This window comes from Stenella coeruleoalba (assembly GCF_951394435.1).
Source record: "Stenella coeruleoalba genome assembly, chromosome: X".
NCBI classification, from domain to species: Eukaryota; Metazoa; Chordata; class Mammalia; order Artiodactyla; family Delphinidae; genus Stenella; species Stenella coeruleoalba.
In genome coordinates this window covers 112,403,985-113,557,417 of record NC_137152.1, presented here as the reverse complement: position 1 = coordinate 113,557,417, position 1,153,433 = coordinate 112,403,985, and the positions used below count along the sequence as shown (strand labels likewise).

Sequence of the window (1,153,433 nt, the reverse complement as noted above, 5' to 3'; positions counted from 1 at the left end):
CAGTCCCTGGCTTTCATATAGGAGGATCAGGCTGGCCCTGATATACTAGTTCCCTAAAAATTTCCCAGTCCAAGGACTGATGACTGAACTATACCAGTGCTCCATTCCTTTGGTTTTAGAGGAATATTGTGAATATAAATATGCATGGAGAGAAAATCTGATGGTGTAAATATGATAGGAAAACAATGAATTTGGTCTAAAGAGTGTTTTTTTTATACGTGAGAAGTTGTGACATTTGTGCCTCAGTTGCATATCAACTTGTGACTTTTTTATAAAAAGTTTAATTTCTGGAATAAATAAAATTATCTCTCTCCCTCTCAACAGTAGACTTGAAACAATTTTGTGTCATTCCATACGCAGACTATATGGTTATGAACTGTGGTTGAAACAGTAAAATTAAGAAAAAGGAAAAGCATTCAACATATGTTCATATCTGTAACCTGAGTCATGGCTTTCACCACACTCCAATTCTTACTGTGTTCAATTTTCCTGCTAGAGCCAAAAAAAGACCAGAAGTCTAAAATGACACAATAGCCTGTGTTTTCTGGTGATAGCAATAGTACTCTTTTGATTTAAATTGTCATACTCCAAATTTTCTATATTTTCAGGGTCAAGAAAGAAGGTGTAATGGCTAAGTCATCCAGGTCATCCAAAATATTATTCGGTGACTCCAAGACAGTTAGTCTGTGCAGTCCAGAAAAACAATCCATGCTGTCCGGTATAGACAAGCTATCTGGGCTCTCAAGTCCAGGAAAGGCATCTGCACCATCCAGCACAGAAAAGTTAATCAGACCTTTGAGTCAAGAGAAGTCATCCCACCAGGAAAAGTCACATAGAAACACAGTCTAGAAAAGGCACGTAAGCAGGCTCATGCCCATTAGCTAGTCAATCAAGTCAGTTCATCCTATCCCAATAAGGCCAACAGGCCACCTTGGCTAGCCAGTCTACAATATCTGGTCAGGCCAACCAAAACTCCTTGTTCATCCTATCCACAAAATCAAAGCTTGCCCAAGCCATCCAGTTTACAGAAACTCACCAAACGCCACAGACATCCTATTCTAAAGAGGTCAGTTAGTGCAGGTAGGGCAGACATATTATCTAGGCCTCAACCAGTCAAGTCTTGTCTATGCTACAAGGAAAAATGCCTTGTTTGCAGAGCTGCTTCTGAGTTTTTCGTCAATAATATTTCAGAGGCAAAGAAGAATACTCAAAACCCACCTTTTCCACGTGAACTGAAGCCTTTTTCCAAGTCCTTTCATAAGATAGATTCCAGACACAATGCACTCTGTGGCAATGCGAATGACAGTGATATGATGACAGACTACAGTGATGGTGACAGTGACAAGGAGATAACCATTATCTGCAACATAAAATGCAAGGAAGTCATCTATAAAACCACCCATGAAATAATTAAGGGCTCAATAAAAATTAAAACCACCCATGAAGAAGCAAACTTACACCAACTGTTTTATGCTCACCATCCTTTAAGACCCTGATAGAGGGAAAATCCTCTTGGGATCACTACTGAGGTTAGACCTATCCATCTTAGAGGCAATTTACTTGAAAAATAGTAATTAAATGCATGACATAACAAATGATTTTATTGTAATTATTATTGCATTTTAGAGGCATAAAGCTCTTTTGAGGTATCTTATTTAGATCTGGCCGCTTGGATGGGAACCATAAACACACACACATAAATATAGAAAGGAATTGCAAGATGGGTACCCTGGACTCCTTTTTCCCTTGGATTAGCCCTCAATTGAAGTCTCAACCCAATTAACCTTATTTTTTTCATGTTTACATACAGTCCTCACAGTTTAAGACTGTCTTTCTGTAGTGCCCAGTGCTTGGTGGAAATGGCTCTGTGTGCTTGCTTCTGGCTGCATTGGGGAAACTCCTGACGGTCATTTCTAATACCACTGCCTCCTGTGACTGCTACCAAAGTAAGGGTCCAGCCTCCAGCACCCACACCTGGAGTGCCATGATGTTAGTCTAAGTGTTCTAGTCTTCATAACTCTCAACAAGGCTTTTCATTCTTTTTGTTATCCTTCAAAATGATTTAAAAAAAAAGAGTTTGCCCTGTTGTGCATTCTCAAAATGTCCCAGTTGGAGGTCTGATACCTACCCATTTTCTTCACATGGTACCTTCCCACTCTGAATTGGCACGGGTGGGAGGCCAGGGAACAACCTTGGAGTTATATTCTCTAACTTCCCCACTGATGAGAGGTTATCCTTTCCTTCTCCCAAGGGCATGGTTAAGAAAAGCAGACAAAGTCCTGGAGTCCCGGCCTATATTCTAGTACAGTGAGGTTACTCCCCTGTAACATATAGCAGGATAAGTTAAATGCCATAGCTAGCATATATTGAGTGTGTACTATTTGCCAGCCATTGTACTGGTCTCTTTATGTCTTGTGAGTCTGAAGGCCACCCTCCCCTCAATTTTGCTGATTTACTAAAAGAACTCACAAGACTCAAAAGCAGGTTATACCCATGGCTAAGGATTATTAGAGCAAAAATATACAGCCCAAGAGCAACAGGAAAAAGACCTCTGTCAGGAGGAAGCTAGAGAGGTTGGACACACGCTTTTGAGTACTTACCCATCTGGGGCCACCTAGGACATGCTACCTCTCTAGCAACAAACTAGAGGGACATGTGCAAAATGTCTCTGCCCAGGGAAGCCTCCGCATCTGAGGCTTTTATTGAGAGCTGGTCCCATAGGTATATCATGCTACATGACCAGCCATGGCAAGTGAAACTCAGGATCCCAACAATGAAACCAGATGCACATCGTCAATGTTGATGCTCGTGCAAAGCAATCAGGTGTACAAAACATGATCATCAACCATTAACATAAGAACATTCCCACAGGGTTGGCCAATGGTCAAATCATGGTTCCCGGTCCCCTTGACATACAAGGACCAAACAACCAGACCTGCTGTGTTAACACTTTCCTCATATTTCACATATTTTATTTAATCCCCAACAGCCCCCTATTATATGGGGAATTATATGAGTTAACCGAGACTCTGTAACGTTTAGTAAGATCACATTTATTAATTGGTTGAATCAAGATATGAATCTATGATTGGCTTATGTTCAAATTCTCATTATGCTGTACTGCCTTCTCACTACCAGATTCTAGGGTGCCTGTTTATTCACAGATCACCCAATCCATTGGTGTGACCAAAGTCCCCACTTGACCTTCAATCAATCTGGGCCATTTTCCTAACCTACCAGGAGCATATAAAGATGTCTTATGTTCATTCAGATCTGACTTCCCCATATCCTCTGCCTCTATTGGTGGTCCCCTGGTGGGATCTGTACCCATAAGGTCATCATAAAATTCACAGATGGCACAAAGTAGCTGCTTAGGTATAAAGGTTTTAAGACATGGTATATGCATTTAAAAAGCATTGTGAGAGCTACAGACTTGATTTCCTACTGGTATTACCCTTTTTGAAAGGATAAACTTTAAAGGGTTAGAATTGTTCTGGGTTAGGCTGGTCTTTTTAAATTCACAAATAGAAGCAAAAGTTCTGATCAGATTTTTACAGTTTGGTATGAAAAACAGTTCAAACAAAAAAGTAGAACAAGTATAATGAACGCCCATATAAGCATTGCTCAGATTCAACAGTTATCACTACATGGCTAATTCTGTTTCACTCCTATCCATTTCCCTCCCATCTATATCTCTAAAAGACAATAAATTTTAAAAATACATAAACACAATACTATTATCTCATGTAAAAATTAATAACTCCTTAATATAAATTATCCAGTCAGTATTCAAATTTCCCCATTCGTCTCATTTTTTCTATGGTTGTTTGTTCAGACGATGTTGATCAGTGTTTGACAGCATCTAAGTATTTTTAAATCAAAATTACAATTTCATTGACTAATCTGGCTTCATATTGTAAGATGATTTTGGAGTTAATCGGAGCTATCAGTAGCCTGGAAAATAGCAAAAGTTGAAATTGTACGGTTTTCAGCTTAAATTCAACCCATGTCTTGGGAGGCAAAGCCAAATAATCTAAGCTCTCTTCTCTTTCCCATTTTTAAGCTAGAGACTTGTAATACTTTAAAGGCTGTGAATATTAATAGCTAATAAAAATGACTGCCAGTGACAACCAATGATAATGACATCTTAAGAACAAGTTATCAGCATGAGTATGTATGTTCCTTTTTAAACCACACTTAATTATAGAGTAGGAGTCTACAGAATATTTGAAGCTCATTCAATGTGCAACATTCTAGGTGCATTAGTGGGGCTTTCACACATAAAACCAGTATAAAATACGTAATAAAAATAAGTACCATGAGTCAGAGAAGAATGTTAGCCAAAAAAAAAAAAATTAACCAGTGAAAGTTTGTGCAAGCTAATAATTAAAATAATTAAGTCCTATCACTCCAAAGGACAGTCTTTGGCACTTTTTGGAAATGTCCTGATTTAAGTAAGAGGGCTCCGAATTTCTATTTCCTAGCCTTCTTGCAGCATTGTATTATCTCTCATGGTACCTTTCTCCTTCCTTCTGTCTTGCTCTCTGTTTATTTCCCAGCTCAGCAAGAGTCAGGGCCATATCTCAGTCAGTCTGTGGCTTCCTTACATTTCCCTTCTACAGGGGGCGCTGTGAAGCCAGTTTCAAGCATGGCCCTTCCCTCTCAGACTATCTCCACTCTCTTTCCCTTCAGTCCACATTCCTGACGCTCACCTCCAAAACTCATCCCTTCTTGCTGGCTATGGAACTGAAATTAATTATATTTTGTTCCTTATTCAGTACAGCTCTTTCTAAAAACCCATCACTTAAAAAAAAAGTGCTAATTAGAGAAAGAACAAAAAAACCCCTAAGTTAGCAGAAGGAAAGAAATCATAAAGATCAGATCAGAAATAAATGAAAAAGAAATGAAGGAAACTATAGCAAAGATCAATAAAACTAAAAGCTGGTTCTTTGAGAAGATAAACAAAATTGATAAACCATTAGCCAGACTCATCAAGAAAAAAAGGGAGAAGACTCAAATCAATAGAATTAGAAATGAAAAAGGAGAAGTAACAACTGACACTGCAGAAATACAAAGGATCGTGAGAGATTACTACAAGCAACTCTATGCCAATAAAATGGACAACCTGGAAGAGATGGACAAATGCTTAGAAATGCACAACCTGCCGAGACTGAAGCAGGAAGAAATAGAAAATATGAACAGACCAATCACAAGCACTGAAATTGAAACTGTGATTAAAAATCTTCCAAAAAACAAAGCCCAGGACCAGATGGCTTCACAGGCAAATTCTATCAAACATTTAGAGAAGAGCTAACACCTATCCTTCTCAAACTCTTCCAAAATACAGCAGAGGGAGGAACACTCCCAAACTCATTCTACGAGGCCACCATCACCCTGATACCAAAACCAGACAAAGATGTCACAAAGAAAGAAAACTACAGGCCAATATCACTGATGAACATAGATGCAAAAATCCTCAACAAAATACTAGCAAACAGAATCCAACAGCACATTAAAGGGATCATACACCATGATCAAGTGGGGTTTATTCCAGGAATGCAAGGATTCTTCAATATACGCAAATCAATCAACATGATACACCATATTAACAAATTGAAGGATAAAAACCATATGATCATCTCAACAGATGTAGAAAAAGCTTTTGACAAAATTCAACACCCATTTATGATAAGAACCTTGCAGAAAGCAGGCACAGAGGGAACTCTCCTCAACATAATAAAGGCCATATATGACAAACCCACAGCCAACGTCATCCTCAATGGTGAAAAACTGAAAGCATTTCCACTAAGATCAGGAACAAGACAAGGTTGCCCACTTGTCTTGGGCAACATAGTTTTGGAATTTTTAGCCACATAGTTTTATTCAACATAGTTTTGAATTTTATTCAACATAGTTTTGGAATTTTTAGCCACAGCAATCAGAGAAGAAAAAGAAATAAAAGGAATCCAAATCGGAAAAGAAGAAGTAAAGCTGTCACTGTTTGCAGATGACATGATACTATACATAGAGAATCCTAAAGATGCTACCAGAAAACTACTAGAGCTAATCAATGAATTTGGTAAAGTAGCAGGATACAAAATGAATGCAAAAAAATCTCTGGCATTCCTATACACGAATGATGAAAAATCTGAAAGTGAAATTAAGAAAACACTCGCATTTACCACTGCAACAAAAAGAATAAAATATCCAGGAATAAACCTACCTAAGGAGACAAAAGACCTGTATGCAGAAAATTATAAGACACTGATGAAAGAAATTAAAGATGATACAAATAGATGGAGAGATATACCATGTTCTTGGATTGGAAGAATCAACATTGTGAAAATGACTATACTATCCAAAGCAATCTACAGATTCAGTGCAATCCCTATCAAACTACCACTGGCATTTTTCACAGAATTAGAACAAAAAATTTCACAATTTGTATGGAAACACAAAAGACCCCGAATAGCCAAAGCAATCTTGAGAACAAAAAACGGAGGTGGAGGAATCAGGCTCCCTGACTTCAGACTATATTACAAAGCTACAGCAATCAAGACAGTATGGTACTGGCACAAAAACGGAAAGATAGATCAATGGAACAGGATAGAAAGCCCAGAGATAAACCCACGCACATATGGTCACCTTATTTATTTATTTATTTATTTATTTATGCGGTACGTGGGCCTCTCACTGTTGTGGCCTCTCCCGTTGCGGAGCACAGGCTCCGGACGCGCAGGCTCAGCGGCCATGGCTCACGGGCCCAGCCACTCCACGGCATGTGGGATCTTCCCGGACCGGGGCAAGAACCCGTGTCCCTGCATCGGCAGGCGGACTCTCTACCACTGCGCCACCAGGGAAGCCCGGTCACCTTATTTTTGATAAAGGAGGCAAGAATATACAAAGGAGAAAAGACAGCCTCTTCAATAAGTGGTGCTGGGAAAACTGCACAGCTACATGTAAAAGAATGAAATTAGAACACTCTCTAACACCATACACAAAAATAAACTCAAAATGGATTAAAGACCTAAATGTAAGGCCAGACACTATCAAACTCTTAGAGGAGTTTTTGACCCACCTCCTAGAGAAATGGAAATAAAAACAAAAATAAACAACTGAGACCTAATGAAACTTCAACGCTTTTTCACAGCACAGGAAACCATAAACAAGCCCAAAAGACAACCCTCAGAATGGGAGAAAATATTTGCAAATGAAGCAACTGACAAAGGATTAATTGCCAAAATTTACAAGCAGCTCATGCATCTCAATAACAAAAAAACAAACAACCCAATCCAAAAATGGGCAGAATACCTAAATAGACACTTATCCAAAGAAGATATACAGATTGCCAACAAACACATGAAAGAATGCTCAACATCATTAATCATTAGAGAAATGCAAATCAAAACTACAGTGAGATATCATCTCACACCAGTCAGAATGGCCATCATCAAAAAGTCTAGAAACAATAAATGCTGGAGAGGGTGTGGAGAAAAGGGAACCCTCCTGCACTGTTGGTGGGAATGTAAATTGATACAGCCTCTATGAAGAACAGTATGGAGGTTCCTAAAAAACTAAAAACAGAACTACCATATGACCCAGCAATCCCACTACTGGGCATATACCCTGAGAAAACCATAATTCAAAAAGAGTCATGTACCACAATGTTCATTGCAGCTCTATTTACAATAACCAGGACATGGAAGTAACCTAAGTGTCCATCAACAGATGAATGGATAAAGAAGATGTGGCACATATATACAATGGAATATTACTCAGCCATAAAAAGAAACGAAACTGAGTTATTTGTAGTGAGGTGGATGGACCTAGAGCCTGTCATACAGAGTGAAGTAAGTCAGAAAGAGAAAAACAAATACCGTATGCTAACATATATATATGGAATCTAAGAAAAAGCAAAGAAAAGGTCATGAAGAACCTAGGGGTAAGACGGGAATAAAGACACAGACCTACTAGAGAATGGACTTGAGGATATGGGGAGGGGGAAGGGTAAGCTGTGACAAAGTGAGAGAGTGGCATGGACATATATACACTACCAAACGTAAAATAGATAGCTAGTGGGAAGCAGCCGCATAGCACAGGGAGATCAGCTCGGTGCTTTGTGACCACCTAGAGGGGTGGGATTGGGAAGGTGGGAGTGAGGGAGATGCAAGAGCGAAGAGATATGGGAACATATGTATATGTATAACTGATTCACTTTGTTATAAAGCAGAAACTAACACACCATTGTAAAGCAATTATACTCCAATAAAGATGTTAAAAAAACATAGTGCTAAAAGGTCAGATTTCAAACATTTCTCACATATAATACTTTCTACATGAAATTATATAAGCATGGAAATTAACTCAACATTGTAAATCAACTATACTTCAATAAAACTTAAAAAATTTACAAGTGAAAAAAAATTTATAAAAAGAAATTATATAAGCATGGAGCTGAAAGGATGCTTAGAGATCCTCTCTTCTAGCTCCTGTGGGGAGGGGCAGCTGTGAAGAGCTGAAGGAATGCTCATTCAGCAAGAAGACCACTTTTTTTTTTTTTTTTTTGTGGTACGCGGGCCTCTCACTGTTGTGGCCTCTCCCGTTGTGGAGCACAGGCTCCAGACGCGCAGGCTCAGCGGCCATGGCTCACGGGCCCAGCAGCTCCGTGGCGTGTGGGATCTTCCCGGACCGGGGCATGAACCCGTGTCCCCTGCATTGGCAGGCGGACTCCCAACCACTGTGCCACTAAGGAAGCCTCAAGAAGACCTCTTTTCACCAGGGTTGAGGAGACATGTGTCGGGATCACAGATTTTTAAGTGGCCACAGAGAAGTGATATACCAGATGTGGGATGTTTATGATGGTGTCAAGCAAGGACTTACTTAAAGTCTTCAGCTTTATCAGTTCTCAAAATCCTGCTGACCCTGCCACTGTGCAATCCCTAAGAATTAGAAGCAGCAAAGGAAGGGAATTAGAAGTAGGAAAAAAGCTTTGTGGGAGCTTCAGTCAAATATCTCCTTAACGGTAACCTATATACAAGCCACAATTATTCCTCTGCTGTTGCAACCTTAGAAAACAAGGGCTAATCATGATTAATTAGTTTTGCAATTATTTATATAATGCATAGAAAGGGCCTCTTTGAAATAAGCAAGGGCTAATTATAGCTTACATCTAAGAACTTTCAGGTAGTGATGCTTGAGAATAATTCTACTTAGAATTATTCCCTTATGTGTCTGAATCAAAATAACATTGAAAAGACTGCTAAAGGAGATGAAGAAATAAATTGCCGTAAATCTGTCGTATATAAGTATTTTACTTTAAAAAATAAACTATAGGAACTATACAGTCATTTTTCTCTGAATAGTAGAAATTTGCTGATAATAACAAATTCATATATATCCTCTTTCATCAAACTCTTCCCTTAGTCACCAATTTTCCTAGCAAAGTGGACTATTTTTTAATGTCATATTAAAATTATCAAAAGGCTGGGAATGTAAGTTGGTGCAGCCACTGTGGAAAACAGTATGGATAGTCCTCAGAAAACTAAAAATAGAATTACCATATGATCCAGCAATCCCACTCCTGGTCATATATCCAGACAAAACTATAATTCAAAAAGATACATGCACCCTTATGTTCGTAGCACCACTATTCACAATAGCCAAGACATGGAAACAACCTAAATGTCCATCGACAGATGAATGGATAAAGAAGATGTGGTATATATATACAATGGAATATTACTCAGCCGTAAAAAGGAATGAAATAATGTCATTTGCAGCAACATGGATGGGCCTAGAGACTGTCATACTGAGCGAAGTAAGTCAGACAGAGAAAGACAAATACCGTATGATATCACTTATATGTGGAATCTAAAATATGACACAAATGAACTTATCTACAAAACAGAAACAAACTCACAGTCATTGAGAACAGACTTGTGGTTGCCAAGGGGGAGGGAGGTGGGTGAGGGACGGAGTGGGAGTTTGGGGTTAGCAGATGGAAGCTATTCTATATAGAATGGATAAACAACAAGGTCCTACTGCATAGCACAGGGAATTATATTCAGTACCTGTGATAAACCATAATGGAAAAGAATATACATATATATATATGTATAACTGAATCACTTTGCTGTACAGCTGTAATTAACACAACATAGCAAATCAACTATAATTCAATTTTTAAAATTGATTTAAAAATTTTAACAAACATATGGTTACCAAATGTGAAAGGAAGAGGGGGGATAAATTAGGAATTTGTGATTAACAGATACAAACTACTACATATTCATAAAATAGATAAGCAACAAGGATTTACTGTATAGCGCACGGAATTATACCCAATATCTTGTAATAACCTATAATGGAAAAGAATTTGAAAAAATATATATACGACTGAATTTGCTGTACACCTGAAACTAACACAATATTGTAAATCAACTATACTTCAGTTTTTAAAAATAGAATGTTACTAAGCTACTTACCTTTAATTTCTACATGTTTATATAAATAAATATAAAGGTATTCACAGCAAAGTGAAATAAAATTCTAAGGTACTACAGGACTAATGGCAGATATTCTAAGTTATTAAGAATAAAGGCAGTCAACTCGATATTTGTTCAAAAAAGGAATATATCACTGTTGTGTAAACAAGTCTCTTTTATAAACCTTAGTTTCACTGAAAGAACAGTGATGACAAAGTGAAATTGTCAAAAATAAAGCTTTCTATGCTGATCTCTTGAGGTTACTTACAGGAAAAAATAAGAACATATTACAAAGTCACTTAAAAAATTAAAGCAGTGTGGGGTAAGGTATTTCAGGATCCGTATGCCAATTGCTAGACTCATGGATTGTCAGGAAACCAGTCTGGACTACCATACACTCATTCAAGCCACTTTTTTTCATTAGTATTAAATGCACTAAACCATGTAAGTCTAAAATAGAGATTTATCGTGCTCTAGAGCTTTAAACCACTTTTATGTTGTAGCCAGTCTCCCAAAGAACACCTCCCCTATTCATTAACTAGGTACTGGATGCTGGACTGGAGGGAAAAAATATTTTTTCGTGACCATAACATCCCATGGGTCCTATATATACATATATATGCCAGATTTTGTGGTTTATTTTCTTTCTCTAAAGCTCACATTCTGTGGTACACTTCTGTTCTACCACAGGTAATATGGATCAAGTTTTATTCAGGCATACAAGGCCTCAGAAGGTCTCCCACACAAACATCCACATTGAAATACCTTTGTAAGAAGTACTCAGATAAGAGGAAAAAACAAATCCAGGAGATGCTGCGAGGGATATGAGGTTTACAAGTGACGGAATACCTTGGCATTATGTGTTGAATTGTGCCCCTCCCCCGAATTCCTATGCTGAAGTCCTAACCCCCAGTACTTCAGAAAGTGACTATTTGGAAACAGGGTCACTGCAGATGTAATTAGTAAAGATGAGGACATATCATACTAGGGTGGGCTCCTAATTCAATATTACTGGTGTTGTTATAAAAAGGGGAAAGTTGGACCCAGACAAGCAAACAGAGAGAATGCCACATGAAGATGAGAGTTATGCTGTCACAAGCCAAGGAACTACCAGAACTGAGGAGAGAGGCCTGGAAAAGATCCTTCCCTGGTGCCTTCAGAGGAGGGCATGGCCCTACTGACAACTCCATCTCAGATGTCTAGCCTCTAGAACTGTGAGCTAATAAATCTCTGTTGTTTCAGCCACCCAGTTTTTGGTACTTTGTTATGGCAGCCGTAGGAAACTAATACACTTGGTGAAGTTTGCTATTGCCTTAAAAATGGCTAAGACCAAATAATGGAAAAATAAGAGAGGAGTACTAGGGAGAAGTGTCCTTTCACACCCCATCCTTTGCACCGCCTCCTCCCCACAGGAAAAGGAGTGACTAATCTGATTGTACAGAGTTAAACTGCATTAGGTCACACATCACTAGTAGGTAAGGTCACTATCTTGAAAGGTGATTCGTGTTTGCTATGCTCTCTGTACAACCTGTGACTTGATATGTGATGCAGCTCTGGGGTCCTCATCCATTTTGCTGGTTGGGTAAGTGGACTGGAGTCTGATTTAAAACTCTAGTCATCTCTCTCTCTTTCCCTCTCTTCTGTCTTCTCTCTCTCTCTCTCTTCCTTCTGTCTCTGCACATGAATATGCAGGTTGGTGTCAAGATGACAATTCCACTGGAAAGTCAGAGGCCCCCTTCTTTTTTTTTTTTTTTTTGCAGTACGCGGGCTTCTCACTGTTGTGGCGTCTCCCATTGCGGAGCACAGGCTCTGGACGCGCAGGCTCAGCGGCCATGGCTCACGGGCCCAGCCGCTCCGCGGCATGTGGGATCTTCCCGGACCGGGGCACGAACCTGTGTCCCCTGCATAGGTAGGCAGATTCTCAACCACTGCGCCACCAGGGAATCCCCAGAGGCCCCCTTCTTAAGTCACAAGTTTAAGCTGCATCCACAATCTACCTCTTAACAGCACTCTGTGTTGGGTTATTCGGTCTTGGCCAGCCATTAATGAATAAATCAGTCATTTGTAATCAGTACTTTGTTTCTGATTTGGTTGTTGAAGAGGAATGAGTGGTCCCCAAAGCCCTAAACAAATCCTACCCAAGAAAGTAGAGATGACAGTCAAAAGAAAGAGGAGACACCAATTCAACTTCTTTTGAAGAGACTCTTCCAGGAAAGTCATTTTTTGAAATTGTGGCATTTGTCATATACTCATGGTGCTCCAAACACTCTACTGAGTGATGTGCATAAAATTAACATGAGTCAGACTCTGCCCCTAAACAGCTTCTATCCTGTGGAAGAGAAAATCCACCCACTCCCCAAAAAAATCTGTCCTAAAATCAGTCTGGAAGGAAAAAACAAGTCTTCAAAAATAGAGCCAATAAGAGTAAAACATGCAATATTCTAAACATGGACTACTGCTATGGCCACACTGAATCTCTGCTAGTTAGAGATATTTTAGTTTAGGATTTTTACCCACCCTCTAAGGGTAACAGCTACTGACTTACTAGAAAACATTTCACTGTACCAGCTCAAGGGATAAGTGTAAGAGAGGACTTGCGGATAGGTTGCTAGATTTAGCATATAAAACACAGGATATCCATTTACGTTTGAATTTCTCATAAACAATGAGTAATTTGGGGGGCATGCATATGTCAAAGAATATTCATAGTTTATCTGAAATTCAAATTTAATGGGGCCTCCTGTATTTTATCTGGCAACTGCACTCAGGGAGGACAAAAAGAATATATGTGAACAGATTAGATAGTCAATTTGCCCACCGAGACCGAACTTCTTCAGGTTTCATCTGGCATGTTCATAGCTCTGGGAGGGACAGTCCTTCACACAATCAGGGTCCACTGTCTTAACCCTGACTGAACCAAAAGTAGACAACTGACATCCTAGAAGCACATAAATTAGTTGGCTGTTAGATTTGGTCTCTTGAGAATTTTCAATAAGAGACACAGAGACTCTGGTGAGAGGACTATGTGGATGCTTGAATTAAATAACAGAGTCAGGCTGAGAAGGCAGTTAGGTAGAAAGTAGAGATGATAGTCAAAAGAAAGAGGGGACCTCCCTGGCGGTCCAGTGGTTACAACTCCACACTTCCACTGCAGTGGGCACGGGTTTGATCCCTGGTCGGGAAACTAAGATCCCACATGCCAAAAACAAACAAAACAAACAAAAAAAGAAAGAGGAGATAGAAGCATAGAAGAGAGATACTACGTGGTGAGAGAAAGAGCAAGCAACCTCAGTTTCTGCTAGCCAATTCCAGTTTCAAACATTCTGTGGCCTGGCTGTACTTCATAGACCAGATACCTATAATACTGTCTGTCATATTCTTATAATAAATTTCCCCTTCTTAAGCTAGCTTGAATGAGTTTCTACTCGCTGACATCACTGATCCTTGAGTAAGGAACGGTATGACCTCTCAGGATAGAACAAGAATGACAAATGGCTTTCATCTCAGGTGACTAGTCTGATCTATTTACATAGCTGTGTACAGGGCTGGACTGCAAAAGGTTATGGGATTACTCCAAATTCACTGACAAAGATGCCAAGATAGACTAGCACTGTCTGCTGTGAAGTGGGAGCAGGAAGTGGCAAAAGGCATATCATATATTTGCCATCCCAGCAGTCGAGGAAGAAATTGAAATAAGCGTAGGTCTTCTTCTAAAAGATGCCAAAGATCATTGTGGAACTACATTATGGAAATATGAGGTACACAAAATATACAAAATTTCATTACCTATCATCACAGCAGTTTGCTGAACTTTTGCCTTTTCCTATCTCTTCTTCATACTTATGTGATCCTTAATTTCTTTCTATGGAAGGTCACCAATAGAAATAAATATGAATCAACTATTTTCCTGGAAGGCTGCATTTGGACTATGTTAGTATTTAAACAGTTCATGGAAAAATATGTCAAGGCTATAAATAAATTCTCGGTACAGTTGAGATCATGAATATTGTTTATGATCTGGGCCAAGAACAAAAGCCGATTAGGAAAATTAGCATATATTGCCGAGGCAGCTGTGATTTAAACCACAGAAGATACTGACTTTTCCCACTAAATAATATTAACAACTTATATTAACATGGCACTTTTACAGACTGTCAAAAAGTGAAGTAGTCTCACATCCCTTTATTAAATACAAAATAGCCGATCCCAGGAACTCTGCACGTATTACAAATATGTACACCATCCAGGAAGCACAAAGCCTAAAGTGTAGTGAATCAGGGCAACTATCAAGAGTCCTGTGCTTTAGGGAACACCAGATTTCTGGTAGACCGATAAATAACTGAGGGAGGCAACCCAAAGGAGATAAAGAAGGTAATGACCTTGTAAGTACTTGAAAAAACTGTTCCCTGACAAACTGTAAACAATTGGTCCATAAACTCCACTCTACCCTTTTGTGACTTTTCTATTCCTTTAACCGAATTTCATTTGGACAGCAGTGTCGGGATGGGGAGGGGAGTGGGTCTGCTGGAGACCCACAGTGATTAGACCTGGCTAAAACTTCCTGCGGAAGCCTAAGGGTCACTGGAAACTTGCCTGCCCTGTGGTAACATAAAACAGTCTTTAATGATGGGAGATTGCCCAGCAGTCACGGAATGACACAGAAATAGCCTGATTATTAGAGCTGAGCAGGAGTTGAGACATTACCAGTCATAGTCTTAGTACTGGTCTTCAGGAGAGGAGCTAATTAACTTTTTGTGAAGAATGACAAGACCATTGTTTCTTTGAAGTCCATATTATACCTGGTTGCCTGGGTGATTCTGGACAATCTATATGCACAGATACTCACAGAGAAGGAAGCAGCTTTCCTGCGAGTGCTAATGAAATGTAGCGTAAGTACTTAATTTATGTGATGGGTTTAGTCTTTTTGTCACGGTTGGGTGTTCTCTGTTACCCAGGATTGATTAGGAAGATTCTCATAAGCACAGGTATGGTAGTATGTCGTAGGGAAGGTGGAGTAAGGAGGAGGTGTGCAATACTGAAAGGCAGGCCAATTGGAGCAGAAAGGAAACTTGGCCTTCCCCACAATTGTAAAGCAGAAGGTACGAGGCAGAGAAGTTGGCAGTCGCAAGGTGTGATTTGAAAGGCAGAAGGTGAGTGAACCCTCCCTACACACCCATATCCTTTACACTTAAATGCCACCACCATAGACTCATTACTTCGGCTCAGCGTTCCTCATTCCCTGCGGTTCTTTTTAAACACTTAAACATTTTTTAAAGTCCTCAAATTCTTAAATTGAAGAGGCTGATCAGATCTCATTCCTCTGTCATAAGGGAGGACTGCAGAAGAGCACTGGGCTCTTGACACAGAGGCTAGGAAAAGGCAGTGCTAAAAGGAGGCAGGGGAGTTTGAGAAGGTCTAGTAAACACCTGTTGGGATGTCTGCCTTGCTCACCTCAATTGATTTCCTGTTTTGTTGGGAGCTCCCTTTTGAGAAGAGTCTCCTGGTTTGCTGATGGTTTCTGGTGGAGACTGAATGCCTAGTCAAGTGAGGATAAAGACACAGGCTGCCCATCACAGTGTTATCTCATCTGCCTGGCCATAAAGTCTGGGGTGCCCAGAAGTATTCCATCATCGTGTGGAAGGTGTCTATGTGGGATGCAGTCTGAGCAGGATCTGGAGGCATAAGTTAGTTTCCTAAGCAGGTGGTCCAGACTCCCTTGGCACCTCCTCCCGCCATATTGCTGCCCCTCCTCAATCCATACCTGTGGCCTCATGGTAAGTTACCTATGACCAAATGATTTAAGGTCAAAAAGAAATACATGAGCCTGGTTTACACAAAACTGCATAGATAAGCTGGCACCGTCTTAAAGTGGATGACTGCATCACTACAATCCCACCATGGGGTGCCCTGAAGAGACACTAGGGAAGGCAAATCTTCCCAGTGGACAGAACTTTGAGCAACACATCTGGTTGTCTATTGTGCCCAGGAGAGATGGCCTGAGGTACGGATCTACTCTGACTCACAGGCAGTGACCAATGGGTTGGCCAGGGACTTAGAACAAGTTCCTAACAGCAATCTAAATATTGTCACTTGGAAACCTGAAATTTTATCTACTTAAAAATAGCATATAGGGTTTCCCTGGTGGCGCAGTGGTTGGGAGTCTGCCTGCCGGTGCAGGGGACACGGGTTCGAGCACTGGTCTGGGAGGATCCCACATGCCGCGGAGCAACTGGGCCCGTGAGCCACAACTGCTGAGCCTGCGTGTCTGGAGCCTGTGCTCCGCAACAAGAGAGGCCGCGATAGTGAGAGGCTCGCGCATCGCGATGAGGAGTGGCCCCTACTTGCTGCAACTAGAGAAAGCCCTCACACAGAAATGAAGACCCAACGCAGTCAAAAATAAATAATAAATAAAATTTAAAAAAATAGCATATAAAACTAAGAAGTAATTTAATAAACCATCCAATCCCCTCATTTTCCCATGGGGAAAATAAGGTCCAGAGAATATACGTGATTGGTCCAAAGGGAACCCTAAATAACAGCGAGAATTGACATCTCCTGGATCTCAGTTTAGGTCTCTCTCCATAACAGCACATCCATAATCACTCATTCCTTTGTCAACATTCCTTTAGCTTCAACAATGTGTAACGCTCTTCCCTGGAAAATAGGCATAAAGATCAATAAGGCATGGTCCCTGCCCTCAAGAAGCTCTTGTGTTTGTTCTGTGTTTTGTGCATATTGGTGCATTATACTTATATCCTGTGACAAGAAATAAGTGAAACCAAAATGGCAAATACTTTTTCAAGTAGGGCAGACTGAATACTTGCCGAAGAGTGCCAAATGGAATTACAAATGCTAGAAAGTGAGCCAGTAAGAACTATATGACTTAAAACAGACACCAACAGAGATATTAATTAATGCAAGGTTGGATTTGATTGTTAAGGGGAGTTTGCATCACTATCACTGCTGGGAAGAGAGCCATTTTTAATGGATTTTGATGGCATCCTGCCTGAGTCTTAGTACCTAAAAGTTGGCCTGGGTGAGATAAAAGTTGAATTAGTTGATCAGGAAGACTGAAGGATGGTACAATCTGCCATTATTTTAAACAGTAGAAAGCGACTGAAATAGGGTGGTTGAGTACCCAAAGGGTTTGTTAATTTTCAGATCTGAGTTTCAAATTCTATTCTTTGATTCCTTAGGAAGCTCCATTCCCTTCCCAATTGACCTTTCTCACAAAAACTAAAAAAGATAGAGACGGTTCACTCCTGTGCATCCTCTTCATCTAAGACTGTTCGACTCACTCTCTCCCCTCTCAGCCTTCGTCCCTGTCTTAGAAGAGGAAGGGTCCCTCCTCCCCTCTCGACCTGAGCCTCCTGTTCTCCAGTCCATCCCCTCTTACCTCATTTCACACCCAGCTTCCTCAATCATTATTTCTTTCTGAAATCTTCAGTTTCTCCTTTCTACAGAATCTTTCCCTCTCTGCTTTTTTTTTTTTTTTTTTTTTTTTTTTTTTTGCGGTATGCGGGCCTCTCACTGTTGTGGCCTCTCCCGTTGCGGAGCACAGGCTCCAGACATGCAGGCTCAGCAGCCATGGCTCACGGGCCCAGCCGCTCTGCGGCATGTGGGATCTTCCCGGATCCGGGCACGAACCCGCGTCCCCTGCATCGGCAGGTGGACTCTCAACCACTGCGCCACCAAGGAAGCCCCCTCTCTGCTTTTAAACATGTATAGGTCTCCTTTAGTTTGGGGAGAAAAAAAAAAAGACGCTTAATCCTGACGGCCCTCTAGCAACGGCCCTCCTAGCAATTGTACAATCCTTTTTCCTTCTTCCACCATCAAGCTTTGCAAATGAATGGATTACATCTATAAACTCCTGCAATCTGGCTTCCAGCCCAACCACCATTGAAACTGCATTCTTAAAGCTCATGCAGGATTTCTGAAGCATTAAATGAAATAGTTCTCCTCAATTCTGATTTCCCTTGACCAGGGTAAACTTTTTTTTTTTTCTGCATTGGGTCTTTGTTGCTGTGCGCGGGCTTTCTCTAGTTGTGCTGAGCAGGGGCTATACTCTTCCTTGCAGTGCGCAGGCTTCTCATTGCGGTGGCTTCTCTTGCTGTGGAGCACGGGCTCTAGGCGCGCGGGCTTCAGTAGCTGTGGTGCGTGGGCTTCAGTAGTTGTGGCACGTGGGCTCAGTAGCTATGGCTCATAGACTCTAGAGCGCAGGCTCAGTAGTTGTGGCACACGGGCTTAGTTGCTCCGGGGCATGTGGGATCTTCCCGGACCAAGGCTCGAACCCGTGTTCCCTGCATTGGCAGGCGGATTCTTAACCACTGCGCCACCAGGGCAGCCCCAGGCGTAAACTTTTGAGGTTTAGAGCATCTTATATCAAGGTCTTAAACCACATTTTCCATGCATACTATAGCTTTTTATTAGAGCATTCTATTGTTACTTCAACATAGTTAAAACTGAACTCCCAATTTTCTCCATTCATGTTCCCTCTGAATGATTTTCCTATGTACGACGGATGGTGAGCCCTATGAGAGCTGGGATCACATCTCTCATGCACATTACTATAGCTCCAGCACACTGCCTGGATGTAATCAACATTCAATAAACTTTTGTTGAAATGAATAAATGAACAAACCTTTTCTTCCATGCTCTGAGCCTTAATTCCTTAGAGTCATTTTGGATTCACCTCTCTCCTTTGTTCCATAAATTAAATCAGTGATGAAATCTTGCCAATTATGACTTCAAAATGTGGTGGTTAAGGGTATGGATTTGGAGTCAGGTGGACCTGTTTGACTCTTTGCTCTGCTATTGTCAAGCTGTGACATTGGGCAAGTTCCCTAACCTCTCAGTTTCTTCATCTGTAAAATGAGGATAGTAATGGTATCTTATGCGGTTAATGAGAATAAATGAGGTAATGTGTATAAAGTGCTTAGCACAGTGTCTGGCACATTGCAAGCGTTCAATAAATGATAGCTATAAAATTGTCTTTCACTGCTCCCCACTGTGAACTCAGGCTCCCCTAGGAAGGTCTATTTACTACTTCATATCTTTGCTGTTTCTCTTGGCTGGAATGCTCTCCTTCCTTTCTGCGCATTCAAAATGCTATTTACTCTTTTTGTTAAGTTTTTTTAAGTAATACATATTCATGGTTTAAAAGTTAACTAGATTAATAAGACTTTTTAAAGCAAAAGAGCAGACCTCTACTCCATCTCTCCCAACTTCTGATCTGTACTAGTAAAGCAACCACTTTCAATAATCTTAGCTGTTTCCTCTAATATTTACTTCCGCATTTCTAAATAATGTACTTATACTGATGTTCTTGATCTTTCCATTTTTAGATAGTACTTACTGCCTTCTTATCATGGAAGCTAAAGATTTAGACCTCTTACAACACCATCCTTTCCAACTTGCTTTCCCTTCATTCTACAAAAGAGTTTTTTAATTTGGTAAAACAGTAAGGCAGTGTTCATTATTATGGCTATGCAAATGTCTTTCAGTTTGGAGCCAAACTATTTTATCACGACTCATTTACCTTCTTGAGCAACTTTCAATTTTTCCTGGAGTTAAAAACTGCCTTGGTTTTTGTTAGTTTGTTTGCTTTCTTTTATATGTATCGATTACTAATTCTTCACTAATTTTCTCATACCTGTAAAACATTTCTGAATACCACTCTGCATATCATCAAACACATCAGGTAATCTATTAGCTACTTTAAAAAATTCTTTTCTCTAGATACATCCCTCCTGTATCCCTCCATCTTCCTACTCTCCTCTGGCCTGGCTGATCTTTAGGTGTGCCACATAGCTGTCTACCGCAAACTTTCTTTCATTATCATCTGGGGAATTCCCTTCACTTCTCTTTTATGTTTACCCCTGTTTCTCGATGTCTTCCTCTTTCTTGGTTTACTCTTTCATATGATGGAATGAATATTCCAGGGTTTCCTAGAAGGGAGGTAAAAACTTTAGATCATTTACTACTCCTGCACGTGAACCCATTGCTCCTGTAGGCAGGTCCACTAACCATTTACTGGAATATTTTTGCCTCCACATCTTTGCCATTCTCCTCCTTAGAATGCTCTCCTACTTCCAGTCTGTGTCTCCAAACGCTATTTGTATTTTCAAACTGATTCTTATTTTTACAAAAATAATGCACGTACATAGTTTAAAAGTTAATTATAAGGAAAAAGACAAGGTTGCACACTCTCACCACTCTTATTCAACATAGTTTTGGAAGTTTTAGCCACAGCAATCAGAGAAGAAAAGGAAATAAAAAGAATCCAAATCAGAGAAGAAAAAGTAAAGCTGTCACTGTTTGCAGGTGACATGATACTATACACAGAGAATCCTAAAGATGCTACCAGAAAACTACTAGAGCTAATCAACGAATTTGGTAAAGTAGCAGGATACAAAATTAATGCACAGAAATCACTTGCATTCCTATACACGAATGATGAAAAATCTGAAAGAGAAATTAAGGAAACACTCCCATTTACCACTGCAACAAAAAGACTAAAATACCTAGGAATAAACCTACCTAAGGAGACAAAAGACCTGTGTGCAGAAAATTATAAGACACTGATGAAAGAAATTAAAGATGATACAAATAGATGGAGAGATATACCATGTTCTTGGATTGGAAGAATCAACATTGTGAAAATGACTATACTACCCAAAGCAATCTACAGATTCAATGCAAAATGCAATCCCTATCAAACTACCACTGGCATTTTTCACAGAACTAGAACAAAAAATTTCACAATTTGTATGGAAACACAAAAGACCCCAAATAGCCAAAGCAATCTTGAGAAAGAAAAACAGAGCTGGAGGAATCAGGCTCCCGGTCTTCAGACTGTACTACAAAGCTACAGTAATCAAGACAGTATGGTACTGGCACAAAAACAGAAATATAGATCAATGGAACAGGACAGAAAGCCCAGAGATAAACCCACGCACATATGGTCACCTTATTTTTGATAAAGGAGGCAAGAATATACAATGGAGAAAAGACAGCCTCTTCAATAAGTGGTGCTGGGAAAACTGAACAGCTACGTGTAAAAGAATGAAATTAGAACACTCCCTAACACCATACACAAAAAAAATTCAAAATGGATTAAAGACCTAAATGTAAGGCCAGACACTATCAAACTCTTAGAGGAAAACATAGGCAGAACACTCTATGACATAAATCACAGCAAGATCCTTTTTGACCCACCTCCTAGAGAAATGCAAATAAAAACAAAACTAAACAAATGGGACCTAATGAAACTTCAAAGCTTTTGCTTTTCCTTTGCCCAGCAAAGGAAACCATAAACAAGACGAAAAGACAAGATGAAAAAAAAATGGGAGAAAATATTTGCAAACGAAGCAACTGACAAAGGATTAATCTCCAAAATTTACAAGCAGCTCATGCAGCTCAATAACAAAAAAACAAACAACCCAATCCAAAAATGGGCAGAAGACCTAAATAGACATTTCTCCAAAGAAGACATACAGATTGCCAACAAACATATGAAAGAATGCTCAACATCACTAATCATTAGAGAAATGCAAATCAAAACTACAATGAGGTATCACCTCACACCAGTCAGAATGGCCATCATCAAAAAATCTACAAACAATAAATGCTGGAGAGGGTGTGGAGAAAAGGGAACCCTCTCGCACTGTTGGTGAGAATGTAAATTGATACAGCCACTATGAAGAACAATATGGAGGTTCCTTAAAAAAACAAAAATAGGGCTTCCCTGGTGGCGCAGTGGTTGAGAGTCTGCCTGCCAATGCAGGGGACACGGGTTCGTGCCTCGGTCTGGGAAGATTCCCATGTGCCGCGGAGCGGCTGGGCCTGTGAACCATGGCCACTGAGCCTGTGCGTCTGGAGCCTGTGCTCCACAACGGGAGAGGCCACAACAGTGAGAGGCCCACGTACCGCAAAAAAAAACCAAAAAAAAAAAAAAAATAGAACTGCCATATGACCCACAATCCCACTCCTGGGCATATACCCTCAGAAAACCATAATTCAAAAAGAGTCATGTACCACAATGTTCATTGCAGCTCTATTTACAATAGCCAGGACATGGAAGCAACCTTAGTGTCCATCGACAGATGAATGGATAAGGAAGATGTGGTGTAGTGAGGTGGATGGACCTAGAGTCTGTCATACAGAGTGAAGTAAGTCAGAAAGAAAAAAACAAATACTGTATGCTAACACATATATATGGAAACTTTAAAAAAAAATGGTTCTGAAGAACCTAGAGGCAGGACAGGAATAAAGACGAAGACGTAGACAATGGACCTGAGGACACGGGGTGGGGGAAGGGTAAGCTAGGACAAAGCGAGAGAGTGTCATGGACATATATACACTACCAAATGTAAAATAGATAGCTAGTGGGAAGCAGTCGCATAGCACAGCGAGATCAGCTCGGTGCTTTGTGACCACATAGAGGGGTGGGATAGAGAGGGTGGGAGGGAGACGCAAGAGGGAGGAGATATGGAAATGTATGTATATGTACAGCTGATTCACTTTGTTATACAGCAGAAACTAACACACCATTGTAAAGCAATTATACTCCAATAAAGATGTTAAAAAAAAAAAGCAGTTGGTATGAAAAAGGAAAAAAAAAGTTAATTATAAGACTTGTAAAGAGGGACTTCCCTGGTGGCGCAGTGGTTAAGAATCCGCCTGGCAATGCAGGGGATACGGGTTCGATCCCTGGTCTGGGAAGATCCCACATGCCGCAGAGCAACTAAGCCCATGCACCACAACTACTGAGCCTGTGCTCTAGAGCCTACATGCCACAAGTACTGAGCCCTCATGCTACAGCTACTGAAGCCCATGCGCCTAGAGCCCGTGCTCCGCAACAAGAGAAGCCACCACAATGAGAAGCCTGCACCCCGCAATGAAGAGTAGCCCCTGCTCACCACAACTAGAGAAAGCCTGCACGCAGCAACGAAGACCTAACACAGCCAAAAATAAATAAATAAAAATTTTAAAAAAAGACTTGTAAAGAGATAAAATAGAAGTCCGTTATCCCCTTCTTCTCCATTCTCAATTCGTACTCCTAGAGGCAAGCACTATTCATTATTTTAGCTGTTTCTTCTGGTATTTACCACATTATTTCTAAATAAAATAACTACAGTGAGATATTTTGACTTAATGACTTCCTATTTGGGAAGATAAAGATTTAGTCTTCTTATGCCACATCCTCTCCAACCTGTTCTCTATATTCCCGATATAGTTTAGCAGGATGTAGAATTCTGAATCAGAAATCATCTTCTCTGAATCTTGGAGGCCAAAATATATCCGAGTGAGTTCACCGTAGTTCGTAGTGATTGCCTTTTCCCTTCCCCTGAAATAAAATACCCCATCCTTTGAACAATCAGTTCTAGGACCGTGCATGCCTTTGATATGATTACTAGAATACACCTACTTCCCCTTTTTGAAAAGCAAAATGATATTAGATCATCCACAATCCCCTTGGACTTCTGTTCTCCATGATTACTAACCTCATTTGTCAGTACAGTACCCTCGGTGTAATTAATATGGGCTATTTGGAGCACTATAACAGGGAGCCCTGATCTCATCTGACAAAGTGACATTTAAGTTGAGATCTGAAAGATGAATAGCAAAGGCTGTGAAAGCATTCCCGCAGAGATGGCTGCAAGTGCAAAATCTGTCAGGGGAAAAAGAACGTTGGGAACTCAAGGGATAAAAGGTGGCCAGTGGAGTGTAGCTTGGTGAGTAAGGGGGAGAGAAGGCTCACTGGAGGCTAGAGAGGAAGGCAGCGGTCAGAGAATTCAGAACCTTGTAGTTGAGGTTAAGGCAAGAGTTGGGACTTATCCTAAAAGCAATGAGCAGCTACTGAAAAGTCATAAGCAGGGGAGTGATTTGATCTGATTTGTCTTCCAAAGACCTCTGTGGTTGCAGGGTGGGGAATGAATTGGAGAGGGCCAATAGTTAGGAAGATATGGGTAAAATTGGTTTTACATCAACATTAAGGCCAGCTTTGTAAGGGAGAAAGAAATTTCAAATGGGCAAAAGGTAGTCTTACGAGGTATTTTGGGGGTTTTTGTTTTATTTATTTATTTATTTATGGCTGTGTTGGGTCTTCCGTTGCGGCAAGCAGGGGCTACTCTTCGTTGCGGTGCGCGGGCTTCTCATTGTGGTGGCTTCTACTGCTGCAGAGCACAGACTCTAGGCGTGGGCTTCAGTAGTTGTGGCATGTGGGCTCAGTAGTTGTGGCTCACGGATTCTAGAGCATAGGCTCAGTAGTTGTGGCACACGGGCTTAGTTGCTCCGCGGCACGTGGGATCATCCCGGACCAGACCAGGGCTTGAACCCGTGTCCCCTGTATTGGCAGGCAGATTCTTAACCTCTGCGCCTGGTGGAGACCTTTGAATTTCTTCAACTTGCTGATGGCCGTGATAGAGATGCTGATATAACAGCTTCAAATTTTTTTTTCTTTCTTTTCTTAGTATTAGACGAGGAAGTGACTCTTCCTTCTCATCATTCCCCTCCTGCTAGATCCCTGAATTGCTGATCAACCAATTGATCCCAGAAGCAATTTGCTCCCCTCCTTCCCAAGCATGAACTGATGAATCCGGTGCCCTAGTGGGTGTTCTGCCTATTTCCCATGGTGAGATTTCTGAGGGGTTGAGGTAGAAGGTGGGAAAGAGCAAGGGGGGTGATAGAGAAGAAGGGCTTCCAAGGGGCTTGCACGGAAATAGGGCAGCAGGACTGAAATGGTCAAGGAACATTTTCCCTTCCCTTTCCGAGACAGTACAAATTATATCTAGTCAAGATGGTAATAGGGACAGAAGACTGCTTCCTCTGAACTCCTGCCTGCAGGAGCCTGGGGCTTCTACTGCAGTCAGCTGATGCACCACAAGAGTTGGTGTTATATACCAAGAGGTCTGACAGTTTAGACAGGAGGAAGTTAGTTTTTGCAGTTCTGTTTATGGAACTGGCCAAATGAAAATGCTGGGTGATGGTCCACTTTTCATAGCCAGTGACAACAGCTTTCTACAACACCTGGGTTTCTTTTGGAAGCTGTGAAGAGGCACTGAAAAGAACAAAAATAATTTCTTCTTATCTAAAAAAAACACCTCACAAAGGAAAGAAATTCTAAAGGATGGGTGTGTGAGAGTAACTCTAATTCAGGTTGAATTTGGATATGGAAATAAATTACCTTGCACAAATTTCATGTTTTGCTGAGCATATTTATGTGGAATTGCAGTTTTATAGTCAAGCAAATTAATCTGGACCCAAGAGTATAGGTGTTGTGATGAAATAAATTAGGAGGACAGAGAGATGGTGAAATTACAATAACAAATGAAAATATGACCAACAATACTGCTATATCTTGGGAGATCCTAAAAGCCTTGCTTTTAAGCTGGGCAACGTGGCAACGGCATGTGAGAAAATACACAATGATGTGTGAGAGAATACTGAAAAACAATTTCCAGTTCTCTAAATTTTTTTAAGTTGATCTGTTTGAATCTATAAGCTAAGTACATTTTTTCCATTCATTTAACAAAATTGAATATGGAAAGATATTACTTATTATTTATTAGTAAGCACTTGCATCCCCAAATGTCTAAACTCATTTTCTATTACCAATTTTATTGATAAGGATGTATTTTATTGATAAGGATTCTAGACTTATACCTAGAACAAATGGCAATACGCTCTTCCACCCCCAAATTCCAGTCAGTGTCTAGAATAGTGCCTGCCACATAGTAGGTGTTCAACAATTAGTGAATTAAATTACGTTAGTCGTTCTGCTCAATAAAAGGAAAGCCAGAAAATATACTTTTTCTATTGGAAAATAAATCTTTGAAAGAGTAGAGAGCAAAACCTTAGATCCATTTTGCCAATAAAATAAAATATCCTAATATCTGACTAACAGACATCTAACATAAATCTTAAAAATCACTAGATACAGCCTTAAGTGTGAGTAAACACAAGGAACCATCATAGGGAAAGAACTGGAAACGCACGGTTTTACTTCTTGGCAATTAGGACAGTTTGGGAACATACCTTAAGTCTCCTGCGTTTGCACTTCGGTGAGGATGGGTACTCGTGGCTCACACTATCAAGTGCAAACTTCTAGGGTGTTTCTGAAGATCCTTTTGGGTTTGAGCTCCTCCGGGCCGTGCCCGCCCACACATGCTGGGCGTCTGCCAAGACGGTGTGTTCTTTTTCTTAGATTGTCCGGCACTTCCTCACCGACCTCTCCCTCCAGCCTGGATTTTGCCCACTGCGCTCCTTCTAAAGCCTTCTCATATTGTAGGGTCCAGTTTAACCTCCAGCGCTTTCGAGAACGCTTCCCAGACCCCCTTTTCAGATTTACTAGCGCTCTCAGCACTTGGCACCTCTAGTCTAGCAGCCATACTTCTAACCTGTTGTTTTGGCACGTGGTTAGCCCTGACCAGAGCGCGACACCTCCCCCCACTCTGGGGAGGTCTTTTAAGAAGTCGCCGTGTCCAGCCCTTAACACAGCCTGGTGCAAAGAAAATGCCCAGGAAAGGTCTGTTGAAATGAATCTAAACCCCAGAGGGGAAAAGGAGAAGCGCTTGCGCCCAGCAGTAAAGGCCCTTCACGACCCAAGGGTAGGCCCGCGGTGTAGCTGGCCCCTGTCCCCAGCGGCACACTGGCAGGAGAAGGTGACACGGTAGTGGCTCGTGGAGATGCCCCTGAACTTCCTTTACTTATTTCTTCTTTACTTTTTCAGAGGAATCTGAACGTTCTGCTCCAACAGCCTCGGGGCACGCCGTAAAGGGCGGTGCAAACCGGGCGACGTGGGTTGGGACGGCCAGTCTCGTGGCAATTCTAGCCTCGGCTTTCATATGTAATGTTTAAAGTTTCGCAAATTCCAGTTCTAAACTAGGAGCCGAGGGTGGAGAGCGTTTCCCGGTGCACAATTTTTCGCGTCCTAGGGAAGGCTCCGGGCATTCGGGGCTTTGCCTCACGTATCCTTTTCACATTTCCCACCGCAGGGAATCTACCGAGCGCTCCTGGCCTCCACTTCCAGCCCGAGCTGAGAACCGCGGTTCGGCCCAGCGGTCTCAGCCGCTTCCTCCTTCAACCCTCTGGGCAAATCCCGTGCGGGCGTGTGGGGGAGCTCCCAGCCCGCAGTACTAGGAGGAATAGGGGCGCGGCGGGACTACAACTCCCAGGCTGCTCTGGGAGAAGCGAGGGGGTGGGGACGAGAGGGAGGAGTTTGGGGAAGGGGGGTTGTCAGGGAAATCCCGCCCCGCTGCACAGCAGCAACGACACAAAGCCTGACTTTACAACCTAATAGAGAAAGTGGAAGTGAGACGGTTTAGGTGGGGAGACAGGACGAGAGAAAGAACCAGAGGAGGGAAAGCCGCGTAGGTGGGAGCGGAGCGAAGCAAGGGTAGTGGGGAGACCCGCGCCTTTCCGGATGAGGAGGGGGCGGCTTTCATAACTAATCCCCCCGCCCGCGCCCCGCCCCGCTCCGCCCCGCCCGCGCTGGGGTCTCTACAGCGCCCTGCCGGTCCCGGCTCCTCGCGCAGACCCCGGCTCCGCCCCGCCGGGAAGCGGGGAGCCCGGCTGTCTGGCGGGTTTGGGGCGGGCCGGCAGGCTGCACCGTGGCTCCCCAGCCCGGGTGCGAGACGAAAGCGCCGGGCGGGCGACGCGGCTGCCGCGGACTGAGGAGGGGCTGCGAGCGAAGCGGCGCGGCGGACGAGTTAGGGCCGGGGCAGGGCAGGCTGTGGCTCCCGCCCAAGCCAGGGGAGTAGTTTCGGGCTGAGGCGAGGTGAGGCGCGGGGCGCCTCGGGAGGGTCCCCGGTGGCCACGAGCGGGGCGGAAGCACGCGGGCTGGCCGCAGGGAGGGCGGGCTGTGGCTCCGCGCCGGGGAAGAGTGCAGACGGCGGGGTGCCGAACCTGGCGCTGGTGGAGAGATCGGGGCGGCCCCCCTCCCTGCAGGAGGAGCCTAGCGCTCCTCCGCCATCCCTTCCCTGCGCGCTCGGCTCGCTTTCTCCGCGGGCTGCTGCGGGAGCGGCGGGGCGGCGGAGCTGGGGGAACGGCGGGGCCGCCGTCCCCGGGACGGGCGGGGCGGGGGCGGGCGGTGAGTGAGGCGGGCGGGGGCCGCGGGTGCGAGGGCGCCTGGGGGCGGGGGGAGTGAGGAGAGCCGCTGAGGGCGGGCGGGTGGCGGGGCAGCCAGCCTCGCCGTCCGTTTCGCGCCGCCGGCCCACGCCGCAGTGTGTGTTGTGGACGGCACCTTCTCAGACAGCCCAGTAGAGCCCAGCTCGGCGCCCGGCAGCCTTCGACGCGATGTTCCGCCGGAGCTTTAACCGTTTTGTAAGTACACTCCCTGCGGCTCCACGCGTGCCGGTTTGCTTGCTCGCCGGCCCCTTCGTCCGGTCCCTCAGAACAATTTTCTGAGGGGATGACTCCATCTCTGGGAGACACCACCACCACCCGTTTTTACATTTTAACTGAAACACGCTGCACAGGCGGCCAGGGTGGGAAGGCAGGTAGGGCTCTCGGAGCAGCCCCCCACCCCGCCCCCGACCCCGGACAATTTGTCCGGAGCTTCCCGGGGCTGTTACAGACCCTACCTCGGACGGGGGGCCACCCTCGGGCTGGATGGGGAGGGACCCGTGGAGGGACCGACCCAGGGGCCCCTCGGTTTGCCAATTAGTCGAAGATGGCGTTTTATTATCTGGGAGGTTGCTTTCTTTTGTTTCCTTTGCCACGAGCACATGGAGGTAAACCTAGACCTGTCACCGTGGCCCAAAAAGGACCTGGGGGCTGAAGGGTGAGAGGCTGGGGCCGGCCTCAGCCTTGCCCGGGGCTCGGCCGGCTGCTGACCCGAGGCCGGGCAAACTTTGGAGACCCAGCCTAAGCCTCTCACCTTGAGGGTATAATAAAAGCGAGGGTGATCGTCAGGGTGGGTCGGGTGGAGGTGGAGACGCGAGGAGGCTGCGCCGCCGCTGCCGAGCGCCGGGTCTGAAGCCTCGCCGAGCCCCGAACACCCCAGACATTGACCCAGGGGAGAAGGAAGGGAGCTGCGGCTGGACTCCTCCGTCCACGTTGACCCCCTTCCACAACCCCAGAAAAGGGAATTTCATTGCCGAGGGAGTTTGGCACCGGGACAAGCGATTTCTGGCTACTGACTTTTTTGAGTAATCTGTTTACTCCTGGAGGGTACCTTAAGAATGGAGTAAAACCGGGACCATTTACTTCTATGCTGCTATTTGTAGCAACTTCCTTAATTGCAAGATGAGGTGGCGGGAATAGGATTTTATTTCTGCCAATGATGTGAAAGAAAGGGTTCGTATGTAAATTTTCATTTTTCTGTCCTTAGGAAAAATGGTTGAGCGCTGTGAGCGCCCACCCCCCCCCCTTCCAATGTCTGTTTGAGAACTTGTCGGTTTGGCTCTTTTCCTGCGATTATTCCAAATCGAAGCGTTGCTAGCATTTTTCATGCGTCGGATGAATTTACTCTCATGTTTTTCTGCGCTTGAAACTTTCCCAAATGTACCCTGGCTAAATGAAATAATTGTACATCCCATTTTAGAATGTTATTATCACAATAGTGCTATGTTAATGTTTTTCTAAATGTTTACCTCACCCAGAAGCCGTGTCTTATGAAATTGGAGCAGGTTTACCTGTGGCACAGAGCAGTAGAGGTTGTGCATATCAGGATTTTGAAATCCGTAGGAATTGGATTGTACTGGATGCTTTGCTAAAGCAAGTGACTGAAATTGGTTTCTCACATTTAGCCTGAGAAGGTAAAAGAGCATTGTACTTCATAGTTCTATTTCACATAGATTCTTGTGATCCTGGAGTGTTGTTTGGGGGTGACAAAAAGGGAAAGGTGACAAAGAGGACTAATTGTAATATTTGGGAAAAGAATAATCTTTTCAATGGCTCTCTTATACTGGAAAACAACTGGTCTCTGGTTCATAATAAATTCATTAGCTCAAAATTGAGATCATTTGAAACCAAACAACCCAAGTATCAGTCTAAAAGCCCCCTTTGCTTTTCTTTTGCTTAGCGTGATCTGCGTTTTATGAGTCTAGTAATGAAGCAGTGCTGGCCCAGGAAGCTAGGGCATGCAGCAGAATTTGCAGCAGTTGTTGAGGTGCCAGCCTGCAGGTTTGAGGCTAGTACTTTGCATCCCCGTCCAAGATCTCTGCAGAGAATCACTTACGCTCACACTGAAAAGAGCTTTGACCTCATTGTTTCGGCTGGAATGCCCAGCTGCTCACATTTTCCTGCGCAGCCAGGACTATGGTTAAGTCTCCAGCATTTGTACCAGTGCAGTAAATTGAAAGCTTCTCAGGAGTTGTATCTGATCCCTAGTCCTAGGCCAAGGAATTAATCTGCAAACCCTTGGACTGAATGTGAAACATGCTATCAAATACTCATTGCTAAAGAATGACTTCAAAAAAAATTTTTGGTGGTGGGGGGGCGGCAAATTGTAGCTCCCCTAATCAGTGAGCCAAGCACTGTCCTCATCTTTAGCCTGGTAGAGATTAAGGGGCACTCCCATTTACATCACTAGAAGGATACAGTTAAAGATTTAGGTTGGCCTTGGCCTTGCACAGCAATGTACATGTAGTCTAAGTTGTGTGCTTTTATATTTCAGAGATGGGGCTGTGAATTCCTTTCAGAATTGTGTGTTTGTGTGTGTGTGTACCTGTATGTATGTGAAATTGACTTTGAATGTGATGTAAATTACAGTGGTGTTGCTTATAGTTCTTGGTCACTGAAAACTAGATATTAAGTGTTAGGACAGGGCTTTACATTTTAAGCCTGACATGGGAAGTAGTATCAACTTCTATGGCTCAGTAGTGTTTGCTGAATCGTCTAAAAAATGCCAATTATTTCCCCAGGTTCTGCAGTTTCAAGCTAAACGAAGTAGTGATTCATTGTATTTTTTAAAGACATGGCCTTGACGTCTTTGCCATTAAAAATTGTCTTCTTTCCTTTCTGATGAATTAGGACTTTCCTTTTGACAGTTTTGAGGTAGAAAGAAATTGGTGGATTTGGTGTAGGATTTTCGGATTAAGGTATGTAGGGGGTGTCTTAAAAGATTTAAGAATTGGATGTCTACAAGTACAATAAAAGCACCGCCTGTTCCCAGTCAACATTTCCATTCTCCATAAATACAATAAATAAATAATAGTTGTTTTGTCTATACAATTTATTTCCTTTAAAAGCATGTGTTTTTTTTTTTTTTTTTGCAGTACGTGGGCCTCTCACTGTTGTGGCCTCTCCCGTTGCGGAGCACAGGCTCCGGACGCGCAGGCTCAGCGGCCATGGCTCACGGGACCAGCCGCTCCGCGGCATGTGGGATCTTCCCAGACCGGGGCACGAACCCGTGTCCCCTGCATCGGCAGGCGGACTCTCAACCACTGCGCCACCAGGGAAGCCCGTGTTTTTTTTTTTAGAAGGTTTTTTTTTTTTTGGCTGCGTTGGGTTTTCATTGCTGCGCGAGGGCTTTCTCTAGTTGCGGCGAGCAGGGGCTATCTTCGTTGTGATGCGCGGGCTTCTCATTGCGGTGGCTTCTCTTGTTGCGGAGCACGGGCTCTAGGCGCACCGGCTTCAGTAGTTGTGGCTTGCGGGCTCTAGAGCACAGACTCAGTAGTTGTGGCGAACGGACTGGGCTTAGTTGCTCCGCGGCATGTGGGATCTTCCTGGACCAGGGCTCAAACCCGTGTCCCCTGCATTGGCAGGCGGATTCTTGACCACTGCGCCACCAGGGAAGTCCCTAAAAGCATGTTTAATTGGAAGTCTGGGCTAGTTGAGACTTAAGGGTCAGGGACTTTTATGTTATTTTGTCTTTTACCCTTCATAACATTCCTAGTGATTACAATAGCATTTTCACATGGGTTTAAAGGTTTAATGAGAGTCTAAACGATGAGAATTCCCCCCATTTAACTTAGTAAATTATTTCATGCTAATGATTCAAAATAAAACATTCCTTGATAAAGTAGATCAGGGGGCTTGGCCAAGTGGATGCGGTCTAATTAGCTTGTCAGAGACTGATATTAAACGGATATGAATTTCTGGATCATTGACATACAGAAGCTTAAGTTTTGAGTTGAAATACTGGAAAAAAATTATATCTCAGATTCTAGAAGCTCTTAAACTGCTTTGGTTCCATAAATCATGCAGCATATAGTAATGATATCACATAGAAAATTTTATATCTGTCAAAAGAGGCCCAGGACTGGAAAGAAATTAGACTGCATAAGGTATAATGAAAATTCAAAATAAGACCAAAAATATTCAAAATAGGTAGCTAGTTTACTACTTTGAGTCTGATCTCGGGTGGCCTCGGCCTACAGCGGCTTGAAGCAGGATTTAGGTTCCCCTGCCAGAGATTGAAGTGAGGTCACGGCAGTGAGAGCGCTGAATCCTAGCCACTAGACCACCAGGGCTAGTGGCCAGTGACAAGGACTTGGCCCGTTGGCTTTGTAGAAATGAATTCCCAAAAAGAGACGGAAAGTAGTAAAACAAGTGTTTATTAGGAGGAAAGAGGGCTCAGAGAGAGTCGTGCCCTCGTGGTAGTTTGAATCACTTATATGGGGTGTTTCTTCCAGGTTTCCCTTGGCCAATCATCCTCCTTTGCCTGATTCTTTTTTTTTTTTAATGAATTTAATTTATTTATTTATTTAGCCACACCGCACGGCATGTGGGATCTTAGTTCCCCAACCAGGGATCAAACCTGTGCCTCCTGCAGTGGAAGCGTGAGTCTAAACCACTTGACCGCCAGGGAAGTCCCATGACTTTGCCTGGTTCTGAGTCCGTATTTGGTTTATCTCAGGGTCCGCCGATGTGTGTGCATGCATCTCTTAGCCAAGATGGATCCCAGCACAGAGGCCTATGGGTGGGTTGACATCACCTAGTGTGCGGTGGCGCCCCCTCCCTTTTGACCTCCAAGGAGCCTTTCTGTGTAGTCAGGAAGGTCTTCTTAATCCGGAGAATGAGGAATATGTAGTCTCTTTATCTTTTCTCTGGGCAGGGCTCAGCTCCTCTCTGTTCTCGGTATTCTCTTTGTCTGGGAGTATCTGTCCACAGGGGACAAACTCCAGCTGCTCAGTCTGGGGCCCATCTCTCTCCTGCCTCAAGTCCAAGGCAAGGCCAGTCTAGTGAAGCAATATATGAAGGCAATTAATAAAATTCAGGTAATTTTTTTTTTTTAGGAGCAAGGTTTTTTGTTTTCTCCTTGAATTATCATTATCAGGGTAATTAGACTTTTTTTCTCTGTTTCACCTTACTGAAATCCTTGGCCTGACTTTGCTGAGCATGGAAAATATTGATGAGTTTATTTTATTGTGTTTAGAAATTTATCTAAATGTATGTATTGCAATATTTTTGCATTTACACAAGCATTACAAATAGCCTGTGTGCATCTTGGCTCCTACCAGGTAGTTCATACGTGGCTGGGTTTAACAGGTGAATTTGTCCCTACTAAAAGCAACCTTTTATTATCATATTATATTGTAATTTCCTTTTAACTTATGTGGTACCTTACATTAGTCTTCCTCCGCTGGGAGAGAACCAACCCCTAATGCCCTAGGGAATCCATTGTTTGTAATACTCATCTCCTCTGCGTGCATCTTGAGATGAGGAATTATAGTTGAGAAAGACTGCCCTAGACTGTGAAAGCTGCTGGGGGCAAGGACAGTTGGCACAGTGCCTGGTGCATAGTAGGTGTTTGATAAATATTTGAATGAACAATTTTTATATGTTTCACATAAATAATAGCTTCCAGTTATAGACAGTGATATTTATAGTAAATTCTTCCTTATGAAGAACGATAAAAGAATGAGGAGTTCGGGCTTCCCCGGTGGCGCAGAGGTTGAGGGTCCGCCTGCCGATGCGGGGGACACGGGTTCGTGCCCCGGTCCGGGAAGATCCCACATGCCGCGGAGCGGCTGGGCCCATGAGCCATGGCCACTGAGCCCGCACATCCGGAGCCTGTGCTCCGCAACGGAAGAGGCCACAACAGGGAGAGGCCTGCGTACCGCAAAAAAAAAAAAAAAAAAAAAGAAAAGAATGATGAGTTCTAGTTAATTGGGTGTGATATTTGTGATTTATAATAACAAATATATGTATATTTTGTCTTTGTTTCTGGCCCAGAGCTCCTAAAACCCTCTGAATTTCCAACACTGAGAGCAATAAAGGTGTCTTTTATTATGTTAATTAGGTGAATTGGAAAAGCACCTTAAGTTGGGGGCTGGTTACCAGAGGAACCAACCCTTTGATTAGAGGGTTGGAACTTTCAGTCCCACTCCCCTGATTTCTGGGGAAGGGAGAGGGCCTGGCGATTGAGTTTAATCACCAGTGGCCAATGGGTTAGTCAATCATGCCTATGTAATGAAGCCTCCACAAAACCCCAAAAAGACAGGGTTTGGAGAGCTTCCAGGTTGGTGAACTCGTGGAGATTTTGGGGACAGTGGCGCGCCTGGAGAGGGCATGGAAACTCTGCGCCCTTTCCCATTCCTTGCCCTATGCATCTTCTCTGTTTGGCAGTTCCTTTTATAATGAACCGTTAATCTAGTAAGTAAAATGTTTCTCTGAGTTTTGTGAGCCTCTCTAGCAAAATAATCAAACCAAAGGAGGAAGTTTTGGGAACCTGATCTATAGCCAGTCGGTCAGAAGTACAGGTAACAACCTGGCCTTGAGGCTGGTGTCTGAAACCCCAGGCGGGGGTTGTTGGAACCCCCAGTTTGTAGTCAGTTGGTCAGAAATACAGGTGATCACCTGGCCTTGCTACTGGTATCTGAAGTGGTGGGGAGGGGATGGTTATGGGGGTAGTCTTGTAGGATTGAGTGCTTAACCTGGGGTAGCTGATGCTGCCTCTGGGTAGATAGTGTCAGAATTGAGGTGAATTATGGGACACCCAGCTGGTGTCTGAGAATTGCTTGTTGGTGTAGGGACCACCCCCGACATAGGAACTATGATCAGAACCTAAACATTGGGGTCTACTATATACTGATTACCAATTTTTAAAGTATTAGAATAAGTCTATCTAACGACAAAACTATACTGACCATCTCTTAGATGATTACACCATCTTATGATCTTGGAGAGCATTATTTCATTCAACAAATATTCACTGAGCATCTGTTATGTACTGGGCACTGTGGTGGGCCCTGGGACACATTGGTGAGCCAGACAAACTCCCTGTCTTCCTGAGATTAATGTCATTACATACACGGCTCAGAGGACACGGTGACTGCTCCACGCAACTTGAGTTTTTGTGAATTAGTTACTGTTGTGTACTTACTTGTCATTTGCCTTTCTACCAGAAATAAAGTGAGCAATCTCAGATGTTTTCTGGTTGTCTGGATTTCAGATGAAAAGGAATTTGTTGCATTTGACACCTTCAATATGACCTATACATGGCAAACTGCTTTTTTGCAAATAGATGTTAGTCCTATCCTGTGTAAAGTGGGAAACCTATTTAGAAATGAATCACTATTACTTGAAATAAATATTAAATAACCTGAACACAAGTTTTTTCCTTTTTTTTCCTGATCTGGCTTTTACTGATTAAGCAACATAAAACTCTGAATCTTCTAAATACCTTCTATAAGGGTTTACCGTTTGCTCCTTCTGTTTATGATTATTGTTCGTAATTCAAACCTTTAGTGGGTAATATTGAGTGCGTACAAATCAGGTAGCTTCCAGTGCTCTTAGTGAGCTTTTAGCAGAGGTGAGATTTGAGCAGGTAAAGCTGGCCATTTTCATATTGATGGAACTGTCCAAATGAGCAGCTGGGCAGTGGGTTCTGGGAGGTAAAGGATGGCCAGTGGGCCCTGGGAGAACCATAACTAACATCCCTGTGTCTGGATGATGTGCAGAGAACTAGCCCATGAGTGAATTCAAATACTGGTTTGTTGAGTGATGGAAAAAAATCATTAAAGCTGACTGCTTGTCTAACCTGGTTGATCAGTTCTCCCAAAGAGGTGAAAGCGTGGGACACAAAATAAAAACACTTTTTTTTTCCCCTCAAGGTGGTGGGGTTTCCTCTACATCTAGTGCTTTATATGGAATAATCTTTTGCATCTGGAATTCTTGAGATTGGGAGGAATTTTCAGGTTGGGAGGAGTGAGGTTCGAGGCTTCCACAAGTGAAGTAGGTGCTGTTTTCAAGTTTATTTCCGTTCACTTAACACTTACCTTCCTGGCCTGGGATAAAGGTAGATCAGTGGTGATTGTTAAACAAACATTAGCACGACTGCAGCATATGTTAACACTACCGCAGTTTAATGATGAATGAGTAATCAGCACTGCAGATATGGGCGAAGGGTGCCCTGTGCCAGCACACTGGCAGACAACCCCTCAATTACTGCCGTGTATGGAGGGATTGCTGGTTCGGCTGACTTCTTGATTATCTGAGGTTTATAGATAATGTTGGACCGTGGATATCCAGATTTGGGAGGTTAATATGTATTTGTGAAATACAGATTGTCATCAGTTTTTTGCCCCATATTTATTTAATAGAATATGGGAGGATTGGTGAAGACTACCCTGTTCAAGCAGATGCCGTGTATTTTTTTAGACTCCTCCATTATATGCTGTCTTAAAGCATTACGGTGGCTGTATTTTCCTAGTCTCTTTTTCATGTCGGTATTGAAAAAATCAGCAGGTTTTTTTTGGGGGGTGGCTGCATCGGGTGTTAGTTGCAATACGCGGTTGGGCAGGGGAGCTTTGTTGCGGCATGCGTTATCTTTTGTTGCACCGCGGGCTCTTCCTTGTGGTGCGCAGACTTCTCTCTAGTTGTGGTGTGCGGGTTTTTTCTCTCTAGTTGTGGCGCGTGGGTTCCAGAGGGCATAGGCTCTGTAGTTTGCGGCATGAGGACTCTCTTGTTGAGACGCGCAAGCTCAGTAGTTGTGGCTCGCGGGCTTAGTTGCCCCTCGGCATGTGGGATCTTAGTTCCCTGATGACCAGCGATCGAACCTGTGTCCCCTGCATTGGAAGGCAGATTCTTTACCACTGGACCACCAGGAAGGTCCCCCCAGAGGAGTTTTCTTGATAACGATTATGCCTTTAGCACAAACCCAATTCCCCAGATAACAACTGTGTCTGTGTCAAGGGTACCAACCTTGTAAGCAGACCTTTTTAAGAATAGCAGTCACAGACTTACCTGGTGGCATAGTGATTAAGAATCCACCTGCCAGTGCGGGGGACGTGGGTTTGAGCCCTGGTCTGGGGAGATCCCACATGCTGCGGAGCTACTAATCCCGAGTGCCACAACTACTGAGCCTGTGCTCTCGAGCCCGCAAGCCACAGCTACTGAGCCCGTGTGCCACAACTACTGAACTCCGTACACAGCATTGAAGACCCAACACAGCCATAAATAAATAAATAAATAAATTTATTTATTTTTTAAAAAAGAATAGCAGTCAGTCTCAGACCTGCTCTGTTAACTTTTTCCTACATGTTGTTAGGAAATCCTGGTATTTTTCAGTGAATGGAAGTGACTTGTCCTCGGTCATTAAGCTAATCAAGCAGCAGAACTGAGTCTGAGACTCCCAGCAATCACCACCTTTTTTTCATTGCTGCACATACCATGCTTCTGGATTATGGGTCATTCCTTTTCATATTGTTGAATGCATTCACTATTTGTCACTTGCAGCAGAAGAGCAGCCTGCCGGTGGTAAATTGATGCACCCAGTGGGGGAGCCAGGAAGTATTGATGTTTCTGCCAGTTTAGCGTCAACACTTGCTGGTTTCCTCTCTGGAGCATCACAGAGTTCGTGGATTTTCATTTTTTCTGACTTTGGTACTTTCATCACCGCCCCCACTCCTCCTTGTTCCATCCAATTACCCATAGTCCCAACACTCACTTGCATCATTAATTCATTCCATTCTATACATGGCTAGGTGTTAGCTCATAGGCAGCTGATTTTAAAAGTCCTTTTGGGTAACATAATTCCAAAGAGCGGGCATACTGAAGAGTATTTAGTTAAGGATGATTATATAGGAAAAGTTGCCAAAAGGAAAACAAAATTCTTGGGCTAATGAATGAATTTTATGGAAATATTTATAAATACTGTTTAACTTCAGGATTGTTCTTTGAGTTCTATGGTCATGGAAAACCCCAGAGATATCTCTCTGGTTATTCTTAAGTTTCAGCCTTTTTTTGAAAACTGTTATCAAAAAGGAAAATTAATAATTCTTTTATGTTTTTGGACAAAGAGTAAATCAGGAAACCATACTGGAAGATGCAGTAATCCTGCAGATCAACGGGGAGCAGAAGCCAGGAGGGAACTGTCACAAATAAGTAACAGCTGGGTAGAGCAGATTATGTAAGTTACACCTGTTGTGTAAGCAGTTGGGGCTGTTCTTTAAGCTTCACAATTAATGTCGTTTGCAGTAATATGGATTAAGGGATCTATAATATAGTGCACAATTTACTTTGGCTTCTTTTCTGAAAACATCCATATGAATCAAAAGCTTCTTTTGAACACTCCTGCCCTGCTTGGTTGCTATAGAGGTATGTAAGGCACAGCCTTGCTCTCCAGTAGCTTGCAGTCTATTAGAGATAGAAGACCACACACAGGGCCAACCTCCTCACAAGGCAGTAGGTCATCACTGCTCTCTTCTTGAAGGCACACCCAGTAAGTGCCGCAGGCATTCAGAGGAGGGCACCAAATCTCTGGAAGCAGTGGGTGGAGGAGGAGGGATTTGTAGAGGAGGTAGCATGTGAACGAGGTGGTAGGGAACCCAAGGAATTGAAGTTTATGGGATTCTAGGGATCGGCAACCTCATTACAGGAGGAGGCATTTACCTGAGCAATCAAGCCGAGTTATTGCTTATGGCACTTAGAGCAGGGGAACCAGTCAATTTAGAGGACTTAGGTTCCAACTCTAAATGTAGCAGAGAGACAGAAACCTTAATCTTCAATGGCTTATGTTTGCCGTGGTGAAATTTAGACTTTTAGAAAGGGAGCAATGAAAGCAGACGTAAGGTGGCTTTCGTTTCCACAGTAATTGCTATAGGAATCTCCCAGTAGACACTCTTTTCTGAAATCCATAATTCCAGTGGTGGTGGCCCTCAATCTTCTGATTTCGATACAGGAACTGGGATGGAATAAACATTTGGGGTAATATTTCATGACCCTGTTTCATGTAATATCATATGACTGTTTATTTAGTTGTCCTGCTTACATAATAAGTACACACTTTCAGAAACTTTTACTACATGGGGACAATGCGGTAGTTTATTATCTTGAGTACTGGTGGTCATTGTAAAAAGCCGGGGATCAGGCCTTTGTCCAGGAGCACATTCTTTATAGTAACACTACTGTTTCCCTGTCACTAAACAACATGCCTCTTAATAGACATTCAGACTTGACCTTCATTGTGCCTTACCAGAACATGAATTGCGTCTTATTCCCACATAACCAATTCATCACCACAAGCTGTTGATGCCACTTTGCTTTATCATCATGACTGCCACTCTAGTGCAAGTCATCAGCATCCCTTCTCTTTCATATTTGTTCCTCCTCCAGTCTTCTGTCTTTGAATAAATGACACCATCCTCTACCCAGTAGCTCAAGCTAGAAACCTAGCAGTCATCCTTAATAGCCCCTTTCCCTTTATCTCCTACATCTAATCTCAGCAAATCCAATAGGTTCTGTTTCTGAAAGAGCTCTCAAATCCATCCACTTCTCTGCTTTCCCTACCACCATCCAAGTCCAAGCTACCACTGTCACTTATCCGGACCATTGCAATAGATAATCTCATCTACTCCCGCATGCTCCAGTCCATCCTCCACACAGCATCAGAGGGATCTTTTACAGATTCATATCTGAAAGCCTTCAGTGACTTTCCACTACACTCTGGATAAAGACCTGACCAGTATCAGCTTGCACTCTTCCTCACTTTTTTTCTTTCACTTTTTAAAATTGAGATATAATTCACATGACAAAAAATTTGCCATTTTAAAGTTTACAGGTAAGTGGTTTTTAGTATATTCATTATGTTGTGCAACCATCACCACAGTCTAATTCCAGGATATTTGCATCACCCCCAAAAGAAACCCTGTACCTATTAGCTGTTAGTCCCAATCCCTCTCCTCAGCCCCGGCAACCACCAATCTGCAGATCTGTGGATTTGCCTATTCTGGGCCTTTCATGTAAATCGACTCTATATGCAATATGTGCTCTTTTGTGATTGACTTATTTTCATTTAGCATGTTTTCAGGGTTTATCCGTGTCATAGCATGTGTTAGTACTTCATTCCTTTTTATGACTCAGTAAAAGTCTATAGGTCTTTATGCCATTTATGCCAGTACTGTGCTGTTTTGATTACCATAGTTTTGTAATAAGTTGAAGTCAGAAAGTATGAGGCCTCCAACTTTGTTCTTTTTCAAGATTGTTTTGGCTATCCAGGATCTCCTGAGATTTTTTGTGGATTTTAGGATGGATTTTTCTGTTACTGCAAAAAGTCTTCCTCACTTTTTACCTTACATTTGCCAAAGGACCTTTGTATATACCATTTCCCTTGTCTGGTAAACTTCTCTATTTTAGTCAGTTGCCTGAACTCTTACTCATCTCTCAGGGATCGGCTTAATTATCACTTCCCCAAGGAAGCTGTCCCGTATCCTTCCCTCAGACAATGGCAGGTTCCCAGGTTCTCATAGCACTATGAACCTTTCTTTTATATTCTTTATCACAGTTGACTTTACGTTGGCATATTATATTTTTTTGCTACTTACATAGTATCAAGCTTTCCCCTATGTAGTAAATTCCATGAAGGTAAGAACCATTTTTGCTTATTGCTTATCGCTAATGCTTCAGTGCCTGACATGTAGTATATGCTCAATAAATATTTGCTGACTGAATGAAATTTGATTCCTATCTGTATTTTTAATCTTATTTCCCATTTATAATCATAGAGTTTGGGAGCTTGACTGAGAGGTCAAATTGTTCAGTCTTTAGGCATCACTGTTGTGTTCAGTTAAAAAAAAAGATCTCTACTCATATTTTAGAAATGAAGTCATTTCCTCTAGCATGCTGTGTTTTGAATACATACAATATAATATCTCTTTTTCATTATTTTTAAGTATTTAATGGTCTCTGATGTACTTAATGAATAACTTTATATTTATGAGCATCACTGTTGTACACACATTTACAACATTGACTTTCTTGAAGTCTGCTATTATACTTTAAAAGTACTCACTTCGGGAATTCCCTGGTGGTCCAATGGTTAGGACTTGACGCTTTCACTGCCAGGGCCCAGGTTCAATCCCTGGTCAGGGAACTAAGATCCCACAAGCCCTGCGCTGAGGCCAAAATAATAATAATAATACATACATACAATAAAAGTACTTCACTATAAATAAGAAATGACGTATTTACTGATTAAAGTGCTTGTTTCATTTTGTAAGTCTTGATAACTTTTTAGTCTAGCTATTTTACAAATACTTGTTTTTTAAATTTAAAAAATGGTTATATAGAGGAGTAAGTACTTTCAATGTTACTGTTTTTGTGAGTTTATTGCAGTTTTGCTGGGTACCAGATAGTCAGAAATGATAGTGGTAAGGGTCTCATTTAAGCCCTTAATACATGAAGATGGAAATAATCTTTTTATTTTACATGGATCAAAATTCAAAATGAGTTTTCTTTTTTATCTTTTTTTTTTTTCATTTTACCTTCAGTGTAAGCATTTGTGTTCTGTTAGGCTGTGTACAAAAATAACTATTCCATTCAGTGCCTTGAATTACTGATCTATGACTCCATTGATACTCTGCAGGTTTATGGAATTGTTTTAGTTGTAAATTGTCTTTGCCTTCTTACCATTATAATAACAGCTAAAACCAGAGTAGTAAATTCCTGACACTGTTTTAAGTGCTTTATAAGCATTAATTCATTATACACATTTGCTTATTGTATTAGTCAGGGTTCTCCAAAGAAACAACCAACAGTGTCTTTGTGTGTGTGTAAATACCTATATATTTATTATTTTAATATTATTTACATGTAGGGACTTCCCTGGTGGTGCAGTGGTTAAGAATCCGCCTGCCAATGCAGGGGACACAGGTTCGAGCCCTGGTCTGGGAAGATCCCACATGCCGGGAGCAACTATGCCCGTGTGCCACAACTACTAATGGTTAATATTATTTATTTATTTTTAATTAATTTATTTAATTAATTTATTTTTGGCTGTATTGGGTCTTTGTTGCTGCACGCGGGCTTTCTCTAGTTGTGGCGAGCTTGGGCTACTCTTCGTAGCGGTGCACAGGCTTCTCATTGTGGTGGCTTCTCTTGTTGCGGAGCAGGGCTCTAGGCACGCAGGCTTCAGTAGTTGTGGCACATGGGCTCAGTAGTTGTGTCTCGCGGGCTCTAGAGCTCAGGCTCAGTAGTTGTGGCGCACGGGCTTAGTTGCTCCACGGCATGTGGGATCTTCCCAGACCAGGGCTTGAACCCGTGTTCTCAACCGCTGCACCACCAGGGAAGCCCAGTTAATATTATTTACATGTAAATATTTAAATAAATTTCTTCATATATATATATGTATACACATATTTACACACACACACATACATACACATATAAAGAAACTTGCAAGGAATTGGCTTACAAGGTTTGCAAGGAATTGGCTCACATGATTATGGAGGCTGAGAAGTCCCAAGACCTGGAGTCAGCAAGCTGGAGACCAGGAGACCAATGGTGAAGTTCCAGTCTGAGTGGGACGGCCAGAGAACCTGGAGAGCTGATGGTATAAGTTCCAGTCCAAAGGCTAGTGTTACGCTTGATACCCAGGAGGAGCCAGTGCTTCAGTTCAAGTCCTGAGGCCAGTTAAACCAGTGTCCCAGCTTAAAGGCCATTAGGCAGGAGGAGTTGCCTCTTACTCCAGGGAAGGTCAGCCTTTCTTCCTTCCTTCCTTTCTTTCTTTCTTCCTTCCTTTTTTGGCTGTGTTGGGTCCTTGTTGCTGCATGCAGGCTTTCTCTAGTTGCGTCGAGCAGGGGCTACTCTTTGTTGTGGTGCGCAGGCTTCTCATTGCAGTGGCTTCTCGTTGCAGAGCACGGGTTCTAGGCACATGGGCTCTATAGTGCAGGCTCAGTATTTGTGGCGCACGGGCTTAGTTGCTTCGCGGCATGTGGGATCTTTCCGGACCAGGGATCGAACCTGTGTCCCCTGCACTGGCAGGCGGATTCTTAACCACCGCGCCACCAGGGAAGTCTCGGTCTTTTTGTTTTATTTAGGACTTCAACTGGTTGAATGAGGTCCACTCACATTATTGAGGGCAATTTGCTTTACTCTGTTTACCAATTCAGATGTTAATCTCATCCAGGAATACCCTCACAGACAAACACAGAATGTCTGACCAAATATCTGGTCAGTATGTGGCACAGTCAAGATGACACATAAAATTAACCATCACACTTATGTCCTAGAATCATGTGAAGATGAATGAACGAATATAAACTGTGTATAGACCAGGAATGGAAGATTTTACCATAAGTAACTGTAGTCTGCTAACCTTACCATCTGTAAAATGAAGGGTTTCGACTGCTACATGGTCTGTAAGGCTCATTGAAGTCCTAGAAGTGGTAAAAGATCTTAGAGACCTTTTAATTGTCCAGCCTCTTCATTTTACAGCTGAAGAAATGTACAGAAAGAGGGCAAATGGCTTGTCCAAGATTATTCAGTGAATGGGAGTTCAGAAATAGGAATTCCAGGCTCAGCTCTGTAACGTATGTCCTCAGTTTCCTCTTTGAACTGCAAGGGCTCCTGGGTCATCAATATTTAAGTTCTCTCCCAGCTTTATAATTTCGTATAAATGTTTAGGCTTCATAGTCTAGCAGTGGAATTTTTTGACTATTTTCTTTTCTTTTTTTAATTAATTTTTATTGGAGTGTAGTTGATTTTTGACTTTTTTTTTTTTTTTGGCGGCACACGGGCCTCTCACTGTTGCCTCTCCTGCCACGGAGCACAGGCTCCGGACGCGCAGGCTCAGTCAGCGGCCATGGCTCACAGGCCCAGCCGCTCTGCGGCTTGACTATTTTCTATTGGGTTGTTTATCTCTGTTACTCTTTGGGTCTTCATCTGTCTCTTTTTTTTTTTTTGTAAGGAGGGAGGAAGGGAGGGAGGTCTCCATCTCTTGGTTGCTCATTTGACTATACTCTACCCCGAATTTCATTTCTCCTTTAACAGTAATGAGTGTGAACTAAATTGTCTGTACTTCGGATGGAAATAATGACAGACTTTAATGGGCTTTTAAAAGTGGTTGTAGTTTTCGTTTTACACTGACCTGAGTGATTGGGGGATCAAATGTAGACGCATGCCTCTGTTAGTACTGTGTTCTAGAAATGAACTTAACTCTGATTAACCTCTTAGCTAACAGCTCTAATGGAGGAGAGCGTTTTTGGTGGTACTGAAATACGATGGGCAGGCTTCCTGGGGAGCAGCAGCACTGTCTGTGCCAGTGGCCACCTGACGTTAGTTCCCAAAGACACTCTTACTCATCTCTACTCCTGAACACCGTTAGCTGCACAATGGTAGATAGAGAGGCAGCACTTGGGTTGGCTGAGTCACAGCTGCTAGGACACAGTAGGGGCAATAAGAAGAAAATTCATATGTACATATTTGAGAACCAGTTTGATGAAAAGTGTCGGTAGAATATATATCCGTGTTTTGAAATGTGAAGCAGTGTAATTAAAATATTGTGCAAATTTAGACGTACTAATCAAACATACTAATGAAGGCAGTTTAATCAAAGTGAAATCAAACCAAAAGACATACTAATGGATTTATAGAATCCATGTTTGGAATTAATATTTTACATAGTCATGAAATTCATGTTGTATCAACAAATGTCTCTTTTGTTCCTAATATATACCTAGCGTTGTGGAAGTTTTTTGAGGTATGGGACTGGAAACTTCTCTGTTATGGTGCCTCCACTAACCAGCACTGTAGCCTTAGGAAAATCACTTCGTTTTTAAATACATTGTTTTACAAATGTAATATTCAGTGCATATAGAAGGACACGTGTTAAATATATGCATAATAAAATGACCACTCACGTACCTGCACCCCAACTTCAGAATTAAACCATTACCAATATAATTCTACCTGTGTGCTCCTTTCTTATCTCATCCCCGTCTCCCCACAACCCTGTAACTATTAACCTTATTTCTGTGAATCATTCTGTTGCTTTAAAAAATAGTTTTAACACATATATATGCAAATTTAGATAATATATTAGTTTTCTTGAGCTTATAGAAATAGTATACTGGGTTTTTATTCTTATTCAATATTAAATTGCTAAGATTCTTCATAAGGTGTTTTTTTTTTTTTTTTTTTTTGCGGTTCGCGGGCCTCTCACTGTTGTGGCCTCTCCCGCTGTGGAGCACAGGCTCCGGACGCGCAGGCTCAGCGGCCATGGCTCATGGGCCCAGCCGCTCAGTGGCATGTGGGATCCTCCCGGACCGGGGCACGAACCCGTGTCCCCTGCATCGGCAGGCAGACTCTCAACCACTGCGCCACCAGGGAAGCCCACTTCATAAGGTTTTATGTAGCTATAGTTGATTCATTGTCACTGCTGAATAATATTTTACTTTGGGAATATACTAGAATTTACCCATTCTTCTGTCAATGGACCTATAGGTTATTTGCAGGGTTTTTTTTTTTTCTGTATGACCAGAAAATGTGTCTTTTAGTGTATATTTATATGTATAAAAATTCTTCTGTCAATGGACCTATAGGTTATTTGCAGGGTTTTTTTTTTTTCTGTATGACCAGAAAATGTGTCTTTTAGTGTATATTTATAAAAGGGGTTCCCCCCCAGTGCGTGTAGGATACACATATACATATACAAACACACACTCAGGCATATGTATAGGAAAACAAATACACATAACAACTCTTGAAATGTGCAACTTTACAAGAAGAGATTAAATTGTTTTCCAAAGTGGTTCTACCAATATGCACTCCCACTAGCAATGTATGAGTTCTCGTTGCTTCATATACTTGCCCTTGATATTGACTTACATTTTGTTGCTTCTCTGATTACTAATGAGGTTAAACATCTTTGCATACGTTTATGGGCCATTTATGTTTCCCCTCTGAAATACTTGTTCATGTCTTTTAACTGTTTTCTGTTGGTTTATCTTTCTCATACTGATTTATAATTATGAGTCCTTTTCATATTCAGGAGATTAATCCTTTGTTGGTTATATTTTTGCAAATAACTTAATTTGTGGCTTCGCATATATTTATATATGTCTTTTGATAAAGAAGTTCTTAGCTTTAATGTAGTCAAATTTTTTGGTTTCTTTATGGTTACTGCTTTATGTGTCTCTTTTTAATTTATTAATTTATTATTTGCCTGCGTTGGGTTTTTGTTGCTGTGTGTAGGCTTTCTGTAGTTGTGGCAAGCAGGGGCTACTCTTTGTTGTGGTGTGCAGGCTTCTCATTGCGGTGGCTTCTCTTACTGTGGAGCACGGGCTCTAGGCATGTGGGCTTCAGTAGTTGTAGCACGTGGGCTCAGTAGTTGTGGCTCGCAGGCTCTAGAGCGCAGGTTCAGTAGCTGTGGCGCACGGGCTCAGTTGCTCTTTGGCATGTGGGATCTTCCCAGACCAGGGCTCGAACCTGTGTCCCCTGCATTGGCAGGCAGATTCCCAACCACTAGCGCCACCAGGGAAGTCCGCTTTATGTGTCTTGATTAAGCAATCCTTCCCTATGCCAAAGTTGGAAAAGTAGTCTCATTATTTTTTCTAAAAGTTTTAAAATTTGGCAAATTATTTTTTGAGCCTCATTTTCCAGAACTTTAAAATGCAGTTGAACTGGGTGTTCTGTAACAACCTTTTATTCTTTGATGCTGTGACCTGAAGAAGACAGGATATGTGTGTATATTTTCAGAGATTGCAGTGTTCTTTTAGTAATCTCTCCTACTGTGAGGTTTTATACTCTCTCCTACTTTACTTCTCTTTCTCTCATTTCCCCAACCTCTTCCTTCCTGTTTTCTTCAGAAAATAACCAGTTGAATCCTGCAACATCCTAGTTTCTCTGTTGAAGCAGCACTTTTTAATTGAAATTTATTGAGATAATGCAGTTGTAAGAAATAATAGAGATCCTGTGTACCCTTTACCCAGTTTATGGTAACATCTTGCAAAATTGTAGTGTAACGTCACAACCAGGGTACTGACATTGATAACATCCACTGATCTTATTCAGATTTCTCCAGGTATACTTGTACTCATTTGTGTATGTGTGTGTGTGTATTTATTTCTATGCAGTTTTGTCCCATGTGTATGTTCGTATATCCACCACCACAGGTAAGATACCGAAGGAAACAGCATTTTTTATAAACAGCATTTTTAAAAGTCTGAATTACTGAATACCTCCAGAGTGTTCTGGAGTACCCAGTTTGGCTGGTGCCCACACAGTTCTAGAGGGCCACCTCAGGTTACATAATCCAGAAGCAAATTGATGAACTGAAACCTTGACCTTAGAGATGAAAGAATCTTTGATCTTTGGGTTTGAGGTCCTGGGAGGCCAGTTGGCATGCCCCAAAACATAATCATCATTTATTTTGAATTGTATATGCCCATATGAACCTGCATTTGAGACATCCTTGTAAAAGTTGCCCTTGGTCCATCATACCAATAGGAGTCATTCAAATTCCACCAGGTTGTAAGCAACTAAAAACTCGTAGTGGAAAGGAGGAATGGTAATCCTTCTAGGAAAGCAATTAAAAGCTTGCTGAAATATGCATTGGTTTATATCCCCATAAGTAGAAGCTTACATTATTGTCAGGCTGGTAGTCAAGAACATTTGAAGACTACATTTATGGGAGAGCTACGTATGCTTTAACTCATGTCTACTTCAAAATATTTAAAAATAAACACTCAGCACCTTTTGACCTTTTATGACTGGCCAGGCACTATGCTAAGCAAAGAGGATAGTGTAGTAAATAAAAACAGAAGTGGTTCGTGTCCTTATGGAACTTATAATCTAATTTACAGTTTAAAAATAAGGCAACAGGGACTTCCCTGGTGGCACAGTGGTTAAGAATCCACCTGCCAATTCAGGGGACGTGGGTTCGATCCCTGGTCTGGGATGATCCTACATGCTGCAGAGAAACTAAGCCCGTGCGCCACAACTACTGAGCCTGCGCTCTAGAGCCCACGAGCCACAACTACTGAAGCCCACGCGCCTAGAGCCCATGAAGCCTCCGCTCGCTGCAACTAGAGAAAGCCCACGCACCGCAATGAAGACCCAAAGCAGCCCAAAAAATAAATAAATAAAATTTTAAAAAGAAAATAAGGCAACAAATACTATAATTACTCCCTTTCATAAGTTTTGAATGAAATGAATTAGAAACAGAGATAGCAGAAATAAGGTCTGTTTTTGATAGGGTAGCCAGCCAGCTCTGTCAGAGGAGATGGTATATAAGCAGATAACTGAAGGAAGGAGGGGCGACTTCTGCAGAGGGGTTTGGGAGTAGATACTGGAACCAGCTTGTTCAAAGGCGCTGAGTTGGGCAAGAGCCAGGCACGTTGGGAAACTGAAAAGGAGGCTAGTGGGGCTGAAGGGCACACTCAGTGGAGGAGGGGGAAGATGGCAATGAATGGAGTATAGGAACTTCTGGGGCGCTGTCTTAGGAGCAATTTGGATCCTGTAATCTGAACTTCTTGAAGCCATGAAGGTGGTTTGAAGATGTGGACGTGTTAATAATGAAGTTGTCTATTTAATCAATTCACAAATATTAGGTACCGTGCCCTGTGTCAGGCACTTCTACTTGCTAGGGATGCACTGGTGAGCAAAACAGACTAATGTCTCTGCCCCCATGGACCTTACATTTTAATGGGGGAGGGTATTGTTAGGGTAAAGGATAAGCTGAGAGCTCCAAAATACAATGGCCAGAAAAAGGTAGATCTTTGTCTTTCTGGCCTGTAATAGCCCGGGGCAAGGAGGCAGCTTCTATTCCATAAGATCATCTAGGGTCCCAGGCTAGCGGGGCAGTTCTGCCTTCCTCAGCATTTGGTTTTCAAGTTCCAGCCAGCTAGAGGGAAAGAGGGGTCCAGGGCAAGCTTCTTTAGGAAAATGACCAGGAAGTTTCACACATCACTATTACACATATACCTTTGGCGAAATCTTAGTCACGTGGTCCTCCCTAGTCATAAGGGAGATAGAAAAATGCAGTTTCTAGCTGGAAAGCCAGGTGCTCAGGAAGAAAGGAAGAACAGATTTGGGGGGACAACCAGTAGACAGGGAGACAGACAATAAACAAGATAAATAATTGTAATATCTTGTATGCTAGTGATGAGTGGTAAAGGGAAAAGAAAGCAGGGAAGGAAGATAGGAAGTATCAGGTGGTAGCGGTTGCAGTTTTTCAATAGAGCAATAAAGGAAGGCCTCATTGGCAAGGTGCCATTTCAATAAAGCTCTGAATGAAGTCTGTGAGCAAGAAATACCATTCTGAGTTGTTCTGAGGTTACCATAACCCAGGGTAGGCTTTTACATGCCTGAATCTTAGACCTTATCTGAAAGTGTTCAGGTTAGTGGAAAAGGCACCATTATACTACAGTTTCATTTAGAGCAAGCAATACAAGAAAGCCTTAAACAATGAATTGGTGAATTACCATGCTAGGGCCTGGACTCTGAGGCATCTGTCTGAGAGATTTTTTCTTGGCTCTTTGATAGATGGTAAACTTAGCTCCCTAAGAAAGGAGGGACTAAGATCCCTCTGCAACACTCAGTTCAGAGAGTGTTGCACATACTTGTTTTATAGGGTTTGGGGGGTGGCAGGGTAATTTTTTTTCTAAGTGTAGGAATTATTGATGATTTGAGCCATTGCCAGTGCAGTTTTAAGGATGTGGTGACATAAAAAGAATGGAAGTATTTTCATGTCCACGCTTGGTCATCCAAAATCTTGCTTAGTTGCCCTTCCAGTTAGAGAAAGCAGTAGTTTCCAACACTTCATTATTTTCTTTAATTATATTCGAGTGCTGCTTTAAGTTATATGTCAATGTAAAATACATAATAAGCACCTTTTCCTACTTCTGCATCACTTTTTTTGTTTTTAATGACAACCTGTTTGGTTAATGAGACAAAAGAGAAGGATTTTCTGCCTGTTTTTACTCTAATGCCCTTCCCACCTACAACACCCCTAGATGTGGGTAGATAGATTGTCTCGGGTTTATTTCTATGTTAGTAATCATTATCTTTCATTAGAGAACTTACAGTTTAGGAAAGGAGATAAGATACACAGATACATAACGAAAATACAAGGCAGGAAGTGATAAATGCCATGAGAAAGGTAAAAATAAAATGCTCTTGTAGTTCACAGACTACAGAATGAGTAACCCTGTCAGTCTTTGCTTCCACAATCTTGAAGGGAGACAGTAAGGTTAACTTTGAGGTTAATATATAATGCTGTCAAAAGGAATTTTCTCTTCTTGGAAAAGGGAAGCATTTGATCTGTTATCCTACTATTTTAAGTATTTTTGTGAGTCCAGTCCTTTTCTAGACACAGATAAAATACATTTTTTGCCTGTCATGCTACACCACAGAGAAAAGCTCAAGTCAGACTGGAAAAGCACTGCTAATCACTTCATAGCATTTTATAGTCTTGGAAGTTACCCTTGAATCTTTTCTCCTCTCCCTCCAGCTTACCCAGTCCCTCACCAAATTCCAAAGATTATGCCTCCTGAATATTTTTGGGATCCAGTCTTGCCAAGCTTAATCCATCTCTGCGAAGCAGCTAGACTGATTTTTTTAAAACATAGCATTAGTTTAAGTCAGTTTAATGCTAAGAATCCCTAGTGGTTCCCTTCACAGAGTAAGATTTCGACTCCTTATTGTGCACACCAGGCTCTGCCTGCCTGTGCAATAACATCTCTGACCTTTGCCCCTCGCCTTGTACACTGCAGTCACACTGGCCTTCCCTCAGGGCTCGCCCTCCTCCCGCACACTGCTCCCACTGTGTGGAATCCTCCCCCAAGGGCCCCATTTCTATTCCTTCAGTACTGAACTCAAGCATCCTTAAGGAAACCTTCCGACCCCCGCTGCAGTCAGACCACCCAATCTCAGTGGGGTCTCATAGCACCTTGTACTTCTCTTACTTCTTTCTGCAACTGTAATTAATAATGAATCTTGGAGCTAGTTATTAGCTGCCTTCCCCCTAGAACAAAATTTAAAAGGGTATGTGTGCTTTTACTTAGTGCTCTGTGGCCAGGGCCAGTGTCTGGTATAGTGCCGAGTACTGGAATAAATTCTTAAGAAGTACTTGTTGCTAAAGAAAAAGGGCAGAAAATTCCCAAATTATTTAAATTTGGTTTTAGATTTTATTGAGGTGCTTACATTTGATCATAGGTTTTTTAAAGTTGTTGGAATGTTTATAAAAGACAAGTATCAGCATCACCTGGGAGCTGTTAGAAATGCAATGCCCAGGCTTCTGATTCAGACCTACTGTATCAGAAACTGTGGGTGGGACCTGACAATCTGGTGTAACACACCCTCCAGGTGACGCTGATGCAGAATAATGTTTGAGAACCAGGGTTCTATAAAAATACTGACTGAAGGTTGACTCTGACTAAGTAAGATATGAAGTGCAACTTAATCCTACTTTTGCAATTAGGTACATTGTTTCTAATCAACAGTGGGTGGTAATAAACTACTTTTCAGCTGCCACCCTCCCCCACCCCCTATTTTATCAATTGTCTTCAGATATCAACTGAAATGTAAACAAGGTCTGCTTGATCAATCAACCCAAACCTGGACTTTAGAAATTCCACAGTATTTTTCAACCTTTACCCCTCTGAATCTAACTTTTATGTAGTGCCATCCGATTCCAGGAAATGCTTGTAAAACTGATAATACCCATGATTCTAGTGTTGGAGTGCTTTGCTTTTAATTTTTTTTTTTGGCCGCACTGCGTGGCATGTGGGATTTTAGTTCCCCGACCAGGGATCAAACCCATGCCCCCTGCAGTGGAAGCGAGGAGTCTTAACCACTGGACCGCCAGGGAAGTCCCATTAATTTTTTAATGTTTATTATACAGGGTCGAAATGATTTTTGCTAAAGCTCAGGTTGTCATAGTTTCTAGATTTATATCTAATGCATTTTGAAGCATTAGCAGGGTTTAGATGTGCATATTCTTGGCTGTGTTTAGATTTCAGGGCTGTGCTACATCATCAAACTTTTGCTGATGGATTGACTGCATTGTTAAAGGTCACTCATCCCCGATTTTGCCGTTGACTTTAAATTTGCTCCATGTTTGACTCAAGGACAGTGTTGACAAACCATTCCCACCTGGTGACTATTAAGTGATCCATAGGAAGTTAATTGCAGGTTTCTTTCTCATGTAACAGATGCCCAAGGCTCATTGATTCTCTTTGTAATATGTGGTTAGAAGCACAGGATTTGAATGGAGAAGGGAGGTAACCAACAAAAGATTTTTTTCAATGTTTTTAAAAACTTTAAATTTTAGAATAGTTTTAGATTTACAGAAAAGTTGCATACATGGTACAGAGTTTTCACATCCCACGTGCAGTTTCCTATATTATTAACATCTTATGCAGTAATGTACATTTGTCACAATTGATGAACCAATATTGATACATTATTATTAACTAAAATCCATACTTAATTATTCAGATTTCCTCAGTTTTCCATTAATGTCATTTTCCTGTTATAGGATCCTAGGCAGGATACCACATCATATTTAGTTATATCTCATTAGATTCCTCTTGGCTGTGACAGTTTCTCAGACTTTCTTTGGTTTAGATGACATTGACAGTTTTGAGGAATACTAGTCGCATATTTTGTAGAATGTCCCTCAATTGGGATTTGTCCATTTTTCTTATGATTAGACTGGCGCTTATTGAGTTTTGAGAGGAAGACTGGCGAGGTGAAATGCCATTTTCATTACACCATATCAAGAGTACATTTAAAAAAATTTTTTTTTATTGAATTATAGTCGATTTACAATGTTGTGTTTCAGGTGTAAAGAGTACAAATTATTAACATGACATCGTGGTTGGCATTGACCTTGATCACCTGCCTAAAGTAGTGTTTACCTGATTCCTCCACTTTAAAGCTGCTGTTTTTCCTCTTTTCCATACTGTACTCTTTGGAAACAAGTTACTAAGTGTAGCCCAAGAGTTGTGGGGGTTTTGTTTTTTTGTTTTTTTTGCTACCATGCGGCATGTGGGATCTTAGTTCCCTGACCAAGGATCGAACCCATGCCCCCTGCATTGGGAGTGCAGAGTCTTAACCACTGGACCGCCAGGGAGATCCCAAGAGTTTGTTTTTTAAATATGAGATTCCAGATAACATCTTTCTCGCTGAGTGGGGCCTTCTCCATTATTTTTTGGTGTCTCCTTTTTTAATTTTTACTTTAATCAGGAGACAGGCATATGCAGTTGACATGTTTCAAATGCTTATTTATTTATTTTTAAGAAAAAAACGTTGCCAAGCTTTATTTAGGTTGCAGTGGTTATAGACAACACATCTAACCCTATATCCCACCCCACCGTACTCGGCCCCCTGCACAGGCTCAGCTCCCTTTTCCCTCCAGTCTCACTTCTTGTCCTCCTCCCTCTTGTCCTTCTTGCCCTCCTCCCTCTTGTCCTTCTTGCCATCCTTGGTGGCCTGGGAGGCCAGGGAGCCCATGGCATTTCAAGTGGCCTCATTGTTGGGATCCACACCTGGGAGGTTCTCCAGGACACTCTGAAGGAACTTGGGGTCCTGCATCGCGTCATAATCATCCTCCTCCTTGGCGGGCTCAGGTGTGTCCATGGCTGAACTGGCATCAATGTCAGCTGATTCTGCCTGGCCAAATTCTGCGCCCTGGAGGCACATCTGCATGGCGTAAGCATTCTGTTCTGCCTCAGTCATACTGCTTAGGTCAGGGAGCCCTGTGCGGCCACACTCCTGCTGGCTGATGGTCATCTTCAGCAGGGCATCGTCCGAGTCTTCAGTCCCAGTCGTAGCGCTTCCCACCTCAGCGGCAGAGGCAGCAGCTGCCCACCGCGCCTCCTCCTCCTGCGGCTGCCGCTGCTCTTCCATAGAAACACGCAGGGCCAGGGCCAGCTCACGATCAGCACTGGGATCCACTCCAAATTCAGCCACTGGCACCAAGACCCAGCATGGCACTGCCTTCCCCAGCCAGAATCGGAGAACTGATGAGGGCATCGGCCAAGCTGGGCCCAGGACGCACTGTCACCGGATGAGAACCGCTTCCATCTTTGCCATTCAGTGTGTTTACAAAGGCGGTCAGCTTTTCTGTGCTCACCTCCTCTTCTCCCAAATTGATAATGTCAGCATTTACTTTCTCCTTCTTGAGGCGTTTAGCCAGTTTCACCAGATTCTTCTCATTGTCCTCCATGGGGCTTCCCACAAAGGCAATGATTCGTATCTTGTGATTCTTGACCTGTTGGTGCTTCAGGGCCAGATGGGCCACGCAGATGCCAGTGCAGAAGGTGATCTTGCCCTTCGGTTGGACAGTGTGGAGCTTAGACAGGATGTGACCGGTGTCAGGGGTGAGTGTGGTCCGCACTTCACAGTCATTGGCCAGTGTGATGAGGCCCACATTGTTCTCAGGGTTGCTGAGGATCTTGGAGTGACAGACTATGTTGACAGCGTCTTGTTGGGCGTGTAGCCGGGTGGGTAAGAAGTCCCCATTCCGCATATACTCACTGTTGTCCACGCAAACCATAGTGCTTTCCAACACCATCTTGCCGCCTTCCACCCTCTCCGACCTCAAATGCTTATTTAAATTATGAAGTATAGGGGCTTTCCTGGTGGCACAGTGGTTGGGAGTCCGCCTGCCGATGCAGGGGACACGGGTTCGTGCCCTGGTCCGGGAAGATCCCACGTGCTGTGGAGCGGCTGGGCCTGTGAGCCATGGCTGCTGAGCCTGCGCGTCCGGAGCCTGTGCTCCGCAACGGGAGAGGCCACAACAATGAGAGGCCCGCGTACTGCAAAAAAAAAAAAAAAAATTGTGAAGTATATTTCAGCTGATGAAGGGATTTGAAATTAAAGCGAATATTTGTGCTGGGGAACTGAGGGGAACCTAACGTGGTTTTGCAAATGCTCCTGTGTCTAGCTGTTGCCCACATATACTCTCATTCCTTAGCCTCCAAGCCTCTGTTTGCCTGTAGCTGCTCCTAGAATTTAATTGCCTGCTAGCTAAAACCTCTATGAAAACATTTGGGTAGATAGAGTGGCCCAGGATTTTCTTTTGCTTGGCAAGAACTCACTTGCTAAAATGGTTTTTAATATGTTGGTGCCTCTCTACTGTGCTTCTTTTGCCAGAATAGATGCAGCCCAAAAGATTTGCTTGTCTTCCTAACTCCTTTTTTAATAGCTCATAGCAGTGACTGAGCTATTGATCTGAAGGGATAATAACAACCCTGTATGTGCTTTTTGCAAGTTCTGATATTTTAAGAACTGAGAGCTTTGAAAAAGAACATCGCTTTACTTCACAAACTCAAGGCTTCTTCAAACCAAATAATATACAGCATATGTCATAAAGAAGGTTCATTCCTAGAAATCACCAGATTTAAAGGGAGCAAAGGATGAGGGAGAAGGAATTAAAACAAGTGACAGTACTTGCTCAGAGACTGATGACCAGGGTCAGCTCCACGGGAACACTGTCTCCAGCAGCCCCACTTCCTCTTCCTCACCGCATCCCTAATTCATGTTCTTGGCTCCTAAAATACACTTAAAGCACTTCTCAGAAAGATTGAAAGGCACACAGAAAGTAAACAAACTTTTTGGTGAAGTTAACCTTTAGTATATTATTAGTAGTTTTGGATTCTAGGTTGACTCCTCAGTAGGGAAAATAGCAAGCAACATGCCTCATTATAATTGGATATATAAATAACTTAAGATAATACATCTATCATAAGGTAAATAGAAAAATTGGGGGATTTTTTAGCTGCGCACATTTATTTATTTATTTATTCTTGGCTATGTTAGGTCTTTGTTGCTGCGCACGGGCTTTCTCTAGTTGCAGCGAGCTGGGGCTGCTCTTCGTTGAGGTGCGTGGGCTTCTCATTGCTGTGGCTTCTCTTGTTGTGGAGCACGGGCTCTAGGCGCACGGGCTCAGTAGTTGTGGCACGCGGGCTCAGCAGTTGTGGCTCGCGGGCTCTAGAGCACATGCTTAGTAGTTGTGGCGCACAGGCTTAGTTGCTCCACAGCATGTGGGATCTTCCCGGACCAGAGCTCAGACCCGTGTCCCCTGCATTGACAGGCAGATCCTTAACCACTGTACCACCAGGGAATTCCCTTAGCTGTGTACATTTATTAATCCAAGTTCTGGCTAATAAGGTCTAAGAGGACTCCCTCAATTTGAGAGATGTGCCCCACCCCCCAAAAAACAGTCAAAGAATATTTAGGTTTATACTCTTAATTTGTTAATATTACTGTCTAATATCTCATATATTTGTATCTGTTCAGCACCTGGAAGAATTCAGTACTTATTTTTAGAATTTGTCTTAAACTTTTTTAGTAAACTTTTCATTTTAGGATAATTTCAGATTTATAGGAACTTTGCGGAGATGGTACAAGGAGTTCACATATGCCCCTACACAGTTTCCCTTATTATTAGCTTATATTAGTAATGGTACATTTGTCACAATTAATGAACCAATATTGTTATGTTATTCCTAACTGAAGTCCATACTTCATTCACATTTCTTCAGTTTGTCCCTAATGTCCTTTTTTCTGTTCCAGGATCCCATTGAGAATACCATACCATAATTAGTCATCCTGTCTCCTTAGGCTCCTCTTGGATGTGACAGTTTCTCAAACTTTCCTTGGTTTTGATGACGTTGACAGTTTTGAGGAGTACCAGTTAGGGATTTTGTAGCAGATCCCTCAGTTAGGATTTGTTTGATGTTTTTCTCAAGGTAAGATGTGGATTATGGCTTTTTAGGAGGAAGACTGGAGAAGTGAAGGGCTGTCCTCATCACATCTTATCCACCATGCATAGTATCAACGTGACTTTCTACTGATGATGTTAACTTGATCACTTGGCTGGGGTAGCATTTGTCAGCTTTCTTCACTGTGAAGTTAGTCTTTTTTAAAACAGATTTTTACTGATTTTTCTACCTCTATGATTCTGGAGAGGAATATGGTTCATTTCATTTATTTATTCAACAGATGTTACTTTGAGTTAAAGAAAACATGGTTTTAGGTAAATTTTAGGGTTTTATTCCCCCCAAGGCCCACTCTTACTAATTGGAGAAATAAACCATATTTAAGGAATAGCCAATACTTTGTAGGTAACAAAAGTTGGTCAAGGTCAAGTTGTTGGTGTACAGTGTATATTTGTTTAGCTTTTCTGAATATACTGAGTTTTTCAACAAAATTCTGTTTGACCACTGATGAATATTGTTAAATAATTTAAATCACATTCTTCAAGTGTTATGGCATCTCAATTATTCATGATTTATCAGTTATTAGACTTTCTTACCTTCTCTTTTCACTCTTTTATTCAGAAGTAATAGTGGAAATGAGACCCTTTCTATCTTCCCAGCTTTTGTATAAGTACAAAGGATTATATAGATATTAGGGATCAGGCAACCTCCTGCTTATCTACATTCTTTCAAATGCTAGTCACAGTAACAGATGAAGATCAGAAAGCACTAGGAAAGGCTTCCCTGGTGGTGCAGTGTTAATAATCTGCCTGCCAATGCAGGGGACACGGGTTCGAGCCCTGGTCCGGGAAGATCCCACATGCCACAGAGCAGCTAAGCCTGTGTGCCACAACTACTGAGCCTGCGCTCCAGAGCCCGCGAGCCACTACTACTGAGCCCACGTGCCACAACTACTGAAGCCCACGTTCCTAGAGCCCGTGCTCTGCAACAAGAGAAGCCACCGCAATGAGAAGCCCGCGCACTGCAACGAAGAGCAGCCCCCACTCGCTGCAACTAGAGAAAGCCCACGCACAGCAACAAAGACCCAGCGAGCCAAAAAAAATAAATTAAAATAAATAAATTAAAAAAAAGAAAGTACTAGGAAAAGAAGAGTTTTGCTATCAAAGAATGAGTGTGTCATGCAGCAGATGAGCCTCTAGGATGAATTTGATTAATTCTCCACAGCAGCAAAGTCGCATAATCAGATGGTGTTGCTTGAGGCTTTCTCTTGCTTTGGAGTTGGATAATCTAAATTGTGTAGCCTCTAGTGGATTTTCATTCTGTCATGTATCAAGGAACGTCTGTGCAGATGGAAAGAGGTTTTCTGTTGGGCTGTGTGTGAGCTCAGTGGAAAGGGTTAAAAATTAGGAATGAATGCATTTAACTCAATTTTTCTTCCTAATAACAGACATCTCTACCAGATTTGATGACACTGCAAACATGAAAGGAGTAGAGACATCTGGGTGTTATCATAGGCTCTGCCACTACTTGTGTAGTTTTGGGGGTAGGTTTTTTTTTTCTTAATAAATTTATTTATTTATTTGTTTTTATTTTTGGCTGGGTTGGGTCTCCGTTGCTGCACGCGGGCTTTCTCTAGCTGCGGTGAACATGGGCTACTCTTCGTTGCGGTGCGGGGGCTTCTCATTGTGGTGGCTTCTCTTGTTTTGGAGCATGGGCTCTAGGCACACAGGCTTCAGTAGTTGTGGCACACGGGCTCAGTAGTTGTGGTTCGCGGGCTCTTGAGTGCAGGCTCAGTAGTTGTGGTGCACGGGCTTAGTTGCTCCACGGCATGTGGGATCTAACGGGGCCAGGGCTCGAACCCATGTCCCTTGCATTGGCAGGCAGATTCTTAACCACTGCGCCATCAGGGAAGCCCGGGGGTAGTTTTATTATGTGACTTCCCTCGGTGGTCCTCAGATTTTCATCCATATAGTTAAGAGTGGATAGGTCAGAGCACTGCTTATACCCCTCAAGACTATGTAAGTTTGTGGTTCAGAATGGGAAATAAGAGTAGCAATATGGGCTGTCCACCCAATTTCATGGTATGATATGATACAGTACATTAGGAAAAAGATTTCTGGGTAATAGCTATGAGGCATAGAGCTTTTTAAGATATGTATTCTGGATTAGGGAAGTGATGGTAGGTAGAGAAAGTGGAGGTGGGTGAACAGAGATCTTTATACACTGAATTCCATATTCCTCTTCCTTGGTCCTTCCCATGTGACAGGTTCACTCTTTCTCTTTCATTGCTGATCTTCTCTGCTCAGGGCCTTGCCTCATGCTGTCTGATGTTGGGAGGGCTGTGAGGGCCTGCTGACTTCCATGTCTTCACTGCTCTCCAGTGGACAGAGCTGGGGCGGGTCAGCCCTGAACGAGGCTTTGGGCCCCAGCCTGTCCTGAGCTGGAGATAATTTGGGAACCTCTGGCTGCCAGCTCAGCAGATCGGCATGTCTGCTAGTCTCATTCTGACTTTGTGTGCTTACATTTTTTAAGGCTGCTCTTGCTTAGTTCCTTGTAATTAAGACTGGCCTTGTACTTCCATGCCAGAACCCGGGCCCGTCTGTGAAGTCCTTGTCTGGGTATAGTGGTTGGTGCCACAGTTGCTCCAAGGGTAGAAATATGCTTTCTTTTAGCCAGGCCTCTCCGGAACTTGAACTCTGCCTGGACCCATGCCTGTGTTTGGGACTCTGCTACCCATTGTTGATTTTGTTGATGCTCACTGACCAATTGCTTTTTACCAGATTTACCTGTTATAGTATTCTGTCTGCTTTCTCCTTGCTGAGTATCCTGATGTTTGCTCATTGACCACCTATCTGGACCTCTGCCTGTTGCTGCCCACTCTCCTTTGCCAATTATGCTCTCTTGCCTACCTGGATTTCCTCCTAGAGCTCGCTTCTGAGTCCATCTCCAATTCCTTCCCTCCAATATGGAGGTGTCTCTATAGATGACAGGGCCTGATCTACCGTACTGCCTGCCTTCAGAAGCTTAATTGTGACAGTCAGTGTTTTCCATTCTGTTTATAAAAATCTGTCACCTTTTAGCTGCCTTAGTTTGTTATTCCCTGATATTATAAACTCACTCCTTGACTTTTTTATTTGATCATTTTTTGGTCTTTCCTTAGAACAAATCTCATGTATCCCCTTTTTAGCCACTTATTACTTTCACAGGGAGTGGCCTCAAATCATAAATCTTCACATTGGAAGAGACTTTCAGAGACATCTAGTTCAACTTTCCATGTGATGGGTAACTTACCAACTCCCAAAATAACCCATCAATAACATTTTCGACAGCTCTCAACTGGTTTCCTGGGCCCCAAACTATCAATTCATTCATATATTTATTCACTTATTCATTCAGTCAACAGTTACTCAACGTCTACTTTTAGCCAGGCATTCATATGTGTGTGTGTGTGTGTGTGTGTGTGTGTGTGTGTGTGTGTGTGTGTGTGTGTTTGTCACCATTCCTGTCCTTAGAGAGCTGCTACTCCAGGGGGGATAGAGAAATAAACAATCATGATTGCTAGCTAGAGGCATGCAGTGGGTAGGGGAATGGGTCATTTCTTCTGCATGACTGAAGGTTGGTTCATGGAGGGGCTCTTTCTGCCGCTTCAATTAACACCAACTTTCTGGTCCACCACCAGCTTTTCAGCTACTCAATAAAGAGAGAGGAGAGTCTCCTTTCTGCCTCTGTCTATTGTTGACTTGCCCTTGGAATCATCTTTGTATATCCAAGTCTTCGTTTGTTACTCCCCTGCTAATAGGCTCCCCATTGTCTACCCCGCAAACAGACATCTAGCTCTTTGACACAACTTATGAAGCCCTCAGCCTTCTGGTTCATGCTTGCCTCTCCAGTCCCATACACACCATTTTTCATCAGGCTCTCAGTGCCCCCAAATTTCGTGCAGTTTCCTGGCTACATCGTGCTTACTCACACTTCCCTTGCATATGTTGTTCCTGCTACCTGGAATGACTGCCGGTCTCATCTCCACGGTGAACTCCCGGGGCACTGTGAAAGCCTGATGGAAAATGGTACACAGGGAGGAATAAATCACAACTCTGACCTTCCTTTTCTATTAAGGTGTACTTTGACCTGTTGGCTGCTGTTGCCCCTTATACACCCCCATGCCTGCCACCCGAAGATTGTAAACTACTCTACACCAGGCAGTTATCTCTGTGTCTTCAGCCTTAACACAGAGACTGGCCCAGAATGGGCAGTCAATAGATATGTGTTGGATGAATGGATGAGTAAAGAAATGAAGACAAGTCTTCTATAGCCTATTTTTCACTTTAGGTCTCCCTTGGAGCACCGAGAATGCTACTTAAAAGACTCCTACCGTTGTTTTGACTGTAGCTCCCTGCCAACCTAGGACCACGCTCACTGGCTTATCCATGGCTAGACACCTGCCTGCAACTATCACTGAACAGCCTGCCTGCCATACAGGGAGAAAGGCCCTTTGGGGGTTCGGGGAAGGTTGGACAACTCTTCACCTTCTCCCACCTGTCAGCCTCTGCTGCCAAGATAAGCTTCTCGCATGTCTCTTCAAAACTCTAATCAAGAGAAAGAAATTGCACAGAATGAAAATGCTTCTTTCCTGCTCTGGTAAATCAGAACAGTTGTAAAGTGAGGAGAATTAGTACTTGAACAAGTTCCTATCTTATTAAGCAATACTTTGAATGAGTCATCTACAAACTCAAGCAGTTGGTGAGAACAGTTAGTGGCCATTTATCATTTTAAGTTGATCTGTTTCAAATAAATAGCAAATGGGATATTTTGGTCCTAAATTATACACTTATCCCCTTCTTACAAGAGCCCTTTTTTTTTTTTACATAGTTATATCAGTGAGCAGTGAAAGACACACAACACTGTCATGAACTTTGTCCTCCTTGTCTTCCTGTTCTTTAATCATGGATCTTGAACTTTCAGTCAAAACTCAGCAGTTTTAGTTCTATTAGATGTAGATCTCTACCTAAAATAGTTGGCCATTTCTGAGATAGTATGCTTTTCTTTAGGTTTATTGAGATACACTTTACATAAAATTCACACTTTTTATGTATGTACAAGTCTATGAATTTTGACAAACTTAATATAGCTTGTGGCCACCACTGAAGTCAAGATAATAGAATTTTCTGCCACCCAGAGTGTTCCCTCGTGCTCCTTTGTAGTCAGTGTCCTCCCTATGTTGCCAACCCCTGGCAACCACTGCTCTGATTTCTGTCTCTATAGTTTTCTCATTTCCAGAACCTCGTATAAGTGAAATCAAAATATGTAGCCTTTGGGACTGCCCTGGTAGGGTGCTGTTCTTCATCTTTATTTGATCTTTAGGCTATCAAAAGAGAGTGAGGGGAAAGGCAACAAATATAGTGAGTGTCTACGTATCAGGCATGTGTATGTTTATTTAATTTAATCTTAATTGAAAATTGAGATCCAACAAGTCATTTGTACCACTGAAGTCTTTGGAGCTAGTAAATGGCACGGTCAGAACTTAACTGCAGGTTTGTTTGGTAAAAACCCGTGATCAGCCCATTACATTTTAATGCCCCTCTCTGGAATTGAGTGTGTGAATGTGGCAGGGGAGGGATGGGGCAGGGAACTGGGTTGGGTATGGGGGGCGGGGGGCAGGACTGCAGGGAGGGTGGAGGAAAGATGGACTGAGATTAGGAAAGGGAGAAACGTTCTACCACCTTTCATTGCCATCTAAAAACCTGAGCTTTTTAGATATCTCGGTTTTCATCTTATCTCTGCCATTTACTTAATTTATGGCACATTTGTCTCTCTGAGACTCATTTTTTTATTTTGTTTTTAATTTGAAATGTAGACAGACTGTTAACTTTGGTTGTTGTGAGGAATAAAGATAATACATGTAAAGTGCCGTGCGCATAGAATGTGTTCATATAATGGTGTCCATTACTGTCATCATTATTAATTTCCTACCGTTAAACATACTTTATAACTGGAAATTATTAATTTGGGTTTGGAAAATGATTTCTGTAGTTGTTTGTTTAATTCTTTTGCCAAAATAGCCTAGAGCAAGTTCCTTTTTATAAGAATGGACTTAGGGCTTCCCTGGTGGCGCAGTGGTTGAGAGTCTGCCTGCCAATGCAGGGGACACGGGTTTGAGCCCTGGTCTGGGAAGATCCCACATGCCGCGGAGCGACTAGGCCCGTGAGCCACAACTACTGAGCCTGCGCGTCTGGAGCTTGTGCTCCGCAACAAGAGAGGCTGCGACAGTGAGAGGCCCGCGCACCGCGATGAAGAGTGGCCCCCACTCGCCGCAACTAGAAAAAGCCCACGCACAGAAAAGACCCAGCACAGCCAAAAATAAATAAATAAATGAATTTAAAAAAAAAAAAAGAATGGACTTAGTTTCCTCTATTTTTTACCCACCTCCTAAGTCAAAACAATACCAGTTTACTAAATCAGTTTGAAATTTGATTTAAAACCTCCTGCTGAATGCTTTGGGCTCTGAAAATGATAGTGTGCATGTGTGTCTGTGTGTGTGATCTGGAAGTGGTTGTCTCAGCCCAGAGGACTGGAGATGCCACTTTCATTTTACAGGAGCAACCAACCATTGATAGCCAGCTTCAGTCCCTTTGTTCATGCAGATCTGATAGTTTCTGAGTCACTGAAACTCTCTTCTCTGACACAAACCACTTCAGGCTGTTTGGAGGTAATGATTCCTTTTTTTGGTAAGGTTATTTTGGTTATCACAAGTAGGGCCCAACAACTTCGGTGTTTCATCAGTCAAGTCAGGAGGTAGCAATGAGAAAAAAGGCTGACTCTGAGAAAGGACATCAGGCCACCATCAGGTGACCTTTCTACTGTCCAGGACCTAAGGAGGGTTTCTGGCTCCAGCTGAAGCAATGCATAGCCTTTTGGGAATTGATTTTCATTATTATTTGATTTCCTAGCAGTACACTTCCAACTAAAAATGCCATTTGACAGATGAAAGGAAAGGAAAATCAATTGTATTTTGAGACTTTTTGGATAATATAACACCATCCCTTGGTGTTGCTGCAAATCAGAATTGGTGGTCACTAGTCTTTTTTTTTTAAACAACTTTATTGAGGTGGGATTGTTATACAGAATACTGCCCATATTTAATGCATACAATTTGATGGATTTAAACATATCCATACACCCTTGAAACCATCACCACAATCAGGATAATATACATATCCATCACCTCCAAGAGAGTCTCCTGCCCTTATGTTTATTTGTGTGTGTGTGTGTGTGTGTGTGTGTTAAGAACTCTTGAGATCTACCCTCTTAAGAAATTTTTAAGTGAATAAATACAGTATTTTACATACTACTGTTTTCAAAGCCCCTTGATAACATCTTCTAGTATAATTGACACCTTAAGTAGGGTAGGTCTTATTTCTACTTTATGATGAAAAAATAGACCTATGGGATGTGTTTTCCCAAAGATCACCTTTGGATATTGTGCCAGTATCCAGAACCCAATTTTGGTTTTTGTCCAGTGTTCTTTGCATAAGACCTCTGGGTCTTAAGCCTGATCTGGCTCATTGACCTGGTAAACCTTCAAAAACCAAATGTTTAATGACCACCTTTGTCCCCAGTTAGGATCAACAAATGTGATTGATGTCAGCTTCAAAGAGAGTTCATGAAACAAGTAGTTGGTGGAAGATAGTTTTGAGGGGAACTTCTACCCTTCACACGTGTAACTTTCCCTTTCTAGATTGCCTAGACGGAGACTTCCAGTGTCCAAGCAGGAATGTTCAAAGGTTGGTCATTAAACTTTTGGGGTGGTCTTAATTAAAATGTTGGGCAGTGAGGTGAGGCCTAGCCTGGTAGATTTGGTGTGGCCTCTTGAGTAGTTACTTTGTGTTAAACACTTTCCTAATCATTACAGGGGCATAGAGATGAAAGCAAAACAAACAAAAAATAGGATTCTACTCTTTAGGACCTCACAAGCCAGCAGACAAGATGGAAGCATACACAGAGGTGCTTCCATTTCTGCTTACTCCAGTCCATCCTTCATTCTGCCAGCAGAGCAGTCTTTTGAAAACACATGCCCTTTCCCTGCTTAAAACTTTCTGGTGGTTCCCTGTTTCTCAGAGGACCAAGTCGAAGCTTCTTATCAGGACATAAAAGGCCTTCTCTGATTTTGCCCAGCTTCTCCCTCTGTACCCACCCCTCTGGCCAGCATCCCGAATCTCAATACCCTGGTGACCTGGATTGGGCTGTGTATGAGGCGGGCGCTCCTTTGTGCCCAGGCCCAGTTCTGTCCTATGCATTCTCTCTCATGTCTAGTTTCTCCAGAGGTGCCACTTGAAGGGATGCATGTTTCTTCATTTGTAGTAGGGGGATGATGGGACTTCCCTGGTGGTCCAGTGGTTAAGACTCTGTGCTTCCAATGCAGGGGGCGCAGATTCGATCCCTGGTCAGGGAACTAATATCCCACATGCTGCAGTCAAAAATAAAAAGGACAGTGTAATAGGGGGATGAATATTGGCACCTACATCATGGGCTTACTGTGAGGATTCAACCAAGTAACGCATGGTGAGGGCTTAGGCTGTGCCTGGCATAGAATATTTGTTCAATAAATGGTAGCTAGGTTTTATTATTATGCAGTAGAAGAAGCAAGGGTGTGAGGGTAAAATCAATATTTCTAGGTGCTCAGAGCACGTCATGATTTTTCATGCCTCTGGGTGTTAACTCATGGTGGGCCCTCTGTCTAGAATGCTGTGTTAGTCTGGGTCCTCTGAGAAGGAGAAATTTAGGATTAAACGGCAAGGATTTTATAACCAACCACCTACGTGAGAGAGAAGGGGGTGGGGGAGGGGGAGATGGGAAGGGTGGGAGTGCCCATGATGCAAGTCCATGATGCACGCCTGACCCCTAGTGAAGAGGAGAGAGAGTAGCTTAGGTGGAAGCTCTCTAGACTGCTATGCAGCTGAAGAAAGTTTCAGAAAAGCCTTTGGGGAGTCCAAAAGTCAGTGATCAGTACAGTCCTGTCCCTGATGTACCGTCATTGGTCAGGTGCAACCCATTGGAAACGAGCCTTCAGCACAAACACTAGGATGAATTTCTGAGGCAGCAGCTCAATTGTGCTCCCTGTCCTTGGAGACCTTTCCTCTTCCATTGAACTCCTCCTGCTTGTACTTAAAGGGCCAGCTTTAAATGTTTCCTCTTCTGGGAAACTTTTCCTTTAAGGAAATTCTCAGCATGTCAGATGATGGTCCCACTGCCTACAATGATCATCCCCAAATCTCTGCTTAGTTAATTTCTTTCTTTTTTGTTTTTTTTTGCGGTACGTGGGCCTCTTACTGTTGTGGCCTCTCCCGTTGCGGAGCACAGGCTCTGGACGCGCAGGCTCAGTGGCCATGGCTCACGGGCCCAGCCGCTCTGCGGCATGTGGCATCTTCCCGGACCAGGGCACGAACCCGTGTCCCCTGCATCGGCAGGCGGACTCTCAGCCACTGCACCACCAGGGAAGCCCTACCTAGTCAATTTCTAATGCACTTACTTGAACCCCTAGCATCTGAAAAACTACTGGGTGCTCAGGAAATACCTGTTGAATGAATGAATGAGTTAGTAGGACTTGGACAAGCAGATCTAAGGGAGAAGATAGTTGAGGCAGAGTGAACTGCTTGAGCAAAGTCAAGTAAGTATGTCTTGCCCCAAAACTGTCATTTTAGGGAAAGTATATTATGATGCAAAACAGCGGGTATATTATGATGCAGAACAGTGGGGGCAGAAGTTTTTTCCTGGCAGTTGAAAATGATTCATATTTGAGAACTTTGTTAAAAACAATGTTTTGAGTATTTCCTGAGAGACTTCTTTCCTGAGAGGAAACAGAGTTGATGGAAATGGAATTTTACTGCTGCCAGGAAAAGTATGATAAAGATCAAATCTCTTACAACTACTACCAGAATAGAAATTTCCATAGAGCAAAGAGATTTAAAGGCCCACCTAATGGCTCATATGTATTTAGTGTTCAGTGCAGCTGAACTATAATTCTGTAATGGAATTTGACCAGTTTTGACAATCCAGTCTGTAACGTATGAATTAGTGAAGACTCATCTTGACATTTGCTGACGCTGCCAGATGTTGGCCATATTTTTGATGGAAAGAAACAGGGAGCTGGCCAGGATCCCAAGTCTCAGTATCACTACCAACCGCCTACCACTGCCACATGTTGCCAGAGGAGATAGATGTGATGAGGATAAGGTCCCACAAAATCACTCATGATCAGCAACTGGAGATTTAACTCCTAATCCCTATGTAATGTTTTACCCTGGTGACCTGGGTTGGACTATGTATGAGCCAGGCCCAGGCCCAGTTCTGTCCTATGCATTCTCCCTCATGTCTTGTTTCTCCAGAGGTGCCACTTGAAGGGGCCCAAGTTTATCTGTAATAGGAGGATGAATATTTGTATCTACGTCATGGGCTTGCTGTGAGGATTCAACCAAGTACTGCATGCTGAGGGCTTAGACTGTGCCTGGCATAGAGTATTTTTTCAATAAATAGTAACTAGGTTTTATTATTAATATGAAGTAGAAAAAGCAAGAGTGTGAGGGTAAAATCTTAATATTTCTAGGTGCATATTATAAAAGTTGGTTGTTCGTGCCTTCGGTGAGTGCCTGCTCTGTGATAAAGCTGCATGGGACTCTAGGCACATGGGGTGCTGTGGCCCATTCTGTAATTAATCTCACACACACAGTTGCTGATATCTAATTCTCCTCTCAAGTGAGGACAGTTCATTTTGACTCGTACATAAGTAAAATCACCTACTCCTCCACTGCTTTCTTCTCTTTCTCATTGGCCCATCTCTCTCACCTTCAAATTTCTATTATATTTCTTCCTAGGTTACATGGAAGAACCTAGGAAGAAATGAACATGGCTGCATGATATAGTCCCCTCCTTTGATTTTTGTTGATCAGGTTGGGAAACTCTTTGACCCAACAGCCCTTGCTTTACAGATCCTTTCTTCCATTTTAGTGGAATAGTTCACTTGGGATATTATGCATTTATTTCTGTCTTTCACTACTGAGTCATTGATTTCACCAAAGAGCTTCTCCTTTGTGTATGTTTATACACATCTCTCTTTACCATATTCCTCCTTTCTGTTACATCAAGAATTACTCCCGTCTCACTTCTTTATCCTATTTGAAAGCCGAAAACAAGAATTGAATTATGACTGATAGGGAATAGAATATTATGATTGATGGAGGTGTACCAAAGTAAAGGAAAGCAGTAAGTTTAAAAAGGAAAAGTAGTATTTGAAGTCCCAAAGGATCTCATACTCAGTATGTCCAAATCTGAACTTACTCTCTGTGTCTTCTCTAAGCCTCTGACAGTTAACTCTCAAGATGTTTCTCAAATGGGTTTATTTCCTCCTTACTCCCATTGTCCTTGCCCTGGGCCTCACCCTCTTCATCTTACATCTAGACAACATAACTTCTTTCCTTATCTTCTTGCTGGTTCCCTCTCTTCCCTAGTCTAACTACACAGTGTCACAAAAGGGTGTACTTTTTTTTTCTTTTTTAGCTTTTTGTATTGTAAAATGAGACAAGGATTCAAAACACCAAGCAATCAAATGAGTAGCTTAATACAGTATTACAGGGCAAACATACTTAAAATCTCCATCCAGATCAAGAGCTGGAACATTGTCAGCGATGCCGAAAGTCCCTCTAGGTGCCCTATCCCAATCATAAACCTTCCCTCCTTCCAAAATAACTATGATCCTGACTTTCATTTTTTTACTTTTTAAAAAAATGTTTATTTATTTATTTGGCTGTGTTGGGTCGTAGTTACAGCACGTTGGCTTCCTTCTAGTTGTGGCTTGTGGGCTCCAGAGCACACAGGCTCAGTAGTTGAGGCATGTGGGCTCTGTAGTTGTGGCACACGGGCTCAGTAGTTGCTGTGCGTGCTTAGTTGCCCTGTGGCATGTGGGATCTTAGTTCTCCAACCAGGGATCGAACCTGTGTCTCCTGCATTGGAAGGCGGATTCTTAACCACTGGACCACCAGGGAAGTCCCTATCCTGACTTTTAAAGTAATTATCTTCTTACATTTTTTAATCAAGAGGGTGCTTTTTAAAAATATCAGTCTTGCCATATCAAGTTAGCTCTAAATTCCCTCACAGGTTTTCTCAGGCCTACCTTTATAGCCTCCTTTCTATGACTACTTCTCTTCTCCCCAGTACCCTGGTTTCTGGCCATACTGGATTATTCACAGGCTCAGATGCCTCTAGGTGTTTGCCAGATACCTCCAGGCACTTGCTCCTGCTTTTCCCTCTTTCTGGAGTTCCATCCATTCCCATTCTCTGATGAAGTCCTAGACCCTGCTCAAATGTGGATTCTTCATTGAAGCTGTCCTAGATCTCTCTTCCCTGACAGCCTGGGTCAGAATGAATCTCTCGCATCCCTGTGCTCTGTGCCCATTAGAGCTTTCTTTCTTGGGGTTGGTGGTGGGGGGCGGGTTGCGGGATCTTAGTTCGTTGACCAGGGATCAAACCCGTGCCCTGGGCAGTGAAAGCGCTAAGTCCTAACCACTGGACCGCCAGGGAATTCCCTAGAGCATTTTATACATGCTTCCATTACTAGTATTTGTCATAGTCTCTGTTACCTAACAGATTGCTTAATGCATAGTAGGTGCCCAATAAATGTTTGTTGAAAGTATGAATCTGTGCAATCATTCTTTAAAGCTTTTTCAGGGTGTCACGTTTTCTTCAGAATTGACACAAATCATATATTTGATCATATGATCAAGGTTGATGTGGACTCTTTCAGATGCTGTTGTTCTGAGCGTTACTACGGTTGAAATAAGTTGTTTCGCTGTATAAAGCTAGCACTGCTGTATTTTAATTCCTTGAGTTGTCTTAAAATGCTCAAGTTGTGTCACCCAAACAGGGACCGAAGTATGCTTTATAATAACTTAAGATTCAGATCAGTTTCTACCTATTTATTTATTTATTAAAATAAATCAATACGAGTGATTTATTTTAATTCAGGTTCTCTCTTTCAATTACATTTTATGTAACCAGGATAGATTGACTGAGAAAAATCTGATTGACAGTTATCAGGATTTTTTTTAATTGAAAAGTATTATATGTGGTTAAAACTTATTTTTAAACTATAGAAGATATAAAAAAGTTTACATCCCCGCTTCATTTGCAGCCCTATTCCCCAGAGGTAACCACTGTTAAAGTTCTTGTCTGGGTGTTCAAATTGTTTTTATGTCTGTTGACTCATATACACACTTGTGCATACACACATGCTCATATGTTTATGCTCATGAATATATATCTTTTTTATGTACACAGTTGGAATCATACAATATATAATATTCTTTAATTTGCTTTTTTACTTGATGTGTGTTAGAGATAATTTCATATTGGTACATCTTGAGCTACTCATATATTTTAACATTTGCACAATAGTCCATTGTTTGGATATTTCACGGTTAAACAGTCCCCTCCTGATGGATATTTGGATAATCCCATTTTGTTTTGTTTACTGTTTTAAACAATGCTGTTAACAAACATCCTTCTATAGTTTTATTTACTCTTGTTTGTAGAATCACACAAGCTATTTTTAAAATAAAAATCAGAGTAATGATATTATTATTGAAAGTTTTTCTATTTTGATAGTTCATAGTTTAAAAATAAAGCCAGTGTAAAAAAAACTTTTGAAACAATAAGAATGAAAACCATCATCACACATTTGAACACACATATCTAAAAGTGTGTGTAAATATTATTTTGAACAATAATAGCTACCATTTAATGATCAACGACACTATCTTATTTAATCCTCACAGCACTATGGGGTAGGTACTGTTGTTCCCAATATATAGATGAAGTAACTGATTAGAGAAAGGTTAAATAACTTACCTGAGGTCCCACAGGTAGTAAGCATGAGAATGGGGACTCTAAAACAGTGTGTACTCAACAATAAAAAGACAAATAGCCCAATTGAAAAATGGTCGAAGGATTGTTTTTTTCCTAATTGAAGTATAGTTGATTTAAAATGTTGTGTTAGTTTCTGGTGTACAGCAAAGTGATTCAGTCAGATATATATATATAATACATATATATTCCTTTTTAAGATTCTTTTTCCATTATAGGTTATTACAAGATATTGAACATAGTTCGCTGTGCTGTACAGTAAGACCTTGTTGTTTATCTATTTTACATAAAGTAGTATGTATCTGTTAATCCCAGGCTCCTAATTTATCCCCCCAACCCTTTCCCCTTTGGTAATCATAAATTTTTCTTTGTGAGTTGGTTTCTCTTTTGTGAATAAGTTCATTTGTATCATTTTTTTTAGATTATACATATAAGTAATACATGATATTTGTCTTTCTCTGTCTCATTTAGTTAGTATGATAATCTCTAGGTCCATCCATGTTGCTGCAAATGGCATTTCATTCTTTTTTATGGCTGAGTAGTATTCCATTGTGTGTATATACCACATCTTCTTTATCCATTCACCTGTCGATGGACATTTAGGTTGCTTCCATGTCTTGGCTATTGTAAATAGTGCTGCAGTGAACATTGGAGTTGCATGTATCTTTTTGAATTATGGTTTTCTCCAGATATATGCCCAGGAGTGGGGTTGCTGGATCATATGGTAGCTCTATTTTTAGTTTTTTGAGGAACCTCCATACTGTTCTCCATAGTGGCTGTACCAATTTACATTCCCACCAACAGTGTAGGAGGGTTCCCTTTTCTCCACACCCTCTCCAGCATTTATTATTGGTAGACTTTTTGATGATGGCCGTTCTGACCAGTGTGAGGTGATACCTTGTTGTAGTTTGATTTGCACTTCTCTAATAATTAGCAATGGTGAACATCTTTGCAGCATTTGGGGCAAAAGATCTTAATAGGCATTTCTCCAAAGAAGATATGCAACTGGCCAATAACCACATGAAAAGGTGCTCAATGTCATTAGTTGTTTGGGAAATGCAAATCAAAACTACAATGAGATACTACTTCAGGCCCATTAGTATGACCACTTAAAAAGAAAAAAGGAAAATAACTAGTGTTGGTGCGGATGTGGACAAATTGGGACCCTCATGCATTCTTTGTTGTTTGTCTGTTTTCAGCTGAAAGTTCCATTTTATTTTCCATTTTGATACTAATCCCTTTCAATTTAGCTTCCTCTCATCGATGTACAATAGAAGTGGAACCTTAAAAATAATTACCACCTATTACTAGAATGTTTTATAACTTTTTACTACATCATTCTTATTTAAAACATAAACTTACTTCCTCTTTTTAAAAATATTTTAATTTTATTGGCGTATAGTTGATTTACAATGTTGTGTTAGTTTCAAGTGTACAGCAAAGCCTCATACATTTTTAGTGGGAATGTAAAATGGTGCAACCATTGTGGAAAACAGTTTGCCTTTTTCTCAAAAAGTTAATCATGGAATTACCATATGACCCAGGACCTCTACTCCTAGTTATATGCCCGAGAGAAATGAAAACATATTTCTTCAGAAAAACTTGTACACAAATGTCCATAGCAGCATTATTCATAATAGCCAAAAGGTGAAAATAACCCAGATGTCCACCAACTGATGAATGCATAATTAAACAAAAGGTGGTATAGCCATACAATGGAATATTATACATCCACAAAAAGGAACAAAGTATTGATAAATCCTACAACATGGATGAACCTCAAAAACATTTCACTAAATGAAAGAAGTCAGACACAATATCACACAGTGTATGATTCCATTTGTAGAAAAGGCTCAGAATATGCAGAAAGTAAGTTAGTGATTACCAAGGGCTGGGGAGGAGAGGAAATGGGGAGATGGAGGGTGACTGCTAACAGTTTCAGAGTTTCAATTTAGGGGATGAAAATGTTCTGAAACTGAATCATGGCGATAGTTGCCCAACTCCATGAACATATTATAAACTATTGACATGTACACCTTAAATATGTGGATTGATATATATTGTGCAGCACTATAAAATCAGAGAGCCCTTAAAATATTGTTGTTCCTTAAAGGTCTGTCCTTGACTCTCTTTTTGTGAGGTGGTCTCATCCATTGTCATGTCCTCTATGTTGAATTTAGGCAGATGAAGAGCAAATCTCTTCTCCAGACCAGTCCTCTCCCCTGACCTATATTTGGGCCTGCCTACTGAAGAGGGCCACTTGCCTTTCCTACAGACACCTCAGAAGTACTAGTGTGTCCCAAACAGCTCATTCCAGTCACAAATCTGATTCTTCTGTATGCCCTGTCCGAGTGGATGCTGTTCCCACTTACTGTCATCCATGAACTTAACCTCCCAGTCCTATTAGTGTTCTCCTCTAACAATTCCATCTACTCTTTTCCATTCTCATGGCAGAAGCTATCTATGGCCCAGGCCCTCAAAAGTTCCTGCCTAGGTGAATGTGGTCACATGTACCCCAGGGTGCTTGGTGCCTGTGCAACCTTGCCTCTCCTTCAGGCCATCCTTCTCCTTAAACGTTTTCCTTCAGCAATAGGGGAGCTCCTTGGAGATCACTCAGTCACTCCTTGCCATCTCCTGCCTTTGCACTTGCTGGCTCCTCTGCTAGATCTTCCCTCTTCTTTCTTAGTCTGTCTAATGCCTCATTTTTGTCAGACTTGCTTCAGGCATTAAATCTAAGAAGTCTTGGTTAACCCCTAACTGGGTTGGAGTTAGACACCCTCCTTGCCCCCTCTTGCCTATAGCTCTTCTGATGTTACATTCACCACACTAGGTTATAATGATCTATTTGAGTGCCTGTCTTCTCTACCAGATTGTGAATTTTTAGAGACTACAGCCATGGGGGAAATCTTTATGTACTTTCTCCATGTCTGTGTGTGAGCAGGGTGAGGGGAGTCCCTCCTGTAGTAATGAAGCCTCCTTCTCAGGCAGCCCTTTGTTCACAATTCTATCTAAAATTGCAATCTCTCCAAACACTTCTTATCTTCCTCCCTTGATACTGCTGTCCGTAGCGTTTATGACTATCTATCATATTGTATATTTTACTTACCTTGTTTATTGTCTGTCTGTCTTCTCCCACTAGAATATAAGCTCCACTAAGGAAGGAATTTTTGTCTGTTGGTTAACTTGTATTCTCACTTCCTAAACCAGTACTAGGTACGTGGTAGGCACCCAGAGAATGTTTGTTGAATGATTGAAAGAATGTTTGCCTCAGTCAGCTGCCTCAGAGAGTATGTTATGAGTGTACTGTCTGGAGCCAGAATGCCTGACTTCGGATCCTACCCATGACTTTTTATCTGTGTGACCAAGGGCAGCTTACATAAGTCTCTGTGCCTGAGTCTCCTTTTCTGTAAAATGGGGCTAAAAGTTGTTTACTGCACGGAGTTGTCATGTAGATTAAAAAAGTAGGTCTGTATAATGTATTACAAGAGTGCCTGGTAATTAGTAAATGTTCAGTAAGGATTAGTTATTATTATTTCTCTCTTGGGAAGTTGGCCTTAGAGATACCTAGTATAGCTGCGTGTTTATTTCTGCATTTCCAGAGCCTAGTCTGTTATTGCTTGAAAGTATCAAATAATTCCTTGTGAAGTAAATGTTTGAATGGAATTAAAACAGATTTTTCAACACTATTATTTTGTCTTCATATTAGTGTTTTGGATTTTTAAATAATTATTATAGCAGCTCGTTTAAATTAGATATGTGAATATCTAAAGGAAAACCGTAAACATTTTAGACAGAAATGGGAACTTTTGAACTTTGACCTTTATTAGAGCAGTAAGCCCATTCAGACTTCAGTTTTTGAGGAATATTGTTACTGTTATCAAATTCCAGGCTAGGCTTGGGCTAGTAGATCTGTCTCAGTTGAGACCCTTTTTACCTCCTTGCTTCGTTTTCATCAGCTTCAGAGCCCTCCATCTTTTGCAGCCAGGAAGGAAATTGGTCCAGGCTTGTAAAGACTGATATCTAGTTAGGGTAGGCATCTTAGTCAGTTTCCCGAAATCTGATGCAGAAAGGCAGAAAACTACTCATTTTCGTATCTTGGAAAGTGAAACTGTATGTGTACTAAGCTCCATCTGGCAAAAGTAGTATTTAATATTTGTTCCTTACTCTTTTCAGAAAATGGAGGCGTGGGTGGTGGTGATGGAAATTAACACTTACTGAGTGCCAACTATGGGTCAGGCACTCTCTATATGTTATTTTGTTTAATCCTCATAGGAATATAGTATGGCTCCAATTTACATATAGGGATACTGAGGCATATAGTGGTTAAGTAATTTGCCAAATATGACATACCTTGCTAGTAAGTGGCAGGGCCAGCGTTTTGATCCGAGGTCTTCTTGACGCCCACTGTCTGTATCAGTCACACACTTGGATAAGAGATCATACCATTATTGTTCATCTCAAATGTTGATAATTTGTTCTTTTGGCAAGTTTTGGCTACTTTTCAAAAGTTGGCATACAGTTAAAACAACCTTGAATTTCTTAAAGTTAAGAAACTTGTAGCTTCATTGGTAAGAAGTTAAGTCCTAAAAGTATACTGGAAAGTATATTCAAAGAGCAAATTAAAATTAATAGCTGTAAAACTATAATATTTATCTTACATATACACTGTGACTCATTTTATGTAATATAAACTAGAAAATTATTTTAGATATGTAAAGAATCCTTAACACGATTACATATGCTTCAGTTATTCTAAAATACTTTTTTTTCTAATATTTTTTCTTAGAAAACACTTAGGGGAATTTTTTTTTCTTAAGGCTTCAGAATTTTTGGAAATGTTGCATTTTCCGCTAATAAAATTTTTTGAATTTCTCCTCTAACTCCGAAGCATATGACTCAGGCTGCTGTGTGGCCCTGATGAGTGCTATTTTATATGCTTCTCAGGAATGATGCTAACAAATGTGTTTTCCTAAGTGGTAGACTTCATAGATAAAATCATTTTGAAGTTAAAGTCCACAAGTAACATAGAATTTTTCTCCCTGGACAATTCTCTGTGCAGCACACAGTGTAATTACAGCAGACCCAACTCTACTACCAACAACACTGTAATGTCAGTCCTATGTCCTGTATGTCTTCTCCTCTGGAGGGTTTCTGTTCTTATCAAAACAAATCAGAGTGCTGTGTATATTGCTGGTCCTCAAGAATTATTATTTTCTGTGGTAACTGTTTAATTCAGACACAGATGCTACAGAAGTTACTCCCCAAGGTACCATGTGCCTAAGGCATTTTAAAAACTTGAGTATTTTTCAGTGTGATACTGCTACTCTGGAAGAACTATATACATAGTGGTTTACTTTTACAATGGAGTTAGAGCTAACATTTCTAATATATTAAGAGATTTATGGCCGATGTGCATTTATATTCTGGCTCTGCTACTTAGCTGGAAGACTGAGTGATTTAGTTATCCTCTCTGTCCTTCAAGTTCCTCGTCTCTAAAGTGGGGATGATAAAACCTACCTCATAGCTTTGCTGTGAGGATTATTATCCGGGATTACATAATCTTGATTTATACATTTATTTAAGATAGTGTAGTATTGGGGTTAAGGATGCAGGCTTGAAAGTCAGCCTGTCAACATGCAAATCTTGGCTCTGTTCCTTTCTAGCCACCTGACCTAGAATAAGTCATATAATCTCTTTGTGGTTCAGTTTCCTCATCTATAAAATGGGAAAACTAGTAGCTACTTACTTCATTGGGCTGTTATCAGGAGTAAATGAGTTAATCCATATGAAATGCTTTGAAAGATACCAGGCACATGGTAAATCTTGAATGGATATTAACCATTATAATTATTCTCATCTCCATTTGTCAGCATGCAGTATCAATGTTCATTTACTGTGCTCACTAAACTGAGACCTCTTTGGGAGACTGGGCACAGTCTTTTTCCTCTTTATATCTTCTGAGCCTGACATAGTAGGTACTAAATTTAAAATATTTGTGGAATGAATGAATTAGTGAGTGAAAGAATACCTTCATGCTTCTCAGATCTACCCTTTCCCCCCTCTCCACTTCCTTTGGAACTATTCTCTTTCTCCCTCCCATGAATCACATGGTTTTTGCAGCTGAACTCACCACGTTTTCTAGAATAAAAGTTTGGAAATACTTGGTCTAAAAACAGAACAATCTTGTTAGATCCAGGCTGTACTACTTATCATAGTCTCATATTCTGCCTCATTAGATGATGCCTCCCCCACTACTTAACTGTGAAGCAAGGGATTACATCTTTTTTCCTCTCTGCTCGCCAGCACCCAAAATAGAGTCTGGGGTATAGCAGGTGCTCGATAAATGATGTATGAATTGAACAAAGAGCCTACGTGGTTCCAAGAGATGAGTTCACTCACTTCATACCTTTATCCCAGATGGAAAGAAAGAGCTGTCCTTTCACACCAGTGACGGTTTCAAGGTTATTAGGAGCTGTGGGATCTGCATCTGATATATTTTGAAGTAACACATTTCGAACCTCAAATTAGGCACACTATATATGAAAGAGAAGAGCTTGAAACAAGACATTTGAACGACTTCTGTTTCGTAAAATTGGATACTGATGCTTTTCTTCAGTGGTGGTTCTTTTCTCCTATCACTTTAAACCTATAAATCTGTTATATTTCTTTTTCTTTCCTGGTCTGTCCCAAGTCCTCAAACAGTAAATTAGATTAGAAATAACTCATTAGAGCTTTGCAGTTATTGGACAAGGAAAGCTGGCATCAGTGGTGCAATTTTACTCTCGCTGCGTCACTCCACCTGGAGCAGCGTGGAAATACCTTCTCTAATTATAGTCATTAAAAGTCTAATGGGGCTTCCCTGGTGGCACAGTGGTTGAGAGTCTGCCTACCCATGCAGGGGACACGGGTTCTTGCCCCAGTCTGGGAGGATCCCACATGCCGCGGCTGGCCGCTGAGCCTGTGCGTCCAGAGCCTGTGCTCCGCTAACGGGAGAGGCCACAACAGTGAGAGGCCCGCATACTGCAAAGCAAAAAAAAAAAGTCTAATGAACTCTTCTGTTTTAAAAAAGCCTTTTACGTGTTCTTCTGTTAAGCAGTTTCTTTTCAGTTGTGCCATATATGCTGTTGATAATTGCCATTTATATATACTTCTGGCTTTATACAATTGGTTTCATTTTTCATGTTATTAGACACATAGGTATTATATGTAAAGTTGTGTAGGTAAAAAGAGGTCATTCTTTATTCAGTCTCTTAAAGATATTCTTCTTTTTACTGTTCTTCCTGTGAGGATTTACTGTGTCTTCCTTCTGGTAACACAGTAAGGCTACAATATTTGCCTGGTTATAGGAATATTTAGCTCTTTCATGTTTGAATTTCTTGTAGCATATGGGTAAATCCAATCCTGGTAGGAAACTCCTTTTTTTTTTTTTTTTTTTTTGCAGTACGCGGGCCTCTCACCATTGGGGCCTCTCCCGCCGCAGAGCATAGGCTCCGGACGTGCAGGCCCAGCGGCCATGGCTCATGGGCCCAGCCGCTCCGCGGCATGTGGGATCCTCCCGGTCCGGGGCACGAACCCGCGTCCCCCGCATCGGCAGGCAGACTCTCAACCACTGCGCCACCAGGGAAGCCCGAAAACTCCTTTTTAAAACACATAAAAGCGAATCTTTTGTATTGTAAAAAATAATATACATACACTTAAAAAAATAAACCATTTTGTCTTAACAGGCTTCACACATTATAATTGCTTCTTTTACAAGTGTAATTATCTTAAAGTTTCAGTTCCTAAAATCAAAGTTTAAAAGTGCTCATATCAATGACTGCTAGTGGGTACCACATTTCTTTTTGGGGTGATGAAAATGTTCTAAAACTAGATTGTGGTGGTGTTTGCACAACACCGTGAACATAATAAAAATTATCATATTGTTAAATGAGTGAAATCTATAGTATGTGGATTGTATAGAAATAAAGCTGTTATTTTAAAAAAAGAAAGGTACTCATATCACTATTAAGAAGCTCTGCCACTTACTAGCTGGCTGTGTGGCCTTGAGTAAGTTGTTCTTTCTGTGCCTCGGCTTCCTCATCTGTACATGGTGGGAATAATAGTACCTTCCTAATGGGCTGGTTGTGAGCACAAAATGAGTACATACATGTAAAGGTCTTAAAATTGTGCTTTGGACCACAAGACCTCAATGTTATTTCTTTCCTATTGTATGTAGAGCTCAGAAGAAAAGTCTGGGGCTAGAGATAAAAGGAGATAACTCCTTTTTGAAGTCGTCATATAGATGGTAATTAAAGCCATATGTATGGATTAGGTTATCCAAGGAGAGCATGCGAGTGGTGAAGGACAGAGAGCTGGGGGCTGAATCTAGAGAGATACCAGCATCTAGTAATATAATATGGGGCCAGGACAAGCAAATTTGGCAAAGGAAACTCAAAAAGAGTATCTAGAGAGGTAAGAGGAGGTATGATGTCATGGAAGCAGAGGAGCAAACAGTCTTCAAGGGGGAGAAGACGGTTACTAGTGTTAGTACTAGTGAGAGGTTAAGTAAGAAACTGTCCATTTGATGTGGCAGGTTAGAGCTGTGGGAGTAGGGCAGGAACCAGCTTACAGAGAGAGGGTGGGAAGAGTAAAGAGGGAGGTGAAGAAGTAGACATAGTGAGTGTATTCTTTTGAGAGGAGGCTACTCATTTTTCAGCTGCTGATTATTGAGCTCTTACTATGTGCCAGTCCCTGCTCTAGATTAGTGGTATACCAGGGAACAAAACCAAACAAACACCCAAATCCCTGCCCTAAAAGAGCTTTGCTTTATACAGGGCCTATCTAGAGAAGGAGAGAGATAAGGCTGGAAGAGGATCCATTGTCAAGAAAAGTGTGTTTAAGAAAATAAGGACTTAAACTAAAGATTAAAGCTAAGAAGCCATGGGGAGATGGAGAGTGGTGAGAGTGGAGATGAAGCAGTTCATAATATAAGGGAGATGGAAAATATTGGTGCAGAAAGATGGGAAGATAGAGCTCAGGAACATAGGCGGAGGCTCTTTATCAGTCTGAAACAGGAGAAGAAATCCACTCTTCTGAAACTGGAGGGCGAGACCCGATGCTCACACACAACAGGGCCAGCAGAGGACCCTGATTTTCTAAGGGATGTAGGAGCAAGGTCGCCCACATAGAGAAACGAGTGTGGTAGGGAACTTGAGGAGAGTCATGAGGCTTTGAAATAGAAACTTAGGGTAAGTGGAGAGTGCAACAAACGAGGACAAGTGGGAGGTTTGTGGAGTGGCACTGAGGAATTTGTAATGGCGTGAACTTCACATTAGTGTGATTTTAGCAAAACATTCTTAGCTTTGTTCAAGCAGGAATGAAGACAGCCATTTCTGAGACTGGTCCTGGAATTAGGGCTTTGTAGGTCAATTGTGGCAGGAAGCCTGGTTGGGAAGAAATTGAGGGAGCTGGTGAGAGAATAGTTTCCACGAGTGAACACTTTATAGGAAAAGTGAAGGTAAGGCATTTGAGAAACTGAGAGTAGGATCAAGAGACTAGAGGTTTTAAAGAGCTATTGTAGTAGGAGTGAAAGAGCTGAAAGCCTAAGAGAGAGAGTGCTTTTGTTCTTTGAGCTGTCAGAGATGAAGCAGTAGTTGGTAAATCCTAGTCTGTCACTGTAGAGCAGTTGGCTAAAGTAGAGCAAAGGTGAAGATCCTTAGAGCAAAAGAGTTCTGGGACTTGACAATCTAGGTTTCTGGATCAGTTGTCCATGTGGATGATGGTATTTCCAATTGCAATGGCAAGAGGTAACATAGGGAACAGAACTGAAAGCTGAAGTTCAAAGTCTTCTGTTGATGTCAGTAAGTGACCAGAGAGCTGTTTGGTAGAGATGATGAAGGCTAGTAAAGGTCACTTGAGATAACAATGTCCAAGAACTATGAAACCGGAGTATGGAGTTGGTTGTCCACATAGACATTAAAAGTTCACAGGATGATGGCAGGGGATGGGATGGAAAGGCCTCCAGTGACCCAAATAAATAAGGGGAAATGTCCAGGAGACATGATGTCCATGATGAGGAGGGGTAAAAGCGTCTGTCTCCAGATCATATGAGCCTAAAAGGAGGAAGGGCTTTTCGTGAAGTTGGATTAATGGAGTGCACAAGCGATGTGGGGGCAAGAGGAGACTGACCCCTAACTGTCTGGGGAAGAGTCTTCAGAAGAGAGCTGAGTCTTAAGGAAAGCAGGTGTTTGTAGGGAAGGCTTTCTGATGTTAAGGATGTAGAGAGTTTGGTTAACAAGGATGGCAGATTGTACAGGGCACAGTTTAATCACTGAGTTAGGAGTGAGGGAGGGAAGGGGAACAGTGGCATCATGAATGTGGGGTGGAAGAAAGAAGCACAGGGCAGTATGAGAATAAGGATGAGGGTGGGAAGTTGGATGAGAGTCATGGGTTGAAGTAATTAGATTTTGGGTCCCACCACCCCCCCCCCTTTTCTTTTTGTAAAAATCTGCCAGAAATGCCATGTGAATAGTTCAGTGTGTCACAGGTATACCTGGAAATGGCTCCCACCAATTCTTTCCCTCTGCAGATGCTATCTGGGTCTGAGCCTGACTAGAGTTCTAGGTTATGTGCTTCCTACCCCAAACCCCAAAGTTTATTTTAACTAATGTGAGTCTACTTCCTGCAAAATAGAAACTGTAACAATGAACGTGCTGTATTAGAAGTGTAGCCAAAATCCTTAGTTATAATATACTTACTTGATTTTTTCTATTTTGTGTTTTTTTAGCTATATTAAGATATAATTACCATACAACATTGTGTAAGTTTAAGGTGTACAGCATAATGATTTGACATATGTATACATTGAGAAATAATTGTCACATTAAAGTTAGTTAACACATCCATCACCTCACATAGTTACTGTTTTAAAATTTTTAAATGTTTATTCCCAGGAGTGAATAAAAGAATTTCTTCCTAGTATTTTATGGTCACCATCAGAGCCCAAATCCTGCTTTCACTATAGTAACTGGGTGGCTGGCTGTTTATTCATCTAAATAAATATATCTACTTATTTATTTATAACGAAAAGAAACAAGATGGCAAAAGTAAACCGTAGGAATGACATGGTGGATTGCATTATGCTGCAGACAACTGCTCAACCCAACCTTACTTAAACATTTACAAAGCCAGTTTTGATTAGCTGTTTAATCCTGATTATCAGATAGACTCCAATCCACTAAACCAAGTCCAGAGGTGATTATTACTGAGATTTATAGCCATTGACACCACAAAATCTTACAATTTACCTGTTTGGAATTTGGGTGTGTGTGTGGATTATTTAAGAAGTAAATCAAGTGTTCACTATGTTGGAAACAAATAGACATTAGTAAAATCGAAACCCTTAACAAATCTTACTCCAGTTTTTTATATACCAGTTAACAGCTAGAGGTTATCTGTGTTCTTGCAAGAGTCACTATTTCTTAGGGTCAAGAAATGTAAATATAAATGTATAAGCAAACATTAAATATAAATGTATAATCAAACTTTCTTTTGGAGGATCATATTAAAATCAGAAGATTTACAATGAGGTTTACATGATGGATATTCTCACACAACAGTCTGAGCAATCTCTAGAGTGGTCTACAACTTTGCTTTTGCCGAGGGAGTTTCTTTCTTAAGCTTTAATTATTCCCAAAGCAAATCCATTCAAACATATCAAAAACGAATGGGACAGTATTTGGCAAGCATAAGCATGTTTTAACAGTGATTCCAAAGGTTTTTTAAAGAGTTTAGTTGTAATAATGATGAAAACTTAGAAAAGCGGAGAATTAATCAGTGTTCTCTTGCTAAGAACAGTTAGTTGGAAAAGATTGCCTTGGGCCTTAAATAGAGGGAATTATGGATAGAGGCAGTAGTTCCTGAAAGGTGGCTACAATATTGAAATGTCTTTTAGAGTATTTTATCTGTCAACTTGATTGAGCACTCCCTTGTTTAGAAACTCTAACTGATATGGTTTGCACTTAGTCTTAGACCCATCAAGGGTCTGACTATATTCAGACCCCCTCTACAGCTCCCTTCCCCCTACATTCATACACTCACACTTTTCCCTCAGAAATCCCCGACCTGTCCTGATATTACAAAGAAATTACTTTAAACATTTAACATTAAGAAACACATTCATGAAAAAGCAGAAACATTTATGGCGATTTTTCTAAACCTCTTAAAGGCAGAAGCTCTAGAGGGGTTCCTAATTGCATTCTGTCCCACATTGCCCCCGGTCACTAAAATCAAACAAGGGGCCACTGCTGCTGGGACACCAGCTGGAAGCCACATTTTATGAATGGGAAAACGGAGACGTGGAGAGGGGAAACTGACCCTCAGAGTTGGCTTTCTGGGAGAATAAGCCACTGAGTTTAGCACAGGAATGATGCTTATCGCTGGGCCTGGCTCATTGGAGGCTCTTTAAATATTTGTTTCAATAAAAAGAAGGGATGGTCCTTGGGTTTAGAGGATTTGACAAATACCGAAGCCCCAATGCACATACTATTTAATTTGATTTGGAAACAACGGTAGAAGGTAGAGGCCAGCTGTTTCCAGATCTAAACCTATGACCCTCTCTTTGTCCAGAGCCACTCGCTGCTCTGACCATCTTCTTGTCCCCTTTAGTCAGGGTGCTGCCTGCCTGTGTGCACACTTACCCCTCCCTCTGGACGCCCAGCCTCCCCGACATTGCAGGGCCGAGCCTGTGCCTTCTCATAGTTCTGTACATGTAATTTCACATGCTGGTTATTTCTGCCTCCGACCTAGTGCCTAACCCAGAGCCCTCCACTTGCTGATACTCCCCAGATTCCAACCCTCAAGCTGAGTCAGTCCGGTTTAATCAAATGAGTGTGCCATAACCTTTGAGAAGCCATTTGAAGTTGGCTTTAGATCCTTTTTTGCAAGTATTTCGAATGAACTATATTGAAGTCCTGAGTGAAGTCACAAAGAACTGTTCTGTCATAATGTGCTAAGTAAATAGTATCTGGTCAATGTGGCATAGTTCATTTAAGGAAATACTCATGATCATTTGGATTTTGCAAGTGTGCCTCCTTTCTCTTTTTCAGTTTTACGAAGGTTGTATCTTTCTGTTTTTATTCTAGTTAAGAAAATGTGTTGATTTCATTTGTGCCACTGCGTTTCAAGTGTAATAACCCTACAGATGTATTTCAATTATTTGTATTAGGATTATAGTTTTTTACACAGATATTTTTTTTAATCTGTGTTGGAAGCAACTAGTTAGTGGCAGCAAAGGAATTTGCTATTTCACTGTGCTATATGAAAGCAACTAACAGTTTTTGAGTATTTACTGTACGAAGGCACTGCCTCACAACTGCCTTGTAAGTCATCATCAGCGTCATCCTTATTTATACAGATAGGGAAACTGAGACTTAATGTAGTTAAGGAAATTGGCCAAGGTCACTTAGGTGTAGTAAGTGGCAGAACCAGGATTTGAACCCAGACATCTGGCTCCAGAACCAACGCACTCAGCCAGTATTCTCCTCTTCCTCACCATCTCTTGTATGACCACTTTGAAACAACCTGGTAATTGCCAGGGTCTCTGAAAGAAGGCCATTAGAATGGGAATGTCAGAGTGCCTCTGATTTTTGAGCATCAAAAATATACCCATTAGAAGATATTTATAATACAGTTAAACTTTGAGACACTAGCCTTGATCAAACTTTATTCTCATCTCAGGTCATCACTTAATGATCCCTGGTAATCTCAAATGGCTGTAAATGATACTCTGATTTTGGAGCCATGCTGGTTTAATCAGATGAGTGTGCCATAGCTGTTTGTCCATAATCCTTCCATCACTCCATCCATCCATCCTTCCATCTATCCAGCTATAGAATTCTTCATCTGCTTATAACGTACACTGAGGTGTTGCTTATCTTTATTGAGGAAGCAAGTCCCAAATGTATACTAAGTGAATGAGACACGGAGCTCCAAGAATCACTGGCTAATCGCCTTGAGGGGAAAGTCAATTTGTAAAGGTTTGTCAGTTTTATGTATCTACAGCCCTTCATATGTTACAGGGTCTCAGATTAGGTTGCTGAATGTGGCATAGTTGAACCTTCAGTTTACTTTTTAGGGAGATTGATGCAGATAATTCCAGTCCAGGAGAGCAGCAGTTGGGGATAAACTGGGATACTTAGAGAGAAAATGAGGAGGGATACCAGCTTGCTGAGAGCAGAGCCTTCTTGCGGGGGAGACTAGTAATAGAAAATGCAGTTAGAATGTGTAGACAAGGTCAGGCTGCGTTAGAGAAGCCCTGAAACCAAGCACAGTGTATAACTGAAAATAAAATTCTCTTTTGTCATTGTATCCAAATTCTAGCTGTGGAGCATGGCATATGTGACATACACAGTAGGTTTTTTTAATGATTTGGATCATATTCTGGATTAGAAGAGGCCAAAATTACCCAAGGCTTGGACATGTGTTAATCTGGAGCTCTTCCTAGACTAACTCACTCTACCTGGCCCTAGTCAGCCTCTGCATTTCAGCAACTGCTATTCTTCCTTCCTCCTTCTGTTTACTTAGCAGTGTGCTGCAAATGTGTTTCTGTGCTTCCTTCACTTATGTCCTACTTCTTTCTGTCAATCCATGAGATTGTATCTCAGGAACTGAGGTGCAGCCCTAGCTCAGAGGTCAGTGAGAGGTGGAGTACAGGAAAAAGGAGCTAAGTGATTGAGCTTTACTCCAGTCTACCCCTGCTTGCCAACTGATGGTCTCCCACAATGGCAAAAGGTGAAAGAGTGAAAGAAGGCGGGGAGAGTTGTTGGGTGGCAGGGTGGCAAGGGCAAGATTGGTAACCTTGGAGGGCAGGTAGAGGGTATGGAGCTTAAAACCTGCTCATGCACCCTGGACAAGGCAAGATATGTGGGGGCCTGGTGAGCCATGGGCTCCTCTTCTTTGAGTTATAACCTGAGATTTCCCAGTCCCAGGAACATAGTTAGCTAGGGGAACTAGGAGGAAAGAAGGATATTCCCTAGGGAAATCAGCACTTTAAAAAAAAAAAATCGTCTTACTAGGTTTCATTATTTGTCAGCTCCATTGCAAAATGGTCTGTGTATAAAATATTTTTAAACCTCATTAAAAAATTTTTTGCCTTTTCTACTATCAGGGAAGCTAAAAATTTTGGTAAGCGGCAGTTTTTGTGATTGAAATATGCCACTTGTTATGTATTTGAGTTGTTTTTCTACAGAAGCTTTACTGTAGTCTCAGCGTAGGAATAACAAAAACTGAAGGGAGAAAATTCTCTTGCATGTTTTTTGAATATTGATGAAAGGAGAGATTTTCCTTACAGCTGTGCTGCTCTTGAACGTTGAGTTTAATTCTTCTAATTTGGAGTTGCATTTGAACAAATCACTTTCTTCCCCAGCCCATTGTACCGGCAGCCATTTCAACCTACAGCCCTCCTTCCCTAACACACCCCACCCTTTGGGAGGGTCTCTCGGAGCAGGAGGTGTTGCTGTGACCAACTTGATCTTAGTAGGGATTAGACTTAAGTCATGAACTGGCATTTCAAATTTATAAACATTTAGTGGTGTGGGTGAAAACTACCAGGGAAGAAAAAATGAGTCTCATTTTCCACTTGGAGTGGGGTATCTCAATTTTGTGTTGATTTCCCCATAGTGCTCTTTAAGACTGGAAGCTATGATCCAAGAAATGGTGATGCTGATTACATGCTATTGTTTTACTCATTTGTTAGTAAACACTTTGTGCAAGTGTCGTTACTGTTATATCAAATGTGTGTACAAATAAATAGTATCTGTTAATCATTGAGATGTTATTTTTAAAATGCCATTTATTTTCACTTCCAGAAAGCACAGGGGTAATGTTATATTGTTTAAATGTCCCTTGACAGCTTTAGCAGAGCCTGTTTTTTTTGGCCGCACTGTACGGCTTGCGGGATCTTAGTTCCCCGACCAGGGATTGAACCCGGGCCCACAGCAGTGACAGCACTAAGTTCTAACCACTAGACAGCCAGGGAATTCCCTAGCAGAGTCTTTTTTGTGTGGAACTTTCTACAGGTCGGTGATATTCCTCTGCTCTGCTTGCAGAGGAATCAACGCTGTACAAAATGCGTTGCCTCACTTTATGATTATTAAATGAGATAGACTTGAGAAGAGAACAGCGCGTGCCTGGCTGATTTGAGTTGTGTTTGCCGTGTTCCTAGCCTCTTTCCATAGTGCACACTAGCTGGGTGATGGGCCTTCCTGAAAACCTTTTCAACTTGTCCTTGTATGCTATAGCAGGTTATATTCATGGAAGTCAAAGTAATATAAATCCCACCTGATTTCTTCACAGAAACAATATTACGTTGAGGATTATATTTCTGGACTGATGCCTGAGGTTTTTTTATTTAATAGAAATGACCATAACCACCATTTTTACTCAACTATTTAATCAACGGGAAATGATTAATCTGAATACTGCTCAAGATAAAATGGTCTGAAGTGTATATAAATCAATTAACAAGGCTTCACAATAACCAGTCGCATTAAATTATGTTTAATGAGTTAGTGTCAGTAGACTATACAAGGTTCTTATTGTCATAATAACTGCCTTGTTTTTGCTGCAACTAATCAGAAGTTTAAAAAATTCACTTTATGCAAAGTCAGGGAACTCATAAAGGATTTCTTTGGTTAAATGTTGACAGGAATGTTTGAGGAGAATTTTCGGGAGACTTGGAGTTAATGGCTTTTCAAAAAGTTGAATTGAGATTTCTTGTTTTGCTTTGCTCATTGTAAATTCCCTGTAGCAGACACAGATTTCGGATAACGGGTTATTGGTCTCTCTTGATTTGAGTTGCCATCGGGAAGCCTTTAGTGAGGAAGTGACAGTTGAGAGATCTGAAGGGTGGTTACCAGAAGGTAAAGAGAAGAGGGAAGAGTATTCCAGTGGAGGGAAGCAATGGAGTAGAAGCCCAGGGGCAGGAAGGCACCTGGAGCTCACCTGGGATGGAAAGAGGACCAATGGGCTGTAACAGAGTAAGCAAGGAGGAGAGTCTTCAGGAGAGGTTGGAGAAGTGGGAGGAGAAGACCTGACTGTGCAAGACCTTGCAGGTCAGAGGAAGGATTTTAGTTTTCAGTTTTAATGTCAGGGGGAAACTTATTAAAGCAGGGACTAGGGGAGCAATATCGTCAGGCTTGTGCTGTATGTGGTTGTTGTGTGGTCATGGCTGGGTCAGCTCTCAATACTACACAGCCCTCATTCTTGGCACTTAGCTGATTTGTGTAAGTACTTGATTAATATCTTGTCTCCCTCACTACACTGCACGCTCCATGAAGGCAAGGACTGTTTCTATTTATTCATCACTCTATCTCCAGTGTCTTGCACATAGTAGGGACTTAATAAATATCATACTAAGCCTTGTGACCTGCTACAAAGCAAGCGTGTTAACTTTTGTTTTTGAGGTGGAGTTTGCGTAACAGAATTAACCATGTTAAAGTGAATGATTCAGTGGCATTTAGTGCATCACATGGTGTGAAACCATCAACTCTGTCGTGGTCCATAACATTTTCATCACTCCAAAAGGAAGCTCCATACCTGTTAAGTAGCTACTCCCCATCTCTACCCTCTCCCCAGCTCCTGGCAACCACCAATCTCCTTTTTATTTTAATAGATTTACCTATTCTGAATATTTCATATAAATGAAATCCTACAATATGTGACCTTTTGTGTCTAGCTTCTCATTTAACGTAATGTTTTGAGGTTCACCTATGTTGTAGCATATATCAGTACTTCATTCCTTTTTATGGCTGAGTAATATTCTGCAGTATTCCATTTTGTTTACCCATTTATCAGTTGTTGGACATTTGGGTTGTTCCCTCATTTTGGCTATGTAAATAATGCTGCTATGAACATCAATGCACAAGTTTTTGTTTCAACACAGGTTTCCAGTTCTTTTGGGTGTATAAGTAGGAATAAAATTGCTGGCTCATATAGTAATTATTTGCTTAGTTTTCTAGTAAACCACCAAAATGTTTTCCGCCAAGGCTGAGCTATTTTGCATTCCTACCAGTACGAGAATTTCATTTTCTTTCCATCCTCATCAATACTTTTTATTTTCCATATCTGTTTTAAAGCCTAGCCATCTGAGAAGGAGTTCATCTTTAAAATGCATGAATGAACCACCCCTTATTTGCAGTGAACATCTCGTTCTTTGATACCTCATCACATTGATGCTCAACATTAGGAAAAATTGTAGTGAAGCTCAAAGGCACACTGGACTGAATTGGATTCTAAATCCACAAAATCTGTGTCCAACATCATTCTGGTACATTGCCTTCTAAGAAAGGCTTGCAAGTATTAGGAGAATCCCACCTTTTCCTCTTGCCATCATTCTTTAGGATCGAAGATGAGGTCTAAAGGACTAATCTGACATTTAAAGAAATTTCTTCCTTCTAGAATATATGTGTTGCTTAAAAGTTCTTCTTTGGAGGTATCTTTTGAGAGTTGTATTGAGAATGATGAGGAAGCCACATGCAGTCTTATGGCAGAATGTTCTCATCACAACTAATTTTCTTTCAGTTTGACACATTTGTACTTTTCTCCTTTGCCTTTTCGTTTTCCTTTTTTCTTCTTTAAAGTTTAGCACCTCCTCCCAGGGAGTAGATGTACCTGCTTGCTTTTGGCCTTGGGCAGAGACTATAGCAAATGGCTCAGAACCAAACAGGGATGTAAGCAGAATATCTTGGAATACTCAGATTATTCCCACCCATCCATAGTCATCAGTCCACCATAGTTGGCCCTCATTAATAATGCTTAAAAATGTAAGTGCACTTTAATTTCCAGCCTTTGAGCGCCATCTCCATTCTTTCCGTTTCTGCCATTTTTCTACCCTTAACTAATGCTGTGATTATTTTCTGATTGTCAACATTTAGAAAGTTTTATATCATATCTGAGTTCACAAAGTAGAGTAAAAATGGACTCAGAAACACATTAACACATTTGCATACGTACATGCCTTTAATAATAACATGAAGTAGAGTGAAATGCATTGCAATCAGGAGAATTGAGTCTTTGCAAACATTTAATTATCCAGTACTGGTCATGACTAATCAGCTTGTGTTCCACTGACTCAGTTGCTTAATGCTACAACTGCTATGCTGTTTCATGATTTAGCTGAAAGCATTTTTCCTGTTCAGAGCTTGCCAGGTAATTTTAATGTTGGCTGTAAATTCTTATAATTGTTCTAGATACCCCCTATGTGTGTTTTGGAAATATCCCATTGCTATTTTCAATCATATACTTGAATAGAATCTCAAACTATTGTTTGTCCTATTTGGTAAAAAACAAAACAAAAAAATTGTTTGGTTTTGGGGTGGTATGACCTTAGTGTGAGTAGTGTTTGTTTTTGAGAAGTGATACATTTTGAATGTGTCTGCTTTAATAAAAATTCTTTCAAGTGGTTTTAAATCACTGCATGTGTTTCATTTTATATCAAAACCCTTTTGTACAACTAAAATTTGTAATTCTAAGTGGTTCATTATTTTTTTTAATTACACTTGTGGCAGTTAATCCTAACCTGTTTTAACTTGAAGTTGTTTGTACCTTGGGTGCCGGGACATAAATTTCATTCTATTTTAATAGAGGAATAAACTGTTTCCCTTGGGTGACAGGCACATTTGAGAAGGCATTCATTTTTTCCACATCTAAACGTTACCATTAAATAAATTGACACTGTGGTGCTTTAAATGGGCATCCTTAAAGCCCCAAAGAGCCAATGTACCTTCTGGTGTACCAAAATTAGCACCCTGAAGCCTTTCCCTGGTCTTTGTAATTTTTCATAATGTTTCTTTTATTTCTCCCTTCTTGTCTACTTTGAAGCCTATAAATAAATTTCATCCTGAATATATTATCTTCTCATGTGTATTGATTTATAAATTATTCTTTATCCTCAAACAGGTAATCTCTCCCTGACCCTTGAACAGTTGTTTGGTTTTTTGGGGTTTTTTTGTTGTTTGTTTGGTTTGGTTTGTTTGTTTTGGGTTTTGGGGGGGAGGGTTCTTTTTTTGTTTGTTTTTTGTTTTTTGGTCCAGGCTGAAACAGGTGGCGAATGATACAGCAACGCAAACCACATTTCAAATTTTATTGCTAGAAGAAGATCTGGCCCCCAATTCCCCTGCAGCCTCTCAGATCAGATAATTTAGTCAAGCTCTCCTCAAGTTACCTATGAAGAAACCAATTCTGGGACTTCCCCCAACACACACACACACACACACACACACACACACACACACACACAGAGACACACACACACACACACACACAGAGACACACACACACACACACACACACACACACACACACACACACACACACACACACACACACACACACACACACACACACACACACACACACACACACACACACACACACACACACCCCGATCTGTAGTAGAAGGCAATTAGAACAAAGATCTCCTAGTTTCTTGCTTCTCATAATTAAGCCTTAGAAGCAAAAGCACACACCTGGGATCATGGCCAAACACTTAATTTTCCTTATCTATTTTTGGCATACAGGGAGAGAAATTGTCACAAGTTTAACAATTATCTCACCTTATACCCTTAAATGCTTTGCCACTATAGCTGATTGTGGTGAGGTAAGAAGTATATCAGAGTAGCATTGCCCAACCATGTTTTACAGAATCTGATGTCACTGGATCTTCCTTGGGTTGAAAAAGAGTTCTATGGGAGATGCTGACTTACACAAAGATAAAGAGGTTTCTTTACTACAAGACTTCTTAGAGCATTTGTTATATGAATATTTGTTGTGAACAGCCAGCAGGAGGGGTAAGGAACAGCCTTCCCCACTTCTCTAAGGAACCTCATTGTTAACTTGTTCCATGTAGTGCAGTGTTTGAAACAGTGAATGGAGTATTCTGATATTCTTTTTAGTCCATCTTTTTACATGGGATCTTAGTTCCCCCACCGGGGATGGAGCCCATGCCCCCTGCAGTGGAAGTGCAGAGTCTTAACCACTGGACCACCAATGAAGTCCTTGTTAGTCCATCTTTGTGTGGCATTCCTAGTTGGCAGTACTCAAAGGCCAAATATTAAAATTTTGCGAACCAAATCAATTTTATTTACATACAAGCCATTATTTAATATCTATTTCATGTGCTCTTCTTTCTGTGCTCAGTGTTCTGAAGGTTATACATTATACTTCAAACATATCGCTAATTTTTAATGTTTCTTTTAAGCATGTTTTAGGGATAATTACAAACAGATTACCTGTTAAGTTTATAGCAGCACCCAGTGTTTATAGTGTACACCAGCTTCCAATCCAAAGCCTTGGGGGGAAAGAAGTGTGATTTAGAAACAATGTAAATAATTCCAGTACAGTTCCCAAATGACCATGTGCTCTGCCACAAAGGGAGAAATGAATTCCTAATTTTACTCACATGGTGTCAGATCATCAGTTCCAAAGGACTAATGGCATATGTTATGGACAACAGCCTTCAGGGGACTCTTTGAGTGGCCCTCACTTGCTTCCAGACACACCACCCGTCAGCCTTCCTGGCCAACCCTGGTCCTCTTCGTGAACGGTGTTTTCAACACCAAGTGCTCTCTGTCAATGGACCATACTCAACCTGCCCCCTTGGATAAGAGGAGCATCAGAATGGGTATGCCTCTTCTGTAGAGCCAGAAACTTTCTTGCTTTAAATAAAATATGTACACTTGAATTATGTGAGGCCATTGCCTGGTTCTGTGCTAGCCTAGTTCCTGGAGTTTTAATATTCATGTAGTTGGCTACTGTCAGCAAGCCACCTGAATGAATAGTCTTTCAAGTCCTTTAAAGTGATCTCTGGGTGTTTTGTTAATCCTACTATAAGCAGTCTTTTAAGTTACTTGACTTTTTTTTTTTTTTTTTTTTTAACTGTTAAGGAAATTGCGGTTCCCCGGGTCTCACATTGAAGAAAATATAGGTATCAATAGTATTTCCCAGGGTCATGTCTTTATTGCTTCTCCTGTTCCCTCCAAGCCTTGCCCTAAAAGCCTTCACCTATAGGGAGGATGCCTTTTTCAAGGCCAGACTTTTCTTTAGCACATAGTAATTTGAGCCAAGAAGTTGGCCACGTTGTGGTTGAATGGAAGGGTAGAAATGTTTCACTGAAGAAGTGGCTACCTTTTGTGAGGCCCCTCCCCCTTGTTTTCTTTGCTTATTCAACTCAGCCATGTTTCACAATGGAAACTTGTTTTTTACCTACCTCTTTTGTTGGGGATATTTTTAAAAAAACAGGTATAGCCTGGATGTGCTATTTAAACTAATCATAACTTGGACATTTTTTTCTAGCTAGTTTGCTTTCTGTGTGATGTTTAACAATTCCGGGGGGAAAAAATTGGATTCATTGGCTTCAGTGGACATGCTCCAGCATATATTTGAACTGCTAGACCTTTCTAGGAAACTTACTGTCACTTTTGTAATAACGGTGCTATCACTAAAATGGGAGATAAAACTCTGTTCAGGACATCAGACACCTCTTTTACAATATATTTTTTGTTCTAGCCAGAGTTTATCTCTTCTTATACTGTAATAAAAATTCTCTGATGACCTATAAAGATTTTTGGCTGAGAATTCGTCTCTTATATTGAAAAAGACATTTTTCACCCTAATAGCCAGTGGTTCTTTCCCTTGCCATTGTTAGGTATTACTGTTTGCTGGTGAGATAAAATTTTCACTTACCTATGAGATCTCTAAAAAGTAGGAAAATCTTCCAGCCCTAAGGGATTTTGCCACAAAAACCATCTGCTTAGGTCTTATATATATTTCGGTACACATTTTTGAAGCTTCAATGTATGTTATGACCGATACTCTCTTACGGGGCAGGGGAGAGGGGGTTAGTGTATCACAGTGAACATCTAGATTATACCTCTTCCTGTTAATACTGTTTACCTGCTTAGAAGTAAAAGTTCAATTGAACTTTCCATAAAAGTTTGATTTTTAGCCTCACATCTTACATTGGTCCATTTATTATAGGCATGGGTCAGAAAAGAATTTACAAGATGAGGAGGAAATGCTGTGTGGTGTAAGATACTAATGTTTTAAAATGATGATACTTCAAAATCAAAAGTTACAGAGGCAAATCAGGTCTTTGGAGAAGAATAACAAAAAAGATGTCAAATGGCTTAATAATAGAGGCCAGGCCACCAGAGTGCTACTTCAAAGTCTTAAAGGAGCAGACCAAGTCTTCTAGCACTTCCCTTGGACGTACACAAACTTGCCAGCCCCAACTGGCTGTCTTCCCAAGTTCTGGGAAACTTTACAAGAATCACAGGGGTTGGTACAAGTAGCGTGAGAATCTGCAGCGTTTTCTCTGTGATTTCGCTGCCATTGTGTGAGCAAATTTTCGTGTGTCAGTATGGAGAGGGTCCCATCTTTCCCTCCTGCCTCTGAGGTTTGTGATCTGTATTTTATTCTGTTCTTTTTTTCAGCCAGGTTGGGCTTTGAGGTCCTGGGGCCTTCTTTATACTTGCTTTCTATTTGCATGTGTATTTTTATCCATTTCCTGAGGGCTGTGGTGAATGCGTGGCTGGCATGTCAGTCAGCCTCACTGTTGCTCCTATCCTTAGTAGTTATGTATCTCCCTATTTAGATTTTTAAAGTCTGGTAAGTGTTGGGAATGCAAGGTGGTGTGTAGATATGGGTAGTGAAAGTGAAAAGTAACTTCTGAGGCCTTGTAGACGTGTTCAGTTCATCTCCAGTTAAGTTTGCCTTAGGAGAGAGACTTTTACCAAGTAAAGTGGAGTTCCTGAGCCCCAGTCTGAATTTTGAGAGTCTGAGATTACTTTCTATAAATGGAAGAATCTCTGAATCATTTAAAAAAATGATTCCTGTTAGACTCTTGAATCACTAAATGCTTACAGCATTTTTGATCTGTCTACCCTCTATTAGCCATCCTGTGAGAAAGCTGCATTTCTTCTTTAGAGCCACATTTCTGTAGCCCTGAGGTCCTTGGGGGTGATGGCATGGTGGGGAGGGGGGTCACAGTGGGAACACTTAGAATTGATTGTTCCTGGTGAAATTAAACTGCTCAGCGGATCACATTTAGATAATGATAGCCTCACTCGGAGCTTCCAAACATGGCATCGTTCTTATCCAAGTCCTCATGGTCACTGCTTTTTCCTCAGCATTGTGCTTGCTGATTTAGGTGTTTTTTGTGGTGCTTAATATCCATTTCCTATAGGAGTTTCTATTCAATTAAATGTGCTGCCATCGGGTAATGCCTGCCTAGAGACTATCTTCGTGTCTAGGGATGTACTTTGGATATTCAGTTGTGTTTTGATCAGGTGTTTGAGAGTTTCGGTTAATATAACCGTAATTAAGCTTTAAAGGCAAGAAGACAAAATGCCCTGGCTCGGTCTTGCTTCACTACCTCTAGTAAAGGAGAGACAGCTTAATCACTAAAGAAGATGCAGGAAAAGCAAAGTCAGAAAAGTACAGTTTTTAAGGCTCGTTTTAGAGTTATGACTGTAAATTACACATGAAGATTATTCTTCTTGGCTTGTTATAATGGGATAGGCTTAGAAACCTCAGCAATTTGACCACTGAATACATTATGGCAATTTTAACCAGGAAGCTTAATACACCGGAAATGTTGCCTGGCACTGTAGTGCTCTCCTCTCTGCACCCCGCCTTCCAACCTTAGTACAGAAATGCTGAAATTTTGATGAAATGCTCTTTCTTTCAATTTTGAGTTCTTTTGGCCTTTTAAAGACTGATTATAATGTTCAAAAATACTAGTGCTTCAGAGGAGAAAATAGCTTTGGGGCTGGGATGTGGAGAACAGTTTTAAATCATTGCCAAGTGTTCAGATTATTAATAAGGATTTTTTGTTCATTTTTGAGCAAATATAGTCCCTCAGTATCTGCAGGGGATTGATTTCAGGACGCTCTGCAGATGTTTGAGTCCTATAAAATGGCATAGCATTTGCATATAACCTATGCACATCCTCCATATACTTCTCTAAATTACTTATAATACCTAGTATACATCTATTAGGTATACATCTAGAGATGTATACCTAATATACATCTCTAAATTACTTATAATACCTAGTATAATGTAAATGCTATGTAAGTAGTTTTTAGGTGCACGACAAATTCAAGTTTTGCTTTTTGGAATTTCTGGATCTCCCCCCACCCCCAAAATATTTTTGATCTGAAGTTGCTTGAATCCACAGATGTGGAAGAGCTCTCCACCGATAAGGGAGAGCTGTCCTCTTACTTCCTTAGTAACTCACAAAGAGCAGTCTGATGATTAATAAAAGTAATGTAGTGATCATTGGAGATGACATTGATGATTATTTGCTGATAACCCGAGTAGCTTTGCATGTTTTCAGGGCCTGTAATTTTCATTATCATTGGTCTGAATAATTGATGGGTATTAGCCACATGCAAAATGAATATTGAAGGAGAATCTCATTTTGTGAGCAGCTTAAAATGGTCAGAGGGGTTGCTATTTGATGGTTATTTGTATATTTTTATCCTTTGAAAAGCCAATTATTTAAACTATTTTAATTAAAAAGTGTAGGATTGTGGCTGGTGTACTAAAAACTTGTAGGATGTTAGTTAAGGTCAATCATTAATTCAAAGAGAGAGGTTCTGTAGCAGTCATTCTCAGCCCTGGCTACAAATCAGAATTGTCACCTGGAGAGCTTTGAGAAAAATTAAATTAAATATTAAATAAAAGACCCAGCCATTGGTATTATGTTTAAAGACAACGTGTGACCAGACTTAAGAACCACTGATCTATGACTAAGTGATAAATTTAAGTCTGCCAACACCTGGAATGGATGGAGAGGTGAGCTCTGTTTCAGAACCTGTGCCAGCTTTCATAATGACAGTCTTGTATTAAGGTCTTAATCTTCCCTCAGTTCTTTTTGAGTCACTGGTCTAGAGGCAATCAAGAAATGAATTATAATTCCAGCAGCTTTCTTTGTTTATGACTAGCGAAAGCATAGGATTTTAAGATGGTACTAGTTGACCATTCTGTTTAATTCTTATGATGCATAGAAGCTTTTACTTTCTATTAAAATGTTTTTATGTGTCATACATTTTCCTTATAATACTGTAAAATCCTTATTGTCCTGACTACCGTACCACTTATGAAATGTGATGCTGGGCAAGCTGCAAAAACTCTCTGTGCTTCCACTTTGGCTGCTGTTTATTTTTTTCTTTGCTGTTATCTGGGGCATGGGTATAATAAGAGTATCTACCTCATAGGGTAGCTGTAAGGATGTCTTGAGATACTGTGTATTAACCACTTAGAACACAAAATCAGTTCTCAGTAAATGTTAGCTGACATTATCGATGATTTTATTTCCCATTGGACCTAGCAAACTATCCATAAATGGTTCCTAAATAACTTAATGAGTTATCAAATCTATGCTGTGACTCTTGTGTAAATAAACTACTTCTTAGAAAGTTTCTCGAAAAATATATTGCCTCAGATTAGCAGATGCAAACTATTATATACAGAATGGATAAACAACAAGGTCCTACTGTATAGTACAGGCAACTATATTCAATATCCTCTGATAAGCCATAATGGAAAAGAATATGAGAAAGAATGTATATATGTGCATAACTGAATCACTTTGCTGTACAGCAGAAATTAACACAACATTGTAAATCAACTATACTTCAGTAAAGTAAATTAAGAAAAAAAAGATGGTACTAGTTGAATAACAGTACCATTTTACTCTGGTTTTTATTGAGAGACTATGTTTTGGTATAAATTACTTTTTAAAAAAACAATATTCAGTTTATAGTATGGAGGTATAATTCAAGAGTACAAAAGGGTGATTTTTATCATGAAGAAGACAATTAAATTGATTTCTCTGTTAATTCATATTGCTATAAATACACTTTTATTTTTCCACCCTTTTAATTGTAGTGTATGCTGTATCATTAGAATAGAATTGTTGCTAGCACATTTCAGTTTTAATAAATGCTGTTCCTAAGAACATTTGCATGGGAAGCACTTCAACACAGGATGGACTCCTAATGAATTAAAATTCATTATGAGGTGGCAGGAATCATACACTCCCACTCCAGACTACACTGTGTGCCATCCAAGTGGGAATTTTGTTTTTTTTAATAATTCGAACTTGGAGTTCCTCTCCCTTGGCTAAGGCACCTACATTATTCAAAATCACAGGAACTAAAACCACTGTTCTAACGCTCTGCATTGGCAGCAAGTGTAAAATTACAGTGAATTTACACATGTGTTCAGCTTTGCCATTTTTATGTGAACCAAACAACGTTATATGGTTGCAGCAAATTCTACCAGAAATTGCGGGCTCATCAGATTTTTAGACCAAAACAGGCATTGAAAAGTCATCTATTTCACCCCACCCCACCCCCAGTCCTCAGGCAGCTCCAAACCCAAACCCACCTGAGCTGAGGAGACTTCGCCCTTTTTTGAAAAATCCTCAGGAGTGGACATTTTACAAGTTCTCTTGGGTTCCTATTTCCACATCTAACAATGATCACTGCTGAGATCTCCCATCCCCCTCTCCCCGCTCCCCAAACCTGCACAGCAATTTCAATCCATTTTCTCCAGTTTAATGGAGATAGAGGTCACTTAAGCCTTACTTGAAAGACATCAGAGGTAATATGTGGGGGAAAGTCTTAGTAAAACTGTAAATGCTATGCAAATGCACAGAATTCATAAAAATATCATGTGCCTGAAAAATTGCTTTATGCTTGTTCCTTCCTTTTGTTCTTTGGAATGTTGTTATCTGCCACAGAAGAAAGTTGAAGACAATTCAGAATTGGGGAAGTGCTAGTTCAGTTGGGTTTTAAGTGGCCACTGTTAACTGAGGAGAACTATATTGGCAGTGCAGGAAACATCCTGCTTCGCTGATCTTCTACCTCTTTTCCTCTTCCCTGTTTTCATTTGTTGAATGATCTGAGAACTGGCATGAAAGGTAGCTCTTCCTTATTTACTCCACAGCCACTTCTCGCTTGTGTGGAAAACTAAACAACCATGTGAATATTAAATTAAAGGATTTAAATTGTAGTGTGTATATGGACTTGACAATTTCTGTACTTCAGATTGGTACATAATAGGTTCAGGTCTGTTGTAGAGAGACTACATTGGTACCGTAACTTGCAACAGAAAACTAGGGTAGGGGAAGCAAAATAAAGTATACTTTTAAGCAGGTGTATTCACTTTCAGTTTACTTTTTGCAAAAAGGATATTATGGAAAATTTAGTGCTCTTATTAGTGAGCTGCGTCAGACCATGTATATTACAGTTGCAAACAAAGTCAGTCCCTGAATCAAAATGTATATAGTTACCATTCTGGTAAAGGTATTGTTTACTGGTTTCCAGGAACTGTTTGAAAATTTACCTGTTAATCACTGACCCTTAGCACGCGAAGGACCTGGTACAATCAGCTGTTCTAATGCCCTGTCTTGGGGCAGGCAGGTAAATAGCTAAGTTGTCCAGCATTGATAACTTACTTTTTCCAGGTTGCCATAGATTGAATGCTCCCTTAGTGCATGCCAGGGTGGATTTCCAGAAGTTATCCTTTATATATAGGCTAAATCTCTCCTACTTCAATTTATCTCAGTTAATTTTCTATTGATTCCCTATGGATTTTGGAGGCAATACCCCACTAAATAATTATTTAATAAGCTTAAAATGAAAATGGTGAGGCAAGAGGTCTTATCTGTATTTTAGGGTAATTCTTGTTCTTTTAATCTGAAAAATTATTTTCCCTATATCTATGTGAGGTACAAAAATTCAGACTGGAATACATCCAAGCATAGACATTTGGAGAACTTTGCAACCTCTAAGTAATCTTGCTTAAAATGATTATTTTGGGAGTAGAGAGTTATGTCTTTGACCTTTAAATAGATAATTGAAGGGAAATCTTTGTGGCTACATACTTTAAAACATTTTAGGTTGGAAATTATAGTTATCTTTTTTTAAAAAAATAATGGAAATATGTAAGTGGATATTGGTTTTTATCATACTTTTTACTTAAAAAAATGGTTGTCTCAAACATAAAATAGTACCATCAAAAGAGACTATCCCAGATTTATATAAGAAGGTATATTATCCTGATTTAAAATAAGGAAAGTGAAGCCTCAGTGAAATAAAAGGGTGAGGTAAAAATGGAGCTCAACCTTGCGACTTCTAGATTCAATGAACCTCTTTTTTAAAAATATAAAAGGGGCATTAGAGCTGTATTGTGTGAAATGGGACCTTTTTTTTTTTTTTTTTTTGCGGTACGCGGGCCTCTCACTGCTGTGGCCTCTCCCGTTGCGGAGCACAGGCTCCGGACGCGCAGGCTCAGCGGCCATGGCTCACGGGCCCAGCCGCTGTACGGCATGCGGGATCCTCCCGAACCGGGGCACGAACCCGTGTCCCCTGCATCGGCAGGTGGACTCTCAACCACTGCGCCACCAGGGAAGCCCTGAAATGGGACTTTTTGACAGTAGGCTCTGAGAGATCACAAAAGAATGTCTTTCCTTGTAAAGCCAAACAATTACAACTTTTCTTTGTAGAAATAGTTGATCATTCCATTAAGAGAGGCAGCCATTCTATTCAATATATTCCTGTGTATTTATAAGCAATTATTTTGTGTTTAGAGCATTCTGCTGTCTAGTAAGGAAATTGACAAAGGTTGTCCTCAATAGTTGTTGTATAATAAAATAAATATTCCCAATCTGACCTTTCCTAAGTTAGTATGTTGCTGTGATAGTGATGGTTGAGACTGTGTGGATGAAAGAAAAATGATTGGCAGTAAAAATACTGTTTCTCTAGGATACTTACTTCAATTTAAACATTTAGAATTGCAATGTTGGCCTCAGAGCAGTTGGCTCAAACAAAACTTTTACTAATAATCTTCACTAAGTCAGCAACTAAGAGCTTAGTGGAGTTTGAATTTCCTAACAAGGTTTTCTCCTCTCCCCCTACTACTCTCTCTCTCTAGACAATAGCCAAACATGTTAAGACAAGAATTCTGAGCTTGGTAGAAGCATGGAGAAATGTGATGAAAAACTGACTTTTCCTCTTTCTCTTGGTCAGTGTGCTGGAGAAGAGAAACGAGTTGGTACACGCACAGTATTTGTTGGCAATCATCCAGTTTCAGAAACAGAAGCATACATTGCACAAAAATTTTGTGATAATAGAATAGTCTCATCTAAGGTAAGTTGTTTTTTAACTCAATAGATGTTCATATAGTGAGCCAGATAAAACTTATTTTTATATTTGCTGGAAGCTGGTACATTTATATATGTATACCTGGATGTGCACTTATACCAATCATAGACGAACTGTGGTAATTATTCCACCAAAAGGCAGTTTTTTTAAAAGCATCACTTTGTCTTGTTACAGCTGAAAGATCATTTACTTGCCCTCCACTATGATTCACATTGCCTGTTGATTATATGTATGACTTTAAGTCTTGAAGTGTGCTAAACGTGGAATTATTTACTTGCCCAGAGCTTTCTGAATTGCCCTTAAGTGGACGGACTGGGTTGTAAATAATTTACATTCTTCTGGAGGGTGTTATCTTAGAATGACATTTGTGTCTCTTTCTATTCCATTGCAGAGCTTCTCAAGTACACTCCTGGGTCCTAATGGGTACATTCTGTTCTGTACACTGCTTAAACAGTTAAGGGTTCAGTCACTGTAGCTGTATTACCATTTGAATAATCATCTTACTTTAGCACTGTGTAATACTAAAAGGAGTGGCCTGAAAGTCTGAAGACCTGTTTAAATCCTGGCCTGATCATTTACTAGCTGTGCGACTTTGGCCAAATTAATCTCTCAGTCTGAATGTCCTCATTAGTGAAATAGAGCTTATGTGATAGCGTTCTTTGCAGATCCTAGTATCCAGTAGTCATCATTCTACAAGTGTTAGTTTGCTTATCTTTACCTTTGACTGACTAGGTTAGGTGCTAGGTGCTAGATTGCTGGTCCACTGCTGTCTCTTATAGCATGGCACAGATCTGGATAATTTTCCTCACTTCCTAATGTAAGGTAGATCTCACATGTTGCTGACGGTTGGTTCACTGAATGTTGGCAAACACTGAGGACCTGAAACACAAAATTATGCCCTTCCTTTGCAAACTTAACATTTTGGTTTTCAAATGTACATGTGATTTCTCTTTGGGTAGTGATATAATACAGACACGGGGAGGGGGAAGGGTAAACTGGGACGAAGTGAGAGAGTGGCATGGGCATATATACACTACCAAATGTAAAATAGATAGCTAGTGGGAAGCAGCCACATGGCACAGGGAGATCAGCTCAGTGCTTTGTGACCACCTAGAGGGGTGGGTTAGGGAGGGTGGAAGGGAGACGCAAGAGGGAGGGGATATGGGGATATATGTATAGCTGATTCACTTTGTTATACAGCAGAAACTAACACACCATTGTAAAAAATTATACTCCAATAAAGATGTTAACAAAATACAGACAGGTTATGCTTAGCTGGGAGAGTAACATGTAAAATGCGGACAGAATGAATGAAAACTATATTGCCTAATGAGCAGATCTATTGGGCTATAGAACACTCTGAGTGTATTTGGATAAAATGTCTGTTTCCTGTTAATCTTTAACCTTATGGCAGAAATTTATCCTCAGCTAGAAGTTTCCATACCTGTGCCCAAGATAGTGAATAGTTCTTTCACTGAAAATTGTGACTCACCCTATAGTATTCAAGAAAACAATCAATAGTAGTCCTTTGGCTCAGAATCATAGACTTATAGAACTGAAACATCATAGGAGATCCTCTTGTTCAACTCGCTGATTTTACAGATGGAGAAAGCCAACCCACAGAAATTAAGTTAGTGACATGGTCACGAAGCAGAGTTAGTGATAAAGCCAGGGTCAAAACTGCTTTATAAGGTCTAGTGGCTCTGAATAAAGAGCTGTTTTCACATCGTTTTGCAATTTGGGCTCCTCCCACAGTTTTCTCTCTCCTTTTGTATCAAGTGAAATATAAAATACTTTCTAGGGGATTATTGTTTCCTATAGTGTTTTATGGGGAAGATGGTAAAGTGACACACCGATAGTAAAGTGACTTTTCACTGAACCTAGTGATAATTGATTTGTTTTAATATACCATGAATTTTTACATATTAAAAGAACGTAGAAGACTCAGTTAATTCTCAACTCTTTTTGTTTAATAGAATATTTAATGGAATAGAATATTTTTCATATTTTGTTTAACTTCAGTTTTGCCAATACGCAAAACAATGCAATAGGATATTTTTTTAAATAGTTGGGAATTCATGGGCAAATATAAATTATTTCTAAACAGATCTGCATATACAGTATATATGTATGTGTTTTAGAAACCAGAATAAAGAAGTGAACATTTCTACATTGATTGACTAACACATCTCTTTTTTCTCTGTAAATATTTTATATTTACAGTTTGTCTAGTTAACTGCTCATTAACTGATCTATTTTTCATAACAGATCTAGAGCAGAAAAAGAGGAATTGACAGTATACTAACTTCACAAAAAGAATGAAATTTTAGTACAATGAATAGTTACAAGAAAACAGCGTATAGTGTAGTGGTAAAGAGCTTCACCCTTACAGACAGAAGACCTGGGTTTGAAGTTAAAGTGAGTCATATAACCTTCCTGTGTCCCAATTTTCTTATCTGTAAAATGTGGGTATTAACTACTTAGCTCATAGGATTGTGATTAGACTGAAGTAAAGTAATCCACAGAAAGCATTTAAGCACTGTGCTTGGCGTGATGTAGTAACAACTCAGTAGATGGTAGCTGCTATTGTTATTTATGTTTCTGTGATTATTATTACTGCAGTCCTGAGCAGTACTATTGATTTCCTCAGTCTCCTGTGTTCAAATGAGTGGAGTGATCTCTCTTGAAAAGAGGCCTTCAGTCTGGAGAGAAAAAGAGTTTCATAATTTGACTTTCTCTTCCTCACATTGCCTTTTGGCTGATTGTATTTGCACCAGAATCTTTTAATTGAGGAAATGTGTAATTTATAGAATATGTTAGCTGCCTTCCAACTATGTAGCAAGTGTTGATTTCCTTTCTAAACCATTCAGTAATAAAAATAACTTTCTCTTAATTGGGTGCTTTTTGTTTGTTTGTCTACAAATGACATCAGTAATGTAATATCATTGGGAATAAGTCCTGTTAATACAGGAAACACTGAAGATAAACACTTTGATAAAAATTTGTTTTAATTTACTTATAAAATGAGTGTCCTTTTCTTCTTTTGGAAACACAAACACTTTCTTTAGAAAAACTTGCTCTCTTTGGCCTTCCTACTTTAGAACACTCTGCAGGGACTTTGGGAATCATCAGAATTTTATGGCTGGTACAAAACTTGGAAATCCCCTTCTGTAGCAAAAGGAGCTAGATCTTTAAGATCTTTAGCTTCCATCACATTTCTCTGTTCTACATTTTTTTTTCCTTTAAAAATCCTGAGCCTCATCTTGAAGGCCCCTTCAGTGGGATAAGAATCAGGGAGCTCCACCTGACTCTTTGAAGCTATGCCCAAGGTTAAACTTACTCCTATGTGAAAGAATGTCTTAAAGTTTCAAGCCTAAAATTACACTAGCATTTTCCCTCATTTTAAAAGTCAGAACCTTCAGTAGAATTTATTAGACATGTCTTTGCATCTTATCGAACTCCCTGAAGGTGACTTTTTAGCTAAAATCCTAATGCAGTACTGTCTTGGTAACTCCTTTTGCTGTTCTAAATTTATGGTAGAAAGAGTGATACTTTAAAAATGAGAAAGTTCTGCTTGACATTGGTAATGAAAATGGAAGTAGACTGCTGTGATGCTCAAAATTGAATTTAATGCCTACATCAAGGAGAGTTGATAATAAAGTGGATACAGTCATTTAGCAAAGTGAACAGTTATTCAAGCTACAGCTCTGCTTATTTACAACCGGGTGCTTATTTACAACTAATCTTCAAGTTTAGTGATTTTGTTCCATCACATCCAAATCCCAGTAGTTAGAAAAGTCAGTGCTCCTTCTGCTAGCCCCTTTGCAACTGGTTGTTAACTTTGTTCTTTTCAATAGTTACTACTTCGTTTTTTAGCTGCTCCCCTGTTTTCTCGTGATACACAGAAATATTAGAACAAGTTATTTGGAGCTTTAGCTTCCACATCAGCATTTTTAAGGCTAAATTGGAAAATGTTTGGACTTTGGGTACAAACAAGTAATGTTCTAAGGCCTCCTTTGGTTTAAATTTTTCAATTTAATAGACTTTCAAAACTGAGGTTCATTTCCTACTCCCTCCTTTAAATTAGGAAAGTTATTTATCAAAGTTATATGGTTTTGATTTTAAATTAAATTAGGTGATAGATGTGCGAGGGGGTGACCCACAGTTTTTTCACATCAGAGGCCACATTTGTGTACCAATTATTTAATTCACTATAGAGAAGATGAAAAATGCATTGCATATACTTGGAAAGCTGGCATTTTTCTGGAGAAACTTTTAAAACATGTTCTGAATGTCACGGTTGCTTTTTAAGTTTATGGTTGCACATTAAGATAGTATAGAAATCCACTTACTGACTTCTCTGAGCAAGAACTGACTTATGACCCAAAAAAATCTCCATTTTCATCATTGTGTATGAAACAAATGCTGTAAACATATTATTCCTGTGAGTTAACATTGTTTTTGGTTTGTAGCAACTGACTAAGTCTGAGAGTCCACTTTTTAGGTAAACAAGGCAATTTGAATAACTTGGTATTAATGTGGCTTTAATTCAATTTCAGTTTTAATTAGAAAACTCTTTTCTTAGTCTACATCTAGACTAAAGTTCATTCTTTATCTCACAAACAGTGGGAAATAAATGAAGCTTTTAGGCAGGGAGAGGTCATGTGAACAGAACCACATTTTGAAAAGGTCATTCTCATTGCTTTGTGGAAAATGGAATGGAAGGGAACAAAAGTGGAGGCAAGGAGTCCATTTAGGAGGCCAGTGCAGTAATCCAGGTAAGAGATGATGGCTTGGACAGCGGTGGTAGCAAATACGGAAAGATGTCCCAGAGATATATAGGAAGCAAAAATGGCAGGACTGGTAAGGAATTTCTTGTAACCGGTGGTTAAAGGTGTCTTCCAAGTATCTGAATAACATGGCTAAGTAGATGTTCTTTTCATTCACTGAAATAGGACATCCTGAAAGAGAACTAGATTTGAGGGACAGAGAGAGCATCATGGATTCAATCTCCTTTTACATGGCTCTGTGCCTTCTTGCACTGGGTTCTTTACCACATAAACTCCCTCTAATCTTTCAAGGCTCAGTTCAGAAGTCACCTGCTCTTTGAAGCCTTCTCAAGCTTCTCTTGGGTAGGAAAAAAATCACAACTTCTACTGTATCCCCATAGCATTTTGCTCATGCTAGTTTTATGACATTTACCACATTAAATTGAGTGAATACATGATTGTCTTTTTGGCTATAACATAAATTCCTTCTGGGTAGAAAAGCCATATCTTGATCTTTAATGTACCTGCTAAAATCTTTGTTATCTGGGCCACTGCCTGGCACACAGTAGGTGCTTGCTGAATTGAACTGAAATGCACTGCACACCAAGTGGGGTGACTTTTGTGAGCATAATCTAGTTCTAGTTTTACTAGAAAACTGCATTGAAATAATGTATGCTATATTGCATTTGTATTATAATAAAGAGATGAGAAGTTGAATTTGCTTTTTAGTTAGAGCAGTGGAGGAAATAGCCAAAACACAGGTTTTAATCAAAATTTCTTTTATGCCTTCTACATGCTGAACACTGTTGTAGGCACAGAAGGGAAGTGATCTTATGATGTGTATGATATGCTCCCTGACCTCTTAGCAGTTCATGACCTGATATAGGAAAGAAGAGGGCGTGTTGCAGTAGTTTCCTATAAAGAGAATAACCAGAGTTCCTCAAGGAAGCAGTTCATTTAGTGAAACACAGGTAAACAAACAGTGGGGGCCTGGAAGCAGCAACAAAACATGTTCCCTTTCAATGTGTTAACACCCCACGGAGGATTCTAACAGTCCCTAATGTTTGTTTGTTTAATTAAAAACCCTTTACTTAAGGAACAGAAGGTCAACAAGCTAGAAGCTCAGCTGTTAGCCTGTTGTTGGAGTTTAGTTTGTTGTTTTAGAAAGTTAACCTTCAGTTATCGGGACAGTTAAGTGCTGATCTGAACTACGGCAGCTTCAGAGTGACTGGATCTGTGGTTTTGATCCCTTTTATTTTTGGTCACAAGCTGCCTTGGGAACCTGAAAACTGTGGACTCTCTTCTCCCAAGTGATACACATCCACACACGATTATGCACTTCATTTTGAATGGGCTTCCCTGAGGCACTTCTGTGAACGCTGGGGGAAGAACCTTCTAGGTTAGCGGAACCTTGAGCCCATACACCTTTTAAAGAGAGGTTAGTAGTAAATCCCCATCTGTCGTATCATGCTCTACAACTTTGGCTTTTTCAGTCACCCCACCTAATATAATGGACATTTTCTCACATATGGAGACCATTCAAGTATAAATTTAGATCTTTAGATTAAGAAACATTTCTTGGGCTTCCCTGGTGGCGCAGTGGTTGAGAGTCCGCCTGCCGATGCAGGGGACACGGGTTCGTGCCCCGGTCCGGGAGGATCCCACATGCTGCGGAGCGGCTGGGCCCGTGAGCCGTGGCCGCTGAGCCTGCGTGTCCGGAGCCTGTGCTCCGCAACGGGAGAGGCCGCAGCAGTGAGAGGCCCGCGTACCGCAAAAAAAAAAAAAAAAAAAAAAAAAAAGAAACATTTCTTTCTTTCTGGTTTCTGGTCTTCTTTATTAAGACATCTAGAAAATCCAACTTCTGGTGATTTTAAAATTACCTAGTCCTTGAGCTTAAGGTATCAGTGAGAAAGAAGGTCTTTGTGATTTGACAGTTGGCCCAAGAGTTTTCTCCACCTGCCCGTGTACAATTTAGCGTTGAAACCTTTACCTATTACCAGTTAACAAAGCGCAGGGTGGTGCGTTGTTGATTAAAATGAAAGCCCTCTATGACCCAAGGTTATGTGTACACCTCAGCTGTCACAGAGGTGGGAAGCGGTGATAGGGACAGAATTATACTTGTGATGATGATCAAGATTCCAGAGGTTAGCTCAGCCAAAGGAATTAATTAAATTAGTACATTCACTCATCCAACTAATTTATTGTCTACTTTATGTCAGGCATTGTGCTAGGTGTTGGAGAAAAAGTAATAAAAAGACAGATGAGGTCTGCCCTTACAGATCTCATTGCCTATTGAGGGAGGAACTTTAATTAAATTATGCACACATATAATTATTCACTGAAACGAGTGTTATCAGGGAAGTATAGGATGATATGAGAGCAGATAACGGGGAACATAATTTAGATCGGGTCGGGGAAAGCAAAGCTGTGGGACTAGATGGCCCAGTTGGAATGCTCCAAGTGAAAACTTCACTCCTGAAAAGAATGTTTATATACTCTACCTCTAAGTACACGCTTATTCATATGTTTGAGGTTTGGGTTTTAACATGCTTTCAAAGTGTTGTGATAATTTGGAATCATGAGTCATTATTATTAATATTTTTCAAGTTTCCTTTCTAATAATCTTTTTTTTCTTCTCCCCTTACAGTATACACTTTGGAATTTCCTCCCAAAGAATCTGTTTGAACAGTTTAGAAGAATTGCAAATTTTTATTTTCTCATCATTTTCCTTGTACAGGTAAGAGCTCCATTAGAAACTTAATTTCCTTAACCAAGTTTCAATCCATTTCTAACCTTAAAATGCCCTGTAATTAAAAAGTTGTTTCAGGGCTTATTATAATAAGACTTGTTGAAGTACTAATATTATATTTTAAGATATATGTGATTTTACATATTTCTAAAGTAGCTCTTTTACTAGAAAACTCTAGTAAAGCATCTAGACTAGTCTGCATCTCATACCACATGCTCTCTTGCCGCTGGCTTCCTTTATTTTCTTACAGGTGCCACATGCCCTCCTACCATAGAGACTTTCTATACACCCTTCACTGCACCTGGAAGGCCCTCCCTTCCATCTAGTTGACTTCTATTTACTCTTCAAATCTCAGTGTCTCACTTGTTTTAATATCTGGTTTTCACTGTAAGCTGCCAGTTCTGTGAGGGCAGGGACTTTTCTCCATCTTGTTTAAAATAAAGCAGCATCTCTACATCCTGGCTGGTAATAGCACAGAGGCTGACAGAATGGTGCTCAACAAATAGATGGTAAATGAATGGATGTATTTCAGTCAAGGGGTTAGTTCAAGCTGGGATGAAAACTAAGCCTAAATTTAGAACTATTTTCTTAAACTTACAGCTATGTGGATTGCTTTTGTTTTAATGAAAGTTAACATTCACCCTGCTACCGGAATGTGTTTTGTCTGCATTTCTGTCTGAAATGTTTGTAGCATGTAAGTGCTGCATATGAGTTAATGACTTATTTTCATTTTACTTTCAATTTAATTTCTTTACCTAGGTCACAGTAGACACACCAACTAGCCCAGTTACCAGTGGACTTCCACTTTTCTTTGTTATAACTGTTACAGCCATCAAACAGGTAAATTTCTAGTTTACAATTGTACTTGCATTTCAGTCCTGTCTGATTTGAATTTCATTGTCAAAGGTTCTTTTTCACATTTATATCGGGTGGGTATCCTTGATGAATTTAGTTTATATTTGGTTTTTATTGAAAACACATGAAAATTATTGTAAGGTGCATCTTTAATTTCTTTGCTCCTTTCTTCCTATTTGTGTGTGTGTGTGTGTGTGTGGCGGGGGAATATAACCCTAAAAGGAGAGCAAGTAGAAGGTGCAGCTCAGTGGGGAAGTGAGAGGTGAATTTTTAATGTGCATTACATTTTTCATTGTGCTATATCTGTCTGAAAAATTCCCATTCTTGTGGACTTTTTAAATTGCTGCCTATAGCAAAGAACTCAAGAGCATACTTGAGTTTCTTACTTTAATTTTGTTGTCTTTCCTGATGCTGCTGAAGGGGGTCATGGGTAGAAGAGACTTTTATTCTTGTTTCTTGTCAAAGTTCATACCTGCCACAGTTTATGTTAGTGCCTTTGAAAAATTCCAGATGAAATAGAAAATGGAAACAGGAAGCTGGAGGTGAAGGGGTGGGTTAGCAATGTTTATCATGTAATCGGAGAGTCCATAGGACCTGACAGATGACAAGGATACTTTTAGACAGTACTTACCAAAAGTACTTCAAAAAGTATCCCCCAAAACTTCCAAACTGTTTGCTTAACAATATTGGGAACATGGTTATCTTTCCTCTTGGGTTTATCTGGTCTTCTATCTTGCTTACCAGGAACTGCAAGAATATTTTATTAAGTGTTTGGTTGCTATATAAAGACTTTTGGAATGTTATTTCCTTAGGCTGTTAGGATTATTTTCTTTAACATCATAGAATTGCTGGTTCCAAGAATAGCCTGTATGGTTTTCAAAAGCTCTTACTGATTCAGTTTACTCCCAGTACTAGTTCATGTTGGGGCCTTTCTTTCCTCACTGACATCACAGAAAGTACCATATGAAGTGATAGCCTAGCATTGCCATAAAGAAGGACAGAAGAGGAATGAACATATAGCAGCTGAGAAAAAAAGGGGAAGGCGATCAAGAGATTTTTCACACAGTTAGATTTGAAAAGGTACACTCATTATTATAAAGAAAGAAAGCAAAGTGATGTAAAAAAAGAAGGAGATCATGCTAAAACAAATGAACGCCCTCCATCCGTAGTTCATTTGGCTTAAATTTACTCTAGACCAAAGGAAGCCCAAAGGAAAATGAACTCTGATTACTTCTAACTCTAAAAAATGAACAACAATTTGTATTTTTTTTGGTCACCAAGTCAGTGGAGAAGTTTAACCGTCGTTCTCTAAAACAACAGTTTTAGATAGATACTGTTCCAAAATAATCCTCCTTGCCTTTTCTATTCTCTGTCCCTGAGGAGGAATTATATTTCCTCAGAGATGATCACTCCAGCGGTCTACTATACAAGAACATATTTAAGTGATTCGCTCTATAAGAAAATAAAACTTTTTTCAAATTAAAGAGTAGAAAAAATTAACATTAACTTGAATAAGAGCAGAATTAGAAAAATAAATCATATCCTTCACAATTGAAGAATGCCTGTGTTTTTATTAATACTTACCTATATAATTCAGGAACCTTTTAACGCAATAAAGCTATAAGGGATATTTTGAAAGCATATCTTAGTTTTTGCTGCAAAAATTTACAGTGTTGTCTCTGTAGCATTCTGAGTTGAAATTAATACTGTAAGTATAAATACCTGCTGGTGACTCATAGAGGGGGTTATAGAAATTTATTAACAATTTTACTTCATTATGTGAGCTTGATTATGTCCTTACTTTTATCCTTCTAGGGATATGAGGATTGGCTGAGGCACAGAGCTGACAATGAAGTCAACAAGAGCACTGTTTACATTATTGAAAATGCAAAGCGAGTGAGAAAAGAGAGTGAAAAAATCAAGGTATTAAGTTTTGTAGTTCATTCTTTTTTAAAATTACAGTAAGAACACATCATTTTAAAATGTACAATTCAATGGCATTTCGTACATTCACAGTTCTGTGCAACCATCAATACTGTCTAGTTCCAGAACATTTTCACCACCCGGAAAGGGAAACCCCCATAGCCATTAAGTAGTCATGCTGCATTCCTCCCTCACCCAGGCCCTGGCAACCACTAATCTCCTTTCTGTCTCTGTGGGTTTACGTATTCTAGATATTTCATATAAATGGAATCATACACTATGTGGCCTTTATGTCTGGCTTCTGTCACTTATTGTTATGTTCTTGAGGTTCATTCATGTTGTATCCGTACTTCATTCCTTTTGATGATTGAATAATACTCCATCATATAGCTATACCATATTTTGTCTATCCATTCATCAGTTGATGGACATTTTAGGTTTTTTCTACCTTTTGGCTATTAGGAATATTGGTAGTATGAATATTCATGTACAAGTTTTTGTTTGAACACCTGTTTTCCATTATTTTGGGTATATACGTAGGAGTAGAATTGCTAGGTCATGCGGTGACTCTATGGTTAACGTTTCCATGAACCACCAAACTGTTTTCCACAGCAGCTATATACCATTTTATATTCCACCAGCAACGTATGATAGTTCTAAGGTATTGTTATTTTTTAATATCTCAGGCAATTTAATTTTTTATCCAAATTAATCATTGTTTCATATTACCCAATAAGAGTCCTGTCGATAAAATTTTAGACTTGTCCACATCAAATAATATTTTTTGTTCCCAACAGGTTTTATTTTAATTAATAGTAAGGTTTACTTTTTAGAGCAGTTTTAAGTTCACAGCAAAATTGAACAGAAATTATGGAGTTGACATACACCCCTTTCTCCACACAGGTGCAACCTTCCTCATAATCATTATCCCTCACCAGAGTGGCATATTTGTTATAATCAGTGAACCTCCAGTGGCACATCATTATAACCCAAAGTCCATAGTTTAGATTAGGGTTCACTCTTGGTGTTACATATTCAGTGAGTCTGAACAAACGTATAATGACCTATACACTATAGTATCATACAGAATCATTTCACTGCCCTAACCATCCTTTGTGCTCTGCCTATTCATCCCTCCCTCCAACCCGGGTCACCCTTCTTCTTTCTACTGTGTCCATAGTTTTGCCTTTTTTCATAGTGTCATGTAGTGAAAATCATACAGTATGTAGCTTTTTCAAATTGGCTTCTTTCACTTAGTAATAATGCATTTAAGTTTCCTCCGTCTTTTCATGGCTTGATAGCTCATTTCTTTTTTTTTGTCCAAATTATTATTTTTATTTTTTTAACATCTTTATTGGAGTATAATTGCTTTACAATGGTGTGTTACTTTCTGCTTTATAACAAAGTGAATCAGTTATACATATACATATGTTCCCATATCTCTTCCCTTTTGCGTCTCCCTCTCTCCCACCCTCCCTCCCTATCCTACCCCTCTAGGTGGTCACAAAGCACCGAGTTGATCTCCCTGTGCTATGCGGCTGCTTCCCACTAGCTGATAGCTCATTTCTTTTTGCACTAAATAATATTTCATTGTCTAGTTGTACCAGTTTGTTTATCCATTCACTTACTGAAGGACATCTTGGGTACTTCCATGTTTTGGCAATTACAAATAAAACTGCTGTAAACATCCATGTGCAGGTTTTTGTGTGGACGTAATATTTCAGTACATTTTGGTAAATGCCAAGTAGTGTGATTACTGGATCATATGGTAAGAGTATGTTTAGTTCATAAGAAGCTTCCAGGCTGTCTCCAACATAGCTACCCACTTTGCATTCCCATAAACAGTGAATGAGAGTTCTGTTACTCCATATCCTGGCCAGCATTCATTGTCAGTGTTCTGGATTTTGGCCGTTCTAATGGGTGTATAGTGGTATCTCATTTTTGTCTTAATTTGCAATTCCCTAATGACATATGGTGTTGAACATATTTTCATATGCTTACTTGCCATTTGAATATCTTCTTTAATGAGGTATCTATTAGGTCTTTGGCCCATTTTTTTATCAGATTGTTCATTTTCATATTGTTGAGTTTTAATAGTTTTTTTGGTTTTTTTAGTATATTTTGGATAACAATCCTTTATCAGATGGGTCTTTTCCAAATATTTTATCCTAGTCTTAAGGTATTATTTATCTATTTTTATTTTATTGTGTTATTAGGATAAAAAACACATAATACTAAATTTACCATCTTAACCATTTTTTTAAAATATTTATTTATTTATGGCTGCATTGGGTCTTTGTTGCTGCGCGTGGGCTTCTCATTGTGGTGGCTTCTCTTGCTGTGGAGCACGGGCTCTAGGCGCACGGGCTTCAGTAGTTGTGGCTCACTGGCTTAAGTAGTTGTGGCTCACTGGCTTAAGTAGTTGTGGCTCGTGGGCTCTAGAGCCGCAGGCTCAGTAGTTGTGGCTCATGGGCTTAGGTGCTCCGCGGCATGTGGGATCTTCCTGGACCAGGGCTCGAACCGTGTCCCCTGCACTGGCAGGTGGATTCTTAACCACTGCTCTGGCAGAGAAGCCCTTAACCATTTTTGAGTATACAGTTCAGTAGTGTTAAGTATATTCACATTGTTGTACAGCAAACCTCTAACCCTTGGTACACACTTTTCTATTTTCTGTTTCTATTACCTGAATTACTTTAGAGAGATACTTCCTGTGAGAGGGAACTATAGTATCTGTCCTTTTGTGACTGGTTTATTTCACTTAGCATAATGTCTTCAAGGTTCATTTATGTTGTGGCATATGACAGGATTTCCCCTTGTTTAAGGCTATGTAAATACTCCATTGTATGTATATACCACACTTTCTTTATCAGTTAATCTGTTGATGGACGTTTGGCTTCCTTCTACCTCTTGGCCATGTGAATAATGCTGCAGTGAACACAGATATACAAATAACTTTTCAAGATCTTGCTTTGAATTACGTTAGATACATACCCAGAAGTAGAATTTCTGGATCGTATGGTAATTATATTTTTAATTTGTGCAGGAACCTCCATACTGTTTTCCATAATGGATGCACCATTTTATGTTAGCGTCTAGATTACACAAGGGTTTCAACTTCTCCCTGTCCTCTTGAGCACTTGTATTTTTCTGTTCTTTTGGTAATGGGCATCCTGATGGGTATGAAATGATATCTTGTTTTGGTTTGGATTTTCACTTCCCTAATGATTAGTGATGTTGAGCATCTTTTCATGTGCTTATTGGCTATTTATATATCTTCTTTGGAGAAATGTCTGTTCAAGTCCTTTGCCCATTTTTAATCAGGGTATTTGTTTGTTGTTGAGTTGTAGAAGTTCCTTATATATTCTGGATATTAACCCCTCATCAGATATATGATTGGCAAATATTTTCTCCTATTCTGTAGGTTGCCTTTTCACTGTTGATTGCTTACTTTGGTCATGTATTCTCATTTTCTAATTTTGATCTTTGTCCTGTGCTTTTGGTGTCATGTCCAAGAAGTCATTGCCAAGTCCAATGTCCTGAAGCTTTTTCTCCATGTTCTTCTGGGAGTCTAATGGGTTCAGGTCTCACATTTAGGTCTTTCATTCATTTCAAGTTAATTTTTGTATGTGATGTAAGAATCCAACTCTATTAATACTTTTGCATATAGATACCCATTTTTTCTAAAACCATTTGTTGAAGAGACTGTCCTTTCCCTATTGAATGGTCTTGCCACCCTTGCTGAAAATCATTTGGCCCTATATGCAAGAGTTTATTTCTCGGTTCTCTATTCATTGGCTTATGTATCTGTCTTTATGCCAGTCTTAATTTCTGTTGCTTTGTAGTATGTTTTGAAATCTGAGAATGTGAGACCTCCAAGTTTGTTCTTCCTTTTCAAGATTGTTTTGGCTACTCAGGGTTCCTTGAGATTTCATATGAATTTTAGGATTTTTATTTTCTATTTCTGAAACAAATGCCATTACACTTTGATAGGAAGTCCATTGAGTCGTAGATCACTTTGGATAGTATAGACTTTTTTTTTTTAATTTTTTAAATTTTTGGCTACGTTGGGTCTTTGTTGCTGTGCACCAGCTTTCTCTTTTTACGGCAAGTGGTGGCTACTCTTTGTTATGGTACGCAGGCTTCTCATTACGGAGGCTTCTCTTGTTGCGGAGCACGGGCTCTAGGCACGGGGGCTTCAGGAGTTGTGGTGTGCGGCTCACTAGTTGTGGCACGCGGGCTCTAGAGCGCAGGCTCAATAGCTGTGGCGCACGGGCTCAGTTGCTCCACGGCATGTGGGATCTTCCTGGACCAGGGCTCGAACCCGTGTCCCCTGCATTGGCAGGCAGATTCTTAACCACTGCACCACCAGGAGAGCCCATGAAAGGGTGTTGAATTACACCAAATGCCTTTTCTGCATTGACTGAGATGATCATGCAACACGTTGTTTATGTGTTGCATTACATTGATTGATCTTCATATATCTATCCTTGGATCCCAATGATAAATCCCATTTGGTCATGGTGTATGATCATTTTAATGTGCTGTTGATTTTGATTTGGTAGTGTTTTCAGATTTTTTGTATCAGTATTCGTTGAGGAAATTGGTCTGTAGTTTTCTTGTACTGTCTTTTCCTGGTGATGGTATCAGGGAAATGCTGGCCTCATAGAATAAGTTTGGGGTTGTTCCCCGCGCTTTGATTCCTTAGAAGAATTGGGAAGGATTGTTATTTCTTCTTTAAATGCTTGGTAGAATTCTCCAGTGAAGTCATCTGATCCTGGGCTTTTCTTCTGTTTTTGATTCCTGCTTCAATCTTCTCATTAGTTTTGGATCTACTCAGATTTTTTATTTCTTCGTGATTCAGTTTTAGTAGGTTGTATGTTTCTAGGTATTTATCTATTGGCATATAATTGTAGTAGCCTCTTATAATCCTTTTTATTTCTCTGCCATCAGTTGTGATGTCTTCTCTTTCATTAGCTGTTTGCATCTCTCTTTTTTTCTTAGTCTAGCTAAGGGTTTGTCAATTTTGTTAATCTTCTAATTTTGTTAGTCTTCCAAAGTTGTTTGTCAATTTTGTATTATTTTTAAAAGAATGTTTCTATGTGAATATGGATTAAATTATAGAACCTAATGGAAATCAAATCCTCCAGAAAAAGGGAACAAGATATATGGAACAGAAAGAGAAGAAGGTAGGTGAAAATACCATTCCAGAATGATTCAGTGCTGTGGTATGAATTCATACAAAATGATACTCTCCTCCCTATACGTTTATCAAGTATTATCACTGCTGAATTATTTATTAAATACCCGGAATTCCAGGCATAAGTTGTCCATATCCCCAGCAATAAGTAAATTGTCTTGCATCTTCTTATAGATGGGAGGAAGGCTACAGAGTGGGAGGGTTACCCAAGTTTGACATAAAATGTCTTTCTTCCACTCTTTTTTCTTTTCTCTGTTCTCTGCATCCCAGAGGGAGGACCTTGTGATGAATTAGAGTGGTTAGGATCTGAAGTTTCCAAACCAGTCGTAGAAACACAGCTTTTTGTTCACATAAGAACCAAAGGCAGCATAAATGATTCATAGCATTAAATCTGTTGCTCCCAGGGCACGAAGTAAAATTGCAAAGCAAGTAAAAGCCTCCCACAACTCTCCTTTTCTCTCCTTTCCTCTTTCCGTTTTTGCTGTCACCCCCCACTGCCTTAGAAGGACCCCCATCTTCCACCTTTCCTCACCAGGCTACTTCTCCTTGAGGCTGACCTCAACCAGGTATAATCTGAATTACATCAGTTGTTGCTGTTGTGTGAAATGCTATTTGATTGAGCCCGTTCTGGAGTATTTGTGTGTGGAAAGAGATGCCTATAAACTAAAAGTGTCCAAGTGTTTGATTGCTTGGCTGGGAAGTGTGGGGACTCTTGTTAAGCAGGAGAGTGACTTATTCTGTATCCTCAGTGCATTGGGAATTTTTTGAAGGGTTTTTCAAAGCTAGGGGGTGACTTGATCTTATTTTTTAAGAAAAGACAACTCTGGAGAGTGAGCACAGTAGAGGCATGAGCAAAAGTAGAATGAGGGAAACTTGTTAGGTGGCTACTGCCATGGTATAAGCAAATGATGATAAGAGCTTATATTAGAATGATAGTAGAAGAGATAATAACAGTAAAAATAGTTGTTAACATTTATACGTTACATAAATATGCCAGGCACTCCCTTTTACATTCTATTAACTCATTTAATCCTTACTTTACAGCAGTCCTATGAAATAGGTACTTTTGTTATCCCCTCTTTACAAATGATGAAACTGAGGCATAGGGTGGTTAAGAAACTTGTCCACAACTAGTAAGTGGGAAAGCTGGGATTTGAATTGAAGCAAGTCTGGGTATGGCATCCATGCTCGTAAGCACAACTTTGTCCCTCCTGTCTCGTGATCAAAATAAATGTATGTATTCAGGATGTTTTTCGGAGGTAATGTGTGGACTTACTGATGTATTCCATGTAAGGAGGGAGAAAAAGAGCAAAATAGAATAAAGATAGCCTCCTTGATTTTGGCCTGAGCAACTAGGTGCATTAAACCTATTAAACAAAATGCTGGTGCTAGGGGCTTCCCTGGTGGCGCAGTGGTTAAGAATCCACCTGCCAATGCAGGGGACATGGGTTCGAGCCCTGGTCTGGGAAGATCCCACATGCCACAGAGCTACTAAGCCCGTGCGCCACAACTATTGAGCCTGAGCTCTAGAGCCCGCATGCCACGACTACTGAAGCCTGTGCACCTAGAGCCTGTGCTCCGCAACAAGAGAAGCCACTGCAATGAGAAGCCTGTGCGCCACAAGAAAAAGCAGCCCGCACTCGACGCAACTAAAGTAAGCCCGTGTGCAGCAACGAAGACCCAACACAGCCCAAAATTAATTAATTAATTTTTTTTAAATGCTGGTGCTATTAAATAAGCTGGAGAAGAATAGGTGTGGGGGAAAAGGTGGGGATGAAGGGAAATCAGGAATTCAGCTTGGGCCATGTTAATTTTTTTTTAATATTTATTTGTTTGTTTGTTTGTCCACGCTGGGTCTTAATTGCGGCACGCGGGATCTTCGTTGTGGCATGCGGGATCTAGTTCCCTGACCAGGGATCGATCCTGGCCCCCCTGCATTGCGAGCACAGAGTCTTAACCACTGGACCACCAGGGAAGTCCCAGGCCATGTTAATTTTGAGATTCCTGTTAGACAGCCAGATGGAATTGTCAAGCCTGGAGCTCAGAGATGTTTTAGGTGGATACAGAAATTTGGATGGAATCACATAAAACATAGAGGAGAGAAACAGGCCTTGAGGAATTCCAATGGAAAAATACAGGTATTTGTAAGGGAAAGAGTATGGGTTTTGGCATTAGAAATATTGGAAGAGTTTCTTCAGGTTTACTGATTATTTCCTTTGTATCCAGTATGCTTATAAGCCCATTGAAGGAAATCCTTACCTCTGATAACATGTTTTTCATTTCTAACTTTTCCAATTGCCTTTTTTTGGGAGTTTCCATATTTATGCCCAAATTCCTCATCTGCACATGTATGTTGTCTACCTTTTCCAGTAAATAGTTTAATATCTTAATCATAGCTGTTTTTCTATCCCTGTTTCATAATTCCAAAATCTGAATATTTCTTTTTTTAAAAATTTATTTTAGTTATTGATTTTTGGCTGCGTTGGGTCTTTGTTGCTGCACGCAGGCTTTCTCTAGTTGCGGTGCGCGGGCTTCTCATTGTGGTGGCTTCTCTTGTGTGGAGCACGGGCTCTAGGCATGCGGGCTTCAGTAGTTGTGGCATGTGGGCTCAACAGTTGTGGCTCATGGGCTCTAGAGTGCAGGCTCAGTAGTTGTGGCACACGGGCATAGTTGCTCTGCGGCATGTGGGATCTTCTCGGACCAGGACTCGAACCCGTGTCCCCTGCATTGGCAGGCAGATTCTTAACCACTGCGCCACCAGGGAAGCCCCAAAATCTGAGTATTTCTGAGGCTGGTCCTATTGACACCTTTATCTTTTGATGATAGGTCATTTTTGTCTTGGTTTTGTGCATCTCATTTTTTTTAAATTGAATTTTGGGCAGTGCATGTAAAAGAATGCTGGAGACCGAGGCAGGTAACCTGTATTTGTGGCCTGTAGTGGGCACACCTATTCTGTCAGCCAGCCCATCAGTGTTGGGGGTTGAGTCAGTCTGGTAAGGAGCTGGCTGGCTTTGGATTTTGCTGTAGCTGTTGATGCTTTCAGTACACCACTGGACTTTAAATGCCTGCAATGCTGGGCTGCCACAGGGTTTTTCTCAGTGTCCCTGTTCCATTCTCTGCTTTCAGCAGGTCCTACATTCCTGAGACACAGTGAATGCCTCTCTCTACGCCCATTCTTCTCCCCCAGTGGTAGATTGCTCTTTCTTGGGGTTCCTGGTGGGAACAGACTGGTTTCTTGGTTCTCCTACTCCATCTCAGTTTTAGGCACCTTTGCCTCAGGGTGGAACTTTCTCAGTACTCTCCTTTTTATCAGTGCTAGGTCCTCAATATGAGGGGGTTTCCTGTCCCATCCCCAGCAGCAGATGGCTTTGCTTCTATCTCCCCACTAGCAGTAGTTACGTTACCCTGAATTGAGACTGTGCCCGGGAGGATTTCTTGCCTTTCTCTTAGGCACAGATGGCTTTTACCTCATATGAGAGAAGGGTCCACAGTTGTAGCATATTTTATGTCTGTTCCTCCACAGCAGTCATTCACAACCTGTATGCCTGTACCAGTGAGGAAGGCTCTTTTAGGCCTCCTGTCCTCATGCTATCTCATGAGCACTCAGTGGATGCCTGTAGAGAACTGATATGTGCTTATGGTCTCCTCTTTTCTCTCAGGCTTGCAGAGGTTTGAAACTGTCACGTTGGCCCCTACCAAGCCTTTTACAGTTGGTTAAAAATCTAGTTATTTTCTTCCTAGGCACTTTTATGGCAGTCGTCTCTTCCTCCTGTGCTTCGTCAATTGTGAAACAGTTTATTTCTCCTCTCTCTCCTCAGAGGGACTTTTCACCCTTGAAATTCAGTTCATTTGGTTGCCCTGCAACCTCAGCTCTCTGATGAACTCCAAAAAAATATGATTCTGTTGATTATCTGGCTTTTCCTAATATTTATGACAAGGGATAGTGATGTTCTCTTGTGGCTTTGTACATGCTAAGTGGAAACAACTCTAGAGTTGATTGTCTAACTGGACCATGTTGTTCCCTTTCTTTAAAAGTCCTTTCCCAGTCTCCCCTTGCCTTCAGGGTGAGGCCTAAACCCCTGACCCTGACCTGTCAGGACTTTTGTGATCTGGCCCCTGTCCATCTTACCAGCCTTAACTTGCACTCCAGGTGCAGGGATCTTTTCATATCTGAGCGAATCATTGTCAATGTTGTAGAAGAAATTCTGTTTGTGGTTTTTATTTATCAGTGCCTGAGAATCATGTTCCGTTCTTCTAAGATGCTTTAGGATTTTGTTTGTTATTTTTCTTCTGTGTATTTAAGCATAGATTGTGGCTTTGTGTAAGCAACAGAAGTGTTTGTGTATGTGAGGAAGGAAAGATCCAAGAAAATAAAATATTATTTACAAATTAGTTCCATTATTGATACTGTTGCTCTTGGCTACTGATTAAGATTGGCAAAGAAAATAAAATTGTTCCTGAATAGACCTTGAAATCCTCGTCTTCATCTGCCAGATTGTGTGTAGCAATTGGAAGGCAGGTGTGTCATTTGTTAGTTCAGCATTTCACAACCAGTGTGCCAGAGTTGGTGAGCCAGATATTGTGACTGACTCTCTCCTAAAGTGGGTTGTCTTCTGTCACCAGCAGCCTCCTCCCTTTATCTGGAAGTGCTGTACAAAAGGGTTACTTGTCGTTTTCTGTGTGTGCCACGACATGGAAAATGTTGGAATGCACTGGGCTGGATAATTTCTTACATCCTTCTAAAAAAATTTTATGACTATTCATAAGTTGGAAGTAAAGCAGTTGTAGGATATTAGTAATAATTATAATTAGCAACTACCAGAGGGTGAATATATGCCAGGCACTTTACGAAACACTTTACCCGTATCCTCATTTCATACTCCAGCCAATCCTATGAGGTAGTTGCAATCATCAAAGACACTTAACCTAAGGTCATATAGTTAAGTGGCAGAGCTGGGACATAAAGTCAAGTAGTGAAGATCTGTGTTTTAATCATCATGATTTATTTCCTACATTATTAAGTTATGCGCTAGAAATGGTTCGTGGTTTCTTCTCTCATGTTTTTCCTCTACTTGAGCTTTGGGTACTTGCTCATAGCAGATGAATTGTTGGAAAATGACCTATTTGAAAAAAGTATTTTCAAATGTTATGGGTAACATAAACACCTCTCTAAGCGAGATTTTCTGAGCACTGAAGAGAGAACTATGACCCCAAAATAATAGCTGTTATCACTTGGAAGGCAAAGCATTTTGAAATATTTATCTATGATGCAGAGTGGGAATGTGGCTGACCAGTGTTCATGAAGTGCTCAAGTTAAGATGTGTAGATTTTCTTGATTCATTCATGAAATGATAATGGCCATTCTCTTATCAAACACCAATGCCAGAAACAACAGAGAGCAAAAGGGTCCCTGGATGCTGAAATCATTTGTTAGAGATTAAAGTTCAATACTAAGGTAATCTAAAAGCATCCTAAGTCATTGTAACCTTAAAGAGGATTCTGAATGTTGAGTGATATTCTTTCATGACCTTTCACATGGTATAGGATGCTGAGACAGTCTAAGCCCTAGAGGAGGAGAGGTCTTTTGCTACTGTTTTGACTTTAGTTTGAGGTATAATGAATGCTTTGTTTGGAATTAAGAATATTTATATTTATTTTGCTCTCTATGCTAGGTCGGTGATGTAGTAGAAGTACAGGCAGATGAAACCTTTCCCTGTGATCTTATTCTTCTATCATCCTGCACAATTGATGGAACCTGTTATGTTACTACTGCAAGTCTTGATGGGGAATCCAATTGCAAGGTAATGGAGATTAAACCTTGCCTAAACATTTTGAGCTCAGGATAGTTAATCATACAATACTCCATCCCACTGCCCCCTAATCTTTTATCTTATTTTTTTCCTGTTTGTGTAAGTGTTGTATTTGAGGACAGCTTTTATATAACTGTCTTTGAACTTCTAAGCAAATACTCAACTTTGGGGGAAAGGGTGGTGTTGGGTGAGGAAATCCACACCCCAAATAAAAGCCACCACATTTTTGATAGCACTGTTTGCATTTCATATTGACACTAACCCATTCAATATTTTATTTAGGCTTTTAAAAATGAAAGTAGTCTTAGGCTGAAACTATATAACTATGAAAATAACTTCACCCTAAGGTACTCTAACCTTACAGTTTGATCTGTTTTTATTTTTAAAGTGATGACTATCTTCTTGAAAAAAATGTTTATTCCTGGCATATAGAAAATCTAACCTGGAATGGTTTGATTACTTTTTAAAAATACCTTAGGGTGTAGTTTGACAAATATTTGCTTTATTTCAACTAGGAAGAATTATAAATATGTTAGAGTAAATTTGTTCAAACTGGGGGATAAGTTATGTCCTTGGTACTTTCCGGCACTGTCAGTTCTTGGCTATCATCCAGAGCTCCACAGAGCATGAACATGTATCCTCTATATGCTGCCTTTAAGGAAGAATACTAATGTGCTCACCTCTGTGTGTATCCTTGGGGGCTTTCCTCTGCTTGTTTATTCCATCTGGAGTTGAGGACCAGGACTCAGTATGTGGGAAAGGAACTTAAATGCCTGTTAGATAACTAATTTTTTTCTTCAGGGGCATGGTGATGAACTAGTCCCATTTAAACTACTGAAGAACAAAGTTGTATTTGAGGGAATGTCAAGATAAAAATCGAGAAATCTACCTAAAGATTTCCTAATAGGGAAAAAGTTGTTTAGAGGCAGAAAACTTTCAAGTGGTTTCATTTTCCAATTAAGTTGATCTGATAAATCAGCTAAAAGTACATAGGTTTTCCAAGTCAGGAGATAGTTTCAAATGTAGCTGAGGCACATCCATAATATTCTCCGAAGACTGTGCGCAACAGCTTTCCCTTCAGCATAAGTGGTGCAGTCTTTGAATCTGCGTCAGCCCTTCTTTGATGATTTATAAATGGGTTCATTGGAGCCTGCCTTGAGTTCTGGGTCAATCAAGTAAGTACATAATATACATTAGTAGAATATTCTAACTGTCTGACTAAGGCAAGACACATCATCTCCCTGCTCCTTACGTAAATTGTAGCCACTCAAAGCATTTTCAAGATCATTAATTTTGCTGTTTGTATAATGGAAACTATTGATGAATTTTTTCTTTCTGTTAGCAAAAATGTTAGCATTCTTAAGACCAAAAGGGTTATGTTCAATTCTTATGTGTATGTTAACATCACCATACACTATGGTGAGCAAAATAATAGGTCTCAGTTCTATAAATAGGAGAAAAAAATGCATTAAATTTTTCATGGGGTTTTCAGTTAATTATATGCATGCTGCAAATGGAATTCTCTCTGCTGTCAGTATCAAGAAAAGTTTTTAGTTTTCTCATTGTCTTTGAAATCCCCTTGTAGCAGAGTTATCGTTCTAATTATTTGTAATATATTTTAAGAATAATACCATCAAGTTTATTTAGTTGGAAATGTGCATCAATATTTGTATCATTCTGCCAAAGCCTCTTACTAAAAACATACAGTGTTCATGAAATCAAGTGGGTATACGATTACACTTTTTTTGGGGGGGGCTGTTTTTGCTTTTTCTTCTGCTTACATCTAGACACATTATGCGGTACGTGACACCATTGAACTGTGTACAGCCGAATCCATTGATACCCTCAGAGCAGCAATTGAATGTGAACAGCCTCAACCTGACCTCTACAAGTAAGAATTACCTGGTTTCATTTTACTGCTGTCTGATGGCTTTGCTTCTCTTTGCCGCCAGTATTGCAAAGAAACACCCACCATTTACCAGCCTCCTTGCATTTGTGTTTTTATGAGCTGTTCCTTCCTTCTGGCAGGCAAATGAATCAAATCAGCCTTGTTCACTACCAGCCTAAGATAAATCATTGTGGGCCCAGGCATCTTACTTGTGGTTTTTCTTTTATTATTGTTATTTGTAGACATGGCCGTCCATCACATTTTAAGATTATGTAATCCCGTAAGGCTGATCTATCAAACTCATGCATTAGCCAGAGTTAATTAAAACAAAAATAAACCACTTTATGTGTCATCCAACATTAAAGAGAGAAGGAGATATGGAGCCATGCAATTAGTAGGCACTTCGCCCTTTTTTATGAGGATCATGATGAACTGAGTATTGTATATAGGCTGTTTCTTGTCCAAAGTGAACAGTTAAGTTGAGGGAGCAGTGAAATGGTGCGATTTCCTCTATTTTGCTATAGTTAGGTTTTCTGGAGTCGATTTACTCATTCACAGTCATTGTGGGTTGTCCAAAAATTTGGCATTTGATTTTTAAGACTGGTTACTTTGGTTGATTAGAGCATGGTGTTAATGAGGATAGAATAATATGTTTTATCCCCAAGTGGGCCAATTAATTATATTCTATTCCACCTTTACAGATGGCATCCATCACTCATGCCAGCCATCTGGTTAATGAATGCTGTTGGTCATAATAGGGGACCAAATGGCGGGATGTGGCTTACGACAGTGCCCAGTAGTGGAAAAACAAAGTATTCATCCTACTACATGAATAATACCCTCCCTCCTTCCCATCATTCCTTCTTTCCTTTTTCCCTTCTTCTTCTGTATCTACCTTGATAGTAGGAACTTAGAATCACAAGGCAAAATAGCTGTTCCCTGCCTTTAGGGAACTCACAGTTTGCAAAGGGGATAAAACAGTAAAGCTAGGCTTACAGTACAGTGAGATAATGAAGGTGAGTAAAAGGCCCATAGAATCACAGAAAAGGGAGTGACTGATTTTGCCTGAGTTAGACAGTAATATACATCCTTGCATATTCATAGGGTAACTCCTAAATTTCAGTTACCTTAAATATGAAGGAGATTTTTAGTGAGGGAAGGTTATTCCTAATTTCTCTAGACTAGATTGAGTACCCTTGGTATGTGACTTCAGAATACCTTGTACTTCCACCACCCTAGCGGTCATCACTTACATTGTAATTGCCTGATTGTCTGTTTTAGGGCAAGGAACACATTTTTCTTGCTTATTAGCAAACATAGTAATGGTGCAATTAATACATGATGAATGAATGAGCAGACCTTCATATTTTGTGTGTTTAGTAATAATCAATTTTTCTGAAAAAATTCTAATGTAAGTTATAAAATACTCATAACATTCTTGTTAAGGAGGATTTAGAGCTTTTTACCCTATTTTTCAGAGATGTAGAGTACCATATGCATAGCCATATAGCTGATCACTTGGTCAGATCAAGCTGAGTATTCAGATCAGCTACAAGACAGTTTGGAAATTTCCAAGATGGTAATCAAGTGTTCCCTAATGCGGGTGGTTCTCAAACGGTGATCCCAGGCCAGCAGTATCAGCATCGCCTGGGAACTTGTTGGAAATACAGATTCACATTCTTACCTGAACCATAAGCTTGGGGATGGGGCCCAGAAATCTGTGGTTTAAGAAGCCCACCAGTAATTCTGATGCATGCTCAAGTGAAAGAACTACTGAACTAATGGTTTTAAAAGTTGCTTTAGCACCAGAAACCTTTCTTCACATGAATGTGAAATAGAAACCAATTATTTATATGGAGTATAGATGAGAGGGGTAATGTGTGCATGCACGGTGCCAAGTAGATGTTGAAAATCAATTTAGAATCTTTGTTTACATTCTTATAATCCATAATATTTTTAAAATTAGTTGAAAATGTTACATACCATATTGGTTCAACTTAACTTTTTTTAAAAAGAAAGACAATAGGCGTTCGTAGTTCATTGTCTTATCTCTACTTGCATTTTTTGTATTTTGATTCATTCCCATATTTGGGGCAAATAGATTTTATCTAGATATAGAAACACGTGTGCTTTTATGTTCTTTTTGCAGGTTTGTTGGCCGAATCAGTATCTATAGTAATAGTCTTGAAGCTGTTGCCAGGTTAGTTTATAATTCCTTTAATCTGTCCTTTTGGGGGGAGCAATGTTTCTCTTTTAAGCCCATTAAAATAGTTGAATACTTTCCTCTATAGAAAGGGATGTAAAGGTGAATAACCCTGGAGTAACTAGCCACTAATGGGTCTTAAGTAGCTGACCTTGTGATTGGTAGCAGCTCAGAGTGTGTGTGTCCTGGGAGGGGGGTGGTGTTGGAAGTGATGCTGAGGGTTTCTAAAATTGTAGAGCTCCAGACACTTTGACCAATAATCCCAGATATGTTCTAAGCACTGTATTTACTGTCCTTGGCTGTGCAGTGCCTGACAATATTGGAAGTATATCTGGAGAACAGTGTGTTACGGGAGAGTAATTTAGGCAGGAGATAAAATGCTGGGAGAATTAGCTGGACTTAAGTAAAATGAAAGGTTTAATCATTTATAATGTAACAATTCACGGAACAAGGGGTGTTTTCTTCCCTCTTCTATCATCCAGTTAATTATCTCAACTTTTCCACTTGGCCTTTATAGCCAATACTCAAAAGGAGGTTAAAGAAACACCGAGTGCCCAATGATCCCCCGAAAGGCGTGTTTACTCTCTATAAATATGGCAGTGTGTCTTTCCCACCTTGACATTTGCTTTCCCAGCCTTTTACTGTCACCTTTTCTTTCTGTTTCTTGATGTCTGCTGTTCTGTCCCGTTCTTGTCTTGCTGTCTGTGACTCATAATCCTTTTATCTCTATGCATCTCTTTACCTCTGTGTGTTGCTGGCTATTCCTGTACTGTGTGTGCTTCCATCTGTGCTGTACCCTCAAGTAACTTCAGAGGGAAATATCTTTCAGCTGATCCTGTGTTAGTAAGCATATGATATAAGTAAACAGATACATTCTGAACCTTTTGGAGATAGATGTAAGTTAGGGCAAAATATGTCACCAAAGTTGATGGTGCTATTTGTTGGGCTGTTTGGATAAGTTGTGTTCATTTTTTGTTTAGGTCTTTGGGACCTGAAAATCTCTTGTTGAAAGGAGCTACACTAAAAAATACCAAGAAGATATATGGTGAACGTTTTTTAAGATATACTTACTAGAAATATGTCTTTTTTTTTTTGAAATATGTCTTTTAAAGCCTGTGCCTAAATAGTGCGGTTAAAAATTGAACATGGCATTTAATTCCATTTAATCTAAGCCTATTTTTAGGTGTTGGGAATTTATAAGATGGTAAACTAACTTGAAAACTATGACAAACTATGCAGAATTAAAATTATACTATAAATGATATATCAACTGGTGAATAGAAGAGAGTTTAGAATTCCTACTTTTATAGAGTGAAAGAATTGGTAGATCCAACTGGGTGGGGAGTTGGGTTGGCAATCTCATTGGAAACCTAATATTCATCATATTGTTATTCCTTAGGAGTTGCTGTTTACACTGGAATGGAAACCAAAATGGCATTGAACTACCAAGGGAAATCTCAGAAACGTTCTGCTGTTGAAAAGTTAGTGTACAACACAATTTCTTTAGTTGTTATTGAACTGAAATTGTTACTTCTCAGTAATTCTAAATAACAACCATAAGCAAAAACAACATAACTTGTAATAGTGCTACCAGTTTGAGTACTTTTTGTGTTCCAGAAACTGCTCAGTGATTTGTATGTCTGATTTGGTTTAATCCTCTGAGCAACTCAGAGTAATTCCTGTTAGCCTGTCCACTTTATAGATAGAGAAATAGTCGTAGAGATGATAAGTGATTTACCTAAGCTCACTTAGCTATTCAAGGGCAGGGTTTAGTTGAAATTTATTCTCTTTTGCTGCTGGATAATGGTTTGGGGTCCTCTTGTTGCTATATGTAAGGAGGTTGTGCAACACAGATAATAGTCTCCTGGCAGATATTGAAGTGGTACATGACACACACCTTCAAGCCAGTCGCCACTGGCACAGACCTCACTCTCCTGTTGGCATGGATATCCAGTATATCAGTGATACCCTCTCCATAGCTGTACTTTCAGACTAAAAGAATCCACACTAAGCTTGCAGGTTTCACATTTGCTCCTCTACCCTCTATTCCAAACCTTTAGGATTCAGGGAAATGGAAACAATCTACTCCTTCTATAAGGATGGAGTAGGTAGTGTGTGTGTGTGTGTGTGTGTGTGTGTGTGTGTGTGCGCGCGCGTTCTGTCACTTTATAGGGTCCTTACTAAAGGTGTGTTGAGCCATTGCACTTTGGGTTGGGGCTAGGGCCGGCTTTTCCATTTTCCCACTCAAGAATAACGCGTTAGCAGTGATAACAGGTTCATCCATACAGGTCTGTGCTATGGTTACACGTCGTACACAGGAGAAGCTTTAGAAACCTGAACAGTTTAGTCTATACCTGGTTGATATCTTAAGTAATTAAATGGTTTTTAAATCCATAACATCTTATTTTTCAGATCCATTAATGCCTTCCTGATTGTGTATTTATTTATCTTACTGACCAAAGCTGCAGTATGCACTACTCTAAAGTATGTTTGGCAAAGTACCCCATATAACGATGAACCTTGGTATAACCAAAAGACCCAGAAAGAGCGGGAGACTTTGAAGGTAATTTGTTTTATGCTGAAAAATTTAACCCTAGCACATTGTAACAGAGACACCCTTTATTGAAATGCTGCTCAGATAATGATACCTTTGGTATTTGGGTTTTCTCTTGGTTGTATGGTAGCCCCAAGCATTAACTGTTTAAGAAATGTTAGAACTTTTTGTTTTAACCCTAGGCATCTATCCTTGTTTTTAATTCTTTGGTTAAGAGTTTTAAGCAATTGGGCAAGAAGGTCTGACATGTTATTATATTATGAACTTGTGATATATCATGATAGGAACATAATGGGTGCCTACATTCATATTGAGGGGTGGGAGGAGCAGAGAACTTAAGGAAGTGGAAAGTGTTAAGTCAAGGTACATTCGCTGAAGAATAGTGACAAAATTCAGTGTGTTGTAAATGTTGTTTTCATGTACTGTGAAAATGTTTACCAATGATACAGTGTCGTTGGGAAGAGCAGTGCTTTCAGCGTTGAAATTAAAAGATAGAAAGTTTATATTACACTTGCTTGATGGAACTGTGCATATAATCAGCATGAACTATTTCTTTTGTTTAGGTTTTGAAAATGTTTACCGACTTCCTGTCATTTATGGTTCTGTTCAACTTTATCATTCCTGTCTCCATGTATGTCACAGTAGAAATGCAAAAATTCTTGGGCTCCTTCTTCATTTCATGGGATAAGGACTTTTATGATGAAGAAATCAATGAAGGAGCCCTGGTTAACACATCAGACCTTAATGAAGAACTTGGTCAGGTTAGAACTTATTTTTACTTAAAATAAGTTAACATAGTGAACTTATTTCTTGTAGTCTGGATTACCAATGTATGTGACCATTTCACATTTGGAAATGTGATTCAACGAAAATTCCTTTATGCAGGCATGTAACGAAGGCAAGCGATGTTTTCATAACTATAACGTCAATTATTTTGCTGGCATTTTGAAATCAGTGTTTTGAAAGAACACCAATTTATGTATTAAATTTGAACGTTATGGAAATTCTCTTTAAAACTCACCTGGTGGTGTTGCTAGATTATGGGCTATTGCTTTGGAACAGGAAACATGTAGTCTTCATCACCATCTGTAATCATTTAGGGATAGACTATGGGACAGTGGAAATAAAGCTATTTTTTAAATGCATTTTGTTCTATAAACAAAATTGACCAGAGTTGTCCTATGGACATTTTCTTTGTACATTTCTGATCAGATGGAATATAGACCTAGAAAGCAGAGTTGTTTATTCCAGTGTAAGAATTTAAATGAAGGGAAAACGTGAGGGCGTGCACTCCTCTAAATGCTTTTTGCTTCATATACCAAGGTAGTCCAGGCTTTGACCTCGCTGCTAACCCAGGTTGTTTTCAAATGCAGTGCAGTCTAGCTGTAATTCTTCAAGTGATGACTTCTTTGGTGCTTTTCTTATCAGTATTGAGAAAAGTTTTTCCCTTTGTCTGAATTTACTGTGTGTCACGTAATGATCTTCACAAGCTGAGGGGATTTTTTGGCTTGCATTTAATTCTCTTGATATTTAGAATGTCAAGACTGTGGAAATATCATTTCTGTGACTGGGAGATGCAAATTCAGTTAATGGAACTGTATGGCTGGAATAGGGCCTCACACTCGTTTTGAATGGTGGCGATTTGCGCCTGTGCCTGAAAACTCTCCTGAATTCAGTCCCCCTCCACCCCCACTCTGTATTTCTGTTCTTTACACAGCCTTTGACTAAACCAGAGTACCCTCTTGACAACTACAGTCACAAGGGTGAAAGGACTCTCCAGATATCATTATGTTGAAACCTGACTCTAGGACTACAGGATCCCAGACTGTGGCATCTGCATTCCACAGAGATACTGAGTCACTAAGGATAGAATAAGCAATGAATGAACGAATGCTTTTCCCTTAGATATTGTTCCCAGAAGTTTCTTTTGTAGGTCACTTCAGCTGCCACAGCTGACCTTAGCCTTTTTAAACCAGAAGTTTTCATCCAGGGAAAGCTGAGTAGAACTACTGTAGTCCCAACAAAAGGTATCAATCTGCAGCTTTTTTGCATGGGAAAAAAAAAATGAGTTATAAGCCACCTCTGGTGAACTTATCCCTGACAGCTGATTTAGTTGACTAGATCTGCCTATTCTAAATCCAGTGCCTGGCTATATGGATTAAGCTACCCAAGGGTGAACATGGCTAGTCCCAGGCTACTGCAAATAGAACAGCCATCATTCCACATGTGGCACCTAATTCTCACCAGAGACAAGCAGGATATCCAGGCCAGATCTCCACCTCAGCAGATTCCATCTTACCTATGGGAACGTAGTCTTGTTCCTATCATCTAGACTTATTCACACTGCAGAACGTAAAGTAGAGCTTTGGGTAATGATGTAGTCAGTTTAATCAGTGAAAAGAAACTACAGTTTTCATTTCAGCCACCACTTCTTTCCCCCGCCAAAACCTGCTTTTCTGGATGTGACTGTCATTTAGTCACTTATAAGGTAATAACCAGACCACCACTTCAGTTTGTACAGTGCAAAAACAATTTGCCATCATGATCAGCTTACATGTGTAGAAACTACCTAAATGAAAATGCAAAGAAGTCTTGAAATGGTTTCTTAGGACATTTAGCATTTCATGGACCAGTATACACGAAATTAAGTGTAACCAGTTTCCTCCTTGATGAGTCATAATTTAAAATCTGTAGGGCTTTTATGTTACTTAAAAGCAGTGTCAGTTAGTTTCGATCAATACCATTGCAAACACTTGCTTAACCTCTTCCAAAGTGACCCACAATGGTATTAAAAAAAAATAGGAAGATATATTTAGGACAGTGTCGGTCTTTGACTTGAGAAACAAAAAGAAGTAGACTGCTCAGTTCAATTGTAAAAGAATGGGGTCTTTTATGATCAGACGTCAGTCCTTTAGACAGCCAAATGGTTTCAACTTTGAAAAAATGGTGGGGATAGCCTCCTCCTTCATATCCCCTCCCAGTCTCGCAGCTATGCCCAGTGGTGTGTCAGAGTATATCCTGTGATTCCAGTAATTCAATCCAGTGGTTATATATTAAACTTCTGTGTTATCTAAGATATGTTCTTGGCACTGGGGTTACTATTATGAAGTAAGCGAGAAACCCTTGAGTTGTTCAACATCTAGTTGGGGAAACACACATATCGTAGCCTAACTATAGCAATGTGACGATAATCAGAAAAATCAGGGAATGTGAAATGATGGAAAGAGTCTAGTGCTGTGTGATTTTGGTCAAGTCAACAGCAGTGACAATCTACATCTGTATAACACTTACAAACTTATTTAGTAATCTTTACAGCCTTGTGCAGCAGGTTTGATTATTTAAGGCTAATATTTAATGTACAGAGAGATGAGATTTTTCCAAGGTCACAAATTTAGTAGGTGGTGGAGCCACAACTCCAGTCCAAGTTCTTCACTAGGTTAAACAATGTGAAATTTTTTGACCAATTTTGACCTGTAAACTAGGTGAATTCATATGTGTTCAACCTTTATTTTAGGGCTCTTTCTATTCTGAACAGCTGTCTCACTTTAGGCTTTCTATCCATAAATTGATGGCTTTGAGCTTGCTGATAGAGAAGGGCCTTTCCTGTAACTGGCTCAAACCTACCACTAAAGAGGAAGAGGCTGTTGAGAGTCAGAGGCAAGCAGTAGCCTCTGACTTGTCGGCCCACACTCTCCTTTAAATATGAGAATACTTTTTAATAATAGCCAATCCTCTCCTCCCCTTGTTCTGAGTATAGGGCATATATTAGATCGGTGGTTCTCAAAGCATGATCTCAGGACCAGCATCACCTGGGAACTTATTAGAAGTGCACATTATCTAACCCCACCCCAGAGCTACTGAATGAGAAACTCTGGGGATAAAGCCCAGCGATCTGAGTTTTAACAAGCACCCTCCTAGTGAGTGTGATGCAGACTACAGTTTGATAATTACTCTATCAGGGTATAGTTGGTTGGCCTATACCTGTGAGATTAATTGTACACAGATCCATAGTGCACAAAATGTTATATATAGGCAAACACTTTATTTAAATACACTTTACTTTTATTTATTTATTTATTTATTTTTGGCTGCATTGGGTCTTCGTTGCTGCGCGCAGGCTTTCTCTAGTTGTGGTGAGCAGGGGCTACTCTTCGTTGCGGTGCATGGGCTTCTCGTTGTGGTGGCTTCTCTTGTGGCGGGGCACGGGCTCTAGGCGCACAGGCTTCAGTAGTTGTGGCGCGTGGGCTCAATAGTTGTGGCTCTCAGGCTCTAGGTGCGCAGGTTCAGTGGTTGAGACGCACGGGCTTAGTTGCTCCGCGGCATGTGGGATCTTCCCGGACCAGGGATCGAACCCGTATTCCTTGCGTCGGCAGGCGGATTCTCAACCACTGTGCCACCAGGGAGTCCCTGCACTTTATTTTTTAAAGCTATTACCTTTGTCATCTATAAAAGATTTCGAAATGGGTTAATGCTCATCCAAGTGCAGGAGCCACAACAACACAGGACAACCTTCCGGGGGAAATGAAGGTTAATAATTTTGATCAGAATAAAAAACCGAAAGAATTTCATTTTAACTGGAAAAATCTAAATGATACAGGAATAATACCACTTGGATTAATTTAAAGAGAGAATTCAAACTTGGCTGGCTAACAGGAAAAACAAGAGAAGACTGGAATGCTATATTTGTGCCAGTGCTGCTACCGTGAAATGCTTTGAAAAATAATTAGAAAGCAACTACTGCTGCAGTTCATCTCTTTCTCCCTTACATAATAAAAACCTTAATCTTGTACTTATGCTTATTCCTGTCAGCCCATAATTTTAACTATTTAAGTATAAATTTCCAAAAAGGAGGATAAAATTGTGGGTCTCCAAAAGCCAGATGTTATAAATAGAAGAGATAAAAACTGAGATAAAATGAAAATGCTCAAAATGGCTTATTTTACATGGGAAATTTATTTCATAGCCTATTTTTTCCATTATTTATGAAAGTATGCTTATACTTTAGCCTATCATTATAAACTCTGCTCCTTCTTTTAATTTGGAAATTTTTTGGAGGAGTATCTGAAAATATACATAGTACGTGGAAGAAATTTCATTTATATTTTTAATCATCATTGACTTACTGTGTCTCATTAAGTAACATTATTTCCCCATCTGTCTATATTCTGTAACTCTTATATACATTCTATGCCATAATGCATTTTACTTCAATCCAGTATATTTATAGAAAATTTTACTTTTCAAAGAAAGGTTTTGTTACATCCCAGTTAGTTTAAGTTCCTATTCAATATGTTTTCTGTGTGTGTGTGTGTGTGTGTGTGTGTGTGTGTGCTCGCGCGCACGCATATGTCAGTGTGTCAGAGAGAGAGAGAGAGAGAGAAATAATGGTCAGTAAATTGTTTCCCACTTGGAAAATTGACTTTTCTTATGTTAACTTCTTTATATCAAAACAGGTCGGTGTTAAATTGAAGGGGTCTTAGTTTGATAAAATAACCACATTTTTCCTGCCTATTAATCTCCTACATTTGAGTAAGTCTACCTTAGACATGTGATACTATTTCAGTATCTTTAAAAATACTTCCTCATTTCTCATTCATCTGATAATATTACTTCTGTAATTACCTGACATTTGACAAGTTTTTAGAAAAGGTGATTTCTACGGATATGAGAATATCCTTATAGTTATGCCTTATAGAAAATTAATCACATTGAAGAAAGAATGCATATGTTTCTGTTCTTGTTTTTAGGTGGATTATGTATTTACTGATAAGACTGGAACACTCACTGAAAATAGCATGGAATTCATTGAATGCTGCATAGATGGGCATAAGTATAAAGGTGTAACTCAGGAGGCTGATGGACTCTCTCAAACTGATGGACCCTTACCGTATTTTGACAAAGCAGATAAGGTGGCATTTTCTGCGTTACCATTTTACCTTGAGAAATCAATTTATATAGGCATGTGTTAGCATAGTAGAAATTAAGGATTTGGGCACGTGACATAGACTTTTGAATAACCATCTGTTCTTTCAACTTCACCTTTCTTGTTTTATGGACAACTCCGGAATTTGTAAACAAGTAGAATTTATAAGAGAGCATTATGAAAAATGGCATTTGGGTAAAACTTTCGCTTGACTGTGTGATCATAATTTTTGGTGCTTTATCTTTAAAAATATGAGCTGCTCCAAGAATGATGTCAATTGAAATCATTCAAGTCCCAGCAGTGTCTAGGCATGAAATGAACCAGAGTCTCCCTGCACCTGAGCTATTGCCAGATTGTGAATTAGAATTGAATGAGCTCTTTTAGGCCATGGAGATGTCACTGCTTTGGTATTAGGTGGCACTACGGTAACCTGAATGAGTTAACATAGCCCCTAGGGTGTGTTAGCTGAGAACCAGGCATGTTGGTAGGGACCAGAAGAATATGTAGTTCATTTGAGTATTATGAATTTATAAATTTTTGCTACTCAGTTTGCTGGAGGTTATAACATTCTCTCACATTAATAACTTTTCTCTGTTCATTGACTAGTTACCAAGTGTTCACAGTGAAACTAATATAATCATTTTTCTGTTACTGTTCAATAGAATCGAGAAGAGCTCTTTCTGCGTGCCTTGTGTTTATGTCATACTGTAGAAATTAAAACAAATGATGCTGTTGATGGAGTTACAGAATCAGCTGAATTAACCTATATGTCCTCTTCACCAGATGAAATAGCTTTGGTCAAAGGAGCTAAAAGGTAAGCACGTACGTTATGCTAGATGAATAATTTCGAGAGGTACAGTTCTGCCTATAGTTAACAATATGGTATTTTTCTTCAAAATTTGTTAAGAGAGTAGATCTCATATGTTAAATGTTCTTACCACAAACAACAAAAAAGCAAAGGGGACACAAAGAACCTGAGAAATGTTGGGATATGTCTCTATCTTGATTGTGGTGATGGTATCACAGATGTATTCATGTGTCCAAACTCATCAAATTGCACACATTAGGTATTTGCAGTTCTCTATCAGTTATACCTCAGTAATGCTGTTTTAAAACCCAGAAATAGGGCTCCCCTGGTGGCGCAGTGGTTGAGAGTCCGCCTGCCGATGCAGGGGACGCGGGTTAATGCCCCAGTCCGGGAAGATCCCACGTGCCGCGGAGCAGCTGGGCCCGTGAGCCATGGCCACTGAGCCTGCGTGTCCGGAGCCTGTGCTCCACAGCGGGAGAGGCCACAACAGTGAGAGGTCCACGTACCGCAAAAAAAAAAAAAAAAACAAAAAAAACCCAGAAATAAGTTGTAGAAAATACATTAACACTTTTGAAGAGTAAAAACAATTAAAGTTCTTGTACTTCTCCTGAGAAAGCGAAATCACAGGAGGACAGGAGTTATTTTGTTCCTTCTCTTACTTGCTTCAATAACCTTATAAGTATCCTTATTCTTTAATAAGGAGCCAAGCTACTTTATCTGAAAGTTTGAAAAAAATTCCCAAATCTAACCAGTTAAGACCAAAAAGAAAATAGCAATGTATAGATGTAACTTGCATTACTATTTATGCATTCCAGCCAGAAGTCCAAATATTCATATTATAGTTCGGAAATCCTATAATAATGGCTACTTTTTGTACGACACATGTTCTTGCTGAAGTGCTCCTAGCAATTTTGATATCATTTGGTAACTGAAAGTCCTGTTTTATCCATGAAGCCCAAGCTAATTAAGTGGATTAAAGTCACCCCATGTGTTAGCTACAGAACTGGAATCATAAATTGCCTCTTTCTTGGTTACAATTTGTGACTGGACATTGACTTGCTCTGTGTTAACATCTCAGTGAGTAAAAGGAAGTACAGTTATAGATTGAGATCTTATGAAAGAGAAGAAAACAATAAACAAGTATGAATAATGCCAGTGCAAGAGGAAATTAATTATTCTTTAAAGATACACAAAGGTCTTTTTTATTGTGTTTCGCAGGTATGGGTTCACGTTTGTAGGAATGCGGAATGGTCATATGAGAGTAGAGAACCAAAGAAAAGAAATAGAAGAGTAAGTAGCTCTGTATGTTTGATGATTGTCACTTTCTAACCCCACAGTCCACCTTAGATGGATTTAAGAAGGGCAGCAGAGGGAACTGATTACATCTATAAATGTAGGACTCTGCTCTCCCAGTTCAGAGCTTTATGTAAATGTAGTTGGAGTAGGAGAAGACATTTTTCATAGAATGGCAGAAACTAGCATTTGAGGTGTAAATGATTCCAATTTTGTTCACATATGGGTCCAGTAGCCTGAATGAGCGTCTGCCTGGACTTTTCTGAATTTTAGATGCCATTTCAGGTCTCCAACACATGCTGCAAGAAAAATCAGTGAACAGGCATGAAACCTTCTGCTGTCCAGAGCTCAACCAATCATTCTGGGATTGCAAGCCCTGCCAGACATGGCAGCTTTGGAGTCAGAAGCTTTCTCTTGTTCTAGATGCTTGGGTGTGAGCCTCAGGGCAAGTACTCTGATGCAGCCATAGCTCCACATTTCTTTTTTTTTTTTTTTTTCACTACAGAGACCCCAACAAACAAAACCACCTTGGCTTAATAACGGATTTTAATTAGCCCCTGTGATTAATTTGAATTCTTTATATGAACTTGAAATGTAATTGTCTGACCCCTAGCATCTCGTGAGACCCATCTCAGAAACATGTAACACGTGTAGATGTGCTTAGGGAATATGCCCCTTTGGGAAGGAGTGTTCAAGAGCCAGAGGAACCAGAAGAAGGCTCTTTGGCCTGACTGCCAGGAGCCCCAGGTCATTGTCAAAGTCCAGATTCTAGCCGGTTCACAACAATGCCCCCATGTGGCCAACAACAAATGAGATACTGTGCTACAAGTAGATGTCTTATACATACACATCCCAAAACCAATGACCCGCTCACTCCCATCAAAGAGAAGCTTTGTAGTAAATACTTGTATACAAGTTATTTATTTTCAAGAAATTATTTCCTCACATTTTTTTCTAATAAGTCTTAGAAACTTTCTTCTTCATCCTTTCATCTGGTGAATAGCTTAGCCATTTACACACAAATCTGATCATGTCAATCCACTGTTTATACCCTTCAGTGGATTCCTATTGCCCTTAGGATGAAATCCCAAATCTCTGAAATGGCCCACAATGTTCTCAGGTCCCAGCCCCTGCCTACCTCTCTTGCTACTCCCCTATCAACTAGATCTCAAGCCTTAAATGAACTACTGTAAGTCCCCTCATGGGCCACGTGCTCTCATGTTGCTGTGCCTTTGCACATGCACTTCTCTGTACTCAGAGTGCCATGATATCCTTTCTTCATCGTGTCACTCCTGCAAAACACAGCTCAGGCACCACCTCTTCCAGGAAGCCTTCCTTCAGATGCCTTCTGTCTGTGCTCCCACATCTCCCCTGTGTGTTCCTTTGTTACAGTATTTGCAAGACTAGGGGGTAGTCATCTCATTACCCTCTGTCTCCCTTATCATTTGGTAAGCGCCTTAAGGGAAGATGTGTGTCTCTTCTCCAGCGTCAATCACTGTGCCTGACACGTAGTAGGCACTCCGTAGATGATTAAAATACTTGGCAGGGTGAGACTATTTCTAGACCCTCCCCAGATATAGCTTCGCAGGACAGCTCTTTGTTCCTCATTCCTATGCAGTCAGTCTCTCCTTACTATTTTAAGTTATATAATGAGAAGATATAGATAACCCTTAACCAACACTGGTATCCTCTGACAGCATGTTCTAAGCACAGAGAAATTCCAAAGACACAATGGAAGGCACCCGTTGTGCCCACAACTAGCAACCCTTATCCAAAGAGGAGAGCTCTGTTAACTTAAGATGTTTCTGTCGTGTTTTATCTTGGTCTAGGTATTTCACTTTTCTCTTTTTTTTTTCTATTAAAGGTATGAACTTCTTCACACTTTAAACTTCGATTCTGTCCGCCGTCGTATGAGTGTGGTTGTGAAAACTCAATCAGGTATGCATTTTTAAAACTTGACTTTTTCCATTTGTAGATTTGTATGTTGATCAACTACTTCAAGAGAGAAAAGCATTTAACGTAGTAGTGTATGATTACCGAAAGTCGTGCAAAGCTTTTGTATAAGCCTTAATGTATTTATACAAGCACATGTTCAGTTTGTCAAATTGTCACTGGCAGAACCCCTGGTATGACAATATATGCATTTTCTTGGAAAGTGAACTCTACCCCTCAGTCTTGGATGTCCAGACAGGAACTGAAAGGATGACTTTTTCACAGTTCAGGGTACTAACGAATCACCACCAATGCCTACCTGCAGCAGCCCACTACAACTGGATGGTTTGAGATTACTAGCTGTAGAATCTATGAGTGTAGAGAGTTGCTGGTTATCCCTCTCTGACCTTCCTAATTCCCCACTGCTTTACACTTCCTGGAAACAGGTAAGCTAGAGATGACTAAGGGCCTGACTGCTGGGAAAGGGCATGTGATTTTACTCTAGCAGCCTGGGCTGTTTGTTTAACACAGTAAAGAAGCTTGCCCTTTGCAGGGGAAACAGTACCATCATTTCAGGGTTCCCCCATGTTCTTGGGAGGAGCCATGGTGACTGGGATGCCTTCTGCTCAGATTCAGCAAGACCCATGGGTACCATTCCTGCTTCGTTTGTGGGCTCTCATATTCCTCTGTGTGTGTGTGTGTGTGTGTGTGTGTGTGTGTCTGTCTGTCTGTCTGTCTCCAGGTGGTTTTCCAAAATATCCTTGATTTATTTTCTAGTAATTTACTTTTTAGTATTAAATCTGTTGAAAATGTCTTAGTATGAGAAGGGGAAGATTTAGACAGACCCTTCAGGGAATATATCCTACCTTATTCATACTTTGTGGTGTGACTGCAAAGTCACGATGCTGATTTCATTATATGTGAATGTGGAATTTGTTTTATGACTTTTAAACACATTGTGGCTATGTGAGAGAAAATTTTTTTAAAAACACCTAACATTTGGAATACTTGCTGTTCTTACCTGTATACATGCACGTCCACGTTCTACTGCAGATGGTAAGATGTCTGAGGAAGTGGTCTATCAAGGGCCTTGACCTCAGAGTTACCCTTTTTTAACTTTTTGAACTTAGCACTTTGCCTTATAAGGTCAGAGTGTCCTTTTTTTTTTTTTTTTTTTTTTTGCGGTACGCGGGCCTCTCACTGTTGTGGCCTCTCCCATTGCGGAGCACAGGCTCCGGGCGCGCAGGCTCAGCGGCCATGGCTCACGGGACCAGCCGCTCCGCGGCATGTGGAATCTTCCCGGACCGGGGCACGAACCCGCGTCCCCTGCATCGGCAGGCAGACTCTCAACCACTGTGCCACCAGGGAAGCCCCAGAGTGTCCTTCTTAATGGTACTGTCTACTTTCCTGGGTGCATGGACTGGTATAAAGCTGTACTTGTACTAGCATTCTACAGAGCTATTCTCCAGTTTCCGGTGAAAACCTTCAAGCTACTGTTTTAAAAGCTAATGTGTATAGTCTTTCAAAATGATTTTATCGTGTTTGAGCTTGAGTTTGGTCCTTGACATCTGTAGATGCCACATGTGAACTTTAGACCATGGTTGACAACATCCTCAAAGAGAATTCAGATGCAGCTCCTTGACACAAGCACCGTCTTCTGTGATTCACTTGAAGGAAGTTTCTTTTAACAGAGGTGCATGTTGTAAACTCTGAGATATTAATTATGTCTGTTGGTCCCAAGAGGTGGTGAATGTTGTCCTGACAGAGTGAAGGTCAAGATGGCTGCTTCCATTTGGATGAACATTCCAAGGCAGGCTCAGGATACACAGCTGCTGGGTGGGAGAGGCCACCTTAATAGTTATGTATTATTAAAATCCTAATTCTAAGTAAGTCAAGTACTCTGATTCTTTATTTTAGGAGACATACTTCTCTTTTGTAAAGGAGCCGACTCAGCAGTTTTCCCCAGGGTGCAAAATCATGAAATTGAGTTAACTAAAGTCCATGTGGAACGTAACGCAATGGTGAGCCTACACCCCCTCCCCCCAGTAGATAGAGAAATGCTAGAGATGACTACGTTTATGGATTGCTATTTAAAGGACTATTGAAATGAATTTTAGCTTATTTTTATGGCCTATTTTTATATTTGGGGATTTTGTAATATTATTTTCCTTATTTTAATATAAAACATCCTGGAGCAAGTTTCTGTTCAGAATTTGCACCCTTTGAAGACTTTTCAAGAACCTTTGTTTTATGTTCTGCTTTTTGTTTGTTTTTTTTCTTAACCCCAAGAGCTATTATTTTGTTATTCCGAACCTAATTGAATGTTAACGCAATGCAATCTGTTCTTTCTTTTTTTTCCCCTTTTTTAACTAAAAAGGAAATTAGTCACAATTTCTCTTTTGTGTGGTAAAGCAAGAGTATTTAAAGAGTGTGTTTTGTTTGTTTGTTTTTATTCATTATTTGGATAACTAGAGATCTCCTACCTTGCTTCTAGGATGGGTATCGGACACTTTGTGTAGCCTTCAAAGAAATTGCTCCAGATGATTATGAAAGAATTAACAGACAGCTCGTAGAGGCAAAAATGGCCTTACAAGACAGAGAAGAAAAAATGGAAAAGGTTTTTGATGAGATTGAGACAAACATGAATTTAATTGGAGCCACTGCAGTGGAAGACAAGTAACTAGAAAATGATATTCTTGTTATTTTAATGACCAGTCATTTAGGGTGGTATCTGTCCAGATTGGTAATTCATTCTCAAGTTTTGAAATCCATGATTCAGCTTTGTCTGTACATCAGATTTTGAACTGTTTGTGGGAATAATTTTTAAGTTAAACATTTGTGACTTAGAAGAATGAATCTGTCATCTCTAAGGCGTTTTGAGTACTTACTAAGCCACCCTTCATTTATGCAGGTATTTATGAAGTAGTCTTACTGTGCGTAGGAAGCTTTGTGCTAGAGACACCATTTGAGTTGGTGCTTGGTAGAATGGGTACAATTTTGAAAGACAGATGAGCAGAAGGGAAATTCAAGGTTGAGCAAACAACATGAGAGCTCATTCTAACCTGGTTTAACAGACTAGAGCATATTTTTGCATACTTTAAAATAATTTGCCCTAACCATACAGGCTGAGCTCTGCCAGACATGATTATAGGGCTCCAGAATTGATCTGCTTGAAAAAATAAGTTTTAGATTCTATTTTAGGAGTTTTCTAGAAGCTATGAATGCAAATTGTGAGGCTTAACCCAAACATGAAGTTATAAACATATATTCATTGGAAGGTATTAAAGTTCTAATAGAATTCATTTAGTCTAATTTCATTGTTATTCTCTGACCAAAAGGAATGCAAAGTATCACTCTTCTTCTACCCTTGCCTTTCAGAATAATGCTTAAAATCTCCTTCAGAATGGTTGGCTTTCCTAAACTTCCAGCTCCTCAGGGATGGGGATTCGCTAACTTTCTTCAATATCTCATTAGACTGTGTCTGGCCCTTTCTGTTTTGAACCATGTTAAGTATTTGTATCGTGAGATAGAAAACATAAACTTTCCAAACCTCATTGTTTGAAATGTACTTTAATAAGTAAAACTATGCCAGAAAGAGTATGCTCAGAAATGGTAGAGGATATATAAGAAAAACAACTGTTAAAACATGTCAGGACTCCAGAATTGCTATGAATTATAAGGACATTCTCTTTAACAAGCCTTCTTGTAGAATCTGTGTCAGGAATTTTCAAAGATAACAATGTTTCCTTTGTGTTTCCAGGCTACAAGATCAAGCCGCTGAGACCATTGAAGCCCTGCACGCAGCAGGTCTGAAAGTCTGGGTGCTTACTGGGGACAAGATGGAGACAGCCAAATCTACCTGCTATGCCTGCCGCCTTTTTCAAACCAGCACCGAGCTCTTGGAGCTGACCACCAAAACCATCCAAGAAAGCGAACGGAAAGAAGATCGATTACATGAGTTGTTGATTGAATATCGTAAAAAGTTGCTGCATGAATTTCCTAAAAGTACTAGAAGCCTTAAAAAGTAAGAAAGTACATCAATTCGTTATATTTAGACATTGGTACAGATGTAAATCACAGCTGCTTATGCAGAAGGCTCCGTTTTCTGTAATTTATCAGTCTTTGTTTGCAGGTGCTTTATCCTTGTAAGTTAGAACCTTTCCTGAGGACTTGGCTAATGGCCCATTTGAGATTATTTGGCACTTTCCACCTCTTCTTTCATTTAAAAGAAAACCCTGCCCTCCTCATGCTTTAGAAAAGTGGTTCATTTTCTAAATACTTAGGGTCTGGGTACTTATCATTGGTACTCTGTCCTGGTCCATGTTAAGAAAAAATATTCCTTTTCATGGTCTCTTAAATTGAATGTAATAAAATCAGTCTCTAAAACAGTTTCCATGCAGGTCGAAGTCCTGGAGGCATTTTCTGTGTGAATTTTCATGCCCCAGTGCTCCAAAGGAGACCAAATACTTGATAGCATGGCCACTCGACTGCTTTCAACAAGCTGCTTAGGAAGAACCTGTAGAATCTAAGGTTCTCAAGGAAAGCCACTGATCCACAATAATTCAATACCCAGAGTTACATTTTCCTATACTTGACATTGACCAAGGCCTAGCTTTGTCTAAACCCATTACTGGAATTTACCTTGGCCGTAAGCAAATCAGTTTCCTCTTCTGGAATGCCACAGGATGTGTCTGCAGTAAATCCAAAGACCCGTAGATAATATTATTTCACATTTCTTAAGTGCCCTCTTTGTTCCAGGAACAACATTAAGCACTTTAAATTATTCTCATTTAATCTTCACAGCAACCCAGTAACACAATCTTATTTTCTTCTTGTTAGAAATAGGGAAACTAAGGCTCAGAGAGATGAAGTGATTTATTCGAGATAACACAGCTAATAAGGTGTAGAGCAAGTCTACCCAATTCCAGAGCCCATGCTTTTAACAACTATGCTCTATCTGTGTCCTCATCACTAGTGTTTAAACAGACTTTAAAAATGAATAGCCCACATTCATGAGGCTATGGCCAATTTTAAAACAGCTGTTGTTCTTCTGTTACTTGGACATCAGTGAGAGTAAACAGGTTTTTATTAATTGCCTATGATAAATGTTTCCTTCCTTTAACCAAATGGTACTTATAAAGGCAGTCCAGATTACATGTGTTTTACTTGCATTTATCTTAGTCTGCTCGGGCTACCATAACGAAATACAAGAGACCAGGTGGCTTAAACAATAGAAACTTATTTCTCACATTTCTGGAGACCAGAAGTATGGGATCAGGGTGCCAACATGGCCGAGTTCTGGTGAGGTCCCCCTTCCTGGCTTGCAGAATGCTGCCCTCTTGCTGTGTCCTTACTTGGCAGAGAGAGAGGAAGCTCTGGTGTCTCTTCCTCTTTTTATAAGGATATTAATCCCATCATCCCATCATAAGGGCCCCACTCTCATGACTTCATCTAAACTTATCTCCCAAAGGCCCCATTTCCAAATATCATCACATTGAGGGTTAGGGCTTCAACATGGGACTTCAGGGGGGACACAATTCAGTCCATAGCACCATTTGGGAGCCCTTGGGCACTTTTGTAAAAGCCAGGGCTTATAGAAAACTGAACTCACCATCTCAACATTCCCTCTTCCTGACTCATCTGGAGTTGGGTACACTCTTTCCCCAAGTTACACAAGCATCAGACACAGGATCCCTTTTGCCAGCTTCTGCTCCTTTGTCCCTTCCACTTCAAATCAGCCACCAAGCCTTACCCATGTCCCCACTCTCTCCACTGGCGCTCCCCATCAGATTCCTAGTAACTCGTGCCTCAGAGCACGTAAGCCCCTCTGCCAGATGAGTGGTCCTTAGGTATAAAGTACTGCCCATGTCACAGCCCTGCTCAGAAACCTTTAGTGGATCTCTATTACCCACAGAATCAGGTCGTACCAAAGGCCCCAGGTGACCTTTTCAGTTTATTTTCTTAGTACACCACACATACATTCCCTCTTTTCTTCACCTCTTTCTGTCCTGTCTTTTAAGTTTCATTTCAGATATCATACCTCACAAAGAAACCATTGTTCTTTCCTGGTGTGTATTTATTGTCCCAATCACTGGATATTAACCTTTTTAAAAACATTTTTACTTTATATTGGAGTATAGTTGATTAACAATGTTGTGTTAGTTTCAGGTGTACAACAAAGTGATTCAGTTATACATATACATGTATCCATTCTTTTCACATATTAACCATTTAGTATCATGTTTGGTTGGGTATATTCTCTCATGTGTGCTTCTGTTACCCCAAGGAGATTTTCTATTCTCCAAAGAAAGATTAGTTAATAATCCTTTCCATTCTTCTATATGGCCTAGTTAGAGACCAAATATTACTTGATTGATTATTGAGCTACTGTTTTCTGCTCATTGTCAGCTCTGTGAATAGGGGAGCAAAGGAGAATGCATGATTGATATCTCTAATTAGTGAATAAAACATGCTCATAATATCATGAAGCAGAATATGAAAGGAAGGAAGGAAGAGGCATATTAGGCTCTCACTATTCATAGTCCATAGAACAGCAGCTCCATTATCACCAGAAACTTGTTAGAAATGCAAAATCTCATATCCCACCCCAAAACTACTGAATCAGAATGTGTACTTTAACAAGATTCCCAGGAATTTTAACAAGATTCCTTTAAACATTAAGCTTTGAGGAGCATAAAATCAGACAAATGAATCTATTGTATAACGATGAGATCCTGCTATGTTTAATACATCTACTGCAGCGGTTCTCAAATGGCACCCAAGATTTCCTGAGCAGAAATTGATTAATCGGTGTTTTTTTTGTTAATTGCAAAAAAAAAAATTAAAATGTTAATTGGTAGAATTTTCTCAATTGTAAGTTTTCCCCCATATGTTTTTCTTAAATACTTGGCACCTGTTATATATATATACTTTTTTTAATAAGTTTATTTATATTTTATTTTTGGCTGCGTTGGGTCTTTGTTGCTGCTCGCAGGCTTTCTCTAGTTGTGAACGGGGCTACTCTTGGTTGCGGTGTGCGGGCTTCTCATTGCGGTGGCTCCTCTTGTTGCAGAGCAGGGCTCTAGGCGTGCGGGCTCAGTAGTTGCAGCACACGGGCTTAGTTGCTCCACGGCATGTGGAATCTTCCCGGACCAGGGCTTGAACCCGTGTCCCCTGCATTGGCAGGCGGATTCCTAACCACTGAGCCACCAGGGAAGTCCAGCACCTGTTATATTTGTCTTTCCTGGCAACTAATACTACTTCATCCTGGCTATACAGGAGAATCACCTATGGAGTCTTTTAAAACATGCCTATATGTAACCAAGCCCTGCCCAAGATACCCTGATTTAATTTGTCTGTGGGTAAACCTAAGACATGGGCTTTTTTTCAAGCTGCCCAGATGACTCTCATGGGAAGGCTATGGTTGAAAACCACTAGTCTAGTATAAAATGATACTTATTTAAGGAACATATATCATTATTGTATGCTATTCTTTAATGAACACTATGTCTTTTTAGTAGTCCATCATATTTGAGAAGCCAGGTCTATGGATAGGTTTTGTCATTCGGGCAAAGATATTAAGAATATCTTCTGTGATTTGTATACCCCAAAGCCATTTTGTCTTTTCCCTGCATTGTTAAGCAGTTTTCAGATTGACTGATGATTTGTCTTCATATCAGAGTTTGATGGAACTGTAATTTCCAAAATTCACCTTCAGTTTCTTATATGGAGACTGGCTGCTAGAAGTCCATTATTTTTATATTTAGAACTTAGTGCTATCTATATGGGCAGCTTGAGTCTCAAAGATGTGATAGAAAGTCTCTGTTGTGTCATTAATAGGGTCGGTTGCTTCTTTAGAATTTACACGTCCAGGAACCAGATTGATGATAACCCTCCTCTGAGTGGTTTTTTAAAGTTCCTAAATAGCAATGTATAGTAGCTTCAAATATAGCATTGTTTTTCTTTTTCAGAGCATGGACAGAACATCAGGAATATGGATTAATCATTGATGGCTCCACGTTGTCTCTCATATTAAATTCTAGTCAAGACTCTGGTTCTAACAATTACAAAAGTATTTTCCTACAAATTTGTATGAAGTGCACTGCAGTGCTCTGCTGTCGGATGGCACCGTTACAGAAAGCCCAGGTAACTGAATGTTAGTTAATGTTCCATTCTGGGTACTTCTGTACGCATATGTGCAAATGTTCACTTTTAATTTTCTTCAAAGAGCCCTGTGTACCTTATTATATTTTCCCTGGATTCTTCCTCTACGTGGTCCAACTCAGAAGTCTTCCCACCGATTTGAATTAAACCTGTGCTTCACCTTTTTGTCTCCTCAAGCTGGCTGTCTAATTCCTCACCTTGCAGACTTCTCTAATGAGTGCTTGGTGCCTGCTGCCTTCATCCCACTGCTCCTGGCTCCACTATTCCATTAGCCCCATGCATTCTTTCTTCTCACCTTACTCTGCTGCATCTCCTGGAGGAGAGCAGTGACCTCCTTGCTGAACCCGTTGTGTTGTCTTTCGTTTTCTCCTCATTTCTCCACTGCAGTTGACACTGCCAATTATGTCCTCCTTTAAACTCTCCTCCCTTGGTTTCTGTGATGGTCCACGGTCCTTTTTTTTTTCCCTTCTTGGCAACCTAGTGTCTTTCTATTTTGTTTCATCCTGTGTCTTCTCCCTAATTGTCAGTTTGGGGGGGGGGGCTATGTCTTCCCTCGGCTCTTCACTTACATCCTATCTCTCTGGATAAGCACATCCATTTCTATGACTTCCATTGATGATATATCTCTCGTCCTGACTTTTCCTTTTTGTTAAGTCTCATATTTCTAGCTGCCTGCTAGACGGCTCTATATGGATTCCCCACTGTAACATTAAATTCTAGTATCCAAGACAGATATTATAATTTTCTCCTTCAGGCCAGTTTGTTTTATCCCTTATCTTTATTATTCCTGTTACCAGTGACATTTTTCTTTGGCTCCCTAAGTCTCCAAACTGCCTTTGATCCTTTTCTTCTCACTCACTCCATATATAGTCACCATGTCCTACTGATCCTACCTTTTGTCATAGCTCTCATTGTGGTGCCACCTTGTTAAACCTTTTATCTCCATCTTAGTGCAAGCAAGACCTTAGGACTTTACACACAGGCTATTTGATTTAATCTTCTCATTAGTCTCCTTGCTTTCACCCTTCCCCATTCCATCTCTTTCCCCATACTCCCAAATTAATCTTGTTAAAACAGTACTTCCCCCATCATATATTCTCTCTCAGAACCTTTCAGTAGTTTCCTAGTCCCTTAGGATGAAGGGCAGATGATTCAATATGGTACTCGGGGCCACCCCTGTCGACCCTTTCAATGTGTCCGTACATATTTTGTGTCCACCACCACTCTCACGTCCAGCGAGAATCATCCACTCCTGTTGGTTGTTCCCCCTTTGTGTCCCTTCCACGTGCCATGCTCACACCAACTTCTAAAGCTTCCCTCATATAATTTCCTCATCTGGAATTCCCTCTGAATTCCTCTTGGCCTAACAAAAGTTTTACTCCTAATAAAACCCAATGCAGGGGCAACCTCGGGTGTCTTGTCTTTTCCAGCTCCTCTTGCTCGCATTGATCTACTTCACCTTGCTTCCTTGTACTCACTGAGTCTCGGGAACCTTAGAATCTCAGGTACACACCTCTTCACTTCTGCGTACACTGTATTCTTTTATATGTGTTGGTCTTGCTTCTTCCCGTCCCTCAGCTGCTTGCTCTAGACCTAGCGGATGGCGCTGTGTCTTTGCCTTCTCCTTTACACACCCTGCCCCCTACCTCGCACATGCATGCACGCATGCGCAAGCACACAGCCCATCCTAATTTAGGGCATTGTCTGCCTTCTTCTCACTTTCAATTTCCATCACAATCAGGTGCTCTTCTTTTCGTCAACCATAAGAGCCTTGGTTAGCCCCAGCTGGGGAAGCAGATCCTATCAGAACAGTATACATAGAAATCTGTCCCTTTAGTCAAAGGCAATACCTCTTTCCCTTTTTTTTCCTCCTATATTCATTGTCTGCTGCTCAAATTGCTCACCTGGGTTCTAACTTCTCCACTGCCCAGGACAGTATCTGAATTCCTAACACTGTGCTGCTTCTCTCACCCAGACTATGGAGCCCCCTGTGGTTCAGTCCTTAGTCTGTTTTATTTCCCTCACTATCATCACCTCTTCCAGGATATCACCTACTCATCTGTCATGGCCACATAGGTGATTTTCATTTTTATATATTTATTTGATTGATTGATTGATTTTTGGGGGGCTGCATTGGGTCTTAGTTGCTGCACACGGGATCTTCGTTGAGGCATGCAGGATCTTTCCTTGCGGCGTGCGGGTTTTCTCTCTCTTGTTGAGGCGTGCGAGCTCAGTAATTGTGACGTGCGGGCTTAATTGCCCCGCGGCATATGGGATCTTAGTTCCCTGACCAGGGATCAAACCCACGTCCCCTGCATTGGAAGGCGGATTCTTTACCACTGGACCACCAGGGAAGTCCCCACATAGGTGATTTTCAAGTCACTTCTCCAATCCCAATCTTTGGAGTTCTACTTTACTTCTCCAGTTGCTTACTGAGCACATGTTCTTGGGTGTGTCATTGTCACCTCAGCTCAGCCTTCTCTAGAGCCCAAATTGTCATTTTCCTTGTCTTTTTTTTTTTGGCTGCGTTGGGTCTCCATTGCTGCACGCGGGCTTCTCATTGCGGTGGCTTCTCTTGTTGCGGAGCACAGGCTCTAGGTCCACGGACTCAGTAGTTGTGGCTTGTGGGCTCTGGAGCACAGGCTCAGTAGCTGTGTAGCACGGGCTTAGCTGCTCCACAGCATGTGGGATCTTCCCAGACCAGGGCTCGAACCCTTGTACCCTGCATTGGCAGGCAGATTCTTAACCACTGCGCCACCAGGGAAGTCCCTTTACATCTATTACTGAGCTCACTATACTTCTAGGTCTTTAGATTCAAAACCTTGACGTCCCCCATGCTTTACCCTTCCGTGTGGTCTCAGTCACCAAATTCTGTCCATTTTCTAGTACACTGTCTTTTCCATGTCTTTCTTTCCATTACTTTCCAGGTCCAGGACTTAAACAGCTCATTGAACTCCATGTGGACTAACTTCTCTCTTTGCCTGCAGTCTGGCCTTTTCTTCCCATTTCTCCTGCACCCTGTTGCCACTTTCATAATATTGCTCCCTGTTGATGTGGCCCCATATATACCTATCCATGTCCCCTGTACAAAAACTCATTGGTCTGGTCAAACCAGATCTGTTTTCTAAGCATATACTGTACTTAACTGGCTGTGTGCCTTAGAACATGCTATGCTCTTCCCTTTCCGTGGGATACTGCTCCAACCCCCTTTTCCCCATCCATGCACATCTTACCAGTCTTTTATGATTTAGATCAAACCACCCTTCCTTCTATAAAATCATTTCTGATCATTCTGGCATGTAGTGTCCTCTCCCTTCTCTGACATCACGGGCCTTCTTATGTGGACAACTTAGATGACAGTGTTATATATTCCCTTGCATAGGTATTGTGTGTTGTTATCTTGTATCGTTAATCTGATTATCTGATATTATTGTATCCATTCCCCATTATATGCTTCTTGAGGTATGAAACCAAGCGGTATATCCTTTCTGGATATTTGCACTTTGCTTTTGCACATTGTATTGCATGTAGTTATAGTTGATCAATAAATAGTTTTTGGTAAATTGATTTCTTTTTTGTGAAGCTATCTAGAGATTGAAGAGAAGTTCTTAATCCAGGTGGCCTGGGACTCAGTAAAAAAAAACTCCCATGTTTATCTACCTAGATCTTTCATGGTTTTATGGTCCATGACAATATATCCTTTTATCTTTCCACAAGGACAAGCTTTCATCTTTTTAAATCTATGTTTTCATGCAGAAGCTGTCACCCTTGATAATTTTATTGCCTTCCCTGGCTGCATTTTTCTTCCTTGTAGTTTAAATCATTACTGCATACAGTATAACAAGTGCAATTAGTTTAACCAGTATTGTAGCCCATTAAACACAAGTTTACTTTTGTGGATGACTCACTTACAGATTATTTCTGACACTCTTATAAAGTTTTTAAAAAGAACCAAGTTGAGGTGAAGGATTGGGAGAAAGCCGGCATTTCATAGTAACATCATTTTTGTGTCAAATGGATTGGATGTAGGGGTTTTGGGTTATGTTGTTTTATACAACTAAAACCTGACTGAATTTTGTTTAAAGAAAAGACTGCAGGATGGTTTTGCCTCGTATAAATTTTTTTAATCAGTTATCTGAAAATGGATTTTATTTATGTTACCTGGTGAAAGCCATTGTGGGTACAAAATTTTTGCAAGGCATTATTTAACTACTGAATTACATAAGCTTTTTAAAAGCTGCTAGATTCCAAGGGGTTTTGAGGGTTGACACATAAAGCAGTCATTATCTAAAACATACGGTGGGAGGACAGCGGCTTACCCAATACTCTTCCCACAAGTAACTCTGCCAGAAGAACATTTCTTTTATTCAATACTTACCATGAACACAGCATTGAGCTGCACTGTGCCATCGACACATCTTTAAGAGACACTCAGGGAATAATGACAGCCTTTATACACATATCTCGGGCATCTTTATGCAAAGCTCATCACCTTAAGGCGCCCCCTTTTGAAATGCAGCTACCTGTATGAGAGATCATATCATATCATATTGGGCACTGGGTGATTTAGTAAAGTTTAGTCGGCAGCTAGATGGAAATAAGGGTTGGCATGCACCGAGGGGAGGTGGGAGTGTCAGCAGGGAGGAGAGAGGGAGCGGTAACCAAAAACATTGTCCTCTCACTGCCCACTTTTGTCCTGGTAGCCCCATGCATGTCTCCCCAAATAGGCTCTCTGGTCTCCACTTTCTCTCATTCAATACGTGATCTGAAAGGACACAGGAAGCAATGACAAAAGAGGGAAGCGTGCTGACCTCTAATATAGGTATGAGGCATGGTTTTTGACAGTTCATACATTCGCAAAACCAGAAACAAGTGGGCGCCGGTATTACATTTTGAAAAGCTGTGTTCTTCTGCCCCTGAGAATTCAAGACTGGTTGTACTTATATGCACAAGCTACCTTTCTGTTTGAAGGCCTCCATTTACAAGTGTGAATGAGGCAAATACCCACAATGTAGTACAATCTCACATTCTGCTTTGACCTTTTCTATACCTCTTTTGTATTTAATGTTTAGATTGTGAGAATGGTGAAGAATTTAAAAGGCAGCCCAATAACACTGTCGATAGGTGATGGTGCCAATGATGTTAGTATGATCTTGGAATCCCATGTGGGCATAGGTAAGAAACATCTAATGAGATGGCAGCTGTAAGGTATCAGTATTGCTTTTAGGTAGAGTGGTCTTATTATTCTAGAGATTGTTTTGGTTGCTCATCTTGAATCCGAATTTGGGAATGATCATTGTTTATCAAAAGAAGGTCCTCATCGGATCGTGGAATATGTCCATGCCAAAGTCCTACCCATGGTGGGAATGTAGCAACACAAAGTTGGAGGATATTATTATATTAGCCAAGTAAAGTGAATTTCCCAAACCTACTAGCCATGCAGTTGATCATTTAGCTCTCACTTTTGACAGCATGCATGAAATTTTATTGATTTTTCGCCCCTGGCCAGATCGCCTGCTTATGTTGCTGCACTATATCTTTTGAGATCTGTAACTGTTTGGGACTGAGAGACGATAATTGGCTGGCTGATTCTCCACATGGCAATATCTCTGCATGGCGGTTTGGGCTGTAGTGGTGAATTTACATGTCGGCATGCAACAACAGCTTCTCTAAAACCTGCACCCTTTCTTCCCCTGTCAGGCTGCTGGGAGGCAATCCTAACACCCCAGCAAGTGGTTTTTTGGTGGGCGAGAAATAATGGAAATAGTATCTTGGGGATTATTGTACCACAGTTTGGATTCCCAAATTCTTTCCATTTGCAAGTAACCCTACTTAGTGTGGAACTCTAGTTCAACTCATTGGTTATTGACTGTGGAAATGGCCTAAAGCTGCTTGAGCTCATGGAGTACTAGGACTGCTACTCAGCCTTGCAGGACATTTGGTCTTGTCTAAAACGTCCATAGCACATTTGGTCCATGCAGAAGGTCCTTGAAATTTGGTCCTGTCCAAAACCATTTGGCATGGACCAAACATGCTCGTGGACATTTTGGACCGGACCAGATTTCAAAGACCTTTTGGCATGGACCAGCTGTCTTATAGTCCAAATGTCTTGACGTTTTGGACAGGACCAAATTTCAAGGATCTTTGGTGTGAACCAACTGCCTTATGAACATTTTGGACCGGAGCAAGTGTTTGCCAACCACTACTCAGTATCATTCAATATAAGGACTTAACCATCTCATTATAACTCTTCAGTTTTGAGCTCTTAGACCATAATCCCCAGGTCTCTGAGTTGCTTTAGTATGGCATCTAGTCTGGTGCCATGCATGATTAATCACTTACTAAATAAGTACCTTTAAAATAATTTTCAGATTTAACTATTTCCTCAGGATAATTTTTGCCTTATAACGATTAAAATAATGATTCTATTAATTATTTTATGTTTTGTTATAAATAGGTAATTGTCAATTAAACATAATTTTACTTTTTATTGGTAAGTCTCACTGTCACTGTTGAAAACACTTTTTGCTTAAGAAAGCAAATCTAAACTATTCAACTGAACTATACATGTAAGCAAGTAAAAAATACGAAAGTAACAAGTCAGGTGGTTACTTATTCTATAAAAATACTCACCCTATAGAGATTTTTCTTTTTTTAGGTATCAAAGGCAAAGAAGGTCGCCAAGCAGCCAGAAATAGTGATTATTCTGTCCCAAAGTTTAAACATTTAAAGAAACTGCTGTTGGCTCACGGACACCTATATTATGTGAGAATAGCACACCTTGTACAGTATTTCTTCTATAAGGTATGTGATGAAATACTTGTGATTTAACTTATGACTATTTAACCCAGCATTGGCTCAGCTTGGTTGTAGGTATCTTTTCCTTCTTTTTTCATGTTTCTTTTACTGTCTTAGTACTGAAATTTGTGGTCAGCAAAACAGAGGCAGTCTATTTAACGAATCAGAAACCAGAAATTCCTTTTAATGCAAGAGATTTGAGATGAAAATTTTTAAGTCAACTTTCTTAAAGTATAGTTTAAATACAGTACAATGTACCCATTAAATGTTTACAGTTCAATTTTGACAAATGTATGCATCCATGTGGCTACCACCCGAACCAAATATAGACGATTTCTATCACCCCAGAAAGTTTACTTGTGCTCCTTTCCAGTCTTCTCCACCCCTGCACCAAACAACGACTAATCTGATTTACATTACTCTGTGATATACAGTAACGTATATGGCGTATAGCACATAAATTTAGATATAATTTATGCAACATACGCATTAGGTTTGCCTGTTTTAGACATGTACCAGAACTTGATCTCCTGTCCTATGTTCTATTCTATATAGTTTTTAAAAGTTTTTTTTCACTTTTTGTTTTGAGATAATTTCATACTTTTTAAAAGTTGCAAAATTAGTGAAATCTCATATACTCTTTGCCCAGCTTTGCCAACTGTTAACACCTTAGATAACACACAACATAGTTACCAAGATCAGTAAATTGATGTTAATTGGCACATTATTAACTAGTCTATATACTGTACTGGAATTTTGCTAATGGTCCCACAGATTTTCTTTTTGTGGTCCATTTCAGGCTCATGCTTGCGTTTAAGGATCATGATCTCCTTAGTCTTCTTTAACCTAGAATAGTTCCTGTCTTTTTTGTCCTAATGATCTTAACATGTTTGAAGAGTGCTGGCCAGTTAGTTTGTAGAATGTCCCTCAATTTGGGTTTGTCTAATGTTTGCCTATCATTAGACTCAGGTTTTGCATTTGGGCACAATTACCACAGAAGCGCTATTGCAACCTGCTGAATGCATCATATCCGGAGGCACATGTTGTCAGTATGTCTCATGATAATGTCAACTTTGATAAGCTGGTTCAGATGGTGTTCTGAGGGTCTCAAGACCCCTCATTTTTGCTCTGTGTGGTTTCACTTGAAAAGAGCATTCTCCTGTTAAAGTAGATATTTTATTCTATGTTGAAATTCATTACTATCATTGTTCATTCTGTTACTCAAATTGTCACAGATTTGGTGCCTGTTTCCTTTCACCATGTCCCCATCATTTTTAAATTTTTATTTTATTATGATAACCCTTAACATGAGCTCTATGCACTTAACAGATTATTAAGTATATGGTACAGTATTGTTAAGTACAACAAATCTCTAGTACTTACTCGTCTTGCACAACTAAAACTGTATACCCATTGAGTAGCAACTCTCCGTTCCTCCCTCCTCACCCCGTCCCCCTCCCCCGGCCCTAACCTTTTTTGAAGTCTTGTTTATTTTCTGGTACCACATGATGTTCTAGGCTCCTCTTGTATTTTTCTTGCAATTCAATGGCAAGATGCATTCAGACTTTTCTGCAAGGATCACTTATTCCTTTCCATTATTCGCAAATGGTATTTAGAAATCAAGATCTGGGTGCTAGTCGTGCTCATCGCTACTGAGCTGAAGTTGTTGGGCTGAAATTAAAGGTATCTGTATAAACTCAATACTTGAACTCAGTTTATACAGATACCTTTGATTAAATCCGGCAGCACAAGATTCATTGTAACCTTTCCCTTTTCCATTTAGTAACTCCTTTCTTCAGTGGTGAGAAACCTGGTTCTCATCCTCATAGTGTTTATTTATTTGCTAAGTCCTCAAGTACACTTAAAGTAGTTCCAGAATTGCTACTCATACTCCTGTGAGAAACAAATCTAACTTGAGAAATATATTTGTGAGCACTTGTTTTTGTCTTTAGTCTTAGAGAATGTAGTCAAAATGCTGTTTCCAAAGTTACTTTTTTTTTCCTTTTCCACCATTTCAGTGTGGTTATGTTATTTATATAGTTAAGGTTTGTGGGGCCTTGGACTCAGTAACTTAACAGCCCCACGTGGGGATGGATGGTTATTCTCTCTTACCTCCCCTTAATAGGAGAGCCTGTGAAGATTTGCCATACAGATCTGCCTAGCAATCTGATCCTATTCCAGAAGCTTGGTTTCCCTCTTTAAGATTTTGGCCTGCAATTCAAGCAACTGCCACCAGATGGAAGGAATGCTCTGTTAAGAAGAACAAAACAAGCATTAAAATAGCTAATATTTACCAGTGGTCAGTAATTTACATATCCTGGTTCCCAATTTAGGAGATTATTTATGTAGATGCCCTCTGTCTTCATTAGGATCTCTATGCCCATTATCATCTTAGTTACTGACTTAGCAATATTCCTTTTTAAGTGCTGCCTTTTGTCCCAAGATGATTTCTGATACCTTTGACCGTCTTTGGCTGCCTTCCTCTTATCTTGCCATTGCATCTTCAACTTGTTGCCCGCCCCTGGAGTACTGCAGTGACAGGTCTTCCTGCTTTCTATTTCTCCATTCGCTCCTCCTTGCATAATTCAGCCAGGTTAATGTTTAGAAAATACCACTTTTCAACTTGTCCTCCAGAAACTCCACTCTCCATTGTCTTAAGAGTTAGTCTGGCTTTTAAGGCACTCCACAGTCTGACCCTGCCCTACCTTATATGTTTAAAATACATATGGCCTTACCTTGGTTCCTGCTATCACCGTATCCTATTCATCTGTAACACCTAGTTCAAAGTCTAACTTCTTTATTCATTCAATCAACAAATATGTTTGAATGTGTTACCATGTGCCAAGCATCGTTTCAGGCGCTTGAGAATTCATAATGGAATAAGACAGGCAAAGTCCCTGTTTTCATGGAACTGTTATTCTAATGGGAGGGTCAGACCTCCCCTTCCCACAAAACACCCCCATAATCCACACCAAGCACTGCCTCTTCCAACCTCAGAACACTTCTTTTATGTACATAAATTATGACTCTAGAAAGGCTACAGACAGTATTTTGCATTCTGCCACAACTGTTACATACGAATGAGTGTTGCCCTTCCAGGTGCTAACCTTGGGAGCTCCGATACTCTGGTGCTGTAGGACTTATTCAAAATACATGTAGCAGTTTTCTGTAGAAATGTCCTCCAGAGCCTGCAGTATATATTTACCTAAATATCCTCAGCTGCGGCAGTTGTTCATGCTTTAAGGATCCATTGGATTTTTAAAACGGCCTCAAGTCTCCCAGCCTGGTAAATTAGCCAAGTGAGAATGTGTGAGAGAAGGAAAGAGACTGGTTTTTTGACATGGCTCAAAAATGGGCTATTGGGCGTGAGCCATGGCCGCTGAGCCTGTGCGTCTGGAGCCTGTGCTCCGCATCAGGAGAGGCCACAACAGTGAGAGGCTCGTGTACCGCAAAAAAAAAAAAAAAAAAAAAAAGGGCTATTGGGGACTTCCCTGCTGGTGCAGTGGTTAAGAATATCTGCCTACAAGAGGGAAGAGATATGGGAACATATGTATATGTATAACTGATTCACTTTGTTATAAAGCAGAAACTAACACACCATTGTAAAGCAATTATACCCCAATAAAGATGTTAAAAAAAAAAAAAAGAATATCTGCCTAGCAATGCAGGGGACATGGGTTCAAGCCCTGGTCCGGGAAGATCCCACATGTCGTGGAGCAGCTAAGTCCGTGCGCCGCGACTACTGAGCCTGCGCTCCAGAGCCCACAAGCCACAACTACTGAGCCCACGTGCCACAACTACTGAAGCCTGCGCACCCTAGAGCCCGTGCTCCACAACAAGAGAAGCCACTGCAATGAGAAGGCCGTGGACCGCAACAAAGAGTAGCCCCCGCTCACCGTATCTAGAGAAAGCCCGTGCGCAGCAATGAAGACCCAACGCAGCCAAAAATAAATAAATTTATTTATTTAAAAAAATATAGAGCTATTGAAGGTGCTGCCCTAAGAGAAATCCAGAGACACCATGAACAAGTGACAGCAGCGCTGAAATACAGTCACAGCCTATATTGAAGGACAGCACTCATTTGAAAATATTAGTTCTGGTGGTTTTGCCTGAAGATGTTAATTTTAGTATTTATCTTCTTACCTAGTGGCTTTTTCTGCCTTATGAATTCTTAGCTTGTATTTTTTTAGTATGTTTGTTTTTAGTGTTCTCCCAGTTAAATCCGTTAGAAGTAAGAAGTTTTGTTTTTTGTATCACCCACAGCATCATCTTTACATATAGTAGGTGATCAATAATAACAGTTAATTGTTTGATGAGGCAGTAACAAAGGCAGTAAAGCATTAGTTGATACTTGTTCGTGTCAATATACACTATAATTTCCTGACTACTTATTGGCATTAACTGACTTTTAAATATAGACTTACAGCTTTATGTCAGTCTACTTTGTGATGATTTTGCAAACCCACTTGGCATTTAAGGTACAGTACCATTAAGTGTTCATATTATATGAGCTCATTTCTTCCCTACAAGAATAGCAAGAGGGTCTCATAAAGTAAGTGAGGTCCTCTTCTGCCTTGGTAGGGCAAAAGTTGGTATTAATATGTATGTAATTATTTGTTTTGAATTGTTTCCTTACAACTCTGGAGTAGAAGTTTATTGCATTGTGACATTAGAAGGACTTAGGACTGCCTGTAGACTATCTGGAGTAGAGTTTCCTGTTTTACTTTAGAAAGTTGATCAAGTGAAAAGCATTAACCCTTTTCTTCATTTTTTTTTTCCAGAACCTTTGTTTCATTTTGCCACAATTTTTGTACCAGTTCTTCTGTGGATTCTCACAACAGGTTTGTTTCCCTAGGTATTTCTTGTAATGTAGTTTTTTTGTTTGTTTTTTTTGTTGTTGTTGTTTTTTGTTTAAATTTATTTTATTGAAGTATAGTTGATTTTCAAGGTTGTGTTAGTTTCTGGTGTAGAGCAAGGTGATTCAGCAATACATACATATAATAGTTTTCACAGAAATGTTAGGATTTTTTTTTAATTATTTTTTATTGTATTTTATTTTAATTTATTTTTTATGTCAATCCCACTGTCCCAATTCATACCACCACCACCACCACCACCACCCACCACGACTTTCCCCCCTTGGTGTCCATACGTTAGTTCTCTGCATCTGTGTCTCTATTTCTGCCTTGCAAACTGGTCCATCCGTACCATTTCTCTAGATTCCACATATATGCATTAATATATGATATTTGTTTTTCTCTTTCTGACTTACTTCACTCTGTATGACAGCCTCTAGGTCCATCCACATCTCTACAAATGACTCATTTCGTTCCTTTTTATGGCTGAGTAATACTCCAGTGTATATACGTACCACATCTTCTTTATCCATTTGTCTGTCGATGGGCATTTACATTGCTTCCATGACCTGATTATTGTAAATAGAGCTGCAATGAACATTGGGGTGCATGTGTCTTTTTGAATTATGGTTTTCTCTGGGTATATGCCCAGTACTGGGATTGCTGGGTTGTATGGTAATTCTATTTTTAGTTTTTTAAGGAACCTCCATACTGTTCTCCATAGTGGCTGTATCAATTTACATTCCCACCAACAGTGCAAGAGGGTTCTCTTTTCTCCACACCCTCTCTAGCATTTGTTGTTTGTAGGTTTTCTGATGATGCCCATTCTAACCGGTATGAGGTGGTACCTGATTATAGTTTTGATTTGCATTTCTCTAATAATTAGTGATGTTGAGCAGCTTTTCAGGTGCTTCTTGGCCATCTGTATGTCTTCTTTGGAGAAATGTCTATTTAGGTCTTCTGCCCATTGTTTGGTTGGGTTGTTTGTTTTTTTAATATTGAGCTGCATGAGCTGTTTATGTATTTTGGAGATTAATCCTTTGTCAGTTGATTCGTTTGGAAATATTTTCTCCCATTCTGAGGGTTGTCTTTTCGTCTTGTTTGTAGTTTCCTTTGCTGTGCAAAAGGTTTTAAGTTTCATTAGGTCCCATTTGTTTATTTGTATTATTATTTCCATTACTCTAGGAGGTGGATCAAAAAAGATCTTGCTGTGATTTACGTCAAAGAGTGTTCTTCCTGTGTTTTCCTCTAATAGTTTTACAATGTCCGGTCTTAAATTTAGGTCTTGAATCCATTTTGAGTTTATTTTTGTGTAAGGTGTTAGGGAGTGTTCTAGTTTCATTCTTTTACATGTAACTGTCCAGTTTTCCCAGCACCACTTATTGAAGAGACTGTCTTTTCTCCACTGTATATCCTTGCCTCCTTTTTCATAGATTAGTTGACCATAGGTGCATGGGTTTATCTCTGGGCTTTCTATCCTGTTCCATTGATCTCTATTTCTGTTTTTGTGCCAGTGCCATATTGTCTTGATTACTGTAGCTTTTTTTTTATATATAAATTTAATTTAATTTATTTTATTTTTTATTTTATTTTTGGCTGTGTTGGGCCTTCGTTGCTGCGTGCGGGCTTTCTCTGTTGTGGTGAGCGGGGGCTACTCTTTGTTGTGGTGCACAGGCTTCTCATTGTGATGGCTTCTCTTATTGTGGAGCACAGGCTCTAGGCGCACAGGCTTCAGTAGTTGTGGCTCTCAGGCTCTAGAGTGCAGGCTTAGTAGTTGGGGTGGATGGGCTTAGTTGCTCCGCGGCATGTGGGATCTTCCCAGACCAGGCCTCGAACCCATGTTCCCTGCACTGACAGGCAGATTCGTAACCACTGCACCACCAGGGAAGGCCCTGATTACTATAGCTTTGTAGTAGAGTCTGAAGTCAGGGAGTCTGATTCCTCCAGCTCTGTTTTTTTCCGTCAAGACTGCTTTGGCTGTTTGGGGTCTTTTGTGTCTCCATACAAATTTTAAGATTTTTTCTTCCAGTTCTGTAGAAAATGCCACTGGTAATTTGATAGGGATTGCATTGGATCTGTAGATTGCTTTGAGTAGTATAGTCATTTTCACAATGTTGATCCTTCCAATCCAAGAACATGATGTGTCTCTCCATCTGTTTGTGTCGTCTTTGATTTCTTTCAACAGTGTCTTATAGTTTTCTGAGTACAGGTCTTTTACCTCCTTAGGTAGGTTTCCTCCTCAGTATTTTATTCTTTTTGTTGCAATGGTGAATGGGATTGGTTCCTTAATTTCTCTTTGTGATCTTTCATTTTTAGTGTATAGGAATGCAAGAGATTTCTGTGCATCAACTTTGTATCCTGCAACTTTATGAAATTCATTGATTAGCTCTAGTAGTTTTCTGGTAGCATCTTTAGGATTCTCTATGTATAGTATCATGTCATCTGCAAACAGTGACAGTTTTACTTCTTTTCCAATTTGTATTCCTTTTTTTTCTTTTTCTTCTCTGATTGCCGTGGCTAGGACTTCCAAAACTATGTTGAATAATAGTGGCAAGAGTGGACATCCTTGTCTTGTTCCTGATCTTAGAGGAAATGCTTTCGGTTTTTCACCATTGAGAATGATGTTTGCTGTGTTTGTCATATATGGCCTTTATTATGTTGAGGTAGGTTCCCTCTGTGCCCACTTTGTGGAGAGTTTTTATCATAAATGGGTGTTGAATTTTCTCAAAAGCTTTTTCTGCATCTGTTGAGATGATCATATGGTTTTTATTCTTCAGTTTGTTAATATGGTGTATCACACTGATTGGTTTGCATGTACTGAAGAATCCTTGCATCCCTGGGATAAATCCCACTTGTTCATGATGTATGATCCTTTTAATGTGTTGTTGGATTCTGTTTGCTAGTATTTTGTTGAGGATTTCTGCATCTGTATTCATCAGTGATATTGGTCTGTAATTTTCTTGTTTTGTAGTATTTTTGTCTGGTTTTGGTATCAGGGTGATGGTGGCCTCATAGAATGAGTTTGGGAGTGTTCCCTCCTCTTCAATTTTTTGGAAGAGTTTGAGAAGGATGGGTGTTAGCTCTTCTCTAAATATTTGATAGAATTCACCTGTGAAGCCATCTGGTCCTGGACTTTTGTTTGTTGGAAGATGTTTAATCACAGTTTCAATTTCATTACTTGTGATTGGTCTGCTCATATTTTCTGTTTCTCACTGCTTCAGTCTTGGAAGGTTATGCCGTTCTAAGAATTTGTCCATTTCTTCCAGGTTGTCCATTTTATTGGCATAGAGCTGCTTGTAGTAGTCTCTCATGATGCTTTGTATTTCTGCAGTGTCTGCTGTAACTTCTCCTTTTTCATTTCTAATTTTATTGACTTGAGTCCTTTCCCTCTTTTTCTTGATGAGTCTGGCTAAAGGTTTATCAATTTTGTTTATCTTCTCAAAGAACCCACTTTCAGTTTTATTGCTCTTTGCTATTGTTTTCTTTGTTTCTATTTCGTTTATTTCTGCTGTGATCTTTATGATTTCTTTACTTCTACTAACTTTGGGTTTTGTTTGTTCTTCTTTCTCTAGTCCCTTTAGGTGTAGGGTTAGATTGTTCATTTGAGATTTTTCTTGTTTCTTGAGGTAGGATCTTACTGCTATAAACTTCCCTCTTGGAACTGCTTTTGCTGCATCCCATAAGTTTTGGATCGTCGTGTTTTCATTGTCATTTGTCTCTAGATATTTTTTGATTCCCTCTTTGATTTCTCCAGTGCTCTCTTGGTTATTTAGTAACGTATTGTTTAGCCTCCATGTGTTTGTGTTTTTTACGTTTTTTTCACTGTAATTGATTTCTAATCTCATAGTGTTGTGGTCAGAAAAGATACTTGATATGATTTCAGTTTCCTTAAATTTACCAAGACTTGATTTGTGACCAAGATGTGATCTGTCCTGGAGAATGTTCCGTGTGCACTTGAGAAGAAAGTGTAATCTGCTGTTTTTGGATGGAATGTCCTATAAATATTAATTAAATCTATCAGGTCTCTTGTGTCATTTAAAGGTTGTGTTTCCTTATTAATTTTCTGTCTGGATGATCTGTCCATTGGTGTAAGTGAGGTGTTAAAGTCCCCCACTATTATTGTGTTACTGTCAGTTTCCTCTTTTATAGCTTAGCAGTCGCCTTTTGTATTGAGGTGCTCCTGCATTGGGTGCATATATATTTATAATTGTTATATCTTCTTTTTGGATTGATCCCTTGATCATTATGTAGTGTCCTTCCTTGCCTCTTGTAACAGTCTTTATTTTAAAGTCTACTTTAGGGACTTCCTTGGTGGCACAGAGGTTTAGAATCCGCCTGCCAATGCAGGGGACACGGGTTCAAGCCCTGGTCCAGGAAGATCCCACATGCCGCAGAGCAACTAAGTCCGTGCGCTACAACTACTGAGCCTGTGCTCTAGAGCCCGTGAGCCACAACTGCTGAGCCCACTTGCCTAGAGCCCGTGCTCTGCAACAAGAGAAGCCACTGCAATGAGAAGCCCGCACACAGCAACAAAGAGTAGCCCCTGCTCTCTGTAACTAAAGAAAGCCTGTGCACAGCAACAAAGACCCAACACAGCCAAAAATAGTAAATAAATAAATGAATTTTAATTTTAAAAAAGTTAATAAAAAATAAAGTCTATTTTTTCTGATATGAGTATTGCTACTCCAGCTTTCTTTTGATTTCCATTTGCATGGAATACCTTTTTCCATCCCTTCACTTTCAGTCTGTATGTGTCCCTAGGTCTGAACTGGGTCTCTTGTAGACACCATATATATGGGTCTTGTTTTTGTATCCATTCCGCAAGCCTGTGTCTTTTGGTTGGAGCATTTAATCCATTCACATTTAAGGTAATTATCGATATGTATGTTCCTATTACCATTTCCTTAATTGTTATGGGTTTGTTTTTGTAGGTCCTTTTCTTCTCTTGTGTTTCCCACTTAGAGAAGTTCCTTTAGCATTTGTTGTAGAACTGGTTTGGTGGTGCTGAATTCTCCTAGCTTTTGCTTGTCTGTAAAGCTTTTGATTTCTCCATCAAATCTGAATGAGATCCTTGCCAGGTAGAGTAATCTTGGCTGTAGGTTCTTCCCTTTCATCACTTCAAATATATCGTGCCACTCCCTTCTGGCTTGTAGAGTTTCTGCTGAGAAATCAGCTGTTAACCTTATAGGAGTTCCCTTGTATGTTATTTGTCATTTTTACCTTGTTGCTTTCAATAATTTTTCTTTGTCTTTAATTTTTGTCAGTTTCATTACTGTGTGTCTCGGTGTGTTTCTCCTTGGGTTTATCCTGCTGGGACTCTCTGCACTTCCTGGACTTGGGTGGCGATTTCCTTTCCCATGTTAGGGAAGTTTTCGACTATAATCGCTTCAAATATCTTCTTGGGTCCTTTCTCTCTCTCTTCTCCTTCTGGGACACCTATAATGCAAATGTTGTTGCGTTTAATGTTGTCCCAGAGGTCTCTTAGGCTGTCTTCATGTCTTTTCATTCTTTTCTCTTTATTCTGTTCTGCGGCATTGAATTCTACCATTCTGTCTTCCAGGTCACTTATCCGTTCTTCTGCCTCAGTTATTCTGCTGTTGATTCCTTCTAGTGTATTTTTCTTTTCAATTATTGTATTGTTCATCTCTGTTTCTTTGTTCTTTAATTCTTCTAGGTGTTTGTTCTTTAATTCTTCTAGGTCTTTTTTAAAGATTTCTTGCATCTTCTCAATCTTTGCCTCCATTCTTTTTCCGAGGTCTTGGATTATCTTCACTATCAGTATTCTGAATTCTTTTTCTGTAAGGTTGCCTATCTCCACTTCATTTAGTTGTTTTCCCGGGGTTTTATCTTGTTCCTTTATCTGGTACATAGTCCTCTGCCTTTTCATTTTGTCTGTCTTTCTGTGAATGTGGTTTTAATTCCACAGGCTGCAGAAATGTAGTTCTTCTAGCTTCTGCTATCTGCCATCTGGTGGATGAGGCTATCTAAGAGGCTTGTGCAAGCTTCCTGATGGGAGGGACTGGTGGTGGGTAGAGCTGGGTGTTGTTCTGGTGGGCAGAGCTCAGTAAAACTTTAATCTGCTTGTCTGCTGATGGGTGGGGCTGTGTTCCCTCCCTGTTTGGTTGTTTAGCCTGGGGCGACCCAGCACTGGATCCTACCAGGCTCTTTGCTCTTTGGTGGGGCTAATGGCGGACTCTGGGAAGGCTCACACCAAGGAGTGCTTCCCAGAACTTCTGCTGCCAGTGTCCCACGGTGAGCCACAGCTTTGATTCCAGTGCTCTTGCAAGAGGGAGTGAGCACACGTCCTTCCAGTTCGCCATCTTGAACCAATCTCTGTAATGTAGTTTATATTTGCTATTAATTACCTTTTATGTATTGGATTGTAGAAATTAGAGAGGTATGCCCAACGTAAAAGGATTTTTTTTTTCTTAGTTCAACAGTTGATCTGCTTGGCCTGGTTTTTGACAATAGCAAAATTTTATATCTGTGCTTTAGTAATGGTCTTATTGTTATTTTCTTTTTGAAAGTTATTTGGTACGTCCTGTTGGAATTGAGATCCTTTAAAAAGTATTTTTTATTTTTGTTAGTGTACACAATGTTTTCCAATAATCCTAAAATATTATAGTTTATTATTTCATCAAATAAAATCTCATACCTTTGCATTTTCTCAGGTTGATTCTCTAGAAAAACATTGATGTTTAAGCTAGCAAAGAAGCTGTGATTCCTGGATAATGCCTTGGATTAGTTAAGCAATTCTACACTTTTAGCCCTCTGTAGTTTTCTGAACATTTTTCACATATAGAATATGCTATATGTTAACTTGATACATAAGTGGGGGATGGGCAGGCATATTTGTAGGTTTGTTTTAACAGCTGAACTGTATTTTGCATTGCTTCTAGTGGAAGTATAGCTATGTAAAGGAGCTATAATGCTCAACGACTCAGAAATTTTGTACTTAATCTATGAGCAATTCAGTGATTTTTACCAAGCTGAGCTACTGGTAACATCATCACAGCTATTAGAGACTGATTTTCTCAATTTCAAGGCATGTTCCATTCCTCATGATAGGAAGTGATTTTTTCCTAATTTCTTGGCAGTATTTTTAAGAGAACGTATTCTTCTCAATGGGAAGCGACTCTATTTATTTGTTTGTTTGTTTGGCTGCACCGGGTCTTAGTTGTGGCATGCAGGATCTTTAGTTGCAGCATGTGAACTCTTAGTTGCGGCATGTGGGATCTAGTTCCCTGACCAGGGATCAAACCCGGGCCCCCTGCATTGGGAGCATGGAGTCTTAGCCACTGGACCACCAGGGAAGTCCCTGCTTTCTTTCTCTTGAACTTGCCTCTTTGCCATTTGGTATGCTGTCTCTTACATCAGTGCCATGTCATCAGCCCCATGATGCCAGTTAAGCCGATCACTTTATGAATTAATCATCTACCAGCTGTAGAAAGTACCATCAGCCTTCTTGTATTCAAAGCTAACAGTATTGGTAACAGAGAGTTTTATAAACTCTGATGAATCTACTTTTCTTGAACATTCAGATTACTGTTGATCAAAATGTTTGTAATTCCTCACTTCCTTGGAAGATGAATGCAAGTTTAAAGGGACATTTTCAAATTTTGTAGCAAAGTGATAAAGGGAAGTTGGCTTTTTAAACCATGTTTACTAAGCACAAGTTGTGTGAAGAAAGAAAGGACTTATTCCCTATAAAACCCTGGGCTGTTGGGGGTTTGGGAGTCTGCTTAGGTTCCCATAGGACTTGATGCTTGCCTTTGTCAGTTGCTCAACGGGTACATTCATTCATCTAACAAATACTTCTTGAGTGCCTACTGTGTGCCAGGCTAAGTGCCGGGGATATAACAGTGATCAAAACTCTTTACCGCATGGAGCTTGTGGGTACAGTGAGTGATAGGGGGAGAGACAGACAGCAATCAGACAAACACATTATGTTGGGTACTGATATATGCTCTGAAGGAGAACAAAAAGCATAATAAATGGATAGAATGTGGCTGGGGAAGAGAGCTGCTGTTCTGGACAAAATGACCTGGAAAGTTCTCTCTGATGAGGTGACATTTGGGCAGAGATCTAGAGGAGATGAGGGAAAGAACTAGGCAGACATCTTAGAAAAAGTGTACCACGTAAAAGGAAGGTCTCTCTGAGGTAGTGATGTATTGTACATATCTTTAGTTTTCACTTTGGCCTTGTGCTGAATGTAGAGACCTTTATTGCAAATATTTGTGGAATACATACAGGTAGTCAGCCTTTTTCACTTCAGGTCTACTTCAGGTGTTCTCTGCAACCCTGGTACTTGGAGAGTGAGCTATGGAGAATGTAGAAATGGGACCAGGATGCAGATTATTTAAGCAAAAAGCAACTCTGTTTACCAAAGCCTAGGTTAGTAGTGGACTTTCTTCTGCATGAAAAGATACCCTTATAACAGGTATAACAAGAAACAGTATTATCAACTAAACCTGTTTTGTTTTGTTGTTATAAATTTATTTTATTTTTGGCTGCATTGGGTCTTCATTGCTATGTGCGGGCTTTCTCTAGTTGCCACAAGCGGGGGCTACTCTATTGCGGTGTGCGGGCTTCTCATTGCAGTGGCTTCTCTTGTTGTGGAGCACAGGCTCTAGGCGTGTGGGCTTCAGTAGTTGTGGCTTGCAGGCTCAGTAGTTGTGGCTTGCAGGCTCTAGAGCACAGGCTCAGTAGTTGTGGCGCACAGGCTTAGTTGCTCCACAGCACGTGGGATCTTCCCGGACCAGGGCTCGAACCTGTGTCCCCTGCATTGGCAGACGGATTCTTAACCACTGGGCCACCAGGGAAGTCCAGTTTGTGTCACATTTAAATGCATTTTATTAATCAAAAAACATTTTATATATGTGAAAAATACATGTGAATATGGGATATTATTTATTCAGGTCACAGATGATGGTTGCATGACAACATCTAGCACTGTGCAGAAAATACTGAACTCAATAAGTACTAGCATCAAAACAAGATTCATTATAAAAACCTTAATATTTTTTTCAATAAAGGAATATTTACAATATCAGATCAGTCCTTTACAACTATGTTTTAGCTTCCAGTCTCTAGTCATTCATTCATCCAATATTTATTGAATGCTTTCTGCATGCCAAGTTCTGTTCTAGGAGTTCCAGATTGTCAAAGCCAGTAAAACACTTGTAGTTGATCACATTAGGTTCATTACTCAATGCAACAAGAAAGAGTGTACACCATGAGGAACAGTAGGGCCTCTTAGGAAGCTAGTGTTAGAAAAGTCTTGTAAGATTTGGGCTTGAGTTAGGTGATTTGTGGAAGGGTTTAAGGAGTAGGGCCTTGCTGGGTGCTGTTAGCAGATGGGGGTAATTTTATGACTAAGCATGTTAGTAAATCTTATCCAGGAAGCCAACATGTCGTTGGTCAAGAGGCAATAGTCACCCAAATCAGCCAGAATGTAGATGTTGGTCATTATTGTGATTTGGACAATACTTATATTCTGTCTGTGTTCAAACGTGATTACAGAGTGTTTTTGTCTCGATATATCGAGGTCACACAGTGACCTTGTTTGATGTTGCTGTTCTGCGAAATTGTTCATGTTCTACAGAGTGCCGGTGCGTAGCTGTGAGTGCTGGGCCAGCTCTTGAATGTCAGGGGCTGCTTTGCTTTTTCTCAAGCTATAGCTATCAATAAATAAATAAAAATCCCTGCCCACATAGAGCTTAAATTCTAGTGTGAAGAGAGAGACAGTAAACATAATAAATTTATCATGTAAGTTAAAAGGTGATTAGTACTATGGGGATGTGCACAGGATTGGGGGGAATGTGTTCAAGAGAGAGGAAATGGCAAGGTAAATCAAGGTTGGTCTCACTGAGAAGGTAACAGACAGGTAAGAAGCTGGATCGAGGAGTAGGACTTTATATCCCCACCATTGTAGGAGCTTCTTTACTTTCAGAGATAAAGGAATCGACTGGAGAGTTTGAACAAAACAATGATTTGATTTGACTTATTTTCCAGTAGAGCTACTTGGGCCATTGTGTTGAGACTAGACTGCAGGTCAAGGGGAGAAGAAGCCGGGAGACCAATTAAAGGCTTGCAGAGTGGTCACAGTGGAGGGGCTAAGAAGTGATGTGGTTCTGAATGTATCTGAAAGTGGAGCTAGTAAACGGTGCTTAATAGATTGGATGTGGCTTGTGAAAAAGAGAAGAGTGAAGGATGAATCCAAGATTTCGGTTCTGGTTGATCAAAACGATTTTGTTGCCCTTTCCTGAGATGAGGAAGACTTCAGGAGGAGCAGGTTTGAGGTGAGGGCAGGTCAGGAATTCAGTCTTGGATGTGAGTTTGAAATATGCTAGACACCCAGGAGGAGATATCAAGTGGGCAGTTGGATATATGGGACAGGTTTAGGCTAGATATGGGAATTTTCAGTGAATGGGTTATATTAAAACCACAAGACTAAATGAGATCACCTAGAGAGCGAGCATAAATAAAGTTCCAAACACCGAGTGCTGGAACATTCCAACACAGAGGGCTCAGGGAGAAGATGAGCCTGAGAAGGAATGGCGAGTGAGGTAGGAAGAGAATCACTCATTTCAAAAGATTTCTTGAGTACCAGGCACCAACGTAGATACTGGGGTTGCAAACATTGTGGGGCCACTCACTGAGGTAGGGGACATGGGAGGAAGCAGATTTAAAGGGAAGGTTAATGAGTTTGGTTTTAGACATTTTGAATTGCAGGTTGTCCTGTGGGACAACCAGCAGGAAGTTGGAAATTTTGGTCTGGAGCCTAGGGAATTCAGGACCAGAAAGAGTCATGACCATGTGAATATATTTAGCTTTTATTTTTTTGAATATTTATTTAATCCTTAGTAAATGGCCACATTCAATATCATAAATATACTCTGGAGAAGGTGATAGTGATATTTAAAACCATGTAAAATATTAACCCAAAAAACTGTGGCACAGGCTGGCCACTGCTTATATTTAGTTTCCCTAAGGGGTTCCTGTCTTACACTTAATTGGTCTTCATTTGCTGAAAATCTTTTGAAAAGTTCTTAGTTAATATCCATTAGAAATAGAGCTTATCAGCCACATAGCACAGGGAGATCAGCTCGCTGCTTTGCGACTACCTAGGGGGATGGGATAGCGAGGGTGGAGGGAGACACAAGAGGGAGGAGGTATGGGGATATATGTATATGTATCGCTGATTCACTTTGTTATAAAGCAGAAACTAACACACCATTGTAAAGCAATTATACTCCAATAAAGATGTTAAAAAAAAAGAGTTTCTCCTTTACACATACTTATATATAAATTTACTTGGACTAATTAATAAAAAGAAAAGCATATATATTTAAAAAAAGAAATAGAGCTTATAGCTTGTAAACATTCTGAATAAGATCGTATTTTAAAAGGGAGGGTATTTTAATATGCCTGTGTTTTAATATGTTTCTTTTCTATAGCGGTCAGTTAGAGTGACCTTATTTACAAAACCTCCTTTGCTGTCACAAAAGGTGTGAAAGGAAACTGTCTTGTTTTAGCTTGTGAGTTTTTCTAAACACTTAAATATCCTCTTGCAGATGATTGTTACATTACCTTTCTCTTCTGTGGTTTGTCATTACAGCCACTGTATGATGCCGCTTACCTTACAATGTACAATATCTGCTTCACATCCTTGCCCATCCTGGCCTACAGTCTACTGGAACAGCACATCAACATTGACACTCTGACCTCAGATCCCCGATTATATATGTAAGTTGAACATATGTAAGTTAACCCCCCGCCCCAGACTTTCAAAATTGTGGATTTCATTTTATCTACAGGTAGGAAGGACACAGAACTGCCCTCCTGGTTTGATTACATGGTTCTGTTCTGCATTTTTAGCTACTTAAACCAAACCATCCAGCTGGAAAATGATGTATTTCCTAGGTATTGATATATGTCCTGTAGTTGAATGGGTATGAATTATTTAGTTCAAAATCAGTAATTCCTAAAACTTTGCCCACATTGTCATAGAGTTCTAGAGTCTTGGATGGAGACACAATAGTTTAACTACCTGCCACCCCCCACCTCCCCCAAGAAGGGCCACACAAAGATCTCTTGTAGTTTAGAATATTGATCCCTCCCTGTAATGGATTGAACTGATGATGTTATGTTAGCGCTTTCTCTTGTAAACTGCCCCTGAAATATAGCCTCCGGAGTGCTTTGTTAGCTGCATTCTAAAATGGCATTGTTGAAGAAAACAATTAAGTCATCAAGCCATTGTATTCATTTTGTGTTAGTTGGAAATAGATGCTTTTCTCTATGGGTGGGGGACTTGGCACTAGCCCCAGTTGCTTAACCTTTGATTAAATTAGATTTTTATAAGTGAAGCTTACAGCTAAAGATAAAGATATTAATTTACAGCAGGTTGTAAGCGTTGCTAAATAGTGGGTAGCAAGTGCAATAGAGAGACTTGGGTGTGATTCATTGGTGCGAAGTGAAGGTGCACAAATTTAAAGGATGACTTTAACCAGTATGACTCATGAAACTCACATCTAGGAATTGTTAGACTTAACCAGGTTTATAAAATTAGTTGTCATTTTAAAGGTATTTATTATAAAAAGTTTAAAACATGCAAAGAGTGTAGCAAAAATACTATTTATATAGTGAACTTCCCTGTCCTTACCACTCAGCTTCAACAATTATCAATTCAGGGCCAATCCTGCTTCATTAATAACCTTGTCTTATCTATCAAGGACTTATTTTGAAGCAAATATCAAACTATATAAAATAGTTATTTCAGCATGTATCTTTTACATGTACTGTTATAACAGTACACTATCATACCTAAAAATTTAACAAGTCATATCATCAAATATCCAGTCAGTGCTCAAATTTTTCCAGTTGACTCAATTTCTTTTTATGGCATGCTTGTTTGAAACAGTATATAAGGCCCATATACTTCAGTTGGTTAATATGCTTCTTGAGACTCTCTTAATCTGTAGGTTAACTTGGCAATTTATTTGTTAACGAAACCAGATAATTTATCTTGTAGCATTTCCCCCAATCTAGAGTTTGCTGATTGCCTCCTCATGGCGGTAACATATTCTGCTTTTCCCTGTATTTCTTACAAAGTGTATTGTTAGATCTAAAGGGGAATCGTAGAAATCTTGGTAGAAATCTTCCAGAGCATCAGCTCTCACACCCTCTTTTTTTTTAAAAGAATGAGGACCCAGGGCCCAGAAATGACTTGCCTAAGGACACAGCGTGTAACAAGAGGCCAGAGCAAGATCAGATTTCTATCCTCCTGATGACCGGCCCTGTGTTCTTTTCCACAGGCTGGTGGTTTTCAAAGATTGAGTAGCAGTGTTCTGTTTTCAGACAACAACTAAAGTGAAGACCAGTAGTGCAGTTACTCTGGTTGAAGAGGGCTTTGGGTGGCAGTGAGCAGAATGCCTCCCGTTCAGTCCCACCAAGAGCTCTAGCTAATCGCCTGCACTCTGATCCCAGCTCTGCCACTGACTCTGTGGCCTTGCTCAGGTTACTTGACTGAGATGGGCCTCAGTTTCCTCTTCAGTAACAATAGATCCAATCACAATGTTTTGGGGGAGGATTAAATGAGTGACTACATGTAAAAGCTTACAGTGGTGCCTGGCACATAGTAAGTTTTCAATAGATGGTAGCTATTAATCTTATTATTCTAATACCCTTCTCCACATAACTTCAGGGCTATGCTGAGCAATTTCTTTTTGTTTGTTTGTTTTTGGTTTTTTTTGGTTCGTTTTTTTTTTTGTGTGTGTGTGTGGTACGCAGGCCTCTCACTGTTGTGGCCTCTCCTGTTGTGGAGCACAGGCTCCGGACGCGCAGGCTCAGCGGCCATGGCTCACGGGCCCAGCCGCTCCGCGGCATGTGGAATCTTCCCGTACCGGGGCACAAACCCGTGTCCCCTGCATCGGCAGGTGGACTCTCAACCACTGCGCCACCAGGGAAGCCCTGAGCACTTTCATACATTAAGAATGTTGAAAACTTGAAGCAAGCCGTTGAGTACAAATTATTAAGGGTTTCCATGAAGTTTTAGTTACCGCATGCAGGTGTAGGTCATGAATTTTTAAGCAATGTTGCATAGAGGGCATACTTGCCACATACGATGGAGAAATGAAAGCCATAGCATACCTATCACCCAGCCCAAAATGCAGCTTCCTGCCTGCCCGCTCTGATGAGACTGTGCTCTCAGCCTGTCACTGTATTGGAGATTGCTCTGTTACTCTGAGCATTCCTTTGTAAATGTGAAGTTCTAGTCTTCATATGTGTCTCTCCCTGCATTTGTACCACTTAATGTTACTTGTGGCCTTGTGTAGCATATTAATATCACCTTCGGGGACTTAGTGACACAGGCGTTTACCAAAAGTTTTGATGTGAAATGTGACATAATTGGATCTTTTCATATTTTTTGAGAGAAATTTGAAAAGTAAACTGTAGTTCTTTTCTAGAGGGTAGAGGCATAGTCTGTTTCTTATACAACTTTAAAAGGCAAAAGAAAGGTCCTGGTACACCTACTGTCTCCCATTGTATGGAGGTGCTCAGGCCTGTGCTGCTGGTCAACCGCTGCCCCCCCAATCTTCACTCCCTCGTGTTGCCCCTCACGTTGGCTATCATATTCTGAATTAACAACAGGTTCATCATTCACCTGAGCGCAGCTAGAAAACCTCAACTATAACCCAACACACCATGACTCCCCTTCCTTTCTTCCCATGGCATGTAATGTAAATCCAGTGACTGGCTGGAAAGACAGGAACCACTTCCTGCCTCAGCCCAAGTCAGTGACTCTCAAAAGCCTCATTGGCTGGCAGTTGCTGGGCCCTCCTTGCAAGGATCTTTAAGGGAGGTGCCTTCCCTGTGGCTCCCAGTTGCCTTGGGAACACGACTTACTGGCTGTGGGGAGAGCTTGTTTCTGGGAAGCAGCTACCTCTTTCCCCCTGCAGTTTTCCCAAGGCAAACAGCAGCGTATTGCTTTATGCATCCCCCTACATTGCTGATTTCTGTGTGCACCTGGAAATCCTAGTAGGTAAAAGTTGCATAATTGCTATTTTTTCAGGAAACCCTACAGCACTCCATACCAACTGAACAAGGATCAGTTGTATTTACATCACAAAGGTCTTTCTTATTCATTACAGCCCAGTGACATTCTTGGTAGTATTGGCAACAGGTGTGCTATTTGAGTGATTACATACCTTTTGATAAATGTTAAGAGGAATTTGAAATAGAAGCTAAAAGAATTCCATGCACAGACCCATCTTCTCTTTGCCCCATTAGAGTTGTTAGCCTTCTTCAACATTCTGACTTGTACCCAGAAGACTGCTATTTTGGACAGATGTTAAACTTTTGATCTGGCCACCTGCCATTTATCAAAGCATGGCTGTACAGCTTCAAACATGTTATTTGACTCAATTTTTAAAATATAAAGGCTACCCCAAGACCTAAGAAAGGTAAATTCCCAGGCAGAAATCTTGATTAAACAAAATATTTTAACAATCATAGTTGCAAAGCCATGGTAGCTTGGTTGAGAGCATGTGATTTAAAGTCACATCAGTCTAGGATGGTATACTAGCTCTGTCCCTTACTAACTGAGTGAACTGTGGCATACTGCTGTACTAGTGGTTCCCAAACTTTACTGCACATTACAATTACCTGGGGAGTTTTAAAATTATCCTGGTTGCCCAGGTTACACCTCATGCCAGTTAAATCAGAATGAGGGTGGGAGCCAGACATCAATGTTTCTAAAGATCCCCTGGTGAATCTAATGTGCATCCAAGTTTGGAAACCATTATGATACACCTTTGTGAGGCTCATTATCTGTAAATGGTAGTGATAAGAACCTATCTCATGTGGGTTTTGTGTATACAAAAATGGACAATATAAAACTCTTAACCCACTTTTATAAGCGTATAATAAGTACTCAGTAAATGAGATCTAATTATTATTGATGATATTATTATTGTCAGTGGCCAGAATTTTAACTTAGAAGCACTTTGACAGTTTACTGCAACACCTCAGACAGGAGGTGATTGCACAAAGACAAACCTGCAGCTCGGTCTGGGCTTTTATCAAAAGCTTACCAGTCCCTCAGGGATAGCTCCCTTCATTCTAATAGGGTCAAACCCCATGCGCACCTTTGGCGTTTCACTGTATCTTTAAATTAACAGCCTACAGAGATTCATTAACTTGTGTTTCTTCCCATTTCTCAATAGGAAAATTTCTGGAAATGCCATGCTACAGTTGGGCCCCTTCTTATATTGGACATTTCTGGCTGCATTTGAAGGAACAGTGTTCTTCTTTGGGACTTATTTTCTTTTTCAGACTTCATCCTTAGAAGAAAATGCAAAGGTAAAAAAGAAAAACATCATTACATCTTTTAGTATTACAAGCATGGCTTAATTTTTTTCCATAGGCACTGGATCTATCATACACATACTCTAGCTGTAATCATTTTGCAAATTATTTTTCTAAAGGTATGGTATTTAGTTCTCATAGTGTCCTTAGAACAATAGAAGTGTTGAAGTGAGAAATCACTTCCTGCATGCACGGCTAACTAGACAGCTTATGTGCAAACCTCTGGAAGCTTAACTTGGCTGTAATTTTACTAGATGAACAGAGTTCTTGGGATTTCAGACTTTAGACCCATACACTTTGATGTGAGCAAGGCTTTTCCTGTTTTAAAAGAAGTGTCTGTCCCTACTCAGTTCTTACTCATAGTGGCCTTCCATGCTTAGAGTGGAAGGGGGTAGCTGCCGTATGTTTGCAGTATTTGCCCAATAATTAGGGAATTCCCTTCTCTTCCTCCTTCCTTTCCACACGGGAGCATAGTGTTTTCCAGAAAGGCTACACAGATCCTGCCAGTATCTTCCCAGCCAGCGACTACATAGGTCAGCACCTGCATTGGGGTGATTTTGCCCTGGCTGTGCTCTAGGAGAGAATTGCCAATGGGGTGAGGTCTTCCGGCAGCCACACAGTGGAAAATCAAACCCACCACCTTGCTTGCTGCTTTCACTATGTTCTTTGCTATTTCTGGGCTTCCTCTTTTATGGTCATTCATTGGTTATAATCATATGAAGCAAAGCAAAGGTTCAAAAAGACTTTATGAGTACACTGACTATGTCTAGAGCCGAGACAGTCAACATCTGTTACAGAAGTGATAGGCTCAGTGAATTTGAATGATACTTTGAAATTAGGTACTACAATTAGAACCTCTCTAATTTGGACTAACAGAAATCAGTTTAGTATGAATCCATTAAAATTATTAATCACTGAGTAACTGCTGAGGAAATACAGATCTAGTACTTTAGAGTAGACACATGTAGCATTTGCCAGGGAGACGGCCCTACTAAATCTCTCTGTGCATCCTCGGGCCAGTCCCTTCAGTTTTCCAAGTCACCTTTACCCAACAGTAAGAAGAAGAAATTCGATTTTATGATTTCTCAGGTCCCTTCAGCTTTATGACTGATTCTGTAACTCCAACTTTTTATTTTGTATTTATTTGCCACATAAATTGTATAGAGCTGACTGTACCCTCCTGCAATTCTATTGACATGGTTCATTTGCTCAGCAAAGTCTACTGGTGGTGCATGGGGAGCCTCAACCCACCCTGTGTCCAAGTCATCACTCATTTTGAGTTCATGAAGTCCAAATGAATTAGATTTTATTGTATATTGTTTGCTAAAATTACAATAAGTATAAGGACTACTATCAGCAATTAAATATAACACCATGTACGATTTGATCAAATCCTTTTTTTGCTATTAACCTTAATTTTTGTTTTTATTTTTTTAAAACCTTTTACATTTCATTTTCTGTTTTAATGTTATGCATTCAGATCTTGACAGCGTTTGGTAAGCATATGTGCCATTCATTGCCATCGTTTGGGTTTATATACATGGTATCTGCTTTTCTTTGATGTGCACATTCTGACAACTCTAATATTTACAGCCACAAAATTAGACTCTATTTTATTTGTTTTTTATTGAGATATAATTGACATATAACATTATATTAGTTTCAGGTATATAACATAAGGATTCGATATTTCTATGTACTGAATGGTCACCAAAGTAAGTCTAGTTACCCTCTGTCATCATATACTCTATTTTTAAAATGTGAGTTCATTTGTCTGCAAATTAGTCTTTATTTATACATAGAGATCTTTAGATCTATATTATAGGAAAAGCCTATATCAAACTCTTTAGATACAGGAGCCATCCAAATGAGTTGTTTTTATGAACGTTACTGTTAGTGGAATAGGGTTTTTCCTGCCTATATCACACCAGTGTGTTCCCTGTTTTATGCTTCATGGAATCACGAAATAAACCCTACCAACCACGCATGTGGTATACCTCTCCAAGAAAATTTAGGCTCACAGTAAAAGCCAGCATTTTGGCCTGATCTTTTGAGCAGATATTTCCCTAAACAATTTATACAAAAATCTTTGGCAATTACACTCAAGATTAAACTTGGCTGTTTATTTTTTTAAGCAAGCTTGTATATTCATGGTACACGTAATTGTTGAATGTTTTTCAGGTATATGGAAACTGGACTTTTGGAACCATTGTTTTTACAGTCTTAGTATTCACCGTAACTCTGAAGGTTAGATTTTTATTTATTCAAATATATTTAACACCATTTTTATAATACTTTCTGGTCTTACATCTTTTTTGTCTTCTAATCTTTATTTTTACTGCGAGTTGTTACTCAAGTCTGAATGCTTACTAAAGTTATGTGTGATATTAGAGATTTGGACATTTATATACTATTTGTGATCCATTTTTTCCAGTATATTGCCTATCCTCTTTTTTTTAATACACCATACTTATATTAGAAATCTGTTCCTTCTTTCCTGCTATTTTTGAGATGTTAAGTGGTATATAAATGGGCTGTGTGTATGTGTGTGTTTCCATGTTAAGTACTTGAATATTTTTTAAGTTATATATCTGTTTAAGAATGCCAGTCCTTAAAGGAATTTGGGTACTTAAGACAGTTGAATACAGGTGTCCATGAGCAAGATATGTGTGCGAAAGAGCTTGGTAGTGATGACGTTTTGTATAATGTATTCATCACTGAAATTTACCCGTATTTGTGATGAAATGCATAAGAATATACAGCAGGTAACATACAACAAAGGCAGTTTTGACAAAATCATTGGCATTAACCTGCAGCCATGTAATAATGCTGCGTGCTGAATACTACCCTTGAGGTTCATGAGTTGGGACTCCCTTATAGTTGAAGGTATAATTAAAATTATTTTGATCATTCCAGTAATAAACACCTCATATGGGGTTCAGGAATGAGTACCTTTAAATGAATTCCAGTATGCCCAGTGGCCAGAATTAGAATTCAGAAGTATAAATGACAAAGGACCTCTAATCATTTCCCCTCTGAATTTTTATACCTGCTTCATTTCTCGTACCGAATACAACTAACATGTTTGCATTATTCATCTACTATTTCAGTAATATTTTAGGACTGCAAAAGAAAATGTTACAATTCATCTCAGTTTAGCCACTTACTATCTGGATGTCCTTGGGCAAGTGACCTCGTTTCTCAGTACTTACATTTCCTCTTCTATAAAATGGAGATAAAAGTACCACCCACCTCCCTTAGGATTTTTTTGGTGAGAAGTCAATTAGTGAATACATATAAAGCAGTTAGACTGGGGTCTGGCACATAGAATGTGCTCAGTACAATAGATGCTAGTTGTTATTTACTATTATGTCTCATAGGATCATAATTTGAAAGGGAATCCTCCCCACCCTTTTTTACCCCTGGCCTTGCACATGGCCCCAGGGCTTCCAAGCACCCTTCATAGCTAAAGTTGGCCTTGCTGCAGCAACTTCCACCTGTCCCTCAAAGTCCATCCACTCCCTCTTTTCTGCATGGGTATTACTGTGGCATGTTCCCTAGCAGCCAGAGGCTGGAAATTCAAGACAATGTTATCAGTATCCTGTTTATAAGTGAGCAACTGTTAACAGATTGCTGAGGAGCAGGGTGTCACAGCAAGTAACAAAACAAACACCACCTCCTCTTCAGAAATTAAATGCCCTGGATATTAGGCCATGTGGCCCAGAAATTTTAAGCAAGCAGAGTGGACCATACTTTTTATTTTTAGATTGCATTTGAAAATCCCAGGTGCCACAATCTGAAGAAACAAGCAGCCCTGGAAGAAACATGAGAGGATTAAAATCTAAGGCAACTGAAAATGTTACTAATTTAATGGAGTAGATACGGACTTTGCAATTGAAAAATTGCACACTACATAGACCCACAGTCCATGGCTCCATGATGCCTGACGTGTAGAGCTAGTTGCCTTTGCATTTAGTAACCCTCATCTGTTGTGTTTGAGCTCTCACGACTCCTTTGTGTAGTTTGTCTTCTCTTCCTAGCTACTCTCTCCCTCTCCTCCTGCTTTTCAGTATGCCTGCCTCCACCAGCCAGGCCTTCTCCTTTTGCCGTCAGCTCCCTGACCGCCACCACTTAAAGCCGCGGGGCTCCAGTCTCTGGGATGTTACCATTACCTCATTCCTTGCCCTTCCTTCAGTAGTGAGGCATCTGCAGCTGTACTTGCTTGACCACACCTCCATGCCTGTACTCCTAGAGTCTAAATGCCTGAGGGCAGAGCTCTTTGAAAAGTCTGGGTTCTGTTCTTCTAGTGCCATTCTCTTCTGGTTGCCTGGCCCAAGCTAGATCCTCCCACAGGTATCATATTGTGTATAAGTTGTCAAATACCATCAGATACGGCCTGGTACAGTTTGTACTCATCATGAAATCTCTTGTGTTGTATCCTTTCAGCTCGCCTTGGATACTCGTTTCTGGACATGGATAAACCACTTTGTGATTTGGGGTTCTTTAGCGTTTTATGTATTTTTCTCATTCTTCTGGGGAGGAATTATATGGTAAGCTACTGTACGTGTGTAATACGTAAATAACAAAATACATATATAGGTACATTGTATATGCAAACATTAATTATACTTTTAAAGTTTTGATTATATAAGATGGCAAGTCTTCAATATTAATGGACTGGAAGTTACTTCTAGCCAGTAATGCTGCTATTTCAGGTAAGATTTCAAATGCAAGTATATAGACTGCACCAGTTACTCAAAAGACCTCCCTTCTGGTAGCCCCTGTCCAAATCTTCCGACCTGAAGGTGTGTAAACATCTCTCTGTGAAACGAAACTAATTTCTAGCATGACCTCCCATGTGATTTCCAGTAGAAATACTCATCCTATGAAGTTTCTACACAATATAGTGGCCAATAGATACAGTATTATCCATTTGGACCCTGTTCTCTCTTTATGGTATATTACTCTCCTTCTTGTCACTACAGATGTGCTCAAGAGATAGAATATATATCACTTAATACTCAGAGGGTTATATTTGAAATCACCGTCCCATTGTTTTGGGGGAGGTAAAGGTAGACTCTCTAGCTTGGATTTAAAGTTCATTCTGTTCATCTTGGTTCAGTAGATGTTTATTCAGAATCTGTTTTGTGTGAGGCACTCTATGGGATACAGAAATGAATAGCCTGTACCCCTGCCTCAAGGAGACTAGAGTCCAGTGAGGGGCACATAAGCTGTGATTGGGAGAGTTATAAGGAATGAAAATAAGTTAGATTTTCATCTCCTTTCCTTACTCCCAGAGGCCTATATTTTGTTTTTTAATATCACAGTTTTCATTAATTGGTGACTTCCCCTGACAAGGATGCCAGCAGCAGAGACCAGGACTAGAGTAAGCCATAGGGTAAGATTCTAGGAGTACATATTTTCACTGGTTTGAGCAAAATCATACGTACAAAACAGTCCATATTATCACAGAGATGTGGGGATCATGTTTATGTCCCTTGAGACTTAATTAGAAGAAACTCTTACTGTTTTGGAAAGCTTTTTAAAATAAAAGCCTCAAGAAATAAAAATACGGACAACCTAATCACTTATGAAAGTAGCAGCTTCAGAAAGTATAATTACAGCATTTATTTGACACCTATATAAATAATTATTGAAGCAGTGAAGCTGAAGGAAGTCTGTTTTCTTTAATAATATACAAATGAATCAAAGTTGATTAACCAAATGTAATACACAATTGTAAGGTCATAATTCTGTCTAGGAACCTGTGTAATCAGTATCTGAACTAATTATGCAAAATTTCCACAAGAATGAAATGTTTCTAGCAAACTAAAGTTTCTCACTCTTTCCAGACTATTCCTTATTAATTAACATAAATCCTTTAAATGATTTAAGATATTGTCACACCTGTTTCTATTCATTAGAGATGGTTACTAAAAATGAAATGTTAATAAATCTGTTTTATTTTGTTGCCTATAGTGCTATCCTTAAGTAGACCTGTGTGAGTTGAGCTACTACATGAATATAAAATTTATATTATAAAGCAACCAAGAAAATGTGACTAGAAACTGTAATACTTCAGCTGAATGCTGATTGCAGCTAATCTCCAGACATGCTCAGCCCTGAGGCATTGTGACTCACCCCTCTTTGGGGATGGGCAGTGAGAATGATGATTTCTGATCCCCAAACCCCATCCAGGAATAATAATTTTTGTTTTTTACTGCTCCTCTGCAAAACTCCATAGATGCCATCAAAATCAAAAAGAAAAATGTGGAGCTTTTAATCACAGAGAGGGTACTGTGCAAAAGAATACCCTGTGACGACTAGGTGTCAATTGTCTGCTGGACCTTTATTGTGCCTCAGTTAACTGCCTAGAAGATTAGTCAGGGTGCCCTTCTGAATTAGAGTGGGAATAGAGCTCTGTAGAAGTCTTTTCTTTATGGTAGGAACCCTAGAAAACTTGTTTAGCCTGGACCTCATAAGTTTCTCCACCTCACTATTGTGCTCACAATCTATTCCACATATATTCCACAGTCTAGTCCTCAGCTGTGTAGAGCCACGAGCTTGATTTTATCATGTTACATGAGAGTGCACAAACATGAATGTGTAAATGAGAAACCAGTTTATCTTCAGTGAGCACTATTTGTGATCTACTCAATGGCACCAACCACTTATCTACCTAAGGCTCCTCATCCAAGGACAGTCTGATGTATACCCCAACCTTGAGCAGCTGCTTTGCACTTCCTCCCCCTCAGCTTCAGACAACGTTCATCCTAGCCTAGTGAGGCTCTCTGTGGTTCAGCTCCGGCAGGGAAGGGAAACTGGCTGGACTTCTCAGTGGTCGCCTAACAGTTCAGTGGAAGACTGAACCCTGCAGAATGAGACGTTCTCCTGGATTTCTGGACCCCAAGGCTTAATGTGTGATTAGCAATATTCTTCTGTCAACCTACTTGGCACACACTCGTACTCAATATATATTTGTGGATGAGAATGGTAGATTCCTCCCATTCGAGAGAGAAAATCTCTACAGTCCTTGTTATGTTTACATAGGGGTTTTGTGGGCGGGGGGGTGGGGAGTGGTAATAAAAATGTCTTTTAAATTTCCAAATGTAGACCAGAAATCCTTTCTTATATTAAAAAAACAGCCAAGGAAGTAAAATGTTTGTTAGCATAAAAATTAATCATCATTTCTCGTGAATATCTCTGAAGCTCCAGCATTTTCTTTTTTTTTATTATTTTATTTTATTTTATTTATTTTTGGCTGCATTAGGTCTTCGTTGCTGCTGCGCGGGCTTTCTCTAGTTGTGGCGAGCGGGGGCTACTCTTCGTTGCGGCGCGTGGACTTCCCATTGCGGTGGCTTCTCTTGTCACGGAGCACGGGCTCTAGGCGCGTGGGCTTCAGTAGTTGTGGCGTGCGGGCTCAGGAGTTGTGGCTCACGGGCTCTAGAGTGCAGGCTCAGTAGTTGTGGTGCACAGGCTTAGTTGCTCTGCAGCATGTGGGATCTTCCCGGACCAGGGCTCAAACCTTGTCCCCTGCATTGGTAGGCGGATTCTTAACCACTGCACCACCAGGGAAGCCCTCCAGCATTTTCTAATGCAAATAAATGTTCTCCAGTTGGCAGCTTTAAAATTGATCGCTTAGTTGTTTTCAAGTCAAATGCATTTTAGCATCTTTTTTCCCCTTTGATTATCATTCCTTTCCTTTCTAAACATTTAGTAAATGAAATCGGTTTACTACTTCTGGGTCGTCCTAAAGAAAATTATTTTTATTAATGTACGTAACAAGGATTCCTTTTAAATACAAAAGTTTCAGTTACACTACTGTTTCATATAACAGGAACTGATTTGTTTTTCCATTATGTATTTTCTTTCCACTCTAGGCCTTTTCTCAAACAACAGAGAATGTATTTTGTATTTGCTCAAATGCTGTCTTCTGTATCCACATGGTTGGCCATAGTTCTTCTAATATTTATCAGCCTTTTCCCTGAGATTCTCCTGATAGTATTAAAGAATGTAAGAAGAAGAAGTGCCAGGGTAAGAACTAAGTTTATATTACCACCTGATTTTTGGAAGGGGCTTCAATATCTGCCGTGAACTAAAAACTTTATTTAGAGAATTGCATTAGTTACAGCATGTTAAACCCCTCCTTACAGGTTCATCACTTAATTTCCTCTTCTGCATAAAAAGTATAGTAAAAAACTTCGTTATCCAATGCAGGTGGTAAGTAGATTCCTTAATAGTGTTCTATGTGACCTTTAGCAATCCATATGGAGTATCTCATATGCTCCATATGGAATTTTAAACAGAAAAAAATGATTTTTTTTTAATTTAACGTAGAATTTTCACACTGGGAATTTCCACACCAACATTCCAGCTTTAACCTTAGAAATTTCCCCATGGGTTGTTTGCAGATTTTTTTTTTTAGTTGATAATCCCAATTTGCCTCTTTCAAACCTTTCCCCTTCCTTTAATTATAGTGCTGCTTAATCTCTGTGTTGCTTCTAGCCCTGTCTGTCCAGCAGTATATTTGAACCAAAGAGAATTCCTTGGATGTGGTTTCTACATCCTTCCCCTCTTGAACACACTTGTAAAAATTCGAGATTGTTTTATGAGTATGTTTTTATTTTTGCTGCTTATATGGTAAATTTTTTGCGGGAATGAGAAGTTATTACCCTCTGTCAGCCTAATCGCTTGGCCCTGCATTGTCTGATATCTTTTGAGCCTTTCTGAAAAAGCCTTTAAACTGAAAGGGATAGATTAGCCTTGAAAATAAAACTTCTGGCAAATTTTGACCAACATGTTAATTAAATATGTCATATTCCTACCAACACTAGCTCATTTTGCCAAACAAAACCCTGTTTCGATCGTATTGACACCAATTAGATCTTGTATCCCCTCCAAGGCAATATTTTCAAGAAGTAGACTAAGCTATATCTACCTGATCTATTTCATTAAATTTGCCAACCATTTTAGCCACAAAACTGGCTTGCCTTGATTTTTTTTTTTTTTTCCTACTGATTGATTCCAGTGGCTGGCATCATGCAGAATAGGGAACTAAAATGATTATAGTGGGAAAATCTTCAGTGATTAGATGTATAAGAGAGGAGCTTCAGCCCCACTCAAAAGCAGTAGATTATCAGTGTCATAAGCCACATTGATTCTTGCTATACATGGCCGAATCACTATATAGTTAGGTGGTCAGAACTGGCCTAACTCCCTGCTTCTGCATGCCTTATGGGTGGAACTGCACACAGTAACGTTAACCTAAGACTGCCTTAATCTCTCTCTAATCCTTCCGGTAGACCCCCCACTAACTCCCTCCAGCCTGGTGTTTAGTCTTAGAATGGAAAAGTGGCATTTACTTGTCTGATTATACCTTTAATACCAGTTGAACAGGGATAAAACAGGTTCCTCCCAGAATGGCTCAAGTGGCAATTTGCATGAAGCCAAACAGAAAATGTCACAGTAAGAAATCTTTTGGTGCCTTGTTGTAATAGAGATTTGTCTAGGAAGGATCTCCTTATTTGGGAGTACACTTTGAGGAGTTCCTCGATGTTTTTCTTATTTGGGGTAATGGAGCTCATGCTGAATAATGGCTCACACCCAGCTTCATGCTGTAAAGATGAGACAAAAATCTCAGAAATCAAAACCTTCAAACATATCATCTTATTCTCATCCTTAAGCCCTTTAAAAAAAAATTAGACACTAGCTGGAGGTGACTTTTTTTTTTTTTGGTACGCGGGCCTCTCACTGTTGTGGCCTCTCCCGTTGCGGAGCGCAGGCTCCGGACGCGCAGGCTCAGCGGCCATGGCTCACGGGCCCAGCCGCTCCACGTCATGTGGGATCCTCCCGGACCGGGGCACGAACCCGTGTCCCCTGCATCGGCAGGTGGACTCTCAACCACTGCGCCACCAGGGAAGCCCTGGAGGTGACTTTTATATAAATTAAATGGCTACTAAATATTTTAAATGTTTTTATATAAGTTAAATGGAGAGATGCTACAAGGTAGTCACAGATAAAGACTTAGAACATTTTCTTTCCGCACAAACAGCAGATTCCAAACTTCTCTTGAACGAAAGCATGGAGTTCTGGGACTGCGGCCCTTTTTACTTAGCAGTGTAGAATGTTTCCAGGGTTTAGCATGAGATTTGTTTGCCATGGATTATGTCCATGATAGGAGGAATTCCAGTGTCTGTACTGTAGCTTGGCATGCTGATATGCTAGAACAACCAGGAGAATTTCCATAATCACCTTCATTCGTTCACTCATTCATTCATTTATTCCTATCGTCATTGAACCAGTGAACATGTGTTGAACCACCTACTGATGAACATCTCTCTTTACATCCAGAGTCTGAAAGGCTAGATGGTTTTTCAGACTCTATGGGATTGTGAGACTTGCAGATGAGACAAAACATTGTGGGCACTCAGCAGCACTGCCTTTTTTTTTTTCTTTTTTCTTTTTTTCCCCTTGTGAGAAAATGCAAGAGCAAAGTAGTGCATATGAATGCATAAAGGCCAACTGAAACATGGCAGCTATGACTACTCTGATAAGTCACATCTGTTTACACAAGGCTCTAGTTGGCCACATCAAAGAGGCAGAGGCCACTTCTAAGATAAAGGAGAAAAGAGTATTTTAATGACCAACAGTCTGGCATCCTGGGTGACTTCCTACTTTGTTCAATATCCCTTGCTAAGACATTGGCCTCATTGTAAAGAAACGCAAAGGACTCTTTTACACCGGGTCAGCCTCATACCTGACTGAATCCCTAATGGGGATTAGCTCGCGTGTGTCCCGAGCTAGAGGTAGAAGATCCCCCTAACTTCATCCAGTAAGCTAGGGATCCTTCGCATGTAGAGCCAGAAATGCCTGTGGTAAGTAGACTGCCAGTGCTATCCTCCTGTGAGTCTAGGCGGCTGCTTTAAGAAGGGGACTCAGCAGTGGATAGAGAAAATGTCTACGGCATTTGAGAAAGAAGCTAAACCATTTACATCCAACAATTATAGAAGCAGCCTTCTGTTGAATTCTATTCAGTTCAGCACACATTGCCCGAGGGTCGACTGTAAGCTAGCTGCTGTACTAGGTGTTAATCATTCAGAGGAGAAGCAGACGTAGCTCCCTCTCACAAGGAGCTCTCACTCTAGTTGAGTTATAGAGGGGACTTATTTGGAACACTTCTGTAAGCAGGTATAAACAGAACAGTAGATTCAATACTATGGCTTGTTGTAACACAGCTGGGCTATTTCAAGGTCCAAGTCACTACCTCCAGAAGCCTCCACCACAGCTGCGTTCTGTCATGATATTAGCATTAGAAAGAATTCTCTCTTCGAAAATAGGTTCCCCCACTCATTTAACTCGGGGGTAAATATTTTCACACCCTTATTTTCAGCAATGTAGTTAATTCTTGAGCTAAAGTCCCATCATTAAGGATCATAGGACTTTTCTTTAGCTTATGAACTGACAAAGCCTCATCGCCATGCTGCTGACAAGCGTATGATGAAACTATCATGGAGCACTGAACAGTGGTACAGCAGATAACACTTTAAAGGAAATTTAAAGTTTAGGATTTTGGTATTTCAAAAAGCTGTGTCCCCTCTTAAGCACATTTCTTGGGCTGTCTCTTAATCAGTGAAATACACCTGGACCTTCTGGCCAACTGGTAAATACCAGTTCCCATTTCCAGCAGAGGAATTTTCCACATATCTTTACGTAAAGTTTTCCCGTGTAAACCACCATGATCTAAAGGAGGCTTGACTTTGCCTAGTAGACATGGAAACACTATAATCTAATGAGAATGGACCCAGGAACATGGCCATACCTTGCATGTGAGGTCTGCACAAACAAGAGGAAACATTCCATTACGCAGGGAGCTCTTTCAGAGTGGAAGACAGGAAAAGGAAGAATGTCAGGTGTCTGAGCAAAATTCCCAGAGAAAGCACTTTGGAGAATACAATTTATCCTTATAATAACAATGGTGACAATGACGATTACTGTTGCAATCCTGACAGTGTCACATAGAACCAAGTGTTCTAAGGGTAACAGTCCTGTCATCTAAATTAGACAAATATAAAGTTGAATCCTAACATCGTGGCTGTTGAGGTGGACCTTTATGCATTGGCCTCTGACAAACTGCTACTTGAGCCAGAGTCAAAGCTCTCTAGATGACTGCAAAGGAATGTGGAAATTTCATACTGTTTTAATTATCTCCCATCCTTCTCACCCTCCCCCAACCAGTTGCTAGCTGTACCAGTTTTTTTATTGCTTTAATCTTTCCATGCTCTCTACTGCCTTCTGTACTTTCATATTTCTTTTGTTTTCCTTTATAAAGTAACCTATTAACCCCTAAAATGTCTACTTCTTAGAAATACTTTTATCTCTGACCGTTGGGAACAAGGTTTTGAGCACACCAAAATGTGTTTCAGTTACAGTCTTAAATAGATGGGCTTGTATTTTAAACACAGGGTGGGTGATTTGGTATCATGTTAATCTTGTTGCAAGGTTTTTGCCCACAAAATAGAAGACAGAGCAATTTAAAATTTTTTTCTCAGAAACGAAATATTTATTTCTCTAGCTTTATCAATTGGTAATTTGCATGTTACCAACATGTCACCAACTGTATTTAAGGTAAAATGTGAACAGGAAAAAATGTAGTTATGTTAAAATATATATGAATAAATAAAAATATTTGCCTTTAGAAGTATAAATGTTTATTAGACTCTGTTAGATATATGTGTTACTTTAGCTGGTTTCTTTTTGTAAGCGTATTTCCATTAGCTGCTAAGGAGATAATATGGGTAATCTTGATTAGCAGAATCATTAAGCTCATCCACATAGTTGACCACTCATCTTCTGTTTTGCTTGAGCAATACCAAAACCAAGTCTATAAATTAGCCTATAGCTTCAGGCAGAGAATAAGAAAAAATAAAACTAGCCTCTTAGGTTTTCTGGTTAAACTGTAAGTTATCGATTTTTACTTTTTCTAAGTGTTTTAAAGGAAAAATTCATAGCTCTTCAGCCAACGCTTTTAAAGAGTCTCTATAGGAGAAAAGGGGGAAACTGATCAAATTACGTTAGAATAAAGGAAGTTAAAGATTGGTTCAGAGGTAAACGGCACTGAAGTGTGGTTTCGCCAACAGTTTTTCCATTATGTTAGTTTTGATTAGGTTTTTAACCTGGAACTGCCCAAAGGCAGTCAGTCCCTTCATATTCCATCTATGCAATTGGATAGGGGAGACAGTTACTTCAGTATAGACTGGTGATGGACCCTCAGCCTAGCTCTCTGACCAGTGGATTTTGAACAGTGTAAGCTACTGAGTTAATGATTAGAGATGAGCTTTATTTCAATGAGAAACATATTTTTAAATTACTTTATTCAAAATAGTCAATTTTCCCATTAAGAAAAAAAATTTTAATTGCTATACAGAGAAATAGTAGTTTGCTCATATAATAGACTATTCCTAACTCTAGCTCTACTTTTACTTCAGAAAGTAACGTCTTCAAAACTAACGTCATTTCAACTTCGAATTCTCAAGGTTTCTTTTTAAATGTCTTACATTTCAGAGAATATTTACTTTTTTTTTTCTTTTTGGTTTCTGCATTTCTCTTTTTTCTACTGCAATTTTCCACCTTTTGTGCAATTGTGAACAAGGTAACGAAACGCCTCCCTTCCTCAGGAACATCTACTATCTTCATGCTTTCTCAAACTTCCAGCAATCACAGTTTCTCTTGGAGTGAATAAGGTGATTTCCTTTCTTAATGTACCAACTTGCTTGCATTCTCATTTGCTTGACATCATTTTCTGATTCTTTATGAAAAATTCTCATGACTCATCTTTACATCTTCTATTGATACTTAAGAATATTTTGTCATTTTCCTTTAATCATTTGTTCACCTTCTCAAATTGTCACACTGGAGAGAAAGTGATTTTCAAAAACTTGGACTGTAGGTCTGTAGTCCCATTGGTTCCTGGTGGCAGTAGAAGCCACAGTGTGTTACAGCTAGTCTGTTCACTAAGACAGGAATGTTTTGCACAAATTTCTCTTTGTTCAGTACACTCACAGTACCAGCACAACTCTCAGAGGTGTTCACCAAAAGGATGGTAAGGTTTACTAATCGAACCATACTGACTTCATCAACCGCATAACTTAACCAGTGTCATTTCAAAAACCCAAGTTTGCCACGTACTACTAATGTCTGTATTCTTCTACCATGAAAACAATTCAACTGGAGTTGGAGACTTTCTTAGGTCTTTAAATGTATTCATTTAAATGTTACGCATTTGCTGTAGTGTAATCATTTGTACTTTTGGCCAGAGGAGTAGTCTGTAGGAAATTATTTTTTTCTTCCTACATTTTTATCACCAGGTGGGTTAACCAATCTTCAAATGCTTTCAGTATCTTTACCTCACTATTACAGAGAAATCTGAGCTGTAAAAAGGCATCTGACTCATTATCCACCAGACCTTCAGTCAGACCTCTTCTTTTACGAACATTCTCAGACGAATCTAATATATTGTAACAGGTACCTAGTGTTAAACAAGCGGGCTGGCTTTAAAGAAACAGATTAACAGCATTATAAAGAAAAAATGAAAATATCACTCTCTAAATTTTCTCTGCTGTTGGTGTGGTGAACTTTATACTATTCTTTGCAAAAATATAAAGATGCATTACTTGGAATATGGAGGAATACATATTTTAAATTTGCCCAAATAAAATTTTAGGCATTTTCCAGAACTGAAGGGCAATACAGTATATTTAATTTATAAGGGGCATGTTGTCATGGCATCACGTGAAAACGCTTGTTAATACTGATTAGGAAATATAATTTTGATTTTAAGAGATGATTTGGAAAAACTGAAAATAAATATTCCAAAATTGCATCTGTATAATATCAAGTCAGTTTTAGCACTGCATGTTCTTTTGGGAATTATGTGAAAATAATTCAATGTGTTTGTACTTCCATGTGCTGTGTCTGTGTTTCCAGGTATATATTTAATGTCCTTGTAAATGTCTGATCCCCAAGTATATGTTAATGAACCAATCTACTGTAATCACTTTTTGTAGTGTCAAGTTTTATTCAAGCTAAATGTTTCAACTTTCAGAGGTAAAACCTTTCCTAGCCATTCAGGGGGATGCTAGCCTAATCATATAGAATGCTTCATAATTTTTCCAAAAGTGAGTAAATTAATTTTATAACATTGTTTCATTTACCCCCCAAAAAAAAAGATTTGGAAGGAATTGATATGCCATGGGAGGAATCCTTGAACTCAGAATGACTCCTCTACGTGTACTCTGTTTCCCACTGCAGGGGCCTCTGTCACCCTAGACCTTTAAAGGTCTTTTATCCATCCATGGGAATGTAGAATAATTCATGAATGAGGTTTACAAGCTTGTCAGCTTGGAAACAACTCTATATGGCTTAGGGCAGGGCTGTCTTTCATGCCCACATAAAAATTAATGATCATCATGAATGACAGTTGCAGGTCAGTTTGCTGTGATGCTAACAATTGTGAGTCCACCTCATAGGCCCATTTTTTCATCATCTGTCAACTTCCCTACCCTCCAGCAAAGAATAAAAATTGAGCTAATGGATTGAATCCATTGGTTCTTCTATCTCCTACTGTTCATCACAGTCTGCATCTGCAGTGTTATTTTGGAAGCCAATTCATTTTGTCTCAGTCTACATACATCCTTTTACCCATTTGGAGTGACTCACCTGCTTATGTTGTCCCTCAGTAATGAATCTGCTTCCCAGTAGCCTTCAAAGTCTTTGACTATTTTGTTCCAGATAGCCTTGTCCTAAGCTGTGTGATGCATTTTAGCTATGCTGTTTCCAGTGAATTTTGTATCCCCCTGGATTGCTTGCCTTAGCTTGGTCTGTGGTTTGGGAGACTAGGCTGGGTAGCAGACACTGCTACTGCTTTTGGCCTCTCCAGGGCCTTAACTCCTACAATGCATAACACAACTGAGGAAATTTTTTTCAAAAAACGATTGTTTTATTTTTAATGTAGTTATTTCTTCTAGGAATATATTTTCATGTGACATTATTTCTTCTCCAAGGAAAATATTTGGCAATTAGTTTAGCCACCGAGTTTGTCCCTTGGTTGATAAGGGAACTGCCTGACTCCTTTTATAAGTTCTCGATGTGAATGGCAACCTTATTTTGGTTAGGGTCACCCTGACCCTGCTACCTGGAGAAATAATATGAGAAAATGGAACATCAAAAGGAATGGAAGGTATTCTAAAGAACTTCTAGTCCAAGTATGGCAAGGAAGGTGCACCTAAAGGGGGAGAAAATAGTATACCCCTTAAGGCCCTCCACTACTCAGGTTTTAAAAAGTTGGATTTTTGAGTGGAGAATCAAGGGTCAGGTTGACTCCCTTGACGTAGGACTTCCACTTCTCCACATAGCTGATTTATACTCACTGATCAGTTGCCCTATCATGCCCCATCCTAATCATAGCATGTGATAGTGTTTAGAGGACAAAGAAGAATCTACAGATTTCTTAGGGAGATTTCTGTGGTTTCTTTTCTAAAAAGATGATGAATAAGAAAAACAGGAGTCAGTTGACTCATAGATACATGATCTACCAAAAAGGAAATTAACTTCAATATTATAGAGAGGAAACATGTTTCTTTAAGTAAAGGAAAAGTACTTTCATAACAGTCTTTCAAAACAATGTATCTTCAGACTTTGTCATAATTAACAACCAAAAAACAGTTGATGCATTCATTCAACATGTCCTGAGCATCTGCTGTGCGCCAGACACTGGGCTAGGTGCTAGAGATAGAAAGTTAAATAAAATGTCCCTGTTTTCATGTCCCTTCTGTCCCTCACAGACTAGAAGGGATCTTAGTGAGCTAAGCCTCTGCTGTCCTAGTGGTAAAAGTTCTTAAAAGAACCCTGGAGCAATCCAAAAGCAAAAAGCAAGTCTGAATCTATTCAGCTGACAAATGAATAAAGGATTCAAAATTGGTTATTGTGTCACTTTTTCTTTCCCTGCATGTGAATAAAACTTGGCAGCTTTGTTAAAACAATTGTTTTATTCTCATAACAAAATTTACTACTTGATTTATTTTTGAAAATGCTGAACAGGTGGTTTTACATTATTATTAAGATAAAACTTTTAACTCTGTGTATTTTGAATCTTTCAGAATCCGAATCTTGAACTGCCTATGTTATTGTCCTACAAGCATATTGACAGTGGTTACAGCTAAAAGAAAGCATGAAGAAGCAACTACAAAAAGTTATCATCTCAGGATACTTGATATGCAACAAACTAAACCACTATCTTATGTCTAAGGTTCAGAGTAAATGTCCACTAAGATACCAAATGACTCTCTTAAGCATTTACAGTTATTGTAAGTAGCCGTTATGGCCAAAGCTCTAAGTTATGAATTATATGAAGGTTGAAAGCAAGAATATTTAGAATTTCTGGCTTTAGATAGAATAAAATAACTACCAAATGGGTGCTCTTTTAACCCATGAACTCTGAATGGATTTAAATACAATAGTATAAAGTAGAAGTCATGCAATGGGAATGAATAGATTTTGCTAATATTACTTTTTTTGCCTGGCAGAAGAAATAGGCAATTTAGATCACATTTCTTGTTCCTGCTGAATGATAATGTTAAATTATTTTTTTCAACATGTGAAAGGAATACTTGAAAATATAAGAGGACTAAATCAGTGCATCAGATAGTAGTTAATCCTTTCTGTTCACCCACATGCTAATTTTGTCTTGATAGAATATCCTTGCCAAAAAATAACTTGAAAAGTGGAAAGAATGTTAACCCTGGGTATTTTTGCAAAAATCAAAAGAAATTATTTATTTTTGTTCTTCTGGATTACACTTAATGAGTGTAAGGCTACTAGATTTGAAAAGAAAGCATTTCCAATCAGGAGCTCCTCAAAATAGTTAAGATATAATAGATTTTTCCAATATTAGTTTTACTGGGATCTGAGGCAAGATGGGCAGAACCACAGTTACATAAAAATAAAGGCCATTCTGAACATCAGTCTTTTATCATTTTTTTGTGGAGAGGAAGGAAGAATAGCTTAATTTCAAACTGTTAATGGTTTTTATTTGAAAGAGGTTGCATCTGTGCATATATGCAGCACTTTTTTTTTTTTTAACTTGCCGATTTGGGAGGAGGAAGGGTCCCTGGCACAACTCTGAACATGAATGTTGTCTCTCTCAGCAAACTTGGCTAGAGTAATGGTCTAACTCTAAACCACGAGATTCACCTTGGTAAAGTCCTTGACTTACTGGACTAGAGGGAGGTTTTAACCTCCTAAGGAGTTCACCTAAAACATATAAATGTGGTGTGTCTTTATTAAATGTTAAAATTAAACACACGCTTTTTTTGGGTATAAGTGACTACATTTGACTACTAGATTGAAATGGTCTTTTAAAAGGTATTTTCTTACCAGTTTCCATTCTTGGTTGTCTTCCTGGCATGCCTGTACTATTAGTGTTTCTATTGTACCTTGATTTGGAGAAGTAAGTATTAGATTCAATCTATACCAGTGTATTTATAAAGTCCATATGGCACATTTGATTCTTCCATTTATATTTTGTGTTAATGTTTAGGTGTAATTTTTCTTAAATTTTAGAAAGGACATAATTTCAGTTGTCAGAAACCATTCCATCATTACTGACCCTTTTTCATTATTTCATTTGTTCTCATATATCAGTATTATTTTTGAGTATTTTGTTAGGTGGCGTCACACCTTCCTAAGTGTGCTGTGTTCTAGTAGCCTAGTATTTGGGGCAGTCTGCTGAAAACCAAGTCAATATATTCTTTACCTATTCCAAAGAGCTAAAAAATCAGACCCAGGAAAGTTTTCGATGTTTTGTTGTTGTTCTTGTTTTTATAGTTGTTGCTGTATTGTTATTGTTGTTTTACATAAGAATTATAAGGACTGTGAATACAAAGAGCCGACCTTAATTAGAGAGGCTTGTTTAATGCAGACCATGGAGATTTGACATGATGAGAATATCTAGGGTAGTGGAAATATAACTGGTGGCATGTGAAATTCCTTGCATCCTGGAAGAAAGACAAGGGGGATTTAGAGTTGTGTCTAATAAGCTACACATTACACTGCAGCTCAGATTCATGATGGCAGTGATGTGTAATATCATGGCCTAGATCCTTGAGAGGGACCTGACTTTATTTTTTGAAAGATATTTTATTAGTGAGCAAAACAATTGGTTAGCGTGGGGTTAGCAGATGGAATAACTTGAAGTAAGCCATCCAGTATTCCTATCACTACAATCTAACCACCTTATTTTGTGTCAGAGAAAGGGGTAAAATGTAATAATAGGATCATATACCCATCATTTGAATAATTTCGAACCACGAAACGTCCTTGTAGTTTTCACAGCTGTCCTCCACTGTTTGAGGATGTTACCTACGAAACGGAAAACATAAATTCCATATCTACCACATTTACACCAGCAACAGTATAAAATACAAGCCTAAATTTGCAAAATCCATAATAATTTAGTGATGGAATTTTTTTAATAACATGCAGTATATAAATGTAGATTTTATGCAAGTGTTGACAAAATCATTTTTCAGCTTGCAAAATGGGACTGCAATATTACATTTTTCACTTCAGCAATTTTTTACATCGTTTTTGCTTTCTATAATGAATGTGAATGCCATCTTTTACGAATGCAACTTGCCTTTTTCATTACAGAAATTTTGTTTGATGTAATCAATAAACTTTGATATGATATGATTGATATTTTTAGCCTCTTTTTTGGGAAGGTCTGTCTGACGTAAAAGTAATATGGAAGCAATTTGGTGATGGGCAATACGTTTCTAATTTCCTCTTTGCCTGTACAATTCACAAATGACTGACCATTTCTGCATACGTTCAACTAGCACTTGAGGGCAATACCTAATTTGGGGAGTTTCCGATATTTGTGGGAGTTTTGAATAAGGCTGTATCTGGTTGCTGCATACGTAAAAGTCCAGCCAAATCAGCAAATACGTATTGAAAGTCTGCTGTGTGCTTGGCAGTGCTCACTCATTGGAGGTTGTACGATATATGGTCCCTGTCTGCATCCCATTGAAATCATTTGATTCTTAAGTGCCCAGAGATACAGAGATTTTACAGTAGTGTGTGTTTACGCCAAAGGTGTGTGTGTTTACACCAAAGGTGTGTGCGTACACCTTTCTGTCCCTTGCTCCCCTTCCCCTACACCTCTCTCCCCCTCTCCCCATCCCCCTTCCTTCCCTGTGTCGTTGCTCAGCCTGCATCTAAGGCCTTGTGAAAGTCCTTTTCCTTGAAAAACCCTGCCCTCCTTGACTTCTAAGAAACTAAAGTCTCCACTGTAGCTGGTTTCATTACGTTTTTACACTTCAGTCTCTATATTTTTGTAGTCTTTTAATCCTGTTAGTCTTTGGCCTACATTTAGAGCATTTCCTCTTTTTTTGTTGTTGTAAAGTGGGAAATGTGCTATATTTGGAGGTAAGACCTGAGTTAAGTTTCAGCTTTGCCACTTGGAGCCATTCCCCTCTCAGTCCTCTTCTCGCCTATAAAATGGTGTCTTGGGGGTGAAGGGTGATCAAATGAGGTAAAATATCATAATTGCTTTGTAAAATGTCATTTGCTAGTCAGCTGAATGCATTGCTATTTTTCTGTTAAGGGGTTTTGTTGTTGCTTTGACATTTTCAATGAATAGTTGTCATTTACCAAATTTTCATAGATATGTCTTAGATTCTTTCTACCTTCTTGGAATTAGTCTGTTCAGGTTTCCTTCCCTTCCCCCATCCAGCCTATTAAGATGCTGCCTCACTGTGGAGTCTGCCCAGGATTGGCCAATAAAGTAAGTATTGTGAGGGGCTGAGTGGTTTGGCCCCTTCAACAAGAAGCACATGCAAAGGTTAGGGGCTGAGGTTATCACTATGGTTATTCAGTGAATGTGTCCGCAGCTGAAGTGCTGGATGCATACTAATGAAGCTTGAAAGCCTGAGTTCTGGGAATAGTTGTCAGGAAAATGGGGGGCTTAATTATTTCACAACATTTTTTAATTAATTTGACACGTATTTCCCAGCAACTGACGGGTAAGGAAATGTGGCCTCAGTTCCTAGTACGTGGACCTATTGTGGACCAAGCAAGTCCTCATCTCATGGGCTTAGGAGCAAGTGCTATGAGCAGGCCTCTGGCTGAAAGAACAGTGCACCTCTTGGTGGAGCAGAATGCCTGCTAGCCAAAGGTCTTTGGCCCTGGCTCTTTGGGTGGAGAGGGGCAATGGATGTTCATAGCTAAAATGCCTGCTGCTTCTTTGATCTCTTCATCAATTTGTTAGGATATATTTCCTACCAGTAAAGCCACTAAAATCCCAACTCCTCATATAAGCTAACACTTAGATAGCATTTACTATGTGCCAGGCACTGTTCCAATAACTTTACATATATTCGCTCCTTTAATAATCCCGACAACCCTATGAAATAGGTATTAACGTTTCTCCATCTGACAGATAAGGAAACTGAGTCACCAGCCAAGGTCACACAGTCTGGTAGAACCAGAATTTAAACCCAGTTCTTCTGACTAGGGTCCAGGCACTTAACCAGGACACTGCATTTCCATCATTATATCACCTTTGATGGCCTGAATAAATAATCACAACATTAATGCAAAATGTTAATGTCAGCTATGAGACAGCATCAGACAGATCCAAACTGAGGGATATTCTACACTTTAACTGGCTTGTAATCTTCAAAATTATTAACATGATTAAAGATGAAGACCCAGAAACTCCCAGATCAAGGAAATCAAGATGACATAACAAGTGCAGCGTATGGTCCTCAGTTGGATCCTGGACCAGAAATTGGACATTAGTGGAGTAATTGATGAAGTTTGACTGTGGTATATAGGTTATATCAATGTTAATTTCCTGATTTTTGAAATTGTGCTGTGATGATATTTGGGGGGATCTGAGTGGAGAGTATATGGGAATTCTTTGTACTGTTTTTGCAACTTAAGTCTGAAATTATTTCAAAATTATAATTTGAAAAAGCTAAAACATAATGAAGCATACAAATATTAATGGGAGAGGGCATTAAATTGAGCTGACTATAGAAGACTAAAATATAATTTATTAACAAATATCTGCATAGCACTTTACAGAATGCTTTTGCATACCTCATTTAATCTTCACAACAGCTCTATGTAGAGATCATTAAATTCCAGATTCTTTTTTTTTTTGCGGTACGCGGGCCTCTCACTGCTGTGGCCTCTCCCGTTGCAGAGCACAGGCTCAGGACGCGGAGGCTCAGCGGCCATGGCTCACGGGCCGAGCCACTCCACGGCATGCGGGATCCTCCCGGACCAGGGCGTGAACCCGTGTCCCCTGCATCGGCAGGCGGACTCTCAACCACTGCGCCACCAGGGAAGCCCTCCAGATTCTTAAAGATAAAGAAACTGGGGCTCAGGACTTCCCTGGCAGTCCAGTGGTTAAGACTCTGCGCTTTCACTGCAGGGGGCATGGGTTCCATCCCTGGTCAGAGAACTAAGATCCCACATGCCACGCAGCCAAAAAAACTAAACGAACAAAAAAAGAGAAAAAGAAACTGGGGCTTAGATAAGTTAATTATCTTGTCCCTGGTCCCTCAGGACTGAACCTAGGTCTGATCCACATGTTTCCCCCTACACTGCACTGCGGTTTGTCTAGGATTCCTAAAGCATGTCCTGCTGGAGTCTACAATCATTTAAAAGAAAATCTTTCTGCAGTCATTTTTCCTGTAGGTTCATCTGGATACGTCGGTCTACCCCAGGTCAAACCATGAATGAGACTCATGCCAATGCCCTTAAGGTTGAGGTGGGTTCCCTCAGAATGCCCTAGGCCCAGGTTTTCCCTTCCATCTAATTTGATGTTGAACTAGGTTTCCCTCATGTTTTTCAGGTGGTTCCCGAGGCAAGTTTTATCCTCCTAAACCAGCTTCCCCCCATCTGAGTGAGAACACAAATAAGCTCCTTCAATTGAATAACGAGGCGTCAGGCTAGCCACCTGGTGTCTAAAATATGTACATCGCTTAAAGTAAGAATGTGGGAATGTTGCCGGCAATCTCCATCTCAAATTATTCTACCCCCCTCCTAGCAAAAGTATGCTGAGATGATTGTTGTTTAGTATTTCCCAAACTGCGTTGTATGAAGCATTAAGAGTCCTGGGAAATGTTATTAGAAAGTCCTTGAAAACGGGGGTTCCCTGGTTAACTAACTTTGGGAAGTTCTGTGTATGATTGCCCTAAGTTACAATGCATACTAGAACACTAAACTCTATGAGAGATCTAATATTAAACCCATTTGACTTCTTTTAACCCACTATGTTCCAAACACTGGACCAAGGAAACCTTTTTGCATAGATCACCTAATAACAAATCGTCGGACACCAGTTTTCCATGGAACACTCTTTCTTCCCCACTCAGGTGATGGAGTTCATTTTCGTGATCTGAGAAAGATGTAAATGAAGACAGTTTTCAAGGCAAAAGCCTCAAACTCCAAAGTAGAAAACAGAGACCATTCCATGTATTTTAAGTGGAGGGAACTTAAAACGGGGAATTGATTACACATGTGATGGCAGAGGGGCACAACCAACTGGGGCTCTTTGTAAAGCAGCCCAGAGATTAGAAAGAGTAGGAGGCCAGAACCACTCAGGCTGAGGGGACAAAAAGAAGGTGGCGATCCTGGATGCTGTGGCCTGGTCACTTGGCAGAAATAGGAATCATGGTGGACCTACCTGGAGCGGCTAGAACAACAGCAGACTCAGCCACTGTTAAAGATGCAACCTGAGGTACAGACACCCTGGCTTCTCCCGCCTGCCCCCAAGCCTCCAGCCAGTGCCTGTCACTGGCTGGACCCAGGTGGAAGCCAGCCATCTTGGGAAACAGCTTGAAGGGAGTCACTCCCCATCATCACAGAATAGAGCAGAGCTGGGAAGTGTGAGCAATGCATCTAATCTGAACTCACTTCTGTAATATATTTAGTGTGATACATACAGATGATAACTTTTATGGATGCATAGCTTAATGGAAGTAGAAGGCCCTTGTATAATAGTCTTCTCAATTAGTAATAATAGACACTTAAGATTAAACACTAGAGCAAAATGAAGTAGTAAGCATATCTAGGTAAATTCACCTACATCATATTCAAAATTTAAAATTCACAAGGGTCTGGATAAAATTGCAATATTAATTGCAAAGGGAATAATTTTCCCTCTTCATGTTCCTGCCTCCACCCATAAAATAGGAACTCTCATCCTCCCTGAAGCATGTGGAGCGAGGTTTCTGCCCCTCTCTCCACCCACTCAAGTACTAATGGGTGAGCCTGGAGAAGGGTTTATTCCATGTGTGTGCGTGCACACGCGTGTGTGTGTTTCAGCCTGCTCTGCCCCTTCTCTTTTAGAGCTGCCAGCTTCGAGTCTGCTGGTGTTCTTTTCTCCATCCCTGGATCTTCTGTGCAGTGAGCTCACTGGGGACAGGGAACCATACTGGAAGGGTGAAGGGGTGGTTTCAGTTTTCCAGCCACTGAAGTCTTTGACTACAATGGATAAATTCAATTCAGGTATGTCATTTCCACTGCAAGCTAAGCCAAGTTTTAAAATGCAACTTTGCAAATAATAGACGGCTATCTTGTCTGCTTCAGGCCCTTCTGTGTTCTTAATGCCTAGAGCAATTCTGGGACCATAGATGCTATTTAACAAACACGTCATAAATGAGCAAGTGCGTTTTATCTGATTGATGCCTGAGCCTATTTCTCAACTGGCTTGAACTCCCAAGGGAGAGAGAGATGACAAGATGGGGGAGGAGTGTTGTTTGCATTTTCCCCTTTACGTTCTCCATATTCAAACAGATAGCCAGCTCATTACCTTAAGAAGTATATAGCACCACGAAAACATGAAACAGCCTGCACAGCTTTTGGCTGTGTTGCAAAGGCAAATCATTAAGAAGACTGTAGAAGGTTTGCAGAGAAGAGGGCAAAGGGGAGTCATGGGCAGAGAGTGTCTTGGGGAGGAGAAATGAGGAGGGGGCCTTTGAGTGCAAAGAGCAGGCAGAACCTATGTTCTTCTGCAGAACAGCACCTACAGGGTAACAGCAGGAACAGAGAGGACAACAGCTGGGTGCCTCTAGGGAGACAGGATCCTAGCCAGCCAGCCTTGGCAGAGACTTCCAAGCCTCCACATGGCAAGAGCCAGGAGAGCTGCTGGCTGTGGGAGACACTATGTAGATTGGGATGATGGACCTCTCGGGTATAAGTGTGGATGATGACTGAGGACCAGACAGGTGCCCTTGTCCGTCTCCAACACCTTGACACAGCATTAGCTCCAACAATCGTAGAACAGCCCTGAGGAAGGGGACCCATGGAAGGACAATTTGCATTCATTCATTCATTTGCTCACTCATTCATTTATTTAGGCATCCTGGCAGGAGGGGGACTAGACAGGGTTAGAAATTGAATTTACTTTTCAAATATATTTGTTGAACGCCTCCTCCTGCATTTGCTACATTTCCTTAACAGTTGCCTTTCACATTGTTTTAAAGCATTATGTCTTTCATCCTGCACTGTCAGTTTCTACATAATTAGATTTTCCAGATAACAGCAAGTCCCTCATTTAAGCATCAAAACTTTTTCCTTAGTGGAAATCTTTTTACAATGTGCTGCACTCTTCTCTTCCATATGCAGAGGCACCGGCTACCATGTCACCTTCTCCTGATGACACTGGGTCATTTCTGGAGTTCCAGCACAGTGCTGGGCAGGAAGTGCTGTGGTTCCCACGTTTGTGCGCCTCCGCATTGCATGGCTTTAAGAGGATATCGGATTTCTTTCTATAGTCCTGGCACCTCCCTTGAAGCTCTCACCATCAGCTATTAGTTTTTTATGTTTTGTTTTGTTTTTGCGGTACGTGGGCCTCTCACTGCTGTGGCCTCTCCCGTTGAGGAGCACAGGCTCCGGACACGCAGCCTCAGTGGCCACGGCTCACGGGCCCAGCCGCTCCGCGGCATGTGGGATCTTCCCGGACTGGGGCACGAACCCATGTCCCCTGCGTTGGCAGGCGGACTCTCAACCACTGCGCCACCAGGGAAGCCCAGCTATTAGTTTTGCTGTGTGTATAGGTCCACATCTACTCTCTACCTCTTAACTTCCCCCACCGGTTTCTTTTTAAATTATAACATGTAACCGACTAGAGGGCTTCCCTGGTGGTGCAGTGGTTAAGAATCCGCCTGCTAATGCAGGGGACACGGGTTCGAGCCCTGGTCCTGGAAGGTCCCACATGCCGCGGAGCAACTAAGGCAGTGCACCACAACTACTGAGCCTGCTCTCTAGAGCCCGCGAGCCACAACTACGGATCCCACGTTCCACAACTACTGAAGCCCACGTGCCTAGAGCCCGTGCTCCACAACAAGAGAAGGCACCACAATGAGAAGCCCGCGCACCGCAACGAAGAGTAGCCCCTGCTCACCGCAACTAGAGAATGTCCACGTGCAGCAACGAAGACCCAACGCAACCAAAAATAAAAAATAAGTAAAATAAATAAATTTATTTTTTTTTAAAATGTCAGAGTCAGATCTCATGTTTTTAGTACAGTTCAGCAGGATGTGTATTCGTGGGAGAACTTCCACTCAGACTTCTCCAATAATTAAACTCATGTGAGCCATCACAGGACAGATGGTTGTGCTATTTAAAACAAATTATAACCTTTAAGGATGAACATGTACTATTGAAATCTAAATATAAATTTGCTTTGAATTTTAATTGAGTAGTACTATTGTTTAACAGGTAAAATTGATGTGAAGACTTCAGAAAGTGTTTTTTTTTAATTTTTATTTATTTATTTATTATTTTTGGCTGTGTTGGGTCTTCGTTTCTGTGCGAGGGCTTTCTCTAGTTGCGGTGAGCGGGGGCTACTCTCCATCGCGGTGCGCAGGCCTCTCACTGTTGTGGCCTCTCGTTGCGGAGCACAGGCTCCAGACACGCAGGCTCAGTAGTTGTGGCTCACGGGTCTAGTTGCTCCGCAGCATGTGGAATCTTCCCAGACCAGGGCTCGAACCCGTGTCCCCTGCATTGGCAGGCAGATTCTCAACCATTACGCCACTAGGGAAGCCCCAGAAAGTGTTTTTTTAATAAAGTAAGAATACCTCTTAAATGACAAAAATATTAGGCAAAAATTCTTTATGTAATTTGTCAATATTCCTGGAAGCCTTTGAAAAGCCTTTTTCTGACATTTAAATTATCTGTTCTATTGAATAATTTTGGAACCAGAAAGGGATGACAGATTTTTATCTTGTTTTCTTTTCATGCCTTAAAGTTGGCCTGTATATAAAATTTAAATAGCAATTTTAACTTTGTTGTCAATCACTGAAGTGTCATCAAGGGCTGTGAGTAACAATGACCCTCCTTTTGGTTATAAGAAATCTGACCATTTGATTGAAAACAGTGTCTAATCCAATGTTTAGATTTCAGTGGGTTTTTTTTTTTTCACTTTGATTATCCTTGTGGTATTTAAAATGCAATTTTGTCTATTTGGAATTTTTCATGATAGAGGTATGAAAGAACACGTCGTGCAAATGTAACCTGTTAACCTTATTTCATGACTAGTTTGATATTGAAAGCCAAGACATATTTTTTCACACTTATTAAAAAAATGTTGCCAGTGGGAAACGAGTATACTTTAAGGCTTAGTAAAAAAAATACTCAAAATTATAAACAGTAGGATCATGGTTCTGAAGAACCTAGGGGCAAGACAGGAATAAAGACGCAGACCTACTAGAGAATGGACTTGAGGACATGGGGAGGGGGAAGGGTAAGCTGGGACAAAGTGAGAGAGTGGCATGGACATATATACACTACCAAACGTAAAATAGATAGCTAGTGGCAAGCAGCCGCATAGCACAGGGAGATCAGCTCGGTGCTTTGTGACCACCTAGAGGGGTGGGATAAGGAGGGTGGGAGGGAGGGAGACGCAAGAGGGAAGAAATATGGGAACATATGTATATGTGTAACTGATTCACTTTGTTATACAGCAGAAACTAACACAACAATGTAAAGCAATTATACTCCAATAAAGATGTTAATAAATAAATAAGAACAGTATGATCTCACAATGACTGGGGGAATGTCATAAAATTAACCATGGTGGCCACCGGATGATGTCATTAATGCTGGGTTTTGCTTTTCTGTTTTTTTATGCTTTTCCATAGTTTGCAAATCTTCCACAATGAGCATGTATACTCTCATAATAAAAAAAAAAGCAAACACAAAAAATAACAAATAAATCAAAGTTATTCTCCAAGAATAAAAGTGTCCCATTTCTGAGGTAAGAGCTTTAATCTGAAGTCCCGTTTTAACTGTCAGTGAAGCCTTTCTGTTTGAATACTGAAATACACATTGTGGATCCATAAAAGCTGCTCATTTGTGCAAAAAAACATGGTGCAACTGAAGTGCTATGCAGAACACCAGGGCTGTGATATTTCTGTTCACTTGCACGTTTATTTTCAAACACAGCAAGCTTACATGATACAGTAACTGAGGACAGCTTGCCTGCAAATTACAGTGATGTGAGTGATGCACTTGGAGTGTCTCTCACCGTCCATCTTCTCTCTACCCTTCTCCAGCTTCCATACGGCAGCAGGCAGTGTGGTGCTGTTCTAGTTCCATTCTCTGTGCCCTGGTTTGAGAATACGATGATACTACAATGCCAGTGAATGTTCACTGTGAGTTTGAGAAAAAGAGGTGACAAAAATTTAAAAGCATGATCCTAGATATCCTAAAAGAATATTTATAAGATGACAAATTAATGAGTAACTTTGTACTTTCAGCACAAGAAACAAACCAAGAAGCCAATAAAACCCATAAAACTATTTGTTCAAATGGAGAAAAATATCTACCATGATTGTATTGTAAGAATAATTTTGGAAAGATAATTTTAGAAGATTATCGCATTTCAGGCAAAAATCCATTTGGGTTGACCTGATGTTTTCCTAATTTAATAAGAGTATTATTTTTTCTGATTATATATGATGATGCATTGTCAAAATTAAGCAATACCTAATAGGATGTCATGTAATATCCCACCACACTCCTGTTAACCATGTTCTTCAGACTCTCTCTATGCAGACGTACACACATAGCATGGATACACACACACACACACACACACACACATATGTATGTATAATTTTGTATAAATTGAACCATGATATACACACTGTTTTATGTGTGTGTATGTATATATATATTTTTTTAACCAAAAAAAGCCATGAAGACCTTTTCACATTATTTTATTGATTTCATGTACATGCATTATTTTACCATTGCCTGCTTAATGGCTATTTAGCTTTCTCCTTTTCCTCCTCCTGCCTGCTACTGTGAATGACGTGTCAATGCACCCTCAACCAAAATATTTGCACACTTACCGCATTAACTTCTGGTATAAAATCAAAGATGAGGAATTCCTGGGGCAAAGGATGTGCACATTTAAAATCCTGATGTGGGGAATTCCCTGGTGGTTCAGTGCTTAGGACTCCTTGCTCCCACTTCACGGGGCACAGGTTTGATCCCTGGTCTGGGAACTAAGATCCTGCATGCCCCATAGCACGGCCAAAAAAAAAAAAGACGTTGAAGACTATGTGACAGAAACTGTATGCTGTATGTGGCCCACAACATGGAAACTTCTACTATCTAGATCTTTACAGAAGAAGTTTGTCAACCATTGGTTTAGAGGAAAAATAGTGCTTCATTCTTGGTAGTATTTGCTTTGCTTTTGTGTGAGTTTAAGTATTTTAAACACGTAGGTGTTTGTATTTCTTCTTTTGGCAATTACATTTCCTTTGCCCATTTTCCTATTCAGTTGCTCATCTTTTTTTTCCTTACTTGTAAGAACTCTTTGTATATTAGGAAAACGTACATTTTGTCACATATTTTGCGAGTATTTTTTTCTCTGTGTCCAATTACCATTACGTCAGGCATTTTTTTACATTACAAAGGAAGTTTTAATGAGCAGGTAATCAATGCAAGTGTTCAGAGAATGACAGCGTGCTACTTTAGATATGGTAGTGAAAGAGGTTCTCTCTGACATGGTGACGTTTGAGCGGAGAATTGAAATAAGCAAGAGAGAGATATGTGGATGAACTTATGAGGGTTATCCTGGCACTGGGAACAGCAAATGCACAGACGCTGAGATGGCAGCTTACATGGCATACTGGAGGTACTGCCAGGAGATTGGTGTGACCAAAATGGAGGGAGAGTGGTAAGAGTTGAAATTACAGATGTAGGGAGGGAGAAGATGATATAGAACCTTGTAGCCATGGCAAGGACATTGGATTTTATTGTAATTGCGATGGAAGTTTGGAGCATTATGACCAGAGTGACATGATCTGACTTAAGTTTTAAAAGGATCCCTTGAGTCTAATTTTGTTGTCTATTTTAAAATATTTTTTATATTCCTTATTATAAATTAAATATATGTCCATCTTCAAATATATAGATAATATAGAAAAGAATAAAGAACCAAGTGTAAGGGTAGTAGTATTTTAATAAGCCTTTAGGGATATATATAATCTTAAGATTGGGAAGTACCTTAAAGATCTGCTGCTCCAGCCCCCTGTATATTTTGAACAAAAATATTTTGCTTTGATTTCTTTATACTAACAATGAAATATCAGAAAGGGAAAGTAAAAAAAAAAATCCCTTTTAAAATCACATCAAGAAATAAAATACTTAGGAATAAACCCAAGCAAGGAGGTGAAAGACTTAAACACTGAGAACTATAAAACATTGATAAAGGAAACTGAAGATGATTTAAAGAAATGGAAAGATATCCCATGCTCCTGGATTGGAAGAATTAAATTGTTAAAATGGCCACACTACCCAAAGCAATCTACAGATTTAATGCAATCCCTATCAAATTACCCATGACATTTTTCACAGAACTAGAACAAATAATCCTAAAATTTATATGGAATCACAAAAGACCTAGAATTGCCAAAGCAATCCTGAAGAAAAAGAACAAAGTTGGAGGCATAACCCTCCCAGACTTCAGACAATACTACAAAGCTACAGTAATCAAAACAGTGTGTTACTGGCACAAAAACAGACATATGATCAATGGAACAGAATAGAGGGCCCAGAAGTAAACTCACACACCTATGGTCAATTAATCTTCTACAAAGGAGGCAAGAATATACAATGGAGAAAAGACAGTCTCTTCAGCAAGTGGTGTTGGGAACGCTCGACAGCCGCATGTAAATCAATTAAGGTAGAACACACCTTCACACCCTACACAAAAATAAACTCAAAATGGATTAATTATAAGACATGACACCATAAAAATCCTAGAAGAGAACATAGGCAAAACATTCTCTGACATAAATTGTACCAATGTTTTCTTAGGTCAGTCTCCCAAGGCAATGGAAATAAAAGCAAAAATAAACAAATGGGACCTAATCAAACTTACAAGCTTTTGCACAGCAAAGGAAACCATAAACAAAACGAAAAGACCACCTAAGTACTGGGAGAAAATATTTGCAAATGATGCAACTGACAAGAGCTTAATTTCCAAATTAGACAGACAACTCATACAGCTGAATAACAAACAACCCAATCAAAAAATGGGCAGAGGGCTTCCCTGGTGGCGCAGTGGTTGAGAGTCCGCCTGCTGATGCAGGGGACACGGGTTCGTGCCCTGGTCCAGGAGGATCCCATGTGCCATGGAGCAGCTGGGGCGGGCCCATGGGCCATGGCTGCTGGGCCTGCGCGTTCGGAGCCTGTGCTCCGCAGCGGGAGAGGCCGCAGCAGTGAGAGGCCCGCGTACCGCAAAAAATAAATAAATAAATAAAATGGGCGGAAGACCTAAATAGACATTGTCCAAAGAAGATATACAGATGGCCAATAGGCACATGAAAAGATGCTTGACATTGCTAATTATTAGAGAAATGCAAACGAAAACTACAATGAGGTATCACCTCACACCAGTCAGAATGGCCATCATGAAAAAGTCCACAAATCATAAATGCTGGAGAGGGTGTGAAGAAAGGGAACCCTCCTGCATTGTTGGTAGGAATGTAAATTGGTGCAGCCACTATGGAGAACAGTACGGATATTCCTTAAAAACTGAAAATAGAGTTGTCATATGATCCAGTGATCACACTCCTGGGCATATATCTGGAAAAGATGAAAACTCTAATTCGAAAAGATACATGCACCCCAGTGTTCACAGCAGCACTTTACAATAGCCAAGACATGGAAACAACCTAAATGTCCAATCGACAGATGAATGTATAAAGAATATGTGGTACATACACACAATGGAATATTACTCAGCCATAGAAAAGAAGGAAATAATGCCATCTGCAGCAACATGGATGGACCTAGAGATTATCACACTAAGTGAAGTAAGTCAGAAAGAGAAAGAGATATAATATGATATCACTTATATGCGGAATCTTAAAAAAATGGTACAAATGAACTTACTTACAAAACAGAAACAGATCCACAGACATAGAAAACAAACTTATGGTTAACAAAGGGGAAGGGCAGGGAGGGATAAATTAGGAGTTTGGGATTAGCAGATACACATTACTGTATATAATATAGGTAAGCAGCAAAGACTTACTGTATAACACAGGGAACTATATTCCATATGTTGTAATAAACTATAATGCAAAAAGAATATGAAAAGTATATGTGTATATATATATATACACACACAAATAAAACTGAATCACTTTGCTGTACACCAGAAACTAACACATTGTAAATCCACTATACTTCAATTTTAAAAAAAGAAAAAGAAAAAAATCTAATCAACACGGGCATGAACCCACGTCCCCTGCACCGGCAGGCGGACTCCCAACCACTGTGCCACCAGGGAAGCCCTTATACTTCAATTTTAAAAAAAGAAAAAGAAAAAAACTAATCAACACACACACACACACAAATATTTGGCTTTGAACATGGCAGGCTAATTCTTTCTAGTAGAAGCTCCATTTCCCCAGCATTGTCCTTGTAAATAAAGTAGGTCCCCTTCCTTTACTGATACAGTGTATAGTTTATAAAATAGTTTTCTGCAAGTCAAGGCTATTCTACATTTGTAGTTGCTGACAGCAGGTTGGTTTTGAAACATTTTCCCATATATTCATGTTTAATCTGAAGTTAAGATCCAGGCGGAGAGACAGGCTGTGGTGTCCTGTGGTTCCTTTCGGCTGAGGAAGCAGAGAATGAGTAGCGACCGTCTTAAGGACCAACATTTGTGGTAAGGATTTCTTTGCCTTAGACAAATACAAGAAATGGGTTTAGGCATGATGGGTCCATCCTGGAATATTCCTATTAAGAGAGTATCCACCGTAGCCAGTCATTCCCACTCCTTTCCCCAGAATCCCACAGTTCTAGAGCCAGTGATTGCAGGACACAGCTGTTGAGTGACTGCAGCTCTTGTTAAGGTGTATTCATACATGCAGACTGAGATAACTTGCTTCAGAGTTCTCTGCCAGTTCTTTGTCTACTCTTCAGGGGTCTCCTAAAATAATTTGGGACCTCAAGGAAAGGCAGGCAAGAATTTCCCAGTTCTGGATTGGGACTTCACCAGTAGTAAAGCTGAGATTACTACTGCACCAGATCTTGTCCGCTGGTTCTTTGCTGTTGGCCTTCTCGGGATAGCTGTATGTTGGTGGGGGGGGTCCCTGTGGAATCCAAGGGTCTCAGACTCTGAGCCCTATAGTGATTAGGACATGAGAAAGTGCCTCATGCTACCTGAACTTATGCAAGATTGGCTTGTAAATTTGAACACTAAATTATTCATTTTCAGTGGGGAAAAGACCTTTCCACTATTTGTGTCTAGTTCATTTTAAGCACAGCGTTTTCCCAGGACCAAAATGCCTGGAACCCACTTTGGTCCCCAGAAGGTGGCTGGCAAGCACAGACTTGGGGAGTAAAGAAAAACAGAAGGTCTTAAGAACAATTTTCTAAAAGAATATGGCGACCTTTCTCACATTTTTTTGGAGTGGTATCTATTGAGGCAAAACTTGACCTTTTCATTCTTGCTCTATAGTATTGATTTGTGGAGGGAGGAAGTTTCTGGAGAAGGAGTGGATCTATTTGTGTAAGGAGCCTGGGAGCCTTCTAAGAGTGAAGCATTGGAGACGAGAATTCTTTCTTTGAGGTACAGAGTTCTTAAAGCCTCTTTGGGTGGATCAAAAAGGCCCTGATGAAGGCTTACTGAAGTCAGTTAGACAGAGGTAGAAAGAGATGGAGCAGCGCCCTCTCAGAGCCCTCCGTTCTTATCCCACCGGAGCTGGTTGTTCTCCAGGCTCCCTGCACATCTCCCTTTCTAGAATTTCTTTTGTTTGTGCTCCTGGATTGGATCAATATCTCCTAGATTCCTTGTCTTCCTCTTTATTGATTTACTTCTTCATTTGGGGGGAATACATTCTCTAGTAACTTCCTAAGAAAGGTTTATGGGTAACAAGCTTTTAAAATATTATTCTTTGCATGTCTGAAAAATATCTTTAGTCTATCTTCGTATTTGTCTGAGATTTTGGCTCAGTAAAGAATTCTGAGTTGAAAAATATTTTCCCTCATAATTAAAAAAGTTTTTTGGTTTAAATATTTATTTATTTAGGCTGTGCCAGGTCTTAGTTGCTGCATGCATACGGGATCTAGTTCCCCGACCAGGTATCGAACCTGGGCCCCCTGCATTGCGAGCACAGATTCTTACCCAGTGGACCACAAGGGAAGTCACTTCCCTCATAATTTTGAATGTATTTTTCCAGTAGTTTCTAGAGTCCAGTATTGCTACTGAGAAGTTCTATGCCATTTTGACTTTTATTCCTTTGTAAGGGATTTATGTTTTTCCACTCTGGAAATATTTAGGTTCTTTTTCATATCCCTGGTGTCCTTAAAAATTCATAAGGGTGTGTGTCAGTGTACTTCTTTTTTAAAAAATCATCTTGGTTTGCATTTGATGGGCCCTTTTAATATAAATACTTGTGTTTTTCAGTTCTAGGAAATTTTTCTTCTATTTCTTTTATGATTTCTTTGAAATAGCCCCTCCGCATTTTCTCTCTTCTTCCTTTCTTGGGCTTCTGTGGGATGTTGGGCCTCCTGAATTCATTCTCTATGTCTCTTTTCTTTCACTCAACACTTCCAGGCAATCCCACACTGTACTTTCCTAGAAACCCAGTTTTCCACTCTAAAAATAGTGAGGAAGAGGAGGAATTCCTACCTCCACTTCTCCTCTTTACTGTCATCTGATGACTTCAGAAAGAAAATAGATACAGGAGGCTCGTTAAGATGTGTTACTGAGACTAACTCCTGTGGAAGAGTAGGGAAGAGAAGGAAGATGGATTGGGCAGAAGTCAACTGGTAAAGTATCCTGAACAGAATCCTCACCCAACACTCCGGTAAGTTTTGGAGATGGGATCATTTGTCAGAGTGGTTCCTATTTGGAGCAAGAGAGCTGGATCCTGATACCCCGTGCTGTTCAGTCATTGGATGGGGTTGCCATTGTCAGGGGCCGTGACCTTGGCTTAGGTGGCTCTTTTCAGCTGAGGCAATTGCTGCGGGGTGCTAACAGCAGAAGACATTTAGCTGGCACCAGTTTCAACAGATGGGAGAATAAATCCTTCCCTCCTGAAGGAGGATCTGAGTGGCACATCACAGCTGCTAACGCATCAGCCCCCCTGCACCCGTCTGGTGCCCAGGAACCGGCTCAGACCAGCCTGTGAAAACCGACTCTGCACCTCTCTTCCCAACTTGGCACTCAGTGACATCGAGTTAGTAGTCTGAAATTGGCCCTTTTATGGAATTTTCAAAATGTTGCCAGTCATTTTCCGCTCTGAGAGCTCTCTTTTTTCTACTCTAATTATTCCTTTTTCATAGTATACTGTTTTTGTTTATAGATTATAAAAATGACTCGAATCTTACAGCGTATAAACAATTAGCTTTTTTTTCTTTTTTTTCTTTTTTTTTTTTTTTTTTCGGTACGCGGGCCTCTCACTGTTGTGGCCTCTCCCGTTGTGGAGCACAGGCTCCGGACGCGCAGGCTCAGCGTCCATGGCTCACTGGCCCAGCCGCTCCGCGGCATATGGGATCCTCCCCGACCGGGGCATGAACCCGTATTCCCTGCACTGGCAGGCAGACTCTCAACCACTGCGCCACCAGGGAAGCCCAACAATGAGCATTTTAAAAAATATTTATTCACTTCCATCTTTCGCAGTACCTGCTATCTCCAAATTCCAAGACTTTTCAGGGTTCTGCCAGGCAAACTGGCTCCCTTTGATCCATATCCGGTTTCTGTGAGTCCCACCCTCCCCCCATTCAAGCTACGGCTCTCTCACACCTAATCATCCTTTATCCTTTATCCCCCCTTTTAAAAAAAATTTCTAGGGCTTCCCTGGTGGCACAGTGGTTGAGAGTCCGCCTGCCGATGTAGGGGACACGGGTTCGTGCCCCGGTCCGGGAAGATCCCACATGCCGCGGAGCGGCTGGGCCCGTGAGCCATGGCCGCTGAGTCTGCGCGTCCGGAGCCTGTGCTCCGCAGCGGGAGAGGCCACAACAGTGAGAGGCCCGAGTACCGCAAAAAAAAAAAAAAAATTTATTTATTTAGACTGCATTGGGTTTCACTGCTGCGTGCAGGCTTTCTCTAGTTGCGGTGAGCGGGGGCTACTCTTCGTTGCAGTGTGTGGGCTTCTCATTGCGGTGGCTTCTCTTGTTGTGGAGCACGGGCCCTAGTTGCACGGTCTTCAGTAGTTGTGGCACACAGGCTTCAGTAGTTGTGGCACGTGGGCTCTAGAGTACGGACTCAGTAGTTGTGGCGCACGGGCTTAGTTGCTCCGGGGCATGTGGGATCTTCCCGGGCCAGGGCTCAAACCCATGTCCCCTGCATCGGCAGGCAGACTCTCAACCACTGCGCCACCAGGGAAGCCCTCTATAAAAATTTTGAATCACTATGCTGTACACCTAAAACTAATATAATATTGTAAGTCAACTGTACCTCAATAAAAAAATAATTCAGTGGTTTTTAGTATATTCACAGACTTGAGCATCCATCAGCACAATGAATTTTAAAATATTTCATTACCCCAAAAAGGAACTTTAATCCCCTTAGTTTTTATCCATACTCCCTCCATCCTCCCCATTCTCTGACAATCATTATCCTACTTTCTGTCTCTATATATTTGCCTATTCTTGACATTTCATATAAATGGGATTGTAAAACATGTGGTCTTTGCGACTGGCTTCTTTCACTTAAGAAGGGAACTCAAGATTTCACTTAAGATGAGAACTCTCAGGATTTACTGTCTTAACAACTTTCATATATAACATACAGCAGTGCTAATTTTATTTATCATGTTGTACATTACATCCCTAGTACTTATTTATCTTACAACTGGAAGTACTGGAAGTACCTTTTGACCACCTTCATCCCTTCATCCAATTCTCCCTCCCCCCAACCCCTGCCTCTGGTCACCACAAATCTGTTCTCTTTTTCTATGAGTTTGTTTGTTTGTTTTTAAGTATAATTGATCTACAACACTATGTTATTTCCTGGTACATAGCATAGTGATTCAATATTTCTATATATTACAAAATGATCACCATTATAAGTCTAGTTACCATCTGTCATCATACAAAGACATTACATTATTATTGACTATATTCCCCACACTATACATTTCATCCCTGTGATATTTATTTTGTAACTGCAAGTTTGTTAATCTGAATCTCCCTCACCTATTTCATTCATCCCCCATCCCTTTTCCCTCTGGCAACCACCTGTTTGTTCTCTGTATCTGTGACTCTATTTCTATTTTATTATGTTTATTTATTTTTAGATTACACATGTAAGTGAAATCATATGGTATTTGTCTTTCCTTTGTCTGACTTATTTCACCTAGCATAATACCCTCTAGGTCCATCGAGGTTGTCATGAGTGGCAAGATTTCATTTTTGATTTATGGCTGAGTAATATTCCATTGTGTGTATATATACCTCATCTTCCTTATCCATTCATCTGTCGATGTACACTTAGGTTGCTTCCACATCTTGGCTACTGTAAATAATGCTGCAATGAACATAGAAGCACACATATCTTTTTGAATTGTGTCTTTGTTTTCTTTGGAAAAATACCCAAAAGTGGTTTTGCTGGATCATATAGCACTTCTATTTTTAATATTTTGAGGAATCTCCATACTGTTGGCCATAGTGGCTGTACCAATTTACATTCCCACCAGCAGTGTACAAGGGTTCCCTTTTCTCTACATCCTTGCCAACATTTGTGATTTCTTGTCTTTGTGATGATAGCCATTCTGACAGATGTGAGGTGATATCTCATTGTGGTTTTGATTTGCATTTCCCTGATGATTAGAGAAGTTGAGCACCTTTTCATGTGTCTGTTGGCCAACTGTATGTCTTCTTTGGGAAAATATCTATTCAGTTCCTCTGCTCACTTTTTAATCGGGTTGTTTGTTTGTTTGTTTGGGTTGTTTGTTTTTTTTTGCGGTATGCGGGCCTTTCACTGTTGTGGCCTCTCCAGTTGCAGAGCACAGTCATCCAGACGCGCAGGCTCAGTGGCCATGCCTTACGGGCCCAGCCGCTCCGCGGCATGTGGGATCTTCCCAGACCGGGGCACGAACCCGCGTCCCCTGCGTCGGCAGGCGGACTCCCAACCACTGCGCCACCAGGGAAGCCCAGGGTTGTTTGTTTTTTGATGTTGAGTTGTATGAGTTCTTTGTATACTTTGGATATTAACTCCTTACCAGATATATCATATGCAAATATCTTCTCCCATTCAGTAGGGAACCTTTTTGTTTTGTTGATAGCTTCCTTTGCTTTGCAAGAGCCTATTAGTTTGATTAGGTCCCATTTGTTTATTTTTGCTTTTGTTTCCATTGCCTGAGGAGAAATATCCAAAAAATATATATATTGCTAAGACCAGTATCAAAGAGTATACTGCCTATGTTTTCTTTTAGGATGTCAGGTCTTAACATTTAAGTCTTTAATCCATTTTGAGGTTATTTTTGTATATGGTGTGAGAAAGTAGTCCAGTTTGATTCTTTTGCATGTAGCTGTCCAGTTTTCCTAACACCATTTATTGAAGAGGTTCTCTTTTGCCTGTTATATATTGTTGCCTCCTTTGTCATCGATTAATTGCCCATATAGGTGTGGATTCACTTCTGGGCTCTCTGTTTTGTTCCACTGATCTATGTGTCTGTTTTTGTACTAGTACCATACTGTTTTGATTAATGTAGCTTTGCAGTATACTTTGAAATCAGGGCATCTACTGCTTTTATATTTAGAAAATTCTTTTTCATTGTTAATTTTCTAATACCTTTCTGAACCTAAATTTATTTTTCTATTTGTTTCCTTCTTTATTTAGAAAATGTGTTACTAAAAAACAATTGCCCACTGTGAAAAATTTAACATAATTACTTATAACGCAAAAAGTGAGAGCTCCCCCATAACCAAGTGACTCCCAGTTTCACTCTTCAGAGATCACCACTGTTAGCAATTTGTATCCTTCCCAACCATTTTCTATGCATATACATATGTATAGTGTTTAAAAAGTGGGATCAAACTACAAATATTGTTTTGCATCTTACTTTTTTCACTTGACAGTATAGCAGGACATCTTTCCATATGTGGATCAATCACATTTTTTTTGTTATGCTAAGTAAAGCCTTCTCCACCCCAGATTATAAAAAATATCCTCCTATATAGTCACCTAGTACTTTTATAGACTGCTATTTTTATTAAATAAAATAATAAATGTTATTTAAATAGACTGCTATTTATTTTTAACTTTAAAGTTGTAAAAGAACAACAACTGTAGCATCAGTGGAATTCTTAATGTCATCTTGTCCACAATAGAGGGGACAACTATAAGTCGTTGCTCCTCTTCCCTCTGCACATATTCAAGAGAGGGGCTGGAAAACATTCTGCCTGTGGACTGACGCATTCAGACAGAGCTTAAACTGGTTAGAGGAAGAGGTGTGTGTGTGTGTGTGTGTGTGTGCGCGCGTGTGTTGTTTTCCTCCCCTACTTACTCTTGCCTTTTGTACTTGCCTGCACTCATTCTCTGGAGGTATAAATCAGTGATTCCCCATAGAGTGTTTAAAAGATGGACCTGGAAAGATTGGCCATCAGACCACTCTCTTGCCAGAAAATTTTGAAAAGGATAAGGATTAAAGAGAGAAATGGCACTTGCAATTCCCATAAAGATTTCTAGCATTGGAGCAAAATCGTGGCGAACTCCAGCAGCACTGACTCAGTTTCAGACTTGCGTTTTTTTATGCTGACATCCCCTGGCCTCTCCTCCAGCAGCCGCGGCTTCCTGGGCAGCGCTCCTTTCCTTCCAGGCACTGCGGAGTCCCATCTTTCATCAACCCCATCCCTGGGGGCTTTGGGGCAAGGAAAGAGCTCCGGCTCCTTCCTTTCCCACTTGGCTTCTTTAAGGGGTCACCTCCTCTTGCCTTTCTGTTTTCTTGTGCTCTCTGTGTTCTTGAGACCTCCCGCTCGAGGACAGGTCAAGATTCCAAAGCCCCTGAGGGATGGCAGCTCAGGTGTCTATACAGGGCGCTTCCTGAGACCCCAGCGTTCGAGAATCAGGGATCTGGAGGGCACAGGACTTAGCATCCCCAAGGGGTAGGAATGTGTGTGTGTCTGTTTGAGCTGGGGGTGGGGAGGGCATATTCTGGCTTCAGCACATACCCTTTCAGACTCTCCAGGGCTAGTGTCCTCTCGGCGTCAGCAAGGACAGCAGTCCCGGCAGGGCCACCTGCAAGCGTCCTCACGGAGCCACTCCCGCGCGTGGCGAATCTTTGCCTCGGCCAGTGCTAGCCAGATGCTAAGGAATCGCCAACAGTTGCAAGAGTTGCCATGGGAGTGCGAGGCCCGGCCGTCTCCTCCCACCACGTGTGCTCGCCTCGGTCGGCCTTCCCTCCCCTGACAATGGGCGTCTCTGCAGGGGTTCTCCCTTTAGGCTACCGGAGTCCCTCCCCACATCTCCGCCTCCCATCCTCCCGGGAGCTAAGGGGGGCGTGTGTGCGCTCCCTGGAGGAGTGGCCCTCGCGGCGGCCGCGGCCAGAAGCGGCCCACCGGAGCCCCAAACTTCGAGCAAGTTCCCGGGCTCCGGGCGCGCCGCGCTCTCGGCCTCCGGCGCTCCCGTCCCCACGAGCGGGCTCGGGAGGGCGGGCCGCGGTGGCGGCACGGCGGGGCCGGGCGGGCGGGCGTCAGAACTCCCCGCCCGTGTCCGGTCGCGCGGGGCCGGAGGCGGGGTGGAGTTCGGCAGCGGCCGGCCGGGCCGGCGGTCCCGGCCCGGGCTCCCGCGTGAGTATGGCGGAGGCGGCGGCGGCGGCGGCGGCGGACTCCCGGCCCCACCTGGGCTCGGCCTCCGGGCACGCGCCCCGGACCCCGGCGCCGCAGAGCCCCGCGCCGGGCGGCAGGACGCCGGGCCTGCCCTGCGACCCGGACAGCTGCGCGTTCGTGCCGGCCACCCAGGCCATCTCTCTGCAGGTGGACATGGCCATGGCCCTGCAGCGCGTACGGATTTCCGATAAGTACGGCAAGAGCTACCTCTGCCTGCTGCAAGCGGTCTTCCTCGCAGGTAACTTCCCTCCTCGCGCACGCCGCCCGGCGGCCTCCGCCTCCCGCAGCGCTGGCGCGCCCCTCTCCTCCCGCGCTCCATCCCCGGCCGCCCGGCTGCCGAGCACACTTTGTCTTCCCTTCGCCCACACACGCTCGCCCTCCCCCGCTGCCAGCGCCCTTGGCCGGCCAGCCGTTTTTCCTCCGGCCCCGGGCCGCGCTGCAACGGGACCGTGAGAAAGTCCGGGAGGTGGTGTGAGGACGTCTCCGCCGTGGCTAGTTCAGGTCTCCTCTCCGCTCCTCACCCGCTCCTGTGTGTCGCTGGAGAGATGGGGCCAGACGGTATCTTCCAACTCCGCATCCCGCCGACCAGAAGCCCCCCTCCCGGGGGTGCACTTCGCTTGTAATATCCCCTGAATGCTGCAAAAGCGGCGGCGGGGGTTGAATAATACTTTTGGGGAAACCAAATCCAAAAAGGTGCTGGGATTCGCAGACCCTCGGCGCCGCACTTGGAGGGGGAGGAGTTGTAGAGAAACCGTGCCGCCGCCGCCGCCGCCAACTCGGGCTTTCTTACACTCAGGCTGGTGCATCTTTCCAGCAGGGTCCATGAGTTTCCTGTCCCCTGGGGTCCTCACTATAGGACAGACAAAAAAGAGCCAACAAACCCACGCATCCTTTACTGCCACTGCCGCGATTTGGGTGAGGGATGTGAGCAGTGAGCGGGGGACGGTGGACGTGGTCACTTGCCAGCCGTGATGCACACGCGTCTACTTCGCCGGAGGTGCCAAGCTTTGGGGTTGGTGCAGCGGGGAAGGTGCAGCAGGCTCTGGGCTCTGAGGAGCTAGGTTCCTACGGGACCATGCGGACTGGGACTCGGGAGCAACCCGAGAACAGGGTGCAGCTCTGGTACCTTAAGTTCCGCCAGGGCTTTTCAGACAAGTTCTCAAGGTACTGCAATTCATGGACGTGTCTTCTTCCTCTGCTCCCGTGGTGGTTTTGCTTTAGCAGGTGTTCAGCCTTGCAGTGGGAGTTTTGGCACCCCAAAAATAGACTTGGTGACAATTTTCTGAAAATCAGGTAGCCCTCACACACGTTCCAAATGCTTTCCTTCCTTATTCGGGGCTAGCCTCGAATCCAAAGGAGGCCACGGCAACCCCTGTCGTTAGACCGCAGTAAGTCAAGGCTGCGGCCTGTGCGTTTTCAGGCCCTCCCTGTTTGGTATTTGGGGTGGGCACTATTGGTTTCCATGTGTAATCAACCATTAAGGGGAGTGCGGTGATGGGGCACACGCTCCTTCAGGTATTCAGCGTCTGGAATGGGTTGGGATGCTACAACAGACCCTCGCTGGCAGCTGGGCAGCTCAGGGGAGTGTGGAAAGTGCTTTGTGTCTTGTGTTTGCCTCCTCCATCTTCCTGAGAGTGGAAAACGTCTCCATAGGAGAAATGTATGCTTCCTCACCAAAGTTCAATTAGCTATGCTGTGAACTGCCAGTTGACATTTCTACCTCCAGTGATTTCTCTACTTCTGTAGCGGTGCGGTGTTTTATCTTCCATACCTTTGAAGGCTCCTGCATGGTGGCAGTTGCCTCGGCATTATGATGTGTCACAGCACCTAAATGACACCGGTTGCTGTGCTGTGTTTTTACACGAGCTTGTGGTGCTGTTCTGCCTTTCAGCATTTTTAGCAGTAACATCTACCACTGGATGGACCAACAGAATGTCTTGGAAGTGGTCTGTAGCTATGCTGTTAGGACATGCACCCTAGGATGAGCGTTTTACGTGTGAAAAGATTTCATCTATTTAAAAAAAATATTCCTCTACTTAAGAATATGTTTACAAGGTTTTTTACTGTGGTACAGAACTTTCTGAGAGATCATTTCAGTAATGACCATTTAGAGACTGCTCGCTACCAGGACATGCCACGGTGCAATAAGCTAATTACACCTGTTTGTGCAGGATCTGCTGCGGGGCAGCCAGAAATAGGATGGTTGACTCTACTTAAGGAGTTAAGGGAAGACTTTGGGGAGAGGGTGATGCATGATTTGAATCTTCAAGGATGCATACAAATGTCCAGGTGGACTGGGGATGGGGATGGAGTGTGGTGGGGAAAGGTAGGGAGAGGTTATCTAGGCAAAGGAAATAAGATGTGCCGAAACAAGCAGAAAGGTGACAGCATGGTAGGTTTGGGGAGTCGTTTCTTTGTTTCTTTTTCTTTTTTTTTTTAATGATTGGAGTGGAAAGTGTGGAAAATACAGGAGAGAGATTAATTTGGAGAAGTAGGCAGAGGCTGGATCAGGCATATTAAAGGGCTTTATTTGGAGTGCAACGGGGAGCCATTGGGGTGTTGTAAATAGGGGAATAGAGCAAGGCTGCTGCATATGGTTGTACAGGTTGTGCACTGCAAAACTGTGAATGATGCCCTTACTGGGGTGGTACAGGGCACGGTGTGCACAGTGGCTGGCAGTGCCAGTGCATGGCGGGGCTTGTTGCTTTTGCAGATACCACTCTGGCGGTTGTGGGGAGGACACAGTGTGTGGAGTGTGCAGAAGAGAGCCAGAAGACCGGAAGTAGGGGGGCCAGTTAGAGAGCAGTTGTAGCATGCTGGGCAAGAGTGGACGAAGGCATGGACTGAGTCAGTTCTGGGAATGGGGAGAAGGGGAGAAGCTGGAGGAACTGAGATGGTAGAACTGATTTGACTTGGTGACTCCTTGCGAGGTTTGAGGGACAGGGAAGGAGACTAGGTTAATTCCAGGTTTGTAGTTAGGGTGAAGGAGTGGGGAGAGATATCATTAAGATAGGGAATGGAGGATGGAGAGGAAATTTGGGGTTCAGAGTTGAGAGCTTACTAGAGCTGGGAAGAAGTGAATATTATTTCTTACAGTCATCCGTGGCGCTCATTAAACAACTCCTGGCACAGAAGTTCTTTCCTTAAATTACTTCTGTGGGTTGATAACTCAGTCTAGCCTAGACGGAGCCCACATTTATTATAAAATTACCTTTTGAACTTACCTTTAAATAGAGATTCTTTTTCCCCCCTCAAACTTTCCTCACCTGATGATGGGTGAAAAAAGAAAAAAAAAAAAAGAAAGAAATGTTTTGCGTTCCTTGAAGGACAAAAGGACTGGAACTATACTGATCTAAGGTAACCTCACATAACTCAGAGAAGTAGTTGTGAAAACCTGTTCACTGCAAATTTGTTTTTGTCAGAGTTTAGCTGTGTAAATCACAACAAAAGTTAATTATTCAATATACATTGCAACATAGTATAAAACTGTTTTCCAATGACGATGGGTCACTTACTGGGCAACACTAATTTCTGAGTTGTTCCGCATAACTGATTTTCTGGGTAACTGAGGTTCAGCACTTGCACTGCTTTTCCCTTGCCCCAGTCTCTAACCATTTTGGATGGAAAGCTTTTCAAAAAGATTATTTACCTTCCTGACTCCTGAGCCTGGAAATAATTGTATCTTTTCTTGATGATTCAAGATTATCCTTATAAGAGCATTAGTTATTTTAATTTGCTGTATATAGTGTTGCCTCAAGGGCTCCTAAAGTGTGGCGGGTCTGTTTGTCCCTGCATTAAATTGGGCACAGATGTTCTGCTTCTTAATTGGTAATGCCTGGTTTTCTAATCGTTCCATATATCCCCTCTCTGTTAGTTGCCATTTCTTGCTGCTGTTATTTTAACTCTTTCTACCAGCCAGCAGTTACTGCCTAAGCCTCTAAGCTCCCTCCTTCGTTGCCCCTTCTGATGTGTTGTTATGAACTAGGAAATGAGATAACCAAACTTGTTAGAGTTGTTTGCAGAATACGAGTAAATAGACTATGAGTATTTGGGGAGCCTGCTTCTACCAACGTATAGGACCTTTAACACATGGACTCTGTGATATCTCTTCCGGTTGCATTAAAAGTTTTTTTTTTTTTTTTTTTAATTGAAGTATAGGGCTTCCCTGGTGGCGCAGTGGTTGAGAGTCCGCCTGCCGATGCAGGGGACACGGGTTCGTGCCCCGGTCCGGGAGGATCCCACATGCCGCGGAGCAGCTGGGCCCGTGAGCCATGGCCGCTAAGCCTGTGCATCCGGAGCCTGTGCTCCGCGACGGGGGAGGCCACAGCAGTGAGAGGCCCGCGTACCGCAAAAAAAAAAGAAAAAAAAATTGAAGTATAGTTGACTTACTGTATAATGTTAGTTTCAGGTATACAACATAGTGATTCCATTTTTTATAAATTATCCTCCATACAAAGTTATTACAAAATATTGGCTGTGTTCCCTGTGCTGTACATCACATCCTTGTATCTTATTTTACACCTAGTAGTTTGTACCTCTTAATCCCCTTCCCCTATCTTGCTCCTCCCTCCTTCCCACTCCCCTCTGGTAACTACTAGTTCGTTCTCTGTATCTGTGTGTCTGTTTCTGTTCCTAAAAGCTTAACAAAGCTTTTTCCTAGTACTTAGTTGTGTCCTGGAGGGTTGATGATGTTTTTGTTTTGTTTTGTTTTTTGGCTGCACGGCTTGTGGGATCTTAGTTCCCCAACCAGAGATTGAACCCGGGCCCTCAGCAGTGAAAGCGCAGAGTCCTAACCACTGCACAGCTAGGGAATTCCCTTGATGCTGTTAAAAATGTTATCAGTGAAACATGTTCTCTCATAAATTAAGCTATTACAGTATGTGAAATTGTAATAGTTTACTGTCTCGTAAAACAAACAAATAAGCAAGTGTGTTCAAAATCCATCAGAAAATCGAGATGCATTTTATCCATTGCATTTCTCAGGCATGCCTGCAAGTGCTTGGCACTAGGAGGCACTTCAGTCTTTAGGAGTTGCCCCCAGGGATTGAAAGCAAATGTCCCTCTACAGCATCTTCTCAAGCAAGCACCCTCTGAAGGCTCAATAAAAAACCTGCTCCCCACCTGCCCCAGCGCAGAGGCAGAGGTCAGCCCCCTAAGAGAGATGCCTCTTATCTGATCGCTGCCAAGGTCTTATCCGGAACCCGGCAAGAGGCCAATGTCACAGCCCTTCCTTTCATTTATTTTTCACCCAAGCCCTCCCCTCGTTGTATATGCATGATGAATGTAAGGATCCGACTGGCTTCTTGTTCCTTTCAGGACTGGGAGGGTGACACTGAGCAAAGACCTAAGGGATTGTAGGATGTCACCAAGAGGGGGGTCTGAGGGAGTGTTCTGGGCAGAGGGGATAATCGATGTAAAGGCGTTGAGATGACAAAGTATTGACAAGTTCAAGGAATGGGAGGAAAACCAGTGTGGCTGAAGCAGTGTGTGTGTGTGTGATGAAGCCAGAGAGGTAACGGGTCTGGGTCGTATAGGGCTTGGTAAGGATTTCGGCTTTTACCCTGAGTCACATGAGGAGCCACGGGAAGGTTTTTTTTTGTTTGTTTTGTTTTTTACATCTTTATTGGAGTATAACTGCTTTACAATGGTGTGTTAGTTTCTGCTGTATAACAAAGTGAATCAGCTATCCATATAGATATATCCCCGTATCTCCTCCCTCTTGCGTCTCCCTCCCACCCTCCCTATCCCACCCCTCTAGGTGGTCACAGAGCACAGCACCGAGTTGATCTGGTTTTGAGCAAAGGAGTGATGTACCTTGCTCTGCATGCTATGTGGAGAATGAGGTAAAGGCAGGAGAAAGGTGAAAGCGGGGAGACCAATTAGGAGACTGTGACAATCGATGATGGTGGCTTAAACCAGAGAGTTGATACTGGAGGTGGTGAGCAGTGGTGAGAGTCGGGGTATATTTTTGAAGGTAGAGCCAAAACGATTTGCAAATGGTTTCAATGTGGGCTATGAGAGAAGAGGGGTGTCAAGGATGGCAGGAATTGTCACGGATGGAGATGGAGATGCCGGCAGGGAGAGCTGGGTGTGGGGAAATCATGAGGCTCTGAAGTTTGGTTTGGGGGGAGGAGTTCCCTGGCGGTCCAGTGGTTAGGACTCGGTGCCTTCACTGCTGTGGCTGGGGTTCAGTTGCTGGTCAGGGAACTGAGATCCCACGAGCCGAGCTGGGCGGGTCCCCTGCAAAAAAAAAAAGAAGTTTGGTTTGGGACCTGCTAACTTTGAGGTGCCTATTCGATGTCCACGCAGAGATCTTGGGTTGGCAAATGGATATAGGAATCTGGTCTTCAAGGAAAGGATCTGAGATGGGGATATCAATTTGGGAGTCATCGGAGGTGGTATTTAAAGCCTGGATGAGTGAGTATAGAGAAGAGATCAGGCAGAAGAGACAGTTGTTTGTTTCCCCCAGTGAAGACTTGGGGATGACCTCTTCCCCAGAGCAACATTCAAGAGAGCACAAGGGACTCCCCTGGTGGCGCAGTGGTTAAGAATCTGCCTGCCAATGCAGGGGGGAACACGGGTTCGATCCCTGGTCCGGGAAGATCCCACATGCTACAGAGCAACTAAGCCCGTGCACCGCAACTACTGAGCCTGCGATCTAGAGACCTCGAGCCACAACTACCGAGCCCGCGTGCCACAACTACTGAAGCCCGCATGCCTAGAGCCCGTGCTCCGCAACAAGAGAAGCCACCGCAATGAGAAGCCTGAGCACTGCATCAGAGAGCAGCTCCCACTCGCTACAACTAGAGAAAGCCTGCACGCAGCAACGAACACCCAACACAGCCAAAATTAAAAATAAATAAATAAATTTATTAAAAAAAACGTAAGAGAGCACTAGTGGAATCAGTGCTCCAAAAAGATCATTTCTGTGGTTTGTTGTTGAAATGTTTGCACTGTCCGATTTGCTCACAGGTCACTTTGGCTCATATTCCTTTGCTCAGAGTATGGAACCAACATAATCTGTGCCCGGGGGTAAAGAAGAGGTCTACGAGGAAAGCTCTCCAAAGAGAGAAACTACACTTCAGTGCTAAACGAGCCTTCTTTATGCGGCAAGAAATCTGCAGTAGTCATTTATGGCTTAAGTTTCATGATGCAGATGAATTCCTTCCCATCTTATTCTTTTCTTCAGTAGGAATATTAAGCAGCCACTGTTGCTTCCCAGTTGAGAAGACCTTTATCCGTTACCTCCTTTCATTTTCAATACATGATATAATTTTCTTTAAAACAATTATATTTTAATGGAAAAATCAAAAGCTGATATGAAATTGGAAAGAAGGATCAGTTTATACTCATAATAAAGTTTGGGGCTTTATAAAATAGTTGGATTAGCAAATATAGTGACACTTTAATATATTGAAATTTACTCTGAAAAGTAATTATCTCTTTTCTGACTTTCTTTCAAATATTTATCAATGATACTCTTACCTCTGCCAGGAAGAAATTAAGTTGGCTTGTTAACCCTGCAGATGCTGGGAAACCAGATGTTTTAGCAGCACTTATAATTTACATTTGTGTATTTGTCTCTGGAAAATTGTGAGCCAGCAACTTGATAGAGATATGTCTGCTCCATTTTCAGATAATTTTTTGCACTAATCTGAAAAGGGAAGGAGAGCCATTCCCAGCAAGGAGGAACAGAAAAGAGTTTTCTTAACAAGAAGGCACACGGGGAAAACAGGATCCCATTCAAGTTTTTTTTAACAGCTCTATTGAGATATAATTCACATACCATACAATTAACCCATTTAAAGTGTACATTTCAATAGATTTTAGTATAATCACAGAGTTGTGCATTAATTACCACAAGTTTAGAACATTCCCATCACCCCAAAAAGAAACCCTCATACCCATTAGCCATTGCTCCCCATTTCCTCCCAACAGCCCTTCCCACCAGCCCCTGGCAGCCACTAACACACTTTCTCTCTTTAAAGATGTGTCTATTCCACAAATTTCAGACAGATAGAATCATAATAGATGATCTTTTGTGACTAGCTTCTTTCACTTAGCATGTTTTCAAGTTTCATCCATGTTGTAGCATGTGTCAGTATTTCATTCTTTTTATCTGGCTAAATATTTTAATTATCCATTCTTCAGTTGATGGACACTTGAATTATTTCCACCTTTTGTCTATTATGAATAATGTTGCTATGAATATTCTTATATAAGTTTTTGTGTGGACATGTTTTCACTTCTCTTGAGTATATATCTAGGAGTGGATTTGCTAGGTCATAGAGTCACTGTATGTTTAATCTTTTGAGGAACTCCCAGACTTCCAAAGCAACTGTACCATTTCACATTCCCACCATCATTGTGTGAGGGTTCCATTTTCTCCACATTCTTCTGAGAACTTGTTAATCTCTGTCTGATTCCAGCCAGCCTACTGGGTGTGAAGTGCAAAGTGGTTTCACATTGTGGTTTTGATTTGCATTTCCCGAATGGCTAGTGATGTTGAGCACCTTTTCATGTGCTTATTGGCCATTTGTAGATCTTCTTTGGAGAAATGTCTATGAAGATTCTTTGCCCATTTTAAAATTGGTCTATTTCTGTTTTTACTATTTAGTTGTAAGAGTTATTTATATAGTCTGGATTCAAGAATCCTTATTAGATATTAATTTGCAAATATTTTCTCCCATTCTGTGGATTATCTTTCATTTTCTTGATGGTTTCATCTGAAGCACAAGCGTTTTTAATTTTGAAGTCAAATTTACCGATTTTTCTCTCTTTTTTTTTGAGTTTCTGTTTTCAGTTCTTTTTTTAAATTGAGGTATAATTGACATATAACATTATATTAGTTTCAGGTGTACAACATGATTCAATAGTTGTGTGTATTGGAAATGATTACCACAATAAGTCTAATTAACATCCCTCACCACACATAGTTACAAAAATTTTTTTCTTGTGATGAGAACTTTTAAGATTTGCTCTGTTAGCAACTTTCAAATATGCAGTAAAGTATTTAAAAAAATATTTATGGGGACTTCCCTGGTGGCACAGTGGTTAAGAATCTGCCTGCCAATGCAGGGGACACGGGTTCGAGCCCTGGTCCGGGAAGATCCCACATGCTCGCGGAGCAACTAAGCCGGTGAGCCACAACTACTGAGCCCGAGTGCCACAGCTAATGAAGTCTGCGTGCCTAGAGCCCATGCTCCATAACAACAAAAGCCACCGCAATGAGAAGCCCACGCACCGCAACGAAGAGTAGCCCGCGCGCAGCAATGAACACCCAAAGCAGCCAAAATAAATAAATAAATAAAATTAAAAAAAAAATTTATGTATTTATTCATTCATTTATTTATTATTTATTTTTGGCTGCATTGGGTCCTAGTTGCGGCATGTGGGCTCTTCGTTGTGGCGCGTGGTCTCTTTCACTGAGGCACGCGAGCTCAGTAGTTGTGGCGCGCGGGCTTAGTTGCCCCGCGGCATGTGGGATCTTAGTTCCCCGACCAGGAATCAAACCCATGTTCCCTTCATTGGAAGGCAGATTCTCAACAACTGGACCACCAGGGAAGTCCCAAGTTTGTTTTTTTTTTCCTTTTGCAGTACGCGGGACTCCCACTGTTGTGGCCTCTCCCGTTGCGGAGCACAGGCTCCGGACGCGCAGGCTCAGCGGCCATGGCTCACGGGCCCAGCCGCTCCGCGGCATGTGGGATCTTCCCAGACCAGGGCACGACCCGTGTCCCCTGCATCAGCAGGTGGACTCTCAACCACTGTGCTACCAGGGAAGCCCCCAAGTATTTTTTTTTAATTAATTAATTAATTAATTTATTGGCTGTGTTGTGTCTTTGTTGCTGCACGTGGACTTTCTCTAGTTGCAGCAAGCAGGGGCTACCCTTCGTTGCAGTGCTCGGACTTCTCATTGCAGTGGCTTCTCTTGTTGCGGAGCACGGGCTCTAGGCACGCCAGCTTCAGTAGTTGCAGCACACGGGCTCAGTAGTTGTGGCTTGCGGGCTCTAGAGCACAGACTCAGTAGTTGTGGTGCACGGGCTTAGTTGGTCCGCGGCATGTGGGATCTTCCCAGACCAGGGCTCGAACCTGTGTACCCTGCGTTGGCAGGTGGATTCTTAACCACTGCACCATCAGGGAAGTTCCCCAAGTAATTTAAACTATAGTCACTCTGCTGTACATTATATCCCCATGACTTATTTATTTCATAACTGGAAGTTTGTACCTTTTGACCCCCTTCACCCATGTCTCCCACCCCATCTCATCTCCCACCTCTGGCAACCACCAATCTGTTCTCTTTGTTTGTTTTATAAGATTCCACATATAAGTGAGATCATCATATGATATTTGTCTTTCTCTGTCTGACTGACTTCACTTAGCCTAATGCCTTCAGGGTCCATCCATGTTGTCACAAATGGCAAGATTTCCTTCTTTTCTATGGCTGAATAATATTCCATTTTATATATATATATATATATATATATATATACCACAGCTTCTTTATCTATTTATCCATTGATGGACACTTAGGTTGATTCTATGTCTTGTCTATTGAAAATAATGCTGCAATGAACATGGGGGTGCATATATCTTTTTGAGTTATTGTTTTCGTTTTCTTTAGATAAATACCCAGAAGTGGAATTACTGGATCATGTGGTACTTCTATGTTTAATTTTTTGAGGCACCTCCATACTGTTTTCCATACCAATTTACATTAACACCAGCAGTGCACAAGAGTTCCCTTTTATCCACATCCTCTCCAACACTCATTTCTTGTCTTTTCGATAATAGCTATTCTAACAGGTGTGAGGTGGTACCTCATTGTGCTTTTGACTTGCATTTCCCTGATGAGTAGTGATGCTGAGCATCTTTTCTTGTACCTGTTGACCTGTTTTTTTCTCTTCTTTGCTTTCAGTGTCATATATAGGATAATATTGCCTAACCCAAGGTCACGAAGAATTCCATCTATATTTACATCTGAGTTTTATAGGTTTAGGTCTTACATTTCAGTCTTTGATCCATTTTGAGTTGATTTTTGTACGTGGTGTGAGCTAGGGGTCCAACTACATTCTTTTAACCATGTGCATATATACAGGTGTTCCCAGCACCATCTGTGGAAAAGAATATTCTTTTCCCACTAAAATGTCTTGGTACCCTGGTTTAAAATCAGTTGATCATAGATGTAAGGGTTTATTTCTGGACAATTCTATTCCACTGATCTATCTGTAAGTCTGTCATTATATCTGTATCATACTGTAGATCAATTTAGGGAATGTCTGAATCTCATTTTTTTAGTTGTACAAATTGAGGTTCCCCCAAATACAGGGCATTCCTCTTTAAAGTATTTGGGAATTATTTACTCTAATGCTTTTCTGGCCCATCAGTGCTCACATTGAATGATTACTCGCCTGTAGATTTTCAAGAGTTCAGTTATGATTATGATACATTACTTCATTCTTATTATGGGAATTATTCTAGAGACCCTGCTAGAAGCTTTTAAGAGGCATAAAACAGTAAATATCCACAGGAGTTCTCCCAAGGGAAGACAAATTCACAGTGAAGACAAAAACAGCAAAATATAATCACAAACTCAATTGCCTTAGTGCTTATGATTCAACATTTGGCATGTGAGTCTGTGTGGGACTAGAGTGGGTTAACATCCAGAAAATGAGAAGCATGTGTTTTATACCACATTGACCAGGAATCCGCAAAAGACCTTTCCAGGCTGGATGAGACCATGTGTCAATCAAATGTATAATCCCCCTCCCTGTGGCAGGAGATGTCTTTCAGGAAAATAGATTGCAGTGACTACACAGTTAAGCTTGGGCCAACTCTGCCGTGGATTTGCTGATGCTTTAAGCAGGAAAAACATTTTCTAATCTCGATTTTTACATACAGTAAAGCACCACGTATGTAGTTCTCTTTATGGCACGATTCAGTCCCTCTCAAAATTTACCTATATGTATTGGGTTCCCGAGTAATGAATTCACTAGGCTGTAATTGTTAGTCAGGTTCCCAAGACAATGGCAGCTCCCGCCCCTGTACAAGGAAAACATGCTGTCTCTGTTGGGTGGCTTTTAATCTGAAGGAGGGAGGAAGGAAGAGCTTTCCATAGTCACACTCTTAAACACCTGCAAGAGACACAGGCGAGGCCCAGCAACCTGGGACACCCAGCTCCTGGGTGGAGGTTCCACCTTGTCACTGCCTACCCGCTGAGCCTCATTTTTCGAAATCATGTGCTTTTTGGCTCTCTCCCTTTCATCCCTCTCTCTTCTTGGTTTTCTCCTCTTTTTTATTACTCCTTTTAAACATTTCTCTCTTCCTTGCCTAGTGCCTTAGGTGCTGCTTCTTTCTGTGTGTGTGTGTGTGTGTGTGTGTGTGTGTGTGTGTGTATGTGTGTGTTTTGCTTTTGGTAAGGGATTATCTTTTATTTTTCCATTTTCTTGTGACTTTATTTTTTCTCTGTTCCAATAAAACTTTATTTACAAAAGCAAGGAGTAGGGCGGATTTGGTCCCCAAGCCATAGTTGGCCAACTGCTGCTCTAGTGAACTCTGTCATACACCTGCCTTGTTAAAAGAATCACCTGGCCTTTGGGGTGAGCTACAGATTCCATTGTCTTTTTTCTGATTCAGATTTAGGATGAAGCCCAGGAATATGCATTCTTTTCAGACATATCAGGTGATTTTTTTTCTCAAGGGGCAAGTTGGGGAAACACTGATCTAGGGTATAGTTATTCTTGCTTTGTAATATTAGAAAACCACAAACGTTTATTTCCAGTTTTAACTGATTAATAATGACTTTTCCAATACGTATCTGATCAAGGTTGAGTCGAAAGGACTTTACTATTTGGTTTCAATTTGCTTTGGCAGATTATTCTGATTTATATTATTATTTAAATGAAGTATAGTTGATATACATTATATGTTATAGTTGTATAAAATTTACAGTTTTTAAAGGTTATACTCCATTTATAGTTATTACAGAATGCTGACTATATTCCCTATGTTGTACAATATATCCTTGTAGCTTATTTTATACATAATAGTTCTTCTTAATCCCCTAACCCTATTTTGCCCCTCCCCCTGCCCTCTCCCCACTGGTAACCACTAGTTTGTTCTCTATATCTGTGAGTCTGTTTCTTTTATTATATTTACTAGTTTGTTGTATTTTTTAGATTCCACATATAAGTGATACCATACAGTATGGTACTGGCATAAAAGCAGACACATAGATTAATGGAACAGAATAGAGAGCCCAGAAATGAATCCACACTTACATGGGCAATTAATCTACGACAAAGCAGGCAAGAACATACAATGGCGAAAACAGAGTCTCTTTGATAAGTGGTTCTGGGAAAACTGGACAGCTACCTATAAAAGTATGAAATTAGAACATTCTCTAACACTATCTACAAAAGTGAACTTAAAATGGATTAAAGACCTAAATGTAGGAATAGAAACCATAAAACTCCTAGAGGAAAACATAAGCAGCACACTCTTTGACATAAATCATAGCAATATTTTTTTGGATCTGTCTCCTAAAATAAAGGAAATAAAAGCAAAAATAAACAAATGGGACCTAATTAAACTTGAAAGCTTTTGCACAGCAAAGGAGACCACTGACAAAACAAAAGGACAACCTACAGAATGGGAGAAAATATTTGCAAATGATATGACCGATAAGAGGTTTATATCCAAAATATATAAACAGCTCATACAACTCAACATCAAAAAAATGAACAACCTGATTAAAAAATGGGCAAAAGACCTGAATAGACATTTTTTAAAAAAGGACATGCGGATGGCCAACAGGCACATAAAAAGATGCTCAACATTGCTAATCATCAGGGAAATGCAAAACAAAACCATAATGAGGTATCGCCTCACACCTGTCAGAATGGCTGTCATCAAAAAGACCACAAATAACAAACATTGGCGAGGATATGGAGTAAAGGGAACCATCGAACACTATGTAAATCGGTGCAGCCACTGTGGAAAACAGTATGGAGGTTTCTCAAAAAACTAAAAATTAAAAAAAAAAGAATTACCATGTGACCCAGCAATTCCACTCCTGGGTGTATATCCCAAAGAAACAAAAACACTAATTCGAAAAGATACATGCACCCCTATGTTCAGACCTTTATTTGTTTATTTATTTATGGCTGCATTGGGTCTTCGTTGCTGCTCACGGGCTTTCTCTAGTTGCAGTGAGTGGGGGCTACTCTTCGTTGCGGTACATGGCCTTCTCATTGTGGTGGCTTCTCTTGTTGCAGAGCATGGGCTCTAGGTGCATGGGCTTCAGTAGTTGTGGCATGAGGGCTCAGTAGTTTTGACTTGCAGGCTCTAGAGTGCAGGCTCAGTAGTTGTGACACACGGGCTTAGCCGCTCCGTGGCATGTGAGATCTTCCTGGACCAGGGCTCGAGCCCATGTCCCCTACATTGGCAGGTGGATTCTTAACCACTGCACCACCAGGGAAGCCCTTATAGCATTATTTACAATAGCCAAGACATGGAAACAACATAAATGTGCATTAACAGATGAATGGATAAAGAAGATGTGATACTTGCACGCACGCACACACACACGCACGCACACACACATGCACACACACATACTGAAATACTACTCAGCCATAAAAAAGAATGAAATTTTGCTATTTGCAGCAACATGGATGGACCTGGAGGGTATTATGCTAAGTGAAATAAGAGAAAGACATTTTCTTTTGTTTTTAAATTAAATTATTTATATGCAATCAGTTTGGGATTGTGGAACTTTTCTATGGATATAGATACATTAATTCAATTCAACATGTATTGATCACCTCCACTGTTGGGATATTTCAGTGAACAAAACCCACAAAAATCCCTGCCTACAAGGAGCTTATTTCTAACTGGTGAGAACAACAGTAAAGAATCCATGTCGGGCTTCCCTGGTGGCGCAGTGGTTGAGAGTCCGCCTGCCGATGCAGGGGACACGGGTTCGTGCCCCGGTCCGGGGCACGGCTAGGCCCGTGAGCCATGGCTGCTGGGCCTGCACGTCCGGAGCCTGTTCTCCGCAACAGCAGAGGCCACAACAGTGAGAGGCCCGCGTACCGCAAAAAAAAAAAAAAAAAAAAAAAAAAAAAAAAAAAAGAATCCATGTGTATCTAAGCATTTTACCAAGCTGGGATCTTCCTCCTTACCTTGAACTGTGACTTGAATTTGAATGTGTTTACTTAAAAATGATTTCATATTGAAATGTGTGATACACACAAGAGTATAGGAAACATAAAATATATAATATAAAATCATTTTGTTATGCTATTAAAATTTTTTCCTTTCATGGAAGACAAAGATACACATTCAGGGACACTGGGTTCTCTGTTCATCAGACGCTCACTTGCACTCCTGATAGTTAAGCTGAAGAATTAGCTACTCAGTATCAGTCTGATGACAAGAAAAGCCATAGGGAGTTATTTTAAATAATATTTCCCATATTTAAACTGAAATGGTGTGATTATATATTCTTAGACTCTTTGATGACACTGAAAAGTAATATGTGTATTTGCAGGACATCTTTGTGTTTGCACGTGCCAGCCGGATCACGTGATTAGTCACAGAGCAAAAAGCAGCGGCCCTGTTTTTCTTTGCTGTTTTGCACTTGTCAGTTTCCAACAGAGGGTCAGTTTTGCCTCCTTCGTTAACACATTCCAAGGACCATTGACAGATGTTGTGTGTTCTTTTGCATGCCTTATAAGCTAAAGTAAGTCATTTTAATCGGATTTACCATTGCAGATGCTGTGTATTTCAAAATTAGATTGTCTGAACCCAAGAAGAGATGAAATAGCCACGGAATAGACCTGGCATTTGGTCATATGTCTACATGGATATTGTGAGTTCTAATATTAGTGGGTCATCTCGTCTTCTTTTATAGCTTGTGCTTTAAATAGCTGCTCTCCAAAGGCTTGATGTTATAATAAAAATTTTGAAAAGAGCCTAATGTTAATATTTACCTGTTACTAAGTTAGTGTGTTTAGAATCATCTAGTGGTGGCGGTAGTGATTTTAAGCTCATGTTCATTTGCCTGCTCATTTGCACCGTGGGTACTTGAATGAGTATGATTTGGATGAATAAAGTGATGTCCCTTTGATTTACATGCTTTTTTCTCAAATTTCTATTGTTAAGAAATAATTTGGAACATTCAAAATTGTGTGATGAAGACGTGTTTTGTTTAAACTGTGCTCTCAGAAGTACCCACGGAAGCAAATTCTGAAAGACATTTATTTTCATAACAGGTAATGTATGGTTTTGAAGATGATGCATAATTGTATATAACATATATGAAATATGTATATAATATATATCCTCATATACATATTAAAAAGCCCTTTACCAGAGTTCTGGCATTTAGCAAAGATCCTGTCAATTTTTATGGAGTATAAATTTTAAAAGACACACGATCAAGTCACAAAAGCGCTTTCACAGTGAAGAAGAGTAAATAAAGGCTCCACGCTGCAGTTTTTAACCACTTCTTATCAGTGTGAGCTTCTTCATATTGCCTCTTGACTTTACAAGTGATATGAAAGACGGCAGAATGAATTTTCAGAACCAGCCATTTTAATTACATACTTATTATTTCCAATTATCTGGACTATACGCATGCACAGAAACACATACACATCGGAGTTGGCAAAAGTTACAGAAATGAACAGTTCCGTTTCATTTGTCTCACGCATGACAGGCTGAGGGAGCTCACTACCACTTGCTCCCCTCCTTGGAAGCAGGTCAGAGGCCATCGACCTTGGTATAATGTTGAGTCATTGCTGCACACTGAAAATGCTGCAAATGAATGCCGGGAGGTATTCAGCACAGATTAGGCCACAAAACCATTTTCTTTCCTTTTTTCATACGTTATCTATTTTATCAGTTTAGTGCTCGATGTTCTTTCTCTGTGTGCTCACAGTATCCTAGGCTCAACACTATTGTAACACTTAGCTCCCAGATGAAGAGCCCATGAGGCTGGGCCAGTGTTTTCACTGGTTTCTGTGTCCCCAGCGCTGCTTGGGGCATGGCAACAGATGGGAGTCTAACAAAGGTTTGTTGAAAGAAGAAATACACAAATGATGAGAGTGGCTGATAGGTAAACGAAAAGGACACTTAAAGTTGTTTTGAAATGTGGATTCCTGATTTGTATTCCTATTCTCTCCTTCCAGCCTCTCATTCCTTCCTTCCCTTTCCCATCATCCTTTAGAATTCCACTTCGTGCTACTGTGGGTAAAATCATCCCACGGTTTTTCCCTTCAAAGCACAATTTCAAAGGTTGAGCATCCGAGGACAGCCAGATCTGTGGATGTTCTTCCCTGAATTGGAAACTGTTCATTCTTAAGTGCCGTGTAAGTGGGTTCTAAAACACCGCTGAATGCATAGTAGGTACTCAGGCCACACTTGCGAATGTTTGAGTTGACATTATACATGCCTTTAACGCCACTGCAGAGTTCCTGTGATCTTTGTTGTCACATCTAACTGATTTTTCTGTTTCCATTTTAGCCTGTGTCTAGTCACTGCATTTGCCCTTCAGCTCTATCACGGTAAAACTCTCCCTGATATGTTTTCTTTCAGTGATCACTAAAACAATTTTTAATGTGGTCTTTCAAAATGGATGCTTCATAAGAAAAGAAATCTGTGATAAGAGCCACGGCCAAAACCAAAACATCTATAATGATTACGCACATACAGGTGCATGCTAACGTCGATGTTTTAAAATTATTGTTTAAGTGGTGGGTAGAAAATATTATCTTACTGTCCTTGAATTTTGCATTTCAAACTTTACAAATGCCGTTGAGGATCTTTACAAATGTTTATTGACCATTCCTATTTCCTTTTCCGTGAAATGCCTGTCTGTGTTCTTTTTTTCCCCATTTTTCTGTCATGTGGTCTGTCTTTTTTTTTAATTGACTTACAATCTTTTATACATCCTTGATACTATTTGTTTGTCACTTATATGTATTGCAGTATCTGCTTCTAATTTGTGGCTTGTCATCATTTTCTTTATGATAGACATCATCCTTTTCTTTCATCATCCTGATGAAAGAAAACTTTAAATTTAGTGTAGCCTAAATTATCGATCTTTTCCTTTAAGCTTTCTGCTTCTTGCATTTTGTTTAAAAAATTCTATCCTACCCACAGGATATACACATATTCTCCTGTATTTTCTCTGATCTGATGCCTAGCGCTGTAGGCTTTGAATCTCCACCAAAGCATGACCATTAAAACCAAGTTCTAAGTCACCTGGGATTTAGCAGCTGCCTTGGGGCAACTTCTATTCTCAGTTGGCTTCTCTCAGAATATTTGCCCTGGTAGTGGTTTTGGCCTCTGAGGATTTCCTTGTCTTTCCTGCCAGCTCAGCCATTCATTAGAAAGAATTTAATTTTATTTTCCCCACCATGTTTTTATGTTTTGTAGCAGGAAGATTTTTCAGGATGTTTAGTCCCCTGTGAGACCAATAAGGGAAAGTGCCTTCATGTTTGTCAAACTTGAGAGTTCAATTTTTACATTCAAAGATGATATCATCTCAGAGTTTTCCTTGTATACCAGACTTGAGATATGGATAAGGAACCATGACCTAGTCTCCTATTTGCAGATGAACTGAAAGATGGGAGTGGTATTCTGGCCTAGAAGCAGCCCGTGGCTGTTTGGGGAGGGTAGGAAGCAAAATGCTAACCCAGTCGTTATCTGCCACTGCCTGAATGCTCACTTGTACACTAAACCTTTTAAATTGTAATGTTATATTTTCTTTCTTCTATAAAACAATGGCCAATGTGTATTGAGCACTTACCATATACTAGACACTGTTCCAAGTCTTTGCATGTATTAACGACTTTACTCATTACAATAACCCTATGAAATAGGTACTGTCATTTTCTCCATGTTACCAATAAAGGAAATTGAGACACAGAGAGTTTAAGCAGCTCGTCCAAGGTCATACAACTTGTAAGTGGTAGAGCTGGAATTGGAATATAGGCAATCTGTCTTTGAAGCACGCACTCAAAAGTACTGTGCTGGGCTTCCCTGGTGGCGCAGTGGTTGAGGGTCCGCCTGCTGATGCAGGGGACACGGGTTCGTGCCCCGGTCCGGGAGGATCCCACATGCCGCGGAGCGGCTGGGCCCGTGAGCCATGGCCGCTGGGCCTGCGCGTCCGGAGCCTGTGCTCCGCAACGGGAGAGGCCACAACAGTGAGAGGCCCGCATACCACAAAAAAAAAAAAAAAAAAAAAAAGTACTGTGCTATATTACCTCTACAAGAAATATTTGTGTGAAAAAAGTCAGAATTCTATATTTATACATCACCTAAGATAGCACCGAAATATAACCACGGTGTGAACTTACTGATCGTGTGATGCCCTTGTGGTTTACCTTTATGCACAACCTTCATCTTTTTTCCTGAACATACATTTCCAAAAGTCGAGCCCACTTCTGTTTGTTTTTCATGTTTAAATTCCTTCGGAAGGAGAAGTAGAAAAAGTGCAACTTTTGCTCAAATGAAATTTTTTCTTATAAACACCGATTCTTTCCTTGATTTGTTATTTTGTAACAGCCTTATTGTGATATACTTCACATACCATATCACTTACCCATTTAAAGTGTATAGTTCAGTGTTTTTAGCACATTCAGTGCTGTGTAAGCATTACTGAAACCAATTTGGGGGCATTTCATCATTCCTAAAAGAAACCCTATACCTTTCAGCTATCATCCTCCCAGTTTCCCCATTCCCCAGCCCTAAGCAACCACTAATCTACTTTCTGTATCTCTCTCTATGCCTGTTCAGGATATTTCATATAAATGGAATCACATAATTTGTGGCTTCTTTCAGTTAGCAAAATGTTGTCAAGATCCATCCATGTTGTAGCATGTGTCAGTCCTTCATTACTTTTTATGGATGAATAATATTCCATCATGTGGATATAGCACATTTTGTTTATCCATTCTTCAGTTGATAGACATTTGTGTTGTTTCCACCTTTTGGTTATTATGAATAATGCTATTGACATTCCTGTATGTGTTTTTGTGTAGATGTATGTTTTCATTTCTTTCAGCTATATACCTAGAAGTAGAATTGCTGGGTCGTATGGTAACTCTCTGTTTAACTTTTTGAGAAATTACACAATTGTTTTGCACAGGGGCTGAACCACTTTACATTCCCTTGAACAGTAGATGAGTTTTCTAATTTGTCCACATACTTGTTGACACTTGTTATTGTCCATCTTTTTCCTTATAGCCATCCCCATGGGTATGAAGTGGTAACTAATTGTGGTCTTGATATTTCCAAAATGACTAAATGATGTTGAGAATCTTTGCATGTGCTTATTGGTCAGTTTTATACCTTCTTTGGAGATGTGTGTATTCAAATCCTTTGCCCATTTTTTTTCTTTTTTGCGGTACGCGGGCCTCTCACTGCTGTGGCCTCTCCCGTTGCGGAGCACAGGCTCTAGACGCGCAGGCCCAGCGGCCATGGCTCACGGGCCCAGCCGCTCCGCAGCATGTGGGACCCTCCCGGACCGGGGCACGAACCCGTGTCCCCTGCATCGGCAGGCGGACCCTCAACCACTGCGCCACCAGGGGAGCCCCCCGTGCCCATTTTTAATTGTGCTATTTGCCTTTTCATTATTGATTACTAAGTGTTCTTTATGTATTCTAGATACATATTCCTTAACAGATAATGATTTGCAAATATATTCTCCCTTTCTGTAGATTGTCTTTTCCTTTTCTTGTTAGTGTCCTTTGAAGTGCAAAAATATAATTTTTTTTCTTTTGTTGCTTCTACTTTTGATATCATGTATATGAAGTCTTTGCTTAATGCAAGGTCACAAAGATTTATTACTGTATTTTATTTTAAGAGTTTTATTGCTTTAGCTCTTATATTTCAACGTTTGGTTCATTTTGAGTTAATTTTTGTATATGGTGTTAAGGTAAGGGTCCAACTTCATTCTTTTGAATGTGGATATCCTGTTGTCCCATCACCATTTGTTGAAAAGACTATTCTTTCCTCATTGAATTATCTTGTCCTTGTCAAAAATCAATTGACACTAGATGTATGGCCTAATTTTTGAATGCTCAGTTCTATTCCACTGATCTTTATGTCTGTCATTATGCCAGTACCACATTGTCTAGTTTTTAGTTTTTTTAAAAAATTAATTAATTAATTAATTAATTTTTGGCTGTGTTGCGTCTTCGTTTCTGTGAGAGGGCTTTCTCTAGTTGTGGCAAGCAGGGGCCACTCTTCATCGCAGTGCACGGCCTCTCACTATCGCGGCCTCTCTTGTTGCGGAGCACAGGCTCCAGATGTGCAGGCTCAGTGGCCATGGCTCACGGGCCTAGCTGCTCCGCGGCATGTGGGACCTTCCCAGACCAGGGCTCGAACCCATGTCGCCTGCATTGGCAGGCAGATTCTCAACCACTGCACCACCAGGGAAGCCCCACACTGTCTTGTTTTTATTGCAACTTTGTGTAGTAAGATTTGAAATTGGGAAGTGTAAGTCCTCCAGTTTTGTTCCTTTTTTTTCCAAGATTGTTTTGGTTTACCTGCCTCCCATGCATTTCCATATGAATTTTAGAATCAACTTGTCAATTTCTGCCAAAAAAAAAAAAAAGCCAGCTAGGATTTTTTTTTTTTTCCCGCTGCGTTGGGTCTTCATGGCTGTGCGCGGGCTTTCTCTAGTTGTGGTGAGTGGGGACTACTCTTCGTTGTGGTGCGCGGGCTTCTCATTGCGGTGGCTTCTCTTGTTGCGGAGCATGGGCTCTAGGCATGCGGGCTTCAGTAGTTGTGGCTCACGGGCTCTAGAGCGCAGCCTCAGTAGTTGTGGCGTACAGGCTTAGTTGCTCCGTGGCATGTGGAGTCTTCCCAGACCAGGGCTCGAACCCGTGTCCCCTGCATTGACAGGTGGATTCTTAACCACTGTGCCACCAGGGAAGTCCTGCCAGCTAGGATTTTTATAGGGGTTGTTTTGAATCTGTATATCAATTAGGGGAGTAATGCCACCATAATAATATTGTCTTCCATTTCAGGAATATGGGATGGCTTCCATTTATTTAGATCATCTTTAATTTCTTTCAATAATGTTTTGTCGTTTTCAGAGTATAAGTTTTGCAGTTATACTTTGCACAATAGAAATACAATTGATTTTTGATCTAATACACTACACCCTTGCTAAACTTGTTTATTAGTACTAAAAGGTTTTGTCATTTTTGTGTCTCTGTGTGAATTCCTTATTATTTTCTACAAGCAAGATCAAGTCATTTGCAAGTAGAGATAGTTTTACTTCTTCCTTTGGGGAGGTGACTGTGTGTTGGGGGTTCTCAAGACCACCCCAAGTTTGATGCCTTGCTAGACAGACTCACAGGACTCGGCATATTGTTCTACTCATAGATAGTGTTTGTTACAACAAACAGATACAAAGCGAAATCAGCAAAGAGGAAAGGCACATGAGATGAAGTCTGGAGAAAACCAGGCACAAGCTTTCAAGGTCTCTCTCCCAGTGGAGTCACAAAGAATGTGCTTAATCATTTACCCCAGCAACAAGTTGTAACACATGTGAAATGTTGCCAATCAGGGACCCTCTTTAGAGGCTCAGTGCAGGGTTGATATTGTTGGGTAGTTACATAGGCACCCAATGCCTAGCAGGTACCAAAATTTTTCCTTGCTCCCGGAAGGAAAGCAGGTATTTAGCATAATCTGCATTGTTTACTTCCTGAATCCAAGTTCCCAGATGCCAGCCAAAGGCTTACTTTGCAATTCAGCCTTTCTTAGGAAAAGCAGTCTAGGCCTGCTATGTTAACTCTTTCTGTACTGACTTCTAATGCTACAGGAATTCTTTTTTTTTTTTCCCCAGAAAGTTTTAAAAAATTATTTTAAAAAAATTTAATACAATTTTAAAGGTTACTTTCCATTTACAGTTATTACAAAATATTGGCTATATTCTCTGTGTTTTACAATACATCCTTGAGCCTACCTTACACCGCATAGCCTGTACCTCCCACTTCCCCACCCCTATTCCCTCTCTCCCCCGTAGCCACTAGTTTGTTCTGTGAGTCTGCTTCTTTTTTGTTTTATTTGCTAGTTTGTTGTATTTTTTAGATTCCACATATAAGTGATATCATACAGTATTTGTCTTTCTCTGACTTATTTCACTTAGCATAATGCTAAGTCCATCCATGTTGCTGCAAATGGCAAAAATCTCATTTTTTTTATGGCTGAGTAATATTTCATTGTATATATTTACCACATCTTCTTTATCTGTTTATCTGCTGGTGGACACTTAGATTACTTCCATACCGTGGCAATTGTAAACAATGCTGCTGTGAACATTGGGGTGCATGTGTCTTTTCGAATTAGTGTTTTGGTTTCTTTTGGATATAAACCCAGGAGTGGAGTTGCTTGATCACTTGGTAGTTCTTTTTTCTTTTCTAAGTTTCAGTTTTTTGAGAAACCTCCATACTCTTTTCCACAGTGGCTGCACCAATGTACATTCCCACCAACAGTGCACAAGGGTTCCCCTTTTTCCACATCCTCGCCAACATTTGTTACTTGTGTTCTTTTTGATGATGGCCATTCTGACAGGTGTGAGGTGATATCTCATTGTGGTTTTGATTTACATTTTACAGGATTTCATTTTGAAATGATGAAAATGTTCTGGAGTTAGATAGTGGCGACAGTTGCACAACTTTGAATATACGGAAATCTACTGAATTGTATACTTAAAAGGGCGAATTTTTGGTATGTGAATTATATCTCAATATATATAAATAAATATATAATAAAAAGTGTTTCTTCTCAGGCTCACAGGGGACATTGACCAAGATGGACCACCTTAACAAATTTAAAAGAGTATAAATCATAAAATGTCTAGGGGCTTCCCTGGTGGCGCAGTGGTTAAGAATCCCCCTGCCAGGGTTTGAGCCCTGGTCCGGGAATATCCTACATGCCGTGGAGCAACTAAGCCTGTGTGCCACAACTACTGAGCCCACAAGCCACGACTAATGAAGCCCACGTGCCTAAAGCCTGTGCTCCACAACAAGAGAAGCCACCACAATGAGAAGCCCACACACCGCAACGAAGAGTAGGCCCCGCTCGCTGCAACTAGAGAAAGCCTGCGCGGAGCAACGAAGACCCAATGCAGCCAAAAATAAAATTTTTTAAAAAATTAATTAAAAATAATCATACAGTGTCTGTTCTCAGCCCACAATGGAATTAAACTAGAAATCAATATCAGAAAAATAACTGGAAAATCCTAAAATACATGGGGATTAAGCAGCATACTTCTAAATAACACTTGGGTCAAAAAGAAGTCTGAAAAGAAATTTTTAAAATATTTTGAATTAAATGAAAATGAAAACATAACTTATCAAAAAGAAAGAAAGAATGGATAAATAAACAGTGGTACATCCAGAGAATGGAATATTGTTCAGCACTAAAAAGATATGAGCTGTCAAGCCATAAAAAGACATGGAGGACCTTAAATGCATGTTGCTAAGTGAAAGAAACCAGTCTGAAAAGGCTACATACTGTATGATTCCAACTATGGGGCATTCTGGAAAAGGCATAACTATGTAGACAATGAAAAACAACAATGGTTGCCATGGGTTGTGAGTGTGTGGGGGGGATGAATGGGTGGAGCACAGAGGAATTTTAGGGCAGTGAAAATATGCTGCATGATACCATAATAATGGATACATGTCATTACACTTTCGTCCAGACCCATAGAATGTACAACACCGAGAATGAACCCTCATGTAAACCATGGACTTTGGGTAATAATGATGTGTCATTGTAGGTTCATCAGTTGTAACAATGTACCTCTCTGGTGAGTGATGTTGATAATGGAGGCTATGCATATGTAGGGGTGGGCAGTATATGGGAGATCTCTGTACTTTCCCCTCAATTTTGCTGGAAACCTAAAACTGCTCTTAAAAAAGTATACTTAAAAAAAGTGAACATGATCACTACAAAAAAAAAGTGGAAAATATACCAAAAAAAAGAATTTTATGGTCCAGAGGAAAAGCCCTGCTAACACTGAAGTATATATATATATATATTTTACAGATTTTTGGTTAAAAATAGATATTGGGTCGGCCAAAAAGTTCGTTTGGGTTTTTCCATACTAGCTTACAGAAAATCCTGAATGAACTTTTTGGCCAGCCCAGTATATTATATAGTTGACATCATACTGAATAGATGGGTTTTTTTTTAAATTGAAGTATAGTTGATTTACTACGATATTGCGTTAGTTTCTGGTATACAGCAAAGTGATTCCGTTATACGTGTAGATATATATTCTTTTTCATATTCTTTTCCATTATGGTTTATTACAGGATGTTGAATATAGTTCCCTGTGCTATACAGTAAGACCTTGTTGTTTATCCATTCTATATGTAATAGTTTGCATCTGCTAACTCCGAACTCCCAATCCATCCCTCCGCCAACCCCCGGGAACCACAAGTCTGTTCTCTATGTCTGTGAGTCTGTTTCTGTTTGGTAAATAAGTTCATTTGTATAATTTTTTTTTAGATTCCACATATAAGTGATATCATATGATATTTGTCTTTCTCTGTCTGACTTACTTCACCTAGTATGATAATCTCTAGGTCCATCCATGTTGCTGCAAATGGCATTATTTCATTCTTTTTAATGGCTGAGTAATATTCCATTGTGTATATGTACCCCATCTTCTTTACCCATTCATCTGTCGATGGACATTTAGGTTGTTTCCATGTCTTGTCTCTGAACAGACAGTTTTGTATTCTGCTTTTTCATGCCACATTATCTTGTGCTATATGACATCTAAAATGACAATTGTGAAATCTAAAGATATATATTGATATATATATGCACATGTATATGTGTGTATATATATATATATATATCAACTACAAAGAGGTTGGGAATTAATTTTTTAAATTTCCTGTTTTTCCTTTTTTTGACTGTAATTGATTTGTTCTAAGTTACTTAATATAGGGTTTTGGATGGAAAAACGAAAAACAGAATCAAATGTGATGGTGAGTCTACTATACCTCTAGACTTCAGAACTGTTAACTTTTGGAAAAAAATGGGCATCTAGTACTCAGGCCAAGTTTTATTTGGAGTTTATAACACATGAAAGAAGTACTTTCACTTCCATTTCCCTTTTCCTTCCCACACATTTTGTTGTATAGGTGCTTATAAACAACCTGAGTCCTGGGGCATCTTCAGTGAATTGCCTGAGGTTATACCAAAAGTTGGTAGTTGACTTGAGACTCCACCAGTTTCTCCATCCCTGCCATTGTGTTGCAGGAGTTGCCTGCTTGGAAAATACCTTTGTGCTAAGGCAGTGATCCTGGATCAGAGGCTTTCCAGAAGCCTGCTCTCCTCTGAAGACATGCAAAGTTCTCCACTTTTTGCTTCCAGTCTTGCTGTCAGGCTTTAGCTAGACTATCCCATGCTCTGAACTCAAACCATATCAGGCATGTACAGTCCCTGATGCCTTCACCTACTCCTGTGTTTGTGCCTTGTTTCTTTTACCTGGAATGTCCTTCTTTATTCCCCTGTCTACGTATTTGAATCCCACTCACTTTTCAAGGCTCAGCTCAGATGTCACATCATCTGTGAAAGCTTCTTTTTTCTTAATCTCTCAATTTCGATGCAATAATTTCTTCCTCCCTATACCCTATATTGTATATTTCTATTATAGCACATACTGTACCATATATTATGGCCAGTTGTTTATATGTCATATCTTCTGTTAATTTTTGAGCTTAAGGTGAGAAACTCTATCATATTCCAATGGGCCACAGCACCTAGCAGAGAGGAGCAGATAGAAACCCACTAGATGTTTGGTGAGTTGGATTACAGTAGATTGGAAGGAGGTTGTTAGCAGAAGGGTTTAGCAAGAATCTTTGTTTTCTTTTGTTAGTACAGAATTTTGCGAGTCTTTTATACTGTACCTTTTAAAAATATATATTTATTTATTTATTTGGCCGTGTCGGGTCTTAGTTGCGGCACACGGGATCTTGGTTGCCACAAGCGGGATCTTCGTCATGGCACGTGGGATCTTTAGTTGCGGCATGTGGGCTCTTAGTTGCGGCATGTGGGATCTAGTTCCCTGACAGGATTCGATCCCAGGCCCCCTGCATTGGGAGCGTGGAGTCTTAACCACTGGACCACCAGGGAAGTCCCTATACTGTACCTTTATGGTAGAACAAAGTACTGCATAGTTTGTTCTCCTGTAGTCTAATGGGAATTCATTTTGTGATGGTTTCAGAATTGCCCTTTTATTTGTTCCACCTATTTTTTTTTTTTTTTTTTTTTTTTTGGCCACACCGTGCAGCACGCAGGATCTTAGTTCCCCGACCAGGGATCCAATCTGTGCCCCCTGCAGTGGAAGTGCAGAGTCTTAACCACTGGACCGCCAAGGAAGTCCCTGTTCCACCTTTTAAAGCATAACACTTGTCAAGACAGCACTTGAATCTGTTGCATGTGCTAACTCATTAATGTTTACAGATGGTACAGTGTATCTGATGTTCATATTGAAAGGGAAAAATTACACTCATAGAATCCCATCTGACTCGCAACAGGATTTAGGACTCAAAACGAAACCTAATTTTATTTGCATCCTGCACATCAGCAATAGTGAACCTTCAAAGAGATGATTGCTAAGAGTAAGCACCATTGTTAAGAATTCCAGGGTGTAAAAATAATGGAGTTTCTGGCAAAAGATTGTTTATAAACATTCTTGATGTGGTTTGGGATAAAATTCTTCCTGGAAGGGCTTCTCTGGTGGCGCAGTGACTAAGAATCTGCCAGCCAATGCAGAGGACATGGGTTTGAGCCCTGGCCCGGGAAGATCCCACATGCCGCGGAGCAAATAAGCCTGTGCGCCACAACTACTGAGCCTGCGCCCTAGAGCCCGTGAGCCACAACTACTGAGCCCGCGTGCAGCAACTACTGAAGCCTGTGCTCCTAGAGCCTGTGCTCCACAACAAGAGAAGCCACCACAATGAGAAGCCCGTGCACCACAACGAAGAGTAGCCCCCGCTCGCCACAACTAGAGAAAGAAACCCACAAGCAGCAACAAAGACCCAACACAGCCAAAAAAATAAAATAACTTAATTTTAAAAATTCTTCCTGGAAGAAAATTGGAGGTTAATAAACTATATATAGTTAGTAATTTGCATTAGAGCTGATTGAGTGTATTCTTCTGCCTGTCTGAAGGTTAGGGAACCAAATGGATGACACCGTGAAAGCTTCTTCTGAATCTTCTACTAGGTTCTACACAGCAGTGCCTGTGCCTAGCAGTTGTTCAGTGTGAATTTCTTAAATGAATAAGTACATGAATGGGAGCCTCTCTGAGTCTGTTTCCTCATCTGTAAGGTGAGGGTTTTATTTATTTTTTATTAATTTTTATTGGAGGATGGTTGCTTTACAGTGTTGTTAGTTTCTGCTGTATAGCAGTGAATCCATTATACATATACATATATCCCCTCTTTTTTAGATTTCCTTCCCATTTAGGTCACCACAGAGCACTGAGTAAGGTGAGGGTTTTAATATCCATCTTGGAGTACTAGGTGCTCAGCAAATATCTACTTTTAATCATTCCCTACACTTTTCCCCTCTGTTTTCATATTGGCTGTGCCAGTGGGTCAGTTGCCTTGAAAGAGATTGTATCTTTCTGGTTGACATTTCCTTGATTTCCCTTTCTATTTTAATTTGTGCTCCATTTTTGCCTCTTATTTTTAGGAAAATGTGAGAATAGAAGTATTTGCTCTTTTAAGCAGTTAGTATTTGCCCTGGCTTTCTGGCGCTTGAACAGAATGGCACGTGTGTGCAACATGGTTCAGAGCTCGTATTCTTCTATGGGGTATGAACAGAAACCCCGGAGAAGGGATAAATGTATAGTACACAAGAGCGTGTCACTGTGACATAAAGCTCAAGGGTTGGAATTGTAGCTGTTATACACCAGAATCTGGAGTAAAAACGCTTTCTAGAAAATGGAAATGCTTGTAGATACCAATTTACTTAACTTTATAAACCATCATTTTCCTTGTAGGAATCATTAATAAACTCAGTAGAATTTAAATATCTTGGAATGGTAATACATACTCAGTTTATGGAGAAATAGACTCTTGGAGAAGTAGGACAAGAAGGATCATTTACTCCAATCCACCTACACGCTCCATTGTCCTCTCTAGCCTCCTTGCTACAGAGCTGCTTGGCCTTCGTTCCAACCCTATTAGTGGTAGGGAAAGGCTTCTCTACCCACCACGGCGGTCATTTCATCTCCAGAGAGTTCTGACTTCTAAAACAAGTGCTTCTTTACATGGAGTCTGTGTAGCTGTCTCTGTGGCTTTCTGTTTGTCTTCTCTCTCTCTCTGAAGGGAAAAAACCAACCAACCAACTTCCAACCAACCAAACAACCAGCCAACCAACCACACAAACAAACAAAGAAGTACCTGATCAAATAGGTTTGGGAAACGCTGCATACATAGCCCATACCCAGGGAGTTGCAACGTGTGTGTGTGTATTTGCTGGGGAATGTTGCAGTATGCTTTACCCCCAATATCACAAAACATTTTTGGTTGCGAATCTTTACTTTTACCCAGAACATCTATCCACAGCTTAGTATCTGGCACATAGTAGGTGCTCAATAAATATTTGTTTTTAAAAAGTGAATGGATGGGGCTTCCCTGGCGGCACAGTGGTTAAGAATCCGCCTGCCAAAGCAGGGAACACGGGTTCGAGCCCTGGTCCGGGAAGATCCCACAGGCCGCGGAGCAGCTAAGCCTGTGTGCTACAACTACTGAGGCTGCGCTCTAGAGCCCACGAGCCACAACTACTGAGCTCACGTGCCACAACTACTGAAGCCCACGCGCCTAGAGCCCGTGCTCTGCAACAAGAGAAGCCACCATGATGAGAAGCCTGTGCACCACAACGAAGAGTAGCCCCTGCTCGAGGCAGCTAGAGGAAGCCCGTGAGCAGCAATGAAGACCCAACACAGCCAAAAAAAAAAAGTGAATGGTTGCAAGATAAATCTTTAAAAGCTATAAAGGGCACCCTGTATCAAGGTGACAAGTGTTTTTTTTTTTTTAATATTTATCTGGCTGCGCCAGGTCTTAGTTGTGGCGTGCAGGATCTAGTTCCCTGACCAGGGATCAAACCCGGGCCCCCTGCGTTGGGAGCACGGAGTCTTAGCCACTGGACCACCAGGGAAGGCCCTGACAAGTGTCTTTTATTTCTGTAAGTGACACAACCCAGATGGATCAACTAATTGGATGGGTTTACCTTCCTCCTCTGTGAACCATCCTAAATATATTATTTATTTCCATGGCTTTTAGGACTTTAAAAATTCTTTGTATTTGCATTCTGAGCTTGTATCCTCATTTGCACAACTACCTGTTATGTTATAAAGGAAATATTAGTGATTGAGTTTGCAATTTGTGGCCAAGGCAATAAAAGCTTGCCTCTCTTGCTTCCTGATCAAATGTATGGAATGAATGAGTTGACAAGCACTCTCTTCGTCTTTTGTTTTCAGTTTGTGCCTGATTGTGTTTGACTGTACAGTCACATGGTTGGTTCTTCAGAGCTTTTCAATGAAGAGCTGCTCCATCGGGGTGTTTTTGAGGCTGTTTGTCAGATTACTTATTGAGTTAGTACTTTTTTGCCTTCCCAACCAGCCCTTTTGCACAACTAGTCCAAAGTAAGGAGAATGCATGCCTTTCATCTTTGAGTGATTGACCTTACCACGTGGGACAGCTCCGCAAACCTCCTATCAAATGTGAATCTGGTCAACAGGAATATACTGTAATATGGACCTGATCTGGCTTCGGTGACCCAGGCTTTTTATTTCTCATGCTCTGGAGTAATAGAGTTTAAAGGGTCATCAAGAAGAACATTCTAAACCATATTTGTTCTCACTTTTACATTTCTGGAGGAAATCTGTGTGGAAGTTCAAGAAGGTTAGATACAAAGCTGGGTTTAACTCAGTGTCAGCTTTCTCCAGAGTCTGTACTCTATTTCTCTCTTCTCAGCAAAAAGCCTACCTTGTCTTTTGTGGCTGCTCAGTGATAACCCCGTGGCTTCTGTTTCCCTTTCCTGCTATCTTCTCTCCCTTCAGTCTGTTTCCAACCCAGAACTTGATCATTTTTTAAATTAATTAATTAATTAGGTTGCTCTGGGTCTTAGTTGTGGCTCACCAGCTCCTTAGTTGTGGCAGTTGGGCTCCTTAGTTGTGGCATGCATGTAGGATGTAGTTCCCTGAGCAGGGATCGAACCCGGGCCCCCTGCATTGGGAGCGTGGAGGCTTAACCACTGAGCCACCAGGGAAGTCTCTGATCATTTCTTAAAGTAGTAACATCTTTTTTAACCATTTCTTTTAATTGAGGTGTAGTTGATTTACAATACTATGTAAGTTTCAGGTGTGCAGCATAGTGATTCACAAGTTTTAGAAGTTATACTCCATTTATAGTTATTCTAAAATATTGGCTGTATTCCCTGTGCTGTACAATATATCCTTGCAGCTTATTTATTTTATACATACTAGTTTGTACCTCTTAATCCCCTACCCCTATCTTGCCCCTCCCACCATCCCTCTCCCCACTGGTTACAACTAGTTTGTTCCCTATACCTGTGAGTCTGTTTCTTTTAACCATTATTTTATCCTTTTTTGTTAGTGTGGAAATGTCATTTTGTTGGCATAATTGTGGGAGACATTTTATGGCAGTGTGTTTTCCTTATATCTATGGATTTTACCTGTTGTCGGATCTCAGAGAATGTAAGGGGCCTTGGAAAGCATTTGTTGTATTACCCGCAGAAGGTAGTGAGCTGAGGGGTAGGGAGTGACTTGCCCTAGATCCCAGAACTGCTCAGTGGCCGAGCCAGCACTGAGCCCAGGTCCTCCCATTCCCAGCCTTCAGCCTTTTATTTTATGCCCTGATGCCTCTCTGATGATGTGAATGGATACAAAAATTGTAGAGTAAGTAGACATTGTAACTGTGCAAGAATGTGCTGTGCTGAATGGTATGGGAGGAATCAGGTTGCAGATATTAGTGCTTCCAGATCTGCCACATGACATAAAATGTATCCATTTATGTTGATAGCTATTTCTACTGATCAAAGCAGGGGAGAAAATTGGGTCTTATTATGTAGGAATATTTTAATGCCTAATGCTCTCATCTAAACGGTAGAACACATTTGGGGCATTGCCACTTGTGCAGGCCTCTGAGAGCAGAGAAAGTTCTAGTCCTCTTTGCATTATCCCCATCTCATCCTTCCTTCAGGTCTCCAGGCATAAAAAATGTGAATATATGACGCATGTTTGTGACTGTCATAAACACGTGCTTTTATCAGAGGAAACATGTACCATTGTAAAAATAACTGCTTTTGGCAGTTTGGGTTGTGAAGACTGGGACGTACCAGGAGCCTAATTTTTTAAAATTGCAAGACATTTTTAGGAATTGATTTTTATGTCCTGACAAATGGTGGATTTTTAATGGCATGTTTCTTATGAAAAATAAATTTGTCGGTGAATTTATGTTTCAAATCGTGTGTGTGTGTGTGCTTGTGTGTGTGTGGCTCTGTAACAGAGGCCCTATTCCACTGTCTGGTGTGGGTCATTGTGAGCTTGTCTGTGCAGGGCCCTTGAGCAGGATGGGCCCTGATCCACCACCTCCATATGGTATGATCTGAAGAGCACTAAGAAGGGTAATGTGTCATCAGTCTGACACCACCAGAGACCAGGTCTTTGAAGGCCCTATGTATCAGAGGGCAAGGGGAAAACATGGTTTCTCTGAGAGATGTCACAGGTGTTAAAACCAGCAATCCAGAATAGCTGAGTTTGATGACCCATTTTCTTTTAAAAAGTTATCCTTGCTCATGGACCAGAGGCAGGTAGTGAACTTTGACCTGGGGCCCCTGTAGAGTTCACTAGAATCGAACATTACAAATTAGCACTTAAGATCTGGGACAACTAAAACATATTGAACATCACATGGATGTGTCCTACCTCTAATGGTCAAAGATGAGTTAATAGGCTGCCGTTCATGGAACACTGACTCTTATGCCAGTTATTTTGCATTTGGTCGGCAAGGCACGCTGTGGGGTAGATATTATGCCCATTTTACAGGTAAGGAAACTTGAGGCTCTGAGAGGCTAAGTAGCTTGTACATGTTTATACAGCCAGTAAATGCAACAAGCTGGGATTGGAATCTAGGTTTCTCACATGCTTAACCAATACTTTGTACTTGCTCTCTGACATTTTCCTGACCTGTAAGATGGGATAATAATACCTTTCTCTGGGTTATTTTGAGTATCCAATGCAATAAACGATCCGAAAAGTGCTTTGTAGTCGTTAATAAAGCTTTGCAGAGTGAAAGGCATTGTTAGAAGTAAAAGACACTATGCCAGTGTCTCTATGTGACTATCTACCCTTTAGATAAATAAATCTGGATGTCCTGGAGTTTGGACCTTTGCCCCTGGCTTTCTGGTGTGTGAAAGTAGTTTATGTCCCAGGCGTAGATTGTGAGAACGAGGACACTGGTCCTCCTTACCCAGTGATATTGTCCAGAGTGTGATTTCTTTCTTATGTGGCTGAGAGGAGAAGGTCAGCAGTGCTTCTGGGGATGCAGATCTGCGGGACCCCCAGAGTTCTTTTCGGCACGATAAGAAATCACGTGTGCGTTTCTGGCTGTCCTCTAATGTGCCCGCTGTTTCTCTCCCTTTCTCATTTGTCACATAGAAACCGAGGTGCTCCTCCGTGTGAAGGACATCAGCCATTTCTTAATGCAAGACATTGCCTTCCTGTCTGGTAAGTAGACTTTTTCATATGTTTAGACCAGATAAATGTTTGAATCTATTAGCAAAGTTAGTTTGGTCCCTCTTATATAAGTGGCTGTATAATTTTTATATTTTAATAAACATTCATACATTGTGCATGTAGTTGCTAAAAAATGGACATTTAGAGAATAACTAGAGGTTTGAAATATGTTTAGATATGTGATTAAAACCAGTCTTACCAGTCTTGTATATTGGACGTTTGGGCAAGTCTTCAGCAATCTGTGATGGGTGAAAGTGGAATACATCTCCTAGGTGGGTGCAGGCTGAGTGAGAGGGTAACCACTCAGGTGGCTTCTTTGAGGTTTCCCCCTCCACCATAGCTCTGATGACTTAAATGTTCATTACAAATGCTGCAAGTCACCCTAATTAAGCATCATGTATTAAGTTTTTTTTAAAAGGATCTCATTTACACATGATAAAAAAGTTTACTTTTCTAAAATATGTATAGGTATTTGTATATGTATATGTATTCGTATATAATTTCTAAAAATTGTGATGAAATACACATAACATAAAATTTACCGTCTTAACTCTTCTTTTTTCTTCTTTTTTAATGAAATTTTATTTATTTATTTATTATTTTTATTTTTGGCTGCATTGGGTCTTCATTGCTGCATGCGGGCTTTCTCTAGTTGCGGTGAGCCGGAGCCAGTCTTCGTTGCAGTGCGTGGCCTTCTCATTACAGTGGCTTCTCTTGTTGTGGAACACAGGCTCTAGGCGTGTAGGCTTCAGTAGTTGTGGCATGCGGGCTCAGTAGTTGTGGCACATGGGCTTAGTTGCTCCACGGGCATGTGGGATCTTCCTGGACCAGAGCTCGAACCCGTGTCCCCTGCATCGGCAGGGACTCTCAACCACTGCGCCACCAGGGAAGCCCATGGAAGCCCATTTTTAAGTGTACAGTTCAGTGGCATTAAACACATTCACATTGTTGTGCAACCATCACCACCATCCATCTCCAGAACTCTTTTTGTCTTATAAAACTGAAACTCTGTACCTGTTAAAAAAATTACCCCTCATTCCTTCCTCCATCTAGCCCCTGGCAACTACCATTCTACTTTCTGTCTCTAGGTATTTGACTATTCTAGGTAGTCAAATATGAGTGGAATATGAGTGGATTCCACTCATATGAGTGGAATCATTGCTGTATTTGTCTTTTTGTGACTTGCTTATTTCACTTAGCTTAATGTCCTCAAGGTCTTTCTATGTTGTAGCGTTTTTCAGAATTTCCTTCCTTTTTAAGGCTGAATAACATTCCGTTGTATGGATGGACCACATTTGTTTATCCATTTATCCATTGATGGACACTTGGGTTGCTTGCGCCTTTTGGCTATTGTGAATAATGCTGCTCAAAAGCATTACATATGTTTAGAGATATAGCAATGGGAAACCACCCTTGTCTTTTTAATTTGGTCAGATATCTAGGGAAAGCTTTGCCTAAAGACAAGCAGATTCCTTTCAGGTGTTCGAGTAACTTGAACTATGCCATTAAACTTTATATTTATTGTATTACACAGATAAGAATTTACGAGTGTATGCACTGTTTGCATGAAAATCCTTCTTAGGTGTTGAGAGTACAAGAGACCATCTTATTCCTTTTAAGTAGTTTAATTATTTCTCCTGAAATGATACCTACATGCTTGGTTTACTAAACACACATTTACTTTACAGATGATCCTAATTGGACACTTCAATCTGGCCTCTGCTTTAATGATTATAATTAGCGGTAATTGTGGTGACTTAATTAATGTGGTTTTATGTTTTATTTTATAAGTGGTATAAATGTGTGGTATGCTTTCACTGTTGAGATTCAGGGATTTTACTGAAGCTTCTTAGTGTTTTTCCAACTGTGTTCCAAATAGAACCACCCTCAGGACCTGTTCCCAGACCTAGATCCCGCTCCACAACTTCTTTCCTTATCTGATTTTTCTAGTTGTTTTAAAAAATGTTTATGCCTGTCGTTTCTTTTGAAGAAAGGGTTCCCAATGGGAAAAATACTGAAAACCCCCAATTCAGAATATAAATATCTCCCTTGTTCTTTTCTCGCATGTTTATTACCTAGTATAGCACTTGTAGATACTCAGCAGTAATAACGGTTTATAGATTAGTCAATGACAATCTGTCCTTAACAAGAACAAACATTCTTTCCTTTGACAGGTATAGTTTGCCTAAGTGTTGCTTGGCAAGTCTAAGTTATATTATATATTATATATATATATAGAGAGAGAGAGCATTATATGTTATATATTATTTATATTCCTAGTTCTACGCCATACAGTACCTATAGAGGCCCTTTGTTTCATGATTGGCTAATCTCTTGGTTCAGAGTTGTACAGTTTCTCCTTTGAGTTCCTTTAAAATTCTTGGGTGGGTGCCCTCATTTTCCATGATTATCTTTCTTCATCCTGCTCTTTAAGTCTAGAATGTTATAAAGATTTATCGTCCTTTGATTTATTACTTTGGTCTAGTTTGATTCAACAGATACTATGGGAATGGGGACCTCCCTTCAGTTTCCGTTGGTAAAGATTAAGGCAAGGAATGAATTTGATCTTTCCCAAGTACACTCTTGTAGAATATGTGTTCTGCTTTTGTTGGGTGGAGTGTTCTAGAAACGTAAATTAAGTCACAGTGCTGAGATTGTTATTCGGGTGTACTGTTTCCTAATGAACTTCCTGTCTACTTGTTCTATCACTTATTGAGAGGGGTGGTGAAATTTCTGACTAAAATTCTGGATTTGTTTATTTCTCCTTGCAGCTCTATCCATTTTTGTTTCATGTATTTTGAAGCTCTGTTATCAGATACATAAGCGCTTAGGATTGTTATGTCCTCTTGATGAATTTACTGCTGTTTGATTATCAAATGATCTTCTTAATCTTGATTCTGAAATCTTCTTTGTCTAAAATTAGACACCTTCCTTTTGACTACTTAGCATGATATATCTTTTTCCATCTTTTTGCTTTTAATGCATTGTGCCTTTATATATATATATTTTTTGTGTGCCTTTATATTTAAAGTGTGTTTCTTGTAGGCAATATATAGTTGTGTCTTGATTGTTTTATCCAATTTGATGATGTCTAACTTTTAATTGGGGTGTCAAAATCATTTACATTTAATGTGATTATTCATGGCTCAGTTTAAACCTATCATTTACTGTTTGTTTTCTATTTGTCCTATTCTTTGTTTTTTTCCCTCCATTTTTGCTTTCTTTTGGAATTAGTTGCTTTATCATTCTACTTTCTCTCCTTTGCCTTTGTCATAGTTTTATTGCATATTGAATATTTTTATATCCTGTACCTTTATTCACTTAAATTTAGCCAAACAAGAATTACAACTAAACCTCTCAAAAAAATTCTTTTAGCAAGCTAAATTCAAAGGCCACAGTACAACTTTTCCCCTAAAATAATCTTTCAACTTCCATTTAGCACTAATATGCATTGAGCACCCACTCTGTGCCCAGGTGTTAGGCTGACTACAGAGTGGGACCTTAGGCACATGTAAGGCTCATCCCTGCACTAGGTGGCTTTCATTCTCAATCCTCCAGGCTGCATAGAGGGCTGTGGAGTGGGGTGCACACTGAATTTTAACCCATGGAGAATTTGTGGTCTTTCTTTCTTTGCATTAGTAAGATTCCTATTCCATTGCTTATATTGTTTCTTCCACCAATCCGTTAGAACATCACTTATTTCCTATAGTTTGTATCCTATACTCTTCATGCTCACCATGACTCTAAGTGGTCAATTTTATCAAGGTTTCCACTTGTTATCAAGCTGTCAGTGACTCACTTGAATTTAGGCTCATAGCATTGGTATAGAAACAGTTATTTCCCAATACCCATGGTTGTCCAATATGAGTGATCAGCTCTATTTTCAACTGCATTTATTATACACATTCTGTGAAATTTTTTCTCATTTTGCCTTCTCTACTCCCTCCCTCCCCTCTTTCTTTTTCTTTCTTCCTTCCTTCCTCCCTCCCTCCCCCTTCTCTTTCTTCCTTTCTTTTCTTCTTTCTTTCTTTCTCTCTCTCTGTCTCCCCCCCCTTTCTTTCTTTCTCCCTTTTTATTTCAAAACCACCCTGCTACTTTTTAGACTTCAGCAGGAGCATGGTGCCGTTTTGGTTTCTGTGGAGATCATCATCCTTATAAAAGTTGCATTGGCCCCAGACTGTCTTCTAACCAGCCCTCTCAAATCTAAAATCCTCTTTCTTGCATTGTTGTCACATAAATGCTAATTTGTTTTTTTATACTATTTTAGGTGGCCGGGGAAAGGACAATGCTTGGATCATTACGTTTCCGGAAAATTGTAATTTCAGATGCATACCGGAAGAGGTGATAGCAAAAGTGCTGACTTACTTGACGTCTGTTGCAAGGTATAGCATTTCATTACATTTGTTTTCAGTTTGCTTTCTATTGGCTACCCATTTGAATGTAGTAACAGGAAAATGGTGTTTTAGTGTGGCTTTTGTTATTGTAAATGATCATAAGACTCACCTTCAGAGTAGATAAGAAATAACTTGGGGAAGCTGACAGCTACCTAAATTGCTATAAAAATTATACTGAGGGCTTCCCTGGTGGCGCAGTGGTTGCGAGTCCGTCTGCGGAGGCAGGGGACACGGGTTCGTGCCCCGGTCCGGGAAGATCCCACGTGCCGCGGAGCGGCTGGGCCCGTGAGCCATGGCCGCTGAGCCTGCGCGTCCGGAGCCTGTGCTCCGCAACGGGAGAGGCCACAACAGTGAGAGGCCCGCGTAAACGCAAAAAAAAAAAAAAAAAAAAAATTTTACTGAGGCTCTATGAAAACCAAATTGGGGGCCTAGAAGTATTTGTCCCCATGCAGAAGAAGACAGGTTAAAAATGATGGTCATACATAAAGCCTTTAATTCGCCTAAAAGGAACTCTCACTAGCCAGTAGCTAGACAGCTATTCTTCATTTCTTCCAAGGATAAAATAAGAAGACCGAAAGTTAAATAGACTCAAAAGTGATATTGGAATGGATTAGGAGTTACTTGATATTAGAAATCATTTGAGATGAGAATGCTTTAAGGGGAAAGTTTCAGATGCTTCCTTAAAGATTTTATTTAGGTTGAAAACAAATTTTTTAAAGGAAACATTTTCTGGTTATTAATCCTGAAGACTAAGAAGGCAGGAATCTAAAATCATAATATTGTGAAGAAGCTCATGAACAAAAATCAAATCCCAGAAAACTAAATTTACACGGCACCCCTTAAAGCTTGAAAGTGGTCTTTTTAGGGCAAATAAAAGTTTTATTATCCATTACACTGCCTTCCCTCAAGGAGCAGGCAAGAGGTAAGAATATGTATTTAACAGTGTTTTTCTGAATGAATGAATGGATCATTGACTCCTGATGGATTGCCGTGAAGTTACATCTGACGTCATGAAGGACAGCTGTCTATAAGGTTTTCCCATGCCCCAAATCATAGTATTCCGAATCCATTTTAGTGGCCTACCTGCATGACACTATTACTTGCCTATTTAAAAGATTGACATTAGTGACAAAAAAGAAATTTTAAATAGCGAGTAGTGGAATATGGAATTAAATTGGCTTTCCATTGTAGCACTTTGTGATAACTTTCCAAATCTGTCTTCAGGCAAGACATCACATGTAAATGAAATAATCAGAAGTAAGGACATATCTAGCAAAGTTGGGTTATTACTAAGAAAAACAGAGTATTTCCTCTCATCTTGTAGGCAAAATGAATCTGACTCCCGATTTACCATTATTCTTGATCGAAGACTGGATACCTGGTCTTCTCTCAAAATCTCTCTCCAAAAAATCTCAGTGAGTACCAATTTATTCTACAGTAACTTTTTTTTTAAATAGATCTTTATTGGAGTATAATTGCTTCACAGTGCTGTGTTAGTTTCTGTTGTACAACAAAGTGAATCAGCCATATGCATACATATATCCCCATATCCCCTCCCTCTTGAGCCTCCCTCCCACCCTCCCTATGCCACCCCTCTAGGTGGTCACAAAGCACCGAGCTGATCTCCCTGTGCTATGCGGCTGCTTCCCACTAGCTATCTATTTTACATTTGTATTCTACAGTAACTTCTTGACTTTGTTTTGCATTATGCTTTCTGTTTGTGGGTTACAGCTTATTTTGATACTGATGGAGACAATAAAAATAGATGGAATGGGGAGGTGGAAAACTAGAGAGGCGAATTGGTAGAGGAGATTGAGCTAATCAACTCTACCCAAAATAAAACCTAATAGGAAAGAATGGGTAGTTAATGGTTCAAGTTGAGTGAGAAGTGATTCATGGTCCCCTATGCCTTTCAAAGCAAGGCAGTTTTTTTATGAGAACTGCTTTAAAAATGGAAATAGCTGTGTTGCTGTATACTCATTATGTATGGAAAAGTATAAAGAAGAAGGTTTAAAACAATAGTCAATAATCGAACCGTCCAGAAATAAGCACTTTTTAACATTTTGGTGTGTATCTTTCTAGACTTTTCTTTCCCCTGGGGTAGAGAGGGAAGGGAGTCACCTGCAAAATGACGTATTGTCCCTATTGGAAGCTAGTCCCCAGCTCTCCAAGACCCAGAGAGAAAAAACAGTTTCCCTAAAGGAGACAATATGAGAGATGCAATCCTGCCCACAGCCAAGATGATCTCTTACATTATTATGCTCATCTGCATATTGTCTGACACTTCTCTTTCATAGAAGAAGAGGGAGGTGAGGAACCCATAGACTCCTCCCGAGCTGGTAAGAGTGGGGCTGTCTGCAAAAGTGCCGTGCAGTCAACTTCCTCTATCAGACCAGAATAGCTGGGAATCAATATATGTTTTTCTTTGAGAGTCCAATGTCATCAGCCATCTGAAATTCTTCCTTCATCTCCGGACTCACGCGGGAGGCCACAGCCAGCAGAGGCAGTTGGTTTAGTTGTGAAGACAAGACAAAAATGTAGGTTGTTGGACTTCTGAGCCAGTGTTCATTTTGCTCTACTAACTTGCTGACGAGTGTAAGAAATACACTGGCACTCACATGGTAAAATGAATGAGATCATTATTCTTCTCATACCCAGTATGAATTATTCCTCATCTTGGGCAAGTCAGCAAGGTAGTTTTTTGTTTATTTTTTATAACAGAAGTGTTTAATCCTAAGCAATGAAGAGAAGAGTTAATACCACATTCATACAAGTTACCAAAATAAAATAGTAAAACCTCGATTTTGTATAATACATTTTTGCTTTTTCAAAGGCATTCACATTTATTAAGTAATGTTGATTCTCTTCGTTTCCTGATTAAGTCCTGTGGGCAGGTATCGTTATAATTGTCCCATAGATGAGGGAATTACATTGATATACGCATTTTGGAAAGATTACATGTTGAATCCAAGGTCAGGAGCAAGAATTGAATTTTCATGAACTGCAGTTGGTGACCTTTCCACCTGCTGCTTCCTATCATTTTCCAAATGACATGTGGATAGACAAATACATTAAATTTTTTTTTAGAAAAAGGTAAAAATTCCTTTGGAGAGAGTACATCTGGCGTCCGGGTACTATTGAGCTCTGTCAATGGGCTGAATCATATAAAAGGCATTTATTGTGCCCTGGCCTTTAGGATCGGTCCTTGGGCTTATTGAGCAGACTTTAGTTTATGACAATAATCGATTATTTAATACTAAATATAGCACTTGTTACAATAAAACATTTTTTTATCACCCAGCCCAGCGTTTTCTCTTTTGGCCAAAACTACCTGCTTGATGAGATTAATTTTCATTGAGTGACTGGTTGGCACATGGCATCAGTTTTTTGGTAAAGTTTTATTTTTATTTATCAAATAGATTGCTTAGAACAGAGGTCTTGTTTTTCCCAAAAGAGAAATACAAAATTGGGTCTTGATAGTATTGATTTGGGGTCAACAAAGGAATAATGACTTTGTTGACCCCAACAGAAAGGGGAGGTGATGCTCCCCTTTCTGTTTCCCTAGGGAATGCTCTCTCAGGGGGGAAGTGTGAAGTATGCCCAACAAAGAGCTTTGAGCCCAAGGTCGCTTTACTTGCATAACAGTCGGGCAGGAGTGGGAGGTGGGGGGACGGCAGGTGACGATGACATGTAACTGGCTATAGATTAGTTTAAGCGTTGTTTCTTTTTAGCATTTTAAATGTTTCTGCTTATGGTAGAGCTTCTATACCCATACTCAAAAGCACATTAATTATATCTCAACCATTAATAGCCATTGGACACTGTTTGCAATAGAGGTAAATATTGAATGCAAGCCAATTTCAAGAACAAAAGTTGACATTCAGAAAGAATTTCTGGTGAAAATGGCCATTGTATAGATAGGTCTAACTGTCTTCAGTACATTATTTTAAACTAGTGTCTATGAAGTAATTATATAATTCAATTTGAAGATCTTAATTTCTAGATTCCAAAAGAAACTACGCAGTTAGGCTATACTTCATAATGATAAGAGACAAGATTTTTTATTTTTTAGTTATACATTTTGGGGAAATGTTCATTTGGGAGAGCATCCTATCCATCTTAGAAAGTTTGCACGTTCTGCTCTTTCTAGATTATCATCAGGACAAAATTTCACAAGCTATTAACCTTTCACAAGGCTTAAACCCAGAATAGAATTTAATTAAAAAAAAAACAAACAGAATTGAATTTCAAGTTACAGACCAGGGTAGGACAAGATTAAAGATATCAGTTAATACTACCTTCACAAAGATTCTTAGCATTCCACCTTAAAAATCAAATTGCGCAGAGGAGAAAGCCAGTCCCATCTAGCCCCTAGGAGGAGAGTCATTTTTTTTTCCTTCCTCCACTCCCTGGACGAGGCTGATCTTCTTGAGCAGTCCAGCACCAGCTAATCCATGAGGTTCAATCAGGCTAAGTAATTGGGGGAATGTGTCGACTCTGAATTACAATGAGCAGCAGGGAAGGCTCTGTCAGCTGACGAATCAGGGATAGTGGTTTTTTTGCAGCGCTGCCACGGTGGTAATGGAAGCAGCTACGGTAGCTTTGTTTGATAGAGATTTTTGGCTGCCGCTTTTAAATACTACCTAAGAAGCGGCTCATATTTCATCAATGTGGCATTGACAATTGGAAAAGAAGAGTGTTATTGTGTATAGGCGAGATGGCAGAAGCAACTCCCCCGAGAGGCAAGATGAGGTTCAGAAGGAATGCGGTAAGGGCTCTGCCTGCAGTCCTGGAAAGCCTATTCCCAAGTTCAAGTGCAGGGATGCGGCAGCATGGTGCTATAGCACAAACTGCTGAATGGGGCTTTTAAGGACAGAGGGCGAGAATGGAGTCTTGTGTTTGCATGGACTGCATTGATGTGATTCCTGTGATACGGACATAGGGGAATGTTAAGGCCAAGGAGGTAGAATGTAATTTCAAAATCTAAACGTGATCGAGTTTATGAGGAAGCACCATCCGTCATGGTACTTGTTCAAGACTGTATGAGCAATTTTGAATCGTTGGACAGAGTAGCTTTAAGTGACCAGTTAAAATAATATCTAACAAAAGGATTCGTCCTTCCTTTCACCATGGTCAAGTAGAGTATGATATCATGGACAGACCTGGAGACGACTTCATCAGCATTTAAAAAGGCAGCCCTTCCTGGGTGTTACCGGACAAGTGAAAAAATGCTGAAGTCTGATGATCTGAAATCTTTCTGATTTCATTTCTTCCCCATATTCAAACTTGAAAGACGCAGATTTCTAGCCTGTTGACAACTGTTTCTTAAAGGAAAAAAAGTGACTCACTGTTCTTGATAAGCTAGACTCTCCTTTCAGATACATTTTCAAATTTTCCCATCGTTGGTTCACTTGTATACTAAATTCCCAGCAAATTTCTGAAGGGATATTTAGATGTATTTTGGAGAGATACAAAATAACACTAGCTAATTTGATAACTAACTGGTCATCAGCAAGGTTTTCAGGGCTACTCTTTTTCTTTCAAAACTTAAGGTAATATTCTTGATGTTATGATTTAAAATATAATACTTGCTTATTTAAATAATCAAGACAACACACAAAAAATAAGAAAGTGAAAATCAGTCATAGAAAAAAATGACACTTGGAATCAAAAGTAAGATCAGGGAAATAAACCAGTAAGAATTTTATTGTTGTTGAATGACAGTAACATCAATGGGTGAGTAAACGGTTTATTTTCTAATAAAGCTCTTGGCACAAAATGGTATATTAAAAATTACAGTTTAGGATATGAATCTTTTGTCTCCAGCTCTACACATGATTTTGTATTATGGGAATAATAGCTTCAGACTTTTAACAGACAATTCATGGTGCACAAGAGATGCCTGTGTATATGCTTTGCAATACTGGGTGCAACTGACATTAGTACTTATGTTATCAAAAGTAATTTACTTAAGCTTTCAGAAAATTCCTAATTCCTTTATATGCATAGATGTTTTCTCAGTTCTGAACTTTGTTTCGTGTAGATGCACATCCCTTAATATACACACAAATTAATACAGCACACAAGTACTCAGTGAATAGATATATCTAGTACTGTGCCACACACAACATGGGTTACAAAGGTAAACATGGAATGGCTACAGAGCTGAAGGAGCTTTCAATCTAGTAGAGAAGGTAGGACATGTTCATAAATAACTATTAAATAACTATTATGAAAGAACTTCTAGTTGGTAGGGAAGGGCTCACAAAGGAGATGACGTTTGTTTGGACCTTAAGGAAGAGCATATGTGTCTATTACCTTTCTTGGTTTCTTTCTTCTCTTTTTCTCTCAAATGAATTACTTTAAGTGGTCCCTATAAACAGCTAGCTTGAAATGAAATTGATTGGATTAAGCCTGAAGCCCAGAACTATGGTGGAAGACAAATTTGTTCTGCTTGCATGCATAGGGGCTGACCAGAGTGAAAAATTTGCAACTCAGTTGGTGACACCATAGTTTGACTTGGAAGGATCTCTGGAGTTGGGCTGATTCTAGAGGCTATGATAGGTAGCACCTGGAAGGATGGTAGCAGTGGATTTAAAGTCCAAAGAGAGGCTTAAACTGGCTACTTGGTGGAAATTGCAATGAGTGTGAACAAGTGAGGGGGTTGAGAATGGATATGGGACAAGAAGGGCGAATCACAAGGAAAAGAGTATTGCCTGGGACTGTCCCACTCCTGAGATCCCTTGGCAAGTTATTTGGCTATCTGTGGAATAACTCTTCCTTTCTGTACCCTTTAAGGGTGGGGTATGTGGGAAGAGTGCGGGAGTAGCTCATGGCCTTGGAAACTCTTCTCTGCAGTTTGAGGTCACGAGATGTTTCCCAACTTATTCTAACGTGATGGTGTGGACCTTATCGAGGTCAGTCACATTGCCAACAATTCAGTATTTTATATTCTGTAACAGTTATATTCTGTAACTATAACAATATGAAATTATAATAGTTTTGTTCAGTAGGCTCCACGATGCTAAATTGTTTCAAACATTTGTTTTTCTGTTAGTATTTGTCCTATTTTCTAGATGTCAAGGTCAAGTTATTCCTAAATGCCAGGCAGCAAGTCTGAGTTTGCATTCAGCCTGTGCGTTAAGTACGTGTCCTGGGAAGGGTTAAGGGTCCTGGAAAGAGCTTGTCCTTAGCATTCAGACTGGCCTGGTTTCCCTCTTATTGTGACTGCATTTCTCTGCCCTAAAGATGCAAAGAAAAAGCTCTAGGAATATAAATTGTTTTCATAGTAAAATAATCAAATTTTTATGTGGCATCAGCCACTGTAAGCGTTTTTAAAGAAATAACTAGAATAACTGAAAAGCGAGCAGGGGGTGTATGAATTGCCTGTCTGAGATGCCGCACAAAAGAATATTAAACAAGGTTAATTTCCAGACTTCAGTAGTGAAAAAGCGATGCCTTTTGTCATTGTTATTGCTGTCCAAACTGCCGTGAGGCCATATAACTGGGTGATCTGAAGACAGGCATGAGGAGAAGGGAGTAAATGTCTTCTCCAGGAGGGGAAGGGGAGAGAAAACGAATTCTGTGCACCTTAACTTGAAGAACCGGTCGGAGCTGCTGCCGAGGGCTGGGGTGGGGCCGTGCTCAGAAACGGGAGAAATGGCTCTGCGCCCTATGAAGACAGGCGGCATGTTCATTTTTACTGAGGCGCCTTTAAGCAGTCACATGTTGGAACTCCAAAAAAAAAAAAAGCCTGCAACCAGTGCCTAAAACCAGTGCTGTTTCCTCTCTCATGCTGCATGCTTTTTTTTGGTAAAGAAGAAAGCAATAAAAGAAAACGAGACTGACCCTTGCTCACATCTTTTTGCTTTTTTGACAGGCTCTCAAAAACGATTTATAGTTTGAAAATCTAGGGTTTGATTTTGGAGAAAATAGGAACTGTGCCTTTTCATGTTTATATAACCATCCAGATTAGAGATCTTTAAGGCAGCATACCAGAGAATGTAGAAATGTAGTTTCCCCAAACCGAATGGGAAACCTCAGGGGGCTTGCGCTATATTTGCTATATGTGCATCTGATCCTGTTTATGATATGTGATATGCTGTTTGAATGTTCATTTCAATAGCGGCTTTAAAATAGATTATCTTGAATCTTTTAGTTATGCAGACATCTGTATATAAAGAATAGAATCTGTCTCTATACCTATTTGTATGCTCACATGCAAACACATGCAGACTGACCCTAAAGCCAAAATGGCCTTTCAGGTTAAAATTTCTCAAGAGTGCCCTGTCCCCTCCAGATTCCCATAGCCAGCGATCACAGCCAGAGAAGTGGACAGAGCGTTGATACTGGCCCAGGTTCAGATGTATGAAGCTTTAGTTCCAAGGTTGCAAACTGGTAGTCCATACATGTGTTTTGTTGAGACCATCCAGTGCTTTAACAAACTTTCCATTTGTTTCCCATCTTTGAAAATCGTGTTTCCCACAGAAGTCTGGATTTCTGGCTTTTGAGAAATCACAGATTAGGCAGAGCTGGGCCCACCTTCCCACATGACAGCGTTTAGCTGGAACTGACTAGTTGTGAAATGAGGATAAAAGAACCTATTGCATGTAAAATACTTAGTATGATGTCATAATATCATAATGAGGAGAATTCTCATAATAGTCATTCAATAAAAAGCAACACTCCCACCCATGGCCAGCTAGCCAATCTCCTGTCCCTACCTTAAGGCTTTGAGGGGTCCTGAATACATGTAAATATATGTACATGTGTGTGTATATATATATATATTATGCTGGAGAGAAGCTATTAAAAGTCATTCACATGAGGTTGTGGTTTTACTATAACTAGTTTGGCACCTGTGTAAATTTGGGTAAGTGAGTGGGACTGGGATTCATGGGATCTAATGCATGATTTAGTTTTCTAAAAAAATAACTGACAAATCACATGAGTTGTTTGAGTGCCACCCAAGTGTTTAGTAGTTTTGCCTACTAAATAATAACTGTTGCCTACAAGTTATTTATTCCTTCAAATGGCTTAGATTTGAGAGTAGCTGTTGGGTTAACAGAATCCATGTATTCTAGGAAGATTTGCGTGGCAGCTCAATAAAGATTCTAAAATTATCCTATAAGGAACAACATTGCAAATGTAATTATACAGGCAGTAAATGAAGTGTTCATCCTTGATAGGGTGTTTTCTTTAGAAATGCAAATATCTGTGGGCTTTTAAAAATATGTATTTATTTATTTATTTGGCTGCATTGGGTCTTAGTTGCAGCACGCAGGATCTTCGTTGCAGCATGTGGGATCTAGTTCCCTGACCAGGGATTGAACCGAGACCCCCTGCATTGTGAGCTCGGAGTCTTAACCGCTGGACCACCAGGGAAGTCCTATAGGTTTTCTGTGATAAGCAAATCACTAAACATTTTGAAGGAATTAAGGGAGGAGAAGGTATGATAAAATAATCAGGAAGTTTTACTTAAGAATGATCTCCTTAGGGCTTCCCTGGTGGCGCAGTGGTTGAGAGTCTGCCTGCCAATGCAGGGGACACGGGTTCGAGCCCTGGTCTGGGAAGGTCCCACATGCCGCGGAGCGACTAGGCCCGTGAGCCGCAACTACTGAGCCTGCGCGTCTGGAGCTTGTGCTCCGCAACAAGAGAGGCCGTGACAGTCAGAGGCCCGTGCACCGCGATGAAGAGTGGCCCCCGCTCGCCGCAACTAGAGAAAGCCCACGCACAGAAAAGACCCAGCACAGCCAAAAATAAATAAATAAATAAAATTTAAAAAAAAAAAAAAAAAAAAAGAATGATCTCCTTAGAATGTAGAAATATCTTTAGAAGCATTTTATTCCGCTTTCAATGTTTGGGATAAGCCACTTTATCAAATAGATGGAATAACTGATTTAGTAAAACAGCCAGCATGAAACCCCTGACTTGGGAGCAGCTGAATACCCGCAAACCCTGCCTGAACTCTCTTCTCCATGGATGCTGTGAACAGTGATTCTGCTTCTCTCTCCTCTCTACTTTGTTCCCTGCTGTGTGATCAGCTGTCCCAGGGCCTGGCTGCTTGTTCTCCTAGGAGTGGCAGGTTAGAGACCAGGGCCTGACCTCAGGGCAGAGAGTTGCCACATGATCTTCTCTGCTCCCATAGTATCACCACCCCCACCCCGCCCCCACCAATTTTGGAGGTGGGTCAGTATTCCAGGCTTTAAGTTAGTCATCGCTAGGGTGTTGCATCTAGAGATTTCCAGTGCAATACCAGAGAATATGACATTAAGGAAAGTCAGAGACAAAAAGACAAATGAGAGCAGATCAACCTAGAATCCATGAAACAATAAAAGTAATAGTGCTTTAAGTGTTGGCAAAAGTAGGATGCTTTCGATTTCATTTAAAAGTGAAAAAATAAGCTGGGGCAAGGCAGGTTAAGTATAATAATTATGCTGGTAATATGCCCATGTGAAGGAGAAGGAAAGGCTTAACTCCTAAAGTGAATAGGATAGAAATACACTTAGTGCTGTCAGTCTAGAAGTAGGTCCAGAGTTCTCACAAGTCCCTGTCAGAGTTTCCCCTTAAGCAAGCCTTTATCCATATCCCGAAAAAGTTTTCTACCTAAGTCTGCTTGTTCTTCTTTAGGTCCAAGAACCCAAGGTAAATTAAAACAACTATCTTATTAATTTTTTTAGAGTTGACAGAGTAGCTTGATAGTCATTATTTCTTTTAATTCTTATAATAACTATGGCAAGTATGTACCATTCTTAGCATAAAATATGATAGACATTATGTGCATAATAGATGGTAGGGTACACATTATCATTGGGACTCTCTGTCTCTACTTCCAGTTCTCTATATACATTGTTGGCTTTGTTCTTTGGAATAAGCTTCCTCTAGCAGCAGGGGTCATGGCTATCAGTAGCTCTGGAACTGCACCCTCAAAGTTTCCTTCCCTCAGCAATAGTTTGAAAAACCCTAGTGTGGGACTTTTTACATTAAATTTTCATCCCACTTCAAATCATTGTGTGTTAGAAGGGCAAGGTCATGAAGAAAGAGAACAGTTCTCATTAGAAACCAATATTAAGAATAATAAGAGGTTGGGCTTCCCTGGTGGCACAGTGCTTAAGAATCTGCCTGCCAATGCAGGGGACACGGGTTTGAGCCCTGGTCCGGTAAGATCCCACATGCCGCGGAGTAACTAAGCCCGTGCGCCACAACTACTGAGCCTGCACTCTAGAGCCCACGAGCCACAACTACTGAAGCCTGCATGCCACAACTACTGAAGGCCACACGCCTAGAGCCTGTGCTCCACAAGAGAAGCCACCACAATGAGAAGCCCGCGCACCACAACGAGGAGTAGCCCCCGCTTGCCACAACTAGAGAAAGCCCACGTGCAGCAACGAAGACCCAACGCAGCCAAAAATAATAAATAAATAAAACAAATAAATTTATTTTTTAAAAAAAGAGTAATAGGAGGTTGTCTTAGTCCTTATGGGCTGCTATAACAGAATAGCATAGACTGTGTGGCTTATAAACAACAGAAATTTGTTTCTCACAGTTCTAGAGTCTGGAGTCCAAGATCAAGGTGCCAGCAGATTCGGTGTCTGGTGAGAGCCTACTTGCTGGTTGGTTCATAGATGGCCATCTTTTCTCTGTGTCTTCACATGGCATAACGTGTGAGGGAGCTCTCTGGGGTCTCTTTTGTAAGGGCACTAATCCCATTCATGAGGGCTCCACGTTCATGCCCTAATCATCTCCTGAAGCCCCCACCACCAGATACCTTCACTTTGTGGGTTAAGTTTCAACATATGAATTTTGAGGGGAGGGGAAGTAGTTTCTCAGGAAGGGAGAGGGTAGTACAGATATCGCCACCTAGAGGAGTTTTCAGGTAGATAGCCATCCCGATTTGTGTCTATTTGTAATCATTGTTTAGTTTATTGATTTAATTTTGCGCTCCTTTCTTTTACCTATTTGTATCACACTCAGTTCTCTTTCCCTGACTCTAGTTCTCATCGCCACTTGTTTATGTTTTTATCATCATCTCAAGTTGAATTTTAAAAATCTCCAGTTTTGAATGTCATTTCAGAGTCTAGGTCTTATCCCTCTATGAAAGTTATTCTTTTTTTTTTAATAGACTTTATTTTTTAGAGCAGGATTAGGTTCACAGCAAATTGAGCAGAAAGTACAGAGTTCCCATATACCCCTGCCTCCACAGTATCTTATTAACTTTTGTTTTATAGTTTTCTTCAATTATTAATATTCCAGCATTCCTAAAAGATGACTGTATTTTAAACATTTTGGACATATTTTGCTTTATTACGCTTTAACCCACTGTTCTGAGACTGATGACTCCGAACTCTACATTCCCAGTGTAGGCTTCTTTCCCTCCTTACTTGTATGTCCATTTGTCTGATGGACATCATCAGATTGTCCTAATGACCCTTCCAACAGGTCAAGGAATGGGAATCGTATCATATCCCCCTCCTGAAAACCTGCTTCTCTTGTGTTCCCATGTCAGTGAGGGTCGTACCATTCACCCAGTTACTTAAGCCAAAAATCTGGAAATTGATTGTCCTAGTCTTTCCTTTCTCATCAGACACAGCCAGTCATCATGCCTTGTAGAGAGTACCTCCTAAATTCTACCCTCATCCCTGCTATTGTTGCTCCAGTTCAGAAACTCACCATCCCTGGCTTGGAGGACTGTTCCAGCCTTCAGGCTCATCTGTTTGCTTCCACTCTTGTCCAAATCCTGTCCTTTTCCAGAGCCAAAGTGATCCTTCTAAAATGCAGATCTGATCGTGTTGCTCTGCTGCTTAAAAACTCTTGAGTCTCCCTTTGCCGCCAGGAAAAAACCCAAGGTCTTTCCTGATCTGGCTCCTGCTCATCTTTTTAGCACCATCTCCCATTGCTGCACCCCTCCACTCCCATCAGCATTTTCCTCTAGTTTTCTGGACTGGGACCTCTTGATGTGGGGCAGACTCGGGTGCCGACTCAGACTTTACCAGCTGGGTCAAGTTATACTTAAACTCTATGAGCCTCACTATTTTTTGTTTGTAAAAGAGGATAGCCTAACTAATTCACAGGATTATTATGAAGAGGAACTGTGATAATGTTGGCAAAATACTTCGTATACAGTAAGCATTTGATATGTGGTGTTTTATCATTTATATCAGGCTATACTATTCCACCCCTTGCAAATTCTGCATAGTGCCCTCCTTGTCTTTTGCATTCTTTCATTTAATGATTATTTCTTGACCACCTACTATGCGCCAGTATTCTAAGAAGCTGGGAAACATGGGTGCACCAGAACAAGATTCTAATCCAATTTATTCCTCTTTATGGGAGACCTTTTTGACATTCCTAGGTCTAGGATGCTCTGTGCTACCACTTCCTGTTGTATATTATTCTAATTCCCTTGTTTCATTGATCAACTTATCGTCCTATAGAGTAAATGATACTAATGGACTCTACTATTAGATTGTCATTTTCTTGCAAGCTGGGTAGGGACTATATTTTATTAATTTGTGTACACCAAGTGTTAACAGTGCCTGATAATCATTCACTTAAATACATGGAGTAGGACACGTAGAAGATATTCTGTGAATGTTGCTTGGCTGAACTAAAAATATGAGTCCATAAAATAGTTTTCTTCCATTGTTTACTGCAGGTATTCAGTATTTCAGCTCCCTTTGGCATTTAGGGTTATCCTAGAAACCTGCCTCCTAATTCTGTTTTACAGGGATTAAATGCAATTTGAGTGCAAACAACTAAGTTTAAAATGAAGTTTAAGAGCATAATTTTTCATAACTTGGGATTGACTTTAGTGTGAGAAAATTCCAGGCCACGAGAACTGCAAGGATCTGACCTGATGACCTTACATTAGTTTTATTTCTATTTTTGTGTTTTTAGATTTTATCAATATCCATTTTTTAAAGTTTTATCCTTTTAGTGGCTTTTATGACTTTAGAATTTGTTTTCTTTAACTATATATTTTCTGCCATGTGCTCACTTGAATGCATGTTTTGACAATTTTTTCTTGCTTTCCTGTGGTCTTTCTATAGGCTTCCTTCCCTGGGAACTTGCACTTGGTTTTGGTCCTTCGTCCTACCAGTTTTCTCCAACGAACTTTCACAGACATCGGATTTCGATTTAGTCAGGAAGATTTCATACTCAAATTACCAGTAAGAGTATTTAAATGTTTTGTCCCTTTCTCATGAAGACTTTGCACCATGCTATTGATGTTTTACATGTGGTCACAGAGTGTGTAAAAGAAAAAAATAGAATTTATCTTCCCAAAATGTAAAACCAAAACGCCTAAAAGTCTTCTGCTCCTACTGTTAAAATAGAGGAAAAGATTAATCAACTTGTAACAAAGCAGTTCCTTTTGAAAACGATGTACGTCACGTATGTTGTATATGTGTATATATGTATGTGTGCGTGTGTATAAAATCAGGACATTTTATTTTTAGAGAAAAAAATGAGTGTGTGTTTTATGTATTTGAACTCCCATGAACTTACATCCTGAGCTAGTTCAGAGTAACTTTTTTTTTTCAAAAGATATTTTGATACGTTTTTAGAGTTAGGAATAGAGTGCTCATAAATTTGGGTACTTTTGCAAAGATCAGTCCCTCCTGATAAATTATAATTTACTGCAGAAAGCCCTTTTACTTTGTTATGGGCTTAACATTCTTTCAGAAGGTTGACCACTGACAGTGCAACATTTTAGATCAGGGGGAATCAGGTGTTTGGGTTTCTATGGCGATTACCTTCGCTTTACAGAGAAATGTTTTGTAAATGACAACTGTTATTCCCTGAGGGAAGGTAGTGTATCCATGTGGGAGGGGATGTACAGGAGAGAATTGTTAGAACCGTTTATAAAAGATAACATTCTGCTAAATGAATGCTAAAGTTCATTGTACGGCTGTGTGGAGGGATGCCACGGAGGGCAGTTAACAGTATCTTTCTTGCTTATTTATGTAGGTGGTTATGCTGAGCTCAGTTAGTGATTTGCTGACATACATTGATGACGAGCAGTTAACCCCTGAGTTAGGCGGCACCTTGCAGTACTGCCACAGTGAATGGATCATCTTCAGAAATGTATGTTTCTTTTGCCCTTACTGTAGAGCGTGTAGTTTGTGTTAGCTTTGAAATCTAGTTCTAGAGTTGTTTGTTTTCCTCCTTGGGGAAAACAGGTTTCTGGGGCTCCTATTTTACAAAAACATGTATAATTCAACATCTTGATTTTCTTCCCTAGGAAGTATCTAGAAATGATGCAGAGTCACTGAGGATGGCATTTGAGTGAGAGGCCTATAGGGAGTAAGGAGATCCTACTGTACCCACCCCCTCCTGTGGCCGTGTAGTAACTTGAAGAAACCAAGCGTTTGGGTTCAAATCCTAGCAGTGCTGATTTTTAGGGATATAACTTTGTGCAAGTTGTAAAAGCTCTCTCAGCCTCAGTTTTTCCAAGTATAAAATGGGAAGAATAAGACTTTACCTCATAGGAATATCAGGAAGATTAAATGAGATTACAGATGTAAAATGTTTGGCATTGCGCCTGGCCTATGGTCCACCCTCAAAAAATGCAAGTAATCTTATTAATCTCATCAGCTTAGTGATTCTCCTGGGGCAGTTAGATTTGTAGCAAAGATGCCTTGTGTTCCAGAAATGTACGAATAGGCAAGGGCCCGGTGCCTCACAGGTGTGAATCTGTCCTATAAAAATCTTTACTCCAAATCCCAGAGATATGGGAACCCTTCTGAAGGAAATAATGATATTTAATTCAATCAGGATTCTATTTTCCTCATCCTTATTTTCATTCAGCAGTCCTGTTCACTCGTATGAAAGTGTATTGTCAAAATAAGCAGTGTCTTGCCTTTACTAACCTATAAAGCTATAAATAAAAGAGCAGACACCTTGAGTTGCATGGTAAACAAAGGGTTAATATGGTCTCTACATGTTGTCCTTCTTTCTCTGAGTCATTGATTTGGGAAACAAAATAAACAACCCAACCTTACTTGACATTTTAGGGCAGCAGAGCCTTTGGGGGTCACAATTTCAAATCTTCCCCAGTACCTGAAATGAACTGCTGTGACTAATATTCCTCTGTCACCTTAGTCCATTGCCTTGTTTGAAATGCTAATACTTGCTCATAAATGCTAATAAATATAAAGTGGCTTTGATGTTCTCATTTCTCTTCAGAAGTAAAGTTATTATAAAATAATTTTGCAGTTTCAGAATTTAATAGAATAAGGAAACACTGTGTTTTGCAAGAGAATAAAACAAATTACTCTTTACATGGCATCTTTAAGAAAGAGTTTTCATCGGTGTTCGAGAAATAAGTACAGAAGTTTAGGTAAAAGACATTTGAGAAGACTTTCTACCTCACTTCAGTTTCTTAGGGGCTTAGATGCAAAGTTAGAGTTGATTGTCAAGGGCATTGCCAGCTTTCCTCAGCAGAGTTCATAGTATATGTGTTTGCTCTCATACCTAAATGAAAGTTAATACGATTGCTGGTCTAGGTTTTGATATGCTGGCAGAACTTCCATACAATTAAAAGCATCACGGGCTCCTTTGCAGGCTATAGAAAATTTTGCCCTCACAGTGAAAGACATGGCTCAGATGTTACAGTCCTTTGGAACCGAACTGGCTGAGACAGAACTACCAGATGATATTCCCGCGATAGAAGAAATCCTTGCAACTCGTGCTGAAAGGTACCACCTGTTAAAGGTATGTCTGATAGAGGGGACAAACCAAAATTTCCCATGGTCTTTCTTTTGACAGAGAGATGTTGAGTGTCCATTTCACACAGATTGCTGGGTAGGGAGACAAAGGAGATATTTATATATTATAAAGCACACTATTAAAAAAAAAGAATACAAGAGGAAGATGTCCTGGATATGTTGAATCGAAGTGTCCCTTGTTTAAATGGTGCATTCTCTTAAGCAGCTGTTTATTTGTAAATAGAATAGTTTATCAATGCTTCAGAATAAGAGATCCACAGTCATTTTTGTTGCCATGCATTCTGTATCTTATAGAAAGGCCCTCTCATTTGGAAAGCTAGAGTGAGGGTCAAGAGGCAGACAGGTGTTCTGTTTCAACATCCAGCAGAGGTACACTGTGAAGTGGAGAAGGAGAACTTGATGAGGAGTCAGGAGGCCTGGTTTCTTGTCCCAACTCTGCCATATACTAGCATTGTGACCAAGCCAAACATGGCTAAATTGATTACAAGCTTTCTTTTCCACAGAGTACTAGTTCCTGATGTCTTCTACAATAGACCATAGCTAGCAAGTTGATCTTACTCTCCTCCCCAGTTGTCTGGAGTGTTGTGTTGTGAAGGATTCTGAGTCACGTTTCAGACAGTCACCAAATACTTTTAGATTCACTTTCCCCCAAAAGTCTGAGCATGATCTGAACAAGCACCAGGCATCCCTGTAAAACTCATGTCCTTTGTATGATAACAGGCATGCTGGGGGCACTGACAGATACAAGCTCTATGTGGAGGTGACATTTTTATGTTAAGAAGAGGAGAGAAATGGAAATTTTGAATCATAATCTAAAAGCAAAACTCTATTCAAGGAAAAAAAGCTCTGTCCCTCACAAGTTGAGTGACTTGGTCATTTGCTTACCCTCTCTGAGTCTCAGTTTCCTTATATGTGCGATGGGGTTGATGATGATGATGATGATACATGCATACCTTGTAGGGCTGTCGTGAGGATGAAATGAAGTAAGTATCTGATGTGTATCAAACAGTGTTTGACACGTAGTTGGCACTTCATAAACAGTAGCTCTTAATGTTTATGTTCTTATTTCGTGTTGGTATCTTGGAACCTGTTCCCAGAAAATACATGGGCACCCAAATTTTTCCTTAAAGTTTCAGAGGGCCTTTGCATCTCCTGAAGGGAGTGCTAGATCACTCTTAGATCCCTAAAGGATCAAGATCCTTCTAAGGTTCAGACCTTCTGAATAGAAGTACATGCTTCATGGTGAATTCATTAATCCAAACGTGAAGTAACAGAGTACTTATGGCCGGCAGTGATTGGTAACAATTAAGGATTTGTAGGAAAGGTATCTAACTATATCTGAATATGCATTAAATATTATTTGTAACTGTATGCTTTCTAGTGTGGTAGTCTTTATTACAGTACTACTGCTTTATTGGAGCACATTAAAAATATTAGCAAAATAGAATAGAATAAATTAGAACTTTCTTTTTTTATTGAGGTATAGTTGATTTACAATACTATATTCGTTTCAGGTGTACAGCACAATTTTTAAAGGTTATGCTCCATTTATAGTTATTGTAAAATATTGGCTATATTCCCCATGCTGTATCCTTGTCGCTCATTTTATTTATTTATTTATTTATTTTTTGCTCATTTTATTCATAGTAGTTTGTACCTCTTAATTACCTACCCCTATTTTGCCCCTCCCCCCTGCCCTCTCCCCACTGGTAACCACTAGTTTGTTGTCTGTATGTGTGAGGCTGTTTCTTTTTTGCTATGTTCACTAGTTTGTTATACTTTTTAGATTCCACGTATAAGTGATATCATACAGTATTTGTCTTTCTTTGTCAGACTTACCTCACTTAGCATAATACCCTCCAGGTCCATCCATGTTGTTGCAAATGGCAAATTTCATTCTTTTTAATGGCTGAGTAATATTCCATTGTATATATACACCACATCTTCTTTATCCATTCACCTGTTGATGGATACTTAGGTTGTTTCCACATTAAATTGGAACTTTCTTTTTTTATTAATTAATTAATTTATTTATGGCTGTGTTGGGTCTTCGTTGCTGCGTGTGGGCTTTCTCTAGCTACAGGGAGCGGGGGCTACTCCTCGTTTTGGTGCGCGGGCTTCTCATTGCAGTGGCTTGTCTTTGTTGCAGTGCATGGGCTGTAGGTGCTCAGGCTTCAGTAGTTGTGGCACACGGGTTCAGGAGTTGTGGCTTGAGAGTGCAGGTTCAGTAATTGTGGTGCACGGGCTTAGTTGCTCCGCGGCATGTGGGATCTTCTGGGACCAGGGCTCGAACCCATGTGCCCTGCATTGGCAGGCGGATTCTTAACCACTGTGCCACCAGGGAAGTCCCTAAATTAGAACTTTCTACCTGTGACAGAAGGAGGCTACAAATTGAGCATGGGGTACTTCTGTCTGTAAAGATCTTATAAAATTAGTGATTGCAAATCCATCTCAATAGGCAGGGCTTCTTGGAGATCCTCACGGCTTTTGGATTCTGTGATAATGAGGTATTCCTTGATTTTTCACTTATGAAAGCAAAGGCCGTTCTAGAACTGCTGTTTCTATTCTGCATGCTGTTGCTGTATGCTTCCTTTTCCCCAGGTCATTCAGAATAGGTTCCCAGCAGGCTGATTCATCCTATTTTGCCTTTGTACAGAAGGATATTACAACTGTAACCAAAGAAGGAAAAATCCTGCTAACAAATCTGGAAGTGCCTGATGCCGAAGATGCTGTGAGTTCAAGACTTGAAAATCATCAGCAAATTTGTGGTGACTGGCAAACTATTAATAAGTGAGTAGTACTCTTTTGGGTTTAGAGTTACTTATTTTATACCTTTGAAAGGGAATTATACATTGTTGCTGCTACCTGTTAAGTGTGAAAGTATTCCTGGACCTCTGGGAATCTGAGAACTCCTTCCTGAGATGTCTCACAGAGCTTAGTTTGCTCAGAGAGAAGGTTCTGTGGACACTGATAGTCTCTACCTGGACCAAATGTCATGGGCTGTGACTTTGCCTATAATTCTTAACATCCAGACCAGGTTTATCTGCATACCTGCAACACAAATCGTTGTTTTAATTATGACTTTGCTTTGTTAAGATTGCTCACTCAAGTACATGATATGGAAATAGCTTTTGATGGATTTTGGGAAAAACACCAGCTAAAAATGGAGCAATATCTGCAACTCTGGAAGTTTGAGCAGGATTTTCAAGAGGTCAGTTAAAACTTTCCTTGATACAGTGTTTTTCATTATGCTGGAGGTACTTGCTCCTTGATCATCAGAAACAGTCTTGCAAGGTGCCCATTTATACCCCCAGAGAGGTGAAAAGAGGCAAGTGTGAGTGAACCTTGACTTAGAATGAAGAAAACAGCTTCGAAAATGCCAAGACTTCTACTTCTCTGGCTTAAACTCATTTCTTATGAGAAAGCACTTAAGTCCTAACATAGATGACAGGGATAAAGTTGCTATCTACACTGATGTTTGATATTCAAATTTATTTTAGATACAAAATGCTTTTGGACTATGGGATAACTTTCCAAGGAAATAATACCAACTTCCTTCATGATTTTTTTTTTTTCCCTGGTATGCGGGCCTCTCACTGTTGTGGCCTCTCCCGTTGCGGAGCACAGGCTCCGGACGTGCAGGCTCAGCGGCCATGGATCACAGGCCTAACCGCTCCGTGGCATGTGGGATCTTCCCGGACCGGGGCACGAACCCATGTCCCCTGCATCAGCAGGCGTACTCTCAACCACTGCGCCACTAGGGAAGCCCCTTCATGATTTTTTAAATACCATATATCTATGTTGACCATATTTAATATAATCTAACGAAACATTTTTTTCTGATCCAGCAATTTATTTTCTATGAAAAGCCTGATGGATGAAATTAAATCATGTTTAATTATACATTATTTAAAAGGTTATAAGTATATTCTAGTTCCATCCTTCTGAAAAATCCATCCCATATGGATTTATTTTCTTCTTTTCTTTAATGGTCAGCATCCAAGCTTCTCCCAGTCTCTGTCATAGTATTTTCCCACAGATCCAAGGAAAACTCACTTCTTTCTCTTGCACGTGGTCAGCTTGTTCCCACCCATGAGTGGCTGACTCGTCTGGCAGAATCAGTTGGGGGAGCGGCACTGCGTTCTGAACCCAGGGCTCAGTTACTACCAGCCTTTTCCCTCCAGTGATTCAGATTTTGAAGTGTGTGCTCTCCAAGAAACCTTTCTTAAAGAGAGAATAGGTCAAATTGCTCTTGGGCCTTCCAGATTATTTGTGTCAGTCCCTCCTCCCCAACCAAACACATGCAAAAACAACACTCTTCCTGAATAGACCCATTGCGCCTCTACTTATATGTTAAGTAGAGGTCTATATTCTGTTTTGTTCAATGTGGGCCTGAGTTGCCTCCAGGTTAAATTCTTGCCCTGTGGTTATAGTCTGTTTCATGCAGTCATCGTTGCCTCCGATCAGTATTGCTGTTGTTTGTCTTGGATTGTAATCTCACTGACACGATCTGTCTCTCATAGTGACATGCAGATGGGTTCTGGCTTTTTAGGAATTAACTAAATAAAGGCTTAATTGGCAATTCAAACTTACAAGAAAAAATTGAATATTCTCAAACTTGAGATACTCTTGAAGGTACAGAATAGGAATATTTTCTTGCATAATCACAGTACAGCAATCAAATTTTGTACATTTACGAATAATGCAATAGTTTTCTAATTATCTGCCATCAGTATTCCGATTTTGTCAATTGACTCAATCATGCCATTTATATCATTTTCCCCCCTCAGCACAGGATCCAGTCTAGAGAGTCAGGTATTGCATTAAGTTGTCATGTGTCTTTAGTCTCCTTTAATCTATAACATTTCCATAGCCTTTCTTTGTCTTTTATGACACTGACATTTTGGAAAAATACAGTCATTTTTAAAATAAAATATTCACCATTTTGAGTTTGTCTGACATTGTCTCATGATTAGATTAATCTCCGCATGACCAGCAAGAATACTGCATAAGTGATGTTTCCTTTGGAGGGTATCACATCTGCAGGTAGATGAGGTCCATCTGCCCCTCATTGTTGGTAGGGGTTTTGATCACCCTGTCAGAGTGTTGTTGAATTTCTCCAGAGTATAGTTACTTTTTTCCCTCTTGCAACTAGTAGACAGTATGTGGGGAGAAAATTTAAAGCCATGCAAATATCTTGTTCCTCATCAAAAATTCCCCATCCAGTTTAGCATCAATTGATGATTCTTGCTTCAAAGTATGATGGTTGTGAAATGCTGATCTTCATATCTCAGTGTAGATATGTCATGGAGTTGTAACTGTTTCAGGCCCACCAATAGGAACAAGAGTACAAATCATTTTGAAGAAGCTAGAAAATTGTCTATCAAGAATACTGTCTGGGGGAGTTCCCTAGCATTCCAGTGGTTAGGACTCTGCGCTCTCACAGCTGAGGGCCCGGGTTCAATCCCTGGTTGGGGAACAAAGGTCCCACAAGCTGTGCAGTGTGGCCAAATAAATAAATAAATAAAGGGGGGTTTAAAAAAAAAGAATGCTGTTTGGTGTTTATCTATTTATTGGGCTCATGGCTTCCTAGTTTTTAATTCATTACTGTTCTTAACTGTTTTGGTGTTTCCACCTGGCTGCTGTGTCCTTGTGACATGTCCAAACATTTTGATCACTTCTTTACTTCCTGGCATAAAGAGGTGTTCTAAACTAATCTTATTCCTACTCTGCTTCAGCCCTGGAACCAGCCAATTTCCTGCAAAGCCCCACTTTCTTTTTCTGGGAAATGATATTAAAGACCAAGATCTGGGTGCTAGGTGTGCTCATTGCTACTGAAGGGTCTTTGTTTCTAGAACCATTCACCATAGAGCTAGGGAATATATATGCATGTATATACACGTATATATACTTCCATACCTGTCCATATACACATGCCCTTACATGTACATAGTGATCTTTTATAAATCATCAGTACACACTGATGTCTAGCAGGTTAAATTTTAACAGATTAAATTGATTTCTGTGAATAAAATAACTGAAGACATTTTCCATATGTGCGATTTTTCCATATTGATGTTCTTAATTACTAGCATTTACTACAAAACTTGATTATTAAGGGAAAATGCTTAATAATTTATATGCTTTTAAGACTTTTTCTCCCCCTTATTTTTAGCTCGTGAGTGAAGCTGAACTTCTTTTAAACCAACAAGCAGAGTTGGCAGATGTAACAGGGAATATAGCTCAAGTAAAACAAAAAATTAAAAAGTTGGAAAACTTAGATGAAAATTCTCAGGTAAGATTACATTTTAGATGTTCTCTATATTTATGGGGTATAATAGTCACATTTTGATGTTTTTTAGTAATATAAACCCTTATTATAATTAATCTCTCATAGCAACAATCTGTATAATTGGTTCAGTAATATTGGTCTATATTCTGTTTTGTTCAATGTGGGCCTGAGTTGACTCTGCAGTTATGTTATGTAGTTGTAACTGTTGCAGGCCCACCAATAGGAACAAGAGCATAAATCATTTTGAAGAAGCTAGAAAATTGTCTATCAAGAATGCTAAACGCGGGCTTCCCTGGTGGTGCAGTGGTTGAGAGTCTGCCTGCCGATGCAGGGGACATGGGTTCATGCCCCGGTCCGGGAAGATCCCACATGCCACGGAGCGGTTGGGCCCTTGAGTCATGGCCACTGAGCCTGCGCGTCCGGAGCCTGTGCTCTGCAACGGGAGAGGCCACAGCAGTGATAGGCCCGCGAACCGCAAAAAAAAGAATGCTATTTGGTATTTGAAAATGATGGAAACATAACAATATAATTCCTTAAATAACCATCATTTGATATATGCAACTGAACCAAACATAGATTCATACAGATAGATCTACTTAGCCTTACCAGTTGTCCTCATCTATACATTGGGGATGTAATGACCTACTTTTCAGAGTGATTGTGAGGATTTATTTAGATGCTGTAGATAAAACACTTAGCACAGTGCCTGGGATATATGGATATATAGTAAGTACCCACAAGAGCCAGCTATCATTGTTCTGCTGGTCTTAAAGCTTGGACTCATGGCTCTAATACTCAGCACATTCTAGCCTTGCTCTCCTGTCTCGTATGTGAGAGTAAGGCCATTGTTTTTAAGGTGTGTTCTCAGCAAACAAATAGATTTATGGGTGTACCACAAGCATCTAAAAACCAAAATTGAGAGGCAGCAGTTGTGGTGCCTAGTTCTGAAATTGTGCTTGTAGATCTTTGTGATCATGGGGCAACTTACAAATCTTTATGGTATAGGAGAAAGAGAAGGCAAACTGGCTTGCAAACTAGGGAGCTTTGAATTTTTTGTTCGGTTTTGTTTTGTTTGTTTTCATTTTGTTTTGTTGTGTTTTGAATAAGTTTTAGTTTTAATTGTGGTAAAAGACACACAACATAAAATTTACCATCTCCACCATTTTGAAGTGTACAGTTCCTTGAGTGTATTCACGTTGTTGTATAACAGATCTCCAGAACTTTTTCATCTTGCGCTATACTGGGTGGGGCTGGGGGACGGTCAGTAGTTGATAGAGTAGAGACTAGGCTGCTGAGATCCCTTTTGACAGGGAAACCCTGTGACGGTCACTTCATGTGTGTAAAGTACTCAGGTAGATGCTGACTAGACCTAATGGGATTTCCAAGACTGAAATGATATGAAATCCCTTAGCTTTCACTTGGCTTTTGTGTACCTCATTTGATATATGCGGTTCTGTTCTAAATCTGTACATACCAAGAGGAACAAATCTAATCCACATTCTGGGCAGGCTGGTTAATTTTCTGTTTCTGTGACTAGAAGTGCATGAGCTTCTGATGACATCACTGCCGTAACTAGTGACTGTAACTGGAGGCTTTTTTTGCAGCCAGCAGAAGTATGACAACAAACTGTATATTTGGCAATATATGTCTCTGGTTCGACCATTTATGCTTGTTTAATTGCATTCTTTTCTCCCCCTCTATTCAGAAAGAGATCATGCAGTTTTTGTTTCCCTTCTTTCTTAAAATCAGGACCTGTTAGCAAAGGCCCAGTTCGTGATACTACATGGACACAGGCTCGCAGCAAGTCACCATTACGCCCTGGATTTGATCTGCCAGAGGTGCAATGAGCTACGTTACCTTTCTGATATTTTGGTGAATGAGATCAAAACCAAACGGATACAGCTCAGCAGGACCTTTAAAATGCATAAAATCCTACAGCAGGTAATGTCATAGGACATGGTGCATTTCTGAAAGAGAAGATACTTTTTTTTTCCCCCGGGTCCTTCTCAGAGGCTATGGGGCTAAGGTCTGGTATAGCTTTGGAATTAAATTTGTAAGAAGTCTGAAGGACTGAGTTTGATTATGCTTGTTTACTCCGTCTACTTTGCAGTATTCAGAGCAGGTCCAGTATTGTACGAATTTTGGCCTCTGTTCTGAATATTGACGTGGTGGTGGCAGTGGCTTCCTCTATTTTGGGTCCATCTCTGTAGCCTCTGCCCTGGTGATAGTTTGCAATCAGAACACTTAAAAAAGCCCTGGGGGCATTTTGCTAAAGCCCGACACTCATTCCACATTTCATAGTTACAGCAATAACAAATTAAACAGTGATTGGAAACTATTCCTCCATGGCTTGTGGGTCTGACCCCTTTGATGATTAGGCGGTGAAGAGAAGTTGTGATCATGGCAGTGGAATGTAAAATAGGGGTGTCACTTATAGGCATCGGATCTGAATGTGAGCATTCTAATCTGTACATCTCCTTCTCTGGCAAGGAAACTTTTATCCTTGTCCTTGGCAATCATTATGCACTTATATTACACTTGATATTTTGCGAGGAGTTTCATATTTCAATTATTGATTTTGGGAAAATAACGTGCAGCTGAAGTGCTGGTGTTGCGAGAATGGTCAGACACCTGCTGCAGAATGAATTCCTCATTATGAAATGAGTACAGCACTTCCCACACTTGGCTGGGTGTCAGAAATACCTGTGGAGACACAGAGACTTGTGGTTGCCAAGGCGGAGGGCGGGTGAGGGAGGGATGGAGTGGAAGTTTCAGATTAGCAGATGCAAACTATTACATATAGGATGGATAAACAACAAGCCCCTACTGTATAGCACAGGGAACTATATTCAATATCCTGTAATAAACCATAATGGAAAAGAATATGAAAAAGAATGTATGTATATCTGAATCACATTGCTGTACAGCAGAAATTAACACAACATTATAAATCAACTATACTTCAATTAAAAAGAAAGAAGAGGGGGGCTTCCCGGGTGGCGCAGTGGTTGAGAGTCTGCCTGCCGATGCAGGGGACGCGGGTTCATGCCCTGGTCCGGGAAGATCCCACATGCCGCGGAGCAACTAAGCCTGTGCACCACAACTGCTGAGCCCGCGTGCCACAACTACTGAAGCCCACGCGCCTAGAGGCCGTGCTGTGCAACAAGAGAAGCCACTGCAATGAGAAACCCACGCACCGTAATGAAAAAGAGCAGCCCCCATTCGCTGCAACCAGAGAAAGCCCGTGCACAGCAATGAAGACAACACAGCCAAAAATAAACAAATAAATAAATAAAATTTAAAAAAAGAAGTACCTGTGGAATGCTGTAAAAATATAAATGCCTGGCTTACAGCCCAGAGCTACTGAATCAGAATTTCTGGGGGTAGAAACCGGATATCTTTTTTTTTTTTTTTAACAGCTCTGAAAACAACTCTGATTCACAGAAGCCAGAGCTGATAAACACTCTCCTAAGGGACAAACATATTTCTTCTTTATTCATTCATGGTTTGTGCATGTGTGTGATTTGCTCACCAGGCTCACCAGTGCTGTGATGAAGGAGAGTGCCTTCTGGCTAATCAAGAAATAAATAAGTTTCAGTCTAAGAAAGATGCTCAGAGAGCCCTCCAAGACATGGAAACTTTTCTTGAAATGGCTGCACCCTTTATAAATTATGATCCTGAAGCCCTGCAGTATGAATTTGATATGATTTTATCCCCTGAGCTCAAGGTAAGAGGCTTTTGGGGGCAAGTAAACAAACTTTAAAAAACTATAATTACATTAGTGTTGATAAGAGTTTTACTGCTTCACAGGTAACTTTATATCACGTTGCAATGACACAGTTCTCTTAAGGATTAGGGGTTGTATCAGGGCCACTGTTAGGCGTCAAAGAATCCAAAGGCTTATGTTTGCCTTGTAATGAAGAGTAATTTCCTTTCTGAATTCTGACTGCAGTATTTTTAATTTTTTAATTTATTGTTTATTTTTATTTTTTTGGCCACACCACGCGGCACGCAGGATCTTAGTTCCCCGACCAGGGATCGAACCCGTGCCCCCTGCAGTGCAAGCGCAGAGTCTTAACCACTGGACCGCCAGGGAAGTCCCATGACTGCCTTATTTTTCAACTCTTTTCACATACTAGGAGCTCTCACATACATTTTCTTGTGCATCCTTGGACTAAGGCCCAAAACTGTCCTAGAATATTGGACCCATATCAAGAACACTCTACCCAAAACATCTTTCCTTCGTGCTGCAGTGACTACCGGCAGATGCTCTGGGGACACAGATCTGGCTTTCCTACTCAGTTTGAGGATGAAGAGATGAGGGAAGGATCTGTGTCTTCTTGGGGAAGGGGGAGCAGCAGAGGCTGGTGTTGGCAGGGTAGAGAGCTATAGGTTAGTTCAGCACCACCCTGTTGCAGCTGCCATGAAGCCCTGTCTCCACATTGTGGATAAGAGCATTTGTGATGCTATTTGCTGCTAAAATGTCTCATTGACCCTTAAGTTTGGAGCAGTATCTAAATCCATTCTTAGCTGCAGATCTGAGGGGAATACTCCAGAAGATCACAAACATGGCGATAACCAAGTGATTCTCTAGCTGCCTCAAATCATCAGTGGCTCTGAGGAACCTTTTACGACATGGTGAACTATAGAATGTCCTGCAGGCTAAAATATAACAAACTACCGTGATAATGCTTAACCTGGTGGCTTTCTCGTACCAAACACGCCTTCTTTTCAGGCCTTGATCCCCTTTCACCCAATGAAGGGTAAATCACTTTATGCAGTGACCTATTTCATGACTGCTTGATAAATTTCTTCTTCAAGTTGTTTTGGCTGAGACCTTCTGGTTTTATAACCATGTGAAATAATGCATTAATCTGTTTCCCATTACTTTCCTAAATTTCTTCTAGTTATATATGAAACTCTATATTAATTTTTTATCTGTCTGAGTCTGAGAAATGTAATAGGATTTGTAATGACCCCCATTTCAGAAACTATTTCATAGAATTCTTATGCAACCTGCAGGTTCAAATGCAGACCATACAACTCAAGCTTGAAAACCTCCGAAGTATATTTGAGAACCAACAAGCCGGTTTCAGAAACCTGACTGATAAGCACGTGAGGCCAATTCCATCTGTAGTACCTGCTTCTGACAGTTTGATCAGATCTAGAGAACCATTTTTTTCACCTGAACAAGGTAGAGTATCTTACATTCCCCTTTTCTATCTCTTCTTTCCCTGCTATTGTTTACTTTGTTACTCTTGATGTAAATACTGAACTCATTCTTCAGTCCCGAGAAACTGAAATTTTATTTTTAGCGTCCTTGGTCATGTACAGATTACATTGCACAAGGCAGGAGTTGTGATAGAGATTATCGTACAATAATTAAACATAGTAGTAGTATAGTATAGTACAGGATGGTGCACATCTGGACTGAATTGCCCAGTGTTGCAATGAATATGAACATTATACTAGCATCAAACTCACCCTTTTCTTCAGCAGGTAGAGGAAAGCATATGAAACTGGTATATACACGCATGTATTTGCCACTTCTTGGGATAAACTATCACTTGGTTCTTATTAGCTTCTAGTAAGTGAATGATAAGCTAGATAGATAGATAATCGAATGAATTGCCTTTTCTAAATGGGCACAGGTAAATTGAGTAGTTTCACTGGTAATTAACTGTTACAAAGTTCGTTTACTCGTTTTAATCTTTGTAGAGTAGTGTTAAACATGTAATATCCATTTCTGTTTTCTACGTTCTATGGGATAAAAAAAATTATCCTCACTGTGATGTTGAGCTACTGTGGAAATAAGATGACTATTGCCCCAAGGTTTTTCTTGAGCTGCCTCTGGGGCCTCTTAGGGGAAAGAAATTTGGCCTTTGGGGCCCTAAGTTAGTTGAGTGGGTGAACATGGGACTAAATTCGGTCTCTTTGATCTGAGAGAATCAGAGACTTCATTAATGATGGGAACTGCTTTGAAAATCAGAGAAAGCCTGAGCCAGGCATAATGAATATAAAAATCCAGCTCAGCCCCAGCATGGATCAGATTAAAACGAGGTGATGAAAGCAGATAACTAGGCTAAGATGATGAAAGTTATATAGTTAATAGTTATTAAATATAAAAATATACTCACAAGTCAAACCATGAACAATGGCATAAATAAATTATACTAAGAAGATACTGGGAAAAAGAATAAAAAGAACAAACAACCAATAGGGCATAAAAACCAACAGCTATGAGAATAAAAATAGAATAGGTTGATATTCCTGAACAGAAGACAGAGCTCAGATTTCTGGCTCCATTCATGGGTTATGTGACCTTGGGCAGTTCACTTAACCTCCTTTGTTGGTTTTGCCTTGGTTTCCTTGTCTGTAAAATAGGAGCAATAATACCTACCGATTTCAAAGTGTTGTTGTGAAGACAAAGTGGAAAAAAATTGTAGAATATAAAAAAATACTCAATAAACTAGACTATTCTTTCCCTCATGACTAAGGCCTCTTGCTTTATGGTCTTCCAAAAGCTCAACTCCTCTGAAGGCGTTCCGAAAGCGGCATGCCTCAGGTTGAGAAATAGAGCTCTGAAAAGACTGCCTAAGACCCACTCAAGGCCTTAGTCACTAAAAGTACATTTTGTTTTGTGTTGTTTCATTTTTTTTCTTTCTGATATTCTTATTTAATGGCGTTACACTTTCTTTCTGCAGTGGGAGTTGGATACTCTTTCTTTCAAGCATGTAAACTTTTTTCAAAAGGTACCCATCTTTATTACTTTGCATCAGTACATTTTCTGAGTTTGTGTACGTGTGAAAAACCAGTTTGGCATCTAAAACCAGCAGCAGTTCATTCTTGCATTCTGCCTAGGATTAACTTTCTCCTTTTTTTCATAATAAGCATCCATTATTCTCTCAGTACTAAAATTACCTTGGAAAAAAACTATATAAAAAGTAGATTATTCCCTTTCATCAAATGACCACTCATAAGACGAAAACAATTGGCCATGTTAAAATAAATCAAGCTTGCTTTCATTGTAGAGACTCTCTGTCACCCAGAATAAAACTATTTGTTGGGAGTAGCTTGAATTTGCCTCGGTTTAGAACTGCCTAATGTATTTATAAGGAAGAAGGCAGCTTACTGAATAAATGACATGGATGGATAAATGATTTTATCTGTTATCCATCATGGTTTCTAAATTAAATCAGAGCATTATTTATGCTACAAACACTGTTCATTTTACCTAATTGGTCTGTGAGTAGTGGGGATTCTAACAATCAGTTCCAAATAACTCTTCAAGACTTTTAATTGCTAAGCCAAATATATAAGATTTGGTAAAAAAAAAAAGATTTGGTCAAATCAAGGCATAAGTGCTAATTTTTTATAAAATAAGTCAAACTGTTTTTTTGTTGTTTTTGTTTGTTTATTTTCATTAATTTGCATCAAATAGAATCTTGTATCTAACACAGTGCCTGGCACCTAGCAAGGTGTGGTAACTATTTGCTGAATTAACATTTCATACAGAGGGAAGTTATGGAAGAACATTGTGTCTAGATCTTTCTCCTAAACTTCAGAGTCTCCGCTTCCAATTTGCCTCCTTGAATTTCCTACCGGCAGCTCAGTCTCAGCGAACCCCAAAACGGATGCCATTTCTCCTGCTCCCCTTTCTCACTCATTCCTGACCTCTAATCAGTCCAAAAGACCCACTTGTTTCCATCCGCCCTGCTAGCCCTCACTGCCACTGCCGGAATCCAGCCTAACAACCATCTGTTGCCTTGGCAACTACAACAGTCTCCCTGTTTCCCACTTTCTTTTCTTAAATGCCCCTAGTTGTCTTGCCTTTTGGACTTTACACCTACTGTTCTCTCCTACTCTGCCATCAGATTTCCTATCTCTAGGCCTCTTCCTTCAGGTAAGCTTTTCCTTCCTGCCTCTCCTCCTCCCCTGCACCCCAGTTCGGTCAGGTGTTCATGCCATGGCATAAAAAGCCCCTCTTCATTTCTTCTCAGCTTTAGCGTCATTGCCTGTTTCCTGTCTCTCTTGCTAGACCGTAAGCTCTGTCAGAGCAGGGACTGTGTGCAGTTCACGTTTGTATGCCCAGCACCAGACACAAAGGTTAGCAGAGAGTATAGGTGCTTAAGAATTATATATATATATATATATATATATATGTATATATATATATATACATATATATATATAGTCATATTGTTAAAAGAATGAATACATCTACCTTGCTTTTCAGAAAAAGGTGCATTCTTCATAAGTTGTGTATATATTCCTTTTTCATCTCTTAATGTATTTGCAAAGAATTAATTAGTAAAGCTAATAAGTAAAGCTCCCTAAGTTTCCTTTAAAAGTATCTTTGGATGTCTGTATATCAAGTTTCTTTAAAGTGATGGGTATCAGTATTTATTGAGAAATTGATTTTATATGGTAATTGCCACTAAGTCTAATTTATATTTATCTATTTACATATATATCGTGTAAAGGTAAATATTCCCATATAGAATATATTTTTAAGTAAATGAAAGTGAAGGATAAGATTTAGAGAACTTAACAACAGAGTCTTTCCCTGAGCGGGCCTTGTCATGGCTCCCACCGAGGAGGAAAGGACAAAAAGTCTATTCCTTCCAGCAGCCCTGAGAATTAGGAGCCTAAACGGCCTTGTCTTTTTTTTTTTTTTTTTTGCGGTACGCGGGCCTCTCACTGCTGTGGCCTCTCCCGTTGCGGAGCACAGGCTCCGGACGCGCAGGCTCAGCGGCCATGGCTCACGGGCCCAGCCTCTCCGCGGCATGTGGGATCTTCCCAGACCGGGGCACGAACCCGTGTCCCCTGCATCGGCAGGTGGACTCTCAACCACTGCGCCACCAGGGAAGCCCAGAAATGTTTTATATAGTGGTTAGAAACACGGATTCTGATAGTAGACTTTATGGATTTGGGTACCACTTTTGCTTCTTGGACAAGATATTAAGCTTAGTCACCTATAAAATGGGGATAGAAGTAGTACTTATTGCTCAGGGTCGATTTGAGGGTTAAAAAAGAAAATGCACGTGTAGGGCTTAGAATAGTGCCTGGCATGTAGTAAGTGCCAAATAAATGTCAGAGGCTATAATTGTTAGTTAAATTGAGATTTTTTTTCCGAAATTCTTTTTGATTCAGTTAATCAGTGAGCTACCATCTGATTAAATGCTTATGTTATCGGAATGAACACTAAACCTGCGAATAATCATGGGTACTAACACCTAGCTTCGTGCTTGCTCGGCAATCCAGCAAATGTTTGATGAATGAGAGAATGGGTGAATACATAGCAAAACATGCTCTGTAAGAAGTTGAAATCATATAGATAAGTCTAACTAATCATCTGTTATGTATAGTGTGATTTAAAAGTACTAATATAAACATGATGGAACATTAATGTCTCTGTAACACACATGCACGTATTTTTATGAAAAGTGTTGATTTTAATTCTCGTTTGAAATTCTTCTTTCATATTTCTCTACCAGGGAGGAAGACTTGGAGACAAAATCAGAGCAACATAAAAGTAAATATCATTAATTAATTCAAAGTTGGCCTTATTGCTGTAGTTGCAGAATTGGGATAGGGACTAAAACCATATTTTTTCATTCACTAAACCAATATTGTGCATTTGAAAGCCAACTTCATCGAAAAGAAAAAGCTGCTGTTGCATTGTGTCTAATTGCAGTACTGGCGTAGCCCCAGATATATGAGCAGTTTCTCAGGTCTTGGCTGAAGTTCAGAATAATTGCTGTAGAACATCTCACATAAGTTCCAGCTTCTCATTCCTGCCCCCACCTCAATTCACCTAAACAATTGTTGCATCTTCTTACAAAAGGAGATTTCTTTCCTAAGTGATTCCAGTCCTGCAAGTATGAAACATGGACAAAGGACAGATTCTAATGGACCATCCCCTTGGCTCAAAACAGACATCTATCCATTTCTTGATAGATTTAAGATTCCTTCTCAGTTAGCCATGATATTCTGGTATCTGCAGAGAGTAGCCTCCTCAAAACTGCAGCACCCTACGTTTTCTTTGTGTGTTCTTTTTTAAAAATAATTAATTAATTAATTTTGGGCTGCATTGGGTCTTCGTTGCTGTGCGCGGGCTTTCTCTAGTTGCGGCGAGCGGGGGCTACTCGTTGTTGCGGTGTGAAGGCTTCTCATTGTAGTGGCTGCTCTTGCTGCGGAGCACGGGCTCTAGGCGCGCCGGCTTCAGTAGTTGCAGCACGTGGGCTCAGTAGTTGTGGCTCACGGGCTCTAGAGTGCAGGCTCAGTAGCTGTGGCGTGCGGGCTTAGTTGCTCCGAGGCACGTGGGACCTTCCCGGACCAGAGATTGAACCCGTATCCCCTGCATTGGCAGGCGGATTCTTAACCACTGCACCACCAGGGAAATCCCGGCATGTGGGATCTTAGTTCCTCAACCAGGGATCGAACCTGTGCCCCCTGCAGTGGAAACACGGAGTCTTAGCCACTGGACCGCCAGGGATGTCCCAGTACAATCAACTTTTTATGAATTAACCTCATTTTCCCGAAGTGCCAAAGAAATGAAACATTACTTAACATATAAAGTAAATGGTAATGAATATCTTAAATCTGTCCTCTTAGGCAACTAAAATAATTTTTTTAACTAGTACATATCAAAGTTATTTCTGAAAAAAATCATACTCATAGTGTTACTTTTCAGTTTATCTATACAGTTAGAACGTAGAAAACTTAATTTGAGCTAGAGTTCCATGAAAAAGAACTATACCTACGTAGATGCTAATTTCACTTTTATTTTCATTTCAGATTGAAGTGGTGCATGATTGTCAGGAGAAGAGAAGTTCTGCTCAGTCCTCCAGTTTGGACAATGACAATAGCCTGGATATTTTAAAGAAGAAGTATCTTTTATTTATTAACATACACCCATATATATACATCTACCAGTAGGAGGCTCTGATTCAGTGTTCAAGGCAAATGTGCTTAGAATTTTGAGTTCACAGAATGGGGTTCTACTGGATGTGATAAGTATACTAGAGAAGGTGTCAGAAGTCCTGGATTTAGGCCTGGCCAACCTATATTCTGTTTATGTGACTTGAAAATTAACCAGATCTTTTCAGAATCTTAGTCTCCTCTTTTATGAAAGAGGTGAGAGTGAATGGGTCAGTGTTTCAAAAACTACAAAGGATTATGTAGATATACAATGTGATTTTATAGGTGCTAATAAAAATCATTGTTTTGTTCACTTTTATATTATTATGTTAATATTCCACACATATGAATATTCACATTTTAAACTTTATATCACAGACTTTTGAGTAAGTAACCAGTATTTTGGAGCAAGTTATGTATATAGTCAAAGATTGTTAAATGTTAATTCTTAGAAGTGTAAAAATTTAAAAGAAGCCAAGGATAGAAGTTAAATTAAATGGGTAACTTATATTGGGGAGTGAGGAAATAAATTTTAAATATGATGTCAATTAGAAATCACATTGGAAGGAAAATGTATTTTATTTTAAAAAGACAGTAAAAAAATTACTACAGAAACTTAAGTATGATCTATATTTGAGAAAACCAGTATAATCATGTCTTGGAGAATTTCAGAACATTACTGGGAAAAAAAGGAAAAATTGTGCCTAAAATGCTAATATTATTTTTTTCTGAGCAAGAGAGAGGGAACTATAGCGCAGAAACTGTGCTGTTCAGAAAAGTATTCCCAGCTTTTGCGCAGTGGCTGTATCATAGCCAATGAGGTTCATTCGAGGCGCGATTATTGCTAATTGAAAAAAGTATTCCCCAGATTTTTAGGAATAGATTTTGTGAATTTTTAGTAAATGATTCTTAAGCTTAGTGAGTTAGAAATAAGATGGGGTTTTTTTCTCTTTAAAAATAACTCCTGAGCCCCACTCCTCTTTTTTAAAAAAAATTTTTAAGAGTCTTGTGCGTAGTACTTACTCTAGAAGCCATAGAATTAATTTTATATTTTGATGATAAAACCAAACCATTGGTAGTTCCCCTGCATTATTAATTTTCATCTTTGACAATTTATAATGATAATAAGTGAAATGTTGCAATACAATTCTAAAGCCATAAAATAACTGACAAACGTGGTCCTTTCATTTTAGCCACGTCCTAAATGAGCTGGTACAGACAGAGAAGGTGTATGTTCGGGAACTATTTGCTGTTTTGTTGGTAAGTGACTCAGATCGTATTTTCCTGTCTTTTAGGAAGTGCTTCGGGCAGACTTCTCTTTTTGTCTCCTTCCTTGATTGTTAAATGTGCATATTCAGGTTCTCCCTCAGCAGTGAGAATTGTGGGTTCAGAATTTGTTACAGAACAGATAAGCTGTTCCCTTAGGAATGCAGCAGATTGTTATCATTATTCCCAGGGTGCTCTTTAGAGATTGTGATGTAAAGCGTTAAGTATGGGAGAAAAACATTCTCTTGATACAAATGTCATAATATTAATTTGGTCTGAAAAAAACTAAACAATTATTGCCTGTTTAAGGAGAAGTTAATGACCTGTAATATCATTTTTCATACCTGGTTTCTATTTTGTCTCTATTTTGTTTTCCTATAAGCTACCCTGAAGGCCAAAGAGCTGTCACTTTATTCTACCCATTGAGTAGAAAACCTTGACTTCCTTGTTCTACTATCTAAAATAATAATAATAATAATAGTGGATAACTTTGGGAACTAGAAAATTTGAATGTTAAAATTTAAACAACTTTACCCATTAATCCCATATATGTTCTGCTATACCTATATCTTTGGTGGCCCAATCAAATGTTGATGTAAATATTTTTTAAATGAATAAATGTATTTATTTTGGGTAGGGCTATAGAGAGGAGATGGATAATCCAGAGATGTTTGACCTTATACCACCTCTCCTGAGAAATAAAAAGGATGTTCTCTTTGGAAATATGGCAGAAATATATGAATTCCATAGCAAGTATGTAATTGCTGAATTGAATTTTCTTTTTCGTGATTTTTATTTAAAAGGTTATTGATCAATTTAGCGTATTTCACACAAAATCATATCATTTTTCTCTTTGAAATTTTTACAGCATTTTCATGAGCAGTCTGGAAGATTGCGTTGTTGCTCCAGAAAGAGTGGGACCTTGTTTCCTGGAAAGGGTTAGTTCAATGATTATTTCAAAATAGATAAATATAGGCCACCAAAAGAGCAGGTCATTTTACAGATTTAGAGACAAGGTAGGCATTATTTTTTATGTCTTTATGTTTTTGGAGGAAACACATCACTCCAGCAAGTATTTGAGGCTAAACCAAGTTTTGTTACAGGAATGGGGTATTCGAACGTGCAAATGGCCATTGTATTCTGTGGTATCAAATGCTACAATGGCTCAGCTTGTGTCCACTGACCCCTGGGTGATCCCAGGAGTCCAAGGACCATCCTGGCTGTGAAGATGGGAGATTTGGGATCATCTCAGCACAACCATTCTTGGCTTGGTTAATTTTTAGCCTAAGAGATGCCTTGATATTCCCCTCTAATACATGTGAAGTCTTTGAATCAAATGGAGTCTGGCTTTCAGACACCAAGGCATCTATCACAGGAACTTTGCAAAATGGGGAGCTGTGTGTTCCTTTTATTCTACAAGATCATTCAGGGAGGCTCATTTCTCTACGTCCTAAGAGTGTACTTAGTACAATTGACTTCCCAGGCTTTGTAATCACACTCTCTTCCATTAGAGTTTTCTCTCACAATGTTCTCTGCTTACCTAGTTCCTCCTCTTCTTGAAAGATCAGTTTTGTCTTGATTTGAGAGTCAGTTTGATAGAGGTGATCACTGAAAGCTTCCAAGGAGATATCTTGTCTCAGAAAGCGTTTATGGCGTGAGAAAATAATAAGGATAAGGCAGAACCTTTCTCAACATATCCAAACTTCAAACGCGTTTAAACCATGGCCAAATTCCTCCCCAACTTCCCTAAGCAACAACAACCTCTCTTTCCTTTGAACTGTAGTACTTAATGTCTGTGCTACTCATTGGGAATTTTACATTACTACGCATCTTTACACATATTCATGAAATCTGCTCCAACTAGATGGAAAGCTCATTGAGGCAGGGTCCATATCCCATGTATTTTTGTATCTCTAATAAGGTCAGCATGGTTCTTGGCAATCAGTAGGGGTTTAATAAGTGCCTGTTGGTCTGTTCATTCATTCAACAGCCATCTACTGAATACCTACTCTGTGCCAAGCACTTTACTAGGCAATGCGGAATACCAAGACCATCCGCATAGAAAGACAGGGAATCCATTGTGTACAGTGTGAGATGTGGTATATTAGAGATATACAAAGGGTCCTATAGGAGCCAAGAAGAGGTGCATCTGATATTGACTGGAGGTATAAATGATGGTTGTGTAGAAGAGATGACTCATGAGATGAATGCTAATGAGTGAGTAGGAGGTAGCCCATTACATGTGGGTCAAATAAAGATGATTCCAGGGAGAGAGAATAGCATGGGCAGATGCCTCGCAGTGTTATGGTACAATGATGATGCTCCGAGGGACCAAAGGCCTCGGGAGTTACTATAAGTTCATTCACTAGGGAGTCGAGAGACTGAAAGCATAGAAGGAGCATATTTCTTGGTATCCTGTTACCTCATAGTAATGAAAAAAGTAGTCTGTTTTCATAGTTCATTCAAAGAAGACTTTTCTGCCTCTGACTTTTCTTTTCTCCCTCTAACTCTTAAACTTGGTAAATGGAAGTTATGAAATTCCTTGGATAATTATGTGTCCCTGTACCTGGTCTGATGGGCATGCTGTTCTTGGAATATAAAAAGGGCTTCTGACCAGCTGCCAGTGTGACAGGCCCTTTAGGCCACATTCCCTGTGATGCTTGGCCATACTAACCCTTGCTCAGGCTTCCTTGATAAGAAAAGTACATGCTCACAAATTGCTAATACCCCTGAATTTTCTTTTTATCACAGAAAGATGATTTTCAAATGTATGCAAAATATTGTCAGAATAAGCCCAAGTCAGAGGCAATTTGGAAGAAGTATTCAGAATGCGCCTTTTTCCAGGTATAGTAATTGTTCAGGTATTGGATGTACTCTCTGTGGAAGATACTGGGATATTTCTTATTTATAAATTCATTTTCTGCTTTAAGTAAGTTATATATATATATATATATATATATATATATATATATATATATATATATATAAAAGAGCGGTTTGACCCACCCCCAAATATGCATACATGCGCACAAACATATATGCTGCTCCCCAGAGGCAACTATTTTCTGCTCTTTTAGCTACTTCTTTCGGTATTTACCTCCATACCTCCAAATATCATACTCATGTTGCTGCTTCCCATGATGGAAGATGAGGATTTAGCTTTCTTTCATTGTTCTTGGCTCCCACACCCACACACACACCTTTTCCTCCAAATAGTCCAATCTAGTTACGTTGTGTAACTCTGGTTAGATTGATATACAGTGTTAAATTATTAAGACTATGTAATTTCTGTGCTCAGGTGAATAATGTGGAATAAGACGGTTGCTTTTCCTTCCTTATTATTTTTCTTACAAGTGTCTTTTTTACTCACTTAATTTTCTAGGTACTTATCCCTATTCTACCCCAAACTCTCCCAGTTGTGAGAGTTACATCAATCTCTTCTTAGTACATTTAAACATTATATTTTCTCTGAATTTCATCTTGAAAACATCTCCCCTGGAGTCTTCTGACCTGCTCATCTAGACTCACTAAGCCCGTTGTGCAGCTGCTGTCTTGGAATGTTGGTGAATATCAATTTCGGGGAGTCTGTTCACGTGTCTCTTGCCCAGGCTCTCCCGTTTCCTAGGTGCCATATCTGTCTCTTCCTTGTTTTATTAACTTGTTCAGCGGAATACATCCTCCAGTAGCTTTACTGAGAAAGTGTGCATGATAGGTAAATGTTTCTGAGAGCGCGCATGTCTGCGAATGTCTTTATTCTACCCTAACACTTGATTGCTAGCTTGACTGGGTATAGAGTTCTATGTAAGAAATAATTTTCCTCACAATTTTGAAGGTATTTGCTCCATTGTTTTCTAGTTTCCAGTGTTGCTGTTAAGAAATCTTATGCCAGTTTGATTTTTGTTCCTTTGCATGTGGCCTAGTTTTGTCCTCTCTATGAAAGCTTATGGGAGCTTCCTTTATCCTCAGGGTTCTGAAATATCACAGTGCTGTGCCATCATCCAATCTTATGGTGATCCCTTTGAATTTGGAACCCCTTGTCCAAATTTACTTGGATTTTTTTCCCTTTGATTTTCTCCACACAATTTTCTCCATTTTCTCTTTCTGGAATTTCTATTGTACAGATGTTGGAGATTCTGGACCAGTCCTCTGATTATCTTTTCTTTCTATGTTCTGGGTCTTTGTCTTGTTGCTGTATCTTCTGGGACTTATCTTCCAGTCCTTCTGTTGAGGGTTTTGTTTCTGCCATCATGTTATTAATTTTGAAGAGCCTCTACCCCTTTTTGTTCTCTGAATGTTCCTTTCAGTACAACCCTGTTTATGTTTCATGAATTCAATATCTTATCTCTATGAGGAGAATTATAATAGATTTTCCTTTTAAAAATAGCTTTCTCCTCCTTGCAGAGTTTCTGTTGTCTTCATATTGCTTTTCTTCTTTCTTTTCTTTTCTTTTTTTTTTTTATTTCTGTCACTTTCCTCGAATGTCTGGTGATATTTGGTTGTCCACTCGCGTTAGGAATAAGCACTAAAAAGCTGACTGGAAGTTTCCTGTGCTTATGTGGGTTTATTGACCATGGTCCTCACTGTTGGGTCCTTGGAAGATCCCCAAGACCTGTATGTTTAGGTCCTTTTGCTCAGGCTGGTCAGATTCTCCATTCTGCTACCTGGAGAATAAGGATCTGACTGCCAGTGTTCTGGTAGCCAAGTGGGGGGAAAGTTGAGAGTCTCTTAGTTGGTACATAAATATTCAAGTAATCTCTTTGCTTTCAATATGGTATGATGCCGTCAGCTGGACCTGATATTCCCTAGTCCAAAGGCCCTCTGTTTTACTCTTTTCAGATAAACATCCTTTCTTCTGCTATGGGGACAAGGACAGCAGCCACCCAGTTTTGCACAGTGGCATGCTGTCTAAGATGCTTACTGTTGCTGCTGCTGCCGGTGCTGCTTTGTTTAGATTTAATGCTCATTTAATTCTTTTTTTGGTAACAGCTTTGTTGAGATATAATTAAAATAACACAAAATTCACCCTTTTAAAATGTACAATTCAGTAGTTTCACTATATTCACAATGTTGTGCAACCATCACCACTGTCAACTTAAGAACATTTTCATCACTCCAAAAAAAATTACCTTTTAACAGTCACCTCCCATGTTCCCCCAAGCCCCACAGCTCTCTGCAATTACGAAGCTACTTTCTGTCACTATAGGTTTGCCTGTTCTGAACATTTCATATAAATGGAATCTTAAAATATGTGACCTTCTGTGTCTGGCTCCTTCCACTCAGCATCATGTTTTCATGGTTCATCCGTGTTGTAGCAAGTGTCAGAACTTCACTCCATTTTATGGCCTAATAATATTCCATTGTATGGATGGATATTCCACATTTTATTTACCCATCCATCAGTTGATGGACATTTGGGTTGTCTCCACCTTTTGTGTACAAGTTTTTGTGTGGGCATTATTTTCATTTCTCTTTGCCATAGACCTGGGTGTGAAATTGCTAGGTCATATGGTAATTCTGTTAACTTTTTGAAGAACTGTTGGGTTGTTTTCCAAAGTTGCTGCACCTTTTTACATTCCTGCCAACGGTGTATGAGGGGCCTGATTGCTCCACACCTCTACCAACACTGGTTAGTATCTAATTACTGCTTAAACAAACTTTTAAAATTACTTCTTAAACAGCTATCTTTTTTCAAACCCCACCTTCATCTCCAACTTCCAGAGGTACTTGATTCTGGAGTCTTTGTGGAGGAGGGGGAAGTGTGTTCTTTAACATAAATTGAGTTGTTCCTTGGCTTTTCCCTCTGCCAGTTTCCAAATGTTGTCAATGTCTTTCCCTCTTTCATCTTTGTAACTTTGGGTTTTTCGTTGTAAAAATAACTTTTCCATCACTTTAATTGGGTTTCATGAGTGGAGAGCTAAATACATATATCAGTCCACCATTTTTAACCATAAAAGTTGATAATCGAATTAGATTATGTATTGGATTTTATCACATACAGAGGAGGGTCCTGGATCTTCCATAGATATCTCCTCTCCCATTCCCTTTGTGTTCTGCACTTCCTATACGCAGATTTCATCCTAAACAGCTCCATCTTGCCCTAATTATGGACCCTACAATGTTCCCAGGACCCAAAGTCATGGCTCTTATATTTATAGTGGCAGCAAGCCAATAATCAGATGAAATGTAGCACCAGTTGATAAGGGCTGTATTTTTCTTGTGACATTTAAAAAACTCTTCTGATACCCAGTCTGATTTATATTCAGTACAACCTATTTCTTTTCTGGGTCTTGGCTTGCAGAGCTGAGCCTTTTGTTAATTTTCTTGGATACTTTGAAGAACTTTGTGGTCATGTTAACCTATGGTCATTCATTGCTTTCTTACTTTTTTTTTTTTTTTTTTTTTTGCGGTACGCGGGCCTCTCACTGCTATGGCCTCTCCCGTTGCGGAGCACAGGCTCCGGACGCGCAGGCTCAGCGGCCATGGCTCACGGGGCCCAGCCGCTCTGCGGCATGTGGGATCTTCCCAGACCGGGGCGCGAACCCGCGTCCCCTGCATCGGCAGGCGGACTCTCAACCACTGCGCCACCAGGGAAGCCCTGCTTTCTTACTTTTTAAGCATTCTACATCATTGTGAATTTATATATAAAAACTTTTTAGTCTTTGAAATTTGGGGATTTTCTACCTCTCCGACCCTTGAAATAAAGTTTACTGTAGTGTTTTAGACATACTGCCTCTTACAATTTCCATACCATATATAACAGCAATTTTTCTGGTAACTTTTCCTTGAGATGTAAGAAACATGTGTGCATTGGGTCTAATCAATGAACATTTGACATTTTCATAGGTAAATGCCAATTTAAATTTATTGATCATTGTATTTTAATGACAGGAATGTCAAAGAAAATTAAAGCACAGACTTGGTCTAGATTCCTATTTACTGAAACCAGTGCAACGGATTACTAAATATCAGTTACTGTTGAAGGTAATTGCATGAAACATTTGTTTCTTTCTTTACTTACTTCTTTGGGTCAAATGTGGCAAAGCCATTAAAACGGAAGCAGCTGCCTAGTAAGCACTAGAAATAGGTAGGCTTCCTGACTGGGACAGCTGGATTTAGCAGTTGAATCAATGCTTCTAGCTATTTAATCGTCCATACAAGGTACACTGATATATGGATAACCCTGACTGCAGAACTTTCACTGTTGTTAAGCAGCACTAAACAAATATAGTTTTGAGACTGTATTTCCTATAGTTTTGAGACTGTATTTCCTATGGGCCTTCTCAATGAAAAATGAAGACGGCACACCTCTGAGTCATGTGAAAGGATTCCAAAAATGTCACGTTAAGTATAAATACAACACAGCCTGTTTTAAAATGTCTTTTTACAACGTTCTATGGTATATGCATAATGAATAAAATGAACTGCTGTAAGTGGAGGACCAAAAAATGTGTAATTGCTTTAAAAACAGATCTCTAGCGTGTCCTAATACCTATAGTTCTCCAGCTCCAGAAGCATTGAATGCCCTTTGCTTTCTACTGTTTAGTCACTATTCCATTTCTTCCCCGGTTTTGACATTGTTATTAAATAGAGTATTAATGTGACAAATAGCATATGAAAGAAATTACTCGAAAAACTGCCATTATCTTTGGATTCCTCCTCGAAAGCGTGTTAGCCAAAAATGTATTCATTTTCTCCAGTTATTAATATCAGCCTAATATTAATTCTTGACTTCTAATTACAGGAGCTATTAAAATATAGCAAAGACTGCGAAGGATCTGTGCAATTAAAGGAGGCACTTGACATGATACTGGATTTACTGAAGTCAGTTAATGACTCAATGCATCAGATTGCAATAAATGGCTATATCGTAAGTAGATCATAATGATTGTTGCAGTTTTACAGGGTAAGCATGTTAACATCTCTTTCTTCCTCTTCTGGAATCAACTGAGAAATAAGATGTAAGAGGCAGACAAATGAAGGATCCGAATGTCAGCATTATTATGATGCTAAGTGGAAAATTGGCTTCAGATCAGCAGCCAGATGGATTTACGACATTCCCCTTGTCCCTAACAAGGCCTACCCCCAAGTGCAGACCTTGGGAGATCCCGCTTGCTGGAATGTTTGGGTCTATTCTAAGGAGGCATATGGTCCCAGAATTGCTCTTTGCCTCAGTCCAGGATAGAGATGGAAGAAAGAGATCAAATCTTTAGCGTTAACTGCCCCCCGTGGGAAAACTTGGACTGGGAGAGGTCATTTACCGATTAGGATTGAGGAAGTAATGGAAACATGAAGCCAGGGAAAAGGAGGCTTCTTCTATCTCCTGGTCCCACAGTCATTTTGTAACTGGGTGACACATGGCATGTTTTCCTGTGAAAAGTTATGATGAATGAAACTTTAAAAACTATAAATATACGCTTCAGGGTTTTAGTAACTCAATCTAAACACTGTAATATTGATGTCAGAGATCTGAATGTTGCTCTGCCTTGTACTAATGAGTTTGGGTTTTCCATTCCAGGGAAACTTAAATGAGCTGGGCAAGATGATAACGCAGGGTGCATTCAGCGTTTGGATTGGGCACAAGAAAGGTGCTACAAAGATGAAGGATTTTGCTAGATTCAAGCCAATGCAGCGGCACCTTTTCTTGTACGAAAAAGCCATTGTTTTTTGCAAAAGGCGTGTTGAAAGCAGAGAAGGCTCTGATCGATACCCGTCATACAGTTTTAAGCACTGTTTGAAAGTAAGACTGTTTGAATTGTGTAATGTAATAGTCTTTCATGTATACATATACTGTATTCCAGTTTGTATACTTTTTCAGCTCAGATGACTGGGCTGAAAAAGTATATATACTCTTATACTTTAGTTGCACATCTTTTTTTAAAAGAAAATCTTTTTTTTTTAAATTGAGGTATAACTGACACATAACATTACATTAGTTTCAGGTGTACAGTGTAATGATTCAGTATTTGTATATGTTGTGAAATGATCACCACAAGTAACATCCATCACCACACATAGTTACAAACCTTTTTTTCTTGTGATGGGAACTTTTAAGATCTAATCTGTTAGCAAGTTTCAAATATGAAGTACAGTATTATTAACCGTGGTACCCATAGTCACCATGCTGTGCATTACAGCCCTAGGACTTATTTATTTTATAACGGGAAGTTTGTACCCTTTGACTCCCCCTTCACCACCCATTTCGCACGCTTCCACCCATGGAACCTTAAGTAGAAATCTTAGAGAGAAGTCAGGTGAAGCAGAACTTTCCTACCTGAAATGAGAGCCACGGAGGACAGACCGTGGCCTCCTTCCTTTCCTCTCTCACTTCAGTCCCAGGCAGTCCCCAAGGGGGCGCCCTAGACTCCTGCACGGCACAGTTTGAAATTGTGGGCAGTGACACAGGCTCCCCCATTAGCACTCTCTTACCAATGGCACCAGGTGGAGTTCTTGGTCTTGGTAGCAAGGAGCTTTTCTCATACGGGAGAGTCAAGGAGGAAAGAGTTTCTTCCTTTTTTTCCGTGTGATTTAAAAATGGATCACTTTTATGGTTAGCACATTCCCATTGTATCCCTCCTCCATCCCCTCCCTTCCTGGGTGTGCAAAGCCACCTACCGCTGAATCCTGCCCACACCTGTCCTGTCCGATCCTTAGAAATTACTTTCTTCTCTCCCATAACCCAAACTGCCATTGTGTCCTAATGTTAGTTTGGTATTAAAATGAGAGCAGTATTGTTTGAGGAAGTTACTGGCAATCCAGTGACACTCCCAGCTGGTTTTGACATTTGACAAGAGGAGCCTCCAATCCACATGAGTCTGTAATTGGCAAATTTGATTTTTTTCACACCTAATTAATTTTATCTTTCAAGTTCTACATTGTAAAAGCGGTATGGCATTTGCTGAAGAAAATTTGGAAAATGGAGAAAATTATGACCCTCGACTCTCCACCCACTGTTTCTTGGTTGTTAGCATGTTGAGAATTGATGTGATGTCCAGCAGTGGTAATGGAGAGGACGTGCCATGTGTCCTGAGCCAGGCCCGAGGGCTTTGTGTCAGGAGGCCACCGGAGAAGCAGGCCCTCCTTTTGATTCTTCCCAGAGGCCAACGACTCCATGCTGTTCCTAATGGGGTTCCTGCCCAGGGTTAGGTCTCTGACTTCTTCCTACTGTCTACTTTCCCTGCTTCACTTCTGAACCCACAGCAGTGACTGTTCAAAAACCTCACTGTTTTCATAACAAATGCCCAGTTGCTCCTTTTAAATAATTAATTAATTAATTAATTTTTGGCTGCGTTGGGTCTTCATTGCTGCGCGCGGGCTTTCTCTAGTTGCGGCGAGCGGCGGCCACTTTTCATTGCGGTGCGTGGGCTTCTCATTGCGGTGGCTTCTCCTGTCGCGGAGCACGGGCTTTAGGCATGTGGGCTTCAGTAGTTGTGGCATGCGGGCTCAGTAGTTGTGGCTCGTGGGCTCTAGAGCGCAGGCTCAGTAGTTGTGGCGCACGGGCTTAGTTGCTCCGCGGCATGTGGGATCTTCTGGGACCAGGGTGCGAACCCGTGTCCCCTGCATTGGCAGGCAGATTCTTGACCACTGCGCCACCAAGGAAGTCTCCCAGTTGCTCCTTTGATATTCGCCCACCTCTAAGCCCCCAAAATTTCCAAGGGTCTTTTATGTCTCTAATAAACATCTGTCGAGAAGCAAGAATTTGTAATTGACCTCAGACAGGGTTCAGATGTCTTGCTGTCTGTATATTTATTCCAGAGGAGGGTACTTTATCTTCATAGCCACGTTGAACCCAAATCCATTTGGTTCACTTTTTTTTTTTAATTTTTAAATTTAATTTAATTTATTCTTTTATACAGCAGGTTCTTATAGTTATCCATTTTATACATATTAGTGTATACATGTCAATCCCAATCTCCCAATTCATCATACCACCCCCCTGCCCCCGCCACTTTCCCCCCTTGGTCCCCATACGTTTGTTCTCTACATGTGTCCCAATTTCTGCCCTCCAAACCGGTTCATCTGTACCATTTTTCTAGGTTCCACATATATGCGTTAATATACGATATTTGTTTTTCTCTTTCTGTCTTACTTCACTCTGTATGGCAGTCTCTAGATACACCCACGTCTCAACAAATGACCCAATTTCGTTCCTTTTTATGGCTGAGTAATATTCCATTGTATATATGTGCCACATCTTCTTTATCCATTCGTCTGTCGATGGGCATTTAGGTGTGACCTAGTTACTACCTAATATACTATTTCTGGCTTGTATCTATTTTTCTTTTTTTACCTTTAATTTGTCACAATGATGGGCACACCAACAGAGTGTTTCTAAAGTACATCACAGTAAGGACAGACTGGTATGAGGTAACCAATTTGTGAGATTTCGAACTACAGTGGCTACTGTGGAAACAGAGGGTGGGATAGATGCAAGAAACACTTCCATGGCAGGTAAACAGGCAGGCTTACTGACTTACTAGATACTGAAAATAAATAATACCTGACATTTGAAGGAAAAAAATCAGCCTGATTTTTCTTTGATTCCCCAATAATGCCTAGTGTCCTTAATAAAAGAGATTAGTCAGTGATGCCTGCAAGGATTTAGACCAGGATTACTAGGAAAATGGTGATGTCGCTGACAGAGAAAGATGGAAATTAGGCTATCTCTTATAAGCCTCACCATGCTTTCTTCCTCTTGCTTATATGAGATTCCAGGATTAAATAATTACTAGTAGGACTAGTCAGTGTGTTACCTAACAGTTTGGGTTCCTGGTTTCAGAATCTTCCCCTTGGTAGATACGATCAATGCAGATGCACTTTCAGGGGACTGTTGCCGTGAGTTCATCGTACCAAGCTGGAATCTCGTAGCCCCACAGCTGTACGTTGATTGTGTGCTATATTTTAAGTCGCCTGCTCCTGTGCAAAGGAAAGGCCCTAAAGTCACAGTTAGTCAAATGGAGACATTTGAGTTCTACAGATTCCTCAGTTCATGTGTTTATTATTATCATCTATGTTTTTAAGTTTAACAAACATACATGTAGTACTCAGTGTTTGCTAGGAGCTGTTCTAAGTGTTTATGAATATCAGTGTTAATTCATTTAATCCACATAGCAACTTTATATGAAGTAGGAACTATTATTAACCCCATTTTGAGGATGAGAAAGCCAAGTGCCAGAGAGGTGAATAATTCATCCAAGAGCATGGCTAGTAAGTGGTGCAGCACAGATTCAAACCCGGGCAGATGGCTTCGGTCTCCATGATTGTAACCACTGCGCCGTGCTGGCAGGCCTTGTTCTTGCTTGTTTATTCTTTCATTCCTTCATTCATTCCTTTTTATCATTCCCCACACTTCCTCTCCTCTCTACCCCTGTATTATTTGATGTACATCCTTCAGTTTGTGTGTTCTTTTTAAGTATACACTAATGTTCTGTGCCCATTTAGTTTTTTAAAAATTAATTAATTATTTTATTTTATTTATTTATTTTTGGCTGCATTGGGTCTTCATTGCTGCACACGGGCTCTCTCTAGTTGCGGCGAGCGGGGGCTGCTCTTCGTTGCGGTGCACAGGCTTCTCATTGCAGTGGCTTCTCTTGTTATGGAGCACAGGCTCTAGGCACACGGGCTTCAGTAGTTGTGGCTCGCGGGCTCTAGAGCGCAGGCTCAGTAGTTGTGGCACACGGGCTTAGTTGCTCCGCGGCATGTGGGATCTTCCCGGACCAAGGCTCAAACCCATGTCCCCTGCATCGGCAGGTGGACTCTCAACCACTGCGCCACCAGGGAAGCCCCCCATTTAGTTTTAATTTATATAAATAGTATTCTGTTATAATTCTCATCTTCTTTCTTTTTTTGATCCCAGAAACTATTTTCAAGATACAGTTATGTTACTGTTTTATACCCAATATCTTGTTTCTAACTGCTTCACGGCAGTTCAACCTAGCTACATTTTTTTGTTGGTGTTGTTATTGTGAATCAAGATCAGTTTTTTTTTTTTGGCTGTACCACGTGGCATGTGGGATCCTAGTTCCCTGATCAGGGATCAAACCCATGCCCCCTGCATTGGAAGTGCAGAGTGTTACCCACTGGACTGCCAGGGAAGTCCAAGATCAATTTTTTCATAATACTGACCCAAGAAGTAACTATTATATATCCCAGATACAGAAATAAAAGTCTTTTTTCTTCAGTTTTATAACATGGACTTTTCATTTAATATATCAAGTGCTTTCCCTCCCAATATTCAAGTAGTTTTTTTTTAATAGATATTTATTGGAGTATAATTGCTTCACAATACTGTGTTAGTTTCTGTTGTACAACAAAGTGAATCAGCCATATACATACATATGTCCCCATATCCCCTCCCTCTTGATCCTCCCTCCCACCCTCCCTATCCCACCTCTCTAGGTCATCGCAAAGCACCGAGCTGATCTGCCTAATAAAAGTCTTAAGATAGGTAGTTATTGGTTATAATCCCAGAGTTCTGACCCACTGGGTGACTTTTAACAAGGTAGTTGACATCTTCTCACTACCCTGAAGACAGAAAATTAGGTTAAAAATTGGGGCCCTGAGCACTTGATACAACAAGATGTCTTCAGATAAAATGCTTTAAAATAAAGAAAATATATTCATAGCTACCAGAAATCATCAGTGAAAATGTGAAGGGTGAGGCGGAGACCACAGTTAGGGTATAACTGTAGAATCAGCCTTGTTCTTTTATATATATTATTTATTATATAATATATCATATAACTATATTCATATAGTTAGAGCTTTAACTCTGCCTCTAGGTTCTAAAGGTAAGTTTTCATGGTATAGTAAATATTTAATAAGTAGAATAAAAACCTTTTGATAAAACCTTTATATTGTGTTATTTGAGTAAATATCTACAATCCATGAATTACAAATGGATTGTATTACAGTGGATCATTTGTAGTGAATTGTTTAGAACTAAGAACAGTGTTGTCTGATAGAGATCATGGTTAGGTTTCCAGAGTAACTCAAAAAAGCTCATTTACTCTATAATGCTGTGCTCTATGTATACAATGAAAAATGGCAAAACCATTGCTATTCAAATAAGGGAAAGTTGAGAAAGCAAACTCACACTTTTAAAAACTCATCATGTTATCTAAGCCTTTAGTGCATGCTATTTAATCCTTATATCAACTCTATGAAATAGGTACTCTTCCCACTTTATAGTTGAGGAAACTGAAATTCAGAAAGGTTAAGCAACTTGTACCAGCACACATAGCTAGCGCATGGGCCTTCCATCTTATCATGCTGTTAAAACAAAACCATGTATTGAAACAAAATCAGTTTAAATAGAGATTGAATATGAGATTATTGTTTATCTTAAAACCTGATGTTTGAGCAAAAGTAGGTTAGTTAGAGTGGTTGAGTAGGAATGTAAAGATATTTTTGGATATTCTGAAAGTAACTTCTGAGTACATTCAGGGTAGATGTCACAGGCTCTTTCATTTCTAAGTATAATCCTTTTTCTTTTCCTTGATATGGGGATCTCACTAGCACTACTTTAAATGCTTATCAGCTCTAATTAGGGTCATTTGGGAGGCATGTAAATGGAACAGAGAGTGAGATATTCCTTTAGTTAATTAGGAAATGATTGAAAGGAAAGAGAAGGCAGAAGGAAACTAAAAGAGAATGTGTGTACAAGGGAGTGAAGTTGCTCAAATGAAATTAACCAAGCTACTAGCAGCACAGGATGAAAGAAAATGGAAGAGTTTGTGCTTTGCACAATCATATGAAAGAGAATAAAAACTATGGTAGTAGGGAAGGGATATTGCATACCTAATTTCCACTGGCTACAAGAAGACATCACTGTCCCATGACAGGTTGTTTCCTAGAGAGGCCAAGAGCTTGGTGGAAATAGAGGGGATTTCTGTGTACCTGGTTGGTTCTCCCCTGACCCATAAATTGGATGTCTATAACTTGTAGGGCTTCTATAGACATACGTAGTAATTTGTGAGATTAACTTATCTGGCATAAAGTTATTAAAAAGAACCATTTAAATTAATTTTGGATGACCTTTTCCACAATGTTCAATTAGTTTTACTTCTGTGTTTGACACAATAATTTGTTTTTATACTGTACAGTTAATTTATAATGGAATTCAATCTTACATGGACTACTTGGATGCTCAGATTTGAAACATTTGTTTCACTCACTGGAATGGAGCATGTAGTCTGTACTATATAAGTGCATAGTTTAATGAAAGTGTATAAACACTCAGGTCTCTGATTGTATTTATCATTTCATATTCTTTGATTATAAAACATATATTTTGCAGAAGTGAGAAATTCTGTTTCATTTAGAATATGATGGGGGTAGATTTAATGTAATTTCATTTTCCTAATAAAATGCTCATGAAAATGGTGACTCATTTATTGTAGATGGATGAAGTTGGAATCACTGAATATGTAAAAGGAGACGACCGCAAGTTTGAAATCTGGTATGCTGGGAAGGAAGAAGTTTATATTGTCCAGGTTGGTCACTTAAGAATTGTTCTAGAAACCATAACCTGCCTTAAGATACAAAAGTCTGCATTTACAAACAAAAATAATTTTGGTTACATTACAAAAGTTCTCAGTCCTTTCCTGTAGGTTACCTAAATATTATTTGATTATTATTCTTTGTGATGCAATTAAACATTTTCTCAGTTACCAAGTTTTCTTTTTTTCTTTTATTGAAGTATAGTTGCTGTATAATATTATATTTTACAGGTGTACAATACAGTGATTCACAAGTTTTAAAGGTTATACTCCATTTATAGTTATTGTAAAATATTGGCTATATTCCCTGTGCTGTACAATATATCCTTGTAGCTCATTTTGTACCTAATAGTTTGTACCTATTAATCCCCTACTGCCATATTGCCCCTTCCCCCTTCCCTCTCCCCACTGGTAACCACTAGTTTGTTCTCTGTATCTGTGAGTCTGCTTCTTTTTTGTTATATTCACTAGTTTGTTTATTTTTTAGATTCCATATATAATCTCTAGGTCCATCCGTGTTGCTGCAAATGGCATTATTTCATACTTTTTTATGGCTGAGTAGTATTCCATTGTATATATGTACCATATCTTCCAAATCCGTTCATCTGTTGATGGACACTTAGGTTACTTCCATGTCTTGGCAGAAGTTTTCTTCAACTTGAGATATGTCTGTGATGCTTTCTATGGCTTTAAGTTTTCACCACGACACCAGGAGACTTATCAACAAGAGCTGATAGCTAAGAGCTTGGCCGGTGCTTCTCTGTCCCCATCAAGTCTCTTGAGTTACAGATTTATAACAGTTCTGAGTTCCTCTTGTGCTCAGCATTCAGAGAGGACCTGATTACGAGACAGGGCGATGTGATGATTCAGATCGGATTGTTTTTTCTAAAGAATGTGGTTAAAGTCCTGGCCAGACATGCTGTAAGCTTCAACCTGTCTCACGGAAGAAGAGAGGAATTAGAACATTTCAAGAGATTATTGTCATTTCAAAGAGTCTTTTTTTTTTGGCCGCACCACATGGCTTTCAGGATCTTAGTTCCCTGACCAGGGATCGAACCCCGGCCCTCGGCTGTGAAAGCACTGAGTCCTAACCACTGGACTGCCAGGGAAGTCCCTACAATAGATTGTCTTTTCAGAAACAGTAGAACTTGTTTTGTTTTACCAAAATTAAACATAAAAACATTTATATATTTAAAAGAACCCTCCTACACAGAAAAAATAAGTGAGATTTATATTTCACGCTTCTCTGAGCATTATTATTGAAGGCCAATTTCGAAATGCTTTGGGCTGTTATTTCATCTAATCCGATGGCTACTTATTTGCTTCTTAGAAGTTTTAAGAATCAAAATGTTAGAGTTGGATTATGGTGGTTCAGGATGTAAATCGTGTTTGATATACTTAGTGACATTTGTTTTATTATTAAAGCATCGTTCTAAAAAGGAAACATGTCCTCTCCTCCCCTGCTTTTTAAATCTTTAGGCTTCAAATGTAGATGTGAAGATGATGTGGTTAAAAGAAATCAGAAGTATTTTGTTGAAGCAACAGGAACTTATGACAGGTAAGTTCACGCATTCTCCAGAACAAGAAGTACAAGAACGGCTCAGTGACTCAGATTCTGTGATAATTTTGACAGGGAATGGGGCTGATATTTACTTTCTACTATTTATAATGAAATGGTTTGCTCAACTCATTAGTAGGAGATCAAGATGCAGGAGGCTGTTTAAACTGTTTTGGAGAATGAATTTTACAATGGAAGATGAGCTCTAGTGCCTGAGAAGCAGTGGTGCAGTGATAGAGCAATCTGAATGTGTTAATTCTAATTGCTTCCCATGAGGCAACTCTGCTTAGGACCTCAGTAATCAGTGCTTGGTAATGTTGGCCTGGGGGTGGTGCTAGTTATAAACTTGAATTTCTTGAATAAAATATTACATGGTTCGACCCTTTTCTATATTCCAAATTCAGACTGGCCTTCCCTCTGGCTGTTTCAAGTCTGTGAAGGTGAACTCAAATGGGATCGGGGTGTGTGTGTGTGCATATGTGAAGGTCATTGGTCCTCAAGGAAGTAAGAAGTGTGGCTTCCGAACAATGCTTATATAATCTTTGTTTTATTTCACAGTTAAAAAACAAGAACAACATAATCAGTTAACAGAACAGAATCTTTCTTCTCAGCGGAATGAGTAAGTGATTATACTTTAAGAAATACCACTCTCCAATCTTCTGTTTTCCGTATATAACATGAAACAATGTAATTAAACTATCAGACAAAAATTACCTGGCCTTTTAGCAATAACTCATCAAATTCTATAAACACATTTTCTCAGTTCTGTCCTTGGACTTGCAGCCTGATAGTCCTTAGTAGTTATCCCACTGTTCCCCTGATGTTGAAAAGAATATAAGGAAGTGCCTTTGTTCAGGGAAACGTCTTGACCCGGTCAAGGTGTGGATGGCGGCAAGAAAGAAGAAATTAACACATCCCCTCCCCCAGGAGATGTTTTGCAAGACTGATGGCCCTTTTTACTTTACTTCCTCCCCGCCTCTCACTATTATGCCTTTTTACTTTATTTCCCTCTCGGATTCTATAAAAGAAACTGGCATCCAGACCCTGATAAGATGGTTATTTTGAGACATTAGTCTGCCATCTTCTCGGTCTGCCAGCTTTCCAAATAAAGTCGTATTCCTTGCCTCAAAAAAAAAAAAAAAATAGTCTGGGCTAATTTTTAAACACGATTATAAGTGCTTTGTTCTCAGTATACCCTGGGGGGAGTTGCATGTAGGCTGCTAGCAAAAGCGGCTACACTCATGGCTTTCTCTTCAAAGTATTTCTGGGCACCTTCAATCTGATTGGAGAAGGAGAGGTATAAGAATGATGAAGTACTGGCAGCTAATACTGGCCTGCAGCTTTGTGGTCTCTTGATGGAGACCACTTGCTGGTGACTTGCCCTCTCTGTGTAGCTAGAGAGGAGGTCTGGATCCCGGGGGCGGAGGCTGTGGGGCGGGGGCTGTGCCTGGACACAACCACGTCTTTGAGGAAGGCAGCCGTCCTCAATGATAGCTTTGCTGCTGGTTTAGAGATGTGGCCATTGTATTCCACCTCTAGGAATCTTAAAAGGTGGAGTTTCCATACAACATTTACATATATGCAGAAAGAATCCTCATGGTGATTCCAAAGCCTTGGCACAGAAATTCACCACGCAGCATCTGCATGATGTAGGGATCATTGAAGGACTTATTAAAAGTACTCTTTTTCAGTGGTACAAATGAACTTATTTACAAAACAGAAATAGAGTCACAGATGTAGAAAATAAACTTACTGTTACGGGGTTGGGGGGAGGTGAGGGAGGGATAAATTGGGGGATTGGGACTGACATATACATACGACTATAGATAAAATAGATAACTAATAAGGACCTACTGCACAGGGAGCTCTACTCAATACTCTCTAATGACCTATCTGGGAAAAGAGTCTAAAAAAGAGTGGATATATGTATATGTATGACTGATTCACTGTGCTGTACAGCAGAAACTAATACAACATTGTGAATCAACTGTACTCCAATAAAAATAAAAATACTCTTTTTCTCTGTTGCACATCATCTTTCATAGGTAGCTAAGATCAGGTGCAAAGTATGTTGATTCATCTGAGGCTTTAGGAGAACCATTTTAGTTTATTTTTTATTTATTTATTTTCGGCTGCATTGGGTCTTTGTTGCTGCGGACAGGCTTTCTGTAGTTGTGGCGAGAGGGGGCTACTGTTCGTTGCAGTGCGCGGGCTTCTCATTGCGGTGGCTTCTCTTGTTGCAGAGCACGGGCTCTAGGGGCACAGGCTTCGGTAGTTGTGGCACACGGGCTTAGTTGCTCCACGGCATGTGAGATCTTCCTGGACCAGGCCTCGAACCTGTGTCCCCTGCATTGGCAGGCGGATTCTTAACCACTGCGCCACCAGGGAAGCCGCAGGAGAACCATTTTAAAATCACGGTGGAAGTCTTTATTTTCCACGGTTCACAATACTCAGTGTTTTATCATGTATTCTGGAAGTAAAGTCTTTAGATTTCATGGAGCAATTGACTCTATAGTAGCTGATACAACTCAACAGTATTAATCAGATTGAGGTTTCATTGTCATTCATATACACTTTGCCTAATTCATTGAAGTTAAAAGTTCATAGAACAATAGGGGTTTTTTGTTGTTTATATTTTTCCAACTTATTGAGTTATAGTTGACAATTAAAATTATATACGTTTAAAGAGTACAATTTGATACCGTATGCTAACACATATATATGGAATCTAAAAAAAAAAAAAAGGTTCTGAAGGACCTAGGGGCAGGACAGGAATAAAGATGCAGACGTAGAGAATGGACTTGAGGACATGGGGAGGGGGAAGGGTAAGCTGGGACGAAGTGAGAGAGTGGCATGGACATATATACACTACCAAACGTAAAATAGATAGCTAGTGGGAAACAGCCGCATAGCACAGGGAGATCAGCTCGGTGCTTTGTGACCACCTAGAGGGGTGGGATAGGGAGGGTGGGAGGGAGACTCAAGAGGGAGGGGATATGGGGATATATGTATATGTATAGCTGATTCACTTTGTTATACAGCAGAAACTAACACACCATTGTAAAGCAATTATACTCCAATAAAGATATTTTAAAAAAAGAGTAAAATTTGATGATTTGACATACATGTACACTGTGAAATAATCAACACAATCAAGCTAATTGACATATCCATCACCTCACATAGTTATCCTTTTTTGTGTCTGTGGTGAGAACATTTAGCATTTACCTCTTAGCAAATTTTGGGTATACAATATAGTATGAAACAGGGATTCTAAACAATATACCTGCCTTGGGTCCAGAAAGGAGCCTTTTCTTTCCATGCTGGCTTGGATCCCAGGATTAAAGCTTTTGTATATTATGAGCTGTTATCACACAGACTTAAATAAGGGGGAAAATCAGCTCTGTTTGAATGGATTCTTAGACTATGTTCTTAACACATGGTATTAGTAGAAGAAATACCATTTAAAATTTCTTATTACTCTTAAACTGAAAAAAAGCTTACCAGTTTTTACATATTTACTATTTCAGAAGGCAACAGGGAGCTTTTATAGGTGCTGAGGAAACTGACTTGGCGCACACCAGCACTATGGTGGAAGTCGATGAGGCCATCGCGTCAGTTCGGGCAGAAGCAAATACAGGTATGTGTAATGCTCATCCAAAGGCAGAATTCATGGCTGTGCAAATTGTTTCCTCCCGTTGTTAATTTGAGAAATCTACCCATCTATTCACTTTATATGGAGAAAACAAAGTTAACCCATTTTTAGAAGACTCTTCTGTCTTGTGTATATGCAAGATACTCGGCTGAGCAGAGGTTGTCAAAGTGTGGTCCGTGGACCAGTAGCATCAGCATCACCTGGAAACTTGTTAAGAAGGCAAATGCTCTGGCTCCATCCCAGACCTTCTGAATCAAAAACTCTGGGAGTGAGACCCAGCCAGCTATAATGTAACAAGTTCTTCATGTGATTCTTTCTGGAACCTTCTCAAGTTTGGGAGCCCCTCCTACACAGGATACAGAGGTGAATAAAACACATCCTGCATCAAGGGATGCACACTTGCTTGACTCACTGTAAGTTTAATGAATAGAGAAGAGTCATTTACAGCTCAGGAATATTTCTTTTTATTTTGCAAATTGGGTCATTTCAAGGGATTTAAAACAATTTGTTTAATTTAACAAACATAACAGCCTGTGTGCCAGGAACTGTGCAGTACTCTGGGCATACAGGCTAACTGAGATACACTCAGCTGCCATCCCCACGAAGCTAGGAGAGTAGAAGGATAATGCAAAAAGCAATGAAAATTCAATTTGATAGTGTGATAACAGGGAAGGCGCTTCCGAAGCACCTGCAAGGGTCACCTCAACAACTCTGGGATCAACAGCATAGACTTCCCTGAGGAAATGCCTAACGGGGTGCCTGATACTCAGTGCTTAAATATGATGTTCCTTAATCTGGAAGACTTCTCTACTAGCTGAGGAGAAACAAGGAACAACAACCTTGCTCAGCTTCAGTTCTCCATTTACGTGTCGCTTCCCTCAGGTCATCTATACTGTGGCCCCCTGAGCCATCAGGAGGGAGCCTAGTACCACTGCCTTCATTTGACAGATGAGGAAACCAAGTCAGAGAACGTTAACATGACTCTTCCAAGGTTACATGAATAGTTTAGTGTGGCCAAGATGAAATGCTGTCATTTCTCTGCCTATATCAGATTGCTTCATCCATACCAGTTCAATGCATTTTATTAATTAAGCATCTCTTGCAGGCAGGTTCTTATGAGACACACAATGTGTAACACATGGTTCCTGCCTAATAAAAGAGATACGACAAGTCCGATATAACAATATTACCAGGTAGAATGTTATAAGTGCTATTTAAGTGGGACCAAGAAGAATGCTATAGAAAGAATTTTTGGAAGAGATGATTTTCTATAAGAAGGGATAAATGTTCTCTGGAATGTTATTTACCTTATTATTATCTGTAATAACTCCCACCCCCCCCCCCCCAACAGGAAACTATCCTAAAAAGTAAAAGAAGTGTAGATATTCTAGGCCCTTTCTGAAATATCAGAAATTCTAAACTAGTACAACCTCATTTGAGGTTTTATTACAAAAGATATTATTCTTGGACCATTGAAGGGTATGGCCTTGATTATTACACTTCATTTTACTTCTCTCCTTGTGGTGGACCAGTAACTGCCACCCTCCATGTTTTTCTTACAGTTTGGACTGAGATGTCGTCACCTTCAGAAATCCCTGTTGAGCCTGAGGAATGGCCCAGTAACTATTTCTACTCTTCTTGTGATGACAATGAAGAAGAAAGGCCTCTAATGGTTAGTAATGACATATTAAGATAAATAAAAACCCTTCAAGCAATTTTATTGATGAAATAGGTGAGGCACATAGGGGCAATCCTTTGTCAGTATCCTTGAGGTCATGAGGTCATTTCCACAGCCAAAAGATTTGAATCGAGTCTTACTGTGAACATTCAGTAAGCACTTTTATCTCTGTGAGAACTTGTTTGAGCTATACACGGAGCTCCTACTGAAGTTGATGAGATAGTCAATCATTCCAAGTCCCATATCGTGACCAATTTTATCTTTAATTGAGCTTCACCACTCTGTTTTCAATCTGGGCATGTGAGATAAAATCAGAGCACAAAGGAGGTTCAGATATACTTAGAAATCAGTTTAGATTCCAGATTAGAAAGTATAGGAAATAAACATTACACATTAAAAACTATTTAATACCATCTGGGGAATATATTTTAGTGGGCTGTCAAAAAACATGCTAAGGCTACAGATCTCAGCATATCACAGCAAGAGGGCACCCCATGAAAGTAAAGGTTGCTTTAGGGTAAAAGGAAGTGTTTTATAGAAGAACTAGTTTGCAGTGTTGTTAGGATCCTGGTGGATTATTAGAGGGGAGTTAGGACTGTTTAGGATAAATCTCCAATTTTCTGAAGTCACCAGGGTGGAGGGTGGGAACGGTGCTTTGTAGTGGCCTGTTCCTTGGTGCTTTTCAGAGGAATAAATCCGGTTTGGCAGTTCTGGTGTTGGGGTGAGGGAGTAATGGCATGGAGAATCCCAAAGGTGCATCGACGCTGGAATGCTTTCTTTTAAAAAGCAACAGAACATTCTTTCCACTAATAAGACAGTGACCATAATTCGTATTTGTATGGTCGTTTACAGTTTTCAAAGTGATTTCACACTGAGTATTCATAGTCTTAGCGAGGCTTTATTCCCTCTGAGCCAAAGCTCAGAGCTGGTAAGAGGTTTGTCCAGCGTTCGTTGCCTAGACTGGCAGTGCTCAAACGTTTTAATGAATTTACATTTTTGAAACCAAAAAAATCTAGTGAGAAGAGTGGCATTTGAAATATTTTTGCAGCCTAAAAAATAAAAAGTAAATAAGGGACTTCCCTGGCGGTCCGGTGGTTAGGACTCTGCGCTTCCAGTGCAGGGGGCATGGGTTCGACCCCTGGTCAGGGAAGTGGTATCCCGCAAGCTGCACAGTGCAACCAATAAAAAAAATAATAATAAATGAAATATTTTTGCAAATTTCTTTAACATCTGGCTTCAGAAAAGACAGCTGGATTCTCATATTTGCGTTTGCATTCAGTCTGTTGTGCGATCACACATTCGGTGGCCTCTTGAAAACTCCCCTGTAGACTTGTGAGAGGATGAGAGTGAAAAAGGCAAATAATATATTTAGCTTTGACCCTTGCAGACCCTTGGAACTCCCAACGGTCAGCCTCCCAAACTTTGAGAATTGCTGATTTAGATGAATAAATAAAAAGAACTTCATTTCCTGAAGTAACATTATCTGAGGACAGGAGGGATCGTTGTTCAGATGTGAGCAGTAAGTCAAGGGAAGCCAGTTGGGATTTCAATGTTTGCTGTGAATGATGCTCTATGAAGGGATTGTCAAGAACCGAGAAAGCCTTCAGTAAGCATTTTTCCAGCTATGGTGTCAGAAAATAAAGCAAATATGCCAAATTGATTAATACTTTCATCATAGGGGATGGGAATGTAGAAAAACCTACTAGCTCTCCTCTCTTCTCCCAAGAATTCCCTGAGTTGTGCTACTAAGGAAAACATACAAGGGACAATATAGTGCATTCCATACCCCCTCAATTAAATAACCCCCAACCTAGAAAGCAAAACAGGTTGGAATGAGCTGATCTTTTAGCCTCGCTTTATCAAGTCAAAAACAAGAAATAATGGGTGCTGCTTCCCTTGTAGAGGCCGGTGTCGGAGATGGCTGTCCTATTTTAATGAAGCTACTCTGTTAAATGGCAAGTAGCTCTTTCCTGCCTGCTCCTCGGCCCATTTGATAAAAATACTGCTCAAAAGACGTTCAGCCCGAGTGATGCGGATAATGTTTTCAGGTTAATTCCTTTGGACGTGCAAAGAATCAACACCACTTAATTATTTCTTTCCTTTTATTTTAAAAAAGTTTTAATTATGGTACTCTTACTCTTTAAAATCATATATTCAATGTATAAGATACTGTGCTGGAAAAATTCTCATCTCAGAATACGTTTGGACTTGAAGATTACTATTTCTTCTCTGTCTACCTTGTAACCAAATGCAATCAGTGTGCCTTGGATTATTTAGCTTATTAATGAATCAAGTTAAAATTACAGCTGCAAAAAGATTAAGGCCAAGCAAAGCACAACATTATGGTTTAATATGCTTTTATCGGACTAAGCTTTTGTGCGCATTATTTTTACCTGTGCAAAACGATAACAAAGCAAGGAGTCCTTTTGGGGGCGTTAGTAAATCTTTGTTCAGGGCCATTGCCTTTTTTATGTGCCAAGATAATTATTTTTAATGAGAGTAGTTTACAAATAACAGTATTTAAAAATTATCTTCATGCTTGTTTTTTTTCTGGATTTATGTTTATTATTCATGTAACTTAAATCAGCTGTGCTCTGTTATTTTCTGTGTAGTTCATGCTGTAATGCTCTTTTTGCAAATAAAAATTAATTCTTCAGGTTAAATAAACACATGTCCTGCTTTTTTTTTTTTTGCCATCACAAACTGCTCTGTGTTTGTTTGTTACTTCAAAGCCGCTGCAGCTAACCACATTTACCATTGACGTAAAGAATGAAGTCTGTACGTCACAGAACAGGCACTTACGCAAGTAGTTTTGCATTCAAATTTGTAATGTCACTTTTCAAAACAACCTTACAGTCTCCAGGCAAATATAAAGCCCTAGCAGATTGCAGGAAGAGAGGCTCAGAAGACCTCCTGATTAGAAATGGAGATGTCATTCAGCTTCTCCGTGAGGATGCTGAGGGTCAATGGTAGGTGAATTCTCCATGACTATGTTGACCTCCGCCTGGGGCACACGGATATCTAATCAATTGTTCTGCTTTACTTGTATCTTTGTTATACAGTCTCAAGAAGCAGAAATAACACATTTCTTATCAGTGTTTCATTTTCATTGCTTCAGCCATGTCTATATAGCTCACTGAAAGGAATGTTAACCTTTGGTGAGTGAAAAATGCTTTGAAAGAATGAAATGCTATGAGTCTGCATGCTCTTTTGTGGTTTACCTTTGGCTCAGATGTTTCAGCTGATACGTCAGGCTTTGTAATGGCTACAGATCACATTACATTAGGTCGTTTAAGTCATGCATTAATTCATCACATGTTTAGTGAATGCCCACTATGTGCCAGGGACCATGTTCGCTACTTTACAACATAGCCACACTTTGCTTTATCAGTTCGAATACTGACTTTTTAGTCTTATCATTCTATCCTCATGCGTTTGACTTTATACAGCACTGATTGCAAAGATGCTTCTGCCAGATATGCTGTTTAATTATAGAGAACCCAAAGCAAGAAGGAAATATTATTTGGAAGAGGACTGAATGAAACTTCCATAAAGCTTTTGGAAATTTTATATGAAATAATTCTGCCTTCATTGTGTCAATAACTTTAACTGAAGTGCTACATTGACTGTGTACTCTGACCCTAAAGGGGGAAGAGTGTACACCTGACGGTGAAATTAATGATGGGTCATTAACATAATAACCATTTTTGCTAGTGAGCTAAGTCTTTTGTAGTCAGAGGACTCAAGCACAGTGTCATGAAGGTCTTTGAATACGTGCAATAGTTTGTGAAAATCTGAGCTTTAATGCAACGTATATGTTGATTTTATTACCTTATATTACCATTATTGGCTACTAATTAGTTTATTATTTAGGTTGATGAAAAATCTAAACAGAAGAAAAGAAGATCTGATTCCAGGGCACAGTTTGCAGGGTTTTTTGTTTGTTTGTTTGTTTCTTTTAATTTATTTATTTTTGGCTGCGTTGGGTCTTTGTCGGTGAGTGCAGGCTTTCTCTGGTTGCGGCGAGCGGGGGCTACTCTGTTGCGGTGTGCGGGCTTCTCATTGCGGTGGCTTCTCTTGTTGTGGAGCATGGGCTCTAGGTGCCTGGGCTTCAGGAGTTGTGGCTCACGGGCTCTGGAGCGCAGGCTCAGTAGTTGTGGCACAGGGCTTAGTTGCTCCGCGGCATGTGGGATCTTCCCAGACCAGGGATCGAACCCATGTCCCTTTCATTGGCAGGTGGATTCTTAACCACTGTGCCACCAGGGAAGCCCCAGTTTGCAGGTTTTAGTCGGTGACTATAGGTTTCAGAATGCCAAAGTTACAGGTATAATATGAACTTGACTGTATGCTATTTGTTTAAAGGCTAAAAATTTTAAAGCTCCCCCAAATATGTAATTGGCATAGGGTAAGAACCTCTCTGCACTTAAAAATAGAGCTGCAAGCACATTATGTTAGCTAGGATTTAATTTTTTCCCTTAATAGTTTTAAATTAATGAATAGAGATGTTTTAAACATGTTAAACTTTTCTCTACAAGGTTGATAGGTTTGAAAGAAAGTTTCATGTACAGTGCTGTCTTATAAGAGATCCTTCAGAACTAAATACTGATGATATGATTTTAAGGAACCAGCCTTACTGTCCAAGGATGCTTCACCAGTGTGTTTTTACTCAGTTCTAAGAGCATGCTATTTCCTTATGGTAGGTTTCTGCTACACGTTTGTGCATGCACGTGCGCACGCACACGCGCACAAACATACCCTGTGTCTGTTCCCAAGACTTAATGTGTGAAGATATGACGAAGCAATGAGAATGTTCCTTTCTATTAACCCAAGCATTAGTACATGAAATTTCTGTACACAAACCAGTATTCTTATAAATTTTTCACCTGATACTGAGCTATCTATAAAAAGGCAGCACAAAAACAACAAATTTGTCTGTGAACAAGATTATTATTATTTTATGTACATATTTCCTTTGAATTCCTAGTTTTGGACTTGTATTTGAATTCTAGGTGATGTTACCTTGTGTTTAAATGAATCTAATAGGCCAGGAGTAACTTACTTGGTTCTAAATTTCATTTATGACATGAAACAAAATCTAAGGGTGATAGGGCTCAATATAAATATTGGGTCACATGGGAATCCCCAAAATAGAGTCACTTCTTGTTTGTGTTTTTGTTTGTTTGTTTGTTTGTTTGTTTCTCTAAATCTGGGCCACCTTTCAAAGGTTTTTTTTTTTGATAATTATTGAATTACTGAATTATTTAGACAATTAGTAATCAGAAAAGTCTGATAGGCCAACAACCTGAACCAGTTGGCATTTATTCAAAATTGACACCCAACAACTGCAGAATACACCATTATTTTTAAGTATACATGGAACATTCACCAAGATAGATTATACGTTGGATCACAAAAGAAATAATAAATTTCAGAAGATAGGAATCATATAAAGTCTCAAAAGATATTATATTAGAAATAGATTATCCCTAAATATTTGGATATTAAATAATACACATCTAAACAACACATGGGACAAAGAGGAAATCACAAGAGTAATTATAATGATTTAAAATTGGATGAAAATGAAATGTGACATATCAAAATTTGGGGATGCAGCTCAAGAGGGAAGGAAATGTGGGGAATTGTATAGCTTTAAATTAAGTACTTGTATTACATGCTTCAAAAGTCAGTATAATTTGCCATATTAATATAATGAATTGGAAAATTATATAATCATTTCAGTAGATACAGAAAAGCACTTGACAAAACTCCATACTCATTCATGATAACAACTCTCACCACACTAGGAATAAAGGGAATAATGTGTGCTTGTGAAAAATCACAGTTAACCTCATTCTTAATGATGAAATATTGGAAGCTTTTGCCCCTAAGATTGGGAATAAGCCAAGGATATTCATTCGCACCATTTCTATTTAACATTATATTGGAAGTCCTAGCCAGTGCCATAACTCAAGATAAAGAGATAAAGGAACCAAAATATTAGAAAAGAGACAACACTATCATGCTTAGCAGATCATGTGTATGTATGAAACCATTGGGAATCTCTACACAAAAAGACCCTATTAGAAGTAATAAGTGAATTTTATAAGGCCATGGTATATAAAATAATTATAAAAAATACACTGTAATTCTATATCCTAGCAACAAAGAATTAGAAAAAAAAGAAATAAAAAATACCATTTACATTAGTAATATAAAATATAAAATAAATATGAATAAATCTAACAACAGATGTCTAAGGCTTCTATACTGACAACCACAAATAATTGCTGGGGTATATTTAAGATGACCTACTAAAAGGAGAGATATACCATATTCGAGGATTGGAAATCTCATTGTTAAGAAATCCATTGTCCCCAAATAGACAGTTAATGAAGTCAAAATCTCAGCAAGCCCTTTTGGAAGAAAAAATAAAGACAAGTATATTCTAAAATGTATATGGAAGGCAAAAAACAACCTAGAACAGAGGAATCTCAGAAATCTTGAGGATTTACATACCTGATTTCAAAACCTACTAAAAGGCTACAGTAATGAATACAGTGTGGTATTGGTTTACGTATAGAAAAATAGAGTTCAAAAATAGACCCACAGGGGGCTTCCCTGGTGGCGCAGTGGTTGAGAGTCCACCTGCCGATGCATGGGACACGGGTTCGTGCCCCGGTCCGGGAAGATCCCACAGGCCGCGGAGCGCGTGAGCCATGGCCGCTGAGCCTGCGCGTCCGGAGCCTGTGCTCCGCAACGGGAGAGGCCACAGCAGTGCGAGGCCCGCGTACCGCAAAAAAAAAAAAAAAAAGAAAAAAAAAAAGAAAAAAGAAAAATAGACCCACAGGGACTGCCCTGGTGGCGCAGTGTTAAACAATCCGCCTGCCAATGCAGGGGACACGGGTTCGAGCCCTGGTCCGGGAAGAGCCTATGTGCCGTGGAGCAATGAAGCCCGTGCGCCACAGCTACTGAGCCTGCGCTCTGAAGCCCACGCACCTAGAGCCCATGCTCCACAACAAGAGAAGCCCCCCGCAATGAGAAGCCCACGCACCGTAACGAAGAGTAGCCCCCGCTGGCGGCAACTAGAGAAAGCCAGCGCGCAGCAATGAAGACCCAACACAGCCAAAGATAAATAAATAAAATAAAATTTTAAAAGAATTTAAAAAAATAGACCCACATATATATAACTGATTAATGTTTAATCAAGGTGTCAAGTCAACTGAATGGGGAAAGGAAGGTTGTTTTAGCAAATTGTGCAGGAGCAACTGGGTATCCACATTAAAAAAAAAATGAGCCACCATCCCTACACCTCACTCCATACACAAAAATTAATTTCAGTTGCATCATAGACCTAAACATAAAAGCTAGAATCATAAAGCTTCTAAAAGCACAGGACAACATCTTCATGCCTTTGAGCAGTTAACCATTTCTTTCTTGTAAATTATACAGGGCAGAAAAAGTACTAACCATAAAAGAAGAGTATCAGACAAACACAAAGAAACATTGCACATGCTGAATTGAGCACTTTACACTTTAAAAACGTATATGTGTTCGAATAAGGTAAAACCTAAGATAGTGACATTTTGAACACTTTCAAAAGCCAGGTAGTTGTAATGAATCATATATTCCCCTCAAATTAACTGATTCCATCTTACACATTAAAGAGTTAAGTTTGAAAATAAATATGGCCAGCTTTCTGCCAACTGCTTTATGCTTATTTAAGTGGTTAATGAGAGAGAGACAAAGAAACACATGAGTCACTTAAAATACGTGCTCGAAGAGCTGTGTAAATTAAATATATAAATCATTTTTTAATGAAGCATATTTTATAAGCCAATAAAGCCATGAAATAAGAGTGCAGTGTATATACTAGAAAATAATGGCCTTTCTTGTACTCAGGTCTCCAAAATTCAAAATTGAAAACACCAAGGGCATTCATCTAACTTCCATATAATATTAGCATTTGTATTCAACATTAGGAACACTCAGTAGATTTTCCATAACTTTTATCATCATCATTTTAAATATAGAGCCAGGTGTCCTCATAGTTAATTCAGGACAAAGTTAATTACATTCAATTTTAGCTAACAGTAATGCAGGACATGTAAAATTACATATATGATTAGTTTTAATTTGAAATGATTCCATTACTGTAACTAATCACAGTAGGTTTAGGGCTTGTGCTTATTTTTCAGTCAGTGAAGGGCTTACTATACATTTGTTAACATACATACACTTTATTTGGAAAAAATAACATTATTCTTTTCAGTTTTATTTTCTACCATCAGTACACTTTTTCAATATCCTTTTCTTTTTTGCAGTGTCATCAGGAGAGTTAAGTGTAATGGATTGATATACCATCAGCATTTAAAGCATGTATTACTCTCTTGGTATGACATGCTACTAGATAAGGTGACAAGGTCCCATAGTTCCCTGTTCCCTAGAAAGTTCTGACTTCAGAAGTTTTAAAAATATACATTACTTTCAAATAACATGGATTTATGACAGATCGAATTGACAAATCCGTACTTGGTAGATTTTGGTTGAATGCTATATCAAGTGGTCTTGACTGAGATCTGTTCCTCATTACATTGCATAGAGCAAAATAGTATAATGTGGCCTACAAAACTATATTGTACTGTGTGTCAGTTAATGGATTAGGAAATGAAAGTTGATCGCATATGCAACTGTCAACAGCACTTAGGTTTCAAAATATGTATTAGAGTATCTTATTTGAAATCTGGCAAATGGAATGTAAAGGTCTCTCCGTTAATTATGTGCTTAACATGTTTCATCTATATGCACACAGCATAATTCATACGATATTCGGGAAATCTGGTTTTAGGAGATGTGAATTCTGTTTATTTTGCTTCTAGTGAAGTTATGCCGTTCATGAAATAGATGCCTTTAATAAATCACTATGTAACAGAATAACGACTTTCAAATTAAAATAAACAACCAAAAGACATCACCTTTGAATTTATGATGGACCTTTTGAATCCTCACAGTTAGCGTTAGAAGTCATAGCACAGACAACATTTTTGGCCTTAAAAGTCACGAGTATTAACATCATTCTTCATTATTTTGTAGATGCTGCTCTGAGTAACACAAGGAAACTAAGTTCCCCTTGAATTAAAGGAGAATGAATAGACTTTAAAAAATAAGATTTCCTTTGAAGGTATGAACTAGATTACAGTTCTTAAAAGTGTTACAGATAAACAGCACAAGAGTCAGGATGATCCTATGCTACCCATGACATTCACAGAACTTCCTCAGGACTGAGGTGGACTTCGTCATTCACAGTTTGTCTCATTCTTGCAAGAAGCCATCTTCACACCTTCCAATCCCCCCAGGTGAAAAGTGCAGTGTTATTTTGTTTCCAAGTAGGGTTTTTCATGGCATGCATTCAGATTCTATCTAAACAAAACAAAACAAAAATCCAAAGAGAGAAGCGAGATAATCAGAGATTTTAAACCCCTTTGGTAATTGTTAGGATATGTTATTATTTAATTTTGTTAACTATGTGACTATAATGTACCAAAGGGATACGTTCTGAAGGACCTCTTTTGCACTTGGACTGGTATTTAGGGTTGTCAGAGCTGTCTTAATGGTTCTAAAAAGACCCAAAGCTAAAAATCCTGCAGTTAGGATGTGTTGAAGTTTACACTTTATGCATTGAAATTTAGATACATCACAGCTTTAAGTTAAATATTCATATTTGCACAAGAGGTGTTCCTGTAACAAAGCTCTGCTTTCCAGTGTCTTTACTTGCTTTTGAATTTTCTAGAAAAATCTATTCTAGTGCAGGTTTTCTTAAGTTATATTGTGTTTCTACCTGTGGTTTTTCTTTGATAATATATGTATAGATGCCCTTCTTTTAAATATGTAAACAGTGAGATCACTTGTTTTAAAGCACAGGCCCAGTTGTTGCATGCAGTGTTGAACTTAGGCTTGGCGTATTTTATATTATGGGCCACTGAAGACGATGGTTTGAAACTGCTGCCTTTTGAATCATGGATCGTGAGTTTTACTATCAAGTTGGCATATTAGGTGCATGGTTTTTGATGATTGGTTTTACAGAAAACAACACAATAACTATATAATACATAAATTATCTTTTAAGTAGGTTTGTGTATCATGTCAAATCATAGTTTATTTCAGTGGTATCATTAGATGTAACCATTTATATGACAAACCAATTGTATTTTATTCAAAGTTACCTGTAAATTATAAATCTTCTAATGTCAAATTGCTGGAATTTGTGATGGTTGATTTATAACTGACTCATGAAAATGTCCATATGTTTGATATTTCAATGAATGCTTCTGCAACAATAACAACAACAGCAAAATGATATTAAAATACATTTCTTTTGTGTGCTGACCCTGTGGTTAGAAGACAGAACTAGGAGATAAAATCTTTGAATAATGATGCCCCTCTGCACAAGGCATTTTATTTTCATGGTATTAAACTAGGGATTTTAATCATTTAAGACAGTACTGAGTTCTATATATTCAAACATACAGTGTAGTCTTTTAATGTTTTAATCACTGTACAATGAATGCTATATTTGTACATGTATTTGTAACTACACTGTATTTTTTCAGGTTTATAAATGTGTATTACTATGAAACATAGCAGCAATTTCCCTTTAAGTCTTCAAATTTTAATTACGTTATAAATGTACTTAAAAAGTAAATGTACTTGCATTAATTCCACATTAAAAATATCCAACCTTAAACTCACTCATATATTTTTTTCGGTTTAGTATAGTATCATTGAAAACTCCTTTCCTTTTTTTTTTTATTGAAGTATAGTTGATTTACAATGCTGTGTTAATTACTGCTGTACAACAAAGTGATTCAGTTATACATATATATATTCTTTTTTATATATAACATATATTCTTTTCCATTATGGTTTATCACAGGATACTGAATACAGTTCTCTGTGCTATACAGTAGAGTAGGACCTCGTTGTTTATCCATCCTATGTATAATAGTTTGCATCTGCTAACCCCAACCTCCCAATCCATCCCTCTCCCACCCCCTCACCCTTGGCAACCACAAGTCTGTTCTCTATGTCCTTGATTCTGTTTCATAGGTAGGTTCATTTGTGTCTTATTTTAGATTCCACATATAAGTGATGTATGATATTTGTCTTGCTCTTTCTGACTTACTTCACTTAGTATGATAATCTCTGGGTCCATTCATGTTGCTGCAAATGGCATTATTTCATTCTCTTTTATGGTTGAGTAGTATTCCATTATATAGAGGTACCACATCTTCTTTATCCATTCATCTGTCCATGGACATTTAGGTTGTTTCCGTGTCTTGGCTGTTGTGAATAGTGCCGCTATGAACATAGGGGTGCATGGATCTTTTTGGATATATGCTCAGGAGTGGGATTGCTAGATCATATGGTAATTCTATTTTTAGTTTTCTGAGGAACCTCCACACTGTTTTCCATAGTGGCTGCACCAATTTATATTCCCACCAACAGTGTAGGAGGGTTCCTTTTTCTCCACACCTTCTCCAGCATTTGTTATTTGTAGACTTTTTGATGATGGCCATTCTGATGATGGGTGTGAGGTGATATCTCATTGTAGTTTTGATTTGCATTTCTCTGATAATTAGTGATGTTGAACATCTTTTCATGTGCCTATTGGCCATCTGTACTTCTTCTTTGGGGGAATGTCTATTTAGGTCTTCTGCCCATTTTTGAATGGGTTGTTTCCTTTTTTTTTTGATTGTTGTTGAGTTGTATGAGCTGTTTGTATATATTGGAAATTAGGCCCTTGTCTGTTGCATCATTTGCACGTATGTTCTCCCAGTTTGTAGGTTGTCTTTTCGTTTTGTTTATGGTTTCCTTTGCTGTGCAAAAGTTTGTAAGTTTGATTAGGTCCCATTTGTTTATTTTTGTTTTTATTTCTATTACCTTGGGAGACTGACCTAAGAAAACATTGGTACGATTTATGTCAAAGAATGGAAAACTCCTGTCCTTTCATTTATTAGTGATACAGTAAAGACACAGTAAGTATTTTGAGTTAAATGCTTACCTTCAGATTTGTCATAAAGTTGTAATAAAGAAAGAGAATGAGCTCAATGATAGACAAAATACAATAGAACAAAGAAAACCCAGAAACAGTCTTACATACATTTAATTTGCTGTATTGATGGATGTAGCATTGCATGTGGGGAAATAAGGGACTGTTTAATAAATGATGCTAGGAAATGTAGAAGGAAATGTTTACTTTCAGCCTTGCTTCTCTGAGAGAGATAGAGACACAGAGACACAGAGACACAGAGATCTGACCAGAACTAGGATAAATATTTTGCTTAAAAAATTTCTTTACCCAAATTTGTAGGATAGCAGTTTCAGGGGTTAGATAGCCATGTTTATGAGTAGATATTTCCACACACTGAAAAAATCTGCTTCCATGTGATGGAGCCCAAGGAAAGCTGGAAAGCATTTAGCTACCCACAGTTGTTTTCTGAACCATTGCTTGCTTTTGCAAAGGGTTCTTAGTTGGGTTTGCCAGACTTAATCTCTTCCACAGCCCATTAGGGAGCTAGAAGTATGCCTTAATATAGAGGGGGAATCAAAACCTATCAAACTGGTTTTGTTGAATCTTCCATTTCTCAAAAACTCAGATTGTTTCGGATGTCTTAATGAACATCCCATGACAGGATCAACTATTCCTTTTTGCCTTTAATTTTATTTTGAGCTTTTTTTTTTCGGTACGCAGGCCTCTCACTGTTGTGGCCTCTCCCATTGCGGAGCACAGGCTCCGGACGCGCAGGCTCAGTTGCCATGGCTCACGGGCCCAGCCGCTCCGCGGCCTGTGGGATCTTCCCGGACCGGGGCACGAACCCGTGTCCCCTGCATCTGCAGGCAGACTCTCAACCACTGCGCCACCGGGGAAGCCCTATTTTGAGCTTTTTTGAGGAAGCACCGTTCATGAACTACTTACTCAAGCATTTAATCCATCTTCAAGAACTCCTTGAGGACTTCCCTGGTGGTCCAGTGATTAAGACTCCACGCTTCCACTGCAGGGGACATAGGCTCAATCCCTGGTTGGGGAAGTTCCGCATGCCACGCGGCAGCCAAAAAATAAAAAAAAGAACTCCTTGAAAATTAAAGTGTGTATTCAAGTCTTTATTCCTGTGTTGGCTGAAGAGTAAGTATTATTGTTAACATTTACAAAATTACACATGAATCTCACAATATAGAGTATGTAGTTGTTTTAAAAGCCTCCCCAACTTCCAGGCTACAGTATTCTCTTAAGAAGAGAGAAAGTTTCAGAGTATATATTTGAAGGTGTAAGGGAGTATGAGAAATGCTCCACCTGGAAAGAAATTAGGTCAGTGATTTTGTCTGAGGTTTAGTCAGAAATCAATCCAGTTTCACTTAACAGACTTTCTCTGAAAAAAAATGCTTATTATTAGTAGGTATTAGAACACAGGAACGTGCTTCCCGTAGGAGCAGTAGACTCCAGAGTGCTCAGTGAATCAAGTGTCAAGCAATTAATTGTCAAAACAAGTCATTTTTATTACCTTTCAGTACACTTCCCTGCGTTGATTTGGAATGATCAGTTTGCAGTTGGTCTTATGGGGCCTGCCCAAGGACAGCAAACAAACAAACCAACCAGTGTCACAGACAAAACGTAAACCCTTTATATTGTTCAAAAGGAAATGAATAGAAGTGACAATAGTCTTTTTAAAAAAAAGTAATTCCTTTTTAGTTCAAAATGTATTTTCTATATTAAAGCTCATGACACACTCAAGTCTAAAGTTTTCCCTTGTACTTGGTGAGGGACTACCTAATATTTGTTGATCACCTCATTTTCACATATATGAATTTGCACTTTAAATTCTGAAGAGATAATTTCAGCAAATGTACACCAAATAGGACTAATAATGTGCATTGAGAACAGCCAATGAAGCTGGACTTTGTGAAGATGAATTCCTTAAGGTAAATGAAACTTTCCTTAAGCCCAAACCCAAATAAAATGTAAACTGTTTCAAAGATACGTTTCATCTAAGTATTTCTGAGATAGACTCACTAACTCAATTACTCCAAAAATAACCAAACAAATAAAACCAGGCTGGAGTGAAAGTCAGAAAGATCTGAAGCATGAAGAGAGCTCGACGTGCTGAGAGTTATCTAAGTCAATATTTCCTTTTTATCTCAGTTTGATAGTGAATGTGCTCTTTTACATGGCAAGCTATGAGAACAAATAAAATTTTAGTAACTAAGTGAACTGTAACTTTTCAACCATGACAAAAATGACTTAAAAGGGAAAAATCCTAGTGGATGTTTTGGAATCTAATGTTAGAAGCTAAAGTGGTCTCTTTACTGACCTTAGAGAAGACACAGAGCTATACCTATACATTTAGAACTAGTTTCAAAATACCTGAATTCAATGCAAAACAGCCATTTTACATGAGTATTAGTAGCTTTAAAATCTGCCTGTATTTCTAAAACTACGAAGTGTTAGAAAAAAATATGAAGCAAGAACTCTTACATGGTGCTACTGGTGCATAAATTGGTACAACCCTTTGATGAACAATTTGCTAATACCAAATAAAGTTGAAGTGAATACTGCATGGCTTAGCAATTCCACTTCTAAGTGTCTCCCCCAGAGAAACACTCACACATGTGCTCAAGGAGACATATGTGCCAGAATGTTTATAACAGCATTGTTTGGAAGAGTAAAAAATTTGGAGACAACATTAATGACCATGAACAGAAGAATAGATAACTAGATGATGAAATATCATACAATAAAATACTATTTAGAAGTTAAAATGAATGATCTCAGGCTTCACCTGTCAACGTCAATGAATCTTGCAAGATAGATGCAAGATGATAGCATTTGTAGAGTTTTAAAATGTGCAAAACTCTATACTTTTAATGGATAATTTAGAGTAAAATATGCATATGCTGGCTAATGATGAACACCAAATTAAGGATGGTAGCTACCTACCTCTGAAGATGGGGTGGGGGCCGGGGAGAGACAGAGACAGAGACAGAGGGAGTTTATGATATTGAATATTATCCTCTCTATTTTTATGTCTGAAACATTTCATGCTGTAAAAAATTCTGCTTACTTTAATTCAGTACTGGAAAAGTGGATTATAACGTCTTGTCCCCTGATGATTGAAGTATAGTGAAAATCTACACCAAACTTACCTTCCATACATCCTTGTGGGTTTTTTTTTTTAAATCTTACTTGTTAGCTGAAAATAACAGTCACGAACTCTTTTATGCAGTCTTCATAAATATCTTAAGAAATTACTGTGAACTAACATACCAGCAGAAAACTACCATAGAATAATCCTTCATTGACTTCACAATGTGTGATTGTGAATGTGTTGTATAGGAGAAATATTTGCACTTAAGAAATGTTATGGGACTTCCCTGGCAGTCCAGTGGTTAAGACTCTGTGCTTCCCCTGCAAGGGGCACAGGTTCGATCCTTGGTTGGGGAACTAAGATCTGGTATGCTGCGTGACACAGCCAAAAAAAAAAGAAAAGTTGAAAAAAAAATTGTTTTATTTTGCAACAAAATAACTACTTGTTGCCACCTGAGAACAACTTTAAAGGTCTGATTTTTAAATATTTCTAGGTCATAAATATTCTGCTTCCTTAAACAACTTTTATATTTTAATTCACAGTGTATTTAGTGCTCACTCAGCAATAATTGAGTAGCAGGACTGTAAAAATGATGAATTTTTTAAATCAAATAATTAGATTGTGTCAATTGGTATGTTGAACAACTGGCTCTCTTAAAAAAAAGTATTTGTAGTATTTGTCAATATCTGTTGTGTAAATACCCCTATCATGGTGGATTTTAAGCTACTGACATGAAGTCACTGAACTGGACGTTGGAAAGAGATGTGCAAAATTCACATTTGTGAGTTGGTATAAGCCAGTTCCAGCACATGGCTGATTTTATCTTATGAAACAGACACGGTGCTAGGCCCATAGTAAGTGTTCGGTAAAATTCCTTATTCCTTATGCACTAAGATTTCCGAATTATAACCCACCATTAGGTAATGTGTAGCTATGCTTTTAGCCGTATCAATTACCCAAATTTACATTTCCTAAAGTAAAAAAGTAGATTGTGATCTCAAGCACAATCATCTAAAACGACATATGGAAGAGAGTGTGGACAATGAAAAATATGGGAGGCATATTGAGAGAAATTAAATCCCTGTGGCGAAGAACAGCAGTTTGATTCAGATATAAAACTTTGAAATCCAAATGAAAGCCAAGAGCTGACTATAAAACCAAGGTACAACAATAAAATACCTACTTAAATAAGGATACAAAGCACAGATAAGAGAGGTAAATATGGCTTCTGGAGAACACAAACACAAAAGCAAAAAATGTTAACAGGAGAGGAAAAGGCTAAAACAATGGTCTTATGGGCGATTCTTTTTTACATTTCCTAGAAATTAGTAATAACTCCTCATAATCCTTGCAAGGACATGAATGTATTTGTATTTGTCTCTCTTCCTTTCTATGGCATATTCCCTATGTGTTCAGGTTGAATATCTCATTCCTACCCTAGATAACTGAGGTAGTCAGTAATGGCTTGTTTTTCTTCCATTTCATTCACCCACTGGTTCATTCAACAAGCACGCACTGAGTTTCTCAGAGACCTGGCTACTTACTTTCAGAGCTGAGTTTTAATATCATGAAAATGCATGTTTATTTCTGTAATATATTCCAAGAGGAAAATAGATTTTGATATATAGATCTTCACTAAAGCATGTCACGTGTAAATCGTGAGACCCCTTAACTTTATGAGGTCAGCACCTAAGCCACTACACGGTTATTGATCTGGAGAAGCTATCTACTGCAGCATTTCTTTTTTTTTTAACTTTAAAAAAAATAGATTTATCAATTGATTTAGTTATTTTTGGCTGCATTGGGTCTTCGTTGCAGTGTGCGGGCTTCTCATTGTGGTGGCTTCTCTTGTTGTGGAGCACCGGCTCTAGGCACGCGGGCTTCAGTAGTTGCAGCACACTGGCTCAGTAGTTGTGGCACGCGGGCCCTAGAGTACACAGGCTTCAGTAGTTGTGGCTCGTGGGCTCTAGAGCGCAGGCTCAGTAGTTGTGGCGCACGGGCTTAGTTGCTCCGTGGCATGTGGGATCTTCCCGGACCAGGGCTTGAACCCGTGTCCCCTGCATTGGCAGGCGGATTCTTAACCACTGCGCCACCAGGGAAGCCCTGCATGCTGTCACTCTTATACTTCTAGAAATGCTTGCAGTAGGGCTTCCCTGGTGGCGCAGTGGTTAAGAATCCGCCTGCCAATGCAGGGGACACGGGTTCAAAATATAGGAAATATTCCTATTTCCATCCTTCTCCAATCAAGAGGTAACTCTTGGGGGTAGGGTGGGGGTGGGGTTCGGGGGGCAAAAAAGAGGTCAGTCTCCTTCCAAGGTGAAATGATCTGGCCAGGAGTTCGAAATAGTATTCTCATTCTGTGAGGGGGTCTTGGCTGTCTTCCAGAAGCCGTTGCCTCTTTATCTATAAGAAAGTGTCTGCTTGCTGTCCTTCCCTTCTGATACCTTTCTCCATACAAGAGGTTGAGATTAACTCTGGAAATCTCAAGGCAAGCTATAACCCCACGGACACGGTGGAAGAGGTCTGCCTTGAAAGTACTCTTGGAGAAAATGAGTGATCTGTGTACCTGCATTGGTTGGAAAGGGCAGGGGTCCCATAGTCTTTTGCCTGCTGTGACTCCATAGTTTCCAGAACATGATTTTTGTGGCTTTAACCATGAGATTTTTTCCCCCAAGTTTTAATTTTGTATTAATCCACTGATCCTAGCATTTTTTTTTAAACCCTGAGGTTTCTAAATGGCATCAGACTCAGATTCAAAAAGAGCCCTGATTCCTGAGTGCTTTGCTCAGACAGGCCTGTCAGCTGCTGAAGTCTGTTTTCCCGACACCCAGGGCTGGTAGCATCCCAGATTCAGCGGGCCTTTGAAGCATTCCTTCAACTCTCAAACAGCAGTTTCTGGGGTAGGCTGCTGTCTCGGCGTGCTGCCTGTTTTACCCTGCGCAGCTGCAATGAATCGAGTTGAAATGTTGCCGGGATGACTGTGTGCCAGATGACACTGACGAACTTGCTCTAGAAGTCAAATGTCACATCTGGAAGGCCCAGTGCTCACAGCTGGGCTAAAAGCCAGGCACCAGCACCACAGGTTCATTCCACATGTGCTGCCCTGAGTCCAGGACTGCGGTTCCAGTTTGCTATTCAACCGCCACTCTGCCTTCCCCGCTACCTGTTGGTCTTCTTGATTTGGTCACCTGTTTGTCAATTAGAGCATCACTAGTAAGAATTTCAGGCAGTTTTCACTCCCAGGTTTGCTGAAAGGATCGCCACCAATGCAGAATGCCCCAGCGGCCCTAAAAATATAGACAGGGCTCTAATTGAAAGCACTGTACTTTCACAGTGTGGAGTGGGACACCTGAGTCTTGGCTCTTGACATTGTGTTACTTTGGGCCTGGCATTATCTTGGCCTCAATTTCCTCATCTGTTAAATGGGTAGAGGAGTTTGGATGGTGTCTAAGGGCCTTTGCAGCTCAGACATTCTTAGATTGGACTGTAAGCCTTCAGAAGTGGTTTAGAAATTATAATTAAGCAATTTTGCGAACTGGTCTGTCATGGTACAGGAAAGTTGGGGAGAAAACCTTTCTTTCTCCCTTGGCAGAGAAAATTGGACACTTTGTTCCTGTCAGCATTTAGCAACTAATATTCAAAAGAACCCAAAACAGTCATACTTAAACAGCAAGTTGAAATGACCGCACTACATTAACACACATTTCTTCACTCAGCAAGAGTTCTGTTTTAATCTGTCACTCTCAATATTGTTGCAGCAGCATATTTCAGCCAATTTAGGTTAAGTAGCTACAGCGATTTTTGAAAGCGTTAATGATTCTTATATGGCGACTGCAAATGCTCTAGGTAGAATCTAGCGAGGGCCTGGATCCAAAGCCGCTGGCTCTTAGGTGGGCTTAAAGGCCCCGTATGTTTAGTGGTGGCAACATGCCACACGTGGGTCCTAATGAATCCAGTCATTTTTGAGCTTATGGGGAAAAAGTCTGTGGATTTCAGACTGATGGGCCCAGGAGCTCCTCCCTCTGCCACAGGGAAGACCAATCACAGGAGGCATAAGGCCATGCCCCCATGGCTGCCTTTGTAAGGGGTGGTCTCCATGGCAACAAGGCCAGAGTGGCTCCCTTTTATCAATCGCAGAGCCCTGGGCCTACAGATCTTTCCTCATTCAAATTTGAAGTAATGTGTTCCATGCATGAATCAGTACCCTCCTTACCCTAAGGGGGACCATTGCAGTGTCTCCTCTCTCTCCTTCAGCCAGCAATAGCTGAACTGATTTCTTTTGTTTGTTCATGAAACCTCAATCCCAGGCATTATTTTTATTTAAGTATGTCCTCTTCCCCTGATACTCAATACAAGACTAATTCCTATTGTGGGATAAACATGGGTTCAGATTCAGCTAACATTTACTGAGCAACTACTGTGTAGTAGGCACTGACAAGGCAATTCACATACATTATTTTAGTTAACTCACAAAATATGTAAATGTGAACTTAAATTGTAATGAACACTCTTGGTGTTTGGCATACAACCAATGCCAAACAGTAATCACTCCTTGAATATTTGTTGAATAAAGGAATGGAAGAACACGAACCCACCGACTATCACAGGGTCAACAAGGGCCTTTGGAGAGCATCCTGTCAAACTCCCTCATTGCACAATGGAGAAATCAAAGCATAAAATGTGGAGTGACTTATCCAAGGGCATATTCACAGCTGTTTAGACTCAATCCTCCCGTTTGGATCCAGACCACTGTCCTCACCAGGACACACACATGCTGCCTCCCATGAAAGCTGGGTGACAGCAGACCATCAAATCTCTGCTGTGTCATATGGCACTTGGACACATTCTTCTGAGTGTCCTGCTGAATGTAGGGTTTGGGAGCTCTCTCTGGGAATGATTCAACAAGAAACACTTTGAGAAATTGAAAACTACATTTATTGATACTTATGTTTGAAAGACTAAAGGAAAAAGGGATTAACTAGAGTAACTTGAAAGAAATCAGCAAGTGTAAGACCTGGCGGAGGGTGAGATGAGGGCAGGAGCAGCAGCAGCTTGATGGGGTCAAAGTGGTCCGAAACATGATGTCAGTAGTTCCACATGTAATCACATGCAGGGTAAATGATTCACATCACCCAAATTCGTGAAAAGCAAAGGTCTGAATCAGAACACCAGTTTAACTCACAAAGGGAAACAGTCTAACAGATCAAAGTATTGATGTGATTGATGTGTTGGTTGGTCAGTAACCCTCTAGAAAATACAATATAGAAGGCCTAATTATTATCAAAAAGTGGCTTGGGGAGCATGAACCAGAAAAAGGGAGTTGGTTGGCTCATTGGAATGAGTGCATCCCTCTTCACTGTGGTGATACACCAGTTGAGGAGGCATGATGCCTATCTTCTCTGGTCTGGGCAACTTCTTCCTTAGCCCTGGACAACACTGGAGACACACCAACAAATTCTTTCTTGAAGACTCTATTAGCTCTATTTGCAAACTGACTGTTCTGACAGGGGACAAAGCACTGGGTTGATGTCAGCTTTCTTGGGTACAATGACATGCCGGTTTGCCTTCGTGGAAGCATGTCTAGTCAAACCTCCATAACTACACAATTAAAGCCCTTAGGAAACTATTCTGATGGGTCGTTCCTTCCATTATGTATGTATTTCAATAATGTGACTGTCTGAGAGGAACTTTTCCTCCAAGTTCAGGCACCTTACTTCATCCCTATGTGATGAAAAGCAAGTCCAAGACCAAACTGAAAGCAAGTCTGGGTTTGATGGGTATATATAATTGTGCACAGCAGTAAAACAGTATGATGTTCCCCTTTCCTCCTTTAATGCCTATGTAAGGAAAAGGGGAGAGAGGGAGAGAGAAAGAGCAGAACTGACTTGGGGATTAGGAGTTGGCAAGGACAAAGGATGCAGGAATAAGGGTACCGGAAAAAAAGTAGGGTTTTCCATGAGTTTTAACCTGTCAGCTGCTCCTGTGTTCTTCCTGTATGAGTGTGGTGCTGGCCTTGTGATGGACTAGACCAAATATCCTGGATACGGATCTAATAAATTTTAACGTTTTGATGGGAGAGGTGAGAAAGATCTGGCACATGGAATGCTGCTAAGGACGGAGAAGCAGGGAGTCGCCTCAGTGGAGAAACATAATGCCTGATGCACAGGATGAAGAACTTAACTTCACAGTTCTGTCAAGGGCTGGACCTGGAGGAATGGGCACAATTTCCCACCACAGTATATTTCTCTAGTGATTACATTTTCTAATCTACTTATTCTAGTAAAATATGAATTCTAGTTAGACTTCTTCCGGTAAAGAGAAAAAGCAGTATTCATAGAATGTATATATTCAAATCTAAAGAGATGGGGAAGTGATTAGTGAGTAAAGGACCTTGTCCATGTTCAATCCCAAATATATCAGCCTTGGAAATACATTTTTCTTTAAGTGAGCTTTGTTTTTTCCTTAATCCAGTTGACATACCGGGATACCTTGGTATATATTCCATATTTTCCTTTCACTGCACACTCTTCGCCCCAGCTAATAATTCCAGTTAAGAAACTGGTACCTTCCACTTCGGTAACATGGGGTCCCCCACTGTCTCCTTGGCATGAATCTTTACCTCCCTCATGGAAGCCGGCACAGAACATGTGATTATAGATGGTGAACTTTGTGGATCGAAGGCATGTAGCTCGGTCAACAAGTGGAACTTTCAGGTACTGAAGAATTGAAGCCGATCTCCCTCTGTTGAAGACTCTCCCCCAGCCACTCACATAACCATATCCAAATTTGAGGAAGATGTTCGTGTATTCCCTGTCAGCAATGCAAATAGGGGTTACGTAGCTATTTAGCATCAAGGGTTCATCCAGTTCCAGAAGGGCAATGTCATGGCTGTACTTATTAACAGATGCGTTGTAGCTGTGGTGAGGAATAGCACGGATCACGTTTCGCTTTTGCTCTGTAGGTTCCGTCTCCTCGGTGTTATGCTCACCTATTGAAAAGAAATTTCTTTTTCAATCACAGTCTTTCCCACAAAGAAACACGTTTTCCAAGTGTCCACCTAGCACCATTGAAGTACCTGGCAGTCAAGTGTCAAAGATCTTATATTGTTACGATTTTGGTAAAATGTAATGAGGGCCGATGCATACTTTTCAGACCGAAAAGCCATTCAGGACCATCGGATAGATGGAGCTGTTCACCCATGCTGTTACAAGTCTTACATGGTTCACAGGTGATAATGAATCGACTTGTTATGAATTATCCTAGACGTTCCCAATTTCAAAGATTTTGGCCGCTTTTTTGAGCACAGATAATACGTTCATTTGGTCATTCATTCAATGTTAACTGAGGGCAGGTTGCAGCTTGTGCCAGGTGCAAGGATACAAGAATCAGTGATATGACACGGCTTTTGGGAAGGCGCAGTCTGGTGGGGAAACGGACACATCAATAGATTAATCGTACTGCACTGACATGAAAGGTCCGCCAAAAGAACGATGGGGGGCTTGGAGGATGGAACACATTGGATTTTGAAAAGATGGCCCCCCTACCACTAGTTCAACTTATTTAGCAATGAGCTTATTAGACCTTAGTAAAGTATGATCTAGCAGTCATGCAGAAGATCTAGGGATGTTGCAGACGTCTATCATTCTTTATTTACCTGCGACAACAGTAATTTTAACACCAGGTTTGAGACAGTGGGCTGCAGTTACAACCCATTTTTCATTAATGATGGAACCTCCACAGAACCCATCAATTTCATCACTCAAAAGGACCTGTGGAAACAAAATTATGAATCTTACTACATAATATATTTGATCCAGAACAAAAAAACCCACGTGTGCTGTTTAGAGGAGTGGGCAAATGTTGGCTTCTAGGTGCTGGCAGAAGTGGAGTGTTTCTGGAAAATGTCAGCTTTGAAGATGAATTAGTGTTTCTGGAGCACAATCAAAAAAGCCATTTCTGAAACTCTTGAACAGAATGAACAGTGATAGCCAGGGGGAGCACTAGATGAGGCAACTGTGAGGAAATGGCTTCTTTTGATGATTCAGGGCCCTTGGATTCCTTTTCCAGGTGAGGCAGGTTCTCTGATAGCACGAATTGCTTCACGGGGATATGGCAGGTACGTTCAGAAACGCACTTATTTGACTCCTGGGGATCAATAGTTATTACCGAGTCTTCTGTCCCTGCACGAGGAAATCTCCTTGCTACAGATCATTTGAAAGAGAAAAACTATTGATTTTTCCAGGACGTCTTTTCAAGCTCTTTCTAAACCAGAATGATATGAAATGAGACCTATGGCATCCCTAAGGGCTGTGCTATGGCCATCCAGGCAGTGAGCGACAGAAGAACTCGCCTACTCCTTCCGGTCTCCCCCAACGCTATTCTCCTCCCCCAACTGGATCCGTAAGCTGCCTCTGTCCTAAAGGGTCTATTAAGCTATGTTTGATTTGGGGACAACGCAGACAAAAGTGTTTGGGTGCTGCTTTGAGCCTGGACATTATTAGATAAGAGGCCAGTCCATTCTTTCATCTGTACGTTCATTGTATATCCAGAGTGGTTCATGAATATTTTTACCACCTCACTGTCTAGATCAAGTTGGAGAATTTCACTTCTTGTGTATGCAAGGGCCTCGATCCGTCTGAGAAGTGTGAACACTAGAGGGCACACTAACATTTGGTAAACCCTTTGTGGGCCCTGACTAGCCCTTGTGAACTGCTGACCTTTTACTGAAGCACACGTAGCCCCAGGCATAAACCCATTCATAATAAACTAGGGAAGGGGTGTGGTCACTCCTTTCAAGGGTGAGTCTGAGAAGGTCCTTGGGGGCATATTCTAGTGAAGATTCTTTTTGTCCTGAATTCAGTTTATGGAACACTTGCTAAATCCTAGACACCAAAGCACTAGCCTCCTACCTGGAGACCTATGGGCCTGACTCACTGCAAGGCTCTGACCCTCTTTTCCATACTCAGGTTTCCCTCTCATTCTAGCTGTTGCTTCTTATGTTGAAAAGTAAAAATATAGGAAAACTCACACAATATAATAAACACCAGTGTACCCATCGCCCAGATTTAACAATCTTAATTTTTTTTTGAACCTGTATCGATTGCTTACTATGGATAATCACTGTGCTAAGTGTTTTATGTACTTTGTGGAGTGACAGTAACATATCCATATACAGATGAGCAAACTGAGGTTCAGATATGCAGTTAGTTAGTTAAGGTTAGTTCGTGGTGAGGCTGTGATGCACGCCCTAGTCAGCCTGGCTTCAGAGTCTAGGCTTCTAAGCACCCAGTATTTCTCCAAGTGTGCTTGGTGGGCCGAGTGCTGTAGCAGTCCTTGCTGGGATCCCTTGCTCCCATCCCTTGCTGGGATGCTTGTAAAATGCAGCTTTGGAAGCCCACCAGACTTCATCAGAATATTTGGTGGCTGGGATGGGAGAAAATGAAGATCTCCAGAATATCCTTATGCATAATTAAATTTGAGAAATTCGGTTCCAGAATTCCCAAGGCTTGGTGACCTTTCTGTTTTAAAAGTGCTCACTCCAGGCAGGGCTGGCTACATAATTTGTAGGGCTTGTTGCAAAATGAAAATGCAGGGTCCCTTGTTCAAAAGCGAGGAAAAAGTGTCACGGAAGATACTAAAATACAAAACTTTTTCTTTTCTTCTGTGGTCTCTCACAACCTATCGTGGTGTTTTGAATTTACTATTCAAAGTTGTGCTTCCTCGGGTATGGGGGATATTCGCTGGGCGAGCGCAGATCCTCACAGGTGCCCAGGGACTACAGCCTGAAATCGAGCACGCAAGCACAAACGCAGCCCTCAGCTGCCAGGTCCCCTCTTCCGCCAGCCCTGTGCTGATGCCCTGTGCCCCAGCAGGGGGAAGGGTAAGTCAGTCTTTCCCACTGGTCCACTGTAGCAATCAACAGCAAGCAGTGACTCCCAAGGGATTTCAACTTCCCTGCCAGGATATGTTCAGGTTCTGGAATGAAGGTGGACAAGAGGTTTGCCCCTGCCATTCACCCTCCAAATGTGCTATGATGCATTTCTGGTCCTGAGATGCCATGTGGCCACGCCCTGTCCCCAAATGGCATAGAGTCTGTGCACCCAGCCTCAACCCTCCCTGTGCCTGTGCCGAAGGAGGATGACAATGGTAGCTGTTGAGGGTGAGGAGGTGGCATCTGCCAGTGAGCCAGGGGTTGGGGGTGGTAGTGGTCACCGGGCAGCTGTGGAAAGGGGAGAAAGAGCTAGCCAAGGCACCACAGGACAGGGGAGAGGGAGGTCAAGAATCCATCCCTGGGTGGTGCTGAGAGGTAAGAGTGTGGTGACTTGAGGTTCCAGGTGCCCAGCACACGCATGCTCCATTGTCTCATTGAACTTGAGTTACAAAACACAAATGCAAAGCATTGAACTACAAATGCGGGAACCTTTTGAAGACAGGGCCCTGTGCAAGTGCACTTGGTCACCAGCTCATGGAGCTGGCCCAGACCTCAGGTGAGTTTCGTCACCAAGCAAATTTGCGTAACACTGTTCTTTACTGGGCCTAATGATTACAACTGAATACATTTGCTCAAGTAACTGGAGTTAAGCATTCACATGCAATGATATAATGGTGCTTCTCCTCTGTATGAGAGGTGAATTGGACATCTCTCAGCTTAATGGGCTAGTTAGGCCAGAGTGAATGATAGCCACAGCCCCTGGGCACAGAGACTAATCTGATGTAGCTAGTCTGACTCCTGCCAAAGATTTGCTGCCCGGAGCATCTACGCTGTTCTGGTGCATGACTGAGAAATACAGTTGTGTTCTTCTAAGCCCGAAGTGTGTTTTTTTGCCCATTCCTGATTGGTATTAGAAATTTGAGCAAACATCTTTGCCAAGAAAAAGCCCTAAAATACATTTGCATTTAAAGATATTACAAGCAACTTGGTTTTGGAATGTTTGCTTGGCTACCTCAGGATCACAGCTATCTAAATATTAGCTGTTTGGGTATGAGCTGTCTGCTTGGCGAAGGACAGGTTCTTGTATGGCATCACTTTGGAGAATGTTGGAAGAAATGGGAAAGCATATGTTCTGAGCAAGGATGTCGGAGTTCTGATCTGTCAAACATTTTCATGTTTGTCACATCCTAACAGGAGCCTGTTTTCTCTTTCAGACACCCACACACCCACACACATCTGCAAAACACACATTCACATATCTGTTCTGACGTTCTTCACTGACAATGCCAGCCTAGAGTGATAGCTGCTGCCCCGTTGTTCCCTTCCTAACCTTTTAACTCAAACTTGGCCTTTCCCTGTGATTTCAGTAAACCCTCACTCTCCCTACCTAGCCACCTCCAGCTTTACAGTAACATTTTTTCTTTGCACACTTGTTCTCTTTCATATGAAGAGCAAAACCATTTCTACATGATGCACAGCTTATTATACCCACAGGTGTGATTCGCCCAGCCCTTGGCCCTACTTCATTTCTCTGGGCACAGAGGGGATGCTCACTTTTGGCTTTTAATGGTTAACTAGACTCGTCATTGAAAGAGACTTCATCAAACCATCCTAGAGAATAATTGTCTAAATGTTCTGTCCAAAATAGTTTTGTGAGGCCAGATGAGATTACATATGTTATGTTTTCATTTCTGCTAATTGGAGCTGTATCATCTGAGCTAGGAAAAATAGAGGATTACCTTTCCAAGTGAAGATATATCTATAGCCTTAGGACCTTCCTGTAACATCTTCCTCCCAAACCCCCCGCCCCTCCCCACCCCCCCGCAAAAAAAGAGGAAGTTCTGGTTCGTACAGATGGTAACTGCATGTTGTCTGCTATGGGGGTGTATCCTAATCAAGTGAAAGGTTTGGGTCTGTGTAGGTAGCTGTATAGGTCAAGTGCTCGGGTACCATTAAGGATAGCTTCAGGCCAAAGCTGAGGAAAGCCAAGACTGGGGAAAATGCTAAGACATTTTAAAGATTGTTTAGGCCAAGAATAGAATAAGGAATAGACAGACTGCCTCTCAAGACATATTTTGCTGGGTAAAATGGTTAAATACAGGCAATTGCATAGATACAGCCTAATATAAAGGATTAAGGAAAGCTTAACTACTTGGTTTCCATTGTATTCCGTTTTTATCAATCTCATAGAATGATCTTCAAATTATTAAATGTACAATAATCATGGCTAATACAGAACCTGAGGCCCATGATAAAACAAAAGAGAAAGATCTGGTACTTCACACACAGGGCCAGTCGGATCCTAACTCAAAGCAGAAGAGGAGGACAGAGCTCTTGGGGGCAGGCTTGCGCATGCTCAGAATTGTGGGCTGGCAGGGTCAAGTGCATGGGACCAAAACCCAATAAAAGCTTTAGAAAGCCGAAACACAGTGCTACTTCCTCAAATCTCTCACTATTAAGCTGTTGATGAAGGTGGTCTCATGGTACAGGTGTTGCGATTTCCCAACTCTAATGTTCACATTTTTCATTGTTTCCCTTTGTAGCTGTATGAAATTCGAGTTCTGTTTTTTTTTTTTTTTTTGCGGTACGCGGGGCCTCTCACTGTCGTGGCCTCTCCCGCTGCGGAGCACAGGCTCCGGACGCGCAGGCTCAGCGGCCATGGCTCACGGGCCCAGCCGCTCCGCGGCATGTGGGATCTTCCCGGACCGGGGCACGAACCCGCGTCCCCTGCATCGGCAGGCAGACTCTCAACCACTGCGCCACCAGGGAAGCCCCGAGTTCTGTTTTAGTTTCCCACTCCGCTAAGGATATACCGACTCTTGGAAATAGCCTTTCTGTTCCTATATAAGAGTTAACCCTCTAGCTTCCTCTCTCTGCTCCTAAGTGGCCCTGCAGAGTCCCTGCTTCCCGTCCCCAGAGTTCTCCAGGGGCTCTGAGCCCAGCGCTGGGCATCTGGAGGGAAAATGAAGGAAACTGGCCTCACACCTCCCTCCGCTCCTTTCTTGGGTGTTCTGTCACTGTGATGTGGGGTCAGAGGTCAGAGGTCAGGCAAGTCTGCCTTCACCTTTGGCCTTGGGGTCGGGGGTTAAGGCGGCCGGAAGCGCAGGGGCTTCTGGGAAGCGTCTGTGGCTGACGCGGCGCGGCTGTGGGTGCGGCGGCGGCGGCGGCTTCTCCTCTAGCCGGGAAGCGGAGACGAAAGCCCTAGAATAAGGTAAGAAATGCACGCGGCCGCGGACAAGCTGCGCGGAAGGTGAAGCTCGCTCCTTAGGGTCTCAGAGCTGCACGGGGTGGCTGCGGTCCCTAGCCTGTCCTGTCTCATCTCCCACCAGGGGAGCTCGAGCCCTCGATGCTGGGATGGGGTTGTCCCGCTGCTGTCGTCCCAGTGACAGAGCAGCTCGAGTCAACAATTCCACGAACATATGTTAAACCAAATCTCCTCCCTGAGCTGCCCAGCCCACGCGGCCGACCCAAGTGGTTGGAAAGGGCTTTCTTAACTGGGGCCGGTATCGACCTGCCTGCCTGGAACTTTCACCCATAAGTCTACAAAGAAAAAGTTGTCGTCCCCTTTCTCTTGTGGCCCTTTAGCTCTCGCAAACAGCTCACCTAAACCTTTTCTTTAACAGACTAGACATTTCCAGTTCGTTCAAACTGTTTGTTACTCCAGAGGAAAGTGAACTCTGTGCTGCTTTGTGGAATTGCTTCACCCACGTGGTCGCGTTATTTCCCATCCCCTTTTATTGACGCATCAGCATTTTGAATCACTTTTTTGCTAGGTGATATTGCTAAACAGTATTTCCTATGTCAGAGCCACAGATCTAGTTTGGCCATTGAAACCCCAGCTGTTGCTAGCTTTCTCTTGATGCCTGGGCTGCAGCAGGTGTGTTGCAGTCTTGTCTGCAATCAGATCAAGCATTTCCACCTTGCAGATTGATGGTGACATGGTCGAGCTGACTCATCCACAAATGGGGAGAGATTCTGGTTGGTTTTCTTTCTTATTTTGTCTAAAAGTGACTTTTGCACACTCAGTTTGTCTCCTATTTTTGAAACCCAGTAACCTTTTGTGAGAAACTGGGTGGAGGTGGGTGTGGAGAGACGGTTCTCTTGAGGAAGGCATCAGTGTGAAAGTATGGCAGGGTCTTTCTCAAGTATCCTAGCAAGTAGCACAGCTCTTCACTTTTGGAAAAAACTAAAACCTAGCGCTTGGTACCTCTACAGTCAGTAATCTTACTTCATATGGATGAAATAGCGAGTGAACCTGTATGTGCACAGGTGTGGATGAGTGATCTTGAACATTCCTAATGATCTTAGCTGGGCTCCATAGGAAGGGGACAACAGGTACACTAAGTGTGCAGCACGGAGGACATGAAACGATTTGAAATGATGGGTATCAAATCTAGCCCTTGGCTGTTACCTCAAAAATGTGCACAGGTGATTTTCATGTGGGTTGTCTGCAGATCACACCTGGAGAAATGTGGGACTAGGTACCACGAGTCTACTGTTTGGTGTTTTGGAGCCTAGCTTCTATAACAAGTTTGTTTCCTTTGGACCGGTGCGTTTCAAATTGTAGAGTGCGTCAGAATCACCTGAAGGGCTTGTTAGTGCACAGACTGCTGGCCTCACCCTCAGAGATGCTGATTCAGTAGGTCTGAGGCGTAGCATGAAAATTTACATTCCTCACAAGTTCCCAGGTGAATCTGATGCTACCACACTTTGAGAACTACAGCCTTTGACCAAGCCCCTGTCTCATATGCCCTGGTTCCAGTAACCCAGTTCTTGTCTTAATCCTTCCTGAGTCCTTTTAAAAATGCCTTCGAAATAATTCAGTTTCTCTGGACCTAGAGACTTTCTGACTCTCACCAGTTCTCCCAGGAGCTGAAGCTGAAGTAATACCCAGAACCCCAGCACCAGTGACCTCGCTTCCAGACCTCCCTGTTGCTTGTCTGAAATCCTGCTGTGCTATTTCCTTGACGCCAAACTCTCCTTGACCTTGTATGGTAGCTGTCCCTGGACTTCTCTCTCACCGGCTACTCACCTGTCGGGGCTTCCTCATCCGGCTTAGTGTTGAAACTTGCCTAAATACTTCCCTCATCCCAATAAGTCTGTCTGATGTCCTAGCCTCAGCCTCCCACCTGGCCTGGCCCTTGCCCACTGGGCTCCGGTTTTGACACACCATAAATATAGAGTACCTGCCAAGGGAATTGACCTCGTATGGCGTCTTCTCCACCAACAATGCGAGTGACATCATTGGATGATTGGTTGCTTTGAATGATGTTATCGAAAATTATTTCAGCTTCAGTAGAATTTTCATAGTCCATATTGGAAAAAATAGTCTCAGCACGGGTGAACTTCATACGAGTGTTTGAGACAGAAACTCTTCCACAGGGAAATGGCACTAGACAAATGGAAAAAAAAAATTAGCGTTCTGGTATTTCTCATTGGCAAGCAGAACTTGTATTACAAAAATTGAAAATGAGGCCCATCCTTGTCACTTCTGAGAAGTAGGCCCGTCGATATTTTTTAAAAAATCAAATCAATGAATATAGTCTAAAACTAAAAGGTTAATTGAATTATTTTCATGGAAAGTTTTCAAACCCTTCATGAAAAGGACATTTGGCTCAGGAATCCATCATCTTTATGGAAATAAAAGAGGTGTTCCAGAATTGAATTTTGTAAGACTTTTATAAAGTCTAATGACGTTTTGTTTAGTTTCTTTGCTAAAAAGTCTTACTCTCAAGTACTGTCCCTGAATGGAAATCTGGTGCCATGTAACTTTGATTTTAGAATTAGGTAAATGGGATGTCTGCTGCTTATTGTTAACAGGATTTCTTTCTTTCTTTCTTTCTTTTTTTTTTTTTGGCCGCACCACGTGGCTCATGGGATTTTAGTTCCCTGACCAGGGATCGAACCCGGGCCCTCAGCAGTAAGAGTGCAGAGTCCTAACCACTGGACCACCAGGGAATTCCCAGGGTTTCTTTTGTAGACCAGAATGCCTTCTAGATTCCCAGGTGGACTTTAGGTATCCATTGGGGAGGGATTATCATGATTTAATTACCTGTCTGTTGAGTATTAACCAAATAAGTTATTGATATGATTATTACAGCCACATCTACCTGGGCACTGGCCACCTTTTACCTTGGGTTGGTTTATTTCCTAAGGAAAAGAAATCATCTACTGAAACACTGGGGACAACCAGAATGGAAATTTGTAGTCCAGCAAAGTCACCTCACATTTCATTTCTCACTTTCCTTCTATCCACATTCCTTATAACAGACATTTCTATAGCAACCAGCTGCGGCAGAGTATCATGAAGACAGCATGTGGTTGGGAAAACAAGAAATTAGTTCAAAATACTTATGTATAAATATAAATCATCAACAATAGCTAGAGAAAAGGGACCATTACTATTGAAAGGCAGAAAAGCTTATTTTAGGTTTGGCCTATTTATTCTGCTAAAGCTAAGGCTATATTCAAATATAACACTTAATAGTTGGAGGTGGTTCTCCATTTTTTTTCCTCGCTTATAACAGAGAAGGGCTTAAAAGGGTTTAGCTACTATGTATGCTATCTGTCTACACTGGAAGTTAGGTTTCGAAGGTTAAAACAGATATACGCACACACTCCTCCCTCGGTAGGCTAATTTGAAGCAGTGTATGTCAAGAACCAGGTAGAAGGACAGGAGGCAGGCAGGTCCCTGAAGCATTAGAGACTCTTCATTTTAGTGCAGCATGTACACTCTTGGCTTCTGATGCTGCCTTTAATTTCCTCTGCCGGCTGCATTGCTGAGATAGGTATCGAACCCAGTTACAGAGGAATGGTGCGTGATTTAATGTACCAATTTAATAAGATATCAGGCTTTAGAAATGCAAAAGAAATTATATCTAGTTTGCTTCAAAAAGACCCCTCATTTATCAAATGTAATTGGTCCCGCAGAACCTGCTTTTTTCAAAATCCAAGTTTCTACTGCCTTCTTTTTCAGAGAAGAGCAGTATGAGTTTGGAGTGGAGATGCTCTGAACACACCAGTCAGCTGTCAACATGGTGGCATGGTTGGCATGAGTGGGAAACATTGCTTTGTCCACTGCTGTATAGACTGACTGTGCTGATCAGCCTGACACAACTTAAAACAGATGGTTGTCGGAACTGTTGTGATGCCAAGCGTATAAACTCAGCTGAGACCCAAGGATAGGAAATAACTTTCTTGGAGTAAGCCAGACACAACCGGACAGATCATGCTTAAAATTCACTATCCTTGGGCTTCCCTGGTGGCGCAGTGGTTGGGAGTCCACCTGCCGATGCAGGGGACGCAGGTTTGTGCCCCGGTCCGGGAGGATCCCACATGCCGCGGAGCGGCTGGGCCCGTGAGCCATGGCCGCTGGGCCTGCGCGTCTGGAGCCTGTGCTCCGCAGCGGGAGAGGCCACAGCAGTGAGAGACCCACGTACCGCAAAAAAAAAAAAAAAAAAAAAAAAAAAAAAAAAAAAAATCACTATCCTTGTACTAGAAGCCTATCAGTCAATCACGTACGTATCTTTTATGTTATGGGATTACTACATTAATTTGACTTGGGGAATTACAAATAGGCATACAGAAATCACACAAATCGATTGCTTCATGATATAAAGGTCAGAGAAAAAAATCAGACAGAAAAGAATTCAAACTGAAGACAGTTGCAGAATTTCTATTTAAAATGATGATGCATTTTGAAAAATTAATTTGTCCAAGCTACTAGTCTTTTCTATGATTTCAAAAGGAAGTAGAAACAAGTAGGGCATAAAATTATGTAGGTTAGTTATAATGCAAAAAGTTCAAATATGGATTTGGAGAATGTATCTGCCGAGCTTAAAAAAAAACTTATTTAGATTTTGACCTGCTGGTTCGCAGGACTTTTGGTCTTCTGCAAGTCGGTATCCGGCAGTACAGGAACAAACCACCTTGTTATCAGCGCCCTTTTTACAAAACTGCTTGCATCTGCCATTCTTAATGCTGCATGTCGCATCTGAAAGAAAGCAGAATCAACAGCAATAGCATCATGTATTTTTTTTAAAGATTTCTTTGATGTGGACCATTTTTAAAGTCTTTATTGAATTTGTTACAGTATTGCTTCTGCTTTATGTTTTGGTTTTTTGGCCACGAGACATGTGGCATCTTAGCTCCCTGACCAGGGATCGAACCCACACCCCCTGCATTGGAAGGGGAAGTCTTAACCACTGGACCGCCAGGGAAGTCCCAGCAATAGCATCATTTAACATGCATTTCTAAAAAGTACATGAAACTACTGACTCCTGTACAGGTCAGATATAAGCTGGGGGCATTCATAGAGAGAAGTGTGTGAAGCTAAGCTTGAGCTAAGAGTAGGAAAAAAAAGATAAAATTCTTAATAAGGCATAAAAATGGTGGCAGCAATATATGTGATTTGGCATAAAACTGAAGTTGTAGATATACTACTTTCACAAAGTCATAGAGTGCAATGAAAAAAGCTGTTTATTAGAGTATAACATATTCCAAAAAGTACCCAGAATTTTGGAATAAGTTTTCACAAGGTGACTGCACTTATTTAAACAGTAAACAGATCAGTACATAGGACGTTATCAACACCCCAGAAGCTCTCCTGATTCCCCCTTCTGGTCACTGTTTCCTCCTTCCCAAAGTTACCATTACCCTGACTTCTAACAGGGCATTAGTTTTGCCTGTTCACGAAGTTTATATAAGGAGACGTTCCCAATATGTACTCCTCTGTGTCTTTCAGTTAACATTTTGTCTGTGAGCTTCATCCATGTTGTTCTGTATAGCTATAGTTCATCTGCATGCTGTGTAGTATATTCCATTGTATGAATATTACTACCTTCATTCATCCATTTTACTGTGGGTGAATATTTGAGTTGAGTTTCCAGTTTTTGGCTCTTATGTATAATGCTGTAATGAACATTCTTGTACATATCTTCTGGTAACATATGCTTGCATATTTACTGGATATATACTCATGAGTGCAATGATTGGACCATGTGTTCAGGTTTAGTAGATACTACCAAGTAGTCTTCTAAGATAATTGTACAAATTTGGATTCCCACCATCAGCGTATGAGAGTTCCAGTTACTGGATATATGTATTGCGGATATCTTCTCCCACTCTTGACTTACCTTTTCACCCTAAATAGTATATTTTGCTGAATAGAAGTGCCTGGTTTTAATATAATCCAGTTTTTCAAAGCAAACTTGAAGCTGGCTGATGTATGTGTCAACACAAGAGAATGAAATAGGGTCCTTTAAGGGAGCTAAATGCCTGAAACGCTATGTGTTGACAATGATAAGCATTCTACTGGCTCATATTTTCTTTACTCTCCTATACAATCTCCCTTATTAATATAAAATATCTTTCTTTGTCTCATACAATGCCTTTTGTCGGGATTCTGTTTTATCTGACATTAAGATAGCTTTGCCAGTTTCTTTTTGTTAGCATTTACCTGGCAAATGTTTTCCCATCCTTTTATTTTAGCCTCCTGGTAGAGTTTTATTTTAGTATCTCTTTTATCAACAGCATGCAATTAGATTTTTAACTCCAGGCTGAAAATTGTCATTAACCCCAATTCACATTAACTGTGATTCCTGATACATTTGGCTTGTTCCTGCCATCTCATTTTCCATTTTCTAATTTGCGTGCTTTCCCTTTGTTTCTCTGATGCGATCTCAATAACAGGAAGTAGCAGGTTTAGGGCTTGCTGGCTGAGACCTGCTGAGTTAAGAGAAACAGGCTCTGCCCTTGGGCCTATTTCTGTCTCTAGAGCAGCATAGGAACACAGTGAATGGAAGGCACCTTCTCCCTTACCTACAGGCTCAACAGCAGTACAGCCTTCAAGAGAAATGCTCACTTGTCAGTGCAGTTAGAACTTGGAGTTTGAACATGAGTGACTGTGTTAGCCACCTCTTTGTGCACCACCTTAGTCCCCACCAGCCTCACCCACGTCCGTCCCCAGCACCCTGGTGATCAGCTCTGCATGGACATCCGCTGGCCTCGTCCAGGTGCAGCCTTGAATGGCCTGGGCTCAGATCTGCACTGTGTGCCTCTCGCCTCTTAGCTTGGCGTTCCCGGGTTGATGCTGAGGCCTGGGATGCCACGTGACCTCTAGGGGGCCCCAGCGTGTACAGCCTGGTGATGCAGGGGAGTTAAAGCCCCACAGGCTGAAGTATTGACCATCTGGAGAAGGGTGCTGATGGACAGATTCTTTCACCTCTTCTCCCTCCGAGGCTGACTCTCCTGAGGCCAGCTCACGTGGCTTCTTGGAAAACAGTCCCCGGAGATCAAACAGTCAGTTGCAGATGAGGATGGATGACTCCTTTTACTCTTGGTTCTCCTTTCCTTACTGCCTTACTCCCCCATCCCTTACTTTTGCCCCCCTAGAATTGCACACCCTAATAGATAAGCTTGTGTCAGAGACTCTTTTTTCCTGGGGGATTCCAGGCTAACCGAGTGACTATATGGTTTTGGAGTATATTATGGATTTTTGAGTGACAGATCTAAATTTTCTAATTACATTTTACATAGGTAGCATAGGCTAATGTAATGATTCGCTCATGTTCCTTACTGATACTTCAAGAAATAAGGGGAGGCAAATCAACTGTTACTAGGTGGACAAAGGAACCAGCCTGAGCTTTAACCTTCGCTACCAATAATCCACTAAGTGCATGATCCAAAAAGGTGGCACTTGATCCTTTTTATTTATGTATTTATTTTTTAAAGACCTTTCTCCTCACTACTGGTGATTACACTAGTAGTGATTACATCCCTGAGCTCTTCTCATGTTACTAGCAATCATTTCGTTGCTATAAAGCAACACTAGAGTGTTCAGCCAAATCAAATACCACCTGCAGGGAGTGTTCAGTCAATATGAGATTGTGCTGAGTTCACAGAGGTGGGTGGCAGGTGCTGACTACTTTGGTCCAGGCCATGCACAACGGGAATGGGTAAAGTCAGGGTGCTTTTTCCGATTCTGATGCGGCGTCCTTGGCTAGGTAACTAGACCTCTCTGTCATTTTCCTCATTCGTCATTGCTCTTTGCAGCCCAGTGTGTTGCCGCTGTTGCTGTCCTCTGGCTTGGTTTGCACACGCAGTGGGAAATATTGCTGTCCGACCAGCAGTCTTTTGACCTCAGGTAAAGAACTCGAGTCTGGAAAGAGAATAACAGCACGAGGAGTTCCAGTTGAGAGGTCTGTAGTCCTGGACCTCAGGGACAGTCACTGCAGGCCTCATTCATCAATTGCTTCTTGAGCACTCGGACGTCAGGCACTGTGTTGGGTGTGGGTTCTCCCTGGTCCTGGGGCTGATCTCAGTGCCTAGAATATCTGTGGAAGGACATGTCAGAGCATCTGTTCTTCTCCCTCCGTGTCAGCTAGCACAGATACCTCTTTCTAATTCCCCTCATGCCTACTACAAAGTTATCGTGTTCTGCTTCATTTTACTCTGCCTTCATCTTCCCTGGTATATTCAGGGATGGGAAAACCAAAGCTTGGACAAAAGATGTTCTGTTTAACCAGTGTATCACAGAATATGTTGTTGTTAGGCTAAACTCAAGATATTTTCTTTTTTCTACTCCATAGAAATACGCAGTAAATTAGTAGTGTCTGTGACGTGTTAGCGAAACGAAAAATACAAAAAAGTGTTTATATGCTTGATTTTCTTTCCATCCTCTGTTACTGTGGGGAAATGCCTCTTGTACTCTTTAGAAGGGACAGGAATGACCAAGTTCTTATAGACTTTGATTTATCTGAAAAGGACTCAGATGTGATGTGTAGCTGGGCACATACAGTGGTCTTTATTCCAGCCAAAGGGACACAATAGCCAATTAATTGTTCTAACTAGAAAGCGTGCCCTGAATATTTGCACCTCTCTCCCCTGGAGAGGAGCCTGATGAACAAGAGAAGAGGAAAACAGCAAGGATTTAACAGTGGAAATCTCCTTCCCTTTCCGAGACAGGGTGAAGCAAGGGACTTGGGGCCCAGATACTCCATAAACTGTGTTGTTTTTCTAGCGGCTTTTGAGATTAGTTCTTAGTTCAGTTTGAAGCAACAGCTTAAAGGGGAGTTTGTATATGCTTTTGCTTTCCTCTAGTGTCTGAGATAAAGAGCTTTTTGAGAGAATTCCCACTTTGTTCCTGAACTAAGCAAGCTGGGAGGATTTTTCTAAACCTTGATCAGATGGGCTGGGGGAGCTCAAGACACCCTAGAGGCCAGGTGTAGTGGTGGCTGCAGTGTCACTGCAGAGCCCTGACCAAACCAAAACGTGGGGAACCCGAAAGGCCTGAGATGGTGCCCGTTGTAGACCTAGCACTCTTGCTGTGTGGACTGTAGCCTCACACACGTAGCAAAACCTGTTATAGCAGTTTTGTGCTTATAGCTACATTCCTCAGGGCTCTTTGCCTCTTTTAAAGTGTCTTTATTTTTAAACTAAAGACATTTAGGAATATTTAATACCAAACACTCTTTTCAGTTATACTTTGCTACCACATGCCCTTCATTCTTAACAGAGACCAGTTGAGTCGTTCATTCCCTCAGCTCCAATAGTTATATTATTTAAGCTGATACTCCATCAGTTTCTGTAGGTTTCCATGATAGCAGAATCGGATTTATCTAGGTCAATCTGAACTTGAAATTATAACCTTTCAGATGAAAGTAGCACTTCAGAGGTGTTGAGCCAATGAACACACCCATAGGAAAGGGAACCCAGACATCGGTTTGTCCCCATGCTGGGAAGCCTGCAGGAGTGGGAGTCCAAGCCTGGGGTACAGTTCATCCACCTGCATCTCCTTTTTTCTTTTTTTTTTTTAAATGTTTTTGCCCTGCCACCTTTTCTTTTTCCTATCTTCTATTCCTTTTTATCTTTTGGATCTCAAAGGAAGATGATCAATGGATTTCTCTTTAGCACTGAAAGGATTTCTGAACAGCATTAGAGATGACTTTTTCCCTTCTCAATAGGACAAGTGCAGCTGCTGCGTTTCATTTTGTTTTATGCCCTTTTCATCTGTGTGTCAGGTGGGTTGCCATAACGCCTTAATAGAGTCTTGCTAATTTTCTACTCTTTGCCCTTAGTCATGTAGCCTGTGGTGTTAGTCATGTAGCCTGTGGTGTTAAATTCTTTCCCTAGGACTGCATCTCTATTCTTCTGGAGTTTCAGAGGAGAAAGAGAACCCGTCATTAGCACTGTATGCTTTTCACAATCAGATACCAGTAATCCTGCATCCAGAGGTAATAAACAAGTAGGTAAAGGACTTTGGGGTTTACTGTTCCAGTTGCCAAAATCTCAGAACAAAAAGATTCTAGGATATGCAAAGAAAAGATGCACAATGATCCTAGATTTTCTATGTAATTCTTTCAGCGTAATCAGTATAGTCAAATTCAGGAATGAGTTTTGATTTTTGTCAACAAATTTCATATGTGAAGTGGTTCGTATGCGTGGAGAAGTGCCTAGTATATGGGAGAATTGGCCTTCCCATACCCCAATTCTTTACTTAGTTGACTTCCACTGCTTTTGTTGATAGCAATTTAGTCACGAGTTCTAACAATTTTATGGGTCAGTTTTCTTTGTGTTTTGTGGGTAGCAGTTAGAAGAATGGGTTTTGGCCAAACCAACTGAAGTTCAAGTCCTGGCTCAACTGTTTACTGCTTCTGTGATTTTTGAGCTGTTTGAGCTGCACTTTTCTCATTTGCGTAGAATGGAGAGGATAATGGTGCTGACTACATGTGGTTGTATTGAGGATGAATATGCTAATGGAACATCATTACCACTTCCTACTAGCTACCAAATCTTACTATTGTTCTTCATCTAGTTTCTTGAGCACATCCTGGAAACTATGACTGCAGATAAAATGAATGTTTATAAGCTTTGAAAGTATGTTTTATACAATGGAATATTATTCAGTCTTCAAAAAGAAGGAAATTCTGTCATAATCAACAACATGGATGAGCCTGAAGGACATTATGGTAAATGAAACAAGCCAGTCTTAGAAGGACAAATGCTGCATGATTCCACTTATATGAGATGTCTAAAAATAGTCCAACACATAGAAGCAGAGAATACAATGGTGCTTGCCAGGGGCCAGGGGGAGGGGAAAGTGGGGAGTTGTTGTTTAGCAGGTATCAAGTTTCAGTTATGCAAGAGGAATAAGGTCTAGATGTCTGCTGTACCGCATAGAGCCTAGAGTTAGCAGTACTGTATCATACACTTCAAAATTTGTTGAGTGTAGATCTCATGTAAATGGTTCTTTACCATAATTTAAGAGAAAATTATGATACATACACATTGCATTTTCCAGTTGCATCTGGTTTCAAAGGGAAATTTTGAACCACGAGTAATCCAAAGTTAGTTACTTACCTAATTCACAGTTTTTTCCTTCAAATCCAACTTGACACCAACATTCATAGGAATTAATGTCATCCTTGCACAGGCCACCATTTAAACATGGATTGGACTCACACTGATCTCCATCTTCGAGATAGATTAAGAAGTTGAATTAGCAGATCCATTGCTTAGAATGCTTAGTCTTCCCTGCACAGACTCATGGAGAGGGGAGCCTGATTTTAGGGTCAGAGCAAGACTGCTGACCTGGAAACCAGCTGCTTATGGGATGTCCCTGTCTTCCTAAGTTTCTAAAAACAAGTAAAGGTTCTTAGGCTAACACTGTCCTAGGAAATGGCCCCGAGGAAGGCATGTACATTGTTTATGTAACTGAAGGGAGGAGGAAGAGGGAAAAGAACGTCTGAATATAGAGATGTACTCTATCAGCAGAGTGTGAGAAGAATTTTCAATCCTTCCTTATCGAACGATGATATAGTTAATTCTCAATGAAATCACATTGCTTCAACAATCATCTATGTGTTGTACAAGGCTTGCTCTGTCACAGGTCTTGTAGAGCAAGCTGAGCTAGGTAACAGCAACTCCACTCATGAGCTTGGTAACAGATAGCAACTCCACTCAGGGACCTGGCAGCCTAGGCATGGCGCACATGCATCCACTTCCTCATCTTATCACTTCACTTTTTTTTTTTTTTTGCGGTATGCGGGCCTCTCACTGTTGTGGCCTCTCCCGTTGCGGAGCACAGGCTCTGGACGCGCAGGCCCAGCGGCTATGGCTCACGGGCCCAGCCGCTCCGCGGCATGTGGGATCCTCCCAGACCGGGGCATGAACCCACGTCCCCTGCATCGGCAGGCGGACTCTCAACCACTGCGCCACCAGGGAAGCCCCTATCACTTCACTTTTAAGCAGAGTATGCAGTGATCATTCCAAACAGTACAAAAGATGCTTTACTCCTGAAAGATATTCTACTGTCTGTGATTAGGTCCCAGATGGTTTGGTAAAGTGAGAAACAACTTTCAATACAAAGAATTAAAAAAGAAAAAGTTCTGAAAATGTGCTTTATTTATATATAGATTGGCTATGTTTCCTTCCCACCTTTCCTGAAGTTTCTACATTTGCAGAGTTCTGGAGAGCCTTTGAGAATACTGGTCATCAGAAAACAGCAGGAAGGAATAGGTATAGAGGGGAAGGGTCAGGATGTGGAGGGAGCCTTTAAGTCTGGTTTCTGAGAGCTCTGCCTCCATCCGTACTTCTAAGGAAGCTTCAGGAGAAAGGGATGCATAGAGCCAGAAGGGAGGCTGGTGTGCACTGTGAGCTGAGAGAGAGCCCTGAAGAAAACTGGGAGCAAGATCAGCAAGGCTTAATGTATGAGTAACAAAAGAGTAAGTGATAAAGATGGTGTAAGAATAAAACAGTGAACGAAAGGGGGCAATTTAAGAGAAATTTCTAATGGTCGTTCATATTTTAGAGCCAAGCTCCGTGACATCTAGTGTGTGGCCCCCTGCCTGCTCTAGGGACAGCAGGAGAGTGTCTGTCGTGCTCGCTGTCAGGAGCATGTGTCTAGGTCCCACTGGCTGGGGGTTAGCACCCCTTTCTTAGGAATAGTCCCTCTCTGGAAAACTGCTTGTTGTAAAAATTAGACCTTGCCCCCTCTGTCCCTTGGTCCAGTGTGCTTTTGCACAGATACTTCAGTTTGTTCCAATTCTATAAAAACAAAATACGTTATCTCTGGTTTATTATTATTGATGTTCAGAACTGGTCCAAAAAAACGAGCCACATTTGCACTTTATATTACAGACCAACGGAGCTGAATTATTTAGGATGTTTCACTGAAAGGCTCTGGGCTTGCAGCCAACTACACAGCAACTCATTTGCTGAGACATATCTTTAAAATGAGTGTCATTTCATCCCGCATTTAGTCCTCCTTTGGGTGCTTGTCTGTGTGTACTTCGGGCTGAAGCAAAGCCACAGACTGTAGGGGTCAAAGACAACAAGGGACAAGACCTTGCCAAGTGAGAGCTTCCTGTTTAAGCCTACCAGGTGGTGGTTTAATGAATAACTGCATTTAGATTTGAAGGCCGGGAGGGGTAATAGAGAAAGTGGGGATTGGGCAGTGGAGAATTTGGCTGCTCTTCTGGGCTCCATGACTCCCTAGCTGGGTGACCTTTGACAAGTCATTTAACCTCCCTAAATCTCAGTTTCTTCTTCTGTAAAATGAGGTTCATAGTGCTTTGCTCACAGGGTTGGTGTGAGGATTAAAGGTGACAGGCACTCTGTAAAGGGCTGGGCAGATGCTGGTTAATGTGGTTGGGTGATGTTTCCTCTTCACCAGGCTCCTTACTTGGTGAGATGATGGAAGAGAGTAGGGCAGGAGTGAGGGGCCTGCGACCCTACCATGTGAGAAAGCCCATACAGGGAGAAACAGCATAGACTATTTTGGGGGGGTTGGGAATCTCGACTGCAAAGTGAAAAGAAGCCGTGGAGTTGGGTTTTCTTTTTCTCTTTTCTTGTTTTTTTATTTTTAGCAGACAAAGCAGTAGTGACAGTGTAAAAAATTAATAAACGGAAACCTCAGTTAAGTAGAGTCAAGAGGGACTTCCCTGGTGGCGCAGTGGTTAAGAATCCGCCTGCCAGTGCAAGGGACACGGGTTCGAGCCCTGGTCCGGGAAGATCCCACATGCCGCGGAGCAACTAAGCCCGTGCGCCACAACTACTGAGCCTGTGCTCTAGAGCCCGCGAGCCACAACTACTGAGCCCATGTGCCGCAACTACTGAAGCCCTCGCGCCTAGATCCCGTGCTCCTCAACAAGAGAAGCCACCGCAGTGAGAAGCCCGCGCACCACAAGGAAGAGTAGCCGCCGCTCGCCGCAACTGGAGAAAGCCCGCCTGCAGCAACGAAGACCCAACGCAGCGAAAAATAAATAAATAAATTTATTTAAAAAAAAAGTCAAGAGACTGGAGGGCAGAGCTCTCATGCCCTATGACAATAGCAGAGCCCAACGGGAAGAAGACAGTCTCCTTTCTTGGCAAGGACTAAGCCAATGAAAAGCCAGGGACTCTTTGTTTACTGTAGCCCTCCTTACTTCCTTTTCCCCTCTCTGAAGGAGTTGTCTGTCCCCTACCATGCAGGGACTTGGACGTGGCTCATGGTGGTTGTAGACCCTGAATTGCAATTCTCTGCTGATCCTGAATAAACCCATCTTTGCTGGAGTCTGTTTGTTTCAGGTCAACAACAGAATCATGCCCTTGATGTTTTCCAGGTATCTTTACCTGAGTTACAGTAAACAACACAGCCTGTGACCTAGAAGTTAGGGAGCCAACTTCAAAATATGGTGTTTAAGAGGTACTGATGAACCTCTACTCACAGGTGGGGGGCCAACTGGGTGGGGGGGTGGGCAATGAAGGGACCATGAGAGTTTAAATGCAGCCAGGAATGTTTGGGGAGGAAAGGTAGAAATTGATTTGCTTTAAAATACAAGATTCAAAATTTTAAATAGATTAGAAATAGAGAATAAAAAGACTTGTTTGGACTAACTGTAGGGCAATACCTTAGTAGAGAGTTGGCGTGGTAGCATTCATTACTAAGAACGAGGAAAGGCAGATAAAGCAAATGTAACAGAATGGACCTCTTCTTCCCTCATGATTTAAAAACAAAGTGGAGAAATTATGAGTTACAAGAGTATGAATAAGTCCATTAGTGTCTACAGAATAGAATCTGGGAAAATAGAACTGATGGAATTCAGTGAATTGGCTGTCCAGGTTAGTTTCTGTCCATGCAAATAGTCTTAGGTAAATCAAGCTGGGAAAGTTACACTGCCTCAAAATCCTGCTGCTGGATTTTAAATTAGTTTTAAAACTTAGTTGTCATTAAAGTTTTGACTTTTCCTCCTTTTGGTCAATTCATTCAACAAATATTTACTCAGTGCTTCTGTACCAGATACTGTTCGAGGTACTAGGACTACATCAATAAACAAAACAGTTGAATACCCCTGCCAACATGAAGCTTACATTCTAGTGAGGTGGGAGACATAAATAGTATACATAAGACCATTATATGATACCTCAGTGGTGAAAAGTGCTATGAAAAATAATAGAGCAGGATACGGTGTCTAAAGTGTTGGGGCTATGGGGGGGCAGGTTGAAGTATTAATAGATGATCAAGGCAGGCTTCATTGAGAGGGTGACATTTGGGTAAAGACCTGAAGGAGGTGAGTGAGTGAGCCTAGGGGAACCTGGCAGAGGAACCTTCCACAGTAAAGGAACAATCAGGTCTAAGACTTTGAAATGGAAGCATTCCTAGAGCATGCAAGGAGCCGCAGCAGCCCAGGATGTGTGAGGAGGAGAGGAGGTCAGAGGGGCAGCGGGGAGGGAGGGGCTGGGCAATCAGGAGGGCCTTGCAGGCCGCCAGAAGGAGGAGCACTTTTAAGCAGTAGACATGTAAGTCAGTCAGCATTCTCTGATTCTCTGCTGAGGATGGCAAACTCTCATTCAGTCCCAGATGCAATTCTCTTTGGTCTCTCCCTTCCAGATTCCTGGGGTGGAACGATGTTCCTTTTGAAGCCCTAGGAAGAAGTAAGCGTATCTGCCAGAGGATATCTCCCACGCTGGCATAAACCTGGAGTCTCTCACCATTCAATTTTGGGTAAAAAGAGTTGGACTTATTTTTCTGAGCCCTTTTGACACAGTTTAATATATTATCTGTTTACACAGAAGAAAAAAATACATAATTCTCAAATGTTTCGTATACTAGAGGATAAAATGAATTGCTTACCAACATATTGCTTCCAAAATTCAGTCTATAACGAAAAAGAAGACAAGTTAATGGTACTATTTAAAATGTTTTCGATTTGATTCCTTCTCTATTATAACATTTGTAAAACACGTGTATGTATAGATATTTTAAAATTCCAAAGAGAAGTATGGTCCCCCCACCTTTTCTTTTTAAAGGTTTTCTATTCTTTGCTCTGCATCTGAAGGATGTTATGTGGAAATACTCACAGTTTTCTCAGTGTTCTCAAAAACTTCTCGTGCTTCTTCAAAACTACACTTTTCTTCTATACATTCTCTCTCAAGGTTCCCTCGAACAAACTCTTCCAATTTACCTGAATTATACCTCTTTGGCCGATTCAGAATTTTGGTGGCATTTTCACGATCAAGAAAAACTGAAATTTAAAAGAAAAAGAAAACATCATGAAAATTAAATACATCTCTTAAGAAAGGCTTTCTTTTTAATCCAAGTAATCCCAAAGCCAATTTATCTTTGGGGCATGGAGCCAAAATCTATGATGTTCTCATGGCACTGTATACACATGGAGATTTAGGAATTAAAATTCAATTTTACTCTTAGTCAAGAGAACTCTGGTAATGAGAGGTCAGATTTTCAATCATATTTGAATTTACTCTGGATGAAAAGGAAAGTTCTGAGATAAGCAGTTAACTTCACACTTTGTCATCATTTGAAAATAACTAATTGCAGATCCTTGCAAGGTGATCCATCACGCTGGCCGGGCTGTGCTTACAGGACGCAGTTGCCCAAATGACTTTGGAGCACATTTCCCTTGGAAGAGCAGAAGCCTAAATGCAACCCTGCTGTCTCTCACTAGATATTAAAGAAAAACCACTGCATTCATGTTTTTTTAACCTTCAGACTCACAGCACCTTAAGTTGGCACGTGTTCTAGGAATACCAGTGACATAAGTCTTTCTCTGGGATTCAGGATGTGGTTTATTTTAGCTCTGACTGTCTAGCCTGTTAGGAATGCACTCCTGAACTCTGGGATTGAGGTCCCTAACCTAATTCTCCACCCCAGCCCCTCCCCGCCACTCTCCATACCTCAGTCTCTTCTTTCTGTTTCACTCTCTGTCTCTGTGCGTGTTTCTCTCTAGATAGACAGATATAGATGTAGTATCTGTATCTATAACTAATAACAGGAACTCAAGAAGCTGCCTGGAGTTATTCCTTTCTTCTAGAGAGTGTCTGATACCATCTCAACAGGACGAGGTGTTTATAACGTGAACTCTCCAGGGCATTTTGGGACTGTTTTCTCATTAGCGCCAAAAAAAAAAAAAAAAAAAAAGAAAGGAAAAGAAACAAACCGAAGTTCCTTATTTCCATTGCAGCTGTTCGCTTTATGGAGCCTTCTAGTCCCTTAACAGCCTCTCACTTTTCTCTTGCTCTTCAAGTCCCCTTGGGCTTTACTTTTTCCCTGAATTTAGCTTAGACTTTTTCTCTTCAACTCTTCCCTTGCCAACCTTCTCAGTTCCCTTCACCCCTTCTTCAGTGCTGCAATACCCCGCAATCCCAACCACTAGGTCAGTGCCGCCAGCTGCCTCTTCCTTCCCTTCCCAGGCAGCCAGGCGCCCTGGGAGAAAGCCACAAGCTGCAATTGGGTGCCACGGCATATCGACACCTCCCAGCCTCCACCAGGCCCTCCTCTCTGCTTGCCAGTTCATGTGCTTGGCCCTGGGCGCTCCTACAGTAGCATCTGTGTCTGTATCCATTTACAGTGTGGTCTAGTGGAAAAATAGGGGTTTGGAGTCAGAGCAGACACACCTGGATTTGAATCACATGTCTACCAGCTATTGGCAGTGAGATCTCAGGCAGGTCACATAAACTCTGCAGCTTAACTTTGTCAAGTGTAAATGGGTATAACAGTAGTATCATCAGACTGTCTACCTCCCAGCGTTGCTGACAGGATCAGTGAGATAATGTGTACAGGCTGGTGTATGTTGGTTTTCTCTCTTCCTTTCTACTCCTCTGTCTGGTCTGCCTCCCTAATTTTCTCAATTCCCTTTTTATTTAATGCACTTTTCTGTGGCTCTTTCTCTTCTTTACCGCCATCCATGTAATGAAACGACTACTGTCAGGATCAGCAATGACCTCCTAAAGGGTAATTTTGAGCTTCTGTATTTCCTGCCTGCTCTGAAACATTTCTAATTGTTGATCTTTCCGTCTTCAGGGTGCTCTTTTCATGAAATCACTCTCTCCTGGTTCTCCTCTTCGCTCTGATTCTTGTTATTCATCCACCACTTGCATCCATTCATTCCCCTTCTTCTGCTTGCCCCTTATATGTTCAGAGTTCTCCCAGGCTCCAGCCTCCAGCTTCAGCCTTGTCCCTCTTCACTCCATACATCCTTGCTAGGGCCAGGGCTGGGGTGAGGTAAACAAGGCCCCTAGGGCACAGAATCTACGGAGTCACTCTCTCTCAGTGTGTGCAAGTATGTTTATGCCCTGCTTGCCTCACCCTAGTCCAGCCCCGACTCAACACAATTTTCTGAGCACTCACTACTGCCAGGCACTGTACTAGGTGCCACAAGATCCATGCTCACTCCCTGGATCCTCACACACGTGGTTGTAACTACTGTCTATAGGACAGTGAGTTCCGAATATCCATCTCCAGTCAGATATATCTTCGGAATTCCAGATTGTCTTTCTTTGTAACTGTCCATTGTCATGTGGCTGATAAGAGCTGATGTTTATTTAATGCTTCTGATGTGCTGGACAATGTGCTTGGTGCTTTGCATCCATTATTTCATTCCCTTCTCACGGCAGTCCCATGAGAGAGGTGCTGTCGTCTCATTTTCGTAAATCAAAAACTCGGAGGTTCAGAGAGGTTAAGTGATTTGCCCCAAGTGATATATTAAAGTGTCAGAGCCAGAATTTAGACATTGGCAGTCAGACCACACAGTCCATGCTCTTAGGCACTGTGCTGTATCCCAAATGCTCAAGACATGGTCTTTCCACTTCCTCTAAACCCGTTCCCCTTCCATACCCAGGTGGTTAAGTCATATCATTTTTACTTCCTCAGTGTCACTTGCATTCCATTCCCTCTTCTCTGTCTGTACAGCTAATGTCCAGGTTCAGGCCCTCATGCCTTCCCTGGAGGATTACAGTAGCCTCAAGACTGGTCTCCCCTTGTCTGGCCGCCCCTTCCTCACACAGGTCATGAAAATGTTGCCAGGCTGAGCAGCCTGAGTCAGCCATCAGTGGTATTCATGTTTACACTTCTGATGACTCCACATTGCATTCCGTTGTCCAAACTCCTTCATTTAGGGCCTTCCTTATCTGATGACCTGACCCTGCCTCACCTGTCGTATTCAATATTGAAAACATACTTAGTTCCTGAAAGACCTCACATTCTTTGTGGATCTGGATCTCTGCACGTGAGTGATCCTCTCTTCACAGGATGACCTAGATCAGTCATTTAAGGAGAGAGTACCTACTTATTCTTTAAGACCCAGCTCAAAATATGGTCTCTCTGTCAGTGTCTCCCCAGTTAATGTGTTCCTTTCTCTGTGCCCCTTTAGCAGCTGGTATACATCTCCTCATGTTATATTGAAATCTCTCAGCTGACCTCATGGTACTTTAGGTCAAAGAGGGAATCTGGTTTATCCCCAAGCCCCTAGTACCTTGCCACAGTACCTGGCACCGTAGTAGTCACCTAGTTTTGTAAAGTTTTGTAAAGTGTGTGGACTGAAGCTGTCTTTCGTTTATTTCATTCATTCATTCTAAATGAAAGACAGGTTGGGTCCATATGCTTTACAAAACTGAATTGGTTTTATGGAACACATTTGATTTCAAAATTCTAAATTGATACAATAATATCTAAGGGCAGCAGCCATGAAAATGCAACATCTCAGAAAATCATTCATAGAAACTGCTTTTAGAAGCCAGTGGTGGTTCAGCAGTAGAGGAGAGCACTGCATCAACACTGTCCGTCCTTAGGGAAGGCGCCTTGGTGCTCTGCTCAAGGACCTATTATCTCTGACTAAGGTGACTCTGGAATCACACTGCCTTTCTCCTCACCATTGTCTGAGGGTCATATATTTAACCTCCCTTTGGGCTTATCTCTTCTAGTCATTATTTCCCAAGCTGTGAAATCCTAGTCCTTCTTTTTTTCTCTGAATCTATCCTTTTTCCTACATCTGAGGTTTCAAGGGGGCAGCAGTCCTCTTAAAATTTACTCCATCATCTCAGCACTTATCTTGAAGGAAGGGTTTGGATCCTTTGTCCTCCTAGATTTCACACTGATGAGATGTGTGTAAAGACGTAGCATTCTGTCCTACTTTGTGAGTGTTCACGCTGAATTTCTTTATTGTTTGACTCTAGCCAGTTTGCTGGCTTGATTTAACCTCTGCATTCTCGCACCATTATTTCTGCATTTCAGTGTGACATCATGTCTGGAGTGGGAACCTCGGGCCAGTCTGCTTTCTGGGGATGCTTAGGGTTGGCACCCCTGATCCTCCACTGTCAGCTACTAGATTTGATCATAATAGGTTGACAAGTAAGTGTGATAAATGCTTCCTGTGAGAACATGCTGTTTGTCTAAATGGGGTAATTTCTTCCCTATGTGCCTGCCTTTGGGGAATGCATAAAGTCAGTAAAGTTGTGAAAAAAAACCAAGTGATGTAAATTGCTTTAACTAAGTTCCTACTCGACATCAATTCTTGTACTTGCTTTGCTGTCCTAAGAGCTCAAGTGAGTACTGAGTTTCCCCCTGTATTAACTCCGAGATGTTTAGAATCAGACAAAATAATTTCTTCCTCACCCATGGAAAACTTCAGTGATAAATAACAACTTACTAATGAAAGGTTTGTATTTTAACTAAAACTTTCAATTGAAGGTATATAATTTTATAGACTAAAAATTAGAGGCATGACTCATTAAATAGTTATAAAGTTTTGAATCACATCATGTCTTAAAATCAAACTTTGTGTGTAAATAAAACCATTGTTTTTGCTTTAATGTTTCCCATTTTGATTTCAAAATAATGAGTTAAAACCCCACAAAATGACAGTTAATTTTTTCTCCACATTCGGCTGTTTCCTTGTTAAAACATTTCCCCCTTTTATTTACTTTTTTAACCAAGGAGATGACTTTTCCAAGGAATTACATTGTCAAATTATAAGCCCAACAGTGTCCATTAAAAAAATGTACTATAAACATTGTAAATCTATTTAGTTTTAAAAATGAGGAAGAACCAGCACCAGAGAACTAGTACTCACCAACCCACATGCTAACTAGTAGAATCTTAAACATTGTGGTCAAATCCTGTAATCATTATTTAATGAAGAAGACAGCCCCAGACGTTTCTATATCTAAAAGCCAAGCACATTGAATGTATCTTTATAAAGGAAACAAACCTGTACATTCAGCACTGAGTAGATATCCTAAAAGGCAGATGGTGACGAGGCCCGGTGATTCTGCCATGATCATGTTCAGGCACCGCATAACCTTTGCTAGTAGATTGTGCAAGTAGCAAGGTTGACAATTGTTCCAAAGTACAAGCTGAGCTGTATTTACTTCTGGGAAACAATGTCCATCTCCCTCAGTGGGTCTTTGGGCTGTTTCCGATGTCCTCTTGGGTTAAATGAAGAGAGGAGGCAGTGGCCATTGTTAAACTTCACCTCTGATTCCATGGGCTTCTGTCACTGTGGCTGATCTGAGGCTGAAACAGGAAGTGACCCATCATTAGAATAGGGGGAGGTATAATGTGGCTGCAGTTGCTGTGGCAGCAAAATTCATCATAGGATCCATCTTATCCTTGTCAGGGAGCGTTAATGTCTTATAGTTGAAAGGTAAAGAGATGGAAAGAATGAAGTCATTTTGTCACCCACCTTAAAACGTCACCACTGCTGATAATCTCGAGTCACCTGGTGGATCCTTTATGTTCCTCCTCGTAACAAGGAGCTTAGAAACTTTGTTGTGCTGTGTACCCATATGGTGAAACATATGGGTCCTGTCTCAGAACACATGTATGTATATGCATATATACTTATGTATAGAAAATAAATGTTATAAATATTATTATATAGTAGTTCATATTGATATACCACTTCACATGTAATATAAAAAACTCATAATAGTATACCAACATTTACCTACCATTCTTTGTGCTGTTGTGATACATTTTATTTCTAAATTAAAAAAAATTTTTTTATTGGAGTATGATTGCTTTACAATGTTGTGTTAGTTTCTGCTGTACAATGAAGTGAATCAGCTATATGTATACCTATATCCCCTCCCTCTTGGACCTCCCCCTCCCATCCCACCCATCTAGGTTGTCACAGAGCACCGAGCTGAGCTTCCTGTGCTTTATAGCATGTTCCCACTAGCTATCTTTTTTTTTTTTTTTTTTTTTCGGTACGTGGGCCTCTCACTCCCACGGCTCTCCTGTTGCGGAGCACAGGCTCCGGACGCGCAGGCTCAGTGGCCATGGCTCACGGGCCCAGCCGCTCCGCGGCATGTGGGATCTTTCCGGACCGGGGCACGAACCCGTGTCCCCTGCATTGGCAGGCGGACTCTCAACCACTGCGCCACCAGGGAAGCCCCTAGCCATCTATTTTATGCATGGTAGTGTATATATGTCCATCCTGATCTCCCAGTAAACCCTATATTACCTTATTCTGCCTCAAGCAGTCAACAGTCTTTCAAAGAAATTTAAAAATGGGGAAAGATTTTATATTTAGTCACATTTTCTTCATTTCTTTGTGAGGACCCAAATTTCAGTCTGTTACAGTTTTTCATTATTGTGAAGAATTTTCTTTAATAATTTTGATAGCGTAGGTCATCTTTTGATGAATTTTCTCAACTTCCGTTTATTTGAAAATGTCTCCATTTTACCTTCATTTAAAAAAAGTAATTTGGCTGTATATACAATTCTAGGTTGACATTTTTTTTTCTTTCAGCACATTAAAGAAGTCATCCTGTTGCCTTTTGGCATGCATTGTTTCTGATGAGAAGGCAGTGAATATTATTATCATTTCTTTTCAGCAGTTGGACTACAATGAGCCAAGGTATTCTTGGGGTTCATTGAGATTCTTGGATCTGTGGCATTAAAATTAGGAAAATTCTTGGATCTTATTTTTCAAAATTTTGTTTTAAAATAATTACAGTTATGGGAAATTGCAAAAACAATACAGAGAAGTCCCATATACCTTTCACAATGTTTATATCTTACATAAATATAGTAATATAATATCAAAACCAGGTAGTGGACATTGGTCTATTGTATGTGTATAATTCTGAGTGATTTTATCACATGCATAGATTTATGTGACCACCACTATAATTAATATACAGAACAATTATAATTAACAATTATGTCACCACAAAGGTCTCCCTTGTGCTGCTATTTTATAATCACACCCCTCCCCCTCCTTCCAATTATTCCTAACCCCTGGCACTACTGATCAGTTTTTGGTCTCTATAGTGAGAATGTGGTATAAATGGAATCATAGAGTATGTGACCTTTTGAGATTGGCTCTCTTCATTCAGCACAATGCCTTTGAGGTCCATCTAGATTGCCACATGTTTTAGTAGTTGCTTTTTATCGCTGAGGAATATGGATATGCCAGTTTGTTTAACTATTCACTTACTGAGGGACATTTTGATTGTTTCCAATTTTTTGCTATTGCAATAATGTGCTTTCAACATTCATGTACAGGTTTCTATGTGGATGTAACTTTTTAATTTCTCTGGGATAAATGCACAGGAATGCATTTTCTGGGTCATGTGAGAGTTGAATATTTGGTTTTTAAATAAACTGCCAAACTATATTCCAAGACGGCTGTACCACTTTACATTCTGACTGCGATGGATGAGTGGTCTAGTTTCTCTGCATCCTTGCAAGCGTTTGGTGTTATCACTGTTTTTTATTTTAGACAATTTGATAAATATGTATTTAGACCATTTATATTGAAGATAACTATTAATATGTTAGTGGTTTAATCTGCCATTTTTTTAACATCTTTATTGGAGTATAATTGCTTTACAGTGGTGTGTTAGTTTCTGCTTTATAAGAGTCTGCCATTTTATTATTTGTTTCTTTTTCCCTCCTCTTGTTCTCATTTCTCTGTTCTCTTTACATGCCTGTTGGTGGGTTACTTGAAAAAATTTTTAGAATTCCATCTTGATTTATTTATAGGGTTTTTTAAAAAGTGTATCTTATTGTATAATTATTGTAGCTTTTGCTCTGGGTTTTACAATATACACATGTGACTTGTCACAGTCTACTGGTATCAGTATTTTAACACTTCAAGTGAAATATGAAGCCTTACTTTGATTTTGGTCCATTAACCTTCTCCACTTTTAAATATCATTGTTGTGATAACCAGATAGTGCTATTTTTTGTTTTAATTATCAAATATCATTTATAAAACTCATGAGGAGAAGGATAGTCTAATGAATATATCCATATTCTTCTCTTTGCATTGCTAGATCTTCCTATCCAATTCTTTTATCATTTGCTTCTCATTGAAGAACGTCCCTTAGCCATTCTTTTAAGATAGGTCTGAAAATGCCTCTGTTTCCCATTCATGCTTGAAGGATAGTTTTACTGGATATAGAGTTTGTATTGGACTGTTTTTTTCCCCCCAGTACTTGAAAAATGTACCAGTTCCTTCTGGCCTCCATGTTTTCAGATGAGAAATCTGTCATTCAAATTGGTCCTCCTCTACAGGTATTGTGTCAGATTTCTCTGGCAGCTATCAAGTTTTTTTTCTTTGTCTTTAGTTTTCACAAGTTTAGTTATGATGTGCTTTGGCATGGATTCCTTTGGCATTATACTGTTTGGGGTTCACTCAGCTTCTTGAATCTGTAAATTTGTGTGTTTTGCCAAAATTGGGAAATTTTCAGCTATTATATCTTTGGCCCCACTTTCTTTTTCCTCTCCATCTGGGATTCTAATGACACCAGTGTTGCATGTATTTTACTGTCCCACAGGTCTCTGAGTCTCTTTTCATTTATATTAGTCTATTTTCTCTCTTATTAAGTAAATTCTGTGAATTCACTATTGTTTGGTGATTTCTGTTGAGTTCTCTTTTAAGTTTACTGAGTTGATCTTCTGTCATCTCTACTCTGCTATTGAGCCTCTCCAGAGAGGTATTTTTTTTTTAAAGTTATTCTTTTCAGCTTTATATTTTCCATTTTCTTCTTTTTTAAAAAATAGCTTCTACGTTTTTGCTGAGGTTTTCTACTTTTTAAATTTTTTTCTGAGATAATCTGTAATTGATTATTGAAACATTTTTATGATGCCAGCTTTAATATCCCTCTCAGATAGTTCCAACATCTGATTCATTTCAGTATTAGTGTCACTTGATCGTCTTTTCTCATTCAAATTGTGATTTTTTTGGTTCTTAGCATGATGAGTGGTTTTCAGTTGTATTCTGGACATTTTGTCTATTATGTTAGTAGACTCTGGGTCCTATTTAGCAGGCAGTCACTCTGTTAGACCTATCACACAGGTCCTGGCCTATATTTCTGCGCTGTGATTCCAATTCCAATTTAACTTTTAGATCCTTTGTGGGATTATTTTTGGTAATTAAAGTTCCAAGTCAGTTGATATTATGATATGGAGACTATCTGGGTGGGCCTGTCAGGCATATCCTTTAAAAACAGAGAGTTTTCTCCAACTGATAGCAAAAGGAGAAGTCAGAGATGTTCAAAGTACATGACAGATTTGATGAAGCATTGGTGGCTTTGAAGTTGCGTGGGAGGTGGTGGGGCATGTGGAAAGAGTGGTCTCTAGAGGCTGAGAGCCATTCCTGGCTGAGAGCCAGCAAGAAATCAAAGATTTCAGACCTATAGCCAAATGGGATTTAATCCTATCAACAACCTTAATGAGTCTGAAAATGGGTTATCCCCCAGAGCCCCCAGATAGGAGCCTAGCTGGCTGACATCTTGACCGCAGCCTTGGGAGACACTAAGCTGAGATCTCACTTGAGATCACTTGCTCTTCTGTTTACCAAACTGAGACATAATAAATGGGTATTGTTTTAAGCCACTGTGGTTGTGGAAATTTGTTATGTGACAGTAGAAAACTAACACTCCATCATTAGTGTTTTCATTTGTGCTAAGCATTGCTTTCTTCTTGAAGTTCTGTTTGAACTGTTGGTACCTCTGGGAGGGTAAACAAATACCGTCTTGAGAACACTAATTTGAGATTATAAAAGCTTTATAGTTTTAACTTTTATGTTTTAGTCTGTGATATATCTTGGATAAATCTTGTATATGAAGTGAGGTTAATATTTGAGGTTAATTTTTTGTTCTTTATGAATATGGATTTCTCCAGCACTATTGATTGATAAGACTATTCTTTCCCCATCATATTACCTTGCTACCTTTGTCAGAAATCAGTTGGCTCTGTACATGTGAGTTTATTGCCGAACTCTCTATTCTGTTCAGTTTGCATACGTTTTAATTTATATGAATGAGAGTATATTATATATTTTGTGTTTCTTTAATTTTTAAATTCAAACCCATCATTTTAAGATCCATTTTTATTGCTATGCACACATCTAGTCTAATGCTTTTCTAACTGCTGCCTGGTGTATATGTACCACATTTTTCCCTAGCTTTTCTCCCAGTGATTGACATCTAGATTGCTTAAAACACTCTGATTCCACAGATATTGCCACAGTGGACACCTTCTTTTGAGTACCCTTATGGAATAATGTGGTAATTTACTTAGGATATATATTCAGGAGCAGAATGTCTGGGTCTTAGGGTATTCCTATTCCTGATTTGTCTAAGCACCGACAGATTGTTCTCCAGGTCGGCTGCACCAATCTACACTCCCACCAGCAGTGCGTATAGATTTCTATATCTGCACATTCATGCCAATTCTTGGAATTATCCCTTTATAATTTTTAATAATTTAAAAGAGTTAAAGTGCTATCTTGTTTTAATTGATGCTTGTCTTATTGTTATGAGTTAGAACATGTCTCTGTATACTTTTCAGACTTCTGAATTTCCCCTTTTATAAATTGCCTGCTTATGACCATTGCCCGTTTTTCTTCTGGGGTTGTTAATTTGAAGGCTTTCCCTGAATATTCTAGATATTAATCCATTATCAGTTTTAGACATTGTAAATAATTAATGTTTCCCATTCTGTCATATGTCAACTAACTTTGTGATTTTCTTATACTTTGTTGAATAGACATCCTCAATTTGAATTTATTAAATTCATCAGTTTTTTCTTTTATAATCTGTGTTTTAAAGTTTTGTTTGAGAAATGTTTCCCTGCCCCTAGGTCAAAAAAATATTCTCATATATATATATATATATATATATTTATTTATTTATTTATTTATTTATTTATTTATTTATTTTTGTGGTATGTGGGCCTCTCACTGCTGTCGCCTCTCCCATTGTGGAGCATAGGCTCTGGACGCGCAGGCCCAGCGGCCATGGCTCATGGGCCCAGCCACTCCGCGGCATGTGGGATCCTCCCAGACCGGGGCACGAACCCATGTCCCCTGCATCGGCAGGCGGACCCTCAACCACTGCGCCACCAGGGAAGCCCCTCTCTTATATTTTTTATACTAACTTTATAGCTTTATCTTTCACATCTAAAGTTATAGTCTAATCTGTGTCTAAAATTTGATAACAAGGTTGATGAGAGTGTGGGGAAAGAGTACTCACATTTACTATCGGTGTGTGTGCAGAGTTCTGGAGGTCATTTAGGTCTTATCAAAAGCCTCAAAAATTTATTCTTTTGACATAGAAATTAAGCTGATAATTATAAATGAACACAGAATTTACCTCAAACTATAGTTTTTGCACTTATTATAATAGTGAAATACTGAAAATAACCCAAATATCCAACAGTAAGAATTATGGTAACAATTAAATAATGGTATGTTGAACTATAACATGATACAGCTTGCCAGAATAGCCAAAACAGTGGGGAATTGTTGTTCAATGGGTATAAAGTTTCAGTTATGCCTGAAAAATAAGTTCTAGAGTTCAGCCGTACATCATTATGCCTATAATAATAAATAATAAATAAAATTGCTACAAAGCCATAGTAATCAAGAAAGTGTAGTACTGGCACGTGGATAGACAGATTGAATTAGTTTCCTGTTACTGCTGTAACAAGTTGCTGCAAATTCAGTGGCTTAAAATAAAAAATTTATTATCTTATGCTTCTGAAGGGGTCAGAAGTTCAAAATCGATCTCACTGGGTCAAAGTCAGGGTGTTGTCAGATCTGGTTATTTATGGAAGTTCAGAGAGAACAGTCCATTTCCCTGTCTTTTTCAGCTTCTAGGTGCCACCTGAATTTCTGGCTCATAGCCCCTTCCTTATATTACTCCAAGCTCTTGCTTCCATCATTGTATCTCCTACTGACTGTGATCCTACTGCCTCTCTCTTATAAGGGTTCTTGTAATTACATTGGGCGCACTGACTAATCCTGGAAAATCTCCACATCTTAAGATCCTTAATCACATCTGCAATCTTTTTTGCCAAATGTAAGGTAACATATTCATCATTTCTGGATGTGGGCATATTTGGGGGCCAGTATTAAGCCTACCATATATATCAATGGATTAGAATTGAGTGTCCATAGATAAATCCTCAATTTTATGGTCATTGATTTTGACAAGGGTATTGCGAAAATTTGATGGGGCAAAGAACAGTCTTTTCAAGAACTGGTTTTGGGACAATTGGATACCCATGTGAAAAAGAATGAAGTTGAATCCCTACCTCACATCATACACAAAAATTAACTCAGAAATCGACCACAGAACTAAAACTATAAAACTCTTAGAAGAAAACATAGGTATAAATCTTCATGATCTTGGATTAGGCAATGGTTTCTTAAATATGACACCTAAAGCTCAAACAACCAAAGGAAAAAAAGCAACAAATTGAATCTCATCAAAATTAAAAACTCTTCTGCATCAAAAGGTGCTATTAAAATAGTGAAAGTATAACCCACGGAATAGGAGAAAAAAATTGCCAATCATATCTGATAAGGGATTTTTAATAAGATATATAAAGAACTCTTACAGCTCAACATAAAAAACACAAATAGCCCAATTAAAAATTGGTAGAAGATCTGAGTAGAGGTTTCTCTGAAGAATGTATACAAATGACCAATAAGGACATGAAAAGATGCTCAGCTTCATTAGTCATTAGGGAAATACAAATCAAATTAACAATTAGGGACAACTTCAAACCCAATAGGATGGCTATAATCAACAAAACAGAAGATAAGTTTGGTGAGGATGTGGAGAAATTGGGACCCTCGTACATTGCTCTTGGTACAGCCTCTATGGAAAACAATTTTTTTGTTCCTTAAAAAGTTAAACACAGAGTTACCATGTGACCCAAGAATTCTACTCCTAGGTATATACTCAGGAGAAATGAAAATATATGTCCACACAAAAATTTGTACCTGAATGTTAATAGCATTATTCATGATAGCCAAAAAATGCTATTGGCATATGAATGCCTGAGCAAAATGTGGTATATCCACACACTGGAATATTATCCAGCCATGAAAAGGAATGAATATAGCATCCATACATGCTACAATATAGATAAACCTTGAAAACATTAAGCTAACTGACAGAAGCCAATCATAAAAGGCCACGTATTAGGACTTCCCTGGTGGTCCAGTGGTTAAGACTGCACTTCCACCACAGGGGGCATGGGTTCGATCCCTGGTCAGGGAAGTTCCACATGCCATGTGGTGTGGCCAAAAAGAAAAAAAAAAAGGGCCACGTATTATATGATGCTATTTATGTGAAATGAGAATAGGTAAATCCAGGTTGCTGAGGGCTTTGGTAAAGGGAAAATGGGAAGTTACTACTAATAGGTACAGGGTTTCTTTTTAGGGTGATCAAAATGTTTTAAAACTGATTGTAGTGATAAAAAATGTTCCAAAAAATTGATTGTAGTGATGGTTCCACAACTCTGTGAATATACTAAAAACTTAAATTGTACACTTTAAACTGGTGAATAGTATGGCATGTGAATTATATCTCAGTCAGCTTATGAAAACAAGTGAACTAGATCTAAAAAATAATACGGTTTACAGTGATTTTTAAACTGGAATATTTGTTTTATTTTCACCAAAGCTTAAAATAAACAAAGCTTAGGGTTAGGGTTTAAAAAACAATGATGGGGAAGTGTGTTTGACATGGACAGATGTTGTCAATTCTCACGTGAGGAGAAAACAGCAGCATGGTAGTGTGATTGTATTCTCATGTATGTGTTCCTGTGTGTGTAAACGATGTTAACACATGCATGCACACTTATAGTCACAGTAGATTACTCCAGAATTTTCAGTGTTTTTTTCCTGGGGCTCGATTACAGGTATTTTCCTTTTTTCCTCGTTTATAATTCTTTTCTTTTTTTTTTTTTTTGTAATGAGCATATAATTTTCTTAAATTAAGAAAATTGCTAACACTTCTGTACTCAAATACAGTGGCACTGAGGAAGGAGAAAAAGTCCATCAAACTTCAGCTTTTCCCCTGAATATCTGTGTCCTCTGTTCCAGGACCAGTGTGAGGGTAGACAGAGCTTGCATCATTGATAGGAAAGAATGAGCCTACTCTTTGTCCGGAGTTGGAGGGGGGGAAAGCGGGTGGGGGACGGGTAACAGGCACAGTGTGGTGGCGCTTCTTTTTGTTTTTAGGTGAACTCTCAGAACAGCAGGCATATCCACGATCAAATGTAAAAGCATCCCAAACACCTAAAGCTGAATGAAAATGCACTTAACAATGCCTATTATTTGTCTGATTGAATTCCCTACATCCTTGTTAATTTGCATTAGTACAAGTGACCTGTTGTTTTGCATTTGTTCACAAGTTGTTTCATTTGTATATGTTTGCTCTCCTGGAGCCCATTGTGAGCCGTCGTCCCCACCCCCCCCCCCCCCCCCCCCCGGTATGGGATCTTGGCTTTTCTTCCTGTTCTTGCTCTTCCAGAGCCCAGTAACAGTGCTTTGCACACAGCAAGGACACAGCCAGTGTGGATGAAATGGTTGAATTGGCAGAATCCAGGAGAGACTTGAATCATCAGCTAGCCCTGCTATCTATTGGTAGCCAGAAAGATATTCTGTATTTTATTCTAAAACCAAAGGTTTTATCTTTGGCAGGCGGCCCCCACCATTTAACTGTTTTATAATTAAGAAATGAACTGCTATTTTGCCACATATTTTAAAACAAGTCTACTTTTTATATTGAGTGCCTTTTTCTGCACCACAAATTACCACAAACTTAATGGCTTAAAACAACACACATTTACTATCTCACCGTTTTTGTGGGTCAGAAGTCTAGGCAGACCTAAGCTGAATCCTCTGCTTAGGGTCTTACCAGGTTACAGTCAGGAACAGGTCCCAGCCAGACCGTGTAGGCATGTGGAGACTTAACTGGGGAAGAATCTGCTTCCAAGCAGCTCATGCAGGTGGTTGTCAAAGCTCATTCCCTTTGGGATGTGAGGACAGAAGGTCCCCTGGCTTTATGTCGGCTACTCTCAGCTCCTAGGGGCTGCTCATAGTTTCTTGCTCTGTAAGTAGCCCAAAATGGCTACTTACTTCTTCAAGCTAGTAAGGAGTATCTAAAGCCCAACTGCTGACAGAATGAAGTCTTCTACAATGAAACCTAATCACAGGCGCAACCTCCCATCACTTTGGCCCCTTGTATTATTCAGAAACAAGTCACAGGCTCCACCCACACTCAGGGTGAAGGGATTATATAAGAAGGTGGCTACTCGGAGGAGGGCATCATGGGGAACTTTATGATTTATTTATCAGCCACACTTGTGATTTATTTTAAATTATATACCAGAAATTTATACTGTCCTAGATTAGACAGAATTTCATGATTATTTTATGTTTTTAAAATAACTAACATGAGTATTTGACTTACTGTAGCTGAACTCACTGCTAAAGCACATGCTTAGCTGGTTGTCTAAAAGAGCTCCATTTCAGTGACTTGTCAGGGAACATTTCCTAGGAATTGCTGGTGCCAAAACCCAAAACTCAGTTGTTGGTAACATATTTATGGAGAATGGCCTATAAGTTATGTCATCTATCCATTCCTAAAGAAATGCTAAAACCTCTCTGTAAGCCAGACCTTGGTAGAGCTGGTTACCCGGCTCCCATCTCTCTGGCTCCCTGTAGAAGTGCTTTGACCTGAAGTCATCAGCGTACAGCGAGTGATCCTATAGGAAACAGCGCTATGAAGCGTGTTGCTTGTGGATCATGTAATGTAATGTCTGGTCTCAGTACCAGGAATACCTGTGCTTCTCTTGTTTGGCTTATTTCCTGGAGGCACCATGTCGCTGCTTTTCTTCCTTCACACGGGCTGATTTTATGCAAGTGTTCCGTAATTTCAGTAGATGTTTTGTGTATTAACTTTACTCCTAACCCTGTTTTTACCTTTATACCATTTTTTTAATATAAATTTATTTATTTAATTTATTTATTTTTGGCTGCATTGGGTCTTCGTTGCTGCGGGTGGGCTTTCTCTAGTTGTGGCGAGCGGGGGCTACTCTTCGTTGTGGTGCTCCGGCTTCTCATTGTGGTGGCTTCTCTTGTTGCGGAGCATGGGCTCTAGGCATGCGGGCTTCAGTAGTTGTGGTGTGAGGGCTCAGTAGTTGTGGTGCATGGGCTTAGTTGCTCTGCCACATGTGGGATCTTCCCGGACCAGGGCTCGAACCCGTGTCTCCTGCATTGGTAGGTGATTCTTAACCACTGCGCCACCAGGGAAGCCCTCTACCATTTTTTTCACCTTGCCTTGATTTCCTGACCTTTTACCTTCTTATTTACACTTTTAATTTTATCATGAAATAAAATAAATAAAAATATATCGTATCATATAATAAGCTACCTTAGATCCTTTCGGTAGCAAGGTGGAGTATAAATAACTTGTTTGAATGCTACGGGAGTCTCAAAGTGAGCCTTGTAGCTGTGCCCGTAGAAGTGAAAGCATTTTTCTTGGATGGAAAGGCAGGTGTTGTGCTGAACCATTTGAACCTACTGAAGAGATGGTGTGTTCAGTAGTGACTCAAAGGTAGTTCTTTTGTGGCTGTCACTTGCCTTGGCTCATGGGAATAGCAAACCACATGGCTAGGTGCTGACAATAAGAGTTAGAGAGGAGGCATGAAGTTTGGGTGGTGGTGGGGATTGCTCTTAAAAGGAACTAGAACTGGTACAACACAGGAGGAGGAGGGAAAACAGAGATGGAGGGGCCCTGGGAGGAAGGGTTATTTCATAAGAATCCTGTTTGTCCTCAAGTTCAGCCTTTTTGCGGGGATCATTCTTGGGTTGCTGAGAATCATTCTTGGGTTTCCTCTCTCTTTTTTATTTTAAGTTTTATTTATTTGTTTGTTTGTTTATGCTGTGCCAGGTCTTCGTTGTGGCACACGGGATCTTCGTTGCAGCACATGGGATCTTTAGTTGTGGTGTGCGGACTTCTTTGTTGTGGCACGCGGACTTCTTAGTTGCAGCATGCATGTGGGATCTAGTTCCCTGACAAGGGATCGAACCTGGGCCCCCTGCATTGGGAGCACAGAGTCTTACCCACTGGACCACCAGGGAAGTCCCTTGGGTTCCCTCCCTTAATCATCCCTGTCAAGCCAGGGCTGTGCACAAGCTGTGGCAGAGAGGTTTGCAAAGCTGTGTGCAAGGTCAGTGTGTGGATAGAATTTTTCTGTGGAACCAGATTGGTCCACAAGGGCACTACCCTACGAGTTATCAGCATGTGCCAGAGGGAGAGATGATAGAAACATTTGGCCAGGAGGGAAGCCAAGGCTGAAAGTTTGGATGGACTAGATTATCTGTCCAGCTGAGGGGGTGATTTGAAATTGGAATGGTCAGGGGCCAGTGGATGAAAGAAGTCAGAGTGAGGAACAAGGAATGGAGTGAGGGAGGATGGAGTGCTGAGGAAATGAGTTTGTGCACACTGGACATGTGGCAGATTGGGGCAGGGGCAGCTTGTTAAAGTTCTATACAGGGCTGCACCCTGCATCTTCCTGGGAAAAGGCCAGGTAGAGAATCTCTGGGAATTGGCAGTCGTGGCTTGTTACCATTAAGATGGAGTTAGCCACTGGATTGGTTTCTGACTCTGCCTGACATCTACATTGTCTCCATTTGGCCAAAATGGAGCCGCTAAAAATGCTTTATTCAAATGTCACAATATGCTTTCTTCCAGTAACCATGACCCCAATGAAGAACTATTGAAGCAGTTGTCAAGTGAGTAAAATTGAGAAATAACACATAATTCAAATACAAATAGCACTATTTTCAGGACTAGTACTGGAAAAAGCTAAAATAAAAACCTCCTTTCAGCTTTCTTTCCATCCCCGCCCCCAACACTTCTTCCAAGATGGCTTGGTTTTTTATTATTTTTTTCTCTACTATATTGCTTCCTACAAATCTTGGTTTAATTTTCAGATTTAAGGAGTGATGAGATAATATACAAACTCACTCATTTGTCCTTTTCTTATTAAATTTAAAGGAAGAAGGAAGTGTAACATTAAACACCTGTTATGTGCCAGGAACTTTATATATGCTATCTCCTTAAACCTTGGCAACCCGTGAAGTAGGAATGATATGTTTTACAGATGTGGAAATTGACACTCCATAGTTAGACAGGCTCTATAGCTTGTCCAAGGCCACACAGATATTAAGTGGGGATCCCACAATTCAAATCCAGCACTTTCTGATTTCAGAACCCTTTGGGTTAACCTCTATGTTGATACCTACCTCTTAGAGTTGTTGTCAAGATTAAATAAGATAATACATGTAAGGTACTTAGCAGAGTGGTAAACATAAATAGCTCAATAAAGGGCAACTGCTATAACCAGCATCACCACCACCACTACTGTTCTGCTTTCCAAGTAGTTGAGGTTGACTGGAATACAGGATGTGTGAACAACTCCCTGCAGGACCTATGAATAAGTAAGATAGTTTTAACTGTATTAGTGATGCTCATTTATTGAATGTGAACCATACGTCAGAGTCTTTTCTCAAGTGTTCTGATTTATTCTCTTTTTATCTGAGAACATTGTAAAGTTGGTATTTTAAAAATTTTTTATTGAAATATTTACAATATTTACAATATTGTGTTAGTTTCAGATATACAGCAAAGTGATTTAATTATATGTATATATAAATATGTTCTTTTTTACATTCTCTTCCATTATGTTATTACAGTATATTGAATATAGCTCCCTGTGCTATACAGTAGGATCTATTTCATATATAGTAGTGTGTATCTGTTAATCCCAAACTCTAATTTATCCCTCCCCCTCTTTCCCCTTTGGTAACCACAAGTTTGTTTTCTATGTCTATGAGTCCATTTCTGTTTTGTAAATAAGTTCATTTGTATCGTTTTTTTAGATCCCATGCGTAAGTGATATCACATGATATTTGTCTTTGTCTGCCTTACTTCACTTAGTATGATAATCTCTAGGTCCATCCATGTTGCTGCAAATGGCATTATTTCATTCCTTTTTATGACTGAGTAACATTCCATTGTGTATATGTACCACATCTTCTTTATCCATTCATCTGTTGATGGACACTTAGGTTGCTTCCATGTCTTGGCTATTATAAATAGTGCTGCTACGAACATTGGGGTGCATGTATTTTTTCAAATTATGGTTTTCCCTGGATATATGCCCAGGAGTGGGATTGTAGGATCATATGGTAGCTCTATTTTTAGTTTTTTTAAGGAACCTCCATACTGTTCTCCATGGTGGCTGTATAAAGTTGGTATTTTTGCTCTCCCCAATTTACAGATGAGACTGAGCCTCAGAGAGATGAGGTAACTTGTTTAAAGTCACAGTTAGGACATAGCAGGAGTAGAAGCTTGCATCTAGTTTTGGATGATTTCCAAAACCTAAGCTTTTGGCACTCCACCTTTTTGCCTCCCTGTAAGACCAAATTCCTGCGGTTATTTCTGTACCTCACCCACATGCTGTACTGTAGAAATAATACTCCCCATGCACTAGGCCATAATTTAAATGGATCCATCCAGAGTTCCTGCTAAAGAGTTTTGGCTGCGACCACAAATCTCCAAGGACCGTAGTAACTTTTATTGAAACTGATTTGTTCAGTTTTTCCATAGAGTGGCATAATCAATTGGAGGAAATCTGGGGTTATTAAATGCTCTAAGTCTTTGTCAACCACCAGTTCTGATCTCTGGCTGCAAAATGGGATCAGAAGTTGCTTCCGAATTTAATGTAGACACAGCTCTCAAGAGCATGCTCAGAGTTCAAAGGGGGATACATCAAAGTGTGATCCTGAGAAATTCCCACATTACACTTTCATGATCTAGATAACTCAGAGTCCTGAACAGTGAGGCCTGTAAAAGGGAAGCAGTTATAATCAACTCATAAAGAAGAGGTTTTGAATAGAAACAGTTGATAACTATAGTTACTTTTCTTCACCAAAGTGTATGGAATGGGAATGATGGTTAAATATACAAAGAATACTAAAATCAATGAAAGTACCCTGTATTTGGAGGTTGAAAAAACAATTACTGAAAATGATATTGGAACAACTGAGTTACTAAGAAGAAAAAATGGTGCTGGGTTTATCCTCCCAAATTCGCTTAGCCATCCACAAAATAAGCCGCATGCTGCAATATACCTGGGAAATAATTATTGCTGTTAAATGGCCTCCTGGTTAGCAAGATAAACCAGTGTACTTGGAAGGTGAAAGCCCAAAGAGTGGGCCTGCACAGCTGGGCAAGGGAATCTCATGCCAAGGATGCTCTCCAGAGGCTTCGCTGGCAGAATTTAATCTCATCCTTTTTACTTCTCTCTGGGTCTTGCCTCGCTCAGGGAGACAAAGCCTCCAGCATTCTGTCTCTGTTGGTGTCCCCTAGAATACTCTCCTGCGTTTCTCCAAGAGAAGCAGCCATAAGAAACGATGGAGGAATGTCTTAGAAGTCATTGCACTGGTTTTTAGAGGTGAGTTTATGTTACAGGGGCAAAACAGTAGGTCACAGAATTGTTCCAACCCCATATATCAAACTCTGCAGGGAAACCATATTATTTCCTTCTGTTCAGTAAACCGCTGAGCATTCTTTCTGCCCAAAGACAGCTCTGATTGTCAGCCTCTGCCTTCTCCAGCCTCCAGCCCATGGACTCAGCCTCAGTCCACCATGAGGCAGAAAGGATATGAAGTCGTCCCATCCCTACCATCAGGTGAGGTCCGGACCTACTTTTGTTACCAGGCTTATATCCACTATGCCTGAGGTGAACCCATCCAACCAGGCCATGTGACTGGGCTGTTGCCTCATTTCCCTCCACCTGGCCCACCAGTTCTCCATGCTCCTCTAAACCATCTTCTACCAGTCTGTAGTCCTTTACCCACTCTTTCCCCGGAGCCTGGCCCTGGCCCTTATAATCTCAGGTGCTCACAGTTTCTACTTCTGAGGTGCTGATGTGTGCTGCAGCTGCATTGGCCTATGGAGGCTGGCTGTACTTGAGAATCATAACTCCCCATGAGCCTTTGGGCTATGTGTGGTGGACTGTCCACCACTCTGTTCAGAGACCAGACTTTTGCCTGTTCACAGCTTTCTTCTCCCCTCGACTAGCTCACTGTAGAGGTCCTGTATGGCTCCTGTCTGAACTTGCACTGCTTATAGGTCATGTTGCATAGACAGGTATTCAGCCATCTCTGTGCTGTGATGGAGGTGTTGTGGTATCATGGAGACAACAGGAAGAAATGGATTTGTCTAATCACAGCTAGCAACTGTCTTTTTCTTCACACCCTTTGTGTGAGTTGGAACAGCTTCTCTTTTACATGCCATGTAGTGACAGGTCTCATAACTTTCGGTGTAGTAGTGAACTCAGGGCAGACTGTTGGGACAGAAGACATGGGTTCAAGTTGCAGATCTGTTATTAACTGTGTGGGGCCTTGGGTAAGATGCCTCACCTTGCTGGATCCTAGTTTCCTCATCTATAAAAATGGGGGTGATAATGGCTATATACCTCATGATAGTGGTGAGAAGATTAAATGAAAGAATGGATGTGAAAATGTTTTGTGAACTGCTCTTTATCCTGTAGGGGAGAACCTTGTGAGTTATTAAATTTTATGAATAGAATTTTATGTTCTGTTTCTCATGTGTGAAGAAATGCATCAGGGCATCAGGACATCTGGTGGCCAAAAAGTCTGACCACCAACTGATCGTTGCTTTTAAGACAAATAGTGGAGTTTCATATGCTAGGTTAAGCTGTGGCTCTGTGACTTAGTGTATAGAAAATCAAACATTACACATGTGATTACAGCCAAATCCATGCATGAGGAGGCAGCGTATAGTAGTGAAAAGAGCATGGGCTTTAGTTAGACAACCTGGATTCAGATCTCAGTTTAGCCACTTAATGGCTAGGTGAACTTGGGCAAATTAATTAACCTTTTTGAATCTCAGCTTCATCGCAATAACACCACCCCCAAACTACTGATTTTTTAAAACCCCAATCTGACTGTCTTTGTCTATTATTGGAACATTTGGCCCACTTATATTTAATGTATTTACAGATATATTTGGGATTAAATTTATTTTTATTGTGTTCTTTGTTTTCTTCCTTGCCTTTCTTTCAGTTAATTATTTTTAATCATTCTATTATTTTCTCTTTACCACGTAGAAAGTTATATACTCTTTCTATTTATTTAGCTGTTAGCCTGTAAATTATAACATGGATAAATAACATGAAAGTCTAAAGTGAGTCAAAACCTTTATCCTACTCCCAGATACTGCAGGAATTTTGGAACTCATATTTTGTCCTCTCCCCACCTCAAGCTTATATATTTTATTGCCTGGTATTAAAATCTATCATGTTTCATTTCTCTTTTTAATACCACTAGACATTATTATTATTGCTTTTTAGTCAGTGTTCATTTATATTTGCCCACATTTTTATTACTTTATTCTTCATTCTTTTTTACACCTCAGATATTCCAACTGGTGTATATAGTTTTGGCTTTAAATAAGTCTTTATTAGTAAATACTTTTTAGTAAAAGTATAGGCTAATAATGGCAATTATTATTAATATTATTATTATAATTGCCTGTAGTTGTCTCTGTTTTGCATTGATTCAGAAAAAGTATTTCTGTAGGCTATAGAATTCTAGGTTAATAGTTACTTGGGGGAATTCCCTGGTGGTCCAGTGGTTAGGACCCGGCGCCTCCCAAGCAAACAGGATATATATGGTCACTATATCTCTGTCCCTCCAGCCATCTTATGCTTACTGTTTACACGGTATATTTTTTTCCCAGTCATTTACTTTTGACCTGTCAGTGTTTTTATTTTTAGGTTGTCTCTTGTTGCCAGCATATGGTTCAGTTTTGCTTTTTTATCCATTCTGAGAATCTGTTCCTTTAATTGAAATGCTTATACCATTACGGTTTAATGTAATTATTGACATGGTTGGATTTAGGTTTGCCATTTTATTTCTTGTTTCCTGTTTGTCTCTTGTTTCTTTTTTGTTGTTGTTCCTATCCTGTTTTCTGCTTTCATTTTGATTATTTGAATGTATTTTAGTATTCTATTTTATCTATTGGCTTTTTAGCTATAGTAATGTGTTAGTTTTTAGTGGTTGTACTAGCAATTAAAATATAAATTCCTAAACTTTACCAATCTATTTAGAATTAATATCATACCATTTCATGTAAAATGTAGAAACTTTTTAACCATATAGGTCCCCTTAATCCCTATTCTCATCCTTTATGTTATAATTACCTATGTATTGCATCTACCTACTTTCAAAATCAGACAAGAAAATGTTATACTTTTTCTTTAAACAATCATATGTGTTTTAAAGAATTTAAGAAGTAAACCATTTCTCTTTTTTTAAATAAATTTATTTCTTTACTTAATATTTGGCTGCATTGGGTCTTCGTTGCTGGGCGCGGGCTTTCTCTAGTTGCGGTGAGTGGGGGCTACTCTTCGTTAAGGAGTGCGGGCGTCTCATTGCAGTGGCCTTCAGTAGTTGTGGCTCAGGGGCTCTAGAGTGCAGCCTTAGTAGTTGTGGCGTGTGGGCTTAGTTGCTCCGCGGCATGTGGGATCTTCCCGGACCAGGGCTCGAACCCGTGTCTCCTGCATTGGCAGGCGGATTCTTAACCACTGTGCCACCAGGGAAGCCCCAAGAAGTAAACCATTTCTAATGCTTCTCATTTGTTCTTGAAGATCCAAGCTTCCTACCAGTACTATTTCCCTTCAGTCTAAAGAACACTGCAATGTGTCTTCTTAGTTCTCCTTTTTCTAAAAATTTGTTTATTTTACCTTCATTCCTAAGGGATATTTTCACTGGATATAGAATTGTGGGTGACCTGTCTTTTTTTCTTTTATCACTTTCAGTATGCTATTCCACTGTCTTATAGTCTTCATATTTTCTGATGAGAAATCTATGGTCATCCTGCTTCACTGTCATCAGATAAATGCAAATTAAAATCCCAGAGTGGGACCTGTAACTTCTGAAGTAGTGGTATAACCCCTCTATAGAGGAGTTATAGAGGTAAATATTTACTTGACAAAATACAAAAAACAGCTACCTGAGGATTCTGATTTTAAAATATAGGCAGACAAACTGCGGAGAAGAGCTGAAATTCGCAGAAGACAAAATACAAAATACAGACCTGAGGATTCTGATTTTAAAATATAGGCAGACAAACTGCGGAGAAGAGCTGAAATTCGCAGAAGCAATGTGCATGGGCATCAGTTTTGTGCTATTTGTTTTTGTCTTTGTGGCTTTGCCCCAAGGGCAGGCATCAGTTGTTCAGTGAGACAGGGCAGCAAAAGCGGCTTCAATTCTGATAGAAATGGTGCTTTCTGGGGGCTTCCCTGGTAGCACAGTGGTTGGGAGTCCACCTGCCGATACAGGGGACACGGGTTCAGGCCCTGGTCCAGGAGGGTCCCACGGGCCACGGAGCGGCTGGGCCCGTGCGCCACAACTGCTGAGCCCGCATGCCTGGAGCCCATGCTCCGCAGCGGGAGAGGCCGCCGCGGTGAGAGGCCTGTGCACTGCAGCGAGGAGTGGCCTTCGCTCGCCACAGCTGGAGAGAGCCCGTGCGCAGCAATGAAGATCCAACGCAGCCCAAAATAAAAATAAATAAAAAAAGACATGATGGGCTTCCCTGGTGGCGCAGTGGTTAAGAGTCCGCCTGCCGATGCAGGGGACACGGGTTCGTGCCCCAGTCCGGGAAGATCCCACGTGCCGTGGAGCGGCTGGGCCCGTGAGCCATGGCCGCTGAGCCTGCGCGTCCGGAGCCTGTGCTCCACAGCGGGAGAGGCCACAGCAGTGAGAGGCCCGCGTACCGCAAAAAAAAAAAAAAAAGAAATGGTGCTTTCTGGCTAGGAGAACCAGGGAAAGAAATCCAGGCATCCATGACTAGAGAGTGAGGTATAATTCCCAGAGGGGAGAGTTGGAGAAAGGGATCCCTAATTCTGTGTATGAACACCAGGAAAGTCTCAAGCTGACCCTTGAACCATATAGTTACAGAGCAGACTCAAAGGAGCAGAGCAAAGGCTTAAAGACTTGAACTGATTGATGGTTAAACCACAGTCATGCATGGGCCATGTTTATTTTGTTTGTATTATATAATTTCTGCTCAGTTGGGGTTTTTGCCTATTTTAAATTTCTATTATTATTTTATTTCTGTTATTAATTTCTATTTATATTTTTGTTATTAATTTCTATTTTGGTTAGAAAACATATTCTGAATGGTTTTAATATTTTATAATGTGTTGAGGTTCTTTTCATGGCTCAGCATATAGTGGATTTTAATAACTGCTCCATGTGCCCTTGAAAAAAATGTGAATTCTGGCTTTTTTGGATGCAGAGCTCTGTAAATGAATATTACATCGAGTTTGTTAATTGTGCTCTTCAGAACTTTTATGTATATACTGATAGTTTTGTCTGCCTGTTTTATTAGCTATGAAGATTGATGGAGATGGACAGTAAGTTTCTACTGTATAGCACAGGGAACTATATTCAATATCCTGGGATAAACCATAAGGGAAAATAATATAAAAAAGAATGTTTATATATGTATAACTGAGTCACTTTGCTGTACAGCAGAAATTAACATGTAAATCAACTATACCTCAATTAAAAAATATTGATGGCTAAGTATTCCTTTATGATTGTGCTGTCTATTTCTCTTTAGTTTTCTCAGGATTTTTGATATATATAATATACTTAGAAGCTATATTATTATGTGTATACAGTTTTAGGATAGTGATATCTTTTTACTGATGGTATTGAGCTCTTTATCATTATAAAGATATTGAAGAGGTATTGACCTCTTTTAAAATTTTTTTAAATTTTATTTATTTTTTAATTTTTAAAATTTTTATACAATTTTAAAGGTTACCTTCCATTTACAGTTATTACAAAACATTGGCTATATTCCCCATGTTGCACAATACATTCTTGAGCCTGTCTTACACCCAATAGTTTGTGGTTTCCACTCCCCCACTCCTACATTGCCCCTCCCCCCTCTCCCCACTGGTAACCACTAGTTTGTTCTGTGCATCTGTGAGTCTGCTTCTTTTTTGTTATATTCACTCGTTTGTTGTAGTTTTTAGATTCCACATATAAGTGATATCATACAGTATTTGTCTTTCTCTGAATTATTTCACTTAACATAATGCCCTCCAAGTCTATCCATGTTGCTGCAAATAGCATTATTTTGTTCTTTTTTATGGCTGGGTAATATTCCATTGTGTGTGTATGTGTGTGTGTGTGTGTGTGTGTGTGTATATATATATATATATATATACACACACACACACACACACATACACACACACCACATCTTCTTTATCCATTCATCTGTTGATGGACACTTAGGTTGCTCCCAAATTTTGGCAATGGTAAATAATGCTGCTGTGAACATTGGAGTGTATTTATCTTTTCAAATTTGTGTTTTAGTTTTTTTCAGATATATATCCAGGAGTGGAATTGCTGGGTAAACAAATAGGACCTAATTAAACTTAAAAGCTTTTGCACAGCAAAAGAAACGATTGACAAAACAAAAAGACAACCTATTGAATGGGAGACAATATTTGTAAATTATATGACCAATAAGGGATTAATATCCAACATATATAAACAGTTCATACTACTCAACATCAGGAAAAAAATGACTTGATTGAAAAATGGGCAGAACACCTGAATAGACATTTTTCCAAAGAAGAAATGCAGATGGCCAACAGGCACATGAAAAGATGCTGAACATCTAATCATCAGGAAATGCAAATCAAAACCACAGTGCGATATCACCTCACACCTGTCAGAATTGCTGTCATCAAAAAGACCACAAATAACAAGTGTTGGCGAGGGTGTGGAGAAAAGGGAACCCTTGTGCACTGTTGGTGGGAATGTGAATTGGCGCAGCCACTGTGGAAGACAGTATGGAGGTTTCTCAAAAAAACTAAAAATAGAACTACCGGGCTTCCCTGGTGGCGCAGTGGTTGGGAGTCCGCCTGCCGATGCAGGGGACGCGGGTTCGTGCCCTGGTCCGGGAGGATCCCACATGCCGCAGAGCGGCTAGGCCCATGAGCCATGGCTGCTCATCCTGTGCGTCTGGAGCCTGTGCTCCGCAACGGAAGAGGCCACAGCAGTGAGAGGCCCGTGTACCGCAAAAAAAAAAAAAAAAAAAAAAAAAAAAGAACTACCATGTGACCCAGCAGTTCCACTCCTGGTTATTGACCTCTTTATCACTACAAAATGTTGCTCTTTATCTCTAATAATGCTTACTACCTTAAAATTTACTTTGCCTGATATTACTGTAGTTATGCCAGACTTCTTTTGGTTAATGTTTGAATGATGTATTTTATCTATCCTTTTAATTTAGACCTTTCTGTGTCTTTATATTTTTTAAAAGTGTTTCTATAAGTGTATTATAGTTATCTTTAAAAAATTATAACAGCTTTACTAAGATATAATTTACATACTATAATATTCTTGTGTATAAGTGTACAACTCAGTGGTTTTTAGCATATCCACAGAGTTGTGAAACCATTACCACTAATTTTAAAACATTTTCATCACCCCCAAAAGAAACTTTGCATCCATTAGTCTCTTCCAATTCTTTTTCACCCCAAGACCCTAGAAAATATAATCCTCTTTCTGTATCTATGGGTTTGCCTAATGGGAACATTTTATATAAACATAATCATATAAAATATGGTCTTTCATGTTTGGCCTCTTTCACTTAGCATAATGTTTATAAGATCATCCATGTTGTAGCATTTATCAATCCTTTATTCCTTTTTATGGCTGAAAAATATCCCAATGTATGTATATACAGTATTTTGTTTACCCACTTATTAGGTGATGGACATTTGGGTTGTTTCCACTTTTTGGTTATCGTGAGTGATGCTGCTGTGGACATTCATGTAAGGGCTTTATATGGGCATATGTATTCAGTTCTTTTGGTATACACTTAGGAGTGGGATTGGTGGGTTATATGGTAATTCTATGTTTAATACTTTCAGAAACTGTCAAAACTGTTGAGCTCGCAATTCTGTTCCATTGATCTATATGTCTATCCATATGTCAGTATCACAGTGTCTTAATTCTTGTAACTTTGTAGTAAAATTTGAAATCAAGAAGAATGAGTCGTCCATCTTTGTTCTTTTTTGTGAGTGTTGTGGTTATTCTAGGTCCCTTGCATTTCCATACGAATTTTGGGATGAACTTGTCAATTGTTGCACAAAAACTGGCTGTGATTGACAGGAATTGCATTGAATCTATAGATAAATTTGGGAAATATTGCCATTTCAACAATATTAATTGTCCAATCCAAGAACATGGCATGTCTTCCCATTTATTTAGGTCTTTTAAAATTTCTTTCAAAATGTCTTATAGTTTTCAGTATACAGCTTTTGCACTCTTTTTTTTTTAACATCTTTATTGGAGTATAATTGCTTTACAATGGTGTGTTAGTTTCTGCTTTATAACAAAGTGAAACAGCTACACGTATACATATATCCCCATATCTCCTCCCTCTTGTGTCTCCCTCCCATCCTCCCTATCCCACCCCTCTAGGTGTCACAAAGCACCGAGCTGATCTCCCTGTGCTGTGCGGCTGCTTCCCACTAGCCATCCATTTTACATTTGGTAGTGTATATATGTCCATGCCACTCTCTCACTTCGTCCCATCTTACCCTTCCCCCTCCCCGTGTCCTCAAGTCCATTCTCTACGTCTGCGTCTTTCTTCCAGTCCTGCCCCTAGGTTCTTCAGAACTATTTTTTGTTTTTTTTTTAGATTCCATATATATGTGTTAGCATACGGTATTCGTTTTTCTCCTTCTGACTTACTTCACTCTGTATGACAGTCTCTAGGTCCATCCACCTCACTACAAATAACTCAATTTTGTTTCGTTTTATGGCTGAGTAATATTCCATTGTATATATGTGCCCCATATTCTTTATCCATTCATCTGTCGATGGACACGTAGGTTGCTTCCATGTCCTGGCTATTGTAAATAGAGCTGCAATGAACATTGTGATACATGGCTCTTTTTGAATTATGGTTTTCTCAGGGTGTATGCCCAGTAGTGGGATTGCTGGCTTGTATGGTAGTTCTACTTTTAGTTTTGTAAGGAACCTCCATACTGTTCTCCATAGTGGCTGTATAAAGTTTCATTCCCACCAACAGTGCAAGAGGGTTCCCTCTTCTCCACACCCTCTCCAGCATTTATTGTTTGTAGATTTTTTGATGCTGGCCATTCTGACCAGTGTGAAGTGATACCTCATTGTAGTTTTGATTTGCATTTCTCTAATGATTAGTGATGTTGAGCGTTCTTTCATGTGTTTGTTGGCCATCTGTATATCTTCTTTGGACAAATGTCTATTTAGGTCTTCTGCCCATTTTTGGATTAGGTTGTTTGTTTTTTTGATATTGAGCTGCATGAGCTGTTTATATATTTTGGAGATTAATCCTTTGTCCGTTGATTTGTTTGCAAATATTTTCTCCCATTCTGAGGGTTGTCTTTTCATCTTGTTTATGGTTTCTTTTGCTGTGCAAAAGCTTTGACGCTTCATTAGGTCCCATTTGTTTGTTTTTGTTTTTATTTCCATTTCTCTAGGAGGTGGGTCAAAAAGGATCTTGCTGTGATTTATCTCATAGAGTGTTCTGCCTATGTTTTCCTCTAAGAGTTTTATAGTATCTGGCCTCACATTTAGGTCTTTAATTCATTTTGGGTTTATTTTTGTGTATGGCGTTAGGGAGTGTTCTAGTTTCATTCTTTTACATGTAGCTGTCCAGTTTACCCAGCACCACTTATTGAAGAGGCTGTCTTTTCTCCACTGTATATTCTGGCCTCCTTTATCAAAAATAAGGGGACCATACGTGTGTGGGTTTACCTCTGGGCTTTCTACCCTGTTCCATTGATCTATATTTCTGTTTTTGTGCCAGTACCATACTGTCTTGATTACTGTAGCTTTGTAGTATAGTCTGAGGTCAGGGAGCCTGATTCCTCCACCTCCGTTTTTCTTTCTCAAGATTGCTTTGGCGATTTGGGGTCTTTTATAAAGTTTCCATACAAATTGTGAAAATTTTTGTTCTAGTTCTGTGAAAAATGCCATTGGTAGTTTGATAGGGATTGCACTGAATCTGTAGATTGCTTTGGGTAGTAGATTCATTTTCACAATGTTGATTCTTCCAATCCAAGAACATGGTATATCTCTCCATCTGTTGGTATCATCTTTAATTTCTTTCATCAGTGTCTTATAGTTTTCTGCATACAGGTGTTTTGTCTCCTTAGGTAGGTGTATTCCTAGGTATTTTATTCTTTTTGTTGCAGTGGTAAATGGGAGTGTTTCCTTAAGTTCTCTTTCAGATTTTTCATCGTTAGTGTGTAAGAATGCAAGAGATCTCTGTGCATTAATTTTGTACCCTGCTACTTTACCAGATTCATTGGTTAGCTCTAGATGTTTTTTGGTATCATCTTTAGGATTCTCTGTGTATAGTATCATGTCATCTGCAAACAGTGACAGTTTTACTTCTTCTTTTCTGATATGGATTCCTTTTATTTCTGTTTCTTTGATTGCTGTGGCTAAAACTTCCAAAACTATGTTGAGTCATAGTGGTGAGAGTGGATAACCTTGTCTTGTTTTGATCTTAGAGGAAATGGTTTCAGTTTTTCACCATTGAGAATGATGTTGGCTGTGGGTTTGTCATATATGGCCTTTATTATGTTGAGGTAAGTTCCCTCTTTGCCTACTTTCTGGAGGGTTCTTATCATAAATGGGTGTTGAATTTTGTCGAAAGCTTTTTCTACATCTATTGAGATGATCATATGGTTTTTATTCTTCAGTTTGTGAATATGGTGTATCACATTGGTTGATTTGCATATATTGAAGAATCCTTGCATTCCTGGGGTAAACACCACTTGATCATGGTGTGTGAACCTTTTAATGTGCTGTTGGATTCTGTTTGCTAGTATTTTGTTGAGGATTTTTGCATCTATGTTCATCAGTGATATTGGCCTGTAGTTTTCTTTCTTTGTGACATCTTTGTCTGGTTTTGGTATCAGGGTGATGGTGTCCTCGTAGAATGAATTTGGGAGTGTTCCTCCCTCTGCTATATTTTGGACGAGTTTGAGAAGGATAGATGTTAGCTCTCTTCTCTAAATGTTTGATAGAATTTGCCTGTGAAGCCATCTGGTCCTGGGCTTTTGTTTGTTGGAAGATTTTTAATCACAGTCTCAATTTCAGTGCATGTGATTGGTCTGTTTATATTTTCTATTTCTTCGTAGTTCATTCTCAGAAGGTGTGCTTTTCTAAGAATTTGTCCATATCTTCCAGGTTGTCCATTTTATTGGCATCAAGTTGCTTGTAGTAATCTCTCATGATCTTTTTTATTTCTGCAGTGTCAGTTGTTACTTCTCCTGTTTCATTTCTAATTCTATTGATTTGAGTCTTCTCCCTTTTTTTCTTGATGAGTCTGGCTAATGGTTTATCAATTTTATTTATCTTCTCAAAGAAGCAGCTTATAGTTTTATTGATCTTTGCTGTTATTTCCGTCATTTCTTTTTCATTTATTTCTGATCTGATCTTTATGATTTCTTTCCTTCTGCTAACTTTGGGGTTTTTTTGTTCTTTCTCTAATTGCTTTAGGTGTAAGGTTCAGTTGTTTATTTGTGGTGTTTCTTGTTTCTTGAAGTAGGATTGTATTGCTATAAACTTCCCTCTTAGAACTGCTTTTGCTGCATCCCATAGGTTTTGGGTTGTCATGTTTTTATTGTCATTCGTTTCTAAGTATTTTTTGATTTCCTCTTTGATTTCCTCAGGGGTCTCTTGGTTAATTTGTAGTGTATTGTTTAGCCTTCATGTATTAGTATTTTTTTACAGATCTTTTCCTGTAATTGATATCTAGTCTCATAGTGTTGTGGTCGGAAAAGATACTTGATATGATTTCAGTTTTGTTAAATTTACCAAGGCTTGATTTGTGAACGAAGATATGATCTATCCTAGAGAATGTTCCATGAGCACGTGAGAAGAAAGTGTATTCTGTTGTTTTTGGATGGAATGTCCTATAAATATCAATTAAGTCCATCTTGTTTAATGTATCATTTGTACTCTTCTTGAAAAATTCTTTCATAAGCATTCTTTCTCATACTATTATAAATGGAATTATGCTCATAATTTTAGGATGTGCATTAATATAGAATTACAATTGATTTCTGTAAATTGATCTTTAACCTGCAACTTTGCTGAACCCTCTTATTAGTTCTAATAGTTTTTTGGTGGGGATCCCATAGGATTTCCTATATATGATTGTGTCATCGGTGAATAGATATAGTTTTATTTCTTCCTTTTCAACTTGATGACTTTCATTTCATTTTCTTGCCTAATTGCTATGGCTAGAATTGATAGTAAAATGCTGAATAGAAGCAATGAGAGTATATATACATCCTTGTCTTGTTCCTGATGTTAGGGAGAAAACATACATTTTTTCAGTAGCATGATGAGTAGGTTATTCATAGATGTCCTTTTTCAGGTTGATAAAGCTCTTTTCTATTCCTAGTATATTGAGTGTTTTTAATCAGAAAAGAGTATTGAATTTTGTCGGGTGCTTTTTGTTTTTGCATCTGTTGAGATGATCATGTAATTCTTTTTCCTTTATTATATTAATATGGTACATTACATTGGCTTGCATATGTTAAATCAGCCAGAACTCCTGAGATAAATCTCTTATGGTGTATAGTCCTTTTTATATGTTGCTGAATTTACTTTACTAGTATATCATTGAGAATTTTGGCACCTATTTTCATTCATAAGATATATTGGTCTGTTGGTTTATTTTCTTGTGAAGTCTTTGTCTGGTTTTATAATGTATATAGTCATGTTTTGTTTTTGTCTGGCTTTATAATCCTGGTCTTTTACTTGGAGTAGTTAGTTCCTTTACATTTATTGTAATTACTGATATATCATGTTATTTATTTCTTTCCCAGTCCATCCGTTTTATATTCCTTTTATCACCTTTTCTTATCGATACTTTCTTTTAGATTAATATAAAAATATATTGTGCTGGGTTTTTTCTTCTGATAATTTGTTAGTTACATACACTTTTCACTCTTTTAGTTGTTACTGTAGAGATTATAACATGCATTCATGAATTATTTTATTATAATATAAATTATTGTTTTGCTGTGGCCTCATAACCAATAGACCCTTAGAACCTATAAACTTCATTCACCTCTCTGTTATTAATATTTTGTTATTGTTGTCATTTAATGTGAATTCTACAAGACAGTGCTTTATTATTACTTTGCGCAGTCAATATTTATTTACATTTACCCACATATTAGTTCATTCTTGGATTCTTCATTCCTTCCTGCATTTGCATGCTTCTGTCTGGGATCCTTTTCTTCTGTCGCAGGGACCCCCCCATTCTTCTTGTAGTGCAGGTCTTGGAATGTTTGTATACTCTCTAGAATATTAGATCATCTAGTCCTAATTGTTACCGAAGCTCTCTCAGACATTTAAAATATGATTTTTAATCATGTATCCATATTTAATTAGTTATTACAGCAGGAGAGTTTATTTGCTGCAGTCTGTTACATTTTACCTGGAAGTAGAAGTTGTGTGATTATTATTATTATTGTTTTAAATTTATTTTATTTATTTATTTATTTTTGGCTGTGTTGGGTCTTCGTTGCTGTGCTAGGGCTTTCTCTAGTTGTGTCAAGTGGGGGCTGCTCTTCATTCCAGTGCACGGGCTTCTCACTGTGGTGGCTTCTCTTGTTGCGAAGCACGGGCTCTAGGCTCGCGGGCTTCAGTAGTTGTGGCTCATGGGCTCTAGAGCGCAGGCTCCGTAGTTGTGGCACACAGGCTTAGTTGCTCCGTGGCATGTGGGATCTTCCCGGACCAGGGCTTGAACCCGTGTCCCCTGCATTGGCAGGCAGATTCTTAACCACTGTGCCACCAGGGAAGCCCCTGTGTGATTATTTTTAAACGTCTCTTTCTTGAGCTCATTTGTAAGCTACATGAAAGTAGGAACATTATCTGCTTTGCTGATTTTGGGTTGTCTGACATTTATAGGTTATTTGTGAATAAATGAATGAATGATTAAGGGAGGTAATATCTCTAAATAGCTGGTCACATTGTAGGTCCTTGATAAAATTAATGGTACTTTTATCTCTTGACTCTTTGATTCCTGTCAATTCTGTATCATTCTAAGGTGGAGGCTAAAATCTGTACCTATTATCAGACATTTTTGCCTGCCTTTTAATAGAGGGAGTAGGAGAAAGCATCAGGGAAGGCTACAGAGCTGAGATGTTGAGGCACAACTGGCTGACCTACTTATACAGGTTTACTAGAGCTCAGGCTTGTAGTTGACAGCATGAAGATTTGACTTTTTTCATTCTATGGTTTTGAGATTTGGGTTACACCAGTGAATGATTTGTAAAGTAACCACTGTCATATTTCAGTGGCAGAAGTGTGTTAAGCTGTACTTAATCTATTTATGAATTCAACTGGAGAATGCCATTATAATTCTTAGCATCCTCTCTGTGTAAGAATCTGCAAATGAGCAAAGGAGCCCGGGGAAAATGAGGTGCAATCGTACAACATAATGTGACCACATGGATACAAGGCAGCAGGGAGGACACCATTCTACCCAAGTTAGATTAATAAGGTTTTTGACATATAAGAAAATAGTGTTAGGGATTTTCCTGGCGATCCAGTGGTTAAGACTCCGCACTTCCACTGCAGGGGGCAGCACGGGTTTGGTTCCTGGTCAGGGAATTAAGATCCCACATGGCACGGGTCCTGGCCGGGGTGAGGGCTGGGGGGTGGTGGGAGGGTGGGGAGGGAGAACAAAAAAAGAAAATAGTGTTATATAAGGATCTGGCTTTCAGTATGTATCTCAGGTTCTTGTAAAAGTAGTTGCTGCTCCCCTGCGTTCTGGAATCAAGAGCCATATTGGTAGGATATAGCCAATTATACATCAGACAGCCACTTTGGTTATCGATTGTCATGACACAGATTGAGAGTAGAGGATTTATACTTGGTCATTTTTCAAAAAGGATGTTCTAAGAGAAATTCATTGGCTTGTCTGAAATTCTTAAATTATTATCCTCAAAGCTGTGACATTTTTAGAAGAGGAGCATCACATTGCCTCCAAAGATAATACATCATAGCAGATGAAACATAAAAGGAATTTTTGAGTGGTTCAACACAACAGTGTTCTTTTGCTTTTTAAAGCATTTCATTTTCTTTAGGAGCCAAAAGTTTCTACATGTTAACAATTCCATTTGCTCTCCCATCTTGGGCATAAGGTAGAAGCAGCTTCCTCCTAGTTCTCCCAGTCATTTGACTTCCACAGGGACAGCATTTTAAAATTGACAGAGCCCACTCCCACTCATTTTCGTATTTGGGTCTCACAATAATCCTTTGAACTAGGCAGGGAAAAGAGTTAATATCTGTCTTATAGGTAGGAAACCAAGACTCTGTTCCTGGCCACTGTTCTTGCCTTTATTTCACTCTGCCACCCCAGAAGCTAAGTTTATGTTGGGACTAGCTTAGTTATTATTTGTTCAGCCATCTTAAACCCCTCATATTTCAGTTTTTAGTATACTAGAAGGGAAATGAATAAATTTTTGAATTCTGACTGGATCAAAAGACCTATTTTCTCAAATATTTTATTAGACTTGTATATAGTAACCTACCTTGAACTCTGCTTTCATCTGAGAGATCCTGTCACAGTAAAATATATCTGGGAAGAAAAATATCAAAAGTTAAAAAAAAATGCAGGTTGAGATGAAGTGCCTGACTTGAAAAAAAAATTCTTGCAAAGATAGCTTTCCGTTCAAACGACAGAAATGAGTGGTGAGACAGGGAAGACTTTATAGTAGAGAGGACAAACATGATTATTAATTCATTCGTAAACATGATTATTAATTCATTCGTAAACCGCGTTTTCCTCCTGTAGCATCTGTCCTTTCCCTTCTATTGAGTCTAGTCTGTTTTTCTATTGATGATGAACTATCAGATAAAAAAATAATCAGACTCGGTAATTCTGTTTACATCTATAACCGAGTATGGCCATTTTATGTAGCAAAATGAAAAGTTTTCTGCCAGGGGTTAGATGAATCCGCCATTTTTGTGTGGCTAATTGAATTGTCAGTAGTACTTCATCATAAGCTTTGCAAGTTATTTTTATAAAGCATTAGGACTACAAAATTGGCCTTGGCCTTGGCCGTGCCCTAGGGGCTGGGAGCACCTCTGCTCAGCCACCCCACCCCAATTCCTGTGTCTATTGCTTCATTGGTAACTGGTGTAGGTTCTCTGTCTCTGTCTATACACACACGCGCACAGTCCCCAAATAATTGGCTGGAGTGAACATTTTATTCAGTGTATAGCTACTTCAATACATTTGCCTTATTTTTATTCTGAATTGACGGGTTGCCTTGGGATTTTAATTCTTTATTCAGAGAATATTTATTGAGCACCCACTGTGTGCTAGGTACTGTTCTGTGTCCTATGGATGAAGCAGAGAACAAGATAGGAAAAAAATCTCTGACCTCATAGGGCATGCACTCACGTGTCAGGGGAGACAGAATTAAACAATAAATAAAATGTAGAGTAAGTTGGTGATAAGTGCTGTGGAGTAAAATCAGGGAGCACAGGGGTCCTGTGGTGTACAGGAGAGGATGCCATTTGGAATCGGGTGGCAAGGGAAGGCCTCACTGACAAGGTGCCATTTGAATGAAGACTTGAAGCAGTTGAGGGAATGATGCCTGCAGATACCTGGGGAAAGAACATTCTAGGCAGAGGGAGAACCTCCAAGTGCAAAGACCCTGAGATGGACCTGTGCATAGCCAGGTCTGTGAAAAGCCAGGTGACTGGAACTGAGTACGGGAGGCAGAGCCTGGTAGGAGATCCCATGGAGGGCTGTTGGGAGCCAGCGGAGAAGTGAGGTGATCTGACATGCATTCACTGATCTCTCTGCCTGCTGTGTTGAAAAGCAATGTAAAGCACCAAGGGCGGAAGCGGACCAGTGACAAGGCTGTTGCAGCGACCTAGGGCACAGATGCTGGTGGCTGGACCAGGTGGTAACAGGGGTACGGTGAGAGACGATGGGGTTCTAGACGTAGTTGGAAGGTATTGCCAGTAGGATTTTCTTACAGATGGGGTGTGGGTGTGAGAGAACAAGAGGAGTCAGGATGACTTGAAGGATTTGGCCTGAGCAACAGGAAGGATGGGGTTGTTATTAACTTAGTTGGGGAAAATTGAGGAGGAGCAGGCTTTAGGGGAAAGTCTGGGCTTTGGTTTTTGACATGTTAAGTTTGAGATGCCTGTTAGATATTCAGGGGGAGCTATTGAGGAGGCAGCTGGATACATACATCTGGGCTTCAGAAGGTACATTTATGTGCATTGGGGAGTTGTCTGCGTACAGATGGAATTTAAAGGCTTAGGACATGGGCTTCCCTGGTGGCGCAGTGGTTGAGAGTCCGCCTGCCGATGCAGGGGACACGGGTTTGTGTCCCGGTCCGGGAAGATCCCACATGCCGCGGAGTGGCTAGGCCCGTGAGCCATGGCCGCTGAGCCTGCGCGTCCGGAGCTTGTGCTCCGCAACGGGAGAGGCCGCAACAGTGAGAGGCCCGCGTACCGCAAAAAAAAAAAACAAAAACAAAACACATAGGACATGAGGAGATCACCAAGGGAGTAAGTGTAGAGAAAAATGTACAAAGACTGGGCCCTGGGGCCCTCTAACATCTAAAGCTCAGAGAGATGTGGAAGAGCTAGTAAAGGTGACTAAAATAGAGATGCAGGTAGGTGATCTGAGAGACCTCAAGTGTGTGCCTGACAGTACGAGCAAATGCAGAAAAAAAAACGTATTTCCAAGAGTCCCATCATCCTATTAGGCCTTGCACCCTCCCTCAGCTGGAGGGACTTGACAGAGTCAACTGTATGTAAGGGGACTCCTCACTTATTTTTTTTATTTTTTAAAAGAATGAATTGGGCTTCCCAGGTGGCACAGTGGTTGAGGGTCCACCTGCTGATGCAGGGGACATGGGTTCGTGCCCCGGTCTGGGAGGATCCCACATGCCGCGGAGCGGCTGGGCCCGTGAGCCGTGGCCACTGAGCCTGCGTGTCCGGAGCCTGTGCTCCGCAGCGGGAGAGGCCACAACAGTGAGAGGCCCGCATACTGCAAAAAAAAAAAAAAAAAAAGAATGAATTAATTTATTTTTGGCTGCGTTGGGTCTTCATTGCTGTGCGCGGTGTTGCAGTGAGCGGGGGCTACTCTTCGTTGCAGTGTGTGGGCTTCTCATTGCGGTGGCTCCTCTTATTGAGGAGCATGGGCTCTAGGCGCACAGGCTTCAGTAGTTGCGGCTCGCGGGCTCAGTAGTTGTGGCTCACGGGCTCTAGAGCACAGGCTCAGTAGTTGTGGCGCACGGGCTTAGTTGCTCCGCGGCATGTGGGATCTTCCTGGACCAGGGCTTGAACCCGTGTCCCCTGCATTGGCAGGTGGATTGTTAACCACTGTGCCATGAGGGAAGCCCCTCACTTATTTTTAAAGTTTGGTGGGATATAATCCCCTCATAATTTTGGTACAGGATGGCAAAGATACTGGGCAGTGACAGATGTGTCAAAGCAAATATTGTAATGGAAACACTCTTTGTTCCAGTGAATGCAATGTGTGATAATGAAGACACTGTTGCACTCTGTCATCATGACAGGTTAATTTAGTGCTTTGTCAATTTCTTTATTTTTCATTTGGGGAGTAGGGTGTGCTAAGATAGAGATGGAAAGGTCAGCATGAGGCAAGAGAGACTAACGATTTGAACATTTGACGTTGTTTATTATGACATTCAACAGCAGGTCACACAAAAGAGGACCCAGGAGCTCTTTTCCCCCTCTGCAACCATTAAATATCATGTCACCAGTGACAGCTTGGAGCCTGATTCCATATTCCTCTTTGTTTGAACAGCCATCCTTGAGATACAGATCTCTTCTGAGGCAGAAGGTCAAGGCCATGTGTATTGTGGATTGAATGCTCAGCTCAACTTTTGGTTCTTTGCTCTCTGAATTTTACTTTCCCTGAACTTGCCTGCCAGCATCTGTCATTTGTAAGCATCAATTTAGAAAATTGGTGAGCAGGTGTGAATTCTGAGCATCCCTTCAAGTCCCAGGTGAGCCTTCCTAAAGCACAGTGGCGCTGTAGCATCCTTGCTGGTACCTAGGAATAGTACTAATTAATTTTCAGTACCTTTCCCTATCGGAGAATTTTGGTCAGAAAGACTCATTTCTAAAAGATGGCCTGGAGCAGATTTAAGCACAGAGCCCTTTAATTGGCATGAGTGAGCAACACTTGGACTTTGTGAATTGAGCTCTTCCTCGGTTAACCAGAGCACATAGAGACAGCTCTCATTGCCTCTTAGCTCCCCAGAGGAGGAGATGGAAAGGAAAAAAAGAAAGCAGAGCAGTGAATGGCCTGACTGAATTAGTCCGTGGGCATTGTTCCTGCAGTTTGTTTCTGCATGTGAGCCCTACCTTGAAAATAAAACATTTGAATTATAAGCAGGTACTGTAGCAGCTGGACCACATCATCATTTTTATAATTTGATATAAAATTTCAAAAACCTGTTTCTGTGAATCAAACCTCGAAGGGAGTGGGCTTAATGTTTGGACCTGTCAGGCTTTCTGAAACCTTAATTTTCTTTTTGGGATGGGCTTATCAAATTTAGGCTCCTGTAGCTTTAAATACCAAAAAATTCTCTTGGTTATTACACACACACACACATACACACACACAAAACGTGCTGGTTTATGAGAGCTTTTTATTTCAGAAGAGAACTGTCAAATCAGTGAAATAATGAAGAGTGTACAGTATGTGCTCAATTATAAGATGTCACATTTTTATATGGAAGGAATCATGCTTTTAGGCGGGTAGGCTATATATAAACTCTTTCCATAAATATATACTAGATATATGAGTCCAAGAGAAATTGTGAAAGGAGAGAGATACTGATAATGCTGCCATACTCGCCTTGTACTCTATTCTTAATGTTAGGGCCACTCTATTCTTAATGTTAGGGCCACTTAATGAGGGCCACTGCTGTTCATGGTTAGGAGACCAGCCGGGCACCCAGGGGGCTCTCGGGTCACACCCTGCACCCTTTGCACTGATTTGCTGGAAGATTCTGGGGAGTGCATTTCAGCGTTCTCTAGTGGGATTTCTTCATCTGCTGACAGAAACATGGCGAGATGGTGAGAGCCATGCTTTCCCAAATCCCAGGTCAGGAGCAGCAGGGCCGAGTCCACGAAGCACTGCTGGAACCACTGGAGCTTTGGGGGCTGGTCGGTCACCATTTTCAAAAATGCCCTTCGTGCACCGACTTGTAGGACTAGCCCTTTATCGAGTAGCTTCAGATTCTGATAACTAGGTTGAAATACTGGCGTTCTAGGCAATAAGGCCTCCTTTTTGTTCAAGCTGCCTGTTATATGATAAGGTCTTTGGGGCCACACTTCACTGCTGCTCCTCCTGGCAGGACCTGAAGAGGAGAGTGTCAGGGCTGTGTTCTCTGAGTGCCCATCAGTGCGGCGTGGCCAGCTGCACGTGGAGGTTCCCCCACCCAGTGTCTTGGCACGTGGACCTTGTCCGCACCCTGGCTGGGCGCTTCCTCCCTGCCTGGACCCGCAGGCCTGGGCCTCGCTGCTAAACTCAGGCATGCCGAACGCTGGCGGAGTTCAGGTGTAAGTAGAGTCGAGACCATCTGTCTCCTCCTCATATTTATGCGTCCATTTATTCCCGTAATCATTCAAACACTTTCTAGAAATAACTGTGGGAAAGATCCTGTGATACTTTGTATCAAGTAGGAAGCAGTAGCGGAGAATTACAGAGCTGCGAATAAAGCTGGTCTAAGTTACAAAGCTATATCTGCAAGTTACTGAAGAAATATGAGGCAGGCTTCTGGAGAATCTGGGATGAGATTTGGGCTGAGGTGATAAAGGTGTCTCCAGAAATGCACATCAATATCAGTTGTTTAACATTGTAAATTAATTCAAAAAAAATCAGTTGTTTAAATCTCTCCCTTTCCCCTTTGTTTCGAAGTGGCAGGCTACCTTCTTTCTGACGACTCACACCCCTTCCCATTCCCTGCCTGACTCTGCCCATCAGTTATCCTCTCTCCATGGTCCTGGAAGTTCCCCTTTCTCCTGGGGCTTTTCTCTCACCTGGAGGACACTCTCAGGCCTCCTCCAGCTCCCAGCCAGTTCCCGTGACCTCACCAAGCCCCAGCCCTTATCCCCTTTCTGTCTGCCTTCTTTAGTTACTGCTGAGCTGTAAGTGCGCCTTCGTGGGTGCTGTGGGTTGAAGTGTGTTCCCCCAAAATAGGTATGTTGAAATCCTAACCCCAGCACCTCAGAAGGTGACTTGTTTTTAGAAAGTCTTTTTTTCTTCCAGTTTTACTGAGCTATAATAGACACACAGCACTGTATAACTTTAAGGTATACAGCATAATGATTTGATTCACTCATGTCATGAAATGATATGACAATAAGTTTAGAGAACATCTGTCATCTCATACAGATACAAAATTAAAGAAATAGAAAAACAAATATTTTTCCTTGTGATGAGAACCCTTAGGATTTGCTCTGAACAGCTTTCATATATAACATACAGCAGTGCTAATTCTATTTATCATGTTATACATTACATCCCTAGTACTTATTTATCTGATAACTGCAAGTTTGTACCTTTTCACTGCCTTCATCCAATTCCCCCTCCTCCTACCCCCTGCCTCTGGTCACCACGAATCTGATCTCTTTTTCTATGAGTTTGTTTGTTTTTGAAGTATAATTGATCTACAACACTATGTTAGTTCCTGTTACACAACATAGTAATTTGCTATTTCTCTACATTTCAACATGAGAAATAGAGTATAGAGGTAATCAAGTTAAAATGACATCATTAAGGTGGGTCCTAATCCAATATGACTGGTATCCTTATAAACAGGGGACCCAAAGACAGACCACAGAGACAGATATGTACAGACGAAAGACCATGTGAAGATACAGGGGAATACCATCCACAAGCCAAGAAACACTGGAGGCTACCAGAAACTTGGAAAGGGACATGGAACAAATTTTCCCTCACAGCCCTCAGAAAGAACCAACCCTTCCCACACCTTGATCTCTGACTTCTAGACTGCAGAACTGTGAGACAATACATTTCTGTGGTTTAAGCCACCCGATTTGTGGCACTTTGTTAATGGCAGCCCCAGCACGATGGCCACAAATATGATTTCCTAAGGCTCAAAGCCAAAGGCCCCTTCTTACTGTGGTCAACCCGTCTGCACTTTTTAGCCCCATTAGCCACCTTCCTTTTTAAAATTTGAGTGTCAAGATGGTAAGATGGAATAAACCAGAGCTCTGGAGTTAGGCCAAGCTGGGCTCAAATGCTTGGGTAATTTTATTCACCTTCTCTACACCCATGAAATAGAATTTGTATTTACCTCATATGGTGGTTGTGAAGATTACATGAGATGATGCATGTAAAATATGTGTCATACAACTAAGCACAATATAAATAAAAACTAAATGTTAGCTCTGTAGTCAGGCTGGGAAGAACTTAGAGGTTGAGTGGGCAGCCAAGGTACCAAGCCAAATGATAGGACCCTGGAAGCGAGACCCTGATGATGGTTTAGCAGGGTAGGTGTTGGGCACTTTCATGGGTGTGTTGCTTCTCTCATTAGATTTTGAGATCATTGATAGTGGGCATAGTAAATATTTCAGGAATGAAGAGATGACTGAATGGGACAAATCTAAACAAGCGTTCTTGGCCGATCCAAGGGTAAGTGTTTGTACTATTGTGTTAAGGCTCCGTGTGGAAAGCGGTGAGCTACATGAGCCTGCAGGATGGCAGAAGCTGCTATTAATGAGTTGATTGTTTGCACTGAAATGTGTTTTTCTCAAGTTCTCAACAGCCCCCTCTGCCAGGACTGTATAAAAGAATTACTTTTGGTCACTACTGGAGTCAACCTGAGTGAGTGATGAAAATGCACTTTCAACATACTTTTTGAACTGTGTGCACTAGGGTTGTGTATTGCTGTCATTTCTGTGATTTCATTATCAGAATTGTTCACTTGTGCTACTCAGATGCAGAGATAACATCAAGAGTGACATTTTAAAAAGGCAGTTTGTCACTTTAAGAATGCAGAAGGCCAAATCAGAAAGAACATTCACGTTATGGGCCAAAATTCTATGGCAGTAATCCTAGAAATCACAAATGTAGGTAGATTGGAACTTGCTGGTTCCTATGTCATTTCACAAAGTCAGCTGGCTGTGTCGAAGAATGGGCTTCCTCAGCAAACACTAATTTTCTTTAATGAACAGTCTGCAGGCTCTTTGTATTCCTTATTATATGAGACTCTGTGGTGGCTTTGCATTGATTTTGTTGTAATTCAAACATTGGCTTCCCCTTCACATCAATCTGAGGGCTATCTTTTCTAGCTGCTCAGGAGTCTGAATAGCTTTTTCAAGCAACTCTATATTTACTCAGTTTACCCACGGCCCCTCTCCTACCCTCCATTTATTCTAGTCCAGATACAAATATTTCTCAGTGCAGGTATAGAAAGAAAAAAAAAATCGTGGTTGATTTTTCCAGTGCTATTCATGGAGCTTGAAATAAAAAGCTGTATTTATACTTCATTGAATAAGAAGGTTGGCTTGGCTAAATAAGATGGTAAGCATTAATAAAATATAAGATTTAAAAAGAGGCAGTGGTTGTGTTACCACTCCCGCCCCCTTGAAAATAAAAAGCATGAGGCAGAGAGTGGCAGGAGATGAAGCTGAATAATGAGGTGTTTTCCTGAGAAAGAGAAAGAGTGGTTAAAGTGATTCTCAGCTCTGGGCCAAATCCTTGGCCTAACTCTGGCCTGTTTCAGTGCAGTCCAGTGCACACTCTACTATAAAGCTCAGAGAATGTGGCGTATACACAGTCAATATCATTTTGTATCATACAGCCCAAATCTTCTTATGAACACCCTGGCATGCATGTTCTCCTCTCAGTGTTACTTATAACACTGAAAACTCAGGAACAGCCCAAGCATCTAACAGCACAGAACTGGTTAATTAAACTGTGATGCCGCCATGTGATGGCTGTGTTGTACAAAAGGGATTTAATGGCATGGGATGATGTTCACAATATATCAATAACTAGAGAATAGGGCAGATTATATACTAGTAAGTCCAGTAGGAGCTTAATAAAATGTGTACACATATTCATAGAAGCCTGAAATATAATTTCTCCGGTTGTTAACAGTGGCTGTCTCTGGGTTGTGGAATTAAAGATGGGTTTTATTTTTCTCTGTGCTTTTAAAATGTTCTCTATAATGATAATGAACATATATTAACTTTACAATCAGGAAAAGAGAGGATACCTCTCCCCCTTGTAAACGCTGTTGTAGTGGCTTGAATGGTGCCCTCCCCCGGCCCCCGCAAACAAAATATATGCCTGTGTCCTAATCTTTGGAGCCTGTGAATGTGACCTTATTTGGAAAGAGAGTCTTTGCAGATGTAATTAAGTTAAGGACCTCGAGATGAGATCGTGTGGACTGTCCAGGTGGGTCCTAAATCCAATAACAAGCATCTTTATTGAAAGACGGAAGTGGAGAAGGCACCGCTACAGAGGAGAAAGCCGTGAAGATGGAGGCAGAGTTTGGCCATAAGCTAAGGAATACTGCCAGCCACGAGGAGCCAGAAGAGGCAAGGAAGGATTTAACCCTAGAGCCTCCCAGGGGAGCATACCCCTGCTGACACCTGGATTTTGAACTTATGGCCTCTAAAATTGTGAGAAAATTTCTGTTGTTTTAAGTTTGTGGTGATCTGTTACAGTAGCCATGGGAAATGAATATACACTACAGTGGACCAGTGCAGTCCATTGAGTATTCCTTCTACGCGGACATCTGACCGGGACCTCTCTCTGGCTCTCCTCAGCCCTGGATCACTGTGTTCACCATCTTCAAGGAGCCACGCTGAGCTCTGTCGCCAGCTCGCTGTCCATTCAAATGGCGTGTCTCCTCCCTCATGTCACTCTTCACTCTCATTTGTGAGACCTTCCTTTTGATCACTACGCACTGCCTGTGTCGTCTGGTGCAGGCTGAGAGCTTGTTGTCCGGTTGTCTCTGACAGCTGGACATTTGTTACTGCACGTTCACAAAAGGGCCCTGATGGCTGCCTAGGGCCTCTGTATTTTCAGAGGAGATCCAGTGACCTTCACCACCCTTTAAAATATCTGCAGTGGCTTAAAGAGGCTCCCAGATGACGTGCGCACTCAGGATACTTGGGGTATATCATTATCCAGTTAGAGGAGAAAGGGAAATTCTTTATAACAACGTAAGGAGAAATCATTCCCAAGTCACCGAAGAGATTTCCCAAATACCAGAGGTAGATAGTTTGCAGATCTTTTGTTGTTTCTGTTTGCTGAGGAAGTGAAGATAGCTCACTGGTAACTTGACTCCGTCTGTCATGCCAGCTTCACCTCCCGTCTCTTGCTGATGGTCCAGTCATCTCTAGGTGCCATGCTCCCCACTCCTGCCATTGCTCCCACTCTTGGCTCTGCCTGGGCTGAGGCCCTGGTCCACCATGGTCCTCTTAGCCTGACTCACTCCCCGCTTACTCCCGCAGTCCTTCAGACTTGGCTTTCCCGAGTCCCACTCCCCAGGTACCAGGCCTGGCCTCTTGTGTCTCTCAGCATTGCCTCACCTCTGCCTCTGCTCTGGTCACAATGTGTGGAAATGTCTCTTTGTGGAGGTGGGACATTTTCAGATTCATGTTACCTGTTGATAGAATATCCCACAGGACAAAGGAAAGAGGAAATGAAGCAAACTGTCTTGTGAATGGAATGTTGTCTGTGGCTGAATAATCTGTAAAGAAGAGGCTGTAATAAACCACTGCCATGAAGATCTTTTCTGCCCACTGGTTGCATACGCATAATTCCCTAAGCAAAACTCTCATTTTCTGTTGCAAGGGAAAAAAAAGAAGCTGATGAGAAAAGGTTGAACGGGGCCTCCCAAATGTGAGAAAATGCTTGCTTTGAATGATCATAATAAAAAAAAGGAAACGATCTAGTTGGCTCTCTCTTCCCTACTGAACTGGGAACTACTCCAGGGAAGCAACTTCTGGATTCCCTGCACTTAGCTCAGAGTTGGTGCTCCTTAGATATTCGTGGAATGAATGAGCAAATATTTTCCTCATGGCCCTGTGCTTTTTGTTCAGGAACTGTCAAGAGAGAAGCAGAGCAAACACATTGATACCAGATCTGCCATTTGTCTGGATTAGTGTCCTGAAGCCCTTTAGACAAGACCTTCCTATCACCCATCTCAGAAGCATAAACACGTGACAGGATTTTCAGTAGCTGAGAATGGGGAAAGCAGATAATGCTTGCTCTTTTCAGTCTAGAAAAAGTACCAGCTAGGAGCTTTATGCTGGGAAGTGATAAGGGACGCTGCACACAATGGAGGAATCAATGCACAGTCCCTCTGTGGTCAGTAAACACGGTGGTGACAGAGGAGATTTTGCTGAGAGATTAATCAACTTTGGCCCTGACATCCCTCCACCACAGGACCCAGGATTTCAGGAATAATTGATGCAAGCTGTACTGCTTGTGCTGAAACAAGACAGGAGTTGGTTTTCAGTTACTGCTGTCAGACTCTAGAACAGGATTTGAAAGCAGCTCCAGAGTGGTAGGATCCCTCCTAGAATGGGATAGAATTATGCTCTTCCCAGTCATAAGGTCCTGGGGCTGAGCCAAATGGTGTCTTGTAACTAAGTTTCTGAAAGTTCTGAGTCTGGAAGAAGAAAGCAATTTATAGCTGGGAAGGAAAGTAGGAGGGTCGTGAGCCACCATGTTGGTCGAATAGGTCACCACACTGGAAGGGGCTGTACTAGCTGGAAGCCAGATAAGAATAAGGGAGCAAGCAGAGAGGAGAACAAGATGCAGGGGGTTGAAACTGGTGCCCAAAGTAATTTCATGAACACAGCCTTCCTTTGCATGGCCTGGTATGTTTCACGGGGCAAGGGGCAGGCTCTCGAAGCTCTAGAATGACTGTATTTCCCCATTTCCTGGCCCAGGGCTGACAACCATGAAGAATTGTATGTTTTGGGGTGGCAGTGGGATTAGTAGACCCCTGTTGAAGGCAGTACCATGTTGAAGGGTTAAAGTGAGGATTAATGATATGATATCCTTTGTGAAACAAAGAACACTACACACTGGAATTCAACAAATATTTACTGAGCTGTATTTATTGAGTGTAGGACACTCATTAGTGTAAGGAGGGTATAGAGATGGGTATTACATTCCATGTGCTCAGTAAATATAAAGTGTCTCATCTTAGATAATAAAGGCACGGAGAGAGATGGTACAACATGGGTCGTGTTCTGGGTACAATGCCAGGTAAAGTTGGGGGAGGGGCGGTGGCAGGAAAGATATGTTAGGTAGACTCCAGTGCCAGCCAAGAGCAGCTATTACTTAGAATGCTAGCTGGATAGTACTGTGTAGAATACCTGAGACGTGTGGAAGGCAGTGAAGCTACTGCAGTGGTCTAGGTAGAGATGAGGCAGGTCTGACTTACCCTGGTGGCAGTGGGATGAGAATAGAGACAGGACTGACAGACATACTGGAGAGCCGAATTGGCTCTGACTTGGTTTCTGATGGACTGCTGGGAGTAAGGTGGAGAGGAAACAAAGATGACAGCAAGCTTTCAAGCCTGGGTGACTAGGTGAATAGGATCACTCATAGATATTGAGAAATCAGCTGGGGTCATTGATTTGAAAAGGGACATTTGTTTGGTGGTTTTGAACATGTTGGGTCTGTGGTGCTGGTTGAACATCTGAATAGAGATACCCAAAAGGCTGTTGGAAATGTGGAATGAGACTAGGGTAGACCTCCCGCCGTAGGTTCCCTATGTGCTCCCTACCTGTACATCACCTTCCTCTGCAGCTATGTGTGTAATGAGTTTCTGTTAGCTCTGTATGGAGAAGGACTTTGTTCAATGTTCTTTGTTCAATGAGAAGTCATAGGTTCACAATACTGTTTTGTTTTATTTTTTTTTTAATTAGTGAACTAGTGGTTAGGAGAGAGGTCAAGGCCAAGAGTGATGGGTCACAATGACCAAAGTGATATTCAAAGCACTGAGTAGGTGAAATCACTGAAGGGGTGTTTTGGGTTGAATTGTGTCCTCCCCAGATTCATGTGTTGAAGTTCTAACTTCCAGTACCTTGGAATATGTGACCTTATTTGGAGATAGGGTCTTTACAAAGGTAATCAAGCTAAAATGAGGTAATGAGGGTGGGTCCTAATCCAATGTGACTAGTGCCCTTATAAAAAGGGGAAATTTGGACAGATACAGACATGCATATGTAGGGGAGGAAAAATAATTTTCCCTTTATCCTTTTAGGTTCTTGGCTGAGACCCTGTGTAACAGGAGAAAAAGAAACAGAAGTTTAATAACATGTATACCTCCTGTATGCATGAGAGATACCCAGGAAAACTAAGCAACTCTCCCAAATGGCCCAAGCCATCACCTTAAATACCATCTCCAGCTAAAGAGAAAAGAAGATGTTGGGGGTGGTGGGGGAATCAGTCATGAGAGGTGACCAGGAAGAGCACAGTAAACAAGGGTATGGTTATTATGCAGGTTTAAGTCCATGCCTTCTCCATTGATGTTTCTAGAAATTTAGTCATTCTCTTCTTGCTACAGAGGGGGAGACACCCTTACAAATGGAGGCCTCCCTTATAAATGTAAATCTCTCTTACAAAAGGGTAACCTCTGCTTGGTTTTCAGAGCTTCTCCTCTCTGCTATTTCTTAAAAATAACCAGTTCAAGATATTATGTCAAAGAGGCATATTTTGAGGTGACGTATTTTGCTCCCCTTCACATAGAAGGAAGATGATATCAAAGGGGTTCAGAACATGTTTCCCCAAAATGTGCCACTTTGGCATGTGGATTGTTTTGACCTGAAGGCAGTCGGGGTCCAAAAGACTCAGGAGGAGCTTTTTACCTCCCTCTTGACTACCTAAAAGAATTTAGATAGGGGGCCTGGATCAGAGAGAACTATTACTAGAGTTAACTTTTATCTGAATGATCTATCTGTATGGGTGGACACATATCTAATTACCAAACATCTGTTCTTTTTTTTTTTATTGGAGTATAGTTGATTTACAATGTTGTGTTAGTTTCAGGTGTACAGCACAGTGATTCAGTTATACATACGTACATATATACATTCTTTTTCAGATTCCTTTCCCTTATAGGTTATTATAAAATCTTGAGTAGAGTTCCCTGTGCTATACAGTAGGTCCTTGCTGGTTATCTGTTTTACATATAGTAGTGTGTATATGTTAACCCCAACCTCCTAATTTATCCCTCCCCAACACTTTTCCCCTTTGGTCACCATAAGTTTGTTTTCTATGTCTGTGGGTCTATTTCTCTTTTCAAACATCTCTTCTTATTATTGTCCGGTGAATTACCCTCCTCCCTTCTGAAGGCCCAGGCCCCTATCCCACCCCTTAGCTCAGGATGGCATATAAGCCTCAACTGCCTGACTTGCCCTGGGATCTTGTATCTTTGGGGGTCCCTTATGTACGTCATTAAATTTGTTTTTATCTGGTTAATTTGTCTTACATCAGTTTATTTATTAGACCAACCAAAGAACCCAGAAGGGTAGAGGAAAAACTTTTCTTCCCCTACAATATGAAGAGATGTAGGGAAAAGATGGCCATCTACAAGCTAAGGAGAGAGGCCTGAAACAAATCCTTCCCTCACAGCCTCAGAAGGAACCAGCCCTGCCAACACCTTGACCTCAGACTTCTAGCCTCCAGAACTGTTAGGCAGATTTCTGTTGTGTAAGCCACCTAATTAGTGGTGATTTGTTGTGGCAGCTCCAACGTGCTAATAGAGGGAGAGAGTATGTACTGGAGAAAAGAGCAGAGGACTCAAGTTAAAAGCATAGGATCACTTCTATCCAGGATGAAAGAAGACAGGAAATAAGAAAATGCAAAAATATATTGGTTATAGAAGTGGAAGGAGAGCAACAGTAGTGTCACGTCATGAAAACTGACGGAGGAGAGTGTTTCAAAAAAGGAAGTGGCAGATAACAGTGCCAGGTGTTACAGGGAATGTGAGTAGGACAGAGACTGAGTGGTTTTGCACTGAGGAGGTCCTGGAGGTCTGACATGGCCTGTGAGGAAGCACGTTCATCCGTGGTAAGGGGCGGGGGATGGAGAAGGCAGGTGATGGAACGTTGATGTGTGAACGGGACGGGAGGGGCGGAGGCTGGGGTACTCAGACGTCTGAGGGGTGGCACAGGTCGGCTGCCTCAGTCAGTTGGGGAGACTATATAAAAACTGGATTTCTACGCCTCAGCACCCAAACTGTATTTGGATTCATCAGGTGTGGGGTAGGTGTAGAAATCTGGTTTCTTAAAAGCTCTCTGAGTGTTTCTTATGCACAGGTAGATTTGAGAACCACGTGCTAGACTTTTATTTGAAGGAAATTCATAGTAAGGTAGAAGTGAGAGAGAAAAGACTACTGTTTAGGATTGGTTAGAAAACATCAAACCAACAGCCCCCAAATCTCAGTGTTTTTAACTCTTTCTCAGTGAGAAATGCTGATTTCTCACTCCTGCTGTCTGATCATCATGAGCTAGGGGAGAGACCTCTGTTTAAGTCAGGCTGACAAAGCCTTCAATCATCTTGCTGCTGTACCTTCTAGAACTTGAGGTCTCCTTAGTTGTTACTTCAAGCAAAAAGTGTACGTACATTTTACATCTGCTCTTCTAAGCAAATGATGCGTTACCTCCACTCAAGTCATTGGCCAGAACGAGTCATGTGAGCTTTCCTAACTGCAACGAGTGGGCAGTGCAGACTTTTATGTGCCTCTGAGGAGAGAACTGGATGAGGATGAACTGGATGAGGACGAGTCAGGTTTGCTTGGAAGGGAGCAGAGAATCAGGAAAGTGTGTTCCATTTGGGAGAGAATGGAGCATGTGTGTAGGTCAAGAGAAGGGTGCCGGAGGAAGGGGAATTGTAAAGTGGAAAGGAGGAGGATGAGAAAAAGCAAGAATCAACAGGGTAAAGTCCTACAAGGGGGATGGGCACATGAGCACCAATTAGGGCGGACCTCACCTTGGAAAGGAGGGATGCCTGTCTTCCTTAGAGTCAAATGTGAACAAAAGACGGAGAATGACAGCTCTGTGCGATTTTGTAGGACACAGAAATTCTCATCATCACTGTTAGCGATATTATTATGAGACTTGACCTGTCCTTCCTTTCTCCCTTCCAGGTTTCTATTTACAATTCTTTCATATGAGAGTTCAGACAGTTCCAGCACTTGCAAAGTTAACCCAAGGTGATTAGTCAACAGGACTGAATTGGCAGGGCATTGAAGAGTCAATTGCATCTCTCCCATCTTAAAGGTAAAGTTCAGCGTTGAATCAAAGCAGATATCAGGGTCCCCTATGAATTGGCAGTTTGGGGCTTTGGGGCTGCATTTTCTGGTACAGGTTCCCAAAGTGTCAGCTCTCCTGGCCTTTAGCATAGCATTACAGTGTGAATAGTGTGCTCCCCTACCAGTTAGGGAAATGGTCATGCTACCACTTCCGCTGTACTTAGGATTCAAAGTCATGGGAAACAGGATTCTCCATCTGCAAGGGACCTTGAGAGATAGGACCATACTAAACTGACTAAAGTAAATAAAAAATGCTCTTTTTCTATGTTTGAAAGCCCACATCAGAGGCTGATTACCCAGTGACTTCTGTTCTTGCTTCTGGCTAGCCTAGTTCCCTCACCTTGCATTTCAGATGCCTCTCCTCTTGTTGTGCCCTCTGTGGACATGAAAACAACTGTACAATCCCTTGTATACACAAAGACATTCTTATATTGCCCCATAGCCTTCATGTTAAACTCAAAATATCTTTTCTCTTTCCCATAAATGTATCAAGTGGCTAATACGTGCCGGTCACTGTGGCTATAAAATCAATAAGTTACTAAATCAGCCCTTGCTTTCAAAGAACTTGTAGGGGAGGAAAAATAGCCTTCTAGGTTCTCGGTGGAGCCTCCGCCCCCCCATCCCCCCTCCAGTGATAAAAGAGCCCCGGGAAAACTGAGTAACTCCCCCAAAGGCCCAAGTTATCACCTTAAATACCACCTACCATCTCCAGCTGCAGACAGAAGATGATGTTGGGGATGAGAAGTCAGGGAGGGAGGTGACCAGGAAGAGCCCGGTTAAAGAGGGTAAGGTTGTGACGCAGATTTACGTCTGCCTTCTCTCTCGATAAAAGTGCCTAGAGATTTAGAGTTTTCCTCCTCTTCCTGTTTGGAGAGGGAGACACCCTTTCAAATGGAGATTTCCCTTGTAAATGTAAATGTCTCTTACAAAAAGGTAACTTCTACTAGGTTTTCAGAGCTTTTACTTAAAAATAACCAGCTGGATAATTCTTCTGCCAAAGAGTTATATGTCTTCAAACTCCTAATCTAGTTTTGGGGGGGGAGATACACACACACACACACTCACTCACTCACTCACTCACTCACTCTTTGTATTCTGATAGTTTCTTTCCCAGTGGCTTAACAGAGGTAGGTGCCACGAACAAGGGAACACAAAGAAGGAATGCATTTGGCCTGGAGCCATCAGGAAAAGCTTCATAGAGCAGGTAACCGCTGACCTCAAAGTCTGAGTCGGGGTTCCTCTTCCTATGTAACCACGTTTATATGCCCAATTCTCCCATCTTTAGGTTGTACCCTGACCTTTATAATCAACTCTAATGCCACCCAATGCAAAGTGCGTGGCCTAGAATCCCTCCAACATCTCTGGGGATTCTGGGTGCGGGCCAAGGACTGTTATACTCATCACCTGTGAATCCTCTTCTCTGTGGCCACTGAATCCTTGATCTTCGCTCTGTGGCTTAGCTCCTGAAATAAACCTGGCTCTCTTTTCCTGCATCCCTCCATGCAGATCCTGTCCTGGGCTACACCTTTGGCCTAGGGATGTGTGTGGCAGACTTTGCTAAAGGTTTGAAGACAGGGAAGGGGGGCAGGATTGAGGGCAATATGGGCTGAAATTTGGCCCCTGAGCCGCTCACCAAGCCTGTGCCCTAGCTGGGTTCTGGGAGGGAGGGGTAGGTTTTTCTAATTAACCCAAACCCGTCTTATGGGTTAGGTGGCATCTCTGAGGAGGATCACACCCTAGTACAGCTAAACAACCTCAGATTGAAATTCCTAGAATATTCGTCATTTCTGCCCCTGGTAGGATTGCCAGATTTAGCAAATAAAAATACAGGATACCCAGTGAAATTTGAATTTCAGATAAACAATGAATTTTTTTTTTTTAGTGTAACTATGTCCCAAGCAATACTGGGGACATACTTAGACTAAAAATTTTTCCTTGTTCACCTGAAATTAAAATACAAGGTATCCAGTTAAATTTGATCTGCAACCCTAGCCTCTGGGAGCTATTCTCCAGACCCCGCCCTCCACCCCTGCGCCCTTATATTGGGTTGGCCAAAAAGTTCGTTCGGGTTTTCTGTAACGTGAAAAACTCGAACGAACTTTTTGGCCAACCCAATATTTGTGACTCAGACCTCCATTGTGCTGCGTGGCCCCTGGCTCCTGCCTTCCACCTCTTTTCTTTCCCTCTCCAGCTCATTTATTTCTGACCACCCCCACTCTTTTCCTTTTCTTACAAAGAGCAGTTTAGCAGTTAGGCTGGTCTCAGCTCAACCCATTCAGACTCTGCCCTGGGGGCTCATCTTCATAACCAAACATGGCCTTTGTCCTAAATCAAAACAGTTTTCTCTCAGAGAGGAATTCTGTGGCCAGCCAGCATGGGTTCCTGTTCTTTATATAGTTAGATGTTGCCCCAGTTTTATAGCTAGAGTTCGTGAGGGAGGGTTGATCCCTTACAATAATTGGCCCATCTTTCTTATGAGGAATAAACAAATAAATGTGATAACCTTAGTTTGGGAAGATAATCCCATTCCCACAGTTTCAATCTGGCAGTTGAATCACAGAGCGCAGGATGTTAGGACTGAGATTATTTTAGAGATTTTCTAGTCTGTACTACCTCCTCATTTTGCAGATAGAGAAACTGAAGCCAAGAGAGGGGCTCTGACTTGTTCGCACAGCAAACGTCAGAGCCTGGACTCCTGTTGGATTTGCTATCCTGTCTTTGTCTCTCAGGAAATGCAAACAATTTGGCAGACTGTGCGGTTTTTCAAACACTACCCCCTCTCCCCATGGCTGTGGTGGTCCTTCTGTACTGTGCTAAGGTGAAGGTAACTTCACAGTTGGTTACTTCTTCGGCCTCCCTGGAGAATCTCAAGTGGTATGCTTCTTCCCAGGCCGCCATGTCCATCTTTGCTGGACCCCAGCGGGGAGTTGGCTGCCCTCTGCTCCTCCCCCTGGTCCTGCCAAGGAGTCGGATTTACCCATGGTGATTTCCACTTAAAAACAACAGCAAATGCCTCCGCATCATCGCTTTCATCGCAATGAAGAGTAAGCGCTCAGCTCTCTCTGAGCTGATGTGTAGATGTCTTCTCACTGTAAAAACATGCCAAGTGTGATTTCATGGCAAAAAAGGTTTCTTGTCAGTGTGCAGTGGTGCAGACATTGCGAAGTTTCCCCCCCAGCTCTTCTCGAAGCCATTGTGCAAGGGCCAGTCCTGCTGAGCGTGTTTCCTTTTTGCCACATTCGTTTTTCCTAAGTTTGTTGCCTCAGTAAATGTTAAACACTACTTCCTGACCTTTCTAAATTAGACCATGCTGCTTACAGGAGCCAATCAGTCACACTGAAAAAGGCTCAGCCCCTCTAGTGAAGACTTGGACATTTTTAGAACTTCCTTGTTTTAACCTCCCCCTGCTGGTGAAAGATAATCCACGTCTATTCTGTTCAGGAGCTGAAGAATTTGAGGGGAGGGAATTTCAGTCTCACTCTAACAAAATACCTTCACTCCCACAAAGTTAATGATTTCGCCTTTTAAATACAGAAAGATAAATGAATATTTTTTCCAGGAGCCATGGCAGTCTGATCCTTACCTGGCTGCTGCTAGGAAGGAACCCTAGCTCTCTTTCACAGTGTATTTATATGTAACACATTTCACAAATATTATGAAGTACCATAATCCGTAGACTGACGCTGCATTGTCTTCAGTCTTGGGCATTTATGAGGTACACCTGTGGCTGCCGGAATTACAATGAACTCTGAGAATGGGGGAGAATAACTTGCTTCTGGCCAACCTTTTCCACTTTCTGTTTCCTGCTTTTCATTGGCTGTAAGGTATGAAAATTCGATGGCTGTGCCTGTTAGAAATGTGTGCAAACTAAGCGTTAAGAGTCCCAGAGTGAGTTGCTTGCACAGAGAAAGCATGAGCATTCAAGTACTGTGGAATGAGCAGACATGAAAAAAGCAGTGCTATTTCTTTAGTGCCCATACTTCGTAAGGTATATTTTAGTGCGCAGAGGAATTTTCTGCTTCCTTTTTAATTTCAGGTGTCTTCTTCATGGTTGAAGTTGATAGGTAGGTAGCCTTCTGATAAGTTAGGTATTAATATGCTATTTGTAATTCTGGGGATTGAATTAAGGGGGAAAACAATGAAAAATGATAGATTATCGGCGAAAACAACATTTTCTATTTTTAAAATATGTGATCTTTTCACAAGCTTGACTCTGCAGTGTACATCCATAATTTATGAAAGCTCCTTTGCCGAGAAATGAATGGTGTGAGGGAATACTTTGAACTGTAACATGCTTTATAAATGTTAAAGATCTCGCTATCTTGTCCATTTGGGATCTAAGGGTGTAGATAATATATCTTTCCTGTTCGCCACCATTATCACACATTCTACCCTTTTTTGGAACGCCTGTGCTAATGCTGAAGGATGTACAGAGATGATTAAGACACAGTTCCTGCCCTCAAGTTGCTGACAACCTGTGAAGGAAAAGAAGCCATGGGCACAATGTTGATGAGCAGTGGGGATGGAGGCCTCCAGTCTGATCTCTGTTTATGAAGGCATGATATTGAACTTCATATGTGTGAGTTTACTCATCTGTAAAATAAGGGCTTTAGATGACATGAAATTTAAAACTATCGGACTTCCCTGGTAGCACAGTGGTTAAGAATCCGCCTGCCATTGCAGGAGACACAGGTTCGAGCCCTGGTCCGGGAAGATCCCACATGCCATGGAGCAACTAAGCCCGTGTGCCACAACTCCTGAGCCTGCAAGCCACAACTCCTGAAGCCCACGTGCCTAGAGCCCATGCTCCACAACAAGAGAAGCCACCGCAATGAGAAGCCCACACACTGCAATGAAGAGTAGCCTCCACTCGCCGCAACTAGAGAAAGCCTGTGTGCAGCAATGAAGACCCAACGCAGTCAAAAAAATTTTTTTTTTAAATTGAAAACTATCATTCTATGATTTTATGATATATACTGCAAAAATATATGATCCATGGGATCAGTGTCCTTCCTGTGTCATTCACTGCTGTTTTTGTAGCACCTACTATAGAAGCTAGCACACAGTAGGTGCTCAGTTGTTTCTTGAATGACTGAATAGACAGCATGCTGAAGAAATCCAAGTAGGGAGAGCTCATTTTTGGACTGGGTGATCAAGCACTTTATGGAGGAGATAGTATTTGAAACAGACTTTTAAAACAGGCATTTTCATAGGTTAAAATTTGGAATGGGGTGCAGTTGAAGGCACTTTGTATCCAAGGGAAGTTGTGTGGTGTATTGGGAAGAACATGGGCCTTTGAGCCTGAAGATTTGAATTCCAGTTCAAGCTCTGCTACTCACTAGCACGTGTCCTTGGGCAAATCACGAAACTTCTCAAAGCCTCAGTTTCCTCATATGTAAAATGGGGATGATGGTACCCATCACGTGACAGATTTGTTATGAGGATTAGATGAAATGGTACAAGGTGTGTTTCTTCATCGACACAATGCTCAAAAAATGTGACTCTGAAGAAGTAACAAAAGTCAAAGAAGCATGGAGGTAGAAAATGAAGGGTATGTCTATGAACTGGTGGATATTCTGTGTTGACATGGGGTATAGTTGCAAAACAAATTGGAATCAGACTACACAGAAACATGCATTGCGGCGAGCCGTTTCCGACCAGCAGAATAACGAGCCGCCACACGCAAGATTCTTCTCGTATCACACTTTATTGGAGCACAGCTTGGTTGAAGAAAGATGGAAGGAAGACCCCGCAATCCTAGAGCAGTCTGCTTATATAGGGATTAAGAACATGTGTCGCTCTGTGATTGGCTTTCGCCGATGGTGCGATTTGTGAGCCAGCATCGGATAGGTCGCTACTTTAAAACCTCATTAGTATACTTAGCGCAAGCGCAGTGGCCACAGGAAGGATGACTCAGCTTATTTCAGCTTCCTGCTGCGTAGCAGTTAGCTGACCGCGCCCTACATCTCCCCCTTTTTTATTTATTAGAACACCAAACAGAATGTAGCCCGTACAAGTGTTCACCTCATGATGTGCTCACTGTTCGAGGGCAGTTTTCTGTTGGCATGTTTGAGACTCAGAATAATGGCTGATTCCCTATAGAGGTGCGATGGCGACAAGGCCTCTCTGTGCAAGGGCAATCAGGACAATGAATGACTCCCTATAGAGGTGCAATGGCAACAAGGCCTCTCTGTGCAAGGGCAATCAGGACAATGGATGACTCCCTATAGAGGTGCAATGGCAACAAGGCCTCTCTGTGCAAGGGCAATCATTTCGAATTATTCAGGGCGGAGAGCCAGGCTGCGGGAGAATCTCCTTCCTTAATAGCCAGAAGTGCCTGAGTGAGCAGGACCCTATCTCGATGTGCCCTGATGCGCACACGACAGACCAACCAGAGACACAGCATAATCCCAAATACACAGCAGACTCCGAAGATTCCTACCCCCACCCACTCCCCAAAGAAAGAAAAGGCAGAAGAGAGCCAAGAGGCAAAATCTCCAAAGGCAACGGGCTCCAGCCCGGCAGCACTCAGTTGCACAATTTGAATAATCCTTTGTGGAATTCCAACTAATACAAAGACTTCGATTAAGAATCATCAGGAACATCCAACTCAGCATCTTCTCTGAAGTTTTCTTCAACAATTCTCGTCAGTCTTGATGGCACCCAGATCGGATCTTGATCCTGTGGGGAGACACAAAGAGATCCCCTGGATCGAGTAATAACACGATCCGGGCCCTTCCATTGATTGGACAACACATCTTTCCACATCACTTTGCCATAATTTTTATGGTTTGTTGCCACATGGCGTTCAGCAGAGGTTTCTTTATCATCATTTAAATGTAAAAAATTTATGGTAAATAAGGCAAGTGAAAGTCTCTGTCTAGGGGTACAGTTCTCTGCGATTCCCCCTTTTTGTTTTATTAAGAGTTCTTTAAGTGTGCGATTTGTGCGTTCTATAATTCCTTGTCCTTGTGGATTATAGGACAAGCCTGTAATATGAATCACCTGCATTTTTTGACAAAAAAGAGCAAAGCTTTTGGAAGTATAGGCTGGGCCATTATCAGTCTTAATCTTAGCGGGTTTGCCCCACGCTGCCCAAGCTTCAAGGCAGTGGGTAATAACATTTTGAACCTTTTCTCCAAAAAGAGACGTGGCATGTACCACTCCAGAACAGGTATCCACTGAAACATGTACATATTGGAGCGTTCCAAAGGAGGAAACATGGGTAACATCCATTTGCCATAATTCATTTGGAAGAATGCCTCTGGGGTTAACCCCAGTCTTTTGGGTAGGCAAAAATTGGGCGCAAGCAGAACAACTCTTCACAATATTCCTAGCCAAAGCTCTGGTAATGTTAAATTTTTTTCTTAAGACTGTAGATGACACATGATATAGCTTATGAAACTCTTGAGCCTGTGTCGTAGAGTCTAGCGCTGTTAGAGCGCGTGTGGATCCAAACAGGTTGAGAATCATCACAGCGTTCTAATTGTGCATTTGTAATAGCTTGTTCTACCTTTTGAAGTGCCTGATGGGCTTCTGGGGTCAATTGGCGTGGGGAATTAAGATCAGGATTTCCCTCTAATACACTAAACAAAGGTTTTAGATCCAAGCGGGTTAAACTTAAATATGGCCGAATCCAATTCACATCTCCAAGTAACCTTTGAAAATCATTTAATGTTTTTAAGCAATTAGTCCTAATCTCAATTTTTTGAGGTACTATCTTATTCCCATGTACAGCAGCTCCTTAAAAATTTACAACATCTCCCTTCTGTATTCCCTCGGGAGCAAGAAACAATCCCCCATTCCCTAAATATTTAATCAAAACGCCTAAGGCCTGTTCAAGCAACTCCATACAAGGGGCTTTATCTCGACTATTCAAAGGAATAGAAAAGAAACAATCTTTACACCATTTCCCTAATTTTTTCTTAATTATTCCAGGGTGACTGGGAGGGTTCTAAACGCCCTAATTGTAACTGCTCATCCACTAGTTTGGATGCCGCCTCCAGCTTTTCTTTTGACAATGGCCACTGAGGTACCCACACAGGTGTTGTGGTCCTCCATGTAATAGGAATCATAAATTCAGTGACCCTTGAGAAAAACCCAAGCCTCGGCGGTTTAAATTTCCGCGGGCTTCTATAGGGGCGGTCATGCCTTATAACTTACGTCCTATCCCTCTATTAGATATCAGGTTGAAACAAATATAATTCCTTAAACTCATCTAGGATTGGATATAATCCTGGCACCGTTTCTTGCTTTTCTTTTTGTTTTCTTTTTTCTCTTTTCATAATTTCAGGCCTATCTACCGTAGTCCCTGTTTGTTCATTCTCTGATGCGCTATCTTGAAAACATACCTGACTGGACTACTCACCGACGGTTCACTCCGTGTGTCGAGTTCTGAATCGGTCCTCCATGCAGGGCGCGAAGTTCCCGGGTTTCGGCACCACTTGCGGCGAGCCGTTTCCGACCAGCAGAATAACGAGCCGCCACACGCAAGATTCTTCTCGTATCACACTTTATTGGAGCACAGCTTGGTTGAAGAAAGATGGAAGGAAGACCCCGCAATCCTAGAGCAGTCTGCTTATATAGGGATTAAGAACATGTGTCGCTCTGTGATTGGCTTTCGCCGATGGTGCGATTTGTGAGCCAGCATCGGATAGGTCGCTACTTTAAAACCTCATTAGTATACTTAGCGCAAGCGCAGTGGCCACAGGAAGGATGACTCAGCTTATTTCAGCTTCCTGCTGCGTAGCAGTTAGCTGACCGCGCCCTACAATGCATGATGTGGTTAAAAGTGTGGAAGAATCTTTAAGTCTCTGTTATTAATATTGATTTTTCTTAAAGAGGAACAACCAAATAAAACTCAGGCCTTTGGCTTAGATCCAAGATCTGTGACCTTGCGAACAGCCAAGGTTCACATTATTGTTTTCTTATATGAAGGAAGCACTGACTATGTGATTTACAGCAAAATCAATAAAAATATTTCCTGCTTCTGAAAGGAGCATTGATCAGATAAACAGTGTGTGTGTGTACCAAGAAAAGCGTGGTTATAATGCCAAGTCAGATAGTCTTAAGGTATTGAAAAGAAATTAACATGCAACCTGCAAATAGTTAACTCAACCAAGGATATCAGATGTGGGTTCAGGAGAGAGGGAGTGGCAGAGATGACTCCTAGATTTTGAGCTGGAGAGAAGGATGGTGCTATGAACAGAAACAAGGTTGTCTTGAGGAGTTGTAACTTCTGGAGAAGATACTGCATTTGCGTTAAAAGGTGTGAGATGCCGCAGAAGTTGGTGTATCAGTAGCCAGTGGAGGAGGAGGAGTTTGCTAGACATAATGCTTTGGGGGCTTATTTGTATAAAGGTGACAAAGCTGAGTGAGTGGTTTACCGCCACCTTTCTGATCCAGTTGTTGTGGCCCTTGATATGCTTCCAGATAATAAACATTCTGTGAGCAATGTGCCAGGCATTATTCTAAGCACTTTATATGAATTATCTCATTTAATCCTCACAATAGGCCTGTGCAGTAGGCACTATTATTATTCCTCTTCTACAGTTTAGGAAACTGAGGTAAACACAAAATTAAGTGACTTGCCCAGTGGAGCTGTATTTAAATCCAGTTTTGTCTGACTCCAGTGCTTAAGTTCTTAAACACTCTTGGGTAGGGTTGCCCAGTTAAATTGGAATTTCAGATAAACAACAACTATTTTTTAATATAAGTGTGTCCCACTTGGGATACACTTACACTGAAAATTATTGTTTATCTAAAAGTCAAATTTAATTGGAGGGGGTCCTATATTTTCATTTGCTAAATCTGGCAATCCTGTTTCTGGGGGCATAATGAAAAGAGTTAACCCCTGGGTGCCATCCCTTTCTCTTTCCTCTCTCTCACACACAGTTAAATCTCTTTTGGTCTCTACTCTTTATTCGCTGGCTCTCTTCTCCCGTGATGACATGGTGCTTGGGCCCTTGGGTCACACCAGATGTTTTTGGAGCCAGGCAAGAAAGTTCCGCCTTATTTACTTCTGTCCTCCACTGTAGGGACCGGACTGGACTGCAGACCCTCTTACACATCTCAACATAGCCATCAGCCGGGGAAAACCATGTTAAGGCTTAACTTCTGTTCCCTTATTCCCAACATTTTGTCTTCTTTGCCTTGTTTTCCTTTTAATCAGGAAAGGATGTTACTGAACCCAGGTTTGGCTGCTTGCCGCTCAAAAGCCAATAATTCGAGAGGCAAGTGTCAGTAGAAAGGAAACATGCTTTAATGAGAAAAGCCAGCAATCTGGGGAGATGGTGGACTCATGTCCAGAGACCAACTCCGGAGATTCTGATCAGCCATGACAGTTTTTAAGGGGAAAAAGGGGAAAGAATCTCAGTGAACTGTCAAAGCAGAAGGTTGGATTCTGCATCATTCTCATCTACATTGAGTGTAGACTGGCTGACTCTCTTCAGATGTCATCTTGATCCCTGTGATCTGCCTGCAGGATTGCTAAAGGGACTGTTCAGGGTGGAGAGCTAGTCATTTTTTAACTACTTCATTCCTCATTCTTCTTTTTATCTAGGAAAAGAATCAACAGGTTAGGCAAGGCATGGTGTCCATTCAGGAGAGCATAAGTCAGGAGTTAGGTTAAACTGCCTAGTGATCTCATTCTTATGATTAGGTTCTTTTAAGGTTAGAGGGGAAGAGAAATGGGCAAACAGGAAAGGGGCAAAAGAGCTGCCTTTAAGAACTGGATCGCCACTAGGAGAGTGAGGAATGGAAATAGGGGAGAATTAATGAGCAGTAGAGACACACCCATGGTGGGTGTGAAAATTGAAGGGAGGGCTTTCTGGGGGAGGAATGACATGCGGAGCCCCTGAAGAGGTAGCTGTGAGCTGTGCTTTCACACTGGGCTTAGGGTTTCTTCTCCTTGCTCTCCAGCTCCCATTAACTCTGCAGAGAATTGTCCCAGTAGCCTGTGCTGGGGATGATTTTCCCTTCTCATTCAATCAGTTCAGTCATTTTTGGCTGAAGTTTCTTTACATTTCTGCATGTGTTGACAGGGCTTTAAGAGAAAATTCCCAAAACAACTAACCACCCCCCAATCCATTTTTTTCCACAATTAGTCACAGGTGTTGAACATGTTTAGTCCTTGTGGAAATAGGTAGAGTTTAAATATGCAGTGATTCTAGTTCAAATTACTTGAAAAGATAGAAGAGGGCTTCCCTGGTGGCACAGTGGTTGAGAGTCCGCCTGCCGATGCAGGGGATGCAGGTTCGTGCCCCAGTCCGGGAAGATCCCACATGCCGCGGAGCGGCTGGGTCCGTGAGCCATGGCCGCTGAGCCTGTGCGTCTGGAGCCTGGGCTCCACAATGGGAGAGGCCACAACAGTGAGAGGCCCGCGTACCGCAAAAAAAAAAAAAAAAACTAAAAAAGAAAAGATAGAAGAAAAGTGCCCAATAGGCATTTGGAGATAGGGGTGCTGCTTGGTCCAGATCAGCTCTTATAATCTGAGACTGTCTCTGGGAATCAGGGGCACAGGGATAGTTCTCAAAGCAGGACATCTCTTTCTTCAGAGACCACTGCTAGCTGCGACCAGATGGCTTATGTTCCGATCAGGACAGTTCTCCAGAAATGCTCAGGTCAAAGTCAATGCATGATTAGTGGTGACTCACAACTTAAGCTGCTTTTAGACAGCCAAGGCGCCACCACGAAGGAAGGGTGATAAAGGCCTTTAAGAGCAGCAGGGAAGGCCAGCAAGCAAGGCCAGTGTATTATCAACCATTATTTTTGTCCTTTCATTTGTACTTTATCCAAAAAAGGATTTGAGATGACTTGCTATGAAACAGACAGTACAAGATAAAAAATAAGTGAAGGCTTTGGGGCTAGACATGGAGAAAAGAAAATGGGCACATGCCCGTCCTTCGCTGGGTCCCGTGAGCCGGAGTGTACATTCTCAACCTGGCCACTCCTGGGCTCTGATGGCTGATTTCAGTTGGGTGGGCACAAGCTCTTCCTTTTCTGACTTACCCTGTGACTTGGCATTTCTGGCGAGATCTCTACTCTAGTAACACTGACCTGAAGACCTGGATCTTTCCCAGGTTATTGGGTGCCTCCAGTGCCAAGCTCTCTGGGTCTCTCTCCAGGAAGCTGGAAGCCTTGGCTAATTAATGCAAGTGGGAAGTACAAGGATATGCTTCATACTCACCCAGAGCATGGGCCTGGGGGCTTCCCTGGTGGCACAGGGGTTAAGAATCCACCTGCCATTGCAGGAGACACAGGTTCAAGCCCTAGTCTGGGGGCCTAGTCAAGCCCAACATGCCACGGAGCAACTAAGCCCGTGTGCCACAACTACTGAGCCTGTGAGCCACAACTACTGAGCCTGTGAGCCACAACTACTGAGCCTACGTGCCACAGCGACTGAAGCCCACGCACCTAGAGCCCATGCTCTTCAACAAGAGAAGCCACCACAACAGGAAGCCCACGCACCACAACGAAGAGTAGCCCCAGCTCGCCACAACTAGAGAAAAGCCTGTGCACAGCAACGAAGACTCAATGCAACCCAAAAATAAATAACTAAATAAATAAATTAGAAAAAAAACATGGGCCTGAGTGTCTGTTGAATTGGTTAGAAAAAAACCATGGGCCTGAGAGTGTTGAATTGGAGACTTATCACCTCTTATGTTATCCATCTTACACCATCAGAATTCATAGGAAGTAGTACTGGCTATCTGGAAGTACCTCTGGGCCTCTCCTTGAAAGGATTTTACTTCTCCCCATTAGGACATTTGTTTTAGATAAGACCTTCAATCTAATTTGTTAATGGTATTGTCATTCATGTAGTCAATAATGTTGAATGCAATCCTCATCATAATTTATTACTAATGGTAGCTCAGGGCTGAACTAAAAGTAATTGTGATTATTTCCTGGCGAAGGTACATGTGAGGAGTATAACTGAGCATGACTACCCGGAGGACTGCAGCGTATGCAGTCATGTCAGTAATAATTTGGTTTATGTTGCAGTTGTCAAGAAGAGTTCCAAGTTAATGCTATGGATTTATATAGTTGACTTTTAGGTCGCAATCTCATACTTCTTTCTCTGGTCATCAGGCATCTCATTTTTAAATCATGGTTTATCTCGTATGACTTATAACTGTGAATGAGAGATTCATTTTGCTATTTCATATGCTAGACTTCTAAATGGAATGTGGTAGAAAGAGAAGATTATGTTTTTATACCTATAGTTATTACTATGGCATGCACAGTTTGGAAACTAAAATAATTAAATGTTTTGCTTTGGGGAGTTTTCTTTGTATTATTGTCAGAAGTTCAATGGTTCATATCCTAGTGAGTTCTAGAAGGCTCTGATACTATGTTCCTTCTATTTGCTCTTCATTTTTCTTACTGAGAATTGCCTGACTAACCTGTGTCTTATTTGAATTTTCATTATCAGTAGATCAGTCATTTTTAGCTAAAGTTTATTTGCCTTTCTGCCTATGTACACAAGATTTTTAAGAACAAATTCCAAAAGTGCCTAACTTCTTTTACTCCCATTCATTTATTTTAATTAAGCTTTTTACTTTGACATAATTGCAGATTCACATTTAGTTGCAAGAAATAATACAAGCTACCCACTTTCCCCAAAGGTGACATCTTGCAAAAACTATCATACAGCATCACATCCAGGATATTGACATTGATAGTGTCAACATACAGAAGAGTTATATCCCTACAAGGATCCCGCTTGTTACTGTTTTATAAGCATGCCTCCCTCCCTCCTCCATTCATTTTATCTATAATTATTCACAGGCATATATTACCTCAATTCCTTTTGTAAGTAGGTCGAGTTCTTCCACCTTCCATAAATCCTGGATCAAATGAGTTATTGGTAGAAGCCAACCATATTCTGTGAGTTTCTAATTATGTGTGTAGTTAATTGCATGTAGCAAACCTCAGGTCTGATAAGTAGCAGAAAGCATTTGAAAGGTCCTTGTAACTGGCATTAGGTCATACCTTGGGGTTACAGGAGTGAGAGAACTCTGTGGAGGGACTTACTAGAGCCTCTGCAGTGAGCAGATACTGAGGGAAAAGCAGTAAAAATAGTGGGACAGGTTAAGAGACAAGGCCGAGTTACAGGCTCTGTTCCTAAGGCGTGGCTATCCAGCAGTGGAAAATGCAGCATCCAGTGGAGGGAGTGAACTCTTCCTTGACCAAAGCTTATATGGGAATGTTCAAAATTCCAGTTTGTATGATTGTAGGGGTGGGAGGGGGCATGTGTCAGGAGTGGGTGATGCTCGTAAATCAACTGAAGACTGTCTCGGTTCTCTTGGAGAAGGTCCACAAGCAAGAGATGGATCCACTGAGAACAGGGTTTAAAATCCTGTAGGAGGAGCTGATCAGTGCTGGGTGGGGTGTGGCTGGTTTGCAAGCCTGGTATTCAGCCCCAGTAAGAAATTGAGGCAGAAGCCCACACAGACAGACTTTACCAATTCAGAAAGTATTCCAAGAAAATCGTGACTCTGAGAATTCCAGAAGTTAGTTCTACTCAGTGTACATTTGTCAGGTATTTACTCTGTGCCAGATTCTGAGCCAGGCATTGAGGATATAATACCAATAGACTGAGGAACTGAGAGGCCAGTGGATATAGTACCAACAGGCTGACCTAGGATCATACTAGGGCAGCAAGACACAGCCTAGATCGCATCTTTTGGCGTGGCTGGGCCTCTCATAAGACTCTCTGCCCTAGTCAGGACTGGTTTTAGCGTTTGGTATATTCCTTGCCTAGCTCCTTATTAGGGCTTAAAATTTATAGATACATACATACATACATGCATACTTACTGGGTTGGGCAAAACGTTCGTTCGGGTTTTACAGAAAAACCCGAATGAGCTTTTTGCCCAACCCAATATATACGTACGTTCATACATACATGTACCCATGGAGAGATGAATGGGAGTGAAGCTCAGCAATTCCAGCAGAGCGGGGCTTCAGAAGGTGAGGGCTAACACTTTATAACAACTCAGCGCTCTATCCTTGGAGAATAACACAAGGAGCATTTAACACTCAAGATATCAGTAAACAGATGGGTGCAGCTTCATGTCACTGTGAATGTTTCCAGAGCTCTGAAAAATCTATAGCTGACGGAAAAACCCTGAGTGATCTTGCTGCGGATCAAAAAGCTTTCATTAACATTTTTAATCTGTGTAATGAAATCTTGAACTATTTTTCATGCCTATATTGTCGCTTCAACCAGTAACCAAAATCTCAAGAGAACTCAATGAATTAGAATGTGACCTAAAAAATCAAGAGTGAAGAGTCATCAATCAAAAAGGGAGATTATTTGGGGAAGAGAAATGATTTGAATACCAAAGAAACACTGCTTGTTGACAGAAATATACATTTATAACTAATGTTTCATTGGTCATGTAGGCCATGGAACACATCAGAAGCCCAAATCACATCAAAAAAGAATTTGATTTTAGACTTCCCTCTACCACCTTGATTTTCTGGAGCTTTAATTCAGATTCTCTGTGACTATAAACCTTGGTGCTTTGTCCTCTTCTTGCCCTGTCTTTCCCCATTTGTGTTATCCTCCATCTTTTATCCCCCTTGTTTTATTGAAAAAAATACTGTTCTCCATCTTGAAGAAGTACTCCACACTCATCTTTTTCCCCATGCTCTGTCTCTGCTAAATCAGGTTGTCAGATAGCAGAGAGGCCTTTTTAGTGAGCCCCTGTTGAGATAGGCTAACTTTAACAAACAACCTTCAAATGTCAGTGGCTTAACACAATAGATATTTATTTCTTGGTCACACAAGATCCAGTGTTGATGTTCTGGTTAGTCAGTTGTCCTGGGCACCTCTACTCTAAATGGTGACTCAAGCATGCAGCCCCCTTCCATCTTGTGATGCTGTCGTCTTCAGTATGAGCCTCCACAGTCACTGTAGGCGGGAAAGAAAGTGCAAGGGACCAAGTGTTACTTGGTCCAGAAGTGGTACATTCTCTAATTGTTTCATTCCATTGGCCAGAACTAGTCACATGGCCCCACACAGATGCAGGAGGGACTGGGAAATGTAGCCCCAGGCTGGGCAGTCACTTCCCAGTGACAACAGTACACTTTGGTGTCCAGCTGCCTGTTTTTGTCTCCCCGTGCTTTGAGAACATTGCTCCGTGAGAGTGCCTGAGCTCTCTTCTGACTCCTAAGTAACCTGCTCTGTTCCCCATTCCAGCTGAACTCTGTATAATCACGAAATCCTCAAGTCAGGGTCACCAATTAGAAATTCAGTTTTTTTAAAAAAATTAATATATCTGTAGAAGAGTGGGTACCTTTTTATGTGCAGAGCTATGACATCTTACCATCTGTGCTTTCTAGAGCCAGAAATCCCCCCATTAAAATTGGACTCTCTCTTAGAAGATTAAAAAAATGCAATAATTGATAATAATTTAAGCCCAACTTTTCGTGTTTGTTAAATATCATGAGTTTGGGGAGTAAAAAATCTTGATTTAATTTTCTTAGACAGGAGCTGGGTTTTGATTGGCCCAGTTGAGTTCCCTGAGTTGCATTCTCTGGTACTGTTTTCTGACCCATACAGATATGAGAGCTACTCTTACCATTCTGGTAAGGAGCCCCTGTCTTAAGTGCTTTAATCTGGGGGCCCCTTTCAGTATAACACATCAGCAAAAAGGCTAAATATATACGTATATGGATGGATCCTTCTAAAGGCTAAAAATATTGTATTTGATTGTCTTGCCTCCCTTGATTCTATTAAGTTGCAGAGACCAAGGAATAACCTAGGGTTCTTAATCTTCTGTGCTAATTCCAGTCCTGTTATTTACATAACTATTTATTTCCTGACCAAGCCCTGCTGTTCTCCAAAGATAGGGGAACGGTTAAATAAATTATTCTTCATCTGTATGTTGGAGCATTAAGAAAGCTTTAAATTTTGTTTCTCAGAATTTTTAATGACCATTGGAAATGTTCACAATATTTACTTTTTAAATATATATATAAGTGATCTCAATTTTTGTGTGAATATATGTATAGCAAAAAGATTGGAAGAAAATATGTCACGATTTTAACTGTGATTGTCTCTGGGCAATGGGATTGTGGGTGATTTTCATAATCTTTGTATTTCTCTGTGTTTTCCAAAGTTTAAAAATGAGCATGGGGCAATGGCTTGTGGCTCCTTCCTGCACTGCTTCTCTCTTCTGCTCAGGCCCGTGGCGCCGGCAGCATGGGCAAGTGTTGTGGTCTTCGTACTGCCAGGAAGCTCCGTAGCCACCGACGAGACCAGAAGTGGCATGATAAACAGTACAAGAAAGCCCATTTGGGCACAGCCCTGAAGGCCAACCCTTTTGGAGGTGCTTCTCATGCCAAGGGAATTGTGCTTGAAAAAGTAGGGGTTGAAACCAAAGAGCTAAATTCTGCCATCAGGAAGTGTGTCAGCATTCAACTAATCAAGAATGGCAAAAAAATCACCGCCTTTGTACCCAATGATGGTTGTTTGAATTTTATTGAGGAAAATGATGAAGTTCTGGTTGCTGGATTTGCTCGCAAAGGTCATGCTGTTGGTGACATTCCTGGAGTCTGCTTTAAGGTTGTCAAAGTAGCCAATGTCTCTCTTTTGGCCTTATATAAAGGCAAGAAGGAAAGACCAAGATCATAAGTTTTGATGATGAAAGCGGAATAGTAATAAATTTCCATATGCCAAAAAAAAAAAAAAAAGAGCATGGGGCTTCCCTGGTGGTACAGAATCCGCCTGCTAATTCAGGGGGCACGGGTTTGAGCTCTGCTCTGGGAAGATCCCACATGCCGCGGAGCAACTAAGCCCGTGCGCCACAACTACTGAGCCTGTGCGCTAGAGCCTGCGAGCCACAACTACTGAGCCTGGGTGCCACAACTGAAGCCCGTGCGCCTAGAGCCCGTGCTCTGCAACAAGAGAAGCCACCACAATGAGAAGCCTGTGCACTGCAACGAAGAGTAGCCCCCACTCACTGCAAATAGAGAAAGCCCGGGCGCAGCAGTGAAGACCCAACTCAGCCAAAAATAAATAAATTTATTTTAAAAAAATGAGCATGAATTACTTATGAGAAGAATGTTAGACACTACACCTGTCAGTCAATTCCAGCATTAACCATTCTTGTGAAAATTACTGGAGGCTAGCAGAAAGGGGAACTTTGGCTGCCTTGAAGTAGTTGAATCCTCTCTTTAAAAAAAAATTTTTTTTTTGGCTGCACCATGCGGGTTGTGGAATCTTAGGTCCCCAGCCAGGGATTGACCCTGGGCCCTCGGCACTGAAAGCGTGGAGTCCTAACCACTGGACCATGAGGGAATTCCCAAATCCTCTATCTTTAAATGAAAAAAAAAACGTAGAGTGACCTAGCAACCAAAACAATGGTTGTATTGCTTTTTCCCGTTCCAAAATTTTACTGGGGAAAGTTACTGGTCCTCACAAATAAACCTTTCCACGTGAACTACAGTTTTTCCTTTTCATTGCGGAAGCTTACGATAGAATAAGTTGTCTAAGCACGTGTCAAAATTAAGTCATGAAACGTGAACCTCGGAGTGGAAAGCATCAGCCTTTGATTTCCTTTTTTCATAGGAGGATCCGGTATTGCAAGAGAGACAAAGCATCAGCTTGGGTGTCCTGAGCTTTGGTTCTGTTATGTACTAGCTGTGTGACTTGTAGCCAGTTATTTAAAGTTCCTGAAATGTTGTGTCCATATCTACAGACTATAGATAATACCTGTCTGGCAAGTTTCTTTTGATGACTAGAGATGATATTTGTAAGACTGTACCATCTAGCTGTGTTCAAGTTGTTGGCCAGGTCAGTTTGACTGCTGTTGCCTCACTTCCAGTCCTGCAAAGGCAGGACAAGCCTTCTCAACCTACCTGTGCTGCCCCCCCCCCCCACCCGACCAGTCCAGCAACTAAGGGGTTAAGTTCTAGTGAAGCAGGGGACATCCAGTAACTAGCTGAGTCCTGAGGTCTGCATCTTTTCAGATGGTTCAGTGCATCTTTTCAGATTGTTCAGTGTGGGGTACTGATTGTTAAATATTTTGAATATTACACCTGGCTCTAGTCAAATAAAGACTAAGGGGAGTCATTTATTTCCTGCGTTTCTGAAGAATAGAATACCATAATGGCCAACTGTGCTTGAATACTGAAGTCTTGAAAAGTGGGAGGAAATTGCCAGTAAATGTAAGTTGATGATAAAATCTTTATTTTTCCTCTTTTCACTTTGGCATTCCCTCCCTCAGATGGCTCTGTGCTCAAGACAGTATTGGTGAGTACAGCTGCCGTGGTCCTTGGGAAGCATCTTTACGAAGAAGGAGGACATGATTGACACTAACAGGGGAATCTTTCCTTCCCAATTTCATTTTCCAAGAGATGTAAAATGCACCTCACCAAAAACAAACAAAAACAAAACCCTAAAAAACAAACAGAACTTCCACAGCCTTCTTAACTACCTATTCTGTGTACGTGGTCTGGCCCCATTATTACATTGCAAAGCAAGATCAATGAAGACAATCTAACTCAAGAATTTAGTTCTTGGACTGTCACTCATATTTCTATGCATTTTAATTTGAGAGCTTGGGTTGCTTGGTTATAATTGCATCAAGACGGGACAGATATAAATCTTCCTTGAATTAGATGATCTGTGTGAGATATACTGTGGAATATTGGCCAAAAATAATTTTAGCCTAACTCAAACCCTTAGAGTTAAAATATCTTGATTATATAAATTTGTCTTCTGTTCTCAACCCAGAAAGACAGTAAAGGATGAGATTGCCTTGTCTCTTCAAAGACTAAATGAAGTAGAACTCTCTTATGGACTGAATGTTTGCATCTTCTCAGAATTCATATGTTGAAGCCCTAACCCCCATTGTGATGATATTAGGAGGTGAGGCCTTTGGGAAGTAATTAGGATTAGATGAGGTTGTGAGGGTAGAGCCCCTATGATAGGATTAGTGCCCTTAGAAGAAGAAGAAGAGACAATAGAGCATCCTCTCTCTGCCATGTGAAGACACGGAGAGAAGGTGACTGTCTACAAGTTAGGAAGGGAGCCCTCATCAAGGACCACATCTCCCAGCACCTTGATCTTGGACTTCCTAGCCTCCAGAACTGAGAAATAATGTCTGTTGTTTAAGCCACCCAGTCAGTGGTATTCTGTTATAGCAGCCTGAGCACACTAAGACAAACTCCACAACACCCAACCTTTCTGTAACATAGATTCAGTTATATTGCAGGCCAAAGTATGCACCTGGATATAACAACTCTATATTGACACTGATAGCAGTACTCTCCTTCAAGACTGGCATTATATCGGGATTTTAGGTGTCCGTTTTGGAGGGATATGTTTCTTGTAGGAGAATGGATTTGTATTTTACCTTGCTAGACAGTTAGTGATGCCAAACATGGTTGCTCTGTGCTCTGAGAAGTTCTTCAGTAAGATCAGGGCATTTGGACAATGGTTAGACTGAGGTCAAGGTCAAACCAGGTACTAGAGCTGGGAGAAGAGAGACCATCTTTTTGAGCATCTGTGTATGTGTCACAGAACAGCGTTAGGCACTGTGGACTCTAGAGTGCTAGCAGCCAGGAGAGGCCCATTGCAGTAGCTGTTCATTTTGACAGCTACTTAGGTGCTTCTGCTGTTTTTAAAGGTGAACCATTTCAAGCCTCCTCAGCCTACCCAGCCAGCCAATCTGCAGTTAAGGAGTTCAGAGTGTCTCAACTTTAGTTTCCAACCCTTCTGTGGTCTTTAAAACAAATTCTGCTATAAATTCTTAATCCACAAGAATGTATCTTGTTTTCTGAATATTCCTTTTTTTTTTTTAATAGCATTGTGTTCTTGTACACGTGTCCTATTTTTATTCCTTTACACTCACTTTATGGTGTTTGGGAAGGAAATGGATATAACCATGTGTGATTCAGTTTGTTACAACTGGAAGTCTTCCAGCATACCCCATTTTCAACTGCTCCTAGGGACTGATCTAGCCCCTTCCCCATCTACTCAACTACTCCTCCCTCAGACTTCCTGCCTATGCTGATTCCAGCCTGCTGGCCTGTGTTCCCTGATGCTGCAGCTGCTGCAGTTGAAGGAGAGGACCTGCTCCACACAGAGAAACCACTCAGACACAGGTCTGGGTTTTTTTTTCCCCCCTCCTTGGACAAGTCTTGGCCTAATGGCTTTTTCAGTCAGACAGAATTGAGTGCAGATCACGGTACTGTCATTTACTTACCACATGGCATAGGGAAAATCAATTAAGTTCTCTGAGCCTGAGTTTATCTGTAAAATGGGCATAATATCTGTATCTCAGAGTTTTCTGAAGACTATATGAAATTTTAGCAACATTTGACAGGTTACCTAACCCTTAAGTAGATTCAAAGAAGGAGAGTTCTTAGATTGATCTCCGGCAGGGTGTGAGGCCAAACAACTGATGACTTGCAGTTGGTTGGTAACAGTTGGTTACCTCAACAGGAAAGAAAACCAGTTGAATCAGCTAGTTGATACTAAATAATAAAGAAAAAAGTATCTGTCTTACTAGAAAGGCTGAATTGACCAATATAGTCAGTTTAATCAGGAGAGACATTTGTGTGGAAAATTTCCCTAAATTAAAAGAATAATTTATTGGGTTTACCAACACATCAGCATCTTTAGATTAGTGGCTTACTAAAGTGAAAGCACTCTCTAGTTGAAATGTATTGACTATTTGGGTGTTTGCAAATCTATTTCAAATTCAGTGAGTATAGAGGACTTGTGTGGTCCTTCTCTAGGCCCTGAAATGAGAAGGTGGAGGGGGTATGTGGTGAATAAAAAATACATGATCCGGCTCTGCAGGAACTTGCCAGAAGGGAGATGAGATAGATACTTAAGTCATTACAATAGACATAATACACACTGATTAAATTCTGAGAGTTCATAGGAGTCAGGATTTGTTTTTTTTTTCTTCTGTGTAGTTGAGGAAGAGGGGTGGCATTCTGGAAGGAGTGGGCTTTCATCTATTTTTTTAAATTAATTAATTAAATTAGACTGTGCAGTGTCTTAGTTGCAGCATGCGGGATCTAGTTCTCTGACCAGGGGTGGAACCCTGGCCCCCTGCGTTGGGAGCACAGAGTCTTACCCACTGGACCACCAGGAAAGTCCCCCATCTGGGTTTTTAAAGGATATAAGCTCCTTGTTTGTATTCTTTTATGAGATGGTTAGTCAGGTGCAGCCATAAGAGGAGACAGAGGATAGGCTCAGGGAAGCATAGATTATGATGCTAACGGGTGCTAGAGACAGGAGACCCGGCACGCAGGGCCAATGGGGAAGACACTGAGGAGGTCAGGAGGCAGAAGACAGGAGGGAGGGGAAGTTTTAGGGAAGGCAGGGCAAGGTGAACAGTTTTGGATGGGCTAGTTTGAATAATTTCCTTGGGCTTTGGGCTATAGGGGTAGTCCCTACTTGTCTGACACCTGGTGCTGGGTGATTAAGGCAGAGGAATATGTCTCCTGGGGTATAGGCGCCAGACAGAGGAGACACGGCTCCCGATTAGTTGGTTTGCATATCAAAGGCATGCTTCTGCCTGGACGCTTCGTTATCTCTAAGAATTGACTAGTCCCTGGAGGGGCAGGCTTTTTCCAGCCAGAAGGATTTTTTTTTATGATGTTAAAACATCATAATACGTAGGAAACTTTAAATATTTATAACAGACTTCTTTAGCTGTTCCTTTGTCTTGTCCAGGTTTTGACTTGGAATGGGTTGAAGCCACTAGCACTCTCAGCGCGAAGGCGCAGGAGGCCTACTGGTAACAGGAGTTCTAACAAGAGAAGCAATGCTGTATTTGGATGTAGTCGCAAATATTAAGGCTGATGATATACAGGCCCATGGCCTGCTTCTGTCAGGGTCTAGAGGGCTGGGTCAGCCGATCTCCGACAGGCCCAAGGCAGCTGTTCTCTCTAATACATCTTTACTTGAAAAATTGGATTAAGGTGATGTTTTGATATATTGCTAGTCATCTTTTATAGCCCCAAATCCCTGACACTCTTGGCTTCCTAGATGATTGTGTTCCTGCCGGCTGTGGCAGCCTTGTGAGTACAGCATGTTGAGAGTCAAAAGCACGTAAATACACTTTCCAGCCCATATCCAGGTGTGTTCTGAGACTCTGCTTAGAATAGTCAGCAGTACAATGGGTGTTTGGCTTTCGTTGGCTGTCTTTCTGATAAAGTACCATAGGAAGGAATACTAATAACTCACTTGCTTTTAAGTTTTTCCTACAGATTGGAGTGTAACAGATAGTAAAATATTAGCATTGGAGAAATTTTCGAATCAGATAGACCCTGATATCTCAGTGGCTTATCATATTAGATATTTGTTCCTTGCTTATTAAAGCCCAGTTGGCAATGGTAGGGGTGAGGCTCTATCCCACACTCAGGGACTCAGACTGACAGAGATTCTGTTCTCTTCAACACATGGTTTCTTTGTATTGACATCCAGCTGGCAGACAAGGAAAGAAACCTCATGGGAGATGTGTGTGGCCCAAGCAGGGAGGTTGCTCACATAAATTCTACACAATTCTGTTAGCCAGAACTCAGGCACATGGCTCTACGAGGATGCCAGAGGAACCGGGAAATGTACTAACTGACAGAGCAGCCACTTCTCAGCATCAACCCACTTTAGTGCAGCTACACACATTTTTCAATTTGGCAGCGTTGTAACCGTAATCAGTTTGTATCCTGCTTTTTCACTTAATAATCTGCAGAGTTTGAGTAATTATTTTTAGTTGCAATATAGTATTCTATTGATGAATCATAATTTATTAGGCCATCCCTTATTGGACGTTTAGATTATTTTTCTGTTTTTGAGGATTATACATTTTCTTTCTATGGACATCCTTCTGCTTTAAGATTTATCCCTCTGTTAAATGACTTTCTTAGAGTAAATTCCCATGAGTTGAATTACTGAGTGAAGGGAAGTGGCTGTTACACATTGCTATGCTACTTTCAAAATGATGTTTCTGTTCACAAGGCCACCAGCAGAGTGTAGAGATTCTAGTTCCATTTGAGTCTTATCAGGCAATGAGAATTGAAACATTGCTCTTGTAATCTGCAGAGTAGCCTAGAGGAAGCACACAATCTTCTTTCCTAGTTATTACTTTTAAATTATCCTTAAAAATTTGGGGAATGTTTCTTGGTCAAAAAAGGACAGACAAAAATTCCTCTCCCTGAGTGGTTGAATAAAGCATGGCACATCCACACAATGTTGTACTATGCAGCGGTTTAAAAAAAAATGAGGGAGATTCTAATAAACTGATTTGGAATAATTTCAAGCATATACTCAAGTGAAAAAAACAAAGTGCAAAAGACTATACTATGCTACCCTTCATGTAAGGAAGAAAGGGATTTAAGAAAATATAGACATATCTGCTCGTCTGTACAATATAAACAGGAAGGATAAACCAGAAACTGAAGAGACTGATTACCTGCAGGGTCTGGGATGGAATGAAGGGAAGAATGTCCATGAGGTCGTAGGGATGAGAGGCAGCGACCTTTCTCAGGGTTGATCTTTTCGTATAGCTCGGATTCTCAGAACTGTGCTAATGTTCCTTATACACCCTGCCAAAAATGAATCGATAATTTAAATCAACCAAGGTGGGGGGAGGGGGAACTCAATTGGAATGCAAGTAGTATTTCAACTGTATTTACAGAGAGTATTCCTAACTGTATTTCAAATGAATAACATAACCACACTGAAGGGGATGGTGAGAGAGGAGCTGACCTAAGTAACTGTGGTGGGTAGCCTCTGAGATGGCCCCCAGTGATCCCTGCATCCTGGCTTTCATGCTCTTGTGCAATCCTTGAGTTGGCCTGGATTGAATGATTGCTTCTAGTGAAAAGAATGTGGCGGAGATGATGGGATGTCCCTTGTGAAATTTGAGTACAGAAGGACAGGGTCTTCTGCCTTGGGCACCCTTTTTCCTTTCTGACTCTGACAGAAGCTGGCTGCCATGTTGTGAGCTGCCCTATAGAGCTGCCCTTGCCCTGTGGCAAAGAATTGACGTTTCCAGTTGACAGCCATTGAAGAACTGAGGCCCGCCAGCGGCCACATGAGTGAGTTTGAGATGCGTGCAGCCCTGGGTGACACATTTATTACAGCTTTGTGAGAGACCAGAAGCCAAAGGCATCTACCTAAGCTATGCCCAGATTCCTGATTCCACAGAACTAGTGAGAAAAATGTGGTTTTCAGTTGCTAAATTTTGGGGGAAATTTCTTATCTAGCAATAGTTAACTAATATAGCAACTGTGGAAAACAGCATTCTGACTGGTTAGGGTAAGGTTAAAGATAAAAAAACTGTGCACAAATAGTGCATTCCTTTTGGTAGCCCTGTTATTCACAGGGTATTGTTTAGCAATTCTTTAACAACTTTCTGTGGTCAAGATTGAACAAAATAAAATGAATCTATAATGAGATAGATAATGAGAACCAGTTTTCTCATAGGTAGAGAAAGAAGTTACAAATAAGGAAAGAGGGAAGGCTAGAATGATTGAGATGTTGGATTGGATTCAGAGGTATCAGTATGAATTCATGGCTTTTAGTATAGATACAGAGAGATAGATATAGAAATAGATATTGACGTTTCGTATATTGAGTTAATATACACGCCTATATTTCTACCTTTCTTCTCTGAGAGGACCTAGGACTCAGGACAACCCATTAGCAATAAGCACACTTAGTGCCCAGACCTTGATTTTGAAACATAGTTTTCCAATAAAAGGAACCAAGGCTTCTCAGAGAAGTGACTGATTCCAGTTGGAGCATAGAAAATATATGATGAACCTGGAACATCTTGTGGTACCAGACAGTTAGAAAATATTCACACAAAAAAAGCATGTCAAAAGAATACAGGATCCAATCTGACAGGGCTCCCAATGGCCAAATCTCGGACAAGTTGAACAACAAAATAAATGATGATAGTATTGTATTATAACCTGTAGAATTCAATAAATATCCATTTGTCCATGCTGATATAGATGAATAAATACATGGAAGGTATCTTAGTCCATTTGGACTGCTATAACAAAGTACCATAAATTGGGTGGCTTATAAACCACGGAAATTTATTTCTTAATACTGGAGGCTGGAAATCAAAGGTCAGGGTGCCAGCATGGTCAAGTTCTGGTGAGGACCCCCCTCTTCCGGGTTGCAGGCTGCTGACTTCTTGTTTCCTCACATGGCAGAAAGAGAGTAGCAAGCTATCTCCTGATTCTTGTAAGGACACTAATACCTCATGACCTCATCTAGCCCTAATTACCTCCCGAAGGCCCCGTCTTCTAATATCATTGTATTGGAGGGTAGGGTTACAGCATACGAATTTTAGAGGAACACAAACATTCAGTCTATACTAGAAGAGAATGGGCAGCTCTTCCTTACAGAAGAATTCCAATTAATACGTGTAGAGGAATGAGCAAAATTTAGAATCACCATTGGGCAAACGCTGCAGTGATAATTATTTACAGTAAGGTCTACCAATGGATAAAAGAAAATCAGTAGGTGAGAGTTTGAGGAGAAACAAGGTATTGGCACAGTCTCAAAATATCTCAAAGATGTTTACCAATTGCAAAGAGAAAAAAAATGTTAACTTTACAGTGGAGAAACCAATCAATACCACCTAAACCATATAATCAGGATTAACATCAAGGGTAATAAGACACATGGGCCTGATGGACCTCCTGATATGATGCACTGAGGGGGCACAACATGACTTCTGTGGCATTCATGCCAACACTACATGACCTCAATCTAGCCACGAGGAAATACCAACCAAACCCAAATTGAGGCCCATGCTGTAACTGCTCAGTACTCTTCAAGTGTCCAGGTTATGCCAGACAAATGAATTCTGAGGAGTTGTTGCAGATTGGAGAGGACTAAAGAGAAATAACAATTGAATGCAAGGTGGAACCTGGAACAGATAAAGGACATTAGTAGGAAAGCTGGTGGAACTTGAATAAGGCATGTAGTTAATACTATTTCATTAATGTTAATTTCCTGGTTTTGATGATCTACTGTGGTTGTGTAAGATGTTAATAAGGGGAAGCTGGATAAAGGGTAGATGTGAACTCTATTATTTTTGCAACTTTTCTGTTAGGAAAATTCCTTTCTGAAGATCTCTGGTCCCATCCCTGAGGGCCAGACTTGCCTGGTTTTCAAGGGGAGGGACTTGATTCCCAGTCTAATGAATATTTCTATAGGACACATACCTTTATTAGTTATATGTTCAGTGGGCTAGTAGTTAATCTACAGATTTGTAAGTCTATAAATAAAACTGATCCTGTATCACTTGACCTAGAACCTCAGAATTATGCTGTTTCTGCATGCTTCTAAATTGGTGGTGTCTCTCTCAGGCTCTGCTCTGGATTATGTATGACATGTGATACGGTCTTGTATTGATAGAAGGCCTAGACAGTTGCCATGGTTTACAGCAGCCTGTGGTAGAGTATCGCAGAGCTACTGCTACCAGGATCCTTTTCTCTGCACGGTTCCTAAACCACTGCTGCAGACAGTGAAAGCCTCGGTTGCCCTTTTAACTCACCAGATAATTTATGTCTTCTCTTGGCTAGGGTTTGTTTCATCACAAGCAAGAGGAGAAAGAATTACATGTTGGAACAGTACAGACAGCGCATGTTCAATAAGTTAAATCGATTTGAAATTGCCCTAAGTGATGACCCTGTGAAGTAGTTCTGACATGGGAGACTTACAGTGAAAGCCTCATTTTAGGGTCAAAAATAAATATTTGGCCAACTTTCTCCCTTTCCTCTTTATCATAGTGATCCTTTAATAAGAATGAATATTTTTATAAAAATGACACAGGCTAGCTATAAAAATTCAAGCAATATAAAAAAGTACGAAGAATATCTGTTTTTAAAAATCTCAAATATCAGTGCTCAGAAATGACTGATATCATACTTTGTGGCTATTATTATAGATAGCTCTCTCTATAAAGATGGATGAATGGATGTGTAGCTGTGCAGATAGAAACAAATCTAAAAGAATTGGATAATATAGAAGCATGTTATTGTTTTAATAATAAAAGTATTCGATTTTGTTTTTCTTGAATTTAATAAAAGAAAAATAAAATAGAGCTGAAGAAATCACTGAATGTTAGGTAAAATTTCTTTGCCATAGGTAAAAGAAGTTTCTTTGCCATGAGAGATGTTGGTTCCTAAAAGATCTCTTTAAGATTAGGAAAACAGATTCTAAAAATCATTAAGAGACTAAAGTAGCATTTGTTGTAGGACTCGATAATTTTTTAACAGTATAAATGACCTTAAAAGACCAGCTACTTAGTTCTCTTACCACTTTTCTCACTTCCTTCCCCTCCACCTCTCAGTTTTTGTTACTTGTCTGGGTTTTACGTCATCAGAGCTTATAATATTTACATTGCTATTCTGCAATCACAATTCTCTCAGTTAAATTCTAGTTTAATTGGATTCAGTGCTTACTGTCCCATTACCTTATCTTGTCCTCAGTTCTTCATTAGACTCCCCTCTTGGTTGGCTGAACTTCATTATCAAGTAGTATTTCTTTTATTTTTTTTTAAATAAATTTGTTTATTATTATTTTTTGGCTGTGTTGGGTCTTCGTTGCTGCACGCTGGCTTTCTCTAGTTGCGGCAAGCAGGGGCTACTCTTCCTTGTGGTGTGCGGGCTTCTCACTGCGGTGGCTTCTCTTGTTGAGGAGCACGGGCTCTAGGTGCTCGGGATTCAGTAGTTGTGGCAAGTGGGCTCAGTAGTTGTGGCACGTGGGCTCAGTAGTTGTGGCACACAGGCTTAGTTGCTCTGCGGCATGGGGGATCTTCCCCGGACCAGGGCTCGAACCCGTGTCCCCTGCATTGGCAGGCAGATTCTTAACCACTGTGCCACCAGGGAAGTCCCTAGTATTTCTTTTAAGAGGAGCTCATTAGGGCTACAGCTCCTGAGTGTTTAATTTATTCATGTTTGAGAATATCTGCCTATTATTTTTATACTTGAACAACTTGTCTGGGTAAAGCATTTTGGAGTCACATGTACTTTCCTTTAGGATTTTGGTCTATCTTCCAGCACCGAAAGTTTCCAGGGAAGAGTCTGAGGTTGGAATTTCCCCCCTTGTGGATGACTTGCTTTTTCTGCCTGGATACCTAAATAGGTTTTCCTCATACTTCAGGTTTAATAACTTGACCAGAATATGTTTTGACGGTGGTTTCACTGTGTCACTGTTTCTTGGTATGTAGCGTGCCCTTTTGACTAGAAGATCCAGTTCTTCCTTCTTGGAAATGTTCCTTATTTCAGAGACCCAGTTGTTGGGTCATCTTTATCTGTTCTTCGTATCTGTCATCGTTTCTCTAGTTATTTAATGTCCTTTTCCTGGACATACACTATGTATGATATTGTGATTTATAATTAGAAATATATATTTGATCATCTTCTCTGTTTCTGGCAAAGAGCTCTTAAAACCTTTGGAATTTCTTAAGAGAAAGATTAAGGTGTCTTTTGTATGTTAATTGTGACTTTTGGAATGCCCCTAGATTACCTAAGGATAAGGGCTGGTTACCGGAGGAACTGACCATGTGATTAGAGGGTTGGAACTTTCAGTCCCCCACCCCAACCCCCCACCTCTTGGGAAGAGAGAAGGGCTGGAGGTTGAATCAATTGCCAGTGGCCAAAGATTTAAAGGATCAGGTTCAGAGAGCTTTCGAGTTGGTGAACACGTGGAGATTTGGGGAGAATGGCACTCCAAGAGGGCATGGAAGCGCCGAGCTCTTTCCCATACCTTGCCCTATGTACCTCTTATCTGGCTGTTTCTGAGTTATACCCTTTTATGATAAACCCATAATCTAGTAAGTAAAATGTTTCTCTGAGTTTTGTGAGGCACCCTAGCAAATTAATGTAACCCAATGGAGGGGTCATGCAAACCTCCAATTTATAGCCAGGCAGTCAGTAGCACAGGTGATAACCTGAACTTGCAACTGGCCTCTGAAGTAGAAGGGGCTGGCGATCTTGTAGGACTGAGCCCTCAACCTGTGGAATCTGATGCCGTCTCCAGCTAGATGGTGTCAGAATTAACTTGAACTGTAGGACACCTGGTTGGTGTCTGGAGAATTGCTTGATGGTGGTGGGGAAACCCCTCCCCGCCGAATTGGAATTGGGATCTGGACACTTTTATCGACCTTCGTTCTCTCAAATCTTTTCTCCATTCAGTCCATTCTATTTTCTTGTTATTTCTAATTTATATATTATAATGTGTATTAACATTTTAGTTTTCATTTTATTTTCTTAGCCCCTCCATCTCTGTTCTCTGATTTTATCTTATATTTAACTCCTGTTTTATTTCCTTTTATTTTTTTTTTAGCATGAAGTCCTTACAGAAAAAATTTTAAAGCTGCTTTGTTTTCTTGTTTTGTTTTCCTTCAGACTTGCTGAGTCTTCCCTCCATTCCACTCCCCTTCTTTCCCCTCCTTTCCTCTTTTTCTGCAGTAGTATGTTTACACAGTTGCTTTGTAATTTTACATCTCACTCCTATTTGTTATTGGTGGCTCTGTCCAAACCTTCAGTAGTAAGTGATGGTGGTCTTTATCTAGGTCCATCTTTCAAACCCCAGTCCCATGCTGAGGGACAGTATGAGCTCTGGGTATTGGTTTCTATAGTTCAGCGCTGGAGGATAGTTCTCTTAGGTGACTTGGTGTTGTTGGTGGAGAGCTTGGCTGGTGCAGCATGGGTATTTGTAGAGAAACCCGTGTTGAGGATTTTTTTTCTACTAAGATCTTGTGAAACATGTCAGGGCCCCTCTCTCCAGTCAGGGGTGTATTTCACTTGTGCCGGCTTTGCTTCATTTCCTTATCTCAACACATTGCTTTGGAAAAGGTGATGAATCCTGATGGATCTTCCTGCCATTGCTGAGATCCCACAGGGACCTATGCCTCACTCCATTTCCCTACAAGTTGAAGGGTATTAATAAAACTCCCATGATTTGTTGGACTCCTCTTCCCTTTTCTCAGTTCTGCTTCTGAGAGGTGGGGTTGGAGTTAGGAGGCCAGCCATGGGCTTCTCTACTGTGGTTCACTACCCCTCACCTATCTCATATCTTTTCCTTCCTTTCCCAGCTTAAATTATGCAATCATTCTATTGATCCGTGTTGATACCCTCTGATCACTTGCCTCCATCTCTCATGGCAAAACCACAATCCTGGCTAAATCCAGCTCTGCCTTCTCTGAGCATTCAACTGAGCAACTGAACATGGCTGGAAAAACACACAGCCTTGCTGACTGGTCCTTCATGCCACGTAACAATCCCACTGCTCTTCCCAAGTCCGTTTGTGCGCCCACTCTTCCAGATGACCATTTCACACATTCTCCTCTTTCAAACACCCAACACCTCCTCCCTCAATTTCTCTCTCAGATAGTGTTCTTGTTTCCTACTCTATTGAGAAAATTGAAGTGGGCTGAAGAAAACTGCAGACTCCTACCAAAACATCTAGCCACACACATTCATGTCTACTCATATTCTCTGCCTTCTATCCAATGACTAGAGATGAACTTCCATTGCTTCAAAAGACACCTCTTCCAACTCTGCATTAGATCTTATCTCCCCCCTTACCTTCTCCAGCACTTCTACCCTTTCCCTCATGTATTTTTCCTTTTCTTCTTGATCAGTTTCATCAGCATAAAGACATGCTATTACTCCTCTCAGTTTATAATAGTCTTCTGTTGACCCCACTTACCATCCCATTTCCTATCTCCCATTTATATAAGAATTCATAGAGTTGTCTACACTAGCTGTCTTCACTTCATCTCTTCCCATTCTGTCTTGAACCCACTCCAGGCAGGCTTTCGCCCCCACTGCTCCACTAAACTGCCCTTTTCAAGGTCATTATGACATCCTTGTTTCAAATTCAGTGATCAATTCTCAGTCCTCATTTTGCTTGATCTATTAGTTGCTTTTGCCACAGTTGATCACCTCCTCCTTTTGGAAACACTTTCTTCGCTTAGCTTCTAGAACAATACAGTCTACTTTCTCAGTTTTCCTCCTACTTTACTGGTCACTCTTTCTCAGTCTCTTTTGCTTGTTCCACATCATCTACTGACTTCTTGACTTTGGCATGACACAGGCTTAGGCCGTGGACCTTTTTTTCTTTATTTATACTCACTCCCTTGGTAATTTATCCAGTGTCACGAATTTAACTAACTTACATGTGCTTTCAACACATGTATATCTCTTGCCTGAATCCCTCCATTAAACGGCATCCTTGTATATCCAACTTCCTACTTGGCATACACACTTGGATATCTAATAACCATCTCAAAACTAACATGTTGAAAACAGGACTCCTAATCTTCACCCAACCCTCATACCTCCCCTACTAACAGTCTTCCATATATAGTTTAACACCAATTCCATCTTTCCTTTTTTATTAGATCAGGCCCAAACCCTTGGAATTCACCTTGATTATTCTCTGCCTCATAGTCTCTTATACCCCACATCCAGTCCATCAGAAAATGATGTTCACTCTACCCAGATTGACTCTTCTTTCCTCCCTTCCTTTCTTTTTTCTTTCATTCTAGAATCTGACAACTTTTTCTCACTCCCATCACTATCATCCTAGTTCAAGCCACCATCATTTTTATCTGTATTATTGCATTAAGTTCCTCACTGTTCTCCCTTCTTCCATCCTGCCCCTAATAGTCTATTTTCAGAGCGATTGCTTTACTGGCACACTCCTTTACTCAAAACTCTGCAATGGCCCCTCCTTATAATGGTCTGCAAGGCCCTACATGAACTGGTCCCTTGTTGCCTCTCTTAACTGATCATTTGCTTTTCTTTCCCTCCATCACTCCATGCCAGCCTCCTTAGCCTCCTCGCTGTTTCTCAAACACGCCAGACACACTCTTCCCCATGGCCTTTGCACTTGGAGTTGCCCTCTACTTGGACTATCCTGATATAGGTTAGCAGTACCTAGCACTAGTAGGGACTCAAATGTGTTGAATTGAATTCACTGAGTTCACAACTTAAGCAATAGATTTTCTGAATGTTGAAGTTATAAGAGCACTCAATGGATCTGAATGATCTCTTTATTCATTGTATTTTATTTTGGCTTCATTCTTTCCTGTGACTCTTCTTTCATGTGTTCAGCAAGGAGAGGAGGTAAGACGCTAGCTCTTTGAGATTCAGATCATAACTCCTTTCCTCCTGTGTGAGCTCTGACCCTCTCAGCCTGTTCTGCACAAAAACCAAGGGTTTTCTCTTGCTGACTTAAGCATTCTTGAGCATCTGGGAAATATATGTATCTTCTTGCTTCCCAGTTAGAGCAACAGATGACTGCTCAGAGGGCACATTCAGTCAGTCTTCTGTCTGGACATTCTTTGTGGAACTCATAATCAGCCATTTAGAACATTACTCAACAGAAAACATTGCTTTAGTTTGGAGAAACAATGTTCAGATTGCAGTCTCCCTCATCCTACTGGGTTAAGCTGTTGCCTTTGGTCTGGCACACATGTATTTGCACTATGTTTCATTTAACAAATCCTGATTTAATTCCTGGGGAGACATACTTGGGTGTTTACAGTTAACAGCATTGCTTCCAACTAATTAAACTCATTCTTAACTTTTTTTCTCAATTGACTTTTCCTCATTTAACATGTTTGTTCCTGTGGGGATACTCTCCTAAAAATCATCTGTAAATTTCCGATGCCAGGTCTGACTTCCAAAGACCACTTACCTTTCTGACTGTTGGTTACCTTTTAACATTGCAATGAAATGCAGTGGGTATTTAGCCTAAAATGGCATTAACGTGGTGGAGAAATAGTGTTCATTGGTAAGGAAGATTTGGAATGGCAGTTGGCATGGTTGCAATGTAGCTGCACTGTTCAGAATCTTTTCCAGGTATGTATTGTGGGTATAAGTGGAGAGACAAGTGATAAATGAGGAGAGTAAATTTGCTAGGATTTCTTGTTGCTTGGGCTTATAAAAATGGATTTTTGTTTGTTTTTGTTTTTGTTTTTGTTTTGCAGTACGTGGGCCTCTCACTGTTGTGGCCTCTCCCGTTGCGGAGCACAGGCTCTGGACGCGCAGGCTCAGCGGCCATGGCTCACGGGCCCAGCCGCTCCGCAGCATGTGGGATCTTCCCGGACCGGGGCACGAACCCGTGTCCCCTGTCAACCACTGAGCCACCAGGGAAACCCCTAAAAATGGATTTTTAAGGACACTGCTCATATTCATTAGGTCTAAGAGAAAGTAACTTCATGTCAAATAGCTATTGGTATTACTTGGGAACCAAAGATACAGCTGTGGCCATTAAGACTTATACAAAAAATTCATCCTGCAAACACTTTTATTGGTGCAATCATCACATTTTTTTTTGCCTTTTGATTTTTTTTCTTATTTGACTAACCTGTAAAAAGTGTTCAGCTAGGGGAAATCCATTTATTCTGAAGAAAGAACTCATTAGTGGGTTTATTTGGCAACAAGCACTGGGACTTTTAAAACTGAAGAACTGATGAAATGTTGTTACTTTCTCAGTTAATTTGTTTTCTCTCTTGCTATGTCTTAACCTCTATCTCAGAAATATTTTCTTAGTAAGCTGAAAAGGTCCTGGGACCCTATTTCTCCATGGTTATGTGGCGCTTCATTACAGTTGTAAAGCACTGTTAGAGAGTGCAAGTATTTCACCTACACAAAAATATTCCTCTGGGAGGTTTCAAGGAAATGCCGTGGTCATAACAAATAGGATTCAGGTTAAAGAATTGTGTTGCACTATATATCAGCAAAGATATATGGTGGATATATATATCTTAGTTACTGTTATGGGTTAAATTGTGTCCCCCCAAAAATATGTTTGAGTCCTAACCCCCAGTATCTGTGAGTGTGACCTTATTTGGAAATAGGGTGTTTTCAGATGTAATCAAGTTAGGATGAAGTCATGTGGGAGTATGGTGGGCTCTTAAAGTTCACTGTGTCATCTTATAATAGTATTGGGCGTCTTGCTTTTAGTCCCTAAGTCCCCTAACCAAATTGGTACCACAGCAATGATGGCAGCATCTGACTGAATGAGACAATGCAATGCAATCGATGCTGAAATCACTGCCTTGCAGCAAAAGCAACATAATTAAACTTAGAGGTACCAAAGTTCCAGGATTTCCTATACAGTGAAAAATATAACCTTTACTCACGGGTGCAGGAAAATCAGACAGTTTAGTCAGTCCTCGGTCTCCAGGGTTGCTCACTCAAGGGGAGTGGGCAGAAAGGCTGTGCCAGTCTTATGAGGGCTCTTTACAATGAAGCAGACATCAGGGCCCGTGTCTAACTCCCTGTCTAAACAAGATTAAACAAGAAGAAATAAAGCCATGTGCCTAGGTCCCTCTCAGCCTGTATGTAGCATATTCATCCACACTGTTCATTCATTCATTCTACAGAATATAGCTGATCTCTCTGGTATTGATGTCCCCTTTCTGTTTAACATCAGGTCTTCTTTGCAGGAGGAATTATATGAATGGTTTTCCTAAATTACATTCAAGTAAAAAAGCAACTGCTTTATTTTCAAGGTTGGCAGGTGTAAGGAAGAAAGGATCCTAAACATCATCAACATCATCATGTTCACAGTCATCATCAATAATCATTTATTTAGGATCTACTGTGTAATGGGCAATAACTAACGTCTTGGGATAAGGCATGGTATCCTGACTCTCAAGAGCTGACAGTCTAGTTGGAAAGGTAGAACATATAGGAATGAAGTAACTAATACATTATAGTTTGGCATGTTAATATTCAAATGAATGGGACCCTCAATAAGTATACCAGGAGTTGGTGGGAGACAGAGGTTTGAGATGAGTTGTAGAGTGAGCAAAGACTTCCTGTGGGAGGTGGGACTTGAGCCGAATCACGGTAGATCGATAGAGCTTATTTAAGGCGAGATGATGGGAGAGTACCTCTCCTTCCAGGTGCAAGGAATGTAGTGAACAAAAAGCCTGGACCAGGGAATGCATGCAGCATGTTTAGGAGACCACAACTAGATCCATTTGATTGGATTGGAAAGTTCCTCAAAGGGAGTAAATGGAGGCTGGATTGTGAAAGATCCTGAATGTCTGACTTGGGTCTTTGGACCTTACTGTAGGAAACTACTAAGCATGAGAATGACATTTGCAAAGCAGGATTTTCAGAGATGTGGCTAACAGTAACGAAGTAGAAAAGTTACATGACACTTTGAAGATCTAGACTACAGTATTTGGAACAAAAAGGAATTGGTTGATACAACTGCTATCATTAGGGCAGGTTTTGGAGAGGTGACTTATTGAATTTGGGAATGGGAAGAAGGAACACAGGAAGGAAGTTATCAAAGATTCCTCAGATGGACTTCCCTGGCAGTCCAGTGGTTAGGGCTCTGTGCTTCCACTGCAGGGAGCATGGGTTCGATCCCTGGTTGGGGAACTAAGATCCCACAAGCCACGCCATGTGGCCAAAAAAAAAAAAAAAAAAGATTCCTCAGATTTTAAGTTACTTCTTATACCTGGTTAAGAATGTTCTTATTCATTTATAGCCAACAATTATTAAGCTCTGATAATGTGCCAAGCAGCATGTTAGGTATTGAAGACATAAAGGACGGGTAAGGAATGGTTCTTAGCACCAAGAAGCACACACCAACTTTCCATTAATTACTGTCTGCTGCCACAAAACCTTGGTTCCTATCTTTCTAGGGTGATCGATCCCCTTGAGAATCCAAGGAAAGCTATGGCTCTCATTCCAAACAAATACACACACGCAATCAAGCACACAGATGTGCCCATCCATGCACCCCAGGTTAAGAAGCCTTATCATAGATCCAAGTGAAAAGTGCTACAGGAGTCTCAGGAAGGGGGTCACAACATGTTTAGGAACGTAGTGGGAAACCTTCACAGAAGGATGTTACCTTCTCACAAGGAGGCAGGACTGTAGTATAGGCACACAGGTTAATAATTCTGGGAAAGGCATAAAACTATGAAGTTGCATGATATGTTTAGGGGATAGTTAGTAACTTGGTGTGGCTGGAGTGTAGATATGTATGTGGGGAAGGTGATTGGTAGAAACACAGGGCAAGATTATCAACACCCTTTTAAGCTATGTTAATGACATCAAAATATTATAATGATAAGAAAATTTGCTGTTTATGGGGCTCCTACTATATGCTACATGCCTTGCTAAGTATTTTAAACACATTGTCAATAAGCCATACTCAGCCTTGTAAATCAGGTATTATACTCATTTTACAAGTGATGAAATTGAGGTATTAGAGAGATTAGACTTCTTGTCCAAGGGTTACACAGATATTAAGTGGTGAACTGAGAGTTAAAACAAGATCTGACTCCAAAGCCTCTCTTCACTCCACTGTGTTATATTATTTGTTTTAAAATGCTTATACTGAATCCTTAAGCACTAGGGAGCCACCAAAGATTTCAAAGCAGAGAAGTAGCCTGAAACATAAAATAGGCGAGTGCTTTAGAAACATAATTTTGTTGGTAATATGCAAAATGGAATTGAAGGGAATGAGAGCCTGGGATTAGGAAGACCAGGTGGGAGGCTGTTATGTGATGAATGTTCCATGTACACTTGAAGAGAATGTGTAGTCTGCAGTTGTTGTGTGGAGTTCTATAAATGTTGATTGGGTCAAGTTGATTAATAGTGTTGTTGAAGTCTTCCATAACCTTATGATTTTTCTCTCTACTTGTTCTGTAAGTTCTAGGGAGAAGTATGTTGAAGTCTCTGACTAAAATTGTGGATTCATCTATTTCTCATGGCAGTTCTATCAATTTTTACTTCGTGTATTTTGAAACTCTATTATTAGGTACATAAACAGATAGGATTGTTATGTCTTTGATGAATGTTCCCCTTTTTCATTAGGAAGTGATCTTCTTTATCTTTGGTAATATTATTTGCTCTGAAGTCTACTTTGTCAGATAATAATATAGCCATCCCACACTTCATTTGATAATTATTAAGATGAGATATTAGTTTCCATTATTTTAATTTTAATTGATGTGTGTCTTTATATTTAACATGTCTTATTGTAGGCAGGGTATAATTGAGTCTTGCTTTATTTTCTAATCTCACAAGTTCTGTTTCCTAATTGAGGGGAGGAGTTTAGACCATTTACATTTAATGTGATTAGTGATACGATAGGATTTAAATCTACTATCTTGCTATTTGATTTCTCTTTGTCTCATCCATTCTTTGCTCCTCTTATCCTTTTTGTCTGCATTTTTTTGGATTAACTGAGTATTTTTTTATGATTCCATTTTATCTCCTTTGTCAATTTATTAGCTATGATTTTTGGTTTTGTTATTTAAGTGGTTGAATTAGTTTGTAGTATACATCTGTAACTTGTCACATTCTACCTTTAAGTGATAGTAAATCACTTCATACATAGTGACAACAAAAAATCCTGACAATAGTATACTTCAATTTTTCACTTTCTGCCCTTTGTTGCCAGTATGTTGCCATAATTTTTACTTCTACATATGTTATATACCCTAAAATACATATTATTATTTTTCTTTAGATAGTCAGTTATCTTTTAAAGAGATGTAGATAATAAGAAAAATAAATTTCTATTTATCCATGTAGTTACCATTCCCAATGCTCTTCATTTATTTGTATAAGTTCAGATTTTCATCTGGTATCATTTTCCTTCTGTGTGAAGGACTTTCTTTAATATTTCTTATAGCGTGGGCCTGTTGGTGATGAATTCTTTAATCTTTTGTACATCTGGCAAAGTCTATATATGACCTTCATTTATGAAAGGTAATTTTGCTGGGTATAGAAATCTAGGGTACAAGTTTATACTTTCATTACTTTAAAGATGTTACTTCACTGTACTTTACCTTACATTGTTTCCAATGATAAATTTGCAGTAATCTATATATTTTCTCTTATGTAAACAATGTACTTTTTTTCCCTCCAGCTGCTTTTAAGAGCTTTTTGGCTTTTAAAGAATTTGACTGTGACGTGCACTGGTGTTGCTTTTGTCATGTTTCTGGAATTTGGGATTTGTCGACCTTCTTGGATCTGTTGGTTTATAGTTTCTGTCAAATTTGGAAGATATGCAGTCATTATTTCTCCAAATATATCTTCTGCCCCCATCCCCATCTCTTTTCCCTGCTTCAAAGATTACAATTACACAAATATTCGGTTGCTGGAAGTTGTCACAAAGCTTACTGATCCTCTGTTCAATTTGTTTTTTCGATCTTTTTGCTGTCCATGTTTCATTTTTGATGGTTTTTATTGCTCTTTCTCCAAATACTCTGATCTTTTCTTCTGTGATGGCTAACCTGGTGTTAATCAACTCCAGTTTATTTTTCATCTTAAACATTGTTTTCATTTCTAGAAGTTTCATTTGGGTCTTTTAAAATATCTTCTGTGTCTCTACTATCATGTTCAGTATTTTCTCTAGCTTCTTAAATATATGAAACACAGTTATAACTAACACCTGTTTTGATGTACTTGTCTACTAATTCTATCATCTGTGTCATTTGTTTTCAATTGATTTTTCTTGTAATTTTGGGTGTTAGTTTCCTGCTTTCTTACATGCCTAGTCATTTTTGATAGCATGACAGACATTTTGAATTTTACTTTTTCAGTGCTAGATTTTTTAATATCACTATAAATATTTTTGGGTTTCATACTGGAACACAGTTATGTTAATAAGAAACAGTTTGATCCTTTCGGTCTTGCTTTTAAGCTTTGGTAGGCAGGATCAGAGCACCATTTAGTCTAAGGCTTATTTTGCCTTACTACTGAGGAAAACCTCCTGAGTGCTTTCCTCAGTGCCTCGTGAATTATGAATATTTCACTTTGACTTGTGGAAACAGGAGCTTTTCCCTTCTCTGTGTGAGAACTGAGGATTGTTTCCCTAAACATTTTGGGTGGTTCTTTACCTGGTCTTGGGTAGTTTCCTCACACACATGTGCTGCTCAGTACTCAGCTGCAGATTCAGCAGATCTCCAGAGTTCTCTCTATGCAGCTCTCTTCTCTCTGTTATTCTCTCCTATGAACTCTTGCCCTTTTGGCTTCTCCAGACTTTTATCCCTGTCTCTTCAACTCGGGGGCACCATAGGGCTCTGCTTGGGTTTCCCTTCTCTGCTCAGCAGCCTGGAAACTCCCTCCAGGCAGTAAGTATGGGAAATCATAGGTCTCATTTCATTTGTTTTCCATATTTCAGGGATCACTGTCTTTTACTGCATCAATTTTCAATGTCTTAGAAATAGTTTTTTATATATTTTGGACATTTCTTTAGTTGTTTCAAGTAGGAGGGTAAATCCCATCCCTGTTACTCCATCTTGGATGGATGTGGAAATCCAAGCAGTGTGAAGTAGTTAGACTAATGTTTGCAAATATCCTCCATACCTGTTGCTTTGGCCAATGCAATATGGGTGAAATTGACAATGTGGAAGCTCCAAGCCTAGATCTTAGAGGCAGGGCATATTTCTCCTTGCCTCTTTGATAGTTTTTAGCTTCTGCTGTGAGAAGAACATGATGCAGGTGGTTGCTACCCCTCTAACCTGGGCTCTCTACATGAAACACATGCAGCAAGCTGGTTCTTTGCCTGTAGTTTGAGACAGAATCACCCCATCTGACTGAAAACACTTATAAGGAAGAAATAAAGCCTTTTTGTTACATGCCATTGAGATTTTGTAGAAGCCTACTAAGTTCTTACTTGATCTGCATAAGCAGAAAAGTTTTAGGTCAAGTGAAGAAAAATCTTAACCAGAATCATAAAAACAGAGAGTCATGGCCCATCAATCAATTCCCAGACTTGAGCCAGTTTATAGACTCAAAGCATTTTCAATGAAGGGGAGGCCAGTTCCCCTTGAGGAAAGGCCTGAGTACACTGACAATATTGAATACTGTTACTGAGTAGTTGAAGAAGGTAGTTATAAATACCAGTTATGACCATGTGACCAGTTACAGAAATGAGGACTATAATTATATGAATATTTCCTTCTTATTTTGTTACGAATATATTTGTGTGTGTATACATATATATTGTATGTATATGTATTTAGATATGTATATACACAGACATCTATACACTAAGCAAATAATCTTTGCTTTCTTCCTTTTCTTATTCCTTTATCATGTAACATATACTGACTTTATGTCATAGTATTTATTATTGTTAATTTTACATCATAGTATTTAAGTTTTGCGATATCAAAGATAAGAGTAAACATCACTCAAGGACTTATCTCCTATTCTGGGGAGGGGATTAGTGCATTTTCAGTTGTATGCAAATAGTTGTATCAGTTAGGTGGAGTTATGACCTTGTTATTGTCTTTATTTAGAGATTAAGTATGGTTTAAGGAGAGGCATATGGTGACAAGTTGTGGAAGGTATACCCTTGTGATGGTTAATTTTATGTGTCAACCTGACTAGGCCACACGTTGTCCAGATATTTGATTAAACATTATTCTGGGTATGTCCGTGAGGGTGTTTCTGGATGATATTAATGTTTGAGTTGGTAAACAGAGTAAAGCAGATTGCCCTCCATAATGTGAGTGGACCTCATTCAACCAGTTGAAGGCCTGAATAGAACTAAAAGGCTGAGTAAGGGAGAATTCACTCTCTCTTCCCAACTGTCTTCCAGCTTGGACAATGGTCTTCTCCTGCCTATGGACTTGCACTTGGACTGGAACTTATTCCATCGAGTCTGCTGGTTCTCAGGTCTTCAGACTTGGACTGGAACTACACCATGGGCTCTCCTGGGTCCCCAGCTTGCCAACTACAGCTCTTGGGACTTCTAAGCCTCCATAGTCATGTGAGTTAATCATTCATACAAATCTTTTCATCTACTGTATCAATATATTAGTTCTGTTTCTCTGAAGGACCCTGACTAATACAAGTAGTAACTTGCTAAAAAGTCTAAGAAACCTTGCAGTACTTAGCTTACATTGCTTATTCAGTTAATGATTTTGTGCTTGGACAAAGCTTTCTCCTTTCACAGCATTGCCCTTTTGTGGCTCCAAACTGTGCTCAAATGTGTTCCTAGGATGCTTAGAGCTTTAACTTGGATGAGCTCAGCTAGAAGGCATCTTGGGCATTCAGTGAATGATAGGAAGCTGGGGCTGGGGGAACTTGGGGCAGGGGCAGAGAGGAAGGGAATAGCCAAAGGTGCAGTGTGCACTGGTCTAGGGTCTTCTGTGAGGTCAGGATTCTGTGGAATGGCAGTGATCATGACTTCTGGTGTCTCAAGAAGTAGAATAGTCAATATGAGGCCACAATCGGTGTGACAATTCTGGATGATCCATCTATTTGTAATAGACTCCCAGAGAGCCATGAGCTGGATATAGGGGGCACAATGAAGGAGGGGTGGTCAAGAACTTGGCAAATCTCAATCAAGTGGGCTGACTCTTTGGACAAGGTTCTGGTCCCAGCAGAGGAAGTGAAGGGTTAAGTAGGAGCCATCAAAGATGCGCTGGACTAGAGTCTGTCATACAGAGTGAAGTAAGTCAGAAAGACAAAAACAAATACCGTATGCTAACGCATATATATGGAATCTAAAAAAAGGTACTGATGAACCTAGTGACAGGGCAGGAATAAAGACTCAGACGTAGAGAATGGACTAGAGGACACAGTAGGGGAAGGAGAAGCTGGGACGAAGTGAGAGAGTAGCTTTGACATATATACACTACCAAATGTATAATGGATGACTAGTGGGAAGCTACTGCGTGGCACAAGGAGATCAGCTCGATGCTTCGTGACGACCTAGATGGGTTGGGATAGGGAGGGTGGGAGGGAGGCTCAAGAGGGAGGGGATATGGGGATATATGTATACATATAGCTGATTCACTTTGTTGTACAACAGAAACTAATACAACATTGTAAAGCAATTATACTTCAGTAAAGATGTAAAAAAAAAAAAAAAAGATGCACTGGATATATACCGTGGGAGTGCAGAGAATAGGCATCTTGCTAGAAATGGGGGTACCCAGGGCTCATCCCAGTGATCCCAGGTATAATTCTCTACCCAACCCCGTGGTAGTGTCTGTTCTGTTTCAGCCCCTTTAATGCAAGCCAATGAAGGAGTTCCCAGAATTTAATAATCAGATTAATCATTTGAACCATCCTCTTATAACTGTTACGGCATAGCCTTCTGGAGGGGACTACAACATGATCAGGTCAAAAATTGCATGGGCTTGAACCCGAATGAGAGGAAATGGAGATGATTCATTGTGAAATAAATACCAGAAATTAGAATCAGAGATCATGCCTTTTCATAATAGCAACGAAAGACACATTCTTATTGGGTGGCCAGGCCAGGACTAGGGTGAGGCAAGCAAGGTGTCTAGAATTTGTGCACCTCAAGTAAGTGGCCTGGGGTTGGCAATATCGACCTGGTAGTGGCCCTGCTTGTTAGCAATATTGACCCAAAGCTACGTAGTGAAAAACCTAAGAAATGTGGGGAAAACAGTCTATAAAAGAGATAAGAAAAAAAGGTGAGAATAGAAAAAAGAGGGAGAATAGTGTGTGCGTGTTATTGACAGTAGCCAGCATCCTTTTTAAATAGAGATTTCTGGACTTTGTTGTGAAATTATACTTTATGGCCATGTATTTGCCTTTTGTCCTCATACCTGGGTTTAAATCGGGAGCTTTCCCATTGTAATCTTGGGCAAGTTGCTTAACCTCTCTGTGCTTCAGTTTCCTCATCTGTAAAGTGGGGGTTATTCTACATATGGTTGCTGTGAAAGCTAAATTAATGAATAAATGTAAAGTGCTTAGGATAGCATCTGGCATATCATGTGACATTCAACAAATGTTGTTGTTGCCGCCACTGTTGTTGTTAGTAGTAGTAGTAGTGGTATATGGATCTATTACAGTGATATCAAAATATGCTGTACATGATAATGACCGTAGCTCTTTATTAAATCATTTGTTATTGTTAATTTAAGAGCGCCTGAAAATATACAGTAGATGTTGGAATGATTTCTGTCAAACTGCAGTTAAATAGTTAAGGTGGGACTTGAAAGGGTTTCACACTTGCTTATGTGGAAACTTAACCATCTTGAATATGTCATTTCTAAATAGTGTTGGATAATTGAGATGTTACCATGAACAGTTATGAAATATTCTAAAGTTTTCATTTTTTTATGTTGACGACAAAAGAAGAGTCTGTCATCACATACACACCTATTCCCCTAGGAATCACTTATGTTGGCATATTAAATTTGCTCTGAGATGGTAGGTGCACCCAAACTTGATAATAAAAAACTAAGCTCCTGATCTCTCCCAAGGAAGAAGGGAGTAGCATAGTCTGTCACAAATTACCACCCACAGCACAATCATATTTTAGTGCCAGGTGAGGAGAGGTCATTGTATGTTTGTACACACACACACACACACACACACACACACACACACACACCTCTCTCCTCAAAATAAGTTTAGTATAAAAACAAACAAACAAAAAACAAGTTCAGTGTATTTGGTAATTTGCCGCCTGCCTTCCCAAACACAAGGACTGACTTCAGGGTTAATAAGCACACAAGGAGGAGATTCAGAGTTTATAGAGTGATATTCCTCGGAGGGTTTTGCCATCTCAAGAAGAATGCTGGGGGCTTCCCTGGTGGCACAGTGGTTAAGAATCCGCCCACTAATGCAGGGGACACAGGTTCGAGCCTTGGTCTGGGAAGATCCCACATGCCGTGGAGCAGCTAAGCCCGTGCGCCACAACTACTAAGCCTGCGCTCTAGAACCTGTGAGCCACAACTGCTGAGCCCGTGTGCCACAACTACTGAAGCCCAAGCGCCTAGAGCCCATGCTTCCAACAAGAGAAGCCACCACAATGAGAAGCCTGTGCACCACAATGAAGAGTAGACTGCGCTCACCGCAACCAGAGAAAAGCCCATGTGCAGAAATGAAGACCCAACGCAGCCCAAAATAAAATAAAATAAATAAATTTATTAAAAAAATAAAAGAAGAATGCTGGAGCTTCTAAGTGGTAGTGGGAGGAAATCACTCAGTGACTAAGCAAAGTTGTAGCAGCGTATTGCAACACAGAGCATGTGGCAAAAAAATATTTTGGCAATTGACACTGTAGAATTGCCAATTGGGAGAGCCCGTTTTTGCAACTAGTTGAAGAAGTGAGAAACTTAAATGACAAGATATCACTTTGCCTTTTGCCAAACAAATGGAGTGAGGAGGTGGATTCCCTCTAGTAAAGACGGTTGGGAGTGGTAGGATGCATTGTATATACCAGGCCACATAGGCGCTGCGTCCTGGGTGGATTACTTGGCCTCAGAGGCAAAGTAGTATGGAGCGTTGCACAGGGGATGTGCTTGGGGAATGTTTGAGTAAGGAATGAGGTCTAGAACCTCCTCAAGCAGCTCATTCTTTAACGATTTAGCTCTGGGAAAGCTGGCTTATGCCACCAAAGCTCAGACTGTGAATTAGAAAATCAAGTGAAAATCTCTCTCTTTCTATCTCCCTATCTGTACACAAGACACATGCACATATTTTTTTCATGAATCATTTGGCAGTAAGTTAGAGACATGGTTCCCCGCAAATACTTCAGCGTGTATTTCCTAAAAACAAGGATAAATACAGCACCATTATCAAAATCAGAAAATTTAAGATTGATACAGTCCACTTCTGTTATGTTATGCATAGTCCATTTTCACATTTAGCCAATTATCCTAATAATGTCCTGTATAGCTAATGTTTTGCCTGATCTAAGATATAATTCAGTGTTATGCATTACACTTGTTGTTGTGAATTTAATCTCTTTTATTATTTTCTATTGAGGTATAATGGAGATATGACATTATATTAGTTTTAGGCATACAACATAATGATTCGATATTTGTATATATTGCAAAATGATCAACAAGTCTAGTTAACAGCTGTCACCCCACAGAGTTATGGAATTTTATTTCTTGTGATGGGAACTTTTGAGATCTAATCCCTTAGCAAACTTCAAATATACGATACAGTCTTATTAACTACAGTCACCATGCTGTACATCCTGCACATCCCCATGACTTATTTACTTTATAACAGAAGTTTGTACCTTTTGAGCCCATCACCCATTTCACCCACCCTCCACCCTCTGCCTCTGGCAACCACCAATCTCTTCTCTGTATCTATGAGCTTAGTTTTTTGTTTGTTTTTGCTTTTTTAAGATTCCACATATAAGTGAGATCATGGGGTATTTGTCTTTCACTGACTTATTTCACTTAGCATAATGCCCTCACGGTCCATCCATGTTGCTGCAAATGGCATTATTTCCTTCTTTTTTACAGCTGAGTAATATTCTATTGTAGATATATACCACACCTTCTTTATTTTTATTTTATCACTCGATGGACACTTAGGTTATTTCCATGTCTTGGCTATTATAAATAACATTGCATTGAACAGGTTATTTCCATGTCTTGGCTATTATAAATAACATTGCGTTGAACATGGAGGTGTACCTATCTTTTTGAATTAGTGTTTTAATTTCTCTGGATATATGCCTAGGAGTGGGATTGCTGGATTCTGTGGTGGTTCTAGTCTTAGTTTTTTGAGGAACCTCCATACTGTTTTCCACAGTGGTTGTACCAATGCATGTTCCCACCAACAGTGTACAAGGGTTCCCTTTTTTCCACAGCACTTACTTGTTATCTAGTCTTTTTGATAATAGCCATTCTAACAGGTAGAAGGTGACATCTCATGGTGGTTTGATTTACATTTCCCTGATGGTATTTAATCTCCTTTAATCTGGCCTAGTTCCTCAGCCTTTCTTTGCTTCTTTGATCTTGACATTATTGAAGAGTATATGCCAGTTATTTTGTAGATTGTCCCTCAGTTTGAGTTTGTCTGATGTTTCTTCATGATCTAGATTCAAGGTTATGTATTTTTGGCAGAAATACCACATGAGTGATATTATGGCTTTCTCAGTGCATCATATCATTTTGATGCTAATGTAAATGGAATTATTTCTTTTAAAATTTCATTTTACAAGTTTTTCCTTTTAGTATATAAAAATACAATTGATTTTTGTATATTGATATCATATCCTGACACTTTACTCAATTCACTTATTATTTCTAGTAATTGTTTTGGAAATTCTTTATAATTTTCTATATAAACAATGATGGCAACTGCAAATAAAGATTAATTTCGTCTTTTCCAATCTTTGTTTTTTCTTACTGTATTAGATCATCTAGTACAATGTTGAGTAAAAATGACAAGAATGGACATACTTGCCTTATTACTGAAAACAGGGTGCAATATTAGCTGGAGGTTTTTTTTTAAAAGGATATATAATTGACGCTTGAACAGTTTGGGGCTTAGAGGCACTGACCCTCTGCACAGCTGAAAATCTGAGTATAACAGGTAGTCGGTGCTCTGTGTTCACGGCTCCTCTGTATCCATGGTTTTGCATTTGCAGGTTCAACCAACCGCGGATGGTGTAGTACTGTAGTATTTACTACTGGAAGAAATCCAGGTATAAGTGGACCTGTGCAATTCAAACCCGTGTTGTTCAAAGGTCAACTGTACTTTATAAGATTAAGGAAGCATCCTTTTATTCCTGGTTTTCTGGGAGTTGATATTATGAAAAGGTATTTAATTTTGTCAAGATACTTTTCTGCATCTATTGAGATAAACATATTTCTTATTTTAGTCAATTAATATGTTGCTTAACATTGATTGATTTTGAAATGTTAATCCAACTCTGCATTCATGGGATAAACCCCTCATGGTCCTGATGTATTATCCCTTTTATGTTTTGACTGAATTATCTTTGATAATATTTTGTTACAAAATTTTTGTTTCTGCCTTTATGAGGGATATTGAAACATAGCTTTCTCTTCTTGTAATGTTTTAGCTGGCTTTCATATCAGGGTAAGGCTGACCTCATAGAATTAATTAAGCAGGTCACTGTCTCTCCTATTTTTGAGAAGAGTTTGATTAGAAATGGAATTTTTTTCTTCCTTAATTATTATTTGCCAAACAAATGGAGTGAGGAGGTGGATTCCCTCTAGTAAAGGGAAGTGAAGCCATCAGGGCCTAGAATTTTCTTTGTAGGAAAGTTCAATTTGTTAATAGGTACAGGGATATTCAGATGCTATATTTCTTCTTAGGTGAGCTTCGTATTTCAAGGAGTCTGTTAATTCTGAGATGTTGAATTTTGGCATATAAAACTGTTCATGAAAAGCTCTTTTTATCCTTTTAATGACTGTAGGATCTATATTGATGTCCGCTTTCTTATTCCTGATGTTAGTATTTTGTGTCTTTTTTGACTTTTTCCCTTATTGATATTTTCAAAAAATCAGCTTTTAGTTTTATTGATTTTTCTCTATTATTGATATTTTTCTTTTTTTTCCATGTAATTGACTGATTTCTGCTTATCTTTGTTGTATTTTTACTTTGGGTTAAATTTGCTCTTCTTTTTTTAGTTTCTTAAGGTGGAAGTTTAGAACATTGGTATGAAATCATTCTTTTTCTTTTAATATAAGCATTCAATGCACCAAATTTCCCTCTAAGCACTGCTTTAGCTGTGTCCCACAAAATTTGATCTTTTGTGTATTCATTTTAATTTAGTACAAAATATTTAAAAATTTCCCTTGATCCTTGATCAACAGGAATCATATGGATCCACATTTAGAAGTGTTGTTTAATTTCCAAGTATTTAGAGACTTTTCAGATATCTTTCTGTTACTTATTTCTAATTAAAAGTTATTGTGGTCAGAGAACATTTGTCATATCAATTCAATCATTTAAAATTATTTAGACTTACTTTATGGCCCATAACATAGTATATATTGGCAAATATTCCATATGCTATTGAAAAGAATCTTTATTTTGTTATTTTTGGATGGAGTATTCTATAAGAGTGTTAATTAGGTCAAGTGGATTGATGGTATTGTTCAAATATTTCATATTTTTATTGATTTTCTGTATAATTAGTTCTATAATGATTGAGAGTCTGGTGTTGAAGTGTCTAAAATAATGGTAGTCTTATCTGTTTTTTCTTTCAGTTTTATTAGTTTTTTCTCATGTATTTTAATAGTCCATTATTGGTGGCATACATATTTAGGATTGTTCTTTATTTTCAATGATTTAGCCCCTTTATTTGATGTGATCTCGTGTTTTCACTCTTGACGATAATACTTCTTATTCTGAAGCCTGTTTTGCCTGATATTAATATGGATATTCCATCTTTCTTTGGATTGGTGTTTGCATGGTATATCGTGTTCCATCATTTTACTTTTACCCCCCTGTATCTTTACATTCAAAGTGAGTTTCTTATAGAGAGGATATAGTTGAGTCTTGCTTTTTTATACAATATGTCCACCGCTGATTATTATTTGGTAGTTTAGACCATTTGCATTTAATGTGTTTATTAAGATGGTTGGTTTAGTGTAATTATTTATCTATTTTGACTTAGGTCTATCATTTTGCTTCTTTGTTTTTCTTTGTCTCATTTCTTTTTTACCTCCTTTCCTTTTGTGGGAGGTTAATTGAATATTTTCAGTATTCCATTTTAATTTCTCTATTGACTTTAAAATTTTACCTTTTCATTACTTTTCAATGATTTCTCTACGGATTACAACATGCGTCTTTAACTTATGGTGGGCTACATAGAATTAAGACTGCATTATTTCACGTAAAATATAAGAAACGTTTAACTGCATAGTTCCATTTAACTTCATGTCTTTTGTCTTATAGCTTTAATGTATGTTACATTCATGTAGGTTACAAACACCACAAAATAATTAAAAATTTAAGAGAAAAATATTATATGGTCTTTATATTTACCAACATATTTACTAATTCAAGTGCTCTTAATTACATTCTGGAGATGTGCATTACCATCTGGTGTCCTTTCCCTTCAGCCTGAAGAACTTTCATAGGTCTGATGATGACATAGTCTCAGCTTTTTTTTTTCCTTTCAATATGAACATGTCTTTGTTTTGCCTTCACTTTTATTTTTTAACATCTTTACTGGAGTATAATTGCTTTACAATGGTGTGTTAGTTTCTGCTTTATAACAAAGTGAATCAGTTATACATATACATATGTTCCCATATCTCTTCCCTCTTGCATCTCCCTCCCTCCCACCCTCCCTATCCCACCCCTCTAGGCGGTCACAAAGCACCGAGCTGATCTCCCTGTGCTATGCGGCTACTTCCCACTAGCTATCTATTTTATATTTGGTAGTGTATATATGTCCATGCCTCTCTCTTGCTTTGTTACAGCTTACCCTTCCCCCTCCCCATATCCTCAAGTCCATTCTCTAGGAGGTCTGTGTCTTTATTCCTGTCTTACCCCTAGGTTCATGACATTTTCTTTTCTTGAATTCCATATATATGTGTTAGCATACAGTATTTGTCTTTCTCTTTCTGACTTACTTCACTCTGTATGACAGACTCTAGGTCTATCCACCTCATTAAAAATAGCTCAATTTCATTTCTTTTTATGGCTGAGTAATATTCCATTGTATATATGTGCCACATCTTCTTTATCCATTCATCTGATGATGGACACTTAGGTTGTTTCCATCTCCGTTGCCTTCACTTTTGAAGGATACTTTTCTGGATATAGAATTTTGAGTGAAAAGTTGTTTTTTTTTTTTTTTCAGCACCTTGAACATTTTATTCCTTTGTCTCCTGGCCTTAATTATTTCTTTTGAGAATCCAGGTGTCATTTGCATTATTGTTCTCCTATATATCATGTGTCTCTTCCTCTTTCTGCTTTCAAGATTCTCTTCATCTTCGGTTTTCATCAGTTTGACTATGATGTGCTCAAGTGTGGTTCGACTAGTTAATTTTTCAACGACAGTTACAGGGATTAATTTAAATGTTTACATACAAATTCTAACAGTTTAATTTAAAACAAAAAAATGTACATTATTGATCAATATTTAACATCAGGCTGAGTTTTTTCCCTTGTATTAATCATATCCCTGTAACATTTACAGTTTGTATTTTTTTAAACTGGGTAATGAATTTGATTATGACACTATAATGCAACTGAGTGCGGAATCCTTCTAGGCTTTTATTATTCTCTCCGCTATTTCACAGATGTCTTGCCCATATATAATTTCACAGCATTTATAAAGTATCCCTGAAGTATTCAGCTTAACTTTTTTAAAAATTAAGACTTTATTTTTACAGCCATTTTAGATTCAGAGCAAAATTAAGGGAAAGGTACAGAGATTTCCCATATACTCCTGCCCCCGCACATGCATAGCCATCCTCATTATCACAATCCCCCACTAGAGTGATACATTTGTTAAATTGATTAACCTCCATTGGAACATCGTAATTACCCAGAGGCCATAGTTTACATGATGGTTCACTCTTGGTGTTGTACATTCTATAAATTTAGACAAATGTATAATGAGCTATATCCATCATTATAGTATCTTACAGAGAATTTTCACTGCCCTAAAAATTCTCTTGTGTTTTGCCTGTTCATCTATCCCTCCCTCCTCCAACCCCTGGCAACCACTGATATTTTTATAGTCTCCATAGTTTTGCCTTTTCCAAAATGTCATATAGTTGGAATCATGTAGTATATAGACTTTTCAGGTTGTCTTCTTTCACTTAGCAATATGCATTTAAAGTTCCTCCATGCCTTTTCCTGTCTTGATAGCTCATTTCTTTTTAGTGCTGAATAATATTCCATTGTCTGGATGTAACAGTTTATCTGTTTGCTTACTGAAGGACATCTTGATTGCTTCCAAATTTTGGCAATTATGAATAAAGATGCTATAAACATCCATGTGCAGGTTTTTGTGTGGACATACATTTTCAACTCTTTTGGGTAAATACCAAGGAGCACAATTCCTGGATCATGTGATAAGAGTATGTTTAGTTTTATAAGAAGGTGCCCAACAGTCTTACAAAATGGCTGTAGTATTTTGCATTCCCACCAACAATGAATAAGAGTTCCTGTTGCTCTCTGTCCTGGCCAGCATTCAGTGTTGTCAGTGTTCTGGATTTTGGCCATTCTAATAGGTGTGTAATGGTATCTCATTGCTGTTTTAATTTGCATTTTTCGGATGACATGTGGTGTGGCGCGTCTTTTCATAAGCTTATTTGCCATCTGTATATCTTCTTTGGTGAGGTGTCTGTTAAGGTCTTTGGCCCATTTTTTAATCAGGTTGTTTCTTTTCTAATTATTGAGTTTTAAGATTTCTTTTATATTTTGGATAACAGTCCTTTAACAGATGAGTGTTTAGAAATATTTTCTCCCAATGTATGGCTCATCTCATTTTCTTGACATTGTCTTTTGCAGAGCTATTCAGCTTAACTTTACACAAAGAACAACTCACGCTTCCATTTGATTTAATTAATATTTTAATTAAATCTGTTAATTATAACAAGTAAAATTTGAATAAACAGGTTTGGGAATAAATGGAACTTGTACTTAGTATGCACACAGCCTAATGGTGGAAGCAGAATGAGTGGATGTACTAGAATATAGCTCATTATCCCTGAGGATTCAGTGTACCATGGCCATTGGACATTTTATAGATGGAATGAAGTATTTGATTAATTTTTCAAGTAATTTAAATGGAGATTGTTTTAAGGGAGATTGTATTTAACTTAGGAAATTCTGTAAGAGCAGAAGGATGCGTGATTAAAACAGAGTCATGGCAAATGGCTTTGAATAATCCTAAAGTGCATATTCCACCAGCTGTTGCGACCTGGTACATTACTCTTTTACATGTAGAGATACTTACACCTGCCAAGTCATATGGATACTTAAGTCACCAAGATGCTGGAGACAGTCAGTCCCACTGTTTAGACTGGGAAGGTTTTGGACTGAAGTTGATGACATGGGAGAAAAACGTCATGAACTAGGTTCTCGGGAGGAAAAAAGATAAATGTCAAATTGTGCCATGTGGAGCTTTCTGAGTCTGAGGAAATACCTTTGGGACTAACACAGACGGTGGAGAAGGAGTGGGAGGGGAATGGTATAGGTGAGGCTTCAGATCGCCTACCCTTACTTAACTGGACCAAATGTGATCTTTATCCATTTGTCGTTTGGGCTTATGCACTGTAGAAGAAAAGAAAAATGGAAGAAGTTTCCCAGTAATCCACAAGATAAAAGTATGAAGCAGTTTCTCATTACTTCAGGTGTTAATTTCCAATATCTGGAGTCATAACCAAAGTGACCTTAAAGATTTCATGTATGAAGTTAATATTATCTCATAGGTTCTGCTGAGGTATGTAGAGTTGAATTCATGATTAGAATGCTGTAATAGATGCATACACTTTATCTAAAAAACTCATCTGGTAAGGGTTAAGAGTTGCAAGATGCTGTTCCTTACCATCTGAATCCATAGACCTAAGGAGAAATGTGATGAAATACAACTGGGTGGTGATATTTTTGGGAGAATACTATGGACTTATTGAATTGATAGATGGCTGCTTTGGATGATGCTTTCATAATATCAATAAAAAATAAGAAAAGCAAGATAGAGCAGTGATGGCACATTTCAACTGTACCTAAGATGGCTAGAGTTCTCCTTCCATTGTAGAGCATCCAGAAGGTTCTTCACTCAACTTGCAGGCAGTTTCAGCTCTCAAATAGAGGACTTTATTTGCTTTAGGATGAGAAAGGCATGGCCATAAGACCTAGAACTTGTGCCTCTAAAATAGGCAAGTATTGGACAAAATACTTGAATTTATTTCTAGAATTTACCTCATGACTTCCAGTAACATTTTTTGTAGTGGGTGGAGACCTTTCTTTGTGATGGTGTGCCCACTTTGGGTTCTTTTTTTTCCTCATAATTTTCAATCAGTAAAATGGGCTTAGGCCACATTCCTTCTTAGAGAAGGGCTCCTTTATTGGAATTCCTTCCCTGAGCATGCTTGAACTCAATCCCCCACACCAGCCACTTTAGAATGGTCTAGCAAGACCAGGATGGGATGGGGCTAGGGAGGAGTGCTCTAGTTCGCAGCGTTGGTTTTTCTGTACAGCTCCTGGAAGATTAAGTCAGAGGTCCAGGATTTGGTGGGTAAGAAAGGTGGTTTGGTCAAGACAAAGGCAGCAAGGCAGAGGCTGCCTGGCCTTTCCCATATCTGAGCGAAAGGATTCCTTAAAGCCTAGCCCTGCTAATCAGGTAAGAGAGCCCACACATAGATTTGGGACCAGTGTTCCAGCTATGTATAACATTGGGCATTTGCCTTTAATGTTCTGTCCTTTTATGGTAGCAACAGGCAATAGGACTGATTCAGAGATTCAAGGATCCTCAGCTTGGATACACTGTACTAGAATTAAGAGAAGCAATGATAACTGTGAAAGACTACCATAGTGTTAATAAAAGCAAAGAGAGGGGAAGCTGTGCACAAAAGCCTATCATAGGCTATAATTCCAAAAAGTTCAATAAGAAGTCAAGTATGAATCCATGGCTCAACATTCTAGAAAGGAAGATAAAATCAGGAAGATTAAAGCTCAGATTTAGTAGAGAATGTAAAAAAAAAGACAGGATGCCTGAAGTGCTGAAAGGGAGAATGTAAGGGATGGATTTAATTCCTTTTTTTTTTTTTGGCCACACCGCACAGCTTGTGGGATCTTAGTTCCCTGACCAGGGATTGAACCCAGGCCCACAGCAGTGAGAGCGCAGAGTCCTAACCACTGGACTGCCAGGGAAGGCCCTGGATTTAATTCTTAAGGCAAATGGCAGATAAGAGATGGTGCTGAGAGGGCTGATGTACTTACTTGGTATGTTACTCCTCTCCTTTCTCTCAAGAGAAATGACCTTCAACAAATTGAACACTGCTTGATGGTGGCCCCCTTGTTCCTTCAGGTCTTCATAGACATGAGAACAACCACACCATGGGTTGTGATTGCTCTCTGCTGTACTGCCTGCATTCTTGGCCTGTCACCAACACCACCATGCCACTGCCACTGGTAAGAAGGCAGTAAGAAGCTTGATCGCCACCCCCCCCCAACCAACCCTGGCTCCATTTGCTCTGCTCTCTCTCGAGCTGACAGTGGGGCTAAATTGCTTCTGTTACATCGAAATTTAGTGGTTAAAAGCAGGAGGCTTGAGCCAGAAAGACCTGGACCCCAGGTCTTTACCACCTACTATTTGTATTAACTTGGACAGTTTCTGAACTCCATGCCTTAGTTTCCTAATCTGTCAACATATTCCCTACTTCCCAAGGTTTCTGTGAAAACTAGAATGTTTAAAAACCTCTAGAAAGTGTCGGAGTCATACTAGGAGCTCAATAAATATAGATTCCCCTGCCTGAGGTATCTCTGGATACTTGGTCCTTAAGAGATGATATTGTGTTCACACAGATGCTATTTGCCTTAATTGCAGGCCTAATGCCTGGTTGGAGATTATGTCTCACAAGTCCTAGCCTGAATATCTGAATCTTAAAAGGTGCCTCTGAAGCAGTTTTTCTATCATTTATTTTATTGCCACCGAAACTCAGAAGTGTGCCAGCTTAGTTAAACTACAGAGCAAAGACTGCCAAATGCACAAAACCTCCCTTTTGGAAATACAGTTTCTGAAGACTCAGTTTAATTTAAAAATTATTGATGATCCTCTTTATATCTGTCTACATTCTTTGGCATATCAGAGGGGTTGGCTGGCTGTATCTTCCACAGATGGGCTCTACGTTAAGAAAACCTAATAAAGAAAAAAACCCCTGAATTTATAGAACATAATCATTGTACCTTGCTTCAGGGGTTTTCAGTGAGTGTGTGCATGTGTAAGGGGCAGGTTTAAGATTATCCTGTGCGGCTTTGTGAAACTACACACATTCCTACATTCCTCCTTTCCCCTTTTACAATCTCGTTAAATATCCTGGCAATAAGGCATCTAGATCCTCAGGGAGAGGCATGAGTGGCTTAAAAATTCCAAAAAATCACAGGTGATTCTGAAACCTGTGTAATGTATTTGCTTTATCAACGTTTTGGTTTACAAAATTACTTGTCAACGATGCCACAGGGAAGGTATATATTATGACTCCACTCACTGGGAAAACACAGCTAAATTTATAATGACTCAATTCATACTCTGGAAACAGATCTACTGCCTAATGTAAGGGATGTGTGGAAGTGTGTTGTCATGCCAAGCTCTCTGAAGTATTCTGTCTTTGAGCACCATTTCCTTACTCCTGTCAGAGAAGAGTTGGATGCTGGAGAACAAGGCAGGCATGAGGAAAGGAGGTTTCTGGAAAAGGCTTTTGGGTACATACATTGGTTCTCCGCATCCTCCACCCATTTTCCATCCATAAGGCATAGAAGGAGGGGATGCTTCCCTGAGGAGGTAATATTTTGACTAAGACTCAAAGGAAGAGCAGGCTGGGGACAAAGGACAAGAACCAGCAGAGAGCGGGACTGGTAGCTCCATCAGGACCACATTACCGCATTGTCAGCTGTTCTCTAGAGAAGGGGTCCCCCCACCCCCAGGCCACGGACCAGTACTGGTCCACGGCCTGTTAGGAACCGGGTCGCACAGCAGGAGGTGAGCGGCGGGTGAGCGAGTGAAGCTTCATCTGCTGCTCCCCATCGCTCCCCATCACTTGCATTATTGCCTGAACCATCCCCCCCACCCCATCCATGGAAAAATTGTCTTCCCCGAAACTGGTCCCTGGTGCCAAAAAGGTTGGGGACTGCTGCTCTAGAGAAATAGAACCAATAGGATATATATATCTATATAGCTATAGATATCTACACATCTGTAAACCATATATATATATATAGAGAGAGAGACAGACAGACAGACAGACAGACAGACTATAGAAAGAAGGAAGGGAAGGGAGTAAAAGAAAGCTTAGATTAAGAGTTACTTTTGAGCACTCTCCACTATAAGGTTTGATCATATGACACTGCAACATGGCCTTTGTTTCTAAAACAGCAGTATCATTAATATGGCCTGTTTAAATCCAGTTAGGTGCCCTCTGGAAAACAAGAATATAGACTTAAATCAACATACATAAGAGTTCAATACATGTCCACCTAAATTTAACCAAGCAACAGGGAAGGGTTCATTTTCATAAATGCTGTTAAAGTAACTTGACATTACCATGAGGAAAAATGAACTTAAACCTATACCTCATGCAATATATCACAGTCAACAACATAAAAATTCAACGTCAACTATTTATAAAAATTTAATTATAGGGGATAAAGAGAAAATAGAGCACTTAGTCTATGGAGGGAGATAGATAATGTTTGATTAAAGGAGAAAAATAAATTACAAAGGAAAAGATAAGCAGAATGATTGTACAACAAAAATTAACAAAACTAAAACACAACAAAACCAAGATAAAAATCAAGTCACAATATAGAAAATTATTTTTAATACATATGATGACATTTCCAAAATATATTGAGTTTTTATAAATTTACGTTAAGTTCACTGTGGACAGTGGTCAAAGAAGAATCATTACATAAGATGAGACACTGTTAGTAAATTAACATAGGAAGCAGGGTGCAGTCTTGCCAGCAATAAAAGACCTGCGATTTAAAACAACAATGAAATGTCACTTTATAACTCTAAAATTAGCAGCAATAAAGGAACATTAGTAAAACTAGTGATGGAACTATTGGGGAAATTGAAACATTTATACATTTCTAGTGACACTGTAAATTATCTCAGTCAATTTGATGAATAATCTGGCAGTTTTTATCAAGAGTCATAAAATGTTCATAGCTTTTTACTAAATAATCTCACTCCAGGGTATTTGTTTTAAGGATATAATTCAGAAGAAGAAATGCATTATGTGTTACTTATTATCATGGAAAACTGGATATATCCCAAATAGCCATTAATAGAGAGATGGTTATAAAATCATGATATTTTAACCTAGTGGAATTGTTTGCAACCAATGAAAATGATAAATGTGAAGATTATTGAGATACATGGAAAAGTATATATAAAAAATTAAAAATGAATTGAACAAGTTATAAGAGCCTGTGTTAAGAAGGTCTGAAGGGGCTAGAGCTGTGTATTCCCTATGCCCCATTAAATTTTTTTTTTTTATAAATTTATTTATTTTATTTATTTTATTTTTGGCTGTGTTGTGTCTTTGTTGCTGCGTGTGGGCTTTCTCTAGTTGTGGTGAGCCGGGGCTACTCTTTGTTGTGGCACGCGGGCTTGTCATTGCGGTGTCTTCTCTTGCGGAGAACGGGCTCTAGGCACGCGGGCTTCAGTAGTTGTGGCTCGTGGGCTCTAGAGCACAGGCTCAGTAGTTGTGGCGCACAGGCTTAGCTGCTCCGTGGCATGTGGAATCTTCCCAGACCAGGACTCAAACCCGTGTCCTCTGTATTGGCAGGTGGATTCTTTTTTTTTTTTTTTTTGCGGTGCGCAGGCCTCTCACTGCTGTGCCCCCCCCCCCCACCGCGGAGCACAGGCTCCAGACATGCAGGCCCAGCGGCCATGGCCCACGGGCCCAGCCGCTCTGCGGCACGTGAGATCCTCCCGGACCGGGGCACGAACCTGTGTCCCCTGCATCGGCAGGTGGACTCCCAACCACTGTGCCACCAGGGAAGCCCAGCAGGTGGATCCTTAACCACTGCGCCACCTGGGAAGCCCTGCCCCATTAAAATTGATCCACTAGGAATCTCCTTCCATGATAGAGCATCATATTGAAGAGAAACTCCAGGTAGCTGGATAAAATATGAACATGTAAGAGTAACAGAGATGAGGGAAAGATGAGGTTCAAATAAAAGTTGGGGAGGGAAACAGATACTACAAGGAATCTCAGAAAGTGAGAGGCCATATTGTTTAACACTACACAGAACTACAGAAGAGGCCCTGTGAAGTTAGAAAATCTATCTGAATCCTGCCTCTTTCTAAAAGTTGAGTCAAACTAAGTTCACATTAAAATGACTAACAGAAATTTATCAGGATAAAATTTCATAGACAGTTACTATAAGAAGAGAGAATAGGGAGTAAAATAAACTTATTTCATGAAAACTGAGCAGCAAGGCATGCTTTAAAACAGATAAAAATTGTGACAGGTTACTTAATAAAAATGTATTAGAATGATACAAGATATGACAAAATAATATAAATTAGAAAAACTCATAAATAAGGATACCAAACTCAAAAATAATTACAAATAGCAGGGAATTCATTTTAGAAATGTAGAATAAATTAAAAGAAATAGAAGAGTGAAAAGGCACAACAAATAATGCTTTAGGAGAAAAAGAAGATTAAAGGGAGGAAAATTTTATTTTTATTTTTACCTTCAAAGGTTTTCTCCTACCCTCTTTATTTATTATTATTATTTTGTGATAAGAACATGTAATATAAGATCTATCCTCTTAACAAAATTTTAAGGAAAATTTAAAAAAATAAATGAAGAGATGAAATAACTTGAGTGAAAATGACACATATGGAAGGTAAGCAAAGAAGATCCAACATACAGGTAACAGGAGTCCCTGAAGAAGGAAACCAAGCAAGGGGACAGAAGAAATACAAACAAAATACAAACGTACACACACACACACACACACACACACACACACATAATTGAACTATACATTTAAAAAAAATAACAAAAAAACACTGTTTACCCGAGAATACTGATCCAGAATGACAAATAGCAGGACTGCATTCTAGTAAAATTATGGGTTTTTAGAGAAGGAAAAACATTATTTAGGCACCTTGGATAAAGAGAACAAGGCTGGGACTTCCCTGGTGGCACAGTGGTTAAGAATCTGCCTGCATCACGGGTTCGAGCCCTGGTCCAGGAAGATCCCACATGCCACGGAGCAACTAAGCCCGTGTGCCACAAATACTGAAGCCCGCGCACCTAGAGCCTGTGCTCCGCAACAAGAGAAGCCACCTCAATGAGAAGCCTGCGCACCACAACGAAGAGTAGCCCCTGCTCACCACAACTAGAGAAAGCCCACACGCAGCAATGAAGATCCAGCACAGCCCAAAATAAGTAAGTTTATTTTTAAAAAAAGAGAGAGAACAAGACTTATAAGGAAAAATAAAATCAGGTTATCAGATTTTTAAAAAATTTATTTATTTATTTATTTATTTATTTTGGGCTGTGTTGGGTCTTTGTTTCTGTGTGAGGGCTTTCTCTAGTTGTGGCAAGCGGGGGCCACTCTTCATCGTGGTGCACGCGCCTCTCACTATCGCGGCCTCTCTTGTTGCGGAGCACAGGCTCCAGACGCGCAGGCTCAGTAGTTGTGGCTCACGGGCCTAGTTGCTCCGCGGGATGTGCGATCTTCCCAAACCAGGGCTCGAACCCATGTCCTCTGCATTGGCAGGCAGATTCTCAACCACCGTGCCACCAGGGAAGCCGCAGGTTATCAGATTTTTTAAACAATAAAGCTTTATGCTCTAAGGGAATTGAATAGCATTTTAAAAATATTCAAGAAAAGAAAATATTCGCCAGTAATTTTATATCCAGGAATACTGACCTTCCAGTAGAGAGGGAGCAGACAAATTGTTAACAGCATGGAGAAGGATATTGATATAAGCCCTTCTTGAGGAAAGTAATAGAGAATGAACTTTAGATAACCGAAAGATCTCTATATCTCTCTAGGGAAATATCAACGTAAGGGTTAGTGGTGAGCATTAAATATATAGTTACTCCTAGAATTAAGTCTAAATGAGTTAAAAAGGAAAGAGTCAGCTGTGGCTATATGATGAAGCATTGTAGATATAGTACAACCATAAAACAAGTGGGAGAAGGAAAGGGGTTAGACCATGCAAAATGTTTAAACTATTCATTAATTATATTGGTGGAGGCAGTAGTATTGTTATGCAGATATTACTATGTATGTTATATGGAAAAAGCCAGTGGCATATTCTGTCATGTATTCTCACTGGGGCTAATATAGCCCCCAAGAGGGCATAAAATTATTCTTGGACAGTGAAAAAAAATCTGACGCAGCGTTCCCCTAGGGCAAAAAAGCCTTTTCCCTGGGAGTGTTTGTTGAAAATATTTGTGGTCAATTATTTAATTTCTGTTCTGCCTGAGGCAGTCACGTGAGGCAACAATTGGCTAATCAAACAGCCAGAAAGGAAAAATCTGGGGAATGAGATGTTATTGGGGACTTTGAAAAACTCCATCATATTTCTGGGAATCTAGAAGGGCACACTCATTTGTAGGGCTGTGCACATGCTCAATAAAGACACGAGAGTTCCCTGAACTCTTGCTGCAGACTGGCACAAGGAGGACGTGAAGGCTAAGGCATAGTTGGAAACTGCCCAGCTGAGTTTTGAAAACATTCCCTGACATGCACACAGAACCCGTAGGTAAAGACTGGGAGACTCATTGGTTCCAGGCATTTAAGGAAATCTCATTAACTGATCACTTAGCTAGCCAAGCAAAGACTTCAGTGACCACACACAACAAAGAATGCAGACGTTACAGAATTAGTTCAGAAAATTCACTAAACAAAGAGCAATAACCACAATACACCATGGTGATGATTGCAAAGCTTGGTGAATATACTAACAGTCCCTGAATTGCACACTTTAAAATGGTTGATTTTTTGATATGTGAATTATATCTCAAAAAACATCATTCCAGCCAATAACTTAAAATGATAGAACATGGTCCTTTTGAAATTGAATATCAGTGGCTGCTAACAAAATAGTGAAAACCTGAAACTGACCGAGGCCTGAATCCGCCAGTATATACAGAAGAACGTGTTGACCGTCACAATGAATGTGTAATCAGCACCATGCAGATTGTGAGGAACTCTGCAGGTAAAACAGCATGAGTTCCTTGGCATGTAAATGTAGGAAAAGGAAGTGGATGGAGGGAAAACCTATAGGTTAAAATAGGTTTAAAAGACATATCAAGTTTTTAAGAAATTGGGCAAGACTGTTCTATATTCTCTAGTGGTTCACCCTTGGGTAATGAAACCATACGAATCCAAGGAAATGATTACTATAAAATTAAGGATAGTGGTTCTATTTGGAGGGAGAGAGGGGGCTGTATTTGGGGTTGGGCATTTGGAGGAGCTTCTGGCATGGCTAGTTTTTTAGCCGGGATGGTGGTTACAAGGGTATTATTTGTATAATAATTCTCTAAGCTCTACATTTGTTTTGTGTGGTTTTCTATGTCTTAATTTTAAAATAAGGTTAAAAAAATGATCTACATAAACCTATAGGTTGAAAGAGATTAGAAGAACAAAAATGTGGGTTGTGGGCATACTTCTTCAAGTAAAGTTAATATTATAATAATGATAAAAAAGACTAATGATTAGAAATTGACTCTCTGTCCCATCCTATGGGATATTGCAGGGGAAGAACTGCAAAGGAGAATCATCTCACACTGTATCTAGAATGCTGTTTTTATTTTTTAAAGAGGAAATGTGTGCTAACTGTACTATAAATGGCATCTGTATAAATGGGCCACTCTACTCAAAGAACATCCATCTTACAACCATGGATCGTGCGGGATGAATTTTTAATTTAGTCAGCCTCTACAGTCATTTTTCAAAAACTACAAACAATGGGACTTTCATTTAAGGATGTCATGTTGATTCAGGATCCTTGATGCAGAAGTTTAATCTTGTCAGTACCCAAGGGAGTTCCTGACACCAGTTATTCTAGACCTCCTCTGTTCTCCTCAAGCTCCACGCACCCACTGCCTTAGCAAATGACCTCTCCTACTTTGCTAAGACTGAGTCCCTCGTATGTGCTCTTATCCCCGCCTCAACTCATTGCTGTCTGTATACCTATTTTTTATTCTCTCCAGCCTCAAAGGAAGAGCAGGTCCCTTCCTTCTCTCTAAAAATATCCCTTCCACCTCTGCCTTAGTTTCCAAATGGCTATTGAATGGTTTAGCCTTGATGTACTGCCATGTACATCTTACTTTCATCCAAGACAGTTCTAAAGTATTCAGCCTGGGAGACCGGAAGATTCTTTGATGCCAAAGACAGAGATGAGGAATGGCAGAGGGACTGGTTTGGGGAAATGAAGAATTCCATTCAGGATATGATCCATTTGGTAGAATGGCAAACCAGCACAAACTGAAGGTCCATGGCCTATGGTGTAGTACCTGCTATTAACCTGTCACAGTTGTTATTTTTTATTTTAAAAATATTGATCGTTCACCTAGTATGTGCCAAAAGTAACACGCTGGGTATGTGGGGGAGAGCGAACACTGAGACGAGTGCGATGTAGTGCTTGCCTTCAAGAAAATAACGTTGAACTTAGTTTAATATAAGTAATGTACAAGGCAGTGGATACAGGTAAGGATGGGATGACTGTTGGGGGTAAGTGGGAACAAACAGAATGCTGAGTGTGGGAAAATAAGCACTTGCAAGTTTTCCAACTGGAAAGTTTTGGGCAGCAGTGGTCTGTTCTGTACACAAGAAGTCTTCAGGACAGCTGGAAGAAAAAAGCAGCCCTTCTGTGCATTACTTAACCCCTCTTTCCTCAGTATTTAAGTATTTCTTTTTCTCCACAGATGCTGTGGGTGGTGGATACAAAGACATGTAAACCACGGCACCTGACCTCAAAGAGTTTACATGCCCTTGAGAAGATAAGGCACATCTGTGTCACTAGAGACAAATCATGAATTAAGGGGTGGTACACAAGTACAATTAGAGGTGTGGCTTTTACGAGTTGAACACTATTCCAGGCCCAAGAACAAAGATACCAAGATGATGAAAACATATTCTTGCACTTACTATGGCTAAGCCATTTATTTTCATTCCTGGGATATGCCAAGCAGTGAAAGACTTGTAAGGTTTAGAGAGCAATTTAAAAGCTTTTAGTAAAAACTGTGCTTTAGCAAGAGTAACCTGAAAACCGTCTGTAGTAAAGGCTGAAGAAAAACTTCAGTAAGGCATTGAAGTTGGACACGTGAGAGTTAATAAAGGACTTATCTGCCATAGTGCCTGTATATGTACTTTGATGTCAGACATATACGGACTCTATAAAACACCAACTCTGCTGTTCATGAAGAGTGTGATCTTGGGCCGGTCACTTGTCCTGTCTTGAATCTCAGTCCCTGTATTAATAGATAGATGGATAAATAGATGATGACAGATAGATAGATAGATAGATTATAAGAATTGGCTCATGTGACTTTAGAGGCCAAGAAGTCCCACAGACTGCTGTCTGCAAGCTGGAGAACCAGGAAAGCCAGTGGTGTGATTCAGGTCTGAAGGCCTGAGAACCGGGAGAGCTGATGATTTAAGTTGAAGTCCAAGTCCAAAGGTCCGAGAATGAGGAGCGCAGATGTTCAAAGGCAGGAGAAGATAGATGCCCCAGATCAGAGAGAGCATATTCCCCCTTCCTCTGCCTTTTTGTTCTATTCAGGCCCTCAACAGATTGGATGATGCCCACCCATATTAATGAGAACGGTCTTCTTTAGTCTACTGATTAAAATGCTAATCTCTTCCAGAAACACAGACATGCCCAGAAATAATGTTTTAACAGCTATCTAGGCATCCCTTAACCCAGTCAATTGACATACAAAATTAGCCATCACAGGCCCTTCAGATGTTGGAGATGGAGAAGAGGGAACAGATGGGAGAGATACTCTGAAGGCATAATAGAGAAGACGTGACAGTTCATTAGAGGTTGGGAGCAAGGAGAACGGAGGAATCAAAGACGAGTCTTTGGGCCTGGATGCCTGGGAGGATGGCGATTTGTCACAGAACCAAGGAGCACAACATGAGAAACAGGTGAAGATGGCAAGCAGAAAACTGGACATTTAGAACTAGAAGTCAGGAAGATGGTTGGGGCTAGGAATACGTTTGGGGGGTTATATACAGAGTAGGGGTTTACTCTCAAGGTGGCAGGAAGCTGAGGTCTTCCTTTTCTCCTTAGCTTTCTGAGAATATTCAGTAATGTAGGCAGAAATAAAAAAGTCTGTAATTGAGGGCATATGGGTTACTTTCAGAATCAGCTCAGAGGACAAAACAAAATAGTGATTTATTTCCCCTGGACCCTGATTACTCTAATTGCAGTCACCACACTTAAGACAAATAGTGAACTAGATGATATAAAGCAGGAAGGCAAAGGTATAGAACGTCAGCCTTGTCACGTTCCTAAGATTGGCTGTTGCTGGTTTTAAAATCTGAGAGTCCAGACTGTGTCTATCTGGTGCATCATTCCACATGCATCCCCTTGCACAAGCTTGGCACATAGCAAGGGCTCAATAAATATCTGTGGGATGCATGACTATTGAGTTAATGTAGACCCATTAGTCCTGATGATTCTATCTTGGAAATGTCTGTTCATCTTCTTCCCACAGCCATTGCCCAAGTTCCAGAAATAATGAAAATTACTTCTCATCTGGTCTCTGTGGAGTCAAACAGGCCTGGGTTCCTGGTCCTGGCTCAGTCACTTACAGCTGCCTGACTTGATGGAATATGTTTTTGATTTATCTTTTTCCTCCTGATACAAATATTAAACATTTCTAAACTAGTGAAAATGTGGCCTCAAAGGCACTGTGAATTTGGTAAAATCCATGACTGGCACTGATGCCCTTGACAGAATGCTACTTCTATTTTAGTGTTTCCATAATACAGTTGATAGAGAAGAGAGAGCATTTTTTTGAAATTTATCAGCAAAGAGGAATACAATGGCTCCTAGTCCTTTATACATTGGATGGTGTACAAATAAGCGGAAATCTGGACGTCGCTCAGTGACCGAAATGAGGTCCTTGGACTCTTGACAGTAAGAGAACACTGATGTTTTTGGTGCTAGTACAGATGGACCTCAGATGTGGTTTGGAGCTCTGGCAAGTGGCTTATAGTCAGTCAGGAAGCAGCCATCCTAGGAAGCTTCCAGGAAGACAGATCTGCCTTGTTCACATACGTATCCCCAATACCTAGCACTGTGCCTGGTACACAGTAGATAATCAATATTGCTTGCATGAATGAGACAGGAGCTCAGTATGTACTACTGAACTGAGAGTAGGATACTTGGCTTTTTATCCTGGTTCTGCCACTTCCCACTTCTGTGACCTTGGGAAAATCTTTTTTGTTCTCGGGACATCAGTTACCCCATGAATGTGAACTTGCTTTCCAGTGTTCTTTGTGTTCTCAAATTCTGCAGCTTGGGATTCTTCACAATAAATCTACAGAAAGCCTCCCTGATTCAAATGACCTCAAATGTGACAAACAAGGCAGAGGAGCAGACTCCCTCAGGCTGACAGTAACATAGTGCGATTCTGGCTTCATGTTTGCACCTAAAAAAGCTGCCTTCTCTGTGACCGGCATGTTGGATGCTTGTGGTACCATATTAAATGACTGTCTCCTTATCAGGATAGAGACATGCCCTTCTGCAAATCCTTAGTACCACACAAAATCTCTAACTACAAGCCAGGCAGTCATTTATTCTTGAGGCCATGGCATCAAGACATTCCACCAGTGTAGTATTCTGTCGGTGGCATAAAGCTTTTTCTGAAGTGGTAATTAGAATAGAAGCTCTCAATAATAGACCCATTCAAGGTCAGCCTCAGGGGACTACTAACTCATGTTGGAAAGTCTCTTGCTGCTTTTATTCAAGAACTAAGCTACCCAGACATTTTTGCAGTTGCTACTTCAGAAGGGAAAGAACAGTACAAACGTTGGCACTTTAAGGTGACCTTCAGCTTTACAAAGCATCATGGGAACTTTTTCCCCAATGGCCCAGAGCAGGCATCCCCAAATAATTTATTAGGATGGGCTTGTGTATCTTGAAGCCTTATCTAATTGGTGTCCAAACCTGTTGCTGCGTCTTCTCCTTTTATCTCTAAGGACTCCCAGCAGAGAGGAGAAAGCATCCATTAATCACACCTTCCCTCTCCCTGCACACACTCTCGCATGCATGTGCTCACATGAAGACACAACACCCCTCGTCCCATCCCACCCCAATCCCTGCAAACACTCAGGGCCGCTCAGGAATAGAATTGTGTTAGATCTGGAACGGACCAGAAATATCATCTGGGCCAACTTCCTCAATTTATAAAAATGGGGAAGCTGAGGCTCAAAGACAGGTGGTACAGAGCAGAGCCAGGACTCAAAGCCAGTTCTTCTAATACCCTTGGCACCATGTTTCCGCACCGGGAGCTTGAGGTTTCAAGGACGTGCAAAAGCTCCTTGATTCAACTCAGTATATCCATCATTCGCTGTCTTTGTATATGAAACATTGTGCTAAATCCCAGAGGTGTTTTATAGGGAAATGAAATATTATCCGGGTCCAGTGAGGGTCAATGGAGATGTACGTAAATACGTCGAGTGCGAGCAGATTGCTGAGTGTTCTCATAAAGGCATCAAGTAATCGGAGATGAGAGAAGAGACTTGTTCAAATTGAATCATTGGTTTGCGGTGCCCCTTCTGAGTTTCATGGAGAGGGTTTCTGCTGTGCTTTGAGAAGCTAAAGATTATATTAAACGCTCAGCATTGGCATTGTTCTTTCTGCACTTGTTTGGAGAAACTTCAGAAGTGCTTCTAATTAAAATAAATACTATGTTTTTGCTTCTGAAAACATCAAAAATAAAAAGAATAAAAATCTGTAGGTTTGAGGAGGGTGTGAAGAAATGGGAATGGGCAAACATTACTGCTGACAATTATGATAAATATATTAGTATGTGTTGGGCGCCTTAAAAACGTGCATGTCTTCTAATCCAGTATATTTGACTTGTAGAAATACAGCCTGAAGGAATGTATGTGTGTTTGTGTGCATTTAATTACATATATGTTTTGGGTCTGTGAAAAGAATGAACACAAGAAATGTTTGTTATAGTGCAAGGGAAAAAATGTCAAGGGGCAAGACAATATATCTTCTTTTAAAATCTCATATTGTGTATTTTATATACTCACGTATATAGAACATAACGCAAATGTAGGCCTGTCTTGTTTCTACCAGGTGTCTACTTTGAGGTCAGTGACATATAACACATTAAAATACACATTAAAATACAAACACCTACAAATCCAAGTCTAAAAATAGACAAATGATGTGAGTTTTATTGACAATTTCGTGAGAAGATGGAGTAGGGATAGAGTTATTTCACATATCAAACAGCAAAACCTTCTAAATCACTTTCCCTTCAAACATTTCTCTCTTGCCAAAGTTTGATGTCCTTCTGTAGCTACTTTTCTCCCTTCCCTTTCTCTCAGACCCCTTCAGGGACTCTCCCCCTTTCTGTTGCCAACATCTCCTCCTCCTCTTCTTACTCCTCTACCATCACCATGACCACTGCCACCACCATGCAGCCTTCCATGATTCCCTAGTCAAGCATTATCCAACAGAATTTCCTGCAATGACTGAAATGTTCTATAAACTTCTCTGTTCAATATGGCGGTCACTAGCCACACGTGGCTAGTGAGCACTTGCAGTGTGACTGGTGCAACTGAGAAAATACGTTTTTATTTTTATTTAATTGTAATTGATTTAAATTAACCACATGTGGCTATTAAACATCTGAAATATGGCTAGTGTAACTGAGGAAATATAGTTTACATTTTATTTGACTGTAAGGAATTTAAATTACCCATATGTGGCCAAGGGCCACCATATTGGGCAGCAAAGCTCCAGTTCCTTCTTAGGCAGAACAAGCTAGGTCACGTCTGGATCTTCAACTTTGCTTTGCTGGGTACAGGAGATGTGAGGGGTGATTCAGTGACTTTTCCTCAGCATCTACCTTGCTTAGAAAAACCTGGAAAGGGTGGGGAGATTGAACATAACTAGTAAGTTTCTTTATTTTCATAGGTATGCACAGAAAACCCTGGAAAAACATACATAAAATTAATTATTTGGGTTAATTTGTAATAGTTGGCTAATAGATGACTTCTTTTTAGTTTCTTTTTTTAAACATCTTTATTGGAGTATAATTGCTTTACAATGGTGTGTTAGTTTCTGCTGTATAACAAAGTGAAATCAGTTATACATATACATATATCCCCATAGCCCCTCCCTCTTGTGTCTCCCTCCTATCCTCCCTATCCCACCCCTCTAGGTGGACTTTAGTTTCTTTTTATTTTGTTTCCCAAGTGATGTAGAGTGCGCATTTATTACTTGTGTTATTTAGAAAAATATACAACAAATATTATTAAAATACCTTTCCTGTATGTTTTTGTTTTAAAACAAATTAGGGAAGGCATCTCTTCTAAGGGTCCTGTAAGCAGCTCCCAGAGCAGCCTCTCGCTTGGTGAATGGGGGCCCCCCCGGAGCAGGGCCCAGGAACAGTGTGTGTGTGTGTGTGTGTGTGTGTGTGTGTGTGTGTGTGTGTGTCTGTTCTCCCAGCTGCTTCCTCACATCAAATAGCTAACCAACCAGAGCTCCAAAGCCAAGCCAGTTCCCGCTGTCATCATTGATGAAGCCTGTGCACAGATGGAGAAGTAAATAAAAGGGAGAGGTGGTGAATTTTCTATATTTGACCCAGTTACTATTTTTGTCCAGTAAAGAGAGAAAAGCTTGGGATTTCAAGCATGAAGAAATAGATCCTGATTTTGTGAGCAAAATCTTGCTGCTCTCTTTTAGTGCTTTCCAGATATGCATTTCCTTCGTGGAATCTGGGCAGAATTTAGCAGAATCAATAGGGACTCGTAATTGTGACCTTTCAACCCAGCCCAGAAGAGGGGGCTGTTTGAGGTCGCACAGAGGAACCACCCAGAGGACCTGAAAAAAGCCAACAGATCCTGGCTGCCCACAGGGTCGGCATGCATGGGGCCAAAACTTTCAGTTTAATATTTAGAGTTGTCATGACCTAGCCTACAAATTTGGACTCCAAGGCTGCTTAAGGAAAGGGGTCCCCTCTGGAAACAGCAAACACCAATAGGACCAATGAATTCTTTTATGCAGTCTTATTTCTGACTTGTTTCTGACTCAGCCACACCCAAGCCAGCCCTATGGTCACACTTTTGGCAGTATCCTGCCTCTCTTCTCAGTAGCTCCTCCCCAGAATACTGTGCCAGCACATCTCTTGTGAGCCTCATTTACCCTCCCTGGTACGTGATAAATGTAAGGGTTCATGCTTGGATGCCTTCCAGGGTTCTCATGTTTATTTCAGAGAGGGCTCTAGAAGGCTGAAAAGCTTTATGGGACTCAAAAGGATGAAGCTAGAAACTGGAAGTGGTATGATAACTGGGGAGTACTTAGGGGCAGGGGGCAAATGGGGTCCTTCCGGGGCTTTCCACCCATCACACGAGCAGATATTTCCCACGTCACTTGCTTGCTGATTGACTTTCTAGGGACTAATGTCTACTTCAGTGAGGCAGAGGGGAGGTGAGCTGCTATATTTCGGTCCTAGTTGTGTAGCAATAGAAGGTAAACCACATTTCGACTTTCAATTTTGTGTTTATTTTCACTGGTTATTTTTAGTTGGTTCAAGTCTAGGAATACTTAAAAATCACTCCTTCCTGAAATAGCTTTAGTTCTCCGAAATTAGAAAAGTAAGATGCTTTCAAGTTGCAAATCATTGCATTGATGATTATAAGACATTCTTTCTATTAAACAGCCAGAGATGAAGTGAGCAGGAAATAGACCTTCTGGTGCCCTGAGCTGTTCATTGCCTTTACTCAGCTTGATCGTATTGCTCTTGAACAAGTGCCTATGGAACAGTTTCTAAAATACTTCCTTCTGGCAGATTTCAAGTGGCTTGAGAGAAGCGAATGCACATATTCCTTGTTTATTATGCACAACATGGCTACCAATGAGTTCTTGACACCATCCATTTTATAAAGGGCTGTCTTATCTCTAATACAGAAGTGCCTTGAGGATATTAGTTGTAGCAAACCCACACTGGGCCAGTCAGCTCTCAGTTGGCTAGAGCCCAGCAGTGATGAGGCCAAGGTCATAGATTCAATCCCAAATGGGCCATTTAGCTTTAAACAGAAGATGAATGAGTTATTTTTTTGTGTGTTTCCAGGTTGCAGCTCTCTCATTGCCTTCCGGGTTGCAATGCAGTGTGCTAATAAATAAGACTGTAGCTTGGTGTCCGGCCTGTCTGAGGGTCTGTTAGAGCTTTTTCCAGCAGGAAAACGGGGCATGAGTATTTAGAGCTCTAGGCCACAGAAGAAGGGCCATATTAGGAAGACAGCGGAGTGAGAGCCCAGAGGTGAACCCCAGAGCAGTTTGGAAGGGTAGACCCAGGGCCTGAGGCAGGAGCTGGCCCACCAGGTATGGTACCTAGAAAGCAGCAGGTCAAGGAATGGTGAGCTTATGTGAGGGAACTGCTGAAGTTGTGTAAGGAAAGTCTGGAAAAACTTGCTGTGCCTTTGGAATATTTCTTTATCCTTTATTTTCCAGTTTTATTGAGATAGAATTAACATATAACATCATATAATGGGATGATTTGGTAGACATATGCATATTGAAAAATGATTACCACAGTAGGGTCAGTTAACACATCCATCTCTCACATAAGTTACCATTTTTTTCAGGATGGGGGCGTTGAGAACTTTTAAGATCTACTCTCCTAGCACCTTTCAAGTATTTAATACAGTATTGTTAACTATAGTCACCATACTGTATGTTGGATCCTGGAATATTTATTATGGTACTTCAGGACTCTGTTGATGTCACCTCATTTGTGAGACTTCCAGACCACCACTCTCCTCACATCCAGGCAGACTCTGGGATGTTTCAATTCAACTTCAACTCACGTGGGACCCTGTGATTATCTCTGTTATATCACTTACCACACTGTGTTTTAACCTTTCATTTGTATTTCAGTCTCTTCCATGTAAACAAAGAAAAACAAAGTGTTGCTCATCACCCAGTTCTACAAGGATTAGTTCTAGGCACTGCAGTCACTGACAAACAGTTCACCCTGAGAGAGACGAATTCAGGATGAAAAACAGGATGAGGTACTTTGTGGTTTGGATAAACAGGCCCCAGAGATAGATGTGTTTATCTCAAGAAGAATTGTCATGACCCCAGATTCTTGCATCTTCCCATACATAGAAAAGCACTAAAATCTTAACTTGAGATATCTGTTCTTCGTGAACTGCAGTTATCTTTTACCAAGAACGTATGCTCGACTGCACGTATTCCCTAGCCAAAAATCATATATAAACTGGCTTCTCCCTTACCTCTTCGGAGCAGTTCCCTCAGAGCTACTGAGAGGCAGTCTACCAGGCTATAGTCCTCAGCAGGACCCTGAATAAAACCTAAACTCACAACTCTTATGCTGTATGTTTTGCTTTGAGTTGACACCCACTAGACAGCAAACTTCTTTATGTTTAGATCACTAGCACCCAGCAGCTATAGGCTTAATGCACGCTTCTTGGCTGACTGAATGAGTGATCGAATGAATAGAAGAATGAAGAAACAGGGAAGAAAATGCCAAGGAAGAGATAGGGGTGGGTTCTAGAAGAATAAGTCAATGTTTGATAGGAATAACATGCTGTGTTTTAGAGAGAGGGAGATGTTTAGTGTATCTGGTGCCCTGAGTGCCTGGAGGAAAGTCAAGGGAGCAGAGGCTGAAAGGGAAGTTGGGATCAGAGGATGAAGGGCCTTGTGTCACATCCTAAAGAGTTGGAACCTCTTCTCTAGCAGTGGTTCTCAAACCTCAGGGTGCATTCTAATTATCTAAGGGCTTCATAAAGCACAGATGAGTGGGCCTCATTTCCTAACTTTCTAGTCTGAGTTGGAGCTCTCAAATTTGCATTTCTAACAGGTTCCCAAGTGATGCTGTTACTGTTGGCCTGGGATGAAAATCTCAGAACCCTGATCTAAGCTGTGGGCTTGGGGCTGTAAGGAGAGCGGTCAGGAGTAGCTCAGACCTGAAAAAAAGTGCTGTGAAGTGGGGACTGGTCATGGACGTCCATTCATTCATTCAGTAAGTATTTAATAAGCACCAACTATGTACTTGGCATTGTTTTGATGCTGGAGATACAGCAGTAAACAAAGAATTGTTAAGATCGGGCTCAGGGTGAGTTCCTATGCAAATTTGATTTATCCCTGAGTCGCCAGAAGGGCAGACCTTGGTCCTTTAAAATGCTGCCTCCCTCAGGTCAGGCTTAATCTCAAATTGTGAACCTCCTGGTCAGGGTTACAAGGCATTCATCTCTTGGGAAATACAGCAAGGAGTCTTAATACAACCTTATGTACCACAGACGATTCTGGAACCCTAGCAGAGGAAGGCAACCACTGTACTACTTTTTATATGAATCCTGTTTTCCCAGGATTGTCCAGATGCAAATGTTATTGGTTTATCCTCGGCGTGGCTTCCCCGTTTGAGGGCCTTGGAGGAGCCTTTTTAAAAATCAGTGTCCAAGGCCTCTCCTAGACCAATTAATTCAGAATTTCTGGGGTGAGGCCCAGCCTAGGTATTTTGTAAAAGTTCCCTAGATGATTCTAATGTGTAGCCAGGGTTGAGATCCTCAGCTATTGAATAATCTGAATCCTCAAGAGCTGAACGTAAGCACTTGTGACAAGCATAGATCCCCAGAGGCTTCTGTTGCTGGAAATGAATCCCCAAGGGTCAGGATGGCAGAAATGCCAGATGACTTCCTAGAACTTGATGAGCCACTGGAAGGTGATAAATCTTTTGATTCACAGTGTGTTGTATATGGCCATTGACAGCTTGAAAAGTTTCAGAAACATTGGTCCTTCACTAAGAAATAATTGTCATGGTTATATTTGCTTATCTCTGCCCCCCTCTCTCCATTTCATCTCTGGCAGTATAATGTCATGTTTAAGAGCCCATGGTTAGGGAAGAGCTGGTTTTGACCCCTGGCTCGATCGCTATGATGTATCCTAACCTTGTGACATTCTCTGAGCATCAGTTTCCTCATCTGTAAAACAGGGATGCTAGTACCTACCACACAGGTTTATTGTTGAGGGTAAGGGTTAAATCAGAAAATATATGTAAAGTATAACACACTGCCTGGATCAGGTAAATGTCTGGGGAGGGGGTGTCACACGTCAAATACCCTCAGGGGTCACCTCGGGGCCGTGGGGTTGGGAGGGTGGAGGAAATGGAAGACTTTCACATTTTACTTTATACCCTTTTGTATTGCTTTATTTATTTTTTATTTTTATTTTTAGAAGATGTTGGGATAGGAGTTTTATTAATTTATTTACACTGTGTTGGGTCTTTGTTTCTGTGCGAGGGCTTTCTCTAGTTGTGGCAAGCGGGGGCCACTCTTCATTGCGGTGTGCGGGCCTCTCACTATCGCGGCCTCTCTTGTTACGGAGCACAGGCTCCAGATGCGCAGGCTCAGTAGTTGTGGCTCATGGGCCCAGTTGCTCCGCGGCATGTGGGATCCTCCCAGACCAGGGCTCGAACCCGTGTCCCCTGCATTAGCAGGCAGATTCTTAACCACTGCGCCACCAGGGAAGCCCCTGTATTGCTTTAAATTTATAGATGGCGTAATTTACCTTTGTAATTTTTTAAAAAATTTATTTATTTTTGGCTGTGTTGTGTCTTTGTTTCTGTGCGAGGGCTTTCTCTAGTTGCGGTGAGCGGGGGCCACTCTTCATCGCGGTGCGCAGGCCTCTCACTGTCGCGGCCTCTCTTGTTACGGAGCACAGGCTCCAGACGTGCAGGCTCAGTAGTTGTGGCTCACGGGCCCAGTTGCTCCGCGGCACATGGGATCCTCCCAGACCAGGGCTCGAACCCGTGTCCCCTGCATCGGCAGGCAGACTCTCAACCACTGCGCCACCAGGGAAGCCCCTACCTTTGTAAGTTTTGAAAGTGCCAAGAAAAGACAAAAGAAGCTGACTCCCATGTCATGAGCCCAGAGAGTCTGCAGGTAGGCTCAGAGGTCACCCAGCCTGTGCCCCTAACAAGTGAAAGAAACTCTGCTACTATCGCCCTATGAGGACTCATTCAGTTTCCACTGCACGTTCTCTAGGGCAGGATTTGATGTCCAGGCCATTTCATTTTTCATACAATTCGAAATGCTAGAAAGTTATCTTTCTATATTGAGCCCAAATCTATCTGCCTGTGATGCCCTCCCGTTAGGCCTACCTAGTTTCACCTCATGAAGCCATCCAGAGTAAACTTAATGGATTCTACTGTACATTATGATAAGCCTTGATATATTTAAAAAGAGTTCTCCTGTCATTTTGAAATTTGCTCTTTTCAGAAAATCCCCAAATATTTCAGCTGTTCCTCAGAGGACATAGCTTCCCTGCACTGTCACAGATTGGGTTCTGTGGAAGGAGACATAGAACAGACTGGAGGGTTCAAGGTGTTTATTATGGGTCAATGCTTACCAAAGAATTGGGGAAGAGTCAGACTGGGGAGGGGAAGAACTTGAACTACAATGCAAGCTCAACAAAGTCTCAGCTAACCAGGCAGGGAGCTCTGGATTACCTGTCAGAGTTGCCCAGCAGCAGGCATTATGCCCTAGTCCCCTGAGTCCCCATTGTGGGAAGTGTCACCTCGGGTGACAGCTCTCTGCAGCTGAGTCTGTCTGCTGACTGCACGCCTCACAACTGGGCCACAAGTCCTTCCTTGGAGTGGGATCTGGATTGGCGTGTTCCCACGTCTATCACAGTCTATCTGTTACGCCATCTGGATTCACTTCTCCACACAGCTTCAAGGGACAGGTCTTCCGGGAACCACTGGAGTCAGTAGGCCGCTCTTCCTGAGGAGAAACTGAGAAGAAGCGGGTGAGGGAGGTTAACTGGATGAACTACAGTCCCTGCTACTACAGTTGGTCTCAGGACCACGATTGGTACTGCGTTCTACACCATTGTGTGACAGCATCCCGACCTCTTCCTGATGACCATGGTCAATTGTCCCTGTCAGGACAGTGGCTCATTCTTGCCTGTGTGTCCCTGATGAGATGTCCAGAGTGCCCAGGTGGCAGCCGTAGCTAATATAATTCAATGCAACTCTTGTTGTGTCCCCTGGAGGAGGTGTTCCCCTTTTGGGAATCACAGTCTTGAACTTAACAGAGCCCTGAGTTTCATGGATGGAAAGCACAGATTCTCCCAATGGGTTTTGTGAGTGATGATAAGTAAGTGGTGTATTGGTTGGCTAGGGCTGCTGTAAGAAAGCACCACAGCCTGGGTGGCTTAGCAGTTTTGGAGGCTAGAAGTATGAGATCAAGGTGTCAGCAGCGTTGGTTCCTTCTGAGGGCCATGAGGGAAGGATCTGTTCCAGGCCTCTCTCCTTGGCTTGTAGGAAGTTCTCTTCTCCTTGTGTTTCTACTGTGTCTTCCCTCTGTACATGTCTGAGTCCAAATTTCCTCTTCTTATAAAGATACCAGTCAGATTAGGGTCCAGCCTAATGACTCCGTTTTAACTTAGTTACCTGTATAAAAACGCTATTTCCAAATATCACATTCGGAGGTACAGGGGGTGAGGATATCAACATATACATTTTTCGAGGGGGACAGAATTCAGCCCATAACAAGTGTGGTCACTTTTGCTTCCACTCCTTGGTTCCCAGACCTATGTATTCTTCCTGCTGGGGTCACACCACCAAATGGAAGTGTTTGATTCAGTACACATACGGCATCTTGAAGGGTGGTTCCCTGTTCTCACCAGATGTTGCCTATGAGCTGGTACTTTTAGCTGTGCCTTCAGCAGGCCATCCCAGTGTTCTGTCAGATCCGTAGATTCTCATGGTCGTGGTCCCACTCCCACACGTTGTGTTCTGTAAAGCAGGTCCCCTGGTCAGATGCACTGTAATGTGGGTTCCTGTGCTGATAAGTCGAATATTCTGTGAGCCCTCAGGGAGTAGTGCTGGCTGTGGCCCTGTAGACAGAAAAGGTGAACTCATACTATTGCTGTGAGAATAAACACTGGTCTTTCCAAGTAAGGGAGGCTCAGTATGGTCAGCATGCCACCAAGTGGCCAGGAGGACTCCTTAAGGAATAGCGCCACGGTCGGGGCTCGGTGTTGGTCTCGCTGTTGAAAGGTTGGGTATTGAGAGGCCGCAGTAATTAGATCCATCTTCTGAAGTGGGAGTTCATGCTGTTGGGCCCACGTGCAGCCTTCATCTCTGCCACCATAGCTGCTCCGTTCATGCGCCCATCATGCCAGTTTGGGGATGCTCGATGATAAAGGCTGACTAAGGTCCCCTGGCCAAGTCATTGCGTCAGTTTGCTTATTCAGTGCCTCGTCCGTGGTAGATGCTTTCTAGTGATATTGAAATGGGATACAAAGGTCTTCACGCTTTGTCCTCACTCCCATTTGTCCATCCACATGCCTCTACTGCTGAGTTCCTTGCCCTCGGTACTCCCATCTCCCTCCTTCCAGGCTCCTAACCAGCTGGCCAGACCGTTCACAACTTCTTTTTCCAAAGATATTGGTTGCCCAGGTACATTGTCCCAAACTGCCCACTGCAAGTTTCTTTCCTGCCCACTTGCGTTCAAGGCCGTCACTGAGTGAGGTTGTATGTGTGGCTAGCACCCAAGCACACCCACATATGGATGGCTGTGCAGCCATACACCAGGCGCAGGCTTTTCCCTCCTCTGTCAGCTGGTGGTATGGGATCCCCCGTGTGGCCTCGAATGTCAGCTCACGGAGGACCCTGGGGCAACAGTGGTAGATGCCGTAAGGATCTGGGCTACTTGCTCATGCATCATGCTTGTGCCCTGTGGCTCTGCTCATGCTTAATTCAAGATGTACTCCTTCTAGCTTATGATGGAGTATTGATCAGCTCACCTCATCTCGTGACTTGGTGCACCTGACCCAGACCACAGGGGAGATTCTGGACTCGTGGACTCTTGGTGTCTAAGGGTCAGGCATTCTGTCTCTACCAGTGGTCTACCATGAGGAGTTTTTGTTTTAAGTGTTCCAGGTCTCCACTGCTGTCACCATGGTCTTGCACTAGAATCCCAGCACCGTGTTTTGTGGCTCTTCCCCTGGGGCTTGCCACAACCTCTCCATGGCATTGTTTCTCACCATTGATACCTCCAGCATCATAGTGTCTGCTGGACCACAACGTCCAAGAGGCAGGAGTGCTTGCAGTAAAGCCTGAACTTGATGCAAAGCACTCCTGTAGGCTCACAAGGGTCAGAAGTGTCTGCTGTGTCCTCCATAAAAGCCTGATACCTCCTGCCCACTAGTGACTTCCTTTCCACGGGACCACTCTTCTGATTCTGGTGAATATTGTAACAACTGGACCACCACTTTGGGTAGGAGCTGTGTGCCCCCCTATCACTAGTGAGAGGATTCTCATCACCAGCCTGGCAGCGAGGGGTCCAGCTCCGGAGGCCTGTCTTGTCACCTGCTTTCTTGGACCACTCCTCACACCAACTTCCTCATGCTGGGTTTTCTGGAAGCAGATGCTGAGATGGAATTTAGAGGACAGGATATGTTTTAGGGACCAACACCTGTGAAAGGAAGCCTGACGGAGGAGAGGAAGGAGTCCAAGTGCGGCGCAGAGCTGATAGCGCCTTGGCCCACCCAGCGAGGAGCTCTGGAGCAAGTGTTGCCCTTCACAGTTGCCCTGGGGCGGGTGGAAATGGCCAGGCCTTTTTACCCATCCCCCCTCACCCACTCTGCTCAGCCACCTGACGATGGCAGTACCTCGTGTCCCTCTGCTCTCTGTAGTCCTGACCTCGGGCGAGGCGGCTCTCTGCGTCCGCGGCAGACCCTAAGGGAGCTGGCAGCTGGTGGCTGGGTGTGACCATACGCCCTGCAGGGGGGCGGCAGGGCCTTCCTTGAAGCAGGATCTGGCCAGTGTGTGTCCCTGTTTCCCACCTCCGCCACCATTCTGGTCACCCGTGTCAGTGCAGGTTACAGTGTGGGAACTACCTCGTGAATCAAAGGCTCCAGAGCACAGCGCCTCATTTGAGCAGAAGATCCAGCACACTGGTCCATGGCCCCAAGGTGGCATTTTCTTTCCGTTTTTAAAAAATCATCTCACATTATCCAAGTATACAAAGCTTCAGTAGAGCAGAGGAGTTAAAATCACAGGAAAGCAGTGTAGAGTGGGGAGAGCATGGTGTCGAGTCAGCATGAGATGAGTGGAAATCCCTGCCCTGCTACTTACTTGCTACGTGACCAGCACTTATTCAGTTGTCCATAAATATTGGTGAGAGGAGTTTTGAAGTGATTTAGAGTGATTTACGTTCTCTAAGCCTCCTTCGTGCTCTAGAAGATGGGAGTAATAAGCACCTACCACACGCTCGTTCTGAGAATTAAAGCAAAGAAGGCAATTATGAAAAGTTGTTCACTGCTATATCACCAGCATCAAGAACAGTATCTGGCCCTGAGGTAGCGCTCAAATATGTGAATGTGTGTGTGATGAATGAATCAAAAACTTTGGTGCACAATAAATGCTGACTTTTATGATTATTATGCACTAAACACTTTACATCCATTAACTCCTATGAGTATCTTCACCATTTTACAGATGAGGCAACTGAGGCTCAGAAAGGGGAAGGTCATGTTGCCAGTAAGTTGGTGAACCAGAATGGGAGCCCAGATCTTTGTGCTTCAAATACCTGTGCTCTTTCCCACATGCAACTTACAGTTTTTGGCCATCTGTATCAGCACACTGAAGTACTGACCAGGGAGTGGATTTTCTGACAGAAGAAAAGGGATGGTCCACCTTTTCAGAGCAGGGCAGTCTCGTTTTCAGAGGCTGAAGCTGCTGGAAATTTGATAGTTCTTTAGACTCTCTTGAGAATAGATGCCTTACCCTGAAGGATCTATCCACTCTTCTGTCTTTTAAAAGAGCAGGCTCCCAAAATATAGACTTTTGATAATAGAGCAAGAAATTAGTCGAAGGTGAAGGAAGAAGGTTCATTCATCAGTCAATTGTAGCTGTGAACCAACACTAAAATGAGGGCGTATTATATACCATGCTTTACACACTTTAAAAAGCACATCTTTCTACTGCCCCAAGTTTTTCTTACACTCTTCCTTAGCTCTCTACTGATGCATGCTGGTAGCTTGGGGAATGGAGAGTGCTGGGGGAAGTCTAGGCAAAATGGCCCCTCCAAAGGGCATGGCCCCAATCCCACCAGCATGCTCCATTCACCAAGCTCAAGTCACTAAGTACCTTCTGATGAAACACTGATTTCAAGACACCCAAAGAGCCAGTTTGGAGCTCTTTGTTTCCCTTCCTCTCCTATGGCCTTTGAATCCTGAATCCAGCAAAATGGCTCTCTTTCTGGCCAGGTGAAACCAGGCCATAATTGCCCCTGCCCCGGGCTCTCAAATGCACAGCTAGCTGTGGATCTTCATCTTTAATCTCAGGACCAGGATCTCATGTGCTTTGGAAAGTGTGTAAAGCATGTTATATAATGCTCGCTTTAGGCTTGACTCACAGCTGAGATTAAACCTTGACTGATGAATGAACCTTTCACATCTAAAGGCCATAGCTGAGTATTAGAATCCTTGAACTGTCAGCAATACGATAGTGCACATGCTAGGAAAGTGTAAGGAGCTTTGAAAACAAGCATTTTCTGCTAATTTTAGCTTTCCTACACCGTAAGAAGACTCACCAGCTCTGTGGCTCCATGTACTTCAGAAATAATACCAGCTCTGCTCTTACTCCTGGCGACTGAAGGTCGGGCAGGGGTGCGGGTATACATCATATTCTTCATTTTCTCCCGTGAGTGCTAACTTTTTCCAGGCAGCCACTGTCAGATGGTTACCTGCCTGTCTACAGACTGTATCCATCACCATCATCATCATCGTCATAGTCACCATCATCATAGAACATGGTCGTACCTGTGCCTGAATGGTCTCCCCTAAATCTGTTTTCTTCAGGACCCCTTGCCTAAACCACTTCAGAATTCTTCAGTCTGACAGTTTACTGCCATCATTCACTCAAAATTGAGTGATATTATGTTCTTTTGGTCTAGTGTATGCCTCTTGTCTTCTATTTTGACTCTCACAAAAAAGAAATATACATGTATATATAGTAAATATACATATATATATATTACATTTATCAGCAAATCCAGTTGCCTTCACCTTCAAAAACAAATCCACAATGTGATTATATTTATTCAGTGTGTGTGTGTGTGTGTGTGTGTAACCTCTAGCCTGGACCACAGCCATAGCCTCCTAACTAGTCTCTGGTCACACTAAGTGATCACTCTTGTCCTGTACAATCCGTTCCTTCTCTCATAGCAGCCTGAATAATCCTTTATTAATACAAATCAGATCATGTCGCTCTCCTGCTCAGAAGCTTCTAACCACTTCTGGTTGCATTCATACTTCCTGCCACACACCCCCGAGGCCCTGCGTGGTCTGGGCTCTACTGACCTCTTAAGCCTCATCTCCTCTCTCCTCCTTTCTCACTCTGCTCCATCCACACTGGATGAAATGAGATAAAGTGAATGTTATGGGATGCATGAGGGGACCTTCCCTGGAGTCCTGGAAATTTGGCTGAAGCTCAAAACTGGGGGCAGGGCTTCCCTGGTGGCGCAGTGGTTGAGAGTCCGCCTGCGGATGCAGGGGACACGGGTTCGTGCCCCGGTCCGGGAAGATCCCACATGCCGTGGAGCGGCTGGGCCCGTGAGCCATGGCCGCTGAGCCTGTGCGTCCGGAGCCTGTGGTCCGCAACGGGAGAGGCCACAACAGTGAGAGGCCCGCATACCGCAAAAAAAAAAAAAAAAAAAAAAAAAAAAAAAAAAAAAAAAAAAAAAACTGGGGGCAATGGGTGTTAAGTAAATTGATAATAATGGAGGCTTACAGTTATTCCTCACTATGTGCCAGGCACGCGTCTAAGTGCTTTCACGTGGATGGACTCCTTTAAACACACCCCCATGAAGCGGTTACTATTATCATTCTCGTTGTACAGAAAAGGAAGCCGAAGTACAGAGATGACAGGTAACTTGGCAGAATTCACACACACACGGTGAGTGCTGGGGCCAAGAGTTGGTCCGGGTGGTGTGACCCTGGAGTCCGTGCCCTTCACAGCCACCTTTCAGCTGCTCTTCACAGTCTCAAGGGATCAGCCAAGGAGCTACCAAACACACCTTGCCGACACTTGCTAAGAGGTGGCTAAACGGCTCCTTTAGACCCTCATCCCCACCCCATCCAACCTAGTAAAGCAGAAGAAGGGGGCTTTTTGAAGGGAGGGCTGTCTTGGGAGAGGGAATTTTGTATTAGTAGAGAGTTATCAGACCACGTTGGGGGCATTTTCCTTCCCTCCTCATGGGGGGCAAAGGACTCCTTCAAGCCAAATGAGACGGGACTGTGGATATGTCCTAGAGGACCAGTTATACAGAGCTCTTTACTGGCAGGGGCTGTGTCTTTTGGGGTCTCTGTGTCCGCAGTTTCTAGAACTGTGCCAGGCACAGAGTGGGAGCTCTGTACCCCAGTGAGGGAGTCCCAGTTGCACGGGAACCTTTGTATGCAGAGCACTTCCCTCCACTGGCTGGGGACCACCCAGGAAATGAGATGGATGGGTTGGGCCTTGAGCTGCTTATGATCTAGAAAGGGAGATGGAAAGCGTAGAGCAATTTGGAAAAGGAAAACAAAAAAAAAGACGAGCACAAAAAGACACAGAGAAAAGTCCAGTTGCTAAGTATGAAAACTAAAGGCAACCAGCAAGGAGGGCTTAATAAAGGTTGCAGTTATTATTATCTTCATTTAGTAGATGTCAAAACAAGATGCAGAAAGATGATGAAGGGCATGGATTTACACTCATAGTGCAATCCGACACGCCAGGAAGATTCAGTCACTTCGATTTGCTGGGGCCCGTCTCCCAATTCTTGTGATTGAATGGGGCTCAAAGACATGGGAGCATTATTATAGGAAAAATCATGATAATGAAACTTGCTGGAGAATAATGACTACATCTTACAGCTGCATCTGATTCCACTACATCTGTGCCCATCGACTCAGTCAGCAGTGCCAGAGTCACTTGAGTAATTGTAGCCAGAGTTAGGGAGGCTGCCAGCTATGGCCCTGGCAGCAGGCACTGGAGCTGGAAAAATGGAGTAAGGAGGTGGAGAGGGATGTACTTTCAACAGAAACCTTGGGCAAGGGGATTAGAGAGGCCCCTTTATAAATAAGTGGCAGGGTTGTACAGGCTGTTGGTTATGAGCTAGGGCATTGGAGCCATACTGTCTGGCTCCAGATTCTGGCCTGCTTAGTGACCGCAAGTAACTTATTCATTCTGGCACTGGAGTGTGGCACGTTGATTAACCTCTATATGACTGTTCTCTCATCCATAAAATGGAACTGTTAATAGTGCCTACCTCATTGGATTGTCATGAGTGTTAAATGAAATAGTGTATGTAAAGTGTTTGGCATTTAGCTAGCGCTTAACAAATATTTGCTATTATTATTATTTCCTACCATATTTTTCACACTGTGGTTTCAACCCATTAATAGATGAGAAAAATCATTTAGGTAGTCGTGACTTGGGTATTTCATTAATAAAATAGCATCGGATGAAAACTATGAGTGCCTTGAATGTTGTAAATGTTTCATGAAACTTGCTTCAGGTGTTTATGTGTGTACATGTGTAACACACATGTATGAACATACCATAAACACCAATACACACATATACATGGGTATACATGAAAACATGTACATACTTATATGTGTAAATATATACATTTACTTATACAGACACAAACCCTTAAAAACACACATATTCACATGCATGCACATATGCACATAAACAATGGCATCCCCATTCACAGATATACAAACACACATATACATGTGCAGACAGGCACACACATGCACACCTACATATATATATTCATGCATATACACATACATATACAGACATGTAATGCACTGATACATGTAAACACTCATAACATATATAAAGACATATACACAACACACATTAATGTATATACACACACAAATACAAATGAACATACACACATACGGAGACATGCAGTAACATACACACATACAATAGATACACATATACACATACACACAGAGATACATGTTCACAAACATGATTCACACATATATGTATAAATATACATTCACACACACCTAGACATATACCACCTGCACAAATACAAACACACACCCACATATATCTATATAATACATACAGCACTATTCTGTTGTCATGAGAATCAGGTTCCAGATTTCAGGTGTGCCTTTGCCTCTGATCCATGTTCAGACTAGATCAGTCCTCAGACCCTAGCACACATGGTGTCACTAGAGAGAAACATCTTATCACACCAGAAGCATTTTATAATCATTATTGGCAGATTGCAATACTGCTTTTAAACCATTTATCCATATTACCTACTCAGAAAAGACTGATGACATCAACCATTCATGTTTAAATCCTTAACTTCTGGGAGATATTTGGACTTGGGTTATATTGCCAAAGCCTGACTGCATGGGAGAGACCAGTGCTGCTGGGAATTGTTTCCACTGTCTAATTTGGAAAGAGTTGATCCCTAACTAGAATTCAGAGAGAAAGGGAACTTGTATGAGTGAAAGCCATCACAAAAATAGACAAAGAGAGAAACCCCAAATTAGAGAGGAGATCTTTAATATTTCTGCAACATAAAGGAGTTTTTAAATGAGTGACTAGAGAAGATAAATTGTACTTTCAACCTGTCTCAAAAAATGTACAAATGAGAGGCCCACTGTCTTCATTAGGTGGGAGGAGGGGGAGGTACTAGAGGTATTTGAAAGCCAAGAATCCTGGATCTCTCTTATGTGGTGATGGAAAAGGTTTGGGAAACTTTAGGTTTCAGCCCACATATGAAGGTTGAGAATGGAGAGTACCAGGTAGAGAGACCCAGAAGAGACAGCTCACAAGAAAGAAGAATTGGGCACTCTACTGGCATATTGCCAACTTGACTTTTTTGTTCCCTACAACGATATCATCCCTGTGTTGGGTTCTGAGGACACAGAGAAGAATAAAAGACAGCCTCTGACCTCTAGGAGCTCAGAGTCTTACCCCACCCTTACTCTGCTAATTCCACAATTGTTACCCTAGAGCCTATGGTAGAGATGGCTAACTGTCCAACCAAATTCATGTTCCCCTTCCACTGTGTGGAGTGGTCACAGGAAAGTGGCTGTCCAGTTGGGGACTACATTCCCAGTCTTCATTAGAGTTTGATGGGATCCTGTGGCTAGTTCTCACCAATAGCATGTGAGTGAAGAGATGTATATCACTTCTAGGCCATCATGTGCATTTTCTCCACCACATTTTCTCTTTTCACTAGCCTGATACAGAGGAGTATAGTGATCTAGGAAGCCATGTGTGGAAGATAAAGGAGCCACAGTGTAGGAGGAGCCTGGGTCCCTGAGTCACTGCTTAGAAGAAAGCTGCTTAACAGGAACACCTCTTGGTAGTTTTAAATGCGTGAGAAGTAAAGTTCTATTGTGTTTCAGCCTATCAGACATATTTGAGTCTGTTTTTTTCTAGCGCTTACCTTATTCTGACTAATACAAGTGCCTTATGTGAGATGCATCTTTCTCGATTTATCATTTAGATCAGAACATTCCCTGAGTTTGGTCATTCTTGGTCCATCCAGGCTGCTATAACAAAGATACCATAGGCTGGGTGGCTTATAAAAACAGAAATTTATTTGTCACAGTTCTGGAGGCCGGGAAGTCCAAGATCAAGGTGCTGCCAGATTTGATGTCTGATGAGGGCCACCTCCCTGGTTCATAGATGGCCTTCTTCTCACTGTGTCCTCAAGTATTGGAAGGGGAGAGAGAGAGAGAGCTCTCTGGGAATCTCTCTTATAAGGGCACTAATCCCATTCCGGGGGGCTCCATCCTCATGACCTAATTGCTTCCCAAAGACCCCACCTCCTAATTCCATCACTTTGAGGGGGTTAGGATTTCAACATATGAATTTTGAAGACAAAAACATTCTATCTGGCAGTCTTGGATTTAAAGTAATGTGAGGCTATCTAAAACTCTCTCTACTGATTTTGGCCATTAGTACTTATGCTCTGCAAGTAGAGGAAGATTTTTAATACAGGAGAAAAGCAGTTAAATTGCTACTGACCTTCAGATACTTTAGTTGGTGCCAGGCATATAAAGATTATTTTGTTTAGGAAACAATTAAAAGGCACTAGGCACTGTTATAACTGCTTTATAAATATTAACTCATTCAATTTTCCCAACAATTCTATGAACTAGGCTCAAGTATTTCTTCCACTCTACATATGAAGAACTGAGGCACAGAGAGGTTAAATAATTTGCCCAAGGTCACATGCTAAGAAGCAGACTCGGGAGGAAAACCCAGGCCATCTGGCTCCAGAGCTCATGCTTTTATCTGCCATACCAGATTGCCTCCTATTAATGGATGCACTGTTTTTTTCTGCCCTCCTCTTGGTGGGGAGCAGATCTGATTTCCTTCCCTCCACCTTAAAATAGGTAGTGGTTTTTCAAGGAGTGTTCGGGACCATGCTTTTGCTTTGGGGAGAAGATGGCCTTCCAGAGTCCCTTGGCTTGTGGGAATTAATAGGATCACAGCACACGGGGGTATGATTGCAAATAGAAATACTGCTCTGTTCAAACAAATCTCTTTCTTGCTTCATGCCAAGAACTACAGTGTGTAAACTTACATTCAAATTGGCCTTGGTGCATGGAGCATTGTTTCCTCTATAACAAACCCTTGGCCTTGGTCAGATCTCCCCCCGTCCGAGATCCCAGTCAGGGAGTGTTCAGTAGGGCAGACGTGGCCCATGGCTCTGGGTTGTCAGGGGTCTGCCATGTCTTTGGGTGAGATGAGTGGAGACAGGTCAGTATCCCACCAGCAGCAGGCATCTGCTGTCTTCACTGAAATCGACTGAGTCTGGCTTGTTGATTCTCATATACCCCTTTCCTTGCTCCCTACTTAGACGTTCCTAGGGCAGTTTTGTAACTCTTTTCTCTATCACTTATTCCTAAGGGTTGAACTCATCACTACCTCTACTAACCTCAACCCTGTCTGTGTCTCTATCACTTCTTTAAAAATCTCAAGAACATGATGTTTCTACACATCTATATCTCTAGGTATAAAACCATAAAGACTTAGAGTGTCAGAGCTGGAAGGGCCCTTAGAGATGATCTTCTCCCCTAACCCCTTCATTTTATAAATGAGGAGGCTGAGGCCCAGGGGAGGGTGTGGACCTGGAAGTGGAAGTGACTAAAACTGCTGCTGGGGACTTCCCTGGTGGCACAGTGGTTAAGAATCTGCCTGCCAGTGCAGGGGACACGGGTTCGAGCCCTGGTCCGGGAAGATCCCACATGCTGCAGAGCAGCTAAGCCCACGCGCCACAACTACTGAGTCTGTGCTCTAGAGCCCGTGAGCCACAACTACCGAGCCTGTGCTCTAGAGCCCACGAGCCACAAATACTGAGCCTGTGCACCACAACTACTGAAGCCCGCGTGCTGCAACTACTGAAGCCCGTGTGCCTAGAGCCCACGCACCACAACTACTGAGCCCATGAGCCACAACTACTGAAGCCCATGTGCTCTAGGGCCCGTTCTCCTCAACAAGAGAAGCCATCGCAGTGAGAAGCCCGCGCACCGCAACGAAGAGTAGCCCCCGCTCGCCACAACTAGACAAAGCCTGCACACAGCAACGAAGACCCAACGCAGCCAAAAATAAATAAAATTTAAAAAAAGTCAAAACTGCTGCTGAGGGTTGACCTGTGTCCCTAAGTCAGGGCTGTGACACTGATGAGCCACACTTACATGGATAAAATACTGGTATACTATGGCGTTGGCCTCCTAAGCAGTACACTTGGCAGGGTCCAGACTAGTGTTCAAAGGGCCACGTGATTTAGTGAGTGTTCTGGGCTGGTGAGAAAAGATTGCACCCCATGCTAAAGAGGAGAAATAATGATAGTTGCCAAACATCAAGCCCTCCTCTAGGTCAGCTGTTGTGCTGTGTGCTTACGTGCTCAATTTGTGAGGCAACTAAGGGTTAACTATCACAGCTGTATTATCTGATTCTGAGCCTCACTGTAATCTTCCGAGGTTGGTTCTGTTATCTTTATTTGACAGATGATAAACTGAGGCACAAATATATTAAATAACTTGCCAAGGGTCACAGACCAAGTAGTTGCAGACCCAGGATTCACACCGAGCTGACGTCACAGTCCACATGTTAAACACTGAGCCATGTGGGCACTGCTTGGCCACAGTATGAGACTGTCAGATGTGCCAAGAAGTATGCCTGTATGTCCCCCCTTCACTAGTCTGAGGACAGGCTAGTCACTTTTGAGGACAGGCTGCCTGTGCTCTGACTTTGACTTGGCCTTGGCACTTGCCAGGCCACTGACAGAGACTGGAGTGTGGTGTGCTGACCTTGATGCTCCGTGTATGGTTGTTTGCTTGTCTGCCCTCCCTGTCCTATGAGGCTCACGTCAAGGCTACCAAGAGCAAGAACGGTCAACATCCAGGAAATCAGAACTCTGCAAAACTGAAAATTGTTCCCTTTTTCCTAGTCAGTTGGATCTATGCTTGCTAATTCTTTTGTGGACCAAATCAAACTGTTGTTCACATGAGTGCAGGGAAAACCAACGCTCACCTGGTTATGTCTTCTCTCTGGAGAAGAGTGAGCAGACACGTTCATCAGTCGTGTATGTAGTCAAATCATCTCTGAATTGGACCGGTTCCAAGATAACTTTCAGCTATAAAAGTACACAGTTCTGCGGGTGAAGATTGGGAATACTCAGCGTTTTTGCAATTTCCACCAACTGCCAAAAAAATTTTCAAGCCCAACCTCAAGAATTTCATAGTCCCAGACCCCAGTGTTTCACTACAAAGAAGTGGCAAATATTGATAGAATTTGATATTTGTTGCCCTACATTCAGAAGAACACCAGTGGTTTTAAATATTACAAACATGTTATTTTTAGAGGCCCCTAACCTCTTACTCACTCTAGGTTTAGAAGGCTGATTTAAATAAATAAATAAATAGCAATGGCTTCTGCTTAAATTAGGTCTATCTCAGTTTCCATGGCATCCAATCTGTTAGCGTCAATATTCTCGCCTGGATCTGTGCTTAGCCTTTGGGATGGCAATGTTTGCTTTCAGGTTTATAGGACATATCATAGCTCAATGAATTCCATTATACTCAAGGAAAGAGAGGATTTGTGGAAGCCCATAGGTGATGCTGTCTTTGATTCCTGGCGTCAGTGTTTGGTCCTAGCCTTCACATGACTCTGTGGGTAACTGGGATTTGATAGAATCACAGATGATGAATTTTTGGTAAGCGCTCGTTCTCTAGCTACATTGGTCTATAGCAGCCTCTGCAGGTAACATTCTGTGGTTGACCCTAATAAAAAGGTACCCCAGGGAAATAATTGCAATGCAGAGAGTATGGAAGCAACCAGGGTTTGGACAATGTGTAAATCTTCACTTTACCCTTCAAGAAGCTTAACTGCAAGGTGAAAACCTTTTCATGTATCAGTGGGGCCACACTAAATTTATTTCCTCAAGCAAATAGACAAACAGGTAACCATACAAACAGTACCTTTGTAGGCCTTCCTTAGAATGGGAGGAAAATATAGTTAAACTGATATGTGCAATTTCAAAAGAAACTAGCAGGAAGGAAAGTGTAGACTTATATGTTAAAATATACATGACAGTGTGAAATAAAAGAATGTGTAGCAAGTTTAGCAGGTGGAAGGGCCATTGTTCTTCTTTGGACATGTCACGTAAAAATGATATTCCACTTAGAAAATATATAATGCAAGTCCCACATTTTATAATGACTCCTGACTCTCAAAGTTTATTCATAGTGTTTTTTAAATCAGGTGACATCTCTTAAACCTCATGTCTTCAGTTTCTTTTTAAAATTGTCATTTTTAATCAGATTGCAATTGGAACAGCATCTCTGGGAAGATCAATCTAGATAGGTCTTTACACTTAACGTCCTTGTCTTTCACAGGAAAAGTCTGCATGGGAACACTTCTTAATCTGGGCTCCATGGATGGGCTTCATGGCAGTCTCTAAGCTCCAGGCAACTGTATGCAAATTGTGTGTGTATGTGTGTGTGTGTGTGTAAATACATATGTGCAGTGTTCTGAAGAAAGTGTCTATGGCTTTTCTCAGATTCTACGATGTTCATGGGAAAATTGAGAATTTCTGAGTTAGATGCTTTCCGAGTTCCTGTGTGACTTTAAAGTTCAAAGAGATTTGCTAAGCAGATTCATTACAGCTCTTCCTTAGTTGAGGGGAGAGTGATAGGAAATTCAACAGGTAGCCCAGTGAACGCCTTTTCATATTTGCCATCATCAAGCATAATTGAAGGTCTAACTATGTAATGAGATAATCTAATGTATGATCTTAAATTGGAGACAGCAAGAGTAGTAAAGACTAATAATTTGCAAGCCCTAATAATTTAAAGTCGTTAGCAACACTGAAAGATCTTCGAGCCCAGTTTATTTTCATTTCTGTTTATTATCATGCTAACTGCCTACTTTTCATTCTTTTTGCATATCCATGGATATCCCGTGGACTTTCAGAGTGAGCTATAGCCAAATACAGAATAAACATGGGAGGGAGACGAGATGAGAATGAAGCTGACTATGATTGCAACTAGGTCAAATCTATTAATATGTGAGATTTATGTCTCTCGTGGTGGAAGCTGCAAATCCTTTTGCATAACATTTCCTCTGGCTTTGATAGAAAATTTCTCACTCAGAATACTTCAAAACCAGCATTTTAAGTTTTATCACCCCTGAAAATTTCATTCTTAAACAGGAGTACAAAGTTATCATGATGAAATAGATGTCATTGGATTCCATCACTTTGCCTGGTGTGGAGTGCTCTCCCCCTCCCTCCCTCTCCCTCTCCTTCTCCCTCCCTCCCTCTCTCTCTCTCTCTCTCTGTCTCTCTCTCTCTCTCTCTGATTCTCTCTGTCTCTCTCTGTCTCTCTAATTAATTTTGCTGCTGCCTGTCAGAAATGTGCCTGTGAAGTTGGGGGGGTTAGAGGACGGAGCTAATGAGAACCAAAGTCATGGTTTCAGTCTCTGTAAGAGTATTAACTTCGTTGTTTCCTGGCTGTGGACTCTACCCCAATCCTGGCCAGAGGACTCTTGGGGTCAAGGGAATCCAGGGAAGAGAGGAGATGATTCAGTGTAAACCCATTCCGCATGACTAGAGAGACAGCTCAAAGAACACCCATTGCAGAATCTCCCAGTGTCAGTGTTGGGAAGAATCTCAGGGCTCTTCTCTTTTTCCTCCCCATCTGATATGCAGTAATTTTGTAAAGGGGTTATTCAGTCTTTTCTTGAATGCCTCCAGTGACAGAGAACTCATTGCTTTCCAGTCCCAACCATTCAATCTTTTTTTACAAAAATTTTATTTTATTGAATTATAATTGATTTACAATGTGTTAATTTCTGCTCTACGGCAGAAATTAGTTATACATATATATAATCTCTTTCCTGTTCATTTCTGTTATGGTTTATCACAGGATATTGAATATAGTTCCCTGTGCTGTACAGTAGCCAACCATTTCATCTTGAAGCAGTTCTGATAAATTGTTTCTTATGTGAATTACAACCTTCTGTCATTCTGTAAACTGATTCTAGGCCTTCCCTGTGGGATCCACAGAATAAGACTCCAAACCAATCATTTACAAGTTGAAAAGTAGCAAAGGAGTTGAAGTTGGTGCTTCTGGCTTTACCTCCACATTGCCATTCTTATTGGCTTATGTCAGCAGAGAGAGCCCTTGCTCAGAAGGCAAGCATTTAAGCAGAGGTTTTGATTCCTTTATATAAAGTATTTGGTATAGCATTTAGGGAGTGAGTCTAAATTAACTTTCAGTTTTTGAGACCAGTTTCACAGATAGCACACACAGCTAGGTGATACAATAGGGATTACTAGAGAGCTATCCATCAACTCTCAGCCTGCAAAGAAGATTGCAATGGGGCACTGCCTCCGGGCTGGAGATTTGGGACATTTATGGGTAGTCCAGACCAATCTGTCATTGCTTCGCCAGAGAGCCTATTGGAGAGACCTTTGAATGACAAGATTGACTTTTAATCCCATCAGAAGACATGTACTCATTCATTCATCCATTGAAAAGGCATTTATGGAGGGCTTTCTATGCCCTAGATGTTAGGGATACGATGATGGCCCACTGAGGGGGGGTATATACATCAAATAAAGAATTACCCAAAGTAATAGATGATTCTAAACCGTGATTAGTGATAGAAGGGAAAGTTACAGATTATTTTCAGAGCAGGTCTGACTTAGTTGAGGTTTTCAAGGAAGGCTTGCCTGACATTTGAGTTAAGATATAAAGGATGAATAGGAATGAACAGTAAAGGATGCAGAGATGGGGGAAGCATTCCAGACAGAGGCAACAGCATCGGCAGACGCCCCGTGGGAGAGAGGTGTAAGAGAAAGCACAGAATATTCAAGGAACTGAGAGAGGGCTGCTCTTGGTGAAATTCAGAGACTAGGGTATGGTATAAGGTGAAGATGGAGAGGTCATAGGGCCAGTCCGTGAAGGGCCTGGCAGTCTGAAAAGCCCTGTGCAACTCTTGTCTTCTGTAGTTTCCCTCACAAAGTCTCTGCTCTTTTCAGCAAATGCCATGATCATTCCTCACCTTCAGTTCTTTCCTTGTACCGTTCTTGTCCCGGGAACATTCTCCCTATCATCCATCTCTTACGCAAAGGCTTACTCATCTCGTTCCCTGAACTTTGGCATCAAGAAAGTGGAGGTGGAAGGCAAAGGGCTCTCATGTATATTACACACTTGCTCTTCACCAAGCATCGTGCTGAGTCCTTCATACGTATGATCTTTAACACCCCTGCCCTGACACTGTGAGGTAATGCCCTTCCTACCATCTTACCGAGGAGGAAATTGGCACTCAGAAATCTTGAATACTTGGTCCAATGTCATATAGCTTAACTAATAAACCCAGATGAAAATTCAGGCTTGCCTGACTCCAAAGATACTGCTCTTTCTTACACATCAAGTTGCTTCTATCGCCTTTCTCATTGTTCATTAACCTCCCAGTAGAAGTGCCCTGGCTGTTCTCATTTTGACGTTAAAATTACCATTTGAAACATCAGTTGCTGGTATCAGTGGGAGGACATCCAGTGGGGGTCTATGTTCCTGGGCATAAGAGCCCCATTCGTGGTTCGTGATGCTCTTATAGCCACAAGGAAGCAGATGCCGTCATTCCACACAACATCTACTTTGCTATCACCTCTTGAAAGTAGGCACTTAATGCAAGTGTTTGTCAGAATTTTCTAAAGAAATTTACGTAACCTTTATGAAGTTCATCTACCTATTGACCAGTCTGGGCACAAAGTCACAGTCAAAGAAAGAAGATTCTGAACATCAAGAAAAAGATGTAAAAAACAATGTAATTAGCATTATAGATGTTGTCTCAGAAGTATCCAAAGGTCCCCATTCCAATCTCAGTGTACGCCACACCTTCATGAAGTTCTTTCTAAAACTTCTTCCTCCCTGTCTTTCTCTCTCAATTGCTTACCCCCAGTACAGGTGCCCCAAACTCTCTCATTTTTCTTTCTCAACCTCTCCAAAACCTTCCCCAAACCTAGCCTGTGCTGCCTACTCTGGTCTTGTTCTTTCCTCTCATCTTCAGGATTTATTCATCTCTTTCTTGCCAGTACCTTTCTGCTCTGTCCAATGTAAATCCTTCGAGTGGTCTCAGTGGTCAGGATGGCAGAAAAAGGATCTTTACAAATCAGGATGAGCAGGAGATGACCTGAATGTCTAAATGTTTTCATTTAGGTAGTAGTTCATTTTTTTCCTTCACATTTATTTTTCTGTGTCCGTTTCAAAATTCTTTCAACTTAAAGTAGTAACAGTATCCAAAGTGATCAGTAGTTTGTTTTCCGTTTCATCTTCTTGGCAGAGACTGTCAGTACTCATGGACAACCCTGAGCTACCCTACACTTCTCAGCATCCGTTTGCAGCTGGATTGGCCATGGACTAGTTCTAGTCTATGGAGTTTGAGTGGAAATGACATGTGTCACTTGTGCACCTAGATGGGTGAGTATCCAGTTTGCCTTTTCCAAACTCTTGCCCCTGTTTGCTGTCTGGATAACACTAGTGTGACCTTGAAGCCACCAGATGGAAGCACTCTGAGTCCTTGAGTCACTGCCTGGAAGAGAATTAATCCACATCTGACTGTAATGTGAGTGAGAAATAAACCGTTGTTGCATTGTTTGTTTTAGTAGCTAGTGCTAATTAAGCTAATATATTATTTTTTTATATTTTAGTTAAACTCATTAATAAGTTTGTAATTGTAATGAAGTCCACTTTATCAATCTTTTCATCTGTAGTTAGTACTCTTTATGCTCTAAGAAATTTTTGCCTACCCCAAGGTCATGGAGGTATTTTCTGATACTTTATTTCAGAAGTTTTATTGTTTTGCCTCTTACATTTAGGTCTACCACCTATCTCAAGTTAATTTTTGTATACAATTCGAGGGTCATGGTTAACTTTCCATATGGATATGCAATTAACCCAGCACCATATATTGAAAAGATCATCCCTCTCTCCCTGGGTTTCAGTAGCGCCTTCACTGAGTATCACATGTAGCAGACAGTCTCTAAAATGGCTCCATGGATCCCCACATTCTTTTTTTTCTTTTTTCTTTTTTTGGCTGCACCACGTGGCATGCAGGATCTTAGTTCCCTGACCAAGGATCGAACCTGTGCCCTCAGCAGTGAAAGCCCGGCATCCTACTGGACTGCCAGGGAATTCCCAGTGACTCACTTCTCATGAACAGTATATGGCAAAAGTGACTGGAGTCTCTGTGATTAGGTTACAAAAGACCACGACTTCCATTTACTCTCTCTTTCTCTCCCTCTTCAGTAAAGAATTTTGTATTCTCGCCTTGTAATCTGGTGTGCGCTGTGCTGAGGTTGGAGGGAAGGGATGTCATGGGTCTGCAAATGGTATAGTTTGGTTGATATTGCTCAGAAGAAGATGGTGCCGGAAAGGTATCCCCCTGACAGTTGGATTATTAGGGGGTGCCTCTACTGGTTACCTGCAGGAGAAGACATCACAAACAAGCGCTCAGGTGCAAGAGACAATCAAACCGAATCCCCTGGTGCTGCGCTAGGTTGGCAAGGATGCCTTTTATGTCAAAAAGGGGAGAGCCTACCACATCTGGGTTACATGACAGGAAGCCTAATTTATTCAGCTTTTGTTATCTGGAGTTAATCTTCTGTCAAAAGTATTACCACATATAAAATAGACTTATTTTTTCTGTTTTTATAAGATTCTGCTTAAGAAAAGTCTGAGGTGTCAAATTTCATTTTCCAGCAGTGTCAGTTTACTGCAAGATAAGATGTAAATCAAATAAATATTTCTTTGTCCCTATCCCTGTCATCTCTCCTCCCATCTGGACACAAGACATATATTTAGAATATCAGCGAGAGAGATGGGTGGGCGGGGCTTGCAAAAGAATCAACATGCCTTTAGCTAGAGACTTACTACATTCATCGTTGGAAGAGGAAGAGAAAAAACAGAAAAAGAAATGGCTCGTTCAAAGTCCAAATTCTTATTTTATGGATGGAAAATGTCCAGGTTGCTGCAGGATTGCCAGGGTTTGTAGCCATTCCCACGTGGTGATGCTTTGTGTAGGTTGTTCAACAGAGTTGTGCCAGCTGATGGGAGGAAAGGCCAGGCTCACAGAAGGGTGTTCATGTAGAAAAAGCAACACTAATGATCCCCACAACTTCCTGAATTTGGGTGGTATCGCAGAAAGCCTTATTGGTTGTGTAATTCTAGTTAATCTGTCAAGATAAGGTAATGATGTTTAATTCTGTAAGGTCTACAACAGTGATCTCCTATTTTGGTGTCAGCTTGTCAGTACTTTTTGATTATGGGCAAAAGCCAAGAACATAAATTTTCAGAGTCCAGAGAACTTGCCGCTTTTCTTCCTGATAAGTAAGCTAGTCCGCTGCTGCGTCACCTTTCTCCTGATTTAAGAACAAGGTTCCAAACACCAGGGGCACAAGTCACAGTGGTGGCTGGAGTGTGGCTGACTTTATCATGGGAAAATTTCAATCAAACCAGTTCCTCTCATTTTATTTCACAGTTTCCCGGGGTCCCAGGAATTCCCCAGTCCTCTAATTCTGGCAGGAGGAGCAGAAGGTATTTTTCAGTCTCCATTTTGCCGTTTATTCACCTAATGTGCTTGGGTGCATCCTTAGCCCCATCCTCTTCACTGGGCATGTGCTGCTGCTCACAGACAGAGTGCAGGGCTCCCAGATTCCATCAGAGTCTGTACAAAGGGAGGGTCACATGAAAAAGAAGGGAGAGCTTCAGTTAGTCTCTTTGGGCTGGGTTATGTCTTTCTTGCGAAGGATTGCCAGGGAGGGGAAAGCACTAGGGAGGCCCTTTGCCACTTCAGGTGAAAGCAAAATAGAGCAATTTCACTTCCATTTCCTGGGAGCATGGCACGATCCCGAGCCCCTTACATCCTGTCATTTAATCCTCACTACAACTCTGTGAGGCAGATAGTATTATTTCAGATAAGAAACTGGGTTACACACAGAAAAATTAAGAACTGGTATGAAATTGCATAGTTAGTAAGTAGTAAATCCAGGGTTTGAACCCAAGTCTGTCTGATTCCAAGGTCCATTCGCATAACTCATGTGATGCTGAGTTGTTACAGTAATTTGATGTTCAAGGGAGCAAACGGTAGTACATTTCACAGTGAAAATATGCAGCCGTTACAAAAATGATAAAAACATGGAAAGGTATCCAATATATATTTTTAAAATTTTTATATGAAAAATGCCCAACAATCACCTACTACATGTCAGCAACAGTTCTAGGTGCCAGGGAATACAAATACCCTGCCCTCACGGAGCTTGTAACTGGAAGGTTCGGCTCGGGCAATAAACTAGCACCAACACTGTCATTACTGCTTGCAGTAACTGCAGTGAACAAAATGAAATGGAGCTCTGGGATTGGAGGGGGTGTTTCAGCTTGGGTAGAGCGGGAAGGCCTCTCCAAGGAGGTGAGATCTAAGTGACGAGAAGGAGGCAGGCATTGTGCATTTCAGGGGATGGGGGACGGCAAGTACAAGCGCACCGAGAAGGGGAGAGCACATATATTGCTGGGACAGAAAGAAGGGAACTGGGGCTCAGGAGTTGTGGGCAGACTGGGGGCAGCAGTGGGGGAGTGGTAGGAGATTTTAGGGGCTAGCAGGGGCCAGATCATACAGGACCCAGCAGGCCACATTAAGGAGTTTGGATTTTATTTTTAGTGCTGTGGAAAACCAGTGCTGTGTTGTAAGTAGGGAAGGAATATGATCTGGCTGCTTCGTAAGGATTGAAATGCGACAGCGCAAGAAGGGCAACAAATGAAGAGGACATAAGCAGCCTACCTGAAAAAGAATTCAGAATAATGATAGTAAAGATGATCCAAAATCTTGGAAATAGAATAGAGAAAATGCAAGAAACATTTAACAAGGACCTAGAAGAACTAAAGATGAAACAAGCAATGATTAACAACACAATAAATGAAATTGAAAATACTCTAGATGGGATCAATAGCAGAATAACTGAGGCAGAAGAACGGATAAGTGACCTGGAAGATAAAATAGTGAAAATAACTAATGCAGAGCAGAATAAAGAAAAAAGAATGAAAAGAACTGAGGACAGTCTCAGAGACCTCTGGGACAACATTAAACACACCAACATTCGAAATATAGGGGTTCCAGAAGAAGAAGAGAAAAAGAAAGGGACTGAGAAAATATTTGAAGAGATTATAGTTGAAAACTTCCCTAATATGGGCAAGGAAATAGTCAATCAAGTCCAGGAAGCACAGAGAGTCCCATACAGGATAAATCCAAGGAGAAACATGCCAAGACACATATTAATCAAACTGTCAAAAATTAAATACAAAGAAAACATATTAAAAGCAGCAAAGAAAAACAACAAATAACACACAAGGGAATCCCCATAAGGTTAACAGCTGATCTTTCAGCAGAAACTCTGCAAGCCAGAAGGGACTGGCAGGACATATTTAAAGTGATGAAGGAGAGAAACCTACAACCAAGATTACTCTACCCAGCAAGGACCTCATTCAAATTTGATGGAAAAATTAAAACCTTTACAGACAAGCAAAAGCTGAGAGAGTTCAGCACCACCAAACCAGCTTTACAACAAATGCTAAAGGAACTTCTCTAGGCAAGAAACACAAGAGAAGGAAAAGACCTACAATAATGAACCCAAAACAATTAAGAAAATGGGAATAGGAACATACATATCGATAATTACCTTAAATGTAAATGGATTAAATGCTCCCACCAAAAGACACAGACTGGCTGAATGGATACAAAAACAAGACCCATATATATGCTGTCTACAAGAGACCCACTTCAGACCTAGAGACACATACAGACTGAAAGTAAGGGGATGGAAAAAGATACTCCATGCAAATGGAAACCAAAAGAAAGCTGGAGTAGCAATTCTCATATCAGACAAAATAGACTTTAAAATAAAGAGTATTAGAAGAGACAAAGAAGCACACTACATAATGATCAAGGGATCGATCCAAGAAGAAGATATAACAATTGTAAATATTTATGCACCCAACATAGGAGCACCTCAATACATAAGGCAAATACTAACAGCCATAAAGGAGGAAATTGACAGTAACACTTCATAGTAGGGGACTTTAACACCCCACTTTCACCAATGGACAGATCATCCAAAATGAAAATAAATAAGGAAACAAAAGCTTTAAATGACACATTAAACAAGATGGACTTAATTGATATTTATAGGAAATTCCATCCAAAAACAGCAGAATACACATTTTTCTCAAGTGCTCAAGGAATATTCTCCAGGATAGACCATATCTTGGGTCACAAATCAAGCCTTGGTAAATTTAAGAAAATTGAAATTATATCAAGTATCTTTTCTAGCCACAACGCTATGAGACTAGATATCAATTACAGGAAAAGATCTGTAAAAAATATAAACACATGGAGGCTAAACAATACACTACTTAATAACGAAGTGATCACTGGAGAAATCAAAGAGGAAATCAAAAAATACCTAGAAACAAATGACAATGGAGACACGACGATCCAAAACCTACAGGATGCAGCAAAAGCAGTTCTAAGAGGGACGTTTATAGCAATACAGTCTTACCTTAAGAAACAGGAAACATCTCGAATAAACAAGCTAACCTTGCACCTAAAGCAATTAGAGAAAAAAGAACAAAAAACCCCACAGTTAGCAGAAGGAAAGAAATCGTAAAGATCAGATCAGAAATAAATGAAAAAGAAAAGAAGGAAACAATAGCAAAGATCAATAAAACTGATCTTTGAAAAGATAAACAAAATTGATAAACCATTAGCTAGACTCATCAAGAAAAAAAGGGAGAAGACTCGAATCAATAGAATTAGAAATGAAAAAGGAGAAGTAACAACTGACACTGCAGAAATACAAAAGATCATGAGAGATTACTACAAGCAACTCTATGCCAATAAAATGGACAACCTGGAAGAAATGGGCAAATTCTTAGAAACGCACAACCTGCCAAGACTGAATCAGGAAGAAATAGAAAATATGAACAGACCAATCACAAGCACTGAAATTGAAATTGTGATTAAAATTCTTCCAACAAACAAAAGCCCAGGACCAGATGGCTTCACAGGCAAATTCTATCAAACATTTAGAGAAGAGCTAACACCTATCCTTCTCAAACTCTTCCAAAATTTAGCAGAGGGAGGAACACTCCCAAACTCATTCTATGAGGCCACCATCACCCTAATACCAAAACCAGACAAGGATGTCACAAAGAAAGAAAACTACAGGCCAATATCACTGATGAACATAGACGCAAAAATCCTGAACAAAATACTAGCAAACAGAATCCAATAACACATTAAAAGGATCATACACCATGATCAAGTGGGGTTTACCCCAGGAATGCAAGGATTCTTCAGTATATGCAAGTCAATCAGTGTGATACACCATATTAACAATTTGAAGGAGAAAAACCATGTGGTCATCTCAATAGATGCAGGGAAAGCTTTTGATGAAATTCAACACCCATTTATGATAAAAACCCTCCAGAAAGTAGGCATAGAGGGAACTTTCCTCAACATACTTAAGGCCATATATGACAAACCCACAGCCAACATTGTCCTCAATGATGAAAAACTGAAAGCATTTCCACTAAGATCAGGAACAAGATAAGGTTGCCCACTGTCATCACTCTTATTCAACATAGTTTTGGAAGTTTTAGCCACAGCAATCAGAGAAGAAAGGGAAATAAAAGGAATCCAAATCAGAAAAGAAGAAGTAAAGCTGTCACCCTTTGCAGATGACATGATCCTATACATAGAGAATCCTAAAGATGCTACCAGAAAACTACTAGAGCTAATCAATGAATTTGGTAAAGTAGCAGGATACAAAATTAATGCACAGAAATCTCTGGTATTTCTATACACTAATGATGAAAAATTTGAAAGTGAAATCAAGAAAACACTCCCATTTACCCTTGCAACAAAAAGAATAAAATATCTAGGAATAAACCTACCTAAGGAGACAAAAGACCTGTATGCAGAAAATTATAAGACACTGCTGAAAGAAATTAAAGATGATACAAATAGATGGAGAGATATACCATGTTCTTGGATTGGAAGAATCAACATTGTGAAAATGAATCTACTACCCAAAGCAATCTACAGATTCAATGCAATCCCTATCAAACTACCACTGGCATTTTTCACAGAACTAGAACAAAAAAATTTCACAATTTTTATGGAAACACAAAAGATCCCGAATAGCCAAAGCAATCTTGAGAATGAAAAATGGAGCTGGAGGAATCAGGCTCCCTGACTTCAGACTATACTACAAAGCTACAGTAATCAAGACAGTATGGTACTGGCACAAAAACAGAAATATAGATCAGTGGAACAGGTTAGAAAGCCAGAGATAAACCCACGCACATATAGTCACCTTATCTTTGATAAAGGAGGCAGGAAGGTACAGTGGGGCAAGGACAGCCTCTTCAATAAATGGTGCTGGGAAAAGTGGACAGGTACATGTAAAAGTTTGAGATTAGATCACTCCCTAACACCATACCCAAAAATAAGCTCAAAATGGATTAAAGACCTAAATGTAAGGCCAGAAACTATCAAACTCTTAGAGGAAAACATAGGCAGAACACTGTATGACATAAATCACAGCAAGATCCTTTTTGACCCACCTTCCAGAGAAATGGAAGTAAAAAGAAAAATAAACAAATGGGATGTAACGAAACTTCAAAGCTTTTACACAGCAAAGGAAACCATAAACAAGACCAAAAGACAACCCTCAGAATGGGAGAAAATATTTGCAAATGAAGCAACTGACAAAGGATTAATCTCCAAAATTTATAAGCAGCTCATGCAGCTCAATAACAAAAAACCAAGCAACCCAATCCAAAAATGCGCAGAAGACCTAAATAGACATTTCTCCAAAGAAGATATACAGACTGCCAACAAACACATGAACGAATGCTCATCATCATTAATCATTAGAGAAATGCAAATCAAAACTACAATGAGATATCATCTCACACCAATCAGAATGGCCATGATCAAAAAATCTAGAAACAATAAATGCTGGAGAGGGTGTGGAGAAAAGGGAACACTCTTGCAGTGCTGGTGGGAATGTGAATTGGTACAGCCACTATGGAGAACAGTATGGAGGTTCCTTAAAAAACTACAAATAGAACTACCATTGCTGTCATAACCCAGCAATCCCACTACTGGGCATATACCCTGAGGAAACCATAATTCAAAAAGTGTCATGTACCAAAATGTTCATTGCAGCTCTATTTACAATAGCCAGGAGACAGAAACAACCTAAGTGTCCATCATTGGAGGAATGGATAAAGAAGATGTGGCACATATATACAATGGAATATTACTCAGCCATAAAATGAAACGAAATTGAGCTATTTGTAATGAGGTGGATGGACCTAGAGTCTGTCATACGGAGTGAAGTATGTCAGAAAGAGAAAGACAAATACCGTATGCTGACACATATATATGGAATTTAAGGGGAAAAAATGTCATGAAGAACCTAGGGGTAAGACAGGAATAAAGACACAGACCTACTAGAGAATGGACTTGAGGATATGGGGAGGGGGAAGGGTAAGCTGGGACGAAGTGAGAGAGTGGCATGGACATACATACACTACCAAACGTAAAACAGATAGCTAGTGGGAAGCAGCCGCATAGCCCAGGGAGATCAGCTCGGTGCTTTGTGACCACCTAGAGGGGTGGCATAGGGAGGGTGGGAGGGAGGGAGACACAAGAGGGAAGAAATATGGGAACATATGTATATGTATAACTGATTCACTTTGTTATAAAGCAGAAACTAACACACCATTGTAAAGCAATTATACTCCCATAAAGATGTAAAAAAAAAGTCTATAACTTTACAAAAAAGTCATTTTTAATGCTTACAATAGATGAATTTTGTATTATGTAAATTATCCTGCCATAGAAGTGTTAAAACTTAAATAAACATTTTTATAAAGGCTGACAGAGGCCCAGTCTGGGAAGCACGTTTGTCCTAATGCACCGGAGACACCAGGGCAGGCGAGAGGCACCCAGTCAACGGCAAACGGCCAGATCTTGGAAACCTCTTTATCATCATAGTTAAAAATGTCTTTACCCCCTACCCAGAGACACCAGAGCAGTTTAGGGCGTCAGCAAGGGAATCTCAACATACCCTTCCCTTCCCCCACTGGGAACACCTGGTAGCCTGACCTTATGAAACCCTCAGTCATCAGCAGCAGGAAACATAGGAAGCCCCCGGGGGCACCAGATAAATGAAGCTGACCAACTTAATACCACAGAGTCTCTGAAAACAAACTGCCATTTGAACCACAGCCCACAAAATTAGGTCAGGACCTTATGCTAAACTAAAACAGGGTGAATGCCTGCCGAAATAAAAGAATTATATAGTTCTCAGAGTCCTAAATTAATGAACAAAATGTCCAGGATACACTTGAAAACCACCCATCATAACAAGAACCAGAAAATCACAACGTGAATGAGGAAAAGCAATTAACTGATGCCAACACTGAGATGAATCAGATGTTGGAATTATCTGATGAGGATTTCAAAGCAGCTATCATAAAAATGCTTCTGCAATCAATTACTAATTCTTTTGAAACAAATGAAAAAATAGAAGATCTCAGCAAAAAGTAGAAGTCATAAAAAAGAACCAAATGGAAATTATAGAACTGAAAATTCCAATAACTGAAATAAATAACTTGCTGAATGGGTTTAATGACAGAGGACATAAACTTGAGGACAGAACCATAGCAGCCACCCATTTCGAACAACAGAGAGAAAATAGACTGAAAAGCAGCAGAGCCCGAGGGACCTGTGGGATAATAAAATATCCCAATGTTTGTATAATCGGTGCCTCAAAAGGATAGGCGATAGGGAGGCTGAAAGAGTATTTGAAGAAACAATGGCTGCAAAGTTCTAATTTGGCAAAAGACACAAGGCTACAGGCCCAAGAAGCTGAGTGAACCATAAATAGGAAAATCAAAGAAAGATGCTAAGACACTTCATAGTTAAACTTTTGAAAAATAAAGACAAAGAAAAAAATCTCAAAAGCAGCCTGAGAGCAATGACATATTACCTAGGGGGGCACACCAATTCAAAAATGTATTTCTCATCTGAAAACATAGAGGCCGGAAGTGACACAACATTTTTCAAATGCAGAGAGAAAAGAATTGTCAGCCGCAAATTCTGTTTCAGGTATCGTTCAGGAATGAAGAGAAAACAAAAACATTTTCAGGCAAGGGAAAACTAAAAGAATTTTTCACTAGCAGACATGCCATTAAATATTGGCTAAAGGAAATTCTTCAAACAGGAAGATAATGATAAAAGAATGAAATTTGAAGCATCAGGAAGGAAGAAGGATTAACAATGGAAAGAGCAGAAATATGGGTACATATAGTAAACTGTTTTCCTCAGGAGTTTTATAAAGCATTATTAGTGATTAAATACAGTATAATAACACCATCTAATACTCAAAATAATGATATTTAAAAGTGGGGAGGGTAGAGAGACCTAACCGAGAGTGAGGTTTCCACATTTGAAATGGTAAAAAGTTGATACCAGTAAACTTTTGTAAGGCACATATTTATAATGTAATACACCAAGCAACTACTACACTTGTGTAGTGAAAACTACACAGAGAGAGACTCAAGAACACTTAATGAATCAAGATGGGATTAAAAAAATGTCTAACTGGCCCACAGGAAGGCAAGGAAAGAGGAACAGAGGAATGGGAACCAAAAGGATTAAAAAAAGAAAGCAAATAATAAAACAACAAATTCAAGTGCTAACATATCCATAATTACATGAAATATAAAGGGTGTGAATACAACAATTAAAAGACAAAGATTACACAAGTAAAAAAACATGATACAAATATATACTCCTTACAAAACTTTAATGCTTTTCTAGTTTCTTGATGTAGGAACTTAGGTTTTTTTGATTTGAGACCTATGCTTATTTCTAATGTAAGCATTTAGTGGCTTAAATTCCTTCTCAACACTATTTTTGAATGTCATGAGTCAATTCAATGGCATAAATAAGTTGAAAGTAAAAGGATGGAAAAAGATGTAAATTGCAAATATTAACTTTAAAAAGCAGGTGTGGCTATAGTAATATCTAATAAAATAGTCTTCCAATTTAAAAAATCACTACAGAGAATTCTGTGGCAGTCCAATGGTTAGGACTACACTTTTCCACTGCAGGGAGCACAGGTTCGATCCCTGGTCAGGGAACTAAGATCGTGCAAGCTGCGTGGCATGGCCAAAAATAAATAAGTTAAATAAATAAATAAATAATCGCTACAAAGAGGGACATTATATAATAGGATCAATCACTGAGGAAAATATTACAATCCTAAAGGTGTGCATACCCAAAATCAGAGTCTCAAAATATATGAAGCAAAAACTCATGGAGTTGAAAATAGAAATAGGCAAATCCACAATTATAGTTGGGAACTCTAAAACCTCCACTCTCAGCAACAGATAGAACTTCCTCACAGAAAATCAACAAAGATATAAAAGATTTGAGCAATGCTATAAACCAATCAGGATCAAATTGACATATACAGAAGATTCTGTCCAACAACAACAGAATGCACATTTTTTTCAAGCATATGGAAAGGGAAAGGCCCTATGATAGATAAAACAATATTGACAAAGAATAAAGTGGGAGGAATCGCTCTACCTGGTAATAAGGCTTACTCTAAAGCTACAGTAATCAAGACAGTGTTATATTGCTGGGTGGAGGGCTAAACACATTGGTCAATGGGATAGAATCAAGAATCCAGAAATAGACCCTCACAAATGTGCTCAGTTGCTTTTAACAAACGTACAAGAGTAATTCAGTGGAGGGATAGCCTTCTCAACAGGCAGTGCTGGAGCAATTGGACATCCACAGGCAAAACACAACAACAACAACAAACTTTCAACTAAACGTCATACTTTATACAAAAATTATCACAAAACGGATCACAGACCTAAATGTAAAACATAGAACTATAAAAACTTTAGAAAGAACATAGGAGACAATATTTAGGAACTTGGGCTAGGCAAAGAGTTCTTAGACTTGACACCAAAAGCATGATCCATAAAAGGAAAAATATAAAAATCTAACCTCATCAAAATTAAAAACTTTTGTTCTGTGAAAGTCTGTGTGAAGAGGATAAACTATGGATTGGGAGAGAATATTTGCAAACAACATATCTGACAAAGGACTAGTATCAGGAATATATAAAGAGCTCTCAACACTCAGCAGTAAAACAAAAAAACAAAAAATCCAATTATAAAATGACCGAGAGACATCATGGAGAGACATTTCATCAAAGTGGATATACAGATAGCAAATAAGCACATGAAAAGATGTCCAACATCATTAGCCATCAGGGAAATACAGATTAAAACCAAAATGAAACATCACTACACATCTATCAGAATGACTAAAATCAAAAACAGCGATAACAGCAAATGATGGTGAGGATTCAGAGAAACTGGCTCACTCCTACATTGGTGTGCGAACGCAAAATGGTACAACCACTTTGGAAACTAGTTTCGCAGAGTCTTTCATAAGTAAACATGCAGGACTTCCCTGGTGGCGCAGTGGTTGAGGGTCCGCCTGCCGATGCAGGGGACACGGGTTCCTGCCCCGGTCCGGGAAGATCCCACATGCCGCGGAGTGGCTGGGCCCGTGAGCCATGGCCGCTGAGCCTGTGCGTCCGGAGCCTGTGCTCCGCAACAGGAGAGGCCACAGCAGTGAGAGGCCCATGTACCGCAAAAAAAAAAAAAAAAAAGTAAACATGCAATTATCATATAACCCACCAAGGGCACCCTTGGTCATTTATCCCAGAGAACTGGAAATTTATGTTCACACAAAAACCTGTACACACATGTTCATAGCATCTTTATTCTTAATAGGCAAAAACTGGGAACAGCTCAGATGTCCTTCAACAAGTGATGGTTAAAGAAACTGTGGCATATCCATACCATGGGCTACTACTCAACAGTTAAAAGGAATAAACTATTGAAACACACAACGTGGATAAACCCCTAGGAAATTACACTGAGTGGAAAAAAAGCCAATCCCCCAAAGTTAAAAAAGCATGATTCCATTTCTATAGCATTTTAAAAAATTTGTTTATTTATTTTTGGCTGCATTGGGTCTTTGTTGCTGCGTGCGGGCTTTCTCTAGTTGCGGTGAGCGGGGGCTACTCTTTGTTGTGATGCATGGGCTTCTCATTGTGGTGGCTTCTCTTGTTGTGGAGCACGGGCTCTAGGCGCCTGGGCTTCAGTAGTTGTGGCACACAGGCTCAGTAGTTGTGGCTCACGGGCTCTAGAGTGCAGGTTCCGTAGTTGTGGCGCATGGGCTTAGCTGCTCCACAGCATGTAGGATCTTCCCAGACCAGGGATCGAACCCATGTCCTCTGCATTGGCAGGCGGATTCTTAACCACTGTGCCACCAGGGAAGTCCCTCTATAGCATTTTTGAAAGGACAAAATTTTAGAAATAAAGGATAGATTAATGGTTACCAGGAATTAGGGACAGGAGAGCGGGCAGCAGGAGGTAAGTGGGTGTGGTTATAAAATGGCAACAGGAGGGACCTTTGTGTCCTTGGAACTATTCAGTATTTTGACTTTTGTGATGGATGCACAAACTTACACAGAAAGAAAAAAGAAGTGTAGCACTAAATGCAACACGTGCACACACATACACACAAATGGGAACCATTAAAACCGGGGAAATCGGAATAAGATTGGTGGATTATATTAATGTCAATAGCCTGGTTTATAGTTTTGTAACATGTTGCCATTTGGGTAAACTGAGCAAGGTGAGCAAGCAATCTCTCTGTATTTCTTACAACTGCCTGGAATCTTCAGTTATCTCGATAAGAATTTCAATTAAACGTGCTACAGCAGAAATCTAGAGAAGAGATGAGGAAATTGGACTTAGGTGATGATGGAGCTCTTGCCAGGGTGTTATTCAGTGAAAAGAAACAAGGTCCAGGATAGCTTGTGTGGTGTGTTCCCACTTATGATTTAAAAGGATGCATCTATACATATTTGTATATCAACATTGAAAAGTACTGGAAGGGGACATAGGAAATTGTTGAAATAGTGGCCACTGGAAAGTCTAGCATGGGAGGAGACCCACTTTTCAAAATAGACCCTTTTGTGGTACTTTACTTATTTGTTTTTAATTGAAGTATAGTTGATTTACAATGTTGTGCCGGTCTTTGCTGTACAACCAAGTGGATCAACAACAAGGTCCTTTATTTTTCTTTTAACCCTGTGCCTATATTGCTTGTGTTAATTTATACTAAAAAATACATAGAAATGAGAATATCTTACATGAAATATAAACTTCAGTGTTTTTAAATATGAATTTATATATTCAGTGCTGTCATAATTATTACAGAGAATCTGTGGGGAAAATCTCACAGGGGGAAAACACATTTGCTAGTTTTGTTGGGGGAGGAAGCTTTCATCAAAAAATGATTGCCATTGCTCTGATATTCCTGAACCCCTAGACTCTGGGCCAGAGCCAACTGCAGAGGAAGCTATCACAGGGGAGTGGGATGAGTTCTGGTATCAGCTTGATGGTAGTTAAAAAAAAAAAAAAAGGTTCCTGACGGCACTGTATTTTGATGTCGAACTGTATGGAAGAAATAATTCTTTGTGCTAGCATTTTGCCATTTAATCCTGATCACTCTGATGACTGATCACAATTTAAATCTGTTCATGAAAACTGGCATATATAATTTAGAAGTTTATATCCTCCTAAATGCTCGCTTGTAAATATCAAGAATGTTGGCAATAGTTGGTGTCTAATATTTCCTACAGCCCACCAGCAGGGAAGAGAGGAACTGATGGGCAGATTGTAATAAGTCAGCTGCGCCTAAGCATGGGTGTGTCAGAACTCCTGAAAAACCTGGTGCATTCTGACTAAATGAGGAACAGCTAGGGAGCAAGTCTGTGGTACAATTAATTGATGTATAAATGCTCTGAGACCTTTTGAGCTAAATGTAAGTCTCAGCCACATACAGAGGCAGGACTGCGCAAACAACGGAATCTGTGTAAACAGCAAAGGTAGTGGGTCACACTTAGGTTACCTTGGGCTAATGTAATTTTGAAAATGTTTGGGTTTTTTTGACACTGATGAGAGATCTCTGTTAAATCACTACTCCACAGCAACATTTTCATCATAAAACCGATCTGTTAATGCCCTTATTTTTATTTTTACATCCTGCTCTATATCTTAGGAAGGCGTTGACAAGCAGCTGTTTAAAACAGAAGGAACAGCTTTTAAAACACATACTCTGGGCCTCTGGCTCCCTCTTCACAGGCCTCAAGGGCTGGAAGGCATCACTTTGCACTGACAGTGAAGTATCTCAAATAACTTTTGAGTTTGAGCAGCAAGTTGGACGATGATGCTGGTGAATTTTCACTGGTGAATATTTAAAGAAGAAATGCCACTAGTCATACACAAACCTGTTTATAAAATGGTGGAGGAGGTACGCTTCATACATTTTTCTATGAAGCAACAAAACCTTGGTGCCAAAATGTTGCAAAGTAATTGGTTTGAAGAGAACTGCAAATCAATATACTTTGTGTACATAGATGCAAAAATCCTTAACAAAATATATAGTCGAAACCAGCAATATATTAAAAGAATAAAGGGAAAAGGGGGAAAAGTATGATCACGTCAATAGAGTAAGAAGATTTTGACAAAATCCAACACCTGTTCATGATAAACAACAACAAAACCTCAGCAGACTGGAAACAGAAAAAGCTACAGGTCTCATGATATTTATTGATGAAATACAAATACTTTCCCCTAAATTTAGAATTAGGCACAGATGCCCAGGCTCACCGCTTCCACTGAACATTGTTCTGGAAATCCTAGCAAGTGCAATAAGGTAAAATAAAGGCATAAATATTAGAAAGGAAAGTTTGAAAGCACCTGTATTTGCATACAACATGATTGTTTATGTAGAAAATTCTAAGGAATCTGCAAAATCATTCTTCAAACAAATAAGTGAGTCTACCAAGTTGACATGACTCAATTTACAAAAAGAGTAGTATATATTTATAGTGACGCAAAACATTTGGGAAAAAATTTAAGCAAACAATTCTATTTATAATAGCATCAAAACTATAACATAATTTAGGAAAAATATAACAGATGTATGTGAGCTCTACTTTGAAGAGTGTAAAAATTGCTGGATAAAGACTAAATATTATTAAGATGTTCATTCTCCCCAAATTAATTGCTAGATCATATAATAAAATAAAATCCTGGAAGGTTCTTTTGAAAAAATTGACAAGCTGTTTCTACAGATTTCCCCATTTTTACTGATGTACAGTTGACAAAAATTATATATATTTAAGGTGTATGATGATATTTTGATATACATAATACATTTTGAAATAATAGCCAAAATCAAACTAATTAACATACTACCTCACATAGTTACTTCTTCCTTCCTCCCTCCCTCCTTCCCTCCCTCCCTTTCTTCCTTCCTTTCTTTCTTTCTCTTTCCTCTTTAGTGGTAAGAACACTTAAGATCTTCCTTCTTAGCAAATTTCAAGTATACAATACAACATTGTTGACTATATTCATATTGCTGTACATTAGATCCCTATAATTTATTCTTGCATAACTGAAAGTTTGAACTCGTTGACCAACATCTCCCCACTCCTCCCACGCACACACAGACACACTCCTGGCAACTATCATTTTACTCTCTGCTTCCATCAATTTGACTATTTTAGATTCCACATATAAGTGAGACCATGCAATATTTGTCTTTATGTATCTGGCTTGTTTCACTTAGCATAATATCCTCCAGGTTCATCCATGTTGTTTTAAATGGCAGGTTTTCCTTCTTTTTTTAGGCTACATGATATTCTGTGGTATATGCATACCACATTTTCGTTCTCCATTCATCTGTCAGTGGATAGTTCCATTGTTTCCATATCTTGGCTATTGTGAATAATGCTATAATGAACAAGAAGTGCAGATATCTCTTTGAAATATAGATTTTATTTTATTTTTGCTTACTTTTATTGAACTATAGTTGTTTTAGAGATATAGATTTTAATTCCTTTGGATATATACCCAGAAGTGGGATTACTGGATCATGTGGTACTTTTATTTTTAATTTTTTGAGGAATCTCCATTCTATTTTCATAATAGCTGTACCAATTTACATTCTCACAAACAGTGTACAAGTGTTCCGTTTTCTGCACATCCTCACCAACACTTGTTGTCTTTTGTCTTTTTGATAATAGCCACTCTAGCAAGTGTGAGGTGATATCTCATTGTGGTTTTGATTTGCATTTCCCTGAGGATTAGTGATGTTGAGCAACTTTTCATGTACCTGTTGGCCATTCAGTGTCTTCTTCTGAAAAATGTCTGTTCAGGTCCTTTGCCCATTTTTTAATGAGGTTGTTTGATTTTTCTGCTCTTGAGTTTTATGAGTTACATATTTTGGATATTCGCCCCTTTTTTGCTTGATAGTGGTTTTTGAACATTTTCTCTCATTATGTAGGTTGTCTCTTCACTCTGTTGAATGTTTCCTTTGCTGAGATAAAGCTTTTTAGTTTGATGCAATCCCACTCGTCTATTTACGCTTTTGTTGCCTGGTATTTTGAGGTGATATCCAAAAAAAATAATTGCCTAGTTCAATGTGAGGAAGCTTTTTCCTTATGTTTTCTTCTTGTAGTTTTACAGTTTCAGGTGTTATGTTTAAGTCTTTAATTATTTATGAATTGACTTTTGTATATGGTGTGAGATATGGTTCCAATTTATTCTGCAGGTGAATTTCCAGTTTTCCCAAAATCATGTATTGAAGAGACTCTTCCCACTATGTGTTCTTGACACCCTTGTTGAAATCAGTTGAGTGTAAATGTGTGGATTTATTTCTGGGCTCTCTATTCTGTTCCATTGGTCTATGTGTCTCTTTAGTGTGCCAGTATCATACTATTTTGATTACTGTCACTTTGTAATATATTTTGAAATCAGGAATTGTGATGCCTCCAGCTTCATTCTTCTTGCTCAAGACTGCTTTGGCTATTTGGAGTCTTTTGCAGTTTCATATAAATTTTAGGACTGTTTTTCTCTGAAAAATGCCATTGGAATTTTTTTTTTTTTTTTTTTTTGCGGTACGCGGGCATCTCACTGTTGTGGCCTCTCCCGTTGCAGAGCACAGGCTCCGGGCGCGCAGGCTCGGTGGCCATGGCTTGCGGGCCTAGCCGCTCCATGGCATGTGGGATCTTCCCGGACCGGGGCACGAACCCGTGTCCCCTGTGTTGGCAGGCGGATTCTCAACCACTGCACCACCAGGGAAGCCCGCCATTGGAATTTTGATAGGGTTTGTACTGAATTAATAGATCTCTTTGGGTAGTATGGACACAAGCTGTCTTTCCATTTATCTGTGTCTCCTTTAATTTCCTTCATTGATGTTTTATAATTTTTGGTGTACAAGTCTTTCAACTCTTTAAGTTTATACCTAAGTATTTTATTCTTTTTGTTGCTATTGTGAATGAGATTCTTTTCTTAAATTTCTTTTTAGATAGTTAATTATTTCTGTGTAAAAATGCCACTGTTTTTTGTATGTTGATTTTGTATTGTACAACTTTACTGAATTCATTTTAGTTCTAGTAGAATTTTTGTTGAGTGTTTAGGGTTTTCTTCAAACAGAGATAATTTTACCTCTTTTCCTATTTGGATGCCTTTATTTCTTTTTCTTATCTAATTGCTCTGGCTAGGACTTCCAGTACTATTTTGAATAGAAGTGACAAGTGTGGGCACCCTTGCCTTGTACTGGATCTTAGAGGGAAGGCTTTCACATTTTCCCAATTGATTATGATGTTAGCTGTGGGCTTTTCATATATGACCTTTATTGTGTTGAGGTATAAAATAGCCAAATCTTGAAAACAAAGGACAAAGTTAATAAACTTATATATATGAATTCAAATATTACTGTAAATTTTCAGTAATTAAGACAGCGTGGTACTAGCATACAGATAGAAAAGTAGATCGATGCAACAGAGTAGGGATTCTAGAATTAAACCTAAATTTCTAAATTCAGTTGATTTTTGACAGTCTGCCAAAGTAGTTCACTTGCAAAAATGAAGTCTTTTCAAGGAATGGTACTAGAACAACTGAATAACCATATTAAAAATATACTGTTAACCCCTACCTCACACTATGCACAGAACATAATTCAAGATGGCTCATAAATATAAATATTATGCTTAAATTACAAAGCTTCTAGAAGGAAACATAAGTGAATATCTTTGCAGTCAGGGGGTCACCAGTGTTTTTTGTAGGCAGGACACAGAAAGAAATAAATATATAAGCAAATACCTTGGTCAACTAGAGTTGCTGAGAATAAAGAACTTCTGTTTATCAAAAGATACCATTAAGAAAATGAATAGGCAAGCCAAATGCTTGGAGAAAATATTCACAAACCATATTAAGCATAATAAAAAGGTAGAAAGGGCTGTGTCTTCCCCCCAAATCTATTATTCTCTATGATAGTTCCCCAGTTTTTCTGTTTTGCCATTTATCATAATATCTGATCATCCATTTGCTTGTTTGTTTGGTGTCTCACCCACAAAAATGTAACCCCTCTGAGAGAAGTGTCTTCTACCAGTTTCTATCCCAATGAACACAATAGGTGCTCAAGAAATATTTATTGAATAAATAAATAGTATTTATCCTTTGATATAGGAGGGGCTGGGAATGTATGTTTATTCACTGGGTTTATTCACTCTTTAGCATCATCCAAAGAGCCAACTTGGCTGTGTGTGGGAGACTCTAAATGTTCACAGCTCAGGCTGGATCTGCTTTGGTATTTCCAGTTGTTGGCAACTTGAGATATGTTTATTCCATGCCTCTACCTTGGAAAGTGAAATTTGATGTTTGTTAGTCATCAGGAAACTGAGCCAGTCTTTTAGGCTTGTATTGTTCCTCGAGTTCTTCAGCTATGCTTAGCTAGCAACTCAGTTGGAATGGTCCTAAATTTCATGGTAAATCTTTTGGATTAGAGTATGGCAAAGCCTCATACTCTATCATGGCTTTAAAGTTGCTTTCACATATTGATGAGGATATCAAGGTATTTCAAGCTCCAGATGGAAGCACTTAAGTGAACTGCACAGCATCTTGGTGCAGGAAGCCTTGACTTTGGTGCTCATTATGGGTAGGATTTATCAACCTCATTTTACATCCTAAAATGCTAGCAAAGATGGTGAACACTGAGAACAATTTGGGTATTGATTGTTTATATACCAGCCAGTGTAAAAATTTTGCTTTCAAATTCTCAAAGTCTATTTCTGTTTATTTGCACACAAGTAAAGAGAGCAGGGTTTTGAACTCAAATTGGCCCCTAAATAAATGCCCCTGATAAATGCTTGCATTTGGCCAGCATTTCTAACCACCATCTGGAAGGGGCAAAAGTGGCTAATTTGCAAAGCTGTGTTTACTCTGAATAAATTTGAGAAATTCTATTTCAGTCCATTATATACTTAATATTAAAACATTAGATTAGCCAAACTGTAGATTACCATTAGAGACAGTTGTTACAGATTAGCCAGCCTCAACCATGGGTTCAACAAAGTTAGAAGGGATAATAAATAGCATGCTGGGGGGTGTTGAGAGAAAGCCACTGGCTGCCTTTGAGGAGAGGATTCATCTGGGCTCTTGTATGACTTTTCAACAGCCCAGTTACCCATCTCTGGAGAGCTCCCTAACTCACATTTCATCACAACTCTACATTTTTTGAACACTTTCTGTATGTCAGGTACTAGGCTACCTACTCCATTTTTACATTTCCCAAACCGTTTTAAATACATTTCCTCATGCAGTGCCCATAGCTGCCCATCAAAGCAAACATCATTAGCCCTTATTTAACAGATGAGGAAATGGAGGTCCAGGGGGGATCCAATGATGCCACATTGCCAATGGGTGGAAGAGTCGGATTCTAATTCATCTGTGTGTCACTCCAGAAGTTTGCCTTGTTTTTTTCTTCCCAATATGGATACAACAACATTAACTAAAAGATGTGACAGGATGAGATGAAGATAGTTAGAGACTAAGATAACAAGAGGGGTGCAAGGGACATGCAAGCTGGCTCTTCTGTGGCCCAGGGCTCAGGCAAGTACATTTCAGGAACCATTATTGAAGGTACGGATTTTCTATGAGAATTGCCTCAGATCCTACTGATTTCTCAGGGAGCCATACAGGGTGATCCCTGAGTTCTTCCTACACCCACTCCAACTTGCAGAAATATTTCCAAGCCTCTGACTCCCGGCCTGGGCAGGAGAGCCTTCAGAGCTGAAAGGATGGTCAGCCTGTGCTTCTGAGTGGGCTCTCTCTGTCCTCTGCTGGACTTCAGGGCATCTGGATTATCTATGACTCTGGATTTTCTGGCTGGAGGAAGGAAGCCTAGTGAAGGCAGACCCCATCCTTAGGGGCTCAGTTGAGGCTTGTCCTGAAGAGTCAGTGGAGAGGGTATCAGGGCACTGCCATGATCACCGGTTACCTTGCCTGCACCGTCCCCGTGCATGAGCTCTGTGAGGACAAGAACTGAATCTCAGTCACCATGTGTCTGGTGCCGGGCGTGTAGTTAGCACTTGATGAATGTTTGAATATTAAATTGAAATATCAATCGATAGATAGCTATGAGCCGCTTAGGGCCACCTGACATTCCCATTCCCAGCACCTACTTGCTGACATTTGCTTCTCCCTCTCAGACAGCCCTGCTAGCCCTAGTTAGGGATGTAGGCTTCAGACAAGAGAATGTGATATTGACTCCAGTTCACTCAGCCAATACGTATTCATTAAGCGTCATTGGGAAAAGCAGTCTCATGTGTGCATGCAGTCTTATGGACACTCCTTCCCTCCAGTTTGGCCACATAAGAATGGGCCTTGGGCCTGGAACACTCCCTTACCACAGATACAGTCCTCACACCTTGTGTGGGGATCTTTCCCCATTTCAGACTTAACGCGTGCTCCTTTGCTCTGGTTAGCATGTGTGTCATATGGTGCCTGGTCAACTCCACTGCTCTATCTGTTCCTGGTGGGGCGGAACGGGTCCTTCACTTGCAGCAGGAGAGTGGTGGGTGCAGACCATCTCCCTATGGGCCAGGACCTGCTGACCAGGAGGGGCTGACGCCCACCATGGAAGCTGATGTTGCTCTGTCTCTTCTCCATGGGGGGTGAACTGTTGCTCCATCTGGTACCTGCGTGAGTCATATCTTGGCAACCTCGAACCGTGATTGATCTCCTGGGACTGTGGTTCCTGGGCGCAGGCGTCATTATGCTCTCCGCTGTCCTGCATGCAGTGGGATGCCTGCCCTGGAGGTGGTGACAGGTGTCACTTGCTGGCCAGTTCAACAAGCCCCTCATGGTTTCCGGGCATCCTGTAAATGAGGTTCTGGGGATGTGGAAAAGTAATTAAAACCTAGCCTCTCCACCCCAAGAGGTTCATGATTTACATGTAGACAAAATTATAGTTATCATTTGCTAAATACCTACTATGCACAAGGGCTTCATCTGAACCAAAGCTCCTTTTCATTTCATTAAGCATAGAGCTACTTTTGTCTTGATTTTGTTGGGACAGTCCTGGTTTATTCTTGTTGTTCCAGTGAAATGATTAATGGCACCCTTTTCACTCTCAAAAGTGTCTTGATCTGAACAATAAATTATATGGTCAGCCTCACTAAGCCACACGGGTCCTCACATATGCTGACTCAGAAGTCTAACCAGAGTACCGTGGGACTCCTGAATAAGGAGCAATTAGATCTCCCTCGGGTGGGATCAGGGAAGAGGGTCATGGAGAGGGTGGAATTTGAGGATGACTAAATAGTATTTTTGACAGCAGAGGTGACAATTTTTGATATGTTTCTCCTTTTCCTTTGTTATGAGTATCTCTGTACTTGGATGTTCAAAGCCAGGATCAATGAGTTCTGGTATAAAACATAGGGGTCTCCGTCTAAGCACAGAAAAGCATATGAGTAAAAAATAGGAGACTTCCCTAGTGGTCCAGTGGGTAAGACTCCTCGCTCCCAAAGCAGGGGGCCTGGGTTCCATCCCTCGTGGGGGAACTAGGTCCCGCATGCATGCCGCAACTAAAGATCCCGCGTGCCGCAACGAAGGTCCCGTATGCTGCAACTAAGACCCGGTGCAGCCAAAATAAATTAATTAATTAATTAATAGAAAAAATAGGACATAACATTTATCTATCACTTATTAGGCACCAGACACTGTGCTAAGTCAGTCATGCACAGCATCTCACTGAATCCTTACAAACCTGTGAGATGGTGCCTGTGAACGCTCATCCCCTTTCTAAGGAGAGGGAATGAAGGCTAAGAGCGGTTAAATGACTTGTTCAGGGTCACACAGCTAGGAAGTTGTGGAATCAAAATACAGACAGAGGTCTTTCTCACTCCAGAGCTCGCATTATTATTTTTTAATTGAGATATAATTGACATGTAACATTGTGTGAGTTTATGGCGTACGTGTTGATTTGATACATTTATGTATTGCAATATGATTACCACCATAATATGATTACCACCATAGAATTAGCTAACACCTCTGTCAGGTCACATTATCATCATTTCATTTTTGTGGTGAGAACAATTTTGATCTAGTCTCTTAGCAACTTTGAAGTATATATTGTAGTATTGTCGACTACCATCACAGTGCTGTGCATTAGATCTCCAGAACTTAGTCATCTTCTCACTGCAAGTTTGTACCCTTTGACCAACATCTCCTCAACTCCCCTACCCCCCAGCCCCTGGTAACTACTATTCTACCCTCTGTTTCTATGATTTTGGCTTTTTTAGATTCCACATATAAATGATACCATATGACACTGCCGAGTTTATTGCAGAATTGTTCTCAATAGCCAAGATATGGAAACAGCCTAAGTGTCCCTGAGCAGATGAATGGATAAAGAAGATGTGGGGTGTGTGTGTGTGTGTGTGTGTGTGTGTGTGTGTGTGTGTGTGTGTGTGGCTATATATCTGTATCTATATATAGATATAGGTACAGATATAGATATTCTATCTTCGGATATTACTCAGCCATGAGAAAGAACGAAATCCTGCTATTTGGGACAGCAGGGATGGACCTTGAGGGCATAGTGCTAAATGAGATAAGTCAGACAGAGCTCACATTCTTAAAACCTTTACTGTCCTGCTTCCAGAGATTTCCATAATCTGGAATTAGGATTCCCCTGTTGCCCACGTGGCTGTCAGTGTCAGTGGATCATGAGAACAGTGCTAGGGACCACCATGTGTTGAGCATCTATGATGTACCAGGCACTGCACATAATTTATTTTGGATCATTGTAACCGCCCTGCTAAATAGATACTTCTCATTTTATGGATGAGGAATACTTCACGTCCTTCATGATGGGGAGGGGTGGTAAGCATAAGAATGCCTTTGGGTGGCACGAGGGCTGTACACTGCTGTATTAGATACCTCCTGAGCTGGTAGGAAAGGCAAAATCTCCTGTTCTTTTTAATCAGTGGACCTCTCAGAAATGACACAAATGTTATCTCTTTGCTTCCTCGGAGTCACTAGCCTTGTCACCCTGGGCAATTTCATTCCTCTCTAGGAGCTAGTTTCTTCATCTGTACAGTGGCGATAACTCCTACGTCACAACCTTGCCAGCAAGGTTAAATGAGAAGGTGCGTGCAGACTATCTAGCCCAGCATCTATCTGTTCGTGACCCTTCCCTTTCCAATAATTATTGATCTTGCCCTTCTGTGGACAGTTGACAGGTATCTGTTTCACTTTTACAGTAGTCATGGCTGAAATTTAGCTCAACTGTTTTTCACATTAGGAATGTGTGATTTTTCTACATTAGAATTTGGATACATTGGGGAAATTAAGCTGGAACAATTTTGTGTCTGATTTTTCCCCACCCCGAAAAATCCAAGCATTCTGTGCTTACATAGAAATACTAACTTCCCAAAGAATGTACATGACAGAGGATTCCAAAATTTGACATTTTTTCTTACTTTATAATTTTAATAATACGTGCACATGTGGGAAAAGGCAAAAGCTGTTGAAGCTTTACACTGAAGAATAAATTCTTCTTTCCCACCACCCTCAATTCCCCACTTACCCTTCTTAGAAGTAACCACTGCGCTTACGTTGTGTGTCTTTCAAGAGAGATACTCTGTTCACGTACAGGCATATCTGTATATTTTTATCTCCCTGCCTTTTTTCACAACCATGATAGCATATTCTACACACTGTTTGAACCTTGTTTTTGTTATTTAACAATGTATCTTGGCAATCTTTCCATTTCAGTATGAATAGATCTTCTTCATTATTTTTAATGGCTGTGTGGTATTCAAACATATGGATATCCTATAATTTATGTAAACAGTCCCAAAGTTGTTTACGGTCTTTTGCTATTACAAATAATTTTGAAGGCATTATCTTCATGCACACATCATTGCACACGGGCACGTAGAATCATAAGATAAATGGCTATTACTGGAATCACTGGATCAAAGTGTATGTACATTTGCCATGTTGATGAATACTGCCAAATTGTCCTTCAAAGAGGGTGTCCCAGTTTAATTACCACTAACAATGAATGAGGGTGTTTCTTCACATCCTGGAATACAGTATAGGTTATCCTTTTCAATTCTAGTTGGAAGATGATAATTTGTTTTAGTTTAATTTTGTATCTCTGTTGCTATGAGGGAATTGATCATCTTTTCATATATTTGAGTCGTTTCTTTTTCTATATACATGTTCCTTACCCATTTTCTTATGGATTATTAAATTCATTTTACTGGTATATAAAACCTCTTTAAAGTTTTAGATTCTTTCCCAGATATGTTGAAAGTATTTTGTCTGCCACTTATCTTTTGATTTTATTCATAGTATCCATGGTATTTTGATACATGGAATGTTTTAAATTTTAATGTCTTTGTCTCTTGTTTAATGGTTCTTGGTGTATGTGTCATACTTACAAAACATTTCTGAGAATGTAATAAATTTTCCCTGTTTACATTTGTTACTTTAATGGTATCAGTTTTTAAGAAAAGGTTTAACATTTTTATCCACGTGGTATTTATTTTAGTATAAGAAATGGGGCAGGTATCCAACCTAATTCTTTTTCAAATGCTTAGCCAGTTGGCCCAATACTATTTATTGAATAATTCATTTCCCCTGTTGAATTTAAATGCCTCCTTAATAATAAAACAGATTTTTAAGAGATATATTTTGGGCAATTTCTAGATTCTGTGTTCTGTTCCATTAATTTTGTCCATTCATTTAATGGCATCAAACTGTGTTAATTACACACGTTTTATGATATCTTAATAGGTATTATTGCTAGCATCCTCACACAACTCTTTCTTTTCAGAATTTTCCTCGGGTTTCTTACAAGTTGTGTTTCCACTTGAACTTTAAGAATAAGTTGGGCTGCTTCAAAATAGAATCCTATTTGTATGTTATCTGGATTGTTGAAATTTATAAATATTCTTGAGAGAATTGTTTTAGTAAGAATCATTTCTGTTGCTACTTTAAATGGGTTATTTTCTTTGATTCTGTTTTCTAACTAGTTATTTGTTATATATAGGAAAGTTAATGTTATTTTTATTAAAGAATCTCTGCTGCAGCTATAAAAATTGTGATGGGGAAGCACGTGTATTGAGTCTACATGATGAGCACCCTGGTTCCAGTTTTGAACTATACACAAATATAAAGACTCCTAGGAAATATATTGACAAGACATGACGAAAATATCAACCTTGATTATGTCTGAATGGATGATGCTTCTGAATGTCCCAGGGATTGAACCCGTGCCCTCAGCAGTGAAAGCGTGGAGTCCTAACCACTGCACCACCAGGGAATTCCCCTTTGTTGTCTTCTTTGTGTTGTTCAGTGTTTTCCATATTTCTTACAGTAAGCATGCATTACTACTATATCAAGAAGAAAAAAATATTTTAAAAAGAAAGTTGACAATATAATTAAGAGATATAACTTTGGAGTATGCTTGTGATGCTCATATAGGGAGGAAGGGAGCAACATGATTAACTAACTGCATAGTCAGGGTAGATTGAGTGCTGTAATAAACTACCCCAAAGACGCAGTGGCTGGAAACAGTAAAAGTTTGTTTCTTTCGTACAGTCTAATGCAGGTCAACAGGAACTGGGGCAGGGAGAGGGGAGCTGTTGCATATAGTAGGTTTTAGTCACTTCATCTCACATTCTATTGGCCTGTACTCAGTCACATGACCTTATCCAGCTGCAAGGGTGACTGGGCAATGTCACCTAGCTGTGTGCTCAGGAAGAAGAGAGCATGGAGTCTGGGAGAACCCCCAGACTCTAGTGAATCTGGTGAGCACTTACAGTTTTGCAGTAGTGTTTTTGCATCATTTCCCAGGGCAGTTATTTGGGTTTGGGAGTGTTCTTCCCAGGGAGCTTTCTTGAAGTTGTCGAGAGTACCCAGATTATACCTGAATAACCGAACAAGGAGAGGTGCGCCTCCCTCCCAGGCAAATCTCTTGGTATCTTATTACCTGTGTTCAGCCGTCTTGTGCATTGAGCCATTGCCAATCTGAAATTGAATCCTCAGACTCTGATTACCCACCTTACATCTGCTCTGGTTTGGCATCTTCAGTCAATTGACTCAGTATCTGACCATCATCTATGTTGGACGCTGCTTTCTCTATGTACAGTGCTTTGGTGAACTGTCTACATTTCTTTCTGTGTCTGAACTCAATCCATCTCCTGCTTCCTGACCTGACACTGGGTTGTGAGGATGGCATCTCTAAAGGACTCTGTATCATCTTACTTAGGGCTGATTACTTCCTGGAGAAGGAGGGAATCATTTTCCCTGCCCTGGTTTCTGGAGAGTGATTGATGAACTACTTACAGTTCAGTGCATGTAGCTCCTTGCCCAGTGTCCTTTGGTACCCTGAGTTTGTGTAAGGAAGCTGATGGATGTATGTGGTACAGCCTGACATGTCATTCGGAAAGGATTACTGATGGACACCTGGCACCATCACCTTCCCACAGAATATCAAAATGCAGGATGTGGTGAAAACATTCAGTGTGGTCATAAAGGGCAAACCCTCGATAAATATCCCAGGAAACCTGGGTCTTATTTTGCTAGCTCTGTGCTCACACGCTTTGTGTCTTTCTCATAGGGCCTTTGGAGTATAATTCCTTTCAAAAGGACAAGTTTTCTGTGTTGTGTTTTAAATGGGGCCTTTATTTAAGTAGTTTCTGTGTTCTGCTCATCTTTTGCTATCCAACAAGCTGCTAGGCAAACAAAATACCTGGGGCCTATGACCGACCGTAGGTATTGATTGAAGTCCAGAGCTATTTTTAAAGTAACATTTTCTTTCTGATTTTAAAAGGAATACGTAACAATGACTTATGCTTTTGAGTACATGCTAAGAGCTCAGGACTGGGCTCAGTGTTTTGCATGCATTGACTAATCTTCCCAACAACTTTCTGTGGTAAATATTACGATTTCCATTTAACTTAGAAGGAAAGTGAGGTCCAAAGAAATCCAGTGTCTTGTTCAGGTTCACAGAGCTGGGAAGTGGTAATGCTAGAATTAGAACCTGGGTCTTCTGACACTGGAAACTTCACACTTTACTGCCACTAAATCCTGCCTCTATACTTAACTATTATGGCACATTTAAAGAAGATAAAATATAATGAAGAAAACAACAGTAAGAATAAAAATTATCCATAATACCTTAACCTAGAGATACCTATTATATCTGGTACATTTTCTCCAAGTCTTTACCCTGGATGGGTAGATAGATAAAATATTTTAATGAACAGGCTGTATTCATGGCTTTGTACTCTGCTTTTAATATTAACCTCTATTGTGAGCATATTTTCAAGTCACTAAATTTTGTTGAAAGCATTTTCATGGTTACTTACCACACAACTCTACCATAATTCATTTAACCAATCTTTGATTACTGGACATTTTTCTGCTTTCAGTTTTTGCTATTTCAAAACCAATTATACATAGTTCTACCATGAATCAATTTGACTGATTATTTTCTTGTTATAAATTCCTAGTAGAATGACTGTTTTAAATCTATGCATATGTTTAAGGTCCTTGACACACATTGTCAAATATAATGGATTATTGATAGTATCTCTATCACTCAGCCATAATTGACTTTAATATACTTCATAATTGATTCTAACCATTTCTAGAGGCATCTTTTTTATTTGGTCATTGAATACAAAATAGATTTAGATAATTTCTAAGTGCCAAGTCTTCTTCCTTATCTAAGGATCTATGTTAGATCTTATGAAATCTATGAACTAGGTACTATCTTTCATAGATAAGGACATTAAGACTCAAAAATTTGAAATAATTTATTTAAAGTCACAAATTTAGCAAGTGGCAGAACTGAGATTCAAACCCACTTAGTCTGTCTCCAGAGAAATCTCAGAGAGGTTAAGTGCCTTGTTGCCTTCTTTAAAGTCTCCCAGAGTATCACTTCACACTGGTCAGAATGGCCATCATCAAAAAGTTTACAATTAATAAATGCTAGAGAGGGTGTGGGGAAAAGGGAACCCTCCTATACTGTTGGTGGGAATGTAAATTGGTGCAGCCACTATGGAGAACAGTATGGAGGTTCCTTAAAAAACTAAAAATAGAGCTACCATATGATCCAGCAATCCCACTCCTGGGCATATATCCTGAGAAAACTAATTTGAAAAGATACATGCACACCAATGTTCATAGCAGCGCTATTTACAATAGCCAAGACATGGACGCAACTTAAATGTCCATCAACAGATGAAAGGATAAAGATGTGAAATATATATACACAAAATGGAATACTACACAGCCATAAAAAAGAACAAAATAAAAATGCCATTTGCAGCAACATGGATGCAACTAGAGATTATCATACTAAATGAAGTAAGTCAGGCAGAGAAAGACAAATATCATATGATATTGCTTATATGTAGAATCTAAAAAAAAATACACTGTACAACTGAAACTAATACAACATTGTAAATCAACTATACTCCAATAAAAATTTTTTAAAAATAATGCAAATCAACTTATTTACAAAACAGGAGCAGACTCACAGACATAGAAAAGGAACTTATGGTTATCAAAGGGGAAAGGGGAGGGGGAGGGATAAATTAGGAGTATGGGATTAACAGATACACATCACTATAAATAAAATAGATAAACAACAAGGAGTTACTGTATAGCACAGGGAACTATATTCTTCAGTATTCTTGTAATAACCTATAATGGAGAAGAATCTGAAGATGTACACCTGAAACTAATACAATATTGTAAATCAACTATAGTAAAATTTTTTAGAAAGGGAAAAAAACTTAAAAAATAAAGTCCTGGGAAAAAAACGTCTCCCAGAGACTAAGTAGTTGAACTGGAGCCCACATCCAGGCCTCAGTGTTCAGCGATCTTTCCTCTACACCGAAGCTCCACTGTAGCCATTTGGGTGCCGTTGGCAATGTCAGCCCTCATGTGAAATGCCCAACACTGTTAAGAGTCTCTCAAGCACAGACCAAGTTTGCTCACAAACACATAGTGACAAATCATTGGGTTTTTTTCACCTGACATTGGTGTATGCCCCTTGCGTGTGTTTGCACCTGTGATGACCTGACAGTTCCCATAGGCGCCATTTTACCGAGTCAGTAGAGGAACTGAGAGGTAAAATAATGCAGTCAAGGTCACATGGCTGATAATGTAAGTAGAAATCACAATACCCGTCTCCTAGAATTGTTCAGAGTATTATATGCATGTTGGAAAGTGCCTGTCCCAAGGTAAGCATTCAATAGATAAGAGTAAATATTAATAATGCTGCTGATAATTGTCCTTAGTATGATAATACCTTAGTAGGATAGGGTAACGAGTTCTTCTGCTTTGTTAATCCTTGTGTCCTCAACTAAGGACCATTGTGGTCATTCATTGTCTTGCTAGACCAAACACTACCTGCGAGATTTGCAAATATTGATTCCACTTTGCATGAAGAATGCCTCCTTGGGAAGTTGCTGATTAGCTAGAAGAAGCTGGCTAACCCCGAGACCCTCAGATTGGTACTGAAGCTACAGAGGCTTCTAAGTAGAGGCATTATTTTCAATGTGTCAGCCTCTCACATATCTCTGATAAGCAGGGACACGTCTACTTTTACACACTATACTTGGATACAAGTCTGCTTCCACGTGATAGGAAGCAACTTGGTACCCTCTGCTTGCTATTTTAAGTATTAAACAGCAAAATCCTGTGGCAGTCTAGGAAACTTACCTCTGCCGAATGTGCTGAAACAGTAGAATGGAATTAAATGGGACCTTGTACCTAGTATATTTCACCACCAGCATGTTTTATTCATCCTTGCCTGGCTGTATGAATGGGAAATTTGATGAAGAGACACTCTAGTAACAGAACTATAATTTTCCGAGGAGAAACTGCACCCCTGTTTTGAAGGAAGAGGTCATTTTGGCTGGGAGAAATTATTAGGTTCCTGGTGTGGTATTCCCTTTACCACTGAAAGGCATGGTGTGGCGATTCCAGCTGGATTTTTCCTATGAACAGTGAATGTGAAGAGTGAGACTCTCTAGTCCTCTGTTATCAAAGCCATATATTCTAGCAAGGCTAGACCCAGACACAACTCTCTGTTGGAGTTGTGACTATAATTTTACTGGGGAACACATCACTACCGTGTACATTAGTCTTCTAGCCGGGAAATGGGAAAGCAAAGCAAGCCATATCCCTCCAAGAGACCTAGTGAAGAAAGTAGGCTTGTGTCATTAGCCCCAGACCACTGAGTGCAGTGTATTGCCGTGCCAGGGCCAGCCATCACCATGAGAGCGGGCAGAGTATGGCAGATACGATAAACCCATTCCTGCTATGAAAATAAAATATAAAATAGATTAATTAATGAAGATTTGATTTTTTCTGAGCATCAATTGTGTGAAAGAATCAAGCACTTCAGGTGTGCTGGAATATTCTAGTGGATGCTTTACTAATAGTATCACCAAAGCTGAAAACAATCATGTGGGCTAGGTACTATTATTATCATACCAATTTTTTTAACATCTTTATTGGAGTATAATTGCTTTACAATGGTGTGTTAATTGCTGCTTTATAACAAAGTGAATCAGCTATACATATACATATATCCCCATATCTCCTCCCTCTTGCGTCTCCCTCCCACCCTCCCTATCCCATCCCTCTAGGTGGTCACAAAGCACCGAGCTGATCTCCCTGTGCTATGCGGCTGCTTCCCACTAGCTATCTATTTTACATTTGGTAGTGTATATATGTCAATGCCACTCTCTCACTTTGTCCCAGCTTACCCTTCCCCATCCCCGTGTCCTCAAGTCCATTCTCTATGTCTGCATCTTTATTCCTCTCCTGCCCCTAGGTTCTTCAGAACCTTTTTTATTTTTTTTTTAGATTCCATATATATGTGTTAGCATATGGTATTTGTTTTTCTCTTTCTGACTTACTTCACTCTGTATGACAAACTCTTGGTCCATCCCCCTCACTACAAGTAACTCAATTTCGTTTCTTTTTATGGCTGAGTAATATTCCATTGTATATATGTGCCACATCTTCTTTATCCATTCATCTGTCGATGGACACTTAGGTTGCTTCCATGTCCTGGCTATTGTAAATAGAGCTGCAGTGAACATTTTGGTACATGACTCTTTTGGAATTATGGTTTTCTCAGGGTATATGCCCAGTAGTGGGATTGCTGGGTCGTATGGTAGTTCTATTTTTTGTTTTTTAAGGAACCTCCATACTGTTCTCCATAGTGGCTATATCAATGTACATTCCCACCAACAGTGCAAGAGGGTTCCCTTTTCTCCACACCCTCTCCAGCATTTATTATTTGTAGATTTTTTGGTGATGGCTTTTCTGGCTGGTGTGAGGTGATACCTCATTGTAGTTTTGATTTGCATTTCTCTAATGATTAGTGATGTTTAGCATCCTTTCATGTGTTTGTTGGCAATCTGATTATCTTCTTTGGAGAAATGTCTATTTAGGTCTTCTGCCCATTCTTGGATTGGGTTGTTTGTTTTTTGGATATTGAGCTGCATTAGCTGCTTGTAAATTTTGAAGATTAATCCTTTGTCCATTGCTTCGTTTGCAAATATTTTCTCCCATTTTGAGGGATGTCTTTTCGTCTTATTTATCATTTCCTTTGCTGTGCAAAAGCTTTGAAGTTTCGTTAGGTCCCATTTGTTTATTTTTGTTTTTATTTCCATTTCTCTAGGAGGTGGGTCAAAAAGGATCTTGCTGTGATTTATGTAATAAAGTGTTCTGCCTATGTTTTCCTCTAAGAGTTTTATAGTGTCTGGCCTTACATTTAGGTCTTTAAACCATTCTGAGTTTATTTTTGTGTGTGGAGTTGGAGAGTGTTCTAATTTCATTCTTTTACATGTAGCTGGCCGGTTTTCCCAGCACCACTTATTGAAGAGGCTGTCTTTTCTCCGTTGTATATTCTTCCCTCCTTTATCAAAGATAAGGTGACCATATGTGCATGGGTTTATCTCTGGGCTTTCTAGCCTGTTCCATTGATCTATATTTCTGTTTTTGTGCCAGTACCATAGTGTCTTGATTACTGTAGCTTTGTAGTATAGTCTGAAGTCCAGGAGCCTGATTCATCGAGCTCCATTTTTCTTTCTAAGATTGCTTTGGCTATTCGGGGTCTTTTGTGTTTCCATAAAAATTGTGAAAGTTTTTGTTTTAGTTCTGTGAAAAATGTCGTTGGTAGTTTGATAGTGATTGCACTGAATCTGTAGATTGCTTTGGGTAGTAGAGTCATTTTCACAATGTTGATTCTTCCAATCCAAGAACATGGTATATCTCTCCATCTATTTGTATCATGTTTAATTTCTTTCATCAGTGTCTTATAGTTTTTTGCATAGAGGTCTTTTGTCTCCTTAGGTAGGTTTATTCCTAGGTTTTTTATTCTTTTTGTTGCAATAGTAAATGGGAGTGTTTCCTTAATTTCTCTTTCCGATTTTTCTTCATTAGTGTATAGGAATGCAGGAGACTTCTGTGTATTAATTTTGTATCCTGCTACTTTACCAAATTCACCGATAGCTCTAGTAGTTTTCTGGTAGCATCTTTAGGATTCTCTATGTATAGTATCATGTCATCTGCAAACAGGGACAGCTTTACTTCTTCTTTTCCGATTTGGGTTCCGTTTATTTCTCTCTCTTCTCTAATTGCTGTGGCTAAAAATTCCAAAACAATGTTGAATAATAGTGATGAGAGTGGACAACCTTGTCTTGTTCCTGATCTTAGAGGAAATGTTTTCAGTTTTTCACCATTGAGGCCGATGTCGGCTGTGGGTTTGTCATATACGGCCTTTATTATGTTGAGGTAAGTTCGCTCTATGCCTACTTTCTGGAGGGTTTTTTATCATAAATGGGTGTTGAATTTTGTTGGAAGCTTTTTCTGCATCTATTGAGATTATCATATGGTTTTAATCCTTCAGTTTGTTAATATGGTTTATCACACTGAGTGATTTGCATATATTGAAAAATCCTTGCATTCCTGGGATAAACCCCACTTGCACATGGTGTATGATCCTTTTAATGTGCTGTTGGATTCTGTTTCCTAGTATTTTGTTGAGGATTTTTGCATCTGTGTTCATCAGTGATAATGGCCTGTAGTTTTCTTTCTTTATGACATTTTTGGTTTTGGTATCAGGGTGATGGTGGCCTCGTATAATGAGTTTGGGAGTGTTCCTCCCTCTGCTGTATTTTGGAAGAGTATGAGAGGGATAGGTGTTAGCTCTTCTCTAAGTGTTTGGTAGAATTCGCCTGTGAACCCGTCTGGTCCTGGGCTTTTGTTTGTTGCAAGATTTTTCTTTTAATATAAAAAATTTTTTATTTTATATAATGCAGTATAGTTGATTAATAATGTTGTGTTAGTTTCAGGTGCACAGTAAAGTGATTCAGTTATACGTGTATCTATTCTTTTTCAAATTATTTTCCCATTTAGGTTATTACAGAGTCCTGAGCAGAGTTCCCTGTGCTATACAAGAAATGCACAACCTTCTGAGACTGAACCAGGAAGAAATAGAGAATATAAACAGACCAATCACAAGCACTGAAATTGAAATTGTGATTAAAAATCTTCCAACAAACAAAAGCCAAGGACCAGATGGCTTCACAGAGAACTCTATCAAACCTTTAGAGAAGAGCTAACACCTATCCTTCTCAAACTCTGCCAAAATATAGCAGAGGGCAGAACACTCCCAAACTCGTTCTATGAGGCCACCATCACCCTGATACCAAAACCAGACAAGGATGTCACAAAGTAAGAAAACTACAGGCCAATATCACTGATGAACATAGATGCAAAAATCCTCAACAAAATACTAGCAAACAGAATCCAACAGCACATTAAAAGGATCATACACCATGATCAAGTGGGGTTTATCCCAGGAATGTAAGGATTATTCAATATACGCAAATCAGTCAACGTGATACACCATATTAACAAATTGAAGGAGAAAAAACATATGGTCATCTCAATAGATGCAGAGAAAGCTTTTGACAAAATTCAACACCCATTTATGATAAAAACCCTCCAGAAAGTAGGCATAGAGGGAACTTTCCTCAACATAATAAAGGCCATATATGACAAACCCACAGCCAACATCATCCTCAATGGTGAAAAACTGAAACCATTTCCACTAAGATCAGGAACAAGAAAAGGTTGCCCACTCTCACCACTGTTATTCAACATAGTTTTGGAAGTTTTAGCCACAGCAATCAGAGAAGGAAAAGAAATAAAAGGAATCCAAATCGGAAAAGAAGAAGTAAAGCTGTCACTGTTTGCAGATGACATGATACTATATAGAGAGAATCCTAAAGATGCTACCAGAAAACTACTAGAGCTAATTGGTGAATTTGGTAAAGTAGCAGGATACAAAATTAATGCCCAGAAATCTCTTGCATTCCTGTACACTAATGATGAAAAATCTGAAAGTGTTGGAAGATTTTTAATCACAGTCTCAATTTCAGGGTTTGTGATAGGTCTTTTTATATTTTCTATTCCTTCCTGGTTCAGTCTCGGGAGGTTGTGCCTTTCTAGGAATTTATCCATTTCTTCCAGGTTGTCCAATTTATTGGCATACAGTTGCTTGTAGTAAACTCTCATGATCCTTTGTATTTCTGTAGTGAGAGTTGTTACTTCTCCTTTTTCATTTCTAATTCTGTTGATTTGAGTCTTCTCCCTTTTTTTTCTTGATGAGTCTGGCTAATGGTTTATCAATTTTGTTTATATTCTCAAAGAGCCAGCTTTTAGTTTTACTGATTTTTGCTTTCGTTTCCTTCATTTCTTTTTCATTTATTTCTGATATGATCTTTATGATTTCTTTCCTTCTGCTAACTTTAGCGTTTTTTTCTTCTCCTTTCTCTAATTGCTTTAGGTGTAAGGTTAGGTTGTTTATTTGAAATATTTCTTGTTTCTTGAGGTAGGATTGTATTGCTATAAACTTCCCTCTTAGAACTGGTTTTGCTGCATCCCATAGGTTCTGGGTCGTCATGTTTTCATTGTCACTTGTTTCTAGGTATTTTTTGATTTCCTCTTTGATTTCTTCAGTGATCTCTTGGTTAGTTAGTAGTGTATTGTTTAACCTCCATGTGTTTGTATTTTTTACAGATTTTTTTCCCTGTAATTGATATCTAGTCTCATAGCGTTATGGTCGGAAACGATACCTGATACGATTTATACCAAGGCTTGATTTGTGACCGAAGATATGATCCATCCTGGAGAATGTTCCTTGAGCACTTGAGAAGAAAGTGTATTCTGTTGTTTTTGGATGGAATGACCTATAAATATCAATTAAGTCCATCTTGTTTAATGTGTCATTTAAAGCTTGTGTTTCCTTATTTATTTTCATTTTGGATGATCTGTCCATTGGTGAAACAGGAGTGTTAAAGTCCCCTACTATGATTGTGTTACTGTCAATTTCCCCTTTTATGGCTGTTAGCATTTGCCTTATATATTGAGGTGCTCTTATGTTGGGTGCATAAATATTTACAATTGTTATATCTTCTTCTTGGATTGATCCCTTGATCATTATGTAGTGTCCTTCTTTGTCTCTTGTAATAGACTTTATTTTAAAGTCTATTTTGTCTGATATGAGAATTGCTACTCCAGCTTTCTTTTGGTTTCCATTTGCATGAAATATCTTTTTCCATCCCCTCACTTTCAGTCTGTATGTGTCCCTAGGTCTGAAGTGGGTCTCTTGTAGACAGCATATATAAGGGTCTTGTTTTTGTATCCATTCAGCCAGTCTGTGTCTTTTGGTGGGAGCATTTAGTCCATTTACATTTAAGGTAGTTATCAATATGTATCTTCCGATTACTATTTTCCTAATTGTTTTGGGTTTGTTATTGTAGGTCTTTTCCTGCTCTTGTGTTTCCTGCCTAGAGAAGTTCCTTTAGGATTTGTTGTAAAGCTGGTTTGGTGGTGCTGAATTCCCTTAGCTTTTGCTTGTCTGTAAGGGTTTTAATTTGTCCGTCAAATCTCAATGAGATCCTTGTTGGGTAGAGTAGTCTTGGTTGTAGGTTTTTCCCTTTCATCACTTTAAATATGTCCTGCCAGTCCCTTCTGGCTTGCAGAGTTTCTGCTGAAAGATCAGCTGTTAACCTTATGGGGATTCCTTTGTATGTTATTTGTTGTTTTTCCCTTGGTGCTTTTAATGTGTTTTCTTTGTATTTACTTTTTGATAGTTTGATTAATATGTGTCTTGGCATGTTTCTCCTTGGATTTATCCTGTATGGGACTCTCTGTGCTTCCTGCACTTGATTAACAATTTCCTTTCCCATATTAGGGAAGTTTTCAACTATAATCTCTTCAAATATTTTCTCAGTCCCTTTCTTTTTCTCTTCTTTTTCTGGGACCGCAATAATTCAAATGTTGGTGTGTTTAATGTTGTCCCAGAGGTCCATGTAACTGTCCTCAATTCTTTTCTTTCCTTTTTCTTTATTCTTCTCTGAAGTAGTTATTTCCACTATTTTATCTTCCAGGTCACTTATCCGTTCTTCTGCCTCAGTTATTCTGCTATTGATTCTTTCTAGAGAATTTTTAATTTCATTTATTGTGTTGTTCATCATTGTTTGTTTGCTCTTTAGTTCTTCTAGGTCCTTATTAAACGTTTCTTGTATTTCCTCCATTCTTTTTCCAAGATTTTAGATCATCTTCACTATCATTATTCTGAATTCTTTCTCAGGTAGACTACCTATTTCCTCTTCATTTGTCCGGTCTGGTGAGTTTTTACCTTGCTCCTTCATCTACTGTGTGTTTTTCTGTCTTTTCATTTTGCTTAACTTACTGTGTTGGGGGTCTCCTTTTCGCAGACTGAAGGTTCGTAATTCCCATTGTTTTTGGTGCCTGCCCCCAGTGGCTAAGGTTGGTTCTGTGGGTTGTGGAAGCTTCCTGGTGGAGGGCACTGGTGCCTGTGTTCTGGTGGATGAGGCTGGATCTTGTCTTTCTGGTGGGCAGGACCACATCCAGTGGTGTGTTTTGGGGCGTCTGTGACCTTATTATGATTTTAGGCAGCCTCTCTGCTAATGGGTGGGGTTGTGTTCCTGTCTTGCTAGTTGTTTGGCATAGGGTGTCCAGCACTGTAACTTGCTGGTTGTTGAGTGGAGCTGGGTCTTAGTGTTGAGATGGAGATCTCTGGGAGAGCTTTTACCTTTTAATATTTCGTGGAGCTGGGAGGTCTCTGCTGGACCAATGTCCTGAACTGAGCTCTTCCACCTCAGCGGCACAGGGTTGACACCCAGCTGGAGCATCAATACCCTGTCAGCCACACGGCTCAGAAGAAAAGGGAGAAAAAAAGAAAGAAAAATAAAATAAAATAAAATTATTAAAATTAAAAAAATTATTAAAAATAAAAAATATTAAAAAGTAAAAAAAGAAAAAAAGGAAAGAAGAGAGCAACCAAACCAAAAAACAAATCCACCAATGATAACAATGCTAAAAACTATACAAGAACAAAACAAAACAAAACAAAATGGACAGACAGAACCCTAGGACAAATGGTAAAAGCAAAGCTATACAGACAAAAATCACACAGAGAAGCATACACATACACACTCATAAAAAGAGAAAAAGGAAAAATATATATATCTATATATTTAAAAAAAAGGAAGAGAGCAACCAAATCATTAAACAAATCTACCAATGATAATAAACTCTAAACAGTAAACTAAGATAAACATAAAACCAGAAACAAATTAGATGCAGAAAGCAAACTCCAAGTCTACAGTTGCTCCCAAAGTCCACCACCTCAATTTTGGGATGATTCGTTGTCTATTCAGGTATTCCACAGATGCAGGGTATATCAAGTTGATTGTGGAAATTTAATCCACTGCTCCTGAGGCTGCTGGGAGAGATTTCCCTTTCTCTTCTTTGTTCGCACAGCTCCCGGGGTTCAGCTTTGGATTTGGACCCACCTCTGCGTGTACGTCGCCTGAGGGCGTCTGTGCTTCACTCAGTCAGGATGGGGTTAAAGGAGCAGCTGATTCGGGGGCTCTGGCTCACTCGGGCCGGGGGGAGGGAGAGGTACGGATGTGGGGTGAGACTGGCAACAGAGGCCGGTGGGACGTTGCACCAGCCTTAGGCGCAGCATGCGTTCTCCTGGGGAGGTTGTCCCTGGATCACGGGACCCTGGCAGTGGCAGGCTTCACAGGCTCCCGGGAGGGCAGGTGTGGAGAGTGACCTGTGCTCGCACACAGGCTTCTTGGTGGTGGCAGCAGCAGCCTTAGCATATCATGCCCGTCTCTGGGGTCCACACTGATAGCCGCGGCTTGCGCCCGTCTCTGAAGCTTGTTTAGGTGGTGCTCTGCATCCCCTCTCCTCACGCACCTGGAAACAATGGTCTCTTGCCTCTTAGGCAGGTCCAGACTTTTTCCTGGACTCCCTCCCGGCTAGCTGTGGTGCACTGACCACTTCAGGCTGTGTTCACGCCGCCAACCCCAGTCCTCTCCCTGGAATCTGACCTCCGAAGCCCGAGCCTGAGCTCCCAGCCCCCGCCCACCCCGGCGGGTGAGCAGACAAGCCTCTCGGGCTGGTGAGTGCTGGTCAGCACCAATCCTCTGTGTGGGAATCTCTCTGCTTTGCCCCCTGCACCCCTGTTGCTGTGCTCTCCTCTGTGACTCTGAAGCTTCCCCCTTCCGCCACCTGCAGTCTCCACCAGTGAAGGGGCTTCCTAGTGTGTGGAAACCTTTCCTCCTTCACAGCTCCCTCCCAGAGGGGAGGTCCTATCCCTATTCTTTTGTCTGTTTTTTCTTTTTTCTTTTGCCCTACTCAAGTACATGGGGAGTTTCTTGCCTTTTGGGAAGTCTGAGGTCTTCTGCCAGTGTTCAGTACGTGTTCTGTAGGAGTTGTTCCACATGTAGATGTATTTTTGATGTATTTATGGGGAGGAAGGTGATCTCCACGTGTTACTCCTCTGCCATCTTGAAGGTCTCCCCCATCATACCCATGGAAGAGGAGGCAGGAAGTGCATTTTTGAAGGAGGGATGAGACGTGAATAGACAGTGCCTCCTTTTCTTTAGAGCCTGCTATATGTATGCCAGGCCTTGCACTAGGGACTTTCATCCATTAAAACTCGGTCTTGGGGCTTCCCTGATGGTGCCGTGGTTGAGAATCCGCCACAACTACTGAGCCCACGTGCCACAGCTAGTGAAGCCTGCACACCTAGAGCCCATGCTCCACAGCAAGAGAAGCCACCGCAATGAGAGGCCCGTGCACCACAATGAAGAGTAGCCCCCGCTCGCCATAACTAGAGAAAGCTGGCGTGCAGCAACAAAGACCCAAGGCAGCCAAAAATAAATAAAATAAAATAAATTTATTTAAAAATCTCACTCGCACAAGAACAATATCATGATCCCCAGTTTGTAGACGTTGAAACAAAGGCTAGCAAGAGATGATGTAGCCAGATGTGGGTGAATGGCATCAACAAACGCCTGGCCCATGGACCATAAAGAGAGACATTGTTTTTACAGAGAATACACAGTAATATCAGAGGGGTCCACTGGGCCCAGATTACAGAAATTCTGGGACTCTGTTAAATTGACAATGGAGAGTTAGTCAGATTTCCTGAGAATGCAGAAAGGAGATAACGAGAGTTGTGTTTCAGGAAGATTTTCGGGCATTGGTCTGCAAGGATGAATTGAGTGGCAGGACCTAGAGTGAGTAAAGACAACTATTTCTCTACTCCAAGCACAGGGCAATAGGCATGGGCCCCAGAGGCCTGAGTCTGAAGCTGAGCGCTGTCATTGATTAGCTGTGTGATTTCAGGCAAGGCATTCTCTCTCTCCTGACCCTCAACTGTCTCAGCTGTAGATGAAGCTGATAATAGAATGTATGTGTCTCATAGGAGTGCTGTAAGGAGTCAACAAGACAAAATATATGAAATGCTCTGCCCAGTGCCTGACCCATAGTAATCATGCCGTAAATGGGAGCCCCTATTTTTTTCATGAAAAAGAGCGAGACCAGCTTGGAGGCTGTTGTAATCCATGCACGAGGTGATAAGGACCCAGCCTGAGATGGTGACAAGAGAGATTGGGAAAGGGGGAAATAATGATGTTAAGTGTAAGACAGTGACTAGGTTGTTGAGGGAAAAAACATCTTTCCTTAGCCAGAATATTCTGTTGTCAAATGTAAAACAGATTTGAAGATGAAAATTATCTATCATGTGCAGTGTAGTTTTTGTCAGGCTTTTGTTAGACTGTAAGACATTGACTCCAATTTTGTAATGTCTATATCTATCATTCTTTAAGCATTCAGCATGTTGATTTCATATCTCCCAAAGCCTTTCCATTTTGTAACTACTGAAATGAAAAATTTTGAGATAAAGCAAGGGATTTGAGTATATATGAAAATGAGTTCTAAAATGGAAGATTGAGTTTCATATTTACAACCTTTTAGTCTATGTTTCCAAAAGACTTGCAGTTTCATCATTTCCATTATGTTTTCTGAAGTGGCATGAATGTTATAGATACTAAGTCTGATATTTAATTAAAAGGAGGTTGTCTGTTCATGTAGTTGCTGTCCAGGGTAGTTAGTCATTTGTCTTAGGTAGCTAGAACTGAATGTTTCCACCACAAACCCATGTCAGTTATTTGGTACATAAATCAGACCCTGGAGAGAATGAACTTAGGAATTCAAAACATGGAACCTGCCTTTGATTTTAATATTCAGCCCACAGTAAAAAATCCTAGAATGCCAGCCTCCAGCCCTTTCTTAAAATGAGTTTATTAGTTGATCATTAAACATATGTTATATGCCACATAATTAATTTTAAAGTTGGTTAGAGCCTGAGTAAATGGACAATTACCCTCTCCTCTGTGAGCAGATCCATTATCATAATTGCTAATGAAACAAAATTCACATGCATACGTAGATAAAAATAGCCCCTCTCTCTTATGTATTTGACACAGAAGCAAAAAGCTCAATCTGTAATATCTAGTAGGACTAATTCCTTCATTTTATTCTTTTTCTTTATCTTACAGTGGTAATCAAATTTTCTTACAAAGCTGTCCTATCTTGTTTGCATTTAATTCTCCAGCTTCCCTTATTTGAAATCTAAAGCTTGTGTTTAACACTGGAATATATTATTAGCTAGATTTCAAATAAAATAAAGAGAGAACATATAAATTTCATTAGGAAGTTTGAAAAACATAACTAATGTAATAGGTCATTTATAATGTGTCTATACAGTCATAGGTTAAGTATCTCTGAATGAAGAATAAGAGGTGACACATACTTTGAGATGTCACATACTTTGGTAATTCCTCTGCTGTAGACAATAGTATTGATGGATAATATACAGAAAAGATAAACAAAAAGACACAGCTGGTCTTGGATAGAACACAAGTTATCTCCATGGATCAGATACAGAAAAGCGAAGCACAAGTGTGAGCAGGGCTGAATGTTGCTGGGCTCCTGATCTAGTAATAGGCAATGATGGCCAAGTGGTTAGGTCCTTGGTGAGGCAGCTAATGTGCTCCACATATAAAGGGGGATCAGGACCAGCTCAGTGTTTAAAAGCAAGAACTGGGAGTGGGGGACAGAACATTTTACCTTGTTTCATGAAAGGAAGCTGCAAAATGTTACCTGAGACCACATCCCTTGCAAGATATAGGCCTTAAGAAATAGGAGGACACAGATACAGCCTCATGACCTAGGTATGAGCCAAGTGGCCCATTTGTTCAGTGAAAAGATCTGCCGAGTCCACAATATGACCACTGGGTGGAAACTCCAGACTGAGTCTGTAAGACCTGGCTCTGGAATAGGGACCTGTAGGGCTGGGTGGAGATGACTGTAAAACTGCTAGATGGGAAGGGATGAGAACAGAAGCAGAGACAGGAAAAAAAGGCCCTAGACATGTTGCTTTTCAGAAGACGCTTGCACAATGCTGAGAGTAAGTACCTCCTTAAATTTTGTGCCCCAGCTGCCTTACTCTCCCCCCAGACCCTGCTATGAATCCACGAGTCCATACAAATATCAATATAAATAAATAAATGGAGAACTTGTGAAAGCTCTTCCTCACAGAAAATGTTAATAAATGTAGGCGGAATCATAGAAAATCACCATTCGGCAATAATCGTTAATAGATGCTGTAACTAGTGGGTTACATTTTGTTGAAAGATGGCATATTTACATATTTGCAAAGAATTTCCTTTATAGGACACTTAGTAATAACAAAGAAGGAAACAGTAATTTTACAGAGGAGAAACCTGGAGATACCACTGCAACCACGTGATCAAAATTTATATCACCAGTAATGGGACATAGATATCATGCGTCTCCTGATAAGATGCACTGAGAAGGACACATCATTTGTATGACATCTCTGCCAAAGTTATAGAAATAACCTGAATTTAATCATGAGGAAAAATCAAACAAATCCAAATTGGTAGATATTCTCCAAAATACATGGCCTGTACTATTCAAAATTGTCAAGATCATGAAAGACAAAGAAATGCAGAACTGTTCTAGATGAAAGGATACCAAAGAAACGTGACAACTAAATGCAATACATAATCCTAAATTGGATCTTTTGCTATAAAGGACATTAGTGAGATAACTGGTGACATATAAATAAGATCTATAGATTATAATACTGTATTGTGAATTTCCTGATATCTGATTATTGTATCGTAATTGTGTAAAAGAATGACCTTGTTTTTAGAAAATACACACTAAAATATGAGGGGAAAAGAGACTTTATGTCAGCAACTTTCTTTCAAACAAAGCAGTTTAGAAAAATATATAATATATACCATTAAGTGTGTGTATATATATGGTAACATTTGTGGAATTTGAGTTGTGGTACATAAGAATTCTTTTATTATTTTTGCAGCTTTTCTGTCAGCCTTAAATTATTAAAAAATAAAAGATCTAGTGTTATCTTGCTGAAGTGATAAAGGTAATTTTACAATCTTAACTACATTTAATTTAAAAACTAAGGCAAATTGAAAATAAATGAATTAAATGTTCAACTCAAGAAAGCAGAAAAAAGAAAAACAAAGTAAATTAGAAAGAAGGAAATTGTAAAGAGCAGAAATAAATTAATGAGTTTGGTAGAAAACAAATCAGAGAGAGGATCCACAAAATTTAAATAGTGGTTCTTTGGGGAAAAAAGGAATGAGTACAGTGAGAAAATAACAACAGTAGTCAAAGAAAAGACAAATAATTTTAGGAACAAAAAAGGGAATATGACAGTCCTGCTGGTAAATTAGAGATTTCAGTGATCGTAAGAGAAAACTACAATCAACTTTATGCCCGTAAACTTGAAAGCTTAAAAGAAATGAATATTTTCCTAGAAAGTCTATCAAAAGTGACTCAAGAAGAAAACAGATACCTCCATAAACCAATAAACATTAGTGGAAGTGAGTTAATATTCAAAAATGTTCTACCTTAAAAAACACTAGGCTCAGGCAGTTTTACAGAAGAAATTTACCAAATCTTCCAGGATCAGATAGTCCCTCTTTTACAAACTGTTGCAGAGAACAGAAAAATAGGGGACAAATATCTACGAGATTTTGGAAGAACTGAGCAGAGTATCTTGCTCTACCTGATATCAAAACTTCCTATAAAGGTACATGGGAATTCCCTGGCAGTCTAGTGTTTAGGACTCGATGCTTTCATTGCTGAGGCCTGGGTTCAGTCCCTGGTCAGGGAACTAAGATCCCACAAGCCGCTCAGTGCAGGCAAAACAAACAAACAAAACAAAACAAAACTTCCTATGAAGCTACGGTAATTAAGACACTGTGCTTGGTGCAGGGAGGGGCAAAAACACTGGAACAGAATAGAGAGCCCAGAAATATACTCAGATGAGCGCGGACCCTGGATATATGTCAGGTGTGGGATATCAAATCAGCAGGGAGATGGAAGCATCATTCGGTATATGCTTCTGGTAGAATTGGGGATAATTTGAGGGAAAATAAAATTAAACCTTTATTACATATAATGTAAAACCAAACCCAGGAGAAAATCTTCATGATCACAGGACAGGAAAAGTTTTCTTTAACAAAACGAGACAAAACAAAACAGAAAAGCACAAATCATAAAGGAAACAACTGATAAATTTGATTCTGTAATTTAAAAAATCTGCACAGAGACACCATTTAGTATCTTGAAAACATAATGTTGAGTGAAAAAACCAAGTTGCCTCATGATACGGTATGACCTCATTTGTTAAATATTGAAAAATACATACACTAATATTGTACATTGTTTATGGATGTATATGTATGGTGTAAAATTATTAAAAATATGCATGGGAACTTTAATACTGTATTCCTAACTAACAAGAAGAAGAGAAAAATGGGGAATGGATTGGAGAGAGTACAATGGGGTTCTCAACTCTATCTGAAATGGGTATTTTTTCTTAAAAATAAATGAGGTCTGAAACAAAAATGGGCTAAAATTAAGATTTGATAACACAGAATGTGGGTAAATGGATATTTGTTAATATCATGTATTCACATCTATATGCTTAAAATACCAATACCCCATATCCAAGCAGGGTGCTATAGTAGAGAAGCATCAGCCTAGATCATGGTTGAAGTGCAGGACCTACTGCTTGTTAGCTGTGTGACCCCTGCCAGATTACTTAATTTCTTAGAACATCAGTTTCTTCATTTGTAAATTGGGGATAGTTGTAGTACTTAAAGCATCGCTGTGAGAATTACATGAACCAATGCACATAAAGTGTTTTGCCCCATGCCTGATACATAAATACTCAGCACTCTGGCCTTTGTGATCGTTTTCAACAAATTTGCCAAATTTTAATTTTTGGTGTTTTTTTTTGTTTTAGTGAGGTGTAATTGACATATAACATTATATTAGTTATAGTTGTACAACATAATGATTTGATATGTGTATATATCAGAAGTGATCATCACATTCAATCTAGTTAACATGTCACCATACATAGTTACAAAAATTTCTTGTGATGAGAAATTTTAAGATCTACTCTCTTAGCAGCTTCCAAATATGCAATACAGTATTATTAACTATAGTCACCATGCTGTACATTACATCCCCATGACTTATTTTATAAATAGAAATTTGTATCTTTTGACCCTCATTCAGCCATTTCACCCACGCCCCACCTCTGGCAACCACCATCCTGTTCCCTATATCTATGAGTTCTCTCTCTTTTTTTTTTAAGATTCCATATATAAGTGAGATCATATGGTATTCGTCTTTCTCTGTCTGACTTATTTCACTTAGCAGAATACCCTCAAGGTCTATGTATGTTGTCACAAATGGCAAGGTTTCATTTGTTTTTCTTTTCTTTTGGCTGCGCTGTGTGGCTTGTGAGATTTCAGTTCCCTGACCAAGGATTGAACCCAGGGCCCTCGGCAGTGAGAGCTCGGAGTCCTAATCACTGGACCACCAGGGAATTCCGAAGATTTCATTTCTTTAACGGCTGAATAATATTCCATTATATATTCCAATATTTTATACCTATATCAATACACACAGAGACACACACACATACACGCACACCATGTTTGTCTTTATCCATTCATCCATTGATGAACATTTAGGTTGTTTCCATGTCTTGTAAACAATGCTGCAGTGAACATGGGGGTGCATATATCTTTTCAATTCAGTGTTTTTGGTTTTGACTTTTTTTGGATAAATACCCAGGAGTAGAATTGCTGGGTCATATGGTAGTTCTATTGTTAGTTTTTTGAGGAACCTCCATTCTTTTTTCCATAGTGGCTGCACCAGTTTACATTCCCATGAACAGTGCACTGGGGTTCCCTTTTCTCCACATCCTCATCAACCCTTGTTTATTTCTTGTTCTTTTGATAGTAGCCATTCTGACAGGTGTGAGGTGGTATCTCGTTGTGGTTTTAATTTGCATTTCCCTGATAATTAGTGATGTTGAGCATCTTTGCATTTGTCTGTTGGCCATTTGTATGTAGTTTTTGGGAAAATGTCTGTTAAGGTCCTCCGCCCATTTTTTAATTGGATTGTTTGTTTTGATGTTGAGTTGTATGAGTTCTTTGTATATTTTGGATATTAACCCCTTATCAGCTTTATGATTTGCAAATATTTTCTTCCATTCAGTAGGTTGCCTTTTCATTTTGTTGATGGTTCCCTTTGCTGAGCAGAAGGTTTTAGTTTCATGTGGTCTCATTTATTTATTTTTACTTTGATTGCCTTGGCTTTTGGTGTCAAATAAAAAAAACATCATTGCTATGACCTGTGTTAAGAAGCTTACTGCTTATGTTTTCTTCTAGGAGTTTTATGTTTTCAGGTCTCACATTCAGGTCTTTAATCTATTTTCAGTTAATTTTTGTGTATGGTGTAAGATAGTGGTCCAATATCATTCTTTTACATGTGTTTGTGCAGTTTTCCCAGCACCTTTTATTGAAGAGACTGTCCCTTCCCCATTGTATCTTCTTGCCTCCTTTGTCACAGATTAATCGACCATATAAGCATGGGTTTGTTTTTAGGCTCTCTGTTTTGTTCCATTGATCTTTGTGCTGTTTTTATGCCAATACTATACTGTTTTGATTACTATAGCTTTGTAAAATAGTTTGAAATCAGGTAGCTTGATGCCTCCAGCTTTGTTCTTCTTTCTTAAGATTGCTTTGGCTATTCAGGGTCTTTTATGGTTTCATAGAAACTTTGGGATTGTTTGTTCTATTTCTGTGAAAAATACCATTGGAATTTTGACAGGGATTACATTGCATCTGTAGTATGGGTTGTATGGACATTTTTAAAAATTAATTTTTATTGGAGTATAGTTGCTTTACAATGTTGTGTTAGTTTCTGCTGTACAGCAAAGTGAATCAGGTGTATGTATACATATATCCCCTCTTTTTTGGATTTCCTTCCCATTTAGGTCACCACAGAGCATCGAGTAGAGCTCCCTGTGCTATATACAGGAGGTTCTCATTAGTTATCTACTTTATACATAGTATCAATAGTGTATATATGTCAATCCCAATCTCCCAATTCCTCCCACCGCTCCCCCTTTCCTCTTGGTATCCATACATTTGTTCTCTATGTCTGTTGGGTTGTATGGACATTTTGACAGTATTAATTCTATCAATCCATGAGCATGGAATATCTTTACATTTATATGTGTCTTCTTCAATTTCTTTCATTACTGTCTTATATTTTTCAGTGTACAGGTCTTTTACCTCCTTGGTTAAATTTATTCCTAGGTATTTTATTCTTTTTGATGCAATTATAAATGGGATTGTTTTCTTAATTTCTCTTTCTGCTAACTTGTTATCAGTGTATAGATACACAACAGATTTTGTATATAGATTTTTGTATCCTTCAAGTTTACTGAATTTGCTTATTCTAACAGTTTTTTGTGGAGTCTTTAGGGTTTTCTATATATAAAATCATGTTATCTACAAATAGTGATAGTTTGGGGCAGTCTTTTTTTTGTTAATTTTTCATTTTGAAATAATTTCACACTTACAGAAATAGTTACAAAGACTCCCATTTACCCTTCGTCTAGATTTTACCATAATCATTCTATTATCTGGATCAAAAAAACCTTCTCGATGAATGGGAAACCAAACCGTCATATATCCTCTGCTGTGGTAAAACTGGACTATTTGGGAGGCAGTAAATAACCGTGGTTAAGAATGTAGGCATTGGGTCTCATTGAACGTGGCGGCAGCTTTACAGATTGCTGTTTTCTCCTCCAGCGGACCTGGGCCTGCACTCCAGCAACCATGTCTAAGGGACCTGCCGTTGGCATTGATCTTGGCACCACCTATTCTCGTGTGGGTGTCTTCCAGCACAGAAAGGTGGAAATAATTGTCAATGATCAGGGGAACCGAACTACCCCAAGCTATGTCGCCTTTACTGATACCGAACGATTGATCGGTGATGCTGCAAAGAACCAAGTTGTAATGAATCCCACCAACACGGTTTTTGATGCCAAACACCTCATTGGATGAAGATTTGATGATGCTTTTGTCCAGTCTGATAAGAAGCATTGGCCCTTCATGGTGGTGAATGATGCAGGCAGGCCTGAGGTTCAAGTAGAATACAAGGGAGAGACAAAAAGTTTCTATCCAGAGGAGGTGTCATCCATGGTTTTGACAAAGATGAAGGAAATAGCAGAAGCCTACCTTGGGAAGACTGTTACCAATGCTGTTGTCACAGTACCCGTTTACTTTAATGATTCTCAGCGTCAGGCTACCAAATGTGCTGGAACTATTCTGGGCTCAATGTACTTAGAATCATCAACGAGCAACTGCTGCAGCTATTGCCTACTGCTTAGACAAAAAGGTTGGAGCAGAAAGAAATGTGCTGATCTTTGATTTAGGTGGTGGCACTTTTGATGTGTCAGTCCTCACTATTGAGGATGGAATCTCTGAGGTCAAATCTACAGCTGGAGATACCCACTTAGGTGGAGAAGACTTTGGCAACCGGATGGTCAACCATTTTATTGCAGAATTCAAGCGCAAGCACAAGAAGGACATCAGTGAGAACAAGAAGGCTGTCCGTTGCCTTCGTACTGCTTGTGAGCGTGCTAAGCGCACTCTCTCTTCCAGCACCCAGGCCACTATTGAGATTGATTCCCTCTATGAAGGAATCAACTTCTATACCTCAATTACCTGTGGCCGATTTGAAGAAGTGAATGCTGACCTGTTCCTTGGCACACTGGACCCTGTGGAGAAAGCCCTTCGGGCTGCCAAGCTAGACAAGTCTCAGATCCATGATATTGTCTTGGTGGGTGGTTCAACCTGCATCCCCAAGATTCAGAAACTTCTCCAGGACTTCTTCAATGGGAAAGAACTGAATAAGAGCATCAACCCTGATGAGGCTGTTGCTTATGGTGCAGCTGTCCAGGCAGCCATTCTATCTGGAGACAAATCTGAAAATGTTCAAGACTTGCTGCTGTTGGATGTCACTCCTCTTTCCCTTGGAATTCAAACTACTGGTGGAGTCATGACTGTCCTCATCAAGCGCAGCACCACCATTCCCACCAAGCAGACACAGACTGTCACAACCTGCTTGGACAACCAGCCCGGTGTACTCATTCAGGTTTATGAAGGTGAGCGTGCCATGACCAAGGATAACAACCTGCTTGGCATGTTTGAACTCACAGGCGTACCTCCTGCCTCCCGTGGTGTTCCTCAGATTGAACTCACTTTTGATATTGATGCCAATGGCATCCTCAATGTCTCTGCTGTGCATAAGAGCACAGGAAAAGAGAACAAGATTACCATCACTAATGATAAGGGCCGTTTGAGCAAGGAAGACATTGAACGCATGGTTCAGGAAGCAGAGAAGTACAAAGCTGAAGATGAGAAGCAGCGGGATAAGGTGTCTTTGAAGAATTCTCTTGAATCCTATGCTTTCAACATGAAAGCTACTGTTGAGGATGAGAAACTTCAAGGCAAAATTAATGATGAGGACAAACAGAAGATTCTTGATAAGTGTAATGAAATAATCAACCGGCTTGATAAGAACCAGACTGCAGAGAAGGAAGAATTTGAACATCAGCAGAAGGAGCTGGAAAAAGTCTGCAACCCCATCATTACCAAGCTGTACCAGAGCGCAGGAGGCATGCCAGGAGGAATGCCCAGGGGCTTCCCTGGTGGTGGAGCTCCCCCATCTGCTGGTGCCTCCTCTGGGCCCACCATTGAAGGGGTTGATTAAGCCAGCCTAGCATAGGGTTAGCATTGTTCCACACAACATTGAAGGACCCAAATCTGTAGCAAATTCTATGGCAGTTTTAAAGTTGAGCTGCTGTAGTAAACTGGGCATTCTTGATACTTGAACATGGAATGTGTGCACAGGGAAAGGAAATAACACTGCACTTTACAAGCACTGTATTGTAAATGGAAAATGCAATGTCTTAAATAAAACTGTATTTAAAATTGGCAAAAAAATATAGGCATTATTTGTGACAATATGCATGGACCTTGAGGGTATTATGCTAAGTAAAATAAGTCAGAGAAAGACAAATACCATATGATTTCATTCATATATGGAATATAAAAACCAACAAACAAAAATAAATTAACAAACCAAGCCAAACTAAACCAAACACATTAGCCTAGGTACCCAACTGACACAATCAGCTATATAGAACTGTACCGTAATAGGTTTATAATACTTTTCACACAAATAATACATAAAAAACAAACACAAAAAATAAAACATTTTTAATCTTACAGTACAGTACAACAGCTGGCATACAGGGGGTAGCATAGCGTGAACAGGCAAGAAATAAAGATACCGTATTACTGTACTCTATACAATACTGTACAGTAAAGTACACAAAAGCACAACCACTTGTAGAGGATGCGCACACGTGACAGTGTACGCCAGACACGTGAACTAACTTAAGTGATTGGACATGTGACCGTGTGTTCACATCTTTGAAAGTTCGCAACTTGAAGGTTCGTATGGAGGGGACTTACTGTAGTGGTAACGAGAGGGGAAGGGGTAGTGAGGAGTGGGCCAAATGAGTTAAAGGCATCAATTGTGTGGTGATGGATGGAAACTAAATTTGTGGTGGTGAGCACACTGTAGTGTACACAGGAGTAGAAATACAATGTTGTACACATGAAACTTATATAATGTTATAAACCAATGTTACCTTAATTTTTTAAAAAAGAGAGTGCAGGCATTGTATTTCAGCAGTCCTTAATGGGATCTCTGCTTTCCCACTGACCAGCCTGTGGCTTTGGGTAAGTCGCGCAACTTCTCTGAGCCCGTGAGAGAAAAAGTCAGCACGGGCCTCCCTGGTGGTGCAGTGGTTAAGAATCTGCCTGCCAATGCAGGAGACACAGGTTCGAGCCCTGGTCCGGGAAGATCCCACGTGCCTCGGAGCAACTAAGCCCGTGCGCCACAACTACTGAGCCTGCGCTCTAGAGCCCACGAGCCACAACTACTGAGACCACGTGCCACAACTACTGAAGCCCGTGTGCCTAGAGCGCATACTCTGCAACAAGAGAAGCCTCTGCCATGAGAAGCCCACGCACTGCAACGAAGAGTAGCCCCCGCTTGCCGCAACTAGAGAAAAACCGCGTGCAGCAACGAAGACCCAGTGCAGCCAAAAATAAATAAACAAACAAATACATTTATTTTTTAAAAAAAGTCAGCACGGTGTGGCGACACTGGCCACTGATCCATCCTGAGAAGCAGTATGCAGCCGCAAGATTTCTGAGCTGGGATTATCTCTGTAGCAGTTGCTGAGATGCTTAGAGACGCCTACTCTCCCTAAGGGGCAGAGAGATCTGGAGTATGGCATTTTTCTCTGTTAACCAGAGTCACATGAATGATACCCAGCTTCAGATGCCTGAGGCCAAACTTCAAATTTCCTAGATGTCTTCTTTCAGAATGCATGCGCACGCATGCGTGATGTGCCATGCATGTCCTTTTGATTTGTTTGTTTGATTTTTTCCGACTCATCAAACCCAGCTTCCTTTGCCACTTTATTCTCTGTCTTGTTCTCTGCTGAGGCTTTTAGACATAGATGTCCTTTCCCTCCTGGGGAGGAAGAGGCCCAGTGGCATTCCCCTTGACAAGGTTCTGACTGGAGTAGCAGTAAGCAGGCCTGGCGGAAGAGATCATCCACCCAGGGTGGCCTTAAGGGAGAAATAAGAAAGTTTGGTGAATCCCAAAAGTGGATCTGAGGAACTTTGCCAATCTTTGAAAATGTTTCTTTTTTTCCTTTCTTTCTTTCTTTCTTTTTTTGGCCATGCAGCTTGTGGGATCCTAGTTCCCTGAACAGGGATCAAACCTGTGCCCCTGCAGTGGAAGCACGGAGTCCTAACCACTGGACCGCCGGGGAATTCCCGACAATGTTTCTTATATCTGTATCTAAATGAGAAAAAAATAGACAAGGGAGTGAGTTTTTCATAAAGCCAAAAAGATTCAACATAATGACCAGTTCTCTATTTTTTTTTTTTTTTTTTTTTTGTGGTACGCGGGCCTCTCACTGTTGTGGCCTCTCCCGTCGCGGAGCACAGGCTCCGGACGCGCAGGCTCAGCGGCCATGGCTCACGGGCCCAGCCGCTCTGCAGCATGTGGGATCTTCCCGGACCGGGGCATGAACCCGTGTCCCTTGCATCGGCAGGCGGACTCTCAACCACTGTGCCACCAGGGAAGCCCCTGTCTTTTCTTTTTTGAAATTATTGTGGTAGCTTTTTACAATGCCTTCACTTGGCAGTCAAACTTTGTAAATCCTACGTATGTCTCCAAAATGTTCATGGGAAGTGTTATTGGTCCATGAAATTCAAGAATCTGGGAACCATTGATTTGGACTACCAAAGATGACAAGATTCTTTGATATTAAGCTCACTATCCCAATTTTACAGATAAGCCAACTGAGGGACTTAAACTCATAGCAAGTTGGTAGCAAAACCAGGATTAGAATCCCATCACCTAATATCCAGCGTACGGACCCTTCCTCTCCCCTGCCCTGATGCTCCAAATGGAAAGAGGCATTGAAGAAAACCTCTGTCGACCTTACTACGTAACAAGTTTTTACCATGCACTGTTTATTTCCTGTTTCATTTTAAATTCAGGAACTGAAAGAACAGCCAAAATCCCAATGGGAAACGATGACAGCTAAGTTCCCTGCCTCATAATCGTTAACCCTGTTGCAGTGGAGGCAGGCAATAAAGTGCTTACTTAAAGTTTTTGCTGACTTGTTCACTGTTGAATCAGAAGAAGTGCCTACTCAGAGCATTAATTTCTGATTAGCTGTTAATCCAGCCAGGTTAGAAAGTAAGATGGAGAACAATGAGCCTTCCCGTATCCTTTTCAGATCGTTAACTAGCAGTGGCTTGCAGAAGTGGGTCAGTGCTGTTACAGAGGGGGAAACTGGAGGTTTCTCCTCTCCCTAAAGCAAGAGACAATCAGTTTCTGGCCTGGGGAAGCTGGTGGGGGTGGAACTAGTTCAAAATTAGGGCACTTGGGTAGCTCATACCTAGAATTCTAACAGCAATGCCAGGATTAGAGGGACCCTAGAAAGAGTCACGGAGAGGCACTGCCCTGGGAAAATGTCTCTCTCCGTCTAGGTTAAAGGAGACCTGGCTTTAACTAGAAAGGCCTCCACACATCATGTTTTATCCTAGTGTATTCATTTCTTATAGTTGCTGTAAAAAATCACCACAAACTTAGTGGTTTAAAACAACCCAAACTTACTACCTTACAATTCCGGATGTCGAAAGTAAAATGAGTCTCACTAGACTAAAATCCAGGTGTCAGCAGGGCTTCTGGAGGCTCTAGGGGAGAACCCATTCTTGCCTATTCAGCTTCTAGAGGCTGCCCGCATTCCTTGTCCCATGGCGGCAACACTTAAACTTCTGCTTCCATTGTCACATTGCCTTCTCTCCTTCTAAGTCTGACCCTCCTGCTTCCTTTTTTTGAGGATCCTGTGATTACATTGGTCCTTTCAGGATAATCCAGGATTATTTGGTCATCTCAAGATACTTAATTTAAAACACATCTACCAATCCCTTTGGCCATACGAGATAACATTCACAGCTTCCAGGGATTGAGATGTGGACATCATGGGGGGAGCATGATTTAGCTTACCACAACTAATAAAATCATGTTTTCAAGTGAAGTCGTGTGAGGAACCCCAGTACATAAATTACATCAAAGCACAGCAGCTATAGTTAAAGTCTTACTCATTTAGCCTCTACTAGTTCCTAACGGTGATGGTCCCAGAAGCACCCAGGGGGAACCTTGCGGCTCTAGGACCAGTTTGAACACAACCGATTTATACCTGAAGGGAGGACACCATTTGGCAACACTTCAGCCACCATTCTCGTTGTTCATTATATTCTTCAGTGAAACCAGGTGCCTCTTAATGCTTGTCACCGAGCTCTGTGGGACAAGAGACCTTGCTCATTTAGCTCAGCATCACCAGAATCTGAGGTGCCCAATGTTTGTTGAGTGAATAATCAGTTAATGGTGAATGAAAAATGCTTGGGCAGCATCCGTTTCCTGTTTCCCTGCTCACAGCTATTCATGAGGCAGACTTGTGCATCAGCATTATTGGAAAAAGATCAAAATGGAACGGTGCCACCTTGCTGGCCCTCACTATATCCTGTCCCAAACCACTTGTGCACGTGTATACACACTGAATTTAAGTGCTTGTCATGAGTCTTAATAGAATGTATTGTTTCAAATCTTGATCATGGACATCTTAGTTGTACATCATGGAAGTAAACAGTGGTGGTCTAGTATCTTTCTCTTCCTGTCTCCCAAAACCATTAGAAATGGAAAAAAGAATCTTAGAGATGAAGGTGCTTTGATGCCTTAAAGGCTGTCTAGGACAGGCAGCTTTACAGATGAAGAAACTAAGGCCTAAAGAAGACAAGGGATTTATCCAATATCACCTTATTTATAAGCATATTTTATAAGTTCTAAACTAGAGCCCGGGCCTTCTGCTCCTGGATGCAGCGTTCCTTCCATTGTTCCACAGCTGTGCAAAGTTCAACAGTTCTATCTAGAAGAAGTTAGCTATAGAGATGATAAAACCTGAACTTCCAAGGATGGTACAATTATCTCTTATCTCTGTAAAACTAAGTTTGGCAAGCTGGTGGATCCCAAGACAAATCTAACCCACAGACCTGCTTAATTTGTCCCATCGTTTTTTTTTTTTAATTGAATTGGTATGTCTTTAAATAGAGTAGGCACACTCCAGCTCCCCCACGCCCCCAGCACTCCTGTTGTCTTACATTTAGCCCATTCACTCATTTAGCTTATATATGAGACCCTTGCATCTGAGTTTCTTTTTCAATCTGCAAATTTGGATTTACAAATTTATTGATTGATTGATTGATTGATTGATGTTTGAGTTTTTAACCCTTGATATAAACAATCAAAATGTACAAGAACTGTTAATGTCTGGGGTCAGAACTTCTAAGTGTCTTTAACACCGTAAGTCGTATAAAATTTGACAGACCATGTGTCCTGAGGACCGATGGTTTAGAAAATAATCATCATAGTTAACCCGTATTTCAGTCAGTGCATGAGAAGGGAGAGGTGATAAAGCAGACTGTGTCTCCTTCGCTTCCTCCAAGCCAACCATCCCTAACTTCTCACCTGACTCTCTCTCCACCTATCCCTTTGGAATCTTTAGGTCTGACTCTCACTGAGATTAGCCTTAGCTGACATGTGACTGTGACTTTGGCAGTCGAACCTTATAGCATGTGAAAGATGATTGTAAAGCCAGTTATCACATGAACTCTTGCGCATGAGATAAATGTTCGTAGTGGGGGCAGAGCAGAGCTCCAGCACCCGTGAGGAGCTGGAATGGTAATTAGAAGCTGTCGTTGGGCACATGCAGTGAGATTTGGCTTGGAGGCTGTATTTGGGTGGGCATAGAGAGCCAAAGTCTCCATTCAGATATACCAGAGAGCAGGGTCCAGATAGCAAGACTGAGACTAACCCTACCCGTGTTGGAGACTGGGCTTCTGGTGTCTTACTTTGCATAGATTTTATAGGCTTTTCTTACGTAAAGCTGGGCAGAGCTCGGGCGAATAGATGACAGTTATCGCCCTTCTGGGTGCATCATTGGCACCCAGCCAAAGCATGTTGACTGAAACGACTTATTGGAGGTAATGTCAATCTACCCAGTAGAAATAGAATTGCTTCCAAGTTGTGGACTTGCACACCTAAAAACATTGAAACAACCTCGAAACTTTAAGCACGGTGCACCACATAGAATATTTTTGGAAACTCTCCGGTTTTATTTGGAAAATTATATCTGATGTTTGGTCAGGTTTAAAGTTTCCTGGGCTTTGAAGTAATGCTGAATCCTAAACAGTGAACCTTCAAAAGCTTTGACTCTGCCACAGGGCATTGATGTGATCTATAAACAAGAAGAGAACAGTATTTGAAAACGAAAAAAAATGCCAAGTTTTGACATTATAATAGGTAGGATTCTTTCTCTATTTCAGCAACAGTCCTATCCTTTAGGAACACAACTCTGAGCAAAGATATCTTAGGAAAAGGCATGAGCAGGAAAGCAGGGCAGAGCATCTTCCTGGCTCTGCCACTGATGTCCTCTGGCTGGGGGGCTATCCTGATCACCTGCTCCATGAAGATAGCATGCTACACGAGTGATGGTGAGAAAAAGGCAGTTCACACCAGAAATGTTTCCTGGGAGACTCAGACACGTAAGCTCCATGAAGACAAGAACTCTGTTTATGACACTCACTATTCTATCCCTGCGACTTAGACCGTCCGCCTGGCACGCGGTTGGTGCTTATGGCGGGGCAGGGGGTGGTCCCGATTTCCATTTCATCATCTAGATTCTGAACAAGTTGAGAAATATACAAAACAGTAAATGTGGACTTTAAAATATCACTTCAATGCTGATGGAGGCCAGGCTAGGAAACCTAGCTTAATGAGCAAGTGAAATGTGTCTGTTAAATGAATTGTAAAAATTAGGCAGACTTACCCAACTTCAATATAAGCAGCACAGAACCAGGGCAGGCTGCCCACCCAGAGGAGCAGAGGAGAAACCCACTCCCTGGAGTACAGTTGCTCCCAAGAGAAAGGGGGACTGCATTGAGTTGAGCTTGTCCAGTGATCTACCCAAATTTACCCATCAAATTAGTGTTCATCACTTGTGGTGCTCAAGAAATACTTTATGAAGGCATACATGAATGGTCCCTGGGGAAGGTGGAACGTGAACTTGAACTGCAAAGGTCAGAAACACCACCTGAGATAATTAGTGTAGCCTAAAGACTGATCTTCGTGTTTGCCTGAAGAGACCTGGGGTAGCCAGAATGGGGTCTCGCTGCAAAGAGCGCTTTGGAGCCCTCAGTAAGCTTCTGTAGCACCAGGCTTCAGATCCTCTCACAGCAAATAAGGGGAGATAAAGGCTACCTGCACTTCTGGAGAGGGTGTCATAGGAAAACATCTTCCACCCTGAGATAAGGCGAATTCAACTGGGGGTCAGGGCAAAGGGTTACTGATACAGCTTGAGTGAGAGGAGTCAGCTAATATTTTCTCCCATCCTAAACTGGATGAAGAAGAGATTCATTAAAGCCAAAGCAAGTTTCATGCTTTGTTTTGCTTTGTTTTGCTCTGTAGGACACCTGCTAATGTTACTCTCTATTTAGCCACGTTTCTCATTGAACTAATCCAAGGCAACGAAAAGAAGCGCCAAGGGTCCTCTCGCTCTCAGAAGGAGATCCTCAGAGAGGGGCTACCTTGTTCCTGAAGGCGTCTATGATTGGGGGCCACAGGCTTGAAAGGAAACACATTTGACTCTTCTCCCCTTTCTAAAGTACTGAGTTCAGTCACTGCAAGTGATTGGGAAGGATTGTCATCATGGGTCCACACTTTTGAGGTAATAAGACCAGCAGGTTCTGCACTGGCACTGTTTTTCCTTTCAGGTGAGCTGTGTGCAAAGAAGTCACACTATCACCCTGTGCCCTGGTATATGACCCAAGGTGCTAGGCTTAACCGTGGCAATGCAGAGTTGACAATCTTACCATCCATTAATGGTCATCACTCACATTTAATCGAATTCTGTTTTCACTCACAGACCCTGATGAGACCACCCTCGTTAACTTAACTCGAAATGAAATCTGAGAATCGAATCCTTCCTGGGTCTAGGATTTGCATCAAAAGCCTAATGACCTGTCTAGTTTTCTTTCTGTCACAATCCATCAGTATTCTTTTGACCCTGATTAAGCTTTAGATAGAATTAAAGGGACAGTGTTAGTTTTGATATTTATAAGTGGTCATTAATTCCACATTTATTAAGGGCCTACTTTGTGTCAGCCTCCATACTCTCTCAGCCCTTTACACTTACGGCAACCCTGCAAGGTTGATGGTATCCTCCCAGTTTCCCAGATGAAGAATCATCTCATTAAAGAGATGAACTCACTTGTCCAAGTTCCACAGAGAATAGATGGCGGAGGTGGGATTCACACCCAGGTCTGCTGAGCTCCACAGGCACTTTCTAATAATATGCTCATCTGCTTCCAGCTGCCTTTCTAGCTCAGCTGCAGATCAGGGGGAATCAGTGCTGGTTTATGCGATGTTTACTTTGTTTCTTCCCCCAGCCGAAATAGGAGGAGAAGCTGCCCCATCAGGGTAGGATGGGCCCCTGAATGGTAAAGGTTGCTCACTGATTTCTTCTTCGGGGGAGAACAGAACGGTCGACTTTTTATGTTATCTGCTTGTTTCTCTGGAAACTGCCAAGTGTGAAGAAGTGGAAGATCATTACACTACATTTTAAAGCTTCCTTCCGTAACTGCTGAGACTAACAAACAGCCTTGTTTGGCAGAGGTTCCAGACACAAACAGAGGCTTGTACCATGACAGAACTTTGGAGCTGTTTTAATCTAACCATCAACAAAGTTTTTAAATGGAGACTTCAAGCAGTTTCATCCAGGCCTCAGATCCACAGGGATATCCACAGGTCGGAGTTCAGGTCAAGTCCAGTGGCTCTGGGAGTCCTGACCGCCCACCTCGCCCATCCCCACCTTGGAGGTCAGAAGGCAGGAGAATGCAGGAGTGTTGTGATTCCTCAATATCTGAGTCGAAATGCCCCCAAAGATTGTTTTCTGAGGACACTCTTCCACAACATGTGCACTCAGAAAACGGGAGAGTGGGGCATCTGGGGAAAATGAGATTAGAATTACTCAGTGGATTCCAGGGTCCTGGCAGAGTGAGCCAGCACATTCCCCAGCGTGGCCTTCCATCCCAGCTGACCCGAGATAAATCATCTAATAGAGGGTGGCTCTCATATCACCCATTGGAGAGTTCCTGTAACTCTAGTACAAATTGATGTTTTTATTTTTGTAAGCAGAAACCTTGTACAAATGCGCTCTCATTAAAGAAGTCTTGTGGTGAATCCTTTGGTAAACAGGAAGAGATCTTTTGTAATGCAAATAAGCTAATCTATCCGCATTGTCTCTGAGTTTTGTGGTTAGGATTTTCTTAAAGAGGATATATTAGTAGTGCCCCAAATCACAATTATAGTGTTTATTTATAAGCTACTCATTTTAGAACACAGCCCACCTAGAAATTCATATCCCATTGTTTCTCTTTATTGTTAATGAGTCTTGCCAAATGCTGAGTTTTTTTTAAGCCACTTCACCTTGTCACATCAAGCTTTGGAAACTTGCCGGAGATTTTCAAAACTAACAAGGACAAAAATCAAGCGGATCATGAAATAAAAGAGAAGGCAGACATCAATGGATAATGACACTGAGACCTTTGGTTTTGCTTTCGTTTTTGTTTTCCCTTTGAAAAAGGAAGTAAGTGGTCTGTGCATTCCAAACCGTGGCAGAAAGACCTCTTTTCAGTTCTCAAACTGGAGTTAGGGCACTGAAATCTTTTAAAAAAGAAATCATTCGAAACCTGAAAATTTTGCCTTTTTTTTTTTTAAACTTCTAACCTCTGATGGGTATTGGGGCCTCTTTGTTTCTCAGTTGGCTAACTTGCCAACTAATTTATTCTGTGGTTCCCTCAGGATAGCTGAGGCAGAAAGCAGAGGCTGGGGCAGCCAGCTGAGATAGAGGGTGAAGGCCTCTGCAAAGGAAAGGACCAATTCTGAAGTGAGATTGGAAGGACAATTAGCTTGGGCTATGGCATTGGTCACTCTAGCTGCGTAGAGATCTGTTTCATTGATCCCCAGCAATGGCAGAGTAAGAGGGACTTTATAAAAGAAGGAGATGTGTCTTCTCCTGAGCAGACGTTACAAGTGGGGTGGTGATCCCAGTAGCGTTGGCCTCTTTCTTAAAGGAGAGGGCTTTCCAGAAGTAACAAGGACACAGACCAGCAAACCTCAGGGGAAGCAGGGAGACCAGCCTGTGAGAAGCAAGACTTCTAGAAGTAGATCCTTATCTGAGTTCAAAGACAGTGGGGGGGGGGGGTGGCCCAGAAAAGGGAATGGAGACCAAATAGATTGTTGTGAGGGCATGGTGTCAAATTGTAATTGGTCTTTAAAGTTATTTGTGAATCGAGCTAAAGAGTTGTTGCGAGGAACTGGCTGAGAGGGTATATTCCGCAAGTTCCTGAGTAGGGCCTGGAGCCCAGAACAATGGGCACAATCCCTTGAAGAAGCCTCTAGACTCCTCACGTTTGGTCTTATCTTTGTTACCCGTAACAATATGGTATTTTTGAGATGCCAAACTGGGTAGGTAATACTCGGTTACATTCCTAATAAATTCAAAAACAAGTATAGAGTAAGAGGGAACCATTTTGTCCAGATGTTAAGTAGTCACTAGTGACATCTTTTTTTTAAAAAAATAAATTTATTTATTCCATTTATTTATTTTTGGCTGTGTTGGGTCTTCATTGCTGCACATGGGCTTTCTCTAGTTGCAGTGAGCAGGGGCTATTCTTCATTGCGGTGTGTGGGCTTCTCATTGCAGTGGCTTCTCTTGTTGTGGAGCTAGGTGCATGGGCTTCAGGAGTTGTGGCTCGCGGGCTCTAGAGCGCAGGCTCAGTAGTTGTGGTGCACGGACTTAGTTGCTCCGTGGCATGTGGGATCTTCCCGGACCAAGGCTCGAACCCATGTCCCCTGCATTAGCAGGCGGATTCTTAACCACTTTGCCACCAGGGAAGCCCACTAGTGACATCTTTGAAACTAAACTTGATGAGAATCCTCAAAGGAGATGTTAATAAATGAATTTGTATAATATGAAATAAATCCATCCTCACTTATGCTCTGCTTTCCTGTATAAGAAAATAACAACTAATTTGGAAACAAATTGTGATCCTGCATTTGGTTTACTTAATTATGAGTTTCTGTGGTTTGCAATAACTGCTAATTTCTCAATGACATCCACATCATCAAACTTTCTAAGATGGAACTGAAAATTTGTGTCTGCCACTACAGTAATCCAGTCTTATGCTTTCATTTTTGTGTATCCATGAAGGGGTGAGGGAAGTGATTGGGAGGTACCTAAAAAGGAGGGTATCTGGAGTACCAAAGAATAAGATGGGCTGCCTGGAGTCTAATCACATTTTGCTTTGGGTAATTTGCTTGTTCATTTATTTATATAATTCTATGATTATAATGGCATCAGAAACACATTTGATAGGCGAAGATTGGAAACTGCTATCATTGCTGAGCCCTTCAAAAGTAATTGTAGGAATAAATTGTAGCTAATGCCTAACTATTAGCCTTCAGTAAAAGGCAAACAACATGAAGCCAACATGAGGACCAAATTAGTGGTAAGTGGTAGTTAGAGAAATGATGCCTGGAACAGCTAGCAGTTGGGAGTTACCCAGAGACCTGAAGGACCAGATGGGCAGTACTCTGGGGGAGTCCTGCCAGCCACTGGAGTTCTCAACGTGTGGGTTGGGCCTGGGAAAGGGGCAAAGGGACATGTGAAGAATTTGAGGTTAGATTCTGCAACTTAACTACAGTCACGTTAAAAAATACCTGTCAGCTAAAGGGGGGAGCAGGGCTGATTCTTTATCGTCCCAAATTACCTCTAGGTTGCTAAATCTAATGGACATTTTCCCATGCTCATCTTACTGGACATCTGTCCCAGAGCTACTGTTGGTCACTCTGTGCTTGAAGCCCTCACTCTCCCACCTACCATCCCTCCTGGTTCCTCTCAGCCTCCTTGGTCTGTCCTCTTCCTGACGTTGGCCTGCTGGAGTCGATCACGGTTCTGTCTTCCGTCCTCCTCTGTGCTCACGTTCCATGCCCCCGTGGATGAACTCGTTCACTCCTTGGCTGCAGTTCCCGCCTCTATACTGAGCTGATGGAATTCAGATTTCTCTCTCCTGTCCTCTGAGCTCCTGATCTGTATATGCAACTGCCCACTGCCCTGCCTCCCAGGCATGTCAGTTCAACTCATCTCAAAAGGAGCTCCCCATCCTTCCAAACCACTCCGCAGCGGCTCTTCCTTGCGGGTTTCCCATCCGCGTGACCAGGTCCCAGCATCTACCCAGGGCACAAGCCTGAGAAGGAGTCACTCCTGACCACTCCTGCTCACTCACACTCCACGTCCAACTCATCAGCAAGGCTTTTCAGTTAGAACTCTGACAGGGACTTGCCTGGAGGTCCACGTTAGGGCTCCACGCTTCCACTGCAGGGGAATCAGGTTTGTTCCCTGGTCGGGGAACTAAGATCCGGCATGCCTTGCGGTGAGGACAAAAACAAACAAACAAACAAACAAAAACGCGAAAAAAAAAAGAACTCTGACGTCTCTCTCAGATCAACCCACTGTGCTTATTCCCGCTTCCCATTCTCCACCTCTGAGCTCCCATCACCTCTCACTGGACAGTAGCATCCGAACAGGTCTCTGCCCTCCGCTCTGGTCTGCCTTCCCGCAATCCATTCTCCCCACGGCATCCAGATCTTTCACAAACCTAAGTCAGGTCATGTTGCTCACTGGCTTGAAATCCATCGACAGCTCCCCATTGGCCCTGAAAGCAAGTCTCCTTATTCTGGACCAAAGGCCTTGGGTGATGTGGGCCTACTGGCCTCATCACCTCATCCTGTACCATTCTTCCTTTTGCTGATACCCCCAGACTCACTAGCAGTCTCTCAACTCCTTCAACTTGTCACGGGCTTTCCTTTCTTGGGGCCTTCCTCAAAGTTTCCTCTGCCTCTAATGGTTTCTCCCACCCGCCACCCCCCCTCCTACTGCCTCTGCCTAGAAAACTCTGCATCCTTTAGAGCTCAGACCAAATGTTACTGCCTCTGTGATCCTCCAAGCTGGGTCAAGCCTCCAGTATCTGCTCTCTTAGCAATCTGGTTCTTTTCTTTCCATCACCTACACACCAAGCAAGTAATTCAAACAAGAAGTATTCGTTGCAATGATGTGGTCCCCTTCACTGGATTGTAAGTACCTTATGGTCAGGGATGGTGTCTGCTTTTAAATCACCAGCATCTCTCTAACACTGAGCGTATGACTTGGCACAAATTGAACTCAGTCCATAGTGGTTAAATAAATATGTGAATAGCTCGAATCACCTTTTACTGTTACTTCTTGCCCAACTGAGTATTGTTTGTGATCACTGAGGGCTGAGCCAGCATCCACCTTGCATGCCACTGTAGTCTCCGTGCCCCGCTCAGTGCCTGGCGAGGGAGCGAGCCTGGCTCAGGGGTGGGCACGGCCTCACTTCAGGGACTCCCGGAGCCTGTTGCCAAACGCCAGCCTGTGGCAGACATGGCTCAGTATTCTCAGCAGGAGAAGCCATAGCTGGTGAGGAAGATCCCCCCCAGAGGGGACTCCTGGAGCCCATCCTTCTGGGGCTCAGTTATCCCAAAGGGGCTTCCAGCGTGGGAGTACTGAAACAGGGCCTCCGTGTTCCAGAGCCCCACAGAATAGACCCCTCACCGGGCCCAACTGTCACAGGGGCCAGTGTGAGTCAGCTTCGAGGATGCTTCTGGGCCGGCAGAGAAGGTGACTGTGACGGGGACAAAGTGCCAGAGAGTTCGTACTGAATGCTTCGCAGGTGCCAAGCCCTGTGCTGTGGGTTTTACAGTCATTCTCTCATTCCATCCTTGAAAACCTCTGTGAAATAGGTGCTTTTTTATAGGTAAGGAAATTGAGGCATGAAGAGATGACATAATTTTGTCAGGGTCCTATAGCCAGTCAGGTGGCGGAGTCATCTTGAACTCCAGTGTAGGCACTTGCTCTCTGGACGTAAAATAGAATAGACTTGCACTCATGGGGCCTCGGTAGCCCCGCGTGAACAGTGAAGAGGTTGGACAAGATTGCCGTCAAGGGCCTTTCTTAGTGTTTCCATCTGGCAGCGACGGCTTGTTTTCCAGGGAGAAAGGACTGAGGCCCCTTTCCAAGCCCAGCTATCGCCTCCCGGGCCTCATTCTGTGCCGTCAGCCTGTCCCTGGCATCCCCGCCGCATGCCTTCCACGACCCTCGGAGCGGGGCTGCCCGTCGTCTGCTGCCACGGCCCCGCACTCGGAGCTCTGCCTCATCCCCACACGAGCGGACTGAGCTCCCGTCCCCCGTCTCCCAGTCGGGGTTGCAGGGAGGTCGTCCAGGTGCAGGGGAGCTGGCTCTCTGATGCTTGGATGCCCGACTTCACGTTTTACCGTCGCCGGATACGAATTGCTACCCTGCGTTGGGTGCGTCCTCCGTGCCGGGCTCTGTGCTGCATGCTGTCCTCACGTCACCGCATGGGATCCTTGCCGTTACCCTGTCAGGTAGCCGCAACCCTTTATACGCGAGCAAACCAAAGGTCAGGAAAATGACGTCGCAGAGCTCACATCTAGAAAGTGGCCACAGTGGAGTTCCAAGGCCAGTCGTCTTCTGCCTACGCTGCTTTCCTGTCACTTCCTCTCCATGTGGGCTTTGGCGGGGCACCTGGCCTCCCTGAGCTTCTATTTCCTCATGTGTGAAATGAAGCTGATCAGAGCGCCCACCTCGTAGGGTTGCTAAGAGGCTCAAAACACACAGTGTGTAGACCTAGCGCATAGTAAGTGCTGCATACGTTGTAGCAGTTGTAGTTGTGGTTGTCACTGCTGTTGTTACTATATCCTTACCCCTCTAAGCTGTCCCCACTGAGCTCTTCCAGCCATCCCTGTTACGCCACAGCCAGGGGGCCAGGGTGTAAGAGCAGAGCCTCTTTGGGGCCGGGGAACATGGTGGCATTTCATCTCTCCGTAGTCACCTTCCCCTTCCCATCCCCTCTGCCCTGGGAGAGACGGCTTCTGAGTGACGGCTCTGCCCAGGTGACGAGAATAATGAGGTGATCCACGTAGTAAGGCGACTGAGCCGCTCATGCCTAATAAAAAAGAGAAATTCCTGAGGCTAGCCGGCCAGTGCCTTTAAATAAAACTGAAATCCACTGAAAGGAGAGATGTTCACAGTTGTTTAAATCATTGCCTCCTGCACCTGCAGAAGGGAATACGTGACAGTCCCAGGTTGAAATCTAATATGCGGGCTCCTAATCTCTTAGAACTGATTACTTTAATGAATTTTAAAGGTAGAGCTTTAATTAAAACAGGTCTCTGTGGGCAGAAAGCATGCTATTTTGTGAGCTCAGTAAATATTGCCTTTTAAACTAATAAGTTCAGTTACCAAAAATACTACTGCATGTAAACAGTTGGGTTTTTTTCTTCCTGTGCTGTGGAAACATAACTAGATATTGAAGAGAGACTGGCTGCATTTCAAAGCCTGGCACTTGGCTTTCCAAATAATGGTGACTTAAATGTGCGGGCCGTCTTTCTCCTCTGGAGCACAGAGAACTTTCCAGGCATGATCTCATCCTGTCTTCAGACATTCCCCTCTGAGGCTGGACTGAGGAAGACAGTGCTCGTCATTGCAGCATTGCCAGGCCTTTGCGACTCCCCCGCAAGACCTCCACTGCACGGCCACTCCACCCTCTACATTACTAAGAAGACAGAGGCCCGCCAGAGGGACGCCGCAATTTCTTTTCCCTTTCTCCTCACCCAGCCAGTACCACTCTCCTTTTGTTCAGAAGAATAATAAATAATATGAGGACTCATGCCGACGTTTATGTGCCAGGCATTGGGCTAAGCATGGACGTATTATTTCATTTAACCCTCAGAACAACCCTGTGAGGTAGGTACTAACAGTATCCGCAAAGGTTCTTCCACTGCACTCAGAATAACAGGCAAAAGCCTTCGCAGTGGTCTGCAAGTCTCCTGTGCAAGTTGCTCTTAGCTCTCTGATCTCATTTCCTCCTCTCCTGCCTTTGTCTGCTTGGCTATCTGAGAGTCGAGGACAGGCTAGAACAGTAGGCTGCACGTTTTTTTTTTAAAGACTGTTTTCTTTGCATCTCCTCTTTTTTAAATCAATTAATTATTTTATTTATTTTTGGCTGTGTTGGGTCCTCGTTGCTGCGCGCGGGCTTTCTCTAGTTGCGGCGAGCGGGGGCTACTCTTCGTTGTGGTGCGTGGGCTTCTCATTGCGGTGGCTTCTCTTGTTGTGGAGCATGGGCTCCAGGCGCGTGGGCTTCAGTAGTTGTGGCTCACGGGCTCAGTAGTTGTGGCTCGCGGGCTCTAGAGCACAGGCTCAGTAGTTGTGGCATGCGGGCTTCAGTAGTTGTGGCACATGGGCTCAGTAGTTGTGGCTCACGGGCCCTAGAGCTCAGGCTCAGTAGTTGTGGTGCATGGGCTTAGGTGCTCTGCGGTGTGTGGGATCTTCCCGGACCGGGGCTCGAACCTGTGTCCCCTGCATTGGCAGGCAGATTCTTAACCACTGCACCACCAGGGAAGCCCAGGCCCCACATTTAGAAATTAGCTTGACAGTATTTTGAAAAAGAGACCCTCTCTTGGGCATCTTCTCTATGCCAAATTTCATGCCAATCAATTTTACAGCAATGATTTACCCTTCCCAGTAGCTCTGTGAGAAAGGTATCATTATTATACTCATCTTAGTGATGAGAAAACCAAGACTTAGCAGAGGCTGAGATCTTTTCCCAAGACCACAGACTTGGTAAATGGCAGGGCCTGGGCCTCAAACCAGACTGTCTACCTCCAGAGGCTGCTCTATTTCCATTCAACCCACTGCCTCCCAAAGTCTAGAAATATGTCTGCAGACATATGTGGACTTCTGCATCCTCTCCCACTGCATGTCTCCCATTGGCCACATTTGTTGTAACTTCCCCTAATTAGCAGCGTGATTTATAGGCTGAGAGAGCGTGTGCATGGCTTGTATCACCTGTCATTCACCTCTAATTATGTGACTCAGCCATCGAGTGCTTTATTGTCAGAAAGCAGATCCTGTCAGTAGATGTTCTGTCTTCATTCAAGTAACCTCTAATTTGTGGGCTGACTATTCCCTTTGGGTTATTTGGAAGAGGTATTAGTCATGCTGTGGTCAGTTTCAGGATCCCCACTTGTTTTCTTATCTCCAGATTTATTGCAATGACTTAGGGGTTTGCATTCCTGATTGAATATCAAAGAATGGAGGACTTGACCTTGGAGGATGTTGCAGAGACTTCTAGCACTCACCAACATTCGTGTTCTACTCTTCTTAGGCCTATAGCCCAACTATACTTCCCAGGCTCCCCTGCAGTAAGATGTGGACATGTGACTAGTCCACATAAAACATGAGTGTAAACGATGTGAACTTTGTCCAGACTTAGCCCAGAATAACTCCATGTAATCCTCAATCCCTTTCCTGTATATCAATCAGGTTGATGGAAAGAACTCTGAGGATTAGAGGAGACTGGATCCAGGATGACAATGAGAGAGCTCTCCAGCCAGGAATATTTGCACTGGATTATGACACAAGTGGTAAACAACTCTTCTTCTGTTTCGCTACTAAAGTTTGAATTACAGAGCCCAGCTTTACTTACCTTAACTAATATAGAGGAAAACAATAATTTCTGGATATCCAAAACCTAGATGGAAAGGAAGGAGGTATAACAGGCCAAGAAAAGCAGAATCACTGATGAGGACGAATCTGATATATGGTGAATGAATTACCTCCTTTCTCCATTTTCGTGTATCCTTTTTTTTTCCTTCCATTTTTTTTTTTAACATCTTTATTGGAGTATAATTGCTTTACAATGGTGTGTTAGTTTCTGCTGTATAACAAAGTGAATCAGCTATACGTATACATATATCCCCATATCTCCTCCCTCCCACCCTCCCTATGCCACCCCTCTAGGTGGTCACAAAGCACCGAGCTGATCTCCCTGTGCTATGCGGCTGCTTCCCACTAGCTATCTATTTTACATTTGGTAGTGTATATATGTCCATGCCACTCTCTCACTTTGTCCCAGCTTACCCTTCCCCCTCCCCGTGTCCTCAAGTCCATTCTCTACGTCTGCATCTTTATTCCTATCCTGCCCCTAGGTTCTTCAGAACACTTTTTTTTCTTAGATTCCATATATATGTGTTAGCATACGGTATTTGTCTCTCTCTTTCTGACTTACCTCACTCTGTATGACAGACTCTAGGTCCATCCACCTCACTACAAATAACTCAATTTCGTTTCTTTTTATGGCTGAATAATATTGCATTGTGTATATGTGCCACATCTTCTTTATCCATTCATCTGTCGATGGACACTTAGGTTGCTTCCATGTCCTGGCTATTCTAAATAGTGCTACAATGAACATTGTGGTACATGACTCTTTTGGAATTATGGTTTTCTCAGGGTATATGCCCAGGAGTGGGATTGGTGGGTCGTATGGCAGTTCTATTTTTAGTTTTATTTCTCTCTTCTCCCTCCTGCAAAGGAATCAGCACAACTTTGAGCAAGATCATTTCCTCCCCACATAGAGCTGATTAAAAGCAGTAGACACCAATGGGTGAATGGCTTCTATGTACGTGCAAACGCATTGGTCAACACCACCATCTCTCCAATTGGTGGAATATGCAGGAGATATTTTTGAGGAGGAATCTAACGTGTGGAGGTTACTACTGACCAGAGAGGGGTCTTCTTTTCCCGCCACCAGTCCTCATGGTTCTCTCTGGAGATCAACTTGTCCTCCCAGTCCTTTCAGCAGTGACTCTGACCCATGAGAGTCAACGCAAGCAGAATCATCCCATTGGGGGAAGGGAGTTAGGCACGTTCAATACCAGAAGCCCCAATGGAGACAAGACTTTGGGCAGGAATGCAAATAGTCTTCTATATTTTTAACAGGTGACACGGAGGCTTATTGTAGCTTTTATCCACTGTGGAGACCTTACTCTTAGATTTGGAGGAGGTTTTTAATAGGTTGTATGGATGGAGACATGGAGGCCTCAGAGTGGGCTGGACATGACCTGTTCATCACCTCACAGCTGGTCAGTGCCGGCGTGAGTACTAGACTAAGGCTGATTGCTCCATATCCTTTCAAAGCCAACTTGGGCTTAATCATTTTATAGAAATGAGAAGTCATTTTAATGTAATAAATCTTCTACAATATGGCAGGCTTGCAGGCCTATCTCTCCCCCAACTCAGGGTAAGTTATGGAAATATAACTTAGTGAGTAATCTCTTTGTCTATATATGTATTTGAAAATATCAGAATATTGTAAATGAAGTGTTTTTTCTGAAATGTTAACTTGGAGATTTGCCTGAAATCATGCAGTTCTTGCCTCTGCTGTGTTATGTAAAAAAATTGTTTCTTGATGAGTGAGCAATAACTGTGTATCTGTTTCTCATTATTCAGTCGCTAAACATTGACAGAGCACTTACTGGGGAGCTGGGCTAGGTGTTGCTTGGAGGGGTATGCGGATATGTGGATCAAAGACGTGCCTTGCTCTGGGGCACAGACCCTTAAGTTCTTGGGACCCCTCCCCTATATTTCCCCACAAGAGCCTTCCACAAAGTCAGAGCAGCTCTGACCACAAAGCAAAGTTCTGTCTTCCCTCTGTTAGTACTGCTTTGTCCAAGATCCCTCTTTTCATGAATTCGTTCTCATAGTCTTCCCTGTTCCGTAGTCTCTTCTGCTTTATTTTCTTTAATGATATGCTTTCAGTCTTTTTTCCTATGCATACAAAGCTACATATACTTTAAATTTATATACATGGAATTATATTTCAGACATTATTTTATAACCTACCTTTTGATCAATTGGGAAAAGTTTTCCATGACCACAAATACATACTTCATCTTTATTTTTAGTGGCTGCATAACATTTTACTGTAAAGAGGAACTATCATGTACTTAATCACATGTTGTTGACTCTTCAATTCTTTCCAGTTTTTCACTGTAATGAGCAGTATTTCTGTATTCATCCTTATACGTACACATATTTGTATGCTTATCTTATTATTTCCAAAGAATAAATTCCTAGAAACTGAATTTCTACATCAAGGGGTATGTGCTTTTTCGAGGTTCTTAATCCCTATCTGTTTAGCCTTTGAGTCTACGGGCATACCACCCTGAATATGCCTGATCTCATCTGTTTAGCTTCTGATCCAGCTTCTCATAAAAATATTGCCTTCCAGATTGCTCCATCTTGGCTGCAGAAACCTCAGACCAAGTGTTCCCCCACCAACCAAGACCTCAGGTCATACAGCCAGCTAGCTATTGTCAGAGCTGAAGCTAAAACCTGCATTTCCTGACCCAATTGACTTATAAACATTTGGGTTGCCACTAAGGGTTAACAAAGGCCGCCGCCAGCCCACTCTTCCTCACCAGTAGTGATCTGGCTGCCGCCTGGAAGGAGGAAGACCTGGTCTGCAACAGGGCTATGGCTTGTCTTGGCATTTTTACTCATGTCCAAATGGAAATCACATAACTTAAAGTACAAACATGATATAAGGATTTTTAAAATGTGTAGTTGTCTCCATTCTAATTGCCCATTAAGGTGAGAATGCCTTTGGAATGAAATGAAACAAATGATATGCAGGTAAATGTGAAGCTGAGAGGGAAGGGGTAAAAGAGAAGCAGCCTGGTCTAGCAGAGAAGAAAAAGAGACCATGGTTCTAACTTGCACTCTGCCACTAACTCTCTGTGTGTCCTTGAGAAGTGCTTTTGCAGAGGAGGTTGGACATTGATCTCTAGGCTTCCTGCCAGTTTTAATGACCTAGGATTAAAAATCAGTAGGTTGAAGTTTACCCCTTTTTCCAGGTTTATAGAGAAGGGGGTGTTTGAGAAGTCTAATAATAGACCCTGGGCTCAGGGCTTGAGGAGAAGCAATAGGATCTGATCACCCTTATGATGAAGCTTGAATCAGCTGGCCATGAATTTAATGTGCTTTAAAGCCTCCTGAGTATGACTAACTTAATGTACCTTATGCAATCTAAGATGCCACTCTGGTAAGATGCTCTCTTACATACCATTAAGAAATTTTTTTAATGCTTAAAATTAAACTATGAGACAATGCTGTTTTATGCATCAATTGTAACTTACATTCTAATCTTGGATCTTAAGATTATCTGGCCTTCACACCCACAGACCCCTCTATGTTGTACAGAGGAAGAGGGCCCAGAGAAATAACATGAGTAGCCTAAGGTCACAGAAACAGTATGGGTCGAGAACCAAAAAGGAATAGAAAGAGAGAAGCACTTAACAGAATGGAGGAGTAAGGGTGTCCAAAAATACATTCCTCCATGAAAGCAGGGAAAACACTGGGAAATTTGTCAAAATAAGCTTTTTTATAACTTTTTCTGGAAATTAACCAAAGGCTTCAAAAATCCATGAAGCATTTTATTTAAGAAAAATAGCTGGACCTTGATAAGAATAGAGGACTTTGTAGTGTTTTAACTTTCCCTATGTACATCCTCCTCTCCCCAAATCAGTGGCAGCCTTGAAAACCAGTAGCCTAGCAGCTACTAGAAGGAGAACAACAGAGCATCAAACTATGTGAGGCAAAAACTAATAGAACTGCCAAGAGAAATAGATAAATCTACTATCATAGTTGAAAACTTCAACATCCCTCTTTCAGAAAAAGATAGATCCAACAGGCAGACAGTCAGTAAGAACAGAGTTGAACTGAACAATACCCATCAGTCAACTGGATATAAGTGATATCTATAGTCTACTTCATCTGACAACAGCAGAATACACCTTCTTCTCAAGCTACCATGGAACAGTCGCCAAGATAGACTGCAGTTTGGACCGTAACACACAACTTAACAAATTTAAAAGACTAAATCATACAATGTCTCCTCTCAGACAAAAATGGAAAATGATAATGAAGGAGGACTATGAACAACTCTATGCCCACAGGTTTGATAACCTAGACGAAATAGACCAATTCCTTGAAAGACACATTTTGCCAAAACTCACACAGACAAGAAGAAACAGGCAATCTAAATAGGCCTATATCTATTAAAGATATCAAATCAATAATATCCTTCCAAAACAGAGAGCAGTGGACCTAGATTGGGTTCACTGGTGAATTCTACTAACCATTTAAAAAAGAAATTATAGTAATTCTTTACAATCTCAGAGGATAGAAGCAAAGGGAATACATCCTAACTCATTCTGAGGCCAGCATTACCCTAATATCAAAACCAGACCAAGACATTACAAGAAAACTATAGACCAATATCACTCATGAACATAGATGTAAAAATCCTCAGCAAAATATTAGCAAGTTGAATCCAACAATGTATAAAAAAGATTATATACCATGACTAGTGGGATTTATCCCAGGTATGCAAGGCTGATTCAACATTTGAAAATCAATGTAATCCATCATATCAACAGACAAAAAAGAAAAAAATCACATGATCATGTCAGTAGATGCAGAAAAAGCATTTGACAAAATCCAACACTGATTCATGATAAAAATTCTCTTAGTAAGCTGGGGTGAAACTTCTTTAACTTGATAAAGAACATTTACAAAAATCCTATAGCTCACCTTATACTCTATGATGAGAAACTGGAAGCTTTCCCATTAAGATCAGTCTAAAGGCAAGAATGTCCCCTCTCACCACTCCTTCTCAACATGATCCTGGTAGTTCTAGCTAATGCAGTAAGACAAGAAAAGGAAATACAAGGTGTACAGACTGGGAAGGAAGAAATAAAACTTTTTTGGAGATGACATTGTTTATGTAAAAAATCTGAAAGAATCAACAACAGCAACAAAAAACTGCTGGAACTAATAAGTGATTATGAATGCAAGGTTGCAGGATATAAAGTTAATACTCAAAAGTCTGTCACTTTCATGTATACCAGCAGTGAACAAGTGGAATTTGAAATTAAAAACACAATACCATTTACATTAGCACCTCCAAAACTGAAGTGCTTTGTTATAAATCTAACAAAATAAGTATACGATCTATGTGACGAAAACTACAAAACTCTGATGAACTAGATCAAGGAAGAACCAAATAAATGGAGAGGTATTCCAGTTCATGAATAGGAAGGCTCAGTATGGTCAAGATGTCAGTTCATCCCATCTTAACCTATAAAGTCAACGCAATCCCAATAAAAATCTCAACAAGTTGTTTTATGGATTCTGGCAAACTGATCCTAAAGTTTATATGCTGAGGCAAAACACTCAGAATAGCCAACACATTATTGAAGGGGAATAATAAATTTGGAGGACTGACACTACCTGAGTTCAAGACTTACTATAAAGGTACAGTAATCAAGGCAGTGTGATATTGGTGAAAGAATAGACAAATAGATCAGTGAAACAGAATAGAGAACTCAGAAATAAACACACATAATATAGTCAATTGATCTTTGACAAAGGAGCAAAGATAGTCTCCTTAACAAATGGTGCTGGACCAACTAGACATCCACATGCAAAAAATGAATCTAGACACAGACCTTTACTCTTCACAAAAATTAACTCCAAATAGAGCACAGATCTAAATGTAAAATGCAAGACTATAAAACTCCTCGGGGCTAAAATAGAAGAAAATCTACATGACCTTGAGTATTGTGATGACTTTTCAGGTAAAACACCGATGTCACAATATATGAAAGAAATAATAGATAAGTTGGATTTCATGAAAATTAAAAACTTCTGTTCTGCAAAAGACAATGTCAAGAGAATGAGAAGACAAGCCACAGACTAGAAGAAAATATTTGCAAAAGACACACCTGATAAAGGCATGTTATCCAACATATATAAAGAAATCTTAAAACTCAACAATTAGAAAAGAAACAACCTGATTAAAAAATGGGCCAAAGTCCTTAACAGACACCTCACCAAATAAAATATACATATTTTGAATAAGCATATGAAAAGAGACTTCACATCATATGTGATCTGGGAAATACAAATTAAAACAACAATGAGATACTATGAGACACCTACTAGAATGGTCAAAATCTGGGATACTGAGAACACCGAATGCTGGCCAGGATGTGGAGCAACAGGAACTCTCATTTGTTGCCAGTAAGAAGGCAAACTAGTATAGCCACTTTGGAAGACAGTTTGGTGGTTTCTTACAAGAGTAAACACTTTCTTAACATACAATCCAAGATTTGCACTCCTTGGTATTTACCAAAGGAGATGAAAATTCATGTCCACACAAAAACTTGTCCACTGATGTTTATAGCAGGTTTATTCATAACTGCTGAAACTTGGAAGCAATCAAAATGTTCTTCAGTAGGTGAATGGTTAATAAACTGTGGTATATCTATCCAGTGGAATATTATACAGTAGTAAAAAGAAGTGCGCTATCAAATCATGAAAAGACATAGTGAAAACTTAAATGCATATTACTAAGTGAAAGAAGCCGATCTGAAAAGACTTCATACTATATGATTCCAATCATATGACATTCTGAAAAAGGCAAAACTATGGAGACAGTAAAAAATCAGTGTTTGCCAGGGGCTGTGTGGGGATGGATGAATAGGTGGAGTACAGAGGATTTTTAGGACGGTGAAAATACTCTGTATGATTCCGTAATGATGGGTAAAAATCATTATGCAATTGTCCAAGCCCATAGAATGTACAACACCAAGAGTGAACCCTAATATAAACTATGGACTTTAGGTGATTATGATGTGTGAATGGAGGTTCATTAATTGTAACAACTGTACCACTCTGGTGGGGAATGTTGATAATGAGGGAAGCTATGCATGTGTGGGGCAAGGGATATATAAGAAATCTCTGTACTTCCCCCTCGATTTTTCTGAAATTTTATTAAAAACTTTTAATAAAAATGATCCAGCTATACTCTCTCTACAAGAGAGTCACTTTAATTAAAGAATCATTATAAGAGACAAAGAATGACACTCTTTATTGATAAAAGGGGTAGTCCATCAAGAAGATCCAACAATTATAAGTATATACATAGCTAATAATAGAGCCCCAAAATATATGAACCAAAAACTGAGAGAACTGAATAGACAGTTCTACATAATATTTGGAGATTTAAATAGTTCACTTTCAAAAATGAATAGAATAGCAAGAAGATCAATAAAGAAATAGTGGAGCTGAACAATATTATACACCAACTAGACCTAATGTACTCTGTAAACAACAACAGAATATACTTTTTTCTGAAGTGCACTTGGAACATTATCGAGGAGATATATGCCATAAATTAGGCCACAAAACAAGTCTCAATAAATTTAAAAATATTGAAATCCTATAATTTCTCCAACTCAAAAGAAATGAAACTGGAAATCAATAAAATAGTAAATCTGAAAAATTCACAAATATGTGGAAATTAAACAACACACTCTTAAACAACCAATGGATCAAAATGAAATCACAAGAGAAATTATAAAACATTTTGAGGTGAATGAAAGTGAAAAGACATTATACCAAAACGTAATGGATGCAGTGAAAGCAGCGCTCAGAGGGAAATTTATGGCTATAAACACCTACATTAAAAAAGAAGAAAGATCTCAAATCAATAACCTATCTTTGCACCATAAAGAAAAAAAGAGCAAACTAAACCCTACAGTAGCAGAAGGAAGGAATGAGTTGAGTGGAAAATTTTTAAAGTACACAATAGAAAAACAATATAATCAACCAAACCAAAAGGTGGTTCTTCAGAAAGATCAACAAAATTTGCAAACCTCTAGCTAGACTGGCCAAGAAACACAAAAAGAAGACTCAAATCTAAAATCAGAAATGAAGTTGAGGACATTACTACAGACCTACAGAAATAAAAAGTATTATAAGACAATACTGTGAATAATTGCATGCCAAAAAATTAGATATCCTAGATGACATGGATAAAGTCCTAGAAACAAACTACCAAACCTGACTCAAGAAGAAATAGAAAATCTAAGTAGACCCATAACAAATTGAGATTGAGTCAGTAATCAAACACCTCCCGACAAAAAAAGCCTAGGACCAGATGGCTTCACATTCACCAGATGAATTCTACCAAACATTTAAAGAAGCATTAACACCAGTTCTTCTCAAACTCTTCCAAAATATGTAAGTGGAGGGAATACTCCCTAATTTATTCTTTGAAACCAGCATTCCCCTATCAAAGCCAGACAAAGACATCACAAGCAAAGAAAACTATAGAATATCCATTATGAATATAGATGTAAAAATCATCAACAAATTACTAGCAACCAAATCCAGCAGTATATTAATAGGACTATAAACCATGAGCAATTGAGATTTGTCTAAGGAATGCAAGGGGTTCAACATTAAGAAAAAACAAACAACTATCAATGTATATTAGTCTACTAGGACTACCGTAATAGAATACCACAGACTGGGTGGCTTCAATAACAGAAATTTATTTTCTCAGAGATACGGAGGCTGAAAGTCCAAGATCAAGGTGCTGGTTGGTTTCTGGTGAGACCGCTCCCTTGGCTTACTTCCTTCTTGCTGTGTCTTCACATGGCCTTTCCTCTGTGCTCATGCACTCCTAGTGTCTCTTCCTCTTCTTATAAGTACACCAGTCCTATTGGATTAACACCCTACCCTTATTACTTCCTTTAATCTAATTACCTCCTTAAAGGCCCTATCTTCAAATACAGCCACATTGGGGGTTTGGGCTTCAACGTATGCCTTTTGTGGGGGGACACAATTCAGTCCATAACATAATTTAATATACCATACTAACAGAATGAAGGAAAAAAAAACCCCACATGATTATCTCAACTGAGGCAGAAAAAGCATTTGATAAAACTCAACTCCCCTATTCATGATAAATACATTCAGCAGATTAGAAATAGATGGGAACTTCCTCAACATGATATAGGGCATTTATGAAAAACTCACAGTGGACATCATATTTAATGGTAAAAGACTGAAAACTCTCTTTGTAAGATCAGGAACAAGACAAGCAAACTTGCTTTCCCCACTTCTATTCAACATTGTACAGGAAGTTCTAGCCAGAGCAATTAGACAAGAAAAATAAATAAAAGATATCCAAATTGAAATGAAGTAAAACTATCTCTGTTCTCAGATGACATGATCTTATGTATAGAAATTCCTAAAGCATCCACAAAAACTATTAGTGCTAATAAACAAATTCAGAAAATTTTCAGGTATAAGCTCAATGTAAAAAGATCAGTTGTAATTCTATATATGCCAGCAATGAATGATCCATAAAGGAATTTAAGTAAACAATTTCATTCACAATACTAAGAAATTAAACCAAGGCAGTGCAAGCCTTATACACTGCAAACTACAAACATTGCTGAAAGAAATTAAAGAAGAGTTAAATAACTGGAACGATACCCAGTGTACATGAACTTGATGATTTAATATTATTACTATGGTAATACTCCCTAAATTGATCTAAAGATTCAGTGCAATTCCTATCAATAACACAATAGCCCCTTTTTTGCATAAATGGAAAAGTCGCTCCTAAAATTCATATGAAATTTCAAGGGACCCTGAATAGCCAAAACAATTTTTAAAAAACCAAAACAAATTTGGAGGAGTGTCTTCATCCATCCAGGCCGCTATAACAAAATACCATAGACTGAGTGGCTTATAAACATCAGAAATTTATTTCTCACAGTTTTGAAGGCTAGGAAGTCCAAGAACATGGCACAACAGATTCGACATCTGGTGAGGACCTGCCTTCTGGTTCATAGATGGCTGTCTTCTCACTGTGTCCTCATATAGCAGAAGGGGCAAAGGAGCTCTTTGGGGTTTCTTTTATATGGGTACTAATCCCACTTATGAGGTCTCTGCTCTCATGAGCTGATCACCTTCTAAAGACCTCACGTCCAAATACCATCACGCTAAGGGTTAGGATTTCATCATGTGAATTTTGGAAGAGCACAAACATTCAATCCGTTGCAAGGAGTCACACTTCCCCATTTCAAAACCTACTGAAAAGTTATAGTAATTTTTAAAAGTGTGGTAAAGGCATAAGGGTAGATACATAGATTAATGGAATAGAATTGAGAGTTTGGAAATAAACCCATATATATAAGGTCAATTGATTTTTGACAAGGATGCCAAAGTCATTTAATGGGAAAAGGACAGTCTTTCAACAAGTGGTCCTGGGGAAACTGGATATGTATATGTAAAAGAATGAAGTTGGACCATTACCTTATATCATATACAAAGATTAGCACAAAGAGGATCAAAGACCTAAATATACAGGCTAAAATTGTAAGACTCTTAGAGTGAAACATAGGGGAAGACTTCATAAAAATGGATTTGGCAGTGATCTCTTATATATGACACCAAAAGCACAGTCAACAAAAGAAAAAAATAGATAAATTGGACTTCATCAAAATTAAAAACTTTTGTGCATCAAAGAAATACTATGCACAGAGTAAACAGGCAACCCATGATGTGGGAGAAAATGTTTGCAAATCATATATTTAATAAGGGATTAATATCCAAATATATAAAAAACTCATACAACTCAATAACAACAACAAAAGAACTAAATTAAACTTGAATATACATTTCTCCAAAGAAGATATAAAAATGGGTGACAAACATATAAAAGATGCTCCTTGTCACTACTGTTAGGGAAATGCAAATCAAAACCATAATGAGATACTACTTCATGCCTACTAGGTTAGCTATTATCAAAATAATAGAAAATAAGAAGTGTTGGTGAGGATGTGGAGAAATTGGAGCCCTCGTGCAACTCCTGGTGGGAATGTAAAATGGTGCAGCCCCTGTGGAAAGCAGTATGGTGGTTTCCCAAAGAATTAAAAATACAATTACCATATGATGCAGCAATTCCACTTATGGGTTTATGCCAAAACCCCCCTGAAAGCAGAGACTCTAACAGATTTGTACATCCATGTTCACAGCAGTAGTTTTCACAGTAGCCAAAAGATGGACTTAATCCAAGTATCGATCACCAGATGAAGGGATAAACAAATGTGGTCCATCTATACAGTGGAATGTTATTCAGACTTAAAAAGGACAGAAATTCTGACATATGCTACAACACGGATGAATCTTGAAGACATTATGCTAAGTGAAATAAGTCCGTTCCAAAAAGACAAATACTGCATGATTCGTCTTATATAAGGTACCTAGAGTAGGCCAATTCATAGAGACAGAAATGAAATTTTGGGTATCAGAGGTTGGGGGAGTGGGAAATGGGGAGTTATTGTTTAATGAGTACAGAGTTTCAGTTTGGGATGATGGAAACGTTCTGGAGATGGATGGGGGTGATGATTGCACAACAATGTGAACGTACTTAATTGTACTGCATTGTACACTTAAAAATAGTTAAAATGGTAAACTTTGTGATGTATATTTTACCCAATAAAAAAAGAGAATGACATTGTTTTTAGGAAATACACGTTGAAGTATTTAAGGGCTGAGTGGCACATGTCTCCATCATAGTGGTTCAGAAAAAGAAATTATGTTCATGTTTGTGTGTATACAAATAAATACATATCATACACACACACGTATATGTGTGTGTGTATATATATATATATAGAGAGAGAGAGAGAGAGAGAGGGAATGAAAATGAATGATAAAATGATAAAACAAATGGGACAAATGTAAACAGTTGGTGAGTCCATGTAGGGGTATACAGAAGTTCCTGTACTGTTCTTGCAAATCTTTTTTTTTTTTGCCGTATGCGGGCCTCTCACTGTTGTGGCCTCTCCCATTGCGGAGCACAGGCTCCGGACGCGCAGGCTCAGCGGCCATGGCTCACGGGCCCAGCTGCTCCGCGGCATGTGAGATCTTCCTGGACTGGGGCACGAACCCGTGTCCCCTGCATCGGCAGGCAGACTCTCAACCACTGCGCCACTAGGGAAGCCCTTGCAAATCTTTTTGTGAGTTAGAAATCATATAAAAATAAAAAGAAACAACTTAGGTTGGATAAAATAAATAAGAATCTGTATAAAGTGCTTAGTTAGCATGGTGCTCATCCAAGCTCAACCTTATTCCCCCTTCTCTTACTTGCCTTTTCAGTGCCTGAAAAGAAAAAAAAAAAGAGAAAAATTTCCCCCAAAATTATCTAGTCTTTCTTCTTACTCCATGGCTGGTGCCATGGCTGCCTCCAGGGTTGTTATTCTGAGGGTTTCTGAATCTTCAGGACAGGTGACTTGATGGGCAGGCCAACAGTATGGCTAACAGGCAAGCCATCCCAGGATGCACTTGACCCTGTCAGCATCATCGCTCACTTGGGAAAGCAGCTTTCTGGAATAGAATCGGGAGTGCTAGGGACGGGGTTTGGCTACTCTTTCTGACACTCCCTTTGAACTGCTACCTTGAGCCATGGCAGTTAGAGAATCTCTCCCTCCAAGAAGTTCTGCCGAAATGATCATAATCAAGACACTGAGGTTAACAGCTATACTTCCTTTACACTGAGCAGCTGAGAGAAAGGGTAGGATACGGGAGAAACATAAAGCCTGGTCTTTGCCTTCAAGGAGTTTACAACTGAGTTGGAGAGACCAGGCTAACAAGTGCTGTGCTCAGTGGTGGAAGTGAAGCAGAAGTAGATTTGTCTGTCTTTGTCCTGGAAGGGCTGGCCAGACCAGAGGACACCGAGAACTTGCAAAAGAGATCAGAGTCACAGTGGAGGCTTTCTTGAAAGCATTAGAGAGAGTTCTGCCTGCTACCAGACTGTAAGGCGTTTCACAGTGGGGACAAGAGAATAGGTCGAGGTATAAATGAGCACTTCTCAGTCTCGAGGTATAAATGAGCACTTCTCCGTGTATGTCGTGCATTGGAAACACCTGGGCATCCTGTTAAAATGCAGATTCTGATGCAGTAGGTCTGGGGCGGGGCTTGAGATTCTGCATTTTTAACAAGCTCCCAGGTAACACTGATGTTGCTGATCTCTGCAGAACATACTTTGAGAAGCAAGGTTATAAAGGAATGATTGTTCACCTTGGCTGTCAATTAAAGCATTCATTCAGCAGTTTTTTGAAGAAACAACTGTAATAGAAAGTCATAGAGGCATGGTTGGGAATAGGGCCTTGAGTAAAGTTGGGTGTGTATGTGTGCAAATAACAAACACTGAGTACTTACAGTGTGCCAATCACAATGCTGAAGCATCACATTGATTATCCCTTTTCAGTCCCTCTAACAATCTCATGAGGAAGGCACTGGTCTTTTAGACTGGGTGGCTTATAAACAATAGAAATTTGTCTCTCACAGTTCTAGAGTCTGGGAAATCCGAGATCAAGTTGCTGGCAGATTCGGTGTCTGGTGAGGGCGTACTTTCTGGTTCATAAATGGCCAGCTTCTTGCTGTGTCCTCACTTGGTGGAAGGGGCTAGGGAACTCTCTGGGGTATCTTTTGTAAGGGCACTGGTCCCAATCAAGAAGGCTCCACCTTTATGACCTAATCACCTCCCAAAGGCCCCACCTCCTAAGACCATCACGCTGGGGATTAGGTTTCAACGTATGAATTTTAGGGGCACACATTCAGTCTATAGCAGCACTATTTTAGCTGAGGGACTGAGCACAGACAGATGATTTGTCTATGTTTATATCTCTAGAACACGGCAGAGCCAGGAATTGTACCCAGACAGTTGGACACCAGAGCTCTTTAACCAGGGCATTATCCCAAACTTGAGTATCAGTGTCTACTCAGAACTCATACGCTCCCTAATGTCAAACTATCATTCATGTATTTATCTGTTTATTCTTCTCAACCTCCAATACCTAAAATCGTGTGAAAATGTCTTTTAGAAAATGATAAAATGAAAGGAACATGCTTTGAGTGAATGCTTACTCTGTGCTAGGTTTAACCAGGACCTATTACATAAAATCATCTCATTTAGGGGCTTCCCTGATGGTCCAGTGGTCAAGACTCCATGCTTCCACCGCAGGGGGCGCGGGTTCAATCCCTGATTGGGGAGCTAAGATCCCACATGCCGCGTGGCTTGGCCAAAACAAACAAACAAACAAACAAAACATTTAATTTAATTCTCACAACAATCAGATAGTTATAACCCCCAGTTTACATGCAATGACACTAATCCTTGCATAGATTAAGGAACATGTTCAAGATCACTAAGCTAGCACATGGTAGGAGAGCCAGCATTGGAACCCAGGTCACCAGGTCGATCAGTCTGTACTTCTCACCTAACAGGCTGCTTTTGCAGTGATCTTCACAGAGCCTTGGTGTGGTAGTACTCAATGAACACTTCTTCGTTTTGGCCATCTAAGCTATGTAGTCAAGCTTAGTATTTACCGTTTATGCTACCTCTTTCAGGTTAGGTAGTTTCAGAGTCATTCTTTACCCTATCCCAACCCCATCAGTTCCCTAGGTCAAATATCCTGGTTATCAAGCTTTGGCTATCATCCTGTTCTCAAGGATCCTGCTACACAGTGCATTTTCAGTGTGTGGGATGTGGTTACAGTGAGTGGTGATGGAGTGGTGGTGGAGGCTGGTTAAATATACAAGCCCATCCGCCATATTTGGGACTTTCAAATTTGACAAGCCTCCACATTCGCTACGCACTTTCTCAGTGGATTTGAATGGTTATTTTAAAAAGTACATCTTGGGCTTCCCTGGTGGCACAGTGGTTGAGAGTCTGCCTGCCGATGCAGGGGACACGGGTTCGTGCCCCGGTCCGGGAGGATCCCACATGCCGCGGAGCAGCTGGGCCCGTGAGCCATGGCCACTGAGCCTGCGCGTCCGGAGCCTGTGCTCCGCAACGGGAGAGACCACAACAGTGAGAGGCCCGCGTACCGCAAAAAAAAAAAAAAAAAAAAAAAAAAAAAAAAAAAAAAAAGTACATCTTGAACTTCACAGTGAAGTCTGAGAAGTCAAAGCAACTAAATGCCATAATGGAATCAGTTGTGCTAGACAGTGGGTGGACTTGTCCTCAGACTTGAGCAGAATGTTCTCATTAGGTCCTTTTAACCATTGTCAACTTGAAATGAGTTATGTCAAATGAGATATTTTAAATTCATAGAACAGTATAGTGAGTACTAGAAGAGACACACCGATATATCACATCCAATATTAATAAATGTTAACATATTGTCAGGTTTTTTGTTTTGTTTTGTTTTGTTTTTTTTGCGGTACGCGGGCCTCTCACTGTTGGGGCCTCTCCCGTTGCGGAGCACAGGCTCCGGACGCGCAGGCTCAGCGGCCATGGCTCACAGGCCTAGCCGCTCCGCGGCATGTGGGATCTTCCTGGACTGGGGCACGAACCCGTGTCCCCTGCATCGGCAGGCAGACTCCCAACCACTGCGCCACCAGGGAAGCCCCAAACTTCTTTTAATACTTGTTTATGTGAACAAAGTTTCTTAGCCCTCACACATACAAAAATGTAAAAGAGGGATAGAATTAATGCTGAACCCTTTCTCATTCCATCAAAAAGTAGTATTAATTCAGAGGTGCATAAGTTAATTCCGAACCTATCCTCATCCAATGCACTCAGAAATGAAATGAATTTGCAGTAAAATTTTATTTTTAGGTTAATAATTTTATCAAAATACTAAATATATTTTTAAATATATTATTTTTAAAAATTGTGTAATAGTGATATTGTAATTATAATGTAATCCAGAAAAAAGACATACAGAGCCTTGTGTTCATAGAAAATTTTTTTAAATTAATTTCAATTTATGTGTATATTTTGATGTGGCTTAATTATAGGCATTCAAGTATAAAAATATATTATGTTAAAAATATTGGGAGGGATGGAATGGATGTATGAGGTCAAGGAAAAACAGGAACTATGTATATTTAAATACATAATAATACAATTTTATGTATTTAAATATACAATTGTATAATACAATTTGAGAAGGTATTTTTTTTGCATTCCCTTTCTGATATTTTACTGTTAGTGTAAAGAAATGCAACCAATTTCTGTATGTTAATCTTGTATCCTGCTACCTTGCTGAATTTCTTTATCAGTTCTAGTGGTTTTTGTGTGGAGTCTTTAGTGTTTTCTATATATAGTATCATGTCATCTGCATATAATGATGAATGGCCATCATTAAAAACTCTACATCATTAAAAACTCTACAAGCAGCAAATGCTAGAGAGGGTGGGGAGAAAAGGGAACCCTCCTACAGTGTTGGTGGGAATGTAAGTTGGTACAGCCACTATGGAAAACAGTATGGAGGTTCCTCAGAAAACTAAAAATAGAATTACCATATGATCCAGCAATCCCACTCCTGGGCATATATCCAGATAAAACTCTAATTCAAAAAGATATATGCACCCCTATGTTCATAGCAGCATTATTCACAATAGCCAAGACAGGGAAGCAACCTAAATGCCCACCAACAGAGGAATGGATAAAGAAGATGTGATACATATGTACAATGGAATACTAGTCAGCCAGAAAAAAGAACGAAATAATGCCATTTGCAGCAACATGGATGCAACTAGAGATTATCATACTAAATGAAGTCAGAAAGAGAAAGACAAATACCATATGATATCACTTATATGTGGAATCTAAAATATGACACAAATGAATCTATCTGCAAAACAGAAACAGACCCATGGACATAGAGAACAGACTTGTGGTTGCCAAGGGGGAGAGGGTGGGGGGAGGGATGGGGTGGGAGGTTGGGGTTAGCAAATGTAAGCTTTTATATATAGAATGGATAAACAACAAGGTCCTACTGTATAGCACAGAGAATCTATACTCGATATCCTATGATAAACCATAATGGAAAAGAATATTTAAAAAATGTATATATATGTGTATAGCTGAATCACTTTGCCATACAGCAGAAATTAACACAACATTGTAAATTACCTATACTTCAATTTAGAAAAAAAAGAATAAAAAAAAGAATCATATTAGAGAATTCCCTGGTGGTCCAGTGGTTAGGACTTGGTGCTTTCACTGATGAAGACCCCAGTTCAATTCCTGGTCAGGGAACTAAGATGATCTCACAAGCCCTGAGTCACGGCCAAAATAAAAAAGAATCATACTAGTTCACAGCTAAAAAGTAAAATAGAATAAAGTAGATAATGGTGAGTAGTAAATAATGATTTAGCAGTTTTTATTTTATTCACAATCTGTGGAAAATTGTATTCCTTGTGCCTACTTACACATATGACAAAAAAAGTGTCAACTTTAAAATGTGCAAAGAAACACTTGAAGACTGCTGAAGTAAAGACTTTACTGCCTCCTTCTTTCAGAAATCATCTCAAATTAACCAGTAGAAAAAAATAATCAATATACAATCTGTAACCTAAAACCAAAATGTATGCATAAGGGGTGCCACTAAGACTAAGATAAGGATGCCCACTCTCACCACTTATATTGTACATAGTACTGGGGTCCTAGCCAGAGCAATTAGGGAAGAAAAACATATAAAAGGCATCCCAATCAGAAAAGAAGTTAAATAGTCTGTTTGCAGCTGGCATGATTTTATATGTAGACAATTGTAAAGATTCACAAAGAAGCTGTTAGAACTAATAAGTGTATTCAGTAAATCTGCAAAATACAGATTCAGCATAAAAAGTCAGTTGCATTTCTATACACTAACAATGAATTATTTGGAAAGGAAATAACTTACAATAGCATCAGAAAGAATAAAATATTTAGGAATAACCTTCACCAAGGAGGTGAAAGAATAGTACACTGAAAACTATAAAACGTTGATGAAAGAAATTAATGAAAACTCAAATAAATGGAAAGGCATCCCATGTTCATGAGTTGGAAGACTTAATATTGTTAAAATGTCCATAGTACTCAAAGTGATCTACAAATTAAATGTCATTCCCATCAAAATCCCAATGGCATTTTTTACAGAAAGAGGAAAACAATCGCAGAATTCATATGGAACCACAGAAGATGCCAAATAACAAAGCAATCTTGAGAAAGAACAAAGCTGGAGGCATTATACCTTCTTGGCTTCAAAATTTATTACAAAGTTACAGTAATTAAAACAGTATGGTACTGGCACAAAGACAGACATATAGACCAGTGGAACAGAATAGGGAGCCCTCAATTGACCCCATAAGGACGTGGTCAACTGATCTTCAAGAATACACAATAGATAAAAGATAGTCTCTTCAACAAATGGAGAAGTTGGGAAAATGATATCTGCACTTCATGCAAAAGAATGAAATTGTACCCTTTTCTTATTCCATACACAAAAATCAACTAAAAATGGATTAAAGACTTAAACAGGAGACCAGAAACCATGAAACTTCTAGAAGAAAATATTGGGGAAAAGCCTCTTGACATCGTCTTGGAATGATTTCTTGGATATAACACTAATATAGCACAGGCAAAAAAAGCAAAAATTGACAAGTGGGAGTACATCAAAAAAATCAAATAACCTGATTAAAAAATGGGAAAAGGACATTTTTCCAAAGAAGACACACAGATGGCCAATATGAGTGTATAAAAAGATGCTCATGGACATATATACACTACCAAATGTAAAATAGATAGCTATGGGCTTCCCTGGTGGCTCAGTGGTTGAGAGTCCTCCTGCCGATGCAGGGGACACGGGTTCGTGCCCTGGTCCGGGAAGATCCTACATGCCGCGGAGCGGCTGGGCCCGTGAGCCATGGCCGCTGAGCCTGCGCATCCAGAGCCTGTGCTCCGCAATGGGAGAGGCCACAACAGTGAGAGGCCCGCGTACCGCAAAAAAAAAAAAAAAAAAAAGCTAGTGGGAAGCAGTCGCATAGCACAGGGAGATCCGCTGGGTGCTTTGTGACCACCTAGCGGGGTGGGATAGGGAGAGTGGGAGGGAGGGAGACGCAAGAGGGAAGAGATATGGGGATATATGTATATGTATAGCTGATTCACTTTGTTATAAAGCAGAAACTAACACACCATTGTAAAGCAATTATGCTCCAATAAAGCTGTTTAAAAAAAAAAAAGATGCTCAGTGTCACTAATCATCAGGGAAATGCAAATCAAAACCACAATAAGATGTCATTGCACACCTGTTAGATTAGCTATTTTCAAAAAGACCAAAGACTTGTGAAGCTTACAGTGAATGTTTTGGTGAGGAGGGAAGACAGATGTCAAAAAAAAAAAAGACAAAAGTTTAAAAAGTTGGTGAGAATGTGGAGTAATGTGTTGGTGGGAATGAATGATCTAGTAATCCCACTTCTGGGTATATATCCAAAAGAAATGAAATCTGGATCTCAAAGAGATATATGCACTCTCGTGTTCATTGCAACATTATTTACCATAGCCAAGATATGGAAGAAACAAAAATGTCTTTTGACATGGGAATAGATAAAGAAGATGTGGTATTACACACAATGGAATATTATTCATACTTTAAAAAGGAAAAGAGGGACTTCCCTGGTGGTCCAGCGGTTGGGACTCCGTGCTCCCAATGCAGGGGTCCCAGGTTTGATCGCTGGTCAGGGAGCTAGATCCCACATGCTGCAACTAAGAGCCCGCATGCTGCAACTAAAGACCCCGCGTGCTGCAACTAAGACCTGGTGCAGCCAAATAAATAAATATTTATAAATAAGTAAATAGGAAAAGAAATCTATCTCATGCAACAACATGGACCAGCCTTCAGGATATTATGCTAAGTGATAAACAGTCACAGAAGGACAAATACTGCATGATTCCACTTATATAAGGTATCTAAAAGTAGTCAAACTCATGAAAGTAGATGGTAGGATTGTGGTTGACAAGGGCTGGGAGGAGGGAAAAGTAGGGAGTTGCTGTTCAATGGCTAAAAGTTTTAGTTTTGCATGATGAGTAAGTTCTAGAGAGCTGCTCTATAACACTGTGCCTAGAGTTAATAGTTTTGTGCACTTAGAAAATTTGTTAAGAGGGTAGAGCTCATGTTAAGTGTTCTTACCAAACAAACAACAAACAAACAAAACTGGGGGTACGAGGAAGCTTTCTGAGGTGATGTATGTTTATTACCTCAATTGTGATGATGGTTTCACAAGTGTATGCTTATGTCCAAACTCATCAAATTGTATACATTAAATATATGCAGTTTTTTGAATTTCAATTATACCTCAGTAAAGTTGTTTAAATAAATGAATATTCTTTTGCTTTTTCCTTTAAGGTTTCCTTTGCAAAATAGTCTGGAAAATTCCTTGGTCTAGTGGTTAGATTTTTTTTTTTTTTTTGCTACTATTCAGTTTCTCTAGTACTTTTAGTCTGATATTCTTCTTGATCAGTTTAAGCACATTTTAAAAGGAAATTATTCATTTTGTCTACATTTTCTAATTTTTTGGCATACACTATTCACAATATTGTTGTATTATCTTTAAATTTCTACAAAATCTGTAGTAATATCCTCCAATATTTTTGTGTGTGTGCAGAGAACCAACTTCTGATATTGTTGATCATTTCTATTGTTTTTATTAATATTTCATTTTGACTTTTATTGTTCTTTCCCTTCTTTCTGCTTTAGTAGTGTTTACTCTATTGTTATTTTTCTTGCCTCTTGATTTGAACTTTTATCTCATTAATTTCATTTTTTTTCTGTTTTCTAAATATGTATTTAAAGCTATAAAATTTCCCCTAAATATTCCCTTTAAACCGAATCCCACAAATTTTGATGTGTATTCCTTTCAGGGTTGTTTATTGCAAACACTATATCCATTATGACCTCTTCTTTAACCCATACTTCATTTATAACTTCCTTAAAGTCCACATTTTTGCTATAATTATTGACTTCTAATTGTATTAAATGTGGTTAAAGAAAGAAGTCTGTATGGCATTGTATTCTTGGAACTTATTGAATTCTCCTTTCTGGTGAATTACATGTATTTTTTTCCTCATTACTTACTCATTGGAGTAGTCAAGGATTCCTTATTCCTTTTCTCCCCTCTCTTGGTTTGATATACATTTTATTTCTATTCTTTTGGTGATTATCCTTAAAGTTTTACACTTTATACTCAATACAGATTAAATTTAATCAATATTTCTCTCCTCCTAAAAAATAAAATGAGTTTAGGATGCCTTAATTCTGAGCTCACACGTTCCATCTTCTGTGCTACTATTGTTTAGATTTTTAGTTTCGCCTTATATTTACCATTTATTAACATACGTGCTTGCTTCAAGCATTACCATTTTTATTAGTGATTTATATTGGAATTGATATTTATTGGAGAGGCAATACAGCAAACAGGTTATGGGCACAGATTCTGTAGCCAGACTCCACCACTTACTAGCTGTGAGACAGTGAGCAAGTCCCTTAACCTCTCTGAGTCTTCAGTTTTCTCCTTTATAAAATAGGATTATATCAGTACCTATCTCAAAAGATTGTTGTAAAGTGCTAAATATAGTATCTGGCTCATAGCAAGTGCTATATAAGTATTATATTGTAGTAGTGGATGTAACATTATTTAGGTATATCAAATTGTTTATAATGCTTTATATGTGTACAATGCTTTTTGTATCTCAAACTTTTCTTCTAGTTTTATTTCCTTCTTGAGATAACGTGTCATTTAGTGTTTCTGTTAGTGATGGTCTGTGAATAATAAACTCAGGATTTATATGCCTATAAAAGTATTTTATGCTCCCCTAAGGTGAGAGCTTAGCTGTGTATAGCTTATTAGACTGTCATTTTCCTTCAGCACTATGAATATATTATTTTTTCTGACATCTCTTACTGGTGATTCAGTATCTACAGCCACTGTGGCATTCTTTGTTTCTTCCTTCCACTTTTATTGAGATATATTTGACATATACTGTGGCATTATTTTCTTTGCAATTAATCTGTCTTTTCTCTCTGGCTGCTAATTGTTCTGCAATTTCACTACAGTGTGCCTACCTGTGATTTGTTGTAACTTAACCTGCTAGGGATTCAGTATGCTGATACTTGAATTTGGAGACACTAGCTTTTCTCAGTTCTAAAATTTTTGGCAAGTATTGTCTTGAAGATTGCTTCTACATTGTAAGTTTCTAGAACTCCTGATGACTATGTGTTGGCTATTCTCATTCTGTCCTTCATGTCTCTTCACCTCACTTTGATATTTTCTTTTTATCTCTCTGTGCTGTGTTTTCGGTGATGTCCTCAGCTTTATCTTCCAGTTCATTTAACTCTTTCCAATGATGTCTAATATATTGTCTAATACACTGAGTTTTAAACATTTCGATGATTACATTTTTCAAATTTGGAAGTTTTTACCTGGATCATCTGTTAAATCCACCTATTCTTACTATATTGTTTCCTTTTCTTTTTCTTTTTCTTTCTTTCTTTCTTTCTTTCTTTCTTTCTTTCTTTCTTTCTTTCTTTCTTTCTTTCTTTCTTTCTTTCTTTCTTTCTTTCTTCCTTCCTTCCTTCCTTCCTTCCTTCCTTCCTTTCTTTCTTTCTTCTCCCTTTAATAAATTTATTTATTTTATTTTTGGCTGCATTGGGTCTTTGTTGCTGTGTGCGGGCTTTCTCTAGTTGCAGCGAGCGAGAGCTACTCTTCGTTGCAGTGCATGGGCTTCTCATTGCGGTGGCTTCTCTTGTTACGGAGCATGGGCTCTAGGCACACGGGCTTTGGTAGTTGTGGCACTTGGGCTCAGTAGTTGTGGCTCACAGGCTCTAGAGCACAGGCTCAGTAGTTGTGGCGCATGGGCTTAGTTGCTCTGCGGCATGTGGGATCTTCCCGGACCAGGGATCGAACCTGTGTCCCCTGCATTGGCAGGAGAAATCTTAACCACTGCACCACCAGGGGAGCCCTTTTTCTTTATTTTTTAAAAAACAATTTCAAAGAGATTTTAAACTAAGTACTTTTTTTTTTTTTTTTTTTTGCAGTACACGGGCCTCTCACTGTTGTGGCCCCTTCCATTGTGGAGCACAGGCTCCGGACGCGCAGGCTTAGTGGCCATGGCTCACGGGCCTAGCTGCTCCGCAGCATGTGGGATCTTCCCAGACTGGGGCACGAACCCGTGTCCCCTGCATCGGCAGGCGGACTCTCAACCACTGTGCCACCAGGGAAGCCGTAAACTAAGTACATTTTAAATGCTGAATTATTTCTAGTTTTGAGGGGGTCCAAGATCTCACTCATGGTCTTTTGTTCTCTTGTAATTCTTGAATATGAACTAGTCTTCAGAGGAAGTTATTTTCAGTAGGTATCCCAGACCCTTTGGTTGCAGATGCAATCCTATAGGTCAATTTGGCCCTTTTTTCAGATCCCTATAGAATTTTCTTGCTTCAAATTTATTTTTATATTTATTTCTTGGCTTCAGTTTCCTGAACCATGCAGGTATTGTGAATTTGAGTCTTATTTCCATGGATCAGGCAGATTTGGGGACCCATTCTTGCAACTGACTCTTTTTTTACCCGTGCTGATGAGAATATGACAAGCTACTTTGCTGCTTCCCTTGGCTGGTAGGCAAAGTTTTGCGATTCTGTTTCACATAAAGGACGTATTTATTGTGGGGGCAGGGAGGGGGCATGTAGCTTTATGCAGGGAGCTCAATTCTAGCTTTCTACATGGGCCTGAGTCCTTATTTGCTATCCTTGAATAGATGTTAAAATACAAACTCTAAGACCTGTCCTTGTGATCTCCAAGAGCTGTTCTATGTAAATATCTGCTCGCCATTCTAACTTTTGAGTTCCTTCTTGGTTTTTGGCACAAAGGTATTTCCTCTTCCTATTTTTAATCTTGACCATGCATTTTTAAATGATTTTGTCATATTTTATCTAGCGTCTATTGTGTTTGAAGGAGAAGGTTGTTTTTGTTTTTGTTACTATTACCTCAGTACACCGTCTTGACAAGGAGTACCTTTGGCTTGATATGTGTTAGGTGCCAACAGTTGGTAAGGGGGCTTAATGGTGCAGTTGATCGCAGATCAAAGCTGCAATGATAAAAGTCCTGTTAACATGCTTTTTGCTTTACAGTACTTAGTCCTACTTATTTGAAGCTATACTCTTGGTGTATAATTTGCTTCAAAGAACTTTCCCCAAACATAAATATAGACTAATTACGTTGCATTCTTACTTGTTTTTGAACATTTCATATAGCTTCCTTAGAGGACAATTCGGATGCAACATAAATGGTACACGGTTCAGAATGAAGTAAAAATTATTTGGCTGTTTTTTTGGCTGTTGAGTTGTATGTACTTTTTATATACTTTGTATATTAACCCCTTATCAGATATATGATTTGCAAATACTTTTCCCCATTCTGTAGATTGTCTTTTCACTTTGTTGATGGTTTCTTTTGCTGTATGGAAGCTTTTTAGTTTGATATAGTCCCACTTGTTTATTCTTGATTTTGTTACTTGTGCTTTAGGTGTGATTTCCAAATAAATCATTACTATGTCCCATGCCAGAGAGCTTTTTTCTGTTTTCTTTTAGGAGTTTCATGGTTTCAGGTCTCATAGTTAAGTCTTTAATCCATTTCGAGTTAATTTTTGTGAGTAGTGTAAGATAGAGATCAACTTTCATTCTTTTACATGTAAATATCCAGTTTCCCCAGCATCATTTATTGAAATGAATCTCTTTTTTCCATTGAGTGTTCTTGGCTCCCTTGTTAAATATTAGTTGACTGTATTTGCTTGGGTTTATTTCTGGGATCTCAGTTCCATTCCATTGGTCTATTTGTCTATTTTTATGCCAGTACCATACTGCTTTAGTTACTATAATGTTATAGTATAGCTTGAAATCAGGAAGTGTGAAGCATCCTGCTTTGTTCTTTTTTCTCAGGATTTCTTTGATATATGAGTGGCCAACAGGTACATGAAAACATACTCAATATCACTAGTCAATAGAGAAATGCAAATTAAAACCACAGTGAGCTATCAACTCACACCTGTTAGAATGTCTATCATTGAAAAGTCCAGAGATGACAAATGCTGGCATGAATGTGGAGAAAGGGGAACCCTTGCACACTATTCATGGGATTGTAAGTTGATCCAGTCACTATGGAGAAACACATGGAAGTTCCTCAAGAAATTAAAAGTAGAACTACCGAATGGTCCAGCAATTCCATTTTTGGGAATATATCCAAAGGAAACAAAAACACTAACTTGAAAAGCTGTCTTCACCTCCATGTTCATAGCAGCATTATTTATAATAGCCAAGACATGGAAACAACCTAAGTACCCATTGATGGATGAATGGATAAAGACTCTGTGATACACACACACACACACACATATACACACAATTGAATATTATTCAGTCATAAAAAAAGGAAACCCTGCCATTTGCGACAACATGGATGGACCTTGAAGCCATCACGCTAAGTGAAATAAGTCAAACGGAGAAAGACAAATAGTGTATGATCTCACTTATTTGTGGAATCTAATTTAAAAAGCCAAAAACGCCAAACTCGTAGAAAAAGAGATCAGGTATGTAATTACCAGAGGCAAGCTGGGGAGTGGATTAGAGGAAGGTGGTCAAACGGTACAAACTTTCAGTTATAAAATAAATAAGTACTAGGGATGTAGTGTACAACATGATGACTATAGTTAACACTGCTGTGTGATGTATAGGAAGTTGTTAAGAGAGTAGATCCTAAGAGTTCTCATTACAAGGAGATTTTTTTTTGGTATTTATTGATATATGAGATGATAGATATTAACTAAACCTACTGTGGTAATCATTTCACAATATATGTAAATTAAACCATCATTCTGTACACCTTAAGCTTATACAGTGATACATGTCGATCATTTCTCATTAAAACTGAAGAAAAAGAATGAAGTGAAGAGGCATTATACTTAGCCACCTCCTCTCATTTTTTTCCTGGGTTGTTTCACCAAATTCGGTATTCTTGCTAAGATGTCTCTTATGACCTTTTTGACTTCTAAATTTTGTTCTTCACAGTTTTCAAAAAGATCTTTTAATCACATTGTTCAAATATAACAAAAACTCAAGTTGGTTTGGTACCAATTTAATGTTGTAGCTGAAATCTAAGGATTCAAATGAACTCTTTTTGCTGTCAAAGGGAACAAAAATGCCTTGGCCGTCAAACTCAGAGGCTATATCTTACAAGGGTATTTGAGGCTGTCCAGAGGAGATCGTTGTTTGGAGCTCTGCTAAAGACAGTGTCCCCCTAAAATACATATGTTGAAATAAACACCACCCAATGTGATGGTGTTTGGAAGTACAGCCTTTAGAAGGTGATTAAGTCATGAAGGTGGAGCACTCATAAACAGGATTAGTGCCCTTACAAGGGGCTGAAGAGACCAGAGTTCTCCCCTTCCACCATGTGAGGACACATGGAGATAATGGCCTTCTATGAACCAAGAAGTGAGTGCTTACCAGACACTGATATATCAGTGCCTTAATCTTGGACTTCCCACACTCTATAACTGTGAGAAATAAATGTTTGTTGTTAAGCCACCCAGTCTAAGTATTTTTGTTATAACAGACCTAATGGACTTAGACAGGCTCCTCAATCATCTTCATAGAAAGATTTCCTCATGAATATGGATTTTTTTAAAAAATTATTTATTTATTTGGCTGCATCTGGTCTTGGTTGTGGCATGCAGGATCTTTTTCGTTGTGTCATGCAGGCTATTAGTTGCAGCATGCAGGATCTAGTTCCCTGACCAGGGATTGAACCCGGGCCTCCTGCATTGGGAGTGCAGAGTCCCAACCACTGGACCACCAGGGAGTTCCTTGAATGTGGATTTTGATGTTTACCTTTTTCTCTTTATTTATTTATTTTTAAATAAATTTATTTATCTTTGGCTGCATTGGGTCTTCATTGCTGTGCGTGGGCTTTCTCTAGTTGCAGCAAGCGGGAGCTACTCTTCGTTGCGGTGCATGGGCGTCTCATTGCGGTGGCTTCTCTTGTTGTGGAGCATGGGCTCTAGGCATGTGGGCTTCAATAGTTGTGACACATAGGCTCGGTAGTTGTGGCTCTTGGGCTCTAGAACGCAGGCTCAGTAGTTGTGGCGCACAGGCCCAGTTGCTCCATGGCATGTGGGATCTTCCCGGCCCAGGGTTCGAACCCGTGTCCCCTGCACTGGAAGGCGGATTCTTTAACCACTGTGCCACCAGAGAAGCCCTGCCTTTTTCTCTTTAGACACAACCTTTCCCATCCTTAGTACAGAGGAAGACTAAGAACCAAATTTATGTTACCTTTGGCTTGGACAGAAGCACATTCCCAATGCTTCTCAGTAAGGTTTGCGAGCGTATCGGATCATATATGCTGCATATATGCTGTATACTCTTATAACCACTAGAAAAACTAAAAATAATTCACAAATCATGCAGATACCTGTGCTTTAGGTCACAGTGCCATCTTTACTGGTACCCCTCTTCAGCCTTGTATCTGTGCTGTCACGCTAAGTGCTATCCAGGAAAGAATGCACTGCTACTATTTGTCCAACTTTTGACTGTATAAATCCATCCAGAAGTCATTGCTTTTTAGAGAAGCAAGACAGCTTTATAGTATAACAAGAGATCACAATGCTTACTTTAAAGATGAGGATCTTCACTGAAACCAAGAAAGAATTGACTTGCCATCACAATCAGCACAGAACCATGCAAAGAATATGAAATGGAGAATTAGACAGCTTCGTGACCTGCGACTAGATATTTATGATCATCTGTTCCAGTAGCAATAATAACAGCTAAGCCGTCTTGATCACTTATGGGCCAGACATTGTGCTAAAAGACCTTAATATGTAGTAACTCATTTAATCCTCACAGTAAGTCTATGATGCAGGCCTTTTGCTTCAACTGTTCCCCGCTTTAGATATGGGGACACTGAAGCTTTGAACGTTTAGGTGATCTGCCCCAGATCACGTAGCTAGTGAATAATAGAGCCATGATTAAAACCCTGGAAATCTGATTCTCTGTCTGAAGTCTTACCACTGTGTTATGAAATGAAATGGAGGTGCTAATACTTGTCTGGTAGGATTACATTAAACCAGATAATGCTATGAGATAGCAATTAGCACAGGTATATGTACTTCAGTACTCAGTTGGTAAATGGTGGTATATTTTGCCAGTCACATAGCTGTCATTAGATTAATTAGGGCCCCTTAATCCAGTGTTCGTTCCATCTGTATCCTGAACTGACTTCACTCCAAACCACCAGTTTATCAATTAATAATAGATAATATTTATTGAGTCCTTACAACGTGCCAGGCACTATTCGAAGCGCATTGCATGTAGTGACTTAATGTTCATATCACCCCTCTAAGGAAGGTACTGGCATTACCCCTACTTTACAAAGAAGGAAATGGAGGCTGAGAGAGGTTAAGTTCCCCAAGTCCTCTGGCTAGTGAGCGAGGATTTGGAACCCAAGCAGTCTCACTCCGTAACCTGTTCTCTTAAATGCCGTGCTATATGCTGCAGATGTGTCATAATTAACTCAGTTACCAGTGTTTTTCACTCAATTCCATAATCATATGCTAGAGCCCGGGACCAGTTTTCTGTTTCAAATCCAGTGACTGACCAGTGTGTATTGATTTCAGTACTCTTTTGATAGACAGGGTAGAATAGGTGACTTTTAGAAATAATATCAGGCAAAAGACTTTGTTGACAATACAGGATCTGATTTCTGCTCAGGAACATTTTAACATAATAATTTCAAGATGTAAGTGAGTGATTTTTTCTCAACGCAGACAGTACAAGTAAAACAGAAATTATGTTTCTCAGCAGTATCTGAATTAAATATATACATGATGTGAATACTTAAATGATATTTTAAAATGCAAATAGAAATGTGATCATTTAAGCTATTGTTTCATTAAAACTAATCTTGGAATTAATGATGTTTTATATTGTCATGCCAACTGCACTAGGGGTAAAATAAAGGAAATTCAAAACGGCAGAATCGATATATTTATATGTATAGCAGATTGACTTTTTTATACAGCAGAAACTAACACACCATTGTAAAGCAATTATACTCCAATAAAGATGTTTAAAAAAAGAAAAGGCAGAATCGTATATGAATGGTAAAATATCAGTGTATCTCAAAGTATTTGGGGGAAATAGGAAATGTAATTGAGATTCTAGAATGTTGAATATATGAAGGTCAAACTGAACCACCCAAATCTCACTATACTTATATGAGAAGGTTGGGACCAAATTTAGAGAGTTACTCAGATGAAGGTGGAAAAGATGAAGAGAAATTTAGAAAGTTGATACATGTATGTCATTCTGTAATATTCCATCTCAACCATACAAGAGAGGTGATAGAGACCAAATTTATTTATATTTTTATAGATTTAAAAAATATTTATCTATCTATTTATTTATTTATTTTGGCTGCACTGGGTCTTAGTTGCAGCATGCAGGATCTTTGTTGTGGCATGCGGGACCTTTAGTTCTGGCATGCGGATTTCTTAGTTGCAGCATGTGAACTCTTAGTTGCGGCATGTGGGATCTAGTTCCCCGACCAGGGATTGAACCCAGGCCCCTTGCTTTGGGAACGTGGAGTCTTACCCACTGGACCACCAGGGAAGTCCTGAGACCAAATTTAATGTATAAAAGCATTATTTATTTTTTATGATGTTAGCTATACATGCTCATGTATAAAAATGAAGAAAAGCACATAAGCAAATAAATGAAAAAGTTTAAAACACTCATAATCCTATCATCCAGAGGAAGTTGTCATGTAAATCTTTGTTTACCTATTGCAGCTCATCATTATGCACTATGTATAAGATAGTTTTAAACAACATTTTACTGCATATATTATTTTTAAACTTTTAAAAAACATAAGATATTTAAAACACATTTGATAAATAATAATCTACAATGTCTTTTTTAGTGATTGAATAGCATTCCTTTATTTGAAAGACCCATATATAATTTACCCAGAACTCTATTATTGGCATTTATCTAGTTTGAGGTTCATATCTACTAAAAACAATAACTACAAGGAAGAGGACTTCCCTGGTGGCACAGTGGTTAAGAATCCGCCTGTGAGCCACAACTACTGAGCCCGTGTGCCACAACTACTGAAGCCCAAGCGCCTAGAGCCCATGCTTCCAACAAGAGAAGGCACCACAAGGAGAAGCCCGCGCACCACAACAAAGAGTAGTCCCCGCTCGCCGCAACTAGAGAAAACCCCGCGTGCAGCAACAAAGACCCAGCGCAGCCAAAAATAATTAATTAATTTTAAAAAGTACTACAGGGAAGATTTATTTTCGGGATACAGATCTTGTATGTATTTTGGTGGCATTGTAAGAGGTAATGAAAATTTCAATTCCAACTGTTCATTGTAAACATATAGAAATAGATTTTTGTAAATGGACCCTATATCTTATGACTTTGATAAATTCACTTATTAGTTCTAGAAGCTTTGTAGTAGATTGTTTGAAATTTTTTACAGATTCAATCATGTCTTCTATGAATGAAGACTTATTTCTTCCTTTCAAATCTCTTTTGATTTGAGAATAAATATCCTCTTATTTCTACTATATTTGTAGCTAGGACCTCCAGTGCAATGTTGAATAAGAGAGGTTAGAGTGGACATTCCTGTCTTATTCCTGATCATAGGGGAAAAAACGTAAACTCTTTCATCATTTGAGTATGATAGAGCAATTTTTTTTTTAGAGAAGGTCTACAGGCTGAGGTTTTTTATAGATACCCTTTATCAGTTTTAGGAATTTCTCTTCCACCCTTGTTTCCTGAGGGTTTTTAACATGAATGAATGCTGAATCTTGTCAAATATTTTTGCTGCATGGAGTGAGATAATAAAAACCTTAAAAAAATTCAGGTCTGGGCTTCCCTGGTGGCGCAGTGGTTGAGAGTCCGCCTGCCGATACAGGGGACACGGGTTCGTGCCCCAGTCTGGGAAGAGCCCACATGCCGCAAAGCGGCTGGGCCCGTGAGCCATGGCTGCTGAGCCTGCGCGTCTGGAGCCTGTGATCCGCAACGGGAGAGGCCACAACAGTGAGAGGCCCGCGTACCGCAAAAAAAAAAAAAAAAAAAAAAAAAATTCAGGTCTTCCCTGGTGGCACAGTGGTTAAGAATCCGCCTGCCAATGCAGGGGACATGGGTTCGAGCCCTCGTCCAGGAAGATCCCACATGCCGTGGAACAACTAAGCCCGTGCACCACAACTACTGAGCCTGTGCTCTAGAGCCCGCGAGCCACAGCTACCGAAGCCAGCACGCCTAGAGCCCATGCTCCACAACAAGAGAAGCCACTGCAATGAGAAGCCCGCGCACCACAACGAAGAGTAGCCCCTGCTCGCTGCAACTAGAGAAAGCCCGTATGCAGCAACAGAGACCCAATACAGCCAAAAATAAACTAAATAAAATAAAATAAATAAATTTTTTTTAAAAAGGAAAAATTTTTTTAAAATCATCTATTTTTATAGTGAATTGCCTTATTGGTCTTTGAATTTTTTATTGAAGTATAGTTGATTTACAATGTTGTGTTAATTTCTGCTGTACAGCAAAGTGATTCAGTTATACATATATATACATTCTTGTTTTTTAAAAAATATTCTTTTCCATTATGGTTTGTCATAGGATATTGAATATAGTTCTCTGTGCTATACAGTAGGACCTTGTAGTTTATCCATTCTACATGTAAAAGCTTACATCTGCTAACCCCAACCTCCCACTCCATCGCTCTGCCAAATCCCTCCCCCTCGGCAACCACGAGTCTGTTCTCTATGTCTGTGAGTCTGTTTCTGTTTCATAGATATGTTCATTTGTGTCATATTTTAGATTCCACATATAAGTGATATCATGTGGTATCTGTCTTTCTCTTTCTGACTTACTTCACTTAGTATGATAATCTCTAGTTGCATCCATGTTGCTGCAAATGGCATTATTTTGTTCTTTTTTCTGGCTGAGTAGTATTCCATTGTATATATGTACCACATCTTCTTTATCCACTGGTCTTTGAATTTTGAACCAAACTTATGTTCTTGGATTAAATTCTACTCAGATATGATATATTATTCTTTTATGTGTTGTTAAATATGCTAATATCTTGTTAAGGATTTTTACATCTATATTCAAGAGGGATATTGTTTTGTAGTTTTCTTTTCTTGTAATGTCTTTGGTTTGGTATCCGGGTAAAGCTGGCCTTATAAACTGAGTTAATTATTCCTTCCTCTTGAGTCAATAGTTCTTTGGGGAGGTTTTTAACCTGGGGCTGTGGTTTTGTTTGCAGTAATGTTTTGACTACAAATTTTATTTCTTTAGTAACCATAAGGACATTCAGGTGATCTATTTCTTCTTGAATAATTTTGGTGGTTTGTGATTTTCAAAGAATATCTAAGTTACTAAATTTCATCTAAGTTACTAAATTTATTGGCACAAAGTTGTTCATAATATAACCTTAGTATGTTTTAAGTATCTTTAGAGGCTATAGTTATAACACTAGTCTATTTTCTGATGTTGAAAATTTGTGTTTTATCTCTTCTTTCTTGAACAGTCTTGATGGAGATTTATCAGTTTTATTGATATTTTCAAAGAAACAATTTAGTTTCATGGATCTTCTGTATTATTTGTTTTCTATTTCATTTATTTCTGTTATCTTTATTATTTCCTTCATTTTGCTTGTCTTATGTTTAATTTCCTCTACTCTTTCTAGTTTTCTTGAAGTAGAACTTAGGTGATTGATTTGAGACATTTCCTCTTTTCTAATTTATGCATTTAGTACTATAAATTTCCCTCTCAGCACTGCATTAGCTATATCCAAAACATTCTGACTATATTATGTTTTATTTTTTATTCAACTCAATTTTTTTTCTAATTCTCCTTGTGACTTCTTTATTGTTTCATAAGTTATTTGGATGTGTATTTCCTAGTTTTCAAATATTTGGAGATATTCTAGATATCTTTCTGTTATTCATTTCTAGTTTAATTCTTTTGTAACCAGAGAACATACTTTGTATAATTTCAATTCTTTAAATATTTTTGGAGGACTTCCACTTCTGAGAAGATGGACATACTTTATCCTCTTTCTTCTACTAAGTACAATGAGAAGCCCTAGAAATTATATATAAAAGAAATGTAAGAAGACTGTGAAATGTGGAGAAGAATGCAAACTATGTATGGACCTCAGGACCTGAGGTACAACATGCTACTGAGTTCTCTGGGTTTTGTTTTTCCTCATATGTCCTAGACTTCGCGCTGATGAAGTCAGTAACAGAGAAACAGTAATAGGCACATACCAAGAAAATAAAAAAGCCCCAATAAAACGCTGCTCTCTCTAGCCAAAGGACTAGGAAAGGGGCAGCCTAGCAAGCCAGAAACTTTTAGACAGTACTGCTCTACTCCAGCCAAACACCACAGAAAAACTATGACCCCACCCCCACTCATACCAACAACGACAGAATGGGGAGCCTAGACTTCTATCCTTGCAGACTGTTACAAGGTGACCCAAACTCACACCAAGGTGATGTCAGGGAAGACCCAGTAGGGAGCTGTGTTCATCCCTGATGGCTAGTGGTGAGCCCCCCACCTCATGGTGTCAGTCAAAGTTTTTGGGGGAGCAGTGACAAAGAACTCCTACCCCTCCAAGGCAAGAAGGTATCAATGGAGGCCTAATGGGAAGCCAGAAATCCTACTCACCACTCAACAGTAATGGGGTGCCTCCTCTTGATTGTCAACAGAGGTCAAGTGGGAAAGCTGGATTTCTAACCCCACTTATCAGCAATGAGGCTCTGTCATCCTCTCTCTTCAGAGTGGTGTCAGAGAAAGCCAGCTAAGGTTTAAACAAATTAGATCCAAAGAATTAGAATACAATACAAAATTCTCCAAGTTTCAATAGAAAATTACATATACAAAAAAAACGGGAAGATTTCAACCTGAATAAAAAAAGATAATCAAGAGGCGCCAATTCCGGGACTTCCCTGGTGGTCCAGCGGTTAAAACTCCACGCTTCCAGTGCAGGGGACGTGGGTTCAATTTCTGGTCAGGGCATGAGGATCCTGCATGCCGAGCGGCACAGCCAAAAAACAAAAAATTAAAATTAAGAAAAAGAGGTGCCGATTCCAAGATGACACAGGTGTGAGAATTATCTGACAAAGATTTAAAGGTGGCCATAAAAAAATATTTCAAGGAGCAATTATACTTGAAAAGAATGAAAAGACTTAAACTCTCAACAAAGAAATAGGAAGTCTCAACAAAGGTATAGAAGATGTAAAGAAGAACAAAACATAAACTTTACAACTGCAAAACACAATAACTGAAATGGAAAGCTTAGTGCATGGCTTCAACAACAAAAGGAGACAGAGGAAAGAATCAGTGAACTGGAAGATAGAATAATAGACATTACTCAATCTGTACAACAAAAAAGAAAATATAGTACAAAAACAAATAGAGCCTCAGAAACCTGTGAAACTGTAACAAAACATCTAACATTAATGAAACAAGAGTCTTGGAGGAAAGAAAAAAAGAGAACAGAGCTGTAAAAGTACTTAAAGAATAATGGCTGAAAACTCTCCAAATTTGGCAAAGACATACACAGATGCAAGAAGCTGGACAAACTACAAAAGGATAAACCCAAAGAAAATCTATGCCAAGACACATTACAATTAAACTTCTGCAAAATAAAACCAATGAAAAAATCTTCAAAGCCATAAGAGAAAAATGACACTTTGTTTATAGGGAGAAAGCAGGGAATGAGGGATTTCTCATCAGAGTCCATGGAGCTGGAAGGAACTGGCACAGTGTTTCTCAAGTGCTGAAACAAAAGAACTGTCAATTCAGAATCCTCTACCCAATGAAAATATACCTCAGGAATAAAAGGGAAATCAAAATATTCTCAGATAAAGGAAAACTAAGAATTTTTCACCAGCAGACCTACCCTAAAAGAAAGGACAAAGGAAGTTCTTTCAACTAAAAGGAAATGATTAAAAAAAAAAACCTTGGAATATCAGGAAGGAAGAAAGAAGACATTTAGTAAAAATATGAGTAAATAAAATAGGCTTTTTTTCTTTTCTTGAGTTTTCCAAATTATGTTTGACAGTTGGAGCAAAAATTAGAACACTGTCTCATGTATTTCTAATTGTATGTAGAGGAACTATTTCAGACAATTATATCAAAAATGGGGAGAGTAAAGGGATATCCGTGGAGGTACAGTTTCTACACTTCACTCAAACTGGTTTAATGATGACACCAGTAGACTGTAATAAGTAAGATATATATAATGATATATCTAGAAATATCTCAAAAATGCTTATACAAAGAGATACAGTCAAAAACACTATAGATAAATCAAAATGGAATTCCCATGGAAAGCAAGAAAAAGAAAACAGAGAAAAGGAAAATACAGAGGAGAAGCAGAAAACAAAAAATAAAATGGCTGACTTAGGCACTAACATAGCAACATTTAAGTTAAATGTAAATGGTCTAAATCCACCAATTAAAAACATAGATTTTCATTGTGGATTTAAAAATATGACCCAATTATATAGTGTCTATAAGAAACTCACTTTAGGGACTTCCCTGGTGGTCCAGCGGATAAGACTCCACGCTCCCAATGCAGGGGACACGGGTTTGATCCCTGGTCAGGGAACTAAGATCCCACATCCCACATGCCACACGGCGCGGGCAAAAAAAAAAAAGAAACTCACTTTATAATGATAGAGGTAGGTTGAAAGTCAAAGGAGGACAAAAAGAAGTCAGGAGTAGCTATATTAATATCAGATAAAGTAGACTTCAGAGCAGAGAAAATTACCAGCGAATGACAGAGACATTACATAATGACAAAAAGATCAATCCACCAAGAAGACATAGGAATCCAAAATGTAAGTGCATGAAAAAAACAGAGCTGTAAAATATGTGAAGCAAAAAAAAAGGGAGAAACAGCCAAATCCAGAGATATATTTGGTGACTTCAACACCCCTCTCTCAACAACTGATGGCACAACTAGACAGAAAATCAGCAAGAGTATAGGAGAAATCAAGAATATCATCAACCAACAGGATTTAATCGACATTTATAAAACACTCCACTCCAAAACAGTATAATACATATTATTTTCAAAGACCCACAAAACATTTATTGAGATAGTCCATATCTTGGGCCATAAAACAAACCTCAACAAATCTGAAAGAATTGAAATAATGCAGAGTGTGTTCTCCAATCACAATGGAATCAAATTAGAAATCAATAACAGAGAGATAATAGAAAAATCTCCCAACATTTGAAAGCTAAACAACACACTCCTAAATAACCCATAGGTCAAAAAGGACATCTCAAGGAAATTTTTAAAAATACCCTTTGCTGTACACCTGAAACTAGCACAACATTGTAAATCAACTGTACTCTAATCAAAATTTTTTTTAATTAGGCAATTAAATGTGAAAATAATATATTTTATGTTTACCTTAATTTTTACCACTTTCTACTTAATTTATATGCATATATCCACATTTCCAACTAATATCATACTCCTCTACGTTTAACATATTATTAATATTTATTTTAAAGTCTCTTTAAGAATTCCAACAAATGGGTCATCTCTGAGTCTGGTTCTGTTGACTATGTCATCACTTGACAATGTTATTTTTAAACTTGCTTTTTTGTGTTTCTTATAATTTTTTATTGAAATCTGGCCATCATGGTTAGAAGAACAAGAGACAGAGGTAAATGGTATTTAGCCTAGCAATGAGTACACCTCTTCTTCTGTTAGGCCACTGGGACTTGAGTCAGTCTAGTCAGGAGTGTAGCAGGGTTTGGGTTGTTCTGTTATTGCTATCTTTACCTAAGTGTGCTACAGGCTTCAAATTTCTCCGGATCTTGGCTGCTGTTACCTTGTTCTTAGAATGGTACTGGGGTGCTCATGGGTTTTTCTCAGTGTTTCTATTACCCACCCTTGGGGAAATTGCTAGTTCTTATCCACCTGCCCTACAGAGGTTGACTGCCTCTCCACTCTTGCTAAACTATTCCTTGTTACTCAATGCTAGGCTCATGGTAGGGGATGCAAACGTTTTCTGTTGTCCTGGTCCAGCCGCCTTCTTAGGCAAGCCCTGTATACTTGGACCTCAAGGGTAGGGTTTTCTCAATGTTCTTGCCCTTCTTTCCTATGACACCCAAATTCTGCCTTGTTTTCATGGTTGATCTAGTATGAAAGTTCCCTTCCCCTCTCCCAGATGATGTGGATCTTTGCTCGGGATCTTTGAAGGCTCCTGAGCTGAAGATGGATTCCTGCCCCTCCTTCAGGGTCAGAAGGTTTTTGCTTCTACGCTTCCTCCTGAGGCAATAGATTTCTGCTTGGAACCTGGAGGCAAAAGGATTTGCTGCCATTCCCCCAGTCACTTAAAGCTTTTGCTTCGCAAGTGCTCAGATGATGCCGAGGCTGCTGGTCCAGATACCAGCATCAGCAATCACCTCCTGCAGGCCTCTGTCACTGAGGAGAGTTCTTTCCAGTCTCCTGCCTTCCCTTCAATCTTTCGAGTAAACACCCAGTGAAGGTTTGTGGAAGTGAGTGTGAGATTTGTTTATGTCTGTGGTCCTTAGCTATTCCAAACTGATGTGCTAACCCATACTTGGCCTTTAAGAATTCATTAAAATGTTAGCTGATACCACTTGTGTGGCAGACTCCTTTTTCCAAACTCTGCTCTGCCAAAGATGAAATAGATCATGGGTCTCATCTCTTCTCAGAAGATTTCATGTTCCTGGAACTCATTTTGCTTGCTTTCCCTGTGACTTCAGATTTCTGTTGGGCTCAAGAATGTTATGTTTTTATAAATTACCCAGTTTCTTTTTTCATTGTTGTGGTGGAAGCAATGTTCTCATGCGCCTTTCTACATTCTAAGTGGAAGTTCAGTCTCTGTGCATACATCTTTAATTATTCCTTACTATAAATTCCTAGAAATGCAGTTGAAACAAAGGATATGAATAAACACATTTTTAAGACTTCTTTGTACCTATGGCTAAAATGCCGTTGGGAGAATTTTGAACACATGCTTCCTTCAGCTACTGCTGTAGTAGTTCAGCATTATAATTCCCATATCACAAAAAAGCTATCCATTTACTAAGGCGTGTATGTATTTGATTTAAAAGTTTTGTCTGTTGAACAAAGAAAAGATGTCTTAAAAAGTGCTTCATAGTTCTAAACTAATGGGAAGGACCACATGCTAGGATTGTCGTCATTAAAACATTTGTTAATGAGATTCTTTGGGGGCTTCAATAATCAAGTCTCCTGAGAATGTGTAAAGATCAACTTACATCAACTTGCCTTATGGGAAAAAGTGTTTCCTTGAAATGCCAACATAATTGAGATGAGCTAATGGCAAAAACATGACTGGAAAGATAGGGAGAAATAATAGAAATAACTAATTGATAGCAAGGGAAGAAGAAAGCTCAGTTGGTCCCTGGATGTTACAAACGGTTTGGCCAGAGCCCCAAATCTACTAAGTTTCAAGCCATTTCCTCCTACTGCTATAGATTCTTGAAGTTGAAATCATCTCCAAGAACACATTGCTAACTGGGCCTCTGGCCACAGATCCCTGTGTCATCAGTCCTCCCCTGGTGAGATGCTCTGGGTGATGCAGACTTTTTTGGCCCAGACCAGGTGCAGGTTAAGCAACCTGCTGCTTTTCCTCTTTTCCTTTGGAGCCACTCTGGTTCTTTCTCTGCCATCTGAAGACAGAGGCATCCTCTGATCAGGAGATATTCTGGGGCCAGTAGAGAAATATACCTCCCCCACACCCTGATACTGCCTGACATACTCTCCTGGCTCCTGTTACTCTGGGATGGGGCTCTAATGTAGGCTAGTGGACTTGAGGAGGCTGCACAGTCAGAGAAAGGATGGATGATACAGAACAACCTGCAGGGTCCATGGGAATAAAGATTAGAGGAGGACTTGGGCATTTCCGCGGTGGATGCAGCAACATGCACTCAAGTCTGGGCCAATCAGGTTGATCAGTCACCCCACTGTGTTTCCTCTTGCCCTTCTATTCACGGAGCTGTCTCTTTCCTCACCCTTCGTGTTATCCTGTAATTCAAATTAGGGGGAAGAAGTGGGATGTCCTTTGCCTAAGGACTGCAAAGAACAGACAGGATAAGTTACATGGCCAGTAAATGTCAATTTTGGACTGCAACTGGTCAAAGACAAGAAGCACATCATAGATATCTGGACCCTATGAAACCACCCCCTGCCCACCTGACATGAGGAAAGAAATCAGAAAGGGGAGAGAAAGCATCCTGGGTTGTTAAGTACTTACTTGAAAGAAGCCTTAAGAAAAAGACCAAAAATCCAGAAATGATAGAGTCAAATTCAATACATTCATATATATATATATATATATTTACCTTGGGTTTTTAAAGCATCAGGATTCTGTACATGAGTCTTTGGTTTGAATTTAGTTTTATATCTTCTCCCCTGCAGCCCAAGAAGGAGATAACTCCCCCCAAAAAAGAGGGACCCCAATTCTGCTGTTTCCGTTTGCTGATAAATTGGTGTGGAAAAACCCAAGCCCGGGACTCCTGAAACATACAAGTATGATCAGGGCTTGTCAATTATCTTTAGAGGATACGTGGGCTTTGCACTCCCATAGGTGAGCCCAGGCCAGCAGATATAGGTGAGGGCTTTTCCCTTGTTGGTCCAACCATCCTCATCTGCAAAGATCACGGCTTTTTTATATGATGAACCAGAACCTAGAAGAAGGCAGCTTCAGGATCCCTTTATAGGCCCATTATACCAAGCAAGGTAGGGAGCAGAGAAAAAAAACAGCCTGCAGGGCTTCCCTGGTGGCGCAGTGGTTGAGAGTCCGCCTGCCGAGGCAGGGGACGTGGGTTCATGCCCCGGTCCGGGAAGATCCCACATGTCACGGAGCGGCTGGGCCCGTGAGCCATGGCCGCTGAGCCTGTGCTCCGCAACGGGAGAGGCCACAACAGTGAGAGGCCCGCGTACCGAAAAAAAAAAAAAAAAAAAAGCCTGCAAAACTAGCCAGAAGGGAACCCACGGGAAGGAAAAGGAAACGGTGTGGGATCTTCCCTCCCCTCTGAAAACACAGCTTCCTATTCACTTGCATGTCCTCTTCCCACGTCAGAGTTCCTCTTCCTCTCCCCACCCTTCTCTTTCTCCTCTCCCCTCCTCTTCCATTCTTTGCCTCTTCCTTTTCAGAGATACAGAAGACTGAGTGAGCTGTAGGTTGTGCTGTGTGTCTCTAAACGTGCCCACAGTTGCAATAGTAATGGCTAACTTTCTGTAAGCAATGATACTCCAGAACTGCACCATGAACTTTCCAGAGACTATGGTGTGTTTGAGGAGGGGCAGGGAATTACGTAGTGCCCGAACATGAGATGTGAGGAGGCCCAAAGAAAGGCTGGGTGCTTGGGTGACTGACCATCCCTGTTTGCCTGGGACTGTCTGGACTTTTGCACTGAAATTCCTGCATCCTGAGCAACCTCTCGGTCTGGGCAAAGCAGGATGAGTGACCGGTCACCCTGCTGTATTCCCTCTCGCCCTTCTATTTCCAGAGCTGACTGTCTCTCTTTCCTCAGCCTTCATGTTGTCCTTGTAATTCAGCTTAGGGGCAAGAAGTGGGATGTCCTCTCCAAGGAACTGCATCCTAACACTCCAGCCCAGTAGTCTTGGCCTTTGTCTGCTGCCACCTGTGGGAGGTGACCAGAGGGCTGCTGTGCACTCTGGACAGTTACACGGTGCTCGGGCGCAGCACGACCTGGGCTGGGTGTCCTTGGGGACCAGCTTCTCCAAGATGCCAGAAGGTGCCAGATTCCCCACCCCTCCTCTGCGTCCTCCCAGTGAGCCGTGGAGCCAGCCGGACCCTGGGCTGTCCTCAGGGGGAGTGCCCGACCTGGCCCACCACCTTCCCCTCCAGTTCCCTCAACACAGCTTTCCAGATCCTTCCCAACACCTCCAGGACTAGTAACCCCTTCTTTTGAACTTCCCTGGGCCAGGAAGGGTGGACTAGGGTCCTCTGGGTCCCTCCACAACTCCCTGTGTATCTGTATAAATAAATGGGATTGTAATGGAGGGAGAGAGATGGGATATGGTCTTTGAGTCTGAGTCTATATACAGTTCCTGGTAGATTTGCTGTAATTGCATCTTTCTTTTAAAAAATTTTTTTTTCATTCTTTGGCCGAGGCACACGGCTTGTGGGATTTTAACTCCCTGACCAGGGAATGAACCCGAGCCGGCAACAGTGAGAGTGCGGAGTCCCAACCATTAGACGGCCAGGGAAATCCCGCATCTTTCATCATATACAAGTATGCAAGTAAAAGACAGGCTTTCTAAATAGAGAAAAGAACGAATCTTCCCGAGGTTACTTTTAGGGAAAGCGATTCGTTCTAAATTATTTGTGACACCTTACAATTGTCCTTGGCACCCTCGTGTGCCATGCCACCATAATGGAGGACTGTCTTTCTAGCTCCTTCCACCCAAGGTGTGTGTAATCCATAGTGCAGCATGGGCGCTGCCTGGGAGCTTACAAGAAATACAGAATCTTGGGCTTTACCTCGCGCCTGCTGACTCAGAGCGGCCTTTTCCCAAGGACTCCGTGTGATTGCTGCTCGTGGAGAAGTTTGAGATGCGCTCTGGACTAGCAGTTTGCTAAATGCGGTACGTGGGCCAGCAGTACCAGCATCATCTGAGCACCTGCGAGTCATGTACATTCTCAGGCTTCACCCCAAATCGAGTGTTTCAGAGATTCTCGAGGTGGGGCCCGACAGTGTGGGTTTTAATAAGCCCCCCTGCCCAGGGGATTCTTATGTGAGCTAAAGGTTGAGAACAGGGTTCTAGAGGATGGTCAGAAATACACGGTGCCCGTGTTCCCCTTCCACTAGATGCAGCTCATGGCAGGTCTTGCTAATCAGTCATGATGACCGAGCCCGGACATGGCCTCAGAGTCTTTCTCCAAACAGCATTCTAGTCCGTCACTAGCAATTGAATGGAGGTGAGCTACTTGTCAGCCCAGCACAGGTGGCTACAGGACTGCCTGCACGGTAACCTGTGTGCGGTTCTTAACAAAGGAGAGGGGCATGCTTCTGGGCCAAGGGCCGCAAGAGCCTCTGGGTAGCCTTTATGAAGATGCCGACAGCAGCAAGGGTGAGGATTAGACCCCTTCACTCGTAGCCTCATAAGGTGATCTCATGATGAGTCTCATGTTTTCAGTAGCAGTGTTCAAAATGGCCCCCTGTCATGCTTGTTCAGTGTACTAAGTCTCTTCCAGCCCTCAGCCATCAATCTCATCCCTTTGTCCCCTTCACATGTGTTAAGGGACAGGAAGGCTGTGGCCGTGGGCTGCTGATAGAGAAGCTCTCATTGTACCCTGTAGATCCCATCTGGAACACTCAGTGACCTTCTATTTTTTTTTAATTTTAATAATATATTTTCTTTAACTCAGTGTATCTAAAATATTATCATTTCAACATGTAATCAGTAGAAAATTAGTGAGCTACTTTATACTTTTTTTCCTAGTAAGTCCTCAAAATCCCATGTGTAATTGACATAGCATATCTCAATTAGGACTAGCCTTATTTCACATACTTAATAGAGTGACCCTCTAATTTTTAAAAAATCAGTATCTGTCTTGTCCATTCCATGAGAGCAGAAATCACGTTTATCTTGCTCCCTGTCTGTATTAATTTCCTAGCGCTGCCATAACAAATGATCCCATACTGGATGGCTTAAAACAACAGAAATGTATTCTCTCATAGTTCTAGAGGCCAGAAGTCTGAAATCAGTATCATTGGGCCAAAGTCAAGGTGTCGGCAGGGCCAGACTCCCTCTAGAGGCTGTAGGAGAGAATCCGGTGGCTTCCAGAATTGCTTGGCTTGTGGCTGCATCACTCCAGTCTCTGCTTCTGTCGTCACATCTCTTTCTCTGACTCTGATCACCCTGCCTTCTTGTTATAAGGACCCTTGTGATTACAGTGGACTGGATAGTTCAGCAAAAGCTCCTCCTCTCAGGATCCTTAATTTCCTCATATCTTTTGTGACGTAAGTGGATATTCGTAGGTTCTAAGGATTAGGATGTGGATATATCTTTGGGGCAATCATTCAGCCCACCACACTGCTGAATCACCATCAGTGCCTGGCTCACAGCAGGCATCAATAAAACTGTGTGATATGAGTGGATGAAAGAAAAAAGATATGAAGAGGCAGGTAGGATCACCTCTGAAGAGAATGCTGAAAGAGAAGAGGGCTTAAAGGCAGCCTGGCAGAGTGCTTAGGAGCGCTGCCCCCAGGGCCAGACTGCCTGGGTTTGTATCCCAGCTCTGCCATTTACTAGCTGTGTGACCTCAGGCAAGTTACTTAACTTCTCTGGGCCTCTGTTTCTTCAACTATAAAATGAGCATGACAATACCTACTTTGTAGAATTATTGTGAGAATGATAAGAGCTATCGTGCATGAAATTCTCGAATAGTGCCTGGCTTGTTACCTACTATAATTTACTACCTCTAGCACAAAGAAGAGTGCCAATCATGCAGAAGGTGCTGAATGATGTATGTTGAATGAAATCAGGAAGGAAGGCACAGACCTTGTCTTCCTGGCCCTCTTGACCTGGTAAAGATTTTGAGAAAAATCTCAGGGTAGCTATAATATCCAGAACAGTATGAAAAGTGCCCTAAAAGGACAGAATGAAGGGTCCATGAGGATTCCGAAAGGCGACCATGACGTGCAGTTAGTGACCTCGGGAAGGCTTTATGCAAGTACCGGTGTCTGAGTTGGGCCTTAATGAACCGGGTGGATTTCCACAGTGGGCACAGGGGCAGTTTGGACGGAGGATCTACTTGAGCCAAGGGGTGGGCACAGGAATGCAGCTGGTACAGCTGGAACCTTAACAGTGGGTGGCAAGAGAAAGGAAGAGAAACATACAAGGGTTGATTAGGTCCAGGTTGGGAAGAGCCTTGAATGCCAAGCTCCAAAGTTAATTGAGTAGGCAATGGGAAGGCCACAGCGATTTTTTAACTGAGCAAATTATATAACCAGTAGGTATGCTTTAGGAATCCTGGCCGGAAATAGTGGGTTGGAGATGGGGAGAGGCAGGGGAGCTAGTTAGGATGCTAGTACACTCCACTAGGGAAGGAGTGAAGAGGCCCTAGCCTAGGCAGATGGGCAGGGAGGACAGAGAGGATGGAGGGAGGGCTCTGACACATGTCGCAGGGATTAGGTTAATAACTTTGAGGGGCAAGGGTAGGGAAAGAACACAGATTCCGGGCTTTGCCACTGACTCGCTGGGCGCCTTAGGATAATTCACTTCAGTTCTCCGTGGCTCAGCTTCCTCATCTGTAGAATGGGACCAGCTGCCTCAGAGAAATGTTATGAGGCCCCCAGTGCCATGGACTAGATAGGATAATTATGACTCTCCTTGGCAAGTGGAGGGTATAAGAACTGTTCATTGAAAGTGACAGACACACAATTCAATTCAGCTTAAACCAAAGAAGGGAGGAATGTGTGGGCTCCTGTGATCAAGCCAGGGGAAGGACAAGAATGGAGCTAGCCTCGGGGACAGCCGGCAAACGGGAAGAAGAATGCTTGTAGGCATTGGTTCTTTCTTTCATCTCTCTTTTCTTCATGGGGCATCTTCATCCTTTCCTGCTGGAGGCTGGCGTTCTCCATGAGCTGAGAAAGCTGACCGCAGGGCTACCTCAAGCTCACATCCTGCCATTGACCGAAGAACAAAGAGGGTCCTCCCCTCCAGCTCCAATTTGAAAATGCCCAGTAGAAGGTGCAGCTTGGCCAGACTTAGGAGTGCTGTTTGGACCCTACCTCCACGGTCACAGTGGGTATGGGAGGTGGGGTGCTTCCTAGATCACGCAGTCACAGTGCAAGAGGAAGAGCTTCTTAGAAGAGAGGTGGGGCCGTAAGCGTAGCATGTGAGGAGACTTCTAGGACCTGGGCAACAACCACAGTGCCGGTTCCACGGGAGTTGAGGGGGAGGAAAGAGTCAGACAAGCTGAAGGTTCAGGCTGAATGGTATCATTCAAAATGAAGCCTTGGGAAAGCAGGAGCTGGAGCTGGTGGGTTGGGGAGCGTGCCCTGGGAGAGGGGATCCCTGCTGCCCTTGATCTCCAGCATTTCTGGTGGCATCAACTCCAGCGTCCCCTCAGTCCCCGGCCCTGCCCCAGCGTTGTTAATAGCTGGGCCCCCCTTGAGAAGCCCTTGGTGACACGTGGCTCTCCATATTCTTCTTTCTCAGTTCCTCGTGCATGTCGGGGGTGAGGGTTTCTGTCCTGAACCTCTTTGCAGCCATTGCCAGGAGGCACACACTTGATGCTTGATTAGACACTCCAAGCGTGACTGCAAAGTGACCGAACTGTGTGCCTCATGCCAGCTCATCCTTCTTCCCTCGGGTTATGTAATATTTTTCTCAGAAGTGTCAGGACGAGATCAGAGCTGTGTGAGCCGGTAGCACCCCCTGGGCATCATTGACCCCGGCCTTGGACTTTTCAGCTTGGGCAGCGGCAGTGGTACTTTGATGCTGCTGACAGCAATGGCGATTATGATGATGATGAAGGGGAAGAAGACTGTAAGGACAGGGCTAAGTACTTACTTTTCCCTCAAACCCGCATCTTGTTTTCAAAGTGAGGCCCAGTCACATACGTCATCTCCCTAGAGCCTCCCTGATGGGTTGCAAAGACCTAGGTTGGTATCCCACTTCATCGTGCATGGACAAGTCATTTCCCCCCTTTGAGCCTTGGTTTCCCTTCTGTAAAACATAATAATAATAATCTGTCTTGCAAGTTTCCAGGGAAGACTCCACGTGAAAAACAAAGTGACTGACGTAGTGCACATCTATTAAATCTTCATTCTTAATCTTACAAATTAAGGACATCCAGGGTCATGGTCTTTTAGCCACGTTTCCTTGGACAAGTTACTAAATCTCTCTGTGTCTCAGGTTCCTCATCTCCAGGGAGGGGAGAACTATTAATAATGTATTTAACTTGTGTGGTCGTCATGAATGTTAGATGTGTTTTGATTTGAATGTTAGATGATTTGAATGTTAGATGTGTAAAGCACATAGGAGAGTGCCTTGCCCAGGCTCAGGCCTCAATAAATGAACTTTCAGAATCTGGCAGAGATGAGCTGGAATGCAACTTCATTATGTACTAGTTGTATGACCTGGGGCTAATGACTGAAGTACTCTCAGCCTCATCTGCAAAATAAAGATGATCTGAGCATCTGCCTTCTACAGGGCTGTGAAGATTAAGTGAGGGGATGTAGATGCAGCCCCCAGCCCTGGGTCTGGCACCAAATTGTACCTGATATATTTTTCCCTTTTACTCAAAGGTAGTGACATCATGAAAAAGCCAAATCGCCAGGCTTGAAAAAGCTAGACTTTGGTTATGGAATTAAGACCTGCAGTGGATTGAATGGTGGTTCCCCAAGAGAATGTCCAGGTCCTAATTCCTAAAACCTGGGAAGGGGATCTTATTTGGAAAAAGGGTCTTTGCAGATGTAATGAAGTTAAGGATCTCAAGATGAGATCATCCTGGATTATCTGGATGGGCCCTAAATGCAATAAGTGTCCTCCTAAGAGAAAGGAGAGAAAGATTTGACACAGAACCACACAGAGGCGGGATGTGAAGATGGCGGCAGGGATTGGAGTGATACACATAGGAGCCCAGGAATGCCAAGGGATGCCAAGCAACCCCCAGAAGCTAGGAGACAGGCAGTGAATGGATTCTCCCTCAGAACCTCCAGAATAATCACCCCTGCCCACACTTTGATTTCAGACGTCTGGCCTCCAGAACTGTGAGAGAATGCATTTCTGTTGTTTAATGCCACCCAGTTTGTGGTTCTTTGTTACAGGAGCCCTAGGAAACTAATACAGACCCTAGAAGTTAAGCTAAGAGATGAGTTGGGGTGGTGTATTGTTCTGCAGGCCTGACACAGCACCTCCAGGCCATGCCAGTCATTACCCTGTTAGAATTGCTGATCTATATATAGCCAGGGACTTCTAGAAGCCCTAGAAGAAGATACATATTAAAGTGCTTTCGGGTAGAAAAGAAGATTCCCAAAGGGAAAGAATGGCCTCCTGACCTAAGCAGGGATCACATCTCTACGGGTACCCTAAGGGACTCCAATTAATCTAAGGGGCTGGCCATAAAAAGCTACTTGGGAAAATGAAGCCACACAAACTAATCTGCATGATGGAAGAAGGAAAAAAAAATACAGTAGACTCTGTAGGAGACAAAAAAAGATCATTTTACCCTCTTGGCTACACTGTCATCTCATTGCTTTTGAAAATTAAATTCCACTTAGGAGAAGGATAGAGACCGATTGATTGCCAACTTATTGATTGCCAAGTCTCTGCAGGTGCTTTACACACAAATTTGCATTTGATCGTCACAGCTACCCTGAGAGGAAGACAAGTTCTGTTGTTACTCTCATTTTACCAATTAGAGAGCAGAGGCTCTAAGGCTCTACGTGATGGAGCTGGATTTTAAACTCACCTGTGAAAAGGTAAAATGTGTGTGTAAGTGTACATATGCACTTATCTAGAGAGATACAATTTTCATCAGATTTTCCAAGGGTATTATTACTCCAGAAGCTGAAGTCTCCTACTGTTATTTTCCTGGTCTCCTCTGAGGTGTCACCTCCTTAAGGAAGTCTTCCTTGACACTTCCCACTAAAAATAACTAAGCCAACAGACTTGGCAAGGTGCCCCTCCTCCATGCCTTTATGCCACTGTTCCACAGTGGTTTCCATGTAAGTTCATACTTATCCCTCCTCTCCCCACTACTAAAGCACGGGTAGTGTATTCTCTTCATCTCTGCATCACTAGCACCAAACACAAGGCTTGGTGTATGGGAGGAACGCGGCAACTGTCGGATGGATGGGTAGGTGGGTGGGTGGGTGGATGGATGGATAGATGGATAACTGGATGGATGGATGAATGGATGGATGGATGAATGGATGGATGGATGGATGGATGGATGGATGGATGGATGGATGGATGGATAACTGGATGGATGGATGGATGGATGGATGGACTGATGAGTGGATGAGTGGGTGGGTAGATGGATGGATGAGTGGATGAGTGGATAGATGGATGGATGAGTGGATTGTAGCAGGGCCTTTCCAAGGTCAATACCCAGGCCTCTTTCATTGTTTGAAGCTTGTGATAGATTAAGAAAAGAAGAAATGCCAATATAGTGTTACAACACTTGTGCTATGTTTAAAATACTGTTAATATATTAACGTTTTTAACATGCACTTAAAGCATCACTGTAGTATAACTTTATTTGGATTATATGAGTTATTATCAGTAAAGGTCTTGGAGCAGAGCCTGGTACATACCAAATACTGTATGTTTGCTGTTGTCGTTGTTGTTAGGTGGTGTAAAAAGTAGAACTTTGAGACTGTGAATATGTGGCTTAGGCCTAGTGGCCTAGTGGCCTAGTGGCTTCCTTTCCTCGCACCCCTCATTCCACATAATCAGCCCCGGTTGGATGAGTAGTAGTAGGGTGACTCTTTTCTTTCAGGAACAGTCTTCATTTCATCTTTTTGCCACATCTCTGAAAAGCCTTTACTGTAGATGTATGTTGAAAAGAAGTTGGTTGAGCTAATAAATATACTACATTTTGTGAAAATAAAAAAGGTTTATAAGCAGCTGTGTAGCAATAGAAAGAGCACTGGTCTTTCAGCCCTAATGCCTACTCCTGACTCTGTCCCTAAGATGCTGTGTGACCTTGAGCCAACTTCTTCCCCCCTCTGGGCCTCCGTCTCCTTGTAAGTAATATGTGGGAGAGAATTAGACCAGATGACCTCTGAGGCTCACTTGAGTGAGCAGATGAGTAACACCCCCAGATTCCTGGGAAGGATAGGGTATGGCTATTTCCACTCTTCCACAAAAGAAGAGGAAACAGCCCATCAGGCAATTCCCAGTGACACCAAGGGGTCAGGAGGGCCAGAGGCATAAGGTGGTTTAGCTCTGGTTTCAGGATTTCAGACTACGGTTCAGCTGATGAGTTAACAGATGCTTTCAGGAGGTACTTCGGCTTTCCATGTCACCTTGGAGGATGGGGGGTAGAACAGAAGAAGAAATGGTAATTTTTGAGTCTACTATGAACCAGGTAGGATGCTAGGTATTTCCAAAGACATTATCTGTGTTTTACAGATCATAAAACTAAAATTCAAAGAGGTGGAGTGACCCCAACAGGCTGATAGACAGCTTTTCAGTTTCTCGTTCCTACTCACTTACTCACCTTGGAATCGGGAGAGCCAGACTCTGGCTTGGTGGTCCAGGAGCCCTTTCCTGTATGACGGCTCCAAGATCTCTGTTGTACAGTATCAATCATGTCAGCCTTTACAATAGCTGAGATTCATGAAGGAGGCTGGACCAGAGTGATCTGACAGGAGAAATAAGGATACAAACAACAAACAGTACGTGCTTGGCCCAAAGTACAGGTGTTTAGCTGCTCGCCAACACGTGACCAGGCTGAGGCCCTCTTTTGGGGACTAGCCCGGCAGAAGAGCATTTTTCCTCTATCCTGTGAAGAATTCTGTTGCTGCCGCAAGCACAGGGCAAAAGTCTCTGAAGCCCATCACACTTCCATCTCTCCACTGACACTCCTCCCCCGTCCTCATCCAGTGCTGTTTCCTCGTCTCCTGCCTGGGCTCATTCCCCTCAAGGGGTTTTGTGTGTATTATTTTCCACGGTCTTGTCCTCCAGTGCACTGGACTTCTGCTGTTTCTGCCCACCCATCTTTCATTTCCCCATCTTCTGATGACACTAATTTTTCACTGCGGAACCGTTTGGCTCCTATTCTCAGTACAGTTGGTTTGTGTGGGCTTGACCCCCACCTACACCTCACATGCCTACGCGTGTGACCTGGGCCTGGCCTACTGATGAATTCCAAGGTCTAGGGCACAGTGCTAATCCAGTTCAATGAGACTCAATTCTGGAATTTTGGTTGGTGTTATTGGAAAAGAGGTAGGTCTCTTTCCACTAGACTTGTATCTCTGAGGTTATCAGAGAGGGACCCACCTGATAGGGGAAGCCTGTTCAAGTTGGGTTTCTATCACTTTTGATGTAAAGTCCTAACTGATACGTTCAGGGAAGCCCCCTCTGTCTTTCCCCCTTACCTTCCAAACCAGAAATCCATTGGCCCCTGGGTAACGTAGCCGTGACCACATGCAGACCCCAGCCTGAGGGACCTGAACAGCTCCAGAGCTGACCTTCTCCTCAGATCTGGGCCTTATCCCCCTCTCTCTGCCTCTCTGGATCCCCTACAGGGAGCTGTTTTCCTCTTTTCCCACAGCCCCCTAACCTGGCCTCCCTGTCTCCAGCCCTGCCCGTCCTGTTGCCATCCTCATAGGATGTTTATGACCCCAGGCTCCTGGGATGAAGGCCTGCTGCTTTCCTTGCAAATCTCATTTTCCCAGATGACAATCTCTGTGCCTATTGAAGCAAATTCCTTGACCACATTCTTCTTCACTAGGGATCCTATGGCTTCTGGAACGCTAGGCCCCAGCATTTACTATATTTGGCATTTTGAAATTATATATAAAACAAATGACAATGAATAAAAACAGTCCCCCCGCCAAACTACCTATTTTGTAGGGTAAGTTTTGTGTTTCTGGAAACGGTGTCCAGATAGCTTTAGATAGGAACCTTAGATAGTGTCTGGACGGTTCGGGGAAGGTGCTGCTGTTTCCTGTGTTTCATTAAGATTGAATGAAATCATTTTCTGTCTTTCACCACGTGCTTGCTGTGTCCCTTCTCTGTGCCAAGCCATGTGCTGGGTGCTGGGGTACCGAGGGGGAGAAAGAGAGAGAGATGGAAAAAGACGCCACCGTCCCTGTCATCAGGGCTCACTCACTGCCACATCTGTCAAATATGTCATTTCCTGCCTTTGTCACAGCGCTGTTGTGAAGAACAGGTGAGCTCATGGCTGGAGAGGCACTTCGAGGGTCTCTCCAGGTGGGAGGTGGGTGTGGTAGTGGTCCTGCGGTCTCTCTTAGCCCTTCCAGGCTGATCCAGGATCTCCTCGTCTTTTACTCTTCCTGTGCCATCCTACCGAGCAGTTGGACTCATCCATGCCAGGTCCCCGAAAAGAAGCTCCTAGAAAACAGAGATCACAGAGGGCACAGACCCAGCATGGACACTTTGGAAATGGTCCCGGGGCAGTAATGAGTGGGGCACCGTGACACCCCAAGTAGCTCAATTAGCCTGCGGATTGCCCAAGTGGGAGGATGTTAGTTGAACTCAGCCCTCCGCCTGGTGAAGCCACACCACCCTGGCTGAACTGCCCAGCAAACACTGGGCACCAGATCCAAAACAAATCTCATGATCTTCACTTTCTCCTGCAGGTGCTCACCCCGCCCTCAGCCCCACCTCCACCATCTACCCACTCTGGACACAAACTTAGGAGACATCCCTGACTTCTCCCACTCCTTCACTCTCACTTCCACATAGGAGCCTCATTCTGTTAATTCTGTTTCCTAATTCTTATAAAATCTGTTCGATTCTCTTCCTTCCCCCTATTCCAGAAGAGGCCGCCATTGTCTCTCACTTGGGCCGCTCTAATAGTCGGCCAGTCGGTCCCCTGCTTCTCCTCCTATCTCCACCATTACATTTGCCACCGTGCTGCCAGTAGGATATTTTAAAAATGCAAATAAAAGCATGTCAGCCCCTTGCTTGGAGTGCTTTATTGACTTCCCTTTGCTTTCAGGGAAACGTCTCCACTCCTTACCGTGGCCCATGAGGCCCTGTGTGTAATCTGTTTCCCCTCCTACTTTCTAACTTCATCTCGGGTCATACCCTCCCTTACTTTATAGGCACCAACCTCAGTGACCTTCTTTCAAGGTCTTTCCCATTTCAGAGCCTTCCTTTTACTTGAGAAGCTTCCCTCCCAATCTCCCCCTTCCACCGCCACTTGTTCTGGACCAGGGGCCCCATGCTGGGTCCTTATGTTCCTTGGTCTTGGCCACTGTAGCTTAGGAGAGGTGGGGCTCATCATAAATGACTGTCAGTAGAGGTTTCCAGGTGATTCTGACTCTGGGAGTTCCTTGAGAGCAGGTACCATGACTTTTCTTTTGAAAAATGATTTTTATTCATCCGTTGTAGAAATTTTCAAGCACACACAAAACTGAAAAGTCCAGTGAACTACCCTGTACTCATTACCCAGCTATAACAACCATCAACTCAAGGGCATTCTTGTTTCATCTATATCCCTGCCCATTTCCTCCTATTAACCATGTATTGTTTAAAGCTAATCTCAAATATCATATCATTTCATCTACAGATGCTTCACAGTGTGTCTCTAAATGGTAAGGTAATTTTATCAATGTAATTCTATCACACCAGAAAATTAACAATTTCTTAAGTATCAAACGTCCAGTCCATATTAAAATTCCCCCTCTCGTTTCACAAATGTGGTGTTTTTTTGGCCTCGGGGCACGTGGGATCTTAGTTCCCCAACCAGGGATCGAACCGCACGCCCTGCAGTGGAAGCGTGAGTCTATAAACCACTGCACCACCAGGGAAGTCCCTCACAAATGTGTTCTTAGAGTTGTTATATTTGATTCAGGATCTAAACAAGGTCCGTACATTGCATTTGGTTTCTCAAATCTCTTTTAATCATAAGTTCCCCCTTCCTTTCTTGTTGCCTGGAAATTTATTTGTTAAGGAAACAGGAGAACAGAAACTTGCTCCTCTCTGTTTCCCTGGTGTCTAGCGTAGTAGCTAGAAAAGAATCAGAACTTAATCAACGTCGGGCGAATGAATGAATGAAGGAGTGAAGGACCAAACTTCCTCAGCCTGGTGCCGGGCTTAGGCGGCCTTTCCTCTTCTCGAGGCTGCGTTTCTTCATTGTCCGTCCTTGGAATAATACCCTTTTCATCCATCCCTCAGTCTCCTGGTCTGCAAAGTGGGGCTGCTAATACCTGCCTTCTACTCCAGTTCCTGGGGAGGTTATGACAAAGGCTGGGATTTAAAACCTAAAGCCTAACACAGCTTTGAGCAATTGGTGCTATAAATACCAGAGGAGGAATTCTATTATTAAATGTCCTTTGTTCATAGGAGCTTCAGGCAGAGCGGTCAGGTTGAGAAGTAGAACCCCTTGACTGTGTCCTTCGCGCCCTGCTTCCTCGATTGTGGCCACTAGAGCGGGCAGGGCTTGGGCCACGTCCTGGGGTGGGGAGCCCCAGGGCTCCCTTTCAACAAGTCAGCCCTGCTCTGGCTGGGGCAGGCCTGCAATATCCGATGCCATCCCAGCAAAAATAGAATAGCCAGGAGAATGCGAGGACTGAGACAACTGGTCCTGTTTTGAAAAGCTTGGGAAGGATGTAGCCACAGGTGGGGATAAATGTCAGCCCTGAGGGTGAAGTCCAGCCAGGAAGGGGCTGGGCCCCCATGGTGCCGAGCTGAGATTTGGGCTGTACTCCTGACAGCACCTGTGGCCCCAGGGTCTGGTCAGGTTGCTGGTGACAATGGAGAGCTTCTTGCCTGGAAATTCTGCACGTGGTTATGAGTCAATTAGTTTTCATTTCAAACAAAGAGATCACAGAAGCTCTGATGAGTGGCCAAGAATTACTACAGAGAAGTGAAAAGCCAGTGAGGTCAAGTTTCAGCCTGCCGTGCTTGGGAGAAAAGTCCCTTCTGAAGCCAGCAGCCAGGTGGTATTGCTCTGGCCCATGCAAGCAGCCAGGAAACAAAAGCGGGGCTTGCCCTTTGGGGCATTTTTTACTTAACCTGCACGAGACTGTATTCGGTACTTCTGTCCCTTCTCAGCCCGCCCCGCCCCCCACCCCCCCACCCACCCCCCCCCCCCCCCCGCCTTTTATTGGCACTTATTGAGGCCAATACCTCTGGTCGATAACACACTGAGTCTGCGCGTAGGGTGTGTGCTGTGGGAATTACAAAAATGACAACAGAACATAGGAGCCTGCAAAATGAGCAAATCACTAGGACTTTTAAAAGTAAATTTAAAAGTAATGAGGGCCTAAAAGTACCCATATGTGAAGTGGGAAGTTTTAAGTTTCAGCCTTTTCTGAGCTTTCTGTGTGCCCAGAAGAGAAGCTTATTTTGGAAGTGGAAGAAGTATGATTTTTTTTTCCCTCATCAACTCAAAAGTGGTTGAACTGATTTAGCTCGAACTATAAAAAGATGATCACCAAATGTGGCCCGGTACAAGATTTCTGTGTGGAAGAGAGTGGAAGCAACTAGAGGGGTAAGGCCGTGAAAATCTAGTACCAGGAAATCATATTCTTCCAGCTGATTTTTCAGATGCCCCTTAGAGGGTCTTGAGGCTGGGGGTGAGGTGTGGGGTTCTAATAGGCAACTAATTCGAATTCAAAATGAAGCCCTCTTTTCTAATAAGAGTTTACTGGAAGCTTTTGGGAATCTGAAATTATTTTTCTAAATATCTCATCTTATTTTATATAAAGCCACCAGCACAGCCAGGCTTTTCATATGTGTTTAACTAGTGGATTTAACTATACATTGACCAATTAAAGAGGGGAGGAGTCTAGAGTGGTTAAGAACACAAACTTTGGAGACAGACAGACCTGGGTTATACCCTGGTGCTTCCCCTGACTTGCTGCTTGAAATTGATACTGAGCCTTGCTGCTGCTTCTGGAGAACTGGATAAATTTACCTCAGAAGGTTGTGATAAAGGTTAGATAAGATGATGAACATGAAATAGAATAGTGCCTGACACATAATAAACACCCCCAGAATAGTGGTTATAGTAGTATTAGTAGTAATATTTATGAAATTGGGGTTGCCCGAGGGCTTATCTTCATGCTCTTTTCTACCAAATCATGTAGCTCAGTGTTTTTCAAACAAATTTTATGATGACCAGCAGTGAGACACATTTTATGAAGTGATTGAGTACACATGTCCATAGGAGAGACAAAAGTTTCACAGAACAATATTCCCCGTTACTGTGTGCAATCTATTCTATTCTATTAAACTCTATTCTTTTCTACTCTATTTATTTTATTTCTTTTCATTCTTAAATGCTGATCACAGCCCGCTAAGTAGCTTTCACTACTGTATAAGTGGGTCGTGGCCCACAGTTTGTAAAGCACTCACCTAGATGAACCTGGGAAAGGCAGTTAGCGCTCTCAGGATCCCAGAGAGCAGTCTTCTTTTTTCTTTAATTCTTTAGAAATTTATTTATTTATTATTTATTTATTTTTGGCTGTGTTGGGTCTTCGTTGCTGCGCACGGGCTTTTCTCTAGTTGCAGCGAGCAGGGGCTACTCTTCGTTGCGGTACGTGGGCTTCTCATTGCGGTGGCTTCTCTTGTGGAGCACGGGCTCTAGAGCGCACAGGCTCAGTAGTTGTGGCGCATGGGCTTAGTTGCTCCGTGGCATGTGGGATCTTCCTGGACCAGGGCTCGAACCCGTGTCCCCTGCATCGGCAGGCGGATTCTTAACCACTGCGCCACCAGGGAAGTCCCAGAGAGCTGCCTTCTTCTGAATTAACATCTCTGGCCAAGATTTGGATCCAAAATAAATGTTCGCCATGAATTATCTTCCCCATTAAAACTACCTGTGAGAACAATGAATGACAGCTGCAAAGTGACTAGACACCTGTCCTCATACTTTCACCCCTGGCCTGCCTTCTGGATGATGATATTCTTTTCTAGACCCTTCTAGCAACTCCAGGCCAAGATCCGGGTTTGGCCTGTAGGACCTGGCACGCACTTGGGAGTGCGAGTGCATGTGTGTGCGCGCATGGGAGAGAGGGAGAGAGAGTTCGTAGGAATTGGGGAGGAGAGGGGAAGGACTGCCAACTTCTCAGTTTTTCCCTCTGATGTCATCTACCTCTCAGGTTTCTGCCAGGTTGGAGGGGAATGCCCACTCCCCTGGGTGGTAACACTTTCCTCTCCAGAGGCTCCTCCTCTGGAGATGCCTGAGATGGTGAGGAACCAAAGCACCAGCAGTCGCCAGCTCTTAGCTCCACCTCCCTGGTTTGTTTCCTTCGCCTTGACAGAGCCTTGGTCCGGTAAGATGATCTGACCACAGCTGGTCTCCTACACTTAGAACAAGTTGGAGGCAAGAGAACTTGGGGAAGGAATTTGGTTTCACTAAAAATAGCTGCAGTATAGACCCTGTGACTTACCACTCCTCAGAACAGTCTGATATGCACCGCACGGGGTCCACTGACCCCTGCCATCACTTTGGACTATTTGCTTGTCCTGCCTGGAGCCCTTGAAACCACGAGGGGCTTAGGGAGCTGGGGGCGCTTTGGCTCAGACGCAGACTCTTGCAAATCTCAGACACGCATGGTGGTGATATGACCGAGAAGCTTCCTCCCCCCCGGAGCGCGTGACCGTCGGCACTAACAACAACAGGTCCCTTTAAGAGTTTGGTCCATGGTGGAATATCGCTTGTTCCTCACCACCGGGCCCACTGCATCTCCACTTCTAAGGTAGGTGAAACCAAACTCCTTGGGGGAAATGCTACTGGAACCGTGATCCTCTTGGGTAACCCCAGCCCAGGTTTCCTCAGCCTGGGTCAGGGAGGCAAATGTCAGGGCAGGACGTAGCTTAGGGATAAAAGTCTGAGTCCTTTCCTTGCACCCTCCTGCCCCAAAGCGAAGATATTAGCCAGCAGGAAAGCACTTCAGATGTTAAATTTAACCCTTTCTTAACATCTCTACTTAGAGTTGCCTTTTTTTTTTAGGTGCCTTGTCCTTCCTCTCCTGTCACTAACGCTGAGAATTTGAACTTGGCTCAGGGCACTGGTTATCTGTGTTTGCCTTTTCTGCTGTACAGTGACAGAGTGACACAGAGCTGCCTAGAGCAGAGATCCCTGTAGTTCAGGCAGGCCCTGTGACAGAGGGAGTCCACCCCAGGTGCACAAAAGACTTGCTTGGATTCCCTTTCCTCCCTGCAATACCCCTGCCGGGACTCATCTCTGATTTCTAGTCCGTTTATAGCAATGGGCCTTGGGGAAGGAGTTGGAATTGAAGGGGAGCTGGAAAGTTCTGGGGGAGAGGTTAGGAGCCCTCTGAGAGAAAAAGAAGCTGCCTTGGCTGTGGGAAGGTTAAACGCTAACAATTTCTTGCTTGTAAGGTTAACTTTTGAGCATTCGCTGTGCAAAGTACTATGCCAGCATTCCAGCTTGCCAAATCAAGGTGTTTTCATGAAAACGAAGAGACGCTTTAGTAACAGATATGCTTACTTTAAATGAAAACTACAATCTTAAAATATTACATGGCTGGAGGAAACAAATCTCTAGACTCAGAATCATCTGTGTGCATTTTGTAGAAGAATGGATCACTGACTGATACTTGAACATTATATCCCTACTTTTTTTTTTCCTTTCACCCATCTTTGGGGTAGATGAGTGTCTAAATACCATAAACTTAAACTCTTAAACCTAGGGAATTCCCTGGCTGCCCAGTGGTTAGGACTCCGTGCTCTCACTGCCGAGGGCCCGGGGTCAGTCCCTGGTCGGGGAACTAGAATCCCACAAGCCACATAGGCCCAAACAACAAAACAAAAAAACTTAAACCTAGAGGAAAAATGTTGGAAGTCATCTTGTCTAATCCTCCTTATAGGAGCATGAGTTGGGTTGAGTGACGACCTGGTCTGTACCTAGAGTGTTGCTATTTCCATTTTGAAGCCGTGGTTCTATTGACACCACATCCTACTAGTGCTTTCTCCTTTCCGATAACACTTTAAGGTTCATTCATGTTGTTGCAAAGCTAGATGAAGCTAGAATGCTTTGAATTATTTTCCCCATGTTGCATTTGTGCGGCCACGTGGCGCCATTAATACCAGGCGCTGGTCTTACCACCCAAACGTGTTGTCACATTTTATTGAAAGTTGTCAGGGGTTTTGCATTCAAACTGGGTATTCGTTTTATTGAAACACTCTAGAGAAGGCGATTTGCTGGATGTTGCCTCTAAATAGCACACTTGTCTAGTACTTTGAACAAATGACTCCGCTAAGAAAAACTCCACGAACAAACAACTTTTCAGGAATGCATTTTTCAGTAAAGCAATGCTTCCCATACTCCATTTCATGAACCAATGCCAGGCTGGCTGCCCAGGAATCACCTGGAAAGATTGTTTAAAAATATAGTTTCTGGGCCACATCCCTGGACCTTCAGATTCAAAGGTCTGGGAATGGAGCCCCAGAACCTGGACTTTTAGCAAGCCATCCTGATGCATGGGCAGATTTGGGAAGCATTGTGAAAGTCAAGGTCCTCCTGTTTTTGTTCGTTTGTTTCTTTGTCCCACATCTCTTAATGATTCTCTGTTGCCTTCAGGAAAAGTTCATACTTCGTTTGGCATTCCCCAGGCCCTCCATGTTCTAGCCCTAACCCACCTTCCAATCTCATTCCTCATCTTTCCATTTTGCTTCCATGCCTGGGCACTTTACTAATGCCTTTGACTGCTGTGTCCTTCCTTACCTTTCTGCACACCCAAGTCTGCCCCATTTCTCGTGGTCTATCACAGAAACAGTATGGGTCTAGAACCAAAAAGCAATAGAAAGAGAGAAGCACTTAACAGAATGGAGGAGTAAGGGTGTCCAAAAATACATTCCTCCATGAAAGCAGGGAAAACACTGGGAAATTTGTCAAAATAAGCTTTTTTATAACTTTTTCTGGAAATTAACCAAAGGCTTCAAAAATCCATGAAGCATTTTATTTAAGAAAAATAGCTGGACCTTGATAAGAATAGAGGACTTTGTAGTGTTTTAACTTTCCCTATGTACATCCTCCTCTCCCCAAATCAGTGGCAGCCTTGAAAACCAGTAGCCTAGCAGCTACTAGAAGGAGAACAACAGAGCATCAAACTATGTGAGGCAAAAACTAATAGAACTGCCAAGAGAAATAGATAAATCTACTATCATAGTTGAAAACTTCAACATCCCTCTTTCAGAAAAAGATAGATCCAACAGGCAGACAGTCAGTAAGAACAGAGTTGAACTGAACAATACCCATCAGTCAACTGGGTATAAGTGATATCTATAGTCTACTTCATCTGACAACAGCAGAATACACCTTCTTCTCAAGCTACCATGGAACAGTCGCCAAGATAGACTGCAGTTTGGACCGTAACACACAACTTAACATCTAGACTTCAGCGTGCATAAGAAGGACTCCGAGGGCTTCTTTAAAAATACCAACTCCTGAGACTCACTTCTGGAGATTCTGATTCAGCAGGTCTGGAGTTCTCCTGTGCCTCAGAGGGTCTGATGCTGCCACGCTTTCAGAAACACTACATCTAGCTCAAATGTCATCTCTTTATGAAACCATTTCTCAAGGTGTTCGTGCTTCTCCACTCCCAAAGCATTTTGTTTATAGATCGTAATTTAATACTTCACTCTTTACCTTTTATTTGAATTATTCCTGTACATTATCATTTCTCTCACTCAACAAACATCCACTGAGTGCCTAATATAAAAGATATATCCTTCCTCAAGAACGCACGCTCCTTGGGAGGAGGGATCTCTGTCCATTTATCTGTGTAAACACCTTAGGCCTGAGTGTGCAGTGTCAGTGGAATCGTAAAGTTTAAATCACCTTGCGGTAGATGAAGCGAGGATAGAAGCTGTCCCAAGATAAAGCTTTATTTTCCCTAAGAAAGGTGAATGTGAGGCAGATCCTCTCTGTCTCTATGCCCAAAATCTGAGATTTATGCACCAGCAAGGGATCTGAGAAGCCTTCTGTGGTTGGGAAATGATGACTGGATTCCAGGAAGTCTCTTGCCTTAGGTAGGATGGGAAAGCACCTGGCATTTCTAAATGCAGTAGTTCTGCCACAAGGGAGGGATGAACATAGTGCCAAGGGATGCAGAGGCGGGGCAGGAGACCTTGGGTGATGGAGATCTGCAGGGGCTTCACTTGGGGCAGACTTCCCTTCTGTGCCTCACCTGGTGTAGCAACTGCAGTTCCTCTAGAATCGTCCATTACTGAAATGCTGTGGCTCTTTAATTATTTGTAATTTACTTAAACACGTATATAATATATAATTATGTAAAACTGTACAACTCGCATTGCTAGCCTCATATGTGTCCTTCCATATTTCTGTTCTCATATAATTATATAAAACATGCATATGTACACATAGACACATGAATATATCTTTTTTGTTATAGATTATTTTACAAAAATTATGTCATGTTACTTAAACATTTCTGGATCTTATTCTTCTTACCATCTACTAGCTGTGTGACTTGAGGTTCTCTGGGCTTCAGTTTCCTCATTTGGAAAATGAGGATGATGATAGTACTTATCTCATGGGTTTATTATGAGGATTCATTGAGTTAAAATACATAAAGCACTTAAAATAGCGCTATATGTGAGTGTTTGCTATTAGCATCATTACTATTATTCTCATTCAACAAAACCTACAAGTCAACTGCAGTTGATTGGTTTCATTCTTTTTAATGGTTGCACAGAATTTTGTGATGGAGAACAATTTCTCTATCCATTTGACTTTTAGTGGACATTCACTTTGCTTCCATTTTTTTTTTTTTTTTTGGTCACTAAAAAGCAACATTGCAGGGCTTCCCTGGTGGCGCAATGGTTGACAGTCCGCCTGCCGATGCAGGGGACACAGGTTTGTGCCCGGGTCCGGGAAGATCCCACATGCCGCGGAGCGGCTAGGCTCGTGAGCCATGGCCGCTGAGCCTGCGCGTCCGGAGCCTGTGCTCCGCAACGGGAGAGGCCACAACAGTGAGAGGCCCGCGTACTGCAAAAAAAAAAAAAAAAAAAGCAACATTGCAATAAACACCTTTGTATATATACCCTTACCTGCACTTTTTTTCTTACTCTGGGACAGATTCCCAGGAATGAAATAGCTAAGTTGTTGAACAGTGTATACATGTTGTTTTAAATTTCATTAAATGTTGCCATATTGCTTTCTAAAAAGCATGTAACAAAGGCACAGTTCCACCAGTAATGTACGGGTGTACACCTTTTCCTGCAATCCCACCAACAGTTGATCTTTCTGCTCTTCTTAAGTTTTAACAGGCCTATGAAAAAGGTCGTCTCATTGTTATTTTAACTTGAGTTTCTCTGGCTATTCATGAGTCTGAGTGTCTTTTGAAAAACTTTTTGGCCATTTGGATTTGCTTCTTAGTGGCTCTTCATATCCTTTCCCTATTTTTTGAATGGGTTGTTTTTCCTTGTCAATTTCTAAGACCTCCTCCTATATTATTGCTATAAGCCCCACATCTACTCCCTGTGTGCAGCTCTGTTTCCAATTTCTTATTTTATTGATTTTAATTATTGGGCCTTGTGGCAAAATTTTGAAAAAATATATATAGTTAAATTTCTTTTATAACTTCTGGGTTCTAAAGATTGGTTAAGAGGGTTTTCCCACTCCTAGGTGGCGCGTATATTTTACTAGATTTTCTTGTAGGACTTCTACTGCTTTTATATTAAAATATGTCTTTACCCGGAAACTACTGACTTGGGGCATAAAATAGAGGTCCAATTTTTTACTCTTCCGAATTAATAGCCAGTTACATCCTTATTGTTCACTAACAATCCATCTTTTTCCCACTAAAGTGAAATAATACTTTTGCTGTGTATTCACTGCTTGTATATGGGACTTAATTCTGCATTCTCTATTTCATTCCTCTGATCTAATTGCCTATTATTCCCATGCCACTACCATGTTTTGACTTGATTATGGTGACGTTAGGGTATATCTGATATCTGGTTAAGATATTTCTCTCTCATTATTCTTATTTTTCATGGCTATCCTAAGGTTTTTATTCTTCCATCTAAGTATTAAGATTATGTCTACAGATCTTCCTGATCTTATGATGAGGTTACATCTTCAAAAATCCATCATAAGTTGAAAATATCCTAAGTCAAAAATGCATTCAATACACTTAACCTACAGAGCAACATAGCCTAGCCTACCTTAAACGTGCTCAGAGCAACTACATTAGCCTGCAGTTGGGCATAATCCTCTAACACAAAGCATATTTTAAAATAAAGTGTTGAATATCTCATGTAACTTATTGAATACTGTCCTGAAAATGGAAAACAGAATGGTTGTCTGGGTACAGAATGATTGTAAGGGTATCGGGTGATCGCGTGGCTGACGGGGAGCTGCTATGGCTGCCACTGGCCAGCATCACGAGAGAGTATCTGACCGCATATCACTAGCCCAGAAAAAGATCAAAATTCAAAATTCGAAGTATGGTTTCGTTATATCTGTATCTATATCTGTATCTATTTCTATATATAAAGGCAAACACTTATTTAATATAAAGGTTCACAGATATACAACATATTCATATTATCAAAATTCATAAGCAAAATCACTATTTTTTTTCATGGAAAGACATTTTATTTTAAATAAGCAGTGTGTACATGTCAATCCCAAACTCCCAATCTATCCCTCCACCCCACCCCTCCCCTCTGGTAACTATAAGTTTGTTCTCTAAGTCTGTGAGTCTCTTTCTGTTATGTAAATAAGTTCATTTGTATAATTTTTTTAGATTCCGCCTATATGCGATATCATATGATATTTGTCTTTCTCTGTCTACCGAGTATATATTGGTTTTGCACCATTGTAAAATCGAAAACTCATAAGTCGAGGCATCATAAATGGGGGACCATCTGTAAAAATAAATTCCCTCTTTTTTCCTTGAAAAATTATGTTGGGAATTTAACTTGGGATTTTAAAAAGGGTACTGGTTTTGGGAGAATTGACATTTTATGATATAAAGTCTTATGATTCTTTAATTCATTCCCTTTTTCCAGATTTTATGTCCTTCAGTAAGCTATTGTAATTCTTCATACTGGCCTGACACTTTTTTTGTTATATAGGTTTTTTCATTATTATGAACATGATTTTTCCCATTTTCATTTCTTGGTGTTGATTGCTTGAATAGAGAAACACTATTTGTTTTGTATAGTAACCTTGTATGCTCTACCATACCAAATTCTCTCAATAAGTCTCACAGATTTTATTAGAGTGTTTTGTTTGAGTAGCTGTACAAATATACCACTAGCAGACGAAGAAATAGACGCCTTTTCTGATATTTGTTAGTTCTTTCTCTCTTTTTATTCTGCCTTTTTTATAAGCTAGAATCTCCAAGGCAATGTTGAATAATAATGGGGGTAAGAGGCATTCTTGCCTACTTCTGAATTTTATTCAAGTAGGTCAGTGTTTTGCCATTTGGGATAATATTTGGCATCCATTTTTGGTAAACAATCTGTATTATTTTAAGAAATTTCCTTCTAATCCTATTTAACTTAGAAATGTGTTAGGAGAGCAGCTGAATTTTATCAGTTGACTTTTAAGCCTTTCTTGATATCATTATTCATAGTTTTCCTCCTTAATTTGCTGATGTAATGAGTTATGTTGATAGATTTGCTGATACTGAACCTCCTTTGCATTTCCAAATATAATCCTATATGTCAGTAATTCCTGTGAAACAAACCAGCCAAAACTGCAGTGGCTTCAAAACCAACAATCATTTCTTCCTGCTCATGTTTTCTTCAGGTTAGTTGGGGTCTGGTTGGTCTAGTCTGGGCTCAGCTGAGCGGCTCTGCTTGTTGCTGTAAGTCTGTTGGTCCGATGGGGCTGCTTTGCTTCAGGTTGTGGTGGTGGGAGCAGCTTTGCCCCAGGTGACTCTTATCCTCCTTGTGGGGCAAGCAGGCAGAAGCACAAGAAGGGAGGCGGCAATGCACAAGGCCTCTTGAGGCCTAGCCCGGGGAGTGGTACCCGTCTACTTCATTTTATTCACCCAAAGGCATTTGACTGATCCCAAAGTTAAGGGGCAGGGAAATGTATACCACGTTGATGGCAGGAACTCCAAAATCACATGTAAAAACTCTTAGACACAAGGAAGGGTGAAGAATTATGGTCCTATGTAGCTATAATTTTACTTTGTTGAAAGATTGTTGGATTGTATTTGCTAATGTTGTATTCAAAATTTCAGCATCTACATTTTTTAAAGTATTTATTTATTTTCCTTTCTTTCTTTTTTTTTTGGCTGCGTCAGGTCTTAGTTGCGGCGCGCAGGATCTTTGTTGAGGCATGCAGGATCTTTTTGTTACGGTGTGTGGTCTGCTTAGGTTTCTCTCTAGTTGTGGCGCGCAGGCTCCAGAGCACGTGGGCTCTGTAGTTTGTGGCATGCGAGCTCAATAACTGTGGCTCGCAGGCTTAGTTGCCTCGCAGCATGTGGGATCTTCCCCAACCAGGGATCGAACCCGCATCTCCTGCACTGGAAGGCAGATTCTCTACCACTGGACCACCAGGGAAGTCCCCAGCATCTACATTTTAAAAGTGAGTGTTTATGGATTTCTTTTTGGTTGCCTCCTTTGTAGATTTGAATATTAAATTTAGATTGGCTTCCTAAAAAAGAATTAAGGGGGTTCCCATTGACTTGCTCTGTAGATGACCCCAGCTTTCTCCACCGAAGAAACCAGTGGCCAACACACCCGCCATAAACCCCCTACAGATTTCACTAGGCTTTTGCCCCACAGCTATTTGCCTCTACTGACATTAGCCATCTGAGTCCCTCCCCACTCCCTTCACCCTGCTCCCACCCAAGCCCTGAATTTGCACAGGCAGCCAGCCCAGGCCTCTGTGGCTGCAAGAGTGCAAGGCGCAAACCTAGACCCCCCACAGCTGACCCACACCACTGTGTGTGCTCTCAGGGCTAGACCCTCCAGCTGTGCACCTGCACACTGCGGGCCTGACACCCATCACCAGCCTTCATTGGCATGTGTGCATCTGTGGCAACATCCTATAGCTGTGGAAGTGCACACTGATAGCCAGGGCCTCTGCAGTTGCTTGTGGGCCTGGATCTGGCCCTGTCTCCTGTCACTGGCACCACTAGGCTCACCTGCAGCTAGACCCAGCATCTGTGCACTTGTACACCTCCAGCCTTTCTCCCAACACTGGTCTCCACTACCGTGCATCAAAAACAATAAGATACTTAGTAATAAATTTAACCAAAAAATCTATATACCCAAAGCTAAAAGACATTGATGAAAGAAACTGAAAAAGACACAAATAGAAAGATATCCTATGTTCATGGATCAGAGGAGTTAATATTACTAAAACGTCCATACTACCCAAAGCCCTCTATAGATTCATTGCTATCCCTATCAAAATTCCAATGGCACTTTTCACAGAAATAGAAAAAACAGTCCTGAAATTCATGTAGAACCACAAAAGACCCTGAATAGGCAAAGCAATCTTGAGAAAGAAGAAAGATGGAGGCCTCACTCGTCCTGATTTCAAACTATATTACAAAGCTATAGTAATCAAAACGTTGAGGTATTGAGATAAAACCAGATACATAGATCAACGAAACAGAATCAAGAGTCCACTAGAGAGACAAGAATACTCAATGGAGAATGGATAGTCTCTTCAATAAATGCTGTTGGGAAAACTGGATGCCCATATACAAAAGAATGAAATTGGACTTCTATCCTACACCACTCACAAATATTAACTTGCAATGGATTAAGGACTTAATTGTAAGACCTGAAACTGTAGAATTCAAAAAAGCTCCTAGACCTTGGTCATGACAATGATTGTTTGGATATGACACCGAAAACATAGGCAACAAAAGCAAAAATTAACAAGTGGAACCACATTAAACCAAGAAGCTTCTGCACAGAAAAAGAAGCAATCAAGAAAATGAAAAGGCAACCTACAGGATGGAAGAAAGTATTTCCAAACCATATATCTGATAAGCGATTAATATACAAAATCTATAAAAAACTCACAACTCAATAGCAAAAACACCCAAACAATTCAGTTAAAAAATAGGCAAAGCACCTGAATGGACATTTTTTCAAAGAAGACATACAAATGGCCGACAGGTACATGAGAAGGTACTCAGTGTCACTAATCATCAGGAAAATGCAAATCAAAACCAAAATGAGATATCACTTCACATTTGTGTGAATGGCTATCATCAAAAAGACAAGAGATAACCAATGCTGGTGAGGATGTAGAGAAAAGGGAACTCTGGTGCACTGTTAACAGAAATGTAAATTGGTATAGCCACTGTAGAAAACAGTATGGAAGCTCCTCAAAAAATTAATGATCCAGCAATTTGACTTCTGGGTATATATGATCCAACAATTTGACTTCTGGGTATATGATCCAGCAATTTGACTTCTGGGTATATATCTGAAGGAGAAGAAATTACTGTCTTGATGATCCAGCAATTTGACTTCTGGGTATATATCTGAAGGAGATCCAGCAATTTGACTTCTGGGTATATATCTGAAGGAGAAGAAATTACTGTCTTGAAGTGATATCTGCATCCCCATATTCATTGCAGCATTAGTCACAATAGGCAAGACATGGAAACAACCCAGGTGTTCATTGATGGAGGAATGGATAAAGAAGATGTGGTATATATACATAATGGAATATTATTCGGCCATGAAAAAGAAGGATATCCTGCCATTTGTGACAACATGGAAGAACCTTGATGGCATTATGCTAAGTGAAATAAGTAAGGTAGAGAAAGACAAATACTATGTGATCTCACTTGTATATGGAATCTAAAAACATTGAACTCATAGAAACAGAAGAATGGTGGTTGCCAGGGGCTGAGGGTTGATGGAAATGGTTAGATGTTGGTCAAAGAGTACAAACTTTCAGTTATAAGATGAAGAAGTTCCAGGGATCTAATATATAGCATGTGGAGACTACAGTTAACAATAAGGTACTGAATATTTTAAAGTTTCTATGAGACTAGAGCTTTAATGTTCTTACTATAACAACAGCAACAACAATAAAATAGTAATTATGTGAGGTGAAAGCTGGGTTGACTAACCTTATTTGGGTAAACATTTCAGAATATATGTGTATCAAATCATAACATTGTACATCTTAAACTTACATATTGTTGGGGATTTCCCTGGCAGTCCAGTGGTTAGGACTCAGTGCTTTCACTGCTGAGGGCCTGGGTTCAATCCCTGGTCAGGGAACTAAGATCCCACAAGCCAAACGGCCAAAAAAAAACACCCAAAAAACAAAAAAACTTACACAATGTTATGTGTCAATTATATCTCAATAAAGCTGGGGACGAAAAATAATTAAAGAGTTTTCCTTCTATTTTATGGCCTGAAGTAGTTTAAATAATATTAAAATTACTTGTTTTTAAAAAAAGTTGAATTAAAACAGCTGAACCACTCTGTTATGATGACATTTTCAGTGGTAGATATTTATTCACTTTTTCAATCTCTTTTTTGATAATTGACCTATTCAACACTTCTTGTTGGGTTAATTTTGGTTTCTGAAAAATCATCCCTTTTGTCTAAATTTTCAAATTTGCTGCGGTAGAGTTTAATGTAGTGTCATTTTATAATTATTTAAATCTTTTATGTATACTTTTCCATTTCCAGTGTTGTCAATGTTTATTCTCCCTTTTTCCTTAATGAGACTTGCAAGAAGGTTATCTGTTTTATATGTCTTTTCAAAGAACAAGTTTTGACTATCTCATTAATTCCATCTTTTTTGTTGTTAAAGCCTTTTCCTAGTTCTTTTTAGTTTAATTTCTGGTTCTTTCCCACATATCTTAAGACGAATACTAAGTTCTTTTATCTTTGTTCATTAATACTGAAGACATTTAAGAATATAATTTTTTTCTGAGAAAGGCAGTTTACTGTGCCAAGTAGGTTTTATTTTTTTATTATTATTTATTTTATTTATTTTTGGCTGCATTGGGTCTTCGTTGCTGCGCGCGGGCTTTCTCTAGTTGTGGTGAGTGGGGGCTACTCTTCGTTGCGGTGCATGGGCTTCTCATCGCAGTGGCTTCTCTTGTTGCAGAGCATGGGCTCTATGCACGCGGGCTCAGTAGTTGTGGTGCACGGGCTCTAGAGCACAGGCTCTGTAGTTGTGGAGCACGGGCTTAGTTGCTCTGTGGCATGTGGGATCTTCCCAGACCAGGGATTGAACCCACGTCCCCTGCATCGGCAGATGGACTCTCAACCACTGTGCCACCAGGGAAGCCCCAAGTAGGTTTTAGAATAGTGTTCTTTTAAATTGCTTTCTAGATAGTTTGTAATCTCACTTTTGATCCAGTGGGGTTCTAGGGGTATATTTCTTAATTTCCAAACAGTTATTCTTTGCATCTTTTAAATTATTTAAATCTTATAGCTGTTATGCTCAGCAAATCTCTTTTCTATTATCTTTTAAAAATATTACTGCCTTTCCTCTGTCTCTTCCCTCTTCTTCTAGAAGACTTCTTATTCTTCAGGGTCTACAAGTCTCTTACATTTTCCTTCATGATTCCCTGTCTAGGTATTTTCGACTTTGTGCTCTGCGATTCTTCTTTTACTTTCTCTTCCAGGTCACAATTTTGGGTCTCAGCAGTGATCATCCTTTCCTTCAGTTCATCTACTGAACTGTATAGTTGGGGAATCACATTTTGTAGTTCCAGAAAGCCTCTTTTTAGGCTGCACTTGAATCTCTGTGTAAGTGCCTTTTTTTTTTTAATTAATTTTTATTGGAGTATAGTTGCTTTACAATGCTGTGTTAGTTTCTGCTGTGCAGCAAAGTGAGTCAGTTATACATATACATATATCCACTCTTTTTAAGATTTTCTTCCCATTTAGGTCACCACAGAGCACTAAGTAGAGCTCCCTGTGCTCTACAGTAGGTTCTCATTAGTTATTTATTTTATACATAGTAGTGTATATATGTCAATCCCAATCTCCCAACTCACCCTACCCCCTCTTCCCCCCTTGGTAACCGTAAGTTTGTTCTCTACATCTGTGACTCTATTTCCTATTTTGTTGTTATAGCTGTTGTGGTTGTTCAAGTTGGCATTTGTTATCCCCCAGTCAGTTTATTTCTTTAGACATACATTGCTTCATCAACCTTCCACTGGGTGCTGGATGCACGGAGATGGTTATAAAGGATTTTGTTGTTGGCCCATAGCAGTCAGCTCACAGTGGAAGGGGTCTCTGAGAGCTCCGCAGAGGCTAGGAGGCCCTCAAGTGGTGGGAAACTAAGTACCTGAAGGAAGCCGCCCTCTTCCTAGGTCTCCTCGCAGAGTGCCTCTCTGCTCCTTTACTTCATTCTTTCTTGGCCCGTAGGAGGCCTAGGAGACGGGCAATACAGATCTGATACTGTTTCCCGATCTCCTGGTCTCCTTGGGCCGGGCCTTTCTGGTGCTGCATCCCCACCTTTGCTCAGCTCTCAAGGGAGAAGGTGCGACAACACTTCTTTCTGCTGAGACTCCCATAATGCCTAGGGCTTCGCTCACATCCGAGTTTTCTCCACAGACCTCAGTAGCTTTTTGGCTGAGGAGAGGCAGGCAGCCTGGAGTTGAGGATGGAAACAACCCATGCTTGGGTCACCATCTTCCCAGAATCTTCTGTGGTTTCTAAAGAGAAAGAAGAAAGGCTTTTAGATGACTGGACCTTAGTTACATCACTTCCAGGGAGTCGCTCTTTAATAACACAGGGCTGGTGATGAGGCTCAGGGTGGAACCTATATCAGTTTGGGCGCAGTCGTGAAAATAGAACTACTGAAATATTGCAGGAAGAAGAGATCTGTCTATCTATCTAACCATATCTATGTATATATTTATAAAAAGTGGGAGTAGCTAGGAGAGTGAAGGTCCACAAGGTTTACGCCAGAGGCTCAAATGTCTCTAATTGTTACTGAGTCCAAGCTCGCTCTGCTCACCGCACGACAGGCCAATAAATCGGAGACGAGGTGTTGAGGCAAGGAAGACGACTTTATTCGGAAAGCCGGCAGACGGAGGAGATGGCAGACTAATGTCTCAAAATAACCATCTTATCAGGGTCTGGATGCCAGTTTCTTTTATAGATTCAGAGAGGGAAGTAAAGTAAGTAAAAAGGCAAAATAGAGAGGGAGAGGTGGTGAGGAAGTGAAGTAAAAAGGGCCATCAGTCTTGCAAAACATTTCCTGGAATGACCAGCCTCTGTGAGGGGGTGTGTTAATTTCAGCCATCCACAGGTGGGCAGGGTCAGATCCTCTCCCTGTGAGCTGAACAGAGGCACTTTAGTTGGACATTCAGGCAGAGGGGCAGGGTTCCCTGAGGCAGGCCGTTATGTGTGATTATAATAACAAGAGCAACGAAAAGCAAAGGTTAAAGTCAAAGAAACAGATCCAACATGGGAGTCCCATTTAGCTCTTCCCTGTTACATAATGACTCCAACTTGAAGCATTGGAGGGGGTGAGGAAGTCAGAACTCACTGGAATTCTGAGAAGTCACCAGGTCTCGCTGAAAAAGGTGACCCGGAAGGGGAAGCTCATAGAGAGATGTGTGACGTCACACCGTCTTGAATGTCGCAGCGTCCCGAGAACAGTGACTTCTGCTTCATTCCCACCTTCCAGGTCTGTTTCTCTCAGTGGCAAAGTCTAAGCTGGAATCACACAACGGAGGGCCTTCTGGGTAACCTGGTTCCTGGCCTTGGTCAGGAGTGGCAGTGGTACCTGAGCTGACCACAGACAGTCGAGCTCAGTACCCCAGCAGGAAGACCAAAGAGGCGCAGGGTAGGACTGCGGCTGTGGCGGAGTGGCCTCTGGAGAGACTTCTGCCTTTGGCCCCAGTGTGTAGCTCTCTTGAGCGCATGCTTTGACGTGGCTCTCAGAGACGTCCTCTCCACTAACACCAAAGCCACAGCATCACTCACTCACTGGTCATGGATTCTTCCAGAATCCTGTGGCCCAGTGCCAAGACTGGTAGGTGAGCCTTCTCGACTATGTCAGCATCTGGCAGTGCAAACTGCTTAGGTTTTTGCAACGGAAAGACCTACGTTCAAATCCCTCTACTGCTGTCCGCTACCCGGGCAGGTAAATCGCTCTTTCTCAGCCCTTTTCATTATTTGTAAATGAAGGGTGACAATATCTAACTTTTAGGACAGTTAGAAGTATGAAATGACAATTTCTATAAAGCACCATCTATTAATTGCCTCTCCAGTTCTGGGTCATTAGTCTTGCTGCCTTGACAATGCTTCTAGTGTTTGCCTATGGGGAAGAAAAATGATGCTGTTGCTTCATTCATTCCGTAGTAAGTGGGGACCCTCAGAGGGGCACCTCTTTTGCTGGCTGAGTGGCAGGGAGGCAGATCTCCTATCACTGATCTGAGATACTCTCTCCAGAAGCAGACCACAGTAAATCCTGACCTTTCAGGCTGGGTGATATAGGGAAAAGGGAGGCTTTATGTAACAGAGTGAATAAATATGGAGAAAAAAGTAATAGGGAACAGTCATGCTAGACCCCGCTAGTGGGAGAGGGGATGAGAACATGGAAAAGGAAAATACCACTGGAGGCTGCACTGGCAGAAGTGGAACAGAGGAGAATAAAGAATCGCAGGAGTGGGAAACCGAGTATGGCGAGTCCCTTAGAGAAGAACACAGCCGCAGACTGGCAGCTACAGCTCTACCAACAACAGTGTGATGGTTACCGTCACCCCAGCTATGTGCCGGGTGCAACTCCATTCTGTGCCCAGTAAAATCACACCAACTGGGTTACAGTTTCTAGGTAAGGAGAGTGCAGGTACAAGTGTCTCATCACATCATTAGAAACCCGGCTCGGAATTTCTTGACCATCTGCAAGTTATTCCTCTTTTCCTAAAATGTAACTGTTATAGACAGTAGCAGCTGGGTATCCGGGCTCTGTGGGCAGGTATAAATCCAAGCGCCAAACCCTGACGCTCCAAAGAGGGTTCCAAGCAACTTGGAGGCAAAAGGCACTAGCAACACAGTGATGGTCACTTAAATCACCAGAAGAAGAGGAAGTTTCTCAGAATCTCTCTTTACCAAAAGCCTGGGCCGTCAGACAGTGTTGGAGAGAAAGAGAGAGGAGTCACAGGCTGGGATCTCTGAAAGCAGATGGAGTTTGTGCTGGAAGATGCTCATTAGGGATCAACACCTGTAAAAGGAAGAGGGAGGAGGTGGGATGGGGCAGAGGGAGAAGTTGAACTGCGATGCAGGCGCATCAAGGCCTCGGCCCATCAGGTGGGGAGCTGTGGCGTGAGTGCCCTCTGCCAGAGAGCCTGCATTGAGCGCAGATGGCCAGGCCTCGTTCACTGGGATGTGGGCCGCCCCAGGAAGGACATGACTTCCGGTGAGGTCAGGGTTCTGCAGCTGAGGCAGACCCTGAAGGAGCTGACCTCTAGAGGCTGCCCCCTGACAGGCCCTGACAGCTGGATAGGAAGACCTTCCTGGAAGGGGAATCCCACTGGCACACCTCCCTGTCTACCATGTGGGGGGCGGGTATGGACAGAAAGCGAATGAAAGCCAAGTCAGCCCTGAGATCTCTGTTCTTGCTCTAATGCTTGGCTTTATTTATTTAAAAATTTTTTTTTGCCCGTGCCCTGTGGCATGTGGGATCTTAGTTCCCCGACCAGGGATTGAACCTGTGCCCCCTGCATTGGAAGTGTGGAGTCTTAACCACTGGGCCGCCAGGGAATTCCCTGCTTGGCTTTATTTTTAAATAAAGAGAGGTTTTAGAGCCACTAATTATTTTCTAACATTTACAAACTATGCAGTGTCGCAGAGTAGAAAGAGCAGGGTCTTTGGAAACGAGAGATCCTACCCGAGTCTCATTCCTGGGTGTGTCCGTTTACTACAATCTTGGGGAAGTTGTTTCACCTCTCTGAGCTTCTTTTCTCCTCTGGAAAATGGAGTTAATAATAGTCACTAATTCAGAGGGTTGCTGTGAGTATAAAATGGCATAATCTGGATAACGATTTAGTGCGGAGCAGGAAAGCCAGTAGATTAAATAAATGCTGTTACAAGGATGAGACTATGTCCTGCGCCTTTGATGTGCCAGGCGCTGTGTAAACCGTGGAGTGGGCATGGGGGCAGTTCGTCTTAGGAGAGTTTAACCCAGTCCTTGTCACCTTGGAGTTTACAGTCTCATTGAGGATTCAAGATAAGGGCAAATGGGAGTGTGCTAACCAAGCCCGCTATAGCCAAGAATTTTGTAAGACATAATCTTTTTCCGCCTGACATGTTCTCTGTTAGCATTGCAGTGTATCCAGTAGCACGGAGGGAAGAGCAGCGTCTGAAAATCTCTGGCCCACCTTGGCCAGAGTCTTTTGGGTGTTATTTACTGGGAGAGACGATGGCTATGTCCTCTGTTTCAGGTGTAAAGAACATCAGGAACATGCCGTTAGGGAAAGGCCACCTTTGATGACCCCTTCCTCTTGACACGGGAGATTCTGAAGGCTGTGGACTGATAGGGACTCCGGGTGGGGATGCTGCCTAGTGATGTTCCTTGTTTGGGAGAATCCTTGAACAAGTTCTAGCTCATTGTTTCCTCCTTCACTAGAGAAGAAAGTGACAGAACATTTAAAGATGTTCACTCCTGACAGGCATGCCAACATTGCATTACAATGGTCTAAATGTTCAAGTTCAAGGGAGGCAGAAGAATCACTTATATGTTTGGTGTAGATTGGAAAGATCTTAGTGTGAAGCTGTTTTCAGATAAATCGTGGACATCTCTCTGTCTTACAACTTTTCCCTACTCTCAGTTCTACTCACAGTTCTGTGGGTCAGGAATTTGGACAGGGCGCAGCAAAGTTGGCTCTTTTCTACTCCATGAATTCTGGAGCCTTGCAGCTGAATGGATGGGCGCTGGCTGGATGGCTTGACCGTGGTCATGTTCTGGACCCTCGTTCCTGCCGTGAGCTGGGTTTCTCGGCTCTTCACGTGGTCTCTCTGCATAGCCTGCCTGGGCTTCCTTGCAACATGGGTGTCAAGGTGTCTGCCTTCTTATGTGGTGGTTGGCTTCCCCCAGAAAGAAAGTGGAGCTGCCAAGTCTCCTAAAGTTTGGCCGGGAACTGGCACAGCATCACTTCGGCCACATTATTTTGGTAAGAACAAGCCACAAGGCCAGCCTGGATTTAAGAGGACATTACCTCTAGAGAGTGGAGTGGCATATGCATACAGGATGAGGAGAAATTGTTGGTCACTATTCCAGTTACGATTTCTGCACAACTTATTACCCTAAAATGTAGCACCTAAAAGCATCCATTTAATTCTGCTCCTAATATTATGGGTCAGGAGTTAGAGAAGGGTGCCACTGAGTAGTTCTCCACTGAGGGGTCTTTCACAAGGTTGAGGTCAGATGTCACCTGGAGCTGCAGTCATTTGATGGTTTGGCTGTCGTCTGGGAGCTCAGCTAGCACTGTCAGCTGAAGAGCCTAGATGTCACGTCTCCACCATGGTGGTCTGAGGGTAAGCTGACATCATGCCGGCTGGCTTTCCGCAGAGCAAACGTCCTAAGAGGGCCAGGCAGAAGCTGCATGGCCTTTGCTAACCTAGCCTAAAACGAATAGAGCATCACTTCCACCAGTGAAGCGGTTACAGGCCACCCAGAATCAAGGGGAGGAGTCAGTGCTCACCTCGCAATGGCCAGGCCACAGTCACCATCTTTGGACATTACTTTACCCAACTCTTTTTTTAAAAAAAATTTTAGTGGAGTGTAGTTGATTTACAATGTTGTGTTAGTTTCAGGTGTACAATAAAGTGAATCAGTTATACACATACATATTTCCACTCTTTTTTTTAGATTCTTTTCCCATATGGGCCATTACAGAGTACTGAGTAGAGTTCCCTGTGCTACACAGTAGGTCCTTATTATATTTTACCCAACTCTTACGTCACAGAAATCCACCAACTCGCCTATGATGCTGCTAGAAAGCAATGTTAAGTCATGACATAGATAAACACTGTAGAGTTTGCATCAGAAATGAGTCCTTTCAGAGCTCTAGCATTTGGATCTCAAAATTCAAAGTGCTGAGATGTGAGCTTAAAAATCAAAGGGACTTCCAACTCCCAGATCTTGGTCCCTTGGGCCTTGCTTTATCTCAGGTATCCTGGCTGGAAGTGTAGCTTTTGCCAGGCTGCCTCCTTCTGAACCAGCTTTCTGCTGTGAAGTGCTTTCACAAATGAAAACCACATTTGGTCCAGTGAGAAGCAGTCTTGTCACTGAAACGTCTAATTTGGTGGTTTCTGATGACAATGGCTCTACACTCAGACAGTTCAAACCTGACAGGAAGAAGCCCTAAGTGTATCTGTCCTCCACGACCCCACTCACCCTACCCTTACCCTCCCACGCAGACAATGGAACCGCGTGGCATCTTGCCCAGAAGCATTGCTCAGAGCTGCTGGAGGATGAGCAGACCTGGAATCCAGAGGCTGGTGTCTTGGGACATTTGGGGACTGGCATGAAACAGACACCAGGGAGATGATAGGGCCAAGAGGATGAGACTCTCAGTAGCTTTCCCACTTTCCTACCAAAGACTCAAGCTCAGCTCCTCCCTCCGGAAAACAACCAGGCCCTCTTTAGGGGCGTGGCCCTGCAGCCTTTTGTTTTGGAATATTGCCTTAATTCCAGGACTGAGTTACCTGACTATACAGGGTAATCCCTGTGCCCCATGTTGTGTCAGATGAATGGAGTTCCCGGGACAGAGACAGGACAGAAGGGACCATTTTACCATAGTGACAAGGCAGGGAGGAGTGAAGGGATCAGATAGCACCAATTGCTAGAGCGAAAGTGAAGGAGCTTCCACCCCAGTGGGATGGGGCAGAAGGATCTGGGAGGGGCAGAGAAGTGCTACAGTCTAAGCCCGGGCTTCGCTGAGATGCTTCCACACTGAGTCCATTTGGTGGTGGGGAAAAGACCACCCTCTGAATACCCTATCTCAGAGGTCAGATCTTCCTGTGGCCGATCATCCGAAATTACAAGGCGCTCAGGGGCTGAACACACTGGAGCGTGCCTTTTTTGAGCCAGTACCAACGACATTTTGTTCATATTCTCACAGGGCTTGGAGAAAGGGAAGGCCTCCATGCCTTTCATGAAAGAGGCTGCCCGTGACCCCCCTAGCAGGGTCTTCAGAAGCTTTGTTTAGAGGAGATTGCTTGTCCTGGTCCTTGAATATTCATGATTCTTGGTCTCTGGCATGAATGCCTTTATGACGTCATTGATTTGCCCCCATATGAACACACATCACTATATTGTTCTTGCATGAAATGTCTAGTTTCTTTAGCTTCTGATTATTTCTTTGGCAGAGTGGTTTATGGTGAAGAAACATGCTTTATCTTTTTGCGTTCATGGACAGGCAGACTCCACTAATACTCCCAAGCAGACATCTCTTCAACTCACCTCAATCATATTAACTAACCTAGGTTTAGTCGTATGTTAACTATTATTGTCCTTCAAGGAACAGGGTTGATATCTGGCTTCCAGCTGGAAGTTAACTGTGCCGGAGGTGCCAGAGGTGATAGGGCTTGCGGGATGAGGGAGTCTTCTCTGTGCAGAAAACTTCCCTGGAAATCTTAGTGTGTCAGGAAAGCTGAGATACTCAGGATGGACACCATGCTTAATAACCCCCAAGACAGAGACTGACCCTTTTCCCAAAAGAGGGTCTTGTTGCTTACTGGAGTTATGTAGACAAAGCAAATGTTATGTGTACAGAAGAGAGGAGTGTGTGTGTGTGTGTGTGTGTGTGTGTGTGTGTTTGAATGTGCTGAGTTAAGGGAGTTTAAAAAGACTGAGGGGTTCAAGATTGGCAGATAGGTTCAGTGAAAATGTGCTTCCCCCCTCTTTTTAACAGGCTGATAGGAGTGTTGAGAGACCATGTGGTCTAATAGAAGAGCACGGAAAAGACAGACCCACCTGGTTTCCTATCCTGGCTCTCCTAGTTTTTTATCCAGGCTCCACCACTACGAGCTGTGTGACCTCTGGGCAAGTTACTTAACCTCTCTGAGCCTCAGTTTCCTCATTTGTAAAATGGAAATAACACTTCCTAGGACTGCTGTGAAGATGAAATAAGATAATGATGTAAAGCATTCAGCACACTGTTTGGCACAGGGTAGGTGCTAAATCCACAGTAACTGATTATTATTGGGTGTAAACTGAGGACTCTTTCCCCTTTTCCCCTTCATCTTTCCTCTAAACCCACCCAAGTTTCCACCCCTTTTGAATTCCGGTCATTTGAAGAGAAATTCTTTCTTTCCCAGAGTACTGATACTAATGATCTAAACTTGGGTTGGATAATCACATTGTGTCATCAACCTCCAGATTATTAGATATTATTTACAAGAAAAATAGGCCTGGAGTTCCTCCCAGACCAAGGACAGAGGCTGCAAATTGAATTTAGAGGGTTGCCAACCTTTAGACCCGGGCTGGAGGCAGGGGCAGCCCACTCTCCTGGTCTTGAAAGCCACAGCAGGCTCTTGTAATTGAGTCACCGCCTGGGATTCAGTAGGACTAATCCATCTATATAATTTCTTCGCCTGGTTTAATGCCATTAACGAAACCGAATTAAGGAGCGGGTGGAGTTGGGTGGGACAAGGGGAAACGGATTTTCTTCATGGGAGTCGCTGCTGCGTCTCCACCGCCAGGCTGGAGCCTATGTTCTGATTAATGGACCGCCCTGAGGACCAAGTCCTGACAGCAGCGACCCCAGTCCCTCAACAGAGCGCCGGGCTTCCGGGTATCCGCGCGCCGAGAAAGGGCCATCGCGGAAAGGGTTTCCCAGGATGTTTCAGGGCCACCCTGTCCCCCCTTCCCTTTCCCAGGCTCTCTCTTCTTCCCCATCCAACCCTCTCTTGTACAATTTCTGAGCAGTTTTCCTTTTAGTTCAAATCTTCAGGGACGTTCCCTGTTTTGTCACTAGCGTGCCCCAGGCGACGTGTCGATCCCTTAATCCCTCTCCAGCACTCGCCCCCAGTCCCACCTTACTCCGTTTGTCTGGGGTTGGCCATCCCGGGTGGTGGGCACTCTGCGCCTAGTTTGCCAGCCAGAGCGACCAGCCCTAGGAGGAGGGGCCTGCGTGCGGGGGGTGGGGGTGGGGTGGGAGGTGGCAGCCGCCGCGGTCAGTTTCACTCTCTGCCCTACTGACACCCAGATCCCAGCGCGCCCTTCTCGCGGAGAGTCCGGCTGTCTCAACTTGGGCAGCTGGCCGGAGGCGAGGAGTCGCCGACTCCCGGACTGAGATTCCACCGCTCGGTGCAGGCACTTGCCAACAGCGGAGTCCCCAAAGTGTAGGTGGCGACCAGCGCGGGCCCAGGCAGCGCTGCGGGGAAGGCGGGCGCCGGGATCAGAGGGGGTAACGGGAGCGGGGCGGGGGGACGGGGGGCGCCGGGCTTCGATCTCGGCGGCCGACAGTGCGAGTCCGCTCCGGCGGCGTTCGCGGGCCCTGCCTGACCCCGGAGGGGCCGGGGGACGCCAGGCTGACACGCTCGCCCGCACTCCTCTGGGCTCGCCTGGGTTTTGCCACCCGGCGGCTGACGTCGGCGCGCCCCTGCCGAGCTCTCCTTTTACTACAGCCCGCCGGCGGCTTTGTGCCGGCCCCGCCCCCCGCCGGCCCCCGCCCCCCGCGTGCCCACACCTTGTCGTTTATATAGAATGCGCCGCCGTGCCGAATCGCGGCTCTCCGGGACCCGAGAGTTCTTTGGAAGGAGAGCGTAAGCGAGGGAGCGGGCGAGCTCCTAGGGGGTGTGGGTGTAGGGAGACGGAGAGAGCAGGTAAGGGCCGTCGCGTCCCGCTCCTCCGCCCGCCAGCAGCTCGGGACCCCCCTTTGGCAAAATGATAGGAACCTGAAAATTGGTTCAATAGAAAGAAAGAGGCGACCCTCCCCTCTCGATTCTCCGCGGGCGAGGAGCTGCGCGGCTCTGCGGTGTAACAGGCTCACACGTTGCTCATCACATGTTCAAACATTTCCCTTTCGGGGAGGCTCGTCATTTTTAAGTGAATATTTTCGTCTTTGTTTTCATTTTTTTTAACCTTCCTCGCCGTTTTATTTTGATGGAGTTGGCGGCCCGCAGCGGATGGGGAGAGGCGGGGGAAGCGGCCCGCCGGCGCGCGGGCAGCCCACCCAGGCAACTCCCCTCGCGGCCCGCGCCGGCCCGGCGAGCGGCCGGCGCCGAGCCCCGGGAGGCCGGCGGCCGAGCCAGGGAGTCCCAGCCGCACCTCTCGGCGGCCCCGGGGGTGGCGAGCGCGGCTCTCCGCGGGCGGGCGGGGGTGGGCAGGAGCGGCGGGCGCGGGGCGCGGAGGGAGCGCCGCGCCGCTTTGTCTCTGCACTTCTGGAGCCAGGCGAGCGGCTCCTCCCGCGGCCGGCCGCTCGGGCTCGCGGCGGCGGCGGCGGCGACGGCGGCAGCGGCTCCTCCTTCACCCCTCTCCTTTCCTCCCCACTCTCCCGTAGGCAGCGGCGGCGGCGGCAGCGCTGGGGGAAAGCGGCTTCTGCCCGGAGCCACACCGAGGGGAGCTCGCGGTCGTGACTTGCCACCCTAAGCACTCTCCCAAGTCCGGCCCGCTCGGCGAGGACTTCCGTCTCCTGGCCGAACCTTGTCAAGCAAGCTGGGATCTATGAGTGGAAAGGTGACCAAACCCAAAGAGGAGAAAGATGCTTCTAAGGGTAAGCCCGCCCGCCGAGTCCGCCAGCTTCCCTTCCCTTGGTTTCCCTCGCCCACTCGCGTGCGCGCCGCCCTCCGGCGGCTCCCGGCCTCCCTCCCGGAGCCTAAGCTGCCCGTGACCTCTGCGACCCCGGCGAGAAAGGCGGGGGCCGGGCCGCTGGGGGCCCTGGGTTTGCACCACTTTCCCTCCTTCCTCGTGGAATTGTCGCCCCGCGAGTGCCTCCAGCCTCTTCGCTCCCCCTCTGGACGCACCGGGGTGGCGCTGCGGGCAGACGAAGCTGCTGCAGCCGCGAGCGCCGGGAACAGCGCTGCCTCTCACCGGCCGGCCCCCTCTCCGTGCGAGTGCCTGTGTGTGCGTGTGCGCGAGTGTGCATATGTGTGCTGCGCGGGTGCAACATGGTGACATACTCAGGAATCTGCCCCACTCTTAGAACCCAAGCTCGAATCCACCTTCAACCCCCCCTCTCCCCGCCCCCAATGCAAACAAAGAGCCTGGCCGACACGCACAACCCCTCCCCCCACGCTCCTTTCCCTCTCACGCCCTCCGCTCCCCAACTCTCTACGTCCCCTCCCCAGAAGGCAGGAGCTTGCAACCTTCCACACGCCGCGTGCAAAAGTGAGCGATCCCGGTGCCCCGGCGCCGCCCGCGCTGCGCGTCCTCAGCGCAGCCTCGTCGAGCCCCGGGAGAACAAAGGCTCTTGTCCCCTTGGTACCATTGCCCAGCAGAAGCGGGTCCCCGCGGGAGGGGAGAGTCCCCTCCCTCCACTCTGGGGGGTTTAGCCACCTGGCCCGCGGCGCCCGGCCGCCGGTCCCCCGAAGAGCGCTTCTTGGCCTCGGGCCTCCCACCGGCGGGCTGGGGAGGCGCAGCGGAGCAGGGCTCAGGCCCGGGAGAACTCGGGAGAAGGAAGGGGCGTCCCCCCGACCCCCACCAGTCCTAGCCGTGGCCTTGCTGAGGACCCGGCTTAGCTCCGGAATGTAAGCTGGAGACAGCATCCTTGGAGACCCGGGTGCAGAGAGGCACAGAAGAGGGGGTGTGGTAGAGCCGTGGGGAAACGGCAGGTGCCTTAGGTGCAAGTGTCCGGAATGGCCACAGAGCGGACGCCGGAGTGGGCTGGACCGGCCCGGAGGGCCCCAGGCATGCTGAGCTGCAGCGACCCACGCCGGGTCCACGCTGCTGCAGAAGTGGGGCTGCAGTGGGGGGAGCCCCAGCCTTCGTTCACGGGGCCCCGATTCCTCCTTGAGCCCTGGGGCTCCCTTCCCTCCCACTCCTTTCCCTCTTCCTTTTTCTCATCTCCTCCTTCTCGCCTCTCCCCATCTCTCAAGAGCTTTCTTTCCCGGGAGATTCTAGGGCAGCGTCAGCCCTCCCCCGCGGAAAGTTGTCAAAGTCTTCAGCTCAGGGCCTTTATCCTTGTTTCTAAATGGAGCCGGTTCTCTTCCAACTAGGCGAAGCGCCGACGAGAGGCTCCAGAAGTTTGTGGGGCGTTTAGATCTGCTGTACTAAGGGTCAGTGTTGCCATCGGCTCAAGGCTAGAGGTCACTCCCTTCGGACCCACTGATACCCGCAGGCTGTTTGAGGCGCACAGATTAATTGAAACGGTCACCCGGAAAGTAGAACTCCTGCTACACATTTCCAGAGCTTTCCTAATTGTTGTGCGTTTTAAACAGGCATTCGTATGATAAGAGAAAGTGACTTCCGGGTCGTTAGAAGGTTTTGTTTTCCGTTGAGGGCCCAGACAGGTGAATACAATTGAAGATGGTGGCACCAAATTGACCTAGGCAAGTGATTCCCCTTCTGCATCTCGGAGTATTTCAAGTTTGTTTCTGGAACTTTGGTCCCTGATTTCTATCAGGTGGTTACCTAAGGCTTATTTCAGGCTACCTTTGGGAGGACCCTGAAACCAAATTCATTCACAGAAAATGAGATGCTGTTCTAGGAATATAATTTGTAATTGTCCAGAACGGAGTAACAAGTCTGGAAACATTAGGACAAGTTTCTGTCACTTGAGAATGAAAATTTTTACTAGGCGTATGTCATAACATTTTCTTACGTTGACTCACGACATTTGAAACCGAATACCTCTCTGTATGAATTGTGTAATTAGCATTTGGAATTATGGTTGTAATTAGAATAAATTAAAGTAATATTACAAGACAACTTTTAAGAAGGGAGTTTACGTTCCTGAGGAGATGGGAATCTTATGGCTGCTAAGAGCCCGAATCCCATTTCTGTCTTTCTGTTGGTTGTTGAATATAGAGTATTTTCAAAATAGTGAATGCCTAGTAGCCCTTGGTATTTTACCCTTTCAGGTAAATATGTTAAAAGTCTTGTGTGACTAAATTTTAAAGACGACTTTTTATGTTAGAGATGAAAGATACCAAGTCTATTTATATTTTTAGCTAATAAAGTTTATTGACCATATTCATGGAGAGGTTGGGTTATTTACAGATTTCCTATGTATAGAAGTCATGTTTGGATATTTTTAAGCTAAGTGACTCAGGAGCACACTCTGCAACAGATACAGGATTGAACGTTTATTGGGTACTTTGAATATACACACTTAATTTTGAATGATGGTGTGACAAATGATTGAATCAAGTCAAAATTTAGCAACAGTTTGAATGAATTTCATAATGTTTTCAGAGCCTACTGCTCGTTTAAATTCGGCCTCCCACCCCATCACCTGGGGTTGATGCTCACAGCCCATCATAACTGCATAGAAGATTATCACAGAGTACGGTGTTTCTAGACTTTCTAAAGCATAGGTAGCAGGTAATTAGTTATTTTGTGCTGCTTAATGAAATATGGCTTTCAGAGCATATAAATTGCTCTTTGTCTTTTTAAATGATGTTCTTCAACTCATTGAGGTTAAGACCAATGATGGACGATGATGTTTTCTCTAACCTTTTTCAGTAACATAGCCAGACAAGATGGACTGTCCTCTTTGGGAGGCGGGAGGGGAATCTTGATTGTGTTTGAAAGTATTAAAATGGCCTCTTGAGCAGCAAATCATCTTTTGTGTATTTAGGCTTTGCATAAACTTTTTTTTTTAGATTAAGTTCTTTAACATCTACTCTTTTAAAAAAATTTATTTATTTATTTTTGGCTGCATTGGGTCTTTGTTGCTACCTGTGGGCTTTCTCTAGTTGGTGGCGACGGGGGCTACTCTTCATTGCGGTGCGCGGGCTTCTTAACTGCGGTGGCTTCTCTTGTTGCGGAGCACGGGCTCTAGGTGCGTGGGCTTCAGTAGCTGTGGCACACGGGCTCAGCAGTTGTGGCTCGCGGGCTCTAGAGCGCAGGCTCAGTAGTTGTGGCGCATGGGCTTAGTTGCTCCACGGCATGTGGGATCTTCCCGGACCAGGGCTCGAACCCATGTCCCCTGCATTGGCAGGCGGATTCTTAACAACTGCGCCTCCAGGGAAGTCCCATGCATAAACTTTTAAATTGGCAGATGAATATATAGTTTAGGGCACTCAGCTCCTGAACAGGAGGACCTATTTCCATTTCAGGGAAGAATAACATTTGGTTGTTCAAGCAGATATTCACTTAGCTTTGATTCTCTTCTCTACCTTGTCACATAAGATCTTTTCAGCAGTTCTCTGTTGTAAAAGCACTCAGTTAAGGCTTTGTCTGGTTTACTGCAACCGTGTTCCTGTGGCATTCGGAGACTGTGTAGCCTGTTACAGATAAAATTAAATCGTTTGTAGATTGAGTGAAAGTCCTAGCCAATTCTTGGTTTCAAAACTGTCATTTGGTTTGGGAATTCTCTGGCGGTCCGGCGGTTAGGACTCTGCGCTTCCACTGCAGGGTGCACGGGTTTGATCCCTGGTCCTGGTACTAAGATCCCACATGCCGCGTGACATGGCCAAAAAAACCCCACAACTGTTATTTGGTTTGTAGTTGGAGTTTGGGTTTGGGTTTGGGTGTGTTTTTTCAGCAACCCCTTCCCTTGTGCTTAGCCTGAGAGCCATCGCATCTGGGCAGGTTTAAAGGCCATGTGGGCTGTGGGTTCTCTCTGAGACGGCCAGCACTAACGTCAGGCTGGGTTTCTGCTGGCTGCTGGGCAGTGGAGGACAGTTCCACGCATAGTCCGAGACGCCAGCCGCTTGCACAGCTGTTGCTGTAACAGATTACGTTGCACACGTGCATTTATGGGTGCAGCTCATTTTCAGTTCCCTTCCTGGCCTCTTGCAGTTCCCTTCCTGGCCTTTTCCAGTAGCCTCTCTAATCATACCTAAGAAGGACAGGGCATTGTGGTCAGGCAGCCAGCGTATCAAGTCTTGAACCTGGAAGGCCATTCCAAAAGCTCATCTTGGTCTTGGTAGATTATTGCAGTCGCCTCCGTCAAGTGTCTTTCTCAGACTGGGGCCAGGTGAAGCAGGTGTTTAGAGGTATTTCACCCACAGGAAGTCATGATGTTGGCGACCTCTTATTAAAAACTAGCAGTCAGGGACTTCCCTGGTGGTGCAGTGGTTAAGAATCTGCCTGCCAGTGAAGGGGACACGGGTTTGATCCCTGGTCCGGGAAGATCCCACATGCCGCGGAACAACTAAGCCCGTGCGCCACAACTACTGAGCCTGCGCTCTGGAGCCCGCGAGCCACAACTACCGAGACCCCGTGTGCTGCAACTACTGAAGCCCGCGCGCCTAGAGCCCGTGCTCCGCAACCAGAGAAGCCACCGCAGTGAGAAGCCTGCGCACCGCAACGAAGAGTAGCCCCCGCTCGCCGCAACTAGAGAAAGCCCGCGCGCAGCCACGAAGACCCAATGCAGCCAAAATAAATAAATAAATTGGGGGAAAAAACGAGAGAGAGAAAAAAACTTAGCAATCATAATCTCCCTATTACTCATATAGGGGCTTGTTTTTTCACCTGGTGCGTGTCACCATGGACCAGTACGGTATTATGGAGTGCCATAAGCCCCAGATTTGCTTCCGTGGCCGAGATGGTGATCACAGCCTCAGTGAGGGGGTGTGGCCAGGGAGATCTCTAATGAGAAGCGTTGGTCTTTTCTTGGGGATAGGTGCAGAAGATGAGTGCACAGTGTCCCAAAATCCTCGTCATCATTATTTCCAGTGGTGTGCAGCTTCTTTACTGACAGGCCGGAGCAGGAGTGGGATGCGGGTTAGGGGCACTGTATCTTCTTAGCTCTGCTTCCTCTAAGTCTCTTGCCAGTACAGTTCAAATTGTTAAAAGGCGTTAGGATGCATCCTCGGGCTGGAGGTGTGAGGGAGGTTGGAGTCCGAAAGGATGTTGCAGGATGAGCGAGGAGCAGAAAGTGAGCTGTGGGGTTGAGGTCCATGCCTCGTGCGCAGGGACATGTATGGTGGCTCTGAGCACAGAGCTGGAACTGGGAGAGAACTGGAGCCAGGGTCTGGGTGGTAAGCTGGAGGGCTGATTTGTGAGGCAGTCACTAGGGAGAGGAAACTTAACATTCCAGGTCTCTTTGCAGCTGTGCTGTTTTATGTTCAAATCAACTCCTCATTCTGGGAATTACAATCAACACAGAACAACCGGAATGTGTTGCAGTTCTTCAAATATATCCAATAAAAGGCCTTTCTAGTGTCTGCTTCATTATGGCTTGTATTTTTGGAGTTGAGAAATTTGAAAGGAATACAAGATAATTGCCAAGATTAAACAATTCAAAGAGGGAAAAAAAACCTCCCATGAATTAAAGTGTGGCAGGTGGAGGGGATCCTCCATGTCTATTACCGTGCTAAGCTTAACGTGGTCTTTGGAATGCGAAGATTGGGCACATAGATATAGCTTTAGCAATTAGCAGAGAAGACAAATGTCTGCAGAAATCATTGTGTGCAGCCACCCATTTACGTTTCCCTATCCAGAGGATCCAGAAGACATGTTAGCAGCAGGATTTCTCGTCCTGTGTAGCGTGGTTCATCCTCATCAGTCCTCACCAACTCTAGATGTAGCTTATCTATTTGTGATATACCAGTTCTACGAACTCACTTGAATGAGATTTCTGACATTTTAAGACGTGACATTTTATCACTTTGGTGAAAGCCATATCTTGATGAAACATTTCTTAGGGGTGTGAATTTCTGGGTAAATGGCACTAATTTCCTAAAGAAAGTGAAATAGTAATCATTATGCCCCCCACTCCAGCCTGCAGGTCTAATTTCTCCTTGAATTGGATGGCCACTTGTTTTTCTCTAAAGCCTTGTTTTCCAGGGTATTAATCCTGAAAATGGGAGTTTTATATTAGAAAAGAGATAAGTTCTTGATTCTTGGGGCACAACGGAAATGTGAAGGACTGTTTTATTAGGGATCTGGGTTTGTAATAAACATTAAGCCTAAATTACAATTACTGTACGTTGAGATTACTGTTAAGCAGTTCTCATGCCCTACTCATGCCTCTGCCCTTGTAAATTACATTTAGCATTGATTTTCAAATGGAAATGGTATTAGTGTCACTGGCTAAGACCCTCCCCACAGGCAGTGGGCAGAGGGTAGTAGGTGTCCTTGCTGAGTCTTTTAAACTGGCAGCACCCTTGGCTTATGTCGGTGTAAGGTTTAGGTTGACGTTCCAGGGGGTGCATTGGGGCTGGGCTGAGCTGAGGCGTTTGCTTGGCCTGCCTGCTCTCAGCCTTGTGCAGAGACTTCAGATTTGGTTTGGACAATCACTGTTGCCCAAAGGAATTCTCAGGTATACATGTCTGTCCTTTATGGAGCCTGTCAGTAGGGCCTGGGAAGAAAGAAAAAAATCTTCTGGTGAAAGGCAGGCCTGGTCAGAGGCCAAATTATATATAAAAGTTATTAAAAAAAATGGTACGAACCCAATTTCCTTTTGTGTAATTGAAGATTATATACAACATGAACAAATCCTAGGTGTACATCTCCACGAATTTTGACAAATGTTTACACCCACATGATAGAATATTTTCATCACCCCAGAAGGTTTTCTTGTGTCCCTTTCTAATCATTCCCCCTTCAAAGGCAACTACTATTTTGATTTCTGTCATCATATTTTAGTTCTCCCTTTATTGAACTGAATGGAAATGGAATCTCGCAGGATGCACTCTTGGTCCCTGAGACCTAGCCACCTCTGGTCAGCATGCTTCCTTTCCCAGTTGACAGCCCTTCTTCTTGTCTTGGCATCTGGTTTCTTGGAAGACCCCCACGCTAGGGCACTCAACAGGGTCTTGTACTTGGCAGCCCATAAGGAGCATTTGTTGAATGATCTAGGCAAGGTAGGGAATTCCTTTAAGCCAGGGTACGTCTTTTTCATCCTTAATAATGATCATAGTTATTATTATCATTATTATAGTAGCTTCTAAATTACGGAGCACTCACTATTTACTAGGCATGCATGATTTTTATATATATCTCATTTAATCCTCATGACAGCCAAATGAAATAGTGAATAGTATTTATGGACTTCAGAGATGAGAAAATTGAAGTTCAGGGAGATTATGTAGTTTGTACGAGGTCACACAGCTAGTGGGTCCCAAATTACTGGCACAGCACCTGGCATTGAACTAAGGATTGCCAGAGGCAGCGCTTTAACTCCGGGGAATTAATGTCAGTGATTGAGTTTCTGACATCTAGATAGGATGGGGAAGTAATTTTGGTTGGAGTCTTAAAAATAATGTAACCCGAGCGGGACCCTACGGGTCCTGCTGGGGACAGACCCCTCCCCCATATCCTCTGCTGTAGTTCCTCTCTGAAGTACCCAGACAATAGTATCTCATGCATATTTCCTGAGTTTTTCAGATGCTAAAACCCACCAGCAATGGAAGAAGTTAACTACTTGATGATCAGGAGCCCCCAGCCCTTCTGGCGCCTAAGGACTGATTAAAGTTAATTGCCCTGTTACTTCACCATCAAGAGAATTGTGTACGAGCTGATCACACACCCTGTGATCAGCCCCCTCACCTGGCCTTTAAAAATGCTTTGCTGAAGCCCTTTGTGGAGTTTGGGGTTCTGCGCTCCAAACTCTGACGTAGGCACACGAACTTGCATTTGGTAACAGCAGTAGTTTTTTTGAGCACTGACCATATGCCAGGGATTGACATGAAATATCTCAAGCTATCCAAGATAGATATACATACTACTATTATTCCCATTTGACAGATGAGAAAACAGTCCCGGGTTGAGACCCGTAGCTGTGGCACACGGGCTTAGTTGCTCCACGGCATGTGGGATCTTCCCGGACCAGGGCTCGAACCCGTGTCCCCTGCATTGGCAGGCGGATTCTTAACCACTGCACCACCAGGGAAGCCCACTTGATTCTTTTCTAATCCAGGTTTGCACAAGGACCAAATTACTTGCCGTTTGCCAACGTGGACATGACTAGGAAGAGTTTGCCTATACAGGCATGATTGCTCCATGGCTGTGATCTTTGTGCAGCCAAAGAGATGTCCGAACAGATTTCTTGAGTGACTTATCTATCTCGGGCACTGTGCTGCGCCCCCCCAGAGATGAGAGAAACCCAGTCCTACCTTAAGCCTTAGGGGTGCCCTTTCCTTCCTCTTTGGCCTTGGACATTCTCACTTGTACTTTCCAAAGTGCATCTCTCCTCATTTGGCCATGATTCTGACTTTCAAGATGTAAGCATCTGTCAGTTTGAAAATAATGGTATTTCTTCCCCAGAACTGAGTCTGGGAGCTTGTTTCACCTGTGTTCTATCGATTACACTTCCTCTTAATTCACAACTGGGTAAAACTCCCAATTGTTTATTTATTTATTTTTTCCATTACATGGCATATGCTTTCAGTCTGCCTCTCAGCAGAATCATCTGTCTCGTTTCCCTTCTCTTTCTCTCAACCCCACCCTCTCCTCCTTCCCTCCCTCCCTCCTTTTCTCTCCTGTTCTGCCCCCTTTCTTTTCTTGTCTACAGATGTCAGTGGTTTTCATTAAGTGAATGGGGTTCCTTAGGGTATGCTGGGCTCAGTGGAGGATTCTCATGTCTGGATTTTCTCCCTTGATAGCTATAACTTCAGTAAAAGAAACCCCCCCCCTTAACATGTAGCTCCATGGAAGAAGCATTCCACTACTTATTATATAACTCATTTTAAATGGAAAAATAAAGTGCGAGCTTTATTTCTTATACTGTTTATGCTGCCTTCAGTTCGATAATATTTCCAAAAATATATCTTGTGAACAGAGACATACGCCTTGAACGAGCATTATTATAGTTCTCAAAGTTAAGACTCATGCAGTGTTTCTCTGGTGCTGCAGAACCTAGGTTTAACAGCCGTAATGAACAGTGACGGGTCTATCGCGTGGTTATAGGTAAGTTTAATAACAAATGTGAAACCCAGTTCGCAAAAAAAATCCCTCCGAATTATGTAGGTAGCATGTCTCCTGCTCTTGCACTGGGGGTCAGTAAACAGATCGAGTTCTTCAAATATTTATCTTGCTCTTAAAAGTAGAAGTAAACAAGCTAAAGAAGGCAGGCTGAGCGCAGTTCTTGAATATATGCCTACAGCTATTTTAAGAATCTTCTTTCAACCACGACTTTGAAAGTATTGTGAATTGACCTGCTTCTCTTGCCTTTGATTCTCCGTGTGTGTGCTCGCCTCTTCCCTTGGGGGGCTTATTGAAAAGACTTCCAAGAGCTCTTGGATTTGCGTGGTTTTCGGAGCCCTGGGAACAATGTGAGCGGTTCTCCTGGAACCGGGGCCGGCGCTCCTCGTGGCTCTCAGCTCCCGGGAGCGTTTGTTTTCCGACTAACTGGGACCCGACAAGCTCGGACCCGGGCGGGAACGCCGAACGGCCCGGTTAACCGGCGTCCCTCAGTCGCCGCGGATCCGGCCGGCGGGTTGTTTACAAACCTGTGTGCCCATGAGCCTCGTGATGCGGCGGCTGCCGAAAAAAGAAACACAGAAAAGTTGTGTCACGGAAGGTGAAACTTGGCGAAGAAGTGCTCGGCGCCGGGCATGACAAAGCTGCTCGCGGCGGCGGCGGCGTGCAGCCGAGGGCTTTGCCCACCGGCCCCGGGTGCCGGCGGCCCGGCTCGCTCGCGTGGGGACGCCGCCGAGGGGGCGGGGCGCCGGGGGCAGCCCACGGCCTGGAGGTCTAGACCGCGGGCGCTTTGCAGCCAGTGGGAGGCAGCGTTAAGATGGTGGCGGCGGGCGGGGCCGGAGGAAGAGTGTCCTGACCCCCACCCGCCTCTAGCGATCAGGGCGTCCTTGCCCTGCCTTCGCCTGACCCTCTCGCTGGGCCCCTCAAAGGCGGATACCCTTCAAAGCCTGGAAGTCAGGTCTTGGCCAAACAGAAGTGCTTTGCTTTCTCTGTCTTCTGGTCAATGTTAATTCGGTTTCAGCTGTGTAAAAAACCTAGGATGCATCTTGACCAGAACGCCCCTGACCGTTTTGTGTTGGTCTGCTTTTAATATTGCTTATGTTTCGTGGTGTCGATTTTTTTCAGATTACAAAATAATGCATGCAATTTGGAAAATCATAAAAGCATGAAGAAGAAAATATCCCCCAAGGGTCGTACTCCCAGGTTCTTTTTGAGATTGTCCTTCCAGTCTTTTTTCTCTGAATTTTATAATACACACGTACACATCTTTAAGTACATATGTGGGATTACACAGTAGATACTATCACCTGCTTTTTTTCCCTCAACACCCTGTTAGAATGTTTTTCTATGTCATTAAATAATCTTCCACACTATCATTTTTAGTGCGTGCACTGGGTGTGGATTTGGGGGTGACAAAGGAGAGATGGTCATTTGGAGCCTGTGGTTGTGAAAAGTTTTTCTCTGCTGCCTTGATCTTTCTCACTGGGCACCACAAACATTATTCGTATTTTATAAACGTATATGTACGAATCTGTGCATATATAAAGATACATATATGCATGTATAAATGTATACATATAAAATTAAATGCATGTAGACAAATATGCATATGTCTAAATAAATACACACACAAATATGCTTAGAATAAACCCTGAAAGAATATATATCAAAAGGAGTCTCTGGGTGGTTGGCTTATAGAAGATGTATAGAGGATGTATACGTATATGTATGTTTATTCGTATCTTCTATTTTCTCTACAGTGGATGTATATAATGATCATAATGATATAATGAAAATTAACATAAACAATATATTGCTTATGGATTGTCTTCAAACTGACTCTTCTGCTCCAGCTCTTACCATTTCTTGATCTGGAATGCTCTACTACCTATTATTTCTACGTTTTGTGATCCTTCATGTCCAAGCTTAACCCACATCCTCCAGGAAGCCTCTCTCCCACCCTCCCTACAGGATCTGTTTACCCCTTGCACTGGGCTTCTCGGTTACCCATCTGGCAAGGTCCGTGGACTACTTTGGATAAATCTGATGATGCAGTTTTCATCTGCTCATGTTTTATCTCCCCAACTAGATTTTAAACCTCCTCAAGGGCCCTTTTCACAAAAGAGGTACAGTACTCAGTAAATGTGTTACTTAACCATCACGCTCAGCATCCTTCCTAGGTTTCTTTAAATGCTCTTGTACCTTTTGAAACTCCAGGCCATATCAGAAGCCCTTAGAATGACAGCAGCAATCCATCTGGATTTAATATTGCTAATTTGATTTGGGGTATAATTTTCACTGTACAGTGGACCATCTTCCAGGTGAAAGTGGCTGCATGGTTAACAGCATGGATTTTAGAAACTTGGGTTCACATATAAGTTCCTCTGCTTAGTCGCTGTATGATCTTGGGCAAATAATCTTCCTAAACCTCTTCGCAATGGAGATAGTTATATTTCTCTTACATGCCTATTTTAAAGATAGAATGAAATAATGTGTGAAAAACAAACATAGAATTTGGTCAATGGTCATATTGATAATATTGTTAAAATAGTAGTGATTTTCGTATTGATTATTCAAGTTAGAGGGTTCTTGTTAAAGGGCTGTTGGCCATAGAAATAAATCTACAGATTGACACATCTGACAGTCATACTCCAATTTAATGGATTTTAGTTATACAGTCACTGGGGATGGGTTCCAGGACCCCCCACCCCCAGATACCAAAATAAAATCCGTGGATGATCAAGTCCCTTATATAAAATGGTGTAGTATCTGCATATAACCTATGCACGTCCTCCTGTAGACTTTAGATCATCTCTAGATTACTTCTAATACCAAATGTAAATAGTTGTAAATACAATGTAAATGCTATGTAAATAGTTGATGGCCTGGGGCAAATTCAAGTTTGGTTTTTGAAACTTTCTGGAATTAAAAAAGAACGTTTTTTAGATCCATAGTTGGTTGAATCCACAGACGTGGAATTTGTGGATACAGAGTGCCAACTCTACTAATTCGTGTATTAAGTAATTCATCCATTACTTTATCAATAAATATTTGTTGAACCTCCTATGTGACAGCAGTGAGCAGAACACATAATCATCCCGGCTTTCACGGAGCCGATAGTTCAGAGGTTTACTTAGAGGAACCGGACTTTCAGTGCACAAAGCACTCTGTCCCATGTTGGTGATATGTCAAGCAGTGAGTGACCTGGTGCCCATAATAGCCATCCGGGCCCCCGGGCCCTGGCCAGCCCAAACTACCAGGGACGGAACCTGGGTGAAGTTGGACGTGGGTTATTCATCTTTGGTCCAGGGACCACTAGCGCTGAGGTTCCTAAACCTGCTTGGGCATCAGCACCACCTTCCACCACATACGTCTCCACCATGAGAATTCGACTCAGTAGATCTGAGTATGGGGCTTATGAACCCATATGGTTTATAAATCTCCTTAAGTGATTCGAACGCACAGCCAATTATGGGGCTTACTGCTCCTGAGCAGTGTTTCTCTAGCTTGCAGGAAGTTAACAGTCACCTGTAGGGTTTGTTAAAAAACAAAAACAAAAAAACTACCCCTCCCCCTGACCTGCTGACAAAGAACTTTAGGAAGAGAGTTTGGTACTGTGAATTGTAAATCAGCATCTGGGTGATTCTTATCATTGAGCAAGTTGGGGAAACACTGTCCCAGAGACATCAAAGGACCCCTGGCTATTATGTGTAAATGTGCATTTTTCCGGTGGTGGCATCCATAGCTTTCAGCAGATTCTCAGAGGGTTCAGCATCTCCAGAAATAGCCCTGAGCTCTGTGCCCAGCATTGTCGCCCATGAACTGTGTGCACTGGGTCCTCAGTTTTCTCAGCCCTACTCATCCTCCCCAGGCAGATGTTCTGTTTGGAAGCCTCCTTTCTCCATTCTTGCTCCTTTCTCTCTTGTCAGGCTGGCCTCCGTTCTTTCTGTTGCTTCCAGGAAGAGAATTTCAAAGCCTTGGGCCCTTCCAGAGAGGGCGGGGCTGGGAGGGAGCTCTGGGGATGCCATCCAGAGCTGGCCATCCCAGCATAGCTGTGAGAATGGTGGAGGTCAGTGAGCAGTTATTTTGACCCTTCTGGGGGCTGGACCTCAATGGATCTTCATGTGGGGGGATAAGGGTCTGGAAAGTGCGACTTCTAAGATAATCCTTTGCCAGTCCAGAGCGGGTGGGCAAGGGCATTCCCCCTTCTTGGTACCACTTTCCTGCCTGTACGTGGCAGGAGGTGGGGCGGGGTGGGATTGCAAGGGTTGGGCCAGGCTCAGACACTTCCCTACTTGGTCTCCCCCAGGCAGCCAGCAGTGTCGCTGTCACTGGTTCATGAGCAGTCAGGTGCATTGACCTATTACTGCTAGTTACTTTGAGTTATAAATGGTTTTTATTTCCCCTGTGGAATTGGGGATTCAGGCTGTATAGAACGACCCGATTTGTATCACAAGAGCCTTTGGGACTTTGACAGATTTCACCACTTAAAAAACACAGCTTTTTGTCTCTACCCCACTGGACATAAAAGCAATCTTTGAATTTATGGAACAAAGAGCATATCTTTAAACGGCAGTGCACACAGAAAGGGAGGAAAGGGAAGTAAGACAGTTCGTCCTGTTTTCTGAGGCCATTGTCTCCAGGCAAGTGACAAAACTGAATACGCTGAAAAATCTTGTATTGATTTTTTAGTGCACAGGCATCTCCCTAGGATCTGAAAACCTGGTAGAAGATAATAAACTTGTTCTCCTGCCTTTGAGCCAGGAGTTGAGTTGCTTGGTTTACTGAGGGTGAGATTTTGACTAGGGTGCCTCTCGCTTGACCATATTGATAGAGAAGAGGCTCGCTTTCTGAAAGCCTGATATATACAGATTGGATTTAAATGGTGGATGGGGAGGTCATTGCGATATTGAAGGACTTACTGTTTTATGAAAAGGCTTTCTTTTCATAGCATCATCTCTGATGTATCTGAATGTTTCTTTACGGATCAAGGATTACTTCATTAAAAATAAAGAAATAAAGGCCAAGGCTAGAGGTCTCTTGTTGAAGCATTTGGGCTTCCTGCAGTTCTCATTATAAGCTATTGCTCGCAGTGGCTGTTTTCACTTCCCAGGTTCTTTTTAAAAATCTTCATTTTTACTTTTCATTGTGGGAAAATATACAGTGATTTTTTTTAAAGTGTACAGTTCTGTGGCGTTATGCGCACTCACGTTGTTCTGCGACCGTCACCGCCATACTTCCAAGATTCGTTTTTTTAGAATTGTATATATTTTTTTATAAGGCAGATTCTTATTAGTTATCCATTTTATACATATTAGTGTATACATGTCAATCCCAATCTCCCAATTCATCACACAACCCCCCTGCCCCCGCCACTTTACCGCCTTGGGCCCCATACGTTCGTTCTCTGCATCTGTGTCTCAATTTCTGCCCTGCAAACTGGTTCATCTGTACCATTTTTCTAGGTTCCGCATATATGCGTTAATATACCATATTTGTTTTTCTCTTTCAGGCTTACTTCACTTTGTATAACAGTCTCTAGATCCGTCCACGTCTCTACAAATGACCCAATTTCGTTCCTTGTTATGGCTGAGTAATATTCCATTGTATATATGTACCACTTCTTCTTTATCCATTGGTCTGCCGATGGGCATTTAGGTTGCTTCCATGATCCGGCTATTGTAAACAGTGCTGCAATGAGCATTGGGATGCATGTGTCCTTTTGAATTATGGTTTTCTCTGGGTATATGCCCAGTAGTGGCATTGCTGGGTCATATGTTAATTCTCTTTTTATTTTTTTAAGGAACCTCCATACTGTTCTCCATAGTGCCTGTATCAATGTACATTGCCACCAACAGTGCAAGAGGGTTCCCTTTTCTCCATACCCTCTCCAGCATTTGTTGTTTGTAGATTTTCTGACGATGCCCATTCTAACTGGTGTGAGGTGATATCTCCCTGTAGTTCTGATTTGCATTTCTCTAATAATTCGTGATGTTGAGCAGCTTTCCATGTGCTTCTTGGCCATCTGTATGTCTTTTTTGGAGAAATGTCTATTTAGGTCTTCTGCCCATTTTTGGATTGGGTTGTTTGTTTTTTTAATATTGAGCTGCATGAGCTATTTATATATTTTGGAGATTAATCCTTTGTCCGTTGATTCATTTACAAATATTTTCTCCCATTCTGAGGGCTGTCCTTTCGTCTTGTTTATGGTTTGCGTTGCTGTGCAAAAGCTTTGAAGTTTCATTAGGTCCCATTTGTTTATTTTTGTTTTTATCTCCATGACTCTAGGAGATGGATCAAAAAAGATCTTGCTGTGATTTATGTCAAAGAGTGTTCTGCCTATGTTGTCCTCTAAGAGTTTTATAGTGTCCGGTCTTACATTTAGCTCTCTAATCCATTTTGAGTTTATTTTTGTGTATGGTGTCAGGGAGTGTTCTAATTTCATTCTTTTACATGTAGCTGTCCAGTTTTCTCAGCACCACTTATTGAAGAGACGGGCTTTTCTCCATAGTATATCCTTGCCTCCTTTGTCATAGATTAGGTGTGTGGGTTTATCTCTGGGCTTTCTATCCTGTTCCAGTGATCTATATTTCTGTTTTTGTGCCAGTACCATTGTCTTGATGACTGTAGCTTTGTAGTATAGTCTGAAGTCCAGGAGCCTGATTCCTCGAGCTCCGTTTTTTTCCCTCAAGACTGCTTTGGCTCTTCGGGGTCTTTTGTGTCTCCATACAAATTTTAAGAGCTTTTGTTCTAGTTCCGTAAAAAATGCCATTGGTAATTTGATAGGGATTGCACTGAATCTGTAGATTGCTTTGGGTAGTATAGTCATTTTCACAATATTGATACTTCCAATCCAAGAACATGGTATATCTCTCCATCTGTTTGTATCATCTTTAATTTCTTTCATCAGTGTCTTATAGTTTTCTGCATACAGGTCTTTTGTCTCCCTAGGTAGATTTATTCCTAGGCATTTTATTCTTTTTGTTGCAATGGTAAATGGGAGTGTTTCCTTAATTTCTCTTTCAGATTTTTCATCATTAGTGTATAGGAATGCCAGAGATTTCTGTGCGTTAATTTTGTATCCTGCAACTTTACCAAATTCATTGATTAGCTCTAGTAGTTTTCTGGTGGCATCTTTAGGGTTCTCTATGTATAGTATCATGGCATCTGCAAACAGTGACAGTTTTACTTCTTTTCCAATTTGTATTCCTTCTATTTCTTTTTCTTCTCTGATTGCCGTGGCTAGGACTTCCAAAACTGTGTTGAATAATAGTGGCAAGAGTGGGCATCCTTTTTTTGTTCCTGATCTTAAAGGAAATGCTTTCAGTTTTTCACCACTGAGAATGATGTTTGCTGTGGGTTTGTCATATATGGCCTTTATTATGTTGAGGTAGGTTCCCTGTATGCCCACTTTCTGGAGAGTTTTTATCATAAATGGGTGTTGAATTTTGTCAAAAGCTTTTTCTGCATCTATTGAGATGAACATATGGTTTTTCTCCTGAAGTTTGTTAATATGGTGTATCACATTGATTGATTTGTGTATATTGAAGAATCCTTGCATCCCTGGGATAAATCCCACTTGATCATGGTGTATGATCCTTTTAATGTGCTGTTGGATTCTGTTTGCTAGTATTTTGTTGAGGAGTTTTGCATCTATATTCATCAGTGGTATTGGTCTGTAATTTCCTTTTTTTGTAGTATCTTTGTCTGGTTTTGGTATCAGTGTGATGGTGGCCTCATAGAATGCGTTTGGGGGTGTTCCTTCCTCTGCAGTTTTTTGGAAGAGTTTGAGAAGGATGGGTGTTAGCTCTTCTCTAAGTGTTTGATAGAAGTCACCTGTGAAGCCATCGGGTCCTTGACTTTTGTTTGTTGGAAGATTTTTAATCACAGTTTCAATTTCATTACTTGTGATTGGTCTGTTAATATTTTCTCTTTCTTCCTGGTTCAGTCTTGAAAGGTTATACCTTTCTAAGAATTTGTCCATTTCTTCCAGGTTGTCCATTTTATTGGCACAGAGTTGCTTGTAGTAGTCTCCTAGGATGCTTTGTATTTCTGTCGTGTCTGTTGTAACGTCTCCTTTGGCATTTCTAATTTTATTGATTTGAGTCCTCTCCTTCTTTTTCTTGATGGGTCTGGCTAATAGTTTATCAATTTTGTTCGTCTTGTCAAAGAACCAGCTTTTAGTTTATTGATCTTTGCTATTGTTTTCTTTGTTTCTATTTCATTTATTTCTGCTCTGATCTTCATGATTTCTTTCCTTCTACTAACTTTGGGTTTTGTTTGTTCTTCTTCCTCTAGTTCCTTTAGGTGTAAGGTTAGATTGTTTATTTGAGATTTTTCTTGTTTCTTGAGGTAGGCTTGTATTGCTATAAACTTCCCTCTTAGAACTGCTTTTGCTGCATCCCATAGGTTCTGGGTTGTCATGTTTTCATTGTCATTTGTCTCTAGGTATTTTTTGATTTCCTCTTTGATTTCTTCAGTGATCTCTTGGTTATTTAGTAATGTATTGTTTAGCCTCCATGTGTTTGTGTTTTTTACATTTTTTTCCCCTGTAATTGATTTCTAATCTCATAGTGTTGTGGTCAGAAAAGGTGTTTGATATGATTTCAGTTTTCTTAAATTTACTGAGGCTTGATTTGTGACCCAAGATCTTATCTATTCTGGAGAATGTTCCATGTGCACTTGAGAAGAAAGTGTAATCTGCTGTTTTTGGGTGGAATGTCATAAATATCAATTAAATCTATCTGATCTGTTGTGTCATTTAAAGCTTGTGTTTCCTTATTCATTTTCTCTTTGGATGATCTGTCCACTGTTGTAAGTGAGGTGTTAAACTCCCCCACTATTATTGTGTTACTGTCGATTTCCTCTTTTATAGCTGTTAGCAGTTGCCTTATGTATTGAGGTGCTCCTATGTTGGGTGCATATATATTTACAATTGTTATATCTTCTTCTTAGATTGATCCCTTGATCATTATGTAGTGTCCTTCCTTGTCTCTTGTAACATTCTTTATTTTAAAGTCTATTTTATCTGATATGAGTATTGCTACTCCAGCTTTCTTTTGATTTCCATTTGCATGGAATATCTTTTTCCATCCCCTCACTTTCAGTCTGTATGTGTCCCTAGGTCTGAAGTGGGTCTCTTGTAGACAGCATATATATGGGTTTTGTTTTTGTATCCATTGAGCCAGCCGGTGTCTTTTGGTTAGAGCATTTAATCTATTTACGTTTAAGGTAATTATCGATATGTATGTTCCTATGCCCATTTTCTTAATTGTTTTGGGTTTGTTTTTGTAGGTCGTTTCCTTCTCTTGTGTTTCCCACTTAGAGAAGTTTCTTTAGCATTTGTTGTAGAGCTGGTTTGGTGGTGTTGAATTCTCTCAGCTTTTGCTTGTCTGTAAAGCTTTTGATTTCTCCATCGAATCTGAATGAGATCCTTGCCGGGTAGAGTAGTCTTGGTTGTAGGTTCTTCCCTTTCATCACTTTAAATATATCATGCCACTCCCTTCTGGCTTGCAGAGTTTTTGCTGAGAAATCAACTGTTAACGTTATGGGAGTTCCCTTGTATGTTATTTGTTGTTTTTCCCTTGTTGCTTTCAATAATTTTTCTTTGTGTGTAATTTTTGTCAGTTTGATTACTACGTGTCTCATCGTGTTTCTCCTTGGGTTTATCCTGCCTCGGACTCTCTGCACTTCCTGGAGTTGGGTGGCTATTTCCTTTCCCATGTTAGGGAAGTTTTCGACTATAATCTTTTCAAATATTTTCTCTGGTCCTCTGTCTGTCTCTTCTCCTGGGACGCCCTTCAGCTGTCTTCATTTCTTTTCATTGTTTTTTCTTTATTCTGTTCTGTGGCAGTGAATTCCACCATTCTGTCTTCCAGGTCACTTATCCATTCTTCTGCCTCAGTTATTCTGCTATTGATACCTTCTAGTTTGTTTTTCATTTCAGTTATTGTATTGTTCATTTCTGTTTGTTTGTTCTTTAATTCTTCTAGGAGTTTGTTCTTTAATTATTCTAGGTCTTCGTTAAACATTTCTTGCTACTTCTCGATCTTTGCCTCCATTCTTTTTCCGAGGTCCTGGATCATCTTCACTATCATTATTCTGAATTCTTTTTCTGGAAGGTTTACTATCTCCACTTCATTTAGTTGTGTTTCTGGGGTTTTATCTTGTTCCTTCATCTGGTACATAGCCCTCTGCCTTTTCATCTTTTCTGTCTTTCTGTGAATGTTGTTTTTGGTCCACAGGCTGCAGGATTGTAGTTCTTCTTGCTTCTGCTGTCTGCCCTCTCATACTTCCAAGGTTCTTAGTGAGAGATTATAATGGCTGGAAGGGACCATAATAACCATTTTGCCCAACCTTCCCATTAGAGAGAAGAGGGAAATCAGGCCCACAGCGATGTAGTGATCTGCCCAAGGCCAGAAAGCAACTTATTAACAGGAGCCTAGCCCAGTGCATTTCTGTGTGACCACATTGATAGTAAAGGTGTCGTCTTTGACTCTACTGGTAGCAGAATCAAGGATTGGCCTAAATATTTAGGATGTTTCCCTAATTTTTTTTTAAATCAAGTAAGCCATCAGTCTTTATGATTTAGAGCCAGAAGCCCTTCACACATCATCTAGTTCCAATTCCAAATTTAAAATATTGGTTCCATTTGCTATTTCTAAATCCGAATTCAACTACAAAAAGATGCTAACGTTCTGATTTCCAAAATTCAGTCCAATTCTCTCCCAGTCTTCCTTCCAGTGACTCCTTGACATTCCATGTTGAAACCAGGTTCTTTGTGGGTGGCTGTTATTAATAAGCTTTCCCTGAGATGTTTACAGTAACTGCTGTGACCTAAATAAAATTTGCCTGTATTGTTTTTTCCCCACAAAGGCAAGAACAGTTTTTAAAAGTGTGTTCGTCTCTCATACCAGTGTACTTACCTGTGACTAAAAGAGCTGAACATTGGGGTTTTTTTTGTCCTGTTTATTACATTAGGTAAGGAAACTTTCATTAGATGGAGTAGGGTATTTCTACACAAGTTAAACTGTTTGGGGCCTTTGTGTACCATAACCACTTGTTCTTGGAGTAGAGGTTCAAGACAATGTACCATGTAGCTTTACAGCATGATCCTTCATAAAAATTTTATTTCTAATTGTGATACAGTAAACGTGATAGAAAATTTATCATCTTCAACCATTTTTAAGTGCACAGTTCAGTAGTGTTAAGTATCTTCACATTGTTGTGCAACCAATCTCCAGAACTTTTTTATCCTGTGTAACTGAAACTCTACCCATTAAGCAACGTCTCCCCATCCCTCTTGCCCCCAGCCCCTGGAAACCACCACTCTCCTTTCTGTTTCTATGAGTTTGACTGTTTTAGAGAACTTATGTATAAGTGGAATCTTATAGTATTTATCTCTTTGTGACTGGTTTATTTCACTTAAGATAATGTCCTCATGGTCCATCCATGTTGTGGCATGTGTCAGAATGTCCTCTTAAAAGGCTGAATGATATTCCCGTGTATATTGTATTAGTCAGGGTTCTCCAGAGAAACAGAATCAATAAGATATCTCTATATAGATAGAGATGGAGATAGAGGACATTTATTATAGAAATTGCCTCATGTGGTTATGGAGTCCGAGAAGTCCCACAGTCTGCCATCTGCAGGATGGAGAACCAGGAAAGCCGATGGTGTTATTCAGTCTGAGTACAAAGGTTTGAGAACCAGGGGAGCTGATGATGTAACCCTTACTCCAAGATCGAAGGCCTGGGGGTGGGGTGGGGGGTCGGGTGGTGTAAGTCCTGGACTTTGAAGGCCTGAGAACCAGGACCTCCGATGTCCACGGGCAGGAGGGGATGGACATCCCAGCTCAAGGAGAAAGAGAATTTGCCCTTCCCCCAGCCTTTTGTTCTGTTGGGGACCTCAAGGGATTGGATGGTGCCTGCCCACATTAGTAAGGGGGATCTTATGTACTCAGTCTACTGACTCAAATGCTAATCCTTTCCAGAGACACCCTCACAGACACACCCCAAGATAATGTTTTACCAGCTATCTGGTAAAACATCTCATAGCCCAGCCAAATTGACACGTAAAATCAACCATCACATGTGTATGTACCACATTTTCTTTATCCATTTCCTCTGCTGATGGACATTTGGGTTTTGCTTCTACCTTTTGGCTAATGCTGCTGTGAGCGTGGGTGTTGATTATTTTTTTGTTGTTGTTTAAGTGATGGGAGAAGTTGGGTCTTTTTGTTTGTTTTTTTGTTTTTGTTTGTTTTTTGCGGTACGCGGGCCTCTCACTGTTGCGGCCTCTCCCGCTGCGGAGCACAGGCTCCGGACGCGCAGGCTCAGCGGCCATGGCTCAGGGGCCCAGCCGCTCTGCGGCATGTGGGATCTTCCTGGACCGGGGCACGAACCCGTGTCGCCTGCATCGGCAGGCAGACTCTCAACCACTGCGCCACCAGGGAAACCCTGGTTTTTTTTTTTTTTTGGCTGTGTTGGGCAGCTTGTGGGATCTTAGTTCCCTGACCAGAGATTGAACCTGGGCCCCGGCAGTAAAAGCACTGAGTCCTAACCACTGGACCTCCAGGGAGTTCCCGGGAGACGTTGTTTTAACGTACTCGATTTGTTTCCTCAGTCTTAGTCCTAGGTCATCAAAATAATATGGTGAATGAAGTGAAGGAAGAGCCCAAACCATCAGGCTGGGCCCTGAGGATGGAGGTGTTAATCCAAATGGCTTGCAAGTTTGAGAACCATGAGAAGAGAGAATAGGGCTTTTGTTGGTCCTCTTCTGTCTATGTATTTATTTTATGGTGGGTTTTTCTTGGTACAGTGATGTTTTGGTAGAAATAATGTGGTTTCTCTGAGATAGCCTTCATGATCCTTCATCCCTGCATTTGGAGTGGACTGTGCCTTCCAGTGGCCTTTGCAGTTTATCTCCATTTCCCTTTTGCTTTGTAAGTCTCTCCCCCTGTACTGTAAACTTCTTGAGCTCAGGGCCGCTGTCATTCATCTGTGGATGTCCAGTAACCTAGGGCAGAGACTGGCCCATAAAGCAAGTACATTAAATGCTTGATTGAACAGAAATTTGACTCATTCTGTCATTTGGAAAATTGTAACTTCCTAGTTAGTCTTGGAACAACTTGACATTTTTGTTTTCCTCTGCTTCTTTTATGTGTGAGACATGGCTTATGTTCAGGCGCACAAATTAGGTTTAAATATGTGACAATTAAGTTTCTTTCTCTCAATCCTTTGCTGAATACTTGGCATGAAATAGAGGAAATATCCAGGCCTGGACTTTCGTGTTGATCTGTGTAGCCCCTCTGAACATCTTCACTGTGCATCCTCTCTCCTCCCAGCCCCCTCATAAGATGGTTTGCACAGGTCTTGTGTGTGGCTTTGGCTTGTACAGCCAGTGCCGTGAGTGCTGTAATTGTATCGGGGCACATATTTCCCACTCTGTGTACTGGCTCCTAAGCCTTGTTTTTCACACCCCTTGCCATCTTCAAAACCCTCCAGAACATCTTTTTTATGTTTCCCGAAATAGAAATCTCCCCAAGTGGACTCTGGTTTCTAATAAAAGCCCTAGCAATATTTAATATATTCTGTTTCCCATTGGTGAGCAGAGAGCGTGCAGATACACTTATTAGGCGATAGACAATACTTTAGAAACACATGCCTGAGAATCTGGACACCATTCATTCAAAGAGCACCAGCCACCTTGCAGGCTCAGTGCCAGGCACTGAGGGGCAGAGAGTCCCTGTCCTTGCTCCCTCAGGGCTGACAGTGGGAAGGATGGAGAGCTGGGGAAGCTCGCGAGAAGGGCACTGCCCTAGCTGGGGGGCAGTTAGTAGCGGGAACATTGACCTGACACCTGCAGGATGAGCAAGGGTTCGTCAGTTGATGAGACGGAACAAGTTTCATGGCAAGTGGGAACGGTACATGCAAAGGCTGGCAGACAGTGAGAACCAGGCTTACTTAGAGAACCGAAGGAAGTTCAGGGTTCCTTGAGCAGCGAGTCAGCCTAGTGACAGGCCAGGCCTTGCACGCCCTGAGTTATGCCACTCATGTGGCAGTGGATGTTCTCAGTGATTTCCAGTTTTTAAGAAGAACTTCCAAAACACCATTTCTCTGTGCATCAACAAGCAGCTTCCCTGATTGGAAGAAATATATGAAAAGACAAAACTATACAGAATTCAAGCAGGCTCAGTGATAACAATGGGCGAGTTTAAATGCCGACTGTGAACAAAACCGTGGGATATGATCTTTTTAAATGAATAAAACTCATTAGGTTTTTAAGTAGAAGCCTTTGTTGTTAAAGTTTTTTTTTTTTTACCACCAAAATTTTAGTTTCCATGGGTCACCATACAGTTGATCCTTTTGCCCATTTCACCCTCCCCCTCCCCTTTCTAGTAACCACTACTCTGTTCTCTGTATCTACGTGGTTTTGTTTGGTTTGTTCATTCATTTATTTATTTTTATTTGTTGATTAGTGTTTTAGATTCCACATATGAATGAAGTCATACAGTGTTTCTCCGTGTGACTTATTTCCCTTAGCACGATACCCTCAAGGTCCATCCATGTTGTCCCAAATGGCAAGATTTCATCTTTTTTATGGCTGGTAGTATTCTCTTGTATGTATATACCACATCTTCTTCATCCATTGATGGGCATTTAGGTTGTTTTCATGTCTCGGCTATTGTAAATAATGCTGCTGTGAACATAGGGGTGCACATATCTTTTCGGATTAGTGTTTTTGTATTCTTTGGGTAAATTACCAGAAGTGGAATTGCTGGATCCTATGGTAGTTGTATTTTTAAGTTTTTGAGGAATCTCTGTATTGTCTTCCATAGTGGCTGCACCAATTCACATTCCCAGCAACAGCTTATGAGGCTTCCCTTTTGGCCACATCCTCACCAACACTTGTTATTTCTTGTCTTTTTCATAATAGCCATTCCGAGAGATGTGAAGTGATGTCTCGTGGTTTAACGTTGTTTATTTTGTGCTACTAAGATCAAAGGCCTTGGAGTTCTGTGGATTGTAGGCTCTGTGCTTAGAAATCCGTATATGCGTTTGCAGTGTTTTGTTTTTTTTTAAAACTGGTAAGAGGAGTGCGAGACAACCTTTTAGCTATTCAGAATATGCATTGTTTAGCAGTCAGGTACTGCCAGCCCAGAAAGCAACTTAATCAACTTTATTCATACAAAAGTACAAAGTAATATGGCTAGTTATTAGTAGGTCATGAATTTTTATTAAGTCAAAAAGACCATTGGTATTTAACAGATAGCGTCATTCTTGAGAGCTGGGGGTATAGCCAGGCAGGATGCAACTCACTAACGGCTCCAACTTACATCACTCCTGGTGGCTCTCAGCTTTGACTTCAGCAGTTGCAGAGAAGTAAATGTGCTCTCCCAAATATTACCCAGAAGTTGCCACAAAGAAATTTCAGTACAGTTCCATGTATTTCACTTAATCCATTCATTGAACATGTGTTGGGTGCCAGCTCTGTGTCAGGCTTGATTCTAGGTGCTGGTGATACAAAGGTGAACAAGCTATAGATGGTCCCTGCCCTCATGGGGCTCACAGTCTAGTGGGGAATACGCACAAGGATATTGTCGATTGGGATAAACACAGTGTGAGCAGTGTGTAATAGGAGAAGCCCAGGGAGCAGTGCGAGCCCAGAGGAGGGCAGCTAACCCAGCCTGGAAGGGGTGCAGGGAAGGCTTCCTGGGGAAAGAGACGTTTAACTGGGATCAGAAAAGTGAGTTAGGAGTTGGCCGCGCAGAGAGGAGGGCGAGGAGAATTTCAAGCAGCGAGAACAGCGCATCTGAAGACAAAGAAAGGGGAGGGGAACGGAGGGAAGTAAGAGAGAGAGGGAGGGAGAAGGAGAGGGTTTGCAAATGGAAGTATAAATGTGCATAGTTGAATAACATTCATTATGACTAGAGAGGCATGAGGTGCACCTCAAGACATAGGCAGGGGCCAGTGCAAAAGGCGTTGAGGGCTTGGTCTATCAGGATGAGGAGTTTGACTGTCATTTTTAAATGCATTGGGACACCTGTGGAGGGTTGTATGGTGGAGAGCCCTGTGACCTGATGTGCATTTTTTTTTTTTTTTTGCGGTACGCAGGCCTCTCACCGTTGTGGCCTCTCCCGTTGCGGAGCACAGGCTCCGGACGCGCAGGCTCAGCGGCCATGGCTCACGGGCCCAGCCGCTCCGCGGCATGTGGGATCCTCCCGGACCGGGGCACGAACCCGTGTCCCCTGCATCGGCAGGCGGACCCCCAACCACTGCGCCACCAGGGAAGCCCTGATGTGCATTTTGAAAAGCTCTGGCCGCCTGGGAAAGCAGTGGGAAAGCTGATGCAGGTGGTCCAAGCTTAGACTCGGTAAAGTAGGAACGAAGATGGATGATGTCTAAAGATCTGAGGGCACTCTTCAAGGGGTAGAGGAGATTGGGTTTAAGGCTAACAGTAACATGAGTGGCCCATTTATATGTCATTTAATTAGGGGGGCGAGAGGAGTCCAGAATGATGACTCTCATTTTCTGGAGGCCACTTCCATCTCTAGCACCTAGAAAGGGTGTGATCGGGCAGTGCCACTTCTCCTCTCTGCATCTCCTTCCCGTCATCTCTTAAGTTTCCCCAATGTGATTGCAGAACCATTTTCAACAGTGATTGATAATGACCTTCATATCATTTACTTCTAAGGTATATAGCAGATCCTCAATAAATATTGGGCAAATAAATGAAGGGACATTGGTCAGCCACCTCTCATTTCTTATGCAGGTCCAATTCCCGGTTAGGTGCACGTTAGCATATTCGGTCTCTCTTATCTGCAGCTGACTGATGGGAATATTATCTTCAGATGACTAGACCAGTTAAAAGTGGAAATCAAACCTTAGAGTGTGTGTGTCATAATGGTCCCCATATTGCACTGGGGCCCGAGAACTCAGGTTTTATTTCCTGCTTTGCTGTTATCTTGCTTTATTTTATGCAAGAGAAAATCACTACAGAGCTTTATATCAATATTCATGCCTGTAAAATATAGAGGATAAGGCCAGATCCTGACTTAGTTTTAAGGTTGCTGTTATTAACAAGATAATAGCTTTTAAGCATCTAGTGTTTATAATAGATCATTCCCCTAAGGGCTTAAGGGTGGTTGTCATTGGGGGTGGGCTAAGGCAGAGAACAGAAGCCCCTGAAGAGCTTTTTCAGAGCGTCTGTGTCCTGACTGTGGTCTTACTGCCGTGGGGATGTGGGCTGGACCGGTGGGGTGGGCTACGGCTGTCCTGGGAATCCCTCAGCTCATTCCGGGGGAGAGACCCTGCTCTGCAGTCTCCTGCAACATGGTCTTCTCTTGTTTCAGAAATGCCGGATGTAAAACCAAAGCTACAGCTGGTAAGAAGCCCATCCCAGTTCAAGGGAAATGTATGGATATTGGTAATGCTGTTGACAAAGGCTACATTTTAGGGTCGACACTGTGAAGTCACACTGCTGTGGAATCGGGATTGGTGTGTCCTGAACAGTAGAAAGGAAAGCTGGTATCAGATAGTGGATAGAAGGAAACACTTCATTATGCACAAGTATCCAGGTATACTTGTGAGATGAACTGCTAGCAAAGCAAAAGTGAGATGAACTTCTAGCAAAGCAAAACTTTACAGAGTTCATGGATTTTGTGATTTTGCCGTAATGAATAAATACATTTTTTTTTTACAATTTTCTTATTGTTTTTAAAAAGTAATTATTGCCCGAGTGGTCGGGCAAGTGTCAGAATGTGCTCAGCACACCCTGTCCCCGTAGATAGTTCAGGCTTGGCCCCTGTGGGATTTATGAATCCTGCATCACTGAGTCTGATTTAATGAGTTTTGCTCCAGTGCAAAACAAAGTTAATACAGGTACTGCCCAGGGCTGGTTTCATCTGTGCAAGAACCAGACCTAAATGGTCTACATTTGAGGCTATAATGGTGAGAGTTGTCCCAGTAAAGTGTCCTGGAACATGCATCTGAGTGCTTCCTCTGAAGAAGATGGTCCTGCTACGTCAGAAATGCATTAGCAAACCTGGAGAAATAAAGAAGGTTACATTCTGAAATGAGACTTCAAGTTGGTATGGGAAAATTTTATTTCATCTTGGAAAGCAAGGATTTTTCATATAACATTCATTCAGCAAATATGTATTGACTATCTGCTATGTGCTAGGCACTGTTCCAGGTAGAGGTGACACAGCAGTGACTAGAACTCAGATCTCTGCCCTCCCGGGCTTACATTCCTGTGTGCATGTGTGTATGTACGTGTGTATTTTGGGGGGCATACAACACACAAAATGGTAGTCAGTGGCTGCAGTCTTGTGTGTGGTGTTCAGGGCTAGACTCAACTAAGGTGGCATTTGAGTAAAAGCCTGAGCGACAGTCACACAGATAATCTGGGGGAAGAGGATTGCACACTTTTGCGTGTTGCTTGGGGAAAAAAAAAAAAGAATTGCCCAGCAGTCAGGCAGTCAGAGTTGTTTTCTACTGAACAGGAGTGAGGTCCTTCCTGCATTCCTGTATAAATTCTGCGAGGCAGAATTACAAATGTAGTCTACAGCTATTTGACTCTGTAAAGTGCACAAAGAGCTTTTTTTTTTTTTGCGGTACGCGGGCCTCTCACTGCTGTGGCCTCTCCCATTGCGGAGCACAGGCTCCGGACGCACAGGCTCAGCGGCCATGGCTCACAGGCCTAGCCTATCCGCGGCATGTGGGATCTTCCCGGACTGGGGCACGAACCCGTGTCCCCTGCATTGGCAGGCGGACTCTCAACCACTGCGCCACCAGGGAAGCCCCACAAAGAGCTTTTTTAATTGCAGTCTCTAAAATGTGTGTAGATGCATACATACAACACTTGCACGGACTAAATTGGTCTCTACCCGTGTCTATACCTGCCTTGGTGTGGAAAACCACTTGCTGATTTGTGGATGCAAGCAGGCCAGATTTTCGTTTCTGCAGAAGAAAGCCTGAACCATTCTGATATCTTGGAAGAATGAGCATCTCCCTGGTCCGGGGATTCACCTGGAGCTCCTTTGGATTCTTTGACTTCTGAAATTAGGAGGGAGCGGCAGCTAGCTAGACTAGCTCTCTTGAGGACCTGAAAGGGGCGGGTGAGAGCAGTGTTGGGCCACTTGCAAGGAGTAGTGAGTGAGTCAGAGTCACGGGGAGGAGAGCTTCTTGGTCAGCATTCGTTGTGCATTAATGTTAGGACCAGTCGGTGCATGTTCTCTCTCTCTCTCTCAACAGTGCTGTGCCTAACCCTTGCCACTGGCCAGGTAGATTAGGAGGGAGGACCTAGCAGGTCTGGAAGGGAGAGCTGATCCTACGGTGGGGAGACCGCCAACCCAAAGTGAAAAATGCTTGCTCCAGCCTCCCTTGGACAAGATCCGGGCGTGCTGTACTTGTTGGGTGTGACCTGCCTGCCGTTTGTGTGCGAAGAGCTGGAGTGTGGGAGTGAGTGTGTGCTGCACAGCGGCTGCTGTAGTTGGGATGGGGCTGCAGATTGACCTTCGCCTCTTCAGCGAAGTGCTCATTTGTTGTATAAAGATTCGAATGGGGTGGGGGTGGGAAGGAGGGAACGGAGCATGTTTGTGGAAAGAGGACAGGAACTGGGTGCCCTGGGGTGAGCTTCTTTGACTCCCTGGTTCTCAGTTTCATGAGCCTGTACAATGAGAATAATGATATTATGCACCTACCAAGCTCTGTTGGGGAATAAAACGAGATACGGTGCGTGAGCGCACCTGGTGTAGCACTGTAGCTGTAAGTGTGCCTTTATAAATGGTTTTTCCTTGGAAGGCCTTTATTGGTGGAAGGTTGTTCAGCCATACAAATGACACGCGGCCTTTTGTCAGGAAGTTCCCCCAAATTAGCATTATTCACATTTGAAGTCACATGCTTCCTAAGATTTCATCGCCCAGATAATTTCATTTTAATACCTTCCCCACTGCACCCCAAGGGAACCAGTGAACAATTTACTGTTGACAAATAAAAGATAGTGTACTGTGAAAGCGACAGGCCCGAATCAGCAGGAGAGCTTACATTTCTGCTTCCTGGCTGTCATTCAGTGATGGAAATATTATAGAACGTTTAATACTATATGTACTAGAACAATATGCAATTTTGAAGAAGCAACCTCATGACATTTCAATTTATTTTACAGAAAAGACTGATGGTCCTGTTGAAGTTCAGAGATTGGACGTTTTTCACTAAGGACAATTTAGCATATTTAGGATTTCCCTTCCAGTGTTCCCTTTCAGGCTTGACCCTTTGACGTTTAGGTGAAGGTCCCCCCAAGACTGCTCACCAGAGACACTTTTGCCATGTGGACCATCAACATCTCGTAATAAAGAGACAATAGGGTATAGTGGTGAAACATACAGAGTGTGTGCCTTAGTTTTCCCATCTGTAAAATGGGAATAACAATAGTGCCTACCTCCTTGGGTGGTTGCGTGGATTAAATCATTTAATGTATATAACACTAAGAACAGTGACCGACATGTAGTCATCACCATGTGAATGTTCGCTACTATTGTTATTGCTTAAGCCCTCATCACTGAGATTAGATTGGCCTAGAGGGTCTCTGTCTAAAGCAAAAGTCTGAATACAGTGTGGATTCTGTTAGAGAGGGAAGAGGAGGTGGTAAAGGAGTTCCGTTCAGTAAGTAACCAACAATATCTGCCACCAGTGTTCTTCTCCACGTCAGCCACCTGGCAAAGCCCTTCAAGTCCCTTCGAGACCCAGTTCAAACGTCCACCCTCCCTGCCTTCCCCACGCTTCTCCCTAAACCCAGCAGATAATTCCCGCTACGATCTCAGCACTTTATCCAGTAAGTTCCTGGATTATGGCATTTATCACACGCGTCATATTATGTGTTTATGGGTCTGTCTCCCTCACGGACCATGGCCTCCTGGAGGTGAGGGACTGGTGTAATCCGAGTACAGTGTCTTGGTACACAGTAGGCGCTCAATTTGTGCTTGTGCAGTGGCTGACGGTAGCCGGGCAGGCCATTTCTCTTTCAGGGCTGTCCTTCCTTGTGGTCACTGCCTTCCCCAGAAGATTAGACGAGAGCCAGCCCCGAGTGGCCGTGATCTGCTGCTTGACCAGAGGCCTGCATCTCTGCAGCGGGCGGCTGGACCGCTGAATGAAGTGATTGTCCCAACCACAGTGGGCCGGGGCGTTGCTGCGGCAGAAAGGAGGAGAAGAGGCACTTAGAATGACAGTCCATCTTCCCTTCCTGCAGCGGGGGTGTGGGTGCTGCTCGCTGCCGCCCCTCCAGCTGGACTGAGCTCGTGGAGGGCAGGGCTGGTGTCTCTGTGGCCTTCCCAGGGGCCCCCAGGCACACCTAGCTGTTGCTCCTCCTGTGTGCTCACTGCTAACATGTGACATCTCTGTTGAAAGAAGGGATTTTATTGCATAATAAAGAACTAATAATACTACATCAGTCATGCTGTATTTGCCTGTCTGTTCCTCCCTAGACCGTGAGCCACAGGAGGGCAGGGACTCTGTTGGTTCTGCGGAGCAGCCTGGGGTCAGTGGTTGGTGGATGAGTCAGTACGGAGGCGCTTTATCTTCCTGCTGCTGCGTCAGTAGTCTGCCCCAACGCCTTGGAAAAGCGTATCCCGTTCCTTGTTTTCTGTTTGTTTCAACTTGCAGCGAACCGTGGAACCCTTCTCTCCCGCTGGGCACCTGGTCCATAGGAGGGGTTCAGTGAACGCTTGGTGAATTGAATGGTGCTTGAAAGCAGCACGGCCTGAGGGTACTCCTACTTTCTGGGTGTACCTGGGGGCAGGACTACAGATCAGCAACCTTTTATACAGTACTCCCTGGAGGAGGGGTCAGTGTGCCAGCCTGTGCAGTTTAGAAGTGGTCGCAGCGGTGACCACACCCGGTCACACAGTCACCAGCTAAATCAGGCTGCCCCGTCGTGCACCATCTTCAACTGCATCTGAAGTTGTATGTCCAGCCCGTTGTAAGGCTGATGCACATATGGTGGCCAAATCGTGTTGGAGATCCTCTACTTGAGAAGTTAAGGAAGTATATGATATCTGTTAGAATGAGATTCTTCATCCAGAGAGAAACCGAACTAAGAAACAAAACATTTAACCCCCAGTATTTCAGAAAACCCAATTTCTTTTTTTTTTGTTAGTTACTTATTAGTTATTTATTTTTTTAATTTTAATTTTTGGCTTTGTCGGGTCGTAGTTGCAGCACACAGGATCTTCGTTGAGGCATGCGGGATCTTTCGTTGCGGCTCACGGGCTTCTCTCTAGTTGTGGCGTGCGGGTTTTCTCTTCTCTAGTTGTGGTGCCCAGGCTCCGGGGTGCGTGGGCTCTGTTGTTTGCAGCACGCAGGCCCTCTAGCTGAGGTGCGTGAGCTCAGTAGTTGTGGCGCGCGGGCTTAGTTGCCCCATGGCATGTGGGATCTTAGTTCCCTGACCAGGGATCGAACCCACGTCCCCTGCATTGTAAGGCGGATTCTTTACCACTGGACCACTGGGGAAGTCCTAGAAAACTCAATTTCTGAGGATTCTGGATAATAGAAGTTTTGCAGTGGCCACCCAAGCTTGGAGCAATTTGTGCATGGAATACCCTTAGGGAACATCAGTTCTAGACGGTCATCATTTAGCTGAGTGCCCAGCATTGGTGCCAGTCTTTGCAAGGAATTTCATACATTGATAAGGCCTGGTCTTGGTCCCCAAAGAGGTTGCATTCTCATTGATCTCAGGAGGTTATATCTGAAACGGCAGTGAGCAGCTTGGAAGGATAGAAACGCTGAAGCTGAGCTGTCCGTTCTGTGCACGAGGTGGGCTAAATAGGGGAAGGCTCTGTGAGGGGGAAGGGCTGGGATGAGAGCAGCCAGGGGAGTCGGAAGTGCAGTCCAGGTGGGGGCAAGGGGAGACAGGGATGGAAGTAAAAATGATTGTGAGGTGTTGGTGATGGGTCCAACCTGACAGGAGCTTCATTCATTCGTCAGGTGAAACTTAATCGATCAGCTGCTTTGAGCCCGGCCCTGTGCTGGATACGGGGGAACAGAGCCACACAGGACGTGGTCCCTGCTCTTGGTACTATGGGGACACCCAGGGAGTGCGTTCCTTTACTCGTCAGCCATTCATGGTTTCATCAAGCATCTCATAAAGGTCTCATTTGGGTCTCACTCAGTGCTGGATGCTGGGCATACAAAAATAAATATGACTAGTCCAGGACACTTGCATCTTCTAGGTAGACACATATTAAAACATACAATCTGCCATTGGCCATTTGCCAAGTGCTCTTTCACACACAGGGCAGGTTGAATCCTCAGCAATCCTGAGAAGTTGTTTCCGTTATCCCCATCTCACAGATTAGAAAACTAAGGCGCAGAGGAGTTAAGCGATTTGCCTATGTTCACACTGCTAGGAAGCAGCTGAGCTGGGACATGATCCAACTTCTGTACGTTTTTATTTATGTCCTGGAATCACAAGACTGCCCGACTCAGAACTGTATGAGCAGAAATAAAGTTTGAAATCTGATTGTGGAAAGAGGCGCGTGCATCTTTTCCTAAAGAAATGAAAGAATGATTTCTCTGAATGGGAAAATTGCTGTCAACTCAGGTAAAGTTATGAAAAGTTTGAAGACATGTAATGGGAGGGTAATAAAAATAAGAGGGGACCACGTCTGGGTGTGTTGCTTCACTAGTCCACTGTGAGATGCCCCACTTGGGTTGGCCATCATTCCCTGCTATTCTTTCTTGCCTAGGAGTGCAGATTCAGTTATGGAATCCTTCCAGACTGACTCCTGAGGACTAAGACAAGTCTTAATATTTGGAGAGGACTTTGCTTAAAAATGAGAACTTACCAGACCTTAACCCTAACCCTTCCATTCAAAACTCTCCCCATTCACACCACTCTCAGCATTGTTGTGATCTGTTTCTTTCCCAAATAACCCGTGCTAGGCTGCCGACAGACAAGCCAGTTAGCATCATGGAATATTGACCATAGAGTTCAATGTTCTATAAAGTAAAACTATTGTGAAAAAGTCACTTATGGTATCTTGTCACTTGCATGTGTCAATTCTTGATCTTGCTGGCTTGCAATTTATAAATGTATTTTTAAAAAGAAAGATTGTTAGGTGGTTTGGGTGGTAGATTTCTCTCTCTCTTTCCTTCCTTCCTTCCCTCCCTACCTCCCTTCCTTCTTTCCTTCCTTCCTTCCTTCCGCTGAGTCAGTAATTTTAAGATAAGGAAAGAGATATATAAAGGATTTGGAACACTAATGTTCTGTTTAATCCCTCATTCTTTCCTGCAAACAGAGGACAGAGTGGGGAGATAACTGGAATGGGTTTGTGGCCAAGAATGAAAGAAAGAAATTAACTGTGATTACAGACCTCACACCCAAATTATGCAGATTGAGACCACACGAAACACGTGGTATAATGTTTTTCTAGGCATGGTTCACTTGATCTTTCTTTAAAGCACTTAGATCTGAAGCTGACTGGAGAAGTTATATCTCTGGTAATGACATTCTGGACCTGCCCACCTCGAGGTTTTCATGGAGAGTGTCGAACTTTCAAGAGTGCACAAATTCCTGGTGTGACCAGGTGGTGTGGAGTGTGAGCCTGTGTCTCTACATTTGTGATGGGATTGTTGGCGTGTCAGCGTGAAAATATCAACACCTGTATAGTACTCAGCAACGTTCTCTGGGGCTGTTAGATCCGAAGGTATAGAAACATTGATGGGTGTGGAAGTCTCCCCTGGCAGTCTGGTGTCAGTGATGTCCCTCACATCCTTTCTTTCCATTTTCCGTGTCATCGCCCTAGACTCGGTGACCTCAGAGATCAACCCAGCATTCTACAGTTGAAGGGACTGAGGCCTGGAGAAGGTGAAGGACTTTTCCCAGGTTTTTTGGCGTGGCAAGATAGAGCTTCTGGAGTTGCTTTCCATTGCTTGTGTATCGTTTGCTCTTTAAAACAATTGGATGCGGCAAGTGGGGCAGTTTGTTTTGTTCCACTGTATAGAGGAGACAGTGGAGAGCCACGGAGGTTGCACTGCTTGTTCAGGGTCCAAGAGATAGCGGCATAGCTGGGACTAAAGCCCAGATCTTCTGATTAAACCAATGTGCAGTTTAATCCCTGCATAATGCCTCTGAATCCTTTTCTTTCAGAACAGACATTTCCGTTGTGTGGAGTTTGGCAAAGTACTTCCTACATCATTTTTTGACACTACTATTCATTGGCTCTTGCAAATTGTCTTAGATTGGTAATTAACTATTTAAATTGGTATGTATTTTGTTTCTCTGTCTTAGTCCATTCGAGCTGCTATAACACAGTGCCACAAACTGGGTAGCCTATAAACAACAGACATTTACATCTCACAGTTCTGGAGCCCAGAAGCCCAAGATCGGGATGCCAGCATGTTTGGGTGAGGGTCCTGTTCCGCGTTGCCGATGCCTTGCTTTGTACTCATGGCAGAAGGAGTGCGGGAGCTTTCTAGTGTCTCTTTTATAAATAAGGGCACTGACGCCATTCATGAGGACTCTGCCCTCGTGACCTAATCACTTTACAAAGGCTTCACCTAAAACTCTCACCTTGGCGGGCGTTTGATGGCAGCAGAAAAACGCACAACCTAAAAGTTGTGAGTTATGTTTTATTTGGGGACCTTACCGAGGACTGACCCTGGGAGACAGCCTCTCAGACAGCTTGAGGAAATGCTCTGAGGAGGTAAAGGACGAGCCAGGATATATAGGAGTTTTTGTTGGAAAAAAAACTTATAGGGGCGTCAAAAGATTACTGCTAATCGCTAAAAACAGACATTTCAAGTTAATGATTTTAGTGTCTGTCTTATGTAGGGGAAGTTGCCCGAGTCTGGGCTCACTGAAATTATTCCTTAGATATGCATCTTAACCCTCGAGGGCCAGTATCCTGCTTTTTCTCCATCCTGAATTCTTCTCAGGCGCACCATGCGTTGGGGTAAGAGGCTGCAGTGGCTGGTGGCTTGATGGCTGGCAGCATTCCTTGCTAACTGGAACGGCAGGCTGCAATTTTTGTCCCCAGCTTTAAGTTGTGAACATATTCAGACCACAGCACTAACTATACTATAATCTGAGGACTGGGGATAGACAGGTTTTATACCTCTTGAATCCCCCTTAATACCTAGCACATAATACACACTTGATGAATGTTTGTTGATTGACTTGATAGTAGAAATCAACGGGGCGGGGGGTGTTGGCATATATCTAATATAAATCTGGAAATTAATGTGTCTTTTGGTTCTTGGAGCAGGGTAAAAAAAAATCATGGGTAATAAAATTTCCAAGTCTCCTAGCCTAATCAGGTGTTATGTAAAATTTGTATCTTGATTTGAGAAAATCTGTGACTGCTGGCAGATTCTGACTGTTGGGACATGAATATACAGATTAATTTGTGGTTGCAGCGTTCTGGCATAGGGCTGGTGGAAAACCGTCTAAATTATCCCCAGAGCTTTACGGCGTCTGCCAATAGTGAACAAGTTGATCTTGTTTCTCCTTTAAAGATTGCTGTCTTTAGGACTTTGTGCCGAAGTTCACTGAGTAATGGTCTACTCCGAAAACGAGGACCTTGAAAACCAAGGATGGCTCAAGTACCTGGTTTGTGCTACGAGCCAAGAAAGCGCAAGTCAGATTAAGCAAGGGTGGAAAATGGAGAGAGGGCGGAGAGGAAGGAAGAAATGGCAAGTGTAGGCTATGCGAGCAGGAGTCTGGCACAAGCCCCATGTGGAATCGGGACAAGGCTCCTGTGGGCCTGGTTCATTGTCCTTTCCTCACATGACCTGCTGGCCAGAAAGAGTTAAGGAGTCCCTTTGCTAAGGCTGACCTTCAGCCCTGGTGCAGAACTAGCCCAAGAACCATCAGATTAATCGCAGAGAACTTTCTACTCAGATTGGATTTGGGTCCTGATATTAAAGAGTAAAAAAAAAATAACCATTTCAAAACCGTTTCCACTGTTTATGAAGGTGTATGGGATTTTTATAGACCAGTAGGGAATTTTATACCAGTAAAATAGAAATACAGAGTCATATCTGAGTTCTTATGTTGGAATCATATCTTGTTGATTGAAGTTAGTTTTAAACAACTGTATTTGTTGAGGACCCACTGGGGGCAAAACACATCCTAGGTATGCTTTTCGGGTTTTTTTTTTTTTTGTTCTGTTTTTTTATGGCAGGAAAGAGAGTACCAGTCACATTGAGGTGACGTGAATGTTTAGAAAGGAAAATAATAGAACAATGCATTTCACCCTTGAAAAGTTTATGAATCAGCTGCATATGTCAAAGCAATATCATAATCACAATGTAGGGAAGATAGTTCATTGTTTCCTTGTATAAAGTCATTAGCATCCTAACTTATTCATTCATTTGGAAATCGCACATTGACAAGGAAACAATTAGCGCACTCTTTCGCAGGACTGGGATGGGACAGGGCCTCAGGAAGCTGTTGACTAATGGGCAGCCTGAGTTGTTAGTAATGCCTTATATATTTTAGAAAAAGCATCGGGGGGTATTCTCTGCGCTCCCACATGGCCCAACCAAAAAAAAAAAAAAAAAAAAAAACATTGGATTTAGATATGAAATTGAATGTTTTCTTTTTACAAAATAAAAGTCACTATGAAAGGGCATAAGGAGACCAGCAGGTAGACAAACAAGGCAACAAGGCAGAGCTTGGATTGGGGCGTGGGGTCTATAGACACCCCGTTTCTGCTGAAGGCAGGTCGTCGTCTATCTCAGGGCTGCGTTAGAACCTCAGATAGAAGCTCTTCATAGGCTGTCTCCTCCCCCCACTCTTTTGCACTTATTTCTTTCACAAGCTTTTTCCATATCCTTTGGGGACTCTGTTGTACAAGCTAAGAGAAATTAGGCATCTAATAATAGTTTTCTTAAGGAGGAGAAAGGAGCACAGTCTGGAATTTGCATTTTCACACATTCCTAATAAGGATTCTTCTTTTAAAAATAGCCCTGAGAGTGGATCCTTACTCTTTCCTCAAGCTTGCATTGGACACCCACTGTCAGCTATGGGGACACAAAGATGAATGGGACGCACCCTGCTTGCCAGGAGCTCACAATCTAGTAGGCCCCATGCGATGAGGCACACGTAAAGACACCATCAAGGGCCCATGGGGATTCAGGGCAGGAGGAGATTGATTCCTGCTGGGAGGCTCCTGGAAGAGGGCACTGGGAGCTGGTCCTTGACAGCTAGGTGGGATCTGGGGGAGGGCAGAGGGGGCAGTCAAAGGGTTGAGAAGGCATGTGACATGGTGGCTGACAGTGAGAAGGAGGTTTGTCTTGGACGATAGGGAAAGGCAAGAGTATAGGAAGGGAAGTGATGGGAGGTCCGGTTAGTGATGAAAGTTGAAGCTAGATTGGTAAGGACAGCCTTGGATGTCAGGCCAGTGTTTCGGACTTTATAGGCAGTGCTGAGACACATGCAGAGGATTAGCTAGGCAGCCTCGCAAACAGCTGTTTACAGCATATCATGGCAAGAAGCATGACAGAAACGAGTGAGAAGTGGTTGGAAGCATGGAGGAGGGAGCCACTAAGCTGCCGAGGTGTGGAAGCTGTGGCACGGTCACCCAGGCGTCACCCAGGTGACGACATTTAGCTGAGTCTTGGGTGGTTATGAGTTCTCCAGGGAAGGAGTTGGGGAATGGCATTCCAGGCGGAAGGAACAGCAACTGCAAAGTCCCAGAGGTCTGTGAGAACATGCCATGCTGGGGACAGGAGATGACTTCGTTGTAGAGCAGGTAGCCATATGGGAAGAGGGTAGAGACCAGATGGCAACAGAGCCGGTCGGCCTGGCTGAGCAGCTTGGACTTAAAGGCCAAGTGCAGAAAGGAGGCCTGATCAGACTTGTGGTTTAGAGCCATCACCCTCACAGTGGTAAGGATGGTGCGTTGGCACAGATGAGAAAAGCTTGGCTTTCTGGGAGGGGAAGCCGTGGGCCTGAAACGCGTAAGCAGTGTTTGGGGCCTAGAGTCCAGGATAGACTTGAAGAGTTGACTGAAAGGATTTAGGGGAACGGTTTTTATACTTTTAACTAATACTGTAGTTTTAGCAACAGGACTCTGGTTTCAAAGGAAATCTTATAGGAGCTCCTCCCTGCCGCCCAGTAAGGGAAACTGGCCTCCTGCTGGGCCGGTTGGGCACGAGCAGGCAGGTGGGTCTGGGGGCAGGCAGCCTGGTCTGTTTCAGAGGCCCTCACCGCTCCCGGGGGCTCTCTGGTGAGGTGTCCGGGATGTTCTTTGATACCCAGGGTCATCATAGATCCCAAATCATTCTGAACAATTGTTCGGACTCCAGTCAGGCTGAATTTGTGAAAGGCGTCTCGGAGGTCTAGGAAGAAAGCCTTGGGTAAAAGAGGTATGTAGGCCAGAGAGAAGCAAGGTGAGCAGGGGGTAGGGCCTCTGCACGAGGGCGCCTAGGCCTGGGGCTGAGTGGAACTGAAGTCCAGACAGTGCTCTTCCAGATGGGGACCTTTTTCTGATTCACACCGGGATGCACTGGATATTTGGGAAAACAGTATGAAGAGGGGGTGAGAAGCAGGAGAGAATTTAGGAGTTGGAGTTGGATTCAAGTCCCTGCCCCACCCTTACTAGATGTGTGACCTTACATAACTTCCCTAACCTCCTGGAGCATCAAGTTCATTATCAACCAAACACAAAATAATACTAGTATCTCCTTCAGAGGTATTTTATGAAGATGAAAGCAGAGAATTTGTGTAAAGTACCTGCCACGTATTAAGTGACGGAAACATTTTGCCTATTAATGTTCTTATTTGGAATCAGAAGACTGTCTACTCAATGACAGCGGTGGCTTCAGACTTCATATCTTGATAAATTTCTCTTTACTGAGAGAGAACGCCTCTCAGTTCAACAACATGAGCATCGTTTATTTTTAGTTACGTCATATAAGGGGAATTCAAGGAATTAACACCAGCCCTGTTTTAAAAAAGATGACAAGGAAATATCAGTATTTCAGATATAAAAATGATACGAAGAATAATCGAGTGAACACTGATGGACCTACCACTCAACAAAATATGACTGATACACTGGAAGCCCCTTGTGTATCCCTCACTGATCATATTCCCCTCCCCCATGCGTGGAAGTTATTAGGATCCTGACTTAGGCATGAATACTTCCACTCATGTTTTTATATTGTTATTACATTTGGGACTATCTGGAAAGAAGATATCATTTCTTTTTTATTTGGTTGTTCCGGGTCTTTGTTGCGGAGGCGGGCTCCTTAGTTGTGGCATGCAAACTCTTAGTTGCGGCATGCATGTGGGATCTAGTTCCCCGACCAGCGATCGAACCCGGGCCCCCTGCACTGGGAGCACGGAGTCTTAACCACTGCACCACGAGGGAAGTCCCTGATATCATTTCTTTTTGGTTAAATTTTTACTTTATGTAGACATCTTCTTACTATATTTTTTCTTCTGCCGCTCACTTTCTCCCCCTCAACATTTATATTAATATATATTTGTTGTAGTACATGAGGTAGGGAAGTAAAAATGTTACTATTTATTATGGAGAAGACCATTACCTTTTTATTGTAAAATACAAAGAGTTAATATTTTTTAAATAGTAAGGATATTGGAAGTTGACTTTCTATAGGCTTTAGGCAGCAAGTGACAGAGTTTTGGGAATTTGAGCTGATATACCTCCAGGCCAATCATAAGTATAGGGTGCCAGTACGTGCATGTTACTGAACCTTGATTGGGTGGCTAGATGGATGAAACTTCCAGAATTTTGTCTACACAACACTCGTCTGGATTTAGAGACTTGGGATTTTGACTATTAAGTATGAAACTTCCATGAAAAATAGTTCGGTTTACTCGTGGTCTCAAATGGAACACCACGCATCTTTAGACTGTGCGCTCACATTTATTCATTTGAGCGTGAAATAGCATCCTAGTTTTCATTTTGAACTCTAGAGTCTTATATTTGTGAAGTATGATGTCTTCTCTTTAAGTGTAATTGTTTGGTTTTTGGAAGGGTAGATATTTGTAGTTTATATTCCGGTAAAGTTGCGTTGTTATTCTTTGCAAATCATTACTCCACAGCATTTACATTTTATTGTTTGAGAGGACACCTATTTTTTTTAAAAAAAAGCAGTTTATGGCATGTACGTTATAACCTTTTCCCTCATTTTTTTTTCTTTTTTTTTTTGGCCGAGCCACGCGGCATGCGGGATTTTAGTTCCCCGACCAGGGATCGAACCCTTGCTCCTTGAAACGAAAGCGTGACGTCCCGACCACCAGGGAAGTCCCCTTCATTCTTGCTGAGTGGAATCTGTCTGACTCTGTGGGCTGATGAATGATGCCCTATTTATCTTCTGGATCAAACGTGTGGCTGATCAGAGCAGATACCACTTACGGGCTCTGAGATCACCAGCTGAGATGCCAGAGACATTGGTGGTCAGAATGTTTATCATTATGTATCACTCGTGAGAGGTCATGGCCAGTTGGGGTTTTGACACCTGGTCGTGTATTTGGTGTAATCCCTTTGTTGGTTGTAACTTATCTGGGACACTGATATTACCACATCCCTGAGTGAGATGTCCTCATTCTTCCGGTGTCACCATCATTCATATCTCAGACATTGGTTAACAGAAAGATGCCCAGAGCGAGTTGAGATGATTGACATTGACTGAGTTTCTACTCTGCTCTAATTAATGTCGTGTTGACATATCGGCTTGACGCGTGTGCGCGCGCGTTCGTATGTGAATGTAATTGCTGACTTGACGTTTGCTTATCTTCATGTCTACAATTAGAATATATTTTCTCTTAATGTTTAGATTAAACCTGCCATTTTCCCATCAGCATTTTATTATATGCCAGCTAGTCTGCCAAGTACAGACTGTTTAGAGATTATTTTACCCTTGAAGAGCTGACGGTCCAGGAAGGCAGATAGACCGTATACTTTGGCAGGTTCTTTAATTGAGTTATGTGCAGTGTATTAGAGGAACACCAGAGGAAGGAAGTGTTAATGTATAAAGGATAATGGCTCAAGGAAGCCTTTTCCGAGGAGGTGATATTTGATATGAGTCTTGGTGGACGAGTAGAAGTTTTCCAAATTGGAATGCAGAGGGCATATCACTTGCCAAGATGCAGAATCACAAAAGAGGATGGTGAGTTTGGGAAGCATGTGGGTGAGATAAGAGGGAGGCTGAAAATGTAGGCCTGGGTCAGATTCTAAAGAATCGCATGTGCCATACAGGGAGCCTGGCCATTTTCCCTTAGGCACCGGAGAACTGGTAGAGAGTTTTCTACGGGGAGGTGGAATGTTCGGATTGGGCTTTAGGAAGAGCTCTCTGGTGGCAGCTTGGAGGAACTCTAGCCGAGTTCATGTTGGATGGGGAGCCCCATGATGATCTGGTCTAATGCACAGAGCTTGGCGCTACATCAGAAAGACCTGCGTTTGAGTCCTTGTTTTACTGCTTCCTAGCTGCGTGATGTTGATCAAATGATGTAACTTCTCTAGGCTTCAGGTGCTCATCAGTGAAACAGGGATGACAGTTCCTACCTTGCAGGGCTGCTGTGAGTACTGAATAATACCAGGCATGTACCACCTGTATCACACGCCCGGCAAGTGGTAGATTCTCAGGAAATGCCACTTCCCTTCCTATTCTCTTCTTCCATTTGTGCTCCTGCCCTTCAAACGATGCCTTGGAAGAGTCTATTTTGTTCTGAGATTTTCCCAACAGTGTCTATCTTGGGTCTTGTTTTCCTCCAATGGCTTTGTGGTGTTTAGTTCACTTAGCTTTTGACTCCCCACTTGAATTTGACCTAAAGCAGCAGCTTAAGGACCCGGTTCTTTGTCCTCACCTTCATTGATTGTGACCCATGAAGTTCAGAGGCGTCGGCTCATGGACTGCGGTGTACCTTGTCTTGCCTTAGATTTTAAGTTTGTTCCTCATGAAGATGTACAGTAATCTGCAGCCAGGACATTGTTTGATGGCTCTATTTATCATGTAAAATGCTGAATTTAATCAGGAGATGATGTCCCATTGGATCCAAACCACACTCAGCCACTTTCCTAAAGATGCGGTGATTTACTTGCTATAAATCCTCTGTGTGTTTAATTGCATTTCAGCACTCCTCTTACTGAGCATCTGTGATGTCCAAGCCTTTGGGCCAAGTGAGGAGTTGGGAGTTGATTGTGACCTGGCCTGTGCCTTCCCACCACTTGCCTTCTGTGGGGTAGAGAGGCCTGTAAACTATGTGCTTGAAAATGAAATTGATTGAGTGATAAATGAAGGAGCAAATGAGCTAGCAAGTGATTGCTGTAGGAAGGCACAGGAGGGGGGACATGCATCAGGAAGGGATCAGAGAAGGGCTTCCCGCAGGAGGTAGCTTTTGACCTGAACCTGGGGAGTTGAGTAAGGGATCTAAAGGTGGAGATGGCAAGGGAAGAGGCCTCATTCCAGGTGGAAAGAACCATGTGAGCAAAGACGTGGTGTGTAGCTAAGGGAAGAGCACGTTGGTCATTGTGGCTGGAGGGTAGATGTATTTGGAGCTGAGGCCGAATGAAGTGGCCAGGGTCCTGGATGGCCTTGACTGCCAGGTTTGGCAACACATACCTGACACTGAGGAGTCCTCGTCATTATTTACAGGTTATTTTATTGTTTTTTTTCATCATGTGCTTGTTGTAGGAAACCTGAAAATATAGAAACATACAAAGAAGACCACATAACTCACCCAGGGGAAAAAGCACTCAAGTTTTTTTGTGAATTCTTTTCAGTGTTTATCTATGCAATGGAGATCATGCATGTTTAGAGCTCTACTGTTTATATTTTTTCACCTATCACATTGTGAACATTTTTTGATGTGATTAAAACGCCCTTAAGACATCGTTTGTCATGACTGCATACTGTTCCATCATATGGATGCATTATATTTTATCTGATCATTTTTCTGTAGTTCGCTGCTTAAGAAGTTTATAATTCCGTATATGAGGGCTGTGAGGAATGACCTTGTTAATCTTTCTATTGCCACTGAAGGTTTTTGAGGAAAGGGAGTGACGTTATCCCATTTCAGTTTTAGGAGGATCATTCTGGGGGTACTATGAAAAATAGATTAAAGAGATGTGAGAGATTTGAAGCAGGGAGAAGGGGGAGATAGGAGAATATTCCATTAGTGCAGGTAAGACAAGACAAGAGACACACTAAGCAGGTGTCAGTGAGAATGGAGAGGAGGTGACAAATGACAAGGACTCCAGGCAGGCAAATGAACAGGAATTAGGATCGTGGTTTAGCAAAGTGTAGCATCAGAATCACCATTTTGTTAAAAATGATTCAGCCCCGCCCCGTGGCCGGTTGCTGAGACCCTCTGGGGGTGGGCCCTGATTTCTGATAAGCTCCCGTGAGTATTCTTGTGTGCACTAAAGCTTGAGGACCACTTACTTAGGTCCGTGGGCTGTAGGGTTGGGGGCCTCAGTTTGTTGCTGGCTGGGCCTTCTCAACATGGCTGCGTCCTCAAAGCCAGCAAGGGAGTCTCCTTGCAAAGGTGATGGGATGTATGTGAGTATGTGTCCGTGATTACATTGCACTGGAATGGAACCTACCCTCAAGGGGCGGGGATGGTATGAGGGCATGACCCCCGGAGCATGGGCTGATGGGGGCCACCTTAGAGTCTGCCCCTCGCAGCATGTGAGAGGAGTGGAGAGATGGTGACTTCAGTTTTCCACGTGTGACCTTTAAGGTAGTTGTGGGCAGAGGTGGATTCATCATGAATCTAAAGAAGTATCAGCTTCGGGGCCCTGTACTTCCGTGGCCCCTTACAAGGGCATATGGCTCATTGGCTCATTTTGTATCCATAATTTCATTTTCTGTTTCTAAAAAGAATCTTTTGAATTACATAAACTTCAGGCCTCACAAAACGCAGATCTGCCCCTGCCGGTGGCAGAGGTCAGGTAGGAAGTTAGCTGCTTGGGTCTGTAGCTCGGCAGAAGCATGGGTAACCTAGGGCAGTAATGGCAAAGCTCTCCATTACCACCCAGCACAGCAGGTCCCTGGAGCCCCGTTTCAGGTGCTTCCTTTGCTCTCATTGGAGAAGGCTCTGCTGCCCAGGGCTCACCCTGACAGACAGCCCCTAGCTGGGGATTGCATAACCTTGGCCTAGCAGCTGTTACCAGGAGACGGTCATTCGCAGGGGGAATCCCTGAATCATTATCCCAAGCACTTTCTGAAGAGTGGAGAGGACCAGTTCCAGAAGACTGCTTTTGTATCTGGTCCAGCATTCTTTGGGAGCTCATGCTAAGCAAGGAGGAGAAAATAGAACTCTCAGGCAGGCATTAGCCATGCCCTCTGCTACCCATCTGTAATCCACTAGGCATCTGCATCTGCAGAGCAAACATGCCTCTGAAGACGGCTGGGTCCAGGCTCCTGTGTGGTGGCCAGTAAGAGCCATTGAACGTTTCTGCTTTTCTTTCGGTATCCAGGGCTTTCCAAGTTTCTACCCCAGAATAGTGAGTCAGGGAGTCCACCGTTAGCTGCAGTCTCCTGAAGATGACTCATGGAGGACAACCTAACAAGTCAAAGAAGTTGTATCCCTACGCTTCCTGCCATCTGAGTGCTGGGGGATTCTTTGCCTAAGATGGGGAGTTGAGGAGCTTTCTGTCTAGTAGGTTCGTCTTGGCCATCACTGACCTGCCAGGGTCCTCCATAGAGACACAGAGCTGGACTAGGCTCTAAAGTGTCTCCAGCACTGGGTCCCAACCTGTGAGTCCTGGACCCTAAGAAAGTGGGGGTGACATGAATGCTTTGGGTATGAAATATGCACAGCTAGTATTAGCCCTTGACTCAATGATTAACATGGTCCGTATCTGTGCTGCTGCTTATCAACGTCTGTGCTTACTGTTGTGATGGAAAGTTAAGAACATAGGCTCTGAAATCTGATTGGTTTGAGATTCTCCATCTAGAACACACAAACTATGTGATGTGTGATGATGATGGGCATATTGCTTAATTTCTCCAAGCCTCAGTTTTGTTATCTGGAGAATGGACATAGTAACAGTTTGTACCTCTGAAGGTTGTTCTCAGGCTTAAGTTAGATGTTCCCCAAAAGGGCTTAGAACAGTGCCTGGTACAAAGTAAGTGTCGTATGTGTTAACTTGTATTATTAATAGCATACAAATTAAAAGAACTACTGAATGCATTCTAGCTGTTTCTGGTTCAGTGTTTTCATAATCAGAAGATACTGAAAGTACAGCTGCTGTCATGCTCCTTGAATGAGTACCGAGCTGGGAATGGATGGAGCCCAGGGCCCCTGACTACAGTTGCCTCATCATTTTTGCTGTTGCAGATCCTCCTTCTTTGTCTCTTAAAGTCTTTGTTTAATGAGAATAAATTGGAAATTTTGCCGTTCTGTTCAGGGCCTATTGTCATTTAGTAGCCATAGTTTGATATTGGGGTGCTCTCTAATTAGCAAGCAGTGATTGTCTGGGCACTCTCCCCTCAGTTCATATGTCCAGAAGAGCCCTTGTTCATGATTGCTTGCTTCCATGGTCATGTTGTATACTCATCTAACCCTTTCTTGAGACAGTGGATATGTTGTCCTGGATACCTCTCTGTTGCTGATGTGGGGTTTTGGTAAACACATCCCTTCATTGATGCTCTTAGAGTGGTTGAGTTATTGCAGGGTTTGTGAACAGCACAAAATGTTCTGAATAGAAAAAAATCTCATGGCGACTCTAAGCAGGGCTATTTTCGGTCCCCTTGTCTATTCCTGCACACGTGCTTCCTTCCTGTATAGCCAGAACCCCATTTCACTAGCAGTTGTCCTTGGAAGCTCTCTTATTACCAGGATCCAAGGACATGCCCACCAGGGATAGTCAAGCGGCAGCAGATCCTAGGTAAAACGAGAATACTTTTTCTGTGTTTGGTCTTTCCTTAAGGTGGTTCCTGTGCTCATTTCCTAGGAATGTAGTAACAGATTACTATAAATTCGGTGGCTTGAAACAACAGAAACTTATTGTCTCATGGTTCTGGAGGCTAAAAGTCTAAAATCAAGGTGTCGGTAGGGCCATGCTCCCTCTATAGACTCTAGGGGAGAACCTTGCTTGCCTCTACTACCTCTGGTGTTGCCTGCAATCCTTGGCATTCCAATCATGGCTCCTGTCTTCCCAGTGCTTCCTCCTCAGTGTGGCTGTGTGAGTCTCCTCTTTCTCTGTGTCCAAGGGTCCCTCTTCTTCTTTTTTTTTTCTGTGACTAGAGGCATGCATTCTTTTTTTTTGGTTTTGTTAGTTTCTGCTTTATAACAAAGTGAATCAGTTATACATAAATATATCCCCATATCTCTTCCCTCTTGCATCTCCCTCCCTCCCACACTCCCTATCCCACCCCTCCAGGTGGTCACCAAGCACCGAGCTGATCTCCCTGTGCTATGCGGCTGCTTCCCACTAGCTATCTCTTTTACGTTTGGTAGTGTATATATGTCCATGCCACTCTCTCACTTTGTGCCAACTTACCCTTCCCCCTCCCCGTATACTCAAGTCCATTCTTTAGTAGGTCTGTGTCTTTATTCCCGTCTTGCCCCTAGGTTCTTCATGACCATTTTGTTTTTTGTTTTAGATTCCATATATATGTGTTAGCATATGGTATTTCTTTTTCTCTTTCTGACTTACTTCACTCTGTATGACAGACTCTAGGTCTATCCACCTTACTACAAATAACTCAGTTTCGTTTCTTTTTATGGCTGAGTAATATTCCATTGTATATATGTGCCACATCTTCTTTATCCATTCATTTGTTGATGGACACTTAGGTTGCTTCCATGTCCTGGCTATTGTAAATAGAGCTGCAGTGAACACTGTGGTACAGGACTCTTTTTGAATTATGGTTTTCTCAGGTTATATGCCCAGTAGTGGGATTGCTGGGTCAAATGGTAGTTCTAATTTTAGTTTGTTAAGGAACCTCCATACTGTTCTCCATAGCGGCTGTATCAATGTACATTCTCAACAACAGTGCAAGAGGGTTCCCTTTTCTCCACACCCTCTCCAGCATTTATTGTTTGTAGATTTTTTGATGATGGCCATTCTGACTGGTGTGAGGTGATACCACACTGTAGTTTTGATTTGCATTTCTCTAATAATTAGTGATGTTGAGCATTCTTTCCTGTGTTTGTTGGCAATCTGTATATCTTTGGAGAAATGTCTATTTAGGTCTTTGGCCCATTTTTTGATTGGGTTCTTTGATTTTTTGATATTGAGCTGCTTGTAAATTTTGGAGATTAATCCTTTGTCAGTTGCTTCATTTGCAAATATTTTCTCCCATTCTGAGGGTTGTCTTTTTGTCTTGTTTATGCTTTCCTTTGCTCTGCAAAAGCTTTGAAGTTTCATTAGGTCCCATTTGTTTATTTTTGTTTTTATTTCCATTTCTCTAGGAGGTGGGTCAAAAAGGATCTTGCTGTGATTTATGTCAAAGAGTGTTCTGCCTATGTTTTCCTCTAAGAGTTTGATAGTGTCTGGCCTTACATTTAGGTCTTTAATCCATTTTGAGTTTACTTTTGTGTGTGGTGTTAGGGAGTGTTCTAATTTCATTCTTTTACATGTAGCTGTTCAGTTTTCCCAGGATCAGTTATTGAAGAGGCTGTCCTTTCTCCACTGTACATTCTTGCCTTCTTTATCAAAGATAAGGTGACCATATGTGGGTGGGTTTATCTCTGGGCTTTCTATCCTGTTCCATTGCTCTATATTTCTGTTTTTGTGCCAGTACCACACTGTCTTAATTACTGTAGCTTTGTAGTATAGTCTGAAGTCCAGGAGCCTGATTTCTCCAGTTCCGTTTTTCTTTCTCAAGATTGCTTTGGCTGTTCGGGGTGTTTTGTGATTCCATACAAATTGTGAAATTTTTTGTTCTAGTTCTGTGAAAAATGCCAGTGGTAGTTTGATAGGGGTTGCATTGAATCTGTAGATTGCTTTGGGTAGTAGATTCATTTTCACAATGTTGATTCTTCCAATCCAAGAACATGGTATATCTCTTCATCTGTTAGTGTCATCTTTAATTTCTTTCATCAGTGTCTTATTTTCTGCATACAGGTCTTTTGTCTGCTTAGGTAGGTTTATTCCTAGATATTTTATTTTTTTTGTTGCAATGGTAAATGGGAGTGTTCTTGATTTCACTTTCAGGTTTTTCATCATTAGTGTATAGGAATGCAAGAGATTTCTGTGCATTAATTTTGTATCCTGCAACTTTACCAAATTCATTGATTAGCTCCAGCAGTTTTCTGGTAGCATCTTTAGGATTCTCTATGTATTGTATCATGTCATCTGCAAACAGTGACAGCTTTACTTCTTCTTTTCTGATTTGGATTCCTTTTGTTTCTTTTTCTTCTGATTGCTGTGGTTAAGACTTCCAGAACTATGTTGAATAATAGTGGTCAGAGTGGGCAACCTTGTCTTGTTCCTGATCTTAGTGGAAATGGTTTCAGTTTTTCACCATTGAGGACGATGTCGGCTGTGGGTTTGTCATGTATGGCCTTTATTATGTTGAGGCATGTTCTCTCTATGCCCACTTTCTGGAGGGTTTTTATCATAAATGGGTGTTGAATTTTGTTGAAAGCTTTCCCTGCATCTATTGAGATGATCATATGGTTTTTATTCTTCAGTTTGTTAATATGGTTTATCACATTGATTGATTTGTGTTTATTGAAGAATCCTTGCATTCCTGGAATAAACCCCACTTGAACATGGTGAATGATCCTTTTAATGTGCTGTTGGATTCTGTTTGCTAGTATATTGTTGACGACTTTTGCATCTATGTTCATCAGTGATAGTGGCCTGTAGTTTTCTTTCTTTGTGACATCTTTGTCTGCTTTTGGTATCAGGGTGATTGTGGCCTCGTAGAATGAGTTTGGGAGTGTTCCCCCCTCTGCTATATTTGGAAGAGTTTGAGAAGGATAGGTGTTAGCTCTTCTCTAAATGTTTGATAGAATTCGCCTGTGAAGCCATCTGGTCCTGGGCTTTTGTTTGTTGGAAGATTTTTTTTTTTTTTTTTTTGTGGTACACGGGCCTCTCACTGCTGTGGCCTCTTCCGTTAAGGAGCACAGGCTCCGGACGCTCAGGCCCAGCGGGCACGGCTCACGGGCCCAGCTGCTCTGTGGCACGTGGGATCTTCCTGGTCCAGGGCACGAACCCGTGTCCCCTGCATCGGCAGGCAGATTCTCAACCACTGCGCCACCAGGGAAGCCCTGTTGGAAGATTTTTAATCATAGTTTCAATTTCAGCTTGTGATTGGTCTGTTCATGGTTTCTATTTCTTCCTGGTTCAGTCTCGGAAGGTTGTGCATTTCTAAGAATTTGTCCATTTCTTCCAGGTTGTCCGTTTTATTGGCATATAGTTGCTTGAAGTAATCTCTCATGATCCTTTGTATTTCTTCTGTGTCTGTTGTAACTTCTCCTTTGTCATTTCTAACTTTATTGATTTGAGTCCTCTCCTTTTTCTTGATGAGTCTGGCTAATGGTTTATCAATTTTGTTTATCTTCTCAAAGAACCAGCTTTTAGTTTTATTGATCTTTGCTATCGTTTCCTTCATTTCTTTTTCATTTATTTCTGATCTGATCTTTATGATTTCTTTCTTTCTGCTAACTTTGGGGGTTTTTTGGTTCTTCTTTCTCTAATTGCTTGAGGTGTAAGGTTAGGTTGTTTATTTGAGATGTTTGTTTCTTAAGGTAGGATTGTATTGCTATAAAGTTCCCTCTTAGAACTGCTTTTGCTGCATCCCATAGGTTTTGAGTCTTCTAGTTTTCATTGTCATTTGTTTCTAGGTAGTTTCTTATTTCTTCTTTGATTTCTTCAGTGATCTCTTGGTTATTAAGTAGTGTATTGTTTAGCCTCCATGTGTTTGTATTTTTTACAGACTTTTTCCTGTAATTGATATGTAGTCTCATAGCGTTGTGGTCAGAAAAGATACTTGATACGATTTCAGTTTTCTTAAACTTACCAAGGCTTGATTTATGGCCCAGGATATGATCTATCCTGGAGAATGTTCCATGAGCACTTGAGAAGAAAGTGTATTCTGTTGTTTTTGGATGGAATGTCCTATAAATATCAATTAAGTCCATCTTGATAATGTATCATTTAAAGCTTGTGTTTCCTTATTTATTTTCATTTTGGATGATCTGTCCATTGGTGAAGGTGGGGTGTTGAAGTCCCCTACTATGATTGTGTTACTGTCGATTTCCCCTTTTATGGCTGTTAGTATTTGCCTTATGTATTGAGGTGCTCCTATGTTGGGTTGCATAAATATTTACAATTGTTATATCTTCTTCTTGGATCGATCCCTTGATCATTATGTAGTGTCCTTCTTTGTCTCTTCTAATAGTCTTTATTTTAAAGTCTATTTTGTCTGATACGAGAATTGCTACTCCAGCTTTCTTTTGATTTCCATTTGCATGGAATATCTTTTTCCATCCCCTCACTTTCAGTCTGTATGTGTCCCTAGGTCTGAAGTGGGTCTCTTGTAGACAACATATATATGGGTCTTGTTTTTCTATCCATTCAGCTGGTCTGTGTTCTTTGTTTGGAGCATTTAATCCATTTACATTTAAGGTAATTATCGATATGTATGTTCCTATTCCCATTTTCTTAATTGTTTTGGGTTTGTTATTGTAGGTCTTTTACTTCTCTTGTGTTTCCTGCCTAGAGAAGTTCCTTTAGCATTTGTTGTAAAGCTGGTTTGGTGATGCTGAATTCTCTTAGCTTTTGCTTGTCTCTGAGGTTTTAATTTCTCCGTCGAATCTGAATGAGATCCTTGGTGGGTAGAGTAATCTTGGTTGTACCTTTTTCCCCTTCATCACTTTAAATATGTCCTGCCAGTCCCTTCTGGCTTGCAGAATTTCTGCTGAAAGGTCAACTGTTAATCTTATGGGGATTCCCTTGTGTGATATTTGTTGTTTTTCCCTGCTGCTTTTAATATTTTTTCTTTGTATTTAATTTTTCATAGTTTGATTAATATGTGTCTTGGCATGTTTCTCCTTGGATTTATCCTGTATGGGACTCTCTGTGCTTCCTGGACTTGATTAACTATTTTCTTTCCCATATTAGGGAAGTTTTCAACTATAATCTCTTCAAATATTTTCTCAGTCCCTTTCTTTTTCTCTTCTTCTTCTGGGACCCCTATAATTCGAATGTTTGTGTGTTTAATGTTGTCCCAGAGGTCTCTGAGAGTGTCCTCAGTTCTTTTCATTCTTTTTTCTTTTTTCTTCTCTGAAGTAGTTATTTCCACTATTTTATCTTCCAGGTCACTTATCCGTTCTTCGCCCTCAGTTATTCTGCTATTGATCCCTTCTAGAGTATTTTTCATTTCATTTATTGTGTTGTTCATCGTTGCTTGTTTCATCTTTAGTTCTTTTAGGTCTTTGATAAATGTTTCTTGAATTTTCTCTATTCTATTTCCAAGATTTTGGATCATCTTTACTATCATTATTCTGAATTCTTTTTCAGGTAGACTGCCTATTTCCTCTTCATTTGTTAGGTCTGGTGGGTTTTTTATCTTGCTCCTTCATCTGCGGTGTGTTTTTCTGTCTTCTCATTTTGCTTATCTTACTGTGTTTGGGGTCTCCTTTTTGCAGACTGCAGGTTCGTAGTTTCCGTTGTTTTTGGTGTCTGTCTACAGTGGCTAAAGTTGGTTCAGTGGGTAGTGTAGGCTTTGTGATGGAGCGGACTAGTGCCTGTGTTCTGGTGGATGAGACTAGATCTTGTCTCTCTAGTAGGCAGGTCCACGTCTGGTGGTGTGTTTTGGGGTGTCTGTGGCCTTATTATGATTTTAGGCAGCCTCTCTGCTAATGGGTGGGGTTGTGTTCCTGTCTTGCTAGCTGTTTGGCATAGGGTGTCCAGCACTGGAGCTTGTTGGTCGTTGAGTGGAGCTGGGTCTTGGCGTTGAGATGGAGATTTCTGGGAGATTTTTGCCGTTTGATATTACGTGGAGCTGGGAGGTGTCTGTGGACCAATGTCCTTAACTTGGCTCTCCCACCTCAGAGGCACAGCCCTGACGCATGGCTGGAGCACCAGGAGACTGTCATCTACATGGCTCAGAATAAGAGGGAGGAAAAAAAAGAAAGAAAGAGAAGCATAAAATAAAGTAAAATAAGTTATTAAAATAAAAATAATTATTAAAAAAATTTTTTTTAAGTAATAAGAAAAAAAAAGAAAGAAAGAAAGACGAGAGCACCCAAACCAAGAAACAAACCCACCAATGATAACAAATGCTAAAAACTATACTAAAAAGAAACAAACAAAATTGGGAGACAGAACAGTAGGACAGATGGTAAAAGCAAAGCTATACAGACAAAGTCACACACAGAAGCATACACATACACACAAAAAGAGAAAAAGGGAAAAAAATATATATCGTTGCTCCAAAAGTCCACCTCCTCAGTTTGGGATGATTCGTTGTCTATTCATGTATTCCACAGATGCGGGGTACATCAAGTTGATTGTGGAGCTTTAATCCGCTGCTTGAGGCTGCTGGGAGAGATTTCCCTTTCTCTTCTTTGTTCGCACAGCTCCTGGGGTTCAGCTTTGGATTTGGCCCCACCTCTGCGTGTAGGTCGCCTGAGGGCGTCTGTTCTTCGCTCAGACAGGACAGGGTTAAAGGAGCCGCTGATTCGGGGGGTTGGGAGGGGCACGGAGTCGGGGGCGAGCCTGCGGCGGCAGAGGCCAGCATGACGTTGCACCAGCCTGAGGCGCGCCGTGCGTTCTCCCGGGGAAGTTGTCCCTGGATCCCGGGACCCTGGCAGTGGCGGGCTGCACAGGCTCCCCGGAAGGGGGGTGTGGAGAGTGACCTGCGCTCGCACACAGGCTTCTTGGTGGCGGCAGCAGCAGCCTTAGCGTCTCATGCCCGTCTCTGGAGCTCCTTTAAGCAGCGCTCTTAATGCCCTCTCCTCGCGCACCAGGAAACAAAGAGGGAAGAAAAAGTCTCTTGCCTCTTCGGCAGGTCCAGACTTTTCCCCGGACTCCCTCCCAGCTAGCCGTGGCGCACTAACCCCTGCAGGCTGTGTTCATGACGCCAACCCCAGTCCTCTCCTGCGCTCCGACCGAAGCCCGAGCCTCAGCTCCCAGCCCCGCCCGCCCTGGCGGGTGAGCAGACAAGCTTCTTGGGCTGGTGAGTTGCCGGTTGGCACCGATCCTCTGTGTGGGAATCTCTCCGCTTTGCCCTCCGCACCCCTGTGGCTGCGCTCTCCTCCGAGCCTCCTAAGCTTCCCCCTCCGCCACCCGCAGTCTCCGCCCGCAAAGGGGCTTCTAGTGTGTGGAAACCTTTCCTCCTTCACAGCTCCCTCCCAGTGGTGCAGGTCCCTTTCCTATTCTTTTGTCTGTGTTTATTCTTTTTTCTTTTGCCCTACCCAGGTACGTGGGGAGTTTCTTGCCTTTTGGTCTTCTGCCAGCGTTCAGTAGGTGTTCTGTAGGAGTTGTTCCACGTGTAGATGTATTTCTGATGTATTTGTGGGGTGGAAGGTGATCGCCACGTCTTTCTTCTCCACCATCTTGAAGCTTGTCCCCCCTCTTCTTTGAAAGACACCAGTCATTGGATTAGGGCTCACTTTAATCCACTGTGACCTCATCTTACTTTGATTACACCTGCAAGGACTCTTTTTCCATATAAAGTCATGTTCACTGGTACTGAGGGACCTTAATCAGTTCGGGCTGCTGTAACAGAATACCGTAGACTGGGTGGCTTAAACAGTGAACATTTATTTCTCATAGTTTTGGAGGCTAGGAGTCTGTAGTCAGGGTGTCATCACGGTCAGGTCCTTGATAAGGGACCTCTTCCTGGTTTATAGGTGGCCATCTTCTTGCTGTGTCCTCACATGGTGGAGAGAGAGTGAGCCCATGTCTCCTCATTCCCTTACAGGGACATCACTGCTATCATGGGGACTCCACTCCTGTGACCTCATTGAAACCTGATTACCTTCCAAAGACCCCACCTCTGGTACCATCACTTTGGGGATTAAGGCTTCAATATATGAATTTGGGTGGGGGGACACAAAGATTCATTCAGTTCGTAGCATGGGGGTTAGGACTTGAAAACATCTTTCTTGGGTCGCAATTCAACCCACAACAGTAGATATTTCCCTTTCTTATTTTCCCTCTTATATTTAACAAGATGAACCCTCCCCCCCCCCCCAGTCAACCCAGTCATACAGGAATAAGTTGATTTATAAATTAGGATTAAAAGTCACCGACTGTTAGAGAAGGAGGAGGAAACTGGAAGAAAAGGCCCATTTCTTTTATTTTACCAACTGAGGCCTGGGGGGGGGGTACTCTGAGGTGTAGAACCAGTCATCAAACTCTTCAGATTTCTTAACTTCCAGGTCAGGAATTTGTTGTTGTTGTTATTACCTCTTGATAAAGATGTTGGCAGCTGTGGTTGGAAGTCCTCATGCGGCAATAATACATTGAGGCAAATTCCTATAAAAGCAGAGGTAGTTGGGAAAGTGGAAGCCGGGTTTGGTCCTGCCGGTAGTTGGGGTTCTTGGCTGAATGGGGCAGGGAGGGAGTTTGTGAATTGACTGTCAGAAGCCCTGACCGGCTCCAGATTGCTCTTCCACCCATGGTAGGGGAATCTAATCAATATTTTCCTGAGCTATTAACTTGAACTAGGCCCTGGGGAGTTGTCGACCAGAAGAGTAGGTACTCTGCCTACAGAGCTCATGGTCACGTGGGGGCTAAAGCAGGCTAAATGCAGCTGTCTGTCCGTTTACCTGAGGGCTGTGAGCAAAGTATGCAACAGTGGGCAAAGGTCGAGGAGCTGAGACCCAAAAGCTGAGCAGAGTCATCCAGAAAAGGAAGAGTGGAGCAGGGTTGGGGGTGCCGGGGAGTGCGTGAGCAAGGACAGCACATGTGGGAAGAGCGGAGAGATCCTGGCTGAAGCACAGGTATGGCATTGTGAATAGCTTTGGCAGCTTTCTTTCAGGGATCTGAATTATTTTCCCAGATGCAGTGAGAAGTCATTTCAGGGGGTCTGGGCATGGAGTAAGCACTTGGGCTGGGGACTCTTGACCCCCTGATGAGAACGAGCAGACCTTTATTCTGGATAAAGAAGGCTTCAGGGTATCTCTGTCTATGTTGAGCTACCTTTCCAGTCGTTTCCCCTCGATCTATGTTAGTTCGGAATTAACTCCAGCCTCTGTCTTGGGCCCAGAAGCCAGAGTTCCTTAGAGTATAATTTGCAGGTTTTAGTCTGTGATTAAAGGCCTCTGTCTTCTGTTGTGTGTGTGTGTGAGAGAGAGAGAGAGGGAGGGAGGGAGTGTGTGTGTGTGTGTGTGTGTGTGTGTGTGTGTGTGTTCCTCTAACTGCACTTTATCTCCTTTTATCTTCCTACATATGATTTGAGCGATGGTTTCCTCGTTTCTTGTCGATCTGATCCCATGTGCTTTCCATCCTCGGGGAATTCGTCAAATTTTGGTACATGGAGCATCTTCTCGTTTCCCAACTCTGTTCATAGTATTATGATTAATTCCTGTCAGGGCAATGGAGATTAGTTTATCTCAGTGTTTCTCAAGCCTTTTTTTAAATTGTTGCTCCCCTAAAGATCCTTTCTAGATATTTTTTCCTTATTACCTCCCTATGATATTTTAATACCAGAGATATGCTTGTATATCTGTTTATGTATTATATGTATATCTGTACTTTATACATAAAATGAGTAAGTGTAAGGTTTATTTACTCTTTATAACATGCAGGATTAAGAATGACAAACATTTTAAAGGTAAAAGTTAAACTAAATATTAAAAAGGTACTAACAGTAAATTTATTGATTTATTTGTATTTGCTGAGTAATTTTTACTTAAAAATTACAATGTATCAAATTACATATGCGAATTTCCAACTTATAGAAATATGTAATAATAGCAATGTGATCAAATTAAAAAAATCATTTAAAACTGTTGTTTTTCTAACAAAAGTAAAAAAAAATTGAATAAATTAACTTCCTAAAAATATTTTTAGTGAGCTTAACTTTTAACTATTGCTTCATATAGGAAAATAACTTGTTTTTTTTTTTTTTGGCTGCAATGCATGGCTTGCAGTATCTTAGTTCCCTGACCAGGGATTGAACCTGGGCCACGGTAGTGAAAGCACCAAGTCCTAACCACTGGACTGCAAGGAAACTAATTTAACTAGCTGCTAGATACTCATTCAGATCTTGCCAACAGTTTTTCTTTGCATTTGACATAATCAGTGATGGGTAGAATGGCATTTTTAGAATTAAATACTAAAATATAATCTGAAGATCAAATATAAACATTAACAGGGTAGCCAGTGGCAGCTAATAGGCACACACACAGGCCACCTCTTGCTATATAACTTCTAGAATAAGCAGTCAATCCAGAGACAGTCTTCCAATCACAACCATGTATTGACCATAATTTTGTAGCGCTGATCCTACATGTGTTTTGTTTATCATCTGTGAATTCATTGTCATTGTCGCTCGTGTGATAGCCAAGAAAACCCAACAGGAGAAATTGAACACAGAGCAGTAAGATTTTGTTCGGTAGGGCTGAGCTTTTGGAGGGCCACACACCATTGTAATAGGTAAGAGTTTTTTCTTGCCTCCTTCCCTAAGAACCGAATTTTACCCCCTTGAAGGCTGTATTGACTCCGAGAGAATGCATGGTTTATCTGATGGTGTCCTCTTAGGAGTCTGACTCCTTAAAATACAGGGCCCAGGAAAGCTGAATATTAAAAGGATATAGAGCGGGACTTCCCTGGCATTCCTGAGGGCACGAGGGATTGGTGAAGATCCCACATGCTGCGAGGCACCACCACCAAAAAAAAAAAAAGAAAACCCCAAAAGAATAAAGCTTTTTTTTTTTTTTTTTTTTTAAAAAAAGAAGGATATAGGGCATATAGCCAAAATTTGGCCTCTGTATCCCGGTACTGAATTGAATCTCGGAGACAGAGTTTTGGGTAAAGTAGAAAAGGAATAGCTTTATTGCTTTGCCAGTCAAAGGGGATCACAGTGGGCTAATGCCCTCAGAACTGTGTGTCCCAACCTGGAGGGGGTAGTGAGAAGTCAAAGAGGAGGGTGTGATCAGCTCTTGGACATTCTTCTGATTGGTTGGGGGTGAGGTAAGTGGGCGTCAACATCATCAACCTTCTGGCTGCAACCTGTCTGGGGTCTGCATGCTGGTGCATAATGTTAATTTCTCCCACCTGTTGGGGGTTTCAGTATCTGCAAAACAGCTCAAAGATATTGTTACGTGTATCCCTTGAGGGGGAACCCAGACGCTGCCCCAAGGCTGCACTGCTGTTTCTTGACTGCTCCTCCCTAGTCTCTACATCCCCTCTCTTGACAGATTAGCAACTGTTTGAACCTGCCCTTTGGAACTGAGGCTGAATGAATCCTATTTCCTGCAAACAGGAAAGCAGGGCAGCGGGGCACACAAAGGCTTTTGTGCCCAGGAGCCCCACAGGGTCCTTGCTCCATTTCAGGCAGAGGATCAGAATAGATTCAGGGCATGAACCATTGCCATGGGAGAGCAGTCCAAGTGGGGCACTGAACGCAGAGGCTGGGCCCCTAGATTGAGGATACTACAGCACTGGGGTCAAAGCAGTGTTAGGGGCCCCTCCTTGGAGTTATTTAATCTCTGTGGCTTACTGCATCCCGCCACTTACCGCCCAGTGAGTAATTGGTGTTCTATTATATGCTGTCTAGTCTGTGCAGGCGTTGGCCATTGTACCTTGTTCTGTTGCTGGAATCTACCATAGTGCCTGGCACACAGAAAGTGCTCAGTAAATGATTCTGGAATAAAGGGAAGGCACTGCACATGGATTCGGCCTACATCGTGGGCTAGATGAGGGCTGGATCCAATGGGAAGAAAGAAGGTGCACTATTGAATAAGAATCTCAAATCACTGCCTCCAAAATAAACCTCTTCAGGGTCTTCTCATTTTCGGGCACCCTGGGGAGGATGTCATTGTGGCTACCTGGCTTTGACTGTTTGCCATTTAGGTAGCGAAATAGTTTTTTTTTTAAATTTTTTAAAAAACCGAAGTATGGTTGATTTATAGTGTTGTGTTAATTACTGCTGTGCAGCAAAGTGATTCTCTTATACATATATACACTTTTTTTTCGTATTCTTTTCCATTATGGTTTATCACAGGATACTGAATATAGTTCCCTGTGCTGTACAGTAAGACCTTGTTGTTTATCCATTCTATATATAACGGTTTGCATTTGCTAATCCCAAACTCCCACTCCATCCCTCCCCCACCCCCCTCACCCTTGGCAACCACAAGTCTGTTCTCTATGTCTATGAGTCTGTTTCTGTTTCATAGATAAGTTCATCTGTATCATATTTTAGATTCCACATATAAGCGGTATCATGATATTGGGTTGGCCAAAAAGTTCGTTTGGGTTTTTCCGTAACATCTTACAGAAAAACGCGAATGAACTTTTTGGCCAACCCAATATTTGTCTTTCTCTGTCTGACTTGCTTCACTTAGTATGATCATCTCTAGTTGCATCCATGTTGCCGCATATGGCATTATTTTGTTCTTTTTATGGCCCAGTAATATTCCATTGCATATGTGTGCCACACCTTCTTTATCCATTCATCTGTTGATGGGACATTTAGGTTGTTTTCATGTCTTGGGCTATTGTGAATAGTGTGGTAGCAAAATAGTTTTAATGTGAAAAGTATGAGTGAGTATCTTTCTAAAATGTCCTAGTCACTACTTTGCTTTTTTTTTTTTTTTTTTTTTTGCTGTACGTGGGCCTCTCACTGCTGTGGTCTCTCCCGTTGCGGAGCTCAGGCTCAGCGGCCATGGCTCACGGGCCTAGCCGCTCCGTGGCACGTGGGATCTTCCCGGACCGGGGCACGAACCCGTGTCCCCTGCATCGGCAGGCGGACTCTCAACCACTGCGCCACCAGGGAAGCCCACTACTTTGCTTTTTTGAAGCAAATACTGCTGAATGTAATCTACCTTTTATTGGAGACTCAAAACCTTCCTAATAAGAATCAATTCTTGAGGCATGAGGAGCATTTTACCCTGCACCAAATGATCTGAGACTACTCTCTGAGTTCTGAGTTCTTTTCTTTTTCTTTCTTTTCTTTTCTGGTCCCCTTCCCTGGCAGGGAAGTTGTTCCCTGTCACTTTGAGTTGCTGTTAATGGTGCACTGGTGGTACTTGATCGCCTCCCTCCCACTTGATAGTTCCTGGATGTTCGGAGATTGCTCATCCAACCTTTAAAAACTTTCTGGAAGGTAGGCGAAAAGAAGTTCTCAGTGCGGAGTTGAGGAGCTGTGCTGTGAATAAATTTCTAGAACTTTGTATATTATGTGTGTGTGTGGGCACCCTTGAGCACCTCTGAGAGACCTCTTTTGCCCCCTCTTCCTGTTATCACCTGAGTTCTGGTTGGGCAAAATGCACAGATCGCTTTTGTGCTGGATGAGCAAAGGATTGGTGTAAAATGTTCTCAGAAGAGTTTGTGGAAAGTGTCCATATGAAGAAGTTTCTCTGTGTCTCAGTGGGTTGTCCCAGGTTCCTTTTGTGGGGACTCATCCCTGAATCAGGGGCAACAGATTTCCAATTCATAGAAAAAGTAACCCATGGGAGATCCAGGTTGTTTTGTACATGGTGACCTGTACCTGCTGAAGTAATCTTATCAAGTAGTATTATTCAACGGTGTTTTTAAGAAGTGCTAATTAACATTTGGTTGGGAAAATGTAATTACTTGAATGGGAATTTTGACCCAGATACTTAGCTGCTCTTCTTAGGACATTTTAAACTTAAACACACTTTTCTTTCACCAAGTGTACTAACCAGATATAATATTAGTAGCTCTTAGAAGTATGAGCACTTAAAGTTTCCAGTGTTTGTAAAGAGTCCTTATATATTGACCCTGTGTCCATTTAACAAAGCATTCTCGATGTAACACACCATGTGGTCCCCCTTTTGATGTCAATTCCATGCTTCTAATTTAATTTTTAAATCTTTAATTTTATGTATTACAATAGTACACGTTATGTAGGTAGTTCTAGACATGGAAAATCTTAGAAATGTTGCAAAGTAACGATGCCTTAGGTATCACAGTTTGAAGAAGACAAGGCAAACATCCTGAACGAACAGAGGAAGAGCGATGGACAGAAGAAAGGCAGAGAGAGAAAAAGAATCCTTAAGGGAAATCATCTAGGGTTTTGTAAATACATGGCCAAATCACCAAGACTGACACCGGAAAAGGTCAAAGCCATTTTAACTTTGCAGGAGACTAAGTCCAGGTTGCCTCTGAGAAGTAATGATATTTTGAGTAACCCAAAATTGTACTTAAGGCTTGATATTGGGGACAAAAGGGAATCACAGCAGGACTCGAGGCTCGCCACCTCTTTGTCAGACAGATCCCTGTGTTCTGGGTGGGTGGTGGGGGTCAGGACCCTACCGGATGCGCCCCCATGAATGTCGAAACACTCCCCGAGCATCCGAGCCCCTGGTGGCTTGCTACGCGCTGACAAAGAAAACTGACATTAGGGGCACACTCCTTCCAGCTCACGCCTCCTGTCGGTTTTGTTGAACATTCCTGGCCTCGCCGTGTTAAAGATGGACATACCATAGTTCTTTGGTTTCTGTTTTTCAACAAAGACTTTGCGATCCTTTCCCAATGTGTTTTATGCTTTCTTGTAACCAGTGGCCACTGACATTAGAAAGCCCAGTTACATTGCAACATTCTGGACCAGAGCTGATTTGGGAAGGCATTTTTAGGGTAATTAGACTCAGAGTCATTCTTTCCCTTTTATTCCTTCGAAAAAAGCTGGCCTTTTGGATTTATTGTGTAGGCTGCATCCACCAAACATATACTCTCCCTGGGAAATTCTGTCCCCCTCACTGAGAAATGTTAGCATGAAATTATAGTCCCTAAATGTACGGAGGTGATTCCTGGATAGCACTTGAAGTTTCTCTCTGAATTGGCAGGTGTGTGTTCTGTGCGGCACTGACCACGTGGGTGGCTCAGGAGCCTGTGAGGAAAGCAGGAGCTGAGGGGAAAACAGTCATTACCCGCGGCTGGCTGTCATTTCCCTGTTGGTCCCTCACATCTGCTAAGTATGGAAGGAGAAAACCTCCTCTGAGAAGGGCGCCCTCTGCTCCTCTTCTGCCTTTGCAGAAGGGAAGGAGGATGTTCCCATGAGCTGGGTACCTCCCCAGCACTTTCACACATGCTCTGTGTACTGGGTGGACTTGGATCCCTCCTAAAATTCACATCTACACTGAACCCCAGAATGTGACCTTATTTGGAAATAGAATCTTTGCGGATGTAATCAAGTTAAGATGAGCTTCTACAGAATTCGGGTGAGCCCTAAATTCAATGACGGATGTCCTTATAAGGAGAAAGAGATTTGGAGACACATAGAGATATTCAGGGCCATGTGAAGGCGGTGGTAGAGAGTGGAATGATGCGGCTACAAGCCAAGGATCCCTGGCAAATACCAGAAGCTAGAAGAGCCCTACTGGTGCCTTGACTTCGGACTTCTAGCCTCCAGAACTGTGAGACAATAGATTTCGGTTGTTTTAAGCCACCTGCTTTGTCGTATTTTGTTAAGGTAGCCCTAGGAAACTAAGGCACTGTAAATAAGGACTTAGGGCAACCTGGACAGGTAGATGCTCTTAGATGCCTTTTGTAGACTGAGAAGCTGCATCTTACTGAGGAGGTCCTATGTCACTTGCAGCACAGGTACTTTGTGAGTACCTGTGATGGGGGCCAGGCACTTGAAGGATTGGCCAAATGTGGCCCTTGTCCCCACAGAGGTCCCTGAGTATAGATATGGAGCTGTGACCACTTCCTCTGTATTGTGGGAGAACCCCTAGAAATGGAGATGGATCTTCCTCCCAGGCCGTGTAACACTAGGCCGCTTTCTTCTGCTTATAGCCTTCTTTGATCTCCTTTTTGGGTGTTTCTTCTTTTCTTTTTTGGCTGCTCTACGCGGCATGCAGGATCTTAGTTCCCCAACCAGGGATCTTAGTTACCCCTGCAGTGGAAGCACAGGGTCTTAACCGCTGGACTACCAGGGAAGTCCCTGGGTGTCTCTTCTTGATTCGATAAAGATTAAGAGGAGATAAGTCAATCTGAGGAAATCCAGATGGAGATGTGCCCCCAGCTGCTCTCACCTGATTCTTTCCTGAGCCACAGAAGTTGAGGAGACAATAGCTTAATTTTCCCTCAGGACGGTGTTAGGATCTAGGAAGCCTTCTTGGGCTGGTGACATTTGATGTGGATTTTGAGGCAGTTCTCTAGTGGGAGGAGGGAGGGAGGCAGAGAGGTACCACGGTGGGTCGGGCCAGGGCTGGGGACCGCTGTTAGTAACGCAGTGGGAGTGTAGGTTGTGTGTGGCTTTGCGGAGAGTGGAGGGAGAAGAGGAGAGGAAGGCTGAGGCCGTTAAGAGCAGTGTTTCTTTTTCTTTCTCCTTTTTTCCTATTTTTAACAGCTTTATTGCAGTATAATTGACATACATACAACAAACAGCATATATTTCAAATGTACAATTTGATAAGTTTTGATGTATGTATACACCGTGGAAGGATCACCACCATCAAGATAATGAACATATCCATCATTCCCCAAAGTTTTCCTGTGACTTTTTATAATCCCTCCCTGACTCTGATGCTTATACATCCGTCCCCAGGAAGCCACTGATTGAGGATTTCTTAAAGTGTGGTCCGAGGACCCCCGGGGTGTCCCTGAGTCCCTTTGAGGGGGTCTGTGAAATCTTACCTTTTATTATTACATATCTGTGTAAGACTGAAGATTTTTCATGTATCTCAGCTAAAACATCCTATCACAACAAATCAAATGGACAAGCAGACATGAAAATCAAAAAATACAGAACAGTGCTGCTTTTTGTAAAGTGTGGTTATTTTCATAAAAATATGGTATTTATGTTACCATGTAATTCTGGTACTTATATTAACATGTAGTAGGTTTATTATCGCTAACTTTTATTAGTACATGAATATTTAAAAACTTTTTTCAGCTTTAATTTCTAATAGGATAAATATTGACAAATATAGCCCATATAAACAGAAGCTCTTTGGGCTCCTCAGTAATTACTGTTTTTCAAGAAATTGCCTACCCCCCTTTTTTCTGCCACCTCTCGTTTTTTTTTTTTTTTTAATTGTTTTGGCCAAGCCGCTATGTGGGATCTTAGTTCCCCCACCAGGGATCGAACCTAGGTCCTTGGCAGTGAAAGCGCAGAGTCCTAACCACTGGACCGCCAGGGAATTCCCGTCTCAATTAGTTTTAAGATCCTGAGATGAAAAAGTTAGAGGACTGTTGCCATAGAGGGCTTTGAATGCTCTGCTAAGGTTTCTGGACTTCCTTTCCCGATGGAGTGGGGACCTGTTGAAGACCTTTTCAACAGGCGGTGACAGGATCTGGCTTGGCTTTAGAAGGAGGCCTCTGGAAGCATAAGGATGGGGGAGGATAGGAGGGGTCCAAGCATGGGGGGAGCATGTGCCCGAGGGGCAGGGCCACAGAGACGGGAGAGAAAGGATCTGTCGTGAGGAATCATCAGGACAGGAGTTGGGACAATCCCAGGCCATTGTTCTCATAGGATGCGGAGGTGAACTGGCCTCCCAGAAAGGGGAGTGTCTCAGGCAGTGGGTAAGAGGGACGCAACTTCTTGTCTCCAACGTTTTTATCTGGACTCTGGTACCTCTTCCAAACTACTGGGCCTGTTATCTTGGGCGCGAGTAATGGGGAATCAGTAACCCATATTACCAAATAAATATCCAAACATAAATGTCCTTAGAGACTCCTGGCTCCCTTTTCAAAATCTTCATAGCACGGTTCTCAGAGGACGTTCGCATTGGCCTTTTTTTGGGTGGGGGGCATGTGGGATGTGGGATCTTAGTTCCCCGACGAGGGATTGAATCCGTGACCCCTGCAGTGGAAGCTTGGAGTCTTAACCACTGGACCGCCAGGGAAGTCCCTCCCGTTGGCCTTTTAATCTCATGGGTTCCTTGTATTTTTTATCCTGCTTATCAAATTTAGAGGGAATGCAGTGTTTGCATCACTACGCCCTATTTTTGACAGTGTGTTGTTACAACACTGTTATTTTGCATGGTGTTAGGTGATTCTCCAAATGCACAGGCATTCTTCTCTTTATTAAAGGCTGTCTACCAGGACCTCTACTTGCCAATATCTCCTTAGCCTTTAGCTCATGTTGCATGTGGATGATGATAACAGCCACCACCCCAAAGAAAATAACATTGGATGAATTATTCTGTTCTTTTCATGTATTAGTGCAGTTCATTCTCATAAAACCTATAAGGGAAGTATTATTTTTGTTCTATTCTACAGATGAGGAGGAAACCAAGGTTCAGAGAGGTAACGCAACTTGCCCAAGGTCACACGGCTTGGAAGTGACCAAGCCAGGGGTTGAATCCGGGCAGACTGGTGCCCAAGTCTTCCTTTTTGTTGTTGTCGTTTTTGGCCGTACCGTGTGGCTTGCGGGATCTTAGTTCCCTGAACAGGGATTGAACCCGGGCTCACGGCAGTGAGCAGGCTGAGTCCTAACCACTGGACTGCCAGGAAACCTCCCCCAAGTCCTCTCTCTTAACCCTTATACTATACCTAAAAACCAAAAGCCACTTCTTACCCCAAAGTGTTAAGAATTAGAGGGATGGACTATTTAGTGGCAGATTTTGAAGAATCATGTATTTAATTAAAGGTTTCTTGGAGAGAGTACTTTGTTATTCTCCGGTAGTTTACAACTTGTCTATTTTTATTGTCTGTAATGCCATTGATGATGTTTTTATGTGTTGGTATTTTTATCTTTCTCTTTCTGTTGGCTGTCGTTTTTATCTACAGAAACTATAGCTGATTATCTGTGCTATTTTCTCACTTGACAACAAAAATATTGACAATAAACATTGCAGTCATTGCTTGCAGCTTAGAAAAAAATGCGGTGAAACACATTTTTTGGAACTCAGTTGTGGAAACTATCTGTCTTTGTATTCAGGTGACATATGCACTTGTAAATAACTGTTGTTTGTAGCAGCAATTTAGATCTTGTAGAAGAGGTGGTCTCGCTCAGCCTGTGGGCTTCTCTGGTAGAGCCTGTACCTTAAGTGCTTGAGCCCTGCAAAGTGTTAATTCGGCCTGAGCTCCAGGGACCTCTTTTTCTGGTCCCCAGACTAATCAGTGTGTCAGTCCCAGGGCACACCAAACCCATGGCCTTACATTTCAGAAGTTAACGTGATTTTGAGGTGCATTAGCAGGTACTTTTAGCAGCTTGTTAAATAGTTATGTGCACCTACTATGTGCTTATTAGGCACCAGGGTACTGAATACGATAGAAATGGTCTCCGTCTTCATGCTTTATTAAAGAAAACAGGAGAGGGCAGACAGCAGAAGCAAGAAGAACTACAGTCCTGCAGCCTGTGGAGCAAAAACTACATTCACAGAAAGATAGAGAAGAAGAAAAGGCAGAGGCATATGTACCAGATGAAGGAACAAGATAAAACCCCATAAAAACAGCTAAATGAAATGGAGATAGGCAATCTTCCAGAAAAAGAATTCAGAACAATGATAGTGAAGATGATCCAGGACCTCGGAAAAAGAATGGAGGCAAAGATCGAGAAGATGCAAGAAATGTTTAACAACGACCTAGAAGAATTAAAGAACAAACAGACGGAGATGAACAATACAATAACTGAAGTGAAAAATACACTAGAAGGAATCAATAGCAGAATAACTGAGGCAGAAGAACAGATAAGTGACCTGGAAGACAGAATTGTGGAATTCACTGCTGCAGAACAGAATAAAGAAAAAAGAATGAAAAGAAATGAAGACACCCTAAGGGACCTCTGGGACAACATTAAACACAAAAACATCCACATTATAGGGATCCCAGAAGGAGAAGAGAGAGAGAAAGGACCTGAGAAAATATTTGAAGAGATTAGAGTCGAAAACTTCCCTAACATGGGAAAGGAGATAGCCACCCAAGTCCAGGAAGCGCAGAGAGTCCCATACAGGCTAAACCCAAGGAGAAACACGCCAAAACACATAGTAATCACATAGGCAAAATTAAAGACAGAAAAATTACTGAGAGCAGCAAGGGAAAAATGACAAATAACATACAAGGGAACTCCCATAAGGTTAACAGCTGATTTCTCAGCAGAAACTCTACAAGCCAGAAGGGAGTAGCATGATATACTTAAAGTGATGAAAGGGGAGAACCTACAACCAAGATTACTCTACCCGGCAAGGATCTCATTCAGATTCGATGGAGAAATCAAAAGTTTTACAGACAAGCAAAAGCTACAAGAATTCAGCACCACCAAACCAGCTCTACAACAAATGCTAAAGGAACTTCTCTAAGTGGGAAGCAAAAGAGAAGAAAAGGGCCTACAAAAACAAACCCAAAACAATTAAGAAAATGGTCATAGGAACATACATATCGATAATTACCTTAAACGTGAAGGATTCAATGCTCCAACCAAAAGACACAGGCGTGCTGAATGGATACAAAAACAAGACCCATATGTATGGTGTCTACAAGAGACCCACTTCAGACCTAGGGACACATACAGACTGAAAGTGAAGGGATGGAAAAAGATATTCCATGCAAATGGAAATCAAAAGAAAGCTGGAGTAGCAATACTCATATCAGATAAAATAGACTTTAAAATAAAGAATGTTACAAGAGACAAGGCAGGACACTACATAATGATCATGGGATCAATCCAAGAAGAAGATATAACAATTATAAATATATATGCACCCAACATAGGAGCACCTCAATACATAAGGCAACTGCTAACAGCTATAAAAGAAGAAATCAACAGTAACACAATAATAGTGGGGGACTTTAACACCTCACTTACACCAATGGACAGATCATCCAGACAGAAAATTAATAAGGAAACACAAGCTTTAAATGACACAATAGACAAAATAGATTTAATTGATATTAATAGGACATTCCATGCAAAAACAGCACATTACACTTTCTTCTCAAGTGCGCACGGAACATTCTCCAGAATAGATCACATCTTGGGTCACAAATCAAGCCTCAGCAAATTTAAGAAAACTGAAATCATATCAAGCGTCTTTTCTGACCACAATGCTATGAGATTAGAAATAAATTACAGGGAAACAACCATAAAAAACACGAACACATGGAGGCTAAACAATACGTTACTAAATAACCAAGAGATCACTGAAGAAATCAAAGAGGAAATCAAAAAATACCAAGAGACAAATGACAATGAAAACACGATGATCCAAAACCTATGGAATGCAGCAAAAGCAGTTCTAAGAGGGAAGTTTATAGCAATACAAACCTACGTCAAGAAACAAGAAAAATCTCAAATAAACGATCTAACCTTACACCTAAAGGAGCTAGAGAAAGAAGAACAAACAAAACCCACAGTTAGCAGAAGGAAAGAAATCATAAAGATTGGAGCAGAAATAAATGAAAAAGAAATGAAGAAAACGATAGCAAAGAGCAATAGAACTAAAAGCTGGTTCTTTGACAAGATGAACAAAATTGATAAACCATTAGCCAGACTCATCAAGAAAAAGAAGGAGAGGACTCAAATCAATAAAATTAGAAATGAAAAAGGAGAAGTTACAAAGGACACTGCAGAAACACAAAGCATCCTAAGAGACTACTACAAGCAACTCTGTGCCAATAAATTGGACGACCTGGAAGAAATGGACAAATTCTTAGAACGGTATAGCCTTCCAAGACTGAACCAGGAAGAAATAGAAACTATGAACAGAAAAATCACAAGTAATGAAATTGAAACTGTGATTAAAAATCTTCCAACAAACAAAAGTCCAGGAGCAGATGGCTTCACAAATGAATTCTGTCAAACATTTAGAGAAGCGCTAACACCCATCCTTCTCAAACTCTTCCAAAAAATTGCAGAGGAAGGAACACTCTCAAACTCATTCTATGAGGCCACCATCACACTGATACCAAACCAGACAAAGATACTACAAAAAAAGGAAATTACAGACCAATATCACTGATGAATATAGATGCAGAAATCCTCAACAAAATACTAGCAAACAGAATCCAACAACACCTTAAAAGGATCATGCACCACGATCAAGTGGGATTTATCCCAGAGATGCAAGGATTCTTCAATATACGCAAATCAATCAATGTGATAAACCATATTAACAAATTGAAGAATAAAAACCATGTGATCATCTCAATAGATGCAGAAAAATATTTTGGCAGAATTCCACACCCATGTATGATAAAAACTCTCCAGAAAGTGGACATAGAGGGAACCTACCTCAACATAATAAAGGCCATATACGACAAACCCACAGCGAACGTCATTCTCAATGGTGAAAAACTGAAAGCATTTCCTCTAAGATCAGGAATAAGACAAGGATGTCCACTCTCGCCACTATTATTCAACATGGTTTTGGAAGTCCTAGCCACGGCAATCAGGGAAGAAAAAGAAATAGAAGGAATACAAATTGGAAAAGAAGAAGTAAAACTGTCACTGTTTGCAGATGCCATGATACTATACATAGAGAACCCTAAAGATGCCACCAGAAAACTACTAGAGCTAATCAATGAATTTGGTAAAGTTGCAGGATACAAAATTAATGCACAGAAATCTCTTGCATTCCTATACACTAATGATGAAAAATCTGAAAGAGAAATTAAGGAAACACTCCCATTTACCATTGCAACAAAAAGAATAAAATACCTAGGAATAAACCTACCTAGGGAGACAAACGACCTGTATGCAGAAAACTATAAGACACTGATGAAAGAAATTGAAGATGATACCAACAGATGGAGAGATATACAATGTTCTTGAATTGGAAGAATCAATATTGTGAAAATGACTATACTAACTAAAGAAATCTACAGATTCAATTCAATCCCTATCAAATAACCAATGGCATTTTTTATGGAACTAGAACAAAAACTCTTAACGTTTGTATGGAGACACAAAAGACCCTGAATAGCCTAAGCAGTCTTGAGGGAAAAAAACGGAGCTGGTGGAATCAGACTCCCTGACTTCAGACTATACTATGAAGCTACAATCATTAAGACAATGTGGTACTGGCACAAAAACAGAAATATAGATCAGTGGAAAAGGATAGGAAGCCCAGAGATAAACCCACACACCTATGGTCACCTAACTTATGACAAAGGAGGCACGGATATACAATGGAGAAAAGACAGCCTCTTCAATAAGTGGTGCTGGGAAAACTGGACAGCTACATGTAAAAGAATGAAATTAGAACACTCCCTAACACCATACACAAAAATAAACTCAAAATGGATTAGAGACCTAACTGTAAGCCTGGACACTATAAACCTCTTACAGGAAAACATAGGAAGAGCACACTTTGACATAAATCACAGCAACATCTCTTTTGATCCACCTCCTAGAGTAATGAAAATGAAAAGAAGAATAAACAAATTGGACCTAATTAATCTTACAAGCTTTTGAACAGCAAAGGACACCATAAACAATACGAAAGGACAACCCTCAGAATGGGAGGAAATATTTGCAAACGAAGCAACTGACAAAGGATTAATCTCCAAAATATACAAACAGCTCATGCAGCTCAATATCAAAAAACAAACAACCCAATCAGAAAATGGATGGAAGACCTCAATAGACATTTCTCCAAAAAACACATACAGATGGCCAAGAGGCACATGAAAAGATGCTCAACATCACTAATTATTAGATCAATGTAAATGAAAACTACAATAAGGTATCACCTCACACCAGTCAGAATGGCCAACATCAAAAAAATCTGCAAACAATAAATGCTGGAGTAGGTGTGGAGAAAAGGGAACCCTCTTGCACTGTTGGTGGGAGTGTACATTGATACAGCCACTATGGAAAACAGTATGGAGGTTCCTTAAAGAACTAAAAATAAAATTACCAAATGACCCAGCAATGCTACTACTGGGCATATACCCAGAGAGAACCATAATTCCAAAAGACACATGCACCCCAGTGTTCAGTCCAGCACTATTTACAATAGCCAGGCCATGGAAGCAACCTAAATGCCCATCCACAGACGAATGGATAAAGAAGATGTGGTACATATATACAATGGAATATTACTCAGCCATAAAAAGGAACGAACTTTGGTCTTTTTTAGAGACGTGAATGCATCTAGAGACTGTCATACAGACTGGAGTAAGTCAGAAAGAGAAAAAGAAATATCGTATATTAACGCATATATGTGGAACCTAGAAAATGGTACAGATGAACCGGTTTGTAGAGCAGAAATTGAGACAGAGAAGTAGAGAAAAAAATGTATGGCCACCAAGCGGGGAAGTGGTGGGATGGTGGTGGTGGTGGTGTGATGAATTGGGAGATTGGGATTGACATGTATACACTGATTTGTATAAAATGGATGACTAATAAGAAAAAAAAAGAAATAAAAAATAAACATTAAAGAAAAGAAAACAGAACATCGAAGAGGTAAATATAAATAAGTTAATAAGAGAAATGGGATAGGGCTGTGAAGGAGATTCACAAAATCGAGAGACTTGTACTAGTCTAGGGATTCTAAGAAGGCTTCCCCAAGTTAAGTGACATTCCAGGTAGAAAGGGAAGGGTGCGGAGGGGTTAGTATAGGATGAGAAGGGAGGAGAGAATTGCAGAAGGAGTGACCAGTAGATGTGAGGGCCCCTGAGTGGGAAAAAGAAGAGCGTGGTAGAAAACCAGAGAAGTCCAGCAGGGCTGGAGCAGAGAGAGTGAGTGAGCGATGGCAGGAGACGATGCTGGATTGAAACCTTTTCTACCACAGTGGAAATCATTAAAGGCTTTGAAGCCTGGAGTAGCATGATTCAATTTGTATTTCCATTTTGAAAAGGTCAGTGCAGTTGCTCTTAATCCCACAAATAATTATTGATCGTTTACTACATTCCAGGCCTTGTCCTTGGTTCTGGGGATAACTCAGGGAATAAAACCGACCAAAAAAAAAAAAAAATCCCTGCGTTTGTCGAATTTACATTATAGTGGGGTGGGGGGAACTAGTAAATGTAAACATGGAGCATATCAGGTGGTGATGGGTGCTGTGAAGAGTAGCAATGGTCGGGGGGAAGGATGCCAATTTATACATATAGAGTGGGGGAGGGAAGACCTCAGACTGAAGGTGGCGTTTCAGTAACGGCCAGAAGGAGGTGAGAGATGCATGAGGAAGAAGAATGTTCCAGGCATAGAAGAGCAAGGTGCACAGGCCCTAAGGAGGAAGGAGATTGGTGGCTGGAGTGGGGTGGGCAGTGGAGAATGGTGGGCGCTGAAATTCCTGAGAAAGTCGGGACTCAGATGGTGGACAATCTTGGCCAACGTAAGGATGTTTGCTTTCATGCTGAGTGGGATGGGGAGCCATTGGACAGATGATACAATGTTCATAATTTTTTTTTTAAACTGGAGTAGATTTGATTTACAGCGTTGTGTTAGTTTCAGGTGTAAAGCAAAGTGAATCAGTTACACATATACATATATTCACTCTTTTTTAGATTATTTTCCCATATAGGCCATTACAGAGTACTGAGTAGACTTCCCTGGGCAATACAGTAAGTCCTTATTAGTTATCTATTTTATATATAGTAGGTTGTATATGTCAATCCCAATCTCTCAGTTTATCCCTCACCCCTTCCCCTGTGGTAGCCATAAGTTTATTTTCTACATCTGTGACTCTATTTCTGTTTTGTAGATAAGTTCATTTGTAGCCTTTTATTAGATTCCACATATAAGCGAGATCATATATTTGTCTTTGTCTAACTTCACTCAGTATGACACTCTCTAGGTCCATCCATGTTGCTGCAAATGGCATTATTTCGTTGTTTTTTATGGCTGAGTAATATTCCATTGTATATATATGTACCACATCCTTATCCATTCCTCTGTTGATGGACATTTAGGTTACTTCCATGTCCTGGCCATTGTAAATAGTACCGCAGTGAACATTGGGGTGCATGTGTCTTTTCAAATTAGTGATTTCATTTTTTTCAGATATATACCTAGGAGTGGACTTTTTGATTCACGCCATCCTAGTGGATGTGAAGTGGTAGCTCATTGGTTTTGATTTGCATTTCCTGAATGACTACTTATGTACTCATGTGCTTACTGGCTGTTAGTGCATATTTTTTTGAGGAAATGTCTATACGGTTCCTTTTCCCATCTAGAAAATCAGGTCATTGGTCTTTTTATTGTTGAGTTATAAGAGCTCTTTATATATTCTGGATACAGGTCTTTTACCAGATGTGTGATTTGCAGATATTTTTGTCCCATTCTGGGGGTCATCTTTCACTTTGTAGACTGTAAGGGACAAAGGTGGAAACAAGGAGATGATGACTGGGACCCGGGGGTTTGTGCACAGGAGGGAAGATCAGAATTGACTGAGTGCAGATCTGAAGAAGGGCAGGAGTAGGAGCAGGGAGACCCATTAGCAGGCTGTGCAGTAGACTTGCTGGGAGACTGGGAGGAAGCTGAGTGGGGGCCCTGGGGAGGGAGAGGTGTGGGCAGATCTGAGAGATAGCTAGAGCATCTATGCCCACCCACAGGACTTGCTGATGGGTGGGATGTGGGGAATAAGGGTAAAGGATGAGTTCAGGATGACTCCTCGGTTTCTGATCGGAGTCACCGAGTGTTGTCATTTACTGGGCGCACTAGCCACAGAGCAGTGAGTGAGGTGGGTGAATGAGTCCTGTTTGATTGAACCGGGGTTGAGCTGTGGAGCCCGAAAGGGAAGCAAAAGAGTAGATCATTGGAAATACAAGTGTGTTTTTCAGAAGTCTGACCTGGGGACTTCCCTGGCAGTCTAGTGGTTGGCTGGGACTCCGTGCTCTCACTGCCAGGGATCCGGGTTTGACCCCTGGTCGGGGAACTAGCATCCCACAGGCTGTGAGGTGCGGCAAAAAAAAAAGAAAAGAAAAGAAATGTGACCCAGGATGGAGATGTAGATTGGGAAGTTGACCATGAGGAAGCTAGGAATGCAGATGGGGAAACTGAGGCTTAGGTGGGTTAAATAACTTTCTCAAGCCCAAACACCCAGTCAGTGGTAAAGCTGGGATTCAGACTCACTTCTACTTGACTGCAAAACCCAAGTTCTTAACCACAGCACTCACTGCCTTTGAGAAGCTGGTGTGGACTTAGAGAAGGCCGGCTGAAGAAGCGAGGCAGCAGGATTGAGCCAGTCTGTCCTGCCCTCCCGACGCAAGGGCTCTTTCTGAACTAAGGATGGAATAGTCTGGCCACAGCAGACCCACGTGGGCTCCAAGAGAGGTCTGTGACCGCAGCCCGTCAGCCGTCAGCCGTCAGCAGCTCCCTCCACAGAGGCCCAAGTGCAAGGCTACCCAAGCTCACTTAATACACTGCAGGGGAACAACAGCACAGACTGGGGACGGATCACGTCTCCCCAGGCTTCAGGATGTTCTGACTGGGCTTTTAATAACTAGCATCCCTTCCACGGAACGATTTCCAGCTTACAAAGCACTTTCACATGCATAACCTCATCTGATCCTCCCGGCAACCTTTTGAGAGAGGTGTGATTCTCTTGCTTCTGATTAGAGGGGACTGAGGTTCAAGGATGTCAAGTGACTTGCCAGTGTCACAACGTGTGTTGTATGTGACAGAGTGTGGACTCTAACCTGGGTCGTCTGATTCCAGAGCCTGAGCTTGTCCATACCAAATCGCATTTGTTACTAACTAATATCAACCTGTCAGCATACTACTGAGCTAGTTAGGTACAGATTTATTGACCATCTGACTGTGTACAGAGAATGATAGAAAACACCCAGGAGTCTACAAAAATAGGCATGAGTTATGTGTCCTCATTTGCATACAGAAACACTTGCTTGAAAATGGTCAGATCACTCAAAATACAAGAAAATGTTAACAAACTTTTAATTTATTTTTAATTAAAGTATAGTTGGTTTACAATGTTGTATTAATTTCTGCTTTACAGCAAAGTGATTCAGTTATACACGTATATACGTTCTTTTTTTAAATATTCTTTTCCATTATGGCTTATCATAGGACATTGAATATAGTTCCTGTGCTGTACACTAGGACCTTGTTGTTTATCCATCCTATGTATAATAGTTTGCGTCTGCTAATCCCAAACTCCCAATCCATCTCTCCCCCAGCCCCCCTCCCCCTTGGCAACCACTAGTCTGTTCTCTATGTCCACGAGTCTGTTTCTGTTTCATAGATATGTTCCTTTTTGTCGTATTTTAGATTGCACGTGTAAGTGATATCCTATGATATTTGTCTTTCTCTGTTTGACTTGTTTCACTTAGTATGATAATCTCTATGTCCATCCATGTAGCTGCAAATGGCATTATTTCATTCTTTTTTATGGCTGATTAGTATTCCACACTGTTTGAAAGAATGCTTACTCCATGCCCAGACCCCCTGAAATGACTTTTTAGCAATGTGGGGCTAATAAGAGGCGTAACTAAAATGATGAATATAATATGCTTAGCACAGTGCCTGGTGCACCCAGTAAGTGCTTAATAAATGTTGGCTGCTATTGTTATTATTGTTGATATTGATTCCAGTAGGTCCTTTCAACTTTGCATTGATAGAGGACAGTCCCTAGTCAATCTTAGGAGAGGGGGGGCAAAGGAACACCCACTTTTGAAGCCTTACTCTGTGACACAGGCTTCAAGAACGGTGACTGGACCCTGTTGATCTCTGTATTTCCAGGACCCAGGCTAGGGTATTGGCCGGAGCAGGCATTGAATATGAGGCAAAGAACTTGAACTGGATATGTAAAGGTTGCTTCACAGTGATTTGAAAGATTTTTCCTAAACACACACATAACACCAGCTCCTGGGATGAGTGGGTACTACTAGGATTGGCACAATCAGAATGTTTGGGGGAGGAAAGATTGGCACAGAAAGACGAATGTACCTCAGTTAGGGCCTCAGCACTCTTGTGCTTTGGCTGTTTCCAGCTCGCCATCCCTGGGCCAGGGCACAGATGGCATCCTTGGTGGGCTTCTGTCCGCTTAGCCCTAATGAGCGGAGCTGAACATCTGGCAAGCGCCTGAGTTCTGAATGGTGGCGTAGCCCCGTGCCTTAGCAATCGCCCTGCCCATAGCTGCCTCTGGAGAATGGATGCAAACCAGAAGAGGCCTCAGCAACTCTGCGTCAGGCGCCACGTGACTGCCTCTCCGAGAACTTTTGCAAACTCGTTTGGTTGTGTATGTGTCTTGTGAGTTCAGTAGCTTATCTGTGTGTTTGTTGTCTACCTACCCTACTCTACTCGTTTGCTGCTTATACAATATAATCCCCACTGAGTGGGCAGTTGGGGTAAAGTGCGAAAGGCGTGAGGTCTGGATCAGGCAGCCATAAGATCAAATCCTAGCCTTGCCATCTTACTGGCTATGACTCTGGGCATGTTGTTTAACCTCGCGGAGCCAGTTTCGCCCTGTTGACAATTAGAATAATAACGCATACAATATAGGGTGATTGTGAAAAGTCATGGGATCACATAGGTAAATTGCCCATCTAAATGTCTGGCATTGGGCTTCCGGGTTGTCACAGTGGTTAAGAATCCGCTTGCCAATGCGGGGGACACGGGTTTGAGCCTTGGTTCGGGAAGATCCCACATGCTGCAGAGGAGCTAAGCCCGTGCACCACAACTACTGAGCCTGCACTCTAGAGCCCGCGAGCCACAACTACTGAGCCCATGTGCCACAGCTACTGAAGCCTGCACTCCTAGAGCCCGTGCCTTGCAACAAGAGAAGCCACCGCAATGAGAAGCCCGCGTGCCGCAACGAAGAGCAGCCCCCGCTCACCGCAACTAGAGAAAGCCCGTGTGCAGCAACAAAGACCCAACGTAGCCAAAAATAAATAAATAAAATAAATTTATAAAAATAAATAAATAAAATGTGTGGCATTCATTCATTCTTCATGCATTTACTCGGCGCCAAGCTCAAGTACTAGGTGTTCTGGATTATGCAGAAAAGAGTAACCACAGCAGGCCTGGCTGCTCTCCTTCGAAAGGCCTGCTTACAAGGTTGGTCTGTGGCTGGTGTCTGGGAATTTGGATTCAGAAGGGTTCCATCCATTGCCACTGTGCAAACAAGGTGGTTTCTGCCGAACACCTGCTCTCCTCTGGGGCATCTGGGATGTTGACACATGCTTGGCAGAGAGAAGAGCCTTGGACACTTGATCTGATGAGCATCCCTGGGAGACGACATTTCACACATGTTGCCGAAACTCGTCATTGTGGGAATTAAGCATATTTTGTGTGACTTTGCTGGAAGAGGACTCTTGGAAGCTTGCACCTGGTTTCCCTTGGACTTGGCCCCATGTGCTTTTTCCTGTTCCTGATTTTGCTTTGTATCGTTTCATGGTAGTAAATCATAGCTGTGAGAGCAGTAGTTTCTTGAGTCCCATGAGTCCTAGCAAATCATTCAACCTGGGCATGGTCTTGAGGACCTCAGTGCATAGATATAGATATAAATGTAATACATGTTCTTTGCCCTTAGAAAGCTCACACTTTAGCTAGAAAGCCCAACATGTAAGTAATGACTATACAGTGAGTGAGGTTAGTGCAGGGGGCTGGGTCAGCCCTGAGGAGGGACATTGACCCTAGCTCTAGGGTGTTGGGGGGAACTTTTTGAGTTGAATCTTTTTATTTTTGTAATTTTTTAAAATTATTTTTTATATTAAATTTTTAAAAAAAATTTATTTTTGGCTACGTTGGGTCTTCGTTGCTGCACGTGGGCTTTCTCTAGTTGCGGCGAGCGGGGGCTACTCTTCGTTGCGGTGCGCGGGCTTCTCGTTGTGGTGGCTTCTCTTTGTTGCGGAGCACAGGTTCTGGACACGCAGACTTCAGCAGTTGCGGAGCGCAGGCTTTAGAGCGCGGGCTCAGTAGTTGTGGTGCACGGGCTTAGTTGCTCCGCGGCATGTGGGATCTTCCTGGACCAGGAATCGAACCTGTGTCCCCTGCATTGGCAGGCAGATTCTTATCCACTGCGCCACCAGGGAAGTCCTTGAGTTGAATCTTGAAGGGTAATTAGAAGTTAGCTATGTGAAGCAGGAGGAAAAGACCCCTGTAAAGTCTAACATGCTCTTCTAAAATCATTTTACATTTTACATTTTCAAAACGTGTTTATTGGCTCTGTGCTCATTCACTAAACATGGTTTGAGGGCCGACTGTCCTAACCTACTCTGTGATGTATATTGGGGCCCCAAGAGTGAACAGGAATGGTGCCTGCTTTCAAGGAGAGTCTGGCAAGTTTTGGGTTGAGAGGTTGGGCTTTCAGGAGGCAATGTGCATGACCATGAAAGCCCCGAAGCTAGCCCAAGGGCAGGGAGTCAGGTGCAGGTTCCCTGAGGGGCAGTGTCTAGGTGGAAGGACAGGTAAGTTTCACCTGGAACAGGGGAAAGGCACTCCAGGAAGAAGAAACAGCATCCTGTGGCAAGAGAGACCATGATGTCTTCTAAAAACAATCAGTCGTTCAGTGTATCTGGAGAGTAGCAGATGAAGGGGCGGTAGGCAGGAGCTATATTTTGACAGGTAGTGAGGTCAGGCTTGAGGAAACAGGAGAAAAGATTCAGTGAGGAACGGGAGAGAAAATGGAGTAGGTCATGTAGAATACTTGCTGGGCAGGGTGAAGACCCATGAATACGTAGTGGCACCAGTCTGTATGGATCCATGACATATGTTCCACCATGTTGATCTGGGATTAGGGGTTGTCAGGTGGGAGAAATGGATGGAAAAGGAGGCACAGAAGTTAAGGATATTGGCAAAAGGGTGATTGAAGTCAGGTAACACGATATCTAAGATGGATGGCAAGAGTGGCCTAATAGACTTCCTGGGGCCTTCGGAATCTTCTGACTCCGCTGCCATCTATGTAAGTGCAGAAAGAGTGAGAGTAACAGGTGGAGAAGACTAGTGACCAGAAAATAGGCTGTTTGAACTTAAGATATCAGAGTTGAACTGTTCCAGGTGACTGTAAATTCTAGGGATCAGCGTGGGTATGCGGAGGTGATCTTTGGAGAGGGGAGAGAAGAAACTGAGAAGCCAGTGGTTGGATATGTCATCCTTGTGTACATTGAGGTCATATAGGGTGAAGGTGGGACTTGCAGTGGAGAGGAAGGCTGGGAGCCAGTTGCCAAGGCCCCCAGTGAATGTGAGAAACTGCTCAGGAGGCCTGAGGTGACGGTGAAGGGGAGAGGGCACTATCATTATTTGGTTGTGAACATCAAAGGAGAAGGGACGTATTTCTAGGACTTTTTTTTTTTTTTTTTGGCAGTACGCGGGCCTCTCACTGTTGTGGCCTCTCCCGTTGCGGAGCACAGGCTCAGCGGCCATGGCTCACGGACCTAGCCGCTCCGCGGCATGTGGGATCTTCCCGGACCGGGGCACGAACCCGTGTCCCCTGCATCGGCAGGCGGACTCTCAACCACTGCGCCACCAGGGAAGCCCGGGACGTATTTCTTATACTGTAATATAAGCTTGCTCTTCTTCCTCTGCCATCTAAAGCTCACTCTGACTTGGGACGGTTTTTGCTTTGATCCTAAGGGATAGGCATCTTTGAAGTTTGTAGAACAGTCAACAGTGCATTCTTCTCACTGCCTGCCCCAACATTTGCTTTGCCCCAGCCTCCTGGTGAGAAGACTTTTTCTCATGGTCCTGCAAGAACTATCACCAGCTTGACTTCACAGAGCCTCCTGCTGGGGTGTATTTGTGTGCTTGCCTGGGAAACCTGCTTGCAAAGGCCAGACAGTCCTGCCTTTGGAAAGCTGCTATTGTCTTTTACTAATGGTGTTTCCCAAGGTATATTCCGTGAAAATACTAGTGCTTCAACATGCTTAGCAACGATGCATTCCATGGTCAAATACTGGGGAACCTATATCCCTTTTTTAGAGATTAATAATCTACATTAGTCTATGAAGACCCTAAGAAATTTTTTTTTTTTTTTTTTTGCGGTACGCGGGCCTCTCACTGCTGTGGCCTCTCCCGCTGCGGAGCACAGGCTCCAGACGCACAGGCCCAGCGGCCATGGCTCACGGGCGCAGCCGCTCCGCGGCGTGTGGGATCCTCCCGGACCGGGGCACGAACCCGCGTCCCCTGCATCGGCAGGCGGACTCTCAACCACTGTGCCACCAGGGAAGCCCCTTAAGAAATTCTGAAGAAAGGAAACCTTTGTGTAAGGTAGCATCTCCCAGTGTATTTGACCACTGAAGCCCTTTTCCCATTTAATCCCCGTCAATGGGAAATGTATATACTTGGAAAGTTCTGATCAATTGTCAGAAAAGAAGTATGTAGATTTTTTTCTTCCGATCAATGGCCATCTATCTGGAAGAGGTGCATTTTGCAACACTGGTATATTTCAGTTCTACTAAAATGAGATTTCACTGTGTTCCCAAGTTTAAATACCACGAATTACTACATTTGGTTAGAACTAACACGTTATAATATTTTGTTTAGACTAACTGTCATTCTTATGTTAAGTGGTAATGTTAGGAAATTAACAGCATTTCATTTTCCTTTGGAAGAATTCCCATAACTAAGATGAGAATCTAACAAAGAAAATGCACATTTTTCAGAGTCCCCTTGCTCTTATTTTAATTAGAAGTGACAGCATAAATTTCAAACTAATCACATTATTTACTACTTTAACGTGATAAAATTTCTTTGCAAATGCATGGAGATCATTTATAAAATTTAATGATATGCCTGGACTTAGATACATGCTTTGTAAATATAAAAAGACAAAAGTACCCAAAAAAACACTTTATGAAGCTGTAATGAAATGAAAAACAAACAAGGGAAATTAACAACATACTCTCTTAAATAGTACCATGATTCTGAGAGAAGTGCAGAACCCAATAACCCAGACTTTTTAATGAGCAAAACAAACATAAATATGAACATATCAAAATAATGTGGGATGTTGCCAAAGTGGCGCTTAGAGGAAGCTGCATTATTCTAGGTGTTTATGTTGCTAAGAAAGGAAAGGCAAGACATAATGAATTAAGCTTGCACCTAGATGTTTTCCAACAGGAGCAGTGTCAGAAGCCAGAGAGAGTGGGAAGAGGAAGTAATAAACTTAAAAGCAGAAATAAATAAACTGGAGAAAAAGCTGATATATACCCTAAGCTGATTTTGGGGGAAAAAATGAACAATGGCTTGCCTAACTAAAAAAGAGAAAACACAAATTCGTTAAATTAGAAATGAGACAGAAGATCTGACAACAAATATAGAAGGTTTAGAAATTTGCAGAGAAAACAGTACCCTCCACTGTATGCTAATAAGTCAGATGAATCAGAGTGGGAATGAATTACTCCTTGAAAAATTACAAAATATAAAAAGTCATGCATGATTAAATAGAAAACACGACTACACCTATTACAGAGGAAGAAAGAAGAAGTCATTAAAGTCTTACCGTGAAACCCACACAAACTGTGGGTATTTGGACTTAATACATTAATAAAAAGATCCAAACTTTGAAAGCCATGATATTTTTTGACTGCCTACTATTGACTAGATCATTTACATACATACATACATATATACACATGTATCTATAAGGTCCAATTTATATAATGATTATATATGAGAGCTATTAGTAATACTAATTTACAGATCTTATAATAATTATAGGCTCTGAAAAGTTAGGTGACTTGCCTGAATCACACAGCAAGTAAGTGTGGTAGAGCTAGGATTTGAACTCAGATCCATCTGGCTACAAAGTTTATAATCTTTCCCTACATTATACTTTCCACAAGTATAAAAGATTTGTCTCCCCTAAATTGTTTTTAAATGTTGAGTTGATGCTGCCTTAACTCAATTCCCAATTTACTTTTTGAAGAAATATGATTTCAATCTTCAAATTGGGAAAAAGTACAAAGAAAGAAAATTATAGGCCAACTTCAGTTATGGATATTCATTATTTATTAAATAATTATAAATAGAAGTAATTTTACTTAAAAATTGATCTCTGACCAAATGAGATGTAATCCAGGAGCACAGGATAAGATGATAAAATGAAAATTACTGTGCCAATTCATCCTATTAATAGAAAAGCATAGTTAAAATAATACCTCCATAGATGTTGAAATGGCATCAGCTGTTCTCGGACAATGTATTTGGAGACCTGAAAAATAATATGATTTTTATATATGTAAATAAAAGATATAACACTATCTTTCATAGAGAAGAGAGTTCCCATAAAAACAGAAAAAATTACAGATGACGGTAGGACTAAAGTTCTACCGTATTTTAACACTGTACTAGAAATGTGAGCCATAGTCATTAGAAGGAAAAAGAAATTAGATGAGTACCTTTCTTCGATAGGCCTAGCACTTACTATATGCAAGGCATTGTGATAGTTACTGCAGATATACCCTGGAAAGACTGTTCATACCTAGAACATACAGGGTCATCATATACTAGTTGGTGTAAATGAGGTTAACAACATCTTGAAATTCAAGGCAGAGGAACACAAATAGTCATGTTTCCAGTTGCCAACAACTGAAAAATATAATGAGGAAGAGAATCATTTGCATTGGAGACAAAATACATTAAATACTAGGGCATTAATTTAATTGGGGACATGAGATTTATTTAAATAAAATTACACAATCCTAAAGGGAGGAATCAAAGGCATTAAATAAATGAAGGGAGAGATACCTCGCTCCAGTTGAAAAGACAACATATGGGAAAGATTACAGTATCCCCTGAGTTGTCAGTGCATGCCAATTAAAGACCTGGTGGGATACTTTATGAGATGTGACAAATTGCTAGCGAAATTCATCTAGAAAAATAAGCAGGCAGAAATACTAAAGAGTTTTAAAATTAATCATTTGAACTTATACTTTCTGTCGTATATTTATTCAATCTTAAGAGCATCTCTTTCTCCATATCCATCCAGTTATAGCCCTGTGCCTGACTGATAAAAGGTTCTCCATTAATACTAGTGGAAAGAAGAAAGGGAGGGATCCTCATTGTAGGGCTTTGAACATAAGCTAGGGATTGACTGCTGGCTTTCCCCAAGGTGTCAGAGAACTGATGAGATGGAACACTGGGGACGTGGCCTCATCTTAAAGCAAAAGGAAGGCAGCAGTGGTCGTAGTCAGAATTTCAGGATCTTGTAGTCATCCTGCTGACATTTTTCTAGCAAAGTCAAACCTGCCTGCTAGCTCTCTGCCCGGGCTTCTTGTCACCTTGACACTTGGGCGCTCTCACTCATCAGCCACCATCTTCATGAGAAAACCTCAGAAGTTGGAACAGGAGTACCAGCCTGGATCTCATTGCTCTCTGCTGCAGCTTTGGGGTCTGACCCCTCTACTTTGCAGATGCAAGAAATCCTCCTTCATTTTTTGAGGCCCATCGCTGGTGTGAAATCTTTCTCAAATGCCCCTAACAAAAATGCCTCTTCCTGCTCCACACGTGTGCAGTAGTTGACCTGTTTCGTGAAGGGTCTAAAGCAGGCCACGTGAACTCTGGTACCAGCATGGCTCCCCCACCAAATTCCTTGAGGGTGGGATTTAGGCCTCCATCTCTCTTTTCTCCACAGCATCAGTTCCCAAGCTGGACTGGGCTGGTTATCAGAGTCACTTGAGGAACCTTTAAGAGACAGATATCCCTGACCTTGGTGATTCAGATTCAACAGATCTGGGGGTATAATATATGGGAAATATATTACATTGTATTATATATCACATAGTATTATATATTATATTAAATATTACATTATAATTATGCATTATATATATATATGGATTTTCCAGACTATTTAGCTGAAGAACCAGGTTTGGAAACACTGTTTCCACAGCATCAGACAGAGCATCTCCGCAGAGGAGCGCCCCCCCCCCCCCATTTATTAAACACAGGGATTAAAGTAGGCACAGTGTTCAGAATGATTATATAGTTGCTGCTATGCCCACATGGGTGTTGCAGGTGCTGGAGTATACTGCAGAGGGTCTAGTAAACACTTAAAACGAGATGATCTCTAACCAGCATTTTCATGATTTTAACTAATAGTTAAAGAACATTTGCTAATTGCCACTAGAATGTTCGCATCAGGGGGCACCACTGTATCCCCCAGTGACGGACTAGCTCAGCTCAGTGTCTCACACAGAGTAGGCCCTCAACTCTTTAATGAATGAATGCAACATGTTTAAAGATTACTTCTCACAATGACTCTCTTAAGATGGCTACTCTTTTTATCATTTCATAAATGAGGAAGTTAAAGCAGACTGACATATTTGAGGACGTATAGCCAGTGAGCGGTAGAGCTGCAATTTTCCTTCGTGTCTTGGCCATTCCAAAGGCCAGGCCTTGAGCAGTTGTGCCATAAGGCAGAAAGAGCCTTTCCACCCCATGGACTAGGCGGGGGCCAGGCCAGGAAGGGCACAGATGCAGACAGCAGACACCCCAGGCGGGACTGCACGAGTGCTGGGGAGAACAGTTAGCAGCAAGGCCTTGGATCAAATTTCGAGTATGGTCCGGAGAGTCACGTGGGCCTGGGGGATTGGCAACACATAGTGAAGGCGGGCCTAGTCAGGACTGAGAGCATGCATTCCAGGCCAACAGAGATCGGGAAAGAGTAAGGCAGGAGCCCAGATCTGGAGGAACTGGGGAACACAGCCTTGGATACAGAGGAGCAAAGCAAGAAGCATGTTACTGGGTTTGGGGCGACAAGGTGGGGTCTCACTTGATAAGGAAGGAGGCATGACTCCGGCAACAAGAGCTGAGGGGCCAGGCAGCGCCAGCATCCCTGCTCCTGAGGGTGAGCCTGGTGCTCGTGGCGAGCTTCTTCAGCTCCTGCCGTGGGCCGATTGTGTTTCCCAACTGAGAATAAGCTAGGACCCGGGTTAAGGTAGGGCAATGCCTGCGGGTCTAGGAGGATGAACTTCAGAGGTGGAGAGAGAGTAGACTCAGGTCAGAGAGCCAAGAAGCACCTCCAAGGCAGAGAGCGGTCCTAAGGTGAGATCAAGCCCCAGACCAAAGTGAAAAGGGATTGCAGGACTGGCAAACTTTGTAAAGCGGTGTTTTGACTCCTTCCGACGTGCTGAGGGTTGGTGGGACATGGATTATCACAGGCTGGCTCCTAACTTTCATTATGCTGGGGGAGCTAGATACAGCTGGCTTACTTGCTCCTGAGAGGTGGTCATTTATCTCGAAGTTACCAACCCCTGCCCAAGCACAGCTTTCTAACGATGCCACCACTGGCAACCCAGTCCAACAGCACCTGGACCCTTGAGAGACGGTACTCCTCCAATGGGTAAAAGTGCCTCACCCCAGCTCTGATTCTAAAGTGGGGAAGGCCGCGTTCCGCATCTCCCAGAGCTGGGTAGGGTTAGAGAAAGTCCCCCAGATGATGCTGAGCTGTCTTCCTGGGGCAGGAGGCCATGTTCCGATCCCTTGAGCATCACTACTTTCCAGCGAGAAGAGCTCTTTTCACCCCTATGATCTCCTGGCTTCTTCTGATCTGGCGGCATTATCATGACCAAATCATCGATGAGGAAGCTGGGGCCTGAGCTGCCCGAGGTTCTCACAGTTAGAAAGTAGAGGAGCCGGTAGTAACAGCTGGGTCTTCTGACTCCAAGTCCAGTGCTTTTGTGGCACTGGGCTCCATCCCTGATACCAGGATTAGGACCTAAGAGGAAAATGGCAGGCTCAAAAAACTCGGGCCCGTGGGCATGCTGGGACACCTGTAGTAGGTGGCACTTGACGTGGTGGGTGTGTTGCCACAGGTGGGGGTTGGCCAAAGCTGGGTGCGCAGCTGGAGTGAAGGAGGTCAGCCCTTGGGAGAGGCAAGAGGACCCAGCTGTGCTCTGCTCGGTGGGTGACCCTTCCCTGCCGGCAGCAGGGCAGGCTGTACGGTGACTTCCGCAAGTGCCAAGGTAATTGTTGAGTGGTGGTTGGGGTAGCTTTGTGTGACGTTACGAATACAGGAGTGCCCAGCCTGTTCACTCCAGCAGGACTTATTTAGTACCGTTTCCGGGTCACGCCCTGGGTGCTGGGTGTTCACTGCTGAACTACTTAGTACCGTTTCCGGGTCACGCCCTGGTGCTGGGTGTTCACTCCCCCAGGGAGGTCAGTGTCTTGGGTTTCGGGCAGATAATTCCATCCCCATGTGATCAGTGCTTCATAGGGGCAATGAATTGAGTGCGATGTGGGTGTGGGGTGCGTAGAAGGCGGAGGTTCAAATTCCCTTGGACACTGGCAGGGTGGAAAGGTCTGGGAAGGCTTCGTGGTGGAGAGGACTAGAGCTAAATTTTAAAAGCTGAAGAGGATTTATCAAAGTAGGAGAGAAAGGGGAGGGCATTCTAAGGCAGGGGTCTGCAAAGGTTTCCCGTACAATGCCGATAGTAAATATTTTAGACTCTATCCCAGCTACTCAACTCTGCCTTGTAGTGCAGAAGCTGCCAGACAGGATGTAAACAGGTGTGAACTTGGCTGTGTTCCAGCCAGGGCTGACTGCCAGAGTGTGCCCAGCCATACGAGGTGTAGGTACACCTACTGTCCCCATTTGATGTTTGGACGCTCATAGGGGTGAAGTGACTCGCTCAAGGCCCGTCAGTGCAACCAGGCACAAGGGGATCCCGGCACTAGTCGCAGGGGCCAGAGATGCAGGCGGAATATGGCAGATGGGAGAGCCGGAGGACGCTGGTCTTAGCAGTCGAACCTATTGTTACCTTCTGCCCTTGGCCTTTCCAGCTACTGTACTACCTCTTTGCAAGACCTTGGCTCTGCAGCAGCTGTGAGCCTATCAGCCACACATCTTCATTCAAACCATGTCCCCTCACACAGGACTGGGCAGTGAGCAGGTGCCCGGCCCACGCTTGCTTAATTGATCTACCTAGGATTCAGTTAAGGGCTCTGGGTTGTTTAAAATGCTGTTTCTGATATAACTGGCATCAAATTCTTTTGCTTGTTCTGTTGTTTTAATTGCTACAACTTCCTGCTCATACAAACGAAGACATTCAGCTCTGTGGAACCACATCATAAACATAGGAACTCTTCCAGATTATGTTGGAGCTTCTTCGAAGGGAAAAAATACTTTTCATTCTTAACTAATTATTTTTTTAAATGAATGGCAGGTGGGACACTACAAAATCCGTAATTTTGCAAGCTGAAAAAAGAGCTGAACATCTTTTTCTTGCCAAAAAAATTTTTTTTATTTCACTGGTGTTAGTGACAACAGTTTTGTTTTGTTTTTTTTTTCTGGATCAGACTGAGGACGTTTATGAAATAATCAGTCCTAACTATGAATATTCCCATAGGGAGGCTGTTTCTAAGGAGAGTTAAAAATACCCCTGAAATCATATGTGTAACAATTTCTATTTCTGTGACTTCTCCCCTCCCTTCTGTAATGGATTTCAGTTAGTGGGGTCCTTGTTCCACGTCATGACCATTTTGGCCTCATAATTTTGAGAAAAAGATTCAAAGCGTTTTTTTTTTTCTTTTTCTTTCACGTAGACAGAAGCATAAAACCTGTATTATGTGATTTTGGTCATTGGACTCTGTTTTGGAGCCTGGAAAGGTACCAAAGTATCAGCATGCAGGTTAACCCAGGACCTCTCTCTCTCCTCCTACCTCAGTAGTACCACCCCCTCCCCAGAGGATCCGTGTGAGAAGTTCCATTTGGAACTCAGGCTGGCTGTGTCCATCGCCAGCCCACTCCCAGCGCACCCTCCGCCCCCAGCCCAAGTTAACTCCTGGGTACCACTTGTCTTTTCTGACTTGATTGTGGTAATAATAGCAAGTGCTTCATGAGCACCAACTGTGGCTCGGGAGCCACACAGACATGCTCTCAGTTGAGCCTCAAGGAAACCTTGTCAGGGTCTTGCTGTTATTCCCATTTTCCAGATGAGGAAACTGAGACTCCAAAGTTGAGGGGGAACTGGCCAGGGTGACTCAGAGTGGAAGCTGCAGAGCTCTGATTGGACCCCAGAACTTGCGTCTGCATGTCTGATTACACTTGATTAAAACAAATCCTGGGTACCATTAAACAGGCATAGAGTGGTGACTGCCCTGCTTGTGATCATACAGGTCGTGATGGAGCACTTCTAGAATCCAGATCCCCCCCAAATACAGACATATGCTTTCTTTTACCTCATATAGTTGCTTAGTTTACAAATGATGCGGAGATGTTGGTCTCAAGAAAACACCCTAAACATTTAAAATCCTGTCCGATCTGTTTTTTGTGGAGGATGAAAACTGGTAACTCATTCTGTGACAGGCTCTATGGATGAGGAATGGAAGGAAATGTAGTAAATTATAGTGATGTCAGAATGGTAACATTGGCGGCCCTTAGGGGATATAACAACAACAATAAATGATTATATGCTTTTCCCCATACCACTCACTACTATAAAATGGTGCTACTGCATGCGGAGAGTCATCCTTACTTGTCAGGAGAATGCCACCTGAAATTATTAGTGAGTAAGGTTATAATTGTACGTTTGTAGCTTAAAAATGAGTAATACACTTGTCATTTTTTCCTGCCTCCTCTGCTTCATTAGTCATCTGTATTTCAATAGTGAACTTGGTTGTCAGTTTGGGCCTGACTTCAGTCTGGGGCCAGGGAGCCAGGGGCTTAGTCCTCCTGCTGGTCCACAGCCCACAGGGCCTGGAGGGCCGGGAGACCCAGGCTCCGCAGCCACCCTTAGGGCAAGTTCCCAATTAACTGAGGTCAGGGTCCAAGTAGACCTCCTGGGGGCCTGTAGCAATGTAGCTTGAAAATCAGAAATGCTTTTTTTTTTTAATAACAAAAGATGCTTCCATTGATTTTTTAAAAAATTAATTTTTTTATTGAAGTATAGTTGATTTATAATGTGCCAATCTCTGCTGTACAGCAAAGTGACTCAGTTATACACATACAGTTCTTTTTTTAAATGTTCTTTTCCATTATGGTTTATCACAGGATATTGAATTTTCTATGGCTAGAACCTGCTGTTTTTGGTGTGTTCGGTTGGTGGTGTTCTGTAGAGGATATAGCTGGGGAGACCCAAGAGAAGTCATTGTTCAGAGGGGCTGACCTGTGGTGGTTAAGAGCACAGACTTTAGGTTCCAGTGCAGATCCTCTTCTTATTGGCTGTGTGACCTCAGGCAAGTTACTTAACATCTCTGAACCTCAATTTCCTTATCTATAAAATGAGGGATGCTGGTACCTGCCTCAGAGTGCTGCTGTGCAGATTAAATGAGTTAGTGCCCAAGAGGTGGTCTGTGTAATACAGCAATTAGGAAGACTACATGGGAGCCAGACTGCCTACATTCAGATCCTAGCTCGGCCACTAATTAGTTGTGAGACCCTTGGCAAATGTCTTAACCTCTTTGTGCTTCACCTGTCTCATCGGTAAATCAGAGATGACGATAATAGGGTTGTTGGCAGGATTACATGAGCTAACCTGAGTCAAGGAATTTAAAGGGTTCCTGCCACATGGAAGGACTATTTAAACGTCTGCTATTATTACCATTGATCATTTCTATCAGTAGGCAGAGGCAGCATGGACTCCAAGAGGGCAGACCCCGTGTGCTTCAGAGTTCAGACGAACAAGGGAGCTCGGAGAGCTGGGGGCTCCAGGAAGGCATCACAGAGCAGGCAGACACTGCAGAGGCTGGGGAATGCAGCTCGACCGTGGGGCCTGCCAGAACTAGGCGGGGATCCCTGCTCGGCCACTTGTTAGCGGAGGGACGTTGGGCAATTTACGCGCCTCTCTTTGCCTCAGTTTCTCCGACTGCAAAATGGGGATGATAACAGGGAGGATTAAGTAAAGCAATAAACGTAAAGTGCCTGGCGTGTGGTTAGTACTCAGTAAATGAAGATGTTGTTTACTAGTTACTACTCATCCTTATATTTACAGTGAATTCAAGGACTTACACTTATTATTATCAGGCAGAGTGCAAGCTGCCAGTGTGCGAGGTGAGCAAGGACTTGGATGCTTTCAGAGGGAGAGGTTTACAAAGGCTGGGAGGCAAGAAGCTCCCGGGGAGTGCTGGTGGTGACGAGCAGACCAATTCGGATCCCTTGGCAGCTCCCTGTAGTGCGAGATGTGGTTTAAACTAGGGAGTGAAAGGCATTGGATGCCAAGGTAAGGAATTTGGTTTTTATTTCACTGGCAGCAGAGGCTGTAAAAATCATTGAGACGGGAGGTAGGTGGGGGAGGGCTTCAGGAATATTCTCTTGTCTGTCAGAAGTTCTAAAACCAGGGGGTCTGAGGCTCCTTTTGTGTTTGTCTCCTCATTTGTGGATTCTCCTCGTTTCACAGCGTACACACTTCTGTAAAGGGACAACAGCTGCCTCCTCCAGGAAGCCTTCTCTGAGTCTCCCAGCTGCCATATGTATCCTTTCCTGCTGAGGCCTCCCACAGCACTGTGTGGCCTCCAGAGACTCTTAGCCCAGCTTACCTGGTGGAAGTCATTCATTGCCCCCTCCGCATCTCCTACCAGCCTGGAGCACCTCTAGGGGACCTGGACTGTGCCTTGTTTTTCTCTAGACTACCTTGGTTGCTTCCTCCCAGCCCCAGCTTAGTGCCTTTTACCAAGGAGATGATATGAAGAGGATGGGGTTCATGAGGAAGCAGGAGAGGGGATGCTTCGTTGAGCAAATGAGTGGGCAGTAATTGAGGGAGGAGGGCAGGGAGCGCTTTGTCTGGGTCCTGAGCAGCAGGGAAGCAGCACCCCAGGCACCCGTGGGATGTAGGGTATGCGTGTGGAGGGGAGGAATGGAACGGAGCCCTCTGCTTATGGCTGTGCTTCTCATCTGAAGAATGATAGTAAGAGAACTTAATTCCGAGGGTTGTATACCTCTCTGGATAGTTATGGGCCTCTTGGAAAAGGGAATAAGCACCTGCTTCAGTTTATCAGTGGTTTTCACATTTTTCAAAGTAACAGGACCCTTTATTCAAATGAAATTTTAAACTGTGGCCGATAGATGGATGGGTAGAAAGATAGATGTATAGATGATAGATAAGAATGACCTGAGACAAGACACACTCCTTCTGGACCTTGATCTCCTCTGTACTGTGAGGGGTGGAACTTAAGCCGGATTTCTCAGCCACTGACATCTTGGACTGGATAATTCTTTGCCGTGTGGGACCATCCTGTGCATTGCGTTCAGCAGCATCGCTGGCCTCTCCTCACTGGATGCCAGTAGCATCTCCCCCTCCGCCAAGTTGTAACAACCAAAAATGTCTTCAGACACTGCCAAATGTCCCCAGGGGGCTAAAACCATCCTCAGTTGAGAACCACTGGGCTGTATGGTCTCTGGTGCCTTGTTGGGTTTTTTTTGAAACATTTTTAATGGTTACTCCTACTAGGTCCTTAGCACAGTGTCGGGAGCATCTTTTAAATCCTCTGTTAATGGTGGCTGTTATTACTGTTATATGCTTCCCTTTAGTAGTCCTTATAGTTTGGTTATTCCTCGTCTAATACCGTGGCTGAGATTTTTAATGTCCAATTTGGTAGCATATCTCATAGCAAAGTGGTTGGCTTTGCTTTCTCATTAGCAGTCCCCAGGGAGGTCTAGCCAGCAGTAATCAGGTGGTTGCCATGGAAGAGGCAGGAATATGGTCACTCTGTACCATTCTCCTTCCTGCTGGATGCTCTTCAATTTGGCCTTTCCTGTCCTCACTAACATTCCCCCTGGTGTTCTTTTCTCTTCTCCGTTAACTAGACACAGTGCCAAATGGAACTTTTTTCCACTCCCCTTTTTTCTTTCTTTACCCATTAGAAGCAACACGATCCAACCTCCAGAACGACTTCCTTTACTTTAGGTCGCTTTAGGTCACTTGCACTGAAAGACCATTAAAATCAGCTTTTAGGTTTGCAGCGAGAAGGGGCATTTGCCATTTTTATGTTAGTGTTCATATTCTTTTTTCAGATGCAAGAGAATGCCAAAATAATATTCATGGGAAGAATTCAACTACCAGAATAGACAAATCTACAATAGAAATATTATAGTCTGTTGTATATTAATCACCCCAAACAAGTTGGTCTTTTGGGATAAATGACAAGTATTTGTTTCTGTATTTTCTTGATCCAGGAGGAAAAATACCAATGGAAAAAAAGTATGTTAGAAATCAGCAAAATAAATAAAGGTTATTAATCTTAATGCCATAATATGAACATCCCACTATTTTGGAGCTGGTACGTTTTTCATGAAAATCAGCAATGATCACTCATCATATATTCCTTGTTAAGATTTCAAAGTAGCCCACGACCAGAGTCTGGCTGCTTTTGTTAATTTGCTGTTGAAATTGAGAGTTTTTGTATAAAGTACTATGAAATGAACATTTCAAAACACTTCTCTTTAGTCCTCTGCCTAGGGCCTGGCACGCAGTAGGCGCGCCATAAACTTTTGTTGAATTGTACTAACAGAAGTGATTCTGGGGATCTCTGCATTTCCTCATTGAGTTAAAGGGCCCCTCATGACTTTTTTTTTTTTTTTTGTGGTACGCGGGCGTCTCACTGTTGTGGCCTCTCCCGTTGCGGAGCACAGGCTCCAGACGCGCAGGCTCAGCAGCCGTGGCTCACGGGTGCAGCCGCTCTGCGGCATGTGGGATCCTCCCGGACCGGGGCACGAACCCGTGTCCCCTGCATCGGCAGGGGGACTCTCAACCACTGCGCCACCAGGGAAGCCCAATACACACACACTTTTAACTCAGGTTGTGTTTTATGGAATTTGCTAGAAATAGCAAAGTTTTCTAAAGACTGTCCCTTTCTTCCTTCCAGAACTATCCAGTGAGCACTTACATAAGTAAAAGCACCTCTCTAGATACTGGTGATATATATTAAGAACAAAACAAAGATCCCTGTCCTCATACAGGGCATTCTAGTGAGGCAGAAAAGAAATAACAGAAAAATAAGTTGATTATATAGGTCACGCTTTACAGAAGATTGGGAAAACATCGTGGGCTGTGACGTCATGCATCCACTATTGTTATGGATTTTTACTGTGTTCAGTTTCTCCACCGATTGCCTCATTGAACTCTTGCCTCAGTCATGTAAGGTAGGCTTCATTTCCCCATTGAACAGATGAGGAGACAGAGGCCCAGAGTTTGGGTAAAAGCAAGTTCAAACCCTGGCTTACATGTCACCTCATCCAGGAATGCTTCCTGTTTAAGTGTCAGTCTCTTCCGGGAGATAATGGATCTTCATGGGCAGGGGCTGGTTGTACTGAGTTTGGTAGCCCTACCCCCTGACCCAGGACCTGGCATTTAATCAGGACCTAGTACATGTCCAGTTGTTGAACAGAACCGGCTGGAGCTCTTATACCAAGCCCATGTTCTTTTGTACTGTGAACAGTTGCCCCTGATACATCTATTTTATACGTCTAGATTTTATTTGTTTATTTTCCCACACTGCCTTGGAGTGTTAATACAATATCACCATACATCCAAATTTTAGATAATTGTCTTTTCTAAAGCAAACTCAGTTCTCTTGTTTGCTTTATGGAGTTGGTTTACTTCAAGGTAAAACAATTCAGACTCTCCAAGGCAAATCATTCTACACAGGGGACATCCTTTCTGTGGCTGTGAATTTCCTCTCATTCCCTTTACTAAGTCAGCTGCCAGTCATCTGGGCCCTGAGGCCTTGGATGGAGACCTGAGTTTTCTGCTCTTTTCTGAGGAGTTCACGATTAAGTCACTTGATGACTTGCCATCCAAGGCTGTAAAGACATTAATTATTTAAATTAAGTGGGTGTTAAGAGAATCCAGTCAGTTCTGCTTTGCCCAGAGACATCAGAGAATCCAGAATATTAGAGCCAGAGGGCCCTTAGTCATCCCTGGTTCAGTCCCCCTCATTTCCCGGGAAGAGGAAATGGAGATTCAGAGGAACAAAGGCACTTGGCCAAGGCTAGCGGTTAGTGGTCCCGCCATCTGACTCCCGCTCCAGTGCTCTTTCTACTCTATCATGCTGCCACTTATGCAGCAGGTCAGAAGGATTTCTCACCAAAAATAAGGCATTTGTGAATGGACTCTTAAGAGTGAAGAAGTGATTCATTAAGATTTAACCATGTATTTCAAATGATAAGCCAAGTATAGTCAACCCCAACCTGGTTTGAAATAGCAACATCTACTGCTATTGAGTGGTTGTATCTTTTTTTTGGCCACGCAGTGCAGCATGCAAGATCCTAGTTCCCCAACAAGGGATCGAACCCATGCCCCCTGCAGTGGAAGCGCAGAGTCTTAACCAGTGGACCGCCAGGGAAGTCCCTAAGTGGTTGTATCTTTTAGTAGTGTGTTTCCACTTCCGTGTTACCTGCCACCATTGCAGAATGCACGTAGAGGCAAATATACTTTTCTTTTTTGATTTCTGAAAAAAACGTTAATGATTCTAATAAGGCAGCTGTGTGATGCAGCCAAGAAAACGTAGACTTTGGAGTCAGGTGGCCTGGCTTTGAATCATGGCTTAACAACCTACTAGCTTTGCGAGCCTTTGGTAAGAACCTTCTTGGAGCTGATAGTGTATCTGGCAGTTGTAGGTTCATACACTTAAAGGATGTGAGAAAAGCCGGTGGGGAGGGAGGTGACAGCTTGGTCTGGAGTTCTAGAATGTGACTGAAAGCCACTGGGTCCCTGGGGCTGAATTTAGACAGTGATCATGATAATTTGGAGCAGTGTTGATAGACACAGCCCTCAGATAAACTTGCCTCTAGTTGGCATTATTAGATGTGGACATTTCCTTTTGCTTTCACGATGTTTTACTGCTGTTCAAGAAGCCACTTTAATTTTCTTTTTTCTGGAAGAAGATCTGGTCTAAATGAAATCTATACACATGCACACACACAACCACTACATAATTAAGTAATTAGTTCATGAAATACACATTATGCTCTCTATGTGCAAGGTACTATTCTGGGCCCTGGGGATGCGTTTTAATGGAATGATAATGAAAGACAGGTGAACAAGGGGAAGAGGAAAACGAGCAGAATGAATGAAAAGAAGGATTGTGGGGACGATGGTTGCCACGTATCTGGTGCTCGCTCTGGGCCAGCCATTGGCGAGTGATGTAAATGCATGTCTCACCAGATCCTCACGGCAGGCCTACGCAGAGTAGGTGGTATTATCATCTCCCTCTTACAGTGAGGAAACTGAGGCCCAGGAAGGTTGAGTAGCTTGCTGAGGATCACACAACTAGCAAGTAGTGGAACTTGGACTTGAACTCGGTTGTGTCTGGCTCCAGGGCCCGAGTTCTTAGCGGTCTTTTGTGGGGATTAAAATGGCAGGATAGTGACTGCTAATGGCTAAAAGCTTGTTGGGGTGACAAGAATATTTTAAAAACAGACTGTGGTGAGAGTTGCCCAACGCTGTGAATTAATACAAAAAATAATTGAATCGCACACTTTAAATGGGTGAATTGTATAGTATGTATATCATATCTCAAAGCAGTTATCATAAAAAGGCAGAGTAACTCGGTGACTAATGCTAATTGAATGTTTTCTATATGTTGGGCAATGGTGAAGAGTTTTACAGCTATTATTTAATGTCATAACAGCTCTGTGAAGTAGGTGTGCCATAATGCCCATTTTACAGATGAGGAAGTCAAGGCTCAAAGACACTAAGACGCTTGGCTGAGATCATGCACCTAAGAAGCATTGGCGCTAGGACTCAGACCCATGGATATTTGATTCTAAAGCTTGTGCTTTTTCTGTCTCCCTGAAACAAGATAGAGATTGGTTTTCTTTCTGGTATCAAAGAAATCTGGCCCCAGTTTTTATTGGTCTTAGAATTTATAATCATTTCTACTACGAGATGCCCTCAGAAGAAACCTTTGCAGCGTTTCTGCTACATCACCACTCACATGTATCATTTGTCCACGTAGCAGAAGATGGGCAGGCGTGGCAGGGATGTTGTTCATCCAGCAGTTTAGTGATGGCAGTTTAATGTGTCAGGTATAAACTGGAGATTGAAAAATGCTTCGCGTCTAAGGAATTTAGAGCGGGGAAAATGTGTCCTCTGTTCGTTGTGCTCACTCTTGGCAGTCCTGAAGCCTTTTATTTTAAATGTACTGTTCATTTTGGGTGTTCTGTTTTGTTTCTCTTATGTAAACTTTCCCCATTTATGACACGTAGCAGCGTGTGTGTGTGCGTGTGTGTGTTTTTTCTACAAATAGATAGCATTCATAAACGGAAACAGTTTCATTGGGGAAATTTTCTGTGGCACTGCGACAGAACACTCTTGGCAGAAATACTGGAATCCTATAAAATAGAGTTAATATTGATATAGTTTGATCAAAAATTTCTGTTTAGAGGCAATAAAGCCACTCATTGTTAAGCAGCCTTGGTTCTATCCTTAGCCTTCCTGCTCAAAACACCTTTCATCTTTGGAGGATGATGCCATATCTATATATCTTCAAATTTTCTTTCTTTGGTACCAAAAGAGAACTCTTTGTTTAAATAAACTTTATTGAGGAATAATTGACAGATATAATTGTGAATATTTAAAATGTACAGTGTAATGATTTTATATATATTGTAGAATGATTACCAAGATAAACATAATTAATGCATCTATCACCCTACATAGTTAACATAGGTAACTCCTGTGTGTGTGTGCGTGTGTGTGTGTTGAGAATGCTTGCAGCCTACTCTCAGCAACTTTTAAGTATACAATTCCGTATTATAATTATACTCACCATGTGCGTTAGGTCCTCAGAGCTTATTCTTCTTATACCTGGAAGTTTGTATTCTTCACCTTCATCACCCCTTTCCCCCTCCTCCCAGCCCCTGGCAACCAGCATTCTGTTCTGTCTCTATGAAATTGGCTTTTTTTTTTTTTTAAAAAAAAGAGGGCTCTCACAGGTTGTAATGGCACTGAGCATCTGCCAGCCTCGCCTCCCTGGGGTGGTGCGCAGTTATTCCCAGGCCTCTCTGATGTCTGATACCATCATCACGGACGGGCATCAGTCCCCAGAGCAAGCTCCCCTGACTGCATCCTGCACGTCCCCGCTCTGCACCTGTGCCCAGGCTCTTCCCGCGAGCTGGGGCGTGTTTACTCTCTCTCTACACTCCAGCTCTGCCTTTTGAGATCGTCCCCATCTGTAGCAGTCCGCGTTACTCTGAAGGCAGCCAAAGCTACTCTTGTTGTCTTAAGCAGACAGGTATTTTAGTGCTGTCAGTCAGGCACTGACAAAATCACTGGGATGCGTGGTCGTGAGGCCTCTAGGCTGGGTCTCCAGGGGTGACACCTAGAGCACCACCACTGAAATGGCCCACCCAAGGGAGGCGGGCAACCGGGAGGCTGGAGCGCTGGGCTTCAGGACACATACATGCCTAATGGTGCAGCCCAGGGTGAGGAGGCCACCACACAGCCACTGCAACTGTGTCTCAACCCCCTCCCAGCGAATGACGGGCCGCTGGACCATTGCTGTGGCGTGATCCACGTCTCCATGACTTTGCTTGCCAGGATTAAAAAAAAAAAACAACAGCTGGAGATGTAGGAGGGTGGCCCTTGCCTCACTCTAGTCTTCGAAATATATGAGTATATAAAACTAAATACATAAATGAATATATGTACACACACAGATACATGCACACATATATTCCAAATATAAAACATGCATGTGGGGCTTCCCTGGTGGCGCAGTGGTTGAGAGTCCACCTGCCGATGCAGGGGACGCGGGTTCATGCCCCGGTCCGGGAAGATCCCACATGCCGCGGAGCGGCTGGGCCCGTGAGCCATGGCCGCTGAGCCTGCGCGTCCGGAGCCTGTGCTCTGCAGCGGGAGAGGCCACAACAGTGAGAGGCCCGCGTACAGCAAAAAAAAAAAAAAAAAAAAAAAAAAAGCATGTTAAAATATATTTCATATATTTATGTAAAAATGCATATAGTTTATTATGTTCCAGGCATGTATTCACATGTATTCTTTACATGTATTCACTCAGTTCACTCTATGAGGTGGGCATTGATACAATTATTGCCCCCGTCTTTTAGGTGAGAAAGCTGAGGCACAAAGAGATGAAGTAACTTGGATGGATTGTAAGCATCTTCACCTACGAGACACATTTTATTCCCATTCCCCCAACCCCACTCCTAGAGCAGTGTTTTGCCCAAATGCTCAATAAATACTTACTGAATTAATTGAACATCGATGTGTGTCATCGGTAAACCATCTTCCCCTCTTTGGGCGTTAGTGTTCTCCTTTGAGAAGTGAAGGGCTAGGACCCTGTGACCCCTAGGCTTCTTCCAGCTTAGGAGGGCTCCTTGGGTTGAGTTGCCAGGGCGGCTGCAAGAAGAGCTGCCACTATAGTTCTCTAACTGTGCGCCAGTGTTCCATAATGGAAAATAAAATTATTAAGAGTGACTATCATGTGTGTATAGGACTTAGAGTTTCCACGGCCTGTTCTCTTCCATCTTCTCCTTTGGTCTTCACAGTCTTCTAGATGGTTATGACAGGGATGGTTGTTTAATTTTAAAGATGAGAAAACTGAGGTGCAGAGTGGCCAGCTTGGATGTGGCAGAGCTAAGACCAGAGTCCACATTCCTTGACTGTTGCCAGTTCACCACAGTGTATTCGGTAATTAACTGAGATAATACTAGGTCTTCAATAAAATGATGGCCCTTTCTCTTCCTCCTTTCCCCCTCCCCCTCTTCTCCCCCTCCCCTTCTTCTTAGATTCAGTATCCTTATAGCAGTTGATAAGTGTATATTTTGAGATAACGAATATCTGTTCATGAATGAACCCTCATGATTCCTATGTGCTAGAACCCCCGGAAGAGGAGGGGTGACACCAAAGGCACAAAAGCATCCCTATTGCATCTCCTTTCTTCTCTCTCCTCCCTCCGTCCTTTCCTCCCTCCATCTTTCTCTCATTCTTTAGTTCATTATATGAATATTTATTTTAAACTCTCCTTCCCAAGATTCACTGGAGATCCAGCCATAGCCCTAGCAGATGGCCTGAGAGGCCGGCTTTCATAGCCTGATCCTTCTTTTTTCAGCGGTGAAGGATAAGTATTTCACCATCAGCATATTTTATCGATGACCTAAGCCTTTCTGATTACTCTCCATCTGCGGGGCCTAGTTCATTTTGTCGCCTTGGCTTTTTAAGAGATTTCTAGTATGTAATGTATTTGTGACAAATAACTAGTTGCTTTTGTTTCAAGGAAAGTCATCTTAGAGGAGCAAGTTACAATCTTCTTTTCCCCTACAACCGTAATTTTACATGTTATAAAATAACATCTAGCAGCGTTCTTATAAGGGGCCAGGTGCCCCTTATGACAGTGGCTAGCACGTGCCTCTGTTTATCATCCTTTGTTATACTTGTCAATTCCCTTGTCCACACCTGTCCTCTCACTCTCTTTAAGGGTAGGACTGCGGCTTAACCACTTTTATATCCCCAGGGCCGGATACATGTTAAAAGTAGAATCACAATGAAAAAATAACATGGCCTCTGCACAAAGGATCGTTTACAGGCTTTGAAGCTTTCTGGAAATACCCTGAGGCCTGAGTTCCTCATCTGTTCAGCAGGCGTGAGAGTGATTTGACAGAGTTGCTGCTGGGCGTGGGGGGGACTCTTGCTGCCCTCCCCGGCAGCTTATTTGCCATCTTCTTGGTATCCTCCCTGCCCTTTAGGGCAGTACTTGCGTCAGCAGATCCAGGCTCCTTCGCACTTGACAACGAAGAGTTTAAAATCTTTTTATGAAGAATGTCAAGGCCCCGTTTTAACTCTGTGTCACATATTTTCCTTAGTAAATCTGGAGTGCTAACTCCATCTTAGAAGTTTGTTCTCTTTGCTCATGTATTCTTTGAGGCCGAGCCCAATAAAATGATTCATTAAAATATTTAAATTAGTTCCCAGAAACAATGAGGATAAACATCTCAGAGGCCCATATCCCAAGCCGTCCTCCCAACAAGGCTGGTTCGCCATCCAGCCCTGAAAGTTTGCAAGTACAAGGGCTGTAAGACCACAGTTAGCAGGAAATTAGGAAACTCTGGGCTCCTACAAGCAAAGCCCAACCTTTCCTTTAGAAGTTTCTGGCATGAGAATTGAACGAATTGGCACTGAAGGTGTAGTGGGAAGAAGCGCTGGACTCTCCACACCGCCTCTGTAATCTCCATCTTTCTCTGAGTCCGAATCTGAGAATGTTTCCTCACTCCTTCCTCTCCCACGTTATTCCTACCTGTCTTTGAGCTCCTGACTGGCGTCTGTTTAAAACAGCTCTACTGAGATATAAATCACATACCATACAAGTTGCCTACATCAATTTTAGAACATTGTTTATCACCTCCAGAAGAAGCCCCAATCGTTTAGCTGTCACGCCACAATCCTCCTGCACCCCCTCGCTTCAGCCCTAAGCATCCACGAATCTACCTTCTGTCTACAGATTTCCCTATTCTGGACTTTCATATAAAGGGAATCGTATAGTATGTGGACTTTTGTGATTGACTCCTTTCACTTAGCGTAATGTTTTCAAGGTACACCGATGTTGTTGCATATGTGAGATCTTCATTCTTTTTTCTGGACAGATTATATCCTGTTGTATGGACAGACCATATTTGTTTATCCCTTCATCAGTTGATTAGATGGACATTTGGGTTGTTTCCATCTTTTGGACATTAGGAACTCTTTGGCCTCTTAAATGTCTTATTCTGCACAGCACTTTCAGATTAATTTTCCTGAAGCGTAGCTCTCAGTCATGTCACCCCCTCTGATGGAAAGTCATCACAGATTTCACTTTGCCTCTAGGACATTGTTTAAACTCCTGAGTTTGGGTTTTCTTGTGGGAAAGTGCCTGGCATGGAGTGGGCACTTACGCTGGGAAGGACTGGCGAGGAACTGTGCTTTAATCGAGCGCGGAGCCCTCCCACATGGATGGAGCCTTCTCGAGCTCTCCCTTCCTTTCCGCCAGCCAGAGCTCTCATGTCTGGACCGCCCATTTGGCCCTCAGTGTGTGCCTCTGCACACTGGGAGGGAGATGCTTCTCTGTGTTTCTCATTTTTCCTTTGCTGGACTGGGAACCCCTTGAGGTCAGGGAGCAAGTGTGACTCATATTCAGGGTCATGAGTGGAATAATCATAGCTGTCATTTGTCTGAGGCATTGTGTGTGCCAGGCCCTCTACTCGGTCCTTTCTTCTGTTAACTAACAAGGCAAGTCATCAGGGTAGGTACTATTGCACCAGTTTCGCAGATGAGGAAACAGACTGCGAGAGTCTCAAGAGCTTGAATTGGGTGACTCAGTGGGTAAATGACAGAGCTCAGGTCCGTCTGACTCCAGAGTTTGACATCTCACAATGCCCTGCTGACAAGGACTTCATTTTCTCTTCCTGCCGTTCCTCCTCCTTCATCATCGCGAAATCATCACTCCCATTTTGCAGATGAAGGCGTTAAGGCTCAGACAGAGAGGTGACCTCTCCTGGGACACATTCTTAGTAAATGGTGAAGCAGGGACTTTAAAATTAGCACTTTTGGGGCTTCCCTGGTGGCGCAGTGATTGGGGGTCCGCCTGCCGGTATAGGGGACACAGGTTCGTGCCCCGGTCCGGGAGGGTCCCACGTGCCGCGGGGCGGCTGGGCCCGTGAGCCATGGCCGCTGAGCCTGCGCGTCCGGAGCCTGTGCTCCGCAACGGGAGAGGCCGCGGCAGTGGGAGGCCTGCGTGCCGGGGGAAAAAAACATTAGCACTTTTGTCTCTAAGCCCATTTTTATTTTCCCCAACTGTACCATGGCCTCAGCGAGCTGTTTGATGATGATAATTATCATGTTATAAAACAGTGGGGAGGGGAAGATGCACGTACATAACTAGAGGAGTGTAAGATACTCTATCGTGGTGAGGATTATAAATGCCATAGAAATTTGAGAATAGAAACGTTATGACAGCTTCCTAGACGATGGAATACTGATGCTAGACCTCGAAGGAAGGGTGAGTTTAGCAAGGCAGAGAGGTGAGAGGCAAAGAGAGGGGGAGGAGGGCGAGAGGTGAAAATCTTCCCGTGGGGCCATTCTCCACATTGACCCAAATTCTCTAATAGTCTGGGCACTGGTCTTACCACCATTGGGACAGCTGTGAGAAAGAAACAAATAGTTGCATAATATGGAAGTGGGCATGTGGCTTTGTCATATACTTATATGTCTCAAAGGGACAGGTGAGGACATTACACATTTGAACGATGTCTCTCAGAATTACTTGAAATTCTGTATTTTAAATACATTTGTTATGGTGAAAATATCAGCCCCATTTTCAATGACTGTAATTTGTGGGAGGGGTCACAGATGCACCCATCTATACCTCAAAGTATGAGTCACGCAGACAGAGTTCAGCCTGCTCGTGGCCATCACAAGTCGGCCCTTCTCACTAGGGCATCACCCTAAGCAGAGGTTCTCCCCTTCCCTTGTTTTAGTTCTGTGTTGTGAAATATGGAAGCAGACAGCACAGACCTGAACGAATTTTTTTTAATGGATACAATGTTTTATTTTATTTATTTGTTTATTTTGGGGCATGCCGCGCAGCTTGCGGGATCTTAGTTCCCTGACCAGGGATCGAACCTGTGCCCCCTGCAGTGGAAGCGTGGAGCCCTAACTGCTGGACCGCCAGGAAATTCCCCAGGCCTGAACTATTGAATTGATCCAAGTTCTGAACAGCCCAGTGCGATAAGAAAGCATCGTCCTATGGGATGCCTTGGCCGCATTCTCCCAGGAGGTCCGCCAGGAGACCACAAGGAAGGAAGACAGCCTGTGTTAGATGCCTGGGTCTCTAATGGGGGGAGCCTGGGCTGGCTGGGAGCCTACTATTACTTTGGGCTCTGCTTTGCGTTTCTCTCAAAAGCTTTTCTCTGACCTCAGGACACTCCAGTTGTAAACTTGACTTGAAAGCCTGAAGAATCGATCCCTTTCTATGTACTTCACTTGTGTTTCCAGAGCACTGTTGCCCTCCTCATCTTCTGAAACTGTTCTGTGGTTAAAGTGTTTGCTGGGTTGTTCCATCTGATAGTCTCCTTAGATATTAAACCAATTTAAAAAATCTGCATCGTTTCATTTGCTGCAATTTTAAAGGGAATAGATGGGGGCCTTAACAGTATTTCTTTTTCATCACAGAAGTATTTTATCTTTATTCTGCAGATTTTATCCTTCCTCAAAATCTGTTTTTTATTCCTCAAGTATAATAGCTTTTCCAGCTCTCTTGAAAGGCAAAGTTATATGCAATCCATTGAATATTCTTTTTTTCAAAATTGCAAACCTGTTTCTTACTTAAAAATATGTTACCATGTCACGTACAAATCGCGCTAGTTTTTAGGTATTTGCAGCAGACTGTTCGATAGCTTTTAGCTTCAGGATGATTAAACAGTACATTTATTGATTTCTAACCGAACCACAATATCAGTAATCTCTGGAGGCATAGTGGACTATTGGCTTCTTGTCAGAATGGCTTTGAGGAGAAGATGGCCTTCGGTTCTAACGCCAGCTTCTCAGCAGAGGCCAGAGTTGGGTCTCTGAGTCCATTGCATTTACGGTTTAGCAGCAAAGTTTCCCCAGTCTTGATGGACTTGTTCAGTTTGCAGGGGCATGCGGCATGTTTGGTGACTGGACAAACTCGGAGCATCTCATCCTTACAAAAGATTTCTCCTCTTGCTTCATCTTTTTGTGTCTTCCCGAGACGCTTTGCCTTAGCAGCTGCCTTTCTTGGCTCCTGGTATTGTGGGAAGAGAGCTGAGGATGGATGGTAATGTAGCCGTTTCTTCCACTTGGACCGAGGAAGATGGCGCACATATGAAGTTAGCCATGCCTGCTTCCCTTTGGCATACGAGAGATTACATCCCTGCATCGAGGCTTGGCCTCTGAGCGTCTATTTTTCAAGGAAGTGGGAATTACTATGAAGCTTTTCACCTTTCCTGGCTAGTAGAGGAAGCCTATTGTTCGCAGGTGTTGGTACTTTTTAAAGGGAGGAAAAAAACTTCCCCTCCTCTTCCTTGTGTTCCAGCTCCCCTGAAGTCACCTCAACTTGGTCCCTTGAGTGCCAAGTTTCTAGGTAGTGTCTGCCTTCCCTGCATTGGCCACCTTTTGGGGTTCGGTCTTCTGAGCAAATTCCTGGTGGTGTTTGCTGTCAGTGCTGTTCAGGGCGCCCTGCTGTTGCTTTTCTCTGCATCTTCGCCTCCTTCCGCCCTCCCTCCCTCTTCCCTGTCCTTCCTCTCTTCCCTCCTTTCTTCTGTCGCTCCCTCTCACTCCCTCCATCTCTCCACTCCTCTCACTTCTAGGTGCGAGCGTGTCCCCACTGAGGTACCTATTTGCTTTTCCTCACGTCCTTAAATCTTCTGCTTGTTTGTTCTTAGGATGTGGTCTGTTGAACGTGGTGAAGCTGTGTTCCGAACTGAGGCCATCTGCTCTGCAAACCCAGCTCAAACCCAGTCTTTGGATGCAGCATTATGATGACCCGAAGAAGTTGTTTTGCCTCCCCGGTGGTGGCTGCGTGTGTGTGTGCGCGCACACATGTGCACGCGTGTGTGTTTGCCCAGAAACTGGCAGGAGGACCCACATGGCTCTTTCATTATTTTGGGAGTACGGATGGGCCGTCCTCATACTTAAATCTGCCACTCAGTTGCCACCAGTACTTCCATTATGGTTCTGGCTTTCATGGACTTACTGATCTAAGATGTTGTCATTTGCATGACCTAGAGTTCTTCTAATATAGCGATTTTCACACATATGGTTTTTTTCTGCTTTATATTTTTTTAACAGGGATTTAAAAAAATCATCTCTGAAATCTTATGCAAAGTCCTATACTTCCAACAGGTCAAATGGGAGCTGCTGTGCCTGAAATGCAGGTGGGAAACTCATCCTTCCCCACCTCAGGGACCCACCAGGGGATTCCACAGAAGAGGGCTGTGGGTCTTTGGAGAAGAGTTTGATATACTCCTGGCCTGGTCCCCTTCCCTTTCAATTCACAGGTGAGATCCAGAGCTAGGGACAGGGGAGAGGACATGGTACAGAGAGGCTCGAGGACGGCAAGTTGAAGCATTGTGCGATTAGGAGCCCAGTCCTTGGTCCTGAAGGAAGCCAAAGGGCAACCCTCGAGTCTCTACATTTGTATCAGCATTCTCGCAGCCGTCCGGCTGGTCTTGGGGCTTAGCATGTACAATCATGCTTCTCTCTGAGACAGAAAAGATCCTCTCCACCAACGTTCCCCGCAGCCAAAAGCCCGAAACAGAGCCAGACACAGCAGTTTGCCAGGTTACCATGCCTTTGACAGAGATTAGTTCAGTGAGTAAGATTTGTTCTTATCTTATTATGAGGTTGTTTTTTCCAACTTTTATACTAAGAAGAGAGGCTGGGTCAGGCAGACCCAGTAAATGCGCATTGACTCCACCCATTTGGACATGTCATTCGAAGGCCAGGGCTAAGATGGGCTGTGCTCCCAGGCCTGGAGCTGCCAGAGGAAGCCAGGCAGGGAGCCAAGATGGGCTCCTGACCAGTCGTAGCCCTGGGGGCACAGAGACAGCAGCTCCACTGTCTGCTATTAGGGGGTACAGAGTGGGGCTGTCAGGAAAGGGGCTCTGGCGCAAAGGTCGCTTGCAGAGCGGAGGCCTCGTTGACCGGGAGGTGAAGGGGCCTCTGTGCCTTATTCAGACCCCTCTTTCTCTCGCCATCCTCCGCTGAGCCCTGAGGCCACGTAGGGGGCTTCTTCTAAGCCCTCAGCTGGCCTGTCCTCCCGATCACTGCCACTGCCCTGTTTAAAGCCCTCCCCTCTCTCACCTGGACTATCGCGAGAGCACAGCACTGATCTTCTGCCTCCAAGCTTTTCGTTTCCTTTTTAAAGTTTATGGTGAAATACACATACTGAAGAGTACATATAACAGGTGCCTGAAAATAAAAATGATTATAATGAAAAAATAAAAAGAACCCCTGTGTGTTCATCCTATAGCCTGGGAAATAGAATAGTACTACCTGTACTTTCGAAGCCTGCCTCTAACAACCTCGCTAAATTCTCTTAATAAAATTCTAACAATTCCTAAGATTCTTTAATTCTGTGTAGTCAATCATATCATCTGCAAATAATGACAGTTTTATTCCTTCCTTTCTAGTCCTTTGGCCGACTTTTCCATTGTTTTGCCGTACTGTGCTGGTTAAGACCTGTAGTGCAATGTTGAACCAAAGTGATATGAGTGGACGTTCTTCTTTTGTTCCTGATTTTAAATGGAATACTTATAATATTTCATCGTTGAGTTATGATACTTCCAAAATATTTTGTACAGATAGATTTTATCAGGTTGGAGAAATTTCCACCTGTAGTTAGCTAATAGATTTTATTGCGAATGGATATTGATTTTTACCAAACATATTTTCTGTGTCTTTTGAGGTGATCATATAGCATAGTTTTTTTTCTTTCTCCTTTAATCCTTTAAAGCAGTGCATTCCTTTACACTCATAAAATTTTTAATGCTAAAAGAAACTTAAATTCTTGGAATTAACCCAACTTGGTCACGATTTATTTTCTTTTTTATACATTGCTAGATTTCACTTGCTAATATTTTGTTGAGCATTTTTACTTTTATGTTCACAAGTTAGGCTAGTATGTATTTTTCCTTTCTCTATTATTCATGTCTATTTTTTGTGCCCATATGAGAGTTAGCTTATAAAATGAGTTGGGAAATGTTCCTATCTTCTCTCTGAAGTGTTTAAGATTGGAATTATGTGTTTCTTGAATATTTAGTAGAACTAGCCTGTAAAATCCCCCATTGGTCTGACATTTGTTTAATGGGATGCTTTCAAAATTTTAATGGTTATAGGACCATTCTGGAGTCAGTTTTAAAATTTACATTTTTCTAATAATTTGGGTTATTTCATTGAAATTTTCAAATTTATGGCTGTAAAGTTGCTCATAACATTATCTAATCAGTTTTTTCTTTGCTGCATCTGCAGTTATGCCCCTTTTAATTCTTAATATTGTTTATTTGTACCTGTTTTTCCAGTACGATGACTCCCTTTTATTTCTAAGTCCACACAATCACCAAAACAGTGTTATTAAAACATGATATCAGTCATATAGTTAGTTCTCTTCCACAGTTACAAACTACAGGGGGACTTTCAAGGCCCTTTCTGATCTAGTCACAGCCTAGCTTTCCAGTTTTAAAAAATGATTTTCTTACTCATTACTTTGATTCCCAGCCACATTGGATTTCTGTATTTATCCTGGTGTATTCTTATCTTCCATGAGCCGGTACCTTCCCACCATTTTGACCTCCCTTTTCTCCATCTTCATCCTTTGAAATACTCATTGTTTCTCAAGGCTCATCTCAAATTCTACCTGTTCCATGAGCTTTCCCCTATTTTCCCCCAAACAGCATAGATCTCTTCTTCTCCTGTGTTCCCATGATATATTCCCCCAACTTCTCCATAGCAAGTATCATGGTCTGTTCATATTTCAAGAGTTGCTTCCATGTCTGCAAAGTCCTGTAGGTGTTGAGCCTCTTGAAGGCAAGACAGGGTCTTATTCTTGTCTGCATTCTAAGCACCCAGCACGGGACTGCACAGAATCTGTTCAATTCAGTTGAACCGAATGAAGCTGAGTGGAATTGAACAGGCATTTATTCCTCCTTTGGCAAAATGTAGAATTGCAAAAATGCTGGCCACATGTTCTAATCTGGCATATTGTGAAGATGCTCTTACCGCTTTCATGAACTGGCTGAAGTCTGAAAGTTCATCATTTGAGCTTCATTTATTTGTCTTAATACATTTTCTCCTTGCTAAAAACGCTACCTGATAGGGGGAAGCATAGGAGACCTTATCAGATATTGACATCACACCCCTCAGAATTTTCCCTGGTCCCTAAGAAGTGGGTGGATTTGCTAGGTCTTTTCCTGAGAGCAGATATATTGATGGGATGTAAATAAGGAACATCTCTTAGGGGGGACGAGGATGCAGAAAGGGACGGCTAGGTATACTCATATTTATTATCTTTGATTTAGGATCTACTCTATTCCAAGTATTGTCTCAAGTCGTATGTGATCTTCATGCCAACTCAAAGAGGTAGATACTATTATCATCTCCAGTTTTACACTTGAAGAAACTGAGGTTCAGGGAGGTGAAGCAACTTAGCCAAGGCCACTCAGCTAGCAAGTGGCGGAGCTGAGATGCAAAGCGAGGTCTGACGGACTGTGTTCTTCTACTACCCAATCACTCTCTTCTTCATGACCTCGTCTCAAAACCTCAGCTTCTTACTGAGTCCCTGTTATGGGAGTTGCCTCTGTCTGGCTCACCACTATCCCACAGTCAGTTTTTCAGGTATTTTAGTGGTCAAAAGTCACCTCCTGCTTGCTGGCCGATCTTGGAAGCTGCTGGAATGAGCTAAGAATGTGTGCAACTGCTTGGGTTGCTTCCTGTCCCTATAGCATCTCTCTCTGCTCCCTTAGTGGGGGCTTCTGGGTTTCACAAGGGTCTGGAACTTCTTTGTAAAGAGAAGTCTCTGCTTTAGGTCATGTCATTCCCACCTTGTCCACAGGCTGTTCCTGAAACATCCGGCTTTTGGAAACAACAGCTTCCTTGATTAAAGGGGAGTGAAACAACTGTTTCCAGAGAAGCTGGGAAATAGCTCAGAGGGCTGACCAGAGACCATGACTGTGTATACTTGGGGGCAATTTTGTAGTTTACTCTTTCCAGGCTGGGAAACAGTAAGCTACTGGGAGAGCACTTTCTGCCCTCCCCTCACCCCACCAATCCACAGAGCCAATTTAGGGGTGCCAGATCAATAGTCTACAGGTCATCTGGTCCAAACCCAGCATTGTGTAGATGAGGAACTGGGAGCCCAGCGAGGGGGCATTGTCTCACCCAGACTCACATAGAGTGGGAGTCAAGCCTGCATTAAAACTCAGGGTTTTTGATACAATGTTCCGGATTGGGAAACTTTATTTGGCCCTCAGTGTACACTGCCCTTTTTTTTTTGAAATCAGTGATCTTTGCAAGGGAACATGCTTTTTTTTTCAGTTAGGCTTTAAGTGCCTTGAAGCCAGAGAGCACATTTTTTACTTGATCCTGGACTCGGTACCATGACTCGCACATAGTTGGCCCTCAGTGGGGGATTGGTGGTTCAGCAGGGTCGCCTTCTCCTTTTCTGACTCTTCTTCAACAGGATCCCTAGTCTCTCCGTATGGTATTGCCCTCACCTGCAACTCCTGTCGCCCAGAGGAGGCCCCTTCTGCGCGGAGCCTCGGTACTTCCACATCCAGCCCGTCCATTAGCTCCAGTTTCTTGAAGTCCATTCCAAATTTTGCTTCTAACTCATGCAGATTTGTTGAAATGGTCTTGCACTGTATACATAAAGTTTGTAGAGTGATTTTTTTTCACTTAACTTTAGAGATATATGGTGATTCTTCACGCAGCGCTGTTAAGAAAGGTGTATAATGCTGTCTACCGTGTCCCTAAGAATCTTGGTTTTCTGGGTCCTGCCACTTTAGCAAGTTTCCCTTGGGATATCGATCTAACTACAAACCAACAGGCACTTTAGAGGGCCTGTATGAAAGACAACCTTATTTCTTTATTTTTTTTTAACTTTTTAAAAACTTGAAATGTAGTTGATTTACAATATTGTGTTAGTTTCAGGTGTACAGCACAACGAATCAGTTACACATACATATTCTTATTCAGATTCTCTTCCCTTATAGGTTATTACAAAATATTGAGTATAGTCCCCTGTGCTATACAGTAGGTCCTTGTTGTTTATCTATTTTATAAATAGTAGTGTGTATCTATTAATCCCAAACTCCTAATTGTCCCTCCGCCACCCCTCTTTCTGTTTTGGTATCCATAAATTTGTTTTCTATGTCCATGAATCTCTTTCTGTTTTGGAAATAAGTTCATTTGTATCTATGTTTTTTTTTAGATTCCACATATAAGTGATATCATATGATATTTATCTTTCTCTGTCTGACCTACTTCACTTAGTATAATAGTCTCTAGGTCCATCCATGTTGCTGCAGATGGCATCATTTCATTCCTTTTTATGGCTGAATACTATTCCATTGCATATATGTACCACATCTTTATCCACTCATCTGTCGATGGACATTTAGGTGGGACAACCTTATTTCTGAAGGATGTATCGGGCTTGCTCCGTTCTTCTTCATTCACGTAACTACCTGGCATCCTCTACAGAAAGATCTTGGTCAAGTTATCTCATCTTTCTGCCAAGGAGGTGCTGTCTGACAGTTGTAAGCACATGTGGAATTAGCACGGGACAATTTTGAAGGCAAGAAAGCACATGGATGTGTCAGCTGGGGTGTGATTGGGAGAACAACTCTCCCCAGTCCACTCAAGCCACGTTTTCTACCTAGTGTGTTGCAAAAGGCTGACAGGCCCATTAATTTTACATCTTATTTCATAGCGGTGACTTTGCTTGTAGTCGGTTCTGGTAACTAGTCCTGCTCAGGTGCTGGTACTGCACAGTTGACTAGTCCCGCCCCAGCACTCAGCCTCAGAAGACTTGATCGTCCATGTCTCTGCTGACGACTGCAAGCTCTGCTTGACGTTATCCCTTTTTTAGTCTTGGGGAGAGCTGTGAAATAGGTTTTGTTAGAGGAAGATTTGAGATGTGTTCTGTAGATAGAGACAAGGCTTTATTGAGTATTATATTGCCTGATCCTACGATCGGCAGGTAACTCATCTTAAGGAAGAAAACTGAATCCACCTAGTTAATTTTTAACGGAAACGGTGGGAAGATCATGTAAATTGCTTTGAGTAGATCAAACAGAAACCTGCAGTACTGAGGACTGGTTGCTCTGGTGGGGCTTTGGGAGTTCTTGGAATGTCTAGATAACTACTGTTTGCCTCCCAGCTACTTTCACAGAGATTTTAGTTGGTAAATACTGACTTCTGAATGGACATACCTAACTGCCAAGTAGCTGTTTCTGTTAGCTCTGATCTCGGGGGTGGGGGGAGGTCGGGGGGAGCTGATACCTGTGTTGTTTGAGGATTGGTGCAGTGAAAAGCCCTAGCGAGGGGCCAAGACCCAGGAAAGCAGTGACCACCGACAATGAGATGCAGCTGTTGATGTGGTCACAGTAAGGGCTGTTGTCTGGAACCGGCTGGCTTCTGTCTACACATCCTACCCCCAAACCCGTCCCTGAAAAAAAGGCAATCAGTAGAAATAGGTTGATGAGGTGATGAACTTTAGAATTTGAGGATGTAGGAAGGTGCTCAGTTGTGCCGGAGTTTGGCCAGATACAGCCCAGAGGACACGAGTGAGTATTCAGAAGCTACTTAGTTAGTCATGTCCCTTCAGGGGCCAAGAGCCTCTAAGGAGTAAGGGATGAGGACTACTTACTGCTTCAGATCACTTCCGCGCCACTCAGCCATTAAGCGCAGACCTAGAGGAAGGGAAGGAAAAGCATCTCCGGCGGCCACCTCTCTGCACTTCCCAGGCCATTCCTCCGTTGCAGGCAGACTCTCATTACCCCTTGTCTTTGCTGTTGCGACAGACATCCTTCTAATTGTTCTCCAGTGTCACGTGTCTCTCCTCACTGGCCTCTTCCGCCTCCGACATGTACCCTAAAGCAGTGCCAGGTACATCCTTCTAAGGCCCAGTTCGAATCACCTTCGTCCCACATGCGGACTTGGCTGCTAAGAAATAGTCTACCCTTCTCAGCTCCGTGTGTCTGGGCTTCCCAAGCAACTGAACGGCCATTTGCCCTTCTCTTCTCCTTCACCTGACTCATTTCCAGCCAGACTGGAGCCCTCAGTGCTTCCTGAACACATCTTGACATTTTCTGCCTCTACTACAGCTCTTTACTTAAAGGTATTTCTCCTCGTAATTTTACCTGTCATTTGTCAACGTCATCTCCTTTACTAAGCTTTCCTTGACACCCTGGGCCCCGTTGGAAAGGAGTTTTCCTCCTCTGAAAACTGGCAATTGGCTTGAATTCATGTCGCTTGTGACTCGTCCGTCTCCCTCTGTGGGCCTTGGGGCCCTTACAAAGCCCTTGGTAACTGTTGGAGTTGGCCCCCACCCCTGCCCAAAAAGAAAAAGCTTGCAACACCCCTGAGGTTCTGTGGGAGGCGATGAAAACGCATTGCTCCACTTATCATGTCTTCAAGTTTCTGGTCTACCAGTCAGGGCGGCTGTAAGTTTGATTTCTTTAGGTCCTAGCTAGCTCTAGTAGTCTATGGCCCAACTTCCCAAGAAGGGTTTGTGTAAGTAGGTTTTCTACTTAGGGCCCAAATGGTTCCCTCTACAGCATGGGCTTTTGCTACATTTTGCTATCATTGGATAAGGCCAGAGACCAAGGGATAGCCTCTGTTTTTCCTGCCTTCTGAGACCCCGATTCTCCCAGTGTTTTACGGTCATGCAGAATCTGTCTAATGCAGGTGTAATGCAGCTTTAACACTGGGTACAATGCTTGGTACACAGTAAGAATGCACTGAAGCTTTGCTGTTGTCATTATCATTATTAATAGTCACTTTCCAATAAGAGAGACTTGAGTTCAAATCCTGGTTTTGTCACTTACTGGTGATGTGACTAGCAGTGTCGCTTTCTTAACCTATAGGAGTTAAGAGTCCCTATAGGGACTTCTCTTGCAGATGCATTGTTAGTATTAAGTAAGTTACTTCATGGTAAACTGCCTAGCGTAGTCGTGTGCATGAGACATTATATATAGCTCAAAAATGTAGTTATTGTGATGTTGATGATGTACATTATAGTATAAAAGCTTAATAAATTCATCCAAAAGCCAATTTCCCGTTCCTAGTATATTCAGGGAGCTATGAAAACACCTAAATGATAAGGGGACAAAGACGATGTTACTATGACCTGTCACAACATCTATTGAGCACAGTCTCTGCTGTGGGCAGCTTGAAGGGCTCTACATGTGTCATTTCATTAAATCCTTAACTATAAGCCTAGGAGATAAACACTATCATTATCCTCATTTCATAGATGAGGAGAGTAAACCGTAGAAGAGTTGGGGGATTTGCAGAATGTCATCCCAGGATTTGAATCCAGATGAAGAAACTGTGGTATATAAAACTAGTTAGTGGCAAAGCTCAAATTTGAGTCCACAGGTTTTATCTCCAAAACCCATTACTTCCATCAGGTCATAACCACCGAAGGGCAGTAACTACGTGGAGGTCTACATGGACACGAACAGGGCGTCGAAAGCATTGCTTCCATCCTTCCATAAGAGTCTAATTAGGTACCACCTAGATGTGGCCACAAGGAAGTTCAGCTACCAGTCCTCAGCTGCCCTGCTGCCTGGCTTCTTCTACGACACGCACGCACGCACGCACACATGCACGCACGCACGAACACAGTGAACTTATTATTGAGGTTGTATCATAATCTGGGTACCAACCCCCCCCCCCCCCCCCCATGGAGTGTGTTCCTCACATGTGTGTCACACTGTGGGAAAATCACTGAGAAAATCACAACCTTCCCATTTTATCCCTGGATTGGAGGCTCTGGGAGGGGACATATCATGGACATTCCTTTTGAAGTTTGCTCTACGTTGACTTATGTATAGAATTCAAATTTAATTCTGGGAGTTATTTGTTTGGGGAGTTTTTCTTTCAAGTAATGCTGAGTGAATCCCACTGTGGCTGGCTTTGTTGAATCCATTTGGGAAAACTCTTATAGGTTGTCCCCTTGCCTCAAAAACCCCACCATAAAATTGGCTCTGGGGCTTCCCTGGTGGCGCAGTGGTTGAGAGTCCGCCTGCCGATGCAGGGGACGCGGGTTCGTGCCCTGGTCCGGGAGGATCCCACATGCCGCGGAGCAGCTGGGCGCGTGAGCCATGGCCGCTGAGCCTGCGCGTCCGCCACGGGAGAGGCCCGCGTACCGCAAAAAAAAAAAGGCTCTGATTCTAAATTATGTGCACAGATCGGGGTGGTAACCAAATAGGATTTCTTCTCCTTTCCTTCCTGCTCAAGTTACTTCTTAACACATCATCATTGGCTCTCTGATAACCAGGAAGCGAGTTGAGATCTTTTGTCTTGTTTGTTTGCAAGTCTAAGGAGTGATGTTAAATAAACATACAGGGCTTCACCAGTGGGTGTGCAGTGGGTAAACTGCTGGAGGCTGGGATCCAGATGCAATTCAGATCATTGTCTCCCAATGTATCTAAACTCCTCAGAATGCCGGAGGTGCCCAGAATGTTTTTAAAACCTACCATTTTGCAGGAATGGTCATGCTTCAGCCCAGACTCCAAAGTGCTGAATGCAGGTGTCGCAAAACTGCAAATTGGTGACGTGTAACTTAACAAAATGCCCAGATCTTTGCTGCCTCCATCATGCCAGTGCTTCTTTGATTCCAAATAACAGATCACGGGCAAGCATGCAGTCCTACTACGAAGAGACACATTTGAGAAACATTTGATCGTAAGCCTTCTCAGAAATTAATCTGTGCAAAATACAAGTAAGGTATGATTTTCTTGGCTGTGGATGGAAAGATTTCTTTGTCCTTCAAGTAAATAATCTAGCTGCGATTTGGAGTCAGGGCAGTCTGAGAGGTGCAGACATAGAAACCGCTGTGTTAATGACAGTGTTCTTGAGACCCAGATGAAAGCCAGATCTTCAGTTTTCCCAGGGATAAAGTGGTAGGGCCGAGAAGGTGTGGAGCATTACTGAGTTAATCCGCAACCCATCACCTGCTTCTCACAACTCGTATAACTGTGTTAAACAAGGATGAGTTTGCTCAATACAACTATCAAAACATACGACTAGTATACAGTATATGAAAGGACTTTGGGTGCAGAAAGCAAAATCTGGAAAATGGCATGAGGCTGAGACTTTGATCAAAGAGTAAATACGTATTTAAAAATAGTTATAAAGAAGCCCAGAAAATTGAATGAAGAAAAGACTAGGAGTGGATTATTCTGGACAGAACATTGGACAAGGACACTTGAATTCTAAATCTGATTTTGTAAATTACTGTGTGTTCCAGTTCTCTCTTTTCTAGCCTCAGTTACCTATTCTGTAAAACAAAATGGCTGAACTGCCTTTCAGTTCTAATATCCTATGGCTATGGTAATGACATGATGAAAACGGCATATTGGTTCATAATATGCATCTCCTGGAAACAAAGTAAAGAGGCATCTATGAAAATTTTGATCTAGGTGTGCAGAGTATTTACGTGTTGGATACACAAAAATTCTAAGAGGCAAATTTTCCACATCCATGTTGAAATTACCAGCACTCACTGTCATGGCTTAATTTTTGTTTATATTTTATTGAGGTGAAATCACACAACATACAATTAGCCATTTTAAAATGTACAATTCAATAGCATTTAGTACAGACACAATGTTGTGCAACCATTAACTCTGTTTAGTTCCAAAACACGTTCATCGTGCCAAAAGGAAGCCCTATGCCCATTAAGCAATCATTTTCTCTTCCCCTCTCTTCCCAGAGTGGCATTTTAATTTTAAAATGTACCTTCAAAGCAATTTCAATGGTGGCTTGAGTGTTCGGGCAGATGCACCAGGGAAAGCAAGAAATAGCCCTCCCTTCATCTCTCTGACAGAGTAAATGGAGGTCCAGGCCTTCCAGAAACCGGCATATCAGCCTCTCAAACCAAGTGATGGCTGGTTTAGGAGACTTAGAGCCTTATGGTTAGGGATGCTGTCTGTCATGGTGTTGAATAAATACATGTTCCTTGTTTTTAAAAAAATCATTAAAAAAACCCCCAGAAAGTTCAAGTAAAGTCCAAAGACAAGGTGAAAATCACCTCAATTCCTATTATGCAGAAAGAATCATGTTGAAGTGTAAATAAAGTCTTTGAGAGTTTTTCTATGCATTTTAACATGTGTAACACATATTTGCAAAAGTGAGATCAGGTGGGATACTTTTTATTACTGTATTTCCAAGGTAATATATATTTGTTAAAATGCATACAAGAGAGGTGTATAAAGTGTAACTCAGAACATCTGTTTCTTAACTTGCCTTTTTTTCCCCATTCAACAGCATATTTGGGGCATGTTTTTCTGTCAGTAAATATACTTTCCGAGCATCATTTGAATTGTGGCCTGGTAGTCGATTATATGCGTATTTTAGTTTCCTCAACTAGGCTTCTGTTTTGGACCTTTGTCATTTTGGACATTTGGGACGTTTCCAGTTGTCAGCTATCAGAACGATGCTGCAGCCTGTGCAGAGTATTTACGTGTTGGATCCACAAAATTTGTGCCCATGTATTTGTGCCCATATCGATGCTTAGTCCCTTTGGACAAATGTGAATCCATGCTGTTTGCTCATGATGACAAGGATGCCATGTCCGGAAACGAAGGCTAACAATTAGCTGCTCAATTTGCGGTCCTCTCCTTTGGAAACACACCTTGGGGGGCTCTTTTTATTTCCCACCGCATGCCTATACATATGCTGATTTCATTTAATACCATCAGTGGCTAGTAGCTAATATTTATTGTATACATTTGTACTGGACACTGTGCATATGCTTGAGACAAAGATATCTTAGTTGACCTTATTTCTTAGGTACTATTGTTATCTCCAGTTTAGAGATGGGGAGAATTAGGAGGCCCAGAGGAATTATGTAAATTGCCCAAAGTGTGATCAGTGGTTGGAGCCAACATTTTACTTGGGTCTTTTGGGTTCCGGCTGCGGTGTTCTCTTCAGTACACCATGACGTCTCTGTATCAGGTAGTCCAAGGCTGTATATGGGCGAGCAATTTAGATTCCACACCAGTTAACTTGGAAAGATTCAAGAATAAGGAAACAACATGGTGTTCACAGACTGTGTCTCTTCCCTTCCCACGGGCTGGCTGCCTCTGGGGGTGCCTGTCTCTGGTTGATTTTACCATGTGGTCCATAAAATCTGTAAGTGTACTGCCTGCCAGGCTGGATCCTTTCCCAAAGTAAGACTAGAGTGGCCTGTTCCTGAGGCAGCCAGGTGTGATTTATGAAAGTTCAAAAGGGGCCAGGAGCAGAGCTTGGGAGAGGTCTCATTTACATTGAGTCATTGTGAATTAGAATCTGGGGCCAAGTGCACAAATGAATTCATCATTAAAGAGCCAGTAAATGGTATTAAAGGACAAATTGGCTGAACTTCATTGGACTGGCTCATTCTGTGCTGAGGAACAAATGATACTTCGTGCTGTTTATTTCTCAGGAAAAAGAAGCTGTGAAATGAGATGTACCATCAATGGGCACCCCGGGAGGATGTCTTCCTGGGAAGAAAGCTGGGGTCTATGGGAAGGCAGCTAAGGCTCCATTCGGGACCAAAGTACTTCTGGCACCGGGAGTCTCTGCTTGTTTTTAAGGACGTCTGCTGAAGCTCCAGACTCTGTCCTGGTTGGCCTCGGCACTTGGTGGCTCCACTGACCCAGATCACAGAGCCAAGCTGGTGCCTGTCAACATTATGGATTTACAGAGGTCAGAGCTGCGAGGGTCCTTGGAGATGACAACTTTCTGCATTGACTGGTGATTGAAAACCAAGGCTCAGACGAGGAAAGGGACTTGGCCAAGGTGCCTAAACCGGTGACTGCCAGAGTCCACTAGTCACATTTGCAATCTTCAGGTTAACTTATATTCACCAGTGATGTGTAGAACTAAATTATTTCTCTACCTTCTCCTTCTCTCCCTTCTCCACCCCTTCTTCCCTTCCCCCAAGGTCCCTTTCCCTTCCTCCGCCTCCTCCTTCATCTCCATCTTCTCTACAACCTCCTGATGTGTGTCAAGCCTGTGATCTAACTAACAAGCCACTTTTACATCCATTATCTCCTATGATCCTTCATCCACGTTGGCCACAGCGCTCAGAAACTGAATATCGTACGCATGGACAGAAAGTACAAGCTAGAGGCCCCCTCCCACGTTCAGGCTGGCGGGCTTCCTGAGCGTTGTACAGATGGTGCATACAGCCATAGCCTTTCTCCCTGGGATACTTTCCGTAGACCTTTGAGTGTTGGACTTGCCCTGGCAGAGCCTCAGGCTCAGTGGCAAGGAAGGAAGGGAGTTAAGAAGCTCTCCTCTCATTGGATCTGGATCCTACACAGACCTTGGCTTGGCAAGCCTACTTCCCATATTGTCTGGCTGGCCCTGCTCTGTGGGTAGGGCCTCGCTCACTGGCACTCTTCAGCCAAGACCAGCTTCTATGCAGGCATCGTCACTCACGTGGCTGTCCAGGGCATACCTCCCTGAAGAGCTTCGGTTTTTAATAACCTAGCCTCCTGGGACATTAGATTTCTATCCCAAAGATGGGGTGGGAGTGACATGGGGGAGAGAGAGGGCGAGAGAGAGCTATAAGCATTCAAAAGGGAATTTCACACAGTGAGAAATCCGTGTTTTTCTTCCCTTCATTCGCTGTTTTGTTCATTCCAGAGATACATATTCATTGAGTGCCTAATAAGTGCCTGGTACCCCTTAACATTTTCCTTAAGGAGCTTATATTCTCATGGGGGGGGGTCAGACAGTAAACAAATGGACCTATATTATATTATCTGGAAATTACCGTAATGTCATAATACTATGAAGAAAAATAAAGCAGGCGTATTAGCTTCCTAGTGTTGGTGGAGGGTTGTCCTTCGGAGCAGAGACCCTTCATCCACAGTTAACAGAGCAGCCAGAGCCGGTGGGTACAGATGCTGGTAGGTGGGCAGATAGCGTGGTGGGAGGATGTGGAATTTCTCCTAATTGTTTCTTTTTTCTTTCTGAAATTAGAAGCTAGGTCATCAGCTGAGAGCGAGGAGGAAGAAAGAGTTAAGAGGTGTGAGCAGAGAGGAGACATGAAATAGCGTCTGGGGTAGGGGGTAGAGCGGGGTGACAGGCAGCACTGAAGGCGCACACTTGAGGTTTGAGGGCATCAGTTTAGAGGGGAACAGACAACATGGTGGCATGGTGGTCCAGTCATGTTAAGCTGCTTGCGAGCAGTGTGGAGTCGTTCAAGAATTAGGTGTAACCTGAGTTGGGATGTTGTCAAGGGTGCATGAGAGAGGTAGAGAGGAGTCCGGGGGAGAGGGGGAAATGAGGCCAGGTACCAACCTCTTCTTGGATTTGTCTCCCTCCACCCGCCTCCTTAATGTTTCCTCGTTGCCTTTTCATGTCCTCTCATTTCATCACTTGGCAGGTAACACTTCTGCACAGGTATGAAATCTGTCCTCCCTGGCTACAAATAGATATGGGGCAGAGAGTGAGAGAATGGCAGAGCTCCAGAAGAGATTGGCACTGGGGCTGTAGAATATTTAATTTTAAGAAACTACATAACAGGTGTGTTGGGGAAAAAACTGGCTATGATTCTGCTTCTTATGATCTTTTGAGGTAGCAGTCTCTTCATTTTGGTCAACGTAAAAGCCTTCCGGTCATTTGTGAATAATGATAATAGCAACTGCTGACATTTATTGAGCGCTTACCGTGACGAAGGCACTTCACTAAGTGCTTTAGATGCACTGAGTCATTGAATCCTCACAACAGTCGTAGGGGTGAAGTACTACTACCCCCATTTTTAGGTAAGTTTAGGTAATTTACCCACTAGGACACAGCTAGCAAGCTTCAGAGCTAGGTTTTGAACTCAGAACTTTGTGATCATATTGTCCACCCTCTTAACAACCCTTCTGCACTATTCTTCAGTGCCCATGACTTTGCATGTTAGAGTTGGTATACTCATCCATCTCTCCATTCAACAGAACTCTCCCATAGCCCATTCTATTCCAAGCATGTAACTGTGGTAGCTGTTGGGTGGGGAGAGGGTGTGTGGGTGGCGGTTCAGCCCCAAATTCTTCTTCCCAAAAAAGAAGCTAGAGGGGGAATGGCCTTCGTCCTGGGAAACTGTTCTGGAGACTTATGTTCTAGGCTTGTAGTATATATACTGATGTCTAGGCCTATGAGACCTGCCCCTGCCCCTGCCCCTTTCTCTGAGCTCTTAACTCTGGTGGGAGAGTCTGAGACCTGCTCCTGGCTCCCACCTACTAGGCTCGGCCTTCCTATCATACTTAATGCTGCCATGTAAAATAGAATAGGCCTTCTGCTCACATACTGCTGCCATCTTCCTCTATCCATCTAGATCCAAGAAGTCTATATCATCGACATTAAAACCCATAGAAGCAATGCATGCTGGGAATCGGTCCTCCGTATCAGAGCTGATTAGCATGGATTGGGGAATTCTGTAGATCTCATCTGTCCTAACAGTAAATTAGCTGTGCTTGACTTCAGCTACCACATTTTGCCTGCTGTGAGCTTGTGCTACCCTTCTATGAAACGTATTCTGCAACGGTGCGGGAGAAGTACACAAGATTGATTAGATTTGGCACGATTTGTGCATACTTCTGCAGTTATTGTAGTAGCTGCTTTAAAAGACAAAAAAAGCCTTTAGTCAGTTTTGTTCCTCTATAAAGTTTCATTTAAGTTTTAGTGGATGTTCTTATGTGTAAATCGGATCAACTTCCAATGATAGCTTCCGATGGTTAGCGTTTTGATGTTCTGTTTGCCCGAGAAGATTGATTTGCCATTATAGGAAAACGTTTGAACTAAAAAAAGTCCTCTCAACTTTGTTCACTGATCTTATCAAAGAAAATAGAAGCAGAACATGTAGACAGAAACCTGCAAATTAAATATACTTTTCCAATTCAAGTGTATTTGATCAGCATTCGTTATGGAACTAGGGCAGTAGTTGCTTCTTGATTCTGCAATAACATTGAGGTTTAGATTATTTTCCAAAGTCTTTAAAAATTCAGTTGGGAAAAGGATAGGCAATGTTAACTGCTAATAACATGTACTCTTTGGTAGTAAGTTAGGATACCTCATAGATCATGTCATTGCCCTTACAATTCCATCTATCAGGCCTGGTGGGTATCATGCAATCGTGTCCTTTCTGGAAACAGCCGGGCCAGCCTCGCTATGTGGTGACAGATTGTTCAGGGTGAGCCAGTAGCGGCAGAAGTGTTAGAAAGCTTGTACAGCTGATTCGCAGCCATGTGAAGGTTTAATTTCTTCTGCTTGACTCACAGGGATGGGTTATTTCACATACTGTTATTCAGATTTGGAGAACTGGGCTAATGGCCTTGGCCGTTGCTTTCTTTCTCTGTCTCTCGCGTGTTTTTAATCATTTCCTAATTGACTGACTCTTAACTAGGCATATGAATCAGAACCACTGTGGAATCTTTAAGGAAAAAAAAAAGAGAAAGGCACAAGCTTAAGCCCTATAGGTGTTGTTCAGGTAGCTCAAGTAGATGGAAAATGGTAGGAAAGATGCAGACACATGGACTTTGGTTGAATCCTGATTCTGTCATTTGCTAGTCGTGTGCCCTTGGGCACATCACTTACCCTTTCCAAGTCCCCTCGCTTTCTTCATTTGTCAAATGGGTAAAATGCTGCCACCGCTTTCATATGGTTGTCGAGAGGGGTGAATGCGTTGATGTATAGGGGACTGTACATAAGTAAAAAATATGCTTTCTATTTGAGTGCTTACTATTATTGACTCTTAGGTGGCAGTCAGGCTTCTGCATTTTAAGAAGTTTACAGGATATCTGGAGTTCTATCCCCACTGAGAATTGATGCTCCTAAAAGATTCTTAAAAGATGGCTGCTAATATGAAAACGGAAGCATCTGCCTCAAATCTGGCCTCAGGGGCTGGTTCAGATTCCATGCTATGATGCCACTCCATAAAACTATGTATGTAGATATGTACGTATGTACTGTTTGAGTGTTGATGTTGTTCCTGGCACTGTGCTGGGTACTGGGGACACAGAGACCATGAAACATGGTCCCTCCTCCTAAGAACTGAGTTGCCTAATACTGCATTCTGTTCTGTGATGAGGTGACACAGTATTTCTAAATACAGGATAGCAAAAATTCCCTGTGGCATTCAAAGGTGGGTTTGATTTCTAAAGAAACCTAAACTTCTCCAAACATAGTTATTTTAAACTAATCAGTAACAAACGTTCTGTTGGTAATCTTTTTTTTCTTTTAACATTTTAAAAAAATTTATTTATTTTTGGCTATGTTGGGTCTTTTGTTGCTGCGCGCGGGCTTTCTCTAATTGTGGCGAGCGGGGGCTGCTCTTCGTTGCGGTGCTCGGGCTTCTCATTGTGGTGGCTTCTTTTGTTGCGGAGCACGGGCTCCAGGCGCGTTGGCTTCAGTAGTTGTGGCTCACTTGCTCAGTAGAGTTGTGGCTCACAGGCTTAGTTGCTTCACGGCATGTGGGATCTTCCCAGACCAGGGCTCGAACCCGTGTCCCCTGCATTGGCAGGCGGATTCTTGACCACTGCCACGAAGGAAGCCCGGTAATCTTTATTTTAATTCTCTTACAGTGGCTTTTTAAGTGGAGGCACCATTGGCATTTGTTGAGTAGTACCATGTGCTAGGCATTTTTACTGATGCTTTCTTTCCATTCTCGTGACAATCTATGAAATTGTCCTCATTACTATTTATGAGGAACTGAAGGCTCTGAGAAGTTTAGTAACTTGGTCACGGTCATATAGCTAGTAAGCAGCAAAGTCAGGATTTGAATCCAGACCTGTCTGACTCCAAGTCACATTTTCTGTCCACCCTTCCTTCGTGCACGTACGAGTTAAAGATGGGAGCTAATTACTGAGCAAAGTTGAAAGGGCCACGTTGGCTGATGTTTGTAAAGAAGGCTAAATAGCTAATTGTGGTAAATGCACATAAGTGCTCAAGAAATATTAGCCGCTTAGGGCTTAGAGATCACTTATAATGTCAGGAATAGGCCGTGTGTTCTTTCAGGTTCTTTTTCCACTGAGTGGATCCAATGTTTTTCACAGTTGGTCTTGATTATTGGGATGATGAACTGAGTGAATCATTTGTGGTTATCTACTGTGTAGTCCTCAATACCATTCATTTAAACATCCTTCCGCTCAACTAAGTCATCTCCCATGACCTCTGCTTAAACCATAGGTTTGAGATTGTTCACAGTTTACATGCACTTGGATGCATGTAAAAACACGACAACAGCAGCAAAACGACGTTTTATTTTACATTTTGGTCCTGAATTGTTCTATTAAGGTGCAGATTAAAGTTTCAGAGATGCCTCCTGCTCTTTAAATAAGGAGCACCAAGAGGTCTGGTGAGTGGGCAGCTGGAGCCTACTAGAAAACAGGGCCATCCTTGTTGAATCAATGCACTTGAATTGAAGCTGTGCCCTCAGGGTCAGTCAACATCACATTCTCCAGTCCTTTTGCAGCATGATGAATCGATCTGCAAAGCAGCTCACGTGCAGCAGCGGTACAGGAAAAACAATCCCGCACAAAACCCCACCTCTTCAAATCTGCACATTTCAGAGAGAACATTCTTTCTCCTCTTCTGTGTCATCAAATCGGCACACCTGTGCCAGGCGCTGTTTGCTCCATGGGCTGAAATACCTCCTCTGATACTTCTGGGCAGACCTGAGGCACAGTTTGTTACCTGGGCCAAGTGACCTCGCCACCTTCAAGGTACTGAGTTCTCAGAGTTGCCAAAATACCTGGGGAGGGCACTGAGAAAAAAATGGGAATTTTTCTCCTCCCGGGCTCCCAGGTGAGAATCAGATTCCAGCCTCAGTTAATGGATTCTTTTTCACCTCTGAAGTATTCAGATTGGTGTGGAATCTTAACTCATTAGAAACATTATGGTAGCATTTTATTCGTATTTCTACTTACTGTTTCCCCCACCCCCCCCACCCCTGGTACGCGGGCCTCTCACCGTTGCGGCCTCTCCCGTTGCGGAGCACAGGCTCTGGACGCACAGGCTCAGCGGCCATGGCTCACGGGCTCAGCCGCTCCGCGGCATGTGAGATCTTCCCAGACCGGGGCACGAACCCGTGTCCCCTGCGTCGACAGGCGGACTCTCAGCCACTGGCCAAAGAGATGACAGGGGAGAACACATCAGGTCATTAAAATAAAAATACACCACCCACTAACGTTGGTTACTTTCAAGCAGATTAATCCCTGTACATGCAGAAGATGCTGTGGCCCCTCTCTTCCCTTTACTTTTCATTTTAGATTCTGGTGAATGTGAAAAACAGACGCTGCTTCAGGTAAAATAGTTAGGTATCCAGGTGAGCTGCAAATTATGCTTCCATTCCAGTGCATTTATTCCAGTGAATGCACTGATTGCATTTGGCCGTGTGATAATTAGGCCACATTCAGATCACAAATTCCCATTTTACACCTTTTGGGTTTTCTAATCCAGGATGCACTAATGGCCTACCGAGTGCTTTGGTGTTAGGTGACCAGAAAAGCCATTCGTATGATGTTCTTGCTACTGGGGAGGTTTACATGTAGGGAAGGCTAGCTCCACACACACAGACTGTCATGGTCAGAATAGGGCACCGGTATAATCATCAGAGAGCACTTTTTCTTATGGGGAATGTTGGCTGGTCGTTATAGATTCAAGCTATGTAAATGAAGGTAATTGGAGAAATACACACACACATACCATTTGCTGTTAGATGAGTACCTTAATATTCGGGTAATTTAATTTAAAATTAAATTATCCATTCCAAACTCATGGGAAAATCGGCCAGATTAGAAAGACAGATTCAGCCTGTGGCCAAATTGAGAGCCTTTTCTTTCTTTCTTTCCCCTCCATTCTTTCTGATTTCAGTTCTTTCTTCCATTTAATTGTGTGAGCACCTGAGCCAAGGCTGAGCCAGGTGAAGAGCGTGAAGTCAAACCCGTTGACCGAGGGATGGGTAAGCAAGTGTTACCTTCCCCGTAATGGGCTTGTGAGCGTTTAAAAAGAGGGCTGCATGGAGACAGCCGTCCTTAATGGGAAGGAACAGTATCCTGATGTGAGGCATTAGCAGGTAGCTGCTGCTTCTGCCGGTGATGAAGACTCTCCCTAGACAAGGAGTAATTGCCGACGAGTGTCTAGGTGGCACAGGGCACAGCCTCCCCAGCGCCGCCGCCAGCCACCAGTGGAATTAGGCAGTGCCTGTTGCAGGAGGCTCCTGGTCTGACAGGTGGGGGACAGAGGAACAGAGGAGTAAGGCAGAGTGGGAACGTAGAGTCTGGGGAACAGGAGGAACTAGGGAGTAGATCCTGGTTCGAATTCTGGATCTACTACTGATTCATCCATCTAACAGATGGCACTAGTGATCCTCTTGGAGCTTCCCGTCTAGTCAAGAAGAGAGACCTTAAACAGATGATTCACGCACTTACCAAATAGGTGTTGAACTTACTATGTAACAAACATGGTGGGTGCTATGAAGAAAAAGTACATGTTATGAGAGACCTGACCTCGTCTGGGGCATCGGTGAACTTCACTGATGGAACTTCATGGCCAGAAGTAAGACCTGAGGTTGGAGATGAGGAAGGAATATGAAGAACGAAGAGCTGTTTAGGCAAGGGTGTGTAAAGGGAACTTTCCCGAAAGAGGGAAGAGCAGGCGTAAGGAGAGAATGCAGCATGTTCTAGTGCATGACCTGAAGGCCAGCATGGCCGGAGCAGAGCACATGAGAGGCGAAGTGGGAAAAGCTGAGGCTGAAGAGATGGGAAGGGGACAGCACCTTCCAGGCCATACCCATCTGTGGTAAAGTGTTTAAACATTTTTGGAAGAACGACGGGAAGCCATTTGCGGGTTTTCAGTGAGATAGTTGACCCTGGCTGTAAGAAGGTAGAGAATGGATCAAAGCAGGAGCCACGCTGGAGGTGGGGGGACTCTTTAGGAGACTGTTGCAGTGGACTGGACCAGGCGCGGTGGTGGCTTAGACTGGGATGGAAACAGTGGAAGAGAAACATGGATGGACTGTGTGACCTTGGGCAGGTTGCTTCACCTCTCTGAGCCTAGATAGGCTTATTTTCTTCTAGGTTTGGTCTGTCATATGTAGTGATTTAAGAGCAGCCTTTGCTGCTCAGATCATCTGCCAGCTATAACCTCCCTTGAGATGGCAACTATTCAACAAAACATTCTGTCCACACTTGATATATGAGGGAAAGACAGAGCTAGCTTGGAATTCTTTAGAACTGTATTTATTGCAGTTCCTTGAGGCTGGTGGCCTGGATGAGTTGTACATTTTTGTGATAAAGAGTGGCTTTGAAATGAATAAAGGAACACTGACACAACACCACACCTGTTATTCCTCTCATTCTAAAGTACTAAACAAAAGGACCAACACACATCTCCCCTGTATTCAGCAGTAATTAAATACAACTAAACTTATTTAGGGAACTGATAATAGTAGAGGAGTTTAGTGTCAGCTATCCAAGAAGAGACAGTAAAAGGACTACCTTTTGTTCTTAGAGTTACAAACACTTCCAAACAAAAATAAAAAGAAAATGCCTTTCAGGGTTATGATATCTCCCCCCCAAACCTTTGAAACTTGGCAAACATTTCTTGCCAGCTCATCACAGTAAGCTGTGTTATAACTTTGCACAATGTTCGGTAGGGAACAAATGGCTCTGCGAGTAAAGTGTTTGATTCTAGGTTATCCAAACAACATTGCTGGTGAGGGTAGGAAAACAGTGAAACCAGTTGCCTAACTAAGCCTTTCAAATGGTTCGCTTCCATTTGATTGATCCTTGTTGTAGCTCAGGATCTGTGGACAGTGCCTGGTGCTAGACATCTTTGGGGAAGGCAATGATGGGGATCTAGCAAGCGAACAAATATTGTTCAGAATATAGAAGATTTGAATAACAAAATGGTAAAACCTGATGCAGAGGACCTGTATAGAACCCTACACCCAATGATTAGAGAATAAAAATGATTTTCTAACGAATAGGGCACATGTATAAAAATCGACCTTGTAGTAAGCCGTAAAGGAAATCTCTAATACCAAAAAGCCAGTGTCATACAGACCAGGTTATTTGACAAAAATGCAATACTGTGTGATAGTCACAGCTATAAAATAGATTAAAGGAGGAAAAAAACCTATTGTCATCTCAAGACGTAAAGAAGTCACTCAATAAACGTCAACATGAATAAGAAAAAAAAACCTACCTAACAAACTAGAAGTAGATTCTTCACCTGTTGAAGGCTATCTCCCAAAACCCTGTGGCACACACTATGCTTAATGGTAAAGTATTAGAAGTCCAAATGTCTCTTTCAAGTCAGGAGCAAAACTGACAAGAAAACCTCTAGTCACAGTTTTTATTCAGTTTTATAAATGAGATCCTAACCAGCTCATTGGGAAAAGAAAAATATAAGGGTTGAAAACACATTTTTATTTTCACAGATGGCATGATTGGCTACACAGATAACGTACTAGGATATGTAGACAAATGAATAGAACTAATATAGGGTTCCACAGGTTTTCTGGGTATAGGCTTAATATATAAAAATCAATAGTGCTCCTCTTCAACAGTAAGAATCAAGGAGAAAATGTTATAAAGATATATTCTGACAACCAACATGGCATGCAACATTGGTATCTCTTTTCCCATGTTTCACTTTCTTTCAGGTCCTACGTTGTTTTTGTGAGGTTTGCCCATCTCCCCTCAGTATGCTTGGGTGAAGAGGTTTGTTCTTCCTTTCTTCTGGGCCCTCTAAAGAGAAATTAACTAACTTAAAGAACAAATGAAGACGAGACAGGATTGTTGGGAAGAACTTAGAGAATATTCCTTTCCAATGATTCTTCTTACAAGTCCATAGTGACTTTGCTGTAGCTACTGCTATGGAAATTGAAAACCAGAGTATAGCACTGACTCTTCTGTACCCGCTTATTCAAAGTTCAGTTTGTTCCTATTTCTAAGTAAAGGAGCTGACACCCCATTAGAGAATATGTTCCCTCACTTGAGTGTATTCAAGAAGAAATTTATCAAGTTCTTTTCTTTTTAAACCCATTGACTTTTTTTTTAATTGGAGTATAGTTGCTTTACAATGTTGTGTTAGTTTCTGCTGTACAACAAAGTGAATCAGCTATATGTATACATAAAAACGCTCCCTCTTGGACATCGCTCCTACACCCCCATCCCACCCATCTGGGTCAACACAACGCTGAGCTGAGCTCCCTGTGCTATACAGCAGGTTCCCACTAGCTATCTGTTTTACACATGGTAGTCTATATATGTCAAGCCTTCCAGTTCATCCCACCCTCCCTTTCCCCCAACCCCGGGGTCCTCATGTCCGTTCTCTATGTCTGCATCTCTATTCCTGGCCTGAAAATAGGTTCATCTGTACCATTTTTCTAGATTCCACATATATGCGTTAATATACAGTGTTTGTTTTTCTCTTTCTGACTTACTTCACTCTGTATGACAGACTCTAGGTCCATCTGCATCTCTACAAATGACCCAAGTTCATCCCTTTTTATTGCTGAGTAATATTCCATTGTATATATGTACCACACCTTCTTTATCCATTCATCTGTCGATGGGCATTTAGGTTGCTTCCATGGCCTGGCTATTGTAAATAGTGCTGCACTGAACATTGGGGTGCATGTGTCTTTTGGAATTATGGTTTTCTCTGGGTATATGCCCAGTAGTGGCATTGCTGAGTCATATGGTAATTGTATTTTTAGTTCTTTAAGGAAGCTCCACACTGTTCTCCATAGTGGCTGTATCAATGTACACTCCCACCAACAGTGCAAGAGGTTTCCCTTTTCTCCACACCTACTCCAGCATTTATTGTTTGTAGATTTATTTGATGATGGCCATTCTGACTGGTGTGAGGTGATACCTTATTGTAGCTTTCGTTTGCATTGATTTAATAAGTAGTGATGTTGAGCATCTTTTCATGTGCCTCTTGGCCATCTGTATGTGTTTTTTGGAGAAATGTCTATTTAGGTCTTCCATCCATTTTTTGATTGGGTTGTTTGTCTTTTGATATTGAGCTGCATGAGCTGTTGGTATATTTTGGAGATTAATCCTTTGTCAGTTGCTTCGTTTGCAAATATTTCCTAGCGTTCTGAGAGTTGTCTTTTCGTCTTGTTTATGGTTTCCTTTGCTGTTCAAAAGCTTGTAAGATTAATTAGGTCCCATTTGTTTATTTTTGTTTTCATTTTCATTACTCTAGGAGGTGGGTCAAAAAAGATGTTGCTGTGATTTATGTCAAAGAGTGTTCTTCCTGTGTTTTCCTGTAAGAGTTTTATAGTGTCCGGTCTTACATTTAGGTCTCTAATCCATTTTGAGTTTATCTTGGTGTATGATGTTAGGGAGTGTTCTAATTTCATTCTTTTACATGTAGCTGTCCAGTTTTCCCAGCACCACTTACTGAAGAGACTGTCTTTTCTCCATTGTATATTCTTGCCTCCTTTGTTATAAGTTAGGTGACCATAGGTGTGTGGGTTTATCTCTGGGCTTTCTATCCTATTCCATTGATCTATATTTCTGTTTTTGTGCGAGTACCATACTGTGTTGATTACTGTAGCTTTGTAGTATAGTCTGAAGTCAGGGAACCTGATTTCTCCAGCTCCGTTTTTCTTTCTCAAGATTGCTTTGGCTATTTGAGGTCTTTTGTTTGTTTCCATACAAACTGTAAAATTTTTTGTTCTAATTCTGTGAAAAATGCCATTGGTAATTGATAGGGATTGCATTGAATCTGTAGATTACTTTGGGTAGTAGAGTCATTTTCACAACATTGATTCTTCCAATCCAAGAACATGGTATATCTCTCCATCTGTTTGTGTCATCTTTGATTTCTTTCATCAGTGTCTTATACTTTTCTGAGCACAGGTCTTTTGCCTCCTTAGGTAGGTTTATTCCAAGGTATTTTATTCTTTTTGTTGCAATGATAAATGGGAGTGTTTCCTTAATTTCTCTATCTGATCTTTCGTTGTTAGTACATAAATATGCAAGAGATTTCTGTGCATTAATTTTGTATCCTGCAACGTTACCAAATTCATTGTTTAGCTCTAGTAGTTTTCTTGTGGCATCTTTGAGATTTTCTGTGTATAGTATCATGTCATTTGCAAACAGTGACAGTTTTACTTCTTCTTTTCCAATTTATATTCCTTTTATTTCCTTTTCTTCTCTGATTGCAATGGCTAGGGCTTCCAGAACTATGTTGAATAATAGTGGCGAGAGTGGACATCCTTGTCTTGTTCCTGATCTTAGAGGAAATGATTTTAGTTTTTCACCATTGAGAATGATGTTTGCTGTGGGTTTGTCATATATGGCCTTTATTATGTTGAGGTAGGTTCCCTTTATGCCCACTTTCTCGATAGCTTTTCTTTTAAATATAAATTTATTTATTTATTTATTATTTTTGGCTGCATTGGGCCTTCGTTGCTGCAGGCGGGCTTTCTCTCGTTGTGGCGAGCAGGGGCTACTCTTTGTTTTGTTGCGCGGGCTTCTCATTGGGTGGCTTTTCTTGTTGCAGAGCACAGGGTCTAGGCATGTGGGCTTCAGTAGTTGTGGCACATGGGCTCAGTAGTTGTGGCTCGCGGGCCCTAGAGTGCAGGCTCAGTAGTTGTGGCTCATGGGCTTTGTTGCTCTGCGGCATGTGGGATCTTCCTGGACCAGGGATCAAACCCGTGTCCCATGCATTGGTAGCTGTATTCTTAACCACTGTGCCACTAGGGAAGCCCAGGAGAGTTTTTATCATAGGTGGGTGTTGAATTTCGTCAAAACCTTTTTCTGCATCTGTTGAGATTATCATATGGTTTTTATTTAATTTGTTAATATGGTGTATCACATTGACTGATTTGTGTATACTGAAGAATCCTTGCATCCCTGGGATAAATCCCACTTGATCATGGTGTATGATCCTTTTTCTGTGTTGTTGGATTGTTTGCTAGAATTTTGTTGAGGATTTTTGTGTCTATGTTCATCAGTGATACTGGTCTTTAATTTTCTTTATTTGTGATACATTTGTCGTTTTTTGGTATCAGGGTGCTGGGGGCCTTGTAGAATGCGTTTGGGAGTGTTCCTCCCTCTGCAATTTTTTGGAAGAGTTTGGGAAGGGTAGGTGTTAGCTTGTCTCTCAATGTTTGATAGTATTCGCCTTTGAAGCCCTGTGGTTCTGGACTTCTTCTTGCTGGAAGATTTTTAACTACAGTTTCAATTTCATTACCTGTGATTCGTCTGTTTATATTTTCCAGTTCTTCCTGGTTCAGTCTTAGAAAGTTGTACCTTTCTAAGAATTTGTCCATTTCTTCCAGGTTGTCCATTTTATTGGCATACCGTTTTTTGTAGTAGTTTCTTATGATCCTTTGTATTTCTGCGGTGTCAGTTGTAATTTCTCCTTTTTCACTTCTAATTTTATTGATTTGAATTCTCTCCCTGTTTTTCTTTGTGAGTCTGTCTAAAGGTTTATCAATTTTGTTTACCTTCTGAAAGAACCAACTTTTAGTTTTATTGATCTTTGCTATTGTTTTCTTTGTTTCTATTTCATTTATTTTTGCTCTGATGTTTATGATTTCTTTCCTTCTACTAACTTTGGGTTTTGTTTGTTCTTCTTTCTCTAGTTCCTTTAGGTGTAAGGTTAGATTGTTTATTTGAGATTTTTCTTGTTTCTTGAGGTGAGATTGAAGTGCTGTAAACTTCCCTCTTAGAACTGCTTTTGCTACGTCCCATAGCTTTTGGGTGGTCATGTTTTCATCATCATTTGTTTCTATGTATTTTTTAATTTCCTCTTTGATTTCTTTAGTGATTGCTTGAGTATTTAGTAGAGTATTGTTTAGCCTCCATGTGTTTGTGTTTTTTACACTTTTTTCCATGTAATTGATTTCTAATCTCATAGCATTGTGGTCGGAAAAGATGCTTGATATGATTTCAATTTTCTTAAATTTTCTGAAGCTTGATTTGTGACCCAAGATGTGATCTATTCTGGAGAATGTTCTGTGTGCACTTGAGGAGAAAGTGTATTCTGCTGCTTTCGGGTGGCATGTCCTACAAATATCAATTAAATCTATCTGGTCTATTGTGTCATTTAAAGCTTGTGTTTCCGTACTTATTTTCTGTCTGGATGATCTGTACATTGGTGTAACTGGGGTGTTAACATCCCTCCACTATTATTGTGTTACTGTCGATTTCCCCTTTTATGGCTGTTAGCATTTGCCTTATGTACTGAGGTGCTCCTGTGCTGGGTGCATAAATATTTATAATTGTTGTATCTTCTTCTTGGATTGATCATTATGTAGCGCCCTGCCTTATCTCTTTTAACAGTCTTTATTTTAAAGTCTCTTTTATCTGATATGAGTATTGCTACTCCAGCTTTCTTTTGATTTCCAATTTGCATGGTATATCATTTTTCCATCCCCTCACTTTCAGTCTGAAGTGTGTCTCTCGTAGACAGCATTATATACGGGTCTTGTTTTTGTATCCATTCAGCCAGTCTGTGTCTTTTCGTTGGAGCATTGAAACCATTTACATTCAAGGTAGGTATCGATATGTATGCTCCTGTTACCATATTCTCAATTGTTTTGGGTTTGTTTTTGTGGGTCGTTTTCTTCTCATGTGTTTCCCACCTAGAGAAGTTCCTTTAGCATTTGCTCTAAATTTGGTTTGGTGCTGCTGAATTTTCTTAGCTTTTGCTTGTCTGAAAAGCTTTTGGTTTCTCTGTCGCATCTGAATGAGATCCTTGCTGGGTAGAGTAATCTTGGTTGTAGGTTTTTCCTTTCATCACACTAAATATATACTGCCATTCCCTTTTGGCCTGCAGAGTTTCTGCTGAAAGTGCAGCTGTTAAACTTATGGGGGTTCCCTTGTATGTTATCCCTTGCTGCTTTGAATATTTTTCTTTGTATTTAATTTTTGTTAGTTTGAGTAATATGTGTCTTGGTGTGTTTCTCTTTGGGCTTATCCTGTATTGGACTCTTTCCCCTTCCTGGACTTGGGTGGCTCTTTCCTTTCCCATGTTAGGGATTTTTTTGACTATAATCTCTTCAAATATTTTCTCAGACCCTTTCTCTTTCTCTTCTTCATCTGGGACCCCTATAATTTGAATGTCGGTGCATTTAATATCCCAGAGGTGTCTGAGACTGTCCTCAGTTCTTTTCACTCTTTTTTCTTTATTCTGCTCCTCGTCAGTTATTTCCACCATTCTATCTTCCAGCTCACTTATTCGTTCTTCTGCTTCAGGTAATCTGCTCTTGGGTCCTTCTAGTGTAGTTTTCATTTCAGTTATTGTGTTGTTCATCACTGTTTGTTTGTTCTTTAGTTCTTCTAGGTCTTTTTTAAACATGTCTTGCATTTTATCGATCCATGCCTTCATTCTTTTTCTGAGATTTTGTATCATCTTTACTGTCATTACCCTGAATTCTTTTTCAGGTAGATTGCCTATTTCCTCTTCATTTACTTGGTCTTAGAGTGTTTTACATTGCACCTTCATGTGTAACATATTTTTTTGTCATCTCATTTTTTTGGACGGGTGGGATTGTGTTCCTGTCTTGCTGGTTGTTTGGCCTGAGGCGTCCAGCACTGGAGTTTGCAGGCAGTTGGGTGGAGCCTGGTCTTGGTGTTGAGATAAAGACCTCTGGGAGACCTCACACCGTTGAATATTCCCTGGGCTCGGAGGTTTTCTGTTAGTCCAGCGGTTTGGACTTGGCCCTCCCACCACCGGAGCTCAGGTCTGACCCCCAGCCTGGGAACCAAGATCCTGCAAGGCACGTGGTACAGCAAAAAAAAGGAAAAGAGAGAAAAATATCAAAGAATAAAAAATAAAATAAAATTAGAAAAATAAAAAATATATTAGAAAAGATAAAAATATAGATGAAATAACAAGGCAAAACAGAATCACAACAGAAAAAGAAAAAAGAAAAAGTCTGGAAAAGGCCATGTGGACAGGGCTTAGGTGGGGTGAGGGCCTAGGCTCAGGACCTGTGTGCTGGAAAAGGCCCGGGTGTGGTGGTGCTTAGGCTCAGAACCTGAGTGGCTGGAAAACGCCTTGCGGGGCGGGCTTGAGACTCAGCTGGGATGGAGGGAGCCCCCAGCGGGCTGAGGTTCGGGCCCAGTATCAGAGCAGGCTCTCCATGGCCCGAGCAGTCGGGTGAGACGGTCGCCGTGTTACCCTCTGATCCCCCATTCCCTGAAGGTCTCTTCCCATCCCTGCTGATCCCTGTACCGTGGGTGGGCCCTTCCAATCGTGGGAACCCCTCTCCTCCCCCAGGCACCCCTCAGGGAAGCTGGTCCCGTCCTGCCTCCACTTTTCCTCCTCCCCCTTCTCCCCCACGTCCTACCCAGTCATGCGATTCCTCCTGTCCCCTTTGACTTTTAAAAGCTATTTTGGAAAAGTTGAAGAAAAGAATTATTAAAAAAAAAAAAGAAAAGGAAGACCAAAGGTAAATATAAATACTTCAAGGCTTTCAGAAATAAATAAGAAACTAAATACAAAAGCCCAGGGTTCCTGTGAGTATATTCATAGAATGGAAATAAACCATTCCTCTGAAAAACAATTTTAACCTTTGATCAAATCATTGCAAGAGGATTTTAAAACTGATTTGAAAAACTGAAGTACGGGATCACCTGAAGGAGACCTTGAAACTTATGAATGTTGGTGAAAATTTAGTAAAAGAGGACATTGATGATTATAGATATGAATATTTAGATGGCTTTGGAGTCATTTCATCTGTTGGAGAGTCTGTTACAGAGGATACGTGTTATTGTTAATATGCGGATGTGTGTGATGTAAAGTTGGTAGAAGACAGTTCTTTGATGATAAGTACTGATTTACTGAAGAGTATGAATCTCTGTCTAAAACAAGAGGAAAATGGTAAAGAAGCTGCTGTGTCTTTGAAGAAGAGATCTTTAAAGAAGAAAAAAATAATGGTTGAAATCAGGACAGAAAGACTTGAGAGTAGTTAGAAAGAAATGTAAGTGCAGAACAAGGAAGAGGAAACACCTCATATATTTAAAGAACCCAGATAAAGTATGTTTGCGTGTGTGTGTGCGTGCGCGCGTGTGCACGCGTGCTTGTGTGTCCTCTAAAGCAATAATCTTCTTAGGAGAAAAAACATGCCTTTGAACAAGTGTATACATTAAATGAAAATAAACAATAAAAATGTATTCTAAAGAATAAGAAGAAAAACCTTTGCATTTAGAACTACGACAGTGGTGTGAGCCCCAGGCAGGAAAAGTAGAAGCCTTCTTAGGAAAAAATAACATTTCTGAAATATAGAAACACTGTCACACTAACCGAAAAGCAGTCTCTGAACATAATAGGAATTATCCTACTTTGTTTAATGAAAGGGCAAAATTGACTCTAATTTGGTGAGCTCAGAATGTCAGCTACTTTCAAGCACACAAGCTGTATTTCCGTAGCTATTCATGTCATTTATGAATAAATACTAGAATTAGAGTTTATTTGCAAGATAAGTTGCTAAATTGGAAAGGAAAAAAAAACCATTTACATAATAGCAAAACGCATAATAAATCTGGATATGTACCTAACAAAATATGTGTCTTTTAAAGAAATATTATGAAATGTTATTGAAGATAATGAACAAAGACCTAAGTATAAATAATAGAAGATATATACCATTTAAATGGTTTGGAAGACTCAATATCATACATAAATCAATTCTCCACAAATTAACTTGCAGTTCAGTGCAGTTCTAATCAAACTCCCCCACAAATTTTTTTCGTGGAACTTGGCAAACTTACCCTAAAATTTGTATGGAAAGAGAAAGGGTAAAGATTAGTGAAGATCATCTTAGAGAAGAAAAATAAGATGCGATGAGCTCTGTCAGGTAGGAAGCATTGTTATTAACCCATATTAATAAAAAATACGATATTAGTACAGGGATAGACAAAAGTGCCAATAGAACAAAATTGAAATTCCAGAAACAATCTCATACATATATGAGAACTTGGTATATGACAGAGGGGACATTCCAATAGAATAGTCCTGGGACAATTGGTTATTTAGATGGAAAAAAGTAAAATTCCCTACCCCATACCGTACAGAAATGTAACCTCCAAATGGATTAAAGACCTAAATGTTAAAAGCAAGGATTATTTGCTTTTGAAAAATTTGAAGAATATCTTAATGATCTCAAACTAGGGAAAGATTTCTTAAAACCACAAAATGAAAACCAGAAAAGAAAAGATTGATAAATTTGACTTCATTAAAAATAGAAACTCTAATTGATGAAGTATAACACAAAGAAAATTTAAAATAATGAGCCACCGGCTGGTAGAAGCTATTTTTAGCTCTTATAAATAAGGAAGGATTAATATCCAGAAGCTGTAGTCTAAAAATCATTACGAAAAAGACAAGCAATTCATTAGAAAAATATACAAAGGATATGACCAGGCATTTTACATAAGGGAAAACCCAGTTGACCTGTAAACACGTTAGAAAAGGTTCTCAACCTCACTAGTCATGACGGAAATGTAAATTAAATTCAAAATAAGACAGTCCTTCACAACCATCAAATTGGCAAACATTAAAAAACATGAGCATGCCAAGTGGTCATACCAAAGCAAGATGCAGGGAACTAGGAGTTCTGATGGGAGTACAAATTTATATCCTTGCTTTGAAGAGCACTTCAGCAATGCAATATCTAGCAAACTTGGGGATGTGCATACCTTATTATGATCCCATAGTCCCTCTTCTAGATGTTTACTAGGGAGAATTCCTTGCACGTGTACAAAGACATAAACAAGAATGTTTATTGCTATATCAAAAATTAATGTCCAAGAATATGAGAGTGGATTAATATTATAAATGGCAACATATTGAAGGAATGGAAGGCTCTATGGCAGTTTGAATGAATGAACTGTATCCACATGCATCAATAAAGATGAATCTGATGAAAACATACAGATTGCCAAAAGGCACGTGAAAGGTTGCTCAACATCGCTAATCATTAGAGAAATGCAAATCAAAACTACACTGAGGTATCACCTCACACCAGTCAGAATGGCCATCATCCAAAAAATCTACAAACAATAAATGCTGGAGAGGGTGCAGAGAAAAGGGAACCCTCTTGCACTGTTGGTGGGAGTGTAAATTGATACAGCCACTATGGAGAACAGTATGGAGGTTCCTTAAAAAACTAAAAATAGAGCTACCATACCACCCAGCAATCCCACTACTGGGCATATACCCAGAGAAAACCATAATTCAAAAAGACACATGCACCCCAATGTTCATTGCAGCACTATTTACAGTAACCAAGACATGGAAGCAACCTAAGTGTCCATCGACAGATGAATGGATATATATATATATAATGGAATATTACTCAGTCATTAAAAAGAATGAAATAATGCCATTTGCAGCAACAAGGATGGACCTTGAGATTATCATACTAAGTGAAGTAAGCGAGACAGACAAACATCACATGATATCGCTTATATGTGGAAACTGAAAAAATGATATAAATGAACTTATTTACAAAATAGAAATAGACTCAGACATAGAAAACAAACTTATGGTGACCAAAGGGGAAACGTGGGGGAGGGGAGGGATAAATTAGGAGCTTGGTATCAACAGAGACACACTACTTTATGTAAAATAGGTAAACAACAGGGTCCTACTATATAGCACAGGGCACGATACTCAGTATTTTGTAATAACCTATAATAGAAAAGAATCTGAAAAAGAATATATATATATATATATATATATATACACACACACATGTATATGTATAACTGAATCACTGTGCTGTACACCTAAAACTAACACAATATTGTAAATCGACTATGCTTCAATAAAAAAATAAATAAAAAGAATGGAGATATGCCAACACACACACACACACACACACACACACACACACACACACACGAATCTGAACAATAATGTTGCATGTACAGAGCAATTTGAAAAAGTATGTTTATAGTACATTTGTGGAAAAGGACAGGAAAATAGCCAGCCATGCCAAGAGGGTCTCTTGGGGCCTCTGTGTAGTGGCCCACACATAGCCCAGAAGGTTCCCCTGAGGAGACAGTTGGAAAAGTTTAGTCCTATCTCCTGGAGCCTGACAGACCTGAGGCAGTGAAGCAGGAAGACCCTCCTGGACATTTTCCGTTAGAATATTTTGTAAGTCAATGTTCTTACGCTTGAAGAAATCTTTTCTTACCCCTGAAGAAAAGCCTGGTGTCACACCAACTATTATTGTGGCAGTGACTCAGGTACACTGTGTGGTGGCTTTTTGCAGGGGAGAGTTAAGGGGTCAGGTGACTAAGGATTTTAGATGAAAAGGCAGAGTTTATAGCTGAAACAAAGGAACTTAAATTGTGGGTTTTTAAAATCTTTTTATGCATCACTGAAAACTTTTTGAAAGAAAAGGGCCCAGTGGTTATTTTTTAAATCACCTAACTTTGGGTTGGTTTTTGTGTAAGATTGGAAAGTCTTTTCTTAAATATTCAGCAGAGTTTTCAGGCCTTTGACTGTATTAATAATGAAAGTGATGCTTAGATGCTTAAAATTTTTTCCTTCTCTCCATCTCTCCCCCCACCCCTGCCCCCCCGCCCACCCTTTTCAATCTTAGAACATAAAAGATGAAGGCAGTTCTGAAGATTAACTTTTGGGTTCATTAATCCTCTTGAATTCAGTGTAACTTTCAAAGAGAAAAGGGGCCACCAGCATAGATCAAATCAGGGCCTCCTCTCATGTGGCTATCCAGGCTCCTGTTACCATATTTTAGGTGGTAGGATGAATGGGTCCTGGTGTTTGATCTCACATCCTCTCTGCATATATGATAGAACGTGACTGAATTATGTATTCATTTGGATCTTTTTGTCCATTCTGGGAGCCTGCAACTATATACATTTGTTGATGTACTTTTAATAATAAGAACTTTTAATAATACTTTTAATAATAATTAGCTTTGTGCTAATTATAGAAACTATTGTGATATCATTATTGACGAATAGACTTTTTTCCAACTTATTTTGGTACACTTCTTACAACATTATGTTGAGAATCAGTATGTACGGACACTCTTAATATCACTAGATGAATGGTCAAATCAGCAAGTAATATAGGAAACTGGACCCAGTCCACTGTCTAAGAAAAGACATTTTAGTCATTTATATGACTAGATCCATGGCTGTGGAGGTTTAAAAGTCTGTATAAGCCTCAAAAAGAGTTTTGATCTTAGATGCAATATTAGAATTCTCAATCACCTTGGTGATGTTCTTTGGGAAACCCCACGAGGGCATGGGCTTTATCTGTCTTGTTCATTGTGGTAGGGCCTAGCGCGGTGTCAGGCACATGGTAGGACCTCAGTATTTGTTAAATGAATGGGTGGATGGATAGATGGATGGTTAGAGGAATGGATGGATGGTAAGAAGGAAGAAAGGAAGGGAGGAAGGAGAGACGGTGGGATAAATCTGCTTTGAAAAGGACTTCCATGATGAAGGTGTTCATTTTGCTGGAAAATTGCCCTTTATATTTCAAATGTATGCCCTCTTACTTTGGATACCCAGAGTGCCAGCCACAGGATACTTGCTATTTATGATCTTAGAAATGTTTGAAGCCCATTCCCGGGAGTAAGTGAAGAAGATCACATCAAAGAGGCACCGCTTCTCTTTTGGTTTTAAGTTCAAACATAGCATTCAAGATGATGCAGGTATTTGATTGTATAGAGTTAATATTCTCCCAGAAGATAGAAACAGCTGAAGTGTAAATAACCTCTTTAGACTTTTTTAGTAAACTAATTTAGGAGAATGGCATTCACACAGAAAAGTGCACAAATCCTAAGTGTACAGCTCATTAAATGTTTACAAATTGAACAAAGCATTCTAACTAGCACCCAGATTAAGAAAGGTAACATTACCAGCACTTTAAAAGCCCTTCTTCTGCCCTTTTCCAGAGTTTATTCTTCACCACGAAGGTAACCACTATAATTTCGAGCACCATAGACTGGATTTTCCTTTTCTGGATGTTTCATATAAATGGGATTATATGTATCTTTTGTGAATGGCTTCTTTCACTTAGCATAATGTTTCCAAGGTTCATTCATATTGTAGCATATGTCATTTCTCATTTATTCTTATTGCTGAGTAATATTCCATTGTATGGATATGCCAATGGAGTTGTAGGTTTCTACTTCTTGGCTATTGTGAATAATGTTGCTATGAACATTTATGTACAATTTTTTGTGTGGGCATATGTTTTCAGTTGTCTTGGGTAGATGCCTAGTACTGGAATTGCTGGGCCACATGGTAACTCTAGGTTTAACTTTTTGATCAACTGCCAAACTTTTCCAAAGTGGCTGCACGATTTTACATTCCTTTCAGTAGCTTGTAAGAATTCTACCTGCTCCATATCCTTGTCAACACTTGGTATAGTCAGACTTTAAAATTTTAGCCATTCTGACGGTATGTTTTCTTCTCTATAGGTTTTTATGTCTTGTTGTTATACTCAGAAAATACCTCCAAAGCTAAGTTTTCTTAATTAACTAATCTTAGGTCATTTCCTATCCAGGGCACTAACTGGAACAAGTAATATTTCCCTGTCTTTTCTGAAATATGTGGAAAGAGCCTTCAAGATTTAGCTCAGATGCTTCTTCTACTGGAAAGCCTTCTCTGACTCTTGTTTGCTGGGTCTGCATGTGGCAGCTTCTCTCTGAAGGCTCATTTCCTTTTTTGTGTCTTTCAGCATTGCCCTGACACAAAGTACGTGCCCAAATGCACCTTTGTTGAGTGACCCTATTTTGCTAGTAGACTCCTATTCTACACCCTATTATCTCAAAGAATCTTTGCACCCAAGTTCTACAAGGGCCTTTGAGGTCACCTGCCCAGTCCCATCACTTTATTGGTAAGAAAGTTGAAACTCAGAAAGAGGAATGGGCATAGCCAGACAACCTGGGCCTAGTGGCTAGGTCTCCTGACTCCTATTCCGGGCTTCTTTCTACCTACACAGACGAGCTCCTCGATGCATCTTTGCTTCCCCTCTCCTGTTAATTTGCAGAGATTGAAATTAATCTTGGCAGGAAAAAACCCTGTACATTTCCAGGGCTTAAATTGAAAGTCAAAGAAGCAAGTCTCTTATCATGGAGACTTCGCATTATCCAGCCCTGAGAACTACCATCAGTTAAGCCAGAGAAAAGAAACATAAAGTGACGTTTCAGCAAATACAGTTTTTAATGATACACATATAATATCTTGTTCTGTTTTATACTCTGATCATGATTAAGATTTTCAAATAGCTCAGGAAGAATTAAGAAGATTTACACCCACAGTTTTACGCATAAGCACTTAGAGCAAAGAAAGAAATCTTTTTAAAAGATGTTTATTGCTTTCATACCAAATGAGAATCTGAATTAAAATGATTCCCAGCACAATCTTTCGAGCTGAAAGTACATTCAGCAGTTTTCAAAATCCCTTTTAATAACAACAGTGCTCTGTAATTTCGTGGAGTTTGTATTCTTTCAAACAAGATTAGGGGAAGATGCTGTAAACATGAACTTCCTAATCCCCCATCATACAGTGACTGACCTGCACCAATCTTGTTAACACCTGCTCCTCAGATGGAGATGCTAACACACTGCCTGGCTTTCCAGGTTTCAAGGTTTGACCCCTTGGTTCACTGCAAATTTACATAACCTTAGTTCTTCAGTAATTATCTGACCCTCAGTTCCTAGGCTGTAAACTGTGATGATCTTGTACCCATTTCAGAGAAATAATGTATGTAAAGCACCTCGTGCTTAGTAGATATTCGTTGTATGGTAGCTACTGTTAGATTCTCTGCTGGAGAAGGCTGTGGACTAGGAAAAGAGGGCTTTGCTGATTCCCCAAATCCCCCAAATATCCCAAACTCATTCATTCACTTATTCATTTATTGTGACTAGACTGACTGCTTCCTAATCCTGTAGTGGGGGTGGGTGTGATATGCAAACAAAATTTCAACATTCAAGCATGTCACACTCTATATTAGTTTTAGCTTATAGATTTCTATAAGTAACCATTATTACCAATGCTAAAGTCTAGCTGACTAAAACAAGGCCAACAATGTTGGAAAGAATATTTCAATCAAAAATACCCCAATATATCACATATCATAAAAAGATATGAGGACTTCCCTGATGACCCACTGGTTAAGGATCTGCCTGCCAATGCAGGGGACACGGGTTCGAGCCCTGGTCCGGGAAGATCCCACATGCCGCGGAGCAACTAAGCCCGTGGGCCACAACTCCTGAGCCTGCGCTCTAGAGCCCGCGAGCCACAACTACTGAGCCCACGAGCCGCAACTACTGAAGCCTGCATGCCTAGAGCCCGTGCTCCGCAACAAGAGAAGCCACCGCAATGAGAAGCCTGCGCATCGCACCGAAGAGTAGCCCCCGCCCTCCGCAGCTAGAGAAAGCCTGTGCACAACAGACAAATATAAATAAATAGAATAAATCAATTATTTTATTTATTTATATTAATGCAGCCAAAAATAAATAAAATAAATAAATTTATTTTTAAAAAAGCTATGAACAGATGGATGAGCTAAAGCAACTCCTTCTATCTAAGTAAATGTTAGAAATAAAGCTTCAGGGACTTGTAATTTATACCAGCTCCTGGATATGGGATACCTCATTGTTGGATTAATGGCCTAAAACAAGCGAAAAATGTAGTTTTGTTTTAGCTAGGAAGACTTTCAGAATGGCGCTGAAATGAGTCATGTGCTTAACCTGGAACTCTCAGAAACCAAGGCTAACGTCTATTTCCTAGAGCAAATACAGAGCAGGAGAAACTCTCAGGAAGACTGATAGGGCTGGAAAATGCCCCTGACCGGGAGTCGAGAGACCTGGCTTCTCACTCCAGATCAGTCACTGTTTTAGAGTGGGACCTGAACCAGTCACCTTGATGTTGTGAGCTTCAGTTCTCTCATCTGAAAATGCCCTATCCAGGGAAAATTTGTCAGCTGCATTCTGCAGATTCGTAGGGTTCCACAGAGGTGCCTCAGATCACTGAAGGAGGCGTTCTGAGACCTCAGTCTGGAATCCCAAGTTCCATGTATACAAAGGGGCTCTTCTCAGGGTTGCATCCGAGTAAAGGGCTCCATTCCAAGCCCTGAGTAAAACTGTCATCCACTAGGCTAAGCGATCCTCAGGGGTTTTCGGTTCTAAGGTTCTGTCGTATCTGAGTAGTCAAAGTGGCTATCTGTGACATTTTAAAATTACTGATATGTGGGGACTTCCCTGGCGGTCCAGCAGTTAAGACTCCGCACTTCCACTGCAGGGGGCGTGGCTCAACCCCTGGTCAGGGAACTAAGATCCCACAAGCCGCGCAGACCTCCCCCCCCCACAAAAAAAATAAAAAATTACTGATATGTTAGCCAGCCCTTGGCCTGGAATGACGGTGGTAATAGATTTGCTCTGTGTACTACACAGGTACATCTTACACCTGGATTATTGGATTCTGCGACGATTCAGGATCATCACAGAAAGGTCGAATTTGACTTAATGTCATCTTACTCTTACACATTTCTATCTACGCCTAGTATATTTAATAGGGCTCTAAGTATATTTGGTGGGTCTCCAATAACTAGGATGTTGGATTAATCCCTATGTGCCATTCCCCAGCTATACTAAGCAGCAGAAAGTTTATTGAAGCAGACAGCGAACAATTTGAATTTGGGGCAGTGCTTCTCACACTTACATAGAAGATGTCATGGGGAAGAGCCAGAGACGAGGCGTGTGTATGAGTGTTGGTCAATTTTTTATAGACATATAGTAAAGGCTGATTTATTTTAGGCGTAGAATTATTTCAGGCAGTCTGAATTCACTGTAACTGAAAATGGTTCTTTGGAGTGTTTCTATTTCCGAGTGACTACAAACCACATGCATGAAAGCAGAAATCTAGATTTTGTCAGGATACACGCAGCATCTCCAAGAAAATAAACTGGGGGCGTATTGCACATTCCAGTTTAAAGCGTAGTGGCCGCCCTCTGAGTGCCAGTGGTACTATTAATGGCATTTTACATGGGGGAGAGAACTCTGTGGCACTAGTGACGCTTTTAGTGCACCTCTTCATTGAGTTTCAGCCTGTTGATCTATTTACCTCTTCATTCCTTCATTTTTGCTTCACCCTGTTCCTCTGTAGGCTCTACTGCTTTTGATATTTGACCGCATCCATGTGTTCATGCAATCCGAAACACGGAAAGGGCGCTTGCTGCTACAGAGCCAGGCTCTGTGGTAGGCACTGCTGGGATGCAGGGAAGATGAGCTGCTCTTGTTAGTATGTTATTGCATTTTGTAAGGTAATGTTTTGCGGGATTATCACTCTAGGTGAGGCTCTTGTTTAAGACATGAAAGAAAATCAATTATTGAATCCAAATGGAGGTTGGGGGGAAGACTTGAAGGACATGGGTCCTGTATGTCCTTCTTTTGTCACATCTTATCTTACTATATCATGTTGATTCATTCATTCCTTATGAAAATGACTGCTTTGAGAGCAGGGTTTTGACTCATGTGGGATTCCTGGGGCCTAGCACACTGCCCATAGGATTGGCTATGCACATCACATTCAATACATGAGAGAAGGGGGTCTGAGCTATAAATTGGGAGGGGCTTCTCTAGAAAAGCAAAATGTGGTGAAGATATACCGCTATGCATTGTTCAACATTTTCATTTATGTCAAGAGTGAGGAAAAGTTTAATTGATTGGGCTTTGAACGTGACAGGTAAAGATTTAGATCCCTCCCAAATGTTCATGCCAATCTTATACCAAAGGTAGATGAGATTGTTCTCCTGACTACCCATTACACAAGTGCACTGAGCCCCAAAATCAGAAGGAATGCCATGGGATTCCAAAACTTAACTGCCATCTGTGCCACGTATGGCTGAATTGAGAAGTCATTTAGTCAGCAAGAAAGAAGTAACATCTGCCTACGCAGACAACAAACTCAGACAAGCTTCCCTCTGAGACCCAGCTGCCATTGTGACTCATGGCGAGCGTCCAGCCCAAAAAAGCCAAGGACTGCAGATCAGAGGCACCCTACCAGGGTAGAGACTAGAAAGGGCAGGGGTTTTGACACTCCTGAACAAATAGGTTCCCATGAACTCATTCTCTCCAGGGACTCAGGTTGACAGGTGGGTAGAGAAGGGGGAGAGACGGAAGGGATGAGTGACAGAAACACTTTATTACGTTGGGTTTATTCCAGGAATGCAAGGCTGGTTCAACAATTGGAAATCTTATCAGTGTGACAGATTTGAAGCAAAAAAGCCATATCATCAGTAGAAACGAAACAAAGAAGGTACTTTTAGAGATTTAAAAATCAGGAATGAATGTTCAGTTTTAAGTATAATAGGAATAGTGTAGTATATTTACTACATAATGTAGTATATTTACTACAAACCAATAGTACACATAATAAATGGAGAAATACAAATGGCATTTCCAAAAACTTAGGAACAAGACAGGGATTCCCACATCATCAATACTATTTAACATTGTTTTAAAGGTAATCATAATATTAGATGTCATGGAAAAGAAATTCGTTTTATAAAAAGGAAAAGTGACAAAATTGTCATTATTGAATACAATATCAGTATATATCTATGAAAACCAGAAGATTCAACTGTAAAATCTTGAGAATGAATAAGAATTTGATTAAGTGGCTTGATGCAAAATAAATAGAAAAAATCAATTGATTTTATTTATAATAGCACTAGCTAGCCAGAAATAAGACAAAATTCCATTCATAATAATATGTAACTAAAACAATCACCCAGGAATAAAATTAATTATAAAGATACCACCTATGTGAAAAGCAATAACGTTTTATATAATGGCAGAGTACAAGACCTGTTCAAAGTGAGAGACATACCATGCCCCTGCATGGCAAGAATTGTTCTCTTAAATACTTAGGATTTTTTTTTTTTTCGGTACGCGGGCCTCTCACTGTTGGGGCTTCTGCCGTTGCGGAGCACAGGCTCCGGACGCGCAGGTTCAGCGGCCATGGCTCACGGGCCCAGCCGCTCCGCGGCGTGTGGGATCTTCCCGGACCTGGACACGAACCCGTGTCCCCTGCATGGGCAGGCGGACTCTCAACTACTGCGCCACCAGGGAAGCCCTAGGATATTTTTTTAAACTTGAGATCATGATTCTGAAATTCATGTGGAAGAATAAACATGCTAGCATTGATAAGGACGTCTTGGAGGAAAAGAAGTGTGAGGGGAAAGTTCTCCTGTGAGATGTGAATTTCATTATAAACAAATCAGTATGATATTGATCCAAATTGGACAAACAAATGAACAGAACAGAGTAGAAAATATAGATGTAAGTATATATGGGAACCTGCTAATGCTAAAGGAATTACTGAAGTCAGTAGGGAAAGATTGGCTTTTTAAATTTTTATTAAAAAAAATCTCTTTAATTTTTATTATTAGGGGGATAAAATTTACATACCATACTATTCACCCATTTAAAATATACAGTTCCTTTGCTGTACACCTGAAACTAACAGCATTGTTAATCAAATATGCTCCAATATAAAATGTTTTCAAAAATGCAAAAAAAAATGTGTACAGTTCAGTGGTTTGCTTTTTTCCTCTTTTTAAAATTTATTTATTTATTTTTAACATCTTTGTTGGAGTATATTTGCTTTACAATGGTGTGTTAGTTTCTGCTGTATAACAAAGTGAATCAGCTATATGTATACATATATCCCCATAGCCCCTCCCTCTTGTGTCTCCCTCCCTCCCACCCTCCCTATCCCACCCCTCTAGGTGGTCACAAAGCACCGAGCTGATCTCCCTGTGCTATGCGGCTGCTTCCCACTATTTTACGTTTGGTAGTGTATATATGTCCATGCCACTCTCTCACTTTGTCACAGCTTACCCTTCCCCTTCCCCGCGTCCTCAAGTCCCAGTTGAGTGGTTTTAAGTATATTTAGATAGTTGTGTTACCATCACCACCGTCAAGTTTAGAACATTTTCATCATCCCATAAAAAAGTCCCACACCCATTAGCAGTTAGTCCTCATTTCTTCCCAACCTGCACCCCTCCAGACTTAGATAACCACTACTTTACTTTGTATCTCTTAACCGATTTGTATGTTCTGGACATTTCTTATAAATGGAATTGTCTAATTTTTTGTGACTGATTTCTTTCACTTAGCACAATGTTTTCAAGGTTTATCCACATTGTAGCATGTATCAGTACTTCAGTCCTTTCTATGACTAAATAATATTCCATTTTATGGATATATCACATTATCTGTTCAGTAGCTGATGGACATTTGGGTTGTTTCCAGTTTGGCGTGACTATGAATAATGCTGCTGTGTACAAGTTTTTGTGTGGACATACGTTCTCATCCCGCGTGGGTGGATACTTGGAGAGAAATTGAGAGATCACATGGCAACTCTGACTAACCTTTTGAAGGACTGTCTTGCAATAGCCTTTTAACTTTTGTGGTTATATTGGTAATCATATATGTTTAATGACATTAGCTTCGTTTTTTTTTTATGAATCTCAGAATATTTTATTTCCTTCCTATTTGTAGCCTTTTCTTTTTAAATTTATTTATTTACGTATTTATCCCAGCTTTATTGAGATATATTGACATACAGCACTACATGAGTTTAAGGTGTACAGCATGACCTGACTTACATACAAGTTTTTAAATATATGGTGAAGAAAATAAAAATAGAACCTCTTCTTCACAACATACAAAGATAAATTGTAGATGTATTAAAGGTGAAATGTAAAGAGAAAACTACTAAAGTATTAAAAAGCAGTGTAAGAGAATATATATATGACTTTGGGGTGATGCTCCTTAAGCAGGACACAGATCTAGACTCTTTAAAGAAAAAAAAAACTTTACAGATTTTATTCCATAAAAATGATCAGTTGGGAGAAAATATTTGCATGTGTCTGACAGAAAATATTTGATATTGCTAATACGCAAAATACACCTACATTCATAACAAAAAGGAACTACCCAATGGATACGTAAACAAAGGATTTAAACAGGCAGTTTAAAGGAGAAAGTACAGTTTTGTTGAAGCATTTATTTGGAGTATTAAAAAACCGTAAGGAACCTGAATGAACATCCATCGGGAAAATACAAAGTTGCACAGGTTCTCAATTCTGCTAATCATCAGGTAACAGCACATTAAAATGAGATGTCATTTTATTTGACACTGGTTCAAATAAAACAGATCAATAACATTGACATTTGCCAAGTGTGTGGGGTAGGAGTGCTCTCCTGATGTCCTGGTTGGGGTGCAAATGACTATAACTTGTTGAGAGATGAATGTGGCAGTATTTATTAGCATTTAAATGCATATACTCTTTGATCCAGCAATCCCATTTCTAGAATTTATATGATAGATGAAAGATCGTTCGATAAACATATATTTACAGGAAAATTTGTTGAAACATTCACTTGGAATATTAAAAAACTAGAAGGAACCTGAATGGCCTTCCATAGGGGAATAGTTGAATAAATTGTTACAGTTCTCTACTTTGGAGTAATATGCAGCTAGAAGAAGAATTCTATAGACCTATCTAATTATCTATAAACTTGAAAGACTGTCACTGTATATAATTAAATAAAACGAGCTAGTTTTACAGCTGCATGTATAGTATGATCCTATTTGGTTAAAAAGCAAGCCTAAATATGGGCATATATAGTTTTGTTTGTTTATGTGGAAAGATAAACACAAAACTCTTTGATGGTGGTCACATCAGGGGCTGGTATTGGGTGAGGGAGGGGAATGCTATCATGTTTGCTTAAGTTACTTCTGTTTTGTCAGAAAAGTTACAACGAGCCAAAAAGATGAATTATTTCGTTAAAACTAAACAGCCCTGGAAATGTAAATGCCGCCTATTTAAGGACATTGGAAAGGACCCCCATTACAGAGGATATAAACTAATACGCACAAAGCATGCAGTGTGCAAAGCTCTTTGAATACATTTTCTCATTGAAACCTCCAACTAATCTTAGAGGAAGGGGTTGCTGTGTCTCCATTTTACAGGTGAGGAAATTGAGGCTCTGTGAGTTTGACTAACTTGCTTGATGTCATGCAGCCCATCAGTGGCAGAACCGACATTTGAAACCCAGTTCTGATGCGCTCTGAAATCAGTGTGAAACCCAGCACTATCCAGAACCTGGGAAGATGTGTTATAGGTGGTGACATAGATGGGTTCTTAGATCATTAAGAAGATATACCCAGACATTGTTGGCATAGCGACGATGTGCGTTATAGTCCAAAGAGGACTTTGAGTAGCCAGGGAATCCAGTCCCTTGATTCCATGTTGACCACTGACTCAACTGGGCAATCATGGGCATGCCTCCCAGATCTCTTGAAGTGGTTACGTGAGCGGCCTGAATGACCGAAGTAGGAGAATGCTGAATGAGGGCTTGTGTCTACATTGTCCTGGTATCTTGTGGGCAGACAAGTTTCCTTCATTGCTGTATTCTCTGAACAGATACTCAGCCTTCCTTTATACACCTGGGAGGATGAGCAGTAGTGGAGGGGGCTTATAGGCCTGTCTCTATCTTTAATCCTCTACTGCTCAATCTTGAATCAGACGAGGCCACAGGAACCACACTTGTCTGGTTTTTCAATTCTGCTGATAGAGGTGGGGGATGCCAGTAAAAAAACATTCCATTCTTTTCAAGTTAAGAGTCAGTGGAGAGAGAAAATTCAAAAGGCAGACAGATGGAGACAGAATGCCAACATTTTTACCAATAAAGCTAGCTGATGGGAGAATTTGGCGTTAGATCTATAGTGAGAAGTGTTTGCTGACAGTTGTACCTACCCCCCTAACCCCCTAACTGCCTTCACGTTCAAAGTTGGGACAGCGAACCTGAGGGAAGGGTTAGGTCCACAGGTGCAGCTACATTTACCCAGGCTGCTGATTCTGGTCAGAAAGGGACAGATAAGGCTGAATCCCCAGTACTTGTGGAGTTTAAAAAAATTGTGGTAAAGTATACATGACATAAAATTTACCATTGAAAGCATTTTATAGTGTACAATGCACAATGTCATGCAATTACCACCTCCATTAGTTCCAAAGTATTTTTATCACCCCAGAAGGAAACCTCATACCCACTAGGCTGTACCCCTTCATTCCCTCCTCCTTCAAACCCCTGGTAACCACTGATCTATTTTGTTTTATATGAATTTGCCTGTTTTGGAAATTTCAGGAATCATACCTTATGGGGCTCTTGGTGTATGGCTTCTTTCACTGAGCATGTTTGCAAGGGTTCACTTGTGTCGTACCATGTATCAGTACTTCATTCCTTTCTATGCGTGAATAATATTCCATTGTATGGATATACCATATTTGGTTATCCATTCATCCATTAATGGAGATTTGGGTTATTTCCACCTTTTGGCTATTGTGAATAATGCTGCTATGAACTTTCATTTTCAAGTATTTATTTGAATACCTGCTCTCGATTCTTCTCTGATAATATGGGGATTTTATGTTTAACTTATTGAGAAAACACCAAACTGTTTTCTACACCTGTCTCCTTTTAATATAAATGAGCTTTCCCTGACTGAGCAGTGTAGCCCAATGAATGTGCACTACCAGTTTGGTAACTTACTCCTCTTCCTTGTAGTAGGGTAAGTCACAGGTGGGTAGAAGCCAGGGCTGTTACTCCAGCTGAAGTCCATTCTCGTGTACACACGTCCCATGCGGAAATGTAGCACACATACCCAAAGATGACACACAGCTGGGAGGAATAACTGACGTCTACGTATTAAACACCAGCTGATTGAGGAGCAGGGAGTAATGTGCCAGGGAATGTGACAAACATTGTGGATACAGAAACAAGGAAAATTTTTGGTCCTCCATAGGCTCAGATTTTAAAAGCTGCACGTAGACTATTAAAAATGAAATAATAAGGTGCTAATCAGAATCCATGATACATTTAAAAATCTAATTCTCTGAAATACAGATTTAACATTATAACGGTGATGTCTTTCAATGATAAGTGAGCTCACTCTCACATTATGTCAGTTCATAAAATATTAAAAGGGCCATGTCTAAAAAATTACATATAGTTCAGTTGAGATGAGCACTATACAAAATTGAATAAATTACAGTGGATCATCTGTCTTTTAAAAATAATATTTAAATTAAGAGACCCAAAGGAATCATTAGCTGTACTTTATTATTAAAGTCAAATATTTTTACTTAAATGGATGTTAATAAGTAGGCAAGCTACACTGCAGTAATTACTTTATATTTGTCACTTTCAGTTTACCGTTGAGAATTGACCATCAGCATGTAAAATGTGAATCTGTCCCTAAACTGCTAAGTTCAGTTACCAACAATGAGCTGATTATATCTTTACCTACTGCACTAAACCACTGCCTGGGATATTATACTACCACAGTTCTCCATTCTTGGAATGACTCATGGTCCAAATGACTCACATACCCAAACCTATGTTCTGTGTGATTGGTTACCACGTTAGCGTGGGCCACAGAGAATATCCATCTCTTGCTAAGAATAACAGCACTATTATACAGATGGAGCGTAGCTCAGGCTTTTGAAATGGAAATAGACACAGGTAAGAATGCCTACTTTATCACTCTGTGTAAATTTCATTTAAACTCTTAGGTAATGTAGACGTGCCCATTCTTCTACTTAATGGCTAAATGCCCAGTATTGTCAAGTACCATGATGGAATATTCTGACAGGTCAGCAGTTTTACTCATGTGCTTGAATGTTCAAGCCATTTCCTCTCCATGACAGGCTACTAAACATGTAAACAATTTTTGAGTGTTTTTGACAGAATGGGCATCAGTTTCTTTCTAGAGAATAACTGCTTTTGTGGTTGGCTATCATAAGATTTTCATAAATCATACTAGTGAATTTTCCAGGTTGTTCTTCCACCCACAGTCATTGAGTATTGTGATGTTTTTGAAACCGAATCCCCCTAAAATCGAGTTCCTGGGTGAGTTTATGATTAACTTCTCTATCCAAAACTTTATCCCTTTTCTTGTCCTGCCCCTGTTACTCTTAGGATTTAGAAATATCAAAGAAAAGGGGGACTGAAACGGAGTAGGACCCTGCGTGACCTTCTCAGGTACAAGCCCCTGCATGCTTCCTGCTTCTTGTTTGGCCTTACCAGCATTCCAGATAGCGGACTCAAGCAGTAATGATTAGAACAATAGAGTCACAGGACTCCTGGTTCCTCCTGAAGGGATGTAGGTAACAATCTGATGAATATCTTTGAGTCTTTCTGCATTAACTAAAACCCCCATCCAGGTGGAGGACATGACTACATGCTAACCACAAACTCATAGACCCCAGACTGGTTAGAACTGGAAAGTTGATGGTTAAGATTCTTGAAACATTACCCTGTTACCTCACCACCAACCAGTCAGAAGAGTGTCCACAAGCTGATCACACACCCTCTGACCCTTCCCCGTAATGTTGCCTTTAAAAACCCTTCCTGAAAGCCATCAGAGAGTTTGGGTCTTTTGAGCTTTAGCTGCCCGTTCTCCTTCCTTGGTGCCCTGCAAATAAACACTGTACTTTCCTTCACCAAAACTCAGTGTTAGTAGATTGGCTTTGCGGCACGTCAGGCGAGTGAACCCAAGTTCAGTTAGTAACACTTGGTTCAAATGCCTGCTTTCACATTAAATTAAAAATCCAAGTTGGTGTGATTGGTATAATTCAAAAATACCCATTAGAGTCACCTGAAAAAGTTAGGAGCCATGACTGGAACTAGAACACAGAATCAGAGTTATCCAAGCAACTGACTTCTGTTGAAGTATTGGGGTTTAGTTGGAAGAGCAAAGCTAAGAGGTGGCCAAGCACAGTGCTGAAAATACACTAGGTGCTTAGTTATGCGAGTTAAATGGATGAATACATGTAATTCATTAAAAAAAAGAAAGTCATCCAGAATATAATTTTAGGTGTCAGTGGGAGAAGTCCATCCTGCAGAGGAAACTCAGATTGAAATTCCTGTTCCAATCAGCTCACCGTATATGAGCGTCAGGGCTTCTGTATGCACGTTCTAATCCTAGCTAATCCTCTCAAGAGTGCTATTCTATTCATTTAAATGTGTTACGATAGAAAATAGATCTGCCCATTCTATTTCACATAATAGGAGATTTAAAAGAAACCCTTGCTCTGTCAGCATACACATTGTATTAGTCTACTGAAGGTTGTCTGAACTTCTGTTTTCTTAGTCAAGTCTTGATCTCCCCTCCTCATCCCCTAACCCCCTCCAAGGATTTTGGTTCTTAAGTGTCCTTTGGTGTTGCCAATCTAATCTGCATTCTCTTCCTAGCTGCTGAACACCTCTCTTGCCCTCCATTTCTAAATTCCCAGCCCCTCACATAAGTAATGCTTCAGTGAACTGAGTTCCTTATTTTCTGAGTCTCATAGTTAACCCGTATGACTGGAGAGTGTCTCTAACTATCTTGGCAGGTTTCTTTACTACAGTGATGAGGTGGGGCTATTTTGTGGCTGGGCTTTGGAGTCAGGCCAGGACAAGGTACTCAACTTCCCTGTGCCTCACTTTCCTCACCGGTGAAAAGAGAATAATGAGAGTACTTGCCTTATAGGGCTTTTATGAGGATGAAATGAGATACAGCGCTAGAAACACTTAGTACAGCCCCTACACACAGTAAATGCTTAATTAATAGAACAAAAGATGATAGTGAACACTGGGGTTCCTCACAGAAAAGTTCTCCCAAGCCACCCTGTTAAACAAACTGCTCTGGGAAAGTATCCCATTGATCTAGTTTAATTTGCTTGAAAATGTAAATAGTCAACCTTTTGGAAAATTGACGGCCCATCCCTAGTCTTCGGACATGGCTCACATTCTCCTCCTTCCCTCAGTTTACAAAGGGTCACTCGGAAATCGAATCTACACGTGCTCTCTGTGCCTGTGGTGTCATCTAAGTGGGTCAGGAGACTCGCTTAATTCATTCCTAAAACATGGATGTAGTGCGTGCGATGTGCCGGTTGCTGTTCTAGGGATAACAGGGTGAACAAAACAACATCCCTGCTTTCATGAAGCTTCTATCCCAGTTCAGTTGAAATGCCTTAGGATAGCCAGGGCTGCTTTTCCAGCCTGCTTGCCCGACTTGGCCCTGCCCCTCCCTTTCTCCAATAAACTACCTTCGTGTTGCCTTTTCCGATGGTCGACTCATTACCTTTGATGGAGAATATAGAAGCGAAGTAGGAGCTGAAATTCTCTGCCTTCCCCCTCCTCTGGTTACAGCAGGCTGTTGTTTCCAGGAATAAGCCTAACACTTCCTCTTTCATCCTGTCTGGGAAATAATGGAATAAGTCGTTTCTAGGTTAAGCCTTACCTTATTCTAGGCGTTAGGTTTTCTAACTCTGTTCTAAGGGGGCTAGCACTTCTTGGTGCAAAGGAAAGGATGTCAGACCCAACTAGACTCACCTCAGCTCCACTGCTTCCTAGCTGTGTGACCTCCCGCTAGTCATCTCACCTCTCTGAGCCTCCGTTTCCTCACTGTTAATTAAGGATAATGATTACCTCTTTCTTGGGTTGTTGCGAGCATTAAAATGAGAGGATGTCTGTAAAGCACTTCGTACAGGCCTGGCACAAAGTAAGTGCTCAAGAAACGTTAGCTATTACTAGAAAGAGCCACGGAGTAAAGGATGCCTGGTTTCAAATCTCTGTTCCAGGCTTACTAGCTGATTAACATTCAGCAAATTACTTACTTTCACGGAGGATTGGCTTCCTTTCTGCAAATGGAATTTAATATCTACTTATCCACATGACTGTTCTACGGATTAAGTGAGATAAAAAATTTTAATGACACTGTGTGCAACATATTCTTCTGCTCTTCTGACTTCGTTCACTAACATGTGTTGTAAGGTCTTGTGCTCAGCCCTGGGCACAAGTGGAGAACAAGATAGACATCCGTTACTCTCCTGGAGACAAACTAATTAATTAATTAATTAAGCCCAGATGGTGAAAATGTTATGAAGGAAACAAACAGTGCTATTGTAGTGACCAATAGTTGCTTACTTTTAAAGCGAAGGAACAGGGAGGACTTCTCTTAAGAGATGACATCTAAACTGAGATCTCAATGCTGAGAAGGAACTAGCAATGGAAAAGCATTACCGCCAGAGGGAACAGCATGTAGAATAGTGTGGGAAGAGGTTGGCCTGTTCAAAGAGCAAAAAGAAGCCCAATGTCCTGATTATTTTGAAAGAATATACCTATACTGTATTTAGAAAAGTAAGGAAGAGCTGTTGACAGCATCAAATATTCTAGAGAGGTCAAGGGGGTGAGGGCAGGCAAGAAGGCTTATAGACGGTGATCCTGGTAAGCTTTCTAAAAGTACTTTTGGTATTTTTATCAGTTAGGGTCCCAGCAGGAGACAAGCCGTGCACCCAAGGGAGTAATTAGAGGATAATTTAATGAAGGGACTATTTACAAAGCTGTGGTCAGAGTTTAGGGTTAACAACTAAAGGAAACCAACAAGGGAGGGGGCACCGTCCAGGGCAAACAGCAGCTGGGAGTTATTATCATCCCCTGTCCTGATGAAGCTGGGGCAGGGGGTGGTCGCAGAGCCTGGAGAGGGCACCAGCTGTTTGGACAGAGCTGTGGTCTTTGGTGGAGGAACACAGGGACCACCAGCCTGTAGCCTAGCACCAAGGAATCTGGCAGTGGGGACACATACCCCTCACCCTTCATTCACTCTCTTGCCAGTGCCTCCTATTGGCCAAACCCAACTGGAATCCAGAGGGGAAGGGAACCGAATGGATTATAGTCCATTGGAGGTCAGCCTTCTGGAGCACAGAGCACGGTGGAGAGGGATGGAGCATAGATCTGGAAAGATAAGTATCTGACATATATCTGTGCTAGGCTAAATAGTGCCCCCTCCCATGTCTCCCACGTAACCCAGGAACATATGCATGTATTAACTTACATGGTAAAGGGACTTTGCTGGTGTGATTAAATTAAAGATTTTGAGATGGTAAGATTATCCTAGGTTGTCTGGCTGGGCCCAATGTAATCAGAAGGATTTTTATAAGGAAAAGGGGGGGGGAATTCAGAGAGGGCGATGTGGAAACTGAAGCGGAGGTCAGAGTGATGTGCAGTCACGAGCCAAGGAATGCGGGCCGCCTTTAGAAGCTGGGAAAGTCAAGGAAGTGAATTCTCCCCTAGAACTTCCAGAAGGAGCACAGCCCTGCGGATGCCTGGAGTTTGGCCCAACGAGACCTATTTTGGGGAAGAATTTTGTGTCTTTTCAGACACTAAGTTTATGGTCTTTTTTTTTTTTTTTACAGCAGTGATAGGAAATGAATAACATAACCTTCTATTTCTATAGTATTTTTCAGATCTACAGGCAGGTTCACAAACATCACCTCCTTTAATACTCAGAGCAACTCTTGAGGAAGGAGTTCTTTCCTTCAGCGCATAGAGAGGGAAAGTGAGGGTCGGAGATTTGAAGAGACTTGTACAGGGCTAGGAAAGGAGGCAGCTGGAGATGGAACCCAGGGCCAGTGTCCTTTTCACTCAACAGCACACTTTCTACTGTAGAGAAGTGGCCCAAGGAAGCCATGTCACAAGGAGTTAGGGGACAAATAGGTGGGGAAGAGTAAAGTGGCCAACCCATCCAAAGATGGTAAAAACAGCTGCCTTTATTAGAGCCAGTGTATCCTGCCACGGGATCTGAGTCTGCCTTCAATTTCAGGGCATCAGCCCTCACCTGAACCCATGCTTGTTGCAAGGCTGTGGTTTCAAGCTGAGCCCGCAGAGACCTAAGGTGTTTTACAGGAGATGATGGGATGATGGGATGCCTTCAGCCAGAGAAGTTCTACATTTATTTATTTTTTAAATATTTGACTTCCAGGTTAGATTTCACACATACACATGCATACACGATCCTGGGGCTCAAAAAGATGTTTGAAAATACTGGTGGAACATTCTGCAAGTTGCCACTGTAGAAGATAAGAAGAAGCAGAGACCCTGTGGCGATCAAACCCCATGGAACTCAGAGAAAGGGAGGAAGACCAGATTTGGGAGAGACCCCCGGAGGCCTGGCCTTCCAGCTTCCAAGCAGAGGGTGGCTGTGAGAAGCAGCAGAATGTCATGAATATGACAGCATCTGGGCTGTTATTTGATTTTTAAAGTGGATTATAAGAATTGGAGCTCCATCACCCAGGCGGCTTAAACATATTTGTGAAGCCAGGGTGTTTCTGTTGCATTAGTAAAGGTCAGAATCAGTAGAATTCTCCAATCTTCCCCTATTTCGTAGGTCAGGTGTGCTATTATTCCACAGATCACTAGTGAATTTCTCTGTGATCCTTAAGTATTTGCTTGACATAAAAATGCCTTTGAAGGTTTACTTACTGGTCCCTTGGCAAACAAAGGACATTTTATATCTCCAGTACCTTAAATATATCATCCGGAATTATTGCACATTGAGCTGTTGCTTTGCCTGGGGGCTGAGAAATGTGCCCGAGTTTCAAAAGGGCTTCTCTTTTGGGGGTAGTGGGTGAAGAAACTATATTTTTTCTGTCTGCTCCTCTAGAAATGCTCTTTCTGAATGAAGTGAGTATATCCGAGAACTGTGTCCCTGAAATGCACCTCAAACCTCCTAAGCTCACCTTCTTTCAATTGTACCTCAGCACGAGGCTCTGGATCGCCCATGGAGGGCTCTACTGGAGGTCTTCGTCAGAAGCCTGGCATCGTGTTGATGGGAGGGATGGTTTTGAAAGAACTGTCCACCATATCCCATTCTATACCCTTTAGAAGAACCCACGGGAGGGAGGCTGTTCTCTCCATCCTCATTGCCAGGAAAAGCTGTGTTTCTTATGAGCAACTAATGTGTTTTCTAATTTATGGAGATTCGGAATTTTGTTATTCAATGGTCACATCCACTGAAGTACACAACCATAGCTACGTATTAGAAATATCCCCACTCTCAGGAAGTTAATTTTTCTAGGGTGAGGATAATTTTCCCAAAACCCTGCTCCCTCCCTCTAGTGATTCTGAGCGGATCACTGTTAAAACTGATTGGGTCTAATTGCTTTGGCCACTGGAAAGGTCAGAATCTAGTTTGGGTCGTCTCTTTAAAAAAATTTTTTTTTCTTTTTTAGCCACACTGCGTGGCGTGTGGGATCTTAGTTCCCCGACCAGGAATTGAACCCACACTCTCTGCAATGGAAGCATGGAATGTTAACCACTGGACCGCCCGGGAAGTCCCTAGTTTGGGTCGTTTTCCGACATCTAAATAGGACTTCATGGTGTGTAGTTCTGAGTGCAGTTCTGATCTACACTGGATCTTAGTGACACATCTTGATTTACACTTCCTCCATTTCTTTACCTATTTAAAAAAAATCACATTGCCGGGACTTCCCTGGTGGTGCAGTGGATAAGACTCCGTGCTCCCAATGCAGGGGGCCTGGGTTTGATCCCTGGTCAAGGAACTAGATCCCACATGCATGCCACAATTAAGAGCCCGCCTGCCGCAACTAAGACCTGGCGCAACCAAATTAATTAATTAATTTTTAAAAATCACATTGCCATTGTGTATTTATTGGGGCTGTTTTGAATGATCTTCAAAATGAGGCAAAAGATGGATTGGTAGGTGGCAAGATGATGGAAAGACAGACCAGTGCCATACGGTGTTTATAATGGGTCTCTTCACTGCCATGGGATGTTTTCACGCAATAGATACCACAAATGGCACTGCACTGGCCATTCCTGATGCAGAGATAATAGCCTACGTTGTCCTTGGTGATGGTATTATAAAAACATGCCCATACATCTTTTACTTTTTAACTGAAGGGGAATGTTAGCAATCTTTTAAAACAAGTGAATTTAAGAAATAATTTTTAAAAAATTTTATTTATTTCTGGCTGCGTTGGATCTTTGTTGTTGCGCGGGCTTTCTCTAGTTATGGCGAGTGGGGGCAACTCTTCATTGCGGTGCGCGGGCTTCTCATTGCAGTGGCTTCTCTTGTTGCAGAGCACGGGCTCTAGGCGCGTGGGCTCAGTAGGTGTGGCTCATAGGCTCTAGAGGGCAGGCTCAGTAGTTGTGGCACTCGGGCGTAGTTGCTCCGCGGCATGTGGGATCTTCCCGGACCAGGGCTTGAACCCATGTCCCCTGCATTGGCAGGTGGATTTTTAACCACTGCGCCCCCAGGGAAGTCCCAGAAATAATGTTTAATTCCACCCCTCCACAACATGAGAAAAACATTGATTTTTTTTTTCAGAAAACCAATCTGTCTTCAGAGGGCTTTTCTTTAAGCAGAATAAATAGAAAGAGTAGAGAAATCAACAAAGCAAGTATTTATGAAAAATCAGCCCAGTATTCAAGGCACTTGAAATTCCACATTTACCACCTGTGAATCATGGCGACCAAAGAATAAGCCATTGGCTTTAGTGCCTTCTCAGTGTGCTCCAGACACCATGGCCTACAAGACCTTCTGAGAATGGGCCCCTGTTTACCTCTTCAGCTCTCAGACCATCTCCCTCCCCCCACTTACCCCTGCACTGCCAACTTTAGTCATAATGTACTTCTTTCAGTTTCTAGAACATTCTCTTGCTTCTGGTCCTTCACACGTACTGTTCCCTCTGTCAGGATCGTATTCTCCTCCTCCTTTCCCCATTCACCTAGCTAACTTCCCTCATTCTTGCCATGTTTCAACTTAGATGTTTCTTCCTGCTGGAAATTCTCCCTGAGTGTCCAGACTTGTTTCCCTGCTGGAGCTTCTTCTCCTGTTTGGCTACTTCTCCTACTGAATGGTGATCACCCGATTAACCTCTGTGTCCCCTCCTAGAACGTAGGCTCCAGGATACTGTCTTTGTCACTGAATTTCTAGCACTTACCACAGTGGCTAGCACAGAGTAAGTACTCAGTACGTGGAATTTGCTATTGTGATTATAATGTGTGTATTTCCTTGTTTGGAAGGCACTTGGTAAATGTTGATAATGCTGAGAGGAGTGATTTTTGGAGCAGGACAGTCATAATCGTTCAGGGAGAGAAGGCAATGCTCAGACAGCATGTGGACTCTGTAGCTGAACATTCCTCTCCCCTGCTCTTGAGACTTTATGTGAGGGATAATAAGACATGCAGCAATGGAGAGAAATCAGCTCTTCCAAAACTAACTTTCACTTTTAGTTAACACTTGCTCTATGCAAGAAAAGGTCATATCAGTTGGGAGCTTGGCTGTTTCCAAGATGACTATTTCCACAACTCGAAGGGGCTTCTGGGGGCTTTACCCTGTGCTGCAGTCATTTGGTCATGAAGTAGATGGTGCCTGAAATACGACAGTTGCGGGTAGAAGCACAGGAATGGGTGTCATGAAATGTGCATTTACGTGACTTTTTTTGCCAATAAGATTTCGTGTATTTTCCTGTGAGAAAGCAGATGGTGTATCGGAGGGTTCTTCGGAAGTGAAATTTCTTACCTTTCTGTTACCCAACAGTGTTCCTTCGGGCAAGTTGGTTGATCACTCTTAGCCTTGATTTCCTCGTCTCTAAAATGGGACAGTAATGTAAGCCTCATGACCCCTGGTGAAAGTTATCTCATACCTAGTACGTGATTGATAAAGATTTGTTAAATTCAAATGTCCAAGAAAGATATACCCCCATTGGGATGAATAAGTCTAAATGTTCTGGCTTTCGTTCCCCTTTCTTTCTCAAAGTTTGTGCATGAATTTGAACACTTTTATTGTTATTATTAACATTACTTCTTTACACAGTACCTTTCTTCAAAAAAGATACAGAAAAAAGAATGTCATGTAACTTACCTTTCCAAATACAACTGATTTGTTTAATAAAGAAACTCCGGGTTTGCTCTGCTTTGAGGTAATCCGTACGCAGACTGAAAGTTTCCCTGCGGAGCTGAGGGGAAAACGAAGGCCCACAGATCTCTCCACATTAGCCCCTGAATACCAACCACATTTCTTTCCGAGTATAATCAGATACTCTGACTCTGGTCTTCTAATTATTTCACCAGGCCGGGGAAGGAGAGCTGACAAATAAGCCCGATTCTTCCTTGCCTCCACAAAATTTCAAAAAAGAACAGAAAGTCCATTGAAGTCCTCCGCTGTTCTTTTGAAATGTGTGCGATCTCCCTCCTGAGACTGCAGGGTTATTGAGTGAAGCCAGGAAGGTGGCAGAGCAACGAGTAAAGAAACACCCATCCATCCCTGTTGTCATGGCTCCTCTGTCACTCAGACCCCGGGAGAGCAGGAAGCGGTGAGCGGCAAAGTGCAGATACGAGCTCCCACTTGCTGCTGCCAATGTATCAAAACTCCTTAGGCTCCTCGGCAGCTTGGCTGACGCCTTCCTTCCTACCTACGTCTCCCGATGTCTAAGCCAAGTCCTCCTTTGTCTGTGGCTCTGAGGGTTCTTCTTCTCTTTCCTTCTTGGCATGTCTTTTATGCCATTCACTCTCAACTTCTGGTGTAACCTAGCTAGGAACACATGGCAAGCTCATTTGGTAATTAGGTACAATACAGAGACCTAAGGCTACAGGAAAGTATAGAAGGAAGTGGGCTCTCAGAGACCACCCTCAGAGCTATACTTGGTTTTCAAACTCTTCTCCAAAGACCCTATAGGTATACTCTGGGGGGTATCCAGGGCTTCATAGGGAGGAAGTTGGTGGGAGATGGGTGCTAAAGAAAGACTGTGAACGGACAAGGCTGTGGGGAACCTTTCGTTCCTTTGACCAGAGAAGTTCTCTTTTTATCTGCAACCTGTATTTGACATCAGCATGAGATTTCATTTAAAGAAATGATTTTATGGCCAAAATAATTCGTGGGGGAAGCATTCGCTCAGCTCTGTTACATATCCATGCATGGGTAGGGACCTACTGATTGTGAATGGTATTTTTTATACCTGCTGTGCTTGCACAGCTGCGTTTTCTATCTCTCCAAGTGGAATGTGAACGTGTGAAGACCAGGGTCTTTATGAGTAGACAACTCATCAGCTCCCATCGGACACAGCTCTGCTTTCTTTATAGATTGGTTGCTCCTAAATATTTTTGTGTCATCTTTTTTGAGAATTTGATCAAAGTTGTAGACCCACTGCCATGAAAAATGCTTGTAAACAGTACAATTTACATATTCTTTCAAGGAATTATGGTCCCACTGAAACCCAGCCATGCCCTCTGAGACTAAGAATCCCTGCAGGAAAGGCTTCTCTTGATGGAACACAAAAACTGTTGGGGTAAATGTTCACTAAGGAAGCATTTCCCCCTGATCATTAGAACTGCCCGGTATTGGAACAGGCCATTTCATGAGAGAATGGTTGATTACTTCATGGGTACAGATGCTGGCTGGCCAGGCGAGCAGGGTGGCATAGTGGAAGAAAGCGCTGGACTTGACATCAGCCAGAATGGGCTTTAGATCCTATTGTTGCCAATTCCTACATGTTTCCTTGGGCAAATCACTTAACTTATCTGAGCCTCAATTTCCTTACCTGTAAAATGGGAATAGTGCTACTGCCTTCTTTATGATGACCTTATAGGGTGTTGTGATGAGTTAATGAAATAATGCATGCAAATCATTTTTTCATGGAATAGAGTAGTTGGTTGAAGATCAGTTCCCTAGAACTTATTGAGGACAGGGCACCTTCCTTGTGTGGGAAAGTGAATCAGGTGTTCTGTAAGATCCCTTGTGATTCTGGTTTATATTTTCCGCTATTTTTGTTGAATAATCTAGGAACTGTTCTCCTCTTGCTTTGGATTTACCCTCAAACAGGCTTTGTGACTAGAATCTTGAGCAGTGATTGCTTTTCACCTCAAAGGTCAGTTTTTAAAGATGTCTTTAAGCTATCTTCAGCTTCTTTGAAGACATTTTACATCTCTATTGTAAAGGGGCTCTGCGTGTTCCTTAGGAAGGTGAGGAGACTTTGACCAAAACTTCTGACACGTTGTACTCCGTAGCCAAAGTGTCTAGGGAAACACACATTTAGGAGGAGATCGAGGAAGCTTAGAGTTTGTGATCTGATTTGACTTTAGACGTTTAAATAAGTCAGCCAAGAACAGGTCCAGAAACTTGATCTTCAAAATGGTTAACTTTTGACATGCCTGTGGCGCCTAGTTTCCAAAGATGGCATCCAGATGAACAACGCTTCCTTGCATGGAGGCCCTCCCTTTGAACCTGGGCTGGCCTTTGCCCGTTAGAATTCGGTGGAAGTGACACTGATGACTCTCTAGACTAGAACATAAGAAGCCTTGGACCCACGCTGGTCTGAGTCTCTTGCAGTGCTCATTCTGGGAGAAGCTAGGTACCAGGGAAGAAATCCAACTGCTCTAGTTCCTCATGCTGCAGGGAGCTCAGATAGTGAGTCCCCGTGGAGAGAGAGAGAGAGAGAGAGAGAGAGATGTCTGACCAGCGCCCAGCTGCTCCAGCCATCCCGGCTGAGGTGCCAGACACGTGAGTGAAAAAGCCATCTTGGACATCCAGCCCAGGTGAAACTTTGGAGGACATCAGCCCCCATCTGACTGTAGCTGCCAGAGAGACCCCAAGTAAGTACTCCTAAGTTAGCCCAGTTAATCCGCAGAACTGTGAGATAATGTAGTAAATTGTTGTTTGGAGCCACTAGTTTGGGTGTTTTTTTTTTTTAATAGCGATGCATAACCAAAAAGGGTGCCTAAGTCACACACGGGGGTGGGCAGGCACATACAGACAAAAACACTGGTGAATTCCATGTCGCTGCCAGCAGAGTATCTGGTAGGATTGTTGGAGGACCTGTGGCTTCCTAGTAAGAGGGTCCACGTTGGTTGCCATTGACACAAGTTGATGAGCCTTAACCCTCACCTAGAATATCACTTATTATCGGGTTAAGACCACTGGGGCAAGAATACAACTTCTATCTCTCCCACCGGACTCCTTGGTATCCAAGTTCATCCCTTCTTTCTTATTTGTAAGACAAGTTCCATTGAGGATTTTGTACTCCTGTTTCCCCAAATTCCTTGCCGGGCTTACCTTATGTGCTTGTCAAAACCAGGGTTGGCAAAGTAGAGCCTGCAGGCAGACCACTAACTATTTTTTTTTAAGTAAAGTTTTATCGGACCTTGCCCATTTGTTTACGTATAGTCTATTGCTGCTTTTTCACTACGATGGCACAGTTGAATAGTTGTGACAGATGGTATGGCGTGCAAAGCCAGAAATATTTACTATCTGACCTTTGCAGAAAAAGTTTGCCCAGCCCTTGTCTAAACCATTGAGCTAATTGCTTGATAGTATTTAAGATTACGTGCAGTATTATATGTAGACCGAATCTGACAAGTGGGCTTCATGATGATGTCCTTCTAATTTCATCTTTTCTGGGACCACTAAGCGGGTAAAGTCAGGCTCAGCTAGTGTATATTAAGTACCAACTATGCACTAGGTACCTAGTGCTTGGGTATGTGTTTTCTTGTGTATTATTCATTAACGCATGTAATAATCCTATGAGGTGGATACTTTGTCTCCACTTTACAGATCAGGAAATTTCAGACTTGGAAAGAAAAAATGATTTCATTAAGGTCATATAGCTGCTAACATGATTGACCTAGGATGTGAACCCAGTCCACAGGCTCCAATACTGTGTTCTTTCTCCTACACCAGTGCGTCTCACATTTTTATTTTATTGATATTTTATGTATCTGTATATGTGTGTATGTATGTGTGTGTGTATATGTGTGTGTGTGTGCGCGTGTGTGTGTGTATGTTTGCACTTATGTGTTTGGCAGCAGAACCTTCTTTTACTCAAAAAATGCTATCCATGAGCCTGATGTATATAAAACAGATTAAAGCAGAACTTCTTTGATCACACTGCATGATCACACCCTTCCTCTGGGCAACACACACACACTCATGCACGCGCGTGCGCGCGCGCACACACACACACACACACACACACACTCACACACTCACAAACACTTTTACTTCAGCTTTCACCTAAACATAGCATGGACCTTCTCGGGACATATAATGAGAGATGGAATGACAAGAGATTTGGGCCATCATCATTCGGTCTTCATCTTTCTCATAGCACAGGTGTCTGATTGCTCTTTTGCCACAATGCCAGTGATTCCCAAGGCATTCCGTACAGTTGCAAAAGAAAAATAAAAGTCAAGGATCACTATATTTGTTTATGTGACTGCTTTCACCACTGCCAAGCTTCCAATCTCCCTAGCCAAATCAAAAGTAAATTGAAGGGGGCTTCCCTGGTGGCGCAGTGGTTGAGAGTCTGCCTGCCGATGCAGGGGATGCGGATTCGTGCCCCGGTCTGGGAAGATCCCACATGCCGCGGAGCGGCTGGGCCCGTGAGCTATGGCCGCTGAGCCTGCGCGTCCGGGGCCTGTGCTCCGCAGCGGGAGAGGCCACAACAGTGAGAGGCCCGCGTACCGCAAAAAAAAAAAAAAAAAAGTAAATTGAAGGGACTTGCCTGGTGGTGCAGTGGTTAAGAATCCACCTGCCAACGCAGGGCACATGGGTTCGATCCCTGGTCTGGGAAGATCCCACATGCCGCGGACAACTAAGCCCGAGAGCCACAACTACTGAGCCTGTGCTCTAGAGCATGCAAGCCACAACTACTGAGCCCACGCGCCACAACTACTGATCCCGCACGCCTGGAGACCGTGCTCCGCAACAAGAGAAGCCACTGCAATGAGAAGCCTGCACACCACAATGAAGTGTAGCCCCCGCTCGCCACAACTAGAGAAAGCTGGCGCACAGCAATGAAGACCCAACGCAGCCAAAAAAAAAAACAGTTCCTTTAAAAAAAGAAAAAAGTAGACCTCTACTCACCACCAGTCCCTCCCATCAGGAAAATTGCACAGGCCTCTTAGATAGCCTCATCCACCAGAGGAGAGATGCAGAAGCAAGACGAACTACAATCCTGCAGCCTATGGAACAAAAACCACATTCACAGAAAGATAGACAAGATGAAAAGGCAGAGGCATATGTACCACATGAAGTAACAAGGTAAAACCCCAGAAAAACAACTAAATGAAGTGGAGATAGGCAACCTTCCGGATAAAGAATTCAGAATAATGATAGTGAAGATGATCCAAGACCTTGGGAAAAGATTGGAGGCAAAGATCAAGAAGATGCAAGAAATCTTTAACAAAGATCTAGAAGAATTAAAGAACAAACAAACAGAGATGAACAACACAGTAACTGAAATGAAAAATACACTAGAAGGAATCAATAGCAGAATAACTGAGGCAGAAGAACACATAAGTGACCTGGAAGACAGAATGGTGGAATTCACTGCTGTGGAACAGAATAAAGAAAAAAGAATGAAAAGAAATGAAGATACCCTAAGGGACCTCTGGGACAACATTAAACGCAACAACATTCACATTGTAAGTGGCCCCAGAAGGAGAAGAGAGAGAGAAAGGACCAGAGAAAATATTTGAAGAGATTATAGTCGAAAACTTCCCTAACATGGGAAAGGAAATAGCTACCCAAGTCCAGGAAGCACAGAGAGTCCCAGTCAGGATAAACCCAAGGAGAAACACTCCAAGACACATAGTAATCAAATTGGCAAAAATTAAAGACAAAGAAAAATTTGTGGAAGCAGCAAGGGAACAACAACAAATAACATTCGAGGGAACTCCCATAAGGTTAACAGCTGATTTCTCAGCAGAAACTCTACAAGCCAGAAGGGAATGGCATGATATACTTAAAGTGATGAAAGGGAAGAACCTACAACCAAGATTACTCTACCCAGCAAGGATCTCATTCAGATTTGATGGAGAAATCAAAAGCTTTACAGACAAGCAAAAGCTAAGAGAATTCAGCACCACCAAACCAGCTCTACAACAAATGCTAAAGTAACTTCTCTAAGTGGGAAACACAAGAGAAGGAAACAACCTACAAAAACAAACCCAAAACAATTAAGAAAATGGTCATAGGAACATACATATCTATAATTACCTTAAATGTGAATGGATTGAATTCTCCAACCAAAAGACACAGGCTTGCTGAATGGATACAAAAACAAGACCCATATATATGGTGTCTACAAGAGACCCACTTCAGACCTAGGGACACATACAGACTGAAAGCGAGAGGATGGAAAAAGATATTCCATGCAAATGGAAATCAAAAGAAAGCTGGAGTAGCAATACTCATATCAGATAAAATAGACTTTAAAGAATGTTACAAGAGACAACGAAGGACACTACATAATGATCATGGGATCAATCCAAGAAGAAGATATAACAATTATAAATATATATGCACCCAACATAGGAGCACCTCAATAGATAAGGCAACTGCTAACAGCTATAAAAGAGGAAATCGACAGTAACACAGTAACAGTGGGGGACTTTAATACCTCACTTACACCAATGGACAGATCATCCAGACAGAAAATTAATAAGGAAACACAAGCTTTAAATGACACAATAGACAAGATAGATTTAATTGATATTAATAGGACATTCCATCCAGGAACAGCAGATTACACTTTCTTCTCAAGTGTGCAAGGAACATTCTCCAATATAGATCACATCTTGGGTCACAAATCAAGCCTCAGTAAATTTAAGAAAATTGAAATCATGTCAAGCATGTTTTCTGACCACAACACTATGAGATTAGAAATGAATTACAGGGAAAAAAAAGTAAAAAACACAAACACATGGAGCTAAGGAATATGTTACTAAATAACCAAGAGATCACTGAATAAATCAAAGAGGAAATCAAAAAATACCGAGAGACAAATGACAAAACACGATGATCCAAAACCTATGGGATGCAGCAAAAGCAGTTCTAAGAAGGAAGATTATAGCAATACAAGCCTACCTCAGGAAACAAGAAAAATCTCAAATAAACCATCTAACCTTACACCTAAAGGAACAAGAGAAAGAAGAACAAACAAAACCCACAGTTAACAGAAGGAAAGAAATCATAAAGATCAGAGCAGAATTAAATGAAAAAGAAATGAGGAAAACGATAGCAAAGAGCAATAGAACTAAAAGCTGGTTCTTTGACAAGATGAACAAAATTGATAAACCATTAGCCAGACTCATCAAGAAAAAGAGGGAGAGAACTCAAATCAATAAAATTAGAAATGAAAAAGGAGAAGTTACAACAGACAATGCTGAAATACAAAGCATCCTAAGAGACTACTACAAGCAACTCTGTGCCAATAAAATGGACAACCTGGAAGAAATGGACAAATTCTTAGAACGGTATGGCCTGCCAAGGCTGAACCAGGAACAAATAGAAACTATGAACAGGCAAGTCACAAGTAATGAAATTGAAACTGTGATTAAACATCTTCCAACAAACAAAAGTCCAGGACCAGATGGCTTCACAGATGAATTCTATCAAACATTTAGAGAAGAGCTAACACCCATCCTCCTCAAACTCTTCCAAAAAACTGCAGAGGAAGGAACACTCCCAAACTCATTCTATGAGTCCACCATCACCCTGATACCAAAACCAGAGAAAGATACTACAAAAAAAGGATATTACAGACCAATATCACTGATGAATATAGATGCAAAAATCCTCAATAAAATACTAGCAAACAGAATCCAACTACACATTAAAAGGATCATACACCATGATCAAGTGGGATTTATCCCAGGGATGCAAGGATTCTTCAATATATGCAAATCAGTCAGTGTGATACACCATATTAACAGATTGAAGAATTAAAAACCATATTATCATCTCAATAGATGGAGAAAAAGATTTTGGCAAAATTCCACACCCATTTATGATAAAATCTCTCCAGAAAGTGGGCATAGAGGGAGCCTACTTCAACATAATAAAGGCCATATACGGCAAACGCACAGCGAACGTCATTCTCAATGGTGAAACAGTGAAAGCATTTCCTCTAAGACCAGGAACAAGACAACTGTGTCCACTTTCACCACTATTATTCAACATAGTTTTGGAAGTCCTAACCACAGCCATCAGAGAAGAAAAAGAAATAAAAGGAACACAAATTGGAAAAGAGGAAGTAAAACGGTCACTCTTTGCAAATGATATGATACTATAGATAGAGAACCCTAAAGATGCCACCAGAAAACTACTAGAGCTCATCAATGAATTTGGTGAAGTTTCAGGGTACAAAATTAATGCACAGAAATCTCTTGCATTCCTATACACTAATGAGGAAAAATGTTAAAGAGAAATTAAGGAAACACTCCCATTTACTGTTGCGACAAAAAGAATAAAATACCTAGGGCTAAATCTACCTAGGGAGACATATGTCCTGTATGCAGAAAATAATAAGACACTGATGAAAGAAATTAAAGATGATACCAACAGATGGAGAGATATACCCTGTTCTTGGATTGGAGGAATCAACATTGTGAAAATGACTACACTCCCCATAGCAATCTACAGATTCAATGCAATCCCTATCAAATTAACAGTGGCATTTTTTATAGAACTAGAACAAAAACTCTTAAAATTTGTATGGAGACACAAAAGATCCTGAATAGCCAAAGTAGTCTTGAGGGGAAAAAACAGAGCTGTAGGAATCAGACTCCCTGACTTCAGACTATACTACAAAGCTACAGTCATCAAGACAATATGGTACTGGCACAAAAACAGAAATATAGATCAATGGAACAGGATAGGAAGCTCAGAGATAAACCCACGCACCTATGGTCAACTAATCTATGACAAAGGACACAAGGATATACAGTGGAGAAAAGACAGTCTCTTCAATAAGTGGTGCTGGGAAAACTGGACAGCTCCATGTAAAAGAATGAAATTAGAACACTCCCTAACACCATACAGAAAAATAAACTCAAACTGGATTAGAGACCTAAATGTAAGACCAGACACTATAAAAGTCTTCGAGGAAAACATAGGAAGAACACTCTTTGACATAAATCACAGCAAGATCTTTTTTGATCCATCTCCTAGAGTAATGGAAATACAAACAAAAATAAACAAGTGGAGCCTAGTGAATCTTAAGAACCTTTTGCACAGCAAAGGAAACCATAAAGAACCCTCAAAATGGGAGAAAGTATTTGCAAACAAATCAATGGACAAAGGATTAATCTCTAAAATATATAAATAGCTCATGCAGCTCAATATCAAAAAAACAAACAACTTAATCCAAAAATGTGTAGAAGACCTAAATAGACATTTCTCCAAAGAAGACATACAGATGGCCAAGAAGCACATGGAAAGCTGCTCAACATCACTAATTATTAGAGAAATGCAAATCAAAACTACAATGAGGTATCACTCACACCAGTTAGAATGGGCTTCATCAGAAAATCTACAAACAACAAATGCTGCAGAGGGTGTGGAGAAAAGGGAACCGTCTTGCCCTGTTGGTGGGAATGTAAATTGATACAGCCACTATGGAGGAAAGTATGGAGGTTCCTTAAAAAACTAAAAAGTGAATTACCATATGACCCAGCAACCCCACTACTGGGCATATACCCAGAGAAAAGCATGATTCAAAAGACACATGCACCCCAGTGTTCATTGCAGCACTATTTACAGTAGCCAGGTCATGGAAGCAACCTAAATGCCCATCGACAGACGAATGGATAAAGAAGATGTGTGGTACATATATACAATGGATTATTACTCAGCCATAAAAAGGAACGAAATTGGGTCATTTGTAAAGACGTGGATGGACCTAGAGACTGTCATACAGAGTGAAGTAAGTCAGAAAGAGAAAAACAAATATCGCATATTAACACATATATGTGGAACCTAGAAAAATGGTACAGATGAACCGGTTTGCACGGCAGAAATTGAGACACAGATGTAGAGAACAAACGTATGGACACCAAGGGGGAAAGTGGCGGGGGGGGGGTGGTCGTGGTTGTGTGATGAATTGTGAGATTGGGATTGACATGCATACAGTGATGTGTATAAAATGGATGACTAATAAGAACCTGCTGTATAGAAAAATAAATTAAATTTTACAAAAGTAAATTGAATACAATTGTTTTTTTAAAACCCTATTTTTAACTTTGTATATCCATATAATGGTGTTTTATATATACATATTAAATTTATGTTTATAAAGCTATTTAGTGATGTGGAAACTATAGCATAATGCAGATAAAAATAGCTCTGTATACACTGTGGTCTCAGGTTTGCATCATGTATTTGGGTGGCAGTATGTGTCTTAAATCGCTCACCCCTAGTCAAATAAAATTGGAGAGACCCACGACCTCTGGGCGGAGGGGTTCTGTGTGATGGTTATTGTCTGCCTTTTGTCCATTCTTTTGAAAGCATGCAGAAACAAGTCAATTTGCAGAGAAAGTGTATCTGCATGTATTGTGTTGTGACACTTCCTGATGTTGTTCCAAAAATTGGAGATGAAATGACTGGCCTGGAAGAATAGAGGCATGTTGGTTCCTTAGTTCTTCCTCTCTGAGTCCTGCATTGTCCTTTCACTCCTTGTCTGCCTGCTTTTCTCAGCCTCTTTATTTACAGTGACATTAAAGAAAGGGTACAAAACGCCCTTGGCCTTTTGTTTAGCATGTTTAAAGATGTATCTCTGTTTCTGGCTTGTCAGTATTGCGTGAAAACTTGACTTGAAATAAATCTGTGTAGTTTGTACAAAAGAAGCACAGATGTTAATTGGTATCCTGTGATTTAAATGTCATCATCAGTGTCTTCCTCTGGATGTAAACTGAATCCATGCAGCAATCCACAAAGTGTGAATGAGATTATACTTAGACAGATGAATGGCTTGAGACACTTAAAGTCTTACAAATACGTCTTTAGGACTCATGAAAGATAATATGTGACATGCTGTATTTCTTTGGACTAAAAGTATCCTACATCATATTGTGTATTGACTATGTAGGGAAGTTTTTAAACATGTTTTTAGGAAAATGTAAAAAAAAGCTGTATGCTATTATGGGAGAATGTTATATATTAATGCCACTCCTGAAATAATGAAATTAAACAGATCAGTATCACATTCTGTGAACATCTCTGTATCAGTTAGATTGTAGTGACAGTACATTTTATAAGGTCTAAGGAAGCTTACATAAGAACAAATATTTTCCCAATACAATCAAATGCCACTTTGAATAAGGGGCATGGTAGAAGAGATGCAATGGATATGTGTAATGTGTGCTAAATTTGTGACTGCCTTGGGCCCTACCAAAGCCACACTAGGTAATTTCACTTGACAGCCAAAATAGAGGAGCTAAAGAAATGTGGCAGTTTCACCTCCTGCATCTATTCACAGAGTCCCATGGTGACCTCATTAATCTTGAGGGGGTCGGGGGTGGTGCGTGAGGCACTCAAAGACTGGCTGCGTCCTGCCAACATGACTGCTTACAGAAATCAAATTCCAGTCCCTCTGCCACTGGTTTTCTTGATGTTGGTGTTTGATACCTTTATAAAGGGGTGAGCTACGCTGCGCCGGATCACAGCTGGGGGAGGAGAATGTTGCCAGCATGCTGGTTGGAACAGCAGCAAATGTGTTCCGTGCCTGCCTTGCCTGCCAGCCACGGGAGCTCAGGCTCCAGCTCTCCCAACTCTTTGCTGCTACTGGTACTCATCATGCTGCTGGCAGGAATCATGGAGAGAGGAATGGAGGCCACCACTGGAGACGGTGGACTGCCATGTCATCACGTGCGTGCTTGGGTACATACGCCAGGGGATACTAACCTCTGGCCTTGATCTGAGTATATCAGACAATTTGTTGGGCTGATGCTTTACTTGTCTTGACTAACGTTGAGTTTTTGCAACTGACCAATTGTTTAATGGCCAAGGGCACTCAATGACTTTAGATTTGGATTCAGCAAACGTGTATCATGTGACTTGCTGTGTACCGGGCATGGTTCTGGTGTCTCCAGCCCCTTTATCTCATTTAATCGTCATAAGATTTTGAGGGTAATGTTACTATTCTCATTATTAAATGATTAAACCAAGACCCTTTCTGCTAACCCGCGCTATGGCTCTCCTTGCTTTAGGGGTAAATATATTAATGTTTTTATAAATAAAATTATATCATGTAATGTGACATGATGATAAGGTCATCATCTTTTAAAATATATATATCATTGCTAAAAATCTAACCTCGCACTGACAGTTATAACAAGGACATGTCACTGGTGAAGTGATGTGAAGGCCGGGAAGTTGGGGCAATAGGAATTGGAATCCAGTGAGTACCATTGAGTCTACGCATGTCGGGGCCAGTCCTGAATCCTGTGGCAGACGTTACAAGGAGGCCATGAGTCAGATAGGTGCAAGCAGAACCAGAATGCGTTGTCATGGACGCCAAAAAAGGAGGAAATTTCAAGATGGAGCAAGTGTTTCAACACTGTGTGATGTACAAGAGACTTCCAGAAAGATAAAGTCTACAAAGAACCCCAGGCTTTTGCATTTGGGAGGTCAATGCTGACCTTCCCAAGAGCCCCTTCTATGAAGTGGGAAGGGCAAGACGCAGATGAACGAGGCGTCCGTAGGAAGTGAAGGAAAAGAAGACCGTTAGTGAGTAGTTTGGTACTTCTAATGGTTTTGATGCGGCAGGGAGGGGAGGAGGGAGTGGCTTCTTGGGGACACATCCTTACAGGAGGGTATCTTTTAAAAATTTTAAGCCATGAAAAGACTCTAGCATAACTATAGTTTGAAAGGAAAGGGCCTGCATGGAGAGAATGGTTTGAGATTTAGGAGGTGACCTGAGGGCCAGTGTCCAAGAGGTGACAGGAGGGGACGTGGACCAAGCCACAGTCCTCATTCTTGAGGGAAGAAAATCAGGAAGGATGTGACTTGTAAATATTTTTGGTGGAGATGGAGAAAGTTAAGCAGAATATAGCTGAAAGCCTCAATTGTGTTAGTGAAATGGGGGCAAGCCAAAGATTGAAATTGGAAGGGGCGGGGGCTTTTGAGCAGGGTAGTGAAGGCTTAATTAACATGGTCATTGAGGAGAGTAGATTATGGACTGAATCAAAGTATAAAGGGTTGTTGTTGAGACTCTAGCAAAGGTTGGAGATCGTGGGTTTGTAATGTTGCTTAACTGCCCGGTTTGCATTTCTTTCTGTTGCTGGGTGAATCTGAAAGGGTAGATTGTAATATTGGAATTTGGGGTGGTGGCAGAAGGACAGTGGTGGAAAGAATCTGAGGGGCTGGAGGGCAAGTAGCTTGGATTTGTAACCGTCAGATCCAGGCAGGGTAGGGACGGAAGTGAAGACAGAAGTCTGGTAGACGCGAGGGAAATGCAGGTCTCTCGAGGATGATGTCAGGACTTGGGGTAGAGAAGGAGGTGATGATCCATGAACTAAAATCGTTCTGAGTAGGTCATGAATGTGAAGAGTTATTAGGCGGCACAGAGAGGTAGATAGCTAAGAGGCAAGCATTTCAAGAGACCAGAGGTTTTTACATGAGCATTCAGGAATGATGAACATGGTGTCAGGTTAGTAAATAACAGGGCCAGATCTCCAATATTCCTATTTTGTGAGCTATGAAGAGTAGGTGGAAGAGTAACCAGTCTTCACTTGAAAGCCTGCTGGGAAGGCAGTGTCGACAGAAGATACTTAGGTTCCAGTAAAGGTAGGAGTTGGAGAAGCATTCTGTCAAGCTGCTTCTTCCGTGGTCTTGAGGAATCAGAGCACACATGGGAAGGTTTATGGGCAAGGGCAGCACGGGGGGGCGAGAATGAGACTGTAGATGAGGAAGGGGCTTACATTTTGGTTAATGACCAAGGATGACGGGTATGGGATGGAAGTCATTGACATTTTCTAGCCTCGGGTTGGTGCATGAGGCCAATGAGAAGGTTTATGGCCCTTCTTTGCAGCCCTGTGAGTTGTACGGAAGTGAGTCATGGGTGAGAGGTCTTGGAGTCCAAAGCTTGATGTTAGATAAGGATCCCAAACTTCAGGGCTTAGTACTTTGTCAATATTTCATATCAGGCTGACAATTTGCTTCAATACAGCTTTATCTTTGACCAGTGGTATCTTGAGGACACTATTCATTCCTTAATACTCTATCTCCTGGTTGCTTTTAATACCTTATGTTCATTTTTTTGTGGCTCTGCCTTATTTCAAGGAGTCTGTAAGGCAGGTATTCAGTGCTGTGAGTTTCCTGGTGTGAAGCGTTAATGGAGTTGACTGGGAATGTGTCATTAATAATTTGGGAAAGCTTTTGACGGGATTGATCTGACCTTTTTCCCGCCCAGTTTTTAGATGTTCTGTGACCTGAAAATGTCCCCATAAGATTATAACGTGGATGAAATATTCAAATTATTTACTTTGCAACAGTCTTTAAACAATGGCCTCCAGGGAATCCCCTGGCAGTCCAGTGGTTAGGACTCCAGGCCTTCACTGCGGGGTGGGGGTGGGGCGCGGCGGGGCGGGCCGGGTTCAATCCCTGGTCCAGGAACTAAGATCCTGCAAGTCGCACAGAGCTGCCAAAAGAAAAAGTAAGAAAAAAAGAAAGAAAAAAAGTGGCTTCTAGAGAAACTTCTCACCAAAATGATGTTTGTGGCACTATGTTTGGATTTCACTGAGTACTGCTTTCCTAGTGGCATGGCTGTATGACGGTCTTCTGTGGGTTCACTGATGTCACCATGGACAGGAGAATGAGCCCATCAGGGAAAACAAAATATTTTTTTCTTCATGTTCCTAAGCCCCAAATGTTTAAAATCACTGTAAACATTTAGAAACTCTTCAGAGTTCCTTATGATCAGATGCCATCGATACTCTGACAAAATGGCGTTCAACGTAGTATTATTCCATTGATTTACTGTATTTATTTAACTCCTCTCCTCGGGCTATTTATCTGGGTTTTGTTCGTTTTTTTGTAATTATAAATCATGTAGGTATGAACATCCTTGAGAAGAAATTAATCTTGCACACATTCATGGTTACTTAAATACAGTCTTAGAAATATAATGGCTTAGAAATATAACTGTCAAAGTGGTTTCTCTCCTCCCTCCTTCCTTCTTCCCTCTCCCTCCCCTCCCCCATCTTCTTCTTTCTTTCCCTTTCTCCCTGTCTTCCTCTTGACGTTCTTTTATGCCTTTTTTTCTTACAATTTACACTTGAAATCTAATTTATCCTTGTGATTATGGTGCAGTGGATTCGTTATCAGATGTGTTACTGATTTAGACCAAGGGTTAACAAATTCCAGCCGACGGGCCAAATCCAGCCTGCCTCCTGTTTTTATATGGCTCAAACATGCTACTTGATCAGGGAGAACAATTCCCATAAGCTAAGAATGCTTTTTACATTATTTTTTAATAAATTTATTTAGTTATTTATTTTTGGCTGTGTTGGGTCTTTGTTGCTGTGCGCGGGCTTTCTCTAGTTGCGGCGAGCAGGGGCTACCCTTCATTGTGGTACGCGGGCTTCTCATCGCAGTGGCTTCTCTTGTTGCGGAGCACAGGCTCTAGGTGTGTGGCCTTCAGTTGTTGTGGCTCGTAGGCTCTAGAGCGCAGGCTCAGTAGTTGTGGCGCACGGGCTTAGTTGCTGCACGCATGGGAGATCCCATGCATGGGATCTTCCCAGACCAGGGCTCGAACCCATGTCCCCTGCGTTGGCAGGCGGATTCTTAACCACTGTGCCACCAGAGAAGTCCCGCTTTTTACATTTTTAAATGATTGAAAAACGTATAAAGAAGAATGATGTTCTGTGATATGTGAAAATTATATGAAATTTAAATTTCATTGTCCATTAGTAAAATTTGGAGTACGGCCACACTTACTGGTTTCTGTATTGCCCATGGCTCTTTGCGTGCTCATACTATGGGTGAGTTGGGTGGTTGCAACCAAGACTATATGGCCCCCACCATGCCTAAAATATTTACTGTCTGGCCTTTTGTGGAGAAAGATTGATGATTCCTGATTTAGGCCAGAGGGCTTTAGAAAGTTATTATAGGTAATACACCAATCCTTTATTTTGATTCCAGGATAATTTGCTCTTATGCTGTATTCTATGTATATTGTAAATCGATGCTGCCCCTGTTTCTTCGTCTGTAGAGTGAGGGTAATTATAATGGCAGTCTCTTGTCGGTTTTGTGAAGAGAGAATGATTTGATATATTTGAAGTGCTTGGAATAATGCCTGACTTAGAACTGATAAACACTGTCACTGGGGAGCTTGGCAGGTGTTCCATTGGAAGCTGTACCATTTATTTCGAAGGAAGGAAGTCCAAGCTTGCTTGTTTTGGTGATTTTCATATATGTTCCACATGTATGTGCCTTCTAAGACCATTGCAGATGCTCCCTCATGTGGCTGGCATGGGAATTGTTCTCCCTGGTCAAGTAGCATCTTTGGGTTGCCGGCCTTGACCAGATAACCTTGGGTGGTTGAATGTGGTCGGACACGTTTCACTTCCGCTAGAAAGTCACCATCAGCAGTGCATGAATTACAAATGCTCATACAATCAACGATTTATAGGAAACGACGACAGGGAAGGAAATCATAAGAACTGGTTTGGATAAAGAGTATATAAAGAAAGAGAAGAGGTGCTTGGCAGAGTAGAGGCAGACAGAAGGGGAAATTTTGGAATGTGATGAGTTTAAACTTTAGCTAGTTTTAGGACAATCAGTTTTAAAATGGTTGTGTATTGTGTGCTCCAAAAAAGAATGCAGCAAAAAATGTATGGAAAGTAGACTTTCAGTACACTGTTTTAGGGAATGACTTCAGAACCCAGGGTTGCCATGTAACCAAAGTTTGGTCATTATCCTTTTTATATAACTTGTTAGGTTTTTTCTGTCTTTTTTTCACATCCATCATTTTTTTTTCCTTCTGTCCAATCTTAGAGAAAAAGGTCTTTCCTTTCGTACCAAGGCTAATTCATTGTTCTTCTTCCTATTCCTCCTGTCTCATCCCTGCCTTGGAAATCTCCCGTCTTCTTCATCAATTATCTCCACTATGTCTCAATTAATCTTCAAACATTCCAAGTGATATTTTCTACAGAAACTTTATCACAGGGTCCTCTTTGGTATTTGGAGGAATACAAGGCAGGAAAGGTAACATAGATGAAAGAGACCAGTCACTGGTGTCTCCTGACACAGTCAGTTCTCAATCATCCAGATCGATGGAACGCAAAGTTAATATGGCGGCTCTTTTTTTTTTTTTAAGTATTCACCTTTTAAGTATATACCATGCTTACTCTGTTCAACATATTTTAAATCTCATTACAATATTTTCTTTGACCTATGAATTATTTAGATTGCTATTTCAGTTTCCAAACACACAGCCTAGTAGGGCTCTCTCCCTACCTCCTCCTTTGTTACAATTTGTTTTTGGATCTTGGGCTTTTGGAAGGAGCTTGTGTTCTTTTTTAAAAGCATTTCTTTGGAATTTTTGAGAGTTACTTTATGGCTAATATGTGATCAGATTTCCTTAATGTCCTGCGTGTGCTTGAAGGGAATGTGTATTCTCTAATCATTGAGTGCAAGGCTCTATACGGTTCAATTAGAGCAAGCTTGTTAATTATGTAGTTCGAATCTCCTATGACTGTATTAATTTTTTGCCTGATTGATTTGTCACTTTCTGAGAGATGTTAGTTAAAACCCTTCTGCTGTCATTGTGGATTTATTGACTTTTCCTTGTAAGTATGCCAATCTTGTGTCACTTTTTTTTTTAAGATTTTTCTTTTTTTGATGTGGACCATTTTTAAAATCTTTATTGAATTTGTTACAATATTGCTTCTGTTTTATGTTTTGGTTATTTGGCCTTGAGGCATGCGGGATCTTAGCTCCCTGACCAGGGATCAAACCCGTACCCCCTTCACTGGAAGGCGAAGTCTTAACCACTGGACTGCCAGGGAAATCCGTGTCACTTATTTTTTAGGTTATATTGATATATTTGATATATTTGATATGTAATCATTATGTAATAAACCTCTTTAATTCTAATAAAATTAATAAAACCTTAAATAAGTACTTACCTTTTAGAAGTATTCTAATATTTAGGAGATGGATGCCTAAATATTTACCTCCTGAAGTATATCTTAATTGTTTTTAACTTATAAAAGCAATACCTGGTCATTATGGGAATTACAATTACCATTGATTTCTTTTACCTATGTATGCATTTTAACCACAATCCCATCACCCACTCAATCACTACCAACCTTTTAACATAGTTTTCCACTCATCCCTCTATATATTTTTTCTAGTTGAGATCATATATAAAATGCAATATTATATCTTGATTTGTTTTAATTTCACTTTACCATAAACGTTTTCTCATGTTATTATAAGCTCTTTATGGACATCATATTGCCATACTCCTAACCACCAAGGGAATTAAAATGGATTTTGGGATACACTCAAATATGCCTAAAATAGCGAATAGAACAGGACCAAATCGTGAAGTACAGAAATTAAGGAATATGACTTGAATATCAATCACATTATTTATACCATAGTTTAGAAAATTTGAATTGTAGAATTTCAATGGTGGTTGCAGTCCTTGGGGAAAAAATACAAAAGGTGGAATTTAAGCTTAACATTGCTCTCTTCCTCAATGCTAAGTCAGCTTCATCTAATGAAGGTAGTAAGGCAGGCATGAACCAGGCCCCGTAATACAGAAGAGGTGAAGGAAGATAGAGCAGCCATCAGTAATGTAAAGGAAGACGCATCCGCTTCACTCTAGAGAGGGCGGTGATATGATTCACTAAAGAAGATGGGACCAAAGTTTGGACCACCTAGATTGTCAAGGGAGTTGCTACTCCCTGGGCAAAAGAGAGATGCTTGTAGCTGTGTTGTTGCCACGCTGAGAAAAGGAAAAAGGGAATGTTTATGTCTCCGTGGGTCATGCTGTCTCAATGACAAATCTCTCCTGAGAAGGGGAGGACAGAGCAGACCCACTTTAAGAAAGGAAAGTGAAAACCATTAGGCTGATTCTACTGATGAACTGGTAATTCTAAGTAAAAACCATCATGTTGTATCCTTCTTACAAAGCTATGAGAAGGTATTAAAATTATCCTGATATTAAATAGGAAGGAACCAAGGCTTAAAGAAGTTAAGTGATTTCATATGTCCACACCACCAGCAAATCTTAGGGCATCTAGTTTGATGGTTTTTCCATTACTCTTGTAGTGCCTCTACGGGTTAAACATCATATTGTAGTTTTCAAGGATGGTAACAATGGTTGCTTGTCCTTTTATTCCACAGCTTTTGGACCCTTAAGGTGTTAGTTTTTCCTAGAAAGATTCTGCAGTACTAAACATCGGAAGGAAGAAACCCATACATCCCCAGAGAAGGCCAGACTGATAGTTGTTTTGTAATTGACCTCTTTTTTCTAGACTGCATTCTTGTGGGATTTTCCTTACATAAGACATACACCATATTTATCCAAGTGTGGATCTCTTTTCACTGGTTTGGCCTGGAGTTTGAGGAACCCATTTTATCAGTAGACTCAGCTTTTTCTTCAGCTTGGGAGGGTTATCTTCAGTTATGTTTTTAACCATTGTTGTCTTCCAGTCCTTCTGGTTTTTCCTTGGAAATGCCTGTGATGCATAAGCTCGTTCTGCTCTTCACCTCCATTATCCTTTCTCACTTCTTCACCATGTTTTAGTCTATGTCTGTTACACTCTGGAGATCTTCAGAATGTGAATATTTGGTTTTATTAGTTTGGCTCTTTACTTAATGTGTCTCTCTTGACATACCTTTCTCTCCACTTTTTACCCGTGTCAGCAAATGGAACCTTCTTCGTCCCTGTTCCTCAAGCCAGGAGCTCTCTGTCTCTGAATACCTACAGACAAATCATCAGCAAGCCTTTCCTGTCAAATTCCAAAGTATGTGTTGAATCATTCCATTTCACGAAGCAAAATAATGGCTAAGGCAGGGCTAGAACCAGGTCTTCTAGAAGGTAGAAAATGGAAAGATAAAAACAGCATTGCCTGTAGATCCAGGCACACCTTGGTTTGTTTCCTGGCTTGACACTTTCTGCTTGTGTGACCATGGGCAAATTATTTAATTTCTCTGAGCCCCCATTTCCTTCTTTATAAGAAGCTAAAATTGCTACATTTCAGTTACATTAAAAAAAATTGTATGATTCCATTTATATGAAATGTGCAGAATAGGCAAATCTATAGAGATAGAAAATATATTTGGGGAGGAAATGAGTGGGATTAACTGCTAAAGGATATGGGATTTCATTTTGGGGTGACGAAAAATGTTCTCCAACTAATTGTACTAATGGTTGGACAATTCTGCGAATGTATTAAAAACCATTGAATTGTTCACTTTAAAGGGTGAGTTTTATGTAGATTATAGCTCAACAAAGCTGTTTAAAAACTTAAAAATAATTAGTGAATAAAGAGAGGGAGATTTCCTGAGATGACGGAAATGGAGTCCCTTGGGCTTTGGAGGCCCAGGCCAACCTTTTCCCTACTCGAGCTTGGCCACCACAGGTACGTGGTCTGGGGCCTGGGCAAAGTCTCCTCAGCTGCATCATAGTGGCCACTGTGGAAGGATTGCTTCCCTTTAGGAATCACAGCTGGGAAAATTTTTAGTCCTGAACAGGTTTTGGGAGTTACTTTTGGCAGCTTCCTAAGGTAAGCAAGTGCAAAACTCATTTGTCATCTAGGGCTTCGTGGCAGATGAGAGCAAGTGGCCTTCCAAGGCCCCCAGCTGAAAAGTCGAGATAACACCTCAGGCCTCAATTTTCTAAGGGATTTGATCTACTTGTCTTCACTGCAAACTTCCCTGGCCTGGCCGTGCTGGTAATTCCAATGCTGAATTACTTGAGACATTTGATAGAGTTGAGGGCATGCCTTTTAATGAGTTTGATTTATTCATCTCCACTAAAAAAGATTCTCCAAAGTGGATTTACTGTGATACAGCTTTACTAGAGACATTTGGTACCATCTGGAAGATTTAAGAGTTGGGGGCCTCCATTTTGTAAAGGGCTTCATTCACTGATCTGCACAACAAAACGTGATCTTGGGCCTTGATTTTTGTAAGGAGTTCTGTCTAGTTGTCTCTACTTCAAACCATGCTGAATGAACACAGCCCAAAGTGAAATCACTTGATGCAGATATACTGAAAACCTTTCATATGTTTGGGGGGAACCTGAGGTATGAAAATGTCCAGTTGGTCTGAGAGACCAGCCCAGCATCATCTTGTCCCATTTACAGGGTTACTTGGAAGGTTAAATGAGATAATACAATTATAATACCTAACATATAGTAGTCTCTGAATGAATGCTCGTTCCTTCCTCCCTACTTCTCGACCCACATTAGTGCCTTCATTCATACATCCAAAAGGTCATTTATTGTGTGTGTGTGTATATGTATGTATGTATATATAGGACATAAATATGTGTGTGTATGACATATATATTATATGTAAAACAGTACATATAATATAGATTCTGCATATGTAAAAATCTATCATCTATCTTCTAGAGTAAAATGAGTAGTTACTTAAGTCACTGAAAAGAATGCTGAATTATTCACCACAGAGGTCAGCTTTGAATTTTTGTTGTGAGGGAAGGAAATGAATATTTTGGAAAGGACATCAAATAAAATATGACTGCTTGAAAAGAATTGGTGCATTTGCATCTTTCTTAAAAACACAGAAACGAAAATTAAGAAAGGAGCATATTTGTGTGGCGTGGGAGAGAGTAGCGGTCCCTTGAGTGGCCCATTTCTTTCTGGATCTCCATGCAGAAGGCCGACCGGAGACATGCTGGGACCAGGGAGGCTCCAGCAACCTAGATAGGACATCGGTAGGGAAGCCATGTGATTGGCCCCGAGGCACCTCGCAGACTGTCATCCCAAGTACTGTTTTGGAGCCAAATGCTGAAGCGAATAAAATATGTTCTAGTTATGCTTGGGAGACCTCGCGAGCCCAGCTGCCTCACTTGCCTCCTGCCTTTGCTTTCTTTTGCCAAGATAATGCTCAGAGGGGAAAGGGGAGAGGAGAGGGCTGATCTGACTCCCATCACTGTATTTTATGTGCCATCTTTCTATTTGCATTTGGAAAAGCTTAGATTCCTTACCCACTCCGTGTTTACTTAGCAACTTCAGGCTGGAAAGGGACTGCGAAAAACGCTGGGAGTCGTGATCTTTCACCGACCTTGGCAAAATCACTTTGAATTTCTGAACAACTTCCTCATTTACCAAAATAGAGATAGGGATAATAGTACCTTAACTACCCTCTCCACATATTGCTTGTTATCAAAATACGAAACACCAAACTTCCTCATCATCACTTAAATGGTATTTTTTAAACCCCTTCACGAATTTAAGTAATTCACATTTAAAATGAGACTAAAATGTTTAGCTGTCGTAAAAGAAAAAAGTTAACAAAAGTGAAATATTTTGTACGTATTAAAATAAGAGATTTTTCAAAGCATGATGACATTGGTAAGGGTAGAGGGAAGTGGGTACTTGCATAGCCTTCTTGGGGTTGAGATAATATGCTTTTCTGAGGACAAGTTGGCAGTATATCAAAACCTTAAAAAGTCGTGAAACCTTTGATCCCTCAATTCCACTTCTAGTTCATTTGACATAAAGGATCAAAGATGTGCATAAGGCCACTTTTTCAAGGAATTTTGTTGCAGGGTCATTTCTCAGAGCAAAATGGTCAGTACAACCTCTAGTCCAGTAACAGGAAGTTAGTTGAGGAAATGGAACACATAATGAAATATAATGCAATTGTTAAAAAGTGTACTGCGAAAGAATATTTACTGATACAGGGAAATGTTCTCAAATGTGGGGATCCTTACTGATGCATCTTTCAGCCCATTATAACATTGTTTAGAGGAATGGTGGCAGAGCAAACCGTAGAATACCCAGCAACAGAGGGGTAGTGAGCACTGATGAAATATTAAGCATGGTTAAAACCCCTAAATTTCCTGTTTCCTAAATAAGTCAGTAAGTATATTGATGCAAATGCTGAGTGAAAAAAAACACTATATTCAGTATAATTCATAATATCTGTATATACACATTATATGAATTAGGAAAACACAAGAGAAAATAATGTCAGCTTTTCTAGTAAAAGAATTATGTGTTTAAAATGTTTTTACTTTCTCAAATCTACCAAGGAAAATGGTATTTGAAATGTAAAAAGGTACAGCAGTGCTATATATTGAATGTTTATGTTTCCCCCAAAATTTATTTGTTGAAGCCTTAATCCCTGAAACGATGATATTTGGAGGTGGAGACTTTAGGAGGTAATTATGATTAGATGAGGTCATGAGGGTGGAGCCCCCTTGATGGGATTAGTGTCCTTATAAGAAGAGGAAGAGACCAGAGCTTTCTCTTTCTCTCTGCCAGGTGAGGACAGAGAGTGAGAAGGCAGCTGTCTGCAAGCTAGGAAGAGAGCTCTCACGAGGATCTGATCATGCTACCACCTCCATCCCAGGCTTCCAAGCCTCTAGGACAAGGGGTGTCTACTGCTTAAGCCACCATGTATGATATTTTGTTATAGCAGCCCAAGCAGACTAAGACAGACAATAACAAAACTGGAGCGGCTGCTTCCTACTTCAGGGATCCAGTCGTCTCCAGTATGATGGAGGAGGAAAATCATGATGTCTCTGATCACTAGAAATAGTTTCAATAATTTTAAATGTATTGATCCTGAGAGGAAAGATTGGGTCAACTGGCATGATAATAAAAATAATGAAAGCAGTAGTTATTACCTACTAAGCATCTCCTCAGTGTCCAACACCGTGAGAGACTCTTTTACAACCTTAACTCATTTAATCCTTTTGACAACACAGTATCCCATTTAATCTTTATTCCATCGTACGACAAGGTGGGAGTTATCTTAATTTGACAGTTGTAGAAAGTAAGGCTCTGAGATATTGACACTTAATCAAGATGATATAGCTATGTGTAACAGAGGGAGAATTTGGTTCGTCTGGTTCCCATGCCTCCTTGTTTGCTTGTTGCCATGCCAGGAAAGAGTTTCTAGAAGGGGCGGTATTCAGCTATGGTCGTTAACCAGTAACTGGAGTTTTAAGCCTGAGTTTTCGATTGTCCTAGAGGCCCATTTTCATTAAGCAGAGATGAGGAAAACTGCTTTACTCCTTCAGTTGTTCACTTTGGATGAAATTGATCAGAAGGCAAGGAGGGACTTTATAAAACTTTTTATTTTGAAATGTTAGGCTTACTGAAAAGTGGCAAAATTAGTAAAGAGTTCCCATATACCTTTCACTGAGGTTCCCCTAATTTTAACTTCTTGCGTTACCATAGCACAATGATTGAAGTGAGGAGACAAACATTGATATAATACTAGTAGCTAAACTATAGATTTTATTCGGATTTCACCAGTTATTCTACGGTTGTCCCTTTGCTGGTCAAGGATCCCATCCAGAATGTCACATAGCATTTAGTGGCCCTGTTACCTTAGTCTCTTCTAGTCTGTGACAGTCCTCAGTCTTTTCTTGTCTTTCATGACCTTGACACTTTTGATGAGTGCTGGTTAGTTTTTTTTGTTTTTTTGTTTTTTTTTGCGGTACGCGGGCCTCTCACTGTTGTGGCCTCTCCCGTTGCGGAGCACAGGCTCCGGACGCGCAGGCTCAGCGGCCATGGCTCACGGGCTGGGCTTAGTTGCGCCGCGGCATGTGGGATCCTCCCGGACCGGGGCACGAACCCGTGTCCCCTGCATCGGCAGGCGGACTCTCAACCACTGCGCCACCAGGGAAGCCTGCTGGTTAGTTTTTTTGCAGAATGTTCCTCAATATGGTTTTGTCTTAAGCTTCCTCATAATTAAACTCAGAGTATGAATTTTTGGCAGGAATAACACAGAAGCAATATCGTGACCTTTCCAATGCATCTTATCAAGAGGTACATGATGTCAGTCTGTCTCCTTACTGGTCATGTTAACTTTGATCGCTTGGCTGATACAGGGACACGAGGTCATTCCACTGTAAGGAAACTAATTTGCTCTTGATATTAATGAGTATCTTGTGGGGAAATATGTGGTTTTTCACCATGTGTTTGTCCACTAATTTTACCGCCCATCAATATTTCTTGACTGCAACAATTATTTTTGTGGCGTTTTCCCAATGATCATGTTCTACTTATATCATTCCTTCTGTTTATTAATTCTACTGTAAAGAGGATCTGCCCTCTTCCATCATTTCTTTATTTACTTATTTATTTATATCAGTATGTACTCAAGGATATTTATTTTATTGTATGCATTGTACGCCATTACTGTAATCATTTAATTACGCTTCTATCTCACACTGTATAAAAGAATAAACCCCAAATGGTACAGGCAAAGAAATATAAAAAATGAAAGCATATAAATGCTAGAAAAAATGTGGTGCCTACCCCTTAAACCTTGTTGAAGCGAAACGCTTTCTAACCATCACTCGAAGTCCAGATGCAAAAGTAAATACGTGAAAGACTGATGACTGTATGAAACTAAAAGCAATTGTACTATAAAACACCATGAACAAAGTCAAAAGACAACTGACAAAATATGAAGAAAATATTTGCACTCTACCACAAAGGTCTGATATACTTAATATATAAAGAACTGTTAACTTGAGAATTAAATGACTAAAAACCTTACAGAAAAATGGGAAGAAAGACGTGAACAGACAGCTTACCAAAATCTCATCTAAAGGTGGCCCTTAACCATAGGAAAAATGTTCTGGCTCACTCATAATGAGAGAAATGCAAACCAAAGCAGCACCAAGATGCCATTTCCCACCTATCAGAATGGTGAAAATTTAAAAGTATGACAACGTGGGGCAACAGGTACTCTCATACATTGTGGTTGGGAATTGCAAGCTGGGACAAAAAGGGACTTTTAGAACTACCTAGTCCAGAGGTTAGAGAGAGCTTGAAAGCAGAAATGTGTTTATTTTCTAGTGACATTTAGGAGAAGGCTGCTTTACAATGTTCTTGAAGGTCACTGGTAATACAAGTTGTGTTAAGACTGTTCAACAGGCATTTATAGGTACTTGAAATACTTTCCCAAATACTCCCCCCCCACACCTTTTTTAAATCATTTATCATTAAAGAAGCAAGTTGTGATTGAGAAACCGTCTCCATGGTTGTTGATTTTGCTACTTTTGCTTCTACTCTCCACTGGACTCTGGGATCTCTATGTCTCTATCTATGCATAGATCTGTATATCTGTATATCTCTGGGAGCTATGGAGTCATAAAGACCAGAACTAGTAGGACCCTTAGAGATGTTCGAGCCCATCTCTGAATGATTTACAGGAGGGAGTGAGGTCCAGAGAGGGTCAGTGGCTTGCCCAGGGTCACACAGTGAGCCAAGCCTGGAAGAAAAGGCTCCTGGCCAGAATGCTTCTCTGTCTCTTGTAGGATACATGTATAGTACCAGACACACAGTAGCCACGTAGGCTATGAGAGCAATAATAACCGATTCAGTTTCATTCCTTGAGCGGAACTTGTCTTCTAAGTATACCAAAGTTGAGGGAAAGTGAATACTCTATTTTTGATCCTTCCAGGAACCTTAGGTAGTAGCAGTTCATTAGCAGTGACAGCCATAAGACTGTGAAAAGGCACCAGCAGGTGAGTGTGTGTTGACTATTAAATTATGAGCCAGCCCCATTATCCTTTCCTACAGATGCTTTGACTCCCAGCTTCAGTACCTATGGGCTTGTACTGGGCCTGGAGTCTCCATTTCAAAGGCTTGCAGGAGGGAGCTAATGGGACTAGAGTCCAGTCCGTGCAGAGACACTGTTCCTCCCAGAGCTCCGTCAGCCTTGAGCTTTTCTCAATCACAGAGGTGCCATGTAGCCTAGTGGAGGTGCTGGTGAGGATTCAAAGCCAAGTCCGCCTGAGTCTAAATCCTGCGTTTTTCCGTCTTTACTCAGAAAGCTGAAAGAGTTGAGAGAATATCCAATCCAAACATTACCCTTCAGAGATAAAGAATTAAGGCTCCCAGTGCTTAAGAGACCTGCACGTGGTCACGCCGTACATACAGATCCCAGCCTAGAATCCAGGAGCGAGACTCAATCCAGGGCTCTTTGTAATATCAAAAAGGCTCACTCTAAAGGTACCATACAGTGCATTTCTGGAGAGATAAAAGGAAGCCTGTAATTTCTCAAATTAGGAAGTCTCCAGGCTTGACACATACTGTCTAGATAGATTCTTTAAGATGCCAAAAACAATTTTTACAAAGTTTTTTACAAGCTCTGCTTAGAAATCTGTGCCAAGGCTTCAGTTAAGTCAAGACTGGTGGAGGTTGTAATTTATTTGGGGATTCCCACCTTGAATTTCGGGGTTTAATGTAACATAGGGGCATGAACATGGTTTAGGGTTGGGCGAGTCTTGATTCTTTTCCTGGTATTTTCCACGGTAGTTATATTACTCTAGGCAGGATATTTATCCCCACTGAGATGGATATCCTGCTTTTTCCCCACTTAATAGTAAACCATGAATATTTTCCTGTGTCATTATTCTTTTACATCATTATTATTATGTCTGCATAATATTCATTGTGTGACTCAACTGTCACATTTAATCAGTCTCCTATTATGGTTAGATGTCTCTGCTGTTTCCCATAATGGTGGTGATTTCCCTTGTAGCTCTATCTCTGCACAACCCCCTAAGTTTGAATGTTATTTTCAGATGGCATCTTCCCACTCCCGATATCTATGACAATACCAGGAAGTTTCTTTAGCTTAGAAGTTTCTAACGAAAAATCGGTAAGAAGAGTTACCATGTGCCAGGTCCTTTCTAAGGAAATACTTTGGGTTAGGAAATTTTCAAGGTAGGTATCAGCTGCTGTCCACCCCAGCTCGAGAAAGACCCAATGAGGCGCTTGTGAAAAGTGTGGTTGTGATCAGCATAGCCTCTTGGTGTTCTGGATAGGACAACTCGGCAGTAAAATAAAATCCCGGGACACCAAATCGACTGACTTGCTAAATGGATTTCTTCAATATTGACACACTGGCTTCTCGAGAGTACAATTTTCATTTTGATATAATTCCCAATGATCCTTCACCGTTAAATACAAGTGCCATTTCTCTCTTAGTTCCTCTTGGCATTGTTCCTGGTTGGAAATATTTAAAACAGATCATTAGCATAAAAGAAGAAACTTATTTCCCAACTTGCTGTGGAAGGACAGTATAGGTTTGATTAATCTGTAAGTGGCAACAGACAGCCAGGGATACAACTTAAAGGGAAGCGTGTAAAAACCCTCGTTCTCATCTTGCTTCTAAAACAATTAGTTGATCGTTATTACTTTGTCTTCTTTTCAGCCATCTCCAGGATAATTGTATATACTTCTTAGTGGCCAGAAAATGAAAGACAGGCATCCACTGAGAGAACAGCTCCCATAGGGAAGATGCCAGCAGGCACGCTCAGGATGAGGCATCCATGTACCATTTCTTCTTTCAGCCCTTACTTAAACCTCAAAGCTCCGTTTACGCTCATTCTAGCTCCTGCTTTCTGTGCAGCTAGATGGATTGGCCGTCCCATTCACCTAAGTTTTTTATTAATTGTGGCAGGAACACTTAACATGACATCTACCTTCTTAACAAATTTTGAAGTGTACAGTACGGTGTTGTGAACGACAGGCGCTATGTTGTAAGCAGATCGCTAGAACTTATTCATCTCAAATAAAACGAAGTTCTTGGTTCCAGACTAGAAGTTTGGGCCCCTTGTGTGATGGACACGTTGCAATCATATATATTAGTGTTTGCATACTCCTTCAAGCCTAACCCTTCTGCATGTTGGTAACAGAGCAGAGCTCTTTTGAATGACAGTATTTCCCCGGAGCCTTTTAGAAAAACAGTAATAAATTTCGGCATATTTCCAAAGCGTGTGCTTCCCTGCACATTTATGCAACATGATTTGGAGACCCCAGCTGAGGAGCCTATGATGATAGCTCACTGTTATATAGCATAGACCCATTCAATTATTCACTCAGCACATGTTTATGGAGCACCTGCTCTGTGCCTATTCACCTGTAATGAGAATGAGAAATTTGATCTGCTGACTTAGTTGACAAGTTAGTCTGCTACAGAAAGTAAGACCAGTTGAGGGTCATTAGCATAGCGATAGTTGAAGCCAAGAGCAGAAGACACTCACAGCAGGGGAGAGTATAGGGGCAGAAGGGAAAGGGGTTAATGAAGGACGCTTGGGGTGTGTGAGTAAAAGAGTCCACCACAAAGACACACAGTGAGCTAGGTGGAAATGTTTCTGCTTCTTGTTCCTAACTAGGGAACAGGTGAAAACCAGAGGCAGAGAGAGAGAGATTGAGTCTTAGAAATAAAATTATTAATTTTATCTGTAACAGTAAAATTGCTTTATTTTCATTATTATGATGATAAGATTTTTTCCTATCTTCAAAGGTCTTATAGGTTACTAATAAAATCATATCGATTATGTTTGTTTCCCCTCATCAACACTTGAAAGAGATGCCAAAAACTCAGCCTCTGTGCACGGGTGCCAGATCAAATCACAGAGACAGAGTTTTGGGTGAAGTAGAAAAGAATAGCTTTATTACTTTGCTAGGCAAAGAGGGATACAGTGGGCTCGTGCCTCAAAAACTGTGTCTCCCACCTCCGGGGGGAATTGGTGAGGAGTTGTATAGCAGTGGTTCAGGGGCCGGGTTGGGTGTGCGCAGGGTCTGCATTCCTTTAATCTGGCCTCAGGTGGTCTCCTGATGCGCTTCTCTGGTTCCTTTAATCTGGCCTTTGGAACTCAGGGAAGGTCATGGAGGCTGAAGGTCTGTTCCCTACAAACAAGAAACAGGGGGCACAGAAAGACTTCTGCGTCTAGGAGCCCCATAGCGTCCTGCTCGATTTCAAAAGTGAAGTCACAAATGAATAGCATATGTTGTATATATACTTAATTTATCACCAAAATGTGGTACATGTGTTTTATAGCCAAAATCTGAGTAATAGCTGTTAAGAAAACAGATATTAACCTCACCCTCCTTGAGAAATTTCCAATATGAGTTCAAGAATTCACCCCCCACCCCCAACGTACCTGACTACTACTACTATTACCGTAAGCTAATTTGCTAATGTTAACATTTTTCATACATCACTTGGACCACCAGTCTCTCTGCCATCCAAGCCAATAAGAAGTCATTTTGGTCATCGCTGAGATTATTCAACTAAGTGAACGCCAGCCCAATCTTTGCCTTAACTGAAAATGATCCAATTTTGAATTTCAAAATTTGATTAAATGAATTAAATCCCTGAGTTCCATCTGCGGAGCTTCACATCTGGAGCTACGTGCAAGGTTTGCATCTCACAGTTTGTTACTAAGGCTGGTTCCCCCAGTCCTGGCAGGGTATTCAGAAGAACCCACAGGATAAACAACAAGGTCCTACTGTATAGCACAGAGAACTATATTCGATATCCTCTATCCTATGATAAATCATAATGGAAACAAATATTTTTAAAAAAGAATACATCATCTATATCATCTATATCTATCTGAATCACTTTGCTGTACACCTGAAACTAAAACAACATTGTAAATCAACTATACTTCAATTAAAAAAAGAAAAGAAAAAAGTGGACATGAAAAAAAAATGTAGAAGAACCCATGGGGTTATCAGTAGATTAGGAGCAGAGTCTAGGAGCTAACCCTCTAGGGGGAGAGGAAGGATGGGGCAGAGTGGTCAGTGGTGCTGGGGAGATCTGAATTTTTTTCCTTTTTTTTTGCTGTATGCGGGCCTCTCACTGTTGTGGCCTCTCCCGTTGCGGAGCACAGGCTCCGGACACACAGGCTCAGCGGCCATGGCTCACGGGCCCAGCCGCTCCGCAGCATGTGGGATCCTCCCGGACGGGGGCACAAACCTGTGTCCCCTGCATCGGCAGGCGGACTCACAACCACTGCGCCACCAGGGAAGCCCGAGATCTGAATATTGAAAATAACTTGAACCCTAAAAAAACAGAGGATACGTACTGTCACTCCTACTGAGCCTGTTGCTGCCTTTGTGGCTGTGTCAGAACATTCATTATACCCCAGAGACATCTTCTTGGGAAGTCTTTTCAGCCTCCTGTTGGTACCTCCACTTCCTTGGTATATAGGGGTCATCTCTCCCGGAGCGGGGCTGGGCCATTTAATTTAGTACATGCCTCCAGAGGGACACATACATTGCAAAAGCTCTGCTGCTTGCTTTTTTTTTCTTGGGAGGTTTGGGAAGTTTTGTACATTTAAAATATTTGTTGCACAGCAACACTGTAACAGTACTCAGTATTTGACTTGAAGAGATGGAAGATCATGGGTGACTTTTTAAAATGTTCTTTCTAGTTCTGTTAATTTTCCTTGCTTCCTTCCTGTGACTCTTTATTTTGATACACTTTTCATAATATCATGTGACAAGAAAATCAAATGTTACATATTCCTATTTTAAAAATGTATTCAGTGGGAAAATAGGACTGCATTACGGAAATTAGTTCTAGAGCCTGTTTACTTGGTATGTCAGCCTTCTCTTTAAAAATATTTCCATTATGTGGGAAAATGTGCCTTTCTCCCTCCCTGTGTGGGCAACACAGACTCTTGATGATGCAGTGATTATCTAGATCTGTTAACCCACTAGAGGGCAAGTTCGGCTTTAAGGACGTGGTGGAGAGGAAGAAATTCAGGCTGGGGCGATGAGGGGTCATGGCACATACTTTCACTTTCTGGCTCTGCCATCCCCTTATTGTTTGATCTTGGACTTGTCTTGGGTCTCAGTTTCCTTATGAGTAAGGTGAGAGAAATTATGCTAGATGAGCTCAAAGTGCTACATTGGTCATAATTACCATGTTCAGCCATGGAGCTGGGCTCTGTGCTCTAATAGAGCAAAAAATTAGAAACAAACAATCCCATGGGTAAGTTTCCTTACCCATAGTCAGAAAAACAGAGTGGTTAAGGGCCTGGGCTCCGGAGCTAGCCTGTTTGGGTTTGAATCTTACCTCTATCACTTACAAGCTATATGACCTTAGGTGAGTTCCTCCATGGCTTTATGCCTCAGTTTTTTCATCTGTCAAATGGGCATAAAAATAGTTCCTAGTTACCTGGTTGGTTTTTTTTTTTTTTTTTTTTTGCTGTACGCGGGCCTCTCACTGTTGTGGCCTCTCCCGTTGCGGAGCACAGGCTCCGGACACACAGCCTCAGCGGCCATGGCTCACGGGCCCAGCCACTCCGCGGCATGTAGGATCTTCCTGGACCGGGGCACGAACCTGTGTCCCCTGCATCGGCAGGCGGACTCTCAACCACTGCGCCACCAGGGAAGCCCTACCTGGTTGTTTTAAGGGTAAAATAAGTTAAGGTCTGTAAAGCCTGCAGACTCAAGAGTCCATTATAAACAAGGTGCTAAAAATTTTTTAGTTAGTTAAGCTGTATGGTATCTACATAGGACACATAATGCAGCCTCTTTTTCTCTCTCAAGGCACCCTGTAGAAAAAAAATGCCCTAAGTTTATGACCAGAGGGCTTTTACTTATCAGAAGGATAAGAGTCTCACCTTGTAAGATTATTCTAATGCTAATCATTTTATTGAGGAAATGATGTTCTAATTTACTACTTATTTTTTAAAAAACAAGAGTTTGGGTAATAATTATTCCATTTCTTTAAGACTAGTGTTTGGTAAATTGGCAACCACACTTGGCAATCCTATAGATAACTATAGTTGTAGATAACTATTTTCCTAGGGCTTGGGAAGGGGCAAGGTCCTTTTGACTGCTTTTGTCCCCAGGCAGTTTTGTTTTGCTTCCTCTCAGCTGAAAGCAGGCACACTTGGGTCCCTGGGAAGAGCCCTGCAGGTTCTTCTGAGGGTCCCCACTTGTCCAGAGTAACCTTGGCCAAAGCCTAGAAGCACTTACTAGCTCTTTTAGCCTCTGCAGCTACCAATGTTTCCCATCTTCTAAATTGTACTCAGGGAAGAGGAGAGCAGGGGCTGTTGACTGAGTCACTTTTATGTTTACGCTCTGTAAGCATGGCTGAGGATGTGTTGTTGCCGGAAACTTCCTACAGTTTACCGGAAGTATCAGGTGGGAAGGACATGCGTGAGAGACAGGTGACCTGAGGTCTGCTGCATCCCTGCCACTATTCACTGTCCCCTCCCCTCTTGGTGTCTCTGTAGAACGCGCGCGCGCGCGCACACACACACACACACACACACACACACACACAACCTCCCACAATTACCCCTCAAAGCAGGGACATCAGTTCTTGTCTGTAAACCCGTGAAACATGCGTTCCTTCCCAAGTTTGCTGTCGGCTAGACACGGCCTCAACTTTCTCTTCCACACAGTCCTAGTGGACGATGCGAATCATTTTCGTCCTCACTTCTCAGCAGTATGGTGAGGACGAGCGTGCTAAAGTCAGGTGACACCATTTGAGCTCTTTGGGAGGAAGCTACTATCTAACTAAAAGGCATTCATATCATTAGGTGCAGTGCCATTAATATTTCCCCAAACTGCCTTTATCCTATTAGTGCCTGTAGGTAATTTTTGTGGCTGGGGTACATCTCCATTCGTGCTTTCATTTTAATGAGAAGTGATGATGGTATTGCTCCATTAAAACAACCCACAGTGGGGCTTCCCTGGTGGTGCAGTTGTTGAGAGTCCGCCTGCCGATGCAGGGGACACGGGTTCGTGCCCCGGTCCGGGAAGATCCCACATGCCGCGGAGCGGCTGGGCCCGTGAGCCATGGCCGCTGAGCCTGCGCGTCCGGAGCCTGTGCTCCGCAATCGGAGAGGCCACAACAGTGAGAGGCCTGTGTACAGCAAAAAAAACACAAAAAATCAAAAAAACAACCCACAGTGAACTGACACAGGATCTTAGGACATGACAATTTTAGCTTGCTTCTGAAACAAAACAAAATACCACAAAGAAATGCTGAAGTCCTTTCTGACTCTGGTCTTCATAGTCAAACGTGCTCATTTTATAGACAGTGAAACTGAGGGTCTGAGAGAAGTAGAATTTTCCCGAAGACTCTCAGCTAGCTGGTGGCAGAGCTGGGACGAGGACCCTGGCTGATGGCTGCTAGGCCCCTGGATCATATAGATGAAGGTTTCTCCTGTGCCAGTCTGTGAAGGCATGTATTTGATTCTATTTGGCCGAAATGATGATTTCCTCAACCTTTGTTTTTGTACAACTTCCTCAGTGGCTGCTTTTCATTGTCTTCCTGAGTTCCATGCAGAAGTCTGTTACTGAAATGCAGAATCCATTTCCTCCCGCTATCATAATTTTTTTTTCATTGAAAAATACATATACATTGAAAAATACATTCTGAGTTTGGGTTTTATCTTCTTTTGTTTTCCCCTGCTCTATGTGTGTCCTGACTATACGGATGGGTTGGACAAGGATTGTGACATTACATGGGGAAAGGTTGATGGTGTCGTTAAAGCAGAGAAAATGGGCTTGAAATAAGAAAAGTGTAATTATTCCAAGCACAACTACTCTGCTTAGCTCAAATTGGATTCATGGATTCTGACAACACCCAACAACTCAGATGATTTCCCCCAGACCTGCCCATACCCCATCTCCGGTCCCACCTGCATTCTTGACCTTAGGGAACCTTCCCCCAACCCTGATTACATCCTTCAACCTGAAAGACTCACTTCAGCTGAGACCTTCCTACCCCATAAGTCAAGTCTTCCACTGCTGGCTACACTCTTACCCTCACGCTCCGCGATAGTACTGAACATTCCTGGGTGTTCTTCCAAGCCTTGCCAAACTGCTCAGCCCTGATCAATGATCCTTGATCCTGACTACCTACTGGTGACTGATTCCGGAAGCCAGATCTAAGGCAGGGGGTGGGAGCAAAGGAATTAAATGAATCGAGAGGCCATATGGGAGGGAGAGAGAAGTAAGGGGTGAGAAGATGGAGTGCGCTGATGACCAGAGGGGCCTCGTGATGTGGCTCCTGAGCGTAAAATGAATGCCCTGTGCTTTTGAATGAAGACTCTGGGGATGAGTTGAATAAATTACATAGGCAGTTCCCGATTCCCATCACCCGGTGGGCTGAGGAACAAGTGGATTATTGGACTGTGTCGCCTGAATCTGAAGGGAAGGGCTGATTGAAAATTCTCTGGACCCTTATGTGGGTGAATATTGGTAGTGTGAAGAACTGGTCTGTGATCCCTTCAAGGAATACGTCCTGCCCATCCTCACATCCACCCCTTCACTCCTAGCATCCTGGCGCATACCTAGCTTATAGCTTTTGCTCAGTGTAGACTCATTTGTTCAGGATAATTCTCAAACTCTTAATTCTTACCTGCCTCATTTCTCACCACCGTAAGCCCCTGCTCTGCTGTTCTTGTGTGCGGGCGTGTGTGCGGGCGTGTGTGCGCGCGCACACACACACACACGTGCACGCACACCTCCATTCCAACTGTGAATGGGCCATGTGCTTTGACAGTCTTGCCTTCGCACCTGCTATTTCTCTGTGTACCATGTCCTTTCCCTCTACCTCTTGTTCAGTCTTCCAGTCGTAGCACAGGCCTTATTTTGTCCAAAAAGTTTTTCTTGCTGACCCAAGAATCCCCCCAGATGTCCTTTCTCTGTGTTCTGATAGCATTCCACTCTTACGGCATCATCGTCATAGAAGTGAGACAAACAAAAGTTGACAGTTTTGTTTCCGGCCTCATCTCAAGCTGTGAGCTTGTAGCGGGCCGAGGCTGCATCTCATTCAGCTCTTTCTATCTCTGGTGCTTAACGCATGGCCTGGCACATATTAGGTGCTTAACGCATGGCCTGGCACATATTAGGCTTTCAGTATATGTTTCCTGAATATATGATTGGAAAGCGTCTTCCTACTTATCATGTCTGCTCCATTCGATCCTTTTGTTCACCTCTTCCTTTGTTTTTGTCTATAAACGGAATACACAGATCATGAAGTCACCAAAATTAAAAGGCATTGACAAGCAAACCCTATTCATTCTTACCATCTAGGAAACAAAAGATACCGGTATCTCTCCTAACCATGAATTTCTCCCATGCTTTCCCTCCACTAGAGACACAAGAAATACTTCTGGAAGCATACCTGGTGCTGACTGTCACTACTGTTCTCTAGAGATTATTAACATTTATCAACCAGCTGTTTCACGGGAAGAGCTTTAGCAGTTGTTTTGCATTTTGTAGCTAATTTCAGGAACTGGCTACCAGTGCAAAATTTGATTTTTAAAAGAAAACATTCTCTCCCTAATCAAGTCCACATGGGAAAGACAACATCAGATTATTACCGATCAGCATTCATGAGCCAGGAGAGAGATGAAGTAGTAGATTCTTCTTGATTCCTAGTTAAGAAGTTGAAAGGTAGGATGTTACACGTTTCAAGGAAATTTGCAGAATCCAGTGATGCAAATGTTGGAGACTTAAAATGAGGCGAGGTTTGGCTCAGGGATTAAAAGGAATGAGTAAGAAGTGCTTTTAGAATATTAGAGAAACCCAGACTAATAGAGCTGGAAAAAGGCTTTTAACATCTAGTTCAGTGATCCTCAATTTCTTGTGCTTGTATTCCCCCTAAAATGATAAAAGTATTTTGAAAAACTATGTAACCGTTCACATGTCATTATTTTTACATATATAACTCATGACTTTAAATGGTTTTAAAGGATGTAGTTTTCACTGTTTTGTATGTTTATTACATACTTTATGTATATTTTCATCACAACCTTGGAAATGATCAGTTAGCTCATTCAGTTTATGGAAAATGTCCACCATATAGCCTCAGCAGTGAAACCAGCCCTCATCGTCAAACCAATCAGCCAGCTAAGGTTGACTTTCTGGTTAAAAGAGTTTGATTTGATTATATTCTCCTGTGACAGGTATCACTGAACTGAAATTCTAACGTGAAGAGAGGTCGATAAGGCACAGAGTCTTGCCATGGTTTGTCACCTGGATGAAATAAAGGCCCTGCCTCATCAATATCTCTTACCCCAGCACTCTTGGGTTTGTTCCACAAGGACTCTCCTTCACGAGTTCCATGTTCTTGAATCTTCCCTTTGTTGTTTTGTACTCCAGAGGATGTTACTCCCTGAGATAATGTTCCACAGTAAAATTAAGGGTGGCCAAGAGGTCTGTCTCTCTTTTGTCAAGTGGGAAAAAGGACAGTGTGAAAATGGAGGTGGGAAAGGAAAATCTACAGATGATGGGCAGATATCCTGCCATGCTGACCGCCTGGAAAGTCAGATACCCAAACTTGGAAATCTCTGACCTCCTTCTCTCTACTTCTGAGAGAAGTCTACTTCTCTCTCATTTTACTGATAGGCTAACTAAGATCTAGAAAGAAGCATGGACCCACCCCAGCTGGTGATGCTTGTTAACCAGTGGCAGAGCCAGTATGGGAATATAGGTGTTTTGATTTCCCAGCTAGTGTGCTTCCTGCCCCATGATGTCTCAACCTGTCCTACGGTGAAGCGACTGTAGTCTCTTTGGGCAGTCACAGTGGAGTTTTCTCGTAGAAGATGAGCTCTGACCTTGACGTTTCTTCGCAGGGAGGTGTGTTTACATAGAAAACTCAAGGATGGTAGTTATTTGTATCTGCTCTGACATTCATTGCAGGTTAAGCAGGTAGGGTTACCTGTAATTTAACAAGGCTGTTCTATATGAGTGGAAAAGGCACTTTACTATGGGGCCAAAGCCTCATGGCAGCTATCAGCTTTTTGAATAGTTTACTATTCACCTCATTTTGTTAGTCTCCTGGGTTAAATTGCAAGGTCTCAAAGTACATAAACTCTGTCTTTTATTTCTTTATCTCAGAGTCCCTTAAAACACTCAGTAACTTAAATGTCTCTGGAGTCAAACTGCCTTGGTTCAAATATTGGTTCTGCTGCCTGCCAGCAGTATGACTTTGGACAAAGAATTAACCGCTCAATCCCTCAGTTTCCCCTTCTGTAAAATAGGTTGTAAGGATTGAGTACACGATATGTCAAGTGCTTGGAAGTATACCTTATACTTCCAAGTATAATTATAACTATAATTATAATACTATTCAGTAAATGTTAGCTATCGTTATCATTACTGTTGATTGAAACCGTTAAGTAATCTTTCCTTAGGACAATTAGGGGAGTTAGCCCATGGAGATTAAACAGCTTGGAAAGTACATTAAATTCACCCAGAGGCAAGCTCCCAGGGAGAGAGCGCAGGTCTGCAGAAAGGGAAGGTCTAGACAGTGTTATGGAGGCTTCATCAAGTCCCACGTAGAATAGTTTAGGACAGTGCTATCTAATAGAACTTTCAATGGTGACGGAAATGTCCTGTATCGACACTGTCTGATATGGTCGCCACTAGTCACGTGTGGCTTTTGAGCACTTGGGATTTGGATAATCCTTGTGAGAAATTGAATTTTTCATTTTATTTAATAGTAATTAACTTACAGTTAAATTTCAGTGGCCACGTGTAGCTGGTGGCTATCATCCTTTTGGCCAGTACAGGTTCAAGACTTCAGCCTTGTTTTTGTCAGTTACCTTAAATCTTTGAGTAGGAAGCCAGCGTCAGGTGAGACGGTGGAGGTAAAACTGACTCGAGGAGAGTGAATGCCATGCAGTTGGGAGCGGTGACTTGGAATTAGGGGCTGGTTCCAAGTGGGCTCTCCTATGTCCCTCTTCTGGTTCTGCCCCTCCTTTGTTGCTACCTCTCCCTCTAGCTCTGCCCTCCTTCCTCCCCTTTCTTCTGTATCCCCTCCATCATTCCTCCTTCTTTCCCTGTGGCCAGGCTCCTTAGCCAAGTATATTTTGAGACCTGTGCAGATGTAGCTAAGTTCCTACCCATTAAGGTCAATAACATATCCATGAGAAAGTCTATTAAGACGTGTGGGGCAACGGCTAATTCCTTAGGAACAGAAGCTGACTGGGGGAAGTCACAAGCTGTGGCAAAAAGAGACATTTTCTCACACTATTGTCGTACGAAGAGTGAGCCTCCATCAATTTAGTATTGATTGCATTCATCTTTTAAGTAGTAGGTCATGGGCAAGATCACTTAAGATTTTGTTGACTGTCAGGGGAGGCTTCCACTGTTTACCCAAGCTAGATACAGATGATATTTCAATACCTTCTTCATCTTAGAAAGACAAATACCATAGGATATCACTTATATGTGGAATCTAAAATATGACACAGGGACTTCCCTGGTGGCACAGTGATTGGGAATCCGCCTGCCAATGCAGGGGACACGGGTTCGAGCCCTGGTCCGGGAGGATCCCACATGCCGCAGAGCAACTAGGCCCTTGTGCGCCACAACTACTGAGCCTGCACTCTGGAGCCCGAGAGCCATGACTGCTGAGCCCTCGCACCACAACTACTGAAGCCCGCGTGCCTGGAGCCCGTGCTCCACAATGGGAGAAGCCACCACAACGAGAAGCCCGCGCACCGCGACGAAGAGTGGCCCCCGCTCGCCACAGCTAGAGAAGAGCCCGTGCACAGCAGCAAAGACCCAGCCCAGCCAAAATATAAATAAATAAATAAATAAATAAAAATATGACACAAAGGAACTTATCTATGAAACAGAAACAGAATCATGGAGATAGAGAACAGACTGATGGTTGCCAAGGGGGGCAGGGGAGGGATGGATTGGGAGTTTGGGGTTAGCACATGCAGACTATTATATATAGAATGGATAAACAACAAGGTCCTACTGTATAGCACAGGGAACTATATTCAGTATCCTATGATAAACTATAATGGAAAAGCATATGAAAAAGAATATATGTATAACTGAATCACTTTGCTGTACAGCAGAAATTAACACAACATTGTCAATCAACTATACTTCAGTAAAAATTACCAAAAAAAATACCTTCCTCATCTTGGAACACATTCTATTTTGAAGGCGTAACTAGTTCTACAAGGGAAAGAGAAACACTTAATATAAATCAAGAAAATGAATTGCGATTATGATATTTGGAAAGTGACGAGGTCCTAGCCAGACCACGTGAACCGAGAATTGCACACAGTGTCATCTAGGCAGTGTCTGGGGCCAGCGTTCACCATGGGAGCAAAGTTACATACCTTGTAGCACAACTCCTTTCTGCATTTCTCACATCCAGGTTAAAACAGCTCATTGTTAGTATTTTCACTATTTTAAATGTGCACTGAGTTACAGTTAGGATCTTAAGTGGCTCCAACATTTGCTGTTGTCAGAGCAGCTGTTTTGCAGGGCACCAGCCAACCTCTTTTTATTTGTGGAGCCCATCCATATTAAAATTATAACTTCAGCAGCTTTCTGTGGAGAAAATGGTGGCTCTGACCTTTTATTCCATTTGACCGTGGAGAAGAGGACCATAATTTCAACAATCAAATCCCCAGAGTGTTCTCGTGCGCATTTTCTTTCTACAAAATGTTATTCTGTCTGTCTGCTCGTAACGTACCTTAATCCATTTTCAATGACCTTTTTTTTTCCACAGGAAATTCTCACAAATACTTTTCATTTTCTTTACAATGGAGGTAACCGTTGTAAGTTCTTACACATCTTTGTAGAGGAAATTTATATATTATAGCTGTAATTCACCCAGAAAGTGGGAAAGTAGGCCTTGTTCTGGGTGGCCCCCGCCGGGGCCCAGGAGCTTTTCGGAGTCTAACCCAGGTAATACAGTGTTTGAAGGTCAGACTGCAAACAGCGATTGCCAGTGAATGGCCATGAATACAAGTCCAGGCTTCAAAAAAAAGTTTTTTTTTCTACTGAGAGAGAATGAGAAGTATTCAATGAACAGTGACACAAAATCGAATACAGCAGGTCCCAGACAGCTGCCTCCAATCCCGTTTTCCTGTACGGGGCAAAGAGCTGCCTTGCCAGTATATTCCCCACAGTGGTGCAAGCGTAAACTTTCTCAAGTATAGCCTAGTGATCTTGCCCTCTGCTGTTCTCAGACCTCTGTACCACCTTAATGTCGGCCAGATGCAGTCGTTTCTGTCCCAGAGTCAAAGTCCTGCATGACTTTGCTCTTACTCTCGTCCCCAGCCTTTCTTCTCTTGGGTCTGCTCTCCTGAAGCCCCAGTCAACTGTTTTCAGCTCTCTTGTCACCACTCTTCCTCCAGCGTCCTTTTTCTCCTCTGGATCTGTCGACCAAAGAGTTATCCATTCTTCTAATCCCAGTTCAAATCCTCCCTTCTCCAAGGAACCTTCCCAGAGCCACCAAACGTACTCAAGCGCCTTTTGTCTGTAGTCCTCTGGCACTTTGAAACTACGGTGTCATAGAAGAGCTTGCGTTCAGAAACGCTGGGTTTGAATCCCAGCTCTGCCATTTGCCATTTGTGATCTTGGACAAGACATTGAACCTCACTTTCTGAGCCAATGCCTTCATCTGGAACATGGAGAAAATAACGCCTCCCCTGCACACGTCAGAGGCTTGCTGTGACCCTTGAAGGAGGTGACGCACACGAAGCTCTTAAGTAGACAATGAAATGCCACGAACATGGGCAGTACTGGTCCTTTTATTATTGTTCTTCAATGAAAAATCAAGCAAGGCTGCTTTGAAACTCATTCTGAAAGGTGCCGAGGGAAGATGTTTGTCACCCAATCCCTGGGCATGACCAGCAAAGTGTCCCAGAAGCTGTAGTCTTTCAGTCTCTAAACTCGACTTTGCAGATGGCCTCCGGCACTAGAAGACGCGTGGAAACCTTTAGTCACAGTACATGTTCGGATTTACAGCGCTTGCTCGCACGGGTGAGGTCCACAGTGACGCATCCTCAGTCTCCTTTAGTGATGAATGCTAAAAACTAATACATGTACCTGAAATCCTAGCTGTTAGTTTCCCAAACCCATACTCTGCTGATCTGATATACTGTTAGACTTTTCTCCTTCATTCCTTTTCCTACAATGTTGAGGGGTTCTCCTAACCTTCATTAAGTATTCAAGAGTTGAAGACTTAGAAGTAGACAGAGGAGATAGTGACTCAGTGAAAAGGGTGTTGAGAGGTGAGAATGAGGTCTCAGAGTGGTGACTTGGCAGAGCTATAGAGATGGTGCTTCTATATGGTGTCTTGCCTGAGCCCTTGTTCTCGGGGGCGGGGGATCCGAAGCAGGCTGGATTAGAAAATGAAACAAATGGCACCATGGGGTCAAAGAGCATATAAATCCCAGCTGGACCTCTTAGGCTCACTGTAAAATGAGGCTGATTCCTGCTCTCCTTCCCTCTCTCCATTCAGTTATTTACAAAAAGACTTAGTGGACCATGTGTCAGGCACTCTGCTGGGGTGTATGGATATCAGAGTGAACAAAACACTCACCCTGCCGTCAGGAAACTTAGAATTTAACCGACTGTACCTACCTTCCTGTCAGTTCAGCCTGGTGTGAGGATTGAATGAGAGTGGTGGATGTAAAAGTGGCCAAAACATAGTCAGGGCTCACAAAGTGTGGCCATCCTTTCTTTGTCTTGCATCTTGGCGTTACACCACTCGGTGTACTTGACCCAGGCGTGCACACATGCACGTGTACCCGCATACGTGCCCTCGGATCTGTGTGACTTTCATTTATTTTAGTCCAAGATTGTTGCCGTTTTCTTGCACAGCCCTTAGAACAGGTGAATCAGCCAGTCAAAAATGGACTCGATGGACTTGCTTGAGTGACTCGATGCCATCAAAGCAGGATGGATGAACGGGTATAGTCACTGAGTCAGGTGGCTCTCAGCGTTCCCATTGGTGTTAGAATTTCAAATTTAGTCTCCTGCTGCTGTCTGCGGTTGGTTATACATGGGAGTCAGTGACAAGCTATCAGCTCTCCAATTTGTTGTAATGATGTGCTGCTTAAAAGACATCCCTAATACATTGCATTTGGGGTTCAGAAGCCTGTGCTCTTACAAGAAAATGACAGTAGTAATGAAAACTGTGCTGCGCTATCTTATGACAAGTTTCATGAGTATGACATCCCGCAAACTCATTTTCCAGGCATTGCACGAGTTCTCTTGCTATATTGCAATTGTATGTCCTAATTGCTCATCCACCTCCACACTCTGCCCTGCATGCACCAGGTAGGTCAGGTCTTTGTGAGTGATTCCACCAAGTAAGTCAGGAAGCTGAAAGCCAGCCTAGATGTTTCCTTCTCTGTCACCCACCCTCCCCCAAATCTGTTCCGTCGCAAAGTTCTCTTGAGTTTGTTCCTTAAATAGATGTCCTCTCCAGCCCCGCGGCCACTACCTTAGTCCGTGCTCGCATGATCTCAGTCATCAATGACACCAATAATGTAGACGCCTCTTCACCTCCAGTCAGCCCTCCTCCACGTTCCCCACCCCCCCTCCTTCAGAAGCCATTTACTCGCTCACGGTGACCGTGTCACTTTCCCGTTCAGTGTCTGTCAGTGGCTCCATATTGCTTATGCAGAATAAAGCCTGAACTCCTTGGCGTGCTACACAAAACTCTGCCCAGTTTGTCTCCTCTCTATCCAGTCTCAGCTCTCATCATCCCTGTTAACTTCCCAGTCATACCAAAATACTTAAGAGTTCCAGAATAGAGCGTTCATTTGTTCATTCAGCAGCTATTTATGTCTAGACACTGGGTATACCGCTGTGAACAAAATAGAACCAAGGTCCTTTCTCCATAGAATTTCCATTCTAGTGGGGAAAACAAAAAACACACACATTATTTGTACAACTTCTTTATGTTTCCATATGCCCTTTGCTCTCCCTGAAGAAACTGCCTTACCCTCTGTCTGTCTACATCTAGCCCGCTGCCCTTTCAGGAGTTAGCTTTTAAGCATTACAGCTAAGGTAAATTTCAGCCTGCTTTCCTCTTTTTCTCTGTGCGTTGGCATATTTTGAGTATAGCATTTGTTTTTCTGTTGTTGTTCTCATTGTTTTCATGTCGTATCCAGCCCTCATGATGTTCTCTGTTTAAGGGGACAGTATCTTTTTCTCTTTGTCTTCAGAGCACCCAGCACTTTGCCAGCACTTAATCGGGACTCCAAAAACGCATTTAAGTCCATGAAAGAATTAAAGGAAGGAAGGAAAGCCATTTATTTCCATTTCTTCATAGCTTGGAAAAGTTTTAACTAGTTTTAAATGATGCCCCAGTAGGATTGCATAGTCAAGAAAATGCCACTGAATTTTACAACGGATGATATTTCCTAAAATGTATGGAAGGAATGAGTATTCCCTCCCTGATCTGGTTTATAAGTCATTGTCTCATCAACTTTATATTAAACTAAGAAATTAAATGAAATCTCCCTCACGCGCAGGTAAGTTCGTCTTTGCCTCATATCCTATTGCTGTGTAATAATGGTCAGAGTTTACAAGAAGGAGAAAAGCAGGAATCACAAAGAAAATGATTGAAAGAGTTGACAGATCAAAATTTAAAAAAAAAAGAAAGAAAACTTCCATTCATCAAAATACCAAAAATAAAAGAAGCTGTTCTTTAACACTCCCCTTTATCGGCTATAGACGTTAAAGAGACTTCTGAACTTCAGTGGTCTCTTCAGGGCTGGTTTCATGGGTGTGTGTTCTGTGCTTGGTCTAATGCTCTGCGGTTGCCCTCTTGAAATTCTTAATTTTTGAACAAGGGGCGCCCTCCGCTCTCATCTTGTACTGGGCCCCCCAAATCATGTACCTAGCCCTGAGTCTCTTAAATCATTCTAGAACCTTCCTGCTGCCAGTGATAACTTTTACATCAGGCCCACTTGTATTATGCTTGGCAAAAGAATATAGGAAACTACCTGCTCAGTAAAATTGGGCTTCAAGGGGCATGTAGAGGGACACCTAAACGTTGATACCTTGGTAGTGTTCCGTATATCCTGGCATTCAGTCATCTGTTCCTTCCTTCATTTATTTTTATTTACTTATGTTTTGGCTGCGCCGTGCGGCTTGCAGGACCTTAGTTTCCCGACCAGGGATCGAACCCGTGCCCCCCTGCACTGGGAGCTCGGAGTCTTAACTACTGGACTGCCAGGGAAGTCCCGTGTTCCTTCATTAATTTAGCAGACTTTTCTGAGTCTACCCTTTGTGCCAAGCATAAAGGCCAAGAGTAGCTTCTCAACAAGTATTTGACAAATGTATATATGAACGTGTGGTGTGTTACTATCCCCGTTTTACAGATGATGAAACGAAAGCAGAGCTAGTTGATCCTGACTAAAGTCAAAGAGCTGTCAGGTAGTAAAATAGAAACAACCTTCCGGTTATTCACGTTGCTTTTCTAAACATTTAAAAGACACGTTTAGAAATGAGACTAATAAGACCAGCTAAATAAGGACTTTCCAGAAGCAAAACACCAAGTCTGAGGATTCTTTTTGGTTTGTTTTCTCTTTGTTCTCATGGGGTATGCAGTGCAATGAGGGAGGTCAGGTAACTGCAGAGCAGATAAGTCCAACAACCCAAGGTAGTGTGAGGCAAGTACCAAGAGAGCTTGTGTAGGTGTGGGCTGCTGCGGTGACGTGGGAATGCAGAGAAAGGCAGAGGCACGCACTGGGCCAAGCCATGGTAATCCCCCAGGCTGCATCACCCCAGGGAGCTAGTCCCATGCGGGTTGGCTAGCCGGTGCCAAGGGAACAGTAACCTCTAAGGCAGGTGTGTAGGGACCCTCATGAACTCTTTCCCAGGTAATTTGTTCTCCAGACTGCCACATACCAGTCTGCCTCTGCAGAGGGCCTGGCCATGATCGGAGTCTTAGCAGCTGCCCAGAAAGTTCGAGTAGGGATCTCATGCCTCATGAAAAAGCACTCTCGGGGCCTGAAAGAGTTTACTGTTCCTACCAGTGATTGATGTGGGACAGTCTCTTAACCCGCCCGCAAGTGTTTATTGAGTGCCTACTATGTGCCGGGAAAGTCAAATGGGGCTTCTGTTTCTGGCAGCTGAACTTTTACTTCCATCTGTTTCCTTTGTCTTGAGGTGAACATCAGTCTGATGTGGAAGTGCAAAGTAAAGCTATTTCTGTGCCTGCTCATTCTTCAGACACCTTTCTGCTAAACAGTTCCCAGCAGCTGTGCCAAGCCTTTCTGAACGCCAGGAAATCAGTTGCGCATTTTGAGAGTGTCTTATGGAAGTATTAATTGTTTCTCGTCACTATAATGGGTTCTAATTAGCTTGGACAATGCTCTCGGTCTCCTCTTTGAACAGACTCTGTGTGACTTGTAATGATTTCTCTAATTCTGATGGGCTAGATTAGATGGGAACCGATCTCTTGCTTTCCTTTCCTTTCCTTTTGATTTCTTCTTTCTTTGTAGATGTATCCTAATATCCTCATTTATACCCTATCTAGATTTACAGTGTAATGGATTTCTGTGGTGCAGGGCCTTCTGAACACTCCACATTCCTGCTAGCAGGGCTCATGGATACCGTTGAGAATCTGATGCAAACTATTCAATATTAACCCTTTCCCCAGAGAAGTGTACTTTTGCATAAATACGTATAACTCAACATCCAGTTACAGGGGTCGCAAGGATTTAGCCTGTCCGTGGTTGTTTCCTCACAGCACATGAAGACCATAGAATTTCTACAGGGTCAACCCCACAGATCATTGAGTTCACTGGTTTTCAAAATTATTTTAACCACGGAGCCCTCTGGTTGAAGGGAGTAAAGGGAAGGGGGAGATGCTGCATGCTGCCCACACCTATCTCCCCCCAGAGTGCTTCCTAAGGAGGTTCTGAGGAACACAGTTTGAAACCCAGTGATCTAGTCCAATCCCTTCCTTCCTTCACCTGGGAATACTGATTCAAACAGAGGAGAAATGACTTAACCGAAGGTCACCGTTCACTCAGTGGCAGAGTGGAGACCTCCAGGGCAGAGCCTCGACCTTCCCTTATTTCTCTTCTAATTGCAAACCTCCTATCATCCGTACCACATTAGCGTCACAAAGAACCTGGGCGCAACATGGCTTAAACCCACAATTATATATAATCATTGCTATTGAAGTAGGAGGAAATGGAAATACACAACTGACTTGCGTGTCCTCGGTCCATCCAGGCCGTCTTCATTCTGTCTCATTTCTGCTGGTTCTCTTGTCTTTGTGACCTGCATCCATTTTACAGCACGCACTCTATTAGAATACACATCACAGTCAGAAGTATCCTGTGTGCCCTCCACAAAGTAACGTCCCGTTGGCTTTGCACAAACACTCTGCCATAATTCGTAAAGAAGCGGCAGCCGGCTGTGGCCCTGGCACGGTTCCTGCTTGGCTTCAGGCCACCAGCTGGACAATCCAGGCTATTCTTGGGCTGGTCTCCTCCCCAGTCTTCTAACCTACTTTGTCACTGTCAAGAAACCCGACTGAGCCCCAGCTGCAGTCTGTAGACTTGTTGTGGACCTGACAATGGGCGAGCCATGCTGAGTCTGTCTGGGTCTCCCTTTGCTGTGCATTGGTCCAGGATGAAGATAACTGCTCTCTGCTTCTGGGCACCACAGTGGAGAGAGAGAAACAAACAAACTCAAGAAGGCAAAAAGGCAGTTCATAGACAGACACCGTTGTTGGGGTGAGGGGCGAGCTGGTCTCTAGACTTCCTGAGTTGAAGATCTGTATTTCCTTGGGTGGAATTTCTCTGTGCTGCACGGGAAGCAAAGATAGTTCATCTGCTAGGCCAGAGATCCGCTTACACAAGGCTTCAGCCTGTCCACGGGACCCGAGAACTAGTGACAGGTGGCCAGGCCAGTGTTCCCAGCCAGGACAGCGGCACAGTGGAGTGGTTACGAACACATGCTTTGGATGGCTCGGATATGACCTTGAATCATGGCACTGCCGCTTACTGTCTGTGGGGTCTTGGCCGAGTTCAGTTTCTTGGGCCTCCATTCCCTCATCTGTCAAGATGGAGAGTGTAATGTCTACATTAGAAGATAATTTTGATAGACTCTAGTCTTGGATCAACAAACAGAACCAGTGTTTAAGGGCAAACCCCTCCTTCCCTAAAGGGGACACTGAAGCCAAAGAGAGGAGCGGAAACTTAAATCATGGTTCCCCCAATAATCAGGGGCCGAACCCGTGCTCTCCTCCCCGTGTCCTACCACATTTCCCGTGTCCCCTGCATGCAATCGTATTCTCCACCAACCCTCTGTATCCCGACTGTTCGGCCACTGACTATTGGGGGAACCATGATTTAGTTTCCGCTCCTCTCTTTGGCTTCAGTGTCCCCTTTCGGGAAGGAGGGGTTTGCCCTTAAACACTGGTTCTGTTTGTTGATCCAGGACTCGAGTCTATCAAAATTATCTTGAGTTTTTTGTTTTGTTTTGTTTTTTAAAGTACAGATGCTCAGGCGCCACCCGCAGACAGTCTGAGTGAGGAGATCTAGAGCATGGTCACAAATCTAGAGGACATTTCAAGTCCCCCAGGGGATTCTGATGAGTAGTCAGGTGTGAGAACCCCTGATTCAGGAGAGTTCTACAGGTCTTCCCTTCCGTGACTTCCATCAGTCTCGGGACTTTTTACCTTCACAAAACTGTCTCCCCATTAATTAGGCCCACCACTGACACATGCTGATTTTCACACAGAAAATCAGAGAGTATTTACACTTCCTCTAGAGGGCCTCAAAGATGAGATTTTTTTTCCCCATGGAGAATTCTTTTCTTTCCTGCCTTAGTGGCTTGAGGTCAGATTCTCAGGGATGTAATGTTAGGACAGAGTGAACTTCGAGGAATCCGCTTTCTTTTGGCTTCCCCAGATGATCACTCGCATCATTTAGAAAATGCATTTTTCTTTATTTTATGACTCCAGCTGCAGTAATGACGTTTAACAATTCATGTAATGGAGTAGAAGTATCTCAGGGTTGATCATAGTAATAGCTACTGAGCACCTTTTAAATGGCAGTTGCTACGTGTATTTCCTTAATCTTTACGATAATCCTTGAGATAGGCGTTAATATTTTTCCCAATTTTAAAACAAAGATAAAGCTCAGAGAGGTAAAGTGACTTACCTAAGGGCACACAGCTGATAAGAGATCTTCATTTACTGAATAGGGATGAGCATGATCTTTTTTTCTTTTTTTTGAGCATGAGCTTTTCAAAGTACAAACTGGATCACCTTACTCCCTCTCTTAAAATCCTTCAGTGATTTATCCCTTAGTCTTAGCACAGTATCCAAACAACTTTGTGAGGGTAGTGATTTTTGTCTGTTTTGGTCACTGCTGTATCTCCAGTACTGAGAACAGTGCCTGGCGTATCACAGAGGCTCAGTAAATAAATACTAGTGGAATAAGTTACATGATGGGACCTGGATTCAACCCAAGTCTGTCTGATTTCAAAGCTCACTTTTCAGTACTTATTGTTTTTAATTAAATATTTATTTAGTTATTTTTATTTGAAGCATCATTAATTTACAGTGTTTCAGGTATACAGCAAAGTGATTCAGATATGTATATATATATATTTTTTTTTGTTGTTCATATTTGTTTCCATTATAGGTGATTACAAGATATTGAGTATAGTTCCCTGTGCTATACAGTAGGTCCTTGTTGTTTATCTATTTTATATATAGTAGTCTCTATTGCAGTAATACTTATACACACACATCTTTGACTTAGGTTAAACTTACATACCAGTAAATGTACCAACATTTAGTGTACAATTTTATAAGCTTTGACAAATGCTTGCAACTGTGCAACCCGCAACCCCTAAGATATAGAACATTTCCATCACACTCCAGGTTTCCCTTTTGTCCCTTCCCAGAACTTCTCCACCCACTTTGCAGACAAAGGCTGTTCTGTTTTTACTTTCATCATAGGTCAGTTTTGTCTTTTCTAGAATTTTAGATGAACGGAATCATACATTATGAAGTCCCTTGAGTCTGGTTTTTTTCCATTCAGCATGATGATTTTAAGACCTGTCCATGTTGTTAAGATTGTCAGTAGTTACGTTTTATTATTAAGTAGCATGCCGGTGTATGAATATACCACAGTGTGTTTAGTTTCCTCCTGTTGATGGACATTTGGGTTGTTTTCAGTTTTTGGTACTACAGATCAAGCTGCCACGAACATTTGTGTTCAGGTCTTTTGTAGATATATGTTTTCATTTCTCTTCAGTATTTATCTAGATGTGGATTTCCCGGGTGATATGGAAAGAGTTTGTTTAATATTTCAAGAAACCTCCAAGCATATTTCCAAATAAGTTGCCACCAGCAACGGATGAGAGTTGTGGTTGCTTTACATCCTTGACAGCACTTCGATATTTGAAGTCTTTTTAATTGGAGCTACTCTAGTGGGTGTGTTGTGGTATCATTATGGTTTTAATGTGTGTTTCCCTGACGTGTGCCTGGTGAGCATGGTTGCACGTCTTTTGGGCCATTCACGTATCTTCCTTGTGAAGCGTGTTTAAGTCTTTGGCCTATTTTTTATTGGCTTGTTCATATTTCTACTATTGAACTGTGGGAGTTCTTCTTTATATATTCCGATACAAGTTCTTTATCAGATAAATGTTTTGCGAATATTTTTTCCCAGATTGTGACTTGATTATTCTTTTCTGCTCTTTTGATATATAGGATCTTTTAATTGAATGAAGTCTAATTTATCAGTTTTTTTCTTTTATGGTTCATATTGTCTGTGTCCTAAGAAATATTTGTCAACCCCAAGGCTGTGAAGACACTCTTCCGTAGTGTCTCCTAAAGCCTCCATTTTAATCACTATAACGTGCACCCTCTCTTTGACCTTATTTTTTATAGTGGATGCATTAGTTCATCAGATAATTTTTTATTAGAACGAGCTGATGGGAGGCAGTGTACTGACAGCTTTGAAGTCTGACAGATGTGAGTTCAAATCTCGGCTCTAATACTTACCAGCAGTGTGACCTTGGCCAAGTTAATTCATCTTTCTATGTGTAAGTTTTTTCATTTGTATAGAGGGGATAATACCTCCTGCTTATCCTACAAGGAAGTTATGATTATCAAATGAATAATTGTATGATAACTTATTAAAACAGGACATAACACATAGTAAGCTCTCAACCAATGGTATCTGCTGTAGATAGAATAATTTCCATTCATATTATATCAGTCTCACCAAGAGCTCTTAATGCTAGAGGCAAAAACAGGGAGCGTTGCCTTTTTTCCCCTTACCCGACTTCAAACAGAATCTTTGAACGTAAAAAAAAAAAAAAGAATCATTGAACGTAGAGTTGACCCACCTGAGAAGAAACTGGCTATAGTTATGGACAGAGTTATTTATATATGAGTCTAAAATCACATTTTTATACTTTTGATTAATGAGAATAACAGAATCCCCCGGCACAGATATGATTATACAACTCCCTGGCAGAGAGGACAATTTTATTGAAAACTGAAATTGTATGACAGAGCAGATGCAATGTTTTTCCAGAAATGCGACGTGCTGGTTAAATGTGGTTAAAGGCAGATGTGTAGAAGGTTTTTAAGTCAACGTCGTACAGTGAAAAGAGCAGGGACTTTGAGATGAAACAAACATGGAACTTGAATTCTTGGCCATGTCACTTGATTGTTGTGAATCTCACTTCTATCGTCTGTAAAACGTAGTTTAAGTACTGGTGAATATTCTGTGAGTGTTACATAGAATATGAGTACATAATCTGGCACATAGTAGGCCCTTGAAAATGGTACTTATTGGTTAACCTCATATTTTTAGTGATTGTATTATTACTTTTATATGTACTGATAATATCAAACAAAGGTGAGATATCGAATTTCAAATGAGTTACATCCTAAAAGAGGAAAGCAATATTTTTTATGGATTTCTCCTCTGTGTTTTGGAATTATATTCACAAAATACATCTGTTTGATAAGTGAGGCCATTTTCAGAACACTCACTGATTCAATGCATTTCTGAATCATAGCGGAGCATCCCTGGCCATTTGTCATGTCGGAATGATGGATATACACGTTCCAGTGATCCTGGGTAAAGGAGAAGAATGTGGCTTTTGCTCTATACATTTCTGCCTTTAATACCTTCCCTTTCAACATCTTCCTGTCGTCGCGGGGAGAGGAAGGAGAAGATGGTGCATGGAAATTGCTCTCTGCTATTGCTACTACTGCTGCTTTCAGAATGAATACACACACCCAAACTCAGAAGGCTATTGGCTGAGCATTCTTTCTGCCTTTTGAAGGCATCAAAGACTTTCCTCAAGCCTTTGGAGCGACATCTGCTGATGTCCTCCCCGCGGGAATCACTCTAGGCCCATCATACACTGGTCTCAACCTACCACTATAGCCCTACCTCTTTTCTTGCCAGAGCAAACCAATTACCGTTCTCCAAACAACTCCCATGTTGTACTGTTTCTGCATCTTCGCTCGTGCTGTTTCTTTACCCAAACTTGAGAAGCTTTTCCTCTCATGTCTCTCTGCTGAAAGTGTATCATCTGTTCTGAGTTGAATAGTGTTCCCCTAAATTTCACGTCCACCTGGAACCTCAGAATGTGATCTCATTTGGAAATAGGTGCTCTGCAGATGGAATTAGCTAAGATGAGGTCATACTGGATTAGGGTGGGCCCTAAATCTGAAGACCCGTGTCCTTATAAGAAGGTCGTGTGAAGACACAGACACACGCAGGGAGGAGGGCCATGTGAAGCTGGAGGCAGAGACTGGAGTGATGCGGCCACAAGCCAAGGACCGCTGGCCACCACCAGAGGCTAGGAAGCAGCCAGGAAAGATGCCTAGAGCCTTCAGGAGGAGAGTGGCCCTGCCAACACCTTGATTTCGAACTTCATCCTCCAGAGCTGTGAGAAAATAAATTTCTGTTGTTTTAAGCCACCCAGTTTGTGGTAATTTTCCATGGTAGCCCTAGGCAACCGTGACACCCTTTTTCAAGGTCAGGCTGAAGTATGACATCTTCCCAGGTCTCCTCAATTAGATGTAATTTCTCACTCTTCCTGACCTCTGTAGGAAGGCGGTACTACAAAGATCACAAACTTCGTTGCCAGAAAAATCTTGGCTCTAACCCTGGCCAGCTACTGACAGGATTTCTTCGTCTGTTCAACAGAATTAATGATGCTTACCTAATAGGATTGTTGTATCATAAATATGATTCTCCCTCCCTTTCTTAATTGATTCACCCATTCTGCCTCATATCGCGATAATTTTGTAGTAAGGGCATAGTTCTGTTATTACTGGTTCCAGTGCTGTAGGGAGCATGGGTAGGCGTGTAGTTAACTGCGTATCACACAGGACAGAACGCAGTCCCCACCGATGGTAGAGACAAGCAGATTTCCAGGAGTCTACTGTTCCAAGTGGTGGGTGTTAGGAGTCCAGTTTTCTACACTGGGAGTTCCAGCCATAAGTCTGTCGATCGAGTTGTAAAAGATAAACAGGGAAGTCTGCTTTTAGCTCCTGAACGCTCCTGGTTGTAAGATCCAGGGTGGATGTTGTTTCAGTGGCTAAATGTGGAGCAAGAATTTTGGAAAAGTAAGAGCCCTCTGCTGATTGCACAGCTCCTGTAGATGGCACTGGGACATCCTTACACTTGATAAATCCGAAAGTCTTTCACCTGGAAAGCTGGTCTCTCTTCCTCCAGGATACTGTCCGAAAAGGCCTCATTCCTGGAGAGTTTCTCTGTTTTTTCACTCCTGGAGTCTGGACTGCCAGGCCCAAGTCGGGAGCTCAGCGTGTGTTCCTCGTCCTCAGTTCTCTTTGACTGTCTGCACCCTCAGTCCCCACCCTCACCAAGCTTTTAAAAAAGGTCAAGAGTAATATCATCCCCTTACTTTTAGTCCATCATCTCCTTTTCCAGATATATCAGTTGAGAGCCTTTTTGTGAAATCACACTGAAGTGTTTTAGGCATTGACTGGTACCCCGGTTAGCGTGGCAGAGTTAATAAACACAAACGCCTGCCCCCTCTGTCTGGTTAGCCCTTGTATTAGTTTGCTAGTCTGTCATTAAAAAAATACCGCGGTGGCTTGAACAACATTCCTTTATTTCCTCACAGTTCTGGGGGCTAGAAGCCTAAGGTCAATGCATTAGCAGGGTTGATTTCATCCTGAGGCCTCTGTCCTTGGTTTGTAGACGGCCGTCTTCTCTCCCTGTCCTCACGTCGTCTTTCCTCTGTGTGAGTGCATATTTGTGTTCAAATTTTCTCTTCTCATAAGGACACCAGCCATACTGGATTGGGGCCTCACCCTAATAGCCTCATTTTACCTCAGTTCCCTCTTTAAAGGCTTTATATCCTAATACAGTCACATTCTTAACAGGGGGTTAGGACTTGAACATATGAATTTTGGATGGACAGAAACCGTAAGCAGACCTGTAGTTGTCTTACGATCAAAATGCTTTGAAATCACTTTGTGATGAGCTTATTATTTAGCCTTGTTTCTCCAAACATCACATCTTCTACACGCTGAGACTTCAGGGTCATGGTGTATACATAGAAATTACTCCAGCACAATTTACAGGTCTTCCTCGTCAGGAGAGGCAAACAATTGACAGAAGTTAGCGCTCGTGAACACCTACCATTGCATCACCACTGTAATGGGATGTTTAATTTACTCCTCACAGTCACTCTGATGTGGAAATTAAGGTTCAGAGGGGCTAAAGTGATTTGGTCAAAGACACACAGCTGGTAAGTATACTAGAGTTGAGATTTAACCATAAACCCGTCAGATTTCAGAGCCATGCCCTTTCCACATGCATCCCTTATCTGGATTTGAAAAACAAGTTTCCTCTTTCCCATTTCAAGCATGTTGCACTAAAATTAAAAAAAAACACAACTTTTTGACAGAGTTTCTAGAAGTTTACAGTCTTCATTTATTCATCCTTCTCTTTATCATATACGCACACTTGACTTTTCTTTTTAGTGTTGCCTCACTAGCTGATTTTTTTTTAAAGCTTGCCATGCACATTGCACAACTGAAGAATTAGGAAATGGGGACAGCAAAGTGGTTAATTATAAATTGAAAAAGGAACTGGGGTGGGGGTGATGGTGCGGAGAGCCCTTTCCGCCATGCTGGTGTGACGAAGTGATTCAGATTTATCCTATGGCCTCTGCGATCGAGCTCCACTTCACAGCGCATTGGCTTGCAGTACCAAAAACGGCCTGTTTATGTGTGGTGTTCCCTATGCAGTCTTGTTCCCAAACTCTGAAAATGGTCAGAGATTATACAGGAAAAGTCAGGAGCGTCCCTGTTCTCCGGAAATTTCCTGTGATTGCGACATATTTTGTGATGCTGTTTCTACCCAGTGAATAGTTCAGTTCCTAAGGATGAATTCTTTGCAGAGGAAGGGGCTGTTGGCAGTTCAAGTGAAAGATAAAATACATTTCAAAGGATTGCAGGGCCAGTTAAAAATGACGATGGCAGCGATAACAGCCATGCTTCCTACTGTTGAATTCTTTCTGGTTTACACGGACCTTCTATATCTCATTTGATTTTCACAAAAATATATTGAAGTGATCAGTCAGAGACTGTTATATCTACTATCCAGATGTGGAAATTGAGGTTCAAAGAGGTTAAATGTAGGCAGAGCAAACTCCCAGGTCTTTTGATCACCCCTGACTTTCTTGCTAAATTACTTTTTATAAGTCCAGCACACTGAGTTCATTCCCTTTCAACTGTTGAACATTTTGTTCTCCTGGAACAATTTATAAGTAGAATTGGGACCATGAATAATTGCTTACTAGTTTCAACTGCCCAGTGGATGCCAATCAAGATACAGGGGTTCTTTTCTCTCCAGGCCGTGTGCAGCCAAACATTTACTAAATTCAGGCCATATTTCAGTCTTCCGTCTAGTGCTCTTGCTGCTAATAACTCAACAAATAGCCACCATATATGGAATATTAGCCATTTGTCAGGTGCTGCCTTTGCCTGGTATCTGATCTTCGCAAGAACTCTGCAAGAGACGTATTACACCCACATTACAAATGGGGAAACTGAGGCTTGGAACTGTGAAGTAACTTTCCCAAGGTTACACAGAGAGTAAGCCGCAAAGGGAGCATTGGAAGTCATTGAATGTAGCTTCTGACCATTGCTTTTACTCACTCTGTCTCTTTAACTGGGAGAAGTCCGTTCCTAAGGAAATCAGTTGACGAAAATAAATACTAATCTTAGAAAAATGCAGTGGAATATGTACCTGGAAGGTGAAATTGTCAACTTATCTGCATCATCTAATTAGGTAATAGTCTTCTAGAATTGTATGGGAAAGCTTATGATGTGAGCCAAGCCTCTCTGGGGGTAACCCACAATCACTGTGTGCGCACAGAGGATGCTTGCGTTGCTGATTCTTGATACGAAACGATTTCTGACCTCCTATCTCTCGACCGCACCGAATCTGTTTTCTCCATTCCACGTATTAGTTTTGGTTCCTCTGTAATCACTTAATTGAAAACATGCTCACCAATAGAAGTCTCAGTTCCTGGATGCTTTCCAGATGAAGGGTTCATCACTTCTGTTGGCAAGTGGTGTTGATAAGCATCAGAATGAAGAGCCCTGGGTAGGTAGATCCTCTCTTCTAGGAATAGTCCCCTCTGTGCATGGAGCCAGCAGGAGCCCTGAACTGAACTGACTTCCTTCAGACTCCACTGCCCGAATGATCTGTAGACATCTATCACTTCTGTTGCAAGCTGTAGTTTACCCTCTTCACAGGAGCTGGCAGAGGTCAGCATCTGTGCTGGGGGAGCAGAGCAGCAGTGCTTAGACAAATCATCTTCATGACTCCACATGCTTTTAGGACTTAGGACTTTGATTGGGAAGGGTCAGTGCGTGTCCCGTGGACATCTCCTTGTGCAGCAGTGAAGAACGCCATTTTGGATGTAAAGATGGAGGGGGTGAAAGTCCAAGCCTTCTGTGACGCTGCAGGTCCATCCTGAGACTCTGTTTCGGAATACAGTTGGCTACCTTTTCCTGGGCTGTTCCTTGCAGGTGCACTCTGACTGCTCAGTGTGGGCTGCCTCTGTACACTTACTGCTTCATCTCAGCCCTCCCGCCACTTACAGGAGCCGCATCCTTAGAGCAATGGTGACCAGTAGCTTATGTGGGAGGTCACGCTGGGCAAAGGAGAACTGTGCATATGGGATAAGTAGTGAACACTTTCAATACATGGGACCGGAAGGAAGGAAGGAAGGAAGGGACAGATGGTTTTCAAAATTAAAAAGCTTTATTAATCCCATGGTGGTGGTAGGGTGTTGGGAAACGTTTATTCTTTTTTTTTTTTTTAAAGTACTGCCTCTCACCCACATCCTCTTTCTTTCCTTTCCTATTCTTTGAAGCCCCCTTGCTGGTGGCCCTTACTTCCTACACTTTATTTTATTTATTTATTTATTTATTTATTTATTTTGGCTGTGTTGGGTCTTCGTTTCTGTGCGAGGGCTTTCCCTAGTTGTGGCAAGCGGGGGCCACTCCTCCTCGCGGTGCACGGGCCTCTCACTATTGCGGCCTCCCTTGTTGTGGAGCACAGGCTCCAGACGTGCAGGCTCAGTAGTTGTGGCTCACGGGCCGAGCCGCTCCGCGGCATGTGGGATCTTCCCGGACCAGGGCTCGAACCCGCGTCCCCTGCATCGGCAGGCAGATTCTCAACCACTGCGCCACCAGGGAAGCCCCGGGAAACGTTTATTCTTAAAATTCTAGATTAACCCTTTCCTGAATAGAATAATACCAGTGAGAAAATTGCCACTGCTTTTTAGCCACTAAAAAATGTAATATCTAAGCATATTTGAGAAGCAGCAACACAGAAGCTGCTTTTTAATCCTTCATCCTGTAATTAGCGTTCCTCGCTCTAAGATGCAGCCTATGATCTATCGGCTACTCAGGAGCGCTGTAGAGGAGTTTTGAGCTGGAAAGGCCCTTGGATATGATCTAGTCTAGTGGGTCCGAAAGTTTTCATCACCAAGGGCACCCTTAATTAATTTTCCCCTGCATTCTATGTTTTAAAATGTCTGGCCTACTACGTAAAATACATTTATCGCATCATAATTTCTTTTCCCATTTCTTGTTGCTCAGGGCCATTGATAACCGCCGATTAGAGCATCTGGTCAGCATGAAATAATCAGTGTGACCACCGTAAGCTTATAGAATTCCTTCCCAAAGCAAAGGCACTCGTTGAGTTTCCCTGGGGTCTGCCAGATCTCAGGGATCTTTACAATCCAGCTCCCTTAGGCTTATTGAAGTGTTAAAAATAGCTCATAGACTCCCGTCCTGACCTTCTTGTAATCCTTGTGGAGAGCCAGTCACCTTTTTCTCCTATGAGGACAGGTGAGGAGACTCAGATTTGGGAGCCCAAGTGACTGGCCCAAGGTCACACACGCCTTAATGGCAAGGAGGACCAGAACTCACGTCTCCTGTGTCTCCCTCCTCTTTCTTCACATCCTCAATTTTCATGTGCTTTGAGTCTAAGCGCTTAATTAATATTGTCTTGTATTCTTTGGTGACAAGGACTTTTCAATGAGGAGATGGGAAGGAGAAAACGGCAAATTATATTTGGGTAACTTTGAGGATGGCAGTGTTGGCTACAGACCTTTTGGATAACAGAAGGCATCACGGAAGCTGGAATGAGAGTATAGTTTTGTGGAAAGGGCCCAGGCTTAGGAGTCAAGAATACATGGGTTCCGTGTCTTCCTCTGCACTTAGTGGCTGTGTGACCCTAGGTCAGTTCCTTACTACCCTGAACTTAGGTGTCTGGCCCACGTAAGCATTCCCTAAGTATTTGTTTGCTGAATCAGTAGAATCAGGACAGTGGTGCTTACCTCATGGGGCTGTGTGTGGATTGCATGAAATGATGTAAATGGATTTCCTATAATGTGCCTAACACATAAGAGATGGAAAAAATAAAAATCCACCATATGCATTCATTAAATAACCTGTAAAGTTATACTAATAACCAATTCTTAATTTTGAATTTGTACCCAGCCTCCTTTCCGGGAATAATTTCAGGCATCTCGCTATAGACTATCTCAGGCACTGTTGCTCCTGAAAAGGTTCATTTAGACAGTCAAAGAGTATCCGTGTCCTCCTGTACACACTGGCCCTGAGGGCTGAGAAGGCAGGCTGTTATTCTCAGCAGTGAAGTTCATTCTCCTCTTTTGCCTTCGTCCCTTTTCCAGTGATGGTCTTTGCTAAAATGATTAGAATTTGAATAAAAATACCCAAGGATGGCTCATTCCCAGTCCTTCTAGAGGGAGGGAAGATCCACTTAAGCTTTTGTTTTTTTCCTTCTTTTAGCCCCATGGCTCTGTGACTGTTGGATACTTTGTAGTTAACCAGGCCATTTTTGACAGATATACCTACTTCCCAGTAGGTCAGATAATAAAGCTTTAGCGGTGTGTTCTTTATGTGATTTTCATTGGAATCCATGTTTAGGAAACTTGGCAAGCTCATACTCTCTTAGCTCAGTGAAATGTTGAGACAGAGCCTTAACGGTAGGGCTTTGGTTGCCACATATGGCCCTGTGTGTAGGGTGCCACTCACGTTGACAAGAATGAGTTGTGCACAGCCTAGAAGATGAGATGGCCAGACCCTGCTACACATCCCACATTTCGGGTCGCAGAAGGCCTCTGTAGCCCCTCATCGCTGGCCGTGGGCTGTGAGGGTGAGGCAGTAACATCCTCATGCACAGCTCCGGAGCCCACTTTGATGCCCCGGAGAGGACCAGGTGGCCTAGTCTTTGATCACCACTCCCCTCTCCTGCCCCGGATAGCGCAACAAAAACACCCCACCAAAACCCACAAACCAGCCCCCCCAAAAAAATGCGTAGTGTGATTATTATGGAGGGTTTAGAGTCAGTAGGAGAGAGCAGGTGAGATTTACTGCGCCCCCCCCCCCCTGGAATTTTACGTGTAGAGTTGATAGAAATTTCATGAGCAGAGTAGAATCTTGGCTGGTCTAATGTTTGCAGAAACTGCTTGTCAGGCTCAAATGAAAATTTTTCATCTTGTAAATGGCCTAGAGCAATCTCGAAGATGAAAAGTTGTATGTTGCAAGGCAGAACAAACAAACCAAATACTTGAAGAGCACCATGTCCAAGGAACCAGTATAATGAGAATTTCCCCGGTTTTGTGTTCCTTGCAGTATCTTGGGGCTTTTTTTTCCTTGTGAACTAAGGAGATGGAAAGTACCTTTGAGTCCAGTTAAGAATGGATTCTTAATTAACTGTCCAGAGATTTGTCTTGTGAGGTCAAATTCTGAGTCGGTTCTTTCTGTGGATAGGAAGAATTAGCTCTGTAACAAGCAAACAAAAGGTTATATTTCTTCTTACTGGCTTTTCTGAGGAAGCCAGGGGAGGAGAGGGCACCAAAGAGGACATTATCTCATTGCTCAAATGACCGGGTGTTTTGGACCCAGCTGAGTCATAGCTGACCTCAGGTCAAGGCTTCTAGGCTGCCTCCAAACTGTCCCTTTCTTTGTCAAATTGTTATGTACGGTTGTGTGTGTGTGTGTGTGTGTGTGTGTGTGTGTGTGTGATCATACTCCTGCCTTGGCCCTGTGGGAGGCACCCTTCCCAGTGGAGTTAGCACTCTACTTATTAACTCGGGCAGGCGTTTTGCTCCCAAGGAGAGAGTGCAGGAGAGGGGGCCTGGGCTCTGGGGTCTTAGCTCGGACATTTATTACATATATGCCTTGGGGCCAATGGCTTATCCTCTTAGCCTCAGCTGGCTTGTCTAAGAAATGCAGAGAATAATAATACCAACTTCCAAGGGTTGTTTCATGGCTCAAATGAGATATTCCACGTAAAGACCCTTCTCGCCATGCCAGGGATATAAGGAAGTAGCTGCTCAGTGAAAGATAGATGAGAATCGCAGGGTTTTGCAGGATAAGGATTGCCTGGGCTTGGAGACTATTTCTTTGAATGCCGCACTAGTGAGGAGACCTCATCTTCTGGGCCAGTGAGTTGCTCGGGGAAGAGTCCTGACACACGGCTACCGGATGCAGGTTGAAGTGCTGTCTGGTGCTCCTTAGTTTGGGGCATTGGTATCAAGGGACTCCCTGTGAAAGAGGCCTGAGTATAGATACAGAGTGGAGAGGGCCCTCAGACACCTGCAGAGCAGCAAAAGTGCCACTTTTTCAGAGGAATGAGAGGTCATAGGCAGAACCCAATCTGGCCATGAGTTTGGGGAGCAGGGACTTGTCACCTGAATGCCATCCTGTGAGGTTCGAGAACTTTCTCTCTGGACCATGCTGAGGATTTGCAATTTGTGAAACATGAAGCAGCATCTGTGGTTTCTTGCTTTTAGCAGATGAATAAAGGGGGAGGTCTTTTCACTGAAGTGCTGCTCTGGGCCAGTTGACCTATGGCTTGGTTTCCATAAATACATTTTCACTAGCAGCTTCGGCAATGCCAACAGGAGGTCATGCTAGTTCCAGATTCATTATTTCCTGGCACTGTCTCAACCAAGCATGAAAATCTTCATCAGATTTTTGGGCTTTGTTTGGGGAAATGGCTTTAAATACCAGCTTTTCTTCGAGCCCTTTAAAAGCAAAGTAAAATTAAAATTACACTTAAACCCAATCCCCCTGAGGACGGGGAAACCTCTGCCTATGCCTCTCAAGGCCTGGTGGACAAGCTTCTCATCAGAGCCTCTCTGGCATTTCCCTTGCTCTGAAGTCCAGCCCACAGGAGGAGCGGGGTAGAAAAGACTGCATTGCAATCTTCCCTAAGCATCTAGGTTTAGGGCCTAATTTGTAAATAGACAGTTTCTTGGAAGTACATCAAGGTCAGCCTCAAATCAGAACATCTCTTGGGGAGAAATCTGTATTTAGATGTTTCATTTAAAAATTCATCATCGAATAACAAGTATTTTGTTGCAGCTCCTACTTGATACGTTCCAAATTCTCCCTAATTCGTTTTTGATTACAGTGATGTCATTAATAGTGGATGGAGTGGAGAGGACAAGATTGTGCCAGGGCCTCGGCGGCGGACAGAGGGCGGCACAGGCAGACAAGTCCTGGCTCCCTGGGACTGCCGAAGCGAGCGACTCTCAGGCTAAGAGCTTACCTCCTTTTTCTGGATGCCTGTTATTTGCATCCTAGAACTGCTGTGATTTGGCCAGGAGAAAGGCCTTTTTAAGTAGTGGGCAGGAAATGAACTACTGAAAAGGTATTTGGCAAGCAGATTGTTTCCCCCGAAGGTTGGAAGAAGTGTCTGTAATGACAGCCAACACTTTCCCCATTCTCTCCTCATCCCATTCCAGTCATCCCTCCATTGAGACTACTCTTGTCAAGGTCGCCAGTGACCTCCTGTGTGGCCCAGTAAAATGGTCTTCTCTTTCCTCATCTCATTTATCTGTTAATCGCATCCATGATTGACTGCTCTCTTGTTTTGGCTTAGTTGATTTCGCGTTCTCCTGGTTCTCCTTCCTCACCGGCTACTCCTTCTCGGCCTCCTTTACTGGCTTATCCTCCTCTAAGCAATCGCTAAATGGTAGGACCCTTGGCGCTTGCTTCTGGCCTTTCTCCTCTTCTCCATCTCTGCATACGCTGCCCTGGTGCTCTCATCTATTGGTGCTTTGACGTTTTGTGCAGTTGACGGCCATATTTCTTCCTCCAGTCCTCATCTCTTCTCCCAGATGTGTTGTGCTAAATATTCTGTCTAAAGCAGAAGACTGAAGTAGGGCTGCCTGTGAGGCACACTGATGGTTTAATGGCCTTTTCTTTTTCCTTGGCCTTTGAGTTCCCATTTCTAGATCATTCACCTAGAGAGACTCTTTCAACAAACATTAACAGATTATCTACACTGTGTCAGACACAGTGCTAGCTGCTGTAGAAATTGGGGGTTGGGGGAGAGCCAGTTGCAGTGCACTGGGCTATGTGTATGCACAGGATGGTAGAGAAGTGTGTGTTCACCATGCAGTCATGAGTATGTCCATCTTCCTCGCAGATATTCATTTGGCGAATATTAACTGGGATCTTTCAGTGCACCAGGTGCTATGCTGTGTAAGCCTGTCACACCAGTTATGTAAGAGGACCAATCGAGAGAGATGGCCTGGCTTTACAGGGAGGTGTTCTCTTAGGCAGAGAAAAAGAAAGCCAAAGTCACCCTCATTCTCACCTCCACCCCATAGGAAGTGCTTAATTAATATTGGTTGAATGAATGAATGAACGTATTATAGTGTAAGCAGGAGTTAGCCAGAATCTGTGCTGGCTAGCCATTAGGCAAGCCACTGGGGCTGGAGAGATGAATGATACCAGGGCCCTGCCGTCAGGGAGCTCAGGTCACAGTCTAATGCAAGAGATTGAAATGTTAACAAGTCAGTGCCACTGGTGGTATCACTGTTATAATAACAGCTAATGCTTCTTGAGCCCTTATGTCCAGGTAATACTTCATGGGAATTAAGTATTCAAGTATTATGTCCAGGTAATATTTCATGGGAATTATCCCCTTTAATCTTTACAATAACTCTATGTGAGATCTTTGATTAGTCCCCACTTTTCAGATGAAGAAACCATCACAGTGAGGTTAAATATTTTTAAAAAGGGACAAAGGCAAGATTCAGAACAGGCCAATGGGCTCTAACACTTGGGCTCTTAAGTGCTGTTGACATTGTCTTTGGGGCTGGGCTGAAGCTTGAGGGAATTTTGGCAAGCATCAGTAAGATCACTGTGGGAGAGCTCTTTTTGTGCAAAGAGAGGGAGCCCAGGGATGGAGTTTTAGGGAGAAGTAGTAGAATGTAGTAGGCTTGATGGTCCATGTAGCACACCCTGTGCAGACTGTGGGGCCTTATGTCCAAAAGATGATTGAGCCTGAGTAAGAATTTTGAGATGATTCATCTCTGCTCAGATGCCACAGTGGGACCTTGGCATCACCCAGTATGCCTTGGCCCTGTCTGTGGCCCTAAGGATCCATAAGGGACCCAGGAGAAGCAGTGGAGAGATTCAGTCTTCACAAGTATTTCTTGAACCCTCTGCCCAGCCGGGCTGTACACTTGCAGATGGAAGCAGCAGGGCCTGCAAGTGTGGCTGATGCAGATTCAGGTGAAACACACACCACATAGGTTCCATTTGTCTCAGTGATGCGACACTGTTAAAAAAAGACAAAGCTACGGTGACGTAGATCAAGGCAGTTGTCAGGAATTAGGAGTTAGGCAGGCAAGTAGCACGAGCAGGGAGTGTTTTGGAGTGATAGATCGTGTAGACCGTGGTGGTATTTCCCTGAATCTATACATGTGTTAAAACTCATAGAACCGTACACCAAGAAGAGTCAGGTTTACTGTATGTTAATTTTTAAAAGCAAAATTTCAGAAAGAGCCAAGGCCACCTACATAGTTTTTATTTCTCATCTCTTAGTTCCTGCACAGAAACATGGGCACTTATAGCCTTTGATGACTTGGCAGGGCTGGAAGAAGGCTAATAAGGAAGACTGCTTGAACTTGGCCCTTGATTCTTTTTCAGTCATGAGAAGCTAATTTATCCTCCCATGTACCATCTCTGTTGTTAAGCTACCGAATGCCCTTATTTGGAAGATGCCACATAGGCAATGTGGGATGACGCGTGATGCTGGGGCACACTCCAGGGAAGTAGTGTGAAAAGAGCATCGTTGCCCAAGTTGGAGCCCACGATCCTCAAATGCTCCCCTTTGCAGCTTTTTCTCAGTGTCAGATGTGACTTCAGTTCCTGTTAGTACTTGCAGCCCAGAGCAGGCAGACCTTGACTTCCATAGGCCCTGACCCCTCGGGAGGGGTCACCCACCAAGCTTTCTGCAAAGATTAATGACTCTGGAACCTTCAGTTCAGGTGCTCTAGGGCAGAAGGAGCACTCGTTTCTGCCAGACTGGGGAGCTGTCCTTTTCCCCTCTCCCTCTCTTGTTTCTTGTCCTGAAGTCCTTAGTCCAGAGCAGGAGGAAAGAGAGGGAATGATTTGTCACCAATTATACTGTAACTGGACTAGCTTCGGTAATATGCATAGTATTTTTTCCAAGCTCCTCCCCTTACTGGTTGTTGCACTTTTGGCAAGGCACTTAACCTTCTTTGATTCTTTCCTCATCTGGGACATGTGGATAACAATATCTTCCTTGCATAACTTCCAGACAGACCGTTTGGGTCAAATGTCAAAGTGCTGGGCACATTCGTATGATGATAAGGATGAGTTTAATAGGATTTATGCTGGACTAGCTTGGACACCTACCATTTCTTCCCTTGGGATTGCGTGTTGTGATTTCCAACCTACTCAGCCACCCAATGGCGGACACAGTTTTGAAACCTAGAGCCCATTTCATCCAGTTTATTTTCAAAGCCGTGAGCAGAGAGCCACGCTCCGTGAGCAAAGCACTTTTGAAAGAAAATACAAATTCCCATCAAGGTATTCTGACATGTTAGACAGGATGCCGAATTGTTACTGTGCTACGGAATAATTAGGCAGCATTGAAAAGTAGTTTCTATCACGACAGCAATTCATTTGTGCTTACCTGCAATCACGCCAAGCATCTCTTGAGGTGTGGTCATTTGGGGGCAGAACGACCAGGCTTCTTCATCCCTATCAACTTTTTGAGGCGAAGGCATCCTCTCCTGTGACTATGGGCCCACTCTCTCCTCTCCTCCGAACTCCCGTGACATTTTGCTGGGACCACCCTTACAGCTGTTGCTGTGTTTTTCCTATGGCATCATTGCTCCTCTATTTGCCGCATCCCTGATTGGTCTAGAAGCCCTTCCAGGGTGAGCACTATGAGTGTGTCGTGCCTTGTGCATGGCTGGTATCTGGGATTTAGCTCTTGAGTTGAAAGTTAAAAGAGGTTACATTGAATTCTAAGAAAACAGTGGCTTCTTTTTCATTTAGGAAAGCAAAACTAAATGTGTTGATTACAGAAAATTTTGAAATATTGATTAGCAAAACAGAGAAAATGAAGATCAGCTATGATGCACCACTTAGGTCAACAGGTTCATCACTTAATCCAGCTTCCTGTGTGTGTACAGTTACTATGGTTGACGCTGTGAACCTCAAGATGATATGGCGTGGCCTGTGCCCTCAACCACCTCACAGACTGGTGGGGAAGACAGATACATGAGCCTCATCCTGCAGGCATTTGGGAGCCAGTACAAGTTTTGAGCAGGACACTGATGAGACGGAAATATTTAAGGGATATTTATCCGACAGCAGTACGCAGGATGGTGTGAAGAAAGCGAGGCCCAAAGCATAGAGGCCAGTGAGGAAGCCATCGCTAAGAGGCCACACATGTGCTATTTGGCCTGAAGATTAAGATGATGTCACTCAACCAGAGTGACCTCCTTCCCGATTTACTCACCCTGGGGGCTTCCAAGAGTGAGACTTAGAGGGTAGCCTTGCCCCATTCACATTGACTGAGCACCAAGACCCTGAAGGAGCCCCGCATTGTAAGGGCGGCAGGCAACGCTTTCTCTCTCTCTCTCTGACTGGCTGAGCTCCCAGGCCACACCGCAGAACCTGAGTCCTGGGGGGGACTTTTCTTTAACCCGCAAGGCAGCCACTGGGGATCCATGTTAAGAAATGTCTTGGAGAATCTTCCCCAAGTCTATCCCTGTGACTCTCCAAGAAATGGAGATTTTCTAGATTTTAAATTTAGAATTCCCTGGCTGTCCAGTGGTTTGGACTCTGTATTTTCACTGCCGAGGGCGTGGGTTTGGTCCCCGGTCAGGGAACTAGGACCCTGCGGGCCGTGTGGTGCGACCAGAGGAAAAAAAAAAAAAAGAAATTTAGATTTTCTTAAAAATCAGAATGCTGCTGGTCAGAATGGTATAGACCCAAAGCCATTTCAAGCTAGAAGAGCCATGGAGACCTGTCATTCTATAGACGAGTTAAGGAGACCCGGAAAGGTCATACTTGCCCAAGGTCTTGGTATCGTGAGTAGGTGGCAAAGGTGGGCCTCAAATTTTACTCCCGACTCCTTCTACCACGACCCGGCCACTAAATGCAAGTTGCTTCCAGGCTGGAGAAGATGGCTGAGCCTCTGCAAACCAAGGCCTTTAGAGCTGGGGGACAGCAACAAAGCCCAGACTCGAGGGACTCTGGTTGATGGTCACCGACACAGTGCTGCGATTTCAAAACAACCAGGAAGCAAACAAACTCAAAACTTAACACAAGCAAACACATTGCACTCCTTTTAGACATTTCCCCCTTCTCTCTTGTGCTGGAGTTATTTTTCAGTTTATTTCAGGAAAGGGGTTTGGTTTTAATGGCACCGTAAACTGGGATCTGGGATGGCAGGCTGGGATTAGTGGGCTTGTTTTGCTGTAAAAGGTACTAACCTCTTCTGGCTTTATAGCTCGTACCACTTATCTTCGAGACCATATCTAGGCTTAAAGGGCCACTGTTGGGAGTGACAAGTATACCATTGGAACCAATCTCAGGAACAGTAAATGGCTAAAGCCTGCCTTCAGGAGAGGTGAGCTACCCTAAATTCCATAGAGGAGTGACCTTTTTGATGAGGGGGGTAGTTTGCTGCTGGTTTTTCAATCCATGTGTACCTAAGCTCTTAGGAAATGGACGTGGGAAAACAGGAGCTACATTTCTTAGAAACTGAGCTCTGGTCATTCTTTCCTATTCATATGCTTGTTTGTTTTTATTTGAGCCCACAAACTTATTTCTGAATGCTGCAAATCACCCTTTGTCAGGCTCTTACTAGACATATACATTTAGGGTCCACTTGAGGAGAAGTACACCCTGAGTTTTTGGAAACAGTGAATTCTCCTGTCTCTGTATCCTTGGGTAAAACTGGAAACACGAAGGCTTTTGTGTATCGATTTACAGAGCTGATGACTCTATTCAGATGTAGCTACCTTAGGTCTGTTGGAGGCCTGGAGCCGTTTGGCGATAGAGAATTGTTTTCACGTTTGGAAGAAAACTCAGCCCCAAAATGAGACAATGTGACACGTTCTTTTTTATTTAACATCTTTATTGGAGTATAATTGTTTTACAATGGTGTGTTAGTTTCTGCAGTATAACAAAGAGAATCGGCTATATGTATACATATATCCCCATATCCCCTCCCTCTTGCGTCTCCCTCCCTATCCCACCCCTCTAGGTGGTCACAAAGCACCGAGCTGATCTCCCTGTGCTATGGGGCTGCTTCCCACCAGCTATCTACTTTACATGTTCTATTTGTAATGAGTGTATTTTCCTGTTTCAGCTTAGAGGTGTTGGTTCGTCATTTTGATTCTTGACAAAGGATCCTGCTGCAACTTTCAACTCCCTGGTGGGTTAGAGTTTCACAAAAACATCTGCACTAAAGCAAAGGGATTCATGCTGTCCTAGACAGTGTTCGCTAGAAGGTTGCCCCATAAACAGCTGTAACCAGCAGCATGCCTGTCAGTCTCTACTCTCAGTTGTAGACAGGCCTGTAGCCCTCACTGCTGGCTGGGGAAAAATTAACAGTTATTAAAAAAGAGTCCTTTTCTATCAGTAAGGAACCAAGTGTACTATAGCAAATGGACTGTATCCAGTGCTCAGGTATTTCTTCTAGTATCTTCCACAGCACGTACTCACTATTGCTAAGCATTGTGGGTAATTAGGGAGCAAATAGCCCCAAAGATTGGCCTTGAGGGAAAAGAAAACATGACTGGAATTCTGATTATGGTAGAACATCCTTTTTGACTTACAGTTCATAAGAAATTTAAGAGAAGCGATCTTAGAGGGTTTTTTCCCCTTCATTTCAACTGTCCTTTCTTTTCATTTTTCGTCTCCTGCAGACAACCAGTTATTACATGGAGGATACGTATGTACCTCGGTGACCCAAGTTGCTAGAGATGCATCAAGTGCTTCATCCCAGAGCAGCTGAGGGAGGTTTGGGGGTATCTCTGCAGCCCTTGGCTTTTCAAGTTCAATAATAAATCTGTTTGGTCCAGTTGTGGTGCACAAGCAGCCCGGGCTTATTTGTTATCATCTCTACTAAGCTGCTGAGATAAGTGCCTGGGGAGGCTGATTTAGCAAGTGAAAGCGTGTCGTGTTTTAGTGTAGGTTCTTAGGTTCATGAAGAAAAATGATGCTTGGCAAATGACTATTTTTGACTTTAAAGATGAAACAAAGATAAAAAGACTTTCAGATCTGTCCTCCTAAGTAGCAGCGGAATGTTTTGTTCATATATCTTCATTCCTGCCTTTTCTCTGGATTCAGAGAATTCTTTTTTTTTTTAATTTTATTGATTTTTTTTTTTTTTTCTGGTGGTACGCGGGCCTCTCACTGTTGTGGCTCTCCTGTTGCGCAGCACAGGTTCCGGATGTGCAGGCTCAGCGGCCATGGCTCACGGGCCCAGCCGCTCCGCGGCATGTGGGATCTTCCCGGACCGGGGCACGAACCTGTGTCCCCTGCATCGGCAGGCGGACTCTCAACCACTGTGCCACCAGGGAAGCCGTCTTTTTTTTTAATTTTTAAAATTATTTTATTGGAGTACAGTTGCAGATCTGCAGTTTATCCCTCCCTTGGTGAAGTCTTTTGAGGGGGAAATTTGCCCCATCCGGAAAGCAGTATGTTTTCCATTCTATATGCATTTTACTATCCATTACCTTGTTTCTGTTAACATTAAAATAAACAAAACCCTACGACATAAATTTTGCTTTTTCGATATAACTGAACACAGTAGTTTTTAGTTGAATTCAGGCAGCTTTCAGATAGAAACATTATTGTATTATGGCACAAATGCAGTAGGAAAAAAAATCTAAACACCCTAGCACAACACATGTTTCACTGGGTACTTGACAGATATGTTGGCCTCAAAGTAAACAAGCTATATTCTCTCAGACTCGATGAAGCTCATTAACTCTTTCAGGCCACTTGCTGCTAGGCACCCAGTACCCTGCTGGCTTGAAGCCGTGGCTTTGAAGACTATTAGTTTCCTGCCAAAGACTGGCTGAGAGACAGAAAAAGGCAAATTTAGAATACATGCTGCATTTGTTAGGCAAATATTTATTTAGCGTCTGCTGTGAGCAAAAACAGTGGTAGGGACTGGAAGTACAGTGAGAAGTGGAAGGCAGGTAGCCCCTGCCTTCAAAGAGCTTACAAGCTGTTGAGAAGATTGAACACACAGTTACACACACGCGCGCGAGCGCACGCATATGTGCACGCACACAGCTAACACAGGGAAATGAGAGTTCATGACAGTGTATGACCGAGGACGACGGTGAATCGTGTGGACCACGGTTGCTGTAGAGGAGTTTAGGGAAAGGAGGTCATCACTGTGAACTCAAGGAGCCAGGGAAATTGGAGCTTGAACTTGACTAAGGAGAACGGGGAGAACATTGTAAGCACAAAGAAGAGGGAGTCATGATGTTGCCCAACTAAGGCAACTACTTGTTGAGGGCCTCTTACTTGGTCAATGTCAGGGGCAAAGAGAAGAATAAGTCAAGCATCATCTAGGCTATCATGGAGCTTATCCTTTAGGCTGAAGACAATTCTTTTAATTATATTTTACTGGCTGAGTTATTACAGAAGTGCAAAGTGCTGTAAATAAGTTGAGAATCCATTTGAACTGCCTAAATAAAAGAGGCAATCAGATTGGAGGAGTCTGTGAGTACAACCTGCCCTGAGTCGTGTGGCGGGATCCAGGAACGGGTAGGTCAAGAGCTAAGATTACTTGTTCCATCATCTTGGGTCATATAGGCACTCATCCCGGCTTCTAAGACTGATTTAAGTTTATCTCTTCTCTCCTTTTCCCCACACGAAACACAAACACACACACACGAGTTTTTTGTTTGTTTGTTTTCTTTTTTCTACTTTCACACACTTAATGGCCACATCAGCCTCAGCTTTAAATCCACTTCCTAGTTCAAGGATCCAACGGAGATGGACCAGAATTCCTGTGTTCCATTGCCACATTGGCCATTCTGATCCAATCAGCTATGCCTCATGGGTTAAGTCATCATGGCTTTGAGAAGAGAGAAAGAGAACTAAATGATTGTCATTTCAGGTACAGACAGCCATTGTTGAGAGAAAGGGGAAAAGCCCAAGCAGAGGCTTAATATTTGACCCAAGCACAGTGTGTTTAACAAACAGTGGGGAGCCTGGTATCACTGAAAACCAGGCTCACTGTGGTGAGAATGTAGACTGGAAAGGTCAGTAGTGTGGGCCTGTGTTTTAGGAGATCGTTTCAGGTATGGAAGAGGAAGTCTTCGGGTCTCATTGGTATTGAGGTACATTCTGACTGCCCAACTCGTAGAGAAACAGTAGAGAAAATTCCTGCCCTGGATGGGGGCTCGTGGGAGTGGAGTAAGCGTTTTCTGAGATTGGGTTTTTGATTTGAAGCTCCTGCGGATTCCTCTGTGAGAGGAGCTTTGGTGATTTATTTCCCTCTCCTCTGGAGATTGTGCTGCCCTCTGGGGATCAGGAGACTCCTGGGAGGTGAGGGCACCCTGGGCCTGGCCTGACTTCCTGAGAGCTCCATGTTAAACGCCTTCCCACAAGACGACTGTGTCCTTCAAAGGCAGAAATGGAAGAGATTCAAAAATCTCCTCCAACTCCCCCCTCTCTAGATGGAATGCAATATACATGTGTAATACACAAGCCCCTTTTCTTGGAGGAACCCCCAACCCCCCAGATAAGGTCAATGTTTTAATAAGGCCTATCGCCCATCTCAGAATATTTAAATTATTTATTTTTCAGAAAGTTATAAAATATCCATTTATAAACATTTAATATAGAAGTTAGAATATTTGCTTATCATGGGAGAGTCCATAAAGTACACAAAGTGCCTGTCACACTAAACTCCCAAAGAAGATCAAGTTGGCCTTTTGTTGTCATTCTTCCCAATGTTTTATACATGTTGTATATATTTAAAAGAAAACAATGTGGTACATACAGTTTTGTATCCATTTTTTCCCCTTAACATTATATAATGAGCATTTCCCCGTATCAGTAAATATTCCTAGTGGTTATATAGTTATACAGAAATATATTTAAGTATTCACTTATTTGGGCAAATTTAATTGTCAGCTTCCCCCCTTCCCAAATAACAATGCAAATAAATATCTTTGTGTGTAAACATTTGACCCCTTCTCTGTTTCCTCACTCCAGCTTTCCAGAATTTAAATTACTAGGGGAAAGGGTATGAAATTTTAGGCTCTTGTTACGGAGTTCCAAATGGCTTGCTACAAAGAGTGTACCAATATATACACATCCACAGGCAGTACGTGAGGGAGGTTGACTAGTCCGTCCTCTCCGGTGCTAAGTAATAGCATGGCTTGTAATCCGTATCTGCTGGAGAGCTGGAAGGCTCCTCTAGGTCAGGGCCCATGACATTCACTTCTTTTATGGCGCTCAACACCTATCAGGCACAATACGCATGTTTGTTGAATAAGCCACCGCCACCAGGGAAGGTGGTAAGATCCATTAGGGTGGCACGTGCTTTGCTCCAGGTCTGTGGGGACGTCAAGACAAAATTAATTCAAGGCTGTGTAGGAGGAAGTAGTGGAGAGATGGGGTTGAGAAGTGAAGGGCTAGGGAACGAGGATGCTGTTAAATGCTTTGGAACTTAATATCAGCAAATCGGGTCAGGGAAAGGAAGACGTTAAAGATACAGTGTAGTCTACTCCATGCAGCAAAGCGCAGGGAACTGCAGAATACACTGTGCATTGAGTGCTTATGTGACCCAGGATGATGGAACAAGTAATTTTAGCTCTTGACCTACCCGTTCCTGGATCCCGCCACACGACCCAGGGCAGGTTGTACTCACAGACTCCTCCAATCTAGTTGCCCCTTTTATTTTAGGCAGTTCAAATGGATTCTCAACTGATTTACAGCACTTTGCACATTTGTAAATGAGGATCCCCTGGGCCTGGGATTAAGTAAGAACTGGATAGGTGACAGGGAGGTCAGCTTGTAATAATAAAAGCCATATTTTTATATTCCTTCCTTCCTTTATTCAGTCATGCATTAACGAATAGTTTTTGAATCGGCACTATTTTCCTAGTGGGGGTGCAGCTATGAACATAGTGTTGCAGCTCCTGTTCTGGTACTTCGTTCAAATGCATTAGGTGTGGAAGTTGCTACAGGGTTTGCACTCTGGGCCTAAAGGAATCATCTTGGCTTTCTAAGAGGCTGACTGGGCAAGACTCACTCTTCTCTGGCCACAAAGGCCTTCTTGCTGCTCTTCAAATATGCTAGGCTCCCATCTCAGGGCCTTTGCGCTGGCTGTTCCTTCAGTGTCGAATGGGCCTTTCTCAGATACCCACTGGACCAGATCATTCATCTCATTCGGGTCTTTGCTCATCTCTTACAACATCAATGAGGCCTACATTGACCACCCTATTTAATTTATTAAGTTTATTATTTATTTAAAAACCCCAACTCTGACACTCCTGCTCCCCCTTATTCTGCCCACATTTCCCCCTTTTCATCAAATTATACTATGCTTTTTATTAAATCTTATACTGATTTATTATGCTGATTCTTTATTGTCTGCCCCTCCCCACTTTTTCATGAAAGCAAGGATCTTTGTCTGTTTTGGTCATGCTATATTGCTGGAGCCTAAAACAGTGTCTTGCACACACAGTAGGGGAGCATTATATGTTTGTGGAATGAAAAACTGATCATGTGATTGGCAGCATGACGTTGAAGAGCACGTTCAGAAGAGCAAGGCAGAAAATCCCCCATCCCCTGGGCTGTGGGCGCCAGGTTGAAGTCTGAAGAAACACCCTACTCCATTCCTTGGGGATGGTGGTGAGATCAGCCGGAGGGATAGGACAGCATCATGGGGAGAATTTGGGTTTAGAGTGTCCTGGGCCTCTTTGTCATGGTAACAGTAATGCAAGCCAGCATCTCAGAGCTCTTAAAGTGAAGGACCTCATCCAAATGTTGAGACCAGATTTCCACGGCTGCTGCTGCTGCTGTGACTACAGTCTCAGCCCCTCCTTGATCACCTCCCCCTCTGATCTGTGGTCTCAGCAAACAGATGCTTACTGCCGCATATAATCTGCAGGACATGTCCCATAGCCCAACTCAGCCCTGCCTTCAACACCAGGACAAAAGAGGATTATAAGAAGACGATTCACTGCGGGTAGACTCTTTGGGAAGTAGTGCCACAGCCTCAGTATGGGCAGCTGAGGGGATAGGGAAGGTGGGGGAATTTCTAAGCAAGTTTGGGATTTTTTTAAATTAATTAATTAATTTTTATTTATTTATCTTTGGCTGTGTTGGGTCTTCGTTGCTGCGTGCGGGCTTTCTCTAGTTGCGACGAGCGGGGGCTACTCTTCAATGCGGTGTGCAGGCTTCTCATTGTGGTGGCTTCTCTTGTTGCGGAGCGCAGGCTTCAGTAGTTGTGGCACGTGGGCTCAGTAGTTGTGGCCCGTGGGCTCCAGAGCACAGGCTCAGTAGTTGTGGCCCACGGGCTTAGTTGCTCCATGGCATGTGGGATCTTCCCGGACCAGGACTCGAACCCGTGTCCCTTGCATTGGCAGGCGGATTCTTAACCACTGCGTCACAGGGAAGTCCACAAGTTTGGGATTTTTTTATTGAATCTAGGGGCTGTTACCCATCCCCTTTAGGGTGTGGGGAATGGGCTGCAGAGAGAACCACAGCTGGTTTGTGCTGAGTCATCCACTTGTATTTGTACTTTGCCTTCCGTGGAGGAATCCAAGGTTGTTCTACAATGACTTGGTTAAAATTAGCACTGTCAGAGAGCTCCTTAAAGAGTCTTGTGAAAAGTCTTCCAAAATAAATCAACATGGGGTTTAGTCATCCCCTTTGCTTCTTTCTTCAACTGGAAATGGTTTTAACGGGAAGATGAGCCAGTAAGATCTTTGTGGTTGCCATATTTGAAGATACTGGTTATGATAAGGTAGGGGGATAAGGTAGAAAGGGTCAGATAGGGGTAGAGGGTCAAAGGCCAGCTGTGTCGCTAACTTGCTGTGTGACCTTCTATGGGTTCCATAACCTCTCTGATTTTCATGTGTCTCATGTAAAAGGTGGGGCTAACAGCACCTCCTTCGCCAAGAGTCACTAGATGTGTAATTAAGTGAAATAATGTGTATGTAGCATACTTTTTGTTTGTTTGTTTTGTTTTGTTTTTGCGGTACGCGGGCCTCTCAGTGTTGTGGCCTCTCCCGTTGCAGAGCACAGGCTCCGGACGCGCAAGCTCAGCGGCCATGGCTCACGGGCTTAGTTGCTCCGCGGCATGTGGGATTTTCCCGGACCGGGGCACGAACCCGCGTCCCCTGCATCGGCAGGCAGACCCTCAACCACTGTGCCACCAGAGAAGCCCCTATGAAGCATACTTTTAGGTATATATAGGCCCTGAACAAATAGGAACAGAATGATAATGGTAACTGCTTTCCATATATCCTTCAAATAACTATGTCCCAGACCAAGCTCATCACTCCCTCCTCTTCTGTTCTCGTTGAGAACTGCTGCTTTCTTGACTTCCCTGTAGCTCTCAGGGAGCAGCATTCGTTCAGAATCCTTGATGGCTAATCTCTTCCTGTCCATTACCACTTCCGATACTCTGGTTCTGCCCTTCATCACTTTGTACAGGGACTCTTTTACCAGTACTTTTTTCTTGACCCACCCCCCCTCCCCCCATCTCAACCACCTGGAAGTTCACCTACTGGGGTGGAACATAGCCCTGGGTCTGCTTCCCAGCCTTTTGGCGTAGGCTGGCCCAGAGTAGGTGCTCAGTAAAGACTGTCTAGAATTAAAATTTATGGGAAGCTGTGACAAGGTGTCCTGAGGGTGGATTAAATATCATTGTCACTATCTAAAATGACTTGGCTTATTTCTTTATTTGCACACATATATGTCCTTGCTGCCTGCAGTGTTGCCCATCTTACCCCCGTGTCATGTCAGAAGGGGTTAGATGCCCAGACAGTTCACCGTGCGCCGAGTCATGCCTGCAAGACAGCAGGGCCCTTGCCATTCTTATTCATGGCTGTGTCCTCAGCACAGAGCCTAGTGCTCTGTGACCATCTTTTCCAAATATGAGCAAATCCTGCCTGAAAATGAAGTCGACACACAGGAAAGCAAAGTTAGGAGTTGGACAACAGAGGCCGCACACTGCTGACATTGTTCAAACCCTCAGATCTTGTCACACCTGAAGCCAACGTGTGCCCTTCAACATCCCATTTGTGGGCCAATAAATTCCCATTGTTACTAAAGCTCATTTGACTGAGGTTTCTGCCATTGGCAATCCAAAGAGGACTGACTAACACACCATCTCTCCTCTACCTCCTAAAGCTTCAGGAAAATCAAAAGGAACTTTTCATCAGCAAAGGTTATAAATTCTGCTATTAAAGTTTCTTTTTCTGCCTTGATCAGTTCAGGAATGCAGAGATAATGATGCCACTGGAGACCGAAGGCCTTGGTAATGGCCTAAGGAGCACCTGAGGTGGTGGCTACTTTCAATAAAGGAAGTGGCACCTGAGTTGACATCTGAATGAATGACGAAAAGCAGCTAGATACGTGCTTACGCAGAGGAAGAGCATTCCAGGTAGAGGAGACGGCAAGTACATAGGCCCAGAGACAGGAAAGGGCTCGCTATTGGTTTGAGAACCCTCCAGAAGGTCCACGTGGCTAGAGCTTTGTGAAACAGGATCTGGATGGGAGTGGAGAAGTAGCCAAGGGTGACCTGTATCTTTCTGGAGAAGGCATGACTTGAGAGCAGTCTGGGAATCTCCCTCTGTCTGACATGAGACAGGAGGGAAAATGGGCAACGACAAAGGCAGTAAGGCCTGCATTCATTCAGTAACATCCCAGGGCGGCTTGCCTGGCGGGCACTGTGTGGTTCAGCGTAGCTGTACAAGATGATGCCTGTAAGGTTGATCCTTTAGAAAGATAGCAGAGCTGGGAATAAATGGCTCGGGTTTGACACATAAATTAACCTCTCACATTCACCAGGGCTTAATTTAGTGGTGGCTTCCCCATTGCTGTAGATGGGCCAGCAGTACACCCTATCTGAGCGTGAGCCCCTCACTGTCAGAATTTTGCTCGGTTTCCACAGGGTAGCACCATAAAATATGAACTTGTAACATTAATGAATTGGATATTATGAAGCTCATCATACTTCAAACATGCTGGTGATTTAATAGCATGTGAATATAATAAAAGTGTGTCTTTCTTTCTAAGTCCTGGGACGGTATGCTTACAAAATACCTTGAAATCATGTTTATTCTCTGGCACTGAGAGCATCCTTAAGTCATTAATGTGCACACATTCTGAATACGGAAGCTGCCATTTAAGGAAATTGGATAATGCAATTTAATTCATCTCAGTTCAGCAAACATAGATGAAGCGTTTGATATGGATTTGCAGTCTAGAAAGAATGATTGGACGAAGGGGCAAGAGATGAAACACGGGGTCCTGTTAAGGACATTCTGGGGAAGAGAAGATATTAGCATGAACTATGAAAGTGACAGTGGAGATGGTAAGTGGGCAGATGCAGATATCTGGGGGCTACACTATCAGGACTTGGGGACAGATTCGATGTGGGGAAATAGGGAGATGTGAGAATCAAATGTTATGTCTGTGGAATCAACAGACAGGGGCCAACTGACTGGGACAGTGATGGTGCTTTGATAGAACTGGGAATCCTTGAGGAAATCTAGTTTGGGATGATGCAGCCATCTGGAAGGCAGGTCTAGAGTTGAGGGTGAAGTTCTGAAGATTTACTTTTGGAGATTACCCCCCTGACGATGATTGTTAAAGCCATGGCAACGGGCTCCTCCAGTAAGGAAATGTAGCAAGAGAAGAGAACTCCCACAGATGGGGGCCTGCAGAGTCCTATGCAGACCACCTTGCAGTCACCCACCATGCCTTTCCCCATTAGGTGATTAGAACCATTGGGTCCATCTTGATTTGGGATTCAAGCCTTATACTATGGAAGAGGGGAATTTATAGGAACATTCCAATTCTGCCACTGGAAGCCTGTTTGATGGTTGGACGATGGACCTCAGACATTGAGAATAAACGTTACATCCACTCAGGATACAGTTAGGAATCCCTAGTTTAATACAGAAACATTTTCAGAAATGGGAAGTGATTTCTTGGAGAGGTTTATCTGGGGGCATAGCCAGCAGCAAAATCAGCTATTGACACCCTGACCTGAAGACCAGGACGAGGAACAGTAATGCAGAGGTTTTGTATCTTCTTTTAATTCCATGAGACGGACCTGGTTGGCCGATTTCTCTGATTGTTTCATGTATGGAAATTTTATCTCCCCAATGAATTTTCAGTTCTTTTGAAGCATAGGTTCGACCTCATGATTTCTGGATCTCCCTACAGTTCCTAGAACAGTGTAGGCCTAGTGCAACATGCATTCAGATATCTTTTGTGGAAAAAAATTAAATTACAAGTAGAATCCTCATCCTAGATAGGAAAATCCTTGAAACACGGTCAAGTCTGTTCACATGCCTGTGTGCACTGCTGCAATTAAGCTGTCCCATAAATATTGACTTTCTTCATATAAATTCCAAGCTATCTTTCTTAGGCTGAGGCAAAAAGTCATATGGAGAAACCATAGCTTCAAGGGCTCTTTATGGCTGGAAGTTAGAAATGTCAAGGGAATCAGCAGTAATAGAGATGAGAAAGAATCATTGTAAGACACCATAGGGAACTTGGTAATAGCATTTCTAAGAATACATAGCCCATGAACATTGTCACTAAAAAGGCAGGGCCACTTTGGAGTTAGAATTAATACCATATGAAATGATAAATTTGCAAAGAACTTGATAAATGTGCATAGCATCAACACCTGGGTTCACAGCAAAACAAGAGCTTAGGAGTTCACACTGCACAAATTCTGCCTGGTAGGAATGATGAGTGGATGCGTGTTCTAACCCAATTCACTTTTGATGACCACTGAATTTCATCAGGAACTTCTCAGACACAACGTCATGGTCAGTAGAGTTTGTTTCTCATATAACTAATACTTAATGGGAGTTGGGTAAATTAATATTAGTGTTGAATATCGACCTGGCACTGTACTAAGTGTTTTACAGAGATTATTTCATTTAATCCTTAAAATAACCCTATGAAGTAGGTTTTATCATTTGATCATTTAAATCAGTGTCAGTTCTTTTGCACATAGTTGGGTAGAGTTGGGCTGAGTTCGTGGAGCCTTGCCAAGGACTGTTGAAACATTTGTCAATGGCTATGAGATAGAGGCTATGGAAGACCAAGAGGACTTGGAGCATTTTCCCCAGCAGCTGTTCTCAATACCTCCTCAAGTTCTACCTTTCTTTGTGGTTAAAACATTGACCGATAGTCATACAACTCTGGCAGACTTGATAGCACATCGGTTATCCTCATTTACCTTCTCTAACAGTTTATGGAATTGTCTATACGATATGATGTTACTAAAGTCAAGAAGACCACGAAAGGTAAACTTGTCCATGTAAGGAAGCCTCCATAGGTTAGATCGAATCATCTTTGGCTTACTTTGTGGCAACATGTCAAATTAATTTCAGCTGAGGCTATAGAAAAAAGGGGCAACCTTATCATCGTCATTATCATCATTTCATACCAGCCATTCATCACATTCGTACTATGCCAGGCACGTTATAGCCATTATTTTAATTAATTTTACAAAAAGAAATCTCTGTAAGGCAGGGAGTATTGTGCTGCCTTTATAAGAGAGGAAACTGATATTCTGAGAGCTAAGTAATTTTCTCATGATCACACAGCTAGTAAGCGATAGGTCTGTGATTTGAAACGAGTTATGCTTCAGTCGCTTTCCACAAGACCTCCCTGTGTCACTCCTTTATGGCCACATCCATCCCCTTTCCCTAATCTCTGGAAACTACCCTGTTTGCTCTTTAACCTGCGTTTTTTCTGTTACTGGTATTCTTTATTATGATCACAAAAGAATTCCAACGTAGACTGTTGGTACAGAAAATAATATTAACTCCTCTTACATGCCTGCCAAAAAGATCAAACAAAAGTTAAAATTTTGCCTCAGGTCTATGCCCGCTTTTAATTTTTTAAAACATTTTATTTTGAAATAATTATAGATTCACAAAAGGTTGTAAAGAAAGATACAGTCCTGAGCCCCCGCCCCAGCTTCTTCCAGTGTTAACATATTATCCAACTGTAGTACAATGTCAAAACCACTGACAGTCCTTAGAGCTTATTCAGACTTCTCCAGTTTTAAGTGCACTCGTGTGTGTGCGGTGGGGGGGCAGTTCTAGGTAATTTCATCATGTGTGTAGCCTTATGTAACCACCACCACAGTTAACATACCCACTGTACACAAGACGTCCCTGTGTTACTCCTTTATAGCCAAACCCATCTCCTCTCACCCTCCCTCATCTCTGGCTACTACCTCTTCTCCACAGCTCTAATTATGTTATTTCATAAATGTTACATGAAAGGGATTATACAGTATGTAAACTTTGGTGATGGACTTTTCTCACTCAGCATAAATTCCTTGAGGTTCATCCAAATTGTTTTTTTTTAATAAGCGTTTTAAAAAATTAATTCATTTTTATTTTTGGCTGCGTTGGGCCATCGTTGCTGCGCATGGGCTTTCTCTAGTTGTGGCGAGCGGGGCTACTGTTCGTTGCGGTGTGCGGGCTTCTCATTGCGGTGGCCTCTTTTGTTGTGGAGCACGGGCTCTAGGCGCGTGGGCTTCAGTAGCTGTGGCACACGGGCTCAGTAGTTGTGGCTTGCGGGCTCTAGAGCACAGGCTCAGTAGTTGTGGCGCACGGGCTTAGTTGCCCCGCGGCATGTGGGATCTTCCCGGACCCGGGCTCAAACCCGTGTCCTCTGCATTGGCAGGCAGATTCTTAACCACTGCGCCACCAGGGCAGTCCCAAGGTTCATCCAAATTGTTGCATGTAGCTTGCTGTATGGTATGGGTGGACCATGGTTTAACCAGTTGTCCATTGAAGGGCATTTGTATAATTTATAGTTTTTGAAAATACGTCTTCCTTTCTCTGGGATAAATGCCTGAAAGTGCAATTGCTGGGCCTCGTGGCCCTATGCATCTTTAGTTTGGAAAGGCACTGCCAAACTATTTTCCCCAGAGGCTGTCCCTTCCCCCCCTTGTTAATTTACATCTTCAAGATGATGTTTGGTGTAGAACATCTTTTTATATGCTCCTTGGCCTTTAGGCCTTTCTTTTCCTTGAAATTCCTATTCCTATCATTTGCCTGTTTTTTTCTAATGAGCTTTTTGGCCCTTTTCTTACTGATTTTGTTGCAGTTCTTTGTTTATTGTTGATGGTAATCCTTTTGTTGGTTAAATATATTACATGTTTTCCAACCTGTGACCTGTTGGGTTAATTTCTTCGTGGCATCTTTTTTATGTTCACATTTAAAATTTTCATGTAGTCACATTCATCATTCTTTCCCTTTATGGTTTGTGGGTTTTGTGGTCTTGAATAAGAAATCCTTTTGCAGTTTATTCATAGATGAGACTTCATAGAGCCTCAAACAGTCTCTTTGCTCTTAATTATACCCAGTACTACCATTCCTGCTGATCTGATGTTGAAGTACTTCACACACCAGTACGTTGGAAGGGGTCAGGGAAATTCTGGAGACAGTTACACTGATAACAGCAAATAATGATGATTTTCACTGCATCTCAGTTCATTGTACTTTCTGCCCACCATTCATTCTATTCGTCCTTCAAGGCTCAACTTAATATCTACTCCTCTGGGAGTAGATTTCCTTGACACTTTTCAGGTCTTCTTCCGAGTTCCTTCTCTACGATCCCACATCACCCTGTGCTCCCCTCGTTATAGTGCGTCTCACACTGCAGTGTAACTGCATGTTTACTCCCCGTGTCCCCCACGTGGCTTTGGCTCCATGAGAGAAGAGGCCGTGTCAGTCGGTTTCACAGTTGTACCTTCCGCAAAGTGCCTGATCCCCTGGTAGGTGACCAGCGACCTTGATTGAATGTGGGATGAGGGAGATCCATGGAAAATAAGCAGACCTTAGACCTCGCAAAGCACAGTTGCTCAGTGTGCTTGGTGCAGAGGCAAACTCTCTTGTGATCCAGGACTCCCTTACTCATGGGAGAATCCGGCTGGCCAGGGCTCTGTGGGCTGAGAGGCTTAGAGCAGAATAGTGTCTGGGGGTCACAGGCTACAGTGTGGGCTTTTAAGCGCAAGGCAGTCATGGCGGGGGGGGCGGGGGTCTTGGTAGTGAAAGGGGCCTGATAAACCAAACAGAGTAAAGGAAAGCCAAGGACCAGTTCCCGAGAGAGCATGTGTGAACTACAAGCCTCAGTGTCAAGAAGCAAGAACTCCATGAAAGTAACATTGAAGCACGGGTAGGCAGGGAGACTTACACTGTTTTTTCTCCTCTATTTAAGGAAGCAGAGAAGTGTGTCAGCTGTTCAGCAAAGCTTTTGCTCCAAGATGGTTAAACTCTCTGGTGGTATGGCTCCCTTCCCCCATCAGATATGGGCACATGGACACAGACATGTATTCTTTCCAAGCGAGATGGCCAGACCTTAAAAAATTCCCGGCTGCTCCTTTTTTCAGATGAAGCGATCATGTACTTTCCTTTTGGACTCAGTGTAGCTCCTGAAAATCGTTCCACCGGCAACTGAGGAGAAAATAGGGCCTCTTTTCCGGCAGCCCCTGCTGCTCCCGGGCTGCGACTGCCACCGGGAAGCGAGAAGGTTCTTTTTAATTGGAGCTGAAAGCCTAATTTAATGTCACGGCCACCTGTTGCAGCCAAAATAGACTCTCCGGATGCTGCCTGGAACAAAATGTGCCACACCCAGGCAACTGAAGAGTAAAAAGAGGAAAATGAAGAGCAAACTTCGAGAAAGCAGGAGACGTGGTGAACACTTCCATCATGTTACTGAACTGGAAGCAGTTGTCCAAAAGAGAACTATCATTTCGAATTTGTGGTAGGTTAGAGGAAAGGAAATTCCCTTAGGCGAGACTTGCTGCTCACCAGGTAAAGTGAAGGGTGGGGAAGGCACACAGCTCAGCGTGCATTGACTTAAGTCCTCGACTGCTTCGCTATTTAGGATGATGCCGCTCCTTTAAAATTTCTCCTTATTCTGGCATAATTCATAGCGCTCTTTGAGGCCACTACATCACTATATTTAGGATCAGCTTCAAAGAAACATCTTTCACATTTCCATTTCCTCTCTTTCACTCTTGCTGCCACCTTTTTTTTTATTTTGTGGTGTGTGTGTGTGTGTAATTTAGGGACAGTCTGGTTTAGTAAAAAGAGCTTTTGGTCCAAAAGCCAGGATGTGTTGGCTGTGGCAGTAGCGCTGCTACTGAACTCTCACCAAGTGAACGTGGGCACATTCCTTCTCCTTTGGAGCATTCAGTGAGCCCATCTGTACAAAGAGAGGCTTTAGGGTTTCCCTGGTGGCGCAGTGGTTGAGAGTCCGCCTGCCGATGCAGGGGACGCGAGTTCGTGCCCCGGTCCGGGAGGATCCCACGTGCCGCGGAGCGGCTGCGCCCGTGAGCCATGGCCGCTGAGCCTGCGCGTCCGGAGCCTGTGCTCCGCAACGGGAGAGGCCACAGCAGTGAGAGGCCCGCGCACCGCAAAAAAAACAAACAAACAAAAAGAGGCTTTAGAGACTTGAGCTTTCAGGTTTCTTCTGCTTCTACTCATATTGGTCCCGTTGAAATATGATCACGACTCAGCTGGATATCCATGTGATGCCTGCGCCGCCGACGGTCATGTGATCGTTCTCCTAACGGAAGCAGCTTTCTGAAAGCAGTTTGTCCTGCTTGCTTCATTTTAATATTCTTATTAATGATAACTTTGATCACATCAGAAGTGGGACTTTATAATCAATGCGATAAGCTTCAAGCAGCCCTTTTCTGACTCATTGCTGCCCCCTTCTGATGTAGACGCTCTCTTTGCATTGCAGTCTAGAGGCCCCCACAAGCTTCCCCACCTTCATCATAAAGCCTGGTTTACCCAGATCAGAGATTTCAAATGTGTTCATTTCACTTGCCAACTTCAGTGAGCTGGTGAAAGATGTCAGGAGTCTGTTCAGAAGCGTCGTGCGGACCGTTTGGCCACTGTGGACTTAGGATCGTCAGAGTAGTCAGTATGTTAGGGATGTGCCATCCCAGACCTGGCATGAGATTTTCAAGTCACCTTCTGCTGTTTCCCAGTCAGCTCACTGGGGACTATGGAGTAGATGTTGCTCCTACGATCAGTAGGCCTCCCAAAGCCCTGGAGGCGCCCTTTGTGCAACAGGAGCAGGACCAATTGAGGAAAAATTATCCAGACATCACAGAGCTGCTAGCTGTTCACTTTGCAGTTTCTTATGATCCAGGACAAAAATGTATCTATAGAAGTACTTGCTGTGGAATGGGCGAAGTGTGGTCAGTGGTGGTGACAGAACCCAGAGGGAATCGGAGAAACCAGGACAGCCACCATGTAAACTTCCCTGCCATTCCCTGCCACGTGTTCTATGCATACTATATGCCAGGTAATTTTAAAGACACTTGACTTGCTAGCTAATCCTCACGGCAGTCCTATGATGGAGGTACTGAAGGTTTAAGTAGTTTTCCAAAGTTCACATGACAAGTAATGAGTACCTTTACCTCTCTGAAGAGTGTGTGGAAATTGATGAGAGTGATGAAGAGAAGGCCATGAACTCATCAACTCGAACCCTTGAGGATCTGGGATTCCTCCCCTGTAGAGCCTTTCTGACAGTAGAAGACGACAAGTCACAGGGTCCTCTTGAGGCTTTAGTGGATCAGCGAATACAGCCCTTCATTCTCCATCTGAGTCCTGAACCAAATGAGGCACAGTAGTGAGATAGAGGGAGAGGAACAGATCACCTTGATTTGTGATAAAGCTATTTAGAGATTTTGGCTTAGGTCTGTGGCCAAGCAGACCAGAACACATGTTCCTTCAAGCAAGCAGACTCCAAGGGGAGGGAGGGAACTGAGCCAGATATGCTGGTTCCTTCCTCCAAACTCATAAAACAGACTGGTCACTCCTTCGAGGGGAGGGGTGAGTGAGTTGGTGGCAGAGGCCGGGTTATAACTCTCTTATAGTATAGGCAGGCCCTCCACGTGGAATCATCAAGATGCCAGAAGAAAGTTGTCCTCATAGATACAGAGTGTACTGTTGAATGAGCTAGGTCAGTTCCAGGGAAGCCTAGTTCTCCAGACCAGAGCCAAGAAGTATAGTCCCTAATTTGGGAATCTTCTAGAGTGCCATTGGGGTGGATTCAGCAAGAAGTCTTAGCGTATATCTCCTGATGAATGATGCTAGTAGCAGGTTTTTTTTTTAATTAATTCATTTATTTTTGGCTGCGTTGGGTCTCCGTTGCTGCGCGTGGGCTTTCTCTAGTTGCGGCGAGCGGGGGCTACTCTTCGTTACGGTGTGTGGGCTTCTCATGGCGGTGGCTTCTCTTGTTGCGGAGCACGGGCTCTAGGCGCGCGGGCTTCTGTAGTTGTGGCACACGGGCTCAGTAGTTGTGGCGCATGGGCTTAGTTGCTCCGCGGCATGTGGGACCTTCCTGGACCAGGGCTCAAACCCGTGTCCCCTGCACTGGCAGGCGGATTCTTAACCACTGCACCACCAGGGAAATCCTCTAGTAGCGGTTTTAAGGTGACACCCTTCAGTGAACATCCTGGCCAGCTCACTAAGCGTCCCTCCTCATCGTAAACAGTAAAATCCTCGAGATGCCTGAGAAATGCCCTAGGCCCCTCCTGCAGGGCTGAGCCAGGCCTGGCAAGTGTCCTGACTCATGCCGCTCTGGATGTAAACTGCACATATGAACAGTCCTTGCAAAGAGCGCTAGCATTCACTTACAGGCAGGAAGGCTGCTGTGCGCTGTTCCCATACCTGTTGGCTTTCCCACAGAGTCTACCACGTAGTGATGGCGGCAGGGCTTGGGGAAAGGCAGTCATGGGACTGGGGATGATAATGATAGGGGTCTTAAGTCAGCTTCTTCCTGAAGTTGACCTCGAGACAAGATTTGAGTTCAAGTGGTTTATTTGGGAGGTACTTCCAGGAAGCACTATTATGGGGGGGGAAGTAGGAAGCAAGGCATGTAAGCCAGTATACACAGTACATTATTTAGTAAGTTTCCACTGTGGGCACCTGGGCTTCAGGCAGTTCAGTCGCCGTGGGGATCATGGGAGTTGTGCAGAACATGCCTCAGAGTTGAAGAAACTGGAGCATGTTTTCATCAACTCGTGTCCGTTAAGTGCCAGCTCCCAGACTGAGCAAGTTCCTGCGGCCCCAGAGGAAGCTCCTGGCAGGCAGACATTGCAGGTCATCACAGTAGAAAGTTGTCCGTGTGTGTAGGAACTGGGAGTGCCAAGGGGATATGGGTGGGGTATAGTACAGCACAGCATTTGCTATGACGCCTGAAAGGATTTTCTAAGAAGATGAACTAAGCCTTTGTTTGCCCACTACTTCCTTTCCTCCCCAAGGAGTTTGCACCAGGATTCTCCCAGCCTGACCATGAGGGTTTTTTGTGTGTGTGGGTCCAAAGAAGAAAAATTATGTTTTCCTTCTTTCTTTTCTTTTTCTTTTTCGTAAGGCGAGAAAGGTCCAAGAGAGACACAGAAACAGTAGCAAGGTCTTGGCTTTCCAGAAGCTTTGGAAACCATTAGTGGGTTTGGAAGCTGTCAACGTGTCAGGCAGATTGGTTTTCCAGAAAAAGGGCAGAGGTAAATTATAAATTGTATTCTGAGCCATGGATGCCCCAGCCCTGCCGTCTCGGGAACAGAGAAGGAATGCAGCTTGAGGGGCTAGGCTCTATTCTTTGGGAATGGGAAAAGGAAGAGGCAGAGGCCAGGAACTCAGACTAGATTACAGAGTCGTGTAGCTGCAAAATCAGGGTGGGAGGGAGCGTTCAAGGAAATGGGGTGGGGCTGAAAGGACTGGAAGGGTATTTGTGTGAAAGGCAGTAGCTGCTCAGGGGGCAGGCGTGGGGCGAAACCTCTGCTTTAGGGCCGCTTTGCCTGGATCTCAATTCTTTCTTGGTCATTAGCCGCTTGCTGCCCAGGGGAGCCATAGGAGGTGAGGGTGGGCAGCTCTCTCTGGAGGAGTCCTAAGAGGAGGGCCTCTGAGAGCACTGATGATTGATTTGTAATTAGTGAATGAAGTTTGTGAAAGGCACATGTAAATTCTCCATGGCTTTTTGTATTTTCTTTATTTTTAAGGCCCGGAAGGGGAGGAATTATCTCAGTGGTAGCCTTGCTCTCATTAATGAGGCATTAGCTCACCTGGTTCAAGCACAGTACAAATAATGCTAACAGGGAAACAGGGAGAACCTTCCCTCAGGGCTGGTCTGGATTTAATCCTGGGGGGGAGGCAGGTTGTTTCCGTTAAGTTCTTTCTTCCTGTTTTATCTTTGCACCAAAACCCCCAAACAAACTATTGAATTCTTCCAGTCATTAAGGATTGACAAAACTGGTCAAATCAGATTATTTTTTTAAGGATGATTTTGAAATGCTACTTATTCAATGTGATGACTCTTCGTTTGTTTGTTTTTCCTTCCGGCCCTGTTTATTTTTGTAATTTGGGGTAATTTAATTCATCATATTTTCGCACGTCTAATAGTAACCCGACTTATATTGGGGGTTTCTAGCTAGTAGAAGCTTTTTCTGCCCAGGTGCAAGAGAAGGAAATCACGACGAGGACCTGTCCCTGAAAGGGGAATGATGTTGTCTGCTTACAAATGGGTTTTGAGATGTAATGAAATAGTGTTTGCTGTTTATTACTGTGGAATCATAGCCTGGATTTGAATGGGTTCTCTTTGCCAGGGGCCTGCTTTCTCCATACCAGGATGATAGAGGAGTGAAAAGCACATTCTGAGGAAATGTCAGAGCCGAATGTGGGGTGCAACCAGAGGGTCTGGATGCTCTCTTCCAGGGACTTTTTCAGGCCTATTTACAGAGTTCATTTTCCCTGAATGCAGCCTGACGACTCTCCCTCCCCTCCCCCTCCCCCTCCCCCTCCCCCACTGCCATTTTGAATAGGTCTTCAGGGCAAGGCAGACCAGAACCCTGGTGCGAGACTTCAAATGTGACACCTTTGCAAGTGGCATAAACCCATGGGACATAACCATAGCTGCACAACAGAATCACATGGAAGCCTGTTAAAATGTAGATTCCTGGGCACTATTGCCAAGATTTTGACAGTGGGCGTGGGGTGGGGTCTGGGTATCTGTGATCTTTAATCTGCTCCTTGGGTTGCCTAATTTTGGTCAGTTTGTGTCAATCCCTTACTCTAAATTGATTAAATAATCCTATGTTGATAGAAGAGTTTTCTAACTCTAATTCAGTGACATTTTTCTTCCTTTCGTCCGTATGGACAGCAGGCTAGTTGATTAATATGTCTTCAGAGCGCAAGTCTCCGAAGTCAGTGTTCTGTTCTCAGATCTGCCTCTGATTTGGAGGATGACCTTTAACATCACCGTGCTTCAGTCTTTCCTTGTCTTCTATGTGGACCTAACGACTCCTGTTTAGCATGCCGAATGCAAAAGGAAAAGGACTGTGAAAAGTTCAAACTGTAAACTGCCATGGAAACATTATTGCGTCAGTAAAACATGTATACTCAGCAGATGAAGGGGAAGACAGATCGGGGGATGAGACTATCCATTCATCAGCCTTGGATTAATCAATCTCTGCTTGTCATTTTAAATAGAGTGATTTCAAAGGAATTATAGATTTCTGGACCGAATTTGCCTGGCTTACTATTTTTTATGTCAACTCTAAACATTGTGTTAAAATGTTGCCCTGTCACTTTGGGGGTATACACAAAGACCAGCCTCCAAGCCAGTAAGAAGCTGTTTGCTCAGGGGCCTGGAAGGGTCACTCCTTTTTCTTCCTTTTCCCAGGAAGGGGGAAGGAGCTGTCCGGATCTGTGTTGGGCATCTGTGTATCCATTCAAGTCATGGGATCGCTCCTGGGTACCTTCTGGGGACAGGAGTCTTTTTCTGGGTGTTTATTATTCTGACTGTTTTAGGGCCCGTGGACGTAAGGAATATGCAGCCCCTGCTTTGACCGGTTCATGGTAATGATTGGGAAGTTTGGGGTAGAGGTAAATTATTAGCTGACCGTGATACAAGATAAAATATTTGCCATGGAGACTGAGAGCAGCGAAAAGTCCCAGCACGTTGGGAAAATGAGCAAATGCTTCATAGTGGGAACCATGATTTATGAGGGACTTTGAAAAACATGCAGGATTCAACCACACAGAGACATTCCCACTAAAGAAAACAGCTAGAACAATGGCCTGACGGTAGGCACAGGCAAAGCATGTTTGAAAATATTCCAAAATTCACTGAAAGATTTTCAGATTGCCTTGGGAAAGGGGTAATTTCCCCTTTCTTGGCATAAGTTGGGGTTCTTTTTACTATTTAGTCAGTCAAGGATTTGTTAGGCATGCAGACATTGCAACACCCCTCTTACATAAAGGAAAAGGCCTGAGATGCCAGGGTTTGTGAGCTGTGGGAACGCGGGACCAAATACCAGTGCTCAGGCCTGGGGGCCAGCTGTGGAATCCTGGTAAGGCTCCAGCACTGGGACATGTTACTGAAAGAGGCCAAGAGGGTTAGGAAAGCCAAGCAACCTGCCTCTCTCACGGGTTAATGAAAAAGCCTGGGCTTGGAATCAGATCGACCCAGATTTCAATCCTGGTCCTGCTACTTACTTACCAGTGTTATCCTAGGCAGTCAGTAAATATAACTGGTGTAGTGTCGCTGGGACAGCTGGTACACTGTAAATGGTCAGTAAATAAACTGCTGAGTCCCGTGTGTAGAGGCCAAGTTTCAAAGAGGGATGATAGATATTCTTCTGCATTTCCATAGTGTCACAGTCTATTTCTCTCACGGTTTTATAATCTATTATGTCTCCTTCACATCTCAGCTATTTGCTTGGCTTTAGCCACGGTTAGGTCGCTCAGTTAAGTGTTCGTGATTTGGCAGAAAGAAAGACCATTCCTTTAGCACTGGCAGTGGCTTCCTCATTTTGGGATTCTTTCAGCAGATGCTCCCATCTGGCTTTGCTCTGACACTCTGGCCTCTACCTGAACTTTCTAATCTTGCTGGCTTTGTCCTATCTGCATGGGAACCTGAACCCAACCCTACCAAGGTAGCGATGTCGCCTCTAGTCTGCGTTTCCTTAATGTCTTCTTACATGGACTCCAGTATTTGTGTGTGACATATATTGCCAGCCAGTCTTATGGATTGCTGTTGGTGGTCAAAGGTTACCAACCTGGTCGTCACTGGTGGCCTTGGGCACTAGCTTGGTGCCAGCCTGAGTGCTTGAGCTGGACAGATGATGCTCTTTAGGCAAAGGGAGGAGGACTTGGGGGTCATAGCTTGATCTTGTCTCTACATCCTCTGGATAAGCTGGCGGTCCAGAATGGCTCCGCTGGGCTAACCTAACACTCTTGGCCTACCTCGAGCTGTCCATGGGGCTTCTGAGCAGCTTCTAGACGCCCTGATAGGCTGAGAAGTTGTTGGTGTAAGAGTATAAATACAATACCTTAGCTTTGTTCAACCCAGTGTTTGCCCAGATCACGGGGTCATGGACTCTGCTCATGTACACCCTGATTCACGTACATATCCACCAAACACCTATGAACATACCTGGAAAATAGTTTGTCCATACTTAGGGGAAATGTCCTAATTTCATCTTCATAAACATGCTGTACGATAGACTTATTATCTCCACTTTATTGATGCAAAAAAGGAAGTGCAAAGAGATTCCAAGACTTGTCCCACGTCACCTAGTGAGCAAGTTGTAGAGGTGCTCACACCCATTGTGTTTGCACGCACAGCCCTGCCGTCGGCTCTTGGGATAGAAACGTCATGTTAGCACAACGTTGGGAAACCAACATGTTAACGTCCTGAATCTTAGAAGTTGGATGGGCCGTACTTGGGGACTGAATTGAACTGGGACCATAAAACAAAGTCGGGAAGCCTGTCACCTGTATGTCATTCATTGTTACACCCAGGGGCTTGCCCCGGGGACTGCTGTCATCTCCACCTCTCCCCGGGCTTGGAGGAATTCTCAGATGGGAGGTGCACAGATCTCAGCAGAATTACCACCTGCTCTACTCGGGGGCTCTGTCAGCATCTTCCACACCCGCTCCCAAGCCTCCCAAGTCGAGTTCCTGGTAGGAGTGGTGGTAGAGGCTTTTGCTGTGCGGATTGTTCCTTTCATGGCCCAGGGGCCAGGGAAACAGCACAACAACAACAAGAACAGAATCCTTGCTAGAAGATTCGATCGTCCTGAGTCACAGAGAAAAACCAATGACTAGAAGCTCAGTGACCATCCCCCCGCCCCCAGCAAAGCCTTGCCCACATTTTTTTTTTTCCTTTCGTAAAATTCCAGGAATGGTATTTAGCATGGCTGAGCAGACGGGGGTTCAAATGTTGGAACCTTTCTGTGGCTTCTCGGAGCCTGGTCCATCATTCATAAGAAGGGGATAATAATAATACTGTTGCTGTTTAACAGTATGGTCGTAGGGCTTAAATGAAAATAATCGATGTGCTTTGTTATCTGTGTTTCTGAGGAACACTCCAAAGCAGAATTCAAAATAAAGAATTGGCTTCAGCTGAAGGCAGATGTCATGAATACTTATTAATCGCACACTTCAAGATCAGGATGACTGTGACTCACAAGCAAATGCAGAAAAATACTCACACCTGCCCGCTCTTGGGCTGAGTGTCGTTGCCCCGCGAAAAGGATTAGCTCCGCGGCACAAGGCAACTTTGGTCAGGGTGACTTGAAATAGAGGTAATGTCCCAGCTCTTTAAATTGCCTAAATCTACTAGTATTAAAAAAAATGTGTTAGCAACACAGAATGCTAGAACTACCGTCTCCCCCTCCAGCCTCTGCCTCTCCTCACAGATGGGAAAACAAAGGACCCAAAGAAGGGACTGTAGCTGGCTCCAAAGCGACACAAATCATAAATGATAAAAATGAGATTCTAACCCTGATCTTTTATCTTACATGACGTTGGTGTTCTGATTTGTCATGCTTATTAGATAAAATTTGAAAAATGTGGAAAATGATAAAACAGGAACAGAACGCCTGTAATCCCTCTGCACAGACAATTCCACTCTGACCATTTTGCTGTATTTCCTTCCTTTCCATCTTCTCTCAATGCATTTTCTTCCACTTACCTAGAGACGCGGTAAGACCCAGGGCTTCTGAGCTCACACTCGATGCTTTCGCTGGCATATCAGGCCACCTTTCTAATCAGCATCCTTATTTGATATTGGATCAATAATAGGTTTTTAATTCTCAAAGCTAGGGAAAGCTGCCCATGAGCCCCCAGATGTATGTGGCTCATTAAGAAAACAGGTGTAATAATGAGATCAGGAACCAATCAGATCACCAGGATGGCTCAGAGCAGGAAGCCAAGTCGGTGCTGGACTTTCAGGGGACTCCCCCAAAGCTCCCACCCCACACCCCATCGAAAGCACCCTCAGTGGCATGGCTGCTATTAGAAACTGGACCTGATCTCAGCCTGTGTTCATCCCAGCTGGAATCAGGGCAGAAAATGAAGAGGCCGCACGCGATGCTCCCCACAGCCCTGTTACCGTCAGGAATGCGATGCCCGGGCCCCAGAGCCTTTTGACTCAGCTTCTGTTCTCTGTGCGAAGGCTGAATGACTAGCGCTCCAGCTGCAGCCTGCACTTCAACTCTCCGTTCTCTTCCCAGCCCACAATCTTGTTATCATTCGACTTCGGGTCTGTCAGAGAAGGGGGAGGAGAAGCTCGTGGAGACGTGACTAAGGGGGCCTGAGACAGGTCAGAACGTCCTTCCAGTCGATGCTGCTCTCATGGATGTGATGCCGTAGCATCCTGTGTGCTGGGAGAGTCCACCCCCCGCCACCTCCGTCCCGACCTGCTCCTCCCCTGCTGCCTGAGTTCAGCTGAGCTAAGAAACCTCCTCCAGGGCTTTTCCTAACAGAGGCCTCCGCGTCCCGTGCGCCTGGCTGTCTGGCCACAATTCCTTGAGGAGGCAGGAGCTAACTCTACTGTCCTGGCAGACTTGAATCATAGGAAAGAAATGTTGGGGAGCCACGCAGCATCTTTGTGGTTTTTTTTTTTGCGGTACGGGGGCCTCTCACTGTTGTGGCCTCTCCCGCTGCGGAGCACAGGCTCCGGACGCACAGGCTCAGCAGCCATGGCTCACGGGCCCAGCCGCTCCGCGGCATGTGGGAACCTCCCGGACCGGGGCATGAATCCGTGTCCCCTGCATCGGCGGGCAGACTCTCAACCGCTGCGCCACCAGGGAAGCCCCGACACAGCATGTTTGTTACACAGCGCGTTCCTGAAGCAGCCAGCTATTTTTAGAAGGAGGGAAAAAAAGGCAGCAGCTTACTCTCTAGGGATCAGCAGGTGGAATAACAATCTGCCAAACTTGAGCATTCATTTTAGCTGGGCTGCAAGCGACACATTTTTCCCTGCCTCTGTGAGATGCTGTCATCACACATCCCCGAGCAAGCAAAACATGTTGCTGGGAAAAGGAGACGGGAATGGAGGGCCGAGGGAGCCTGCTAGACCGAGTGCCTGAGTGACTGAATCAAAAAAGAAGGTGGCCTGGTCACTGGGAGGATTGAAACCTCAAGTCTGTGCTCCAGTGCCACCCTCAGTGAGGTCTCCTTGGCACTCTATTTAAAGCAGGCCCTGTCACTGACTCTCCCTTTATCCTGCATTATTGTTCTTCCCTGCACACGTCACTACCCGACATTATGCTTTTTATCTGCTTATTCATTTTTCCATTGTCTGTCTTACCCGCTCGAATGTAAGGTCCAAGAAAACATGGAGTTGGGTTTATTCACTGCTGTGTCCCCAGGGCCTAGAACAGGGCCTGGCACACGGCAGAAGCTCAGGTAATATAAGTGAAATAAATCAATGGATTGTGGGAATGAATGAACCTAGTATGGACAAGACAAGGAGTAGACCAATCCCCACAAGGACAACAACAACAGCAGATGATGTCTTGAATGCCGTGATCAACTCCCTGAATCTTCACAGCAACTCTGCATCCTGCATGCTGTCCCTGTCCCCGTTTTGCTGTGAAGGAAAATAGACTTGGGGGTTAAGTGACTTGCTTCTGAGACCCTGGGGTCACAACGTGAGTAAATGGAAGAGCCAGGATTTGATCTTGGGCCTGGGGGCCATCTTTTCAGACATACCAGACTCAAGATTCACTTGATAATATTTTGAATTGAGTTCTTTGGAATTTCTTTCCATGATTCTTATCCAACTGTATAAAACTCTCACTAAAATGACCACATGAGGTGAATGTTTCATTTGCATCTACTAAACCTGTGACACCCTTGAACTTGTCATCATAAACTCAGACTAGCAGAGCACTGCTCTGTGGCAGAAGGAGCCCCATTCTTTGTCACAGTAGTGGCTCAGTAGTGAAGCTGTTACCACATAGGTAATGAGAGTTCCTTTCCTTGAAGATTTGGGAATAAAGATTAACAGCCATTCTGACATGCTCCACTGTTGACTTTCGCTTGCTGAAGACATGGCCTAGACAACACTACTTATTGCCGAAGTGTTTTCAAAGCCAGAGCATTTTAGGGCCTCTTAGTTAATTTTTTCATCACTGTTTTTCACGAAATTGCAATTTGCATGACCCCTCTTCCCAAAGAAAATGCAACAAAAATACGTCAGACCAAAACACCCCACCAAGGACAAGCGGTCCACGGAGGTCCCCAAGGGCAGGGTATATTTATATGTGCACCCCAAAGTCCCCAAGGCCCCTGCAGAGGCTCATTTCCTTCTGGGGGCTCCCAGGTGCCCTCAGCACGCTGGCTCGGGGCATGCATGGAGTCTCATTTTCCTCCTAAGCGTGGCGTATCCACATCGTAGCACCTGGCGCAGTCCATTGTCAGGGTAGTCACATCATTATCTTGTGTTTATGAAAATTAAGGTCTCTATCATGTTTGTATTATAATTAGCCAGTTAAAGAGTCCTATTATTCCTCTTCAAGGAGACCTACATATAAGTGAGTGAGAGACTCTGTGTTTCCATGGAGGAGTCAAGGGATCACTGCCTTGTTTCCAAAGCAGGCTCCAGCACCATTGACTTCGAGGATTCTGTGTTCAGTCACCTCCCCATCCCAAGAATCCCAGGTTTTAGGGACATTCTGGGCCACCCAACCCCATCTGGGCCTAGGTTCCTTTTTAGTGTCCAAACCACCAACAGATTTCCTGAGCCATTCTTCTTTCTTTTCTTCTAGGTGAGTCACAATTATACTTAGGTCTATTAGGAATTCACTGAGATTTCAAAGTATTCTTCAATATTTCATATTGATTTGTAGAGGATGGGTAAGTCCCTAATAGGAGTACAGACTCCTGACACTTGCATTTCTGTCACGTTAGAGAACAGTCTAGTTTTTACCCAAGTTTTTCTTTTCAGTATATATCAGTTCAAGTCATAAGTTGTCAAGGAAGAAAAGTAGCCCATGTGATTTGTTCTCTTGGGGTGCACGTGTCACTGCTCACAACTAGCTTGGTAGTTCTCACCCTGGCTGTGTGTTAGAATCACCTGGAAGGGCTTCCAAAAATTACCAACGTTCAGGCTCTACGGCAGGCCACATAAATCAGAATGTCTGGACATAAGGCTGAGGGGATTTCATATGTACCTAAGATCAAGAACCACTGAATTACAGGGCCTGTATTTGAATGGCGCTATTTTCCCAGTGCCTAGCACGGGGTTGGGAACCTGTCAGGTACTAGACACATGTGTGTGGAGATAATAGATGTTCCAAAGAATTCAATTTGTAAGGGTCACTTGGCATCATTGCCAGAAATATCGATGCAATTCCGACCATGTTTCATTTTCAACCGCTCACCCCTGCCCCATACATATAAATACTAAGTCACGTCCTCCTGGAAATGACAGTGCTTCTTTGAAACCTTATTCGGGCTACTTCTATGTGACCACACTTCAAGTGTCCTGACGCAAGGTGGTGTCCTTTTAATCGACTAGCTGTGGGTTTGGGGACTTCTTGTTTGGAAGGAGCAGTAATCATGATGCAGCCTCTTGCACCACGCTTTTCCATTTTATGAAACAAAGCTACAGACTTTGAAAATAGGTACTTTAACTACTTGAGAAAAATTCTCAGCCTGACCTGGACACGGCTCCTCTAAGCCTCCCGGGGGCTGCGTTCTACCCCACGAAACAGGCGCACCAGGAGAAATGGCTTCCCTAGACTAGGTTGATTGCTTTTCAGCTGAAGGAGTCGACTTTTATTGGTCCCTACTCTTTTCGCCATTTTAATTTTTTATGGACTTGTCAGTTTTCTTGTCTTCTGTTCTGCAATAACATTTTGCAGCAGTATATCAACCTTCAAATTTGACTGTTGGCATATTCAGTCATGAAATCTGAAGAGTCACTTTTATCGATGTCCTAGAAGCTTGTATGCAAGGGACAGTCATCAGTGCTTGGTAACTAGTATTTTTATTCCCTTGGTTTTAATTGTTAAGCTGCTTTTAAACTGGTAAGGACTGGAAACTCTTTCACTGGGATCTAGATCTTGTTTTCTCCTTTTTCTTTTCACCATTCCCAGAAACCATAGCAGATCTCAGCTTCTATGAGATTAATCTTCATTTAAGCCCTTTTCTTACTATAACAGATCATGAAAAGTTGACTCTGTCTAGCCCAGTTCTCTAGATTCGAGTATTCATCATCACATGCTGCTCTTTTCCGTATTATAAGACTCGACATTTCTTTGTCCATTGATTCTTTCGATATTTAACTCAGTGTGTTTCTTGAAACCAAGAATTTTTAGTCAAATGTGGTGATGGGTCCCTCAGAGACACCTGTTAATGATTTTATTTAAGCATTTATGTTATGCTGCATACAATCTGTGTTTTGCTTTAAATACAGAGGCCATTATCAAATACACCCAGAATTCCTTAATACATTTCAAAAAGCCATTGCCTGAATCAATGTACTGATGGTATTTAAATATTTCTACCAAGCTGTTTCTTAGGCAGGGTTTTCATCACTCTGATTTTCTAGTCTTCCTCTTCTATCCTTCCTGCTGTTTTTGCACTGACTGGAAGATGGGAGAGAGGCACAGCTCCCGTTGAGACTTTTTTCCTTCCCTAAAACGAGGTAAAGGCGATGAATAGAAGGTTGAAATGATTAGTTACAATGAAATTGTGAGAGCCTCTGTGGAAAGGAAGAGAAGTTGCTGGGGTGATGGAATTCTGATGGAAAAGGAAGGATGGTTTCCTTCAGAGGACGAGGAGGGACCCGGTGAGCATGAGATGGCGTTCCTAAAATAAGGGAAATGGTCCCTGTGTTGGCTTTTCAGCTGATTGGCCACATTAAGAGCGTTTGTGTGTATAACGAAACAGGTGCCGCATTTCCCCCTCAGTATAACCATCAAAATAACGACTGTCTAGTGCCCTGCTCTAGCAGCCTAACAGAAATACCTGACATCGTTACATGTGCAGCTCAGCAGGCTGAGATAGTTGGATGGTGTCGAGACATCAAGGAAAGTAGGTTTCTGAGTCTGCAGTAGAATGAACACTCAGAACCAAGATCAGACCTCCTTTAGTCTTTGTTTCTGTTATTTTACTGGGTTTCATTAAATGTTAAGAAATTCATGGTTAGCTTTACGAATCTAAGACTATTCAGTTTCTCTACTTTCCTCCCAAGAATTGTAAAGAACCTGGAACATTTTATCTTTGATCTCCCAATTACCATGTACCAAATTATTGTCTACTAGTATTTAGAACCACCTTGTTTTCGCACTCCCTCCGTTACCTATTATTTTCCTTTATTATTTCCAGTTAGTGTTTATTTAGATTCATTAGCAACTTCTTTGTTTGCCATTTGTCTCTTACACTCTACTCCTTTCATTTAGATTCAGTTGCCTTCTTTTCAAACTATAGAATATTCTTGTACTGAAGTTCTCTAAGCAAGAAACTCAGTTTTTCTTTGAAGATGTTGAAATTTCATTTTCATTCTTTTAACGATGGGTTAGCTGGGTAGAGATGGCTTTATCCCCCCCGCCAAGTGTAGCAGTTTCAAAACACTGCTCTATGTCTTGCTGTGGAGAAGGCTGTTGTCAATCTAATTATCTTTCTTTTGCAGGCAATCTTTTGTTTTTCTTCAGTCACTTTAAATATTTTCGATTTTTCTTCCAGCCCCTAGAGTATAGATTTGTTTTTATTTAGCCTTCCTGGAACTTAGCGTGTTTAAGCCTGAGGATTCATGTCTCTTTCTGCAATTCTTGGAAATGATTGCCGTTACATCTTAGAATATTTCCTCTCCCCCTTCTCGTTATTATCTCCTACTGAAAATCGTAGTAGACTTTGGTTGGCATTCCTCATTTCGCCTTCTCTGTCTGTTAACCTTGTCTTCATCATTTCCATCTGTTTCTCTCTCTGTACTGCAGTCTGGGTTTCTTTTCTCAGAAAGCTTCCCGTTTACCAATTTTTCATATCTGTGTGGATCTTCAAGGGATTAATCATTTCATTTTCATGATTCCTGACACCTTCAAACTAATAGGAAGTTCATCTGGAGTAGGGAATGCAGCCAGGAGGTCACTCTCAGTAGTTGTGGTGTGTGTCGTGGGATGTGGTGTGTGCCGTGGGGTGGGGTGTGTGCCGTGGGACACAAGGACAAGTAGTGACCTTGAACTTTTTTTCTTGATGGTAAATGCTCAATAAATGTCTCGTGAAAGACCAATCGAATGAATTGGTCTTTCATGAATGAATCAATGAACCCATTCCCCTATGTAAAGGCAAAAAAGCCAGCCCCTGACCTCATGGAGTTTACACTTTAGGAGAGAAGCCATCACATTGCTTTGTCATTGTTAATTTACCTGTTCCAGATATGGTGGGAGCCAGATTAAGGAATGGGAGCCAGGGAAGTATTTCAGAGACGGCTCTGCTCGTAGTGGATTTTGCAGAATCACTAGGAGTTTGCCCCGTGGATGAGGGACGGACGGGAGAGGGGAAGCACTGTGTAGTCAAAGGCTCGGCGATTCCCAAGAGCCTAGGACTCCTGGAGATGGGTGTGTTGATGGCTCCTAATGAGGGACATAAAGGGAATATATTTAAAAAGTAAAAAATATGTCTAAAAGAAAAGTAAGAGCACGTACCCTCTGCCCTGGCCCCTTACACAGGCAGCTCTGCCCGCAGCATGCCGAGCTGCGCTCTCCTGCGTAGCTTTCCTGGTGATGTACAACAGAGGGAACGGTGGGATGGCCACCAGCCTTTGGGCCTGTGGCGGAATGACCAGGCCTGGGTAAGATTCCAGCCAACAGTCCCACCTTCTGTGTCATAATTGAATCAAGTATTTCAGTCCAGATGCTAAATCCTGAAACTCGGGAGCCAAGAGGAATTACCAACTTCAAAAGAAAAATGAGAAGCAAATCTGGCCTGCCTTTCCACACAGTGGCCCTGATTATGCGCCAGACGATGCTCTGAGGTTGTAGCAGCACACAAGCCAAAGCGAGGCGTTAACGGCATCGACATGTAACCTGATACAGAGCTACTATCATATAGTCATAAACGCACTGGGAAAATACGGCAGAGTGGACGGGGGAGACGAAGTGGGGGGAAAGCTTCTTTAGCCGCAGGGGCCTGAGGGGGTATTAAGAGAGACCTGAATGATGAGCAGGGGCTGCCAAGCAAAGGGATGAAGAAAGAGTGTTCCAGGCAGAGGGCAGAGGAGGTGCAAAGCTGCCACGGCAGGAACTAGTGGATTATGTCCAAAGGGCAGAAAAGAGCCTTGAACCTGGGGCAGAGTCAGAGGAGATGAAGCCAGGAAGGTGGGCTGGAGGCCCATCACCTAGGGCCTTGCAAGGTATCCTAAGGGGTTTGGATTTTCTTCTAAGCAACATGTGCAGGCAGTGGAATGCTTTAAGCAGAGAAGCAGCACGATCAGATTTTGGGTTTTAAGGGCTTTCTCTGGAGATTATATGAATAATTAAGTGGAAAAGGGCAAGTTTGAAGATAAATTAGGACCCCACTGTAGGAGTCCAGTGGAGGCGTGTGATGGTAGCTTGGCATAGGGTGATGGGGTGCAGATGGTGAGAGGATTCGGACTGGGGACCCATTTCTGAGGTAGAATCCGTAGGGCTTGGTGATGGATTGGAATTCAGGGTGTGGGAAAGGAAGGAGACCCAGGCTCTGTACTGAGTTATCAGATGGTGAAGACTGGCAGGAGGAAGAGCGGTGAGGGCATGAGTGTCCAGAGTTCAAGTTCAGACATGGCCAAGGGTAAAGTCTAAGAGTGGTGATATTGCATAAGGATGTGTTGGGAAGGAGTTAGGACATGATCCTCTGGAAATCTGCGAGAGTGGAGCTTTGGACACTAGTAAATAAGACGATCTGCTTGTGGGATTTTGATTGGAACTGGGCATCCAGTGGGAGCCGTGAAATGTTGACATATGTATAGTCAAAATGGTTTGGGTTCCTATGAGCAGAAAGAACCTTGCTGACTTCCCAGGCCTGATAGGACCTGTGACATACAGCCTGTTCTTATTCTTTTTTCTCTTCTCCCATTTTCTTTCTCTAAAACTTAGCTCCTGCCACGATTGTAAACCCAGGACACATGCACATAGACCCACACACGAGGACGCTGACACATTCATACACACACATAATTGCGTTATTTCCCGTTTGCTGACAGAGAGTGAGTGACCTCACTTAGGGAGCTGGCCTCGCTCTCCATTTCATGCTCCTAATTGCAGGCAATTCCCTAGGGCCCTGACAGCTAGTTCCTCGTCTATTAGCTACCTTAGGAAAGGTGAAAAATACACTTTGGGGGGTAAATATTGATACACTGCATGGAAGTTTTTGCTTTGGCGAAATCCAAGGGGAAGGGCAGCCGGTTCATGCTCGTCTCGGTCCACCACGTATGCAGCAGTGACCCTTCTGTCTAACTCTGGCTGCTTTCCGGTTGGAGATATAGAAGACCTTCTCTGGGCAAGTGTTGCTTGGGTCAAAAGCATCAGTTGCTCGTGAAACCTCATCAGCCTTTCCAATTGGCAACCATTGTTCTGGAAATGGAGAGAATTATGCCCGTGTGACTGGCTTTTTGCACTAAGGAACAGGCCGAAAAGATGGCATTCCCCAGCCTGGGCTGTGGACTCCATTGCTGCACATGGTAGGGGGATCGCAATCGGCTGAACATATCAACCTCAACCCACGGCCTGTACGTGTTCAGTTTCTTCGAGTTCTGATATCCCTCCCGCACTTCTCCCCACCCACAAGCTGCTTCTTTTTTTTTTTTTTCCTCATCTAAACTTTTGCAATATGCAAGTCACAGCAACAACCTCCTTAGTCCTGAATAAAGAACGGACTGAAGGCTGGAGGATGTGAGAGAGAACGAGAGAGAGCTTTGCATCTGAGTCCTGACTTCGGGAGTTGTGTCGGGGCAGGGAGTTTGATTCTCTCCCTCTCATGAATCTCCTCGTCCCCGACAAGCTTTGGGCATATCATCATCTCTCAGTATTTTTTGAACCTTCTATTGAAAAAACCTATGAATGCTTTGAAACAGGAAGAGGACACAGGGAAAGGGAGTGGTCTGGACATGTTGACTGAAGGCGACCTATGTCCTGTGTTTCTCCCGCAAAGAAGTGAGGTCTGAAGTGGGTGCTGGGCCCTTCAGGGTCAGGAAGCGTGAGGAAACCAGGAATGGAATTCGCCACATGTATACTGAGCACGTACTTAGTATCTAGTAAAGTGCCTGTTCAGGCCCCTAGTGGATGTTCAAGAAATATTTATGGACCAAGTGCTCTTAGGTTTGACCCGTGCGAATTGCTGATGTCGGAGAGGTGAACACCGCAGGTCGTACTTGCCCCCGGACAACTTACACAGCTTAGGTAATTAAAAGGTGTGCAGTGGAGTAACCCAGTGTTCTGACTCCTTCCCTTTTGCCTCCTTTTGTCCCCAGCTCCACTAGGAAATCTTAGTTTGTGTTGTTATTGTTAATGTCAGAAGAAGCCTTTTTAAACACCGGAGCAAATATGCGTCTTGAAGCTGGAGAAAGATCCCATGGCATTTATTCAGGCAAGTGGGATTTCACTTCAGAGGCAGATGATGGTGGGGCTAAGCTTCGGATGGGTGGAAGAATTTGTCAGCTGGGCTGTGGAGAGCCTGAGAGCGTGTTCCCTGATCCAGCGGCTGTTTGCAGGAGTCCTCACCAAGAAAAAACAGAAGCCAGGGATTTCTTTGTCATGGAGGGAAGGATCCTGGTTCAGATCTGAATTTGGACCAGTGCCCTGGCCCTGAAATGTTTTCACGTGACAGCTTCTCTGGCTGACCGCGCGGGCCCCAGATGTGGTGTGAGGGCTGAGACCCATCGTCCTCGGAGTGGTTTGGTGGGGTGAGCTCTGGGGGCGTGTCCAGGCCTTTGCTGTGCCCAGGTTAATCAGCAAGTGTGCCCAGCCTCCTAAAAGTCTTCTGGAACCAGGACAGTGCCGGCCCAGCAGACAGAGGTGTGACATCTGCTGTGGCTTGTTCTGCTGCTTCGCTCCTAAGTTGCCCTTTTAGATTACTTAACCGCTGTGTGTAATGTCATGTGGCCTTAGCGTCTCCTCACATAACTGTTCATAGTAGTTAGTGCTCAATGGAATGTGAACCATTCCAAGCCTGGGGTCCAGGTTCACTTAGCCAAGCAAGGCTTATATGAGCCCCGCCCTCCCTGGAACTTCTGACTGGATCAGGGATTTAGACGCCCACTGTCATCTACCATCATTGACCTTATCTCATTGCTCTTCCGTCCCATCTGTTGCTGCTACTGAAGCACTGATGGAAGGATACGTAGGAGTCATTCAGGCCGAGATGGCAGAGAAAAGGTTGGGGAAGGCCTTCTAGGCAGGGCGAGCAATGTGTAAAAGTCCACATGTGGAGAGCAGTTCTTTTCCCATTGCACAGCTAATGCCACTGAGGCTTACAGAGCTAGGCGTCTTTGTTGACACGTCTAGTGAGTAGCAGAGACCAGGTTTAAATCTGTGTCTAACTCCAAAGCCTGTGCATTTGCACGTAAGCTGCCTCCTGAAGTGGGCAGCCATGGAAAGGTTACGGAGGAGACTTACACGAAGAAAGCAGTTTTTCAGGAAGATTACCTTGGTGGCCGTGTGTATAATGGATTAGCAAAGTGAGAGGCTAGAAATAGGAGACCAGTTGGAGGACATTGTAAAAGCCTAGTCATAAATGATTTCGGACTCATTTCTGTGTGCTGAGCTATTGATATTTACTTCCCCATTCAGAATATTGATCAGAGCTGTATTTTTTAAAGTTGGTCTCTGCCCACTAGTCTGTAAGCTTGGTGAGGATGGAGACTGTGTCCCTCTTATTCACTGCTTTATCTTCACTGCCCACTCAGTTCCAGGCATGTAGTTAATACACAATAAATACCTGTCGGTTACATGAATGAACGTGAATGAAGGACAGTGAGAGAAGGTTTGAAATGATTCGCCTAAGGTAAAGTAGATAAACCTTTAAAACATGAGCGGAAAGACGGTAACAGCTACCATTTCAGGAGGAGCTGTTTTGAGCTAAGCAAGTATTTTAACTATATTTTCTCAATTCATCTTCACAGCCACCATGGAAAATAGGTCCTGTTTAAAACTAGTTTAAAGCTAAGGAAGTTCCCCTTAAGAAGGAGTAGAATGGAGCATGGCGACTGTAATCAACAATACCACATGGTTTACTTGAATGTTGGTAAGAGGATAGATCTCAAATGTTCTCGCCACCCATGTAGGAAAAGCTAACAATGGAGGTGATGGATGTGTTAACTAATCTTATTGTGGTAGTCATTTCACAATATGTATGTGTTTCAAATCATCATGTTGTACATCTTAAACTTACACCATGTTATTTACCAATGATATCTCAGTGAAGCTGAAAAGAAGCCTTAGAATCGTTGGCCAAATGGCCAGAAAACGCTGAGTCAGCATGTGTATCGAACCCCGGTCTGATTGATTCCAAAGCTTGTACTTATAAGCACTCTGTTGAGGAACTGGGAGAACTTGGGGTTGAAGACTGAAGATGGGAAGTCAGAAAAGAGAGACTGTGTTCTCTCCCTTTTGGCTTTCTGGTCTGTGGTTTTGAAGATTTGGGTTTTAGACCTCTTGCAGTACCATCAGGCCAGCCCAGTACAGATGAGACACCCAGTGGATGATACAGAAATGGGGTTTAGATGAGAAGTCAGGCTGGGGGTAGAAATTCAGCAGCAATCAGGATGGGGGCAACAGGTGGTAATACTCAGACAGTCTTTTCAAGACAAAGAATGTAGAGCGTGGAGGACACAGGCACAAAGCCTCCACCCGGGTTGTTAATTGTACTCAGCAGACTAAACGAGGCCGAGGAGCTGACAAAGGATGTGTCTTCCCCGAGGTCAGATGACTAGAGTAGTGTAGACAGAGACTCGGGAGCAGTGGGAGGAGTGCCTGCAGAGTAGACGCTTGTCCTTTCCCCGGCTGAGCGTTCGGGTAAGACACAGGCCCCACAGACTGATTGCCTGGGTGGAAGTAGGGACCCCAGGAGCTTCTTCCTCTAACAGTTCTAGGCAGGAATAGGAACACCAAAGATTTGTTCTGAGGGAGATGTCTGTAACAGAGCACGAACACACTTCCAAAATAGGTTTTCGAGTAAGGGGGGCCCCAGAGAAGTCTGGAGCACCCATACAGAGCCAGATGGGGAGTTCTGTATTCCCATTAGAAGGTATAAGTGTGGACATATTGGGGTCCTTGAAGGGGCCAGGCAAAGTACAGATGTGAGAGCTGGGAAATTGGAAGAGGGAACGATTATTATTAGTGTTTTATGCTGCCAGAAGGTCACATGGCCGGGGCTTCCCTGATGGCGCAGTGGTTAAGAATCCACCTGCCAATGTAGGGGAAACGGGTTCGAGCCCTGTTCCGGGAAGATCCCACATGCCGCGGAGCAACTAAGCCCGTGCGCCACAACTACTGAGCCTGCGCTCTAGAGCCTGCGAGCCGCAACTACTGAGCCTGCGTGCTGCAACTACTGAGGCCCGCGCGCCTGGAGCCTGTGCTCTGAACAAGGGAAGCCACCGCAATGAGAAGCCCGCACACCGCAGTGAAGAGTAGCCCCTGCTCGCCGCAACTAGAGAAAGCCCGCTTGCAGCAATGAAGACCCAATGCGGCCAAAAATAAATAAATTAAATAAATTTTAAAAAAGGTCACATGGCCAGTGAGTGTCCTGGCAGAAGTTCTGAGAGGGATTCATTCATCGTCCTTGCTACCATTGGGCATCTATGAACATCCTGATGGTACTGCTGCCCAGAGAATTACTGAGTCACGATTGCTCTGGGGTCTTGTCTTTGGAACTTGCAAAAATGATCTTGCAGTTGTTTCCCGGATGCTGTGTCTATCCACCAGAGGACAGAATTGCTCATCCCCATAGTGGTAGCTGCAGGAGTAGGGGCAGCACTGGTGCCTGCCCCCACCCAGCCACCTGTACAGTATGGCCCTGCCTGCTCACCCTTGGTTCCACTGCAAGTTTTCTGCTTTATGTTTTGACTGGTTCCTGGGCTTGGATCTTCATGATGAAATTAACTAGAAGGTGTCCCTAGAAGAATCACTTTGGTCTGTTTCCTCCAAACCACTTAGGACAAAAAATAAAATGGACCCAAGAAGCATGCTAGCTGGACCATTACATTCCATAGACTGAGACAGAAACAGATTCTTTCAACTTACTAACAGCTTACCAACTACTAATGTAGCTGTTTTCATGGTGAGCCCTCCTCACTGTGGCTTCACTGCCAGGAAGGAAGAAAAGGAAGGCCCAGGGGTCATCAAAACTTGCAGCGACCAAAATAGTAGTGCATTTCTACACAAATGGCCCTCTGGCTACCAAGAACAGCCCAATGTATACCCACCATCTCGTACAGCCCATCTCTGCTCTTGCGTGGTGGGCATTCCAAGGCAGCATACTCCACACACACCTTAGCCTCCAGTGCCAGCAGGCACCCGGTTGCCTAAAATCAGAGTCAGCCTGGACATGGGATGACAGCTTTGGCAAAGAGTATAGCGAGGGCTTTATGACCTGAGAGACACATGAGCCATCATGGTTTAGCTTTACAGCACCTTGTTGTTCTTCCATTCAGATACTGATCCATGCAGTCCAAGAGAGATAGTCCTGTTCTCTTTGTTCCCTAGATCCCTTTCTGCTCTATTTCTGCCATCTTGTGTATGTGTCAAGTGTCTTCATCTTCTCTGAGGGGTAACAAGTAGATCCAGGGTTGTTAAAAAGAAACAAACATGATATTGGACTAAACACATACACACACACACACAGCACACAGTGAGTGTCTATCAGCAGTGGTCAGACGTCCCCTAAAAATCTGAGCCAAGGTGGCTCTGGCAGTGTTTCATGCCCAGGAGCAGTATTGCATTTGGAAAAGCGGTGGGAGTATTTTTGCATTGTCGCACTGACTGAAGGGAACTATTGGCATTTTGTGGGCAGGCACCAGTGTTGTGAAATGCTCTGCATTGAGTGGGATGTCCTACTCCACCAGGAAGTATCCAGGCCCTAATGCCATAGTGAAGCCCCTGCAGGGAGACCCTGGAGAGGAAACTAATGAAAGGGCGCAGGAGAGTTCTGTGGGATTTCTAACGTTATCGAAGATCTAGGATGAGTGGCTTAAAGTGGTGCTTCTCAAAGCATAGTCTCCACGTCACCGGTATCAGAATAGCCAGGATCCCACCCAAGACCTGCTGCATCAGAATCTTTGGGAGAGGGGCCAAGGAATCTGCATTATAACGAGCACTCTAACTCATTGTTATGTGCACTGAAGCTTGAGAACCATTGGACTGAGGGATCTTTACTTTAAAGCAAGAGGAGGAGTCTGAGGATAAACTCATTGATATATAAAGTCATCGAGAAAGTCAGCTATCCCCACTGAGGAAAGCACAATTGGAAGTAAGTTTGGACAAAAAAAGAGGTATTTAGGATAGATTTAGGGAGATGGAACGAATCCTGATTTCTTCTACTTTGAAAACATTTAGAATCTCATTGTTTTTAAACATGACTGCAGTCTCAAAGTGCTTAAAGAGTCAATTTACAAAATATAATCTACAAAGAGCCAATAACCTATGAGAACTTCCTTTTCTAGTAATCGAGGAAATTCAAATCAATAAAATATCCATTTTACATTTACCATATCGGCAAAAAGTGATTTGATTTATCTCTGTTTTACTGATAATATACATTGTTGAAGAGAATTAAGTCGAGACTGGTATTCAAGTACATTGCTGTTGGAAATGTACATCCAGCCAATCTTTCTAGAAATCATGTTGACCAGATGTATCTAAAGACTTAATATGTATATATCCTTTGAAGTTGTAATTCTATATCTAAAACAAAAGCTAAGACATTTTATTGTTATTTATCGGCATTTTGTCTACAAATCTGATTTAGATGTTCATAGCTGCTTTATTTATTATAACAAAAATGGAAACAACCTAAATGTTTGATACTAGAAGATAGTTTGATAGCATATTATATGGTCATTTAAAATTTAATTGTATGATGAATTTTAATAACACGGATAATGCTTATTATATTGTATACTGTTATGTGAAAAGATTGAGATATAAAAGTTTTGACTCTAATCGTATGGGCAAAAATTAACAATATGTAGAAAAAAGAACTGGAAGAAAAAATATGCCAAGATGTCAACAATCTCTAACTGGCAGGCTTGTGTGTAGTTGTTCGCTTCTTTATGCTTTGTCTAATTCCAAATTTTCCACAACGGGCATGCGAAGCTTTAATGAGCAGAAATAAGTTAATTTAAATATATCTGTGGCAGAGACTTTAGGCAGGGAAGGATGAAAAGTCCTTTCCAATTACACTTCAGTGATGTGAGGTGGGATGGGGATCGTAGATTTTATTTAACGTAATATGATCAGCTCTGTGAGCACTAGCTTATATCAATACAGCATTATCTAAAAAGGAAATTTGTTAGTGCTTGCTCTCCCTTCTTGGGTACACTCTATTACTGGTCTCATATTGATTTAACACATGTCATTCCTGATGGAAGGGTGGATGGAATGGAGTATACTTGGGTGGTAGTGGTAATATGGGCTTTATTTATTTTAACTTACATTTCATGAATATCAAATACATTGGATTGCCCAGAAAGTTTCAGTAAGGCATCAGGAAGCTTTGAAAATGAATATCATTCTTTTGTTTTGTTTTGTTTTTCTGAAGATGCCATTTGCTTTCTCTTCCCTTGAGTTATTTATCGTTTATAACACTCATAGAGCTGCTGGACTAAATCTCTCTAGTGCTATTTGTGAATACAGTACAGATGCAGTAATATACTTATGGGGTCATGTTGGCAGGAGGAGCTTGGTTTTCCAATAAATAAGATGCAACTAAAAGTGTTCAGTAAATTCAAAACCACCAAGTAATTCCATTTGGAGACTGAGCTTTAAAATGTGAACCATCATTAACGAGTAAATTTAAAAGACATTGATGGCACGTGTATATAGTATGGCTTTACAGAGTCCCAGGAAAATTGGAATGAGTCGCTGGAGATAACAGGAATTGGTACACTGGAGAGTTAGCAAAGTAAAGAGGCTGTAGGTAGTGTGTCACAACATGTGCTTTACTCATTTCTTTTGCTGAAGGGAGTTAGATTCTAATTATTTGTGAAACCATCACTACATCCTTAATAATAATAACATGGTCTTCATAATCAGATACCTCTTTGTGCTGTGAACATGGGGCTCATAAGTAGGGTGCAGTAGCCCAGATGCTGTTTTTCTTCTTGTTCCTTTTTTAGTGAAATATTGAGTCTGAGGATGTCAGAAGGACCTGGAAAAAGATTCTTCCAAATCAAATACGTAAAACTACTAAGATGCTTCTGTGCCACAGGAAGTAGAATTTAGAGGCTAATGGGACCTCAAGGGAGCCAACCTCAGGCACATATTCATCCCCCGATTGTGGTGGAGACTATACAACAGCCCCTGGAGCCTTTGCACGGGAAAGTGAAATACGCAATTCAGGCTAAACTAACTAGATCACTGTCACAGTCAGTGGCTCACCAGCCTTCCTGGTGGATTGAACTGATTGATAGTCTTTTATTTTGCAACGATTTGACAGTCATTGCCACCACTTAGATTGTCACTGCTATAATACAAGTTCGGCCGTAGCTGCAATTTCACATTATACGATAATCACTTTGAATTTCAGAGAACCTTTTTTCTCTTATGAAATATTCCTGGAATATTCACACCATTTGAAGATTTCTCCTTAGAATAATTATCTAAGGTAAGCAGGGAATGTAGTACAGGACCTCAGTCTTCTCTCCATACCCCTTGGGAGCCAGTGCATTTCAGAATACAGAACTATTTTGGAATGAGAAAGATAATAGCAAATATTATGAAACAGAAGCTATTCCTGGTATCCTGACACACACCCCCACCCGATCACTTCTTGTGTGCTTCCTATGCCTAGGCCTCTTTATTAGCTCAGGTTGTTCCCTGGTCCAAAACGCCCTCCCTCCTCTACTTCGCTCATTCTGAAGCATCCTTCAACTCTACATCCTCCATGAAGCCTTCTCTTACACCTGCTATTTATACTGATCCTTGCTCTGCTGACCTCCTTCAGCTCTTGTCCTCAGTACCATTGATTCCTACTTATTCTCTGCTACATGTGATATACATATGTATTGATATTTCACTAGTATACATTATTTGCTTTTGGATAGGCAGTGTACTTATTATTTTATATTGATAATATCACTTAATCTGTACCACTCAGAATTTTCGTTATGCCCATTTTATAAGGTTCAGAGAGGTTAAGTAACTTGCCCAAGGCTACATACTTCATCAATGGTGTGACTGAGATTTAAATGCGTTCTAATATGAATTCACAGCCTATATTCTTTTTGTTTTTGTTTTTGGGTTCACGGGCCTCTCACTGTTGTGGCCTCTCCCGTTGTGGAGCACAGGCTCCGGACACGCAGGCTCAGCGGCCATGACCCACGGGCCCAGCCACTCCACGGCATGTGGGATCTTCCTGGACCAGGGCACGAACCTGTGTCCCCTGCATCGGCAGGCGGACCCCCAACCACTGCGCCACCAGGGAAGCCCACAGCCTATATTCTTAACTACTGCATTATCAGGTATTAATCTATTCCCTAAAAGAGCTCACACTCTAAATGGGACAATAAGAGTTCGACATCATCTATCCCCTTTTTTATGGACTGAATGTTTGTGGCCCCTCAAAATTCATGTGTTTAAGCCCTGAGTCCCACTGTGCTGGTATCAGGAGGTAAGGCATTTGAGAGGTAATCGTGTCATGATGATGGAGCCCCCATGATGGAACTAGCACCCCTTATAAGAAGAGAAAGGCAAAAGACAAAATTATTAAAAATAACTATCGCTACAATAATCTGATAATGGACACATAGTATAAAAAGATGTAAATTGTGGCATCAAAAACATAATGTGGGAGGGGAATTAAAAATGCAGGGTTTTTCTCTGTGATTAAAGTTAAGTTGTTCAGCTTACAATAGCCTGTTATAACTATAAGATGTTTTATGTAAGTCTCATGGCAACTACAGAACAAAAACATATGGTAGATACACTAAAGAGAAAGGAATCAAAACGTACCACCAGAGAGAATCATCAAAGCAACAAGGAAGACAGCAAGAAAGGAAGAAAGGAACAGAGATCAACATAACACCTAGAAAACAACTGAACAAAGGACAACATCAAGCCCTTATCTATTGGTAATCACATTAAATGTAAATGGACTAATTTCTCCTATCAAAAGACATAGAGTGATTGAATGGATAAAAAAATAAAACCCCATTATGTGCTGCCTGCAAGAGACTCACTTCAGCTTTAAAGACACTATATATAGATTGAAAATGCCGGGCTGGAAAAAGATATTCTATGCAAAAGAAAACCAAAATTGAGCAGGGAAAGCTATACTTATATCAGATAAAAAAGACTTTAAGTCAAAAACTGTAATAAGAGACAAAGCAAGTCATTATATAATGATGAGTAAACTCATGAAGAGGATATAATAATTTTAAATATCTATGCATCTGACATCAAAGTACCAAAATATGTAAAGCAAATATTAACATATCTGAAGGGAGAAATAGACAGCAGTACAGTAATAGTAGGGAATTTTAATAACCCAATTTCAACAAACAATAGTTCATCCAGACAGAAAATCAATAAGGAAACATTGGACTTGGACTATACTTTAGACCAAATGGAACTAAGATACGTATATAGATCATTCCATCCAACAGCAGTAGTATGCACATTCTTCTCAAGTGCACATTCAAAATTCTCCAGGGTAGATCATATGTTAGACTACGAAATAAGTCTTAACAAATTTAACAAGATTGAAATCATACCAAGCATCTTTTCCAACCACAATGCAATGAAACAAGAAGTCAATCACAGGAGGAAAGCTGGAAAAGTCACAAATAGGTAAAGATTAAAGAACATGCTGCTGAACAACCAATGGGTTAAAGAAGAAATCAAAAGAGAAATTAAAAAAAAATCTTGAGACAAACAAAAATGGAAGTACAGCATATCAAAACTTATGGGGTGCAGCAAAAGCAGTTCTAAGAGGATTGTTTATAGCAATATGCCTACGTTAAGAAAACAGGAAGATTTTACTTTTACATGTGTAGGAACTAGGAAAAGAAGAACAAACTAAGCCTAAAGTTACTAGAAGGAAGGAAATAACAAAGATCAGAGCAAAAATAATGAAATGGAGACCAGAAAGGCAATAGAATAGATCAGCAAAACTAAGAGTTTGTTTTTTGTTGAAATAAACAAAATTACCAAACCTTTAGCTGGAGAAAGGAAAAAAGAGAGAAGGCTCAAAATCAGCAGTGAAAGAGGAGACATTACAACAGATGCCACAGAAATACAAAGGATCATAAGAGACTACTGTGAACACTTATATGTCAACAAGTTGGGTAACCCAGATGAAATGGATAAATTCCAAGAAACACACAATTTACCAAGACTGAATCATGAAAAAGAGAAAATCTGAACAGACCATTCATGAGTAAGGGGATAAAATCAGTAATCAAAAATGTCTCAACAAAATGTCCAGTATCAGATGGCATCACAGGTGAATTCTAACAAATGTTTAAGGAAGAATGAATACAGGTCTTCCTCAAACTCCTGCAGATAATTGAAATTGAGGGAACACTTCCAAACCCAGGTTGGAAGGCCACCATTACTCTAATGCTAAAGCCAGACAGGACACAATATGAAAAGCAAGTTACAAGCCAATATCTCTTTTGGACTTAGATGCAAAAATCATCAAAAAAAATTAGCAAAACAAATTTAACAGCACCTTAAAAGAATCATGATCAAGTGGGATTTATCCCTAAGAGGCAAGAATAGGTTACCATATGCAAATCAATCAATGTGATACACCACATTAACAAAGTGAAGAAGAAAAATCACAGGTCATCTCAGTAGATGCAGAAAAAGCATTTGACAAAATTGAACATCTTTTCATGATTAAAACCATCAACAATTTAGGTATAGAAAGAAAGTAACTCAACCTAATAAAGGCCATATATGATAGGGTCACAGCTAACATCATACTCAATGGTGAAAAGCTGAAAGCTTCTCCTTTAAGATCAGGTAGAAGACAAGGATGCTTAGTCTTACCATTGCTATTAAACATCATATTTGTGGTTCTAGGCAGAGCAATCAGGCAAGAAAAAGAAATAAAAGGCATCCAAATCAGAAAAGAAGATGCAGAATTGTCTTTATTTGCAGATGACATGATCTTATATATAGAAAATCCTGAATCGGGCGATTGGGATTGACATGTATACACTGATGTGTATAAAATTGATGACTAATAAGAACTTGCTGTATAAAAAAAATAAATAAAATTAAAAAATTAAAAAAAAAGACTATAGCTGGGCCTCCTGTAGTTCTAAGAGGGTAAGTAGAAATTTATCAATAGTGAGAGTGGCTACTCTCTTGATCATTCCTCCTCTGGGTCTATATGTTTGTCCGATCTGCATCATTCTGTTCTTTCTTAACCAGTCTCTTTCTTTAATTCATGTATGGTCATCTTTGCCAATAACTTAACTTTGCACACTGCTTTGGTTTACCATGTTATGTTCTCAGGTCTGTATTTTTCTATGTCTCCTCAAGTGCCTAGCCATGACTTTTGCTAGTTTCTAGGTTTCTTAGATGGTATTTTAAGGACAAAAAAATTGAATTAAAAAAAAAAAAGAAAAGAAAATCCTAAAGACTCCATGAAAAAATCAGAATAAATGAATTCAGTAAATTTTCAGGATACAAAATCAACATACAAAAATCTATTGTTTCTATATATACTAACAACAAACTATCTGAAAAAGAAATAAAAATACTTAGAATAAAATACTTAGGAATAAATATAACAAAGGAGGTTAAAGATTTGTACACTGGAAACACTGATTGATATAAGAAATCGAAGAAGACACAAATAAATGGAAAGATATCCTGTGTTCATGGATTGGAAGGATTAATATTGTTAAAATGTCCATACTACCCAAAATGATCCCTAGATTCAATGCAATCCCTATCAAAATTCCAATGACATTTTTCACAGAAAAAGGAAAAACAATCCTAAAACTCATACAGAACCAAAAAGACCCCTACTAGCAATATTGATCTCAAGCAAGAAGAACAAAGCTGGGGGCATCACATTTTCTGATTTCTAAGTGTATTACAAAGCTATAGTAATCAAAACAGTATGGTTATGATGGGAATGTACATTGGTGTAGCTATTATGGAAAACTTTTCCTCAAAAAGTTACCCTTATCTTGGACCTCCAGCTTCCAGAACTTTGAGAGATAAATTTTTATTTTTAAGCTGCCCAGTCTGTGGTATTTTGTTATAGTAGCCCAAGCAGACTACATCGCTTCCATTAGCCCAGAGCCAGGCACCTCTTTGGTCCTCAGTAGTTGTTTGTTTCTTGATTGCTTAATAATTGAGAGGCTGCTGAACTTCAGTAAAAGCCAGCATGGCATATCTTAGTTTGGAACATGGTAAGTGTACTGAAAACATTCCTGGGATGATATATTTCAACACCAGATTGTTTAATTGAGCAAGAAAAAAAAGCTACAATTTGGTCAAGGTACTTAACCTGTCTGTGCCTTAAAATTTACTCATCTATTAAATGGGAATAATAATAGTACCTCTTTCATGGGGTTATTTTGAAAAATAAATGAATTAATATATGTATAGTACTTAGAACTGTACCCGGCAAATGGAACATCCTGTAGCTTTCTACTATTGGTGTTGTTGTTGTTGTTAATGTGTATAACTTGATACAAATTGGAGAGGGATGTTTTGATAATGACACCGGTGACCTGTGTGACTTAGCGAAAGAGAAGCCCTATCACTGTCTCGTGTGCAAGTTGGTACAGTGCTTGACACATAACAGGCACTACAAAAATGTGTAGATTGAATAAGTGGTGGACTGATTTCAAACCCTCACTGTGCTGAAATATCTATGTAGAATAAGTTCCAAAGGTAGAGGTTGGATATCCTCTTTCCCTCATGTTACAAAACGAGTGGGTTTCCAATATACACTAAGATTCAGTCTCTTCCTGCACTCTGAGCCCCCGAAGCCCATGTTTTGGCTTAGCAGCATGGCAGTTTTTCTCTGTTCTAGCCTTGAAATACAGTTATAAGCAAGGGTGCCACAGTATTAACTCTGTTCTCTGGCATATGAATGAGAATGATTTTTCTTGGAGCTCTCCGTGCCTGCTGCTTTGAGTTGTTTGTCATTTCCTTAATGGGCCTGTTCAAGAGAGCTTGGCTATGGGATGTGTTGTGAAAGCCATGTGTATTGGTCTTGTCTAAGTCACCAGGGAGATTTTATGGGTTTTCTTTTTGTAGGATTCTAAGGAGATGCCCTTCTAATCTTGGACAGATTGCCTGTTGTTACCCTTGGGATTTGTTATGGTGGCATCAAATCAAAGGACTTTTGTACTGTTGGGTGGAAAAACAATCAAACATTCTTGCTGGGAGGCACCTTTGAGACCATCTGGTCGAAATTTCCATCTAAAGGCAGGGACCATGTTTACCTTGTTTCACTTTGCATCCCCAGTGCATAGCAGTATGCTTGGCATAGAGTAGATATGTGATAGACGCCTGCTGATTAAATGAATATTTTGCAAGTGGAAGACTGTAAAAACTTTATGTTGGCCTATTTTGATTTGTCCATTTTCATCTGTACTGCAGCAAAGAAAGTGTTTTCTTTCTGTGCTGTACTGTAATGTGTCTCTGTCTTTCTGCCCCCACTCTCATTCCTGCAGTTCTGTGTCTGTCTTGTCCACTGCTGTATTTCCCAGTGCTGAGAACAGTGCTGAGCTGATGCTTGACGCTCAGAAAATATTAGTTGGATGAATGATTTTAATGCTTATGGTGGACAGCAAAAACAATTACAGTGCCAGGCATCACATTTATATCACACAAAGGACTTCTTGTGGACGAAGATATCAGAAGAATGGTGGCATTAATGGGACTGCTGCCAGGGGAATGATTGGTCATAGACTTTCTTCATTTGGAACATAGGAACAGTAATAATAGTGAAATCCCGGGAAGGTTGTAGAGATTCAGTGGGAAGATTCTCTAAAGGGAGCTAGCTCATGACTTCTATTGTAGCAGGAGGAATTTTGCTTTCCCCCTCACCCCCAGTACTATGAGCCGGCAGAAGGATGGGGAAGAAGGAAAAATGGTCATGCCTTGGGAAGCAAGCAGAGATGACTCCTCTTCCCTTTTCCCTTCCTCTTTCCCTTCCCCACCATTTTTGCTAAGCCAAAAGAAGTGCTAAGTGCCAGCCATCAACCTTATAGAGTCTGGGAAGCACCACCTGAGATGAGGACCTGCTGAACACAGGTCTTAGAGGATCAGAACAGTAGAGGACTCCATCAGGTTCCAGGCAAGCTGGAGGAATGAGAGCCAGGGGCTCGAATGCTAGAGCAGAAGAGATGGTGCGGGTCCAAGGAAAGGAAAGCTTATTGTGATCATGATGAGGTAGATGGGTGCCCACAAAGGTTGTGTGCTGGCTTTCTCAGGTTCAGTGTCTGAGAGTTTGTTATAGTATATTTTTCCTGTTAAGTAGTAGGGCTTGCAAAGTGATATTCCTAAGTGCATTGGAATGGAATGACCCACACAATGGCAATGGTCTTAAACTAACAGTGGGAAGGTTCTGGAAAAGGGTGAGGCAGAAACAATGATTATTTTAACCGCTTCTCATTCACTCATTTAATCGCCCCTTCACTCATTCATCCAACAACCATTTAATAAGCTGTTCATGTAGGTTAACAATTGGCCGAGGAACAAGAAAGGTAGTGGTGAGCAGGGAAGACATGGGGCCCTGCCCTGGTGGTATTTACAGTCTAACGGGAAGAATGAAACCATCAGGCAAATATAATCTAATCTGAGTTCCGTGGAGGACATATGGAAGAGTTCTAATAGCGTGAGGAGGTATGAAGAATCAGAGAAAGGGCCTTTTGAGCTGAGAATTTATGGACGAATAGGTATTAACAAGTAGGGAATAGAAGGAGGGAAATCATGAGAGACTAGGCAGAGGGAGCCAACTTCGAAAGGCAGTCATAGTTGAATGGGAGAAATGGAAGGAAAGAGGAGGGAGAGGATACTATACTGCAAGGGCCGCTGCCTAGTTTCCAAACAACCTTGAGCGATAGGCAGCTCCACAGTTATTACTCTTTTGAATGCATAAGGAAATTGAGACTCGGACACGTTCATGTCTTTACTTGAGTTAACGAGTCATTATCGAAGCCCTATTAGGTTCTAGTCACCGTGCTTGTGCTGGATGAACGTTTAGATATGGTCCCTGCCCTCCAGGAGCTTACTTTCTAGGGCGGAAGTAAAAGGAAGTTTTAGATCACAGTTGCTGGTAAGATGTAGGGCTGAAACTTGAAGTCTTCTGACTCCAAGCCCAATGCTCTTTCCACGTTGTCACTTTGTGGCTCAAACGAGGAAGAGGCCTTGTCAGTCACATCCATGATGCCTTGGCTCGATGAGGCAGCTTAGCTTTTGTTCTAGCAGCTGGGGAAGGCTTCCTTAATGTTCTCGAGGACATTGGGGCCTGGAACTGTCAAAGGTAAAGTTGAAACCGAAACAGAAAAACACAGCTCATCTGTGTGAACAACCACAGCTGCCCGTTTTGGAGTTAATTCTTTGGACTGGACATTTTATACATGTCGTGTATCTCATCCTAACAACAACCCTGTGAATGAGGTTATAATCACACTCACTTGCCAGTTTTACACGTGAGGATGCCGAGGCTCCTCGAGGGCATGCAGCACTGCTGAGCATGTTCGATTAGTAATTCAGGACTATAGTATGCAAACTCATGTGCTCCGATTCCATAGGCCGTGCTCTTAACCACCATGCTACACTGCAGCTGTCTATCAGACTAGAATGGAGTCTGACACTAGCCCAGAAACAAAGGGACAGCCTGGGAAAAAGGCCAAAGATTGCTCTTTCTGGCAGGACAGAGTTCTTTAACAGGTGAAAAAGCACAAGATTAGACGTGGAAGAGTAGATTGGCCACATCTGCTCATTTCAGATGTCAAGTGACTTGAATCCCGATTTCCTACCTTCTCGTCCACGTGGTCATAATTGATAAGGCCTTTCTACCTTACTACTGTTTTTTTTTCTCTAGATAATTAAAGCTACAAAACACTACCCTTGTCCAAGCTGAATTTAGAGAACAGATTTACCTCAAACCTTATGCGTGTATCTTGTTTAGGAAGTCGTTTCACATTTATGATCTCGTGGGATCCTCACAACAACCCCAGTGAGGTTCTTCCCATTTTATAATCGAGGAAGGGTAAGGCTGAGACAGCCCAAGGTCATGTAGCCCGAAGGGTTTTGGAGCCACTGCTGGGCACCTTTGCTGTTGGAAGTAGAAGGCATACCCGTTCTTCAGGAAGCTCAACCCAATTTTCACTTCTGTTTTTGTGCCCCCAATGAACTGAAGCAGTTAGTAAAGCATTTGCCGTTTCAAAATAGGTACTGTGTATGCAAGTGTACTATGATATACCAAGATTTCTTTCTCATTCCAGATCCAAAAGACTCTTAATAGGTTGATTGTGTTCACAACACTGTATTATATAGTACAGAAGGGGTACAAAAAGGAGCACATATTATTTTGTAGGTTTCCTAAAATAAGTAGCTTATATGGATAGCTTTAGTTGACCAAAGCAACGTAGATTTCTGTTCAGATACAGCTTACTGGGTTGAGGCTGGGGGCTTGGGAACCTTTTAGGATATACGACATACCTTTACTCCATTAGAATTTTATTTGTCTACTGGGTAAGCGTCGATGGATTCTTTCTTGCGGTGTCTTGTCCCTCATGATTGGCAGGATTGGGGGCTTTAAGTATTTTCACTCTCAAAACAAATATGACTCATAACCAATGTGGATATGATGACTTGTTGATTTGGTGAACATTTGAAAACATGAAGTGGGAAGAAACATAACCATTGCTGTAAAGGTTCTTTTAAAAGCGAACCTAATGCACTGGAGATGGTATAAATGAACTAGAGGGGGAAAATGTGAACATTGGCAATAGATTCCAGTTAGCTCGAGCTTAGGGGAGAAGGCATGAAAATTAAGGAGCCGTTCATTTACTTATTCAACAAATATTTAATGAGCCAGGCATTGTTCTAGCACTGGAGATACGGCAGTGAGTAAAAAAAAAAAAAAGACAAAAATTCCTGCCTTGTTGGAGCTGACATTCAAGGGGGGAAGAAGAGACAATAAATATAAATAAAACACGTTATGTCAGATGGTGATAAGTGCTGTGGAGAAAAATAAAGCAAGGAAGAGGGATAGGGGTGCTCAGGTGTGTGGGTGTGTGCAGAGGGGGACGGCTAGAGAAGGCTCAAGTGGGAAGATGATATGTGCACACAGAGCGCTCCGGGCAGAGGGAAGAGTGAGTGCAGAGACCCTAAGATGAGAGCACGGGCAGGGACCAATGTGGTGGGCATGGGGTGAGCGAGGGGGAGAGGGATGTGAGGTGAGGATAGACAGGTCGCCAGGGAGCTGGCTGGCCCACGGTAAGAAGCTTTGTTGACCAGGTATCTGGTTGATGTTTGGCAGGTGTAGTGGACACTGTTGGTGCCCTGCCCACATTCCCTTTACCAGCCGTGTGTACCTCTCCCTACGCTGCTGGGAGTGTTGGTTGCTGAGGCTCATAGTTGCCCCCTTCTCTGTAGCAGGAGGCCTCTCGCCCAAGGGGTGTTGCGTCCTCGTCCCTGGGGGCAGCCCACAGCCAATGACACTTTCAACCCCTTTGCCTGAAGGTGGGACCAACCCCATGGTGCCATTTGTGGTCCAGGACACCTTGCGGGATCAAGTTAGAGCTAGTCTCTGGCTGAGACCACAGCCTTGCTTAGGGCCCTCCCCTGCCCTCTCCTGCCTACTCCCTTCTCCCCCCAGAGAATCCCTGTCTCAGGCTCTGCTTCCAGGGAACCGAACCGAAAACAACCAACTTTCAGCAACATAATTTCAGAAAGTTACTATGCTCTATTCTTCTCCTCAGAGTTCGACTTTGTGTTGTATTTTATTGAAGTGGGCACCCCGGACGGTGAGGCAGATCTTTCAAGCCAGTCTCCACTGCCTTCCATTTTCTTTAGGAGTCAGGAGAGAGATCTGTGAGCTAGATGGCACTAGAGGTGACATTATTGACATCTGGGCCTGTCTCTCTAATTCTGCTCCTCAGCGGAGGAGGGCGTTTTCACTAGGGTCTTGATGGGATTGTGTTACAATGACTGACTTGCTTTTACATGGCTGAGTGAATCCACAGGAGGGTCCCTTTCGATGCCTCACTCTAGTTACTTGGAATCCTAGTCAGTACATATTGACTTCCTGCAGTCTGGCAATTATGTGTGAGTGGATATAGTATAGTATAGAATATAGTCCTTTCGTGAGAAACGGCAGTGTTTTGCACATCTTTTGTCTAACTGCAGCCTCTTCTTCCTGTCATCTACTTTAGGAACGGGAAAGAAGCTGTGGCTGGAAAATCTGCACCCATCTCAAAACTAGCAGGCGATAAATTTGCCTTTTCCCCATTTCTCACTAGCGTGGGCAAAACTGACTTGGTTATCAGGGCCAAGGTTTAGAGAACGACTGTTTTGGGTAACAAGTGTCTGGTTATAAGTATGACTTTTAGCAGTGAGTGTGAGAAAACTCCAACTGAAGGCTGTCTCTTGCTTGGGCTGTGAATGAACAAAGCCAAGTTCTTGAAGGGCCTCTCCGACTCTGAGGTTCCCCACTCCCTGCTCTCAACATAGGATTTGCCCGTGGTCCTGAGGACATTTGGTCCCCCTTTCACAGAGCCACTCCTAAGGTCTGAGGCCAGTGCAAGTCACATTGTATAAGATACTTCGGGATTCTTTGGGATCTCTGTAACACAGATCCATCCAGACCCTAGTGAAAATGCTCTCCTCTGCTGAGGAACAGAATTAGAGAGACAGGCCCAGGTATCAGTAATGTCACCTGTAGTGCCATCTAGCTCACATATCTCTCTCCTGACTCCTGAAGACAACGGAAGGCAGTGGAGACTGGCTTGAATGACCTGCCTCACCATCTGGGGTGCCTAGTTCAATCAAATATAGCCCAAAGTCGACCTTTGAGGAGAAAAATAGCGTATATTAGTTTTTTTTAATTGCGTTGTTGAAAGTTGGTTGTCTTAAGTTTGCTTCCCTAGAAGCAAATCCTGGGACAGGGATTCTTTGGGGGAGAAGGGAGTAGGCAGGAGAGGTCAGGGGAGGGCGCGAACCAAGCAAGGCTGTGGTCTCAGCCAGACACTAGCTCTAACCGGATCCCCATGTATTCAGGCCCCTTTGCCCAGCTCAGTCTTCCCCCAACATATTCACCTAGAGTCGTTCAGCTGGTGTCAGCTGCCCTCTCTGACACCTTAGTTAATACTACCCTGTGGAGTAGGCAGAGGAGGTACAGTTGTTCCCACTTTGCAAATGAAGCGGTAAAGATTCGGAGACTTAAGTGACTCACCAAGATCACAAAAGCTAGTGAGCCACAGAGTCAGAGACAGACCGCAGGTCTTCTAACTGCTGTGCCTTTCCAGTGTTATGAAAAGGCAATGACTTATTTTTGGCATTCTCTTAAATGGTCATTCTACTGCCTGGTGACATGGGGATGCCAGTGCCTCTCTCCGTTTTAGTCAAGCCAGATCTTTGTTTTCTCCAAGTAACGTGCTCTCCTCGTTAAAGCCTCCTAGTGGCTGCCTGTGCTTCCCGCGGAGTGCTTCTGTAAGCCTTGAGCTTCTGAATTCTGGGTTGTTCCTGGGCCTCATTTTACATCACTTGCACAGCCACTCATGCCCTTGTCCAGCTCCATTATCTGGCAGCATATTTGTCGCTCTGGTTTATTGCCTTGGCTCCTGATTGGTTAGTTCTGAGACACGTCATCAGTGAGCGCCATGCTCTGCTGTGTAGGATGCTGATGCAGACTCCAGAGAACTGGTCTCAGGGCTGCCTCTGCTCCGACTACTCCCCCAGGATTTGGCGTAAGAAAACAAACAGATAAACAGACAGACCTCCCAACCCTCCTCAGTATGTTTGGATCAGCTCGCTTTCAGTTCAACCGCAAGGTAAAAGTTTTAGACGGGGGGGGCAGGTGCTGAAATGGGGTGGGGGGTAGGGTAAACCTCTGTCCTATGGAGAAGCTGGTTGGCTGTGGCTTTTACTTTTTCTTCTGTAGAAGAAAATAGAACTTTCTCAATGATTCAGAGCATACAAGGGGGCAGGGTCCTCTCTTGCCATTATTTTAAAGATGGCCAAAGGGAAGCAATTCAGTTACCGGCGTTGACCGAGCCCCTATTCTGGGTCCGGTAGGAAAGTTTCTAGGGACCTTGTTCCGTATGACGTTAATGGGCTGTCTTTGTGGCTGATCACGCCCAAGATAGGGGGACTCGCCGGAAGTGCAGAAGGAGGGAAGCTGACAGGCTTTCGCAGACACTGTACGGCCTCTGTTTCCAGTGGTGGGGCTGGCTCCCGTGGAGTCATCTGCCCTCCCTCACTCCATTCTCCTTATGCCTGGGGTTGTGCCTGGGTAACATGCTTGGCCAGGCAGGGCCTGAAACCCTCACCTCACGTTTACCCGTGTTGTGTATGAAGTGGCCGAGCTGAGTCACTACAGGCCCTGAGGTGAAACGGGGTGTGTGAGAGAAGCCCAACCCTCCTCTACGTTGTTTCCAGGGCACCTGCAGGTTGGCACTAGGCCCCATCCAGCAGGAGAAAGGAAGCCTGGCCTGGGCAAAACAGCCTTTGTAAACCACCCGCCTGGGCTTGGGCGGTCCTGCAGGGCATCGAGCTCAGGAGGCCTCCCACCGCCCCTCCCACCCCAAATGCTGAGTGACGCGTGTGCCACCGCGTGACAGCATTCCCACGTTGGGGTTACAGACGCCCGCCTGTGTTTAGATTCATGCCAAACCCAGGGGGCACAGCTACTTATAATTTTCTTGCCAAAACATGGAAAAAATTAGGGGTTTGTTTCCTTTTAATTCAATGAGGAAAAGTACTACCATCTCCTCCAGCAGCTGAGTATGAGCAAGTACTGATGACATCTTTGTGTTTCCCCCTGGAAGTATAGTTCAGCCTGTTTTGGGGGGGACCCCTTCTACTCTTTTTGTTGTTGTTATTTCTGAATTCCAATTCAAGAAGGAAAATTTAAAAAGTTGTCTGGAGGAACTTGCTCTCAAGGGCCAGTGCTGGCAAACCTTAATTGAATAATCCCTGTCTAAGGGTGTTTCCTTGCAGGGTTGCGTCTGTGTCTGCCACCGGCCCACAGTGGGCCTAGGTCACAAGGTTTTCTGCTTGTACACGTGCATGCATGGTGTCTAGCGTGGTACCTCAAGGAAAGAAATGTCTCTTATCACATCAACATACCCCGCGCACATACACCTTCTCCTTCTGAAGAGCTGCGTAAGACGAGACGAAAAGAAGCTGAGATCGATTCATGCACCTGTTAACCTCATGTAAACATTCATTGGCTTGCTCATCTCTGTATGTCTCAGAGTCTAGCACAGATCTGATGTGCAGTAGATGCTGAATAAATGGGTATGCTAATGAGCTTATTGAACCTAAGAAATGTATCTGTGTATTAGATGCCGGCTTTAGGATCAGGGACCTGGTTGTGTTCCTAATTCTAGCATATATTTTCTGGGTAACCTTAAGCACATAACTCCTAGAGCCTCAGCTTCCCTCCTTATAGCAATCAGGATAATATCAATGCTGGCCTTGTTTATTTCACAGAGTCGTTAGGTAGATCAAAATTAAATAAAAATGAAGGACTATATGAAAATGTACTTTCGGAACTGAAATGCTAAACACATCGAGCTGGTTACTAGTCTACTGGTCACACATGGTATTGAGTTTGCGTCTCGTCTGTATAATCATGATAACAACACTCTGTTTTTCACTCACTGCATTAAAACATTTTGATAGCACGCAAGAGAAATGATGCTGATTATTGACAAATTTCATTTAGGATAATCACCTCTGAGCAAGGAGAGCACAGAATTATGTTGAAGTGTTGAATTTAACCTTTTCCAGTGTGTATAAACACATGGTTATAAAATATGGAATGAAATACAAAATATCTTCCCATCAACTAAAAATTCACTCTGTCATAACACTGAAAGAGTTGGAGGAAAGGTTCCAACTCCACAGACCCAATGTACTTGCCCAGGGCACTGGGGACACATGCAGAGCAGAATGATGGAGAAAACACTGAAACCCACAATTGTTAGATTTATGGTTGGGCTAGATCAGTTTCAGATATGGAAAAAGAGGAAGTAAAATAGTGGGTCATCAGTTGGGAGGAAGGAGACAGACTGGGACATGAAGGTGGGCAGCTCATGTCCTGCGATCTCGGAATGGGTCTGCCTTTTGATTTTTTTCTCTTTCTTTTCTTTTCTTTTTTTTTTTGGTTAATGTATGTATGGGCTTTTCCAAATCTAGCAATCTGGCAAGACACATTGATAAAAATGATCACATAAGAAGAGTGCCTGGGACCTAATAAGCATTCAGGAAGCAGTAGCTGCTGTCGTCACAATAATGTCTGACCAAATATCTGGGCACCCTATGGCCCAGTCAAGGAGACACATAAAATTAACCATTACAGTACTCTTCAATAATCACAGGCCCTTCTCCCTGACAAGCGGGGCTAATCCAATTATCATGGCAACAGGACTCAAAGAGCTCCTGCTTTACCCCGTGAGCTGAGGGGCCTTCCTCAGCCTGTTTCCTGCAGCCATTGCTGGGGCGTGTTACAAGTTTGCTCACAGCAGTATGCTTCTGGCGAGCTTCTGGGGGAAGAAAAGTAAACTGGACTTGCTCAGGGGCAAAGAGGCAAAGATGAAGCCAGGAGCAGAGGCAGGAGGCCTCCCCTGGCTGGAGATTCCCAGCTCGGCATTCTTACTGCCTCTTCTGCTTCACTTTGCCACTTCCTCCGTTATTTCCAATCACCCTAAATATGGATGTCAGCATAAAAGCCATGTTCCTCTTGTGCTCATCAGAAGGGGCTCCCAAAGTTCCATGTAGAACAGAGGAAAGTCTAAAACAGCCTGCAGGAAAAGGCTGGCAATCCACAGTACCCTGTGGTTCAGTCCATCATTGCTGCTTCCTACATCCGACTGGGACCCACCCTGCTCTCAGCCCAAAATGTTTTTTCCAGGTTGCCATAGCTTGACCTGAGGATCTCTTTGCCAACTAGGGACTGACTGCCTCAGAGGTGATGTCTCAAGCTTCTGAGACTATCTCACATGCCCTGAGCTTGTCTTTGAGAAGTTGTCAGTTAAACAAGTGTTAGATAGAGACATTGGGAGAGGAAAGAAGAAAGAATTGCTCTCTAGATATCTGTGGAAGGTTACCGATTGCAGTTCTGCATTTCATGGGACCTCTACCTCTTCCACCACTCAGCAACTAAATGCCTAATTGGCTGGGAGAGGATTTATGTGGAACATTTTGCCCTGGCTTTCTTCGGTGCAATCTCGAACTCCACTTAACTCTCCATTAGGAAGGAAGCAGAAGGCCCTCTCTGGTATGAGAACTGGGAAATGTTTCCACGCCCCAGCTGACATTTTTCAAGCTTGTGCAGTGTGGCGTGTTTCAATTTCTTGATGGTGCCAACAGACCCTCTTCAAATGACTGGGTTTCTCTGTATGAGTCTAATTAATGCAAATACTGGAGGCACGTCAAAGGGACTAACTGGCTCCTAGGCTGGGCTAGGTGTCCAGGCGCTTCGGTTCTAAGGTTGTTTCCCACCCTTCCCCTCTCCCACTAGCACTTGAAGTGTTAGATTGGTTTGGTGGAATCTTTGACATAATGACAGAAGAAAATAGATTGATGGAAGAGAAACAAGAACGGTGTAAAGGATCAAAATAATCGATTTCTCAAGAATGTTGTTTTGCAAACTGCCCATCCTCATCTCCATCGCTGCCATTAATACTTTCCTGCTGTGTGAACGTTTGCTGGGTCCCAGGCTGTGTCGGCACATTTAGTACAGTGACATGGTGCAGGAGAGAGCTAAGTGTGAGGAGACTTCTCTCCTAGGCTGAAAGGAGAGACTTTCCCCTTTGGGAAGTGTATATTCCCTGGAATTACCATTTTCGAAGGGCATCTATATTAAGCAGCATCGTTAGATGCTGCATGATGTTAGCCATTATACTTCTGTTCATAAAAGTTTATATTCCTAGAGTATGTACCCAGAATAAAACCACTTCTTCCTGCCTATACCACCAAGTCAACCCTTGCCTGCATCGTAGCAGTGGCCTCCTAACCAGTTTCTCTACTTCTGTCCTTCTCCTCTGAAGTCTGTTCTTTATATAGTGGCAAGAATGAGCTGTGGATCACATGAGCCAGATCCCATCACTCTCCTGCCTGAATCCATCCAGTGGTTCCCCACCACTCAGAATTGAAGCCAGAGGTATTAACACGGCCTAGTGAGCAGGCTTCCTGTTGCTTTTCTGACCTCACCTCCTCCCACTCTCCCCTTCAGTCTTTGACTTCCAGCCACATTGGCTTTCTTCATTTTCTTAAAAAAAAAATACACAAAACAGCGAGTCCTACTCTTCCCTCAGGATCTGAGCATTTTTGATCCCTCTGCTGGGAACACTTGTCTCCTGGATATCGCCATGGCACTTCACTCAGGCCTCTGCTCTGACGTCTCCTTGCCTTGCCCTAAAGGGAAGCTAACTGACGTGGCAGGAGCTTAACTTGTAAAAGTTTATTTCTTACGTACATGGGTCTAGCGGCAATTCCGAGCCCCTGCCTTCCCTTGAGTGACTCAGAGACCCTTGGAAGTCTCATCTTCCTGATTTATTTACTCTCTCTTTACCCCTCAGCTCCACTCCAAATGTATAAACTCCATGAGGGCGAGGGTTTTTCTCTCCATTTTTTTTCCTGTATACTGTATACATTGAATAGTGCCTGGTATATTCCCAATAAATACTTGTTGAAAGAATATTGAAAGGTAGTATTATGAGAGGCAGTGGAAAATAAAAAGGCCAAAGGAAGCATCTTTGTGCATATGTTTTCTTCTGAGGCTGAAGATGATGAAGATATGTCAGTTCTACATAATGATATTTGATTATTGTTATTAAATTACCTGTTGAAGGCTTATGAGCTGTAGAACCTAGTTAGGTTTTCAGCATTAAGCATTGTATATTGTATTAGTTTTCTGCTGCCCTAACAAAATACCACAATCTAGGTGGCTTAAGCAATGCAAATGTATTACCTTACAGTCCTGGAGGTCAGAAGTCAGACACGCATCGCACCAAGCTAAGACCTTAGTCTTGGCGTGGCTTGGCTTGGCTGTATTTCCTTCTGGAGGCTCTAAAGGAGGATCTATTCCCTTCTCATTTTGGTTGTTAGCGCTATCAGTTCCTGGTAGGACAGAGATCCCTGTCCCCTTGCTAGCTGTCAACTGAGGACTGTTCCCAGCTGCTAGAAGCTTCGTGTATTCCTTGGTCCTGGCCTCCTTCAGGCCAGTGTTTAAAGCCAGCAACATCCTGTTGAGTCCTTTCACACTTTTACTCTGGCCTGTCTCTGCTTCCTTCTCATCTCCGTGACCGAGACTTCTCTCTTTTGATTTTAAGAGCTCATATGATTACATTGCACCCACCTGGATAATCGTTGTAACGGTCAGCTTATTAGTAACCCTCATGACATCTGTAACCTTCAGGTAACATATGCACAGGTTCCAGGGACTAGGGTGTGGGCATCTTTGAGGGGCTATTGTTCTGCCTACCATGGATATAAAATCAAGTGTAAGATACGGCATAGTGAGTAAGAGTAAAGGCTCTGGAGACATGAAGACCTGGGTTTGAATCCCAGCTTTCATCTTGATGCTGGGTTCCTCTGGATATGTTTCTTAGCCTCTCTGACATTCAGGTTCCTCTGTGCCAACAGGGGACAATAATGACACCTGCCTTATGGGATTGTCGTGGATATTGGAAATATGTGAAAGTGTGTATACACACCAGGCACTCTACTTCACTCCTTTCAAAAATATGATGTGAGTATCGAATGGATGAACAACAAGGTCCTACTGTATAGCACAGGGAACTGTATTCAATATCCTGTGATAAACCGTAATGGAAAAGAATATGAAAAGGATATATAAATATAACTGAATCTCTTTGCTCTACAACAGAAATTAACACAATATTGTAAATCAACTATACTTCAATAAAAAAGAAGAAAAATGCAACTTTGCAATTTTGTAATAACTTCTTTAAAAAAATATGTGACTATTCCTAGTGTCCTAAACGGGAGCACCACTTCCAGCTTTGAACCCACCTCAGAAGACCTTACCTTTAATAGGATTAAGGAGTGCTCTTTTGCTAAAACCTCACTTAACCAGCTGGGTTTGTAGGGAATGAGGGGGAAGTTTTATTTAAGTGTTCATGATTCATTTACGCCTAAATCATTAAATGCTATTTTAAGGACACTTAATGGCTCGAGGCTTTTCAAACATTCATAATGCCTCTTTTCTTGAACAGAAATGCTGCCAAGAGTAAACAAAGGCAAATACCATTAGCTTTGAAATTTTTCAAAAACAATTTAGAGTAGGTTCTAACCTGGCGCACTATATTCTTCCATCTGTGATCCCTGCAGGGACAGGCCTGCTCAGCAGAAACACCAGCTCTGTTTATTGAATGAGGAGTTAGAAACTGTTTCAGGCCTGAGTGCAGAGAACAGCACTCATTTTACTGGAATATTTCTGTTTGAGAATTCTTTTCTGGATTTCAGCTGTTGTAATTGGGAATTTTGTTCTAAAGCTTTTCATTAGCTAAAAAGTTCAACTCTTTTAACTATCTTAAGGGGGAAGAATTCTTTCACAGAATATAGGTGAGAACTGCATTTCCTGGAGGTTTTGAAGACCATTTGAGCTTGCATATAAATGAATTTGATGTTGTGGCCAAATTGAACTAACTGCCTTTTTTTCCCCCCCTAATTTATTTATTTATTTATTTATTTTGGGCTGTGTTGGGTCTTCGTTTCTGTGCGAGGGCTTTCTCTAGTTGTGGCGAGCAGGGACCACTCTTCATCGCGGTGCGTGGGCCTCTCACTGTCGCGGCCTCTCTTGTTGCGGAGCACAGGCTCCAGACGCGCAGGCTCAGTAGTTGTGGCTCACGGGCCTAGCTGCTCCGCGGGATGTGGGATCTTCCCAGACCAGGGCTCGAACCCGTGTCCCCTGCATCGGCAGACAGATTCTCAACCACTGCGCCACCAGGGAAGCCCCCAAACTGCCTTTTTTTAAACATTTTTATTTTATATTGGAGTGTAGTTGATTAACAATGTTGTGTTAGTTTCAGGTGTACAGCAAAGTCATTCAGTTATACATATACATGTATCTATTCTTTTTCAAGTTCTTTTCCCTTTTAGGTTATTATGGAATATTGAGCAGAGTTCCCTATGCTATACAGTAGGTCCTTGTTGGTTATCTATTTTAAGTATAGCAGTGTGTACATGTCAATCCCAACCTCCCAGTCTATCCCCCCCCAGTTCCTGCCTGGTAACCGTAAGTTGGGTCTCTAAGTCTGTGAGTCTGTTTCTGTTTTGTAAATAAGTTCATTTGTATCATGTTTTGAACTAAATGTCTTCTGATGAGCTTGAGTGCAGCTTGCGATTAACTAGGGAGGGAAAGATTTAACCAGAGCATCGTTTAAATGAAGTAAGACATGCCAGGGCTCACGTCCTGATCAGTTGAAAGAGCCTTCTCCCCTCTCTTTTCTGGGGCCTTCTTTCCCCCTTTACTGCTTCTCAATCCACTCACACAGCCATACTATGTTGAATGCCAGGTAGCACAAAGCCACAATGATACATGCATACTTTATAGTTTTTGAGAAAGGGTTTTTATAGATCAGCCCATATATTGGTATTTACTTCATGGTTCCTCCCAAAAGTTTAGTCAAGATGGGCTGCTAATGTACTTGAGTGAACTTTCTTCAATGTCGCTGGGGCTGGAAGGACACATCAGTAAGTGATAGAAGCACATGTGCTCATGGAACAGTGGCAGGAAGAGGAAGTAAGAGAACTCTGCTTGCTTGAAAGTGAGGGTAGTATTTCGTAACTGATGAAGTAAAATGAGTTTGCTGCGTAGATACCTTTTTGGGGGGACATGGAGATGTAGAGGTGACTTTGATGGTACTGATCACTCTCCCAATCATATAATTTTTTGTGTGTGTGTGTGGTACGCGGGCCTCACTGTTGTGGCCTCTCCCGTTGCGGAGCACAGGCTCCGGACGCGCACATGGCTCACGGGCCCAGCCGCTACACGGCATGTGGGATCCTCCCAGTCCGGGGCACGAACTCGTGTGCCCTGCATCGGCAGGCGGACTCTCAACCACTGCGCTACCAGGGAAGCCCCAGTCATATAATTTTTAAGCAACATTACAATATAATTTTCCAGTCACTGTCACCAGGACTGAGAAATTTCTGGCTGTCAGCAGAGCCTATGAGGTGGGGTTTCCTGGGCTCTCGAGACATCTCAGGAGATTTGGAGCAACCATGAGATTTGTATTAGAGCTTAGCTTTCAAAACATGAAATAAAAATGTGAAGGAGGGCTTCCCTGGTGGCGCAGTGGTTGAGAGTCCGCCTGCCGATGCAGGGGATGCGGGTTCGTGCCCTGGTCCGGGAAGATCCCACGTGCCGCGGAGCGGCTGGGCCCGTGAGCCATGGCCGCTGAGCCTGCGTGTTGGAGCCTGTGCTCCGCAACGGGAGAGGCCACAACAGTGAGAGGCCCGCGTACCGCAAAAAAAAAAAAAAAAAAAGTGAAGGAAATAGTGATCATGCGTATTGCAGGCCTCTTCTAGCATGCCGTCCATGTGAAGAAGTATGGTGACAATGAACACATTTTCTAGAAAGACGGGTGTAATGCTTGAGGGTGCACTCTCTAGTATGTAGGTGACGAAACCTCATTCCTCTGAGATTTAATGCTCTAAAAATGGAAAAGATTGATAGGAGAAAATAGGCTTTCTATAGCAATTTAGCCTGTGATGTTGCCCAAGAAAGGTCTTAAGATCAAAGATTTCAGGCGAGAACGTTTCTGTGAGTAGCTATGACATCATTTTGTGAGCCTAACCGGAGCTCCTGTACTAATAGTTATTAAAGACAAAGGCATGTCTCTAGCCTCAGACACACACACACACACACACACACACACACACACCACACACCACACACCACACACACACACACACACACACACACACAGCAGAGCTGGCTGGAACAGCATGCTGCGGGCAGTCCCCTTAGTTTACTGTGTCTGAAGACAAAGGCCGCTTACAAAATGGTGCCAGTGGCTTCCATCATTATGCACGGAGGAAGAGGCAAAATTTGGTGGAAAAGCCATACCTAGAATCAATCTATAAGTAATCTTTAAAGGCTGCCCAGATATTTCAGCCCCTAGGACATCGTGGCCAGAAGCACTCTGTATTAAAAAAACAAAATAAGTGAGACCAAATAAAACTTTTCAGTGAAGCCAGTCATAATGAAACATTTTCAAGAAATTCCAGATGGCATTCTCGAAGAAATACCATTTGTCAGTCAGTTTATTACTCTTTGAGCAGTACAGCCGTCTTTTTCTCCTGTGGGTCATTCTCCATACTTTGGTTAGAAAACTAACATGAGGGCCGTGTGAAGCCTTGTCTGGACCAGCTAGAAAGTAGTCTGGACCAGCTAGAAAGTAGGTGGTTGGCATTTGTTTTCTTGAGAAAGTCACTTTCATGTTAAATAGGATTCAGCCTCCGTTAATGCTTAGGGAGTACTTAGTACATGTGGAGTAACTATCAAAGGCTAGACATTGTGCTGGATGGTTCCATCCAAGTATCTCTTTTAATTTTAAAAACAACCTTGTTAGGAGTTAAACTCTGATTCAGTTGGATCGTCTGTAAAAGGTGGGAAATTGACGGGCCCAAGGTTATGCAGTAGGTGGCAGAGGTCTCCCAAGTTCAGTGCTCCTTTTTCTACCCTGTGGCTGGGTTTCCAGGAATATACATTTAATTGCCACCCAAATAGTTGTTTGGCCTCAAGGGAAAAGGGAATGAACCCATACTGAGGGCCGACTGCATGACCATCTGCCAGCCACTGTTCTAGGCGTATTTCAGTCTTTAATATGACTAGCAGTCCCCTCAGAACCTTGTGAAAATACAGATTCTGACTCTGTGGGTCTAGACTTGGCAGGGATGCGGGGCTGCATGTCTAACAAGCTCCCAGGCGATACCCATGCTGCTGGTCCAGGGTCCTGACTTCAAAATAGCTATCAGACTATTTTATGGGTTCAAAGAGGAGACAGGACTTGCCCAAGGTCACACTGTCGAGACCACTTTCGGTCTCAGAACTGGGATTTTTTTTAAAAAATTGATTGTTTTTTTAATCGAAGTAGAGTTGATTTACAATGCTCTGGCAATCTCTGCTGTACAGCCAAGTGACTGAGTTATTCACATATAGACACTGTGTTTTCATATTCTTTTCCATTATGGTTTATCACCGGATATTGAATGTTTCCCTGCGTTGTGCAGTAGGACCTTGTTGTTTCTCCATACTGTATATAATAGTTTACATCTGCTAATCCCAAGCAGACTTGTGGTTGCCAAGAGAGAGGGAGGTGGGGGAGGGGAGAACTGGGAGTTTGGGATTAGAAGTGGGATTTGAACCAGGACTGGTGGATTATGACGCCTTTGCCAGTACCTCGTTTTTCATTCCCTTAGGCTTTTAAACCTTCCTCCTTGAGAGAGCCATTTGTATTCCATATTTAATTAAGGGGCTTAGAACTCTGAAGTTGTAGTATCTCCTAGAGCGCTTCCTTCTTTGTTCAGGAAAACATCTTTGCAGTTAATTGTGCTTACATTTGCGGCCTTAATTTTTCTCTTGCTCCTTTGATTAGACACACTGGTTCCACCCTAGCTGCACCTTAGAACCACCTGGGGAGCTTGACTACCAAGGTCCACACCCCGCTGCAAGACCAATTAAAGGAGAATTTCTGGAGGTGGGGCCCGGGCATGGGCATGTTATGAAAGCTCCCTGCGTGGTCCTGATTCTGTAGCTAGGGTGGAGAGCCCCTCAATTACAGGGTTCAAGGGAGCAATTTCTGGAAAATGTAATGCAAACCTCCTTTTTTTGTGATGTCATAAAAGAAGGACTAGTGTATTTATTGAGCCAGTCACCAACAAGGTTCCCGATGAATTCTTGGTACCATTTTGTTTTGTGACCATGAGCTTGGACTGCACTGTGGTTCAAGTTGGGGCACATGTGAAGTTTGCAGTGGCTCTGGGTGACCTTGAGGGTGAGATACAGCATCACAGACTGGCTTCAGGGCCAAGACACCTGTTCTCACCAACCCAAGACGTTGACCTTGAAGGGTATTAATAAGAAGAGAGCTTGCTTTGACTCACTGCAACAAAACTGGCTAGTGAGGAGATAGTCATATTGAAACACAACAAAAACACAGGGCAGGGGTGGGTTAATGCTGTGGTAGAACTATGGACAAACCACAGGGGCTGAGTGCTCAGGCTGGAACGGACCGGCTGCGGGGAGATATGAGCTGCTGTAGAGTTTTACGCAGTGAATAGCACCACTGCCCGAGGGGACGTGGCCGCTGTTGGCTGAGGTGTGCAAAGAAATGGAAATACAGTTGATCCTTGAACAGCATGGATTTGAACTGCCAGGGTCCACTTACATGTGGGATTTTTGTTCACTAATAAATACTACAGGACCACGTGATCCGTGGTTGGCTGTATCCGCAGATGCGGAACCACGGGTATGGAGGAACCGTGGAGAGGGAGGGCTGACTACAAGTTATACGTGGATTTTCAGCTGCATGGAGGTTTGGCACCCCTAACCCTGCATCTTTTTCAAGGGTCAACTGTAGCAAGATAATCAGGCGCCAGAGCCCACCCTCCAAAGATGAGAGAGGAATTTTCACTGGAGAAAGCAAGGAATGGCTTAAAACAGTCATTCTTAACTCTAGCTGTGCAGTCGAATCACCCGAGGAGCTTGGAAGCCCGCCAGTGCTCTGGCCTCAGGCTGGAGATTCTAGTGTAATTGATCTGGGGTGGCACCACGGGTACTTCAGTTTTTAGAGTTCCCCAGGTGACGCTAAGGCTCAACCCCAGCTGAGAACCACTGGTATGGATTATGTTTGTTCCTGGCGGAGAATGCAGACGGCAGAGGTAGCTGGAGCAGGTAAAACGAACAGCTGGGGCAATCGTACTCCCAGTGTGATCCCTGACCAGCAGCGGCAGCACTTGGGAACTTGTTAGAAATGACAATACTCACACCCACCCCAGAACGCCTCCATCAGAAACTCTAGTGGAGGACTTCCCTGGTGGCACAGTGGTTAAAAATCCGCCTGCCAATGCAGGGGACACGGGTTTGATCCCTGGTCCAGGAAGATCCCATATGCCGTGGGGCAACTAAGCCCGTGTGCCACAACTACTGAGCCACAACTTCTGAAGCCCACGCGCCTCGAGCTTGTGCTCTGCAACAAGAGAAGCCACTGCAATGAGAAGCCCGCGCACCACAACAAAGAATAGCCCCTGCTCGCCGCAACTAGAGAAAGCCCGCGTGCAGCAACGAAGACCCAATGCAGCCAAAAATAAATAAAATACAATAAATTAATTAAAAACAAGCAACTCTAGTGGAGGGGGCCCAGCAGTCTGTGTCTTAACAAGCCTTGCAGTGCACTATGATGGATACTTCAGTTTCGCTTGGACTTGAGCAGGGTGCATGGGAGAGGAATGCAATGACATCCGGCTAGAAAACTTGAAAGTAATGGGCTGGTATCAGCTCTCTGAACAGTATACTGAGATGTGTTAGCAGCAGCCAGTGTTCTAAGGTGGAATGTATTTCTTGGCATTTCTTTCTCACATGCTTGAAATGGCAGTAGGGACAAAACCTATGTCATTCCTGCTGGGGCAGGGGACTTCTGAAAGCACACTCTGCTCTGCTAGAGGAAGCTGCCGCTTTTCCTCTTAAGGGAGTCATTTCTGTCTTCAGTAGGGATGTGCATCCTTCCTGGTGACATGGGCCCTTTGATGATGAGAATGCCAGTCTTCAAGGAAGCTCCTTAGATAAGGCCACAGAGAGTTGCTCTGTCTCCTTGCTTCTCATCCCCATTTGAGCAGGGTCTTTGGTAGCCTGTGCCCTGTCTGTTATTCACAGCACGTGCCTGAAGTTACTCCCCTAGAGTTGAACAATGCCATTGGTGCTGCTCTGTGTCGTCACTCACTAGAGAAAGCCTTTGCACTGGGCTGAGTAAGGACCCCACTGGTGTGTAGCCGTAGTGCTTTCCATCTTGTTAGGGGCTTTCTGTTACCCGGCTCATTGGCATGCTCACTAGCGCATTTTCCTCGCTCTTTGGTCTGGACTGTGTGGGCCAAACTCCCCTGAATAGAAGAGCTGAGTCCCTGCAAGATGCTGAGCATCTCCGAAGATCACAAAGGGGCTTCCAGGATTGGTACGACTGCTTTACAGAGAGGTTTATAGAACACAGGGGGCTTACCTGTCATCAAGTCTAGTGATTCTCAACTAAGATGATTTTGCTCTCATCCCACTGGTAAAGGGGGATTTGACAGTATCTGGAGACCTCTTTGGTTGTCACAAGTTGAACAGGGATGCTACTGGCATCTACTGGGTAGAGGTCAGGGATCCTATTAAGCATCCTACAGTGCACAGAACAGCCTCTCAGAACAAGGAATTATCCAGCCCCAGGTGTCAAAGTGCTAACGTTGCGCTACCCTGGCCTAGTCCACATGACTTATTTTTGAAATGAGAAAACTGAGGCTCAGAGATCTGACCTGGCATTCCAGAGGTCACCCGGGAAGTCAGCTGTGACTCAGGGTGGGGATCCTGGTACACTGCTCACCGGCTCCATCTCTGTCATGGGCAGCGTTTCCTCCATTGCAGCCACTACTATGTGCCTGCCAGGTACCGGGCAATGTGCTGGACTCTTTCCATTTTTGACCCCTTCTTCTTAGCACTCGCCTTCAAGGTAGGCAGGGCTCTCCCTAGAAGGCACTAATTTTATGCATGCAAAATTACCATGTGCAAAGCATTGTAGGCCACTAGGAAAGCAAGGATGATACCAAAAGAGACATTGTTCTGGTCTTCTGGGAGCTGACATTCAAGTTGTGGAGGAGAGACCATATATAAGAAAATAATTATCAATCTAACTTGTCAGTAAAAACCTAGGATTATGACCAGAAAGCTGTCTCAAGGCATGACAGGATAAATTTCTTAAAATGTCATATGGGGCTTCCCTGGTGGTGCAGTGGTTGGGAGTCCGCCTGCCAGTGCAGGGGACACGGGTTCGGGCCCTGGCCCGGGAGGATCCCACATGCTGCGGAGTGACTGGGCCCATGGGCCACAACTGCTGAGCCTGAGCTCTAGAGCCTGCATGCCACAACTACTGAGCCCACGTGATGCAACTACTGAAGCCCATGCGCCTGGAGCCCGTGCTCCGCAACGGGAGAGGCCACTGCAATGAGAAGCCCACGAGCCACAATGAAGAGTAGCCCCCGCTCGCCACAACTACAGAGAGCCGGCGTGCAGCAACGAAGGCTCAACGCAGCCAAAAATAAATAAATAAATAAAATTAATTTAAAAAATTGTCATATGGACATGAAGAGTCAGAGTGAGCTTTGTGGGAAGGCTGGGTGAAGAAGGGCATCCTTCATTTGATTCATAAGAATTCTTTGAGTGTGTTTTATGATGGACCCCACATATAGAATGGCGAATGAGACAACGAATGTTGCTGCCTCAGAGAGCTTGTATTCTTGTGGGAAGAGTCAGATGAGAGATACATACATACCTACATACATACATAAAATAATTACAGATTGTGACGAGTGCAAACCTACCTAACATGGCTAAAAAGACATCTCAGAAGAGGTGGCATTTGAGTAGAGCCTGAAGGACATAAAAGGGGCATCAGAGTGAACAGCAAGTACACGGTCTTTAGGCAGGAAAAAGCCTAGCATATTCTAGATACTAATGTAAAGCTAGTGTGTGGAAGAAGATAGGCATGTGATGGAATTGAGGAGGTGGGTGGCCACCGTGGTAGGGAGTTTGCATTGTATTCTACCATGAAAAGAGCAAAACAGCCTGAACAAACAGAATTGGAGGAAGGCTGGATAGTGCTTGGGGGTTGCATGGAGATGGGGGAGATCGCAAAGGCGAAGGTAACTGAAATTTCTAGAAATATTTTACAGTTATTTCTGTCTTAGCCAAATCAAATGATCATTAGTATTGATCAATTCAGTTCAGTAATTATTTATTTAAGTTACTCATTTACATTTAAACCTGCCATCTTGATAGTATCCAGTGTGGCAGTAAAGCTTGAACAATAGATACACATAAGTAGATAGAGTGTAAGTTGGGAGGCAAAATGGAGGTCTTAACTCATCCTGTGGTTGATGTACCTTTCAGCTTGACAGGTGCTCAGTGACAGGGAAAAGTAATCGCTCTAATTGCTCTTGTTTTCGTCTCACTTTCTTTCTCATTATGTGAGGACATTTGATAATCTGTACATTTTGCCATATTTTCTGTTTCATAGATATTTTCAAGTATTTGCTTGTTGAAGTCACTAACATATGTCTAATAACTTTGGTAGTCCCATGGCTGTGTTCATTTCTGTTGCCCTGGTGATCTCAGATTTGCTTTGATTTAAAATCACGTCATTAATTATGTTGAGTCATCTTTCTGAAGAGTTCATTTAAAAAGAGAAAACAACAGGGCTTCCCTGGTGGTGCAGTGGTTGAGAGTCCGCCTGCCGATGCAGGGGACACGGGTTCGTGCCCCAGTCCAGGAAGATCCCACATGCTGCGGAGCGGCTGGGCCCGTGAGCCATGGCCGCTGAGCCTGTGCGTCCGGAGCCTGTGCTCCGCAACGGGAGAGGCCACAACAGTGAGAGGCCCGCATACCGCAAAAAAAAAAAAAAAAGACAGAAAACTTCGTTGGAGACAGAGATAACCTTTGAGGCTAAGAAACACCGGTGATCCCCATCCCTGTTAAATATATCAATGTTTGTACAAAGCAGTCTTACCTTAGACTTTTTGGTAAACACACTGGAATCCTGGCTTCTAGGCTGTGCTTTTCCAATAGCTGTGTGGCTTGTCAAGTCACTTCCCCTTCTTGAGCTTTATTTACCTTATGTTTTAAGACAAAGGGGTTGCATTAAGTTATCGCTAAAGGAATTGTGTTTGGAATGTTGTGGAAGATTGTAGTGTTCGTGATACTACTAAATATTTGGGTAGGTATTTTATGTAACCTATGATATATATATATATATATATATATATATATATATATATATATAAAATTATTATTATTTTTTTGCAGTATGCGGGCCTCTCACTGTTGTGGCCTCTCCCGTTGCGGAGCACAGGCTCCGGACGCGCAGGCTCAGCGGCCATGGCTCACGGGCCTAGCCACTTTGCAGCATGTGGGATCTTCCCGGACCGGGTCACGAACCCATGTCCCCTGCATCGGCAGGCAGATTCTCAACCACTGTGCCACCAGGGAAGCCCCACCTATGTTATATTTATTGATAAAAGTTATAGAGTAAAACAGGAAGTGGATAATTTTTTGGGGGGGCTGCACACAGGCTTTCTCTAGTTGCAGCGAGCAGGGGCTACTCTTCGTTGAGGTGCGCGGGCTTCTTATTGCGGTGCCTTCTCTTGTTGCAGAGCACAGGCCCTAGGCGCATGGGCTTCAGTAGTTGCAGCATGCGGGCTCAGTAGTTGCGGCGCAGGCTCTAGGGCACGTGGGCTTCAGTAGTTGTGGCTCGCAGGCTCAGTAGTTGTGGCTCGCAGGCTCAGTAGTTGTGGCATACGGGCTTAGTTGCACCGCAGCATTTGGGATCTTCCCAGACCAGGGATCCAACCCGTGTCCCCTGCACTGGCAGGTGGATTCTTAACCACTGCACCACCAGGGAAGTTCCGGAAGTGGATTTTCTAAACATAGAAAGGGTAAATGATTGTTAACTTCTTTAACTAAAAAAATACATTTAAGAAGTATATTACTTGGAATTATCTTTAATTTTATCAAAGATTGTTGTGCTACAGATTGATGCTTTCTTTATATCCAGTTTGAAATGGGAACACTATTTCTGTGATCATGAGTACCTCAGACCAGGTCATCAGGTTTAGACATAAACTCTCTTCCCTTACCATGAATGACCCCCAACCCCTGACCATGACCTTGATCTAGGTGATTGCTGAGAAGCCTGGGGGAGAGTGGGGGTGGTTTAATGCCAATCCAGTACTGATGCTGGGAAACCAATCCTGGATGCAGGCTTGCCCACCTAATGGTTAGTCAATAAACACCTTTTATAATGGGAACTAGGTCTTTCATAAATTGTGCTCTTAACTGTCATGCTACCAGTAAAGTCACTTATTTTTGCCACCCTCATCTCTGCGTATGCCACCTGTCAGTGTCTGCGTGTCTGTGGGTGTGTGAATTTGCATGTGTGCACTTGTCTCCTCCAAATCTCAACCACTCTTGTGGGACTTTGGAATTCTGAGTAGGTGATCAGGGCCAAGGGCACTGGCTGAGTGGGTGTCATTTCCCAGCAGAGGCCTACTCCTTGACTGCTGTTGTCATGGGGCTCGCGGTGTTTCTCAAAGCATGGGCCCCACGGTCCAGAAATCAACCATGAGGGCTAAGCCACTCTTACCATCTTATCTGTCTTGAAGAGTCAAGTTGAACCTCTGAAACTGGAAGAGGTTTGGTGTAAATCTATCATCTACCTAATCACTGGAGTCTTTCATGCACCTTCAAGATTAGATAAATATTATTTAGAAGAACAGCAGGAGTCATTGAGTAAATGTGGACAAATGGTTCCAATGAACAAAGGCGAGAGTGGTTTTCAGAGGCTACAAGTGATGTGCAAGAAGAAATGCACTAGAAGGGGGAAAACAGCAGAAGTCATAGTACTAAGCCAGGGAAAGGCAAATCCCATTCTTTCTTCCTGTTTTGATGAGCTGACTTCTTTACAAGTGTCCCTCTTTTCTAGAGCTAGTGGCCCTTGGAAGCATTGTCTCCTCATTCTTTTTGTAAGGAAGTAGAATTAAGGTACCCACCTGCCTTGATGCTGGGGTCTTGTGGGAAGTCCCCTGTCATTCCCGCTGCTGTCAACTGCACATGCATCCACTGTCCTACTTGAAGGAGCCCTAAGAATAAATGCATTTAACGTAATAGTTTTAATCTTTCATCCAAAATAAATTTACATTCAGAGATTTTATACACCTGTGTGAGGTGTTGCGTGGATGATGCCACTTCTGTTTACAAAGTCCAAAATATTTTCAGCTCTCGTGTCAACATGACACCCAGGTGTACTGATAGATTGAATATTCTTTTTTTTTCTTTCTGTTTTGCCTGAATTGACTGATGTTTGGGGCATTGAGTGGAGACGGCCTGGACCCAAAGCTAAGCCATTAACTCCCAGGTGTTCACGATTTCCAAGGAAATGTTCTGTGCCTGTGGTCATTACTCAGATGGCACCTTAAATGCTCGCATCTTGGCACCTTTTGCACTTGCTAAATTCAGCTTGAAGAAAGAACAGGAGAGAGAGAATTTTGTGGAAAGCAATTATCTTGCACTTTTGTGACTTTCATGCTTTCCCATCATGATGAATTTGGGGGCTGGTTCTTGTATCAGCCACTGGGTTGCTTTCACTAGAATTTTGTTGTATGTTACGGATAACCAGTTGTATCTAATTAAACAATAATGATGTCAGTGCAAGGCATTTTCTGGGAATTAATGACCAGCGGGGAAAAGCTGATGGCTGGAGAGTCAGCCAAAGGCTATTACCTTCAGCCTGTCATTAATCTCCAGAAATGCCCATTTGTGACGTCATTTTTGGTATTGAAAAATGAAAATGGAAGACAATTTACTGGTGTTTATCATGTACTTCTGAATAGCAAGTTCTCTATATATTATCCAAAAGTTGTTCTTTTTTTTTAATCCTCCAATTGTCCTTTAATCTTAAAATTTGTTTCTTATATACAGTGCATGAAAATGGGATTTCTCAGCTTCTGTATAATCATGGGCGGGGTTTTGCTTTTTTTTTTTTGAGTTCCAAATTTGGGAGGTTTCCCTAAATTTTTTTTTTTTTTTTTGCGGTACACGGGCCTCTCACTGTTGTGGCCTCTCCCGTTGCGGAGCACAGGCTCCGGACGCGCAGGCTTAGCGGCCATGGCTCACGGGCCCAGCCGCTCCGCGGCACGTGGGATCTTCCTGGACCGGGGCACGAACCCGTGTCCCCTGCATCGGCAGGCGGACTCTCAACCACTGCGCCACTAGGGAAGCCCCCTAAAATATTTTGTATGGTAAAATCAGAATTTATCTTTACCTATGATGCTGGAATTTGATAAGTGTCTATATTGTCGTAACTAACTGCTCATGGCAGGTAATGGTTGCAAATGGTTTGAATAGCAGCTGTTGCTACCGAAGATGTGCATTCAACGACCAGATTCTAAGAAGTTATAGTCACATTCCTAGTAGATGAAGGGAACTCTGCCAGGAAAAGCAGTGGGGGTTTGTCTATATAGTATTTTTGATTAGTGCTGCTGGGAGCTAGAGGAAAATAGAAAGAGAAGTAACTAAAATATTCATCACCTTCTTGCATAATTTAATGACTTATAAAGGAAGACAACAATTCCACATACAAGCAATCTATCAAGAACTTGTTCTAAACTCATAATACGAATTTCAAAGTTATGTTGGTTTTTATACCTTTTTTACTCCTACATGAAAGAAAGTTCTTAATGTCCGTTAGGATCCCAGCCAGTGAGCTGGGAATGTTTTGCCAAACATGGAAGCTTGAGATCCCATCTAATTTCAGCCATAAGCTGTTGGTATTTTACAAACACTGCAGCATTATTCTCCCCATAGGAAGTGTGCCGCTGGTGTCAGTCTTTCTCAATGCATGTTAAGTGTATGCATTTGGGGGAGTAGAATGAGTCAGCTCGCCGTGAATCATAGCTTTAGGGGCACTGACTCACTCCCAGTAAAATGGGATGGCCTCATTGGGAAGGGCATGAAAGAGAAAAAAATCCATGCTGGGGTCAGTTCTCTGTTTCTGCAGATGCAGATCAAATTTGCACCCACTTTGGTGGGTAGTTACCAGGCTAAAGAATGTTGCAGCAGACCCTGTAAAAGCAGACACCTTGTTTTTGCAGGGAGAAAACACTAGAAATTCAGTCTTGCTTAGGAAAATGCACAAAGGGCCTAGCAAGCTGAGAGGGGCTTGGTGTATATCTGAGGCCAGAATTAGTGAACCAGGCCCTGCTGTTCCGCAATTCAAGGTAGGTCTTTGAGCCAATGTTGATTATTAGGCTCTCAACTGGAATTTGTTCTCTGCATTAGGGGGTTTCGAATATGTGAAGAATGTTTGTGACAGCCCCAGTTCTCTTTGGGGAAAAAATGAATTCTTTTGTCAGACTCAGTACATAGTGCATGGAAGCCGGGCCCTCTCCAGGAGCAGACTGAGGAAGAAAACCTAAAGTAATACACTGAGAAGTTGGTGGACATTTGCCATTTTCACCTGTAAATATTTATATTAGATTTCAAGCTGAAACATGTGAGCTCTCCATGGTGTTTATTTAGATACAATATGGTTATTGGTATTAATATGTTTTATTGTTCATCCGGGACAGTTTAACACTGTTAAATTTTCATTATACAAGCAATCGAGGTGTGTATAGCTGAGTAAACTATTCCCAGGGCTTTCGTATTATAAAACTAAGCCCTTAAAAAGAAAACCCCCAAGCTATGCAATGCTTTTCTTTGAAACTTTTCTTGGGAATGTTGTTTCTGTAGTCTTCCTGGGAGTAGAGTTGATGTAAGACGTTCGCTGCTTTCCTGAAGCTCTAACTTGAGTTCATTTTGTTATGTGGTGACCACAGTTCTGGATGACGCCCCCCCTGGCACACAGGAATACATTATGTTACGGCAAGATTCCATCCAATCTGCGGAATTAAAGAAAAAAGAGTCCCCCTTTCGTGCTAAGTGTCACGAAATCTTCTGCTGCCCGCTGAAGCAAGTCCATCACAAAGAACACACAGAGCCCGAAGGTTTGTGCACGACGGACGTGTGTCTTGCTTGTTTCCTCTCATTCTTCTTTCTTTCTCTTTCTTTCTGACTGTGCATTGCCCTCTGCTGTGCTGTGTGTTGTTCGGCCCCTGACATCGTTCCGAGGCCCCGTGGCTCGCCAGTGAGTGTGTTATGCAGTCTCAGATGGGACACTGTATAATACAGTCAGATCTGGCTGGGCGCGCAGCATCTTCCTGCTTCTCACAGCTGACACGTGTTCAGCTGGTGTCATGACACTGCCCCGTTTTGGCTGCTAAAGTTGCTTGCTCCCGTAGCCAACATCTGGCCGAGTCTGGTCCCATCACATCGCCTTCCTGAAGCAGCAGTCGGCTGAGGAATGGCCCTTCCAAAATGAAATAATGAGAAGATTGTTCCAAATTTTCTCACTCTTCTCCACTCCATAAAGCCTTCTGCCTTGTGTTCGAAGAATGCTCATGATCTACTCAGTTGGCTGAAGCAGGCCCAGACTTCCCCTGTCATGCACGCCCGGTGCGCTTTGCCATAGTGAAATGCATGCCTCAAGGAAACGATGAGTAGTTTGTTTTTCTTTGCAGCTCAAGTACAGGTTTGGAAAACTCTACTTGCTGTTACTTAAACTGAGGTCAATAAGGTATTCATCGCAATCCGTGCTACAAATCTATCTGTGAAGTGCCTCGTCTCTAGAAAGAGTATTCATTCATTTTTCCACCTGTTTTGCATATATCAAACAGGGACATTTTTCACATTACAAGTGTGGTCAACTTTTTGCCATCTGTGTACGTTTTGATTTCCAAAATGACATTTGAGAAGTATACTTATGGTAAAACAGCTCATGTTCTCCCACACCCCTCCCCCCCAACCCAAGATCAAATACTATCCATGCAATCTACCAGTGAATGATGTTGGGGGTGACAATATTCACTAGTCCTTTGGCATTCGGTGTACACGTTCGCATAAATGGTTCTGGTACGATTTCTAGAAGTGCCTTTGTTCCGATTTCAAGTTGCCCTTTTTGCAACATTATGAGATCTTCAGTACAGCTGTCTTTCTGCTGTGTGGTTCTGTTCAAAGTTTGGTGTTTGAGGAAATTAATCCAAATTGAGTCTAGTCTATAGTTTTGGAAGCAAATTTTTACATCTCAAAGCCTCCCCTTTTTCCTCCCTTCCAAACAGAGCTTTAAATGTTCTTTGGCAGAAAATGAGAAGTGTACACTTTTCTATGCTTAATTCTATTTCAGCAATAGAATAGAGCATTTGCCTTTACTTTCCACTCATACTCCCGTATGCAAGCTATCCACTTTGCACATGAGTGCTGATGTCATCTGGAGATATAAATGGTGGCCCTTTACAGTGGGTAAGACAAATTTTTGGTGGTTTCATAGAGAAGATACTAACTTGATTTTATGCTTCACTGAAACAAAAAAATTAAGCCAGTGACAATGACTTTATATAATGCATTGCAATATTTTCTTTCTTTTCTATAAAATGATATCTGTATGTGATATATATCTATCTCTCTCTCTATATATATATATTTGCAAGCGCAAAAACAGTGTCTGTATGAGAGAAATATACTATTTATTATGTAATTATGTTCTTATGGATGTGTGTGTCTGTATTACAGATACTATACTATTTTTGTACTTGCACATCGTCCTGAAAAACAAAAGTTGGTTAAATTCAGTCAAGCAATTGGTTAGAAACTTACTTCAAATTGTTTTAACAATTCTCAGATTAAAAAAAAACAACATTTGAATAACTAATTTTAATGGGTGTGTTCTTATTACATATAGTTTTTTTTTACATCTTCATTGGAGTATAATTGCTTTACAATGGTGTGTTAGTTTCTGCTTTATAACAAAGTGAATCAGTTATACATATACATATGTTCCCGTATCTCTTCCCTCTTGCGTCTCCCTCCCTCCCACCCTCCCTATCCCACCTATTAGTTTTCAAAATATCTGGAGTGTATCGTGAATAATGTTATGAATGTTTTTAGATATGAAAAATTCTTTAGAGAATGGGTTGCAGTGAAGCTCTCTTGTACAAGGTTTGGATACTTTTTAAGCTGGCTGTCCTTGTGTTAAATGTGGCTTCCAGCCTTTCACTTTTGTATACTTTGATGGTGGTCATTGTCTGCTTTCAGACTGAAGGTTTCCCTTAGTCTTGCTCTCCTGGAATAGTGAAAGCTAATACTTCCCTCTTGATTTGTATGAATTATTTATAAATAGTATTAGATGCATTAGAGGTTTTCTGGGATGATATTTTGACACTATTTACAATTTTACTGTACCCCCTTTAAACAAGGAGCCAGAAGCTAATGGTGAACCCAGACCTTAAAATGAATACACTTGATCTCTGTACAAATTAACAGGATCCCGAAGACCTTAGATGGGGGCGAAAGGAAGCATGCTGTGGAAGAGACCTCGGATAAATAAGGAAACTATGCTAAGAAATTAACATGCTTACTTCATGTAGGATACAGAAGGCCAGAAACTCATCATTGCCAGGAGGTGAAGTAACTGTGGGTTTAAAAGGGTTCAGTGGCCGTTCTGGCGACCTGGAAGATTTTTGCAAGACTGGTTTTTAAATTCTGTAAGGTACAGTCTTCAGTTCTCTCTTTCAGTTGTTGTAACATTTTATTATGATTAGTAGAAATAAGAGATCGCTTTACTACAAATGGATAGACTCTCAATTCTAAACTGTATCCATACCTTGAAACATTTTATTCTCACGTGAAGCATTTTGAAGAGAGAGTTCCTCTCATGGTCTTTCTGCCAAAGCATGAAATTGACCTTGACTGTGGCTGCCCACCAATTCCACTGCAGGTGAAGGCAATGGACAGGGTGGCTAAGCCATCCATGGTTTGATCTGTGCAATGCCAAGCTGCCGGTGTGACCTCTTCTAATGCGATTGTGTGTGTGCGGCACTCATTTGAAAAATGAAACACTCATTGAAATTTGGGGGTGAAATGTAAGTTAGAGTTGGATAAGTCTTACAAATGATTAAATTAGATCAAAGAGGTTTATGTGTATTATGATACAGCTGGGATTAATTTTCTTCTTCCTTACTGAATTGATAAAATCTACCAACTGTTTTTGCATTATTATAAAGTCTTCGTGTTACTTTTGGTTGGTGATGTTTTTATAAGGGCCAGGTTATTTCTATAATTTATGATGATCTGAGATTTGGTACAGATAACTTATTTACAATTGTTCACAATCATCTATCTTTGAAAAGACATTTTTGTATTGTGTCCAGGGCCCTCAGAATTCATGTAAAATAGTACATGGAAGGCCTGATATACCTCCCTGGCTTTTCAGGATATACTAAGGACAGATTACACTTTGCCAAAAACAGCTCTCTATTTCTGAGCAGCCAATTCCAAAATAAGTTCTTTAGTTTGTTCCAGATACTTGTGATTTTCGGTGATGTGATTATTTCCATAAAAACCACTTACGATGGAATCTTATGTGAGTACTGGAATTTGGGTGAAGAAGCACATACAAATATCTGAGAGTCTAATTTGGCCCAGTACCAGCAACGCTCTTTGTTATAAGAAAGCCACATGGAGAGTGGAGATCGTTACCAAAATCTTTTTCTTCCTGTTCCAGGAGGCTCTTGGCAAGAGAAAGTATAATCATCAAAGCTTTATTCTTTTGTTCATTTTTTTCCTTTCATTGTCATGTGTGCCAAAATGAAATCACTGATTTAGAGTAACTTCTGAAAGCCAATCTATTATCAGTATAGTTTGTTGCTTCCGAAATGCCAGTCATTGGGCTTTTACTGATGTTTGAAGGTTGTTCAGAAGAATTACACCAAGATATACATGCTTACAAGTAGATAATGTTGAAAATCTACAGAGAAAAAGAAATCATGGATTCCCAGCATTTGCTTGTAGGATTGAAAATCCTGATCACAATAGTAAATTTGAAGGAGTTCATGCAATATAGGAAAGTATTACAAAGCTCAGGGTTTTGTCACCATCTTTTAATCAAGCATCTGGCCTCCTTCCTACAGTCCTGTTTTCATGTGATTTAAAAAAAAATGTTATATATATATTCTATCTCCCCCCTCAGGACATCCATAACCTTTTTATTCAGAGGGGCATCCAACCACAGTGACTTTGGTTGGAGGAGAAGAGAATCTGTGCTCCAGCCCGGTGATGAAATATGCCAGCTTTCACCAACCAAAAGAGAGCAAAATTATGTGCCAAACGTTAAGGGCGCATATTTGTAACAAGCACAATGTCTGTTACTCTGATACTGCCTTGGTTTCTTTATCCCAGAAAGAGAATATGTCACCATGAATATCAGTCTTGCCTAAATGGTAGGAGAGAAAGACGGTAGGAGAGCATTTAGGAACATGCCGAGGGAAATGTTTTTATTTTCATCCTCACCTTTTCTTTAACTTTGTTGTCTCCTGTTTTGTGTCTTCCTCATTTTCATACTAATTTGCCGTTTGAGAAAAATGGGTGTAATGCTGTTTGAATTAATAGTTCAATAAAACGAAGCCACCTCTGATGCTTGATATCTGAAAATGTCTTGACTTGCAGGAAGGGTATAACTGCTTCCATATCTGTCCCTTTGAAGATGAGAATTGAGGGGATATTCCTATTTGATTAGAAGAACATGGGGCCATATGTTTGGGTGGCTCTGTAGAGATAAAAGACCTTATTCTGAATCTTTTAATTTCAAAATAACTATGACTTAGGGTCACCCTGCCTTTGTTTTATGGCATGAAGGATGACAAAACAACAGCAGAGAGGTTTCTTTGCTCATTGAAGCCATTGGCAGCTTAACTGCAGAGTCACAAGAAGGAGTAAAATATTGGTCCATATGGAAATCGAATTAAAAAGCCAGAAATCTGAAGGCCTTGGTGATTAGCAATGAATAAACACTGTCCTCTCCCCATAAAGTGATCAAATGTATTTCTCTTGGTTACTTGTCAGCTACTTCTTAGAAGACAACTTGTTATCTCCTAACAACGTTAGGGAACTAGTAATGGCACTGAAACACAGTCTCTCTTCTCTCCTATTTCCCTACGTTATGGCAGCAAATACAACATTAAGTTGTATTTGGGGGATAGTTTCTACTCTCTGGAAAACTCATAATTCGATCAAGGAAGTATATACACCACAGCCACTAATTCAATTTCAGGCCAGGATGCGCTTTTATTATTCTCTTATTAGATACACGCATCTCAGCTCAGTCTCCAGGCTGGCTTTTCTGGTAGGAACTAACAACCTTTTATTCTTTGATGATTCACTTTTTAAAGCAACAGGCCTCCCTTCCCCCTTGAGCCTTGGTGTTCCCGTCCTGACAGTGGTGATGTTTCCTGAGAAGTAGTCTCTCCATTACAACTCTCTTGACTGAGGTTTCCCTCGGTTATCTGCCTCCATTTCAAGTATTTATGTTTAAATGAACAGTGCCCTGGGAAAGTTCCCGGAAAGGTCTTACTGGATGAACGATGGTGGTGATTCTGATTTTAAAACAAAGTCAAAATCTAAGTGCTGATCCATGAAAACAATCTGGAAGTTATCTATCCATATAGCGCTGCCCCCTTCAAAGCTGCTACATCAGGGATCGCATTGCCAACATGCTTCCGGGGCTCTGATGTCTCAGCAACACCTACTGGTTTTTTCCTTTTCACAGCCAGTTAATAAACCACTTAAGAAAATCTGCCTTTCTGACCCAGCACGGTATGACCCAGGTAGACTGTGGTCCACATCCGAAAAGGCATAGCCTGGATGACTTTGAGCTGTTTCCCCAGTCAAGCCCAACCCTAAGGCCTGGAGGTCTGCCTCTGTGAAGGAGATGCACCAGATGTGCTGTTGCTTCAGCTCTAATTTTCACTCCTTTGTTTTAAATGATAACTTGTTTGCCTGGTTGAAGAGAATGCAGAATTAACTCTACTCGCTTGCACGTGTTCTTCAATAATTATTGGATCACTATTTTCCAAATTATGTTTCATGAAACGCTGATCATATGTCTTTGTGAAAAGAGAGATCACATACACGTTTCCTGAATTCCACACCATTCTTAGAGAGTATTAAAGGTTTTAAGGAGTCTTACAGGTTAGGAATTTGTCTCTCTTTGGGCAGTTCAGTGGTAAACAACATACTCCAGCTATCAGAACCTTTTTATTTGTAATACGTAGTAACATCCCACAAATACGCTTTGGGAAGTGCCATGCTGGCCCCACTGAGCCGCGTGTTCCCATCAAAGCTGGGCTCTGACAAGTAACACACTTGAAGATGAATGCCGTTCCCTTGTTCTCTGACCCCCGCCTGCTATCTTTAGGGAAGTCCTACTCCAAATGTGGTCTGTGGTTCAGGGCTGGGTCTGAAATTGTTTGTTACCAGTCCGTGATGAGATGAGGAGCTTGTGCCAGAATGCAAATCAGTGCACTGTTTCTTTCCTCAAGAAAGTATTGCTGTCTTTCTGCATGTAGATCAATGAGGTTAGAACACTCCCTCACACCCTAAACAAAAATAAACTCAAAATGGCTTGAAGACTTAACTATAAGACATGACACCATAAAAAATTCCTAGAAGAGAACATAGGCAAAACATTCTCTGACATAAATCATAGCAATGTTTTCTTAGGTCAGTCTCCCAAGGCAATAGGAATAAAGGCAAAAATAAACAAATGGGACCTAATCAAACTTACAAGCTTTTGCACAGCAAAGGAAACCATAAGAAAAACAAAAAGACAACCTGCAGACTGGGACAAAATATTTACAAATGATGTGGCCTACAAGGGCTTAATTTCCAAAATATACAAACAGCTCATACGATTCAATAACAAAAACAAACCACCCAGTCAAAAAATGGGCAGAAGACCTAAATAGACATTTCTCCAAAGACATACAGATGGCCAACAGGTACATGAAAAGACACTCAACATTGCTGATTATCAGAGAAATGCAAATCGAAACCACGATGAGGTATCACCTCACACCAATCAGGATGGCCATCATTAAAAAGTCTGCGAATAATAAATGCTGGAGAGGGTGTGGAAAAGGGAACCCTCCTACATTGTTGGCGGGAATGTAAATTGATGAAGTCACTATGGACAACAGTACGGAGGTTCCTTAAAAAACTAAAAATAGAGCTACCATATGATTCAGCAATCCCATTCCTGGGATTACATCCAGAAAAGACAAAAACTCTAATTTCAAAAGATACACGCATACCAATGTTCATAGCAGCACCATTTACAGTGGGCAAGACATGGAAGCAACTTAAATGTCCATTGACAGATGAATGGATGAAGAAGATGTGGTATATATATATATACAATGAAATACTACTCAGCCATAAAAAGAATGAAATAATGCCATTTGTAGCAGCATGGATGGACCTAGAGATTATCATACTAAGCGAAGTAAGTCAGAACGAGAAAGACAAATATCATATGATATCACTTATATGTGGAATCTAAAATATGCTACAAATGAACTTATTTACAAAATAGAAACAGACTCACAGACATAGAAAACAAATTTATGGTTACCAAAGGAAAAAAGGGGTGAGTGAGGAATAAGGAGTTTGGAATTAGCAGATATACACCACTATATATAAAATAGGTAAACAACAAGGACCTACTGCATAGCACAGGGAACTCTATTCAATATCCCGTAATAGGGTTTCCCTGATGGCGCAGTGGTTAAGAATCCACCTGCCAATGCAGGGGACACAGGTTCGAGCCCTGGTCCGGGAAGATCCCACATGCTGTGGAGCAACTAAGCCCGTGTGCCACAACTACTGAGCCTGTGCTCTAGAGCCCGTGAGCCACAACTACTGAACCTGTGAGCCACAACTACTGAGCCTGCACGCTAGAGCCCGTGCTCCACAACAAGAGAAGCCACCGCAGTGAGAAGCCCATGCACTGCAAAGAAGAGTAGCCCCTGCTCTCTGCAACTAGAGAAAGCCCTCACACAGCAACGAAGACCCAATGCAGCCAAAAATAAATAAAATTTTAAAAATATCCTGTAATAAAGCATAACGGAAAAGAATATGAAATGGAATATGTGTATGTGTGTCTGTGTATCTCACTTTCCTGTACACCAGAAACTAACACAACATTGTAAATCAACTATACTTCAACTAAAAAAAAGAAAGTATTGCTGTCTTGCTGTGAAAAATAGTGTCAGCTGAACTAAATAAAAAATGTGCTTAGTTACAAGTTCACGTATCAGCACTAAGTCTTTGGACCCAACATTCAGCAAACTTGCTTAGATTACTTCAGTGATTCTCAACCTCGGCTCCACACTTGAATTATCTGAGGACCTTTTAAATAGTAGTGATGCCTGAGCCCAACATCAGACCAAAATCAAGCAATAACCAATAACTTGTCCAAATGAAAACCCTGCAAAATCTCTTGTGGCTGAGTCTTGACATGGGTATTTTTTTTAAAAAAAAAAAAAGCTCCCCAGGTGATTCTAATGTACTAACAGGGTTGGAATCGCTGCCTTAGAACAAAATTACCTTGGCATAAGGTTCGTTGTATGATGTCAGCTGTCCATTTACAATTCTTATCATGCTGGTTGCATGAGCCTCTTCAGGAGGTGCCCTGTGATTAGAGGTCACTGCTGGACAGGCAGCACTTATATGACCTTTAGAACTTGTGTCCATGTAAGGTATCCATCCTTCCCAACACACACACACATTCTCTCTCTCTCTCTCTCTCTCTCTCTCTCACCTTTTTGAAGTTCCCTTGCCTCATTGCCTCTCTGTGCTTTTAGAAATACAATCTGGCTTTTCCATAGGAGCGTGGCAATCTGCCACCTTGTGATCAGCCTTCTTTCTTGCAAGCAGTGGTTGAAACCTTGCTCTGCTCTCTGTGATTCTCGGGAGCACTGTGATCATACTTAAAGAAGAAGATGGGGGAGGAGGGGAAGGAGGAGAGCGTCTCCACATGCCAGAGGAGGACTTCTACGTGCTTCTTGACTTCATTGCTGCTGCTCTAGGGTGAGATTGCAGAAGTTGCCGCCAGCTGCCCCTGATCTGGGTATCTGTCCCCGAGGCTGTCGTCACTGGGGCATTTGCCCTCTTATCATCCAGACATCACCAGCTCCCACAGTGTAATGTGTGAAAACTGACTTTGCCATGATTGGGAGACTTTCAGTGTTATCTGTGTTTCTAAATCATTCCTAGCATTCTAAATTACATTGATTCAGGTATTTATTTGTTATACGCTACAGCATTTGTCAGCGTGCTTGAGAATATGCCGCTTGAATAATGCCCGTGGGAAAATGTGGAACAAGAGATATTACATCCTGCATTTTATCAAACACTTACCCTTGTCTTGCTTCACAGCCATTATCCACACTCACTCCGACACATCAAAATCACATGTTCACTTCCACCCATGTGCTAGCCTATTTCTACTTAGGAGCCCCAGCTATTTTAAGATATATATTTTCAGAACAGCTCCAGGTCAACCTTCAAGCATGTCCAGCTTTGGAAGCAACCAGTATACATTGTCTGGAATATCGGATCTCCGAGGAGGAAGGAAAAGGGAGCACAGTTCCACTGGGCCACTTCTACATGCAGTGAGAGCGCTGTGCAAAGCCCCTTAGAGGCAAGATCACAAAACCCCCGTAAGGTAGGGGCTGCTACCAACCTTTCACAGATGAGTAAACTAAGATATGGGAAGGTTAAGTCACTTCCCCAGCGAATGACAGGACTTGATTGAAACGTGGTTTTTCTGGCCTCCTTTTCCCCTCCATGGCTTCTCCATATGCTCAGTTTTGCCCCTCTTGCCCTGTACGTGCATTTGTTGTCTAAAAGCAATTTTTTTGCTGAAACATCTTAGTTTTAAAGGGAAAAATGCTGTCTGCACGCCATTCTCAGCTTTGCTGTGATAATACGTTGTCACAAGCAGAAGGGACTCAGGAAGTACCTGCTGATTCTGCAGGCCTAGAGTTAGGTGGAGTGTAGCACTCACAAGAAGGAAGTGAGATGACCCTCACCCTCAAGGAGGTGATGACCTTGTCAAGGACACACAGAGAAAGCGTAGAATGATTATGAAAAGCTAAATTCCATTTGAGTGCAATAGAACGTTCCCTAGATAAATAACATAACTGGTCACTTGCCTCATCTTTCTTTAAGCCAGAGGATGCTCTTCACCTATAATAGCAGAAATGAGGAAAGATCATTTCTCATTATTAAAAAGCTGATTCTGTTGGTTAAATTTTTTTTCACCACCATGGGGCTTCCCTGATGGTGCAGTGGTTGAGAATCTGCCTGCCAATGCAGGGGACACGGGTTCAAGCCCTGGTCTGGGAAGGTCCCACATGCCGCGGAGCAGCTGGGCCCGTGAGCCACAACTACTGAGCCTGCGCTCCGCAACAAGAGAGGCCGCGACAGTGAGAGGCCCGCGCACTGCAATGAAGAGTAGCCCCTGCTCGCCGCAACTAGAGAAAGCCTGCGTACAGAAACGAAGACCCAACACAGCCAAAAAATAAATAAATAAATAAAATTAAAAGTGTTTCTTATTAAAAAAAAAATTACCACCATGAATAGCAATGTTATTAAGACCTGCTCTCAGCATTTCCCCTTTTCTGTTTGATTAGTTTTTACCTAGAGGTTTAGATATTAGCCATGAGTTCTCATTACTTGTTGGAACCTTACTCTCTAGTCTATGGTAAATAGTAATGAAAACAGTAACGGACAATTATCCAGAATTTACTATGTGCCAAGTGCTCTACCTAATATTATCTTAAGTCTTACAAGAATCCTTAGAAGTAAGTAGGTGACTTTTTTTTCCTCTCCATTTTATGCAAGAGGAAATGGAGACTAAGAGACGTGAAATAACTTGTCCAAGATCACCTGACTGGGACATGGTAGAGCCAATACTCCAATGCAGCTAAGACATGGAGGGATCACGGGCCTGCTGTCAGAAAAACGATGGATTAAAAAGGTGGCTTGTTCTTCAGGGAAAAGAGAAACGGCGAGGTTGAGCTTCAACATGTGTACAGGGCAAATTCTTATCAAATATGGCTCTGTCGAAATGCTGTACAATCTTCAGTGTCAGAATTGGGATTTACTCACCGTGCTGGTGTGCAGTATTCAGCTGCGGGCCAGTTCTTAATCACCTCAGGCCAGTTGACCTTCTGCCTTAAAACCTTGGCTCACAAAATACCTGCTGACCTAAACCCCTGAATGACAAAACCTTCATTACATAATGAGAACTGACTTAAAGGCACATGAAGAGAAAGTCTTACCCAACTGGGTTGGATCGCTCTCAAGAGATTGTTCTATGTGACTTTCACAAGGAATGAGATTGCAGGAAGTGGTCCACTTCCCTCCAGAAGCATGAAGAAGGAGGTCTCGGGAATTTGTGTGGTCTGTTCTGTGTAGGAAGTTCCATACTGTGCTTTGGTTAGGTGCTTAGCTATCAAATTTTTAAAGCATCTTTTCTGTGCCAGGCACTTCAGATTTATTATTGCTATTCTTCCCAACCCATGAGGTAGGTGTCATCAATCTTGCAGGACATGGTGGGGATACTGGTGTGTAGCGATGGGAAATAACTTCTTCAGAGTCATATAGCTAATACGTGTCTTAATTGGTATCTGTAGCCTAGTCTTTTTATCTCCCAAGCCTGATATCCTCTACTGCACTGTGTTGCCTTAGCTTATCCTATACCCTGACCCCTGACTCCCTCTTTCAGGTGTAAAAGACCTGAGAAAAAGCTCAGCACCATACTTTTCTTGTTTTGCTTTGCTTTTGTTTTTTCTCCAAATTGATGTATAGTTGATTTATAATATTTGTTAGTTTCAGGTGTACAGCAAAATGATTCAGTTATATATTTTTTTTAATTAATTAATTTTTGGCTGCGTTGGGTTTTTGTTGCTGTGCGTGGGCTTTCTCTAGTTGCGGCAAGCGGGGGCTGCTCTTCGTTGCGTTGTGCGGGCTTCTCGTTGTGGTGGCTTCTCTTGTTGTGGAGCACAGCCTCTAGGCGCTCGGGCTTCAGTAGTTGTGACACACAGGCTCAGTAGTTGTGGCGCATGGGCTTAGTGGCTCTATGGCATGTGGGATCTTCCCAGACCAGGGCTCAAACCCATGTCCCCTGCATTGGCAGGCGGATTCCAAACCACTGTGCCACCAGTGGTTTGGAACTGGGAAGTCCCAGTTATATATTTTTTTCAGATTGTTTTTCATTATGGTTTATGTCAGGACATTGAATACAGTTCCCTGTGCTATACAGTAGGTCCATGTTGTTTATGTGTTTTATATATAGTTATGTGTATCTGTTAATCCCAGACTCCTAATTTATCCCTCCCTCCCTTCCCCTTTGGTAGCCATAAGTGTGTTTTCTATGTCTGTGAGTCTGTTTCTGTTTCGTAGATAAGTTCATTTGTGTCATACTTCAGGTTCCACATATAAGTAATATCATATGGTATTTGTCTTTCTCTGTCTGGCTTACTTCACTTAGTATGATTTTCTCCAGGTCCATCCATGTTGAAGAGCTCAGCAGTATCTTGTCCACTGCTGGTAAGAGTTGCTGTTAGAGAAGGACTACAGAAATCTCTCTCACCTCTCAGCAGAGTGCACGTACCCAGTGCATCCATTGGGAGACTTCCCTTGTGGGTTTCCCCACATCCTGGTTGAAACGTTGGTATCAGCAGTAGGCAAGGGGTTGAACAAACGGTCATCCCTGAGATTTGTCACATGCTCTTCTCCTTTGTTCCCTATATGAACATCTACTAAGTGCAGGTCATGTTTCCTGCAGTGTTTCCTTAAGTGGAAGAATGCTTCTAACCCATACTCTTCCTCATGGAACCACTAGACCTTGAAGCAGCCTTAACTGGTTGTGCCACGTGCTGCCCGCTAAGAAAAGGAAAGCAGTGATGCAGAGTTCTGGAACTTCTGTGATTCTGAGGTGGGGTCTGTACAGATAGAAAACGCCCATTTTAGGTTATCCAGCTTTGGGCACTCCCAGTGAGAGCTCAGGGGTTCCACCCATGCACTGAATTTTTGTGCCCACTTTGGAATGCAGTGATCTTGTGCACTAAAGGTGGACCCCTTTTTAGGTAGTCTGTCTGAAATGCAAGGAGGTTATAGGGACACACATGTTCATATTGGGGTTATTTGCTCCTTCTTTTCTTCTCTCTTGGTGTGAGCACATTCCCCCAGGTTATGTGCAGGTCCTCTACTTGGAAGCTCAATGGAGCAGGAACTGTCTCAGTTTAATTCTCCCAGAGACCTGCCATTGCCCGCACAGCACTGTGGACACAGCCTCTCCCCAAAACACAAAGCCCCAAGACAAGTGAAACATGCCCCTTGTGGTCACTAGTTGGCATTCAAAGAAGGTGTGAACACACGCACGTACGCATGCACGCACACCACTAGTTAAAACACTTTATTGCGGAAAAACACAAGCAAAGAAGTAGTAGAGCTCCCACGGCCCGTCTACTGGAGCCCTTTCTAGAATACATCCAGCCCACAAAGCCCAGCCTAATCACAGCCTTCTATGGGATAATGTGGGCTCAACGAGGTCATTCATACAGGGAGCACCTTTGTCTAGCAGGCTGCCTCAGGCTGTGAACAAAATCTACTTCTTTTCATGCAATAAGGAACAAAGGGCATTTCAAAAAGTAGGAGTTCTAGGCGCTGCCAGCCAGTAACTTTTCTGTTTTGTTCCCTCCTCAGCCATTTTCCTTCTGTAATCTCTTGATCTTTCTCTGAGAAGGTAGCAATTTTGGATTCGTGTTAGATTTGTGAACTGGGTCAGTAAATTTCTGATTGGCATGCATGGTTAGCTGTTCACTTAGTGGATAATTGGTTAAATATACCCAGAATATTTACTGAAGGAGGAAAAAATCCCCAAAGCACATCAGAATAGTTTGGGAGCCTTTTATTCTAGTGCAGCATTTTCTTTGGGAGCAGTTACTGGTGTCTTAAAAGAGATCTGCCTCCCTTCCCAATTAGGACTCCATTTAAACATACACCCTTTATTTCATCCCTACTAAATAGAGCTTTATTATATAGAGACCACAGGCCTAGCACTGTGTCCGTCAAGAAATACTCAGTAAATATTTATCATTACAACTAACCTATTCCAATAACAAATTTGATACTCTGGTTTAAACCTGCCATTTGCCGTAATTCTAGGCAGCAAATGACTGATGACGCTTGCAGTCACCATTAACAGAATTGATGTATTTGTCAATAGGTATTTATTGTCTTGTACAGACCAGGGACGGTGCTGGTTATTAGGCACACCACGGACAAGAGGTACTATCTCTGCCCTTGAGGAACAAAGACTAGCATGAACGGCCGACTTTGAACTATCAGTTAGCTCTTGTATTTTAAGTCACCCTAAAACATGGTGGTTTGAAAGAGGAAAAAATTTATTCTTTCTCGTAGTCAATAGGGTGGCTAGGTCTGTTATAGATAGCCTATAGGTTCTGTTTATCTTTCCTGAGCTCACTCATACATTTGTGGTCAGCTTGTGAGCCGGGTTCTAGGACGGGCTTGTCAAGGACAGCTCAATCGCTCTAGAACGGGCTCGTCTAGGACAACTTCACTTTCCTCCATGTGTCTTTCACTGAAATCCCATGGATCCGGTTTTATATTTCATTCATTTATTCATTTAACCCTTATTGAGCAATGTTTCTGTGTCTCAGACACTCTGTGGACCTGCCTTTAAATTGCTCAGGAACGAGTTCTAGGCTGGTGGCAGACATTTAGGACTTAGCAGCCTGTGGGTGGTGGTAAAAGCCTCAGAGCAGAGGCGATCGTCTAGGGAGGAAGGGGAGGCAGAGAAGGTGATCTGGAAGCGAAGGGACTCCTCAGGGGTGAGAGAAGGAAAAGCAGGAGAAGAAGGTACTAAGGAAGCCAAGGGGGTCAGAGCTTCAGCAAATAATCAGTAGAGCAGAATGCAGGGAGGAGGTAATTGAATGCAAGCTTCTCATATGTCCCTCTTAACATCTGGACTTCGTAGCCCAGTTCATTTCAATACAGAACAAATGTCTCCCCACTTCTCACACCTTATTAGACTTCTTGTAAATAACTAACATAAATCATCGAAATGAGTTTGGTTAGAATGACCCTTGATAGAGGGAGTGATGACTAATCACACACTGCCAAACTGCTAAAGAAAGAGTAGGTCTTTGTAAAGATGTCATCGATTTTTCTTCTCCACAGTGCATGTAAAGTTTAAGCCTTTGCCAGGACTGATTTATTCTTTTGTTGTTTGTCCTTTTTCATATAGTTAAGCTTGCTCGATATTTTTTAATAGCCTAAAAATATTGGACCACTGGGCATTCAAATTAAAAGTAAATTGCCTCTTGAGTTCAGTATTTTCAAACTGACATTCTTTGAAGTTGTATTAATATGCTGCAGTCAAGGATGACATTACGTGAGTTTCCAATAAAGCAAGTTTTCTGCCAACTTTACAAACATGTGCATTCTTGCTAGACGATGGAAATTGATTCCTTGTCTAACAGGGTCTCTTGCAGAATCAAAGAGCTAGTATATAAAAAGCACAGACACACAGTTTTGTGGTGAAGAACTGTTGAGATGACAATATGATATAGAGTCCATGTAATTGAGCTGAGTTTTCATCTAGGATTTATGAATTTACATCTCAAGGATATGTGAACTTAACCGTGCAAAACTGGATGAAAGTTTTCTGTACAGGGTGTCCCCTTGTCCAAGGTCAAGTGACTCTTCTTAGTAGCCTCAAAAAATGAAAGAAGGTTTGTTTTTTCAGGATGAGAAAATCAAAAATTAGTTAACTTCTCATAGTGTAAGGTGGTCCGGAGGATTGGGGGGAAAATTCTTTTTAAAGGAAGTCTTGTAGTTGGATTACCCCTTAATTAAAACTACATTAGGCTACTACCCATTTCTAAACTAAGACCAGAGGCTACAGCTGCTAGACTCTTGGCCCAGGACCCTTTTTACCAAGACAGCAAAATGTCATGGTAGAAAAGGATGCATTCATGCGCCAACCTCTAACAACATATTTTCCCCCTATGCCTATCCAGTACTACTCTCCTGTGTCTCAGTTAAATCTGTGCTGAGACAGTATCCTGTACCTTAAAATGTAGGTTGGGGTCTCCATGGTGGAACCTGAAAGCTAACCAAGGAGTCTGTATATTCCTTTGACTTGTGAAACTTTTTGACGTCCTGTCATCCTTTTTTCACCTGTCTCCTGGCCTCAAGAAAGGGCTTTGCAAAGAAAGGAATAATACCTCTGCAAGTAGGGGGAAGAGGTTAGACTTAACACACAACCTGAACTTTGTCTTCTCTCCTGCTTAGTTCTATTCCTGTGTGGGGTAGAGGAGTGGGGACGGAAAATCGGAAATCGACCTGTTTCCCTAGAATGCTCCAAGGGGTAGTGTGTATCATCTTTATGCAATGGTGCCTAATTCGTTTGTACATAGAGGAGTTCATCAAATCAACCAACACATTCATATTCTTGTTAATGAATAACATTGGGTTATAAATGACACCAAATTAACATGGGAAACACAAGTGAGAACTAAAACCCAGGGAGCGTAATTGTTCATGCTTCTTTCCTGCTGTAAACGTCAGTTGACATACCTTTTTTTCCTTCAGTCAGTCAGTTCCAGGCCCCATGTTGGGCTAGAATAAGGTTTCTCAACCTCAGCACTATTGACCTTTGGGGCCAGATCATTCTTTTTTTTTTTTAACATCTTTATTGTAGTATAATTGCTTTACAATGGTGTGTTAGTTTCTGCTGTATAACAAAGTGAATCATAAATACATATACATATATCCCCATATATCCTCCCTTTTGTGTCTCCCTCCCACCCCTCTAGGTGGTCACAAAGCACCGAGCTGATCTCCCTGTGCTATGCGGCTGCTTCCCACTAGCTGTCTGTTTTACATTTGGTAGTGTATATATGTCCATGCCACTCTCTCACTTCATCCCAGCTTACCCTTCCCCCTCCCTGTGCCCTCAAGCCAGATCATTCTTTGTTGTCAGGGGCTATCCTGAAAGTGGTGGGGTGTTGAGCAGATACCTGGACTCTATGCAGTAGATAGTAGTAGCAGCGTCTCAGCTGGCCCCCCCGTCCCCCTGAGTTGTGACAACGATAAATATCTCCAGACATTGCCACATGTCTCATGAGAAGACACATCACCCTGTTAAGCACCCCTTGGCTGTATACTAACTATGCCAATCAGAAAGCTATGGTCTGAGAATTACTCTTTAGGAGACATTCATAATGCTTCTGTTTAATCACCACCAATGCCCTGCTTCCTTGGATTACTAAGGTCATAATTTCAATTTAATCCAAATTCCGCCTCCCAATCCTTCCCTCCTCCCTCCAAAAGTTTTTCTTTTTCCATTAATTTTATATTTGGGTTTTTCCCATGGTTGGCTTACCAGCTTATAAGTGCAAGTTCTTTTTCCTTTATTTTTTAACAGAAGTATAATGGATTTAAAATGTTGTGTTAGTTTTAGGTGTACAGCAAAGTGATTCAGTTATACATATGTATATATATGTAAATCTATCTTTTTTTATAAATCTATTTTTTAGATTCTTTTCCATTATAGAAGATATTGAATGTAGTTCCCTGTTCTATATATTAGGCCCTTGTTGGTTGTCTATTTCATATATAGTAATGTGTATATGTTAATTCCAAACTCCTAATTTATCCCTCCCTACCAAAAGCTTCTTAAGTTATCTAAACTATTTATAAGACTTTCCAGTAGAGCTCAATGCAGCGATTTCGCAGAAGAGAGCCAAGAGCTCTGGTTCAGTGAGTCCTTCCCCAGTCATTGTTTCCCCCTTGTGTCTATTATAGGAGATCTGTAGAAGTATGACAGAGTTCCTTCCTTCCAGGAGCTTAGTGTCAAAACTCCCACATGGGAAAAGTAATGTCAGTCAGTTTGTGTCCAGGGCCCAGGCTCAAGCATAATCTCGTTCACTCTTTTCATTGAAATCCTTTGAGAAAGCTTCCCTCTGTTCACTCTCTCTCTTCAGCAGAGCTGATGATGAGCAGAGATGAAAGTATTCTTCAGTGTTTTCTTTTGCCTGTTTTCATATCTAGTTCAAAATTCAAAAGCTTAGAATATTAAACCTAACCATTGAGAGTGAACTCACACAGGCTAGGTACCTATCACTATGCCAGGCACTGGGCTAGCTGCTTCCTTCAGAGTATTTAGTTCTTAAAACATCCCTAAAAATTATCTATCACTTTTCCCTACGTCCTCTTGGTTCCATGAGATCAGGAAAAAGGAATTTTGTGAAGCCTTGCATAATATTTTAAAGGACAAACAGGAATTCAACTCATCCAAGTTCAGAGAAATCAGTCCTCTGAAGGATAATCAAAGAACAGAATTAAATTTACCTCTCAGCTAATTTAATAGATTTTGATTTATTCTTTTCAAAAGCAGCTTCAATTTATCTGGTTCCTGTTTTTAGCTTTGCTTTTATTCCCTTATCATAGTAAAACGCTCTCAGTGAGTTATGTAACTTGAACAAGGTCCATTCCTTCGTTGGGTCTCCATATCCTTATGTGTTTAAATGGGGGGGAAAATGGGTTGAATGGGGGCTGAGTTGACTTCTTGTTGTATGTATCTCAGTGGTTCAAAATAAGACTCAGTTTGTTGCTAGGTTCCTAACAACTTTATGCACAGTCAGAATGGATGGAAATTGGACTAATGGATATGGTTGAAGTCTGATTTCATAAAAGTTCCAAATGTTTGCTGCCTTCAGCTGGGTGGTTCAATGTTCAAAAAGTTCGAGGACTTCGTGGCCAAATGGTGATGGCCATGGGCTTCTCCTTTTCCAGATTCTTGCTAAAACTGGTAATCTTGATTCTGGGCAGCTTTAAGAAGAGGAATGGCCCGGGCTGTCTTTATTTCAAACATTTGTTAGAATGATCAAATTATCTAAGTAACTTGCCCAATATCACACCATTAGAAAATGGAGGAATTGAGGTTCAAACCCAAATTGTCTTGCCTGAGCTGTGCTCTACTTTCTCTGCAAGGGAGGCTCTCAGGACTGCCTCAAGGAGGATGAGGACTTAACCATGCTTTTCCTGGGTGACCTTAGCTCTTCCTTTTAGTGCCTCTAAACTTGACTTCAGAGACCTGATGCTGTCACGACCCTGATGTGTAGAACTGCCCATTTGGTACCCTTTGGTGGAGAAGTGCTTTGGAGCAAGGCGGGATCCCCTCAGCACAGAAAGTCAGAGCTGGGGGTGAGAGGGATCAGCTGTGGTAGACGAGCCCCCAAGCCACTGCACTTCACACCTCTATTTCCTGACGCAGGATCCTAGGTATCAAGCTTCACGTCCCTCCTCAGCCTACTGTCCCTCATCTTGGGGCTTTCCCATCTACTCCCATGTTTACCTACTTCTGTGGGAAGTTGAATTAGCAACCCACATTCTCTTGGAATAGAAACTATTGCTGGGTGAGTGTTAGGTACAAGGGTGGGATATTTGTTCATCTAACTAAAAGGGTAGAGTTTTCCAAATTGCCCAGTTGTCTTTTAGGTGATAGCCTATTGTTCATAGAATCAGCTCCCCTCTCCTGTGAGCACTACAGCTGCTCTAATACTCCTCCACCTAGTTTGGAAGCTGAGGTTCTGGATGATAGAGGAGTTTAATGAATGGTTAGAAAAGCGGAGTGATACGCCTGTGTGAAAAGAGGTGGGGGAACCTTGTGGAATATTGCCTCAAGTGGGGCCTCCAGCGCATCTCTCCTCACTCCTGTGCACCGCACCTGGCTTTGGACGACGAGCAGCAATTACCACGGCCGCCATTTCTTTGAAGGCCCAGTCTAAGCCAAGTACACGTCAAGTTTCTCTAATCTCTGTTTAAATCCTGTATTGTAGCTATTTTATCCCAATTTCATACATGAGGTAACTGAGGCTCACAGAGTTTAGTTGAGCCAGGACTAGGAATCTAGGAGGTGTTCAAAACACAGTTTGATTTGAAGTTTGAACTCTTTAAGTGATCTAAACCAGCCTTTGGATAGATTCGCTCCTCCATCTGGGGTATCACCTAGGTTGGTGACTTAAACTGTTGCTCAAGATGTGACTAAGTTTCAATTTATCTTCTCTATTTACAAAATAATTTATTCTAGAGTAATAGCTATACCAGTCACATAAAACACTGCTTCAGTAAATCTCTTGTTAGCTATAAAATGGGAGCCGCATAAATGTGCATTCGAACGTGTTTGTCCATAAATAGAAAACCTGGTTTAGTGAGTATCTTCATTTCTGAACTTCTTATGTATTTATTTTTTTTTACGGTACGCGGGCCTCTCACTGTTGTGGCCTCTCCCGTTGCGGAGCACAGGCTCCGGACGCGCAGGCCCAGCGGCCATGACTCACGGGCCCAGCCGCTCCGCGGCATGTGGGATCTTCCCGGACGGGAGCACGAACCCGTGTCCCCTGCATCGGCAGGCGGACTCTTAACCACTGCGCCACCAGGGAAGCCGTGAACTTTCTTCTTTAACTTGGGGTCTTTCACTTTTCTTTTAATGTGGGCAACACTGCCCATCCCTGTGAATTTGAAACTGGTCAGGTTCAAAAGCCTTCAAATCCTTCCTCAACTCCAACCTCGGCCTTTGCCTTCCTGGATCTATTGCCAGTGCTCCCCCTGCTCCAGGCACTTTTGCTGTCAATCCCTCCGCATTGGTTTCAAAGCACTTTGTTGAGGCCTTCCATTATAGATCTTATCACTGCCTGCCTAAGATTAAAGGGTTTCATCTTCCCGTAGAGGGCAGGACCCACATCTTCCTTGAACACCATACGTACCCAGTACAGGTGTCTCAATTGAAGATGCAACGCTGATGTTTTAGAAACGAGGCCGGGTGTCATATCAAGGAAATAGGAACCTCTGTTACCTCTTAATGCACAAAAGTATACTTCTCAGAATTGGAAAATACTGGGTGTTACACATCACTGTTAAGGGCATGTTTGTCTTACTAGTAAGAGGCTTTCACAGATCATGTTGCACAATTAGGTCCCTCTCTCGAGTGTTGTTTTACCTTAATGGAAATTTTCAAATGCGGAGTGAACAATAGATTCATTACTTCATCAAGGCAATTAGCGTCCACATAGAGTTTGCTTGCAGGTTATTTCAGGTTAAAAAGGTTTGGTTTGCTGATTGTATTTTTCAGTATTTTTAATCCTGAGCTGTGAGAATCCATTCATACATATCACTTTCTCCTAGTGCCTTCTGCTGGGTGCAGTTATCTGCAGCACATACTGCTCTACGTGGTATCCTGCAGGTCCTTCCGAATCTGTCTTCGCCAGTGCGTTAATGAGAGACAGCTAGTGGAATGGAAAGAACACCGAACTCATGTTCAACAAACCTGGGTTTCAGTCCTACCTCTGACACTCACTGGATGATTGGGGCAAGTGAGGGTAAAATAGAGACAATAGTAGGATCGAAATTTACAGGACTCGCTTGAGGACTGATTCACCACAGTGCCTGAAACATAGCAAGTGATTTATAATGGTGAAGTATTTCTTTTTATAATTAGGTCCCATTTGTTTATTTTTGTTTTTATTTCCATTTCTCTAGGAGGTGGATCAAAAAAGATCTTGCTGTGATTTATGTCAAAGAGTGTTCTTCCTATGTTTTCCTCTAAGAGTTTTATAGTGTCCAGGCTTACAGTTAGGTCTCTAATCCATTTTGAGTTTATTTTTGTGTATGGTGTTAGGAAGTGTTCTAATTTCATTCTTTTACATGGAGCTGTCCAGTTTTCCCAGCACCACATATTGAAGAGACTGTCTTTTCTCCACTGTATATCCTTACCTCCTTTGTCATGGATTAGTTGACCATAGGTGCGTGGGTTTATCTCTGAGCTTTCTATTCTGTTCCATTGATCTATATTTCTGTTTTTGTGCCAGTACCATTGTCTTGATGACTGTAGCTTTGTAGTATAGTCTGAAGTCAGGGAGTCTGATTCCTCCAGCTCTGTTTTTTAACTTCAAGACTACTTTGACTATTCGGGGTCTTTTGTGTCTGCATACAAATTTTAAGATTTTTTGTTCTAGTTCTGTAAAGAATGCCATTGGTAATCTGATAGGGATTGCACTGAACCTGTAGATTGCTTTGGATAGTATAGTCATTTTCACGATATTGATTCTTCCAATCCAAGAACATGGTATATCTCTCCATCTGTTTGTATCATCTTTAATTTCTTTCATCAGTGTCTTATAGTTTTCTGCATACAGATCTTTTGTCTCCTTAGGTAGGTTTATTCCTAGGTATTTTATTCTTTCTGTTGCAGTGGTAAATGGGAGTGTTTCCTTAATTTCTCTTTCAGATTTTTCATCATTAGTGATAGGAATGCAAGAGATTTCTGTGCATTAGTTTTGTATCCTGCTACTTTACCAAATTCATTGATTAGCTCTAGTAGTTTTCTGGTGTCATCTTTAGGATTCTCTATGTATAGTATGTCATCTGCACACAGTGACAATTTTACTTCTTCTTTTCCAATTTGGATTCCTTTTATTTCTTTTTCTTCTTTGATTGCCGTGGCTAGGACTTCCGAAACTATGTTGAATAAGAGTGACGAGAGTGGACATCCTTGTCTTGTTCCTGATCTTAGAGGAAATGGTTTCAGTTTTTCACCACTGAGAATGATGTTTGCTGTGTGTTTGTCATATATGGCTTTTATTATGTTGAGGTAGGTTCCCTCTATGCCCACTTTCTGGAGAGTTTTTATCATAAAGGGGTGTGGAATTTTGTCAAAAGCTTTTTCTGCATCTATTTAGATGACCACATGGTTTTTATTCTTCAATTTGTTAATATGGTGTATCACATTGGTTGACTTGCGTATATTGAAGAATCCTTGCATCCCTGGGGTAAATCCCACTTGATCATGGTGTATGATCCTTTAAATGTGTTGTTGGATTCTGTTAGTATTTTGTTGAGGATTTTTGCATCTATATTCATCAGTTATATTGGTCTGTAATTTTCTTTTTTTGTAGTATCTCTGTCTGGTTTTGGTATCAGGGTGATGGTGGCCTCATAGAATGAGTTTGGGAGTGTTCCCTCCTCTGCAATTTTTTGGAAGAGTTTGAGAAGGATGGGTGTTAGCTCTTCTCTAAATGTTTGATAGAATTCACCTGTGAAGCCATCTGGTCCTGCACTTTTGTTTGTTGGAAGATGTTTTTTTTGTTGTTTTTTTTTGTGTGTTTTTTTTTTGCGGTATGTGGGCCTCTCACTGTTGTGGCCTCTCCTGTTGCGGAGCACAGGCTCCGGACGCCCAGGCTCAGCGGCCATGGCCCATGGGCCCAGCCGCTCCGCGGCATGTGGGATCTTCCCGGACCGGGGCACAAACCCGTGTCCCCTGCATCGGCAGGCGGACTCCCAACCACTGCGCCACCAGGGAAGCCCCAGCTTTCAGTATTATGGATCTTTGCTATTGTTTTCTTTGTTTCTATTTCATTTATTTCTGCTCTGATCTGTATGATTTCTTTCCTTCTACTAACTTTGGGTTTTGTTTGTTCTTCTTTCTCTAGTTCCTTTAGGTGTAAAGTTACATTGTTTATTTGAGATTTTTCTTCTTTCTGGAGGTAGGCTTGCATTCCTATAAACTTCCCTCTTAGAACTGCTTTTGCTGCATCCCATAGATTTTGGGCCGTCGTGTTTTCATTATCATATGTTTCTAAGTATTTTTTGATTTCCTCTTTGACTTCTTCAGTGATCTCTTGGTTATTAAGTAGTGTATTGTTTAGCCTCCATATGTTTGTAGGTTTTTACAGATTTTTTCCTGTAATTGATATTTAGTCTCATAGCGTTGTGGTTGGAAAAGATACTTGATACAATTTCAATTTTCTTAAATTTACCAACGCTTGATCTGTGACCCAAGATATGATCCATCCTGGAGAATGTTCCATGAGCACTTGAGAAGAAAGTGTATTCTGTTGTTTTTGGATGGAATGTCCTATAAATATCAATTAAGTCCATCTTGTTTAATGTATCATTTAAAGCTTCTGTTTCCTTATTTATTTTCATTTTGGATGATCTGTCTGTTGGTGAAAGTGCAGTGTTAAATTCCCCTACTATGATCGTGTTACTGTTGATTTCCCCTTTTATGGCTTTTAGCATTGCCTTATGTATTGAGGTGCTCCTATGTTGGGTGCATAAATATTTACAATTGTTATATCTTCTTCTTGGATCGATCCCTTGATCATTATGTAGTGTCCTTCTGTGTCTCTTGTAATAGTCTTTATTTTAAAGTCTAGTCTGATATGAGAATTGCTACTCCAGCTTTCTTTTGATTTCCATTTGTATGGAATATCTTTTTCCATCCCCTCACTTTCATTCTGTATGTGTCCCTAGGTCTGAAGTGGGTCTCTTATAGACAGCATATATACAGGTCTTGTTTTTGTATCCATTCAGCCAGTCTGTGTCTTTTGATTGGAGCATTTAATCCATTCACATTTAAGGTAATTATCGATATGTATGTTCCTATGTTCTTAATTGTTTTGTGTTTGTTATTGTACGTCTTTTCCTTCCCTTGTGTTTCCTGCCTAGAGAAGTTCCTTTAGCATTTGTTGTAGAGCCGGTTTGGTGGTGCTGAATTCTGTTAGCTTTTGCTTGTCTTTGTAAAGCTTTTGGTTTCTCCGGTGAATCTCAATGAGATCCTGCCAGGTAGAGTAATTTTGTCTGTAGGTTCTTCCCTTTCATCACTTTAAATATATCGTGCCACTCCCTTCTGGCTTCTAGAGTTGCTGAGAAATCAGCTGTTTACCTTATGGGAGTTCCCTTGTATGTTATTTGTCTTTTTCCCTTGTTGCTTTCAGTAGTTTTTCTTTGTCTTTAATTTTTGTCAATTTCATTACTATGTGTCTCGGCCTGTTTCTCCTTGGGTTTATCCTGCCTGGGACTCTCTGCGCTTCCTGGACTTGGATGGCTATTTCCTTTCCCATGTTAGGGAATTTTTCAACTCTAATCTCTTCAAATATTTTCTCGGGTCCTTTCTCTGTCTCTTCTCCTTCTGGGACCCCTATAATGTGAATGTTGTTGTGTTTAATGTTTTTCCAGAGGTCTCTTAGGCTGTCTTCATTTCTTTTCATTCTTTTTTCTGTTCCACAGCAGTGAATTCTACCATTCTGTCTTCCAGGTCACTTATCCGTTCTTCTGCCTCAGTTATTCTGCTATTGATTCCTTCTAGTGTATTTTTCATTTCAGTTATTGTATTGTTCATCACTGTTTGTTTGTTCTTTAATTCTTCTACGTGTTTGTTCTTTAATTCTTCTGGGTCTTTGTTAAACATTTCTTGCATCTTCTCCATCTTTGCCTCCATTCTTTTTCCGAGGTCCTGGATCATCTTCACTGTCATTATTCTGAATTCTTTTTCCGGTAAGGTTGCCTATCTCCACTTCATTTAGTTGTTTTTCTGTGGTTTTATCTTGTTCATTCATCTGGTACATTGCCCTCTGCCTTTTCATCTTTTCTGTCTTTCTGTGAATGTGGTTTTTGTTTCACAGTCTACAGGATTGTAGTTCTTCTTGCTTCTGCTGTCTGCCCTTTAGAATAATGAAGTTTTTTTTATCACTGTTAACGATGATGAAGATGCAGCTCTGGGTGAGTCTTTTAACTCATCAGGCCACCCTTAAGCCAATCCAGCCATTGCCATATATAAATGGGCCTTCAGAGTCCTCATCAGGTTTTAGCCGCTGTCCCAAGCTACATATTGGGACCCATTTTACATCATCCTTCCAGACTGGTACCTGAGTATCACATATTCTGTGCCTGGCACTTAATAAATGTTAGTTGTTCTTATTGTTGTTAAAATTGACTTTAAGGCAGCATTTCCAAATATGTTACCCGAATGAAATGCTCCCCTAGGAAAGGTCGCAAGAGTAAAACTGTTTGAGAAACAGCTGTTTGCCATCTTCCTGCCCTGGAGATTTGCACTGCACATTATAATATTAAAGACTCTGGAGAGTCCTATATCATTCTTCTTTTATGCATATGAAATTGTTCTTGCACTTACAAAGAACCTCCCCATAGTACAAGCTCTTTTATTCTTGCTGTCTTCATGTTTATATCAGTGACTTGTTTCACTCTCCTACTCTCTTTCCACTTCAGGAAAGATCTTCAGTAGACAGGGGCTATGAAGTTGCAGTCACTGCGATCAGGCCCCCAGGACCATACGACATGCCGATCTGTTCCTTAGAAGTTTCCAGGTGGTTGGTATTCAATGCCATTTTCTAGTTCGTATACAAGTTCTTACAGAATCACGACATGCTCTGGGAGTTAGGGTTAGACTTTTCCTTTGATACCAGCTGAATATTAAAATGGAACCAACGATCAGGAGTGTAATCTTGTATAGAGTAGGCTGTGGTGCCATGTATACACCACCCATGCTACAGTTCCGTGTGTCACGAGCTTTGTGGCTGCAGTTCAGTTTACTATGTATTAATATACCAGTGTACCAGCGTAGGGCCGTAATGCCCATCTTGGGATAAAAGTTGCTTAAGGTATATAGCTGTGGAGCTAGGGTCTCTTGGGTCATAAGTAAATCCCACTTCAAGTATTATTATTTGAGCCTTTGAGTTTGTAAAAGATGTAAAATGGGAGTAATCATTCATTTTATTAATGGATCCACTGCAAGATTGCTTTGTAAGGCCTTTTGAAAGTATTTTTAAATAAGCATTGATTTATACACAACTTTCTAACATCAAAGCATTTTATTAGATAAAGTGAGGGACAGCTGCCTTGGGCTGTGTTGTTTGGTTCCTACCCGTAATAGCATCCTTCGGATCTGATTCTTTTTTTGTTTCTGCATAGTCGGGCAGATCATGAAGAGGCTTTCATGACTAGAATATTCTGTGAAATATTACTATTCAGGTCTTTCCTTTTACTACTTGAGAAATTTGTACTTTAGACCTGTGTTTTTATGTTCTATATTCTGTGGAAAGGCACCATTCTTTCGTTTTATTTTGGATGGATTTTGTTTGAACGGTATAAATGACTTGCTGGGAAATAGTCATTTAAGGGATATTCCAACTTTTTGACCACTCGGGTACCAGTAGAACATTGTAGACATCCTTTGTCTAATGGTATTCGTTTAGCCTAAAAGAGAGAAGAGGTTTTCAGAAATAGCAAACTCATTCCCGAGAGCACCTAACGCTTTGGGCAAATCATCCTGAAATTCTGAAGACTTGTTAATACAGAGGTCCTGTTGGAAAAGGCCCAGCCAAATATTTAGGAAAGGACAGGTAGCTAGAAAGGATCGTTATAAATCAGATAGCTGAACTGATGGGGACTGAAAGGATGTATTGCTGTTCCACCAGCAAAAGTTTTTCGTTAGATGCTACTTCCATAACTGCCCTTACCCACAGTATGAGAACCACCATTGTGGGTCAGATTTTCTAGAAGCCCTCCCAGGTCGGCCCAGTGTAGCCAAACTCTTTCTTCATTTCCTGAGGAGTTAGAAGCTCCCTGTTTAAGAAGCCAAGCAATTAATAAGCCTGATGTGAGTTTGGCTGCCATCATGGAACCAAGTATACTGCAGAGCTTTGGACACTACTGGTAGGAAACCTTGAGTTCAATTTTTGGCAGACTGCCTCTGAAAAATGTCAGAGTGAGCCTACCCAACAATAATATCAATTGCCTACACTTTTAGTGTATACCATATGCCAATCACTGTGCTTTACATCCATGATTTCATTTAATTCTCATTTTGCAGATGAGAAAACTGGTGCTTAGAAAGGTAACTTTCCTGAGGTCACAGGAAAGTAGCAGAACAGGGACTTGAACTTGGGCAGAGTCCAGAGGTCAAGTTCTTAACCATAGCAGTCCATTTTTGAAAGGGTTTTCATGCCTGTGATGGGGCCTGGAAAGACAAAGGACAAGTTCCTTTTCCCTCTGGAACAAAAGCAAGAGGAAGCCCTGAATTGTTTTTATGTAGCTGCACATTAGGGAGCACCTCTCTGTGCCAGGTGCCATGCTAAAGCTTTACATGCATTATCTTTATAATCCTCCCAACAATATTGTAAGTTTGATCTTATTATTTGCCCCTCATTTTGAGATGAGAAAATGGAGACTTGGAGCATGAATTTGAATTTACGTGCCCAGGGTCAACTAGCTAGTAAATTGTGGAGCTGGGATTTGAACCCATATCTGACTCCATAGAACATGTTCCATAATTACCCTGTATATATTGCCCCAATGAGCAACTCCTAAGACCATTGAAACAGTCATTTTGACCACCACATTTATCACTCACAACCGAGATCCTGCAGTGATGGGTAGGAGAAGGGGAAATGAGTTAAATGACAGGCCAGCCTTCCCATGGTCTTTTTCAGTGGGCCAAGAATCATCCTCTTCAAAGGAAGGCTTTGCTCAACTCATTGGGCTGGTGTCCTCTGTGCATAAGAAGTGGATTGGCAGCTGCCTGTGTGGTGGAGGAAATGCACAAAAGGAGAAAATGAGGGCTTCCCTGGTGGCGCAGTGGTTGAGAATCTGCCTGCCAATGCAGGGGACACGGGTTCGAGCCCTGGTCTGGGAGGATCCCACATGCCACGGAGCAACTAGGCCCGTGAGCCACAACTACTGAGCCTGCGCGTCTGGAGCCTGTGCTCCGCAACAGGAGAGGCCGCGATGGTGAGAGGCCCGCGCACCGCGATGAAGAGTGGCCCCCGCTTGCCACAACTGGAGAAAGCCCTCACACAGAAGCGAAGACCCAACACAGCCAAAAATAAAAAAATAGACAAACAAATAATTAATTAATTAAAAAATTTTTAAACAAAAGATCTATGATAACAAGGGTTATTCACAAAAACTCATTATAAAAAAAAGGAGAAAATGAGCACAAATATCATTCTTAAGCACAAATCGAGTAGGGTGTATAATTCCCTTGCAATAAGTTGTAACAGTCTGCTTACCGAAGCAGAATGACAACATTCCTTTTCCTTCGGGGTTGTGCAGCCACAGGATAAGTGAAGGAAGGGATGAGTTAGACGTTTTTTTAACGTGGACAATCCTAACCACTTCTGATTCTTTCTCTTTGAAGGCCACATGTTATCATATTACGGGCTCTTTGATTATGCTTAGGCAGAATATAGGCAGAATTCCATGAAACTTAGTCTGTATTTATGGCCAAGATCTTTGACACAGATCTACTTTTAAGACGTACTTTTTATCACTAAGAATAAGAAGTTGTTTTTGTGATGCATCCTCAGTTATCTCTTAACTTTTGACCTTCATAAGGTCAGTTTTTACAAAAAGTATCATCATGGGTCATGTCCTAATTTTTCTGATTATTCATACTCTGGGATATAATAAGAGAAGAATTTCACCTTTTGATTCTTTACATTGAAAAATGAGTAAAGTGCATCCGGGATACACAGCCTTGACACTGAAGTCATCAGGTCCATTATGTAGCCTATTGTCTCCTGCTTTTTTCTCCCACAGCAGGTGTCCTAAACCCATGCCACGTGCCTCAAGCCTCTGTACCATCTGAAGCGTACTGTATCATCCTCCAAAGAAACACCCCCCCACCCCGAGATTATAGGAATTGGCTCATGTGATATGAAAGCCAAGAAGGTCCACAATCTGCCATCTAGAAGCTGGAGAAGCAGGCAAGCTGATGGTGTAATTCAGTCCAAGTTTGAAGGCCTAAGAACCAGGGGAACAATGGTAGAAGTCACAACCTGAGTCCAAAGGCCCCAAAATCAGTGTGCAAGGGGGAAGGGTCAATGCTATAAGTCCCTGTCAGAGCTGGAAGGCCCGAGGATCACGCGCCAGTGTAGGAGGGCCGGAGAAGACCGATGTCCCAGCCCTCGCTGAGAGCAAATTCACCGTTCCTTGGCCTGTTTGCTCTATTCAGGCCCTGGATGGATTGGATGATGCCCAAGGACATTGGGGAGAGCAATCTTCCTTACTCAGTCTATGGATTCAAATGCTAATCTCTTCCAGAAATACTCTCACAGACACACTTAGAAATAAGGTTTTACCAGCAATCTGAGAGTGCCTTAGCCCAGTCAAGTTAACACATAAAATTAACCATCTCACCTACTTAGCAGAGGAACTCCCAACACTGCAGAAAAAGTCCAGGTGAACCCCCTTAGCTTCCCTCCTCTGCACCTTCAAACTTGTAGGCATTTGCAGTCACCCTCTGTCCCATTCTTCTCCTCACAGAAAGTTTCTCTTTTCTTGCCCAAAGTTTGTCCTTTCTACATGTGCTTTGGATCACATTCTTCCTGTCCCTTCCATGACCTTGATATCAATTAGTATTTCTGTTTCCCTTATATTTCTTGCTTCCCACTGGCTAGGCTGGCCTTTGGAATGTAAATATTCTCAGGTAGAGGAGCGCCTGAGACTGGTGCCTTTTGTTGCCAATTGGCATGGGTAGAGACCACAGGAAAATGAGTTACCAGTTCACTCCCATGCTTCAATCCCCTGCATAAAAATAAATTCATCAGTGACATTATCTGATCTCTATGAACATGATATGGTTCTCTTGAAACAATGAGTATCACTGAACAATGTGTATCACCAAACCTAGAACCGAGTGCTCAAAAATGGTGACATCTGGGGCTTCCCTGGTGGCGCAGTGGTTGAGAGTCCGCTTGCCAATGCAGGGGACGCGGGTTCGTGCCCCGGTCCGGGAGGATCCCGCGTGCCGCGGAGCGGCTGGGCCCGTGGGCCATGGCCGCTGGGCCTGCGCGTCCGGAGCCTGTGCTCCGCGACGGGAGAGGCCACAGCAGTGAGAGGCCCGCGTACTGCAAATAAAAAAAAAAAAAAAAAAAATGGTGACATTTGTGGTCATGGTATTTTTTATAGTACTTATAGTCATAGTGGGAATAATTATACAGGGAATTGAACCAAAATACCTTCAAGGTGCCCTTTACTTGTCCAAGTACAAGTTTAGATTCTGTAATCTCCTGTCCCATCCTTTGTCACAGTGTTTAATATATTTCAACTGTATCCAAACTCTCCCAATTTCATTTCCTCTCAAAGCCCCCCTTGTTCCAGGCTTACTGGCCCACTCGTCATTCCCCAGTCATGCTGTGGACTTTCATCCTCATGATTCTGTTCACGATGTTCCTTCTGCTTTCCCTGCCTTTTCCCCTTTTCCCCGAGTGAGTCCTAGAATGGTGCGCCTTGATCAGTGTTGTTTTCGTCATCCTCGCACCGTGGGCAGAGTTGGTGATCCCATACCCTTTACATGTATTGTCGCACATGGTATGTTCATTCTTGACCTGCTTTTCCATCCTGTTCCACTTGGAACTCCTGGGGGACTAGAGCGAGTTAAGCTTGGTATCTCCAGTGGCTGAGTACTCAGTACAAGCCTGATGATTGTGGTAATGGACAACTACTATGGCCTCATGACACTGCCCACCAGTTGAGGAACTGCTTGGCCACTTTAACAAAATTATTTTTATCATGTTATTGGAGATTCTTTTTGTACTTTTAAAGCTATTAAATAGCAGTGCTCCTTTGTTAGGCATTCTAAAGATGGGAAATTAGTACAATATTTGGTTCCATGCTTTCTGTTCCCATTGATGCTAAAAAATGGAAACTTTTAGCTTCTTGATTTTAAGGGGGAGGTAGCCTCTTAAAAATAATTGGCTCTTGTAAGCAGAATCCCTTCTCAGCCACGCTTCTCTCACCTCCCTGAGGGCATGAATGATTTCAGTGATTTCTCATCAGTTTGAAAGACAAAGCTGCCACTTAGCAGAGTCAGTAATTATCATCAGCTTACTCCTTTTAAGATGCGGAGCAAGCCTTCAGCATTCTGCAAGAGTTTCAGACAAGAAGAGAATCCGATTGGCTGAGTGTCAGTCCCCTTGGCAGGGTCAGGGGTTTGATGCTGGTAGGCAAGAAATTGATTGAGGAGGGAGGAAGCAGGCAGGGCTCCCATAGCCAAGGGACTGGATTATCGCTGCATATCTTCTGAGGTTGGCAATCTTGTGACAGCTGATGGTTTGTTTGCCTCTTAGGCATTGCCTACGGATATCCTAAAGACCTTTGCTTTTCCTATAAGAGGATCAGACCCTTTCTTCCAAAAGTGGATTTTCTACTTAGTTCTTTACTTATTGGCAACCTCAGGTTTAGAAGTGACCTAAAAGGTCAATTTATCCAAATACATCTGTCCTCTCTGATCTTTGCTTGAATCATTTCCGTACTGTCTATACGTCTATCTTGAGCACAGTGGTTTGGATCTCCAGCTTAGCCATTGACCAGTTTTGTTGTTGTATTTTATTTGTTTGTTTTTGTCTCTTTACCTTGGGCATAGTATTTATCCTTTCTGAGCCTTAGTTTTCACATATATAAAATGATCATAATATTAGTACCTACCTACTGGGATCATTGTGAGTCTTCAACAGAAGAGGACAAAGGGAAAGTTGGCTTTTATCGTTATGAATTGATTTTCCTTTTCCGTCCCATCCCCACCCCTGCCATGGAACGCTGCAGAACAATCTCAATTGCCTTCAGATATGTAAAAACATTTATTAATGTCCTCAAGAGTCTCAACGAAGAAGTTTCATCTTGTGACCATTACTTTCCTTTGGTCACTCTCTTTTAAGAATTTGAATGCCTGGATTCAACCAGGAGCAAACAGGGTGAAAGATATTATACATTGTTATTAGTTGTCTGAAAATTCTCATGTATAAGTAAATTTACCTAGTGAGCAATCTGACAGACTAAAGCCTGGTTTGAAAACAGTCATCTGAACATTTTAAGCAACTCACTTTAATTTCAGATCCTGCTTTGATTTCATGTTGCAGAAGGAAAATTATCTCAGAGAAAATATACTTTCTCTTAGAGGGCTAAAATAGCATTTGTTAAAAAATTCTCTGGTTTGGTGTACCAAATCTCTGATTTTTTATCCTCTTTTTTTCACATTCTCACTTTCTTTTTCTTTTTTTTTAATTGGAGTATAGCTATTTTACAATGTTGTGTTAGTTTCTACTGTAAAGCGAAGTGGAGTGGAGTTCCCTGTGCTATATAGCAGGTTCTCATTAGTTATCTATTTTATACATAGTAGTGTATATATGTCAATCCCAGTTTCCCAATTCATCCCACCCGCACTTTCCCCCCTTGGTGTCCATACGTTTGTTCTCTACATCTGTGTCTCTATTTCTGCCTTGCAAACTGGTTCATCTGTACCATTTTTCTAGGTTCCACATTCTCACTTTCTTAATTCAACTAGAATGCTTGCTTTTAAAACAAGGTCTCTCAATTATTATTGACATTTTGAGCCAGATAACTTCGTTGTGGGGAATTGTCCTTTGCATTATAGGATGTTTAGCAGCGTCCCTGGTCGCTTACCCTTGACGTACAAGTAGCAGACCACCCCTTTCCCCAAGGTGTGACAGCCAAAACTTCTGTAGAACTGCCAAATGTGCCCCTGATGTGGGGAGTGGCAGTGGGGGCAAAAACACTCCCAGTTAAAAGCACTGATTGAAAACATTTTTCCATTTTGAACACAGCTATGCTCATTCATTTACATGTTGTCTATTGCTGTGTTCATGCTCCAGCGGTAGTGTTTATTCAGCTCTTTATTTTTTTTGTACTTTATTGCAACTATTTGTTGCAATAGAGACTGAATAACCCACAAAGGCTAAAATATTTATTATCTGGCCTTTTACAGGAAAAGTTTACCTACCTCTCTGTCCTAGAGGCTGGGGGTTCTGTCTTACCCATCTTCAGTGCCCTAAGACAGCGCCAGGCACATGGCAATAAATGTTTGTGGAATTTACTTCTCAGTAAATGTTTGTGGGATTGAACAGTAGCTGAATTGAATGAAATTGGATTGATGAGTTGAATGAAAGTTGATGTTTTTGTCTGTAATTGAGAAGATTTTTGAGGATAGAAAATGCTTTTTGCTACCTCTTTAGAATTCTTCATGATATCCACCATATTGCCACTTTATAACTGTTTGCTTGAATGAAGCAATTTTTGTTTTACCTCCTTCATTCTTTTTTTGCAAAATACGATGTACCACCTACCATTTGTACTTTAATTTCTGTTTGATTCGACCTGCTTCACAGGGACACAAATTGATTAAATCCTTAGAAGGTGAGTGACTCCAGCACAGGGAAGTGGCAGAAGGTATGAATTCAAGTCTTGGCTTGATCTTTGGCTTAGTTGGCTACTTTTGATAAGACACTTGACCTGACTTGTTAGTGTTCTTTTCTGAGTCTTTACTGTAAATAACATTATCCCACCTTCAAGTTTTTACTTGAAGTGTGTGTGAATACAGTATGCATTTTGTAATGAGCATTCTTAACATAACATAGATTTTCCTAAAATAAAAGAAGCTATTTTTCCTCCACAGAGAATCAAGAACTAAGCAGTATATGCACCCACTTTACATATTAGTTAGTTTTTTTTTTTTAAACTCCATTATTAAAAGTTTCCTGTTTGGGGGAAGAAATTGTTGGCCATCAATAATACCATCATAATTCTGTACTAATACGAAAAGACCACTTATCTGTCATCTCTCATGTTGTATTATAAAACTAGAATTCTGAAAGCAAACATTGAAGATGGTTTCCACATTTGAGCCACACCTCTATGAATGAAGAACTTGAAGGTGAGAGACAAGGCATCTTGTAGAAAGGTCTGGAGGCTTTATGACATGAGCAAAAGATGGAGGGGCTGTCTTTGGGAAGTTCCGTTTCTAGGAGGACTTTCCACCTGACAGTGGCTAGAAGCATTCATGATCCACACCCACACCCAGTCTTATAGTTGCAATTTCTAGCTTGCTTTTTGCTCAGAATTCTTAGGGTGATGAGGGATTTCACTTACTGAGCACAACTGTGTACTGTTGACGAAAAATTAGTCACTTGATCTGAGAAAGAATTGGAAAATTTTATTCGAGCCAAATTTGAGGATTATAACCCGGGAAGAGTATCTCAGAAAGCTCTAAGGACTGTTCCGCAGGTTAGAAATCAAGGAACAGTCATATAAGTTTTTTAGAGAAGGGGGCTGTACATCAAATGACGTATTATTGACAGTTCACATAATCCAGATCTAAGCAACGTAGTGGTGGGTCATGTGATCCCTTAGGAGATCAAGAAGGAATGTTCTTTAAGGAGTTGTCTTGTTGATGCTGAGAGAATGTTGCTCTTTATGGTTGCGCAGGTCTTCCTCTCGATAGGGGAGGTTTGGTCGATGCATAATGCAGATACACGATGCACAGCAGGCGGAGAGAGGAGGCCAAAGGGCAGAGAAGAATTTTTATGTTTACATTTTTCTTGTCTTGCCATAAAATATGAACTTGATTTCACAGTACCATCTATATATCTTGTTTATATAACTCATTTCTTATCCTCACAATAACCCTGTGAGGTAGGTACTTTTATCTTCAATGTACAGATAAGGGTACTGAACCTGTAAAAGATGAAATGCCCTGCGCCCAGGTCACATAACAAGTAAGTGGCAGATCTGGGATTTGAACCCAAGTCTCAGGAGCCCCTGGTCTTAACCACTGTAGAGGCTGTAATATTTTCTGAGGTGAAAGATATTAGGTTTTTGAAAAAAAAGGTGCCTAAACTATGCTTTGAATTATTCTGCCTTTTTCATCTAGAGGATGAATCCTAGAACTCGAAGGGGCTCGAGAAGTCACCTAATTTAACCCAAAGAGGTTCAACAACTTGCCCACGTGACCTCATCTGAGTTCGTGGTAAATGCACTACTCGAGTCTCCTGACTGCTAGTCCAGGGCTGCCCGTCCTGCATCTCAATTGACATTCCTGGTTGGATGTAAACAAGCATACAGCCACTTTATTTTATTTTAAGGTTCATTTTAAGAAAAGTATTTCTGCTGAAAGAAGAAAAAAAACCAGTACTCCGAAAGTACACCAAAGATGATTGATTTTTACCAAATCTGCGGGGAATCCAGCCAGTGATGCCAGCACACACGAAATTGCCTCTTTAAGAGTTCTGCTGGTGATAGCCTGGGCTCCTGTGAGCAACTCTCTAGATCCCCCTGAGCCTGAATTTCTTATCTGTAAAATGAGGAACCTGGGATAGGTGAAATCTAAGGTCTTTTCTGGCCCATAGTTTATGATTTTACGAGTATGATTAGGAGGTTCCAGGACCAATTCAAGGAGACAGATTTTGGTTCAATAGAAGAAATTGTTTCAGCTGGGCGTGGCCTTCCTAAATTGACTTGGGATACCCTAAGACATGGGGAATTTCCATTTTTAAGTAGAAATGGACAGTGACTTGGTAGAAATGTTGTAGACGTTATTCAGACATTATATGAATAATTGGATTAGTTATGATTGAGGTTATTTCTGTGCTTCACACTCTGGGAGAAATGAGGTATACTGAAATTTCCAGGCATAACCAGACAGTGTGACCCTGTGGTCCATCATGTACTCATTCAATAACTGGTTACTGGTTACCTTTGAGGTTTCCATGTACTGTACTAGAACTGGGGATGTCACGATTTAGGACATGGCCTCTGTCTTAAATGTCGTAGACCGGGGTCAGCAAATTATGGCCCTCAGATGGATTTCCACCCATCATCTCTTTTCATAAGTAAAATTTTCTTGGAACACAACCACTCCCCTTCATTTTCATGTTGTCTGTGGCTACTTTTGCACTACTACAGCCGAACTGAGTAGTTGCAACAGAGGCCATATAGCCCACAAAACCTAAGATATTTACTATTTGATTCTTTACAGCAAAAGTTTGCCAATGCTTCTTGTAGACAAACATGTACATCTTTAATTTCAATCCAGTGGTCTAGGTACAAAACTGGAGGAGGCACAAAGGCAGCACATATAATTACATCTTCTTGAAGAAGGATCGATCAGAAAATTTTCAGAGGAATTAAACCATATAATCATGCCGTCTTTGAGTGGGAAGAGACCTTAGCGCTTCTAACTGTCTGCATTTCCCATCCATTCTTTTATGTATTTCCTCTACAGCATCCCTGATACACTGACATTTCTTTAAGAAGGAAAGCATACATGCTCCCTACAGAGAAGTGGCAAGATTTTATAAAATTTAGCCTGCCAGTGTATGCAGAAGAAGCGAGAGAAATCCATAGGTGGCCTATGCATTCTAAAGGGTTTATGAACCACTTCTCTTCAGGTTGCTGTTTGATTTTCAAATGAAGCAAATTCAGGCTCTTTATGGGCCCTTGCTGATGACACTGAGCTGTAGGAAACTCGAGGGAGTAAGGGCTTGCAGACTGTCCTCCTTCCCATACAGAAGGATGAAAACCCAGCATTTGCAGGCATTCCTTTTTTTTTTTCTTTCTTTCTTTTTTCTTTTTTTTTTTTTTTTGGCGGTATGCGGACCTCTCACTGTCGTGGCTTCTCCCGTTGCGGAGCACAGGCTCCGGACGCGTAGGCTCAGCGGCCATGGCTCACGGGCTTATTTGCGCCGCGGCATGTGGGATCTTCCCGGACCGGGGCACGAACCCGCGTCCCCTGCATCGGCAGGCGGACTCTCAACCACTGCGCCACCAAGGAAGCCCTGCAGGCATTCTTTAACCGCCCTGGCAGTATGCTTAAGTCCTGGTAAGCAGGACTCAAAGGTCCTGGATAAGTAGCTTTAGGGAGACATTGAAGAATAAGCAGAACGACCTCCATCACTTTTACCGTGATATGAGATGGGACCTCCTGGAGTGCTGTATGCACAGTAGGAATTCTCAAGATAAATGGTGTTGACCGATTGACTGACTTCTTACAGAATTTATTGTCGGTCTAGGGAGGACTACAACAGTGTGATTACTGATTTGTTAAATATTCTGTTCACTTATACATTTAAAGCCTTGATTCTCTATTTTTAACATGCAATGTGAGATGGATACTATGAGAAGGGAGGGCTGAAAAAATCCTTTTTTTCCCCTTTTATTTTGACATGATTTTTGACTTCCAGAAAAATCACAATAACAGTATTCTATAGTATACCATGTTTTCCTACATTTTCGCTGTTATAATGCTGCAATAAATAATGTTATGCTTACGTATTTTCATATTGTTGAAGCTAGATGTTCAGGGTAAATCCTGATAAGTGGGATTGCTGAGTCAATAAGTAAGTACATATATAATTCAGTTGAATATTGCCAAATTCCCTTCCCAAGAGTTGTACCAGTTTGCATTCCCACCAGCTATATATGAGAGTGCCTGTTTCTCCACAACCTCTCCTATAGAGAATGTTATAGTTTTTAATTTTTGCAAATCTGATAGGTGAGAAGTGGATTCTTAACGTAATTTTATCTTGCATATCATTTAGTATGAGTGAGGGTGAATTTTTTTCATAAGCTTAAAGATTATTTTTATATCATCTTTTGGTGTGAGTTATTCATATTTTGGGCCATTTTTCTATCTGGGATTTGTTTTTCTTCCTTCAGATTTTCAGCATTACTTACATATTAGAGATATTAGCTGTTAACCTGTCATACATGTTGCAAATATTTCTACTGGTTTGTCAGTTACCTTTTCATTTTGTTTATGGTATTTATTGACATGCATTCATTTAAAAAATTATTGTTATACAATGAGATTTAAAAATCATTTGTTTTATCGTATCTGGATTTGGAATTCTAGTTAGAAGACCTCTTACTACATCCAGATTAAAGAGGGATTCACCCATATTTTCTTCTAGTGCTTGTATGGTTTCACATTGCATTAGATCCCTGATCCATTTGGAACTTATTCTAATGTATGGTGTGACGTGTGGATCTAATTTTCTTTTTCCAAATGGTTAACCTTTGTCCCTGCGCCATCTATCAAAAAAGTTTATCTTTGCTCCATTTATTCAATATATGATCTTCCTTATATTCTAAAGTTCCATATTTACTTGGGTCTATTTCTGAACTTCCTATTCTTTTTCAATGGTCTGTAAATATGTGCTAGTACCACACCTGTTCAATTATAGAGACTTTATAGTATGTTTTATTTTCTGGTAAGGCTAGTACCTGCTCATAGTTTTTCATTTTTGTGTTTCTATGACCCCTGTTAATTTTTCCATGTGAGGTTCAGTGACAGCTTGTCTAACTTGAAGGTTCTTTAAAAACTTGATGTTTTAATTGGGATTATGTCAAATTTATAATTTAACTCTATATATTAAACTTATAAATTAAGTGACATCTTTATACTGTCGAGTCATCCTATCAAAAAACAAGGAATGACTTTCCATTTCTTCAAGTCTATTTTTGTGTCTTTTATGAATGGAAAAAGTTTAAGAAAATTAGATTTTTATTTGGACTGTTGAAGCTTTTCAGAATACGGAAAATATGTTTAATGAACATTCCATTTACATATATAAGTTGAAAAGGGAAGAACAAATCTGTTCCACACCTACTCCAATTGTATTCTGAGCTGGAAATGTCCTAGTTCATCACTTACTCATTCATTCATTCTCATCAGTGATTTCACCGAAGCCAGAGAGCAACTTATCAAAACCAAAGAGAAGAGTTGTAAGGGATGATGATCATGACTGTGATAAAAATGAAGATTCAAAAATATCTTGACAGTCTGGAATGATCAGCCCAAACTTAACAAGTAGAGAAAATTCTACACTGAGGTTCAAAAGTAGAAAAACTGCTTTGGGTGCAGTGCTTTTGATATCTGGAGGAGGTATCTAGATTGACCCATAACTTAACTGGATCCAGTAGTTTCTGTTCAGCAGCTGTTAAAATAACATAGTCATCCAAGCTTCATTAGAACAAATGTGGTGACCAGATCAAGGCAAGCTGTGCACTTCTTGGTTGGACCAATCTGTAGGTAGCCCTCTATTTATGAAGAAGAATCTTAAATTAAGGGAAATGTGGACAAACTGGAGAGAATCCAGAGGAGAGCACCCTGAGATGCCAAGAAAGCATCTCCTGTTAGAAATAGTTGAAAGAACTGGGGATACTGGAGAGAAAGAAGAGAAAACTCGGAGCTCTTACATGTCTTTTGATAAATGGATGTCAGGAGCTCAGACCTGCTCTAGAGACCAGAACAAGAAACAAAAGGAAAGTGAAACAAAGGGGCAGCTATTGGTTCCATTGGATTTCCTAATAAAGTTTCAGTTGACCAAAGCGTTTGTCGGGGAGAGGGAAAGGGAAGAGAAAGGGGGTAGGGAGAGAGAGAATGAGAATGAAAGAATGGACCACGATGGCTCAACAAACAGCAGAAGCAGCTAGCTCAGTTAGGAGGATGTGGGCACAGCGCAGGCAGGAGATGATGGTGGTTTGGTCTAGACTCGAGAGTAATCGTGGAGATGATGAAAGTAGTTGGATTTGGAAGAGATTTTATAGGTAGAATTAGTGAGATTTATTGATGGATTGGATGTAGGAGTTGATGGAGTGATAAGAATGAAGGATGAATTTTAGGCTTGGGGGCTGAACAATTGGGTGGATGGAGGTGCCATTTACGGAGGTTGGGAATATTGGGGGCAAATCAGGATTGAGTAGTCATGGGATTGGAAATCTCGTGTCCTCCTATGATCATGTCGGTTTTGAGATGTCCACTAAACATCGAAGTAAAGATATGCCGTTGGCTTTATGAATGTGGCAATAAAGAGAGAAATCAATACTGAAGCTATTGATTGAGTGTTCACAGCTCTCACCTAGGTGGCTAGTTTCTAGAAGTTGGGCCTAGAGCTAAGTGGTTCATTACTGTGTACTATTATGTGGTGTCTAGCCTGAGAGATGTGGTAGAAATGGTCAGTGCAAACGAACGCCTGAGAAGCGAGAGATCCGATCGTTGAAGACTGCAGTAGAAGAAGGCTTCCTGCAGGAGGTGGCATGTGTTCTGGGCCCTAAAGACTATGCCCAGGGAGAGAGGAATGGTGTAAGCATTCAAAGCTCTGCTAAAATATAGTAGTGTGGCCTTAGTTCTTTGTGAGGGTGTGCTTGGATATGGCTTGATTTGATGACTTTAACGTTTCCTCAGAGTGCCCTGGGTGCTGCGTTCCATTTGGCTTTGGGGTGGAAATGCCCCAATTTTGCCAAAATGTTTGCTCCTGGTTAAAGGATGTGGACAGTGGAGTGCAGCAGGGCACATGACTTTGAGACCCTCAGCTGTCTGTCCCCTGTGTGGTGTGTCTCTAGCACCAGAGATAACCATTTCCTCCTGATGTTACACCCTCTGCTTGGACCAGGATGCAGAGTAGTTTCTTTGATGTAGTATCAACTCAGTTTCTCAGGTGGTGGAGCTTTGGAAAGAAATACAGATGTGCCAGTGGGAAAGCATATGGGGAGAAAAGCATTTTCTACACTTGGAAGTGTTGACAGGAGCTGCACCAGTGCACTCTGAGTGTTTCTACTAAGGCAGCTGCCACCAATGGCTGTGCTATTCCAGGAGGCTGCCGTAATCTGATCGTAGCTCATGCTTATTTCACCTTGTGATGTATTCTTTCAAGTCAATCTATTGTTGTCCAGCTCCAAATCCATGCCTCCCATCCTCACCCTGGGTTAGAACTCGACTTCCCTTCCCTACCCTTGCTGAAGGCATGTCCTAGGGCACTAGTTTTCAAACTCTGCGTTTCAAAACCATAGGGCTTCTGAACTGCGGAATGCTAGGAGAGAGAGGATGAAGTTAGAGGTCAGACATATTCAGGGTGGGACTAAAGGCCACCTCCCCATACATACCAGCTCTGCTGTTAATTGTTTCTTATTCTGAGTTCCACCAGTGGTTTCATTTACATAAGTTTGAAATTTGCTGTTCTAAAAGTATAAATAATAGATTCAAACTCCTAATTTGACTAGATTCCTTCATTAAATTGGGAGATCATTTTCAGAATTGTTTCCTTACTTCTGGTCAACCTAAGGACATGTTAATTTCAGTGATTAGGTGGGTGATATAGCAAGAAAAATATGAGTGGTAAGGGGAGAATAAGTCTTCAACAAGAACAACAGTGACTACAGTAAGATGGGCATGGAGAAGTATAGATCCAGTATTCGCCATGGACTGAAATAATTAAGAGTATTTTGGAAAACAGTGTTGTTATTTAAGTATCATTTTTTGTTAATCTATTCATTCATTAATATCTGTTTATTGAGTACCCACTGTATGCCAAGCACCGTGCTTCATCTTGGAGCCACAAAGATGGACAGAGTTCATAGACGTTTTCATTCTGGTCGTCAGCCACACCAGATGTTTAATAGTGCCCCTACCTCCCCCTTGCCCTGTAGAATTAACAGTGCTTAGGTCCTAACACTCGCAGAATTCAACTGGCCCTACACATTTTGGAATCATGAAATTTTAATTTGTTTTTCCATTCCAGCCACTTAGCACAGGACTAATTAAATTGTAGGCCCTAACAGACTCCTCCACCCCTACCCTCCTCCTTTAGATTGCTGGGTCACAAATCCAGTCAAAATACAAGCCAGCCATTCAATTTAACAAGAGCTTCAGACATTTGAATATTTAGATTTCTTCCTCAGTGTATGTGTGTGCTTATGTTTATCACATATTTTATGCCATTATATCAATTCACTTTATTTCACATGGAATGTATCCAGTTATCTGAAAATATAGCAAGGAATTTTGAAAGACTTTCAGGACAGGAAAAAGAGAGGTTTCCTGAGACACCAGTATCTGAAAATAACTTGGCATCTGCTGTTACCTTGTATATTTATTCCCCTAGAGTCACCGTAGATGGCTTTTGTTATCCACATCCAAGTGTGCTTATTTAAAGTTGAATGTATAGGAGGTTATACACATACTGATTTGTATTTATATAAGATAGAGAAACCCACGTCAACTTGACATCTGACATTAATTTTGCACCTACTTGAAACATCTGCCTTTCCATTTAATTGGTATCAACAAGTAATTATTATGAGTCTTCCTTTTTAATCTCAAATGAGTCATGATAACATTAGGTAGTATGAAATAAGATTGTTAACCTTTGCCCTACTATTAAGTTGCAATTTCAATATTTCTTTAAAAGTAATGTGGGGCTCTTTTGTATCCCATAGTCTGAAGAGAACTTATAAGACTTATAAGGGACTTCCCTGGTGGTCCAGTGTTTAAGACTCTGCGCCTCCATTGCAGGGGGTGCGGGTTCAATCCCTGGTTGGGGAACTAAGATTCCGCGTGCCACTCGGTGCGGCCAAAAATTTAAAAATTAAAAAAAAGACATTTGTTAAGACTTTTAAGACTGTAGATAATAATTTTCAGCGTTAAAATTATTTGAATGTAGTTTGGTGGGAAGGACAGTCTCAAAATTTGAAATTTGTCTCCTTCAAAACTTAACCACAGTATAGCACAAAGCAGGACTGAATTGAACAGTTTCTTCTGATAATCTTACACAACAGAGATTTGAATTGCAAAGAAGCCTTTTAAAAATAAGATGTGTGCATACAAAAAGAACGTAAGTGAAATTGACAAAGCAGAAAAGCCACATGCCGCGCATAGGCAGGTGGTGTATCGTGTTACTGATTCTCCTTTTAGGAACCAGGAAGAGCTTGATAATGTGTGTGCTTTCAAGTGTGTGTGTATATATGTGTGTGTGTGTGCGTCCCACAGACACATATATAATGCTGGGCTAATTAGCAATGAAGAACTCTCGTCAACAGCATCATTGGTCAAGCACTGTTGGCTCCAACTAATGATTGAGTCTGCCCACCCTGGGTGCATATAGGTGCGTATTGAAAATAAGAGTCTGGGTTTCTGAGTGATGCTTTCAGGCCCACAGTGCATTGCACCAGTCAGGTGCAGGTGACATGTGACAGGGAATGATGGTGGGAGGAGGAGCTGTGACAATGAGATAGAGGGCATTTTACGAGAAAATGCAATGTCACCTTTGAAGAATCTGTCCATGAGCGTGAAGTGAGTGGTACCAAAAAGCTAAGAAAAGGGGTTTGAGAGGATAGATGAGAAGCAGGGTGCTTGCCATTTAGCTTCAACAGTTTTTCCTTGTTAGGGAACTGAGGATATTTCAAGTAAATGAAGAAGAAATTTTTAAGGTTTGTGGGAGCAAAGTGTGTCAGGCTTTATAAAGTACATTAGGTCTAAATGTGGTGACGTAGGCCTCTCTTTGAAAGGGTCACCCAGCGAAACTGACTCCTTTCTGGAACTCAGTCAGAAAGGATGGCACTGACTGCTCCAAAGTAGGCACTGTTTTTCAAAGGGTGGATTCTTGCCGTCATTTGCTTCTTAGTCCTAAATCAGACTGGGTGCTACCCCACCACCTGGCATCAAATCGAGACTCACTCTGCCGCCCAGAAAGCAACATTGCATTTACGTTTGCTTCCTGGGCGACCCCAGTAGAGATGAATGACACCGAATGGACCCTGATAAATAGGAAGCAGCTCCTACCCTCCTGACTCAGTTTCCAGTCCCCTATCTCCTACCTGCCCTTTCAGCTATTAGAAGGGATTGTAGCGATTTCTACTCACTTTCTCTAGCGCTTGCATCACCTCTGAATCACCTCTCTTGTTTCTCAGCAGTAGCAATTATGCAGCTAAGATAGGTCATGCCTTGACATCCAAATAGAGGAAACTTCAAACCCCAGTGATTTGGATTGGGAAGCTAGAAATGAAAGCAGAAAGGCTAATTAGGAGGTTGATAACACCATAGCAAGAAAGAGATTGTAGGCCTCAACCAAGGCAGTTGCATTTAGAGTTGGGCAAATGTAGGAGTAATTTGCTAAAAAGGTCCAGGAGAACTTGGCGTTGTCTCGGATGTATGGCTCAGAGGGAAGAAAAAAATGATGAGCTTGAGGCTTCAAGACTTGGTCCCTTGACAAATGGAGGTGCCTTTCAAAGAAAGACAGCAGAAGGAAGAGTTGATTTAACGTGTTGAGTTCTGTTTCAAAAAGATGAGTCCGAGGTGCAGGCGCCACATCGTATTGTAGAATTGATGCTTTGGAAGGAGTCCCAAATTTAAGAATTGTGTGAGGAGTACACAGAGTAGATGAGACCACTAGGGAACATGGGCAGAAAGAGAGGGCAAGTAGTCGAGGATGGCCCCCCTTGAATACCTGGTTTTAGGGCCGAGGAAGAAAAAGACAAAGAGAAACTAGGAGAAGGGAACAGGGAGCAGTGGTCAGAAAAGTAAGTAGCGAACCAGGACAGCACAATGTCATGGAAACCAAGGTAAGAGAGCGGTGGCCAATACTGTTAGATTCTTCAAAAGATCAAGGAGAGTGTAAGCTGAGACAAAACCATTGGATTTGGTGGTCATAACTCCAGTTTCTCCCTTTATTATAACAAAATTGAATCAAAACCATGGCTACCATGAAGTTCTTAATAATGGTATAACAACCGCAATGGATGTTTGACGGAAAGGCTTTGGAGAAATAAAGGGATCCAATTTTACTTTATTTATTCATTCAACAAAACTTTATCGAACTTTTCTACATGCCAGGCATCATGCAAGATGTTCTCTGTCTGTTGCCAATATCAGTTATAATATTAGCAGTGCCCTCCCCATGCCTTAGAACTAGGTCTTGATGCAATTATTAATAACTCCTCATTTCATCTTCAAAAATGCCCCGATTTGGACAATAAATTATATTTATTGCTTATGGTCCCCATCTTCAGACTTGTCTGGTCTAGTCCGGTTCTATAACTCTTTCTGCTTCTACAAAGTCTTTCTGAACTCGACTGCAGTGGGACCCTTATGTGAGCCATGTTGTCTATGAAAAGAATCACTCCCCGATTATCTTCACAACTCGTTGTGTATTCCCAAACATACGTCTTACAACTTGTGTAACGTGTCTCACAACGTAGACTGTGTGTGTTCCTGAGGCTCACCTGCTCAAGACCTGCCATTCACGTGTTATCTGCCAAGAATCCATGACAGCCATTCCATCTGGATGGGTCTTGATGATTCACAGTGGGTGTGTCAGTTACTCACAGAAATAACCCACGGTGCAAACTAGCCTGGGTTCATTATGGCGGAACTGACTTGGCTAAACCAAAATTTCCCCAGTGTAGAAATGAGGGCTGGAGTATTTTCAGCTGGTTCATGAAGAGTTAAGTGTGTCAGCTACAGGCACTTGTAAAGCCAGGCTGTGCTTATTTCTCAGGTTTATAAATAACTTAAACCTATGTAGGAGTTAATTAATTTGGCTCCATTCCACCTACAGTTTACCTTCTTGAGGGAATAACTTGACCCTTCTTATACCCTGTGTTTATAGTTATAAAGAGAACTCCCAACAAAACGAAGAAAACCACACTTCTGTGGAGAAGCTCTAAGATGTCAGACACAGCACAGAATGTCAGGATACCTCTTCCATTAAGGACAAACACATACATGGTATTATTCCTGGCTGGAGTTGCTTACCGTTCTGGTTTTTTCTCCTTTAAATGACTGATCCGCTACAGCAGAATGAACTTGTGACTTGGTAGCACTGAATTTTCCTTACTCTAGCCTGACCTCTCCTTTCACTGGCGAATATTTTAAAACAAAATTATTGCCTTTCAGACAATAGGTCTGTTTCTTCACCTCTGAGGCCTCCCATGATTAAATAAGAAGTTACAGGAGTTTTCTCAGTTGTCAGAATCCCAGAATGCAGGAACACTTAACAGTAAGAATAGAAGAGACCACTTGTCATGCTGACAGATTTCACTGGTAACACCTCTGAAAGGATCTGACAGATTAGACTCCAGGTAAGGCCCAAGAACCGAGCGTAACAGATGAAAATGAATTCAGTCGTTTGATGTCACGATGTAAATGAAATGTGACTTCATAGAAAGTACTCATTCCTGATGCCATGTCCCTTGCGTCATCCAGTCTTCCCAGCCACTGAAGTGACTGCCATCACAAAATGTCATGCCAGAGTCTAGCCCAGTAACTGGGATGGTAGCTTGCATTGTATTGTTGATTTCAGTTTTTAAAATGTAATCTCAATGAATCATTCATTTCATGAATGTGACTAAAATTTTATCATAAGTTACAAATAAATAATGGTTAAGAAAAGTCACACACCTCACTCAGGGAGTTCTACTATAAGATCTGAGAAACGATGGGCAGATGAAAGTGAGAAGCCATCCACTCTTTTTCAGAGCTATGAAGCCCATTGGATTTCACCATTTTGAGACTTCGGTCCAGGGTGGAGAGGAGGCTCCTGCTCTGAGCCATCTTACACTTAGGTTAGAACATTGGCTGTGAGAATAGATCTTGCCTCTTACTCTTGAACCAGCACAAGGAAAGGATGGCAGTGACAGAGCTGCAGGCTGAGGTCTCATGACTGAAGAGAACACCAACTAGTATTTAGTGAGCACTTGTTTTGTGTCAGTGATTCTTCATGTAAACTTGTAATATTTAACTCAGTCCTGACACCTCAGTGAGATTGTTCCTGGCATTGTCTCAATTTTGCAGTTAAGGAAACTGAGAAAGTGTCTACTCATTGTCAGCTCAATGACTCTGGGACCTAGGACAGGGCCAGAAATGAAACCCAAGGTTTTTAGAGCACAGTCTGTGCTCATTTCTCCACATCATGCAGCTTCAGGTGAAGTGTAAAGGCAGGACAAATTGTCCTCATTGAAGCCTTGCTGAATCCTTCATGTTTATAGGTTAGTACATCTTGTATGGTATTGATGCCTAGTTTGTTAGAATCCTTACTTTCATGCCTATCAAGATTTTCATGGCACCTGTATTAGCCCAGATGTTTCTAATCACAGGGCCTTTGCTAGGCCCTGACCGCCATCCACGTACTCCTTGTACGTTACAGTCTAAGATTGCCCTGCACTCTGCATTGTAAGCACCCTGGATTTCCTGGTTGGGCGTTTCTCATGATCAAACTTCTCAGTCCTAGAGGTAGACAGAGCTCTCTTTTCGTGTGTCTGCAGATGGAAGCACCTCAAGCCACACTCGGCGTGGATTAGTTTCCTGTGGCAGCCATAACAAATGGCCACAGACTTGGCTTAAAACAACAGAATTTTATTCTTTCGCATTTCTGGAGGCCAGAAACCCAAAATCGAGTTTTGGCAGTGGTGCACTCCGTCCAGAGGCTCTAGGAGAGGATCTGCTCCTTGCCTCTTCTAGTTTGGGGTGGCTTCAGGCATTCCTTGGTGTTCCTTGGTTTGTAACTTCATCACTTTACTCTACGCCTCTGTCTTCATATCACCTCCTCTTCTGCTGTGTCTTTTTCTCCTCTTTCTCCAATATCCCTTGCCTTTCCTTTATAAGGACATTTGTAATTGGATTTAGGGCCCACCCAGATAATTGAGGATGATCTCATCTCAAGATCCTTAATTTAATGACATCTGCCTCTTTTTTCAAATATGGTAATATTCACAGGTTCAGGGATTAGGATGTGTACATATCTTGTGTGAGAATCAGCGTCCCCCACCAGTGCTCTGAACCACAGGGAATCAGGCTGCCCAGGGCCAAACTGAGTCACTAAGGAATAGGAGGATAAGATGGTGGCTACCCTTCCCTCCTACCTTTTAAAATATGGCCACTCACCCATTGCGCCCTCCAGTCCCCAAGCTACCCTGACACCCCATGAGATCAGTCTCACGTCAGCTGAGGTCCATCCATTCGTGTAAACAGGGTAGCAAAGAGAGATCGCAGGAACTTAGGAATCTCACAGAACTGGGTTTGAAGTTACTCAAAACACTTCCTTTTGATGTGACCTTGGACATGTTCACTGACCTTCTCTAGGACTCAGTTTGTTCACCTGCAGAACAGAAATGAGATGAAGCAATCCATTTTGATCAGAGGCTCCTGTAAGAGAAAAAAGTGTCTTGGCTTTGGGGACAGAGAGACGTGGGTTTGTTTCCTGGCTCTGCCACCCACTAACCACAATTTGGGGCAAGACACTGAAAATCTCTTAAAGCTCAGTTTCCTCATGCACACACAATAGGGATAATAACCCTTATCTTACAGAGATGCTAAGATTTAATAGTAAAAGTTGCAGAAGCTATAGTTGGTGTCAATGCATGTTTATATTCATTATTGTTATTGTGTTGTCATCAGCTACAACTCCGAGAGGGCAGAATCTATGCTAGACGTCCTACCATGCACTGTGGAGCAATGCAGAGATGCATCTTGGTCCTCCTGTAGAGAAGACTGAGCTTTTAGAAGGAGAAAGATGGTATGATTGTGAAAAACTAGAAACACCACTCAGCATATGCCCCTGAAAATTAATTCCTTGGGGTACAGTTAAGTTATAGGCACTCTTGGGTGAAATTGCATAAATTTGAAGAGTTTAAAAAGGGGTGAAGGGGCTAAGGGTTAATTATGTTTTAAGGAGCCAACATTTTAACTATGGTAAACATTTTGATATCCAGACCACAGATCAAAGCTAATGTCTTTCCTGTCAAAATTCGTAGATTTTAAATATGTCCTGGGGAAAAGTTGAGAAATGTAGACAACAAACAAATGAACCCTTTTTAATTGCTTTTTACTTTTCTAGCCGAATGCTCATGGAGATTTTCTTCTTGTTTTACTGGCAAATTCCAGTTAGGGTCATTAGAGTGACAAAACCAGCTTGACTGTTCTTAAATATCTTGCTTTGTACAGAAGTTAAAAGTGTTGCTGCAGACATCAAGATATTACAATTCAGACCACCGAGGGAGCCTTCCAGGTCAACAGTCCACATTAGCCTGGTTCCTGCCTCCTTTGATTGCAGTCAAGTACAAAACAGCTGTTAAGTCTTTGGACAGCAGTTCAAATGCATTGCCACAATCAATAGTAGAGAAAAAGGACTTCCCTAAAGAAAGCGGCCAGCGAACAGTGACATACAGAAGGCGGGCTTTGACATCATAGTAAGCATCAGGCCAAGGAAGTAGAACTCTTGTTTCCTGCATGTGCAAATCCAGGTTCTGAGGATCCATTCTCGTGCTCAATAGACAGTGAGTAAGTGCTGCTGACCCTTGAACAATGGGGGGATTAGGGGCACCGACCCTCCACAGAGTCAGAAATCTGCCTAGAACCTGACAGTTGGCTGGCTGTATCCGAGGTTCTGCATCTGCAGGTTCAACCAATCGTGGATCATCTAGCATGTACTGTACTATGTATCTAGTGAAAAAAATATTCGCGCAATAAAAAAACCTGCGCAATTCACACTCGTGTTGTTCAAGGGTCAACTCTACTTTGCGAATTCACCAGCCTTGTGCCAGATGCTGGCGATACAGAGATAAAGAAGACAGCCCTGACGGGCAACCTCTGAAAGTTACTGTGAGACGCTCCTGCTCATTTTAGGAAGGGTAGGGGCAGAGACTTCACAGAGGGGGGGCAATTTCAGCTACATAGGAGAGGGTGGAATGGGAACTAAGCCTGGATATCAGAGGCAGAGATTTTATTAAATGCAAAGGACAAAGACACAGAGATGTGAAAACAAACAAAAAAGAAGCATTAAGATAGGTGAAGGGGGAAGGGCTGGCTCTTTGGGTCTGAACATATCTAGAAAGTGTTTCTGGGTAGATCCAGGACCAGATGACGGATAGGATATAGGAGAGGAAAGAGGCTGAAAGGCTGTGAAGCCTTACTTAGGCTTGGGCACTGGGCAGGCAGTTTGGGTTTGCCCAGCGTACTTTCTCTGTGCAGCAAAATCTGGGCCACCAGAGACAGCGCATCCCTGGAGCTCTGGGTGATTAAGGGCTAATTCAAATAGCAAGTAATCGTTCCTCATTTAATTTCTTTTAAAACATTTTCACAGTGCAGATAATGAGGAAAAATCTTCTGCTTTGAAAAGTCAAGCAGGATCCACCACTTTAAAGAAATTAGTCTCAAACTCTTGCAAATGGAAGCTAGTAAGTGAGCAGATATTGGCAGTTTGGTTCAGGAGCTTAAAGATTTCCCTGTCCCACTAAAGAAAGATTGAATCATTGGTTAACCATGAAGGTTTTCCAAGGAAAAAGAGGAAAGTCCCAATGATTCTTTTTTGTTTATTTCTTTTTTCTTTTTTATTTTTTTTGTGGTACACGGGCCTCTCACTGTTGTGGCTTCTCCCGTTGCGGAGCACAGGCTCCGGACGCGCAGGCTCAGCGGCCATGGCTCACGGGCCCAGCCGCTCCGCGGCATGTGGGATCTTCCCAGACTGGGGCACGAACCCGTGTCCCCTGCATCGGCAGGTGGACTCTCAACCACTGCACCACCAGGGAAGCCCTTTGTTTACTTCTTATAAAACGATTACATTTCCTCTCTTTGACCTGGTGCGAGTAGAATTGGTAATGTATTGCAACTTGAAAACTAGCAGTTGATTTTGGAATCTTAGTGTTAACAGGGACCATTTCAATAACACTAAGCCTCAGAGTGGTTATGTGGCTTGCCCAGAGTCACACAGCTACTTAGTTGCAGATCTAGCTGGACCAGAAGACAGAAGGCCAAGGTTTTCATTACCTTTCCTTTTGTCAGTGCTGCCCTCTGGCCACGGTAGTGAATGATGGTTGCATTTTGCTGGGTGGTGAGAAAGGACAGTAGGAAGTGAGGTAAAGAGATGGTTGGGGGAATTCTAACAAACTCTTGGAGGCAGGAAGTTCTCTGGTTCACTGTAACACCTTGGAGAAACCAGCCCACTTGAAGCAGGGGCTTCAGATTAGAGAAACATGGAAATCAGTCCCCCGGGAAGACCCTGGAGATGCCAGACTATTTGACCCAGGCTTGGTAAAGAACTGCCAAGGGCTTTTAATTTCCTACAAATAAAACAACCTTCTCCTCCTCCAGTGCAGATATGGAGTGGGTGTTTATATGTTGGTTCCCTTGCCCTCTTCCCCAGTTTGTTTTCTGGAAAGTGGAGGGTGAAATCCCTCCCTGGCTTTTCCCACAGGACTGGTTGGGAAAATAGGGAGGAAAAGGAGTTTAGATTTTATTCTAAGTTTCTTGGGTAGTCCCTGGAAGATTTTAAGTAAGGAAATGAATGATATGATTTTTTTAACCATGTTTTAAAATTGAAATATAGTTAATTTACAATGTTGTGTTAGTTTAGGTGTACAGCCAAGTGATTCAGTTATACACACACACACACACACACACACACACACACACGTATATTCTTTTTCAGATTCCTTTCCATTATAGGTTATTACAAGATATTGAACATAGTTCCCTGTGCTATACAGTAGGTCCTTGTTGGTTATCTATTTTATAAATAGTAGTGTGTATATGTTAATCCCAAACTCCTAATTTCTCTCTCCCTCCCCACCCCACTATCCCCTTTGGTAACCATAAGTTTGTTTTCTATGTCTGTGAGTCTGTTCCTATTTTGTAAAAAAGTTGATTTATATCACTTTTTTAGATTCCACATATAAGCGATATCATATATTTGTCTTTTTCTTTCTGACTTACTTCACTTTGTATGATAATCTCTAGGTCTATCCATGTTGCTTCAAATGGCATTATTTCATTCTTTTTTATGGCTGAGTAATATTCCATCGTCTATATATATACCACATCTTCTTTATCCATTCATCTGTCAATGGACACTTAGGTTGTTTCCATGTATTGGCTATTATAAATAGTGCTGCTATGAACATTGGGGTGCATGTATCTTTTTGAATTAGAGTTTTCTCCAGATATATGCCCAGGAGTGGGATTGCTGGATCATATGGTAGTTCTAGTTTTAGTTTTTTAAGGAACCTTCATACTATTTTCCATAGTGGCTGCCCAATTTACATTCCCATCAACAGTGTAGGAAAGTTCCCATTTCCCCACACACTCTCCAGCATTTATTGTTTGTAGACTTTTTAATGATGGCCATTCTGACCGGTGTGAGGTGATACCTCATGGTAGTTTTGATTTACATTTCTCTAATAATTAGCGATATTGAGCATCTTTTCATGCACTTGTTGACTGTGTGTATGTCTTCTTTGGGGAAATGTCTATTTAGGTCTTCTGCCCATTTGTTATTAAGTTGTTTGTTTTTTAACAATATTAATTTGTATGAGCTGTTTTTATATTTTAGAAATTAATCCCTTGTTGGTTGCATCATTTGCATATTTTCTCCTAGACCGCAGATTGTCTTTTTGTTTTGTTTATGGTTTCCTTTGTTGTGCAAAAGCTTTTAAGTTTGATTATGCCCCATTTGTTTATTTTTATTTTTATTTCCATTACTCTAGGAGATGGATCCAATAAAATATTGCTGCAATTTATGTCAAAGAGTGTTCTGCCTATGTTTTCCTCTAGGAGTTTTATAGTACCTGGTCTTACAGTTAGGTCTTTGATCCATTTTGAGTTTATTTTTGTATATGGTGTTAGAGAGTGTTTGATTTCATTCTTCTACATGTAGCTGTCCACTTTTCCCAGCACCACTTATTGAAGAGACTGTCTTTTCTCCATTGTATATTCTTGCCCCCTTTGTCATAGATTAATTGACCATAACTATGTGGATTTAATCTCTGGGCTTTTTATCCTGTTCCATTGATCTACATATCTGTTTTTGTGTCCGTACCATACTGTTTTGATGACTGTATCTTTGTAGTATAGTCTGAAGTCAGAGAGCATGATTCTTCCAGTTATGTTTCTGTTATTCTTTCTCAAGATTGTTTTGGTTATTTGGGGTCTTTTGTGTTTCCATACAAATATTTTAATTTTTTGTTTCATTTCTGTGAAAAATGCCATTGGTAATTTGATAGGGATTGCATTGGATCTGTAGATTGCCTTGGGTAGTACAGTCATTTTAACAATATTGACTCTTCCAATGCAAGGACACAATATATCTTTCCATCTGTTTGTATGGTTTTCAATTCTTTCATCAGTGTCTTATAGTTTTCAGAGTACAGGTCTTTTTCCTCTTTCGATAGGCTTATTCCTAGGTATTTTTTTTTAATGTGATAGTAAATAGGAGTGTTTCCTTAGTTTCTCTTTCTGATATTTTATTGTCAGTGTAAGAAATGCAACAGATTTCTGTATATTTATTTTGTACCAGCAACTTTACCAGATTCACTGGTGAGCTCTAGTAGTTTTCTGGTAGTGTCTTTAGGATTTTCTATGCACAGGATCATGTCACCTCCAAACAGTGAAAGTTTTACTTATTTTCGAATTTATATTCTTTTATTTCTTTTTCTTCTCTGATTGCTGTGGCTAGGACTTCCAAAACTATGTTGAATAAAAGTGGTGAGAGTTGGCATCCTTGTCTGGTTCCTATTCGAGAGGGAATGCTTTCAGCTTTTCACCTTTGAGTATGAAGTTAGCTATGGATGTATCATACCTTTATTATGTTGAGGTATATTCTCTCTGTGCCCACTTTCTGGAGAGTTTTTATTATAAATGGATGTTGAATTTTATCAAAAAATTTTTTCTGCATCTATTGAGATGAACATATGGTTTTTATTCTTCAGTTTGTTAATGTGTATCACATTGATTGATTTGTGGATATTGAAAAATCCTTGCATCCCTGGGATAAATCCCACTTGATCATGATGTATGATCCTTTTAATGTATCATTGTGTTCGGTTTGCTAGTATTTTGTTGAAGATTTTTGCATGTATGTTCATCAGTGATATTGGCCTGTAATTTTCTTTTTTTGTGATATTTTTGCCTCTTTTTGGTATCAGGGTGATTGTGGCCTCATAGAATGAATTTGGAAGTGTTCCTTCCAAAAGGAACACATGTTGCAATTTTTTGGAATAGTTTCAGAAGGATAGCTGTTAACTCTTCTCTAAATGTTTGGTAGAATTTACCCATGTAGCCATCTGGTCCTGGACTTTTGTTTATTAGGAGTTTTTAAATTACTGTTTAAATTTCAGTGCTGGCAATTTGGTCTGTTCATATTTTCTGTTTCTTCCTGGTTCAGTCTTGAGAGATTGTACCTTTCTAAGAATGTATCCATTTCTTATAGGTTGTCCATTTTATTGGCATATAGTTGCTCAGAGTAGTCTCATGATTCTTTGTATTTCTGTGGGGTTGCTTGTAACTTCTCCTTTTTCATTTTTGATTTTATTGCTTTGGGCCCTCTCCATTTTTTTTATAGATGAGTCTGGCTAAACGTTTATCAATGTTGTTTATCTTTTCAAAGAACCAGCTTTTAGTTTAATTGAAGTTTCCTATTGTTTTCCTCATCTCTATTTCCTTTATTTTTGCTCCGATCTTTAAGATTTCTTTCCTTCTACTAACTTTGGATTTTGTTTGTTCTTCTTTCTCTAGTTGCTTTAAGTGTAAGGTTAGGTTGTTTATTTGAGGTTTTTCTTGTTTCCTGAGGTAAGTTTGTATCGCTATAAACTTCTCTCTTAGAACTGCTTTTGATGCATCCCATAGGTTTTGGATCATCATGTTTTTGTTTTCATTTGTCTCTAGGTATTTTTTAATTTCTTTGATTTCTTGAGTGATCCATTGGTTGTTTATTAGCATATTGTTTAGCCTCCACGTGTTTATTTTTTTGCAGTTTTTTCTTGTAGTTGATTTCTAGCCTCATAGTGTTGTGGTTGCAAAAGATGCTTGGTATGATTTCAGTTTTCTTAAATTTGCCAAGGCTCACTTTGTGACCCAGCATATGATGTATCCTGGAGAATGTTCCATGTGCACATGAAAAGAATGTGTATTTTGCTGCTTTCCGATGGAATGCTCTATAAATATCAACTAAGTCCATCTGGTCAAATGTGTCATTTAGCACCTGTGTTTCCTTATTGATTTTCTGTCTGGATGACCTGACTATTGATGTAAGTGGGGTGATAAAGTCCCACACTATTATTGTGTTAAGTCTATTTCTCCTTTTATGGCTATTAGCATTTGCTTTGAGGTGATTGTACGTTGGGTGCATGTATATTTACAATTGTTATATCTTCTTCTTGAATTGATCCTTTGATCATTATGCAGCGTCCTTCTTTGTCTCTTGTGACAGTCTTCATTTTAAAGTCTATTTTGTCTGATATAAGTATTGCTACTCCGGCTTTCTTCTGATTTCCATATGCGTGGAGTACCTTTTTCCATCCCCTCACTTTCAGTCTGTATGTGTCCCTAGGTCTGAAGTGGGTCTCTTGTAGACAGCATATATATGGGTCTTGTTTTTGTATGGGTCTTTGTTTTGTTTAGCCAGTCTATGTCTTTTGGTTGGAGTATTTAATCCATTTATATTTAAGGTAATTATCACTATGTATGTTCCTATTACCATTTTCTTAATTGTTTTGGGTTTGTTATTGTAAGTCTTTTCCTTCTCTTCCAGCTCCTGCCCAGAGAAGTTCCTTTAGCATTTGTTGTAAAGCTGGTTTGGTGGTGCTGAATTCTCTTAGCTTTTGCTTGTCTGTTAAGCTCTTGATTTCTCCATCAAATCTGAATGAGATCCTTGCCGGGTAGAGTAATCTTGGTTGTAGGTTTTTCTCTTTCATCACTTTAACTATATCCTGCCACTCCCTTCTGGCCTGCAGAGTTTCTGCTGAAAAGTCAGCTGATAACCTTAGGGGGATTTCTTTCTATGTTATTTTTTGTTTCTCCCTTGCTGCTTTTAATATTTTTTCTTTGAATTTAATTTTTGTTACTTTGATTAATATGTGTCTTGCTGTGTTTTTCCTAGGGTTTATCCTGTATGAGACTCTCTATGCTTCCTGGACATGGGTGACTATTTCTTTTCCCATGTTAGGGAAGTTTTCAACTATAATCTCTTCAAATACTTTCACAGATGCTTTCTGTTTCTCTTCTTCTTCTGGGACCCCTATAATTCGAATGTTGGTGCCCTTAGTGTTGTTCCAGAGGTCTCTGCGATTGTCTTCAATTCTTTTCATTCTTTTTTTTCTTTATTCTACTCCTTGGCAGTTATTTCCACCATTGTGACTTCCAGCTCACTTATTCGTTCTTCTGCCTCAGTCATTCTGTTATTGATTCCTTCTAGTGTATTTTTCATTTCAGTTATTGTGTTGTTCATCTCTGTTTGTTTGTTCTTTAGATCTTCTAGATCTTTGTTAAGCATTTCTTGTTTAACATTTTCTCAATCCATGCCTCCATTCTATTTCCAAGACTCTGGATCATCTCTACTATCATTACTCTGAATTCTTTTTCAGATAGATTGCCTATTTCTTCTTCATTTATTTGGTCTTATAGGTTTTTACCTGCTCCTTCATCTGTGACATATTTTTTTGCCGTCTTATTTATTTATTTATTTTTTATGAGTGGGATTGTGTTCCTGTCTTACTGGTTATTTGGCCTGAGGCTCCCAACACTGGAGTTTGTAGGCTGTTGGGTAGAGCTGGGTCTTGGTGCTGAAATGAGGACCTCCATGAGACCTCACTCCGATGAATATTCCCTGGGGTCTGAGATTCTCTGTTAATTCAGTGTTTCAGACTTGGAGCTCCCAATGTAGGAGCTTTGGCCCGACCCCTGGCTGGGAACCCACGGAGATATTCCTGAAAGTGGCCAGAGTCTGGAGTGCTCCAGGCACACACACCCCAAGCCGGCACCCCTCACTTGACTGTGATAGTTCTAAGGTGCCTGTTAGACATCCAAATGGCGATGTCAAGTGGGCAGTTGGATATGAGCGGAAATGTAAACCTGGGAGTCATCAGTACATAGACAGTATTTAAAGCTATAGGACTGAATGAGGCCACTTAGGATGAGAAGAAAAGGAGGCTGCAAAACAGTTTGGGAGAGAGGCCAGTGTGATAGAAATAGAACCAGGAGAGTGCAGCGTTCTGGAAGCCAAGGGAAGAACAGGTTTTAAAATGGATGGAATAGTCAGGTATGTCAAGTCCTGCTGGGAATCAAGTAAATTAAGAGCAGAGAAGAGACCACTGACTTCGATGACATGAAGGTCATTGATAACTTTTGCAAAAACAGTGTCTGTAGAGTGAGTGGTGAGGAGAGAAACTGGAATTAGAGTTGAGGAAAAAATGAGAGATGTAGGGGCTTCCCTGGTGGTGCAGTGCTTGGGAGTCTGCCTGCCAATGCAGGGGACAGGGGTTCAAGCCCTGGTCCCAGGGGATCCCACACGCCACGGAGCAACTGGGCCCATGTGCCACAACTACTGAGTCTGCACTCTAGAACCCGCGAGTCGCAACTGCTGAGCCCGCGTGCCACAACTACTGAAGCCCGTGCACCTAGAACCCGCGTTCCGCAACAAGAGAAGCCACCGCAATGAGAAGCCCACGCACCGCAGTAGAGTGGCCCCCGCTCGCCGCAACTAGAGAAAGCCCGCGTGCAGCAATGAAGACCCAACACAGCCAAAAATAAATAAATAAATTTTTAAAAAATGAGAGCTGTAAAGTCAAAATGGTGACTACAGACTACTTACACAAGAGATTTTGTTGTGAAGTGGATGAGAAATGAGGTGGCAGGTGGAATGGAGATTTAGGGTAAAAGGAATTTTTTGTAAAAATGGCAAATACCTAAGGCAAGCCCATTTGCTGCTGAAGATGATCAGAGGGAGAGGGAGAAATTTGAGATGCAAGAAAGAGAGGGAATAATGAGAGGAAGGGGACCCCTTAGAAGGCTAGAGGGGATGCGATGAACACTGAGCACAAGTGGAGGAGATAGCCACAGAGAGAAGCAGGGACATTTTACTATACGGCTGCTCCTTTGTCAATTGAGTGGGCCTAGAACATCATCTGTGAGCGAAAGGTTAGATGTTGGATTTGTTTGTAGGTTTGAGAAGGGAGAGAAAGCTGTGAAATCGTTGTTTTGGCAGTAGGAATGTGAACATGAAAGCAAGTGGTGTGATGTTCAGGCAACATAGAGGGCTCATTTGAAATTTAAAATCAGGGTTTTAAATTTTAAAACGAAACCTGCCAACACTACTGTGTGTTTTTGCAGACAATATTCAGCTGCTAAAATAGAGGGATGTAGTAGGCAGAGAGGAGAGTTGACTGAAGTTGGGACTTTGCAAGGCAGATGTGATAGAGGGAGAGAGAAATTAGTGAGCTAAGCTTGTTTGCAAGAGAGTGAATACAGTGATGGATTGTTGAGTCAAAGGTTTGGATAGAGTGAATTGAAGACATAGGGTAGATGATTAACTGTGAGAAGGTGGTGAGTACCTTGCAGGTCTTGATGAAGTTAATTACTGAATGATCTGGAAGGAAGAGAAACAGGCAGATAGAGAAAGATGAGCCCAAAAGGGAGATTGAGGAATGACCTGTGAAGACGGAGAGGGAAAGAATGTTTCTAGAAGGAAGGAGCAGTCAGCAGGGTGAGACATCAAGTAAGGTAGGGATAGAGGGCTTCCCTGGTGGCGCAGTGGTTGAGAGTCTACCTGCCGATGCAGGGGACACGGGTTCGTGCCCCGGTTCAGGAAGAGCCCATATGCCACGGAGCGGCTGGGCGCATGATCCATGGCCGCTGAGCCTGCGCGTTCGGAGCCTGTGCTCCGCAACGGGAGAGGCCACAACAATGAGAGGCCCGCGTACCGCAAAAAAAAAAAAGATAGGGATAGAATGACAAGAAGATCGTTGTTAACCTTGACAAGAGCCATTTCAGTGGAGTGATAGTATCCATTGTGGTGGACTGAGAATTGATTGGGGATGAGGAAGTTGAGACAGAGAAATCAGAAGCTGGTTGTGCAGGGAAACTAAAAAAATAGGTGGTTGCTAGACAGGAATATGGAGCCTTAAATGACTGAGCAACTCTTGCTTTTTCTTAATGGAAATTATTATTGGTATAACTGTAGATTCACATGCAGTTAGTTGCAAGAAATAAACAGATTTTTTTTGCATGACCTGCCCAGCTTCCCCTAACAATCACATCCTGCATTAACACAGTACACTATACCACCCAGGACATTGACACTGCTATAAAATGCCGATTCTACCCAGATTTCCCCAGCACCACCTGCACTTGCGTGTGCGTATACATATTAAATTCTATACAGTTTTATCACTTGTGTGAGTTGTGTGTGCATCAGCACTCTTAGGACTACACACGGTTCCAACACCAGATGGATCCCTCATGTTGCTCTTTTATAACCACATACGTCACCCTCCTGCATCCCTCTCACCATCCCTCCGCCATCCCTAACTGCTTGCAACCACTAATCTCTTTTCCATTTCTATAATTTTGTCATTTCTTGAATGCTATATATGTGAAATCACACAGTATGTAAACTTTGGGAATTGGCTTTTCTCATTCAGCATAATTCCCTGAGATTCACCTAGGTATTGTGCATATCAATAACTTTTTTCCTTTTTATTCCTGAGTTCCATGATATAGATATACCACACTTAGCATAACCATTCACCCATTAAAGAACATCTGAGCTGTTACCTACTGGTTTTCCGATCTTACACATAAAGCTGCTATAAACATATTTGTACAGATTTTTGTGTGAAGATGGGTTTTCATTTCTCTGCAATAAATACTTAGGAGTGCAATTACTGGGTCATTTGATAGTTAGTTGCATGTTTAATTTTTTAAGGGACTGCCAAACCATTTTCCAGAGTGACTGCACCATTTTACATTCTTAAGAGCAATAGATGAGTGATCCAGTTATTGGCATCATCACCAGAATTTTCTCCTGTTATTTTTTATTTTAGCCATTTTACTAAGTGTACAGTGGTATCTTATTGTGCTTTTAATTTGTGTTTCCCTGATAGCTAATGATTTTGAATGGTTTTTTATGTGCTTATTGGCCCTCTGTATATCCACTTTGGTGAAATATCTGTTTGACTTTTGTCGATTTTTTTTTTCAGTTGGATTTTTTGACTTTTACTCTTGAGCTTTTTGGTTTTTTTACTTTTATTTGCATTTATTTTTTGCGGCATTTATTCCCGGGCCATAAGTTTTTGTTTCTTCAGTTTCTTCTGGGATGTCTTTTTCTTCTGGGCAACCTCCTCTTGTGGTTTAGGAACAATCTGTTCTTTTTCAGTAAGGATCATCTCAGTGTGGCAGGGAGACCTCATGTATGGGTTGATCCGACCATGAGCTCTATAAGTCCTGTGCCTAATCTTGGGGGCTTTGTTCACCTGGATGTGCTCAATGACCAGAGAATCTACATCTAAGCCCTTAAGTTCAGCGTTACTCTCTGCATTTTTGAGCATGTGCAGTAAAAATTCAGCACTCTTTTTTGGGCCACCGACCCTGCTTCCAGCCCCACTGTCTGGCCTGGGCACACCTACCAACTCCACCATTGTAACGTCGGAATGGCACACATTGCTTCTTTAAAGTGACGTCCTTTGGATACTTGGTGGCTTTTAAGATATGCATACCCTTAATGGCCTGGGCAGTTTCACGAGCATTCTTAAAGTGAACACAAAGATTTGAACCTCTTGACTTGCATGATTTTGTGGGGTTTTCTGGGTCAAGTGAATAGCGAACCATTTTTAGAGGTCACCTCGGGCCGTTTACTGGAAAAGCTACTCTTGAGCTTTGACAGTTCTCTGTATATTCTAGATACTCTAGATAGTTTTAGTCAGATACGTGGTTTGCAAATATTTTCTCCCAGACTGTAGCTAGTGTTTTCATTCTCTTTGCATGGCCTTCCTCAGAGAAAAGAATTTTCTTGAAAAAGTTTTCTTGAATTTCACTTGAAAGATTGTGAAACTCCCTCCTGTTCTTCATGGTTTCAGATGAGAAATACGCAGTCAGTCGAATTGGTATTCTCTCTGGGTAATGTGTTCTTTCTGTTTGGCTGCTTTCAAGATTTCTTTTTTGTCTTTATTCATCAGAAGTTTAATTATAATGCGTCTTGGCATGCATTTCTTTGTGTTTGTACTATTTGGAGTTTGCTCAGCATCTTGAATCTATAGGTCTACATCTTTCACCAAACTTGGGAAGTTTTTAGCCCTTATGTTTTTACATTTTTTCAGTTCCATTTTCTTCCTCTCCTTCTTGGAGTCCTATGATGTGAATATTGGATCTTCTGTTGTTGTTCCACAGATCTCTGAGGTTCTGTTCATTTTTTTTTACAGTCTGTTTAATTGCTGTTATTCATATTTTGTGAATTCTGTTGATCCATTCTCAAGTTCACTGATTCTATCCTCTGTCATCAATCTACTATTGATTTCATCCAGTGATTTTTAAATTTATATTATTGTATTTTTCATTTTTATAATTTCCCTTTTGTTCTTTTTTATAATTTGTATTTCTTTTCTGAGATTCTATATTTTTTCATTTGTTTCATGAGAATTTCTAATTGTTGTTTAAGCATTTGTATGATGGCTGCTTTAAAATCCTTGTCAGATAATTCCAACATCAGAGTCATCTCAATGTTGACATTAGTTGATTATCTTTTATTAAAATTCACATTGTGATTTTCCTGGTCCTTGGCATGACAGGTGATTTTTTTTATTGTGTCATGGACGTTTTGGTAAATATGTTAGCCAAACAGAGAAGGTGCAGAGTCAGGTAAGTTTATAAGTTTCATAACAGAAATTTGAGGGCATTCTTATCCAATGGACCTAATATTTTTTCTCTGAAACAGAGATGCAGCATAAAAGCCCAGACACTGAGTTTGACATTCCTGGCTATGAACCCCAGCTGTTAGACCTTTGGCAAGTCAAGTAATCCCTTTATGCCTCAGTTTCCCATAGAAGGGAAATAACAATAGCATATATCCTCATAGGAATGTTATGATGATTAATTGAAATGAAATCATATTTGTGAAGTGCTTAGAATCAGGTATTACATAAGTGTTTGTACATAAAACTTTCTCATAGGGTTCTTGTATTAAATGAAATAAGTTTGCTAAGCACTTTGCTTATCAAACTGCTCAGTATTCAGCATTCAAAAAATAGTCATTTTCCTACTTATTCTTTTCAGCCTTAGGCTGTTCTCTTGAATTAAAAGCATTGGTCAAAATTTGCCAAACTCAGCTGAATCCTGTGCCTTTGGTAGAGAGGGTCGAGGTGAGAGTGGGCATGGGCATCTGGAACCAGTGTGGGTAGGAATAGTGGGGATGGAGCAACTGAGTATGAGGAATTTCAGAACGCCTACCTCAGTGCACTTTCTGCTGCAGTGCTCTTTGCCTGCAGTGTTCTATGCAACTTGCTGCCTTTCCTTTCCATAAGCCTGCGTGCTCTCTTGGTCAGGACCAGCAATAAGAGAAGGTTCCAACCTCTTCACATCACAACATGCCCTCCATGTTGCAACATACACCCTCTCCCAAAGTAACATTTGAATGTCCCTGAGAAAACCATTGTTTTGAAGTGTCTGAAATATGTTCATATGAGCAGTCAGCTACATCAATCGTGAAAAAAACCCTCTTAGTTCTATTTGTTTTGCAACAGTGGAAAAATCATACGACCTTTCATGGTAGTAAAGGAATACAAAGAAGAATTAAGAGTGCCATCTTGTGGAGCGAGCTGCTATTACTACTTAGGAGTTACAAAAAGCCACCAGTGGGAGCTGAGTGTGTGGTTTTTTTTAATATCCTCAAGGCCCAGCCTGGAAGAAATGCTTGAAAATTACTTGATGAATAAATGAATGAATGAGAGAAGGGGATAGGGATGAAGCAGAGACTTGCTTTGGAAAGTTATTGGTAAGATGGATGTCACCTTGATAAAACGTCTAATGCCCTGGCCATTGTTGGTTTGGAGACCTTTAAAAATGGTATTGTAGGGTACCCTGAGGCATTATTATGTGCCTGCAGTAGAGGAAAATGAGGCATGAAATGTTTGCGTAAGTAAATCACAGGCTACCAACTTTTCCATGTTCTGGTCTTGGCAGTGGTAGATGAGTAAACTACCTGATGGTGTTAGTCTCTTCCTGTAAGTATCAGTGTGCTGCGAATTCATAAAGCATTGAAAGAACATGAAGAATAGGTTTGCTTCCGAGCTGGTAGGTGCTGTCTGTGTTCTAGAAGGTTGAACTAAATGAAATTGAAAAAGAACCATTTTGACTTGTAACAATGTCAATTTCATAGGGATCGGCCTAATATTTCAAACTAGTTCATGTAACAAATTGATTCTGGACGTACAATAGGTCTAGATGCTGAGCGAGGCCCTGGAGCATACAGAGACAAATAAGACATGGGTCTTGGCTTCAGGTACCTCACCATTAAGTGGGGGAAGTGGACACTTAGATAACATGCCTTGTGTTCTAGTCATTTCTGTTAACTGCCAACTGTGTAAGGTTAAGCCAGACTCTGTGGAGGTGCTATGGAAGCTCTAGGAAGGCATAACAGTTTGGCGTGGCGGATAAGAGCATGGCCTCTGGCTCCAGCTTGGCTGTGTTTGAATCTTAATTTTGCTACTTACCAGTTGGATGACTTTGGGCAAAGTACTAAACTTCTCTATACCTCAGTTTCCTCATCTATAAATTGGGAGAATACAGTGCCCCCTTCACATGAATGAAGTCAGGGTGAAATGAGTTAATATGTACAAAGCCCTTGCCTAGCTTCTGGTAAGTGCTGTATACGTTTTAGCTCTCGGCATCATCGTCGTCATCAGGATCATCATCATCATCTCTGTTGCTACAGAGGAAGCATTTGAGGTGTGTTTTGTAGGGTGAGCTAAACTTCACTATTAGTTCTTTCACTTTTTAAGTTTAAAAATAAGTTACTGGGACTTCCCTGGTGGTGCAGTGGTTAAGAATCCACCTGCCAATGCAGACGACACGGGTTCGAGCCCTGGTCCGGGAAGATCCCACATGCCACGGAGCAACTAAGCCCGTGCGCCACAACTATGGAACCTGCGCTCTAGAGCCCGCGAGCCACAACTACTGAGCCCATGAACCACAACTACTGAAGCCCGCGCACCTAGAGCCCGTGCTCCACAACAAGAGAAGCCACCGCAATGAGAAGCCCATGCACCGCAAGGAAGAGTAGCCCCCGCTCGCTGCAGCTAGAGAAAGCCCGCATGCAGCAACGAAGACCCAACACAGCCAAAGAATAAATAAATAAATAAGTTACTTATTGCGGTCCTACTTTTACTAGTTCCCATGAGGAATGGGTAGAAACCATTATCTCCTCCCTTCTAGTAGATCATCATCTCCTTCAAGTCTGGTCCTGAGACAGGGCCTAGAGCAAAAGAGTGGCACAATGACAGGACAGAGGACAGTAGTACTGGTGTCACTGGACTGTATGGTACATTGGGCTTGTGTTAAGAGTATGGAAGATTATTTGAATCTATCCATGTACACACTTGTAAAGGTAAAACCCCTTCTGGGTTGGCTTTAACAAAATCAACCGAAAAAACTAGAAAGAATCTTCACAAAATAAAGGCATGGGTGTGTCCTACTGCCGGCATATGGTACCTTAAGTGTGTTCTGTAGATGCTTGATGGGTGCTGAATGGTCTGTGTTCTCAAGTTGTGAAATAACTCCTCCATGAAACACAGTTTGTATTAAATTGCTTAATCCTAAATTATTTTTTGTGCCTTAGCAAAAGTATTGACGGCTAAGAAGGACGATTATAAACATAAACCGTTATGGAATATGGACAGTCCAAATTTTACTTTGGTTGTAATGCCTTAGCCACTTAACAATATATTGTAGCATGGCTTTATGAAAAGTGGATAATGTTCATCATTTGATTGTTCAGTATTTCAAAGTTCTTAGGCTAATGGGCAATTGTTATTGATGTTTAATGTTTCTTAAAATGTACAAGTGGGAACAGTGACATGTTTGCTCCTCTCCCCCATCACCGCCCACTTGGTCCCGGAGACTTGGGAAGCCCATCTGCCTTACTCATCAGTAAGTCCAACTTTGCTCCAATCATCTAGGGGCCCAGTGAGATCAGGATTTCTCTGGAAGGCCCGCATGTGGCCTCACTGGAAGGAATAGCACTGTGCATCAGGACCAGTTCTCGGGCACAGTACAGACTGTGGGGGGCACAGGCCATGAGGGTGGACTAACTAATTTCATGGTTCTATTTGTATTAACTTGCTTCCTGGAATCCTGATCCCTCTTTAAATTTTATGCAGCTACTATCATTTGCCTTTACTGAGTATCAACTGATCACCTCTTTCGCTTTTCAGTGAGGCCCTTTTTCTGGACTAAATATAGACCAGCCATCACCTTGAATTCACAATGACGCAGCAGTTTGCTCAGTGGGGAAATAGTCTTCTCTGCTTCTGTGGTTTGAGCCCACTCTATATACGTTCATAACTAGCTTTGCCAGCAAGACTCAATGAATGACACTTTGTCTAGATTCCTGTTAGGAACCAATAGTATGAGACGTAACACCAGTCTAACACAAGATCTATAATATGTGTAGTTAGAGTACTTCATGGATTTTAAAAGTTACCAAAGCTAATGACCTGTTAAATAAATCACAGAGGTAAAAGAAAAAGTGGCCAAAACCATAGTCGATCAATTTGTGTTAGAACTTGAGATTCTAATTTACCATCTGGCTAACAGAACATGCTTTTGAATAGAAAATGAGACCCAACCTCTGGCCATCTTTACATCTTTGCAACTTACTCACAAAACTAGCAAAGTTTGCTCAATGCCAGTGCTAAACATGGTTGAAAACAGCACGGAGTTAAAGGACTGACACACAAAATACATAATAATTGAAAATAAACAGTATCAAAATTCTGTCTGGGGGGACTTCTCTGGCAGTCCGGTGGTTAAGACTCCACACTTCCACTGCAGGGGTCACAGGTTCGATGCCTGGTCGGGGAACTAAGATCCCGGAAAAAAAAAAAAAAATTCTGTCTGGGTAAAACCTTTGCTGTCGTTGGGGGGTGCTGTAATTTGAGAGTACAAATTCAGCAGTGACGAGATGTAAGGTATCGAGCTCCCTATGCCCGCCCTTCACCTAACCAGTTATTCCTGTGTTGTAGTCCTTCCTGTTGTATTCTGGAAGAAGGGAAGCTCATAGAAGATTGCTCCAGATTTAGAAATAATACCAACAATAGAGATGATAATAATATTAGCAGCTCCAATTTCTGGAACCTTTTCTCTGGTTGGGTGCTTAAAATGTGTTACCAGGTTTAGTTCTTGCTAAAGCCCTGAGACATAGGTACTTTTATTCTCCTCATTGTAATATTCGAAAAACTTGCTTTTAAAGAAGTCATCAATTTATGTTTTCTCTGAAAGCACAGAGAAAAGAACCTAACCGATCAATAGCAAAAATGAAGGCTCTTTCTACTTTTCACTTTAAATGGATCCGTTATCACAGCCTCTGCGGAATTTAGCAGCCCAACCTTGATGTTCTAAATCCTTCCAAACTGAGTTTGCTCCCTTCCTTTCAGAGAGAAAAGCTTCTTTCTCTTCCAGAATCATGACAGTCTCCTTTCTCCTTGTCTACTCCATCCTGAATGTCAGGGAAAGAAGAGAGGGTGTTCCCATGTTTATCCACTGATTACTGCCTTTAAACGCCCTATAATTATTTCTGGAGGTATAGTACCAGGAAAATTTGACTATCCTATAGCTGTTGATACACAAAAACATCACATATAGGGTTGCCAGTTTTAGCAAGTAAAAATAGAGGATGCCTAGTGAAATATGAATTTCAGGTAAAGAACAACAAAATTTTTTAGTATAAGTATGTCCCAAATATTGCATGGGCCATACTTATACTAAAAAAATTCATTGTTATCTGAATTTCAAATTTCACTGGGCATCCTATATTTTATCTGGCAATCCTCAATGTTATTTATAATTTCCAAGTTATATAAATGAAATACAGCAGTAAGGCCAATTTTAACTTGTTTCATTATAGTGGGACTCCTACAGAATGAGCTGCACTTCCTTAGAGTCAAATGAGCAGCAGAATGTCCGATTTGGTTAATGGGCCATCAGCGGAGTACAACCAAGTTAATAATAATTAATAATAATGTAATTATATTAATAATATATAATAATAATTAATTATATCTCGCTTAAATAATTATTAATAATAATCACTTAAGAGAAAGGAAACATGCTAATTCTATGTAGGATTGCATCAAAGTTCTCTTTAGTTTACTTATTTTATTTAGTTTATTTATATAGTGTTTCAGGTCTGAAAGGGCTGTGCAGGACAATCAGTCTGATGTTCCCCCTAAGATCCCCTACCCCGGCCTGGAACCCCATTCTTCCATTTCAGAGTTGCTGGCGAAAAGGTGGCAGGCCGATGGGGGATGGGGTCGGTTGGGGCTGAAGTCCAACGCTTGCCAAATCACACCCTCCCAGGCTGAGCCTGCTAAGAGCTGGTGCCTTTGGAAAATCATTTGCATAACACTAGACTGTTGGCCCCGATTCGCACAGACATTTAACACTTGTTTGCAGAGTCGGTACTGAGAGCCAAACACAAGTTAAGTTCTGGGAATACAGAGATGGATGGCGCACGGTCACTTCTTTCTAGGAATGCAGAGTCTGGTTGAGGATGGACAAGTAAAAAGATCATTAGGGATGTGCCACGGTACAGGGTGTGCCCTGTGCACGACGAGAGTGCAGAGGAGGGGCGTGCTCTTTCAGCCTGGTGGCGTGAACTAAGAGACCTGCTCAGAGAATTTTCAGCTTGAGCAGAATCCAGATGGAAGAATGGGGTTAGTGAGGTGGGAGTGGGTTGAGGGGAGAAAAAGCATTCCAGTGGGGAGGAGGGCAAAGCGGATGCACAGAGGTGTGAGATCAAATGCCAGGCTTTGGAGATTCTAGATACTCATTTTAGCTGTAGTGAGGGTGGGGCATTGGGTGCCGAACCATGAAGGGTCTCTACAGAGAGAATGCAGTTGGGAAACACTGGATTAAACAGTGCCCTGTAGGGTGGTTTTGTTCTTTGCCATATTCTTCCCAGTGCCTAGAATAGTGACTGGCAAATAGTAAGCACTCAATACATGTTGTATTAAATGAATGAATGAACGAGTGATTGCATGAATGGTAGGACTTGTCAGAACCTTCAATAGGCCAGTGTATGTTACAGATCTCAAAAGAGGGGTATAGTATGCAGAGTTTCTGCCTTATTTGACCACATAACTTTTTTGTTTCACTGAATAATACATTTTCAAAGACTATTGATTTTTGGAACACGTTTGGGGAAATCATGTGCTAAAGGAGACCTGCAAATGGATAGCTATATGAATGAATATAAAGTGAAAGAAATCCAGGATAATGTTTCAGGGATTACACTTGGGAAAGATCATGTTCAACTTTGTAACCGGATGGCTCATTGCAGGTGGGCAGCATGGGCAACCAGGCACAAGGTGAGCCAGCCCCAGTTCCTGTGGGTTTTGCAAGACCTTTTCAGGGACAGTAACTCCTTTCCTTCATTTACAAGTCAGATTATACTCCAGCTAATCAGGAAAATACCCAGCTTCCCTATGGGCCAGATGTTCCCACACCAATGCTAATCTCTGAAACAGTGGTCTCGAGATGATCACAGTTAACACTTATCAAGCACTGACTTCGCATCAGGCATTTTCTACATTTTATCTCATTGATTTTCCATGGCAGTCACGGGCATAATGATGCCACAGTAACAATTACTTATTGAGTGTTTAAAGCTGTGCCGGGTCCCGGGCTAGGCACACTTTACAGACATTATCTTGTTCATGCCTCGAAGCAACCTGACCCATTTCTAATAAAACTGAGGCACAGAGAGGTTAGGGAACTAGTGCAAGGTCACACCGGTAGTCAGTGGCAGAGCAAGGACTTGAACCTGGGTCTTTCTTACACTAAAAGCCACATGCTTAACTACCCCACCACGCTGCTGTCAGGGCTACTAGAGATAGCGGGTCTTTCCGGAAAAACCTTGGCCAACCCAGTGATTCCTTTGCAATGCAGCTCCTGTGTCCACACAAACGTATCTTGAAGAAAAAATCCTAACCTCAGTAGCTACCATGAAATAGGATCCGTTTATGACTGCTTGCCAAGTAGCCATGGATCAAGTGTGTATCATTGTTCTCTACGTGAGAGATAAGCTCGGTGACAGCGTTATTGGATGAGAACAGTCAGCTGAGTGGTGCTCCACGCTGATTCATACCTGCAGCTGACGCAGGATGTTGGCTCCCGCGGTGTCACACAATTAGACACCACCTGGGACAGAACCAAACCAAGCAAGTCCGGGCGCTGCTGTGCCGGACCCCAAACTGTACAGTCCTTCCTACTCTTCTCACAGGAGTTCCAGGCTTCCGTGAATCTGCTTCGTGCCTTTTTTTCACATAGACCAAAATAAAAGGAAGTGGGCTGACGGGGAGGATTAATGAGATGTCACCTCCTAGGCTGCTGGCACGGAGACTGGCTGCTTGCGAGATTTGTTTTTTAAACTATCCTACTTACTCTCGCTTTTTGAACATAAAAGCATTTATTCCCATCATTGCCTAGTCTTTGTAGATGAGTTAACATGAATGGCATGTTTTAAAATTTATAGTAAAGTATAATACATATACAGAAGATTGCATATGTAATTAGTGATTAATATTTACACACTGAACACACCTAAATAATGACCACCTAGGTGAAGAAGCAGAACATTAACAGCACCCCAAAAAGAGCCACTTTGGTCACTAACTTCTAAGGGTAACGTCTATCCTGACTCTGAACAGCATAGAAGTTAAAACAAACTACAGGGCTTCCCTGGTGGCGCAGTGGTTGGGAGTCCGCCTGCCGATGCAGGGGACATGGGTTCGTGCCCTGGTCCGGGAAGATCCCACATGCCGCGGAGCGGCTGGGCCCGTGAGCCATGGCCGCTGAGCCTGCGCGTCCGGAGCCTGTGCTCTGCAACGGGAGAGACCACAACAGGGAGAGGCCCGCGTACCGCAAAAAAAAAAAAAAGAAACTACATGTCAGACATGAAATTTGGACCATCTGACTCCAGAGCTTATACATCAGATAATGAAATGCATGCCTATAAAACTTTCCAAATTCCATAGAGAGAAGAATGTTTCTAGTTTTAAGAAAGTGTTTGATGGTGTCTGAAGGTAAAATGATAGGTACCTAAATAGCCGGGCCTGAAAGGGTGGCTGTGAGTAGAAAGGGGCCGGTGGGTGATGCTGGGTTTCCAAGACGCTGTTCCTGATGGGGCCGATGACAGTCGTGATCTCAAAGGGCTAAGGACCAAGTCCCAAACGTCTGTAACTTTGCAGTCCCTCCGGAGGCCAGCTAGCATGGGTCTTAAATGCAACCAGGTTTTATGGGGCCAAGATGACCCTTGGCCGTGCTAATACGATCACTGCCAGGCTCTGCCCTATATCTCTAGTCTCTGATCCTCCAAATTCCCTCAGCAATTATCATCCCTTTTCACAGGTGAGAAAATTGATGCTCAGTAAGGATAAATGCCCTGGCCAAGGTCACACAGCTTGTAAATGGCTGGACCAGGATGTCCATGTCTATTTTGACTACAGCTTCTGCTTGTAGCCATCCTACTCCAAGCTTGAAACACCCCTTAGCTTTCCAGAGAGTTGCTTTACTGGGGAATCCTTAACTGTGGCCCCCAAGATTTCGAGTTGATGTCTTGAATTTCTGCTCTTTGGGGGATGGTTCAGAAGGAATTTTCAGGGCGTCAGAATGATCATTGAGCACATCATTTACTACTGATGATACCAAAAAAGGCTAAAGTATCCATTAGGACCTCCCTTCTCAAAGTCTGGTCTGTGAACCCACGGCATGAAATGAAGGATCCCAGGCCTGTGAGAATTTACATTTTACCGAGATACCCAGGGGATCTGTACACACATGAAAGTATGAGAAGCAGAGTTGAATGCCAGAACACCACGTTCAGTGTTACTCTGCTCAAAATGGGTTTATAGGGAACTTATATCTGTCTTGGGTAAAAGACATGGAAACTAAGAGTGAGATTATTGCTCGTATTTTAAGAGGCAGAAAAGGAAGCCGCATCCTCCTTGCTGAGGCAACGGGAAGTTGCGAGAAGATTATAACAGGAACAACCTCCCTCGTTCACTTTGCTCTCTTGGCGGGCACGTGCTGTCATTAGCATTAATTGCATTTACAGTATTCGCACACCTGCTGGGGAAAATAGACACCTTAATTTCTTGCAGTGTAAGGAAACATCAACCATCTCAGCTCTGCCTTTGCAGACATTATAAATCATGTGCAACGTCGAAAAGATATTTAAATTCCCTTAACGTGGGCCGCATTATTTGACTTAGAGTAGCATTCTGGCTAGCAACAGAGAAGGAGGTTTGCCCTGAAATTATGCCAGCGGGGAGGTGGGAACTGCTACTCTGAGAGGGTTTTCTTCCTGCTTTCTGAGTCCTTTTGTCATCAGTGAACTGACGACTGTGCAGATGTTAGCTTTCTGGAACCTCTCGCTCTGTGACATGATAACGTTGATATCCTCTAAGCAACAGCACATCCCAGAGTCATTCACTCATGTATCCAATAAGTATTTACTGATCACCTACTATGTAGCAGGCACAAATCTAGGTGCTAGACCAAATGGTGACCAGACCCTTGTTCTCATGGGCGAGACAGACATTTAACAATTAATCCCCACTTTGCATTTTTAAAAATGTAAGTATTGGTGTCAGATGCTAGCCCACAGAGGCATAGGATGCAGTGGGCGTAGGGGCTGTCCAGAAACCAGTTGTGTGGACATGGCGGTGGGGTTAGGAAGAACTTTCTGGAGGTATGACATTCAAACTAAGGTCTGAAGCATGAATGGGAGAGGGAGAATCAAGATGAAAGAGTAGTAGGACATGGAACTCACCTCCTCCCACTAATACATCAAAAATACATCTACAGGCCTCAAGGAACAGTCCTCACAGAATGCCTACCGAACACCAGCAGAAGACCTTGAACACCTAAAAGGACAAGAAAGATGAAGGATGAATGGGTGTTAACTAGGCGAATTAGGCAAGAGTAGAGTAGGGGTGGGCATTTCATTCCCAGCTGGGGAAATAGCACATGCAGAGTCCCTTTGGTAGGAAAGAACATGGAACATTCAAAGGATGTGAAACAAGTCCAGGAAGGCTTGAGAGCGGGGAGAAAAGAGAGTTGCATACGAGCCAGATCGTGCAGGGTCTTGACAGTCGCCTTGGGGATGGTGACGCTATCTCTGGGGCAATGGGGAGACATGGAAGGGTTTTCAGTAGGCTCAAAGAGATTATGAGTTGTTCCAGGCCTCACAGCTGTTAGGAGCAGAGGGAGGATTCAAATCCAAGCCCATCTGACTGCTGAACCAGCTCTCTTAACCATGACAACATAGCACTTCTCTGTTTTCATGTGGCGACATTTTTTCTGGAATGCCCTTCAGGCCATCTCTAACTCACATTGTATATACCTTGATTTGTTTTGAAATATGTCTTGGCTTCTTTCTGCTATATGACAATTGGGCCTGGGGTCAGAGCGCCTGGCACGGTATGAGTGAGATGAGGGAGTCTGACTTTCCATGTCAAATAAGCTGGTGGAGTGTATACTGGAGGACAGGATCACAGAGTCCTACCTGGTCAAAGGCAACACATGTAATGAGTTTCTGTAAGGGGAAGCCATGCTTAATAGGTCTGACAGTCTTGAAGGGATGACTAAGGGAGCAAATAGGGAAGAGACAGTACATGTAATAATCATCGCACCGGCAGGCACGCAGGCATTTTTATTCTTGCCTTTGAAAAGCACTTTGACCTAGCAAATTGCTACGGAGTCCATACAGCTCGCTGCATGATAGGCCAATCAATTGAGAGACAAGGTGCTCAGGCAAGGAATGGTGACTTTCTTTGGAAAGCCAGAAGACTGAGAAGACGGTGGACTAGTGTCCCAAAGTGTCCCACCTTGCCCCCGTCAGGATGCTAGTTTCTTTCACAGAGCAAAGATGGGGGGGGGAGGTAAAATTAAAAAGGCAATACGTTATTGCAAATATTTCCTGGTTCCTGCCAGCTTCCGGAGGACGTGTGTTAATGTCTTCTTTCCTGCTGCCATTCACAGGTGAGCCTGGGCAGGATGTTTCCTATGAGGGTAAATGAAGGTATTTTAGCTTAACTTCATTGCTCAGGAGGCAGGGTCCTGGGAGATGGGCCATTAAGTATACTTTAAGCTATAGGCAACACCCCTATAGCGATTAACTTGTAGCAAAAGCAATAGAATATAAAGGTCAAAGTTAAAGAAACAGATGGGATATGGAGTCAGATTTGTTCTTCCCTATTACACTGGACTGCTGTGAGCACTAAATGGGATAATATGTTATTTTTTATATATAAATTTATTTATTTTTGGCTGCGTTGGGTCTTTGTTGCTGTGCGTGGGCTTTCTCTAGTTGCGGCGAGCGGGGGCTACTCTTCATTGCGGTGCGCGGGCTTCTCATTGCGGTGGCTTCTCTTGTTGCGGAGCATGGGGCTCTAGGCACGCGGGCTTCAGTAGTTGTGACACGTGGGCTCAGTAGTTGTGGCTTGCAGGCTCTGGAGCGCAGCCTCAGTAGTTGTGGCGCATGGGCTTAGGTGCTCTGCGGCATGTGGGATCTTCCCGGACCAGGGCTCGAACCCGTGTCCCCTGCATCGGCAGGCGGATTCTTAACCGCTGTGCCACCAGGGAAGTCCCAGGTTAATATATTATTGACTCATTTTGCAGATAAGGAAAGAGGCTCGGCAAGGTCACAGGACTTCTCCAGCTTACCTGTTAAGCAAGTGATGGAAGCGATATCCAAAGCAAGGTCCCTCCAACGCTTGAGTTCTTGACCACTTTTTTTTTTCTTTTTTCGTTTTTTTGCCATTCGGAGGCTTAGTTCATGTTTATTGTGTTGAGTAGATCCTTGCTATAAATGTGAAGGAACTGATTGAGAAGAGGAGTAACAGCCATCTCTCATAGGACCCCAGATTTCCTCCTGGCCTCTGTGTTGCCTTTTGAATCCCCAAGAAGGTGCATTTAAACCCATCATCTAATTTGATAAAGGTAAAGTTAATAGCAGTTTATGAAAGAGACTCTTGGAACACTAAGAAAGAGGTTGGAAAACTCTTTCCATAAAGGGCTAGACAGTAGATATTTTAGGCTTTGCAGCCTCTGCTGTAACGTTTCAACTTCGCCACTGTAGTTAGAAAACGGCCACAGACAATGCAGAAACAAATGGGCATGGCTGTGTTCCATTAAAAATTTGCTTAAGGACCCTGAAATTTGTATTTCATATAATTGTCATGTATCATGCAACATTATTCTTCTTTTGATTTTTCTCAACCATTTAAAAATGGAAAAAACCTTCTTAACTTGTGGCTGGGCAAAAACAGATGGCAGTGGGCTGCATTTGACCTTGGGGCCGTACCATAGTTTGCTGACCCCAGCACTAAAAGGACCAGCAGCAGGCCTAAGGGCGCCACTTAGGGACTGTTGTACGATTTTTAAAAAGGTTTGTGTTTCCATCAGCAAGGGTTAGAGCTTTGCCCTATACCCGAATTTTATTTCAGGTGGAACAATAGCATTTGATTTGATTCCACTAGCGTATCAGAGAGTTAATTACACATGCTTTCATCTTGAAAAGCTGCGAAGAGTCCACTGGCCCGGGTTCAGGGTTGACATGCTTCCTAATCATAGTTGGTTCCTGCGCTGCTGGGCTGTCTTGGTGGGGCCTGGATCTGAGGCTCCCGAGGCAAAGGAAGGGGCTTCTCAGCTCAGGGTACAAGCTAGAAACACAGTCAGCAAATGCTACTCACGCAGGGGGGAAAGACGCTCGTTTGGGACCACTGGATCCGAAGAAGTGACAGTGGCTTCCTTTCCTCTGTGCCTCGAGCGCAGGGTGGGAAGCAGGGTATCTCACTGGTAACCACTTGCTTCTTTCTACAGAGCAACCAGCTGAGGGTGTGAGCACTTGCTGTACTTCTGCTGCCCCGATTCAGCCACTTCTCCAGCTCTGTTTTTTCTCTGCCCAGTACATAAATGCAAGAGTGACATGCTGTCCCGTGGCTGAGGATGTATTCTTAGCACCAGATGGAGCACAGAACTGCAACTTACCATGTGGCCAAAGCATGCAAGGCCTTGCTGGACAGCTGGTGAATTCAAGGCAGGGAGCGGGTGGTACGTCAAGGGAAGGATGCCAACTCTTCAGTATCCGCCGAAGCAGCCCCTTGTGTTAAGGTTCATGGTTTAGGATTGAGGATAATACTATGAATGAGGGTGCTAATTAACTGTTACCAGAACATTCAATCCCCAAACAAATGTTGACTTTAAGGTCTTAGCATCCAGTTGTCTTGCTTGCTGTACAGGAGACACAGTCTTTACAGATACAAGAGCCATGCTTTTGTGCACAGGCAAATGTAGCGGATGTGACGTGGAAGGACTGCAAATATTCGTGGAGTGAGCCATGAATCTATCCCCAAACCAGCAAGGACACACAGGTTCCCAGCTAGAGGAGTTCCAGGTATTAAGACCACCTCAAATAGGGGAAACCCCTCCGTTATATAGGATATGTTATGTATGTATGTACGAGATATAATATATACTACATATATTATATGATGTGTGTAATATTGTATATTTATATTATATATCTAGGTAGATAGACTATAACTAGAGAAAGTGGAGCCCTCTGCTTGGCTCAAAGCAAGTTTGGGAAAAAATAGGTTTATGTATATGTTTATACGTCCATATGCATATTATGTATATATACATACACGTTGATGTGTATATATTATATAAAATATATATGCAGTGTAATATATATACATATATTTTTGTATTGTGTATTATGTATACATGTACGTATTTTTCCCAAACTGGTTGTGAGCCAAGCCGGGGGGGGGGGGGGGCTCCATTGTCTCTAGTTATAATGAGCTATGATGAAAATCTCAGCCAGTTTGGGAACTATCCCTTTATAAATCCAGAATATCTTCCAGAATTCTGTAGTCGGCTATGAAAACAATTATATTAACTTGTGAGCAGCCCTCCGAGGCTTGGAAACCCAGGGGCTGAGAGGACTCCAGAAGTGAGTGTACAGAACTAGGCCTACTAGGCAGTTCTGCCCCTAAAGGTGTCCTCATTTTAAACCATCGAATTATATACTTTTTAAAATAATTAATTAATTTTTGGCTGCGTTGGGTTTCACTGCTGCGTGCAGGCTTTCTTTAGTTGCGGTGAGTGGGGGCTACTCTTCGTTGCGGTGCGCGGCCTTCTCATTGCGGTGGCTTCTCTTGTTGCAGAGCATGGGCTCTAGGCCCGCGGGCTTCAGTAGTTGCAGCACGCAGGCTCAGTAGTTGTGGCTCACGGGCTCTAGAGCGCAGGCTCAGTAGTTGTGGCGCACAGGCTTTGTTGCTCCACGGCATGTGGGATCTTGCCAGAGAAGGGCTCGAACCCGGGTCCCCTGCATTGGCAGGCAGATTCTTAACCACTGCGCCACCAGGAACTCCTGGGTCCTCATTTTAGACCTGGACTTCCTAACGGATGGCATGTCTAAGGGAGATTAGTGAACTCAGGAAGCTTGTAATCTAGGTCAAGATTCGCTACGATTATAACCATTATTCTATGCCAGATATTGCATTAGGTACACTTTTATGTGTTATTGCACTTAATCCTTACTATAAGTCCATGCAGTAAGTGCTGTGATTATCGTCCCCATTTTACAGTGAGGAAGCTGAGGCAGTGAGAGGTTAAGTAACTTGCCCACATTTCTATCTTGCAAGTGGTGGAGCCAGGATTCATACCCAGACAGTCCAACTGTAGGTGCCAAGATGTTAAACCCAACCCCACGCTGCCTCTTCAGAGGACAGAATCCGAGCTCCTCCTGTCCTACAGGTGGTAAAGGAATGCGGTACATTTGGAGAAGAACGTAGGTTCTGCCTTTCAACAGCCAGCTTAAGTCATTTGTTCTTCATCTGAACAGTCTTGATCTCATTCCAAAAATCTAGTTCTCACAACAATGGATGAAATTAAAATGAACTCACTGCCCTTTGTTCACACTCTCCTTTCACGAGTATTTCTCCTATGTGCTGGGCCTGTAAGTGGAGATTTCATTGGAAGTGGCATCTATGAAATTCTTCCACATATACTTGGTTTTATCAAGTCAAAGGACATGGAGGAGTGATAAACACGGAAGTGCTCCCTGGAGGCAGGTGAAGGTATGAGACTGCCACACGCAAGTGTCTAGGGCTGTGCCGGCCAATAAGATCGCACTTAGGCACGTGTGGCTATAGTTAAGTTTCAGTTATTTGTAATTAAATGAAGTTAAAAATTCAGTTCTTCAATCCCACTAGCCATGCTTACGTGTTCAATAGCTGCATCTAACTTGTGGCTACCATATTGGACAGCAATGGTATAGAATATTTCCATCATTGCAGAAGGTTCCACTGGACAGCTCAGATCTAGAGAGAAGCGAAGGAAGAAGAAGAGAAGACAGGTGTTGACAGAATCTTGGGTACTAGCCATGATTAGAAGTTTGAAGTAGAAAATGAGGCCGTCAGGGAGACAAAAGAGGGGATGGAGAAGCTGGAAAGTTAAGCAGGATAACGTGGGGTCAGGAAAGCCCAGAGTGGGGGAATATCCAAGAGCAAAGTGCGCTTCTCAATGTCAAGTGCTGGCAAACAGATCTTCTGAAGTCTAGTTGAAAAATACCCTCTGGGTTTGATAAATAGGAGGGCACTTGGTGCCACCTTGGTGGGCATTGACGGTGAAGCTGCTTTATGACGGACACTGTGCTGGACAGTGGAGGGCCCAGCCCCGGCTCCTGTTCCCAAGTCCAGTGGGGCACACATCACACTATTCATTTGCACACATCACACTATTCATTTGCTTCTTTTTTTTTTTTTAATAAATTTATTTATTTATTTTTTGCCGTGTTGGGTCTTCATTGCCGCACACGGGCTTTCTCTAGTTGCGGCGAGCGGAGGCTACTCTTCGTTGCAGTGCGCGGGCTTCTCATTGCAGTGGCTTCTCTGGTTGTGGAGCACGGGCTCTAGGTGTGCGGGCTTCAGTAGCTGTGGCTCGCGGGCTCTAGAGCTCGGGCTCAGTAGTTGTGGCTCATGGGCTTAGTTGCTCCGCGGCATGTGGGATCTTCCCGGACCAGGGCTCGAACCTGTGTCCCCTGCATTGGCAGGCGGATTCTTAACCACTGAGCCCCCAGGGAAGTCCCTTCATTTGCTTTTTGAGAGCACAACTTGCCACCAGCTTTAACAGTGTGGACGGCAGCGTGACTCCTGACCAGCCTGCTGCCTCCGTGGCCCTTTCAAAGCCTTTGGCCTTGAACATTTCCAAAGCCGTTCCAGGAGTGATGAAGTGCTCAGAGCTCTGGGGGAGCAGTCCTATTTAATTCAAAAGTTATGACTGAGTTTGGTAATGAGAGTAAAAAATCGTGTCTGTGACCTTTGTCAAATTCATAAGTAATCGTTAATAAGAAATGAATGGCAGGTGAGGAAGGACCAGGCAGCATGGTAGAGAATATTAAATCTCAAAGACCATAAAAAGCCCAGGCAGGGGCCCTTTGAGTTGACTTAAATGAACCTCCTGGGGTTCTTTCCAGCCCACTTAACATGATGATTCTGCTGAGATCAGAGCCAGAGAGGAACATAAATCTGCACGTTCAGGATTTTGACCAGTGTCTCTGATAGCGCGATGTATGTCCAGACACGTGTTCCTAGAAGCTGGAAGAAAGTTGAGGTCTCATGTTGACCTGTCCTTGTTCAATTGTGCCAGGATTTCTTTTCCTTGTAGCTTTCAAGGTATCACTTTCGGTGGAGTGTTAGAGGGCCAGGGTTCACACAGTTTAGATGTGGGTTCTAATCCAGCTCTGCTGTTGACTCAGTGACCTCTTGCTGAAGTCCCTCTGGTACATTAGTTTACCGGAGGCAAACTGGAGGCCTTGACAGTAGTTGAAGTGGAGGCCGGGATGAGGTGAGGTGGTGTAGACCAAGGCAAGCCTTGTAGCCCTCAGTCTTCTAATCTGCAATGCGTTGTCTGTTAATTTCTCCCTTTGTTTTGGCCGCACTCCCCAAGACCCTACCCTGCCCGCATTGGGTTTTGGAATCTCAGTTCTCTAAGGGGGCTGCAACCTTGCAAAGTGGGACTAACACCCAGGTAGGCTTGAGATGGCTTCCTGGTTCCTCTTTGCAAGCGTCAGCACTGGAAGGGGATGGTTCATGTAAAGTAAACACTTGCAAACCCTTGCAGAGGTTTTCTAGCCCTTGCCTTTCTCTGTGGCACACACATGCACACGCACACAGACGTTCAGATCATACAGCAGCACCTTTCTGCCTGTTCAGCTTAGGATGGATGCAAGGAATGGCTCGAGGAGGTCAGATGTGCTGGGGAACTCGTGTAAATAACTTTGGTCTGGATTAACTGTGCATTGTTTAGGGTCTGTGACACGAGCATCTCTAAGGTGAATAATGGTTGCTGAGGTTGGCAGAAGTTCAGGAACCAAACTGTTCCTTTAATTATAACCATCATCTCCCCACATTCCCCCACCCAACAAGGCGTGAAGAGCAGCTAGCACGGTTCATGGCACATAGCAGGGACTCATCAAAGGCTATGTTTATTCACGAAGTAACTGTGCTAATTGTTAGGAATAGGGAAGGGAAATACAGGATCCAGGCCTTCAGTACTGGCAGGAACAATTAGCCTCCCAACAACCCTGCATAGCCCCAGTTTACAGAGGAGGAACTGAAGTTCAGAGAGGTGACCTAATTGCTCCAAGTCACACAGCCCCTAAGTGGTGGAGTCCGCCCAGGTCTCTGTGACTCTGGAGGCTGTACCCTTTCCACTTGTACACACTACGCTTAAGAAGTAAGACAAAGGAGACAATGAGGAGGCCAGGATCCGGCCCCAGAGTGAGGCCGGCAGGGCTGCAGAAAACAGGGTTAAAGGTCATCCCATTCCCCTTGTGACCCAGGGCTTGGGATCAACAAGCTTGGCCTTTGTAACTGCTCCACACATTATCTTTCTCCTCAGCCCATATTAGAACTTTATTCTTCCCATGTTTGCTAGCCCAGAGAACCAGGTGATGAGAAAAGCACACCTGAGGTGTCTGCGGGAGCAATGCCCTGCTTCGCTTAGTATAAATAGCTCCCTCTCAGCCAGTTGCCAGAAACGGCACCTTACAGGGAAGGTGACCAGTTTGAAATAAGCTCTAAGGAGATGTCAGGGCACCAGTATTCACTTGGTGTTTGCAGTGTTCCCGATCTATTGCAGAAATTTAGGAGCGTTAGATCTTGAAGCAAAAGTGATTTCATGTTTCATGATGTCATCCTCAGTCCTTGGTCTGGGCGTCTACAGTTAACCAGAAATTTGCTTCTTTACTTATGAGTCAAAAGCCAACCATGACTTTGACCAACCTGCAATGAGAACTGAGTACAGGCTGTGTGCAGTACACCTTTTTACCCTCTCGATTCCCACACATTACGGAAGGGCTGCACTTTGCTCTTGGCTACTGGTGGGCCTTAAAGAGAACAGCCAGGAGACCGGCCTGCCGTTCCCCCAGACGTGGCACGCGAGCACATTTGTATTAAAGTGAAGTAGGTGCAGTGCAGCCCATCCCAAGATGGTTAAAAATGGAGGGGGGGGCATGAATTTGTTCACATGAGCCGCTTTCCTTATTTTCCATTAGTAAATAGCCAAATAATTGATTGTGGGGCTATAATTAGCATAAATAAAACGACTGTTATAGACGATAGAATGCATATATCGATTTTGGCTGCATCCTTTAACAAGGATAAATGATTTTACTTCGGACAGATTTTGTAATCAAAACTTGCTACAAAGCAAAAAGAGCTGCAGGACCAGAATGCTTCAGGGCAGGCCAAGGGGGCCAGCAGTTTAAGGAGGGAGCATGTGATATGCCAAGGGCTTTGCATTTCCTGTGTGAGGGGAGGGTAAGGCCCCATCATCTCAACCTTCAGATGGTGGTAACTGAGAAGGGAGGGTCTGAGAGCCAGAAGAGAGCTGAGTTGAGAGCTTGGGTGCCGGGCACTAGGACCCAGGAACTTGCTCTGTTTCCCCCATCAGTTCAGCGGCCCAGTTGATGGCCTCTGGGCTGTTGATTCCCTTGACTGTGTCTGGGAAAGACTGCATGGAAAGGTCTAACCTAACCCTAACCCTTGTTTGGAGAAGGCCTTGTGAACCCAGAGCAGGCCCCTTCCACTAGCCAGGGTGCGTCCCCTCATTGTGTACACTGAGCGGGGAGGACCAGCTGCAAAGGCCCTCCAGGGTCTGATGGGAGGAGGAAGTACCGTGATGGTGACTGTCAGGCGTGGCTTTGTCTGCTCCTGCGTTTTCTCCTCCCCTTACACCTTGACTTGGAGGGGTAGACACAGCTTCCTCATTCCTCCCAAGACATCAGAGCTGAAGCATTATGTGGCATTGGTGTTCAGTGCTACTTTTGCCGGGTCAGCCCAGGGGTCGATAGTACAGCCAGCTGGAGTCAAACTGACGTGGGTTCATACCTCGCCCCTACTACTTCTTTTTTTTAATAAATTTATTTATTTTTGTCTGCGTTGGGTCTTCGTTGCTGTACGCGGGCTTTCACTAGTTGCAGCGAGCGGGGGCTTCTCATTGCGGTGGCTTCTCTTGTTGTGGAGCACGGGCTCTAGGTGTGCGGGCTTCAGTAGTTGTGGCACGCGGGCTCAGTAGTTGTGGCTCGCGGGCTCAGTAGTTGTGGCGCACAGGCTTAGTTGCTCCGCGGCCTGTGGGATTTCTCAGACCAGGGCTCGGACCCGTGTCCCCTGCGTTGGCAGGCAGATTCTTAACCACTGCGCCACCAGGGAAGTCCCACCCCTGCTACTTTTTAGATGTGCAGCTCTGGACTAATCAACGAATCTTGCTTTTTGTCATGTCAGAAATGGGCGGGGTAATGGTACCAACTTCACAGCGCTGCCAAAGGAGTTGAATGAGATAATCCGGGTAAAGCAGGCTTCACAGAAACTGGTGTAGAGCTGGTCCTCAATCAGCTTTCTTCTCTTCCCGCTCCCTTTCTATCTTCTCTGGCTTCCAGGTCTCCTCGCCCACACCTCACTGCAGCACTCAGTACATGGGCTTCCTCAGTCATCTGAGCGTTTCAACGTCAGGGATCCTGAGTTAGGCGCTTTTTGGTGGCCTCCAGCCTCTGTTCCTTTGCTAGCTCCCTCTGGGCTCACACTCATTTCTAGGCACAGAAGAGTTCGCAGAGAGCAGCTAGCTCTTCCTTCAAGCGCTTCCTGACATTTTAATGATGACTGAAAACAATCACAAGACAGTTATTTTTAGATTTTCTCAGAAACTCAGTGAGGTGCCCCGCTGGATTGAAACTCACCTCTACAGTAATATTCAACACCTACTAAGTTAATAGAGTGGCAAGCAGCTTGGGAAAATAGCCAGTGACGCACACGGTAGGTGAAGCAGAGATGATGGCGGGGTGGGGTGTGAGGAGGGAGGTAATGTTGGCAGGGGGACCCCTGACGTAGCCGTGATCAACATACAGAAAATGTAATGTGACCTGGGAGTCAAACCACAATGTCATACGTGTTCCTAGGGCAGCAGGTGATTAAGTGCCACACCAGGTATACACACAGGCTTGTTTCTCCTAGCTTCTGTGCCCTGCCCCCATCCACCCCCTGCTCCCATCTCACAGCTTCTCACATACAGCTCTGTTATAGGACGCTCATCACGCCGCATTATTGTGATTCAGGGAAAGAGACCTGATTGCAGGTTGTGGTGCCCAAGGAAGGCTTCATGGATGACAGGGGCTTCGTTCAGCCTAGAAGTAGAGAAAGGATTGGAATTAGACAAAGGGAAGGAGGGCATTCCAGATGGAGGATACAGTGGGAACACAAGCCTGAAGCCAGAAATATGCACGGTACATTGCCCCGAGGTAGCGGGGAGGAAGGATGGGCGGAGAGAAGGGGAATGGGCAGGACTGTAAATTCACCAGGATGACTGGAATGGGAAATTTGCAACCCACACTGAGTGATGCAATGGTATAATTGTCCCCCAGGCAGCCTGGCATTCATGGAGACTGTGCTCTGCTAAAGGGATGGGAGGTTTTGGGGGGGGGGGGTGTTGAAATTAGTCAAGAGAAAGACATTCTATAAGCTCTGCTAGGGCTTCCCACCCCAGTTAGAAACATATGGCCCTGGCAAGAGTCCTTGCTTTATTTGGATCCATTCCTTATCCTACCGTTTCTGTAAATTGTTAGGGAAAATGCAAAAAGGCAGCTGGCCTGCCTGAAGGAGTCATCGTTAGCTAATGCTGCCATCTCCAGGAACCTGCTTGCTAATGAACCAGCACCCAGCAGCCTGCTTCAAACCGTCTGCCAGGGCGGGCTCCTCCCCATGCCTCACTGCAGCCCCGTCCCGCTGCCTTGGCTTCTCCAGCCGGAAATTTGACTGGGCAGCGGGAGGGGGGGTTAAGCTGCCCAGGGCTCCTAGAATCTATGTCTGCCAGCTGCCTTCTCTTTTCTCTGGTCTGATGGGGATGCATAGCAAAAGGTTGTCATCTGAAGGATGACATTTGTATTTGTTTGCTCAGGCTGCCATAACAAAACACCACAGACTGCATGACTCAAACCATAGAAATCTATTTTCTCACAGTTCTGGAGTCTAGAAGTCCAAGATCGAGTTGTCAGCAGGGGTGGTTTCTTCAAAGACCTCTCTCCTTGGCTTGCAGATGACCACCTTCTCGCTCCGTCCGCATATGGACTTTCTTCTGTGTGCGTATATCTCTGGTTCTTTTTGTGTTCAAATCTCCTGCTCTTGTGTGGACACCTTTCTGTTGGATTATGGCCCACCCTAACGGCTTCCTTTTAATGTAATTATCTCTTTAAAGGCCCTATCTCCAAATAGAGTCACATTTTGAGGTGTTGGGGGAATTAGGACTTCAGCATATGAATTTGGGGTAAAAATTCAATCCCCCCTACACTGCTCGTACAGTGAAGACTTTGGGTAGGCTCTTTCCCTGTCTGGACCTTTATGATAAATGGGTTAGAGCTAGAAGCTTAGAAATATTTTCCAAAAATAAATGATTCTATGAAGTATGGGTAAGTTTTCCAGAAAAAAAATGCAGATTTGTGATGACTCGCTAACGAATGGATTTTCACAGTCCAGGCTGATTTCTTATTCTGAGAGCAAACTAATGTAGCAATTTCATTATAGAGTTTGAACTTGAGATAGATATATATATATATATATATATATATATATAAATTTCTTTATTAAATAACTATATTTTAGTGTCTTATATATGCCACGTGCTATGTTAAAGGCAAGAGAAAAAAGCTGAATCTATTAGATCATATTTTCAAATTAGCTCTTGTTATAATTTTAAATATGTATTCTGCAAGAAATTGTTGGACCCTGAGGTGTAAAAATCAGAAGCAATATTGGGTTTAACCATCCTTCTGCCTTTAACAATGAGTTTGTACGTGTAGTCTTAAGGTTTTAATTTCCCATACGTAGTTCTCTAGTTTATGTATTCTTTCATTGATTCGTGCGTTCCGTGAATATTTTAAATACCCACCGTGTGCCGGGTACTCTGCTGGGTGCTGATGATACTGTGGTGAACAAAACCAGCAAGGTTATTGCCCCCATAGAGCTTGCAGTCTCGGGTAGATCAGGGGCCATTGTTTATTTCATGAAATGTGATGAGTTTATAGTAGGAGATATGTCGGGAGTTGCGCAGACCGCCCCCAGGCTCAGTGATTCACTAGAAGGTTTAGCATATAGTCGTGCTCATGGCTATGATTTATTACAGCAAAAGGATACAGAGCGAAGTCAGCTTGGGGACAAGATGCATGGGGAGAAATCTGGAGGAAACCAGGCTCAAACCTCCAACATTCTTTTCCCAGTGGAGTCACCCAGGACACCCTTATTTCCCCCAGCAACAAGCGCGGCAACACATGTGAAAGGTTGTCTCTCGGGGAAGCTCATTAGGGACCCAGTGCCCAAGGTTTCTGTTGAGGGCTGGTCACGTAGGCACCACCTGCCTGGTACATGGCAAAATTCCAGATACCCAGAAGGAAAACAGTATTCAGCATCAACCACCTTGTTTGTACGAAATTGTTTAGATGCAGTGAATCACATTTATCATTTTGTGCAAGCTTCATATGAGTGTAGGGAACTCTTTGCCAGCCAGGTCCCGGACGCCAGCCAAGGGGCCAGCTGTGCAAGCGGACCTTTCTAAAGACAGCAGCATCAGGGCAGCTAAGTTGCTGAAGTAATGTGGGGAGGAGGGGGAACCAAGGGGTTAATTTTTCTGGAAATGAACATTCCAGAGAGCAGGAACAAAAGATGCAGAGTCCCAGTGGGAGAGGGAGCATGGCTGATTCATGAAACTAAAAGAAACTCCCCCATCTGCCTGAGGGGAGAGGGGAAGGAGTCAGGTTAATCAAGTGGACATTCGTTGCGATACTTGTATTCATTCATTCATTCAAAAAAAATTTATTGACTGCCCACCATGTGCCAGGTGTCATGTGAGGCACTGAGGACACGATAGGGATCCAAACGAATGTTCCTGTCCTCACAGAGCCTCCATTTTAGTGCCTATTATCTACATGGGCTGAATCACACCACATCCATTTTACTGGAAATTCTCTCTCTAGTTTTAAGCAGACCATGAACATTTAAATCTATTTGGCATGCTCCTTCATTAGAATAAAAACAAGAAGATATTTTCTATCCAAAATTCCAGCTAGGCTTGTGTGTAAGTAACCTATTACATGTACATAGTAAATGCTGATAGGTAGGTTTTTAAAGTGGGAGCCACCTGTCACTGCTATGATCAAAGACTGGCATTATTTCAGTTGTGAGTCTCCTAATCTGAATCTGTTTATACGTTGGCAGCATGATTTTGTTGGTGGTGATGGTAATGGTGGTGATAACAAGAGTGAGGAATAATCTGTTAGCTCTTCAGAGAGCAGCAAGACACAACCAGTCCAGAAAACATTCACCAGCTTTAGTCAAACAAAAGAGCACAGTTAGAAGCCTAGGATCTGATCAATTTATTTTTTATTTTTTATTTATTTATTTTTTTTTTGCGGTACGTGGGCCTCTCACTGTTGTGGCCTCTCCCGTTGCGGAGCACAGGCTCCGGACGCGCAGGCTCAGCGGCCATGGCTCACGGGCCCAGCCGCTCCGCGGCATGTGGGATCTTCCCGGACCGGGGCACGAACCCGTGTCCCCTGCATCGGCAGGCGGACCCTCAACCACTGTGCCACCAGGGAAGCCCTCTGATCAATTTTAATTAAGCCAACGAGAATATTGCTCCTTAACAGACTGAAGTATGCTTGTTAATTGTCTAGTCCAGCCAGCCATCTCAATCCTGTCACCATATTGCATCACTGAGCTTAACTCTCAGCTCACCTTGAGACATTTCATGAAAGCCAAGTTTACTTTCACAGAGTTAAGTCTCAGACTCAAAAGTGCCCAGATTTGACCACACAACTAGAACGGTCAGGATGGTTATAGGATTCATATTCTCATCTCAGAGTTTCCAGGAATCTTATAGTTTGGCATTGTTGATTCTTGGCTGAATTAGGCTCTCTTGAAACTAACATACTGACAGGACAGATGCTTAATAATTCAGATACATCCTGATCTTTGCACTCTAAAAATTCAAAGCGTAGCTCATAGCCATCAAAAGGGAAACCACTTCTGGAACTGTGACTTCATTTCTACCAGTAAAATAAATTCCTACGTATTTGCTCTATTCTTATCTGACAATTAACACTGAATACCCGACAGGGCCTTCCTTTTTGCTGTAGGTGGCTGGGTAACTGAGAGCAAGGGAAAAAATAACACTCCAGATAAGTAAAGCTCTCCTTAGCAGTTAGCTTTTGGAAAAGACAAAAATTGGAGATATGCTAACATACAAGTTGAATTCCTTAGTGCCTAGAACAGTGCTTGGAATCCAGGATGCTCTCAAATATCTGGTGAATGTCTGAGAGAATTGGTGGATTCAACATATAAAAGAAAAATAGTGCTTAGGGAATGTTTGAAAATTGAAGCTAACCTGTAATATGGTCAGTTATCTGGGTATGTATTTCAAATTTTAAAATTCTTTTCATGTTTCAACTATAAAGAAAATCATCATCGATAAAAATGAGTAATGGAAGGTGCTGATTCAAACATAGATACCTCTGATTTTTTTCTGACAGTGAGAAATAGCCTCTGGGGATAAATGTCTGGAAAATAAATTGTTCACAAAACTATATTTTAAATTACATCTGTGGTCTGTGCTTTGGTCCAAGCAATACAAAGGATTTGTGTACTTCAAAGGTGTATAAAATGAAGAGACTCAGGAACGTGGACTCAGGAGACAGACAGCGTTATGTGTAAATTCTAAGAGGTCAGGGCTAGTGAGGTTTTGTTTATCACTGTCTCTACGCCGGTCATCTACAAACCTTTTGATCACACACCTCTACCTGCGTGTACATACTTATTTATGTACAAATTATGTATATGTACATGTCTACTAACATATTTTAATTATATTCTAAATATATTCTAAAATAAACACAAGCATACAAATAAAAAAGGATGAGTAAAATACATATAATTGAAGTTCCAATATGTTCTCCCCACATCTGATTCCTTTGCCCGTTCCTGAGACTCATGTATCCCACTTGGGAGACCACTTTTCTAGAGTATGGTCCATCAAAGGTGCTCAATTCATAATAATATTTTTTGAATATTATTAGGAAACCCTTCTTGTTCAGGACTGTCATAGCCACAGTTAGACTTAAATGTGTTCAAGTCTAAGTTCTTCTACTGACTGTGTGAACCTGAGCAGGTTCTACAATCCATAATCTGGGCCTTTGTTTTGTCATCCATAAAATAGGATAAGTGAATAATGTAAATAATAATTGCTCTGTTGATGATGATGATGATGATGATAACAGTGGCAAACATGGTTAATTCCCCACTTCTTAGATGAAATTAATTAGGCTTCACCTTCAGGACCCCATTACTTTTGATTGTGGATACCCCCATACATTCCACTTGATAGGCTACGTTCTGTAATAGGGTCTGATGTAAGATCTGTTCCAACTGGGAAATTCTGTTGCAGCTTGTGGACATAATTTCCTGCTAATGGACACGGAAAAAAGCAAAAAGGGAAGAGGTGGTTACTCCCTTTAAGCACATCTCCAAAAGTGGTACCTTTCAACAACATAGGTTACAAAAAGTGAAGAAAAGGTGCTAGTAGAAAGATGCTATTTCCCCTCCTTCACTCCCTCCTCTTCCTCTGTTATAAATGTTAGTATTTCTCAAGGTTTCATCCTCAGCCTCCTTCGCATCTCCCTCCATGCATCCTTCCTAGGACATCTCATCTCATCTACCCTACCCCTCAGGACTGCAATTACCGTCTCTTTGCTCTTTACTCCACAATCTCTATCTCCAATCCAGGTCCCTCTTCCATATCCCAGGCCTACTAATTCTAGATCATCTCCACGGCCCCGCAGGCATATCCAAAACTGAATTTGTGCGTGTGTGTGCATATGTGCACGTGCACACAAAACAGTTGGCAAAGAATCAGAAAATACTGGCTTCTAGTGCCAGCTGTCACTCACTTTTTGAATGATGTGGGGCAAGTTTAGTTTCCTCACCTGTAAAAATAGAAAATTGGGAAAATGAACTCCAAGGTTCCCTATCTTGATGAATGACAACACCCCAACCATCCAGTTGCCCAAGTCAGAAACCCTAGAGTACTCCCTGACACCTGCCTCTTCCTTACCTTCCATCTCCAGTCCATAACCAATTCTATCAACTCTGCATCTACAGCAGCTCTGAAGGCCTCTTTTTCTCTGTTCACAGCATCAGTTCCTCAATTTGGGCTCTCGACATTGCTCCCTGGATAAACATCCTCTCGAGATGTCATCCTCTGCCTCTAGTCTCGTACTGGCAACCACCACACTAATCTTCACACTGCAGCCACTGAGCTCCTTCTAAAATGCCAACTGGGTCGGGTCTCTCCCTCACTTAAAACGCTTGCATATTCCCCCAGGGGCATACAGGATTGTAGCAGATCCCTTTCTGTGGTCCATGAGGTGCCACGTGATCCAGCCTACTAGCAACTTTCACAACTCCACGTCTCGTCCCACTCCTGCGAATCTGTGTGCCAAGCATTCCGAACTGCTGCATTTCTCAACTGGGTCCGCTCGACTCAGGCCCGTATGTCTTTGTACTTGTTCCCTCTGCCTGGAATCCCAGACGTTTTCCCGCCCCCTCCAATTCACTTGACTACTGACCACTGGCCATCAAAAGTCAGCTCCTACCACATGCTCTGAGAAGGGCTTCCCTGACTGCCGCCAAGGCTAGGTTTGGTAGGTGCCCCCCTCTGTGCTTTCATAATGACTTGTGCCACATCTGTGTCCTTACACTTACTACCTTGTAAGGTAATTAATTATATGTGTGTTGGTTGCTCTCTCCTGGGAGCTAAGAGCTCATTAAGCTGTAGAGACTTTGTATGATTCCTCTGGGTTGTGCCTGTTCCTAGAGCAGTTAACTGCTTTCACCTGATTGCATCCTGTTTCTGCTTCTAGTTTCAGCTTCATATCACCTCTTCTGGATGCCTTTCCTGAGTTCAGCCCGACCAATGTGTTAGAGGTCCCTCCAAACCCCAACCCAATGTGTTAGAAGTCCCTCCTCTCTAACACAGAACTTCTCCTTTGCTTTTTAAAAGTTTACTTCTCTGTCTCCTCCACTAAATGCAGAATCCCTTGAAGGAAGGGACTAGATTTTATTCGACATCGTGTTTCCCACCCCAGCTGCCTATTGTTGTCAAGCACAGAGCCAGGTACAGATTAGTCATTCATTAAATGTTTACTGATTTCACCTTGCATTTGGACATTGCGATTTTGCTTCATTTCTATTTCATTACAGTTGCATTCCTGTTTTTAAACTGCTCCTGGTTGCATCTTTTCCAAGCGTTATATAGTTTTACAAATTTGGACTGTTTTGTCCTCTAGGTGGAGTTGTTTGGAAAAGAAATGCAAAGTTACATACGCTTTAGGAGAAAGAGGTACCGCATTAGTCTGCTAGGGCTGACATAGCAAAATCCCAGAAACAGTGTGGCTTAAACAGGAATTTATTTTCTCAAAGTTCTAGAGGCTAGAAGTGCAAGATCGAGGTGCTGTAACAAGTCCGTTTTTGGTAAAGCCTCTTTCCCCGGCTTGTAGGTGGCTACCTTCTCGCCGTGTCCTCACATAGTCTTGGGGGAGGGGTGGTAGGAAAGAGCTAGAGAGAGATTTCCTGAGCTCTCTGGTGTCTCTTCCTCTTCTCATAAGGACACCAGTCCTGTCAGATGAGGACCCCACCCTTGTGATGTCATTTAACCTTAATTACCTCCCTAAAGGCCCTATCTCCAAACTGAGGGCTAGGGCTTCAACACATGGATTCTGGGGGGGACACACAATTCAGTCCAGAACAAGTATCGCATCACAAGGTTACCAGCATTTTGTGTAGTTCCATGAAACACGATATTTAAATTGTCTTGGAACAAAAGCAGCAGGATTGGTTGTAACACCAACCTATGATCAAACTTCCTGAGTCTCTGTTACCTCGTGTGTCAAAGGAGGGAGTTTCTGCTGCAGGAGCGGTTTGGGGCAGGTGGGCCTGCAGGGCACCCTCGAGCTGGAGAAATGATACTTGAGTTCTTTCCCTTTTCCAGCCCTTCATTATCTCAGAAGCCTAGAAGCACTGTGGCCGACCCAGAAGCTCTACTCCTTCTAAGTCAAGTGGACTGCCTTCTTCAAGGGCTTCAGTTTTACCTTTTTCTGGGTACCAGGTTTTCAAAACCTCCTTAAGGGAGCCCTCACCTGGAAACCAGAAATACCAGAAGTCGCGGAGGCAGCCCTATCTGGGGCATCTTTCCGACCCCATCCCTCTGGGGTCATCTGATACGTATGTGGAAAATACAGTGCCAACCTAGGATTAGAACCCTTGGAGCCGCTCACAGGGGCCCCCTGAGTGATTCCACCCTGGCTAAAGAGGCTCATGCCCAAGGGGACGTTAGCCCGGCATGTCCCCAGTGTTTTTCACTAAATACTGGTATTAAGTAACACTAGCAGTTAATGTGGGAAATAACGATTCCGGGGCACATGAGTATGTTTAACCCAGAGTTTCTCACAGATAATAGGTTTCTTCACTGTAGGCTTTATGAGAACCTTCAGCCATCCAAATGTATAACACGAATCTCCACGAGTAGGGCATGGTGAACGGCCTTTTCCAAACTTACTGGTCACAGAATCATTTCAGTCAGAGCGTCTTGGTCGGTTTAGTGTTCCCGAGGACTCACTCTTAGGAATGCTACCTCTGGGAGGCTCCTGTAAAAAGCCATTGTGGGAGATGCACCTTGACCCAAGGACTTCCTTCAGGCCTAGCTCTGCTCTCTGCCTCTCTGCATCGGTACCCAGTAATGCCAAATCCACTTGTCCAACTATCTTGCCTGGGCCTTTTCCTCTTCACCTGTCTCTTTCTTGGCTGACTTAGAAATCCCATAGGATTCTGCTGCCAGCCTTGTTTCCAGGCTCCGTGCTTTCCAGTAAGAATTGGCAGGTACGCAGAGCAGGCCGTCTGGACCGAGAGAGCCTGGCTTGTTCTCAGCTCTCCCTGTGGAACTTAGACTCTGTCCTGGTTAGGAAGGGAACAGACTGCTGAAATCATCAGATACCTTTCAAATAGAGGCTTTCCTGACAGCCCAAGGTAGAGTACCCGAGGCAGGCACTGTGAGACTCGCGTACAGGCATCTCACAAAACGCTCACCTTCCTGGGTGCGCTGAACAAGAGAGGGGAAGGGGAGACACATTAGCTTTTATCAAGTGCTTATTATGTGCCAGACACTGTAATACGTGCTTTACGTGCATTACCTAATTGAGTTCTTACAAGCACCCTGAGAGATAGGTACAATGATTACATTCATTTTACAGAGGAGGAAACTGAAACTCAGAGAGGTGAGGAAACAGGCCCAAGGAAGCATAGCTTCCGACGAGTAGCAGAGCCAGGACTCGAGGCTCTGTCTGTTGGGCCCCAGAGCCCATGCTTTTCACCACTTCACCCTGATGCTCGGTGAGGCCAAACAAACTGAAACATTAGAGTTTGGAGCAGAGGAAGGTTTATTGCAGGGCCCAGCAAGGAGAACGGGTGGGTAGTGCTCAAAAAGCCCAAACTCCCCAATGGTTGGTGGTGAGGTAATGGGGTGGTGTTTTAGGAATCTCAGTCATCAGCCTTCTGGTTCCAACCCGTCTGGGGCCCACGTGCTTGTGCTCAGCCTGAAGTTACCATCCTCCACCTGGGTGGGGATCTTAGTTCCATAGAAGAACTCAGAGATATGCGTCACATTGTTATGCACCACCCCGCAGGAGGAACCAGGACCCTGCCCCGTGGCTGCACTGTTGCTTCTTCCTGCATTCCCTCACTCCTCTAATTATAACTGCTTGAATCTGCCGTTTGGAACTTAGGGAAGGTCTAGGAAGCTGAAGCCTTTTTCCTACAAAGAGGAAGTGGGGGACACGGAAAAGCTTTTGTACCTGGGAGGATCCCAGAGGGTGCTGCTCAGTTGCAGTCCCTCCTTTTCTTTGATTCTCCTCAATCTTGAGGGGGAGCAGGGGTGGGACAAGAAAGGGAACAACGTTTTGGGTAGAGAGGTTGATCATAAACTTGGCAAAAGAACTTGGGGACTTGGTTTCACTTCGTTGTGAATCTACAGGTGGGATGGAGCCCATCTGCCTGGTGTTGGCCAAATCAAAGAGCAGCTTAGATGACTATTTGACGTAATCACTGCCTGACCCCTCCCCCAACCCGAGAATCAATTGTTTTATAGTGAAGAGAACTAGGGTTTTTTTGGTTTTGTTTGTCTTTTGTGGGGTTGTTTTGTTTTGTTTTGATATAGACAATGATCCAGGCTTTGGTGGGGTCTTCAGAAGGAACCTACAACTTCACTTTCTACCCTCATCATCTCTCACTGTATCACTTACCAGAGCTCCCTGTCTCGTCTCCCCCCTCCCTGCATTCTACGCGCTGCAGCCCATATTACCTTTATGAGAGCACTTTTAATCATTTCTAGTGTAAAACCCAGTTGCGCTTGGGGTAACGTCCAAACTCCTTAAACTGGCTTTCTAAACGATCGCCTGCCTGCCTCTCCAGTTTACGCCTCCAAAATCCTCTGCTCGTCGCTCGCTCATCCCTTACCCTGTGGCCATGCTAAACGACTTCACCTTCCGGTGCGTGCCATGTGGGTTCAGGTTGCTCTCTCTACTTTTTCGGCCTGGAATACCTTATCTCCCTCACCAACCACATCTGCCTTGTGAACAACTATTCAACTTTCAATGCTCAGGTCAACTGTCACCTTCTCTATGAAACCTTTTTGCTTCCTGGTCACTGTCTGTGAGTCTTACCAGGCCCGGTTGAGCCTCCCAGCCTTGCACTTTGGAAGATGGCCTTCCAAGATACCTCTCAGCTCTGGACAAGCTCCTCCCCAGCAGGGACCCGGGCTTCTTTATCCCTGTGTCTCAAGCACCCAGAACAGGCCTAGCACATAATAATAGGCACTCAGGAAATGTTTGGTGAATAAAAAGAAATTTCCCTAGAATAAGGATTTGACATGAATTTTAAATTCAGTCAAGAGAATCTTCAGAGTAAGTGAACAAAGTGGACAGTAATTTATTCCTGTGGTCATGAAATATAAATCTAGAAAAGTCAAAATATTTACTTTCTTTCTCCCTCCCTCCATAGATTGAGAGGAAAATAAAAAGTGTTCAAGCAGGGAGGAGTAGCATGCAACTGAAATATGCTAGCTCTCCACCAGGGGGTGCTGTGCACACAAAGAGAAACGGTTCTTCATTAATTTGTTCTCCCTCAGAGAAACTGCAGAAACCAAACAACTTTTCTATTGTCCCTGCATTGCATACAGTTTTGCAAGAGATGAATAAGTCTTCCATCATGCTTGAAAATCACGTCTGCCTGGAACAAGTCTTCCTGCTAATAAGGTGCGCATGTGTGCCTGCCTGCTCATGTGTGCACGTGTGCGCACGCACACACAGACACACACACCCTCAGCACCTTTAAAAGATCAGGCATCAAGTTTAAAAATGTATGATTTTTGGTATATCTTGAATTTGTTCATTGACAAATTCAGGTGTTATTTACTACGATGTCAGAAGCAGAATCGAGCAGAACAAAGCGTGTGCTACGTTGCTTTTTAACCCTGACATAGAATAGAAGACCCGTCCAAGTATCCGAGATGGGCTATCAGCCAGCTCTTGTTACTAAGAGCACATAGACAGAGCAGTATCCAGCTTGTGTGCACTAGTTCTTACAAGACCGTAATGGGAGAACACAGACAGCACGATCAATATTTGGGAAGCCGTAGTTTGTATAACCAGTGACTTAGACAAATCAAATCTTGTTTTCAACATCGTGGCTCCAGTTTCTGCCTTTAGCATATCCCTGATGGCCTTGGCTGCTGAGTGATATTTTTAAATTGTATTCATGTTTATCATCCTTTTAGAGTCTGAGCTCTGTGTGTATGTGTGTTCTTTCCATCTGTGTCTCCTGCACATGGCAAAGGTACATTGTACCAAGGTACATTGTAAGGACTCAGTTAGTGTTCATGGATTGCTTGCTTATTGATCAGTTTCCATAAAAATGCTGCCAAAAAACGTCGGGAAGGATAATGATGAGATTACAGGGGATACAAGTAAATGGGCCAGTAGGGACTGAGGGGAAGAGAGGAGGACTCATTTCACTGACCGATCACAGTGTGCCGGGCACCGCCCTAAGCAGTTTACGTGAATTTCTTATCTAATTCTTACAGTAGCCCAATGAAGAAATGATTATCACCCCGATCCCACCGCCTAACTTTTTGCACAGTTGTGACTGTTGCATTAAAATACTCAATTTTAATGAGTATTCTGGGAGTGGCCAAGGCTTCATCTGTGCCTCTTGTACCTAAGGGCAGTGCAGGTGCTGATTGGGGTTTGAGCTGTGGGCAGGATAAACAATGAACTGTTATTGAAGCTGACTCCTGTGTTCATGGGGGTAAGGGAGAAGTGGATCTCCCTGGCTGCCTCTCTGCCCCTGCTGCACTCAGAGAAATTGACAGGGAGATGCAGCCCTTGGCAGTTGACAGAGGTGAAGTCGTTCCTATCTTCTGACTGGGGTGGGGCTGCCTGTGGGAGATTTCCTTTCCTCCCTGGGACTCTTGGGTGTTGTGGGAAATGAGAGACATGGGCAGGTGGTGACGGACTTCCAGCAGCTGGGCTCACTGGAGAACGCTTTGTAGAGGAGGAGGGACTCGTGATGTGAAAACTCTGGCTCGGGAGAAACCATAAAGGGCATGCAGTTTAACCACCAAGCAAGCTTTTGAAACCCTTGACAAAACTCCAGCCAATTGCCCGCTACGTGACCTTGGGCAAGGAACTTCCCCTCTCTTGGCCTGAGTTTCCTCATTTACAAAAACAAAAAGCACAACAAAACCTTACGGGGTTGTCTTGAGAATCCAGTGAGAAAACATGGACTCCTGGAACATACGAGGTACTCAGTACTTTTCAATTTTATTTTTTAGAGCAGTTTTAGATTCACAGCAAAATTGAGGGGAAGCTACAGAGACATCCCATATACCCCTGTCCCCTCCCCCATTATCCACATCCCTTACCACAGTGGTACATTTGTTACAGTTGATGAACCTAGAGTGACGTCGTAATCACCCAAAGTCCATATTTACCTTAGGGTTCGCTCTTGGTGTTATACATTCAGTGGGTCTGGACAAATGTATAATGCCATTTACCCATCATGGTATCATACAGAGTGTTTTCACTGCCCTAAGAATCCTCTGTGCTCCGCCCATTCATCCCTTCCTCCCCCCAGTCCCTGGCAAACACTTTACTGTCATCATATTTTGCCTTTCTCAGAAAGTCATAGAGTTGGAATCACACAGTATGTGGCCTTTTCTGATTGGCTGTGTTCACTTAGTCATATGCATTGAAGGTTCTTCCATGTCTCTTTGTGGCTGGAAAGCTCATTTCTTTTTAGTGTTGAATAATATTTCATTGTCTGGGTGTACCGGTTTATTTATCCACTCAGCTACTGAAGGACATCCTGGTTGTTTCCAGCTTTTGGGCGATGATGAATAAAGCCACTATAAACATCTGCGTGCAGGTTTTTTTTGTATGCATAAAATTTCAAGGCATTGGTACTTTTTAATGAAAAATGTATCTGTCCTTACTCCCATAAATTCCCCTCTCCGATAACTTCTTCCGAACATGAGGGATCAGTGCAGCCAAGATGCCGAGTTTGCAGCAAAATGCTCTTATTAATTAGCCAAGAGGCTGTGATGGCGCAGCATGTCAACAACGTACGACAAATCTGTTTACATCGGCTTCTGCAGACATTTTAAAACAATTAAACTGTCAAGGGGGCCTGGAGACAGCCTTGCATTTTAATGGGCAATGATTAAATATCAGGCATTATTGCTTTTGATGTGTCTGGGCTGTAAGAGGTGGGCAGAGTATTGATTGGGGCCTCCAGGAAGGCAGGATGCTAACTCGGGCTGCTGGACCACAGTGCAATGAAAGTTTGGAGATCTGTAACTTCTTGGGCTGGGATGAAAGGCCACTCACCAGAGAGTTAACTAGAGTTGTCAACTTCCGTTTAGTTTGGACTCTGCCAGTAGGGGCAGACGATAGACTGTGACTTTGGAGGGGTGCTGTTGGCCAATGGGCAGAAAGAGAGAGTTAGTTGCTGATGGCATCTCTTAGAAGAGGGTGAGTGACACAGCACTGAGCGCTGACCCCAGTATCAATTCTACCTGGATGAAATCCCTGTAAAGGAAGTGAAGGCACCCATGCAACCCCTGTCTAAGTCAACTAGCGTAAAACTGCACCCTACAGCCTGCGAATCTGTTTATCACAATTATGACAGCCGCGTAGGCTCAGACTCCCTAGTGCATTCACCATTTAGGTTACCCCGTTCTCTGTTGATTTCATCTGTTCACAGGTGCTTGTCAGGTCACATGGGGCCCTTGCCCTCGAGCCACTTACAGGCTGGTAAATATAAACAGCTGAATGCAGTCAAGTTGAATAGTTCAGTGATAGACGTTTGTGTTGGGTACAGTGAAGGGACCAAGGAGGCCATGGTCAACTGAGAAGTGTGGAGAGGCTGGAAGACATGTCTTCCCAGTAGATGTCCTACTTGAAAGATTAGTAGGCAGACAAAGGGCGAAGGGCACCCCACGCTGGGGGAAGATCTTGAACAGACCCGCCGAGGTGTGAAAGAGCCTGGTACATTCCGAGAACTCAGTCAGTCTGGCTTGTGAGGTTGGGAGTGGTACCGTGAACCAATGGGCTGGCTCAGCCCAAGCCCATCCCCCCCTTGCTACTTTTGAAAGGGTGGGAGGACCTTAGCCCTAAGGTTTAGAAACTGAAATCAAGCAAGAAGTGATGAAAACGTTGAAGTCCATCCCCACCTAAGGCTAAATAGAACAGGTGAGCACTAACATCCCCTGTACCTTTCTGTTGCTTGACGTCCTTCCATCGGTCCCACTCCCCAAGGGTATGCCAGTCGAAGAACAAGATACTTTCTTTCAAAATGAAAACACCTTTGTGAGAGCTGTCATTTATTCACAAATTCGTGTGAATTAGTTTAATCAGATTGCTTTCCTCCATGATGCCTGACCTGGGGAGACATGGAAGGCAAGAGAAGGTAGGGCCTGGGGTACGGAGGGAGTTGCCACACCTAGTAGGGGGCTCCTCCTGCAGTGGAGTTCCAGCAGCTGGACAGCAGCACCTAGGCCCCGAGCGCCTGGCAACTAGTTGGGGAAAGGAGAGAAAGGAGAGCAGAAATAAATTTCACCTGCCTTGCAATTTGGCTCCGTGTCAGCCTCACTTTGTTTATTTCTGTGCTGTCTAGACAGGCAAAGATTGCGTTGCTCTCATCCCAGGGGAACCTCCTTCTCCGGTGCACTGGCCAGTGCAGCCCCTGCCCGGCCAGAAGAAGCTATGGCACAGCTACAAGAACGACCAGTCTCTTGATTAGACCCGATGAGACCACCCAGGTTGAGATGACTTAATTTCACCCCTTGAGAAATGCCTTTTAAAAAGAGTTCTTCCATTGGCCAAGAGAGACTGCCTTCGTATTAGGGTTTTCTATTTTTGTTTGAAGGAAGCTGGCATCTCTCCTGTGTAAGGAGTTCACTGAAGCCTAAATTCTCCCATTAGCCATTTTGGGTTGCAAACAGGGATCCGAGCATATGCAACTGTGTGTCTGGTGGCCTGCCAGCCCCAGGGCCATGGGGGAGACCCCATGGCCACACTCTGCCCCTCTTAGCATGACTGACTAATGGCTGGCAGGGGTCAGGACTGGCTACTTAATTTGCAGGGCCCAGTGCAAAATGAAAATGTTAAAAATGTTTGCTCTCTGTTCCAAAATTGTTAAGAATTAAAAACAAACAAACAAACAAACAAAAAATAACGGTGACAGCAAAGCTTACAAAACCGGGACACACTTCCCTGCTGAGGAATAACTCCTTGGCCCCTGTGGGTTCTGAGGGCTCCTGCTGCTCTGGCCCCTGGGCTGTGGGCGGTGGAAAGGGGCGGGGGAGGATGCTTGATTTCAGGGCAGAACAAATTTTCTCCATCCTCTGCCTACTGCTGAAATCCCGTCCTTACAGCTAAACCAATTTCGCTTGAGGCTGGATCCCTTTGGGAGGGGCTCCCGTCTGCAGCTGTTGTCTCATATACTCTTGTGTTGGATGGAAAAGTGGAGGGAGAGAGCGCAAGGCAATTTTGATTATGCAGAGACGTTTAAGGGAAAAAAAATTATGTAAGTTTATGGAATGCCTTTGGGTGTGCATAATCTTCCTTTCCATATAGCACTGAGTATGGGTGATGGGCTCAATAAATATAGCTCCTTGTGGGTGTCAGTAATCCTTCAATATTCATTGATAGTGACGATATTCAGACCTTGAGACAGATTTCCTTTCTTTCTGACTCAAGGGAAATTTTCCCAGAGCCACACAGAAGGAGAATCCAATCTGTTCAATAGGAAAGACTCATTTGCTCCCGGAATAACTAAATTTCTATTTCCATTTCCATTTGAATTTTTAACCAAAATAGTGGATCTTCCATAAGGCAGAAATAAAAAGAATGACAATTTGGTTTGGGGTTTCACTTTTCCTTAAAATTTTGATTCCTATATTAACACTGTTGAGTGCTTCAGTAACGTGTATGGCATAATGCTGAAATGTTTCTTGCTTTTTGTTATAATTAGCTGAAAGCCTCATCATAAGCTGCTAGTAGATTCTCTGAATTTTTAACAAAGGACTTCGATATGAAAATGCATTTCTTGGCAAGAAACTCAAAATTCAGGTAAAATTTCAACGTTTGACAAGTAATTGTTACAGAAGATTGAACAACTGTAATTCTTATAAATGTTGGTTTTGCTTGTAGCATGTTCAATTCATCGGTAACTCAATTTCAAAATAAAAGACACATTCTCTACGTCCCAAAAGCTATCGGGGAGCCTTTCAGACAACAAGATTTCTGACCATGGGAGAGGCATCAACCAAAGAAGGCAGCTAGTTCCAAAAACTCCTCTAATGTGGAGGGATCCTGTTACAGACCATTTTTCGTAATTCTAGAAGGCAAAATACAATTTTTGCTTGGAAATAATAAGTTTAAGCAAATAGTATGGGCAAAGCTCATATCTGAGACCAAGCAATGGTCTGATTATTGCCAGAACAATACTGCTGCATGATGAATCATTAATGATCTGTGAGAGTCATAATGGTCTGTCACTAATGCCCATTAATGATCTCTCTATACCGCGAGTATGGGCTTGATGTTTCTGGCCAGTACCTTGGAGAATACGTTAGATATGCCTTAAACTTTCTCTGATCTCCTTTCTCTGTGTCTGCTCCAAATGTAGACAGCAACTGTCTGGGTAGGACCAGCTTATAAAGAAGCATGGCTTTGTTAAGGAAGTCGTATTCAGGTAAGATTTATTTAAGCAATGTTTTTGAAGGGCAGAGATTTGAGAGCTTATCCTGGACATTAACGCCTTTGTGGAAATTAACAAAATTATGCTGGCGATCTTTCTGTTGAGATCTTTTCTTTCCGGATGGACAGGGGCTCTTGAGTTTCCCCGTACTCCATGATGTGTGGCTGTTGAACATAGACTCTTTGAAAAATGCTTCCTTTGTTTTGTTTTGGTTTTTGCCTAAGGAATTTTGGATATTAATTGTTATAGAAGAGTGAATGTTTGTCTATTTAAAGCCCTGTTTGTATTTAGGAAACTGACACAAGCTGCTTCAAGAGAGATTTCCTACCTCCAGATTTGCCTTTACTCTGGGCAGACAGCACAAAACATTCATTTGAATTTCTAAAGGAAGAGAAGGGAATAAATAATTATAATCGGCTTGGAATGTATGTTGCTTTTAGCTTAGGAAAGGAAGGAAAGAGAAGGCAACATAGAGCTAAGGGGAGGTGGACACAATCACATATTAATTCTGAGAATCTTATTAGGCGTATCTTCAGGGAAATCACAGAAGATAGGCACTCCATATCTAAGCGAAACTAGGAGACGATCTGTTCCTCCACGGCGGCCAGGGAGATGCGGCAGATAGCTAATGGAACCAACGCCCAAGAGCCTCCGGCTCACGGAGGAAAACAAAATGAGACAAGGTTGTCCAAGCAGCCACTTTCCAGCATCTGAAAATAGCAGGACAGGGTTTCTTGGGGAGGGCGTCACTCACTCCGCTGGCTACTTTTTGATGAGGAATGTTAACGCGTAACTAAATGGAAAATGACATCTTTTCTTTGGAAACTTTATGCCAGGCTTCCTATTATTTGAATGAAGTATCATCGTCAAGCAAACGCTTCCATTGCAACCCTTTGCGCTGCCTTGATCATTGAACTCGAGAGGACCCTGGAGAATGCTCACCCCTCTAAATGTTTTTTATTTTGCTAGGACACTTCATCCAGATGCATGATTACTCTTTGCAATTTTTGTTTCTTCAAAATCCTTCCCCCCTGTTCAAAAACTGCTGAGTAGCGTGCGTTTATTCATGGAATTAACTGGGATTGATAGATTTTCCCTTCTGAGAACTTCACAAGATCTCCTGAACTACTCGAAGTGGTCCCGGAGCATCCCCAGATGAAGGTTACGATTGATCTGTCACGTTGCATGGGCATTGCTGAGTTGGTTATTTTCAACTGATCTCCTCATGAAAAGGAGAAAAAGGCTTCTTTGAACGGTTAGGGCATCACGGGCAATATTAGTGATGGAAATCATTAGAGACTTTCTGAGTTCGGTTCAGCATTTCATTTTCTGATTATTTTCACAACTCATGCCTGTAATAAACCCACCAAAGTTTCCACCACTCAGATGGGAAACGGCTTCTAATCATCCTTAAGGGGACTACGGACTCCACGTCCCTTATAGTACACGTGGCAGAAACATTTAAACTCGTCCCTTCGCTTGTAAAGTATTTGAGCGGAATGCATACATTAATTCTTTGCTGAGTAAGGGCTGTGCCATAAGTAATTCTCACCAAACAATTACTGCACTGACAAGTGCATAGATTCGTTGGAAGCGATCAGATTCCCATCTAAGCTGTTTGGTTAGATTCAAGTACAAACCAACTTTATGCTTACAAAAGACTTCTAGATTGATGGATGAAGTGTTATAAAGAGACGTGTCTGTTTTAAATAGATGTATGTTCATGGCAAACCAAGGCCCTTTGCGGAAATGAGTGCAAACTCAGGGACAGGTTGGCAGCAACCGACGATGCTGCAGTGTCTCTTTGAAAGGAAAGTTAAAAGTACCTGATGCGATATAGGGTAAGCTGTGGGTCCATGGTAACACAGTGCATATGAGACCAGGAGAAAGGATTATGCAACCAAAGAATGATGAGTCCCAAGAAAGGTCAGGTGGTTTATCTCTTTGCCTTTAGACTGGAAAACACTTCACCTCTCTTATACAGGTGAGACTCTCTCAGCCACCACACACACAAGCTCTTTAAAGAATTCATTTCAACGGCTCTCAGGGCAAGAACATCCACCCTAAATCCCCCCTCCTCTACTTAAGTCTGGTGGCTCTCATTTGGTCTGCAGGGAAACCAGAGGACAGACAGTAGCTGTGCTCTGTGTAACCCTTCCTCGTGATCACGCTTGCTGAAGGATTCTAAGGCTCTTCAGCCTATTAAAAGCCTTGTGTCTAACCAGTCCCACTGTAGCTCACCCATTTACTTCTCTAAGTGTTTATATCCTCGCTGTGCTGCTTTCTGCTTGTCCCCGTGACTACTTTTTCAGCTTTTCAAGGTCCCTTCGTGTTCTTTTCTCTTTCTAGCTGGTTGTGGGCCTTCTCTTCATGGCTATGCCTACCTCTGCCTAATAGTCCACGTATCATGTTGGCTGAGAATTTCCAAAATTTAGAACATACGAAGACAGATTTCCCCTTCTTTGGGAACTACGGGAAACAGTACATTTGTTTCATTTTCTTATCGATAGGCACTTAGGAAATGATGTATGTATTAACTGTTTTTTTTAATCAGTGATCGCTTAGTCTATTTTTCAGGGGATGCAGATGTGTATTTTCAGCTGTTCCATAGATCATTCGTTTCAAACATTGAGGCCACTGTTAACCTGGGCAGTGCTTCAAAGTGCACTTTCTTATAATACATAGCTCTGACTGCCTGGCCCCGGACCTGGGGCTTAGTAGATACTCGGTGTTTGTTGAGTGAATGAATATCTCGACAATGGCTGCATAGAGAACACTCAAAAATATTTCAATCTATTTGCTTTGGACAAGTGATTAAACAATCTAAGCTGATCTGATAAAATGGACTAGAAAGACTATCTTCAAATCGTGTCTTTAGAATGTATAGTGGAAGTGTGTATTTGCCCTTGCCGTTTGCTTTAGAAACTGGAGGCTTGGAGTTGGGAATACTATTGAAAGTGAAGAGATCTTGGGTGGTGGGACAATGCATCCTTCTTGAGGAGGAAGGAGAGTATCTACAGGAAGCAAGTGCCTTTTGGGTAGAAAAAGTTCTCTGTAAGTTCCCCTGGGAATACCAGTACTGTGGGAGAAAGATGAATATGCCATAACATTTCTTTTAATTCCAGCAGTGCCACTGGGCATGGCCTATAAGTTTAAGCGTATCTCAGTCTACAGAACAAGTGTGTCTTGCTTTATACAATTAAATTGTTTCCAGAAAATTATATGTAAATCAAGTACCATTTGAAATCCACACGGGGTGTGTAGTAAGAAAGGATCCTTGTGAATGTTTTTGTAAAGTGAAGACTTCTTTTATAATACATGTAATTTAAAGGATTACTTTTTAATCTATCCATTGGGAAGTCTGAGTATTGTATACCAGAATGAAAACATATCTACATTCTGTTGAGAAGGAGTTCTTTGACCAGGACTTGCTAAAGTATGTTTTAATAGTGCCTCATTTGTGAGAATGTTAAAAATGGTTGCATTTGAATCTGCTTACTTTGTTTTGCAATTTTCTGAGTAATTTATTAACATTTCTTAGGATTTAGCAGCTATCTGATATGACATGCTACTACTGCCTTCTAAAATAGAATTTTTAAAAAATTTTCCTCAAAGGGAGTTGTAAATAACAGGTATGGTCATTTACATATTTAAAGAGGGTATGCGCATGTCTCCTGGACCCAAAACTCTACTCTGTTACCTATGCCAATTTCCCATGTCTGGTTCAACATGTAGCTGCAATGTCCAAATAGTAACCCTTTCCCAGCATACTCCATGCTTTACTCTGTTCTTAGAGGACTGACCGCTGATTGAGGAGCCTTTCCTTGCATGACATGATGGGTGTTATTTAGGCATATACGAGGCCTCCAGAGGAGTCGGAGTTGGGGATATTTACCGGGACTGTTTCTTTGGTTGGTTATCTGCATGCATCTCCGGCACTCTTTGTACTATTCATTGTTCTCCTAGGGCTTAACTGCATACTTGAATAAGATACTTTTCCAGCTCTAACACTAGCTAGTGTAAGGGAACATGACGAGGTCTTCAAATGCCACATTCATCATGTTCCTTCTCTCTGGAAGAACCTTCACTGGCTTCATTCTGTACGCCAACAAGTCGGGGGCAGGGGGTGGTTGACTTTATTCTGTAAGCAAAGCTCACAACAGGCTGGCTTAACATAGCTTTCCAGTCCTATCTCCATCCTTCCCTAAAAGAACTGCTTCAACCAATCCCATCGCCTCCATTACATCGAGAGGAATTTGTCCAATTCATTAACGTGTTCTCTATGCAGCGTCCTCTCTGTGATGTGCTACACACCGAGGAAGGTGCCAAGATGAAAGAGCCATAGGGCCTGGCTTCCAGGAAGGCATAGCCTGGTTGCCCAGCACTGTGACAAGTGCTGTAATGGAAATACAAAAAGCCACCCGGGATCAAGACCAGGATAGCAGCCTTCTGCCGGCTGGATTTGGGACGGCCTCATTCAGAAGGTGTAATTTAACCAGGGACTTAAATGTATGTTAGACTTTGGTTCATGTCCTCTGAGATGCCCTTCCAAAGCCCTCCCCTAGACAAATAAGATTTTTTCACCCCTAGAGCTCTCATAGGACTTACTGGCTAAACCAATCATGTGACACTCATTCTAAACTCCTTCATTTGTTTTGAACCTTGTGTTCATTTCCCCACTGGATTATAAATTCCTTGGAGGCAAGGCTCACATTGAACCCTTCTTTTTTTTTATCCCCCTAATCAATAGCACAGGACTAATCACAATAGTAACATAAAATGCCATTTATGTGAAAAAAACAAACCCACAAACTCTTGTTTGGGTCCTGAGAATTCCTTGACTTCTTAGTTAACCACTGCTACGTAGTAGAATACCAAGATAGAGCACAACTAGTCAAGTTCACTACTGCCGAACCAGCCTGGACTGCACACAGCTGTGACGATTCCTTTTGGCCCCTTTCATTCGCTCCACAGATATACACTGAGAACCTATGTTACAGGTGCTCTGCCGGCTTCTGGATGTACAGTACAAACCATGGAATATATAGTCTAGAAGCAGCTCAAAAAGGCTCTAGAAGAAGCCTTTTTGGTCCCTTTCCCCGAAATCACATCATGATCCTGCTCTATAGACCTTAACACTCCGAAAACAACCAATCAGACTCTTATTTTTTCCTGTCCATATTATTTCATTCTCTAAATATGTGATCCATTTGATCCTTGTTCTTGGTCAGCAGTTTCTTTCTTCCTCATTAAGAAAAAGAAGCTAAAGTAACCCTAGTGGTTAGACTGTGTGACCAAGAGAAAACAGCTACCATTTGTTAAGTATCAACTATGGGCCAGTCCCCAGCTTAAATACTGTACACTGATAACTCTAATTCTTACAGCCATCCTGCAAGGGAGGTGAATAATTTCTTCATTTTACTGCTGGGGGAACTGAGGCTCAGAGAGATTAAATAATGAGACCGAGCTCTCCAGTTCATGAACATTGGAGCCAGTCTTTAAAATAGGTCCATGTAATGCCATACTATCCCAGGTATAATCGATTTTGAACAAATACTGGTTTGTTGATTGGCTGATTGTTACTATTCTGATTGCAAGATCTTTATATATTTAAAATGCCAATGTCAGAAGTTGATAGTCCGGGGCTGCCCTGGTGGCGCAGTGGTTTAGAGTCCGCCTGCCGATGCAGGGGACACGGGTTCGTGCTCCGGTCCGGGAAGATCCCACATGCCGCGGAGCGGCTGGGCCCGTGAGCCATGGCCGCTGAGCCTGCGCGCCCGGAGCCTGTGCTCTGCAACGAGAGAGGCCACAATGGTGAGAGGCCCACGTATCGCAAAAAAAAAAAAAAAGAAGTTGATAGTCGGGTTGCTATCAATCCCAAGCTCATGTCTTTTTGCTCCAATAGCAATTCTATGACTGCTTTATGCGTAATAGAAGGAAAATTATTGTTTTGATACAATATAACTCCGTTCCCTCAAACATTTTTTACATGAATACATATTGACAATTCATCTCAATAACAGGAAAATTTAGATTCTCGGTTAATGTTATAGTTTCTGTCAGATGCTCAAAGTTTCAAGCATCCAACCAAAAATTACAATGTCAACTCTTCTCAATAAAATAAAAGATCTGATTTTATAGACGTATGAAAGCTGACTCAACAGTCATCACTCGTGAAAATAGCCAAAATCACATTTCAAGCCTTAGCTTCAGTGTTGTCTAACTACACTGTTTCCCTAAGGTAAAATTCTGTATTCTGGGCTGAAAATTCTGTAACCCCGCCGTTCCCCAACTTCGGTGTGTGCCATCCATATCCTCTGTGAAACTGGTTAAAATTGGTGAGTCCCGGCTGATTTGGTTGGAACCCAAGAATCTATTGATACATCCTAACAAGGACTCCATATCCTATCTCGCTTAGAGAAATCCTCCTGGAACTATTCTCCACTCATTACTCTTTTCCCAGTCTTCAGTCTCCTTCCCTCACCAGCCTCCCACATCCACATATAAGAAGTTGAGTGTGTATTACTTTTTAAAGTTTTTTGTTTTGTTTTGTTTTTCGCTATTTAGATATAATTTACATCCCGTTAAGTGCTCAGATGTTAAGAAGACAGTTTGATCAGTTTTGAAAACTACATTCACTCATGTAATCTATATTCAAGGCAGAGAGCATTTCCATCACCCCAGAAAGTTCCCTTATGCCCCTTCCTAGTCAACACCCCTCTGCTGCCAGAAGCAATCCCTGAACTTATTTCTATCGTCATAGGTTGTTTCTGCTACTTTAGAACTTCATATAAATGGAAACATGGTAGTAGGTGGGGGTTTTTTGTGTCTGGCTTCTTTCACCCAGAATAAGGTTTTTGAAATTCACCCAGGTGTCTGTGTGTATCAGTAAGTCATGACACTTTCTTACTGAGAAGTATTCCATTGAATGAATATGCCAGTTTGTTTACCTACTCTGTCACTGAGGGACGTCTAGACCGCTGCCAGATTTTGACTACGATGAGTAAAGCTTCTATAAACAATTTTTAAAAATCTTCTCGTGAACATGTTTTAATTTCTTTTGGACAAACACCTAGCAGTGGAACTGTTGGGTATTAAGGTTGATGTAAGCTTAACTTTGGGGTTGTTTTTTTTTGCCCGCGCAGCCAGCGTGCGGGATCATAGTTCCCTGACCAGGGATTGAACCCGAGCCCTCATCAGTGAAAGCGCAGGGTCCTAACCACTAGGCAGCCAGGGAATTCCCTAACTTTTAAGCTACTGCTAAACAGTTTCCCATCATTTTATACTCCCAAGAATGAGAATTCTGATTGTTCCACATAATCACCAACATTTGGGGTTGACAGTTACTTCCATTCTTCCTATTGTTGTGTGCATATTGCGGTATTACATTTGTTTTAATTTTCATCTGCCTGATGACGAAGGATGCTGAATACTGTTTCATATGCTTGGTGGCTCTTTGTATATCTTCTTCACTGAAGTATCTGTTCAAGGGTTTGGCCTATTTTTCAGTGTGTTTTCTGTCATATTATTGAGTTGTCCACAACAGCCTCTCATTATCCTTTTAATGTCTGTAGCATCTCTAGCGATGTCCTCATTTCCATTTATTATAGTCATAGTTTGTTTTTTTTTTCTTTTTCTTCATCTGTATTGCTAGTGGCTTACATTTTTATTAATGTTTTCAAAGAATCAACTTTTGGCTTTGGTGATTATCTGTTTTCTGTGTCACTGATGATAGGCTCATTTTTATTATGTCCTTCCTCCTTATTCATTTAGGATTTAGTTCTTCTTTTTCTGGCTTCTTAAGGTGGAAATATGACTCATTTATTTTACAACTTTCTTCTTTTTGAGTAAAGGCATTTAAAGCCGCTATACGTTTCCCTACAAGGGCTGCTTTAGACTCATTTCATTTTTTGATATATTGTGTTTAATTATCATTCAGTTCAAAGTATTTTCTAACGTCCTTTTTAAATTTTTCTTTTCCCCGTGGCTTATTTAAATATGTGATATTTGATTTCCAAATTGGGGCGGAGGGACTAGTATACTTTCTTGATGTTGATTTTAAACTTAATATTGTTGCAATCAGACAACATATTCTGTTCGCTTTTAATCTTTAGACATTTCTTTAAAGTATTTAGAGGGCCGAGCTCATAGTCTACTTGGTGGCCTTGAGAAGAATGTGCTTCCTGCTACTGGTTAGTGCAGTGTTCTACAAATTTATATCAGGTCCAATTGACCGATAGTGTTGTTCAATTCTATACTCTGAATTTTTGGTCTACATATTCTATCAGTCGATGCCTTGGAGATGAGTATTGAAACCTCAGACCATGATCGTGAACTTATCTGTATTTTCTTTCAAATTTTGCTTCATATGTGTAATACCTTTGTTAGGTGCAAGCACATATAGTAATTTATATTCTTGATAAATTGACCATTATATAATTATTAAATTTCCTTCTTTATCTCTGGTGATGTTCATTTCCACGAAGCCTACCTACCACACCATCAACGTTAGGCTCGGTGTTTGCAAAATACATATTTTCCATCCTTTGACGTTCATCCTCTTTGTGTCTTTATGTTTAAAGTGTGTTTTGTAAGTAGCATGTAACTGAGTCATTTCTTTTCTTCCAGTCCCCAAAGTCTGCCTTTTATTTAGGGTTCTTAGACCATTCATATCATAATTATTAATATGTTTGGATTTAAATCTTCCATTTGGGTGCTTGATTTCTGTTTGTCCAATCTCTCTGCATCCCCCTGTTCCTTTTCTCCAGCCTTTTTGAAGTGAATCAGATATTTTTATAGTACATTCTTTGTATTATTTTTAGCAGTTTCACAAGATTATGGTATGCATCTTTATCTCTGCTACTTTCAATGTATATTCTATTACGTCACATAGAATGTAAGAAATTTGCAGAATTATTCTTCCAATTATCCCACTCACTGCCTTTATGATCATTTTCTCATATCTTTTATTCTATATGTGCTATAACCCCTCCTTGTTATGTTATTATTATTTTACTATAAACAGTCAATAGTCTTTGATGTGATTTCTACACACACACACGTAAACATGTACATACTATTTTTTTAAATAATGATTCTTTGTATTTACCAATATATTTACTCCTGGCATTTTTCATTTCTTCCTACAGAATTAGATTTCTAGGTGGTATAATTTTGCTTCAGTATAAAGAGCTTATTTTGAGTATTCCTCATAGTGTATTTCTGCTGCATAAAAATTCTTTCAGCTTCTTCTTTCCTGCAAATTTCTTTCTTTCACCTTCATCTTTGAAAAATATTTTTTGCTGGATATGTAATTCAGGTTTGACAGGCTTTATTTTTCTTTCAACGAGGGGCTGAGATGGTATTCCACTGTATTCTGTCTCCTCATTTCTGATGAGATGTTATATGTTATTCTTATCATTGTTGCCCTGTATGTAGTATTTCTGTTTTTTCTGGATGCTTTCAAGATTGTCTCTTTATCTTAGTGTCTTTAGTAGTTTGACTCTGATATGCCTAGCTGGTTTTGTTTGTTGTATTAATCCTGATTAGTATTCTCTGAGCTTCTTGGATAGTCAAGATGTTGTCTTTCCATAAATTTTGAAAAATTGTTGGCAGTTATCCCCTCATATATTCCTTCTGCTCATTTCTCTCTTTCTTCTCCTCCAGGGACTCTCATTACTCGTATGTCAGATGGTTTGCTATTGTGCCACAGATATCAGATGCTCTGTTCCTTTTTTTTTTTTTCCCACTGTTTTCTTTGTTTCTGTTTCTTTTTAGATACTTCATATTCACATGCATCCAAGTCACAAATTTCATTCTGTGCTATAGCCAGTCAACTGATAACGCCTTAAAACAAATTCATCATCTCTGAGAGTCTACATTTTATTTCCAGCTTTTCCATCTTTCTCTATTCATAGTTTCCATCTCAATGCTGAAATTCTATCTCCATTCGTGCATGTTACTCACCTTTTCCACTAGATCTTTTAAAATATTTATCATAGTTACTTTAAAGTCCCTGTTTGATAATTCCTTCATCTAGGCCATCTCTGGGATTGGTTCTATAGTCTTTATTTCTTGAGAAAGTTTCCTATTTTCTTCCTTTTTTGGAAGTCTTTTGCTTTGTTTGTTTATGTAATTTCCGTTTGAATACAAGTTACTATATGTGAAAGAACAGAAACTGAGGTAAATTATATCAATGTCCAAAACTGGGACATTCTATTAGGCCATTAGTATTTGGTTTGGGGTCAGTCCACTGTGAGATTGATCTGGAGCTGAATTTTTTGTTGCTTTAGTTCTATTCAGTTCACAATAGCCTTCACCGTACTTAAGAGCAGTATTACAGCTTTCTCTTTAGCAGGGCTTTCAATCTGTGTACCTGGATCCTTTGTTTCTGTTCTCCTTCCTTAACCCCGGGCTTTAGCAGGCTCTAAACTAGAACCCTGACAGATGGGGGTGTTCTCTCTTTATTCTCTTGCCCATCACAGCAGTAGAGGGCCACTGGCTGGTACTCAGTGTACTCCAGGTCCTTAGCGCCTGTGGGGTTTCTCCGGGTTATTATTCCCACCCTCCGCACGCTATGCACCTAGGATCGAGGAGCGGGCGATGCCTCCCTCGGCTTTCCTGCCCCTCCTCCAGTGGCAGATGACCACTGTCTCCTACTCATTGTAAAGCCTAGAGTATGAGAAGAGTTCTAATTCCTACTTTCTGAATTTTGTTTACCATGATATCTTAGATCTGTGCTTGAGTACCATTGTTGCAGAAGTAATAGCACCCAACATAATGTTCGTAAAAATCCACCAACCACATAATATTCCAAAATTCTGTGCATGCTTGACTATGCGATAATTATGCATATGGCCTGGTTAAACCCATTCTCCAATTTGGAGGTCAGAGTTTGTTCATGGTAAATTTTCCACGAGTGCTCTCTGTAGGGTCAAGGGGCTATGGCTCATTGGCAACGAGAGAAGGGAAAAATGTTATCTCTTGTCTACCCATATTTAAATGCTAGATAAGAGAGTGACTTCCCTCTGAAACTTTGCATATCCTGGAGTTATAATCCACAGAGCCAAAACAGGAAAGCTACACAAAATGTATCAGCTTAGAGTATAAGCAAATAAGCTATTGCATGATGAATTATGATTCATAAAAGGCTTTTATTTAATATAAATGTGTTCATATTTTACTGCTTATAAGGTTCCTCAACAGTATGAATTCACACATTTTTCTTCAGTTTTTGCTAACTGCAGCTTTGGGGAAGATAATATAATATTAAAATACTGGGCGAGTGAAAGTCACTCACTGTTCTATTTAAAATATAAGTTTTTCAGTCTGTCTTCTTTTTCATATTGAGTGTTATGACCTTCTTGAACTTGGGAGGCTTTTTTTACACAAAATTGAAATAAGGAGTTACATAAAAGTAATGTCCAGTGGGAAAAGCATAAACACTGCAGAGCTGATACATTTTTCCAGCCCTTTGTTGTTCACTGTAATGCCTTTTAGAGCATTCTTTGTAGGCCATGGTTCCAAGCATCTAAGGACAAGGAATATTAATCATTGGCTCTGTCTCACATTTTACTAGATATGTTTTCCTAGTAGATCACAAAAATGTGTTGGCTTCTTTGATAGCCTGTGTACTTCCAGAGTACATCTAGAAGAACGGTTCTCCCATAGAATTAAATCGGGTGAATTTGTTCCACGGTGATTTCTTCCAGGCATCTCATTGTATTTCATCATGTAAAAAGTGATGTGATTATGGGCTTTAGTCAGAATGTTATTTTGTTCCCTTAAGATTCATTCTCAGGAAGGTTGAGCAAATTTGAATTTCATATGAAAGCTTTCTTTATGTGCTTCAGCAACGCTTTCCCTTTATAGAAGAGAAAATCTTCTTGTTGGAGAGATCTACAGATCTCCTCAGTGCCTGTGGGACCTGGGCCAGCAGCAGGGGGCCTTCACCCAAGGCTGCTGCTTCCTGACCCTCAATAATGGGCCCGCTGTGCAGATTTCCCAGAGAGAACGTTGGTGTTGCAGTTATCCAGCCCCTCCAGAAATTTCTCACTGAGCAAAATTTACTTTCATCTCCCACTAGAAAGACTCTGAGTTTAAGAAAAGAAAAAAAAAACTAAGCTAAAAAACAGGAATTTCATTCTTGCTAAGAGACAATGCAGTAGAGTGGGCAGAACATGGGTTAAAGAGACAGCCTCTAGCCCTCCGTCGCTCTGTGATGTTGGGCAAGTTACTGAGGCCTTCTCAGCATCACTGTCCATGTCTGTTAAGAACTGAGGTAAGCGTAATACCTTCCTTGCAGGGTTACCATAAGGGTTAGAGATAAGGTTTGTAATGAGTGTAGCACTCAGTGGGCACTTAATAGATATGAGCTGCTGTTATGGCAGCAAAGCATAGGGTTAAAGCAGGGACTCGAACCAGACTGTTAAGGTCCAAATCCTGCCTCTGATATATACTAGCTGCCACTTAGGCAAGTTGCTTTACCTCCTCATACCTCAGTTTGATCATCCCCCAAATTATGGAGAATAATAGTACCCACCTCTTCAGTAGGATAACATTTATTAATACATATAATGGACCGGTGTCTGGCCCATACAGTAGGTACGATGTAAGTATTTGCTATTATTCTCTTCCATTCCAGACAGTTCAGACCAGGGCGGGCTCAGGAGATGGGATCCCATTGGAGGTCTCAACTGAATATTAGTCACTTCTGTTGGTCTGTACTAGATGGAAGGTTCTGGCTGTTTTTGTCAAGATATCTGTGCAGATAAAATTGGCTTTAATAAGACGTGTCAACAAGAAGAAGAACAGAAGCAGCAAGTACAATTTATTGTGTATATACTATATGCCAAATACACGCTAAGCTCTTTACCAATATTAATCCATTGAGCTCTCACAATTACCCTAGGAGATAGGTACTGTAGTTATTTTCATCTTACAGCTGAAGAAACTGAGGAACAGAGAGATTAATTGGTGTTCTAAGGTCACACAGCTCCCGTGGTATGGACTCAAAAATCACGCCTAAGTTTTCTAGTGGCAGAGTTTGTGCTCTTAACCACTCTGCTGTATGGCCCACTATCTTCTGTATTAAGTGGAGAACCTGCCCTGGGGCTTCAGGCTTCCTGTGCTTCATGTCTTTTTCAATTTGATGAAGCAAGTGAATTTGATGGACAAATAATTCTATGCCTATGTGATAAACTCCCATGACCATTGTTCTTCTGATTAGTGGTGGGTTAATTAAATTCAAAGAGGTTTTGTGTACATAGGCCTCTTATTTTCTAGATGAGGAAACATCTAGACAGAGTACAGACAGTTTTCCAGAAGTCTCAAGACAAGTTATGAAGAGAACTGAGACTCAGGCCCAGGATTCTTCTTTCCATCATTCCATCAAGCCTGTAGTTCGAAAAGTGGAAATGACAATTGACCTTGGACACAACTGAATACTATTTCTAATTATCATGTGCAAACCCGTAACAAAAGTTGCCTCAATACAACGCCTAGTCCTTGCTTTTGCAAATGCTAAGTCATGCTTTGTCCATTACCAATAATGTCAGTATTTTTGCAGGGAGGAGAAAAGGAACTTCAAGCTTCCCGGGCACGTAAAAGGAAATGTCAGTGGAAATGCATGCCAAAACAAATATCCTTAGTTAGGAAAGAAGCTATTATATTATCAATACTCCTTGCCTTCAGTGGCATTTCCTCTGCTGCAGTCACAAACACCATCTGCAGCCGGCTCCTCTGAAGAGGGAAAAACTTGAAATGCGTAATGTCTGGTGCTTGCTAGCTGAGAAATCTCCCAGTACAGCTTAGGAAGAACAAGAGTGCAGTTTCTGATTCAATGAGACAGAAAGGAGCTGTCCTAGGCCTGTGTCAACTTCTCGTGCTCTGGGTGTTAGATTCGGCGAGCTGTATCCCCTGGTAAATAACCATATCATGGGCTTCACTAGTCTTTACTTGGTGCTTTTCTGTTAGCAGTGACAGAGGGCGTGCGTGCCTTTCCCTACAAACTCAGCGGCTTTCTTCTCGCTGCCCTGTTGGTACCGCATCATTTGTGTACTCAAGATGGTCCCCTTAACTCAGGAAATTATAAAATTGGAAAAAAAAGTGAAAAAATAGGTCTCATTTTAGACACATCTTTTCCATCCCCATCAAATCCGATTACTTATTTCCCCATAGTTCAGGTTACATAGAAACTCTATTCAGACTAGAAGGCCCGTGAAATGTTTTCCAAATCAAGGTGAGAAACAAAACAGACCACAACTTGTAAAACATATTGATCTATGACTCAAAAACTAGATCAGTTGAAGCAAGCCATGATGAACAAGACAAATGAAACTCAAACTGTTTCTTCATAAACTTAAAATTTTTTGAATAATTTTAGATTTACAGAAAAGTTGCAAAGATGATACAGAGAGTTCCCACTTACCCTTCATCCAATTTTCCCTAATGTTAACATCTTAAATTACTATGGTACATCTATGAAAACTAAGAAACCAGCACTGGTACATTACTATCAAATAAACCCCAGATTTTATTCAGATTTCACCAGTTTCTCCACTAATACCCTTGTTCCCTTCCAGAGTCCCATCCAGGGTACCATATCTCATTTAATCGTCACATCTTCATCTCTTCTGGTCTGTGACAGCTTCTTTGTGTCTTATTGTTTTTTAGCTTGGACTGTTCTAACAGTAAATCCACATTTACTCCTGTGATTCAAAGATAAGACCACTGACTATTCCAGCAACTCACCTAATTTACAAATTCTGATCTGGATTTGAAAGGACTGAGCTTAACAAAATTCTGCTTTGAAACCACCTTATGACCAATCGCAGCCTCTAGAATGCTCGAAGTATTCTCCACTAACTCTCCCTTTTGAGCCACTGCTGAGGGGGTGCCTTTCTCACGCCCAGCATGTTTTTATGACCAGCGGGCTTCTCTGGTGGTCTTTTTGTGTTGGGCTTTGACAGTGGGATCCATAATGATTTGATTCAATCGTTCACTAAATACTAGAATCCTCTCTACAACATCTGATAAGAGTTTACCGGGCCTGTGTGAACCCCGCAGCCCCTATATGAACACTTCCAATGACGGGGCACTGATTACCTCCCGAGAGAATCCATTCTATCCGTTTTTGGACAGCCCCTATTGTTAGAAATGGCATTGTCAGAATGAGCCCTGATCTATTTCCTTGTAGTTTCTCTTCATTGACCCTATTGCTGTCTTCTAGAGAATCAAGTTATTGGATGGCAAGTAAGCTCCATCTCCAGTCCCACTCACTCCAGGGGCGTGGAGGGAGTCAGACACTTGGGTGGTCCAGCTTTGTTAAGATAGTATCACTTGGTGGGTGTCTGAATTGGGGCATGTGACTCAGCTGCTCTGGGCCTCATTGGATTATTGTGAAAATGAAATGAAGTAACGGATATGACAGCACCTGGCGCGTTGCCAGGCACAGAGAAGACTCTTAATACATGAGACTTGGTCAGGATGAGCAACTCCTGAATACTCAGAATGAAAAGTACCTTTTATGTTGTATTATATTATTGTATTCTTTGCTCTTCCTCACAGCGGTGAATTCTAACTTTCCCTTCGTATTAACAAACTTCCTTAAAGACTTACTTTTATTTTTCTGTTGACTTTTTTTTCCTGGAGGTTTAATTAAGCTGTTACTGAACAGAACTCAAGTGTTAAATAACCTGAGAGGATCAGTTCCTACCATTCTTGAATCCCATATATTGCCAACGTGTGAGATTAGTCATGGTAGTGGATGGGAGAATTTGGAAGGGATTAGCAAATACCCCTGCTAATCAACAAAATATGCAAATGAGGGCCCCTCTTGTGGCATTGATCTCAGTCTCCATGGCAACACCAGGGTTAGCTGTGTACAGGGGAAAAAGTGATTTCAAAGCTGCGAAGTATGATAGAAATCACTGCAATGGGCATCAAGGCGGAAAAAAAAAGCACAAAAAACCCTGAAACATATTTCCACTTCTTGAAGAAATTCATACAACTTCCTATAGGTTTTTACTTCCCTGAGCCTCTACTACTGGAATGTTAATTGACAATGATATAAACAGAAAACAGCAACAAGGAGTAGAAAAAGTCAGAAGTGATCCATGAAATCTGTAATCCATCTGTTTGACCAAACAACTATAAATTAAGATTATTTGGGGCTTCCCTGGTGGCGCAGTGGTTAAGAATCCGCCTGCCGATGCAGGGGACACGGGTTCGAGCCCTGGTCCGGGAAGATCCCACATGCCTCAGAGCAACTAGCCGGCGAGCCACAACTACTGAGCCCGCGTGCCACAACTACTGAAGCCTGTGCACCTAGAGCCCGTGCTCTGCAACAAGAGAAGCCCCCACAATGAGAAGCCCGTGCACCGCAACAAAGACCCAACGCAGACAAAAATAAATAAATAAATTTTTTTTAAAAAGAGAAAAGAATCAAAAGAAAAGAAAAGAAAAGTTAAAGAAAAAAAGATGATTTGCACATCTGAGTGTAGCAGGATTTGTCTGGGTTAGGAACCCAGTTCCAGCAGTCACTAGCTTAGCCGAAACTTTAACCTCATTGTACCTCATTGTTCTCTTTTGTAACATGGGGATAATAATCGTTCCTACCTCATAGGGTTGCTGTGATCGTTGAGTAAGTCAACACGCGTAAAGGGTTCAGAACAGAGCCTGGTCCAGAGTCAAAGCTCCAGAACATGCTAGCTTCTATTATCACTCCTCCTCATTATTATTATTCCTGCTGGTTGGTCGTGATTCTGGAATAGAGACTACCTTTCAATTTTATACAGTGTGAAGAAAATACAGGGCGGGAAAGGTTATATTTTCCATTTTCTAATTTTGTTTGTGCTGAAAAAGACTTGGAAATGTCAGCCCTGGAGAGGTTTTATAGGTATTATCATTTTCAATTTCAATAAAACACTTAGGAAAATGGTAACTGTGATTCTGGTTGAGGCATGGGATCCAAGTAAAGCCACATCATTGTTTAAACTCTCATCAAAATCTAGGAGCAGGCGGATGACTGTAAGGTGGGATGTGATCAGAATTGAATTCATTTACCTCAGAAACCGAGTCACCTCTTGATCTAATTAATTTTAATATATATATTTAATATGTATATGTATTAAATATATTTATTAATTATATATAAATCTCTCCCTCTTTCTCTCTCTCTCCCTCTCTCTCTCTCTCTCCCTCTCTCTCTCTCTCTCTCTGAAAAACAAACCCAAGCCCCTGTACCCTCGTGGGCCAGTTTTCTTTGTGGTCTCAGCTCATTTCACCTTGCCTCTGTCTGTTGGTTGATTAGGTTTCTAGTCCAAGCAGGATAGCTACAGTAATTCAAGTTTGGATTTAACTGTCAGTGCTTACATTTGAGGGGAGTTTATTCTAACAGATACCGGGCTACTTGCTTTGTGAGGTCAAAATTGTTGCTCCTTTTTTCTTTTCTTTTCTTTTTTTTTAAAAAATGCAAACAGAACTCCTGCCGATCACTGCCCAGTAGTTGAAACCTTTTGGAGTCACAACCTAATGGAGCTGAAAGGGAAGGAGCCTAGGACTCAGAAACCTGAGGTTTGAAAGCCTGCTGGCCTCTGCTACCCTTTGACTTCTTTCTTCACTCCGCTGCCCTCTGTTTCCCTGCATACCTTTTTGTAAGCAACTACACTGCCTCCTTGGAATGAGGCAGGGCCTCAACTGATCAATCAATAAATTAGGTGTGTGATGGTAGGCAAACCGTGACCTCTTGGTGAGAAACAGTTTTCTGGTCTGTAAAATGGAGCCAATTGAAATCTCCTCTGGCTTCGTCACCAGTTCTCAAGCATATCAAATCAGACAATGGTTGTAAAAGGGCTCTGTCAGACCTTAACGTGTTGTATACTTCTGAAGAATTATTTTAATATGAAATATGGGCCAACCTAGTTACCAACGTGATTTAACTTCTTTCCCTTTCACAAGGATCCAGTCATTCCCGGCTTATAGTTGGATGCCTGAACTATATAGTTCTTCTGTCTATGTGAAAACATGGCATTTGTAGGTGAACCTACTCTTATCAAAATAGACCCGTCCTGCATTTCAGTTTTCCAGATGCCTCCTTTATAAACAGAGAAAGGGACAGTTAGCTAATTCATTTAGCCAAGAAACAGTCATGTTATTGAGTCCCTACTCTTTGTAGCTGTGGGCATCCAGCAATGAGGGCTCTGTCCCTGCCGTGGGAGCTCACTGTTTGGTGGGCGTGACAGACAAGTCGACGGAAAATGAACACTGTAAATGCCATAATAGCTATGGAGCGGAGAAGAAGAAACTGTCTTTACAGGGGGATTGTTGAGGAAGGTTTCCCAGGGGAGATCACGCCTGAAGTAAATCTTAAAGCATTTGCTAGTGAGAGGGAAGAGAATTTTCAAAGCTGTAGCAGCTGGAGTGGCTGAAGGGCTGGAAGGGGTGTCTTGAGGAAGGGAAGTCCTTTGGTGTGGCTGAAATACAATGTGGCTGAGAAAGGAAGGAGGGGTGACAAGGAAGTCTGGGGCCTCATAATGGAAGGCTTGGCAGTGGAGAGCCGCCGAGAGTTGTTAACAGGGCGTGCCTGATCGGATTTGTCTGCTAACATTGGAGCAGTGAGCAGAGAGGAGGCCACGGGGAAATTCAGGCGAGAAACAAAACTGGAATAGGTGAAAGTCTTAACGATAGGGATTTACAGAAGACAGTAAGAATACAGAACCTGCAGTACTTGGTTACTCCTTGGAAGTGAGGTGGGAAAGCAAAGGACACAGGATCATACCTAAGTTCCTGGCTTGATTGAGACGGTGGATGAATCCAGAAAGGAGTAGGCTACGAGAAACACGTGTAATAGCCACATGGAATAAGGGAGGAGGAAACAGTTTGGGGAGATGAGTTCAATTTCAGATTTGTTTAGTTCGAGGTCCTGAATGGCATTTGGGTAGAACTATCCATGTGTAGAGCTCAGAGGAGCTGTCTGAGCTGATGAAAGTGTAGGGGAGGACAAAGTTTTCCTCAACCCTTTTGGGTTTCAGACCCAGCCTCAACCCTGGCTGGGTCTGAACAGCACACAAAGACAAATTAACAAGAGAAAAACATACAAAATTACTGAGCGTCAGGTTTATGTGACATAAGTCTTCATAAGGAAATGCAGACCAGAAGGAACAATTAGACCTGAGTATTTTTATGCTAGTTTTGATGAAGAATGGGCAGTCATGTAGAAATATAATAGGCCAAGGAGTATGAGGTAAGTGTAGTAAACTGGGGGAAACTCAGCAAGGCCTTTGGAGATAATGATGCTCCTTTCCCCTGGGTACGAGAAGGGCACTTCTCACATGAGGGGTTTTTTTTGTTTTGTTTTGTTTTTGTTTTTTTTGCGGTACGCGGACCGCTCACTGTTTGGACCTCTCCCGCTGCGGAGCACAGGCTCCGGACGCGCAGGCTCAGCGGCCATGGCTCACGGGCCCAGCCGCTCCGCGGCATGTGGGATCTTCCCGGACCGGGGCACGAACCGTGTCCCCTGCATCGGCAGGCGGACTCTCAACCACTGCGCTACCAGGGAACCCCATCACATGAGGGTTTTATGACGTGTGTCTGGGGAGAAGGGAGGATGGCAGGTGAGAGTGACTTTCCTGCTTTTGCTGTTTTCTCAAACTCCTTCAGCTTAACATTTTCAATGTGCCATATTTAGGGGCATGATGTCCTGAACTCTATCAAAAATGATGGAAATTTCTGGAGTTGTTACAGTAGAAAAGGTAGTTATTTCCTACACTATTCATGAGGCTGGGTCCCTATCATATATCAAGAGTCAGCTAGGTGTCATCTCCTTTTAGAGTCCTTCCCTGACTTTCCAATCTCAATTAGTTTCTTTGGTATTACTCTCGACTAGCATTCTGTTCTTTTGTTTTATAGCAGCAATCACAATTTATAACTACTTATTTATGTTTAAGAGTTCACTCTTTGGCTCTTCATGGGACTCTCATGTCCATGTGAGCCCGATCCCATCTGCCTTGTTCACTGCTGTATACCTACAACTCAGCCCAGCACATAGTAAGTACTCCAAGAACACTCGTTGAGTGGATGAATGAAGAGTAAATACCTACAAAGAGGAGGATGAGGGAGAAATTACACAGCTTAAGACAGAATCCTAAGGAACTCAAATGGTCAGTAACACGAAAAGGAGACTGAGAAGGAGTAGTGAAATATAGGTAGGAGGAAAACCAGGAGAACAGAACCTTGAGAAGCCTATGGAAGAATGTCAAGAAGAGAATGGTCAATGGCATCCAATGCTGCTGAAGGGTTGTGTAAAGTAATGACTGAGAAGCAGTCATTGCAAGTAACAATAAGAAGGTTATTGATGATCTTAGTATAAGCAATTTTAGTGTTAATGGTGGAAATAAAGTTTGAATCAGGACTTCTAGTCAATATGTTGAACTAGGGTCTTGCAGAAGCCCCTATCCTTCCATAAAAACATAGAAAGAGTGGATAAAACAGAAGCATGTCTTTGACAATATGAAAGAAAATTCAAAATCGGAAAAGAAAACTTTCCAGGTGACAGAAACAAGGCAGCAATTCAAAGCCAAAGCAAAGTGCAACCGTTAAAGCTTCATGGCCATCAAGGGTACTAGACGTGGGTATATATCTTGGGGCTTAAGGTGAAGCCACAGCCCTGATGCAGAGCCTCGAACTTGCTGCATAAAGCTAGGAGCCAGAAGTCCTGTCCAGCTCATGATACATCAGGACTCAAGGCCTGGGGATGCACAATATAGGTGGAGTGTCCATTCTGGGCCTAGAGTGTAAGAAATCAAAGCCCCACGTCTTAACTGATACTAAAAAGCTGGGAAATTAAAATTTAAAAATGGACTTTGATCCAGTGAAACTCAGAGAGTACTGGCAGAGAAAGAACACAGAATTGTAGAGATGGATAAGTCTGCTATGCAGGGTTCACATAGGACTTCTACAGAAAAGAACTCTCCTGCTGAAGGTGAGCCCACAGTCAAATTTACAGAGCAAGAAGGGAAATAAGACACTGCAGGGGTAGTCAGAAGTGACAATAAACAGGGTGATCTATATTCCAGAAAAGTTGTGTAATAAGGCAATATGAAAGAGACTTCAACATAAGCATCTTCAAAATGTTCCATAGGATAAAGGAAGGAATAGAATCCATAAGGTATAAACAGCATGCTGTGAAAAAAATAGCAGACATATTAGAAAAGATGAAACAGACATTATAAAAAGTATATATGTGTATGTATACACATGCATGTATGTATATACATATATAATTTTTAATATGCTATATGTAATTTATATTATGTAATGTATAATACAGTATTTGTGTGTGCATCAGTGGAATAAAAACAAAATCAAGCAATAGACTAAATCCAACTAGAGAGGGAATCGGTGAAGCACCCCGATTCTACAAAGTTAAAGAGATGGGACTAGGAAAGAGAAGTAAGAAAGAATGGAGGAGAGAATGACGTCTCACATACACCTAATAGAAGCTTCAGAAGAAGAATAGAGACTTAAGGGGAAGCAGTAGATGAAGAGTTGATGGCTAAATTTCCAGAATTGAAGCAAAACAATTGAACAATGGAAGGAGCATAAGAAGAGGAATGCAGTGAGTAGGAATATTTTTGATGTTTTAAATATATTCAAAGGTCAACCAAATACTAGTTGTCCCTCTCTAAAAGGGATATTGAAATCTATAGGGAGGAATCGCCAGGAATATATACACACAGACACACACATAATATATGATAAAATTAGAGTGAATGGTGAATATGAAGAAGGGAAGTGGGTATTGTTGGTGAAGATGTGGGGTATTTGTTGCTGCGCGCAGGCTCTCTCTAGTTGCGGCGAGCAGGGGCTACTCTTCGTTGTGGTGCGCGGGCTTCTCTTGCTGTGGAGCACAGGCTCTAGGCGCGCAGGCTTCAGTAGTTGCAGCACGCGGGCTCCAGAGTGCAGGCAGGCTCAGTAGTTGTGGCGCACGGGCTTAGTTGCTCCGCGGCATGTGGGATCTTCGCGGATGAACGCTCGAACCCGTGTCCCCTGCATTGGCAGGCGGATTCTTAACCACTGCACCACCAGGGAGGCCCTGCAGGGGACCTGTAAACTGAGGATTCTCCAAAGCTGTTAGTTCCCTTGAAGCTACTTTGGCAGGCTGTTCTGTCATTTTAATGTCACCACTAGAGGCGCTCTTTTGTAGTACAATATAATATTGCCTCCATAAAATCTGTTAGAATGAGCCACTGGCGGGGGGCAGGGGTCATGAGGACATTATTAGTAATCATTAACCCAGCACCGATGAGAGGAGCTGAGAGTAGCTGTCTTATTGGAAAGCACCGACCCAGGGATGGGATATTGGGAAGGACAATATTAATGAAGGAGAAGAATTAGGACAACCTGGATGCTAAAGTCTTATCTGCAAGAGCTGGGGCCTCATAAGGGCGGTGGGCATCTGGGCTGAGGTGCTGGCTTTACAGCATTGCCTGAAGCCTACACGGAGTGGACACACACACACACACACGTACATACAGCATGTTGTCTTGGTTCTTCTTATAATGAAATAGTGCAGTGTTGTTTCCCTTAACAATTCTCTTTAAGTATATTTTTTTCAGACCAAAGGATACCAATATTCTGATAGAGAAAGTAGGCACTGGTATTTTAGCGGCAGGAAGAGGAATGAGTAAGTAGGAAGATTTTTTCATTTGTTTTAAATATATTCAAACACTAACCAAATCCTACTTGTCCCTCTCCAATAGGAATACTGAAATCTACACAGAGGAATTACTAGGATTATGTGGCTTGGACAGTCATTTCCCCATAATCTTTTTTTTTTTTTTTTTTTTTTTTTTTTTTTTTTTTTTGCGGTACGCGGGCCTCTCGCTGTTGCGGCCTCTCCCGTTGCGGAGCACAGGCTCCGGACGTGCAGGCTCAGCGGCCATGGCTCACGGGCCCAGCCGCTCCGCGGCATGTGGCATCTTCCCAGACCGGGGCACGAACCCATGTCCCCTGCATCGGCAGGCGGACTCTAAACCACTGTGCCACCAAGGAAGCCCTCCCCATAATCTTTAATTCATTTGTTAGCTTAAAGTTTTATCATCATCATCATAAAATTATTTAATAACTGCCCACACGCAAATCTCTGGTTGCTAAGCTCACCCCAGTTATTGCAGGAGGAGAATGCATGACTCACTGTGGCATACATGCCAATTTAATTTTCATTTTGATTGGCATCTTTCCAAAAGGATTACTTCTACTAAACCCTCTGCTGATGGCAGTTGTAAATCGATAAACTACTGTACACTTGAACATCACCATTGACAATATTGTGCGGAACGCGATCAGTGAGTGGGGAAGGGAAGACAGTTGGTTTACAAGCAAGAAATAAACAACTCACAAACGTGCATCAGAGCCTCCACCTAGCACATTTTATTTCTCCCAATCCCCAGAATGCTTCACGACCATACCTGTAATCAATATTTCACAGAAAAGTACACTCCTGGAGAATGGTTACAATAGGGGATCAACTTGTTGCCAAGTGATTCGAAGTGTAGGGGCATCATAATCCAAGATTGTGTAAATCCTCTCACCTGAGGTGAAGTAACATAGCCTGGTAAGAACTCAGCACCACGAGTCAGTTTAACCCAGGTTTGAAGTCTGGCTTTACCCGGTTTCATTCCCCGACTTCCTAGCTCTTTCTCATCCTCCAAAATCCATCTTTAGTGGGATGGTTTTGTGTGTGTGTGTGTGTGTGTGTGTGTGTGTGTGTGTGTTTTCTGAAGCTGACGACTTCTGCCCACAGTTAGCTGTGCCTCCTTTTGCATGCTCCCAGCACTTTGGACATTGGTACCACTCTTACTGTGCTTCATCACATTTGGTTTTAGTCATTTTATTTACTTCTCTTTCTCCTCCACTTGAGGCCAGGGACAGTCACTGGAGAGGCAGTAGAGCAGTTTTAAGAACATGGGATGTAAGTCAGAATGCATGGATTTGAATCCTCCACTTCTTACCTGAATGAACTCATTAACCTCTTTTTGCCTCAGCTTCTTCATCTGTAGAATGGGGATAAGCCCATAAGGTGGTTGTTAAGTATTAAGTGAGTCAATAAGGGTAAGGTACTTAGAAGAGTGCCAGGAATATAGTTAGTGCTCGATAAACCCATTGTAGCTATTCGTACCTTTGCGTCTTTCAAGGTACCTTTGCACCCCTTCGGGGTGTAGCTTGGTACATGGCAAATGGTTCTCAGTCGATTTTAAATGAATGAATGAACAGTTTGGCCCAGGACAAATTCATTTAACTTCTCTTGCCTCAGATCTCTTCTCTAAAATGAGGTTGTTAATTGAGCATCAAGGCCCCTGTTATGAAATCAGCTTCTCAAATTGCTTGAGGTCTTCAGTGGTTACAGGAGAAGTTAGTAAATAGTTTCAATCTGTTGATTATACTTTTAGCTGTTTGTCAGAAGGGAAAAGTTAGAGCAAATTAGTTAGAATGGATACTGGAGAAACCCGATTGCAAAAGAATAGTCATGGGCGTCAGAGCGTGGAAGTGAATACATTGTGTGTAATATTTTTCTCTCTTTGGGCTGAACTCAAGCTTCCTGTAGCTGGAAGCAGATGGCACAAAAGTGCTTACAGTGTGGAAAGCCAGTTTTCCCTGTATGAAAAGAACTGAGAGAATTGGGAGTAGCTTTCACTTCTTGTCTCCACTAAGTAGGGGTGAAGAAAAAGTCCGGGGAATGTCTTTTGGGTCTCGTAGCATCCCCAAACCCCAGATTACCTGAGTCAGACCACGCCCTGGTGTCAGAGTACTCCCTGGGCTGAGAAACCCAGGGTAGCATTAAGCAGTGATTTATAATCGTTGAATTTTAGTGAGAAAGGTAGTGAAGTTTCCTTTAAATATCGCTCTAAGAAGTTATGAACTGTGCTAATAAATATGCAGAGGTCATATCTATTCTTGTTTGTTTCACAATTCACTTTTGTTTTTTTTTAAAAAAGAAAAAAACATAACTGAGTTGAAAAGCATGCCATATTCCATCTTTTTCTGTTAACCAAGCCAAGAGATAGCCATATCCGAGCACCACTGTTTAGCGACCCAAATTCCGAACCCGGTGCCAAGAAGAAAAGGGGCTGGCCTTGTACACATAACATTGTATTGGCTGACGATCCTTAGTTTAAATATGGGCACTGCCACCTACGTACAGGCCAGGAAACCATAGATATGTCGCTTAGTCTCTCTAGACTGCCCTCTCCTCTTCTATAAAATGGCGATAATGACGACACCTACCTTACAGGTGTTGTAAGGTTTAAGTTGCTTATCCAATTATAACCACAGTATTTATCGAGTGTTATCACCATTTGAAACCCCAGTTTGGGCAAAAAAAAAAAAACAACAACAAAAACACAAAACCCAAACCGAAAAACAAATGAACAACAACTAAAGCAGAGTGGAGAGTTTAAAACTCCTCTAGGGCATCTGCACAGTTCTCAGGGGGATCATCGACCTGGCCTTTGACCCCTCCTTAGAATCTGGAGGATACCATCTTCTCCAAATTCAGCAGGTTCTGCTGCCCAAATTCTGGCTGCTGTCTGAAAAGAGATGTGTTAAGACTTAATCCTGAGAGAGCACTGAAGTAGTTTCCCATACCTCTCTGCTCCTTTCAAAGATGGCAACCCTTGACAGGAAGTTGATGGAAACAGTGCCATTGGCAAATAGGAAATCAATCCAGAGTTCCTTATACTGCTTGTGAATCCTGCCCCCCTATGCTGAGTAACCGTGAACATTAGATCATTTGTAAACACTGCATTCCCTTCCACACATCTTGAGTTTAGGTCACCTTCCTCCAGAAATCCTATTTCCTGAAACAGCTTAGATCCAGAAAAATGACTGTCTGCTTCTGCCTCAAATCCTCCGTTCTTTTTCCCCCCTAGCTTTTCATTTAGATCACTTAGTTCACTGGGCAAGAAATGAACCCAGTGTTACAGATATTTTGCCTCTGAGTTTTGCACATTTCTCATCTGCCATAAGTGTTGCATCATAGAAACACCTCATTTATGTTTGTTAGCCACCAGTCACCTCATAAAATAACAACGGTTCCTTCAAGATCTTCAAATATTATCGAATAAAACTAAATCGATCTCAGAGAAGCTGGTGCTTTTGCTGGCTCTGCATGCTCCGTCACCACTGGGGCAAACCATGTAGTAGAGAATAAATGTATTGTATGTACAAAGTATTACCCACACGTTAAACGAGAGAAACTTTAGAAAATGGGTGCGACTGCCTTGACCCACATGTTCCAAGTTCACCCAATATGATCTTCCAAAGGCAAAGGCACTAGTTATCTCCATGCCCCATGAGACAGGACCTTACGCTTTCTCAGTAATGGTGTTGCTACCCTTTTCCTCGTGACCCCTCCTTGGTTGCAGGTCATGGGTATGTGAATAGTAGTGTAGTTTTAATGACAGAACGAGAGCCTTGAGTCCACATATCCACCAAGGTAGATAAGGTTTCTGTTGTAGCCACAAAAGCTTCTATAGGAAAATCAGCAATCAGCTATGGTATTTGACAACCCCTGCTGAAAAGAATGTTTTCCTTGTACAAAACTTCAATCCCCACATCTTGAAGCTTAAGATCATTTTCTTGTGATCCTTCCTCTCTCCGAATGATCAAGGGAGAAACTTCCACACCAGCAATCTGATATTTTTCTCCAGGTTTTCTTTTTCTTTCTTTTTTTTTTAAACATCTTTATTGCAGTATAATTGCTTTACAATGGTGTGTTAGTCTCTGCTTTATAACACAGTGAATCAGCTATACGTATACATATATCCCCATATCTCCTCACTCTTGCATCTCCCTCCCACCCTCCCTATCCCACCCCTCTAGGTGGTCACAAAGCACCCAGCTGATCTCCCTGTGCCATGCGGCTGCTTCCCACTAGCTATCTATTTGACATTTGGTAGTGTATATATATCCATGCCACTCTCTCACTTCGTCACAGCTTACCCTTCCCCCTCCCCGTGTCCTCAAGTCCATTCTCTACGTCTGCATCTTTATTCCTATCCTGCCCCTAGGTTCTTCAGAACACTTTTTTTTCTTAGATTCCATATATATGTGTTAGCATACGGTATTTGTCTCTCTCTTTCTGACTTACCTCACTCTGTATGACAGACTCTAGGTCCATCCACCTCACTACAAATAACTCAATTTCGTTTCTTTTTATGGCTGAGTAATATTCCATTGTATATATGTGCCACTTCTTCTTTATCCATTCATCCAATGATGGACACTTAGGTTGCTTCCATGTCCTCTCCAGGTTTTCTTGATTAAAGTGACCAAGCAGGTAATCAGGGACCTTGAACTCTTGATGTTGCAGCTGCTATGGCTAATTAAAATGGCAAGGAGCTGAATTCATAGATATGATTAATAGCATCAGGGTGCTTTATGGTTTTAATGTTCGTAAATTATGACTGCACAATGAAATTTTTATATGGGTTATAGGATTTTTCCTCTTAAGGATCAGAATTAATTAATGTGTTCCCAATTGATTTTATTTATTTATTTATCTATCTATTTATTTATTTATTTGATTTAAATATAAACCAGAGGTGGCTTCAGTACATTCTATAGCTTAAGTATTTAGAGAATGATCTAAGAAAGGGGACATAATGAAGACCAACCCCACTATTCTAGAGCAGTGCAAGCCTAGGGTTCCCTGGCTTTTCATTCCGAATGCAAATCAGGAGAGAGCCAATCAATTGCTAAAAAAATTGATTCTGGAGATCTTTGTTTCTGAAGCATAATTCCCCTAAATGATCTGACTAGGAGAGACTCTTTGCCAGCTAATACATTTGTCAGGTTATGTTACAGAATACAGTAGTCATTCTTTCTGTCTCTAGAATTCCAGTGTGACATTGACGAGATTTCCTTAAATTTCATTTTTCTTCCTGGTTGGAGTTAAGTGGCCGGAGCCTTTGCTAATGGCGTTTCTCTAATCTCCTCATTTGTATTTCTATCCAGTCGTTTCTCTCAGCTTTGGGACATAATTAAATAGACGACAAAAGGTGGTACTTGCTGCCCAGTCTCTTCAATACCCCCTCTGCTGCCCTACTCAGTTACCAGCTGGATCCCAGTGCTGCTTGACCATGGTGCACTTGAACCTGCCCCCCTTCCCTCCCTTTGAGCTCATCATCAGTCCTTGACCTGGTAACTAGCTGGTCACTGAGATGTTTTGATGGACTGTCAGTGAAGTTGGAGAGCCAACTGGCAAGTGGCTCTGAGTATGTTTATCTTCACTTCATGGAGGAAGGGTGTTTGAAATCTTTTCAGAAAGACAGCCAGTTCCTCCCTGCTCAGAAAGTACTGAGGCTGCTCCTGATGAGGCTGTCTGAATTCTCTCGTTTTTACTCATCACAGTCACATCTGTTTGGTTTTCTGCCTCTCTCCTGGAGATGCCTCTTGAGAGCAGGTCCCCCCAGCTTCTTTCCAGCTCCGCCAAGGCCTGCCAAGAGAGATTGGCAGACAACAATCGCATTCTCTGCTCTGATAGCTCACATAACTCTCCCTGAAAAGAATGCCAAAGCCTGCTTCTCAAGTGAACCCGTGAAGAATGGAGCCGAGGAGACTCGTATTTTCCTTGGGGATCCCATGTGGAGTTTATATTCTGATGGGATGGGAAGAGAAAGGGCAGAGGGCAAGTGAGGAGGGCAAGGTGAAGAGGTAGGAGGAACAGGCAGAAAAATCATAGGCTCCCAGGGCCCAAAAGACCTTCCAGAACCTCTCATCCAGAGGTCTTCAAATGTTTTGTTTTTAGTAGTGGAATCTTTTTATTTTTATCTTTTTCATAAGAAATCACACAATGAGTCCCAATATATAAAAGAGAGGAAAGAAGTGCTATGGTTGAAACACGGGTGAGGGAACTTACATCTGTGTACTCTTAGGGCTCTGCAGGGTACGATTTGAAAGCCATTCATCAAGTCTCAAGGATGATTTTAAAGATGGGAAAACTTGGACTTCCCTGGTGGGCCAGTGGTTAAGACCCCATGCTCCCAATGCAGGGGGCGTTCGATCCCTGGTCGGGGACAAGATCCCACATGCCACAACTAAGAGCCTGCATGCTACAACTAAGAGATCCCACATGCCGCAACTAAGATCTGGCCCAGCCAAATCAATAAATAAATATTTCTTAAAAAATAAATAAAGGTGGGAAAGATGAAGCGCCAACAGGAGATACGACATGTCCAAGGTCACACAGCCAGTTAGTGGTAGAGACAGGATTCAAAGGTATGCCTCCTGTCTCCCAGGCTAGAACTCTCTGTGAGTTGACTTAGAGAAAGGAGCCAAGGATGCTTTCTTCCTGAATCTGATGGAGGAGAGAGCTTGGTGGTTAGGGCAGTGGGGAGCAAAGGTCTGGGAGGAGCTGCAGCGAGTAGGCCCACCTAGCATTGAGGAGTTGGGAGCCTTGGAGTTAGGCAGGGAGAATTGAAACTCTGGATCTGCAGGAGATCCAGGAATTTCCCTAACAAGGGCGCAGGGGGAACTGGTAGGAGCAGAGCAAGACAGGAGCAAAAGACACTTTGGAAGTGTCAAAGGAATGTTCTTTATTCATCCTCCCACTGAAATGTCATGCTGCTGGCCTGGGGTGGCAGTAAGACAGAAAGGAAAGGCAAAATATGCTTCTCTAGGGTGGCCTGCGAGTCTTTCTTTCATTATTGCCTTCCCAAGATGAATGGGGTTTTGGGACTTCCCTGGTGGTCCAGTGGTTAAGACTTTGCCTTCCAATGCAGGGGGTGCAGGTTCAATCCCTGATCAGGGAGCTAGGATCCCACATGCCTCGCGGCCATAAAACAGAAGCAGTATTGTAACAAATTCAATAAAGACTTTAAAAAATTGTCCACATCAAAAAAAATCTCTTAGAAATAAAAAAGATGAATGGGGTTTTAGCACAGATCTGCTTTGAGCGTTTCAGAGTTATATTCACACTCTTCTCTGAGGGCACCTGAGAAATACACACGAGAGTTAGGAAAGGATGAAAATATCTGCTTCATTAGTGGTTAACGTGATTGTACAATACAGTTTGGACCCAAAGTCAAAATGGCTTTCATTCAGTCCCTCCCCGCCACCCCCTGCCCACCATGATCCCTCTCCAGTGATAGACCTCTGTGAGTTCTCTCACTGAAGGAGACAGGAGAACACATGTGGTCTGTAGGCAGACACACCACAGAGAGTTAGCTGCCCCTATCTCCAGTCTCACCCATCACACGTCATTCGTTTTCCTGTCCATGGAGTTGAAAGAATAAAGGGGGGATATAAATAGGCAGAAGTACATTTTATGGGCTGACAGGGACATGGGACACAGAGTCTGGTTCCCCCATACCTCTCACTTTTCAAGAGACGTTAGAGCAAGAAAGATATCTATAAACACCCATAGAATCATTTGGTTATCAGCTGTGACCCAGTGGTTCCATGCTCATGGCATAGAGTTTAATTCTCTAATGTATTTTTTAAAAAAAAAGCCTGAGGTGGTGGGTAGGGGTTAGTGACAGAGCTGGCGTATTTACATGTTTGTGTTTGTGACTTTGTAGTGACGTGCCCCTCCTCTTCATTATATATTCCTGAAGTCTTCTTCGTGCCTGTCTACCTCAAATACCCACCTGAAAATACCTTGTGAATGGCATTTGGACAAGCAAACAATGAGTGCTCTCCCGGTGGAGAAGCGGAGGAAAGAGCCCGGGAAAGCCCTCCTCATTTTCTCAGTATCATTCCCTCATTCTTCCCGAGTTCTCTCCCTTGCCTGAATCAGAACTCTGTCTTTCTTTAGCTTTGTCATGCCTGCTTTGGTTCAAGGTCCCAAGAGAGAAGCAAGAGGAAAGAAAGAAAGAAAAAAAAAGGCCCTTGGAGTTGGTACTCAGCAGAAGGTAAAAACATGGCCAGTGAGTAGGAATCTCATAACTGTCCGTCCCACACCCCAAATATTTGGTCCTGGTCAGAGCTCCTTTTGACCCCTCTTTTGGTGAGATTATTTCCCTTCGTGGTACTTGGAATTCAAATCACATACACTCTGAGCCAGGGAACATCTTCCTACCCTTCAGAATCAGTATCGATCAGTCATTTGTCAATTATTTTCAATAAACTTTTATTGAGCATAAATCATGTGACAGGAACTGTGCCAGGAGATGGGAATATAGTGGTGACCAAGCCCCAGTCCCCATTTTTAAGGTGTTCAGAGTTCTGTGGGAGCAGACCAGGGTTTTTCCCCTGTGAATTCAGGTCTGAAGATACTTCGATGGGCTTGAGGTGCTAAAACTCTCCTACCTTGTCCTTCCTTTTGGGAAAGTGCAAAGCACAAAGGAGCAGTAGACTAACCTGCAGGGGATTTCAGACCATTCGGCATCATTCTCCTGTATCTATCCATTTCAGTCCCTGCACTTTCACCCCCGCCCACTTTAGCAGACACATAATCGTGCTTCTGACAGGGCAAGAGACACTTCAAGGTTGGAGAAAGGTGGAAGGGAGGTGGCAGCAGCCTCCCCGGTGGAGCAATGAAATTTACAGAAGGTTCAAGTGATTCAACTCTGATGGGCTAAGAAGCCTGAAAGATTTCAGTTTCTTAGTTGAGGTTCAGGCAAAAGAGCTCAGGAAAGGACCAGAGTCTAGGCATTTGGTTGTGCATCTGTATCAATTCTGAAAAGATCTGCAAAGGGGTGGAGGTCCAGTAAACAGCATAGTGGTAGCTCCACGTTGGAGCAGACTTACTATTGGGGGGCTTCCTTTCTGGCATCAGAAATCAAGTTAACATAGTAAAACCATCATGTCTGTTTGAAGGGAGAGATGTGGACGGACTATTCTTTTTGTTACATTTGACCTCAAAATTCCTTCTTTCTTCTCCAGATTAAAATATAGAACAGGGAAGGGACAGAACTTGTGAACTGAGCGAAGTGAGCAACAAGCCAGACTTGATTCCTGAATTGAAGGGAGGCAGGCTGCCTGAGCTTGAGGGGGTGGGGAAAGTTAGGGTGTTGGAGACGCGCCAGAGCTTAAAGAGGCTCAGCCCTGCATTTCCCAGATACTGCTTGTGGTACACCACCCGAGCTCTTTGTTTGGATCCCAAAGCCGAACAGAATGATGAGGGGGCGCATTCTGTTTTGTGGAGGGGAAAAACGGGGTTCGGGCCGCACAAATTGGCCTGAAATGAAAAGTCAGCAAAAAGCACCGGGTGGCAGCGTGGCGTGCGGGCGCAGCTCTGCAGTGCCTTCTGCTGCTGCTGCCGCTGCTACTGCTGCTGCCGCGGCCGCGGGGGCTAAAGCAGTCTGCGAGCCCCGGCCTCCTTCCTCAATGGCTACAAGTGTCGCCATGCGAAAAACCTCAGCGAGTGTGTGTTTGGAGGGGAGTGGGTGTTGTGAGTCCGAGCCTGGGGCGGGGGCTCCAGCCCGGGCGTAACCTGGCCAGCTAAGAGTCACACACTAACGGAACATCCCGCTCCGCCGCCCCCATCGCCAAGCAACCCCCGGCTCCTCCAACCCAACTGCCTCATCCCAGTGCCTCCTCCATCACTGTTTCCTCCCTAAGCTCCTTCGGGAAAGAGGAGGGGAGAAGGGTTTGGGAGATTGAGCCCCTACAGGTGTTAGCCCGAGCGGCCCGCCGGGGACTTGGGGGGTGGGGCGGGTGGGCGGCCCGCGGCAGGGAGCCAGCGGGCTGGGCTCCGGGAGGGAGGGGCCGCCGGGGGAGGGGGCCGCGGGAGGCCGTCGCGCTCTTCCGGAGGGTGCCTGCGGCGACGGAATTCCTATACTGAGTCTGTGCCGCGCCCAGAGCAGCAGCGGCGGTAGCGGCGGCAGCGGCGGCAGCGAAGATGCAAGGCCATTACCTGTTTGAGCCCCGTCGGAAAGCTGGCACAGGCCAACTTTTCCCGATCGGCAGGCCAAGAAGTTGCAAGGACTAGTCGGAGGCTCGGAGGGGCCAGGGCGAGGGCGCGCTCCCCCGCGCGCTTCCTCCATCCCCCCCTCCCTGCTGCCGCCCGCGCTCCCGGCCTCTCTCCCGCCCGCGCTCCCTCCCTCCGCCTGCCTCCCTCCTCCGGCCCCCGCCGCGCGGCACCGGGCGGTGGGTGCCGCCAAACTCCGACCCGAGCCACTTGGACTCGCACAGTGTCCTCGGGGCGCAGGGGCCGAGCGCACGCACTCGCGCAGCTCTGCCTCCGCCTGGCAGTCTCGCCCGCGATCCCGGCCCGGGGCTGTGGCGTCGGCTCGGACCCAGGCAGCCGGCAGCCCGCGCGGGATCCGGACCACCGCCGGAGGAGCTCGGCCGGCATGCTGAGCCCCCTCCTCGGCTGAAGCCCGAGCGCGGAGCAGCCCGGGCGAGCGCCGGCTCCGGAGACGAAGGCGGCGGAGGCGCGAGACCGAGCGGACGAGCGGCGGAGGAGCGGGGGGAGGAGGCGAACCCGGAGAGGGGCCCGGAAAGAAGTGGTGGTGGTGGGCGTCGTGGCCATGGCGGCGGCTATCGCCAGCTCGCTCATCCGGCAGAAGCGACAAGCCCGGGAGCGTGAGAAATCGAACGCCTGCAAGTGTGTCAGCAGCCCCAGCAAAGGCAAGACCAGCTGCGACAAGAACAAGTTAAACGTCTTTTCCCGGGTCAAACTCTTCGGCTCCAAGAAGAGGCGCAGAAGGAGACCAGGTTGGAAGGGGCTCTTGGCTGGCTTTTTCGCCCCCCCGTACTTTACGGGTGTGGAGGGGGCTGGGGGGCGTGGATGGAAGCGGAGGTGAGTTTGTCGGCGGCCCATCTAGTGCGGATGTGGCCACCTAGCCGGGGTGCGTGCGTGGGAAGCGATCGCTTTCTCGCCTCCTTCGTAACAGTAACAGGCTTGCTGCATTGCAACTGCCGTGGGACAGGCGCAGAGCCTGGGGGCATACCCTGCCCAGCGGGCGCGCAGTCAGCTTCAGACAGGCCACATGTGTGCAAGCCCGTGGGCTCTGGGCAGGCGTGACCCAGACGTGGCTATCGCGTGAGTGGCGTGTTAATTGCAGGCGCGGAGCTGGGCAGACCCCTGCCCACCCCCCACCCCAGGAAACCCGGGGAATCCCTCCCTTGCCTTCACCTCCGAAGCTCTGACCCTTCCCCTCCAGCTTCCACCCCCAAGGGCCGTGGGCTTCCGCTATCTAGGCATTCTGTTTCTTTGATCACTTTTAAGCTTATCGGGACAGACTTGTGGTGCAGCTTTGAAATATTTGCTGGAGAGAAGGGGGTGGATTCCTAGAACCTGTGGCAAAGAGCTTAGTGATCTGGTTGAGACTAGTCAAACTGTGGTTACTTGCTACTAAAATGCAGGATTCAAGAGAGTTTAAACTCAGAGCCAGATCGTGGGTCCTTTTGAGCCTGTTCAGTGAGAAGAGTAGCGCGGTATTCCGGTGCCAGGGGAAATTCACACAGCTAGAGGTGTCGGGTTGCGTCAAGGTAGACCTTCAGGCGTAGAGGCAGCTTATTTGGCTATTCTCAACCAAATGTATCCTTTAAGCTGTTTCCTTCCTTTTACTAGATGAATATCACAGAATTTCAGACTTATTCAACAATCTGTTATTTCGCTGTTTGTGTGTTCTACACATCCTGGAATAGAAATGCAGACACACATTTTCTGCTCGCTCGAAGTTTTTAAGGCATTAGCTGTAAATTAGGCTTGTTTTTAAACAGGTTTAAGCGGTGGCAAAGCATGATTATGTGGCCTGAATAATCACGTAAATATCATTTCAGTGCAGGTGTCTGTATTCAATAAAAGCAAATTCTGGATAACATGGCTGTTATTGATAAATGAGGCACTTCATTAATCTATGGCGATTCATAATTGAAAATCATTTTGAGAATATTTTGGATAATTATATTTGATAACGAAATTTGAAAATAAATATGAACTAATTTTCTTTCCTCCGCACCAACAAAACCCCTGCCCTTTGCACCCATTTTCCCTAAGGATAATTAATACGATAGGGTATGATAATGGTTGTTTTATTCTCCCCTCCCCCTTTTTTTGTATCGCGGCTCAATTTTCTAAATAGAAGTCCTTTGATGGGGTTCCGGGTTATTTATGCGTTTTCAACCTTCTTAGAATGGAGGGAGTTCTTTATTCTAATTGTGGTATTTCTGAGGGAAATCTTTGCTAGTGTGTTTTTGGTCCCTGCTTGGCAAACCCACTCTAAATCATCTTAGTATTTCTCCTTTTCCTTCCACATAAGAAGTAGCACGTTGTTAAAAGGCAGAATATGCCATTTGCCAACCCATTTCGAATGCTCAATGAGATGGAGTGCCACTCTGTAAGCCAAAGGACACGCTATCAGAAACTGTCTCTGCTGTCAGTAGCTTTAGGGCTTTACCAGTGTTACCAGGTAGAAATCAAATGTTTCTTCAGTTCGGAGATTGGTTCTGAAGCTTGGAGTTTGTTGGTTTGTTTTCTTTCTTTCAGGGGACTCTTTAAAAGTGTCATCTGACCTTTTCCACTAAAATTTTTAAATGAAATTAGAGTTCTGAAATCTGAGTCTTTTCAACTATATATGTACAACTTATCAATTGATCCAAACCATCCTTCTCCTTGCAGAGCCTCAGCTTAAGGGTATAGTTACCAAACTATACAGCCGACAAGGTTACCACTTGCAGCTGCAGGCAGATGGAACCATTGATGGCACGAAAGATGAGGACAGCACTTACAGTAAGTGACTGCAAAATAAATAATAGTATATCCCAGCATGTTGTTGACATTGTTTTCTTTCTTTCTTTTTTTAAATTAACAACCCTTGCTAAATCCCAAAGCAAATCCAAAATAGAGTCAACACTATATAATCCTGTTTCAGCAGGTTAACCTAAAGGAAGGGGAACATGAAAATATCTAGAATAGTGAACTGTAGCAAATAATGTTGACACCATTCTAAAGAACAATCCAAATGTCATCTCCATGGTAATCTGGATAGATTTATGGCTGTCCTTTGGATTTTATTACTTTTTTCCCACAGAAAATTTACTCACCCACACACTGATCCTGAAATAGCACGGTTATCTCTACTCTTAAGAACCGGTCTCATCCCAAGAGAGAGGAGAGGTTTCATGTCAGGAGAATTCATCATTACAAGCTTTCACTTCTGCTCCCCCCACCTCCACAGACACTGATAACTCTCAGACTAATTGGGATTTTAACACTGAGATACCTCCACAGGTGGGTAAAGACATTTCTTTGAGTGCTTTATTTTTATCCGTGGTCTTAGGACCGAATTGGAGACCATCATGGTGAACCTAAAAGAGAAACACATCAAAAAGAAAGTCAATTTTATTTCCAATTACTGAAGGATAGTGATTCCAAGATATTATATAACCTTTTGTTACATATGCTTTATTTATTTGGAGTCATCAAAACATAAACTCACAAATAGTAACGCCCTCTTCAATGGTAATAATTGGTGGGGTTTTGCAATTAGCAGGTTGCTGCAGACCTATTCAATGTTCCATGAGGCTAAGCCACCTAGCTCTCACCACTCCTTCCCAATTTTCCCTAATTTATATTGCATTTCCCTCAGGCTTTGTTATTTTCCCAGAAATAGTCCCATTGCCAAGGAAAGCCCATCTGAATGCTAACAAGTCCTCTGCAGCATTTTCAGAGATGTGGGGCTAGAGACAACAAAGCCATAGACAAGGGTTCCAATGTTGAGTGTTAAAAGAGTTTCACATCCTTTAAGAAAGCTTCCTGGGCTGATTGATGGCCAATGCAAGACCTCAAGAGGAAGTCACCTTTAATTACCCTTAAAGAAAGCTCTGTTGGTACCTAGGGTGAAAAAGTTCTATACTTAAATGGTTTACTAGTTTTTTGGCACTGTTTTGCAAAATGCAGTGTTACTGTTGTGGTACTGAAGTTCTACAATGAGTATGCTAGGTGTTCTTTCATGCATACTCTTTCTTCTATTTGAAAAAAATGAGTCAAGGGTAACTAGAGGGTTTTACTGCACTCCTATAACAGACATGAGTCCATTATGACCAGTAATAAAACATTCCCATAAATTGTATGTTTAAATCGGTGTTTGGGAAAGAAATTAGGGGATGTAAGCTGCTCCGTTTTCCAAAGTGCCTCAGCGAAACAGATTCGTTGGGCATTATTGGAAGTTCACGATCAGCTGCGAATGAACCCCACCCGGTCAGGTTTTCCCCCATCTACTTTTAACTTTTTTTGCAGATGGAAATCAGTGAAAAACTTATTTTGGGTCCAGTGTTCACATGCGTTTCCTGAAAAGGGAAAAAAAAAAAACTCAGACAATTCATTTGTTTATAAACAGCAATATGGCACACGCATCAAGATCACACTGTGTGTGTAGTCATTTTAGGATGTTACACACACATAGATATATACACACAGACACACACACATATATGTATGTAAATCAAGGCTCCATTTCTTAACTGTGGAATCAGGTAGTGGGTTTTACTTTTCAATTCTTGCATATGCATAGCTTGTGCCTTTCAGTTGTCTTATAACTGACTGATATGCATGGCATTTCTGTATACTAATGATATTGTCAGGCCTTTAAAGAGACAGAATCTGTGTTTAGACACAATGAAATAATGAGAGGTGAGTCAGCTGATGGTATTACCATCACATGAAGCATACAGATGAAAAGTATCTCAAAATAAATAGCAGGTCTGTGGGGCTTCACTCTACCCATGCTGCCAAGTATAACCAGGGGCCAGAGAGCTAGCGTTTCTTCCCACTTAAGTACACTGTAGGGTGTAAGTCATCATGAAACAAGAATGTTTAATGGTTAAAGTGATCATTAAAATGATCATCATTAAAATGGAAGTTTAGCCATGCAGATGGCTTCTTTTTTTCCCCAAGCCAAGCAATTTTCTTGGCATTCATTATTTAATTAATTATTTTAAATGAATGGAACAAAAATACAAGTTTTTTTCCCCAACTATCACTTTTTCATTTTAATACTGTTTCCTTAATATGCATTCCTGGTATTATGTTTATATTTTTATTAATTTTTAGGATTTTTCATTTTTTTCTCGCTTAATTCAACGTGGTTGATTTTATGATACTTTAATTCTGACATGGTAAGCCAGATCATGGTAAAACAAATCAGTTCACGTTTACCCAGATACATCTGTTTCTGAAAACATATGTTTGATGTTATGCATTCAAGCTGACCTTAGGTAGCTTTAGTACAATGATAAATGTTAGTCCGATAAACTCTCATCATGAGCAAGTCAACCACTGTAAATTATCTATTGCCCCCTGAAAAGGAAAAGATGATAGACATTTCAAGGGAGTGGTTTTATTATATCTGCCATGGGTTCAATGAGGGCGATGTTAGAATAGGCAGCTTTCCTTTCAAAACTCCAGTAGTGTTACCAGTTCAATGGGTCAGCTCTTTCCAATCTACATTAATATATACTTTTTAAATTACTCCCTTTGAGAAATTGATCTTAACCCAACTGATAAAAAAGGATGGCCTCGCTTTCGTATTCGGCAAACACTGAGTGCCAACTGTGTGCACATCTCTGAGAAAAATGGTCCCTTCGAGGTAGAAGGAGTTTGTTTTTACGTAGACACAACAGGAAACAAGAAACGAAGGCCCTTTTATTTATTAAAATCTTCAAAATTTTGGCAGAAATGGAAAAAGATATTAGGTGTTTAATGAATGTGTTTTAGATACACAAATAAAATCAGTTGTTTTCATGTTCAGCATATTTTCATCCTAATCAAAATAATATCTTAAGTCCATGAAGTACTCCAGACTTAGAGAAGCAAAGGCATATTGGAGAATATTGAACCTGTGCAAGCTCACCCTTGATGTAATTTCTTTGCATTTTTATCTGGAAATACTGTCCCTTTAGACAGACTTGAAACAAACCTGTTTTATGATCTATCTTGAATGTCGAAAGAAAAAAGATTGGACTGGTATCACCCGTCACTCTCCACTTTTGCTGCTCTCTTCAATTTTTTATTTTAGAGTGGTATTTTTTGTTTCTGAATCAGGCTTCACAGAAATTTATGGTACGTAGTGGAAAATCCATGGCCGCTATAGAGTTCATACCATTATTCAGGAATACATAATGCCGGGCATGGGTTACGGATGTTCTTTGCTTCTCTTCCTCCTACTGCTATCTGATGTTTGGGACTTAAGCATTTTATTGCCCATTAAAACCCACATCAGAGAGGAGTTGGGGCACACGGTGAAAATCAAATATTTCTCTCTCTCTCTTTCTCTGTTTTTTGCTGGTTACCACCTGCATTCAGAGAACTAAGAAGGTTCAGAATATTGTAAAACTTGAAGTTCTAGAAACAATTCTGAGCGCCCTTTATTACCTGTCATCTATCATCTGTTATCATCTATTAGTTTGACTAAACTAGGATTCAGACATACACTGGTGTTCTAGTTGTCTAGTGGTTTGGCTTTTAAGCCAAACCCATATGGAGGTTTTTGTTTGGTTTCATTTGGTTTTTTAGATATCAGAATTTAAAACTATGAGCTTTTATATAATGGGATTGTGATCTATTACATTCCAAAAATGTAATATTATCATGGTTTCACCATGCAGATTGCTAGCAGTCCACAAATGTGTGTTGAGCACCTGCCGTGAGCAAGGTACCATCAACAGAAAGAGATAGAACGTATACGTGACATGCTCAATGAGATCAGACTTCATTCCTGGGCACTGCATGGTCAAATATAGCATTAGATCCTGGCTCGCAGTCTGTGCAATTACTTTCCTTCACCTCACATAGCAGAAGGGCACAGCTTCAAATATGATGAGTATTGAATGAAATGCCATCAGTGGCGTGTGGTAGGAACACTTGTATTTTGAACCGTACAATGTCCTAGCTCCTCTCTGGTGACACGCTGACTTTAAGGGAAAGGTACATTGTAGGCTCACCAAGGAATATTGAGTTCTTCATTAATATTTCTCAACTCTGTAACCCCACCTACTGTAGTAGAATATACATACACCAAGATAAGAGATCTGAGAGAAACTATTCTTACCCACGGGGTGACTGCTTTACGTTCTCGTTCACAGGAATGATAGCAGACCAATTTATCATCCTCCATAAACTTACACACCAAGGCAAAAATCGTCAACATTGGTCTAGGACTCTTGAGAGAAAGGTGCACAGGCTATTTTCAAAAGATGTGTGTGGCAAGCACTACGTTTTAAAAATGTACTGTTTTATTTTTATTCCTGGTGTAGGAGGGAGTAGACAGCTGGTAGGGGGAAGACGCCCACTGGTTTCATCCAGTGAGTGGTGTGTGATTGTGAGGAGAGCCGGGGTGTAAGTTTCACGCAATCAAACCTTCAAATGGAGAAATGAAGGCCTCCTGGGCACCAGCCAGCTGCCCACTTACAACTATTTAGGAAAAAAAAATGAAATAAATAAACCTCTCAAGTTCATTGTTTTTATTCCTATAACCTTTGCTCCCAGAGACTAAAAGACAACCTATCTCAACCCAATCTTAGAAAATGTTCTTTAAGAAATACTACTGTGGGAACGTAAGACTCCTTTTTTTTCAAGGCCTGGAACTCTTTTTTTGTGCTTGCGTCGGAAATAATACAGATAATTTAGGTGAAGGAGTTGGACTAGTGTCTTTTCTAAGATTCTAGGAATCTCTCCCCAGCTGATAGATCATATCTGTGTCTGAATTTCAGCAGTTGTCTAAGGGAGCAGTTTAAAACCTTGGCTGGTTGAAAATAAAGCTATTTAATATGTAGACCAATTCCTGGAACTGGATCTTTACAGAAGCATCAAGATTTCCCACCTCCAACACTATACAAACCATGGAATTGTCTTCCATTTTCTCCGGGGTGTTTAAAAATATGTAGCTATAGTCCCCGTTGTATGACTGCAACCATGAATCAAGAATACTGAAAGGGGGCTTCCCTGGTGGCACAGTGGTTGAGAGTCCGCCTGCCGATGCGGGGGACACGGGTTCGTGCCCCGGTCCGGGAAGATCCCACATGCCGCGGAGCGGCTGGGCCCGTGAGCCATGGCCGCTGAGCCTGCGCTTCCGGAGCCTGTGCTCCGCAACGGGAGAGGCCACAACAGTGAGAGGCCCGCGTACCGCAAAAAAAAAAAAAAAATACTGAAAGGTAGAAGAGGCCCTATCTATCTGGAGTGTTATATATATATATATATGAATATTCCTACTAAGCACACATTACTTTTGGAAGACCAGACAGTCCTGCTGGAAACATTGAAAAGCTATGGAATTCGAAATCCTAACCTTGTTTTCACATTCTTTTTGGTTGCAGCTCTGTTTAACCTCATCCCTGTGGGTCTTCGAGTGGTGGCTATTCAAGGAGTTCAGACCAAGCTGTATTTGGCAATGAACAGCGAGGGATACCTGTACACCTCGGTAAGCCTGTCACTGTGTTCATGTTTTGATTATTCTAGTTTTCACCTGATACGAAATGAAATAGGCCACATATGTGTTATCATTGCAGATTTGTGTGTTTTGAGGAAGAGTGGTCTGGATGGAAATATCTTTGAAAAGACATTAATTTCCAGTGAAAATTATATCTATTACTAATCAATCATCTGAAGCTAGCATTTTGGGTATAAAATTCAAAGATTCACTCCACGTATTTGCGTGCATTGGCATATGGGTTGGGTAGCATATGAGGTAGTGGTCTGTCTTGCTGTAGTGCTTTGCAGCTGTGGGAAGCAAAGCCATTTCTATAACTCAGTTCAACATATATTTATCCATGTTTACTCCTAAAGAAATTAATGAAACCTCATCCTCAAATCAACTCTAGGACATAAAGAACAGTTTTAGAAGTGTTTCTGTATCTTATATTCAGTTCAGTTAGGTCACATTTGCTGTCTCTACTTTAAATTCTGTTTTTCCATCAAGCACAGTTCAATCTCTCCTTGCAAATTCCTGCTTGCCTTTTCTTAAAAGTTTATAATGTACAGAGTACAAAATGAAACTTTTTCCAAGAAATTTATAAACAATGTAGGCAACAGTTCAGCTAGGAACCTGGGGCCACATTAAACTTTTAAAATTTTTACACTTAAACATAGGCAGAAATGGTACAGTACCAGGGTTAGGATTTTATTCTTAGCAGTAGAGCTAGATACAGAGTACAGGAGACCACTTAATATATGAATATTTTTTAATCTTTGTTTTGAACTTCATATATTCTAAGAAAAGGATAAGATGTTAAAAATGGAGAAAATTGCTTCTCAAACTTCCTTCTAGATAGCCTTGAAGTAGGCTATTACCATGACTAGAGAAATCTATTCCTCAAACTGCAAAAGTGGTTACCTTTAAACACTCTTGCCCTGGCCTGTTCCTTAAATTTATTTCAAAGCCAGGTACGTAGAAAGACTCTCAGACCTGGTGAAACCATGTCATAACTCTGTTTTTCAGAGACCAAGATGGGAAAGAGGGGCGGGAGAAGAGTGAGACCAAAGGGCCTATTCATTTGGTAAACTGGGTAGTGCATTTCAGATTCCACAATGAAAGACTGGAAGCGTAATCTTCAAATCCTGATCACGATCAGCATTCCTATCAGGCCGTTTCAACTGTCTTGTTGTTTAATAAATACAGGGGTTTTATTCTTTTTTACAAATGCCAGATTTGAGTTTATTGCAAACTTCATGACATCTGTCACTTTATTAATACATGGCCATTATTATAAACGATAGGAAAGGGGATTTGTCTTTCAGATTTGTGCATTAAGACAATTTAGTAACAAAGGATTTTAATTAACCTCATTTAGATCAACAGACTACCTCATCAGGACCAGATGCAAAGGTAGGTTTTTCATAAAATAAATGACTGCTTTCTGCAACTACTATGCAGGTATGGGAAGGAAATGGAATATACAGGGCATACTTTTGAGAAGGTAAATACCGGATGGCGTAGGAAATCATTACTGGTAAAGCATCCAGAATTTCACTGAGCTGTGTGGTCACCATTGCGGTGTCCTGATGAGAAAGGTTGATTTTTTTAAAAATCTGGCAACAGTAAATTTTTTAGAACAGTTTGCAAATAATATGTAAGTTAAAATGAGAAAATGGCATGTAAGTTAGGCAGTATGTCACGTGCTCCCACTCAAGAAAATTAGGGCGTGCAGTATTACATGTAGGGAATTGATGTCAAAAACTCATAGCCTACCATTCAAGTTGACCGTTATTCTAGCAGATGGTAAATGTCAACGTGAGCTCATTTCTAAGGAAGGCTTTCCAGGGGAATCAGCATTGTAGATGGATGGGCTGCCTTTCTTTGGTGGGCAGGCCAATATACAGCAAAATGTGGACCACTTTGTATGCATTTCCTATTAAGGAAGGGAAACCTTAAGTAAGTGTTTCCTATTAAGGAAAAGAAACGAGGTTTTCTTTAAGGAGGAGAGATGTCTGATTGATAATCCTAGAGTTCGTAGAGGAAGAAATACCCAAATTAGTCTGCTCCAGGAAAGAATCAGAATCTTCTCCAGGATAAATTACCCAGTTCTTCTCATTACTTCTTACTGATTGTGGTTTGGGGTCCCATCACCACGTTGATCACTATCCTCAGTGGGTACTCCATTTATTATCATCTTTTTAAAAATATCGGGCTTCCCTGGTGGCGCAGTGGTTGAGAGTCCGCCTGCCGATGCAGGGGACGCGGGTTCGTGCCCCGGTCCGGGAGGATCCCACGTGCCGCGGAGCGGCTGGGCCCGTGAGCCATGGCCGCTGAGCCCGCGCGTCCGGAGCCTGTGCTCCGCAATGGGAGAGGCCACAGCAGTGAGAGGCCCGCATACCACAAAAAAATAAATAAATAAAAGTAAAAAAAAATGAAAATATAGTACTCAGACTCTCTCAGGATATTGTCTGTCTTAGTGACTTCAACAACACAAGACCAAAAAGCTAAATGAAATATCCTGCTTCATCAGGAAGCGAGGGTCACCAAAGGGAAAGCTTCCCTTACATAAAACCGTGGCACTTCTGCTACTGAAATACTGTATGCAGTTTTGTTAACAAAGAGAAAATAAGATTGGACAAAGACCTCAGGGAGGAAGCAAAAATAAGAAAAGGAAGTAGAGGCTACTGATACGGGCAAGTAGAAAAATCTGTTAGGAGGTTATTGACAATTATCTTGGTGAGGGCTGACTAAGGGCTGCCTTAACATTTTCAGTGGCAATGGCTGAATGGAGAGGGATTTGCGAGGCATTTCAGAGGTAGAATCGTGAGGATTTGGTGGCTGACTGGATTTGGAGGGAGAGTAGGAACACCATGTATGGTTGGACATGTATAGTTGCCATTTACTGCACAGATGGAAATAACGTATCCTCAGGTAGACATTTTTTAAAATCTGCACAGCAGTGGTTATTAGGGTCCCGGAGGGAGAGTGAGAATTTTACCTTTGGCAGTTGAGTTGATGGTGAGCTATTAACCAAGATGGAGAATAAAGGAGAAACTACAGATTGGGGGGAAAAAAAAGATACCTGAGTACAGCTTGACATAGATGTTTGAAAATATGAACCTAGAGCTTGAGGAAGAGATGTGAGCTAGAGATAAAATGCGGGAGTTACCACATGTAGGTGGTGGTTGATGCCACGAGAAGAGTTGAGGAATACATAGCGTAAGGAGAAAAGAGGGTCTGTCGAATAATATTAGGCAGTACTAGCATGGAAGCGGCCAGCAGCAAAAGAACGAATTGTGGCAGATATCATAGCATTGCAAAAACCAAGTGGGGAGAGAGTTTTCAGAAGAGTCAACAATCTCAGAAGCTTCGGAGAAAACAAGTAAAACAAGAACTAGGAATACACCGTATGAAGGTCTTCAGCAGTCTTGGCAAGAGCACTGTCTGTGGAGTAGTGGGGACAGAAGCTAGACTGCAGTGACTTGAGGAATGAATGGGAAGAGAGGAGGTAGAGGCAGTAGGTGTAGACTTTCTAAGGGAAAGGGAGACATGGGTGAGTATTTAGAGGAGGACATGGGATTGAAGAAGGCTTTGAGGGTTCTTTGGTTTAAACTCTTGAATATATTTGTTAGCTGAAGGGCAAGAGCTAGTACCGAGGGAGGTGCTAAAGACATAGGAGATGGGACCCTTTGTGGAGTAGGGTCCCAAAGGAGTCAGAGAGAGTGATGGAACTGAGTAGAAGTGAGCGGATTAGATTCACCTTGAAGAGATGCTGTTTCTACAACAGGAGGCAAAGAGATGAGGACAGATGCGGACGTAGGTGTACTAAGTCTGCAGGTGATGGACAAGGAAGTTGAAGAATTTTTAGCCAGATGACCTGTATTTTCCCACTGAAACAGGAAAGAGAGTCATGTGCCAAAAATCAGGCATAGGGAGGACATAGGTGACGGTTTGGAACAGCTGTTTTAGGAAAGGGGAGGGGAAACAGTCTAATGACCAGGGCTGGATAGACTGTGACCCATGGGCCAAATCCAGCCTACCACCTCTTTTGGTAAATACGGTTTTATTGGGACACAGTTACACCCATTCAAAAGTCTATGGCTGCCATTGCGATACAAGAGCAGAGTTGAATAGTTGCAACAAGAGCCCTTGTGGCCCACAAAGCATAAATTACTTACTATCTTGTCCTTTACCAAAAACAGTTTCTTGACCCCCCTAGTCAGATGATAGTTCACAAAGCTTAGTTACCTATTAGAATCACCTGAGGACCTTTAAGAACATTCCATTCTCTGTGCTAAACACGAACCAATAATATCAAAATATCTGAGGGTGGAGTCTGTGCAGTAGTATTTTCCAAAGCTCCCCAGATGATTCTAATGTGTAGCCTGGGTTGAAAACCACTGATAGACAACTAAGAAAAATGATTGCTGAATAGCACTGAGAACTGCCCCCCACCCCCGCAGTGAAGTCAGAAACCGTGAGTTTGTAGGCACTTTTGTCCTATATCTGAAATTTCTGAAGCTGACCTTCTTTTTCTGTTCTTGTAAACGAATTGCCTTTACATTTCTAAAGGCTTGTTTCTTGAGATGAAAGAAAATGCTGATCCTTCGGAGAGATTCCTTATTCTAGTTCCTTTTCTTTTTTTCTATCTTCTTTTGCATTTCTGCTTCTACATCCCTCGATTTCTTTTATTTTTTTCTCCTCGATTTCTTTTAAATTCAGTTTTACACTTTTACCATTTCTTACCCCCTTTGGTCATTAAATAAAGAAACAATACCTCCACATTGTAATTGCTCCAGAGATAGCAATTTGCTTTCCATGATTAATCTCAGGATTCTTGCACCCTTCCCCCTCCCTTTTTTCCTTGTTGCCATGGGGGACAGACTTGATGTAGGCTCAAGTGGCAGTGAGAAACCATCTGTGGCACAGAGACTCATAATTAGCCATTATTTCATAACATATTTACTTTTGTCCATGATATAACTAAGTCTTTCTAGAACTGTAAGGAAATTATTACTCATTGTGTAGAGAGAACTTTGTTCATACCTTTGGTTTTCCTTTACTAAGCATAATGAGTTGGACACAAGCTTTTGAGAGTTCCTGAAAACTTAATAGTATAAAGCCATTTGTAATACGTATTTCAAAACTGCTTGAAATAAAGGAACATTCGCTATAGGAAAACAAGAGTCTTAAATGTAAAAATGTTATTAATGTCCTAGTAACTATCTTAATAGAGGAGTAATAACAGATATTAGAAACAAGATAATAAAGATTCAAAGCTGAGCCCAAAGCATTTTCTTCTGCTTTTGGAATATTCCAGAACTTGGCAGCAGCATTTTTCCCTGCCTAATTATTTCCTGTTCTTCAACACTAGTTTTCCATTTCCAGAGTACACTGTGCTGCTTGGGTTGTTGTTGGGATAGCTAACGTGTGTAGACAAGTAGAAATCCTTTGACAAGTAAACCTTTTCCATTCAGATATTTCTAGAGAGGGCTTTTAGGAGTGATTTCACTGCTGTGTTTTATGGTCCTGGGACTATCACAGCAAACTAGATGCAAGACCAGGAAGCAGGTCTCTCTGAGAGTCCGCCTGATGCCATGGGAATGAGGCAGTGTGTGTTACTGATCCCAGGGCCCCAGGCAGACTTTGAATCTGAACTAAGGGGGCATATTTTCCTTCTCTATTGAATTATTTTTACTTAGCTTAAACTTAGCAAGTTTCTTCTCCCCTCACAGATGTTAATTTTGATGATCCATTCAAGATGTTGACTGATTTTCCACTGTGTAGTTCTTGCTTTTTAAAATTTATTTTATTTTATTGTACCTAGTAAACAATCCATTGGGAGACACTTTGAGTAAATACCTGCTCTGAAGAACCCAGCTTTTAACATTATATTTTCAGGTATCCCAAATCTCTTTAGAAAAATAAGATCATTAGTCAATAAATTGAGAAATGACCATTGTTTTTTTAGATAGGCCATATAAGTTTACTGATAGCTAAATTGAAGTAGAGAAAATTTAACACATTTTTCCCCAAATGAACAAGTGTCATAGAAAATAGGATCCAACAGCAAGGATTTCCTGGGTTCACCATTCTAGTCACTGGGCTTCCATACCGTTATTTAATGGAAAGTTAGTTTAAATCGTCCAGGTGAATTAAAATCGGTTCTGATACATGTTTTGATTTCATACTATGTGTGGGGTCTTGGTTTATGTTAACATGCCTCAGATGTTCAGGACATTTCTCTGTCAACTGCGACCTTACTCATTTGCAGGTTTCTTTAGTTCCTCTGATTTTAGTGTATGACAGTTTAAGATCTAATTTTCAGTGATACAGCTTCACAGCTCAAGACCATATTGTAGTTCAGAAAGGATGTTAAAATTGAGATGAATTCATCGATCATTTCAGAGTGATGAATGTTCTCCCAGCAAACATTTGTAGCATGTAAAATGTTTGAGTTGTGTCAAATCTGTACATCAGCAAGTTCGTATAATTTAACTTCTGGGGTTATTATCACAGAGACTTATAAATTCAGTAGAATTAAATGCAAGGGCACTGGTTTAAACATTACAGCTCTTTAAGGAGGTGGGATTGCCTCAATTATAAAAGGAAATATATTTAAAATGAGCGCTATCATATCCAATATAGAAGAAAATGATCGTTATGGGTTTTGCATATAGCCAGTAGCCATCGTATATATCACCCCCCTGCAAAACGAGTAGACACAAATAAATTCTAACTTCTAACTACAGCATTAGCTTATTTGTATATTTCAGTTAATTCACAAATTGTTGAATTTGATTTGTTTAATATAAAATTTTAAAAATGTTGACTCTGAAAACTTAGATTCCCAATTTTGGTACCTACATCTAGAAAACTTTTTCATTTTCAGTGGCTATGGGGTTAAACAATTTTGATGGGCATTTTCAGTTCAGACTAATGGATTGTAAGTGTAATTGTACACATACACCCCTATTTCTGAGTGGTATCACTAAAAATGGAAAACGTAGACACGGAATTATTTTACAGGAAGAAAAGCAGAGAAAACAAGCAGATTTTATTTGCTAATGAATGGCTCTGCTAAGCTCAAGCAGACAAGCTTTATGTTTTAAAGAGGCTTTTGTAGTTATTGTGTTGGTGCTATTGAATTAGAGGTCATTACAATTATTGTATTGAAAAATATACCAAACTTTCTGTATTCGTCTTAGATATTCCTTCAGAATACCAGTGAATCAGCATAATTTTCAAACCCAAAATAGATTTCCCAAGTCACAGATTATTTCACATGTTTAGTTCTCTTTGCAGTTAATGGAAGTTTCATTCAAATGTGAAAGAAAATCTAGCTTGACATTATTTGAATGTGAAATTAGATGACTCTGGTTGGTTGTGCCTTCAAAGTCAAGGGCCTTCTCTTTATGGTCTCTGTAAAAAAAAATAATAATAATGACCAAACTGAGAAATTATTCCGGGTGAAGATCTTAGTTTCTTAGATGGAAAAAATGACCGATGATGATACTTCCTCAGAAATCAAGGAGACAATAGTAGTCATGGCTAAATAGAGTAAGATTGGCTCTGTATTGCGTTTTTGAGGCCAAGTTGAAAAAATAATCCAAATGAAAGGTCATGGGGTACATATTTAAAAGAGTGTCTCATGGCTTTAACTCAGAAGCTAAATTCATAGTTGTAGGAAAAAAGCCAGTCTGTTGGAGCTAAAGAATAAAATAATTGGCAAGAATAACAGAGAAGAATTTTAGCCAATAAAACCAGATATAAGGAGATAAGGCACACACGTACACGTATATGCACACGCATTCAACACACACACACGAAAGACAAATGGAAGAAACCAATCTTATGCTCATTGCTCTGTTGCTATTACGGGATGAGTTATTTTGGAATTCCTAAAATAATTCTGTTTTAAATACATACCCTGCACTGAACGTGTAATACCTTTAGACATTGCTCTGGCAACATATTCTGTAATGCTTGATAGCTTTATAAAACAGAGCAAATAAGACTTTTTAGCTGTATTTCATTTAATCATTCAGTGAATCTCATGTCTTGGTGCAGACATTGTTTTTAGTCCCTGCCTTCTTGTTTGTATAATTTTAATCCACCATGTGATAGAAAAACACAGAGCCCATCAAGACCCTTTTTCTTGCTATCCTTTTTCTTCCGTGAAAGTTAAATATTTTAAAATAGTTTACCTACCAAATCCTATGCTCACTAAGTAATAACTGGTTTTATTTTTCTCCACCCCCTTCTTAGACATAGAGCAATAGCCAGCAAAAATTATCTTTTAAATAAATATTCATTAAAATAATTAATAAAGATGTGTATAATAAAAAGTAAAGAAAAATCACATTATTTCTGTCAAGGCTTTTGAATATTTAAAATACGTGAAAGGGCCCAATTATAACTTTTCATGCATTCTCTCAAGTGTTAACGTTTCAAGATTACATAAGAAAGTGAATTACTGAGACACGAGAAAAAAAATGAAGGCAATAGCACTGGTTTCAATGGTTACACCGCTTAAAGGGAATTGTGACTTCTGAACAGGGAAACTTTAAATGAAAGCATTTCTCTGATCATTGTAATAGCTGTAACCAAGGTTAATAACTGGCAAGCCCCCGACTAATATATTTAATATGTTTTGCCCAGGCTGAATGTGTATCAGATACTAACTGCTTTTGACATTCCTGGAAGTGAAAGTACTGGAAAAGCCTCAATTCATTTCTTGGAAAGATTTTGCATATAGCCAGTAGCCATGATATATAACATCCCCTTCCATAAGAGCCTCAGATGTAGGCGCTATAGGAATTCTGGCTCAGCATAAAACAGGAGTAGCCAAAATGAGAGATGATGTCCATTTTCACCTGAGAAAAAATTATTATAGAGATTTGGAAAAGTCAAATGTAAATAACTGCCCCAAGGTGTTAGAATGTAGACTGTGATAATACAGAGAATGAAAAATGCTTAACAGAGGGAGGGTGTGAATCATCCCATAATAGTCTCATAATTGACAAAGAGACACTAGAAAACGACAGTGATAGCTTTCAGAAGTGAGATGCCAACAGGTAAAACTCCACTGTATATAGCAAATAGTATAACAAAAAATCCTGTGCCTAACAAATCCATTGCTATAATCTGGTCACAAAATCAGCAAGGCTACAACAACAAAAATGTTTGGTTGTTGGTCTGATTAAAGAATTCTCCAAAATATTGTATACGGTATTCCCTGATTCCTGCCCACATCATAACAATGATTTCCTGTAATACAAGTGTTAACACTTTGCAGACCCTTTACGCTGAAGAAGTTAGAGGCAGAGCCTCAGGGAGATCTGAAGCTGAGTGTTTCTATACTGTATCATAACCTTTATTTATTTATTTTTATTTTTAAATTTTATTTTATATTATAGTTGATTTACAATGTTGTGTTATCATAACCTTTCAAGTAAAGATTTCCTGAAAACTCCCTCCATTCTTCCAGTCTCAGAAAGCCCAGTCACACATCTGGACCTGAAATGGTCCAGGAGCTTCATCAACCAATCAGTGACCAGATATCTGTGGAACATCCACAAGGTACTAGGCAGCCCAATGATCACATTGATCTCTACTGACAATGGCTGGAGTTTACATTGCACATGGGATTCGTCCTAAGTTCAGAGCCCTAACTGTTAACAGTTGATCTACCGGACGGATCAGCATAAACTGTTTCTCCCCAACTTCCACAGCCTGGCAATGCTATTTTTAGTCTAGAACTCACTGTAAGAAAATCCGTATAGGGAAACAATTCGAACGTCCTTGGGGATGGGGGTGAGTAGGGGGGCATCATTATGGAAATTTACCAGTTGTATTGAATATATATTGGGTGATTGACACCATAGTGTTCAGCAGATCACATTAAGACCACGTTTATATGTCCTAGCAAGGTAAACTTGAATGCAGTGGGAAAATGGTTTTCAGTTATATCAAGAAAAGATATAAGTTGAAGTGCTTTAGAAGTTTTATAGATGTGCAACTCTTTAAAAAAAATCTCCCACCTGGGTAACAGATGGATTACAGTGGATTCAACCAACCAAAGCTTCAAGGTATATCAGAGTCAAACTCACGTGTTTGGACAATGACATGGGGACATCTTCCCCTCCATTTTTCTGGAATGTCATGCTGCAGTAGTAGGTAGGCATAGCGAAGAGAAACAATACTGACCCATAGATAGAGATGCGCCTTCTTGGAGTTACAATATGCAAGATATATTAACATCTGATCTTTGGGGGAATACCAAGTGCTCATTTATCCAGAATGGAATTCATTTCCTACCAGTGATTTTCATCACTGTTGAGGAAATGGAGCGAGGTTTTGACGCTCCCATCTCCTCTTGCTCTGAGATCCCTGTTACTCAGGGACCATTTCTCTCTGATTAGATGGCTGGTTAGAGAGGCGTTTAACACTAGAGACAGCAAGTGGATAAAAAGCACATTTATTAAAGCTGTTTATTATATTTTCATTCTTAATATCCTTACCAGCAAGGGAAGCCACCTAGCCAGCTGACTTTGTTTCTTTGTACTTCTCTATTCCCAAAGAGAATTATTTGCTCAGACAAAAAAAGTTCTGCTTCCAGTAGGGCTGCCCATAAATCAAAGCATTATTTATGTCACAGGGGTATTTGAATCTCACAATTCTTAAACTTCACGTAAGATAATAGGCTCAGGAAACACATTAAGTGCCCGTGTCTCTGATCTAGGCAGGAGACTTTATTCAAACCAATAACTAACCTGGAGAAAAGAGATCGACAGAACCGCGATGGGTGGTTTTGCTCAGTACTTTTCTTTGCTCTGGACCTTGGCCTGATTTCTGTCCACACTGAGGGCACGCAGAGCAGCGTTTTATTTTACATGATTTGGAAGCTTTTTCGGTGTGCCTTCTCTCCAGATTCTGACGGGGGCCTTTTTCCACTCCGTAATTCATCCTTTTATTTGCCAATCCTCAACGGCAGCTGCCTTGAACCTCTCAAGCCTTGGCGAGACTGGTGGATTTCAGCATCAAGGTGAGGGTGGGGGGCGTTTTGTTTTGTTTGTTTGTCTTTCAACATCTATAACACATTCCCTGCCCCCTCTCCGTGTCCTCAAGTCCATTCTATTTCCATGGTTCCTGCTGTCGGAGAGGTAAGGGCTCTGGTCTCCTAGCTTGCTCCTTTGTGTGGACACAGAGAGGCAGTTTGGCAACCAGCTGGCTGGATGGTAGTGTTGTTCTTGTAACTGTGTACCGCCCAAACATCCAAAGGATGCAAGCAAACTGGTGAGGAGTAATAACAGTAAAGAAATAGAAGAATTCCAGATGTTTTTGAAACAATTCTGGTCTAGGTTTGTTTCAGAACTTTCCTTCTGACAGCCGGGGACACCTCAGTCTTGTTAGTTTCAGGGACCCAAAATGAAAGAGGAAACACTCTTTCTTCCACAAGGTTATTAGTACTCTCTGACATTCTGAGTAGGCTGTAAGGGCGGTGCTCCAACCTCAGGGGTCAACAGTGTGGGAGCACCTGGCCCAGGCACCGTAATCCCTGTTCCCACCGTAGTGGTAAAGATCTGCCGTAATATGGCAGAAATTCAATGAGTCAGTAGAGGAGATTGTACGATGGCAGATCTTTTCAAATAAGTTTACCATCATTGCTTTTTTTTTTGCCCATTTGTGCGAATATTCATACAGGTAGCTCTGCAAACAGGTTTTAGATTGTTCGATCACATACCTAAAGCTCAGGCTCTCCTGTTAATTTACTTAGAATTTTCTGTCAGAATATTTGACAAAGTGGTTTTTTTTTAAATGGCAAATATAGAAGCATTTATACAATAGTCTTTTTATATGGTCGATCTTCCTTTTGGGAGAGGGAAGTACTTGGCATTTTTGTCAGGATAATTGTGAGCTGCCTGAGTTTAAAAATTGGAACCATAATGAGATTTGATCGGTGCTGTGATAGGGTGGTTACTGTACTGACTAAATGCTGATGTAAGAAAGCATGCTGACCTAAGTGTCCATCAACAGATGGATGGATAAAGAAGACGTGGCACATATGTACAGTGGAATATTACTCAGCCGTAAAAAGAAACGAAACTGAGTTATTTGTAGTGAGGTGGATGGACCTAGAGTCTATCACACAGAGTGAAGTAAGTCAGAAAGAGAAAAACAAATACCGTATGCTAACACATATGTATGGAATCTAAAAAGAAAAAATGGTTCTGAAGAACCTAGGGGCAGGACAGGAATAAAGACGCAGACGTAGAGAATGGACTTGAGGACACGGGGAGGGGGAAGGGTAAGCTGGAACGAAGTGAGAGAGTGGCATGGACATATATACACTACCAAATGTAAAATAGATAGCTAGTGGGAAGCAGCCACATAGCACAGGGAGATCAGCTCAGTGCTTTGTGACCGCCTAGGGGGGTGGGATAGGGCGGGTGGGAGGGAGACGCAAGAGGGAGGGGATATGGGGATATATGTATACATATAGCTGATTCACTTTGTTATACAGCAGAAACTAACACACCATTGTAAAGCAATTATACTCCAGTAAAGATGTTAAAACAATAAATAAATAAATAAAATAGATAACCAACAAAGACCTACTGTATAGCACAGGGAACTCTGCTCAACACTCTGTAATAACCTAAATGGGAAAAGAATTTGAAAAAGAATAGATACATATATATGTATAAGTGAATCACTTTGCTGTACACCTGAAGCTAACGCAACATTGTTAATCAACTATGCTCCAATATAAAATAAAGATTAAAAAAAATTGCCATTCACCAAAACCCAACTTTACTCTCCATAGTAGAAGGTAATTGTAGACATGTTGTTGCGTTTTAAAACATAAAAAATACTTAAATTTGAACGATATTAAAATAATAAATTGCCAAATAAAATTTATTCCTTGTTACGAAGAAAACAAAAGCATGCTGAAAGAAGATGGACAGTTAGTGGGTTTGGATTTTTACTTTGCTTTAACCATCCATGCCTAATTGAGTATTTATTATTATTGTTATTTCCTGGAGTGTTGTTATGCATCGTTGAATGGTGACTTAAGTCATCCTTTGAGAGGCTTTACAAACATACATTCTAGCATTTTTCTATGTGTAACTGCTTGATCCTGAAGTATACGTGTCATTCGTACAGTTTCTGAGTCATTCCTTTAATATGATATAATTTTTCTAGCTAGCAGTATATAGATTTCATCAAACCCAGATTTCAGTAATCCAAGAAATTCTACCGAGACCTTGCTATCATTTGTATAGAGATCTCTCTATATGAAATGTGTCATAATAGCTTGAGCTACCAACCCACTGATTTCCTGAGTAAATAGCATCTATTAGTAATTAAATCCTGATTTTTAAATGGCTCAGCAGTCCTCAGCCTGACGGATCTCAAACTTCATCTGGTGTTTTCAAGTTAGAGGAAATGAAAGTAGGACCCACTGTGAAAAAACCTGGGAAGTCTCATCAGCAAGTTGCTCATTTCTGGCACATTAGTTAATTACTTCACAAATTGTTCATCGTGTTCCCATTTCACTTTTATAATAACACTTTCTTTTTCTGAATGTTACCAACATTTAATTCCTCAATGAATGAATGGCTATTTCATAGGTTATAAATTAGCATATGGCTTCACCCAATCAAGTGGCTCCACTGCATTTTCAAACATTTGTTGTAACATTACGGGAAAATTGAAGCCAACCAGGATCACTTTTGCGTAAATAATGTATTTTCTCTTAGAATTTAAGATAAAACTTTGTTCTTAAAAGTTAGCAGCAAGACATTAAAAAACAATAACATTTTTCATGGAGAGTTTATCTAAGTACAGCAGTAATAGAGAAAATTTGTCTTTTTTATGAGATTTTATTAAACCTTTATTTGTCATTATTGTTGCCACCAAACCCATTACCATTTCGTCATGAACCAGTGTTTCATTCAATATATTGAGGAAATTAATCTTTCAGGAAGCCATGTACAGAGCTGCTTTACCAGAATCCATGATGAGTCAAAAGTCCATGGGGGACCCTTGATATAAATGTACTCTTTCCGTAAAGGAGCATCCCATTTGAGAGAATTTAGTTTGTGTCATGAGAAAGAAACTTTGTCGTAAAAGGAGTTTTATTCTAAGTTTTTCCTGTTTCTAGGACCCTACCGGTAGAATTATAGAGACAACCCAGTGTAATAATAATATCAAAATACATAATATCAAATATGGTGATTTCTTCTTTCCGGGCCCTATTGCCTACATCACGGTATGTGTATGTAACAAACGATCAGGAAAAACTGCTATATTTGGGTTACGATGTTATACTGCTGGATTAAATGCAAAGTCAAAATAGGTATATTTTGTGACAACAAATAAACCAAAAAAGAGTAACGTGAAATTCGTCCTTTTGTCCGTTAAAAGGTTTTTGATTATTGTGGCCTAGAGTCACGCTGAAAGAATTCTTCATGGTTCCAGAAGTCGTAGGTATGTACGCAATGTTTATATGTGAGGCAGTGTGGCCAAGAAATATTAAGTGGCTTTCTTGCAACATACATGAACTTTTCTTTAGTTGTTTCACGCATCTCAATCTTCTGTGGAATTTCAGCATCACCACCTCTGATACAACCTTGTGGCAGATTCATATATTTTCCAGAAATATAGAAAGTTTTTCTTGCCGTTATGATACCGACTGTAGTCCCCCAAACAATTATGTGGCCATCCCACTTAATTCAAGGGAAAATTGTTCGTCCAGACAGTTTTATTGTATGTCTTTGTGGTTGCTCAAAGAAGCTTCCTTACCAACTCAATTTTTATTCCTGCTTTTAATTGAAATTTTCTTTTATAAGAATACCTGGTAGTTCATTTTCCCTTCAAGTGTGACATTCTGAATTCAAATGAGATAGACTATCTTGTTTGGTTTTGCTTCATTGTTTGTTTTGTCTTCAGTCGTTCCCTTCTCTCCTGAATTGCTCGCGGGAGAACTTACAGTCTTCAAATTTTTATTTAGAAGTCCCTTGATAGAAGCTGGATTACACATCCTTAAGGCCCTACTCTGTTTGGCTTCATTAAGCCAATTTTAAATACAGAGATTAAAGAAGTATCTGATAATATCAGACAATTTCCTTGTAATGTTACAACCTTATAAAAGCCTGTAGGAGCATCACAGGGCCTCACTTTGTGTTCTCAGAGCAGAATGTGTGTCATATTTTCATGTACCTCTTTTATTCCCCAGATGTTTCTTTTGTGTAAATCGGGCACCCCCAAACCATATTTTAAGCTATTTGTGGATAAGAATGGTGCCTTCTCTTTTTATATTTCCCCCCATACCAAATTCATTACTAAATACCTGGTAGACGCTTTACTAACACTTAGTAAATGATAGAAGAACATTTCGCTATGTTAGAGGCCAAAGATTGAGAGAAAAGAAATGATTTCTTTCATTTACATAGTAAGAGATGACTGAATCAAGAATGGCACAGTTTAGTAAGGAACCATGTGGAGAGCCAGACTACACGTGGGTTTCCCCCTTCCTCATGGAGGCTTGCGTGTTTACCAAGTCTCTGTCACCATTCCAAAATAGTGATGAATAAAATGCCACTTGGTTAATCATGTCCTTGTTATTATATGTGAGAAACGCTGGTTGAACAAGTAGTAATGTCACAGTTGCACGGGGAGTTACAAGGTGAGCACGCTGAGCTAGAAGGCTGAGGATGCATCTTCTAAGCCCTGTTCAAATGAATGTATGAACTCAGGCAGCTCCCTTCCTTATATGAAATGGGAAAATTACATTTGATCCCTATGACTCCTGGAATCTATTTTGCAAGCCATAAATGCCTCAAGTTTGCATCCATCATTAAGTCTTTTCATAAAATCCTCAGCAATGGTGTTGAGTAGAGTGCAGATCTAATGAACGCTCCTCAGTACTGGTCGGCGGGGTATCATCTTTGAAATAGATGGGTTGTACCTGGGGAAAGGAACAGTCATTTTCTACTTGTGATCAAAACAATTGTCATCGGTTTCTAATGAATCTTTCATGATAACATTATTTTCTTTTTCTCTGCCTTTGATTATCTGGTTTATTTATATAAAAGTACCATTAGGATTCCACTGGGGACGTAATTGGGCTTGAGCAATAAAGGATGACTGTCTGTGTCTTCTAATCGCCTCCGCTTAATGGTCCTGCTATTCATCCCGCTGAACTGTGGGAAATGTCACATTTCCATGGTCTGTGACTCATGTAATAAATGAATGTGTGAGTGGTGTCAAAATATGGCAATTTGCTTTATATAAAGGGAGGTAGACAGCTTTTGAAAATGGTAAGGTACATAACTAGGTATTTCTCAACTGCGAAAATTTCTCATTTGGGCTTAGAAATAGGCTTTTGTGGTGCACTCAGTTATTACATCACCTAATGAAGGGCTCACTTGCCTAGCCTGTATTCCTGCCCACTGGTAATGACCCGGGAAACAAGTCTAGTGGACTCAAAGCTTGCATCTCATTACCCCATACAACAGGAGAAAATACATGATTTCCTCCCTCTGTTAATATCAGGTTTTTCTTTGTGCTGGTTTGTTTAGTTTCCCCCATAGTGCAGTCTTCTAAACATTTGTTATTTCTCTTTTCATGCAATTTGAATTAATGTGGGTAATTGTGGTAGTTAGAGGCTTTCCTCTCTCGGATAGTAATTATCCATTCTATAGTTTCATTCCAAACCCAGTAAAACAGTATTTGAAAACTTGATATTTATCAAAAGGGATCTCTGAGCATAACTGAATATGTACGATTTAACAAATATATAATCAGAGGTCAAATTAAAACAAATTTACACCCAAAGTTACCCTAGTTATATACTATGTTAACAGGTTTTGTTAGTGTTACTACAGAGTATCAGCAAGCTTCTGATATATTCATGGGCATTTTCTCTCTTCTACAAATTTATCAAGTCATGATTCCCTAGAATTTATATCACTTTTTCTGGCAAGAAAACATGCTTGAGATTTCTTTGGAGGAATTTGTAGCAGATAAAACATCCAAACATTGGTGGTCTGAAGGGAGAAGAAGGTCTAATGTACCAGATTTGACTTAGTTTTGCTTATCTATTCCTTTATATTGAATTTCCTCGAGAACCAAAAATGCTGGCCTTTGGGATTTCTGAAAGTTAAACCCGAGGACTTCTGTCCTATTCCTTCATAAATGAGCCAGGAAAAGCTGTTTCATAGTTTATAGTCTCCTTGCTTTCATCGATCTCTACGTGGCAGTAAAATTAAAGATAACTTTTAGAGGACATAGAATCTGTCATAAAATTCCGATTTCTGCACAAATTATTTCATTGTAGAGAAACACAGTGAGATCAATGTTCCCAGGTCCCTTCTTTGAAAATATACTTGAAGATGGAGATGTATATAATTCTGTTAGGAGCTATGGGGATTCTGAGCACATTTAACTCGTAGGACTATGCTGAAGGGTTCACCATGGAACTTTCTACTCTCAGTAGTTTTCTTTCTGTCTTAGGGACACAGCGCACCTCAGTGGTACAATCTTTAGGGGCAGTGTAAATATTCCTTAGACATGGCAATGCTTCAAGTTTTCGATCTCATAATACATTTATAGGAATGTAAGGGAAAGAATTATAACATCCTTATTTTCCATGTTCATAGGGTCACGGAAAATAGAGGACTTAGGCGAACCCACACCTGAGACACAGTACAAACATCTTAAGCATGTCCATCCTTCACTATCACTTGCCCACTGTGTGACCTTGGGCAAGTTACCTTTCATTTCTGACCTTCAGATTCCTCATCTAAAACATGGGGTATTATTGGGTTGGCCAAAAAGTTCGTTCGGGTTTTTGTACCATCTTATAAAAACCCGAACGAACTTTTTGGCCAACCCAACATATATGTCTGAGGTTCACGAAGATTACTTCTGTGAATTGTCTGACATACATAGGTGCTCAACAAATGTTTGCCTCCGCATCACTGTGGCTGAACGAACATTGGACTTAAGGCATCCTTCTATGTAACAAAAGTTTCAGAAACTTTTCATGAGGCTCGTGCAATTGTAGAATCTAAGATTCAATTTTAGCATATAAGTGCAGCTTATGAAAAGGCAATCGGGTTTTTTTTTGAGTGTTTTATGAAACTTTTTTATAAGGAAAACCATCTCTTGTGGGTGCTTTGTGATCCTGTTTTACTCGGTTGAGTGTACTTCTTTGCTCATTATGAGCTGAAAGCTCTTCTAAGTTAGATGAACTGAAGAATAGCAGTGGAAAAACCCAAAAAAACACTACACTCATGCAAGTTCATGTTATATAAGTCTGGGACCATTTCAGAGCTCAAAATTTCCATGGCTCACCTATCTATCATGAAAACCATATGGTCCAGTCATAAATGTGCACAAGTAGGGCATCGCGATAGTTTCACAGTCAGCGCTTTCCTCTTTCTAGCTTTGATTTGGACCCGATATAGGTGTGAGTGGTATAGCCATCTATCAAAAGGAACACAGAACACATGAAAGATACTAAAAGAAAAACTGACATGACTGAATCTAACTGCTTCGTTATCCATTTTACAGGATAATTTATTTGGAACACAGCTTTATTTCCTATGATATCAACCCATAGTTCATCACCAGCTCCACTCTTCTGTTTTGCAGAGATGTTCTATCAGTGCATGACTCTAACAGGCCGTGCATGATGTAGTGAAGTATGAAAAGCTCTCTGGGAAGGAATCAACTAAATTTGAAAGAGCCATTTGCAATGTTAAGCATATTCCCCAACCTTTTAAATTTCTGATTGGCTGATTTATGGGTAGGAGTTCATAATTTTGTGAATTCCTTATAAGGAAATCACTACCGTCTCCACAAAAGTGATCTACTCAAATTCAGATAATGTACCATTTTCCCTTTACAGCCTACCTTTTTTATAGATAGGGAGACTGAGGGACCAGTTAAGGCTTTCTGAATTCAGTGATGCATACAGGGAAAGAAAACATATATTCATGGAAATAAATCATTGCTAGACATTTAACTGGGTTTCCCAAGTGCATTAATCCCATCCACTTTTTGACACGCTTTCGAACCTCGAATGGCCCCATAAACCTCGCCTGTGCCAGTTTCAGCTCACCCTGTTTTCTTAGGCTGCCGGGCTGTCAGATCTTGTAAGGACCAAACAGCTGCAGGTTCACTGAAGTATGGGCTTTTTAGCTTTTTCCTCTCTATGTTTTGTTCTGCTGTCTCTAATCTTTGGTCACCCCCCAGTACCTCTATACTAAGCCATTCTGCTGCAGATTGAAGATGCTTTTATTCATTCCAAACAGCTATTTCTCATCTAGAGCAAAACCTTTCATTAATAGTCATGATGCCTTAACAACTAGCACGTATTTTCTCCATAATTTAACAGGAGCCTGAATTATTACAAAATGCAAAGATTGAGAAGGTACAAGAACAAGAACAAAACCTCTTAGAGGATTCAGGCCCCATCTCTTGGCTCTCATTTCCTAGAAAAGAGGCACATACCCCAAAAGATTAAAGAATGGTTATTACTGCATGGTAGAATCATATGCGATTCTTATGTTTACACCTTTATCAAAGTTTCCAAAATTAATTTTATTATATTACCTTTATAAAAGATAAAAAAGCAAAACAGGGTGTCCTTTAGACAGTGTCTAAGTTACTTCAGCTTTTCACTCCCTTTTGTTTGTGTGTTGATTTAATTAATATGTGACATTGTCACTAAGATGCATATTAGATGATCAGAATCGCCCCGATGTGAAAATATATTAATTAAATAATAAGATAGAAAAATCATAAGAATTTTCCTTTCACAGAATTACTGTTGCGTGTGGTATAGAGCGTAGTTTCAAATGTAGCAGATGACTATTACGATTTCTCAAGATTTTCGTGACGAAATCATGAGTAGTTCAAATTTAAGAGAGATTTAGATTTCATTTATCTTTTGCCTTTGTGTAGAGTAGATCCTATTTCTTGGACTAGGCAACTAGGACTTTTTAAAAAATGTGTATATCTAGCAAACTTTCTGTTTGAAGCTATCACAATGCTTGAGCCCTGCTTTTGCATCATACAGAGTCTAGTTTGCTTCATTGGGAAAAAAGGGCACGAGAGAGTAGCCATAGAATTAACGGGCTCATAGCAGCGGAAGTTCGCAAGTAGCAAATTGATAGGAACAGTGAACTGATTATTTGGGAAAATGGCAAGGGTTTTGGGTGGTCTTCGGAACCATAACCGTGAGAACTCCCGAGTGTTTTTTCTCCATTCTTAGTTTACCCTTGGGCCATACACCACTTTTTAGTCCTGCTTTGATTGTACCTTCTATGACTAGGAGATAAAGGGAGTGTTTCTTGTGTTTGATTATCATTCTCTCCAACACTAATATCCATTGCCCCTTGACAAACACCCCCCACATTACTCTTGCTGTAAATCTTGATGATTTCAGTGTCCGTGTAGATGACTGTCAAGTGCTTTGACCTCTCAGTTCCTTGAACTTTGCTTCTCCAATGATCTTGTCCACCCTACCTAAGCCATCCACTCTTAAGGAAAACGTTAGACTATCATTCAAAGTAGCCTTTACCCCCAACGCAATTTCAAGCATCCCATTCTTTGACTGCCACCTTCTGCCTATACAGTTCATTCTTTCTATTCCCCAGACTCTAGCAATTCCACTGCCTCACTTATCTCCTTCCCCTGCTTAGGTGACACAATTCATCATGATAATCACTCTTTCATACACTATCAATTTAATTCAACTTCCCCTCTCTCCCCCCGTTGTTAATCACTGGCAACACCCCCGCCTTCGTTAAATTCACATCTTTGCCGATTCAACATCTGTACAAGTGCTGCTGGAAGTGAACACAATGCCACCATCTGATTTCACTTTAAATTCTTGATCATTGGTGGACCATCCATGCTGCCCAATAAGCCTACTACACAGATGAATTGCTGACTTGACTCTGTTTTCTCATCTGTAATATGGGGATAGTAATAGAAAACTAAGTCATAAGGTTGAGGGATTTAAATATGTTAGCATATATAAAGCCTTCTTCTTCTACCTCCTTTTCCATATTAGTATTAGTATTTTAGAATTTCCCTAGTTGAATTACTTGTATACCAACCTACTTCATTGTTTCATACTTTTTTCTCCTGAAATCCTGAATGTCTCCTCCCGCTCTTCAGGCTAAGATTCTTGCTTCACAGAGAAAATAGAAAATAAAATTTCCCTTGTACTTCCACCAGCTTATCTCTTACCCACGTATATCTGTGCCTACATACTCTGCCTTTCCCCCCGTTATTATGTCACTTTTTCCTTGCTCCTATATAAAGCCAGCCCTTACAATTTTCCACTGGATTCAATCCCACATCTCTTACTCAAGATGATCACTCCAGAAGTGATCCCTCCTATGTCATCATATTTTCCTAACATATAATCCCCATCAGCATACAAACATGCTCTCATTTTTCCCATTTAAATAAGGAAAATCTCCCTTGATTATACATCCCTCACCAGCTACCAATCCATTTATTAGTTTCCTGTTACAGCACAACCCCTCAAAGAATTGTGTGTGCATCTCCCCTCATCTTCTCTCATTCTCCGGTAAACCTATTCCAGTCTGGCTTTTGCCAGCCTCCCCCCCCCCTTATTCCACCCAATTACTCTTCTCGAAATCCCCAGTTACCTCCACATTTCCAAATCTAGTGTCCAGTCCTCACTCTTCCTCTTATTTGACCTAACCCTGGCGGTGGCTGCAATTCACCACCCCTTCCTCCTAAAAACACTTTCTTCACTTGGCCTCCAGGGTACCACACTCTCTTGGTTTTTCTCCTCCTTCACTGGCCAATCCTTCCAAGTTTCCTTTGTTGATTCTTTCTTATCTTCTTCACCTTTAGACTTTGGTGGGCCCCAGGACTCAGTTCTTGGATCTGTTCTTTATCTATATTTACTCTCTTGAGGTACTGCTCTCATGACTTGTAAATACTATCCATATATGGGTGACTCCCCAAATCCTCCAGCCTGGATCTCTTATCTAGAATCTAGAATCTTATTTCCAATTGTTTCCTTAACATCTCCATTTCGGTGCGTAATTAGCATCCTTCATTTAGCTTGTCCAAATAGAAATATTCATATCCCTTCCCCAGATGTGCTCTACCCCACAAGCTTCTCCATCTCAATAAATGGCAACCCCATCCTTCCAGTTGCTCAGGTCGACATCCTTGGAGTTGTCTTTGTCTTTTCTTTCTCTAACATTACACACCCAGTGCATCAGCAGATCATGGCTTTTGCTTCAGGATATATGCAGCTTGAGAACCAAGCCAGTTCTCATCGCCTCCATTTCTACCTTTTAGGTTCCCCCTCTCATACCTGGATTATGGCAACAGCCTGCTAATTAGTCTTCCTTCTTACATCCCATGCTTCCCCACTCGATTCTCCACTCATCCTTTTTAAATGTAAGTCAGATCGTGTAATAACTCCTCTGTTCAGATTCCTCTAATGGCTTCTTCAGAGCAAACTTCAAAGTCTTTAGTATGGACTGTAAGACCCTCTGTGACATGGTCCCCCAGCTCTCTGTCTGACTGCACCCTCCCCATACCCACTAGCTTCTCACTCACCACTCACTATGCTCAAGTGACAGTGCTTTTTATCCTGTTCCTTCCTCACATCGTGACAAGCCTCCCCTGCTGTAGAACCTTCACACTGGCTGTTCCTTCAGACTGGATTCCTCTTCCCTAGCTAGACCCACTGCTCCCTCTCTCACTACCCTCAGGTCCCGATTCAAATATCACCTTATCAAATAAACTTCTCTAATTTATTTATTTATTTATTTTAAATTCATTTTTATTGGAGTATAGTTGCTTTACAGTGTTGTATTAGTTTCTGCTGTACAGCAGAGTGAATCAGCTATACGTATACATACATCTCCTCTTTTTTATTTTTTTATTTTTTTGCGGTACGCGGGCCTCTCACTGTTGTGGCCTCTCCCGTTGCGGAGCACAGGCTCCGGACGCGCAGGCTCAGCGGCCATGGCTCACGGGCCCAGCCGCTCCGCGGCATGTGGGATCTTTCCGGACCGGGGCACGAACCCACGTCCCCTGCATCGGCAGGCGGACTCCCAACCACTGCACCACCAGGGAAGCCCTATCCCCTCTTTTTTAGATTTCCTTCTCATTTAGGTCACCACAGAGCATTGAGTAGAGTCCCCTGTGCTATACAGTCGGTTCTTGTTAGTTATCTATTTTATACATATTAGTTAGTATATATATGTCAATCCCTATCTCCCAGTTCATCCCACCCTCCCTTCCCTCTTTGGTATCCATACGTTTGTTCTCTACATCTGTGTCTCTATTTCTGCTTTGCAAATAAGTTCATCTGTAAAGCTTCCCTAATTTAAAATAGCACATTGTCCCCCTTATTCTCCATCTCCCACTGTCCATAATTTATGTAGTATGTATAAATAGGTCAAATCATGATAAATATGTTCAATGAATATTTGTTGAATAAACTGTTTATTTGTATGTTTTTTGTATCCATATACTAGAACATAAATTATATGCAGGCAAGAATTTTGTTTTGTTCACTGTTTCTGTTGAATGAATATGTACATGTTTATTTATTGTGTCTCTCTACTAGAATGTCAGCTCCTTGAGGGCAGGGTCTTTATTTTGTTCAGTGACCTATTTTCAGTGCCTGGAACAGTGCCTGACATACAGTGCGTGCTTCAACTTCCAAGGGTAATGCTTAAACTCAAATCAGTATGATGGATAGATATCCAAGTTCTGTATGAGGAAGACATATTGATAAGTGTTGACTATGTTTGTAAGATTCATAATTTTATCCTACTCCATTATATGGAAATGGTGATTTATTTTAAAAACTGGTAAATATGAAAACCAGAGGTTTTTCTGGCTAAGAGTATCCCACTGTATGAAGTGGAGATGTCATTCAGCCTAATTTATGTTGAACTCCTATAGTCCAACCATTGATTCCTTTCTCATTTGTTTAGATTTGTTGCTAGGAAACACTATGGGTATTTTAAGTATACATTTATTCCCACTAAGAGTTATATAATCAATTTTAATATCTTTTAATATCCTTTATGATGATGTAGATTAATAATGGAAATGATGGTGGTGGTTGGTGGTGGTGATGGTGGTGATGTGTGTGTGTGTGTATGTGTGTGTGTGCCACAGCTAAAGAACAACTTTGAGACTTGCTGTTCAATTCACACACACAGACACACACACACACACACACAAAACCCACTCACTACTAAAAAAGAATTACGAAGTGGGTCAGTCTTATAAAGTATTTTTTTAAAGAGATGCAATAACACCTGTTCCCTAGATTAACTCAAACTATGCTTATTCCTTTTTTGGTAAGGGTCCTGAGATGACCTGATTTAATGAAATGATGTATAATTAATGTCTCAGTTGTTTACATGTGAATTCCAGAAAAGTTTCTTCAGAGGTACTTTGTTACTTCTATTTTTTATTTTATATAAAAATGAAAAGAAGTTAAACATCACCACAAACTCACCACCCAGAGATTTCAGTGTCTGTCACCCATATGCCTCTTTATGTGTATGTATGTGTATATATATATATATATATATATATATATATATATACACACACACACACACACACACACACACATATATGTACTTTGTTGTACATAAATGTGATAATTCTGTATGTGCTGTTCTGTAACTTGCTTTTTTCACTTACATCTTGTGCACATATTTTGTCAGTAAATGTGCATCCGTATCATTTTTAAAAGCGGGTAATATTCTGTTGTATGTATGCGCCATAATTTGTTTAGAATGTTTTCTTTTTTATTGTTGTCATAAAACAGTCTTTATGCATACATTTTAAAAATTTGATTAACAAATATTTTTAAAGTTTCTTCTTCAGTGTCATTATTTTGTACTCATGTCTAAATTGATCACGAAACAAGGATAAGTTTCTCCCCATTCTGTTTTTAAGTTACTGTAAATTTCAAAGTAGTGAAATTTGAAGAAATGAGATTTTACTCTGTACTTTGCCCCAGAACCCTCTCTTAAAGTATATTCAAAGGGAATGAAAGGGCTCATTAACAGATAGAGATATTTGAGTTAAAGATCAAATTTGTTGAACATTTACACTTAAATATACCAATCTTATCTTCTTGACATTTTTTGCTATATTTGATGCTGACAATAAAAACTCTGGAATAAGCTATAATTTCTGCATCCATGAATATTCAGGTCTGAAAATGAAAGAAGAATATGACAGGTTTGCATGTAGCAACTTGCCACCCACACATTTCTTTCCTTTCTGATTCTGACACTTCAGCCTTTGAAACAGTTCCCATGAGCAATACTGAGATTCAGACTATTTAGATCTAAAGGAAAAAACACAAGATCTTCTACTGCTTGTATCCGCACCTGGGAACCTCTTTGAAGGAGTGCTGAAATGTACATCATGCTGTTATTTGTTATGCACACAGGAGAAATCCTAAAGGTATTTTTGGGAGAAGCAGGAAGGGGAATCTAGAGATAGTAAGGACAGCATGGGGCCAGGAGTGGGGGAGGGAGCCCCAGTCCACATTATTAAAGTGACATATTTCCAATACATTCTTGTCAGTGTACATGTAGATTGTATGTTGCATGTCATTTTCATGCAAAGGTATCACATTTCGTTCTGAGCTTTTAGAAGAAATCCAGTAAGACAGAAAAAGAGAGAGAGACCTCTTTGCTGAAAAAAGTCTAAGTTTAGCATCAGGTGAGGGGGTTACTGGTAGTTGTCTGAAGTAGAATGGATCCTTTTAACATTACTTTGTTCTGTGCCATATAGAACAAGCCTAAGTCCATAGGAGTACTTTTCCTTCCTCGCCATCCAAAGCTCACTGTAATAGCGTTAAGATTCTTTTCATCCTTCATCAAAGAGTATTAATATTGTGAATGATCTTATAGGTCATTCAGTTCAACCTCCCTCTCCCAAAAGAAATCCTTTTCAGGACCAAGCCCTCTATCTTTCCCTTGATTGTGTCATTTCCCAAAGCCATGTAGACCTAGATCCATCAATTGTTCTTTTTCCCATACTTTAACTCTCTCCTTGACCACTAGCTTTTTCCCATTGGCATACAGATCATTTCAGGAGTCCAACCCTAAAAAGTCTCTCCTGGGACTCTTTCCCTCTCAAACTGTCTCTTTCCCTTGATAGCCAAGAGCCAACTTTATCTTTGCCGGGTCTGTTTTCTCATCTACTTCTTAATTCCTCAATGCTTTTTACTTTATCTTCTGCCCTTATTACTATCCTTAAACTCCTCTTGCTAAGGTCACCAGTGACCACCAAACAAAATCCACTGTTCCCTTCAGTCCTCACCTTATTTCTTCTTCATGCAGCATTGGACTAGGTTCATCACCTCCTCCTCATGGAAATGAACTCTTCTCTTTGGCTTTCCCAACACTCCTTTCTCTCTATTTTTCTTTTGATTCCTCCCTTTCCTTCGTCTCTTCTTAAATGTTGGTGCCGTCGCTAACCCCCAGGTTTCAGCCTCAATGGCTGTCTTCTTTTCTGCACATATTCTCAGATTATTAAATCTATTCACAGGCTCCAGTTCCTATCCATATGCAAACAGCTTCCCTCTTGAGAACCAGACCTGTATATCCAACTGGCTACTGCATCTCTACATTTGTCTATTGCTAATGGCTTTTCAGACTCAAGATAGCCAACAATGGCACCGTGGTCTCTATCTCCAAAATAGAACAGAATAACCCTACTTCTCACCCTGTGGCAACAGCCTTTTGATGTCCTGGGTTTAAGCAGGCTCCAGTATCATTAATAAATGACACTTAATATTTGCCTTCAAGATGCTTGCAGAGTTAAGAGGGAGGGCTCTGTCAGGTGACATGGATTGGAGACCCAGCTCAGCTGCTCATAAGGTTTCTGATTTTGGATAAAGAACTTAATCTTTCTGTCCTTTAGTTTCCCTACTTCTGAAATGGGGGTAATAGTGGTATAGACCTCATGGAGTCCTTAAGAGGATTGATTAAATGAGATAACACAGGCACAGCATTTTACAGTGTGAAAAGCACAGAGAGTTAATAAATGTTCAACTTATTATTTGCTGTTACAGTCCATATAGTGACATGCTGACTTCAGCCTATAATTCTTGGAAGACTGAGGATCTTATCATGTATTATATTGTCAGATTTTGCCTTTTTTTCTAAGGCCGAATTAAAAAGATTTATAGAAAGTCCAAAAGTACAGTTATTCGCAGGGGACAAACTGATCCACATGGTCACGGTCTCCCCTCATCAGCCAGTACTCTTCACTGCAGCAGGACAATTCCAAAGGAAAAGGTAACTCAACGAGCCATCCATTTCCACCTAAAATCACAACTGAAGACAAAATCTGAAGTGGAACGTTTACTCAGCTGCTGTTGGGAGACCCTGGTCTGCACTCTATCTGTATGCTTACTGAAGGGAGCGCAGGGCAGGGTTTCCCATACAGAGGGCACGGGCAACCACTGCATGGCCAAGGTGTATCGGAACTCGATTTCAAAGCCATTTCACCAGAATCTACCCTGCCAGTCCGGTGCTTCATGAAAATTCAGCTGGTCTGCTCATAAGAAGCTCTACCCTCATAAGTCTCTTCAGTAATTATTGAAATATCCTCGTAACAACTTTCTTATCGTCATAGGTGGGACAAGAATTTTGAGCCCCTCCCTCTCTCTTTGTCCATCCCTCTCTCTCCTTTTCTCCCTCTGTCCCGTCCCTGTCTCTAAAAGAATACCTGATTTTGTGCATTTTAATTTTCTGTTTATCAGTGTCATGTGTGTTTGTAGAAAAATTGGAAAATACGAAAAAGTATCCATTAAAAAAGTCCTCCTAAACAGAGACAACCAATGTTAATATTCTATTATAGTTCCTTTGAGTGGCTGTTTCTTTCTCTCTCTACCTCTCCCTCTCTACCTCTCTCTTTCTCTCTATATAAATATATATATTTAGAATTCTCTATACATGTATTTTTTAAAATTTTTACTGGAGTATAGTTGATTTACAATGTTGTGTTAGTTTCAGGTGTTAGTTACAGCAAAGTGAAGCAGTTATACATATACATATATCCCCTCTTTTTTAGATTATTTTCCCATATAGGCCATTACAGAGTATTGAGTACAGTTCCCTGTGCTATACAGCAGGTCCTTATTAGTTATCTGTTTTATATGTAGTAGTGTTACACATATCATGTCTGAAGCCTTTTCTTTTTGTCAGGAATATTCCCTCATATATTCTTCCACATCATTATTTGAATGGCTAAAGAATAATAGTCTATTTACATTGTTTTCTGTTTCTTCAGTTTTGTTTTTGTGAAACACCCAAATGCCTAAATGTGTGCAACCTCTATGTCTAGATCAGGGCACTTGAATCCTTGAAAAAGTGGGAGGAGACAGAATAGTTAATAATGGTCTTTGACTTACAAATTATATATTGTTGTGTATCCTGCTCATGTATAATAATGGTAATTGACCTAGTCTAACACTTTAAAGTGTATAGTGTTTTGTGTTCATTTCTTTGTTTGATCCCTGCAGCCACCTTGTGAGATAGACAGGGCACGGGTTATTATTATGTCTTCATAGATGAGGACACATGTTCAGAGAGATGAAGTGATTTGCCAAAGGACACACAGTTCAAAAATAAGTGGCAGAATTGGAAGTTGAACTCAAGTCTTCTGATTCCAAACCAGTCCTCTTTCCAGTCCATTTTGCCATGTCCCAACTTCTCCACTTTAGTTAAATGCTTCTTACTATCATTTCTTATTCAAATATTCTCTTCTTACACATGTTTGATCATGACCTAGGAGAATGTAGCTTTCTCACCAATTTTCTCATTAGCAGTAAGAGAATACGGCTAGATTCTAACAATAAAAACATTTTTTCCTTTCAGAAATGCAAATATGCTGTGTATTATACTTGGGAAAAAACTCTTAGATGTTGGATTTGCATTGATGATGTTTATGAGGTACCTTATATAGCAACTTGGGCTCTTCTCAGAAAGAGGGAAATCCAGTCTTTTGCCCTAACAGTTTAGGGAGGCTGGACTGCAGTCATTCACAGTTGGAACATCTTGATTTGAAAGTGTGGATGGTCAGGTTAAGAAATACAGTGTAAACGCCAGGGAATTAAAGCATAGGACAGAAAGTCCCTATTACAACTTCTTAGAGATAGAGTACGTGTTAAAGTAAAATGACACTGGCTAACGAGTGAGAATAGCCTACCCTGTAGCCAGACTTGAAGTTGATGTGTGTCATCTAGTCCTCTTCTCAGTTAGGTTCCCAGGAGGTAGTGGAACAGGAGTGAGAAATGCACCTGTGTGTGTGTGTGTGTGTGTGTGTGTCTCGGAGACAGAGATACAGAGAGAATGAGAGAGAGGTTTCATGTGCTTATACCCAGGATGGGGTCCCTCCTCACCTGATTACCTGGGAAACTGATGACAAAGTGCCTCCAGTCCTGTATCAGCCTTAATTTAGTTGATGACATTATTGCTCCTTGCTTTTTTTTTTCTTCTCAGCAAGTTGCTTTTTTTCTTTTAAAATAGCACCTTTTGACGCTCTGTTTTATCCTGGTGCCTGTTAAGAAAGTGGTCGGGCACACACTTTTGCCATCTGTTTTATATGAAGGTAAAGACTCTGCTTTTCTTTCAAGAATTAAGTGCCATTACATCTCAGCCAAACTGCCTGCATGTAATGAGCACTTACGGAATATACTGGAACAATCTACTGCAGAGTAATCTGCATATTCTTCATAAACAGGAATGAAATGCTTTTCATAGTGCCCCTTTGCTCAGAATTAATGTCTGATTAACTATAGTATGCTAGGTGCTTAAGATACATTTCCCAAAGGCCCAGCCAGAAGGGCACATTGTAGATACATAGATTCTAAGAGTTTGTGAAATCTTCCAAAATTAAGTTCCCCGTGTCTTCTTAAAATGCACGGGTATTGCTCACTCACTATTCCCTCAAACCAAGCAGGAACAATTGCAGTAAGTATAATAGCTGTTCAGCACACAGGGATGAAACTATCTTAATTGCACAGTCAGATCAAAAATAACTCGAAACCACAGGAGCTTTGGCCTGAACTGAACCCCAGAATCAACATGATACTTGAAGGAGAATTGACGTGGGTTCCCAGGCCTCACAAGACCAGGGAGAAGCAGACAGCCTGGCTTTGAAAGAAGGAATTAGTTACGAATGAAGGAATTTTAGGCTTAAGTCAGGCCTGGATCTTGACTTGGGGTGACCTCTGCCCACTCTGACCTAGAGAATATTTTCCAGGGCTAGCAGGCTAAAGGAGGGAAGGGACTAAAAGAGCACACTCTAGGGCACTGAGAACCCCTTTTGTACAGACAGAGATCCTGGCTGTGCCCCCTCATTTCCAGGGAGCTCAGTGGACCCAGCATGTCCTTGAGTGTTGAGGTCGATGAACAGCTCAATTTAAAAACAACAGAGGAAGCAAACTGAGCGGGGCAGTGGTGAGGAAGGTAGAAAGGGTGAGAAGGGAACTTCTCTCAGACACTTTCTTTTCTTTGCACTTCTCAGCACCAAACTAGTTACTATATGTTGCCGGACTTCTTGCAGCCAGACCATTGTTGGATATTTGTACACAGAGGTTCAGGTTTTTCGTCTCTTTCTCTCTTTCTCTGTTTCTTGGTCCTCCTGCCCCTGTTTCTTTTAAAAAGAGGTATAATAGTTTTTCTTGGCCCTATGTGGGAAACCCTCTGGCATTTTCTAAACTGCCTAGTGTTCCAGAACCAGCCATCTGTGGAAAATTTTTTTTCTTAAGTTAATTTTTTAATTAATTTTCCTTTTTTTCTCTCGCTCTTACACACACACACACACACACACACACACACACACACACACACACACACACACACACACACACACACACAACCTCAGACTAGTGTTGAGGATTAATAAGCAACTAATCTCTCTTGGAACAACTTCCCTTCTTCAGCTGAACTTTATTGCTTGCTTTTCTGAATATTTTCTCCTAAAATATCTTATAAATGAGGTCATTTCACTGGAACAAAGGAATGATGTGTCTTCTCAGAGCCTGTTCAAGTATCAAATATAATATTTCAAAACCAACTAGTAATTTGGAATAACTGAGCTTCATGATGGCCCTGGCCAAAAATTAAAGTATGTAAGGTGGACTTTCACATTATTGTCTTCAAAAGATTGTATTAGCCAAAGTTTCCTTCCAATCTGGATAGGGAACTTCATGTCATAACAATTTTCAGACTTCACTGCATCAATCAAACAGATTGTTCTTGTAGCGGTACTTCCTGGGGAATTCACCAGCTGGGAGTTTGTACCATTGAGCCAAAACAGGCCACTGGAACAGCCATAGTCTTTACTTATTCATTTATGGAGCCATTTAAGAAGACACTCTCGAAGCAGCTGCCTGTGTGTGGTGGGGGGTGGGGGAGGGGAGGGGAGGGGGCAGGGGTGCTAAATTTAAGAGACCTAAATGGGACTAGTAGACTGTCAAATAACAAAGACTACCAAAGAGACAGGTGACTCACAGAAGATGCTGTGGGACTTTCTGTAGGGCTTCCCCACCGTGACTCTGAAATAACTAGTTTCAGCTGCAACGATTTGGTGAAGTACAAAGCACTGAAAATATAGAACAGAGTGTGTGCATGCCTCCCCCTCCCCCCCCACTCCAGCTCTTATTTCTCATATAAATTTGGATTTTAGATAGTTTGCCAGTTTGCTTTTTAATAAGTGAAACATGTGCTGGTTTATTTGCATGTCTGTGGCTAAGGTTATCCGCAACCATATGTCCATTCATTTACTATATGCTTACATATTGGAGAGTGAGGGAGAGTAGTTAAGGATGACTCATTTGGGACTAGATACAGAATGCGAACGTAACTCAAATATTGCCATTCTCAAGATTTTAATGGATGTCTCTGCCCAAGGCCTGAGCTTGGAAACAACTTTCCTGGTTTCTAGTGTGGATTTACTGTGTGCTCGTTCATGAAGGGCATCAGCTGCTGTGTAGATTTTGTTCCTTAAGGTTCATTAGTCAACCTTCAACTATCTGTGCATAAATAATCGAGGGAATGTTAACTACTTTACAGATTTTGTTGAGCAGTTAGGCTCAGAATTGATTAGAAGCAACTGGGACATGGAAAATTGTGGTTTGTACATGTAGAAAATTTTAAATTCCATGCTATTTCAGCCTTAAACTTCCCAGTTCTTCCTCCGTATCTAAGGAGGCTCAGAAAATACACAATCATTTTAATATTCACCTAAGCAAAATATAATTAGGAAGACAGACTTCTGCCCTGAACACCATGTTGCCCAATACAGAATTCCAAGAACACATTTGAGGTCAATCTGTTCTCTTGAATGACTTATGCTGATTTTTTTTTCTTTCCATTAGTCCAGAATCTGGCTTTTGGGAGTGGGGGAGGAGCTGGTCCTGTCCAAGCTGACGCTCCTTAGAAAAGCACAGGTAGTTTAGAAACCCTAAATATGGCTTTGGAGCAGACGATGAAAAAGGAAATGTGAAAGCCGAGAGCCTTCTGGAGCAAAGGGACCCTCCAACTATCATGTCTGTCAGCTGCCTGGTGACAGCACCCAGCAACTACTCAGTGGCCATCAGAGTCTCTGCCCCATAGCCCATGCATTCCTCTGGACTGTGGATGGAAGCTTGCTAAAAGCCATTCTCTCCTTCTTAATGATTATCCACTAGTACGGCGTGGGCGTGTTTTTTTATTGCAGAGTAGATTAGAAACAATCAGCAAATGGAAAACTGAAGAGGCCCTTGCTGCTTTTAGTGTTCAGAAGCAACTTTTGAACGGAATCCAAATGTTCTTTTCAGAGTCAGACGTGCCATTTCACCTGAATTACATTTTATTCCTCTGTCATGGAGACATGCTTTATTCTACCTAAAAGCGGGAATTTCCTGGACAGGAAGATTTCAGTATGTGTATTGCTGATTGCTGCGATATATTTTTGGATAATGCTTTTTAGAAAGCATTATTTAGTAAGCTAATTTTTTCGTGCTGAACAATATATAAATTAAAATCATGGTTAAAGCATATTCCAAAGGCGTCTTTTCATTCAGCAAGAATATGGAACCGTATGGACAGCTACTGAGACAGTTTAATCATTCATTGTTAACTGGGAACGCTTTCCGTTTTATTGTACTTGTCATTGCCTATCACTGTACTCTTGTGTAAAAAGGAACTGTTTCATAGGAAAAAATAATAAAATTAAAAGGACAATGGATCTGATTTTGTCAGTGCTCAGGAAGTCAATCATTCAGTGCCAGGCCTATAGGAATCAGGGAACATCATTAGGACCTCATGAATTTCAACTTGACTAATGTGGAATTTTTTGTATTTCTCACATAGACTTGGCTGAGGCTTTATGTAAGTGCAAATTCCCTCATTTCTTATATTGAAGCTTTGTTTATTTGCATCTTATCCTGCTTCCTCCAGAGAGAAGCAAAACTTGGTTAATATGCAAGTTAGAATTTTTATTGAAGATTGTGTTTTCTTCTTCCCAAAGACTAAGGTGATAAAGGTGGTTCAAACCACCTGATGAAATTTGCATCACATTTAAAGAAATAGTGTTTAGTGAGAGAGATTTTGTCATGAACATTTTCACAGCTTGATTCTATTTCTCATTATATCCCAATCATCGAATCAAATAAAATGAAACCATTCCTATAGAATGAAACACATGAAAATGGCAAACTACCCATGAACGTGAATAAAGAAGTATCCATCTTTATTCCTATATCTTTATCTCACCGAATCTAGCAATTCTTTCCCTCTCTCATTTTTTTAACTAAAGTAATCATAGGCAGATAAATTAAATTACTATCTCATATTATTGCTGAAACAGAAGGCTATATGAGGAACAAGGAAGACTTCCCGACAGAATCATGCTGCCTCCTGGACTCCTGGGTATGGAAAGCATCTAATACAGTTAAGTAATGCGGCAGCAGTAACATCACCAGAGTTCACAGTGAAATATTTTCATTCATCCCCACTGGAGCTCCAGAGTGCTGAGTGGACTCAGCATCGGAGCTTGGAAAGCTAGAGCCTTACTTCGTTGTAGGTCTCTCAGTAAAGAAGAGAATCACAGTTCAGATTTATGGAACAGGTACAAAGCAAATCATTATTCTGCGTCCACAAATGCCAATTATAGAGGAACACCAAGCATCTGACAGGGTGAGACTTGAGGGTTATACTGCTTCTAATAAACTTTCCCAAGCTCTTATTTATTCAGTGTGCAACAGAAAGAGAAGGCTGAGTAAGACAGCTCTGATAGAGATTGGGGCAAGAAGGGAAAATGACATATACTAGCCAAGCAATCACGCAGCTTGGGTCTCTTGTTATCCATTTACCAGCTCTAATTCCTCCAGAAAATCAGTAGTAGTGGTAATAGACTTCTGGAAAGAACACAGTGTATATTGTCTAAAGGAGCAGAACTCCTCAGATGTCTTTCTGTTGGATCCTTGGACTGTACAAGATGATCTTTGGTGCAGAAATTATTCTTCTCAGTTATATTTTTGTTGGGTGAATACTAAAGTGAGCATGTATTCCCTATGTAACTCCTGCAAATATAATAAATTGCAAATCACGTATTCTAAAAATGAAAAATATCTTACATAGATAGAGCAGCATTCAAATAGAATGTATTCCATAGAGTACTTCTAGGAAGGGCACTCCAAATCACTGGCTTGCCTTGCTAGACAAGGTGTGAATTATTTAAACAAAATATACAGATGGATTAACAAAAGATTATAAGGCTGCCATCACTTATTTGCAACCCAAAGGATTTTCAGGGAAGGCTATACCATTTCACTTTTAAAGGAGTGGGTTCTAACAATGATTTCCTTTGACAAATTAAATTGGAAATCCAGTTAATTTTATTTCCCCTGACCAATGATGAGTTAATAATCTATGTGATACCTTTGTTTAGACATGAATACTCCAAGTATACATTAAATTAACAAAAGTACATGGCTAATGGAAACAAGAAAAATGGTTATGTTTCCAATGTTTGTTTTACATTTAATTTTTTAAAAAATCACTCTATGGAACTTTTTAGGTCATTGATTTAGAAGGTATTAATGTGATGGTGAAGATCTGTCATTCTTTCTTTTTTCAAGCCATTACTCATGTCCTTCACATTTCAGAAGGATTAGAGAGATAAGAAGACCAACTTTCAGGATTATATAAGATTGATAGAAAAAGCAAGCTGGTATTTCACCATCAGTTTGAGTTAAGATCCTGTATTTCGCCTTATATCATTGAAGTGTGATGTGGAGCAGTTTCTTTCAATTTGAGGTATTTGTCAGAATATGCAGGAGATGAGGGCTTCCACTTTAAAACATAACTTCCTCTTTAAAGACGGTTATGTGAAAAACATCAAGCTGTAATTATATGGCTTTGTAGAAATGGTATTCATCACCCCTTAACGTATGAATGAGAAAGGTCAGTATCATTCTTTCCATTATATAAATTGTGAAACCCAAGGTTCAAAGCATTTGCCAGACGTTATAGTAAGAGTCTTAGTGAAATGGGGTGACAGAGCCCAGGATCCCTCCGCATTAGAACTCCTTGATCTAAAAGAATGTAACTGGACTTACAGAAGCTACTCCAGACCCTTGAATGCACAAACATTTTTCAGACAAACTGGAAAGTTCTTTTCTGTAATACTTCCGAAGAATGATAATTCTTCTATACCGGTCAATTGAATTCAAATTTGTCATAATTCTAACTTTTGAATTATCTACCTAGCCAAAATAAATCAAAAATTTAATTTTAAAGGGACAGTTAGAATAATTGGATTAGCTAGGTGCTTTCATTTAAGTAGCCGTACAAAAGGAAACAAGATTTTCAAGGATTAGTTTCCCACATGTGCTGTGCACCTTAGCTGATAGCTGTTGTAGTGAAGGCAATTTCTGCTCCTAATTGCTGGTTGTATTTGGTCACACCTTTCTTTAAAGGAGACTTGTCTGTTTCGACAGGCTCCCGTTTTTTGCTCATTCTGAAAATGACTTGGGAAAATTACTTGAGTTCAAATGGAACTTATTTCACAGTCTGTACTTTCATGCTGATACTCAAGAAAATAAACCAACCAGTTAAGCATAATAAATATCTTACTCTCAGCTCACTTTAAAAATCTGAAGCAAATCAATAAGGTGAGATCTTCACTAGACTCTTCTGCTGTCTTCTCTAGTAATTGAGGAGGAAACAGAATCATCAAAAACCTAGAGTCATCAGATATTTCAGGTTGTGATTGGTGGCATCAGAGCAGTAATCATAGTGGGGGCTGGTGATTTCTTTCAGCAGGTGAAATACTGGAAAAGAAACTGGATTTCTGTTGTGAATTCCCAGAGTAAGCCTTCGTAAAGCCCAGTCATCAGTAAAAGATTTGATTTCTTTAAGCGTATAGCCGTACCCATAAAGTGAAAAGTTGAGATAATAAAAAGTAAGCCATGTTACTCCAGCATCACACGCGATATCATTGTATAACATTGGGTCAAAGTTTTAAAATATTTTCGAATAGATTGTGCATACCCATGTGACTTGAGTGAAGGCCCCTGTTACTGGCTTTTTAGGGATAAAGGCAAATGTCCATCTTTTACATGTTCACTCTGGTATGAAGTCAGTGCCTGCTAGAGATGAATCTGTGTTTGGTTCTAGTAAGATCATTGAAGAATATGGAGTGGTTAATGTTATTTTAATAGCTGATGGAGTCACATAGACACCTAATCTGTCAGTTAGTGATTTTAATGGGTTGTGTTTATTCGTAATAAATGCGACCCTAGGGGGTCAAAATTAAAACCAGAGGTTCAATGAAATCTTTTCATTCCTTTCCAAGAATCTAGTATAGTACCCTGCCCATAGGCCATCCACGAACCTATGTCAATTAATTAGCTTTGTTTCTGCTGAGACTGATTTTCTATAACTCCTGAAGACAAGGCTTCCTTCAAGGAGGACGCTATAAAGAAGTCATTTTACCAATAATTGGGAATTGAGCTCAGAGTGTACAGGGGTGATCTATGAAATACCATCATTTCTGAAAAGCTTCAATAGGGGTCATTAAATACAACACTATCAGTCAGGCTGAGGAAGTTAGGCCTTAACAATGCCTGTTTCTTCCTTTCTGTATATGGCATGTCCATGGTTAAGATGCCTCACCATGCTCCCGAATGAGGATTCCCCAGCCATCTCTGTTTCCCTGGACATTGTGTCTGTCTTCTCTCCACCTGTCGTTTGTTTAATACTTTAGTAATAGCTACATGGAAGATTGAAGAGAAGGCTGTTTCCTTTCCTCCCACCATTTTTAAAACCATTTTTACCCTCCAGCATTAAGCTAGTGACCTGCTGGCATCTGCCAGAAAACTTACTCACATTAGACCCATGCACTTCTTTGTGGTGACGGGCACTGTGGAATCACTGGCTGTCACGAGAACCCCAAGGTGCTATGCTCCACCCTCCAACAAGCTCAGGTGAACTCCTTGCCAACCAAGAGAGAGTGCCACAGGATGGCTCTTGTTCTCTGTTGCTGTCAGCTGTGAGAAGCCACTGCAGCCTAGAGAAAGCCTCCTTAGAAAACTTCCCAAGGCAACTCTGTTCTTTTTCCTCCCAGCACCTATGGGATTTCCATATTTCCATAGGAATAGGAAGCCTTGTGCATGTTACTGACATCCTGTGAGCATTCAATAAATGTCAAATATCCAATGTTGTGACTGAGCCCATCTAGTGGCCCTCAGGATAAAATGGCTGTTAAACCTGGGTCTACCAAACTGCAACTCTTTCCCTGACTAGATAGCTTAACTGTGTGTCCTCCAAGATCCCATAGTGTACTGTGATAACTCCTACTTCAGCACTCACCTTGCCAACAGTACTTGCACATTTACCTCTCGTTTCTTTAACCAGACCGTAAATTCCGAAAGAGAAGAAAACAGCTATGTCTCGTCCACTTCTGTAGCCCTAGTGCTTAGCTTAGTGTCTCAGCTTTTCATGCATGTAGTAGGTGTTCAATAAATGTTTGCTGAGTGAATGAATAAAGTATCCTAGGATCACAGATATGACCCCCACGTGCGAGAGTGGCCCCAAAGAAGGTGTGCATTCTCCAGTTACACCCCCCAAAAATAGGGTTAGCATAACAACGTATGTGCTGTGAACAGATGCAAAGCATTAATATTAGCAATTGAGCTCCAAATGTTAACCTCAGGTTGGATGCAACATAATCATTACACTTTCATATTAATTACACATCCTTTGCTTGGATACTAAATAATTATCCTTTCACCCCGTCATTATGTAATATCTATACTGATTGGCTAAAATCTGTTTAGGATAGCAGCCCCTAAAAGGCAGTTTCCCTCTCAAGTAACTATCACACGCACAGATCCACCCTGGTAGCCCCTCCTCAGCACATCTGAACCCTTTCTCTCTTCACTTTTTCCACCTACTGTTGACTGTCTCACCAACTTACACACCCAATCTCAGCTCCTCTTGTTTTACTTTAGCCGGTTAGTAAGATCCTGAATAAATATGTTTCTTGCTCTTTTTTGAATCTTTAGTCCTTCTACTCCTTTCATAATAGATTCCTATAGTATATATACTTCCATCCATCCATTCAAGCAATAATCCACTGATTGCCTGACACTTGGCAAACACAGCCCCTGCCTTCTCTGAGCTTAGAGTCAAACGGAAGAAACAGACTTTGAACTGTTAATTACAATCAAGTGCCCACTCAAGGTCCCCTTTTCACTAATACCCGACCACTCGCAGATGAAGAGTACCATGAACAGATCACCGTTGCAGCGCAGCATTGAACAGTAATTTTAGACGTCAGCATTAACAAAACAACAAAAAAGGCCTAGGAACTAGGATGTAGGCAAGAAGGTGCACTAGAAGGAGATGCATTTTTAGTAGTCACTAACCAAATTAAGCTCTTGGAATTCATTGCCTGGCAACAGGAGAAGCGGCTTCACTCCTCAAAAGCTGAGAAAGAGCAGAGGAGTGGAAGAGCATATCCAGAGAAACCCCCCAGGGATTTCTTAGCCAGATGTTTACCAGCTGTTGTTTCAATTCTTGAAGGGAGAGGATCCTAACCTCTGCTCGAAGGACGACTGGTTAAGGACAGAAAGAAAATCCGACTTTACCCCAAAAATGAGTTCACAGAATTTCAGTACCTGCCACCACCCCATTTTCAGAACCGAACGCCTAAACCATCCCGAAGCAGATGTGATGCTGACCGCAGGCGTGAGTTGATGGTCAGCCCCGCTCTGGTTCGCACAGGGGAGTGACACGACTTTGTTAGCAGCCAACACTGCCCCGATGTTTCATTCAGGCACAGAGTAATTGTGCTTTACGTGAATGCCAGTGTCCTACAATAGTGCCCTTTGTTCCTGAATTTAAAACATTTGCTTTAGAAAATTCTCTTCTTATTATGGGCTAGGCAGCCTAGTACAAATCTTAACCTATTTAATCCTCCCAACAACCCTATGAAGAAAATTATTTTTCCCATTTTAAGGGTGAGGAAACTAAGGCCGGAGGTTACAGTACTTGCCCAAAGTTACCCGGTTAGACAGACCTGGGTTCTAATTTGTGCTCGGCCACTGTCTGACTTGAAAACCTATTTTCTCAACCAGTGCGCAAAGTTGCCTTAATATAGAACATAAAATGAAGAAGAGAGTGGAAAGTACGACAGTTCTGGGCTGCTATTTGCCATTAGCCTTTAGTTAGGATTGTTTATCCACTTTTCCTTTTCCCTGTGTGTCAAAATCAACAGGCCAAGACGTTTGATTGAAGTGAGCATATCTTACAAACCAGTTTCCATGAAAAGAACAACTAGAGGCCTAATATGCATGTTGCTTTATTTTATGAGGTTCCAGTATCTAGTCTATTAGTTTATATCCAAAAGAGACTATCTCACAGGGAATACAGCCAAACCTCTTCATTACACCTGGATCAGGGCCCTGAACCTCTACTACTGGCAAAACCATCCCAGGCATTTGGTTAGATAAAGTTCCTTCTGGGTCCATATTAAGCAAGGCACTTGTCTCCTATAATCATCCAGTGAGTGCAGTAGTGGTAAGGTTTGCATTTATTGCTGTTGACAAATGTAAATGTTTATTTATGCAAAGCGTATTCACAATTAAACCATTCTTTTTTCTTTCTCCTTCACTGTGCTTCCTTCCAAATTATTCCTTTCTCTAAACAACATCTAAAGTGTGGCACTGAAGTGGTTTTTGTATCCCATGGTACTTAATTAGCAAGTTGTGGCATTTATTTCTTCTTTAACATCCCTCTTTCTTTAAAAATCGTTATCTTTGTTTCGGTAAGTGGAAGACGAAATGTGGTCCACGGCAAGGAAATGAGATGTGAACCCTTCTACACTGCATCTGTTCAGCCTGAGATGCCTGGCTCTACACAGGGCAATGTAAGCACAAGTCATATCAGGCATTAAACCCCCATGAAAAACACATCAGAGTGAAGCACTAGGGCCCTAGCTAAACTCTTCTTGATATTTTAGTGTTTTAATCTTTATTTAATGTATTTTAATGAAATCATCAAAAATAATAGCATCTTCTTGGGAAAGACGTATTTTTCCTTTATTCTTTTGTTCAGTACAATGAACTGACATTTCTAATACCTTGAGGAGAAGATTGCAGTTTCATATGTTACAAGATAAGCCCTTGAAATTTACTAGCCATCAGGATTTGCTGCTTTCAATGATTAATTACCTGTTGGCATACTTTTCAAAGGTATTATTCTCTTTAGCTATTTCCTTTCATCTTGACCTACCATTTTTTATGAATAGCCTTTCATGTATAGTTCAAAAGAATGTTAGTAAAGGTTTATTTTGTTTCTCCGGGTAGAGTTGCTGGTTTATAATTATAATGCAGTTCATAACCACAGTGAAAATGAACGCCCCAATAACTGTACCTCAAAGGAGCCAAAATATCATTTTATGACAAATTAATTCTTTAATACTTATGCAGAGACCTTAATAATCTGGACTAACTTGTCCCTTCAATTTATCACGCCACCAGAATTCATCCATCTATTCATTCAGCAAATTTTTACGGCGTGAATACAGAGCTTGAGGCACCGTTCCAAGTACTAGAATACAACAATGGACAGAATATAGTCCCTGTTCTCGTGGAGCTTATGTTCTAGAGCGGGTAGACAGAAGTAGATATAAACAAATTCATACATAATTTGCTTTGGAGAAGAAACAAGCAGGGTTAGGGGGACAGGGCACGCTGAGAGATAGGGGCAGCTTTCATATAGGGTGGTCAGGGAAAGCCTCTCTGTTAAGGTGGCATTTGATGGACAGGAAGGAAGGGTTCAGGTGGACATCTAAAGGAAAAAAATTCCAGACAGAGGTATCAGCAAATTCAAAACCCTTAAGTGAGAATATGGTTGGCATGTTCAAGGGACAAGCTAGGAAGCCAGTGTAACTGACATAAAGTGAAAAAAAAAAAAGGGCAAGTGAGAGACTAGAGTAGAGAAGTATCAATAACTGGGATCAGATAACATATGATCTTACTGTCCAAGGTAAGGACTTTGCTTTTGATTCTTGAGAAGGGAAGCCATTGGAGGGTGTTGAGTAGAGGAGCGACAGGATTTGCCTCATGTGGGAAGTTACGGTTGTACTACAAGGGTGGCTTTTATGGCACTAGTGGCCACTTACGCGCAGTCAATGTCAATTAGAGGATGCTATCGAGGAGTCTATGGTCTCCCCCAGCCCTCAGGGACTTTGCTTTGTTCTGCAGCTGCAGAATAAACATCATGGGCATTTGCTCCATGGGTCACAATGCAGTTGACAAGAATGTGTCATTAGCCCAGTCCATCCATACTGCAAGGAGGAAAAAACACGAGTACATTCCTTTAACTCAGGCATCAGCAGCGCAGGAAAAACAACTCCTACTGAAGTGAGTCAGTAGCATCTTCATAAATGAAAGCAAGCTTTAATGCCTTAAATGATGGCTCAGTGGCCTCAAGGAAGCAGCTAATTTACTACCAGGCTGTGACTCAGGCTCAGGGAAAATCGAAGCTATTATTGCTCACTCAAAATACAGTAAGCAACTTTGGATAAACATTAAGACTATTTAAAAGAACAGAGAGTTAATGTTGCTAAGAAGACAAAATGTAATCTGCAGCAGTTCTCACACCGACTCTGTGTTTACGTCTGTCCTTTAGTGACGGGTTGCTGTGTATACACCCATCTCTGCTTTCTCACTGGAACCGCACCGGTGATTTGATGTGTTGGCGCAAAGTTAAACACCAAAGTTCTGAGGGCGTCACATCCGTTTGATTTGTCCCCTCCTGGTTCCTTGTAACGCTAGAAAATTAGCAAAGTCCCTGACAACTGGGCATGGCCTATGGAGTCACCCCCAAAGCTCTGAGATTTGAAACTCTGTTAGTGTTCACTCAAAGGAGTATTCGTACTGTCTTTTATTCTGGTCACTTAACTCACAGCCCCCCCCCGTTCATGCCTTTTCCCTATGATTTTCTGCAGATGTCTGGCTTCTGAAAACATTCTTTCAATAAATCAGAATTGCAGAAAGTATAACTTCAGCGACACCAAAGTGTGTTTACGGCACATTGTTGCTGGCAATTGGAGTACTAGTAACCTCGCCGTGCAGGACAGTGATTTAACAATGGAGCCTTATTGTCTTATATTGGCAGATGGTGTACAGTATCACTTGCAGTTAGTTACTATGATTAAATTAACTCGAGTTTGGCTAGTCATAGAATGTACGGGTTCTATGTTCCTTTAGGTAATATCACAGTGGCAACTTTGATCATTCTCATGTGATTCTGAAGGATTTGTTTTTAGGTTTCAACATAAGCTATTACCATTCTAATCTATACGTTGACCTGGGATGGTCATACTTTTTCAGAGATTGGTAAATGCTTAGCTGCTGCTGCTGCTGACAGCAGAACACTTAACTGTAACAGATGGGATTACTAAATGAATCCTTTGCAAATGGAATAAATGCTCAATCAGGTTATCGTAGTGGGAAGATATTCACCCACAGTAGGTCTGTATCTTGCTTGGCCACAATAGACCATGGAACTCAATTTTGGTCTGTTGTCTCTCACCGTAAGAACACACTTGGGGGCATTGCATGAGTTCTGGCTGCAGCTTGGGAAGTGCTCTTTGGACGGCTGTTGGGGGACAGCAACTGCTCTCCCCAGAGTGCTAAAGCACCATGAGTGTCGGCATCTAGTTTAGGAAAAATGGTGCATGTGATAGGCACTCAAAAAATCTTTGTTGACTTGAAGGCATAGAACCCCCATAATTATGTAAGATAATTGGTCTTCATAAGTCAACCAGAGATGATACTGCACATTCTGCAAAATAATAAACATTATATAAAGATGTTGTTCAGAGAAGCTCTGATTCACTAGGCGAATCATACTTTGGGATTCTGTACACAAACCAATTCCTTTCCAGGGCCAGAAGTTTTACCTGCTTTACCTGGAGAACAGTATCGAGTAGCTAGGCTCATGTGAACGTCGTTTGATATGAACCAGCACGTGTAATTGAATGTCTTCTATCCTTCCCTGAACAATTGGCATTTGAGAGTCAACCAAAGAACAAGGCTGGGCTTTCTCCAGGGGTGAGCTTCAGAGCAGAGAGGAAGTGGATCCAGGACAGGCCCAAATTGGATGCTGAACCCATACAACCCTCTCCCAGGAGACATAACTTGGGCAGAAAAGGAAAAGGATGTACATCTGGTACACGCTATCTCCCTTCCAGTCATCAACTGTTTATTGTAGTCGGAAGTCAGCATTTAACCCGTTCTGCCTGAAGCTCAGTGAGGGAGTTTCCTCCTGAAGATTGTGATCTCGCTGAAGGGCCATCTCCTTCTCTCTCTCTTGGGGAAGGAGTGTCGTTTGCACCCTCCTGATGCAGAGGGATATGGTAGGCACCCTCGTGTGGCAACATCCCAAATGTGTTCTCTCTGCGGGTTAAAGAAAGAGAAGCAATCCAACTGCTGATGTAATTCATGAAGAGATGATGCAGCTTCTAATGACTTGGTGATACGATTTATCATGTCCCAGTCACGTGCACATAGAAGAACCTATGTATGGAATCGATAGGAGCCATAAAACTAAATCCAAATATATTGTGACCATTTAAAGTGTTAGCCCCCTTGATTATCTTTAAAGTAATATATACAGCAGATTTGCCAGTATAGATTTTTCATCACCAGCCGTCTGGTATAAATTAGTATGAGATAAATAATTTAGCTTCCTTCTGTTCAGATACAGTTTCATTACCCTCTTCCTCGATACTGTGAAGTCTTCAGAAATAATCAATTGTAAAGTGCTTTTGCATCCCAGCCGAAGCTGAGCCTGGAGGTTCCTAGCACGCTGACGTTTGACTCTTTTTCCTCCGTGTGCTGTGAAAGGAAGAGGTGCCGATTATTAGCAAGTGGCCCCCAGAGAATTGCATACCCGGGGGCAGCCCCTGCTAAGGCACAGCGCGTGGAACCATGACATGAGGTTGCTCGGTTGTTCCAGAAGTGCAAGGCGTTTGTTTGAATTAAAATATATAAAATATATAATATAAAAATATATGTATATTATCTCTAATCACAGTGACTATCCCAGCTTCCGAAGCACACTAATTGGTTTGGAGGAGATATTTTGCCATTCATAAGAAACAATCTCTGCTCCTTTTGGTCCTGACCTTATTTCTCCAGTCTGGCTGGATTGGAGGAATCTTATGCTAAAGTTGTAGGAACACATGTGCGCGATTGTGGAGGGCTTGAACACCAGGCCAGGGAGTTTGGATTTTTATCCTGTAGGCAGCAGGGAGCCCTTAAAAGATTTTGAACAGGAGGAATGTAAAAAATAGGACCTGCTTTGGATGCGTGTTTAGTATAAAAGTGCAATGATAAGATATATTAAGGGGGTGTTATGGTTCTGTTCACAGCATGGCTATAACTGGGGAATTCATCTCTACTAGCTTTCTAGTTCAGCTTTTACAGCATGCAGATTTTCAGGGCCAGCTGTAAGAGCTTGATGGTAAAAGAACGAAGTAAGAATTGATAATGTGAATATAATTGTAAAGAGAGGGGTTTTAGTGGTCAAGATCACCGGTAACACAGAATAATAAGCATTTTAAAGGGTGACTGTAGAATTCTTTGTTATTTTGTTGGAGTTCTTTGAAGTCACTTCTATGCTATATAATTACCTTAAGTTTTAAGTGTTCCCTGCAGGGATAATTTATGTATTTTGCATTCTCGTGCAAATGCTTTACACTGTTGAAAATGGAAGCTGAAAATTATTGCAAACAGGTCATGGTTGTGCAGAGCTTATGAAGTATTCATCATTTTGATATATCCTCGGAGTTTATATTATATTCTTGCATTGTGTTTTCAAACTCCGGTAATACTTAAGGTAACAAATATTTGAAAATTGAAATTGCATATTTTGATAAAGAACTGTAATTTGCCTATCTCAAAATTGAATGTCATCAAAACCCTTTAAAAAATTAATCTGAAAATGTTGCGGTATTTCAGGAAATCTAGAACAGACCCAATTTAATTTAAACTAAGCTATCAAAAGCTCATTTATGAATTGTAGCTGGATACTCGGCCTAAACACTCCTGTAAAGCATCGCGTTCTTAGAATTCAGGCTTCCCTGCAGTGGTTTCTCCCTAACCATAATATCAGGTGATGCTTATCACAGGTGACCACAGTTTGGTCATAAATAGGGAACCGTTGTCTTGTTTACTGCACCACAGCTACACATCTGAGCATTACATTCCTCTTATGAAAATATAATTCACTTTATGATGGCAACGTTCATCTTTCAAAGTATCTTATTTTAATGAACTTTGCACTCATCCTGAGTTTCTCGAAAGACCTGGATTCCCTTTTTCTTTTCTTTCAGAGATGGGTGTACATTACATATAGGAAAATCTCTAGGAAGAAATGGGTTTATTCGTCTATCAGGCTCCTCTATAGCACAGCTGGGAATCGGGACAGGAAACAGATTTTCTCCAACAAGTGAGATGGCTCCCTTTCCCACCTTCCCCCTTGTACGGGGTGGGGAATAGCAGGCATTTCTCAAAGGCCACAGGATTACAGAATTGGGAAAAAGAAGAAATCATCGCATGGACTTTCTCTGTGTTCACTTCTTGTTCTCTTTTTGTCTGCCACCCCCGTCTGTCAGTCTGTCTGTCTCTATTGCGAGCGTATGCACATATGCAGGACTCTGACCGGTTACCCACCTCTGTGCCTAGTTTCAGTAAAATTGCTCTGGGGTCATCCCCTAAAAACTCTGAGTGTAGAGAGGTCCCTGAAAAGAAAAAAAAAAAAAACACCCAAGTGTGCTGAGATTCAGAGATGAGTATTTTGCAGTAGAAGAATGAAGTTTTCATGGCATGAGCTAGGAGAATGTTCCATGGACACATTTACTTAAGATCCATGGGAAGCTGCCTGGCCTGGTGGAGAAGCCAGTGGCAGACAGGCTGGCGAGCTTGGCTTGTGCTTTGAGTTAAAGCTCTTCCTTCCTTCTGCAGCCCGGGGCCAGTTAGCACTGCTGGGTTCTCGGTGTTTTTCAGCCCTTAGAGATCAGGTTGCCTTAAAAGAAGGGTCTCTCACGTGTCAACAGCAGCTACCTTAAACAGATTTCAGCTTCCTCTGGAAGGAGCTGCTTCCCTGCTCTGGATTCATTCTCTAAAAGAAAGTGTGAAAGCCAGATTCCAGTATATTAATATCTCTGGTTTCATTTCTTCAACTGTTAAAAAAAAAGGTCCACCAAATCCATTGTAATCATTACCTTTCTTATCATCATCATTATTAAACTGTCCCTTATCTCATTCGAATGCCAAAACTGTTTAAGCAGTTGTAGAAAACTTAAAAAGTAGGCACTGCTTAAACATAAGGTACTATTAGATTTTTCAGTATTGTTGTTATTAGTAACCTGCATTATGAAAGTAGAACTAGCAAAACGCTGGTTTAGAACAAAAGAAATGAGATAATGTTGTACTTTTGTGGCATTAAAATGAGACATGTAGATGTCATTTGGGCCATTAATACTGGATTAGTTCACAAATCTCTTTAATATCATGTGGGTTCACTGATACACATTGCAGTAATTCCAATTTTAGAATCCTAGGATATCTTAAGCCCCATATTAAGAGCTCATGTATTGTTACCCTTGCATAGGAATCACTAACGAAAGCAATCCTCACCCATACGGTTAATGTGTAACATGAACCTCTCTGTGAACCGGAAAGGTGCTTCTCTACTCCGTTTGTTCTCACTGACAACCACTAGTTTTCATACCAGTTTCAAGTTGGGAGGAGGCTACATTCTCCTTGTTGTCACATGAACAGAAAATTAAGTGAAGGCAAGGGATCCCGCAGTCTGTGAGCACCTACACGTACACTAGCTGCTTTCCATGCCCCCTGCAGTCCTCCCTGGGAGGCACGTGATGCTATTCTCCTCTTAGAGATGCAAGATCAGAGCCCAGGTAAATTGCCCAAAGTCAGAAATCTGGAAGGTGGAAGAGGCAGGTTTGAACAGAGCTCTTTGGTGTTCAGAGAGCCAGGGCACACGAATAGGAGGAAGGGCGGCTGAACCTTCAGCCAATGTTGGAACTGTCCATTGAGAAGAGAATTGACATCACAGCTCTTGTCTACACAGTGACTGTTTGGGTGAAAAGGCGCACTTGCAGTTGAGTTCATAAGGGAATGGCTTGTTGAGGGCTTCTTTCCTGTGGCTTTCTCACTTGTGAGGTGGTAAACCTCCTCTCTCAGGCCATTCTGCAGCTGGTACAGAGGCCTGCTGTCGAGATTAAGTCAGATCGTTAGATACGCAAAGGGGCCTAGGCTCCCGGGGTAAGGGGTAGTTGAGAATGAATTCTTCCATTTGAGTCTTAACTTAATGAATTGACTACCCCTGAGTACTACTGACTACCCCTGAGTACTACTCAGACTCATGGTAAGTGACTGTCGCAAGCATCCTTTCATTAGCTCATTTCAAGGGGCAAATGTTAGTGGAAATGTGCTCTCTACGTAGAAATAGGACTCTGTAAGATTTCCTATCCCCAGAAGTCGTTTGCAGGTGTTATGTGACGTGGCAGTCCAATAGCCCTCTGCGACATCTCTCTCATCCTTGGTTTATAGATGAGGCCTTTGCACCCTGCCCGGTGATTCCAGGTTTTCTGGTTTGCAGTGGAAAGCAGGCATTAGTGATTTCCTTCTGAGCAGTGGCCTTGCTTTCCTACCTGTGCAAGAGAAAAAATAAGAAGTCTTCTTTGAAAGTCTTTGACGAAGTAGACTCCTGGCAATTGTAAATGACTGTCTTCTACAGAGACAGACCCTATCAAATCGAACAAAACCGCTATCCAGTACAAATCAGAATTACCACCTTCACAATCGCCTGCGGTACTAGAACAAGCTATGCACCCACGTGGGTATGGTGTTATTTTTAATAGGCCACCTAACCTTGCCAGAGTGTTTTCAATTGATCTCCGCAGAAAGAACCTTCCTCCTTTACATGACAGGTTGTTGGATGTCTAGGAAAAATTTTCAGAGTTCCCAGGCTTTGAATTTTTGGACAGGAGCTTGGAAGAGCTCTTTAAAAGGATACAGCCTACTAAGTTTATTCTCTCACTGACTATAAATATTCCCAAAGTCATTCTCTTGCCGATGGGCTTAGATCCCCCTGTGAAGTTATTATACAGAAGAATCTTGCCACAAATTAGAAAGCTTCACAGTAATGGCGAATAGTTAGCTAATGGTCACAGATTAATTCCAGTAACCAGCCAAAAGGCAGGAAAGTTTATTTTTAGAAATCATATCTGATATTTGGTTCCCCTTTCAAAACACATAGGTCAGCCCTGCTTGTAAGAAAAGCCAACACCACGCGTTAATACACATAATAGACAAAGTTGGAGAGAATTACTCACTTTAGAGAATTGTTCTTTGGTTGAAAAAAATGCTTTTCCACAGATTTTTGTTCAGCAGCAAGATTTAATCTAGTAAGATTAAAAAAATAATATTATGGCCACAGTCTCTGTAGCATATCTTATGTAAAATGAAATCCATCTTCTGCTAATTGGATTCTTAACCAATCTGTATTCTTCTACAAGGCTTGGGTCAGACTGACACTGCCTTGGGCCAATTATACAGCCCTGGAGACGTATGGCCTGTCCCTCTGCTTCGTCACAAGTCTCAGCAAGTTACTTCCATTTCAGAATGTATCTGCTGACCAGGTCTGGAGCTGAGTGAGGCCTTAGGATCATGTAATTTTTTATCACAACAAAAATCACCCCTCTTAGGCTCTGTAAGGGATATGGTGTTTTTGTTTTGTCTCCTGCTTTATTGTAGCTTATTTCAGTGTATTTTATAAAACAAATTGTAAAATTTGACATTGCATGAGACTGCTCTACAGAAATGTATGACAGTCCAGAACAAGCCAATACAAAGGACTCAATGAAACCCAGGGCTAAAATGTGGTCGTATCTGCATCCTAATTCTGTTTTAAACAGGGCATCGGTTGACAAACTCATTAACTTTGGGGGTTTTTTTTTCATTTTTTGTTTGTGAAGAGTTGAGAAAAAGCAGTACTCCGCTGCCCTATTTTGTGGGCTCAACATAAGGTAAATGAAAATGTCTATTAGATATCTTGGAATACAAAACTGCTACCAAGAAGTTTCACTATAACCGTACGAGGAGAAATAGTCCCATGTGCGTATTCTTAATTATAATCTGTGTTTCTTTACAAATGGTTGCCAGTTAGCATGGGTACTTTGAAGTCATTTTGTGGCCATGGTATTTCACGAAGCCCGTTTTTCAGCACTTCGTTTGTTTAGTGCTGGGGCTCGAAGCACTGCAGCCTTTTCAGCCGACTGCAGACCAAAATGACAAATGGAAGGAAGCGAAACAGTTTTCGGGGAACCAGGCCTGGAGGAGAACACTGAGTGTCATTCATGTGCAGTCCTAATTTTTGGCAGAATTTATCTCCTTCCATGTTAATACAACACAAATAGGCAGATGCTTTCTTTAGAAATGGATTCCAGGGTGAAAAGAACTTGGGAAAGAAGAGAGAATTGATTTGTTTTGCCTTGGTTTTCTGGGCATGTATTATCAGAGTAATCCCACGTTTCACGTGTGTGGAGCTTTACAATTTTCAGAGCTTCTTTCACATACATCATCTCATTGGCTCCTCGTCCATCCTGTAAGGTCAGGTGTCCCCCCCCCCCCCGCCCCGCGCCATTTTACAAAAATCAAGTTAATAGAATTTAGTTGCAGTGTCTGCTATTTGCGGACCCAAAGACCAAGAATATCAGTCTAATGCTTATGTCTTGGTTACCAGGAAATCTCTTTATTCTTGCAGCTAGTTTTGTCTTTATTGGTCCCCCTTCTCTTCCTCCCTCTCCACCTCCCTCCCTCCATCCTTCCCTTCCACCCCTCCCTCTCTCCTCCCTCTCTCCCTCCCTCTCCAGTTTTTTAAATTGAATTTACCTGTAGACTGCTTTCCTCCTTTTATCACCTACTCTTTCTGCCCCGCAGGCAAGTTCTGACTTGTCAGTCTCTCCTCTAAAACAGCCCTCTGTTCATACCCCGCCACGTTTAACCCTTTTTTGGATCTGTATAAGCTAGCTCCCAAGTCCTCTTCCTGTGATATTTCATTCTTTCTGTTATTTATTTCACCAGAGTTATATTGATCATTGACTCTAAGCCAGGCCCCATGCTAGGAGCTGCCCTCAAGTATCCCACAGTCCAGAGGATATCTGAGTGAACAAACCAAACTCTGTTTATCCTGAATTAATAATTTTGCTTAGCTACAGTGCACTGGCTAAGTATTGATTCCCTCTTCCCCATCCTCTCCTTTCTCGCGCCTTGATCTTAGTAATAATGAAGTTCATTCACATCAAATATACCCTGGGAGAGACCATCAAAATCCTGAATATAATAATTAATCCTGGATTTTGAAATCACCGATAGAGGGGAAGCTTATATAGAGAATATAGGTAGTTACAGTGTCACCCCCCCCCATATTTTAAAGACTCTATTTTGTTTTCTTTTTTAACAGAGTTGAAAATCTAATTTTAATTTACATATTATTTTCTTTAGGCTGGGGAATAACTGACACACACAGGTCAGACCTGCTTCAATAACCTGCTAACTTTAAACCTAGAAAATAAATTGTCATCAGAACGTGGCTGAGAATTAGAAGAGTGACCCTTGCTATTGGCAGTAATTGTTAAATTAATTGGATCTTCAGGCTACTGAAAATGTGGCCAGAAGAGAGGAGGAGAAGAGAAGGAAGTGAGAGGATTAAAGGGAGAGATAGATCAGTTATAATATGTTTATAGCACCTGCTGAAAAGAGGAAATCATGTTTCACTAGGTTCATTTTTTAAAGTTTCTTTAAATGCTCACTCATCGATGTCTAAACTGTTTTTCTGTGTTCTGTGATGCCAGTGAAAATATTACATGTGAATAGAACAAAATGTGTTGAGAAACGTTCACCTCTACCAGGATTTGTGCACTTGACATAGCGTATACATATGCGAAAGCTTATATTCAGTGTTCAGGCTTTGTTCAACAGCCTAGGACCTTAGTGTTGCCATTTTATGTATGGACAACCTGAGGAGACTCTGCTGCTCTCTTGAGATCCAAGGAAATCAGCGCAACCCATTTAAAAAAGATTTCTTTTGAGAGAAATGTGTTCAAAGGAAACGTTTACAATAGTCATGGCAGGACCTCCCTGGCTGTCCAGTGGTTGAGACCCCACGCTTCCATTGCAGGGGTCACAGGTTCAATCCTTGGTTGGGGAACTAAGATCCCGCATGCCGCGTGGCACGGCCAGAATAGTCATGGCACTCCTCAAAGCCTACTGAGGTACAGACTCAAGTGAAACACTGCCACCCTATCTGTCGGTAGCATAGCTGAAAATACAAAAGCAGGGGGCAAAAGTATGAAAAACCTGATATTAAGGCCTATGTTCGCCGAATGACTTCTTTTAATCAGGAAGGCACTTAGTCGTGGTGTGCGTATTGTGGCGTCGTAGATGTGTTTAGGGCACGGGAATGACGTACGTGATATACAGGTGTTTTCGAGCTCTCACCTTTTGGGATATGGCTGTTGAGGATACAGTTGCACATCACCTGCTGAGTGACGAGCCCCTTACTTGGCTCCCTTCAAGGAAGCCACCATCACAGCCCATGCTTCTTCTGAACTGGCTCCAGCTCCAGGAGGCCAGAGAATTACGCATCTCCTCCATGCTTTGCCCTTGGTGCCAGGGGCAACTCAAGGCACTGTTGCTTCTTCTGACCCTAAAGAGGAGCAATTTACCCAGGTCCAGAGCCTTTGTTCTGGACCAAAATGCTTTGTAGCACACCATTGTATCTGGGGGTTCTTTGCATATATCCAATGTTACTGATTGCGTTAATGCCTCTCAGAGTCTGTGTGGAGGTATGTCCTGATAAGGGCAGCTGACCATCACCATTTGTAGCTGTAAGTATCCTCCTATATGCTCTACTGACCTGACGTTGAGGGTTTCAAATGTTTTCTTCTTGTCAGTGATATTTCAACCTCCAAAGAACTATTTTGCCCTTAATAGTGAGTAAATTGGTAAAAAAAAAAGAGAGAGAGGTATTAGGTTTTGCTCCTGGATCTGCTCGTTCTGCAAATGTAGATTCTTCATTCGTCACCCGAAATACGATCACTGTAGCTAACTAGTATGGATTCCTTGGATAAGAAGTTCAATATTCACTGAGAAAAAAACTAACCTTGAACTTCAAGGGGAATAGAGATGATGGTTACAGAGAAGAGATTTTAGAGAGATTGAATATCTGTATTTTTTTCAGAGTTATTCCTCTGAACATTACTAACATTATTCCTCTGACATTAGTATAGATATGCAAGAGAGGTAAACAACTTTTAAGAGAAATCGATGCATAAAAGGTTAGAAGATACAAAGCGCCTTTTCTTTTGTATTCATGCCAAATAATTTCTTAGTGGCTGTGCAAGGGATGCTTGACATCTTTTTAATGCATTTATTATGATAACAGGTATTTATCTAATGCATATTAAATGCAGAGCACAATGACTGCTGCCTCTGTTTAGTGCCTACTGTGTATCAAGGCCACTACGGTACCTTTTTCGAGAGCGCTAATAATCAGCTTCAGGTCAGTCAAAGGAGATTGATTCCTTGCCAGATATCTACCTGGTATTCTCTGAACAGGGCTTCTCTGGTTAGGGTCCAATCCAATTTCTGTTATTTCTGTGAACCACTGCTGAGACAGAGAGGCAGCTGCACCCCTCTTCCCTTTGGTGGCCCTTCCTGTATTGGGTGGGATGTTCACGTCTTTCCACATTTGATAAAAATCAAGCCTCTTCTGCCGTTCCTTCCAGCGCTGGATAAAATGACAGCATCACACACAGAGAACAGAGCACTCCTTTGGTTGCTTCAACATTCTTTTTTTGGCCTCATTTTCCTCCCTCTCTACTGAGTTCTTGAGTCCAAATTTAGTGGTGATGACTAAGAAATTGCCAGGATGTGACAGAGCATTCAGTTCATTGAGTCCTTCCTTGCCATTTTCCAATAGTTGTAACAATTGCCGAGTGTTTTTCCTCCTCATGTTGTAGGTGCCGGTATCTGTGTAGTATCTGTTATTCTGAACAGTTACGAAGTCACACATGCAGGATCTGTCCCTGCAATGACAACCTCCTTCTATATACAGCTGATTTCGTTCTATGGTATTCAGGAAATTCCCTGCAGACTTTTTACTGGTTGATACTTGTAAATCCTGGAATTTCCGAATTCAATCTGAATCTCTGCAATGCAGATCCTGTAAGCAGTAACCAAGTGGTCTGCTATGTGCTAGACAGTACGACCAGTCCTTTATGACTGGAAGGTGAATTCAGAAATAAGACAAATTCCTTGTCTTCTGGAGCAAGGAACGCACACGCCTGGGTCACGGGGCCATGCTGCAGATGTAGATAGAGTTTCCGGGAGCACAAATATGAGTGTCATCGGTTCTGATTGGGAGAGATCATATATGATTCCAGGGGCGTCATATTTGAGCTAGACCGTGAGGAATGAGAGGAAAGCCAGTAGGTAGAGAGGTACAGAAATGACATGAATGGCGTCTGTAAAGGCACAAAGGCACACATGGTTCTATGGTGGAGACAAGGCAAGGTAGCGACTGAGTTGCAAAGATTTATTTATTTATTCATTCATTTATTTATGGCCACACCGCGCGGCATGTGGGATCTTAGTTGCCCGCCCCCCTGCATTGGAAGCGTGGAGTCTTAACCGCTGGACCGCCAGGGATGTCCCTGAATTGTGGAGAATTTTAAATGTCGCATTAGGTTGTCATTTTACGCTAGGCAAGGCGAAACCAACATTCTATACAACTGTCCTCATCCCTAGAGGACACATGGAGACTATTTTAGTCAGATTTCTTTGTAGACATACCTTGGCTTTCCCTACGTTGAGAATTCTACAAAGAGGAGCGTTCACAGCCCATAAATAGAACACTTTCGTTCCTACCACGTGATAGTTGCCTTCGAAGTACATTGCTTCTTGAGTAGGTTGAATTTGTGTGAATCTTCTGAGGATCTATCAAGTATGCCCCTAGGCTGAAATTATGCCAAAAGATGACTCTGATCTGTGCACCCTGGAAGCCAGATGGGGGAACCAGTGAGATTACTGAGTGAAACAGATTTTGTGGATTTCCAGAAAAAAAGTGTTCAATTATTTAACTTTCAGAAAAAGGCTGCCTCATTTGAGGAATCTGTCCCTCTTTGCTGAAGTGATTCTCTGATAGTAAATCACTGTCTGTCGCTCAAATAGTGTGCTTTGCTTGGAATGCTATCTAACATGAAGGAAGGTAGGACCATGGAGACATCATTCAGAAAAGACAGGTGTCCAGAAAGCTTGCAGTATTTTTATTGCAAGGTGGGTTTTTTTCAGGGTTTTATCAAAACTTATTCCTGGGCTTCCCTGGTGGCACAGTGGTTGAGAGTCCGCCTGCCGATGCAGGGGACACGGGTTCGTGCCCCGGTCCGGGAAGATCCCACATGCCGCTGAGCGGCTGGGCCCGTGAGCCATGGCCGCTGAGCCTGCGCGTCCGGAGCCTGTGCTCCGCAACGGGAGAGGCCACAGCAGTGAGGGGCCCGCATACCGCAAAAAAAAAAAAAAAAAAAAAACTTATTCCTGATAATATCTCAGCAAAATAGTACAAATTGAATGGCTTCCTTAGTGCCACTTTCACATGTAGCTCACTTCGCATTTTCCTCATAATCTTTTACTCCAAGTGGACCCACTGCTGCTCTATAGATTACTTAGAGATTAAAATCTGCTGTTCATTTCACTTTACTTATAAACGGATATTTTAAATAGCTGTTTATTGAATACATACACATATTACAAAACTTGAAAGAAGGTTTTATGGGTTTTTTTGTTTGTTTTCAAAAACAGTCTATTGTGTCAGGAACCCTTCTTTTGTACGGGCAAGTCCAAAGAAAACATGGCCACGTACATGGCAGGAAACCACGTTGCCGGGTTCAAAGTCTCCTGGCCTGCTCTCTCATGTCTGCTTGTAGAATTACTGTAAATTCCTTGTTTCTATATTGATTTGTGTGAAATGTTACTGTAAGGCAAGGATGGGGTGATGAGGGAATTTTTTTTTTCTTTGTAAGTCAAGGTCCAATGATCTGAAAAAAAAATCAATTTGGTTTATTTAAAAGTAAAAGGTAGTCTTTCTTTGTAGCATCTCTTTAGAAATCTAGGCGGCCAGCATTGTAACAGTATAACACAGATTTCAGCCTGGGGCAATTGAAAATTATAGTACATGGTAACTGGATAATCTATGAAAATTAAGTACAGGGATCGGATGTTTATTTTCTCATTTAATCCGGAAGGGAACAAAGCTCCATGTGACAGTTTTATGCTTGTCTTTTCAATCTTTGGCTCCTGTATTTTTCCAATACATTACACTTAGGTGGCTGGTTCTAATTTTTCCATTACCTTATTACAAAGAGAGCTAATCATTGATCAGTAGCACTTGCACTTAGGGCCTTTCCTAAAGCATCACGTGAAATGTTATAGTTTTAGTTTCCAATGATAATAGTTTCTGCTATTAAAATAGAACACCAGTCATAACAAGCTCTAACAAAGTATGTCCTGAACTCCTGAAGGATAATACCGTATGGTTCTCCATGAAATTCATAGCTATAAATATTGAGTTTTTGTTTATTTACTTCTCTTGTAGGAACATTTCACACCTGAGTGCAAATTCAAAGAATCGGTGTTTGAAAATTATTATGTGACATATTCATCAATGATATACCGTCAGCAGCAGTCAGGCCGAGGGTGGTATCTGGGTCTGAACAAAGAAGGAGAGATCATGAAAGGAAACCATGTGAAGAAGAACAAGCCTGCAGCTCACTTTCTGCCCAAACCACTGAAAGGTAAACTTGATATTATACCAGCTATGGATTCAATGAGTATCGGTATTGAAATCAATCCTTTTTCACGCTTTCGAAAGTGGAATGTAATTCTTCCATACTAAGGCATTTATACAAAACTTCAGTAACATTTTACACTTAAAAAAAACACTAAAGCATTGACAATAGCATCTAATCTCCTGATTTTAACTTTTCCATAGTATATCTGCACGTGGTAACACCTTGCTTATGTGGAAATAGCTTAATTGCTAGCTCAGGACAGCCAAGAACCCCAAATTATGCCCAAATGATCCCTGGGCAGGAACACAGGTGCCAAAGTGTGTGCATAACACTTATCAGAAAGCTCCTTGGGCCTGTCTCTCTAAGGGCCCAACAGTATTGGCCCAACAATTTTCATTCATTCATAGTTTTGTTTTTTGGTCATTACTAGCAGCTTAGTAGCAAATGAGAAAGGGTGAGGGATAGGAATGGGCTGCAGGAAGTAGGGATGTTAGAAGGAGATGTGGTGGAGAAGCGGTAGGAAATCCAGGCAGAGAAGAGCGGTTTACAGGAGGGGCAGACATCCAGTCAAATCAACACAGCGCCCTTTGACAGCACATTTTCTGCAGCCAGATTACTTGGGTCCGAAGCCCAGCTTCCGCCTTTAGTAAGCAGGTAGTCTTGGGCAGATTATTGAGCTCAAGTTCCTTCTGTAAAATATGGATAAAAACACCTGCCTCGTGGGATTTGCATGTGGATTAAATGAGATGACACACGTGAAGCACTTACAACAGTATCTGGCACATTCTAAGTGCTCCATAAGCGTAAGCCAGGGCTGTTATTTACAGCACAACAATAATATTTACCATTTATTGCATTAAGAACCGTGCTAATACTTAGAGTCTGGGAGAGTTTCATTTTAAAGTCTGAGAGAAATGAGTGTTTGAAAATGTTTAAACTTCTAAGAGCTTTATTAAATGCATTTTTCATTAATCCTCTCGTATATCTAAAACCATCAGTGATAGAGATGAGGCATTAGAATTCTCTACACGCTTCCGTACCAAGACTGGATTTTGCTTCATCTGGTCCAGTCCGCTCTCTACTGAGTCCTTGAAAGCGGCATTTTTCAGGTTTGGCCTCCAGCCTGGAAGCCTAGTGGGCAGAAGGGAAGTTGAGGGCCAGTGCGGTGGCCTCTGATGCCGTGTCTCTGTGCTTTGCAGTGGCCATGTACAAGGAGCCGTCTCTGCACGACCTCACGGAGTTCTCCCGATCTGGAAGCGGGACCCCAACCAAGAGCAGAAGTGTCTCCGGCGTACTGAATGGAGGCAAATCCATGAGCCACAATGAATCAACGTAGCCAGTGAGGGCAAAACAAGGGCTCTGTAACAGAACCTTACCTCCAGGTGCTGTTAATTCTAGCAGTCCTTCACCCAAAAGTTCAGATTTGTCCATGATGTTTACCAAACAAACAAGGCAGACTTCACTACTCTAATCTGCCGTCAAACCTTCTTCTCATCCATACAAACGCCCCATAATTTAGAACGAGCTTGTGCGAAAAAAGAGTGCCAAGCATGATCAGTGAATTAAATCCGGGAGAAGGACTGCCCAATTTTCTCATGATCTCACCTATGCTTTGGGGAAGACAAACCAAAAACATTTCACAGCACTAATGCTGATTAAAAAAATTGCTCTCCAACCAAGAAAATTGAAAAGACCACCATTGTTCTTCAAAAGCAAACAAAACAAAACAGAACAAAATTAACTGCTTCAATGTTTTGTAGGGGCAAACAAAATTCTGTGAACCGTGTTGTTTTCTATCTATGCTTGATTCGTATGTATTCTTTCCTTTGGCATAGCGCAACTTTATGATTTCTGGAATTCAATGGTTCTATTGACTCTGTGTCACTTAATCCAACTCAACCAAATTCAGGGTTGAAGCTGAATTGGCATCTCAGGCTCAAGGTAACAGTGTTCTTGTGATTTTACCAAATTTTTTTTTTCCTTTACACTCGTAGTATTCTGATCGAGTTCTTGTGCTGTACTTTGTGCGTAGAAATTGTGTTGTGTTGTCAACCCCAGTCAGTAACGATTACTTAAAAAAAAAGTTATCCTCAAGTATAGATTTCTCTTAATTCCATTTGTGTTATCATGTTAAACTACTATTGTGGCTTCTTGTGTAAAGACAGGAACTGTGGAACTGTGATGTTGTCTTTCGTGTTGTTAAAATAAGAAATGTCTTATCTGTGTATGTATAAGTCCTCCTGTCATTGTATTTGGCGCGTGAATATTGTGTACAAGGAAATGTTAAAAGACTGGTTACCCCTAAACAACATATACTTATACCTGCTTCTGGAAAAGTGTTTAAGACTTAGCTAGGTTTCCATTTAGATCTTCATATCTGTTGCATGGAAGAAAGTTGGAATCTTGGCATAGAGTTGCATGATATGTAAGATTTTGTGCATTAATAATTGTTAAAATCTGTGTTCCAAAAGTGGACATAGCATGTACAGGCAGTTTTCTGTCCTGTGCACAAAAAAGTTTAAAAAAAGTTGTTTAATATTTGTTGTTGTATACCCAGATACGCACCGAATAAACTCTTTCTATTCATTCAAAGAAAAATCCTCCAACGTGTATTTATCGAGCGTCCACTATGTGCCGTGAACTGTGGTAGAAACTGGAGTTACACACTGAATTATGTACATCAGGTCACTGCCCTCAGATAATCCACAGTCTAGAGATTTATATTAACACGAACACTCTTGGAAGTGTAGTTATTGTACTAGTTGTTGTACTTGAACTTCAGATTGGAACAGAAGAATTCTCATTCCCATTCAGTGATGCATTGTACAAAAGACACCTATTTTCTAGTCCCCTCCCTGCCGTTCACTCTGTCATTTCCCCTCTCTGTTTCTCATTTCTCTCAGTAGAGGGAACGGGACTAAATATCTCAAGTCCTTTCCACCTCCAAGAACTGAAGGAAAACATAAACATTTTCTTTTTTCACTAAAATTTCAGAACATATATTAAAATTGAAAGATTTTTATAGTGAACGTCGGTAAACCTACACCTGTGTTCCTCCATTAACATATTACTATACTATACATCTATCCGTCCATCAATTTATCAATCCATCTTATGTTTGACATATTTCAAAATAAATTG

At 41.7% G+C, this 1,153,433-nt stretch overlaps 8 protein-coding genes, 2 long non-coding RNA genes and 2 pseudogenes across 25 annotated transcripts in view; 8 read left to right on the top strand and 4 right to left on the bottom strand.

Annotated features, from left to right (window-relative positions):
- LOC307180666 (uncharacterized protein CXorf66 homolog) overlaps nt 1-1,496 on the top strand; it is a gene marked incomplete at both ends in the record, with an annotated part of 3,121 nt that extends 1,625 nt beyond the window's left edge. Inside the window, 3 exon segments of the mRNA XM_079911034.1 lie at nt 609-835; nt 838-878; nt 882-1,496. Coding sequence (XP_079767160.1) covers nt 609-835; nt 838-878; nt 882-1,496 — 883 coding nt within the window.
- A 27,135-nt stretch (nt 1,497-28,631) lies between these two features.
- On the top strand, nt 28,632-195,715 carry ATP11C (ATPase phospholipid transporting 11C (ATP11C blood group)). Of its 8 annotated transcripts, none has more exons than XM_079909970.1 (30): nt 28,632-28,808; nt 101,308-101,427; nt 108,859-108,948; nt 109,720-109,800; nt 111,631-111,738; nt 122,608-122,736; nt 124,533-124,636; nt 126,783-126,833; nt 127,817-127,881; nt 128,236-128,317; nt 129,249-129,399; nt 129,954-130,151; nt 135,138-135,299; nt 135,976-136,127; nt 137,340-137,411; nt 139,279-139,352; nt 141,264-141,367; nt 141,841-142,022; nt 143,107-143,370; nt 147,317-147,491; nt 152,582-152,684; nt 154,168-154,313; nt 159,089-159,148; nt 170,784-170,911; nt 175,390-175,525; nt 177,713-177,778; nt 179,978-180,081; nt 183,412-183,565; nt 189,947-190,051; nt 192,685-195,715. In XM_079909970.1, the coding sequence occupies exons 1-29, from the start codon at nt 28,782-28,784 to the stop codon at nt 190,046-190,048; spliced, it is 3,390 nt and encodes a 1,129-aa protein (XP_079766096.1). In that variant the 5' UTR covers nt 28,632-28,781; the 3' UTR covers nt 190,049-190,051; nt 192,685-195,715. The 8 variants fall into 8 exon arrangements, 7 of the variants coding, with proteins under 7 accessions (XP_079766096.1, XP_079766098.1, XP_079766099.1 ...); XM_079909972.1 differs by lacking the exon at nt 189,947-190,051 and adding an exon at nt 183,685-183,751; XM_079909973.1 differs by lacking the exon at nt 192,685-195,715 and adding an exon at nt 183,685-183,751.
- Nucleotides 53,256-59,159, bottom strand: LOC307180510 (26S proteasome non-ATPase regulatory subunit 4-like; annotated as a pseudogene). The gene has a single exon. The product of its transcript is annotated as a 26S proteasome non-ATPase regulatory subunit 4-like (transcript).
- Nucleotides 195,716-196,090: 375 nt separating the features above from the next.
- On the top strand, nt 196,091-203,433 carry LOC307180161. Its single transcript, XR_013825691.1, has 3 exons — nt 196,091-199,337; nt 199,949-200,107; nt 201,227-203,433. It is a non-coding gene; the product is annotated as an uncharacterized lncRNA (long non-coding RNA).
- Nucleotides 203,434-216,730: 13,297 nt separating this feature from the next.
- MCF2 (MCF.2 cell line derived transforming sequence) lies at nt 216,731-323,434 on the top strand. 4 transcript variants are annotated; one of them, XM_079910140.1, is made up of 29 exons: nt 216,731-217,142; nt 250,641-250,709; nt 254,986-255,100; nt 256,437-256,527; nt 269,161-269,280; nt 270,080-270,196; nt 271,676-271,825; nt 274,496-274,629; nt 274,936-275,050; nt 278,015-278,134; nt 279,881-280,072; nt 281,667-281,858; nt 283,154-283,325; nt 284,836-284,883; nt 287,629-287,666; nt 288,932-289,023; nt 290,248-290,314; nt 290,958-291,073; nt 291,189-291,258; nt 293,072-293,164; nt 297,209-297,301; nt 298,062-298,187; nt 298,836-299,057; nt 305,719-305,811; nt 307,297-307,375; nt 307,934-307,994; nt 310,906-311,015; nt 312,593-312,702; nt 321,802-323,434. In XM_079910140.1, exons 1-29 carry the CDS (start codon nt 216,872-216,874, stop codon nt 321,811-321,813), a joined length of 3,288 nt encoding a protein of 1,095 aa, XP_079766266.1. In that variant the 5' UTR covers nt 216,731-216,871; the 3' UTR covers nt 321,814-323,434. The 4 variants fall into 4 exon arrangements, with proteins under 4 accessions (XP_079766266.1, XP_079766265.1, XP_079766267.1 ...); XM_079910139.1 differs by lacking the exon at nt 321,802-323,434 and adding an exon at nt 314,611-315,362 and having other exon boundaries at nt 216,733-217,142; XM_079910141.1 differs by lacking the exons at nt 216,731-217,142; nt 321,802-323,434 and adding exons at nt 217,444-217,462; nt 314,611-315,362.
- A 10,854-nt stretch (nt 323,435-334,288) lies between these two features.
- F9 (coagulation factor IX) lies at nt 334,289-362,441 on the bottom strand (the record flags this gene model as incomplete). 2 transcript variants are annotated; one of them, XM_079911316.1, is made up of 8 exons in its annotated part: nt 334,289-334,836; nt 335,503-335,617; nt 342,966-343,171; nt 345,644-345,772; nt 352,138-352,251; nt 356,891-356,915; nt 357,118-357,281; nt 362,262-362,441. In XM_079911316.1, the coding sequence occupies 8 exons, from the start codon at nt 362,347-362,349 to the stop codon at nt 334,289-334,291; spliced, it is 1,389 nt and encodes a 462-aa protein (XP_079767442.1). The 2 variants fall into 2 exon arrangements, with proteins under 2 accessions (XP_079767442.1, XP_079767443.1); XM_079911317.1 differs by lacking the exon at nt 352,138-352,251 and having other exon boundaries at nt 362,262-362,349.
- A 52,481-nt stretch (nt 362,442-414,922) lies between these two features.
- On the bottom strand, nt 414,923-417,601 carry LOC307180160. Its single transcript, XR_013825690.1, has 2 exons — nt 417,204-417,601; nt 414,923-415,516 (listed from the first exon to the last, which is right to left on the bottom strand). It is a non-coding gene; the product is annotated as an uncharacterized lncRNA (long non-coding RNA).
- Nucleotides 417,602-426,034: 8,433 nt separating this feature from the next.
- Nucleotides 426,035-426,518, top strand: LOC307180895 (small ribosomal subunit protein uS12-like). The gene has a single exon (XM_079911457.1). It carries the CDS (start codon nt 426,048-426,050, stop codon nt 426,477-426,479), a length of 432 nt encoding a protein of 143 aa, XP_079767583.1. The 5' UTR covers nt 426,035-426,047; the 3' UTR covers nt 426,480-426,518.
- A 77,302-nt stretch (nt 426,519-503,820) lies between these two features.
- On the top strand, nt 503,821-504,292 carry LOC307180665 (small ribosomal subunit protein eS27-like; the record flags this gene model as incomplete). The annotated part of the gene is made up of 1 exon (XM_079911033.1): nt 503,821-504,292. The coding sequence occupies exon 1, from the start codon at nt 503,957-503,959 to the stop codon at nt 504,290-504,292; it is 336 nt and encodes a 111-aa protein (XP_079767159.1). The 5' UTR covers nt 503,821-503,956.
- Nucleotides 504,293-551,328: 47,036 nt separating this feature from the next.
- Nucleotides 551,329-553,280, top strand: LOC307180324 (heat shock cognate 71 kDa protein-like; the record flags this gene model as incomplete). Its single annotated transcript, XM_079910513.1, is given in 4 exon segments — nt 551,329-551,566; nt 551,570-551,831; nt 551,834-551,863; nt 551,866-553,280. Coding segments are annotated over 4 exon segments (1,932 nt in total). The 5' UTR covers nt 551,329-551,341.
- A 96,040-nt stretch (nt 553,281-649,320) lies between these two features.
- FGF13 (fibroblast growth factor 13) lies at nt 649,321-1,152,851 on the top strand. Of its 3 annotated transcripts, XM_079910297.1 has the most exons (7): nt 649,321-649,365; nt 650,103-650,315; nt 951,894-952,061; nt 1,087,988-1,088,098; nt 1,093,681-1,093,784; nt 1,150,097-1,150,295; nt 1,151,492-1,152,851. In XM_079910297.1, the coding sequence occupies exons 2-7, from the start codon at nt 650,267-650,269 to the stop codon at nt 1,151,626-1,151,628; spliced, it is 768 nt and encodes a 255-aa protein (XP_079766423.1). In that variant the 5' UTR covers nt 649,321-649,365; nt 650,103-650,266; the 3' UTR covers nt 1,151,629-1,152,851. The 3 variants fall into 3 exon arrangements, with proteins under 3 accessions (XP_079766423.1, XP_079766425.1, XP_079766424.1); XM_079910299.1 differs by lacking the exons at nt 649,321-649,365; nt 650,103-650,315 and adding an exon at nt 930,909-931,069; XM_079910298.1 differs by lacking the exons at nt 649,321-649,365; nt 650,103-650,315; nt 951,894-952,061 and adding an exon at nt 1,085,242-1,086,078.
- LOC307180812 (large ribosomal subunit protein uL22-like) lies at nt 1,012,501-1,013,056 on the bottom strand (annotated as a pseudogene). Its single transcript has one exon. The product of its transcript is annotated as a large ribosomal subunit protein uL22-like (transcript).
- Nucleotides 1,152,852-1,153,433: the final 582 nt, after the last annotated feature.

Bases quoted from the DNA above. Each gene is read 5' to 3' on its own strand.
- LOC307180895 (XM_079911457.1), top strand. From the start codon at position 426,048: ATGGGCAAGTGTTGTGGTCTTCGTACTGCCAGGAAGCTCCGTAGCCAC.
- MCF2 (XM_079910139.1), top strand. From the start codon at position 216,872: ATGGCGGAGGCGGCGGCGGCGGCGGCGGCGGACTCCCGGCCCCACCTG. The intron at 289,024-290,247 runs GTATCTTTTATT...CTTTCATTTTAG, and splicing joins CTGGATATTTTAAAGAAGAA to CCACGTCCTAAATGAGCTGG. The intron at 307,376-307,933 runs GTAAGTTCACGC...TTTATTTCACAG, and splicing joins GCAACAGGAACTTATGACAG to TTAAAAAACAAGAACAACAT.
- FGF13 (XM_079910297.1), top strand. From the start codon at position 650,267: ATGAGTGGAAAGGTGACCAAACCCAAAGAGGAGAAAGATGCTTCTAAG. The intron at 650,316-951,893 runs GTAAGCCCGCCC...TGGTGACCACAG, and splicing joins GGAGAAAGATGCTTCTAAGG to TTCTGGATGACGCCCCCCCT. The intron at 952,062-1,087,987 runs GTTTGTGCACGA...TTCTCCTTGCAG, and splicing joins AGAACACACAGAGCCCGAAG to AGCCTCAGCTTAAGGGTATA.
- ATP11C (XM_079909970.1), top strand. From the start codon at position 28,782: ATGTTCCGCCGGAGCTTTAACCGTTTT. The intron at 136,128-137,339 runs GTAAGCACGTAC...TGTGTTTCGCAG, and splicing joins TTGGTCAAAGGAGCTAAAAG to GTATGGGTTCACGTTTGTAG. The intron at 143,371-147,316 runs GTAAGAAAGTAC...TTTCTTTTTCAG, and splicing joins AGTACTAGAAGCCTTAAAAA to AGCATGGACAGAACATCAGG.